The sequence below is a fragment of the Diplotaxodon limnothrissa genome, linkage group LG10 (assembly GCF_057381915.1).
Source record: "Diplotaxodon limnothrissa isolate DT_005_m linkage group LG10, D_limnothrissa_male_GT1.1, whole genome shotgun sequence".
NCBI lineage: Eukaryota > Metazoa > Chordata > Actinopteri > Cichliformes > Cichlidae > Diplotaxodon > Diplotaxodon limnothrissa.
In genome coordinates this window covers 27,923,452-28,976,469 of record NC_140605.1, presented here as the reverse complement: position 1 = coordinate 28,976,469, position 1,053,018 = coordinate 27,923,452, and the positions used below count along the sequence as shown (strand labels likewise).

Below are 1,053,018 nucleotides of genomic sequence, written 5' to 3'. Positions count from 1 at the left end.
AACCACTTTTAGATGATCAAATTCTTGAATATATTGTTTTCTGCATGACTTTTTCTCTCACATTGTTGTGGGGAAATTTGGGTGGCTTCAGTTCACTGAGGTTTGTAAGTATTTGTTTATGCAATACTTGGTCAATGCATCACCTTGACTCTTTTCTTTTTCCTGTTTAGGATCATTGTCCTGTTGCATGAACCAGTTTTAAGCAATCTTTAGCTGTCAGACAGACGGCCTCACATCTGACTCTAGAATACTTTGGTGTACAGAGGTCGATTCAATGACTACAAGGTGCCCAGATCCTGCGGCTCCCTCCACCACCGTGTTTATGCTGTGGTGATCATAATCCCTGTGGATATGCTGTGTTTGATTGTGATTATGGCCAAACCTCTCCACTTTGGTCTGCACAGGTGACATTGTTCCAGGAGAGGTGTGATTATCTTGCTGCCATCTTATTTTAAGAGAGAAAAGGCTTTCCCCTGGCAACTCTTTTAAACAAGCCATGCTTGCTCAGTCTTGTTCTAATCGTACTGTCATGAATTATAATATTTAACATGGTAACTGAGGCCACTAGGGTCTGAGGTGTAGCTCTTTGGTTTTTAGCAGTTTCTTAGAGAATTACACGGTCTGACTTTAGGATGAATTTGCTGGGACATCCACTCCTGGGAGGATTGTGACCGTCAAACTCCCCAAACCTTTTATGTGGGTAGTCTCATTAGCTAACGATCATTAAATCATGTGCATGTGTTTAGCAGCACCTTGATCTCTTAACTCCATTTGGAACAGTAAGACCATGCTTTTACAATCCTGCACAGGTACCTGTGAAATTCTTTTCACATGATTAACTATATTTTCCACATGATCCACACACCAGCTAGTATTGATCAGGCTATAATAGGTGCATTCATTGGCATGAATGTCAATAGAATAGAATTCAGATTAATCTAATTAAACCCTAAAATTAAAACGTGATGGCGTTATGAGGGACAGAGGAACTCACAAACAAGATGCCAAAGCAACAGTGCTTGAGATGATAGATTAATAATAAAAGATAATCACTATCTGACAGTTATATACAAGTAAGTTATAAGTTATATACAAGTAATCAGTAAATAGCAGACTTGCTATGAAGTATCAGATAAACAGAAAAATGTCAGAGTTTCTAAAACCCACAAGTTGCATCTTTAAAAAGCTCCACCATGACAACACGCCTGTGATTCCTTATTGTAAATGTGACCATTTTGAGATGTTTCATTTCCTCTGAAAATGTGTAACGATGAATAAAAAGTGAAGAAATCTAAAGTGTAAAGTCTAAAGTGTGCGTGTGGCTGCCGGATGAGTGTTTGATTGTTTCAGAAACAGGCATGACCTTTGTCAGAGACACTAAAGATCTTTGAAGGGAGTGTAATGTGTAAACCACATCTGTCCTGAAAGGAGCCATAAATGCTATCGGAATTCCACGAAGGGGTAATAGGGCTACGTACAATATATTATTGATCATTTTGAGAATACAGTTGAAATTTCGAGATACAATTAGAAATATTAGTTGGCAATATTTGTAGATTACTTAGTTAAATCGTACTTCAGTATCAGCTTAGGTAACAGGAAATGGATTTCTCTTGGCCTGGCTTGTGCAAAATAAAGTGGCTGGCGATTGGTTACACCCTCGTGCAGCAATGAGGATGTACGCCATATCACAATGCACGATAAGACGGCGGATCAACTCATTTCACTAACTCATCTACACGAGGCTATTTTGTAGCAGGTGTAGGAGCTGCGGCAGTTGTTCGACTTGACATGACAAGTCGTCATGTCATGGCAATACTATTACAGTACTGTAATAGTATTTTGAGTATAATCTTGAAATTTCAACTTTAATCTCAAAATGAATATTCTTTTTCTTAATGTAGCCCTAAGACTCCATTGTAGCCTTTTCTCTAGAAAACAAGAGAAGAGAAAATCTGGGAGGCAAAGAAAATCTAAAAACTGTTGAAACTTTACCGTGCTGTGTCCTATTTGCTGTCCCGTAAGCGGATAGTAAATAGTTTTATAGGGGTAGCGGTAAATGTGTCTTGATCTTATTTCTTAGACCACCGTTATCACTGAGTGACATCAAAATACTCAGAATTCACTCACAGAATCGGTGGAGTGTACCAGTGCCACATCAGGACAGATGCTGATGTCATTTGAGAGGGGATGGGTGAAACAGTGTAGATTAGGCCATGTGCAGACTTGTTTTGGAGATTTGGGTGGATTCTGTACAAAATAAATTCCACTCAACAAAGATAAAATCTAATGTCTCCAAAAGTTGATTCTGTTCATCTGGACGTAGCGTTTTGTGGGAGAAACGTTTCGTCACTCATCCAGGTGACTTCTTCAGTCTCAGCTGACTGCAGGTTTCCCCAATCTTATAAACAGTACATTTGCATAATGACTGAAACCAGCCCACTGAAGGAACAATGGGCTGGGAGGTCAGTTCCTTAATCTTAATTATGCAAATTCTCATGACCATTGATCAACAACCACTGACCAAAACCCACTGATCAAAGACCACTGATCAATGGCCATGAGTACCATTCACAGAGAGTTGGGGAATGGCTGCAATCACAGGATTGTAAGATGTCGAAAGATGTACAAGTCTAAGGCTACGTTCACACTGCAGGTCTTGATGCTCAATTCCGATTTTTTGATCAAATCCAATTTTTTTGTCTGCGTGTTCACACTACAAATAAAATGCGACAGCAAACGCGCTCTAGTGTGAACGCTCAAAGCAGCCCGCATGCGCAAAAGAAGACATCACACACAACGCGCTCTGTTTAGACCCAGACCAAACAGTACTGTTTGATAGATGGCCCTTAATATAAAGAGTTCGGACTTTATCTTTCCCAATTTTTGCTTTAAGTTATTTTGTTATTTACATAATAATGTAAATAACCTAACCTCTCCACCATTTGACCTTAGAACTGAAGAAGCTTCTCGGATGAGAGGTGAAACGTCTTCAAGCAACTTAAAGAAGTCCAGACGCTTTTCTTTGCAAGCTCCTTTGACTACGATGACCTGGATGACTGAAAACCTTCACAGACATAGATAACCTAATAATGATCCTTATTGCTGTTTTAGAGGAGCGGTGCTTCAAAGGATAGTTGCAGATTTCTGTCAGAATCTGCAGATTATACAGTACAAATAAAATGTTCACGTTTATCCAACATTGTCTTCCCAACAGTTTCACTGATATCTACACGGGATGGCCAGAGAAGCGTTCGCGATGTCTTCTCTGGCGCTTCTCTGGCGCTGATAATTGGCGTCTGTCTTGTGTCGGTGACGTAAAAGACGGATTTAATGCGACATGACCGTTCAAACAGCAGTCGCTTTCTAAAACATCGGATATGTATCGGATTCAGTACCACATACGAAAGTGACCCAGATCGGATTTGAAAATATCGGATTTGTGCCGTTCACACTGTCATACCATGATCAGATATGGGTCGCATAGGGTCAAAAAAAAAATCGGATTTGATGCGCTTTCGCCTGCAGTGTGAACGTAGCCTAAGACCAGGCAACAAAGGAAATTTGACTTGCTTGTTGTACTTCGGAAACCACCGCAAAATACGGAGCGTGTCCTCAGTGACCAGAAGAGACAAGGATGCGACACAGAGGATGTGGACAAGTGGGTGAAGAATTTGTCTGAAAAAAATGATACGACCAAGACAAAAACGGGTATTTTGTAAATAAAATAATAAACGTGAATTCACTGTGTAACTTTTTTAGCAGCGTCCTCCTGAAATGCACTAACAACACTGAGAGTAACATCCTCCTCTATGCCCCTTAATGCTCTCTGGTCGCTATGGTAACATGTAAATATTTCTTTCAAAATGAGACACACAACTACAAAACAGAAAAAGACCCAGGGAAACAGAGTTAATGATAAAAATCCTGAAAACCATAAATTTCACACCCGAGCCTCAACTCTTGCGGGGTTGGGGGCAGCTTACTTAGATAACTTAAAAATGTTATTGTCTGGCTTTTTTCAGTGTTTTATTTGTTCCTGAGTAAATCGGTTTGGCTGAGATTAAAGTTATAGTTTTCACACAGCTGAATAAACATCAAACAGAAAACTGATTAAACAGAAATGTGAGCTATTGTCCTGTTATATTTGAGGGAGCAAAGAGCAGACTGTTGAGTTTGTCTCCACCGAGACAATCTGCAAATTTCATTAAAAGTGTAATAAACTATCATAATGTCTTTATTTTTAGTTAGCACATACCTTAACACTTCAAGCTGTAAGGTAATGATAGTTATATAAGAGCAGATGCATGCTGGTGCAATAAGCTGTACGTTTTACGTCCACTGGATGCATGATCTTAGTCGACTAATCGCAAAAATAATTGGTGACTAGTCGACTATCAAAAAAATTTGTGGCAGCCCTACTGTTGAGATGCCATTCTTAATGAAGTTAAACAGGGAAATGCTGATGTATGCCAAATTACACAAGCTGGACTGAAAACCAGTGATAACATAAGTGATTTCCTCCTTACAACAGTGAGTGTCTACAGTCATCTGTAAAACACAGTGGAGGCTCTGTCACGGTTTGGGGCTGCGTTTCAGTCACTGGTGTTGGAGATCTTGTAAAAATTGATGGAATTATGAACACAGAAAAGTACCATCAGATTTTGATTCCCCATGCTGTAGCATCTGGAAAAATTCTTATTGGTAACTGCTTCATTTATCAACCTGAAAATGACTCTAAACACACTGCCAATGCAGTGAAAGCAAACACGGAGAGAAAAACACATATGAAAGGCTGTCAGTGATTGGTTGGCCTGAAGAAATCCAAAGTGTAAAGTCTAAAGTGTGCATTGGCTTTGAATGTCCTTGAAGAAACGTAATCTGATCACTGAGCTCATTTTATATGACCCCAACCTGTTAGCCTTTAAGATAATAAGTGTGATAAAAATAACTTTCATTTTATCTTTTGCCCCATAAAAATATACCCTTTGCCTCCTTCGTAATTACTACAGATATTACTGTAGAGGGTTTCGCCTCTCTGACATAATTGTGATGTGATGATCTGAAGAGTTATAGGAATTTACTTGGTAGCTATACAAAAAAATGTAGTTAAAACTACAATATGTCTCTATGAAAAGTAGAGAGCAACTTTCTCTTCACCTAACAGTACAAAGTCCTGCACAGCCATCCTTCATCCTTCGCTGATGTATAACTTGGATGTGGTCCAAGAACAAATTATCTTCTGTATGTTTGCATTGTTCCCTGGAAAAGATCCAACAATCATAATCCAGGCTGGAATTGCATTTCCTGAAAAACGTAACTAAGAACGCAAACTGCATAATAATGAAACTGACTAGAAGATGGGGTTAATATTCACACATCCCACATCATAGTTTTCATGTTTAATGAAAACTAATTTTCTCTCAGGGGTTCCACAAGGATTCTTTCTCAGACATTTGCTTTTTTAAATAATTGCTTTTGCTTGGCGAGTTTATAGACAGTACAATTTAACACCTTTATTCTAGTGACTTATTTCATCATGTCGCATTATTTTTCAACTACAAAGTTATATTTTTATTACACATTCTCCTCAGGTCAGAGGTCATCGAGTTAGAACTGAAGTGGCACTTTTGTTTACACAGCTTTTATGTTATTCGATCTTTTCGAGCAGCTGCTGTCATCAGCGTACAGACTCGGTAGTCCCGATAGTTTTAAATCATTATATAGAGACCTTTACCTCACTGGGGGTGGCTGTGCATCAGGAGGCAGAGCAGGTAGTCTTCTAATTGGAAGGTTGGTGGTTTGATCCCTGGTTGCTTCAGTCTGCATGCCAAATATCCTTGGGCAAGATATCTGCAGGAATGTTAGAAAGCACTTGAGCATAGAAAAAATGGTTCAGGTAAATGAGGCGTTTAGGTTGAGTAAAAAAGTGCTATATAAGAACTGATTCTCAAAATGCTTTAAAGCGTCAAATATTAGATTTGAAGTGAGGCAGCCAAAGTTGCTACAGCCTCCATTTGAATCCTCAATATGCATATTATCTTGCTAAACATTCCTAATCACTTCGATGCCAATTAGTTTCATCCTGTTTTTGTTTAACAAAATAATTCTTAGTTGGTGGCTTCTTTCAAATACAGGTCAGTTTAACCTCTCTGCACTTTTTTCTTCTTTCATTTGCTAAACAAGCCCATTTGTTACATTTGTTTGTGAAGTTCTGCACTGATATTTGGATGAATCGTGTTTACACTCAAACAAAAAATGTAAGAAATTACTTTTCTGGTCATTTCATTTATTTGTTTGTTTAGTTTCTTGGCTCTTGGGTGATATGGATCACAGAGCCTGTTAGAGTTTCTTGTCCACCTACTTGTTCACCCCTTTGGGCTTTTGAGCGTCCAAACTTTCAGTCAACAATGAGCTGAAATGAATATCCACTGCTCACTTTAAAGACTTGAAAATACAAAGAAGCCTCATGTGTGAATATCATTCTGGAAACACACACCAATTTCTTTTTTTTTCTTCTTTTCTCTCTTTTTCCTCGACTGTTTTGTTAAAGAACAAAAACAAGAGGCCTCGGCAAAAGTCAAACCCAGGTTATCCCTCCAGCAAATCACTTCTGTGGCTCACAGTGAGATGCAGAAACCATTTATAAATTCTACTTGCGGTGCATTAAAGCACTTAATGGTTTGTCTTGCTAGCACGCTTGCGCTGCTTAAACCCAATCCAATAATAGCAGATGACATACAACTGAGAAGAGAGCACAGATCTGCTGAGGAAGCTCTTGGCTCATGTAGCCGAGCAGCATTTAAAACTAGATTTCCTTTTTTCCTCTTTCCTTTTCCCCCATTTAAAAAACATATATCTTGCTCTGACACACTGGGCCCAGGTGTTGCCAGTATCATCGGTACCTGCAGATGAGAAGGAAAGCAGGGCATAGTGGGCCATCACATCTCCCCATCTGCATTGTGCCTTCAGAGATGCCTCTGCATACAACACCAACAAGAAGAACTGATTCTCACTGTATATTTCCTCCTTTTTAGACCGTTTACTACAAAGCCTAAACTTTTCAGTAGCCATGCTACATTGAAAGTCACTTAAATTGCATTTCTAGCTCATTCTGATCCCCGATTTGCTTGCATAACTTTTCAAAACTTTCCAAGAAAACTGGAAATTCAAGAATATCAAAAATTTCAAGAGTACACTTGACATATTGTTCTCTAGAATGTAGTAAACTTTTAAGGTTCACACATGATCATCAACAGTGGGCCTTTTTCACCGGCTCAGAAAAAGTGAAACTCTCCCATCGCTGCATTTGTTTTGCATTTGTTGTACAGTTGCTAGTCACTGTGGGGGGAAAAAACACTGGCAGCTTTGACTCTTTCACGCCAAATTGTGTTAAGGACATGCTGCTGTGCTATAGTGACGGTGTGTTTTCAGAAACAGTTGGCTGGACAGCTCGCCAAGCTGAGCAAACAGGAGGCAGTGACCACGATTTACCCAGCTCTGTAGCCTCTGTATTTAGTCTTTCCAGCCACCACTGCTAGCAAGTGCCTCAAAGATAAGGTGAAGAAGCAAGTAAAAATAACGTAAAGACCTCGTATGTGACGTGCTGAACATTTTCAGGTAAGTGTAACTCTGTAGAAACGGTTGCTATGGCTCCCTCTTTTTTTGCAAGTTTTCCTCAAAAATACATAGTAAAGCAGATACAACACGAGGCGAAATCGAGGGAAAAGTTAATGATTATCGAGTACTAATAGGAAAATTGTATGGAAACTATCAATACCAGATTAATTTGTAACATGATTATGTAATTCCGTTCTTGCCTGTGAGAGAAAAAAAGGAGTTCGGCCACAACAGGTGCCTTTCAGATGACCTTCCCTTCTCTTAAAGATAGCCTGTTTTTGATGTTGCCACTTGCTTTATTACATTATAGATTATCTGACATCCTCACAACTACTTTCTTCTATAAAGGGCTTGGCTGCATTCATACCACATATTATTCACTTTTCTGACGGTTTAAGACACTCAGGTGAAGTTAAAAACACAGACAGGACTAAAACGTCATAAGCTGGCCTATACTGCTTTGCCTGCCCACACTCCTAGCACCTTAGCTTTACTATCACACAGGAAGCGCACACCAATTACATCTCCTTGGAAAGTATTGATAATCCTGTACATGTTGCAACACTATCCTCCATTGACCTCTGGTAACATGCTATTATATGTGGGAGGGCTGGAAATGACTGGGTGGGTGATAACAGGGTCATAAAAGTAGCTGTCTGAATATATCCGATGGGAGGCAGAAGGGAAGCAAGGCATCAGTGACACCCTCTCAGGTGAGTAAGTCGGTTTTTCTCTTGAGGTTTTCTTAAATCTTTTGGATTCATTCATGGACTGCTGTGGCATCGGGGTAAATACTCTTATTACCGTTGATGTGACCACAAATACTCGCTTGAGAGTTTTTGTGTTTTTTATAACTGTATTTACAAATCAGTGATTTCTTGGTGATATCGAGCCATGACATGGAAATTCATTTAGGCTCAATTGGCATTTATTTAAAAATATATTTTTTATTATTTTTGCCTTGTATAATACATTATACCCACATATTATTGATGACTGAGTTTGATTGAAGTTACTCTTATCTGTCTCACATGATAAATTCAGGATTCATGATTTTCTGTCTGCAAGTGAGAGATTTTAGAGAAATTAACTCACCGTCATGTTTGTGCTTTTATGTTTTTCATGCAGCTTTTGACCTGAGGAGTCTCTTTGACTACGTCAATTTATTTCAAAGCACAATGAAGCTGAGTCTTGTTCTATCGGCTTTTTGCCTTCTTACCACAGGTAAAAAAAAATTACAATACATAAACCTTTAAAAAAGATCCTTTTAGAAAAGGGAAGACAAAACCTTTTTTTAAAGAGAGTGTGAAGAGAATAACTAAAGATTATTAATTAACTGTTATTCACACACAAAGCATCACAACAAGATTATCTTAAAAACATCTCTGGCCACTTTGCCCTCAAATGGAAGCTGACTGAAATATTCGGCATATATACATCAAATAACTTTGTTTAATTCATAGTTTATGATTTTTTTTTTAAGTTGAAAAAGTTTTTATGGTTAATTTCGGCCACATCTATATCTAGACTGACCTTTCATTTTTTGTGTGAAGGATGATCTGTTTCATGGTGTTAGCATAGAATCTAATCATAGTTGTAGCGTACCATCGTAGCGAATTTTAATGGTGGTGGACCAAAGTTAAAGCATTTCCCGGTAATCAAAGGGAAGGTTGATGGGAGGCCATGTAGACAGAGTAGGAAATGTTGAAATTCTTGAAAGGGTTAGGCCTTCGGGGGGGGGGGGGGGGGGGGGGGGGGGGGGGGGGTTGTTTCAATAGCGTCATTAGAGCAAAGGTTGAGTTTATTATCTATGACATTCTCCCATTAAGAATGCAAAGCTGTGAATAAGTACTGAACTCCATTATCTTGATATTGGACAATAAATGTCAACGGCTGAAATTTGAGATCTTTAATCTGGAAACATTTTTAATAAATTTTAGAAAATGTTTTGTTTAAAAGAAAACATGTGTTAAGGCAGAAGTTGTGACTAGTTTCTGTGAGCATCACAGGAACAGAGGTTTGTTAACCTTTTGGGAAACCTTTGTATGATCTTGCCTTTTAACCCTTTTTGATCTTCCTGTCAGTATTTCTGTGTGGAGGAGAGAACATTACATCAACTAGCATCGCACCAAAAACCACTGCCTCAACTAACGCATCCAGCACGACCACAGACAGCGCATCCAGCACGACCACAGACAGACCATTAAACACGACCACAGACAGCCCATCCAGTACGACCACAGACGCCGCATCCAACACCACCACCATTATCCCCACCATTACTGAATCAGTTCCTACAACTGAGATTGTTCAGGAATCCAATTCAGGGCTTTCACCGGGCGCTATAGCGGGCATCACCATCGGCTCCATTGCCGGTGTGGGAGCAGTCGGTCAGTACTACACACGAGCATGAATTTACCATCATTTCTGCTTCCTCTATCACATATCATCTGTTATTCATTAACCAGGATGGCACTGGGGATGAGCCATAGCAACCGAGAATATTATTTACAGATACAGGAGCCTATTGGCACGAAAATATGCAAATATAGAAGGAATGCTGTGACAAAACAAATTTCCCACGTGTGGGACTAATAAAGGTTATCTTATCTTATCTTATCTTAAATAAGTTGTGAAAATTATGAAAATGTATTAGTGATAGTTGTAAAGGATTACAATATTCTTAGGAAAGAAATTGGTTCTCTAAGATAAATGACATGATAGAAAATAATAATTGAGACTTTTGTTACAGTGTTTCACAATTTTGAGTATTTAATCAGTAATTTCTCGACTAGTCTTGGACTCATATTTGTTTTGCGAGACATTAATAAATGAATAATAGTTAATCCATTTTTATTGCAGGTGGTGGTATCTTTGGTTTATTGAAGTACACAGGGAAGATCTAAGACCAGCTGTTGCACAATAAGGATCGAAGTGGATGTAGATCGTCAGATGAAACATGTCCTATCCTGAGATCAGACTTAATCCTGACCATGCTGAGTGGATAGAGTAAGGCCTAAATGTCTGAATGGCTCAAGAAGGAATAAACTGATATATGTATAGTATATGTATATTCAAGATTATGATCTCATGGGCCAAGAGGAAGACATAATAATGTCTGTTTCACCACTTTGCTATTTTGATTGCTTGACTGATGGCCAGAAAATAATCCTTAGCTGATCAAAACATTTACATAATAGTATGAAATGTATTCATATTTTATTTGATATGTTTATCTTATTGACAGATACTACTCATCTAGTCGGTTAAATGTATTTAATTTTATGAGTTAATCTTCCTAATGTCCTTCACATTTGATGTTTTGTTTCAATATAAAGGGTAGACTGTTTAACTATAAAAAAGGTTTTTTGTATAGAAACAAGAATACATAAGCTTTTGTGTTCATTTATAAAGGTAAAAAATCTTTGTAAGTGAATACCGATATTTCCTTTAAGCTAAATAATTAAATTTTATTGATAACATTTTCTTAAGATTAATTTGGCATTTTGCTCAAATACTGTAATTTCCTAGTGAAAAGCTTTGCAATCACTATGTTGTAAATTAATAAATAAATATAAAAATATAATATGCTTTCTATAGCTGTCAAATAAAAGTGTTGCTTGAGCCATCTAGGCTATTGATTTATACACATACTTCCTTTAGTAGCTGAGTTATTTGCTTAATTTATGAGTTTATGACTTTTCCACCCATAGGCTTGGTGCTTCACTTTATGGTACAATGATGGTTAGGATTGAGAACAACAGTCTATCAGTGAAAACAGATTGAGAAAATAATGTTTTGTTTGGGACTAGCTAAGTTTTTTGCAAGCTTTCAAACACCTAGCGTTTCCTCAATAATCTGGGTCTTGCATTGTTTGGTTTTATGCAGTTTTGTCTCTGAGACACTTGCCCAGCTCATGCTAGCTTGATGAAAAAGAATTTAATCTTTGACATATAACAAATACAGTCAAACACAAAAAACAATGAAACTGACATGAAATATATAATGTTCTAGTGTTAGCTAACACTATAGTGTTAGCTAGCGACCAGCAAATGTAGAACTTTTTTGTGAAAATCTACAAGAAGAAAAGAAAACTAAAAGTAATCAAACTGTACTTGAAGTAAATCCAAAATGCCAACTATGACAATTATGTGCCCAAAACTTTGGTGTGAAACGGTTGATGCCATACTCATGGTTATGGTAGGGTGACCAACTGTCCTCTTTTCCCTGGACATGTCCACTTTTCACGTTCTGTCCGGGCCATCTGGGAGGAGTTTTGAGATCGATGAAAATGTCCGGGTTTTTCTATAGGCCTACCCATATGTGTGACGTCATCCCAAGCTGCTGTTTCGTGAGTGGTTGTTCTGCGCTCACAGACGGGACAGACGGCGCGCTGATGATGTTTAAAAGATGCCAAAGCGCAAGTGAAGCATTTCAGATCAACTGCAAAAGAAATTTCCTCGTAAAGTCCCAGTACTGGTAAAAAAAAAAAAAAATTATACAGATGAGGCCTTATTTCTGTACCATTATTTAATTTGAGGGGTTTTTAAGTTAATTTTTAGCACTTGTTTACTTGAAAAAGCCCATATGACATTTTTTATTTCAACATTCATTAACCGCACAGAGAAGGCATCGTTTAAATATGTTAACATTTTCTTTAAGCAAACAGTATCATTAAAGTTCTTCATGACTGGGCCAAGTGTCCTCTTTTTGGAAATCAAAATATGGTCACCCTAGGTCACCCTAAGGAAGATAGTCAGTGGGTACTGTTAATACCAGTACTTTCTCAGATAAACATTAGCAAAAAGGCTGGAAACGGGTGAAATACAGCCTAGAAAATTATGCAATTAAATTGGTGCTGTCAGCGTTAATCTCGTTAAAAAGAAGTTAACGGCATAACCACATTAATGCGGCAAATCTCAGTTAGCGAGTTAATGCGGATCGCCCCGTGCGTGGGGCTGCACGGCGTTAGCGCGGTTAGCTTGTTAACGCGTTAGTGCCGTGCAGTCCCACGTTAACTGTTAACGTCATTTTAAAAAAATTAACGCTAACAGCACTAAAATAAGGAAAAAGTTCTGTTTATTTAATCTACACAAACACTAATTTAAAAAAAGACTTTTTGAATAAAACAGGTTTTTAACATGTTTGAATTTTCCCCACAGTCAACTGAGGACATAAAAACTAACTCAGCAGATTTTATTTTATTTACTTAACATTTATTTAACCAGGATACTGTCCTGGATAAGATAGATAGCAGTACAAACTATGATGGTCGCACACACTAGGAATACAAACGCACGCACATATAGACACACCAATCCTCATGTGAAATAGCCCAGTAAAATACAGGAACGACATCACTGTCTGTCTGAGGCTAACAAACAGGGAAGGCAAAAGTTAAGTTACTACCACCAGGTCATTTAAAATCACCTTAAATTAATTTGGTTTAATTTAGTGGTGTACAAGACATAAATAAGTTGGTGAGTTATGTCAGGCTTAAAGTCACCATGATAACTTCTGCTGAAAGCAAAACTGGAGCAGGTTATGTTCAGAGCTTTAGTTTAAAATCATCTGGAGGAGCCACTTTTCACCAGTTCATCATTTTACAGCAGGTTTTAAGTGTGACCCACATCCTCTGCAGGGTGACTCATGTGTGCAAGTTATTAACCCTACCTTACTAACTTCACAAATGATGTCAAGCTGTAAAGTTACAACAGCACAAACTGGAGGTGGATGTGGCCAAAGGTGCGGTCATTATAACATCAAATTAAAGCTGAATAGGTTGCTGGACTGTAACTTTTAATGTTTCAGTGTATCCAGTGTAAAGTTTTAGAGCTCTAATGTGAACCATACATCACTTCAAAAATAAGCAGCAGCACTGAGTGCTCATTCGGCAATAAAGGTAATTTCAATTAGAATGTTTATTTTACTGCTCTATGTGCCAGGTTAACGATTTTGTGGAGCATTACCCCTGCAGTTTTTGTGTGTTCTAGTTTACAATCATATTTTTATATTCCTTATAGATATTTTATCACTACCATTATCGGATAATGTCTCTGAATTGGACTGGGTGTCACTCATAGGGATCATTTTGCGAGGAAGAAGAGTCACATAAAAAACCACACGAGTGTGTACACTGCCTGAAACAGATTAAAAGAGAACGTTAATAATGACTACCATTGCTATGCCCATTATCTCAAGCTGGGGTTTTTAGGCCAGCTAACAAAAGAAAGCCAAGCAATATTTAACTGTTTCTAGTGTTCCTCTCGGCTCCCTAAGATTTAAGCAAATCTGCTTTTTCCAAATTCAGCACGAACTTTCAGGACAGTGAGGTACTATTCAAGCAAGAATAGTTGCCTTTAGCTAGTCTCAAAAGACAGAGAGGACGAGAGTACAAAGTAAAAACACAGTTATTTTATTCACCAACTGCTAAATGTTTAATGCAGCAAAGGGAGAGTCATCATTTACAGCTGCTCAGTATTTTTATTGAGATCTTGACTCAGCCTCAGAGTCATGGACTGTAGTGATACAGTTTCAGCTTTAAAAAGTCAACATGATAATCCTCTCTGCTACATTTACTCATTTTACCTCTGCGCACCAAGTGCAGATCGTCCATATCACAGCTCAACAACTTTTATGCTCGTTTTGAGCGAGGGAACCCCACAACCACAACCAAAGCAGACATGACGCCAGACCACCAACCTATGACTCTCTCCCCCACCGATGTAGGAGCGGTGCTGAGCAGGATCAATGTCCACAAGGCTGCAGGCCCTGATGGCATCCCCGGGCGTGTTCTCAGAGCGTGTTCTGGGGAGCTTGCAGGAGTGCTCACAGACATATTCAATCTGTCCTTGGCCCACGCTGTGGTACCGGCCTGCTTCAAATCCACCTCCATCGTCCCGATACCCAAAAACTCCAACCCATCTTGCCTCAATGATTACCGCCCAGTAGCACTCACCCCCATCATCACTAAGTGCTTAGAGCGACTGGTCCTAGCACACTTCAAATCCTGTCTCCCCCCCACCCTGGACCCCCACCAATTCGCATACCGCCGGAACAGGAGCACAGAGGATGCAGTCTCCATCGCAATGCACTCTGTCCTCTCACACCTGGACAACAACAACACCTACGCCAGAATGCTGTTTATAGACTTCAGTTCAGCATTCAATACAATCCACCCCTCACAACTCATCAGGAAACTGACAGACCTGGGCATCAGTTCCCTCATCTGCAAATGGTTACTGGACTTCCTGACCAACCGCCCCCAACATGTCCGGCTGGATAACCGCTGCTCATCTACCATCACAATGAACACCGGTGTACCACAAGGCTGTGTGATGAGCCCTTTCCTCTACTCCCTCTTCACCCACGACTGCAGACCTGCTGATGGTTCCAACACCATCATTAAGTTTGCAGATGACACCACGGTGATTGGCCTCATCAGTGACAACGATGAGGCCGCCTACAGGGAGGAGGTGGATCGTCTGGCTGAGTGGTGCGACAGAAACAACCTGCTGCTTAACACCGAGAAGACCAAGGAGCTCATCGTGGACTACAGGAGGAATGCTGACCCACATCCACCCATCCACATTAAGGGGACGGCTGTGGAGCGTGTGAGCAGCTTCAAGTTCCTGGGAGTCCACATCTCCGAGGATCTCACCTGGACGACCAACTGCTCCAAGCTGGTCAAGAAGGCTCACCAGCGCCTCTTCTTCTTGAGGACTCTGAGGAAGAACCACCTGTCCTCAGACATCCTGGTGAACTTCTATCGCTGCACCATCGAGAGCATCCTGACCAACTGTATAACAGTCTGGTACGGGAACTGCTCTGCCTCGGACCGGAAGGCGTTGCAGAGGGTCGTGAAAACTGCCCAGCGCATCGCCGGAGCACCACTTCCTGCCATAAAAGACATCTACAGGAAGCGGTGTCTGAAAAGGGCTGGGAAAATCATCAAAGACCCCAGTCACCCATCACATGGACTCTTCACCCTCCTGCCCTCTGGGAGGCGCCACAGGAGCCTCCGGACTAAGACCACCAGGTACCGGAACAGCTTCTTCCCCACAGCTGTCAGACTCCTGAACTCTGCCTCCTGACATCTGACCCACGTTAAACTCATGGACTGAACATACACACACCCACAATGGACAACTGTACCCTCAAACACACAATAATAACATGGACTGAACCACCACTCACAACCACTAGCACTTTATATAGCCTCTGTAGAAACTATCTACACCCTCACTTATCTTAACTGCACTACTGTATAGCTCTGTGTAAATAATCATTCTGTACATTCGATAATCTTTAATCCTACAACTGTTTACAACTTGCATAGTTCCCATTTCTGTATAACTGTATATCTCAGATTTCTGTAAAGTTATTTATTTCATATTCTGTATAGTTTTTCATATTTATATCCTGTTCATATCCTGTACATAGCTTGTACTCACTACAGCCTGTACATACTTATAGTTATAGAATATTCACAACATACTTCATACCGTGTACATTATAACATACCATAATAGACCCATTTCTGTAATATACTCACATATCTATATTATTGCTAATATATATTGTAATATATCTATATCACTAAAGCACTTCTGGATGGATGCAAACTGCATTTCGTTGCCCTGTACCTGTGCATGTGCAATGACAATAAAGTTGAATTCTATTCTATTCTATTCTATTCTATTCTATAATCAGCTACGGATATGTTCTGGTAAAACCAAACTGGAGATCGTTTCACGTTTCAGCATAAAGTTAGTAGAACTTTAACTAGCACTGGGGTCAGATAGTGCTCCCACTACCACTTTGAACACTTAATGTGAAGTTAATATTCAACATTCAAAGGGTTATTTATTGTTAAAGAATTACTTACAATAAGGTCATTATAAACATTACTTATAAGCTGACCCCAAAGTAGACACTGATGAAAGCTGCTTAATCTAAAGCAATGGTCTTGATATAAGTTGAGGTGACCGGTGGGCCAAACTCCCACAGTGTGAGGTCTGCATTGTAAAGTGGACTTTAGCCCAGGTGACAGCTTCATCATTTTATGGTATGGTCATTTGCTATGGAAGTGTCAACACTGGGAGTGCTTGGTAACAACATCTAAAACAACATTTCTCCCCATGCAGGCAAATAGCTGTTAATACCCTGAGCTGTGTGATCAGCCCATATGGTGAGCATGGGCGCCAAAGGAACTGCGTGTGCATGGGGGAGGGGAGTGTCCTGCCTGTGTGTGTATGAAAGTGGAAAGGACATTTTTTACTGACTATGGGCTTATGTAATGTTGTGTTATATTATGGGCTCGTTTTTCTGACAAGCAGCCTCTCAAATTTTATAAATAACCAAACAACCAAAGAAAATCATCGTTCCCACAGATGTCACTGGCATATCATCAAGTAGATCTGTAAGGGTTGATTTATAATTATTTATTTTTCTCGTTTTGATCCTCCATCTAAACCAGGGTTGCAAACATATGGACTGGGGCAGCCAAAACTGGCCTGTGAAAGGGTCCAGTTTGGTCCACTGGTTGGCTTTGGAAAATGTGAAAACTGCAAATGAGGAGGGAATAAATTATGGACTTTAAACAGTGTTTTCTGCAGTTCTACAAGGACATGATCCATAGTAGTAATAGATATACAGTAAATGACAGAAATAGAGATGTTTTTCTTGTTATTATTCCATTAAAATAGTAACAGAAAAGATCCTGTTTTTTCAACTTGCTAATATCAGGCTAGCACTACTCTACAGTACCAGCAGAGGGAGATCTTTTATTTCAAGCCGACATTAAAATGATAAAAGGATCAAAGGACAGCCTTTAAAGAGACATTAATAACACATTTACATGTAAATACATATTAGCCAACTAACTTAACCGTTTCTGGCATTGAAGGACCCTGGAATGTACTTCATATCCTTGGTCACTGTTGACTTCTTGGCTTTAAATACTGTATATTATCTCCCCCTACTGATACTACAGCATCTGCATGTGTGTCCATTTCACACTTTGGAGAGATCAGTGTGTCTATTAGACATTTTGCCGTGATATCAATGTGAATAACTGGGGAGATTGTACCAGATACAGTAGAAATAAACACACAAATAAACACCGGTCCCCAAACTCACACCTCTAGACCTCTTCGTGGGGATGTGACAGAATGTCCAACTGACAATGACCCCCGACATTTTTCTTAATTTCTATTGTCTAATTTTGGTGAACTTGTGTGAATTGTATACTCAGATTCCTTGTGGCGCCTGGTGTGGTCTTCTGCTGCTTCTTCTCTGGTAATAACAAGACATTTACGAGAACAGAGAACTGCTGCTGACTGGATATTTTGTATATATTTTTTAAAAATCATCTTTCTTCACCATTGCTCAATTTGAACTCCGGGCCATCGTGACCATGTCTTTATTCCTAAATGCATGGCTTGCACAGCTGATTAGATATTTGCGATAATGAGCAACTAAACAGTTTTACATGGTCATGAGTGTACTTCTGTGTTGCTTTCACAGTGGGTTAAAAATAGAACATTTTCTGAAAATTAACAAACATTTTTGTTTTTAATTATTTGATAAAATCACAGTAAAGAGATGCCGGTACTTTTTTCATGAGTAATTTTACACTTTAAGGAGCCGTTCTGACAATTTTCTTTGATTTACTGCAGAAACTTTTCATTATAATGTAGAAAAACTGAGGGGTCTTCTTGAAAATTCATAAGAAATATCAGGGATCCGATGTCCATTTGAGGTATTTAATTGGGCAGTAGTTGCATATGGGTCTGCCATGCTTAAGCTCAAAGGGGACTGAATATTGCTCACAATGTAAGAAGAGTTTGGCGCACCTTATCTAAAGCCTCAACATGCATTTTAGATACAACCCAAACTAGTCTTCTCATAGATTCTTCTTCATTAATTAGCATTTACACATCAGATAAATCTATTTTTATTAACAGGTTATGTATCACCGTTCTTCAATATTGTTAGTTTAGACTTTACCCAGATGTTTTAGACCCATATCAAACACCTCTTTTATTTTTAAAGTCTGTAAAAAGGCTTCAGTTTAATCACATAGACAGGAATCATCATCAAGGGTTTGATCAAAAACAATCAGCATGAAACATTTACTCTCATTTCACCATGAAGCTCATTTTTTCTCATGCACTAAATCAGGAGTATCCCTGTCCTTAACAGTGAAGCACTTTCACCCTTTCATAAAAGCCCAAACTAGCTCAAAGCACTACCTGAAACAATCAGCAGGACAAAGTTGAAAAGGCTTAATGATCATAATGATCAGTGAATGAATAAATCTGCATCGCATCTATTTTCATTAAATGGACCACATCCAATTTATAACAAGCTGATAAATACCAGTCCCCATGTACCCACAGCTCTTGTCTTCAAGGCTAACGACGAGACACTGATCCCTCTGACCATGTGTGCTAAAACTCAGTTTGTGTTGCAGTGGTGATAACACTTAGGCCTGCTCTGATAACTTTATCTTTGCTCCTCACAAACTGGCCCAGTCACAAACAGATCATCTGTCCCAGCCCCTGAAACCTAATCTCACACACACACACACACACACACACACACACACACACACACACACACACACACACACACACACACACAGAGCTTTTCCTTCAGGCGTTAACCTGCTCAGTGGCTCAAGGATAAGAGTTTAAGTCAAAGTGGGGGAGAAAAGAAGAGAGGATGGTGGAGGTGAATACAGCAAAGGTTCCCATCCCGGTTAGACTGATGTGTTAGTTTGATTATATATTAAAAATAACAATTAAATATTCAATAATATTAATATTAATAATATTAAATACTTTCCTTTTTTCATGAAAAGTATTGTTCCCATTAAACAGAATAGATTAATTGCTTCACAGCAGAGACAGTATCCGCTAAAGGTTTGAGAGTTGCTTCAGAGGTTCCTGGATAAACTTCTTTCTAGTCATCAATGAATGTTGCACGACTGCGCAGAGCTCCCTCTAGTGGGGGAAGACCTACATGATGAATGTGGCTTTAATGTGGGTGAAAATGGTCATTCTCCCTGCAGTTTTAAGCCTCTAATTGATATTTAGCACAGAGGAATTTTTTTGGGTAAATTACTAATATTAATTAATATCTTATAAAGTTGATGGTAAATAGAAGGATGTTGTGTTTTTACACTACTAGCACACTCAGAAAAGTAGGTCATCTTGCTTTATGAAGCTGCAATTCCTTACATAATCTAATCTAATCTAATCTGGGATTCTCCGCCGTTTGACCTTAGAACTGAAGAAGCTTCTCGGATTAGAGGTGAAATGTCTTCAAACAACTTAAAGAAGTCCAGACGCTTTTCTTTCCAAGCTCCTTAGACTACGCTGACCTGGATGACTGAGAACCTTCACAGACAAACTAATCTGTCCTACAAGCAATACAATTTAGAGCTGCACCATTAAGCATCATTTATATATCTAAAAAATGAAATGAGCCAGAATGGTACGAAACTGTGTCACGATTAACTCTGAAAAACATCAATATCTCCAATCTTCGTCAGTTTCAGGGTTTTTTTGAGGTGTGCCACAGTAGTACGAGAAAGGTTAAAAACATGAAGAAAACTTAAGGCAAATGAATATGATTCTTTACTATTTTAGGGAAATACAAGAAACAATACTTTGCAGACTCTGTTTTACTGTGTTTGTTTAAATGAAATGCAGTTTGATTCTTTTTTTATTGTTTAACAAAATGCATTGAAGTAATTTTTCTGCCATGTTTGGCATCTGAAGCGGGCAAAAAAGGGGACATTAAAGGGAAAATCTTACTTATTTTCCTCTGGCCTGTCCTCTGTTTGATTGTTTTAGTAAGATTTACCTGAGTTTTGGAACTCAGCTGCAGAAATAAACCCCTTCTTTTGATTACAGTGGAAGTAAATGCCTCTTACCTTGTGGTGCTCAAAGGTAATAACATTTATTTCCAGAAATCATGACCCAGCTGCTGAAAGAGAAAATTCAAAGGTTCTCCACTCTTACATCAAAACACTTTCATCAAGGTTTGAGGATCTCTTTAAGTGACTGGGTCATGATTTGATAAAATGTATGTTTTGGCGAGCTTTGAGCATCACAGTGTAAGTGCCATCTGTCATTATAATCAGGGGAATGCAGCATTTCTACAGCTGTTATCTATAAAAATAGGCACAGTTTAGATCAGCCCAATGGATGGCTTTGCAATATATTAGTAAGATCTAGTGCCTTCCAGGTCATTTCTCTCGAGGACATGATGACATCATCAGGACACACTTGTTTGTTTTTTCTAATTGTGCTGTTATGAACTTTAACATTCAACATGAGCAGTGCACAGCTACCACGCACCTGGTTACCAGGAAAACTGGCAAAACCTCTGCTTTTATAGAAGTGCTCACCTGCTGATCAGTTAATAAAGAGCATTTGATCATCAGCACCTGAGTGCTACTGTCAGCTGATCTTTTGTCAACTGACCAGGCAGCCCTGCATGTTTTGTTTTGGCAGATTTTTAAGCCAGATGCCCTTCCTGATGTAACCCTGAGAGAATTTAGGTCTCTGGCTGGACGTGAACCAGCAGCTTTTTGCTTGCCGAGCAAATATGTAAACCTCTTTGGAAGGAATGAAGGTGTAGTTGATGATTAGTGGATCACAAGTGACTGGTGAGACCAAAATGATACTCTGGAAGGGAAAGTGTTGATTAACAGGAGTTGGGACACCCCCTGTCTGGATGGATGGATTTATTGCATTAATTTGACTTCAGGGTCGCTGTAAGGCCTAAAGAGCCACTTGTCTCGTACGATGTACACAAAGGCACTGCCTACGGTGGCCCCGAGAGGCCAAACGGACTGCAACTTCAGAAACTTAAGACAACACCAGCAATAAGAAAAACGCTGCAAAAGCACACAAAACACAATCAAAATAGAAAAACGACAAAAAGAAAAGAGAAATAGGAAAAAAGATTTCCAAAAGCACAAGGGAAGTGTTTCTGGGGAGACAATAACCCGACGGACCAGTTGCAGGAACCCAAAACATGCTAGGTGTGTTTTATCATGATTCATATAATACTGATGACGGACTTTTAGCCTAATAGTTAGGCTAACACACTTACCTTTCATCTTTTCTTTCCTCACAAAACCGATAGATCCTCCACTTCTTTGAAGTGTCTCCCAGCGCAATTCTTAGCATATTTTGGTTTCTGCAACTGGTCCGTCGGGTTATTGTCTCCCCAGAAACACTTCCCTTGTGCTTGTGGAAAACAGTTTTTTTTCCCATTTCCGTTGTGTTTTGTGTGCTTTTGCAGTGTTTTTCCTTATTGCTGGTGTTTTCTTATGTTGCAGTCCGCTTGGCCTCTCAGGGCCACCGTACACCGTTCTGCAGAAAGTCTTAATCAGCACACACTGCTGGTGACTTTCTATGGGCTCTTCTGTGTATTCAGCTCATTCTAATTTATTCGACTGGATCAGCAAGTGTCTGCTGCACGTGACACGGGATTTCTGCTGTGAAGTGTGAAAATAAAGGGTTAATTAATAAAAATCACACATGCAGGGCAAGTTAGTGATGGATTTTAATAATTTACAGGCGCTGGACTGTCTTAGGCTTTAGGTCAGTCACATTTCCTGGAAGAAGCTGCTTTGGTATGTGCTTGGTGTGACTTTTCCACAGTACAGTTACATTCGCTGCGCTGTTGATAAATACTGTACAAAAATATAATAGGACGTTCCCTCTGCACTGGCAGAGAGGGAAACCATAAAGCTTTGTTAAATTATATATACACATAATGCACGCTCAAGCTCTGACATCATATTAAATAGAATAAATTATATCTTGCATTTGGTGTGTGAGGCGTGCTTCTCAAGTCTCTGTAATAACAATAAATGCTTAACACTAATAATCTATATTCAAAAGAGAAAAAAAATGCACTCAAGTGACAAAAGAGAAGCTTCAAAATGTCCTTTTTGAGTGAAATAAGGAAAAAAACAAACAAACCATGCTTGCATATTGCAAGCAGTGTATTGCAAGTTTCACACTTTTTACATTTCCTCCCACTGTTGTTTCACTTCAACCCAGCCAGTGAGCGAAGCTTTCAATCCTTCAGTGTAAATATGCCTTCACATCCACCGTTTGGCGTCTCGGCGCTCCTTTTTCACAGCTTGCATTGGTCGGACTCTCTCCACTAGGTGGAGCCATCTCCCAGCAGGCAGCGTCTGACTCCTTTGTTTTTCCTTCCCTGTTATCAGTCCGAGTTTAGCACGGCTTATCGCTCCTCGATGGCACCTAAAGCCGACACGTCTGGTATTTGCTGTGTGAAGGGGTGGCCAGCTCGTAGAAGAGGACGTAGGCATTGCTGCTGCGAACCTGGCTGGAGGACATCGGGCTCACCCTGCACAGAGAGAGCACACGGGAAACACTGAAGCGAGGGCAGCTTAGCACAAAGTTAAATATTTGCACATTATGAACCAGGCTCCAAACATGCACACTTTGCTGTAAAGCTGTAATGAGGTCAGCTTGATGCAATTAAGATTAGGTCACTTTCATGTGACAGCAGGTATATACAGCTTAATTAGACTTTAACCCTTTCTGCCAGTCTGATAAGATGATACGCTAAGTAACACGATGATGCGAGAGCTGATACCTGGAGTCATTGTAGCTGTACCACTCTCCCAGAGCTGGGTTTTTGCAGTAGGCTGTGTAGTGGCCTCCCAAAGCGTTTCCACTGTGGTTGGACACTGCATAGAGGTTATACACAGGGCGCTCTGCAGAGAAGAGACAACACAGCTGTCAGTCAACACAGCGGCAAAGCTAAAATAGATTGATTGTCCTTCTCTCCTCTGGAAAATACATACCGCTGGATTCTGAGGCAAACTCCCGCAGGTCCAGATCTTTAAGAGGGAAGTTGACGTAAGTGGAGAGCTTGCTGGCTCGGACGTTGGAGTCTGAGAATCGTTTAAGGTCTGAGGGAACACTGGGTCAAGGATCAAAACTGGTTCAAAGATAGCTTGCATCGATCATGCGAGCTACAACCGACTGGCAACAGGCAGCAACTTCCAGGGAACACCTGCCCAATGGTCAGGAAATGGACATTTTTTTCCTAGTGACTGGAGATTACCAGGGTGTGAGCAGCCAGTCTCCATGCTCAATATATTTATCGCACATGGCATCATTGAAATCTCTCTGCTTTCTGGAAATATTAAAATGCAAAGATGTGAGGAAAGGATACGAAGTACGAGGACCTGAGGGAACTTCTGGATGCTGAACCTCTTGGTGCATTTTCGTCTGGCTTTGCATTTGGTGCACGTCTAAGAAAGAGATGAACACGGTGTAGGCAGTGTAATCAATACATTGCATCATCTTTACAGAGGAAAGTGAGACTTGGGTTATTTATGCATTGCCTCTTACCGGTCTCTCCTCTCCATCCAACACATCTTCCTTTGTAAAGAGTCTCAAGCAGTCTTTGAGAGTCACTTCGCCTGAACTCTTCTGTGGAGGCAGACAAGTGTTAGAAATCAAGCCCTGCGTGAAGACTTGCCTAACGCTTATGATTAAGATCGGTAACCTCTACAAAAATTACATTTACAACGTGGATATAATTTTTAAATCCGTGGCTTATGCAATGCGATAATCCAAGACCACAGCAGGCATTTTACCTGTGCAATAGGTATCGAGAGGTCCCAAAATGGATCAAACACAGTGGAGCGGAAACCACAAGCTGTGCAAGTCAGAGAGCTTTTCAGCTGCCCCACAAACAGATCTATGGGCAGGATGGAGGGCCATGTTAAACATTTATATTCCTTTAAGGCTTATTTAAGATTATTATGCAGCTATGGGTTAAAAAATAAAGAAATCACTCACCCACTACTTTGCTGTCCTCTCTCGCCAAGTACATGTTCCACATCCTTCTGCCTTTTTCGTCATCCCTGTAAAATAAAAAAAACAAAACAAAACAGCAAAGTCAAACCGATGTTATGTTCACCTGCAAACCAGTGATAAAAACTTCAATTAAAGCCTCTTTAAGATCCTTTGCAACTCAGATATTGATAAGTAAACTTATTGTTAATATTAATTCACCAATTTTGGGGTTCGTTTCTCCTCCAATGGCCACAAAATGTCAATTACACGATAATTATAGATGAAAGCTCGCTATGTTGACCACTGCAGCCCAATCAGGGATACAGCAGTCACCCAGACAGGCTGAGTGTGAGGCCACACTTACGCGAGGTGGTCAAAGTCCAGGACGGACACTTTAGGGCGGACCGTCACCCGGTTGACTTCATTATGGAGACCGTCCAACAAGAAGCGGAGAAATTCCTGAGCATCCTGTTGGCTGTAGAGGGAGACGTTTTTACTTGATTTTACTGATGTGCACGGCTTCAGGTTGACTTTAAAAGAAGGCGGAAAACTCACTTGCAGCCAACGAATTTTGGAGCACACCTCTGGACCTGGTTCCTGAATTCAGAGGGACTGATGGGCTCATTGTTTGCAGAGGTCCACAGGCTCTGAGTCAGCTTTGCAAACTCTGAGGTAGACAAATTGCAGAAATCAGACCACCATCTCAACTTGGTAGGGAATTAACTCGATTTAAGATCTGCAAAAATAACTCATCGTACCTTCGATGAGAGCAGTGTTTGACCTGCAGTTGTTGTTGAGGTCTGTGATGTGGCCGTTTCTCAGACAGTAATCTCTCAGCTCTAAAGTGTTACTCAGACACTGGAGGATGGAGTTCATGAAGCACTGCAAATCACATCAAACAGAGAGGCCCGGTAATTATTAAAGTGAAGACTAAACAGAGTTATTTGCACTTAAAGGACAAAACGTGACACTTACAGTGTTACCCAGGTTCTTCAAACCCACCAGGCCCTGAAGACTCTTGTTCTGCTCACAGAAAAAAAGAAAAGAGAGATGTCAACATTAAAGATTTACATGACAGTAAATGTGTTTTTCAAATGACAGAGCAACTGATCGGAGGCACTGCTACATTTATTCACAAGCACTTGGTAGTGAGAAGGACAGTAAACCAGTGAAAGTCTGACCATGCACAACAAAAATGGAATCGAATGGAATATGCAAAATTATAGTGTTTTTTCCAACATGTGTAACAACAGGTCAAAATTCTATAAATTGCATCTATAACGTGTTAAACAGCAACTGTTCTTTCAAGGCACTGGCGACAGTAGAAAGGAAAATCTCCCTTTTAACAGGAAGAACCAGGATTAGGGAGAGTCAGCTTGACTTTGAGTTTGAATCCTAAACATATTGTATTGTTTTTTAATATTTTATTTATCCTCATAAAAAGGCTAATCGGTTAAGTTTTGAAATAGATCATGGTTTGGATTAAAACACAGTTGTTGCCACTTTTAAATCTCTATTTTCTCGGCTCTGTGGTTAAGTGTCACCATTTTTACGAGAAAACAAGTGCAGCCTACTCAAAATGCACTTTATTGTAATGAATGCAAACCTGCTAAAAAAACAAACAAACAAAACAAAGGCCGAAGAAGCCAACAGATCTGCATGCACCATCAGTGTGATCAAACCACTGTGTGAACAGCAGCTTTGTCAGATTCCTTAAGAGTGAACGAGTCTTAAAAGACAGGATGGCATTCGTGCAATGTGTGCGTTATGACGGTCACATTGCTGGCACGGGTCTGCCGTGGCTATCGGCTAGAGTTCCACGTGCTTAGATTAGATACCACGGTTCGCTGGGACGCCTCCCTGCACCCGTGACTGTGGTGAGCCCACCAGCTCACGCCAACGGTGACATAACGTGAGCATGTGACGCTGACCGGAGACAAAAAGTCCCCCCGGTCTGCAGGAGCGCAGCGTGGCTTTCAGTTGTTTGTGTAAAGTTTCACATCACTGCCTGAAGTCACGGATCAGCTGGTTTAGTTTTGGACATAACTCGTGCCGCCGTAGGTTGGAGTAAATCATCTGTGGCCCGGGAGTGATGCAGGTGTCAAAAAAAAAAAAAGTCTGCTGTGCATGAGCTGACAGGATCCTTTTACAGAGCGAGACAGCTGATGTGTGATTATGACATTTTTATGCTTTATGGCTTTTTTTTTTTTTTTTTTTTTATCCCCCCCAAAGTATGAGGGTGGAAAAGACATTCAGCTCAAAAACCTGAACATCTGCAACATAATTAAACAAAGATCATGAGTCAGAGCTGATGTTGCTGCTCGGTTCACAGTCAGCGTGTGCGTAAAACTTTGTGCCGCCTATGTTTCCGTCAGCGCCCCGATGACGGTACTTCTGCACGCTGCTCCTGTCAGCAAAGGCGTCGATGCGTGACAGTGCCGAGCTGCTCTTCGACATCATGATACACTCTTATTATAATGTTCCCTTATGCAGGACGGGCTACAGGTCACAAACCTGTTAACAGCTATCATGCATGTCAGAAGAAACAATGATGACATTTATTAAAGAGCATGGAATCCATTTATTTCACATTTTTAGTATTAACAATGTCCTGGAAGAGCCAAAGACTGACACTTAAATCTAGTTTGTAGCTTGTATCAGACCCAAAATGAACTTAAAGCCTGATGGTTTCTTTCTTTTTAAATGAAATGACATGCTGGGGTTAGCTTGTGGGACTCTAGTCTGTTTTTAAGAGCCGTCTCCACAAAGAACAACCAAGCTAGTTGCAACTATAGTACACTAATTACATTTATGCATTTCATTTCTGCAGCCCATTAAGTATTAATCCTCTAATAGTGCATTTTTAATCCATATTAAAGCAGCACAGGTTGCAGGCATCCTGGGTTCTGGATTACATCTGGATGTAAGTGGTTACATAATCGGAGCGCTCCCTTTAAATCTCCTGATGGGCAGTTCAATTCAATATTGTTTATATAGCATCAAATCACAACAACTGCCCCTCGAGGTGCTTTATATTGTATATCGTAAGGTAAAAAGCCTAAAATACCACAGAGAAAACCCCAACACTCACATGACCCCCTATGAGAAAGCACTTGGCAACAGCAGGAAGGAAAAACTCGCTTTTAACAGGAAGAAACTGGCTGAACCGAGCAGAAAGAGAGGGATTTTGGCCATTTGAGAAACCTTGGAACCTTGGAAACAAACATTTGCAAGAAAAATTCCACGTTGTCTTTATAGCGTCCGGTGGAATTCTTCCGTGACAACCGGATTATATCTGCGTTGCAGTGCTTAACCTTGGAAACCTGAGCCGAGCAGGATGAGTGTATCAGATTACTAGTTAGTAATGCTGAACATTAACAAATCTAATATATTTGAACAAAGTAATGTGATTGTTCCCGCCTTTCCTCCCTCTTATGTGCCGCTGTGATTATAAGTACTTCTAGCTGAGAGCTTTGGTGCCTCGTGATCACTGTTTCCATCCCTCAAAATAGAAGTATGACTAAACAAGCGATTAATTCCCCTTTGCCTAAAATCTTTGTGTTTCTCTTCCTCTGTGCACTATTCGAAGGTGACCATATGGTGTGGGCCCCCCATCTGCTCCGGTGAGCACCAGCCGGCGGGGCTCGGCACACTCAGCGGGCGCCTTTTGATTTAAACGACCCGTCCAAAAATCGGTGGAAGCGATGCGTTCAGGTGAACCGGAGCTCGCCACGCTGGTCTTTGTGACTTCAAAGAAAAACAGAGAGACAGAGAGAGAAAGCGCAAGAATGTGCCCTAAAGCAGCTCTGCATGCCTGCACAAGGCCATATAACATGTGATGAAGCAGGCAGCCCTCCTGCATACGCATGGTGCCAGCTTACACCACTCCCTTGGAAACAGTAGAAACATAAATCTTTGCTTCATGAAAAGCAAAGCTGGGAAAAGTCCAGAATACTCAAGTAGAAGTACTATTACTTTCCCTAGACTGTGCTTAGGATACGAAATAATGAGCAGGAACAGAGGAATTTATAAGTTATCCGATTATTATTTTTTAATGAACAGCCAGTTTCAGATGTTTGAAGGCAGCTGTGAAAAGCTGCACCCTGATGCTGCGGATAAGCTCCTGCTAACAGCTCCCTCTGGCTGTACTTTGACTTTGAGTTGAAGGCTAAAGTCAGCTAAAGCATGCTGATATGTTTAAAGTAAAACAAAAAAAAGAAAGAAAGAAAACCCAAGAAATTCTGACTTTGAGAGGCATTCACTGCTGCTGGCATTTCTGCTACAGTCAGCGGATAAACTAATCGGCTGTAGATTTCTTTCCACCTTTTCAGATATTCAGAAAATGTCCTGCAAAATATACAGATCTTCTGCTTTTTTTAAGTGACCATAAACTAAATATGTCTGATGCAATCATCACAAACAAACAAAACAACCAAGAAAGTCTTGACCAGGTTTTCTTGGGCATCTGTTCGGCAGGGGTGGGGATTTCACTGAAAGCCAAAATATTAAAATACGCCTTCAAAAGCGACTTAATTAGAGACTTATTGACAGTGTAAACCAATAATATCCCCCATCAGCGACGACTGGATGTGTGTACGTTGTGACCTCAGGTAAACACCGCAGACCCACATGGACCCACATGTGCAGCTCTACGTGTGAACAAAATGTCCTGCGTAAATGATAAGTGGACATTCCTTATCAACAGCTTTTCTTCCTATTACACAACCAGCTTGAATAGTAAATAATGATGATGCAGGGGTTAGAGCAGCCCTTAACCCCCCCTACACCTGCCCGCTTGTGTGTGCGTGTGCGCTTTCAGCCCAGTACTTCTCCATTTCGACACCAATGACTGGCTAAAGGTCAAACTGAGACCTCCACCTCAAATCCTCTGGCTCTTCACAGGGTTTACAAGTTTAATGACTAAAGGCTCAAGAGCTGTTAAAACTGACTCCTTTAAGTCAGTGTACCTTATGCCTCACTCACAAATTCATCTAGTTTGTGTGATCCTTACGTATCTGCTGTCTATTTTGCTCTTGTAATCCCATTTCTCCTCATTTATCATCATATTTTTACTCTTTATGCATCATTGCTAATAATTTCATCCCAATACCTGTGCAGTAATATACTGAAACGTTAGCCTCGTCAGGGCCTAGGCCCCCTCACGACCATATATCGTGGTGACACCCCTGGAAAATCAGTTTAGGACTATATACAAAGGCATAAAAACTTTAGTTCTTTATATATTTTCAGAAAGTCTGATAAATTCAGAGAGGCACCAAAATAAAATCATGCAGAAGGAGGATGCTTTGACACAGATGAGACAGATCCAGGGGGTGCTGGACTCACCTTGGCCTGGTTGATGATCAGACCCATGAATGTGGACACCAGCACGGACCGGGACAGCGGGTGGCTCCTGCGCCTCATCTCCGGTCTGTCACAGGGGAGAGCGGCCGGGTCCTCCGGCACCGTCACGGTGTAAGAGTGTCGCAGAGACGGCATGTTCGTTGTCCGATAGAAAGATTGTAGCGTCATCCAAATAGCAGCTCCAAATCGCGCACACGCAGGTCGTTCACTGAAGACGAAGTCAAGTGTAGGTAAATGGATGCTGAGTTGACGCGCGTGGGATCCCGCTGTGCGTGCGCAAAGTCAGTATGTCTCTTCTGTATCTCACCTGCACGCAGATCTCCTGTGTTGTGACTATCAGAGCGCGTGAGCTGGAGTTTTTACTGCGTGCGTCCCCTCCCACTCCGAAATGACTGGTGCTGCCTTTACGTGCTGTGGGAAATCTGATTACCTCTACTTTGCGCATCGACAGGTGTGAAATAAGCAGCTGTGACCTTCGATTAAATCACTTATTCAAAAACCTGTTTCAGGAAATCAGTATGTAAAGCATTGCAAAGTCCGTTAAAAAATTTACAACTTTTGTATATTTAATGACGCCATCCACAATTTTACCTCCTTACAAAAGCAAAGTTTTCTAAATTACATTCCCTTGAAGTACACAGGAATGGGTTGAAATTTGTGCTCCTCATAACTACAGGAGATCATCAATCCATCCATCAGCTGGAGCCTGTCTCAGCTACCGTAGGGCAAAGGGGGAGTACATCCTGGACAGGTCGCCAGCCTGTCGCAGGGCGACACAGAGAGACAGACGACCAGTCACACTCACATTCATACATGTGGGCAATTCACGATCAATAATTAACGTAACTCACTTAATGTCTTTGTTCTACAGGAGATGTCTGTATTACATTTTCATGACTTAAAATGAAAATTAAGCTCTGTTAAAAACTGCAAGCAAGTTCATTTTTGTTTGTTTCTTTCTTTCTTTAAACACGTGTCACAATCTCTATTTTTTTAATGCAATTATTAGAACCCACTTTGAGCGTCATTATCATGGGTTTTGTCAGAGTTTCAATAGCAAAACTGCACCAGTTTTAGAGCACTAAATACTAATGCTGTATGTCATTATAGTAACTTACTATAATAGCTTACTGTTAGTAAGCTGTTTTACATTATTCTTAAAGTGATGCTTAATTTAAGTTTTACTTTCAATGACAATTCTTAATAAATTCTTACAGGGACTAGAAAAAGAGTGCATATTTCTTGCATATTGGCATCTTGCTTGCGGTTACTTGAGTTTCAGGCTCCAGTCCTGTGGAAACAGCTCCCAGTTTGTGTTTGGGAGACAAACACCGTATTTACTCTCTACTTAGTTTGTCCTATCATGGGCGTAACTTTGTGCTGAACATTGAGGGGTCGAGAGCTCTGTCTAAATAAATAAATAAATCTGGGTAAATTCCCAGATGATTAAAAATGCAACTATTTTGCTGATAATCACTGAAATGAGTGAAGAAAATCAACAGCCTATTTATGCAAGATAATTCATAATTTTATTTGGAGGGTCATAACCCCCCTAACTTGTTTTTCTTTGTGTTGTCTTGTTTTTATGTGTTTATGGGTTTTATTTACTATACCTATCATCCATACGTAAGGAGCTCAGTCTGGGGGGAGTTCTTTTTTCTCCTCGTCTTTCCTCATGTTGTGCTTTTTCCATTGTTATACCTCTCTGCCCCGTCTTCCCCATGTGATGTTTGTGTAATGTATGTATGGTTGGAAGGGTAAGATGGCACTGGGGTAAGGTCGACAGCCTTCACCCAATTTCTTTCGGGGCCAACGTTCAGGATCAATAAAGTTTTATTTAATTGAATTGAATTGAATTAAAGGTCCAAAACATACAATATTAATTATAATAGTTCAAATGTTCAGTTGACTCTAATGTAAGTAAACAACCTGAACACTTTTTCTCTAATAAGTTACTTTGTTACAATAAGTATTGCATTGTATGTAAGTAAATACAATAAAAGTCATATTGTAACCTTCTGTTGTTTTAAGAGGTGAATATCTTTTATACGAAGTACACAATGTATAAGAAGGAGCTTTACATTTTATGGCCACGTGGACAAAGGTAATGTTTGAGCTTGATCACAATTTCTTTCAGCCTATCAGCTCTGATAATTCAGACACAGCTCAAAGAGCAGCTGATCTCTTGTATTGTGTGTTTTAATGAAGGATATTCATCAACAACAGCATAAACGAGGAGGCAGAGATGAAAGTATTTCTGCTTACAGCTTTCTAACAAGATGTTTTCAACATCACACAGCAAGGAATAGTTTGCTGCACTGCTATAGGAAAGAAACAGTCATGTTTTATCTCAATGATTTTGGTTTATAGAAACTATATAAAACAGCTTTGAGTTTGATAAGAGGCTTGTAAACTTTAACAGGTCCATGTTAGCTTCTATGATTTCATCTACTGGCTGCAACGGCAGGACCATTAAAATCCTGGAGCAAAGTCCGGTGGCCTCATAGTCACGTAGCGCAACGCTTAGCTGGTGAATCAGATTTTATACCTATATGTAGCACTGCATGAGGAAAAGGTGAAACCACGCTTTTAGTTCCACAAATGATGTCATTTTGAAAATGACATAATCGAAAATGTGGACAGAAGAGATAGAAGAGAGGTTGAGGGAAGTCAATCATTAGTGTCCTCTGGATTTTATGAGTATTAGCTCCACATTTAATGAGAATCTGACCACTTACAGATTTGTAGCACATAACATTCAAACATGCAGCCCGATCCCCGTCAAACTACCACACTGTGGAAAAAATGAATGTGCACTAAGTAGGTCAGTGAGGCAACGCCTGAAACAATAGCAAAGCAAGCACAGCTAAAAGACAGAGTTCGAGAATTATTTTTAATCAACCCTATAATTAAACTCTCCATACGCACAGGAAGAATGAAGCTTCTTGACATTCCAGCCATGGATAATTGTTACTGCATGTTAAACATGACACACATTTCACTGGGTAAAGCTGCAGGTTTATCAGGGAGAACTGGCTTAGTAGCTTTCGATGAGAGGGTGAATTTAGGATGATAATCTGTGAGAGTTTCAGTAATTGTTCACTGTCTCGTGTGCTGCTGCACTGATGCAGCTGGTATAAAAGAAAAAATAAGAAAAAGGGTTTTTTTTGTAGTTTTTCTGCTGATTAAGCTTGACCTTTTTCCTCTTGTCTAACCTTTTGAACTCTCTGTAGCAGCACACTCAGAGAGAAACTGTTCGCTCACCCAACCCACCGAGTCACAGTGAGTCACCTGGAACAGCATGTGTTGCGTTTCCCATCGTCACAATCTGTATTTTGAAAATGACCACAGACTTCAGGTGAGGATGATGAAAGTGTTGCAGATGTTTGGTCCAAAACCAACCTGTGAACCCGATACGAAGGAATGGGTTTACTTGAGTCCTTACGATAAGTGTTCAGATATTTAAATCAGGACTACATCCTGAGGGTAACATGTAAATAAACATACCTAAAAAATAAAACCGAAGCTGTGAGGTAAACCGGGCTCCAGAACTGAAAATGAAACCAACATTAAAATACCCAGTGACTCCCAACAACCAGTCACCAACTGGTTGGGAATACACAATCATCTACAGCGACCAGTGGTTGCCAAGTTGGTCACCAACTGGTCTAGTGACCAAAAGGAAAACAAATGTGTGAAATCATTTTGATGAGCTTTTAAATGTTTATTTTTTGAAGTTTTCCCTGTGTCACACTTCGTAGACGGCCCCTTAGGGACTCGTCTCACAGCTGATTACATAGAGACCAGTGCTGTTTGTCCACCTCAGATAAATTTGATGGAAATCTTTATAGGTTGTTGCCTGCAGTTCAATTCATATATTCATATATTTATTTAATATTTAATAATTATTTGAACCTAAACAATCAGACGACCCTGTATAAACAAGCATTTGATGACAGCAGGAAGGAAAAACTTCCTTTTTCACAGGAAGAAACCTCCGGCAGAACCAGGCTCTGGGAGGGACAGCCATCTTCTACCACCAGTGATGGGAGAGTGACAGGATAAAAAAAACATGGTGTGGAAGAGAGCCAGTTGGAACGATGCATCAGACATTTTGATTATTTTTAATAATTCTGGAAGCTTGAATCAGTAAAAAATGTTGAAAATGTTCGCAGCTGTGCCGATTTCAGAACTCCAAAATCACAAAAATGGCTCGACTTGCCGTTATTTGTTTACTATCTGTTATTAAATGTTCACTTCTTACTTTGAAGCACCGAGACCCTAAATAGTCAAACAGCCGCTAAGATAGCAGCTAATTCATTCAGCATCTAGCTGGTGTCTGCAGTGAGATTAGCTGCACACACTCTTTGAATCAGGTTGTGTGTTGCCAGGTTGCTTCAACAGATGGGTGGAAATTGTATTTAGCAAGCGGACTGTTGATTAATAGCAAACCAGATGGTCCCTCTCCTCTTTAGTCCGGAGGGAGTGGTGTTCAAGTTCTCCACAAAGAAAACTTGGACTCGTCTGAGCACAGAACAGTTTTCCACTTCGGCTCAGTCTCTTTTAAGAAGACAGCAGCATTTCTGGATCATCTTCACATGCGACGTTTTCTTTGCACGATAGAGCTTTAACCTCTGTGAATGACACAGTGTTCACAGACGATGATTTCTGGAAGTCTTTCTGAACCCATGAAGTGGTTTTTAATGCAGAACACAAATTTTCTCCAGATTTCTCCAGATGTTCTGAATCTCTTGATAATTTTATAGACTGTAGATGATGAAATACTCGAAGTCTTCACATTTTCACATTGAGGACCATCACTCTGAAATTGTTTCGCAATTTGTAGAGTTTTCATTTATTTATTTTGCTGATTGGTGATCCTCTGCCCGTCTTCACTTCTGAGAAACTCTGCCTCTTTAAGATCCTCTTTTTATATCCAGTCATGTTACTGATCTGCAGCCAGTTAACCTGACCAGTTCCTCCAGCTGTTTCTTGCTTTCTCTTTCAGCATTTTGTTGACGTCATCCTGAGTTTTGTGAGACGTTGCTGCCATAAAATTCAAAATAAGCGAATACTTTCATGACATAGTGAAACGTCTCAGTTTAAACATTTGATATAATTTTTTTTTGTATTGTAAAAACAAATATGGGGTTGTAAAGATATATTGTATCCTATAGGTTGCATTGGTAGGTTGAAAGCCTTAATTTCTAATGAGCTACCGTCGTGTGTCTGATTATATGGGCTGGATGTTGTTGTTTAGCAGGATTTATATGCGTTCAAATAATTTGATTTACTTCAAGCCTGTAATAGATGATTAATTATTAACCTGGCTAGTTAATGAAGGAAATGTACATTCTTACTGTGCACAATCTCATCAGCGTTGAAGTGTTCAAGTATCTCAGTTTGAACCATGGTGAATTAATAACAGGGGGAAATTGCACTTGATAAAATTGAGATAAGAACCGAGACTGGGATAAGACCTCTAAATAATAATCATGCCTGAAAGCTGTGTTATGCAACCAGCCAGAGCACATGCATGCCATAAAAATTAATTAACTAAAAAAAACAAATGCGCGTTTAAGGTCGGCACTGTGAGGGAAACTCACCCTGCCAGCTCTGCCCCAAATAATTATACAAGAAACAATTGCAACAAAATCACACCCTGTTTTAAAGATGGCATTAATCCTCTCGTGCAAACACTTCCACTTTGCTGCTCCACGCCCAGGCGAGGCCTTTGTGCCTGTGGAAATACTCGTGCCTGAACAAACCCAGGGAATCCTTTCTTATAAGCTATGCAATTACATAAAGTTTACACTGAGTCACTCACTTAACTGCTTTCACAAAGAGCAGCAAATAAAGAACAATGAAATACCAGCAGCGTTATGAAATGAGGAACAGATGCACGCTGAAATGCTTTGGTCTGTTGTGGTTGGTGACTGTGGAGGACAGTAGAAATGCAATACTTTTACACCCGCCGATCACTTTCTGAGGTGCAGCTGTTCTTCAGCCTCTCAAACGTCTTATGGTCACATGGCAACAACTCATGCAGGCATGATCAAGACAAAGTTCAAACTGTGAATCGGGACAAAGGTGATTAGAGTGTCTTTGAACGTGCCGTGGTTGCTGATTGTCTAAATATTTCAGAAACAGCAGATTTACAGTGATTTTTCCACCCAATCGTCTTTAGTGTTTCCAGAGCGTTGACAAAAAAAGAGAAAATATCAGGTGAGCAGCCGTTCTCTGGAGCAAGCAATGTAAAATAACCAGACAGGAAGGCAATGGTAATTTAAATAACCACTCATTACATTCAAGATGCAGAAGAGCATCTCTGGATCCAGAAAACATCAAACCTTGAAGCAGATGGGCTGCAGCAGCAGAAGACCACACTAGCCAACACTTCTGACAGCTAAGAAGCTATACTGGTCACAGATTAATTCAAAATGTGTTACTCAGTTAGATTTAGGTACACAAATGAGTCTGTTAGGTTTACACATTAAAACTACCAGGTTCTTGTGCTCATGGCTGGCACTTCTTTCACAGGTCTGTCCCACATTCGTACTGCAGACAGGAAATGCACTGATGAAGAGCTGCTGCAAGAATTACTGAAGAAAAGAAAGGAGGAACCTGACCGCTTAACTCTTTCCACCGTAAAGACAACATTTCACAACCCTCCCAGTACCCTTCATGGCGAGTTTTGACACCTCGGTATACATCAGTAAAGATGTGGGTTGAAGACCAGCAGAATAGTTTTCAGGTTTTTCCAAGGGTAGCTGCATAGGCAGAGACCACGCTCAATAACTTCTAATGCACACCCAGTCTATAAACAGGCCTGCGATATGGCAGAAAGTGCACTGTTCAGAAAAGAGAAGCAAGGATTAGTTACTGCTCGTTGGCTTTCAATCGGTAAAGAGTTAAATGGACCATTAATTGCATAATAAGTGTTTGCATTTTATTTAGATGGAATGCAAGTCCAGCTGACGGAGCTCTGCACACTGTCGCACTGAAAAGAAAAGGCCGGTTTTGTAACCCACAGCGAGGTAAGGCTCACTGTACAGATAAGAATCTGCTTATCTGCTGAAGTAGCAAATACACTGAACATTCCTGAAGGACAATTCACGGCTCTCTGAACACTACTACCCTCTCCAGTTTTACCCATCCACCCAGTTTTTAAACTCCTAAATGGTTAAGTAGGGTTGCAGGGAGCTGGAGGCCCCTGGACAAATCAGAGGGCAGAATATGTGCGTGCCTCTGGTAATTACAAGAAGGCTTTAAGTGCAGAATATATTTAGTGACAATAGGTAACAATTTTATCTGGAAGTGTGATTCACGAGCACATGTTCACACCCAGAAATACACACTCCTACAAACTTACATAACCATGGACACAGAATAGACTTTGTATGGGAGGGAAACTAGGCCTCGTGCTTCAACTTTGTTTTCACTAGCAACATATAAACAGAGCACCTTTGTATGACATTTACATAATCAGTGCCCCGACTGACCTGCGTGTGGCAGAGCAGGTCAGCTTAACCTTTTATCTCAGGCATTTCCCAGCTTCCCTTCTGCTTCAACTAAAAGCAAAATTGAAATCAGCAAGTTTACCAAATTATTCTTGCGGAAAAATATTTGCTTTGAATATTTGCCAGGTCAAAACACCTCTGTGGGCACTTAAAGGTTGTCGCTAGTAAAGAAAAAGAGGATCGTCTAGAGTCCTAAATCAGCTGTTAACTGCAGTTTCCGTCTCTTTTCAGTGTGAAATTGTGTCTCCTTGTGCAAAGCGTTTCCTTAATGTGTACTCTTACATCAAAGCACTTGTGTGTTAACAAGTGCGGGGTGAGTGTGAAGCATTTGGCAGCTCCTCATGTGTTGCTGGCAGTGCTTCACTTTCCTCTCAGCTCAGTTGGTACTTGGACTTTATGAGGAACTGCAACTGCTTCAGTCTTCAGTTAAACCATTTTGTGTTGAAATTCATAACTGAAATGCCAAAAACTGTGTCCTCTGGCTGTACTCTTTAAGCTGCCTTCCTACCAGAGGGGCACAGCGTGCTGCAGGAGCCACTGGACTCACGAGGTGACAGCAGAACTTTGCAGCTGCATGCTAGCTTGTTAGAACACCAAAATCAGAATCAGAATACTTTATTAATCCCTAAGGAAATTATCTGGGTTATCGTTGCTCCAAAACAACCTTAAAGTGGACCTGGTACTCTAATTTTCAGCTGCATGTTTTTTTCTTTGGTTCTGCCAGAGTAGCTTTGTCTGATTTGCAGTTCAAAATAATCCCTGTTTATATTACTAAGCTCACAAACAGAAGGTTTGAAGGGGAAGCACAGAGGCAACAATGGAGGGAAGGCAGGTGGTTTAGCCTGTGTCTAATGCTTAAGAGTATTACTTTGTGAATTGGCTATAAATTTCTAAGCCTGTGCTTTGCTTGTGTGCTTAAATAAGTTTCGCCTCACAGGTCACCTGTTCTCAGCATTCAGGTGAAATTTCATTTAAAGGGGTCGATATGAACCAGACCCTACCTGAAACAGGCCCAGTAGCTCATCGCTCTCTTTTTTTATACTCTTAAGGCAAATTAAACGGATCAGTTGATGGTTTGTTACTGTCTTTTCTGCCCAACTCGTTTGACCGCTGCAGCCTCACCTTCCTCCATCCGCCTACATCCTCATTAACAGTCAGCTGCAGTGAGATGTCACTGACAGTCGGCGGATGACGACAGCGAACAGAAATCCTTCAAAGGAGCGACTCCCTGCACTGTGGAAAGAATTTAAACAGAACCTGACACTGGCACAGTCATGAGTGAGGACTGGATGACACATCACTTAATTGTAGCTGGAGCTTGTTGCTAGGAGACAGCAGCTTGGAGTGGATGTTTACTCAGCGTCAGGAATAACTTTACAGTGAAACACAACCAAAAATGTAGCCTTTCAATTTTTTTTTCAGGTGACAAGTGATGTTTTAATGCTGTGTTTATGAGTAAGTGTCGCCTCTGACCAGCAAATGAAGAGCTCTGCTTCGTAACCCCGAGCTCTCTCGCAGGGCTGCATGTTCTGCATGAAATAATGCGTGACTCACACTGACTTTGAGAACGTCTTCATTTATTTATAGCAGGGTGGTGCTGCTCTCAAAGAATAAAACACCTCTTTAGTCACTTAGTTTTAAACAACACACACAAAAAAGATACCGATTATTTAAAAAGGTCAGCGATGACACAAACCACCAAACTGACCAGGACTGTACATTTGTACACAAAAGGCAACAACTACTCTGTTTGCTTTTTATTTTGTGTAACTGCACCAAAGTGTCAGCGTTTGGAAGAACTTTGAAGGATCTGTAAGATGTGTGGTTGTCGTTTATTGACATTTAAACCTTTAAAAGCAGCTGACTGTGAGCTGCAGATAAACTATCCGACACCTGCTCCACTCCTCAAACTGAATTCATGCAATGAGTGTTAGAAAGTACACTGAAAAGCACGAGAAGACCGAAACTAATTAGTTCAGAAATGACACGAAAATTGGGTTTTTAATGGCACAGCTAAACTCATCCCCTGTCCCCCTCATCCTGGGTACTAACATAAAAAGGTAAAAAATTACACCAGTAAAGCAACATCATCAAAACCACTCACGCAGGTGAAGTGAAAAATATTGATCAACTAGTTAAAATGCAATTTTTTGATGGGAAACTTTGGGTTTCTTTAAGAAAAAATTAACTGTCAATTGCAGTTTGGTTAAATTTAGGCAACAAAGCAACTTTTTAAGGTTTAGGACAGACTGCGGTTCTAATCCATGGTAGCCCCACTCGAAAGCATACAGACGCCAAAGGAGTCAAAGTCCCATTGCCAGGCACTAGAGGGCGCCCCCTGAGGTGCAGCGAGTCAGATCTGTGCACAACATCAGGCGGGTGGTTTTAATGTTGTGGCTGATTAACATTTTAAACAGATACTTCACACATAAATACTTCACTTCACAATGCATCACCCTTTCACACAGTTTTCTTCTTAGATAATCCCTAACCTCCTTTTCAGCCATAACCTGCTGTAGGTTTTATTGGTTTAGAGCAATAAACCGCACAGTTAGGAAGCAATTATATAAGATAAAGTTTGTTCGCTCGTTTCTGGGTAAAGGTTTGCACTCTGACACAGATCTGCAGATGCTCAGTTGCCAGTTTCTTAATGAAATCTGTACAGTTTTGCCATTTTTTTAAGAAACAGCATGTTTAAATGTTACATACAGTAACCTCAGCTCTTCTTCCTCTCTTAAGCTTCTCATCAAAAAGTCACACCTGAGCCGTAAAGTCCATAAAACAGCATCATACTTTTGGGGAGACTCTCAAAATACTAAATGAAAGTACACAATCACATGAGTAGCAGAGTAGCGCCAACCTCAGGCTGAGTATAAAAGTGAAGCCCAGGGAGTTTAAGCTTAAGCGTCAGGAAGGGGCTACTGTTTCTGGATGGTTTTCAGACCAGGGTATGCTTTAGGTCAGGCCCAACATGGGATCAGCGAGCCCACGAACATAAAGCACTTTGGTTTTTCGGTCAGCTCCACCCTTCAGTCCTCACACCCAGTCTCACCACACCAAGGCGGCAAATCCTCAGTTCAAGGTTTCAAAGACTGGACTTTGCCATGCCCATCTTTTATTTATAGTTTATGGTACTTATAAACAAGCTTCTTTCCCATTTCGATCCAAATGTCATGAATATGTGACCTTGTGACCCCTGAATGACGTCAAGTCAGCACAATAACTATTAACTGCTTGGTTTTAAAATGTAATTTAATTAAAAAAAATTTCAAATTAAAAGTTTCTATTTTACTTTTTTGTTTCATCTGATTATCAGTTTAAAATATAAAAGGTAACTTTAATAAACCTCTCCACTGAGAAACAGGAAATTTACAGTTATTTAAATGTAATTTATTCATAAATTAATAATAAAATAGTTTGATGTTTACATTTTGATGGCTCTGTAAATCAATTAAATCACAATCATGAGGGTTTCTAGTTGTTGCACCCCACCTACTCATTAAGATCTGATCACAGTTTGGACAGAATGGGATTTATGAATAGCTCACACTAGAGTAAAAACAGTCAAAACTGATGGTTGCCTGATTACTGCTGTGTTTTGTTGCTTTTTTTACGTTTTACTTGCAACTACTTAGTGCAAACATATAGTTAATTTTCTATTGCAAGGTAGTTGCAAACATTGCCTGGTGGGAGGCAACCTGTCTCCAAGCAACCGATCGCTCTCAGACAGATTGGTAAAAGTTTGCAAACACAGACAAATTGCTAGCACGCTGTAATCAACTAGTTGTATTCTGGTTATAAGCAGCAGCTACGTCACCATTTATGGAGGAGTGTAGTTAGTGGGAATTTCTGATTAATATAAGTTTGATTTGAATGCGATTTGCAGCAGATTGATTCATAATCACTATATTATCACAAACAGACTGAATGCAGTTGCCAGTTTGAGTGCATTCAATTGAACGATAGCAGACTGACGTCGTCTTATTGTTACACTAAGGTCATTTTAAAGATGGCATCTGACTAAGTGGTCATAGACCCGATCCTGTCTTTGAAGCAACAATTTCAATGGCAAAAAAAAAATCGCAAGTTCATTGCACACAGTCGTGATCTCCAGCCACTGCTTTCCTTAGTGTGACTGTAGAATAATATCAGGTATAAATACAAACAGGTGGGATCACATTTCACATTCCCTGATGATTTACAATTATGCCTCTTTAACTAATCAGTTATATTACTGTTTCTTTTTAATTTAGCCATTGTCTTTCCATAAACATCACTGTGTGATTTTAGCTGTTGTACCTTCAAGTTTGTATGTCTAGGATTGGAAAATTACTTTCTTTGGCACCATCTGGTGGTAGCATGCATAATATGTTAATTTCCTATAAAGAAATTTGTAAAAATATGTTATAATCACATGAAAACATCTACACATAGTGGCTTTAGGTGAGTGATAAACAGTGGGAGTCCTGATAAATGTAAATGAGGGAGCAGATGGGGATGAAGAAAAACACAACAAAGCAGTGAAACTGACTGACTGTCCATGTATCTAGAAAACTGACTTACCTTTTATCAATGAAATGTGGAGACAAAAATTAGTCGGTGTACAGTATATTCTGTCTTGACTTTCTGGCTGAAACACAGCTGCTCTACTGGCTAATCAATGATGATACTTTGTGCATATTCAAGTCTTTTTGTGTGTTTGATCTTTGTCATTTATTGCCTTCTCTTAGCTCACAGAGCGTTAGGAGAGGAGAAGAGTGTGAAGGTGAGCCAGGAGCATGGAGATCGCAGCGCTGACGCTCAGCAGAGGAATCGCAGGTGTGATGTTACTGCTTGAGCTCACGGCTGGAAAAAAAGAAGGGAGTATGACAACATTTGTGAAATGTGCATGTGGTGGAAATACTGTCTTAATGCTACTGGTTTTTACAAATTACCAGTTTAGTTTGTGTGCAGCATGCAAAAGCTACAAGAGTTATAAATATATGGAATTCATATGAACCAATCAATTAACTAATAATTAAGTTGAACGCCCTAAATTTTATGATTTAATGCACAGAAACTTGCCCACTTTTTTAGTTGCACCGTTCAACTGCTCATTAATGCAAATGTCTAATTATTTAATCATACGGCAGGAACTCATTATATTTAGTCATGCAGACATGACTCAAACAACCTGCTGAAGTTTAAACTGAGCATCAGAATGGGGAAGAAAGGTGACTGAAGTGACTGAATGGGGTGTGGTTGTCGGTGCCAGACTGCTGATAAGCTGGGATTTTCCCACACAAGCAGTTCTAGAGTTTACAGAGAAACAGTCTGAAAAAGATACAATTTCCAGTGAGTGGCATTTCTCTAGCTGGAAAAACCTTGATGATGCCAGAATTCAGAGAAGAAGGGACATATTCTTGGCACCGTTTGCTGCTGACCATGCCGTTCCTTTTTGACCACGGGCACTGTGGTTATAAAGGGACACGGCACGTGAGTTCTCTGTATTCAAAGGGCCTCCACATTCGCCGGATCTCAGTCCAGTAGAGCACATTGTGGTGGAGATTGACATCATGGATAAAAGCAGTTCTGAAGGCATAAGGGGTCCAATCTGGTACTTACAAGGTTTACTTAATAAAGTGTGTAGTGGCTGTATCTACAACACTTAAACTTTATTAGCTTTGCTTCAATCACTCCAATTGTGTGAAACATGATGGAAACTGTAAACTATTGAGAAACATGCAAAACCTGCTTGGTGACCCTCGTGTGTAGTTTCTGTTTTTCTGGGGCTGATATTGCCGCGGTTTAGGTCATGCTATGATTCAATAAGGTGGGAAAAAAACCTTAAAATTAGGTATTTTTGTCCTTACCCCGGCAGCTCTTCCCATCTCTTTGCAGCATCCCAGTCACACAGCTGCAGATGGGCCCAGCGGCCTTACTGGTGCAGATTTGCTCACAGCCTCCATTGTTCTCCTCACACCAGTCAGACTCTGAAAACACATCAGAAGCTAACCTACGGCTTTTTGTTTTTCCATAGATTACTTAAACAATAAACTCTAAAGCGTGTATTTTACCCAATAAGCTATTTTCTATCTAAAACTATGCTCACCTCTTCTTCTTATGGGTCCAACAGACAGTATGTGCTCTTTATGGTCACTGTCCTCTGAGTACATTCTTCTCTTATGTGGACAGTTCTGCACACACAGTTCATTGATACATCAACACCCAAACACACAGCAGGACGCTTTCTGATTTTTATTGCTCTTCTTGATTTACTCACCACTTTGCAGGCTTTCGTCTCTGAGTCGCACAGAGAAACGTCACAGTGCAGGTGGACTTCATCGTAATCCCCGATGAACTTGAAGACGGTGACGTGAAAGCGGCAGGTGAGTGATACGCCATTCTCTGCCATGCCAATGGTATTGTCCTTAATGTTTGGGCACCTAGAATAAGCAAGATATTAAATGTGCTGTAGTCAAGAAGGTGGTTGTGGGACTTGGGAGGCAGAACGGTCAACAAAAGGTGAGCTTTTAATATGGATAATGTCAACATCCAAACTAAACAAAGTCTTAAAAGGGAGTCCAAACACTGATCACAAATGCAAAGCACAAAAGGCATGACAAAGACCCGAGCATGCGTGTATAACTAAGAAGTACCCGCATGACCAGATAGATGACACAATTAAGACAAAGTAGAGGGCAGGACTATTTATACACATACATGACTAAGGAGATAACTCTTGAGTGTGTATAAATAGTCATGGAAGTAGTGTTCCTTGGAAACAGGTGAAAAGTCATACAGGAAAGATGCAAAACTAAAGCAGGAAAGGAACAACAACCGTAACTGACGCAGGGAGGGTTTAGAGGACATGCTAAACCTGGATGAACTAATTCAAGGGGAACACAGAAAGACAAAGTTATTAATACAAAAAAGAGGGGAAGGAAGTAAAAGTAATGCAGGGCATAAACAGATACTCAGGCTTCAAAATGAAGCAGGACGTGAACAAAAGACAAATACTAATCACCGAGTTTAGAAGACGCGGACAGAAGGACTATGGACTAGAATTACTATATAGTAAAAGTAGGGATCAAAGACTTTACAATCGTATAATAATAATTATAATAATATCACTAGAAACAACACTTACTACTACAATAATAAAACAGTAATAGATTAAACAGGAACCCAAAAGTTACAACAATAAAGAAGGAATCGAAAAATAATGCAAAACCGTTGGGCCGTGACATCCATAGTGCTTTATTCTAAACACCTCAAGCACATTATCTACCTCACGTAAATTTAGAAAAAACAATTTAACTAACATGCCGTGGCGTGGCCTGTTGAGGAAGTACCCAGAGACACTGCCGGCACAGTGAGGGCGTGCAAAGGGCATGCACAGTGACTGTATTTATTACTTCATGTTCTTTTTCTCAAAATGTGTGGATCAGACTATAAAGGTCATCTTAAAGCAGCAGACTGTAGTGAACCCATAGGCTTCATAAAGAGCTACATACTTTACACCGATCACACCTCAACTTCATCTTGGATTACATTAAGAGAAAAAGAAGGTCAAAAAAAATGGTTGAGTTTAAAACATAAAATAAAATCTTTTTTTTCCCACCTCTCTTTTGAGCATTTTTGGTCCAGGACTAAATAAACCTCACCCTCTCTCAATGATGATGTAGCGGAGTCGATCACTGCTGTAGCGCGACGGCGTGGCCCAGCACATATTCACTATAAGGATGAGCTGGTTTTCATCCGCTCCTTCCACAAAAACGCCTACGTACAGGATGTCTCGAGTGCTGAGCACCACCTCCCCCTCTCTGTATGGATGGCGGTACGAGGAGTTTTTATACAGAGCCATCTTGGTAACGAAGTTTCCTTCCTGGGTCGGTAGGGTGAGGTTAATGACGCTGGAGAAAAAAGGAAAAAGAAATGACTATCCAAGCGTTGAGCCGTTGTGTCACACTTGTCGGTGCATATTTGTGTTCTGCTGCCTGACCTGAGCATGGGTTTGAGGACAGTCTCCAGTGAGATCTTCAGGTCCAGCTCATAGGCGCAGGAAAACTCCACGTTGATGGTCTTGTCTCTGGTGATGATGTTCCCAGTGTTGTTCACACTTTCTATCCACACAGTGTTTTTATACATGATGTGTGTGCCGTTGGACTGTAAGAGAAATAAAGCGTAGGTGACTCATAATTTCAAATTTCTACATTAAAGGAACAAATTATCCTAGCTGCTGCTTTTGATTTCACCCATACAAAAAAATGTAAAACATCGTACAGACAGAAGACATCATAAAAACTAATCATTTAGTAATAATAATAATAATAATTAAATTATTAAATAATAATTTATTCACCAAAAACATTAGCCAGAATTAGCCAGAATTATGAGGATTTAAGAGCCAGGAGCTGCTAACGCACGTCTATAAAAGCAGAAAATTTGACATCAGCAATAAATATAAAGAAGCAACATCAATCTGAGGAAGTTATAAGACTCTGTTGATCACTTTAAAGTGAAAAATATTATTCACATGAGGAACACATTCATGAGTTGCCAATCTTCCCACAAGTGGATATCAAATTTGGAGTGCATAAGATCTTTTACACTGATGAGCAGGGGTAGACAATCGAAGGGGCGGGTCTACCAAACAATTTTCAGCCAGTAGGAAGGGGGTAGGTTGTCTGTGCCAGTGCCACCTAGCCAGCCAGCTAGCAGTGACAAAATTATTCATTGGCACGTGTTGTGGCAGTTTCAGTTAAAATGCTGTAAATGTTGCTTCCAAGATAGTGTAGACCAGGGGTCTCAAACTCCAGTCCTCGAGGGCCAGTGTCCCGAAACTTTTCCATGTGACCCTGGTGCAACACACCTGAATAAAATTAGTAGGTCATTAGCAAGAATATAGAACTTAACTGCATGCTGAAATGTCAACCCCTAACCCTAATCAACTAAATTTAAGTACCGTATTTTTCTGACCATAAGACGCACCGGATTATAAGGTGCATTAAGTGAAACAAAACAGTCAGATAATCAAACTTTACTCAACTCATTCTTCTTCTTGCCTCCACTTCCGTACCATTGATTCACTATAGCTGAATTCTCTTGCAGCTGCTCTATTCCCGCATTGTTGCAGTACATTAATGACTAACCTCGTATTGTGGATGGATTATCTCAGTTGTTCTCCTGACTGAAGTTTGGTCTGTTTACAGCATCCTGCCATGTGATTGCATTTGTTGCTAACCATCAGGAACTCTCCTGTTAACTTTTATTGAGTGGAAAAAGTTAGCATTCATCCTCTAGCTTCACTGTGTTTATATTATGCTAACATAGCTGTGTCGCTAGCCACCATGTAGCAACCCTACAAACGTCACTGCTGTTTAGTTTTCTGTCTTCATTTATGTTGGAAGTGATAGCGGAGCTGTAAGTTTGAATTTTTTTTCAGAAATCTCTCAGTCAGAACATGCTATATTATGTTTAGGTGGAAACTAGCGAGCTAACTTCCTGGTAACTTCCTGCTAACTTCTAACTCTGTTAAATTTAATAAATTCTGTTTTCATGGATGCCTGGATGTTAAGCTTAATTGTTAAACCTGGTAAAGCAGCAATGCTGATCATTTTATTACAGATGAAAGAATTTAGACAGTTTTTAACTCTCAGTGATGTCGCAGTGTTCGTTTAAAAAAGTGTGCGTGTTAGTCCCCATAGGGAAATAGTTCCTCTGCATTTAACCCATTCACCCAGTGAAGCAGTGGGCAGCCACCAGTGCAGCGCCCGGGGAGCAGTGTGTAGGGACGGTACCTTGCTCAGGGGTACCTCAGGGTAGCCATTCAGTGGAGTCGAACCCCCGACCTTCCGATCATGGGGCCACCACTCTACCTACTGAGCTATCCCTGCCCTTTGACTTTGGGACCTGAATTCGACGGAGTTTAGGACCCAGATTACTCGTGAGGCTCCTGACTACGGTAGCCGCAATGCTCCGACAATCCATCAAGCGGTGCGGCTTCGTAGCTTACCAAAGTCAAAGTCTACTAAAACATTTTTTAACAGATTTTTGAGCGCCATATAGCACATAAAATCGGTTCGAGATCAGTAAGCACAACCAGAATTCATACATAAGGCGCACTGTCGATTTTTGAGAAAATTAAAGGATTTTAAGTGCGCCTTATAGTCCGGAAAATACAGTAAATGTAAGTGTTTGGAAAAATTTACTTCTTAAAGTACTTTTATTGCACCATGTTCATTCACTCATGAGCTGCTGTAACATGAATCAAATGGCTGAATTGCCATTTGATTCATGAGGGCCGGTGTTTCAGGACACCGGCCCTCGAGGACTGGAGTTTGAGACCCCTGGTAGATCGTGTTGACGACTACATTGTAGTGTCTAAAAGGATCCAAACTGAGATGCGGGGAGCTTTATCACATTTCGAAAGTGATGACGAACACGCTGGAACACAGACGATTGCAAACTGACCTGTACAATGGAACCGCAGTGTCCCTTAGTGTTGTTAATGTGGAAGGAGATGAAGTCCTCTCCCTCAATGCCAGCGCAGTGCTCGTCGTTGATCCGGACATCTTCCCGTTCAAAGCCCAGCTGGAAGAGCTTACACTTGGAGATGGAAACCTCCATCTGAGCATGCTTACAGGTCACCTCCGCTTGGATGATGTCATCCTCGCCTAACAAACATCGACATGAAATACATGTTTTTGCATGTTGCAAAAACATGTATTTCACGTTAGCCATGTATTTCACCATAGCCATGATTAAATAAAAAAGTATTTTTTAATAGCTTTTAAAATGTATGGCTAATCAAGTAACACGGAGAGTGTCAGATATTTAAAACTGAGTGATTGCAGCTGGATGAAGCACTCACCTTCAGAGTTGGTGGGTAACTCCGGACAGCCACACAGATCGCCTCCATTCTCCAGCTCACAGGTGAAGTTTTTGCAGATCTCTCCTGCACAGGGGTCATAGATCCATTCTGCTAAAGACAGGTCCACACACAATGTTAACTGTCACACAGATGAAGGCACAAAGTTTTTAAGAACATGCACGTATCTAATACTGACAAAGCAGTCAAACAAATTTACATTTCACGTCTCATCGTAGTAACACAGTGGTCTTGATGGAAAGCAATCTGGAAATCTTAGCAAACTAAGCTCATAATGTGTGAATCAATAATATATGAGACCCAATACTTTCACTTTTAGTACGTCTGGTAAATTCAGCATTAGCGCTGGTTTATATTTGTGTAAAGTGCAAAGTTGTGTTTATTTCCACAGTGGGCATTGAGTCTGAGAGAAGTTCACGGTGCCCTTACAGCAGTTCTCTTGGGTGATCCACTTGGTTGTGAGGGTGCCCATGGACCGGCAGGCTTCTGCATAGGCGGCTAGTGATCCACAGACCTGAGCCTTGCGATGATTGTAGCAGCCATCCAGGTAGCAGGACTGGTAGAAAGGACGGGGATCCAGCAGGCCGTGGCATGGCTGGAAGAAGCCTTTGAGCTGGGTGAGCTTCTGACAGGCATCTTCACTCTGTAGAGCCAGGATGGCCGAGTTGTCACAGGACTGAGCCAAAGCCACGTACTGGGTCTCATCACAACTAGAGGAGAAAGACCAAAATCCAACTGTCAAAGGTATTAGGACGCGAGCAAAGAAGGAGCAAAGGCCCTGTTAGAATTGCTCTGTTTGCTATTATCTGTATTGCACAAGTGATATGTTTTAGCAACAGCCAGTTAATATCCAGGGTTTAAGACATGCACATGCTTGCAGACGCATGGCTTATGGATTAGGTAACCTTAACTTTTCCTTTTATATTTTGGGGATAACAGCCAAAGGTTTTTACAAGAACTGGTTATATGGACCGTAAATTCCTCCCCATCTGTGAGCCTCATCTACCTGTTCTGCATGCCGTTGGTCTTCCAGCTCTGTGCCAGCTCCAGGGCGCTGACAGCCGGCTTGCCCCTTGAGGTGATGTAGTCATCATTGGGGTCCCCATTGAAATTCCCACAAAGGCCGCACACCTTGTTCTGGAGCCGCTGGCCCATTGTGATGCTCAGGGTGTTAAAGTGGTTGTAGCGAACCTGGATGTCCTGGGGTGTGTCGATGACAATGAAGCCCTCAGATGTGGACAGGCGTGTCATCAGCCCTGTTACAAATGGTACGGATACTGGTGTGCCATTAACCTGTGAGGACAGGAGAGGCAGACACATGTAGATTTTTGACTCGGGACACAAGAAATTTTTATTTAAGTAACCAGCATTAAGGCTACGGAGGGCCTCGAGTGCTAAAATGCGTTAAATAAATACATCATTAAATAATTAATTAAATGTGTTAATGAATTTAAATTGGAATTAGCTAATTAACGAAATACATACATTTAATTTATTTCATTTAAACTTTTTAAAAAATGATTTAATTCCTATTGTATATATTTAATGACACATTTAATTGTTTCACTATTTAATACATTTGTTGTCAATTTTAGTGAATAATTTCATGGTTCCAGTGCAGTATGGAAGGCATCCATACAGATGATTAGAGCAGCTCTCTATATGTTATAATGGGAAGAACAGGAGGAACTCAGTAAAACAGGTGCAGATAGCAGCAAATACACTGGTCCATTCTGGTGTTAGTTGCCACTGTATCAGCGGTGTGGCCACACTGGGTGTCAATGAGTGGTGTTTTACTTGGTGAACAGTGGCATCCCGGGCAGCGTCTTTCACATTTGCTAGGTTCTACTAGCTTAATGTGGCCTCAGAGCCCACATTAGCTTCAGCTGTTCTGCTGCTGGCTGACCAGGAAGTTGTTCCTTGTGACAGTACTGGTACAAGTCATCTGCATTGTTTACTCCCACTGGCAGACAGGGGGGAATGAATCAGAACAGAAGTTACAAAGGTAACTATGATTCTCTGAATTCCAGGATGACTGTCAGACCTGCTGGCGGCTAAAAACGTCTCAGTGTGAGAAGATTCCCAGAGACCAGATGTAAGCTACCACGTAGTATTTATAGTACACATGCTTCAGTAGTGTACACATCATGCACGCGATTTTATTTCCGGACCTGCGCAGATCATGAGGAGACCCATCTACGTAGTTTCCTGCCATTGGCAGTTATCTGTGAATTCACAGAACTATAGTTATATTTGTAACTTCCATTAGCAAAGTTGCCACTAGAGTGTGTCAGGCCACCCTCATGGAACAAGTGCCAGAAACATGCTGGAGGTCATTTTGTTAGATACTTCCACTGTCACGCTCCTCATTGCACAACGGAGCAAATGCCAGCCCTGCTTCTGGGTGGATGTACACTTGTGGCCTTGTCTAGCTTGTGTAACAACCCATCTCCTGGTATCTCCTCCACACCCTCGAGATCATGTTTGGAGACACAACAACAACTTTCTTGCAGCGGCGCACAACCTAAATGCGAAACACGTGTCATCTCATGCTACCAGCAGGGAAAAAGGACACCAGCTAAAAGCAAAACTAGAGAAAAGATCAGGAAGGATAAGCAGAAAGCTGTGGTCTGTGACCAACGCCTGTGAAACCATTTCCTTTCTCGGGGTTGTCTTCTTGTTGCCTCTCTGGTACATATTTTTATCAATTTATTTTGAAAGGACAGAAATAAAGGGACAACTCTTCCATTTGATACAAAGTGGGTTGGAAGATTAAAGCAAAGCAGTCACCCATGTTTGTGGTCACTTAGACTACAAAAAGTTCAAACTCCTTGTTATTTCTGAACTAGCTCATCTAAAATGTGATAGTAAAGACTGAAATATTTCTGTTTATACAGTTAAAAATTCAACATATTGAAGGATTGTTGAACTACAGAGCACCTCAAACTAAACCATTTTAAATCCAGGAGGCACTCCTACTTAGATGTCCTTTTTCTGCTTACATTTGGGGATTTAGGAGGGGTAATGCTGGGTAAAATGTATTGTCAGCACTAACTGATATCCATTATGTCCTAAAGACAGCATCTCTAAGAAGCCAAATGCAAGTAATGCATTTTTTGATCATTTCTAAATCATGTATATAATATTAGCTTTACAACTAACAGCTCATGTTAAGCATGTTTTGTTTTGTTTTTTTAGTATGGGGCTTGCAAACCTTAAGATAGAATATCTGAGTAAGAAGTTAAAAGTTACAGCCCAGGTAGTTTAAGAAAACTTTCCTGTAGTTTAGGGCTGCATGTGTGAAAATGAGTATATAATAGCATGAGTAGTGGTAACACCATGTGGCAGCATTTTAAAAACTCTGCAAGACAATCAAAGATGTACATTCCCCATGTTTTTGTAGTTATATTAACATAAATACATTGCCATGTTACTGACATTGAAGCTTAAACATGATCACCTATGAGTGGGAAACAAAATTGGGCTGTCATTGGTATAAGCTGATTTCATTCTTATACAAAGATTGGCTGTTAGGATAAAACAAAAAAGAACAGAGACAGTCCGAAGCAAAGATTGTGACAATCTGAGCCTCTTCAGGGCATTAGAACTAACGCCAACATGCTTCTTAAGGCAGTCAATAAAATTAATGAATGTTAATGATGGCGCACTCAGATCAGGCAGGATTAAGACTCAGTGGGAGCTGCAGTTTAAAGCAATCAGTCATTAGCTACCTCTGTGACTGCACTTACAGCTGACTGACATGGCCTAAGTCCAGAGCTGGAGGAGATATAATAGGCTATTAGTGCCAAGGTAATTGGTAAATTGGGCTGCAGGAACTTTTTCAAGTATTTGGGAAAGAAAGAGAGAGACTTGAATCCGATCTGTTTGTTGAGGTTGATTAAAGCGTCTTTGACCGCAGCCATATGGCCAGCACACAGTAACTCGATCACATAAACAAAAAGGAGAAATCTCCTGATGGAGGCAATTTTTCTATTAAAGCAGGATTAAAAGAGGAAGAAACTGTGGTGAAAATGAAAAGCAAAAAAAAAAACCTCGGTATATAGAGTGTCCATTTCATAGTGTGATGGTTTTAGTCACTTTATGGTCTCTAATGGTAAATGGACTGGTTCTTATATAGCGCTTTTCTACTCTGAGCACTTAAAGTGCTTTATACAACTAATTCATTCACCCAATCACACAAGAACTGCCTATGTAACATTCATACACAACATGGGGTTAGTATCTTGCCCAAGGATATTTGGCATGCTAGAGGAAAGCCAGGAATCGAACCACCAACCTTGACCTGCTCTACCGCCTGAGCTACAGCCACCCCATAATGTGGCCAAGTTGTTGGCTGCATATTTCTGTGTAAAGTTAATAACCTGTTACGACTATCTTTGACTGTGTTTCAACATGTACAATTATCCCATAATCATATTTTTCTTTTTTTGGTCACAGTGTCGTCTTGGTAACGAAGGTAATCTAGGCGTGCTGATTTGGTCGGCACCAAAGGTGCACAGAAAGGGTGGGAGAGTTTGCTCTCTAAATGTGACCACAGTAAAGACAAAAACAAAACATAAATAACATTTAACTGGTTGAAACACCAGTTTGAATAAAGTGGCCTCCCATGATTTTATATATTTAATGTTATATAATGATTCAGAAACACAGGTAATGGCCGATAAAATGCTTTAAAGATTAAAATCAATGTCTCAGATCACGACACTGATGAAAAAAAGAAAAGATACAGAAATTAATGTCAAATATGGAAAAAAGTAAAACAAACTTGTGCAATAGCAACAGTTAGTGCAAAGTGGCTCCATCGTGTAGTGATTTACTCGTTCAGTTAACAAGTGAACGATCCCCAGTTCGATCCTGGAGAGATAAACAAATCCCCTTTGGATCTGTGACGACTGCTTATGAATAAGTAGCTGAAAGTAGCTTTCTTACGGCAAAGTTGCAAAAATTGGTTATTTTTTCCTCAGAACCTGGCTGCCTAGCAACAACCAACAACCCAGGACACTAAGCTACAGAGGAAGTTTACTAAAAACTAAAGTAAATGATTTTCTCCTTCTTTTTGGCTACTTCCTTTAAGGAGTCGGCACAGCTGATCATCTCAACCTATCCCTTGCATCCACCACTGTCACACCAACATGCATGTCCTCCTTCACTGCATCCACAAATCTTCTCTTCCCTCTTTTTCTCCTACCTGGCATATTTCACATCCTTTGCAGAATATATCCATTATACTCATTTCCAATACAACTTATCTTCAGTATTGTTTCACTCAAACAACTTGCGACATTTAAGAAGAGAAACCATAAGAAACATGATTCAAGTAATCCTGGGATAAACGTGCACGTGTCAAAGTCACAGAGTTAGACAGCTACACAGTGTGTGGCCTCTCTTTATGCTTATCTTCTGCTTTACTTCACCTAGCCTCTTACCTTGACAGTGCTGCCAGAGATGAGTATATTCTCCTCATTTATATACAGGTAGACATGCGAGATGGTGGTGAGGTTGGGCGTGCTCCATTTATCAAAGTTGGCAATGAGCTGGAAAGAGAGGTCGGGCAGCTTGTGACAGTTTGTGGACAGGACGAAGGAGCACGAGGCCGGCAGTCGCAGCGATGCCCCGTCGAATGTCCTGAACACTCCGCCGCCTGATGCCACGCACTGCTGGGAGCGGCGGGCAAAGCAGCCCCGAACCCCGTACCGGAGGGTGCACTCCTCCTCTGCCTTGCATCGCCTTGGATTGCACTGGATCAGGTTTCGTCCAATGCACTGGCAGCGTTTGGTGCAGTCGGCGTTCCAAAAAAGCTGCTTGGGCTAAAATAAAGAAAAACTCTTACGATTTTATATTTGCAAATAGTGTTTTAACCAAGGTTACATGCAACTTCCAACTTATTTTGGACTTTAAGAGCTTAATGGTTGCACTTACTGATAGATCCAGAAAGGTCTAGTTAAAATTTTCTATATACTTTCTATATTTCTACTGCACAAAATAACCCAGACATTTAAACATTTATAATATATTCATGCACATAGAGCTTGGTGGGAGACTGACCTCATAGTATGTGCCATCGGTATAGCAGCCACAGTTCTGAGAAAGGATGCAGCTCTTGCCGTTGAGCACGTAGCCCTGGTCGCACTGGCAGCCCTCCACGCAGTCCTGGCTGCAGTCCCTCTGGCCGCGGGCTGGTGCACACTGGGGCGGGCAAACTGACATGCAACTGGAGTAATGGCTGTTAGGTGGACAGCTCTGGACTGGGAGCAGGCAGGTTGGCAAAGATATTAGCTAACAGTGACACTAACTCCACTCTAAAAATGTTTGTGGTGTTAATAAATCTTTAGTGTTTAGGGGTAAGAAACAGCTGGCCATGTCAAGAGCTCATGCAGATGTGCAGCAGCTGTTTGGCCCTTTGGGTGAAATATATTTTATCTTTATTATTATACTATTTATTATTTCGGAGTGTAAGAAAGTTGAGGTGGACTTCAAACCTGGTTATCCCTGCTTAGAGAAAACATCCAAAATAAGAACCTATTCCATATAAATACAGTTTTAAATGCACTAATTATCATGATGTAGCTCATTTCCTTATAGAATAAATATACAAACACAACTTAAAAATTACAATTTGTGGTTTTAATGATTTTATCTTAAACCTGCATAAGGTGGGTGGGATAAAACCAGATTTATTTTGCATTTCTGATAATTCTTATCTCTCTGATATTTTTCAGATGAGCTACTTTCTTTGATTAAAACAGCCATTAATGATGACACGCTGTTGCTTCTTCACAACACACAATCTATTTTTCCTAGAGGCAGATGCTTCAGCTACCAGGCTTCTGGAACCAGCTCCAAGTCTGGATTCATGGAGCAGAAACTCTCTTTAAACTTAACTTAATAGTTAGGATTGGATCAGGTGAGTGTAAACCATTCCTTACTTCCTCTGCAATTAATCTCTGCAGGCAAGAAAAAAAGGTTTTGGTGCCACAAGTTTTCTGGTGTCCTTTTGCAAGCTTCCCTTGCATGCAGATAAACAATCTATGTGGGGAGCAAAACAGGGATGGTACACGCTGAAATGCATCAGATAACTATTATCTGCTGACGAAGTTTTACCTTTTTTATTTGGATTTTATCTGGTGGTTATACCAGCCAAGTCAGGATAATAGCCTGTGGGTTCTCAGACTCAGGCTGGCTGGAGGAACTCCCATGATGCACTTCACCTCTACTTCCCAGCTTACAGCCATCACACATTCATATGCTATTATTACTTTTTTTTCTCTCTTCATTCTCTCCTCATTAGAACCTGCCTCTCTCTGAGTTTGGTTCTGCTGGAGATTTCTTCCTGTTAGACGTCATTTTTTTTATCCCCACTGTCTCCAAGTGCTGCTCATAGGGCACTGGTTTCTAGCTACGTCCGTGTAAATATTATTCATTTAAACTGGCCTTAATTTTAATTATAAATTCTCTCCAGTAATGGTGCACACAAACCTGAAACTTAAAACGGTGCCTGTGACTTTAAGAAGGAGAATACATCTTGTGATAACACAATGGGAAAAACTCTACAAAAACATCTCCTCACCACACGGTGTGTCGCTCCTCCAGTCGGTGACATGCACCCCTTGGGTCTGACAGGTGCTGGCATAGATCTGCAGCCAGTTACAGATTGTATCCTGAGCTCCCTGATCCAAGCAGGTGTCCTGGAGGCAGCTTTGATAAAAGAACGCTGGCGCCACCTTGCTGTGACACCGTGCAAACACGCCTGACCGATCAACAAGTAACCCACACAGCCTCACTGCCTCGGGCTCCACAAACACATAGAGCCCGTCACCGATGTGGAAACGTATGCCAGTGCTGACTCCATTTGCTTCATCGTCGCTCCCAGCGTTCATGTTGGCATCAGCCACCATGAGAGGGGTGTCGTTTTGGGAGCTTTTCTCTCCGAGGCCACAGCGCGGGCAGGAGTCACCGCAGCCCACCTGGCAGAAGGTGTCCCTCTCCGCCCAGGCCATGCCCCAGTCGGTAGTGGAAAGGGTGGGTGGGGACAGAGGCACGCCCTGGCAAAGGCCACAGGTGGAGTTGTAGAGGTCGCGGGGTAAAGTCAAGAGCAGGAGAGTGTTCCAGTCAAAGGCCACCTTCAGGCCAAAGTCTGTCTCCAAAATGAGGTGCATGCCAAAGGTGAAGATATTGACCTTTCCTGGGCCCAGCTTCAGGGGAAGGTACAGTCGCTCCTTATTCACCTGAGTGAAGAGAGAAATCATGTAAAACTGGTTAAAGATTTAATATAAAATCCCAACTAACATAAAATCATTCCTACAGGAGCAACTTCTAGAAACAGAAGTTCAAGTCTCTAATCTAACTGACTTGTATATTTTCCAAGTATGTGGGGAAGCCCAGGTGGTGAACAGCTACTATTAAGACTGACTGAAAGAGTTTCTGTGAATTCCTCTCAGTATAATTGTCAGAGCGAGAGCGAAACGGAGAAAATTAAAGAAAGAAGGGTGTGTGAGCGAGTGTGTGGGTGGATGTGTCATTTATGTTGCTCCTCAGATCTTTTAGTCGCTTTGTGAACCTGGTCCAAATGTCGCTCAGGGTCGAGGTTTCGTCTGAGCCAAATCCAGGCCGATAAAAGATGCCCATTGAAATTAGATCCACCTTAAGCCAATCAAAGAGGAATTCACCCTCTGCCTGGTTATTCTATCGGCTTGATTAGAAATAACATGTCCTCACAAATGCAATAACCTCGACCTTCACAGGGCATGCAAAGAAAATAAAATCTGTTGAAGATTACCTCATTGCACAGACATTCTCATATATCAACCTAATGCTTACCGTGACAGTGTTTCTGTAGCTTCGAGATGCTTCAATTTCATACTCATAAACTTCCAGCACAAAACCCCTCACCCAAATTGCTTGGCTCGTGTCTCTGTCCTCGTTACGAACCGCCAGTTTAAATGGAGGAAAAGTTCTGGTGATGGGTACGTGCGCCATGTTCCCCCTCCCACATCTGGTGGTGACCATCCTGAGAGTGCAAGAGCTCTGCAGCTCGAACGGCACTCCGCCAAATGGCAAAAAATGTCCATAGCCAGCTGCCACACACAGGGCCTCAGAGCGCGGCTGGCAGAAATACAGGCCGTCATTCTCCTGGCAGTACTCCTCAGGGTGACACGGCGCGAGCTGACAGTATACGGTGTTGTCAGAGCCATTGCAGTAGCAGCGCTCCTGGCACTCCCAGTCTGTCCAGAAAGTCTGGTTGGTGGCCAGCTGACGCCTGTGGTAGATGCAGCCACAATCTCTGCGCGCCACGCACAGGCCATCCCGCAGCGCGAAGCCGTCTTCGCACTGACACCCCTCCTGACAAGGCAGGGGGCACGGCTCTTCGGGGTCGTCCAAGTTGGCACAGGTCAAAGGGCAGGCGCTGGTGCACTCATCAAAGTGACTGTTCTCTGGACAGGGAAGAGCTGAAGAAGAGTGAAGGTCAGGGAGAGCAAGACTTAAGCCAATGTTCAGTCAAATATCTTACATGTGTTTTTATGTTATCCTCTGTATGTGTAGTACAAAATACACTGTGTATCACAGTCACAATACAAAATCACTGTAACTGGTTCCAGTTTTACTTTCCTTCTGACAAGATAAAACAACAGCTCCAAACAAGTGAGATGATAGAAAGAATCTAGAGACCATTGCTACAGATGAAATTAAATAGTTAAATATTAGGTTAAGTTATTGTTGGGATTTTTTTTAAAGAAAACGGAATCAGGTGACCCTCAACCCTTCCTTAGTTATACTGCAGTAGACCGCGGCTCATGGACGCTTCCCATGATGCACTGAGTGTTTTTCATCTTCACACACTTCATTTCGCTCTCTTTGTGTTTATACACCACTCTGCATTTAATCATTAGTTATTAATAATCTCTGGCTCTCTTCCAGAGCGTATATTTTATCCTGCCTCCCATCCCTCACCCCAACCAGTTATGGCAGATTGCCGCCCCTCTCCGAGTCTGGTTCTGCTGGAGGTTTCTTCCTGTTATAAGGAAGTTTTTCCTCTTGGGACAATCCACTTTTATAATTCTCATGCAAAATATATGAAAATACCCAGTCGCATTGTTATTATTGCTACTGGAACAAAGTTTTCAACAGTGCTGGTGGTAAAACTCAATAATAACTTACAATAAACAGGAGGGTTAAATGTGTTTTCAAGACACATTATACATTGTTGGGCTCTGAGTTATCAGAGCCCATCAGCAAGACTATGTTTTTACTGTGTTTATTTTTGGTTTTTAGCCTTTTTCTCTTTTTTTCTACTTTTTAAAAGTCATGATCAGCCTTTGTTGTTTTAAAAAAATATGAATTTAACTTTTTAAATTCGTTTTTTAAACAAACAAAGGGGTGGAACAGTGGTGCAGTAGTTAGCACTGTCGTTTCACAGCAAAAAAGGGTCCTGGTTTCTAATCCAGCTTGGAGCTTTTCCGTGTGGAATTTACCCTGGAGAGTACCTGTATGGTTTCTCTCCAGGGACTCAGGCTGTCTCTCACAAACACATGCACATTGGGTTAATTGGTGATTGTAAATTGGCCCTAGGTTTCAAAGTAAGTGTGCATAGCTGTCTCTCTCTCTCAGTCCTGCGAAGGACTGGTGACCTGTCCAGGGTGTACCCTGCTCCATGTCCTATGGCAGCTGAGATATTCTTCAGATCCCCCCTCCTTATCCAATATGGATAAACAGAACAATAGCTTAGCCACTAGCTAGTAATGTATATTTCTTGCAGAGTTTTGGCAAAGTCCTAGAAGACTTTAGAATTCATTTATATGTGTTTGGGGGTAAATAGTCTGGACACACTGCAGGTTATTTATACCAAATTTTTACTATAGACACTGCTGCTCACAGTCTTTGATCACAGGCTCAGAATTTCTTGTTTTTTCCTAATGAAAGATTAAAGACCTTGCAATCTGTGACACCAAGACTTTGGAACAGTCTCCCAGCCCAACTGCAATGAGCTGACTCTGTGGACTTCTTTAAAAAGCGATCTTAACTTGATTTTGTATTGCTATTGCTTTTCGATTATATTTTACGATGCTTCATCCCAGTGTTTATTTATTTTGATTACATCTTTTGAATGCTTGTCTGTGAAAAGGCTTTATAAATAAACTTTACTTACTTAATTATTAGATTTAGTCCGTCTATGCATCTCTGTTTTGGATCTACTGAGAAGAGTTTGATAATCGACAACTTGCTGATCTTTCTAATGACCAGCAAGAGGTGACTGCTCTGATTTCAACAAGAAATCCAGCTGTGTGAAAATCTATAGAAAAATTTCGTTCAGTGCCCTTCATTTGTGCTTTAAGTAATCACTTTTATATATGTTTATGGCCTCAGCTGCTGCTATGAAGTCATCTGGACTAAGTTTATGGTCCCTGTTAGCCTAAAAATGGAAGATGATGCAGTGTATAGTTTAGGGGATGCCTTGATTTTACAGTCATTTCCCGCTGTTTGTAACATGGCCTTTCAAAACAACAAGCTCGCCAGGGAAAATGCTCAGTTTGAGACCTGACAACAGGCCCTCACTAGCCAATGGTTGACGTAATGGTCCATCTTTTATATAGATGTAATAGCCAAAACGGTTACTCACGACAGTTGGTGGTGCTCCTCCATGAAGCAAGTCCTACTTGAGCATCCTGACAGGCGGTGGCGTAAGCCTGCAGCGAAGAACACAGGGCTGAGCGGTTCCCTTCCCTCACGCACATGTTATACAAACAGTTCCTGAAGAATGGCGAGGGGTTAACCACTGCGTGACACGCAAGAAAGGAACTATTCCCGGGGTCGTTGATATTGCCGCACATCCAAGGGCTCTGATAAAGACGTAAGTCTGTGCACATGCGATACAGGTCGTCGCAGTCGCCATTGCAGGTAATATCATCAGCAATGGAGCGCCAGCCGTCTGTGAACTGTTCGATTGACTCTGCCTGGCGTCCATTGGGTAGGCGAAGGTCATCGGTTGCATTGCTATTGAAAACACCACAAAGACCACATGTAACATTGTAGAAGAGGGTTGAAAGGGAGATATTGAGGAATCCTTGATGTGTGTAGTGGACACGAAGCAGACCGCGGGACTCCACCACTGTTGCATTGCCCGGCGCTCTGTATATCATCATTGTCTCCATTGGATGGACGTATGGGAGCAACACTAGTTCACCATTCACCTGCAAAATAAAAAAGTGAAATATATTCAGCTGGTTCCAAGCCTCATTTTCATTGGACTCAAGAAGGCCTTCATTAAAAAACCGTTCATGTTCCAAAGTGCATTTATGTGAACTAGTTAGTTTAATTAATGCCAAAACCAGATGGCAGTTTTCAGACTTATAATGTCTGAGACATGCTTTTATGGTCACACTCTCATATTGCCTCAAACAAATCTCAAGCCTATTACAGGTGATTAAAAGCAAACAAAAATGATGATATGCTGAGATCATTTTTAAGTCTTAACATCAGCCTTGTTCAGCACAAACATTTTTTTTCTTTTAATGAGGCTCTCTAATGACTGGAGAGAGATTGTGGACTGCAAACATAGTTGTGTTCTTTGCTTCTGGCTGTTTGACTTTATTAAATTTCTCCAGTTTCATAGCGTCCAACGATTACACCTCCAAAGAAAGAGAGCTGCTCTCTTGTTTATTAATGTGGCTATAATATATAACTATTGTGTCAACAGATGCTAAAGTTAGATACATTTTTCCATGTTTAGAAAACCTTTAATAGGCTAATAAGCTAACATTTTTGAGCAACACAGACAGCAGAGATGTGTATTATGAAGCAAGATTTTGTGACTAAAGCTGAAGACATAACCCGCTTGGGGGCAGATTATGTTTGAGATTAGAGAAAAGAAAATCAGAAGATATGAATTCACTGTCTGGTGACCAATCAGCTCCCTGGATCAGAATTTCCAGAAAACCTCTGTGCACAGATAGTAAGAGGGTCTTTTTTCTGTTTCTGTTATTTAAAGAATTCTTCAACAATTTTATGTAAGCATTAATATAATATGCTAAAACAAAGTTTTCTCAGTCGTTCAGAAGATATTGGAGGCCTTTTATCTATTTCTTTTACCTAACAACTTCCAGTTCATTTTAGCTAGCTAGCTAGCTAGCATTCCTTTAGTTAAAATATTGGTACGCTGTTTTTTTAATTTGCAGATAGCCATTTTAGCAATTAATTTGTTCATTCATAGTGTTAGCTAACAGTTTACATTGCTAATGCAATCATTTCCCAAGCACTTCAGAGAACTTATTCATTTTCCAAACAGCTTTAACTGTTAGCCACATACAACCTCTTTTAACAACCCATTTGTTAACACTACGACTTATTCTTCTTCCTCTTTTGGCTGCTCCTTTTAGGGGTCTTTGTAGTGGATTATCTGCTGCCATCTCACCTCATCTCTAGCTATTAATCTGTCAAAACAACCTCATGCATATATATCCTCCTTCATTATATCCACAAATCTTTTTCCTTTGTCTTTGGCCAACAGTAGCACAGTTTCCACCGCCACTCTGCTGGCAACTGGAGCACTGGACCTGGCCAATCTGGTAAGAAAATGGCATTCTTTGTGATCCCCATTTTTGATTTGGTACAGATTTTATTCCAGGACCCTCTTTCTGTTGCTACTCTTCCTATTTTTCCAGATATGGGACTCATAGTAGATGTAGGCTTGACTGGCTTGTAGTCCCACTGTGGTTGTGTTCATTTGTTTACCGGATGACCATTGCTGGCTGATAAAAATAATTAATGCATTTATTTTTGCTGTTTATTTCTATTGCTACTGCTTATGCTTGGGTTTGAATTAGTTTTTTCAGCTTAGACCTCTACCTAAATCACAATTCCAGCGTTTTCAGTTTCAATAAAAGCGAATCTGTTCATATACTTGCGGCAGTGCAGAAGTCTCCACTCGCTATTTTCCCAGATCCCCAAAAAAAACCCCACAAGATTTTTACTTTTTATGAAGAAATACTAACCTTGACTGTATCAAAATCCAACCCTCCCATCTGTGCCTCCACGTTAGCTAGCGTAACTACCACAGGTCTTTTCCAAGCAGGCCCTTTGTTGACCAACCGCCGGCCTAGCTTCACCTCCACCATCGAGCCGTTGGCTGGCACTGGAGCGCACAGCTTCAGTAAGTAATAAGAGCTGTCATCTGGGAACGACAGGAAGGTGCCATCGAAGGAGGATGTCACTGAGTTTTGGGTGACTGAGCAAACCCCTTCTCTTCGAGGGTAGCAACCCAGCAGGCCAACCTCTGCCTTACACACCTCACCCTCCTTACAGGAATCATTGAAACAAGAAACTTCCCCAGCAGGCCCACAGGTACACCGGAGGGTACATTCTCCTTCTTCACCGCTGGGACCTACCCAGAAAGTCGTATTAAGGGGGTAATAAAGGCCATTATGCTCACAGCCACAGTCTTCACGCTGTACACAGCGGCTGCCACTGAGAACATAGCCTGGGTCACACTGGCAGCCCTCAGTGCAAGGATGAGCACAGTACAAGGGAGCGGTGAGGTCTGAGCAGGAAGCTGGACAGGCGCTTGTGCACACTTGATACTGGCTGAAGTCTGGACAAGACCAAGCTAAGAAACAATAACGGAGAAGAAATTAATTCTGATTTCATATGGTAGATAAGTGCTTTCATGTCAAATTTAGCATTAAGCAAACTGAATCTCACCACAGAAGGTGCGAGATCTCCAAGGTCGTATTGTGACACCAAGGGCCTGACAAGCCAGTGCATAGGCCTGGATGGCCTGGCATAGACTAGTGATGTTATCCTTGTTGCTGCACATATCATAAACGCAGCTGTACACAAAGGCTGTAGGATCCACAACAGCTCTGCAGTCCCTGAATGGTCCATCAGTTTTGTTAATTAACCCACAGTAGTCAGACCGAAAGTAGAAAGCTTCTGCAAGAGGGTCACACATGCTGCAGTTCTGTGCACATCCATCTGTACACCTCCAGTCTGTGTCCTCTGCCCTCCAGCTGCCTCCCAGCTCCACTACACTTTCTGCCACAGTGCCATCAGGTAGTACGGGATCATCGGCAGGGTCATCATTATAGTTGCCGCAAAGGCCACAAGTGTTGTTGAAGTAGGAGCTGGGTAGGGAGATGGATGCGTAATGTTGGCCATCGTAAGTTACCAAGAGTCCAAAATCAGTTTCTAAAGCAATGGCAACCCCAGATTGGTACACCCTGACAGCACCAAGCTGGAGTTGGACTGGTAAAGTCTTCACCAAGCCATCCACCTAAAGAGAGAAAAAAGGATGTTTTGGTAAGGGAACAGGTAGAAATCATTAACCAATATCTAGACAGTGTATCCAGGAGGAACGCAGCTATGTGCTTATCTTCTGTATCCATAGATTCTCACCTGGACTGTTCCAAAACTTCCTTTTGGCAGCGTAACTCGGTGACCATACACCTCCACTGTGACGTCTCTAAGCCAGGAAACAGAGGCAGCTCCACGGTTCTCGTTTTTGGCCTCCACACTGAAGAAGGGCAGCCCTGCTACCTCCCAGCAGGGCCGAGCCAGCAGGTAGGAGCAGGTCCCCTGGAAGTGATAGAGGAAGCCATCGAAGGTGTGATAGTGGGGGTCTCCGAATACCACGCAAGTGCTGGTGCGAGTGGGCTGGCAGTAAAAGGCTCCTTCCAGCTGCTCACAGGTTTCAAGCTGCCCACACGGAGCCTCTTGACACTGCACCTCATTATCGATGTCGAGGCAGCGACACCGCTGTGAGCATCTGTCAGACAGCCAAAAGATCTCTCCCCGTCTGTAGTAACGGCCTGGAAAGGATGTAGAACAAAGTAGCATTTCATGGACTAATTTTAGTGAAGAATTCTTTGCAAAGAGTCAACCTGCATGCACATTATCAGTGTTTGATGTTTGACTTGCCATTGTAGCTGCAGCCATTGGCAGGATTAATCAGCTCAGTGTCTACACGGAAGAACCAGCGCCCAGGAATATTTACATTAGTTGTTTGTTCAATGTTCACTACATCATTTGACCGCGATCCCGGCAGGTTGAAGAAATGGCCAATATCTCCACCATTAAAACCTGACTAAAAAGGGGAGAGTTGTGAGGCATATCAGATTGAATGTCCAGAGGATAATTTCTGTATACGAAAAGCCTTATTGTCCTTATGAAATTAGGAGGCACAGTGAGAATACCTGAGCTGTTGTACCGCCCAATCCTGTTAATGGATCTCCACCACTGGCTGTTCCTGTGCTCCATGTGATTTCGGCGTAGTTGAACATACTGAAGAATGCCACGCCATCTGAGATGAGTACAGTTTGGAACGTGTTCACCTTTAAATCAAACAAATGGATTAAAAAGATTTTAAGAAAGAAGAAAAGTGAATATACACTAAACAAATGTATAATGGATGAAAATCTTTTTTTTTTCATGTAATTAACACCACAAAATAGACAGGAAACTTAAATACAAAAAACCTGTTCCTGATTTAGCGTCATTTTAAAATTATGTTGCTCTGTACAGTGATGAGAATTGCCCACCTTGTTACAAACTGAAACAGTTGAAAACTTCCTGGATATTTTCTTATGTGTTTCTCTAAAAAGTGATCTCTCATATGGCACTTATCTAACCTTACTAACCATTAACATAGCTTGACACAACAAGCTACTTTCAACCATTCATACACACAGCAGTCTTTTTGTTTCACATACACACAGGCACACACCGGGTCTGAAATAAATACCCACTAACTGCCAAAAACGAGTAGATTTTCAACTTGGTGGGTTAATCGTGGATAGCTTTCTGCCACACAAATAGAACAATGTAGTGAGTTGCTTTGTAGTTAAACTGATAAACTATTAATAAATATACCTGAAAAGGTTTTGTTTAACTTTTGCTCCTGCCTCATAATTCAATTTGTATTAATGTGTTATCTATACAAAAACCTATTCATGTGATAGAAAAAGGCAGTTTTAGCTGGTTAAAAACATTATTGAGTGGTGCAGGTTTTACTGCATGAGCCCCTTTTGCACATATACTATATGGACTAAAGTAGTGGACCACCAACACACAAACAGGAGCTGCTCATCCACTGAATGAAGTTCCCAGTAACAGTTTTTGTGCTGATGTTAATGGCGATTTGAAGCTCTGCATTCACTGAGTCATCAGAGCGTTGGCGATTGTTACACAGTTTGTGACACTGCTCTGTAACTTTACGTGGTCTGCCACTTCATGGCCGTTGCTATGGATCCTACAGACATGTTTGGTGAGCTGGGGATGAATTGTAAGCTTTCGAATTAGTAATTCACTCTGCAGCTAAACCACCCAAAACACATTAATTACATTTAAATTGCAAAATAACTGTTTACTTGTCCAGAAACAGATGTTGGCTAGATTTGAGAAGTCTAAAGTAAAATATAGCAAGCTAAGCTGGGTAAACTACATGCATCTAACAAAAAAATACAATATAGCTACAAATAACACTTAACCTAACGTCCATCCATCCATTTGCTTCCGCTTATCCTTTTCAGGGTCGCGGGGGGCGCTGGAGCCTATCCCAGCTGTCGTAGGGCGAGAGGCAGGGTACACCCTGGACAGGTCCTTAACCTAACGTATTTACATTATTTTATCTTCCTCATTTTCTTTGGGATGGTAAAGAAAATTGCATAGGGACCATAAAATATCCTCAAACACACGTGTATAGCATTATGTCTGAATGGCATGTTAGTTCTTATAATGAGTGTGTTTGAATCATATATGGCAACCAGGTGGCAATTATTGAGGCTCACACATTTATATACAGTACCAAAGTCTGTGTACACATGAGAAATACAGCAGATGAAGATGAAGCAGATGCACGTGGGGCATATTTTCCCCTTTTGATCAGCCAGTTCCTATCCACATACTGGTGGAAGTGAATGACCAGAATTCAAACTATGCCAGAGTTAAAACTTTACCGGAGTTGTCTGGCTTCCTCCATAGAAAGTGACTTGGTGCCATGTTGAAATAAAGACCCATGTGGCAGTGAAGGTGGGCATGTTTTTGAAATACTTCCGGACATCTTGTGTTGCCCTTTCGAGAATTTCTGGCTCGGTGGTCTCCCGGTAGTACACGTCTCCGCGGATGCCATTGTGCACATCTGCCCAGAGTGGAGCAATAAATGACCTGCTGTCACTCAGGGGAAAAGCCTCTGGTGTGAATTGGCTAACCTGCACGTTGAAGGAGATTACACCATTGTTGTTGACCTGTGAGAGGAAAGAAGAGGATTTTTATTTCAGTTTCATGGTCCAGCATTAGTTAGCTTTAAAGATATTGATTGAAGGACTGTGGAATTCAGGGCTTACATAGATAGAGCGGTAAGGGATATTGAAGAAAATAAAGGGGATGAGTAAAGTAATTTCAGGAGAACTTCCATCGTCCATCTTTGGAGTCTCTAGATCCCTATGGCCAGGTCCATACGGATACAGCGTATCCTGAGTGTTACCTTGAAAAATAATGTACAAGAGCTCATCAAATTGTAAGAGTTGAGGAAGAGAATGGTATGCTAGCTCAATATTTGCATGTCTTATACCTCTTGTGTGTGCAAAGATGCTGAAGATATGGAGCAGAATGACTGGACAGCCTGGCCTGACCATTCTGTCAAAAAAGCAGAGACACAATTTAAAGTGGTGTTACTTAATCTGTGCTGCATTTTCCTTAAAGCTAATGGAAACCCAGGAAGTCATGAGTCATAGGACAACTTCCCATAAGCAAGGCTGTGAGACAAAAGAAGTGAAGAGGTAGAACCAACGAACCAACGTCACGTTACTTCTTTAAAATCAGGCTCCCAGGGCTCCCATGAGGAGCCCTGAAAAGGCCCTATTATGCATACCAGAACAATGTGTCAGGATCACATTTGCCTTAAAGTCCCATGTGAGCCTCAACAGTGGACCACAGGCCTCTCTGTGCCTGAGTTCCCGGCAGCTGACAGGACCGGCCGGCTCTGCTCCAGAGTCTCTCTGTCTGAAGCCGCGAGGCTGCTTAGGACCTCATTACCACTTCTGTTTGGGACCTATCCATGTCTTGTTGGCTGAAGGGAGAGGAGCATAAACGCTGGGGCACTAATGGCTTTAAGTGAGCAGGTTTGAATTGCTAAGGTCCTTGGAGTAGCCCTTAGGGGCCTGGTTTGGCAAGTTTCCCGTTGGCAAAATCAGATGTACAGCCAAGTTGGCAGTCTACAGTCATCGTATAGCATTTAATCTTAATTGTTAAATAAACTAGAATGAAACTCCAAAAAGAAGGTACTGACTCTATAGTCAGCAATCAATTAGATAGTGGTACAGCTAAAATTGGTTCCCTCTAGATATCACAGGCTTCAATAGACTTTGGTTTTTCCAGCCAGCGTTCGGTACAACTGCACAGCTTTCATGCTTCATTAAAAACTTTTTACCAATTAGCTGCCTGCAAGCTACAAGAGATAGTTACTTTCTAATGACCACCTAACAAAGAACAATCTAATCCCTGTAAGCCGTTTGGTAATTTACTGATAACAATGATGTGTCTGTTTTGTTTTAAACATAGGATTTAAATGACTTCATGGATAAACGAGGTTAATACCACTCCAAGTAACTTGGTTTGGGCACTAGTAAATAGTTTAAAAGTTTGCATATTTCATTGGGTAGTTCAGTTTGTAAAACAGTGTTCGCTGTAGCTGCAGGCTAGCAGTTTTGACATATATAGGCGCATTTATTGAAGCATTTATACAAATATTTATAAACTATATAATTTAAAATGAAAAGATATGGTTTTATTTCATTATACGTGAATGAATGAAAGCTATGAAAAGCTAGTCGACCAACATGGCACGAAAGTAAATGTGGAGCATCTCTGCGCTATCGACCAAAAATTAAGAAAACTGTTATTTTTCATTTTTAATGCAATAAATAGACCTTAGTATGATCTGGGAATCTTTATGTGAATCCCCCCCACAGCACCTTCTGCACTTAACCGATACACAACAAATGCAAGGCCAATTCGAGACGTCTCCCAAATCTCTCTAATGTGTGAATTCTGCTCAGGCGGACATTAAATCGCATTCAGGTGTGCCAAGGTTAGTGGGCACTGCTGAGAGAGGTCTGCTGTAATGTCATCAGCCTCTCATCATACATTGTTAACAGAAAGATTAACCACAATTGCTCTTTTCACTCTTGTGACTCACCATGTTATCTGACTGGCATTAAGTCCTTTTAGTGGCTTTTAAGGTGGCAATTAAGATACAGCCCGAACACAACACTAAAGGGTGTTTATCTCTTTATCTCTGGGGTCACACTCAAAAAGAGACCAATCATGTTGTATTAAAGAAACATTAGAAGTTAATTCACTCAATGAGGATTAATATAAAGATTTTTAGATAGATATGATTGTCAAGATCAAACAGTGATCAAAATGTAACTCACAGTTTTTTGGGGGCTTTTTTGTACTCAGTTCCAAAAGTGGAAAATAAAGTAATGTCAAAATCAAGATTTACATTTGAGAGTTTAAGGTTGTTTTAGGGGGGAAAACAAAGGGGGAAAACAGGCATTTTTACTCATGAAGTTTGCAACCCTTTAACGTGAATCCAATACTGGAATCATCACCAGAAGAAAACACATGATCCCAACAATTTTAGATAGAAAGTGTTATTTTTTTACACTCACCCCCCCATAACTCCTGTGACATACAGGTATAGTCTGTATTTGCAGCATGAAAACATGCTGATTTAAAACAGTACAGGTTTGTTGTTATAACCACAGTCAGGTTATAAATTCAGAAAATACTGAAATAGAGTGAAGGACAAAAATGATGGACTCACCTGCCTTCAGGAGATGAACATCTAGCACCTTACTAGTCTAGTGGCAATCTCCACAGAGCAGTATCCCATCCAGGGAGTGATGGAGGGAGTACAGAGAGGCAGTCGAAGTGATGAAGAGCAGCTGGATGTCCTGATGGAAGAGCGCTTCTTGTCCGCGTCCAGCTCCGCAGGAATTACCGGCAGAACCAACAGCGAGCTAGAGTTTTTTTGTTCTCGCCTAAACTGGGAATCAGTGAGAATCAGTGGAAGGAGCTTTGCCTAAAGAAGCAGGTGCAAACTTTACCTGGGATAGTGTTCACGTTAATCTGAGATCAGTGTTTGGGGACGGGGGGTGGGTGCGGAGGAGAGGGGACTTGAGAGGAGGGACAGCGGAGGAATCCGGGAGAGAGAGGGAGAAACTGGAAACAGAGTAAGAAGAGCAAGAAGGTGAGAGGGGAAGTCAGAGGTGGAAAAACAAAAGAGAATTACTGTCTGGAGACATGTTTTAAATACCACAGAAGAGGAATGTTGTGTACAAAGAGAGGCTCTCATGGGATGAATGCAAGCCTCTTTGGGCAGGATCGGTCATCAACAGCAGCAAAGTGCCAATTGATGATAAAATGTGTCTGTGGTGGACGATTTGGTGGGAAACACTGTGGCTTTTATGGGGGTTTTTTGGAAGGGGGTTGAATGATAATGTGTCCTTCACCACCTGAAGCAGCAGTTTAAAATGTTTCTCTTGTTTTGACTGTTTTTTGTGCTGAAAGTGTAAAAGAAGGTCGTCTTTGGATCAGGACTCGGTCGTGGTTAGAGCCTTACCAGAGTTCACTCAGTACAGTTAAATCTCAGAGCACCGGAGCACACAGACTCACCAAAGGAGTACAGTCTCACTCTGGGGGCGTTTATGGACCAAAACCAGAAGCACACACACAGTCTGAGACCTAGCTCTTTAGCTCGGCGGTAGCTAGAATTACAGAATTAACATCAGTCACTTTGGGTACTCTGTGTAGTCCCCTTTTTTAATTAGGTACAGCCTCATTTACAGGGTTATACAAGACACTTCATTTCCATAGATGCTGGAGAGATACTGAGGGGAAATCTCAGGTGGATCCACGCTGATAGGGTCTGGGAAGGAGAGGGCAGTCAGTTGGGTCTTTGTTGCCGGAGGACAGTGGAAGTAACTGGAGAGGCAGGGAGCAAGATGTGTGAAAGGCTCCAGGACTGAGGGCAGGCCCCGGGCTCCCATTAAGCAGCACTGAGACTCTCTGCGGAGGCTTCTTTTATACCTCCCACGTCTTGTTGTGTAAATGGTCACATACTCTTAAGCGAGCTGTGAAAGAGAATGTCATACAAAGAGGGACAAAAAAAGTCGGCAGTTACAGGTGACCTAGTGGGCTGAGGGAGCTTCCTGACCAAGGGTTTGTGTTTTGGGAAATGTCGTAGATGGAGAAGTTGGAAAGACCTAGATGGCCCGATTTCTTGTGATCGCACAACAGATAACGCTTCTTTTTCCTTTGTATACGAGGGTGGTCGTGTCACACGGCCTCTATGTAATTATGGTTGTTAAAGGGGCCAACTGTGTCATAGAGCACATTAGGATGTTATATTTGGGCCAACTGCGAGCATACAGGTCTGTACGGAAGCCCATTTCTGCCACTAAAAAAACCAAAAAAAACCAAGTATCCATAACTCGAAATTTCAAGTTATTTTCTTAAAATTTCGACTTATTAACTCAAAATTTCGACTTGTTAACTCGAAATTTCGACTTGTTAACTCGAAATTTCAACTTATTAACTCGAAATTTCAAGAAATGTAACTTGAAATTTGGAGAAACATAACTTGAAATTTTGAGTTACTTTTCTCCAAATTTCAAGTTAATAACTCGAAATTTTGAGTTAGGTCTGCCAATCAGTAATCTATGTGAATGAGGTCACTTTCTTGTTACCTGGAAGCATATGGCGCAGAGTAACGCACACTCAAAACCGGATCGCAACAAATTGGTGCTTTCGCAAGTACGTTTGCTGATAGTAATGCCATGTGATTCAGCTAATAACACAAGGATTTCATCATTTTTGAAACCACGCTGAAAATACTCAGCGATCTGTGCATTCATGACTGGATGTAATACCGGTAGCTTAGCTGTAGCATTTGTACCTGAGGGCTTCAGCTTCCGGGTAACAAGGAAATTATGTCATTAACGCAGATTACTGATTGGCAGCACTAACTCGAAAATTTGAGTTATTAACTCAAAATTTGGAGAAAATAAGCACAAATTACAGAGGTGAAGACTGGAAAAAAAACAACCAAAAGATGAACAACACCTTAACCCAAGCCATAAAATTTAACTGAATGGCTCGACTCAAATCAAATCAACTAAAAAAAAAAAAAAACACAACGAAACTGCAGGTTGATCCCAACTCAGCTAATACATAATAAATCAAAGCTGCAGAAGCAGTTAAACATTGAGGTTAGTGCTGATGGAGTGCAGAGAGTTAATGATTTGATAGATACAATAGATAAAGACAACAGCACTAAGCAAGAGGGGAGAGAGAAGGAGAGCATGCATCTTAACTTAATCTAAAGACATAGAAAATGATTAAAATGAGAATGTACTGACACACTGAGGCATGCTTAATACAAAAAACCTGTATTCACAGTTTTACACTGTGAAGCATGTGAGTAACTTGGATGCTATAGTAAGACCACCAACTTCTTCGCAAAATCTCTGTGAGTGGTGGTGAAATCAGAGATGAACACAAAGTAAAAGTGCAGTTAATTTTTGAGAAACCCCCACCCAGACCCCCACCACGGTGAGAGATGGTGAGAGGTTAAATGCCACTGGCTGAAACTACTTAAAAGAAAGATGGGTGGATCTGAAGAACTATTTTTACTCATGTCAGCATATATTTTGGAGTTTTCCATCAACAGCACACTCAACAATCATGCCTCTTTGAGAATGACTGGTCACTGTTCAAACTCAAGGGCTGTTAATCTATTCCTTTAAGTGTTTGTTGGCGGACAAGCACTTGGCAGCTCCTATCAAATCTCTTGGAGAGTTCCCCAGTACCAGGTTAGAAATTCAACTAAGGATCCCCAACATGCATAAAATAATTTTTTTTCTTGCTTAAAGTTGGTTATGAGACATAAGGTAGGTCAAAGGTTTCTATCATCAGGAGGGCATTGTGTGGGAACAGGTCAAAGTATCTAGCATCACAAGTTTTTGGAGAATCCATCAAGCCTGACCTTCACATAAAAAGGTCCTGGACTGGATACCCACTGAGCTCTGTTTAGCAGTCACCTAATCCTTGGTGCGGACCACTTTAATTCAACCCCTTATGCCCAGCAGTTGGCTCTGCCCTGCCCTCCTCTCCCTTCTTTCCATTCACAATGGTGGACCTCCTTCCAGTAACCCAAACCTTCTTACCCCAATGACTCCTTCATCCTACCAAACAATAGGCCCTGTTTAGCCTTCCTGCCCTTAGCCCCACTTCATAATGCAATGGGGCAGATCAAGGGTAGATCAGAGTACCAACTGCACAGCCAGGTCCTGTTTACACAACAAAGTGCTTTGTGGGATGGATGCACTGCAACAATCTTCCAACTTCAAGTACGTTCATATTCTCAGGATGGTGCATCTGCAAAGTTAAATTGCAGATGACATTTGTTCATGCAACACTGATTGAAAACTTGCTAACTATTGCTTTGTATTGGTTTACAGTATCCCTGTTCAATTCTATCCAGGAATTCAATATCCAATGGGTTGATTGGTTGATTCCCATTACAATAAAATTTGTTTGACGAGATTAAACAATTCACTTAGCCTAAGGTAATAGAAGTTTTAAAATTACCAAGATAAAAAAATAGAGATAACAAAAATTTTAAAAGGCCATAAATATTTAAATATTTTTACATTTATAAGTGCATGTGGGGGTGGAGGGTGTATGTTATGCTATATTATGAGAAGAATAGCGTTGAAAGCAGCGGTTCACGTGACAAGGTTTTAATAACAATGTTGATGTTGTAACAATTGTGCATCAGGATCGCTACTGAGTGTCTCTAAACGTATAGAGTCAATTTTTGATGTAAGCCGTTTTAAGTTCCTCAAGCAGGACAGAACAGAACAAAACACCCCATGGATCCTAAACGCTCACATACATGCTGACGATGGAGCAGTGAGGCTACACTAGGAGCCTCAACTGGACATCCTGCATACGATGTCCAGTTGCTTGCTTGCTTGTTCTGCAGGGTATACTTTACCATGTGATTGAAAGTATGCTAACTTATGATGTTAGCATGCAGTATCCCATGGTTTCTCAGACAAATCCTTCCATCTCTCGTGTATGAAAATGGTTTGAAATAGCAGAAATACACTAACCAAACAACCATCTTTCATAGCGTATGGCTAGAAGCCAGTCAATTGTTAGGTAACTACCTAAAAGCCAAGGGTTTCCATTCATTCAGTAGGATGAATACTTGTAAAAATTAAGCTAAATAAACTAAATATAATTGCAGTCTATCCTGTTAATATCAAGACTTTTCTCTTATAAGCAATTACCCCGTGGCTTGACGAAGGCAGCTCAAAGCATGATGTTGTCGTGGAGATACTAACCTTAGGGTGACACTGGAAACGTTATTGGGACAACCGAAGTTGCTGGGATTCATCCCTAATTATGTTCATGTGAGGTATTGCCGTGTAATTATTTTCAAGACATTTGAAGTTGTGACCCTATGAAGATCTTAAGACACCAAGAAATGTGGTAATAAACATGGCTGCCAAAGGTCAGTACAGATAATGAGTTGAGAAATGCAGACAAAAAAAGTATAAGAAAAAAATAATCTCGAAGGGAATAAAAAGAAAATACAGCTTTCTAACTACAGGACCAAAATGCCTCCTTGGATCCCAGCCATTGACAAGTTGTTCTTCATGCTGACAATGTGCTGAGGAGTGGGTAGTGATGGTTGGCAGAGATATCCTACACAGGATTAGTGCCATGGTGTTGGAAAAAGACGAGGAGGAAATTAAGAGGGAATGCCCCAGAAACACAACACCGCCTGACACGTATGGAATGGACTTTTTGCAGCTCGACTGAAACACTCCAGCGATAAAGAGAAGGTCTGCAGGATTCCTCCGATCTTCTCCAGGGCCAAGCATTAAGAAACAGAGCTGTGCACGCTGATCTCGTGTCCCTTTAGCTCGTAACACGAGCAGTGTGCCCACTCCATCCCTTGTCTTTCAATCAGGACGGTGAAATGTCAACATGTAAAGAGGCCGGTTCATATTATTAAACTAATCTGAATATCTGACAGTTTTTATACTAACCAGTAGCTTTTTGCAACAGTTGGAATGACAAGTCCATTTTTACCTTTTGAGATAATGAATAGCAATATAGGCTCATCAATTAGTCTAACCAGCGACAGTTAAATGGCAGTGGGTATTAAAAGACAGACTTGAGCATTAGCTCACACAGCTAGCACACATCACAAGAAGACCCAAACAATTTGTCTGCTGTCCAGATGTAACAGATCACAACGTTTTGGTACACTGAAAGTGAAAAGAATAAAGTGGCTGTGCAGGTTTGCAAACATATGACAAAAAAAAACACCACGACAAGTTCATGAGAAAAAAATAGCAGTATTCAAAATCAAAACGGGCAAATTTATGACAAAAAATATAAAAAGGGGCAAATTAAAGAAGAAAAAACTAAACTCACTAGACAGGAAAACATGATAAAATTAATAATAATAATAATAATAATAATAATAATAATAATAATTTAAAAAAAGGCCAGTTGCTCCCAAAAGTCAAATTCCTAATGAAAAACTGATAACTTCATAAAGACATGTTCTACATTTAAAAAAAATAAAGTATATTTAAATACAAAAAAAAGCCAAATAAAATGGGGACATTCTGGGAAAAACAGACTTAATTGTCAAATAAATGACGAAACAAAAAAAGAAAATCTGTCACATCGACCCACAGCAAGAAGGTTTGAATCCACCAATCAACTGTGGTCTCCCTGTATGGGTCTTAAAGTGACAGATGAACTCATTCATAACCTCATTGTGGTATTTTTACATGCTAGAAATGTTTCCTACAGTTGATTTGTGTATGTTTGCTATAGTGTCCATATGAACTGGATAATGAACAGTTGTGTGGGGTCATTTAATGTCCCGAATTAGATAAAAACAAAAAACTAAACACAAAAAATCCCCCCACACACTATAGGTATTGACTATTATTGCAGAATTATTATGAAAAAAATAACACTGCAATTAGCTGGAACAATCAGTATTTATTTTTTTTTATTTAAGAGAAGTTAAAGCACCATTATACAGTACAGGTATAGAAAGATTGCAGTAATGCAAACAAGAATTAAAAGTGCACGGAAGAAAAGCAATACAGAGAGCAAACGAAATATAAATTAAACACCACACACTCTAACCAGCACAAGGCAAAGTGAACTTTAGATCATCAATTTTTTTTAACTTTTTAAAATCTGTAAATAAACTCTGTTTTGGTATTACTGAAGGATAGATAAAAAGGTGACAGGCGCAGTTAATATTCTAGAAATGTCAAAATTACAAATGCCCATAAAACAACATCGTTTCCCTGAAATGACACGTCTTGCAAATGATGAAATGCTGAAAGAAACAAAGACATATGAGACTGTGCAAACCAACCTCACAATGACCCAAACAAAACAAAACAAACCCCTCACACTTATCCCAGCACTTCTCAACAGCCCACTCATCATAATACAGATTAATAAAAGTCAATAAAACAAAGAGATCTCCAGTCATCTACTACACAAAGAAAATCTGTCAGTCCAGATGGCACTGTGAGCTTGCCGCAGGACAAGTGCACCCCAGCACATGTTCACATGCTTGCATAAGCACAACAAAACACTTTATTTGCGGACGCTCAAGAGAAGCATTTTGACCTGGGAGCTCTAATTAGAGTCTAAATTAGAGAAAGAACCACAGCAACAATGACTTAACTCCAAATAACTTCACTTGCTACCAACGAACACGTGAAAAAAATGCACCAGTATTGTTATGACACATAGTTTAAGTGACTACATCTGTAATGCTCCAGCTGGTAAAACACAGCAGACACCAACAGCCAAAGTCTCATCAGCTAAAGTAAAATAAATGTTCAGGCGATAAGATGGGTTGAAAAATTCCTGCTGAAAGCTCACAACACCAGGACCTGCGAAACAGCGCAAACTAAAAGTTTGGGTGTCTGTGAGATGGAAATGTAAAGGAGAGAGACTTGGGTGGACCGGTGAGGGCCAAGAAGCTGTTTGGTGAACCTGTTCCAACTTAAATCCAGCGGAAGTGTCCGTGACACAGCAGCTGGTGTGTGGTTACCATACAGAGTGAGCCTCAGCGCTTCTCAGCTGCTCTTGCGCTCCATTCATGCGCAGGACAGCCAGAAGACCTGCGGTAACTTGAGCATCAACACTCCTTCTTTTCTCTGTCCCAGACCCGAGCTCACCTCAGACATGTCTCGTCTTTCTGCCAGGGCGTCTCGACTGAGAGGTATCCGAGTGTGTGTGCGGGTGTGCGCGTGCACGTTACCCCCAACACATGGCATTTATGCATCAGCTTGCAGGTTATTCCGGGATATTTCACTACAATCGCGTGGAGAAAGTCTAAGTAGGGAATTACATGTGCTGCTTATCTACAAACTCTTCCTGCAGGAAATCAAAACAAAACAAAATCTTCTCCACTTAAATAATGGTTAGAAAAGTAGAGCAGTGCTTTGAGGCTGTCATCATCATGAAAATGTAAATAAAACGTAATTTTTTTAATGCAGTGCAAATATGGATGGTGCCCAATTTACAAAACCTTGGCACTACAAAAAAATCAAGACCACGTTTAAAGCCTGATTAGTTGCAATCATTGCAGTATGATTATTATTATTATTTATTTATTTTTGTCGTCATGGTTGCTTCTGGAGAACGTAATAGGTTGGAACAATTTTAGCCCAGGCTGTACAAAATCTCCTGCAGCCAGTTTATAGCGAACAGGCATCAATTCATCTTTTACAAAAGAAACATGGAGAAAAATGACAATGCTGATCAAAGTGTAATCATTACGGAGGAACAATGTGCAATGAAAGTGGCAGAATGTATTCTCAGAAAGGGCATTTCTGATATCCAATGAATTTGAATCTGAAATCGTGTATAATTTATATTTGTCTCCTAATTTTAATGTATTCGCTCTTTAAAAATACTAATTCGTTCTCAGTTTGGTGCAGAAATATCAACAGTAGGGATTAGAAGGTCTGTTTTAACCCTTCAAATGCTTTAATTATAAGGTGATTTTAGTTTTAAAATTGGTGTGCAATTTATGCATTTAATTCATAATAAGGGAAACAATTTAAAAAAAAATTAAAGACAGTTGTATGAAGGAAAGTATGATCTTAATGTTCTGCAGCCCCTAAAAATCTAAAAACACATCAGATATAAATTTGGCTGAACTCCCCTTCGAGGTTGTGTTCTTGTGCCTATCCCGATCACGTTAGCGCGGTGGCTTTCTTTGGATGCGCCCGCTCTTACCACCTGCACTTGCCTTTCTTTGGACTTGCTTAAACAAACAGTTTTTCAACAAACAGTCCAGTTTTCAAGCCTAAAAGTTCAACATCAGGTAAAAATAGCAGAGAGGAGGATGCCCACACGTTCTTGGCATCCTCCAAGGTCAGCCAGTCCACTATTAAAGACCATGAGATCTACTATAATGTCTTGATGGACAATATTCAAGGGGAAGGACCTGGATTGTAAACACATATGACATATGCATGGCACATGGCTCTCAAGTCTACCAGCTCTGCCTTCCTGCAATTTCCATTGTTTTCTCAGAAATTAAATTCAAGCTGAATGACTGCTGTTTTGACTGCAAAAGATATCCAGCAAACAGAAGAACCAGTGGAAGTGGTCATAACAAGACTGATATTTATCCAGAGGTGCACATGTGGAAGACCCTGAAGGGGAGAACGGCCAAATTTCGAGTCAGGTATGGTTTTTCGGCCATTAAGGGAGCAGTCCTAGAACTTTTTGATCTTTTTTTTTATGCTTCATCAATAAGATGTAAACTGCACTTGTAACTCAAGGCACATGAAGCATAGAAATGTGCGACTTGAATTCAAGGCTTTGTAAATATCGAACAACTATGTGCAAATGTACTATTGCATAAATGTGATCAAGATTTTAGACAGCAAACCTCTTTACCATCCAAAACACCCACCCTTTTTTTGATATCTAAAAAAAGGGTTCAAGTCAAAAGCGTAATATCCAGTAATTTATCATTTCTACAATTCCTCCAATCCAAGTCATCCAGAAGTGGAGAACCTCCCGACTCAAAGACCCGAGGAGCTGCAGCGGCTTTTGTCCCTGGGCACTACCAGGATCTCATCCCCGTCTCGAATGCCGTAGGAATGCAGGGCCCGGGTGCCGCACTTCAGCTCCTCTGGTCCAAACATTGAACACATCTCTCGGTCGATGTAGAAGAGCCTCATCCCATTGGGTAGCTGCAGCAGACCCTTAAGGTGTTTTTTTAGGTCACCCACTGTTTGCTCCAGACGGAGGCTGACTGTCTCCACCCTGTCACCCCAGCGAACAACCACCATGGTGAGGCTGGGTCTCAGGTCTACCTCAGCCAGTGGAGCCAGGTGGCCATATTTGGACACGAGGATACGGTACCTGCAACAAAGCAGAGCTCGTGTTATTTTTTTATTTGTTATCAGCTCAACTGAATGACATCAGCATACAGCAAAGACACACAAACTCCTACAAGACATACACTTGAAATCCACCACACAAAGTATGGTGTTTCTCAGACATGGCAGTGACTACATAGTCTCTGAAAAGTGAGGCCCTTGCAAAGTATCTCAGGGTGTTTTAACACCTCTAGTTTCTTTAGTCTTAATCAGCTGATGAATTTGTAAACTTGTGGCTTTTACTCATGGCTTTGTTTCTTTTTACAGAGAGAAAACTCCAAGTCAACCAAAAATGCATCACCACAAACCGTGGCAGAGCAGGCATTCTGCTTATTGGCCAATGAAGGGAAATGCTGTCTTCTGGACCTTTGGTTTATTCCACAGCTAGCTGCTACAGTTTGAGCTCTCTGCATGTGTATGGTCTTCTGCCGCATCCTAGGATGCAAAGCACATCTGACTACGAGGAGGCATTTATCTCAAACTAGCAGCGCACACCTGGTAGTTGGGGTTGGATGGAGGTCAGATTATGTTCTGACTATAAATTAAATAAAAAAAGACCAGAATTTGATTTACACGGCCTAAACAGTGCAGGTGTGAAAAACCCCTTAAATCTTTATTTTTTTATAATTGCAAGGAGGTAGTGATATCTATGACTGCAAACAGACTGGTACTATAAGAGTCTATGGGAAAACAGCCCTCAGGCTTGGCCTCTAGAAACACTTTCCTGCTGAATTCATCCACTCAGTTCAGGTCATTCTGAATAAAACATTAAGACCCTTTTATAAATGCACCCATTCTAAGTTTCAGAAAGGAGGATTTTCCAGGGTATGCTAACCGCTAACTAGCTCATTATATGCATATAATTTTTGAATATTTGCCAAAACTAACTGAAAAATGAGTTTGTCAGACATGCCTGCATGTTATTCTACAAATATATGGAAAAATATTTGCCCAAATAATCATGATAACACATAATGGCATTTTTAAGGTAGACCACAGTGTCTCTTTGCCTCCCCCCCCATTGTTGCTATGGTAAATAACATACACCCTGTACTAATGATAGGATGTAGGCTTCATTTCGACATTCAAAGAGCAGCTTGGTCTACGGCTCCACCCTGCCCTCTGATGTCACAATCACACTGTGTTTTAGCACTGATTTACTCTAAATGGAATCAAAATCTAGAAATTTAACAACAAGCTGTACAAAATAACACTTAAAACTAAAGACAGAGATGATAAAGTCATTGTGAAAATGCTTCATGAGGTCACGAATCAAGTTAAAAGCAGGGCAATCTTCTTATAGACTTGTATAGGACAAGACTTCTCTTTGTGCCCTCTGCTGGCTGTTATGAAGAATGCAGGTAAAAGGCTGTTCAACACTGGCTTCACTTTTCAGACTCACAGGTTATACATCCTCTTTTTTTCCTTCTTAGATGAAGTACAGGTGTGAAATAGAAACAGCAAGTATATTTAAGATATTTCAGATTTTTTTAAAAAGACTTTAAACTCAGGGTTATGGAAACAAGCTATGAGTGTTTAAGAGGCAGAGAAACACCGAGTTGTCTGCCACTTGCTTGCCGTGAGAAAGCTCTCAGCCATCTCAGGGGAATGCGTGTTCGAGATAAGGCCCCAGGAACGATTAAATAAAATCCAGGAGAAAAGGCCTGTGCTTTCAAAGCTACTGTAACAGCTGGGCCAATCAAAGCAATTTCACTTCCCTCCCCAAAACTCCTCCACAAAGCCGCTGCCCTGGCCCTGGGATTTTCTGGCCAAACTTGCAGTCCACCCTGGGAATTCTCCACTAAGGCCACAGTGCACAAAGTGCCATTCTAAGAGAAGCCATTTACCAAAGAGGCTTCATTTAAGGTGGTAAGCATGGTATAATGGGGCAAACAATGCTGCAGGTGATAAGAAGCCGACATTCCAACTGTCATTTTGGCATTCTTTGATTCCTGCGGAGGAAATTACAAGACTGTGAAGCCAAGAGACACCATGTAGCTGAGCTCTCCTGTTTTGGCATTTCATCGACTCATTCTCACATTTCTCCAGTTATTTACTTGAACGTATGAGCACCTCAAAAAGTTAAAATGTAAATTTTCCCACGTCTTTCCCTGAGACTGTGGCTCTGTTTAGACCCACTAACTGCTAACTTCACCGGATACGCAGACTCTCTGGTTTCTTTTTTAACCCTTGCCTCTACTCTTTCTCGCCACTAATCCTTCCTGCCCAGTGCTGTTTTCTTCCCTTTCCCATTTTTTCCAAGGAATTGTTGGGGTGTATCCATCTCAGTTAGTCTAGTTTATGGTTTGAGAACACGTTTATAGTTACTCAAAGCCAGGCTGTGTCAGATGTGTTCACTTGAGAGGCTGTGACCCACCTGCAGAGCTCTGATCTCTTGGGGTAGCGAGGCCGCAGCCTCATCCGAAAGGAAAGGGGATAGCTGTGCGCTCACTGCCTACTGAGTGTGTCTGACACCCCGATAACGCCCGCATGCACATGCACAGTCACGGTTATACCCGACCCTGGACCTACACCGAACCCCTCCCAAACCAACACCGCAAACGCAACGCTTGATGGACAAAAATAAAATCAGAGCGATGAAGCTGAACACAAAGAAAATGAAGTTTTTAGATGGCGATGAATGTGTTTGACATAGAAATAAAATAACTATTAACTGCTCCTGATGGACAAACAAGTTCTGCCACAGGTAATAAAATAATTTATAGCCAGGAGTGCTGTGACAGCTCATGTGACATCAGAAAACAAATCAAATTTCTCAAATTAAGGCTTCAGGTTGACAGAGTAGGTGTATACATAAAAAAAACAACCTGCTACCTGGTGTATCAGTTTTCCCAATCAGAGAATTCCCAGCACAAAGGACTCATTGAGCAGGGAGAGAGTGGTGGCATTGTCTCCCAAAGGTTAGTTTCCCCCAGTCAGGGACTACACCTTCCTCCAGAAATCCCTCCCCAACATTCTGCTGAGGTTAAGTGGAATGCAGTTGGTGAATTATTTCACCCCTGCGAGCCCCCCCGAGGAAGGCTTTCAACCTCCCCCCGCAAAAAAAAAACATATAGTGTGCTGGACCCAAACTGAGGACAGGGATGGAGATTGGTTGCTAATGTTGTGAATCAGCAGGTGTTCCCATATGAATATAATGCAAACGTAAATGCCGCTTAGCTTTCCAATTGAAAGCCAGTGCTGGCGCCTTGTGCTCCATATTTAAGGTATTTAGTGAAGACTTTCAATATGAATTTTACTCTAAATGTCTCATCGGAATGTTGTAATGAAGCAATGAAAACAATCTGATGTAAATTTTAGAGCTGAAAAAAACAACAACAATTTATTGATCAACATAATGCTACACAATATATTTTTTAATTTATCATGTTAGCTATTTTCTCAAGCCAAAAGATGTCAGTGCTGTAGTAGCTCATCAGGCTCACGATCCATCACCGCTCAAGGGTTACTGCCCGCAAATCGATAAATGTGACTTTGATAAAAACTTCAGTAAAATCTGACCAACACTGATTCTTCTTCGCAATGGTTTAAACTCAGCTACATTCAATTCAGTTCAGTTTTATTTATATAGCACCAAATCACAACAACAGTCGAACACTCAAGAAGCTTTATATCGTAAGGTAAAGTTCCTACAACAATACAGAGAAAACCCCAACAATCATATCACCCACTATGAGCAAGCACTTGTGGGACAGTGGGGAGGAAAAACTCCCTTTTAAGAGGAAAAAAAACCTCTGGCAGAACCAGGCTCAACCATCCAAAGCAAGACAGTGCACAAGAAAACAAAGTGCAGTCAGGGGTGGAGTGGACAGGGTTTTAAGATGGTACCGAGAGCTGCTATAATGTATGGCTTGGAGACAGTAGCACTGAAAAAAAGACAGCAGGCCGAGCTGAAGATGCTCAGGTTTTCACTGGCAGTGACCAAAATGGAAATGATTAAAAACGAGGATGTCAGAGGGACAGCTCAAGTTCAGCAGTTTGGAGATAAAGTTAGAGAGGCGAGGCTCAGATAGTTTGGGAGAGAAGAGAGAGTGGATACATTGGACAAATGATGCTAAATATTGAGCTGCCAGGGAGGAGGAAGAGAGGAAGACCTCACAGAAAGTTCATCGATATAGTGAAGAAGCACATGCAGAGGAGGACGCTAGGGATAGGGTTAGAGGGTGATGACCCCTAAAGAAAACATCTGAAAGAAGAAGATTGTTTAACTGAATATCTCTGAGTTTTAGACTTTTTTTGTACAAAACCTGTTGCTGAAATATGGCCACGAAATGAGAACCGGTGTTCTGGGAATCTATCCTACCTCACAAACCATCCCACCTGTTGTTTCTGCGCATACGCGTAACACAAACCCCAAATTTACATCATTTTTTTAACCCATTGTGAATATTTCTTATGGTTATGGTTTGTATTAGTCACAAGTCGCCGTCAAATTATAATATGGGTAGGACGATTTGCCAAAGTAGAACAGTTTCTCAAAACACTGGCTGCAAATGATCCTTTCCATCTGGAGAGTGTGTGCCTTTGAAATTTAGTTACATGTTAATTTTCTACCTTGTTTTAGGATGCAGATCACTAAGTTAACAAACTTAAATGATCCAAAGAAACCCCTCAAAAAGTAAAAAAGAAGAAATAAAGCTAATGGCTAATTTTATTTAACGATAAATTCACAATTCACACAGTTGCCTAACGCCAACTTCTACCCACGCATCTTAGCTGGCCATCAGCACCACTGCATATGCAAAGTGTCTTTTTGAGACTACATATTATTCCTCGTCCACTTCTACTAGTTACTACAGCGTCAGCGGTCAGCCGCAGCTTTGAATTATTATTATTATCCATGAGTAAACTTATTCACTATGATTATGTGTGCAGTGAAAAATGTATGTGTGGATGATGCTCCACCTCTCGGGACGCTCCTGCTCTGGACAGTCCTGGTAGTATCTGATGAAGAACCTCTCAGCATCCTCTCTCTCACCATTAGACACGGCACCCCCGTTCAGCACCATTACGGAGGGCAGCCTGAGGGCAGGTGCAGCAGTCGGGTGTTAAAAGTGCTCAATGAGTATTTCGATGATGAAGTTACTGAACAAACGAGCACACAGCTTCAGACTTACTGTGCTAAAAGGAGGCTACGTCTCTCCTCGGTGCTGTAAGACTGCAGTAAAGGGATTCCCTTTGCTTTGACCTCCACCAGTTTGGGAAAGAAATTCAGCCTTTCAATGTCGATCCATTTACTAAGACCTGAATAACAACAACAACAACAACAACAATAATAATAATAATAAACATAATGAGTTATAGGGCTATTTGTTCACACCTTGCACTGAATACAGACAGATTAAAAGACTTTTAGGACTCCGACCTGAATTGTTGAGGTTGATGCTACGCAGGTTGGGGAAGAGGTGCTCCAGTGTCTCCTTGGTGTCTCCCACAGAGTCCACGCTGTTATTGGCCAGCACCAGTGTGCTCAGACTGGGGTACAGCAGCCCAAACTTCCTCACTTCTGCCCAATCCTGCAGCTGGTTATCTGTAATCTGCAGCAGGCGTAGCGACGGGCATGTCGTCTGGGACTCTGACACGCTGTTGTAGCCGTTCAGACACAGGAAGAGCTCCTCCAGCCTGGAAGATGAGGTGCAAGGAAACTGGCATTTTTGAGGACATCAAAGATTCTTTGTATAATCTGTGTAATATGCATTAAGGTGCTTTTGATTCTTCAAAAGAATAAGGCAGCTGTTATCGTGTTTCCAATTGTCACCATATGTTCTGAGTTCTCTACCCTGTTTACAACAAATAAAACTGGACTGAATTATATTAAACACTACTGACACCCTCTCGACGAGAAACCTGGGCGCGGGGGAGCCTGATCGTCGGAACATTTGCTGCAGATACACGACAGCCTTTCAGTGGAACGAGCCTGGCAACACTCACATTGGAGGACGTTGAAGACATCTACCTATACAGAGCCATGATAGCGAGGCTCCTGCTGATTGGAACTGGCACAGCCCTGGCTTGTTGACGAAAATTGAAAAGATTTCTTCTTTTGTGGCTAAACCAACCAACCATTACTCCTCATGCGTCAACCCAACCTCCCTAAACATGGCAAGGTGGGGCATAACTTCCTGGAATTCCTGTTGAGTCTACATCTGTGTGCTCAAGATAAAGGAGGAACGCATCACTAATCTGCTCGCTAATGTTCTGAGCAACTCTGAGTGGTCAGAGTGGCACAAAAAACTAAGTGATTCATTATGACTCAGTAGCTTGTAGAGCCACATTAGCAACAATTATGTGAGGCAATTGTTTTTAAGAGTCATCTCTCACATCACTGGAGGACTACTGGCACACTCTTCTTTACAACATTGAGGTCTGTGGGCATTCTTTAATACACATCTCCCAACAGCTTGGTTGAGTTCTGGACTTTGACTGGGTCATTGAAACATGTTCATTGTTTTCTTTTTCAGTCATTCTGTTGTAGTTTTGTCAACTTCAGCAAACCTAAACATTCCTGCCATGTTTGTTTTAGAGTGAAGAAGCCCGGAAACCCTTACTAACAAGTTCAGTTTAAAAAAAAAAAATTGTGTTGTCACGAACTTTCCAATTTTACACACTAATTGAGGGCTGTAGAGTCTGAGATGTAGCTGTTGGGCTTTTATCAGTTTCTCTGAGTATTGCTCAGTCTGGAGTGAATTTGCTCAGACATCCCCTTAGCAGTAGGCTACCAAAACGTCTGCTTTTTCAGAGGTGCTCACATTTGTTGAGTTAAATGTGTCCCATTAGCAACTGGCTGCTACTTATTCTCACACCTCCCATGGAAGCAGTAGGGGTGTACTTAGTTTTTCACAGGACTGCAGAGAGAACTCTGAAAACATTGTAAATCTCTATATATGCAGACGCTTAGACAAAAATATACAAATTCTCTCATTGCCACACATAAAAGAACATAAAACCTTTTTCCATGCTTTGTCACTTACTCTGGTGTGTGCTGCGTGAGTGTGTGAACAGTGTCCCAGCTGACTTGTGTATTAATGAGGACCAGTCGTCGGACCCTGGAAAAAACCTCTGCCATGTTCGGCTCCAGCTGCACGCCGCTTAGCGGGTTCATGCTCAGATTGAGGAAGTCCAGGTGTGGGATGCTGGAAACGATGGTGCCGATCTGGCAAAACCAGGAGCATCAGGACACAGAACAAAGAAAAAGAAGAAACAAGTTACAGAACTTTTCAAAACACTTTTACTTTGAAAACCATTATTTTCAGAGCTTGTTGATTAGCTAGATAACTCTAGTACACATAAATAAGCTGTATAATGAGATACAGCGGTTTAAATTCTAGGTAAGTTCCGAGTCATCCATCTTTAAATACAACCCATAGATAGTCTTGAACAGGCATATTTTTAAAGTGTTTCTGTACCGTGTTCACATTTTCCTTCATTCTGTTTAAAAAGCTGATAATTAATCCACATCAGTAGCGTCTGGTTTAGTTTCACATTGACTTGTTTTCACTCTTTGGCTTCTAGATGGCAAATAAAATACTTAATGCTAAACCCATGTGAATGACAGAAGAAGAGATTATTATATTAAATAAATATGTGGTGTATGTATTTATTGGTTCATACAAAAAAATGTATCCAACCCTGCTTATTAATAAATGAGTACTCCAGTTAACCTGAGAGGTACCAGGTGTTCCAGCTGGCACAGCAGAAGGGAACTGTGCCTACAGCACTCATCACGGTATCACTCGGCTGAATAACAAACAGCACTGTGAGAGGGGGATAACAAGGGCTGTGCAACTTTTTTAAGAGGCCTTTGTGTTGTAGACACGGCTAAATAACAATGCAGCACAACCCAACCTTAAGAACTTAATTATTAACAGTACATATGCAAACAAACAAAAAGAAAAGAATGATGATGAATGGAGGCTAGATGGAATCAGTGAATAACCATCTAAAAATCTACATGCTTTCCAGTTAACTTACAAACATAAAGTCCGGGGGCACAATCGGCCCGGCAAAGACTCCAAACTGGCCAACTGGATGGCTTTGGAAAATGAGAAGGAGGGCATACATTTTTGGACTTTCAACTGTATTAAGTTTTACAGCTTTTCCTCCTGATAAACACCTCCCCCACAGCCATTCATACTATGCCAAAGTAATAAAGTAATAAAGTGTGGTTAAACTTCTTATTACTGACAGAAAGGGAAGTTTTACTGGTTCAGCCCGCTCAAGACCAAAGTGGGTTGTTTGTGGCCCACAATGTAAAAGGAGTTTGACATCCCAGGCTTGCATCCTTACTAACAATAAAGAGAGATTAACTTCTATTTTTTTTATCTGTATGTGTTGTATTCATTTTTTATTACACTAAAATAACCATCAAAACAAAGACCTTAATCTTATAAACCTATGACTAGCATTTACTAGTGTCCATTTAAGCCCTTTTTAACTGCTGACATGGTAGCATACAGACAGCACTCCAACTAAATTGTCTTGAACAAAAGCCAGATGGCTCTGCTTTTATGAAAAACCTTATTAAGTTCAATTAAAACTCCAAGACCCCCACCTCTCCCCAGTCATTCAGCTGATTGCGGGACAGGTCGAGCTCTACCACGTGGGCGCAGGAAGCAGCGATGTCTTGCCTGTCGCCGGCTTTACTGATTCCACTGTCATTCAGAACCAGTGCGCTGGGCAAGAAGAGGCGATCTGCAAACAGGAAACTCGAGTCAGTTCAGAGCCTCATTCACAGCTCAACACTCCAAATAAAAAGGCAGATATGCCGGGCTGAACTTATCACAAGTGATACACTGCTCACGTGGCATCATCACAACCCTGAAATAGCTCGCTCTGTCATCTCTCACCTTTGACAGGGGATCCTGGAGGCCTGGGCAGAACAACCACTCCTACGCCTTGGCCATAGGGGAAATTCTCAGGGTTATACTTCTCACTGAGGACTTGAACAAAGGTGCGCACCTCATCTTCATCAGAGGACTCCATGGCTCAAGTCCTGAACAGGTATCCATGTAAGAGACCAAAGGGGAAAAAAAAGACGCTTTTAAGATATGCTATGGAAACATGACAATTACATCAGGACAGCTGTTACATATGTCTTTTAAAGGATAAAGCTGGAGATATTTTACACTGTTTATCACAATGTGTATGAAAATCAAGTTTCCTCCCAAAACATATGTGACCCTACTGAAGTTTTAGGTCTTTAAGTGTCAAAATTGTATTGCTTAATTTGCATGTAACCTGCATGTCTAACGTGGTGTTTAGAGAATTCTCAGTGTTGGATTTTTGGGGCTGATGTCTGTTAAGGAATTTAGAATGGGACGTACGTTTAGCAGGCGTGGTGATCTAATTCTAAAGTTCTAATCTCACACAGTGCTTTATGGGCACAGTCACCTCCCAGAGTCTACTTTTCCAGATTTTCTTCTTTTTTCCCCTCAATTTGTTTCCATTTTTCTTTTTATCACTTTTTTGCAGATTTTGTAGCTGTTAATAAAAATCCTGTATAAATGAAGAAAAACATTAGGATAAGCTTTTCATTTGTTAGCATCTGCTTCTGTTTTCACCTATGCTGACATTCTCCACAAACAAACATACTTTTGGTGCAATGTACTCAAAGCACAGTACAGCTCATCTCTCACAGTGACTGTCCAAAAAATCTTCGGCACTATGAAAATGCTCCTTATACACAGCTCAGAGTGACCATGTGGATTAAATAATTTACCTACAGGAAAGGTCTAAGCTGACATCTGAAACTGCATTTGTGAAAGAAGCTGGAGAAGCATAAAGCGCTCTCTACTCTGGACATTTGTCATTCAAAGCCCACATATGCAAAACAAATTGAGTGAGCATTTTCAGAAACATGACAACAGTGGAACCAGGTGAACTAGTTCCACCAGCAAAACTATTAGAACTATAGTGGCAGCTTCCCTGAAGCATTTTAGAGTTTCAAGTATTTTGTACACAAAAAAAAAAATCACCTTTCTATCACCTATAACAGGGGTGGGGGAACTACAGGCCTCAAGGGCTGGTGTCCTGCAGGTTTTAGATAACACCCTGGGTCAGCACACCCGAATCCAATGATTAGTTCATTGCCAGGCCTCTGGAGAACTTCAAGACATATTGAGGAGGTAATTTAGCGATTTAAATCAGCTGTGGGAGTTCCCCACCCCTTACCTATAGGTATTAGTGGCCTGTAGCTAACAGGAAGGCCATGTGCAGTGGTGGGCAATTAATTTTCTCCACAAGTTCACATGAGAATCTGAAAATGTTGTGCAAGGTTTCACCAATAAGTTCAGAAAGAGATGAAATTAAATACTGAGTTTACCTAATTGGTGCCGCCTTCCACAGCACTCCCAGTTTCTCATGTGGACCCTTGGGGAAAATTGCCTATGCTTGGTGGACGTGCTTTAAGCCTGCTGTCTTTTAAATGGTCACCAGGGGGCGATAGCAGTGGTTCCACAGTCATTGTTCCACCTCAGTAAGCACTTTACTGACAAGTTCACAGATCAATCACTAATTGCGGCTCATATTGAATAAAAAAAATCAGTTCTACTTTGTAATTGCATGTGATTCGAAAGCTCAAATTAGATTTCTTGAATCTTGAGCCTGTAGACAAGTGGCTGACACCACGCCGAAATGTAGTTACAACAGAGTTTCATAAGGGTATATAATTATGACGTACCTATGGTGTAGATTTAGCACATATGGATTACTCGGGGTATGAACATTGATTAATCACTTGTGATTGCTCCAAATCCTGTTATGGCCAACCAGTGCCTGTGCATGGCATTTTCCCCATAGTGTTGGGTTGTCCTTCATTCAAAGTGCTAAACAAAGGGACACAAATGTGCTACCACTGACTTCCACTTTAACCACCTCAAACTTTAGTCCTGCTCCTCCTGCTGGCTGACACTTCTTGTCTATGTTTTACCTTTTTCTGTGCAGGTGTTAAAAGATAAAAAATAAAAAAAGGTCTAAAAATAACCCACGAACATCACAGAATAACCTACAAGTCACAGACAGCTGAAACGTGAGAGGCACAGCAGCACTGAGGAGAGCAGGTGCACAGTTGTCAGCGAAGCCACCTGTTCCTACTGAAACACATTTTCTGCTATGATTACAATTTCTGTTGCCATTTTTGCTGTAAAATGATTAATCTGATGAGTAATTGTATAACTCAATCCAGAGAAAATGTAGCTTTTTCAATGTGTGGATTGGTTTAGAATCCATAGACAAAAAACCCCTCCAGGCAGGCTCAATAACTGGTAATCATACATCACAATAACATACATTCTCGACCCTGCCTGTCCACCTTGCACTCAACAGCCTCACTTTAACCCCGATCAGCCCTATCAGTTTCAGACAAACGGAGTCTGATCATCTTAAACTGAGCCCACCTGAAGTGTGTTTGTCAAAAGACTGAGTGTTTCATCCGGACTCTGTCTGATGTTTCTGTCATAGATCGTTTCTCATTACACAGATCCCACCTGATTCTTACCTCTGATGTAGCAGAGACCAAAGGAAAGATTGTTTTCAACACCACATCAGATCACATGCCTCGGTCCCTGCTGTGAGAAAATGACGAGAAACATAAGCAGGCAAAACTTATTTTTAAGCTTGCAGCCGTAAAATAGCCAGAATATGTGAAAAAAAAAATGCAAAGAAAGACAGAGTTGACACCACATCAAAGGTGGTGAAACTTGCATTTATGTGACAAACAAAGGAAAGGTAAGCTGACAGTTGGGTGCTTGAGACGAAAACAACTGTTTATGTGGTATAACTGGGGAGCAGCCAAGCCCTGAAGCCATGCACTGAAATGAAAAAGTTCTAATGGACATATGTCATGACTAACCTGAGGTCATTGTTTTATACAGTTTAAACACACACTTTTAAACCCCTGTTATAATTTGTTACTTTTTTCTGGAATCTTTTTGTTTCAAATGTTTCTTCAGCACCATTTGCTCAGTTCGGCGTACACAATGGGCAGGAAGTTAGATTTTGTAATGTATAAAAAGTTAAACATTATCAGCTGCTCGCTACTGCTCACAGCGGTGAAGTTCAACCTGCAATGCTACCAAACTGTCAATAAAGATGACGTTTTTCAGAAAATAACAAACAACGAAATGGATTAATGCTACCCGAAATGAACGTCAACCCACAAAGAGTCATAAAAAGGTCAAAAGTCTTACTGTAAACCTTGCACACAGTTGCTGATACGCGAAGCTATTTTAAACAGATATATTTTTAACAGGGTCCGGGGAAACGGTGTTACAGTCAGATAACGAGCGTCGCTTCGTGGGGTGGGGGGCTGACTGCTCAGACGGAGGCCTAGCTGTATGATGTCGCTAGCTTAAGGATAATAAACTGGAAGCTGAGATTGTAACAGTGCAACCTGGTGTGTTTGAACATTTTAGCACAGCACGAGCCAACGACACTACTGCCTACCTCCAAAAAGCGTGCAACACGTTGGCTGTAAATTCAAATCGGTAAAAACATTTCTTTGAGTGTTGGATCAAACTCTCTACCTGGGCCTCCAAACTTAGCGACACGGGTCACTGCGCGTGCTCCATTTGGCACCTGATACGGTACATTTTTGAGAGTGCAGAACTCACCTTTGGCAGAACCCCCCTCTGCGGTTGGGTTGTTTTTGTTGTTCTTCGGTTAGTTGACAGCTTAAACCACGCCCACTCTACCGGAAGTTACGTAGTTTAAATATCTGTTTTTTTCCCTCTCGTCTTCATACGAGAATTGCTTCATACTGGGTTATTTTCTTTAAAACGGAACGGAGCTAAGAATACATGCTAAGGATTAACTTATTATTATTTTATTTTATTTATTTTTTAGCGAGTCTTTTTTTACGATTTTTTTTGTAGCTGGTTACTTTAACGGACAATTGTTTTTGTTTACTGATTACGGGCAGTTTTTTAAAAGCTGAGTTCAATTACTCCCACGCCTGGTTATAGCCCGACCTTGTTGAATCAAGGAAGCCAGCCAGTTTGACGAAGTTGCAGCCTCTCTGAAAGGGTAACAGATCCATTTCTAAGGCTTTGGGACTCCAGTGAAGCACTGTGAGAACCCCAAAAGTTGATTCTGTTTATCTGGACGTCCATATGAACAGAAACAACTTTTGGGGATTTACTTATCTGGATGACTGAGCATGCATCAAGACACTGTGAGAGCCATTATTCACAAATGGAGAAAAGTTGAAACACTGACGAACCTGGCCTAATCAAAGTCTAGTCTGCACTTAAATCCTTTTAAGATGTATTGAGATGATATTTAACAGGCCGTTCAAGCTTGAAAAATCTCCAGTGTAGCTGAATTAAAACACTTCTGCAAAGAAGAGTGGGCGAAAATTCCTCTACGGCGATGATAAAGACTCATTGCCATTTATCACATATGCTTATTTGCAGTTCTTGCTGCCAAGGGTGGCACATTTAGCAGGGTTTTTCCACACAGGGCTAGGTTTGGATAATTTTTCTTTCCTTGAATGAATGAAATGTTGAAATGTTTTTTTATGATCTAAAACATTTAAACGTGACAGAAATGCAAAACCCCACCCCCCAATAATTAATTAGGTATTGGGCAAATACTCAGATCACTGTATGTATAAAATATATTTTATAAAACATTTATATACAGTCTGCGGTGTATACCAATGCTTTAACACTCACGTAGTTAAAAAAAAAAACCCACGTTTTTAATGATGTGCATAAAGTGATGGGAACTGACACACGTTTATCACATAAAATAAATTATTTACTGTACATTAACGACATGTGTATGTTAGATTTAAGTTCACTTATAAAGCCAGAATAGTTTTGATTTATGATTACTGTACAACATTGCTTACATTTTTGCCTGCACAGCAATAACTCCTAATAAAGTTAATGCCATTAAATGGCATTTAATCAAACTAGTTTTCAGTTCTCTAACTTTATATAACTGGCAAAAGAATAAAAGGCATGTGTCTTTTAGTGAGTTCATTTTTTTCTTCATTTAGAGTATCACCTGCAACATGAATATGTCAGCGTCACTGGAGTTAACAGGCCTACATAATGTTGCCACCAGATGGCAGCCATGAAGTTTTGTGGGCTCCTGTGGAAGAGAGAAGTTTATGAGTTGTGTGAAGCCAGCAGGGTATCAGTTCACCCTCAGCTCCTTTTCTAATATAGATCCGAAATATATGTGACAATGAGGCTCATGCATGAAAACGTTAACATTAAAAAGCAGTGGTTGAAGATGTGTTTAGGTCGTCAAGACCAATGTAAGAATTTGAAAATGCTCCATGCAGGTGAAAGCCCTGCATTTAGAACATCAGGCCATTACAAGGTAAATCTACTTTTCTGTCAACATCTAAAGTACTCATTCTGCAGGAAAACTGAAAAAAATGTATCACTATGCAGTGTAACGCTATTAGATTTACACAGTGCAGCACAATGCTCCACTGGGGGAGTGGGTCCCTTATGGGCCTGACTTTCCTCTCTGTGCCTCTGTCGGTTAATTTTCTTCAGTTTTCCTCACACAGTTCAAAAACATGCATTTTAAGCTGAGTGCATTTGAGTGTGCCTACAAGATTGAATTTTATCATCATGCCACATGACAGCTTTAAAAAAATTAACAATACAGCAGATGATGGGATATCCTTACTTAAGAAAAAAAAGGCAAATGGATGAATAAGTCATCACAGTGATCGCTATCAGTCATTGATTATCGACAGAAGGCTCTTACTGAGCTCTCATATTTTTCTTTTGCTATTTTACTACTAAAAGCAGCAAACTGTGTATAGACATATTAGCCTTTTTTCTTTCATAACTGTACCAACCCATTTCAATAATAAGTTTGTTTTTGGCCTGAAAGTAGAGCTTTTAATTGATCAAAAACAAAAAGGTATCATTTTTAATAAAGTTATGCGCAATTTCACTGTAAGTTTGCCAATAATGTTTAGTCTTGAGCTCTGTGTTATACCAGCTCTGTGAGACCAAAGCAGGCTATCAGCCATCTGGAGGAGTCTTTGGCCCCCAGAAGATCCTCAGCAATAAGAAAATTGAAGATTTTAATCTGATTCATCAGCGCATATGCAGCAGTTTAGGGCTGAAAGGTAGAAATGTACCTGGTTTTATGTGCTGTATGTATTTTAGTTTGGTAAATATTAAATAAATAAATAAAACACTTGGAACAAAGATTTAGTTTTAATTGATATTTAACTGTGTCTCAGTGGAGACTGTGGCTCCCTCACATTGATCTGGACTAAAATAACACTTCAATTCATATCTGTATTTCTATGAAGCTTTATTTAGTCATTTATGGATTTACCCAGGAGGATGTTGACTTTTCCAACTCTATAAATGTTCTCTCACTGTCAGTCTTCTCCCTTTTTCCATATAATTTTTAATAACTTTAACTATAAAATCAAACACCTGCTAACATAGCCCCTTCACCTTTAGATCACTTCCGAGACCACCGTGCTTCTCAATGGATAAAAAAAAATCTGTGGTGTTATCTCTTTCTGCCAGGAGCTGTTGTGCACGAATCTGTCCAAAGTCCACCCATGGCTCAAATAATGCGACTGTGCCACACCGCCAATGAGTTACAGAGATATCCAAAAGTTTTGTTGACCCACCGAGTAGTGAGTGAGCCGTCTGTCCGCCACTGCAGCTGTGGGAGTTGCACAACAGCAGACAAAAAGCAGCCAACAAACATAGCGTCCCTCTCTCTCCGTCTCTCTTTAGTTTTCCACATTTGTGCTACATTCAGATCATAACCCTGGGGTTTACATCATATCTCCCAACAGTAAATATTTCATACAGCCATGATTATAATTCGGCTCTATCCGTACACAAGCATCTGCAGCTCCTCCAACCTAACCACAAACACTGTGGAACAGTCAGGAGAGTTTTGGGGGAGAAACAAACTGTGATTTGGACCAATTTGTGAGTAAGTCACGCTGTTGCACTCTTTATTCAGTGATCCTGGAGGAGCAATATGTAGTTCGATGTGTTTATTGTTACTTTACTGATCTATATGTCATGATTTACTTTTAAATAGCTTTCGTGTTTTATAGCTTTGCAGAGGAGGAACATGAAGACAAACAGTTAGACGCAGCACATTTGCTAAGAGAAATCATCAGAAGTTTACTCTCATCATGGGCACGGATGTCATGGTAGTTTGGGGCTTTTAAGGATTTCTCTGAGCATACATCTTTAATGACTAAAAAAAAAGAACTGGGTTCAAGAGTTTGAATTTATTTTGGCTTTTCTCTCATGCACACGGGATCAAAAATAGAGCAGAAAAGGCCATTTTGCCATGTTTTCATCAATAAATGTTCACATTTATCAGGCTCTAAACTCTTGGTGCATGCAAGTGCTCATGAAGTGGAAGAAAGGAAAGAAAAAGCCCATTTGGAGGAACCATTCTTTTTTTAACCACTGTGAAATGTCATAAACTTTACCATTAAATACAAAAATCAACATGACATTTGTAAATTAGCATTCTTCGCATTTATTTTCTTACTTTAGTCTTTATTGCTTTGTAAAATTATTTTTGAATGTGCACACCAAAAGCCATTTATTCCTGTCAGTGATGCCAAACTGGCTTCTCTCCATAATATAGTGGTTTCAGTACTTTTTCATTCATTCACGAGTTGACGTCAGTATTTTTTGTGGTTCATCCGCCAATATTTACTCACCTCTCACTCTCTCTGGTGTGACAGAAGAACAGCAAGAAGGGAATGTTTACAAGATGGAAGTGAGACCTGCTCTGATGTATAGTTTGGAGACCGTGGCACTGACAAAAAGGTGGCAGAGCTGAAGATGTAATGGTTTTCACTGGTAGCGACCATTAGGGAAGGTTCAGATGAACTGAAGATGTGGAGAAGAGTAATAGTGGGTAAACTGGGCAAAGAAAGATGTCTGACTGAGTTACTGTATATGTTTTAGACTGAGTATTAAATGCCAACATTTTGGGTATACATTAAAATATTTCTATGGCAAACATGATGGAAGCTGGCTACTGAAAAATGTCAGATTATAACTGATTTCAGGGGTTCAACTCTTAAATAAAACAGCAGGAGTTATATGAAGGGACCGAGAGAAACATCACTTAGAGGGGAAAAAAGCTTTAGATAAGAAGAAATATATTAAAATGAAAAATTTGACAATCAGAGAGCGGATTCTGTTCATCAAACACAACAGCAGCACATATACGTCTTCTGACTGCAGTGAGCCGAGCTTTCAAATAAAGACGCCTGCTGGGAATTATGAGAGGCGGCAGTCAAGATTCTCCACGATCCCCACTGTGATTGAAATGTTTACAAGACAAGTCATGCCCTGGATGTCAAATAGCAACTCCTAAAGAAACAGAACCACTTCTGCAACTTCTCTACCATTTTACCTGTGGGTACGTCCTTTTGTGTCCCTTAAAAACAGAGAGGCATGCTCCAGTAAACCATTAACACTCAGTGTATCATCATTATTATTATTAATAAAATCGTATATATTAATATTTAGTTCATGCCGAGTTTCAAAACTGTTCATCAACAATAATCACCAAGTGGTTCATGGAAAAACTGCAACAATGGGAGGAAAGCCGCCATTTCAGAGCTTGTATGGGGTGTGACAACATAACATATTGACACACAGTTAAAACAAACAAACAAACAAACAAACAAAAACTAGTTCCGAATTTAGGAACTGGTGTAAACACACCATCAGGAGACTGAGCTGATGTAAACAAGACCAGAACTTTCTGTAGGCTAGAAAAGGAAATGATGTCATCATGCATCACCTGCAGACATTCTGAGAAGACTGACAGAACTGACCTGGGTAATATTAGGCTAATCCTCTGGATGTTATTTTAGGACAGGGATTAAATTGTAAAAGCATGTCATGCATGTGCAGATGAATCTGTGGATTGAGGCCTACAGGAGTTTAGTTCATGTAATAAGAGTGTTCAACAACTTAAACATTGTGTGGCCCACAGTGCAAGTGTCTGATAGAGAAATCAGTTCAGAAAGAGTGATGGGGGGGGGGTTGAGAGAGGGCGTGGTCTCCTAATCCAGAATGATCCTCTGAATCAGTGTCAGTCCTGGTGAGAGCCAGATTAATCTACCAATACCTCAATATCCGCAGGACAGAGGCCATATAAACCCAGGCAAAGGCCTCCAACAGCAGAGTCTCTTAGACATAAGCAAGCCTTTTGCTCCTGGATTATTATCAAAGCAAACTAATAACAAGAACAACATCCGAGGATTATGGCGCTCCTGAAATCAAGCTGGTTGTGGAGACAGAGTAAGTTTTTTTTTCTTCACAAATTCAGGGAATTCTATAATAAAATTAGTGCTAGTAACTTAAAGGTTCGATTATTCGGTTCAGTTAATGTATAAAAACATGTAGGCTTCATTTTTTGGGTGCTTTAAGAGACAAGACCTACAGGACAAGACTTATAATTAAAATAATATTCACCCATTTCACCTGCATTTGTTAAGTGTAGTGATAAGGGCCGTTGCATTTTCTTTTACTTTTCTGTTTTTAAGGAGTTTGACTAAGTATGAGCATCAACATCTAGACTAGACATGTGACATGTAGCATGTTACATGCACATTTTACCTCACCTTTTTGGGTAAATGTTAAACTGCGTTGAATAAAGTGATAACACTTAGCACAGTGAAATGTATTTGAAACCTTTTGCATTTTTGCAGATTACAATTTTATCGTGGGACAGGCAGTGTGCTGCATATCTCTGTGAAGGCTATCCTTTGAATTTTAAAGCAGCTCACTAAATACAGCTGCCTGCTTCAACCTGCTAACTGCTCGGTTAGATGCTTTGTGTCTACAGATGACCAATACTGCATTGGTTCATAACAACATCCCAGAGTTTTAAAGCTTTAAATTCTACTATCATTTATTAGCTTTATTCTAATCATAGCTAATACATGTGGGCTGTTTTTCATGTATGTTGTGTTGTGTATTTGTGTTAGTGACCAGATTGCAAACTCGACACTGAGGATTTTCTAGAAAACTTCACGCATTATGAAACTCTACCCTTTGTAACTTGTAATCTCATTATTTGTTCTTGGCCATGCCTTTAAGTGGCTTATCAAGGACACTCAATGGAGATACACCTGCTTGGTGGGAGGGGTAGGGGTGGGACTACATTCAAAAGCAACTACTAAATCACCTGAGATGTGAGGCCTGCAACAGAAGGATGTTAAACTGAAGTTTAAAGTTATCCCAGCACCTTACCATGCACTAATTTTACAATGTGGCATGTGTCTCCTCTCCAGCTTCTGTCCTAAAACGCTGGAAGCTCAACTGGTGTGACCTTTGGATCGATGGGAGTCTTTGCTTTTACAAGTCAGACAACAGGCGAGAGCTGGAGCATCGCGTCAGTCTCAAACTAGCATGCATAGATGTGCAGTCCGGTCAGGAATGTGGAGGTACGGCACGGATCTGTGATACAATTATACCCAGAAGCGAACATGTTCCATCACTATTTAAGTGTGAACGCTGACACACAGAAGTGCTTTAAATGTGCAGTATTTTAAAGACCATATTGGTCAGACTGTATAGAAGTTTAGAAGAAAATATCTCATGATAATAGATTACCATGTCCATGGCAAAAACGTGTATTCTTACAGTAGGCCTGGTCGCAGTTTGCTATAAAATAGGAAAGAAGCTTTAGCTCATTCATTCTCACCTTTCGTTTACCTTTAACAAATATGGGTAATTTACTCCTTTAATTTTACTCCAGGTGTGACTCCACCAGAGAGCAATCCCAGGGAGAATCTCGTCGTGGTTCACCTCATGGACGGCTCAACACTCAACCTGTGCGCAAACAGTGAAGACGAATCAATGTAGGTACTCACGCTTCGCCTCATTATTCTCTGATTTACTTCACAACCGTCCCTCAGTTTCTCAGTCCTGCTTGTTTATTTTTCAGAGCGTGGAAACTGACTCTGCTGCAGACCAGAAGAAACCCGGTGAGTGCTTCATGCTTTCTGTAAAAAGCTTAAACACGATCAGCAAGCTCTCAGATAGTGTTTCCACCACAGAGCTAAAAGTAGTGCTTTGCTTTTTTCACTGTAGGTGTTCACATATGACCCATATGATGACTCCTACCAGGCTTTCCCCCTCAATAGCCGCCACACTGTCTACATAACACCTGGAGCAGGACCAGGTAAGATATCATAGCTTAACACAGAAAACTAGACTTATTATCGACTTAATATAATACATAGTACATATATTATAATATGTAGCCATTTTTTTAAAGTATGGAAAATTATAATAGTTCCCTTTAATATTGTAATTTTAGGACAATAAAATTAACCAAGTGGAGCATTTTAAAGAAGCATTTAGCTCTACACTAAATAAATCTAATGCTGCGGTCTATATACTGGATCAAAAACAACAGCATTCATTTGCATTCATTATCCTAGACCATATCCTATCGAGCAAAAACAGGCTGGCTTATGAGGGCTCTTTTCTGAATCCTGTAAACAACAGGGAATTGAAATATGGCAGCTGTCTTCTTCTTCCAAAGAAGCAGACAATTCAACAGTAATCTAAATAATCCATAACTGCTTTGGTTGCTGCAGTATGTTTTATAAAACATGGCACACCACAAGAACTGAGCACTTATGATGTAGCTGGTATGTAGCCTGTGAGGAAACAGTCAGAAAACCCAGAACCATTCACTGCAATTACCTCTGTATAACCTCATCATGTGTGATAATGCATATTTTTTGTAAGGTTTCCCACATGCGACATGTGTTACTCTGAGTACTCTTTCTTGCTGCACTGTTTGCCTCCACACATCTGCTCAGTTTGTGAGCTAATTGAATTCTGGAGCTAGATTTAGGGCACTTGATGCTCCTGCTGGGCGGTGCTTTGAATCAGCAATAAATTAAGTAGAACAAAGCAACCTTTTTTTAAACGTGACAGTGAGCAGTGCTTAGACTAATAACAGTAATTGGTATGCTAATAACAATTTTTCTTTATGATGTTGTAAGTGTTTTATATTTGTGTCCACATTTAGCTGGACACAAGTCCACACACCTGCTCTGTAAATGAGCCAAGAGGCAGATTAGTGGGGCTTTAAATACTTCACTTAATTGGGTTTTAATGATTTTCTTTTAAAAGTAAAAGCCTATAGGATTTTACTTTGAAAGTATTATGCCATGTGTTTTATACATTCACTTCACTTATGTTTGCATTGCTAGCATTGGGTTAAAAGGCCCTTTTGGCTTTGGCAATGCTTTAGTTCTTCATAGGCATGGATTCAACTAAGTACTAGAAACATTCCTCAGACATTTTGGTCCACAATGACAAGATAGCATCACATGCTTCAGATTCATCAGCTTCACATTCACGATGTAAAAATCTCTTGCTCCGCCACATCCTAAAGCTGATCCGCTGGATTGAGATCTGGTGACTGTGGAGAAAGTTTCAGCATGATGAAGTTATGGTCATGTTCAAGAAAACAGTTTGTGACATGGTGTGTTATCCCATGGTTGTAGAGTTTTGTTGAGCCTGTGTGAATTGTATTGTCATTTTCTTGGGCCTAGCTGGGCCAGTGTGGTCTTCTGCTGCTGCAGCCCATCTACACTCAAAGATGCTCTTCTGCAAACTTGGAATGTAATCAGTGGATATTTGAGTTACTGTTGCCTTCCTAACAGAAGTCTGATCATTCTCTTATAACCTCAGGGAATGTTTAGGTGTTTTCATCCAGAAATGATGCTTATGCTGTTTTGACTTCATGTTTTTTGTTTATGCATCGATCTTGCGTTTAAATTTCCAGTGGAAGTGGTAGATACGCGCATGCACTGTGGTTAGTTTTTGCACAGAAGCCCATCGATACTGCAATACCGGCACACTGTATGCCAGTTAGTTTAAGTTCATTTTAATAAGCACAACTGGGATTTGACACGAGCTGATACTTAAATTCGGGACCAGGAAAAAGGCCTTTGTCAATAAATGAGTTCAGTTCATCATCGGTGCACAATCCACAGCACCACAATGATCTTCAAGTTGCGGACTGTTCTGACATTGTCCCTTTTTACAATCCTGATCTGCCCTTATTTTTCTAGACATTCAAAGCGACTGTCATGTTAACACAAATGGTATAAGTGTCTTCTTTCTGTCTATATTTTAGGAACCCACCAGGTGGTTGTTCAAAGGGACCCGTTTGATGGCGTAGTGGAGCATCTAGCACTGGGAATGTTAGCAGGAATGGCAGCCGGGGCAGCCATGCAATCCTTCCTTTGGATGCCCTTGTTTTTTTGCTGAGATGACTGACATTACTGACTGGAGAGCAAAGCCTGCCTGTCACCAAGACAAGGGAGTTGGACATCTAACGAGCATGTGTAGAACAGGCTTTCCCATCATACTTGCTCTGATAAAAAAGCTGCTTTTGTTCTTTATTATGAGCATATAAAACCTGCGTTGTCATCTTAAACGTGTAAAACACTGTCAGATGCTGCTCCCCTGTGTCGTCTGTGTTTTAAAAATACTGGCTGCCACAATATTAGAAGAACAAACATTACGGTTTTAAAGCGTACATACGAGAATGTGGTTTTTGGGAGCTTTGTGCACTTTGTTCTCACTTGTCTTTTGTAAGTTTTGCTTTTACTTGCTGGTTAAGTTTAAGCACCAAAAATTACTTGTTTAGATTTATGCACAAAACTCTTGGTATAACACTACACATTGTACTGCAACAGCACCAAGGTTGTAGAGTTTTACATCACCACTTATGAACGTTTGCAAAGCAGGAAGTTGGTTTTATATAAGAGTTATTTTACCAGTGGAATTCTAGACAAAGTGTAGTTTGTAAGAAATATTAAAATATTAGCACCTCACTAGAAAACAAGTAGATATATTAAAAATAAATTATAATACACTGAAATTCACTTTTGTTTTCACTGCACAACAGTCCTAGCTATACAACCACTAACTAGCATTTTTCATAGCTCTCGTCAGTATCGCTGCCTCGACTACCTGAAGATGGACGGATGACCCAAAAGCTCAGCAGGTCAAACTTCAAGGGACTGAAGACTGCGTCTTAGGCAGTCAGCTTGCCTTTAGGTCAAAGTGTTTGATGAAACCATGGGTTTAAACTACAACTGCAAGTCCAACAACTATGGAAGTTTGAGGAGTCCACCAATAAGGAAAACATTTGACACCCATGAGTCAGTTGAGTTATTTAGTTGAAATTTTGAGACATTAATCCCAAGCAAAAAACGAAGTTGTTTTTGGAAGTGGAAACAAGCTTCCATAAAATACAAGCTCTTAAAATAAAATATAAAGAGACACTATTTTCCCAAAATATATTTCAAATTTATTATTGTATTAATATTTCAAAAAAAAAAAAAAAAATATCCACAAAGCATTTCTACTCTGTATCCATCAACACACTGACAATGATGCTAATGTAATCTCAGCAAAGACTGACATGAGCTGTGTGATCTTTCGGTGCATACATTTATTGCAGTTCTATGTCGCATGCTACAACTATAGTATTAAAATGCAAAACATGTATTAAATGATCGCGTTCAACTATTCTCTTGTCTTTATAACCAGAATCAGTGCACATGAAAAAAAATCCTGCAGAGCTCGAAAAGAAAGAACCAAGAATATGGAGTTGTATGCATCACACCACATCAGTGCTTTGAGGGGGATGGATGTATAAATGCAGGTCTGTTTAAGGTATGATCCATGTGAGGGCTTAAGAATAAATGAACCACATGTGGCACCCATATTTATCCCACAAACTTTATTCCCTACCGAGAGGAAACTGCCCAGTATATATCTATAAAACACATTTTCTAAGATTTTTTAAATGTTTCAGAATTTCTTTGACACTTCTGTTGGCAACGTAATTTCTAACGGTTACTTATAATTGCCATCTTCTCAATATTTTAATTAAATTGCAACAGAAGACACGACTTTTGAAAAATTAAAGTTAATGAGGCCTCTGCTGCTCTTCTCTTACGTTTCTTATGACTCTTAAAAAAAAAAAAAATAATAATAAAAGCTGGAAGTGCAAAGTAGGCATGGCTGATTAGCCAGTGTTTCAACTTTTGGGTTACTCTGATTTATAACCTGTCAAATAAAAACCTCTGGCTTTAGTAGAGCCCTGTGAAATCAGCCTCAGGTCTGGTTTGTGACTGAAGAAGCTCCAGTAGCTCCAGCAGCTCCAGCTTTCTGGTGATCCTCAAGTCTCTTTGCTGCACGGTTCGCAAAAATCTGTTACACTACAAAACAACACCCCATCTCCGGATGTTAGTCGATAGTTTGTGATTGGTATGTGTGTGCAGTCCAACCAGGGGCAGCCGTTTCACATTCACTCATTGCTCCACAAGAACTCAATTCTTACAAAGGCTTATTTGGCACATACATGAACTCCAATTACTCTCCAATACGCTGGGCTTTAGCAAATTGTCTTTACAAAAAAATAGAGATCACTTTCTGAAATTATTCATAACCCGCGTACTGTTACTCCTCCTTACAGGTAACTCCCCTCTGAGCCCGTCCATTCACTTGCCCGTTAGGCTTCGCTTCGTCATTTCCCAACTTTCCCTCTGCTTGAAGTTTCCTGATCAGATCATGGGGACCTTTCCCCATCAGAGCTGACGGGTGCCTATAGGAGCCTCCCAGGCGGTCCCACAGAGTGAAATATTGACCGTAGTTGTAGTCGAAGAAGAGGTGGTGGTCAGTGTGGTGAGCTGAGCCGTTGATGACGCTCGTCAGAGCTCCGGGTACACGATAGTCGCCGTCGTGGATGGAGATGGTCCAGATGTTAACGAAAACGTAAAGAGCCAAGTAGAGCACCTTGTGGAGGGGGAAGAGGAACGGGTAGATGTGGTAGGGCATTCCTTGCAGGAAGCCGTCCACTGGATGAAAAGCATGACTGGCAAAGGGAGTGGGGATCTTCCAGATGTGGTGTGGTTTGTGAAACAGCTGTTGGGGACAAGAGAGCAGTGAGGTCAATAAAGTTTAACGCACGATAAAGACATTTCCACTATTCAGCAATTGTATATTGCCAGTACGAAAAAACACAAGTGTCCTCACCTTGTAAATAAGCTTATGGTGTAAGAAGCGGTGAATCCAGTAGATGCACATGTCAGTAAAGAACAGGAATGAAATCATACTCAGGAAAAGGCCGGGCCAACCTGAAAGCACAGAGGTCATGTCACCGACAAAAACTTTAGGAGAATTTGAAACATTTTCTGCTGCTTCTTCAGCTTACCGAGGGGCGAATCGGCAACATGATCGTAGAGTTTGCTGTAGCCTCTGACTTCAGTGAAAAACAAAGCCACAGTGGGAATGCTGATCACGGGCAGAGAGGTCATCGCATATTTGATTTCTCGCCATACTTGATTCTACAAATAACAATAAGTAACATTTTTTTAATATGTAATAAAATAAATAAGAATGAAAAAAAAAATGAAACCAATGTGGGGAATTCCTGTTATTAACTTTGATGGACAAAATTATCAAAGCGCATTTCAAACAAAGTAGTTTGGGGGCTAAAAAAACAAAAATTAATCTCACCCAGCCTTAAAAGACACACAAAGGCTTTCATGAAGAGACCCTCACCCCAGTTAAATGGCCCAATTAAATCACTACATGTAGACACTACATGTCCGTTAGGCAGGAAAAGCATTAACAACACTACAGGAGGTGAAACCAGTAACATAAACAACTATAAAATACAGTTAGTTTCGCAATAAAAACACTATTAATTCTTGGTTTTGAAGCCATAGTGTGCACACGACAGTAATTTGCAAGTGTTCCTATAAATCTGTACACCCTTTTGCAGATACAAAGGTCAATTGATTGCAGGCTTTAGCTCTGCCAACACTCAGTCATAAAAACAAGATATGGGCTTTATACCTCCAAGAAGTGTGGGTGTTTCATCAGATTGTGGTCGAAGATGAAGTAGTAGCTGATGGCTCCCAGGCCCAGGTACAGGACTGCAGCTCCGAGGTTCGTCACCACCAGCAGGCTGATAATCTGCCGCAGGGCTCCGTCTTCAGGCCACGACGCTGGGTACACGTACGGCGTGAAGAAGTAGTAGTCAGCGACATTCAGCACAAGATCCATGGCTGAATCTGTAAAAATACAACAAAAGAAAGTCAATATTTATATCAGAGCATTTCCTTTTGAGAGTGTTGAGAGGTTTAGTCTCCCTTATTCACCTTTAATTTTCTCGCCATCCATTATCTTTTGCTTATCTGGTGTCAGGTCATATTGAGTATGCTAACTGAGGCATTTCACAAATCCTTCTTCCCAGTTGCCCATAAAATATCCAATGGAGGGTGCACAGAAAGTTCCTAGCCGAGTGCCCGAACCTCCACCTCCACTGCTCATTTTCATAGCTTCTAAATTTTACAGCCGTTGCCATCTTAGAGTGATGCAGAGATGGAAAAGTCACAGACTGTATGCCACTCCTGGTTCAGTAACATATGGTGATTCATACAGTGGCGTGCTGTTGCTGCCAGGTAGTGAGTTGGTGGTTTTCCCATCAACACCTCCTTCTTAATGCTGATAGGCCACCCTTGGCTGCCAACTGAACATATTCAAATTTAACACCAAACCTGCTACTCCTCTAGGTTCAGTCTTAACTGGCAATGTAGGCAAACAAATGGGCTTAAAGTCACAGACTGCTGAGTTACTGTTGTCTTCCTCGTAGTTGGGTTACATGTTTTTTTTGGAAATGTTAGAGCAACCACAGCACTAGTTAGTCTGGCAGCTCGGGAATTTCATAACTAGTTTTCCAATAAATATCAGACAGATGTAGCCAAGATGCAGTCATCTTGGAAGGCCTCCTGGCACTTCCTTTGTGTCATTATCCAACTTAAACTTTATTTTAGTGGATTTTTTAAAAAGTGCATGTATAAAGTCACATTTGTTGAAAAACGCTTAAACTCTTAAATTCATAAATAAGGCTTTAATTTTTCCCCCCATCTGAAAGTGGTACTTTTACCACCTTCTTTGCAGTTTGCATTTCTCCCACAGACTTAACGGCAGGTGCCCATCAGGCGTGTAAATCAGACTCATAGTTGGAATTCCACCAAAAGAAACACCTGACGGTGGCATTTACCGACACCAAGCGTGCCATCGGCCGCCTTTCTTTGATCACTTTCCTGAACCGGTTAGATCAGATAACATAGCCTAACTGTCACATACACATAACGGTAAGTGAAAGAGCCCGGAGTTTGTAAAAATCACAAAAACCGAATAAGCATTTGCATTGTCCGTCTTTAACATTACCGTTTCCGTTTCAACCGAAACGCGTAAAGTATTTCGTCACAGCTCCACATCGCTCACTTTCCTCTAAGAAAATTAAAAATGGGTATTTGAAACATGAAAAATGAAGGCTGGATGGATGTACACTGAAAAGTTTTGCAAAGCACATACATGAACGCAAAAACATGACAATAACTACTCGTTATGCGTAGAAACCCCATTTTTTGCAGAATTTGGCTTCACTAAAGGGACTCCAAAAAGGCTTAATCGGGTTTAGATACAACTAACCTGGAGTGTCACACTATTAATATAAAGTTACAGCCATGTAAATAGCACTGTACCTTTTCTTGGTTGCAGGTATCCCGGAACAACGATGGAGGGAGGCTCACTCAACTAAAGTCGGGCAGACGACCAATTAACAGCTAGTTTCCCAAAACGTCACACGAAGATTCACCAATGAGCGACGAGTTTTTCATCACGGCAGGGTTGTTGTGTTTTCCTATTGGCTAGTCGAAGGATCTGATCATGGCGTTACTGAATCTGTGCTAAATGTCCTGCAACAGCTGGATCATCAGGACAGAAGATGAAACACCTTAAAGGAAGTTTTACCTGAACGACAAAACGCCCCGAATGCGCTCCATTATAACTTCAGAACTACAGAACAATAGTAGCAAAATTAATTTACAAACTTTAGGTACTGAAAGTCATTCAGTGTTTTTCACTTCCCTTGTATTAAATGGAAGGATTACATAAATATGGGAGCCATTGCTGCAATTCGGCATCCTCCAGCATCTGCACTGCACTTTAAAAAATGACTTTTAGTAGTCTTTCCATGACTACACTAGTTTGCTTTAAGACAAAACCCAGATACAGCACTGAGAAACTGTTAAACTGTGACATGCACAACATAATTGGAGACGACACGTTAACTAAAGCATCCTCTGTGTGAGGATCTAAACGTATTCTACGCTAGATTCGACACAGCGAACACCATGAGACCGGACAGTGTGCGCACCGCGGATGACGTCAGTGCGCACACTGTGTCTGAGGAGGATGTGCGGAGGTGCTTCAGGAAGGTGAACGCACGCAAAGCTACTGGTCCGGACGGGATTCCCGGCCGCGTCCTCAAGTCATGCGCGGCTCAGCTGGCTGGAGTGTTCACGCACATCTTCAACCTTTCCCTCTCTCTGTCTGTAGTCCCAGCCTGCTTCAAAATGGCCACCATCGTCCCTGTACCCAAATCCTCCACCATCTCCTCATTGAACGACTGGCGACCTGTAGCCCTGACCCCCATCGTAAGCAAATGCTTCGAGAAGCTGGTCAGGGACTTCATCTGCTCTGCACTACCCGACTCACTGGACCCTCTACAGTTCGCATACCGCCACAACAGGTCCACTGATGATGCCATAGCCCTGACACTACACACTGCCCTGTCACACCTGGAGAAGAGAGACACGTATGTGAGGATGCTGTTTGTAGATTACAGCTCAGCATTCAATACCATCGTTCCCTCGAAGCTGGACAGGAAACTGCAGGATCTAGGACTGAGCAGCTCCCTCTGCAGCTGGATCCTTAGCTTCCTGTCTGACAGACGCCAGGTGGTCAGACTGGGCAGCATCACCTCATCCCCCGTCACACTGAACACTGGTGCTCCACAGGGGTGTGTACTGAGCCCTCTCCTGTACTCACTCTACACCTACGACTGCACGGCCACTAACAACTACAACATCATTGTGAAGTTTGCGGACGACACTACAGTGGTGGGTCTTATCACCAACGGTGATGAGACAGCTTACAGGGAGGAGGTCAGCGCCCTGACCCACTGGTGTCAAGACAACCATCTCACCCTCAACGTCGCAAAGACAAAGGAGTTGATAGTGGACTTCCGGAGGTGCAGAGAAGTACACACCCCCATCACCATCAACGGCGCTGCTGTGGAGAGAGTGAGCAGCTTCCGGTTCCTTGGAGTACATCTGGCTGAGGATCTTACGTGGTCAGTACACACAAACAAAACAGTGAAGAAGGCGCAGCAGCGCCTCTTCTTTCTCAGGAGACTGAAAAGATTCGGCATGAGCCCCCGCATCCTCAGGACCTTCTATCACTGTGCCATTGAGAGTATCCTCACTGGATGCATCACCACCTGGTATGGCAACAGCACCGCCTACAACTGCAAAGCTCTCCAGAGAGTAGTGCGGTGCTCTGAACGGATAATTGGAGGTGAGCTTCCCTCCCTCCAAGACAGGAAGCGGTTCCTGAGGAAAGCGGGGAGGATCATCAAGGACTCCAGTCACCCCAGCATAAACTGTTCAGACTGCTTCCATCAGGAAGGAGGTTCTGCAGCATCCGGTCCCGTACCAGCAGACTGAGAGACAGCTTTTTCCATCAGGCCATCAGACTGCTGAACACGTCATAGACACCTCAGCTTCACTACTGGAACTTTAACATTATGCACTCCATACTGTACAGTAATGCCACTGTTTTGCACATGTCTCAACTCTGTATATTTAATTTTTTTTATATATATTTTATTTATTGTTTACTCCATTTAATTTGTAAAATATGTGTACACACACACACACACACACACACACACACACACACACACACACACACACACACACACACACACACACGTAGAAAAATATTTAGTATACACATCCAGAAATGCATATACTATTATATATTGTACATATATTTATTAGTTTCAGATGTAGCCATTCTTGTATTTTGCTTGTTTACATTGTTGTATTTTGCACAACTCTGTTGCTTGTGAAGCTCGCACACAAGAATTTCACTCACATGTGCTGTACCAATGTACCTGCACATGTGATGTGACAATAAAAGTGATTTGATTTGATTAAAATTAAACCCAGACAGATAAGTATTTTAATGCAATTGAAAAGCAAAATTATATTCCAATATGAAATAATTACATTTGGCTTGCTGGGACAGTAGAAATACCTTAGGCTGCACTGTCTTTAAAATAACTTTCCCAGCTTTATACCTCTCTTGTCTGACTGTGACAGTAGATAAAATATAGCAACTTTTATTTGTCCCAAAGGTGGGGAATTCCTACAGCACATATTCATAAACATTAAGGAATAACATAAATATGTGATAAAGTCAAAATGAGTTAACAATAGCTTACTGGATGTAAGCCACGCTTTCTCCTTCCAGATGAGTATTGTGCCTTCAAATTTAACTTGAAATGGAAAAAAAGTATACAAAATGATGCAGTTTGATGTTAATGTCAGTGGTGACAAATTCCTTTTTATTGTGACAGAAACAAACAAACAAAACCCTGACGCCTGTCTAACCACAAGATGTCAGCAGTGCTCTAATGTACAAGTGAGAGCAGCCTCAGCCATTACTGATATATTACTCATGACTGCAGGCACTATGGGAATATACAGAGATTTTATGGTAGCACCACTGGACGTTAGTGTATTTTAGTGTAACACATGGATTTATTACTGGACACACTATTACCTTCAATGTGAAAGTACAGGATTATTATAGGAAAAAGCAGTAAAATGGTTATAGCATAACCCTTCATAAAAGCTTTTATATTATATTATATTATATTATATTATATTATATTATATTATATCCAGTGGGTCACTTTTTTTAATCAAGATATCTAATTTTAAATAAGCCACAAATGGAGAATCGGAGTTACGTGTCTCTTCTTTAGTTGTGATTTTGTTCAAATTCAGCTGTTTTGCTTTCATGACATACACCTTAACAGAGCACACTGCCATTTTCCATTTAGTTTTCATTATGTTTATCATACATCTTTATGGTTATATTACTGCATGTTATATAACATGATATTCAAATTTATATACAATATTAAGAATTTATTTGTGTAATATAAACACAAATAACACAATGTTTTACTGCTTGCAGTGATGAGTCACTGAGCTTCAGTCCAGTTCTTGTGTAATTTGGCATACCTCACCCTTTTCCCTGTTTCCATTTCTTATGAATGGTTTCTCAACATCCACCATTTCAATGAGGAGTAGAGTGGTGGATGCGAACAGTAGATGGATCAATGGAAGGACCAGATACACCTCTGAGATCTCGTGTTGAGTCTTTGCTGGATTTTCTCCTGTTTCTTAAGGACGTGACTTTCAGATACTGTTCAAGTTTTGTAGATGAAGTTTTAATTTTTTGGTCTGTTGCTCCTTCTTTCGTACTCAACTTTGTTTCGTCCAGTTTTCTGAAATACTTTACGACACCCTACCAAGCATGCCGAGATATTCCAGGTTTTCGATTAATAGCTCTTTGGGAATCACCTTGTGGGTGCAAAACACAATTTTTATGCCTGTCAAAGTGTGATTATTGGCATTGTTGCACTTTCAACAAAAGAAATGGGAACACGTGTTTTTGTAACAGGCTGCTAGTAACAAAATGCCTGAAGAGACTAAAATCAAAGCTGGTTCTTTGCTAAGTTTTCTGTTATCTGTGGACACGATGCCGATTCATCCCTTGAGTTACGTCCTTTTTTTATGCTTGAATGATTCATAGGTCAGTCTTATTGTGTGTCACGACAAATAGCTTAAATGCAACACAGTTGTGGAGTAGCGATATATATAAAAATTCATCAAAGACGATAAAGCAGAATTAAAAATGTCTCAGTAAATGTAGGAGAGACAGCAACAAAGTAGTTCAGTATATCACAGTGGACAGTGCAACAAAGTGACAGTTTACACAGAAGCCACGGCCACAGCAGTTTTCATCCTCAGCTGGAGGGATGTATCAGACATTGCAGGTGTCTGAGCATCATCTAGGTCTTTAACACTGCTCTCCTCTGCCAGGGTCAGCTCATTGTGTCCACACCTCTCAGAATTGTTCCCTTTGTGTTACTGATTTTAAAGCACTGATATGCCAGTTGGTTCTTGGTCAGTGTTGACGTTGGACTTTGTTGTGTGTAACCTCTTTCATTGGGTCTGCTGTCATAGTAGGCCATAGCCTGTTTTCTCAGCAGACTCCCCAACGTCTGACTCCAACATCCCTCTTTTATTATTATTATTATTATTATTTTTATATGTTTTGACAGATACAACCAGTGCCTGCTTGAACCGAATACATCAATAATAATATGTTGCGTGTATGAATTAAGAGACTGAGTCGATTTGAGGGGAACTCACTCTACTTTAGAGGGAAGTTGCTGTTTTAAATACACCAAGAGTTGTCTAGCAGGCTGTGAAGTCATCTCCCTCTGTGTGCAGAAAAACACGCACCAATCAGGATATCTGCAGAGAGGCAACCATCACGCTGAGCTCCAGATAACCTGCTGTTCATCATCTCCTCAGTAGGCAAAAACAGTGGATGTGTCACTTTGAGAAATGTAATCAAAAACTGGAGAAACTTGCTGCAACACAGTCACAGATTAATGTTTCAAGTCATAATATATTTGATTGTCTTGCCACTTCACTGGTTACAATTCATGTCTGCAGTGAGCAATTGTCATTATCGTTATCAGTAATCACAAACTTTTTTCTTTTTTTACTCAGAAAGATTAATTTAACACTTTTCAGCAGCTCCCAGCGTCACACTGGCGAAGCTGCATATATAAACCCGAGTGCACCTGAGCCCGAATAAACTGGATATATTTCATACTGACACATGAGAGCCACTTAGCAACATGTCAGCCTGCGAGTTTCAGGTTAAAGCGCACACCAGATCATTCACAGAAGAACACGCCACCGAACACTTGTGAATGACGTGTCTTTATTGACCAAATGAATCCACATCTTGGTCATATTCGTCGAGAGGTTTGTTGGATCAGACCGTCCTGCGCGTAAACCATCCAAACGGTCACGAGGACCACTTCACCTCCTCTTTTGGATTTGGTTACTGCAGGCCACAGCTGCTGCTGTTTAGGCAGTTTTGGGACTGTGGCTGCATCTGCTCATAAATAACACAGTCTCATAAAATTTAATGAAATGAGAATTAACTATGACACACGGATTAGGCTGTATGAATACTGCAAACATCATTTTCCTCTACTTTTTGAATGGATGACAAAAGCATTTTTCATCATTACCATTCATAATGATGCACATTGCAACTTTGGCTTAAAATATTTTTTTAAATGACTGTAGGACAGAAATAATTCAGCTCAATTTTATTTATACAGCGCCAAATCACAACTGTCTAAGATAAAGACCCCACAATATAAAACCACAACAATCAAATGACCAAGGACTTGGCGACAGTGGGAAGGAGAAACTCCATTTTAACAGGAAGAAACCTCCGACAGAACCAGGCTCAGGGAGGGGAGGGGCCATCTTTGTGAGCAGTTGGGAGTGATGTGAAGAAGCCAGGACAAAAGACACACTGTGAAAGAGAGCCATAGATGAATAATAACTAATGATTAAATGCAGAGTGGTGTGTAGACACTAGTGAGTGAAGAACAAACACTCAGTGCATCATGGGAAGCTCCTGCAGCGTAACTAAGGGAGGGTTCGGGGTCACCTGATCCAGCTCTAACTACATGCTTTATCAAAAAGGAAAGTTTTGAGCCTGGTTTTAAAAGTAGAGAGGGTGTCTGGCTCCCAAATAAAAATCTGGAGCTGGTTCAACAGAAATACAACAACAAGCCTGGAGGAAAGAGTCTTGATATATTGTAACTACTCACATCCCGTTAAAGTGTTCCTGGCATTTCAATTCAGAAAGTGTCCACAAACTGAATCTTCAGCTGAACCAGCTATTCTGAGCCATTATTGTTATTGACCAACTCGGACTCGTTTTGCATTGGAACCTTTTTGAAGAGCGTCCCAAACTGCCCTTGTCAGCTCAGCTGTAATGTACAGCGTAATACATTCCTGTTCAAAAAGCTATCTGAAAGACTGCAAAAGCCATAGAAATAATCATGTTGTGATAAATCAGTTACAGATGGGTGGCTGCTGAGCTATTAACCTAATAAACAATGCTTGGGCAGGCCTGCACTAAAGAGTGTGAAACTCTCGCAGCGGCTAACTGTATTTACTACCAAACAAAGTGCTGTAACATAAAAATTATGCTTGTTGTCATCGCCTCTACGCTAGAGCGTCCTCTGTTCACCTGTTGAATCCCAATTAAGTACTCAGTGGTGCTTTAGCCCCGGTTTGGTCTGCCAGCTTTAGAGGGAAGTGTCAAACTCTTTGGCTTGCGGGACATTTGACTGCTCGTTCTCTGGCCAGGAAACACATTTCCGTGGATTGGTACAATTTTACTGCACATATTTACAACATAGGATTTTGCAGAGACCAAGGACTTTGTATGCTGTGTGAGATGGCCCATAATTAAAAGCACTTTGCAAATGAGCTGGTGATAAATGTTCCAGTTAAACTGTGTTAAATGATGTCCAAGTCTTCTTCTGTAGACTTGTTCCTGTAGGGGGGGGTCACCACATGAGATCATCTGTTTCCATCTCTTCCTTTCCTCTCCATCTTCTTCTGTCACATAAGATTCTTTCACCACATCCATAACCTTCTTCTTTGCTTCCCTTTTATTTCTTTTCTTTCCTCTTGCGAGGGAGCTTTAAGCCTCACCATCCTTTTCCCAGTACACCTGGCGTTTTTTTCTCTGCACATGCCCAGTTCAGTTACTTTGCCCCTTGCTGCGTGTATGTCTTACTAATACATTTAAACTGATACTGAAGTAGGCGAAATCCTAATAAGAACAACACATATACTTGATTATAAATCCCTAAAACAGTCTTGTTAAAAAGGTTTGATAAATGATACACTTCTCCCGTTTTAACTTAGCAGTACACAAGCTATGTTCTACAATAAATAAGGCTTTCTGTGAACTTGTAACATCCTATTTATTAAGTTACAAAAAAATGTCTACTGATTTAACAAAGTATCAACTTAGTAACCTAATAACATCAAAATGAATTATACTACTCAGAGATCAGATGTCTAGGGAGGTTTGCTGTCCCTTTTAAGGTAATGTTTCACCTGAAGCTAGGTTTGGGGCATATTGTCCATCTCTGAGCTTTCTCTCTGATGTACTCATTCCTAATCCTGTCAGTCTTTGTCACTCTCAGTGCAAATTTATTATCTTTAACACAGCAGCCACTGGTTCCACCTCCTCCCTTTTCATCAGCACTGTTACCCATGTACTTTGCCTGCTCTCACTACCATTTTCTAAACCTTTTTTTCACTCTGTTCTTTACATACACTGTATAAAAGATGGCCATAGTCTCTGGGTCTGAAAACTGAAGCCAAAGCGGGGTGGCGTGCAGGAGGTGACTCCTGTGGTTGCCAAAAGACGTCTGGTTTTATAATTTGTTTTGCTCTCTGACCTCAGTAATTATGCTCCAGATGACTTTACTGGTTTAGTCATGAGTTTCATGTCAAATAACATGAAGTTACTTTAGTAAATTTTGGTCATCTTTCCAAACAAAAAGGAGGATTATCCAGGGTTCGCTCACTCTAACACCCATCATCATTAAGATTTTAAACAGACTTCATCACAGGACCTAACTTATATATGTGTAACAATACGATGGTTTCACTGATCCTATGCTGTCTGCGCTTTTTTACTTCTCACCTGCACCCTCGTTCTTTGGACGGTTAAGCTGAAGGACTTAAACTTAACCAACTTCATACCCCAGCTTCCTGCATCCCCATCATTTCACTTTCCTCTCTCTCATTCACACAGATGTTTTCTGTCTTGCTCCTGCTGACTTTTCATTCCTCTTTTCTCCACCTCTCCAGGAGCTCCACTTTCACTACAGATCCCAATATCACCTGCAAACATATAGCTCATGCAGGCTCTTGCCTGATCGTATCTGTCAGCCTGCTGATCAGCATTGCCGACAGAAAGGTTCTTAGAGTCAACCCTTGGTGTGATCCCACCTCCACCTTGAACCCATCTGTCACTCCTACTGCACACATCACTACTGTGTCACAGTGCTCACGCATACGTTTAAACAAAAACTCTTATTTACATGACAAACACACGGCTTCATATTCTGAAACCTTAAAAATTTAAAGGGATAAAGGTAAGGTTGTCAATCCAAGTTTCTGTGTCATGTTTAGAATGATTTCAGGGCACAAATGGACCAGCGGTACAGCATGACACAGACACTGGTAGTTAATGGGGAATGTGACACGCCTAAACTGAATCAGGGTAACGAGACAAAAGATAAATCACAGAATGCAAGATTACCATAAAAACACCAAACCTGATCTGTAGAAGTCATAAAAGAAAGCTCAGGAACAATACCAAGTCCACAACTCAAAAACACTCGGTGAAAAAACCCAGGACTTCTTACTTTGCTGTGATTTGTTACTAATAGAGGAGATTAAGCAATTGAGGAGCCAGTCTTTCTCATTTAGAAAGATCTGAAATGTATTCTTTAAAAAAAGAAAAAAGACTAATCCTTGTAACTAACATGCATCAAAAACTACTGGTCCTTTTTGCTTCCAAAACATAGGGGTTGTGTTTGGGGCTCAGAGAGTTAACAGCACCTTTTGTGTTGGTTTAAAGAGCAAGAGACACCTTAGTTAACATGCACAGGGCACACAGATGTACTAGCCGATGTTATGTATGCTAGAGATATGCTGATCAATGCCTTGTTAAAGCACTCTAATCTCATGAGATCTTTAATCTTTAAAGATGGTTCAGGTAATGGGAGTGATCAAGTGAAGATGCCTGCTGTATACGCGGAAAAAAATCTATCTTTCCTCTCATTCATCCAATTAAAACAAAGATTTTTTCCAGCCAAAACATTAAAAGTCTAAGGTCAGAGATATTCTTTCAAGCCCTGTTCTGCACTAAAGAAGGCTAAACTTCAGTGTGAAGTTATTGAGCATCCTAACTCGAAACATTATAAACTGGGATGGGATGTGCATGGTGCAAAGCTCTGCAGCAGGTGATTAACAGTGCACAGAATATCACCGACACCAAGGAGAGGCGTCTGCAGAGAGCCCAAAGGACACTAAAAGACAATACCCATCCGGGCCACAGCATGTTCACCCTCCTGCCATCTGGCAAGCGGATGCAGTAGGTTGTGCTGCTGCATCACCAGATTTCAGAGAGGTTTCTTTCCTCGGGCTATGAGATTATTGACATCATTCTACACACTTTAGCCTTTTAAAATGTTTTATTTTTTTATTTAGTAGCATGAGGGGTTTTCATCTACAATCTCTTTGCGCAACCACGTGTTTTTTCTTTTTAAGAAGGTAATGAACTCTATTCTTACTATTAAAGGTACTAAAACAGCACCACTGTAAAGAAAAACACAAGATATCCTACTAAATTGAAACCCACTTTTAAATAGCAATAAATCAGTGTATTCAAGCTTTTTTTCCCCCCGCTAATATCACTTCATGAACCCTGGTCCATAGATGACGAAGGCTGCTTTCAGGTGAAACTTGTGAGGTTGTGTTTTCAACATGAGAGGTCAAGAGCATGATACGCTTTCTATTCAGTTGGCTTAAGTTGTGAGATCACTGTTGCTAGGTGACTGGCAATCAAAAGTGAACTTTGCCTTGTTCCCTTTTCAGAAACGGTAAACTGATTGAGGTTTCTTACATTTCAGAGCCTTAAAATAAAAATAAGAACAAAGGAAAGAACATGTCATATTCATAAGCATCTGTAATTACTGTATAAATGAAAGTGAAAAATTTACTTGTTAAATCTGCACATTTTCATATATTCAACACCATGAATACAATGAGCCTGTGCGAAAGCGCTATAAGCCTTTCTAAGCATTTTTCAGCATGCTGTAGATTATTATCATTAGTGAACTCTTCAGTGATTGAGTTTTTCCAGTGATGAGAACGGTTGCCTGAAAATATTCACAGACCACTGAATTAAACGCCTTAAAACATATTTAAATGCAAATTACCTTTCAAGACACAGCATGCTCCACCCATTCCACTTTGATGATTTAAGTTCACTCATCACACAGGTAGCGCTTTCATCTCTTTGAAGCTATCTATTTGTAGATCCTGCACATCCTGAGAGGTACAGTCTGATGTAATTCTTCCTCACGGAGGGGTAAAGGAAGGTGCTTTTTGAAGGGGGTTCTCTCAAGCTTTTAAGTTGCTTTGCTCGCTCTCCTCTGTACTCTTCTAACAGTGAAGGCCAGTTCACAACCAAACACGTTGGTATTTGTTTTCACTCCAATTCGGACGAGCAAATTAAATGAAAAGTGTTACCATTCCTTTAGATGGGAAAGGAAGCCTTGGACTTTTCATTTATTTGAAATAGGTGCTGCCAACAAATACTAACTGAAATGGAAATTAAAAGCACCTGAGAGAACATTTATATTCCAGTTATTTTTGCTCACATATCTCTACCATAGACTGTATGTCCTCAAAAGCTAAACAGGAAATAGGTAAACAAAAAAAATCCTGCACATTTATGTAGTTAAACAAATGTTTGTGATGTAATGAATCTTCCTAGTCATTTAAAGCAAATGTTTGATTTAGTGCATTATATTTAAAATTGACTTTGCTAGCTGAACACTATTTACTGCTCTCCAATCAGCTCTTTGAGAATTCTTCAGTTTCCTTTAACTTGAAATTGGCAAACTTTATAGCAGAAGTAAACATGTTTACAGCCTAATAGTAAAAGTTTTGGTCTCTATGGCTTAGCTGCTGCTAGCTGCTTGTCAGGTGGGACCTTAGCAAGGACTCTCTACTGTATCTGTCATGTTTGTTCCTTTAGTCCTTTTTAAAAGAAACAGTTTTAGACAAGTTTGATGTGTGGGAAAGTTCACTAACTGAGAAATCTATTGTTTACTAAGCTAGCAAACTTAGCAGGCCTAGCGATCAAAAAAAAAAAAAAGAATTCCTGCTGATTTCTGGCGCTTGCATTGCTAGCATGAAACTGATCATAAAGGTACATGGCGCTGTACCTAAGACCTCTTGAGATTGCTTTGGTTGTCACAAGTTGTTGCCATTTGCACGGCAGCTGCTGACCTGGCTGCAAACTATTCGCCAGATGAAAAGTGCAACGCAAATCGGAACCAGATGCATTCAAAGTAAAGTTTACTTTGAAGGTTCAAAAGGCACAACTTTAAGTTGGTACAACTCACAAAGTTGTGCCTTTTGAAATGTGTTGTATTGCCAACATATTTCAAAAGGCAAAACTTTTACTTTGAAGGCGTATGTTTTCCGTCTTTGGTTTGCAAGTTTTTCCTCTGAAGGGTGTCTGGGCTCAGCCTCAGAGATAAGGTGAGGAGCTCGGTCATTTGAGAGGGTCTCAGAATAGAGCTGCTACTCCTCAAGGTGGTTCGGACATTTGACCAGGACACCTGCGAAGTGTTTTGGACGTCCCGCTGGGATGAGGCCCCAAGGCAGTGCAATGACACACTGGAAATTATGTATCTCACCTGGCTTGGAAATGCCTCCGTGTCCCCAGAAGAGCTGGGTGAGTCGGCTGGGGAAAAGTACATCTGGGCATCTTTGCTCAGACTGCTGGCCCTGCCACCTGGACTCTGATAAGGAACGGTTGGTATTTTTAGCAGAATATAAAATCACGCCATTTACTTTCATTTACTTGATCAAATCACGACAAGAACAATGATTAAAACCAAGTGAGATGATTCCTTTGATTGTTTTGTTGAAGTAAATACTGCTTGTTGTGGCATGCATTATCTCATTTTCACAAAAGACATTTCAATCAAGAGGTACAAGAGTCAGAAAGAAGGAAAGAAAGAAGGCAAACAAAGACAATCCACAGTGGTGCAGCATCAGAAACCAATTCTTTCTGTGATGCGGTCTGGTCAGTTTACAACAAAGGGTTGGGATGAAACAGACTAATTTTGCTGTCATGGCGGCCCTTTCCCAGCTTTACAGCGTGAAAGTTAGAGCCGTATTTTGGTTAGATCTGTAATCACTATCCAATCTGCCTGGAGGAGAAAAAGAAATTTAATTTGACAAGGAGGTAATGAACCCATGCAGCCATTATCTTAGATAACCCATTTGAGAGACTGGTTGAGCACTGATGAAAATTCTATTAAACATAGCTGGCTGATTTCTCTATTTTGTTCAGTGGCAGAAAAGCCTTTTTTACCCTTGCCAATTTACTTTGAACTCTCAGAGTTGCCAAGGATCATTATATCAAGGAGCTTCAAACACTCACCCTTTCCTTAATGATTCAAAGGCAACAACCCCAGACTTTGGGCTAATAACCTCTGTGATGCATACACAAGATACCTAGGCAAGTGCGGCAAATACTTTACTTTCAGTTCCTGTCTAGAGTTGCATTCCGAGGAGGATTCTTGTGTTAAATACAGCTTTCTGAGAAGTTTTTTGTTTTAAAAGCTGATCCAACTTTGCTTTACTTTTCAACAAACCTTAAATGTAAATTTCCTCCTTGTGGATAGTCTATTTACCAACAAGCCTGTTTAATACACACTATATATGACACACACACACACAGGCTCAATTACCATAAATATCATAATATAATACATTTAATTATTCAAGCTTTTTGTTATTTGTTTGTAGTGTTTAACTTCATCCTCTAAAAAAATTGTTTCCCAACTTTTTGATAGAGATATTTTAATTGAAGCACAGTTTTGGGACACAACCCTCATCAAAAGTTAAAGACAGCATCAATTATTTCTACAGATTACATACTGGTTATATCTCTCCAAATCACACCCTTCTCATAGTAATTATCAGAGAGGAAGTAAAGGAAAAATCTGGGCAATAGAAAGAAAGCTGAGCGTCTCTGCTTATCTTATATAAGTAAATATGCCATTTGCAAATACCTTTTGATAGATCCTGATATAACTCAATACTTTAACAGTGGCTTAATCTAAGAGAGTGCAAATAGACTTAAAATTACATGGTAATGCTGTAGTCAATATCTCCTTAATTACTCGTGATAAGAGAAAGTGATACAAATTTTCTCTAAATGAACTCTTTTTCAACTGTAACAACTTGGTGGCATCTCATTTGTATTTCCTGTCATTTTCTCAACCTTACCGGAGTCTTGAGTGGGAGGATGCCAAAAAAAGAGGGCGATTTCAAGAAACACATTTAATGAACGTGAAATTGTTATCTGAATCACTGTCACAGGCACGGCTGGATCATCTGCCAGTGGGCTCCGTGTGTGTGGTTTGTGCCTGTTTGTGCAAAAGAAGCAATATTTAAACAGTAAGAATAAACAGTTGTCACTCTTCGTACCATTTTGTTGTTTCCATTTTTCCCCCTGCTTTCCGTTACATTACAAAGTGCACTTGAGTTTTAATGAGTTTGTGAAAGTTTTTATTGTTTAAGTTTGATCATTTAATGTGCTTGAAAGAAAAATAGAACTCTTATTAACTTGGTATTTTCTAAAAATATGTCTGCCAAATACTCATGTTAAATGAAGCGGTATATTGGGTTTAACACTAATTAACAAACGTTATCATGAAAATGTACCATGGTTGATGAATATTATTTTTATGAACTTTAGCAACCTGACAAAGTTAGTGTACCTGTAGACTCCCAATCTTGCAGGAATTTGTTTGTTTCAGTTCTGATGGCTTGAAAAAAAAGAAGGAGAACACTTCAGTACCCCTGTGTGGTATACAAGCATCACAAGCGCAGGGATCACTGGAACAGTTTACGGCCAAAGCTCCATTTAGCTGACCTTGTGGAGTCTTTAAAAAAAAAAAAAACAGGAACTTTTCGGCTTCATCAGGCTTTGTATTGACACTCATTTGTTATATTTGATATTATTTATTTTTATTATTTTTTTATATTTATTTCCTATCAGTAAATTTATTGTACAGCCTTTTGTGACTTTTGTACGGTGGCCCTGAGAGGCCAAACGGACTGCAACTTCAGAAAACACCTGCAAAAAGAAAAACGCTGCAAAAAGAAAACACCTGCAAAAAGAAAAACACCGCAAACAGAAAAACACCTGCAAAAAAGAAAAATGCTGCAAAAAGAAAAACGCTGCAAAATAAAAACACCTAAAAAAAGAAAAATGCTGCAAAAAGAAAAACGCTGCAAAAAGAAAAACGCTGCAAAAGCACACAAAACACAACGGAAATAGGAAAAAACACAATGAAAATGTTTCTGGGGAGACAATAACCCGACGGACCAGTTGCACAAACCAAAACATGCTAACAAGTGCGCTGAGACTGGGAGACACTTCAAAGAAGTGGAGGAGAGGTAAATGTGGTGTAATAATATGATTCTAATAATACTACAGATATCTAGAATATACATACATGTTTTGGTTCAGGCACAAAGCATCTATCTAATCAGTGCAATGAAAGAATTAGTTAGCAATGAAACTAAGAACTAAGCTAGCTATCAAAGACGATAGTTGCTAACAGATAGCTTACGTTAGCTTTACAGCTAGCTTTGCATGGGTAGTAAAATATTTTTGTTTTTTGAAATCATTCACACAAATACTATTGCTTATGTTAGTTTATTTAGCTGTTAAATTGTTTTGTTGTTCTTTGTTGTTGTTTTTCTTAATTTTTTGTGCATTGCAGTACAGTGCATTGATAATGGCTACTGTTTTACCAAAGTTTGTGACAGTTAGCTAAGATTAAACTCAGAAGTAAAACTCTTAGCCATTTATGTTAACCGTAATTAAAAAAAAAAAAAATCAGTTAAAAAAAAATAGGTCAAATTTGATAACACAAACTGCCTCATTATTTTTCTAAATGCCTTCACAGAGTACAGTGTGTTTTAATACTTACCTAGCAATTCATTTGCATTACTGGAGACTTTGGGGGTCCAGAAAACTCCTTAGACATAACTATGCTCCCTCACCTGAATTCTACTGATATATTTGGCTGCGAGAACTGCTATTGCTAGCATGATTGAGGAGGAGGCTGACTTTGGGGCAAATGGGGCTGTGCAGGTCAAATACTGTGCAAATGTGTTTGTAATCATGCTCACCAATTCATGATGTGATTTAAAGTAGCTTGTTTTTCCTTTAATTTGTTGTGTAGCCTACATGTATAGGACTGCCTCGTAGAGTTCATTTAAATTTAAGCTTTGTTTTGTGGAGTATGTGAAGCACAGCTGCACATATCAGTCTATTTAACTACTTAATCATTATGAAGATTTTTTGTATTAAACCCACATGGAAACAAATAAGAGGCTGTTTTATGGTGTTACTTATTGAAGTTTCTGGATCAACAACAAACTTTTAACCAGAAACTGAATTCATGACACCGAACCACAGCAAAAATATATTATGTTTGTGAAGACGTTTCTTGGTCTCCTCACTTGGCTGCTCAACCTGTTCAAACCCGAGATTAGACCTTGGCTAGAGGCCTCACAGCATGAATGTTCAAATTATGAAATGGTAAAATCTGAAGCCATGTGTGCTCCATTTAATATTTATCAGGTCCTGGATGCATGTCAGTATTTATTTGTTCCTTGCCTCCTTGTATATTCATGACATGAATAATGCCGTGTATGTTAATCAGATGCCAGACCAAGAGCAGTGTCTCAAAGCATCCTTCTGGAAAATCAATCATCTGCACGGCTCCTTAGCATCAACCAACTCTGCTGCTCCCCAGACAGCACAGCTGAGAAGTGTACTGTCTCCTTTTTTCATATTGCTGGACTAACCACAGGCACTGATTAGCAGCATCCCTCCCCCCTGATAGATGCTTTGTGCCTAATTTTAATGAACTGCTTTGCATTAGCGAGCGCTTCTCTCCTCCCTGTGCACTTGCCTTGACTTGCTCTCTCGCAGTCCAGCAAACCAGGGCAGAGCTACAGTGAAAAAAAAAAAAAAAATAAATACAAAATACAAAAAATAGTCAACACATCTATCGGTAAGCAGTGGGCCAGGCACACTCTGAGCCAAGACAGAAATATTGACAAAATGTCTGCTAGCCATCTTATTATCTTGCCCAGGGTTGCAGTTGGCAAAATAGCACATGCTGGAGGCAGCGGCGGCAATGATGGTGGAGGGGTGTGTGTCTTTCCATGTGTGTGTTCTGCCGGTAGAAAGAAGCCAATGTTTGTAGAGCTTGCAACCCCGACACCCTGTTGTTGTACTGCTGGGCTTTGAGTGCTGCACCATCATCTGTGGGCTTTGAGTGCTGCACCATCATCTGTGGAATTAGTGTTTCTGGCTGTGATAGTGAGCTAGAAGCAGATACCAAATGAGAACACATCTGATAATGAATCATTCACTCACTACATGTCTGCTCTTGGTATGAATTGATGGTATATTGCTGTGGCAACATGAGCCAAACACCAGTTGCTCGGATGAGACTATGTCCAAAAATTTAATGAAATGAGCACAATGCTGTCATTAAAGGCTGTAATACAGGAGATGGGTCAGAAACGGAATTTGTTTCATACTGAGGATAATGCTGTGCAGTGAAGAGTAAAGGCCATTTCATCTCGTTCCAAAGAATATTTGGGTTGATAATAGCTGTTGTCCTAGAAATGGCATGTATTACTAAGCTGTTTTCCCAAATGTGTGTCATGGTGACAGATGTAAAATGCATTTATAAAATCTCTAACAACCTGGCTTTATGATCTGACATCCATCTGTGGTTATTATTAGACCATAAAAAGCATGCGGGTTAAAAATAGGATATCTGCCTCCTGCACCCTAAAGACAGACCCTAAGTCATAAAGACCTTTGGTCACTGTCTTACTTCCTTTGTCCTTTAATTTATCTTAATTAGTTTAATCTGTGTTTTCTTGGTCTTATGTTTGCATTTCCTGATTAACTCCTGTGTGTATTTAAAGCCTCAGTTTGCATCTGTTGTTGTCGAGTCATAATGTCTTCCTGTTTTCCCTTCCTTTTGGCTTCACGGACTTGTTGTTATTTGCTGCCTTTTGGATTTCTTTCTCCACCTTAATAAAAGGTTTGTTGTTTTTGTTTATCAAGTATGACTCAGTCTGCATTTGAGTCCCTTTCCATGACATCATCCCTTTATTAAATTAACTGTTGGTTCTAAGATTGTATCCAGCCACCCACCACTAGCCAGGGAGATATAAACAAGCAAGATGTAAAATCAGACTGAAAACAGTGCAGTTCTCTACTTTGTGACTAAGTGGTGAAAGTGCTCTACTTTTCAATACCACGCTGTTGCATGTCATTAACTTTGTCTCTTTTCTTTTCCTGCTCCATGTCTGCATATATCGCTGCTCTGTCGTTGACCTGCAGTTACTGCATCCAACAGCCTTCTAATTGTGCATCTAGAGTGTGTAAAACAGTTGACCAAACCTGCAACAGGCTGCATTTATAAGATATTAACCTTTAATTTGTCACTAACCATCAAACCACACACCAAACGTGCTATCCAAGTTGTTGTTTTTGCAAGCTCCTCTGAAACTTTTGAGTAGGAAATTAAATAGCTTGCTATCATAAGCTTTAGCTAATGTTTGCTATAGTGTAACTACCTCTTAAGTGAGTTAGATTTCTGTTAACTAAAGTAAAGTGTTGTTAGATTAAAATCTTATTTACGCCTCGTTTTCAGCTCCATGAAATACAACCAGTCAAATACATTAATGCAAAATAATCTGCTGGAGAATCTCACACCGACTCCACATGAGTTACGGCGTAAGAGGACATTCATTATTGACACAATGCCACACTAGTCAGCATTATGTTAATCCAGTTGGGAGGAAAAAATGACCTATGCTGTCATTTCTAAATTACGTTTTAGAATTTGTGAGCACGTAAAAAGAACACATTACTCACTCCAAACATTGTAGCCAGCGACATCTGAATACGGCGACTGCTTTGAGTAACACATACAGTTTGCTGTTCCTGAGTTGGAAGCTTCGATTATTTTTCTCAGTGAAAGTGGAAGCATGGTCTTTGACAAAAGCGGCATGTACAGTACGGAAATTGTTTGAAGGACCGGCTTTGTGCGATTTCTCACAATGACCCTGGGTTAGGAGGAAGTGCAGCAGTGATGCCCTTCACACTGAAAGAACTTCCTCAGGCCACAACTTAAAGGGCACTCTTTTTTTTTTCTAAAATGAAATGTTCCTTTCCTCCTCCTTGACATCTCGCTCGTTACTTTCATCAAAACGAAATAGAGGTAAGAAGAGGTCAAATCAACATCCAAACAATGGAAGGATGAGGTGGCGAAGGTTCCAGAAATGGCAAAGGGTGGACAAAGTAGCAAACCTTTAAGAAAAATGTTTGAAAAGGCTCTTTGTTCAGGAGTTTCAATGTGTGTTTTGCTGATAAATCCTTCAACAGCATACCCCACAAATGAACTGGCTTAGTAATTGAAAAGGTGGCAGCTAAGTCCAAGGGCTGTTTACATGCTCAATGGAGAAAAATGTGTGCTGACAAATGAGATGCAAATTATATGCACACTGTAAGTTGTGAGAATCTTAAATAAATTAAAGCATGATAAATGACAGCAAATCTGATAATAGGTGCATAGTTTTATCTAAAAGACTTAAATGGATTTAAAGGATTTATGATGCAGGTATACAGACTGTACAAACTGTAACTACCCCATATATTGTGAATTTAGAAGTGACAAATACCACCGCACTCAAAGTATTAAAGTAGGTTTTATTTGGTAAAGAACTAAGGGTTTAGTAATTGTTCAGTGACAAACACGGGCAGGGAAAATAATCTTTAATGATTTATTGACATACAGTAATAGCCAGTATGAATACAAAGCATCTGCGTACTTTCAGCCATACAACAATCTTGGCTCTGAAAATAGTGGCGCCAGTTTTTCCCCACTCTGTCTGTTGGTTGGTCCAAGCTGAAATATGTCAACAACTATTGGATAGATTGCCAGTTTTGCATTGCCCACGGGGTGAATCCACTAATGCCACCAGCAGTTTGACATGTTTGGCTTTTAGAGAAAACAATTTCCATAAATTTTACGTCCAAACATTCAAAACTGATTTTTCCAATTTAGCTCACTCTCTTGTTTTCAAAAATAAACCTAACAAGGACTCATAGGTTCAAATTTTACTTCATCTCATACATTTAGAGAGACACACAAGCTGGAGCCATCCGTGTGGTGCAGCAGATAACTCATAACATTACTGGGAAATTGCTCACAGGTGGATACAAGTACCAAAATTTGTATGTAAACTGTGTTATGACTGCTTTTGTGATAAAGACCATTAGAAAACCCAAGATGGCACGACGTTTGTGATGGCTATTGACAAAATAGATTTTTCTCCCATAAACTAGATTAAATTTTTTTAATGCTATTATGGAATGTGAAATAACTAGTTTAATTTATTTAGAAATACAGGGAGTGCAGAATTATTAGGCAAATGAGTATTTTGTCCACATCATCCTCTTCATGCATGTTGTCTTACTCCAAGCTGTATAGGCTCGAAAGCCTACTACCAATTAAGCATATTAGGTGATGTGCATCTCTGTAATGAGAAGGGGTGTGGTCTAATGACATCAACACCCTATATCAGGTGTGCATAATTATTAGGCAACGTCCTTTCCTTTGGCAAAATGGGTCAAAAGAAGGACTTGACAGGCTCAGAAAAGTCAAAAATAGTGAGATATCTTGCAGAGGGATGCAGCAGTCTCAAAATTGCAAAGCTTCTGCAGCGTGATCATCGAACAATCAAGCGTTTCATTCAAAATAGTCAACAGGGTCGCAAGAAGCGTGTGGAAAAACCAAGGCACAAAATAACTGCCCATGAACTGAGAAAAGTCAAGCGTGCAGCTGCCAAGATGCCACTTGCCACCAGTTTGGCCATATTTCAGAGCTGCAACATCACTGGAGTGCCCAAAAGCACAAGGTGTGCAATACTCAGAGACATGGCCAAGGTAAGAAAGGCTGAAAGACGACCACCACTGAACAAGACACACAAGCTGAAACGTCAAGACTGGGCCAAGAAATATCTCAAGACTGGTTTTTCTAAGGTTTTATGGACTGATGAAATGAGAGTGAGTCTTGATGGGCCAGATGGATGGGCCCGTGGCTGGATTGGTAAAGGGCAGAGAGCTCCAGTCCGACTCAGACGCCAGCAAGGTGGAGGTGGAGTACTGGTTTGGGCTGGTATCATCAAAGATGAGCTTGTGGGGCCTTTTCGGGTTGAGGATGGAGTCAAGCTCAACTCCCAGTCCTACTGCCAGTTTCTGGAAGACACCTTCTTCAAGCAGTGGTACAGGAAGAAGTCTGCATCCTTCAAGAAAAACATGATTTTCATGCAGGACAATGCTCCATCACACACGTCCAAGTACTCCACAGCGTGGGTGGCAAGAAAGGGTATAAAAGAAGAAAAACTAATGACATGGCCACCTTGTTCACCTGATCTGAACCCCATTGAGAACCTGTGGTCCATCATCAAATGTGAGATTTACAAGGAGGGAAAAAAGTACACCTCTCTGAACAGTGTCTGGGAGGCTGTGGTTGCTGCTGCACGCAATGTTGATGGTGAACAGATCAAAACACTGACAGAATCCATGGATGGCAGGCTTTTGAGTGTCCTTGCAAAGAAAGGTGGCTATATTGGTCGCTGATTTGTTTCTGTTTTGTTTTTGAATGTCAGAAATGTATATTTGTGAATGTGGAGATGTTATATTGGTTTCACTGGTAAAAATAAATAATTGAAATGGGTATATATTTGTTTTTTGTTAAGTTGCCTAATAATTATGCACAGTAATAGTCACCTGCACACACAGATATCCCCCTAAAATAGCTAAAACTAAAAACTACTTCCAAAAACATTCAGCTTTGATATTAATGAGTTTTTTGGGTTCATTGAGAACATGGTTGTTGTTCAATAATAAAATTATTCCTCAAAAATACAACTTGCCTAATAATTCTGCACTCCCTGTAATTTGGTGATGTAATCAGGACTCGGCTGGTAATCTGGCATGCCTGATGTTTACCCTTTAATTTGTCATTGACCATCAAACCACACACCAAACGTGCCGTCCAAGTTGTTGTTTTTGCAAGCTCCTCTGAAGCTTTTGAGTAGGAAATTAAATAGCTTGCTATCATAAGCTTTAGTGTAACTACCTCTTAAGTGAGTCAGATTTCTCTTAAGTAAAGTAAAGTGCTGTTAGATTAAAATCTTATGTACGCCTCATTTTCAGCTCCATGAAATACAACCAGTAATCTGGCATGCCTGATGTTTACCTAGTGAGCCGACACGCTTTTGGGCTCACTGGTCAATTGAAGGGCCGCTGTGCACTGGCTGTACAAGCACTGACAGCAGCCCATTCGTCCATTTTCATTCTTGACACTGTATTGTCATGTGCTGTGTGCAGGCAGGAACGGTGGATCCAATGTGCGGACACTCAAAAACGTGATCTCAAACAGCTTTATTGCTGAGACCCAGTCTAACTAAACTGGGAGGCAGGATGGCACACAGTGCAAAGTTGAGGACAAATATGATGGTAGGTCACAACACAGTCAAAGGAAAACGAAGGGCTTAAATACACAGAGGGAGCAATCAGGGAATAGGAGACAGGAGGGAAACACAGCTGGGATAAATCTGGGCTAACGAAACAAAGGAAGCAAAATCAGATACATTAACATGAGACATGGACTTTCAAAGTAAAACAGGAAATGTAACACAGAGATACAGACTTGACAAGGGGATACAGCAGACAGGGGAGACAGAGCAACCATGGAACACGGAGACATAAACCATAAGACAGAGAACTCTAACAAAGAAACCAAAACACTAGAAATGATAAATAATGACAAAATAAAAGCTCAATAATAATGTAAAAGTCAAAACTCTGGGTCAACGACCCAGGTGCCCTAACATGTATTGTCCAATCAAATCTCTTAATGCAGCCAGGCCCTCCCCTGACTCTGCTCTTCAAGGTGCATGAGAGGTATAATTAGGAAGGGAGTGATTCGAGATTTCTGGTAAAATGAATGGTTACTTATTAAACCATTAGTCACTCCTAATAGCTAGTGTGGCTTTTAATTGTCACATGCTGCAGTGTAGTACATCTAAGATGTCCTAATCCAACAACAACTGTACAAACTTGTTTCAATATCAATAATCAAACAATATGAAATATATACAAAATATGTGTAATATACATATATATGTATGCTAGGGCCAATTTTCTGTCCCCGATGTTCTGTCCCCTGTTTGCTACTTATGCTCTCTACTGATTTGAATAAAGAAACGTCCTTAAAAGATACTAAACCCCAGATACTGATGTTTCCATCTCAGTTTGCAATTGTGCCCAATGTTAAACATGTGGGTGTGGAGTGTGTGAAGTGTGAAAAGTGCCAGAAGAGAAAAAAAAGTCTTGCATATGTTGCAGTCCATTTTCCCATGGAATCAACAAGGAGAGTGAGGGAGACTAACCTTACAAACTTGATAGTGTATTTGGATTAGTGTCATGATCCAGCTAGTACGGCAACACTTGGGTCGGTCACCTGCATCAAGAAGGTTCTATTTATAGCCATGAAAAGTCAAGCTGTTCCACAGTGACTGTCAGCACTCCTACGGTCATTTTTAGTATCTGGTTTTGCATGTGAGCATTAAAAATGTGTCTGTGGGTGCAGCTTGCAGCTTTGAGAAAGTGCTCTATACATTACAGTCCTTTTCTGGCTTCCAGTCCATTTAGAGTATCCAGTTTAAATTTTACTACTTGTTTTTAAGAGTCTCAGTGGTTTGGCACCATCTTACTTAACTGAACCTTAACTTCCCACAGTACCAGAGCACTGATGTCTACAGACCCTATGATCTTGAATATTCCTAGATGCAGGCTCGAAAGCAGAGGTCACGGGACCTTTTCCGTGGCGGCTCCTAATATTTGGAACAACCTAATTTCTTGTATAATAGCTGCCTGGTGTCATTCATTTTTTTAAAAAACTGTTAAAGACCTACTTATTATCGCTTGTTTTTAGTTATAGTTTACCAGGGTCCCGTGACCTTTATTATGCAAACAGGCCTTTTTTACTTGCACAACCTGGACAACACTTCAACTGGTCCATGTTTAATGTGCTATAGAAATAAACTTCGACTTGACTTGACACTCACTAATCTAGAGGATGGAACATTAAGTAACCGGTCGCCCAGAAAGACTGTTGTAAGTTTGAACCTCCTCAGAGACCTGCTTGTCAGATTAACCAGTGATCCGTAAATTGGTTGATGGGACAGTAAAAGGTTCTCTCTTTCTCTCCCTCTCCATGGTAACTTGTTAAAAAATAACTAGTTTGGAGGATAAGATGTGCCATGATGAGCAATAAAGAGGGATAAAAGAGACAAATACATAAAATTCATTGACTCTCGCAAAAATAAATTGGGGCTAGATTAATGTTAAATTCCCAAACCAAGGTGTATGCATCATAGTGCTATCAAAAGGGTAAAAGGGTAACCTTTAGTCTGCACAGCACTGTGCAGCTCTAACCGTATTGCACCTGTGGAGCAACATGTAAAGCATGTGTGCCTGCTATGTTTTGCTTGAAACCACAAAGCTCTAAAGATGTTTTTTTTTAAGCTATAAATGTGACTTTCTGATGGTCAAAGGATACAAATCAAGAGTGAAACCTTTTAAATTTCATCCACAGGTTCAAATTATGTAGTAAGACAGCTGTTTCCTCAGATAGACATTTTAAAATGTTAAAAATTCAAGTGGCTTTTGGGATTTTACAAATTAATAGCTCGAAAGTGACAGACATGCAAATTTTGGTGCTTGTGTCCACTTTTGAAAGAAAGTACCAACCTGGCTAGTTTATGTTCGTGATTATTAAAAGCATGAATATTTTTAAACCCATCATTCTGAACTTGTCAGGAGTTATGGTAACGAGGTCTTTGGCTATTAAATAAGCTGATGACAGTAGGCTTTTACTAAAGGCTTGAAGGGGCATAACAAAGAAAAAAAAACAAACCCTACTTTTAGAGAGGATCGGCTTGCTGTTAGAGGAACTGCCGTCCACAGATTGCTTCCATCTATACCAGAAGTTTTGCATCTGGGCAACTTTAAGTCACAGTCAGCATTAGCTGATTCAGCCAGACCTGAGGTACATATGTAAACAGTGACAAATTAGAGGAAAAACCTAAAACCTTGACCCCCTCAGGGGCTCCAATGGCTTGTGTTGTGCTGCAGTCAGAAATTTGCTGGCATGGTTAAGAGTCCACTGCAAATCAGCACAAAGTTTTTCTGAGGTGCACATTTTCGACCTCTCAGCACAATAACCCCCTCCAGTAGATGTGGTTTGGTGACTCTGAAGGCAATGGCAGGTGAAAGAAATAAACATAAAAAAAAAAAACCAACCCCCAAAGCAAAAAACCTGAAACTACAGTTGATTTTAGAACAGCAGAAGAAAGCTGCATTAATTAGGGAGATGTGACCTGAGTGCTTCTCAGAACTTCCCTCCATTTCCTCTGGAAGCCAGTCACTTGAGATGCCTTTTGGGAAGCTGCCAAACACTGCAGGGATAATTGAAAAATTTAGGGCCTGTTTGAGTCCCTGAACAATGTAGAATTACTGTCCACACACTGCAAGGTCCTGCTGAGAGTTGAGCAGTCACTACATCCAACCAAACAAGAGAAGATGACAGCTTATTGATTCCTAATGCTGGAAAAAGGGGGTTTGCTGCAAGAGCTCCAGTAATGTGATATAGAAGGAAGGAAAGGATATAAATGCTACTGCTTCAAAAACATTAAATTATAAGAAAAGTCTGCAACCACACACAAAAAAATGACTACAGATAGTGATCGTATAGACAGAAGCTGTAACTTGGAATAAGTAAGGAATTGTTCTGGAATTTGTTATGCAAAGAGTCACTTCGCAGTAATATATATACATATAACATGAAATTGCAACAGTCAAGATAAATGCTTTCAGCCCTTGTGCTTAAGCCCCTGATTCTTTGATAACAGCTGGGTTTAATCTTGTTTACTGTTGAAGAAATCTATAACAGAGATGGAGATTGAGAATAGGTTTTTGAGCCACTATCCCCACGAATATCAGATTAAAGTGAAAGAAGTAACAACAACAACAACAAACAGAGAGCAAACATTCTGATTTTGTTGTTGTTTCTTGTTATCAGGCCCATTCATTGAGTCAGACTTGGCAATCTAAAGCTACACTTCTGGAATTAACAATGATGCTAGCAGCGAGGCTCGAGAGATGCCGCCTGTCAGTCAGTCAGATACTTTGGTGAAGTCTGAATGAGCTTCACAGGTTTTGGATGGACAGCAATAAAATTTTGTGCAGATGTTCCTCTTTTCTCTTTATAGCCACCTGTACGTTAACAGTTTGATTTTATAGGGCAGAGGCTAACAAACTCGAGCTAGCTGCTACAGCACACTAAGCATGGTTCGTTGTGTTGTGTGCTTGTTTCGTTGGTGTGAATGTTTCCTTTTTCATTCAGTTAGGTTCACAGGTATTTGGACAAGGACTTTTTCCTGGTAATTTGACCACAATGCATTTTTATTCAAATGACAGACTTTAAGCTTTAATAAGGGTTTTACAAATATTTTCCATGAACTGTTTGAGAATTACAGTCATTTTTAAACATAGACCCTATCAGAGGCTGATCTGTAATAGTACAAACTAACATTTTCAATACAAGGATCGATTTTTAATTTGGGGATGAAAAATTGAAAGAGTTCCAACAAATGAATTCGACACTTTAAATCAGGTCCAGATTGTTAGAGGCTTCACCTGAGCATTATGTATAAAAATGGCTATAATTCCTAAACAGTTAATTCAATACTTTTATTTAATCCCCTTCATTGAAGCCGAAATTCATCATTCACAACTTTATAAGCATTATTATTACAAAAGTAAAATAAGAATAATAATAAAGTGCTACTGTCCAAATACTTATGGAACTAACTGTATATGCACTTTTAATTATACAGATTTAAGATTTATAGCAACTAGCAGAGCCCTTGGCTGCTGGTGGCAGACCTCTGGCAGTCCTTGGGCTGCACTTTGACAAGCATTGTTGCTGGGAAGCGTGACTATTAGAGAGATTACCATAAAGTTCCCTTTTCCTTAGAAAGATAAAAAGCTACATTCAGCTGCTTCGTTATTCACAAGGATTGGCCGCAGTGGTATGTCGGATGTCCTTCCTGATGCAACACCCGAGAGATCTGTGTCTCCACTCGGGATCAAACCAGGGATCTTTCACTTGTTAGGCGAAAAACTTCCTTTAATGTTTCCAACTAAGAGTGATTTTCATTTTGTAATTTTTTAGAGATGATTAAGCAGAGTTTACTTTAGAACATGGTGACCTTGTGACTGATACTGTAAGTAGGCACCGAAAGGATGTGGACAGTGTCCAAGTTCTCATATAACTTCTTCCTCCAAAAAATGCAAATAGTGATGGCCTAATGCCAATCTCAAGACAAATCAATGAGTGACATCATGGCTACAACCTCTTCATCTGCAGAGACTGTGTTACATTTACGTACTTTAAGGGTTTTAGAAGAATTTACTAAAACATCAAAGTTTGGGTTATTTCTCAGGTCTGCATTAAAAACCGATGTTTCATCTGACTGTAAAAGAATTTGTTCATTTTTGGTCTAAAAAAATGTGTCCATGGTGTACAACTTTACATCGGACGTTGTGCAACAGGACGCTACATGTATCTCAGTTCTTCACTGTATGGCGTCATGAATCCAAGCACGCTGCACGTCCAGTACAGATAGCAGCATCGACAGCCAGTCAAAGCTGCAGCTCTCGAACAATTGCTGTCTGAAACAGAAACACTGAAGCAATGAGTACGGTTGTATCCCAAAGGCTGGAAAAAATGAGCATGCACCTGGAAAGTTGCCAAATGAAATCCCTAGACTGCCAGAGACAGTCTGGGAGGAGAACATGAATGACTGGTGCTTTCTGTGTTTGTATAGCAGACAATACAAATAAAGCTTAGGATGAATTGGACCTACTGTGAAATTTGATTGGGATGAATGGACCTTGATGTTCTTTCTCTCTGTCCCCAATCTCTTTTAATTTACTGGTGTTGTGGAGGATATGGTTCTCATCATTAATCAGCAAGACAAATGAATCCCCAGCTCGGCGTGAGAGAGAGAGCGAGAGAGCTGGAAACACACAGAGAGGAAGAGAGGTGGAAGAAGAAAGGAAGGGGTGGGGTATATAAATCAAGTATGCTTTGATTAATTCACCTTGGTCTAGAGGACGCGGCTAATAAGATCCATTGGATCGATATACAGAATCCTCATGTTTTCAGCTGTATGTCAATAAAAAGAAAATCTGCTAGATCACTCAAAATGGTTAATTACACCCAAGCTAATGAAAATCTTTACATTTACTGACACCAATTAGTAATGTTCAACTCAAATTACAATCATTTTCAGAGTGGGTAATTAACAGATTGATGTTTTTCTTTCTGCGAGGTGCTGGTAAAAGCTATAAATCAAGTAATAAACAAAAAGACAAATTTAGTGCTGAAAATGGCACTTTCTCAAATGTCAATCACTACACCGAATTTTGGTGGGATACGTGGCTGTGCATTTCTAAATATCAAACTGAAGCTAGAGCTATGCTTTAACTGTACCTCGCACGGATCTTTTTTTTCCCCCACTTTGTCCATACTTCTTTAGATATAACATTTAATCCATGTGAAGGCACAGCTGTGCACTTCCCTACTTGTCCACTAAAAGGCACTCTAGCGCCTGTTTCAGAGCAAATCTGTGAGTCAAAGAAGGAGAAGCATTTCATATGGAAGTCTAACAGGCAGAAGAAGGGTTGCAACATTTGAACAAACCAGATGAAAACAACAAGGTCCCAAAATGTACGCTGTGTTTAAAAGTTAGTCCACTTTTTAAAAATATCTACTTTTATTCAAACTGATCAATCCACTGAGTTTAACACTAACAATGTGTTTTCACTGGAGACACAGAGGTTTTCTTAAAAAATAATTCCCCTAATCTAGCAGACATGAAATCCCAGAGGTGTGATCTAGATGGGGCATTACAAAAATACAAATGAAAAAAAACCCCCTGAAAAATAGGGTCATTAATGACAAGCGTCAGGTAAAATCTCTCACAGGAAAACTGTAGGGAAAAAGCCTCAGCAACTGCTCTTAATTAAAATAAGATTATGGTATGCATTTAATTGCTACAGCTGTTATTAATTGCATTTTTTGTTTATTTTAGTTGCTTGGTCATTTTTGTAATTTGTCTAGTTGGTTTCACATCAAAAAAACAAAAGGTTCAGTCAGCAATTAGGAACTATTCCTTTTTGGAGGGATATCAATGAGAGTTTAAGTGCAGAATGACACATTTGGCTAACCATGCTAATGTGTGGAATTGCATCTGCTTAAATAAGATTCCTCTTCAATTAGTGTAGACAGAGTAGCTCAGATTTCCTTCATTAAGAGAACCCTCAGGACAGACTGCTGACAGCTGACTTGTTGTTGGATTAAGTTTGACCTGAGGGTTAAATACTACATCTCACTCCAACATCATAGAAGCATGTCTCGGGATTTCTTTTCCTTCTCTATAACAGCAAAAGTGCTCTTTTAACATGACTTATATCATTAAAAGTCTGTATGCAACAAATACAGATACACTTCCTGTGAGGATCGCAACCTTTGGGACCATTTTGTTTGCAACCCCACTGCAAGGAGCAGAGATATATTAAACCCACGGGCGAATGAAATCCATGGATTAAACATGGATGTTCAAGACCGTGTCAGCTGTCTTGAATTCCATAAAGGCAGTTCAAACACACAGATGGCACTGACTGAACTGTACAGCCTTATTTCATACCTGTGACCAAGACCATTCGGCTTAATTTAGACTTTCAGTGGGTGAGAACATGTTCAGTCTAACACAAGACACCGTGTAATTGCTTTCAACTCTAAGATGTTCATATGTTTTGTCTCTTTAACTGCACCCACACTTCCCTTATGTAAGGGGAGGGGGGGGAGGGGGGGGGAGAGAGACACTGGGTGCACTGCAATATAATTCAATACAACACCAACACTTATTCCAGGCTCCATAATAAACCTACTCAGACAGAGTGTCAACAAATTTAGAATATTTAGTCTAACAAAGGTAATATTTGCCACAGGGCTGTGCTACTCTATGACTTGGTTCTTACTGATGTAACTATTGTTTAGTGAGTGTAAGAGTATAGGCTGTGCAAAGCATATCTTGCAAGCACCACACTTTTAAGAAACACACACATTATATATATATATATATATATATATATATATATATATATATATATATATATATATATATATATATATATATATATATACACACACACACACACACACACACACAGGATCTTAAGTACTGAAGCTTTTCTTTTGAAAAACTGTAAATGCAATTTAACAAATTGCTCTAAAAACGGAGCAAATTTGTACAATCATTGTTCAATATAGTTGTACATTATCTTGTAAATGCTGATGCCTTGGAGAAAAAAATTACCAGCCGCAAGCCGTTGCACTTACATCTACCATTTTCATGGTAGAAAGACCAATAAAAAAGTAAATGTCTATGCTCAATCATTAATGGTTCACTATCTTTAACATTGTTGTTTTGATTTAAAGTATGATGCTTAAATGAAGACCGAAACAACAAACATCATGGTAAGTAAAACTTGAGCACACGTTTCTGAAATGGTAGGTACATTTTAAGAGGTTGAAAAAAAAGGGGGAAACTGGACTTCTTTACGTTTGTGAAGACATTTCACCTCAAGAGACTTATTTAGTTCCCAAAACAAAAAGTGGATAGTCCCAGGTATCTAACCCCTAGTGGGGGTTGCTCCCTTTGGAGGTGGTTGTTAAATCACTATTGATCATGGGGGTCACCACATAAGTGAGCATGGTTTATTACCATCACTGAGGGTTAGGCCAAAAACCATTGACACCTTGCCCTACCCTATCATGTGACCTATTTAGGTCACCTGAAGCAAGGTGTGAGGGTTGAAGCACCTGGGAAGAGATCTCAAGACTGCCCTGTAGGTGGCTGATAGCTGGTCTTGGAAGCTGCCAACACTGTTCAATGAAGGCCATTCACAGTGGACTTAGATAGCCTCCTCTACTCCTGAAACCACCTGTTTTCTTGGTCTATAATGTGAACACTGGCATTCATGAAAGAGAAAAGGTTTACTCAGAAACTGCATGGGTTTGTAAAATAGTAGGATAGATTAGATTGTTTGTAAGATAAAAGGACCCGATATATTCATCCCTTGGTTTGGGGTTTTCTTCTTGTTCTTTATTTCCTGTAAAGTGATTTATGTTCAAGTTCTGTGATATGTTTTGTTACCTTTGAAATTTAGTACCGTAATTTTTTAAAAATGTATTTTTTTCCCCAGCCTGTTTGAATTCCTTCATTTTTAGGTTATCTGTGATTTGGGTTTCTGTATTTCTTGGTTAGTCCATATTTAGATTTCTTGCTATTTCTGTTGTCGTTGTGTTGACAAGTCTTGTTCGTCTCATGTTTTGTATTCTTCATGATTGGTTTTCTAGTCCTATTATTTGAGTCTTCTGTTTTTAGTTGTGTGACCCTCGGGTTGTATTTAGTTAGATCCCATATGCATGTCCATTTTCTGCTTCTATTTCTGTCTTATCTCTGTTTGTCTTTTATCCCTTAGTGTTTCGATGTCTAGTCTTTCTGTCTTCCCCAGTGTCAACTTAACCCTTGCTTCCCCAGTCAGTGGTGTTTTCCTGTTTTATTTCGGTAACTGTTGTTCTCTCAGTCTCTTTTGACTTTACTTCCCCCATCTCATTATGTCTGTCTCCAGCCATGTATCCCACCTCTTATCGATCCCCTTGTTATCATACGTGTGCATATATTGCTGCAGTCTGCACTTGTTATTTGTTGTATCGTCCTCATATTGTGTGTAGCCTAGGCCTATTTCTCCCTATTGCAAGTCTCAAGTGAGTTTATATTTAATTTTTTCCCTCCCAATGTTTGGATTCTCTTGTTCAGTTCCCTCCTTATTCCATGAAGTCTTAATAACAGCAATCCAGAAGTGGACGTGGACCACAGAAAAACATGGCTAGCACATAAAGAACATATACTGGATAACAGGGAGACTAGAAGAAAAAAATTAAGAAGAATAAAGTAGCAGGCATGACTATCTTTACATACTTAGATCCCAAGTGTTTATAAAACAAGTCGATGAAGATGTGGATATTCACTCAAGTAGAAGTACAGATACTTGTGTGTTTGGTGCAAGGCCAGCTGTCCAGTGTCATTTTCTGTCACCACGCCTTTGCTTTGCACTTGTTTCCAACATTTCCCCCCCCCCCCCCCCCCTTTTTTCCTTTTTATCTCTGTATGATTAACATAAGTTAATGCAACAAATTCCTGTGGTGAATCCACCAATAAAGTTATCTTTAATGTATTGCTTTTTCCTCCATTTACAAATCTGTTTGATGCTGGAAGAAATAATCAATAACTCCCCCTCGGTTGTGTTAAAAACTACAGTAATGAACCTGTTTAAAAATGTAAGTAGACAGTACATGCATTTATCCTAAAGGAGAAAAAAAGTAAAAAACCTGAAAAACCTAGTATAAAGTATTTCACCTCTAACTAGAACTGAACAAAACAAGATTCCTTTGAGAAAAATGACCAAATTAAGCAGAACAAAAAAAATGATGTGAATACTGACATGAATATGAAACAAAGAGCTGAGACGGGGAAGGAATACACATAAAAACATGGTACGACAACTAACAGACAAGTCAGTTATAAATACTTTGGAAACCACAAAGCTAATTACAAGAAACCATAAAGCAAGTCTTGGAAAGGGACTCAAACCCTGCCAACATTCAGAGTAATTATTATAAACTATTAAGTGGTTAAACAGTTCCTAAATGAAAGTGGAGCCAGTGTCGTGTACGTCACTTCACCGTTTGTTCAAGGTGTTTCGTCCCCAGGTATTTTTGAAAATGCAGATTTTTCTATGCGTTTGCACCTTTTGTTCACATGTACACGGCGTTTTCGGTCACTGAAAACGCAGATTTTTAAAAACGCCTGCCAGGGTGGAGCTTTTTGAAAATTCAGTTTTTGCGTTTACGTGCGGACGAGGAAAACGGAGAAAACGCAACGCCAAAGATGTGCGCCTTTTTTGACGTCACACTGTGCGCCACGTTATTGTTTCGGTGAAATGAATTTCTACAATGGCAAACTAAGACAAAATACTGTTACTGGTAATTTTACTCTCTGCAGTGTTTAAATACTTACACACAGTTACTGTCCCTCCACACACAGGACTCAGTTCTGCTTCTATGCGCCATCTTTGTTTACTCTTTCCCACCCGAGCTTCTAGACTTCTGATTGGCCAACATTTCTACACGGTTAGGAATATATCGCCACCTGTTGCTTTGGCATGTTTCTGGCAGCGTTTCTTTCGTTTTTGGCGTTTACGTGTGGACAGGATTTTTTTTTTTTTTTTTTAACACAAAAACGGAAAATCTCCTTTTTCAAAAATACCCGTGTACGTGTGGACGTAGCCTAAAACATCGCTTCCATGTCTTTGTTAGACTTTCAAGCAAGAGAAAGCTTGTGTTCAAGAATTGATTAAAATAAAAGAAAATAATCAAAGTATATCAATTTAGTTTCAGGAGAAAATTGCTTATATGGAAGAAATGACATTCCGGAGCTTTTTAATACTTAATTGTAAGAATTTGATATATTACATCCAACATTTAACAATTTAAATGGACTTTAGATGTACAAAACTGTAAATAGCATAATTTTTTTTTTTTACTAATATTATCTGTATGTAGAAAAGACATGTGCAGCCATGTAATAAGCACATTCGCTGTTAATGTTTAAAAAAAAGACAAAAACATTTTCACAAATGCATTCCATCTTTGAAATAATCTGATCTATATTACTCACTTGGTAAAACACGATGTGATGCAACATCTAATCCACAATTGTGGTTTACACGCACTTTTATGTGCAGAACCATCGTAGTAAATTGGGGCCTTCGTTAATTTCTCTGAACTGTTCTTTTTCCAGGTTGGAATGCGTGTATCTTTAATGACTTTAACAAACAAGAACTGGGTTGCACAAATCTATTTATTTTGGAGCCCAACAATACCATGACATTTTTGCCCATTATGAGCGACTGTAAACTTCTGTGTGTTAAAACAACATCTGTACATCTGTGAATTTGTACAGCGACCAGGTTTGACCAGGGAGAAGATGGCAGGGTTTTACATGTGTTTGGTTAGAATATAAAATCAGAAATCAAAAATTCAGTAATTTCTTAAAAAATCAAACTCAGATACACAAAAGTCCCGGCACCATAACACCTCAACACAAAGTGAACACCTGTTGGCTCCTTTAGACTCTCTGCTCATGATTTTTGCTCTGTAAATTTTTATTGTATGTTCTCACATTCACAGTTACCAGCATTTTCCCTTTAGGAATTTTAGAGCTTTTGCTTAAACTTGGTGGTTTAATCGTGTAATCTCAAGCACTTACTACCCACAGAGCAACAAAGTGCTTGAGACAAAAGTTGGAATTCAAAAATGCCAGAGCTAAAGAAAGAACCCTTATCTGAGCCTATCCAGCTGCTCATGTGGTTTGCATCCTTTCTAACAATCGCAATCAGACGACAGATATCCATTACTGCTAAAATTAGGAGATGCCGACTTCCATATCACTTGAGCCACCAGTGCACAGGTGCCTACCCAATCAGCACAAAGGAGGACAAACACTCTACTCCACCTGATGTAGAAGCCTCGTGGAGATAATTGATCGGCAGCGAACCAGGAGTTTCCCATATGGAAAAGATATATATAAATCTTATAAAGTTTGTATCTGTCTTGTGTGAAACTTGTATGAAAAGCATATAAGTGTGAAAACACATATAAGATCCCTTTAAAAATTATATAATGAAACTTGTATGTTTTGGATACTTACTAAAACAATGTATGAAAGTAATGCGAAAGTGGCCACTTTCATGAGTAAATCATGTAAGCCTTATATGATTTACTCATGAAAGTGGCCACTTTCATGAGTAATCACATATAAGTTTTTTACTATTTATTTTCCGTATGGGTTGTCTGACATTTGAGGGGAAAATGTGAAACCAAACCATTTAAAACTGGTTGAAAAATGTGTAAAAATTTTAACTGTAAAAAGACATTTTGCCTCCATGAACATATTAGGAGACAGCTCCGTAACCATTTCAGAGATGCATTAAAGCATAGTAGCTCTATGATTGTGTAGTGGTTAACCCTATTTGCCTTACGTTTAAACAATTCAAGACACATACACCCTCAGAGGGTCAGAAGCTCTCGACAGCGAGGCAGTGGTGCTAACAGCATGCAGTGTGATTAAAGCCTCAAGTTTGTTTTATTCTGTGTTAAACTGAAAAAATAAACACAAATGTCTCACACATCATCTGTTTGTAACTGCAAATTAAAGTGCACAGCAAATGATGAGTAATTTGTTAGTCTTAAACTGTTAGAAGGCTGCACTAAACCCAGCCGCAACGATGGATATGAGGGGACTATGTTGTCCAAAACTTAAATATGTATCGTTTTGCATCTTTAATCAGCACGAGGATGTACAATGCATAATATTATATCTTTTTAATCGTTACATTCCTGATTTCATACATTTCATACATACATTCATGATTTTCCTGGAAAAAACCCATTTTTTTTCTGAAAAAAAAGGGAAAATTTGCGCATGGTAGTAACATTAATCTTTCCCCTTTTGGTGCTGCTTTTAGGGGTTGCCACAGCGGATCATTTCAACCCTCTGCCTCGTATGTTTTTGTCAGTGTCACCATCACCGAAGCATCATCACATTCCACTGTTGCCATACCCTTATGTCACAAATCACCCCAGAGATCATCTCCACCCACTCCACCACTTGCTTTTTCTTCCTCTCTCCAGTGCATACCTCCACCTTTCCAGGCTGTGTTCCCTAATCTGGCAACAAGGGAACCAATCAAATGAGAAGGGCCACATCAGATCCTGGATGAAATAAAAGAAAAAAAGAAAAGGACAAAAAAAACTTTAACATTAGACAAAATTGAGGCATCTTCACAAAATATTAGACAGATGGGAGAAACCCCTTAAAAAATAAATGATAATTTAAAAAAAAAAAACAGTTGTGTCATTCAGCAAAACTTTAGTTGTCAAAAGTTTGGGTTCTGTAGATATTTTACAAAGCATTTTATCACTAAAAGTCTTGGAAATGTTCGAGGCACGGTGGAGGACTACAAGTCAATGAGACCTTGTTTGAAGGATGTTTATAAAAAATGCATGCCATGTCTTTTCCTAAAAACATTTCTTTGATCATAATGAAAAACATCAAGCTGAAGTGAAAAAGAAGTTCACAAGGAGACTCAAGAAAATCCGATTGCTCTTACACTAGGCTGTGTCATTATGTAATGAAGGTTGTTAAACATCGCTTCAGCAGCGAATGTGTAAATGTATTATCTCGCTTCCCTTCACAGACGTCGGTCCAGTGTATCTTCCTCAAGGGGATCAGAAATTAAGCACCAAAGCAGAGTTTTACGAGGTCTTATCATGACTGCCACTGAGATACTTCTGTAATAATTCACATAGTCAGAAACCTTTCATTGCAAGAACACCATTTGACCGCAACCCTGCTCACAATCAGCTGAATCCTGCAGGGAATTTCTGCACTCTGGCAAGCTTTTGGGAAAAATACAGCAATAACAAAACTTTTAAAAGCAAAGTATTATGATGGTGTAGAGGTCATAAGGATTCAGTAGCAGATACAAAGGTTTGCACAACTCTGCGCTGCTAACATCATCAGGCAGTACATCAGTATGACCAAAGCTAAATGTTAAGATAATTTTTGTTTGTTCTGAAGATAACTCCACAGGGTGCCTTTAAGGTTATAGCAGCACCAGTGGTATTGCATAACTAAAGCAGTCGACAGGACCCATCCTAGAGTATATATATATTTACTACTATTAGATCAATCAATCAGTCTTTATTCATAAAGCACTTTTCATACAAAAAAATGTAGCACAAAGTGCTTTACATAGTTAAAAGCAGCCCACCCCACCCTCCAACTCACTCCCCACACTCTCATTAACATAAATGATGTGAATACACACATATCCCCCCCACCCCCCACCCCCCACACACACACACACACGCGCACACTTAAAGAGTAAAAATTGGGCTGGGTTCGCATGAGCCAAGTGAGGAAACACTATAACAGGGAGCCGTCTGCACCGGGAGCCGGTCACAGACTGCAGCCTCCAGGCTGGGCACACAGCAGGAGGGAGGCAAAGGAGCCCCCCAGCCAGGCTGAGAGGACCCCAGAGCCCCAGCAGCCACGGTCGATCACAGCCCCGGTGCAGAGAGCCCCCTCCGAGGAAACACTGAAGATATGACACAATAGGATATATACAAGGTAAAATGATAAAATAAATAAGAACGGGATACAATATAAATATAAATATAAATAGAGTAAGAAGGTTAAAAAATGAATAAGAATAAAATCAATAAATATTAGGTAAAGCCTAAATTAATAATAGAATAACAGGATAGAATAAATAAGCATAAAATAAATAAACGCTAAGTAAAAGCTAAATTAAAAAGGTGGGTCTTGAGCCTGTTCTTAAAAACATGTACGTTCTCTGCGGCCCTGAGCTCCTCTGGCAGGCTGTTCCACAGACGAGGACCATACCACTGAAAAGCTGCCTCTCCGTGAGTATGTGTCCTGACTTTAGGGACAATCAAAAGGCCAGTACGTGAGGACCTCAGGGTCCGCGAGGGTTCATATGGTAAAAGCAGATCTGAGAGATAAGAAGGCCCAAGACCATTAAGACATTTAAAAACCAATAAAAGAACTTTAAAATCGATCCTGAAACACACGGGGAGCCAATGCAGCGATTCTAAAACCGGTGTAATGTGGGCCCGCCCTCTGGTCTTCGTCAGCACACGAGCTGCCGAGTTTTGCAAAAGTTGTAAAGTTGAAATATTCTTCTTAGGAAGACCAGAGAGCAGGGCAGTAATCAATGCGACTGGTAATAAAAGCATGCATCAGCATCTCCGTGTTGGCCCGAGAGAGAATAGGGCGGACTCTGGCTATATTTTTTAGATGATAAAATCCAATTTTGGTTACATGTTTAATATGTGGGATAAAACCAAGCTCAGAGTCAAAAATAACACCCAGGTTTTTCACTTGTAGCGAAGGACATAGTGAAAATGCCTCTAATTTAGACAAGAGTTTCTCTCTCTGAGCCTCGGGACCGACGATTAAAACTTCAGTTTTGTCCTGGTTAAGCTGTAAAAAGTTTTCTGCCATCCAACATCTTATATCTAAAATACAGTTAAAAAGGGCATCCATTGGTCTGGTGTCATCAGGAGACACGGAGATGTACAGCTGCGTGTCATCAGCGTAACTGTGAAAGTTCACTCCATGCCTCCTGATGACACCGCCGAGAGGGAGCATATACAAATTAAAAAGTACAGGGCCTTTGAGGCACACCACATGTCATTTTATGGATCTTAGAGGAGCATGTATCCATACTCACCATAAAAGTTCTGTCAGAGAGATAGGAAGTGAACCAGTTATGTATACTGCACCAGAGAGGCCCACCATGTGTTTCAGTCTGTTTAAAAGAATAGTGTGGTCTACTGTATCAAAGATATTGCTTTCACAGCTTCATGAACATTTAAATACCATTATCTGGGGGTGTTAGCGGTGAGGTCATGGTTGCGGTGGAATAGCTGGTTGCTTAGGAAGGTTTCTAACCGGTAAGGTTGACCAGAAAGTGTCTAAATGGCAGTCATAAAAAGAGCTGGTCGAATTCTCTAACTGTTAAGAAAGGTGCTTCAGTGCTTCCTCTATTACCTTCTATAGCAGAGGATACACTGCACCATCTTTGAGTAAATGGCTGCTGTGCTCCTTCTCTTGTGCTATAACTTGCTAATGTGCAGCTATGTTATGAAATTTCGGCGATTTGTTAAACACACAGCTGAACTATGAACGTTACGCTTCACTGAAGACAGCTTTTCATGAGGCTGCTGCGTCGTGCGAAGCACTTTTTAACACAGGCTTTGAAAAGTGCCCCACGATGATAATAAGCTATATTTGAAAGATCAAAGTGAAGGGCAAGTTGCATTGGTCATGTCGTTGTTTTGAGCATTTCTTTCGGGATTTTATGATAATCGTAATTCATTTAAGTTACAGATGCTAAAAGTAGCAGAAGAGGAGTTAAAAGCAAGTGGACAGTATTTTAGTCATTAACATTTCTTTTCATTGTCACACTGAAACTTGAGAGAGACGATGACAAGGTTGCGAGTTTGAGTCCCTGCTCTGGTGTTGCTTTCTCTGAAATTATCATTGAGGCGTACAGGATTCCCAACAAAAATAATCATAATAAACAACTTGAATTATTTTCTGTGGTAGGACGTGCCTGGAATACCTCACTTAGGAGGCATCCAGGAGGTGTCCTAATCAGATGCTTGAACTACCTCAACTGGCTCCTTTCAATGTGGCGGAGCAGCGGCTCTACTCCTCACCCGTCTCTGCTGGGAGAGCCCAGCCACTCTTTTCTGACACTTGGATCCGTGATCACATTCTTTCAGTCACTACTCAGAGTTTGTGAGCATAGGTGAGGGTAGGAATGTGGATTGATTGGTAAAGTGACAGTTTTACTTTTACACTTCATCAAGAAAATGGGCCTCACTTGGCGCACGCTGCCCCAATCCGTCTATCAATCTCGCATCTTATTCTCTCCTCACTCATGAACAAGACCCTGAGATACTTATACTCATCCACTTGGGGCAGTATTTCCTCCCTGACTCGTTCCCTCCACGAATCGCCATCTTAGCCTGGTGGAGGGATTTGTGTGTCCCAGTGATCCCAGGATGTTTTCTGGGGCGACTTTCCCCTGGTAGGGTCTTCCATAGCAGATTGGTCCTGGTTGAGTCCCAGGGTAGAGTCTCAAGGGCAAGCATCTAGTGGCCAAGCTCTGGCACATGTTGCTCGCGTGGACTGAAAAAGCAACATGGGCATCCTCAGGTGGGAGTCAGAGGCAGAGGTCCTGCCGCTCTGATCCTCGGCTTCCAAAACTGGCTTATAGTATGAAATGTGCTAAATAAAATAGTCATTTTCATTGAATAAGCTAATATTAATCAAACTTATTTGTTCCAGTCAGTACGTAGCAGTTGCATGATGGTTTCTCACAGGCAGGTCACTGAAGGAATGAACACCAACCAGCCTTTTCTGTGTTTTAGCTTCCTTCTGGAGGGTGTCACTGCTCATCTTCTGTATGACTGCCAGTTCAGCAGTTTTGTGGTTGCATGTACTGAAGATACTTATACTGCTGCAACAGTAATTTACTAAAACTCAAAATTAATTATTCTATTAATTTAAGGTTCTTGACTTGTGGTTTTCATGAGCTAAATATCACAATCATCAAAATCAACAAACTTAAAACAATAAAAAGGTTTGAAATATTTCATTCTTTCATAATATTCTGAGATGCTCTAGTATGTTGCCTCACAGGTATGGCAGAAAAATGGGGATAAAAGAACTAATAAAAAATAAAACTGATAAAAAAAAATGTTAGTGATTCACAGCGTTATGAACAAAACACTGTCTGGTACTTGAAAACAACCTGCCTCCCCTTCCTCCTTCACATCATCACTGCGCTAACATTGCCAGCCAGGGTCGGTGCTAGGTCATAAAGACTGGACGAGTAACCAGCTTAGCTCTTCTCACTTGGCTGTTTCATAAAAGATAGGAACCACGACAGAGAGATGTAGACAGATATCCAATAACAGCCCAGCTGTCACTGAGCAACATAAAACCAAAGCAAGGCTTTCTGCATTCATAATCTAATTTATTTAATCTAATTTATATACACATCGACAAGAAATGGGACTCAAACACCAGCCCCACATGGATTTTTTTGTTGCAGTATAATACAAAATATAAATTTTAAAGATGCCCACCTGAAAATCAAACTGACCCACTGAGCACAAATTGCAGCTGAAAACAAAACAATCATAACAAATGCTGAATGTCACAGAGCAATTTTCTGGGGGAGTCAAATAAATAGAGGTGCCGTTTTACCCGGTAAGTGGCTATTGCTCACAAATCCAACAATGACAACAACTCAAAGAGAAGGGACTTGTGGCTGAATGGAAGTTATATTTAAACTATAAAACAAGCATGCGTGTGACAGAAGGGTAATGCATTAAACAATGTCTGAAATCAAAAGTGACTGAAAGTTGTTTTGTTTTCCAGATATGGTGACAAAGGTGGGAACATTTTCAGGTGAATGGATTTAAAATACAAAGAGAGAACCAGCAAGAGCAAAGAGGAAAGCAGGCATCATTGTTCTCTTTCACTCGTTGGCCGACACGATCGATACCGACTTCATGTCTATGAATTTAACTACACACCAACAGGTGGTGCCTTCACTGCTGCACCTGTGATGAATGAGGCCCAAAGACTATATAAAAAAAGATGGATGTAGCCGAGGAGCCGTCACCCACTGCGTATTTATAGTCTGCGCTTTGAAGCTGCAGCCATGTTGGTTTGTGGAGCCAAAAATGTCCATATTTGGAAATTCTTTTTGAGATTCTTTTTTATTTTTTTACATTTAAAACTTTATTTAACCAGGAGAAAATAATTTTTTGTGGTTAAAAATCTTGCTTTAATCTATATATAGGTGTAAATCACTTTCAAATACCTTTTAATTAGTACTAACACACCAATTAAAATAACAAAAAATTCCAGAAACAAAACAAAAACATGGGCTGCACCACACAGCAGCAAGGCACCAATGACACAAACATCGTTGAGAGGTCCAGTACAGTAACTCTAGTAGTGGCTTTGAGGCTGATCAGGCAGTGATAGGCTACAGCTTTTGGAACCAGCCATCAGTTTTATCTATATAGCACCAAATCACAACACTTGCCTCAAATCACTTTGTTTTGTTAAGGTAAATACTCCACAATATTAGAGAAATAAAAACCCAACAATCTATCTATTAATAAGGACTCAAAGATAGAGCAAGAACTCCCTTCGAACTGGAACAAAACTGAATCAGGCTTAGAGGGGGGTAGCCGTCTGCCGTGACTGGTTGGGGGGTGTGGGGACTAGGTCAAGGTAACTTTATTTATACCCATAGGGGCAAGGTAAATTTGCTTTACAGAAAAAATGATAGCATTTGGCATCCCTTCAAAAACACACATACCTAATAATAAGACAGGACAAAAACAATTAAAAAAAAAAAAAAAAAAAAAGAAGGGTAAAGAAGAAAAACTACATTATGGTGTAACAAAGGAAGGATTCAGGGTCACCTGATGCAGTCCTTGTCACAGTCTGCAGAAGCAGACTGTATGTATTACGAATAAAGGACCCAAAAGCAGATCAAAACCAGAATGTGAAACGGGACTTAGAATTAACACAAGGCGAGCCGTTTAATAAGGCTGATAAAAAAAAAAAAAGTTGCCAACAAAAAGCAAGACAAACATGAACCTAAACTGGGAGAACTAGAAAACAATACAAAGAGCCTTGACATAAACCTGGACATGGAACTTGGAAACATGGCAAGAAGTTACAGACGACCTAACAATGAGTGAAAGAAAACACACAGACTAAATACACACAGGAGGTGATCAGGGGAAGTGGAAACACATGGGGAAACAGCTGAGGCTAATCTGACATAAGGAGACAAAGGAAGCAAACCCGACTACACCGACATAGGACACATACTTTCAAAATAAAACAGGAAACAGCATGGAACTGGAAAATGGTACTATGAGGTTCTATGAGGTCTTTAAGATAAGGAGCCTAATTATTTAAGACCTTTTTCAGCTCAGGTGGTTCCTGTTTGATTAAGAACAACTTGCAACAAATTTACACTCTGTTGATGCCTACTGGTAGCTTCAGGGCTGTGGCTGGGTTTAACTTATCATACATTTGTGCTGTTTTTTGATTGTCATTGCCATTGTGTGAAAGGTTAGTTAACCTAAGCCTGTTATTAAAAATAGCAATAGTAATAAATAGCTGAATCTTCATCATGAATCCTTTTTTTTAACAAAGCTGCTAGCAGCCATGTTTGGTCTGTTTATAGGAACGTATTTACAGAGGGAAGTGAAAGTGCTGATGATACAAGGAGCTGAACCTGACCTCTGCCCTCTGTCACTATACAGACACGACAAAAGCCTGAACTGAATGAAGCATGTGCTCATTTTAGAGCAGTGATTTGTTTTTGTTTTAATCTAGTTGTTTACTAAAACAAACAAATGAAAAAACTACACAGGTCAAGACCTCGATGACTGACTCAGTTACATAAAAGCTGCAATTTCACTGGCATTAAAGACAGCCAGTCTTTAGGCAGTTATGGTTAAAAATAATGTGCAAACAATTTGAGCAACGCTTCTTTATATTTTTCAAGGAAATGGGAACTAGGTAAAGTGATTTACTGAAGCATGTGCAAACATACATGGAAGTACAGTATATAAGGCAAAAGCAGAGTCTGTACTAATGAGCTTGAGATTCTGTATTCGGTCTGAACTCTCATTGGCAGCTTTCCTGTAATTTTTTAAAGCAGTCTTCAAGAGTAGCTCTGGAGGCTAACAATGACTCTTCTTCAGATGTTGGTTTCTTTTGTTTTGGCTTTTGTCACAATGATCCTATGATGCTTCATTAAGGTTGAGGTCCAGGCTCTTAGGCGGGCAATCCATGACTCATGTTCAATCGTGCGTTTTTCTATCCAGGTATCCTTTTACTGCACTGGAAGTGAATTTCCTATTTCTTCAGAACGCGACTTTAAGATGCTTTTATTGTGCTGTAGATAATTGTTCAGACCTTCCTTGTTTTGTCTTTCACTTGTCTGCTTTCCATTTTGAATCATCTTGTTGGAGCTAAAATATATAATTATATGTTTTAGTGACAGGCTGCTACTAACAAAGTATCAAAAGATACAATTTAAAATTGGTTCTTTGCTGAATTTACTGTTACATGTGCAGATACAACACGAGGTGATTCCCTGAGTTAGGTGTTTTATGCTTGAATAACTTGTGTCAGCTTTAAGAGGCTTAAGAAAAAAAAAACCCTTCATGAAAATGAGGGTTGGACAATAAATGACTGAAAAATTGGCCAATGTCTAAAGAAAATCTACTTTAGACATCTACAGTACCATGTATGTTCTTCCATGTGGACCAATTTGCTTTTTACAAGCATTTCTACATGTACAAGAGAATCTAAAAGGCACTTATAATTGATGTTTTACAATTTGTAATGACTCATGAGGTAGCGACAGACCAAAGTCTGGCTTGCTGCTGGCAAGACTTCAGAAATATCAAGATTTTCATCATGGTGTGTTTTTCTATGCTATGTGGGATTTTAAAGACACAAAATGCATCACATTAAAATGATGATTAATAACCAAATACTCCAAGCAAAAAAACTGTATGGGTGTAAAATTCCAACAAGGGGAGAAAACACACAAAACCTTAATTAACATTAATATAGGAGGGCAGGAAAGAAGATTTGCATAGAGGCTGGCGAACAAGATAAGAGAGAAGATGGGAGTTTATATACACACAGATGCAACTGGATAATAAAACACAGGTGAAAATGAAGCGTCATCCTAAAGGTGGAGGGGATAAAAAAGATGGACATGACCAAATGATGACCTGACTATAATAGGAAGAGAATACGACTGAGACATGGAAAGTACATACAGAAGAAAAGATGGAAACAGACCAGGAAACAATAGGTAAAAATAGGTAAGGAAGTACTAAAAGAGTGGAAAAGAACTAAAGAACTAGACACTGAGGACTACAACATTATGAGGACATTAGTATGACTTTGTGCTTTTTTTTTTAAGAACTTTTGCAGCCTATATTTTCTCCTGGGAAATCAAAAACTGCTTAAAGCCGCTGCTCCTGTGGTGTCAGGGCTGTGACTCACAGGAGCACAGAGAGAGATGGAAAGGACTGTTTTTCCCAACTCATCACACATGTGTTACCCTTTCACCCCCTACATGATATAGGTGGCAACACGAGCCCTCCAGAGTCTTTTGCCCTGTGCCCTTGCCTCCAGCTGGCCCAAAGTAAGGCCCATTTTCTTGGTATTTGCCTCGAGGCATCTTGGCCAGGTGTTTTTTGACCTCTTTCCTTGGTGATTCCATGTCAAGGCCTGTCTTGTGATGCTGGTTACAGCGTGTGCCCAATCGATCCTTGCATTCTTCTTCCGGTTTCTGGCATTTGTTGAGAATTTTCTTCAAAGGCAGATGTTACTCTTGTCTGGGAATGACATCTGGAGGATTCTTCTCAGACAGCTATTAATAATCGTCTGCACTCTGTTGAGCACAGTCTTTGTCATCCTTAATATCTCAGCTCCATATAAAAGCACTCACTTGATGTTGGAGTTCAGACGATGGATTTCTCTTTTTTTCTCATTGTGACAAAAATAAGAAATTCCAGATGTTCTTGAGTTCTTGCCAATCCTTGCTGTGACATCTGCATCTGTGCCCCCAAGATTGATGATGATACGTCTGAGATAGATGAATGACTGCACATCTTCCAGGGCATTTCCTCTGGTTCTACTTTTGGTTGGGATGCGCTTGTAATGGGATGCTCTACACTCATCAAGCATCACCTACAGGTTCATTCCAAACCACCATCTTCTGACACTTAACCAGTGTTGGGGAGTAACAGAATACATGTACCGTCGTTACGTATTTAAAACACAAAATATGAGTAACTGTATTCTGTTACAGTTACCATTTAAAAAGGTAGTATTCAGAATACAGTTACTTTGTTGAAATGAATGGATTCCACGGCGGTCTTTTCCTGTTTCATTTGTTAAGTTGTCCCCTCTCTATTTTTGGCAATTCCACGCTGGTGGAAACCCAAACAAAACACGCACTAAGAGGCTCTCATGTCTGTGTGTCAATCTCACGGCCCATGTCACCCCGACTTGCGGCCCGCATAATGACGTGAAGAAATATTTTTAAAATTATTATTCAAAAAATTATTCAATATGAAGGCAATAGGCAGAGTGTTACAGGCATCGCCTTAAAGAATGTAGCCTCATGGGCAGTGTAGTCCGTGCTGCAGGGAGAATTCACTGCCATACCCCTCATGTGTCTGTGAGCGCGAGGAGGGAGAAAAAGGAGAGTCGAACAGTACGAGTTGTCACCGAGCAGAAACGGGAGCTGGAAGCATGTAAATATAATAATAACCACTGCAGCCAAAAAGAGTGCCTGACGAGCCCAGCTGTAAGTAAGCTATTAAGACTCGGCTGTACACTGTGTTCGTGTTTTCCTCGGAAACAACAAGTTCCGTTGGAGCAGCCTTTCAACGCCTCTCTCTGTCTCTCGCTAGCAAAGTTGACCCACACAACAAAGTAAAGCTAGTTTTCTGCTACGAGCCCAACATGGAACCTGACCTATTAGCCAGCGGTCCCTTTACTATGGTTCGGAGCTGCGAACCTGTTTTATATACATAGTTTTCTATACGAGATCGCTGCAAAAAGTGCAGCCTTACCTAATGTCCACCCTGCTGTTACTCATTTTATATTAAGATTTAAAAATCTAGTTGCTATTGGTATGGCGAGTTGCCTTCAGTAATAGTAATAAATCACACGGCAATAGTACATTCATGAAGTTGTAAAAAGCATGATAATATATTAAGTAACCCAAAGTATTCAGAATAGGTTACTCTCAATGAGTAATTGTAACATTACAAAATACATCTTGGGGCATGTATTCTGTAATCTGTAGTGGAATACATCTTAAAAGTAACCTTCCCAAAACTGTACTTAACCAAGGATCAGAAGTTACATGAAAACAACCAGACAGGGCAAATGGTCCAAAAACCCAGGTCTCTTGAGATGAAACTTAACCACCCTGCAGTCTGCAGATGTGGCTGGTTTCTGTGAGTGTCTAATAATGCCACAGCTGGTGTGTCAAAGCCTCAACACCAAACACCACCTCATGATGCCAGCAGCATCTGACAGAAGAACCTGACACCCTCAAATAAGGTGTTGGTGTGTGTCTTTAAAAAAAAAAAATTACCATATTAACTGTTTCTTCTGGTCATCTTCAGTACACAGAATAATAACACTGAATTATTCAGTTGCTTTCAGCTGTGGAGCTCCTCACTGATTACTGAAAGAGCTCAGAAGTAGTGAAACAAATGAGAAATCCTTTGGTTCTGGAGTAATGGATTACCTACATTCACACATATATATGTATTTTATTAAAATACATCTGCTGCAATGAACTGAACCACAGCTCTGGTTGATGTTAGCACTACTGCAGTTGCTACTTTGCCAGACTATCTTAACATTATCTTGAGTGGAATGATCATGATTTATGATTTACTCAGATGCTCTGGTTGTTTTGCCTGGAGCTAAATTTGCTCAAAGTATGGTTTTTTTTTTCTAATTTGTTTCCAAGATGCAATATCCTAAAATAGTCTAAATCTCCCATGATGCACGATGGGGTTTCTTTGTGAAGAAGTGAGTGAGTAGGATGATGCAATAAAGACAGAGTGGCACTAGTTATAGAGAGAAACTGGTCAACAGAATGAAGGAAGTGAAGGTTGCTGGGAAAGAAGAAGGCTGAGGAAAGGGAAAGGTGAATGACTGCCCAAGAGTGTTTGTTAAATGAATCTACACCGGCTGTTAAATAAAGCACTGCTTTCTGATTGAAGAGAGCAGAAAAAACAAAGATAGTTTATGTTTTCCGTTTTTCTTATCTTTGTCTTTTGCCTTGGGCTTAATAAAGAACTAATTAGCCATGAATTTACTAAAGTAATGTTCTCTTTTCAAGGAAAGCTCACAGTAAAGAAATCACACAATAACTGTGCATTATCTTTTCAGATTATGCAGACCAAAGAAAAAACTGTTTTTATATTATTATTAAATATGTATAAATTCATGAATATATAATTGGTCATCCTAATAATAACTTCAAATGCACATGTTTAGAGACTTAACATGTGCATGGGATGCACTTATTATAAAGGGGAAAAGGTCAGAGGGTGCACTGCAATACTGTAATGATATCATTACAGAAATCCTGTTTCCTGGTATCATATACAGAGAGTAAACCCAAATGCAGGACTCAGGGAAACGGGAATAAACTAACAAAACAAAACCACAGCTTTAACGCAATAAGCTGTTAGCCTACAAGAATACACAAGTCCAACACAATGCAGGACAGAAGCAGAGGATGTGAATACCAGAAAACACAGGGCAAGGAGATACAATCATGTGGGATGACACAATAAAGAACAAGAGAAGATTTTGACAATATAAACACACATATACCCCCAAATAGGGGACATGTAACAGGTGGGGACGCACCTGAGGTCAATTAACCTAATGTGTCAAAAAGGATGAGAATAAAACTCAACACAAGATACAGAGAAAAGAATTATGATGATCCATATTACAAAAGGTGTCACGGCGAGTGAGATGAGCCGTGTGGAAGAGATAGAGGAGGATCCAAACGCAGGCACTTGTAAAGGTGTGAGGGTGGTTTATTAAACACAAAATAAAAATGGGCAAATGGCAAAAGGAACAGAAGGCTATCTAAACTGAGAACAACTACACTAGTGAACACAAACCAGGACATGAACATGAAGGAGGATGAGCAGCGGAGAATGACGACGGACAGCAGGGAAACTACACGAGTGAGACATGGTGGATACACAGGCGGAGCAGCAACTACAAAGACAGAAGACGCGACTTAAATACACACAGAGAAACACAGAGAGATTACACACAGGTGGGGACACAGCTGGGAGTCAACAAGACGAGACAGAGGTAAAACTGAACACACTCACGTGAGACGCAGACCTTCACAATAAAACAGGAAACAAGAGATCACTACACGAGGATGCAGACAGGACACAGAACTAAACTCACATAAAACATGAGAACACAAAACCTGCGAACAAAAACCCTAAACCAGAATCACAGTAATAAAATATATCACAAATAATCAAAACACCAGACAACCCCAAAGCACTCCAACATGCAAAATAAACCAAAACATAAGGTCGAAACTGACCCAGAACCGTGACAAAAGGAGCAAAACTTAAACATAAACAATCCTCAAAACACTTATTGTATTTTTCAGACCATAAGGCGCACTGTGGATGAACGGGTCTGTTTTCATACATAAGGCACACCCGATTATAAGGCGCATTAAGCGAAACAAAACAATCAGATAAGTCAAACTTTACTCAACTCATTCCTCTTGCTTCCTCCACTTCCGTACCATTGATTCATTTTATTACAGATGAAAGAATTTAGACAGTTTTTAACTCTCAGTGATGCCGCAGTGTTCGTTTGACTTTGGGACCTGAAGCGGATGGAGTTTAGGACCCAGATTACTCCGGAGGCTCCTGACTACGGTAGCCATAATGCTCCAACACCATCAAGCGGTGGGGCTTCGTAGCTTACCAAAGTCATACTAAAACATTTTTTGACAGATTTTTGAGCGCCGTGTACCACATAAAATCGTTTTGAGGTCTGTAAGCACAACCAGAATTCATACATAAGGTGCACCGGATTATAAGGCACACTGCCGATTTTTGAGAAAATTAAAGGATTTTAAGTGCGCCTTATAGTGCAAAAAATACAGTAATGCAACAAAGATATATAAGCGTCTGTAAATACATAACTTACTTTGAGTCAGGTGGGCTACAACAGCAGAAGACCACTCCAAAGCCCTCCCTTCCATTAGTAACTGTTTGGATTGACTCACCACAGTTTTCAGGGTTTTTCATTAGGTCATAGTACCTGCTAACAGATACTAAAATAGTAACTGCTCTGCTGGGGTTACAAAGCGATCCAGGCAGGTACTAAACAACAGAAAAGGCTACAAAAACCACACGTAATATTGCGTGGAATATTTTCTCGCCACACTTTGGGCCCCTTGGCACCCACTGAGCATCATTTAAGCACCACAGCTTACCTGAAAATGTCTTATGACCACATCTTCTGATAGTTGCATCTTGCACGACAGCACACCATGTCACAAAGCTTAATTCATCTGAAACTGGTTTCTTGAACATAACACTGAGTTCACTGCAGTAAAATTACCTCCACAGTCACCAGATCTCAAGTTAGTAGAGCGCCTTTGGGATGTTGTGGAATGGTCACATCATTTATGTGCAGCTGACAAAGCTGCAGAAACTGTGTGATGCTATCATATCAGTACTGACCAAAATCTCTGAGTAATGTTTCCAGCACTTTGTTGAATCTGTGCTATGAAGAATTAATGTTGTTCTGAAGGCAAAAGGGGGTCAAACCCGATACAACTAAGGTTTAACTAGTAAAGTGGTATTTTTCTAACAAGATACAGAACCCAAGTACAGGATTCAGAGACTGGCAGAAACTCAAAAAAGCAAGCAAACAAAAAAAGACCTTTTATTAGGTAGTACACCAAAGTCCCAAAACAAAGCAAAAGCCACTGAGGCAATGAGGCAATAACGCAAAGAAACTGGAGCACACAGGCCAGGAAAACAAATACTCACAGAGAACACATGAGAGACAGAGACAGGGTTTTAAATACACTGAAGATTAATCAGAGCAATGAGACACAGCTGGGAAAACAAGGTGCAGGTGAAATTAATCAATGACAATGAGAAGAAGGAAGCAAAAATAAGGCCAATATTAAATAGGAAGAAACAGAAGATGGAAATAGCTAATATAAAAATGTGGACTTAAGAAGACAATATAAGGAAACCTACACCTACAAAATACTATATAAAGAAAAACAGACCTATGGCTAGTGATAAAACAAATTGTGAGCAGAATTGTGTCTTAACTGCAATTACAAACAATCTCAAAATGAAAAATATAACCTATGGACTCACAGACCATGACAATGACGAGTATAGATATCAGCATTTACACCTAACCATAAGTCCTAATCTTACATGTTCTGACATGTCATGATTCCTCAGAAGAAAAAATAAATGACAAACACAAATAGTATATTAATGTAATTTCAACAGACAGGCTTAAATACAGAGCAGAAACATAAAAACTAATTATTCACTCAATTATTGCATGCAAAAAGGATGTCTAAAAAAATTCTCTGCATAATGGGGGCCTGGTCTGATTGCAGAGCAAAGACAAGTAGCGTAATTGTTGACCTTACAGACAGCCTAATTTCCCAAGTAGCCTTAAGGGTTGCCATTACCACCAGAGTTTATAGCTCTGCTCTTTCCTGCCTCTCACGATCTCGCAGTTACTAAATCATTCATAATCACTTCTTGTTCACCTGTTGATACAAGGCTATAAAGGTTTACTTTGCAGAGCCTCCTCATGGCCTTCTAATCTTAATGGCCTCTGGGTAGGTGCTAAACAACCAATCCCCTGAATAATATGCAAATGGTAACAAGGACATTTTTTTTAAAGGAGTTCATTAAATAAGAATCAAAACGTTATCTTGTGATGACTCAAATAATAATGTCATTGCTGCGCGCAAGTAATGGATAAAAAGTGTATTCCTTATTGCAGGATATCTATATTAACCTTTTGAGCATGCAAGGTTAACACAAAGAGATAACACCGCACCACTGACCTTTTCATTACTGTGTACAAAACATCATCAGCGAGGACATGAAGGGTTTGACTTTGCTTTATTAGGACGGAGCTATTTATGTAGAGAGTCCGTTAAGGTGTAATGAATAGGATTTCTTTCTTTCAATAGTTATTTGAGGATATTGAGTAATGATTCCATAAGAGACCAACTGGCACACACATTAAACATGAGCTCAGAAGTACATTTTCTATGACTGATAGCCTGCCTCGGGTCTTAACTTTCTAATCAATAGCAGTATCACCTTTACTTATTTAAGATGTTGGCTCATTATATACAGCACTTGAGGTATAATGAGAGCCTGGGGCGAAATTGTAATTAAAGATAATATCGTCTTCTACTCAAGTCATCTACTGAATACTGAATATTACAGGTCTGTTAACGTGTAAAGTAGAGCCTAAATCATGAACATTAAATATGAATGGAGGACTACATTTGTCTGTGACAGACAGTTCACCTCACACCAACTCTGTCTGTGTTGAGATCAATGATACTACTTTCATATATTTGAGATGTTGATTTAAAAGAGTCAGAGTCTAAACCTTGCCAAATGTGTCAAAGCTTTCATGGCACTCTCAACATGTTACACTTTGTGTTAATTGATAGTACTGATTTTATACTCCATATTCACACTGGTTTATGCATGTGATAAAGATTTCATGTCATCTCCTCTTGCCAAGGTTTTCACTTTCAAAGAATAAGTGGATGTGCAGAGCCATCCCATTACACCTACCTTTGTCTCAATCAAAATACACTTGTGATATTCATCAACACTGCTCAGCGAAGCTGAACCTGTGTGGATAATTACGCTTTTATGAGACATTTCAAAATGAAAGTAAGTGTAAAACCCCCTCCACTGTTTCCTGTAATGGAGTTATGTTCATCCACCAACAAAATTACGACACTCTAAACATCAAACTTGTATTCCACTGCGACTCGCTTGTGACACCGTTTCTCACAGGCAAATGTGTAATTGTCACTTAATAACCTCTGTGTTTCTCTTCATAGATGTCAGGTTTTTTTTCTTTGACAGGCAGCAGAATGTTGTCTAGTAAAAGTCTGGATTTAGTATTCACCAGCAAAATTGTGGGATTTTTCTAAACCACATCAAGTCATTTTTAGTCTCAACCCAAAAACGTGATGTACTTTGAATTAATGGCATATAAACTAAAAATACATGATGTTTGAAACACTTGTATGACATGTATGACCCAAGCTTAGGTGCAACCCCTCAAGTCCAAATATAGAGTTTCTGCTTTTCACAAGTGGTAAACATTTATTTTGTGTACACTGACATAAATCAGAGCATATGAGACCGGGCAGATTAAAAATCATAACCAGAAACACAATAATAATTGTGGGAAATTTGTGCTCAGGAAGACACAACCTGTGCTCCCCAAGTCCTCAGTCACGCAGGCTAAGGACTTAGGAAGACCTCAGCTTGTGTGTATTGCTGTGACTAGCTGAAGTGGTATAGTCCTTTGTCACAGGTGCCCATACTTTGCATGGAAGATGCCAAGTTATCTGCAAATGCTAATGGAGTAGTAAAACCATGAAGGTATGATGCAAAACAAAAGTTGCATCTTTTGACACAATTTTGTTATAGCGGTAAGGCACAACTTTTATTTTCAAGGCAAACATACTCCAATTCTGGTTGCATTGCTGTTTTTCAAGATTCACTACAACTCAGAGAGCAACTAAAGCAATCAATGCAGGGGTGTTTGTCTTTTAAAAGTGCAAAATGTCAATTTTGTTTGCATTGTCATGAATCAGTACGTGATATATGAAAAATCACATTCAGGAACACAAAAATAATGTGGTTCATCTGCAGGAACAGTCTAAGGAGCTTGGAAAGGACTTCTTTAGGTTTCCTTAAAGAGGTTTCACCTCTCATCCGAGAAGCTTCTTTAGTTCTAAGAGCGATTGGTGGAGAGTCCCAGATTTTAAGCCCTATGGGAGTGTCCCCAAGAGGGTCATGGATCCTCTACCTACGTCGGCAACGTTGGCAAGACCAAGGAGCTGGTGGTGGACTTCAGAAGGAGTAAGCACAGAGACTACAAGCCCATTGTCATCAATGGAGCTCCAGTGGAGAGGGTGCAGTCCTTCAAGTATCTCCTCAGACCTGACATGGTCTGCCCACATTCAGGTCCAGTCCAAAAAGGTCAGTCGGCACCTGTACTATCTCAGACAACTGAGGAATTTCAGGGTCCTTTCAGTGATCCTCAGGACTTTCCGTACAGCAGAACGCTACAGCAGGGCTGCTCTCCCCTCCCTGCAGGACATTTACACCAGGAGATGCTGGTCCAGAGCAGCTCAGATATTGAAGGGCCTGTCCTATCCCATCAAAAACCTGTTACAACTTATGCAATCAGGCAGAAGGTTCAGCACCATCTGGGCAAAAACAGAGAGGCTCAATAGGAGCTTCTATCCTCAGGCAATTTGGTTTTAAATCAGGACATGCCTGCTGAATCTTGACCCACACGAGCCAAGCTTCTGGTGAACCCGAATTGCTCTTAGAACTGAAGAAGCTTCTCGGATGAGAGGTGAAACGTCTTCAAGGAAACTTAAAGAAGTCCAGGTGCTTTTCTTTTCAAGCTCCTTAGACTTCGACGACCTGGATGACTGAGACCCTTCACTTAAACAGTTGTAAAAATCTGTGTTTGTGTCTATTGGGGAAGACAAAGAAGATGCTAGGGTGGACAGTTGTTGTTGTTTAATTCCAAAGTAAATATTACTGTATGTATTGCTCTGCGCCCATATTATACGTATAGCATTTTACATTTAATAATTCACCTAAAGCCTATTAAAAAAAAACAATGCCAACACTGATTATTTTGGACATTTATATCTTTTCTCTTTTATTAAGACAAGAACTCTTCATTGTTTTGTAAAAATGTCTATTTATGAACCAATACAAAATGTGTATGGGAATGTGGAACTCCTCTTCTCCATTAATACACATTAACATTTCCCAAGTACAGCAGAGAGACAAAAATAATCAATCTGAAAAGAATGGTGAAAGAAAACTTTTTGGGAATCAAAAGGTGGTGGTGCGTTGAAATTGACAGAAGTACAGCCACAACAAGTTTCTGATCCTGCTTCATTCCAATAAACATTGTACTCTTTAGTACCTATGTTAACACAAAGCAATACTTAACACATCTTTTACAGTGCACCAAATATTAAGAAAAATACATAAAACATGTACAACATAGAAGCAAATTTATCTCACCCTTTTTGCTTTGGGACCTAAACTTCTGTTTTGTACTTAATTGTATTTAATGATGTATTGTACTTGCTTTCATGTCATTGATAGGTGGGGCCTAAATTTTGCATTCTACCTGAGATGCAGTCACATCAGTCAGCAAGGCATGAACCTGAGACAGGACACTAGCAAAAGAATTTAATGGGAAGAAAACGACTTCAGTTGCACTGTAAGATAAGACCATAGTCAACGTTTTTTAAAACTTCACTGGGAATAATGGAAAATAAAATGATATGTACAATAACCTTATCGTTCTGTTATGCACCTAAGATTCGGAATAATTAAGCGTACTTAAATATATTTTTTTCACTTTCTTATATTGGAAATTTGGGAGAACAAAAAAATATTTTTATAACGTAAAACACTCCTGGCATTCCAATCTGCAAAAAGTTTAATATTCACAAATAAAATATTAACGTATCAGCCTTAGGGAGAAGACAATATTCAGTTCTATTCCTTTATTGGCAAGTACATATTTTGAAGTCTGATTTAAATCAAAGCTGCCACATGTCACTGAAGCGAAATAGTGCTCACTGGAAAATACAAATCACACAATATCAGTCTTACAGATGAAAGTGACATCTGCTCTGTGATTCATAAAGCAACAATAACAAGTCAATCAATAGTTAAATCAGACACCAGACCGTGAAACATTTACCTAATCAGTTCCCCACCCCACCCCCACCCGTCCATTTAACAAACACAAAACAGTGTCGTCAGCATACAGTGTTAACTTTGTGATAAAATTACTTTGTGAGTCCAGAACTAATGAAAATGAACTGAAGTTTTAACAAGAAACAGATGGAGAGAGTTGGACACAACATCTTTGATTTTTGTCCACATCGTCTCTCCTGTAAATCCTATCTACAACTACCACATCCAAAACTAAAAATAACGTATCCACAGCTCCCCCCGTTCCACTTGCTGTGCTCTAAAATCACCCCGCCCCAAAACTTAAACGTTTTTAAATGCACAGATGGTCAAGAAAGTGTAATTTGCGCTGTGGATTTCACAAGAGCTATGTCTAAGAGCCACCCCAAATCTCAACATGGAAAGGCTGAATGTTGTCTTCATGCATGACCATGAAATATTAAAGCTATCACATTGGTAATGTGTCGCAATACGAGCTGCGCGTTAACAAAATCCAATCAAATGCTTTAACATAGCAACACAGTGTTAAATCATAGTGAGTGTACACATGGCAAGCAACACCATTAAGTGCCAAAGAATCCATAAATGCGCCAAACAGTGATGAAATGGAAAAGTGGTTTTCAGTGTCTTGATTTATTTATTCCAACATCTTATTGGTTTCTCTCAAAGAATCCATTTTATGAAGCTTAAAAAACATTTTTTCCTATTCAAATTAGAAAGTAATTTTAACAGTTAGCAACTTGCAAAGGGGGGCAAAGTCTGACCAAAGTGTTTCAAAGTCATTTTGAAACACATTTCCATCTCATTACAAAACAAGGGAAAGGTAAAGCAGGTTTAAGATTTGAGATTTTTAAACAGATTGCATTCATTTTATTTAGAAGCGTAATTCAGAAATCAAGCATCATCTTACGCTTACGATGCACTGCCATTACTTTTCAAATTTCTTGAAAATGGATTTAATGCAAAGCTTAACTGTTCCAATTCCACAGGTGTCCCATTTAATAAACAACAACAAATAATGTATATCAATAAACAAGCAAACATTAGTAATTCAGATTTTGAGCTGAAATTAACAGTATGTGGATGGTAAATAAACACTAGAAATCAAACTGCCACCTTTTCCTTGACTAATATGATTTAGTTTGTCCTCTTGACACTAGTTTTTCAACATTAGACCAACTTCACTTTAAAAAAATAAAACTGCTGCTGCTGATGTTGGGCACATGCTAACTTTGACAAATCTTTGAAGTGTGATGTAATATCACAACAGAAAAAAGCCACGAAATAAATATGCTTTCAGTGTTTCAAACTCTTGAAATTGTACACGGCATCTGAAACCTCCAGCTTTATCCACCCACAGCTGTCACATGGAGAAAGGATTCATTAAGCGTGTTGCTTGCTGTGCGAACACATAATAATGAGAAACAATGTCACTGGTAAACCCACATTGCCATGTTGAAAAGCCAGAGCAATAATGCAAACCATGGATTAACACCAAGGACCACAACGTGTGTAATATGTCATCGTATGAACAATTAATTACTTCTGGTGTCCTCAGTGCTCCCAAACTGACATAGCGAAACAGATTCTCATTGGCTTTTGGCAGGTTGTACATAAACCATGATAGAGAAGCAAAAACAACGGGTTCTAGCATGAGCATACATGCAAAATTAATATTTTGGTGTTCAAAAATGAATGAATTTGAGCAAAATTACGTACATTACATGGACAAAAGTACTTGGTCACCTATCCATTACACCTAAAGGAGCTTCTTAATGCCATGAAGCTCCTGGCACACAGATTTGTGCTGATGTTAATGCCAGAGGAGGGCTGGAGCTCTATAACTGTATGGCTAAGGTCCTGTGGTTTCACTTAGATTAGATGTGGAATACCTAGAAGGGAAGAAATTTCACAAACTGACTTGTTGCACTGGTGGCACATTGTTACAGTACCACGTTAGAATTCAGTGAGCTCCTTAGAAGAACCCATCCCGTCACAAATGTTCGTAAAAGTAGACCGCACGGCTCGGTGCTTGATTTTCTACAGCTGTGGCGACCCAAAACACCTGCACTCAAAGATACTTTTGTCCATATAGTGTATGGTGGTGAATGGCTGTGAATGGTTTGTCTCTCAGAACACTCTACTTCGAAGACATGTACTTTCCATAACACTTCCATATTTTACAGTTTGACAAAACTGACAATGAACGTGATACAGTAAAATCCACAAAGGTACTCCATTGTAATTCTAGTAAGTTGTAAAAAATATTTCTTAGTAAGGATTAGTGTACAATACAGTTGTGATGCCATTGGCTTGATTTACATTGGACTGTGTGTCAATGAGATAACGTGAACCTGCTAATGGGAGGACCTTGACTGCTATGTATCGTGTAGCTATGTACCGATTAGATGTAACTTAACTTTGAATGGGCTTCAGTTTGGAGTTATATTAAGGCTGGTTCTCTACTTGGAAAACTTGTTGTATGGCGTACACTACACCAGCAATGTCAGCTGCTGATTGGCAAATATTAACACCAAATATTTTTTTCCAACAGTCTTTTATTACAGAGGCATCTTGACTGAGGATGTGTCAAAACAATTTTAGGACAATTTACATTTTCTTACTTTCTCATTTATAATAAAAAATATTCTAGGGTGAGAGCAGATGGAAATCAATTGAAAACCAACATTACAACTCAATAAAAGCCGGTGGGAAGACAGGCCTTCCATTCAGCAAATGGAAGAAAAATAACACAGAGCAGAGGAAGAAATCAAAAATAATGAAATGGCAATGCAGTGAGGAAAAAATAATGCACTGCTTCTTTTCACTAAGGAATGTAATGCCTTAAAAGACAGTAATACAGAAGTATATCTGCTCTGCAAAAACAAAACCGAGGTTTTTAAATATGAATTTTCAAACTGAACCGGCCTGTTGAAATGGGAACATCCTTTTACATTAGCCTCTGTGCCTCTGTTTTAGTCGCGTTTCTTTCTGTGGTGTCGTGTGTGTGGTCCAGTACTACAAACCTGTTTCTCTTTTATGTCCTTTGTACAATGATATGTAACGCGTTCCATGCATTTTTAGAGCTGTCAAAACTTCAGGGAGAAAGAGAAGAAAGTAATGGCTTGAGACAAATCACAGTATACTGGAAAGAGTTTTTGTTATGCAGGAGAGGATCCGTTTGTGCAGACACATTAAGAGACATTAATAAAGTGGCTGTGTAATTTTACCCTCATACAAAAGCCAACAGCACACTGATAATTACGAGGTGGGAAGATGAAACGGGAAAAGGGGAGCAACGAGGTTATGCAAACGACGATCAACACAAATGCAAAATATGGGTAGAACCAAAAGATTTCGAACAAGGCACAGAATTTTCTGCAAATGGTTGAACTAAATAAAATTTGTACCAGCAGTTAGGGAGGTGTTGAATGGTGAAGCTCTCTACAGTGATTTCTGGCACACCCTCCCACCCATCCCTGTATACTGAAAACCCCAGACCCTAACATTTTTTATCCTTTTTTGATTTTTTCTTTTTTTAAACACACACAACATTCCATCTACATCTGCAGACTAGACTAGACAACGGCTTAAAACCAGGCCTTTCTTTAAAATCCCGTGTCTCTTCTACCCCTCCACCGAACCGATTCCAACCCCTCTGTCAACCCCCACCTTTTCCCCCTCTCCCCGTCCCAAAAAACCCTTCAGTGTCCCAAGCAGGACATTGGAGGTGAGGGGTCCTGTTCTGATTAGATGTAGTACTCCTTCTTTTCATCAGAATTGGTGTGGCCACCCTCGGCATTGATGATGGCTGTATCTGCATCCGCTGCGTCGTCTGCTCCTTTGGCTTCATGTGTGAAGTAGGTACCTGAGGAGGACAGGATGGAGGACAGTGTCACGAACTGGATAATAGCCTGCTGCTCAGATGATACAAAAGATTAAAATGTGGCTCTCCATCTCACAGCACCCAATTATGCAAATCCTTCACTGTGTGGCCATTTACATATACCGAACACCAGCAAGCGGCGATATTCAGATTACACAGCGTTTCCCCTCACTTTCCTTTATGATTGGCACATGAAAATCAGGGTTTCAAAATGATCTTGAGTGTCAGGAAGAGTGTTGCTCACACCTTCAAATTAACCTTGTCAAGTTCACACAAAAAGGGACTAGCCAGCCACTTCAAACCTAATTTACAAGAGTTATTCACAGCCTATCAAAGTAGAGGCGATGATGACAATATTTTAGGAAGAATGAGGGACAGTAGTGCCACATTAAAAGCACAAATGCTGCCTGAAAAGAGAGAAACAAGGTGCTGGAGTGCTGCAAAAAAGGCTGGCTAGAATATTATGCAGACCTGAAAAAGAACGTTTACCCTGTCTGTTCTAAGGTTTTACGTATCAGAACACAGTAAACAAAATATCATCTAGTCCTTAGCATGTGTTAAATTAATTCAAATGTAACCTTGACCTCAGATGAACAACATCATCATTTATTTAACAAAGATTGAGGCAACATCCAGAAGTAGTGTGTGAAAAACTAAGTATACCTCATGATTCAGTAGTTTCAAAAACAACCTGTTAGCAACAATACCGTGATGTAACTGATTTCTGTATGACTTTGTCACCTCTCACATTGCCAGGAAGGAATTTTGGATCCACTCTTCTTTACGTTGCTTTAGACCAGGGATCAGCAACCCTGGGCACACGTGCCAGGGGTTAACTGATGGCACAACTGTAGCTTGTAATCGGAAGGTTGCCGGTTCGAGCCCCGGCTTGGACAGTCTCGGTCGTTGTGTCCTTGGGCAAGACACTTCACCCGTTGCCTACTGGTGGTGGTCAGAGGGCCCGGTGGCGCCAGTGTCCGGCAGCCTCGCCTCTGTCAGTGCGCCCCAGGGCAGCTGTGGCTACAATGTAGCTTGCCATCACCAGTGTGTGAATGTGTGTGTGAATGGGTGGATGACTGGATATGTAAAGCGCTTTGGGGCCCTTAGGGACTAGTAAAGCGCTATATAAATACAGGCCATTTACCATAGCTGGACTGGCCATCGAGCATACCGGCCGATGTTGATTTTTCATTTTTATGGGCCGATGTTTTGTTTAGTTTTTTTGTAAACATTGAAAGGTGGTGGATTGGCCAGATGCTGGCCGGTGTGTAAAAATAACTTAGTTGTTTGGTGGTGGCTGTGGCGGAGCTTCCACAGAGGCAGGTGGATGAGAGAAAGGGGAGGCAGGAGGAGGAGAGACCCGAGGCGACCTGCAGTCTATCTGGGTCAGATATAAGCCAAGTTTAGGTGGAGTTTATTTTCGTTGTGCTGACTTTTTACAGTCAGTTACAATAACTCGTACTGCGTACTAGCTAGCATGACGGAGTTTCTAGCTGTGTCCAAATTCAGGCTGTGCCTGCATTTGTAGGCCGATTACGTTACAGCGACACGACGAAGACTGTCCAAATTTGAAGACTCCGACAAGTGCGCCCTTCATTTCCCCAGATTTGAAGGATGGGTCGGGTGTATACTTTGTGGCCCAACCTATTCCAGAATTCATAGCGCGGCCCTGCTCAGTTTCCAACAATGGCGGCAGCTAGTTTTAATATTACTCTTATTATTCTTTCTGGGTCACAAAATAAACGTTTAACATATTTTCAGGTGAGAATGTAACTGTGTAAACTTCAAATATCTGCTTGGTTTATCGAGACATCACATATTTTCCAAAGCGCTCTGACGTTTTCGGAGACGTCTGTTACCCACCAGCTCGATAGCTAGCCGGGTTCAAGGCTCACTAGAGCCGGTGAGAACACCGGACTCCCGGCAAATCATTTTCAAACCCACTGCCATCTTTCGCTATCAGGTTAAACATGATATAGAAGTCACTTAGATAACTTAAAAATGTTATTGTTTGGCTTTTTTCAGTATTTTATTTGTTCCTGAGTAAATCGGTTTGGCTGAGATTAAAGTTATAGTTTTCACACAGCTGAATAAATGTCAAGCAGACAACTGACTATCAGATGCTCGAGAATATACTCCGGTGTCCTTTTATATTTTAGATAGCAAGGAGCAGACGGCTGAATTTATTAAACTTCACTGAAACAATCTGCAAATTTCATTAAAATGTAATAAACTATCATCTTGTCTTTATTTTTAGTTAGCACATACTAACTAAAACAGCACACACTGGCTGTAGCTCTGGCAGCCACTAACCAGAAGGTCGGTGGTTCGATCCCAGGCTGCTCCAGTCTGCATGCCAAATATCCTTGGGCAAGATACTAACCCCATGTTGCTCTCCGATGCATCCATCGGACTGTGAATGTGTATGAATGTTAGATACTCAGCACTTAAGAGCTTAGAAGTGCTTGTGTGACTGGGTGAATGAATTAGTTGTATAAAGCGCCTTGAGTGCTCAGACAGAGTAGAAAAGCGCTATATAAGAACCAGTCCATTTACCATTTACCTTAAAGCTGTAAGCTAATGATAGTTATATAAGAGCAGATGCATGCTGGTGCAATAAGCTGTACGTTTTACGTCCAGTGGATGCATGATCCGATTAGTCGACTAATCGCAAAAATAATCGGTGACTAGTCGACTATCAAAATAATTGTTTGTGGCAGCCCTAGTATATATATAGTTATGAAGTTATGATGTGGAATATATATATTTGTATTCCACATCATAACTTCATAAAATTATTAATGTGTCTCAATTTGGCAGAAGTTTGAACAGTAATATCAGACTTTTGTGGTCCTCCAACCTTATCTTCAGTTAATACAAATCTGCTGCTTCACTTACTCTCAGGGCTGTGGGTCCCTTCAGGTAAGTGTGATGTTGAGTAATTATTGGAAAGTTTTTAAAGAGGTAGTTAAAAGTTGCCTGAGACAATATTTCTGTTCTAATTCAAATATTTTCTGAGTGGCTGCTGCAGCCTCACATCTGCATAGGTGTAGCCACCAAATGACACCAACCCCCCCCCAAAAACAACAAACAAAAACCTCCCTCCTCGTGATTATTATTATTGTTCCGTCATGAATATTTATACTTGGCCTCCAGGCACTCTACCTTGTAAACAGTTTACCTCTCATAATATACACAATTAGTCAAAGTGGCCTGAATTTTTATTTGTACTTGCATCTTATTGCTGTTTTATATTGAAAACATGTTGCGAGTCGCCTAAGAGGAAAGCAGCATTGTGACAATAATTCCAAAGTGAACACTAAAGGATACGTCCAGTTTATTACAGCTTATATTTCATAGTTTTGGCAGTCAGTTTCAATATCTCTGCATGAGCCAAAGTAACTGCTGAGATCTGGAACCAGCAGAGACAGATGTGTTAGGACTCATGAACAGCTGGATGATTTGGCAGGGTGTAAAATGCCAAAAGTTTAGCAAGACTGTCCAAATCATTTTATGAGAAGTGGGCACAAAATAGGCCCGAAGTGAACCCATTTTCCCCTATTTTTCCTTACAAAGGTCCCAATTCCACAGTGGGTCAAAGTTGAGGAAGTTGGTCTGTGAGGTGTAATGGATGTTTGGACAGTAATTTCAAAGTTGCTTTCTCCTCTAAATAAGTTTGACCAACCTGGGGGGGTTGTTTCTGACTTCTCTGATTGTCTGACTGCACCTGTTTCTTTCTCCCTCTAACGCTTTTTTCTTCTTCTTTTTTTAAGCAATGTTTCTGCACCTCTAGATCTCAGTATTGGATTATGGATTTCAATTCTTTTATTACTGACGAAAGTGGCTGAAAACATTATATACAGAATAGCAACCAAGTTGTAATAAACTAGAGTTATCCTTTAAAATCTGCACTGCTGCACTCGGTAACACAACAGTGGGACTGCTTCACATGGCTGTGTGCCTGGTCTTCGGTGTCAATAAGTCACGTCAGTCGGAGTCAGCTAGACAGAGGCTGTTTTTGTGTGTTGATCTGGGAAACAGTCGTACGAATCACTGGAGCTACTGCAAACCTCACTGCCTCAAAGTTTCACTGCACCGCTAAGATCTACCAGCAAGCAGCTTGCATGTTGCTTCTAGACACAAATGTGAGGAGCCACTCAGAGTTCAGCACCACTGAAATAAGAGCACATTTCCTCTATACTTTTAATTTGCCTCATTTACTGTACTTCCTCTCTAAAGTGGTTAATGTACCCAATTCATTTCCCCCCGCATAAGAAACATCAAAGTGTGAAATGTGTTATAGATTCTAATTATTTCTCTGTTGTGAGGACGGCATACAAGATTTGTTATACTATGCGGCAGGACTGCATGAAAAATGTAATTTTACTCATCATCAGTAACCCATAGCCTTAATAGCTGTCTTTCCATCATTTTGATAGCAACCATCCATTGATGTAATAAGTCGTTTTTGCAGAAACAAAGTAAAGAGGCTACACTTGACAAACTGCCTGCTGGGACAGATAATGCTTAAAAGGAAAGCTGCTGTGAAATAACAGGTACTTCTTAAAAATGATACACAAAATTTAAATGTATCATATGGAGCTTTTGGGTATGCCTTGCTAATAGTGGATTAGACCCCCCCTTTTGCCGTCAGAACTGCCTTCTTCGTGGCATTGATTCAACAAGGTGCCGGAAACATTCCTCAGAGATTTTGCTCCATGTTGACATGATAGCATCATACAGCTGCTTCAGATTTGACAGCTGAGCATCTATTATGTGACTCTCCTGTTCCAACATATCCCAAAGGTAAATGGTAAAAAGTAACAAGACTTGTTCGTACACAGCAGCTTCGCTCTCTACTTGAGGACTCAAAGTGTTTTATACAGTTCTTATTCACCAATTGATACAGGTTCAAACAAGCACTGGTTTCTATCTGACATTCACACAAATTTACACCCAGATAAACGCATCGGGAGCAACTCAGGGTTGCCCAAGGACACTTTGGCATCTGGTCATTAGATGACCCACTCTACCTCCAGAGGCACAACCAGCCTTCAAATGTGCTCTATTAAACTAAGGCCGTTTGAGTACAGGGAATGCATTGTCACATTCAAGAAAAGCAGTTTGAGATGATTTGAACTTTGTGGCATGGCCGGAAGTAGCCATCAGAACACGGGCACACCATAGTCATAAAGGGATGGCGGGTCACGCTGGTAGTGTGTGTCAAGCCTGAACTGTTGATACAAGGCAGGATAGATCCATAATTTCATGTCATTTACTGCATATGTTATCTCTTATCCAAATGTTGCAACAGAAATAGAGACTCATCGGACTATATAGCATTTTTCGAATCTTCAATTGTCCATGTTTTTTGAGCCCAGGTTAATTGTAGCCTCAGTTTGCTGTTCTTAGCTGACAGAAGTTGTGCCCGGTGTGGTCCCGGTGTGCAACTTTAGCCCATCTGTATTCAGAGATGCTCTTCTGCATTAGTTGAGGTTAGTTTACTGACTGTTGCCTTCCTATCAGCCTCGCATCAACATGAGATTCCCCCCCAGAGCACTGATGCTCACTGGTTCTTTTCTCACCTTTGGACTATTCTCTGTAAACCTAGATATGGTTGTGTGGCATCTCAATAAAGAAGTTTCTAAAATACTAGAAGACCAGACCAGTCTGTTTGGCACATTGCTCTGCTGTCCAGTTTGTGCTTCAACGGGTCATCTTGACCATGCCTAAATGCATAAATGTATTGAGCCATTTGATTGGCTGATTTGATATTTGTGCTAATGAGCAGTTGACCCAACTGTATCAACATTCAAACATTTAGCAACTTTGTTTTTAGACATTTCCTATATCTACTACCTTTGTGTCTTGCAAAGTAGCGTCCCAAGACAATGAGTAGACAGAGCATAGCGAACACGACCACAGCCACCACTCCTCCGATAACTGCATGGTCCACTGTTCTGGGTGCTCCTTCTCCGGCTCGTGAATCTGAATGGGAAGAAAAAACAAAATCAGAAACAGTGCTACTAAAACTTCTCCTGACATTGAGAGAATAGCGATCAGCCACCAAATCCCTACCACACAGTCTGAGAGTTAAAGTGATAGAAATGAAGATTATATTTAATACAAGGCATTTAGATAGAGGAACTTTGGAGCAGCAATGCCTAAGATGCACTGCTTTAACAAAACCGAAGATTTGGACTTAACCCATACACTCCAGTAAATCCAGAGCTGCCTGGTTGACTGTCATGACTGTCGCTCTTGTGTTTCAAAAGAAATGAATTTAATACTGCTTTACTCTTCCTGAACGAGCTCAGTGGAAGAAATAAACACATGCAGACACAGATGTCAGCAGTCTTGTGCAGAAATTTAACGTATGTGTTTTTTGATGGAAAAACATGTTGACACAGGTCCTTTCGTAATCATATGGAGGTCCAGAGGGTGTACTAAGAAGCAAGTTTGACATAGCAAGTGTTTCTTTGTGTTAGCTCAGTCAGACATAATGGGTATCACAAGGGTGGTTATCAACTTCCTTTGTTAAAGCAGGCTTTCTGCTTCAGGCTCTGCACGCGCTCACATAAAAGGGGGGCGTTTGACGCGTTCGACATTTCTTCTAAATGGACCGATCAAGACCGACCAGCTTCAGTAAGAAGGAACAGTACAGACAGAGTTATGAAGAATATTAAAAAGTTGTTACTGAAAAGCAACAATGGTGCTGCAAATAAGGAGAGATCGTTCATTTTGTAAAATCACAGGTTAACATATATATATATTAATACTTAGTGTACACTTACTGACATTTATTCAACTTTACAACTGTACTCAAAAAGGGTGTAATCCCTTCAATGCAGGGAAAATCAAGGAAGCCAATTCAGTTTTTGACCAAATCAACTTACTACACTGATTCGTTCAGCGATCACACACACATATGGCTCAGTAAGCTATATGTTTAGATATTGACAGGATAAGAAATGGTAAAATGTGATTCTTACAGGTGAGCTGTTCAGGGCCAGGATGCATGTTTAGCTTGTGACACATACAACATACCACGCTTCGATCCTATGTTAACAACACCAAAGTCACAATTATACCACAATTTTTCCTCACTGTACTCAAACTATGTGTCCAAACCTCATCAGCAGTTTCAGTTTTTAACTAGTGATCTTAATGCCTCTTTTATGTCGTTTGTTTTTCATTAGCATGCTGAGCTCTTTATCTTAAGTAGAATTTCGCTGCATGTATAGTAAGACCTCTGAAGTCATGGTCACGATATGTGATAACCCTATATTTTAAATAACAAATAGAATAAAAAAGTTCTAAAAACTATTTATTAACTCATTTTTAGCTAATTACAGAGACTTGCAAGAACAATTGATTGCCAGGGTTGGACTTGGTTATAACCAAAGGGTTAATATAGTGACACACATCACGCGTTACGCTGTGCAATTTGTGTTGTTTTGATTGCTCCATAGTTGCTCTCCCACAAGACAAAGAAGGACTTTTTTCTTTTCCTGAGTTCAGTCTGGCTCCTTTGTCTCTTGCTGACATTTTAATAACCACTGTACGAAATTGCCACAACAATAACTGTTTGGATTGCAATCAAGAATTGATTAAGAATAACCATAGTCATACCAAACGAGAAATTATTCAGTATTGTACCTTTCATTAAGAATCTGCTCGCCACGGCTTGTGTATCGTTGTGAGGTTTCATGATTAGAAAAATAAGTCTTTAAAATGTTTTTTTGTATGCAACCGTGCCTAAACAAAACAAACTTTCACAAATTATTAACACAGTGGGGATAGTTAATCAAGTTTCAGAGCAGGAGTTGGGTTAAAAAACAACACAAAAAACATCTGTGACTGGGCAACAGTCCCCTAAAGTCCTTGGTTGCAATGCTGTGTGAAAGCTATTGATCATGTGTAGGGATCCATGACAACCCTAAGTTAATATCCATTTGCCGACGTGATTGGTCCTTCATGGGACAAAGCATGAGGACATTTCTTTCCCCACATTATGCCCCAGGAAGGTGAACGGCTGCTGGAGAGAAGATTCACATGGCTGAACGCTGCACTGAGATGTGACCTGGGCTTCATTGTGTATTCATGAAGCACATTTGTATTCAACATAATATACATGTACAGGTACATTTACGTGCTTTTAGCTTATTTTGATACCATTACACCAACCTTCATTTCCACACTAATGCTTTCTTTTCTTTCTTTCTTTCTTTCTTTTTTTACTGAAAATATTTGCAGAAGCCTGGAAACTGAACAACGTCCAGTTCTTAGCATTCAGTTCACACATGGAGCAGACCTTCAGCCCCACCATCCATTAGCTGAAGTAACTCACTAAAAACCCCTCCACATGCTTCTCCAGCCTAGTTCTACACGGGGGATTTGCTGAGTGAGCTCCAGAAAACAGAAAGAGCCAGGCTGCAATTGATTAACGAATAACAGAAACAGAGAGAGAAACATCATGGATACCATCCCTACACACCTGCATTACCCAACCTGAAGGAATGGAGTCGGGAGTGGGGAGGGCAGCGCAGCGCTACCTGTCAAACTCAACAAAACATTACCTGATAGATCTAATAGGTTATTTTGACTTCAGATTTTCTTTTTTAGTGCTGGGCAGATTCAATTAAACTGAGCAGGAATCCTTCTGACATCCAATTCGCTCTTGTCAGGCTGCAAGAGCTTTGCTTTAACACACTTTCCTATTACGATGTTAATGTGGACTTTGGCTTTCGGGGAGGGGAGATTACGTGTGTGCGGCGTGGTCAGGGTGGTGGAGGTGGATCGGACGGTTGCAGAGGATCAGTCCTGATTGTCTATATCAAACTTTCCTCCTTTAAATTAATTTAAGATGAAAGGAAGGCAGAGAACATCAAAGTCTCCACAAGTCTTTGCATAATATTATGTTGCTATTTAGAATAATAAGCCCTGCCTTATGGATTTACATGCATAAGATGAAGTCTTTTTCCTTGTAGGAGGGATATGTGTAAACTGTGGTCTTGCACTAGAAGGAAGATTTGGGCTTATAAAACATCACTGCCTTTAATTTATTAGAGCGGGCATTCTGTTAATATGTGTGTCTTGCAGTATCTCATTTAAACCCAGGCCATACCGAATAAATCAGTCTGTGCCGACAAGAGCAACTTGTCTGCGATTTTTTTGCAGTAGGAGACTTTACAAAACTAGTTGCCAAACAGTTGTATTCTGGTAGTATTGCTATATCAAAGCAAGGTCTCCAAGCATCTATGCCATTTTGCAGTTAAGTTTCAACCCTGCAGTAATTGTGCCACTTTGTTGAGAAATTTATGTTAATGTAACGTTTAATTCTGTGTCATGTGAATGACTGTGTCTTTCACTAGCCTGGCCCACGTCCTGATTTTATGTTTGACAGCTTTTTAGTAGGTAAAGGTGAATGGCTTGGACATGAATTGAGCTGCAGTTTGGGGAAGGCCTCGAAGGGGATTGGCAGTGGCTACCGGGCCGCGAAGAAGATAATTGAAGAAGATAAAGAATTGAAAAGGCAAGGGAGGGTGGGGCACATAAACGGGAATGACCACTTGTAGGACTGAGGGAACCTATATAGATGAGAACCAAAAGGAGCGTGTTTGGAGGCGTGGTCCCGCTCCTGAAATTCCGATACTTAATCTCCAAATAGAAGTTAATCACGGCATCATCACAAAGAGATCGTGTGCCATCTTTATCCCATTCAGCTGCAAACTGATAGCAGACTAACTCCACCCAATTGCTGTTTTATCGCCATCTTGATACATTAAAGTTGCCAAAAAGGCAAAAAACTGTGAGTTCTCAAAGATCTGGTGTCTGTCTTTAAAGCAACCATTTCAAGAGCAATGACAGTGCAAGCTCATTGCACACATCTGCAGTAATTTCGGTTGTGCTATGACACAGCACAATGGGTTTTGGTTCGTTTTACCTTCTAGTTTTTCCCTATTTGGCTATCTTCAGCCCTGTCCTCATTATTTTCTTTTCTGTTTAACTGCTTCCCCAACCCCAATTACCCCTGTGATTGGCTATACAGTCTTGTCTTCCCCTGTGTTGGATAGCATGTTTTGTCACGTGGATTCTTCTTGTTCCCTTTGCTTCTTTGTGCATGCCTGGACTTCTGGATTTATACCTTTCCTTTTACTCAACCCTGAGGAATGTTTTCATCAGCTATTAAACTTGCTTTTTGTTGAATTATTCAGTCTCCAGTGTCCTGCATTTGAGTCCACTCATCCGTGAATCATAACAGTCGCAGCAGCATTAAGTTCTTGGTAGAATGACAAAGCCAACAATTTCTGTCTTAATCAAACCAAAAAAGCAGAAAAATGTTCTGCTTTTAATGAGGCCTGTTTGCAAGCCAAAACTGTGTTAAAGTGCTGTCAATTTCTGCAAGCACTCAGTCCCAGTCATACCATACAAAGCAATTTGCATGTCATACCAGTGAGTATCACTTATGAGCAATTACTGTCACCCAGTAAAATACAGTACATTTGCGTTATTATCTCACATTGGAAGTCAAACTTTAAATTGCACGGATCATTGTTTTAGCAATCAAAGGAGTGCAAATTCAAAACAATTTCAAGTTTTGCCTTTCCATAAAAGTCACTTCTGTCATGAATAAATAGCATCTGAGAGCCACATCAAAATGGGAATTGTGACAGTCTATTCCCTGTAGCTGCAGCACTTTGTATTAATTACAAAACAAGATAGAAACAAAAGCATAGTTACAGTAAGCACTTCCACAAACAATAATATCCCAAAGCAACCCCAGCCATTTATAAAATCATATTAAAGAGCCAGCTCTCAAGTCAACCAAAGTTCATCAAAAATCCAGTCATAGTAATGCCTCGAGGGCCAGTGCTCAAGATAAGGTTTAAATCCTGTATTTCCCTGCAACTTATACTTCTACTACATATGTGCCGCTTAAACAATGCTACAGCTTCAGCAGCATCCATCCATCCACCCATCCATCCATCCATCCATCCATCCATCCATCCATCCATCATCTTCTGCTTATCCAGTTCAGTTTCTCTTTCTGCCTTAGCCTTGTAACGAACTGGCCACTTGTCAGTAAAGAAATATGCAGAACAAAGAAATATAAAGTACACCTACTCATATCTTAACAAACAGCCATAAAACAGAGACATATGGCTGTCACCAACACAGCTGGCTCTTTGTCTGTGCAGATGAAACAATTGCAGTGTTTGCCTTTATAAAATTCTTGTTTACTTATCGATTAAACAATCTTTGAGTGTCATGTCTCTCTCTTCTAATGCCTCTGATCCATTAGATATATATTGCTGGGGTTACAACTGAAAACAGTGTTCAAATTTCCCACACAGGATAGCCATTAACACAGAGATGGTTGTTCCTTTCTATGGTTTTGATACCAGGAAAAAAGCTCTTATTAGATAATTCTACAATAAAAATACATTGAGAGAAAAGGTTAGGGAGTCAGAAGCGAACTCAGCTGCTGTCCTTCAGTTTAGCTCCTATACTGCAGCAGCACCACTAATAAAACCTGCAGAATCTTTTAAATCACTGGTGAAGCTGTTTAGTGTGTTGATGAGGCCAAATGGGTTATTAAAGGGTTTAATGTAGCTTTACTTGGTTGCTGCAGCACATTCTGAAAAAGAAACATTCATCTCAGAACGGAACAGCCAGCAGAGCCACCAAACATCATGGGGAAAAAGCTGGAGTACTACTTTATGTTTAGAGGTTATGTACTGTGCTGTCACTTCAGAATATAATTATGAATGGTTCATCGAGGATGGTTTATCAAACAAGGTGTCCGAAGGGCTAAGCCGAGAATGCAACTGTCAATCAAGCGTGGTCATTTTAGAAACATCCACCTTATTTGGAGATGTGAACTATCTCATTTCATAGGGCGTGTTGACAGAGGCTTGATTTGAGACAGAGGAGATCTCCTAATTGGATCTTCTAATCTGCTAATTAAGCATTAGTGATTTCACTGGTGTGCCCATACTGCTTGTAGATAGAGGGGCAATCAGAATAACAGCAGTACTATGTGGGTGGGGTGTCATAAGAGCACATTGGCTTGTCAAGATCCACTTCCATTGCCAACAACACTCTCGGTTAAAGAGTGAATGTAATTAAAGTCCCAATGAACCCATTCATTGAACCTATTTAAAAATGTCAGTTAAATCCTTTGCCTCTCGGGTAGCGAACCACACTGCTTACATACAGAGTGACTTGGCCTAAGATTTATTGAGTCTTTTTCGAAATGTCAAAAAAAGGGGTGTCATTTTAAAAAGACAGCAGCACCATTAGAAATACAGAGTAGAAAAAGAAAGTAGCTACGGGGTCGTGTAAAGTTGAAATTGAAATGATTATTAAGACTGTCATGAAGTTTTTCTGACGTTTGATTTTAGCAACGATTCGGAGACTTCTTTGGCTTTAATGACCTCGGCTGACTCTGCAGCATGTTTGTGATTCAAAAGTCCTCATTACTTTTGATGTATGCTATAGTAAATGAAAAAAAAACCTAAAAGACTGCTGGAGGAGCTAAACCGCATATATTGTGATGTTCAAAGAGTACTTCAACAAAGTTAGAAGGCTTGTCGGCAAGTTTGAAAGACAGAAATAAAAATACAATGGTCAAAATCGACACAGCAGAGCCTGAGATATCCTGACTTTTATTCCTTTGTATGGGCAGGAATCCAAAAATAATGGATCGAACACACCTACAATATAACCTTTATATTTTCATTTATTCCACTACCAACTGAAAAGCCTGATGGCACTCCCAGGGACATTACCTATTCCACACCGACATAATGGACAGAAGAAATGTTCTGATGCCTACTGGTGTAGGCAGCACATTTCAGACAAAGATCTTTTCTGCTATTCAAATTTCTTGAATAGCACCATCACTCTCACTATTTTACTGGCAAAGGGATCTGAGGGAACACTGTAGTGATGAACACTTGAGAATAGAAGCAAAGTCTATAAAAGTTGGGCCAGTACCACAAAAAAGATAACTCCACCATGGTGAAGACATCTCGAGGGCATTGCACACTGGCTGGGTATAACCTCATTCAAAAGAAAAGTGCCTATTTCTTTCTAGTAGCCCTTTTCTAGCCCAAATAGAACTGTTTTCCTTATTTCTACCAAAATAAAAGACAGGTGCCAAAAAGATGGCACACAGAGTTCTGGCTGACTGGAGATGGCTCGGACCTGGCTTATCGAAGAAAAAGAAGCGGCTACAGCTGTTCAAAATCCCATAAGGCTGGCCGCCATGATAGACAATTGGCAGGGCTGCGAGTACTCAGGCTGTGTTTTGAATGCACTATGGATAAGATCTTGGAGAAGAAGAATGGGAATTGAGAGAATTGGTGACCAGTGATGGACATTAGACCAACTGTAAAAATCTGATGCAGTTGTTCGCACTAAACCCAAACATTCGCCATCTTCACTTATGTGGCTATCCCACTGGCGCCAGCTGAAGGCCTGCCAAGGTCGAAGCTGACTGGAAGAACAAAAATTCTCCATGATAACAGGATTGTTGACAGAATTCTTTGTCCCTCCTTCAAGGCCACCTGGGTCCACTGGAGACTGTTGACCTTCGCTTAATTGGGCGTGGTGACACTTAACTGGGATACACACACACACACACACACACACGCACGAAACATGTACACTGATACTGATACACCCTCACTATGACCCTCCCTCCCCTGAATCCAACGCCTCCTCCCATGCCTACCTCCCATCCGATGTGGACAGCGGATCAGCTGGAGGCGCAATCGAAGATTGCAGCGGTCCCAGATCCAGCTGTACACACTGGCATATTCTCCCATGTTGCTTGTCTGTGTTTTATTGTGTGAGGGTGTGTTGATATCTGTGCATTCCTGAATTATCCTTTTGTGTTACACATTTTGATGGTTTTTTCCCTTGCTACCTAGCCTGACCTGTCTCCCCAATGTGATGTTTTTGTTTTGTATGTACGGTCGGCAAGGTCTGCCATCTCGGTTGTGGGCAACTGCAACTGACAAATAAAGGCATACATTCAGATTCCAGCAAGAACCTCCAAGAACTGACACAAAAAATTCCAAAATTTTTCCATAAATAGTGAAGTAGCTGCTGACACACATGTTCAGCATCCTATATAGGGACATAACCTGAACACAGCCAGTTGGGCCAAGTCCTCTTTTGCACAGAAGAGTTGTGCTCATTGCTGCAAACTGTCTCAGATCGATTGCAATGTGTTGGAAACATGCCTTTATTTATAAATGGTGATTATCTGCAAACATTCAGTAATCTCGCTGAGAGTGATTGCAGTCTTTCTGAGTTGCACTGAGACTGTTTGGAGACAAGTTGCCTCCCACCAGGTGACTGGTGGTAGTTTGTCATTGTAACTACTTGCAATTGGTCGGTGCAAGCAAAAGAAATTCAGTGCAAACACCGACTTTTCCTACTTGCAAGCAGGTTGCCCTGCACTATCTTGAAACTGGCACTGTGAGATGTGTCACTGTCTGTTCCATTCTATCAGGATACAAGCTGCGACACTTCTCAAGAGCCATCATTTTATCACAGATTTGCACATTCCTGCTCAGGTATCTTTGACAAAGTGTGCACTATAGCCATCGGATGACAGAACACTGCACTGAGATAGTATTTGCTTCACTAGTCACAGTGCAGACGTTGAACAAGTACCTATGCAAAGAATTCAGAAAAAAATACACATACTACAACATGGCAAATGTTGTCCAACCAGCATGTAACCAGGTATTCTACTTTTGTGCCTTTTTGTCTCTGATCTCACATGCTGATATAACTTCAGGCAACAGGCAACTTTCCTGCCTTCGCTTCTAAACAGTGGCAGAATGGTACACTCACATAGTAGTGGTTGTGACACCTGTCATCAAAGGGGCTGTGTTGTGGACAAAAAGCTGAAATTGGAATTTGCCAGTAATCGAAACTAAACTACCCAACCATGACAGGGTTTCTGGTACTGCTGCCATCAGGACCTAAAAACACAAACAACTTCCAGACGAATCACACAAGTGCACAGGCAGGTTACAAAGCTTTCAAATTTGTCCTTTGGAAGTCAAAAACATATTATTTCTACACTCAGCTGCACCTGATGCTGCTCAACTGTCGTGTAACTGCGTCGTGCAGTTTCCAGAAATCAAGTCCGAACATCGTTTTACAGTTTTTAAATAAAAGACAAAGACAAAGCAAACGATAGTGCAATTTATTTTCTTTAATTTCTTTTGACTGAAAGGTGTAATTAGTAGTTATACTGGGGCGTTATCTGCTGAAAATAACACACTCCCACTGTTCAATTTAAAGTCCCTTTCTTGGCACACACTTCTAGGCGCAATTCTAAAATAGAAAGCTCAAACCTATCTGAAAAAGAAACTTGCTTAATGTTTAAACAGAGACTAAATATCATCTAATTTACACCTAGGGTAGAGATGTGCGTGGGAGAGTAAAATGAAACAAAAGAAGCTAATATTCCTTTTTCGTGGTGTTTCTTGTGTAATGTAAACCTTTGTCTGTGTAATGAATTCCATTTTCTGTGTCAAACAATATCGTCTCGAGAAGGACAGGAAATGTTCCAAATACTTGCAAAAATAAGCCAACAGTGCATTATCTCCTTAGAAACCTTGCACCTTTTTTTTTTATCTGATGGAGCTATTCATCATTTATCTAATCATGGCCAGTCTTCATCCAAAATGTAATATAATTATGGTCTATAACTGTTCTCAGGATATTAAGCTGTATCTAGGCCACGGCTAGCTCAATAAACACCTTCTAATAATGGCTTTTAGTGGTCTCAGGAGTGACTTATTCTAACACAGTGAGGACTCTCTATGGCTCCCAAGGCCACACGAGTTTGCAGCTTGTTGCAGAGATGCACATCAGTCCTTTTAATGGGGACACTGTTTGGGGGGGGGGGGGGGGGGGGGCCTGGTAGAGCTTCTTTCCAACCAGCAGACTGCTCGTTCTTCTTTCACACGAGATTATCAAACTCCCCCCTGCCCCGCCAAACCTCCGCCAACACTCTCCTCCCACCCCGCTGTCACTGAGCGGCCTCCAGCCTCGGCCATTCCAACGACTGTTGAAAAGCTCATGAAGAGTTATGCTTGTGGTTGAAAGGTGGCCAGAAGCCTGGTCTGTGCACATAAACTCGTGTTTGATGTATTTTTTAGAACTTCACATCTACTGAATTAAAAAACATCTCTGACTTTGTCAGAGATAAGGTCAAAATAACTCAATGATATGTTTATGATAAAGAAAATGCCAAAAAAACAAGCAACAAAAGGGAAAAAAAACAGCGTAAATGATCCAAAGAGAAAACTCTTGTCAAGGTCAAATTCACAGAAATAGCAGGTCTTGAAATAAATGGACCGCTGAAGTCAAGTCCTGTGTCTCCTCTGCTCTTGGCATATTGATAATAACAACAGAAGAGACTCTGTGTATCCTGGTGTTGTGAGACAGAATAGTATCAGTGAAATGACATCGGGGGCTTTGTGTGGATCTGTGTACACAGCAGACAGAGCCCTGGGTGAAGGAACTGTGCCAAGAAAATGAAGGGCTAATCCTAGAAAAGAAGCCAAGACAATGGCTACATTTACATACATGCAGTAAACAGACTCTAGTACATTCTCTGGTCAAGGTTGTACTGAGAAATGAGGGGTTTACATAAATCCCTCATAGCTTACCTCATTGACTCTACATTTCAAAAAAAATGAAAATAAAATAAGGACAGTTCTTTAAAAAATTGAAAGAAAAAAGTTTGAGGTTCTTTTCAAAAGCCAAAACTCATCAGTGCATTTGCTGGTAATGTTTGGTTGGCTAAAAGTTATTCAAACATGCATAAAATGCATGTTGTGCACAGCGCTGCAGAATCAAGAGACAAAATCACAAGACTTTGGGTAAAGATGGATGCCAAGCATTGTATTTCTTTGTTATCACGGTCCCTAATGCGTGCTTCGTGATGCTGTTATGGATGTCTTTGAGGAGCAATGTTGTGGCACAATCTCTGTGAGGTGTAGCAACGCCGACAAAAACCTGCCATGATAATAAAATCCTTTAGCAAGGCTGAGTGTATGGTGTCGGCCTCTAATCCAAGCCTCACCTCAAAGGAAATTCAGACCGGCTTACATGCATGGATGGTGTTAGGAAAAAGAGAATGAAAATGTGCTGCATTTCACACACAGTGCAGCTCACACTGTAGCCAGAAATTGTATCAGTGCTGCTCAAAGTGAGTAAAGCCAGTGGCAAGGGATAATCTCAGATACTGGGGTTGTCCAATTTGCATAAAATACTAAGATTGCAACCTGTTCTCACTCTGAACCCGTCACATATACAGTGGGGCAAAACAGTATTTAGTCAGCCACCGATTGTGTCATGATCCTGGGTCCTTTTGACCCAGCGTTTTGTGTTTTCTCTTCGCGATTTTGGTTCTGTTCTTCCTCTGGTTAGTGTTTACTCTGTTCTGCCCGTGTGTTCCTGTATCTAGTCCGCGTTTCTTAGTTTGTGTCCTTTCATGTGTAAGTTCCTGTTTTATTGTGAAGGTCTGTGTCTTATGTGAGTGTTTTCAGTTTGCCTCCCTAGTCTCGTCATGTTAATTACTCCCAGCTGTGTTCCCACCTGTATGTAATCTCCCTGTGTTCTCTGAGTGTATTTAAGTTGTGTCTTCTGTCATAGTAGTTGCTGGTTCGTCTGTGTTGTTTCCCCTCGGTCTCCCTGTATGTATTTCCCCGGACCTCCCTGCACCGTCATTCTTGGTTTGTGTTGTTAGTTTACCCAGTTTAGGTTTCAGTTTCATGTTCCTAGCGCCTTTGTTGTTTGCATTTTTGTTGTTAATAAACACTCACCTGCACCAGAGCTGCCGCCTTTTGGTCCTATATATATTCCACACGGCTTGCCCCCGCAAACCGTGACAGAACGAACCAGCCACCATGGACCCAGCGGCAGTCAATCCGTCCGAGGAGCTCCAGGATGACATCGGCTACAATGTGGAGATCCTCCTCGGGCTGTGGCTGGAGAATCCTCCGCACGAGCTTCGCCGCGCCGTGGAAGGTCGGCTACAACGGCTCTTTTCCGGGTTGCCATGGCTACTAAATTCACTACCTCCGACCATACAGGCTTTTCTCCGGCACACACCCCACCTTCTCTCAGCCACTCCTGCCTCGCTGCCCGACTCGCCGGATGCGATCTTGCCCGGCCCGTCGGAGCCGTCTGCGGGGAGGAGACGCCGATCGCGCCGCAAGCGCGCCACCCCACAGCTGGACGTTCGGACTTCTAATTCGCCGGCTGTGGTGAGTGAGGACTGTTTTCCATTTGCGGACTGTATGACTGTTCATTCAGGGGCGGTGTTCTGTGCGGCAGATGACTTTGTGAACAGCATATCACCTCCCCCGCAGCCACTCTCAGCCCAGTTAGCTCCCGCGCAGCCACTCTCAGCCCAGTTAGCTCCCCCGTCTCCAGTGCCACCCTCAGTTCAGTCTCCTGTGCCACCCTCAGTTCAGTCTCCTGTGCCACCCTCAGTTCAGTCTCCTGTGCCACCCTCAGTTCAGTCTCCTGTGCCGCCTGTAGCGCAGGCCCCAGTGTCTCCAGTGCCGCCTGTAGCGCAGGCCCCAGTGGCTCCAGTGCCGCCTGTAGCGCAGGCCCCAGTGGCTCCAGTGCCGCCTGTAGCGCAGGCCCCAGTATCATCGGCTTCACTCATTCACTCCGTGCAGGGAGAAAGTTTAATTTCACCTCAAGGTGCTTTTCCTGGTTCAGCTGCCATTGGCACTGTTTGCCGCTCCAGGGCTTCCCCAGAGGCTAGGTCCCAGTCCTCAGCTGATTCTGGACCCCTGGAGTTTAAGCAGCCACCTGGGAAGTGCCCCGTGTCAGTGCTGTCTGAGCAGGGCCAGTGCTCAGCACAGCACCCATTTCCTTCATGTCTGCCAGTGGACTCCATGCCTGCGGGCTTTGTGATGGCTTCTGCTGGAGGGTCCAAGGGGCCCGTCCAGCCTTCGTCTCGTGTCTCCGCTGGAGGATCCGAGGGACCGCTCCAGCCTTCGTCTCGTGTCTCCGCTGGAGGGTCCGACGGACCGCTCCGGTCTTTGTTTCCTGTTTCCGCTGGAGGGTCCAAGGGACCGCTCCGGCCTTTGTCTCCTGTTTCTGCTGGGGGGCCCGAGGAGCCCGTCCAGCAGCCTTCCTCGTCAGCTGGTGGTTCCGAAGAACCACACCAGCCTCACGCCTCGTCGGCTGGAGGGTCCGAGGGGCCCGTTCAACCTCCTGTCTCCGCTGGAGGGCCCGAGGAGCCTGTCCAGCCGCCACCTGCGGCCGCTTCGGCGTCGCCTGGTCCGGCCTCATCAGAGTCTTCATCCTCGTCTGGTCCGGCCTCATCAGAGTCTTCATCCTCGCCTGGTCCTGCGGCCTCTGCTTCTGCTACGCCTGGTCCTGCGGCCTCTGCTTCTGCTACGCCTGGTCCTGCGGCCTCTGCTTCTGCTACGCCTGGTCCTGCGGCCTCTGCTTCTGTTACGCCTGGTCCTGCGGCCTCTGCTTCTGCTACGCCTGGTCCTGCGGCCTCTGCTTCTGCTACGCCTGGTCCTGCGGCCTCTGCTTCTGCTACGCCTGGTCCTGCGGCCTCTGCTTCTGCTACGCCTGGTCCAGCTGCATCTGCCTGTGCTTCCGTTACGCCTGGTCCAGCTGCATCTGCCTGTGCTTCCGTTACGCCTGGTCCAGCTGCCTCTGCTTCTGCCTGTGCTTCTGTTACGCCTGGTCCTGCCTCTGCTTCAGCGTCGCCTGGTCCTGTGCCCTCCAAGCCTCGGCCGGTGCGCCTGACACTTGGGCGCCGCCGCTGCCTTCCGCGCGGCCAGCCCCCTGATCGCCGTCGCCTGAGTGGCCGCCGCTGCCTCCCGCACGGCCGGCCCCCTGATCGCCGTCGCCTGAGTGGCCGCCGCTGCCTCCCGCACGGCCGGCCCCCTGATCGCCGTCGCCTGAGTGGCCGCCGTTGCCTTCCGCACGGCCGGCCCCCTGATCGCCGTCGCCTGAGTGGCCGCCGTTGCCTTCCGCACGGCCGGCCTCCGGACCGCCGTCGCCTGAGTGGCCGCCGTTGCCTTCCGCACGGCCGGCCTCCGGACCGCCGTCGCCTGAGTGGCCGCCGTTGCCTTCCGCACGGCCGGCCTCCGGACCGCCGTCGCCTGAGTGGCCGCCGTTGCCGTCCGCACGGCCGGCCTCCCGAACTGTATCCACGTCGCCGCCGTTGCCGTCCGCACGGTCGGCCCCCCGAACTGTTTTGGACTCCTGTGCTGTTGGCCCCCTGGCCGGCCCCCTGAACTGTTTTGGACTCCTGTGCTGTCGGCCCCCTGAACTCTTCTGTTTTGGACTCTGTTTTTTTTTTTTTCCTGTGTTTTGGTGTGCTTCGTTTCTTTTGGTTTTGGGCTCGTTTTTTGTTTTTGTCTTTTGGCCTTCTGGTGCTCCGGTTTTGTTGCTTCGAGCCCTCCTTCCTGGGTCCCCCGCCGCCCGCCCTGGTCGGGTTGTTTTCTGTTTTTTCTGGCTGTTTTGTTTCTTGTTGGGCTGTCTGGAGCCAGCCTTTGAGGGGGGGGTACTGTCATGATCCTGGGTCCTTTTGACCCAGCGTTTTGTGTTTTCTCTTCGCGATTTTGGTTCTGTTCTTCCTCTGGTTAGTGTTTACTCTGTTCTGCCCGTGTGTTCCTGTATCTAGTCCGCGTTTCTTAGTTTGTGTCCTTTCATGTGTAAGTTCCTGTTTTATTGTGAAGGTCTGTGTCTTATGTGAGTGTTTTCAGTTTGCCTCCCTAGTCTCGTCATGTTAATTACTCCCAGCTGTGTTCCCACCTGTATGTAATCTCCCTGTGTTCTCTGAGTGTATTTAAGTTGTGTCTTCTGTCATAGTAGTTGCTGGTTCGTCTGTGTTGTTTCCCCTCGGTCTCCCTGTATGTATTTCCCCGGACCTCCCTGCACCGTCATTCTTGGTTTGTGTTGTTAGTTTACCCAGTTTAGGTTTCAGTTTCATGTTCCTAGCGCCTTTGTTGTTTGCATTTTTGTTGTTAATAAACACTCACCTGCACCAGAGCTGCCGCCTTTTGGTCCTATATATATTCCACACGGCTTGCCCCCGCAAACCGTGACAGATTGTGCAAGTTCTCCCACCTAAAATGATGACCGAGGTCAGTAATTTGCACCAGAGGTACACTTCAACTGTGAGAGACAGAATGTGAAAAAAAAAATCCATGAATCCACATGGTAGGATTTGTAAAGAATTTATTCGTAAATCAGGGTGGAAAATAAGTATTTGGTCAATAACAAAAATACAACTCAATACTTTGTAACATAACCTTTGTTGGCAATAACAGAGGTCAAACGTTTACTATAGGTCTTTACCAGGTTTGCACACACAGTAGCTGGTATTTTGGCCCATTCCTCCATGCAGATCTTCTCAAGAGCAGTGATGTTTTGGGGCTGTCGCCGAGCAACACGGACTTTCAACTCCCGCCACAGATTTTCTATGGGGTTGAGGTCTGGAGACTGGCTAGGCCACTCCAGGACTTTCAAATGCTTCTTACGGAGCCACTCCTTTGTTGCCCGGGCGGTGTGTTTTGGATCATTGTCATGTTGGAAGACCCAGCCTCGTTTCATCTTCTCACTGATGGAAGGAGGTTTTGGCTCAAAATCTCACGATACATGGCCCCATTCATTCTGTCCTTAACACGGATCAGTCGTCCTGTCCCCTTGGCAGAAAAACAGCCCCATAGCATGATGTTTCCACCCCCATGCTTCACAGTAGGTATGGTGTTCTTGGGATGCAACTCAGTATTCTTCTTCCTCCAAACACGACGAGTTGAGTTTATACCAAAAAGTTCTACTTTGGTTTCATCTGACCACATGACATTCTCCCAATCCTCTGCTGTATCATCCATGTGCTCTCTGGCAAACTTCAGACGGGCCTGGACATGCACTGGCTTCAGCAGCGGAACACGTCTGGCACTGCGGGATTTGATTCCCTGCCGTTGTAGTGTGTTACTGATGGTGACCTTTGTTACTTTGGTCCCAGCTCTCTGCAGGTCATTCACCAGGTCCCCCCGTGTGGTTCTGGGATCTTTGCTCACCGTTCTCATGATCATTTTGACCCCACGGGATGAGATCTTGCGTGGAGCCCCAGATCGTAGGAGATTATCAGTGGTCTTGTATGTCTTCCATTTTCTAATGATTGCTCCCACAGTAGATTTTTTCACACCAAGCTGCTTGCCTATTGTAGATTCACTCTTCCCAGTCTGGTGCAGGTCTACAATACTTTTCCTGGTGTCCTTCGAAAGCTCTTTGGTCTTGGCCATGGCGGAGTTTGGAGTCTGACTGTTTGAGGCTGTGGACAGGTGTCTTTTATACAGATGATGAGTTCAAACAGGTGCCATTCATACAGGTAACGAGTGGGGGACAGAAAAGCTTCTTACAGAAGACGTTACAGGTCTGTGAGAGCCAGAGATTTTCCTTGTTTGAGGTGACCAAATACTTATTTTCCACCCTAATTTACGAAGAAATTCTTTACAAATCCTACCATGTGGATTCGTGGATTTTTTTTTCACATTCTGTCTCTCACAGTTGAAGTGTACCTCTGGTGCAAATTACTGACCTCTGTCATCATTTTAAGTGGGGGAACTTGCACAATCGGTGGCTGACTAAATACTTTTTTGCCCCACTGTAGATGCTTGCCCAGTATGTGATTCATAGGCATAGACATTTTGATGCAGCGGGTTCCTCTTTAGTGTCATTTTCTATGTGCAGGGCAGTCTGACAAACCAACACCAGTCTGTCAGAGTCTTTCAAATACTGCCCATTTGTCAAAAGTGTTAATGTTTTAGCAATACTCCCATAGTGTCCTTTTTCAATGGATCTTTGGAGCATTCATCACAACATTGAGACGGGGCTCACACCTACATATGGATGCTCCTTAAAGACCTTGATTTCATATTCAAACAGGGTAGGAGTATTTTTTTAACATGCAGGGTTAATATTGTAAAGCGATAACTTTGACTTCGTATAAGGGAAAAATATTAAATGTTTTTGAAACATGGTACAAAACACAAACCTTCCAAATTGTATTCTTTCTACTTTTAAATGTGGAAGAAATTGCTCTTAAAGGCCTCAGTTACACAGGTCTCGAGACCTGTTGGCAACCATCTGGCAGTCTCTGCTCTCTAAAATGTGTTTCCTGACCAGTTGCAAGTGTTTGCTGTGGATTACAAGGTGAAATTGAATGCAAAGAGGTACAACCCAGTTGCAACTGCTTTAGCTCCTAGCAGATTGTTGCAGTCGCCTGTAGTTTGCCGGCAAACACTACTCGCCAAGCTGCAGTGAAAAGAAACAGAACGTTCACCTGTGCTATGCCACAGCTTTTACTTTGAAAGCAAATACACTCTGTTTCTGGCTGAAATCCCACTATTAAATTAAATTAAATTAAATTTCAATTTAATTGTATTCATATAGCGCCAAATTACAACAGCCTACATATTTGCTTATTAAGCACATATCCTGGTCAAAGACTTCAAGATTCCTCACAGTGTTACTAGAGGCCACGGTAAGTATCTGGTTAGACCCCACGTTTGCTAAGATTTTTAGGGGCAAGTACAATAATCCCAGTTTTATCTGCATTTACAGATACAACTACACTACAGCTTCGAGAGTAAACGAAGTGTATTTGCAGACAAGCTGGCTCTTCCATGCAAACTACAGGCAACTGCAGCAATCTGCTAGAGATTGAAGCCATCACAAGGAGGGTTTTGGTGCTACGCCCTTTTTACCTCTGGCAACCACACAACAACTGGTTGGGGAAAGCACATTTTTCCTCAATCATCAGGAGATATCAGGGTTTGGTTGCTATGTTACTGAGGCCTAAAAGAGGATCCTTTGTTATCCCATTGCTGTTGCATCAAGACCAGCATCAAAATGACATCTTGTGTATAGAACGGCATAATACATGTGGTAACCAAGGATGTGGCGATAATGCGCGAGTATATTTTAATCCATCCATTATGTTTTACTACACATAAGAATTTTTGTTCCCTAAACTAAGGAAAACAGCTAAAGAAACTTAAAAGTAAAAAAATAAAAAAGTTAAATTAAAATGTAGAAATATCACGCTCAGATAAGACTCAAACATCCCTTTTCTGGTTAGTCATGTGATGGTGCCATGTGACACCACACTTCCTAATGCAAACTCGGTTGTTGTGCTTCTTCAGTTGTCATAATAGTGTTCTGAAGCACTGCTGGTACTATGGAAAATGATGCTAAAGGGGACAGCTGGGATAGGCGCCAGCCACACTGTGACCCCGCATTGGATAAGTAAATGGACGGATGGATGGGTGGATGGACCCTGAGCAAGAGTCAGCATGTGATAGGAGTAAGAATGTGTCGTAAACAAACGTCTATTGGTGGGTTTTAAGATCTTGCGACGACAGATCTCGGGTTGGCACAGTGTGGAATTAAACTGGGAAAACATTTACTTTAACTTTGTGTGCCAACACTTGCGCTGAAAGCCAAGTGAGAGAAAGAGAAGCAAGCGAGCGAAGAAAAAATGCCACAACAGAGTGGCCAGAGCCTCGGAGAGACCTCATGGGCGAGAGCTGCACATTCCATTTAGAAAAGGAAGGAGGAAAGAAGGCGCTGTTCACCAGCTATTAATAATCAATTTCAATTTCCTCTCAGATCTCATTTTTATTTTTTGAATATTAAATAATAGATATTCATTTTAGATGTGTTCCACACCACTGAATAAAGGTGTTTCCCTACAAAATCCAGTCAGACTGTAACTTTTCGCTCCCCGGCCTGCCGGCCTGCGTTCTCCTTGCCAATACTGGATGAGTCAAACTCAAAAAGAGTACAACTGTCTCAGATGAAAGTTTTAAGACTCAGCTGCTGTCATGGCAACACTAGTCCTACATGCAAATTGTAATAAGAGCATTCAAAAACAAGGAACATGCAGGTCAAATGCCTTGGGATCCTATTTTGTACCACATTTCATGCGCACCACCTGTTTTCTCAGTCTGCTAGGAGCTGAGAGTATCAATCCATTCCTGGAAATTAACACTTAAGAAATGAATTCAATATAATTCATTATTCTACGAATAAAGCGGAATACTAGATAAACGACTGACATGCTATCATGGAAAAATACATGAACCTAAAGACAAGTTATTTTGTGCTAATTATGGAGGGTCGTGTCTGCTCTGTGTGTTTAATGAGCAGTAGTCACTGCAGCATCTCGTGGCTCTGCAGTTTAGTGACATGCACTATGTGTCCTGAATTGTTGTCCTGATAATGGCATCTGACTATGGGCCTTAGCATTTATAGCTTATCTGCATTGTGATAAGATCCTAATTTGCATATTATTTAGGCAAAGGTTGCAGAACTGTCAACCAGCACAGTCACTGCCGAGTAAAAAGAACCAATGAGGGGCACTTTCAGTGGGCTTGTATAATGTGCTTTTTCACTGTGATGACACATGAAGGCAGCAAAAGGCTTATCTGTGGGCTACCCTTAGCCTAAATAAATATATTAATGTTACTGATACAGTAATAAAGGTAAAGTCAATAACTACTAGTAGGGTACTGAAACTATTTTAGGGTCTGGCATCAAATTATACAACGATATTAAAGTCTATGCAGAATTAATCCTTGTGTTTTAGATGACTGTCAGGTTTTTAATAATAAATGTAAACCTCCTGTTCCACCAGATCCCAAAGGTGCTCTATTAGACTGAGATCAGGTGACTTTGGAGGAAATTTCAGTACAATAAACTCATTGTCACGTTCAAGAAACCAGTTTGATGATGTTCATGATGGCATGATGTGTTTTCCAGCTGGAAGCAGCCATCAGAAGACGGGTACACTGTGGCGATAAAGGGATGGACAGGGTCAGCAGCAATACTCGTGTAGACTGTGGCATTAAAACAATTCTCAATTTGCACTAAGGTGCTTAAAGTGTGCCAAGAAAATATCCCCCACACTATTACACCACCAGTAGCAGCCTGACCTATTGATTCAAGGCAGGATGGATCCAAGCTTTCATGTTGTTTACGCCAAAATCTGGCCCTACCATCTGAACGCTGCAGCAGAAATCAAGACTCATCAGACAGGGTACATTTTTCCGGTCTTCTCTTGTCCAATTTTGGTGAGCCTGCGCGAACTGTATCTGAGTTTCCTGTTCTTAGCTGATAGGAGTGGCATGTGGAGTGGTTTCCTGCTGCTGTAGCCCATCTGCTTCAAGGTTTGACATGTGCATTTATAGTTCCCCTTCTTTATACACATACTGCATGTAAATGTCTGTTCTTACTTAATGACACTGGAAAATGCTATTGCAGTTATTGCTTGGAAACAGGAACCATCAAGGGAGGATGTCTTAACCAATATGAATATAGAATAGCATAATGCTATCTTGAGTAAAATGTATATGAGTATAATAAAAATAATTATTCACACTCAGACCAACTGTGAATAATTATTTAAGCCACTTAGCTCCGTTCACTCCAATTCATTGAGAGCTATCGAGTGTCCTCTAGGTGAACTGCAACTAATTTCGGTGCACTGGGACTAATAATAAGTGAACATGATCTCCATACATCAGATCTGGTGCTGAGCAGCTTTCTATTTCTTCACATAGTTGTTGCATTCTCTCAAAAAACATTTTCTTCTCAAGTTTACTATCAAGCCAGCCCTTCACCCAAAGAGTAAACAGCAGCTGCAGTGGAAAACAGAGGCAGGGAAACACAGCTCCCACTGTGTTTATGCATTTAGCTGTGACACAGGTGCTAAAAGGAAGCCTGAGTGTCTACTCAGTACATGAGGAGAACATGCAAATCCCAAACTGCATAGTCTAATAACATCCAAGCAGGTCATTATACAATACAACATACACGGCCTAAAGGGAAACAATAATATTTTTCATAGCCAAATTTTCAAATTATGAGGTCAAGTTATCCCTGCAAGGCTTCAAAGTACCCTAAATGCTCATTTTGCATCAAAAAGATCAACTTTTGGATCTTTATGATGCGATAGAGAGGTATCCTTGATATCGTCATTGTCAGGCTCAGAGTTCTGGCTGTATGCACAGCAGATCCACCTGCCTGCTGTTCAAACCTTCTGTTTTAAAGGGGTGGCCATGCAAAGGAAATCTGCCTAAAGGAAGTGTGGCCTAAAAGGGAGATGAGGTAAAACGCTTGTTTTATATTGTGGATGAAATAAGGTGCTGAACAAGGATTCTTTTATTAATGGTAATAATGCAAAACTACACTATTAGAATTCAGGGGTAAAATAACGTAGCTGGAAATAGGTGTAATAGCTCCACTTTGAGATTATGGTTTATTATAATCAAGCCCCCAATGAGAAAAGAACTACTTACCCCTTACATAAACAGGTGATTCAAACTTGTACATTGATTATGTACCGGTAAATGCAGTTAACAGAAATAGGAGGAATAATAATCTCGGACATATTACACGATAGCTTGGATAATATCATTGTTTTCATCTATAATAACGCTGACGTTTAATGTTATTTTTTATATATTATTACTATAGCGAACATGCAAAACTTTTCCTACAAAAGGTTTAAAAGGGGCTTGATGTGGTAGCAGTTACTGTGAGGCTGATCCTGTGTTGCAGGTGTTCTCACTTCAGCAGGTAGCAGACCTGGGCGACAGATGGGGAAGATTGACAGTTTGGATTAGTGTGAAATAATCTCACTGATGTGTGCACATCTGGTGGCCCTAATGGTGTAAGCAGCAAAAACACATACATTAACAACACGATAAAAAAATACATAGCATGGATATTTTCAAGTGATAAAAAAATAATTTTAATAAAAAATATTTGAAACAGCAGTGCACATGGGCCTAATGCAGTATTTTCACATTCTTCAGTTTGGAAAAGAAAACACGAATGCGATGTTTTGATGCAGGAACGAGAAGAGGCTCGAGTGGCACCTGCTTTATATTTATGACTGACGGGTCCTAAAACTATTGCTATATATCTCAAAAATTGCCTCTAAAGTTGTTGCACTTATTGACATTGCTTAAAGATTTCACTCCACGCAGAGTGAAAGCATCACATCTGTGTCACAGGTGAGAGGAATAACCGCTGATTACACTTTAAGCATTTCAGCACTTTGCTGTTTATTTCATCATAAAAAGCCAGAACGACAGACAGAACCTTAGAGGTTAACTTTCCCTTCATGAAAGGAGTGTGACTTATAAAAGTAGATATGCATATTTTAAAGTCACATAGAGGGAGGGGGCTGTTTGTCACCTGTCACACTCAGTTGTGTGCCTAAAACTAATTAATGCAGCATATGTGCCTCATTTGAAGAGAGCCCCAAAGGCAGGTTCAAGCCACTGAGTGCCAGCCTCTAATACAAATGCATCTATCTGTAACATACACACAAGCACTCGCAGTGAAGGTCTGTGAGCGACTTCGCTTGATCAAATAACACCACATTTCAACAACGTTACCTTATTATCTGTATTGTTAACGTTTCTTCCTCAGTGGATCAGCTACATAGTGTCCATTGCTTAAAATCACTACAGCGTCCTTCAGTCTTAACACTTAAGCAATTCTTACTTTTACTTACTTAGAGTTAAAAAACAAAATAAACAACAAGAAAAAGATGTTCACCTGGATTTTGATAACCCACCAGAGATAAAATCCTCCACAGGTGAAGGGAAGTACATTAATCATCATATTAAGGTGTGATGTTCTGTCGGGAAACCCTGAGTCTTGGAAGTTATTTTGCCGTGTACCACACACCAAAACATTGTTGCAGACTGATCACGCCTCACCAGTCTGCAACGTCCCTTGAAGATCACGGTAAGGAGCCAAAGACACGTGCTCCTCGTTCTACTTGAAGCCCAAAAGAAATGATCTGCTGCCAACTCCTGGTTTAAGGACACCCGCAGGGATCTCACAACCATGCCACTGTTTTGCCAGGTGATCTCAACCACTCTCCAAACAACCGCTGCAACCGCTCTCAGACAGAATGATGAAGGTTTGCAAATATCTGCCGTCTGATTTAAAAATGCAGAGAGATTGCCAACACGTTGCAATCAGTCTGACTCACATTGCACCAATGAGAGCAACTCGCCTGCAATGTGCCTCTTTGCAATAGAGGACTTGATTCAACTGGTTTGTACCTATTCTTGATTTACTTGTGTAAGTCTGCACAGTCATGTGTGAACCACTGTTAAATGTATTACTTCACTGTGCGTGAAATAAAAGACTGTATACTACTTGTGCTGCTGCACTGGTTCTTTGCCATTCTGGTTCTTCTCAGACATTAATGTCAAAAGTAAGATGACATCCATTTATTAGTTTTCATACTACAAGTGCTCTTTAAAATACTGTAATTTTGTTACCATTTCTGATAGAGACAAAACTCACAGTTCCATAAAGAGGAGACGATGAGCTTTAGTCAGTGTATCACAATAGCAGAAGGTCCTCACAAGGTCTGAGCTCAGACAGAAAGATTTTGCCACATGTGCTTCAGATTACCTTGCCTAACCATTCTGGGCTAGAGAGACAACTCAGATGGTTCCTGGAGGACGGGAATTATTATTTAATTTTACAGTGAAAATTACAAAAGTAAGTCCATTGAGCCTGTCTAAGTCTTGGTCAATAAATATTTGAACTGTTTTTCCTATTTAAACTCCTATGGAGTGAGAGTTAGGAGACAGCTTGTAAAGCCAGTTTGGAAATATGAATGTCTTTGGCATGTGGGAGGGAGTACCTGAGGAGAACCCACACTGGTACAGGTGCAAACTCAATCTAGAGAGATCCCAGCAGCACCGCTACGGTTACACTATACTTCTCAGGACAATCACATCTTGTTGACAGCACTTTGCCAGTTTCTTCTACATATACAGTCGTGATTTAAATACAGATAGACAATAATGTTGCAGTTCCACCAAAGGTCTTTCTCTTCCTATAACAGCTTGCATTTTGTGCAACACAACAGTCACGCTGAAATAGCTAAAACTATATCCTGTTTTAATGGCATTAAGTTGAGATGTGAAGCTTTAAGAGAGATCTTGTTAACATGACTTCTAAGCAGATATATGGAAGTTTTTCTCTGCCTGACATCAAAGATTGCATGTTTTCCAGAAGTCCATCTGTTCAGATCTGACTTTTAAAATAATTCTAATTACAAACCACATTATCAGTATCAGATCTTTTAAAAAAACATTTATTTTTTTTTAGCAAAAACAATCATCAAACCAACGCTGTGCCAGTTAAAAACCTGCCACGGTGTCCCTTTCACCTACCAATATGTTAAGTAGTCAGTGATGTTGGCAGTGCCATCTGTGGCTTTGATAGTCAGTCAACCCAAGATCATCTGTGCGCGGCTGTCTGAGCTTTGCACCGACCTGTTCCTCATGTCAAAAGATTTGGAATTCTGCCAGAGTTTAATACACATGTCTGTCCAAATGATTTCCACGTTCACGACAAACGAACATACGTGGAGCCCGCGGATCAAACGCGCAGCAGACAGAAGCCGCTCTTTAAGGAAAAGAATTCCCACAGCTAGCTGCCGGATACTGTAGCGATCAAATTCTGAAGTCACAATCACTACATTTGTTGGACATCAGTACCAGAGTAATCTGGCACACCGTGTCCTTGTCATTTAATGAATGTCTTGTCTCTTTAATGACATTCAAATGTGACAGCTTAGTCCTTGGATTAAAGAGAAAAGTTCTCTGGTTCACCTGCTGCAATCCCACTGTGAGCAGAGTGGCCATTATACTGCTGTATTCCTCTCCACTATTAGGTCTCTGAGCGCAGCTCAATTATCCCACTACTCTCACATGCTTGCTGACAGCCGTGTTGGCAGGTGTGTCCTTTCCAGACGTGCTCACCTCTCCGGATTGGAAATTAGTGAGTGCACCTAGCCATCAGCAAAAGCAACTGACATCCTCCACCAGCATGCCCTTTCATTAAGAGTGAGGAGATGGAAGTGAGATGAGAAGAAGAAATGCTGCTGGAACATCTAACAGCAAAAAGCTGCCTCTGAACTGTTGGCAGCTTTTGTGCATTTCTAAGAAACAAACTGCACGCGCAGAGTTGATTTACATCATGCAGGTTACATGATGAAAAGAAATCCTCCAGAAAGAAACGGACCGGTTTTTAAATGTGGCGTCCATGGGTGCAATTCTGGAAAATATATTGAAATAAATCAATTACTTTGCTCACTTTGAGGGAAAAAGTGGCCATGAAGGAGATGAATAAACCTCTTTTCATTATACACCCTCAGAAATGTGAATGAACCGCGAATATAATCATGTATGATTGTGTTTGGACTCTAAAATATCCATCAAGTTTGCTTCAAACCTGACTGAACTCCTCTGTTGTTTATGGAGCCGTTTCTTTTGCTCGAACAGAATTTTGGTTGGAGCTTTGAAATTGTTTGTGCTGTCCTGCAAAATGAGTTGGTATCACTTTAGTCAAGTCTTTATATAACTCTTTTTATAGTTTTTGTTTCACATGAGCGGCTCCAACTCTGCGGGTCTCACGAGTGAAATTACTTCTTACCACAACAACTTCGCAGAGCCAGAAGTGCAGCCGAGTTTATCCACATGCATAATAAAGTCAGTCATTATGTCTGAGTTTTTCCAGTTCCTGGCTCTCTCATTTCTCAGCTAAAGCTTAATTTATAAGAACAAAACGTTTCAACACCCACTTCTCCAGTCCACTGGTAGCTCATCTCAAAGCCTCTTCTGTTCTCTGCTGCATGTTTAATTTGTTCCCTCCTGCACTCCACGCCTCCTCCCCTGTACCTAGCCCATTTTACAGGGAAATGGACAATCTTGGGAAGAGCCTTCCAGTTCAGCAGTGTCTCGGCTTCCTTTCTCTTTCAGTCACGAAAAGCGGGACATCGCCATGGCAACTGCATTTGAGAGGTTGTAAGGAGTGAGGCGGTCAGTGCGGACAGAGTCAGAGGCTGTTAAAAAGCAGGGTCTGACTTGGTGTTACAAACTACGCCTGGAAATATGAGCATGAATTATCACTTTTTTTTTTATCGTGTTACTAGGAGTCACCAAAATTCTTGATTTTGGAGGGAGCGCTTGAAGGGAGCAACAAGTGCGTTTCACTTGGCTTTCTGAAGTGATTTAGCGATGCAAAGAAAGTGATTTAGCAGTGTTGACAATATTTGACAAACCTGTAAATTTGAGCATGCTGTGTGAGTCATGCAGGCCAGGTTCAGCTTATTTGTCCAGATGAAGTTATTCTTAACAAAAGCTCAAGTTGCAGCTGTTAGGCTAAAGGCTACGCCGACCAGATGCCAAGAAACTAAATATAGGACTCTTAGGACTCTCAGTAGTAGCACGTAAGTCAAACTTACACCCGAAACACGCATAAGCATGTTTGATGTTTAGCACGTGAAGGCAAAGAAAAAAAAACTTGAATTCCCTCGCTAACAGATTGGCAGATGTCTGTTTGATCACATGCTTCTTTATGTCACGTTCGTCCACGTGCGAAACTAAAAAAACATAACTGGTGGGGGAAAAAAGAATCACCATCCATCGGCCTTCAAGAGTACAGTCGCTGCATTTCTTTTTCTTTGTGTTAGCTTCCATCACACTCTGCTTAAATCTGCATAGCCTGTGGCTCCGTGGTGACTCGTAATTTTCCCCGCTGGATGTAGCGGAAGCTGCAAAAGACTGTGACAGGTTAATCTGCACTTGACCCAAGATGATGGCCTTCTCTGCTTCTCTGGATACAAGCCAGACTTTCTAAAACGGTCTGTCCTGCACTATAACAATTTGAGAACCAATAAAAAGGTGCAACGCTGTCTCAACACGAGGGACAAGACATATTCGTCCTGTGAAGTCCTACATAAAGAGGGGCTAGTCCTGCTCAGACAGAGCATAGCCTACCTGGCCCTACAACCTGCCTATAAATGTACAAAACTATCCTTGCCTTTTCCACGTTTCGGTTTTTGTATGCACACCTGCAACACGGGGTGTGTTTATGGCAATAAAGCAATGTGTCACTCATTTTTATTACTGGGGTCATAGAGGGGAGGTTGAGTGATTTTTGATGACAAATGAAGCAGAGAAATAAACAATGGCCAATAGGTACAGGTTGTGCAGTAGCTGCAGGCTCTGTGGACGCTCTAATTTCCTCCCTTTCTCGCAGTAACCTGGTGTCTCGTTTGCCAGCTGGATGCATTCACATAGCACTTCTCCACAAGTGTCTTACAATTCATCTCTCATTCACTCGCACGCAAACACACACACATGCAAACTATCAACAATGTGGAGCGTAAAAGACTAGTTCAACCTTTCATATATCCGTTTAGTGAAAAATATGAATGATATTCAGCATTGTAAATGCAGCTGAATGGGGCTTAATTATATCAAGCTTATCCAATTTTTCTTTCCTTTTTTTTTCAAAAGATGAAGCTGAGTTTACAGCTGCATCAGGCCTTGGTGAAATTTATCTTTTGATAAGTAAAGAGAAGAAAATTATGCAACAGCTAGACTACATTTGGCTGTTATTTCATTTCAATTTTATTATTTATAGCCTACTGTAACGCTGTCTCCTGGAGATTCATCGTCGCTGTTATTATCTGCATTTGCTGACTCATCAGTTTCTATAGTCACTGAAATTCACGTCATTTTAAAGCGAATCACTGTTTTCCGACGTGCATTGAAAATACATTGGACACCCACATGGGTGGTTAGCTAGCTAGCATTAATTAGCAAATTAAATCGGTCAGAGTTTTGAACTGTTGAAGAGTTGTAAGGTAGAAAAAACACAAGCAAGGGTTTAATTTGGGATTTTGCAGAGGCACAAAAAATGTGATCCTCAGGAGCATTCATCTGAACAAGACTAATATGGATACAACAAATACCTCCAGCTAAATGCTGAACTGGGATAGTCTCATTGCAAAACACACAATGTCCTCGGTTTCACCTGGTTTTACCTTTAAAAATGAAAAAAATTATAATTTGACATATAACTTTTGTGTCTCTATATTTAGTATATACCAGCTCTTGAGGGGATCCTCAGACTCTTTCGCTCTGTTCACCAGCTGCTACAGTGTATTTTTAGAGCTTTTTTCCTTAAAAAAAAAACAAAAGAAACACTCTGCCTGCTGCTGCAGTGGGCAAGAGTGCTGAGAGTGAACCAAAAACAGTTACAGTTGCAGGTGTGACAGCTAAACAATGAACTGAAAGCTCTGCAAAGATGAGGGGAGCATTTTCAGGTGCTGTAAGCACCGCACAGCAGAATCGATGGTAAGCTTAAAGTTCTTTGGGAGATACAGAAGTAATGCTCAGCAGCAGCAACAGAAAACTTTTGTCATGCAATATGAATGCTACTAGTACATACCGGGCTTCCGATTTTAAATGGAGAGCCCCTGAGATATCTTCAAGGCATAAAAATACAGAGTCGGTTCAATTAAATTTTAAACAGTTTATTTATACAGTGCCAATTCAGATGCCTTCAAATGCCTAAAGTCACTTTAGGAAAGATAACCCTTGAGAACTTTGACAATCAGATAATCTCCTTCAAGCAGCACTTGGTGACTGGGGGAAAGAAGAACCCTGTTTTAACAGGAAGAGGAGGGAGTGAAGAACAAATGCTCATATCTAGCTCTAAATGTAAGCTTTATCAAAAAGGAAATTTTTAAACCTAATCTTAGAACTACAGAGGGTATCTTTCTCCTAAACTGGGAGCCGGTTCCACAGTGAAGAAGCCTTCTGTTCTGTCTTTGGAAACTCTGAGAACCTGCAGTCTGCGAGTGAATTTCTCTGGTCCAATAATAGCTGGGTTTTTTGCTCATTCCAGACCTTTATGTGAGAAGAATGATTTTAAATTCAATTCTACATTTGACAAAAAGCCAATATGGGTGAAATATGATCGTTCTGTCTAGTGCCCGTTAGCACTCTTGTGGCATGCTGGATCAGCCGAAGGCGTAAAGCGTGCCTCGCCACATGGCTGCCATCTTGAAATGGCCCCTGCCATGTTTTTGGGCAATTATTTTGAAGCATTACCTAAATAAAGTTTAATTTTAATGGTCGCCTGGACATAAAAACTAGAGAATCAGCAGTGAAATCTGATTTAAAAACAAGTGATTAAACTTTAGGGGCGGCACAGTGGTGGTCTCACAGCTTGGGCTAGGTTAGTTAGCATGTTCTCCTTGTGCCTGTGTGGGTTCTCTCTGAGTGGGTTTATCCCACTGTCCACATACATACAGTACATGTTAGGGATCACTGGTGTTTCTAAAGTGGCCTTAGGTGTAAATGTGAGCATAAACTGTTGTTTATCCCTCTCACCCTCCCCATGACCCTGAGTTTGAGAGCTGTTTCTAGGACTTCACTTGTCTGGACAGAGACCTCAGCCCACTCAGTCCTCTCGCCTTTGCATGCAACAGCAGTGGTGGCATCTCCTTGGTACATTTATATATATACATATATTTCACTTGCTGACAAATATACTTAAAAACTTAACTTACATTAAAAAAAAGATTTTCAAGGTTAGGCAGGAATCCATGCAGATCATTTACAGGGTGGTTTCTTTTATTTCAGGCTTGTGAGAAGGAATAAATATTGGAGGAAACTTTTGACCTCTGCTTAAACTTAAAATTCATACACATTGATAATTTTAGACTCCTCTGTTCATTTATTTTAAATCAGAAAAATGACTAAATTGAAGCTGCTGAAGTGATTTTTAATGCTTAATGTAAAACTACCAGTAAACAAATCTTATATTAATGATGCACTACTGCAGTTAATTGCAAACATCTAAAAACTGACTGCGGTCTCGGATGAACATCTGGGGCAACCATTCAAAAACTCATAAATGTTAAAAACACATCTTTGAAAAAGGAGGACAAAGCATCTGTGGTCTCTTCAACACAAGTGTTCAGCATCATATAGAGGAAGCAGACCTCACTGCTGCTGAGAGAGGACACCAACGAGTCGGGAGGCTCTTCATCTTCCCCCAATCCCACCTGGAAAAATCTGACTACATCATGGTCACATTAGACAACATTTTACAAAAATATGTGAGATATCGCGATTAATGCAGAATGTTAAGCAATTATAGACCTTGATGTCAATGACTATGCATTCAGATGTGGCGAAATCCGACAGTCGGCCTACTTTTCACTAATTAAATCCATAACTGAAACATAAAAGAGCACCAGCTCTGATATAGATTAGCCTCTGCTTCCTTTGGGGTGTGCAATACATCAAAATAACAAACGATAGTAATTAAATTCGTCAAGTTCTCCCAGAAACGTTTAGAATTACAGCTAAAGGTGAAATTCCTTTTTTTTCCCCTGTATGTTGTAGGTTGTTACTTGGCACAAACCAATACAGGAAATCTGGTCATAACTCCCTTTGGGATATAAAGTTTGGATTAGTTCAACACAGAGTTCTGACCTTTCGACCCCTGACCCAACACTCATGAAAATTAAATCAATATTTTCCTGAAAACCTCCTGTCTGACAGCTGCTGGATTATCGACCACTACAGGCAAGAACGGATCTTTGAATGCCTCATCTAATATGGCTGCCTTTATGTAGGAAATCCCCTTCTTAATTTGAATACAGTTACTATAATATTCATACTGATACCGCTGCACTGATTCAACTTAACACTTCTTACAGTGAAAAACTCTTGAACCACAATTCATTCCATCATATAAGGAAACAGACTTTCTTGTCATTGTTTAGAAATGGTCTTGCGTGTTTAATCTCCAAGCTTCTGGAGGTCTTTCATTGAACATTGGCTGCTTCTTCACTTTTCAGTCCAGTCCTTGTAACAAGGCATTTTAACAGGAATGTTGTTCTTGTTTTTTAAGGCATTTAACATAATCATTCATGCAGAAGAATAGCACCACACTCAAGGAATTAACTTGTTTAGTCTTTAAACACAACAGATAACTCAGCAAAGAGCCAGTTTAACTTGTCTCTTTAAGCAATTTCAAACTTTGAGCCTATCCATCCATCCATCCATCCATCCATTCACTTCCGCTTATCCTTTTCAGGGTCGCGGGGGGCGCTGGAGCCTATCCCAGCTGTCATAGGGCGAAAGGCAGGGTACACCCTGGACAGGTCGCCAGTCTGTTGCAGGGCCAACACACAGGGACAGACAACCATTCACACTCACATTCACTCGCACATTCACACCTAGTGGCAATTTGGATTATCCAATTAACCTATCCCCACAAGCTGCATGTCTTTGGACGGTGGGAGGAAGCCGGAGTACCCGGAGAGAACCCACGCAAACACGGGGAGAACATGCAAACTCCACACAGAAAGACCCCGGCCTGATGGTGGAATTGAACTCAGGACCTTCTTGCTGTGAGGCAACAGTGCTAACCACCGTGCCACCGTGCTGCACTTTGAGCCTAAAATAACAAAAACACATTTTTTCTAGCGCTGTCAGCGCTAATCTTGTTAAAATGACATTAACGCCATAACCGCATTAAATCTCCGTTAGCGAGTTATCGCGGATCGCCCCGTGCGTGGGACTGCACAGTGTCAGCGCGGTTAGCTCGTTAAAGCGTTAGGGCCGTGCATCCCCACACACGGGGCGATCTGCGCTAACTCGCTAACAAAATTTGCTGCCTTAATGCGGTTAACGTCATTTTAGCAAGATTAACGCTGACAGCATTAATTTGTTTGCATTCTTTTGTAGAATCTATGCAAAAGGCCAAAGACAACAGAGTTTGGCAGGCATAAATCAGCACCAACAAGTTGATTCCCAAATAAATATTAGCTGAAATATTGTCATAATCCCAGCATGGCGTGCAGTGTGTTGTTAAACAAAATCTGAGGAAACTTGGCAAGCTATCTACTGCAGACAAACAGCATCTGAAAGTTATTCCCGTTAAAAATAGGGAATACATCAAAGAAAGACCTGACACAGGATGTAAGAGATGCATCTGGCTCTTCAGCTGATCCATCTCCGTTTCACTGAAGCCATCAGAAAATGTCTCAGTGGAAGGGAGCCTGTCAAGAAGCCATTCTTAGGAAAAAAAAAAACAGGCAGAAAAGGCTGAGGGATGCCAGTTTACAGAAGACATGGAGTGAAAATCAGTGGCATTGGAGTGATGAACCCAAATTGGAAATTTCTGGTTCAAACTGTGGCTGTGAGTGCCTACAGCCATCTGGGAAACACGCTGGAGGCTCTGTCATAGTCTGGTGGAGGAGATCTTGTCAAAACGGATGGAATTGTGAATGCATAAAAGTACCGTCAGATTTTGATACACTGTGCAACACCATCTGGAAAGTGTCTCAGCGGGAGCCACGTCTTTTTTCTGCCGGACAATGATCCCAAACAAAGAAGACTGGAAAACTATTCCTGGTGGTCATACCAAATATTGACTTTCATGCTTGTGTAAAGAAATAAGCAGTGAGTCAAGACTTTTGCACAGTACTGTATGTGTTTCATACAAATATGCTGTTGAAAACAGAAAAGAAATGTTGGTTTGACAACATTTTAACAGCTGTTTGTCTTATTGACTCATTTTCAGTTTGACTGAAACCATCATAAAATTATTCAACAAAATTAATTACCATAAACAGGTCAGCAGAGGCCTGCTGCTCTTTTTTTTGTTCTTCAGCCCTCTAAGATGGTCATTAGAAGTCTGTGAAGTGCGATTCAAATTTCTGCAAAACGAACACATGCTTAACAGAAAGCTCGTGATAACGCCTTCATGAATTTGGTCCCACAAATTATGAAACTGGAGGCACGAAATTATGAAAAAAGGCTGCAAATTAGGTGAAATTGGAAAATGATGTGTATCATCTTCATTCAAGTAAATGAAAACAACTAAATTAGGTCTATTTTTGCCCCAACACACAGCATCATCTAATGTTGCAGATTTAATCATCCCTGGCCTCAGTGTGGGTGATATTCCTCTGTGGCACCTTCAGGGAAACACTGTAATTGGTTAGTTGGTGAAACCATTTTGCAAGTGCAGCTGAAGTAAGAAGAATTAGAAGGGTTTTTATATATATTTGACAGCATAACTGCAATTAAAGTAAAATGCAGCCTGACTGGTACCTGCTTCAGTATGGCCAACATAAACCTGACACACAGCACAAAGCTGACATTTCCAGGCTGGGCAGCCTGGCACAATAATGTCTGTTGTGTAACAGTAAAAGCAGGCATGCTGCAAAGACAAATATACAAGTTAAAAAAAAAAGAGAGAGCAAGAGAGACATAAGGAGGAAAGTAGAGATACCAACCATGAGCTGCAGGTTCAGTGCTGGGCGCAGTGTCTGAGCACACAAGGAGAGGACATGGCAGTTGTGGAGGGAGGTGTGGAACAGGAGGAACAGCATGCAAATAAAGAAGAATTGGGGTGGGGGAGGCAGGGAGGGAGCAGGGCAGGGGGAGAAAACAAATAACACCCATAAGCAAGCATTCAGAAGACCAGAACATGACAAAAGACATAAGACTTAAGGGAAATCAAAGGGAACCAAAGGCAGTGCAGAGATAAACACGGGCTTGCATTCACACACAAAAATACACTTTGCACTGCACACACTGGACGTTCGACTCAGAGGGGAGTGTGGCTACTGCTCGAGGAGATATGGAAGAGACTATTATCGTGTGCTGTTGGCAGCTTTGGTGTGCAGAAATGAAAGACTATCGAGGGGAAATAATTGTGCAGCCGTCTTGATGTATCAGTTTGTGACTTGGAAAACATTTCACCAGCACTTTATGAAGGCAATGTTTCATATGGCAAATAGTTAAGTAAAGCAGAAACAAAGTAACAGAATTCATTGCTGAAATAACTCTGCATTGAATGAGATACAGCAGCCAAATTATCACCAGCCAACTCTTATCACTTTAGGCTTTTTCAACACCAGGTTTTAAATTTAAATGCACTTTCCTGTAGTTGGTATTCGTGAGAGTGGCGACCTTACATTTTAGCTCCACTACTAGTAAATCCAGCTAAAATGATCTTGACCGGGACTGTGTAAAACTTGGACTGATGAGTGTCAGCTTGCAGTTTTTTTCTTCTTTTTGTGGAAAACGCTATATAAATTATCAGCTGCTGCACATCCTTGAGTCTGCCGTCAGAGGATTTCAGATGCTGTTAGATAAACTGACAAGCGCTGTCTCAATAGATGTTACACCTGCCCTGCTGTGCAGCGTTTGCTATCAAGCATGACTACTTCACCATTTTGTTCAGCAGCACTGTAGCTCGAGAGGAAAAAACGTTATCAAATTTGAACATTATCTGCATTATCCAACTTCGAAAAATGTGGTGGCATCATGGTAACTAATAGAATTTCACAGGAAAATTATATTTACAGTGTATATTATGCGTAGCTCTTGGTTAAGTAAATACAGACATTTCACATGGCTTATTAAGTCTAGTTGATAGCTGGAGATTTATAATATTTCAATGACTTAAGCCATTTGAGATCCATCAACTCAGTGCATTTAGCAACGCTGGCTGCTTTGATTAGGTTGCTTTTACATTAGACCAATGTGTAAAACAGAGACAAATCACAGCCAAAGCTGGTGTAGCTTCAGTGCACACAGCAGACTGCTACACCCCACTGTATAATTGGTGAGACGAAAACAAACAGTTCACTCTCATTTAAACTACCAGTTACATGTCTTTAACTATGTCAACTGCAGTGTGTTTTAAAAGGTTCAGTGTGTTACATTTGAGAAGATTTGTAGTCTTACTCATATATTATTTTTGGGTTTTGATTTCAGAACGTACCCCTAACATCTTCTCTATGTCTAACATACTACATGTGGACCATTTGTAGAGAGCATCCTGAGACACTGGCCGTTTATAATAATCAATGAAATTATGTGCATTCTGTGTCTCACTTCGACTATAGAGGTCCATCGCAGGTGTAGCCAATCAAAAGATAAGTTCTACTCCGTATCCGCTCTGCGAATGATCCGCATATGAAGTGCTCGTGTGGTGGAAGTAACCCTACAATAAAGTTTAGGCCCTCCTTGACTATGAAAAGCCGATTATTCTGAAGCAGGACAGTTTTGTTCCCGTGTGTCACTTCCAATTCTTTGGTCTTTTCTCTCTGCAGGGACATGTGACAGGGCCTGTAAGGCGTTGATACAGATAGATGTTATTGCAAGTTAGAGATTTGTGCTCGGTGCTAATGTGCAGGGAACAATAGACCAATGCCACACCTCACCTCTGCTGCCAGAAGCTATGATACAGGGAGCAATTTCACAAGGTGAGTCCGTCTTAGAGTTACTGAAGTCTCAAAGGATCCGTTCTCCTTGAGTAGTTGAGACATGTCAGTGCTAAATAACGCCCTGGGCCAGGGATTAGACTGACAATGCATATTTGGTGAAGTTACAGCCCTTAGTATGAGCCACAGAAGTGACCAAAATAGTGCTTTTTTGCAATTGGATGCTGTATATAGAGAAATTCTTTGAGCCAGATTAGTAAGGTAGACTGTTAAATGTGGACGTGCATTACCCAGCTATCTCATTTTGTGCCGCAAACAAACAAACGAAAGCGTAAAATCCCCACACAATAAACTTGCTTGATCCTGATTACAGAATCCTGTCATACCAAAAGGATGCTGTATTAGTTCTGAAGTGACAATTAGGTTTACACTGTTATATGTTGACAGAATGACACTGCTTTCCACAGGAATTAGGAGGTATAAAACAATACCCTGGCGTAAATATGACAAGCAGGATCCTATTTCACTAATTGTGAGTGTTTGGGCAGTGGTATTTACAGTTGCACAATAGTTATTTTGATGTTGTCTGAGTTCCAAAAGGATTGTTGACAAGTATTAGCAGACCTTAGAAAAGTCTTTCACGAAGCAAGTCGTGCTACTTGGCAGTTTTTTCAGGCTAACAAGGCCAAGCTCCTATCTGGATAATGGAAAGAGACAAGTACACGATCAGCAGTCACATTTGATCAAATTTGTTTTAAAAGTGGTGGCTGTGCTCAAAAATGAATTTGAAAATCTTTTTTGAATTGCAGTCACCACATTGCGTCTGTATTTACGGCTCAGTCAGGAGTGTCTGCATTATCAGCAACAGCGTCTGTTCGTCTCGCCAGAGCAGTGAACAAATATCATGCTTATCACATTATGTATAGTGTTGTAGGGGCAAAAAACCCTGTAAACTTACACATTACATGCTCTGATATTTATGGTGTTTGAGTCACATTCACATGGAGATAGGTAAAAGTTTAAATAGCTTAGTGTGTGTAAGTATTATTGCAGGGTGTTTTTTGTTTTTTTTTTTATAAAAATGCAGTGCAAATCTCTCTGGAAATGCTGGCATCTAAAAATAGGCATGAAGAAGGTCTGAAAAATGCTCATTTTAGGTAAAATGTCATACAGGTAGACAGCTGCAAAAATCTCTGGTAGTGGAAAATGTTGGCAATCTTAAGACATGGTTATTTTCAGGGACCAGTGAGTTTATTTTATTTAGCAAAAACAGGCGACTGAGAAGCAGAGGACATAAGCTGATTCAAACTTTTTCCAGAATCAGTCTGTTGTTGGTAAAGACTCAGGTTTAAATGCCTGATGCCTCGTACTCTGATCATCTCCGGTGGCTTCTGGAACACCTTTTTAGACTCTGGTAAGTGTCGCAGAAGCATTTTTGCTGACTGTTGGTGAAGAAATTCAAAATCCAAATCCAGGCTCTGACACGGAGAAGAAAGACAGCATAAATGAACCTACATATTTACTATGATAGTGAGTGAAGATGCATGTCTCCTAACAGCTGACTGTTGCATTCTTCCATCCAGCAACACATTTGACTCAAGTGTCTCCTAGTTTGTCTCTTTTAAAGCCAACAGGGAGGACAGATTTGTCCTTAGGATCTTTTAAATGGCATATCTCAGCCTTACAGCGTCTCTCTCACAGCAGTCTATTTGGTAAATGTTCTACATGGCTGCAGCCCCCAGAAGCAGGGAGTAATTTTCTATTTAAGGTTTCTGTATTTATGGTGGTGACTACACCTGTTATGAACAGTTTCTTAACAATAAAACCAAATCAAATGTCACACTACGCTGACTTTTCATTTCTTTAAAAAAATGTTTATGAGGACCAGAAGGTGGAGGCAGGTCTGCTGTACTATTATCTGCCTTATATTTTCCTAAAACAGAAGGAAACAAGGAGTTGTAGAATATGATCCCATTTTTTTAATTGACTGGTGACACTTCATGAGTCTATGAGAGAGCACGGGGGGAAAAGTAATTGTATAGTAGGAGGAAATAGGGAAATGACTGGCTCGACTATTTTGATTTTATACATTCCAGTATAATAGCAACAGCAGCAGATCAGAGCACATCTTATGAAGGGTTAGATCAAAAGATGATAATAGCCTCTTTTCAAAACATCTCTGCCACTGGAGAAGAGATTTATGCACTGGTGTTCACTGGCATCCAAATGTAAAATGAAGCCTGTGTCGCTGCAAGCCTCAGTCAACAGAAAGGCAGCCTGACCTGCTAACCCTCATTACACTGTGGGTGGTAACCATGTGGGACCATTCAGTATGTCTGCTGCAGAGTGATTGCCTGTACATTTTTGAACAGCCTCTCTTTCCAGCAGCCCTCTTTCACCATCTCTAGCTTCAGGTCAACTGAGACATCGGCATTGTCCTCGCTGACATTCAGAGACATGGTGAGGACATGGCTTCATGACTAGTTGTCATGATTCCCACAAGCCCTTTGGTAACTTACTGTGACACGAAATCCAGCTCAACATGCAGAGATAACTGCGTGCCAATCATAATTATATTGGTAGAAATGCATTAGGGGGAACCCTGCAGTACAGAAAAATGCCAACATGCTGCTGGGTGTCCCCGCTGGCTGTTAGATTACTTTTTTGTTGGATCCACTGACCTGGCTTCTCTACTCTGGCTTTAGTTTGTGATTTCCTATATTTCCCAGACTTTTCCGTCCCCCGTGGAGCGCTGCTGATAGAGAAACTTGTATCTCTTTCTTTTCAACAAAAGATTTTGCTCTGTAATAACAGTTGAATGCTGGAGAACAACGGAAAATCCAGGAGGAAATTCTTTTCAAAGTCAGTTTGAGGTGCAATCGTATTATAGTGATCTTTATTATTTATTTTTTTAAGTTTCTGGTCACTTGTTTTTTCTTCTTCTTGGAACAGACACAAATTTAACCCAGTAGTGAAAGTGCATTACAATAAATGTTTTTAGGGATAAACCTTTCTCACTCACTATGTGCTAACAGACCTCTCTGCATTGAATCACACTTGTTATTGATCTCTGTCTCTCTTCCACAGCATGTCTTTATTCTGTCTTCCTTCTCTCACCCCAACCGGTCGCAGCAGATGGCCCCGCCCCTCCCTGAGCCTGGTTCTGCCGGAGGTTTCCTTCCTGTTAAAAGGGAGTTTTTCCTTCCCACTGTCACCAAAGTGCTTGCTCATAGGGGGTCATATGATTGTTAGTTTTTTTTCTCTCTATGTATTATTGTAGTATTATTGAATTCTAGCATGATATGGGCTACGCAGACAGTAAGTAGTTTGCAGGTCTGAAAAGTGAGGCTAATGTTCGAATGCCTTAAACCTGCTTTTTGTTTGAAATGGCAACTGGGGGCTTTGTTTGTAATTTGAACCACAACTTCCTGTCCTTTAGTCTCTGGTAAATGCCAGTCTGATCTGTCCTCAGTAAAGGCTTCTCATGAGTTTATGGGATCAATATTTAGGTAAAAACCAGTTCATTTACCATTTAAGTTTAGTCTCGCTGCAGTGGCTTATCCTCCATTCTCCATTACCCTCTTCCGTCACACTAACCCTCCTTCACTTCATCCATGAATCTTCTCTAAGTAAGTTTAACAAAAAAAAAAAAAAAAAAAAAGGATAGGTTTTAAACATCTCTTCAGTCTTTATTGGTTTTATAATGGTTAATGAAGGTTTTTTTTATGGCGAGGTAATTCGGAGACATGATGCAACAAAAATGCAACCAGACAGAAAAATCCCTGGGAGATATTAAAGTCTGCCTTGTGCTCCCAATGGCTAATTCACACCAGCTGCGGCAGCTTATTGAGCTTCAGGCACATAGACAGACATGACCATTTGTTTTGGCATTGTTAACAGTTAATTGGTTCATACATTCACAATAAAGTATTGGTTGTAATGAAAAAAAAAAAAAAAAAAAAGTAAGTTTACTTTGTAAATTATGGTCATTCCAAGTTTTACAAAGCATGATGATTCAGGATACACTCTATGGCTAAAAACGAGTGATTGACAGGCCATTCAGTTAGATCTGCCCCTCTCTTGACATCTCGTTTCACATACCTATGTCCATGTACTGTACGTTATAGCACGGCTATAGATTCTGGATTAAAAAACCCAGGTGCTTCGGTCCAATACTGTTAGACAAAAACCACTAATTCAGTAATAGAAATACAGGATTTATTGACATAATTCGTGCATTTATTTTAGGAGCTGCAATATGAAAGGTTGCAAAACTGTGTTTGCTGGTGATACTTTTCAGATATTGTGGCAACCTGATTACCTCCTGGCCCTGCTTTACAACCTTCATCTCCTTGTGGTCACTATAAAATGCAGTAATACCTCTAAAAGACAATATACTCTCGCATTAAGAAGCCATGTTGGGCTCCTGACTGCTGTTTTCAATGATACTGAGCACTATAATTCCACTGAGGCGCTCTAATATCACATGACGTCAATTATTGTGTTGCTATTGACCTTAATCAAATTAGTTATAGCTGGCTGGCTCCAATTTGAAAATGGATAGGAACTCAAACTGAACAAAGTGGTAACAATACCACACATTAGTATGTGACAGTGCATTACTATGTAAGGATGTGTTAGTGGTTAGGATAGATGGTGGCACATCTAAATTCATAAAATTTCTAAGTCACTTCACCAGATGGTGTTTATGTATTTTAAGGCCCTGACAAATGTAATGAATGTTTGTTTCCTTTCCCTCCCCGTGCCGGTGTTGTTGTATGTTCTGTTTATAGTGTGGGTTAAATGAATTGGTTGTCAGCGCCGTTTACGGTCTTTCATCAATTAAAAATAATGCTACCCTGCCGCCTGATTGTTTTATTTGCAGTAGGTACACATCTATTATGCATATTTCTCATTCCTGGCTTAGGAACAATTATTCATTTGTCGCTGTATCGAATTAGGCAAAGATTAGCTGTAGTTTGTTGATGGGAGACATCATAATGTTGAATAAAGCAGCGCATTTGTGGTTTTAAGGTCAGTTTTCATCTCTCTTGGCCGTGACTATTATTATGAACCTAATGCACCCGAGGAAAGTGTGAAAGTTACTTTTCAAGTAAAAACTTTCTTCTGCCCTGACACTGACAATAAGAATACAACTAGCTAAGCATTAGAGAAAATAAGTTAGGTTACTGAAAAAGAAGAAGCAGTTCTTGAAAAGGGTTTAATAAGTATAAAAAATGACATGTGACTACTATATCCTAATTGCAGGAGTTGGTCAGCAAGATATCTCCATTTAGAAATTTATTTAGTGGTGAAAACAGTAATTTAGTCATTTTCCCATGTCACTTTCTAAACCCTGCCAAGCACTTAAAAGCCATGTGGTGGGACTCTAACAGATTTTTTAAAGTTCTCTTTTCTGTCCTTCTAATGGGAAATTGCTAAAAAAAAAAAATCCAATCCCACTCTGATAGATTCATTTGGCAGTGGGTCTCTGATCTGTGCGGCACACTGTGGGTAAATGAAATCAACTGGCAGAGCGTATTATGGCCATATGAGTCTGCTGCCTTCAATCTATATACACAGTAATAATGGAATGCCCCTGATAGTTGAAAGCAAAGAGAGGACATCTGGCAGAAACTATAAGTGGGTTGTTTCAACCTGAAAATATTGGCCCTGCCGACGTGAGGTTGGCTTTATCAGGTGAAGCCCACGCATCTCAACGTAAGTTCTGCTCACCGGGGACTGAAATAACTTGCCAATATACTGTACAGAGATTTTTTTGTTGTTGTTTTTTTACTGCAGAGACAGTCAATGATCATAATTCTTTTTCAGTGAGAGTCTGTTTAGGGTGTGATTTTCTCCAGACATTCTTTCTTCTTATTAAGAGGTGGCATTAAAGTGGAAGGCAAAATGAGAACTAGAATCATGTACACACCCATAAATACCCAACATGATGCGATCACAGCTGAGCCTGCTTTTGTTAAGAGTCTAAGGTAACAGTGAAAGCTCCCTTTATTCTCTCTCGTAGATGCACCTGCACCATAAATGTTATATTTATTTATAAATTGTATAAAAACTGTATATAGTTTTCATAATAAGCATGCATAACCTTTCTTAATTTTATAGTTCAATACATTCACTTTCTCTTAGGCTGCCTTCCATGATCCACTGAGTGTTTCTTCTTCACTCACCTCTTTTCACTCTGTATTAGCCCTTTTCCAGCCTGTTCCTACTCCCCTCAGCTCGACTCAGTTTTAGAGTTTTCAGAAGGTGGTTGTAACCTGTCCCGTGTACTTTTTTACTACCTACTCGGCCAGGGTCCCAAGCCATCTGAGTCAGTCTGAAAGTGTAACATCACCAGACTGTATGCCACCAATTGGCCAGCCAGTGGCATCACTTGATGGCTCATGAGAGTGACTCCTTGAAAATCAAAATCTCAATTTATGAAGCCCAACATTGTGGTCCATGGACTGAGCAGCGGGTATACAATCGCCTCGACATCCTCCCTTGTTGTGATGCACTTGTGTTGCATACAAATGACGTCACGAGACTTTCTGTTGCGTTGCTGTAATGACTCCAAACCGCGTATGTGATACTCAGTTGTAATGGAAAATGACCGAAACTGAAACAACCGAAAGTAGACTTGAGTTTAGCCGAGCAGGTATTTTGTGTTTATACATCACTTTGCATTTAATCATTGGTTATTACTCATCTTTGGCTCTCTTCCACAGTGTGCCTTTTCTCCCCCCAATCATCCCCGACTGATTAAGATGACTTCCCCTCCCTGAACCTGGTTCTGCTGAATGTTGCTACCTGTCAAAGGCAGTCGCCAAAGTGCCTGCTCACATCGGGGGTCATCTGACTAGTGAAAATAAATTGGAATTGAATTATAAAAATCTTACCCAGCATATTGACTATTTTGAAAATTGCTGTATTTTCTCCAAGATGAAAAATGAAATGCATTTTGCTGTTTAATAAATTTATAGTTTTCAAAGAGTTATACATTAGTTTAATACAACTTTGATCTTGACTGTGTAGTTTTGCCAATCAATATCATATCTCTCAATAATTTCTTATTCAAGAGGATAAGACACAAAAAAAATCAGGCAATCAAACTGGTTGTCAACATGCAAACAGTCAACCAAAAAAAACAAACCCAAACCCTTAAATGATCCCAGTGCAACAAAAGCAGATATTTGATGTTTCCTTATTACCCTTCCTTGTATCAAGTAAGTTCACCTGGAGATCAATAAGTGACCTGATTTAAAGCAAAACGATTGCGATAAGCATTATGTAGTCCATGCAATCACCACACAGGTTGCTGTCAGACGAATCACCAAAATGTCCCCACTGTGACGTTTGTATGTTCTTCCCATTTCTGCCAGGCTTCTCCGATTTCTTCCCGCACATGCACCCAATGTCAGTGATGGGAATAACGGTGTTACAAGAAACGGCGTTACTAATGGCGTTACTTTTTTCAGTAATGAGTAATCTAACTAATTACTATTCCTATCGTTACAACGCCGTTACTGTTACTAACAAGAAAATGCCGTGCGGTCACGTTACTATTTTTCAACAAACAGACGGTTGAAGCTGTCTTCAGCTTACCGCATCAGTTGCACGGAAGTAGCTGTAAGTAATCTGGGTGCTACAGCTTTAAGCAGCTGCGTGAGCTCCCGCGGACGGCAATCACTTTCTGGTAGATGATCACTTTTTGGCACAACACCTGGGGCAAAACAATCGCATGAGTGCTGCTGTTTGACTGAGGAAGAATAAAGTAGTCGTGGTAAGCCAATCACATGACCACTTTAAGATGACAAAGCAACAAGTTGATATATACCAGTTTTTAATTGTGTTGATAGGCCACGTAAAACCAGAGTCATGATAAACAATATATACGCCTGTTTTTCCTCAATAGTTTCGTCATGTTTACTGTCTAAGGACAGCGCTAGCAAGCACTCTCTGCTTATGAGCAAAAAAAACCAAAAAACAAAACAAAACAAAACCCCGCCCTTTCGTGTTGGTGGAAAAATGCACCATGTCAACCAATCAAAAAATGATATGGCAACATGACATTTGGTTGTTTAGGAAGAGGGGGAAGTTTTAGGACTGACAGCGAGAGACAGAGAGAGAGACAGCAGAAAAAGAGAGAGAGTGAGTTTTGAGATGTGAGAGATTTGTGATGTTTAGTGTGTTTGGAGTGTGTAGTTAATGTGTTGTGTTGTGTAGTTAGTGTTGTGGATAGTTTTGTGTTGTGTGTCCGAACAATGAGGCGACTGCTGTCTCCAGGTAGAAACAGGAGTGATACACCTGCTGCTGTCAGACCTGCAGGTATCAGACTGTGATGTTCTCCTTTATAGTGGACAGAAATATTTGGAGTGGCACAAATAATTTGTGTGACATCTTATTGAATGCAGAACAGCTGATTGTTCTGTAAATAGTTTGAAATGGTTATTTAAAAAAGGGGTAAAAGGTAAATGGCTGCAAATAACTTTATTGTTTGCAAAACTTGTGCATATAATTTTAAAATTGTCAATTAATATTTGCATTTAAAGTTATGAAATGTGATTCATTGAACATATTTGTGGTTGTTACAGTAAAAAATAACTTTTTTCTAATTGGATTTTATGTTTTTTGTCTGATTTTAGATCAATTGTGTTAATACAGTATGTCAAAATAAAAACATAACTGTAAATTCAGACACGTGAGGTTGTGCTGAAAACAATGATACCAAATAAGGCAAAGTAAATAGTTTTTAAAGGTGAAATGTAGAGGAAACATCAAAAGTGGTTAAAATGGCCAATTATACCCTGGACCCCAGAGGGTTAAACGTTTTTTTTTAAAGTAACGCAATAGTTACTTTTCAAGTAATTAATTACTTTTAGAATCTTGTAACTCAGTTACTAACTCAGTTACTTTTTTGAAGAAGTACTTTATTACTTTTTCAAAGTAACTTGACCAACACTGCCCAAGGTTAACTGGTGACTTTAAATAGGCCATAGGTGTGAATCTGAGGGTGAATGGTCTGGTTTACCCCTGCAAAAGCACAGAAACCTATCCAGAGTGTACCGTGACTCTTGCCCACAGCTGGGAGACAGCTGGGACTGGCTTCAGCCCTACTGTGATTCCTCCTTGCCATTGGGAGACTTCTAATCAGTCACAAATTCGCGAGATGTCCCTTAACATACAGCCACAGTCTTTACAAATTACCGTCAGTGGCATGAGCTCTAAAGTCAGCATCACAGAGTTAATGATGTTCTTCAAGATGCTCGTTTTGAAGAAACAAGAAAGCATGGCTACATCCAGCTGTCGTTTTAGCATGACTGATCCGAACTGAGCAAAGATGCAATTAAGGGCCTGGGTTACTACTTTTTTTTAATTCACTGACTAATTTGCTCATTTTGTGCAAGCAGAGGTTGCAAAATATTTTTTTACGGTTCTTATTATTTACCTTTAAAGTAAATCTATTATTCACAGCAGGGGCATAATTATTTTGCAAAGCAGCACAGATCTCACTTTGAATCAGTCAGGACTGCTATAATCAGAACAGGCCAGAGCAGACTCCATACTCCTTGATCTGAGGCAAAGGAGCTATCAATCAGCCTGCATAGATAGGTATTCTCTTTAATCCAATCAGATGGCATAATCAAGCACAATGCCTGTGATTTCTGCCAGCCTTGTGAGATTTGATCCAATTGAGCGGTCTGTCAGAGAGGCTTTGATTGCATTTGGAGCTCAGGCTGATTTCTGAGACGAGGCATAAAGTGATGTTTTCTATCTGCACCCTTTGGAGATTTATAGTCACAATAGCCTCGAGTTCTGCTGTTGAAAGAGTAAGATAAAATTTGCTTATTTCAAAAGGGTCTAATTTTCAACTGCTCATGTTCAAGTTATTGTTCACCTCTAGTGTTCGCCTTTTTCCACAACCCACCTAGAGTATGATCTATAATTGACTTCCTGAATGAGAGATGAGTTTCAAATAAAAGGCGACTCGTGTGTCTGTAGTGAGTAAATGCTACAGAACCATCAAATTCACAGAATTGTCATAGTAATCCCACTATTTATGTACCATTATTCACAGCTTCATATAGATGTTTGCTTGCACCAACTCTTGACATCTTACCAATTAAGCTGATGCCATAGTGAAGTGTCACGTTACTGTGATGGTGCAAAGTACAGTGGTGCAGCAGTCTAATTTGAAAAATTAACTCTTTTCCAACATGTTTTTGCGCACCTGGCTTTTCTTTTGAATCCCTGCTGAGAACGATTTGGGAACAACAAGCAGTGACGACCACCTGGTTACTTCCACTGACAACAAAACAACATGAGGTACTAAACCTTGGCCTACTATTTGTCCTTTGAACATCAAAACTCATCTTCACCCACTCACTTGCACACATACTTACAAAGTAAAAATATAGCTGAAGTTGTCTATATTCTGTTACTTTTTTATTTAATGTTTCTATGTTAATCAGCCCTTCAAAGAGCTTTTGTGCATTTATTTGTGTATATGAGTTGTAATTTGCCATGTTAATGCCTCAGATTGCAACCCTACCATTTCTAGGCTGCAATTGCTAAGAATAAATTATTTAATGCCAGAGAAAGATTTAAAATGGCACAATCAGATGCACTTTTTTTAAATGGCACCAGAAAATTACAAGGCAACAGAAGCCACATTGTGATGTTCTATTTTTTTTAAGTATTTGCTTTTTTGCAGATGGGAATAAAATTGTGGGAAATATTCTTTCTTTTGTATAAATCGGATTGCAACATATCAACTTGATGCTTTTGTATTACAACGAAGTGTAGTCTGCCGTGGTCTCATCCTGACTAAAGCTCTCAGAAAGACAGCATATTAATACTGTATTTTCAAAATGTGGCTCTAAAACAACATCTGCTTATTTCTTTCACGAGCCCCCTGCAACTCACTTTCTTCATCGGTGAATAGAAGCTCTGGGTGAGCTAGCGTAGCATCTGTTTTGGCCATGGTGCAGATATTTTTTGGAGCTCACTACTATTACTAGTGCATGCCCATGCTACAGTATTGTTTGGCGTCTCTGTGTTTCTGGTATAACTACACATAGACAAAAGTAAAAACGCACTTGGTTGCCAGCTAACATGACGGCATCTTAAGATATTACGCATAATTCAACTTTTGCCAGTATAAATTTGTGTTGTTGTAAAATTGAAATAATAAAATGCTTTTATAAGGTGATATCGGAGCATAACTGCTAAAATGGGTCGCTTTAGTCTATTGATAGGTGGTTGCTAGGCAACATGATGACAATAATATTTGGTATAAAAAGGAACCTTCAGGGGCCTAAGATGTATCTATGTGCCAAGTGTGGTTGCTCAACTCCTGATCATCTCGGGAAAAATGGGTCATGTTAGCACATTGCTACACGGTTGTGTCGTGGTCCCTGGGATTTGGAGCCTTGTTTTCAATTTTTCGATTAGTTCTTCATTGTTAGTGGTTTTGTGATTTATGTTCAACTTTTGTTCCCTCTGAAATTTAGCACTATGATTTATTTAGTGTATATGGTGTTATTTATTATTTCCTTTCCAGTGGTCTGTTTGCATTTTACTTATTATTTGATGTTCATTATTTTAGGTTTTCCTTGGGCTGGGCTTCTGTATAGGTGTAGGGTGTGTGTAGGGTTATAATTTTTTGTGGTTTAATTACTAGCTCTGTTCTTTGAGTCTTCTGTTCTTAGTTTGGTTACATTCAGGTTATCCTTTAGTAAGTTCCTGTATTATGGATTAGCATTAAATGCTCATTTTGCTTCCCATGCTTTGCATTTGGGTCGACAACAAACAGCTTTCACAGCCGAGTTATGATGGGTTGCCATTCAACATGAAGATGTCATAATATCTCATGTAAATAAGAACATTCCCAAGATGTCCCTGTATGCCAAGTTTGGCTTATTTAACTCCTGATTGGTTTGGCAAAATTGGTTAATTTTAGCTCACTGCTAGTTGGTTGCTAGGCACATGATCTCATCATAAAGTCTAACATAGATAAGAACCTTTGGGGGCTTAGGATGTGCCTGTGTGCCATGTTTGGCTTATTTAACTCCTGATTGGTTTGGCAAAATTGGTTAATTTTAGCTCACTGCTAGTTGGTTGCTAGGCAACATGATCTCATCATAAAGTCTGACATAGATAGGAACCTATGTGCCTAGTTTGATTGCTCAACTCCTTATCATATAAGACGAGCTGACAGCCAAGAAAACACGCAAGATTAACATCCTAATACTGCATTTTCTTTGAGGATTATGCATACCTGTTGCAGCCCCAGACTCATTAGTTTTAGCTGTTAAATGATGGCTTCAGTGTATAACTTGGTAAAAGACAAAAACATCATGACTAAATAAAGCTGCCACTGTGGAATAAAAATGGGAATACACAGGGAAGGATCCAGCACACTGGGAGCAAGGCAGCATGCATGCACATGAGCGCACACACAGACACTCACACAATCATAAGCACACAGAGATAAACAGGTTGCGTGAAGGTGATACTGTACCTTGATTTATTTCGGGGTAGGAGATGGTGGTGGTGATGATGGTGGTGGTGGTGGTGGCTGTGGTGGATTTAGGGGTAGTGGTGGGAGCATCTGGATGAGGGGACAAATACATGACAAACAAAAGCGGGGAAACAAATAAGTATAAAAGCCATGAAGATAAAATAAAGTCACTGTGAACACTACTGATAGTATCTCGGGCCAGCAGCTCTTTGTGTGCCACCGTGTGTGGGTGATTTAAAGGTCTGCGGCAGACTTTCTGATAAATTAGCTGGATCGCAGTGCATTAAATATGTTGACACAATGATGATACTTCAACAGATCATCTCGTCCCACCCGAATGAGATGATCAAAGATCTTGTTGGGAACTCTTCTCTTTTATGTCTATTCACAGGCATTACACCATGACATGAAAGATAGCAAGCACATGTTTGTTAGAAGTGATTAAATGTCTAATGAGTAACAAGTGCTGGGGTTGTACTTATGCTGTCATTGTTATGCAGTGAGGAGTTTTGACAAATAAATATGCCTGTGCATTCTTAATTTCTCAGAGGAGAAGAGCACAAAGTTGCTGATGATACTAGCCCAAAACAAAAAAAAGCAAAAGATTGATGCAGAAATTCAAACGATAAATGACACGGCACAAAAACAGAAGGAGGGGATTAACAACACACACATATAAAACAAATGAAAGGCATCAAGCAGGGCCGTTGAGAACACAGATTTTGACCACAGACCATTTTTCCTCCCACAGCTTTTTCCCTTTTACTTCATTAGCTGGGTTAGACTCCCCACACTGACAATGACCAGGGGGAGATATCAAAGTGACATTTTCCCTGTTGGAGTGGCAGGGCTGCACTGATATGAAGCCACTGGGATTGCTGCTTGGTTAGAGACCTCCCATGCCGCTCTGATTGCCTAGCAATGGGCTGAAAAACCTGTTGGGGTTATTAAAAGGTGCTTAAAAAACAAGTAATTTGTGGCTGTTGATAAGAAGGGAGGCTGGTCTACACTTTAATGAAGTATTGGGTTATAAGAATGATTGGAAAGAAATGTTTATGGACAGAGGAGGAAGGAGAGGAAAGTTAAGCAGACAAAGGTGAAGGAGACAGAAGAAGGGTCGGCTTAACAGTTGCACAGACTGTATAGTGCTTTTTTTTACCTTTAATTGATAGCACATGTATGCTGCTATAATTATATTTACTGAAATGAATTTTCATAAACTATTTTTAAAAAGTAAGCTTGTGTTTATCTTTGGCAAACTTCTGCGCTTGATATGTTCCTACATAGAGATCCTACTGCAACTGAAACCTGTGCAAAACAAGTACACTTTCTTACTCTTTATTAGTTTACTTTTAATTTGCTCTAAATAATAGCACACCGTTGCAACTGGTAACTGGGACAGAGTTGTGTACTAGATACATGACAGGAAACTGAATACTGAAAAATAGACTGACCAGTTTTTTTAAAATTCTTGTCAAAGCTACTGACGATAATACACCAACATACAGAACTGTGCAAAAGTCTCGAGCCAACATTTGTTTTTTTATATTTTGAAGAATGGAAGAAAGCTTGAAGGCACAAGCAGAGTTTGTGCAAGTCGAACCACTTTGAGAGTTAATATTTGCTATGACTGCCTTTATTCTTCAACACAGCCTCAAGTCTCTTAGGGAAACTTTGTCATTTCTTTCAATAGTCTTTAGGAATAGTTCTCTGGGCTTCTAGAGGGACATTCAAAGCTCTTCATTGGATGTTGGCTCCCTTTTGCTCTGTTCTCTGTGCAGATGATCCTAAACTGTTTCAGTCATTTTTGGGGACCACATAGTGTCCCATCGACTGCTTACTGTCCCATTGTTTTGTTTTTTAACCAGGAATTCATTAACTGCATTGGCTAGTGTTTTGGATCATTGCCATGCCAATCAGATGCTTTGAAGATGATGCTACATGGATACATTGATTTAACAAAAAAAAAATCAATTTAGAACATAAGACCTGTTGCCACTGACTTTCAGTCCAGTTTTTGTGAAATTTGGCATACCTCAGCCTTTTCTCTCCAGTTCCCTTCCTTAATAATGGCTTCTTAACAGCCAACCTTCCATTGAGACCACTTCTAATGAGGCTTCGGTGAACAGCTGACAGATCAACTGAAGGACAAGCTCCATCTCTCAGGTCTTCACAGATTTTTCTTTCTTTTTCTTAAGTGTTTTAGGTCTGATATGTCTTCGCTATGACAATATGAGAAATCTTCTGCCACTAAGTCTTTGCAAATCATCTTGCTGGGGCACAAATATTATTTTATGCCCTTCAAACTGTGGTATCATTGCCATTTTTCATAGATTAAACGAAGCCAATGGAACCAGCTCATGTTTTTACAGGCTGCAAGTAACAAAGTGTCTAAATTGGTTCTTTGCTAAATTATCTGTTATATGTAGACTAAAAACTCGCTCATTCCTTGAGTTTGGTGCCTGTTTTAATACTTGCATGAGTCAGAGGGCAGCGCAAAGCAAAAGACCTCCAGAAATCTGTGCTTAAGATCCCTTTAAAAATGACAAAAACGTGTGGCCCCATTAATGCAAAATATAAACAAATGAGGTGCAGCTCAAGACTTTTGCACTCTAATGTATATGTTGTGTACAGATAACACAAAGAAGCAGAAGAGGTCCTTTTCCATACACAGAATGTAATAATTAGTCCATTTATTGAGTTTTCTGTATTTTTATGGAAATAGTTTCAAAAAAATGTTTACTTGTATTAGTATTTTAAAAAGCCACATACAGTAGGAAAAAAAAGGTACACTGTATTAAGTTGCATTAGGGTAACTTTCCAGCTGAGTAAATCACATTTGCAGAACTGAATGTTCAAAGTCTAATGTTTGATCTCATATATTTTTTACTATGAAATGAGCCTGAATTAAAAAGCTTAGATTCCAAAGATACATTAAAATGATAATAAACATTACCCTGCTGTTTCTGATGCCTTCCGTAAGGGTACAGAGGTTGTTTATTATATAAAAGGAATCCTCCCTGAGGGCAGAAGCTGTTCGTAGCAAGTTCATAAAAATCACAGTTGTTGGTTTCAAAAGTATCTGTTTTATGCACTCAATTAAAAGTGAATCAAGCATTTCAAATACAAAGCAGCCCCTCAGAACTCTTCCTGAAGCAAAATTGACAATTCAAATTGAGGCCTCCAGGTAATCGGGATTAGTATTGGAACTCTATTGATGTGCGTTAGAGTTTTAATCTATCCACAGTTCTGTTATTTAAAGACAACCTTGATAATACAAAAGACTGTACAGACCAATGAGCAGACAAAGGGAGAGAGAGAAATTATCCATTGGGAAGTTGGCTGGCATGCAAAGCTTGAACTGATGAGTTTCACACATGCTTGAGAGCCAACAAACTCCAGCTCGGAGGTGGTGCTGTCTAATTGGTTTTATCCCATCATGAACTGTGAGGGTCCAGCAGATGTTTGGGATCATCAGTGTCAACAACTCACTCAAGATTCAAAGGAACACTGGCGAGACTGTCTGAACGTACACTACATCTCTCGTTATTGGTGGCTAGCTGGTGCAATGTATCAAAGAATGCTGGAGCTCATTGACTTTCAAATGTGACAGGCTGAATGTGTTTTTCCTCCCGCTGAGTCACCGGGCCTTGTTTACTGATGAGGCTTATGAATCAGTTTCTGGTTTGAACGAAAGGAGCAGGACTGCAGGAAGCCCTGAGACACAGCCTGACAGGAATCATTCCTGCTAAAGCCAGTGAGTTAAAGAACTCTGTGTGAGCACCAGATGAGACAGGAGCCCTATATTTGCACAATAACATCACCAACCAATAAGAAATTGGGGGAAAGAAATAGCTGCAGCAACGACTGATTGATAGTAGACAGCAAAGCTATTTAAATTTGCAATGGTTTTAATAAAACAACAGTACTGTTTTTTACATAATGACAATGGTTTGATTTATGTACCACCATTCATATAGACTTATTGTATTTAACACTGGAGTATTTGTAATTCCTAACCTTTTTTTTTGCAGATGAGCTTAACTATCCTTTTACTGACATCACACGCTATGTTCCAGATTACTTAATTAATAATTAAAATGTATTAAACTAATCTTTGCCAAGTAAATGAACTGTTTCCTATATAGCATTTTTCTACTCTACCTCAACTCTAAGCACTTTATACAACATGCCTTACTCACCCATTTATACAAGTGCTTTTTACTTTAATATACTTAAGCACTTTGTAGCTAACATTCACACTCATCAGAGAGAAACTAGGTGTTTGGATCTTGCACAATGATATATGCCAAGCAAACTAGAGCAGCCAGGGATCGAACCACCAACCTTCCAATTAGTAGAGCCCTGTCCTACCTCCTGAGCTACAGCCAGAAGGTACAGGTAAGCACCCTGGCTGTGGTAAATCACTGGCTAGTTTATAGCATACCGCACTGCTGTCTATTTATTTCCATTTATCTGGGTCTGGGTCCCAGGGACAGCAGTCTAAATCCCCCTTTTCCTTTCCTCCTGTAGCTCATCTGTGGGAACACCAATTTGTTCCCAAGATAGACATCAAATTGTAATCTCTCCAGCTCGTCCTGGGTCCTGCTTTTAGGCGTCGTCCTGGTAGGAAATGCCTGAAGCATCTCACCCTACGAGGCACATGAGTCAAATGGCCGAACTACCTGAGCTGGTTCCTTTAGATGTGGAGGAGTAGAAGTTCTACTCCGTCTCCTCAGAGGAACCTCATTTTCACCACTTGCATCGGTGATCTCATTCTTTCGGTTACTACTCAGAGCTTTTGGCCATAGGTGAGAGCGGGAATGTAGATCAACAGGTAAAACGTTAATATTTTCCAAACTAAATTCAGAAATTTCTAGCCTAATTCTAGCAGCTAAACAAGATTGTAGATGGGGCCTCGTATGATGCTGTCTCTAATTACTTGCGTTCTGTTTTTCCAAAACACTGCATAAATGCATCACTGATTTGTTGTTTTCTTAGGTAATCCAGTTAGAGTCCTTTCCTTTTTTTCGTCTGTTCTTTGAAGCCCTCTTCAGGAACTGTTCTTGATTCAACTGTTAACCCTTTAAGACCTACCATAGAACCAAGTCCGCCAGAGCTTATATTATACTTTTACATGGTGTGGTGCCATTTTTGGGAGCATTTCAAGTTGCTATACATCAATACAACAATTATAGCCCAGATTTTAATAATATGTATTCATTAAGTGCATAGTAATTACATCAATTGCAAAAAAGTGCAATAAACTACAAAAAATTGAAAATCATTTTTGCTTTTTTAACATATATTTCTAGTTAGAGAAATTTAAGAGGCTTATCCCTCAAAACTGTAAATACAAAAAAGTTGCACAAAATAGTTTCCTACCACAGGAAATTTATTTTGAGTGTCTTCAAAGTTTTATTTTTGAAATACACCAATTTTTATATACTGCAGGAAAAACGAAAATAAATATTATACTGCAAATTTGCAAAAAAGCAGCATGTGCATCAAAATAAACTATTTCCAGCAGTGCAATATGAGTCCTAAGCATCCCAGAAACGACACAGAAAGTCATAAAGTCAAACATAACTTTTAAAAGCACCAGTATAGGCCCTGAGGCCCTGATGGTAAAAAAAACTACATTTCCGCGAAAATGACGTCACTTCCGGCTTCGGGCAGGTAATGGCGGACATGCAAAAGTTCGCGCTGACGTCTATTCCAACGTAGGAAGTGTTATGAACAGCTGATCGGATCGGCAAAGCGTGTTTCTGGAATATTATGTTTTTGTTGCTGCAAGTGCTTTTTATGCAGTTTTTGCAAAGCTATATGTGGAAGGAAACTGTGACTTAGGACAAGCTGATGGCATAAGATGTAAGTACAACTCCTCCGGTTTCATATGCAAAAAAAATTATTGCGCTAGCTTACGTGGTTGCAGAGCGGGATTTAAAAATAGTTATGCAAAACAGAGCGTGCCCGCTCCGACCGGCTCTAAAGGGTTAAATTGTCTTTTTTTCAGATTCCAAAGTTGTAAATGTGTATAAAAATTCTTTGAACTGTAAAGTTTGATTTCTATTTCCACTGAGAAATTACAAAATATATAAAAAGTAACTAAAATAGCAACAACACAATTCTTGAAGGATGTTGTTGAGTCCAGTATACAACCTATTCAGAATTGAGGTTCTTTCATTCAGAGACAAAAAGTGAAAAAGCTGCTCTCTAATTTGAGAATATGAACAAACACGCACAAATATACTTTGATATTCATTAATGTAATGGGCACCTGACAGGACCTGACAGCCATTTCCATGTGAAATTGTGTATAATTGTAACTTAAGAGTGAAAGCCACTGTGACACAATCCATCTTGCCTGTGGTGATACATTTTAAAGAAACATCTAAAATATTGCCTCTCATATATCTTGTTACGTCTTAATAACAGACAGAAGGGATTTAAAACATAAAGTCCATACAAATTTGTTTTGGAAGTGATGAATTACTTTTCCTCCTCAGAACATTTTACATCTGCAATTTCACTTCCACTCAAGTGCAATTTAAGCAACTAAGAGCACAGGCAGCTTGAACGGGGTGTTTTGGGACACTCTTCAAGGCGTGTTGGATCCGACTCTAAGAGATAACAGTGATTTGTGGGGAAAAACTGCCATGCAATTTGAAGGAGAAGAAGTGTAAAGCAAGTAGAAGGATGACTGAGAGCAACAGGGTCACTAAACATGCTGCTAGTGTGCAATAAAATCCAGTGCTGGTGTAGGAGCAGAGAAGAAGAGAACTCAGTTATTGGGTAAGCGGCAGCCTGTAAACAACTTAAAACCCCTCGGCGTTGGGTCTCACTCGACTGTGAAAGGAAAACCCTGATGGTTGTGTTTTCTTACCCTGTGAAGTATGAGAGGCAGTGAGAGTTGGAGCAATACAGACTGCTTTCTTCACTGTTAACATTGTTAGTGTCAGCCAGTCTCATGGTGCTCTCCATCACTTAGGGTCACAATATTTAGGACTCAAATGCATTAGAGGAGATGCCGGCTATATGGCTGTATTTGTTTTGGCTGCCGAGCACAGGGAGTAATGATGGTGGAGGTCCAATGAAGACTTTACATAGCTGCAAGTTACAGAGCTATATTGTGTGTGCTTTAAGGCCCGAGGTTGACAGAGTGGCAGAGAATTTTCATTTTATGGAAGTCATTTAAAATTGATGGTTTTTCACGATATCTCCTTTTGCATTGCTGAAGCAATAACACTGGTAATTGGTTACATTTGTTTCTATTTTTTGGCTTAGTATTACTGCCTTCATCTTTATTACCCTGCATATATATGCGGGATCTCGTGATATACTGGACTTGAATGAAATAGCCTGGAGGCAACATATGGTAGCTAGCAATTAGCATGTATTTACTTATTTTATGGAACTCTTTAATCTGCCCAGTTAACACAAGTGTGCTTTCACACATGTTAACCAGGTCATTTGGTCTATGCCAAGGAATAACAAGACATATTGTCGCTTCTTCATTCAGGAGCTATACTGAGATCCCAAGGAGGAGGCTGGGGACTAAACAGCAGCCCATACTGCTCTTTTCTGCCTCACAGACACATATTGTGTAACATTATAAAGGTATAACTAACTGTATGCATTATTGACCAAGTGCTGTGCCTAAAATCAAGAACTGACTCATTTGTGTGGCATTGCCACATGAAACCGTTTTTTTTGGGGGGGGGGTTTTTTTGGTGAAGCTGTTGATAAGAGGTCTTTTAAACAGCTAGTGCCAATATCTTTTTGTTATTCCAGGCAAAGCTGAATGACAGTTGGAAAAACATGCTGAAGTGTTGCTACTCTGCTCTGCTTTACTTTTAAAATCCCAGCAGAAATAAGGTTAAATTAAATTCGGTATTTTTGCTTCTGTTAATTTGTCAGGGAAAATCGAATCTTTAGTCAGTAAGGTTGGATGAAATTCACACTCACTGGCCAGTTTTTTAGTTACACCTGTTTAACTGCTCATTAACAGAAATATTTAATTAACAAATATCTAAGTGCTGAAGCTCAAACTGAGCATCAGAATGTGGATAAAAAAGTGATCTAAGTGATTTTGAAACTTGCATGTTTGTTGGTGGCATAGATGAAAAAAAACATGCCTGGTCTAATTCTGTGACATTTGGATGGCAGAGTCAGAATTCGGTCTGAACAAACATGAAAACATGCATTCATCCCCTTGTAGGTACTGCTGGTGGTGTAACGGTGTGTGGGATATTTTCTTGGCACACTGTGGACCTCTTAGCACCAGCTGAACATCATTTAAATTCCACAGTCTACCTGAGTATTGTTGCTCACCATGTCCATCCTTTTATGACCACTGTGCACCCATTTTCCGATTGCTGCTTCCAGCAGGATAAAGGACTTTATCACAAACCTCAAATCTCAGATTGGTTTCTTGAACCTGACAAGTGAATGTACTCACATTTCAATCCAATAGAGCAGCTTTGGGATGTGACGGAATGGGAGATTTGCATGATGGATTTGCAGCCAACAAATCTGCAGCAACAGTGTGATACCATGATATTGATATCGAGAAAAATCTCTGAGGAATGTTTCCGGCACCTTGTTGGATCTTTGCCATGAAGAAATAAGATAGTCCTGAAGGCAAAAAGGGCTGGAATGCTGTACTAGCAAGTTGTACCTAATAAAGTGCCCAGTGAGTGCAAGTTGGAAGTGTATTGTAACAATAAGAACATTCTGACATTAGGCTGACAGAACTTCACAAATCACTCAGGTACACAGAATATTAAATCATTTATACAACGTGAGAATATATATTTACATATTTTACCAAAATTTCCTGGGATGTTGTTTGAAAAGCACAGAAGAGCAAGAGACAAACTTGACCAGAAACATTTTTGGTGAGAAGCCTTTTTTCGGCTTTTAATTTTCACTATACGCTTATAATATCCTGTTATACTGTAAATTACAGCCATAACAATTAACAGTCTGTTAATGATTTTTAAAGTAATCTAGATTTTGAATTGCTATAAAAATAATTTCTAACTATAAAATTTAATCATTGGTCTATTTTTCTGTACCATCTCAAATGAATCTTGCAATGCGTCTGGCAGCAAGCAGTGGAATGCTGTGTGGAATTCTATTTTTCACGTAGTCACGATCCATGTATTTAGTTTAACTGACAGCTCTCGCAGTGTGACTGGCAGCTATCGCACCAACCCAAAACAAACCAAAATGAAATGGGCATATGCATCAGAGCTCATTTTTATCTAAATGGAACACAAACACGAGAACAAAGCTGAGGTCAGTGTGACTCACTCAAGCAGTTTATTGCCTATAGGGGTCATGTTTTTGTGCAGAGCCATGCCCCTCTTAAAGCTACTGCTGACGTAAAAGGTTGACTGCAGAGATGCTTTCATGGTGCTGATAGTGCTGGAGCAGCAGGTGGCATGCTTGTGTGTGTGTGTGTGTGTGTGTGTGTGTGTGTGTGTGTGTGTGTGTGTGTGTGTGTGTGTGTGTGTGTGTGTGCATATGTGTGTTGGAAGGAGCTCTGAAACATAATGTGAGAATCAGCTTCTGACAGCTCTACCACAACATCCTGTCTTCCCATTAGCACGGCGAATGTTTGGCACAATTGGCTGCTGAATTACTGTAGACATTAGGAGTGTGGGACCCACGGACACATCAAAGTCATCAAAAGACTAGCTCTAAAAGGATGGAGGTCTTCTGTGGTTTTAATGGCGGATTTCTTTTTTTGTGTGCAAGGCTTTTAGTTGCCCACATGTTGCACCATGATTATCTTTGTGTTTCTCTCACCAGGGGGAGTGTGGGTGGATAAGAGAGGCCGACTTGCAGCCCTCACCATGGGATTTTGTTGGTTAGGACTAGTGAGAGAGAGGCACAAAATGCCAGCAATAAATACCACAAAATTTATACTGAATGCAAAGTTGTGATTTATGAATTTTGCTACTTAGGGACAACATGGGTTTAAGGTACACTTTTACTGCTACTGATGCTTTTATCTGTGTTGTAACTGAGTACAAACACATCTGCATGCACAGACAGGCACTTTTAGGGTTAGTGCGCATGTTACAAAGTAGCAATGTTACATTGTTACAAAATAACACTATTACTGTGGTCACATTGCATTGTACAATGACTGTACTAAACATGTAGCTGGAATTTGACCTATATTTACAATGTTTCTTTCAAAGTACTGTACAGTACTAAATTCAGTAATCACATTACAGCTTCAGCTACATTGTTACATTTGTTACAAAGGTTTTACAGCTCTGTGCAAAATATAATTATTAAAAAAGACCATTATGATAAACACATCAGCATGACTTTATTTAAAAAATGGTTTTGTTTGAATACGTGTAGTTGAAAAAAAAAATTCAGCATCATATTTTCCTACAGGATAGAGTATTTAGTCCTTTAGCTGTTTAGTATAATGCCTGTGGAGAGAGATTGTCAGTGTGGACTGCCTCTCTGGCAGGAGGCTTCAGATGTGATTTAAACCTCCTCTCCAACATGAACAAATTACTCAGGTTCAATTGCAGTTGTTACCAGTTACTGTGCCCTAGTGGCTCAGTAAATGTGGAAAAGTTTTTTCAGTCAAAAATTTTGTTCATGTTTATAAATGTTACAAATTTGGAGAAAGCTCCACATCTATAGTTAGGTAGCAGTGATTTCATACTATCCTTGGATAAAAAGGAGAAAAAAATAGTTCAGGAAAAGACACAGCTAACATAATAACTAATAAATATAATACAGCAGGTGGCAGTGAGCCATTTCCTGGTCTGCAATGGTACCTCTCTTGTTTTAGTGTACTCATCATTAGCACAGCAGCTCGCTCTGCTGTAAATAACATCTTTTCAGCTGGTGTCCATCAGGCACTGAACTTGTATTTCACACCCCACATAAAAAATAAACCCCAAGCGTTGCCACTCTGCTAATTCCATCTCACAATAGCAGCCAAATTATTTCTCTGCATGCTCAGGGTCTACCAAAAGGGATAGTGAAGTAATTTTGGTCAGGGAAAATGAGCGCATTAGAGTATAATGCCTTGCTCGGGTATTAAATGCTATTGGTATCAACAATACAAAAACATGTTGAGAATATGTTTATGAGAATGACAGAAATGCATACAGAAAAAGAAGGGACCAACATGGAAGCGACATAAATGAGTAAAACTGGTCCAAGTAGGCTGAAGCTGGTGTGGTATAACTCCAGGTGTGTGGACAGGAGCTCCGGTGCTTAACGGAATGCACACCCCTCATCCAGTGATCCCAGCTGGGGGATGAAAAGATAGCATGTAGCCGTGTACACTTTGCATCATATCCATACATCCATCCATTTTCTTCCGCTTACCCAGGTCCGAGCCAGGGGGACAGCAGCCTAAGCAGAGAAGCCCAGACCTCCCTCTGCCTGGCCACCTCCTCAACCTTGTCCGGGGGAACACCAGGCCAGCTGAGAGATTTAATTTGTCCTGGGTGTGCCCCGGGGCCTCCTCTCGGTGAGACATGCCCAGAACACCTCACACAGGAGGTCACTCAGGGATGGCCGAACTCTTCACTCCATCTCTAAGGGTGAAGCCAGCCACCCTTCGGAGAAACCTGATTTCCGCCGCTTGTATTCACAATTTTGTTCTTTCGCACACTACCCAAAGCTTGTGACCACAGGTAAGGGTAGGGATGTAGATCAACCAGTAAATCGAGAACTGTGCTTTTACATTCAGCTCTCTCTTGACCACAATGGATTGGTACAGTATTCACCTCACTGTGGCAACAGCAATCCATTTGTCAATCTCTGGAGTGGGCACTCCATCCTTTTCTGGCTGAGGACCATGGCCTCAGACTTGGAGGTGCTGAGCCAAGCCTTTCACCCATTGGCTATGCCTAGAAATTCTGTCCATAAAAATAATGAATTGGTGACAGGGAGCAGCCCTGTTGGAGTCCAACACCCACTGGGAATTAGTCCGACTTATTGCTGGCTATGCGGACCAAGCTCTTGCAGCGGTTATATAATCAGCAATGGGTAGCAATGGGTGTCTGGCCCATTGCTACAAGGCTGATGAGTCTGATCCCCCTATAGTTGGAGCACACCCTCTGGTCCCACTTCTTAAAGATGGGAACCACCCCGGTTTGCTAATCCAGAGGTACCTCCCCTGATCTCCGTGCAACATTGTAGAGGCATGTCAACCGAGACAACCCCACAACCCCAGAGCCTTGAAGAACTCAGGGTGAAACTCATCATTTTTGTAATATATATTTATGGAAATGTAACTTGTATGTAATATATAATATATATGTCTTGTAATATATCTATACTAAAGCACTTCTGGATGGATGCAAACTCCATTTCGTTGCCTTGTACTTGTGACATGTGCAATGACAATAAAGTTGAATTCTATTCTAATTCTATTCTATTCTATCAGCCCCAGGGGATCTGCCACCAAGGAGTTGTTAAACTGCCTCAGTGACCTCCTTCAATCTCCCTTGGAATGCTGTCAAAGTTCTGCCGGATGTGGGAGTTGAAGATCTTGTGGACAGGGACCTCTGGCAAGTGGTGATCAGTTGACAGCTCAGCACTGCTCTTCACCCAAGTGTTTAGAACATATGGTTGCAGATCTGATGAAACGATTACAAAATCGATCATCGACATGCGGCCTAGAGTGCCTCTGTTTGAACGTGGTGTTTGTTATGGACAAACTGTGGTTTGCACAGAAATCGAGTAACAGAACACTGCTTGAGTTCAGATCTGGCAGGCCGTTCCTCCCAATCATGCCCACATGAGCATTGGAGCCTATCAAGAGGACAACAGAGTCCACAGGTGGAGCATCCTCAAGCAACTCCAACATACAGGCAGCAAGCTGAGGGCATACTTTGCATCATCTATAAAAGTAATTTTTGCTTACATGTATTATTGTGGTATATGTTGTAAAGATCATAAAGCCATTTAAGGCAAATTTTAGGGCACATACATAAAAATCACTTAAGCTATATTAGGACGTAATAATACTCTGTGGTCTCAGGGCCAGTATATTAAAAACAAAATGCAATAACTCAATGGAGCAGATGTAGTGATGTTTACTTCTTGAGCAAACCACACACTGAAGGGAATTGCAGCTATTATTGTTTTCTCCAATTGCCGACCACCTTCTAGTGTGCTTCTAGGGCCTACAAGAACTTTAGTTTATTACGCTCAGAGCTAAATTCAGAAGTCTGGAACTAATCCACACTACCTAGTGAACTTAATATTTTTAAAGCCATCAAAAAATGTGATATTTTTCATTTTTCTAACTTTAACTATTAAGTTATATTTGTTATATCCACTAGTCAAACTAACAATACATTTCCTTCTTATATCTAGAATTCCATTTTTGCAGCAAAGTATTTAAAATTTCAAGACATGTCACAAGAATTTGTTTGTAAAATCTAAAATGTGTGTATGCAAAAATGTGTCTAATTAAAATAGCCAGTCAAAATACAAAGACACAATTGTGAGACAGGATCTTCGTGTTTTCTTTGAACAAAATAGAAGCAACATCTTAAGTAGTTGCTTGAGCATAGGTGTGTTACTGAGGCACAAGTGAGACGAACAACAATCCTGTTTAAATAACAATAATCATGCATTTAAAAGTTTATTAGAGACCAAATGTTTTTGTAATGTATTTCCTACATGAAGGTGCATGGCAGTTAGGTTAACAAAGTGAATAGAGTACAGTGACAAGCTGTTCATATAAATATAATAAGTCTATGCTGTAATAAAACAGAGACCGTATTTAAAAGTCAGCCTGCATACTCTGGATTATGCCAGTAGAGTATTCAGTGTGCTCCAAGACCTAGTAATGAGCACCAGAGTTAACTGCTTACCAGTCTTAAAAATCATTCATCACTCTACAAATAAATTATTCTGCTGTTTATGTTCACTCTCCTAAAACTTCTTCAAAAAGGCCAAAGTTTTGAAGATCTTTAAATGTTAATATAGCTCAGACAGAGTACAAGGAAGCAACAATTCATACTTTACTAGAACTGGTCCTCTGAAGAAAGAAAGCCTCAGAAAGTAAAGGAAAAGACCTGGAAGTTTGTTCAGTAAGAGATAATAAAATATTAGTGGATCAGTGATAGATGAACGTACCATAGACATAGAGGGTGTAGTCATCGTAAGCCTCTCCAATTGAGTTGGATGCCACACAACGGTAGGTTCCATTGTAGGACTTGTTTAGATTTTCAATGTAAAGATCGGCGCCGGTGATAACTGCATGGGAAGGTACGTCGTCATCCACCTTCAACCAGTTCACCCGCTGTGGCCTGAAATTAAAACACCAGAGTAAGTACAGGAGTAAGATCACATTGCTCTTCATCAGCTAGTTTCGGCCAGTCTTTGAGATCTTTTATTGATCCCCTATATCAGCAATACCTTTTATATTTTATATATTATATATATATATTTCATATTGCATACCTTGTTTTAAATGAACGGCATTCATATTATCAGTGAATGAATTGTAAAATCAAGTTTCATGCTGTTTAAAAGTGGGAACCAATTAGAGTCCACAACATACATTGAACTAATTCTTACTTAAAAAACCTTTTCATTAAGTACTTCTCATCAATTTTTTTTCTTGATACTTCAAAGCTGAATCTTGGCAGTTCTATTTCATGATCCTTTATTTAGTATGACTAACTACTAAGGTTGAAAGTGAAAATGTATCTTATGTTTATGGGGACACACACACACACACACACACACACACACACACACACACACACACACACACACACACACACATATATATATATATATATATATATATATATATATATATATATATATATATATATATATATATTATTTTTTTTTTTTTTAATTTAAAAACCATAAAATGCAATCACACTGTCATTCAAATTATGAGAAAATTAAAATTCTTGTCACATTATTTTATATTCCTTTTATTTTTCTTTAAAAAACAACAATATTGTAACATTATAGCCATACATACTTAGAATATGTACAGAAAATGTTAATATTTATATATTTTTTGTTTTTTTTAAAGTAATACTTAAAAAAAAAAAAATAGAATGGCAATTCACAACAACAGTGTTTTACACTGTAAGGTAAAGCCGATAGATTATAGGGTCTATGTAATATTGAAGACAGAACCTCAGTGATCAGACAGTCCAGCAAGCACCGGCAACGGTACCAAGGTTATATTACCATTTTAATGTACTCGCTATAGGTTTCATATTTGGGCAATATGCATGTAATAAATCTCCTGTCAATCTACCAAATAATTATCTTGTATGGCCAACTAATGATTAAGGATTGGCCCCAGAGTAAAGGTCATGCAATACACACACACAGACACACACAAATCCCATGGCATCCCAAAGGCAACCAAGAACTTCCATCTTTTGAGTTTTCTTTTTCTTTTTTATATTATCCTCCTAGGACCTGCCGTCCACATATGTGGACATCACATTTTGGGTTATTTAGACCAAAATACTCAATTTTGCTCTGCAAGGGCCTGATATCCACTTACGAGGACATTATACTGCTACTGTTCTATCAAAATTCTAACAAATATCCTCATTTGTGGCTCTCACTTTTCTTAGCAACAAAAATCAGGTAAAAAAAACAAACATTTGATAATTCTTTGTTTTTACATTCATCGGGCCCCAATATGCCCAAATATCAAAGAGAAATTAAAAATGCATGCTCTGGAAGAGTTCGGGTCTTAGGAGGTTATAGGTCTGCATTTGTTTTGCACTTTTGGTTATATAAAAATGAACAAGTTAAACAACCCTCTGGACTGACATCAGTATCCGATCTTGGACAACTGTTGCTTAATTGTTTGCATGTTTTGTTCAAGCTCAAATACCTTTTTCACAGTGCAGTCAGTATCACAGTAGCCCACCATTCTTTGTTTCTTTGTTTTCAGAGGTCAGTTTGTTTTGTTTTAGAAATGACTGTATGTTTGTGGTACACTGCGCTTACGTAGTAATACTCTGACTACTAAGATTTCATGAAAAAAAAGACCAAAGTCTATTATATGTGTCACAATGTCACGTTTGTCTTTTTATCTAAATCTCAGTTTCTCTTTTTATTTCATTCCAGGGAGGTTTAGCAAATTGATTCAATCAGTAAAAACACTTCAGTATATGATTGTTCTACAGTAGACATACATTTACAGGTCCTTTTAACAACTTTACCCACATGTGGTAACAGATTACCATTTCTCTGAAGATAACTAACACAGCTTCATCTTTTTTGTCTTTAGTTTAAAGCAACAATAAATAATGGTAAATAAGATGTATTGAAATGACATCTGTACCTTTGCATACCTCTAAAAGTAACAATAACCGTGCACCAGCCTTGTCTTGACTTTTCACGCTTGTATACTTAGAGAAGCTCTGTAGGTGGCTGCCTACCAAGCGTCTTTCTTTGTTCTCTTTTCTACCTTGACTGAGGTTTATAGCAGGGTGACAGATTCCATTTTTATGACAATGAGCTCAAAGTGCCCAGAGTCACAGAGGGTGAAGAGAAAAGAAAAAGACAAAACACCTCTATTTTGCTGCTGCAACTTTCAATGGCCATTGCCAGCTACTGTTATTTCCCCTGAGCATGTGCTGATGGTCTCTCTTGTTGCATTTTGTTGTGGTGTTTTAACTTGTTTCCCTCCATTTGAAAACATTTGGTGTGAAGGGAGCAAGCAAATGGGAGGGGGGTGGGGGTGCACAAAAATCCAGGAAAAAGAAAAATATGAAATAGCTCCTGAAGCTCATTTCCAAAACAAACAAACAAACAAACAAACCACAAGTGTTTTTAATGGCTGTGGTGGATGGCTTGAAAGAGAGAGGACCGTGTCTGCTGCAAGTGTTCTGTAGGTGAAGTGAAATGTAAATTAAAAAAAAAACATTTAGAAATATGAGTTGTTTTCTCAGATGGAGTTGGAAACATAACCTAGAAGAAAATGTTTCTATAGGTGCATCGGATGTTGTGAGGAGGGAAAAATGAAGCTAGGAAAGGAGGTATAGATAGATGGAAGAGGTAAGATGGGGTTGCAAGGAGAGAGGAAGGGCAGGCGTCTAGAATACAAATGGCTGCCTGCAGTCGGGGCCCCCTGTGCTATCTGCTGGTAATGACTGCACAACTCTCAGCAGCTCTAATGAAAATGACTTCCAATTCCCGGCTCACTGTATTGATTGTGTTTTCATCTTTATAAAATGAATACGGGTAGTGAGCTTGTCTCTATGCCAAGTATGAAAACTGCAGGGGGTGGGGGATTGGGCTGGAAGGGAGGAGCATTCAGGAGTGCACACTGTTTTGATCTATGCGCGCGTGTGTGTGTGTGTGTGTGTGTGTGTGTATGCCTGTTCTGTACTTCTACCTTTCAGAGTTTCATACTGAGTTTTTGAGCCTCAGATGGGAAAGTGAAAAGTGAAGACAGTTAAAGATTGGTTCTAACTTTGATTCATGGTCAAGACTGGATTACGACTAAGGTTTAAATCTGAGGGCCAATTTAAAGCTGGCATTGGCTGAACCTGCAAACAGAGTTCAGCTGTTGATGTCATAGTCATAACGTCATCCAAGATGAAATGCATTAGAGCTGCCTGTGTAGGCAAATGCGAAGGTGCTTACGAGGGTTTCGCACACAAAGATTTTGACAAATAAAGTGCAGTCAAGAGTCACCACTCGTTCCCTTGTATTTCGCTTCTAACAAAGCAGACATTCTTGTCATTTTTTAAAGTGGTCTTAAGCAATTGCTCTCCAGGCTTTCTGAAGGCCTTTCAAATTTTTCACCTCTTTTCAGCCCAGAACTTGTACCTTGAACCATTTTTAGATTAGATTAGATTAGATTTTGATCTATTACATAGTAACATCTGGAGAGTGTCTGATTGGCAGTAGCTTCATTTTTTTTTACCATGACTATGATGCCAAATGTACTGCCAACGTACTGACTTTTTAACCTTGTTCCAAACTGTTTTCACCTTATAGATTATATTTCCATTAATGTATATAGTCGAATATTGAAAAAGAAAATCATGGAAAATCCTAATTTAACAGATATAGATCAGCTGTAGATCAGCGATCCCTAACCTTTTTTGCGCCATGGATCAGTTTAATGTCAGACAATATTTTCACGGACCGGCCTTTAAGGTGTTGTGGATAAAATGATACAACCAAGAGAAAAACTGTGGTATTTTGTAAATATAATAATAAATGCAAATTCACTGTGCAATTGTGTAACTTTATTAGCAGCGTCCTCCTGAAACACGCTAACAACATTGAGAGTAACATCCTCCTCTCTGCCCCTTAATACTCTCTGGTCGCAGGTGGTAATGCATAAATAGTTCTTTCAAAATAAGACACAACTACAACACAGGGAAAGACCCAGGGAAACACAGTTAACGATAAAAACCCTGAAAACCATAAATTTCACAACCGAGCCTCAACTCTCGCGGCCCGGTAACAAACGACTCACAGACTAGTACCGGTCCGTGGCCCAGGGGTTGGGGCCTGTGGCTTTAGATGAAAAAAAGACTTAACTGTGGGCGATCATGGCTCAAGAGTTCGCCTTGTAATCGGAAGGTTGCCGGTCCGAGCCCCGGCTTGGACAGTCTCGGTCGTTGTGTCCTTGGGCAAGACACTTCACCCGTTGCCTACTGGTGGTGGTCAGAGGGCCCGGTGGCGCCAGTGTCCGGCAGCCTTGCCTCTGTCAGTGCGCCCCAGGGTGGCTGTGGTTATATGTAGCTTGCCATCACCAGTGTGTGAACGTGTGTGTGAATGGGTGAATGACTGGATGTGTAAAGCACTTTGGGGTCCTTAGGGACTAGTAAAGCCACAGGTACTAGTCCACAGGTACAACATGCCCAGGACCCACTACAGTTTGCATACAAGGCGGGTGTCGGAGTGGAGGATGCCATCCTGTACCTCCTACACAGAGCCCACTCACACCTGGATGGGGGAAAAGGCACGGTCAGGATCCTGTTTCTTGACTTTTCCAGTGCCTTTAATACCATCCGGCCCTGTATGCTTCAAGAAAAACTGAACAGGATGGAGGTGGAACCCTGCCTGGTGGCTTGGATCTCCGACTACCTCACCGACAGACCACAGTACGTCAGGCTGAAGGACATCACGTCTGACACAGTGGTCAGCAGCACAGGAGCACCACAGGGAACTGTGCTGTCCCCTCTTCTCTTCACCCTGTACACCTCTGACTTCTGCTACAACTCTGAATTATGCCACATTCAGAAGTTTGCAGACGACACAGCCATCATGGGGTGTATCTGGGATGATCAGGAAGAGGAGTACAGAAGTCTGGTGAGGAACTTTGTCGCATGGAGTCACACAAACCACCTGCAACTCAACACCTCAAAGACTAAGGAACTGGTTGTGGACTTCGGGAGGTCTAGAGCAGGTCCACTGCCGGTTCAGATAGAGGGGGAGGAGGTGGAGGTGGTCAACAAGTACAAGTACCTCGGGCTGTGGGTGGACAATAAACTGGACTGGTCATGCAACACAGAGCACCTGTATAAAAAAGCCCAAAGCCGACTGTACTTCCTCAGGAGGCTGAGGTCTTTTAACATCTGCAGGAAGCTCCTGAGGATGTTTTACCAGTCGGTGGTTGCTGGAGTACTTTTCTATGCTGTGGTGTGCTGGGGGAGCAGCACAGCAAAGAAGGACTCATCCAGGCTGGAGAAACTGATCAGGAGGGCTAGCTCTGTGGTCGGCATGAAGCTGGACACTCTGGTGACAGTGGCAGAGAAAAGGACATTAAAGAAACTGATGGACATTATGGACAATGCCAGGCATCCTCTGCACACGGCCATTAACAACCAGAAGAGTCTGTTCAGTGACAGGTTGCTTCTCCCCAAGACAAGAACTAACAGACTTAAAAACTCCTTTGTCCCACACGCCATCAGACTGTTTAACTCCTCTCTGGAGGGGAGAGGGAGGGGAAACAGGAGGACAAAGGAGGGGGGAACAACTAAGCTGTAGTGCCTCTTCACCTCACTGTGCAATACCTTTTGTGCAATACTTTTGTAAATAGTCAACAGTGCAATAGACCTCAATACTTGAAATGTGCAATTCACTTGTATTTTTATTTTTATTCCTATTTATTCTATTTATCCCCTTCGTATATTTTATTTATATTGTCTCTGTATTTATATATATATGTGTGTGTGTATAACTCTGTAACTTCTGTCGGTGCTGTGCTTTTTTGGAAATCGAATTTCCCAGAGGAACCCACCCGAGGGATTAATAAAGTTCTATCTAATTCTAATTCTAATTCTAAGCACTATACAACTACAGGCCATTTAATAACACACTAAGAAATTATGATTGCTTATGTTTGGTTGCATTTTAACCTGCTTAGAAAGTCTACACCTCACTCAGACCTCTAAGGAAGGAAACTAATTTCAATCACATTTCAGTAATAACTATCAATCACTCTTTCATGCTTCTAATTCCCTTAGCAAAACACTTCCCCGAAAAACTAAATTTCACACACTTTCCAACTTTCAACTCTCCAGCAGAGAGGACAGCTGAAGTCCGTGACAAGAGCGACCGCATTACAAGGTAAAAAACTTCTTCTGAAACTTTTTAACCCTCTACTGCAGCGCAATTCACTTTTTGTATGCATTTATGTGCTCAGTGCGCTCCCAGGTACACAGGGCCCATTTGTCACTAACACAATTATTAGGTTCCATTTGTCACTAACACGATAATCTGTTTGTATGTGTGTCTTCATAAATACACTGTCTGACATTAGTTGGGCATGACAAACATAAACGAGCTTAGTTGGCATTTAAATCCAGTATAAAATGTTGTGAACACCTCTTTTAGCTATATTTTTATGCTAAAAAACAAAAATACAAACTGCTTTTCAAGTCTGCAGATTCCAGAAACCATTAAGTTTTCATGGCGTGGGCCTTTTTCTAAGGCTGCCATTTACCTTTGAATTTGAACAAAAGAAGCACCTGCAAGTTGGTCACATTGAGTTTGTAATGTAATTTTCATAACAGCATCTTCATCTCATGACTGTGTTCTGTTCAAATTTGAACTAGCTTGTCAACATACTAATTTGATAGATTTCAACAGCACCAAGTACAATTTATTGATATTTGAACAGTTCAGCAGGTCTCCTGCCGGAGGCTCTCAGGGCTACGCTCAACCCTGCTCTCCCTAATGGTTTCATTTGCACTCCATTACATCTCATATCACAAAGACCTGCCATCTAAACAAACCAACAGCTGGGTTTACCGATGATGCAGGTGAAATAATATCCTAATGAGCAACAAGCTGGAGCTTTCAGATGATAAGGCTAGGCATTTCAAAGGGCTTATTTGCACCGAGTCACTGTAAGTTTTCAAAATGGTGAGAAAAATTAGTTGAGGACAGTTTTCTGTTCACAGCTCTGTGTACCACAAATAATCATTTAACTTTAATCACAAAATTGACTTCATGAGTGCATATCCAGTGTCTCGAATCCATCAATATAGTCTCTCTCAGCCTCATACACTTTCCCTAGATACCTTCAGAATATTATCACTCATCATTTAGGGGAAAAAACACCCAGCCTATTCAACCCTCTGCCTACTGAAATTCTAACTGCAAGACATTAGGACCCACTCCCCTCACTATTATTAATGCCCTTCTGCTCGGTCCTCCACTTTTAAAGCAGCAGTAATTAAATACCTGCTCAAAATATCACACAGTAATTCTGATGTATTTCATAATTACAGGTCAGTTTTCAAATTTCCCCTTTGGAAATCTGAAAAACGAACATAGAAGCCATTCAATTACGTGATTATGTAGCCAGTAATGGGTATTTAGACTAGCCAGGACCCAGGTCCTTATCACATTCCACTCACAGTTTTTCTCCCTGAAACTGTACTTTCACAGCCATTCTATCCATCAGCTGAACTCCATCGGCTAATTAGAAGAAATCTCTGCTGTCTGCGAGAAGATTAGTTCTAGAGCCAGTGTTGAGTAAAACAACACACTGTGCTTGTCAGGCTTATGTACCACTCTTAGCTTCCTCTTCCACCGAGTTGTGACATTTGGCATTTCCAATTTTCTAATTTGTCATCAAAAACTAAGTTTTAGCCCATGAGGCAATGTTCACGAGTCACTTTTTTTAATGCCAGGACATGGCACGGATCATCTCGTTACAATTGGGTGAATGTTGAGTAGTGGCATTCACGTGGGTGGTATTTTGAGCAAACAGACTACGCACGCTCCACATGATAATAGTACTGCCTGTAGCACTGGCATATATCAGCTGAACAATGTGGCCCACCAATTAGTAAACAGTCCACAGATAAGCTCAAGAAGCATGACCAAGAGTCCAAAGTACTGACGTGTCCTTCAAACTCGCTAGATCCCCATGTGATTAAACATATACAGGATGTACAAAGGCAAGCAAGCTCCACCCCAGAACCCACAGGGCCCAAGGGAACTGCTACCAAAGTCATTCCACCAGACATGACAGGACACCTTTAAATGTCACATGTCAATGCCAGAACACCTATACAAGAGGCCTAAAACAATAATAATCAGGTGGTTTTAATATTACAGCATAATAAAGGGACTAACAAGATACCCCTAAAGAAAAACTCTGGAGATCTGAGAGATGCTTGGTTGTTCTAAATGGGGAAGACTTGGAAAGTCGAGTATGCAGGATTTAGACAACAATCGCATTGGACAGGCAAAAAAAAAAAAAAAAAAAAAAAAAAAAATTATAGTACTTTCTGCTGCACTTTTTTCTTTCTCTCACAGGAAAGATTTTCAAATAAGAGTTGACGGCACATATAGTCACAGGCTTATTGTCCAGGAGAGAGTACCTGTAGCCCATTTGTACATTTTGTGCTTCTTTTTCTCCCTTTCTTTCACTTTTTTTTTCCATTTCCAGCCTGGCTCATTTAAAACAAAAGGTAGTGCATGTTGGCCTAAATCACAATTTTACATCACCAACTCTGCATTCTGAAGAATAAAACATACCCAGTCTGATCAAATGTAATGCCAAAAAGGTTTTCCACTACTACCATATTTTCCATCCAAGACTGTCAGCGGATGCAGATTTGTCAGATGTTGTACGTACCTCATTGTTAGGTACAACTTCTTTTATCTTTAGTGCCTTTACACACTGGCAGTATTTTACAGACTGACAAACTCTGAGGTATGATGTTGGAGAGGTTTAGTTGCTGGTTAGGTTTGGGCACAAAAAAGTAATGGTTAGGTTTTGGGAAAGATCAATGTTTGGCTTAAAATACACCACAACACTGACCAAGGATACTGAAAGAGTATGACGTGGGTGGCTCCATCTCACCAATACCTTCCAAAGGACACCTTGCCAAAGACATGCCAGCAGGTTGAGAACAGGCATATCTGTAAGTGGCTGTGACGAAGCGAGAGAATTCAAGATCCTTGGATTAAGAACAGACTACAGTTAAAGGTGGAACCAACAGGAAGAAATAAGAGAGAAAAGTTATGTAGTTCAATCTCTGTATTTCGGGAGCGGGTGTTAGGATGCCTGGGTCGTGGACCCAGGGTTTTAAATTTATTATACTATTTATCATTTCTAATCTTGGGTTTCTTTGTTAGAGTTCTCTTTTATGGTTTATGTCTCTGTGCATCCTTAGTTGCTATCCCCGTGTCGAGTCAGTATCTGTGTCTGTCCTGGTCCCACGTCTCTGTTCCCTCTGTTGCAGTGCCTGCGTGTGAGTCTGTGGCTGTATCCCAATTTAGGGTCTGCAGCCTCAACGATCCTCAAGGGCCGCGTACTCAAAGACCGCTAAGGCCGGAAGTGCGAGGCTTGTGAAATGGGACGGTCTAGCCTCCGTTGCGCTGCCCAGGTTGCCTAGCAACCATGATACTAACAGCTGGAAACGTTTCATACAGCTTTGTTTGACAGAAATGAAAGAGAAAATCTTTTGTTCACTTGTTTGTTTGTTTCTACATGAGCTTTGATCATTCTCTGTAAGATTAAGGTCAGCTATTGAACAGCGAAAGAAAGAAGAAAGAAAAAGAAAAAAAAAAGAAGAAAGAAAAAAAACAAAAAAAACAAAAAAAAAAAACAATCGCATTACCTTACAACACTCATTATTATGTTTGCATTGGTGTATAGTTCACTGAAAATAATAATCACAGTTTTTTCATTAACTTATAATGAGCCCTTTTATATCTACAATGGGAAAAGGTTGTCGCTTATGGATTCAGCCACAGCTATAACCCAAAATGGACAAAACCAACAGTATCTCCACAGAAGGTGTTTTCAGATAAATTCTTTTTTTTTTGTTAAGCCACTTAACATAACAGAAAATTGACCAAAGATCCAATTTTAAATTGCATCTTTAAGAACAACAAGGTTCTATTAGCCAAAATCAGATGCTAATAGCAAGCTATTAGCCAAAATCAGATGCTAATAACAAGCTATTAGCCAAAAACAGTGCATCCTTAAGAAAGTCGATGGAACTAGACAAGTGGAGGACAAAAGAAGCGACAGACCAAAAAAACTACAGCAGAAAAAAACATTTGAAAGTCATGTCCCTAAAAATATGGAAATGTATTGCAAAGACCTGACATAGGACCTCAGAAATGCATCTAGCCCTTAAGTTGATACATCTGCTGTTCACTGAAGCCTCATCAGAAATGTCCCGGTGGAAGGGTAGCTGTCAAGAAGCCATTCTTACGGAATGAAAACAGGGAGAAAACGGAGACGCATGCTAATTACAAAGGATCTGGACTAAAAATCAATGCCAGCAGGTCTTATGGAGTGATTCCAGTAGGTAGAATAGTGAGTGGCAAGTAATTTGTAAATCACGGTGGAGGCTCTGATATGGTTTGGAGCTTCCCCAGTGGTGTTGGCGATCATGCAACGGCTTTGTTTTTCATGATAATGTTCTCAAACACACTGTAGTAAAAGCATAGTTGGATAGAAAAACACACCATGGAGCACTATCAGTCATGGATTGGCCTGCCCAGAGCCCAGGCGTCAACATTATTGAAGCAGTGTGGAATAAATGGCCTTCAAGAAGCCTGGAGAACTATTCCAGAAGACTAGTTAAAGAAATGACAAAAGAGACTTCAGGCTATGCTAAAGAATAAAGGAAGTCATACCAAATATTGACTCTGAAGCTCGTTAGAACCATACAGACTCTGCTTTTACAGTACCTTATATACAGTCGTTCCATATATGTTGCACGTTTCAATAAGTTGCTGCACCTATTTCCCATTTTCTGAGCAAAATATAAAGAAGGATTGGCTCAAGACTTTTGCACAGTACTGTACACTAGACATATATAACGTGTCTCACTCATACACACAGACACATACTTTGGAGGTGTGTGCAGTATATGTTATGTTACCCATCAAAAGAGAATAAAAACTCTATGCTTACAATAAGCCAATGATTCATCACTGGCATTATAAGTTATGCCAGTTTAGCTAATGAGAGAACTAAATTTATAGTATCCTCGCCATTTTACCTCAACTAAACCCACTGCTGCTTCTGAGTTCTCAAATCCAGTAGAATATTTTCTGTCTGCTTTTCTCCATTCACTTTTATTTTGCGGTCTTATACTAACTACAAAGGGGGAAAGTCTTTGGACTTATGTCCTTTTATAACTTCAAAGGTGCAGTGTAACCATGAATGGTCTGGAAGCCTCAGATGAAATTAATGCATGATACTGTGAATAGCAATATGCACTCCATATTTGCATGTTTTCTCATAGTTCAACGAAGGCTCCAATAAATCACAAACTAATAGTGCTTTTGTGTTTTTCCTTTTTCTATGCTTGGGTTGAATGTACTGTCTGGCTGCATTAGATTAACATTAGTTTTTGTGTGCCAATGTGCCACATTTACAAATTGTAACATAGACAGCAGGAGGTGTTTTTGGTGGATGGTGGGCGTACAAAGCGACTCTTACACAAAGGACCGGGTTTCACATCCAGACTTCCATCTGTGGTTAGGTTTAGGCAACAAAAGCACTTTGAATTGGGTTTTGATTAGAGATGGACCGATCCGATATTACGTATCGGTATCGGTCCGATACTGACCTAAATTACTGGATCAGATATCGGAGAAAAATAAAAAATGTAATCCGATCCATTAAATATCACGAAAGCACCTCACAAAACTTGCAACACGCCGTAACTCACCTCAGAACGTTAGCAGTCGGAGCAGTATGCATCACGTGATAGAGCAGCTGTGGCATGCCGGACCTGTCGGTGGTCTGGATAGCATGTGGAGCTTCGCTAGCAACCTGGCATTTCATCTCCGACAAAGTTATCCCCGAGAGAAGTAAAGCAAGTGTGTAAGTCCATCTCTGAATGTTTGTAAAGCATTCCCACGTTAAGCTTAACAAGCGACTGCCTCTCGCTCTCCGGCTGCTACTTCAATCGTGAAACTGCTTAAATGATCAGCTGATCGGCTTTTCTGTCGCGAGTCCGTCTTTGTTTTTGGCCCACTTTGCACCAGAAAGAGCAAACCAGCGGCTGAACAACAGCAGAACGTTTAAGCTTGATAAGCTGTTGTTAGAATTTATTTAATATTTCTTTCTACACCAGGATCTTTTTCTACGTAGCTGACGCTGGTAACTGTGCAGGGGCGGATCTAGCAAAGTTTAGCCAGGGGGGCCGATAGGGCATGAACAGGGAAAAGGGGGCACAAAGACATACTTTTCTTTCTTATTCTCATTTAAAATGTCGAGCTTTTAATAAATAATTATCTGACACCCAAAGTTTTAATTTGATGTAAAATGAATAGAAGTCAATTACTGTATATAGTGACTATTAAGTCTAATATATACCCTAGTAAGCTATAGTACTTTTTACTTTGGGAAGGTACCATCTGTGCAGTCTGCAATTTTGTTGAAGAAAGATGTTGAATCTATTTAATATTTCTTGAAAAATAATTGATTTCTGTGCATTTTTTTTCACACTGCATCAAATTAAGGTTGATTACGTCGATTAAGCATCATGAGGTGGCGCGTGAGGGGTGGTTCCTTATTTTTTATTTATTTCTTTTTGTTGTTGCTGGGAGTTGGAACCCTATTAGTTAGGTTGCTTAATATTTACGCTAAGTACTCTTTAAAATACCAGAATAGGGAGGATGGTGTAGGTCTAAGTTTATTAGATTGATCAGTATTGCTGAACTATGAAATATTTTTTTTGTATACAGGTATAACAGAATAGCTTTAGTGTAGTTGTTGTTTTAAACTTGAGTATGAACTTGCAGACTTGCAAAATGCAGCAAGATATTTTAAAAAACAGTTTTGTTGATTAAAAAACACTATATCGGATTCATATCGGTATCGGCAGATATCCAAATTTATGATATCGGTATCGGTATCGGACATAAAAAAGTGGTATCGTGCCATCTCTAATTTTGATTGAATGTACATAAACACACTGTGTGTCAAGTCACTGTTGCTTTTTTTTACTGTATTAAAAGTACACCGTGGTCTTTCCTAAGTGTTGTGAGTACCTAAATGAACGTATTAAAAAAACGTAAATAGTGCTTTAGTCAGTACAAACTCGACAGACAGAATATTCTTGCAGAACAAAAAATACAGCAGTGAGCAAATTTCTAATACCAAAAACCAAAAACATGCTGTATGTACAGTGATGTGCAAAAGTCTTGAGCCACCCCACATTTTCTAGGAAAATGGGAAATTGGGATCTTTGTCATGCTGTGCCACCCTTCCACCATTTCTGATGACTCTCCATTGTTGGATCAGCCGGGGTCAGATGCAACTCTGAGGTCCTGTGTCAAGTCTGAGCTGGATTTTTCCTTTTTCTTCAGGACATGACTTTTGGATACTGTTCATCTGCTGTAGATATATTTTTTTAGGCGTGCTTATTCTTCTTTTGTCCTCAATTATCATATATGCAAAGTTTTCAGTTAACAGCTCTATGGGAATCACGATGGTCAAACTCTGTAGTCTTTGTTCAGTGTTGAGCAGCTTTGGAAAAAAAAAAGATTCCTCTGAAAATGGTCAGGTACAAAGACTGGATTGAAAATGAGTGAACAGCAGCCAACATCCAAAGAAAAATTTGGAAGACTGTCAGAAAGCTTGGAGAACGATTGCTCAAGACTACTTTAAATATAATAAGAAAGTCTGCCTCTGAGGAAATAAAACGTGATGAAATCAGGAGTGGCTAAAGACTTTTGCATAGTACTGTATTCCTAATACTACCAGCAAAAGCCCCGTACAGCCTTCTGTTGGAACCCATTTATTGACTATATAAAAACATTTTTTGTTTGTTTTGTTCTGTTTCTCTTTATGTGAGCCTCGGGTAGGGAGGGAGGGGGGGGGTCTTTTTGTTAGTTTTGTTTTTTGTTAGTTTTGGGGGTTTTTTTGTGTATAATTGCAACGTTTTCATTATGTATTGTGACCATGATTTGTGAAAAAAAAAAAGTGATTGAATAATCATAGATTTTGAAATTATGTCTTTTCCATGTACAGATGCTTTTTAATGCCAGTGCAAGCTAACTGCTGCTATGTTCATTACTTCTCAACAGCAAAACTAAAACAGTAACAGACAGCCACACACCACAATGCACTGATGGTATGTCAGTGAATACACTGATGTGCAACTGTTAGCAGGCAGGCATACCTGTTTCACCATGGCTGTCATTAATTAGTTAAATGTGTATGTTTGCGTGTGTTTGCTTGTGTCTTACTCGGGTTTGCCTCTGAATTTACACGACAGTTCCAGGTTCTCTCCTTCTCTGGTCAGACCCTGAGGAAATTCTACCACGATCTTAACTTCTGGTTTGTCTGAAAAAATGAGAAAAACACAAAGTATTAAATATCCAGATAACATTAGTGACAAACTACAAGTTCTTATCATGAATTCTGGTCTGCTGTAAAAATACATGCAGAACAATGAAGTTGCACGAGGCATTGGTTGGTGTCAATCAGCTTTGCCGACTTCTCGCATTTATATGAACTGAGGGAGGATTTCGAGCACTAATAAGGTGTCCAAGGAGCAGGGAGATCACATCTAAGATCTTGACTATTCAAGGCTTAAAATGAGTAATCTGAAAATCAGAACCCACGAACAACACTGTGAATCCTTTTTGCGGATCTTCAAATGAAAGAAGCAACCAAATATTGATTAAATTTATTAGTTGGTGCATAACTTTAGTCATCAACTTAAGTACATCTAAGAAATTGGCCTCTTTTTTAATGTGGGCTCTTTTACCTTATATTACATAAAGCACCTTCTGGTGACAATTGGAGATACTAAGCCAGCACTTGAAATCTGAGATTTTAAAGGGGACATACAGTTATATACAAACCAAAAGACTTCTGGAACAATCTCCTTTGACAGATGAGACTTAAGTTGAGATGGCTGGTCATATTGCATAGCTCTACCTTTAGGGAAAACCAATCGCAGCATATCGGCACAAACACCTCATACTAACTGTCAGTGGATGGGTGATAAATCGGACTTGTTTTGCTGCCACAGGCCTGGACACCTTGCAGTCAGTGAGTCAAACATGAACTTCTCTGTTCTTAAATTTGATTCCTCTAGAGTCAAATCTGAGGCCATCTGTCTGACAGCTAAAGCTTGATTAAAACTGGGTCATGAAACAGGATAATGATCCTAAGCACAGCAGCAACAGAATGCAGCAAAGATCAAGTAAAAGTCAACATAACTTAAATGGTGCGGTGGGACCTTAAAAGAGTTGTGCCTCAACGGATGCCACAAACCTCATTGAAATGAAGCAATGTTGAAAGGAAAAGTGGTCCAAAATGACTCCACAATGACGTGAGACTGATAAAGTCACACAGCAAACAATTATATAAAGTTATCGCTGTTAAAGGTGGTTCTACAGGCTGATAAATCCTGGGATATACTTTGTTTTTAAAGGTCCTGCAAACACTTTCTTTTCCACATGACATTTGATTTTTCCAGGGTTATATTGTACATGGTAAAAAAATCAGGGATTCCCTGTACAGACTCTTGGGGAACCCCACAAAACACAGGAAGCATAAAAGGGAATCTTTCCATTGAATGCGTTCTCCTTATACAGATGTTGTTAAAAACCGTAGAGAGAGACAGAAAGTTGTTAATAATGGTTAAAATGTTCAGGGCAAGCATTTGAAATAGCTTCTACTTTTAAAAAGACAGAAAGAGAATGGTGCCTGAAGAGCAAACCCTTAAAAGGTGCGAGGATTAACAGGAAATACAGCAACAAGAACAACATCCATGACCTGCCTCAGCAGTGTTCAAGCATCAGAGGAGGCCAGGTCATGTTTAAGTTGCTAAAAGGCACTGTTATTGTTATTAGGACTGAGCTGCTATGTTGCTTAGTCCGGGGGGGATTTGACTTGACATTAAGTAAACAGTAAATTACTTTCAAGGTGTTTTCCTTTAAATTTCCTGCTATTACAGCCTGTGCATACAGATTACAGAGCATCAAACCAGCTATACGTGAGCATATTTTTGTTTAGTGTACATTTTAGTTTCTAGGCTATAAAGTTATTTTTATTCCTGCTCTATTTCTTTTTGCCACTGTTCCCTGCCCCAGCCAACTGATAAATGTTGTCTTATCTTATCTTTTGTGGATATGTAAATTAAAGAAGACAGCAAAACATAAAGCACTAGGAGATGATAGGTGGGCACTGGGCAGGATCACAAGTAGCTTGGTATGTTCAAAGATGCTTCCGGTTAAAGTTGCAAAAGCACTTTAGTAGCTATTACAGCTGGAGAAAAAAAGCATGTAAGAATGCTGTTTTGACAAATCAGTGGGGTGCTTTGACAGTCACCGCTGTGCTATTCTCTGCACCCGTGGAGTTTTGGTTGTTCCCATCGCACTGGCTGTTGCTGGTGCTATCAAAGCCTTTTTTTCACCTTGGCGTAAGAGACGACTGAATGTAATGTTTTATTCAATCTATCAAACGGATAAGGGATTGAATTCGTTCTTGCCATGCACTGAATGGGAAATGGGAAACGGAAGCTCTCGTCTGACTTACAACCTTTCGCTAAGGTTTAAAAATGCCAGGTATGTTTTGGTTGATGGTTCCAGTCAATGAGGTGTCCTGCTGACAGAAAACCGAAGAACATTTGCTTTTTATCTTGCCGTCTGCTCAGCAACAGCACATCTCAAAAGGGAAACATCATCCCCATCTTTTTTGTAAATGCAATCGATGTCACAAATACCATTTACTTGAATGTAATAAAAAGAGCATAAGAGTATTTTTACCCCATGAAAAAAAAAGTTTTGTTCTAGTTTTGTTAAAAATTTAACATTAAATGGCAGAGAGAAATGCCATTCAGTGGAACCATTTTATTTCAAAGTAGAGTAATTATAGTTTACCAGTTATGATGCAAATTATTCTTGTTCTCTTCCTCTTTTTATGGCCTAAATCCACTTTTTGGTGCGTGTGTTTTTTAATCAGCCTGTAGTTGGAATGATCGAGGCTGAGTTATGATTTCAAAGCTGGCGGTAAAGTTCCACGCTGCTGTCCGACCTTCTCGGCAATAAACAACACGTGTCTGGCCACCCATCTGTCTAAATCACACCCTGTCAGTGGCTGGCTTTCAGTTTGATGGACAGCAGATGGGCAAAAAGCCAAGTCTTCTGCTCAGTAGGCATGCTTGGATTTAGACAGCAACCCTTTGGTTTTATTTCCACTCCAGGCACTACATGGCATCCTGCAACTTTTTCTTTGCTCACGACGTCATCTGACCTTGTCATCTCGGAGCCATAAACATGAAGGACGCCAGGCATCTGTAGGTTGTTTTGATAGCCTCAAGTAGTTATGGCAAAGCTTTCTTGTCTCTGTTTGATGGGAAAACACTGTGCTGCCAGATTCGGATGCTGCCACTTCAGTGGAAATGAAATAGTGTCTACCATATGCAAGAGAGCCGTTATCATTATGCTAACTGAATTATTTGCTTTATTGTGTGCCTCACCTCATAAGCACTCAAGACGGCACTATCCATCTCTCGGCAGCCAGCTGACCTTATGGGAAAAACAACCCAGCATCCGAGCAAACAGCTTGCTTTCTTATACACATAATCATTAGTGTCTTATTTAATTATGCTGTCCCCTGACAATGGGGTTTTTTCCTTCGCCTTTTCTTACTACACAATGCTCTCCATTCCACTCACAAATTGCCTACACAGTGGGTGAATGAAATGTAAATCAACCAGTGTACTGCATCTAATCAGTAAGCTAACTTGCATGTCACTGTAGAAACTGCAGAAGTAGGCTTTATTTTAGTTTTGTCATTCATAATTTTCTCACCAGACATATGCACTTTTTAGATATGTTAATGGGAAGGGCTCTGTGGTGACAATTAGAAGGAAAAAGCAGACAGTTCATTGGGGTTGTAAAGATACATAGATTGTACATATAGTTCTCGACACAAAAACCAAAGTTTTCCAAACAGTTTTCTGTTAGCTATTGGGTCAGTCACACTAGAGTAAAATAGTCCAAAAGCAATCTCCTTGCTGATTAGGAATACACGGTGGTTGTGGTGACTGTGTTTAATTTTTTCGTAAGCGTGGCAATGAACGGTTGCACATTCCACCTCAGGCTGAGCACTTCTGATTGCAAGACAACTGCACACAACACCTCTTGGGAGGCATCCCGTCTCTAAACAATTGCAGTCAGTCTTGGATTGGCTGGAGTCACTCTCTGATAGACAGGCTGGTTAACGTTTGTGACTAATTTTCATCTAGTGTAATAAACACAGGCAGATTGCCAACATGCTGCAATCAATTTGAGTCAGGGTGCACCAATGAGCACGACTGTGCTTCGTTTTTGTAGTCGGGGGTTGAACTTAACTACTTGTTAAATTCTGGCTATACATGCTATATAAAAGCAAGGGTGCCTGTAAATTTGTAGGTAAATTTCCATCCTGCAACAATGTTACCATTTTGGATGAGATTAAAAGTAGAATGTAAGTAGTTTGCACAGATTTTTGTTCATTTATCACCAATAATCAATGATAATATAATGATACAAGTGCCAGCTTCACCCGAGTCAATCTCAAACTGACAGCAGACTGACTCTGTTGCTTTGAATCCAATAACTAACTGGGAACGATCAGTTTATTAAAGTCTCATTGAAATGATTAATAATGATTAATAATCTTGGTTGACCCGTTGTCTCATCCATAAAACCTGTAACAGACAAAACATAAAATGGACTCGCTTGCAGAAGTTGCATTACTACATGCAGATATTGGACTACCAGCAGGGGGAGATGATATCTTTAAAGCCATTCCAGGGTGCTTAACTGCCAGAAATGATGAATCTAGGCAGCTAATATGTATCTACGTGAAAATGTGTTAATAATGTCTGTTTAAACGCTTTCCCGTGGTAATTTTCATGTTGGCTTGAAATAAAAATTCTCCCTCTGCTTTTACTGCAACTTACTGTAAATTCTGCATGCGTGTCTTTTTACTGATTTTAAGAGGCAAATAGTGAAATCGACATGGTGGAACGGCGTGTCGATTGCACGTTTTGTTGTCAGCTGCTCCTTCACTGTTTTCTCTAGTGTGACTGTAACATTAGTGACCACTAGGGGCAGTATGATCAATGAAAACCACGACTACTAAGAGCCTTTTAATGCTATAGAAACAGAAAGCTTTCAAAGTAAAAGTTGTGAAAGGTGTTGGTTGAAAAACAATAATACTTCCACTAATTTTATACAATGCTGGTCCTTTTGCTAAAACAAATAAATTTAAAAAACAACAAAACAGAATCGTGACTCCAAACTGTGCATTTTGCACTTTATCACATCCCCGAGTGCTCAATTAGTAAACATCTACTTAATTCATACCAGTTGACTGTTAGTCTTTAGACAGTCCACAGAGAAACAAAATTCCTCTGGACATAGGAAGGATACACTAATAGCAGTTGCTATGTAATATTAAACTGTGTAACAGAGTTCAAAGAGAAGGTAGAGAGGAGGACTGTTTATGTCTGTTTGTTACCCACTACAGTATGCAAAGAGCATGGCAGCCTCAGCCCCTGCACGGAGCAGAGTGAGGCACTGAGCCGGGTGGTCAGTGTGAGCTCCCTGTTATCAGAAGCCAGCAAAATGCCATTCTGCCTCTGTAGATGAGCTGATCTCCTCCTCTCATGCTCATAGAGAAAGGTCAGATAGTGACAGAAGAGATTTTATTTTTTTAAATAAAATGCTAGGACATGCCAGAGGCCAAAGACATAAGGTTACAGAAACAATAAATACAGAACTTTAACCATTCTCTATTAACAAAAAGATCTAAACATTCAGTCTAGGATTTTAATTACTTGTTACATGCTGTTTTATAGCAGTGTTGTGTTATTGCTATTATTAGTTATTGAGAAGAGTCGTCTGTGCATATATATATATATAAATAATACTGCAATTAAAAGTGGCTATTGCTGCAAAAGTGTCCTCCTGGCCTCCATTATGGGCCACGTGTTGTTTTTTTAAGGAACATTTAGTTGAATAAACAAGGTCAGATGATTAGATAGATAAACATTGTGTTAACCATTCCTACATGAAAACAGGGGCATTATTTGAGAGTTTAATGAATTCTGAGAATGTTTGTACCTCACATACAAATAGAAGCAGCAAATTTAGAGTCTCATTCACTTGAGGAAAATAAGTAACATTCTATGTTTTTGAGAGATGTTGTAGAAATCTATAAGCCACTGGTTAGTTTAGTTAATCTAAGCATAGAGGTGCAGAGTGTCATGGTATGAGCACAAGGCATCAAGTCCTTCTCTGTTCAGCAATAAATACTAAGATCACTTAATGAGTGCATATTGTCAATAAATATGAAAACAAATGGAAATTAAGGATTGGATCTTAGCTTGTCCATGAATTTTCAAGGTCCTGCATGGAGAAGCATGGCTGTACATTGACATTCATCTATTCCCACCAGGACCCTGAGGGCATGTGATCAGGGCTGTGCATCATACAACACTGGGAAATAAACATGACAGAGCTTCTGCAACAGCACCCCACCACCGAGACTAAAACTAACTCAGAAATAAATGTTCTAATTGTTATAATAAACATTAACTTCATATTAGCAAAATGTAAAGTTATGTGTCCACAGGGAGCTTTCAGCTGCTTCCTAACAGCTCTTAAGGTTCAGCATTGACTTTTTATTTAAAAATACCCTCAGCATTAAAGTATTAAAAAACATTTTCAATTGAAAATAGTTACATTTTTGGAGTACCATGGAGTTTTTTCCAGTGCCATTTCTCTCACAACATCAAAACGAACCCCAGACTTAAAATATTAACGCCGTCAAAGGTGGACAAGAAAGTGATCCTAGCTGTCACAGATTACCCTGTAATTTAAAATCTAATAGTGAGCTAACACGGTTTTAGCTAACCTTTCTAAATGAAAGCACAGACGTTCACCACAAGGAAGTACTAAAAGATGCCTTTTGGAACAACAATAAGGATTTAAGAGAGAGTGGCCTGGTGTCATACTTGTCAAATCAAAGATAAACTGCAAATTGCAGATTGGTTGTTAGTATTTAATTACAGGTGTAAACTGATACAAAAGCTTTACGTGCAGCACAAAGCACATATCAAGAACAGAACTGGATCCTGACAGATCATTTTATAAATGAATGCAGACTTCCTGACAGGCATTTAATTTCTGATGCTAAATTTAAGAGCGTTGCCTGGCTAAGGGTGAATTATGGCGATTTATTTATATTTAGATCTATATTTTATTTTCTATTCTTTTGCACTGTTGCCGTGCATTTGTAGCAAATATTTGTAGTAAATAGTTGCCGTGCATTTTGTTTGCACTTCCTAATGAAATGATTGACATTAGGTTAGGGGAAAAAACACAACTCTAAAATATTTATTTCTGATGCACATGTGAAATATTTTTCCACAAAACACTACCACCTGCACACGGTGCACTCTGCTGTTTGCACCAAAATACTCCACAGGCAACCGAAGCATGTCTGAAGTCAGGAAAACACCAGTTGAAAAGATCTGCTTGTGCTGGCCATTGTGCCACCAAGATAATAGCTTTTTAAGTATGCATCTGTTTTGCATTCAACTAGATCTGCAGATTTTTTTCCATGCTTCTCACAAAGAGGTGAGAAGAGCAAAGTGAAATTCAAATTTAACACCGACATGTTTTTCCGGAGGAAACTAAACACGTCGTCTTTCAGCTCTCCCTTCAGGGGTCGATCGTCACCCTCCATCTCACCCTCTCTGTTGCAACCCCAGCTTTGCATGAACCCTGTACACCTTCTCCTTTGTTACATCTGTAAACCACCTCTACATTCATTTTTTCCTACTCACACAAGATGAATCTTTTTTTTTTCCAATGGCAAAGCCTTTCACCAAACTTTCAGAGGGTGGTGGGGGGATAGGTTGTGGAAAGTTTATGTCATTTAATTAGTGAAGATAGAACTGTCTACTGTGTTACAGTCCAATTTCCCCTTTTATTCATTATAACATGCATAATTTTCTTTCAATGTCACTGCCACACCTCATGCATTAAACTTTTAGTTGCGGGTAAGAAAAAAGCAAATCTATTCCATTTAATTAGTAGGAATGGAACACTCTTCTCTAATCCGGTCCATTTTTCTGAATTAAGATGATGAGTTAGGCAGATGATACTCAGAAAAAAGGAAAAAAGGGAAAGTATAGCGCTGTTTAAATATCCATCAAATGCTGATTTCTAATTTATTACCAAGCTGAAGCACTTACACTGCACCTCCAGGTATTTCTGTGCCTGGAAGTCCTTGACTGCAGGGTGGTCGACGATGCAGATCACAGGTACGCCGTCATCCTCTTTGCTAACGGTGAACGTCAGTCGGCTGGTTACTGTGTACATCTTGTCGTAGGTCAGTTCAACTTTGGGCTTGCCTATGGTAAGAAAGAACAAAGACAAAACAAATAAAGGAGGTCAAATCAATTCACTCAGAGGGTTCTGGCAGGAACCATCTATCCAGTGGCACTGGGGTGTGGAACAGAAACTGCTGGGGCAGTAGTTGTACTGTGGGAGAAGCACCTCTAGGAAGCTCGCCTGGAAATCCAACCACAGCAGCCATACCAGGACTTTAGTTGGTTTGAGCAAACAGCGCCAAACACTGACTCGCTCTTTTGGTGTAAAAAGTTGGAGTTTGGTTTAAAGTAAAAACTGCACAGCTTGCTGTCCTAATCATTTATGGACTCCTTGTATTCTGTAGGCTGGTTGATTTCCTGCTTGAGGGATCAATTGATTTTCAATGTATGCTTTGCCCACAAAGATCATATAAGGAAAACAGAGCTCCCAAGGCTTAGGCTACCATTGCAGAGAAAATGTCAATAATTTCTATATGCTTTTATTTGGGTAAATATTATCAAAACTTATTTTGGATTTCTTCCTTACTTCTGTCAGAGGTTTATTTTATGCATCCTTGATTCCTCTGGGAGTACGCTATAAAAAAGAAAGAAAGAGTATTTTGCTGAACAGTTTTACTTTACAAAATATCAATGATGGCAGCTTTGCACTCAAGGCTACCAGAGAAAAAAAACAACCAAGGTTTGAAATATTAAGGACTGACAAAGACAGCCATTGTTCGCCTGCAAGGGGAATGTCTTTCTTCCCCTGACCTTGCAAAATATTTACAGTGGGAGTGAGAAGCGTGTCCTTGAAAATGGTCCGATAAGGCGAATCAGCTAAAAATTGCCTGCTGTCAGGGGCTACTGTGCGACTGTGAATCACTCATTAGGCTTTATCAAGCCAGATTTATTGTGTGGCCACCTTTTGTACGGCACTGCCAGATCTGAAGCTCGCAAAGCGTCCCTCGTCTTATTACTGGCTGCTCTTTAATAGCACACAGACAAAATGTTCTCAAATGCAACGACGAGGACAGCTTCATTGGGCAAAATGAGGGACATAGATGCAGAGAATGCTGTACAGTAGAGTGACAAAGAAAGATTGATCCTTTTTATCCCTTTGTCCTACTTCCTCGCAGTCATTTGCACAAGCGTGTTTGTGTCCCATCAATAAAACAAACATCAGAGAAAGAGCCTGCAAAAAAGAAACGCCAGAAAAGGAGAAACTCTGTGCAAATATGAACGGCTGCATCCATCAATTCACATTTTAGCTGTAAAATATGTACTCGGTGCACATTCCACTCACTCTTCTGTAGCTCAGCCACTGGGGTGTTCCTGTCACTGTGGTGACAACTGTCTTTTTGGAAGCTCGGAAAGCAAACCTGTGTGATGTGGATGATGTAAAGGAACAGGTTGTCATGAATAAATACCACTAGAGGCTTTAGATGTATGCAAGCACCTGAAATGGGAACCTGAAGGGGTCTGCTCAAATCAAAATGTCTTTTGAGATGCATGAAAGACTAGTGAAAAGATGTCTTCATTCAAGTCCTGGGTGTCTGAACCTTGTGCTTTACATTTGACAATTTATATCACAATAAAAATAATAACCCACAAAAGCTGTTCACAAAGGCAGGTACAAAGGTGTGGAAGTAGAAGATATATTTAGAATAAATGGTTTCTGAGATGATTAATGATCCGCCATCTTATTTCCTCCCCATCCTCCTTTTTACACCATCTGTCATTTCCAACACTCCAGAAAAGTCATTTCCTGACATTCTGCTCCTGGATTGGCACATCCAAGCCACTCTACCTTTTCCTGTGTGTATCATTCACTGTGTGCTATAGGAATGATATGCAGCTAACTTCCTCATCTTTGCCTGTAGCTCTGTCTGTATTTTAAGGCAGACTTCAAGACCAAGTTGTAGGCCTGGTAACCACAAACCATCGCAATGACATTGGCATATGTGAAAACCAAGTATGTGCTTGAAAGTTAGCATCATAGTATCGGCTTGCAGGGTTAGCTAGTCCAACAGTGCTAACAACTATAGCTCCTCAGTCTACTTAGGCCTACACTTGCTAATTAAGAGTATACAACTGAGCTCACTCTGATAAGTATTACCACATGAAATATGCTAAGAGAACCCAAAAGGTGTAGCTTTTAGCCAAGCAGAGAGCAGTATTCAGACAATGCGAGAAAGATATGTGGCCACTGAATCCCAGCAAGCCAGCTAAAAGCAGCATACTTTTTATTTTCCATGGTCAAATGCAATAATTCCAGCAGGTCCACATCTTCTCATGTTCAGTTTCTGTCCATCAAACTACACAAGCAACTGTCTAATGTAATTGTCTACTAGCATGCTATAAATTCCAGCCACTTAGCAGAGTTTATCCAAGAGGTGCGCATGACCAATAACTTTCTGAATAATTAGCTCTTTCTTCTTCTTTTGGCTACTCCCTTAGGTGTTACCATAGCAGATCATCTGCCTCCATTTCTCCTTATCGCTAGCTTCCTCTCCTGTCACACCATCCCCTCCTTCGCTCAATCCATGAATCTTATCTGTGGTCTTCCACTGTTCCTCCTGCCTGGCAGTGCCATCCATTGTCCAGTATATCCACTATCTCTCTTTACATGTCCAAACCATCCCAGTATTGCCTCTCCAACTTTATCTCCAAACTACTCAACCTGCGTTTTCCCTCTGACTACCCATTTCTAATCTTGTCCCTCTTTGTCACTACAGATTAAAATTTTAACATCTTCAGCTCTGCCTCTTGTCTTTTTTTAGTTACACTGTCTCTAAGCTAGACATCATAGCATACCTCCGCCTTTCTCAGCTCTCTTCCACCTGCTCTGACTACGATGTTGTGGGCACATGTCATAGACCATGAAGACTCCTGCTTGTCCCTGTTAAGGACTACTCCTTCTACTACTCCTCCTCCTGCTACTATTAATAATAAATATAAATGCACTTTTTAAAGTACTTCACAACTGGGACGAAGACTTATACAACATTCATACACAGAAATGTCATATATTTGGCCTCACATATGTATTTTTTGTGTGTTCTGTAGCCGAAGGTTCTATAACCTCAAAAGCCTGTTCTGGATTTAAAATGAGACCATGCAATCGTCAAAAGTGACCCCAATCAGACCAACTGCTTGAATAAAGACTTCCCAGATCACTAAATAAGCAGGAGCATGGGCATTGTCAGTGTGTGCTACTTTCAGCTGCTCCCTTATTCACAGGGGGTAGTTCTGCATGTTTGATTTGACAGATTTTTAGCCGGATGTCCTTCCTGATACAATCCCAAAGGAATTGATGTCTTCTTCCAGGACTGAGCCAGGGGTCTTTCACTTGTAAGGAAAATGTGTACCAAGGAGCCTCTATTTAGGTCTTTGTTAGTAATTAATAAAGTTTTTAAATTAATTCTGAATTTCGCTGGGAGCCACGGGAAGGGAAGAAAAGGGTTGAGGAGTGAACACTGGCTATTATTTAGTATATGGGCTGCTTTTTGAACCAAGTGAAGACAGGAGTGTAAGAGAAGACAAGGGAAGATTAAAGTGTGAACTAAAATGCTTTTATGATTGTGTAAACTGCTTGTTTTTATGTTGCTTTTATTATTCTACTGTGTACAGTGTCCTTGAGTATTCTGAAAGGCGCTTTCAAATAAATTATTATTATTAAAATGTCCAAGTTGCTGCCTGATAGTGTAGATTAGATTTTTTGCAATGTTCCTTGCATGAAGCAAACAAGACTGGATGAGCTTAGAAATGTAGGGTTTGAAGTTTAACTGCTGCAAAATCTAGCAGAGCCTGGTTATATCAGAGCAGATGCAGCATGCTCCCTCTGTTTTGAAGTCGTGCCCCTAAAGACCAGCACTGTCAAGGTCATGCTTTGTTAGCTTAGCGGCACAAATCTGTATATTTTACGTTTGTCCATGCTGCCTTGATGAATAAAAATTTATATGGAAGTAATTTGCCTCTGGTGATCTATTTTTAAATGCTGAGGTGACTGGGCCAGCAAGAGCAGTTTCACAACTCAGTGCCCTTTGCTATGGCTGTTATATAGAAGAAACCACAATGCCGCTAGATACCACTGAAAGTCGTGCTCACTATCGATCTAAATGTCATTTAAAGACAGCAGTTAATAAATATAAAGGATTTTTTATTAATCTTCTCTCTCAGCTATAAAAGCCCTTAACACGTAAAGAGTTCTCTGTATAGGAATATCACCTGTGTTAAACACTGAAAACATACAGAGACATAAATGTTGGAGCTGTGGCAGCAGAGATGAATGCCAGTGAAAGGCAGTGGAAGGTCAAATAAAAGCTGAAGAGGTATTTTAACTTTTTGCGGATTCAACCGTAAAACTCAAGTAGTCCTCTTTCCCTGCACGGACATACTTCATTTCTTGAACGTTTACTGTCTGACAGTATCCTTGTGGAAAAGAAATGAAGCAATGCAATGTTATATAGAATATATGTCTCTCCAATTCCATCACTTACTTTTCCCAAAATATCCTTTTATCCATTTGTCCAGTCTTCCTACTGGGGCAGAGCAGGGTAATTGAAATCACCCTGTGGTAGTCTCTTAACACTTGAGGCTAATGGCTGCTCTGATCCCTGTCAGTCAATGAAGTGCCCTGCTGACTGTTTTTCTATCTGCTTTCTTCTCCTTAGTTTTAAATGAACAGGGAGGAATGACCTGCACGGCTAGGATTCCCTTTTTCTTACGATTTCCATTGTTGTGCAAGCTTAAAAAACTGGAGATATTAGTGTCAGGGCATATGTTAATAAAACACTAAACAAGCAGGATAAGAGCAGGAATAAAGAAAAGGATAATGATGAGATAATAGGTCTGTGCATATTTGGAAAGATGGTAGGATTTAAATTGGCAAGCATGACAATTGCAACCTTTAAATGATATTTAAGAGAGTGTGATTGTCCTTTAAGGTAATTATGTTAAATTCCGGAGACATTTAATTAGAAATAAGTCTTCTAGGCAAGGACAGCCAAAGGCAGTTTAAGTAATTCTACTCTAGTGCCATATCTCCAGCACCCTGGGCCATTCTTTTTCTTCTCATCTTTCATTTTCTTGCACTGCTTTGTCTTAAATAGTTCCAGCATCAGCAGAACAACCCCATGTTTCATTTACAGAATGATTCTTTGTGGCATCAACAAAACAAACAAACAAAAAGAAAGATCTTGATTTAATTTTGGGCATTTAAAGATTTCTTTGAACTTCCAGGGTGGAATAATTGCAGAGCATACAACAAGTTTGAAAAGTATAGATGAAGGTTCAAATATATACATACACTCAATTGAATCTTTTAAGAAGTGATGCTGAAGGTTCTACAGTGTCTTTTAACTAGACAAGGCCAAGACTGAGTAACTTCTCATTTATGACCATGATTGACTACAACAGGTAGTTTCTGTTTGTCAGCATAAAAATAATTTGTCTGACAGCACTGATGGGATGACCAACACTCAGAACAATGAGAACTAAAAAGGAGAATTGTAGAGGAAGAGACCAAGAAATCTCTCTTGGAGTCATTTCTAAGCAAGTGCAGTTTCCGGGAACATCAGTTCATTTCATGTAGCTACAAGTTATTCGGATGTGTAACCATTTTGCTAAGGTGTGGAAGGAGACCAAAACTGTCACACTTTAGAGGAAATTGTTCAAGAACAACCCAAAAACCCACCAAGACTTAAGCCTACGATAAACATAAACTACCATAAACTTGTGGAACACCGGCATCACTGTCCACAGTGAAGCAGGTTTCACATTGTCATGGACTGAAAAGCTGCCAACCGAGAAAGAAACCCGGGTTCCAGAATCAGCAACTTCAGACCTTACTGAAATTGGCAGCTGCTAACATAGACGAACTAAATGCCTTCTGGAGAAATATTTTATGGTCATCGGGACAAAGATTGAGCTATTTGGCCACAATGATAAGGAGAACACATGAACCTTTCTAACCTAAGAACATTGTACCAGCTGTTAAGCACGGTGGTGGTGGTGGTGGTATCATCATGCTCTGGGACTGTTTTTCTGTCAGTGGTATTAGCACAATGCACAAAGTGGACAGAATAATTAAGGAGGACTATCTCCAAATTCTTCAGATTAAACGGTAGACAGTTGAAACTTGGACACAACTGGGCGTTCCAACAAGACAATGACCTCAGACATGCATCAAAACGTTTTGAATGGATAAAGCAGGCAGACATTAAACTGTTGGAATAGCCTTCCCAAAGCCCCGACATCAACCCAAAAGAAAATTTTTGGACTACATTTATATGACAGATTGGTATCGATTCTGTCAAGAAGAGTGGTAAATCACTTGGCCAGAAGCATCTGGTTGAGGTGCAACTTGCTAAGGGGAATTTAACCAGATATTAATGGGGATGTATCTATATATTTGAGTCTATATATTCCCCTCTCGCCCCTGCGTGCAGTCTGCCCTTCAAGCTCAGGTCCTCTACCAGAGGCCTGGGAGCTTGAGGGTCCTGCGTAGTATATTAGCTGTTCCCAGGACTGCGCTCTTCTGGACAGAGATCTCCGATGTTGTTCCCGGGATCTGCTGGAGCCACTCGCCTAGTTTGGGAGTTACCACATCTAGCGCTCCGATTACCACTGGGACCACTGTTATCTTCACCCTCCACATTTTCTCAAGCTCTTCTCTGAGTCCTTGATATTTCTCGAGCTTCTCGTGTTCCTTCTTCCTGATGTTGCTGTCATTTGGAACAGCTACATCTATCACTACGGCCGTCTTCTTCTGTTTGTCTACCACCACTATGTCCGGTTGGTTAGCCACCACCAGTTTGTCCGTCTGTATCTGGAAGTCCCACAGGATCTTAGCTCGGTCTCCCATTTTGACCTCAGGACTTCCAGGGCATATTCGGCACAGATGTTTCTGTATACTACGCTGGCCACTTGGTTATGGCATCAGGGGCATCTTCACACGGCCTGCACCTGAGGCTGGCTATCTATCTATCTATCTATCTATCTATCTATCTATCTATCTATCTATCTATCTATACTTGTAATCTTGTATGCATTACAAAAAGTCCAAAATAAAGTCAACTTGTATACCCAATTCTTGCTTTTAAAGTCATTAAAGATTTATGTTGCACAATCATCCCATCCTGTAAAAAAAAAGGGTTAAAAAAAGTCCAAAATTACCACGGCACCCATGCTCATAACGAGTGTATATAAACTTTGACCACACCTGTACGTACAATAATAAAGGATGGTTTATCTGGGAGAACTTGCAACCGTTGAGGCTGCTTCAGCTAGTAGCACCTTTTCACCTATGGCAAAAATTGATAAAAGCAAACAGCATGCTCCAAACGTAGTGTTGTGACAAGTGAGCTATTAAGTACACCTGTATTTTGTGCTACTGCGAAAAATTGTATCTAGCAGTTGTAGAGCTTCACAGAGTGCTGACCCTATTCTGTAAATGTCAATCCATTCCCAACAAGTGTGAGAAAACAACATGTCTGCGGGGTTGAAGGGCGTTTAGCATTACACAAATAATTTTTCTGTCATTCCACAAAACAAACAAATGGGCATTGTTTGAGAGATCAGTTAAAGAGGCTGGGAATACTCGGTGGAAGCAAACAATGACACAGCACAGTGTGTTAAATAAAAAGAAAATGCTGAATGGGAATGGATTTTGTATGCAGAGCCTGGCAAGCTCCTATTTAAATGAGTTACTGGAAACCCTGAATCAGTATTTCACTGTGACTAACAGCCACAGTGGTCACTAGTTTCACTTTCTCCATTTACAAAAGTAAGTATGCTGGAAAAAACCATTAGTCTTTGTACTTTAATGCACTTTAATGCACTTAAGTAACAGTGCTTTCTGGATAAATGCATTTCTTAAATATCATTAAGTAATATGTGTAAGTTTAGGAAAACTGTAATCTATTCATGGTGGTGCTAACTGTATTTCTCAACAATAATATCACATGAAATACATTTTAATGTATGTGCATCTGTTCAGAAAAAACAGTTTAAATTACAATTTAGGTTCATTTTTATGGCAACTTTTGTGATATCAATGACTAAAAGACCATCGGCTCTGGCTATTCAATGCCTAAAGAATTTGCCGTTCTTGCCATACTGAACATAATGAGTCTTTTTGTGATGTTAGAAGCCAGCTGCAAGCCAATCCCTGATCTTGTTACAATGGAACATTCTTCGATTTGAGCTGGCCACTGAAGGTTTTATGCGCCTCGGTGCGGAGGTGAACCTGCTCCGGGCTTTTAGAACAGCTTCTGATTCGGACCTTTGTTTCAAAGTCTTTACAAAGCTTGCTGTCTGGGCTCTGAGGTGGAGCTGCTTGGCAGGAGGCCTGTTCAACCCCTGAGCTCTGCACCGAGTTCTAAAGCGCAGCTACCTTTGATGAAGGCATGCAGGTTGTCAGGATGCCAACAGGCCTCAGCCATTACTGCAAATGCAAATTGCTCTAATGGAATCTATTCAAAGTCGCAGCAGAGCTCCATTTAAAAAGTAACACCATTAATATGCGCTCAAAGGAAAAAGTGTGCCTATAAATGGAATTATATAAAAATAAAATAATTTTTAGAATCTATTTGTCAAGTCATTTCTTAAATGCCAAACAGTGCAGTCCTCCTGGCTTCAGTAGCAGTATTAATATATTCACCCATCACTCACTGATCTTGCTTCTGCTTTTAAAGCTTGTTTTTTGCCATGAAGAACTCAAGTCAAAGAAAAATGTGATCAGAGTACTGCAAGTCAAGAACATGTTTGCTGTGGTCTGATTTTAGCTTTGACCTTGTGCAAACGTTTCAGCCAAACCTTAGCTTAATATGATTCCAAATAAAATGTGTGAATTCTTTAAAACATAAAGAGGGCAAAAATACTGATATGTAACAATGTATCCAAATTATTCGTTTGTGTATTCACAGAATCTTGCAGTATGCTGCTCACTAAATACAAAACGATGGGGTTTCCAAATATGTGGCCACTTATTTTCTCTAAAGGATAATGACAAAAAGGCCGGCTCTGTAGAGGACAAAAAGGAAATTTTAAGCTATTTAACTTCATTTGGATTTTAACAGGTGAATAGAATTGTGGGTTTAGTTTGAATTCTAAAAATTGGTTGGTACATAGGCAGGATTATGAATATGATCTTTGAAATTTTGATGTTTGAAAGAAAATGTGTTTTTATTTATTCATTTATTTTTACACACATGAGTTAATGGATAGTTGTACATATATTTATTTGTGTTACAGTTTTTCTCAGTCGCTTTGGTGCTTTTCTCAGATCAAAATGAAAATTCTCAAAAGCATTAGTGCAATCTCCACAACCTTTAGTCATTTGTGCACATCATAGTAGCAATTTCTCCTTCCTCTGAACAAATTGCAAATGCTCTTGGACATGTATCAGTTGCTTTCATACAATTCTCTGCCCTCGACAACATTATCATTTGCTTATGTCATGTCAGTCAAAATGAACTATACTTTTGGATGCTAAATAGTCGTTCCCAATAAAACCAATAGTCTTTATTTCATTGCTTGAGTCATTACATACAAAATTGTTGAACTAGTTTTCAAATGCCGTCAAGCAAATGTTATACCTTTTTGTCATTATTTTTTCCTGTCCCCGAAATTGAACAATTTCTCTCATGCCATAGTCCCTGAGAATGACAGGGGTGGAGGTCAACTCAACAAGTATGTTGTTGTTTGGGATAATGTCCCTTTTCACTACTCACATCTGGTCAGACAGTGGTTTGCAGCACATGACAGAATGCCTGTTGAATATCTCCCTCCCTACTCCCCATTCCTTAATCCGATAGAGGAGTTTTTGTCTGCCTGGAGGTGGAAGGTTTATTCACATGCACAAATGGCCCTGCTGGCAGCCATGGATGCAGCATGTGACGACATCACAGCAGAGTCATGCAGAGGGTGGATTCGCCACTCCAGGAGATACTTTCCTCGCTGCATTGCAAGGGATGATATCCGTTGTGATGTAGATGAGAATATGTGACCAGACAGACAGGGACGTCTGAATGTGCCAGAATGATTTACGTATGTTCAGTTACAATATGTACTGTTATATTGTTCACATTGTGCACCGCTCTACCAAAAGGGTGTTTCTCATGTTTATTCTAAATATGTGACTGTAGAGTATTTTTCTTTTGCACAATGTTGTAGAATTACAAACATCCTACACAGTAAAAATGTGAAACATACGTATTCAGTGTCTTGTACTCATTTACTTCCATAACTACAGGAATGTTTAACTTTACTGTAGATTTTACTGTACATGGCTGTGCAAAAAGTGTATAGTGCTGTCTTGAGCATTTTCAGGACGTGTCACCGAGTTCTGACCTTTTTTTGCACTGGAAGACACTGAGAGAATACTGTACACTGTCATAATGAAAACATTACAAAGCCATTTGATTATCTTGTTCATCAAGATGGTGTCAAGACTTCTCATTTTGATGACACTGACAGTTTCCTTGACATGAATACTGGATTATCAATTTTGAGCAAGTGACCTGCTTTTGCAGGTTATCCACTAGGTTTAGCAGTTTGCACTAATTGTTTTGAGAAATACACAAACTACTGTGGAAATGTTAATAGTGATGTGAGAAAAGCCCCAAAGCGACTGAGAAAAACTGTAAGAGAGGAAAGGTCTTGACTGTTGGATGGGATTTTCTCAAAGTCAGTGTACAGTGCCTAGAGTACCTGGAAGCTCTTTATCTCCTTTCATCCATCTGATGATGGCAGCAGGCTTACTGCTCATGGCAGTGCAGGTCATCTCTGTCTCGTTGCCCTCGCTCAGGACCTCATCCCGGGCCTCAATGATGGGGTTACCTGGAGGAACTATGACAGGACACACAAACAGAACTGTGTAAACACTGAGGCAATGCAGTACACCCTAAAAACCACAAGCTAAGAAGAAAACAGGACTGATATTAGAAGGCTTTTCTTTTAAAATTAGAATTAGAAAAGTGCAAAAATCTAATTCAGGAATTATCATTTGCAATACTGTGAACATGTTGGATGTCGTTTAAATAACTCATATTTTGCAGTTATTTATTCAATATATACTCACCAGCCACTTTATTAGATACAACTGTTCAACTAATAGCCAGCCAATCACACGACAGCATTTAGGCATGTAGACATGATTGGAATAACCTGCTGAGGTCCAAAGCAAACATCAGCATGGCATGGTTGCTGGTGTTTTAAAATCTACCAGATTTACTGGAATTTCTCTGCACAACGACCTCCAAGGGAACCAGACCGGTTCGTAAAAGATCAAATATCCAGCGAGTGGCAGTTCTCTGGGCCATTTTGTTGTCATAGGTCAGAGGACAACGGCCAGATTGCTTCAAGCTGACAGGAAAGCAAACGTAACTCAAACAACCACTTACTCGTAGCAACCACCTGTAGCAGATGGGCTACAGCAGCAGACACACTGGATGGCACACTAGGGGTCCTTTAGGGCCAGCTGACCATCATTTAAACACCACAGCCTACCTAAGTACTGTTGCTGTTCCATGTCCACGCCTTTATGACCATAGTGTGCCCATTTTCTGATGGCTGCTGATGGCTGCTTCTACCAGAATAACACGCCGTGTCACTAAATTCAAATCAACTCATGTTTCCTCCACAGTCAGTAGATCTCAGTCCAACAGAGCACGGCTGAGGTGAGGTGGAGCAGGAGATTTACATCATGGAAACGACAGCAACTGTGCGATGCTATCATGACAATATGGAACAAAGTTGCTGAGGAGTGTTTCCACCACTGAATAATTAAGACGGCTCTGAAGGCAAAATGGGTCCAACACAGTACTAGCAAGGTGTATCTAATGAAGTGGCCACTAAGTGTTTTTACAGTTACAGATGACAAATATTTTAAAAATCTGACAATCACAAACTTGAAACACTGAAAACATAAAACAATAAACACAAAGTTTAAAAAATGCATGTTGATGTCATATTATTATGTTCATATTTATCAGCTATTATCACAACAGCATTTATAGAGCAATATTGTTCAGTTATAGTTAAAAGTCCCAAGATTTGTTTCCAAAATATCCTAGTAAAGGTATGCCTACTTATAAAGTTGGGCTAGTCTCTAAATTTAAGGAAAACTGTGAAAATATTATTGAAAAAGTTATATTTTGTTTATTATTTGAACACCTTTCTCACTAAGCTCACCATAAAAAGCCTAAAACAATCTCACATCTCACACATCTATACAAATACATTAATGTGTTAAGACCTTGTGTAGACTAATTGCTGTTTAACTCACTTAATTCTAACAATAACACTGAGCGTTTGTCTGCACATGTATGTATATGTTTGTGCGCTTTGTTACTTAGCACTGTGATTTCAGCGTAGGCCTCCTGCGGGGGGTCTGTGTACAGCTGGCAAACATATCGACCCTCGTCTGACAGCGACACATTAGACAGTGACACCCGCAGCTCGTTGTCTGAGAAGTTCACGAGCTGAAAGCGAGAGTCTTTCAGTGCTGAAAGAGAAAAAACACACACACACACACCACTTTATATTATTATTATAGTATATTCAAAAATGTAGACGTCTGCTTTATATGACTTTATGAAGTTAGTATTGTTCATGCAATTTAAAAGGGAAGTTGCATTCATGCTGCTGTTTGTCATTATTCAGGATTTAGTATTATAAAGGTATGTGATCCCATACTCCTTTAAGTGTGATTTGACCAGTAGTCTTCAAATGAGGCTTATAGCTAATAATGAGACATATTATTAGCTCGTGATTATTGTTACATGTTAAAAAAAGGATTTGCAGCATCCAATAGAGCAGGGTGTGAGACAAACATCCTGTTATTTCATTAAAGAAACAACAACATTAGATCATAATGTAAAATGTGCATTTTATTTCTTTTTGGCCTCAAAAGAATCTGTGTATAAAGCACAAAATACATCAAACTGTCCACTGCCTTAGGTCAACTCCACTAGAGCTGTAACTTCTTCCTGTGAAGAGCCACGACAGCAGACCATCTGCCTCCACCTCACTTTATCTCTAGCATCCTCTTGTGTTACATCGACCTTCTGCATCTCCTTCTTCACTACATCCACTCTGTGCTCTTCTTGTTTTCCTCCTTCCTGGCAGCTCCACCTCCAACATCCTTTCTCCAGTGTATCCACTATCTTTCCTCTGCACATGTTCAAATCATCTCCGTTTCCCCTCTCTAACTTTATTCCCAAACTGCTCAACCTGAGCTGTGCTTCTGATGGACTCCTTTCTAATCTCCAATGACAATCTTTAGACTTTCAGCTCTCCATCTTCACCTCCTGTGCCATCACCAAACCATACATCACAGTAAGACTCACTAACATCTTGTAAACCTTCCCTTTCACTCTTGCTACTTTTCATCTGCACCCACTCCACTCTGCCTGCACTCTTTCTCACCTCTCTTGAGCATCGTCCATCGCTTTAGATGGTTGACCCCAGGTATTTAAACTCATCCAGCTTCACTGATATACTAAATTCTAATGCTCTCCATTCGGGTCACTCCCAACAAAAATCTGGGCCTATAAAATTCTGCCACCTCCAGCTTTGTTAGCACCACCATCTCCAACTTATACCTCCAGTTTTTAAATACAGACTCAAACATGACAATTTAAGTGTGCTCCTTATGACAAATAGCAAGTGAGAAAGACTACTTACTATTTTAACTTTCTATAGCTTTTTGTCCATCATAAGCATGAGAAAAAATCATTATTAAAGAAGCCATTCATTTTTAATTTTACTTTACAAAAACAATACTGTAATAAAAACGACAGGACTTTGGCATTTTCTGTTTCTTTTTCCTTTGTTAAGGCAGTAGGCATAAATCTGGTAAAAAAAATATTTTAGAAATTTGAATTTATTTATATGGACAAATACGAGCCAGCCATTGTTGTTTTCACAACCTCAAACTGTACTCAAAGAGCTTTCACATGGGTAAAAAAACCCCTCAATATAATTAGTCAACAATCAATCACGGAGCTAAGTGTGCAACTCTGTAAAGCACTTTGTTACTCGCTTCTATTCAATCCAAAATGCAGTTTTGTTCACACATACTGTGGCTGTTAACAGCGTTGTTTGCATTAACACAAGCCTCATCCTTGGCCGTCCTTCAGTGAGCCTACACAGCAATTGAGAGCAGTTCCATAAATCCTGTCTCTTCTTCATCTGTAGTCACTTTCATCTTGCCTAACCTTGTTTGCCCACCTACCTAAGCACACTCTATCAGCTCTAATGTAGAATGACAACATGTGGTTAAGATGAAAGCCTACCCATACCCATCCCCTCTTCGATGTGCTGATAAACTCTGCTCTGACTGACAGCAACTCCAGGTTCTCTGCACTCTGCACTCTCTTAGATCTGTGTACTCATCCTCTGGCACTCTTTTTTTCTAACAGCTTAAAGTATTAAACACGGAGACTTCTGACACAAAACACCTCAAAACAGACATGAATAGACAGAAGAACCTCTGGGGTCCATTATAATTTTACACGGCTTCCGCGGCCATACGTTATCAGGATTTAAAGCTGAGAGGCATTGTAGACATGCAAAAAGCAAGAGGCTAAAACTGATTTTGTGCATCATTATTTGCATCAGATAGATTTAAAATAATATCACCAGGCTGACTAGAAAAAAAATCTGCATCCAAATATGCATCTGTGCTCTTCTTTGGCCGAAAAAGAAAGCCTAAAAACGCTGGCCATGATGTTGGATGATCTGAACAAGAGATCACTAAGATGCTGCTGTTATCCCGGTACTTCTCTTAGTCTTTGATTATTCTGCCAGAAAATCCTGCTCACAACACTACAACAAATTGCTAAGAAGCAGTGCAAACAATCCAGAAAAGATTTAATGATGCTGTGTTAAAGTGTGGCATACAAGAAAGTTATTTTCCATAAAAGCTCTTATTTCATCTGAATACATATTCCTCACCTTTTCCAAAGAGAAAGAAAAAAAAAAAAAACAGGCAACTTATATGCTTGGTTCCATTAGCGCAGCTATTAGTTTCTTTTGTCTAACTACAATGAAACCCTTATTCTAGGAGATGAATAATGTGCCCCTAATTAGTGTTGCTCATTCAAACGCCTTGTTAGCCCTCATTAAAATGAGAGGTCAGCATCTAATCCTAATGATTTAATTGAATTAAATGTTCCCAGATTCAAACACACCCATGCTACAATACAGAGATGCAAAGAAGAAAAAAAACACCTGGAAAGGCTCTAATAAGCAAAACTGTTACTGACGAGACATGTTCTTCCTTTTTAAAGAAGCGACTTTTGTATTAACAGCCAATGTTTTGTGTTTCAAAGAGAAGGATAGTCAGTGTAATCCAGCATGCAAATATTTATGGCACTGTAATGTATCTCACTGAGGAAACACAACAATTTATTTGTTAAAGGAGCTTAGAATAATCCAAAAAACCTGTAAAAAGGTTTCTGGAGGTCACTAAAAAACAAAATAGAATTTGAAGAAGTGTTAAATCTTAAGAGGATATAAAACACAACATCATCAGTATAAACCTGGATTTTGCTGTATGGAGGAGCAGTAGTTCAATGTCCAAATGACAACAGAGTGGCTCTCATTTTTCTTAGAAACTAAAATTAGGTAAAAAAGAAAAAATCTGCTAATTCGTTGTTTTTACATTTATCAGGCCCCAATCAGCCCAAATATCAAAGAGAAATTAAAAATGCATGCCGTGGAAGAGTTCGGGTCTTAGGACGTTAATGTTAAACTCGTTGGGGGGCTGCTCAGATGGATCAGTCTTACCCACACGTGATGTTATTTTCTGTGATTACACGTGTAGGACATGGGAGAAAAAAATGCAAACAAATCAATTTTGTCAATCTTTATACTGGCTGCAAACTGTAGCTCAAATCGTAGAAAGAGGGTCAGAAAGCACAACACCAATCCATCTGACCAAATAAGAGGTGCTAGTAATTAGCCATGAAACAAAAACACGTCATCAGAAAATGTTATATATCCTGCAACGACACAATAAAACCCAGCCATAAACATATATGCCTGGGTTCAGAAATGCACCATCAAACAACCCAAGCTTAGCTAAAACCCTAAACATCTTATGCTGTGGATACTTTGAAACATCCATAAATTAATGAAAAATCTGGTGCGTCAACAATTTAAAAAACCCGTGCCAATCAGATATAATCCATTCCATAAAAGCATTTCTCAAAGATCTCTTAATCCTCTTATGTGTCACTTCTAACTAAGGCGTTGCCGTGTAAGCATGAACTGAATAAATACTTTCTAAAAAATAATGAAAAGAAAAATGGAGGCACTTTGGCAAGGACAGCTCCCCATGCTCAAGGTTTGGGACAACAATACTGCAGGCTCAAAGAGATGCAAGGGCATATGACGGAGAACAGCCTGGTTAACACAGCAGGACTGAACACAGTGGTACATTTCAGGAAAAAAAACATAAGACAAGGCAAGCCAAGAAACGCTGCAGACGGTCCTTTTATTGTAACATCACAGCAAACTGGAATACATATTTCACTTTTCTTTGTGTACCAGGCAGAAAAGAGAGTGACCTTTTATCTTCATGCTCTTTTTGTCCCGTTCTCCTTCTCTTGTTCTATCATATCTGATAGCATAGCAGGGACATCACAGATGCCCGACAAAGGTAATTGATAGTCAGGTCTTTGGATAAGAGATGTCTGTCCAGACCCTGAAAGGCTGTAAATTATCTGATGTATCTGTTTTTGCAGTTTATGGTGATTGAGCTAATTTAAAAGCAGTGATAAGATTGTACAGTAGAGCTGTCCTGAAGTTTAGCCAAGGAGACTTTAAGAGGAAGCTGACTTTCCACCTCCCACTGAGTGCAGTGCCACTGGGCATGCTAATTAGAGCTAACTAACAGCATGGTGGCTTTAATGAATCCCATTCATTAGTATGTTGTCACCACTTTAAGTTTATTTTATAGCAATATGAAAAACTAGGCTATTGTCTTCTGACTTGGCCTGTGGGGACGGCAGCCAATATGTTGGGGCTTCTGGTATAAACTGACATCCTGTTCAATTAGCCGGCAAGATTTAGAAATCTAAACGAGTGAAATATTTGTACCAATTTCAGTCAATCATCACTGATGACCCTAAACTTAGGCTATAAGAACACAAATAAAGTACATCATCATTCTAATGGACACATATCAAAAAATGATTTTTTTAGCAGGATGTGAACTCAGAAAACACAGCTTTGTTGCTGGAAAAAAGCAAAACGGTACAAAACTAAACTGGGAAATTCTAATGACCATTCACACGGGGAAACACAGGGAGAGTCGCACAGCTATGAGGGAGGACACGACACATAACTGAGGGAGATGCGGACATAAATACACAGAAGGATCATGAGGGAAGCGAGAACACACGGGGAGCACAGCTGACACGAATAACCATGATGAGACAGTGGAAGAGCAAACACAAGATGAAACACACTGACGGGAGACTATCAGAGTAAAACAGGAAGTACACAGAGACGCAGACTGGAGGGAGAGAGAGGACACGACGAGCTGGGGAACGTAGATAAACAAGACGGAATAAAACACAAGGGGGGGGAACGATGCACATGAGCTCACAGCACCGACACACAGAGGGCAAAGACACAAGGGGGAAACTGCTAAATAACCAAGGAACTAAACAGGATAACTAGAATATAGAATAAACTTAAGACTAACAAAGTGAACTTATACATAAATCATAATACAAATACAAAATGACACAAACACAGGAAAATGCAAAACACTGTCGAATGACCCGGGACAAAAATGGCTCACATGCACCGATGTCTTCAAGGTCAACTTAATGGGTGAAAATGGACAAAAAGCCTTATTGCTTAGAAACTATGACTCCTACAAGCATGATGTGTACTGTCAACACATAGAAAATACCATATATGTGTATTTAAAATATCATGCCACAATTGACCTTTGACCTCTTCTTTGCGGTCAAATCAGATCAAACTTGAATAAAACACATTTTATCTTTAAAACTATGCTTAAAACTCGACTGACTTTCTTTATAAAGGCAATAATTAGTAAATGATCCTGGTATATGGGGATTCTAAATATCACATTTAGTGAAACCCAAATATCATGTCACATTTGACCTCTGACCTCCATTTCACATCTAGCTTTCTTTCGAAAAAAAAATTGGTATATCTTTAAAGTATATGTTTTTGGTGTTTTTTAAACCTAATAAGGAGTTAAATCTTTCCTGCACGCAACCAGTCTCCTCAATTCCAAATGACGGATATCACTTGGTGTACAAACTAACAACAAGAAGTAACCAGAAACCTCATAGCACCACTTCTCATTAGAGATCATGTTTACATTACTGTTAGTGGGATCCCCTCTCCACTCCGCATAAAGGGAAACTAGTAAAAAGAAAGAGCAGTGTAAATGGTGAGTGCTAAAGCAATAAACAATGCTGCATCCGTGCAATGTAAAGGCAAAATTGATAGATTTATAGGTAGGTGAACTGAGCAGTCTTTGAGGGAGCCAAATTGATAGGTCGCCCCCGAAATCACTCTTCTCCAAACTGCTATTTAAAAACGCTTTTGTAACTCCCCACCACATAGCGAAGCAAAACACCACTCTTCAGCTGTACTTTGGATTTTGTCGTCATCTTTTACGGTGCAGACACAGGCTTTGCTTCGTGGACGCCGTGCAGAGGAGGAATAATTAGAATAACTTTCAACCTACATGTGGAACACGAGTACTGGAAGATAGAGTTGAAAAAGTCTGAGCTTGTTTCATAATGTCCGTATAAGACCCCATACTGCTGAAACTCATATTACCATTCAGCACTTATACTTTCTAAGTGCTAAATGTACTGTGCCATACATGCACAGTACATTTAGCACTTATTTTAACCTGAACAAGACAAAGTGCCTTTCAAATGCCTCTCATACGCTGATGGTGATGGAGAACTTGATGTTATTCAAGGACATATGGGAAGGGATTTCGAATGTTTTTACAATGCGTCATCGTCTTAACTGTTGTTGCCACAAAAGTTGACTTTTCAAGAAAACATATGCATGTGATGAAGCTAACCACTGACGCTTTTCTGGGGTTTTGTTTTCAGGCTGAAACACCAGGCAGGGATTTTCAGTAGATTTTGTTCTGGATACTGATCACAAACCTGCCCTTTTTCTATGCAGGGATGAATATACATTTAAAGGCAAGCTTCTTGTACAATCAGAAGAATCGGTAAGCTGAGGAATGGTCTGACCTAAGACCCCTGCTGTGATATTCTTTGGATCTGTCTTGTTTTCTGGTTTTGAATTTGCTGGTGAGTAATTTGAGCTGGGATTCTGCAGAGGTTTTATGATTACTGCAAGATTTTATAGTTCTTATTTCTGTGTTTGTTGTATTTTTGGGGTCCTGCTTTGATTTCTGTGTTCTAATAGACCGCAAGCTTCATTTGCTGTGACATACTTGAGCCTTTGATTTCTGTTTTACCTTACAGTTATTCTAATGACGAGTTCCACTTTGCATCCTGTGTTTTGGTCCATGGTTTGGTATCTGTTAGTAGTAGCTCAAGTTCCCTCCATGTCTATCTATGATTGTGTTTGTCCTTCAGTGTTTCCTTGACTCATATTCAGTGTATTTCCTGTTGGATTGTTTACATACATCATGCCTGTATCCAACTTTTCATTTTTGCTTTATTTTGAAGGTTTGCTGTGAGTCTCCCCGGATTGTCTTCACCTGTGTGTGATTACTCTCTCCTGTGTCTCATTACCCTCCCGTTGGGCATTACATCTAATCAGCCCTCTTCTCCTTACTCTTTGTCACAGTGTCTGTGCACAGTGTTTGTTCCCTGTTTCCAGCCCTGCGTTATTCCTCGCTCCTTTTTGAATTATTGTTTATTCACCTTCTGGACTTTGTTATTTTGGACTTTCTGCTATAGCCTAGATTAAAGGCTCAACCTTTGTGGATGAGAGTTGGCCTCCTGAGTCCTGCATCTTGCACTCCTCATATTGTGACACCTACAGTGTAAAGTGATGAATGGACTCTGGTGACCTCAGAGTCTGTTTTGCTGCTATATCTCTATTGTCTACTTGCATGTACAGAAACATAAACAGCCATAGGCAAAGAATTGCTAATATGTGCATTTACATTGTTAACAACTGAACCATGACACTAGCTTTTGAGATGGTTATCTTCAGTTATTAAAACGTAAAAAATTCATGTTTTATATTTATTACAAACAACCAGCAAATTATATTCAAATAGGGGAAAAGTGAAAAAAGTCTGTAAAAGGTCATCCCTCACGCAGCCGTGATCTCTGCTTTCTGCTACGCTTCAATGCAAAGATAAAATTAGAGTGGATGAGACTTAAAGAAACTTTAATACAAAGCAGTAGAAGACTGGGCTGTACATATCTTCTGCCGCCTCTTTCTCCCCTCTTCACCTCTGCTGACTGCGTGATTTTAATTCATCTTGCTTTTTCTTTCCCCTCTCTTGATTAATCTTCATTCTTTTGCTGCATTTCATTTGAATAGTTTTTCTTCTCCAGCCTTTGCCGAGGATGACTCCCATCCAGAGAGAGCGGGAGATGATGAGTGTGCCTCGCCTAAGTGGCTGCAATCAATTGTGATTAGTGGCTGCTGCTATTTTTTGAGAGGAGCACATCAAAGTTTTATTATTGGGTGTCAGAGTGGGCGAGACGGGGTGGGGCGGGGGTAATTACACTCTTATACCCAGCCTCCTCACCACTCTAGGAGGTGAAGTCCATGCTTTCTAGCTTTTGTCACCACCTAAATCCAGTCTATTACTTCAGTCATTGTTAACAGTCATAGTCTCGCTGTGACGCCGCTGACCTTATTCTTATTTTCAGTTTACTAATATATTTATGCTTTTAAATTCATTGGTATCGTCTTTTCTTTACCTCAAAATCATGTAAAGCAGCGGTCCCCAACCCCCGGGCCACGGACAGGTACCGGTCCGTGAGTCATTTGGTACCAGGCCGCGAGAGTGAGACTCGGGTGTGAAATGTATGGTTTTCATGGTTTTTATCGGTTTTTAGCGTTATTTTGTTATCGTTTTATCGTTAACTCGGTTTTCCTGGGTCTTTTCACGTGTGTTATGAATAAATCGTATTTTTTTCGTTACCGGTACTAGTTTTATGTTGTTATATTTATCCACGACACCTTAAAGGCCGGTCCGTGAAAATATTGTCGGGCACAAACCGGTCCGTGGCGCTGATGTAAAGAACTTTAGTAACGTCTGCTTTTAGAGGACGCTGCTTTTCAGTGGCACTAAAATATTTCTTCCCATCAAGCTAAAAATTCCAGCTCTGTTCCCGTTTATAACACTCTTCTTTATATCTGTTTACACAAACCACAGTTTTATTTATGCTAAAAAGTTAAATACTTAGTTATTTAGTTATTTGCTAGCATACCTAAAGATTGAAACATTATGTTTATTATTAACAAAAAAGAAACACAGTTTGGTCCATTAATATTTGGATAGAGACACCTTTTTTTTAATCATTTTGGTTCTGTACATTAGCACAATTTTTTTTAAATGAAATAAGTTGAATGGCAGACTTTCAGCTTTAATTAAGTGGGTTAAATTGTGAGCATTTTTTAAACACAATCCCTTCATTTGAGGCGCTCAAAAGTAATTGGATAAATGAAATAACTGAAAATAAAATGTTAATTTCTAATACTTAGCTGAAAACCCTTTACTGCCAATGACAGCCTGAAGTCTTGAACGCATGGACATTACCAGATGCTGGGTTTCCTCCTTTGTAATGCTCTGACAGGCCTTTACTGCAGTGGCTTTTAGTTACTGTTTGTTTGTGGGCCTTTCCGTCCAGAGTTTAATCTTCAACAAGTGAAATGCATGCTCAGTTGGGTTAAGATCAGGTGACCAACAGGTGACCATTCAAGATTATTCCACTTCTTTGCTTTGATAAGATCCTGGGTTGCTTTGGCTGTATGTTTTTGGGTCATTGTCTATCTGCATGTAGCAGGATTTGAACAGACAGTATGTCTCTGAACACCTCCGACTTCAGTCGGCTGCTTCTGTCCTGAGTCCCATCATCAATAAACACTAGTGTCCCAGCCATGCACGCCCAAGCCATTGCATGTGTTTTACACATGATGCGGTATGTTTTGGATCATGAGCTGTTCCACAGCTTCTCCGTACTTTTTTTCTTGCCATCATTCTGGTAGATGTTGGTTTCTTCTGTCCAAAGAATGTTTTTCCAGAACAGTGCTAAAAACATCCATCTAAAAAAGCCAGCAGCAAGTCCAATCTAACGTTTCTATTCTTGAGCCTTATGAGTGGCTCGCATTGTGCAGTGAACCCTCTCTATTTACTTTCATGCAGTCTTCTCTTTATGGTAGACTGGGGTATTGATACGTCTACCCTCCTGGACAGTGTTGTTCACTTGGTTGGCTGCTTTTAAGGGATTTCACTTCATCATGGAAATAAATCTGCGATCATCCACCATTGTTGTCTTCCGAGGACGTCCAGTTCTTTTTGTTTTAATGAGTTCATCAGCACTTTCTTTCTTTCTTTCTTTCTTTCTTTCTTTCTCAGGATTTACTAAACTGTAGATTTTGCCTATCCTACATTTGTATCAGTATCTTGGATAGATTTTTCTCTTTTCACAGCTTAAGGGTGGCTTGTTTCACATGTGGTCAAAGAGCTCCTTTGGCTGCACTTGTCTGTTCACAGCAAAATGTTCCAAATGCAAAGACAACCCTTCAGATGTACCTGTACCTGGTCTTGTAAATGACTAGCTTAATTATACATTTCATTTATTTTTTTTATTTCTTTAACCACTTAATGGGAAAACTGGCTGAAATTACCGCACCAGCCTCACTTAAAATGTGGAGTATCAATATTGTAAACAGATTTTTTTGGGAATGCCCCAAATTATTCAGTCTCTCGTGTCTAAAAAGAAACCCACCTTGCAACATGTTCATTCTAAGAGAAAGACAGCAATGCACGTATAATGATCTCCTCATATTTGAAGACAGATGCACTTTGTGAAGAGCTGTTTAAAAAACTTCAGTGTTGAAAGACTTGTGAGGCAGCTCGTCTCGGCTGGACTCCATCCATCTGTGTCTCCTTGAAATTAACACTCTAAATGTATTTCTGTCAAAGATTAATATAATGAGTTACTTTTTCTTAACCCTGGCAACACTAACCTGTATTTTGGAGAAAAGAAGCAAAACTGACTTTTTGTGTGAAAAAAATCGTTTTTGTTTAGGATTTTATCCCTGATTGCCAAGACTCGAACTAGAACTTGCCTAGAACTAGAGTCAGGGTTAGGGCTGGGCTGTCACGTCTTAAGCAAATGTTGACCATTCTGAAGCAGAGCGAGGTCTTACTGTCAACTGAAGGACATCTTTTACAAACAGCAGTATCTGATTCTCTAGGAATTAGACTGGGTTGAAATAACAAGGTTATTAGTTTGGACTGAGATGAACAGTGGTATCTGTATACATAGTTATTTGTCAGTTGTACTGCATGTGCTCAGAAGAGGCTCTATACTGTAGCGTACACGTCTGCCTAATGAGCAAAAGCTCCCTGGTTTTATCCCGGGAAAAGACACAAATCCCTTTGGGGTTGTGTCAGGAAGGGCCTCAGGCATAAGAAGAAAATCAAACAAGCCGAGCTGCCTGTTGCGATGACCCCTTGTGAATAAAGGAGCAGCCGAATGTAGCTTTCTACTGTATATTTTTAGCACACCAAACAAAACTGCGTATCACATGGGTCAGTATCACTTATGTGCTAAATGGTTACAAATCTACCCGTTAAAGAAGAATGAAAAAAAAACCCAGAATGTGTAATTTAAATATAACGAAAAGTTTATATTTAAGATCCATCTGCAAATAAAGTTACAGTACATTTCATTGAACTGATTTCCTCCAATTCTGTATGTCCACCTTTCTGCATAAGGACTGAATTGATCCTCCTGGTCATAACTGACACGAGTTCTGCTGAAAAATCTGTGAAGTGTTGCCATTTCTCGCAGACTTCACCTCTCAGCTGCATTTTACTGGAGGGGTTTTGTTACTCTTGCTTCCACCTAAAAAGAACTCAAAGGTGTTGTTTTGGACTCTAAAATAAAAAGAAACAAACAGTAATGGTAATCTGTATTTATGTTATGTAAGAGTAACAGTAAGGTAACACATAATAGGCTTGATTCCTCTTTCTCTAGTTCATTCTTGGAATACATACAAATAGTTTGAGTTAAAGTATATCATTTACTGTGTTAAGTAGAGCTGGTGCTGGAAATTATACACTGAGATTAGTCAACACTCAATGCATTAATGAAGCACGGTACTTGACTTTTCATTAAGTATTAATTTTGTTACCTGGCTAACATATTGCAAGTGTATTTTTTAAAAAATATTTATGTATATACGTATATCTTTTTTATGTATATATCCAACACTCCAGCTTTACAATACAATTTAGCTGCATAGGGGTATTCTGGGTTTATTTTTGTACTTTCACCTGGCTTGTTAAGCTGCTGTCACAAAAGCCTTCTACCTTGAACCTTGCAAGCCTCCAGTGGAAAAATCATCCACTGCTCAAGAAGCTGCAACTGTACCGATCCTCCACGGGAGAACAAGGCTGTGTGTGTGTGTGAACGCCCTTCTTAGCCCTTTTATACAAGTAGCTGGGTAGGTGTATATTTGAAGTAGAACATACTGTCTTTGCCTTAGTGAGTGGTAATGGAAGCATGTATGAGTAGATTCATGAACATAAGCATTTGGGAAAAGAATAGGGAAGAACAGGCAGCCCAACATGTATTACTAGATTTTGTTCCTCAAGCCAAACAGATATGCACTTGTGACAGTAGGTTTTATGGTAGGGGTAAGATGTCTGTTTAATTAGTCTAAGAAATAGTGAATCTGGTTAACATGGAAGGAAAATTTTGACATGCATTACAGGGTTACCCTCCAGACATTCACCAATGGTCCTAGCAGACCTCCTAATTATCAATATATCAGTGGCAATTCTGGAATAATTCTTAATTTTAAAAGCCAATTAAAGGAGTGTGCATTTTCTTTCTGGCAATGGTGAAGTTCTCATAAGATAATGCAAAAATGGTGCAATATCCAAGTCTTGCTGGCACAGTGATCACCTATTTAAAATCTTATCAGCCACCTGAATGGCAGTTTCCAGTTGTTATCAGGCCCAGATATCACCCATAAGTGGCCTCCTCTGGATCCTAGTAGATAGTTATTACCTCATTCAGCATCAGTCATTCTGCCCCGCTGAACCAAAGAAAAGGACAACGTGCTTCAAGGTTAAAACGGCAACACAATTCTGCACTGGGAGAAGAGAGAGGCGGCAGAGAAGTGGCAATAGCCTAATGCTCTAACGTGACTTTTTTGGCTTTTCTTTTTAATCTTTTTAACAGTTTAGATAGGTTGAGGCACAAAGGAGAAAAAACATACATTATTTAAGCAGATCTTATAAAGTCACAGTCGCTATCTTACGCCAACATTTGCCACCAGATTTAGCTTTCCTACATAATCATGGCATTGCATGTTTATCACTCATTACAGTGAATGGATAACAGCCTGGCTAAAACGTAGAGCACGCTGTCTTCTTTTATGTGTGGAACTGATAATTGATAACAGCCTTTCGATGAGCTGAAAAGTCCCAATTCAGGTGTGATATTAGCTGTTGCCAATGTATATTTTCCTATAAAACATAAGTCAGTTTGAGCAGAAACCTGCCAGCTGTGTTTTTACTACTGCTGACTTCGAATGGAGCACAGCAGCACTCACATAATAAAAATGTCATTGTTTCATTGAAATATCACCATCTGTGCAAACGCTAGATGCTAACAACAGTCTGTACTAAAGGGTCGTATGTTTTACTCTGCACAGAACTAAACTACTGAAGATTAGACTGAGTTAAATACCAAGCATTCTTATGCTACTCTTGAAACATCTTTAGACTGGTTTTTATTATTTAAAGTAGCACTGGGAATAGACTTCAGGTAATCACCGTCAGAGGTTAAGAGGACCCCTGATGACAATGGTTGCTTTTGTCAAGGAGAGGGGGCTTCATGAAAATCTAAGTTCATGTGATATATTCTGAAGCTTGACAAAAACAAGAAACCAAAAGACACTGGCCTGTTGGTGTCTCCCAGTATTATAGAAGCGTAACACTGAATTGCTGAATTAGCCCATAAAATGTACAAAACAGTGTTTTTCTGCAGAGCTGCAGAGGCAGGGATGTAAAATGAAAAGCAGCGCAGTACTTGCATCTCATGGCACTCGATTCCACTTGAATGAAATTGATTAAACTGAGTAAAAATGTTTACAGAAAGCATAAGAGCTGCTTTTGGTGAACATAAAGTGTAACTGAAGGATGACCAATAGTCAGGCTCCTCGCTAAAAGTAACTGGAGCCGGTTTCAAAGCACTCTTCTTTTTCTGTCTCTTTACTCCTTCTTGCTTTCCATCTCACACTCACAAAGATAATCCACCATTGCGAATTCAGACTGCGATGGCAGATGTGATATTTTGAAGGGGGCAATGTTGTTTGGAAGCAGCCTAGTGGAGGTTATGTCATAATGAAGCAGTGCAGCTGCAGCGAAGATGCCTGGGAGGGATCACAGAAGATCAAGGAGCCTGCGTCAAAGACGACCACCTTGCCCTTGACAGCCAGCTTGTGGGAGTCAGCTCACCGTGGCTCGGCACAACAGCAGATAAATACCAAGTTCGCTTTAGCATACGCATGAGGGCTTTCTGCGAGCGTGCCCTTGTATAGTATATAGAAGGTGCATTTTGAAAGGCGATGAATGAGGAGGGAGTAGTAAATGTGAAGGAGGGCCTGGCACTCCACCTCACCGGGTGCTTGGATGTCTCTGGTGAGTCATAAAGTATAAACCATTAAGTAATGAGTGTATATAAACAGTGTGTTTGTGTTTATGCATAGAGTCTTAACTGAAGACAAACACCAAAAAATGAACAGAACTGGATTTACACACTTCAAATGCAGGTTTGCACTAGATTTGCAAAGCTGATGTATGAACCTTCCTTTTTTTCAACTTTGAAATAAAATAGTGAAGGCTGTGGGAAACTTTATGTATAACTACAAAAAGTAACTAAAGCCAAATGTATATATATTGCAGGACTGATATATCAGCCAGTCTTACCCATTCACACATATGTAGGTTTCAGAAGGCTAATAGAAACAGTAAAAAAGAAAAAAAAAAAAAGAACCGGAAGAAACACCCTTCAACTGTGTTATGAATGTTGATGTTGAACAGTTTGCCCACCAGAGGGCACTGTGCAAATGTCTTGTTGGTAGCAGAACATCATGCTGATCCGAGCATGTTCTGTGTGTCTGACAGAGAAAAAAAATAATGGCAACCACCAGTGCTACCCCTCAGCTTTCTAGTAGATAAACCTATGGTATCGATTTCAAAATCATACATCGTTCATTCAAAATCAACATGTTCTCAAGTTATCACATTCACAAGATTTTCAGAAAAGTTACTCTGACCTCAAGGCCAGGGTCACTTATATTCGAACTCGTCTGAGATTTTTTGTAGATATACCTACGGTATTAATTTGAATCAGAATCAGAATCAGAATCAGAATGGGGTTTATTGCCAAATGTTGAGCAGGTTTACAACATTAGGAAATTGCTGCGGTGCTTCAGTGCAAACATAGTGTCATAAATAGCACTTAAATAGACATGGAAAAAAATAAAAGTAGGGATAAGAATTAAAAGTGCTAGGTGGAAAGATATGTGCATGAGATATACCTGACCTCTGAGCTTGTAGTCGAGGTCGCTGATATTTGAACTTGTAAGCACTTCTGTAGAAACACCATTAAAAAATGGGTCAATGAAGCAAGTTGTATAAAGCACCCTGACTGCTCACAGTGAAATAAGGAAAGAGGAACTTTAACAAAAAATGGACCAAAGTAAAGGGCTAAAACCTAACAGACTATAATTTAATTGTTACTTAAACTATAATTAAGGGTTATTTTACTGTTAACAAACAATTTGCTAGTTGATGTACATCCCTACCCTCACTATGGTTACAAGCTCTGGGTAGTGGCCAAAAGAGTGAGATCATGGACACATGTGGTGCAATTTAACTTCTTCTGAATGGTGGCTGAGCTAAGGGCTTATTTGTGACTCACTACACCTCCTGGGTATCTATTTATGATGCCTCCTAAACACCTCCTAGCTGAGGTGTTTCAGAAATGTCCAACTGTAACGTCAGACCCAGGATGTGTTAGACTGAAGCTAGCTTGGAAATCAGGTTTCCCTGATTAGACTGTCTGTATGTTCAAACACGCGTAGTTATCTTTAATGGTGACTTTAATTCAAACTGTGGTGAACTTTGTAACTCAGTTTTTAAGTGCTGTACAAATAAAGTTATTATTATAATTAATATCAAAAAGGCAGTGCACACAATGTGTGAGCTGTGCACTGTAATTTTTTCTAGGGTTAAAAACAGCCAACGAAGGTAATAAAGGGACTTTTTTACTGATACTTCTGTCTTTTATTAGCCTGAATTCTCATGACTTACATGTTAGCAAAAACAGCTCACTGCCATCAAACAAGGAGCAACCGTTTGTCTTTTCCATTGGATGAATTTAATAGTGATATTAATACTTCCTTTCATTGTTTCTTGGACTTATTTAGCTGCTATCTTCCTTTTGCTGCTAAATATTATATTTACCCATTCATTGGGCCACACACAGACATAGAGACTTGTTGGTGCCCCCCTGGCAACCATGGGTCACTAGGAGAAAGATGTGTGTTCCTTGACTGGTTGTCAAGTGGTTTGCTGCCTGTTGGTGGCTGAAATTGATTGCATCAAGGTATGCAGAGCTGCACCAAATATCTCCAAGTGGTTGTTTGGTTGGTAGAAAGTTTAGGAAGTAGCTAACAGTTTGCACGCCAACTTGACTCCAAACATTTGCAAACTACTCGCCAAGTGGTTGTGAAACTGTGAAAAATGTGACACAAAGCGGAAATGCACACCAGCCACCTATAAAAGTTCAAGTTTGTGAGTGTTTGCAGATAAATCAAGTCTTCTCTGCTAAATACAGGTGACTGCGACAATCTGACGAAGAAAATAACAAGGTTTTGGTGTAGTACTGTAGTAGTACTGTACCTGTTTGTGACTAATGCCACCTAATGAAAGATGACAACCTCCAGCAACATCTTAGCAACGTATTTTTCCCTAGCAACAAGAGGCTGTCAGGGGTCAGGGACTGGTCTCTATGTCTGAGTGACTAAAGCCTCTCACTGTGCTACATCATTCTTACATCAGTGCATCATCTTTACTGTTTTATGATAATTATAGGTACTGCATTGGTCTCCTGTTAGCATGGCAACATCACTGTGTTGCATCCCACAGCGACCGCGGTGATAAATATATAAATCTTAGCATTAATGCATTATATTGTTGTTTGTGAAGCAGCAGTTATTTATACACAAACCTTTTGGAAATTAACAACCGCAAAGTCAGCTGTTTTTCTTTTTTGTCTTTAATTACAGTATTAGATTATCATGTGGTGGAACAACGATACGAACTGTGAGAAAGACACAGAGCGTTACTTTCTCTGCTCAAACACTCACTCAGCTTTTGCTTCAAATGTTAGAGAATGCATCTTTGTTCAGTGCCAGTGTGTAGGAGGAAGGTTAGATACACACACACACACACACACACACACACACACACACACACACACACACACACACACACACACACAACCGGTCTTGTTTGGGTCAGGCTGAGAGCGCAAGTGAGTGGAATAGTTGCCAAAATAACTCCATGTCACTGGTGAAGCCACTGACTGTGTTTTTCGGGTAATTTAGAGCGAAGCAATGTTCATGATTGTCCTCTGACACATTTACCTTGTTGCTCTGATTATTCAGGTATGACGACAAGCACTGTTGTGATTGCAGTGTACGCTCTTTGTTTCTGAAAGTGATTCGAGTGCGACACAGCCATGCATCTCTGTCAGCACTGATGGCTGTCCATGGAAAGCAGAGGACTACAGCTCTACAGCTCATGTCCTGTCATCCGTGCGGCCTTAACCCTCAGAAATAAAACGAAATCAGTTTCTGTCCTCACAAGTTGAATTTATATAAATATACCCTCCCTAGGGCTAATTTTTGGGCTTCAAAGCAAATGTGTGCCTTATAGAGTGACTAAAAACGTATAGTATATGTCATGGTCCTGGGCCGTGTTGGCCCAGTATTCTTCTCTTGTATTTTTTGTATTCAGTTCCCTGTTTAGGTTCTGTTTCCTGAGTTGCCCTGTTATGTTGTTCCCTGTGTGCTTTCCCTGTGTGACTCTCACCCCCTGTGTGCCACTCTATGTATTCATGAGCCCTTGTCCCCTTTCGTGTTTTATTCCATGTTTTCCCCAGCCTGTTATGTCTGTGTTCTCCCCGTGCTCTCTCCTCCTGTCTGAACCTCTGTACTTCCTGTTTTACTTTGACAGTCTCTCGTCAGTATGCGTCATGTTGTGTTCACTCCTGCCCTGTCTCGTTATGATTATCTGTGTCAGCTGTGTTCCCCGTGTGCTCCCACTTCCCTCGTTAACCCTCTGTGTATTTATGTCTGCGTCTCCCTCAGTTCTGTGTCGTAGTCTCCCTCATAGCTGCGTGGATTTCCCTGTGTCTCTCTGCAAGTGTTAGTTATTGTTCCCGGTTTAAGTTTTGTATTTCTTGTGATCTGCCTTCCAGCATTAAAGCTGTGATTTTGAGTTTATCCCCTGAGTCCGTGAGTTTGCATTTTGGGTCCTCATCCTGCCTGCCACACAGCCGAATCATGACAGAAGACTATGACCACGACATGGACCCAGCAACTCACAACCCCTCCGCTGAGCTCCGGGAGGATTTAATCTACACGGTGGAATATCACTGTCAGGAGTGGGAAGTGCTGCCAGGAGACGAACACCGGGAGGTCGTAGCCGTCCGTCTACAGCGGATGGTGTCCGGACTCCCGTGGCTGTTCGGCACGCTGCACCCCCACATCCGGGACTTCCTCGTTTCCACCGTAGGCATCCGCCCGGAGCTGCCTCTCCAGTGTGAAGAGTCGGAGGACGTTCAGCCCGGTCCGCTGGAGGATTCGTGGTCCGGCTCGTCTCCTCCCCCTTCCCGGAGAAAACGGCGTTCACGTCGCCGGCGTTCCCGAGCAGCGGAGCAGTTTTCATCCCTGGGTGAGAGTGACTGTGCGTCACACTCTCAGCCCAAGTTTTCTGGACCCGGACTTCATGACTTTTCCACCACTGTGAGTAACTCTGTTTTGCCCGCCATTGTGTTTCCTGAATCGGATAACTCCACCACTGTGTGTTTGGACTCTAGAGACACTATACAGCGAGGCACCTCTGTGTCGGATCATTCACCAGTTGCTAGCAACCTTTGTGTTTTTGAGCCCTCTGATTTTTGTAAAGCTCGCAGTATGTCCTTTGATTTAACCGATATGAATGTGTTACATGTAGAGACAGCTGAACCTAAGACAGCTATCCTACACCAGACTCACCCACACACTGCTACCAGCGTTGCAGCCCCACAGAACTGTTTTAACCAGCCTGTACACTCTGGGGTTTTCCAGTCTGAACTCAGCCACACACCACCACCATCATCAGCCAAACCATCTGAGACTGAGTGTTCTGTAACTGATGCTCCTTCTAGTAACTGTTTCATGTGCCAACCCGTTCTGTCTTTTGACATGTCCAGTGGTGCCCAGTCAGGTCCACAACCAGTGTTTAATCATTCAGTTTCTCGAGTGAGCGGTAACAAGATGGTCGCTTCCTTTGCTAAGCTAACTGAAAGACTAGGGTTAAGCGTTAAAGAGTTGCTTGATCAGGTCAAGTTTTGTGACCCACGGCAACGCATGCTTGATCCTGTTCGCTACTCCTCTGAACCTGTTGCTGTGAAAACTGTTGTGGGTGTTACTTCGTCCCTGGACTGTGTGGCTCCCCATCCAGTTCGATCTGAGTCAGCCTGCCGAGTTGGTTCACCTATGGACTATATGAAAATTGACTTTGTTTCTCAACCTGTGTTTGTTCTTCCAGCCTCGATTCTGAAAAGAACTGTCTCTGGCGTTCTTCCTTCTCTGACCTGTGTTAGACAGCACACCGTTCCTCAAGAGACAGTTGTTGATGTTGTCTGTTTTGAAACTGCTTCGGTGACGGTCCCTGAGCTAACCTCCTCCAGGACTGCTAGCGCTAACCTGGAGAGTGTTATAGCAGTGGATTTCCTAGGACCTGCTTGCTTTAAACCTAGATCTCCTAAAACTGAGTTTGGCGTCAATAACTTGGTTTTCCCAGTGTCTGTTGCTGCTCCTGAACTCTGCTCTCAAACTCCAGTTCCTGTAACCAGGGCAGCGCAGGCCCAGCTTTCCCTTGCTCCCGTATCAGTTCCTCGGGAGAGGGTGGCTGAGGTCCAGCCGGTCCCTGCTTCTATCCCCAGCCTGGCAGAGGCTCCGTTCATCCCGGCACCCGTACCTGCTCCTCGGGTGGGGTTGATGGACACCCAGCCGTCGCCTGTGCCTGTTCCGGTTCCCCGGGTGAGGTCAGCCGTGACCCTGCCGACTCCTGCACCCGTCTCAGTTCCTCGGGTGGGAGCGACAGAGGTCCAGCTAGCTCCTGCACCTACACCAGCCCCCAGGGTAAAGGCAGCCAGAGACCAGCTCGTCCCTGCACCCGTATCTGTTCCTCGGGTGGGGATGACTGGTGTTCGGCCAGGCCTAGCACCTGTTCCTGTTCCCAGAAGGAGAGCAGCTAAGAGTCAGACACCTGCTCAACCACAAGCGCAACTACCACTACAACTGGCATTTCTGTCCATAACGCAGTCAGTAGCTCAGTTATTAGCACAGTTTCTTATTTTGTCACCAGTTCAGTCTCTAGCACAGTTATCAGCTCCATTATCAGCTCAGTCATTAACTCTGTTACTAGCTCAGTTAGTAGTTCAGCAACTCGTTCAGTCACCGCCATCCTCTGCTGGAGGCTCTTGTGGGCTCACTCAGCCAGTTGAGGACAGCGTCGTGCTAACAAAGCTTGGACGGACTGTTTGTCCTGCACAGCCCCAGCGGTTGCATCCCAAGCCGACTGCGTGCCCTGTGCAGCTACAGTTAGCGTCCCCTCAGGCAGAAATCTCTGCACCTGCTGGCTCTGCTTCTGTTCCCGCTGGGGGTTCAGGAGAACCTCTCCAGCACCTCATCTCCGCTGGGGGTTCAGGAGGACCCCTCCAGCAGCTCCTCATCTCCGCTGGTGGTTCAAGGGAACCTCTCCAGCACCTCCTCGTCTCCGCTGGCGGCTCTGCTCAGCCCGGCCAGCACCTCCTCGTCTCCGCTGGGGGTTCAGGGGAACCTCTCCAGCCGCTCCTCGTCTCCGCTGGGGGTTCAGGGGAACCTCTCCAGCCGCTCCTCGTCTCCGCTGGCGGCTCAGGTCAGCCCGGCCAGCACCTCCTCGTCTCCGCTGGGGGGTCCGAGGGGCCCATTCAGCCACCAGCTGCTCCACCGGCAGCCTCGTCCACGTTTGCAGTGGCCGTGTCTTCATCCACGCTAGCTGCGGCCTCCGTGTCTCCGTCCACGTCGCCGCCTGGTCCAGCCTCCGCCTCTGCCACGCCTGGTCCAGCCTCCGCCTCTGCCACGCCTGGTCCAGCTCCAGCCTGTGCTTCGCCTGGTCCGGCCTCAGTCTCAGCTCCTGCTTCACCGTCGCCTGGTCCAGCTTCGACTCCGGCTTCAGCCTCATCTTCGTCTGGCCCAGCCTCAGAGTCTTCGTCCTCGTCTGGCCCAGCCTCAGAGTCTTCGTCCTCGTCTGGCCCAGCCTCAGAGTCTTCGTCCTCGTCTGGTCCCGCCTCGTCTGGTCCAGCCTCAGCCTGTGCCTCGTCTGGTCCTGCCTCGTCTGGTCCTGCCTCAGCCTGTGCCTCGTCTGGTCCTGCCTCGTCTGGTCCTGTGCCCACCGGGCCATGGCCAGCACGCCTAACACTGGAGAGCCGCTGCCGCCTTCCGCGCGGCCGGCCCCCTGAACTGCTCCGTCTCCTTCGCCGCCGCCGCCTTCCGCGCGGCCGGCCCCCTGAACTGCTCCGTCTCCTTCGCCGCCGCCGCCTTCCGCGCGGCCGGCCCCCTGAACTGCTCCGTCATCTCCTTCGCCGCCGCCGCTGCCTTCCGCGCGGCCGGCCTCCTGAACTGCTCCGTCATCTCCTTCGCCGCCGCCACTGCCTTGCGCACGGCCGGCCCCCTGAACTGTTTCCACGTCATCGCCGTTGCCTTGTGCACGGCCGGCCCCCTGAACTGAGCTGTGCTTTCCTTTTTGTTTTCTGTTCCGAGCCCTCCGTCCTAGGCCCCCGCCGCCCGCCCTGGGTCGTTTTCTTGGTTTTTGTTTTCCTGTGTTTGGGCTGTCTGGTGCCAGCCCTTAAGGGGGGGGTGATGTCATGGTCCTGGGCCGTGTTGGCCCAGTATTCTTCTCTTGTATTTTTTGTATTCAGTTCCCTGTTTAGGTTCTGTTTCCTGAGTTGCCCTGTTATGTTGTTCCCTGTGTGCTTTCCCTGTGTGACTCTCACCCCCTGTGTGCCCCTCTATGTATTCATGAGCCCTTGTCCCCTTTCGTGTTTTATTCCATGTTTTCCCCAGCCTGTTATGTCTGTGTTCTCCCCGTGCTCTCTCCTCCTGTCTGAACCTCTGTACTTTCTGTTTTACTTTGACAGTCTCTCGTCAGTATGCGTCATGTTGTGTTCACTCCTGCCCTGTCTCGTTATGATTATCTGTGTCAGCTGTGTTCCCCGTGTGCTCCCACTTCCCTCGTTAACCCTCTGTGTATTTATGTCTGCGTCTCCCTCAGTTCTGTGTCGTAGTCTCCCTCATAGCTGCGTGGATTTCCCTGTGTCTCTCTGCAAGTGTTAGTTATTGTTCCCGGTTTAAGTTTTGTATTTCTTGTGATCTGCCTTCCAGCATTAAAGCTGTGATTTTGAGTTTATCCCCTGAGTCCGTGAGTTTGCATTTTGGGTCCTCATCCTGCCTGCCACACAGCCGAATCATGACAGTATATTGCATTACTTAGACAGGCTGCGTTCAACCAACTACATAATTTGGTTAACAGGACAACAGAAATTTGGTTGATATTTCTGTATCTGTCTAAGCATCGTGGTGGTGCAGAAGTTAGCACAGTGGCACCAAACTATAAATATACTATGAGACTACGCTACTAGGGGTGTGCGATATGACCAAAATCTCATAAGTCATTTATCGTCATGACATGGATAAATATCACAAGGAAAATTTACATTTTCTGTAAATTCTGTGAATCTCGGGCAACTCGACTTGCATGAAGTGTTTCCACCTGGGCGTTGAGTACATGGAGTCGAGTGCTTTGACCGATGCCTGAAAACATACATTTTTAGACATAAGTTGTAACGGTGTTCTGACAAACCATCCTACTTTGGCAAAACGTCTTACCGTAAATAGTTTATGTACATTTCTGCTGTCACAGAGTAATTCCAGCACAAATTTAAGTAGGTATGACGGTTTGCCATTTAACTTTGCCCATCAGAGTACTTCATTTTACCCGTTAAAGTACGCATGTAGGTAACATTCACAAAGGTAGCATGGTTTGGCACTTAATTTTACCCATCAGAGTATGTTTCGTAGGTGGTAGAAGAGGTTTGCCGTGTTCGAGTCTGAGGTGGGGACCAGTTTCATGCATAATTTGCATAGTACAATTTTCTGGTCCGTGTCCGACTTTTCATAACCAAACCATGTGCATGCTACAGAAATTTGGTTGACATTTGCTACAGCCCCTTGTTTAGAAATAAGGTCCTCGATTGGTTTTAACCAATGAGTCATTGGATTTGACTGGTCTATCTGTTCGTCATCATTTCGGTTTATTTTGAAAAATCTCAACAGGATCTTCAGCTTTATTGTGAAAGGTTTATGTGGAAAATAAGCAGACAGCGCCGGAGGCACACGCTGGGTTTGCCGTCTTTGTTGCTAACGACAACGCGTAAAAACAGTCGCTTATCTGTCCGTAGTGTGGTTACATTTAATATAAGAGAAAGAGATAACTTCAACAAATTAATATAGCCCCTACAGCAACCATCAAAACGATGAAAAAATATTGCCATAAACAGTTTATTTTGCGACACCGCAAAACAATTAATAGCGTAATATGAAATGATAGATGATTTCATATGGTCATCCGATTTATATCATTATATTGAACACTCCTATACGCTACATGTATGAATAAACATTTTTTTGAAATTGCTAATTTCCAAAATTGCCACCAGAAGTTCAAGTCTAGTGTAAAAGTACAAAAACATTCGGTTAAGGTTGGGAAGAGACTTTAAAAAATACATTGGAGTTAGGGATGCACGATTTTGCATAAAATGAGAATCACGATTTTTTGCCTTAGAATTGAGATCACGATTCTCTCACGATTTTCTTTTCCAATATAAATATTTATTGCACTTATTAACTGCACATCAACTTCGTAACAGTTGAAACTGAACATAAAAACAATAAATAAACATAAAAACAACAAATGTCTCACGTTTTGTTGTTGCCGCAAAATGTTGTACTGCTTGAAATTCCGTCTCCACCGTTGCTCGACGCTGCGTGTATAGAGCAGGTAGTGCAACAATAGAAAAATAGTTGCGGGACGGCACTGTGTAGCGTTTGTCTAGGGTGTTGATCATTTTCCTAAATCCCTCATTTTGCACAGTGTTGATGGGAGCCATATCTTTGGTCAGGTGATAAGTGATGGCCTCCGTGATTTCTTTGTGCCTGCGGAAGTTCGACGGGTATAGGGAAGCGCTGTATAAGGTTCCCGTTATTGATGTTTGGGTGGTTGACCGGGACGGATTTTCCCCTGTCACTTTCTCGTCATCCCTGACGTGCTCTCCGTTGTTTTTTCCCTGCTAATTTTAGCATCACGTGGTATAAGGCTCCGCCCTTGTCATTTGTTGAGCAGGAAGAGTGAGCGCTTGTTTTCATGCAGATTACGTCCCAGATCAAAATGCGGTACAGTCGTCGTCGTCGTCTTTTTTTTTTTTTTTTTTTTTTAAATCGTTGTCATTTGGAAATGAGATCGCACATAAGTATGAATCGAGATCGCGATTTTCTAACGATTAATCGTGCAGCCCTAATTGGAGTTAAATTGAAATAGGTTGGAGTCCAGATCAGAATCTTTTCCTAAACTTAACTGCTTGGCCCAGGGCTGGAGGGAAGCTAATTTTCAGTTCAGGAGTTTTAGGCTTAAAGCAGTGAAGGCAATTAGAGGTTACAGTTCAGTTCTTACTATCCTGTAGTTTTTCCTTATTGATGTGTTTCTTCTCAGTTTTCTCAGCAAAGTCCTGGTTTGGTACGCTCCAGTGTAACCGCTCACTATCTGTGCCCCTCTCTCTTTGTCCCTCAGCATGTGTTTGATGGTAAAAGGGGGGAAAAAAGCAGTAATTAATAAGCAGTCAGTCAGGGCAGCTTTATTGATTAAACAACTTTATCCATTATTTATGTAATAATTAGATTTTAAAGATTTTTATATGGAGCTCACTGGGTTTAAATGGGCTATACATACAGTATAAAGCTGATATGACTAGACTTATTTTTACTAGCACAATTTATCTGTTTTAGTTTGATTTTTTTTTATGTAAACACCAAACTATCTATCATCCCTGTGTGTGTGTTTAGTAAACGACATCATTTCATATATACCGCTTGCGCTGGTATTCTACCTGTCCTCCACGGCTAATTGCTTTGCCATCATCGCTCTCAGCAGGGGACTGCATTTGTTCAGAGGCTACAAAACTATTTAATGAGCGAGACATTTTACTTCACGCACAGATTGTTCTTTAGGATTTCTCTGGAGATCACTTTTTTCCTTTGAAATTACATTTAAGGCAAATTCTATGCAATATTTAGCTGCATAATTAATAGGCCATTTGACTCAACCGGGCATTTTTCTTGGTGACAGTTTGACAACACCATATTTAATAATAATTACCAGACGTCATTGTCCCTCACCAGTAGCTGCGTGCTCATTTGTTCTCCTGAACAAGTGTCTGTGATGGAACGACTAAGCTGCATGGGCTGGGGGGCAAATTCCCTCAGGTGGCAGCAGTCATTTGATCTATTACCATCCAGAGTCTGTGGTGTCACATCTGTACAAAGTGGAGCATGTAGCCTGCTTTTAGAGCAGACTAACCAACATGATGAATGCTAAATCTAATTTTGCGACTTTATTAAGTGACCTCAGTGTAACCATACAAAACATCCTATTGTTGCCAACATAAAAATTCTACCAGATATGGTCCACGTCGTCCTTTTTTCTTTTTAAATGTAAACTGCTAATAAAATTACATGCAGATTAACAAGCATTTCCAAGATACAGCTTGAAAAGTATGAAAACTGCTAAGAGCAATGTGTATTTTAAGAGCAGGTCACCATTTCGCATGGCGGCTTAAAAAAACACAAAGAAACTGGCACAACAGAGGAGATAACAGAATATGTCCAGCTAAACACGGCTAATTAGAGCTGTGACACGATAATTGGGGAGGATAAGAATAAACACACAGGTCATTAAATGTTTAGGGGTATGAGCTGCTTTTATTGAAGCAGACATGCTGAGAGCTAAACACGGTGGATTATACTAACTTTGTTCTCTATTAATCTGGCTGCAGACATGTGGGTCAAACTTAAAGTAGCTGCCCGGAAATGCAAATAATGTAAGAAGAATATTAATTAATGTCACGCGACGTCATCGCTGGATGCTTTTTATGCTATTTAGTACATCACATGCAATATAAATGAAATAAAAGAGCATGTTATTGACATTGCTCTCCGTGTCAGAAGAGCCAATGAAAAATAATTAATATGAAATAAGCTCAAATTTCACCAGCACAAAGTGCCTAATTTTTAAGGAATACTGGGCTTAATAAATATTCCGCTGTGGCAGATTCCTACATAAAAATCTAAAATACAAACTGCTTTAAAAGTGGACTTTTTCTGCTTTTCCATGAAGTGCTGTTTGCAATGCAAATCTTTGTACAGGGAAGGACGTTAATTCTCGACCCAATTCATTCTCTGAAAGAGACCCAAATGCATCACAAACTGTGGGCTCTAACTTGTGAACAATGCAGTGAAGGGTCAGAGGGTCAGATTAGGTTTAATCTTTTCACACCGGAATGCGTCTGCTCCTCTCCGTCAGCCTATCACAGCAGCTGCGTTAGTATGCAAAGCCAACAAACCATGTGTGTAATTTCTGCAGAATGTTGCAGAGAGCAGTCAGGTGCTTAGCTGCAGTTCAACAAGATGAAAGACACATCTGCAAATCTCACTTTTGCAGAGAATTCTGATGCCACTGCTGAGATTGGTTGACACACAGCATTTCTTTTCTATATTGAAACGCTGGAACAGAATCGTTCCTGATTATCCTGCCCATGCAGGATGTCATCTGTCTGATAATCCCCCCCCACATCCGACCTGCCAAATTTACCCCGGTTATAATCATAAGTTACAATAATGAACAAACAATCTATTTTTATTATAGCACTCAATTGATTGTATATTACAACTGGATACGCAATTCAATTCAATTTTATTTGGCACCTTGAATTCAAACACCCATAGAGCATACTGCAAATGTGCGCAGCCAGTTGTCAGCAGTAGATTGTGGTCTTGATCCTGTGCTGTTACGTTACATAGCAATCCAGTTAAATTCATCTAAGCAAATTTGCATCTCCTCTAGTTAACAGCAAAGCATCCTGGTATATTTCAGGATGATGTAAAGTAAAGAACGCAAACAAGCTTTCATCAGCTAAAGCTGCTGGTTGTTTGACGTCTCTTCGATAAGCGATTGGGGTTTGTGATTTTAGACAACCATTTCTAATGGTTGAGAAACACCCAGTCCTTAAGAAACTCCATCTAAAAATATTGCTTACTCGGGTGAAGGGTGAAGTTGGGTAAAGCAGCAGCGACCAGACACCAATGACCCGAAACATGTTAGTAAATCTAATATAGAAAGAAAAAATTGTGTGTGCGTGTGTGTGTTTGGGGGGGGTAGTCCATGAGTCAACACAGTCAGAGACCAGAAGTCCAGAGAGCCAGTCACACGAAACATACATCCTACAGCAGAAGAGGAATTGTTCCTGAACTTTGTAAAGGCCTGATCTGCTGCCATGGGAAACACTTTTTTGAGGTGTTTCCTTCTCGAAGGAGGTTTGACCAGTTATTAAATCTGAAGGTTCACTGACTTCTTCCCACAGCAGCGGGAATGTTTAAAGGAGGGGAGCTGAACTCAATTTCACTGAGGTCCACACTGGGGAAGGGGGATCACTTTGAGGGTCAAACATATGTGAATTACTGTTATTTTGTTTAATTTTCTGAAAAATTAAAAAAATATCTTAATATTGTTGTATTGTATGTTCCACATAAAGGCTTCCAAAATAAATAAAAATCAAGAAGCTGTCTAACCGTGGTATATCCCATGCATTATACACCCTAGTCTTCTGGCATGAAATCTGATGCACATAGAAAATGTAAAATACTGCTGTTTTTATGAATGTTCTCTTTAAATGGACAACCTGACTTAGTCATTTACTTTGCTATGACTACACTTGTCCTAATACCTCCATCACTCCAGATCCTCCAGAATTTGTTTGTAGCTCCAAGCCTTTTATCGTTACACCACAGACTGTCCCGTGCCTGTAGCCTCGTATTTCTGCTGTTGCTTCATTCCAATACGACAACGCACAATATACAAGATTGTCTCCTAGCATCTCTATTTCCTCAGTAAAAACACACAACTAAGTCTAACACTACTGCTGAAATCATCTGCCATCAACCATAAGCTCGCTTTAATTACTTTTGAGAAGGAGCGCTTCCTGGATTTCGACCCACTTCTCTTTGAGGTACTGTTTGGAAGTGACACGTATAGGCTCAAAAACTCCCAAAAGGCACCCCCTTTTCAAAGTAAAACTAAAATTCCTTTATTTTGATGGAAAGGTTGTGCAAAGAAATTATTCCATGTCGTGCCGGATTTAGTTGTATTCACAAAGGCTAATCGGCTAGCTCAAACAAAATGGAAAGAAAGGTAAGTTATTAAATATCTAAAATCTCCAATGCACTACCCTATAAAAACTAAAAGCCTGATTCTACCCAATGCTTGAATACTTAGCAACCAAAAGCAACAATAACGTCCAATCAGCCTGCTAAATTCATGTTGGTATCTCATTATCAACTCTCTTTGGCACATCGCATTGTAATGTAAAAACGCTGACATTTAAAACTGAAATAGGCATCAGCTGCTTCACTAATTGATTTTCTTTTACAAAAAAAGTCAATTTACTTTCTTACATCAACACACTCAAACACACAAAAATATAGCCTAATTAATAAAGAATGGCAGTGAAGTCATTCAAGGTTGTACAACACTCACGCCTCATGTCTCTGAAGTAGATTGTCTGTCTGTTGGGGTTGAGCAGCTGGATAACGGAGTCATCATTGTTCTTCACCCGGCAGCTGATGATCGCCATCTCTCCCTCCACCACGGTCACGTTGTCTGTCACCAGGTTCTGACTCACCACTGGACAAAACAAAGACACAGAAATTACGTTAGCATATATATATATATATATATATATATATATATATATATATATATCTTCAAATATCGAACAGATGATATGTAATTCTACTTTTTTTGACCAACTGTTTTAGTGCAATGCAATATTTAATGAGTCAACATTCAGCAGGTGGTGGACCAAGCCAGCTTAATGTGTGTCCAATAAACAGGAACTGAGAAAGCTGGGAAACCGCTCAGCAAGCCCACGGGCTGTGAAAAATTGGTCACAGGCGTCATTGGTCATCAGTAGCCAGTTAGACTTCTGCGCTTCCTTGTTTCACAAGCAATATCTCTGCCTGAAGAATGAAAAATGGATTCTTTGTAGCTACTTGGTTTGAAAAACTACAGTAATAATGTCCCAGACTTTGCTGTGGGGTAGCATCTATTGTTGTGGCTGATGGTGGACCTTGAGTGGCTTTGGTTTATTTCTAAATGATTACCACAAAACCAACACTTGGCAGCTTGTCAGTGGTGGGTGCTAGTTATGTTCATCCCCGCAATATTTTTTATTGGTGAGATACAAACACACACACACATGACTGGATGCTCCAGGCTAAATGGAAGCATGGACAAACGATAACAGGAAGTCAAAGCACAGAAGAAGTCAACAAATTAGGAAAACGGATAACTAACTTTTTCAATATGATAGTCATGTTTCTGTAAGAGAATAAAGCACCGTCAGGTAGAGGTGTGGAAGGGTCTGCAGGAGCACACATTAATGTACTTTTACTTGTTAAGCACCTTGGCATACCCTTGGTTCTTAAGTGTGCTTTATAAATAAAGTTTATTATTATTATTATTATTACTTCTATCAAACCTGTTTCCTAGAAATTACATTGTACTGCAACAGTAGCTGCATTTTTAAGGAAGCATAATTGTAATCAAATTAGTTTTTCATTAGCATAATGAGGAAATGTTTTTAATTAAGACATCTGGCAAATGGAAAAAAAATGTTGATAGTGAATATTCTCTGACAACATTTTTCCTTTTCCCCCCAAAATGTCATTTCTTGCATTACAATATCCAGTTACAGCAAATATGCAATTGTTAAACTTAAAGACCTTAAAAGACAGCAGTGCATCTGAAAACATAGATTCACAGATTTAATTGCAGCTGCTGACTCCTACCTACGTTAAGGGATTTTGTTTCTAACTCCACATACAGGCTTTGCTGTCACCACCTCCAAGCAAGTATGATGAGGTTTATAAATATCAGTCGTTAATTTAAAAAAATGCCTCTGATTAAAACTGGGAAATGGTTTACAGGTATATTTAGCTTTCGTCTTATTAACTGTATTATTCTGTTGTTACACATGGCTATCAACCTGTTTACCCATTCAAACACCATGACTAAAGTCAAATTGTCTTGTTGAACAGTGAACAGCATGATGTGTTTTAAAGGTAAGTGCAACCACACCTTACTTAGCACCAGTGTTGGGACTAACGCGTTATTAAGTAACGCGTTACAGTAACTACGTTATTATTGTGGTAACGAGCACGGTAACTAGTTATTATGCCAAAATCAGGAACGCGTTAGTCGTTACTGGGATTTAGATAGGGTCGTTACTCGTTACTTCGTGTGGTGGCTATCGCGGAGCTTCCACAGATTCAGTAACATTAGCAAGTGGTGGAGGCCAGCAGGTGGATGAAGGAAAAGGGACGCAGAAGGAAAAGAGACCCGAGGCGGCCACCGGTCCAAGTGTGAACTGAACTTCAGGTAAGAAGTTATGACCTGCAGTCTCTCTGGGTCAGATATGAACCAGGTTTAGGTGGAGTTTATTTTCGTTATTCTGACTTTTTCCATACTGCGTGCTAGCTAGCATGACGGAGTTTCTATACAGCTGGGTGGTGCTATGAAGTTAATGATGTTGCACTTTATTTTGTTCATAAGTTATTAGAGTTGCCAACCGTCCCGTCTGGTATTCAGAGAAAATATTACGCGTTTCTTATTGAGGTGAAAAGGAACAGTTAGTCCCGTAATTCAGCTACAATGAAAAAGGCACAAAGCTGGAGTTATTCTGTGTCTTTGCTGCACAGCTGCCTCTTCTTCTTTCATTCTCCCCCCTCCCTCTCCCGTTTCTACTTCAATCATGAAAACTGATCAATGATCAGCTGATCGGCTCTCTTGTTTGTTTATCGCTCACTTTGCGCCAGAAAGAGGAAACCAGCGGATGTCGCGCTAAACAACAGCAGCACGTTTAAGCTTGATCAGCTATTGTTAGAATTTATTTAATATTAAATTCTAGTATCAGCTGATGTTTGCTGGAGCCACAGCTGCAAAAAAGCTGCTGGTCAGGATGTCGGTTTGGATATGTGGTGAGAGGGAAACATGAAGATGAAACCAGGAGATGTCCTTACTGGATCATCAGAGCTGAACAGGTGATGGAGAAACAGGTTTACCTTTTAGGTGACATGAATGAGTTGAAGGGAAGTTATGAACTGTTTCTGAGAGACAAATAACCCCAGGATCCTTTTTTAGGTAGCTGACAGCTGGTAACTGTGCAGGGGCGGGTCTAGCAAAGTGTTGCCAGGGCATTAACAGGGAAAAGGGGGCACAAAGAAATATTTTTCTTTCTTATTCTCATTTAAAATGTCTCGCTTTTAAAAAATAATTATCTGAATCTTACAACAAACGATTGATAGATTGATGCATATATACCATCAAGACAGTGAACATCACTGTCACAACAGTGTTTATTTTCATTCAAAGGCTTTATGATTTTTCCTATGATGGTGGGCCAGTCTCTAGTCAAAATGTCCGGGCCAATTTTCTGTCCCAGTCCAGCCCTGTATGCAGCTCATCTGCAGTCTGGTGTTACCTACATCTTCCTATTCAGAAGGCAGAATTTCCAAGTTCTGAGTACAATCGAAAGCACCACGACTGCAGTTTTTGTGTTGGATGTAAAAGGCGCACATGACTCTGTGACGTAGGCTAGAATCATGGCAGCAGTCAATGACGGTCCAGGCGTGGGATTTCTCTCGTGGAAATGTGCACATTATCTTTTCCTTTCTATTGGTAGGTGGCACAGTGCACTTGTGGCAAGTAAGCAAGCTAGAAGACTGGAAAAGTTATGGAAGAAACACATTAACAAGAGAATTCTGAGTAAAACCAAAGTTACTTTCCCTAGTAACTAGTTACTTTGAAAGTAACGAGTAACTTGAAGTAACTGAGTTACTTTTGAGAGAAGTAACTAGTAATGTAACTAAGTTACTATTTTAAAGTAACTTACCCAACACTGCTTAGCACAAAGAGCAAACCTTCTGCTCAAAACTTGGTTGACTTTTCCAGCTGGTTACCTTTGAAAGTTTGTCTGTCATTGAGACTGAGCGAAAAAGCCTTCAGGACACTAGAAGGCATTACATCTACACACCTTCCTTTATAACAGCACCACAAACACTGGATCTATATACAGTAGGAAGCATATCATGAGCAGCAGCGAGTGCTGATGACTCCATCTCTGTGTTTATACAAGGGCATTAAGGCAGAGTGTTGACTGTAGGTCACCTGCATTTTGGAAGTGCTCGAAGCCAAATGTAGTACTTGTGCAAAAGTAGAAAATGGAGTAGAAAAATGAAGTGAAGCCTGTGAGGTAGTTCAGTTAGTTCAACTCGAACTGCACTGTTTAATACACACCCACTCCTTTCACATCATATACCCAACACACCCTCTTATATGGTGGTTTATACTGGAACTGCAAAACTGACATACACTGAATTTTTGTCTCCCGTTTTTGACCCCTCTATGCCAACAGAATCCACCTGTAACCGGGTGGTTATTTACTCATTACTCTCAAATTTCTATATGTCATATATGTGTGGGGAGTGACAAGCTTGAAGCCTGCACCTCAAACGTTACCTGTACTCTGCTGGAACAGAGGAGTGAGGCCTTTTTTTAAATAAATATATATATATCAGACACACAGGAGATGTAAGACTGAAACAACACAGCCCAAACTTTTTCTGTGCTGACACGGTTAAGGACAGAACAATAAATACTTCATGCATCTTTCTGCAGAGTAGCTGTGGGTAGCCTCTTTGTAAAGTTACTACTGTACACTGGTGAACTCAGATGAACTCGGTGCAGACACGCCATGATTGAAGGCCTATTCACACCCTGCAGAGGGTGTGCATGCGTGGAACATTTGCTGCTATACGGCACTGCATACATCTCCTCAGACATTACTCTGTTATGTATACTGTTCCACAGAATATTCGTGTTGGCATGGTGCAGATCACCTGAGTGTCAGCAAGGATACAAGATCCATGGTTTTCTTCCACTGGGACACACTAGACCAGATAAAACAATAAACTGTCAAGCCTGACGCCCAACATATGTCAGACCGGACTATTTTCAGCCTGATATTGTGCAATCTGAGACCATCATCACCAGTCTCTGCTGGCCAATGCTGCTTTTGATTAGTTTTAATTTAATATAATGAAGGATCACACTGCAGCAGCATCGCACCTAATAAATATGACAGCTATTATAAACAGTTTAATAAGAGGCTACAACTTCCTAATGGGGTTGGGAGTTTCTAGTAAATTATTTTTATAACTATTGAATTTATGCTTAATTCAAAATGAGAGCTGCTGATAATGTGCGAAGTTGCTGCTGTATATGAATACATCACATCGGTATGCGGGGCTAAACAAATGTAAAATGCACCAATAAATGAACGCTGCTATTGTTGCTCCTCCATTCCTCGCCATACAAAGGAGGCTGCTGTTTTGCCATTACTCTGATTGCAGTTCGAGAAACTATGGATAAAGTGTTTGAACCCCCCCCCACACACACACACCATCACCACCACCAGCCCATACTTCCCTCCTACATGATGATGAAAATAGAATCACAAATATATCTTCTCAGTTAGGCTAAAAGGGCCGACTCAGGGGTGGAGTGGGGGGGTGAACAGTGAAGGAAACTGAAAGAACACAGGAAACATCAACTGCTAATTTGCATGCCTCAGTTGTCAAGCACCTCTAAATATCCCTGCCATTTAGAAGACAAGGAGGATGAGGTGGGAAGAGAGAAATTGCATCCTCTGATGCTGACAGATAAGGATAGACAGCTTAACAAACGAGATTCAAATCAGCATCCCTCGGTGGCCTGAACGCAGCCCTAAATAAATGAACCGCACTGTCTTTAATATTCAAGACCGAACCTCATTTTTCAAAGATGTTGCAGAGGTGGGTGGTAGGGTGGGCATCTGGTTATGATAATACTACTACTACTTGTGTACTACAAAATGCATTTCAAGACATCCGCTGAAGGTTACAAGGCAGCAGCAGGGTGCTGCAAGGTGCCTGCTAACTTGCGTTGTAAGTCACTGGAAGTAGCAGGAAGGACTTCAAACGGTGGCTGTCTTGTCAGCTGCTTAATTGTTCCTGTTGTGCAAAATAAACAAGTCTGACATGCTGGAAAACAGTGCAGGGAGGTGGAGGAGCTTTACACTAATTAATGGCCAACAACAACCATGTGCCACAGCCACCTACGACACCACCAGAGGAGCTTTAGAAAAGTAGTCCTGACATTGGAGTGGACAACGGCTGTAAAAATCTAGAAGGTGACGTTTTGTTTTTCTTTTTTGCTCAAATGTTTAGAGAGGGAAGTGTGTCAGAAGGTCACCGTGAAGAACCAAGTTATTCTCAGGTACTTAAAGTTTTCTGGTTCCCTGCTCTTCTGAGTCCAAACTTGAAGTGATTTGTCCTGTGGAAAGTATTTACTTCTTTGTGAAACGGAAAAAAAAATGTCTGTCTGTTTTGATCATTTTATCATAACCGTGTCACCCGTTTGAGCCTAAAACAGCTGTTTGGATGTCACCGTGACATATGCATCAGAGTATCTTCAAGTGATCGTGGAATAAATATGCAGATTGGCCGTGTGCTTCCTCAGTACCTGTGAAGGATTTATATAATGTGCCCGTAAGCCCTTTTTGATGTGTGATAACTCATCAAGAAGTGTGACAAGTGTTGCAGCATTACGATTACCAAGTGAGGGGTAGGAGTAAAGGACTAATGATACCCTGCCTTCAAACAAAAGTCTCACACTGAAGCTTTTAGCGAGGTGCATTTAGCTACCACTGACAGTCCTGCAGCACAGTATGACAACAGTAGGAGATAAACTCTCATAACTGAAACAGACATTATGATAATGGCACATCAGAGATGGTGGGAGTGATATGTAATTGCTAGCCTGAGCTGCACTTAATGCATTTCCTCCAAATGTTTAAATCCATCACTTAATTTGCCTTTTCCATTAAAAAAGGAGCTCGTGCGTTTAGACACAAATAAAAAAAGCACTATTGCCATCCATTTGACCGCCGGACAGATGAAGAGACCAACAGTGTAACGACAGAACCCGAGCAAACAGCAGACAGAAGTCAAACACAGGTAAGCAGTGTTGGGGATTTAATAGCAGTAAGCAGTTGAGAGGCACCATGGGAAAGTTGGAAGGCTCATTTCTTGGTCAGTCTCACAGCTTTGTTAGTATTCAGCAAAGCTTGCGAGTGCACATCTTTCCTATTTCCAATGCAATATATGACATATACTCGGAATAGTAGAATAATCTGCATGAATCTAGACCAGGGAACTGCCACTGTATAGGCATAAATCACTGCTTTATTGACCTGATATTCTCAGGCTTCACAGTCTGCAGCAGCTGCTGGAAAGTATAATATGATTATAGGAAAGCATATAATAATGACTGGAGAGCTCACTGACAATGATGAAATACTGTATGGTAGATTTTTGTTGACTGCTATCCTTTACATCCAAAAGATAATGGCTTTTAATAATTAAAAAATAAAAAATCAACTTAAAGGCTTTTTTGGAATGACAAATATAAATGAGCTTTATTCTGCTTCATTTGAACAATGTACCTTTCTCTTGGGGACTGGTGGAAATTACTTAAATATCCCTTTGGTGCTTTCCTAAATGATTAAATATTTCAAGAGTCTGCTTAAGAGAAATATTTTAAATGAAAACTTTAAATATCTGAGAAAAGCAACTTTAATTTCAGCTTCAGCATTACTTAGGAGGGCAATTTCACTGCTGGCTCATCACATACTGGCGATAAATGCACTCTGTACCCACTTTGTGTGATTTTAAATGTAAAGAGCATTCCTAAAGACTTCAAGAGACACCACTCAGTGTCTGAGATAGAGTCTGCCAGTGTCTGAAGTCAGAGGCAAATGTTGTTTCGCTGGTGTCATCACTGTTGCTGCAGTAAAATGGCGAGAAGCTGTGGTTATGTGTTTAATGTTGTGAAAAGAGGCATTTTGAATCCAAAACATTATCTTTTTTTCTGCCACTGTAAAGAGTAAAAGTCAAAAAGCAAGACTGTGATTAATGCTCACAATGTCTGCAACAAATGCTGGTGTCACGACAGGAAAAACCCAGATCAGAAACTACAGCACGACCAAAAATGACTGTGACAATATGCAATGAATTTGACTCGTTGGCAGTGACCAATCATTGTGGTGAAAGGCAGTAAGACAGTCAATCTGCTATCAGCCAGTTTGTGCTTGAAGGGGTTCAAGTTGGTAATTACAGAAATTATACAGTGAAAGTATTATTATTATTTCATAACCAGAAAACAAACAGTTGCAACACGTTTTTTTGAGTCTCATACCGAAAGAGATGCATCATGAGCAAGTTGTGCTCATTAGCACAGACTGATTGATTGCAGTGTGATGGTGGCGTGTCTGAGAGTGATTGCAGTCGGTCTGAACCGTAACTGTGCAGAGAAAGGTAGCCTGTGCAAACACCAAACAATCAAAAGTGGTTGCTGTTACAGCCTCTGGCCTTGGAGGAAGTGGGCCGGCCTTCCTGTAAGGAAATTCAAGGGTGCCGGTCCTCATAGAGCATTGGCTGCTGGGGGATCCTCGGCATTCAACGGACCAATGACGCGGCTGTCCGCGACTACAAAAGGCTGGCGATTCTTCACTTGAGGGGGACTCTTTGTTGTGAACAGACTGTGTAGGCTGTACCTCCTGCCTCTGCACCTCTGTCTATGTGTCGCTGCCCTTATGATTAGTGTTCTTTGTATTTGAATGTGTTATTTGAACGTGTGAGAGTACGTTGGCTTTATTTACTTGCCTAGTGAGTCGCTTCACAAACGGTTTTCAGTTTCGGCAATAAACTTTGTTTTTTAATCTGATCGTCCTGGCTTTGGGCTCGTTTATGTTACCTCCCCTGTCGCATAGCAGAGCCGGGTTGTAACTAGAGGATTCACTGGGAAACCATTGATTTTTCCTGGTCGCAAGAAGGTTTGCGTCCTATTTTTTGCCAAATGTGACTGAGAAACAATACAGATTTTTGCATGTTTTGTAGATTTTTGCAACCAATAAGTTATCCCAGAGCACAACCTGCACTGGTGAAAGGGTCTTCAGTGTGTCAAAATATGATCAATCCTGGTCTTGACCAAGAATTACTAAATGTGACAAGTTGGGAGGGCAAATGTGTGGTACTGGGACACTGGATATTGTATTAGACCACTGTGTGCTGAACAGGGCATTAACACAAATATTTGTACTGACCCACTACCCGCCCCCTGGCTCTATCAGCTAACTAATGTTGCAAATATGGGAGATACATAATTATTTGGAGTACATTTGGAGCACAGTGTTGTTTCTAGTAATGATTGTGGTAGAAGTGATGTCTGTGCAGTGGAAGGAATATATAGGGTAATGCATGTGGATGTGTATTGATAAATGTCTGTGCTATTTTATTTTTCAGCCTCATTAGAGAAGTCAAACCTGTAGCCTTTGGATACTACTGCATGTGTAGTCTGAGCAATAACTATACCTTCAGCCAAAGCTTGAAATACAACAAGTATGCAAAGCTGCTACATGAAATCTGAACAATAAATCAGTGTCACATCATCTGTCCTCTGTACCATCTAAGAGTGTTTCCTCAACGTGTCAATGTATTGTAAATGGATTGAGCAGATGTGGAAGAGGAGGAATGGGGGGGGGGGGAAGAACACCATGAGATAACCCCAAAATTACTGGGAGGACATGCAGAAAATCAACGTACAGCTTGGATACAGAGACTTCATCCTTTAATCAGCACTCCAGGAAAAAACTTCAAATTCAGTATGGGCCACACTTATGTTTTTTCATTGCGTGTCCTTTTTTTAAAGGAGGGCAAATAAGAAAAGATGGAGAAAAAATATTTTGACTGCAGGGCAAATCACCTGATCATGACTACCTAATGAACTAAAAAACTCCTTGATGTATTCTGATGTATTCCCAGGTTACTTGTTACCTGAATAATCTTCAAACATTACAGATTCCACCACAGTAGTTGTGTTTTAACTGCATATTAATAGCTCCACAGGGTTAACTAGTATAAGCAGGTACATCTTAGCAACAACAGCAGAGCATACAGACATTAAATCACACCAGTGACTATCCAGAAGGTCTAGAGGGGTCTATAAATAATTTTTATGCTATGACAAATGCAAACAAATATTTAAAATAGTTGGAATGTGTCTTTTAAGCTCTAGCATGAACTAAGTAACATGTACATCTAACATTTGCTGCTTTGTCAATAGCCAGCAACACATTTGGCCCATGGCACTGAGAGGGGACAAGATTTAAGCCCGTGGCCATCCAAGTCAAAAAGTCAGAGCAGCCAATCCTAGATTAAAGTTGTCAGACAATGACACTCCACACTTCACTGTGCAAAGCTAGCCTCAGGCCCAAATTCACTAATAGAGGGAAAGAATGTCATGTTCCATTTGCCGAGGCTAACAGCTGCATATTTCCATTTGATTCGGAAAGAATTGTATGCATATTAAGTTAGGTCACAGCGATGGCCACCATGACAGTGATGACGATTATCAACGGAAAATTAAACCCACTGTAATGCAGATATCAAAATGCATTGGAAAATGATCTTGGATATGTTCTTTGATTCACTCTCTGAGAATCGGTTTGTAGATTTTGTTCTGTACATAATGACACTTGTATACGGGATTGAAAGATAAAAAGGTTGCTGAAAAGATCAAATATTAATCCAAGAATCAGTCTGTCGATGTATCTTTTTTTCACATATCAGCTCTCCCTGTGGTGATATTAGTAGTAATAGTACTGCTGTTGCATTTTTTATCAGCTCCGGTATTAAACATGCATTTATTAATGCCTTGTTTTAGTCAGGAACATGATGCAACGTACAGTAATCTTATACAACACGGTACATTTTATATATAGTTATATATATTTAACATTTGTGTGCCGTGATGCTCTCAGCACAGCTTGCGATCACCGCAACCAATCGAGAGATATTGATTTCCCTTTGACATTCAAAAGGGCTGCGTGTATCTGAGTACATGCTTAGTGAACAGCATACAATCATTTTCTTCTATTTTCTTGGTGAGGTTCCTGCTGATAAAATGACAAATCTTTGTGCACTGGCCCATACAATATGCGTGTGGGTGAGTGTGCTTTTGTGCGAGGCGCAGAGAGAGTGACCGTGTTCGTGTTTTGCACTTGCTCGATGCGAGCGGTCCTGTCTGATTACATGTTTCCACAGATGCGCATGAGCACGATTGATTATGAGTGTCTGTGTTGAATGCACAGAGATGATTTCTGAACATGTGTATATAAGTACAGCGATATCAGCTCTGAGGTCATTCTTTACAACCATAATCAGTACAGATCAAAGACGCTAATGATGCTCAAGGAAGTACTGCAGAGCAGTCTCGTTTTTTTTTCTCCTGTCACAAGTAAAAATGCAAAAAAGAAAATGCTCAGCAGGACAAGAAATAGAGGCACATCCATGTTCAAGCAAATATAACAGCTCATTGTTCACCTTGGTGCATGCAGATATGCAGACATTTTTATTTTTTCTGCTTGAAGTCCTACTTTTTGCCTCATTTTGCTGAAACACATATTATATATTATCACTGATGACAGAAATACATTAATCAATGTTGGAAAAAGAAGCACAGAAATTGGATTAAGACAAGAAGACTTCCAGACATTCTCTCTCCTCTACTTTCAGACCAGCAGCCAGACCAAACACCGCTGCAGATGGTGTGATCGTACCAGACAAAAAAGAGCCAACCCAAGTTAGCTTAGACTAAAGGTTTTTTCCTCTACTTGGCCATCTTCTGGGTATTGACCTGTTGTATTAAAAACTACTGGATAGCCAGTTAAAATGGATGAATGGATTATAGGAAATTAAAATTAAGAAATAGGAAATCAGAGACTGTCCATGCATTTTTAGACAGATTAAGAATCTGCACAGTCATAACACAAGACACTAGTGGGAGGTTTCTGTGTTTTGCGTTAGTGATGCTTGGTCCATAATTTTTGTTCGTTACTGCAGTTTAAATCCCTCCAGCTGCAAATGCTAGAACATGAAAAGTGCATGACCCAAGACCAAAAGGCTCTGGAGTGGGTTATTAAGACCAGCTAGAATACCATTGTGAAAATGATGAGGTGGTGAGTCCAAAGAACAGCAGTCCCACCACTGCCTGTTATTAAGTTACTGGACGAAATTAGGCAAATTCAGTCATTTATTTATGTTTTTGCATCTTTTACAAGTTGCCCTAAGGGACTACTTATGCAGTGTGTTTACACATTCGTCATGTCGCTCGGTTACTTAAATGATCTACAAACTCAAGTTTTAAAAAAGCACCAGGACAGCCCAACTTACATAAAGGAGAAAACAAAGAAACAAAGTAAAAGGTTCTTGCCACAGTATGTAATTAGTAACATTTAATGTAGATAACATCAATTTTAGCCATTTGCACAAACTCTCTAAAGACTATAACGCATTATAAATCCACTTTAATATAGGAGTGGCTATAAATGATGACCAGCAATCGCTCCAGAGTGCTTTTAGTGATGGAAATTTAACAGTATGCGCTCTACATGCCCAAAATACATGATTAACAAGTCACCTTTGTATTTGTAGTAACGTGAAGAAACCAACAAGCAACCAAGCTCTGCAACTTTAAATCAGATTATATGTCCATACTGATGTGATTTTGCTCACATAAACCAGTTTATTTGGAAGAAATAAAATAGACTGTAAGCCAAAAAGTAGCCAACAATTCCCCATAGCTCAGGAAAATTAAAGCGTTCATGTGCGTGTAACTGCAGCATGGTAAATGGACTGGTAGCATTTTTCTACTCCGAGCACTCAAAGTGCTTCTATGCTTTAAAGCACTTTGTAACTATCACACATACTCCAAATGCTATTACACTGAGAGTGTTTTGGGGTTAGGTATCTTTGCCCAAGGACACTTTGACATCCAGACTAGAGGAGCTGGGGATCGAATCATCAGCATTCCAATTAGTGGTCGACCCGCTCTATCTCCTCAGCGACAGCAGTGGATACTTATGGGTAATAATTTTTCTGTTGATCTGTTTTCTTTTATAACCTACTTTGTCCACACTGGAGGTTTGTTCTTTTGACCTCCTGCTTTTCAGACATCTTTGTAAAGACAATGTTCCCAGTGTTCCCAGACCGTGTAATTACTTTGTGGCACGATAGTTACAAGAGCCAAAAAAAAAAGCTACGACTTTGCTTTTCATATTTGAGCTTGTCATTCCAACCAGCACTTACCGTGTGAATGCTGTGTTAGTACAGCCGCCTGGCGGCTAGAGGCAGCCGAGAAAAGGTCAAGATCCTTGTACAGCCTGACCACTTCAAACAGTGGAATCCCTCTTGGCAAGGATTTGAAGGAGGCAGTTCACTTAATCTGTCTGTAAACCACGGGAATTTCAAATATATGACATACAGAATTTATGGGAGACGATCCCATTGGTCAGTTTAGAGATGAGACTTAACTATCAGCACGCAGCAGACACAGAGATTGTATGTAATGGTCACTGCCCCAGAATAAGCTATAACAAGGTAATCTGTCATTTTTAAAAGAAAGACATGTTGGATAAAAATAAAATAGATTGATTTTAAGAGTATAGAAAACACACTTCTGCCTATAAATGCAGGTGGGCATGATGTTTACAACTGAAGAAATCAGCACAGAATATATATGTTTGTGTGTGTGCTTTCCATTTAAAAGAATTCTTTTTATTATATATCATATTTGTGAGGTGTTCACAAATTTGTATTGTTCTATTAGCGAGGCTTTTTTGCTATCTTATTATTTGTTTATGGGTTATACTGAGCAGTGAACGGTTTTATAGAGCCCTAGTGGGTGGCACATTACGATGCATCACCAACATGAATGTCATTAACTGAAAATAAACAGCTGCAGTTTCTCAAATTCACAATCCTGAGTGGAGTAAATTAATCCTAACAGCAACGGGACCATTACAGAGGTGAATGAATATTTTCATACTGCCACGGTCCTGAATTTGTGCAAGATTTAAGGTGGGCGTAGTGTATTGTGCAAGTTATTGCAAGTGTCATTCGTTTCCAAAATGTGTATTTCAGGTTTTATCGGAAGATCAGATCATCAGAACAGATCTTTCATTTGAAATGACTGTTTAAAAACAGCGTGCTAAGTCACTGGCAAACACAATTAAGCTGCTTCTGGCTTTTTGAATCATGTATCTTTGACGTTACTACAAGCACTTTTTCAAGAAGAAGAAATACATCACGTGCCACCTGACTTATATGTAGGCTTAGGCTTTCGAGTTTCAGGATCTCGGTTCATATTTTCCTCCTGTTCATGAATCACATCATTTTGCCAGCATCCAAATTTCTTTCATTAAAGGCTCATTTTTGCAGTTCAGCAGGTTATAATAATTTAGGCTTCACTTCCACAGGCCAAGAGACTGACTGGCAACCACTGGTCACAAGAGAAAATTGAGTATTCCCTTTCCAGTTGGTTAGTGGTTGCTAAAAGCTGCAGGCTGTTGCTAGGTGAAAATGATTGCAAAGATAAAACTGCACCGAAAATCTCCTTGCGATTGTGTTGGTTGCATAGTTTGTATGAAACGGCGAAGAGTGAAACAAAGCAATGTCAGGCAAACGATCTCTATTTCCGTCACATTTTTACCCAGTGGTGGTCAGTTAGAAAGGGTTTGCAGTCAAGTCAACATCTTTAATGCCAGCTACGGGCAACAGTGGCAAACTAGTAGTCTAGTCAAGCAACCACTTGGAGATTTTTGGTGTTGTACCTTCTATGCATCTGATTTTACCTGGAGAAAGAAAGCAACTGGCAGCAAACAATTGCCAACCGGTCAGGGAATGCACATTTTCTCTAGTGACTAGGTCTGTGTGCCAGAGACCTTAGTTCTGGGTTCCCATCCCTGCTGATAATGTAGCTTTCTAACAAGGATGTAGCTTTATGCAATGCAAAGTCAATGGAAAAGCACAAATTACCTTCCCCTGAAGTGTGGGCAAGGTGTTAACGCCTGCTCCAAATGTGCACATTCACTGTTGCAGCTTCCCTTACCACTTTCAAAAAAAAGAGAGTGACCGAGAGGATCAGCTAATGCGGCACAGCTGACACACTTGACCACATTCTGTCACGTCCAAGCAATAATTTCACAAATAAAATAGGCGATGATGTCACGGTTTATTAAATCAGCATTTTAGCAGTTTACAGTAGCAGGCTGAAAGTGTCTAGGATAACAACTAGTCGTAATCATCAACGTTCATGTCACACTCTCTTAGCCATTCTATTGTTTGACAACAGAAACAGAAACTCTTGCAATGAGAACAGCCCTACTGGGAATTCAGCTGTAATAAAATACAGTATGTGAGCACAGCACAGAAAATTCAGTTTACTTTAATGCAATTCAAGACAGTTCGATTCAGTTTCATTTATATAGCTCAAATTCACAACAGCAGCCACCTCGGGGCATTTTACATTCTAAGTAAATTACAATATTATGAAGAGAAAACTATCATTTTCTTTGAGGTAAAAGGCTGACAAGAACGCCACCTGGGTTTAGGCTGCACTGTAGCACAAAAGGCGACATGAAAACACAGTAATCCACACCAGTCTTTGATTACTGGTTCCAGATTTGTCTTAAAGTTTTCCCACTTTCTGACTGATTATGATTACAATGTCTTAGGTCTTGCCTGCAACCATACAAGCAAAAAACACACTGGCATGTCTGTCGTGGTCTGTGTCTTGACTCATTGTTTCTGTGTTTAAAGTGTTGAGTTTTGTAAAGTATACACAGTTTTGAGTTCTCGGTGTTTGTTGGGTTTCCTGTTTTACTTTGATAGTCTCTTATTTCTTGTGTATTATGTTCACTTTGCTTCCCTTACCTCATTATGTCTAATTTGCTCCTGCTGTGTTTCCCAGCTGTCTCCACTCCCCTAATCTTCCTCTTGTGTATATATTGTCTCAGTCTCCCCTTGTCCCTGGTCGGAGTCTCTGCTGGTCTTCCCTTCATGGTTTCATGGGTTTTTAGTATTTCACAGTTTAGGTTCTCTGTTCATCTGCATTCAGGTCGTCTCACTGCATCACACAATCTGCAGCCAGTGGCGGCTATTTATTTCTAACACTAAGGATTTGAATGCTGTTGTGTATAAATAACCCATCAAGTCTTCAGTTTTTGAAACGGAGTGCTTTCTTCTTGTTGGCAACATCAGATAACTGGGCATGCTTTGCTTGTAGTCAAGACATTTTAATAGCAAAAGCTGCTCCAAAGAAATAACAATGGCGGACTGCAGCTAAACATTTGGAGTTTAAGAATTCGAATTTGTGCTACTGAAGCAGTGGCTTTGCTTAGTCTCTGCTGACATTAGAGCAGGGTGCAAATCTGAACATCTGTTTAGGTACTAAAAAACATGGAGAAGGTTTGTTTTCATGTGGGTCTGTTTCTGACCATTTAAATATGTTCAACAATAAAAGTTATCCAAACCTACCTGGTCCAAAGAGAAAATTGCCCACCAAACCTGATGGTATGGGGGGCAATTGGCAGCGAGAACTGGCAACTAGGACTTTGGCCTAGTTGCCAGTCGTAGTTGAAGAGTGGGACTTTGACCCACTCTTCTTTGCAGAATCGTTTTAATTTAGCCAAGCTGGGGAGATTTCAAGCCTTTATGGCCTGCTTAATGACATTAAATGGCAACCAGATTTAAATCAAGTTGGGTGGGTTTCTCCATGGACCTCTCCCTTGAATGCCGTTTTTACCCAGTGTCTTTCTTACTGTTGAACCATGAGCTCTGACTTTAACTGAGGCCTGCGGTTTTTCAGATGTTGTTTAATTTTAGTAGGTCAGCCACTCCTGGGAAGGCTCACCACTGCTCTGAGTTTTCTCTGTTTGTGGATAATGGCTCTCACTGTGGTTCAATGGAGTCCCAAAGCCTGAGAAATGGCTTTGTAACCCTTTCAAGACTGAATGATGTCAATAAACTTTGTTTCTCAGCTGATTCTCCAGGTTGTTGGATGCTATAGTGCTTTTTGAGAACTTTCAGTTTACTTAACTTTGTCATGCCATCATGCCCTCTCTGAGGGAATGAATGATAAACTTTTTTAAATGGGGAAAAAGTATTTTTTCACAGCACTGTAAGCGTCTTACTACAGTAGACACAAAAAAGTGAACAAATCCTCCTATATGTCAAAGACATCCAGAAAATATTTGTTTCTATATGAGTTTCACTTGAACTTTTTACTTTAAAATCTACCAGTGTTTGTTGTTGCAAAGCTATAATCGAGATTCTTTTTCATTGCCAATATATTCCTTTCCAGCCTGACATTGCATTATTTAACCATGTAATCCATAATAGACCAAAGCAAAAACTGGTGATAGCAGAAAGGCCCTTTGAGATTCATTCAAATTTAAGATAATGCATCTGAGTGAATTGCTAATAAATCGCCTTGCTTTAAAGTGCCAAACACGCGCACACACACTCACACACACACACTGAAAAGCCTCAAAAGCTAGAGGTGTCACAGTTAAGGCAGAGGTATATAAAATTGTAAAACTATATTCACTGTGCTACAAATAATCAAATATTTAAGTAGCATTAAATTTTGACGAGATGATGGCTTAAGATGAAAAGTCAGGGGATCAACAACAGCATGTTTACAAATCCTCTGCAAAAGGAAGAGGACCATTTTGGAACCTACCCCGAAATTAGTGTAGCTGCTGATAACTAATAAGGCATCTTTGTATATAATTTTACTTAAAATGTAAGACATTATGACACAGCTATGTACTTATACCCCCACCTACACACACACACACAATTTTTGTGGAACACTGGATTTGTGACACATTACGTAAGAGCCGGGTGTGAAGAGCTTTGTAGGGTGTTACATGCTTGCAGTGAGCATGTAAGTGGCTTTTGTGCAGCCACTGCTGTATGCTGTATGCCACACATAATGCCTTTATCTCTCTGCTAAGCCTAATGAGTGCAACTCAAGTTATAACAATGCAACGGAAATAAAAAGAAAGTATTCTAAAGCTCTAAGAGTACCGCTGCATTGTGATTTGTTTATGTTTTGTACACGGGACATTCTACACTCGTATTTATTCTCGTTATTTACTTTCTGTTATCTCGTGTCCAACCGCTACTTGTAAGTTTATATTTTTTCCCTTGCTTTTGTTCACCAGACTTTGCAGCTATTTGGAAGCAGATATATGGGAGTTATAATACAAGTACTGCTTCATCTCACAAGAATGGGGAAGCTGCAGCCCGATGAAGCCTAAATGTATGTCAGTTCGATACGCTGTAACAGTAATGAAAATTACAGTCGTTGGGGAAATTCGGAAATTATAGAGTAATTATTGATGAATATGCAACAGCTGTTACACAACGGCTCTTTAATTGTTGTTGTCAATATGTAACTAAATGAATTTTCTGAAGACTTCAACAAAGACTCTCGGTTACATCAAAATCCTCCTCCTTTGCATCATCCAAAGGCCACAATTTTCTCCACAACTGACCTTTATCTCAAAAAAAGGACGTATCTTATTACTATGACCGCATTTATCACAAATCTAAGAGCTCTACTGTCATAATTTACATATGTGAAAATTCTTGAAAGATGTGCACATAAGCAAACCAATACATATTGTCACTATTTGACAGCTTGCTGTGAGACCGCTACATTTTAAGCACAATTTCTCAATTTGAATTTAAAAGAAGATAATGCATTATTACAGTGGGACTAAATAAAAGGCTAAGTAAGTTCCCCCCCTTGGGATACATGAATAACAATAATTTAAAATAATATTCAAGATAATATCAGTCAAAATAATCTTTTTGTCTGAGATCAAAAGACACAGCTGAAAAACGTCATCCTCTGGAGACCATGAATATTCATATGAAATTTCATGGCAGACTCTGTGACAGTATCTATGCCTTGATGTGAAAGAGTTGATAACGTGATCATCAAATTAAGTGATCATCTCAGCTTGAGAAGGAAGCTTTCTCCTCATGCTAACTTCAGTTGAATTGCAGTTACCGGTCATTTTATTAGGTACATGTGTTCATCTGCTTGTTTGCAAATCTCTAATCCAGCGGTCTCCAACCTTTTTTGCGCCACGGACCGGTTTATGCCCGACAATATTTTCACGGACCGGCCTTTAAGGTGTCGCGGATAAATACAACAACATAAAACTAGTACCGGTACCGAAAAAAAGAAGATTTATTCACAACACACGTGACAGGACTCAGGAAAACCGAGTTAACGATAAAAATAACAACAAAATAACGCTGAAAACCGATTAAAAACCCTGAAAACCATACATTTCACACCTGAGCCTCAACTCTCGCGGCCCGGTACCAAACGACTCACGGACCGGTACCGGTCCGATGCCCGGGGGTTGGGGGCGGTACCGCTGCTCTAATCAACCAATCTCATTCCAGCAGCTCAATGCATTTAGGCTGGTATACATGGTCAAGATGACTTCCTGAAGTTCGAGCTGAGCATCAGCTTGGAGAAGAAAAGGTGATTTAAGGGAATTTGAATGTGACATGGTTGTTGGTGCCAGGGGGGCTGGTATGAGTATTTCAGAATTTGCTGATCCACACAACCGTCTCTTACACAGAATTTTCCAAAAAAAGATAAAATGCCCAGTGAGCAGCAGTTCTGTGAGTAACTGTCACTATTTGTTGATGCCAGAGGTTAGAGGAGAATGGCCAGACTGCTTTGAGCTCATAGGATGGCAACAATAACTTAAATAACCTGTCATTACAAGCAAGGTATGCAGAACAGCATCTCTAAACACATCTTGTCTCATAGACAAGACAGATGAAAGAAGATATTGCTCTGGATTTCTGCTGCTTAATAAGGATGGTAGGGTCATAATTTGGCCTAAATAACATGAACACATCCATCCTGCCTTGCACCAGTGGTTCAGAGTGGCAGTGATGGTGTAATAGAGTTCGGGATATCTTTTTTTTTTTTTTTGGCATACTTTGGCCCCTTAGTACCAGCTGTGCATTGTTTAAACACCAAAGTCTACCTGATTATTGTTGCTGACTGTGTCCATCTTTCTATGACCACAGTGTACACATTTTTCTGATAGTTGCTTCCAACAGGAGATTCTCATTACAGACATGCAGCTGATAAATCTGCAGTAACTGTGAGATGCTGTCATGTCAACGTCATGTACCAGAATCTCTGAGGAATGTTTCTAGCGCCTCGTTGAATCTATGCCATAAAGACTTAATGCAGTTCTGCTGATAAAATGTGATCCAACCCAGTACTAGAAAGTACCTAATAAGTCTGAAAGTATATTGGTGATGAACTGACCTTCTTTAATGGTGTTTTCTTCAAACTTTTTTTAACGTGATGTGCAATCTTTTTTCACATTTTTCATGTGTTTGGTGTAATATTTTCAGTGAAATCTAAGCTGATGCTGCTTTAGCTGCTTTTTCACATTAATTTTCATGCTCTTTTGCTCACTAAAGGCCACTTAACATCAAGAGTACATCGAGCGCATGTTTGAAATACAGAGGCCAAAGCTACAACTCAAAAAGCTTTTCACTGAAGTCTCCTGATACAGCGAGAAAATGTTTTGATCATTTTTGTCTGGACACTTGGCAAAAAATAGATTTACTTTAAGAAAATATTATTTTGTATAAAGAAGTGACAAATACCTGCCAATACACTGATATCATTATCATCTCTCACAACTTTACACCATGAAATCTGTCTAAAACTCAAGTTAATTACTTTTAAAACCAAGAACTAATCTAACTGCAACCAAGGTTCATTCATTAGGTAGCAAATAATGGACCATTAATGACTCGATCACACCATAGAAAAAATAGGACGGTAATCTCCTTACAACCAGGAAAGAAGTTGGTGGTGTCCAGTGAGTAAGCACCTGCTGGGACCTGTCCCCAAACCTGCAACCTGTCTCCAAACAATCGCGGCTCGACTTTTATCACTCTCAGAAAGATTATTGAAGAGTTGCAAACAACTGTTATGTAGCTCATAAACACAGGCAGATTATAAAGACGTCGCTGATGAGTACAACTCGTCTGCAGTTTGACTGTTAGAAACTCTGGGATTTGACTCAACTGGTTCTCAACTGGTTGTTTTTCTGGTTGCAACCCTGTCAAAAGAAAGTCACACTAAATCACTATATTATCACAAACAGATTACATGTAATTGCCAACTTGACCATTAAATTGCAAACTGACAATAGACTGATAACATTCAGGCTCCACCTTTTTGCCATTTTACGCACCAAAGCTTTGAAGACGGCAACCGACCGTGAGGGGTCGAAGACCTGCTCCCTGTCTTTAAAGCAATCACTTCAAAGGCAATGAGTACACTTATTTTTTGCATACAGTTGCAATAATCTTGATCACGTTGCTGTCTTCAACTAGTGTTTTCCCTAGTGTCACCGTGGCGTAATGCAAGACTCAGTTCTATAAAGAGCAAAAGTAGAAATAAATGCAGCTGTAGGTATTCCTGAAAGTTAAAGTGCAGAATATGGATAGTTTTAGTCCATAACATTATATTGCTTTTACCTGAAGGGACCCATTGTGGCCCTTATGGCCTCATTAAGGTACGTTTCACTATGAGGATGCGCACCATTCTCTACCCATCTCTGACAGCGCCGAAACCATAAAGCAGGTGCGTCACTTTAGGATACAAATTAAAAAGCCTAAACAGGCTTCCCTCCCTTCTATTTCCACCATCTCTTCCTTTTCCCTCTCGCCTCTCATGCCTCTCTTTGCACAGAGGACACAAAGGGGAGGGATTGTACGGGAATCAAATAAAGAAATCAAGAAGTAAACAGAGGAATGGCGAGGGAGGCAGGAAGGGTAGCAGGGAGGGATGGATGGAATGCGGCTGCTTGTTGGTGTTGCTAATGATGAGGAAAATGGAGGGTCATGTGGGAGCCATGGCTGGATGGAGAGAGAGGGAGGTGGTGTAGAATGGGAAGTCAAGACCATCTGAGGGGTGGGTGGATGCTTTTGTGTATAATCCCAGAATGTTTTCTGTCTATGTCTCAAGTCGTGTGCGCTGACACGTGTTCATATTACTCGGTGGCAGTACATGCCTTTACTTATGTGAGTCAAACCAGGTTATCCATGAGCGAGAGGCCGTGTGCCTGTCGAAGTGTGTGTGCAAGCGATGTCTACGTGCACGTGGGAGTGGAGGGAGCGTCAGCCAAGTGATTAATGCGTCAGAGAGGCAGCTGTGGTCTGGGCTCACTCATTTGGAAATATCTTTCAAGGAAGAAAGACAGAACAGAAGAGCAGTGGGGAAGAGGAAGGAGGAGACGCTTCTATATCCCCTGAAAGATAAACAAAAGTAAGCTGAGAGCCTTTACCAGGGTCAGCGAAGGAGAGACAGCATTACAGAATAGGGGAAGGAAGTAGAGGGCACTGCAGCATCCTTCTGTCTATCATATCATGATTCATTGGTGTCTGCTTTAAGCATCAGTGCTTCTTCAGCTAATGTTTTGTGAATGAAATAATGACTGGGACTAGGGGTGGAACAAAATATTGTATCACAATATCACTGTGCTTCCACTTGTGACAGATACTGATAGAGCGGTGCTAAATATCAATATTTTATTCTCTTTTTTTACTCAAAATGGATTACCCTGCCAATTTCACAAACCACAGTCAGTACTTCACTACTCGTGAAGGAGCTTACTAAATAAAATAGGGTAAACTGAAGTTTACAGTGAAGAACAAGAAAGTCACAATAAAAAATGGCACACTGAGGAGGTAGAAGGGAAGCAGAAATGATTAGTTAAGCTATACATTATTAAAAACTGAAGAAAAATCTTTTCAATTTCATACATCGTCAAATCGCAACAACAGTTGCCTCAAAGTGTTTTATATTCTAAGGTAAACATCCCACAATAATACAAAGAAAACCCCAACAATCAGACAATCCCCCTATGATCAAGTACTCTTCCAGGAACTCTCTAGAGTCATGAAAAAAGAAAAACACCCATGATTCCGTAGTTTGTAAAACCCTGTTTAGTAGCAAGAACTTGAAGTAATCGTTTTCTATAGGAAAATAAGTCTCTCACATCGTTATTGGGAATTTTTACCCCACTTTTCTTTTTGCGGGCATTTATACATTACATTATATTCATTTATACACAGCTGTCTTCAGGTTAGATAAGATTGAGGTTTGGACTTTGACTGGGCCAATACGGCACCTCTTTTTCAGCCATTCTGTTGTTCATTTCCTTCTGTTCTAGCAATCATTGTCCTGTTCCATGACCCAGTTTCAGCCAAGCTTTGTCAGACAGATGGCATCACATTTGATTCTAGAGTCTTTTGGTATCCGGTTTTTAGGTGATGACAAATGAACCCTGCTTCAGGGTCCAAACTACTCTGCGTTTATTAAGGCTGTTGTGTTTCTAACATGTTTTAATGCTTTGTATCTTGTTTTATTTAATCTAAACGAGCCCCTAAAAAGGCAGCGATCATACTTTTGGCCTCTCTCTGTTTTTATTACCACTTTTCATTTTAAAGCTCAGGTTTTAAAACCTTACAATGTAACTACAGCTCAGCCCATGCAGCAGTATATTAATGACTAACCTCGTATTATGGATGGATTATCTCAGTTCTTTTCCCGACTGAAGTTTGGTCCCATTTGTCCCAAACAACCCGGAACCCTCAAGTTAAATTTTATCACTGGAAACAAGTTAGCGTTCATCCTCCAGCTTCACTGGACTAATGTGTTTATATTATGCTAACATAGCTGTGCCGCTAGCGATCACATCATTATATACCAGCTACTCCAACTTCAGTGATCCTACAAATGTCACTGCTGTTTAGTTTTCTGTCTTCATTTATGCCGGAAGTGACAGCAGAGCCGTACGTTTTAATTTCTTCTGAAATCTCTCAGTCAGAACATGGTATGTCATGTTTAGGTGGAAACTAGCGAGCTAACTTCCTGCTAACTTCTAACTCTGTTAAATTTAATAAATTCAGTTTTTATGGATGCCTGGATGTTAAACTTAATTGTTACACTTCCCTAGATGGCTCAGTAACTCGAGCTCTGGAAGGGCTGAAAACTTTGTCTAAAACTATGCATGAACACTCAGGAATCGACAACCCGCTGGAGAGCTGGATGACATCCGTGTTCGGACAATGGAAAGGGTTTGTGATGCCTGTAATGCTTTCTATTGCATCATTTCTAGGGATATTGGTGACTTGTGGTTGTTGTCTCATTCCTTGCGCCAGAGGATTGTTGGAAAAGGTAATCACGAGGGCAGTGGACCCCGGAGAGCTGACCATGATGTCATTGATGGAGCTAGAAGTAGGCCTAACTGAGTGGGCCGAGGAGTGACACAACAAACGGTGTGGTGACGTCTCTGAAAGAGATTATTATAAATCATTTTATTGCTACAATATATCCTGCATCATTAATAATATAATCTATAGCATTGATACTGCATTAAGATGTTCATTAAAACCTGCCGGCCTCACAGTAACCTTTTATTACAGGTGCAGTCATAATAATTGTACACACACATTGCATTTTGTGCTTATTAAAGAGTTGAAGTTCAGTCAATTAAGGGAAGGTCATAAGCCTCGTTCGGAGCGATGTCCGGACGATCTATTGTGTAAGTGACTTGGAGCTACAGAAGGTTAAAACTGCATACACGCTTACAAAACACATATAATACATACAATCTAGAAACAGGTCTGAGCAAAGGCCTGAATGTATTCAGCAACCTGTTGCATTAGAGTTTGCTTAGTAACAGGTGACAGAAGATGTGTCAGAGAGGAGGACAAGCCCTCAGGGACCATTTAGGCTTGCAACTTATTGCCTTTTACAGAAGGTGTGATAGAAAAAGGAACTTCTTTGTCTAATTTTAGGGGTTTAAGATTGACCATTTACTGTAAACTATGCACATAATGTTCTTAAGATGCAAATAATGTTCTTATAACACGTGAAGGGGCGTTAACCCTGACATTATAAAAAAGCCATTGTCTGTGTATTTTGGGCAAAGAAGTCCGCTGATGTGATGCTGTGTGCTTCTTCCCACGCATGTGTTCTTAATAAACTCTTCATCTGATTGCACTCTACTGGGCCTCCATTGGTTTGTTTTTGTGCCACATTTTCGAATCCGGGACAGCAGTCTTATTTAATCTTTTCTAACTGTACTCTCATGAACTTTAACATTTAACATGCTAACTGAGGCCTGTAAAGTCTTGGGTTTTATACAGATTCTCTGAGCATTGGGGTGATTTTAATGAAACATCCACTCCTGGGAAGATTGTAGCATTGTGTTAATAACACACCTGAATGGTCCAGACCAGCAATTTATTAAAACTTCTGCTTTTATAGAGGTGCAACCTTTTCTGCTAATGATAAGTTAATTGAGTGAATTTATTAATTTGGTTACCCACTTAATTGCAATGGAAATGGAGGACTGAATAAAGCCATGTGAAAAGTTATTGTTTTCATGAATGTAACTATAATTTCAGCCACTCTGAAATATATTCAAAAATAACATTAACCATAACCCAACTGTTTACCTGATATGACATTAAAAAAAAAAAGATAATGCAAGCATCCAATATAATTCTCCAAGACCATGTAAAGCATTTTCTTTTTGGAAAACTGCACAGAATGTTTATTTGAGCATATTTATACTGCAGTAAGGTCACCTCCAAACTAAGACAGAATGCAGACAGAAAACAGCTTGTACTGTAGACCTACTGTGTATACTGACTGAACCATTTTAAATGTGCAGCCAGTCATGTGGATATTATGTTGAGTCAGGCAGCTGTAGAAAAGCGTGAGAAAGCAGAACAGGGATATCTCACCATCAGCTCCTGACACACACTGGGTGAAGCAGGTTTACTCTTCAGACCCCGTGACAAGTGACAAACAACTGATGACAAAGGTGTTTGTCTAAGAAAAATCTCTAAAATGTTCAGCAGTGCAATTTTCTGTCAAGTAAACAACACATCAAGAAGTGCCCTGCCACAAAAATGAGACTAACAGGCAATATAATTAATACAAAGCATAACGGCAATGGAACTGAATATAATTCTTTTAGTAAGATGAATGAAATTAAAAATGACAGGTTAAGGAAACAACAGTAATAATCTCATTAAAACATAACAAAAAACTGCACAGGAATGGCCTGGGGTACACATCAAACTGCCCAAGGCATCGCCCCAGCCTGCAACCTTAGGAGATTACCAAGTTGCATAGGCATTTGCAGGATGCGGTGAATCCACAGAGGCCCACACCAACAACCTGCAAGTGCTGAAAGATTCACCGGTGACCCAGCAGCATATACTACAGGATACACATAGGAGATCCAGAGGCTTTGATTCCCAACTGCTCAAACTGGCTTTGAAAATATGGAATAGCACCTTAGTCATGAAACACTGCACAAGCTCTTTACCTTCTCATAGATTCCTGAAGGGGTACATGGGTTTCCTCACAAGTCTAAATGTTCATGGGCTTGGAGATGGAGAGATATGGGCACATCATCTATTGGTATGAGCTTTTCGATCCCTTTAAAAAATTCACGAGCTCTTGGTTGAGACAGCCGTCAAAAAGTCAGTCATTCCTGGTGGGCACTGGACACTGCGAGGACTGCCCCAGTTATTGGAGAATTGGACAGATGGGAGGATGATGACATGGGTAGGACTGACACCTTTGTCAAGCTGTTTTAAAGCAATGACAGGTGGTGTATTTCCACAGCCATATATACTGCGAGACATGTGCTACTCCACAACAAATTGAAGAAAGGCTGAATTGTTTTAACTTCATTTCACTCCACCCAGTATGGTGGGATTGCTGTATACCAGTGTCGACTTAAAATTGTGTTACACTCTGATAACACTGGTCTCTAGTGATTGCTTTGAGAAAATAAAATCCCCTCCCCTATGGAAATCAATTACAATTGAGGTAATGACAGACTAAAGATTAATCATTTCAGAACATTTTATTAGAGACACAACTGTTGTCTGACTATGTCCTATATCCACACGATATTGCCATCAACATCAAAGCAGTTCCTCATCAGCAGGCGGACAAACTGTTACCTGTTGGCAGAAGCATTATGGACAAAAATGGAGAATGAACGTGGTTTTGAACAAAGATTCAGAGTAGCAGACAGTACGCCAGTCTTTCTTTCCATAAGAGAAAGAAACCATAGTGAACTGGCTAGATGACGCGCTAAGGCAACATACATTATCTGCAGATTTCACGCACCTTCAGTCTGTTATTGACAAAACACTGCTTGCTATGCATACATCACAGCTGTGATTGCAGTTGCTGATGGCATGACTTAGTGCAAGTATCTCAGCCATACTGAAAAGCAGCCGGAGGGACATTTGTTGCTGGGGAACTCCCACAATCCTCTGTGGCTGCTCCACTTATAAATACAGTAAGCACAATGAGCAACAACCAAATAAAAAACAATATTCTTGATTAAATAATCACTTTTATAGCAGTGTTAATGAGGGGTGAACATTTTCAGAGGGTCTACTGCTGGTCTACAAATTAAAGAAATTGATTAGATGCGGTGTGTGAACAAACTTGCTGTTATTTTGCACTTGTAGTTGTAAGTGAAAGTGACAGGTGTTTAGAGCTCAATCTGTTGTAAATACCAGACAATACACAAAGCTTTAGAGCAGGGGTTGTTCAACTTTTTAATGTCTGCTGTTACCACCGGTACTCTCAGAATCTATCATCAGGATCGTCTTGAGACCCTAAAAAAGAAAACAATTTGACTTTTTTAAGTTTGCGAAGACATTTCACCTCTCATTCAAAAAGTCTCCTTCAGTTCTAAAAAAAATAGAGGCGAGTCTGAGGTATGTAACGCCTGGTGGTTGTTGCCCTTGTGGAAGTAGTCCTAAGGATAGTTGATCCACTATGGTAATGACCTACGCTTTTCTTCACACCTTAACACATGTGACGACTAACAGGATCAATAGTGGGTCAACGATCATTAGAGCCACTTCCAAAGAGCACAGCCCTCACTAGGGGTTAAATGCCTGGGACTCTCCGACCTTTTCAGAACTCAAGAAGCCTCTGGGAGAGAAGCCTTTACGAGCCTAAAGAAGTCCAGTTGTCTTTTTGAAGCTCCCAAGACTCTACTCAGCAACAGCATTGTCTAAAGTACTAGGCTGAATTCATAAAGCCATTATTTCGGCATTGCACCCAAACAATGGGTTAAAAAGGCAAAAGCCTTGTGTTAATCTCATGGTAGCTCTCTTTGTGGTCAGCATCGAGGGATTCTTTCCAAGTTACATGCATTGTGATTGTAATAGTAATTGCATTGTAATTTATTCACTGTTTATGCAAAAAACAAAACAAAAGCAATAAATGTAGTTCTGAGAACCAAAGTTTACAAAAGGCTAAATGCAGTGTAAATGCAGGCATTGTGAATATACCCCGATCCGCAGCACTGGCCGTAACGCTACAATGTTGCCACAGTAACTATTTTACAACCATTAAATAAATTACGCAAACACCTTTTGTTATATTTCTTCCCTTGTGTCTTACTTTAGCAGCTATGAAATAGGTTAATATTATATGGTTTGTTGTCATTTGGAATATTTTTAAATGTTAATCATTTGCTCACTAGAGATCTCATATCTTGCTGGAGTTGGAGAATCAGAAAAAAAAAAAGTCTTGTATTTTTGTAACATTGATTACACTGTTGTACTCAGCTATATTTATATGGTGAGAAAGTCGTTTTTTTCCGTAATAACACCGTTCACACCCTAAAATTATGATTCAGTTTCTGTTGATTTCAGATATTGCGTTAACATTCACTTTAGCATTCTAGCATATTCTTGAAATAAGCTGAATTTGAAACAAGTTGCAGGCTGGAGAAACTGATCAGGAGGGCTAGCTCTGTGGTCGGCATGAAGCTGGACACTCTGGTGACAGTGGCAGAGAAAAGGACATTAAAGAAACTGATGGACATTATGGACAATGCTGGGCATCCTCTGCACACGGCCATAAACAACCAGAAGAGTCTGTTCAGTGACAGGTTGCTTCTCCCCAAGACAAGAACTAACAGACTTAAAAACTCCTTTGTCCCACACGCCATCAGACTGTTTAACTCCTCTCTGGAGGGGAGAGGGAGGGGAAACAGGAGGACAAAGGAGGGGGGAACAACTAAGCTGTAGTGCCTCTTCACCTCACTGTACAATACCTTGTGCAATACTTTTTGTAAATAGTCAACAGTGCAATAGACTCAATACTTGAAATGTGCAATTCACTTGTATTTTTATTTTTTATTCCTATTTATTCTATTTATCCCCTTTGTATATTTTATTTATATTTGTCTCTGTATTTATATATGTGTGTGTGTGTGTGTGTGTGTGTGTGTGTGTGTGTGTGTGTGTGTGTGTGTGTGTGTGTGTGTATATATATATATATATATAACAGTTCTGTAACTGTAACTTTGGTCGTTGCTGTGCTTTTTTTGGAAGTCGAATTTCCCAGAGGAACCCACCCGAGGGATTAATAAAGTTCTATCTTATCTCTTATCTTAATATTTGTACACCAACATTTCTTTCTTCATCATCTATTTATTTACCCAAGTTCTTAGACTCACTGGCTGCAGTTGAATACAAACATTTCTTTTATCCCGATTGTTTCTGATTGATTCTGACTGCTTGAAAAGAACATGATGTTTGGCTTAATACAGTCTGGTGTTTACATCTGCCAACACATTTGGTCTGTCATGCATTCATCTTCCTCAATGGTTATCTTCTCTTTGACGTGTATTTGATCAGTTCCCTGAAGATAGATACATATCAGCACAGTAGTTGCTGTTATTCATATTCCTTAATTCTTGTTTTTACAATATATGTACGGTTTTAAAACATTCACATGGTTGTTTACCAGTTCATAAACATTTCCTACAAAACTGATGCTATAAGATGGCCAGTATTTCTGCTTTGCTGTGTTTGTTGTGCAACTATCAAATATTGCATACAGTCATTTATTATTTTATGTTGATTTCATTAAGATAATTGGTTTTAATCAAAAGTAAAATGTCAATAAAAGCTACAACTGAGACAGTACACATTATTACATCCACTAATCAAAGAATGAATATTTAAAACAAATATCAAGCCGTAGCTGAATTATTTAAAAACATTTGATTATAATTCCTGAAATGTGATTTGATGTATGCACGCTTAATCGTCTCCTCTCAGTGGACAAAAAGCAGGCTATGCTTTTCTTGCTTCAAGGAAAAAGCCCAACATTTTCTCCTACTTACTTCCTGTTTTTGCAACAACAAAAAGCTCGAAATTAACTCCATTTAACTTCAAGATGATGACAACATCAGCACCAGTTTTATACTGAAAATAATATAAAGCATAGCAACATAAAGCCCATACACATCTATTTCAGTTTAAATCTTTTTTGAATTACCTTGAACTACCTTAGTGATGAGGTTATGACAGTTATATTGCTCACATGATTTTTTTTTTTTTTTTTTACACACAATTTGTCTAACTTAAAGTTCAATCACCGGTTTCTTTTATCAGGTAGTGATAGTGAGCAACAAGGCAAATGTCTATTTATCTGAAAATGTCAAAGATAATTACTTTAAACAGCCACTGCCATGATATTGTATCTGCATTATGACAGATTAATTAGGAGATGAAACAGTTGAAACAGCTGTGCCATTTTCCTTAACGATCAAGACGTGTTTGTGGTCAAAGTTCAACCATTTAGATTTTATTACGCTCTCAGTACATCAGATCACATCACAATAAAGCCCTGCAAGGGTTGTCTGAATCAAGCGGGAGGAGAGAAAGCAAGCAGACATCTAAAACACTGGAAGCATGCATTGTTATCATTCTGACGTTTGAGACGTGTGTCATATATGAATAATTTTTCAGTTGCGGCCACGCTGGAGCGTTGGCTTGCGTTATGCTTGCAAAACTCTACTCTCTCACCACTTTTAAATCACCTCTCAAAACCCATCTATTCAGAATTGTATACACCTGATTCTGTTTTAGTCCATTTTGACCTTGTTCAGCTTTTATACTTTCATGCTTGTTTTTTTGTCTAAATTATATTTTGCTATGTTTTATTATACTGTATTGTTGCTATTGTTCTTGTGCTTGTGCTTGGCGCCTATAAATAAAATGTATTATTATTATTTATTATTAAAACCTCATAAAGTGCAAAATCTCTGATGTTAATTTTGGGAGCTATTGCTTTATCTGTAGGTTTTCCTCAAAGGTAATAAAGGTCACAATCCTGCAGATGATCAAATCGACTGGCCCAATAACTTTGGATATTTAAGATTAAAGGCAGACAAGGTCAGAACAACAACACAGACATACTGTTGGCTTTTTTGCTTGCTCTACTGTAGCTTCATCTTTAAATAATAACAACATTCATCAGCAAGTTGAAACCTATACTTTTAACTTCAACTTTTTTGGTTTATTCCAAGTACCGTAGAAGAAGCTGCCTCCATAAAAGCTGTTTTACTGAGCTCTGTGCCTACTCTTAGTACAGGCAAGAGCAGGGGGTCTAACCTATGCTCAGTGTGAGCTGTAATTTTTTTATGGGATGCAGTTCCCTTACCCTTTACATCTTATTACATTCTCTTCTCCCTGGCATAATGCAGAGGCAGTGTTAGGATCTATAATTGAAAGGTCTGAATGATATATTTTTGCAAGGATGCACCAACAGTGATAATCTGGGATGATACCGGCTCCAGAGCTTGTTACTGGTCCCGCCAACCTGCAGAGTGCTTCCTATTGTATCGTTTGTTGTCTCTCTGTGCTCTTCTTTTCCCTCTCTTTGCTTCACCCTCACCCCAACTGGCTGTGGCAGATGGTCACCCTCCCCGAGCCTGGTTCTGCTGTTCGGTTTGTTCCTGTTAAAAGACTTTTTTTCCCCTCCCCTGTCACCAAATGCTGCGCAGAGGGAATCATTTGGTTTCTGGTTTGCCCCGAGAGGACTGTTGTCGGCTGAATAGACGAATTGTATTAATAAATTGACCAATTACTTGTGCGACAATGTATCAGTGGTATTTCTTGTTTTTATTGTGGTTCTTTATAACCCAGTTTGTGCCAAGGGAACAAACAAATCTTTGTTGTAAAAAGTAACAAGGCTGTTTCAAAGTTCTTCTGTCCTTCGTCACACAATCTTTGAACATTTAACGACCGCAAAACTGAAAGTGACACAAAAGAGAAATACTGGCCACTGGCATCAGTGAGTCGGTGTCATTTTATTTACCAAAAGGCAAGAGATGGCAGTCAGCATGATGTCTACTGAATGCTCCTATACACTGGTGAATTCTTATATTTTTACTTTTCTAAATTAGGAATACCTAAACGGTAAAAATATGACATTCTGTAGCGCTAAAATTTCTAATCCAAAATTTAAATGAACACTTGAGCATTTGAATAAAATTCAGACCTCATGTGCTTATTAAGTGAATAAATCAGAGCCAACAGGAATCAACCTGAGTAAAAGGAAAAAAAAGGTTTACTTAATGAATGAGCCGCATGCTTTGCTCATGGTATGGCTCTAAGCAGCATGTATTGACAAATGTAGATTGCAATGCATCCGACTGGGGGACTATTGACATTTCAACAGCAAAGACACATCCTCGTGGCAGGGAAATTTCTTGGTGCAGTGAGAGATGACCTTGCTGAATACATATTCTGTGGAAACGCTGATAGAGCTTCAGTAGCCTGGGAAATTGAACTTGTCTTATAAAAGGAAAGTATACAGGATGACAAGCAAACACTGTATGCGTGTGATTGATTCAGTCATTAATCTGAGCTGTACTCGACGTGTTTGTGTGTATATGGGGCTGCAAAGGTGCAAATGCATGCTTGTATGTGTTCAAAGAGCCCGTCTGTGCACACATGGATAAGACTCCTTCTGTTTAACTGCTGTCCCTCAGCCCACCTCTGTCCTCGCACGTCTTCCATTCTATTGATTGGCGCACAGAACAAATACGCGAGTCCCCATTGTCTGTAGTGGTGGGTAAACTAAGAAAACACCATGACCTCTGACAACAAGAAATGTTTTTCTTGTTCTCAAGTCTGTGAAAACGTTATTCTTTTTAGTACTGGTTTACTCCAGTAAACAAAAATAAAAATGTGTCAGTGATTTAGCTGATGCTACTATTATTTCTCCTCCTTCTTTGGTTGAGAATATTTTGAAAAGCTGAGAAGTACTTTAACAGTTGAATCAACTCTTGAATGGAAAAACATGCTCATGTTAGGTCTAAGTCACCCAGGACAAGAGATTGGTTAAACCACAGGTGTTCCCTGACCCATTGGCAAATGGTTGCTGGGGGTTGCTAGGTTAAATGGTATATGGTAATGTACCAAAAACTTCCTTATGATTGCTTTGGTCACTAGAGGTGGCCGCTTATAGTTTGCATGAAAGACGCCGACTTGTATGCAAACACTCACCCGTACTATCCGAGCTATAGTCAAACACAAACCTAAAACAGAACGTAAAAGGCAAGCACTTTGCTCGAGGTTCACTATAGCTCAGAGAATAAAAGGCGAGTGTTAGCAGACAAGTCAGTGCCGTTCATGCAAACAATGGCCAATCTTTGGGAGGGTACTAATTTCTCCTAGCAACTACCAGCAACCACATCTAACCGTCAGGGGAAAACACATTTTTTTCTCACTGACCAGTCTCTAGGCCTGTGTGACCATCTGAGAGACATGTGGTCACAATGGTAGGCTCGCCCTATAGCAAACCCTACTTTATGATCCTTTAATGGGATATAATTTACAGCATGAACATTACCTAGAATTCAACAAGAAATTAAACTAATAACTGAGATCATTAAAAAAAACTTCAAATGATTTTTTTTACTTCAGTGTAACCAGATTACATTTTCCCAACCAGAGGATTTTCCCCTACTGGCCATTTGTTAGTTTAAGGCTTGTTGTCATTGTTTTCACTTTTTAAACCTTGAAATTATGTCATTTTTTTATAGACTTAAGATTGTAGCCATGTTGAATGCAGATGGGACGTTCTCTACTGACTGATTCATATTTTAGTTTGTATAAAATCAACAAAGTTAAAGCACTTCGACATGATGAGAACTTTGAGCTGAACGGTATCCGCATGCTTCGCTTAGGAAAGGCAGTAGAGCACATCTCCATGAGCTATTATTAATAGTGCGCCAACTGTCTCAACTTGTGTCATCTCTTTTTTCCTTCTTTCTTTTTTGAATTTGATATTTATTCTTGGGCTGTGAACTAAGCTATATTATTTTACTTCACAGACATCTTGAATTTAATCACATGCCTTAAACACCGGCTTAATCATACAAGCCTAAAATAAATCCAGTCCTCTATTTTTGGTCACTCATTTTCCATCTTGTTGCTCCTTTTACATTTTATTTCAGTATAATTTGTTGTAGAAAACAGAAGCACAATGAGAGCACTTATTCCAAAAGCTAAAATAAAGCAGTCCTAGAGTTAATTTTGTATTAATTTAAGCCAAAAAAAAGCCATCTGGCACATTTATTGAGTTCTTTAATAGACTCATAATTAACCAAAAGTGAATAATTTTACAAATGGAATGTTAAAGTGACTTTGCAGGCCAACAACTCTTAATTTATAACTGCAAACATTAATGTTTGTACTGCTGGACTTAAAGTGGCATTGCTAATGAATGTAAATTATCGAATTTCCCAGAGGAACCCACCCGAGGGATTAATAAAGTTCTATCTAAATTTAGAAATTTCTAAAACTGTATTTCAAACGTGGTGTTAAAACCTTAAAATCTTTAAAGGATAAGGCTGGCAGCACTGTGACATGCCTTTTTCTACCCCTCTGAAGTACTGCAATCATTGGCAAATAGTTCAAAAGGGTAAGCGAGCCAGATTTGGCAGCTTACACACTCATTTGGCACTCCCACTATTTCAGTCCACGCAATGGAATGCAACAGAAACATAGATCTAAGATGAACCTGAACACCGAGAAGACAGCTTATTAGAGTGTCCCAATTTGAATGTGTCAAATATTTCTTAAATTGTGACGGTTTTAGAAAACACTAAAAAAGATGAAACAACACGGTCAAAGTCTTTCTGTGCTGGGGATAAAAAGTACCCACTGATTTGGTTTTCACAATAAAGTCCAAGGTAACGGGTAACTGTCATTTGCAATGCATGTTGCAATGAGTTTTTGTCGCTGCTTTGTATGTGATACGCTGAGAGACCACCACTGCTTGGTGGCAACCGGACAGGTTTGTGACCGAGAACAGGCCTGTGAAGGACTGGGCTCCGTCCAATCAGCCCCTAGGGAGGATCTCCTGCTCTTCAATTCTAATTCATGTACATATAAATAACTGTCACTGGCATTGCTAATTGGATTAAAAGGCTTGGTAGAGGAGAGATGGTGAGAGGAGGAGTGAAGACGTTAAGAGAGGCAGCATGGCATGATATGCAGCATAATTTTTTGTTGGAAAGGTGGCGATTTTTGCACTAAACCCCAATTATTGCTGAGTAAAAGCCACTATGTTTTAAAAGGAATAGCTGAAGCAAAGCAAGGAAGGAACAGAGGACAGTTCATCCTCATGTCATAATGTAGTATATTCTTTTAGCCTTACAGTATTAGTTGGAGCAGCTTTCATGCCCTGATAAGTCAGGACACCAAAATGATTATATAGCACAGTGTGTCGATATGATGGTGTAATACATAATACATAAACACTTTTTAAGAAAGCAAGTCGGGGACATTAAAATGTCAAAGAAAGCTAGATGTTGTCTGAAAAGCATCACCGTCCAGTTGCAGTCTAAGCCGCCTAAATCACTCAGAGACCTTAAACAACAATAAGTACCGCCGGATGGAGCTCTGCAGGTTTGCCTTAATACCCAACATTACTCACTTTTCTCATTCAGCGGAGCAGCTGTTAAATTATTTGCTTGTACATCAGATAGTTGTTGCTGGAGTTTTTGTTCACAGCAGACAGAATATTTTTGCTAAAACTCAAATGCTGCAATTTGAAATCTGTATATTAACTGGTGGCACAATTCGACTTGGATGGAACAACGAGAAATCGGTGCATTTAATTTTTGCGCCCGATGACTGATTGCGAGAGCTTGCAGCAACCAGCTGGTTTCCTAGAGGTTGGGAAGGCAACAATCCCAACCTCTGGATATCCATTTTAGATCACGAGGTGATTGGACAGGTCACCTGGTTAGAGACAAACTGTCTCCAAGTAATCGAGGCCTGACACGGACTGACTGCAATTACTCTGAGACAGATTGGTGAAGGGTTGCAAATAATTACTGTTTGACTTATAAATACAGACAGACTGTAGGCATATCGCAATCTGTGTGAGTCAGTCTGAGCCAATGGGTGAACCTAATTACATTCTAAGGTTTTTGGCTTCAAAATGAGAAGAAAGAAAGAAACAGGTTTGTATTTAATGAAATTAAAGAAATGTATAGAGGAAGAACGTGGTAGTAAACATAATAGGATGGAAATTCCTGTTTTTCACAGCTCAAGGCATTTGAAATCACAATCATAATAATAACTACAAGAGATCCAGTAAAGCTAATGCTTATTGCCTTTTTTGCAAGTTTCAAGAGTGTGAGCCGGATCATTAGAATTTAATGGGTTCTTCTTTTGCCCATATTCCACCTCATAAAATCCAGGCTGAGTTTTTGTACAGTCTTGCTGATGACGGAAATACAGACAAACAAACAGCACAAAAAATCTCCCATAATCATCATCATTATCATCTCGAAGACTTACCCCAGACCTTACCACGATATATGGGGTTAAGATGTCGTTACCAGAGGCTACAGAGGAAAAACAGATCACACAGGTTGCTCTAAAACAGCGTAACATGCACCTCTGAGCACGTTTTCCAAAAACAACTCCTTTCTGGATTTTTCAGTTTGGAAGAAACTATCAAATCTCTACTGACAAAGACACACACACAGACAAACACACGCTGTGGTTGTGGTTTGCTGTCAGCAGCCACACCTTTCACCTTCTGTACTCGTCTCTTTCTCTCCCAAAATAATTGTAACACTCCAGCTCGCATGTAAAATTAATAAGAATATGATTACACACATTTGATTTGAAAGGCAACATCATTATCTCCTGAATGAAAGCTTAATAGGTAATTACGACAATGCAACAATGAAATGTAATACCAAAGTAGTGAAAGCTATATCCTCTTATCATTTTTAAATCACTGCCACTAGCAGTCTGCGACATAAATGCACTGTCTGTGTGTACAAATGTAGAACAGCAAAACTGCAAAGTCCAATTTTTTCCCTCCCAAAAGCTTTAATTTTAAATGCTTTTTCTTTCATTTTGAAAAAAAATATTGTTGAAATAAGACCCTTCGGATCATTGAACTCTCTCTCTGTGCAGTGTGTACTAAGTTGCTCAAGCTAGCGCTACTTAGAATGCCGGTAAGCGACAGAAGACATCAGCATCAATGACAGCAGCATGAGTTCGCAAGGGTGAGGTAGACAAAAATCAAAATGTGAGCTTGAGAGATGCTGAGAGAAAGACTGCAGATTTGACACACAGTGCAAAAATACGAGATGAAAGAGGAAGCATGTATTTGAAATGAAACAAAAGCTCGAATATGGTGGGAGGTTGTGGTCAGGAGAAGGAAAGGAGATGTGGGGGAGGCTTACCTGGGTCCTGTGCAGCTCCTGTGTTTGTGGAGGAGGGTACAGTAGGTGGGAAGAGGAGAAGCAGTGGGGAGAAACAGAAAGGGAGATTAGCGTTTAAAACCTCATTCAAAGTTGATTTGCCAGTGCATAAAGGTGCATGCAAGTACAGTACAGGACAAATAAGGTAAGAATCCAAAGGGAAACAACAATCATGCTTTTTCAGCGTTTTAACAAGAAAATTAAAAATTAAAAACATTATACAGTCACTGAACAAAGCTCTTAGCTATGCCATACAAATAGCACAGCTTTTACCTTTTACTGGTTAAAGGACTGAAATATGGATTGAATCAGATTAGAATAATACCGTATTTAGAAAGGAATTACATCATAGGCAACGGTGTGAGTTTGCCAAGCAACCGGCAGAACATCCAGGAAGCTCCAGCTCCCAGCCAAGAAACAGTCGAGCACATAATCCCATGCACAAACACATTTTTCTGTCTTTTCTACAAATTAACCAAACTATATCATTTTATAACATGCTAGGTTCTTATTTTTGTTCTATGGAGAGAAAAAGACATTCTCATAAAAGCTAGATCTACTACAGTGCATGTTTGAGACCCCTGTTTCTTTATATTTCAGGTCCAAGGAATCAGACTTTCTTGTATTTTTAATAGTCATTCAAACATTAAAAATGCACCCAACCAGTGCACTCCCCAAACATTTCTGCAAACAATGTGAAATAACACCAATGTTCTCAATTGAATGTATGGAAAATGGCAAAGGTAGCACAGTTTGACAGGCAAAAAATTGTATTTTTGCAACAACAAGGTGATTCCTAAAGAGTTATTAGCTGAAAACCTGGCATAGGTGTGCACGGGAAAAAAGTTAGATTAGTAGATGTAAAAGAAGAATTAGCAAGGCTTAAAAACACACATCTTACAAACAGTACCTGAAAGTCATGTCTTTAAGAAATTTTAAAAAAAAATCCAACGAAGACCTGACACAGAACCTGAGAGATACATCTGGACCTTCAGTTAATCCAACTACTGCTCACTGAAACCTCAGTGCAAGGATGGTTTTCAAGAAGCGATTCTTAAGCAAAGGAAACAGGGAGAAAAGGTAGAGGTATGCCAAATTACACAAGAACTGGACTAAAATCAGTCGTATGGAGTAATGAATCTGAATTTGTTGGTTCAAATCATTGCCAATACAGAAATGAAGGACGAGGTCAGGAGAGAGGTACATCAGTGAGTGCCCACAGCCATCTGCAAAGTATGGCTGAGGTTTGGGGTTGCATTTCAGCCAGTGGTGCTGGGGAGTTTGTAAAAATGTATGCAACTATGCAACAAATATTGACTTTCGAGCTTGTTACAATTGCCTTGTATACTGTGTTTCACTGTATGTTTGCACCTTTCAATACATTTTTGCATGCATTTTTTCCCTTTTCAAAAAAGCAAAGAAGGGTGGCTTAAGACTTTTGCTGTATTGCGGTACGTTTATCTATGCATATATGCATGTATTTTGATGTATGTACTTTTTAACCACCAAAGACTGTGCCAAAAACATAATTTTATAATAAAAGCTATTGCTCTCATTCAGCTAAGAAACTAAATATGTCACTTATGGTGGGCCCGTTCAAAGATTAGAGAAAAACACCCACTTTTAAAATAAATAAATGTAAACCAGCATGATCAGCTATATCAGCCTCAGCGGGGACATCAGTAGAAAAAGAGCAGAGTTGGCCATCAGTATACAGTCTGGCATCCGTTTAGGCCCCCATCGTTGAGGAACATTTTTCAGCCAAGTAAGCATCAGGATTCCAGCTATGAGGCAGCTTTTGATTAGAAAACCTATTTCCTCTTCAACTTTTGCCAAATTTCAATCATGGTGATATTCTAATTACCATTATCCAGATCAAGAAAGCGAGGCAGAGATTGAGTGGGTGTGTGCAAGTGAGAGAGAAGGAGTGTTTAGAAGGAGAGCCTGTCTTCGCATGTAAGCGGGGAAAATAAGAGGAAAATGCTCAAAAACAAAATCAGCTCTCTTATATCCCGTTACACAGCTTTGCCGGTGGTAAAGATGTATGTTGGTGAGTCTTTTTGTGGACTGTAATTATCTGGACAGGTTTATTTATGAGCTTAACGTGATGATGAAAAAAATCAAAGGGAGTAAGATGTGTCATGCAATGGCGTAATAAATTTCATAAACTAGTAAAATTGGTAGTAAAAACTCCTCATTGGTAGCTTTTATCAAAGTGTTTAACCAACGCTATACATCAGCGGTCCCCAACCTTTTTCGCGCCACGGACCGGTTTATGCCCGACATTATTTTCACGGACAGCCTTTAAGGTGTCGCGGATAAATACAACAAAATAAAACTAGTAGATTTATTCATAAAACACGTGAAAAGACCCAGGAAAACCAAGTTAACGATAAAAACGATAACAAAATAATGCTGAAAACCAATAAAAACCCTGAAAACTATACATTTCACACCTGAGCCTCAACGCTCGCGGCCCGGTACCAAACGACTCACGGGACCGGTACCGGTCCGAGGCCCGGGGGTTGAGGACCGCTGCTATACATGGTCCAGCAAAAGAGCTGACTGTTAAGTTAAAGTCTCAGGTGTATCCTGTTTAAACATTCAGCACACTAGGATGGGAGTAACAGAGTTCTTCAGAGAGCCACATATCCAAGCCAGACCACCCTTGAGTTCAGGTTCATGCAGTGCGACGGGGTGGGGGTTAGTTCTGGGGAGATTACCCAGCAATAGGGGAGACAAGGAGCAGCTCTCCCCATGTTAAGCAAATGGAGAGCGGGTAAAGAATAACTGCATGGCGCTTTGCCCCTTGTGGGCCTTGCGGGAGCCTTCGCCGTCCCACCTCAACCCACAACCTCCGGAGGTGAGGTTAAATGACAAGCGCTGCACAGATGCATTAAACATGAGTCATTTGGACAGAGAGCTGGATGCTGGACCACTCCAGAGATGATAGGGACATTAACCAGGGTTTCACCAAGGCCTGAGCTGCATTTAATGAAGGCCTCCACTATCTCCCAATGTCTCTCTCTACATTTGACTCAGAGCCAGGGAGTTAAGTAGTTCAAAATAAACACTGCCACTACTCTTTCTGGCTCCAGTTGTCTGATTTTCTGCCTCTTCCCCTTTCTCTGTACTCACTGTGCAGCCTGACAACTTATTATGGTCTGCTTGCAGAGAGTGGTGGTCAAGAGCAACTTGTGAATTCTTAGCAGCTGTCACACAGAAGTGATTTTGTTTTTATAGTTCTGCTCATCAAAATAAAATTCAAAAACGATTGAACATTTTTCAATTTTTAACATATTTTTCTTTGTACTATTTTCAGTCAAATGTAGGGTTTTCATTGTGATTACTTTCTACATTTTACAGGCCTACAGACCCCCAATGTTTTTAGGAAAACACAGCTACCATCACTAGTTGGTTAAGCTAATTATTTACATTCTCATAATCAGTGTTGGTCAAGTTACTTGAAAAAAGTAATCAGTAACAAATTATTGATTACTACCAGAAAAAAGTAATCCTGTTACTTTTACTGATTACTTATTTTCAAAAGTAATTAGTTACTTTTTAAAACATGATTTATCCCCTAAATAGGTAATAAGGCAATAGCTCTTTCAGCCCAATTCATAATCTATCTTTTCTGCATAATCTATCATATAAAATGTAATCAAATGAAAAGTCTCTTTTTAAAACTCGTTTTATTAGTTTTAATCTTTTAACTTCAAGCAAACATTAAATTATATGCAACATTCTCTGACTGGAAGAAATTTGTTTAACATTTAAACCTATTTTCTGCACATTCCAGCACATGAAATAAAATAGTTTTTTGTGTTTACACTCACTCTTTCAAATAGATGCACGTAAAACACAGCAGAAAATAAATGAAATCAAAGACTAGCGGTTTTCAAAGACAAATAATACAACCAGTTAACATTGTTTGTAGCATGCTAAGATACCACTAGCTGCAGTTGCAGCACCAATCTTAGTTGCAGGTAGTTGTAAAATGCATTTTCCTAATGAATTGACATTTAGACTACTAGACTAACCTGATATTTTCTCTCATCAAACTGACAAGTAAATTAGTCACCAAGAGTGTTATGACTCTAAAATATGGAGCAGCAACAAGTGTTGAAAAGAGGCAGTATCTTTGCTAAAGCCAGTTACTAATGTTACCAATGAGAAGTCCTAATAAGTGATAGGCCAGAGGTGGGAAATGACTAGCCAACTATCCATTGGATGAGCACAATCATCAAGTATTTTTCTTTTGTTTTTCCAATACAGCACAACATAACAATAACAACTGTTCCCTTAAGCTGCTTTATATATTGAGAGGAAGACCCTACAAAAATAGAGAGAAACCCAAACAAACATCGACCCCCTTTGAGGAAGCACTTGGCAAGAGTGGGAAGGAAAAACTCCCATCTGAAGAAGGCTACAGCAGAAGCAGGCTCAGGGAGTGGGAGCAATGTGCCATGACCAGTTAAGGCTGAGAAGAGTTTCAAGTTTAAAACTTGAAAACTAAATTCTATGTAAAAATGTAAAATAGACACGGTGCATACAATGACTGTGTGGAAACACAAAGGACAGCTGATGGCAGAACTGTGCCACATTTGTTTTTATTCTGCCGGTCGAATACTTTTTTTAGCTAATGTAATTAGCTTAGTATTGAAGTCACCTGCAACAAGTCACTAGCCTTCATGTTAGTGAAAAAATCATGTTCAACCAAGTCCACAGGTCATCCAGTGGTCAGTATCTTCATTTCCCACCACCAGCCTATCAGTTACCATCACATCTTACTGGTCAAATAGTAGCTGGCTTTAGCAAGGATATATATCCGACTCTGACTTCTCAGTGGGTGTGCCACGTTAAAAGGTCTAGCTCTAGAGTGTCCTTTTTTACTTCTTCCTACTTACATGTTACTACTCACTCAAAAGGCTCCAGAAAAGACCTCTCCAACAGTAGTTTGGCAAAGTTGTGAGCTACAGGGGTGATCTTTAAATTCAGCCATTTTCTTGACCAATGTTGGGGATTTGCTGTTCTTTTGTTTCAGTTTTTGATGTGTCTACTGGCTTAACTGACTATTTACGGTAATCAAAATTTTGTCAAGAATGTGTCTTTCTGACTCTTAGTTTTACCAGGACCCTTTAAGTGCTACACCCCTCATGCTGTAGACCAATTTATGGGACGTAACAAGGAGCGTTCTAATAGGATGGTCAGGGGGGAAAAAATCTGACAATGTCAGGAAAAAGGGTGAAGTATCACCAGGACTTTTAGGAATTAAATCTGTGATATCTTTAATAATCTCACAAAAATGTCACAATATATTCCACACTAAAAATTTTGGTTCTGATCATCTGATCAACTGCCCAAAAAACTGATATCGCAATTTCATAATCAAAAGAAAAAAAATACAATTGTTGCCATTAAAATACAATTTTAATGCAGAATACATATTGTGGGTGCCTCTAAAAATACCATATAACATATATACACTGTACGCTGCAGTTGTAAAGCAGGTAAATATAAAATCCTAGGTGTTATAAGAGTAGTCTAATAAAAAACCCTAAAAACCAAAACTGTAACAGGCAGGCTTTCATCTGCATTCACCAAGTGAGGGAGGCCTGGACACTACTGTTCACTGGAAACAAAATAACAACAGTTTCCTTCGACGCAGCACAACCGCAAGCTTCCAACCCCGTCATCTTCAAACGTGGCTCTTGGTTAATGGCCTGGAACACACATTCAATGTCTATCAAAGAGGGACGTTGCTGGGATGGATGCACATGCTGACAGCCTCCCTCGCTCGCTCCTCAATCACACAAACATACTAATGCTCTATCCCCTTCACACTCCTACCACCACCTAAACACACACACACACACACACACACATACAGGCAGAAACCCTCCCTCCAGTCAGTATAGCAAGCAATAATGTGTTGATTAAATCTGCGATCAGCTGCCTAAGGGGCATGAAATTGGACATGATGAGTGTGCCACATTAAAAACTAATTATCAATACCACCAATCCTATTGTCTTTCTTTTAAACCAGTCACAGCACTAAATCAAGTGTGGAGAATGGAACACTATGTGCTCTATCACAATGAGTTTAGGGGTTGCAACCACACCTGGACTCGAGTGCCTTCAAAGCTTTTTGATCAAATATTAAAGTGTAATTTACTGCCTATAGCACTTCCTTATTGTATTTCAAACTCAGTGAGACTTGGCAAAGTATGCTACCAGAAGGAATTCTGCTGATGAAGTAAAATTGAAGAACATTACCTAATTTTGTCCTTCAGAAGTGTTGTAGGGCTGTAATTCATGGTTTTACATTTGTTTTAAATCTCCATGACCACTTTCCTTCCATTTGAGGTCTTCATGACCTGCTCCCCACTCAATACTGATAGTCATGGTTTCTTTAACTGTTTCTATGATAGCGCTGTAATCATTCTACATAATTTTAAATTGTTTTGGTCTGGGGGTGTGATTCTCACTCAGGGTGAGAGAGGTTCTAGGGCTCAGTGAGTGCCCAAATATGTTACGGTCCCCAAAGCCTTTTTTAAAAGAAAACCATGACGTATGAAATACAACTAAACTTTTGCATCAAAGGGAGATAGGAGCTCGAAGAAAAGACAAGACCTTGATCCGAATCCATGCGATTGGCTGTCAAATTTATGGTTCAAAAACAACATTTCCTCCACAGCCAATCCACAAGAAGCAAAAGAATACTAATAAACAATCAAAGGAAATTAAGAATATTCTCGTTCGCCAAGGAGTGTTTAACAAACCCAAACCACAATCCCAAATGTGTCAAAATGTGACCAGAGTTTAAAGTGAGCACTGTGATTTCTTTCAGTTTTGGAAGCTTGAAAGATATTATACTATCTCATAGATAGAAGGACCATATCGCACTTCTATGACTTAATCTGAAGACCAGTTACAAACAGAAACTAAAGACTTAATTTAGAGTACTTGTTCACGTAGTGGCATACACATCAGTTCAGATATATAGTATAGGTTTGTACCTTTTGTACAGTCTCAGCGGCAACTCCATCAGAGATTGTACAATTGCGGCAAGCCCGGAAGCTAGGCTTTTGTCTGTGTTCAATTTAGACTCCAAGGACAGATTAATTAACTGAATACCACATTCAAAGATAGTGTCCTTTTCACCAAAAGTTTCTCACAGGGTAAATTCATTTGTTTTACAACGTGTGATGTTGACTCTCAATTCATCCGGTTCAAATAATCACTTGAAACACAAAAATCCAGCACTGCAGATCCGCTCACACAATCGTAAGCTAGCAACAAGACAAGACATATGATGCCAACACTTGACTCTGAGCAGAATGGTGCCAAGATAAACAGATACAATGATGGAAGTGGACTGACAGCGACAGATAACTGTCAAATGCACTACACCTACAGGACACCGTGCATTGCCGAGGTCTCTGAAAAGCCATTTATCAACCTGAACATCTTGGTTTGCAATTTCATACCCTGTTCACCCCATTTGGAACACAACCTCTAAAATAACCCACAGGCTGTCTGTCTCACATACAAGTAAGGAAAGTAAGAGTCGATGGCAGTCAAAGATTATAAACTCAAGCTAACATGATTTAATTGACATTGACTCATACAGCAGTCATCGTTTTAGGGCCCTTCTTTTTGAAATGCTTTCAAGATGGCACCTGCAATCTTTGCAAAGAGACTTGTGATGCAACTGCAAAGTGTCTATATTTCACTGCTGACATTGTGCTGTGGGACAAAATCTGCACTTGTCTCTTCTCACCAAAAGGATTTCTACTCAGTTATGCATTGAACTGGAAAGCAGCTGTCATTTGCTGTAACCTAAGAGGTATAAACATAGCTTTTTTTTTCTCCCCTTCCCTTCTCTCCTTCCACCCTTTTTTTTTCTCTCCTTGGATGTTGCTCATCCATCCACTCACCCTTTACCTCCGGCTGTCTCTGGGACCTGGTGATTAGAGCACTGGGTGCTAGTCTGCTGATAAGGCTGAGAAACCTCCCTCCCTCCACTACCAATGGCTGTGTCCTCAGGGTGCAGGGGGAAAAAAAGGAAGCCTAGGGTAATGTCCCCAACTCCCCCCAATCCTTATGCTTTCTCGCCATTCACCAAGTCATGGGTGGTGGATGAATGCGCAGCCTTGTGCATCGTATGACTTTGAATAGATAGGCCTGCATTTTCATGAACGATAAGAGCAGCCAGAAAAATGAGGAAAAGTAATACAGCTTAGTGTTTAAGAGTGTAACATTATGCATCAAGGGCCCTTTTTATGAGAGAAATTTTACATTGTGAAGTGTGTTTACAGTACCATCTGGTAAATTGTGTACACTTAGCACTGGGAATGTAGGACAAAAGCAGCGCTCAAATGTGGATAAGCTTCATTTCATGAGAGCTGCTATTGTCTCAATATCCACCCAGCAGCAATAAAATGGATAATATAGCGCAGGTGATTCACACTGAGAGTATGATGTAATTGCAAGTTTCTGAAAACTATAGCTTTCTAATGTTACATTAACCCTTGCCTTTTCATGCCAGGTACCTACACCTGAATTTCAGAAACCGTTCTTTTGTTAACAAAGAATTTGATACAGTTGCCAATGCGTTTGGGACTGAATGCCAAAAGGCTGAAGTTATTCTATGAAGGGTTGGATCTGCTCAGAGAACTTGTTTTAGATCACATCATCAACTTCTGTGTCAAGCAGTCCCAACTCTGTGCCGAGGATTATCACTGGTGATTAGAGCTGTCTCTCAAAGTATGACTTGGAGTTCAAAAAGAAGGTTTTAGTAAAAGAGCTGCAGCTTAGAAACCTGAAAGCAGTGCATCAGGTCAGAGTACAGTGGTCCCTCGCTATAATGCCGTTCACCTTTTGCGGTCTCGCTGTTTCGCAGATTTGTTTTGTGCAATTTTGCATGTTTTTTTTTTCTTTTTTTACAGCGCATTGTGTTCTGCTTTCTGATTGGCTGTAGACCATTGTCAATCAATCTCATGCCATGTCTCCTGTACAGTACAGAATGCGCTCAGCTTGTCAAATTTATCAAAATTTTCTATCGCTAGCAGTGTGACTCTGAAGTGCTGCACTGTATGTTTTCTCCAACAAACACAAAAATGTAGATGAAACATTTTGCACCATCAAAGGCAACCGCGGGTGCCTATGGTTTCATTCTATAATACTGGACTTATTTTTCTATGAAGGTTTGAACTTTGAGAGTGTTGAAACAAATGGTAAATGGCCTGTATTTGTATAGCGCTTTACTTAGTCCCTATGGACTCCAAAGCGCTATACACTACATTCAGTCATACACCCATTCACACACTGGTGATGGCAAGCTACACTGTAGCCACAGCTGCCCTGGGGCGCACTGACAGAGGACACTGGTGCCACCGGGCCCTCTGATCACCACAAGTAGGCAACCAGTAGGCGACCAAGACTGTCGGTGCAGGTGCTCGAAGCGGCAACCTTCCAATTACAAGACGAACTGCCAATTCTTGAGCCACGATCGTGATCAAAAGAGAAAAGTGTGAAAATGTTCATGCCTGTCGGAGAAAAGTGTATAAAGTGTGCAGTGAGGGGTTTTACAGCCTTAAAACATTTATAATAACTGCAAAAAATAAAGTTAGCTACTTCGCTTATTTCACCTATTGCAGGTTATTTTTAGAATAGAATAGAATAGAATAGAATAGAATTCAACTTTATTGTCATTGCACATGCACAGGTACAGGGCAACGAAATGCAGTTTGCATCCATCCAGAAGTGCTTTAGTGATATAGATATATTACAATATATATTAGCAATAATATAGATATGTGAGTATATTACAGAAATGGGTCTATTATGGTATGTTATAATGTACACGGTATGAAGTATGTTGTGAATATTCTATAACTATAAGTATGTACAGGCTGTAGTGAGTACAAGCTATGTACAGGATATGAATATAAATATGAAAAACTATACAGAATATGAAATAAATAACTTTACAGAATCTGGGATATACAGCTATACAGAAATGGGAACTATGCAAGTTGTAAACAGTTGTAGGATTAAAAATTATCGAATGTACAGAATGATTATTTACACAGAGCTATACAGTAGTGCAGTTAAGATAAGTGAGGGTGTAGATAGTTTCTACAGAGGCTATATAAAGTGCTAGTGGTTGTGAGTGGTGGTTCAGTCCATGTTATTATTGTGTTTGAGGGTACAGTTGTCCATTGTGGGTGTGTGTATGTTCAGTCCATGAGTTTAACGTGGGTCAGATGTCAGGAGGCAGAGTTCAGGAGTCTGACAGCTGTGGGGAAGAAGCTGTTCCGGTACCTGGTGGTCTTAGTCCGGAGGCGTAGAACGTAACTACCGCAATAAACCAGGGACCACTGTAATCCTACAATGGGGTGCAGTGGAGGGTCCAAAGGCATCTGAGGGAGAACTGTCAATGAAAAATAATCTAAACTCTGGTGCGTGCTCTTGACTTAGTTCCCAACAGCTTCATCATCATCTTCTCTCAAATGCAAATTGAATGGTAACTATTTTAACATACTGGGAGAGAATAAGTGTCACAGATGCACAAATGCAAGTAGTCAGAATGGCAGATGGCTCCCCCTTCCCTAAGCCTGATTCTGCCAGAAGCTTCTTCCTGCTAAAAGGGAGTTTTTTCTTCCCACAGTTACCAAATGCTTGCTCAAAGGGGGATGTCTTCCAGGGTTTTCTCTCTATTATTGTAGAGTCTCTACCTTACTGGGGTTGCAGTGGGGCTGGATAGGTCACTAGTCTATCATAGATCAACGCTGACCCTGACATTTGATACGCCCTTCTGTGTAGTGCCTTCCAAAGAACTACAAACAGAAAATGTATTTTGACAATTTACCAAAAAATGTGAAGCAATCTTACAAAGCAAAACCAACAGCCAACAAAAATTTGTAAAGGTAGTCGAACTCTAATTGGATTCCAAAGTCCAACATCTATAAGGACCGGTTAAAAATGCTTAAACAAATTTAAGCAGAAGAATGATTCAAAACTGAAGAAGTAATTTTCCAGTTACCACCAAAATATTACCATAACCAAGTAATATCTCCTGATGGATTGATGCGGAGAGAAAAATCTAATCCTCAAGGTGTTCTAAAGAAAAAGACTTGCCCTTGCTTATCTCTGGGGTTAGTGGAGGTCCACGGCCATTAATTTTAAATGAGTGGAATGGATTTGTGGTAATCGAAACCCAGTGGCTCCAGACAGCGCTGGGACTTTGTGGTGTGAAGACCACCAAACGGCAGAGTGATAACTTAACCGCTGAGCTGTATGAAGTGGAGGAAGTCAAGAAACTGATTTGGGTTTTCTGCTCCCCATGCACTATGAAAGTCTTAGGAGATACTGTAATGCATTAGAAATCTATTTGGAGGCATTCGAGCGTAACAGCGCCGAAGATGTCAGGTAAACTCTGGCTTTTGGTCAAAATGTTCTCCTTCTAATTTAAGGCTCTTTTTCTTAGACGGTTAAAAAAAAATGTGACCTTTAAAAGTATATTAATCAATCAAGTTAGAATCAAAGTTGTCAGATGTTTTGGGATGGAAGACGCTGACTTCTCATACCTGAGGGTTGGAATAAAACCTATCCCTGATGTTAAACCTGCTCAAACTTGTGTGTTTAGACAGGGTGTGACAAAGTAGCCCCAAACATAACATTGGGGTTTTTTTGTTACCAGAATACTGTGGAGCTCATAAATGCTACTGTCAGCTTCCACCGTGTGAAAAAATGTCTTTGTTCGCTCTATTATTTTGTAGACTTACAATGTAAGAAAACACGCAGCTTGTTCCCAGCCTGCAAACTGTGAATGTAACAAAACACACTGAAAATAAGTGTTGCATATTTTGCATATGCCACCATAAGGCCGCCTGTTATTACAGACATTTCTGATGCATTGTTTTGATATCCATCCAAAAGAAAGAAAAAAACAATGTTTTTTATGGCTCGCGTCAGTGAAAAGAGGAAATCCAGATTACAGTTTGGAGATGGATGCTGGATGCCACTACAGCTTTTGATATTAAATGGTAAAGAGCGTAGGCATTGAGCAGTTTGATACTTAATGATGTGCTGCTCGTTTATTTGTTCTATAAGAGCACATAAATGCAAACTTTCCACTAGTTTTACCACTATGTGCATAACTGGAGGCAAATAAAAGAAAGAGCTGTTTAATATATTGTTTCTACACATTTCATTTAAGTTTATGCTACATTTTAAATCAAGACATTCTCCAGAAGGATATCTGGATCTGGATTAAGGCTGAACCCCGATGAAGTCGATACGTATCGGTCTGTTTTTCTTGCGGAAATCCTTTCAAGAATAAATTTGTTGTATGATTTTATCCTAAACAGAGTGCCTCAGCAGACCTCTTTTTTAAAATATTGAACTTGTGTTCACCCTACTTATCAACACCAGCTGGATAAGCCTTTAGAGCCTTGTAGCACTTCCTTTTTTTCCTTTTCTGGATCGGGATTACTTTGTGGTATTTTCTTCGAGAACACCAAAGCACCGTCTCCTAATTCTTATTACAATTTGATTTATATATGTGACATCATACATTAAAGACTGCAAAAGTCCATTCATTATTCATTATCTTTCACTGCATCCTATTTCAGATCCAGGATGAGGCAGCTTGTCCTGGCCTGAAGCCTGCCCCACCAGTCACTGCATGAAAGGTGGAATCCCATGTGTCTAGTCTGATTTGTGGTTTCTATTCATTTTTATGTCGCTGAATGACAAGTCCTTTTGTAATGGGCATATAATATATGTGTTTTTGTAAGCGGGAGGTAGTAACGCAGTATTTTTCCAGATTAACAGGCACCACTTTGAGGTATGCAGCTCAAAGGCTATTACAGCAGTGCTCGTTCCCTCCTACCTTGCCTTTTACTTAATTGAATCGGCCAGTCCCCATATCAGATATTCCTTAACGGAATACTGAAACCTATCCACCCTTTTCCTAATACCATTAGGGGAAGTGGGAGAGCAAGATGGATGCTTTAATCCTGCTGGTTCAGAGCACACAAAAGGAGAGCATGCCCTGCAGTCAGACATTAGCCACAACATTCACTGCTGAGCCACAATATTCTTCCGAGCAGAAGACTTGCCCTGTCACCGTCTGACCGAAAACTACAATAAGAACAGCTCATTTCCTGCAGACGACGTACCATGTAAATAACAGAAACTGTAGCTCATTCCGCTGCTTGTTAAATGGGAAAAGAAATAAATTACTGCAACACTTTACACTTTGCAGCACCTTATTTCCATGATGTCTGCTACAGTAGTTTACGAGCCCATGGGGGTCCAGAAGCAGTACATTTACACCATCTGTTCATGAACCTGGCACATACACAGGAATGCATGTCCAATTTGACACAATGTTGATGCAGATGAATGAGGCCCAGGCAGGCCCCTTGCTGCTGAGGTATTCTTATTTCCAAACCTATTTTCTGCTGTGTCAAACTGCAGCTAAGCTAAGGTGAGGTCCATTATTTCTGGCCAGCTCAGGCACAAAGTAATCCTCTTATTTGGGAGGTCAGCGCCAATCATTATACAGAGGGGTGCCATTACAGTGTACACTCCAGTGAGCTGATTTTCCCCTTACATAAATATATGACTCAAGGGACTGCTCTTATTCCCCTCTCTAATTTATCCCTGCTGCTTCTACTTTTCTATCATCCTCCCTTTTTCTCTCTCTCAACTTTCCTCTCTTATCTATGACCTTCTGAAGCTTCCTCTTTTTTTTGGTTTTTACCTTTTCATTTTCCCACACTTTCAGCTAACATCCATCTTTTCCCACCCTCATTTTTTTTCAGGATGCCCAGAGTGGCGTATAATTGAATCTGCAGAGAATGCATGAGCAGGAACAATTAGCTCAGTCACTCAGAATGTGGATATAGCTGTACAGTAGGATAAACAGAATAATAAAAAAGGATAGAAAGCCGGAAGATAAGCCTGAACTCTATGGGAACAAAGGGAAACACATAGCTTGCAAAGTACACGCAATTTTGCTCCCACCATCGGCTGACAAAGATGGGATAATTTCATTTTGCATCGCTTGCGTGGTTTTTACAGGCATACTGTCCTGCTTACCAAGCACATGACCGCTATGTCGTGAAACTCTTCAAATTACTGATCTCATGTTTGTTCGTTGGTCTGAAGCGGAAGTAAAATTGTAGGAGAGAAAGCGCCATTTAAGAGGTGTTCAGGGGGAAACACCTTGTTGGTGGCTCTGACACTATAATGCTCAATTTTAACATTTTAATGGATGCAATTCATAATGTGGTTGATTTTCAAAGCGCTGACCCTCTATTTGGCTAGTTTTTACTATATTCAGCAAGACTGACCTGACTATCTTCACTTTGTCGACTTCTGTTCTGCCACTATGCAAACCTCAAGTCTGCCTGACTGCAGAAAGTTACTTTGTTCCTGAATCTGGAAGGACGAATAGATGTGTATGAAGAGGTTTAAAGAAAACGTTCATTAGCTTCAGAAAGGCGATGGTCATACCTACGATGACAGCTGATCATATACAATCTCTTTCCTTGGTATCAAATATTCAAAAAACACTAGCTGATTTATTTTTATAGCCTATGTGGTTTAACAGCATGATAACATTTTTTATTTGCAGAAACACCGTCTACATTGCTCAAATCACCATCGCAGATGGGATGGCAGTCTGGGTCAAAACCACAAACTAACAACAACCCCTCGGTCCTCCTCAGACGGTAAAATAAGTGCAACAAACCATATCGCCGCTGAATTTATATTATGTAAAATGGTCCAAACAAAAATAGACAATTTTCGTCTGGGGAAAGAAAAGTAGGAGGTGGAAAATTTTTCCTCGGTCTAAAAATACATATTTCTACTTTGTGTGGGGCTGACACCAGCAAAGATGGGCCATAAATAGTTCATAAACACCAATTACCTCAAGAAGTGGGCATAAAGAAAAGAGCAGCCATTTCAGCCAATTATGAGGTTTCTCTCTCAAAGGGTGAAGAAAGATGACTCTTCTCTTTCAAGCCTCCCACTAAAAGGAGAAACCTCTGTCATGTTTTGGAGCCTCAATAATGTTTCCCTCCACCTTCATGTCAAGGATGAAAGGCCCCAAATGTCCTTTGAGTGAAAGCCCCAGAGGACTTAACATGCATCAATAACATTTCCATCCTTGAAGATGTTTGAGGGGGACTACACATAATCTTCTCACAGACTTTGAGGCTCTGCTCACTTCCTGAGACTTTTATTTACCCCAATCTCAAAGGTCCTTCCTCGCTATGCCAGAGATGGAGATAGAGAGAAAGAGAAAGAAGACCAAAAGGAAACAGAGGGAGGGAAAGGCAGAGACAGACAGCACATTGTGCTGAGTGTCGCCTGCTTAAAATAGGACAGCTGCCTCTTGAAGGAGCCATCATTCTTCATAGGGGTAGCCTGTCTTCATTTCCACCCTCGGCAAAGCGCACGGGGCTTAACACACTTACGTCTGAGGATTTGCTGCACTTGAAGGTGGCAGCAATTCCCCAGACCGCAGGAGGAGGCAGCACTGCAAAGCCACACGCACAAAGAAAAAAAGCCAACCGCTTTAGAAGTTGAGCTGAAGCAATATCCTGACCTTCCTGTCCGCAATCATTACCACAAATGATATTTTGATGTGTTTGTGAAGTCAACTACAGATTTTCAATTCATAATTAAAGTGTATTTTAAGAATGATTTTGTTATTTGGCTTTTATTGGACAGTTTTCAAGTAAAGAGGGGAAAAAAAGCTAAACAAGTATGAGTCTGCAGTGGATTCCCTATAGAGAACAACAATGGTATGCATTCGAGAGGGACAAAACCAGCACAGGGAAAGCTCTGGGAAATGAGGGCTGTTTTTACAGTCTAAATAAATTATGAAGCAATTTGGAGTCTATTTTTGTTCTACTTGTACTGTAGGAAATGAAAACCATCGAAGCGAAAAGTTCCTCACTTGAATGCTGAAATCAATGAAGTAATGCCAAGTTCCCTGAGAAGTTTTAAACATAAATTCTGCACCCTAATTTGTCCAGTGATGTATCAGTGCAGCGCTTGCTTGCATTTCCCTCATTTCCATTGTTCTGCAATATGGCAAAGAGCACAACAAATCAAAGCCAAATTCAGTAAGTAAGTGATGACATTTTTTTAATCACATACAGATTAAGTAGCAATAAATTATTCATCCGGTGGGTCGACCCCTGTCCAAACTGTCCCCGAGACATCGCATTTGGAGATGAGGTAGTTGGCTCCGATCCAAAACAGAATTTTTAATTGTCAGCTTTTGCTGTAAGTAGCCATGTTCGAATGAAGGTTACAGGCATGACATTCAGCTACAAAGCAGCGATTATGAAGAAAAGGTTAGCTGATATTGCAGCGGCCGGTCGCTCAAAATGACACAGTGAGTCACCGGCAGCTTGGCGGTTAACAGCGGCAGTGGGGACAGCAGGAGAAATATTATTTGTGTGAGTTAATTAAAGAGCACGCCCTCTACAATGTCAGGAGCACTAAAGGCAGGCACGAATCCCTGCCTGCCCTTTTACTTGCTTCAACTGAGAGTGTCAGAAGGTGATTCAGAGAAGACATTCAAGTAAGTAAAGCACTTTCCTTTAAAATTTGGGGACAGTGGTCACTTCTGATATCCTTTCACAGTGGACTGATACAATGACCTAAAAAGAACAGTGAAATAGTAGGTTCTTCACAATCCAGCGTTCCCTTTGAAGAGGGATGATATCTACATCCGCACTCCGAGTAAGGCTAATGAGCTCGTTGACATTTTGCCCTGTGGCACCTCTTGGCACTAAGTGCAAAAAGTATATAGCTTTGAACCACTACTTAAATAAGCCAAAACATTTTCCGCTTTCACTCTCAGCCGGGGTTCACGTCCCTTGGCGTAGAACGAGAACACGTACGAAAAGGGCATTTTTTTACATTTTACTTTGGCAACACGACTGACAAGTCGATCATTTTCCAAACTGGCGATAAAATGAAAATCGGGCCAGATAATAATAGGAATGTCAGAAAAAATAAATAAATAGACGTGGTCCTAACCAGCCCGTGAACACCATATTGCGAGGCAAATTACTGTTGAGATGACTGCACTGCCAGATGTGCCTCTCACACTGCAGGATCACAGAAAAAAAGGAAGCATATGCTCCGCTCTGAAGATAACTTAACTGGTGCAAACCTCCAGTAAGCCGATTGAGACAATTCCCCAAGCATATATGGCCTACTTCATGCAATATGGTGAGGGTGTGCTTGGACAACAATGATGAGCCAACATGACTCATATGACGGTCTGTGATAAATTAAACAAGAATGCATGGTGCAATATATTGTAGCAGATCAAGGGAGCAGGCAGGGAGTATGACACATACCCTGTGATGCTTCAAAGATCCAATTTGTCTTGGGCTGTTAGGAGTTGCAATAGTATTAGATGTTTAACCAGGTGGCATAAGCACGGGCAATTTGGCAGTTTTTGCAGCTTTGTTTAAAGCTGTTCAGGTGATAAATTCCAGCTCTACAGTTTCAGCAACAGCTAAAAAGGAAGAGCCAACAGTCACTTGAACAGAGTGTGTTGTCTGTAAAGGATGAGCACCAGTAAACGGCCACCTCATACATTTAATGTTGAGACTGAACACAAAGAAAGTATGGATTAACAGCGTATTCATCTCTGATTGTTTGTGCCTTATTCTGCACATATGTGAGATCAATCCACTTCAGCTTTGCAGCACCGATATCAGATGGAAAAGGGAAATTTTGCGAGCCCGGGTTGGCTTTCCTCATGTAGAAATAATCATCCAGCAGTCCAACACGGATATGCATTTATCACGGTAATACTTGATCTCAAGGGAACAGCAGCAGGTCTGAGAGTTCGTTCGTACTGCTTCCTGTGATAAGCAAGACGCACACACAGGCAAAACAGAAGATGGCAAAGAGATGACAGTCAGATCTTTGTGCTCCGGAAATGCTCCACCAAGCCCGACCATTGTAGGGCTCCCAGAAAACTGCGAGGTCTCTCCAATATTCTTCACAAATGTTATGTTGCCTCCTTGCAGAAGTGGTTCATCCACAGCAAATATAAAGTCATGCATTAATATGAAATATTATTAATATTCAGACTTATATTGTTATATTGTGACTGCAGATATGAGTCTGTTACCCAAGATACTTGCTGCACTTTGGAACTGACATTCCTACGCACTGTATATGACTTGACTTCACTGTTTTCAACTCTCAATACTCCAACTAATAAGGCACCCAAAATATGAAATAACAGCCCAGTGATTCATTTGTGAGATAATCACCACAGCAGAAAACAAAAAGCTCACAGAAGCAACAAATGAACACATGTATTTCTTTAACAGATCCTACAGTTGACTCGGTGTTTATGACAGACATCTGTGTTTTCTCACAAAGCTCTCACACATTGTTTCTCACTTTCTTTTGTTATCCAAAATGGAGATATGCACAAACACAAACGGTGGAAGTCCAAAATCCCCCTTTTTTCAGAAATCCTGTCCACACTGACGTCAGCTCTGTTGATGAGGCTTTGAGCTAGTAGCTAAACCTTTTAGTGCATCTATTGTATGCAGAGGTAGTTTTTGTAGATAATACTTCTGTGTAGAACTCCTGTGTGTGTGTGTGTGTGTGTGTGTGTGTGTGTGTGTGTGTGTGTGTGTCTAAAAGGTAAACTTATCTTCATTCAATCTTAGATGAGATGAGAAACAGGCAGATCTGACTGAGACACCGAGGAATGCTGCACGCTCATATGCGACAAAGCAGGCCTAAAGCATACCCTACATTTATCATCCTTCTGGAGACTAAAGGATATATCAAACATGTTTACATCATTGTGTTGTATTATACAAAACTTGAATGCATAAGACGTTAAACTCTACGGGAAAGTGTTTACTGAAGTAAGCAACAAGCTCATATTCTCACAGTTTTCTGTTAACAGGTGAAAAGTCACCCTATTAAACCTACAGGTTTACTCAGTTATACCCACATTTATATACTACCTGTTGCTGAAGGTAAAAGATAAAACGGTAAAGAAATTTGAGCTTCAGGCCGTTCTAACTTGTTTGTTCTGTTGTTGTGCTCAAGTGAGGAGGACAGCTCAAGTGGTTTTACAAGTAAGTAAAGTACCCAAACATTTAACCCATAGTGTACTGCAGACAGCTGAAAACCAGAATGAAGATGACTCTTTCTAGAGACAGATATTTATTAATAACTTTCATTATCGTGGCACTGTAGATAGTCCTATATTGATCTGTTAGTGTAAGTTGAACAGGGGACTTTATGGTTCAATAAGTTATTTGACTTCGTGACCTAATGTTTGCTGATTTATCGATCAGGCCTCAGTATTATTTCAATTCTTGCAACTATCTAGTTTCTGTTTGTAGCATGTTTTCTTTTAGTGTTTGGTGGGGGACAAATCTGTAAATCTGTTGGATTTTTTACACAGATTGAGTTATTTTATAGCTCTGGAGCACAAAGATATCATAACTATCCTTAACCTCACGAACAAAGCTGTGATTGGCTGATTGTTGTACACGACGATGGCGGCTGCAGAACAATCACCGAAAACACTGGTTACGTGGGCAACGTTTCAGCGGCTAATGATAAATACAAGTGCGGTGTGATCAGTGCACTGCCAAATGGATATTGCTGGGGTCTAATCAGGTTTGAGTGGCTGAAGTCAATGGGTCATTTTTAATTTGCAATTTCATACTATTGAAAAAGTCCCATCAAGTAACTTGCGGCCAGCTCGCCGCCGACAGGCTGTGGATGGTGGAACTTGGCTGAGTTGAGTGAAGGTTTTGGATTTATATGAAACTAATGGGCTTCTGCTAGCGTGCCTGTTAGGTTGAAGTACTTTTGTTGGGCTGGTATTTAGCTTTTTGAAAAGTCAATTAAATTGTTTTTGTGAATCTGGCTCAGCTCATCTGGCTGTCTGTTAAATTTTTTTCTTTTGGTCATGCTCATCTCGTAGACAAAGAGATGTTGACTGCAGGCACTCGGTGTGTGGAAGCAGCCAGAATGAGCAACACTGACTGTCACAGATGCTGCCAATCGCAGCTGTCCACACAGAGACTACTGTACACCTGCCATTCTGGCATATTCTGGCATCCTACTCTAATTCAATTTACCACTCAAACCCATATCAGAGGCTGTCACATATCTTCTCAGCTGAGAGGCAGTTTCATCAAGAAGGGTACTGTAGAGGCTGTCGGAGGAATATGCGCACGTGTTGCTAGTAGTTGAAAAAATCCTGGATTTGGGGGGAATCTACCGTCGGCTTTCACTGCAAAACAGGAGAACGAGGGTAATATTGAACAGCTTTAAAGTGCTACTTACAAAAGCATTAAGATTGCAGGAATTGATAAAAACAATATGACTCCTTCTTCTTTTGTTTAGGGAAGAATAAAGAACCGAGGAACTGACCGCTATAATTAAAGAGGCTTTCTAAGGGCATCACAATTAGCTTGCAGATGGTTCAGTAAAGTTTGTTTTATTACAATTGACCAGTGAAATCTATAGAGTAAGTGGGTTATTAGAAAAATCTCAAACATTTTGTACAAGACTGCTCAGGGAAATGTGCAAAGTTGAAAAAGACTATTGAAATTTAAAGCACAGCATTGTGTGGAGCAGTGTATTCAATATGGTCTTCTGTGATAATGGGGTTTAGGCAGTGACTTGGCAGGGCGAGAGGTGACTTTGGGGGGGAGATGGGAGCAGTTGGCCGGCACTACCCGGGACGAAACACTGTCACTCGAGAGCTTAGATGACAGTAGAAAACATTCTAGAAGCTGCATTCATTTAAACATAAACTACTGTAAATGTGCAGATCATGGGGGAATATTGAGGCGAAGTATCTGTGTGTGTTTGTGCTGAAGTTTAGATCATACTTGAGGAATCTGTATTCTCTCCGCAGAGGAAAGTTAAGTCTTTCTCATGGGATTGCTGTCACAAGTCAAGCAACAAGTGCTGGAATCTTGCCTTGGGAATGTCCTGAAGGCTTGCAGCTTACTCAGCTGACATTCTTGAAATCACACAATAGAAAGGAGGCAGGCAAGCCCGGAAAGATAGTACCCGCACATCAAGATCAACCTCAGAGAAGATGCATATGTGAACTGTCAATATGCTTCAGTATGATGAGAACCCACTGGAGCCTTTCACAACAGCTGCTCATATGTTCAAACTTAGTCGAGTCCTAATACAAGTAATATACTGCTACACTTATAATTAGTGATTAAATATGAGCTTCACCACACGATGTTGTGCACATCAAGATTTGAGTTGTTAGTAAATATTTACACCCCCGTAACTGCCAGGTGTTACTGCTGTGCAGCAAACACTTCCAAAAGACAAATCTAACGTTACCCGACTAATTAAAAAACTCATATAGAGCGATGTGGGAAGGTCTGTTGCTGCTGATGCTGTCCAGTCAATCCAAAGACGGCTTGATTATGCATTGAGAGACATGTCACTGAAGGACAACCAGAAACTTACAGTAGATTTGAGTGTAGCGGCTGCTGTGCCCAACATCTGCAGCCAACTAATCAGAATATAAAATGAAGTGAAGCAAATATGATGCTGCAAAATACTTTTTTTTCCATTTCATAATCAATAAATCAATATTTTGTCTTATATCTATAATTTATCAGCCATATTCTTCACAATCTGAATGCCTCATATAAGTGATGTACTATTAATGTACCATATGCTATGCTTTTAACATGGTAGCATTTCATTTTGCTACCTTAAACATATAGACACTTTACTCATAGTCTAATAATATTCCTTAAAAGACACGTCAGTCAACAATTATGATGTAAACCTGAATGTGATTAAAACAAGTTCTCTCATTCACACAATTTGGAAGCACATGACATGTTTAGTACTGTAAGTTATCTGTGATTGGTTAATTATATTATCATGCGTGTCACAGCATCGCGAGGACTAAATCAGAACGGCAAAGCCGGATAAACACATCAAAGCAATTTAAATGCATTGATGTTGGAGGCACAAAATGCTTATTAAACCCTATTTTAATTCAGCATACTGAACCCGCCGCCTGACTAACTACAGTGTTAAGATGCACAGTGTGACTAATCCATATTAATCCAACATGACAGCTGGAAGCTCTCCAAAATCAATACCTCTGATTGATTGCTGTCCAACTTGTAGTGCTGGAGCTCATACTCCCAGAAAATGACCACCCAAAAAAGAAAGGCAAAATTGTTCAGCCATGTATCATAAAAGACAGATTTTCTGTTAATCACTGTAAATGTAGACAAACGCTCTAATGCAATGTCGATTGGATAAACATTAAGCTTCTGTGATCCCAGTTCCCTGCTCAACAATTATCGTTTAATTTCATTTTCTGACTCCTCCATCCAGATCACATGATCCCGTTCCCTGGGTACAACACACACAGAGACTTCCTCAAACACAGATGACATTTCACTGGCGTCCTGCTGGTCTAAATCTGACACCTGTCACGTTTGTTTCCTGGGTGTAGCTGGTACAGGAATACAATGAAAGCATTAAAACTGAAAATATCTTTCACATTTTCACCAATTCTTGGCAGCCCAAGTCGTGGCGCTATAAAGTTTGTCCTAACTCGCACAAACACAGTCGCCATTCAGCAGCTATCAAAGCTATCGATCGGCAATGATTTGGGGCTAAAATTTTGGCTGCATTTGCTGCATCCCCCACTTAAATTTGTTTGGCAGCTTCAGAAAATGCAGCGAGTTTGGTGTGCAAACATATTGTTGAAATCACTAGCTTTCAACTGGCAAAGCACGAAATAACCGCGAAGGCCATTTGGGGAGCCTTCTGTTTGCAGACACAGGAGGGAAGCAACAGTCTGAACGCACCAGCAAATAATGCTTGTTGTGCGTTTCAGCAGAGGTCAGGACCCCATTCCATTTACATGGTTTGCAATTGTATCAGCTGAATGCTCATAGGTTTCTAGGCATATATTATACTGATCACTTACTTAACCACTTAAGAGCTAATGACTAAATAAATAGGGTGGTGTTTCTATATTACACCATAAGTCAATAAAATTGAGTAAATAACCGTCATTAGACAATAAAAAACTCTATTTCAATGTTAAACATTGTTTATGTGCAAACACTTCATTTAAAGTGATAATTACAAAGCGGTCAATAGTTCTCAGTGTTGATTAACACACCTATTAGTTATGAGGGTCAAAAAGTATCCATCTATCTTTTAATGTACTCGAGGCTAGTCGTCATTGTGTGAAAATCATTGCTGGTGTCAATGCAACAATTAGTTCTGGAGCATTTTTATACACCCCAGAGACGTTAAAGCTGGGGGCCACCTAAAGTAAAAAGTTTGCAAATCATTTAAAACATGGAGGATTTATTTAAAAAGTATATTCTTATTTTGAATGAGAAAATTTGCCCCAATTACTTAAATTTTATAATTAAAAACTACTGGAGCGTCGCATCTAATGAGGTTACTCAGCAACAAGTCAGTCAACAAATGACTGGGTATAAAAAGAGTCTTTGAAGATGAACTGGAGGAAGACTGCATGGGCAAATGAACAATTAAAGACTAATCCCATACCAAACCAGCTTCCTAATTTATTCCAACAGCATGGCTCTGTGCTAAAGTACAATTAATAAACTGAATTGCCTGCAGTCCAGACCTTTCGTCAGTTGGAGTTATTGTGAAACACCATACATCCGCAGGTACTTGGATGCGAGTTAAAGCCAAGCTTTAAGTTTCAGTGACCATCAGAGTTATTGACCAGGGCCACGAAGAATGGCAGCCTAATATCCAGCAACCATGTATATGTGTGCTTCCTATTTTTTTTGTCATTGCTCCCATCTGTTTCCAACCAACCAGTGTCAACAACTCGAACAAATGTAAACTTGACATCTAAACAGCCACTTAGTCCTCAACTCTACCAGGCTGAAGGGGCTTATTTGTGAGAGCAGCAACATCCATTGCTTCCCCCTTGGAGAGCTACCTGCCAGCAATCACACTTTCTCCCTGTGCCACAGATGTCTCCAGATGCAGCGCTGTCCTTGAAATGCAGTAACAACACCCTGTCTCACGAGCCAACATGTGCCAGCAGCAGAGAAACTGAGATGGAAGAAATGAGGCTCGTGGTGACATTTTTCCCGAAACCTGCAATCTACCTCAACTATGATGGCCGTGTGTGTGCTTGGGACTAGACTCAGGGGAAATAATTTTTGTTTTAATGGCAGTAGAAAACTATTTCACATGACCCATTTGACAATTGAGTAAATTGGCTGGTTTAGGGCCCAGAGTTAACAGACAGATAATCCAATCCAGCCAATTATGATCATACTGGGACTATGCTTGTCATAATTCAAAAACCACAAAGTGCTGCTGGAGCTCACGTGTGCAAGGACATCTTGGAGAGCACATATACTGTGATGCGCATATATTTTTATAACATGAGAAAATAATATCTTTGTCTCTACATATGACTTCCATACTCACGGTTACGGTTTTCAAGATTAGATTAGTGTAGTTCTCACTGAGTGCAAACACAAAACGCCCACAAAAGAATGGGTGCTGAAGTTCTTATACTCATTAGCTTTAATACTGCAACTGGACTCAGCATGTCCGAAACAGTGATAGAAATTTAGGAACAAGTAAACAGGCTTTTTCCGCTGTGAGTGCCCTGCTTTTATTTTAATAAGGTTCTTCACTACATGGAGTTGGACACAAGCTGACACATCTAATTTAACTTGAGCTTGGCTTTTGAAAGTATGCAAAAATCACACAGAGTCCTGCAGTCGATTTCATTTGCACCACAAGCCAACCGCACCGCTGCTCGAGAGTGTGCTTGGCAGCCGATCGAGACACCTCTAGGTGTTATTCTAGGGTCTGAGTTGGATTGATAGATTTCACAGCACAGAAAACAAATAAAAAGATGCAAATAAGAACCTGTGAGAGAAACCTTAATTGCAAATTTAGGCTAAGGGAAGCGTGTGTGGCGATGGAATGGGAATGAGAAATGGGAATATGTGTTAATCAATGAGTAGTTCAGCTTAAGCCAGTTGTGAAGCTTACCTTCTGGGAGCAGCAAGCAGCTGCGATTTCCAGCATACTTTAAAGAATAATGAGTCTTGTGAATGGATATAACAATCACCTTAAACTAAACTCATGAAGTAAATGAGATAAAGTATGCAAGTACAAAAGTTACAAGACTGTAGCTACCTTAAAATGTGCAAGGACATCATCATCATCTGCGACTCAGTTCAAGTGAAATTAAAGTTTTATCTGCCTTCTTTCTTCACACCTCTATGTGTTGAAGATCCTCTCAAGTCCAGCTCAGTAACAGTGAGTGAAGTAATTAAGTATATCTTTTAAGATTTAAGCCTCAGTCTTTGAATCAACCTGGAGTACCCTTTGCATATATTTTAAAGAGAGAGAATGAAAGCGGGTATCTTAAAAGCAAACACGTCCTTTTAGCCTTAAAAACAAACCACCTTAAGTGTGATGCCATAGATTTGACCCATACACTAGTGAATAATCACTGCAGGGCCTTTTAGAAGGCCTGAACAAATTTTGGTCCGCTCTTTCTGCCCCATAATAATCCTGTTTGTCCTAGAGACAACTGTAAACTGTCTGCATGAAGGGCATTAAAATGAAGCCTATTTAGAGGTAAAAGATGTAGCTACAGGCATATTCAGACCACGTGTAACAGGTAACCACTGTAGTTTTATGCCACTCAGCACAACTCGTTATTGCAAATGTAAGTAAGCTAAGCTCAGTTCTTCTATTAAGAAAACCTTGAATGCGCTGATTCACTGTAACAGAATCTCAGTATAAAGTCAGTTTTAAGGAGTACTAGTTACAGAGCAATTCAATCTGATCTTTCTTTTACATTTATTAAGCTTGAAAAGGGGACTGATTGATATCATCCATGTACACGTGTCTACTCTAGACTCTAACAGTTCATATACACTCACAAGACACTTTATTAGGTACACCTGTTCAACTTTTTTTTTAATACAAAGTCAGTTAATCACTTGGCAGCAAGTCATTTAGGTATGTAGACATGGTCAAGATGACCTGCTGAATTTCAAACAGAGCATCAGGATGGGGAAGAAAAATGATTTAAGAGACTTTGAACGTGCCGTGGTTGTTGGTGCCGGATGGGTTGGTCTGAGTATTTCAGAAACTGCTGATCTACTGGGATTTTCCCCATTTGACCATCTCTAGGTTTTACAGAGAATGATCTGAAAAAGTAAAATGTTCAATGAGCGGCTGTTCTTTGGATGAAAAGATCAGAGGAGAATGGCCAGACTGCTTTGAGCTGATCGGGAGGCAAAAGTAACTTAATTAAGCACTTCGAATACAAAAAGGAAAGCAGCAGAAGACTGTACCAGATGCTACTCCAATCAGCAAAGAAGAGGTAGTGTTCATGAGGACTCACAAAACTGCACAACAGAATGTCTGAAAAAACATTGCTCGGTATGATGAGTCTCAGTTTTTGCTGGAACGATCAGATGGTAGGGTAAGAATTTGGAACAAGCTATACAAAGCACTATACAAATACAGGCAATTTACCATTTACAAACGTATGGATCCATCCTGACTTATGTCAAGGGTGGTGTAATGGTGTGGGGGGTATTTTGTTGGCGAACTTTGGGCCACTCTGTACCAACTGATTAGTGTTTAAATGCCACAATCAGTCTATTCAATTCAATTCAATTTTATATGTATAGTGCCAAATCACAACAGCCTCAAGGCGCATTATGTTGTAAGGTAGAACCTAAAATAATAAACCCAACAATCATATGACCCCCTATGAGCAAGCACTTTGGTGACAGTGGGAAGGAAAAACTCCCTTTTAACAGGAAGAAACCTCCAACAGAACCAGGCTCAGGGAGGGGCGGGGCCATCTGCCGCGACTGGTGTCTACCTATATAGGAATAATGACAAAGCTCAAGTCATCTCAAACTGGGTTCTTGAACGTCGCAATGGACTCACTCTATTCAAATGTCCTCCACAGTCACAAGACATCAGCCCAATCTTTAGTGAAATAGGAGACTTAAATTTTGTATGTACAGCTGACAAATCTGCACTGACTGCATGATCCTATCATGTCAATATGGCCCAAAATTTCTGATCTCTTTCCAGCACCTCGTTGAATCTTTGCCACAAAGAATTTAGACAGTTGTAAATGCAAAACAGAGCCAAATTGATACTAGCAAGGTTAGGGATGGGTATTGAAAACCGGTTCTTGTTGAGAACCGGTTCCCATTGTTTCAATTCCTTGGAATTGTTTGCCATTTTTGCAAACGATTCCCTTATCGATTCCAGTCGCCCCGAATGACGTCACCTCATTGCGGAGCATCATTTACCTGGCAGGAAACACGGCGCCTAAGCAGCTCAAACGCTCAAAAGTTTGGTTATACTTTACGAGAACGGATGACAACAGGGCAACTTGCAATACTTGCAAAGTAGATATTTCATTTAAGGGAGGAAACACTACGAATATGCAAAAGCATTTGCTCACAAAAGAAGCGATAAACTTAAATGAATGTCGTGTTTTTAATTCCGCTCCAGACTCGTGAAACTCAACCCAGCAGCAGCGGTAACGTTTGCACGTCCTCTCCCGTTAATTCGGCAGGTAAATAATCAACTAACAGTGCGTATTACGTTAGCGCGATCTGCCTTATTACAAAACCTGCCATTACTGTGCATTTAGGTGACCATGATGAGAGAGACAGACAGAGTCTGGCTGGCACTCGCTGGCAGTTGTCGCTGCAGTCTACCGGTAGCGTCTCCTTTCAGGCCAGGATGGATGAATGTCACAGAGCAGTGACTAAGTTTGTGGTAAAAGGCTGCCACAGCAGATGCCCCCGATTTTCGGTAAGTGAATGTGTTTAATTGTAGGCAGGGACATTACAGGATATTCTTGTGTATTTGCTACAGAATAATTTATGTTAAACTTTGTTATTGCTACAGAAGAATATTTATTTTATTGTTTTACATTTAAAATTTTTTCCCGGGGACCCCGTGACACCCCATTGAAGAGCCGTAGGCTGTGGATCTCTTAAAGATCTCTTAAGATCTGACTGTTGGGTTTGTAAGGCCATGTCACTCCTAAATTTCTATCTTGTTCAAAGAGAAGATGTAAAACAAAGTTCTAAGCTAATCGACCTCAGTGTTCTCCTTTTTTTTTTAAAAGAATCGATAAAGAATCGAATCGTTAAACAGAATCGAAAATGGAATCGGAAATCTTATCAATACCCACCCCTAAGCAAGGTGCACCTAAGCAAATTACTATGGCCAAATCTCCAACGAAGGATTACCGATCATCTTCCAAAGATACAAGCCATTATCTATTATATTTTCATACACCAACTGTCAGCATCTTTTGTATACGCCTGCCAAAATCCCTAATTATTGCTGTTTGTCACAAATTCTGGCTCAATCTCAAAGTTGGTTACATTTAAAAGGACTGGAACTTCAGAAACCCCAAAAAAGACTCAAGATGTAACAGAAATAGAGAAGAAGGAGTAAATATGAGAAACGGTTTGTATGAAAGGAAGGAAGAAGAGAGTGAAGCCACCCCTTGGCCAGAGTCAATACAGATCTTAGTAAACATAAATAGTCTTGGATCTGTTACATCCACACGCAGGCAGTTCACAAGAAAACTATTGATCAAATCCCACCAAAGGCAGAAATACAGAATAGATAACAGCAGAATTACAGAGAGAGCCTAACTCAAACTTTCAAATATTCAAGCGTTCAGTAAAAAAAAAAAAAAGAATAAATATATAATTATGATTTTAATGGGACCACTAAGAATATTCAATGAAAGGCTGATTTATAAGTAATCAATTACAAGGCTGAAGTCAAAATTATCACTGAAAACGGGGTAAAAATGTGTGTGATGTGTATATGTGTGTAAAAGCAAACACTGAGAAGCTGAAGTTGTTGTAGATAATAAAAACATCTAATTATGTTTGAAAAACATTATTTCAAAATGAAAGATGTGCAAACGTTACCAGGCTAAACCTTTTTAAGAAGGTTTAGCAGACAGCGAAACAAATAACGGATTGACTTTGTATCTGCAAATGTACATTATTACCCTACTGAACTAACAGCCCTTGATCAGAATAACACACACACACACACACACACACACACACACACACACACACACACACACACACACACACACACACACACACACACACACGCTGCAGACTTATATTGCAAGGTTAGAGGGACTATCAAGGAGTACAAAAGGTTTGCATGAATAAGCTTGCTGGCTGGCAGATGATGACACATGCATATCATTGCCATGAAGATACACATAAATGCTTGCCTGTACCTGATGCCCCAGTGACACTTGTGATATTTTAATAGGTCATACTGGTGTGTTTCCAAAACTTTTCTTTTACCTGATTTAATTAAATCCTCTTTCCTCTAACTGTGAAATCTTCCCTGTGCCTAAAAACCTGATCGATCCACCCCGTGCTTGCAATCGGAGAAGTGTACTTTTTTATGAATTTTTGCACCCTTTTTATCCCGAAATATCAGCACCCGTGAGCTTTCATTCACTAAGGCCAAAAGGTTGTTTTTTTAACTTCATCCAAAATGCGTCGGGCTTGTTTGGGTGTTGATTTGGAAACTTGAGAATTTTGTGGTGAGAGTGCGAGAGAGGTCATAAAGGGCATATTTGAGGTCTTATTGCAGAGTGCAACAGTTCTCCAACACTTCAAAGAATACATCTTACTGAAGGTCTTTTTAATGAAACACGCTTTTAAAAATTTGCTTTTCGAGCACTCTCACGAGCATTTCTCCAAGAAAGTGTTTTGTTGCTTCCATATCTCAACTTGACCTCCCCCAGTCCCATGAACCATGAACTTTTTAATTATATTACAAAATAAAAAAAACAAGCTGATTTTGTTTTTCAGCATTTGAGCCATCATTTTGACAAAATCATATTTCAGAGTTCTACACCCACGGCTGATAATTGTTGGGAGTGTTATAAAGATTTTACAAAGAATTTATTAAGACTCTTTAAAACAATGAGATAAATGGGATAAGTTCGAGACCTTGGTAAATGCTCGAATGTCTTTTCCTCTTAAAAATAATTGTAAAAAACAAAAATCTTTTCATAAAATTTTCAATGGGGTGGGAAGACTTACCACTGTATACCAATTAACTGTTTTTGCCTGACACATTTTTGCCACAAAGTTATTTTTTGTAGCGTGACCCAAAAATGTGCCCTTTTTTACCATTAAAATTTCATGATGCAGCTGGCGTAACTTCTGTGGTCCTCTGTATCCTTAAATCCGCTGCGTACAGGTCACTGCTAGTGGAACTCCTAATGATTCTCTAGCTAATCCTCTGTAGAGTCTCCTACTTCCTTCAAAGGAGCCCCCGTCAAAAGAGACAGCCCCTAAAACGTGACACAGCCACGGTGTGATGAAATCTAATGGTAAAGTACACTCAGTTTGAAACAGGTTTAGATTTTCTCCACAAGGCTTTTCAAACCTGGTGAAGAAGGCTCATAACATGCAATCAAAAGCAATCAAATGCAGAAACCCAGCGTAGCAGCCTCACACAGGTCTGCCATAGTGGGGTCTAATTAAAACTACGACCCCTAAGGTACTCTTTCCCACTTGTGCCGTGGATGACTGCTCGGGGGGTTGGTGGTTTGGTGGGTTGGGAGTGGGGGGTAAACCCTGGGAGTACAAAGACAAACAGACTTATTAAGCCAAACAAGCCTATGGTGCCGCTTGATAAATGACAAGATGGGTAAAGAAGGCATTTTATGCTGGAATATAAAGGGGGAAAAGTTCTCCACCAGCCAAGCCACTCTGGGTTTAGAAAACCGGCTTATTAATGTTCAAATGGCAAGGCCTGTATCTCCATTCAGATACGCTCCCTAATAAGCGAAATCTTCACTCTCGGGGCAACACTCTGGAGAGGAGAATACTCTAAGCCTTGGCTGGCACCAAACCAGCGTTGTAATTTGAGACTTAATCACAGAAAAGGATGTAGAAGAGTGCAAACAAAATGTGCGATTTATTCTGCTGCCATTTCTTCAGTCTCTGCAAAAATGAAATTATTCCACAACGTGAAGAAACTGGCATGCTGCCAGACATTTGTCTGCAGAATAGGAGTTCGGCGAGCACAAAGCTTACTTCCCTGTATGTTTCCTGTTAGCTTTAATACGTTCTCTCCTGTGGCCCTGATTTGGCCAGCTTGACGTGAACATTAGTCTTTCAAAGTTCAATCAGTCATTTCAACTACTTCCTGGTGACAGGCCGAAGAGAACAACACAGCCACAAATCAAAGGTGAGTGGAGAGCCCCTCTTGCATGAGCCGGCTGAGGAGATGTATTGCCAGAGGCTTTGAAATGCAAAGGAGGAGAGGGATGTGTTTACATGATGACATTGTGTTTATCCATCAAAAGCAGACTGTAGAGAGAGGCGGTGTCGTTGCACTATTTGGAGATGGCGGATGACTGAGCACTCTGCATAGCCTGGGTGGCACACTAATCTAACAGCGAGGGCAACGCTCGTATTTGGTGCCACATCTTTTTCAACTCTGCTTTTTCGTGTTCTTCCACAAACAAAGCAAAATTCAGATGTACGGCTGCTGCGTGACGAGCACGTGGCTGTCGAATAATCTCTCGTGCACCATTTCCACATTTTACCGAGCGAATGGAAAGAACGCTAAAAAAATACACATTTTTCTTTTTCATTTGAAGTATTTAGTTCATGGAAACAAAATCTAGGCGATGTCAGTTATGAGTATAAATCCATACTTTACAGGCTATACAATGATTGTTGCTTCCACACATTAATTACAGCTTTTGCTCAACTCTTCTCTATAAAATGGATACAAGTGCAATTACTGACGAGATCACAAAGTTCTTTGTTGTCGTACAATCTGCCAGCACTCTTGTATGCTATTATTATGTGCTTATGTGCAGAAGAAAATAACTTGTGAATTGGGACTTTCAGGTCTCTGCAATTTATGCGTCACCCTACTGAATTAACTCTCAGTTCATGCTCAAGCCACCTTAAAGCCGAGTGTGTCGCCACACATAATTAAGATAGGGTGAGAGAAAGTGAAACAGAGAATCTTTCTCCTGTCATTTCTATAGCCTATAAAGCCTCCCACGTGACTCTGAAGATTATGAAAAGGCCGCCGAAATATCAGGGGGTTTACTCTCTAATAACAAACATCACAGCGCCAAGATAGATATCATACCAGGTGGCAAAAACTATGCAAATATCAGCCACATGCTCTAAAGCTGAACTGCGGGTGGGTCCTAGCTCATATTAGTCATGACTCGCTGGCACACTGCACAGACTGAATACTAAAGCACGCCTCGGACAGATGAAGAGACATATGAAAAAACACTGAACTATGACGGTGATCTTATCAGTGACACCCAGTATAAAGTGGCACATGAAACAGTCATGCAGTCTTCACAGTTTTCAGTCTTATTCAGATATTTCCTGGTCGCTGGCAGCAGAACTTTAGATTTTAGGAATACCTCATAAGTCTCCTGTTTGTTACCTTATTTGCTTTTGGGGTTTGACAACAAGCAAATGGGAAACATAAATCAACTTCCAGGATACAGCGTGATTATGAATGAGAAAACACACTAAAGTGAGCATACAGAGTTTTGTCACTGTCAGTAGCACTTTCCCCGAGACAGCCGAGTGCCCCATATTCATCTGTTCAAGCAACTTAACTAGAAGACGGGACAGATGGGGAACGTTTTGAAGCTTTTACTGACGAGCTATGCTACGAGAAGTGTTCTTGCGCTTCCTTCTTACTACCTGCTGTGTAATAGCTTTAGAAACAAGGCCGTTCTGTGGAGATGCTGCTGACCTAAAAGCTTATCAAGGTGAACATTTGCTTGCTGGTACAGAGCCCCTTAGCTCAGCAGAGTGAATCCATAAAAGAGATGTAGGAACCTCAGCAAGAGTTTATGGTCTGCTCTGTGTCTATGGTGAGTCGGCCTTTTTTTAGCTTCTCTTTGTTAGTTTAGCTTAAAAATAAGTAAACGAGTGGCAAAAAGTTACGAAAGAGGATGAAGCCCAACCTTTCAGGTAAAGTTGGGCTTCATGTGTATGAACAAATGCTTTGCATGTTCTTACTCATACTAAAAGAGCGTCACTATATTACATCAAAGCACATTTTAACAACAGGCACCGATTGCTGTTGTTTTAAACGTATAATACTTTCCCATAATTGCAAGTTAAAGAGTTAACGAAGCAAAGTGAGGTGGTTCAGACACAACAGAGGGGCAGCGGATGTACTGGCTAAAGGATGCTGAATATGGAGTTGCCAGGTAAGAGGAAATGAGAAAGACCACCAAGAGGGTTTGCATATGTAGCAAAAGACGACATGCGGATTGCTGGTGTGAAAGAACAGGATGTTAGGTACAGGTGAGATGGAAGCAGACAATCCACTGGGGTGACCCCTAAAGCAAGCAGCCAGGAGAAGAAGATGTGTCAAATGTAAGGTTTCAGCTTTTCAGCAGTTTAAGGACTCTTTTGTTGAATGCACAAAATATTTTCAGCAGCTGGTCTGGACTGCAAGTAGATTGGATTAGCACACTTTTAGCATGGAGCCATATTAATGTGATATGTGCAGAATGTGGCAAGGGCATTGTCTTAAAAGAAGCAAGGTCTTACTTGAGTTAGGGGCATCTGGATGGCAGCGCACGTCTTAAAGGGTCTATATTTTGTTCAGCAATAACGGTACTTCTGAGTGCACTAATGACTCCATCCCATATATTCTTTGACAGAGACGCAAACCTCAACCCAGCTTGATTTTCTGAGAGACTAAGGCTCTCCGATTCTCTTCATATAACCAGTTTTATTTTTTTATAATAAACCCAACTGTGAGTTGTTTCTACCAGAGCATTAATGCAAGTACAGTACAACATACTGTCAAAATTTAAGCTGTTTATATTAATGTATAATTTTAGAATTTTAATATTTAGTTTGTATGTTAGTGTCTTTTCTCAGTCTTTATCCACAAATTCTTCTTTTGGCCTTTTATGAAGTCATGGATAATTAAAACTAATTAGTGACACTCGCTGGTGTTTTTTTTTTTAAACTGTGATGACAAAAAAAGAATAAAAAAAAAAATCAGAAAAAGCTATTAGACTCTGGTGAAATGATCTCTGCTAAAGAATTCAAGAACCCTGTCACATTAAGTGTTTTCTCAAACAGTCACAGAGCCTAAAGTTACCTCAACTTTGAACTTGTATTTGAAGCACACTTTTATTTTGAAAATCTCTCCGTCTGATTACTGTGAACTATTGTTTTGGACTTTAGTTTCATAAAAGAAATTTGCTTAAATAACTTATTTTAAAATCTTAGAAAATAAATAAGGCAAATACAACAATTACTATCTATTACTATTTTACATTATCAATTATCAAATAACAGACAATAATATTTTTAACACCTCTGATGTAGATAAGAAACTTCAGAGACCTAAGATGTACCTGTGGGCGGAGCTTGGTTGCTCAACTCCTGATCGTGTAGGGGAGTTGATGGCTAAAAGGACAAACACACTGACAGATTTAAAACAGTCGCAGGAATATTAAGACTGCTCTGCATGTGGAATGACGGCTCTTATTTCACATAAAGGAATCCAGAAGTTCTAAGCACAATCTTGGCGCATGGACCATGAAGGTTGATATGTGCAAACAACTAGGATTGCATTTCAAGATTTCTGAGTACTGCAATCAGTATTTTTCACTACGCTACCTCACACTGCCATCTGAGCCACTCGCCAAGCAAATGCACTGGCAGCTGGAAGAAAATCATCCACCACTGGATGTTTTTTGTTGGTCTATCATAAATTATGTGACCACAGAATGCAAAAATGTCACATGATAAGTGGGTAGCCTTAAGTAAAAACATCACATTAAATTCCCCCGCTTCTTCATAGATGGTGCATGCAATGCACTAACACACACACACACTTTCACACAACAAGCTTTTACACGAAGATAAATTGATAATATGTAATGACATGCTTGTTAAGGTAGTCCTTCCTTCAGAAGGAATTTCCTTCTAGAGGATTAAGTGCAGCATGTAAATATGCTGACATGCTTCCGGCTGTACTGTGAGGAAAAGTAGGCTAAATCTTCTAGTCTCTCACTGACAATTTACTATAACATCTATGTGTGAGAGGGAGTATGCGTGACATTAGGGCTGCCATGCCTTGTTAATTTGACATATTAAGACAAGTTAATTAAGGTCCATCTTTACTTAGTGATATTTGCAGCACTGCAAAAATATCAAACGACTTTTTATTTGTCAGCTGAATGTCAGAGAATAATAAAAAAACTACACGGGGTTCATATATGTCTTTAAACACGTACCTTCAACAGTGGAATTGTGTTTTCCTGATTTTAACCGCAAGCATCCCAACACAACACAACAGGTGTCAAGTAAATGTTTTTAATCGGCTCCGATGAGATCTGATGTGCTTTGTTTTGGCAGAGTCTTGACTTTGCCTAAAGCTAAAGGCCTTCTCATAAACATTATCGAAAAGTGGACTAGATGAGGTCCGTCCATTTAAAAGGTACATTTGAAAAGGAGATATAGTCTTGACTTGCTAGCTCAATTTAAAACAGCAGGGTATAGAAAAAGGATAGGTCCAAATATGCACCATTTTTAAAGCGCTCTAGGACAAATTGTAGTTTTTGGGTTAAGTACAAATAGCAAGACCTGTCTTAGGTCTGTTGCAAGAAAAAGTGAGAAGCCTTTGCTTGTTGGCATAAATGCTGTATATTCACAGAGTTTGCGTCAGGTTGTTTGGGTTCAAACAAAGAATTGGTGCTGCAATGAAGTGACAATTTGAAGAGATAATATGCTATAATTTTTTCTGGAAATTGCATTTCTAAATGCTCGAGTCAAATTACACATTAAAGGACAAAGCAAAGGACAGAAGAAACGGTGCCTGGTAATTATTTAGCTTGCAACTGCATCTCAGTTGTCATTAGGATAAACTAATGTGTACTTTGTTGTGTTTAAGATGTTCTGCAGACAGTTTTGCTAGTCACTTTAAATCTAGATTTTTAATGCTAACAGGCACACAAGCAGACCACTGCTGCATCATGAGGTCATCATTGCAGCTCTGTAGGAGAATTCTTTCAATGAGGCCTTTTTACTAAGATGACCCTGATCTCACCACTTAGTGGATGAGGGAGTCAGCACACAGTGTGACCTCCTGGATGCCTTATGATTATCTATGACTGTGAATATCAACGAAGTGAAACACAGCATGCCACTCTTTTAAGCTATGAACCCCCACTCAGGTTTTGCTGTGGTACTTTTCCTCATTTTAAAACATGTACATACATGCTCTGAGACTCTTGAACCATGCTCATAATATGTGACAAACTGTGTTTTTGAAGGTGAACCTCTGAGTCGGAGCAATCCCTCATGTCACTGATTGGAGTTCAGATGTGAAAAGTCTTTACAAAAATCCCTACATGTTATTTTTTCTGCCTAAAGATTATCATTCAGGCATCTTTAAATTACGACTTCAGAAGGCGATTCATGCACATTTAAGTTAACCTTTGTTAAATACTTTAAATTGCAATAAAGTGCAAAGTTATGAGAACTTAACCATAAAGATCAAAACACTTACTCTTGTCATATTTGGCATTTCTCCTTCACGATGATCTTCTTGTGCATCTCCCTAGCACTTTCAGCACAGCTGCTATTTATAGATAACTCTGATGAATTTCCACCTACCTAAGACTCAAAATCATGTTGAAAGGCAAATCTGGAAAGAAGGTTGGATTAAGAGCAAAGATTTGTGCAGACGCGAAAAAAAAAAAATCCTGTTTTTTAATTGGCTAAGTGCAGGCACACAGTGTCACAATGGCACTCACCACGGATCGCTTCCAATGAATGCTGTCTCTCAGGTGTGTTGACAGTCTGATCTCGAGAGCAAATCCATTGTGTGCAGCTCTTGTGAAGGAATGAATTAATGAGTTCCTCATCTGATACTCTGTACTTGTGCTGTGCATTCTTAAGCTGAATATTGACACTCCAAATAAAATTGGTGTCAATTTGAAAGTTGAAATGCTGCTCATTGCAGTCTTTTTTAAACACTATAATCAAATCAATGGGTGTGCAATAGACCTGATCATAATGCAACTTTCAGGCAGTGAAAATAGTATCAAGGGGCAGTTCCTGGAACCTTCTGATCAACTCTCTTATTGTCAGGTAAAATCTTCCATTTAACAGAAACTTTATTCCAGGACATTATAAAGTGGACTTCCCTTTTATTGGCTGGATTTGCAAAGGATTTCATGGATATACATACTCTGCAGAGGTTGAACTGCTTTTATGTTTCTTACACTACCCTTAGGCTGAAATCATACATTTACACAAAATGCACTGCACTGCACAATTTGTACGCAGACTGCCATAATGGCAAGACAAAGGTAATCAGCACTTAAGCAGGTTTCAGAGTTGTATAAATACATCGACTTAAAAAATGAAAAATTGAAAGTGCAGAAGTGATCCAAAAACTGGTAAAATAAACCATCCAAAGGTTACCACATTATGGAGATGTTGAAAGAAAAGAACTTTGATGGATGTGGCATTTTTCAACTGCACACACCTATGGTGAGCATGCCATCTGGGTAATCAGCAGTCAGCATGACCTCCCAACACCCACACATCTGACCATCATCACACAGCACAGATCTGCCAGCCCACCCGCCCACACAAGCACATTCTTGTACTGCGATCATGAAGAGGACCTTTCAGTGTCTGTGTTCAGACAGCCCTTAACCCCAATATAATGTTGAATCACAATTCAAATCACCACATCTTGTCGCTCAGGTACGTGTTTACCAGGTGCAGTATTGTATTTCCCTTGTGAGACTGTGCACGTGTACTTGGGATCACAATACAGGGTAAATTTGAAGATGGGAATGACCCACTTCATAAGTGCTGAGTATTGATGTAATTATCTAATAATGTACAGTAGTAATTACACACTACTCATGAGGGAAACGGCAACATGCTTCAAAGCATCACAGCTTGTGTTATCCTACAACATGAAGCCAATCGCACAATAAACATGTTTTGAGGCGAGAATTCTCCTTAACCACAGATCCAAACTTCACATGCTCATTCCCAATAAAAATAGAACCATATACACATGTCATTTGCAATTATTCCCATCCCAGACAACTGTAGCAATCCTCTTGTGTCCTGCAGGACTCGACAAAAGCTGAGCCTGTCTTGGTGATAAGAGAAGATGGGAGTAAAAGCCACTTTTTGAATAACTTAAATGATTCACTGCAGTGGAGAGAGATTAAAAATGGCAGCTGGAGGTGCGGATGAATACTTGGCCCTTTTGGTGCCTGGTGTGACTAAGCAGAAGTAGTCCTGACATGATAATGACATGGCATGTCCAAGAGCTTGGGCTGGCTAAATTCTAAATACGGAATGCTACCATCTGTAACAATGGGGTGAATGAAAGAATGGCAGTTTTGGTTTAAGGATAGAAAGGCAGTGTTCTTCACTTGAGGGTACAAAATTGTCTTGAAGTAGAAAGGTTTGGAGAATAGCCATGTTTGATTGCACTGGGTAAACAACTGGGTTTTTAAAGCTGAAGTATTTCGTCAGTCAAGCGCACAAGTGAGATTGATCCCTCACCCAGAGCTGCTACCAGCAAAAATTAACTGTTTAAGTCACAAGGATGAGTAAGTTTTAAACTTTTGGTGTCGCAAAGTGTGCTGACAGAAGGCTTATTTAACTAGCATCAGGGGTCACACGCAAGCATACATAGGCTAATGTTTGGATCTTAAAGGCTCCTCTGAAATTAAATTAAAGCCAACCTTACCATTGCCTTTCTGGCAAATCCTACTATATAATCATGAAATGAGCAACCAAACTTGGCACAGAGGGGGATCTTAGTTGTCTGAAGGTTCTTATCTGTATCAGATATGATGACACTGTCATGTTGCCAAACAACTTCTTAACAGCGGGTTAAAATGACCTGCTTTAAGCATTTCTTTGCACACCTTATAAAACGTATGTACAAGCTCTTAAAAACACCAGCAATCCTTAATAGATAAAGTAGACTAGATTACAAATCAATGAGTAAATAAACCTTTTTTTAGATTTAGTGAATATTGTTGTCACTGAAATATTATGACAGAGTCATAAAAAGGAGATTCTGTTGTTTGGCTTCTTGCCCCTTGATAATTTAATTTTAGATACACACTGGATTACGCTGAATTAAGCTGTAGTTAACCCAATCGTACAGCATTTTATTCATAAATACATCAACATTATTAATCCTCTGTTATCTCCTTCTTCTTTACATTTTTTATAAATGCAAAAATGCTGAAATATTTCATATGAATGCTTAAAAATGAAAACACATCTGGCTTAAAGGTCCATCCACATGAAATTCCAAGAAATCTCTCCTATGTTGTTTTTGTAACAACCTTGTGGGGCGAGCAGGTTTGTTCGTCATGTGTATTTCATTACAATATTTCCTTAAAAGTCACATAAGATTTTGGGTTTGGGGAGTATTGGTGTGAGATGGAGTGCGACAGCACTGATGAGTGAAGGAGAAATCAGGCCTTCAGTCTTATCTACCTTCGACAACCAGCCAACAGCAGATACCACATTGCAGGATTTTACAGGGAGTAAGACCTCAAAGGAGTTGGGCTGAATACCATTGATGTGCGAATAAAAGAGCAACTCATTTTGGCAACCATAATGACCCCGGGGTTCCCTTCAGTAGCACAGCAAAAAACTGATGTCTTTCATCATTAAAGTGTAGTGGAGATTTGGATTCAACTAAAATGTGGCCAAGTGCCAGGCAAGAAATCTGCATGTTATCTTGAAAACTCCCTGAGACAAAACATAGCAAGCACAGAAAAATAATGCTTGCTTTTTCTTTGAAACAGGTCAATTCTTTCCTTGAACACTGAAACCAGAAAATTATCTCTCGCTGGCACAGTGATATGTGCAATGGTCGAAGGGTCATCACTGTTTTCTTTGTAAGCTTTGAAAGATATGCGAGACAACGAATCATCAGATGATTCTGAGATAAGAGATAACTCCCTTGTGCAGCAAAAAGACAATAGATAGCATTGTTTTTCCACCTTTGGTCATAATCCAGCAGTGTTGGCTCGTCTCTTGAGATGCCCTCTATGCTTTCTAGATATAGCACTGCTGAAAAGAAGAGAAGTGCACAGCAGTTATATAAACTTTAAAGGGAAAAATGTTTAAAAATGTAAATGTTTTGTATCTCTATATTCTTACTGATGTTGTAATAAAATTACATCATGATTTTTCATCCCAAGGCACTCAGTTAATTTGGTCTCATTAGTGAGAATATGATAAAGATGCCACAATAATAACTTCTGGCAATTCAACATGGAATACTTACAAAAGACTCACTCACTGACGATACCGAGTGTTGGATCAGAATGTTTTATATCTGAATGTTTACCCAGTAGTAAATATACCGCATATCTCTGTGGTATATAAAGACGCAGATGAGCCACAACATTAAAACCGCAGGCCGCGTGAATAAAAGTTATTTACTTATTCGAATGCAATGTTCTGCTGGGAAAGTGTGGTTATTGCATTCATGTGGATGTTACTTTGACACGTAGCTCTCCAGAGGTTGCTCGTCCATGGACCGACTGGTCAGGGCTGTTTCAAAGACACCAGGGCAATATTAAGCAAGTGGTTTAAACGTGGCTGGGTGGTACGTGTTTGTTATGTGTGTTTCCTGAAAATAAATGCAGAGTGTTTTAGCCAGCTGGGCAGAGATTATTAAGAATTAATGTTGATGAGTGCCCGTGTCCCAAAACTACTTTGGAAGTTACTTTGGTGGATTGGGCCTGCTGATGCAGCAAATCAACCCTGACAAATGAATCTCTTATGTCTCCTCTTTCATCAGTGTGGCCATTTTAATTTGGTATAAGACCGGATGATATTAGATTAATTCTGATGTCCAAAACAGCTTGCATTTTTAATGTAATCACATAAACTGTGATTCACTCTTTACACTGCAGCGTGTGGTAATAGACAACAACAAAATGTTACAAGAGAAAAGTGATTGTGTTGTAGAGACTGTTTCAGATAAAACTTTTGAGGTCATTAAGACACAGCAGGCTCACATTTTGCACTTCACTTGTGCAATTACTCATCCATAAACAGTCAGGAACCATATATTGTATTTTCCGTACTATAAGCGCACTTAAAATCCTTTAATTTTCTCAAAAATCGACAGTGCACCTTTATAATCTGGTGCGCCTTATGTATGAATTCTGGTTGTGCTCACTGACTTCGAACCGATTTTATGTGGTAGACGGTGCTCACAAATCTGTCAAAAACTATTTTAGTACAACTTTGTTAAGCTACGTAGCCGTAGTGCGGAGCGGATGATGTGATATCCTCGTGTCGGTGTTGTTCCCACATCATCATAATAAATGTTGTTCCAGGTCCAACATTGCAAGTGACCATTCACATTGTTGTGACGTCATACTTTTGCAAGCCAAGCGATTCATTCATTTATGAAATTCCAATGTTGCAAGGACAATATGTATAATGCTTACCGTTTATTAAAGAACAGTATCCTGAAATGCAAAGAATTCAAATTGCTGACTCGGCGGACAGAGGCGGTTTCTCACAACTTAAGTAGATTTTTTTTTAAGGTGCAAAAGTAAGACGTCACAGCAATGTGATTGGTCACTTGCAATGTGGAACCTGGAACAACATTTATTATGAGGATGTGGAAACAACACCGACACGAGGATATCAGATCGTGCAGACAGGAGCCTCACGGTCCTCTTCAGGTCCCAATGTCAAACGAACACTGCGGCATCACTGAGAGTTAAAAACTGTCTAAATTCTTTCATCTTTAATAAAATGATCAGTGTTGCTGCTTTACCAGGTGTAACAATTAAGTTTAACATCCAGGCATCCATGAAAACAGAATGTATTAAATTTAACGGAGTTAGAAGTTAGCAGGAAGTTAGCTCGCTAGTTTCCACCTAAACATGATATAGCATGTTCTGACCAGTGTTGGGACTAACGCGTTATTAAGTAACGCGTTACAGTAACTACGTTATTATTGTGGTAACGAGCACGGTAACTAGTTATTATGCCAAAATCAGGAACGCGTTAGTCGTTACTGGGATTTAGATAGGCTCGTTACTTGTTACTTCGTGTGGTGGCTATCGCAGAGCTTCCACAGATTCAGTAACATTAGCAAGTGGTGGAGGCCAGCAGGTGGATGAAGGAAAGGGGACGCAGAAGGAAAAGAGACCCGAGGCAGCCGCCGGTCCAAGTGTGAACTGAACTTCAGGTAAGAAGTTATGACCTGCAGTCTCTCTGGGTCAGATATGAACCAAGTTTAGGTGGAGTTTATTTTCGTTATTCTGACTTTTTCCGTACTGCGTGCTAGCTAGCATGACGGAGTTTCTATACAGCTGGGTGGGTGCTATGATGTTAATGATGTTTAACTTTATTTTGTTCATAAGTTATTAGAGTTGCCAACCGTCCCGTCTGGTATTCAGAGAAAATATTACGCGTTTCTTATTGAGGTGAAAAGGAACAGTTTGTCCCGTAATTCAGCTACAATGAAAAAGGCACAAAGCTGGAGTTACTCTGTGTCTTTGCTGCACAGCTGCCTCTTCTTCTTTCATTCTCCCCCCTCCCTCTCCCGTTTCTACTTCAATCATGAAAACTGATCAATGATCAGCTGATTGGCTTTTCTCTCTTGTTTGTTTATCGCTCACTTTACGCCGAAAGAGGAAACCAGCGGATGTCGCGCTAAACAACAGCATAAACTACCATAAGCTTGATCAGCTGTTGTTAGAATTTATTTAATATTAATTTCTAGTATCAGCTGACGTTTGTTGGAGCCACAGCTGCAAAAAAGCTGCTGGTCATGATATGGTTTGGTTATCTGGTGAGAGGGAAACATGAAGATGAAACCAGGAGATGTCCTTACTGGATCATCAGAGCTGAACAGGTGATGGAGAAACAGGTTTACCTTTTAGGTGACATGAATGAGTTGAAGGGAAGTTATGAACTGTTTCTGAGAGACAAATAACCCCAGGATCCTTTTCTAAGTAGCTGACAGCTGGTAACTGTGCAGGTGCGGATCTAGCAAAGTGTGGCCAGGGGGGCATGTAGGGCATTAACAGGGAAAGGGGGGCACAAAGAAATACTTTTCTTTCTTATTCTCATTTAAAATGTCTAGCTTTTAAAAAATAATTATCTGAATCTTACAACAAACGATTGATAGATTGATGCATATATACCATCAAAACAGTGAACATCACTGTCACAACAGCGTTTGTTTTCATTCAAAGGCTTTATGATTTTTCCTATAATGGTGGGCCAGTCTCTAGTCAAAATGTCCGGGCCAATTTTCTGTCCCAGTCCAGCCCTGTAAGCAGCTCATCTGCAGTCTGGTGTTACCTACATCTTCCTATTCAGAAGGCAGAATTTCTGAGTTCTGAGTACAATTGAAAGCACCACGACTGCAGTTTTTGTGTTGGATGTAAAAGGCGCACATGACTCTGTGACGTAGGCTAGAATCATGGCAGCAGTCAATGACGGTCCAGGCGTGGGATTTCTCTCGTGGAAATGTGCACATTATCTTTTCCTTTCTATTGGTAGGTGGCACAGTGCACTTGTGGCAAGTAAGCAAGCTAGAAGACTGGAAAAGTTATGGAAGCAACACATTAACAAGAGAATTCTGAGTAAAACCAAAGTTACTTTCCCTAGTAACTAGTTACTTTGAAAGTAACGAGTAACTTGAAGTAACTGAGTTACTTTTGAGAGAAGTAACTAGTAATGTAACTAAGTTACTATTTTAAAGTAACTTACCCAACACTGGTTCTGACTGAGAGATTTCTGAAAAAATTTAAGTTTACAGCTCTGCTATCACTTCCAGCATAAATGAAAACAGAAAACTAAACAGCTGTGATGTTTGTAGGGTTACTGAAGTTGGACTAGCTGGTATATAACGATGTGCTACATGATCGCTAGCGACACAGCAATGTTAGCATAACATTAGCACAGTGAAGCTAGAGGATGAACGCTAACTTTTTCCACTCAATAAAAGTTAACGAGGGTTCCCGATGGTTAGGGATAAATGCAATCGCATGGCAAGATACTGTAAATGGACCAAACTTCAGTCAGGAAAACAACTGAGATAATCTATCCACAATACGAGGTTAGTCATTAATATACTGGAACAACATGGGAATAGAGCAGCTGCGAGACAATTCAGCATTAATGAATCAATGGTACGTGAGTGGAGGAAGCAAGAAGAATGAGGTGAGCAAAGTTTGACTTATCTGACTGTTCCGTTTCTCTTAATGCGCCTTATAATCCGGTGCGCTTTCTGGTCTGAAAAATACGGTATATTAAAATCATGAGAAAGGAAAAAAGACTGCCACTGTGTGTCTGTGTATGATGTGTGTCTGTGTGTGTGTCTGTCATGATATCCAGGTCATCCAGGCCGATGTATCCAAGATGGCGCCGCGTATGGATGCCCTGGTGCTTCAGTGCGTTACTTTTGTCTTGTTTTTGTGCATTTCTTCTGTGTCTGGGCACTCCTCTGGATATTCTTACACCAGAGAAGAGCTCCTTAACTGCAGGACTACAACGCCTGTGGATTTATTTCCAATATTTGTCGCATCTGCGGCAGATTTACTGCTGACTCTGATCAGGAAAGTGAGACGTCGAAAGAGAGGTAAGCGAGCCGGCGTACTCGTGCGTTTGAGGAAACGCGGACTGAGAACGGCCCTTCCTGGGATCTTCCTTTCTAATGTACGCTCACTCTGGAATAAGATAGACGAACTGGCCCTGATGAGAAGCATGAACAGAGACTTTGCCTCCTCCTGTGTCTTATGTTTTACGGAGTCGTGGCTCAGCGAGGACATCCCGGACTGCGCGCTCAAGCTGGAGGGCTTTCATCTGCTGCGCGCGGACCGGCAGGCCGCTCTCTCCGGTAAAACCAAAGGTGGAGGTGTCTGCTTCTACATCAATAGTGGCTGGTGCACAGATGTAACAGTGATTGCTCAGCACTGCTCTCCCTCTCTGGAATATCTTTTTATTCACTGCAAACCGTTTTATTCTCCGCGGGAGTTTGCTTCATTCATCCTGGCCGCTGTTTATATCCCGCCAGACGCGGATGCGCGAGCAGCTCAGTGCGCACTCGCAGAGCAGATTCTCCACATGGAGCGGACATTCCCGGACTCTCTCATCATTGCTCTTGGGGACTTTAACAAAGCCAATCTGAGCCATGAGCTTCCGAAATACAAGCAGTATATTAAATGCCCGACCAGAGAGGAGAGGACATTAGACCACTGTTACAGCACGATCAGCGGGGCCTATCGTGCGGTGCCCCGCGCTTCACTCGGACTTTCTGACCACGTCATGATCCACCTAATCCCCGCGTACAGACAGAGGCTGAAGCTCTCCAAACCTGTCGTGAGGACCAAAAAACTGTGGAGCAACGAGGCTGTGGAGGAGCTTCGCACGTGTTTGGAGACCACAGACTGGGACACATTGAAGGCTGCTTCTAACAGCTTGGACGAGTTTACGGACACTGTCACCTCCTATATCCACTTCTGTGAGGACAGCATTGTGCCATCACGCACCAGGGTGAGTTATAACAATGACAAACCCTGGTTTACCCCTAAACTCAAAAAGCTGTGGCTGGAAAAGAGTAAGGCGTTCAGAAGCGGAGACAGGGACTGCTACAGAGAGGCCAAGTACAGGTTCACTAAGGAAGTGGACATTGCCAAACATCAGCACTCTGAGAAGATGCAGCAGCAGATCTCAGAGAATGACTCGGCCTCTGTGTGGAAAGGTTTTAGGAATATTACAAACTACAAGCCTAAAACCCCCCACTCCACTGACGACTTGCTCTTGGCCAACACCCTCAACGACTTCTACTGTCGTTTTGACGAGCCATCAGGCAGCCTTCACACCTCCAACGGCCCCAACAATAGAGACACTTTGGACACTCATTCCCCCACCTCTCCCCCCTCCATAGAGCCATCACCACCTTCAAACTGTTCACCTACAACACCCCCCTCCTCACCCCACACAAAAGAGGATTTCACACCACCTCCTCCGACCACAACTCTTCATACTCATGAAGCAGATGTGAGGAAGCAGTTTAAGAATCTGAATGCTCGGAAAGCTCCCGGCCCAGGCGGTGTGTCTCCTGCCACCCTCAGACACTGTGCAAACGAGCTGGCCCCAGTGTTTTCTGGCATCTTCAACTCCTCACTGCAGGCATGTCATGTGCCTGCCTGCTTCAAGTCCTCTACCATAATCCCTGTCCCCAAGAAACCTAGGATCACTGGACTAAATGACTACAGACCCGTGGCTCTGACATCTGTGGTCATGAAGTCATTTGAGCGCCTAGTTCTCTCCCATCTCAAGACCCTCACGGCCCCCCTCCTGGACCCCCTGCAGTTTGCATATAGAGCCAACAGGTCTGTAGACGACGCCATCAACATGGCCCTACACTTCATCCTGCAGCATCTGGACTCCCCAGGAACCTACGCCAGGATCCTGTTTGTGGACTTCAGCTCTGCCTTCAACACCATCCTTCCAGACCATCTCCGAGGCAAGCTTTCCCAGATGAATGTGCCTGATCCCATCTGCCGGTGGATCACTGACTTCCTGACGGACAGGAAGCAGCACGTGAGGCTGGGGAAGAATGTCTCGGACTCCCGGACCATCAGCACCGGCTCCCCTCAGGGCTGTGTTCTTTCTCCTCTGCTCTTCTCCCTGTACACCAACTGCTGCACCTCCACCCACCAGTCTGTCAAGCTAATCAAGTTCGCAGATGACACCACCGTCATTGGGCTCATCTCTGACGGGGATGAGTCTGCCTACAGGAGGGAGGTTGAACGTCTGGTGTCCTGGTGCAGCCACAACAACCTGGTGCTGAATGCCCAGAAGACAGTGGAGATTATTGTGGACTTCAGGAAGCACACAGCCCCACTCCCCCCCATCATCCTGACTGACACCCCCATCACCTCTGTGGACTCATTCCGCTTCCTGGGTACCACCATCACCCAGGACCTGAAGTGGGAGCCCACCATCACCTCCGTCATCAAGAAAGCCCAGCAGAGGATGTACTTCCTGAGGCAGCTGAAGAAATTCAACCTGCCAACACGGACGATGATGCAATTCTACACTGCAATCATCGAGTCCATCCTCACCTCCTCCATCACCGTGTGGTACGCTGGAGCCACTATCAGGGACAAACAGAGACTGCAGCGTGTTGTGCGCTCTGCTGAGAAGGTGATTGGCTGCAGACTCCCATCTCTGCAGGACCTGTACACCTCCAGGACACTGCGGCGTGCAGCCCGGATCTCAGCTGACCCTTCTCACCCTGGACACAGTCTGTTTGACCTGCTCCCCTCAGGCAGGAGGCTCCGGTCCATTCGCACCAGAACCTCTCGCCACAAGAACAGTTTCTTCCCCTCTGCTGTTGGACACATGAACAATAACCACATGACTGTCCCCGCCACTCACACATGACCCTACGCTGTGTCACTGCATCATTTCATGTCTGGCACTGATCACCACCTGCACTCATGTATATATCCTTCTACGTAGCACTCTTAATTCTTATTCTCATGTATATATCTCATGTATATCTCATGCACATATCTTTCTTTCTACATAGCACTTTAATTCTTATTGTTTGCACTGAAGCACCGCAGCAAATTCCTAATGTTGTAAACCTCAACATCTGGCAATAAACCCATTCTGATTCTGATTCTGATTCTGATAGTTTAAGAAAGCGATTCAACTTCTTACCTTGTCCTTGAGTGATCGGTTTCTGCGATGTCCAGCCTATGAAAGCATATTGGGCCACACATGCAACATGTGCATGAAGCTTTATGATTGCCTTTCCGTAGATGCACTGAGAAGCAATATAGAGCCATATGTTTGTTTTGCTGCAATTCCTACAAGTTGTGATTTGTCTGTTTACATATGGTGGAGATGAAAGATAAAATGGCTTTAGAGAGTTGTACAACTGTGGCTCATCTGTATAATGAATTGCTGTACAATGTTTTTTTTCCATCTCTTCAGCCTTTAGAGTGAGGAATTTGTCATTTAAACTGTATTTCCTGTTTTCCGGTAGATATTTCATCTTCTCAGCAGTATGTGAAGCAGCGTACCTATAGTACACAGAGGCGACACAGTTTTCTCAGTCATGTCTACTTCCATTGGCACTCAAATTTTTCTGATTTAATTATTTAGATACTTTTATAGTATACTATACTAATATAGTGCTTTTCAAGGCACCCAAAGCGCTTTACAATGCCACTATTCATTCACACACTGGTAGAGGCAAGCTACGGTTGTAGCCACAGCTGCCCTGGGGCAGACTGACAGAAGCGAGGCTGCCATATCGCGCCATCGGCCCCTCTGGCCAACACCAGTAGGCAGTAGGGTAAAGTGTCTTGCCCAAGGACACAACGACCAGGACAGAGAGCCCGGGGATCGAACCGGAGATCTTCCCGTTACAGATGCGCTTCCCAGCCCCCTGAGCCACGATCGCCCCAGAAATACAGAGAGTTGGGAGTCCAACAACAGTATCAGACTGGTGAGTCCTTTACTCACCTTTAACGGTTTGAACAAAATTATTAGGTTATTCAGCTAAAGGTACAGAAGAGTAAACATTGGCATTCGCCACGCAGTAAGTGTTAAATACTGATAAAGTGGGAGATTTGGCACTTAAAGGCTAAAGGGGGAGATCAAAACATAAAAATCTAGAGGAGGGTGACAAATAAAGTGAAACGATATAAATAAAACAGTGTTGCGATCGATCCAAATTCTCAAAGAAACCTGTAAGATGAAGGATGTTTTTGAGAGTATTGATTTACCTGGAGCTGCTGCACTTCTTATCGCACCCAACAACCCTCTATTACATCCTAATCCACACATTTAATGGCAAATAACTGAACCATTTTGGAGTGGATTCTGCTTCAAGGTGCTCCATCACTTCCAATACTGAGGCTTTCCATACAAAATGTGAAAAAAAAGAGAAACATTTCTAAAATAAATGCGGTTGCATCCCGGAGCAAGATTGGAGTCTTCCAGTGGTCATTGAGCCCTGAACTGCTGCATCATGAACAATGGCTAAAGCTAAGTAAAACTATGGTTGGAACTGAATAGCCCTCACCACTCTTCCATAACCTCCAGTGCTTTCAAGTCAAATGGGAATTCACAAGGACTGAGTAAAAATCTTCAGCACAGTGTTGCAATGATCCTAGTTAAACTGAGAGTAAGGCAGTGTCCAAATGTGTGTACCTAAAGCTAATCGGCACTTATATTACACATCGTAACCCTGTCAGCCCTACAAAGATTTTAAATATGGGTCCCATACACTTATTATGACCCCAGTCCCAGTGACAACAACTAGGGGATCTCGCCCAGCCTTGCTAAAAAAGGACAAACAGCTTTAATATTTAAGCTACAATCCGACTACTGCTAAGTATCAGAGTAAATTATATTTAATCAAAACTGTAATGTTACCTGAACAGTGGGAGGGAGCTCTAAAATTATCTACTTTCATAGAGGCCCTGCTTTCTTCAGCTAGAGGAACACGAAAAGAGCTCCTTTGCTATAAATGGAGGGAATGTACTCTTATTGTAGCTACCATTCAGTCACTTAGACGTTACCTTAATCCAGACCTTCCCAAAGTGTGGAGCCCGCCCCCCCTTTGTTTTCTTGTAAAACAAAGGTAGCAAAAAAAGTTTGGGAACCACTGCCTTAATCAATTAACCATCTTAACCTTTAAAGCAGAGATTGTGTCCTTGCTTGGACAAACAACCACTACAATCACTTATTTACAAGCACATTGTTAATACATTATTTTAGCAATGCTGACTTTTCTCAAGTTTGAGCCTCTCAGAATTCCCACTAAACTTGATGGTTTGCAACCATCTAGATTGGTTTGCCTTTCAAACAGTGCCCACATTTTTCCAGACCTAATTATTCAACAAATTTGAAAGTCTCAGAGTTAGCATTTGCATCACAGTAGCTTCCGTGATAAAGTGTTGGAAGGCATTGATTTTGTGCCACAGTCGGTCATTCCGGTATCTTTTCAGCCTCCGTTTTCCTCTCACCGCTGGCTCTCCTGTGCCTTTTTCTGCTTTGGATAGCACTAAACAAAGAGCCACATCAGCTAAACATCAACACTGGGTGGTCGCCCTGTCTAAGCAGCACACAGAACCCTTAGCACGCCATAATACAAAAATAATTTAAGGCTGTATGTTAGAGATATAGCTTTCCCTTGACACAAAGCAGTCCCCGATGGGCTGAATGTGAGTACTGGAGTATTTGGGCATGTATTTGTAGGGTAGGTGGACATACATACACACTGATCACAATGTTTTTTTACTTCATTTCACTTCACAGTTGCCAACATAGCATCTTTACAGCTACATTTTCCCATTCAATTACTAGCCACCTGACACTGTATTTTAAAAAAAATGGACAGAATGGACAAAAGCTCCCCGGTCTGAATGCAAGGCAGTATAAAAGTGACTTTCATTTGCATTATTTCTAATATCCAGCAGGGGGCAACTGCTTTGATTGAAAAATGTTGCTTTGATGCTCAATAAACCTCAATAAACACTTTTGTACTGTTTGTTTCTAGCCTTAGTTAAAAATGCATGATGTTCCAACAAGTCAACACCCTACGAGTATGCAGTGCGTCATATCCACCTCTTACTTCTTGCATCTAGTTTTTAAAACTAAGGCCAAGACACTCAAGTTGAGCCTTCAAAATGGGACACCACAAGTCTATGCAAACCAAAAGTCTATCGGATGCACTGCTGAATGAGCTCCCCTATAAAAGACACACACATATCTTCATCTCCTCTGTTCATTAAGTTACAGAAAGCGAGGAAGAGCAGCCGCCATGAGTGAGATGTTCGTACATTTTGTCACTTCCAACTTACTCCCAAATGATCATTTCTCCCGTTAAAATGAATGGGTAGGTATAGAACTGACAGCAATTGTGATTTTTTTTTTTCACTGAACGCTGTGATGGGCACGTTATAAACATCACCTTTACAGACTACATGACAAGCAGTGAATATGCTGAGAACGGAGCAGTCTGGCTGCTGAAGGGAAAGAGAAAGGGAATGGATGTAAATGGGCAAAGTTAAAAGGAAAGAAGAGGGTGGCGGGAGGTATGAGGCAGGGGAGGATGGAAAGATGGCTGAATGAATAGATAGACGGATGGAGGTTAGATGGCTGGTGGGAGGTATGCTATATATTGGCATTGATCCACAGGAGGCCCCATCAAAGATAGAGTGACATTTATGGTGCCGCTGACTGCAGTGGCCGGCCCTCAGCAGCCGCTGCAGAAAGCTGTGACATTGTCAGCTGTGCTGGGAAAACTGTAGCTGCTTTTGACTGCCGCTGTGACACAGGCATTTTCTCTATGGATTCACAGGTCGGGGGCTGAAGGGTCTTGTTAGCTGCAGAGGGTCATATATTTGTTCTTTATTCAACAAGGATTCGAAGTGAAATGAACCTTTTATTGCTCCCAAGAGAACTTGCCATTCACATGTAATGAGCACACATACACACACCAAACGAAACGCACGGCAAAGATAAGAAGAAGCCTTCAAGTTGAAAGTTAGACCTTCTAATACATTATTAAGGTTACTTATGCTCATTTATGGGAATAAATGGCAAAAGGGAACTTTAGACTGTTAAGTTAGAGCTTGAACTTGTGTTTTTTCATCTCTTTTTAATCAGGAAGATTGCAAAAATGCATATGTATGCATGGATGCTGTAGAAGGAATGCTGCCCCTATGCTCCCAGCCTCCAAAAATCAGCTCATGTGCTGATAACTATAAAGGAAAACATACTGTCAGCATGTGCTTGCTTCATACAGCAGCTTCAGAATAAGATGAGTAAATGAAAAGGAAATTAATAAAGAGAACATAAATGTAAATAAATTTCTGTGTACACTGGCTTGCAGGCAAAGGGTAAAATCTGTAATACAGTAATCTAAATTCATGTGGTTTCCCTGCTAGCATTTGAATAGCAGTGTAAACAATGGAAATACTTTTCTTCCTGCAGTGGTAAAGGGCTATACTGATACTGAGAAATAATTGTACAGTGGCTTTAAGTGACATGGAAGTAAATCTTACAAGAAGACCTTATATAACAGCATCAATGCTTAAGGACTGTGCAACCCATTGGTAGGTATATACTAGCATTTCATATCCTCTTAGAGTGTAAATTGAGTCTGGCTAGTAAGATCAGTAAAAAAGAGTAGATCAAAATCATCAAACTCATTTTAATAAAAGCAGCAGAGTAAATACAAAATAGTATTTTAAATGATTTAATTTATTAAGGGATATCCAAACCCTGTAAGAAAAGGTAATTGCTAAAACTGCAATCAGGCATACGCAATGACTGGAAATGAGTCGTTCACATCGTTGTGGAGGAATTTTGGCCAACTCGTCTTTGCAGAATTATTTTAATTCAGACACATTGGATGTTTGAAGCATCAGGTATGACCGAACTTGTGTTTTTTTTGTTTGTTTTTCTTTGTTAGCCATTCAGTAGTGGACTTGCTGGTATGTTTAGGATCATTGTCCTGCTGCAAAACCCAAATGCACTTGACTTTCAGGGCATAAACTGATGGTTGGGTATAAGATAAGATAAGATAAGATAAGATAGAACTTTATTAATCCCTCGGGTGGGTTCCTCTGGGAAATTCGATTTCCAAAAAAAGCACAGCAACGACCGAAGTTACAGTTACAGAATTGTTATATATATATATATATATATATATATATATATATATATATATATATATATATATACACACACACACACACACACACACACACACACACACACACACACACACATATATATAAATACAGAAACAAATATAAATAAAATATACAAAGGGGATAAATAGAATAAATAGGAATAAAAAATAAAAATACAAGTGAATTGCACATTTCAAGTATTGAGTCTGTTGACTATTTACAAAAAGTATTGCACAAGGTATTGTACAGTGAGGTGAAGAGGCACTACAGCTTAGTTGTTCCCCCCTCCTTTGTCCTCCTGTTTCCCCTCCCTCTCCCCTCCAGAGAGGAGTTAAACAGTTTGATGGCGTGTGGGACAAAGGAGTTTTTAAGTCTGTTAGTTCTTGTCTTGGGGAGAAGCAACCTGTCACTGAACAGACTCTTCTGGTTGTTTATGGCCGTGTGCAGAGGATGCCCAGCATTGTTCATAATGTCCATCAGTTTCTTTAGTGTCCTTTTCTCTGCCACTGTCACCAGAGTGTCCAGCTTCATGCCGACCACAGAGCTAGCCCTCCTGATCAGTTTCTCCAGCCTGGATGGGTATACAGTATTCAGGAGTTTCTATTAGAGAGCAGGTGCTAAAGCAGCAAAGCAAAGCAGACCATTACATTACCACCATGTTTGACTGTTGATATGATATTTGTTTTATGCAATGCTGTGACAGTTTTATGCAGGATGTAACCTTCCAAAAATGTAAACTTTCGTCAGAGTTTTAGGGATCATCAAGATGTTTTTGGCAAATCTGAGACGAGCCTTTGTGTTCTTTGGTCAGCAGTGTTTTTCTTGTTGGGACTTTTTGATGGTTAGTAGAGTCTCTTTCTTATCGCTGAGTCATGAACTTTGACCTTAAACGAGGCAAATGAGTCCTGCAGTTCTTTAGGTGTTTCTCTGGGTTCTTTTGCGACCTCTTGGATGCGTCCACTGATGTGTTCTTTGATTAATTTTCATAGGCCGGACACTCGTGGGACTTTCACCACTGTTCCAAGTTTTCTCAATTTGTGGATAATGCTTCTCACTGTGGTTCTCTGGAGTCTCAAAGCCTTGAAAATGGGTTTGTAACCCTTTCCAGACTGATAGATGTCAGTAACTTTATATCTGATGCATTACTTTTTGAGATCTTTTAGCCTCTTCCACTTTGCCAGTTAGGTTTTAAACCATGATTTCTTTTTCACAAAGGGTCAGGTAGATGTTGATAGCTTTTTTCTCTTCAAAAGTGAAATATTTGAAATACTGGAGTTATCTTTGTCTAATATTAAATTTCAATTGATAATCTGACACATATGCAGATTTTATAAAAACTATGAAAGGGGGCATATACTTTCTTCACAGCACTGTACCGTCAGGAATAATACGTACTTTATATGCCAAACAACTACTTTGAAACTGCCCTTTGTGAGCAGTTCCTTCCCTAAGATTTTGTAACACTGTTATAAAAATCTTTCAGGAACTATAGATACTTGTATTGTGGAAACACTTGATAAGCATACATTTCACAGCAGGTATGATTACCCAGTTCTAAAGTTTTCCTGGGACTTGGAGGTTTCTTCATATCATATTCAAGATGAGAAACGCACAATTAAATTGTTACTACAGGCAAAACAAAACAAAGTCAGGTCATCCTGTTTGCAAAGGGTTTTCAATGGGCCTTCCCAAAAAATAGCGAGACCTCACCAAACTGAAGGGTCAACTCAAAAATAAAAACACACAATAGACAGAATAAAGCATAAAAGAGCCATTAATACCACTCATTATCCAAATTCAGTACCCAGATACATGTGGCATGTTAACAATGGGCAGAAAGGGGTTTAAGATGAAAAAATACAGATACGACTCTCACTCGGTCTCACTTCAAAATATTATGTACAAGTATAAAATGAGTTAGAGCTGGAGAGCCGGATGAGTCAAGTAGCTCTCACTCAAAAGCATCAGTTCTACAACATGTAACGAGTGGGGTAGCACCTGCTAGCGACAAACACTTTTTTATGCCAGCGTTCTGCATCTGAGAGTATGTGAGGGTCCGCACGGGTTCAAAGGACCTAAAACTTGTAAAAAGAGGCTAAATGTGAGGCTCCAAGTGAACGTCATGCCATCCAACGTGAGCCAATTTGTTGTGCTTGTGTGGACTTGTCAGCATATGCACCACGCTAAAATGCACCTGCTATGCATGCTACCTCCAAGAAGACCAGAAAAAAAGAACACCTACTCATCAGTGGTGCCTGCAAATTAATCTCACTTATAAATTGTATGCAACGGTATACGATGAGTGCATGAACACACGAAGCTCTGTCCGAGTCATACGGCTTCGTCTCTTATCTTGCAGGCATTCACAGCAACACATATTACCCTCAACTGCATGTGTCTGATTTGTGTTCTATCACTGGCAATCAGGAAATGATTGCAGGGAGAGAATGGTGGGTAAGAAGCATGGCTGTTCAGCATTCCCAAACAGCCTTTGCTGTCAAGGGCACTTACATACTGCATAGGTAGATATGTTTATGTGTGCACAAGCACACACATTCACAAACACAAATAAGCTGACAAAAATAATATGTTTGTCAAACAGACTCGGTGCGGTATTTTAGTCGAGTTTTAAATCTGCTGTGAGGGATTCATTGGGTTTGTTCCCGAAATCCTTGTGTTTGTTTTTGTCTCTCTTCCCCCTAAATTCCAACATCTCTAAATCACAAAGATTTAAAAGTCCTACTAAATTCTCCCTGCTAAAGCAGGTCATCTAATTACAAGTGCAGCTTTCCTCAAAATTCGCAATACGCTGAATTTTAGCAGTGACAAAAGACTTTCTTCACGGCGTCTCATTTGTCACCGATTATCAAAGAAAGGCAGACCATCAATATTTAATTTGATGCCACTGCTGCCTCCAAAGCAGACAACAAACAAACAATATTTCTGCATTATTTTCAGCAAATTTGTGATGGAGAGGTTTGAGCTTATTCATAAAAAATACTCTCTGCCACCTTCAGCAGATCTTATCCAGGGAAGGGGAAATGATAGAGTAGAATGTCTTACTTAATGTGCAGTGGGACTCAAAATGGGATCCGTCTATTTGCACTCTTCAAAAAAACCCCACATTACAGATCCTTTGGAAACAACAGACCCTTTAATATTTTTTCTTGATAATACATCTTTTTGTTCTTTTCTTTCCTATCGAATGAAGATGTTCTAACCTTGAATACTGGGTTGTCATTACTCACAGTTACAATTACTGAGTACTCATGGGTCAGACAAGTACACTACTCTTCAGACTTGTTTATTTAATGTCAACTATACAGTTTTTTGCTAGAAAATCGTTCCATAAACAGACAAACCAGTAAAACTGGCTTTTGTGATAGCTTCCACTACAGTAGGTCCAAATTCTCCCATCAAGACACACACAGACACACAGGCTTGTTGAGTAAAATCAATGCCAACCACACCATCGCAGCTGGTAACTACATCATAATGTGTGGGCCTTGTGTGTTTTCTACATTTGCCCCCTAGGTCTGTTCCCCAGGAAACCCTACTAGCAGCAGCATAAGCAAAAAACAAAACACAAAAAACACAACCAAGCAACAAAATGCTGCAATGCATATCCTCCAGGTCATTATCTTCGGGGATGACACTACTTTAATGGATCTGCTAACAGAGCTTGAATTTCTTATTTTCTCTGCTTCCTCGACAATTCCCAACTTGAAACGGATGAAAAGAAAGAAAAAAGAAAGAAAATCGAGGGAAAAAGCTGCCAAGATGTTTATGCCCGATACTAAAATCTGTTAAATTATTAAGAAAATTCTGTGGGAATAGATCTTAGCAGCAGCTCTAATTTTAGGCACATTTGGTGATTACAGAGAGACACAATATGAGCATTATATGTATAAGAACAGCAGAGAATACCCAATTATATCCTCTTACTCTTACTTTATTGGCAAAATGAACTAATTTGGGAACTTAACTATCATAATAAAACACATTGTGTGCGACTGCGTTCACACAGGTCAGAGGGTTTGTTGTTGCCACAACAAAAACGGCGAGTAAATAAATTATATGTACATGCTGCTATACACCAAATGAAGTGTATAGCAAAATGGCACTTCTTTGTCTCTCATCCAAAGAAAACCAAGCAAGCAAAACATCTGTGAGAAATCTGTGAAATTGACTTGAACTCATGTGTAACAAAGGGTTTTATATTTATATGTAAATGAAGTGTTATTGCAATTACTATAGCATTTTAATAATATTTTTGAGATGCGTGCCAGATTTGGAAAGAAAACGTTTTACATTTATTTTCCTCTGTGAGCTTTGCATTTTTCAGGAGAGATCGGACCCAGAGGAAAGCAAACATGCATTTAAAGTTTAGAGCAGGCTCACAAAACACTGCAGATTGAAGACTTGAACAATTTGTGCTCTTCTGTTATTAATTCAAACGTGTCTTGTGTCACAAAAAGAGATTCCCGTATAGTTTTCTGTAGTTTTCCCCAGTTTAATCTTGTAAAACAGGTCCCGTTAAAGGAAAACACAAGCCTCCCCCCTGAACCCTTTCTTTGCACATGATCCTCGATGGCCAGGGAGAGCCTAAACATCACAGGACATTAATGGTCAGTCAGGCTTAGCCTCGGAGAAGATAAACGCCTGCCAGATTGGAATCCCTCACCCTGATGCACAAATGTGCGCGCACACCAGGCTGAACCCTCCCATTCTCTGACCACACACCGGAAATGAGTGATGAGTCTCCAGTTAAGATCTGTGGGAGGCCTGGGATTGAAAAGGACTGCATTTTGTCACGCTAACACCAGAGGGAACATTTGAAACAGGATGACACCTCATGAATATCAAATGGCACCCCGCGTTTTAGCGTGACACACTTCACACTTCCTGGAATTAATTATCGGCGGATAATGTGGCAGCGATGTGGTCGACCACCGCTCCGAGTTTTCAAGGTGTTCTGAAAAACTTTTTGATGCTGCCAAAGTTGGACAAAGAGACGAGGATTGTTTTAAATTTCGCAGTTAAAATAGATCTGCAGAACATCTGATCAAATGAGGCAAAAATAGCAAATGTGTGATCACAATTAGAAAGTCTGGACTTCTTTGAAACGCAGCTACTTATACGATTTTTCAATTCATATGTAGAAACTTTTAAACATCCTGCCTAATCTTTATATTCTGCACTGGCACACAGATGAGTATATGAAGTCCAACAATGGATGGTGCTAGTCTTCCATCATATTGGCTGAAAAGCTTCCCTGGACTCCATTTCTCAGTTCTGCTATCCACGTATGTGTATTAGCCGAGTTCATTAAAATAAAAGGCGTTAGAAGAGTGCAGAGGAGAGTCACACCCTGGCCACTTCATCACTGCGTGGTGAGAGGGCGAGGGATAGCATGTGTAAGTAAGTGTGTCTGTGTGTGTGTGTGTATGCATGCGTCCCAGCCTGCTTCAAAGGCAGCCTCTTGGACAAGATCAGTGCTGTGACCCTGTTCCAAGCTGGATGTAGGCTGGCAGGTTTCTGGAGTGGAGACGAGCCTTTAATCTGGGACAGATGAGAGGAGACAGTATAAACACACACAGAAAGAGACATAGGGAAAGGGACAGATAGATACATAGTTGGAGAGAATGATGGGAAGCTTTCAGAGAACCTGCAGGGTGAAGCAGGCGTCCAGCCAGTGGAGGCATCAAAAGACACTTTTGAAAGTAAACCCATAACCACCCCCAAAACAACTATTATAGTTCAGTGTGAAATGTGACAAAGGGTTTACACACACACACACACACACACACACACACACACACACAAGCAAGAGTGCTTTTGTGGCTGGGGCTGCCGTGGTTGCTGGCATGCAGTAAGAAGTCTGCAGTGAAGGACCAGACATAACTGGTCAAGATAGAGATGGAAGCAGAGGGCAGGTGGTTTCATATGTTGAGAGCATAAATAAGAGGGAAAAAATGCAGAGATGAGAATGAAAGCATGTCAGGAATAAGAGAAGAAGAAGAAAAGAAGATTTTGAACCCCAATGAGGAGGAGAGAAGGCAAGTCTGTGCAAAGCAGCACTTTTTGCATGTGTGCATGTGCGTGTATTCGTGTGTGTGTTATGACAGAACGAAAATAGAGATAAATGTAGAAGCAACAAGCCTCCTGTACCGCAGCGACTGTGCGTCACACGACGTGTGCGAGCGTGTGTGTGTTAGGAATGTATTATACATGCATGCTGTGTACATGTATAATGAGCAATAACCACCCATATATCAGGCGCTATCTGTATTTACAAAGGAAACTAAGAATCAATCACGCAGACACACATTTAAAAACAACCATCGTTTGAGGTGACAAGTGAGAGAATGTGCAAACACGATGGTATAAATAGTGACGTAATGCTTTTTGTGGCCCTGCTTAGGATTCTGTTGCGCTCACGTCTTTGCTTCTATTTGCCCGTGATGTTTACGTTTCTGCTTTGCTTTGCCAAGTGGACAGGTGTGTGCTGCCAAAAAGTTTCACTGAATATATATTTGCAAATGGTTTGCACACCAATGCTAATGAGTAACAAGCACACAGCTGGGCATACCAAATGATTTCCAGTGGTCAGTAGGAGAGCGAGAGACTAAATATAGTCTCCAATTTTTGAAAATAACCGCATTAAGTACGGCGCTCAAGTCGTGAAGTTAACTCAGCTGAGTGTAAAGGTAAGCGACAGCTGTCTGAGTGCTATAGATATGAAAAAAAAAACAACCTCTCAACACCTCTGCAGCTAAGAAAAACACATGAGCTTTATTGTCTGCTGAATCCTTTCAGAAGCAGAAGTTTTGGCTGATAATAAACTTTTTTGAACTTGAAATTTTTTCCACATTTGTTCTTCTTTCACTTTTATTTTTGGATGTTATTCACATCTCAATGTATAAAAAAGACAAACTTCCCACAACACCAGCAACAAAGACCAGTAATCTTTAAAATACAAAGGAAAAAAGAAACCGCGATCCATCAGTCAGTGCTGTATACACTCTCATGAACTTACAAGCCATGAATCATATATAATTACGCACATACATACACAATTCCTCTAATGAATATTTACTCTACGTGACATCTTTCTTTAAACTCCAGTTGACTTTCACATTTGCAGATAATATCTTTGCCTCACTGTTGTGGTGTGGGAGTGTGTGTGGATTTCTATTGGCTTAATTGGCATACTTATTTTTAACACAGTTGATTAAAACAGAATAATACAATTCTGGAGATACTGTATTGTATCACATATCTTATAATGAAACACATTATTAGAACAAAATGGGAGAAGGAAGGAGGGATAAAAATATTAGAGGAAGAATGGACGGCAATATGGAGATATCAGTGGATGTGTACCAGCTCACAAAAGTGGAGGGAATTTGGCTGGAAGTGCCTAATTAGATACTTTATAACACCTTCTCAGAAGTCTCATTATGATGATAACCCCCCTGCTTGTTGGAGGAACTGTGGAAATCAAAGTGCAAATCATTACCATATTTTCTGGGACTGCTCAATCTTGAGGGATTATTGGAGAGAAATACATAATGCCTTACAGGATATCTTTAAACGTGAAATACCTCTCGAGAGTAAGACTATGTTCTTTGGATATATACCTCAGGAATGGCCTAAATATGATAAACATTTAATAAATATTTTATTGGTGGCCTGTAAAAAGAATATCACCAGAAAATGGTTATCCCCAGAGAGCCCAAACATAAGTACATGGATGGAAATCACAATGGAAATTTATAACATGGAAAAGATAACAGCTTCTGTTAACCACAAGCTGGAGAAATTTACATCATATTGGGAAAACTGGGTTAAATATATCACGCCTCATAGGCCAGATTTTACTATTACAAACCAATAATTATGATGTATGTATATATATTTATAGGATCACCCCATACCAACACATCCGTGTTTTTTTTTGTTTTTTTTTTTTGTTTTTGTTTTTTGTTTTTTTGTTTTTTGTTTTTTGTTTCTTTTTTTTTTTTTTTCTTTTTTTTTCTCTTTTCTTAGGTTTGTTAGTTTTGTTTTTTGTTTTTTGATTTTCGGATTATGTGATGGTTTCAATTACTTCTATCGTTGTAAGTATTCTTCCCTTATGACTTGGATGTAAATTAAAATACTATTTCAGTATTTAAGGCAGATAACCTAAGTATGAAGAATGCTTACATGATGTACATACTGTGAATGCCTGCTTTTGAAACCTTAATAAAAATATGAATTAAAAAAAAGAAAAAAAAAAAAAAAGAAACACAAATAAGTCGTGGTTTGAAGACTTCACGGAGTCACACAAAATGTGTATCTATATACCAATTTTAGGATATGAACTGGATATCTAATTCTTTATATTGGAATCTGCATTTTATCTTGAATAATAAGAGCTGTTTGTAACGGATGAAAGATATCTTCCATCCATCCTTTCTTATGCTTATCCAATTCAGAACTGCGGTTGGGTTGTAACCTCTCCCAACCGCAGTGGTCCCCAAAAACATATTCTAGATTGCAATCAAGTATCAACAGGACGATTTCTGTTGATACTTTTCCTGCTGATTCAAGTTTTCCTCTAAATTGTTCTGCTGTATGAATGAATGCAAATAAAAGCACAACTTCCTCATATAAAAATGGCATTACACAGACCTAATTGGCTTTTCAAACATCTAAGTGATGAATTTGTTTCTATTAATTAAACTAACAGCTTTTCTGTCCTTTTATGTGGCCGAGCTTAATAAAAAGTGGAAACTGAAGAGCTATCCACAGATTGCTCAATAAAAAATACTGACTAATAGCTCATTCAGGAAAAAAACTTCAATTTTCTCTATTACTACAAAATTTCTTACTATTAAATTGCCAGAATGGAACAATTCGATGTTTTAAATCTTTATGAGAAGCAAGTTTTGAATACTGCAGTCGCGCATTTCAAACATGGCTAAGCTGCTTGATTAGCAACATGAAGTAATCCAAAACTAGACATAGCAAATCTCCTTTCAGACGTCTCCCTTTAATTTCACAATTTGTCCTGTAATGATGGAATACAAATTTAACTTTTTCTGAAGATTTGATGCTCTTGTGAATCAGTGTGATAGAATTTCTACAAATCAGAAGCAAACAAAATCCCCTTTCTTCTTCAACTTTAATTTCAACTTATTCCACTTTTCAGCAGTTTTCAGTGAATATTGTTCAGCTGCTCATTTCCATCCCCTGCGTTTTCAAATATTTTGCTCTCCAGCCTTCACAGGAGTTACTGATTCAAGTGTCAGCTTCTAACTCTTAAAATTGTCCATTATCTTAACTACCTCACAATTTCAATCTTAGACTTATCTTGACTGTTTCTCATCAGTCGCAAGTTGATTAAATTCTAGATCTTAATTATAACTCAGTTTAGGAAAAGCTTCTTTGGAGCAGTCATAACCAATGCTTTAAATCCCGTATTATGCTGATAAAAACCTTCCATAAAGACAGAATACTGGGCAGTACGGTTGTAAAATTTTGGTCTTAGATTTATGCTGTGATTTAGAGGCAGTGGTTAAATTTAAAGTGTGTTACATAGAAACTGTGCTCATTATCAAGGAAGAAAATAAATGAGTATAATAAAGATATAAAGTGTTGTGCACCCTCTGTATACTGTAAGTGTATAATGATTAATAGGAGGTTTCATTCAACCAAAGGCTATTTTGACTCCTTCATAATAGAGTCATTTTTCAGAAGCACCCAGGAACAAGGAAACGTCTATTTAGGAAGGACCAGATGCAATAACAGTAAACTAATGTGATGGTTTCCTCAGTCACTCTTTTCTTTCATACTCAACTCCACAGTAACTGTCAGTTTCTACTCAGTGGATTCTTCTTTTTCCCCCCTTCTTCGTTTTTGTGAAGATGTTTTTGTTCACATTTAAAGTAATAAGTAGAGATTTTACCAAGTCATTTTGAATTATATTATTTAAAAAAATTAAATTTGTTTTCTCCCCCCATGAACAGATGACATTATGAAGATAATTTAAAGGGAAGTGTTTAAAACAAGGGTCACCAATCAGGCATGCAAGATACTCACACACACACACAACACACACAACAGACTTGGAGATCTTTAAGTGCTTTTCAAACTTTTATTTAAAGCATAATCTACTGAGAATATTGTTCTGGAGATTAATTGGGGCTGTGTTGTTTCATATTTAAAAGCTTTCCGCAGCTACATCAGATGCTCAGGCCTTTGAATCATGAAACAACCGCAGGAATTCCAGTGCATTTTGCAACAAAAGTCATAGCTGACTGCTATTGTTTGCTAAATCGTCGCGCACATAAAACATTTTTCTTTTTCTTTTCCAGCTTGGCAGTTTTAAATATTCAGTAAAAAGAAGGAGCAACCACAGAGGAGTTGCAGTAGAGAAGCTCTTACTGTAGTTTGCACGAATCAGCTTACATAAGACATCACCACGGGTGAATATCATTTTTTATTTTGCTATTTCCTCAGACTAATAAACACTCAAGACAACCACGCATGACAAAATCACATCCTAATGTTAACCCGTTGTCTGCCTGTTTTGTTTTCAAGTTAGGTTATTTGTTTATGTTAGCAACCAAAGTGAACTAAACTAGTGTGGACTCATTCTGCACTGTAAGGGAAAATGCAAGCAGCACTGCTTTGGAGACTCCGGCATTACTAACATATATATAAGTAGTGAATTGGTCAGCCAAGTGATATAGAGCCACTGATTAGGTTAAAGACTTAATGAACTTCAGGACATCATAAGTCAATAAGTGTGTTTAAACTTCAGCTAAAATCATAAAATGCTCAACAAAATGTATCATTTGATACTTAAAGCCAGGAATGTGTTTTGCCCCTTATCTAACCAGGCCGGTGATCAAAGGGCATCTCCGTTTTGAGATTAGCACCACAAGCATAACGTCTGACTGCACGCAAACATTTACTACGAAGATACTATAACCCCAACACAAAAAACTGCCCTGTCCTTATTATCGTCAGATTTAGCATTTAGCGACAGCACAGTTACACATCCAATCATCTTTTATTGCTACGGACCCTCTTGCGAGTCTGAAAGCAAATTTGGTTGAGGAAAACTAGGGCAACTCAAAACTCCTGTTGAATCTGTGTCATATATATTCATTCAATTCCCAGATGCCAAACTTGCATCAGATTGGATGTCTACTTATGTTTCCTTCTAACTCAATAACAATGATGTTATCTAATGTTTGTTTTTTTTTTAAAGAAAAACAAGGTTAATCCAAAAAAATAGCAGCTTAGAAGCTGACAAATACAAATAAGTAAACTACAACAGGCAATAAGAAGAAGTCAAAATTGACTTCAAGATAGACAAACCAATGGTTTTTTATGTCAACTGGAATGAAATTGTGCATGTAATGTGGTAGTGGTGTGGCAGTAAACATACTGCTAACATAACAACTGCCATATCTGTGTTTTTGCTTGTTCCAGTGGCCCACTTATTCAGAACCATGTCTGGACCAAGATCATAGGAACAGCACAAGGCTGTGGGGCAATTTTGGCACAGTGGACAGAGTTCAGGGTTTCTCTTGCACGTTTCTCTCTCCTCACGTCTTCCTACATTGTTTCCCCCAGAAAACAAGAGTGGGATTTACATTGACCACAAATTTTATTATGAATAATCATCATCGGAAACCGAATCAGAAACCCAAGAAGGATTTCAATACTTCTCTGCTGTCACACAATTTTTCAGATCATCTATGAAACACAAAATACACACGCACATGTGCACATACACAATCCACAGACCAGATACGGTTTCAGTCAATCTGTCACTGCAACCTGGCAACACACAACATATGTCTCAAGGGCCGAGTGTGCAGCTGCTCTTTGAGCAAGCAGGCAGGCCGGTTTAATGGCGAATGAATTATCTGGCTAACTTTGCTCTAGACAAAATGTCAAAAACAAAAATGTACCTGAGAGATTAAAGAGAAATGCACAAAACCAGGTGAGTCATACTCATTCCAATTCACAAACCGCATACAGCTTTATTTGATCTTAAGTGGGCTGTAGCAGTAAAATAAAAGCATGAGTAGATAATACAATAAATAAAAAATCAAACACAATCCAAATCTTTCTTCTAGCGGTAAGTTTTAGTACACTTTGGAAGATGATTTCCTTTAACAATCCACTCCACTGATGAATAATCTGAGATGTCTTAAGAAAAATAAGTGCAGTTTCCACATTTTTTCCCTCAATTTTTCCCAAATAACACAGAAATGCTCCAGTAGTCAACCAAAGAAACCCATCAGCATAGCTCCTTGGACTTTACCACACTCTAAGAAACAACTATGTAAAATTACTGCTGCATTATAGCATCTGATTACCTTGACTTAACTGAAAACAGGACACATGCTGTTAATTCACAGAAAAATTCCTTTTTTTTGATTGACTGTGGACCTGATTACATAAAGTAGTAATCTACTAGAAGACTAACTGCATAAAAGGCGTAATTACCTTTCTATTTAATGGTTTCCTAATGCTTACTTAGGTGTAGTATAGCAACCCATGTGTAGAGACTGTTAGTAAAAAGCTGTAAAAATGACTAAGATTCAGATCTCTGGTTCATATGAAATGAACATTTATGATTCTCATAATATGATCCACTCGCAATTTTCACATTTTGCAAAGCGGTCCAGTGGGTTGGATTGGACCCTTTATTGAGCCTCTTTTTGGACCCAGTCCATATGTTTGACACTGAGCTAAACACTAAACCTGCTATTCAACAGAATAGTGAACATAACGTAAATTCAGCAACACTGATTTTTAAAAAAGGACACGCTAACTAACCAAATGCAAGGAAACAGTAAAATTGTGGTAGTGAAATAATAAATGTTGTTTTAAAGGTGTAAAGTGCGGAGCTTCAGATACATTTATGTTGTTGGTCATAATACTACTACTACTGATTAGTAATGATAATAATACCCTTTTGTAACACATCCTAAGACCTACAAACACAAAACAGCTGGCTTTGCATTATTCGAATCTGGAAGTATTAAATCAAACAAACAGGAAAAAAAGAGCTAAAGCACTGAAGCATTAAATTATGTGCCAGTTGTGCAGAGAACCACGGAAAGCCAACAGACTCAACCAAAAGGACTCCAGTGCATATGCTATGAAAAATAAGACAAAAACAGTACCTGAGACATTTAAGGAATATGTAAAAGCATGCTGGGATAAGCAACGGAAAGCTCCTGGACAAATAGAAGCTAATAAGACTAGCTAAGCAGTTAAGCAGAGTTACAACAACCTAATTTTGATTTGCAAGAAGGAAACACAAGTCAAAAAGTCCCCCTTTACTGAGGACTTAGAGAGTCTTGCATTATGAGATGACGACTGAAAAACACAACGAAGAACATGGAGGAAAGTGTTAAAAAATGGCAACAATTTCAGCACACGAGCGAGTAATGGCTGAGTCATTGGTGCTGATCAAACCCAAATCCCATTAATGCCTCCTGGCATTTTCTGCTGAAAATAAGAATGTTCTTTAATATTCCCCTTCTGCTGGGTAGAAAACAAATTGAGATTCCTGGAAATGGAAAGAGAAAGGAGGAGGAAGAAGGAAGAGAGAGGAAAGAGAGTGAGAGAGGGGAGCAGCCTGCCACTCATCATCCAAGGGCCAGCGAGCATGGTTGAAGTCTGCAAGGCATAGGTCACCAGATCCATGTTTAATGTGTGTGTGTCTGTGTGTGCATGTGTGAGGCGTGTGTGCTTGAAAAATGTGCACATGTAAGATGTGTGTGTGTGCGCTACTCCCACCATTGTGGCTCATCTCTGAGCATCACTGCAGGGGCTGAGGATGTGTCACATCAACCACAGGCCAGTGAGCAAGTCTAGGGAACTGGGATCACTTACTGTGTGTCTACGTTTGCAGGCGTGTGTGTCTCTACATGTGTGTGTGTCTATATATCTGTACATAGGTAGGAAGTCGTTGAAAAAAATGGACAATGGAAGATCCAAGACTTGAACTGTAATTATTAACGACATGATATGTGTGTTGTGCTGGTAGCTCTGTGTGCAGCTGCTGCGTATGTAATATGAAACATAACATGTGGTGGAGTGTGTTAACTGTGACAGACACTGGCTGTCATCAACTCCCCCACAACGACAGCATCGCCATCTCGGGCCAATAAACATCCTCATTAATCTCGAATTTACACGATGCATGAAAAGTACTGGGTGTTATGTCGCTGGCACATGCAGAAGATGGGCACATGATCACGAGTTTAGTGCCACAGTAAAACGGGCTGATTGTCTTCTTTTTTTTAAACTATGCAATCCTATGACTCCTCCATGCACATTCTAGGTTGTGCTGCATGCACATACCCAGAAAACCCCCCTAATCCCTTAAACGTGACCCCATGAAGCCTAACATGTAATGCTTCAGTGTTCTGCCTTGTGCTAATTTCAGCTTTTCAGATGAAGTCATTTTAAAAACGTGCTGTGTCTGAATTCTTTAACTCTTCATGCACTGATACAGGCTCTAAACCAGTTCGTTATGTTACATAAACGACATGAATATTCACATCAGGTCGTGCCGTGCACTATTTTTCGATGGTCGAACAAGTCATCGCAGATTATCCCGGTTACGTGATGCCTATTATTCACGGTCCTCGAAAGAAAACATTTTTACAGTTTTTCCATCATCTCTGAAGAAAACAAATAGAAAAATAATCTCCCAGCGATGAGGTAAAGTAGAGAAAAGAGCAGCCTCCATTTTTATGGACAATTTTAGTGGAAATTTTCTACTTTGATCAACTGTGATCAGTTAAAAAGCTGAGAATTACTTTAAAGGGTGTCCTGAAAACCTGCTCTCTCCATGCTCCTTGAGTGTTTAAGTACTAAAAGTATTGCTTACTATGTTTAAATCATGACTAAGCAGCCTTAAAGCTCTTAATTGCTCTGAGCAGAATCTATTTTCAATTATTTATTCAGTTCTGCGGCTGATCTAATCTAATCCTTGCTAATCTTGGCTAAAGCCATGTCAGCAGCATGTCGAATGTGGCGATATCTGTGTGTGCGTGTGAGAGTGCACTGTGTGTGTGTGTGATATGTAGCAGTTAATGTAGAGTACATCAGTAGGCTACTGCTGCCTTCTAGAGAGCAACATGTATATGGGTGTTTGTGCATGTGTACGTGGTTTATGACTGCAGCCAGTGCCCACACACATTGATGGATGAATGTGAGCCTGCCTTTTGTGTCACACCTCCAAAGCAGGTCTATAAATAATAAATGACTGTCCATGCAGCGGAGACATGGCAGCGTGAGCGAGATAGAAAAATAGAGTGGCCTTGTTAATACACCTCCACCCAGCCTGCCAGTCAGCCAGCTAACCAGCCTGCTCAGGGGACAGATAATGGCTGGCTGTGCCAACGGCTAATGCTGCAGTATTATGATGAAGCCCAATCATATACTGAAACACCTGAAAGAGCAACAGCTTTATAAGTATCTGTTACGCGTAGATAGGTTGGAATAATAAAAAGGTGGGCAGGATTGTGTCATTCAGAACCACCACTGACTTTTACTCCATCTTTTTAATTTACAGGGTCATGCGCGGCACATCGGGAACCGAAAGCTATCTTATATAATGAGAGCAATTTGTACTTAATGTTTATTGGATCCATAAGTAGTATCCTGTGCTAATTTTCTATTCGATAGTCTGGATGAAAACAGCGCTGGCAAAGGACAAGGAAAATAAATGGAGGGGCAAAGGCAAACACTGTTCCATTTTTCTATTCGGTAATGCCGCTGCTGAAATCATTCATGTCACCGATGCTTCGTAATTAACAAACATCAAGAACGTGTTTCAAAGCAAACGCGCCAGAAATGAAGAAACAAAAACAGCAAGAAAAGACGAGCGACCTTTGCTCCTTAATGCAAAATTTGTATCATTTGAAATTAGTAGCAGAATTTGCAATTCTGCAGTTGCTTGTGGAGGGAAATAAACTTAATTAATGCTGCATAAGTCGTGCACTGGCTTGATTGTAGAAAACATTAGCTGAGGGCAAAAAATTAAAGTATAGCCACAATAAAAATGCTCAAAATGAGAAAAACACTCTTATTGATAAATCAAACTCTGCTTTTGTAGGGCAACCTTATTACATGTTAAATTTTTCTTCTTAGAGAATAGAAAATTGAAAAAGTTGAAAAATATGCTTTGTCAAACTCCATATGATAACATTTCTGTGTAAAATGAAGGTTCTTTATTAGTCCTACCTTCTGTTGTATACTAAACACGACAGCATTGCTAAGTAAAAATGTAATTTACAGAATATTACATTTTTTCATAACTTACAATAAAAAGTAAACATTTCTCCACAAATGGTAATGGCAACCCACGGATATAGTTCACGTTAGTAAGAGGGCGGTAAAAATGATTCAGACCGTTACACTAGCTGGGCCCACGTCCTCGTTTTAGGTTCAACAGCGTTTAAGTAGATAAAGGTGAATGGCTTGGACATGAATTGAGCTGCAGTTTGGGGAAGGCCTCGAAGGGGACTGGCGGCGGCTCCCGGGCCTAGCAGATGCCCATGTGGAGGGAGGGTGGGGCACTTAAACGAGAATGAACAGCTTGTAGAACTGGGGGAACCTATATCCACACTATTTCGCGCCATTACTCCTGATTCATAGCAGAAGATGTTTTTTTACTTCCGCTTGAGCTGTTGTTGACAGTTGCGGGGTTACACCTTCACTGTTGATTAAGATTTCTCTCATTGCAGTTTCTTTTACCTGGTGTAAATAGCAACACATCGTGGTGGATACACAGTAGAGATGTTTTAAAAAGCAGCGAGGACAGTTCAGTTGCAGTGCCTCACCCGTCACTTCTCACGGAGTGGGTAGATGACATGAAACTATGGCCTGATGTCAGCTACATCGACTTTATTAATTACCTTGTATTTTCTGATACTTTAGCTCCAAAAAGTTACCCTGAAATTTTTTTCTGCAGTTTTTTTATAGCTTGCATTGATCATCATCTGCTGAATGCTAGGTTCACATCTATACATAGAATTTAAAAAAAGCTTGTTATGCTTTGCTGTGGTTAAAACAAGCTGTCACACTGAGGAAATAAAGACATCTTTTAATACAGCTTCTGTACTTAATAAATGCTGCTGTACTTGCTTTTGCTTCTTCTTTTTGTAGAATTAATACCCTGCTGCCAGTCACGGTTAAAGGGCTTGTCAGGGTTGTAAATAATCACTCTGTCCCTGGCTCCATCCTGAAAAGGGGCCTATGAATACATTGTTGAATGTCACCCTCTCTGTACGGCACTGGTAAGAACCGCGACGTTGATCGCGAAAGATTAAAGTGATTTTTCTAAAAAGGCCACGATCTATCAGGGTTTTTGTTTTTTTAACAGATTTCAAAACAATTGCAACAATTTATTGGAAGCACCTGTGAATGCTGACACACAAAGCTTTGAACACAGCTGGTGAGGTTAGCACTGTGTTAAACTATTTCTAACTTAAAAGCAGCTTAATTGTCAAACCAGGTTTTGTTGAATAAGGCCTGAACAATCACGCCTGTCATACTTCAATCATCCCGACGTTTCAGCACAAACAGACAGTTTTCACAAAGCTCTCTTCCAACACCCCAGATTTCCCATGGCTGCCATGTGACGCCAAAGCTGAGCTGACACTGATTCACTTGAATATCTCCTCCATGCAAAATATTACATTCCCAAAGTGTGGAGCAAGCTGTCAGAACTATCTCTACCAGCGGGGGAAAAAAAGAAAAAAAAATCTGCAAGAGTTCAAAGATTGTAATAAGTAGGCTTTCAAATGCAGAAACAAGTCTGAAAAGCAGTGGCAGGAAAAAAAAAAGAAACGAAAGTGAAACCCAGTGACGCGCATCATTTGGCAAGATGACAGCTCCTTAGTAAAGGGAATTGGCACCGCTGTTTTTAGTGGGTTCCCCGCCGAATATTATTGCCTCTGCTTCATCTCAGTCGTTGTTGTTCTCAGTCACTTTGAGCCAAGTAATTGTCAAAGCTGAGCACCTTTCAGCCTGCAGAGAAGGTCATACCACTCTGTCAGTAAACAGCAAAGTACTTTGAATAACTAATGCCCCCTTTTCTCAATATAAAGGCAACGCAACAAAAAGTAGGTGGCGGCAATAACTAAAATCGAGACCATTTCAAATGTAGGAAGAAATGAATCATTTCAATGCAACTGTGGGGAACAGAAACAATCTAGATGAGATTTCGAGAGGTCTTAAGATGCTAATTTAGAAGGATTTGGATATGTGGGAACTAGTGATGTGCGATACCACTGATTTCCTTTCCGATCCGATACCAAGTAATATTCAGGGTGGTATCGACGATACTGATCCGATACCGATACTTTGTACAAAACGGATTTTATTTATTGTATCTCAAATTATAGCGTCATAATGATTACAGGACATCAGAATACCTTCTTCTTATCACTTAATAATGCAGAGTTCATCATATAGAAATAAAAAAACTAAAGTTGTGTGCTATTTGAACACCTTGCCTGCCTGGAGGACTAAAGGACTCCGTGAGAGACTCTCACCCTAGCAGCACCTGTCCCTCTCCTCCTCTTCAGTTCGCCTCAACATACGCTCGTCATATTTTGTGATATGATTTACTCTGAGGTGTTTGACAAGGTTAGTGATGTTGCCACAACCATACATGCCAACCCTCCCGATTTTTCCGGGAGAATCCCACCTTTCTCCAGATTTTCCACCCGGACAACAAAGTTGAAAAACCATATCGCAGAATTCATAGCGCGGCCCAGCCAATTCCAGTTTCCAACAATGACGGCAGCGACTTAGTTTTAATATTACTCTTATTTCTCTTTCTGGGTCGCAAAAAAACTTTTAACATATTTTCAGGTGAGAATGTAGCTGTGTAAACTTCAAATATCTGAGCCGACCGACACATCGTCTTCAAACCCCCGCGGTCTTTCACCACTCGGGTTAAACATGATGTACAAGTCACTTTGATAACTTAAAAATGTTCTTGTTTGGCTTTTTCAGTGTTTTATTTGTTCGTGAGTAAATCGGTTTGGCTGAGATTAAAGTTATTAGATTAGATTAAATTAAATTAAACTTTATTATTCCCTCGGGAGGGTTCCTCCGGGGTTTTCACACAGCTGAATAAACGTCAAACAGAAAACTGATTAAACAGAAGAGTTTACGTCAGTGTCCGGTTATATTTTAGACAGCAAGGAGCAGACGGCAGAGTTTCACTCCACCGAGGGAGCTCGTGACGTACTACCCGGCTTTCTTTAGACCGCGAAGGCCGGTCCTCAGGTGGAAGCAGCCTCTGAATTTGGACACCCCCGCTGTTTCCGGGCCGGCCAATAATAACGGTGACATTTAACGTATTTTATCCGATAAATAAACCCTGTAAAATATATTTATCCGCCCAAACAGCCCTTTTGAATGTCTCCCTAATTCTGAGGTCTCAAGGTTGGCAAGTATGGCCACAACACCTCACTTTTTTTGCCACATTTATTGCAAACCACGGCTCAGCTGTTTGTGGAGGTAAAATACATCCGCACAATTACGCTCAGCCATTGTTGTGAGTGCGCACGCCAAGGGGCTGCGAGACATTTATACAGCCGTATTTCGCACATGACTATGAAAGGCGGAAGAGGAAGTAGTTCCTTTGAATGTAGGCAATCCGAATGTTATAGTTTCTTTCCACTGTGTTCCTGTTAATGATAAACTACAAATTTACTCTAAATTACTAAAATATCGATATTTTAATGTGAGAATCGATTCTAGAACATAAATGATTGGTATCGGAGGAATCGATATTTCAGGATCGATCCGCACATCACTAGTGGGAACGCCACTCGATCAAAACAGAGCACTCTAACCAGCCAAAGTACAGAAGAAGGGGAAAAAAATGCAAAACAAAGAAGATGCTGGATTTCTTACAGACTAGTGGGCAGAAAACTCCAAAGTGACTGACTCACAAAGTATAAGCCAAACTGTGAAGAGCATTATGTTTTGAGTCCCTGTGATCTCATCTTAAACTAATGCCCGACAGAGCAAAGCTCAAAAGGGGTCGGTGCACCGCCTGTGCATCACTGAGTTCTACATAAAAAGAAGAGCTTCCGTGGAGAAGCTATGAAAGCAATTCATCTTCATAAAAAAAGTAATTGATAGTGATGTATGGTGTGTCTGAGCGAGGGCCAGAAATCTGCTTCATATTTCATACTTTGTTGTTTGTTTACAGCTCCAGAGATGTTCAGAGATATTCGGAACATATAAATACAAAGTGAAGCTATTTCAGGTAAGTAGGCCAGCACAAAGAGACTTGTGATGTTTTGAAATCTTTGATTAGAATGCTTTAATTATTGACTGGCATGTCCTATATGGACTCTGAGGCAGCACTGCTGTGAATGAAACGCGTAAGTGAAACAAAAGCACGCGCGACCGACGGAGGGGAGCGGTCACTACCGGCCCCAGTGGTTCTACTACTCATGTAGTCCTGCTCCTATTTTGTGGCTCATTTGCTGGCATATTGCAGCTCTGCAAAATCACCAACTAATCCAGCTCGGGAAGCAGGCCCACCGGCCAGTTCCCCTTCAAAACAAGAGCAGCAATGCCGGCCTGTGAATAGATGCGGCTTTTGTCAACCTATAAATCACAGTGACATACATAATATATAAAGGCAAAAAAGACAATCTCACTGAACCCACCTGAAATATGAGCATAGCTCTAAACATGACATACACACAAGCATGCACACACAGACACACACACACACACAAGCAGTACTGCTGACACAGGCAGAAATAAGAGGGACTCGTATTTTCTTGTGCACATTGAAGGCATTGTGGGATATGCTAGCAATTAATGGCCAGGGGTATTACACATGACATGATCTGGCCAGAGTTTGGCCAAGCAAAAGAAATAGATGAAGTGCTTGACCTTACGCTGTCATTTTGAGAAGCTAAGCAGAACGAGCAGCGCGCGAGTCTTTAAAGGGGAGAAGGGTCGGCGTCAAGTCACATTTTGTGCTTATCCGTGGCTCAACGGGAAGATCCGGCAGCCCACGTACTACAGCTTAAGTCAAAGAACAAGACAGAGGGAGACAGATGTGTTCCCATGAGATGCAAGGGTGCTTTATACCGAGATGAGAAATTCAATCAGTGTTTTCTAGCGATTCAAATACAACAAGCTTTTTTCTTCTTGCTTATCAGCAGGCGTGTTCTGGGCTGCTGTACTCCAAAGTCAATTATTTAAATCAGCTGGTCTTTAGTAAAAAAAAAAGAACTGAAGACCCCAGCCTCTTTTGATTTATCCTTGTATCAGAGCCCTCCATGGGTCATTTATCAGATAAATGGCTTTTTGAATCCATACTCTAAAGTTCATTACAGCGATTAAAGATTTATTCAGTCATAGTTATAGATAATTCATCTGAGGCCTATTAAAATGCCTTTTTGTCGCTGCACCATGAGGTCGTTTTTAAAGGGAATGGCAGATGCAACCAAGTATTAGATCCGGCCTGCCCGGGCATTTTTCAATCTCCTCCAGTGGACAAAGGTTTCAAACCACAGCGGGGGCTCCCAATTTGACACATGGCTCTCACTGAAGATGAAAGGGTCGGCATTTCTTGAACTTTTCAGCACCAAACTTTTCTCGAGTGTGGAGTCCTTATGAAGAGGAGCTCTTCATCGGCTATGCTTTTTATTGTCAGAACAAATGAAGGCGCGGGACACAGATACAAAAGCACATCAACATAATCACATATGATTTTGCATGTAGCCCGTAAAGCATGAAAAGGAAAAGCTCACATAGGGATTTTAAATGAAAGTGAAACTTTGAGAGCTGCAGGTTACACACCGATAACGTGACAGCGTTCACCCAGCTGAACTGCAGTGAACACACTAGGTGAGCGAAATGACTATTAGCAACAGCGAGATTAAGAAAACAGTGATTAAGTTGTTCACATCATTTACTAACATGACATCTAAATGCATTGCCTTATAGACAGCTCAATCACATGTAAACAGTGCTTTAATTGGTCTGTGCCAGTGCTCTCAGCAATTAATTGTTAACAAGATTCCTTTTTGTGTGTTTGGGGCAGGTGGCAGCATGGTCGAAAAATAAATTATTCTGATGTATTTCCAGCACATCGGAATGGAAGTAATCGTTTCGGGAGGATCTGTCCAGGCTTTTTTTTATTAGAAGACCAACAGACCAAAGCTGGATGTAAACAAAGATTTTGGAGTCCAGTCCAAAGGCAATCATTTGAGAGATTTGTGAAAACGTACACGCAAAAATGTAAATATCAGAGGTCCCCCCATGATCCACTGTAATATCTCTATGAGTGTTCTAGGATGGCAGGAATCTGGAATCATTACGAAGGTTTATTTTTCTGTCTTTCCAGATCTGGTTAAAATATGTTTAATGCAAAAAACAAACAAACAAACAAACAGAAGAAGAAGTCTTTTTTTCAGAACTTGCAAACTGAATTTTCTCAGTTAGCATGTGTTTAGTGTCTGCTGTGTTTAAGTCACTTAATGCTGACCTATGAATCTTTCAAGGTACTTAACACTTTGCTACTAGCTGCCCGTTATATAAACAAATCGTTCGTTCTAATTTCTTTAGTTGATTATATGAAAAATATCAAAGATATCAGAGTTTGGCATAAAAAGTATTTTTGCACAAATAGGTTGATTCCAAAGAGGAAAACTTGGAATATCTCGGCATGGCGTGCAGTGTGTCCTTAAAAAAATTGAGGAGAAGTAAAGGGCAAAAGAAGTGGTAGGCTTAAAAAGAACTATCTACAGCAGATCAACTATATTTGAAAGTCATGTCCTTAAGAAATAGAAAAGATCAGGCAAAGACCGGATACAAGACCCAAGAGATGTATCTGACCCTTCCGTTGATCCGTCCTTTGTTCACTGAAGCCTCATCAGAGATGGTCTCAGTGGAAAGGTTGGTGTCAAGAAGCCATTCTTTAGGATGGGAAACACAGAATAGGCTGAAGTATTGACTTTTAAGTTCATTAGAACTGTACACACTCTGTTTTCATCTTATTTACGATATTTCCGTGTATGTTTGTGCATGTTTCAATGTATTTCTGCACCTTTTTCCCACTTTCATAGTAAAATATAAAGAAATGAGAGGAGACTGCAGGCTTTTCCGCAGTACTTCAAATAGTAAACATGTCTTGGGAGATCCCTCACCAACTTTTTTGATAATTCAATCCCTGCCTTGAAAGGTAGAAAACTATAGTTTGTTTGTATGTCTGTTTGTTTGTCAGTATGTTTTCCTGGCCCAAATTCTACAAGTAAAATCTTACAGTGAGTATTATTACAGTGCAATGACTTCTTCACCTAGAGGCTTTGTTTTTGTTTTGCCCAAACCTTGTCATGATTTCAGTTCCACTGTGGAAAAATTTGCTTCGCTGTGCTGGTTTTATTTTGGCTCCTCTGATCACATCCGTCTCTTTAGACCAATAAAAGCATCTGTTTGGGGCTGTTTCCTGTTCCTGAACCGATTACATTCTCCCTTTTAACCAAGCCCAGTCTGCTTGGAGGAGAAGTGAGGTCTGCATTTCCAGCAGTCTCTGTGTGGTTATTTGTTTCAAATGGCATTGGTCTCTCATGCCCAAATGAAACAAATTAAAGGAATAAACCCTCCAGAGTTCAAATAAACCTCTCTAAACATGCTTGCTATGAAATCGCCCACAGACAAGCATTTGCCTTCTCTCACTGTGCTTTCCAAAGTCCTCTGACATGGCCAGGACTATTTCGGCCACCAGGGAGAATTAATAAGCCTTGATTTCCATTCTTTCCAGGCTTCATGCAGTGCTTAGTCTGCTGCATAGGAGGGCCAGGATTCATGCAGTGAAAATAGGAAGAGGAAAGAAAAGGGGGTGATGGTGGAGGCGACAAAGAGAATACAGGAAGGAAAAGACCTCCAATAAACTTTATAATCCAGTTCATAATTCAGTGAGTTCTTAATATAACCTGAAAAAAATTCTCTCCAAAGTAGCTCTGAGTGCCACATAACCACATAACAACTGTGATTTCCTTGTATGCCACAGCGAATGGGTGTGATTTAGCCCCTCGGTGCCTCAGAAAAAAGTATCTCTGATATCTGACCTTTGGTGATGGTAATTTCAGCTGGAACTGAGGTCTGAGGCAATATCTCCACTGACCACGCTCTTAGTATGCAGGTTTTCTCCACAGACCTTTACTAACCTTTAGTTTTTCAGCAGGGTCGAGACAGGTGTACGGAGTGGATAAAAACGAACCTGAGTATATGTGTGTGTGCATGTAAGAGTGCTTTGGCTAGGAAGCAAAGACAGGGGATGAAGCAGTATTAAGAGATAAATACTGTACAGGATGAGTAAGGAAAAGAGATATTCACTGGTCAGTAGCTACTGAAAATTATGCAAGAGAACTAAGAAAGAGTACCAAAAGAATTAAAACCATAAAAATAATTATGCTTAAATACAAACTAAGCACATGAAAAAGAACCACAGATCACACAGTTTCTAGTCAGTCCATAGTCAAAAAGCACTGCATACATTCGGTTTTTTTTATATATATTTTTTTATATGAGAACGTCTCAAACTGTGTAAATACATTTACTGCACCAACGTCCTGTGAGACGAAATGGTTGCAAATATGAACGCTTCTAGTGTGTATGCATGTGCTCCTCTGTGTGTGCTCATTCACGGGAGGGTAGAGGAGGAGCGTCCATCTGAGTGTGCACGCAAATGTCCATATGTGCCTTGTTTGTGTGCCATTCTCCATTAAAGCTGCAATTGCTCAGCGGGCATGATTTTCCACTCTGCTGAAAGCAACACTCACCAGCGCCTCACCAACACGAGTCATCAGCTCCCATTACGCCTCGAAAAGACTTCAATCTCTCGGCTGATGACACTTTGAAACTGCTTCCCCTTACAAAATATTTCCCATAGGGTCGTCAGATATACTAACACACATAACACGCTGGTCTCTTATACTGAAGGCGCCATTGAGTCGCCGCATTTCTCACTGTGGCTAACCCTCATGAAATCCCACACCTTGGCCTGTCCAGCTCTGTCCATTTTTGTATTCCTTCCATTCCTCTCGCTTTCTCCCTTGAGCCGCTCGTGCCTGCACCACACCGAGAGAGAGAACACTGCTGGTAATTAGTGGTCTTGATAATGGGGTAAGGCCAAGGAAGGTTGCCAATAATCTGGCCTAATTACTCAGATGTATGCCAAAGCGTTTGTCTAGGACAGGGTGGCAGATAATGGCTTTGGCAGGTGCTGCCAAGGATTTGCCCCTGGTGACGTTAGCTTTTAATGACCACTGAATTGTGCGCACGTGTGTGTATGCAAATGCAAGTCAATATTGCTGGTGAGACTGGTCTTAACCACTAGGGCAGAGTAGGGGGGAAAAAAACAGATTATGCCAAGACATCACATTATATTGTTCCATAATTGCTTCTGCAAATCCTGCTATCAATATTTCACAGTGGCTTCTTTCGGAAGCTTCCCTGTCTAGATTACATTTTCCGACAGCAAATGTCTGAGATTTAAAAGCAATTACACGACAATTTTAGTCTCGACTAGCAGCTCCTAGAGGCTGCAATATTCATTAAACCCCACAATATTAAGGTGTATAGTTTTATAAATGTTAATTTGCCAGGGGTCTCATGGCAAATCCTCCAGCCATCAAAATTAACAGGTTTTATGGTTAGCTTGAACACTTTCAGCATCCCTCGTCAAATATAAGTCCCTTTTCAATAGTTTTTATGCTACAAATTAACTGTGGTTCACTTTATCTATATTACTTATCTTTAAATACAGGGCCATTAGAATTAATTTAATAATAATTTTAATCCTGTTCTGCCATTTTCTTTATTAACTAGCAAGGTCAATACGTTTACCTGTTGCATGAATACAGGTAGAGGAAGTATGGATCTCAGTAATTTTCTAGTGTTGCTGTTTGATTTCAGTAACTAAAGACATAAATGCAGATCCCACTTCTAAATATTGAACAAAACTTTATGTTGTTATTTTGTGCACAAACGTGCACCATCAAACACAGAACTATTTCAGGCCGGCCACAAAGTCAAACTCAGCCGCAGTTCTGGCAGATCAACTGACTGCAAAGACATTTGAAATCAGAATTTGAAATACAGCTACACGTTCATCTGGCTATATCATAAGGGCATGCTTTTTAAGCTTCTTCTGTCACGGTCCCTGTGCCTCCCCCGCCAGCCCAGTGTGGCCACAAGTGTTTGTTATGTTACTCTCTCTCCACTCCCTCGCCTTTCTCCCTTTCTCTCTCTCTCTCCTACCTATCTGCCTGGGCGGAGCTCTGATTGGGCTCCCGCCCTTGGCCCACACACCTGCAGCTGATCTCCGGTGATTTGCAGCTCTTCTTAAGGCAGGGGCTCTGAGCTACTTGTCGCTGGAATATTGAGTAACTCCCGTCAGTATTGCCTGGCTTCATCGGGAATCTGTTGTTCCCGTACTTACCTCCGACTTACCCTCGTCTATGTTTATAGGTTTATCTGGACCTGCCCGTGTTTGACTCCTGGACCCCGTGAGTGTGCTACTTGTGTGAGGATTGTTTGGACAAGGAGCGGAGCAAGTGTGAAGAAGTGTGTTTCCCCAGCCTATTGATCCCCGGGACCCTGGTGTCCCCCCCTCACGTGTACATAGCGCACCTGAGTGATTAATAAAGTATTGTTGAACCGTGCTCCCTCAGTCTGCGCCTGAGTCCGTTCCACCACCGTGACATCTTCAGCCTGCCCACATTTCCTCCCCATCTGTAAACCACTTTGCAACCCACCTGCACTGTAATTCCTCCCTTCATTGTGTATCTATTTGCATGAATTTCATACTTGCTGTTGTTAATGGTATTCCGTAAAGTGGCCTTGCTACTGCTTTTACAGAAAAGAGTCATGTCACCAAATATAAATTATTGCATGTGGAAATTTCAAACTTCTTTTGCCTGCAGTGATGCTAACCTAATTAATGCTTTGTACCATACTTACAAACATAATTGAAGTAGAGCCAAAAAAGTCTTTTTAGCTGTTTTAAACTGTACAGTAGTCTGATCCAACAAGGAGTAACCACTACATTATGTGATATCTTTGTTTTACTACTTTTTGATGCACTTACATTAAAATTAGATCACATGAAATAAAAAAGCAAAGTCCCATTGCTGTTGCTTTTATTATTAGATTAATATTTTCAATCAATTCATCAGTTTTCTCAACTGTTTTCCAATTCAGGGTTGCGCTAGGGATGGGGACTAGCTTTGCTGCCAATGGTAGAAAGGCAAAGTTAGCATTTCTATAGAGACAGACAACCATTTATACTCACATTCACACCTTTTTCCGAATTTGAATGATCTATTTGGACAGCAAGAGGAAGTCGGAGTAACCAGAGAGAACTCAGGCAAGCACAGCGAGAGCATTCAACTCAAATCAATTCAATTTTATTTAAGGAAAGTTTTACGTTTAATCATAAAACTTAAAGAGGATGTCCGTCTCCTGAACCCAAACTGGGAGCTGGTTCCAGAAGAGGAGCCTGAAAGCTGAAGACTTGCCTCCCTTTCTACTTTTAAATATCCTAGGAACCAAAAGTAAGCCTGCAGTCTGAGAGTGAAGTGCTTTATTGGGGTGATATGGTACTATGACAAGATAAGATGGGGCTAAACTATTTCAGACCATGTATGTAAGGAGAATGGTTTTAAATTTGATGCTGAATTCAACAAGGAGCCAGTGAAAAGAAGTCAAAATGTGGGAATGTCTTTTCTCTTTCCAGCATCTGTCAGCACTTTGCAAATACAACACTGCTAACTCCACAGTCCCATTCATTTTTTCCTGTAATTGAAATTCAATATGTCGCTTTAACCCTTACTTCAAAGGGTAAGCACGGCTTTGTCACAGCAGTGTCGAGACGCTTACAATGAACCTGCCACTTCTTATGAAAATAGTTTGAAGAAGGTCAAAGATTGCCTTGCAAACACACTCCAGAAAGATGCAAAACCAACAAAACATAAACACTTAAACATCATCAGGAATAATGTGAGGACTTGCTAAGAAAAGACGACACAGCAAGTGATTACTTTCTATTTCAAGTCAACAGTAATCAGTAATCAGCCCACATGCAGTAAGCACTAGAATCTTGAGAGCTGAATAACAAGTACTCCCAAAAAAGACAAAGGTTTCCTAAATGCAGTAGCCTTTTTATTCCCAGGGAGCCAATGGAGTCCAGAAAGATCAAGTCAAGCCAAGACAGTAAACACCCAAAAAAAGAAGGCCCTTGGTCACAGAAGCCATTTACTTTTATGTGCATATGGCTCAAGCCACTAGCACTAGGATCTAGGTCTGCTGGAGGAAGCCCGTCTTCTTGGACGCCCTACATTTTCTCTTTGATCAAAATCACAGTGAAACAGTCGAAGGGTTTCTTTTTTCCCAAACCTGATGGCAGAATCATACAACGACGTGCAAGGAAAAGGCAACGCAGAAGGACACAGCAGGAGTTCACATAATGAAATAATCCACACGTTGTTGACTGACACTCACCTAAAGGAGAGGAGAAAAAGAGAACAGGGAGAGAAAATATTAAATAATGGATTCCAGCTGCAATATTGACAAGACAAGAATCACAAAGCAAAAATCATGGGAAGGTAATTACTGTGAATGTTTGAGAGGGGCTGTGCAGAACAGCTCGTACTCGGCTGGTTCATGTGACTAAGGCAGACTTCCTTTGTTCGCACTCCTGACCAGCTTGACTCGTATTCAAGAGAGAGAAGGGAATTTGCTGACAGGTATGGGTGTAATTAAAGCCATGATTTCACATTAATATTCAAGGTTACCTCTTACCTCTGAAGTTGGCCATCAGGAAAAAAACCTCACTAGAGCTTTTAATGCCAGAGCCTTCCTGTTCTTACCTTTTTTATAAACTGACTGATCATTTGTCTTTATGTTGTTTAGTTTAGTTACTTTGTTTAGTTTAGTGAGTTATAATTAATCAGACAAGGCAACGTTGACTAAGGAAATAAGGTTGTACTGTAATGAACCTATGTGTTTTCCTTATTCAGTGATCAAAATCCACTAATAAATTTACTTCATTTCTACCCACCAGGTTTCCAGTAAAATCCCACATTTTCAATGAAAAAATTCTTCCGATGTCACTGAATCTGCTTATTAGAATATTTACCAAACCGCTATAAGTCTAATTATTTTCATTTGTTGCAGTCAGTAATTATGATTTATGCAGTCAAAACACTTGTGACTGCTTGATCCTCTAAAATCCGCTTAAGATTCAAATACCGCAGTTATAATACTGGCCTGTTACATTCCCAAAGGTTACTGCATAACAGTTTTCAAAGAACAGATGGTTTTGGAGAGAATAGATATAAGCAGGCAGAGTAAAGACGATCGCTCTAACTACTCAAAGGACCACTGTGTTAATTAAAGAGCGATAGACTTAAAACACAGCTTTCCCCACTGCTAACAAAGCCCAGTTACAATTTAGGCCCTGTTGTGTATTTGTTATTCATACAAAACACAGCGAGCCAAAAGCACAATTAAGGCAATGCTCGAGTGTGTTAAGACTAAACTTTAAAAGGAACCCTGAAAATATGTTAGTTTATAAAGATCTGGAAGCCAGAACGTCGGTGACGTAGTAGCTTCTCGGGCTCATGATCCATCACAGTCCGCAGGTTGCTGCAATGCGTGAAGCACAAAACTCAAGAAGTCAAGAAAGCTTCTAAACAGACACATCGAGCACAAATTCATCGAATTTTACTAAAATCTGACTAATATTGAAATCTGACCTTGAGTACATTTTGGTTAAAGACTCAAAAGGTGATCATTGTGTGCAATTTTCATTCAAATCTGTCCGAAACTCTAGTCGGTGCATTGATCAGATCATTAAATGTATTCTAACTAGCAGCATTTATGTTGCTCTTTTATCTTTGGATATTCACTTGCTACACAAAGGCATTTCAATTCTTTTTGGAGAAGGTTTGAGGCACAGGAAAGAACTGCCATGAACTCAGTTGCAGCTCTGTTGGACGTTGTCTTCATACTCGACCATAACTATATCAGTTCTTTGGTTCCCTACAGACAGTGCACTACAATCAAAAGCAGTGCACTGTGCTTTTCTTACTTTATATACTCTGGAACATTAGAAATAATAATAGCTCTGGAGTGTAACCAGATTATCGTATCGATCCAGAGTGCTTTGAGTAATGGCAGCACTCATAGGTCAAAATATGATCTGAACAGTAGGGGTTTAAAAAAACAATACAAATATTTCATAAGATTTTAACAGCGTGCCTTGAAAGGCAAGGGCAAAATACAACTGAGCTCACAACTTGAAAGAGTCAGAGTTCAGTAGTACAAACAAGTATTCTTCACTCTGTTCAGCTTATACTGATACCAGCTCTCATATGTATATAAAGCACACAGAAGAATGCCAAGCAGACAAACACAGTAACTTTGGAACTTTGAAATTCATGTGTAGTGTTGACATGAGTCATTCATGTCAACACTACACATGAATACATATCAAAGCCAGAGCACTTCCACGATCACAGCCCGATAATAGCTTCACTCTCGTCCATTCATGGCATCGTCTTCAGCCTGAATAAAAACTGGCTTGTGCTGCCCTCGTCACCAACCTTCCAAAAGCCCAAAATCCCTCTCCTCAAACAACAGTCTGTAGGTCTAGATGAAGCCAACGCTCATTGATTTCAATATTATTGGATAGCTAGAACCCAAACTGTTGTTGGTAAATCAGTTAAATTAAGCAGTTTTATCATCAAGGAACTGTTCCTTGTTCTTTCTCAGATGATGTTTACTTTACAAATTATATACATAATTTTTTTGTTTGTTTGTTTGTTTGGTTTTTTTTGGGGTTGCACCAACAAGGAGATTCCCAAAGAGCTATTAGCCGAGGGCATGGATGTACAGTTTTTAAAAGTTTTGAGGAAATTAGACAAGTGGAGGAAAAAGAAGAAGAAAAAAATTAACAGTATGTGAAACTCATTTCCCTAAAAAGCAGGTAACAGAAATTCAGCAAAGCTATGACAAAGGACCTGTGATGGTGGCTATCAAGAAGCCATTTTTAAGAAAGGGGAACATGGAAAAAAGGCTGAGGCACGCTTAATTATACAAGAACTGGACTGAAAATCATTGGCGATAGATCTGATGGTGTACTGAATCCAAACTTGATTTGGATTGGATACCAAAAGCTGCCAGTGGAGTAAAAGCATGAACGTGAACAGAACCACACTCCCCGTAAGCTAGAGTCATCGGACGTGTTCTTTAATGGTTCTAGCAACATTTTACTGTTTACTGTTCTACAGTTTCTATCTACTGAATGTGCTATTAAAATGTTTACTGCTCTCCGTTTTCACACATAGAAACTCAATGCAACTGTTTCATTCAATAAAAATGAACCACATTAGGCAAAACTAAATAAATGTAACTACACAGCTGTCAAACTGTCTTAAAACAGAAAGCTTTCAAACCATGATGTGAGGATGTAACTGATACTCAACAGTCTTGTTAGAGAAATGCTGAGAGATAACTCTGCACCACATCTTTTTTATGATCTCTGCTCTCATGTACGTTACTACTCAACTTAAAGTCGAGGGAAAAAAAATAAAGTACAAGTTGCTTTTCTTTAAAAGTACATTTTTTCATGATAGGACAAGCACTCTCGTCTCGATAACTTTACAGTTTTTGAGAAATAACCAGACATTTAATTCTAAATTCTCGATTAAAGAAGCCACATAAGGTGAACTTACTACTTGGTGCGCAGATAGTAATGCAGGATGGGAAACAAAGTGAAGTTTTCTGTGAAAGTTTTATTTCAATTGGGTTAATGGGTTAGAGTGAGTCAAAAGATTCTATAACCCTCCAGCAAAATATCAAATTATTTTTTAAAGGAAGGCTATTTGGTGCTGAAACAATTACTGTAAAAAAGATTTTTGATCATTCAGTGCCTCAGTGTCTACAAAAGATGATTTTTCCTGCTTTCATTTTAGACTCGGTCTCACAGGCAGAAACAGCCACAAGTCACCGGAAAGAATGTATATTTTTCAACTGGTTGCTGGCTTTAACAGGAGGAAATTGGACTCAAAGATATTCCAATCCATCCATCCATTATCACCATTTAATTCGGGATCTCGGTTGGACTGAAGCCTATCCCAAATGTGATGGCGTAGAGGCACGGTGCATCCTAAACAGATCTCCAGTCCATCATAGGCCTAACACCTAGAGAAAGATAACCATTCCCACTGCGCTCAATTTTTAATCCTCTCCATGTCTTTGTACAATAGGAAACCATACAGTTGCTTGTCGCAGTAGTAAAGCATTTTTTCTTAGTGACCATTACAATGGATGTACTATGTGCAACTTGTGATGTCCAAGGACCCTTTGCTATGTTTACTAGAGAAGCTGGACGTCAAACCAGCAACCTTCAGATTAGCCACAGGCAGTCCTAACTCCTGATCATGGCTGATAGATGCAGTTTAGTCACCTAACAGGCGAGCAGGTGCACAAGTGCAACATACAGAGGGACAGTTTGTTCACTCAGCCACTTACCAAAAAAGAAACCAAGCATCCCATTAGTGACACAGATACTTGCAATCATTAACAGAAATGAGAAAAGAGAAGGACATGTGAGGCGTGAAAAAAGAACACACAGAAATGAGAGATTCTTAAATAAGGAAGCGTTTTTTTTCTGTCCAGCAGTAAGATTAAGCAGACAGGTTCTTTCTGTGCTTTCACATTTGTCAATTTTCCCATATAATGTGTCACACAGGGACTATTTTTGACGGCACCGCACACAGCGAGCACTGAAGAGTTTAAAATACCAAAAAAAAAGGTAGAACAAAGATCTCAAAGTCAAAGAAAGGTGGAGGGGAACTTTGTTAAGATGTTTTCTGCTTGACTGGGTCACATGTCAAGTTTGTAAAAAAAGTGTGCAAATCACATCCTATCAGGAGTGTGACACCGCTAGAATAACAGCTTTGAAATTCATTGTAGGTGACAGGCAAACAAATGCTCAAGTGTGGTTACAGCTGGGAACAGGTGTGTGTCAAGCTTCAAGCTGGCTCCATTTATTTTCTCATCTGACACGGTACGCTAATAGTGAACCTTGTGGTATATTAAGCCACAAAAACGCCTCATTCCATGCAACACCACACTGTATCTAACACAATTAAACATCATCTCAAATTTTATTAAATTTAATTTACCTACAACAGAGCGTGAAGCAGCAGGAAACAAGAGATACACGACACGCAAAACGGTTTCTATCAAAATAAAGCAAACATTGTGAGGGTTTTGAACCAAATAAAAATAGCATACAAAACACAGTCAAAAGCAATAGAAAAAGGGAGTACGGTGTAGCAGCAATCCTATCTGACCTGTTACTGTACAGTTTAATATCTCCCAGCTGCTTTAATCGAATGAGGAGGCAGATCTCAGCAGCCTGACTGCTTCCACTCTTTGACAGCTCAAGGCTGTCTTGGAAACCTCTCGTGATTCATGTCCTTTGCCAGGCTGCTGAATTGCCGTTGCCACTTGCCAGGTTGCTGTTGTGTCTTTATTCAAAGGGGTGGGGGATGGGGAGGAGACAGACAGAAAAAGAAAGAGCCGTATTTTGTGAGACTTTTGTGACAGGATAACGGAAGGATGCAAAATCTGATGAACGCCTTCCAGCTGACAGCACGCATGTGTCTGCATGCGCTGACTTCCTGAATGTCGGCTTTCATAGAAAGGCACAAGCCAAAAACAGGATTACTCCATGTCTTGGCAAGATTGAGCACAGACTTTGGAGGAGGAAAAAAAAAAAACAGGGGGTTAAATTTACTGCTGCAGGATAGTTCTTCTCAATATTGCATTTCTAGCATTTTTGATGTTTGTTAGAAACTTGAAGCCAGGCTTTGAACAGAATAAGAGACGCGTCTATAAAGGGAAAAAAAAAGCATTCATTTTAAAGCAGCTATTTGGGAACTTGTATTTTTAGTGAGTCAGTTCATGGTTATTTTTGTGATTTAACTTTTTAATATAGCACAGGCAGATATAAAGCATCGCGGGCTCTTTTTAACTGATTATTGAGGGTACATGTGTGCCGCTACAAAGTATTAAATAGAATTAATTTTCAATAAAAGAAAGATTATTTTAGCATTCAGTTGTTGCAACTTCACCACTGTCCATCGATATGACTGTCACATCCTTTAACCAACTCTCATCTAAGTTTCCTTAGTAAGAAAATTCCTACTGTCCCTACTTCAGTTTTGTACAACCACTCACACACACAGTAGAAAGCATATCGAGAACAGTCAGAGGTCATTGTCACCATGGGTGCACAAACATTTATCAATGGGTGGAGGAGGGTTGGAGCGATGCCTTAATGACTCTTAGCACAAAGTAACAATTTTTGTACGCTTGCAGTAAGATTAAACCATCTTCAGCTACTCTCCTGTTTCAAGAGTGTAATGGGTAACGCACAAGTTGCAGCATTGGTGCCTGCGTGGCCTGCCAAACCTTAGACCAAATTCAGATATAAACAATACGATTTTTGCAACAAATACCTGACCTCACCAAAACATCAATGTCAGTCCACCTTTCGATTACTTTTTAAGCGTCTTAACGTTGCACCCTCTGAATGAACAAATGTGATGTGCGTTTATCGTCTGTATTTTTGAGCTTACGATGATCCCTGAAAGCTTCTCTTCAGTGCATGCTGATGTGTTTACCCTTCACACAGTATGCTATAAATTGTTGCCACTAGTAAGTTGTTTACACTGATTAAGGAACCACTCGTAAATTTATATTTTCTCTTGGATAAGATGCTAAATCGGTATGCAGAGCAAGGAACGCAATCAGATTTAACATTGTGCCTTCTACTTTCTATTTCCAGTGCTCAGGAATAAATACAAGATTCACGAGATCTTAAGTGGAACGTGCCATGGCGTCCTCATCCTTCTTTGCACGTTCACACTCTTGTATGCATACTAATGAAGATATTAATTGGCTGCCTTGAGATCAACCTTAAATATGTATGTACTTGCCATTAGCATCACAAGGTAGACATTGGCAGCATGCCTGTGATCCATGCAAATTATGACATGTACTATTGAGGATGAAAGGTGTCAATGTTTTATTCTTCAATGTTAATAATATGTAGTTAGTCATGAGATCCTATCTAATTTACCTGTTCTACCTCTGCTATCAGTATGCTTGCACAATGGGTGAAATGATAATGAGTGTTAGACCACACCATCTTCAACAATATTATCCAGTGTGAGTTTATATAACAGGTAACATTGTATATGTAAAATTACCAATACACCGGAAATAGAATTTCTGACAGTGTCACATTACTTTGTCTACTTTGGCCATTCAATACTGACGGATAATGCCATGACCATTTTCAAAGTCAACCTTTCCTGGGATCTCAGCTACAAACCCTTTAATTCTAGAATTTCATGGTCAGGTGAGATCTGTTCCCTGTTGTTCCATGAAGAATTATGCAGATAAAGGAGTTCATCCCCAAGTGTTGCAATTCCATTTAGTAGCCGATTACTATCAATGTGAGGTCTGAGAGATGTTGGTTTATTCTAACGAAGGAGGCCATCATTAGCCGCAAGTTTGTACCTTATCTTATTTTAAAATCCAATCATAAAGAGGAAAAATTTGAAAAATTGTGTGATTGTACTGCAGCTCCGTAAGTATTTGGACAACCTTAATGTGACTGTTGTAGGTTCTGTAGATTCCAAAGGTTTCCAGTGATGTCAGAGGTGGAAAATTGTCAGAGTTAGACTATTTCGAAATAGTCTGTTTATACGGTTTAGCAGTTGATATTGACAGATTTTTATAACACCAGTCAATATACTTCTGAAAATCTCTTTAAACCTTGCAGTGTAAGGTCTTTATATATTTTTATATATTTATAGGATCATCCTATATTGGGTAAATTGTTGGAAAACATTAGAAAGAACTGTAAAGGTCATTTTGAAAGGCAGAAAAATGAAATGTCGGAGACAACAGACCAAAGTACACTCCAAAGGCAAAAGTCTCATAATGTGACCTAGATTTGATTTGATTTCCCATCACAGTCACAGGCTCGTGGCTTTTTCAAAATAGGCTTGATGTTTAACAAAAGGAGACCGAGTTGCAGTAATAAAATGGCAGATTTATAAAGTACATAAAGCTAAGCACTTGTTCACTTTCTTTTGACATTTGTGTTATCTGAAGTTATGTGTTCCACCTCAGCTTAAAAGGAAATGCCTTCCAAAATTTCAGAAAAATATATTTTTGCCTTCTCTGTATTTATCTGTCAGCAACTGTATTGTTGACGCCATCTGCATCACAATGTTTCATGTTATCGTATCAGGTTATTTTCATTCTGAATGGTCTTGCTGGTTTCTTCTCTGCTGACAATGGCTGTTTCCATTTTGTCATCAGTACAGCTGTTTGTAGTTAATGTTTGCCAGCAGCTGTAGAATAAACACACACATACGCGCACACACAGAGGCCAACATAATCTACAGCAGTTGAACCCAAAACCTGATTAAAAAGCAGCCTTTCAACAAAAACATCCACACTGTGATGGAACCTGCCTTCATCCAATTTCCTTCTTTTTGTTTAGTTGCTGATTTTTTTTCTTTTTTTTCCCCAGGCTCTGATATCTCCCACCTGGATTCATGAATTGCTAATATGTGTCAACATGAGCCAGCAAACAGAAAACCCAACGATGTCAGCAGTCCAACAAAATTACAATGAAGTAAAATAAATAATTAAAGAAAGAAACGGTCGGTTATTAGATTAAAACAGCTGTATTCAGGAAAGAAATGCAGCTGAAATTAAAGCAATCATTATAATGTGGTTTTTTTTAACAAGTTAAACACTTACAGACTCAAGATGAAGCTTAATATCTGTTTTTACACATAAACAACACAAATCCAGCTTCAACAAAGCTTCAAGGAAGAAATGCCACAGCTATATAACAGTTTTAATAAGCAAATGTTAGCGTGATATTATGCTAAATAAAGATGGTTTCCATGGCAAGTTGGTGGCACATTTACACAATGTACACCTCCTGAAATTGGGGGGAAAAAATCTGCCAGTTTCCAGCCCACAAAGTAAAGGTTTGCTAAGTTTGACTCAATCAAATACAACAACACCTGCGCCTGCGTGCACAAATAAAAATGCGCATGATGCATCTGTCACTTTGACTTTGCACGAGAGCTCGTGGGCAATGCCCTACTTCCCCGCAGGTGATTGGTGCACATGCACCCAACAGTTACATGCTTTCCACGTGAACATTTGTTCCCTTCATCCCGCCTCAGGCAGTAGGTCTCCTTGGCTGACCTTAAGTTGGACTGCCTCAGCTAGTTTGCATCACAAGCAGACGGGTTTGTGGCTCCAGTAGAGCCAAAGTCCATTTGAGGGTGTAGCAATTTTTATATACTGCAATAAAAGGTCTCCATATGTGAGGTTATTACAGGTCAATCACCAGGACAGGTTTGTTCACAGTTTTCCAACAGGCAAAAGATTTAGAAGTTTGAGTTTGAGTGAAAGCTTGAGGTGAGAATTTTCTGAAGTTGTGGGTGTGAAAGTTGAAAGTGACGGACGTCTCTGAAATCGTGGTTAAACATATACTGTGGTTATATTTAGAGGTTCTGAGAAAACAACAGGGGTTTGGTTTTTTGCGCGAGCCACAGTTCCACATAGTCAAGCACCACTTCCACCTCTTTTTCCAAGACTGAAAATGCCAACACTTTCTTTACCTCATGTTAAATTTCTATTCTGTAAATATGTATTCTGTAATTTAATCGACTGCTTTCCTCTACGAACAAATGTGTCCAGTTGCTAAATATTATATAACGTATACCCAGGACCTCATAATAATTTAACTACATAATTTAGTGTGTAAATATGTAGCTGTGCGGATCTGGATGCGCTGCTGTCTTGATAATCACATTGAACATGGTGAGCATTTTTATTAGGTGAGTTCTGAATGCCCACCGTTGTAAATCAGCCACAAAGAGGAAAGGATATCCAGACATAGATCACATTAGATGCACAAACAGATCGCACACCAGGTAAAAATTGGATTAACATGTCCCTGAGCTACTGGATACATCCAAGTATCAGTATTTTCAATCTGGTTCTGGGGTTGAAAGCAAAGAAGAATAAACAAAATGTTCTTTTAGGAAGGCAATTTCAGCTTTTTCTTTCTAGTAAAAATGCTATTGGAGACATGGAGTTATCTACACAGTGTTATTTTCTCTGGGCCCCTGCATCCTTTTGGAGCGTGGATTCTGTCACCCCTGCCTTTGTGAGACTTATAATGTCACAGTACAGACAAGAAGCCTCTCTGGACCCCCTCCTGCCTCCACAGCCACCCTCCTTCCCTCCCACCCACACATGAACCACCACGGCATCAAACTCGCATTCCATTTGCTGGAAGATATGGCTGTGTTTTGCAGACAATGTCAGCCCCCCCGAGCCTCTGACCTGGCTGACAGCTTTTGTGTTCAGGATCAAGTATGAGGCTGACGAGTGTGTCTGCGGGGCTAACTATGATATAGCACTGCGCTGTCAAAACATATTGAGGACCAAATTCCTGCATGCTGGCCCACAAGGGTAATTGGCTGCTGCCTAGTAGGTGTGCTGTTTAAATAAAATGGGCCTCATTTGTCAAACTGCTTTCTACCATTACACAGAGCGCTGTTAATATGCCACAAAGTCATTTATGCAGTAATTTTAACAGTACCTGGGAATTTAAATGATAAATCGCTCTTTTAGCATCTAATTATATCTTTAAACATATGTTTACCTACATTTACATTCTGAAAAATGAAAAAGATACAGACTCTTATTGAAACTCAGTTTTTTACATCCTAAAAGCTATAAATGAAAGCAGAAAGTCGTAACTAGAAAACACTAAAAAGAACATGAAAAACAAACAAGATTGGCATTAAAAAAATATAAATAAAATATGTCAATAAAAATTGAAATTTCAAGTACTGTATGAATATTTCATGCAAGCGGATTTTTTAATCATTTCAATCTTGGCACAACGTCTCCTGTTGGCAGCTGTCGATTTGTTCCAGTTGTGATACTGTGCTGATACGCTGCAAAGGCTAAAGCTCCACCAGTGTTTTCCAGTCAGACGTCTAGCACATTCGTACATCCTATGACCGCTTCCAGTGCATCCTGGAAAGAAGTATATGCATTCAGCCTTGTCTCACTTCACAGGCCTATTTTCAATGCACATTGAGCCGAATGTGTGAATGCCAATGGCCTGCGGGCTGACACCAACTTTCCAGACGTCACAAGCCCAAGCTGGTGACCTATCCCAGCTTGCAGGTCTTCCATCCAATCTACCTGTCACTCCTGCCAATGACAAGACACGGAGAAATGGATACCGAAACGCCGCTGCATATTGACAGTGGCAGCTGCAATTCACAGGAAAGAAGCAACTTATCTCCAGTGAGCAGCTTCCATTTCCTTTACGTGAGAGAAAAAGAGACAGCCTGAGACCGAGTTGGGGACAACGTGTCCCGACAGAAGTCTATATTCTCTTCTTGCCTACCCACCCTGAGCAAGAGCAAAACATTTGGCAACTCTAAATGTCTACGGCAGTGCGGGGGGCAAAAGGTGTCAAAGCAAAAGGCCAAAGCAGGAAAGGATTAGATCAAACTTTGATTTCAGGAAGGTTTACAGTGTCAGTGTCACCAGTGTCAGTGGAAAAAAATCGTGAACCCTCTAGAATTTAAGTGCCGAGAATAACCACCAAAAGATTGCAAAAAGTTCAGTTTATTACACATTTCTTCAAATCTCAGAGATCCCCAATAATGAACAATAGTTCTCCAGCCTTTTTGAAGGTGAAGACTTTCTTTGGACACCCTTTGGATGTTTTTCCACTTATCTTCAGTCCATCATTGTAACTGATCGTTTTCAGTATTTTCAACACTGACCTATGAACAATGAATCATTCAAGCAGAAAAAAGCATCCAACTAAAGGGATGAACCAGTGTTGCGCCTACATATAACACCTTATCAAAAACCCAACTCTAAATTGTATCTTTAGAAGCTTTGTTATTGCCAGCCTATTTCAAAAGTTGTTTACATTTCTTTAGTTGAACCAATGAAAAATGATAACACAGTTTGAGATGCCAAGTTTTTAGCTAATACGTCTTTGGCATCCCTGTCAAAGTGTGATATCTCAGCATGGCGCGCGGTGTGTTCCTAAAACATTTGAGAAAAATGGACAAATGGAGGACAAAGGAAGAAAAGGCAAATCTAAAAACTATCTGCAGCAGGTTAGCAGCATCTCAAAATCCTGTCCTTAAGAAATAGGAAAGAAGAATCCATTAAAGACGAGTCACAGGAACTGAGAGATTCATCTGGCCTTTCAGCTGGTTCATCTACTGTTCACCGGAGCATCATCACAAATGGTCTCAGTGGAAAGGTGGCTGTCAAGAAGCCATTCTTAAGGAAGGGAAATGGGGGGAAAGGGCTGAGGTGCATCAAATAGCACAAGAACTGGAATCAAAGTCGGCGGCAACAGGTCTTGCGGAGTGATGAATCCAAATTTGAAAGTTTTGGTTCAAATATGTACAGAAGACATCGGGAGAGAGGCACAACACTGAGCATCTACAACCATCTGTAAAATACAGTAAAGGCTCTGTCATGGTCTGGGGCTGCATTTCAGTAAGTGGTGCAAACTGGTGGGATTATGAACTCAGAAAAGTAGCATCAGAGTTTGATTCACCGTCCCATACCACCTGGAAAGCGTCTATTACAATGATCCTAAACATACTGCCAGTGCATTAAAAGCACACATGGATGTAAAAGCGCACAATAGAACACTACTAGCCATGGATTGGCCTCCTCAGAGACAAGACAACAACAGTACCGAAGCGTCGTGCAATGTTTTTGACAGAGGACTGAACAAAAGGCAGGCAGCACTCAAAGAGGAGCTTTGAATCTCCTTCAAGAAGCTTTGAAAACGATTCTTAAAGACTACTTCTAGAAATTACAAGAAAGCTTGCCTAAGAGAGTCCAGGCTACGTGGAAGAATAAAGGTTGTCATGTTAGAATTGTACAAAGTCTGTTTATATGTATGTTTGCATGCTTCAATAAATCACCGCTCCTATTTGACTTCCAGTCACTCACTGCAAATCTAAATCAGATTAGGTTTTCTAACCTAATGATGTTTCAGTGTTACTACATGTTAGGAATCACTTTGGTAGGTAACCTGAATGAAAATGAAATCACATGCATTATATCCAATAAGTATGTACATATGTGTGTCTGCTGTTGCTGATTTCTTTCTGGGCAGTTCTGAATGTCAAACTTGATACATTTCTGCATTATTGTTCCTTGTCTGCGTCTACCAGAGGACACAGCGATAATGTAGAGACACTGCGAACAACCAAAAAGTATCCTTCTATTCATCAGCTGATAATAACTTTGAAGCACAGTGACAGGATGGACAAAGGAACCAGGAACCCTAAAAGAAAAAAAAATGTGAAAAACCATAATGCATGTGTTTGTCCCTCGCTTATTCCTCGCAGTGGGTGGCTAATCCCAACTGTTCAATACTGCCATGTTGAAATGGCATCCTTGATTGATGTGCCAGCTCCTCATATTTTTCACTCCCACTGACAAATAATACACAATTCCGCTGCATTAGTGAGCTTCTTGTCATCCCCAACATATAATACACCCTGGACCATGGTATTAGTTTCTGATTTATTTATAAATTTTTCTTAAGCTGCTGGCAGAGATAAAAAGAAAAAAAAACATGGCACCCAGTAAATATTGTTGAATTAAAGCCTGCATGGAAGACAAGACTCCTCTTACATCTTCCTTTGCATAATGCAGCAAGGTGGGGTTCTTTGTTTTGTTTTTTTCTTCCCAAGATAATCATATTATCTGCCGTGGGTTGCATGCACTTGCCAAGTTGTGCTCTCAGCTAAATCCACAATTGATCTTTCCCCTTTTCTGCCCTCCCTTTATTCCTCCATCAGTCTCCCTCTCCCTCTCCCTCCATTAGCCCCCCTTCACATCTCAGGCAATCACTCAGGCCTGCAGAGATGGGAGGAAAAAGGAGGGTAGGGAGGTGGATATTTAATCAACTGAGTTAGCTCTGCTGGTGCCGAACAACAACTCCTATCAGAAGTGGGATTTAGCAAGTGATCAGCATGGAGCTACTCTCAGTTTGGGCTATTGATCACACATACCCAACTGCAGTGCTCTACTCTTTTAATGAGGCCAATCCGCAGATTTAGAAACTTTTAGGTGAGGGTGGATATGTGAGCATGAGCTAATTAATGGGGAGAATAGAAAATGTCCTCCTTTTTAGTTTCAATGTTCTAAACTTTACCCTAGTTTTCTGTCATGTCACAGAAGCTACCTCTGGCTTCAGGGACAAATAGCTTGAGCCAAATGAGTTCTGCATTGGACCAATTTAGAAGCAACTTATCAGTAAGTCATGAGGTTAATTGTGTGGCTCGGAAGAGCAAAAGAGTAGATTTGGCAGAAGTTTTGCCAAAAGAAAGCCGCGTTGCCTTCGATTTGCATCATATAGAACAGTAAACCCAACCAACAGAGGTGTCTGACAGACTGGTACAGAATCTGGATGTTTTACACCATTTCTTAAGTCAGGGTAATGCTAATTGAGCACTACACTACAAAAAGATGTCAGGACACTGTTGTGACAGGACCGTGAAGACAAAAAGGCAACAGCAATTGGCTCCCATGTTAATTGTCTCTTCAAAGCAGGATAGCAAATATTTTAGCAGTGTCAAACTGCGCTTGTCACAGTTTTTTTTAACCCAATCAGGCCTCAGATGTCTTCCTATCTGCCAAGATCAAATGACACAACATCACTTTGAGACAAGAACAGAGCCACAACCCCTGCCTGTATATCAAACATGGAAGTGGGATAAAAGCATGCAGGGCTTTCATCTTAAAAGAAACTTGTTGAAGGGGAGCACCACTGTTAGCAGAAAGTCTACAGCTGTCAGACAGCTACTCCCATCTTTCCCGCCCATGCGTTCTAAAATGACAAAAGCTGCAGACCTTAAGCCAAGGCAAATTGTTCTGTTGCAGTGAAACACAGTGACAAGGCACAACTAATGTCTTTATCTGTCAGAATGGAGAGCTTCACAGTTTGGCAGGCTGGTCAGTCATGTGAACTTCTCTTTTGTCACAGTAACAACTCTGTCAGGTCCATGAGTGCAGGTTTGCTTATTGCGAATAAAGTCATATTTCAACTCAAATACTGTGTGGCCTGTAATCTGAACATTGGACACTTGGGTCCAACTGGCTCCTACTCCTTCTTTCTTTTTTTTAAACATACATATATGAACCGAAATGAGAGCATACATGATCTCCCAGCAGCTGTCATACTGGTAATCTTGTAACTTACACAGGTAGCTTTTATATACCTTTGAATGTGTCCAGCTTCTATGTGTCTAGCCAAAGCAAGATGCTGCTCTGGCTTTGGTAGTTGTGTTGCTTTCAGCCTGTATTTGTTACTTAACCTCTTTGTATTTCGAATATTACAGCCTGACTGTCCTTCACTGCCAATAGACCGTCCATATTCATGACTGGACATATGCTCCTGACACTGCTGCTTTTTTTGGTGAAAACACTTGTCGCTAATTTTGGAGACCCCAGATTCATATTCACCTCCATGTGACTCCTCATCCTGACTGGTGAAGACAAGTGAAGCCAGATAAGGGAAATATATCCTGGGTCTCCTACTGAGCAACCATCACACTTTTCAAATTAGCTGGGCAAGCGAAAGGTCGCGGGTTTGTTTCCAGCTGGAGACACAAATCTCTTCGGGGTTGCGCCAGGAAGGGCATACAGCGCAAAAACTCTGCCAAATCAAACATGGGGCGAAACCCGCTGTGGCGACCCCCTGTGACAAGGGAGCAGTCGAAAGTAGCGGTTATGCACATGTTACATGCACGGTGACAGTACGGACAAGAGTAAGACGAGTGCTGGGAAAAAACTGCATTTATTTTTGTCCCTCGCTTATTCCCCACAGTTTGTGGCTAATCCCAGCTGTTCAATACAGCCATGTTGAAATGGCATCTTTGATTGATGTGCCAGCACCTCATATTTTTCTCTCCTACAGACAAATAATACACAATTCCACTGCATTAGTGAGCTTCTTGACACCCCCAATATATAATACACCCTGGTCCATGGTATCAGTTTCTGATTTCTCTAAATCTTCAGCACATGGGACTGTTACATTTGATGAATTGAACGTTGTTGGTTTTTTGGCCACAATACTGGATGTAAAAGCAATAGCAACGTCTTGGAGTTGAAAAAACTACTTATACTATTTACTGCTGTTCACTATTGCTTGCAGTTGCATCGATGTATGATTTCATATTCACTTTCAATAGAATGTGAACTGCTTTTGATACATTATAAAGCAATGTTAGTAAAAGAAATACCACATCTGATTCAAAATGATTTATTAATTTAAAGCGATGCACACAGCAAGATAAGGTCTCCTACTGAGTAACCATAAGACTTTTCGATTGACTGCTCCTGAAGCATTTTGCCCTTCAAATCGCACCATTTCAGTCAAGCACACGTGTTACATGTGTTAAAGGAGATCAAATGCTGCACTGTATTTTTCCAAATTTTACACCGGACCACTGGCTCATGTTTGACAATGGTCTCTTTTGCTGTTCCGAGCTGATGCTAACATTTTATACAAAGCATATTTTGTGTGTTTAGTCATTCATGAGAGGAAAGGAGAGTAGTGTGGAGAGAAGACAACCCATATGCAAGACCACAGGTAATGTCCCTCATTTTCCAAGCAGAGTAAGACCTTTGGGGATTACCCTGTCCACATCATTTCCCCCAACACTCTAACTTCATGCCTTCCTGATCACATAAAGGATTATACAGCTTTGCAAGAACACATTTAAGCATCAGCTCCTCCCAAAATACAAAACTCAAAGCCAAATGAAATATAAGCAAAGAAGTTCTATGGAAAAAAGTAATTGTTTGTCAAGTTTAAGTTGAGATTGGATCACTTTAAATGCACGCTTTTTAAGTACTGCTCATCCGCAAGAAGGTTTTTCCTTAGAACATAGATCAAGCAGACAAGTCATACAAAGTCAGGGGACAGAACTGCACAATCCGTACAGTTGTACACGAGTGATAACCCCCACTTTATCAAGCAAAGTGGGGCTATTCAAGCTGTCATGCACTGCTCATTATCTTACTGCCAGTCGCACCTCTCACATTAAATTTTTTCCATCCACCAATTTGTATGCACATTTTAAATCTGGAGAAAATAAATGGAATCAAAATGAAAGCTTTTACACTTGCTTGAGGTGAAAGAGGTGGCATAATAATGAAACAACTACATTTGCAAGAGTGTCGGGAAGAGACTTTTCACAAAAAAAGCACACTTTTCTTCTTCTTGTTCTTGCTGCGATATGATTAAGGGTGATGGAAGTGGAAGCAAATACAAGCAGGTCCTCACCTACTCTTGTTTCTTCTTGTTATCATTTGCAGACATCTTTCTTTTTCATCTTTTTTGACTGTTTTGCCTTTGGGCTGCCTATGGCATCACTGCCAGTTCCATTTCTGGCCTAAGACAAGGGTCTGTGGTTCATAGTCTCACATGGAATTGCCAGCTACTTTCTTTTTGCCAGCTGAGAACTTAAGTGGAAGTGCGTAACACATGGGAGGTTTGTTTTTTCCCTGCGAAGATCCCACATTGGACTACAGCTACCAGGCAATAAATCTTGGGTGTTGCTCACAGAAAATTGGGCCTCTACTCGCCCATGTGTTATGCAGTTGCATATTTCTGCCACCCACTGTGCCACCCTCATATTGTGGGAGATACCATCGTCACTGTGGAATATGTGTAAAATGAAAAGGTAACTGAAGGTCACACGAGTGAAAACTGAGAAGTAATGTAATATGGTTTTGTGCCACAACGTTAAAAAAGGGTAACACTTTTGTCCAAATCACACACAAACAAAAATGAAAAACAGATTTTGGAGTCTAAAAGTACTTCAACATCTTGTGTCTTAATAGAATCAGTTTCATATATTGAGGAGATTTAATTGGGATAAAATATGCAATCAGTGTCCAACTCTATCTCTCCCAAGCAGTGCATGTAAGGGCCAAAGGTGCAGCATCCTGGGCTTAGCAGAAAGGATAAGTGTATCGGGTTCATCCAAACAAGCTCAAGTGTTTTTCCCCAAGTGCTACAGTGTTTATAGAGTTTTCTCCCGTGCTTGCACCCAGAGGTCACAGAGGTTTCTCTATGCAAGACTACTTTGGATCAGAAGGTGCATCTTCTTTTTGATGGACAGAATTGTAAAAAAAAAAAAAAAAAAAAAAAGGCCAGCATAATAAACTATTTCGTTGATTTAATGGCATTTAATTTTATCCCTAGAATGTACGAAACAAAGTGTGAAGTTCTGCGGTCATGGAGCTAAAAGATGAAGTGATGATGTAGTCACTGCTCATGTCAACACAGCAGTGAAGCCGATTTCTTCCTGTGTTTAAACAGGCAGATGAAATGGATGCTTGCTCGCTTAATGGCTCGACTAAAAATAGGACAACAACTTCCTTGTAATTAAAAACAGTTGATGCAACCTGATGGTTGCATTAAATGTTTTGCATTTTGGTAACACATTACAAGTAGTTCTTGCAACCAACTGGTGGCCCAAAATTTGAAGCTGCTTTATCCTCAACCAATTTCGATGTCAAGGTGATTGCACAGGTCACCTCGGACTGACTGCAATCACTCTCAGACAAACTGGTGAGTTTTTGCAAATCACTGCCGTCTAATTTAAAAATAAGAAATTGGACTCAGTTGCCAGCTGGTTATGTTGTGGTTCTATTCTTATATAAAAGCATTGTTACAGAGCATATGTGTCAGTTTGCAGTTAAACTGGCATTCTGTAGCAACCAGCTCATTATTTGTGGAGGCATTTCTGAATTTCAGTTTCAAATCTACGGGGTTCTCTAAAAGTGGCAATGCTTGTCTATTTATCACAAACAGTGTGCTGGTAATTGCCATCTTGATCCCATTCAATCCCAAACTGGTAAACTAATATTAGACTGACTCCGTTCTGTTGCTGTTTTATCGCTTTGAAGACATCGAGTGTCCAGACCAGGTCCCCATCGTTGAAACAACCATTTAACAGCCAATGAGATTGAAAGAACGTCACCGTGGTTGCAACAATTTGGACTGTTCAGTGGTCTCCAACCACTATTTTCCCTGTGTGACTGTAGCATAACGGAGATCGCTGAAGCGATGATTGATGATTGGCTTTGCATCTTTTCTGCCAATTTTTTGTGTGCCACCCTGGACAGTGGAGTTACCTTTACCCACAAAGCCCCATTATGATCTCCTCAAAGAACTGATCAGAAGTCAGCAATAGTACTAAAATATGGGACTCACTGAACCCACAAACAGTTGCTTCACAGAGAGGAGATCCAGCCGCGTAATGTTAATTTCATGTCCGGAAAGAGGCGGAACAAACACACTGAGCTGTGTTCTTGACAGTGTCAAACCTTTAGTACTAATTTGTCAGAGCAACAGATATTTCTATCGCTGCTTCCAGATATTAGTCACTGACGGAAAATCTATGGTTATTTTCGATTCTGGCATGTGCAAACCACAATTATTGTCTTTTTTAATTCATAGTACAACAGTTAAGAATTGTTGGTAGTATTTTAATAGTTCCAAACGATGCAAACCAGCATCTCGCTTTAGTTACATGGTTATATCTGTCCTGCATCATCGGTATCTGTTCTTTAAATCCTCATTTCTAAAGCAAAATCTCACAGTCAGCAGCAGCGTCACAGATTACAGATGCAAGATATGAACTCAGTAAAGACGCACAGAAACATCTTGACTCACCTTGAATACCTGCTCCTGACTCAACAACACTACAGTGTCTGAGCAAAACCATGAAGGTTCAGTAATTTCAAGATACTCTTGTAATGACACATGCTGTCTCTACAATGTAAAGTGCAACGAACAACACACACACACACACATCCACCAACAATTACTCTGATGATGAATCGTGGCAAGACTCCCTTCACTAATTTTAGGAAATCACTTGGGAAAAGAGAAAAGTTAGTGGGGGAAAAAAAGTAATTTTTGGCATTCTACATCTGTCAGTCTGTGTTTTAGCCTGATTAGTGTGCGCTAATTGACTCTGCTAATCACACCCCCAGGTGAGAGAGAGTGAGGGAGAGAGGCACAGAGAGGGATGAGAGAATGTGATCGAGGTGGAGGGTGATGGAGAACATTGCGAGCTGGTAAGCTGCAAAATGGTGGAACAGCTGTTGCGGTCTTTTATGTGGAAGCCCAGGAGAGCTGTTCCATTGGGTGTTAGTGAGTTGCGGTGCCACAGTCTACTGCAGACAAACACTGAAGGCTCAACTCATGAGTGCTGCTTTCGCAGCTAACCTATCACATCCAGTGCATTATTGCAGGTACTATTTCATGAGCGAGACACCACGAGAAAACACTCCTCAGAGCACAAAGATACTGACAGTTATCGCTATTTAGAACATCTGTCTAAATAATACAACAAAATGACAGCGTCCTCCACCCATTACTGTCAGGAAAAAGAGAATGTGAAGTCCGTAAGTGCCTCTAACCTACTTTAGACCATGCAGGAGCATGGTTTTTCAGAGTTGGCCGGGGTGAAAAACTAAAATTTGTGTCATTTTGATAATTTTGTATGGTTATTCTCATTGTTGTGCATTATAAATCACAATCAAGTGCACATTTCTTAAAATAGGAAAATTACTTCTTGCACAGAGAAAAATAAATCACAGAAAAACTGTGTTTCCCTTAAGGAAAAACTCTGTAATATTAACATGTTAATGTGGCAAAATAAAGTCAATAAACTGTTTTTGTACAAGAAGCACAATTTTGAAAAATACTAGCCAGTGAAAAGGATTTCAATCATTTGTGTTAAGATAGCTCTGCTCTTCAAATGAACACAAAAGCATAAAGGCCACGTTTCAATCACCTCTACTACATTGTTTTTCACTGCTTGAGCTTTGTCGGTGCTCTTTAAAGTGCGTCATCATCTTGAGCGCTTTTTGTTTTCAGTGTTTTAATGGAAGTGAAACTTTCTCCTGACAAACCAGCTGCTAATTTTCACATAATCTTAGTGAAGGGACGATCTCTATACACATTTGTATATGCAGAAACTGGAGGCGTCTTCTGATTTCTTCCAACTCCTCCTATTACCTGCATGTTTAAGCAGGCTTCTATTCTATGCAGACAAGCAGCAACAGAGTGATAGCATTTAGCAAAGCGCATCAGATAAATGTCAGTATAGTTTCATAACGACTGAGCTTTTTTATTGGCAAATGATAAATGGCAAATGACACCCAACTGGTAGGGGAGTGATTAATTAGCAGTGTGTGTGTGTGTGTGTGTGTGTGTGTGTGTGTGTGTGTGTGTGTGTGTGTGTGTGTGTGTGTGTGTGTGTTACAATTATTTTTAATTCGAGCCTTGCTATTGTTAATGACATTTTACTTTAGGGATGCATTGATCCGATATTTCGATCAGTGACAATTAGGCGATCCATGGAACGATCCATTCAGTCGGTTTCTGTGTTGTTCTGTCTTTACTATTAATTTAGTATCAGCAGTTTGGATTACTACTGTGACTATATATATATATATATATATATGAAGACAGTTTGAAGCCTGATGTCTCTTTGAACTGAAATAAAACCATTGCTATTAAGTTAGATGAATAACAGCAACATTTTTTTTATCGATCCTAAGCCTGTTGTTATTTATTACTTCAGCAATGAATAAAAAGAGAAAGGTATATTCATATTCTTGGATTTAAATGGAGGATGATCCCCAGTTTCTTCCTGACATTGAGGTGCACAGGTTCTTAGTTTAACTCAGTACCAGCAGACATACACGGGCACAGTGTTGGTATGAGACAACAAGAAGAAAAAGCTGCTTTACATATAAAGAATTAATGAGAGTAATGTTGTATAAGGTAAAGCACCAATTAAAATCATTCAATACTTTATGGAAAATTCAACTCTATTCAATTCAGGTTTATTTATATGGCACCAATTTAGAACAGCTGTTGCGTCATTCACTTTATTTTATAAAGTAAAGAATGGGGAAAAACCCCCAGAAAATCAAACAACCCCTATTGAGCAAGCACAGCAAAGGAAAAACATGGAGGGGCAGCCTATGAGTGGTTGGTGGGTGAGGGGAAAAGAAAAAGAAAGCATAGGGAAACGAGAAAAACACAGAAAAGAGGGACAGAAGATGAAAATGTAATAACATGCTGCAAGTATAAAAACGTGGGGAGTGAGAAACGGCGAGTAGAGAAAAAGTACGCAATGTATCACAGGAAGTTGTGCAACAGTCCGAGCCTATAGCAGTATAACTAAGGGAGACATCAAGGTCAAAAAAGGCTTTATCAAAAAGATAATTCTGGAGTCTAATTCTTAAAGCAGAGTGAATTTCTCCCAAACCCAAACTGGGAGATGGTTCCCCAAGAAAGTGGCCAGAAAGCTGAAGGCTCCACCTTCCATCCTACTTTTAGAAACTCTAGGAACCACAAGTAAGCCTGCAGTTTGAGAGCGAATAACTGAGTATCATAACACATTTGTCTGTTTGTTATGACAGGGATGAATACCAAAAAAGAGGCAAAAACTTAAGTTTAACCTATAATTTTGATATAGCTCCAGCTCACTCATTAAACCTTGAACCTACAGGCTCTGCTAGAACCTTTAAACCCATCAAAAGGTTATGAACTGCCGTAGCCGTGCTGTAATACTTAGAAAAAGGGGCAGCTGCTGAATTACTGTGGCGTATGCTGGAAATTATGTAAAAATATGCAAACAGCTGATTTAGCTGTCCATATGTCTAAACAGAATTTATGACAAAGAGTTGAAATCAGGTCCGTGCACACTGATCAAGATGTATGAAGCCAAACTGTGCAAACAGACGGCTTCATAAATCCAACGAAAAGAATCACAGTGGAGTAATCTGCCTTTGTAACTACGGTTAACTTTAAGCAATAAAGCTAGAAAGGGATTTATGCATCTATCCCCTGGAACTTTTGTCTGGTTTTCCTACAGAACGTTTGATATTGTTTGATATTTGAGAAGAAATGACTCAATGCCGAGCAACCAGAGGACTGGCAGCAGTTTGCCGCTTCCTGTGCTCAGCATGTGTGCACCTACGCCAAATAACTAATGACCATGTAGAGTCCCTGAGATGTAAGGGATGCTCAGAGTCAGATGAAAGATCAGGGTAGAACATCTGTGTCATCGGTTTGCTGCCCACGCTCATTTCTTTATTTTGCTTTGCTCTTATGAAATCATTTGTTAAATATGCTTTTGCTGCCTGGCATCCAAGAATTATTCCCCTTTTTCAACAGCGAGAGGGAATTATTTTTTTTCCTCCCCCCCCCCATACAGACAGTTTGATTTGGTCTTTTCTGCCTGAGTAACCGCTTTGTCTCCAGGTGCGTTTTTTTAAACGCCCACTGAGATGCATTTATGCACACACGTAAACACACTTAAAGGCAAACCAGCCTAATGAAATGTACTTCAGGATTTCCAAAAAATCACACTCCACAGGGAAACTACTCACTCCTCCACAGGATGTTTCTGCCATGACCGCTGCCAACATCTAGACGTGATTGCTTATTGGATATCATGCTCCTTTTTATCTGAGAAAACTGGATTGACACTCATGCAGGCATCAGTGATTCACTTCTCCAGACGACGCTAGTCTCGATGCCCCAAAGAAGCTCAAATCAACAGAACTTTCCGTAGTAGTATAAGGTTTTTTGGGGAGTTAGAGAGAAAAAAAGTAATACTTTCCAGACCACCTTTGAAAAATGAGAAATAAAAACAACTGTATTACTTCTGACTGAATGAAGATCAAAGTCAGAGAGTGTAGCAGGTTTAATACAGCTTTATATATCAGTCATTCCTGCCCAAACCCTTAATTCTTGTCTATGTTAGCATGTAAGATTAAGCTAATCTAATTACTTCTTTTCAAACCTCAACTTTTCAGCCGCCCTACTTGTACTCACGCTACACCGCGCACTTCTTGTTTCAAATAGGTTCGAGTTTAACCTGACATGGGCCAGTGGGCAAGCTCCCTTCTTCCCACAGCCTGAGCAGTAATAAAGGTAGCGCTGGCCACAGCGACGGAGGGATGAAGCCGCTGAGTTGTTAGAAAGAGGAAAGAGGAGGAGCACGGATGCCAGGAGGTTGGTCAGGGACCAGCTGGGAATTGGAAGTGAGGCGAGTTTGGCGAGGTGCGAATGGAACCTCGGCAGCGACTGAGGTTTCCATTGCACTTGACTACTCTTAGCTGAGCCAACCAAGCATGGAGGAATGAGCAGTAGGGGGGTGAGGGTGGGCAGCTGTACTCTGTCTGGCTCTGCTGGTTCTTCTTCTTAGCAGTTATAAATCCTCTCACTACGGCAGCCGTGCTCATCATTTTCTTTCTTCGAGCAATTTCAGGAGGATTTCTCGTGTGTTTGTGGTTTTATTAAACATGGGAGTAATGTTTAATGCCCAAAACAAAGCTTGACATTGGTGAAAATATATTTTTTATGCCATTTTCAGTCATTAAAATATGAAAAAAAAAAGTATTCGATTTTTTTTAGGGATTGAGAATCATATATTGTAAGTAAGCACAAAGTCTTTATGCATTGGACAAATATAGTGACATAGATTTCAGGAAACAATGAATCCACCTTTAACCACGGCACCTCATTTATAAGAACTCAGTTGTGGTTAACACATTTGTTTGCCAATTGAAAGATGGCTGCATTGAATCCAGCCAGAGACTAAAATTCCTTTTAGAGTTGAATCAGGAAGAGTATCTCATTTAAAACTGCCAAATCAAACATGTGGAGCAACCCCTTGTACCAAGGCAACAACTGAAAGTAGTTTATTCTTCATCTTCTTCTATTTCTTTTATGACTGTGTTACAGTAAAAGTTTGACATTTAAAAACCCACAGTTATATCAGCCATTGGTCAGTGAAGTCTCAGAAACAAGTTGAGTATCATCTTTGTGATCTGAGATCAAATCCTACATGGAAGGGCTAGATATGACTGAGAAATAAGCGTTTTCTGGGCTTTAGCTGTTCTCAGACAGCTCTATACACGAGGAACTGAAGCTGTCCTCTTGATTTAAGGCATTAGACTCTGCTTTAAAAAACATACAAAAATAAAAACGTTGCTAAATATAAAAAGATTCCAGTAAAAGGGATTTGCAACTGCAATTAAAGCAATGAAAATGCTTATCTAGCCTTCAAATAACTGCTGTGTTTTCCTGTCACCTGAAGAACTGAAAACCAGTGAATTACTTTAGCTGATGATGACTCCACAGGAAAAGGAAACCAAAAGTACTAGCAAATGGTTTGCTGACCATGTTATTACTGTGCTTGACTGACCAGCCAACCTGCCTGACCTGAACCACACAGAAAAATCTGCAGGGTATTGTAAGAAGGAAGATGAGAAACACCTGACCCCAAAATACACAAATACACATGAGCTGAAGGTTGCTATGAAAGCAGCCTGGGCTTTAATAACACCTCAGCAGCGCCACAAGATGACCACCCCCATGTCATGGTACACTTGTGGAGCCCCAACAGAGTAGTGAGTGAATACATTTCTATAGGTACTGGCTTTCTGATGTTCATTAATTGGTTGAAGCTCCAGCAACACTTCTGGTATAAAGAACAGCTTTATTGCTTGGCCTGTGGTTTTTATTATGGTCATCAAGAACTATATTGCAAACAAACTGCAGGCAAACACTTTAACCAGCATGTTTGAGTAGAAAACCACTTCTAGGGGAAAGGTTTTGAACACCCAATCATCTTCATCTAGTATATTTGCTCACCAGTGGAGCAGTTGGGTAGTGATCAATGTCAAACCTGGGTATGTTTGGTACTTAAACAGGAAGAGCTTACATTTGGGATGGTGTTTTTCCTCATCTAATCATAAAGGACAGTTGAAAAAAACTAAGTACAAATACATAAAAACTGATACAAAAAAAAGGATATATTTAGAAAAAATACTATTTGATTCACAGATTAATAAAAAAAAAATGCATTTTTTATTGGCATTAACTCTCAGTTGATTTTTGTGCGGACTCGCTGCACACACACAAGCCAGTTTTTGCAACCAGTGGAGTCGCCCCCTGCTGGCTGTTATTTAAAAAAAAAAAAAAAAAAGACCACTAGCATATTAGCTTCACTTTAGAGACTGCGAAGTTAAGCATTTCAAAGATGGTTTATGGGTTTGACATGTGGCTATACTTACATTATCCATTTCTCAAACTGACTTTGTGAACACCCAAGATGTTAAGAAGCTTTAAAACCAAACAAAAAGCACATATGGTGTGGAGGTTGGAGGAATCAATAAGCCTAAATAGTGCAATACAAAGTCTCAGTTTGCTGTTTGAAGGCTTTTAAGTTCAGATGATTGATGTTTATTACCATGCAGCAACCTGGAAATCATAGTTGACTTGCAAAGATTTTATCTACAAAGCTTTAATCTTTGACTCATTCACTTTTTATTTAACTGAACGTGTTTCATGCCCATTTAAGCCCTGGGAGTTCTCTAAATGCAAATAAAGTACTTTATAGTATTCCTCAGAGCACATGGGAAATTAAGAAGAAGGCACCACTGCCAGGAACCGAACCCCTATCACATTTATTTATTTTTATGTTGCGAAATGCTGCATATTGCAGATTTAAAGAACAACAAACTCCACTAGATTACTTTTGGCGCATGGCTGAAAGTAGAGAGAAGACGCAGCAACCTCCCAGTCTTAAGTCTCAGTCTGGTGCAGTCAGTCATCTCCGGGAGATGATAAAATATACACCAGCAGAGGTTCTGTGTGTGGCTCTGTGTGGGAGGCAGCTGGGAAGAAGTCATCATTAAGGCAGAGAAATCAACAATAAAGTCGAGCACAAAAATATTTGCTCCCACCCTTGATCTGTTTTTCAAAGTGTAGAACGCATATTGCTTGGTGGCCCAGAGGCCTTAAGGCACAGCTGAATAAAAGTACTGTATATTGTCCCAGTCACAAAAAGCACAATTTGAGGTAAACAAAGTACAAACTTGGTTCTAAGCTGATGACCCAGTGTTATTTTTCCCTAAAGCATTATTCTACTGTTTCATTGGAAAAACAATCATTAGCAAAAATTATTAAAGTGTTATTGGAACAAAGATGCACTCGAAAAGAAGAATACTGCAGGAGAAGAAGAACTTCAGCTGCACTGTGAAAGAAAGTAGCACAAACATTTCCGTGCGTTTTCAAAGATTTATACCTTTTTAGACTGGCAACACTGGCAGATACGTACCTATAAATATTTTCTTTACTGAGCTCTCACATCAGTCTTTTATGCACTCACACGATTTTCTGTCAACAATAATTTACATAGGTTTTATTAGTTTATCTTTATAATTTATCATTCATTGACTTTGAGGCCAACTAGCTCTTTACCTGCCTTCAATACCTCAGCATCACATCTAGTTCTGATAGACCTGGTGTTGTGCTCATTGATGACGGTTTCCCTTAGCAGGATGCCAAAAACAGCCCCAGTCAATCCTAGCTCTCTAAGGAGAATTATGAATGCCATTTTTGTGATCTTGCTGTGCCAGAAACAGAAAAAGGCAGAAAAAATGACAACAAATGTGAATGAGATCAACCCAGCTGTGCAAAGCTGTTGAAAAAGCACAAAGAATAACTCCATCTTCCATTGGTGCAGCATGTTTTTGATCAATGTTAAGAACATCACATTCTAGCAAAGCTGTTCCCAGAAACCACAAAAGTATTTTGAAGTTATATTAATGGGGGTTTTTTCTGAATGACTACATGGCTTCATGTTTTCGTTCCCATTTTCAGCATCACAGCTGAGAGTTGGCGAAACCATACTAAAGCTATTAAATAACAAGTTAGTGGTCAGTTAGGTAGAATGGATCATTTCAGTATCAATTCATCAATTTAATTTCCAATGTGATAAAGCCCCTGTGAGTGCTTTAATGAAACTAAAATGACTTTCTGGCTGTTAATTGCTTTTCATGTAAAATTAAGCCTCTAGATTGGCCCAGGCCTGTGAGTTGCAGTGAATTGCCCAGGATCCTACCCTCTTTTCTACATTCAGCATGCTGCGGAAGGATTTTTCAATGCACAACTCTGATGTTCTTTGCAGGGATGCCATGCTTACTAATTAATGTCTGTGTTTGACTACCATGTATTTGTTACAGTTGGGGAAGTGACAACGACTATTTGTTGAGCCAAGCGGGGGAGCAGAGGCTAAAAACAAGGTATGGATGGAAGAAAGAGAGAGCAGATGGGACGGTGTCAGGGAGTGCAGAATGAAGCATACCTTCATCCATCACGGCATGTGTGCACGACACACACACACAGGAAACACACACAGTAATCTCACTATTGAGGCAACAAAGCACAAGAAATGGTTGAGGTTTCTAGTCAGTGTCAAAGTAAATTTAGTAGAAAATGCAACATCTCTGCACAACAGCTACTTCGAGTCTGAAAAACTACATGTCCACAGTGAGTGGAATGCAGGACCATGTGCAGGAAGTACTTTATATAGCAACTTAATGGATATATGAGCATGCTTTAAAAACTTTTTATGGAGACTATTTTTTTCACTATTTTATCATAACAAACAGTTCAGAAAATACTTTCTAGCAAGAAAAAGTTGAAGGGAATACAATGTCTGTTTTTCCTAACAACATTCTGTGATGGATGTGAAACGATGACCACATTCTTTTCTTTTACTAACTTTAAACAAGTAGTTTTAATTGCCTAAGCTTAACCACTCCAGGTCACTTTCAGGTTATTTCATGGGTTGCTGCCATTTAATTAGTTGTACACTGAAACATCCTCCGCAAACAGTGTCAGTTCCCGTTCAAATTGGACTGTGCACAGAAGCATGGTGTAAAATCCAAGCGGGCAGCCTTAGGGAGGTTTACATGGTAGCAGTCGTCCCCTCCACCCCTCCATTTGTTTTTGTAAACCAGGAATTCTAGTATATCCCCCAAATACAATTTAGTCAGGACCATAAGACTCAAAATAAGAGTTAATTCTGTCTGCAGGTGGAGGTGGGTTGCAAAGCAGCTTGCAGATTACTATATGCAATATAAAATGTACCATTCAGGCTTTTAACACTGTGGCCTATCTGAACAAACACTATATAGCTTACAAGATCAAATGCTTAATAGAATACTTCATTATAAAAACAGTGACTCAGTGTATCAGGGATTGCCTTTAACGTTTTAAAAATATATGTAATAAACAAATATGATTGCAGTGGCACAAAAATCACAGAAGTGTCCACATCTTCTTTCTTTTCTTTGGTAGAAAAATGTTAGGCACTTGCAATTTGTTCTTTTCTTTTTTCTTTCCCCCCTTTTTTCAATGTGAAAACAATGGCTTTGGACTCTGGCTGGGGAGCATGGACAAAAACATCAAGGAGCAAGATCTCCACCTGTGACCCTGTAGGCTCCAGCTCTGTGTTGGGTTTGGAGTGTGATGTAGGCCTGGCTGCTCCTCTGAATTCTCTGCCGGGGACGGTGGGGATTAGCTGGAAAACTGTCTGAGAATGACTAAATAAACAATGAAAGCAACAGCAAGAGGGGAAGCAAAAGACAGCATGGGCATGACATTGGTTTTTTGAACTCTATACTGGATTGCCAAGGTTATAAAAGGTGACAGTAGAAAGATTTGAGAGGAACTTTCAAAGCAAGATCTATCAGCTGATATTGTCTGGATGTTTTCTAGAATGTAAAAGATTTGAAACCAACACTGGAAACAGTTTTATATAAGCAATACTTATGAGTGTGTTTTCTTCTTTGCGACAAGAGAAAAATTTGAATTTCCATACAACCCATTCACCAAATATCTACAAAGAAAGCCAGGAGCCTTATAGAAAATTGGGTGCATAATGCAGCAATTCACTTCTCATTTCTGCTCCCCATATATCGGACGGGGCAAACAGAATGGTAATGGAGTTGATGTCTCCATGCTCCGACTCACGCTCATTTGTTATTTATTCATGAGAAAGCAAGCAGGGTGCCTAGCCTAATACAGTTCATATTATTCACTCACTCATGCTATCCAGATTCAAGTATAATATGATTTCAGTTGAAAACTTCTATCCTCCTATTCTTGAAACACAACTTCATTCAAACTTGTAAGTCAAAGAAAAGGAGGAGATTCTTCTGAATGTGTAACAAAAGCATGACAAGGTCGAGCATGGAAATCATGCGACCCTACTTGGAGAAGAAAGACATAGCTGAGGATTATTTCCCCAGTGGTTGTATGGATATACGGCAATAAGGCTAAATGACTTCATCTGTCAAACTTTGTCCCTTTTGTTTTTCTCTTTTGATCATACTCATACATCAATTTTGCCCAAGAATGTGTTGCATTTGGAGGATTTCTGCCCAATGGAACAAAATCTAAAGCAAACAAAAAACTACAAATTAAAGGTTTTTGCACCAAGGATACCAAGCAGTTAATAAAAGCCTCTACACAGCGAGGACAGTTGGCCTTTAACAAAATATGACTACATAAACACAGTAGTTTTAGCATATTACTAAGAAGGGTGAAGGCAGTAACGAAGCAGAACTATGTTATAACCACAGCCATGATTCAGACATGGGTACAGTGACAATGTTACAGTGACAATGTTACATTAAAGTGTGACAGTGTAAGAAAAATGTGTTACATTTTGTTCCCGTTTCCACTTCAGTTTCCACTTAACTATAAATCTGAAAAGTACGATTTTTATTTTTTTCCACTTTAAACTGTTGTTCCATTGTCATAACAATACAATAATGTAAAATGACTGCCAGATGTTGACAGCTGAGGTGATTCTGAAAAAAGGGGTAAAATAATTCACTTATACTTCACACTTCGTATAATTTCTGGCCCTTTTACAGCCAAAATGACCAATGAGTCCAGGCGGCCTAAATGATGCTTGGTCGATAAGGGGTTAAATTTGAAGTCTACTGACCTTTGGTGCTGTGGAGCCAGCAGTGAGTATATTGAGATGAGAGGGCGGAGTGCCAGGTTTGCATAAAAGCATTTAAAGACGATATAAGTAATACATGCTTGGCAACATAAAAAGTAAAAAACAAGATTCTGACTGAAGCACAAACATCGATTTCAAGAGTCAACAACACCTCAAATGTTGTAGGTAATAGGACAGGTCAGAACTTTTTAAAAATAAATGGCTAAAAGAAAAAAAAACACCATCAGAAAGTGTCGCAGACCACCATCAAACAATTTCGAGAAATTAAAAAGTTAAAACTAGCATGTCACAAGTTGCCACAACTAAGCATAGTCAACTGAGAGTGGAGGTGGGGGTTCTGGGGGTAATCTACAAATCGAATTTTCCCCACTGAATATCGAAATGTATTTTTGCTCCATCCCTAGCTGAGAGATCTAGTTCAGTGACTAAAAATAGTGGACCTAAAACCTCAGTCAAAAAAGGTCAGGTCATAATAGTATAAACTTTCATTTTAAGTGAATTATTAAAAAAAAAATCACCCCCATACATTTGTCATGGGAATGGAAATGAGCAGAGCACAGTACATACACCAGTACTGCTGATTTAAAAACCCAATATATCAGAATATTATTTTAGACAAACTATTCAAAGGTGTTTGTTCCAACTCTTTTTTTATGCTGTTAATTTCTATTTATCAGCCTTTATAAATTGAGATAATCAGTAGCTGGTGGCGTTTCTACCTTTGGCTTTGTTGTTCAGCCTCAGAGCTCACTGCTGGCAAGGATTTGTACTGTAGCTTTAGAAAAATTGTCCTGAACTGTGGAAATACAGCTGTGTAAATACTGAATCAACAAGTTGTCACGTTAAAAACATTTTGGATTATAGATAAAAATATCTTTTCTATTGTTCCCATTCTTCTGAAATTCCGTTTGATTGTATGAATGCTTGTGTCTCATCAGACTTCTTATTCTTTTTTCTTTAGTGATCCCGCTGCTTTATTTTGCAGTCTCATCGATTTTTGTTATTATTTCTGACAAACATGATGGGAAAAACTACCAAATCAAATTTAATAAGAACAAACAGATCTTCAACAGTCAGAGTTCATTTCTTGAAAGAAGAGTCTACAAAATAACTCAACAACACTATTTATTACTATTCTCCCATTTTGGAACACAGAGGGTGGACCACTTAGCTACTGGTGTGCCCTGTCCCTCTAAAATCATCTGTGTTTACTTAACCTTTAGGAAGTCCTCATTAGTCAGCTTACTCCAGAGGGCCTATTACGTTGTCAAGCGTGAGATAAATTAACAGTGGGATCATTGATTTGACTTATGCCTGGAGCCGGGATCACGTTGGCTGGTCAGTATGCACTGGGTAATTAGTTTATCAACAAGAAGGGACTTTTCTTAAGTGATTAATCAGGGGATCTCTACGACTCTCAAAGTACTAGCATGAGCAGCCAGTGGAGTGAAGAGGCACCTGATGTGGGGAGATGGTAGTCACCTTTAAAAACAGCATCCTGGTTGTTCAAATATGTAGGAAATCAGACTTCTGGGAAAAGGGACCGTCCATTCTTAGACAAAAGAATGAGCGCCACAATCTCTAATAGGTTAGATTCAATAGGCAGGGAAAGGTCTTCTGTTACCATATTTTAATGCCCATAACCCTGTTTTCAGTCAAAAAAAACATAAAACATAAAATAACTGTCTGTTAAGAACAGGAACTAAAGGCAGGCTTGTCCAAACATTGAAGCCCAAAGCACTTCTATTCAGAGTGCTTTGGGCATGAAAAATCAAGAGAGTAATATGTTTTATAATTGATTAGCTATCATTAAGCATCAAAACAAAAAGACAAGCCTCGGCACTGCTAATGGTAAAATGCCTCAGGGTGAAAAGTGCCTCCTCTTGTACATTTACTCTGTGGGAGAAAAAAAGGAACTTTGTAGAGTCCAGCAAATTTGTATTTATAGTAGTAAGAAGGGGCTTCAGCGATGCATGGGTTAGGAGACTGCGACTTAAGCAGCACAGGGAAAGAAAATGAGTTTCGGACCAAATGTGGCTGGAGGATAACCGTGCACTCTTTAGGCATTTGATTAAAGTACTGCCGTTTGTCATGCAGTTGCAAACCCAGCTGTTGCGGCGCATGCTGAGTCACAGCATATGGAGCGGGCGTGGGGACAAGAAGGGAGGCCGAGCGCCAATAAGTTAGAATGGAGGGGAGAGATGCACACTGCTGGGATCTAACACTTTCATCCAATAATGGAATGTCATTACCAAAGTGAGAGCTGTCCAGGCAGACCTAATGAAGCCCCACATGGTGAAGGCTGGCCCCTTCACACTGGGACGAGGGAGGGAGGAAGGAGTAAGGGGAGCTAGTTGGACTGACAAAGAGTGAGCGCAGGAGAGACATCAAATCTATAAGTAGGAGGAGATGTGTCAGCGCTAAATAAATATGGGGAAAGGATGGCAACAGATACAGGGCAAAAGGGGGACAAGAAGCAAAGAGATGAGGGTGAAAAGAAAGAATATGAAAATCAATTGAAAGATAAATGATGCTGCAACTCTCAGAGGAAAACAGTACTCAGAAAGAGACTCCAGAAAGCATATGGACAAACGCTAACATCCAGGCTTTTAGGGCTAATTGATAGATGGCTACTACAGGTTGCCACCCACTCTCTGTGGAGATCTTCAATTTTTTTCCCTCTCTCTGAGCATGTCTGACAGGGCAATCTCTGTATGCTAATTGGCTAGCCGAGCCATTGGGCCACACAGTCCCACTGTCCGTCCTCGGAGTGCTGTCATCCTGTTGCAGCTGACAACAACTACTTTTCCTCTTTGGTGGGAAGGTGCATGGCAGCTGCCAAAGAAAACTGAAGACAAAGCCTCCCCAGTAGACACCGAGGCCCTATGTTTCAGTAAAGGACGCTAAAAATAACCAGCAATTCCACTATGCAAACCTGACACTGCGGTCACTGTTGACAGTACATCCAGCTGGGATGATAAGGAGGACGAGTGCAGGGCTATGACCATAACATTAAGAATTTATACCATCATCTGTGATTGAAAAAGTGGCCATATAAGCCAAGTGAAATACAGTAGCTATGCAAGGTCATGACACCGCTTATACCATTTACTATAATTTATAGCTGTGAGATGAATTATGTTTCTATAGAGGTGCTCATCAGGTTATGGGTTAGATTTGGTGTAGAAACTTTATGAAAGTGATACAAACTGTGCAAACAAAAGTGAAAACACGCAAATTTCCCAACTGCAAGACAAACCAGGTCCTTACGACTGAAAAAGATGACTTTTATGTCCAGTACTGCTGCAACCAGTGTGTCACCTTTTTAGATCTTTGTGATGCTGGCAAATCTGGCAGAACAGGGATATTTGATGGCCTATTATGAAAAGACATTTAGGATATACATGACCATATAGTAGTTATTTTGTTTCCTGGGTGAAAGTTTTGTGTTTAATTGTTTATTTAGGTAGTCCCTTTAGTGCCTTATGGCCATCCTCTCTGACAGAAAGACCTGCTTTAGAAGATGTTTAGTGACAACAGACCAGCGAGAATCTGGTCAAGCACTCACACGTTGTTTTGGAAGTCCTTGTTATTTGACCCATTCTGTCAAATTCTGTCAAACCTGGATTATCAAATACATAGTTATCAAACGAACTAAATGGTAACATTTAAATATGAAAAATAAGTCTAAAACCCTGACATCAGTCATTTTTAAATTATGTTTACTGGTTTTTCCCAAACACAAGGCCATTTACAGAAATAATAGGTACAAAAAGAAGGAAGTTAGGCAAGAAACACTAAAAAACACACAAAAAATTAAAAGGACAAAATATGAAAACTAATCCCCTAAAACCAATCCCACTCCCACTCACTACCAGATAAGGGCTAAAATGGAATTAATGTCTAAGCCAAAAGAAAAACTAAAAACAACCATAAAATATACAAATATGAGTGAATAAATGTTAAAAAAAGAAAATACACCAACACAGAGAAGAGGGCCACCAGTGAAGTGTATAAAAACCCAAGAGAGTTTAACAATGCCTCTATAAAAATACACATTTGAGCAGCACAAACAAGTGTGGTTGTCAACTCTCTACAAGGTGATGTGTTATCTATATAATGTCTAAAAGCATTAGACCAGCATTCGTCAAAGACTTACAGTTGCTTTTTCTGAAGTCATATAAGAGATTTCTTTAACTTAACAGCTGTGATATGATCCACAAGAACTTTCATGTCATGATATGAGTGATATAGCAACACCGTGGATTTATGTTCTCCAGTACAAACAACACGTGACAAGCCCAGGAATGTCTGAGACTGAGAGCGTGTTTCAGCCTCCACTGAGGATGTAGCGAAACGAGAGCTACTTTAACAACTGCCAACAGAGCAATTTGAAGAAAACGATTACTGATACGGTGGAAACAGCAAAACTGTTTCTTCGCTTGAGGCAAAAACAACCAGGTTACAAAACAGGCGATACTAGCACCTGGTCATGTGCAGCACAAACGTACATAAATGGCTCAACCTGGATAATTTGAATCGCTTGCTAGCTGCACTCCATATGACAGGAAACAACTGATGAGTGTACATGGTGGTACAAAAGCTCGACCCAAGAATTTGCCAGGTGGAAAATATTTAATGTTTATGATGTCAAAAACTACTAATACAAAATCTCTGCACATCTGAAGGTGCAACAGGTGCGTGGGAGAAGAAATTCTACAAAAACAATTAAATGTGACTCCTGCTTACAATGTCACATTAAAATCAGGCACCTGATGAAGGTCGACGGGACAGAAAAGCTGTGAAATAAATTTATAAGCGTTAAGTGAGACAGTGTGCGAAAATTGCATTTAATTGGTTTTTTTTGTGGAATTATGTGACAATATTGTGCAGCCTGCTCAAGAGTTACACGTGTAAGTTTTTAAGCAGTTATGTTACACTTGAAATTTCAAGGCAAACCTACTTTTGTTCTCACATTTGTCTTATACCTTGTCACTCTGCATCATGCTGTGTCATTAGTATTGCACTATAACGCTGCTGCTCGCACATTACAGCAGTAGAGTCACTGTGTAAATTAGGTAGTCAGTCATCCTGCAATCTGTAATGACCAATAAACCGCTGTTTTTCTATATTGTCTGAAATATCAGTATAGCAAATTTCCTTAAAACATGATGATATTGATGATAATATACAGCATAGACCTACCTGGCAGTGTTCTTTCTTAGATGTCACGTAATGTCACGCATATGCCCTTTACTTATTTTTACTTCTTACTTTCTTTTTTAAAGGAAAATTTAACAACTACATGAAGACAATTTCTTAAGTTACGTGAAATCCACCGTAAAGTGTTAATTTAACCATACCTAAAACTGTCACTGATTTGGAAGCAGTTATTAAAGAAGAAAAACAAATCTATCATTTCTGTCATATCGTTCAGCAATTGTAAAACAACAAAAACAATTGTCTTTAAAAGTGTAAAAGTAGACTGACGAGTCTGAAATGCTTTGGCAGTGATTTGAAAGAAAGATCTTATTATCATTTGTAATCTCACCTTACTATGTTTGACTGTCATAATCCAAAAACAAACAGAAATACAACACAAACAACAACAAAATCCTTATATCTGGGCCAACTTTGTCTTGCATAATCCCCAGTGGGAAAACCTTTCCAGCTCAAAGCTCATTTTGCTTCTCTCATATCAATTTATAGTACTGCCTTCCACTCCGATAAAGAAAAAGAACACCAGAGCCTCCCACCCGAACTCGTACCCTACCTCCTAAAAAAAAGAAGTGAACACATACTGACATAGACAGGTGGCCAGTTTTGTGACGTTTCATCATCTGTGATACAATATCATTTTTAGTTGTTGAGTTGTCTTAGAGAATGAATGATATCCCCCATAATACATATTGCAATTAGTGTGATCATTATTAAGATTATCAGTCTTACTGATGTATCATAGCAGTTAAACATTAATAAGCATTGATAAAATTGGTTATCTGTCTATGCGTGAGCTCTGCGACCTGTCCGGAGTGGATCCCGCCTATTTCCCTATGACAGAACTGGGACAGACTCCAGCCTTGGATAAGTGAAAGAAAATAGATGGGTGGATGGACGGACGCCAAATGGTCGTCCTTGGAAACTAATTTCAAAAGGACACTTAAAAACTGTTTTGCAGGTGACTTGATGAATCATACACTTCTAAAAGTATCATGAGAAAATCAATTAGATCAGTGAATCATAGGAGAGCAGCATCGAACAGTAAACAAAACAACTACAGTAACAGTAAACAGTAACTACAATAAAACTTGTGCAACCTAAAAGGATCTACTCTAACCTATTTACAGGGAGCAACTGTTGTTTTCTCTATAGCTCACCTCAAGCTCTCAGTATTTCCTCACACTTTTCTTAATGACTAACCAAGCTAAATTGGTAGAAACAGCTACTCTGTAAGCTCACGAGCCAAAATTATACCTCTACACAGATAAGAGAAAAAAGGTACAGGACACGCAGCATTTAATACAGCCGATCATCCTCTGTTGGCCATCGGGCATCATTAATGGATTTGCATGGTATAATTTTGAATTTCCCTACCCAAATTAAATAATGATCCCATTTCAAACCAGTGCACTCACCACAACACCCCAGTCTCATTTGAAAAGCTTAACATAGACCCTTGGCATTCATCCATTTTAACGTGACAGCTTGACAGTTTGAGGATGCACACCCAAGATACCAACGAGAAAAAAAAAAGTATAGCCTAAAGGTTAGTGCTGCACCTAGTCAATCAATGCAAAGTTTTTCATGCCACAAGGGACTGTTATGCTAATAACCCACAAGAAAAGAAAAACATCTTTAATCATCTCTCGTTTATTTGATGAATTGTGAGTCGGCGCCACCATTAAATTTGATAAAATGCTACATTAACTTATGTCCACATCTGTGTTTTAATCATGCTATTGAGATGGATGAGGTGTCTGTGTGACGACGGCAGCGTCCCACATAGCTTTAGATACACGGCTCTGAATAAGAGGTTATTTTCACCTGGTGTCAGCACTTTTACAAAGCCTGATTGCTTGAGAATAATGGCCACTTTGGCAACTGTCAATTTTCCTCTAAGGAAAATTGTTGATGCCGTGTGATTCGCTGAAGCTGTCATTTCCTGGCCGCCTATTTCAATCAGGGCCACCCTGCTTACTTCATTACAAAGATAGGCAGATAACTCAGCAGCTTGACTCACATAATCTACCTTCCTGAGTTTTATCATTTATTCACAAGTCCAGATTTGTGCTCTAATTGGAAGCAAGAAGTTGGTAAACAAGCACTTCAGTCCCATTTGCAGATGTTTGCCAGTTATCTGCTTATATCCTTAAAATAATTTTCTTGTGAATCCCCGAACTTGATATTGCGAATTAATTTATTTGAATGAATTTTACTTATTCCTAAGATCATCTCACTACCTCAGCAGATTGTTTTACTTTACTTTGAGACTAGGGAGCTTTTTATATTCAAAAATGAAAGCAAGAAACTTCCCTCGAAAGAGCAGCGACAAAGCTCCAAGAATGAGTATTACATTTCTTCGGAACTTAAGGACTTCAAATTAAAAAGTCTTCACATTCTTTTGGCACATAAGTATCATGCCGAAGACATATGCATTAATTCAAGGGTCAGTTCTGCTGTTAATACTTTGGGACTGGCCCAAGTACCAATAAGCCTTAGCTGAAGAATGCTGTGCATTAGAGGCTTAGCGCTTTCTTTCTCAAACTCTCATCAGGGCCATTTTCAGGCTAGCTTCATACTGAGTGCCAAATGGCAGAAAGCAAAAGGATGGTGAAGAGACTGGAACATGCAGCCAGCCAGAGCCACATATTTTTATTCTGGGGAGTTGCTGGACCAAACCTGAGCTGAATAATCATTAAATATTAGACTACAATTCACCAAGCTGACATAAAGATGACTCCAAAGGGACATCCTCTTGGACTTTTGCTGTATCTGAACATACTACAGGGCAACTGTTTGCTTTAGATATACAAACTTTATCAGTAGAAAGGTACCAGCTGAAGCCTGGTATCCATGAAGCTGCAAAATCAATAACGCACCAACAGAGATGCATCACTGGCCCCACACCATTCAACATTTAAGAGAAGTCTCCAAGAGATAGTAAGAGACAATAGTAGTGATCCACGGTTGATCGTTGATTAGAACTCCTCATATGATAGGAGATTAAATCATTCACTAGAGCCTGTGTAGAGGTGTCTAATTGACTTTTATGGGGCATGTCTCTCCAGACAGATCCACATTGAAATTACAGATCGGAAAATGAGGCCTTGGACAAAATGCCCACTTGGACTGAAAGGCGATGCAAATGAGGCCGATCAGTTTTGCAATCCTCAGCTCTGAATTGTGCTTTTGCTGCTGAAACAACTGTTTATAATGTCTATTTGTACTTATTCTTTATTTACCTTTCTTTTAACTGGTCTTTCTTTCAGTACAATCATTCTAATCATAGCTAGCCAGAAAGCTTTGTGCGTTTTAGGGTAACGGGGTCATTTTTTTTGGTTTGTTTTTTTAAAGCAATAGCTTCACGTTTGGCCCCAAAGATGTGCTTCTTTTAAGGTAGGTTTTCTGTAGTCCCATATTTCATAACTATAGTGGCTACATGACAGCTAGAGATGAACACAGATGAGACTCAAGAGAGACCAACTTTCATTCTGATGGTATGAAGATAAAGCCTCTCTCTAGAAGTGGATTTATGCAACAGATGCTGGATTAAGAAGCTGGTGACAATATACAGTCCAACACAGTGTCAGTCCTGTGAGTCAGTGCTCAACCAAAAGGAACGTTTCTGTCACGCCACTAAATCTCACATCTGCTCCCAATAATCACGTTTATCCTCACTAATCAGTATTGCCACTACTACGAACTCACAGGGCCGAAACACGCAAATGCCCTCCAATACTGAGATCACCTTGAATATCTCAAAACAAAAACGCTACATAAATTCATGTAATTTTTTTGTGTCTACCATATTCTGTAACTGACAAATTCCCCGCAGAAGTATTATAAACTTGTCACACCAAGAAAAAGGGACTTTTCTAACACTCCTGCAGGTCTGTGACACGCTCTAAATGGCCTTCACTCCAAGTCAACCGCATTAAGATTCTTAGAGGCGACATGACTGTGTGATTCTTTGTATTTGTCAGAATTTCTACCCATCCTTTCAAAACATTCTCTGCACAGCTCAAGTTGGTAACACTGGATAGCTGATAAAATAGTAATATAAATGAAAAAGTTATTGGAAAGTAACAATTGTAACCTAAGGCCATCAGCTTCCCCATTGATAACAAGATTTTTCTTTTTTCCCTGGTACCAGATAACTCAAATGAATACACAAAAAAATTCAGTTTCATTTAAGGATGACGACTAAAAAGAGGCAGAAATATGTAAGTGGACTGTATGGACATTACTCATAAAGGTGGGAGGTTATTTTTTTAAGAATCTTGTGTATATTAAAGTAGTGCAAAGAGGTAAGCTCTATAGCATACTTTGAATGTCAGACTCTTACCTGAGAATATTAAGAAATATACTGAAACTTGAACGTCTAAAAACCTGATTTCATTCCTTTAAAACCTTCCTTTGGCAGCTTGAATTAAAAGTTCAACTCTTGCTGAAACCAATTACCTCTTTGGGACACCTACGAGACAATTATGATTGGGGCGTTTTAGTTAGGATAATTAGTTGATCAGAGGCCTAATCGGTTATGCTGGGGTAACACTTTTCATAAATAAAGATGAGTAAACATGCACATATGCTAATACATATGTTAACTAAGAGGAGCAATTGCTAATTTCCCCTGTCAGCCTGTTTGGCTCTGTCAGTTCACAGCTGTAAATATGAACTGAATGTTACAACCTTGTAAATAAAGGCTGAATCAAAAAGATAAGTGAAAGTAGACAAAGAGAAAAGGTTAGGACCTTTTTTTTTTTGGAGATGTGAATGGATTGCATACTTTTGATGATCGGTAGAGTGTAATGTATACAGATACACAGAGAGATAAGCAGCTGAGGAAGACCACAGAAAATAAGGACAGTAGGTAAACAGCAGTATAGGGATATTGTACAATGGATTGAAAAATACTGGCCGAAACTCCGGTTCGAGGCAGTAAACGCATACACGTGGGACAATATCCAAAGGACATTGTTGCAGACGTCTGGTGGTTTGTTCAGATGCAACTCTGCAAACCGAAATTATGCTGCCACGCTCTTTTTAGTGAGAAGAGGCTTTCTCCCAGCAGCCATTCAAAAACACAAACTATACTTGTGTTTTCATGAACTTTAACATTTAACATGCAAACTTAGGCCTACAAATGCAGATCTTTGGTTTTTTACAGTTTGTCTGAGCTTGGGGAGAATTTTTTGGGACTTTCACTCTTGGCAAAATTGGCAACTGTCTTGAATATTTTCCACTTGTAAATAATTTTTTCTCACTGTCTGATGATTGACTTTAAATTGTTTGGAAATAGCTTTGTAACCCTTATTGCAGTTTGCTGTCCTGCAAAATGCTCAAACATCTGCTTTTTAAGTGACGCCGATGTTTACTGATGACTAATTAATCAACGGCATTTGATTAGTAGCACCTGCTTGCTATTTACCCTCTTAATTCATATGAAAGCAGTAGTTTGTTTGTTTTCTTACACACTGCTTCTACATTTTGGCTCAGTTGTTAAGTAAATAACGAATAATGAATAACGGACGATTTTTGTTAAATGTTTTGATTTTTGTGTGCTTTCTCTTTACTGTGACTGAAGCTTTAAAAGCATCTAAAAAACACAACGTCTGTTTTCTTCTGCTTAGGCTTTCTTTTTCTGTTGAGCATTTCAAACTGAGGGAATAGCTCTGAGAAGATACGCATAAATTGTACTGCTGAGTGGCTTCTTGTTTCCGCTATTAACCGTGCAGCAGAAAAGAACTGGCAGCAGTTATGCAGGATCCTTGTCCCTTCACCGCAGTGCCTGCCAGGTTGTTCTTTAAGCTAAGTCGCAAGATTACTGATATTACAGGCATGAGAAAACAATTTCGTTTGGAACAAAAGACAAGACCATTGATGCACAACAGCGAGAGAAGATAACAGACGGCTGAAAGTAAAATTTCATTTTCAGATTAGAGACAAGCTGTGCAAAGGCCTCTATAAAAAGCTGTCTCGCCAGATGCCTTTTTGGGCAAATCCTTGATTTGATTAGCTTTTAAATGCTGTTTAAAAAGCCTCTACTGCACAGAACACAATTAGGTTTTTCAAATGGTGAACTAGTGATCCCCTCTACAGCTTGATATCCGCAGGCTTATCTCCTAGTTTATTACATTATAGTGAGAAAATATTACTGTAATTATACTGTAAATAGAAGCCATAATTGGAAAGGGGGCCACCCAGTGATGTGCGATCTGAATTAGACCTGCAAAACTGTAGGTGGCTGGTGAAGGTGAGCATCTTTTCTGCATCAGCAGAAGAAAATGAAGGCGCCACTACAGCGGCAGTGCAAGAGAGCCATTAAAGAGAATGCGCAACTAGATCCTCAAATGAATGAATGCACTGAGTAGTTCTCAAGACAGACAACATTAAAGAGTAAAGTGTGGCTTCCAACTAAAGCTAACATCATTAAGTTCACAACAAGAAGATCTGAAGCTACGGGGCACACTCATGAGAGAAGAGGGTTTTCAAACGCATTAAAAACTGCCAGAGTTGATATTTCTGAATATCCCTCAAAAACATATTCAAATGTCCTGTGAGTTACATAGACTGGAACACACTTTTCAACCCATAAGTGAGACAGCCTGAAGTTATGTTAGTCTCTGTTCACTAATGGTCCCAGAGAGCTCCTACGCCCAGACAATGAAATAGATTATTTGTAATATTCTTCCAAAATGAATGCAGAAGGGGAGAGAGACCCTATTTCCCCTATATTGGCATCTCTTCTTGGGTTCCCTGTTAAATCTAGAATTGAATTTAAAATCCTTCTCATAAACAAAGTCTTGAATAATCAGACCCTGTCTGAGTTTTTTGGATCCAAAATGTCATACCTACAATTTGAAAGACTCACTGCCAATTATTGCAAGTACTCGATTACAGTTCTTGCTGCCAAGGGTGGCACAGCCAGTTATTGGGTCTATGGAGCAATTACTTTTTATACTATTGAGGACTTTTGGCCCATTCTTTGGTCATTCTTCTGTTTTATGTGGATTTTAGGAGAGTTTTCGAGCATGAAAGGTCTGTTTAATTTAATATCAAAGCTTCTCAACTGGATTTAAGTCTGGACTAGGCCACTACAAAACCTTCATTTTGGGTTTTTTTTTTGGTTTTTCAGAGAACAGAGTTTATGGTTCCATCAGTTTAAGCAAGTAGTTCAGGTCCTAGAACAGCAAAGCAGCCCCAGTCCATCATACTACCTCCACCGTGTCAGATGTAACAGGACACAAAACGTCTGTTGCATCAGCATATAGAATAATCCCGGTGTGCGTGGGCAACAAGGAGGCAATTACATTTTAGCCTTTTCCCATAATAAACAAAATAAAATAACTTCTTGTTATCTATTATTAAAATATGTTTGATATTTTGTTTGATATTCTGAAACGTGTGAGAAATATACAAAAAAAGGAAATCAGTAAGCAGACAAATGCTTTTTTCACAGGACTGCAGATAACCAAAAGTCCTTAATGCCAACAACAAGCCAGCATTTTAACAAGAACTATAAAAAGTACTTTTGCAAACTGCTATTAAAGGTGCATTTAATTTCCCCAGGAGGTGAGCCCTTTTTATTAAAAAAAACTGTTTTCAACTAGTTGTTCAGAAAAACACCATCTTTTTAGCTTGCATGACTCATCCTTAGTAAAATACTCACTTGCTCCTATATTTGAAGGTGTTTAGTGTATTTATTCCCATGACTGTAAAATAGCTTTTTTTTTTTAAAAAATGACTGTGTTTTGCTTTGTTGCAGAGTTTAAACAAGGTTTCTGCTGGACTATGACAAAACTCACACCGAGAGATTCTGCTCCTTTGATGTTTCAGCATATAGAGACCCCAAACTGATGGTGTGTTTACTTTGCAACTACACAAGACATCATTTCTGCAGACTTCTGACACTCTGTTCACAACTATTACAAAGACTGTCTTTTTTTCCCTCAGAGAATGAGAAACCTGGAAGTGGGTTCTTTTTGATGGTTTGTCTGCAGACAGATAAACTAAATTGGGCAGAATCAGAGAAGTTTCACTATCCTTCACTACATCTGCAAATTAATGCTGCTCTTGTCATCTGTTTCTACCATGGTACCTTGAAAACAGATTAATTTTCACCACAGATTGTTACAGTAGACCTAAATCAGAAAAAAAGCTTGAATATTTCCCTTTACCTGTTCATCGACATGTTGAAATCCTGACAGTTTCTGTTATTTTTCACATGGCAAACCACCTCTTGCTAACAGAAGGAAGACAATCTAATATATTCCCCAACAGGGATAACAAAGTTAGCTGTAAGTGCTTGTCTTCAGTCATGTCAGCTTCCTCCCCACTGCCCCTTCCCTAACAGCCATAACCAATGTTTAACTGTACTTAACAAAAAACACATGCAAATACATTCACCAGCGGGCAAACATCCCCTGTTAGCACTTGCGCTCACTGTTTTGTTTGTTTCAGCTGAAAAGGTTAAAGCTTGACATAATGTGTGGGGGTAAAACATGCTCCAGTTAAGGCTACCTTAATCTGCCTTTTCTTCTGAGAGGCTTAATGAATGTAGGAAGACCAGGGGGTGCCAGAGCTAGCCAGCCTGCTGGCTCCATCACATGTAATGATTCTTAACCCTTGTCAGAATTAAGGGTGCAAGACACTGTCAGTCCCCCGGTAAGAGGTGAAGGCCTGGGTAATGAGAAAGTCGGATGGTGGAAAAACAGCTCCTTATTCAAGCTGGCTCCTTCAGACCTACCTAGCGAGTAAAGCAGAAAATGAATCGGATTCCCAGACACTGTATTGCTTCATAAAATGTATTGGCATGAAAAGCCCACACAGAACTCAAGAGGAGTGCAGTGCTTCTCCGAGTCTGAAGACAGGCACTTTCATTGTGGTTGTTAATGCTGTTAAGAAGCCTTAATTAGGTCTCCTATTTGTCCTGTCTCAGAGGAAGTTTTTTAGACTTTGGGAAAATCAGGGGAGGGGAGGGCTGTGAGGGATAATCGGGCTGTGGTAACACTAACAGCAGATTTTTTAAGCCATGTGAAAGTACACCCACTGTCTCAGCATTTGAACAGATTAAATTAACAGTTAAATAGAAAACTGTACACGTGATCAAGTAATTATGTTTTTTAAAAGTCCATAACAAAAAGCATTGCATGACAGTATTTTACTATGATAGTTAAATGATATAAATATGATATACTAGACTAGTATACTAGCAAACTTACAGGCAGCCGCCAGCGGTACCCCTCAGCCTCCAAGTATCCATTTCAAAATCCTTCCTTCTTCTGTTATCACATTCACAAGATTTTCAGAAAACTTGACTTGGACCTCTGACCTTGAGGTCAAGGTCACTAAGAGACTATTTTTCAGTAGATACAGTTATAGCACCAATTTGAAAGTTCTGCTCTGTTCATGCGTTATTGTGTTCACAAGGTGGTTACAAGGCGTCCACATTAATTAAATCATTATATTAAATTCTGGTCATATCTTTACTGCATGTCTTTTCCATTCTAAGGGAGATACACTAGTGACAACCCTTCCCACAAAATAACGAAAAGAGAGACTAAAGCAGCAGTTAAATGTTAATATTACCTGTAATATATGTACTCACCCTTTGCATAAATAGTTGCTATGTGGTCTGTTGTTTATTTTTACACATAAGCATTTATATCAAATTGGAAAAACAATTGACTACTGATAATCCAAAACATGAAGTAAAATGAGAATTGATTTTAGTGAACAAGGTTTTTTTCAATATCACAAATATTGATTTGTCAGTAAATAAAAATGGAAAAACATTGATATGTATAGGTCCCTTGTTCTGATCTCCACAGTGCCCATAAGATGACACATTTATAATATGATCACAATAAAACAGCAGCTGATGCTTCCACATAACACTATAATTAAACCCTTATCTCAGGATAACAGGCTTTAGAAGTTACAAGTGAGGACCTTGATGAGATAATTAGGGGATTACAAGATAACAACTTGATATCTCCAAATAACACGATTAAGCATTGATACAAGATGGCATTGCTTTAATAACCTTCAACCATAATCTATATGTGCTTTTGATGTGAAACTATGGAGCTGGATCTATGTGACCTTATTTGAAAATGAGCTGTTTTGACAGTGGTGTAAGGCGGGAAAAAGCACAGTTGTTGGAGCCCTATTGCTTTAAAGACAAATGGGTAAATTACAAAACGGGGAAATGCTGGGTATCAGCGAGGAAAACCGTTTATTACCCTTGGACCATTGCTGGACACAAGCATTAAAGGGACTCCGTTGGTAGTCTCCAGCAATTTCACTATACCTCTGTCAATGGTGGGATTGTGAAGCAAGGCTCTGTGTCCCTGTGGACAGCTGGAAGCAGACTTTCAACTTAAGTTTCCTTGGTAACAAAGCTGTTGAGCCTTGAGCTCTTACAGTACATTCCCATTTGCACTTTGTAAAGGTGAGGGTACAGGATTTGGCTTGACAGTGGGGAGTCATGTGGGGCCCCGGCAAGAAGAAGCAATTTTGACAGATCAGCGGTCGAGCCGTGAATGGAAGGTTTGTGTCCCTGAGATGCACTGCTCCCAAACTCTAACCATACAGCACTGTGCAACATTTTTAAGCACCTTATCCATCAAGTGGTACAATCAGGAAGGCACCATGGGTTCAACAATCTTTCTGGGGCATGACAACAACCACAAAATTACAGCGTACTAGGAAACTCTAATATCCAAACTACCTCAAACAAATGGATGAAAATGTATGAACTAAGGTAGTGTTGTGCAATGTGTAAAATGACCCAGTCAGACACAGTTAGTCAAACAATGGCCAATATAACCACAGAGGTGTGCATCTGAAATTACTTTTATTTTTAACTGGAGAAAACTGGCAATTTGAGGGACCTACTGGAACTAATCTGATAAAGGAAGGCTTGCAACTATGCAATAACAGGTGAGGAAACCGGGCTATGTAATTATCAGCATGCACAATCTGTAATGGGGGTGGTGCTAGTAAAGAGCCAACTTATTATCTCAAAAAGTCATAAAAGAAGGGGAGAGAGAAAACTGGCCTTACGACACAAGACCATGACAACTCCACAAGATTCGAATCTCTGTCTGAGTTTTGTTTGTCTGTTATTTGAAGATTTCAAGGACAAAACAACAAATTGGACTCTGTTTTTATCCAGTTCTCTAGTGCTCCTATTTTGCAGCGAAATAAAAGGTCTATGTTCTTTCCACATGTGACCAAATTTATCTATGATATAGAACAGCAATGGAGGAGACTCAAGATTTCTAATATGTGAGGCTCCTTTGATAAAAGAAGACACCTGCCAGCTAATTTGCCACCATCACTTTATGGTAATGTAACAATTCGAGAAGCTCACTACCAGCAGAACCAGTCCAGCCATCCCGCCCATGTCATATGACCTCCATAGTGCAACCTATAATGGTCCCACAGAGCCCTTCGCAGATGTGCTTTTATACAGCCATCTATAGCTTTTTAATGAGCAGCTTGAGATGTAGCAGGAGAGGTGAGGTTAGGTCTCCAATTCAACATCTTCAGCATATTGGCTGGATTTAGAATTTCCCAAACTGATCAGAGTGCACTTTACTTAGATCCTTAATGCTCCCCAGACCACCACCACATCATCTGATCAAACTGAATTATGCAGGGAAGATAAAAAGATACAATAAACATGTTAATGCAACCTGAAATTGCAGGTAAATATGACAGCGAAACAGAAAAACGGCAGCCTAAAGCTTCAGGGCTGCTTTTTGTGTTTCTGTTTGATCTCCAGTCACTTTGTCCACAATCCAAAAAAGACTGTTATTAGCATATCACTCACCACAGTGCACTTGGCTGTGTCCACACTAAAGCCTCAGCTTTAAGAGGAATTGTGCAAGGTCTTTACTGCCCCTTAGCGAACATGACCATAATGTATCTGCGTGTGGTTGATAAGTTGTTGATAGAGATCTGCACTGGGAATTTGTTAGGGAAGATATGGTCTGTTGTTGATGTACATTATGTGTGAGCTTATAGTTTATTAAAACACCCACACTGACGTTTTTTTGTTTCGTTTTATCCTATAAATTTCCTGATTAAAAAATCTAAACGCAGCCTTTTAAAATATGGAAAACAAGTGGCCCTTTAAGAGATCGTGCACCTTCTTTGATCCGTCAATGATCCAAAGCCAACATAAACAAGAACTAACATGCCCTTGCTCCAGAGGTTCACGGTCCCATGAGAGAACTAATGTTGTCTTTACTAATCAAAGTGTTCAAGAATAAGCCAGGAGAGAAACACAGTGAAAACGGAGCCAGCAGAGTTGTTCCCCTGGGCTGCACTATGCAAGCCAAGCGTAGAGGAAATCACAACATTCAGACAAATACCTGGAATTAAATAGTGAGTTTGAATGAGGGGGTTTTAGAGTAAAGATGTTGTGTTTCTGTTTTAATTCATTAAGAGTTTGAAGCTTTTTTTGGTCTGGCAACCTAACCTGAAGGAATAACCTATTAATAGAGAAAGCTGATGCAATGACAGGATATGAAGCCTGACAACACCGAACTTGGCAATGGTGTTAGGGTAACTGATTTCCTTGCCAGGAATTTGAAGTTGAAACGCGCACACACACACACACACACACACACACACACACACACACAGATGAATTTTTAATAATTTTCAGTGGTTGTGCTCATAGATTAAACAAAAAATAAGCAAAGAACATCTACATTTCTTAAGCCATGTCTTGTTTCCTTATATTTTATTAGAAACATGGGGAATGGGTGCAGTGGGTTTTATCGAAACGAGGCAGAAACACAAGTCTGTTCAATTCTAACGAGCATGAATGTCCATCTTTAAGATCTTCAGGAGTAGATCTTCAGCTCTTCTTTGGATGTTGGCTGCTTTTTTGTTCCCTTCTCTGTCCCTATCAGTTATCGACTGGCTCTGGGGACTCCAGGCCATGACTGATAATGTTCCATTGTGTGTTTTAGTCTATAGCTGAATTGCATTGCCTGTGTTTGGGATCATTGCCCTGCTGAAAAATTAAATTGTTGCTAATCAGAAACACTCAGATGGTACCGCATGGTGGAACAAAATCTGAAAATATTTTTCTGCATCCATAATTTCATCAATTTTGGAGAGATCCCCAAGAGCTCCAAATCATGGGTGGGGTGGGGAACTCCAGGCCTCAAAGGGCCGGTGTTCTGCAGGTTTTACAGGGAGTGCAGAATTATTAGGCAAGTTGTATTTTTGAGGAATAATTTTATTATTGAACAACAACCATGTTCTCAATGAACCCAAAAAACTCATTAATATCAAAGCTGAATGTTTTTGGAAGTAGTTTTTAGTTTGTTTTTAGTTTTAGCTATTTTAGGGGGATATCTGTGTGTGCAGGTGACTATTACTGTGCATAATTATTAGGCAACTTAACAAAAAACAAATATATACCCATTTCAATTATTTATTTTTACCAGTGAAGCCAATATAACATCTCCACATTCACAAATATAAATTTCTGACATTCAAAAACAAAACAAAAACAAATCAGCGACCAATATAGCCACCTTTCTTTGCAAGGACACTCAAAAGCCTGCCATCTATGGATTCTGTCAGTGTTTTGATCTGTTCACCATCAACATTGCGTGCAGCAGCAACCACAGCCTCCCAGACACTGTTCAGAGAGGTGTACTGTTTTCCCTCCTTGTAAATCTCACATTTGATGATGGACCACAGGTTCTCAATGGGGTTCAGATCAGGTGAACAAGGAGGCCATGTCATTAGTTTTTCTTCTTTTATACCCTTTCTTGCCAGCCACGCTGTGGAGTACTTGGACGTGTGTGATGGAGCATTGTCCTGCATGAAAATCATGTTTTTCTTGAAGGATGCAGACTTCTTCCTGTACCACTGCTTGAAGAAGGTGTCTTCCAGAAACTGGCAGTAGGACTGGGAGTTGAGCTTGACTCCATCCTCAACCCGAAAAGGCCCCACAAGCTCATTTTTGATGATACCAGCCCAAACCAGTACTCCACCTCCACCTTGCTGGCGTCTGAGTCGGACTGGAGCTCTCTGCCCTTTACCAATCCAGCCACGGGCCCATCCATCTGGCCCATCAAGACTCACTCTCATTTCATCAGTCCATAAAACCTTAGAAAAACCAGTCTTGAGATATTTCTTGGCCCAGTCTTGACGTTTCAGCTTGTGTGTCTTGTTCAGTGGTGGTCGTCTTTCAGCCTTTCTTACCTTGGCCATGTCTCTGAGTATTGCACACCTTGTGCTTTTGGGCACTCCAGTGATGTTGCAGCTCTGAAATATGGCCAAACTGGTGGCAAGTGGCATCTTGGCAGCTGCACGCTTGACTTTTCTCAGTTCATGGGCAGTTATTTTGTGCCTTGGTTTTTCCACACGCTTCTTGCGACCCTGTTGACTATTTTGGATGAAACGCTTGATTGTTCAATGATCACGCTTCAGAAGCTTTGCAATTTTGAGACTGCTGCATCCCTCTGCAAGATATCGGCCTGTCAAGTCCTTCTTTTGACCCATTTTGCCAAAGGAAAGGACGTTGCCTAATAATTATGCACACCTGATATAGGGTGTTGATGTCATTAGACCACACCCCTTCTCATTACAGAGATGCACATCACCTAATATGCTTAATTGGTAGTAGGCTTTCGAGCCTATACAGCTTGGAGTAAGACAACATGCATGAAGAGGATGATGTGGACAAAATACTCATTTGCCTAATAATTCTGCACTCCCTGTAGATGTCTCCTTGATCCAACACAGCTGATTTAAATGACTAAATGACCTCCTCAACATGTCTTGAAGTTCTCCAGAGGCCTGGTAATTTGATTCAGGTGTGCTGACCCAGCGTAATATGAAGACACTCAGCGGTGTGCCTGTCTCGTGACCACGATACATACTGATGAAAATTGGAATTAAAACATTCTAATTTTGAATAATCATTACATAAGACCTGTTGCCATTGATTTTCAGCAACAACACTTTATATGGCGTCCTATCAAATGAAGGTGACAAATGCCTGCCCCCAAAAAAGAAAGAAAAGAAAAATCACAAGAAAGTCAATTTTTTGGTCGCAAAATAAATAAGAGGCAGCTCAAGACTTCTGCACATTACTGTACAAAACAATCTAACTGTCACGTCCGGTGTGGCAGACGTGTGGAGTTGTAGAAAGGACCCAAAAGGCGGCAGCTCTGGTGAGTATTTATTTACAGGAGTGGGTACAAACAGCAATGGTGGGTGAACATGAAACCGGAAACCTAAACTGGGTAAAACTAACAAAACAAACCAGAAACGAAGGGAGGTCCTTCAAAATAAAACAGGAAACACATACACCCAATGACACAACGCAAGAACTTCACACAGACTGGGGAACACATAGGAACATGAAAACAAAACCCAGAATAATAATAACTACTAAAACATAAACACGGAGTCACAAACTCCGGATCATGACACTAACACATATTAGCTGACTCTGTTCTGAAGATGGGCTCATTCATTAATAATTTAAAAATGAACTTGGCATTTTCACCTTTACGTTCAGAATCCTTTATTATTCATCATATTATAAGCATTCTCCAACAATGAACCTTCCACAGTACAGAATTATTAAATTAAAATTAAACCAAAATAATTAAATAAAGTTGCTATAATTAATGTATGCGCTGTTTATGCCACGGAAGAAGAAAAGGGGCAAAACCAAGGAAACAAATTGAATTATATCTGAGAGTAGCTAATTATTCCTGATCCAGAATGCTTCTTAATAACTTGTTTGCTTCACGCAAGTAGGTGCCTAATGCCAAGGTGGAATTTTATTAAAATTAAACTTTTAAATAATTGACTGTGTATTGTACACATGCACATATGAACCCGGTGTTACTCGCAGATGAAACGACAGGAGCAGTGACTTCTTCGGCGCCACTTCCTGTGACTGAAATGATGCGTGCGGGAGGAGGCATAACATCACGTTTCAAACTTAGAGGCCTCTGGAATGGAAATACAAAAATCATTAAATTCTAATTTTACATTTTATTATTGATTCTTGTATCGTTCATTACTTTTTTCTAATTCAACATCTTTCTAATAGATCAAAGCTTTTACTGTATAATTTTTACTCCTCTTGTTCCTTGACTATTATTTTTGTTCAAACATAATTCAAGGGCAATAGGCTAATTATGTGTGGGAGGTGTATTCAGACTTTGTAAAGCAGTTTCATTAAAAATGTGTTTTTCATTTGGAGCCCAGAATCACCTTTTTGTAAACATAAAGGATTTGGCCAAGGGTGTAAGTTTGTTAGTTAATTTGTTTGCCAGAAACTTTATTATTGACTGTGTGGAAAGCATGCAATGAGAAGAAGTTGAGATTTTTTCTAAAGGTCACAGTACAATATATAATTAAGTTTACCAATGATGCTTTGCTTTCTCCTTTATCAGCATTATTGACAGAAAAATGTTGGAGAAAAGCGAGGCTGTAGGCACTGAAAATTACTCTACTCGCAGTTATTAACTGAATAGCTGTTAAGTGACACGAATTTGGTGCATGAGGGAGCAACATGTTCAAGCTAAACAGATCAAAGACAACAAATGTATGTATGACGCTGACGAAAAATCTTCTCAATGCAATGGTATATTATATAAAGATTTAGGTTTTTACTACGTTTTTCAAGCTAGTAAAATGACCAGAGTATAACTGTAACTGGATATTTGATAATAATAGAGAGTAAAAGTGTGTACAATATGGTTACCTCACTTACACTGGGTATTAACATGTAGTTTGTATCAGTACAACTCAATAGGGATTGGATCTCAGTCACACAAGCCTGGAGACCAGTTTCTGACCCCCCGAGATACTTTAGTCATGACGGGAAAATGAGGAGGCCTGAGTGGTTGGTGAGGGGTTGCTGGAGGTTTACAGAGATGGTGTGACTCTTACTTTGAAGCAAACAGTTCATCACCCCAAACTTTGAGAGTAGTGCATGACAACTTGGCATCTTACGTGCAAACTACTAGCAGTTTGCTAGTGACCAAAGGAATTGCATGGAGGTTTTCGGTGCAGCACCCTGCATGTCTTTGTTATTGTCAGAAATCAACAGCAAGCACCTTTCTGGTGTTTGCCAAGTGCTCAGCGACTGGTTTCTAGGCCTGGTTGACCTGAGCCTGAGGGGAAAAAAAGAATGTTATTTCAAAATATAAATGCCTTCATATGATTCAAATGGGACTGGATTACACAAACATTTGGAGGCTGCTGGGCTTATATTGGCATCAGGTCTTAGCAAGGTATAAATACAATCTGTGCCATATTCTGATCTTAAAGCCGAAAGCTCCCCTAACTCTGCCTGCTACTGCTAACTCAAGAAGATCCAACACAGCATTGCACTCCGTCAGTAAGTCAGTGTGACTTGTGGTAGAGGAGCTTAATAACCTTTTTCCTCCCTCAATAAATTGGTTTAAGATGGCACTTACTGGCAGACCACAAACACAGTTGAAGTGTGTAGGGAGAGGCTGCAGGGGTTGGTTTGAGAACGGTGTGTTTAAGGGGGGGTGTTGATCTCTGAGAGAGGAAGAAAAACATTCACCTCCATGAAGCCCCTGATGTCCCAAATTATTATTAGAAACCACCATTTCCAAATTCCTTTGGAAAGATAAACCCCCGCGCATCAGCTTAAAAACGCTACAAAGAACCAAGGATAGAGGAGGATTAGATCTGCCTAATTTTCACCAATACTTCTTAGCCAACAGGCTTCAGTTCATCTCAGAATGGTCAAAACATACCTTCCTAGATGAACCTTGGCTAGATGTTGAACAGGCACTATGCAAGGATCTAGAGATTTCAGACCTACCATTTATTAGCTCAAACATCAAAAAACATGAATGCTTTAAAAGTATCAACATCAGCTTCTCTCTGACAGCATGGTGGGAGTATCTAAAAATAACGGAGTCTTCACTAATCCCATGCAAACGTACTCCTATCTGGAATAACCCTGACATATTACAAAACAATAATATTATTAACTTCCCAGAATGGAGTTGTAAAGGAATTAAATACTTAGAACATATATTGGAAGGAACAGAATTGATCCCATTCGACAGACTAGTTGCACAATATGGGATCAACAAGAAAATTTTTTTAGAATATCAACAAATTAAATCCATAATAAAAAAGAAATTTAACCTCAGTCAAGTTGAATTACAAATACCACCAAGTGCGGCACATTTCCTTACTCTTAAATCCCCCAAATTATTATCTAAAATATATAGAACATTCTCTAAATTAGATGAATCAATATCCCTTCCTATTGCAAAGTGGGAAGCAGATTTATCAGTCAGTTTAGACCAAAACTTCTGGTCTCAGGTATGCTTAAAAACTTTTAAATTGATTAAGAATCCCAGTCTGCAATTAATACAATACAAAATACTACATAGAGTGCACTATACAGGTCATCGGATGTTCAAGATGGGCTTTACATCTTCCAACAACTGCTCACACTGTCAAAACAATACACCAGACAATTACATTCACGCTCTTTGGTTCTGTCCACCAGTGCAGAAGTTTTGGCGCGAGATATGTGAAGACTTATCGAAGTGTCTGAAATGTAACATTCCAACTTCCCCCTTAGTGTGTTTGTTGGGCAGCTTAGATAATGTCACCTCAGAAAACAATTTAGCCCATATGATCTTCACTGCCCTATGCATAGCCAAGAAAACAGTCCTCATGAACTGGAAAAATAAAAATAATCTTAATTCTAACCAATATAGAAATTATCTATTAGATTACATTAGTCTTGATACAGCCTCTGCCACCACATCAGATCAATTGCTCTGGGCTCCTTTGATCGGCTCCATCACCTAGTGGGGGTGGGGGGTCATAGTTTGGTCCCGCCTTCAATGTTGTGATTGGTGTGGGGGCAGGGACAGGCTTAGGGCGTCGGGGGGTTCCCCGGAGGCATCTTCCTTGGGGGGCTCAACCCGGGGTAGCGGTCATGTCCGGTTGGGGGCCTTTTTCTGACCATTTCCTCGTGGCTGCGTGCAGCGGGGCTAGGGGAGGGTCTGTGGTGATGGACGTGGGTTACTGACCTGGTAGCCTGTCTGCCCCTGGGTGGGTCCGGGATGGGCGTGAGGGTCTGGGGGCGCTCCATCTCTGGGCCGGGGCCCTGGCTGGGCCTCGGGGCCTTGGGTCCTGGTTTGTGTGTTGCCGGGGTTGTGGGCGGGTGGGTGCATGGGAGCCCATCCCTGGCGCAGGGTGCCGCCGGTGTGTCGAGTCGCCTGTGGGGCTCTTCAACCGGTGGGGGAGATTGTTACACCTTGCAGGAGCTTTCTTCCCCTCAGGAACTCTCTGCAGGAGGGAGAGATACAGGAGAGGTGGAGGAAGATCTCAGCCTGGGCGTCTATTGTCTCATGTAGTCTGGAAGACGAGTGGATGGTGGGGTGGGTGCAGTTTTCTCTGTGGTGGGGTTGGGTGGACTGTCCCGGGCTCTGTGGGGCCGGGGGGCGCTGCTGCGCTGGGCCCCGGTCTGGATGGGCCTGGGCCCCCCTTTCCCTGGCGGGTCGCGGAGTGTGGGAGTGCCTACTGGGGTCAGCGGGGGAGCTGGCCCCAGGGAGAGGTCACCTGCCCCTCCCTTCCTTCCCTCCCCATCTCCAGCTGCCTCCCTCCTCCTGCTCCACCACAACCACCCACACATGCAGGGCCTTGGAGTAGGGGTATGTCACCAGGATGCAGAGGAGGCTACCCCCCCCCCCCCCCCCCCCTCTGTCCCCTTCTGGCTGCCTCTGCCTCAATTTTATCCCACAACTTAGACATTCACATTACTCACACCCTCATTACACATACATATAGGATCTTGGGGGTGGGCACGATACACGGAGTCCAAGTTACCATCAGGGTGTACGCCTCACCCCTGGCGTCGTTGCCCACCTCTCAATTTTAAATACATGTAGACATTGAGGGCTAGCAGGAGGGACTATGCGCTTACCTGCTGCTCTCTGGCAGGTAGCTCTATGCCCTCCTGGGTTTTAATTGCACCTTAGAACACACATGCATCAACACTACAATGAGCGGGTGGAGGGAGGTTTGGAGTCTTCTCTCACCCCCATTCTCTGCGGCCTACTGGAGCGGGGGGGCTAGGAGGAGTGGGCCGTCCGACTGCGGTCTGGGGCCTCCCTGCTGCTGCGGAGTCGGGGCGGTCTGCCTCTCCCCACCGCAGGGAAAAGGGTAACACCACCTGGGTCTGGGTGCAGTCCCCCCCTCCAGGGGCAAGGGTACCTAGACCCGGTTAGTAGAGTACGCTTGGGGAGTGTGATCGTGTATACAGCGTCCCTTTATGTCTGTCTCCACGTCGGTTGAGTGTGAAGTACATATGAGAGCATGAGGGTGGGAATGGATGTTTGTGTCTGTGTGTGCCTGTATGTCTGTGTCTATATGTCAGGTTGGGTATCAGACGCCACCTCTCTGGGGACATCTCGGGCCCTCCAAGGTTTGGAGGCCTATCTCCACCCACCACCACTTCCCCTGCCGGTGGCGGACTCCCTCAGGTATCGGTGCGTTGGTGGTTCTTTGTATCTGGGGGTGGGCGTCCGGGTACACACCGGCTCACTCCTTGGCGGCCGCTTATTGGGGCTCGCTCGGGCCACTTCGGAGGTGGGGTGCCCCCGGCCTCTCGGCCTGGGGCTCGGTCACTCAGGCACAGCTGGCTGCCGGCGGAGCTCACGGGCGCGTCACTGCAACTCCCCCTGGCTTCTGCTCCGCGGCTGCTGAATGAGCTCTCATCTGGGACTCTCCTTAGCTCTTACTGGAACAGTGGCGCGCTGCCCCTCTGTTGGTCTTCCTTGGTCTCTTGTGTTCTGGGGGCCTCTGGATGTCTGGAGTTTTGATCTCCTCCATACCTGCTTGATACCATAGAGGACAGGGCTGTGGCTCCCCACACTCTCTAGCAGATCATTACATGGAGAAACCTTTTGAATGCAAGCATGCTGATCCACACAGGTATGCACACAGGTGTACACATGGGTATTCACAGATGCGGACTACAGCTTTCTTGGCTGCTGCCTCAAAGCACACTGTGCGCTGTCTATCTTGCGTGCTGCACAATATCGTTTATTATTTAGTAACTATTGATATCTATGACTAGCTAGTTTATTGTGATGGTGCTTTTTTTTTTTTTATTATTATGTTGCTCTTTGTTGTTTGCTGTCTCCCCTGTTTTTTTTTCTCTCCATACAGGTGACCCAGGAGTTTTTTTTTTTTTTTTTTTTCTCTCTTCCCCCCCTTCTCACCGTCTCTTCTCCCCTTTGGTTTTCTTTCTTCCTCTCCCCCTCTTTCTTTCATTCTTTCCCCCTGTCCTATTAAAAAAGAAAAAAAAAGAAAAGGATGACAAAGGATGAACTGAAGCTCCGCCATCACGTGATGTCACATGCTGCTGTTTCTGATGTCACTTCCAAAAAAAAAAAAAAAGAAACCACCACAAGAATCAATATCTATCACCCAAGATATGCTGTCAGTGGAAGAATTAACAGACAGTTGATGTGTGTTGCTGTTCAAGCAGCAGGAATATTAACAGTGCAAACAGTTAATATGAACTAATTAATTTGTTTAAACTCAGTGGCTTTTCTTCTCCATTATGATTGGAAACTTACTGTAATAAACATAAAAATAAATCAATAACAGTTGTTATTTATCTAATTGGGGAAGGAAAAAGACCTCAGAGTCTTCATATCCCATGGTTATGAAATTGTATTCATAAAAATGCACAAAATGATTCATTTCGTGGTGTTACTGATTATACAGATAATCTATCATGAACACATGCCGCTATTACAAAATATTTATGGCTAGAAGTTGAAAAACTGAAACTCGTTGCACAGTAATATCAGTTCCGATATAGCACCGTGCTATGTTTGAATTCATACACTAGATTTAATAATATATGCAATGTATTAAAAAAATATTTGCAAAGATGTCATGAAGCTCTGGACTCCCTGTGACTCCCCCCGAGGACGGCTTCATTCATTCAGATCATTTTGCTAATAAACCTTTTTTGAATAGCTTTCTAATGTCATGTTTAAAAAAGCTGAACCCCAGCCGTAGATGCTGACTGATTCCGCCATCTTATTGGGAGATTTAAATAAATAACTTTAGTCAGTGGTGTCATGTCAGCCTATAAAATTACACACAGCTCCCCTCACAAATCAGCCTGCGGATGAAACGCACACATCCTTCCTGGAGTGTGCTGACTACATGTGTTAAATCATCTGCAGAGAAAATATTCAACATTTGGCTGAAGACGTAGCTCATGTTTCAAACATCAGTCACTAGTATATCAGATTACACTAATGTGGATTATATTGCAGGCAATCATCTTTGAGCTTAAGAAATATTGTTTTAAAACTGCATTTTGATCATGTTTGATTAGTTTTATAAAAAATAATGTAGTCTTCTGTAATAGTTTTCTCAATATGTTTTGGAATACATCAGTAAAATTTCCCCGTGTCACCTAATTAGTACATTTCTGATTCAGGGCAAATAAGTACAAGAATAAAAGCCAACTTGCACTTGAAGATAGAAAGAAAGAAAAAAGGAAAGCCCAGCATGTTTCGCGCAAAAACCAACAGGAAGCTGTTTTCTTAAATGAAGTGCATATGTACACAGAAAATCGCATAAATATTATATTCCATTCTGTGTGTTAATGACAAATTCAGCACCTGCATATCATGATCTGTTATTATGTGACACAAAGCAGCGCTGTACTTCTCAGTTAATTCAGTGGCAGAGGTCCAATAAACAGCAAAAGCTAATATATAAGACTGCACTGGTGAAACAAGGGACACATACGGTAAATAGTCGTCTGGTGAATAATAGATTATGTTTTTATTGCAAGTTGCAGGCTGTAAATAACAGCCATCATAGCTTGAAATTAAATCTAGTTTGCTGTTGTTACACTCCAAGCTCCAAGAGCTACAAGATGCAAGAGCTCAAATTCAGCACCATGGACAGCAACGCCCCTGCTTCCAAACAAAACAGTAAACGGGGCTGCCTTTGAGTTCAATTCTGTTAATGCAGTTTTAACTGTCTAATGCTTGTATGCATGCAGCAAATGTTTTGCATGGAACTGTACATAGATATAATACTTGAATTAGAAAGAGTAACATAGCCGTACTGCAACTCACTTCCTGTCTTATACAGCAGAACAGGTTTTAATAACAGCAGAATTCTGTTATTTTACACAACATATTTGTCTTTTTGAAAGGATTCTTTTGACATTTATTTTGACAAGTGTTCCAGTATGAAAATAATACTATGTGCCCAATGCCTAATAACTGCACTGAAATGTGGGCTTTGCAAATTTTCAATAGAAAACATGATTTCCAACTTACTTCTGTGGATAGTCAAGCTACAGAGAGAAGTGAAGAAGTGATGTGAGGCACTTTATGGTGGGGGAGAGTGGTAATAGGGAGAGGGAAAAATGCATCTGAGCTTAGTTAGACAACTTAATTAAAACAATGTTGATTACTTTGTCAAATGATGGCAATTTAAAGGCTGAAGGAGAGCTCGGAATGAGGGGAGATATAAGAGGCTTAGAACTCTGCTGATTTTCATTATTGTGTTAGTTCTCCATGAGAAAACAGCTAGCCACTAAAACTCTTTCCCTCAGCTAATTGGAGTTATTTTGAAAATGCTGGTGCAGATTAAAAATTGGTATCTTGAGGCTTTTCTCTCTGGCCTTGGTCCCTGAAAAGGAACCGAAATGGCTGGAATCCATAGAAAATGATGACCAAGAACTGACCCTGAATGAGAGAAAGGGCTTTTATAATGTCTTTATTATAGTCTGCATTTCTGCATTGCATTTTTATATCATTCGCCTTGTGATTAAATTATCAGGCATGGCACTGACTGTGCAGTTCAAACTTTCAATTTTACAGTTTGCTACTTTTCTCAGTTCAGTACCACCTCAATGGGGATCATCAGCCAGAAATCAAGAGCCCTTAGGATTTGGAACATTTCATACTTACACATAAATTATACTGGTATTTTGGGAAAGAAAAAAAATCTAGATCAGTCTGTAATAATCATATCATCAGCACTATAAAGGAGCATCTGAATGGATCGGTTAACCTTGGAGATCCATATAGAACAGCTTCCCAGGGCGGAAGGATGAGCCTAATGCGAGAGTTCTACCTCCATTTTCAATACCCCCCCAAGCCCCCCACCTCCAAGCATTTTCAGAGCATGTCAAAGACCCTGTGAGGTTAATTATTTGGTGCATGATCTGTTTATTTATTTATCTCAGACCACATTCCCACTGCTCTTATCTATTCCTTCACAGCATGTCAGGAAGTGGGCTGAATCCTAATAAACGAGATTCCCTTACAGCTCTGAGCTTCGCTATTAAAAGTAGTGCGGCAGGTTTTGGGGAGTGAGATATCAGCCGAACACACAGACATCAGCCACCCATCTACTGTCATCACTGGGTGAGACTGCAGAGACTGATCTAAGATTGCTTTGTAGCCAGCACAACTTATTGGTAAATACCTAAAATGATGGTTGTGAATGTACACTGAAGTCTTTACAGGCTAAAGCAGGTCGCACATCCTATGCTTTTCTTTCACCACTAAAGACACTCGCTCGCTTTCATTTAAAAACAATCAAAGCTCAAATCGTGTTAACCTTCACTTTGACTTCATACCAAGGTTTCCCCTCATTGCATTCCTCTCAAGCTGTACATCGAGGCTATGCATGCATCCCTCCATCATCTCCATGCAGCACTGGGTGACGCACTACTTGGAGGCTAAAATGCTAGTGGGCAAAAATAAGAGAATTTATTGCAGTAACAGCAAATTGTCTGATGCAGGGAAAAAATAAACAAAAGTACAGTACAGGAAGGATGTAGCATTCATATTCAATAATTATCCACAATCCACATTCAAGGCCAATTTTCATTATCCCACTATTAGACAATCAAGAAAGTACAGGTATTGTTTTTAACAATCAGGAGCTGCTGCACTTGATCGGAAGTAAATCTGAGTACTCTTGGAGCCGACACGCCACATCCTCACAACAACAACAGCCTCTGCTGTGGCAGAACAACAAGATGCAGATGGAAAAGTGTAAAAAACACTGACCGATACCAGTACAATCTTCCTCAAAACATTTCCAATCTCATGTAGTCCTCAATTCCACACTTCTGTTAACCTCCAAATGCCCTCCACCACACCCTAAGCCGATGTTCATCCATGTGAGGAACTACTCACTGCTTTCTGAGCTGATGCATTATAAATCAATTAGGTTCTGCTATGGAACCAATCTCTCTAATATTTTCCCTTCAACATCCACCGAAATCATAATGAGGGCTGAGCTCATTCATCTGGATGGTGTGGAGTGGTGCCGCCACTAACAATATCACATCTCATGCTCATATATAAAAATGTGTTAATATATACACCTGCAAAAAAATATCGGTCTCAATTTTTTATGATCTCTCGTCAGATTTCAATATTAAGAGATATGTGACTATGCATCTGCTTACAAGGAAATTAAAGGTAAAAGCCAAAGGCTAGGCGACATGAACATCTGCGCCCTCGTTTACAAAAATGTGAGTAGGAATTCTTACCTCATGCACAACATAAGTGTACATGCACCATCAGAGTTATGAAACATCTAATATTTGCTGTTATCACCATGCACACGTTAGTGAATGACAATCACTCTAAACTAATACTGCAATCAGCAAGCCATCTTATCGTGTTTACCTAAAACCATGGAAACGACATTTGAGTTGTTTTAAGAGAAAGAAAAAAGCATGAGGACTTTGATGAAGATGACACTTGGAGACTGGTCTGCTATAACTACGGTCTGTCGTCCGAAGTTATGCAAAATCCTGCATGTAAAGCCAACACGGTCTCACGGCCACAACCGGTGATCTAGTGTTTCAGGACACCGGACTTTCCAAACATTATTCCCGCGTCCCTGAACAGGATTTTTCATCTGCCCACTCTCATATGTACTAATTCATGGTGGCGAAATGAATCCATTATCAGGGTCGAGGAGAAGTCATGCACATCTAATTTTTTTGCACATCATTTGTATTATTCTGAGGACATGCTGCAGGGTTTACAGAAAAGATCAGGGTTTAGGTTAAAATACTACATACTGCTTCTTTTAAGGAGCTGTTTTCTTGGTTGCCACGGTGATGCATTGATGACTTGTCTCAGTGTATCTGTACTGCAGATATGAAATACCCTTCACATTTAAATGCCTCAGTTACGGTGTCCATGAACACAAACACATTGGCTTCTCTTTTGAGGCTTTTTTAAAAAACATTTTCAGTGAAACTGGATTTGTGCAGGTACACGGTATCAATTAGCACAAAAATCAAAGAATGAACTTTGAAAACTATAACTCAGGTCCTACGAATGGTTTAAATAATGGCTAAGGAACCTATTATTTCGTGTGGTGCATTGATTTGAGTACCACACAAACTGACAGCACGCCTTGGACAGGAGACCAGGATGTCTACCTAATTTATTTAGCTGAACAAAAACACTTCCATTACTGCTTTCAAACAATTTTTTGAAGCAAATACGCTGAAAAGTCCACACAGAATTCAATAGTTAAAGCACTGCCGAGTTGAACTTGACACCTTTAATGGGACACACAAACCACAGCAATATGTATTGTATTTGATCCGCAAAGTGCTTCAGTGTTAAGAGAGTTATAGTTAACACCATCATTTATAAAGACGAGCATTGGGGAGCCATTAGGCTTGTCTTGTATTTGACTTTGTGAGTAGCGGGACATTTAACAGCGCACGGGAGCCTGAGCAGGTGCCAGAGTTATTATTCCACTGCCCTTTTAACCACAAGCCACATTTCTCATGTTAACACACTCACACACTCTCACAGAAAGGCGACAGACCAACCCACCCGCATTCGGTCGATGTGATGAGATATTCTGCATGACAGCTGTGGGTACAGAGAGGGAAAGGATATGTCTAGGGATTGGCTAAATCCAGTCTGCTATAGGGCACAGAACACATAATAAATCCTATTGGCTTTAAAAAGCATCTTGCTCTCCTTCATCTCCAACAACCTTCGCTAAGCGAGTAACTGCAAAAGTATTCAAAACCTCTAGCCCGCAGCTACTTCAACTCCAATTTTGACTCGGAGCCTGTACCAGAAACTAAAGGCACTTTGGTCAAAATATTGTCTCCAGAGGTTAAGTTAAAACATTGCTTGTTGTAGCAGGGTAACGCTTTATGCTAACTCACAAGGTCTTTAAAGAGAAAATGCTCCCTCTGGTATATTTACACAGTTGGAAGCAAATGTGTGATATTCAGCGCACTGTTATTCCGCCAACCTGCTGCACCTAATCCATAGACTTCACTTGCTCTCTGTTTCCAGGAAATATATTGTTTCCCCAAAGCAATCAAGTTTCCCGCAGCCGTAGATGATCAAGTATTGTGCAAATTTTTAATCATGTGAAAACGGCATTAACAACAGTGACTTTATCTATTTTTTTAAGAAACTTAGTCACACATCTCATCCATCCATTTGCTTATTCAGGGTTGTGGAGCCTATCCAGGCTGTCACAGGGTGGGCTACATGCTGTACAGGTTGGCAGCCTGTGGCAAGGCTACATTTTTGGATTCGAAATCATAATATTGAAAACATTAACTGTTTCCCTGGGTAGATATTTTAATTCAGATGGTGATGGTTTAGTTTCTTTCAAATGAGGTTGTGTGAGGTTTTGATTCTCATTCAGTGCAGTATCTGCTGTAGACGGCGGCAGGTATGCCCTAAAGCAGACAGGAGAACTTCTGCCAGTTAAAAATGACAGTTTCTGTCAAAAGATTCTGGCAGCTTTCAAAAGAGCAATTCCTCTGTTAGAGTGGTGTTTCTACAAATCAATGAACTTAATTCGCTAGGGTAGGAATATACATCAACTGTTAAATTTCGCTGCATGATTCAAGACAGGGTCAAGAGACCAACAAACCTGACACCCACCACCCCTCAGCTGCACCTTTACGTCTTCATGACGTTTGTCCATGAAGATCATGAAGATAATGACAACTGGTGACCCTGGTGGATTCCAACATCCACCGACAACAAAGGGTGTACGGGGACTGAAGAGTCTGCAACAATGGGCCTGATACCCCAAATTCCAAAAGCACCTCCCACAAGACTTCCTTAGAGAAGTGGTTGAATGCCTTCTCCAGGTGTAGACTGGTTGGGCGAAGTCCAGCACATCCTAACAGAGTTTCATCAAGTGTCACTCCATGTTTGTTTTTGCAAATATTCTGTATGTCGGTCTTTTTCTAAGAGAGGACAGTCTTGCAGTGCAAATGCCCAGCAGACAACTTTTAGAACTACAGAGCGTTCTGTTCTTCCAGACGAATTTTTTCCAGCTATTTCTCTATATAATGTTTGGGTTTCATGTCTCTATCCCTTTCTCGTTTCCTTCAGCCACATTGTGAGAATATTAACACGCACTATATTCTTTTACTAGTGTGAAATATATTTGCAGACAAGGAGAATCTGTCTGCTTTGCCTCGATTTGCTGCCAATGAATAACTGTAAATTATAAAGAAATACAAAAGAAGTCAATATAACAACAATATAACAATACAAAATAAATGCACACATGAAGTTGAGAGATACGAGCGCACACATACTGACAGACAAGCAGAGAAGAAAGGTGAGTGAGACACTAATATTGCCTCACTGGCTAAATTTTGTGCAGGCTCTAAGCACTTCAATGCATCCGCAGTGTAAAAGTATAGGCTAATTAGTTTGTGGTAGCAAAAATGGGCTAAATTATATCATCTTTGCTGCTCTTCCTTTTTTGATCACGATCATCAGAAAACTGCTTTCACCACTTGCCACGTGTGCATCTAAGTGCAGCACTGAAAGTGCTTTGAAGAAAGAGTCTGAAAATATGTGGCACTCTCCACACGTGTCCAATTCATCATGCCGACACTACAACATGATGTAGTCTATACTAAAATTTTTGTAGAGAGATTGGAGGAACTTGTGGGATGAAGCGGGATGCTGCAGATTTGTTTGTCCCTCTTTCAAGGGCATTCAGAACAAGTATAAACACTTTAGATGAAAGACCTCCAAATTAGATCCTGTGCTGAAAGCCTGGTCACTTTGCACTTCCCCGGGAAAAAATTAGAAACCCTGTGACTTCCTTCATAATGGCAGACCAAATCAATTTACAACTCACAAAGGGCCGATGAGTAAGGGGACAAGAAACAAGGGAAATAAGACTCATTGACTCCTGCTTAACAACGCAATGTTTTTTGGAAGGAGGGGTAAAATGCAAACCAATAAACCAATGACTATATTTGAAGCTGGTGAAATATTGCATGTTACAATACACACTGCCATCAAGGGGTTTTTTTTCTAACCCTTTCAGGCCTTTAGTTGTTGAATATCAGTGCAACGTCTCAAGAAAAGAAAATTCTGTCCTTTTTGATCCACTTAGACGACACAACCAAAAATCTATTATTAATCTTCTGCATCTCCTTTTTGCAAACCACGCAGTGTTTGTGTTTCGCTGTTTTCTTTAAGAAAATTCCTTCTGCACGAGAAACGTCTTTCTGTCATGTGTTCTTGGTGAGATATCAGCTGAGTAAGAAAAATACAATACCCCCATCAAAGCCCAAAATGGCCTAGAAATGTGATTTTTTTTTTTTTAAATTTATGTCCCGTACAACAATACACAGAGCTGTGCATTTTTTTAGTGTGTCTGAACCATGCAGCGTGCTGTCTCTATAAGTCTTTGCCGATATAAAGACAGGATTCCATTAGGGAATCGATTGAATTTCTCTTGGGACAAAGTGATCCTGAAATTCTATTTAAATCTGTGACAGCTTCATAACAAAATCAGATGTACACAGGCTCCCCGGAGAGACGCACTGTAGCTCTTCATCTGTCTTTACGAGCTCCCTCATCGGTTAAATATTACCTGTGAGCAGTGGGGGGGCCTTTTATCTAAACGGCAGTCACTTTTCTTGATAGGGTTGTTTGATTGATGAAAATAATTTAACCAGAGAGATAAGAGCCAATACATAAAACTAGCAGGGGGCCGTAGCAGGGACCGAGGCGCAGGCACAATTGTTTTTTAATCTGGTGGTGATGAGCGAGGTCACCAGCAATGATTAAAGTTTACGGGGGCCATCATAGACGTGCAGGTGCTTGGGTTTTTCTGTTTGCACCTTGATGAGATGAAGGGCTGGGAGCATGCAGAATGGAGTGCCATGCTGCACCTTAATCCATGATTTACTGCCTTTGGCATTCATTGATTGAAAAGAGCAGCACATGGTGGCTGATCTGCCTAACAAGGATTGGGTAAAGGGGAGATTAAAGAGTGTGTGTATGTGTGTCAAGTCTGTGAAGTGAGCCGCCACCTGCACACCCAAGTCATCTAAGTCACTGAAGTTGTGAAGCAGACAGCATGCTGATAGGAAGAATGAGGGGGGGAAAGCCCGAGCTGAGAAAAGAGACTGAGTAAACATGCCAATGGTTTGTGCTATGCAGAATGTTCCCCACTGAGCTCCTGTTTACACATATAATGACTGCGATACGGACATGCACATTTCCAAAGAGGCTCGCCCACGTACAAAGAAAGCACACACAAAGACACACACACATCCAATTAAGCAGGCAAGCTTGAGATAGGCATGCTCTAAAAGCTCACAATCAGAGAAGACTGACTTAATTAAGACTCCTACATACGTACTGTATCTCTGATGGCATTTCATCTCATGGAAGATCCCTCCGGCTGCACTGAGCATCTGAGCTCACCAGGGACTTTGAAACAACTTGCAACACCAACACATCAACTCCGCGTTCCTCGACGGAGTCGTGATGAGATATAGTGACAGAGCTCGTTTGCCCGACTTTCCAAACAAAATGTTAAAAAAATGTTTTTTGAAATTCTCTGCACTGTACAAGAAAAAACGGAATAAATACGATGCCCCATGTGGGTAATTCTGAACTGCCTCTTCAGCCATTCACATGAATTCACCACCGCAGGCTTCACTGCCACAAAACGGGGTAACGTGAGAGCCGCGGAGATGTGCTCCGACCCAGATGCTAACTGGAATCCTCAAACTGATTCTCCACCCTGGGATCTGTTTAGAAGACAGAAAATCTTTGGCCTGAGCCAAGTCTTGCTTTAGTCTCTCGTTTGCTCTGCATTTCCTAATGTCATGCAAGCAGACATCTTCAGAAACTATATGCAACTCAAGAATATGCTTTGAGTTGCATATGTTGGCAGCATGATATCCAGCAGAAAACGTCCTTTTGCAGCTGCACTCTGTTTAAATTAAGAGCAGGAAATAAGGCCTGAATAGAATTATGCAACTTCAAATGTAACTGACATCTGCAAAAGAAAATAAGCTCAACTATTGATAGCAGAAATGCACAAGTCAAAGCGACACTCGGGAACTTTATTATTATAGAAACCGTAATCACAACGCTGCTAATATGAATACCTCTGAAAATACACGTCTTTGGTCTACAGCAAAGTTATCTCAAGAGGGTGAGCACTGTGTCACTTCTGTGAGCTTTAATATCCTCAGATAAACTACAAAGGACTAAAGTAATTGACTTCATTAAAGAAACAAAACTAAACATTAAAATAATGAAAAACTTGAAAAATCCTAAGAGGCACTGAAAATTAAGCATGATTCCTGATATTTGCCAGTGTACAAAATGCACCGGCATCATATAGGAAAAATGGCGAGGACAAAGTATCTTTAAACACAAGCTGAGTTATTCATTATAATTACTTTCTGAACTACCGGAGAAGCTCTGCATCACTCACAGTTCAAAAACTTGGTTCATCCACCGCCTGAAACGAGCTGATCTGAACAGCAAGTGGGTGGGGATTGGCTGCTCACAGATAGAGCTGTGTGACCATATTAAGGATATCAGCTCTCGCTGACATTATACACAGCCTGAGTTTAGAATAAACAGTCTCAAACTGAGCTTTCGGTGCAGTCTGGGCTTTCGGTTCAGTATGTGCTACAGATTTACCTGTGTGCCAAGTTTGGTTGCACAACTCCTGTAGGAATTTTACAGACAGACAGACAGAGATTAAGTGTATCACCTACCAGTCTTTTCAAGTCAAAGGTAGGCTTTAATCCTACCCTACTGAAGAAGCCTGTTCTGAGTCTGCCCTTTAAGTTAATGGCAGCTAGGGCAAGAATGCATGACTGTAATGTGCATGTATGTTACTGAGGTGCAGAAATCCTGATTACAGGACCATCAGAGCCATAGAGTATTTCACTTAATTTATCTAATCAATATATTGCACCATAAAAGTGCCTGTGCTGTCTGTTGGTCAGTCTGCTACTTTGGTCTGTGAGAAATCTTGACAAGCACTGAATACATTGCCATAATCTTGCACATTCATGTTTGCCACAGGATGAAATGTAATGACTTTGATAATCCCTGACTTTTCATCTCCAAGCCTTCAGCGAACACGGGCTCGCGGAGCAACTAGCATGACTTGTAGCCTTATTTCACATTTGTGTCCTTTGATATGTTAAACTCATCCGATGCCGATTCAATTCCTAACTTGTGATTTCGAAGTAAAATGTTTGGCATTTACCTTTAGTTATCTGATAATTGCATGAACAGTGCACAATGTCTTTGCACCAACCAATGAACATAACATATATGATGTATTCTAATGTAAGGTAGTGCCTTTACTGACAATTTAACCCATTCAATCACATGTATTTTGTTTTGTTTTTTAAAACCACTCTATATGGTTGAAGAATAAGTTCTTCACAATTAGGTCCACATGGTGTGATCTTTGAGAGAGCCTGCGAGTGCTTTACTGGTTTTATTGAAGAAATGTATAGAAAGGTCATAAACTGACAGTAAACTTCTGAATCTCTCAGATATGGTGAAGTGGAGGATAAGTGGATATTTCTGTATTTTTCCATCGCCTATGTGTCTAAAACCAGCATGCAATTGCACAGGAATTCCCACAGAAATGCTACAAATACTGGCTTGCAGTAAACAGTGCTGTCAGTCCATAATCTGTATTCTGGATCTAAGGCAGGCTATTTTACCTAGCCTCAAAGAAAAGACAGCTGTTTAAACAAAATAATTTAAGGCGCACATTAAATCCTCAAGAATTCAATTTGCCATAGTTTTAATAATCTATTTTCTTGGGCTTCTAATCCAACTGTCCATTTATCAGATGCTAGTTTTTCATTCAGTTAGACAGTGATAAAGGCAGGCTGAGAGCAGATCATTTACCACTCTTAACCACAGCTCAAGTACCATCTGTTTCTAGAATTGAAATAGATTGGGTTTCATTTACATCTTACAATATATCCACACGAGTCCAGGCCTCTCTGGAAGGTTTTTGGTTTAACATGTTTAAAGTGAAATGTCTAACACCTAAGAGGAAACATAAGCGGTCATTTACACAGGCAAACTGCCTTTAGAGCCCAGGGGCCCGTTCTTCGTACCTCGCTAAGTAAGTTAGCCGGATTTGACTGTTGACGATTTCGCGTGATCCTGGATCGTTCGGTTCTTCGAAGCCCATCCGGGACTTGCTGTCATAGCAACAGATCCGTAAACCTGCTCGGGAGCAGGTTTACTTTATGTAAACAGGATTAGATCGCGGCCACTCAGGTATTTCCGCTTCATGTATACGAAAGCAACAGCGATATTTTACCACTGTTGTACCATAAATAAATAACATCAATGTAACTAAAGATAATGCAGCACTTGATCCTTTTATTGATGTCACACAGATACATACAGGTCATTTCCTAAAAAAGGGAAATGTACTATTAACATTCTATTACATGTATGTGATTATTACAGATGTAATTCAGATTTCAGAGTAGTAATTGCAATTTACTTCGTGTAATCAAGATGAGAGACCACGGCTATAAAAGCGAAGGTGGATTTGGGAAGCCTGTTGCAGCCATGTCCTGTCCGTATACGCGAGCCACCCATTGCGGAAGGTGCAAGATTGATAAGGAGAGTCCTCAGAATTCAGCGTATATTGCGGGACAGACAGGATCCTTTAGCTCAGCGCGACAGTGTGCTCATAGAGAGATATCGATTTTCCCGTGAGGGTATTATTCACTTAACCAACTTGTTGACGAGGGGGTGCAGGACCACCACCTGTCTTTTTTTGCGCTGCCCTTTTCTTGGTTGCTGTTATAAACAAACAAACAGATTATTTCAGGGTCTCTGTCCAAGAGACGAAAAGCAATATAAGTGATAAATATTACCATTCTGTAGAATATTCTTATATTTCACTTTTACTTGTTCCCATGTTCAAGTGGGTCCTGTTGTGGCTCTAATGTGAAAGGGGATATAATATAACATAATGTAATATAATATAATGTAATATAATATTGGATAATATAGTGTGATATGATAAATCTACCCTACCACCTACTGGTGTTGGCCAGAGGGGCCGATGGCGCAATATGGCAGCCTGGCTTCTGTCCCAGGGCAGCTGTGACAGCTACCAGTGTGTGAATGTGAGAGTGACTGAATAGTGGCATTGTAAAACGCTTTGGGTGCCTTGAAGAGCGCTATATAGATCCACTCCATTATTATTGTTATTATTAAATTACTTACGAGTTTAATTTGTCAGCAACTTTCTGCCAGCCCTCTCTCCTTGCTTTTGCAGCCTTTGCAGTGTTCCCTTGCGTTTTAATTAGACTCTGAAACTCCTAAAATCCCTCACTCAAGAGTTCTTGCTCTGCTGCCGAAGAATACCGAGCGCGCTCCTTCGACATTTTCGCCGACCAATCAAAGGGTTGCCGATCAATGTTTCTACTATCGATGCGTAGCCCCTGTTGGGCCACCCAGTGATCTCACATTACTTCATCCAGCTATACTAATCGTCAACAACAGGTGTGTTCGGGGAACCGGAATAGCGAGCTCAGAGTTAGCGCGATGATTTGATCTTGGATGTGTCATTTGATCTTGGATGTAGTAAGCGACGTACGAAGAACGGGCCCATGATCATCAAAACCTTAAGTTTGGCAGTTAATTAGCTAGCATGGGCAGCTACCAATGGGGCACATCACGGTCTCTCAAACTTTAAATCATGAACACCAAATAAGTGATGAAACAGAAAATTATTTGTCTATTAAATAGAGGTGCCGTAATGTCCTAGGGGCGGTGAATGTATGTTCAATATTTAGCAAACCATTTCTAGAAATTCCTGAAATTATGATTATACCTGGAACTCCTAAAGTCCTAGTTAGGGTGCAATTGCCCAGGGGGATGGGAGGGAATCCACTACTCACATATCCCTGCAGCTACTAAATTATTTTTCATCACCAGTGGAGATAAAAATCTGATTTTTAAAGCTGCAGCTTAAAACAGTTTATCAGCAGTGTGTGTGTGTGTGTGTGTGTGTGTGTGCGTGCGTGCGTGCGTGCGTGCGTGTGTGTGTGTTTTAAGCCACTAAAGACTGCTGTATTTTGCTTTTATTTTGTAACAATTAGTACTAAATACAAGAAAAATGACCCAGACTTAGAGTTTCAGGAGACTCACAAAGAATTCAAGAAACATTCCTACTGTGTGTTAAATATTTGCTTATTTGCTGATATAAGAATTTTAGAATTCCCTGCAAAGGTAAATTGTAAAGTTTGTTCTTCCAACTTGTAAAACTGTAGCTATGCATCAGACCTGCTGATACTTTGTTTCGCCTGGAAAGTAATGGTGCAGCTGCGAGGCTGATAGTGAAAAGAGCTACCCTAAACATCATTCACAAGTTACAATGTAACATCCAAGTTATTTTCACATATCTCAGAACAGAGTCGCCTCCTTCCTTGTTCTGCTGAACTTATTTCAAAGAAAACCACAAAAACTCATCTAAGCCTGCTGTCATGAAATATTTATTTATTACTTTTTAAAGTGACGGCATTTTGTAGTTTTAAAATTTCACATTATTTTATATTAAATACTGAAGGTTAATTGCACAGCTGGTCAAATAGAGTCAAGTGGAAGTGAGACTGAATGCTGCCACATTAAATGCTTGTATTGTTACATTTGATTGGATCAGCGTGTCTGAAGAGGAATACTTGAGAATGAGAGTGAGAACATTGTGCATATTCATTTCAAAATAAAAATAATTTTGTAAACAATGTGGTCACATGTGAAAATTAGTTGGAAGTTATATAAATATTCTATCACCTCCTCTGTTATTGCACCCTGAACCTATTTATTTACCATTACAAGTACCATTTTTTTATGATCTGTATAAGTGTGTTTTGATTTACTATCAGATAAACAGATTTATTGAATGACAGACCAGTGGTCTTATTGGGGGTTCCAGGTTAACTGCTTTAATTAACTGCGAAATAAAATGATAATGCAGTATATCTAAACTACAGAAGAGCAATTACTTAAAGAGAGAAAAAGAGCAGGATGGTGCTGATGTTCTAAAAATGAAGACTGATCCTGCCTCACGACATGGGGATGCTGGGTATCCTCTTCATTGTCTAGGTTAGTCCAAGTGACTGAAACAGAAGTACTTTAACATCTTTAATAGTCTTAACATTACTGTAGCCAGGTGTTCTTTGCTGTTGTTGTGTAAACTAACCAAACAATGACTGACAGAATAAAGTCAAAAACTTAGTATGACTAAAAAAATCTTTCACGCAGAGAAAAGTGCTGTCGTCTAGGATCTGGGATTTTTTTGACACTGTCAATCTTCCAGTCTCTTTACATGGACCTCCATCGAATTCTATACCTACTAATTCAGGAAGATACTAAAAAGCAATACGCTGCATGTCAAATAATGCACCCAGTGTGTCGAAATATGTTAGCAAAAGGTCCTAATCAAAGCAGGGAGTCATAAAGTGTTGTTCGCACCTATTTAAGAAAAATATATACAGAGAACTCAAGCTGGGCCGCAGAGCTACCACATTACATTGTTAAAATGTCAGGGGAGAGGAGACTTGACGCTTTAGCACAGGATGAGGGATGAAACAAAAGCATTAAGTGAATCTAGTTTAAAGCCTGGCAGATCTGTCTCTGTCATTTTTCTTGGTATTTTCTAAACTGGCTCCAAGCTAATGCGTTTGCAGTCAAAACAACTGAAATGAAGAGTTTTGTTTACTCCCCTATCCTGTTGTTTCATATCCATATTCATCTACATCAACTTTGTTTTAATCATCTTTCAAAATACCAGACTCCTTTGAATAATACAATTAGTCAGATATCTCGGTACATAAATGCAAAAGAGAATAACCGCTAAATGAAAAATTCAGTTGTCACTGGTAGAGTCTGATATTAGAAGTGTCAAGCCACGGTGGCTTCACACATCCAACCTCATATCTTAAATGCACATACCACTTTGAAAATGACACATTGCTAGTGGTTGTTATAAAAGATGTGCTTTGTTTCTATCAAATGCAAAGTGGGAGGCTTGAAATGGAAAGATGTTCTTTTTTGCAGCAGAATGATGCAGTGCACTTAGGATAATTATGTTCCACTGAATTTCTACCCCATAGATGCATCAAATGTGACTGTGGACACAGTACCTCTATGCAGACATACGCTAGCATGCATGTGCAAGATTCAGGTCCCTTTTTAATATATTTATGAGATGAAGCTTTTGATATTCTTTATTCTTCTTCTTGTCAACAAACCTGATGAAAAGAGTTCCACTGCTGTCCAAAAAAGGACTGAGTACATTTACCATTAATGCAGTTTAGTAGTCATTATGGTACAGTCTATTCTGATTACATGAAACTGAAAATAGATTTACTCCTACATAAATAACATCTGTTAAAAAAGTACAGTGCCAAGCTGTTTTTAAAAAACGTTAGCATTTATAAAAATAATATTAGCATACGTGCAATTTCCAGATCCCTATTTTTAATCCTACTAGAGTAGCTTTGAATCATTCAATATAAGTACAGTGTCATTTTTACAGCCCTATAATTAATTTTCTATCTAAAGCAAGTCATTTTAGCTCCTTTCCCCTCTTGGCCAACCTTCGTTTAAGCCAATTTTGGATTTACTGACAATACGAAAAATATACACAGCACAGAGTAACACAGGGCTCATTTGTGTATTTGACCACATTATAAAATACATAGTGAGACAAACTGTCCAATTACATTTTAAATCAGAATAGTGGAAAAAAAGGCACTCTCAAAGTGGCGCATTTATTTACATCTTGGTAACATGTCAGCCCCGAAGATTAGAAATTCTGGCAGAGCACAATGTCAAAACATGTCAAATTCTAGACTCTGTTAATTGAGTTAAACATAATGAACATGTCAGTGCTGTTTGCCATAATTTGCCTCTTTTAGTGTTCATGCCAGTTTAGAACAGAAGAGAAGATAACAAGAACCATCAGTCTAGGCTGCCGTTTATTCTTCATTTATATCATGCTCGGCTTTCAAAACATGCATTAACTGCTGGATGTGGAAACGTGGAAGCTACTTCTTCAGTTAAAGGGAATACCACAAAGATTTGCATTTTGTAAATGTAGTGTGGGGATATTTGGTGCACTGAGATTGATTTTAATGGTCCAAATATTATACGTACAGGAAAGCAACAAGGAAGTATAAACTGCTCCAAACAAGCCTAAAATTCTCCTTTTTGAGGCTTTATGTGAGTCTATGTTGATGTTTTTTACCTAATACCAGCCTTCACTTGGTTGGTATTTTGGTGACATGCTGAGTCTGACTGCACCAGGCTGAAAACAGAGTTACAATCAAGATGCAACATCGATGTTAACACCAAGGCTTCCAACCTGCACCAGGTCAGTGGCATCTTACATGGGGACAAAACCAAACAAATGGAACCAAACAGCCTTTATCAGGAGCAACACCAAGAGCATGCACGCCTTTTATTTTTCTCCTTTGGACATTCACACAGAGCAAAGTTAATTCATTCCCTGAGGTAAAAATGTAGCATCTAGCATCCTGCTGAGTTGTGTTACATAACTCAAACCAGTTTTGTCTGCTACTTTACTTTTATTCAGAGGAAGATAAGTGAAAATCAAAGGCCGTCTGGAATTGGAGGAAACTCTGACCCTAACCCAGACCTTACCATTCAAATACTCAGGACAAGCTTGAGTTGTGCAATCTGTGAAAGTTTTCTCTTCAAGTCACTCTGTGTGAGTACAATATGAGTCCACACAGATCTCTGGAAATACACTAGTGAAGTAGAGCACAGAGGTCCAGCAAGACTCACCGAACTCTACAAGCATTAAACCATGTCACAGTGGCCTGCACACTCTGCAAAGCAGGCTGTGTTTTGCCCCAGTCATCCAAAGCAACACTGGTCTTGGTGTGTGCACACCTTAAAATTTAGACCTTTATTCTACCCAGTAAGCCATCAGTAGACAAAGAGGCGATGGTAAAAAGGTTTAGTATGTGACGGGAGGGCATTCGCTTCATTGTTTTCATACTGCTGACTTTGCCAGTACTAGACCTAGGTGCATCTCTGTTATGAACAGACTGACTCAATGCATCAGCTTAAACACTCTTGCCTCACATTTCAGCTGCATGAAACCTTCACCGGGGCTGACAGCAACAGGATGCACGCTCGGCCAATCCCGCCTCCATCACCACTACCAACCGAGAGCAAAGAAAGTGCTTACCTAGAGGGAAAGAAAAAGAGAGAGAACTGGGGGTTATTCAAACAGCAGTATAATGCTACACTCAGCAGCCTTTTGCTTTACATTGCTTTTTTCCCCCATTATGTACATACTATATAATAAATATTGCACATTTTTTCCAATATAAGGTCAGTCTCTGCACTCCATCTACCCACATGCACATCAAAGCCTATTAGTGCAAAGAGAAGCATGATACTAGCATACTGATATTATAATGAGCTTTATTAAGAGCCAAGTAATTTGAGAGCTCAAGTTAAAAATAAGAAATACTGTAGATGTCAAGAATATGGTAATGCATCCACTGACTACTGGTAGTATTTAATCTATTTTTGTTTCACTGTGTGAAATCACAAATGTCCTTTCTACCAGTATCAAATTAACATAGTGGAGCATTTAAACTAACTACACAACATACAACTGGAAAAGAAACATTATCGTCTTTTCCAAAACAGTCACAGGGCCAAAATATATCCAAGATCTTTTAGCAGCAGGAACTCGAGGCTCGCTACTAATTGTCTCTTTATTCTCTGCAACATCTCGACAAAAAAATAAAAATAAAGAATAGAATAACAGAAGTTGAAAATTATACAAAAATTTATGATCTGTGATGCAGAACTATATCAAGTTGTCTGTGTCAGTTTATTTTAAACCCAATAAAAGCAAATTTATAAATACTTCCAAGGCTTGCTGCATTCTAGACACATAATTCTTGTTTAATCTTTGAAATAAGAAATTATACAAAGCTGCAAAAAAAGATGACATGAAACGACGAAGCAGATCAGGTCTTAGGAAGGTAATGCATCCATTCACTGTGAGAATGGATGCATTACCTATGTATGGACATTGCTTGTGGTGTACCCCAAGGGTCAGTTTTGGGCCCAAAGTTCTTCAACTTATACTTTAATGACATTTGTAAAGTATCCAAAGTATTAAAAATGGTACTCTTTGCTGGTGATACAAACATTTTCTGCTCTGGTGATGATCTGCAGCATTTACTGGATGAAATCACTAATGAAATAAGTAAAGTGAAGTCCTGGCTTGATATAAACAACTTATAATTAAATCTGAATAAACTAAAATTATGTTATTTGGAAATAGTAGTTTAAACCAAATGCTAAGAAAATAAATTTCTGGGGGTAATAATAGATGAAAAACTTAACTGGAGAGCTCACGTAAGATATATTCATTCCAAAGTATCAAGAAGCATTGCAATCCTAAACAAGGCAAAGCAGGTATTAGACGGGACATCACTTCATATTCTCTACTGTTCACTGGTTTCACTATACAATCACTTTTTACTCATCAAATCATCCACAATGATGGGTATAGCGATCATACAAACTCACTATTCGTGTCTGAAATATTGAAATTTGCTGATCTAGTGAAATTCCAAACAGCACAAATTCTATTCAAAGCAAAAAATAAGGAAATGCCAGGTAATATTCAGAGTATGTTTTTTTTTTTTAAAGAAGTTATAATTTTTTAATTAGAGGTTTTTGTAACTTCAAAACAGGGAAGGTGCATACTACAAGAAAAGGCTTTTGTGTTTCTGTGAAGCTGTGGAACAGTTTGAATATGGAATTGAAGCAATGTCCAAACATAATGCAGCTGAAAAAGAGTTATAAAGATATGATCTTCCTGAACTGTAAAAAAAAAAAGGAAAATGTTGAAATTAAGTCAGTGTATCTACTTAGAAAATTTCATGATGTGATGTATATATTATATCAGAAATCTGTTTGCTATTTTTATTACAGATCATATCAGTAAGTAAGCTGACTAAATATTGACTGATAACTTATGGCAAAGGATTGGGATTAAATAAGTGTGTAATTCTTCCCACTCCTTTTTGATATGTAACAGAATCAGAACAGAAGCAATATTGAAATGTATTAACTTTATTTTGTATGGTATTTTTTTCTGTTCTTTTCTTTGCTTAAGGTACCTGTATATTGTTTACATGATCAAAATAAATAAACTAACAAAATAACAAACAAACAAACAAACTAAGAATAAATTATTTAAAAACAATGATCCAATATTTTTCATGGATTCGTTCACGAACTCCAGTTTCGGTTTATACAGAGACGTCTGAAGATTCGCTCCTTCGCTATGAACCTCGACTTTTTTTTCCCATAGTTGGTTATTGATTTCCTTTAGGTCACAGAGTTTGATGTACACTATGTTCACAACAAGTTCCCAACAAATATTAACTCCATCTGACATTAACACAGTTCTTGGAAAAACTCCATAGCTCACTCTCCATACTATCAGTGGACCTGAACCTGTGAACCTAGTATTTGTAAAAAGCTGTGATTTCCCTGAGGCTTAGGTGTTCAAAGCCAAAACATTACTTCAGCGCTTAAGTAAAGAGCAATGGCCTCCAAATAAATGTCCTACGTGCTGCACTTTAGCTTGAAAGCTGTTAAAAACTTCATGGAAAGAGAAATATTGACAGCGTGAGCCACTCCACAACCATATCTTATTGGTGAGCTTTTCACGTGTGGGCAGAGCTTATGTTTCGATGTAACAATATACACTTTCACTTCCTATTGACATGTGATTCTAGACTCCAGTGGTAACCAAATGGTTGCTCCCGCCTACAGTCTTGACCTCTTAAGAGAAGTCTTAAGGAGTTAAATCAATTTTGATTGTCTAGGACAGGGGTCGGCAACCCGCGGCTCTTTAGTCTTTATTTTGCGGCTCTGGGTGGTTTGGGAAAATAAATTAGAAGTATTTAGCTGAAGTGTATTTTATTTGTGTTTAGTTCTTTTTTTAACTTGTAGTTCTAAATTGGAAGATTATTGTGATTTTGAAATATAAAAAAAGAAATTATATCTTATTATTTTTTCATCGCTCAAAATAAGCGTCACACTCGCGGAAGCCGGTGTACCCGCCGAAACGCCGTGCATTTATCGAGACTTTCGACCCCGGGTAGGGTCGGCTGCCATGAACTATGTTAAAAACAAACACCGCTCACGCCTCACAGATGACAGCTTAGTCCTCCGTAAAGATGAAAGCCCCGATTTGCAGACGCTGTGCGCAGAGGTTTGGGTCCATAAGTCTTATTGTAAACATAGCTGCTAACATTTTTACAGGAAAAATTTTTGTTTGAACCAGAACTTCTTTTGCACTGAAATGACACTCACAATTTTGTAATTAATTAGTTAAACTACTGCCGAGGCAGCTGTTGATTTATCTCTATTGTACTGATAGAGACAGAGTCATTTATCATGGTGCTGTACTGCCTGTTCGGTGTTTTCTTATATTGAAATTTCCTAATGTCACAAAACAATTTACTGCTGTTCATTCCACCAAAACGTTAAAACTAAACCTGATGTTTGAAATTCAAAATGTTCAGTTTGCAATGCTATGCTAGCATTTTTTAAATTCTTTCCTGAAATGTTGTAAAACACATCACCTATTGCAACACGCAAATAATGTCCCTAAAACTGTTTTAGTGCTTGAATATCCAACAACTATTTGGAAAAGTGAGTTTTAATCGTCCATCGAGGGTATTTAAAAGTAACTATTAATAACTAAAAAACAATCAGAAGAGACTGGATTTAAATAAAAGGCCAGAGAATAAACTATAAAGAACCCAGAAGGGAAACCAGCAACTTGGTTCTGCATATGTAAAATTTAACTGAACTGGATGTGCAGCCTTTCCTAGACCTTGTTCCTAAATCAAAATTGATCCAAATTATTCAACACTTGGATTAAAGCTCTTAGATTATGAGAGAAAGCATATTTGAGCATGACTAAAGGCCAGTCTAAGGCCTACTGGGAGGAATACATACAGATTTGGAAGCATGCCGTGTCTCTTCAGCAGTCCCAAATGTATTTTTCTCCCTCGGAGGAAAAGGTTCAGTATGTTGCCTCAAGCTAGCTTATAAAATCAGTCATGGGTCATGGCTCCCGGGATGTTTTATTTGTGTCTATATTGCATTAATAAGCTTATCCTGAGAATCAATGGAAAACATGGAAGGTTAATCTGAATGAATAAGCCAAATTACAAGGCAGCTTTGGCTTTGTAAACAACCTGCACAAAGGTACTAATAATGGTTTTCACAATGTTGCCCTTAGTCAGACCAAAGAAGGGTGATAAGATATATGATTGCCAGTTAATAAGGCTATACCAGAGGGAGGGTAGCAGCCAGAAGGCAAAACAGATCCAGATAAAATTGAGAGTGTTCAGATTAGAGCTGGGCGATATATCGAGTTTTTAAAAAATATCGATATATTTTTATACGAGATATAAGATCTGACAATATCCTTTATATCGATATAGTCTATGTTACGTTATAATTATACTTGTGGAGCCGCAAGTTTGCCTCTCTTTCGTCCACTTCCGTCTCTACGCAACGTTACTCGGCCTCGCCTCTCTTTCACTGAACACAACTCCCCCTCCTCCCCCATCGCTTCACCTGCAGGAAGCGACAAGATGGACACGGCAAATCTCCGTTAACGAGCATCGCCCCGTGCGTGGGGCTGGACGGCGTCAATGTGTTAGCTAGCTAACCACGCTAACGAGCTAACCACGCTAACGCCATGCAGCCCAGAGGTGCTGCACGGACTAAAATCCTTTCATTTTCTCAAAAGTTGACAGCGCGCCTTATGTATGAATTCTGGTTGTGCTTGATGGCCGCGAACCGATTTTATGTGGAACACGGCGCTCAGCAATCTGTCAAAAAATGTTTTAGTACGACTTTGGTAAGCTACGGAGCTGCACCGCGTGATGGATTGTCGGAGCATTACGGCTGAGCCTCGCGGAGTGATACGTACTGTGCTTCAACGTAATATTACCCTACTGTGTATAAGGACCATAAATGGCACCTGTTAAGAGACGCGGTTGCGAAGCGGATTTCAAACTCCAGGCTGTCAGTCACGCAGTACAAGTAGGGAACAGAGCAGCTGTGAAATCTGTCTTTGTTACTATGCTCAGCGTCTTTTAGTTTACATTTTGACTGCACAATTGTGAGCTTTTTGTTATGCACAAAAACAACATTGTTTTCTTTTATTTATGGAGCATTATTATTTAATAAATGCTCATAATTTATTTTTGAGTAAATTTTATGTACATCTGCTCTATGTTAATAAAAGTGCCTGTGTGACATCTGGGACACAGCTTTGACTAAGAACTCTCTTCTTGTTCTTACTTTATGGCTTTAAAAAAATATATCGAGATATATCTTATATCGCCATCCAGCTAAAAAATATCGAGATATGAATTTTGGGTCATATCGCCCAGCCCTAGTTCAGATGCTGATTTAACAAAAAGAAAAAAAATAAGTAAATCCAAATTACCCTAAACCAACCATTAATAAGTCTTTCACTGAGGAAACACAGAGAGAAAACTGATCAGCCAAATAAAATCAAGTAAATTACACTGATTTTTTTTTTTATTACACTGCAATTTTGTACAAAGAAACCTTCGTTCCTGTCACTTATGTGGATAATATTTTGACCAACAGCGTCCAAACTCTTTAGATCATAATTGGAAAGTGCACCTACAGGGTCTGCCAGGACAAGCCTCACTCACTCAAAACCCACAGCACCCAAAAGATCCGGTGTTCAGGATACCCCCAGAGGACCCCTGCCCATGTCCCAGTGGGCCATGGCAGTACTGGAAGGGGGCTATAAATATTAATTAGGTGGTTTAGGTATGAGTGACTTGAATTCTGCGTTTAAAGCTAAACCTCATCAGAGGAGTTTATTTCTTTTGGTCAAATGTGCTCATTAAGATTTTTTGAATAACTGTCCATGTACACAAAGGGAAAGGCCTGAACACAGTTAGGCTGCAACTCATTAATTGAATTCACTTTCAAAAGATTCTTTTCAATCTACAAAATCTTCTTCAGGCCCGAAAAATGAAAGAATGGCATAAAAAGAGAATTAAATTGTTGAATTGAAGCTTCACAGTATGCAGACCTTTCCTCTTTTGAGACCTTTCTCGTGACCTGCAGTGACATTTTTGTCTTGCACTTGAATATTTTTTACCTTCGTCACGACCAACCTTGGTCTCTTTACAGACTACTGACATGCCAGATTTCCACAGGATTAATAATGCAGCTAACCTCTGCCGGTAAAGCATATGACAGGTAGAGCCATCTGCCTATCAAATCAGGCTTCGGGGAAACTAAGGAAGCCAGAGTGAGACTGTCTCTGAAAGTGTCTTCAGAGGTGAAATGAACATGTTAGGCTGAAAGCTTGTCTTTCAGGGAAACATACTTGGAATGATGTCGATGGCAGAACCCCAGTACGGATTAGACCTGACAGGAGGCTAGCCAATTAAACATCACTTCCATCTGCCCTTTTCACTGCCCACGCATTATAGTCTGCTCCTGTAAAGTGGGACTGCTTCAGTCACAAATGATTTTCAAGAGACGAAACCTGTTAAGAAAAATGACTCTGAACTGTAAGCAAGCCATTAAATAAGGCACGAACCCCTCCTAAAGCCAGCAAATGGCTGTCCAAATGTTAATTTGCTGAACAGCCTGCAGATGATGCAGAACATGGCTTTCACCTTCCCCTGCCATACATAATTCATGCTATTGACTGGTGAGGCAATGCCACTTTCATGCACCAGGCTCACAAAGTGGTGCCACTTTCACACACCGACACAAGCCAATGAATCCACACCAACTGTGCAGTAACACTTAGCACACAATTGATGTTGGCGTGTAATGTCCAGACAAGATACAGGCATGCTCACATTTCTGTCTTTGTATTGCTTAACAAAGACAAGCATGAACATGCTGCCACAAAACAACAGGAACCACAAAAGGAAGGGTTACAATGCAGACTGAAAGAGCCAATAATAAAGAAAATTAATCTCTCGCGAACTTAATTTCTGAATTTATAATCACCAACCATGACCGGTCATGCATTACGTTGTATACAGGAGCATATAACTGAGAGCTGCCATAGCCTACGAAGAATTATTCATGGTCTAAAGCATCAGTCCCACAGGGAACATTAAATATAAATTTCTGTGTGCTGCTCAGTCTGACCCACTTTGGAGGATCCAGCAACTGCTGCCACAGAAGCAGCTTTTGGCTCCTCCTCAAAACCAAAAGGACTGCTGCCACTACAAAGCCCCCTTTGATTAACCTCACTGCCAAAAGGCAACTACCATATGACTCCTGCGTTTCACTGGTAACAGGAAGACTGACAACAAAACAGCGAGAAAATAAGTAGCCAGCAAAGAGTACAAAGCGTGGACAAGGGTGCGTCTCAAAGTCGCACTGGCTGCACTTGCACTTCAACATGGAATTTTCTGCAGTGAGCACAGTCCCGAGTTCAAATCTCACCAGATGGCTGCGATCACAGGAGTGAAATTTATCTCTGAATCGTGAGGAGAAGTGATAGGTCTCAGAAACAATGCATACTGTAAAGATCTGCTATTCTGTCTCTGAAAGCCAAGGCACAAATGAATATTTAATCTCGTGGCATGAAAATATGACACATTTGAGATATGTGGGAGAGTAGCAGGGTCTTGTGCAAAAGCGTGACAAGTCGGCTTATCCATCTATAAGCTTTAGTAACAAAGCTGTTTAATGAAACTGGTTCAAGTAGAGCGCCAACAGAGATGGAAATGAGTAGACAACATTACAAATGAGAAACTGTTGTTTAATTAAATGAATTTCCACTTTTAACTTTTGTCCAGATGTATATTTGCCAGGGTTGCCTTTTTAGCTTTTATGGGTGGAATATCTAGGTGTAGCCAAGTGGTGGAAGGTCTCGACTTTGGCGGCCTTGGGATCTCATCAAGTGGTTACCTCCAGTTTGCACTGGAGCGGTTTGTGGCAGAACGTGAAGCGGCAGGAATGAGAATTAGTAGCTCCATGGCTGAAATCTTGTTTTTTCCTACACTCAGCTATGATCACAAGTTCTGGGTAGTGACCCAAAGAATGAGGTCATGGATATAAGCACCAGAAATTTGTTACCTTTGAAGACTGACTAGGCTCTTCCTTACAGACAGGGTGACGAGCTTGGTCATTCAACAGAGACTAGATCCACTGCTCCTCCACATCAAAAGGAGCCAGCTGACTAGGATGACTCCTGGACGCCTCCTAGGTGAGGTATTCCAGGCATGTTGTACTGGTTAGGAGGCCCCAGGGCAGATCCAGGTACTCGCTGGAGAGATTGTATCTCTTGGCTAGCTTGGGGAAAACTCAGTGTCCCCTTGGCTGAGCTGGAGGAGCTGTCTGGGGTGAGGGAAGTCTGGGCTTTTATGCTAAGACTGCTGTCCCTGGGACCCAAACCCAGATAAGCAGCAGAAAATGGATGTATGTTTATTTGTGTTCATGGAGCTAGGTGAAATCTAAATATACAAGATATCACTGAAGATCACTGAAAAGTATAAGCTGTCCCTGTGCTTTATTTGAGAGGTGAACCTCACACACCTATGGCTTCTGACTGTTTCTGTTAAAGGTCAATATCTTCTGAAGGTGCCAGGTCTTATCTGGCGTCCACATTATGACCGCTAATCAGCCACGAACATATTGTTTTATCAATTAATTACCATTTTTATGCATAAGCCATGACATTCTTTTACTCATACCATGAACTATGTAAGTAGTTAAAGGTCTTTTTCCACAGTGTCCCGCGCATCTGACATAATTTGTGCAGAAGGTTAATTACGTCCTTCAACTCGTTTGTGGACAGGACCCGCACAAGATAATGGCACAAGGGCAGCCACTGAGAGAACATGACCAGGTGACAACACCATAAGCTATGCTCCTGAGGGACAACTTGTTAATTGAAAGGCTCATTAAAGCACAATTTAAATCATTCTTTCAGCATGTCAAAAACGTCCTTTTTGAGGTAAATTTAATTTCTTTCCGAAGCTGTCGTGACATTTGGAGTTTGTTCTTATCTGCGCCTGCAGTGCAGCCCCTCAGGAGAACTAAAATCACTCACCTGACACCTTGCCTGCTACTCCGCATGTCAGTATCGCTCTCTCTCCCCCTTTCCCTTCACTCTCTGCTCTTCACTTCTCACTCCGAGAGCAAATTTTAAGACAAGCGGTTTGATGTTCAAAGCAAAAGGGCTTGAAAGCTTTCCACCAACCACCCAGACTTCCCCTTCAAAGTAAAACATAAATTGGCTCAAGAAAAATTATTCACACTGGACACAAACATGAGAACACTTTCTCCCTGTGGATGTGGCAAGCTCATTGCAAAAGAAGTACAGGGATGCCTAGAAATGGAGAGAGTCTTATTGGGATGAAGACAACCTCACTGAAAAGGAAAGACTAATATCTGCACATAACCTGCTTTTTGCCCTGTGTGCCCCTAACAGTTTATTAATTTTTTTGCACCTGTAAAACTGATAGTTGGGTATATGCCCTGCAAATGGATTTCACTTTGATCGTGTTTTTTCAAATGCTACTGCAATATCCGATTCACATGATGAATTTTAAAAACTGATTACTATCTATTAGCTCTGCTGAAAATCTAAGTAGCAAACAGCTGATGGTGATTTTATAGAGATATTATCAATATAATAATGACAATAAAAACATAGGTGTAGTGTGCATATAGTGCTGAAAAGCTGCTAAAAAATAAAATCCAGTAATCAATATGTGCTTACATTGTAACGGATGCCTACATGTCTTATCTGCCGTGAAACACTTAAGCCAGCCTATTGTTATGCTATTGGTTGCTCAACTAATACCAAGCTTTGTTTTTAAAAATGCATTTCATGAAAGTGCCTTCCACTTGAAATCTTTATTTATATCACTTTCATGAAATCCTTGATGCAGAAAACAGAATTCCTCCTTTTTTTCCACACCATTTATGTTTTATTAAAATTGTGTATTTGAAAAGAAGCCATTGTGTGCTTTTATTTCCCATTCATCATTAAATTGTTGATCAAATTCCAGAGGTTACACCGGTATGAGCTTTCACTGTTGTTTTTTGGAATCCAGAGTTCTCCAGAGATCGCATATGATGAGATCTTGACTTTGTTGTGTATTCGCAAATCCTCGCTAGTGAGCAACATGCTACACAACTTACTTCAGGAAAGGAAGGCAGTGTTTTGTTTCAAACACAATTCCAAGAAGCGTCTCAAGTAGATTTAGCTCGTGAATAGAACAACAGACACGGCAAACAAAGTGTCTGGTGTTCATCTTCCAGTCACCCCCGTGAACAGTGTGAACATCACTGTCAGAATTTGTGAGGAAGAACAAATCTCCAAATAACGATAAGAAGAAGAAAAATGTGTTATGGAGCTCAAAGCACCCTCTGCTCCCTCTCTTCACTCATTCACTTGCTTCTCCAATTACGATGCCGTTGTGAGGAATTTAATTTACTAATTTACAATGTAAATAAAATAAAGCCTTCTTATTTTATACTGACTATTTCACAGCCACATTACATTATATTTTAAACTCATTATATTGTGCACATGAAGGGAAAAAGCAGTAAGAAGTATTCATTTTGAGTTTGGCCAATATGTTAATAAACTACTATAAGCAGTTTAATACAAAATGTTGTACTTCTATAAAATACTTTTTAATTTTTTGATTAATTATTGAGCACTAAAGATGTAAATAGACATTTAAAATATAATATTATTCAGCACTAACTGTAAAAAATTAAAAACTGACATTAATTTAATCCAGAAGAAACAATTTGTAAATGGGAGTAAAGTGCTTTTAGCTAATATATACTAGGGTTGGGCTATATGTAAAAAATTTTCCAACGGGCAATCAATTGCGCATGCGCAGACTTTTTGATGGGCGGGGCAATGCAATCATGCACGGACTAATTTGCACGCTTACAACACAGAGTCCAAACATGGATGAACTAATTCCCCCCCGCCAAAAGAAACGCTGTCAGTGTTAAGGCGGCTTAAACGCGGTCATCACGATTAAAATTTTTAACGCTCTCAACCCATCTGGAGCGCAGAATGAACAACATTTGGGCAAACTGCCATTTCAGGGATTTTGACTCAGTCTGCGCTCCAGATGGGTTCATTGTTAGTTGTGTTAGTCGTGATGACGGCGCATTAACGCTGACAGCACTAAAAAAATATAAAGTCTTCAATTTGGGATTTCTTTGGCTTTAAACCAGATGAAGGAGATAAACTTAAGGAAGTAACCAAAGCTGTGTGCCGCTTGTGCAGACGTATTATGCGAGCAAAGTACTCAAACACGACTAACTTGCATGAGCATGCTCGTGTCCACCATCCGGCTGAGTATGCTAGGCTATCACCAGCTTCTGCAGCTCCAACAAACAAGTATTTGGGCGCACTCTGAGGAGGCTGCATTTGCTCGCAGATGAAAGAGGCTGCTGTTAAAAGAGCGCTATTATTTTCTTTTTCTGTTGACTGCTTATGTTAGCTCCATCATTATTAGCAAACTTGGGCAAATAAATAAATAAATCGCCCTTGTAAAAACTATAGTCGATATATTCACCCAATCGCCCAAACCCTAACATATACAGTTAATATAATATCGCATTGTCTCTTATTCCATGCAATAAATATAATTCTATGAGAGTTCTACCAATAAATTAACAACCAGTAAATTAACTTTGCTGCTTCCCTGTTGGGAACACGTCTGGAATGCCACAAACACAACAAGCGGCTGATCCAAGCAGTGTCAGGCAGAGTGTAAATGAGTAATCCGCAACTTGCTGTGACGACAAAACAAGTTTATTTTTAAAATGCGTTATGTTTCGTATGCCAGAAAGAAAAGAAACACTCATGTTTTGGGATTTATAAACCACCAAATACCGGCGTGGTCTTAAAAATCCTCCATCAGTCGTGATCTCCAAGCAGCACACCAGAGACTGACCTCCCTGAAATATAATTTTTCCATTAGATGTATGTCATTTTACACAACGGAATTGTTTTCTTCCCGGTATGATAATATATCCATCTCTGTGCTCAAACACTACATCTAAAATTTCACACTATCACCACCATCGCAGAGGACCAAACAAACTCTCATCTCATTCTCACCACTTTTCTGTTCTAGCAGAACTTTCAAGTTGTTTTAATCAATATGGATAAATATAACTTCAGTGGATCAGCGTGATGCTATTTTTTCATGGTGGTAGCCAATTAATCCCTTTTAAATGTTATGATTAAATGATATGTAATGGCACGGACAACAGAGACGCTCTAAGAAGATAGCTAACCGCGGGGTGACAGAGCCTTTGGTAAATAAATAAATAGCCTGACATTTACATTAGAATTAGCTTGACGGGCATCATGCACACACACGCGCGTGCTTCATCTAAGTGCAATTATTTCAGAAAAACCCACTTCTGAGCCATTATGAACATATGGTATAATATAGAGAGGATGGACTAAAAGCCAAATTCCTTATTTTGATATAAATATTTTTCCTGTGAGGACACTTTAAAAATAGAAGTTATCTTCTTTGACAGAGTAAAATCAGTAAATGCTTATGTCCACTGCACAGTGTTAATTGTTTATTTCTGATATTTAAAGCTACATAAGAAAACAACAGACCAGCTTATCTGTGTGCTGAAAAGGTCAATATGGGCAGCATGTCATTACTCATATCAAAAACTTTGTTCTTTAGACCAACTGTTTTCACCAACCCTCAATAACAGCTTCGGTAAATAAAGTTTGTATTTCTGCAGTTCCACAGAAAGCACCTCCATTTCTCCACCACAGGAGATTCGCCCTGTTTTGTCCCCAACTCCCTGGAGTCTATCTGTGCATCCTCACTTCCCTCACGCTTGTACATGTGATGCAGCCTAGACGGCTGGAGGTCAAGAATGGCAGAAAGTGTGGGTGTGCGAATCTCACCTTGGTCAGCTCAGAAACTGGAACATGAGCACACCGTGGCATTTGACATAATAGATAGGGTAGGAGATAAAAGGAAGGCAGAACCTCCCTTGAGAAATGGTAGAATTTCCTCCAGTGCAGCGCTGTACTTAATGGCAATGGTTTAGGGATAAATGCTGGCAGCAGCTGGAAACACATGGAGAAAAATGCAGCTAATCCAGATGACAGCAACGACACCACTGTCACATCAGGGAATTTGTCACCATCAATTTGATTTAACTCAGTGTGGCCAAAACCATTCAAGGCTGAAACGCCCTTTTTTAAAATTCACTTTGGGGCACTTTGCTCTCAAAGAAGGTCACGAAATGTAAAGTATAGTGTGTGTTGAGAGAATGTCGCCTTTGCTGTCAGGAATTTGGGTAATTCAACACTTCTAGATTTTCATCAAGAGAATAATTTCTACTTCAAAATCCAATTTTCCTGTTTAGCTTGAGGTTGTGTAAAGCTATCACACTTAGAAAAGCACATTTCAAAGTAATCTGCCTCCTTTCTTAGAACTGACAAACTGTACATCCTAACCTAGTGGAAACTGGTGCTATAAAGATGCTAAACTTAATCTCCATTAGATCACTGCATGAAAGAGAATATCTAACACTAGTAAGAAAAAGGGAAGCTCAATCATATTCTGTTAAATATATATAAATGTTATACACAGTTTGGTTCATTAATTCTGCCAATCATAGGTTTAACTTCAGTCAAATAGATAACGAATGTACAACCGCTCATCTGCTGTATTTCTCATGCACATTACAAACTAACGTTTACGTGAGACCATTGCCACGGTTTCACTCCTGCTTTGTTTTCGATGCTCTGTTTAGCTGCACTGAAATTAATCAAAGGAAGGATGATAAAAAAGTTTTCATCTTCCTTTCTGTGCTCAACCACTTCTGGTCAGACGCTGGATAACTGAAAAATCACTGGAGGACAATTTGGATGAGATTTCATTACTGCAGTGATGAAATCCAATTGCAATAAAAACAAGACACAAACTCTTGCTTTGAAACACTCACCTCTCATCATTGCTTTTACTGTCAATCTCAGTAGGTGATTTTATATTTCCTGTGTCCCTTAATGGCTTAAATTACCTTTTAATTCTAGTTTGCAGCCAGTAAAAAGAGACAAGTGAGGCTTTCAGCTGCACAAGGCTTAAAAGGTGAGTCTGGGTTCTTTGAAGTAAGTTTGCATGACGTGATTGATGTATTACCTGCAATAGATCAGGGTCAGCATGTCCTTATTGCTATGCGCATGCAAGTTACACAACACAATATATAGTGTGTATATACCAGAAGAACCAAGATCAAAATGTATTCAGCCATGCAAAAAAGAAAGATGTCACAAGACTATGAGTCCTGTGAAAAACCAAGTACAATTAGAATTAAGAGGGTATGTAGGAGCTAGGTGCTGCTAATCAAATACATTTGATTAATTACGCATAAGCAAGTGTGACCACCTCTATAAAAGCAGAAATTTTTACGGTTCTGGAACATTCAGGTGTGTTTTACTATGATGTTACAATAACCGAAGGGTTGGACGTCCCAGAAAATTGACTCTCTGAACATAGAACTCAGCAATTTTCAGAGAAACTGCAAAAACCCCACATGATCCACAGCCTTCAGTCAGCATGTTAAATATTAAAGTTCATGACAATACAATCAGTTAAAGACGGGATTGATATGAAAAGCCCCTTCTCTCTAAAGTGAAAATGTCAGCATGGATTAGCTTTTTCTCAGTTTTATATGAAAAAGCCAGCTTTTCTGGAATAATGGGCTTTGGACAGATGAGCCTGATTTTGAGGTGTTTGGCCATAAGGCACAGTGCCACGGTTGTTGAAAACCAAACACAGCATATCACCACAAACACCTAATATGAAATCGCAACCACAGTGGCCCATACACAGGACCAGTGCACCTTCCGGTCATAGAGATGACAATGAACTCCTCTATATGTATTTTTTATAGACAGCTATGAGGCCATCTGTCTGACAGCGAAAGCTTGGCCTTATTTGGATCATGCATCAATGAGCCAAAGCACAGCAGCAAACAACAGAATGGGTGAAAAAGAAAAGAGTCGGGGTGTCGAAATAACCCAGTCAAAGTCCAGACTTCAACCTGCTGTGGCAGAACATTAAGACAGCGGTGCATAAATGATTGTCCACAAACCTCAGTGAACTGAAACTGTCATAAAGACAGGGGGGCCCAAATTCCTTCACAACGTTGTTAGAGATTGATACAGTCATACAGAAAATGATTACTTCAACTTTGGCTTTGCTAAAAGGTGGTTCTAGACGCTGTCGAATCACGGAGCGCATTTGGCTTTTCGCAGGACACCACAGATTCCTGTGAAAACTCACCTTTTTTTAAGAATGCATTTAGCCACTTAATAAAACATCCAAGTAATTATCAGCTTGCATTCAGCTAGTTTTCCAACAGGAAACCAAAGCCATCCTAATGCTCTCTTCAAAACCACCACACTGCTTTGACAGTAATTTTACCACATAGAACATGAGATTTGCTTGTCTACCAGTAGTTCAGATGTGAACTAATCACACAACTGCACAAAAACAATCCGAACCGACGGATCAGCAGCAACATCTTACATGTTTTGTTTTAAGTAAGTTAATAATTATGCCGCAGGTAACACAATGCCTCTGTAAAGGAACTTTAAATAGCTTTGCTTCAAAACACTTATTTAGCATTTTTTATGAGTTTACCATCTGATGGGAACCATTTTTTTTCCCGAGTTTCTGAACCTAAACTGTCTACAGCCTTAGAGGAATAGAACTCCACGCTCCCAATGGAGAAAGTCTGACCTGTCACTAAGACACAATAGCGTCTCACAGGTAAACCTATTTCCTTGAAGCATGACCATCACAGAGCTGCAACACACAAACACATACCGACATACAGTGTGGCATTTTTATTTGTAGTCTAAAAGTTGCAGTGCAGAGGACCAGAAAAAAAAAAAGATCAAAAGATGACAACAATGATGTCCCAAATATTTTTACCCAAAAAATGCCACTAAGTCGACTTGCAGACTGCAAACAAAGACTAGGTGAGAAGGAGAAAGTGGGCAAACACAGACACTCAAGGGATACAAACCAAAGATAAGAGGAGCGCAGCTAGTGTTTGAGAGTATAAAAAGAATCAACAGATAAACAGATAAAAGCGTAGACAGCCGTGTTGTCGACAGTTAAAAGAGAATGATGGAAGTGAAGATGTAGGGTGGAGCCGGTAAACTGACAGCTGACAGCATAAACATAAGCTACATGTAGCACTAACTCTCACGGATGTATCCTCAAGGAGAAACACGAGCTAGTTTGGGTTTAGATATTTTTGGCCTGCCAGCTGCAGGCCGTATAGGATGGCAGTCTGTCTGTTAGCAGGAGAGCTGGAGAAGTTCATGTCAGATATCAATTCAATCAAACTCTGAGGAAACTTGAAATAACTTTACGCCCTAAGTCAACATATCCAAGTCAAGTCTACATGAATTCTGAACTTAATAAAGTCTTCATGTGACTGTCTGAAGTCCTACCTGAACACCAAGCTTCAAAATGACAGCACTTTATGAATTTCTACTCAAAACCACATCAACTGTGGGGTTTTTTTGTATCTGACACTAAAGCCTATAAAAACCTAAAACTTGAGTTAAGTCTTTAATAAGTCGAATCTTTAGGGAATAAAGTCTGTTCAGGTTGCTTTTACTCACACACCATCTGGCCTAAACACACGTCAACCAATTTCTTTTTTTTTAATCTACTGATAGTTTTAGTTACACTTTTACAAGCTGTTCCATAATGCACTTCTACATCCAAACATGAGAGAAACAAGCCTGCCACAAACAGATGAAATGGTCAACTGTGAATGAGCTGCCATTTCTGCACACCTCAAAAACCTAGCGAAAATAGTTTCCTTATACAGGAAGATAAAGTAATTAATTTATATACATAAATAAATAATCAAACAACTTCATTTCACAGCAGCAAGGTTTTCAAAAGATTCTCTTTTGGCGTACCTTTTCCCATGTCGACTACTCTACAGTGGTTTGCCTTTTTGTACTTCTATCTGTTGTTTAACCTCTTGATCTTCAATTGGACGATTCGGTGTTGATGCGCACATATCTGGGAGCAGCCTTCCTTATAACGTTGTTTTTGTTCTTCAAAATAAATGGTGCATTTTGACACGGAGTGTATTTTTCTACTTTTTCAGAGCAACTGGGCACCAAAACGTATATGAAGCTGTTTGATTGTTATATATAACGAGGTCTAACAATTACTGCGCAAGTTACTGCCCTTTACAGATTAGGGATTAAATTCAGGATTGCAAGTATACATGTTTTCATACACAGTCACCTGCTAGAGTTAAGACGATTTTATAAGGTTACTGTTAATAGGAGATCACAACCATTAACATTAGCAGAATTCATAGTGAACACAGAGATGCTTTAAATATCTCATTGTAATCAAGAGCAGATGGGATCTGGGAAACTGGCAACTGACATGAATCTTTACGGAAAATAACGACGTTACGTTAAAACCCATGTTGTTATTTGCTGTAACACATATTCGGCAAAGCATGCAAAGTGAGATATCACATCAAGATTTTCACAGAAGTCTGACTGCAGAATATTCTGAAGCAGTCCAAAAAAAAAGAGTTCAGCTTTCTAAGTCAGGCAGCCAAGGCGTACTTTTACAAGCTGCCACTGTATGCTAATGTTCAGAGAAAAATCTAAAATTAAAGCAGAAATGCAGAGTAGTCACAAGAGATGTTATATTGTGCATAAGAATTGTAAATCTGTCTATTAGTCCCAAATTGTTAAGTTGTAACAAATATTGCCGTGACAAACTCCCATATCAGTGGTGCACACTGCGTTTGAACTGAGTTCAGGTGTGGTCATGGGTTGTAGAAATAAAAAAGTCATGACTAAAAGTATGCATTGTATAGTAAAATGTATTTATTTATTTAAACTGCTCATTTCATTAAGATTAACATTGCATCTCTTATAATTCAACCAACAGTTTACCTGCTTTTTATTTCAGTAGTTAACATTTTAAATGTAGTCAGATTTCAAGTTACCATAGTTTAAATGCAAAATGACAACTACAACAATTTGTTAGGTAAAGTTTGCTAAAGCAAATATCCAAACAGCTAATGATATGGCACCAACTCAGTGCATTCATCCATGTAGACAGTCCTAAGTCCAGATGACCTGATAATGTTCGAACCGACCATCAGAATGGGAAGACTTTAAGTGACCATATGTGGCATAGTTAGTGGTGCCAGATAGGTTTGTCTGAATGTTTCAGAAACTCAGAAACTGCTGATCTACTGGGAGTTACCCACACAGCCATCTCCAGGGTTTACACAGAATGTGTGAAGAAAATAAAATATCCAGTGAGGGGTAGTTCTCTCAGTCTGTCTTGTTGATGCCAGAAGTCAGTGGAGAATGGCAAGAGTGCTTTGAACTAATAAGAAAGCAACTCAAAAACCATTTCTTATAACCAAGGTATGCAGAAAAGCATCCCTGAATGCACTGCTGAATGAAGGATGCATCCCTGAGTGAAGATTGCACTGGGTGACATTCCCATTAGCTAAGAATGGGAAACTGAGGCTAAAGTTCCCACAAAGACAACATAAGATTACAAAAATCATTGCCTAGTCGCCGTTTCTGCTATGACATTCATATGGTAGGGTTAGAATTAGGTGTAAGCAACACGAAAGCATTGATTCAGCTTGAATATTCTTGCTGACCATGCCCATGTCTTTACTGTATGACTACGACATACCAATCTTCTGATGCCTGCAGGATAGCACACCACGCCGCTAAGTAGGGCTGAACGATATATCGCATTTGCGATAATATCGCGACATGATCAAGTGCAATTTTCTAACCGCAAAGGCTGCGATTATACTCTGGACATGTCCAAATTCATGGGCTGCATCCTCCTGAGGCCGCATTTGTAGACCGATTACGTCACAGCGACGTGCCGAAGGCTGTCCAAATTACTACCATATCCCAGAATTCATAGCGCGGCCCAGCCAAACTCCAGTTTCCAGCAATGGCGGCCGCTACTAAGTTTTAAAATTACTCATACTAATCTTTCTGGGTCACAAAATAAACTTTTAACATATTTTCAGGCGAGAAAGTAGTTGTGTAAACATCAAATATCTGCTCGGTTTATCAAGATATCCCATATTTGCAAAAGTGCTTCGACGTTTTCAGAGGCGTCTGCTACCCACCAGCTCGACAGCTAGCCGGGAGCTCGAGGGTTACTGATGCGGCCGAGAACGGCACAACTCCCGGCACATCATTTTCAGATCACCGCGGAGTTTCGCTGCTCGGGTTAAACGTAATATATAAGTCACTTAGACAACCTAAAAATGTTATTGTTGGGCTTTTTTCAGTGTTTTGTTTGTTCGTGAGTAAATCGGTTTGGCTGAGATTAAAGTTATTAGATTAGATAAAATAAAACTTTATTAATCCCCCGGGTGGGTTCCTCCTTGGTTTTCACACAGCTGACTAAACGTCAAACAGAAAACTTATTAAACAGAAGTATGAGACAGTCGAGAATTTACACCAGTGTCTGGTTATATTTTAGATAGCAAGAAGCAGACGGCCGAGTTTATTAAACTCCACCGAGACAGCGGTGACGCTAATCAGAAGGCTAGACCGTCCAATTTCACGCCTTTAAATTTTAAAGGCGTGTTTGTGTGTGTGTGTGTTTATACAATTGCTATTATGTTTGCACTTTATGTGTAATGTTACTGACTGCAAAGATCAGTAAGATGTGTGTATTTTTTATTTATTAGTTTTATTTATTTAATATTATTTTTTAATTGAATGACTGTCTAGTAGTTCACAGATGTCGAAAAACTGAGTGTGGTAAAGCCACTGATTTTTTTTATGTATATTTCTGCAATCTGCACATTGTACTGACTTTCATTTTAATGTTTACACCAGGGTTCCTTGTCAGCACTTTATGCTCAGATGTTTGTAAGCTAAAAATAAACTATTGTGTATGTTCAAATATACTGTTGTGATTGAAGAAGTTAAATAAAAATGTCAGTCATCAATTCATGCATAACCTCATGTCATCATAACAGAGGTCTGTCTTCCAGGAAAGAACAGTTTAAAATTAATGTAATATAGTATTGGCCATACTATATGATGTATTGCTTGTCTTTGTTTAATAATACAGAAGACAAAGACCTTAAAAAATAATCGCATATCGCATCGCAATCGCAATATTGGGGCAAAAAATCGCAATTAGATTATTTTCCATAATCGTTCAGCCCTACCGCTAAGCTCAAATCTCTCAAATCCCATAACTGGTTTCTTGAACATCACAATGACCAAACTCATTTACTATATATCCACAGTCCCCAAATCTGAATCCGATAAAGCACCTTTGAAATGGGGTGGAATGGGAGATTCACATCATGGATTGGCAGCTGACAAATCTGCAGTAACAGTCCGAAGTTACCACATGAATGTTTTCAGTACCTTTTTTAATGTGTGTTATTGAAAAGAATTCGGAAGGCAAACAAGGGTCCAACAGAGTCCTACATAGGCGTACTTAATAAGGTATCCTGTGAGTGTATGTGTGTGCCAATTTCAACTGTGATTTCAACGTTACCCTCTGAATTAACAAATTACAGTTCAACTGTTTAGTTCAATCTATGCATTTTTGCTTGTTTTTAAGCTTCATTTTGATGACAATTTAACTGCTAGCACTGATACATTTATCTACTTAATTCTGTTAAGTATCTACAATTTGTAAAAATGCTTACAATCCTAACCAAGTAGCACATATCTCTTGTAATCAAGGTACTACTACCAAGTTTGAAGGTATTAATGAAACCTATTTAAAACGGCTGCTACAAACTTGTTAGGTGTCTTAATTAAAAGCCTGATTCGCTTAGCAATTACAATTTAAAGACCAATTTAAAGACATACTTAAGAAGCTAAGCAGTTAGCAGCTAATTTGATAGTATCTTTTTCCTTTCCTTCTTTTTCTATTTGGCACAGGGAAAAGCAAAGCTGCCAAATCTGAGCTCTTAGTTCAGAGTATCAACCAATGAAATATGCAGCTATTTCAGGCTTTATACAGGGGATGTGGGGAGAGCAGCAAATAGGCCAAGAGTCATTTGAAAAAGTGGACACAGAGATTACACAAGTCCCAGCTGTCAGAACGCCAGTGAATCAGCACTCTCCAAAATAAAAGCTGCAGAATGTGACAACAGGGCTACACTTGATGGACACATGTTGACAGGCAGCGTCAGTGATGAGCAGAAGGATACCCACAGTCCTCTACTCTTTGGCCAAAAACTATCCAAATTGGCTGACCTGTCAGTCTGGTATGCCCATCCACAAGACTGGAATCACGAGCCAAGCAACATTACCCTTTTAAAACCAGCCACTGAGCTGCTCTAGTTCATTTTCAGTAGGTAGCCAAAGTCAACTTGTAGCTGGAATAATCTCCTGTGAAGCACACAAGCAAATGCAAGGGCAGCTGTAACAACTGCAAGGCAGGAATAGAATTCATTTTCATTAATTAAAAGCATTATGTGTGAATTGATTTTGAAATTGATTAATTGCTAAATTGCTCAGTGTGTAGTTCATGCTACTGCATGCGATGCAAATTTTAAATACTTCCAGTCTTATCTCTCCACAGACAAACCTGCCAGTTACACATTTCAGCTCCTGCAGAAAAAATCCACTATTCTTTATTTTAAGACCAAAAATAAGAAATCCTTCTGGAGGGTTTTTCTTGGAAAATTGTTTGAAAAAGCAGGATATGTTTTTTTTTTGTCAACAACTATCTGTCACTTCTCTCCGCACCGGCGGATGAACGTGTGCAATTAGAATCAACTTTGCTATCTGATGTAGCATTAACGAAATATTACTCATGCTACTCATAATATTCGCCCAGAATTATCACAGCATTATAAGCTTCCATTATTAAGCTTAAGCTTAAGTAAAACCTTATCACTAGGTACATATTTGTGACACCTAAATGTATCAGATCATCAAATAAATGTTAATATTAAAAAAGATAACCCAATTAAATATAAAATGGAGTTTTTAAAACATGATTTAATTAAGGAAAAAAAAGTTCAAACCTTTCTGGTCATGTGTGAAAAAATAATTGCCGTCTAAACCTAATAACTGCTTGCGCCACCCATAGCAGTAAGAACTGCAATCAAGTATTTATAGAAACTGCGAATTAGTCTTTTCAGTACTGAACTTGCCAGTGTGTCATGCTGCGTAACCCAAATACACTTGAGCTTGACTGCCACACATTTTCTGGTACAGACAAAATTCATGGTTCCATCAATTACAGCAACTAATCCAGGTCCTAAAGAAGCAAAGTAGTCCCAGACTATCACACTGCCACCATCATGTTGGACTGCTGGTATGATGTCTTCTCCCATGGATGCCATTTTTGCCCAGTCTCTTTCTTATTGTTGAATCATGAACACTGACGTTAACTGAGGCCAGTGAGGGCTGCAGTTCATTAGATGCCTTCTGGGTTCTTTTGTGACATCCTGGATAAGTCATCGATGCGCTTTTGGAGCAATTTTGGTAGGTTGGCCAATCCTGAGAAGTTGGTTGACTGGTTCCCCACTGTTCCAAGTTTTCTCCATTTGTGGATAATGGTTCTCACTGTGGTTCACAACCCTTTCCCAATTGGAGATAAATAATTGTAATTTCAGGAGCAGGACCACGCCTCCAAACACGCCCCTTTTTGGGTATTTTCTATATATGACCCCCCCCCCCAGTTCTACCAGCTGAGCTGTTCGTTCTCTTTTTCGTGCCCCACCCTCCCTCCCCTTTTTCAATTATTTCACTTCTTCACTTCTCATTAGTACATGGAGATCTGCCAAGCCCGGGAGCCGCTGCCAGTCCCCATCGAGGCCTTCCCCAAACCGCAGCTCATTTCTTGATTAAGCCTTTAGCCTTTATTTACTAAAAACGCTACCAAACCTAAAATGAGGACGTGGGCCCAGCTAGTAAACTGATAGATGTCAGTAACTTTGTATCAGATGTGTTGCTTTTTGAGATCTTTCAGCTTGCCTCACTTTGTCAGACAGGTTTTAGTTAAGAGATTTCCTGCTTCAACAGGTCTGGCCGCGATCAGGCCAGGGTGTAGCTAATGATATTGAACAGCTTTTGTTTTCTTTGATAAAAGAAATCATCATTTAAAAACTGCATGTTATATTTACTCAGGTTATCTTTGTCTGACATTAAAATGTGTTTGATGATATGAAATATGTTAATGTGACAAATATGCACAAACCAAGAAATCAGGAAGAGTGCAAATACTTTACTACACCAGCTCAAGCATATTTCTTGTGTTTTGATGCGGTTGACCCATGTTTGCATGGGAAGAAATGTGGTTTCTTTACATAATATTTTTTATTATCAGACATTTATTTATTGTGTGGGGGGTAGGGAGATATCCCATTTTCCCAACTAACTCTCCTGTAGTTTTAAGTCCAAACTATGCGGTGTTTTAAACTAACTTCAAGAAAACGCTTTTTAAGTTGTTTTGTTTTGGGGGGGGGGGGGGGGGGGTTTAAGAAGCAACTGACACCTGATAGTGGAATTGCTTCTCTCCACGTTACTTCTGCTAGAACATTTAGAGGGGTAAAAATGGAGGTGATTTTTTTCCATTAACCAAATAGACTTTTCTGGCTAAAGTAATGTTTGCACAATATGTGGTGTGCTTGGTATGGAGGGATTCATGCCAGTTTTGGTGCTTTAGTCAGTTCCAGAGACACAGCAAGGGTCCTGAAGAAGCTTCATTTATTCTCAGCAGGGCAACAGAAGGGAAGTGAGTTCTGCCAGATACAAATGGTGTACCCATGTGAGGAGATAGCAAGCGCTTCAACCAAAGGTCAGATTCTCCAATTCCATTTGTTCTTCTTTTTTGTTGTAGTCTTCCTCGCAGTGGCTTTAGCAGAAATCAGAAATATAGAATCATTCCATTGCCATTATCTGTATTATGCACAACACAGATGGATGTTTTGTTCCTTCCGGATGCCCAATTTGTGGAAATGAAGGCAGGGAGTAAAATCCAGTCCTTTCATCTCTCGCTTATTATCTTTTTCATTATGATCAGTGTGCTAATGAATCCAACCACAGAGCATGGTAATGGTACCTCATTTTAGCGAATGAAATATCCACCATGAAAAACCTTTAAAGGAAAAATTTGGCCTCGGGGGAATTTGGGACAGTTTCCGTTTCCTCAAACCAAGGACTGCAAGAATTTGTTCTATATATCCGCAGCCTCGGAATTCACTGATGGGCTTTCATGTCTCTGTGTGCAGTTAAAAGGCATGGTAACATAAGTAGGACAGTTAGCTTAACCTTACTTAGTTACATTGTGGCAGCTGAAGTGAGAAAGGGGTTTGAAACAGAAGCAAAATGGTCCTACATCCATATACTTGTAACAAACTCCCACTATTCTGGTAATATTTTGCCAAAGGTTGGTAGGAATCAATCAGCAATAACAGAGGAATAAACTGTGAGCTTGTCCCAAAATCTTCTATGTCATCCATCTGTGTCCAAATAAATACATAGTTTAAGTATTATTATGTCTCTGGTTTGGGGTCTAGAACAGAGCGTCTCTAACTGAGAATTCTTAACTGCTGAGCGTCAGCCAGTTGAAATGCTTTAGCTGTCCAGAACCGTTGGCAGAATATATATAAAGGAGCAGATTGGTTGCAGGTAGGCTAGCCAGCCCATCTGAACTAGCTGGACACGTCCCTGAAAAAACTCATGCTGCTAATCCGGAAACCCTTTGATCAAATTAAAAGATGGGAATGGATGAGGTAAAATGTGGATCTGTTCCAACCTTCGATGAATTCAGCAAATATAGTTGCCCTTTTGTATAATTAAATCCTGGATTTGTGAAAAGATTTATTTCCATTTCAGTAAACCATAGCTGTGAAGCCTGGATCCTGTAAGTAAACAAACCATATTAAAGCTTCTGTTCTCAGGATGTGAGTCGAGTGCTTGTGAAATGAGTATGAGAGGAGGGGCCTTGATGAATTCAATGAGACACTACAAGTGGTATACATGATTCACATTGGAAGGAGTAGACTGGTTGGTGTAATTCTAATGAAACCAAATAAGGGAGGTCCAAACTGTAGAGCTAAAACAGTAACATTATTATAATAAAACATAAATCAGAATAAAAATCTATATAACATTAAATTGTGACTGGGTTTGTCATAGCTCACTTTAAAAAATTAAATGTCAAAAAAAGGCAAAAGAGGCACCTTAGCCATTACTAGTAATTTGAGGCAAACAAGTCCTCTTGTGGTTAGGATTTGAAGCCAAGCCTGTGCTTTTCTGCTCCTGGTTGCCCAAACACAGACTGTGAAATTAGCTGAAACAAATTAATGCTATGAAGGGAAACAAGGGTTGCTGAGCAGAATGTGGTATTAGTCAAAAGATGTTTGGCCAAGCTCTTTCTTGGCAAATTCCCTCCAAGTCAGAGCTTGTGCAATCATGGTATTAGTTCCTAAAAACTCTCAATGGGACCAAAAGAAGTTTTGATTAAATACTCTCCCTAATGCCACATTTACTAAGCGTGTACAAATATGAGAAGACAAGCTGCTCCTGATTGAATGTCCGACCCCCCACCCGCCTTCCCCCTCTCCCCCTGCCGCCCCATAAAATTGTAAAGGCTACGGATCACATTCAGCAAACCTTCTGGCTATAATATACCGACATTTCTTGCTTGGTTTTTGAACTATATTTAGAGCTAACATTAGTATTTTATCCTTCCTTGAAGAGCGGGAGACCATTTGCAATTTAGCAGTACTGACAATGACTTGCAGCCGTATATATTCTTGCCCTAATGCCTGACCTTTCAGAAGCCTCTAGAAGTTAGCTAACCCACAGTTATTCAACACAGGCATTAAAAAGTAATGCCCTTGCACTTTGAAGCAACCCTACTGGGGAAACTGCAGGCAATGTCTACTCTCTTGGGTTGCATTTTATTAACCGTCAGTGACTTTCTGAGCACCTCATCTCACTCATCTCTTAAATGGGATGTGAAATATCTGGACAAGGGAAAGCACTCTATGTGCAGACTTCATGCAGTTCAAGAAAAGAAAAATTAAATATTGTTTTTATTTATTAATACAGTTATTTTCAAACAGCTATTGCATTGCCCGTCACTGGTGCAAGTAAACAAAGGTGGATACCATGGTGGAAATCCATAGTTGACAGTACCTGCATGACAATCATCTATAATACATACCTGAGGCCAACATATCAAAAAGCCACCACTTCTGTCAGATTGTGGAGGACACAACTGACAACAAGGCCTTCAAGCCCCACAGGGCTCAACTGAGAACTGAAGGCTGATCCAGGCAGACAAGTCAAGTTCCCTGAGGAGATTATAGTAACATGGAGACACAACATTGTCGTACTCTTTTGATCCTCCAAGCAGGTCATACTACTGTTCCGAGGGGGTGCTGGATCCGGGGAAAAGCCAACAAAAGATGCCAAAGAAGTCTCTAGGTGGCTGAGTGGATAGCTGTCGGGGAAAGCGCATTCTTGGCCCAGGTTATGGCTTAATCAACCCCAGCTGGGTCATGTGAGTGAGGGGAAAGATCCAAAACTCCCTGGGATGCCAGGAACATCACTGACAAGGTGTCCAGATTTGCGTTGCAAAAAGTGTCAAGACAAATGCTGTGTACCACCTCATGTGACAGAATTAGCATTTTAGAGATATCCAATATGAATGTTACATGTTAAAAGATTTAAAATTTGTCATCAAAATTCGAGGGGAAAAAACAAAACTGTGCAAATCAAAAAGCACTTGATATAAAGTAGAAGTGCAAGCCCCCTTTTTTTTTAACCAAGTAAAAAATAATAATATTTATCTAAAATAATATTTTAGACCAGGTGTGGTTATGCCACTGAGAATTTTATTACAGCTTTTATTATATTGACTGTTCCTACATACAAAACTTTGGAAAAAAAGACATTTTCTTTCAATATACTCCTTATACTTGGAACTAATTACAACAAGACTTGAAGCTGTGCAGCTTAATTCAACTGAAGGGTTTTAAATATCGCTGTCAGCGTTAGTCTCGATAAAATGACGTTAACGCGTTGACGCGGTGCAACCTCACGCACGGGGTGATCTGCGATAACTCGCTAACGGAGATTTGCCGCATTAATGCAGTCATGGCATTAATGTCATCTTAACAAGATTAACGCTGACAGCACTAGTTTTAAAGAAATTCTAAGGACAATGGAGAACGCATCACTGGCTGGCTATTCCTGTTCTTAATGTTTTATTGCTCCTGTCTTTTATTTTATTTTTGATGTATTTTTCTATATCAGTTGTAATAATGACTATCCGGTCGTTAAGTCTGCCGTCACTAGCCGTGTCTGGGCCTAAACTCCGCTGCAGGTCCATATATCAAACGATCACTATGGCATTTCTGAGAGTTGAAAAACTGTCTAAAGTCTTTCACCTTTAATAAAATGATCAGCGTTCTGCTCTACCAGGTGTAACAATTGAGTTTAACATTCAGGCATCCATGAAAACGGAATTTATGACATTTAACAGAGTTAGAAGTTAGCAGGAAGTTAGCTCGCTAGCTTCTATCTAAATACAATATAGCATGTCCTGACTGCAGGGTTTTGGAAACAAATTAAAACGTACAGCTCTGTTATCACTTCCAGCATAAATGAAGACAGAAAACTAAACAGCAGTGACGTTTGTAGGGCTACTGAAGTTTGGCTAGCTGGTATATAATGATGTGCTACGTGACCGCTAGCGACACAGCTATGTTAGCATAATATAAACAAGCTAACTATTTTTCCACTCGATAAAAGTTAACGTGAGTGTTCTCGGTGGTCAGGAACAAATGAGATAATCCATCCACAATACGAGGTTAGTCATTCATATACTGCTGCATGGGCTGGGCTGTAGTTACATCCTAAGGTTTTAAAAACTGAGCTTAAATAAATAATTAGCGGTAATAAAAGCCGAGGGAGGTCAACAGTGATCAATGACTGTTTTAGGAGCTTTTTGAGATTAAATAGAAGAAAATACAAAACATTAAACATGTTAACAACACAAAAGCCATATTAAACGCAGACTACTTTAGGCCCGGAAGTAGGATTCGTCATCACTTAACGACCGGATAGTATGTTGTAGTTTTGTATGATTATTTAAAACAGGTCACTCTTGAAGATCAGACTTTGTGTCTCAATGAGATTTATGAGCATAAAGAATGGTGAAGTAAAAAAAAAAAATACACTTCTGCAAGTGAGTATAATCCCAGCCTTATGCTTACAGGTACTTCAACCTATAAGAAAAAGTATGAATGGTGTTATTCCCACTGTTTGTGTAAAGTTATTTTCACTGTTGCTCCCAAATTTGGATTTACTAACTCTGACTAAAGTTATTTCATACAGTTGCTATATAGACCCTGGTTTTACTGATGCTGTCCAACGAAAATGAAGAACTCTTAACAGATGTTACCAACTCATAGGTAGGAAAACTAAGGTCACTTATTAAAGTTAAAGATAGTTTAACTTTTAGATTACTCTAAAGCAGTGAAAGACAAGAAAAACTCTTCCATGTCAACAGTTCTGAAATGCTCTCCAATAATTGGGGTCAGATTTATTTCTCTGCGTGGCGGTCGCCATTGATTTTGATGTTCATTTAAGTTTGTGTGAGTGAAAGTACATTAAGAGCGTTTAAGTCGTCGAGTGCAAAAAGTTCTCTTTTTGTGTAGGTGGTGTTAGAAAGTTATGATACTGGAATGTGAGCTGTAAATAGAGCGTAAGCCATCTGTTAAACTTGCCGGACTAATTTATCGAGCTTTTGCTGAAAGACAGACAGGAAAATATTTGTGGGGTATCTGCCTTTGTACATCACTGTCACAGGATTGCAGTGAGCAGCGTTACAGCAGGAATTAATAAATGAACACTTTGGAATCTAAAGTAAACAGGCACGCTAATCCATCAGACATCTTCTGAGACCCCCTACTATCTCTCGCAGTATGACTTCCATCCTTTGCTGTAATTAGCTCATTTTGGAATGACATGACAGCAAACAAGCTATGAAGTGAAGACTGATAACAGAAGACTGAGCAGTTAAAAAAAATTATATATATATATATATATATATATATATATATATATATATATATTTTTATAAAATAAACTTGCACCTTTTCATAGGGACCTCCAACATATCGGTATTTATGTTAAGCCAAGGCTCACTTTACAAGACTTAAACACGTGTTGGCACGTCTGCACATCACAGCTACATGCATGCACGGCTGCAAGCGTCAACTCCGAATGGAGGAAAATAAATTATGCAGCATTACAAGACATTTAACAACATGTTTTGTGCTGAAGTACAAACTCTGATTGGCAGGGCGCAAAAATCAGGCCTTATTACATGAGTTTAAAAAGCATGTTACATGCTAAACATCCAGAATTTCTAATGAATTTCCTTAAAATAGCTAATAACCAAGCCATACGTCACGGGAGGTTGATAAGAGTTTGAGGATTAGGTGAAATTAAAAAAGCCACAAGTTCATACTCAGTCCTTTGACATACGAAGCCTAGTGTGTGAAGACACAGGCGGCAGAGGCCTGCTGATCAAACACTCTCCCTAACAAATTACCTATGCTACTGACTCAACATGTTTAATCAGTGATACCACAGGTTCTCAAACTTTTTATTAAAGGTCTTCATGTGAATTTTGCATAAGGTCAGAGGTCTCAAACGATGCCAGTAAGTTGTGCATAATGTAACACTAATTTAATACATTCAACGACCCATCGCAGCGAAAGAAATGGCATAAATTGCCTGTAACCCCTGCCTCGAACTTAGGCACAAAAATATGTTTTCAAGGCAGCGCTGCAGAAAGAGTACGAGCAGACTGCACGAGAATTAATGCGTGCCTGTGCTCCTCTTTTTTTTTCTTTTTGTTAATTTTCCTTGTTGTTGCAAACTTTGATATTTTAATATCAAAGGAAGGGCACGGCCACAGATAGCGCAATGCAATCTTGAAGTATGACTCATGTCACAAACTGCGCACGAGCGCACAGTAATAGGCACGAGGGTAAGTTCAATTAGATAAGCAGCACTCAAAAATAATGGCATGTGATATGGTTTGAACTGTTGCGGCGTGATTAGACCAACAAAATGGGGTTAAAATAGCTGTTTGTGCTGCACCCAAAATAAACTAAAAGCAATGGACCTGAGGGACCAATGTGATAACTAACATAACAGGACATCGGAGAGTTTTCATTAAAAACTGCAAGGTTATATTGCAACACTGAACAAATACTTCATTCATTTATTCTACAAAGATGCCGAAACCCTGAGAGAACCACTGTCAATTATAAATTTTAATTTAAAATGTATTAAATTTTAACAGTCTCGTCAATTCTCGGAAAAGCTTATAGGTAAATGAAGTAATCAACATAAACAGAAAGTTAATTAACTGTGTCATTATCACAAATTGTAGCGTTTCTGCTCGCCCTCCTCTTCGTGCCGCACGGTCGGTTACTGCTCGTTGTACTTCGGAAACATGCCGGTGGCACATAATAGTCTGCCCAGTGCTCAAACCTTTGGTCAATTTGAGCTTCAAATATGTAATTAGTTTGCACTTGTTTGTGTTTGCTGATACAACAAGTCAATTCCAGCCCCAACTCAGCATTTAAAGGTCAGCTGTGCCAACAACCGTTGCCTTTTGCAAATGCTTTCCGCTTTCTCATCTGATAATCCTTCACAAAGAGCCAAATCTGGCTCGACCACTCACCCCTGCTGTGAGACGAGTCTAAGGGAGCGATTAAGATAAAAAAAAAAAAAAACCAAAGAAAAACCCAGCACAAGTGATGCAACAGTCACACTCGAGTCATTACTGCCCCGTCTTTTTTCCAGCACGTACTCCTCATCCTACCAATGTGCACGTCTTGAGTGCCTTACACATCAATCATCTTTACACTTCAAGAGGAAGACTTATTACACGAGGAAGATGATTGGAGACGAGATTTATCACTGGCTAAAATAATAGGCAGAGGCACTCCGGCTCGCTTCCACGCGTGATGTCTTATGAGTGTTCAGTCCTGAGCCGACTCACGTCTCACCACTGTAGTATTTTAGGTAGATCGCTCGGAGCGATATGCATGATAGATTTACATGAAAAGCAGACCAAAATGATTCAAGTATTGAACCAGCATCCCTTGCCCTGTCTCACTGCCTAAGACAGCTGACTGTATTACACATATGCTCATGAAACATCTCAAAGACCGAAGATGTCTCGACAGGTAACACAGGGGGAACAATATGGATACTCCTCCTGTCTTGAGGAGACAGGGGAACGCATACAGTAGTCTCAAATGAGCTCTCTGACAGCCAACTTTCATAGTAAAAGAGAAGAGCGGTGGGGTGAAACATGGCTCGAGGCAGCACTTAAAAAAATCTGGCAATATTTCTTTTTGAAACATGGAAAGCTCAATATGTCCAACAAAGCTCTCCCTTCAAATCCTCTCTCAGTGTGAGAGATAAGCATGCGGCAGCTTTTAGAGATGACAGTGAAATGTATTATGCTCTAACAAGGGAAAGAAGAAGCTGGCTGAGGTTGATGTGCCGTTTTGTCCGTTCAGAAACAGATTTCCCTTCCTGTTCTACAAACTGTAGTCACATCAAATTTTCAACCCAGTTTTGGACCAAGAGAAAGTCGCAGCAGGAGGAAGACATGTATGGTATTGAGTCTGAAACAAACAATAAAGAAGTGCCTTTGTGCATCTGCAAAAGAGTGCCACACTATTACTTTCTTTTTTAAATTTCACTAGTCAGGAAGATCCTGCTCTGCTGTGTAAGTGGAAGATTTTTAAAAATGCAACGAAACTAACTTTGGATTGTTAAACACCATCAAAGTATTACTCAAAGTCTTCACATAGTGGGTTCTTAAAGCGAAGCCACAAGCACACTGCTATAGTGATGTCACATACTAAAGAGATCTCATCCACACTAATATTCACGGAAAACTCTCACGATTCCCTCCACTTTACAGCTGAACTAATGTTAATCCAACTGAACAATGAATGATAATATAACATACTGGTATCACTGGTAAGGCAAGGCAAGGCAAGTTTATTTGTATAGCACAATTCAACAACAAGGTGATTCAAAGTGCTTTACAGAGACATTAGAAACAAAAACGAATAAAAAGCATGATTTAAAATTGATTCAAACAAACAAACAAACAAACAAACTAATTAACAAACAAACAAACAAAACAGTATATAAAATCAAAACAGATAAAATCAGAACAATAGATAAAATCAGTAGTTAAAATGTAAGTTTTGAAATTTAAGCTTAAAGGTGTGGATTTGGTGCTTTATTCAAATGCAGCTGAGAATAGGTGAGTCTTCAACCTGGATTTAAATAAACTGAGTGTTTCAGCTGATCTGAGGCTTTCTGGGAGTTTGTTCCAGATATATGGAGCATAAAAGCTGAATGCAGCTTCTCCGTGTCTGGTTCTGACTCTGGGAACTGATAAAAGACCGGATCCAGATGACCTGAGGGATCTGGAAGGTTCATACTGGGTCAGGAGGTCACTGATGTATTTTGGTCCTAAACCATTCAGAGCTTTATAGACCAGCATCAGAACTTTAAAGTCTATCCTCTGACGGACAGGCAGCCAGTGTAAAGACCTCAGAGCTGGACTGATGTGGTCCACTTTTTTGGTCTTAGTGAGGACTCGAGCAGCAGAGTTCGGAATGAGCTGTAGTTGTCTGACTGATTTTTTAGGTAGACCTGTAAAGATGCTGTTACAGTAATCAAGCCTACTAAAGATGAATGCATGGACTAGTTTTTCCAGGTCCTGTTGAGACATCAGATCTTTTATCCTCGAAATATTTTTGAGGTGATAGTAAGCTGATTTTGTTATTGTCTTAATGTGTTTTTCTAAGTTTAGGTCTGCATCCATCACTACACCCAAATTTCTCGCCTGGTCTGTGGTTTTTAGGTGTATAGATTGAAGTTCTCTGGTGACCTGTAATCGTTTTTCTTTGGCGCCAAAGACTATTACCTCAGTTTTGTTTTTGTTTAGCTGGAGAAAATTTTGGCACAACCAGTCATTAATTTCCTCAATGCATTTACCAAGAGCCTGTACAGGGCCTTGGTCTCCTGGTGACATTGTGATATATATTTGTGTGTCATCTGCATAGCTGTGGTAGTTTATTTTGTTGTTCTTTATAATCTGTGCCAGTGGGAGCATGTAAATGTTAAACAGAAGGGGTCCCAAGATGGAACCTTGGGGAACTCCACATGTGATACTTGTCTGCTCAGATGTGAAGTTACCTATTGATACAAAGTATTTCCTGTTTTCTAAGTATGTTTTGAACCAGTTTAGTACAGTTTCTGAAAGACCTGCCCAGTTCTCCAGTCGTTTGAGTAATATGTTGTGGTCAACTGTATCAAATGCTGCACTGAGATCCAGTAAAACTAAGACTGACATTTTTCCACTGTCTGTATTCAGACATATGTCATTAAACACTTGTTCATTTGTGTCTTGTCAAGATTGTCCTTTTTCAGTATAGGTTTTATTACAGCAGTTTTTAGTGGTTCCGGAAACACACCTGACATTAAAGAAAAGTTGACGATCTGTAACAGGTCTGACTCCAAAGTCTTTGAGACCTTTTTGAAAAAACTTGTTGGCAGGACATCTAAACAGGAAGAGGAGGAGTTCAGTTGACCTAAGATGTCCTCCAGGTCTTTGCTGTTAATAGGGTGAAACTGTTTTATGGTGTTTAAACAGTTTTTCGGTGGACACAATACATAGTCTGGATCTGCTGTTGATATACCAATTGCTTGTCTAATCTTTTGGATTTTTTCTGTGAAGAATTTGACAAAGTCATTGCAGGCCATGGTTGAATGAAGTTCAGCTGCCACTGACACAGGAGGGTTTGTTAGCCTGTCAACTGTAGAAAATAAGACCCGAGCATTATGGCTGTTTTTAGTGATGATGTCAGAGAAGTAGGACCTCCTTGCACTCCTCAGTTGTAAATTATAATTGTGAAGTTTCTCTTTATAGATGTCATAATGAACCTGGAGGTTTGTTTTTCTCCATCTGCGCTCAGCTTTCCTACACTCTCTTTTTTCATTTTTCACTAGTGTGGAGTTTCTCCATGGAGACTTTTTCCTTCCAGAGATAACCTTCACCTTAATGGGAGCAATAGTGTCCATTACATTTAACATGTTAGCATTGAAGCTATTGACGAGCTCATTGACTGAACCTCTGGACAGGTCAGGTGTTAATGGGAAGACCTGGTAAAAGATCTCACTACTGTCTTCAGTTATACATCGTTTTGTGATCACTGCTGTTGATATATTTGTGTGGGCTGAGATTTTACTTTCAAATAAAACACAGTAATGATCAGACAGGCCCACATCAGACACAGTAATGTTTGAAATGCTCAGGCCCTTGGAGATCAGTAGGTCAAGAGTGTGTCCTCTATTATGTGTGGCCTCTGTTACATGCTGAGTCAGCCCAAAGTTGCCCAGAGTGTTACTCAGGTCTTTAGTCCCTTTGTCCTGAGGGTTGTCCACATGGATGTTAAAATCCCCAACAATAATTACACAGTCAAAATCAACACAGATCACAGACAGCAGTTCACTGAGGTCATTAAAAAAGTCTGTGCAGTATTTGGGAGGCCTGTAAACATTAAGAAACACAACTTTGGATGGGGCCTTCAGCTGTAAAGCCACATATTCAAAAGACTGAAAACTTCCAGGAGATAGCTGCTTACATTGAAATGATTCATTAAATAAGACAGCAACCCCTCCTCCTCTCCTGCTCACCCTGGCCTCACTGATAAAACTGTAGTTAGGAGGGGTCGTCTCGATGAGAACAGCTCCACTGTTACTTTGGTCCAACCAAGTTTCAGTTAAAAACATAAAATCAAGGCTGTGCTCAGTGATTAAATCATTAATTAAAAATGTTTTCCCAGCTAAAGATCTAACGTTTAATAAAGCCAACTTAAGTGTTTTAGAGGCATTACTTGTTCCCTCGTGTTTGGGAGCAGTCTGTGGCACACAAGGTATGTTTACTATATTTAAAGATGTTTTAGAGTGCATTTCTCTGTGTTTTGACCAGGCCACATGTCTCCTTCTGTCACCTGAAAGTACAGAGATTTTAAAACCTTCTAGTAAACAGGGTCCCAGCTTCTCCTGGGAAAAGTCACCACTGCCATAATCCTCGCAGCCCGGACCCTCCACACATCACACATCAGACTTCGGAGACAGAGCATGAAGGTGGTAAGGAGGAACTAAGGGGGGCGAGGCTGAGCAATGTGACTTCGATTGCTCTGTTGAGGGTGGGGCTCGATGGTGATCCTTTGGCTGCTCTGGTGGGGGGTTTATGGGGGACAAAAAGGGATTGGGCCGGGGGGTAGATCTGAGCCCAGCATTGACCCGCTCCATCATCTCCTCAGTGAATTTCAGGCGTGGGGAGGAGGGAGAAAGGTAGGGGGAGGAGGGTGATGGCCTGTCAGGGGTTTGGGGGACTGGGGAAGATCGTGGTCCCTGGTCCTGGTCGTTGGTGTTGTTGAGAGAGTTGGAGGCAAATAGGGACCCCTCTTCTTGCCTCAGATGTCTCTCCTTTCTGAGGCTCTTCCCGGGTGGGGGCAAATGGAGCTCCTCCTCAAGGTTTCTGCTGGGCTTTGTCTGTTCTTGGAGTACTGTTTGTTCCTCTTTATGAGATAACTCCTCGTTTATCTCAGCCTTGGCACCAAGCACAGATGGATGACGTATGGAATAAAACAAGTTGGAGGTGAACAGTTTCACCCCTGACTTGTTAAAATTAAATTCATTTGCTTTGAACTGCGTTCCCAAAAAATATTAAAGTTGTTGATAAAATGCACTGAGTGGTCAGCACATGCTGATATAAGCCATTTATTCAGTGCAAACAACCTGCTGAATCCCTCGTCTCCTCCTCTGACCGGCGGTACAGGTCCACTGATGAATACAGCTGCCTTCAGAGAGTTTGCAGTATTTAATAATCCAGTAAAGTCCCGTTTCAGAACCTCCGACTGTTGTTTGGACACATCGTTTGACCCTGTATGCAGAACAATGTTTGTCACAGTTGGATATTCCTCTGCAATTTGAAGAATTCTCTCCTTCAGGTTGTTGACCATATCGTTAGGAAAGCAGAGGACTTTAGTGTTCTTACCGCACATCCTTTGTACATCCTTTACGGCAGAGTCACCCACAATCAGAGTTTCAGGCCTAGCCTTTAGCTTTCCCTGTGGCCTTTTACTTTTCAAAAGATTTTCGGACCTTACTTCGCTACTTTTAGATGGATGGTTGTCCGATATAGATCCAGGGTCCTTTGATAGTGGAGCAAATCTGTTGTGCAGTTTCACATTCAGTTGTTTTGAAGGTTTGTTGTTAACCTTCCTATTCACGGTTGTCCAGTCCTGTTTCCTCTTGTATACAGGGGTAGAAGAGCTTCTCTGTCTCGTAGGAAGTGAAGGCCAGTCGGTTTCAGAGATTTCAGCTCGCTGTGCCCTGCCTGTGATACGTCCTCCCCCTTCCAGGAGACATGATTTATGTCTTGGTTTTGCACCAAGACAGTCCAAGGGGGGATTATCGCTTGAGTATTTATAATAGTGCACAAAGTCTACTTTCTTGGTCATGTTATCTGTGCTCCTTAGCTGTGTACTAGCTTGCTCATCGCCATTGTTTTGAATCAAAGGCAAGGTTGTTTCATTTCCACACAGTCCATTTACCTCCACGTTTACTTCTAAGCGATGAATTTTTGTCTCCAGTACTGCAATCTTCTGCAGGAGGCTGTGGTAGTCATCTGTGGAGAGGGAAGGCATCTTGTTGCTAGTTAGCCTAGCGGTTAGCACCTTTCCAGGGTATTGAGGCTGCTCAGTGCCCAGACGCTGTAATCAGGCTTCAGCTGTGTCTAGGCCACAGACACACGGAGCGCTGAGGATAAGGTAACTATAAAAATGTTGCTGTTTCTGTTAAGAACACTTTAGTCCTAATGATCTATAAGTGTCCAGAAGCTATCGCAGGTAAGCTCATACGGAAAAAAGGGAAAAAATCAGCATAAAAATCAATAAAAGAAGCAAAGCATTTAAAGAGCAAAGAGATGAAGCGTCCACACTCACAAAGGGGGAGGAGCAAAAAAAATAAAAAATAGAGCAAGATTACTGAGCAGTGTAAATGGATGTTGTGTGAGCTTCATTAGCTTGTCTTTAGTTACGTAGCCTCTTTGTCTTCAGCCAGTCTGTCAGAAAATCTTAGCAACATTAGCATTATATATAAACACTGTAATCATTACCATGCTGTCAATATGTTAGCGTTTTTCAACACTACCACCATCAGACCAACACATAATACTTGCTGAAATATTCAGGAGGGGAGATGCTTCCAGCTTAACACTAAACTAGAAAAAAAAAAACAAAGAAAAAAAGAACTGCTTCCCAAAAAAATCAAACACAAACAAACAACCAGTTCATAGGAGATGTTTTCATCAACTTACCAGTTACGAGGTCACTCATCTTTTAAATAACACTCATTGATAAATTGGTCTTCGTGGCTGATATTTATATAAAAAAACTAAAAAAACAAGTGGTAGCCTGCATACTGACCAGCCACTTTATTAGGTGCACATGTTCAATCACATCATGCTTTTAGTCATGCAGACATGGTCAAGACCAGCGGTCCCCAACCCCCGGGCCTCGGACCGGTACCGGGCCGCGAGAGTTGAGGCTCAGGTGTGAAATGTATGGTTTTCAGGGTTTTTATCGGTTTTCAGCGTTATTTTGTTATCATTTTGATCGTTAACTCGGTTTTCCTGGGTCTTTTCACGTGTGTTATGAATAAATCTTCTTTTTTTCGGTACCAGTACTAGTTTTATTTAGTTGTATTTATCCGCGACACCTTAAAGGCCGGTCCGTGAAAATATTGGCGGGCATAAACCGGTCCGTGGCGCAAAAAAGGTTGGGGACCGCTGGTCAAGACGACCTACTGAAGTTCAAACAGAGCATCAGACTTGGGAAGAAAGATTACTAGAAAGTGACAGTGAATGTGGCATGATGGTTGGTGCCAGATGGGCTGGTCTTGAATATTTCAGAAGCTGTTAATCTACTGGGATCTACTCTAGGATTTACAGATAAAACTCTTTAAAAAAGGAGAAGATGTCTAGTGAATGGCAGTTATCAGGGAGAAAATGCCATGTTGATGCCAGAGGTCAGAGAAGAATTGCCAGACTGCTTTGAACTTACTGGAAGACAGCATTAGGTAAAATAATCACTCATAATAACCAAGGTATGCAGGAGATGTGTAGGTATGGCAAGTCTCAGGGAGGTATGGGGTCTTCACACACCCTCGTTCTCTGCTAGCCATTGGGGCGGGGGGGCTGGGAGGAGATGTTAGCTGTCCGATTGGCCTCCCTGCTGCTGCGGAGCCTGGGACGGTCTGCTTGCCTCCACCTCGGGGGGAAGGGTAATATCTCTTGGGTCTGGGTTCTGTTTCCCCCTCTGGGGGTGAGGGTACCTGGACCCGGGGTATAGAGTATGTTTAGGGAGTGTGATTGTGTGTACATGTCCATTTATGTCAATCCTTACGTTGGGTGAGTGCTGAGTGTTTGTATATGTGTGCATGAGGGTGGGAATGCATGTTTATGTCTGTGTGTGCCTGTTTGTCTGTGTCTATATGTCAGGTCGGGTCTTAGACTCCACCTCTCTGGGAACTCCCAGGCCTATCTCCCCTCACCACACTCCATGCCGGTAACTGATGCCCTTAAGGGTCGGTGCATTGGTGGTTCTTGGTGTCCGGGGCTGGGCACTCAGGTATGTACCGGCTCACTCCCGGTGGCTACCTGGCGGGGCCTGGCGCCTGTTGCTCGGTCAGGCCTCCTCCGGGGTGCAGGGGGCCCTCGGGCCTCTGGGCCTGCGGCTCGGTTCACTCTGGCACAGCTGGCTGCTGGCAGAGCCGGCGGGCACGCCGGTGCAGCCCCCTCTAGCTTCTGCTCGGTGGCTACTGGGTGACGCCTCGTCTGGGGATCCTCAGCCCTCCCCATGAGGGTGGCACGGATGCCCCTCCGGTGGTCCTCTTTGGGCTCTCGTGCTCTGGGAGCCTCTGGATGTCTGGGGCCTGGATCTCCTCCATGCCTGCTTCATGCCCTGGGGGACGGGGCTATGGCTCGCTACATCCTCTTGCAGACCATTACATGTGGAAACCTTTTGAATACAAGCACGCTGATCCACACAGGTATGCACACGGGTGTTCACTGCTCGTAGACTTAAATTACACCTTTCTTGGCTGCTACTTCTAAGCACATTGTGCGCTGTCTGTCCTGCGTGCTGCACAACAACATTGAATATTCAGTATTTACTGCTGTTTACACTTAGCTAGATTAATGCGATGGTGTTGTGTTTAGTATGTTATTTTTTTTCTCCCCCCCTTTCTCACTGTCCCTCTCCCCTTCTGTTTTTCTTTTCTTTCCTCTTTCTCTCTCCCTTTCCTATCCCTCACTCATGTCTGTCCCGTCTGTAACATCTGAAAATAAAATATAATAAACAATAAAAACAAAGGTCGATCAAATGGACCAATACGGCAATGCCACGATGATCCATTTGGCAAAGTAAATCCATTGGGTATCCTTGTTGGTCTTCAGACAACAATTCTGACGGCTAAAGAACCAAATGGGACAGGCAAAAAAAAAAAAAAAAAGTCTCAAGTTTCTATGGTGACACTCAGGAGGTAGGTTGGGAATTTATGATGAACAGCAAGAAACTGTGGAGCCATCCTGCCTTGTATAAGCAGGTTGCTGGTGTGTGGGAGATTTTTTTAAGCACACTTTGGGCCCCTACTCTAATGGGGCCACAGTCAACAGATCTCAATCCTGTCAGCCGGTGATCGGCTGTGATCAGCTGATCACGGGGCCGGGGTTAAAAGAGAGACGCCACCCACCTGTTCGCCGCTCAGACATCAGTATCTTCTTGTCAGGAGCTCCGAAACTCTGCCGACGTCAGTCTCCGCCTGATTCAGCAACTGTGAGTGACAATCCCTTTCAATCCTTTTTCTCTTCCCGGCTCCGCTCGCTCTCTGTCTGTAACGACAGTTCCGAAGCCACGCTTCGTGCACTGGTCATTACTAGAATAACTGCGTGTCTGCTCCAAACCCACCGCTAGCCTTCGCCGCGCTTGGGTCTAGCCAGCACGCCACACGGGCACGCCGAATTACTGTGTGTGATCCGCCCGGCCGTGACAAATCCAACAGAGGCTCCTTTGCGATGTGATGGAATGGAGATCGTCAAAATTGTTTCCAGCATCCCGTTGAATCTGCTAAGAAGAAGTGCCTAATGAGTGTAGAGTGAATTTCTGTGTCAAAATATCAAAGCTTTTTTCCAAATCCATACTTTGAAACCTTGATAACACCTTTCTCTGATGAGTTAAGTGTGCTCCCTCGCACATAAGGAATACATAATGGTTTCAGGAAAGCGTGTAACCTCAAACAGCTGAGAGAAAGTGCTCTCTTATCTTGCCTCCACTCTTTCCTGTGTCCCCAGCCCTCCCAGGAGCAGGAGGGGTGGGGTTTGTGCTCTTTGTACGCATAATTCTTTGAACAAAAAAAAAAAGTGTTTCATTTGCAAATACAGACTTTTTTTAATAGCTCGCTCTGAAGGAACTTGTTCACACCATAGGTGCGGTTTCACTTTGTCACCCTACAGCACCACTACCAAACTTCTCTGCCTTCCACATACACTCCCAAGACTTTTCTCACAAATAAGTGAGGTGGCTTGCCATCTGTTCCATTTCTTGATTAGAAAAAACTCAATTTTCAAGTAGAGAACTGAGTCACACAGAAAAATAAAATTTTTCGTGTACTTTCAAACCTAATGACAAATTTCTGCCACCTGCACCCGCTCTGTCAGTCAAAGCAACGTCAGCAGAAATCTGTCTCGGTGCATTCGTCACATATTCATCACCTTCCACTTAAACACCTCTACAGATATACTATTATTTGTATTCTCATGTGTAAGACAAGGGTGCAGTAACCTTTCCTTTGAGTGTTATCGAATGTGCAACTTCAATATTTGCACACGCTGTTGTTCTCAAATAATGGAGTAAAACGTCACACAAGTGAACATTAAAATCTAATGCTCTCGCTTCGACTTCTCGGGATCCCCACTGCGAAGTGCGGTCGCCGCCAATTCCCTTGGGGTGTATCTCATTTGCTAACTGTGGCTTCCTGTCCTCTCATTTCCCTCATCTCATCAGAGAGAACTGCAGGCAAATTGTTTACAAATCACACAACTCACTTCCACATAAATGCAATATTTTCCCGTGGAAATTTACAAAATGAACGCCGCGCATCCAGGCAATAACTCCAGTAAATTCTGCTTGACATCATACAAACAGAAATTCTGCACTTATCATGATCTCTGTCAGTTATTTTTTTTCTAATATCTGGGTCCTGACACGCGTGTGATGCTCGCTGAAAATGTATTTCAGTATTGTCTAATCTTTTTTCTTCTTCTTCTTCCCCACAGTGTGACAGAAAACAGTTATGAACTTGACAGACAGCCTGCAATATTTTACCGGTTATTTAATACCACACCAAAAGGAAAACAGAGAGAGGTGCGAGTTAGGAATTGATGTGTGGCAATTGTGTTTCAAAATTCAATCACTTTTCTCCAAAAATGGAAGCGGTCTCCTGTGGGCAGTGAGAGGAAAATGGGCTGGAGGCCTATTTACTGAGCCATAATCCTATCAATAATGAAGTAGCGTTGACATCTTAGTGAACACGCCCGACTCTCTCTGCTTTTGGATGAGAGCTTTTTTGTGTTTAGGGTTCAGAAGTTGGACCTTCTCTCCAACTCTTTCTCTCTCTTTATTTTTTAAATATTTCCCCCTCAAAGATCCTCAGTGTCTGTTTGTCAGATTTCTGGAAGGGAATCATCCACCATGCCTCATTAGGGCAGAAAAACTGCCAGATTTTCATTACAGTTAAAAAAAAAAACAAAAAAAAAAACTTCCACACCTGACTTGATTGATTAAGGCGCTTTCAATCTAAGAAACGGCTTTAATCAGAGAAATCAGCTGCTGCAGTGTTTCCTTAGAAGGAAAATTGCACACTTTCGATGAGAGCTTTAAGCAAAATGAATCTGGGCTTTCTCTTTGTAGAGCAATTCAAACAACAAAGAAGGACGGAGGAAATTGCGGGGAAATGTTCAGGAAAGAACAGAAGTGTATCTGCCGGGATTAACATTAATATGCCATAGCACTTTATTCCCCCTTTAAATTTAAATCAGATTTGTGCAAGTTTTATATGTATGATCACCTTTTCTTTCTAAACTGCCACTGTGAAGAAGCACTCATCAAAAGGCTTAGTCAAAGGAACACACACACTCCCAGTGACTTAGTTCACCCTCCACACTGCCTCTTTGAAATGTGCCACTGTGCAGCCGAACAAAGGTAATAATGTCTCTCTTCTGCTGGTATCTGGGTCGAATGAGATCAATCAGTCTTTGGGCAAAGAATCAGCATGTGCCATCGCTCTTTTGTCACCAGTGTCGAGACGTAGGTGGAAGCAGGGATGAGCCTGATGAAAATCAAAAGATTTTCAGTTCAGCCAAAGAGACAAGGTTCAGACACTATCAGCCCTGGCCATCAGCGACCCTCAGTTCCTGAACAATGAATCATTATGGGGCTCAGAGAGGCCTTAATAGACTGACTGACAGATGAACTTGGAAAGATGTCTGTGTTTTTGTGCGCAGAATAAAGGCGAACTGCGGCATTATTTGACAAATGGGTAGCAAGCAGTGAATCGTAGATTTGATTTTCCCTGTGTGGCAGAATAAAGGTGACACAGGTTGAGTTTAAAAATAAAACGCAGGCTTTTATTTTACGTAAGGATCTAAACGGAGTCTGCAACTTCAAGGTGAATGTGAAACAAATGGATAATTGTACTTTTTTGCAGTTACTTAGGTTTAGATCCGGTTCATTTGTTTTTGTTTTTAAAACTATATTCAGGACAATTCAATAGATAAAGGTGTTTAAAGAAAGAAATATATCTGTGAAGGTTCTGAGTCATCCAGGGCATCGTTGTCTAAAGAGCTTTGAAAGAAAAGCGTCTGGACTTCTTTAAGTTTCTTGAAATTTAAGATTTAAGATTTTAAGCCCTATGGGAGTGTCCCCAAAGAGGGTCATGGAACCTTTAGGTAGAAGCACAATAGGGGGTCCATAACTCTCTTGGCGGACACTCCCATAGGGCTTAAAATCTGGGACTCTTCGCCACTTGCTCTTAGAACTGAAGAAGCTTCTCAGATGAGAGGTGAGACGTCTTCAAGAAACTTAAAGAAGTCCAGATTTTTCCCAAGCTCCTTAGAGAAAGAAATAAAACCAAAATTATAAAAAAATAAATGAAACACTGCTACAGCAGTGCCTGCTGTAATAAGGCTGCTTATCTCTATTTACACAGATCACCATGCTTGTTGTTGCAAAATGATGTGCAAATTCTTACAAAGTCAGAATTTAACTTTCAGGTTCTTGAAAAGTTCAAAATGCTGCTGGGTCTTTGCTCTGGCCGGGCTCGTTGGATTTGGACCAGCTCTGCAGTGATGAGGGCTCAGGCACTGCAGTGACTCTGATTATGAGTACTGGGATTGCATTTGGACTCAATGTAAGTTTAAGCTAAATACTCAAGCACACGAATGAGCTAGAATCTATTGGATCTATCAATCGGCAGTTATTGAAACAAGGACCTTTGAAGTTGTCACAGTGGACTCTAAAAACTTTCATGATGAATTTCCATTGCAAAGTTTGCAGCAATTTCTTTGCGGGAGTATTGGTATTGGAGACTACGAGGAAAGACAGACATCTTGGATCTTAACAGTCAGTGTCAATGCAGACAAAGAAGTGACAGGAAAAGTCAACTAACTTTTTGCCTTTAAGTTATAGGAAGTCACCTGCTGTCTTTGCAACTCTGAAGCACACTTCAGGGTCCATGCAATCACAACATGCTTCGCAGGGATAAGTAAATGGGTCTGTGATCGATTATGGATTTTCTTATTCTGTTTTCACAGACTTGACCTCACCTCAAAGCTCTAACTGCAAGTCTGGATTCGCGCAGTGTGGCTAATTTGCAACATGCTCATTTGAATGTTTTTCAGCTGCCTGTAGATTTGCAACGACATAAGGACACGCAGATCAGCCCAGAATGACTGCAAACTTTAAAAAAGAGATCTATTGATTAGACTCACTGGATTTGCTTCCAATTCACTGCAATGTTGGTGGATGTGACTTTATTTTCAGTTCCATTAGTTCTTGCAGTAGATACTTTGTGTCAACACTCAGTTCATTGTGCCATTCTGATGCGCTCACTGTTTACAGCTGCTGGGAGTGAGGCAGAGTTTACCACCTCCAGATGAAACGGACTTAGAGACACATCGAAATCAATTCCTGGTTCAGCTGGAGGCAGTCTAGTGACTGTTCCAGACTAAAGCTAATGGCTAGGCAAGATGTTTACAGTTGTGCTTGCTATTTCTGCAGTATTTCAGAAAAGACTTGACTGTCGTATTTTTGATATATGCTTATTGATTATAAACAACATAATATAAGTGGGGTTAAACCAAGCCTGCATTTTAATGGTAGCTTAGTCATTCACACCAGACCATTGCCATCGCAACTGGGTGTGACAATGTTTGCAAATGCAGGCTCAAAAGAGGCTAACTGAGGTTTGTGGGAATTCACTGGGCTGGAAATCCTTTGTTTGCTTGTTGATTTGTTGTCATTTGTTTGGTTTTCACGCAGTGAAGTTAACACAGCTGCCTCAAGGAAAGCCCTAAAAATGTAAATTTATCAAGATGATCATCCTGTGAGTGTGGAAAAAAACACAGGGAAAACTTCCAGGCTGTGAGGAGGAAATCTGGGCTGCTGTTACAACAGAATAGGTTTTTTCTTAATGTAAAAACTCCAAATTAATTGTATTAATGCTGAACGGTGTTTGCTTCTGTTTTGCATCTTTCTGGCACACTGAGCAGTAATTCTCCCTCAGATACACAACTGCCTCTCTCTCTCCCCGCCCCAGCTAATCATAAGGGGCAGTTCATCCAAACATGCATTATTAGTTCAGTAGTATCTCTTCATGCGCAGTGTTTTGGTTTTATTTGTCAAGGTTTATAGACATCTGTCCCTGGGATTTCAGCTTCCATCCTCAACCAGCGGGGATTCATGAAATCTTCATTGTGCTGCTCACACCACCGAAAAAGCATTTAAATTTTTTAAGAGCAACACAACACAATACCCCACAAGCCAGCGTTTCTCTGTCTTTATTATGAAACTTTGACAGTGTGCTTACTTTCTGAGGTAAAAACGACTTTATTATCTGTAAATACAAAGAAGCGTATCAATTAAACTCAACTTTATTGACACGGACGGGAAGAATTCGAGACAGATGTCTTGAAATCTTGAAGTAAAACCAAAGCTGGAGTAGGAGGAGAACTCCCACACAGCACTCTGAGGGTTCTTGATGAAACACATGATGTGGAAGCTAAAAATCAGGTGAGTGAAAGCAGTGAAATCAAAAGTTGCCTCAAAATTATGTGTGTTTATCGGCTAGAAAGTCTCTCTAAATACCTTTCAGAAGAAATCGTACCACTTGGAAATTGATCCCCGAAAAAGTGCAATAAACTCTGTGTTCCTGATGGGCATGAAATAATTTAAGCCTGGCTTTTACCTGATATTTAGATCTATAATGTGACTATCAAAACTGGATTGGGCAGCTTCCATCGAAAGCAGTAACCATTTGAATATGGGTTTATTAATCAACAGTGATGCTGGCTGAGAAATAAACAGTGAGCTGAACATCTGAAGAGGAAAAATAAATATTTTGTAGGTCAAGACTTCTTTGAAAAGATCAACTGCATGGCATATATTAAGCAAGTTAGATAAAATTTAAAAAATGACACCATAATCACCCTTAAAAGTCAGAATCAGACAAAGTGCTTCAAGCTTTGTGAGGTTTTAACAGAAGAATATAATAATAACAATAATAATAATACCTTTACTTGTGTAGCCCACAGGGTTACAGAGTGCTTTACAGTTTGAATAGAAGTCACATTAAAGATACGTATACATGTTCCAACATATATAAACATAATCAAGCACAGGGCCACGCATTCATTCCCATATACACACACCATACATGCCAAAAATTAAAGGACAACCAACCAATAAAAATGTGTTTCAGGAAACAGAATTAGCCGACCTGATAGGCTGAGGAAGGCTGTTTCAAAGTTTGGGTGCTAAAAGTTCAAAAACACTGGTCGCCTCTGGTTCTAGAGTAAGAGCCTGGAACAATTAGGAGACCTTGATCTGAGAAGTCAGCTGTGGGGATACGGTCCAGCAGCCCCGTTATATGAACAGGTGCCTTTCCATGTAGACTACATAGACAGGCTACGGAGGACTCAAAGATTCACATGAAAACAGAGTTCTACTAATTAAGAATGGAGATAATTAAAGTGTGTACTAAAGGTTCCAGATGTTTGGATGACAGTAAAGGTTTGATTTTTGCACATTTCTGAGATGAAGGAAACAAGACTGAGTGAGCTTAGAGATGTGAGGTTCAAGCTTCAGTTACCAAGGTGATAAATCAGGGGTGGGCAACTCCAGGCCTCGAGGGCCGGTGTCCTGCAGGTTTTAGATGTGTTCTTGATCCAACACAGCTGATTCAAATGGCTAAATTACCTCCTCAACATGTCCTGAAGTTCTCCAGAGGCCTGATCATGAATTGATCATGTGATTCAGGTGTGTTGACCCAGGGTGTTATCTAAAACCTGCAGGACACCAGCCCTCGAGGCCTGGAGTTGCCCACCCCTGTTATAGATGATACCAGAGTTCTTAGCAGATGATGTGATATTAACGACCTACTGACAGACCTCCTTAGAGAAAGTTTTGGGGCCAAACACTAGAAAGTCAGCTTTACTAGAACTGAGATGGAGGAAAATTTGAATGCATCCAATTAGTAATGGCAGAGAAGCAAAATGAGTTGGACTACGCAACGCTTTGTCACACAGTGATAGCCAAATGCTTAGAAGCAGCAACTTACAACTCAGCACAAACGCAGAGGACAGAACTCCGAACAAGGAGATTTTATCAACACGCTCCGCTATGTCCCACCAGGAACGTTGTGTAATTTTGATGATACTGATCTGTGCAGATCAAGGAGCTTGGAGAACTTTTCAAAAACAGACAGGAAATACCATTACAAACTTCTGCATACTTGCATCATCAGTTTAGGAACAACAGATCTATGAACCACACAATAGCAAATCTTTTTTTTTTTTTTGTGATGGTGGATTTTCACTCACCTCTGAAAATCCTTTGTTTGCTTGTCTATTTGTTGATGCACCACAGCTCCAAATGCTCGACTTTCAGTAGAAAGCAATAAAAAAAATTTAAATTTATCACGACGATTATTCTGTGCAGGAGTGTGGAAAAAATTGGGGAAAATTTCAGGCTGCGAGCAGGAAATTTGGGACTACCACTTTCACAACAGAATAGGTTTTTTTTCTTAATGTAAAAACTCCAAATTAATTTTCTTAATGCTGAACGGTGTTTGCTTCTGTTTTGCATCTTTCTGGCACACTGAGCAGTAATTCTCCCTCAGATACACAACTGCCTCTCTCTCTCCCCGCCCCAGCTAATCATAAGGGGCAGTTCATCCAAACATGCATTATTAGTTCAGTAGTATCTCTTCATGTGCAGTGTTTTGGTTTTATTTGTCAAGGTTTATAGACATCTGTCCCTGGGATTTCAGCTTCCATCCTAAACCAGCAGGGATTCATGAAATCTTCATTGTGCTGCTCACACCACAAGTCATTTAAACATTTTAAGAGCAACATACAATGCAGTTCAACAGAAAACCCCCACAAAACAATGTTAGTCTGTCTTTGTTTTTAGTTTTTCATTCATTTTTTCAGGTAAAAATAACTTTATTACCAGTAGATTAAAAAAATATATCAATTTGTTCTATTTTATTGGTGTGGAAGGGAAACTTTCTGACAGGTATCTTGAAATCTTCCCCCCACTGTGTTAAAATCTTGAGATATGAAGAGCACTCTGTTACCTACATTGTCAATATCTTAAAATCACCTCCACCGACAACAGAGATTTAATCATTTTTACCTGTTTTTCAGCAGCTGCTTGGAAGCCTGCGGTTCATATAAATGAGCTCCCACTATAACAACACTCAACTTTGGCAGTGGGAAAAGGTCTCTAAGTGGGAGCTTAGTCACCATCACAGTCTTACCTCACCTCAGCCATTTAGCACATAGCATACACCCACTATTGCTAGTGGCTTGACAGGCCATCAATACAAACAGACATGTACTAATGTCAGCGGGGAAGGCTACAGGGCTTCCAGCAAACAATATGTGCTTTTAACAAAGTCAAGAAGTGCTGCATATGTTTTTGTTTTGTATTGTTTAATCCTTTTTTTTCATCCTGGAACAATCGATAGATGCAGCGTGTATCCTAAAAGTACTGGTGGAAATGTTAAAATTATGTGGGAGATGCTTTTCTAATCAACGGTGTCAGCAAATGTAGTTGCACGGTGAAACTAATGCAAGCATATATCAGAAAAAGCAAGAAACTTCCATTGAAAAGTCAACTACAAAAGCCCTCAGGAATTATTGAGCAGAGGACAGATTGCCTGTCACCATGTAACAGCTATGGCTTCTCCCAAACCCACCTTATAAAGACTGAACAAACACTGTGCTGCTTACCCAGGCCAAACCATTGTGTACTTGCATTTGTTGCAGAGACTCCACTAAGAAATCCGCTTTTTCCTTCAGCAGTCTCATTTGGTGCACATCAGATATCCTCTCCTCTTTCACTTGGGTAAACAATGGCAGGGAGATGGAGACGGTGACTCAGTCCCAGGTGGATGGTGCAAGTCAGTGCCATATGAAAGTTTAATCAAAGGAGCAGTAGGCAGTAGTAAGTCTCTCAGGAGAGAGGCACAGAGCCACCAACCAGGAAGCCTTGGCAAGAGCTCTCATATCAAATTTAAAAGTCATTAGGATTGCTAATAACAAGCACTGGCCAAAGCCATGAGCCTTGCTTGTGAGAACACAGCAAATGAAATGCTCCTCCTCATCTAAGGTCCCACAGGAGAGGCCAGAGAGAGGCCAGACCTCACAGAGATTTCCATAAGCATTTTTAATAAAATCTGGCATAATGAAAGATAAACAGCTGGGAGGCAGGATGGTACGATATTTATTAACCGTGGACTTCTTGCCTCCTTCCCCAGGTATCTCTTCTCTCTCGCTGGACCCTTGTTTCAATACAGACTGCAAAGTGTTTAATCTAAAGCAATAAGTTCAGTCATAAAAATTAAAACCGGTGAACAACGGTGTGCTTTTTGAAACAGGATATTTGTTATGAAACTATATTAGTGATTTAGTGAATCTTTGTGACACAGTAGCCTCTGAGAAGCAAAGACAGGTTGTTAGGGAGGATGCAAGAATGACTGAGCTGAGCTGCAAGAAGGCCACGACTGACCTTGCGCTGTTTGCCCAGTTTATCGACCTCCCTCATCGCAGATTGTATGATTGCTGCAACCAAGAGGGTACGAAACGCGCGGTGCAGTTTGCTACATTTACCATCCGTGTGCCCCAAAAGAGGGTATGGCAAGACAAATGGCCAATTTGGTAGCAGTGAAATATCCACCCTGTCACCTGGTGTAGGAGGAGAACTCCCACGTAGCAATTCTATGAGGGTTCTTGATGTGGGAACACATGATGAGGAAGGTAACAATCAGGTGAGTGGAAGCAGTGAAATCAAAAGTTGTCTCACAATTATATGTTTTTATCAGCTGGAAAGTTTCTCTAAATGTCTTTCAGCAGTAAGTGTGCCACATGGTAATTGAAAGTGAAATAAAACCTACATGTGTGACAGGCATGAAATACTACAGAGTAAATGGCCCTGGATTTCAACTTATGTTTCGATATCTAATGTGGGCAACTGTGACTGAAACAAGTAACAATTTGAATTTAAGTACATCAATCAACAGAGATGCTGCTTAAGAAATAAGCAGCTTATTTCCTACTGCATCAGATATACGAAGCATGTAAGATACAATAAAAATAAATTAGACCTAAAGATCTAAAAAGTCAGGATCAAACGAGTCACTTCAAGTTTTGTGAGGTTTTAGCTGAAAAATAAAATCAAAACATGAAAACATGAATGACTCTGATCAAGGAGATTTTATCAACACACTTGCAATGTCCCAACAGGAACATTGTATAATTTTGATTATATTAATCTGTGCAGATGAAGGAACTCTGAGAACAGACCGGAAATTATATTACAAACTTCTACATACTTGCATAATCGATTTGGGAAACATTGCTGTGCGATGCTGGAATTTTGTTTTGTTTTGTAATCTAAGACACGTTCTGTTGCTGTACATCAACTTCTTCAAGTACGTGCATCTTCAGATGACCTTGTGCATACTTTAACTCTAGCCATGATGAGTTGTTATTTACCGTTTCCTTCCAGTGAGCACATAGCAGTCAGGTCATTCCCCTTTAAACTCCTGCAAAATACGTTTCACTGAATATCGTCCCTTTTCCTGACTATTTTCTGTAAACCATACAAATGGTTGTGTGGGGGAAATCCCAGCAGATCATGAGTTCGTGAAATACTCAGACCAGCCCAAGTGGCGCCAACAACATGCCTTAAATCAACTTAAATTCTTCCCCATCCGAATGTTCAGTTTGAACTTCAGCAGATTGTCTAGACTGGGTCTACAGGTCTAAATGCACTGGGCTGCTACCATGTTATTGCCTGATAACCAGCTGCAAGTTTTGCTACAGTATTTTAACGTTCCTCCCTCCATGCACATAATCTTCCCTCACAGTGCATTGTTTCTATAACTATTTCAGTTAACTAAGTATTTTGGCATAATGGGTAAATTGCCTTGTTTACAATATATTAAACCTAGTCTCTATCCGGTCGTTAAGTCTGACGTCACTAGCCGTGTCTGGGCCTAAACTCCGCTGCAGGTCCATATATCAAACGATCACTATGGCATCACTGAGAGTTGAAAAACTGTCTAAAGTCTTTCATCTTTAATAAAATGATCAGCGTTCTGCTCTACCAGGTGTAACAATTGAGTTTAACATCCAGGCATCCATGAAAACGGAATTTATGACATTTAACGGAGTTAGAAGTTAGCAGGGAGTTAGCTCGCTAGCTTCTATCTAAATACAATATAGCATGTCCTGACTGCGGGGTTTTGGAAACAAATTAAAACGTACAGCTCTGTTATCACTTCCAACATAAATGAAGACAGAAAACTAAACAGCAGTGACGTTTGTAGGGTTACTGAAGTTGGGCTAGCTGGTATATAATGATGTGCTACGTGACCGCTAGCGACACAGCTATGTTAGCATAATATAAACAAGCTAACTTTTTTCCCACTCGATAAAAGTTAACGTGAGTGTTCTCGGTGGTCAGGAACAAATGTAATCGCATGGCAGGATGCTGTAAAAGGACCAAACTTCAGCCAGGAGAACAACTGAGATAATCCATCCACAATACGAGGTTAGTCATTCATATACTGCTGCATGGGCTGGGCTGTAGTTACATCCTAAGGTTTTAAAAACTGAGCTTAAATAAATGATTAGCGGTAATAAAAGCCAAGGGAGGTCAACAGTGATCACTGACTGTTTTAGGAGCTTTTTGAGATTAAATAGAAGAAAATACAAAAGATTAAACGTGTTAACAACACAAAAGTAGGATTCGTCACGTCATCACTTAACGACCGGATAGCCCCATCTCACTTGTTCCTCAATTAAACCTTTTATCTTATGCATTTACCACAACAATATAATAATAATTACTCATTACATGCAAAAATGATGGCATTGCAAAATCACACACATAAGAGAAAAGTTGTCACAGCCACGTAAAAGGAAGTGAAATCACACTAACTAAACGCCCAGTGCTGAACTTCTCCTTATAAGCAGCAGCACTGTATCAAGTGGGCTTCTGTCAACAGAGCACAAGAAAAATGGGCAATTGCAGAATCACCGTGACGATGGCAGTTGTGTGGGTGAGGGGCTTGATGGAAGCAGGTTGAGCGTGAAGTGATGGATGATGCAATTGTGAATTCACCTCATTAGTTAAATAGTCCCCTGCTTCCTGTGTGATATTTAACAGTGAATTCAAATGTTAGCAGGAGTATACACACCATGAATGAAGACATAAAAAAAACACACACACACAAAAAACCCACCATTAGTCTTCACTTTAAAGCCATCACCTGATTTACGCGAGCAGTCTAAGAACAAAATAAAAACACAGTGTTTACAATTCCCTGTGGAGACTTAACATACATACTTAATGATAAGGCCCATTTAACAGGTGCACCGAGGGAGGTTTCCATAAAATTACCCATAATGCTTGCTTGATTAGCCTATACGTTGTGTCCTACAGGGCTCCTTGAATTTTTTCCCCCACTCACATAAATGAGAGCTTTGGCTGTTTTGAAATCCATCACATTTGTTTAAGGATAGCTGACAGGAAAGAAGAGAAACACCGTAATTTAACTTGGGAACTTCCATTTGAATTTGAATCGCTATATACTGTGAACCAGTGCAGTTTTTTAAGCCCCAAAGCTTGAACCATACCATGTACTCCCAATTACAGTTCACCTGTAGTTAACCTGACAGGACCTAAGGGACTTAACTGTTACTATGTAACACCAAACTGTAACCGACACATTATTATTCTGAGTTTTCACCTCCTACACTTGTGAAGTTGCACACAGTCATTCCAATTAGCCTATCTCAAACATATATAGGAAAAAAAGAAAAGATCAGATATGATTTTTTTCTGATGGCAAATTTTATAATACGTTATTTTGATGAGAACCCTAAAAATGTTCAGCCTCATTAATTTAGGTTTAAAAGAAAATTACACAAAAAGTCTAAACTGTATGCAACATACTGATAAATGAACCCGATCAGGCAGTTCAATCACTGTTTCACTTGGAAACAAGTGAACAAGTTAAGAGAAACAGCAGATTTTGATTTACTTTTTCTCTTTTCACTGATACATGTACTTTTAGTCATAACTTGGTCATCTGAATTCTTTTAGTTTGATTAAAGTAAATCTCCAAAGATTGGCTTAGACTGAATCTGAAGTTGATTTGTTGACTAAAATATAAAGCGTAAAAGTTTTGTCTTGTTTAGTCTTGTTTTTACTGGTGAGAGCTGCTCAAAACTGTTTACAAGGTGTCTTATTTCCCTTGACATCAAATGTGAAATATGTCCATATTCTTCTCTTCTTCCCAAGTGTCTACAATTTGTTACTTTTTAATGAGAAAGTGAGAAGTTGTACTGTTTCGTGGGGGTAAATCAAACGTGTGCATCTAACCTTACTGCACAAGGAGATTAATTCTGATTCTACACAATGTAATTAGTTCTCATTGGATCTTGTCTTTCATTTGTATTCATTGAAGAACACGTCTATAAGTTTTTGTCCTCATGCATTCGTTTTTATTTAGTTACTGTATTGTTTTTATCAGAATAAAAGGACAGTGACAGCAGTTACCCTAACCCAATCAGACACTGATTCAATCTGCCATCATTACTGCTACAATCATACTGGGAAAACAGTGGTTGGAGACTGAAACACAACTAAAATCTCTGTGTCGAATAAACTTGTAATCATGGGAACTATGAAGTAACTGCTTTGAAGACAGGCAGCAGATCTGCAACCACTCGCAGCCATCTTCCAAGTAACTTTGGTGCATCAAGACAGCAATGAAAGGGTAACGAGACAGAGTCAGTCTGTTATCAGTTGGTGATTGAATGGAATCAAGTTTGCAATTACATGCCAGCTGTTTGTGATAATATGTTGCCTTCTGTTGCAAATCTATTGTATCTACATACACAGAAAGTCGGAGTCTAACCTCATAGATCTGAAGCAGAAATTCAGAAATACGTCCACAAGCAGTGACGCAGTTGCTGTAGGACAGTGATTTAACTGCAAAATGACTTACGTGTTCAGAGTGAAACTGAAAGTGTATCTTGTAAGGCAGGCTTACATTATGATTGACAAGTTAGTCAAGTTATGAGCTCAGTTTATCAGTCAAAGCTAAACGTCATCATCGGTCTGATGAAGAACAGCTGTGCTTGAAAAATCATATTTTTCGTAGTGCAATAAAACTGGAGCCCTGCAGTGTGAGAACGGTTGATAGTTTAAAAGAATATTTAACAGCTGCTGCTGGTCAGGGTTTGCACAGCACCTGCCCCCATCCTGATGTGGATGATATGTATATTTTATAGGTTTTTATTTCATTTTGGCTAATTTGAATGTACTGAAATGCAAAATTAGCAATAATTTAGTTAGCAATAGCCTTAAATCTTTAACTCATTTGTGCTAAACAAAAAAGCCACTGTTTTCGGCACACACAAACACATTCCTCCTCTCCCAAAAAACCAGAACAATTTCAGTTTATTGCCTTCTGCTCATCCTTCATATCCAGGCATCCGATCCACTTAGCCACAAAGTTAATTCTAATTCCTCAGTCCCATAGCGAGGGTAAGAGTCCCACCTTGCACGGAAGAGCTCAGAGATAATATCACAGGTGGCTCAAGCAGCAGGGGAGCCCCAAATCTCTATTATCAGCCTGAGGGGAAAGGCAGTGAAAGGAGGAGGCAGAGGAGACTGCAATATGGTGAGTTTAGTTTCACCTGGCCTCACAGTTTGACCTCTGGACCATGTGTCAACTCCTCCAGAAGAGCTTAAAAATAATTAAGGAGCAAAAGTCTTCTGAATGGGAAGTAGTTTCAGATAATGACATGCATGCTAAGTGCTCAAAAGTGTATTACACACATTTAATCCAAAAAGGGATGCAAAAACATGTTAAACATCATGCAGAATGGAAGAGCTGATACGAGCTGATTATTGACATTGGTGATGTAACTGATGTGTACAAATGTGAACTTTTGATGGCATTTAAAACAAGAACACAATTGTATGTATGTGAGACACAAAAAGCTTGAATGTGCTACAGCAATTCCTCCAGAAGATATTCTCTCATTTGCGGTTCTGACGATGGTGCTGCAGAGTGCCGTCTAACTGCTCTCAATCTCCTGTAGATGTTTAAATGGTTGAAACCTGGCAACTATAAAAGGTCAAAGCAGTTTAATCTCACCCCTCTTGCTTTATGGATGACATTGTCATCCTAAAAGAAACCACTCCCATTAGTGTATCAACGTTATTGGATAAAGGACTCAGAATCAGAACTCTGTATTGATTCATAATGGCCCTTACAGAATAAGTGGACACAAACCGTGTCAGCGAAATGCTTCACAAAGCACAACAACATTCATTTAGTTTTTTTTTTACATTTTTCACCTTTCTACATATTAATAAAAAATATAAATCTTCCTTAAACATAAATAAGAGGTTTTCTAAAATGTACCTGACCAAAAATAAAATAAAATCTACAACTTTACAACATCGCCTTTGAAACCAAACATACAGTAATCTTTGTGTAAATATGATTTTTGGCTGTATGTCCTACAGAGTACAAGCAACCATACTTTATAATACATATAAGCATCATTAAAAAAAGCTGTACTCATATCCTAAGACTAACAATAATGCAAGAGAAACTTTATCTTATCCAATTCATGCTTGTGGGAGGGGCTGGAGCCTATCCCATCTGATTTGAGGTAAGGGGCAGTACACTCTGGTCAGATAATATAATTAGATATTTTATAATTTGAACATTTACATAGACATTTTATGTGCACAAAGATCCAAAAACTATTATGGTTTTCACACATTACAAAAGCAAAACTTGAATAATTGTTCTTTTTACTTTTAAACCAAACCAGAGGACAAATCTGAACTAATGATAGAGTTGTGACATGGTGAATGGATGAGTGCTTATATAAAGCTTTCCTACTCTATTTGAGCACTCAAAGCTTTTTTTTACTACAAGCCTTATTTACCCATTGACACACACACGCATTCATAAAAGTGTTTTTTTTTTTTCCTATGCTTTTCAAGGACATTAAACCTAACATTCATAATGGCATCTGGTGGCATACATTAAACATCTTGCCACAGCTGACAGACTCCTAACCACTTTACTTGCAATGTTAAACATATTTAAATTTGCTCCTGTTTACAAGATGTTCTCCTAAATCAGAGGTCTTGAACCTGAGGCTCTGTGCAGCTCGTTTGCCTATCTCCAGTATCTCCCTGTGGTTTTGACATTAAAGTATAAAAGATAAGCAATGTTTTGTTTTGAAAAAGTGGCCTTTTTCTGTTTTTAATTTTACTATTTATTAATTTTTATTCAGATCAGAGAAGCTTTATTAATCCCAGAGAGAAATGGAGTTGTCATAGCAACATACATACAACAGATAACAGAGCAGATGTGTAAAGGACGTGTAGAAAGAGAGAAATAAATGCAATTTATAAAAGGACAAATGTTTGTGGGATATTAATAGGTAAAAGATGCTGGTATGCGTGCAAATATACGTTGCGCAGTGAGGTGTGTGTAGGTCTGACTCCAGCAGATGAATCTAGTTGCTAAATCTGTGTGCGACCTTAAAAAAGTGCCATCTTGTGATATCACTGTATTGTCATGGCATGCATTTATGTTCTCTGGCATGCACGACAACACTGGCCCAAGCATGCCTGCCAGTGACAGCAGAGAGTCAGCCACCATGTCCACCTACGACTACGATCCATGGTCATGGTGGTTAGGTTACAAGAGGTTAGACCTCCAACAAAGCTTTGCAGGAAAACTGTTCCTGCTGCATCATTGAGTATAACCAGGCTATGAAGGCACCCACAGAAGGAATACTGGGGGGGCACAAAAGCTAATAAATGGAGCACTTGCTAGTCGTACGCAATATGAGAGGAAGTGCAGAGCAGGGGTGGAAATTAAATAGCCTGGCATCAATGAGAGCAGCTCACTGGAAAAGAAAGATGAATATTGGCATATTTAATTGAAATACTTTGAGTTGGGTATGAGTGATATAGCCTCAAAATTGTATCAAAGTGTCCTCTATATAAATGTACTTTGTATATAAAGAAAATACAAAATAATAACTGTTTAAGAACAGTTGAAAGCGTTTTTTTAATTGACCATTAAACCCTTTTTGTTTTTTTTAGTTTTTGTGGGGCTTTTTGACATGAGCTGGACCCCCAGAGATCCTACAGGGAGGGGGAGTATAAAAATCAATGAAAGCAAACCCAGGAAGCAGGTGAGAGGGACAAAAAGGAAAGAAAGAACAGAGTGGATGAAAAGAAGCCAAAGAAAGAGAGAGAGAGAGAGAGAGAGAGAGAGAGGGGAGGGGAAATGTCTCTTTTTTCCCGTTGACCCCCTTCCCCTTCTCCACCGCCCTCCACGCCCCCTTCCCCTCTGGGCAGCCAGGTGGCCAAGGCTGGGCACAGACGGCCCTCCTTCCCTTCTCCATGCTGGCCCTGCTGGCCCTTCCAAACACGAAGCAGCAGTAGTGGGAGGACATCAGCCAGACGTGGTACAAAGAAAGGATCGACAAGCGAGCGTTTGAAGGCAAGCACACTCGCACCTTCCACACAATGCACAAGGAGAACAGAGCACAGCCTGGCGAGCTCAAGGAGGTTTTATACAAAAAAAAAGCAAAACAGGTTTTAACTAAATGACAAGCGAGCAACTGTGAGGCATTTCACATGACTAATGAACCGTCTGATTAATTGGGAAGCAATTCTGACCTAAAATTTGAATTAATATTAAATTATTATTGGATTGTTATATGAAACATTATTAATTCATGTCAGATCCTCTTTGGTTAAGAGGTCCTTCATATCTAAATCTCACATAGTGGTCGATAGAAGATGTATTGCCCACTAGAGTCCAACCCAATACTGCTCGAGCAAAAAGTGACAGTTTTGCTGTCTAAGGTCTTTTGGCCGGCGCGTTGAGGAAGAGGATGTTGCTTATCTACGTTTTAGAGGCAAGAGGGAGATTAAAAAATAAAGCTGTTTACAGTCTAGCTTTACATCAAAAAATGAAGATAAGTGGTCCAATAATGTGAAAAACATCCCATGACACTGTGGTTTGTTTTTCATTTTGTCCTCAGTGTTTTATTCACCAGCTACATACAACTGAAGGTCAGGTCACATGTTAGACAAAGTCAGTCTAACATCTGACATAAAATCACAGAAGGTATGTGTTACCGATTTTGGATTATTTTCATTTTAAATTGGACAAAACTGGTTAGCCAAAGGACCTACGTGAAGCAGTCAGATGAAGGACATCTTACAGCCTCTCGATGAGCAAGCAGGTGAGTATAGCCATCAATGTTGGAAGTGGCCAACATTAGCGCAGAAATTTGCCCACCGAAGAATTTGAGTTTTCCATTAGAGCAGGGCGATATGGCCAAAAATATTTATCACGATATATATTTGAAAATTTGCGATAACGATATAACCGATGATATAATTGATGCGAGACAAAATACAACTCCACAACATTACTAGCGCAAAAAGACAACCTTCCATTTATTTTCACTTAAACAAGAAGCTGGTTTTTATGTACATTAAAGCTTTATAAAAATGTAACAGTGCAAATGCAAATTCCTTGCTGAAAGTTTAACCAAAAGGCATTTCCAGTAGAAATGGGCTGACATATCCTGAGCATAACCATGTATAATATCCACTGAAGTTAAAAAGAGGTGCTTTGCAACATTAAACTGCAGTGTGCAGTACGCATTTTTCGGACCATAAGGTGCACGGGATTATAAGGCACATTAAGCGAAACAAAGCAGTCAGATAAATCAAACTTTATTAAACTCATTCTTCTTGCTTCCTCCACTTCTGTACCATTGATTCATTAATGTTGAATTCTCTGGTAGCTGCTCTATTCCCATGTTGTTGCAGTATATTAATGACTAACCTCGTATTGTGGATGGATTATCTCAGTTGTTCTCCTGACTGAAGTTTGGTCCGTTTACAGCATCCTGCCATGCGATTGCATTTGTCTCTAACCATGAAGAACCTTCACGTTAACTTTTATAAGTGGAAAAGTGTTAGTGTTCGTCCTCCAGCTTCACTGTTTATGTTATGCTAACATAGCTGTGTCGCTAGCGATCACGTAGCACATCATTATATACCAGCTAGCCAAACTTCAGTAACCCTACAAACGTCACTGCTGTTTAGTTTCCTGTCTTCATTTATGTTGGAAGTGATAGCAGAGCTGTACGTTTGATTTTTTTCAGAAATCTCTCAGTCAGAACATGCAATATCATGCTTAGGTAACTAGCGAAACTAGCGAGCTAACTTCCGCTAGCTTCCTGCTAACTTCTAACTCCGTTAAATGTAATAACTTTTGTTTTCATGGATGCCTGGAAGTTAAACTTTATAGTTACACCTGGTAAAGCAGCAATGCTGATCGTTTTATTAAAGATGAAAGAATTTAGACAGTTTTTAACTCTAAGTGATGCTGCAGTGTTGTTTGACCTGAAGAATACGGAGTTTAGGACCCAGATTACTCCCAGATTTAAGAGCATCTTAGAACGGCCGCTTGCATGTTCTGCAAAAAAATGTGCTTTGTTGTGTATCTGACGGACAAACACCAAACCAGTTCCACATCACGGAAGTTGCACCATTTTTACAAACCAATTCTGGTTCATCTGTTTCACTCAACAATCGGCCATGTGCGTATGAAAACAAAGGCACTGCGCATGCACGTTTTACTCCCATTCTATCGCGATATTTCATTTTCCTATCGTTGCCTAACATTATACCGGTATTACCGTGAACGGTATAATATGGCCCAGCCCTATTTTCCATACCAGTGCTTAATATCACCACAGCTCTACATTTGGTAATCATACATAATAGAAACTCTGTCGCTGTCTATGTGCAAGTCAATATCTCTAGCTCCAACCAAACCCACTTACATAACTTCCTATAAATATGAGATTCCTGTGCACTATGAAAAATCTAATCTTACTGGTTTTGACAAATGCACTTAACACCTTTCCTTTCCTTATTTGATCTGACAATCTAGTTATATAACTCTTGGTTATCCTCATTTCCAAGAACTGCATTTCCATATTTATCGAGAAATTCTGGGTCACCGCTCTCTCGTAAGAATAGTGTAATCAATCCACCACCCATACCCTGCACCAACGACCCCAGGAGTACTGGAGGAGAGGTCTTGGTCAACACAGCTTACTTGGGTTGAAATCATATTTTTCAGCCTTAACAGGGTCCAGTGTACCCAAGGCTACCATCTGTACTTCCATGGCAGATGTCTCATGTACTCCATCATCTAGGAGTCCTTGGGCCTTTAGGGCCCATGCTGTATCTGTGTCAGAGTGAACACAGTAGCCCATTGAGCCAGTGTACTATGGACAAATGGAAGGACAAAACTAAGAGGTCATCTGGATGGATGCGAACAAAGCTTCATTCACGAACACTGTTGATATGCAAAGAAATATAACGATGAATAGAGTGAAAATGAATGTCGGGTTGTTGTTTTGCTGCCATGTTCTGCATAATGTAATGCAGTTACAATGGATTGTGTTTGAAATGTGGACATGAATGGGCTGTGATGTGGACAGTCATTATTGACAAGACAGGAAGGCTAGAAGGGAGCTGCCAATGATGTGGTTCGGCCTGCCTCATCCACAAAGTCCCCAGTAGCAGCGTTTAACCTTTGCGGCCCTTGGCTAATTTGCTGCGACTCGCCCTGCACACAATCTCCCCAATAAAAGCTGCAGTCTGAAGCTGAGAAGAATAGGTTTGCAGGGGAGACACTGTAAGGCAACTCCAGCGATCTGAGAAACCACTGTTCAAAAGCAAAAAAACAATTGCAGCCTCATTGCATCAGTTGGATGTTGAGTCCAAGGGAGCATTGCTGAAAAATTCGTCATCCCCAAACCAACAAGGTCCTCAAAAGTTAAAACCCAAACAATGCTCTATGAAGTGATTGATCTTTGAAGCACAAACACCATTTTTTGAAAAAAAAAAAGAAAAGAAAAAGGAGCCATACTCATTGTAATTCAAGAGACAGTGAACTACTGGGTTTCCTCTTCTCTCCATTTAGTGCACTGACTTAGCTAAAACACATTTCACTGGATTAATCTGTTCTGCCTGGAAGGTGAAGATAAAATGTACTTCAGGCCAATATCAGCAGGAAGGACAAGGAGGGAGGGATAATCACATGGAGCAAAACTGTATCAGAGACATTGTAATGATAATTATTTATCGTCCCCTGTCAAGGTCAGGATTCTTTCCTCGAGTTGGGAAAACTTTTGGACCTCATACAGAACCGTCATATTTTCTGCCTGCACACTTTCCCTACTGCTTAATGAGTATCTGAATTGGAAAAGCGCACTGGACAAAGAGACAAAAAAACAACCCAGAACACACAAGGTCAACAGCAAGCTTTGTCAACGACCCTGATGAATAAAGGTCTAGATAAAGAACAATGATTAATTGGTTCTGTGCATCGATGAAAGGCAAGGACAAACCAGCAACCTACTAATCAGTGCACAAAGAAAACAAGCTCCCAACCCCTTAAGGATCGCTGTTGGTCTTTTCCTACATCTGTCCAGGCACGGACCCACATTTCTCTGTAGTCCTCGCATCATCCGGGACTTTCCCTCCCATTTTATACCCGTCTGAACTTCTCTTCCATGCCTGGAAGGAGTTAGGAGACATTAAAATGATACAAGCTTACAGAGACCTTTTCCAGTCTTGTTTAGGGGTGAGAACAAGCTGGCTTCATTTCCTTTGACAGTCAGCGGGAAACAGAGCGGAGGGAGAAGGAGGAGGAGGAATATTTTTAACCAGTACCGCTACCGATGAATCACCTCAGCACCCACTATCTCCAGGGGGCATTCTCTGACGGGTGGGGTGAGAGGTGCTTGTTTCGGGATGGAGGAAGAGGAAAGCCAAATCGCACTTACCTAGAGAGAAAGAGAGAGAAATAAAATCCATAAATCACATGACATATTAGACAATATATGTACTGTGAAATCAAATGCAGGACTCGAAAACAAACAGAAGAAAAAGACGCACAGAGATAAAAAAAAAAAAAAAAAAGGGACCTTACAGAACTTTAATACACAGCTAGACAGCTACACACACCTCCCTGCGGCACCTGCTCTGTCCTTTCCAACAACCATGTTGTGTTGTAAAATAAAACTTAATACAAAGGTTAAAGTTTACTGTTGCTGTAGCATGAATAGATGCATTTAGTCAAACAGGCCTACAGTAGTTTATATATGGCTCACTGCTCAACAAGGACAAGCTGAAGTCTAAATAATCTGGGAATCCATCAGTTAGTCTGCTGCCTTGGCCTCTGGGGGCAACAGCCAATATTCCAGGGCTTCCGGTGTAGATGAACATGTAATCGCTCTTACACTCCCCACCCAAACTGTTTGCATGCATGTAATCAAAACAGACTCAAAAATGATTTGGGAATAGAATCAGGACTACAAGTGGACTACAAACATCGCATCGCAATCGCAATATTGGGGCAAAAAATCGCAATTAGATTATTTTCCATAATCGTTCAGCCCTAATCGGTTGTGTGGTCATCTATCATGCCGCCAGCCACGTGACTTGTGAATTTGAGAGCGCAGAGAGACTTAACCGGGCAGAAGGTCCGGATTTGCCAGAACAAGTTGGCAGGACATGCACCAGTACACATCACTGGCTTTTTCCACCATACACACACGATACCCTCATCTTCACATTTCACAAGTGATTTTGCAGAGCAAAGTTGATCAGAACAGGTTCTTCTTCTTGGAGTACTGAAATATTTAACTGCTTGTACCGAACATGTACAGTGAAGCCATGAAATTAAAGGTGAAATGTAAAAAGAATTCTGCTCCTGTTTTATTTAATATTACTAGGCCCACAACCAAGATGCACAGTGAGCTACAGAGAAGCAACTGTGTCCATATAACCGATGGAGAAGACTCTTCTGTGTCTCTGTTTTAGACATAAATCAACAAGTAAGCGCTTTGTTTTCATAAGATCTGCATTATAGCGGTTGCCACACATCTCCCTGTCAGTCCTGTGTTTTTTATCTTCCCCTTAGGTATTTCAGGCATCTTCCTCCCTTGAGAAGATTTCCAGACTTTCCAGCAGATAAAGATTTAATCTCTCTCCCAGTATCAACATGGTGACATAAATTAGCAATGCACGATGTAAAATGCATTCTTCTTTTTGCACTCCAATGATAAAATCTCATTCCAGTTTATCTGTATCTTAGATTTTGAATTTGACTTCTCACCGAATTTAATTTTGAGTTGTGTTCAGTGTCTGCTTCTTCAATCCTTCAAAATAGGGCTGGGCCATATCATACCGTTCACTGTAATACCGGTATAATGTTGGGCAACGATAAGAAAATGAAATATCGCGATAGAATATGGGTAAAACGTGCATGCGCAGTGCCTTTGTTTTCATACGCAGCTCGACTTGCGTGAAGTGTTTCCAGCTGGGCGTCCTGTAGCTGGAGTCGAGTGTTTTAACCGATACATGAAACGATACATTTTTAGACATAAGTTGTAACGGCCGCTGTTTTCTTTGTGAGCATTTATTACACAGTGTGCTGCGGGGAAAAGCCTGTTCTAACGTTTGAGTCTAAGGTTTATTTTTTAGCACCTGACGGCTCTTTTTTGCTTCTCATCCGTAAATACTCTTCAAAATAAATGGAATCAAGTGAAACAGTATGCAAAGTCTCAACAGGATCTTGAGCATTATTGTGAAAGGTTTATGTGGAAAATAAACAAGCGGACACGCGATGGTTTTACCGTCGTTGTTGCTAACGACAATGCATAAACACAGTCACTTGTCCGTCTGTAGTGTGGTTATATTAAATATAAGAGAAAGAGAGAACTTTAACAAATGAATATAGCCACTACAGTGACCATCAAAACGATGAAAAAATATTGCCGCAAACGGTTTATTTTGCGACACCACGAAACAAAACGATAGCGTAAAATGAAACGATAGACGTTTTTATACCGTCATCCCGAACAGCCCTACATAATATTACTGTATTGTGTGTGTATAACCTCTTTTTAAGTTTTGTGGATATTATACACGGTTATGCTGAGGATATGTCGGCCAATTTCCACTGGAAATGCCTTTTGCTTAAACTGTCAGCAAGGATTTGCATTTGCATGGTTAAATTTTTATATAGCTTTAATGCACATAAAAACTAGCTGCTTGTTTAAGTGAAAATACATTGATGGGGGGGGGTTTGCACTAATAAAGTTGTGGAGTTGTAAAGTATTTTGTCTAGTGTCAATTATATCGTCAGTTATATCGTTATCGCAAATTTTCAAAAGTATATCGTCATAAATACTTTTGGTCATATCGCCCTGCTCTACTTCAAAATAGCTTTAAACTGTAACATATGTGTGTTTAGCAAGGCTCCAAAGAAACAGGAGATTATTTTAAATTTTGAAAGGGGTGACCAGTGACTATTTAGTAAATTCCTACCAGTACCTTACTTTTGTTGATACTGTATTGGCAATAACTGCAGCATTGCCCACTATTATCCTTCAATTTCAAGATGGAATGACATCTCTCACTTTGTCTTCAGCCTCATGTAATCTCAATAAAGAGTGTGCTGCTTGAAAAGCTGTCAAAATAGAGGCGCTCATATATATGCAAATATGTAATAAATACAATCTGCTGTGCTGAGTGCATGGCTTAAATAACGAGATAGGGCAAAGGATGGATGGAAACCCCAAACAGCGCTGCCTGCGGTTATGCGGCAGTTGGCAGGGTGATCTCCATCTCTTTCCTACCCGTGCCTGTGTTGCCCCAGTCAGTTGCATGGCCAATCAATGAACAGCACTTATTTTCTCAACAGATGGAAGAATATCATTGCCAAAATTTTCCAGTGCTGCCCCTATGACCTCATGAAGCTCCCTGAGCGGGAGCCCGTCTGCTGTGTCCCGCTGTGACCCTCTCCCGGGGTCATATAGGGTTGATTTGCATGGACTCAGGAGGAGCAACTGCCACAGGCTTGTATTTACTGAAATCAATTGTGTGCTGTGCTTGAGTACAGTAAATCTGTGAATCTTCGAGTTGTTGAGGTGCATTCCCATTTCAGATTTGTCAACAAATGCGCAGCATGAGGTTGGAAGAGGAAGTGGATGATTACACTCTTATTAAGTTCTAATAAGGACTTTGACATTATTAAAAAGTTGTAGTGCCCTTTGAATCATTTGAAAACTGTTGGAGCAGTATAAAAGTGAGCAGTAATTATGATTTAAAACTTGCTCAACATACAAAGATTACCCATCATGCTTTACCTTCGTATTTCAGAGGTTTGTTTATGTGACTGTAGAACACCAAATTTAAACGTCACCTGTTTGGCTCATTTCTGACAGATTTCTAGATCTTATATTCCATTTTTCTCCTATGTGAAAGAACCTGTTGCAAGCTCTGAACAAATGATTTCTTGGTGACTGCTTGTTACATTACAACAGGGTTAGTTTAGTTAGCTTTACACACCAATACCCCCTAGTTAAGTTAAGGAAAAGGTCATGGTTTGGAATTTTGCTTCTAAACCACCACAGAGGCTATTAAATTTAACAATCAAGATGTAATTTAAGTGCAGGTTTAATTCAAGGGCATAGCATTAACTGTTTCACAGTTAATTGGCTGAATTACATCCATTTTTATACACTGTCCCATATTTTCAGTGGGTCAAAAGTAATTGGGCAAATTAACAAAATGTTACATTTAAAGACTGACTGAAGTGTAGAGCCCATTGACATCAAAAAGTGTTGCACTTCTTCCCTTGAGATGCTCTGTTAGTCATTTATTTCAGTTGCTACTTGTTTCTGTCTTTCTGCATTTTTGTATATAGTTTTGTATCTAATAATAATAATAATGATAATAGTAAAAATGACTGATCTAGCAGTTGAAAATTATCCCATTTCTCCACATCTCCTCAGACCTGACATGGGCTGCCCACATTCAGGTCCAGACCAAAAAGGCTAGGCAGCGCCTGTATCACCTACGACAACTGAGGAAGTTCAGGGTCTCTCCAAAGATCCTCAGGATTTTCTATACAGGCGCTGTGGAGAGCATCCTCACACAGAACATGACATCGTGGTTTGGGAACAGCTGTGTGAAGGACCAAAAAGCTCTCCAGAGAGTGATCCGTACAGCAGAACGCTGCTGCAGGATTGCTCTCCCCCCGCTTCAGGACACCTACACCAGGAGATGCCGGACTAGAGCAGCGCAGATACTGAAGGACCCGTCCCATCCTGGCAACAAACTGTTCCAACTTCTGCAATCTGGTAGAAGGTTCCGCATCTTCCGGGCAAGGACAGAGAGACTCAAGAGGAGCTTCTATCCCCAAGCCATCCGTGCCCTAAACACACACACCCGCCCTCTCACATCATCTATAATTGACTGAGACAGGACTCTCTTCCAGACACTCTAAACCAAGGCACAATGTACATTTCAATTCCTTTAATTTTAAATATGTTTATATTGTCTATCCTGTAAAATAGTCAGATGTCTATTCATATTAATGTACAGAATTCACCTGCTTGCTGCTACTACTGCACATTCACCCAGTGTATATACTATATGTCTGTATATATATATATATATATATATATATATATATATAGATATATATATATATATATATATATATATATATATAATGTTCTTCCTCTACACCCCCCCCCCCCCCCCAATTTTTGCACATGTCGAGGAGCGTGTCAGGCTACATTTCACTGTGTGTTATACTTGTATAACTATGCATGTGACAAATAAAGAACCTTGAACTTGAACTACATTGGGAAGCTCCTGGGTTGCATGTGCAGAATGTCCTGTACAATTTACAATATGCCCCAGACACTGTGGACATGGTTCCACTGTTGCATTAATACTGCTTCCACTTTTTCTTTGCCATGTTTTCTCTTCTGATCATTCTGGTGTCAGTTAATCTTGGTTTATGAACTGTGCAGGCTCCTTTAGATGTTTTCTGTCTAGTTGTTGTTGAGTGTAACCAGTGGTTTGCACCTTGAAGTAAACGCTCTGTATTTACAGTAAAGTGTCTTTCAATTGTATACTTTGGTAATAATGTATATATAGGTTGAGATTGTTCTTGACTTGGTTCGATGTTGTGGAGCGGTTTTTCTTAACCACGGACAGAATTCTTTGGTACTCCAGATCTCCAGGCCAGAATGTAGCAAATTATCAATGTGGCCTTGCCTAAAGTCATAGGAATCTATCTCTTTGGTTTATTTTGGTCTTTGAGTCCATGGCCTCCTTAACTTTGATGACTCTTTAGACCTCATGTTGAGAGTTCCACTGAATAAAATACCACATGCCATATCAACACTTGCAATCAACTCCAGATCTTTTATCTGCTTAATCTGTAAGGTAAAAAACACTTTAAATAAACTTTGAATCATTTTGCAATGCTGTGGGTGTCTTTGGCACATGCTCCCATAGCTACATGGTGATGGGATGGTTTTACTCTCCCCAAGTTGTGAAAGGATGAGTGGCATTTAAAAGTTAGGCCAGTTAATCTATCAGCTCAGCAAAATTGTTTTTTTGCTCTGTAAGCAACTTTTACCTGAAATTATACACTGCAAACTCTATTGAACTCCCTTTCTATTCCTTCCATGCATTAGTGGATTTAGTTTGCCCACAAGTAAACCAAAAGAAATTGATATTTCATATGCAATCCACACAAATGTAATGGGGTTACACAGCTCTTGCATTATTAAGACCAATTCCAGATAGAAAATACTAAGTACTCAAATTATTTACTTATCCAGGCAGCCACTTAAATTATTGACACTCAACTTGATTTAAAATGCATTTAGTGCTTAGACACAGTCAGAAGTCCCCACTGTATGCATACTTACAAAAAAAGAAAATTACAGAAAAATTGTATTGTTTAGAGAACAAAAGCGTGTAGCCTGGGAAGTACCCTAAACAAGCACATTACAAGCCAAATTTTGTATTCCTGCCCTGCAGGAGTCCCTGTTACATAATACTGCTTGAGCTAGGGCTGCTCAATTAATCGAATTTTAATCACGATTACGATCTGGGCTTTCAACGATCATTAAAAATGACTGAGCCGATTAATAGCCCCTCCCTCATTTATCCGCGACACCTTAAAGGCCGGTCCGTGAAAATATTGTCGGGCGCAAAAAAGGTTGGAGACCGCTGATTAAGAGGACCCGAGGGAAGCCCGGAAAGCTAAACAGAAGTTATTTGGAGAGGAGAGTGACTGCTGCTGGTTGAAAAGAGAGGTAAAAAAACTTCAGTGGTGTTGCACACTATTTTATATTATTTTTTAAAGTCATTGTTAACCCTTTAAAGCCGGTCAGAGCAGCACGCTCCGTGTTGTGTAACTATTTTTAAATCCCTGTAGAACCGGAACTGTGTAAGCTAGCGCAATAATTTGTTTTGCATATGAAACCGGAGGAGTTGTACTTACATCTGATGCCATCAGCTTGTCCTCGGTCACAGTTTCCTTCCACATAAAGCTTTGCAAAAACTGCATAAAAAGCTCTTGCAGGAACAAAAACACAATATTCCAGAAACACGCTTTGCCGTTCCTATCAGCTGTTCGTAACACTTCCCACAGTGAAACAGACGTCAGCGGGAACTGTCGCATGTCCGCCATTTCCTGGCCGAAACCGGAAGTGACGTCATTTTCGCGGAAATTGTAGTTTTTTACTTATAGGCCTTAAAAGCCTATACTGGTCATGTTTGACCTTTCTGAATAGTTGCTGGGATGCTTAGAACTCAAATTGCACTGCTGGAAATAGTTTATTTTGATGCACATGCTGTTTTCTTTGCAAATTTGCATCATAGGATTGTTTTTTCGTTTTTCCTGCAGTATATAAAAATTGGTGTATCTCCAAAATAAAACTATGAAGACACTCAAAATAAATTTCCTGTTGTTGTAAACTATTTTTTGCAACTTTTTTGTATTTAAAGTTTTGAGGGATAAACCTCTTAAATTTCTCCAAGTAGAAATATATGTAAAAAAAACAAAAACGATTTTCAATTTTTTTGTAGTTTATTGCACTTTTTTGCAATTAATGTAGTTACTATGGACTTAATGCATACATATTATTAAAATATGGGCTATAACAGTTGCATAGCAAATTGAAATGCTCCCACAAACGGCACTACAACATGTAAAAAAAATAATATAAGCTCTGGCGGACTTGGTTCTATAGTAGGTCTTAAAGGGTTAAATAAATATCGTCAAATAATCGCGATCTCAATTTCAGTGAAAATAATCGTGATTATCATTTTTGCCATAATCGAGCAGCCCTAGCTTGAGCATGAAGGTTCTGTACCGTTTGGTGCTCGCTGGGATTCACAGCCCTTTCAAATATATCGACTTATCATGCTTCATGGAAAAAGTTCAAATGTTATGACTCTGCTGCTGACCTCTTGCATATTTTTAAAGGTCTAATAACCGACTGCATGATGAGCGCATACTACATTTTGAAAAGGTTCTTTAATCATTGCTTGATTTCTGGTAGAAAGTATCAGAGGGTGATTTAAGAAAAAACAACAACTCTAAATGTGCATGTCTCATTTTTACTGTCAATGTGTTTATGGATATGAAATATGAATCTCTTTGCAATTAACTGTTCTCAAACGCTCACTCACAGTCAAGGAGCTAATCAAATTAAAGATAACCAGAGGTTCTGTATCAAACAGACTCCTTTTGCACATTTTGCTGAGCCTGCACATTCGAGTCTCTGTTCCTTTACAATCACACACTCATTAACTTTTAATCCCAGTGTAGCTGCCTTTGTAAGATGCAATGTTCTAAGCATTCTTTAGCCTACCAAGTCTTTTGAGTTTTACAGATGAAGGAGAACCAACCCCCCATGCAGGCAGTGAAAAGTACAAAAGTGTTGTTTGCGTCTCGTGTGTCACAGGCCAGGGTCTATAGGTTTTATTGGTCAAATCTGCTCCGCCGTTCCCTCAGTGGTATGAAACAGCTGTTACAGTGTGATGGGCCCAAAAAATAAAAAATAAAAAAATATGCAGGGCAGCTTACAGTCCTTGTAACACTGCCTCTCATAAACCCCATGGCCTAGAATAAAACTGCTGATTAATAGCTTGTGCACATTAAAAGCACAATCGGGTTTGAGAGTGCCAACTGTGCTTTTGGCCCCAGTGTACACTGAAATGCAAGGCGCCTCTGTGCAGGATTGAACAGGGCGCAAGCAGGAATGTGGGGTAATAAAGACAGCCAGCGCGCACATTAATGAAACAGCGAGAACTGGACGGTATGTTATCTATAATATGAATTTCCAGATCATACAAATGCAAATATATAAGTTGAATGAGAGTGAAAGCTCTGAAAGCTGAGGAGCCGTTAAAGCAAGCCTAGTGGGGTTTTACAAGGGAAATTATTTAGGCATGAACAGTAATACAGTCCATTACATTTTATGAACTCAATTACCTCAAAAAGGCTGACTTCTTGTAATGACACCAGTCTAACCTCTGTAGATAAACTCAAGATTGAATTACCTTTACAGCAGAATTTGTGGATTTGTTGCAAGTGAGCTTGGTTTCCCAGAGGAAACAGGAAATGTCATTAGAGAAATAAGTATGTGTGGTGGGGTTTAAAATGAGGATGTATCTAGGGCTCACGAGATATAGCTTTCCAGCTGCTTTAACTTGCAAGTAGTGTTATTTGTTGTTGTTGTGCTTCTTTATGGCATTGGATAAAACAAGAAAGCTGCTGCCTGATTTGTGCCCTTGGCTGTTTAGACGTACTTGTGCGGTTGTTGAATTTGTGCACAGGGACTTGTACCGTCCTAGTAGCAGTGAATATCTGCAAGTGAAATAATATAATTTGCTCATGAGCATGTTTTATCACACTCATGGCAATAATCTAAACCTCTGTTTCAGAAGTCCCATCGTCCCCGTTTCTTGTCTGTTTCATTTCGGTGAGAAACAGATGCATAGTGAGATAAAAGTCGTGCCTTTCACTGAGGCCCGGATTGCTTAAAACTTCTCCAATAGTGGAAATCAACTCTACTCTCTAGTGTCTACAAATCGACATATTCGAGCTTGGGCCATTCAGTATCAAAACCCATCTGGATTTTTTATTGGCAGCTAGAGTTTGGGAGCCCTTTAAGCAATGAATATGGCAGCCTGAGGCAAGGATCGAGGGCTGAGAAACTCCCAACGCACAAACAGAGGCTGCAGTCACCTCCAGGAGAATTCTCCCGAGACCAGAGGAGGGAGGTCCTGAAAAGGTCCTGAGATTTAACAGAAAGTGCCAGCGATGATAAAGTATGCTGCCAAAAAAGAAGAAGAATTTACAACTTGCAGGGCCCACGCTGTATCCACGGGGAGTAAATGAAAACAAGGTTAATGCATTCGGCTCTTATTACCCACGCTGGTAGACAAGCCATCAGCTGTGTCAAGAAGCAGAAAGGCAAGAAATCAAAACAGCGAGCGATACGCCGGCTGGTACACAATAAAAATTGTGCAACCAAGGAAACCTACTACGCCTGCTCTTTGGTAATGACTTATAAAGCATGGTGGAAAGACTTTGTTTCTACAGTGACTGAACCCAGACTGAAAGGTCTGCACCAATAGGCTCTTCTAGTAGGTTTATTGACTTCTCTGTTTTCCATGACCCTCAATAGCTGGTGGAGACACAGTTGTCCCAACAAAACAAAGAACAAAATGTTTTCAGAGTCCCTGTTGGCTAGTCAACCATGGGTGATTGTTTCCAGATTACAAGAGTGCCAAGAAGCCCCCTGTGACCTACAGTGTAATGGCATGGGTCTTTAATCTCCTGTTTTGTTCCCTAGATAGTGTTGTCTTAATAAGTGGCGTGTCTGTGTTTGGATGTAATACCCTCTCTAATAAGACTTAAGCTCCCTTCTCTTTGGATGCCAGCTTGGAGCTCTAGAGTGTCGCAGTGTGAGGTCAGACAGCTTGATTCCCAGATCTCACACACCCAGATGGGCGACTACGACCAATTGCTCCCGTGTCAGTCACGCTGACCCGTCAGCTCCGGGCTTAAACAGTGGGGCGGTGGCAATCCTGCTGGCCAGCAGGGGTCCACTGACTCAGCATGGCAAATAATCTCTCAACAAGGGTTGCTGCTCCTGTCTAATGCGCCTATCAGTCATATGGGCACATTAACAGTTAGAAAAAGTAAAGAGGGAGATTTTAAAAGCATGGTTGGACTTTGCCTTTAGAAGTGTCTATCGATCATTATGCATTCATGTTTTAATGATGATGAATCACTGGCAAAAGCACAGCTATTGATATAGGGCTGCTCAATTAATCGAATTTTAATCACGATTACGATCTGGGCTTTCAACGATCATTAAAAATGACTGAGCCGATTATTAGCCCCTCCCTCATTTATCCGCGACACCTTAAAGGCCGGTCCGTGAAAATATTGTCGGGCATAAACCGGTCCGTGGCGCAAAAAAGGTTGGAGACCGCTGATTAAGAGGACCCGAGGGAAGCTCGGAAAGCTAAGCAGAAGTTATTTGGAGAGAAGAGTGACTGCCGTTGGTTGAAAAGAGAGTTTAAAAAAAAAAAACTTCAGTGGTGTTGCACACCATTTTATATTATTTTTTAAAGTCATTGTTAACCCTTTAAAGCCGGTCAGAGCAGCACGCTCCGTTTTGCGTAACTATTTTTAAATCCCTGTAGAACCTGAACCGTGTAAGCTAGTGCAATAATTTGTTTTGCATATGAAACCGGAGGAGTTGTACTTACATCTGATGCCATCAGCTTGTCCTCGGTCACGGTTTCGTTCCACATATAGCTTTGCAAAAATTGCATAAAAAGCGCTTGCAGGAACAAAAACATAATATTCCAGAAACACGCTTTGCCGTTCCTATCAGCTGTTCGTAACACTTCCCACAGTGAAATGATGCACCTGCTGTTTTCTTTGCAAATTTGCATCATAGGATTGTTTTTTGTTTTTCCTGCAGTATATAAAAATTGCTGTATCTCCAAAATAAAACTATGAAGACACTCAAAATAAATTTCCTGTGGTGGGAAACTATTTTTTGCAACTTTATTGTATTTAAAGTTTTGAGGGATAAACCTCTTAAATTTCTCCAAGTAGAAATATATGTAAACAAAACAAAAGCGATTTTCAATTTTTTTTGTAGTTTATTGCACTTTTTTGCAATTTATGTAGTTACTATGGACTTAATGCATACATATTATTAAAATATGGGCTATAACAGTTGTATTGATGTATAGCAACTTGAAATGCTCCCACAAATGGCACTACAGCATGTAAAAAAAATAATATAAGCTCTGGTGGACTTGGTTCTATGGTAGGTCTTAAAGGGTTAAATAAATATCGTCAAATAATCGTGATCTCAATTTCAGTGAAAATAATCGTGATTATCATTTTTGCCATAATCGAGCAGCCCTATATTGATATTAAAACAGCTATTTTTACATTGCTGGGTATAAATAATCTATGGAAGGTACCTGTGCCTCTGTCTTTGGTTTAATACAGGTACTAGATCAGTATTAGCATAAAAATACTTACATATCATATTTATACAATGCTAGAAAGTAAACAGTGAAGAGGAAAACAAGATGAGCTGACCTCAAATGAACAGAATTCACAGTTTACAAGGACATATTTACTGCTCCTCTTATTTGGAAAATCCTTTACACCTGCTGCCACTTTTGTGACATCATCATATAAGAATGTAACCGTCAAAATAAAAAGATTGGTAAACTCAAGCAGGAACGAATGCAAAGGTAGAATGACCTCTTTACTTTTGCCAGCAATTACTGACTGGCCCATTTAACACAATCTGCACGAATCAGTGAAAGCGAATTCATCCCCCAAACCGACTCTTCCTATAAAACCCAATACCCCTGCACAGCACCCCCCTCCGCCCCCTTACCCCAGCTGCACCTGGGAACAAAGCCCATTATTGCTCCTCCGAACGTAGATGCTGTGACAGGTAAATGTTGTCTCTGAAGAAAATGTCCCATGATGACAACATTCACTGCAGGGTGACTATTATCCCTGATTCATCATTCTCATACACTGCGGAGGTTTGCATATTTCTTGCCTGCAGCTTATCAGCAGCAGCCATTCTCTCTCTCTTGTGCTCCTCTTTCTATCTTTCCCCCCCTCTCCTGCCTTTTTCCTCCCTCTGTCCTGCTTCAGCAAATCCCACCAGCCAAATGCTTTACCCTAGAAATCTAATGGAAGTGATTTGACTTCCGATTAATAGGGCTGACAGAGGCAAAACACCAGGGCAGTATACTACTGTGCCTATTATGCTAAACAGCGGCTGCATGGAAAGAAAAGCCCACGGGGCTTAAGGCTGTTTGGCAACAGCAGCTGGCGAGGTAAACACAAAACACATTTCTGAGGAGTGTCACAAAAATGTGATATCAATATTTTATACTTTGTGATGCCAGTGCAGCACTTCCAATTAAATCACGCATCTTGATGTAATAAACGCAAGGATATTGGTTTCAGCCTTGACACTTATTATTGCCACTGTTTTGTCACTGCAGCAGCTTCCAGTTTGATGAACGCCACTGAAAGTGATAATTGCGCTTCTGGTTGGCGTCTTCCTGCAGGACAAGGGTCTAATTCAATGGTGTGGGCTCAAATCGAAGATGTTATATGAGGCCTAAGACCCAAGCTAATTAAATTGACATTATAACACCTCACCGAAAACTTGTAGCATTCGTGCTCCTCCATGCCTTCCGTTCCTCTCCCCAACGTGGCCACAAATATTATTCTATCTGGAGTTCATAACTCTCCACTCGATTTATAGACAAACTGTCTACATCTGCCCCCACATAAAGGCTGATCCCTACATTGTTCTGTTCACACTATATAAATATTATTTTGTGTTTTCCTAGAATCAGGACATGGCTGCCTAGGGGACATTCTATAAATACACCCTGACAGGCTACATGGCTTTTAGGGTCCTCTGTGTATTCACTTGGCTTGCTTGGAGTAAAAGCCTCTGTGTTTCTGCAGCTCTAAGGGATGATCTATGTGCACCAGGCTCACTGTGATTCGATCTAGCTCAGAAGAGGGCTTTTTTCATTTAAAAGCGCCAGCATGTCCGAGGTTTGTTAGAAGCAGAAGAAGGAAAATGGGGTGAAGTCCTCGGTGAGGAAGTTTGCCAGGAGACAATCAAACAGTACCACACAGGGATCTGCTGTCTTGCAATTTAAGAAAAAATAATGCTAATTCGAGCAATAATAGCAACCCAGTCCTCACTGCAGAGGAAACACTGGTAGTTACACTGCTTTACAACATCGAAAACATACAAACCCAGCAGCCGAGAACTGATATTAGATCCATGATGCCTATACCAACCTTTTGAGTGTCACAGACAACTGTCATGACAGCACAACGAAAGGTCGCAACAAGCAAGCTGATTTTGAAATACAGCAATTTTTGACTACAGTGGTAGTCATGCTGTGAGGTGTAGGCCCCTTGTTATGGAAAAAAAATTAAATACTTCCCAACTCCTTACCTTTATCCACAATAATAAAATTAGAAATCCTAGTGGGACCATTAAAAAGACAAATCACATGGTATTCCATCTTTTTCGGGGATGGGGTTTGACACCTTGCAATCCACACGGTGGAGAAAATTCCCAGTGCATGTGGCTTATGCCAAACAACAATGCCGAAGATCAAAATGACACTTGTGAAACTCTGATGAGCAAGTCAACACAGCGTCACATGATCACTCATACACTCACTTCGCATCATTTTTATTCATTGAATGAGCACGCGTGCCAAATCCCTCTTAAAGTTCAAGTAACCAAAACAATTCAAATGCCATGCTTTTTTGGAGTCTTAGTCAAGCAAGGACCTTTCCATTACCACTATGAATGGGAGCAATGTCACTTTTGCCTCCCAGCACCAGCCAAACTAGGGGAAAATAATTCTGGTATGTATAAGCAGAAACAAAACAGTTACTGGCACACAATCACAGCTCACTGCATACCCCCTCAAATTATTTAATTACCGGGCCCCGGGTGAGTATATATTTAAGCCATCATTATCTACCGAGTACAATTGTTGTTAGGAGAAACTGCTGCGGCTCATAAAAATGGTATTTAAAAGAATAGTCGTAATTCTACCTTCTTTTTGCTCAGTCTTATTCTGGGACCTTTGTTTACTGGATCAAGAACATCAAGCACTGTGAAAAATCTCAACAGGGTGACCTACACAAAGCTTGCCATGTATTATCTTCATCCCCAAGTTGTGTGTCTCAATAAAAGTATCTTAAAAATTAAATTCACATATTTCATTGGTTTTTACATTTTCATTTTAAGTATCAGTGGTACACGACCTTCAGCTTTTGAGAAACCTACAACATATTTTTAAAGCATATAGTATATTCATCGTAGTCTTAGCAGGATGCATGTTTGATAGCGCTCCAACTCGAGAGCCAGAACGTAGTAGTAGGAGATAGATTTGATTGATCTCACATGGGAAATTGTTGAAATGCCACTGGCTGTGACAAAACAGCAATAATTCGTGCCCTAGGAAGGACACCAGGATGGGTTTGGAGTTGCCAATTAACTACAATCTCAACTTTTAAGCACAGAAACTTCTTCCAAAACCAAACAAGCACAAGGAGAAAATACAAATAGCACCACTGTGAAACAAAAATGGAAATTCAATCATTTCAGATGCACATTATTCAGAAACAAACTGGTCAAATTTTCAGAAATTCATATTCTAGATGAGAACTTCACACTAGAGAAATCTGCATTAACATTGCATTTGTGTTCCTCTCAGCTCGTCAAACTTGCTAAACAGTGTAAACACCGAAGCACATCTGGCCATGATGGAGATTTCCTCAGGAGATCACAGACCTGATTCAGAATCACCTACACTGATAAAGCTCATTCTAATGAAGGAGTATTTCATCCAGTGCAGCTGTCTCATTATTATTTTTTAAATGTATACATAATGACAATGCTTAACCTGTTACCGAATTTACTGAATCTCAAACTAGCGTCCATAATTTTCTAGAACTGAAAATGCTGCAAACAAACGATGACAGATAATGAATAATTCTTACAGTTTTGGAAGCAGATCAAGGTGGCAGTGGATTGCAGCCAGGAGGAACCTCTGAGGCTAGGCTTTTTACGTAATCTCCAAGTGCCCCATTGAGAAAAGCACAAAGCTATTACATTAAGATGCGGCTAAACACCACATTCTAGGAGTAAGCAGTATTAAAAGCACATCGAGTCCCAAAAGACACAAAAGGGCGTCCAAACAAACCAAAATGCAAGTAATGCTGAAAATTAAGATGCTGACTCAATTCAAACACATGTCATTACTTTCCATTTGTTTGTCTTACCTCATATAACGCATTAATTATCAATGGTCTAAGTCATAGCAGTTACATAAAACTGTCTAAATAGCACAGGCAACATAATCGAAATGGCTATATTAACAACACTTATTGGCTATAGTCTTATATACAACTCTGGCAATGTGCTCACAATTTCTGATTTCAAAGACTCTGTGACATCAGCATGTCCGTTAATAGAACTAATAGTTTTATTTTATTATCTTTTGTTTATGTGACGCTTTTATGCAAGTAAAGACATTTTCACAAGTTCCCCCCCCCAAAAAAAACGGGGAAAATTATTTTGCAAGTCATGCAAGTGCTCCAAAAATGGAGTGTCACGTGCACTGATGGCATTAAAGGTGGATGAGCACATTAAATAATATTTCATTCAACATGGACCAAAATGAGTGAGTGAGCCCATTAACCCAACAGGGCATTTTTTGTAGTCTTCTATAGCAGCAGTCCCCAACCTTTTTTGCACCACGGACTGGTTTATGAAAATATTATTATGGACCGACGGGTTTGCAGATGAATACAACAAAATAAAACCAGTAACGGTACCAAAAATAATGAAGATTTATTCATAACACACGGAAAAAGACCCAGGAAAACCAAGTTAACGATAAAAACGATTAAAAAAAAAAAGATAAAAACTTGAAAACCATCAATTTCACACACCCGAGCCTTAACTCTCGCGGATTGGATTGTTGGACAGATGGCCTCAGGTTTGGCTCGAGAACACTTTTGGTATACAGACAAGTTCATGGTCAACTCAATGACTGCAAGGCACCCAGGTCCTGTGGCTGCAAACAAGCCAAATCATCCCTCCACCACTCTGTTTGACAGTTGGGATGAGGTGTTTGAGCTGAGATGCTGTGTTTGGTTCTTGCCAAATGTGGCACTCTGCATTATGGCCAAACATCTCCTCTTTGGTCTTTCTCTCCAAAGTGCTGTTCCAGATGCCTTGTGGTTAGTCAAATGTGCAAACCTAAGCCATGCTGCCATGTTCATTTAAAGAGAAGAGGCCATCTCCTGGCAACCCTTCCAAACAAACCATATTTGTTCACTCACATTTTAATGTATGCTAAGGACATGACATTTGTCATATGTCAACCCTTAGAAACGAAAGGGGGCATGCTTTGTTTGTTTTTTTTACACGGTGTACATAAATAAAATGCATTTTTGGATCTGTTTTCTTTTTTTGGGCGGCATACTGAGTAAATACAGTACTGCGCTGGGTAAATACAGTGTATTGCAGTCCCCAATTATTGATTTTTTTTTTCCAGGCCAGGAGGACAATGGCAGCACCAATACAAAATTGGTATTGAGTGAGCGATGTGACGTCTATAGCTTTTGTTTGGTGCTAAAGTGCCATTAAAGGTTAATGGCTTGGGCTTGAGATTGCCTTTTCTGCAGTGTGTCTGTTTTTTACCAATAAATAGAATGTGTGCTTTGAAGTACTGCAGACTTTTACACATTAATACACAGCACAGCATTTAATTTTCAAAAGTGTGGGTTCCGCTGATCTTCATGGTGAGGTATTGGTGTTTGTAAATGAGTCTTTGTGTTATTGTGTGTTATTATTGGTTTGTTCACCGAAACATGGTCCGATTTAGGGCTGTTCGATATAACGACATATATATAAAATATAAAAACGTCTATCGTTTCATTTTACGCTATCGTTTGTTTCGTGGTGTCGCAAAATAAACTGTTTACGGCAATATTTTTTCATCGTTTTGATGGTCACTGCAGTGGCTATATTAATTTCTTAAAGTTCTCTCTTTCTCTTATATTTAATATAACCACACTACAGACGGACAAGCGCCTGTTTTTATGCGTTGTCGTTAGCGACAGCGACGGTAACGCCTTCGCGTGTCCGCTTGTTTATGTTCCACATAAACCTTTCACAATAAAGCTCAAGATCCTGTTGAGACTTTTCAAAATAAACTAAATCACGTGAAAGAGCAGATTATTTACGGATGAGAAGTAAAAAAGAGCCGCCAGGTGCTAGAAAATTTACCTTAGACTCAAACTTAGAACAGGCTTTTCCCCGCAGCACGCCGTGTAATAAATACAAAGAAAGCGGCGGCCGTTACAACTTATGTCTAAAAATATATAGTTTCATGCATCGGTTAAAACACTCTACTCCGGGTAAAGGACGCGCAGCTGGAAACACTTCACGCAAGTCGAGCTGCCCGAGATTCACAGAATTTACAGAAAATGTTAAATTTTTGTGATCTATATCGTTATCGGGACGATAGAATTCTTATATCGGGATATGAGATTTTGGTCATATCGCACAGCCCTACTGTATACTGTAAAAGAACTTGGATAAAGCTGCTCCAGATATGATCACACTTTAGCACACATTTTAAAGTTTGAGCTGTAAAAATCTTTTGTACGTGTCTCAGTAAGCTGACGGGGAATTTGGATGCTGTCCTATTATCTGAAAGCCAACACGGTTGGTGCCAGCTCCTGCAGACTAAACCAGTAGCAAGGATGGTTTTATGCTAAGCACATAGACTTAGACTTTCCTGCACACATTCGAATCATTTATTCAGATGCACGATGTCTTAATAAGGGCTCCATGTTCATTCCTGGTGACACACAGTTTGATAGTCTATTTGTGGATTTTTGGTCCTCCTGCATATTTTCCAGGCACCTTGGAACAGTCCTGCTGTGAACTGGGGCCATTTTTCCTGAAGCTTTTTAATTAATCACATGACAGTGTTCCATAACCTGGGGATTTCAGCAAGCATGAGTTCCCAATGAACTACTTTAACCTCAAGCAGTCACACTCTTTTACTCTGAGGCTGAAAATATTTCACTGAACTACACACAGTTTAAAAGCAATTTGCATTTGGAGTTTTAATCTTGCTGAAAAGCATTTCATCAAAAGTTGGGTTTAATTCATTTTGTTTCTCAGCTGTTGTGCCAGTTACAGTTGTGTTCTAGGTTATCCACCAATTTGGGGTGCAAATCTGACCACATTATACCAACTTATTTTTCGTACAAATTACAGGCAAAATTAAGCCAAGATAACCCACATGTTAACTGTTCAAAGTATGTTTGGTATATAGTACAACAATTTTAACCTTTATGTGACATTATCTTGGCCTGCTATGTTGAAATATTGATAACAAATATTGATAACAAATATACAATAAAAAGCACTAGTGTGTGGGCTATAAAGCCTGACCAATATAGGATTTTCATTCAGCAAATCTTTACCAAGATTTGCTGAATATAGGGACGTGTTGGGTGCCCGGAAGCGTAATATATCAACGATTCGTCACCTAGGTTCTAGGTTCTTTATTATTTGTCACATGCATAGTTATACAAGTATAACACACAGTGAAATGTAGCCTGACACGCTCCTCGACATGTGCAAAAATTGGGGGGGGGGGGTGTAGAGGAAGAACATTGTATATATATATTGGGGGTGCAACGATACACAAAATTCACGGTTCGGTTCGGTTCGATACTTTGGTGTCACGGTTCGATATTTTTTCGATACAAAAAAATGTTCATGCATTTTTAATTTGTCATTTATTAAAATTATAAATATATATTTTAACTCAAAAGTACAGTTTTTAAATTTAACCCTAACCCTTATGCGTGTTTTTTATTTTGACAGCGAATGCGCACCTGCGGACCACTTATGTGCAGCCCTGGTTATTTAGCTCATCATATCGCAGCCACAGAAATTCTTTTGTCCATGAAACCATAAAGCTGCACTTTCTTTTTGCCTTATAGTCTGATTTGTCATAACTTCTCCGTTTTGTGGTAAGCTTTTCTTTGGCTGTCACTTCTTCACCCTGACCTGTCTTATTTGGCTCAGCAGAACTGAAATGCTTTTACACACGCACTCACATAAGCTCAGCGATTCTCTGCGCGATCAACCTCTCACATGTTTAAGCTTGCTGCGGGAGATTTCACTTGTCATGTTTGCATAGTAAGCTAACGATTAATAAGACGATGTCAGAGGAATTGGTGCACAAATTATCATCACTCACAGATCAGTGCTGTCGCTCTCTATACACAGTTCGCACGATTGCAAAGTGAAAGCAAAAAAACAAGCGCAAATTCAAACGCTACTTCAATATGTCACATATTGACAGTGGCTCACCGATGCCAATGACATAATTATCCAGCTACATTTCTGAAAGAATGCAAAAGCATTGACATATATTTTTCCTAACATAGCCCGACGGGCAGGGAAGAGATAGATTTTGGTACCCCGACTGAAAAAATCGCTAGCTCCGGGACGTCGGGCTAGCGATATTGCAAGCCCTGTATCTGATTGAGGAATCACTCATCTTTGGAAAAGAGAGTTTATTACAGAGAAATGGCTCTTTCCAAAATAAAAGCTATACTATCCGCTTCTTCTGGGCTATATTCTCAGCAGCATAAGGAGAATCATGTGCTAACAGCTGTCTAAATGACTCGGCTAAAGTTAGTAGCATGCTTGTTGTTTTTGTCTTTGCACTAGGATGATGTCGGCGTAAATGTGCAGTCATATTCGTTGTGTTCCCACTAGTGCTTTCAGGTTAATCTCGTTGAAATGACCTTAACGCCACAACACGGCAAATCTCTGTTAACGAGCTACCGCCGATCGCTCCGTGCATGGGGCTAGACGGCCAACACGTTAACGAGCTAACTGCGCTAACACACTAGTTCACACCAATGTAATTGAGCATTGCATGGCACATCCAACATACTGTTTTACTTTAGTCCATGACTCGCTTACCTTCAGGGTCATACGTCACATGAAAACCAAAATAATTCCAAACGCCAGATCTGAATGAGGTTCAATTTGCCTGTTGCAAGGAGAGCTTAACTTCTGTCTCGCTAGCTTGCCCTGCGCTCTTCCTTCTGACTATGCTGTCTGTGTTGAGCGCTCAGTGGATCTGCGCTCGACAGTGCAGCCTAGGCGGAGTAGTCGAACACAGATGCACTGAGCGCTCAACACAGACAGCATCGTCAGAAGGAAAATTGATAAAATAAATTACAAATGTTGTATTGTTCGATACATATGCGTACCGAACCGAAAGCACTGTATCGAACGGTTCAATATCGATACGAATATCGTTGCACCCCTAATATATATATATATATATATATATATATATATATATATATATATATATATATATATATATATATATATATATATATATATATATATATATATATACCTAGCTTAAAATGTTACGCTTTGAGAGTGAGAACGTGTTGTTATTCTGGTTGTTGTTGGAAAGTTGCAAAGTGCCCTCTCATGGATTAACGATTCAACACTCATAACAAGGTGTTTCTCTGTCACTTCTTTATTTTTTTACATTTTCAATTTTGGACAATAAATTTAAGTTATTTGCCACAACTGATATTTCGAATTGTTAATACCTGTTGATAATATATACCAATATATCGGTCAGGTTCTTGGGGGATATAACATATATGTAGTATTTGTAATCTAGCATATTTATTGTAACAGCTCAAGGAAATCTATCCATCCATCCATTCGCTTTCGCTTATCCTTTTTCAGGGTGGCTGGAGCCTATCACAGCTGTCACAGGGCGAGAGGCGGGCTACACCCTGAACAGGTCGCAAGTCTGTCGCAGGGCTAACACACAGAGACAGACAACCATTCACACCTATGGGCAATTTAGATTGATCAGTTAACCTTTGCCCACTAACTGCATGTCGTTGGACTGTGGGAGGAAGCCGGAGTACCTGGAGAGAACCCACGCAAACATGGGAGAACATGCAAACTCCACACAGAAAAACCCTGATGGTGGAACTGAACTCAGGACCTTCTTGCTGTGCGACAACAGTGCTAACCACCGTGCTGCCTATTCAATGATAATTACACTTCACACAAAATAACAAAGATAGTAACAAAAAAAAAAACTAACAAAAAGAAAAACAACAGCTTGGAATCCCACTGACAAGATTTTCTAATTATACAGAGCAAAGGATGGCAATGCCAGTGTGTCAAGATTTGACCTTTTCCCCAAAAGTGGACTATCACAGACTTCTTTCCCCTGACCCCCCGAGAGAGGAGAACATCTGCTGAGAAAAGCTGATTTGCATCCGCAGTGTAAAGTTAGCTGCCTCAGGTCAAAATCTGGAGATGTGACTGTCTCACACTCACTGACGCTGTAGTGTCAGTTTCTTCCAAGTGGATGTTAAGGATAAATTGAAGACTGTGTATGTTTTCATTTAAAAAAAATAACAGGGGAAAAACTTATTTCCAATAGCTCCAAAATTTGTCTGGCTTAGTAATGTATTAGACTCTGGGTTTTTTCACATCATCAAATGCCCTCGGGGGACCAATTAAATATAATATAAATGATATTGCTTTTCCCCATTGCACACACAATACCGCATCACAGCCCATGCGCTTTTATGGATTAATCTAAGAATGAAAGAAATAAAAGGTTTAATCTGCCTGCCATTATTAAAACCAGAAGCCCTCATTCCCCTCTGGTTCTTTAAAACACCAGGTCATCTTTAGAAAATACATCAACAGCATCAAACTGAGTGTTTGCAAAAGAAGCGAGAGTCATGCTTAATAGCATCCCAGTGTGTCCGTGTTCATTACTGCGCAAAGGCAACGGTAAGTTCAAAGAGATCAGAGAGGTCAGTTTTCCTCCTACACCCTTTATTTCCCTGGGAAAAAAACATAATTAATCCATTTACAATTGTTAAATTCAATTTAGTTCTTGGTTCAAATGTTGAAAATTAAATGGGGGGGGAAAAAAGCATCTTTGAAGAGACAAAAATAACAGCAGCAGGATTGCAGATAAGGGTCCCATTACGCACAATTTGTTATTCAATAAATCATTAATGGGCTCTATGAATAGCAGTTGTTGATGGACAAGAGTTAGAGCAGAAAGCAGTGTTGCTGATGCATCACAATCTGTGCAAGTATTGGCCCAAGCAGCCATGCATACTTCACAATACGATGCATAATGTATGGCTGCTGGGTGCTGACATGCTGCTAGATCTTGTCTTTATGGCGGCTTTTCAGCTCAGAACTGGGCTCCTCCTTAATGAAGAGCTTTTGCATATGTTTTTCAGCATACATGCCAGCAACAATAAGACATATAAAACAAACAGGGGATCGTTGTTTTTCAGTGTTTTTCAGCTGAGGGTTAATGTTAAGTAAAGTGAAACATAAGCAAAGACGCATGCTATACTAGCATAATCAAGGGTTCGTGTGTGAACTTGGGCATCGATTCAGTCAATGTCAGGAGAATCAAGATAGGACATCAGAATCAAGATAGGACATCAGATATTGTCTGCAGCGTCCCTTTTTGAGAGCAGGAAATAGTCTGCATCGGCTCATGTTCTCGCTCCTGGAATTGTTCTGTTTGGTTTAGGGAATGATGCTGCCTGGGCAGAGCGTGCAGAGGGCAGGGTATATTCACTGGCTCGCTTTGAATTCACAGCACAATTATCTGCTCTATTCTCACACGGGCTCAATTGGACTTTGTAATTGGGAGCTGGCAGGTTAAAGACCACTTGATGTCCGATCACAGTGAGTTGACATTTATGCTCTCACATGCAGCACCTAGAAAAGTTCAGGGCTGTGGTTCAAAAAGCTCATGTTAGTTGTGACAGACAATGAGTTGACAGGTTTCACAGGATGAATTTAGCTTTCTAAAACCACTTCTTAAACCTATGTTTCCACTAGTTGTTCCAATACACCTTCAGATACCTATAAAAAGATTTTGCAAACTGTGGAAGGAAAGGGTCAGTCAGGTGTTACCTTTAAAGCCGCCTTAGTAATAAAACATTCTGCGCATGTAAACAAGGAAAAGGTTATATGCGCAGATGGTTAGCATGAAAGTTTTCTCCTGTCTTCATCAGACAGCCAGTGTTGTGTATTATTAATGCAGTGTTAGTTCTATGCCGTGAACTCTGATAACTTATGCAAGCACTCTGCTTTTTTGCCATAATAAGCAGCAAACACAATGATTAAAATAAGAATAAATCTGCTACTACGCTATCTCTGCTCGCCATCACTCTCCCTTTTGGGCCAGATGATGCATTATTATGGGAGTCTAGTTGTCACCCTGGCAACTAGCATGGTGCAGGGAACAACCTTAGACAGAAAGCCCAGCGGAGACTTCCCTCTTCCCTTCCAATTATTAAATAAGTGTATACTTCTTCCCACTCCTTTCAACATGTAAATTAATCAGAATGTTTTTTTGTATGTAATTTGTATAGTATATTTTTTTTCTCTCATTTCTTTTCTAAATGTACTTGTATATTGTTCACATGTTGAAATAAATTACCAATCAATCAATCAATTATCATTCATCTGTGTGCAGTGACCCTCACAAGACTTGCAACGGTGTCGTGTGGAAATTCCCTGCCCTGTTAAAAAAGGAAAAAAAAAAAAGGGGGGGGGGGGGGGCTCTATCTAACAATGCCACACAGATAAATAAATGGCCTACATAAATAAATAAATCCAACAGGCTAGGCAAAAAGAGAGATTGAGGCCAAGGGAACAAATTGCAAGGTGGGCCAAAGTTGAAAGATAGCTGCATCAACAAATTGAAAACAGTTGGGAGAGAAGGCCAGAGGAACATATCTGATCACCTGTGAAATTGGGCCACAGCGTAAAAGACGTGTGAGAGGTCTCCCTACATTTCTCTCAGTACATAAGGCTTACTAGTTGGTAAATCCACCGGTGTACTCAAAACATACATATTAACAGCTCTTTATGTTTAAATCATGATCTCACTAGAATAGAAGACAATAGAATAGAATACTGTCACAACAAAGTTATGGGTGCAAAATTGCAAAAAGGAAAGATAACAGTAATTGAAGTAACCCCTCATTACAATCAAGGCACACAGAAGAGCACAACATGCCAAACTCTGAAGCAGCAGAAGAGCTAAGAACAGGTAACTAAGGCTACAATTTCATTGGCTACATGAAAAGATGGACCGAGCCAGCCTTGTATCAATGGTTCAGGCTAAATTCTTGAGAGATTTTTATGTCCCACTCATGACTATAATGCAGCCATCTTTTGAAGGCTGCTTCTGACAGGAACATGCCATGTAACAAAGCATGACAAACTCATCTCAAAGTGGTTTCTTGAACGTGACAATGTACTCAAATGACCTCCACGGTCAGATCTCAATCCAATAGAGCAGCGGTCCCCAAGCCCCGGACCGGTGAGCCGTTTGGTGCCGCGAGAGTTGAGGCTCGGGTGTGAAATTTATGGTTTTCAGGATTTTTATCGTTAATTCGGTTTCCCTGGGTCTTTTCCCGTGTTGTCGTTTGTCTTATTTTGAAAGAAATATTTATGCGTTACCCTAGCGACCAGAGAGCATTAAGGGGCAGAGAGGAGGATGCTACTCTCAATGTTGTTGGCGCATTTCAGGAGGACGCTGCTAATAAAGTTACACAGTGAATTTGCGTTGATTATTATATTTACATAATGCCACACTTTGTCTTGTTCGTATCATTTTATTTTGTTGTATTTATCCGCGACACCTTAAAGGCCGGTCCGTGAAAATACTGTCTGACAGTAAACCGGTCCGTGGCGCAAAAAAGGCTGCAGACTGCTGCAATAGAGTACCTTTGTTTCCAGTAGCCTCTTGAATCTACACTACAAGGAATTAAGGTTGTTCAGAGGGAATTCGAACATGTCATTTCTACCTAATTAAGTTTCAAGTGAGTGTATACAATGAGGAGACTGACTAATTAAATAGTGACTAACAGAAAACTAAAAATATTCAAAATGACTACCGTACCAGAATTATAGCAAAAGCATGAAATATTCTGTTTTGAATCCCGTTTTCTAGGCCATATGGGTGGAAACTGAGTGGGAAAAAGTCTTCTGACTGGCAGAAAAGAGCAAATTTTCTGGACTTCCAGTGTAGCCAGGGAATATTCAAGCCAAGATTTACTTTTCCTCTGCCAGTTATGGTTTATAAATCCATATACGTTAAAAAAAAGAGACAATAAAAACGCAAATAAAAGAGATAATAAAAAGACAAAAATATAATAAAAATCTAAATCAGACAAACAAAAAACACTGAATATTTATTTGCAAACAATAAAGCCTATTCAAATGTGATTGTCACTGGAACCCAAGACTACAAACCGAAAATGTTATTCCTCGTCCACAAATTCCGATCATCGTATGCACGTGTTTCTAGTCAGATTAAGGGGAAGGAAACTTTTTTAAATTTGCACAGCAGTTTCACCAGGTCCGTTTCTTTCTTGTTTCTCTTTTGTAAAACAGCGTGGAGTGGTGACTCAATGACAGAACTTCAAATAAAATATAATTCTTTCGGCTTTTAAATCCTTTATGTCTTGGCTATACCTCTTCCAGTGGCTCACACTTTTAACATTGTTTTTGTAGAGAAATATCAGGACGTTTTTTTTTTTTAAATCAACTTACTGGTCTTGAGAAGAATTGCGCCTAGAGGAGCTCTCAAGTGATTTCAGTATAAAGTCATGGTGCTTGCCACTTGGGACAAATGGAAACAGCTAGCTGATGGTGTGTGACTGGGAAGATATTTGTGCACCTGGACCCTGCTGCCTCAGCAACAGTGCTATAGGACAGGCATGTTAAACACCACATAGAGCCCAGAGCTCTCGCACAGGTCTTTCCATCTGTCTCATCTCCAGTTAATAAAAACCTGGACTGATAAGCTGAAAATATGCATTACAGTACTTTGGGAATGAGCCATTTCACTTTAAGACAATACCAGGCCAAAAAGAGCCGTTCAATATCCGCCTCCATTAATCTAATCTGAAAATGAGAAATGATTTGATGGTGGCAGTAATGCTGGTTTGCATTAGAACTCTACCTTTACACCTTAGACATGCATGCAAACAGACACATTAAGCATCACAGAAGGATGCTTAGGGAGTAAGGAAGTGAGCACTTTGGCGGGATGCAAAAAGGTGCCTTTCGTTTTAGGCCGGCATCAGATTTAGCCTTCAGATATACTCAGTTTCTCCAGCCTTTGTATGAAAATGCCTCTGCAACAGCACTCCTTCATTCCTCCCTCACTCTCTCCATCCTTCTCCCCTTTCTCCCTGCAGCCTTCCAGACAGATAAATGGGAGGGGGTCAGACTGAATGAGGTTTTCTCGAATGATCCTACTTCCACACCAGCAAACCAATTACCATGACTAAGATAAACTCCTGCACCCTTTCCAACCTCCACTCCCCCCTCCCCCCCACACCTCTTTCCAAGCAAAAAGAGACAGCCATTGTTGTGGCTCTGCATTTCTGCCACTGCCCCTGGGGGTAGGGAAAAAAAAGAAGCAAAAAGTCAGCCTGTAGTCACTTTACTGCCTCTCCAACATGACATGAAGGCGCACGTAAGTGCAAACCACAAAAACACAGAGCTGCATTTTCTCAAAAAGAAGAAAAAAATATGACATTTTCCATCCAGCCACTTCATTAGCATTTTTCCTTCTGTATCTTAAAACTGAGAAATGTCACGACCATGCCTGTGGGCTATAAGTCGCGGCGCTGTGTGATGAGTCGGTCTTGTTTTGGTGCCAAACTCAGGGGCCAGAGACCAAAGCAGCCTTGATTTTAATTTCTTGCCATACTTTTGCTAACTTTACAATTAATGCCTCTATAAAGGTGCCCTTTCAGTCCCTCTAAAATGATGATAATGAACTATGACTTTATATAACACAGATTTAGTTATTTTCGTGTGGAATTTGAAGAACAGAAAGTTTCTTCAGCAAATAGAAAAACACTTTGCAACGCTAAATCAGGGAGCACTTTGAGTTATTTGCACTGGTGAGTTCATTTAGCTAAATCTATGGTGTTGATTGTGCTGACTCTGTTTTTCTGGCAAGTGCTTTGAAAGAAGCTGTAGTGATACAGGTACACTGCCACATTATCAGTGAGAAGATGAAATACCATCCAGGAAATCCAGTTTGAGTAAAATATATACGAGTGTCACACAGAATCTTACAGCTCTGGAAAGTTGTGGGGCCGTTACAGTCCAGTGGGCATGTCCCTGTGGGATTATGGATGTGCTCAGCATTTTGCACCAAAATCTCTCTCACTGAATATGAGATTTTTCCAGTGGTGATATTTCGACCTGATAATGGCTGGAAAAGGTCAGGGGTCATCATCCTCCAGGATCTATAAATATTCAAAGCAAATTTCACTGAAATCTACCCTCCAGAATCAAAATGATGCATGGATGAACAAACCTCAGAAAAATTGACATCATTACCCTCAGTCCCTGGCTGGTAGCTTTGTGAAAACACGGAGGAAAAAAGACTATGTGTGATGTAACCTACAGATATGTGGGTTAAGATTAAGAACACTAATAGCAGCACGGCATCGGTGAAATGAGTGCCAGGTCTGCTGTGGTATCTTATTTACCTGTCTCTGGAACAAAAAGACCTATTTGTAGCCTTCTAGCTGAGGGAATCTCCACTTAAAAACAATTGGATATCACTGACAACCACTGCTTATTCTAGTGCAGCTAGCGAGAGGTGCTCCTGCCTCTTGGCAGGGTTACAGCTGCTTACAATACAGATACACCCCTCTGTTCTCAAGGTTAAACTGACCTGAAGACTCTATGTGGGCTGGTGGGCACTTGGCCACACAGTGTTAGCAAAACATGAGGTCTAATAAATCAACTCATCTATCTTTGTAGAATCCTGCCACATATGGTTTGCCCTGGACAACGCTACTAAATAATGATTAAAGCAGCCTGAAAAAAGTGATGGGTTGAGTGATGATGATTAAACTTAATGGTATGATTAAGCCGTACTTTGAGAGGGGTTTTTTTTCTTATTAATAGACAGCAATAAAAAGTATTTTTAAATGTAAAAAAACAAAAATGGCAATATTAAGCATTTGTCTGTAAAAGAAAGATTTGTTCTTATTCCCACACGAATCTTATCATTAGCCCTCAGCGTTATGTTGTGCACAATGCAAATAAGGTGCAAACAAAGGTTTATCTCAGGCAAACATGATGAGCCAAGGAGGTACAATCAAACATTTCCTGGAGTTCTCCTGTTGTGCATTAACAGGTGCAAGCCGTGAGCCTGGATTACGTGGAACATCACACAATCAATACTGGATCCTGTCTGATTTCAGACCAGCTGCAGGTGCACATTTGGATTGGGAAGTAGAAGCAGCTTCATACTTCAGGAACGTCCAGGCTCACACTCTCAGTAAGTTCTACTGCATAGAGTGCACTATACAGGTCATCGGATGTTCAAGATGGGCTTTACGTCTACCAACAACTGCTCACACTGCCAAACCAATTCACCGGACAATTATATCCACGCTCTTTGGTTCTGTCCACCAGTTCAGAAGTTTTGGCGCGAGATATGTGAAGACTTATCGAAGTGTCTGAAATGTAACATTCCAACTTCCCCCTTAGTGTGTTTGTTGGGCAGCTTAGATAATGTCACTTCAGAAAAGAATATCGCCCATATGGTTTTCACTGCCCTATGCATAGCCAAGAAAACAGTCCTCATGAACTGGAAAAATAAAAACAATCTTAATTCTAACCAATATAGAAATTATCTATTAGATTACATTAGTCTTGATACAGCCTCTGCCACCACATCAGATCAATTGCTCTGGGCTCCTTTGATCAGCTCCATCACCTAGTGGGGGTGGGGGGTCACACTTTGGTCCCGCCTTCACTGTTGTGATTGGTGTGGGGGTAGGGACAGGCTTAGGGCGTCGGGGGGTTCCCCGGAGGCATCTTCCTTGGGGGGCTCAACCCGGGGTAGCGGTCATGTCCGGTTAGGGGCTCTGTTGGCTCTCAGGTGACTGTTTCCTCGCGGCTGCGTGCAGCGGGGCTAGGGGAGGGTCTGTGCTGACGGACGTGGGTTACTGACCTGGTAGCCTGGCTGCCCCTGGGTGGGTCCGGGATGGGCGTGAGGTTCTGGGGGCGCTCCGTCTCTGGGCTGGGACCCGGACCGGGCCTCGGGGGCTTGGGTCCTGGTTGGTGTGTTGCCGGGGTTGTGGGCGGGTGGGTGCATGGGGGCCCAGCCCTGGAGCAGGGTGCCGCCGGTGCGTCGAGCCACCTGGGGGGCTCTTCAACTGGTGGGGGAGATTGTCACATCTTGCAGGAGCTTTCCTCTCCTCAGGAGCTCCCTCTGCAGGAGGGGGAGATACAGGAGAGGTGGAGGAAGATCTCAGCCTGGGTGTTTATTGTCTTATGTAGTCTGGAAGATGAGTGGATGGTGGGGTGGGTGCAGTTTTCTCTGTGGTGGGGTTGGGTGGACTGTCCCGGGCTCTGTGGGGCCGGGCGGCGCTGCTGCACTGGGCCCGGTCTGGATGGGCCTGGGCCCCCTTTCCCTGGCGGGTCGCGGAGTATGGGGGTGCCTACTGGGGTCAGCGGGGGAGCTGGCCCCAGGGAGGGGTCACTTGCCCCTCCCTTCCTTCCCTCCCCATCTCCAGCTGCCTCCCTCTTCCCGCTCCACCACAACCACCCACACATGCAGGGCCTTGGAGTAGGGGTATGTCACCAGGGTGCAGAGGAGGCTACCCCCCCTCTGTCCCCTTCTGGCTGCCTCTGCCTCAATTTTATCCCACAACTTAGACATTCACATTACTCACACTCTCATTACACATACATATAGGATCTTGGGGGTGGGCACGATACACGGAGTCCAAAGTACCATCAGGGTGTACACCCCACCCCTGGCATCGTTGCCCACCTCTCAATTTTAAATACACGTAGACATTGAGGGCTAGCAGGAGGGACCATGCGCTTACCTGCTGCTCTCTGGCAGGTAGCTCCAAGCCCTCCTGGGTTTTAAATGCACCTTAGAACACACATGCATCAACACTACAATGAGCGGGTGGAGGGAGGTTTGGAGTCTTCTCTCACCCCCATTCTCTGCGACCTGCTGGAGCAGGGGGGCTAGGAGGAGGAGTTGGCCGTCCGACTGCGGTCTGGAGTGTGGAGCCTTCCTGCTGCTGCGGAGTCGGGGCGGTCTGCCTCCCCCCACCGCAGGGAAAAGGGAAACACCACCTGGGTCTGGGTGCAGTTCCCCCCTCCAGGGGCGGGGGCACCTAGACCCGGTTTGTAGAGTACGCTTGGGGAGTGTGATCGTGTGTACAGCGTCTCTTTATGTCTGTCTCCACGTTGGTTGAGTGTGGAGTAAGTGCATATGAGAGCATGAGGGTGGGAATGGATGTTTGTATCTGTGTGTGCCTGTATGTCTGTGTCTATATGTCAGGTTGGGTGTCAGGCGCCACCTCTCTGGGGACATCTCAGGCCCTCCAAGGTTTGGAGGCCTATCTCCCCCTACCACCACTTCCCCTGCCAGTGGCGGACCCCCTCAGACATCGGTGCGTTGGTGGTTCTTTGTGTCCGGGGGTGGGCGTCCAGGTACACACCGGCTCACTCCTTGGCGGCCGCTTATCGGGGCCTGGAGCCTGGGGCCTGGTGCCCCCGGCCTCTCGGCCTGGGGCTCGGTCACTCAGGCGCAGCTGGCTGCCGGCGGAGCTCACGGGCGCGTCACTGCAACTCCCCCTGGCTTCTGCTCCGCGGCTGCTGAGTGAGCCCTCATCTGGGACTCTCCTCAGCTCTTTCCGGGACAGTGGCGCAGCTGCCCCTCTGTTGGTCTTCCTTGGTCTCTTGTGTTCTGGGGGCCTCTGGATGTCTGGAGTTTTGATCTCCTCCACACCTGCTTCACGCCCTGGAGGACGGGGCTGTGGCCCCCCCACACCCTCTAGCAGATTATTACATGAAGGAACCTTTTAAAAAACAAAAAACAAGCGCGTCCATGCTCACAGGTGTACACACGGGTGATCACACCCACAAACTACACCCTTTTTGGCTCCTACCTCAAAGCACACTGTGTTCTGTTGATCTTATGTGCTGCACAATAATGTTTAACATTTAGTATTTACTGTCATATTCCCATATATCATTGTGATGCTGTTTATTCTATTACTCTTGTTCTCTTCTGCTTGCTTTCTTTTTTCTTTCTCAGCAGGTGATCCAGGTGATTGATATATGCATTTTTTTTTCTCTGCTCGTTCTGTTGGTTTTTGTCTTTTGCCCTTCTCCCCCGTCCCTCTTCTCAGCTGTTTCTCTTTCCCTCTTTCTCCCAGTCAAGTCTGTCCCGTATTCAGTAAGTGAAAATAAAATAAACAATAAAAGGTGAATCAAATGGACCATTACGGCAAGGCTGGGATGGTCAGTTTGGTAAAGTAAATCCGTTGGGCATCTTTCTTTTCTTTCTTTGCCTTTAGACAACAATTCTGATGGCAAAAGAGCCAAACGGGACAGGCCAAAAGAAAAAAAAAAAAAAATGACAACACTCAAACAGATGACCTTTTTTATATATATATATATATATATATATATATATATATATATATATATATATATATATATATATATATATATATATATATTCTAAGAAGAATGAGAATTTGGTTCCCCAAAAATATTTGACAGCAGCCCACTGAGAAAACTGCTGGCAAAGCAAATTTGAAGATGAGAACTGATGTTGCAGGGTGAAAGGTCACTAACTAGAAGATGGCGGTGTTGCAACTTTGACAAGTGAAGTAATTGATCATGAGGGACTCCACTCCACTCTCCTCGTTGCTCCCTCTAGTCCCACACTGCAAGCTGAAGAAGGTGCTGAGCAATCCTGAAAAGAAGGCGTCAGCAAGATTCTTTGCAACCAGCCAGCGTTTCTTGTATTTACTACTCCTGTTCCCTTTTTCCTCTTTTCTCCCTAGAAAAAAAGGCCCTGCTGTGAAATGGTGTAATCCAGATGCAGTGACAATGCTTTTGTCTGTGAACCACCAGGGATGTGATTTAAGAAAAAGTTTATGTTTTTCATGAACTCAAACTAGTTCTCATATGCATTTGGAGAAAGAGGAAAACTCCACAGCTGGTTTAGATGTGTAAATCATCTACTTGAGGTCTTACTTTACATTATCTAGGAGGCAGTAAAGCTTTAAAGCCTGCCTTTTTGGCACCTGGGACGTTCATTAACTATTGTCAACATGATTTAGCGCTCCACCGCCCTGCTTGCCTTCCATTTGGTTAAGATCATAGTTTAGTAAGCATGACAAACTCCTACTGAAAAGCTTGGACATTTTAATTTGACAACAGCTCATAAAAGCTAACAGCCTCTCTGGGTAGCATGGGATTAATAAAGCTTCCTGAGAGTTCAATCAAGATTATTCGTCGACTCAGTTCAACTTTTGATGCAATATGTCAGCCAAAGCTGCGGTAATGGGCATGCGAAGCCATTGGCTTAAATTCAAGGTCAACTCAGTGAACGGTGATTTGTCTATCACTTACTGAAGAGATGGCTTGACAGTTGCACTGATTTGATACAATGGCTCAACGCAGAGGCTCTGGTAACCTTGAAGAAAATGGAAACATTTTCTCCACTTTTCACATAAAAGGATTCTTCGAAGAAACGAAAAAGTTTTTTGTATTAGTTTAAAAAGCTGTGCCATTTCTCTCCTGAAAACCCCCCCCAAAAAAAACTATGGATGTGCAGTACGCGTTTGCTAATAAAATTGTAACGCTTCGTTATTTTATCAAAGACACAACCATTGTTATTTTCCAGCATCCAACACATCATGAGGCCTGACAAACCTAATGGGAGGTAGGGTTGAATCAAACGAAGCATGAAAACAGTCCCCCCTTAAAAACCAGCTCATGTTTAGGGAGTAAGTGTGCTTAACTGACTGTTAGTATAAGTTCACTATGATTACATTCAAATGAAAGCAGTCATTTCACGATGGCTTTGTGCACATGCAGAGACATTTCTCCCAGAGTGTCTTTTTCAGCCACATGTAACTGTCAGCGCATCTATCCTACTTCAAGTTCCTACTGATAATTGCTCTGTCTGTCAATTAATAACTGAGGAGCAGTTGCAGTGACCCCGCTGCCTCACATACCAGCACAAATCTACAGTGATTCCAGCCAAGGTGAAAGTCATTGCAGCACGGTGACTCAGTCTCAGCTGGCATCACCGGGCAACTAGGGCACAAATACTCCTCTCTTTACGATGCCCCGCGGCTCCGTTTTTATCATCACAACTGCAATCTTTGTCGCATTCCCTCAGAAGCAGGCTCGCACAAGTACGCTTACTACTCCGAGAGCATGCTGTAAAATGTTAGGTAATCCATAATGTCCTCTGGTCCTCGTCCCAAATGCTAGTGTCAACTCTCATCGCTCCCTGAGCTGTAGTATGGCACGCTTTCCTTGCGTGACAGACAGGGAGGTAAATCTACTGTAAATCATACATCGCGGGAGCTGTAAGGATAAATAAAGGTACATGTCACCCAAGAATTTGGTGAAAGGGTTGGATAACATCAATGCAATGAATCTGCTTGCGTCATCTTCATACCTAATGATCTGGTCATGGTGACTGATGAACATATGCTCTACTTGCAAATTAGAGTTTTGTAGCTGGGGTTTAGAATAAGGGTGCTATTTTCCGAGTTAGCTGGCTTGCTACATAACTGCACCCTTTAAAAAAGATTGACGGTGACAAGCATGGATACGATTGACACATGTTGTTATTATCCTACTTACACGAGCAACACATCTGTGTTCTTGGTGGGTATGACATATGCTAACTGCTCTCAGTTTACTGCTGAAAAAAATAAAACGGGCAAGACGACAAGATGTGATGAGGTTAGACTGAGCTTATTAGACTCCGTCACAAAAACAGAGTAGGACTTGGAAACTTTATCTACTTCCCAAAACATGGTCTGAATTCTATTTATGGTGAAATAAAACTTACCAAATGTGCAAATCTAACCATATGCTTTGGTGCTCTACAGTAGCACAGCACATGGGCTCTACTGGACTAAGCAGTGTTATGCCTGTGTTGCAGAAACCCTCAATTTCATTGGATAATGTACCCCATCAATCCCTGTCAGAGGCAAATGCACTGTAATATATTTTGTATTGGATGTGGTCACTCTATTAGCCCCTTCAGCTTTACATAACCCAGCCATGCTTTGATCTGCAATGGTGCGTTAGGGCAGACATGCATGAGTTACTGCTCCAGCATGAGCCTTCCACAAAATGGCAGCAAAGGAATAGTGGATGGCCGAGCCTGGTCTTACTGCACACATCCTCCTTTATTGCCCTGAAGTGCCACTTCTTTTTTCCTACAAATTAATACTCATGCTGGAAGAAGCGTGCTTTGCATAATCTGTACCCACCAGTTTCCACTTATTTTGCAGCTACTTTTTCCAAAGCTTTTATTGCTGTGGCACGTCTGCACTGACCATTCCAGGAAACAGCTCGTCGTCAGTGTAACCACATATGTGTTACACCTTTGCATTGATGTAAGTTTAATTTGTGGATGTCTGTAGCACTGTGCAATGTTTTCTCAAATTACAAATTACAGGTAAACACAATCGATCTAGAAATACTGAAGCGAGGACAATTTCTTTGTGTGTGGAAAGGAAACACCAGCAGTGTTTTTTAAAGGGCAAAAGGAATCAAGGCAAATGTACTAGCACAAACACCCAATTTCATAATTCATAATTCAATTTATTTATATATTGTCAAATCACAACCACTTTATATTGTAAGGTCTCTGTAAGACTCTACATTAATATAGAGTAAATCCCAATAATCAGACAACGCCCCTATGAGCAAGCACTTGGCAACAGTGGGAAAGAAAAACTCCCTTTTAACAGGAAGAACCTTTCAGTAGACCCAGGCTCAGGGAGGGGCAGTCATCTGCCACAACTGGGATGTGGTTTTTAGTTGATATAGATGAGCTGAACATGCATTTTTAGCAGCTCACCCTGTATAAGTAATCACTTTGATAAGGTTTGCATCTTCAAAAAGTCATACTTGTTATTAATCACTGACTGTCTTCCACAGCATGTCTTTTATCATGTCTTCCTTCTCTCACCCCAACTGGTCACAGCAGATGGCCCCGCCCCAGCCTGAGCTTGGTTGTGCCGGAGGTTTCTTCCTGTTAAAAGGGAGTCTAAGGAGCTCGGAAAGAAAAGAGTCTGGACTTCTTTGAGTTGCTTGAAGACGTTTCACCTCTCATCTGAGAAGCTTCTTCAGTTCTAAGGTCAAATGGTGGAGAGTCCCAGATTTAAACCCAGTAGACGTTTACCCCCAAAGAGGGACAAAGGACCCCCTGATGATCCTCTACCTAATCACATGAGCCAAAATGTGAAAGCGGGTGTGGGTCACAATCAGCCAGAGTTTCGGGTGAGCTCATTGTGAAACCTGGCCCCACCCTATCATGTGATTTCCTGAGGTCAGATGGCCCAGGATGTGAGTGGGCGTTAAGGCGTCTGGGAAGGGATCTCAAAACTGGATTATAGATGGCAGACAGTTGGTGTCGTAAACCACCGCCTCTGTTCAAAGATGGTCGCTCACCATTTGACCCTTAGAACTGAAGAAGCTTCTCAGATGAGAGGTGAAACGTCTTCAAGCAACTCAAAGAAGTCCAGACGCTTTTCTTTCCAAGCTCCTTAGACTACGATGACCTGGATGACTGAGAACCTTCACAGACATACTAGTTAAAAGGGAGTTTTTCCTTCTCACTGTCACCAAAGTGCTTGTTCATAGGGGGTCATATGATTGTTGGGTATTTGTCCGTATTCATTGTACACTCTACCTTACAAAATAAAGCGCCTTGAGGCGACTGTTGTTGTAATTTGGCGCTGTATATATAAAATTGAATTGAATAAAACCAATTTGTGTGTTCAAAGTGAACATCATACCAAAATGAAAGGTTACCGCTCAGCACCAAAGTTCTTTTAAATCAATCTAGTATATTATTTCGTGGCTAGTTGTGTTGTTTACCCATATTGTTCATATTGTTTCCTGCCCTCCTTTTTACTCTCTTTTTTTAAAATCTATTCTGTCTTATGCTGTTGCTTTGAACGATTGTGAAGCACTTTGGTCAACTTTGTTGTATTATTATGTGCTACAGAAATAAATTTTGATTTGATTTGATTCAATTCTTTGGGCCTATTTTAAATCATTTTCATTGTGTAGCCCACAATTTCCACATTCATTAAACTCATTTGTTAGCTGCAGCAACAGCAAGTGGTTTAAATGAGAAATATTTAATAAAAAGAGTGTAAAAGCCAACACCTGGGCTAGTAAGGGCAACGGGTAGTTAGTAACTCAAAAGTCTTTCCCAGAAGCTGGTTCATACCAAAACACTTAAAAATGAGACTCACTCATTTCAAATGAATCTCAGTGTTACTCTTTTTCAAACACTGGATAGACAATCCAATATTTTCAACCAATTAAATAATCGTTTTTTTGGTATTTGTAACTTAAAAATGTCTCGTGCAATTTAGTGATGACGTTGAAGTCTCAAAACCTCTAAAAAACTCACGTACTTGGCTTTAAAGGGTTAATAGTAATTTATCTTAATGAATGTAGTTTCAGCTTTAGGACTGAAGCGCGTTCTTTTCTTTTGCTCTTCAGAACAAATGTATTTTTTTCTGCCTCGTGCAACTGAATAGATGCATCAGAATAGCGCTCCTCATGTTATCATCTTCATGACTCTTGTTCCTATTCTTCCTGTGCTTCTGGATATCTTCTGTCACTGCTGGCTCTGATGATTTTGCATTGTAACTGCAATGCCCCTTTATCTCCACCCTTTGTGTGATTTTACTGGCTCCATTACCTTTTTTCAACAAGCCCATTGTTTGCCAATGTTCTAATGTCTGAATTCGAGTTGTTCGTCTATTGTTGCTATGCAGTGTCACTAAATGAGTATGCCTCGCTGACAATACACAACGTTCTGCATATTTGGTCTTCTCAGTTTAAGGATAACAGCTCTTGCCATTCACATGCAGACTGGTGACACAAGGATACTCTTCATTGTCCTCGCCTGTCACAGAACACTAGTTCCCTTTCCATTAAAAATTCTACCTTGTCTAAAAAATGCAGAACCTTGTCCAATTCTCCATTAAGACAAAGACAAACAGTCCTCCTCTTTCATGGTTTTGAAGATCTCCACACTTAACAAAATGTTAGCAATCTATTAAAGAAAACTCATCATTGTCTGCCAAGTTACTCGTAAATCTTTTCTCTCTGTTCCTTCAGTTCAGTTTGACACTTTCTGGGCAACGCTCACATCTGCCTTTGTGATTTGGTTGAGTCTCAGCCAAACAGAGGAACTGAATATGCATTAATAAAAGTGCCCCGTAATGTTCATCGTAATAGACTTGTTTTTAGGAGTAATCTGGAGTAAGAATGGTTCATTACTGGAGAAAAAGTACAAATAAAAAAAACACCAGCTGCATTACTGGTGCAAAAATTCATCACAAGAAGAACGTATTCCAGCACCACACGCCATTTTCTTACATTTAAGACTCAAATATTACATTTATATAAACAATTTGAAGAGCTTTAAAACAAAACAGACCCACAGGAAAAGCTTCTCTAGTCTGATTAATAGAAAAATAAAGCATAACCTAGAGCATGATGTGTTCATTTTCAACTTGCATGGAAAGTTGACATGGTAGACAGCAGCAAAAATCCAGTCTGACAGGGTGTGCATGTGTTTTTCAAAAATCTTTCATTTATTTCTTTGTATTTTTTTATTTTAACGTTCCTTTTTCATTTTAGGGATTTTTATTCTTTATTTTCACATGTTTTTTTTAAATTACTTTAGTTTTTTTATTATATCTAGTTATTTATTTGTTTATTTATCTGCTTTTACCTACTTGATTTATCTACTTTTTCTTGTTTTTACTATGCACAAGCTTCTATTACCAGGGAATAATGCACAGTCCATAAAAATGATTGTATTGATTAAACAAATGTGTTTTTTTGCCTGCACGTGATCTCTATGTCAACATGCGATTTAATCGGGCCATGCTCTGTGCATTACTGTCTGATGAAGATGAGGTGAGCTCAAAATGTTAAAGTATCATGATGCAACAAATAGGTAAAACTGGAATTCTTCCAGCTGTTACACTTTCAAACTGGAGAAATTTATATTCTAAAATTATCAAAGGATCTACCTAAACCCAGGAATTTATCTTTCCCTAACCACGGCAAGCAAAAGGTTCCAATGCATGGGAGCAAATAGCATATGTGGAATTAACTCCAAATGTCATCAGCCTCAGTCTTTAAAAATGTCTTTGAAACTAATATGAGGCAAACCAACTTTAAAACACAGCAGAGGCCTCAACCAGATTGGACTAACACCGTTGTTTTCCCCATTTAAAAACTATTAACTAAAATTATCTGCACCATTCTTCGATTCAAGCTATTCTTCTCACCCCACTGCTAGCAAATGCAATGCATTTAATTTCACTTAATTTTATGGTACACAGTAAGCTGGCATTTATGGCACGGAATTATAAAAAATTCATGGTGGGGAAGCGCTTATAGCAGTTTTATTACTACGGTAGCAGTTAAAAAGAGCAGACTTGCATTCCAGGGATTGCCCTATGAGATTATTATCTTCATTATATGCCGTATTTAAACCAACATAGAGAGGAGCCGCTCATCTAAGTGCATTTGTATGTGTAAAAGATTATGCATTTTTAAAGAAGGCGAGGGTATCGAGTTCACAGTCAATTTCACTAAAATGATAGCCTCAGCAAAGAAAACCATTTGGTAGTTTAAAATTATATTATAACCAAATCCCAGATTGGGTATTCAATGAAAAGGTACTTATTTGACTTTTTATTTCTCTACAGTTTCTTTTTAATTGGTTTAAAATATAACAGCTTGGACGTTCATGTCATAGAAAAGTCGGCATCAAACACAGGAGGTTGTATTTTTGAATTTTACTCACACACATAATTAGAAATAATTTAACTTTAATATAATTTAACCGTCTTTCAGGCTTCTAAGCCTGCATGAGTTCAATACATGGAGCAGACCTGTTGCCTTAATTAAGTACAAGTAAGTAGTATATTAAAAAACTGAAAAAAAGTTCACTTCTATCACTTTCACACAACAGCACAATTTCTTTGTTAACTACGATTATTTCAAAATGTCTCTAAATGCATTTCTAAACGTATAAATGAGACGTGTTTAGTGGTCCCATGTGAATTCCCAGTGCTCTGCTTTCATTGAGTCAGTATGAACCTTTGATCATCAGGAATATATTTGGGTATATGTTTACTAGTGGATACCTAAGTAATAGATTGGCAATAAAGAACCTGCAGTCCCAGCAGTTAATCATTGCATGGGGACTGGTCTATTGCTGCAGGTCATGCCAGAGCTTCTTTTTGCTCGGTCCCATTGTAATCGCCTAGATGCCAGGTCAAAATAAGTCACAGACTAATGATGAAGCTCGCAGTTGGTGGGCCTCAGTGGCTTGGCAGTCCTTGACCAGCTTCCTTCTTATGTTGATTTATCCGATAAATTGCTGCTCTCTGCCATTTCACATGCCGACATGAGGGCAATTAGAAATGTGCAGCGGGGAACCTTTGACTCTCATTAACTTAAGCTAGGAAATTTAGGACAGGAAGAGAAAAGCGGTAGCTACCTCTGCTTTTCCTGACAAACTCTAGTGTCCCACTCCATTATAGCACAGACATGTCCCTTTCTATATAGGTTGCCAATCAATAACCTATTGGTTTGGCCCAAGTGATGTTATTGCTTTACTTGCACTCCCTGGACTTGGATGAAGATGATAAATTCAGAGGGACTGGAGGGTGTCAGAGCAATTAAGTCAGTTAAAGTAAGCTCAAGTGACGATTCCCATGCTAAACAGGCAAAGCGAACGACCTCAAATAACCCTCACACTAGCGGCTTTGTCCGGTAGGCTCAGCGAGGGCTCTCAGGAAGTCGTCTCCGTGCATAACTTTTCCCCCTGCAGTGTTACGGTAATGACTTGGTACAAGACCCAGCAGCACGTCAAGCATGGCGAAAAGTGAAGCACTGATTCCAGCCGCTCGCCTGTTCTCCAGACACTGGTAATATTTATCCCAACAAAGAGTGAGTGATTGAGGCACGCAGCGCACTAATCCCCCAATGCAATGAAATGTCTTTCCCCATGGCAGAATATGCTCATGCAGTCTGCTAAGTTTCCACTAATCCACAGATATCACTCGGAATAAAATGTGCCTTTGAAAAAAACAAGAAAAAAAAGTAACTTTTGTAGCCATCTTCCCCCTTTTTTCAGGTCATACACATGTTCCAAAAAACTCCTATTAAAAAGCAGATTTGTCAAAATAACAGGTAACAACAGCTAAATGATTTAAAGTGGAAAAAAAGAAACTGCTTTGCTGAATGACGTAAGAGCGACTGAACGAGAGAGAGACGATGATTCTGATGTCAGGCAGCTGTACTCTACATGCTTGTCAGTATTCATTGAGGTTCATTTACTGCGTTCTTTGTCCAGCAGAAGGATGGGTTTCATTATTTATTCAGGCAAAGTGAGAGCATCGGTAAATCCAGAGCTTTTTAAAATAGAATCAAACCAGCAGAAAATTCTGACGTTTGAAGCCATTTTAATGGTAATTTTATGCTGCGCTGCTTGGAAATAATTGCTGTCAAAAATGCCACAACAATTTAAGAAGAAGCTCTTTTTTTTTTTTTTTTTTTTAGGGGGGGGGGGCCTCTGGACACACCGCATTCTACGATCACACACAGACACGCATGTCAGCAGCCACGTATGCAAGCATGCAGACGAAAATTAATCTCAAATTTAGGATTGTTTTATAGTACCAGACTACCAAACCTGTGAGACACTAACGGGCCACCAAAAGTGTAAGTCTGAGCATAACGTCGATGCAGTATTGACTGCACCCATTAAAAACTAACACACTGACGAGCTGGCAATTTCTCAAGCTTACTTCTTGTCCTTGCTCAAGCAAAGAGGATGAGGACAGGAAGCTGCTGATGGTTCGTACTCTGGGGACGACAAATATGATCAGCAAATTTTAAAGCGATCTGGTGATTCGATTTAAGTCTTGTGCTTAGGTGCATAAAACTCGCTAATCATATCAACTAATATAAAAGATTTAAGGCGCGTTAACCAAAAATAAAAGTGTAAATGGAAATAAAATTATTTAATACATGGCAGTAGAGACCAAATTTAATTTTCATTATCAGGAGTCAAGAATGAGACAATTGACTTGTTTTCATCCATTTTCTTCAGGTTGTTCTCTAAATATGAACATTATCATTGACATGGGTCCTCTGTCTTTGAAATCAAGTGTGAATCAAAGCCTGTCCCTCCTGCTTGTTCGGGGGTTCAGCTGTAACTCAGCAGGAGAGCTGCAAGCACTCCGGCCAAGACTGTCCTCCCCGCCGTCACACTATGAGACTTTTCTAGCAGCGTCTGTCCATCTTTGGTTTTCCATGGATTAACACTTGATGGGGAGTTTTTATTTGCACTTAGAGTAGGCTAATAAGTTTGTGTGTTCACTCGAAAAAGTTTAAATGAAAAGAAATGCGAGTAAATTTACTAAAAAAATTTATACTGATAGTTTTGGTTTGTAATTAATATCCTTTTTTGGGGGCGGGGAGTGCAGATTACATGATACACCCTCCCCGCCTGGTCAAAACTCCCATTTTAAGACTCCCTGTCCTGATTGTAACGGCCAAGTCGAGACATAATCTGATGACATAATCGGACGTTGTTGTCACTGATTTGACAAAGCTCCTCTGCAGGCACAGCAGACATTACACAACTGCTCAGCAGGCCTACACCTGATTTCTCAACCAGCATTTCATGTGAAAAAAAATTGGAGGAATGTCCCTTTGAGAGCGTTTGAGATGAAGGTTATTATGAAAGCTGTCTCTCTGGTTGCATAACCTCATGTTTCTTGTTTATGATATTGTAGCAATGTGATAGCATACCATAACTTGCACTCATTTGTGGATTATGTTTATAGAGCTTTAAACAGAATCACCCTGCCTTTTCCCTCGTAATTATTTTCAAGAAGTATTCCCAATATGCCGCTGATGGCTTTCCATGAAATATTCATTCCATGAGGAAGAATGCAGGCTGTTTTACCCCAGGAGTTAAATTTTATATCTTCACTAGGCAGATGCTTTCCACCATCGCTTTGCGTGTGCAAAAAAAACCTAAAGAAACAAATAAAGTGGTAGAACACTTAAATGAAATGTTTAAGGTCTAAGTGTGCAATAAGGTAGAAGATGAAAAGTGATGGGATACGGTGCTTGAACTTGATATAACGGTATTCTGAAATTGGCTAACAAAATCTATTTTTTTAATGTACTTTAATCCTAAATATTAAGCTATAAATCAACCTTGAACAATAAAAAAAAAAAAAAAATCAGTAAAGCACGATAGCAATGTTGAAATAATGACTCAATTAGTTATCACTGGAAGGAACTCATTCATATTGTACTTTTCATCTTATGGTTTTACGTCAATAGATTTTGAGTGGGAAAAAAAATCTCAAGTAATATTACTCAGAGAGCCATCCCTCACACACTGCGCCTGCCTTTACTTAATGACAGCTCCTCTTTGTAGCAAACCACAAATAATAAGCGCCTGTTGTTATCTGGTCTCATATCTACTAAAAAAGATGGTGGCTTGTCCTCAAAAACCACCACATACGCTGTCAGTAAGAAAATGGCTTTATTCCTACCAGGATACTACACAGCTAGAGCTCTCTGCAGCGTGGTTGTGTTATGCCAAAACACCATCATTTTTCACTGAGATATTTTGTGAATTTCTATTAATATTTGCAGATTATTTACTTGTTCTGCCATGTTTGTTGTTTTTTGCTTTATTTCTGGGGCACTCTGACCTGACTGCTGGAGGTTTCTGGTTATAAAGGCTGGAAATCAAATCCCTTTTTTTTTTTTACTGGTCAGAAAACAGCTGCTGGATGCAGTTGTTTTCATATTCAGGGTGTAACGATGTGGTGAAAAGACATGCTTTTTTTATGCGACCTTTTAACATTCATTAGACTTAATTATTGGTTGATTACATTAGAATTTTTAATTTTCAGCTTAAAGCTTAAACAGTGTTTTTTTATATCACCAAACAGGACAAATCCTTATTGATATTATGAGGGTTTTGCAAAAATGCGTTTTTATTTTCCTACAGGAAAGAAACTTAACACTTAATATAAAACTGAGTCGCACACACACACTCAGTGTGTCTCCACAGACAGCCTACAGGTGGTAGATGATAAGGCAAAACTACTTCATGGAACGTCAACATCTGCCAGTATGCCTCTGCCTTTGCAGCATCCATTAACGTCATCGCTCAGCATTCCTCCATCTAACTGACACTTAAACAGGGACATTGGCGAATGCAACACGCCATCAGCGAGAGTTCTGCTCAGGTGAAACGTCAATCATTTCATCATAATTATCCCCTCGCACATCGACAGTGCTGAGAGTCAGCCTCAGTTAATCGCAGACAAAGTCTTACACCACCTCGAGTTAACACAACACGCAGATTTGCTGGCTGTGGCATGCCCTGACTTTTATGCAGCGTGTCACTGGGTGAGACAAACTTAACTCCAGGACAAGTACAGGACTACTTCTTCTATAGCTCCCTATTAGACAAAAATCACCCTATCCTGCTTTACTGTACCACAAATGGCATGCCGCAGTCACTAGGCAAGCCGACAGTTTGGGTTCTATTTGTTTGGGTTCTATTGTTGGAACTATTAAAACAAACATCAGTGTTTTCAGGGAGCACTTCCTGTTTCTACCAAAGAAATCTGTTGGCACCAAGTGTTTATGGCAAGTCTATGCATCCAGATCGTGAGACTAGCACCTTAATATAGTGCAGAACTCCAGCACAGTGACACGGCAGAAATGTAAAGACTGGCATCAACAAACGTCTCACTTTTGTTCATGAAGAGTTAAATGTGCTTGGTAATCTGCGAGCGAGAAAGCTCTGAAACTCTGATCCATTCAGATGTACTTATTGTTTCTGGAAGGACTTGCCGGTTACGACCTGCATCTCTCTTTGAATAAACATTTGATATATTAACATTGGGCATGACTAAATACTGAATGAGCCGCCACTCAACTTTCTTAATGAATATTTATGAAACCTGGTTACACGATGGAGAGTTAATGCCGGTCGAATGTTAAAGCAACTGCAAACCCACTTAATAACTGTTTAGGCCACCGGCAGCTTCTGGACTAATTATCAGAACTTATTATCATGACTGCCCCTCATGCACATATGACTTAGCATATGGCCGGATTTAAAGCGCCGTTAATGAAGAGAAGTAATTCTTAGGTTAGTGTTAGTATATTGCTCAACTGGCTCATATCTCTTAAAGCTGTTCAAGCTAGAAAATAAAGTTCAAGTCATTACTGAAAGTTGGGATCTGAGTAGCATTGGGAAAGGTAGTGCTTCTACAGGAATCTGCATGCCAATGAGAATATAGATCATGGCCACACAAATTTGTTCCTTCAGTGATGGTCTCAGTTGTGAAGTTCTTTCAACTTCGATGTGCTCAGCATGAATGTTGTAAAGATGACGTGCTGGATTTTACTGCTTAGGCAGCTTTAACAGGCTGATGCTTTGAGCATATAATTGCTTTGTCTAACTTGCACTCAGTCTCACTGCAATAAAAAGAAATGCCAGATTTGCAACCTAACACCATGTTACAAATAAAAGTGAAAAAAAAAAAAAACCAAACATGTATTTGCATGATGTTTTTATGAAACATTACCAAACATTTCCTTTATTTATTATTTATTAGGAAAGCATCCAAGCAACTTGTTGATCTAAATGTTCTTTGATTTTGAGTTTGTCGATTTTCACATTAATTTTTGCTACAACACAAGGATGCAAAAAACAAAACATCAAAGTGATGCTATAGACAACTTAAGCAATGTTTTGTCAATCAGCCAGATAATAAAGTGCTACAACACACATTTTTTGTTATTGTAAGTAACGTCTTGTCTTGCTTTACCAATTTTTTCGTAGTGGCAGATTAAATGTTTTTCCTGTGTAATATTCTGTGCTCAGTTTATTTAATTTGCAAAGCTAGCCTTATGCCATGCTACTAAGCTGTAGCACTAACTAATTACAAAGCTAGTCATGGATTAATGTGATTAAACTGACACCACTATCACAAAATGTGCCACCAAAAACCCCCTAAAATAACCCGGCTGATTCTAAAAAGAATGAACAAGGCTTGAGATATCATCTTTTGACCTTATAGTTTACTGTGTTAATCCACCCTGCTGAAAGTTTATTTATTTATAAAGTAATGATGATCTCCATGATAGAAGCAGTGCTGGGGTTATGCAATCATGTTACTGTTCCCTGAGAGCTCATGAGATCACCATTAATGGACAACAATATTATTGTATATTATTTATTAGTATATTATTACTCCAAAGCAAAGCCTTAAAGCAAAAGATATCTTATCTTATTTTACACCCGAGCAAATAAAACATCTGAAATATGCATTTTTGTATCAAAAAGATGTGTTGTTTTTTCATTATGGGAATGTGATTAAAATCTTATTAATGAGTTTTGTTGCCATTATGAATAACGAGCAGACAAGTGCAGACATTCATAAAATATACCGTTTTGCAAATGCATTTTCTTTTTGCAATTCCACAATGTAATGTATTCCTTCATATCCTTTTAGTCTTGATTTTTCATGTTTTTTATTTGCAAAGAAACACATAATTACAAGTAAGGGTAATTTTCCTAGTCACGGTCTGGATCCCACTAATATCCCTCAAACTCATAAATGTCTGACTTATAACTGAACCAAATGTACCATAAAATACTCATTTCAAAGTAAACTCCAAACTGAGCTTTCACCACAAAATTAGTTATTTTCGACAGTCTAAAAAAGAAAAAAAAACTATGACAAAATGTCACACAATATGGCCTATACTGATTTTTTTATGGGCTGAGCAATGGGTAATATGAAGTAGGACAATCATGCTGAAGCTGAACATCAGTTATGTCGCTGACCTTTTGCTATAATAGCAGTAAAGGAGTGCGAGTGATTTCATTAGGCCTGTGATATCAAACAGTTTGGATATTTTAGTGTGATTTATGAATGATTGCCGTGTTTCTGCAAATGGAAAGGTCAGCTCTGAGGCCGGGTCTCTCTTTTTTCCTTCTTTTTTTGGAAATAAAGTGCTTGGCCAGGCAAACGAAACAAGACTGCAATCAGAATGTTAATAGCGGAGTGAAGCACTGCGGCAGGCACTGAGACAGTCTGAGTGTCTGAATGTAGCGCTGGGGTTGGTCTGGGCATGAACTGGAGCCACTGAAAAGTAAGATGATGAGAGCCAACATGACCAGCCATGCCATAACCTTGGCTTCATACTGCAGTGGACCAATCCATAAAACCATTCCTATCCAAGAGTCACCGAAGAAAACATAGGGGGCAAGAAGACAGCTGGCAATTTCGATGCAATTTGAGTGAGGTAGTGTACGCTCAATATCTTCTTTTTTTCTTCCTGGTGGAGAGCCAAAGCACCATCTTCTCTGTGAACTCTAATACTGTTTGCCAGGGCAATCAATAAACTGAAAATATTCAACTGCCGACATTATGAGTCACTTTGCAAGCCAAGATGTTCACATCAGTTTTCCAAACATGTCTATTTTTGTTTTTTTCCACAAAATATGAAAATGTGTGTTAGAATATAGTTAAACAAGGTATAAGATTAGAAAACCCAATTATATAAATGTAACTTAATGTTGCTTTACACAACTCATTTCCTCCTTAAAGTCTTTCAGGTGCAACTCTGTTCTTCATCATAGTACAGTGTGTTTGTGTGAAAGGTATATTAAATCTGTATTGGTTCTTAGTAGCCTCTTTAAATATTAAAATATAAAGCACTTATATAATGGTCTTGGGTGAATAAATACACTGATAACTATCAAAAAGACAAAGAAAAACTACAGGAACAACCCTCCAGTTTCTTGTAACTATATTTTCCAGCTGGACTTTTCTCAAAAGGGAAGGAAACTATCTAAAAAAAGAATGGTTTTCACATGTGGTTTTGGCGCAGACCTCAACATTTAACACACTCATTAGAAAAATATTAAAGATATATCTGTGTACTTCCATTCAACCTGAAAGTACCCAGGTGTGATTTTCATCTATGTCGCTCAACCCCCGTGTAGGTATAAATTGCCCGTTGCAGCAACAACAAATTATGACTGCACAGCAAAGCTGAACCACATTATAGCATCTGCTCAGTGTAGCGTAGGAGAAGTCATTTGAAAGATGCTAACACCAGTACTTAGTGATGTGAGAGAACCATCACCCCCAATCTCCAGCTGCATGACCCCTGGAATATAGATGTCACCAAGCATGAATCACCAAATCTAATGTCACCATAGTTTCCCTGCAGGCAGATTTACTGCTACGCTCCTGAGGTGATGACTCCAGGGGCGCTTGTGTAAATTATGCGTACGGACAAAAACCATGTGTATGCAGCGGTCACAGTCACAAACTGGCAGAGACAGTGACCCTGTATCCTCTCTTAGTTATACTGCAATAGGCGTAGGCTGGTTGGGGATTCCCATGATGCATTGGGTATTTCTTTTACTCACTATGTGTTAATAGACCTCTCTGCATTGAATCATACTTGTTATTATTCTCTGGCTCTGCTCCACAGCATGTCTTTATCCTGTCTTCTTTCTCTCGCGGCAGATGGCCCCGCCCCTCACCGAGTCTGGTTCTGCTGGAGGTTTCTTCCTGTTAAAAGGGAGTTTTTCCTTCCCACTGTTGCCAAAGTGCTTCCTCACATGAATGTTGGTTTATTCTCTGTATGTATTATTGTAGGGTCTACCTTACAATATAAAGTGCATGTTGTTGTGATTTTTCACTGTATAAATAAAACTGAATTGTCAGAATGTATGCCAGACATACCTAAGACCATTGCACCTTTAGAGAGCAATCATGTTAGCTACTGTGGGTTGGAGACTTTTGAAAAACAGCCAATTTAAAGGCGCTTATTTTCTTATGAACATATTTTTTGTTTGTTTGTTCACATACATGCATTGTGCCTCAGGAATTATTGAACATGAACATGTTTTTTAAAATAATTTTGGGGGAGGTGTTATAAATACCTAGTGACCGAAAGAACGAGATGGCGGATACAAGCGGCAGAAATGAGCTTCCTCCGAAGGGTGGCTGGCCTCTCCCTTAGAGATAGGGTGAGAAGTTTGGCCATCCAGGAGGGGCTCAGAGTAGAGCCGCTGCTGCTTCACATCGAAAGGAGCCAGCTGAGGTGGTTTGGGCACCTGACAAGGATGCCCCCTGGGCGCCTCCTGGGTGAGGTGTTCCAGGCATGTCCCACCGGGAGGAGGCCCCGGGGCAGACCCAGGACACGCTGGAGAGATTATATCTCTCGGCTGGCCTGGGAACGCCTTGGTGTTCCCCCGGATAAGCTGGAGGAGGTGGCTAGGGTGAGGGAGGTCTGGGCCTCTTTGCTTAGGCTGCTGCCCCCGCGACCCGGCCCCGGATGAAGCGGATGAAGATGGATGGATGGATGGGTGCTATAAATACCTTCAACCCTGCAGAATGGTTGCATGCAATCATGACCTCTCAGTTGTGAACCAACCATTTTTTTTTTTTACCTGTTTTTACTCTGTCATTTGCTCTAATCAGAGCTCCAATTCCCTTTTCCATCCAACAGTTTTTCCCATTTGTGTTTCTAAAATGTAACCATTTCGTGATAATGCTGGTCCATATTGCCTTAAAAACCTTGCACAAGCACATTTGTGCCACGTTCGTGCATATAGGCACACTTTAAGCCATACCGCTACACACAATTTTGGCCTCTGCCCATGGGCTCAAACCATCCCAGACAAGCTGAGTAGATTTTTAAAGCAAGTTAATATACAATCCAAATACAACAAATGCACCTATGTGAGAATGAGCTAACATTGAACTAATCCTCTAGTTTTCCACTCCAGCCTTCAAAAACTTCATTCTGAAGTGACTTATTTATTTTAGCTGAAGTGGACACCTCACAAAACATATTTGTTCAGACTACCGACTCCTGTTGTTCAAAAATAGCAGTAAGAGATTTTCTTTGAAATGCCACCAAACTGCTCATATAGTGACACTAATGGATTTCTAAAAGGTTTTTGTCGTCGTGATTCCAGCTACAGGGTTACATCTGGTGAGTCCACAAGTCAAATCGTTGGAACTAACTACAATCTTTCGGCCTGTCCTTCCTCATAAGGCTGATGTCTTCTCAGAAAAATTAACTGTACAGTAGCAGTTACTCTTCCTGTTTGCTGATTCATAGACCAATTTGCTCACTCATCAGTAGCCTAATGTTTTTGTTCGATAATGCAGGAAGGTACAGTAGCTGCTGGTCAAACATTTAATGAAATGTTCATTAACTGTTTCTCAGAGCCTAGCAGCTGAATTGATGGCATGGTATAATAAAGTAGAAATACATTTAAATTTAGATTTGGGTCATGTTCTGATTGAGATCAGTCACATAAAACAGCCTTTGTAACATCCTAACGGCTCATTCATCTATCATGCTGGCCATCAACAGTGCCTGAGCGTGACAGCCCAAACTGAGCTTGACGCCTGTTGAATGAGTACAGTGGAGCAATTTTTCCTGATAATCGGGCCACTATAAAGCAATGGTTTGGAAAATTCGCTGACCCTTGAGCTTCCAGCCTCTGGCAATAGTGCCCAGGAGCCAGACATCCTTAGTGCTCAGGCTTTAACAAAGAGCTGGGATGACGGCTGGAACTGGAGCATGGTAAAGAACAATGCACGAGACCTGACCTCCCAGACCTTTCCATCTCTTCCCACTTCTTTGCCCTCCCCGCCCCCCCATGTGTCCATCTTGCCTTGTTTTCCCCTGCTATGAGCTGTGATTCATTCGATATCATGAATGACTTGCATTACTTCCATTCAGTTCATGCAACATGCGGCCTTGAGTTGCCTTGTCACTAGCGACAGCATATATTCTAATCTTCTCTATTTAACTCCATTATGCAGTCCTCTTGCTGGCTACTTGGTCCAGTGATATATATTCCTGCTCTACATCTGCTTGGCTAACTAACCTGCCGAGTGATTGTTTCTTGATTCTCAGTGCTCTTCTTTTCTCTCTTTGCTCATCATAACTGGTATGGGCAGATGGCCTATAAAAAGGGAGTTTTTCCTCCCCACTGTTACCAAATGGACAAAAGGAATTATTCTTATATATAATTGTTTTTAAAAAATATTGATTTAAGTTTTTGACTTTACCATGTAAAGTGGTAGGTGATTTACTATACGATGTGATTTGAGGCTCTATGAATAAAATTTAATTAAATGAAACTAAATTCACTGAGCTGTAGCTGAATTCCAATGAATTCATGCCCTGGCTGGCATAACATTTATGCAATGAGTTACCACTGACTGACCTCCATTCCTTTTTACTAACATTAGCCAAGTATTTTCTACCACACCAACTGTCTGCCATCTACAATCCAGTTTTGAGATCCCTTCCCAGGCGCCTTAACGCCCACTTACATCTTGAGTCAGTTGATCTCAATAGGTCACACGATAGGGTAAGGCAAGGTCTCGCAAAGGGGACAATTAAAGGGAAAATTCCCACTAGGGCTTAAATAGCTAGGACTCGCCACTATTTGGTCTTAGAACTGAAGACGTTTCTCGGATGAGCAGTGAAACGTCTTCAAAAATCTTAAAGAAGTCCAGTCGCTTTTCTTTCCAAGCTCTTTAGATTACCATGACCTGGACATCATGCTAGACAATATAATGAGTGTCCCTCATCATAAAGTATAGCAAGGAATATTTTACTGTATGTGCTGAAGCTTCAATCCTTCTCAGTCCTTGACTTAGTGCTTTTAAAAGTGCATCTCTGGCAGAAAGCTTGCTATTCTTTGCTCTGTGAGAGTATGCTAATGCCTAATGACATTCTCCTAATTATAGTTTATTGTTTCTAAATCATACTCTCAAACTGTAATTTGCTTCTGCAATTCTGGCTGCATAAGACTGGTCCAAAAATAAACAAATAACCGATTAAATACGGTTTACTTGACTTTACGTTGACAGGGATATTACGACGTGATTTATGACTTTCAATCACACAAATGCATAATCCAGTTTCCTGCAAAAACATCTTAATTGTGTTCACAGGTTCAATGAACCTTTGCAAAGATTGTGAGATTACACAGTTACACATGATGGGATTACAAAAAGGAAATTATCATAGTTTAGACATAATAGCAAAGTCACTGGAGGGTTTACTTCAAAAGCTGCCATGAGCCCTTGTCTCTGGCTTAATTGATTTCAGTAATGCTTCATAATGAATGTACATCAAGGGTTCTGATTTACCTCCTGTAAAGCATTGGTGAACCTGATCCACACTGTTGAAAATACAATTAGTCTTGTCAGTCTATTTAATTCCGTCATTCAAAAATAATACCTGTGGTGCTGCATTGTTTAGATCATTAACATAAATATACAGTGGGGCTTCACTTGAACTGAGTTTTAATCTCAATCATAATTTTGGCTTCCGACAATTAAACAAGCGGCATAAAGCGATATTTAAATGCAAGGGAAAAGCAAATCAAGCAAACCCTAAATCAGCACCTGACCACATGTCTGCATGAGCCAATCACAGCTGTTGCACCACAGAACTTGAGGTTTTCTGGAATAGTCTGGAGAAGTAATACTACATTAAGGATACACAACAAAATTCAAATGTCTGGCAAAGCAGATGAAGAGCTTGTCCCTCTATTCTTTGCAAATAGTTTGGATTTAGTGCAAGTGATGTTAACCAAGAAAAAAAAAAGCATATGCAACTAACTTATTCAAAAGCTTCAAAGACACTGCAAACTCCAGTATAATTAATGCATGAACGACAAGAAAAAACTGTCCCGTGGTTCCCAACGTAAATCATCCAATATCAGTTCATAAAAACAAGCCTGCAGAATACGTCAGAGTATTCATTCAACTCACAAAGATGCTCTAAAATCATCGCCGCAATCACATTCAATTTAGCCGAAGGTGTGTCCATTAAACACACCAAGCATCAAAACGTTTCAGAAAAACGGCCACAGAGAAAGTGAAAGCTGTGCCCGCTTTAGCTTTAGGTGAAAAGGGTGGACCAGATTTATTTTGAGGCAAAGATGTGAAAGCATTTCTCATGAAAATCATTAAAGTCAAAATTCCAACTAATGAATAAAGTAATTGTGATTATCATTTTGGCCATAATCGCACAGCCCCAATATGCAGTGCGTATTACTGAGGAACACTGTGGGATAGCTGAGTTGATGGGCAGTATTTAAAAAAATAAATACTTCCAAAAATATATCCACAAGCTCCTTGAACACTCTACTTGAGTTAAACACACTTCTCAAAAATATTCACACTTGATCAACACAGTGTAACGCAAAGTTAGACTTCTGGGATAACAATCTGTCCAGTTAGGAAACCAAAAAACCACATCATCTATTTTGGTGAAAATCAAAGTGACAGCAGGTGTACCGGAGAGGCAGCAACAAGACAACCCCCGGAAAGGGAACGGTTTTGCAGATGGTGGCCACAGACCATTGCTCTCTCCTTCTCCCTCTTGAATTATTTTTTATCTAGTTTTGCTTTTTGCTGGTGTCACTGCTGGTACCATGGGATGACAGTACCTGCATCTTTCTTAGAGGCAAATGGAATCAATGAAAAATTCCAATCTGGTTTTAAACCTCACCACAGTACCGAGACAGCTTTACTGAGAGTTTTTAACGATCTCCTCGTAACTGTTGATACAGGGCGCCCTGTGGTTTTAGTTCTTTTAGACTTGTCCTCTGCTTTTGATACGGTCGACCATGATATTCTCCTTTCAAGACTTGAACATGTAGTTGGCCTTAAAGGCAAAGTACTCTCATGGTTTAAATCATACCTATCCGAGCGGTTTTTCTCTGTCTCTATGGGAAATCACTCCTCTTCCCCCGCACCCCTTCGTTGCGGTGTTCCCCAGGGGTCTGTGTTAAGTCCCACGTTGTTCTCTCTCTGTTACCCCTGGGAAAAATCTTTAGAAATCACAATATCTCTTTTCACTGCTATGCGGATGATATCCAAATCTATTTCCCTTTGGATTTGGATCTTCAAACCCCGCTATTGCCGTTGCTTAATTGTCTGTGTGACGTCAGAGACTGGCTACTGCATAATTCGCTCACCCTCAATGAAAACAAAACAGAAATTATCGTCTTTGGTAGCCACATGCCGTTGAAACAGCTTTCGGAGACTTTAGGTTCCTATGCCAGCCACTTATCGCCCACTGTCAGAAATCTCGGAGTAATGCTGGACAGCTCCCTCAAATTAGATAAGCAAGTGGCTGCAGTGGTAAAAACCAGCTTCTACCAACTACGCCAAATTTCGAAGGCAATGCCTTACCTACGACATAAAGACCTTGAAAGGCTCATTCATGCTTTTATAACCTCTAGACTGGACTACTGTAATTCTCTTTACTTAGGCCTCCAACTCTCTCTTATTCAACGCCTACAATTAGTCCAGAATGCCGCAGCACGCCTTTTAAGCGGCGCTAGAAGACAGGATCATATTACTCCCATTCTACACTCAAAAAAATCAACTAGGGCATGTGTTTGATTAACAAAGTAGTAATATGTTTACATCACATGAAGAAATCATTTTTATGCTCATTAAATGATTCATTCTTTTTTGTTGAATATAAATCAAAGAAAACTTTGATGAGTTAAATTCGTTCATGGCAATCCAATGAGAATGAGGTCCATCAAACCAACGGCTCTGATAGCGTCATGTATTGCGCATGCTCCACGCCCACCGGATGCGGAAAGGTCCGTTGAGAAGTTAACGAGCGCACGTGGAGTTACTTCTTTGGCATACCTGATAGTGAGGTAAGTAATATTTCTTGATATATTTATTTAGGTTAGTGGAGTGAGAGATAAATACTATTAGTTAAAAAATTTTACCTGTGTAGTGTGGAGATTTAGAGGAGTTTTATATATAGCAGGGAGGTTGTAGACCCAAGCATTTTTCAAATGTAAGTCGGTGAATTTAATGTTTTTTTAAAAACTTAACCGGAGTCGCTAATTGTTGCAACAGAGCAAAAACTGATGAGGTTATTTTGGTAAGTTCGTTTTTTTTTTTGTTTCTGTCGACTTTGAATGAGGTTTGTTTCATGGTTATCTGCGTTGGTAGGACTGTTTTTCTTCTCTGGAGTTAGCTAACTTTGAAGAGCGGGAAAGCCGCGTAGAGCCGTTACGTCTTCGCATATAGCTCCGTGAATGACAGGTTACTTTCTGCTTAACCGGAGTTGGTGATTGTTGGTAGTAGTGGTAAGACTGACCGACATGGTTTTGGTGATTTTATGAGTGTTTTATGATGCTCTATCTAAAATTCCTGTTTTTGTCAGTGGAGTTTAGTCGCGGGCAACCGCATTAACTGGATTGATGAAAGGTTTAATTCAACTAAACCAGCGTTTAGGGGAGTTAATAACAAGGAGTAAGATAAAATCTGTCACAATAATTGCATGTGCATTTTCTTTTTTTGTAATATATTCACTTAGTTTTCGAATTCAGAATGATTTAGGTGGATAATTGTTCGGGTTATAGTTTCTCTGGTGCTCTGCATTAGGCTGACTAACGGCGCGTTCACACCGAACGCGATAGATGCCCCTAGCTGATCGCGTGCACATTTGCACCTCGAAGCGCGTCCAGCATGAACTGGTCGAGCTTTATATGCAATTTTCACGCGTAAGAAGAAGAGATCTGGGAGGAAGTAGTGCCAGACGGTATGTTATTAAAATGGCAGCTGTCAATCTAGCGTTTGAAGAAAGAGTCTCCCTTCTCTATTTGCTGTGGAGAGCAGAGCAGTGCCTAAAGGACGTCCTCACTGTACCTGGGTCCATCAGGTCTTCCACAAGCATGAGCAGTTTGGTGAGTTTCACCACTTGCTCCAGAAGCTCCGTCTGGATGACGGCCGCTTTCAGCTGTACCACCTTCTGTCCCTTGCCGAGTTTGAGGAGCTGCTGTCCCGCAGATTTTACCAGCTGGAGCGGTAGACGTGATAAGCGCGAATGCACAAAATGCACCACACAAACTGCAGCGCGTATTTTACTTCGCGCTTCAAAGGCGTCAGTCGTGTGAAGTAGGCAGAAAAGCGTTTTCTCAATGCAAATCTGCTTCCGAAGTTTAGCTGGACCTCCAGTCGCGCTTCATCGTGCTCCTCCATTGACTTTACATGTAAACCTGAAGCTCTGGTCGCGTCTATCGCGTTCGGTGTGTACGCACCGTAACAGTCTTCACATTTCACAGTATGTAGATATTAACACAAATTTGTCAGAGTAATAACTTTGTTTTAATTAATTTCTCTCCCCAGAAATACATCACAAAATAAAGCCACATTCCCATGCTCTGAGATTCTTATGCACCTCCTCAACAATACATGGTAAGTTCATGTTTGCCTTATTATTATTATTATTATTATGTTATTTATTTTTTTTGGATGATGCAGAAGTTTAATCTCCTTGACGTTTTCTAATGCATATTTCATTTTTTATCAGTGACGTGTATGTGGCAGTGCAAGCATTGTGTTACCAGAGAGAGCAGCAGGTACAAATTACTTCAACATTATAAACTACATCATCATTACGGAATAGGTCAACATTATCTGTGCATATATGTTAATTGTCCGTGCACATTTAAGACTTGGAGTGGACTGAACACTCATGTCTATAAAGCTCATTCATCTCAGTTTACACAGACAGCTTCAAGTTCAGTAACTTTTAAATGTGAGTTATGTGACTGCAGTGACGTCTTCTCTGAGAGAGATTTTTTTGTCCATATTGGAACACATCTGCGAAGTAACGAGACAGTTAGTTGTGTGTTTCTTGGTTGCCCTTTCAAGACAAATATTTACAATACATTTTATACACACAAGAGGAAGCATCATCCACACACACTTAAAGATTTTAAAGACAGGGTAGTTACACGTGTGGACCCAGTTCAAGTGATAGAGTCCTCTGATAACGTAAGGGCTAGCTGTTCTGAAGATGTATCCTATGGTGAATTTGAAAGTGAGTCAGTGACAGAATGTGATAATAGTGCTGTTGAAAATCAGCCCGAACTAATTGAACGGAAATTAGCAGTAATATTGTTGAAATTGGAACACATATTTCATGTTCCAGCAAAAGGATTAGATGAGTTCTTAGAGGAGTTAGTTTTTCTGTTGAGTTCAGCTAGTGTACCTCTGACAAAGCGTACAATTAGAGAAATTTTTAAGAGCCTTAACCTCCATATTAGTCAGGCTGTTATTGAAGAGCTTGCAAATTCTGTATGTGTTTCTAACCCTGTGGCTAAAATATTGGGAAAGTGTGGCCCTCTTGCCACTCCTTATAAAAGAAAACTATACTACATACAAAATTTTAGGGTTGTAGAGCCTGTTGAGTATTTTTTATCGATAGACCAAAGGAAGTCATTTCAGTACAAACGCTATATAAGAACCAGTCTATTTACCATGTGGCCTTTTGGACTCTTCCAAACTAAGTATTCCTTTTTCAAACTGCTGCCTAAAAGCTAAATATTGTCATTATGGATTCCCTTTTTTCTTAGGATGACACAATACATACAAGACGAGCATGCATCCTGAAGTCCTTGTGTGTCTACCTGAATGAAGACCATGAGAAACTTGTGAAGGAATATACGGTCAGTTACATTCACAAGTTGTTCTGTGTTATGTAATTTGCTCCAGGAGTTATGGGTAATTTCAATATATGAAATGGTAAAATGTGACACCACGTGTGAATAAAAGATATTGCAATTGGTCCTTGTTTTGTTTCATGTCAAATTTCTGAGGTGTGAAACCAGAGACATAGAATTTAGTAAATATATCAGCATATTCACGCTGATTGCTGAATTCCTTTATTTTTTTCATATCTAGACTCAAACAAATGTATTATTGTATTTTACGTCACAGAACACTGAGGCCAACACTGAAGCCATGGAACAAACTGTGATGGGAGTGTATGTCATACATCAGGAGGGTGCGGAGCCTGGAGATGACCCAGGGAACATCGGTGTCCTGATTGAAGGCGTGGAGGTTCTCACTGGTTTGAGGAGCATTGCAATTGCTTGTGCTCTGTTATTTGGACTGATATACTGTCTGAACCTAAGCTACCCACCGGAGCTCAAATGCACTTTTGAAGTCTTGCAAAAGATTATCATGAAGCTGGATGGACAGAGGTTGTCATCCAAGGCACAGTTTCTAAAAAACAAGCTAATGGGGTGAATGAGCTTGAAACAGACTCAGGCAAGCCAGATATTTTTTTTTTCAAGGTTTCTGCAATGCAAATATGTGTTTACTGTTTTAAAGTTTAAAATTGTAAGTTATAAAATGTTCATATAAACTATGTGGTTTGCTCTGCGGCTATTATACAAAGATTGTTTGTTCATAACTTAAAGTCTTATACAGTTTAAGTGTAAACACTGATTTTTGCCAGATGGCAATTGTTACAAAGGCAAATGCACACTGGTTTTCACAAATTGTTTGAGTGGAGCAGTTATACTCAAAATTGAATGTTTTCTCCACACGTTAAATAGCATAAAGTCACTATTAATGGATACAGCCTGATTAAATGGAGGACTAATGTATGCAAGCAACATAGTAATGTTGAATGTTATGTCTGAGCTTTAAATTGTGTTAAAATTCATATTGTTGTTTGCAATGCATATTTTACTACATTTTACGAAAGTTGCTTTGGGGATAATATTTTTTGTCTGCAAACTATTCAACAGACTTATTTCATTTTTATTATTAGGGTTAGGGTTATTTTATTGTATTTTTTCTTTCAGTCAGCATGTCTTGATCTGGAAGTTCTGTGGTCTTAGTATGAGATGGTTAAAGGGGAGAAAGCTAGGCTGAACTGGGATCCTGCCAACTGTTTTAAGAATGTTCAAGCAAAATAAAAGAGATGGTTTTGCAAGTTATCATTTATGTATGTTTCATTAATTTAATTAAAAGTAATGTTTACATAAGCAATACAAACACTAACTGAAACATGATTGGTGTAAGTACTACAGACATAAATTACATTTGTTCATTCAACAAGATTAACATTGGTGTAACAAACAAATATTTTACTAGTTCATGTAACAAGACTGACTTTTGATGTGCCAAAGTGTTTAAACAATATAACATGAATTTAAATTAATTAGACTAACTTGGTACAAACATGTTAACTGAATAAAAATCAAATTAACTGAATGTTAATGTTTAAATTATGTTACACTTACAAACATATTTAGTGTTGAAACAACACAATCAAGATGGATTGATATAACATGATTTGTTTAGATGGAATATAGGTGGCAAGATGAAATTAAGTTCATCCAATGAATTATTTTTTTGAGTGTAGCTGACCTCCACTGGCTTCCTGTCAAATACCGTATTGTTTTTAAAATTCTTTTATATACTTTTAAAATCTTAAATAACTTGGCACCCAGTTATTTGATTGACCTTCTTAATCTATATATCCCTACAAGGGCACTCAGATCCTCTAATCAGGGGCTTCTAATGCAACCAATGTCTCGATTAAAGACGAAGGGGGATCGGGCCTTTGCTTTCGCTGCACCAAAACTCTGGAACAGCCTACCGGTTGATGTCCGTGTGTCGGAAACTATCCAATCTTTTAAATCTCGGTTAAAAACCCATCTATTTAAGCTCGCTTTTCAAACTACTTAGCTTAATTTTCCCTGATTCATGCCTGTTCTTATATTATTATTTTATAATTTTATTCTTTGTTAACTGTTTTCTCCTGTTGTAAATTGCAAGTATGGTTCGTTTGTGAAGCACTTTGTTGTACTTGTGACTTTTAAATGTGCTATAGAAATAAAATTGAAATTGAAATTGCAGTTCATTCGGGCCGCACAGGTAGTCCAGCTCCTCCAGTATGGCACATCCATCCAGCTGGTCACAAAATGGTTTGCTGCTTCCCCACCATAGTATCAAGAGCGTAGAGGCGATACCAGGAGAGGAGCCCAGAAGCAGGACCAGCATGTGCTCCTCTGATGAGAGCAGGTTCACACTGAGCACATTTGGCAGATTGAAAGAGTCTAGAGATGACGTTGCACGCGTTACGATGCCTGCACAATCATCTGCGAAGACAACGGGGTACCAATTGTGGACTTGCCAGTTCTAGTGTTCTCTGCCGATGCCAATCAAGCTACATGTTGCTCAGCTGTGACCCCAGACCCTATTAAAGGTGCCACCCTCATGGAATCTGCGTCTGAGAGTTTGGTCAGAAACGTGCGCATGAACAGCTCGCTGTAGGGAATTTGTAGGGTTTGGACAGTGCTCCTTTTCACACAAACAAGCAGGTACCAGTCCTGCTGAGGTCCTGTAACTCCCCACTTTGTGCTATCTCCTCCACATGCTTGAGACTGTGCTGGGAGACACAGCAAACGTTTTTGCAATGGAGTGTATAAATGCACCATCATGGAGAGCCTGGAAAAACCTGTACAACTTGACTGAAATGCAGGTACGGTCTTATGCTACTTGTAGTAACAAGGATAGAGAAAAATCATTCAGGAGGAATGAGGAGGGAGCGATGCTCTGTGGCCACCACCTGCAAAACCATTTCCTTTTTTGGGGTTGTCTTCTTGTCGCCTCTACAGTGCACCTGTTGTCACTTTGATTTTCACCACAGCAGGTGAAATGGATTCAGTCATTTATGCTTCCTACCTGGACAGATTGATATCCCTGAAGTTTAACTGACTTTGAGTTGTACTGAGATAACCGAATGTTGCCTTATTTTATTTGTGCAGCGTAATATATAAAGCTATTGTTTTTCCTTTCTTGTTTTTTTGTGCACCATCAAATAGGTTTAGGCTGACTATTACGAAGCACTCCTTTAATATTTTTGTTCCGCTTCTCTCGCCAAGGGCTAAGGCAAGGACACAGTAACAGGAATTCAAAGTGAAGAGAGAAAGGACACAAAGTTAAGTGTGTGTGTCCACAGTTTTTTAGGTGATAACAATTTTATCCTATGGGGCGCCCTTGTAGTGCTACACTGAAGGGCTAGTGCTTAAGCATTTTAGCTTCATTCTGGTCCTTTCCGCTGAGTAAAGGCTTGAAGCTGATCTCACAGTGTGATGTCTGGCTTACTCATAGTTAGGTGATGCGTGGAAACATTTATGTATTCTTTCACAGCATTTACTGTTATAATGGCTCCATGATGTTCAGAGGCACTCAAGTGATCACTTACCCCATAATGCCTTGAAATATTGTATTAGAGGTCATAATAAAGTTACATTATCTCACCAACTACACACCAAGCCCACTGGTTTAGGATTGGTACATAACTGCACAACTCCCGAATTTCCTGAAACTTACTGGAGACAATAGCTATTAGGAAGAAAATCAATGGGAAAGTGGTCTACTGCAATGTTAACCGTAGACATTTTCACTCATGTCTGATCCTTTAAAACATCCAAAAATTCAAAATACCGCCAGCTTACTGCCTGAGCATGGTTCAGAAAAGCCACTTTAACTCCAAAGATGCTGCCTGGAAGAGGGCCCAGCTCTCAAAAGCCACAGATTGGTTTATCACTGACACAACTCAGCAGCAACTGAAATCAGGCTGAACCAAAAGTAGCAGCTGGATAATTTAAGGAACAGCTTTTCTCAAGTGATATGACCCCTAAAAAGTCTGGGCAGACTGAAAGACAAGTAGAAGGAACTCGTTCCAGTGAGCATGTCACAATGAAGTGTTAAAAGGAAGTATGAATAGGGGGGATATTAATCTAGTTGTTTTATGGAAATTCGGGGCAAATGGTAAGTAGTAAAATGACAAGTAAATGACATCTTTAAATTTCATTAGATAAGTGATTTTTTTTTGGAGGGGGGGGGGGGTTGTTAGAGCTTTTAGAAACATTTTAAATATTTTACTACTGAAAGCTAATAGTTGGCCTGTCAAACCCTAGCATGCAACTGTACTATTTTAAAGGGAACATGAAACGCTACAGGTATGAAGGATAACATACACCACTAGCTCTGCTCTCAAAAACTGACATAGATGTAGTGCTGTCTGTGCAGCTGGATTTAAGAAAAAAGCCTACAGGCTCTCCTCCACACTGTTCTTATTTATAAAGTGCTTTACGAACCCGGCTAATGCGACTAAGAGCTAGCAGCTAGCCAACCAGCAAACAGACACTTAGTGCTAAAAGAGAACAGACAGTGAAAGTGGACAGTCATCAGTTTAAACATAAAACTCATTGTTACAGTCAGGGGCAGAGCAAATGTGATCCCCAGATTTTTAGTTAGTGTCCTTATTTTCCTCTGAGTTATCGATTGCGTCGCTAGTTAGCTCACATAAGCTAACGCAAGTCTATTAGCGCAACCGACCAACCAACCACATGACGTCACGTTCTGTACTCACAGAAGATGGCGCTAAACATGTTTTTAAAACTTTAATCTCTTATTTCTTAAATCCAGCTTCACAGACAGTGTTATATCTATGTCAGTAAGCAGCCCTACTATTTGCAGAAAAGCATCATCTAACATCAGATTTGTATTATGGACGCCACTCTAACAGTATCTTCTAATACCACTGAATGAGTGGATAGAAACATGCACAAATATAAGATACATATATATTTTTTGCTTTATTTATTTTTGGATGCAAAAACTAGCATTTGCAGGGAAAGATTATAGTCTGGGTGGCTCAGGGTAAATTATTCCATCAATCCATCTGTTCATTTTCTTCCACTTATCCAATTCAGGGTCACAGGGAATCTGGTGCTTATCCCAGCTGTTATAGGGTGAAAGGCAGGGAGTAATAAATTACTCATTATATTAAATTTACATAAAACCCCTTGTCCAGTACAGTCATGAGATGTTACAGTGTTTAAAAAAAAATCCTACGAACAACATGCTCAAACAGAATTAAAATTAAAATGCAGGTTTTTATTTTTGTTTATTATTAGCTTGACAGTCATTCAAAGAAGTCACAACCCTCTTATTCCTTTCCTTTTAAGCTAATGTCATTTACAGCTTGCAGTCTATTCAGCAGCTTTCCCATACCATGCACAAGAGGAGTAAAAATCCATTAGTAGGTCAACAGTTACAGATTTAAAAAAGTAGATTTTCTTTCATTGAAGTTAATAACATGGTATTTCACAAAAACCTTATTTTAAGGCACTTTGTTTGCTGCTTCCAAATGATCTGCTGATGAAACAGAGAACAGTTTTAATGGCTCTCAGAGAACCAGTGCTCCATTTACAACCAATGTCACATGAACTTGGCCAATATTTTACTCCTGATGGGGGCACAAACCTCCATTTAAGGTCTGAAGAAATCAACTTCCCATAATGCCTTCGCTGGAGCTATGCTGTTAACCCCCATCAGTTGGACCATTTCTAACCAGGCTGTAATTGTTTGTAGACATGCAAACAAGCTGAATCTTGCTCTCCATAAAAACACTTTATGGAACACCAAATTACATCCCAAACAGATACCTTTTCATGTTGCCTAATTTATAGGCGGTGCTTTGGGAACTGAAGTGTTTTTGGAATTGTGTTCCTCAGGGACGCAGCAAAAAAAATGATAATTTTTTCCACAGTGATGTATCAGCTTAAGAGTTTTTTCACAGCGCACTCGTTTTTCATGACTGGAGACTATTGGATATTATTAGCAAAAAGCAAAAAAACTAAAGCATGGCATATTTTCCACATTGTTTGTAGCCCACCAGGAACAGGCTAGTTAATTACAAAGAACATGACACTTTAACGTTTCTCTTTTTTTGGTAGTATTCCATATACACACTGCTGTGTAATATACACAATATTTATTTGCAACCAATGGCATTTACATGAAAATATGGCTCGTATAGATGCAAAAGAACCATGTATTTCATGTACAAGCATACAGAGGACTCCCCGAGTTAGAAGTTCTTGCCTTGTTGTCAGAGTAAGAACTATATTCTTCATTTTTTCTCCATTTACTGTGTTGTCTTGCCATTACATTTTTGCCAGCCATAATAATCTCTATACTGCATTCCACCTTGTTGCCTGCTTTCTTAATACAACACAAACGACTTCCTAAAATGACCACTACGCAAGAGTCAGCTGATATCCGAAAGTGAATCATAACTTTGGTAAATCTGGGTATCACTATTGATGCTTTACCATAATAAAGTTTATCAGGTAATAAACATACAAAACCAAATATATACTACACTATAAATACCATTTATTTACTAAAGCTTTCAGCTACATATGAAGTACATACATATGAAGTCCTCAAAAGCCAATACTCCCTTGGGCTTTTTTCCTCATTCCACTTCACTGGGCTGAGACTGGAATGAGTTGCATAAGACTCCAACTGGACAAATTAATCTGTTCCTGTTTTTTGAGGCTGCCATCAGAGACATTAATCCAGATGCATGCTGTTGCTCTCCAGTTTAATAACTACCCTGACAGTCAAAGTGCTGCTGCACTGCTTGTTTTATTTCTTTTAAACTAGGTTTCGCCTGTGTTTGCTCGTGCTGTTTGTCAGTCATCCGCATGCTTCCCGTTCGCCGACTGTAACCTGCCTTGTCATCTGCTTTAGTTTTTCTCACTTCTCCCCTGCTGCCTATTTTTGCTATTTTTTTCTGGTTTTCAAATATGATTATTTTCCACTGTCCTTTTTTTTCCCTCAATATGACTAGTAATTGCTATAAAATGCATTTACCTTCATATCTGAACAAACACAATTTCTGTGATTACAGATTTGTGGAACAAGCTGATACATAAAAAAACAAATATGTTAAAGTGGTGGGTGTTCCTATGCATGAACAGATGATAGTCCAAGGTTCTCCTTCTCCAGGCTACTGAAAAGTCCAACACGTGTCTTCGGCAGGATAGCACACAATCCTAGCTGTCTTTCAACGACCAAGGCCAAAAGCAAACCTTCTTCTTTGACCCTTTGTACAAGACTACTTTTCAAAGTAAGGCCTGTGGGATGTTGATTCATCTCAGCAAACAAAGCTGATGGACAGTAGCAATGAAATACTTATTTTAAGGTTGAAATATCTCACTGTGAGGCGAGTCGCTGAAGACCAACACACATGCATGCACACACTTTGAAGAATCATTCTAGAAAATTAAACAGTGGATTGTGGTTCCACTTCACTTTATATCTGATCATGACGATGGTTGCTAGCCTCAAATCCAACAGGGAACCTTTTTGACAAGCAAACTAAAGCTGACTGCATCTCTGAAGGTGTTCATGCAGGTGCTTCCAAAGCCTTCTTATTTGTTTGTGTTAATTTAACTCATTTCTGCAGCATCTCTGTCTTGTGATGGTTCATTACCCTTAGCATGTGTTGCTGTTTTTGACCTTCAGAAAAATAAACGCAAGGGAGAGCAAATAAAAAAAACAAAAAACTTTTGAAGAAACACTTTACCTGTAGTTATGAGATTTTTTTCATAGAATTAAGAACAGTACAAAAATCCTCATCACTATTGTGAAATAAATTTAAAAAATAACAATACTTCCATTAAACACAATTTCTCGCCACAAAAAACATAATTCAGGAAATTTTAGACAACTTAAAATAAAGATACAACCTTGAATTGTGAAAAAAAATAAAATTAAATGAATAATCTAATACAATAAGGTCTGGTACTTGAATATTTTTACTATTAGATTTTTTTTTAAATGGTGAAAAATGAACCTCCATTATTATAAATCAGTCGATTATGTGAATCAGCAGAGTACAGTGTGCTAAGCCCAGCCTGCGTCACAGCTTACAGTTCTCGCAGTGTAAGAAGAGGATGCAAACTGGGGATGAAGGTGTGGGGGTGGCTGCTCAGAGAGGCTGCATGTTTGATTTAGTGCAGGCTCCCATCAGCCCCTGAGAGTGCTGGATCAACCCACCACACATTTACAGTCACAGAGTGAACACTACACACACGAGCCGGCTGATACACACAAATTGGCACCGTATCACAGCATCTCCAAGCAGTATGCTGGGGTTTTGTTTTTTTTAATGGACATATTTAGACATATAGCATGCACACAGACACGCAACTAAAAGATGGCATCTCTGCATACACTCTCACCCACAGCTTCTCTCTCTCTCTGAGCAGACTAAATGCAGAGGAACTGTTATGCAACTCCAGCTGTTTTCACCACTCAGTTAATACTCTCTCAGAGGAAGTCTGCACAGCGTTCAGCTCAACGCCTTCTACCCTGGCAGGGAGCGACAGTTCTGGGCCTGCAGCTACTGTCACCACATTTTACAAATGCCTTCGTTCAATTTACTGCCATGTCGACTTCATGAATATTCCTGTGGTGGTGGAAAGGCATTTGCCCCATTTATGACATGGCCTTTTTGGGTTAACGTCACATTCGTGGAACAAATCCCTCATCAGAGTTGAGTTATAGGAAAAAAGGATTGACAACTGAATAGATGTTGCAGCACAATGTTAATTTTATGTGTAGCTGACCACTTAGCATGCTTATAATAGATGCAAGTTTGTACCCCTCCTTTTTGTTGTGTTTCCTCTGCTTTATAAATAGGATTGTGCCTTTTATCTTTCAGTGTCAGCTGCAATATATATGGCAGGTATATGCTTGTGGTTTAGGTACACAACCACATGGTATATAAAAACATATAGAGATACACTATAGATTCACCTTTTACAAAGATAAAACCATTTAGTTAGCCAGCTAACTATTCAGAGTGAAAAATACAGGAGCAAAGACCCGACCACAGGACACAGAAGCAAACTTAAAGTAGAAAGCAAGCCGTTTTATTCAACGTGATGCAGAGTCCAAAGTGAGACCAGTCATCCAAAAACAACAAGCATACACAGAGGGGGGACCACGCAGCCCATCTGAACAGACAGTGTCACAAAGGCTGAGGGGAAGACAGCATATTTATACACAAAGGGTAATCAGGGAAGTGCAAACATCTGGGAGAATGAGAAACAGGTGTAGGCAATTAATACAATCACAGGGGAAGTAAAAACAACTAACTATCAAAGTAAAACAGGAAATAACCCAAAAGATAACAACCAAGAGATACTACTACAGAGATATAAAGGACCAGAATGGAGGCCACAATAACAAAGTCAAGACAGAAACCTAAGAATTACAAAACTGAAAACTTATCATTGGAGTAAACATGACTTAGAACTCAATACTAGAATACTACAATACATCTAAACTTTATAGAACCAAAGCATTAACTCAAACTTAAATATACTAACTAAGAATTCAGGACATAAAACAAGGCCTAAAACTGGGGACTGTGGCAGCTGTGATTGTGTAGGACACAGACTAGATAAAAAACCTATAAAATAAGATTTCAAAGGATTCTAATCACCAAACAATAATTTGTAAAATGAAAAACAATCCCATTTGGACTGCAGTGAGTTATACTCCTGTTTTTGTTTTTAAATGGGATTATCCCAGTTGGGAGTTGCCTGTCTTGTTGTGGGAGTTGAATATATACTCTTGAGACTTTTTGTTTGTGGCTTGCAAAGCAACAGCTTAAAATCACCTCTGCTACTCATACAACGTGATCTAATGAGGATACATCCACATCACGATTGTAAATGTGTGTGAGCAAAGAGCATTGCTCAGATGTCTTTACTGCTACTATGTAACTTTGCTTATGGACAATTAAGTTACAATTTTACTAATAATCTGAGAGTGTAAAACACGATGTGCATCTGTTCAACCCACATTACACTTAGGGCGACATTATATGATGCCATAATAAATATCAACAGTCATAAGTTTAACTACATGCATAAAGTTTTTTTTAATGATATTTAGTTATATTACCACCCACTGGAATGTAAATTTGTAGCTGTGCTCACACCACAAGCAGACGTTAAATTACTGCACAGAACTGATTTTGATATTAGAACTAGCTCTTGAGCTTTATCCTTAACGCACAAGACCTGGCCCAGAACCCAGCACCACATTTTCACACAGTGATTGGATGCTTATAATTGCCCTTATATAACAAAATAAAGTGGATGATTAGCTGGCATTGATTTCAGTCCTCTCATGGCACCCAGTGACATTTCCTTCCTCCTTTTATTTCATGTTCTGTTATTATTTTATTCCTGTCAAAGCCCAGACACTTCGAGAGCAAACAGCACCACACTAATACTACCCTTCATGTTTGTTTTTTTTTCGTTTTGTTGTGAGGTTTTTTTTTTCTTTCTCTTTTTTTGTGTGTGTTGCACTAGCATTAAGGTGCTGACTGCAAAAATTATGGATTTCTTTGCAAATGGAAATGAGAAAAATATGCTTGGTAGAAAAGACAAGGAAAAAGGGGCAGCAGTTGACTTGAGAGAGAGACTGAGGCCCCTGAAAACTGAGGTCTTGGTTTTTTACAGATTAGAAGATCAGTACAACCAGCACTTCCCCTCAGGGCCCAGCAAAAGGAAAACTGTGGAGGAAAAGCTTTTATTCTGACGCAGCTCTGCCAGCATTTCCATCCCAGAGCTACGGATGCTCAATCTCCTCTCTGAACCAGCTCCCAGATATCAGGCTTTTCTGCTGTAATGCAAACTAAATCTCTAATTACAATTTTTGGGCTTGAGTAGCAGAAGTCATAATTATGGTACCTCTTATTATGCAAATTAATTGACTGATTCCAAAGAATTAATTACCTCTTGTCCCAAGTTTGATTAGCAAATGAGAGTTTTCAGCTTCTATTTTGATTTGGTGTTTGGATTTCTTTTTTCTGTTTGGAAGAATGGGATAATAAGGAAACAAAAGGTGATGCAGATGCAACATACTGGGTAAACGGGAAATTGAATAGAATATTTACTGAGAAACAGCAGATGAGCACATGGCGAGCCAGTGGGAAAAAGTAGCCAGCTATTAGATTCCTAACCCCCCACCAACACAACCAACAATAACAACCTCCCATTTTGGCTGTAAAAGCTCTAATTTGGTGGCCTCTACTCTAATACCTTCCATAATATATCACTGATCTTAACTATTGAATATTTCACTGAGTTTGCCCACTTGACTGTTAACATATAATGAACTATTGTGAAGGAAAATTATGGCTTGTGTACATGTTAGCCTACAAAGTCTATTTTTATTTTAAACCACTCCTATTCCTCATTTAACAGTTTAATCTATTGACACATTTACTGTAAAGTTTAACAGTTCATGCCATAATAATGGCAAGTGTATAATTTAATATAAATATCAATGCACTCTTATTTAAGAAGAATAAATAATTTTTTTAAGAGGAGGGATCATTATAATTCAGGAAAATTGAATTTATGGCAGTATAATAAAAATCTATACCATATATTATTATATATATATATAATGATGTTTAGTGATTTCTGACCTTCTGATATATCAGATATTTTTTTCTTTCAGAGATGGGACATAAACAGATATCCCAACATTGTTTTTAGATATATTTATGATATTTATTAATTCATTCATCACACATTACACAGACTCTACAATAAATTCATATAAGATACATGCCTTTTTTTCGGGCTCAGGCTGAAGCTAACTTATTTTGTGTAATTCGGTATGGATCAGCAGGTTATTGTGTTTGTGGAGTTTCAAAAATGTGTGTCTCTTATTTAATTTTTTTTGTTTTTTCGTTGGCTAATACTGGCCGATAGTATCAACCCACTGATAAACTGGTGGAGCTCCAAACCTTATTGTAAACACTTTATTCAGAGATTGTTTTACTTAGAAATGTACTCTTCTAATTTATGCCATTAACCTGGACAATAAACAGAATTTTACAATAATGTGTTTATTTCAATATCATTGTTTCCTGCAATGTAAATAAAAGTCAGACCTTATACCCTGGACAGGACAAAAAAAGACATTTATTTTTTTTATATAATTAGATTCCAGTCAATATTGATAATGTAATAACAATTAAACTTTTGACACTAATACAGAATTATAGTCTTCCCAGTTTACAGATGAAAGAGAAGAGAGCATTGACCTCAACCCCACTGGGATGAACTTGAATAGGAAGTGCAAGCCAGGCTTCACTGCACAACATGAGAGGCAGACCTCACTAAAGCTCTTGTGAGCCAATCTCAACAGTCAAAATCTCAGAGTAAAGGTGGTTATAGTGGCAGATTAATGCCTGTAGTCTTGGTATTGAGCTGTCGAACAATTAGCTATGGCTGTACTTGTTCAGGCTGCCTAATTTATGACCAAGTGGAGCGTACTGCAGTCTTTTTAGAGCTGCGGGCACTCTTGAGCATGCATTTAGTCAATGACATACAGTACCTATTAACCATAGTATACTTATCTGACTTCTGCTCCAGCTCTATATCACTGTTATGATGGGTCAACAGTCTATATTCAAATGGAGCCGTATCACCTCACCCCACCGGACATTTTTAAAGGTAGCCCACCTCCAAGAAAGCATGAAAAAAGTGGTCCTAATCCCTGCCTTAGCTCCGACTCAGTGCCTTCAGTTCATCTCCAGCAGGATTCAAAACAAAGGACTAGCAAATGAAATGCATGAGCAGAGCAGCAGCGCACAATGTGGTTCACCTGAATAGACTGAAATGAACTAGTCTTGACAAAGCCAAGAGGATGAGAAAGGGTCCCGTCAAAGCCCTGAGGTCTGATTTGCCTTGCTGAATGAGAAACCCCTCAAAGCTGGACCCCTGACTCGTACTCTTGATTCGCCTAAAAAAAATTAGACACATGCTTTCTATTCTTCTCCAGTCATTATCGGTAGATCACGACTGCAGTGAGAATTAACAGTTTAATTGGTTCTGTTAAACAGACAGAGACAGGCAATATAAGAACTATTGAGCTGAATTCAATGAACTGTCGTCTTCAGTGTTTGAACCAGTGGGCAAGGTCAATGTTCCAAGTCTCACCAATAATGCAGGTTGCAAAGAGAATAGACAAGTGTCAGACTAAAACAATCCAATCCCCATCACACTTCAGCCTTTGGGTTTGTTTTGCAATAAGTTTGCAGTTGTCATTGGCAGTGCTAATTACGAGGGTAGCAGCTATCCTACGGGATAAATTTCCACATAACAGCACCCTAATTTTGTCTGTCGGGCATTTAAATTCTTACTTCCTATGGAAGATAACAGGAGCATACGAATAGCAATTAAATGCTGCTCAACCTTGGTGAGATTACACTCCTGAGAAAGACAGCCAATAAGAGTAGGTTTATTGCCTCTGAGAAGTGAGAGGAAAGACACAAAACAAGAACTACTGCACAGTTTGTTTAGCTTTTTGCTTTTGTTTGATTTTTACCATATTAACAAAATTAACATCACTTTTGGATTGCTTCTAAAAGATGTGAAGTTGTATACATTATAGTATAGGGTGGCCAGATAATATTTGAAAATGTGTAAACCACTTTTATACTGGTAAAAGTGGTTTAAAGACATTTATAATGTAATCTTGATTGTGATTCCGTTAAAAGGATTTTATCCTATTTTTCTTCCGTCCCCCCCTAAAAGAGGAGAATTCATTACACCCAGAAACACAACAGCAACAAATAAAGTAGTTAAGATGAAAAACACTTGAGCATCAGGAAATTGCTTGTTGTTATTATATTATCTGCTTGTGGATGCACTGCATATGCAGACTAGTAACAACAACGCCAAACAACACTGAAATACTGAACTAAGACACCTAAAGTTTGACCATCACAGTCACAGTGAGAGCATGAAAAGATGAAACTACAGCAACTGTAAATAACAAAAGCACACAGTAGTCTAAAGAACCTCACGCTGAACTGAAATGAAAGACGTTTGCTGTTGTTTTGGTTTTCTGTAAACTTGGGAAATGAATGTTTAAGTCAAGCCTAATGTTATCTTTTATATAAAGGTCAGGGCTCTCAAAATTTCAAAATCCCTGGTAGCCCTTCGGGCAGGGACTCTTCAGTTTTTGGTAGCCCAAAATAAATTTAAGTAGCCCGAATAAAAAAAGAGAGCAATTTTTTGATTGATGTTTTGTTTCCTTTACAATATTATACATTAAAGTATAATATTGTAAAGGAAACAAAACATTAATCAAAAAATTGTTGAAAAACAAATTACAACATTGTATAAAAATTACAATCATCAACTCAAATACTTGGTTCTAATTGAACAGAAATTTCTATGAACTTGTAAGAACTGTGTAGGACATGGATCAGTCTGTGTCAGATCCTGAATTTGAAATTTCCACTGAAGTCACGGGTAAGAGGCAAGTGGAACCAAGATCGAGTCCATTTGCTTTTTGAAGTTTGCAAAGACTGCTAAATTGTGCCAGTGGTAGTTCACTCTTTGCAACATAGTACGCTGTTTTAAACAGATTTTCAGGTTTGTTTTTAGTATGTTATTTGCAATTGGTGTTTGTTCTGGGAAAGATATTGCAGACTGAGCAATGCATTTCTTGCATTTCTCATGGGTTCTAATGGGGCCTTTCTTAAAATGACTGGTCCCAGTAACAAAGGCGCTTGTCGACTCAGAAATCGAGAGAAAACCAACAACACACCCGGCAGAACATTATGTTATTTACACAGGTGCACATAAGTGGTCCGCATTCGCTGTCAAAATAAAAGACGCACACCAGATAAGAAGTTGCAACGCGCGTTTGCGTCCATATAAAAGGCGATCAACCTCTCACATGTTTAAGCTGCGGGAGATTTCACTTGTCATGTTTGCATAGTAAGCTAACGATTGATAAGACGATGTCAGAGGAATTGGTGCGCAAATTATCATCACTCACCAATCAATGCTGTCGCTCTCTATACACAGTTCGCGCGATTGCAAAGTGAAAGCAAAAAACAAGCGCAAATTCAAACGCGATTTCAATATGTCACATATTGACAGTGGCTCATCGATGCCAATGACATAATTACCCAGCTACATTTCCGAAAGAATGCAAAAGCATTGACATATATTTTTTCTTCCTATGATAGCCCGACGGGCAGGGCAGAGATAGATTTTGGTAGCCCGACTGGAAAAATCGCTAGCCCCAGGACGTCGGGCTAGCGATTTTGCGAGCCCTGAAGGTACAAATCGACTGTTATCAGATCAGTGCTCTGTATCAGCAGATATCAAAAGCTAAGATGTCGTAATGGAATGCACGTAATACACATTCTTTCAGACAACCAGTCATGCTCACATCCAGTCAACCTACCATGTACCTCCAACACAGAACATGCAAATGCTGCAGAGAACAGCCCCAGCTGAACGAAACATCCAAACGCAGAAGAAACAAATGCTTAGAACAAAAATCAGAAATCTTCTTTGGCCTTACAATAAAGCAAGAAAGTTGGGGCCCAAGTGACTATATATTGGTTGGAAGATGGATAATAATAATTTAACAATACGCAATCAACCAAGGAATATATCAGCACATTTTGGTCACGCTCAACTACACGTACACGTTTCATCCCTGAGTACTTACTTTGCTTGCACAGTTGTCACATGTGAGTATCCAGCATCTCTAACTGTTTAAGACTAAGTAGTGCAGACGCTGTTTCTCTTGGACAATAATATTCATTTCACATCGAGGCTCACTTTAATCTTAAGTAGTTAAGTAGCTCTGCTTTGTGTTAGTGTAAAGACATTTACCTACACATTAATGCCTAAAATATCTTAAGAATTGCAATTTCAATAGCTCATCTTAGTATTTCTACATAATAAATGTGTAAAATTACAGAAAAAGTTCTGACTCCAAAGACTCCCAAATTTTTTCAAACATAAGGTTTTTAGGTAATTTTCGTTTTTCTTTTTTGCAAGTGAAATTTATGTAGTAGACTTTTCTGTCACATCATTGTTACTTAACTACTTTGGTGTGTTTTGGATGCCTGTGGGGAGCTCTATATCAGCAGGAAAAACTTTCAAACTTGTTATTTTGAAAAGAAATTTAAATAAAAATGTATTCACTCCTTCACATTTTCCAAACCCATCCCGCAGGCCGGACTGAAATCTATGCAGGACCGACTCTGTCCCCCAGGCCTTATGTTGGACACCCGTGATCTTAGAATTATTGGTTTTTGTTTCCTTCATTTCACACACTTCATTTCCTGCAGAGATAAATAGTTTTACTCCTCAAAAGCAAACCTACACAAATACAGTATTTGAGTATTTAGAAGATGCTGCTTGACATTTGCTTTCAGGGTATTGTTTTCCTTTACAGTAGTGAGAATATAATGAAAATGATGGCATTTAATCAGAGTGCAGTAAAAGTGGCAATGCGATTGTGTAAGTTTGAATGGAGTCATGATTGAATAATACTGAACTCAAGGTTTTCCAACAAAAAAAGGTTGAAATGAAGAATATGCTGCGTTCTTCCTTCATTTTCTGAAAATTAAAAATGTGTTAACAGTCCATAAGCAATGTCAGTAAATAGGATTCAGCAATAGTCACACATCAAAAATAAAATGATCAGTCAATTAAACTGAACAACAAACTTCTACATCAGAGAAATTATTTGAATTGTGTAGAATTAAATATTATTACAGAATATATTGCAATTAAATAAGAAAAGTACAAAGTCCAGGATATTTGCATGTAAAAATGGCCTAATTTTAGAACCTTTTAAGTTAAAAATTTAAAATGTGAATTTTTGTACTTGAAAAACAATATATTTAAGAATTGTATTATTACATTCAATAAGTATCTGCTAATAGAAAGAGTTTATATATACATATAAGGCAGTAAAAGGTACCTTTTAAAGTTACAGTTATCATGGGCAAGAATGGCATGGTAATTTTAATCATTTCAATCTTAAATTTACTATGTCATTCATGCCCATAATGAGTACATGTAGCCCTTTTGTTTGCACTAACAGTAATCTAGAAACAAGATTGTTGCTGACTCTTTCATTCTCAAAACTATAACTATGACCACAAACAATACAGACAATCAACATGTCTTCAAAAAAACATTTCACTTCCATGATAAACTAAGTTTACAGTTTCCCTCCACAAGGGCCTCTCTTAGTTAAAGAGCTCAGAGAATAAAGTGTTCTGCTACTAGAAAAAGATATAAAATAATTTAAAGAACATATGTTGAACCTTTACCTGAAGGTGTGACAGATCAGCTACCCCTTTTTCCAGAACATTTACAAATTTCAGATAACAAGATGTAATTTCTCTCTTTTTACTCTATAATTTCCCTCACAAACTGCTTTGGCCTTTCACTACTTGTACCAAGGCTTATACCAAGGCTATTTGCGAGTATCTAGCTCTGACGTCTAGCTCGCTTTAGATTTATCCACTTTCTCTTCGTTAGCTTCTTCAAACAGGACACGTTTAGCTGGGGGAGGAAGACTTAAGTATCTCATTATGTTGTTGTTTTTTAAAAAGATGTTTTTGTGCTGGTTACACTGTGTTTTAGTACAGCGAATTTTGTATCTTCATTTCTGAAAGGAAAAACTTCTTTAGCCACATGCTAATGACAGATTAGCATGTGGCTGTTAGCTTCCAAGCAGCTATTTGCCTGTGCCGTTTAGGATACATTGCACATACATGAAACAGGACAGCTTGTAATCACACATATGTGAAAACAGACGTTTAAACAAGCAAAGAACAGTGGAAAATATTAAGATATAAACTTAATTCTGATCACTGCTAACTTTGTGATACCTGGAGCCACTCTGATTATTTTTTCAATTGCAGTTGAAGCATACAGCCTTGGAAGACGAGCACGTATCATCTTTGACACTGCCCAAAGGAAATAACAAGAGTTCAACTGTACAGCTGGATGAAACCTACAGAAGAACATTCTGCTCCCATTTCGATATCCCGAAGCCTCAAGTCTTTCTCTACATTTCTACAGCACAAATTCCATTATTACAAGAATTCAGTCATGTCACACTCTGTTCTTTTTTCTTTGCCATTTTTTGTGTTCTTTGCCATAAAACATGTCAGGAAGGCACGTTTCAAAACAAAGACATTCAAAGAACACAGTCTCTACGTATTAGCTTTAACCCTGGAGGTGTTTTTGGACACGACTAACCGAATACACGTTCTGAACACTACATGCCAACGTGAATTTATCATTCCACATACAAAAAATCAACCAAAACGATGTTCTTGTTTGTAATAGTGATGAGAATCTAGATGCCCACGGATTTTTCACATTTACAAAAGCCAGTGGGAGTTTCAAGCTCTCAACACACTGCTGAATATTGTTCTGTTTTTCCAAGTCAGTAATTTTGCTCAACACCTAATGACTGTTTTTATGAGCACATAAATGCCACTTTGGTCCCTGTGATTCAGAAATCAAGCTGAGAGGTACTGTTATCACCAGACCTCTACTTTTAGTGGTCTGATGCATCTTCAGCTCCTGTTAGGTCTGGATCAATGCATCGTCAATCCTTTCCCTGAGAGGATGTATCGATTTGGTTCCCCAGACTGACCAACCTCTAATCTCTTGAAACGCTGCGGTGCTCCGCCTGCTCTTTGGGGACACCGTATCCAGCCTGAGCCGAGGCCCAGTGCGCAGCACAAAAATACATCTGTGTCTGAGAAATCTATTCAGCGTTGCACCGACAGCCTGCGATATAAAGTGCGTTCGATATCAAATGCATGCCCTCCTGCAGGACTGGTTGAGGGGGCTGGTTAGGGTTCCCATGAAATGGTTTTGTACACAGAGGATGGTTTAAAAATGAACCATGCAAATGTCATTGGAGGGATGTGGTATTTTTTCAATGCTAACTAGGGCCAAAGGGCAAAGAAGTTGGCTTTTCTTAAGTACTTGGGAATAAAGTTGTTCTCTCGCAGGGAATGACTTTCTTTTCCAATACTTTTTATTTTACCAGATATGTGATCTGATAACACAGCTCAAGAGCTCAAATTCAGTGAGCTACCCATGGTGCATTTTACCAAATTAGGATTTCTGTCACCCTTTTACTACCATTTCTACCACATATAGGTTACACATCTTCCCCCATTTTCTAATCTCACAGAGACCTTACTTCCATAAATGACGAGATTGAATTAATGCCTTCTAATAGGCTCATAAGTGGCATTCTGGAAAGCTGACACTAGATGAAAGAGAGCAAGCGGCGTCATGCTAATGAATGTGTACACAGTGCTCCGTTTTGGTGTGGAGGGAGAAAAAAAAGCAGGTGTTAAGCATCACGGCACGGGCTGCATTTGTGTCAGCTCACCTCCGACAGGTGAGGTGACACACATACAGCTACAGTTAAATCATTTGCTGTACAGCAGCCGTCCTGAGCTCTATCACGGCTGTCAAAGCATTTTTATTTTAATGTTAGTAAAGGCCTGATCCGTTTACAACAGCCAAAAATATACAAATGTTCATTTTCAACACATTTTCTGATCAAAGTAAATGTTTGTCTCAGAGCTTCAGGTTTCAGAAAAGTTCACTTTTTTTCTTCCCTTCCCTTTCTTGCACCTCTCCGTCTGGACAATTCCAAGAACCAGTTTACCGAAATTACTAAATCTCTCAAAAACCTCTGGCAGCAGGCGACCAAATGGTAATCTCACCCAAGCGTTCAAACAGCCAGAGCGGTCCCTGAGTGCGCGAGAGTGTGAACAAAGCCACAGTGTCTTGGAAATGATTAATATTTGATGAAGGCTAAGTGCAGGGAGGGAACCATAAGGTTTGGTTTGCTGTTTGGGTAAATGTGAGCAATCGTATGTGACTGTGAGAAAAGGTCATCTTTGTTTTTCATCAGTGCAGGTGACCTCAGAGGCTTTCCCCTCTTTTGTTTATGGAGCGTTTGCAGCATCTCTTCCCAATGTTTTATTTAAAACCCGCAGGGTGTAAAGTGATTAATTTGTTTCTAGCATGGTACTTCAAGTAGGGCAATAATAATCAATTTTAAGTGCTAAATTATAGCAGTAAAACTATAACGACAATTAAGTTACCCAAATGCAGGAAGCTAAAGCAAACTCAAGCTAAATACATAATGTAAAGCTACACAGGAAGATGAAAATATCTCTCCACGCACAGCAATTAAATCTACTTTGATCTGGGAGTTGTTTGATATAGTAACCTCCTAAACTCCAGTGAAGAAAAATCTCAATGTGAAGAGCCTCATACCACAATAGAAAGTGCTTCAGCCTTGTCCAACACCTTTGGGATGAGCTGGAACATTGACAGCAAACCTGGCCTTATCGTCTTACATCAGTGGCTGACTTCTCTAATGCTTTTGTGGCAGAATGGGAGCAAATCCCTGCAGCCAGGGTCAAAATATTGAAGAAAGCCCTCCCAGAGGAGTGGAGGCTGTTAAAGCAGCACATGAATGCCTGTAGTGCTGAAATGTCATTTTTAACAATCACAAAGAGATGGAATATTTAAGAGGTCTACGTACTATGGCATAGCCTAATATAGTGTAGATGGAATTGGCTACAACAGCTTTGGACTTCATGATCTATTGAAATGATCTAAATCCAAGAACGCGTATTTCTGGAATTTGTTAAATATTAAGATATGAATGTATATTTAATGAACACTTTTGTATTTAACTGCACAATGGACAATCTAACATATCTTAATATAGCATCGGTTGGCAATAGTATTGAGCCGTTTAGTAAAAGACGGATTTTAACCTGGCATGGAGAGAATCAACCTACGTCAAAGTGCAATGTTTGCCTGTGTTTGTGCAGTGAATCTCTGTAGAAAGTCAATGCATGATGCATAAAACCCAAGTCAAATGGGCTAAGGACTTTTTTTGTAGCTATCTCTGGAGATACACGAAGGTCCAATCACACCTAACCTATGTCTGATTTTTTCTTATGTCTAGTGACCTGTAGGGCAGCCCATTCTCTGTATTAAAGGAGAGAAACGGCATCTAAACACAACCGGCAGTTTCTTAATATACTGGCTGATGTAGAGACTTTAGCTTCAAGCATAAATTTTGGAAACGGCATGAGTTTTATTGCTATGAATACTGAAGAGGTTAATACCGCTCTGTAAGCTATCTTACTTGAAATGAATATTGTATGGTATTCTACTTTGAAGTCAGCTACACTCCATTCTTGTACTGAAATTGCTTCCTAATTTTAAATACTAAAACATATGATAATATAATAAACAAGATGCTGAAAGATGCAGAATTTGTTGATTATCAGTGAAATAGGCAGTGTGAATAACTTTCTTCAATCATTGGGTTCAGTCTTATAAAACATACTTGTCTAAAGGCAGGACGTTCATGTGCTTTACAGCAGCGGTCCCCAACCCCTGGGCCACAGACCGGTACCGGTCCGTGAGTCGGGCCACGATAGTTGAGGCTCGGGTGTGAAATGTATGATTTTCAGGGGTTTTATCGTTATGTTTTTTATCGTTTTTATCATTAACTTGGTTTCCCTGGATCTTTTCCCGTGTGTTATGAATAAATCTTCTTTTTTTGGTACCGGTACTGGTTTTATTTTGTTGTATTTATTTGTTGTATTTATGAAATATTGTCGGACATAAACCGGTCCGTGGCGCAAAAAGGGTTGGGGACCGCTGCTTTACAGTAAAGGCACCCTACCTGGTGTCACACACAGAACATCTACAGCATCATCTAAAGAAAGCACCCATTTTAATCAGATATAATATTACGCTACAGAGCTTCAGAAAACTGAGCAGTGTTGTTGCATGCCACACTAGAATCAAGTATTTAATGACTAAGGTGAGTTAAACAGTCATTAAGAAACTGCGGGAAGTGCTAAAGTATTATGGATTTCAAGCAGGAAATGTCACTTCTCTAAAGGTTATTAAAATTTCTAAAACAAATAAAACGTTACAAAAATGTACTGTAATCACAGTCACTCGCAGGCAGGTAGTGAAAATGCCGTGACAAAGTGCACTATTTACTTCATACGAGAACATTATGATGCTACACTGATGGGAGTGCAAGAAAGGAAAATTACCAGGCTGCCTCTCCACAGGCCTGAGTGATTATTCCCAAACACTAGTCTGGGTGCACCATAATCCCCCTTGTTTCTCAGGGGGCTCTGATTGTACTGCCATACATGCAGGAAATTTAATAAAACAAAATGTCCAAGGAAGCAATGTGGGGCCGTCTGTGTCAGAGGGGAACCGGGCTTAAATTATCAGCGGTTCGTCGTCTTTTGAAGCGAGAACACAGATGGACTTTATAAAACTATAATGTATGAATGGAGAATGTAAACATTTCAAGTTAGGGAATCCACTAGCTGCCAGGATTTTAGAAATACTTGGAAAGTCGTTCAGCTGATACCAGCTTGACTAAGAATCCCAAATTCACAGAAAATAAATAAGTGAAGTAAGCTTATATGAAATAAAACAATCAATCAGAAGACGGACTTGGTGTCCTTGATGGCAGCTACAGCACTGCTGGTTACTCATGACTCAAAGGAGTTTGGAAGTAGGTTTGCTCAATAAAATGTATTTTTATTGACAACATACAGCAGGGTAAAAGAAAAAAAATAGATAAACAAACCTTAGCCTTTTAAAAGCTAATGCTCTAAATCTACCATCGCAAAACCGAAAAAAAAAAACAGCGAGGTCAAGCAGCACCCACACATACTCCAGCGCTAACATGGCGCATGATACAGCAAACGTTAAGTACTTTCGAGTGGACTTCAAAACATTTCTGCAAAGGTTCAATCACAAACCTTAAGATCAACATTTGCTCAATAAATAAAAAGCCATAAAAAAAACAACAACTTTGAAATAGCCCTATTTTCCAGCTTCCATTGAACAAAGTCCAATTGTTCCTACTGCTCATTAATTTCAGCTGGAAACGTATTGTCAGTCTCTAAGCTATGGTAAATTACTGTCTGGAACGAACCCAAAATCATATAGGAAGTGGCTGAGTCAGCAAAACACTCGTTCTTACCCAGCAGCTACAATCTGTGCGGGATAGCATCCATTTGACTAATGTGATCAGTGAGGGATATTCAAAAAGTATATATAGAGAGCAATTTTTTAAAATTCTATAGTTGTGCAACAATCTGTTTCTAGATTTAGAAAGTCTTGTCAGGATAACAGGCCTTAATTAAAAGACAGAAGTGCCAGGGGCACACTGAATTGTTCTGCATTTTAAATGAACACCACCATGTGTCTGAAACGCCCACTCTATGGGAGTAGACGAAATAAATTAATCAGCATTCATCTATGTGTGATGCAGCGCACGCTCTATATATTTGCCAGAAAAGCGGGCCAACAATACGACGCTGGGGACGACCTGTAAACTCTTCTTTTACACTGTATGTACAATATCATTTTATTAAATGCCTTCCTTTCATTTTAAACCTTTATCAAATACACATTTTTTTACTTCAGCAAAAAGAGCAGATGCTTTTAGATATTGAAATGGGAAGACGTCTCAAATGCAAGGAATGACAAGGAAGATAAAAACAAAACCTGGCTTTTCAGAAGTAGCCTTTGGAACTCCGATGCTTGCAATACCACATGGTATATACAAATCTATCGATACGAAAAATAAATGAATAGCCGGGGATGCGCAAACGTACACAAAAACAAATTCATGCAACGGATACATTAAGCCCACCACAGCTTTGTGGGTGCCTGTCCGCTGCTGATTAACTGGTCATTTTGATATTTAATTAAAGTAGCGAATGTCAAAAAATCTGCCGTGTCCGTTACTGCTTACTGATGAGTCACTGTCCCTTAAAATCATAGCCATTAAAAAGAAATCTTTGAGATATTGTTTTAAAAAAAGCAAAAAAAAAGAAGAGAACTGTGAAGGACATTACAACATCTGCAAAGAGCACTCCCATATGGAAAAGAAATAGTAAAAACTTGTAAAAGACTTGCATAAGATGTGGCCTACTTCATATAGTAAATCATAAAAGGCTTACATGATTTACTCATGAAAGTGGCCACTTTCTCATTACTTTCATTTATTGTTTTAGGAAGTATCCAAAACATACAAGTTTCATTTATATAATTTTCAAGGGATCTTATATCTGTTTTCATAAAAGTTTCACACAAGACAGATACAAACTTTATAAGATTTATATATATCTTTTCCATATGGGCTCCTACCAAACCCTGTATTTACATCTGACAGTTTTACAAACTCTTCTCTATAGTACGAATGCCCAAATGATATGTGGCATATTAAGAGAATGCTCAGGGCCTGAAATTAAGATTATTTCCACTTTATATGAATCAACAAAATGTGTCTTCCACAATATTTTTAGGATGTTGTTTTACAGAGGAGAGTAGGAGATCAAATCTCAAAAAATTTGCATTGTTGGGCCTGCTGTCACAGTCGGCTACCTTTGCCACTTTTCCACTGAAATGTCCCACAGTTGTCATTTATCCAAACATTAATATGACAAAATAGAAGGCTGACTGACACGGCCGTTACGCTCAGCCTTTGCTATTTTTGCTCTGAAATGACCCTCCCTTGTCATCTTTCAGCACATTAGCCTGACAAAATAGAAAGGAGATTGAAGTGGCACCATCTGTGGATGACAGAGGACGCAATGAATTGATTTTTACTGTCTGATGTGCCTTCTTTTTCTTTTTTTTCCTTTATCTTCTTTTGAATATTACTAACCAATGACAGCACAGCTTAACAAAAACAAGCTGCAGCCTTTGTATCACATTTCATTTTTGAAAAACTAGTCACCAGCTGACAACAAATTGTTTCCGTCATGACAAACAAATGCATTTGGGGACAGCAACTGAATTAATCCTGACTGGATTGTAGTTATCGTATAAAGATGTTCATATCAATCACGTAATATTCTGATTTGAACACACTGGGCAGATTTCAAAATTGAATTTCGGTGACCCGGGACTGCTCTGATTATTTGTGTTTGACTTTCACAGCCAGCGACCACGTCGCCAAGGCTGCATCGATGCTAAAGTGCGAGAAAGTAGAGATGTGGTGTTTTTTAAGAAGGGCGTGGACGACAGCAATAGACTTGATAAGTGCAATGTCGAAATAACAAAAGGGAAAAAGGAAAGAAGACAGAGATTTAAGGCATATTCTTCAAAAAAAGAAATGGCTAATCTGTGAGGTTTTGTGATTTCCTGTGCGTTGGCTGTATTAACCGTATTATTTAATAATCAACAAACACGGTTATGTTCTTAGCTGAAAACGGATGTCTGATTTTTTTGGAGTAAAATGACTTCATCTATGAGGTTTAATGCTGTTCTTTGGCTTTCAGAAAGCATTTGGCTGAACCTTTAACAGTACAATTACAAGCCAATCTTTCTGGTGTGGGAGGTAAAATAATGTATGCAGAACAAAGTACCGTCCTCCGCTAGTCGTGTACAACAGGTCAGAGATTATATGAAGAATGTATAGTGACAGGGATTCTCAAAGCAGCTATATAGGAGGTGGTAAGCAAGCACATTGTCTCAGATTTCAAATTGACAGTCTACAGGCCTGGAGCATGAACTATCAAAGTCACTTTATGTAAAGTGACACGATTCACTTACAGGTGGTCAATCATGTTTACAGAATTAAACACACAGAGGTAAACTGTCCATTATGGGATTCTACAATGCACTCTGACCGTTATGTATTTATAGCAGGTGTTTTATATTATATTCAATTTATTTCTACAGTTCATCTTGATGATTCACAAAGGCTACAAATGTGATTGAGGCATGTTTATATGCTTTTATAATTGCACGGGTAAAAATAAAAATGAATTGACAGGATTAAGATTATGAGGCAAAGTAAGGAACAAAATATATGAACTGTCGGTCATTTGGGTCATAAAAACTAAAAGTAAGCAAAAAAAGGCAAATGAATATCAATTAATTTACTTCCCAGTCAAAAATATTTTTATGGTATGTTACTATTATGATATGTCTGTATGTTGCATTTGTTTCATGTGTCACACTCCAACATTTGTTAATTTTCAAATCAAATCAAATCACTTTTATTGTCACATCACATGTGCAGATACACTGGTACAGCACATGTGAGTGAAATTCTTGCGTGCGAGCTTCACAAGCAACAGAGTTGTGCAAAAATACAATAACGTAAAACAAGCAAAATATAAGAATGGCTAAATCTGAGACTAATAAATATATGTACAATATATAATAGTATATGCATTTCTGGATGTGTATACTAAATATGTTTCTGTGAGCCATGACGAATTTGAAAACACACCCCAAGCCTGGCGATTAACCTGCTAATTAAAATAATGCAGTTTAATGTCCAAACATGAATTTGTAATAGTTTTGCACAATGGCACCAATTTGACAAAAACGGAAACAAATAGAATCACAAAAGAAAGAATGGCCACGGGGTGTAGTTGCTTGCAATAACCCATAAAGAGATCAATTTAAGATTCCAGTTTTTTTCCTAAGGGCACTAAGGGAGGTATTCATTTTTCACTGTGCAATTACAACGGTAAACTTTTTGCGAGTCAACACTGAAGAATTGCTCTCTAGTAAATAACAAATACTACACCCAATTAAGACGTTCAAAATGACGGTGGCCTCTGAAATTCCTGATGCAACGCAACTTTTCACTTTCCAGGTGTTGCACGTGTTGCATCATCATTGTTGGTAACTCAAAGAAGGAGCGCTAAGATAAGACAGGATTGTGTTCAGCAATCAGCGATGTAGAGGGAATTAAATTATCCTGGCATGTCAGGTTAACTCTGCAGAGCCAGACAACCAATCAATACGCAGACAGATTGCTAGACCCACAGCTTCTCATCCTCAAAAAAATATTCTTATGCGGATTAACTGCTCCTTCACCCATTTTCATTTTCAGTTGAGAAGGTACTAATCTGACAGCCAAGTGAAGCCCAACAAATACTACACACTTCAAAGCAGCAAGAAACCGCTCTGGAAAAGGCCGGGTTCAAACATTTCCTTTCATTTCTATTTTCAGTCGGAGACACATACCCTGTGCATGGTATTTTTAACAACTTTTAGTAAACCCTCACATATATCTAGTTTTTTATTGATGTACGAACTGAACATTTCAGCTCAAAATTGTTTTACGAGTTGATATCATCAGTCTGACATTTTTTGACTTCATCATTATTTAGCTGTAAACATTTTTACATTTTAAAGCCAAAACAAAGTCTATTGGTGTTGTGCTGAAAGTTAATAAATATTTAGAGAAAAATATTATGTCACTTATTAAATTCTGGGCTGAAAAACCCCCATCAGGCATCACCACAACATAGCCACAGCCTGAAAGACCTTTGAACGGATGGATGGAGGACAACAATTTCAGCACTACCATGTGTTTGTCCCGAGGCCAAACCTCAAAGAGCCATGACCTAACAACAGGTCTAGGTTCCAGGTACTGACGTCCATTAAAGCTGTTTGGGTGCATGGTGTGAAAGCACTTTGGACAAATTGGTATCTGTACACCACAGCAGGACGCGATGTCTCTCTGAGTGCTTGCTGGATGTATGTCTACAGGAGAACTTGCTTTTTGATCGTTACACAATAAAATGAAAGCCACAAATATGAAATATGCTCATCTATTAAACAACATAGTAACTATATTAAACTATTAAATCTGCCAAATGTTTTTTTTTATGGATATTTAGCTTCAAAAAAAAAAAAAGAAAAGAAAGAAAAGTACACCACCGCAAATGTACCATCCAGCTGTAAGGCTCGGTAAGAGTTTTGTTGCCTATTGTTTATAAAAAGATTCTTTTAAAATATTCATACTCTTTGAATCCTGCTGTGTGTCTTCTTCAAGCAACAGCACAAGAAGTTATACACAGGGAACTGAATTGTAAGTCTTTCAGATCAGAGCCTGTAACAGAGCAGGGGATTGTTTGTCCTACTTGCTGCGATAGTGCAGGCCTGACTAATTGTGTTCCAGGAAATCAAATCAACCGGTCTCCTATTTCCATTTTATTATTTAGCCTAAAACACAAACATCCCTTGCATTTTAGCAAGTGATTATATATGGGTCTCATCTATTTGATGTACAGAAAAATATATATATTTTTGCATCTTGGTTTTCGTATCTTAGTTATAAAGCAGTCTTACTCAAGCCTTACAACTAAGAGTGATTAGATCAGCGCTTGCTTTCAGGATATACTAAAACCTAAGTCTTAGTATATTTAGTGTAAATTAAGATGTAAAAAAAAAAAAAAAAAGGATACATGCCGGGTTTGTTTCGTGTGTTTTTAAGTCACACCAAACCTAATGATATCATACATAAACAAGTAGAATCACGTTTTACTAAACGTCAGCTAGCAGGGGTGTTAGGGTCTCAGTCATCTAGGTCATGGTAGTTATAAGAGCTAGGATCCTTTCACATTGTTATTGACTTTGAAAACTAGAAAAGTGGAAGCTCCCCTTGAGTTTCTTTTTTTTTTCCCCAAAGGTAATCGTGCCAAAGTTAATGTTATCTGTCGCCCCTATTTTTTGATCTTTGTTCATTAACTGGTTCTTTTGAAAAATATGTTTTCCGGACATGATCAGTTGTAGACAACATGGTAAAGGTAAATCTAAATCCCAATATTTATAAGGGTACTTATTTTCAACCAATTGTTCCCGAAAAGTACCAGCTTTTCCAACTTCTGCAATCTGGTAGAAGGTTCCGCATCTTCCGGGCAAGGACAGAGAGACTCAAGAGGAGCTTCTATCCCCAAGCCATCCGTGCCCTAAACACACACACCCGCCCTCTCACATCATCTATAATTGACTGAGTCAGGACTCTTCCAGACACTCTAAACCAAGGCACAATGTACATTTCAATTCCTTTAATTTTAAATATGTTTATATTGTCTATCCTGTAAAATAGTCAGATGTCTATTCATATTAATGTACAGAATTCACCTGCTTGCTGCTACTACTGCACATTCACCCAGTGTATATACTATATGTCTGTATATATATATATATAATGTTCTTCCTCTACACCCCCCCCCCCCCCCAATTTTTGCACATGTCGAGGAGCGTGTCAGGCTACATTTCACTGTGTGTTATACTTGTATAACTATGCATGTGACAAATAAAGAACCTTGAACTTGGACTTGAACTTGAGCTTTTACGCAAAACTGCAGAAAGCCTTTGCTTGCAGTGGGAATGAACACAAGCATCCATAGAATTCCACCAAAGGTGCTTTGTGAGTCAGGAAACCCCCGAGTTCACATTGAAAATCCTCTTTATAGTCTTCATCAAAGAGGTGTTTGCTGCCAATTCTCGTGGTTCTAAATAATGACAGATTCACTGGGCGAAAGAACTTATTTCCCATGCCAACTTTCCATTTTTTCTCAATGAAAAAGGATACTGTTCTTCTCTCTAAATAATGACTAGTGGAAAACAAAGTAATGGAAGGAGGTGCTATTCTTTTTCATACCAAAGAGAATTGGACTGTGACACTAAGTGGAATTAAGTGGTGCTTTGCAGTGTTACAATCCATGATTTAGGCTCAAAGAAGTGCCCTCTTGTCTTGTAGCAGGTATGAATTTCCTCTGCATCATCCAACTAGGACACCGGGAAAATGAGATTGTGCTACTGTACAATAGTTGTCTGGCAATAGTGCAGAAAATATCAGTCAAGACAGAGTGACAATAGATGAGACAAAGGACGGGAACCAAGCACAGTGGGGAGACACGATCCAGTTCCACTGGAAACGGTGTAACAGCCTGAAGGGTCTCATCAGGAGCAAATTCACTGAAATGTAATACAAGCTGGAGTGTTATGTAAAATGAAAGATGGAAGAACCCAGATCACTCAAGCCTTGTGTGCTCTTGCAGCTGATACATACCTGTATTGTATTCAGAAGGGCATTCATTTCCCCTCCGACGATTACAACCGAACACCAGCTGTATTGTTTACTTGGCTGAAAGCACAAATGATCTGCATTGATTCCTTTTTCATTCATTGCTGAACTCGGCTATTGTAAGTATGATTGCAGGAAAAATGGGTCCAATTACAGCAAAGCAATGCCTCCCTGCGACTCCACAGCACAGCAAGATGATGAAGTCCTCAAAGTCAGAGGAAGGGGGCAATCAAAGACCCCTTATTGTCTCTTGTTAATTCAAAAACTGGAATGGAAAACATTTCTTGCTGTGATTGACAATGGTTCACTTGGGATTTCAAATTAGATTAGTCAGCCATACAGCTTTACTATTAGGGCTGTTACACTGTCCTTGATACGACCCTCCACATTACACTGAAATGACTCATCAGTTTATTAATGAGTCGACTCCCACAAAAACCTTCATTTACATACTTGCCAATTGTTTTTATTCATTTCTCCATGAAATTGTTCAAGTACTTAATGATTCGACTTTACCACGTTTGGCTGTTGCTTTTATTTGTTTCATATAATTGCAAAGTTAAAGTCAATTTTAGACAGAACAGACTACAGCCAATTTATACTACAAAAATACAAACATACTGGTGTTAAAGGTATAATAAAAATAAGAAATGCTATATTTATCCCACATTTATGAAAATCTTAATATATATTACTATGTACTATTATAAATATCCATCTATGCAACAGCGATATATCAATCATACTAATTTTGTTTTCATTAGAACTCTATTCATTTCATTTATGATTTCAAATATTAATGTTTTCAATGTATCATATTTACGTGATTTTGTAGATACAGTGGGGCAAAAAAGTATTTAGTCAGCCACCGATTGTGCAAGTTCCCCCACTTAAAACGATGACAGAGGTCAGTAATTTGCACCAGAGGTACACTTCAACTGTGAGAGACACAATGTGAAAAAAAAAATCCATGAATTCACATGGTAGGATTTGTAAAGAATTTATTCGTAAATCAGGGTGGAAAATAAGTATTTGGTCAATAACAAAAATACAACTCAATACTTTGTAACATAACCTTTGTTGGCAATAACAGGTTTGCACACACAGTAGCTGGTATTTTGGCCCATTCCTCCATGCAGATCTTCTCGAGAGCAGTGATGTTTTGGGGCTGTCGCCGAGCAACACGGTCTTTCAACTCCCGCCACAGATTTTCTATGGGGTTGAGGTCTGGAGACTGGCTAGGCCACTCCAGGACTTTCAAATGCTTCTTACGGAGCCACTCCTTTGTTGCCCGGGCGGTGTGTTTTGGATCATTGTCATGTTGGAAGACCCAGCCTCGTTTCATCTTCAAAGTTCTCACTGATGGAAGGAGGTTTTGGCTCAAAATCTCACGATACATGGCCCCATTCATTCTGTCCTTAACACGGATCAGTCGTCCTGTCCCCTTGGCAGAAAAACAGCCCCATAGCATGATGTTTCCACCCCCATGCTTCACAGTAGGTATGGTGTTCTTGGGATGCAACTCAGTATTCGTCTTCCTCCAAACACGACGAGTTGAGTTTATACCAAAAAGTTCTACTTTGGTTTCATCTGACCACATGACATTCTCCCAATCCTCTGCTGTATCATCCATGTGCTCTCTGGCAAACTTCAGACGGGCCTGGACATGCACTGGCTTCAGCAGCGGAACACGTCTGGCACTGCGGGATTTGATTCCCTGCCGTTGTAGTGTGTTACTGATGGTGACCTTTGTTACTTTGGTCCCAGCTCTCTGCAGGTCATTCACCAGGTCCCCCCGTGTGGTTCTGGGATCTTTGCTCACCGTTCTCATGATCATTTTGACCCCACGGGATGAGATCTTGCGTGGAGCCCCAGATCGAGGGAGATTATCAGTGGTCTTGTATGTCTTCCATTTTCTGATGATTGCTCCCACAGTTGATTTTTTTCACACCAAGCTGCTTGCCTATTGTAGATTCACTCTTCCCAGCCTGGTGCAGGTCTACAATACTTTTCCTGGTGTCCTTCGAAAGCTCTTTGGTCTTGGCCATGGCGGAGTTTGGAGTCTAACTGTTTGAGGCTGTGGACAGGTGTCTTTTATACAGATGATGAGCTCAAACAGGTGCCATTCATACAGGTAACGAGTGGGGGACAGAAAAGCTTCTTACAGAAGACGTTACAGGTCTGTGAGAGCCAGAGATTTTCCTTGTTTGAGGTGACCAAATACTTATTTTCCACCCTAATTTACGAATAAATTCTTTACAAATCCTACCATGTGAATTCATGGATTTTTTTTTCACATTCTGTCTCTCACAGTTGAAGTGTACCTCTGGTGCAAATTACTGACCTCTGTCATCATTTTAAGTGGGGGAACTTGCACAATCGGTGGCTGACTAAATACTTTTTTGCCCCACTGTAGATTTTTAAGCCAATTTGCCATTATGTTAAAAAGGTTTTGTGATGTTGCATAAACAAAAGAGTCTGAAATTCAGAATTTTGTCCTCCTTATATTTTGCAATCGATCAAGACTGCTTGAGATTGTTATCTGACTTTGCAAAGACTCCTCTCTGGTTCTCTTGAAGGAGATTTTTTTTAAATTAAAGACTAATGAGTTTATTAGAGTAAATTTTATTAGGACTGAAAAAATATACTTCCAACATGTTTTTTGTGGTGCCAATTTTTAAGCAAAACAAAAATCACGAATTTTGATTGAAACTGAAATTGAAGAAAAAAAAAAGATTTTTCATACTTTTAGTACTACTGTACTGACACCATATACTGATACTGGTATTGATCGACACCAGCACTCCTTTGACTCAAATGCAATTTCATGCATCTATTCCAGTGGTTCCCCTAAAATATAACCTATTTTAGATAATTAATGCTCATTTGATCTTTTTTAATAGATTTTTTTTACAAATGAAGTAATATTAAGCAACCTAACTAATAGGGTTGCAAACTCCCAGCAAAAAAAAAAAAAAAAATTGGGAACTACCCCCCACCTCATGATGCTTAATCGATGCAATCAAATTTAATTTGATGCAGGGGGGAAAATGCACAGAAATAAATTATTTTTCAAGAATAATAAAATAGATTCAACATCTTTCTTCAACAGAATTGGAGACTGCACAGATGGTATCTTCCCAAAGGAAAAAGTACTAGCTTACTAGGGTATATTAGACTTAACAGTTACTATATACAGTAATGGACTTCTATATATTTTACATCAGATTAAAACTTTAGGTGTAAGAGTCAGATAATTATTTATTAAAAGCTAGATATTTTGAATGAGAATAAGAAAGAAAAGTATGTCTTTGTGCCCCCTTTTCCCTGTTAGTGCCCTATTGGCCCCCCTGGCTAAACTTGGCTAGATCCGCCCCTGCACAGTTACCAGTCGTCAGCTACTTAGAAAAAGATCCTGGTCTAGAAAGTAATAATAAATAAATTCTAACAACAGCTGATCAAGCTTAATAGTGCTGCTGTTGTTCAGCCACTGGTTTCCTCTTTCTGGTGCAAAGTGGGCCAAAAACAAAGAAGAGAGACGGATTCGCAACAGAAAAGCCGATCAGCTGATCATTAAGCAGTTTCACGATTGAAGTAGCAGCAGGAGAGAGAGAGAGAGAGAGAGAGAGAGGCAGTCGGTTGTTAAGCTTAACATGGGAATGCTTTACAGACATTCAGAGACGAACTTACACATTTGCTTTACTTCTCTCTGGGATCACTTCCTCGGAGATGAAATGCTGGTTTGGTAGCGAGGCTACACACAGCCACTCTATCACGTGATGCATACTGCAGCGACGTGCTACGGTTATGAGCCGAGTTACGCCGTGTAGCAAGTTTTGTGAGGTGCTTTTTTGATATTTAATGGATCGGATTACATTTTTTATTTCTCGCCGATATCCGATCCAGTAATTTGGGTCAGTATCAGACCGATACCGATATGTAATATCGGATCGGTCCATCTCTAGTAGCTATATAAACATTAAATAAAATACCATGCTCCATTTCTAATAATCTTTGCTTGAAAGGATTAAACAATTATATCCTCATTAGTTTCATTCATGTTTGTTGGCACATGGCTGTTTTTGATATTCATTCCAAAAATACATATTAGATACTAGTGTCCGTGTTATCAGTTATATTATCTCAATATATTATCTCAATCCTACCACTAATGGCCTCCAATATTTGGCTCCTCACTAATCAGGTCTAATTAGCTGACTGGGCCATTTTCCAGTCAACACAATGCTTCAGATCTAGAGTGAAAAAGATCAGACGTGAAAAAGAAGAAGTGGAACTTGAGCATTGCCTGGACAGCTCCACAAGGAAGCCACAAATGTAGTTCAATTTCATACACACAGGATGGATTTAGCCTGCATTTCCTGCAGTGCTGTCAAATTCCCTGGGGAGACTTCCAAAGATCATGGTATTCACAAATCCTTTAGTGCCTGTTGGTGCAACACAAGAATCCAGCTCAAGCCATTCAAAGACCCACTTCCTAAACTAAGGTCTCTTTTTAACAGGAGCTCCACAATCCAGGCAGTTCTTGGAGAGCACAATGGACTGCTGTCTACGCTTCCGAAAATGTTTCTGGCAAGACAGTGGAATCCAAGGGACATGGACCAACGCCCTTCGGGAGGTGAATCCAAATAATGATGTCTGTGTAGAAGATATATATTTGTATGATTACTGCACTATAATGAAAGCAATATGTGAGTATGTGTGTGCTTGTGGGGATTTCTTCCCAAATTCATGATTAACATGTTGCTTGGATATCTACCGATATCACTGCCTCTGTCGTCAGCAACAGACGTAGACAAAGCTGCAGTTCAGATGTTTCATCTTTGCCACACAGTATGCATCAAGGTGAGTGGATAGTCATATATTAAGCAAGTTATGCTATGAGGCCCAACAACTAAAGACTTTTCAGCAATGCAAATATGTGGACATATATAGTTTTTTCCCTCTTTTTAATTAGAAAAAGGCATGCACTTCCACAGCTGGTCAACAGGATACCTAGCACCTTTACACAGTAGTCCTGCAAATGGTTTAATAGGACAAAATTGCTGAAAATACAGCAGCCAAGTTGTGTGTGTGTGCTTTTCACTGCTTTTTCACCAGAGTTTGAGAATCACTAGTTTTACACAACTGCTTGAACAACTCCATAAGAATTTGCTGTCTTGCCCATTCACATTTGTTATTCATACGTGTGACTAAGCCCAGGTACCGTAACACAGACAAGAGACAGAAGCAGCAGCACGTGATGACTGCACCCCCCCCCCCAACCCCTTCAAAAAAAGACCATGCTGTCACTGATGATAGCTGCACTGACTAAATTTAGTCAATGGGAGGAGTGACGAGAGGAAGAGGAAATTGTCAGAAAGAGGAAGTGCTCATCCTATATGCATTTGGCAGGGATGACATTAAAACTGAAAATCATCCCCACTTGTATGTAATTATCTGGGATTTTATCAGAACACAATCACAGAAGTGGTCTTCTGTTGAGTGGATCTCGGTCATCAACATACATCGGTTTCTGTAGCTGCAGAGTCTAATAATAAAACACAGGCCAGCCTGTAAAGATTTCAGAGGTAAATGCTCATCTAGCGTGCCACTCTACCCAGCATTGTGCAGTGCATATTTATTATGCAATTACTCTAAAAAGCACAATCTAGATAAACCTTAATTAGGGGAACAATGCTAGGAAAAATGGTACCTATCAGACTGCCTCAGATTTGAGCTTCCACAAAGTTAAGAGACTAAAAAAAGACATTACATAATAAATTATTAGAAGCTGAGTTTTTTTTCCTCGTCTCTACTGTGGGTCAACCTTATGTCTTTCACGTTCCAAATCCACCGCTTGCAACACTGCTTGTCAGCTCCAAGACCACACTGTGAGAAGACAGCATACAACAATCTTAACAGCCACAGTAACACATCAAGGTTTATTTATGTGTGCAAAGTTAAGCTGGTCAGGACACAAAGTGGAAAAAGTACTACGTACGTGACATTTTTTCCCTTTTAAACCTTACATAATGGAACCACAGTCTTGCAGTTTTCCTCTTTGAGCTCCGCACAGAGGAACTACTTAAATTAGTCTGCGTTTGTTTTTAGCACACACTTGCTAGAGGCCTGTGCCAGACGAGAATCCTGCAAGTGAAAAATAGCAGCATTCATCACTGAGGCCTGTTGTGCATTAACAGCAATTAATATGAGCACATAAATATTCAAAGATCACTTTAATTTTACTCATTTCACTTGTTTCACACCCAGGTTGTCAAAATGTGTACGGAATAGTCTAATTTGATGCATAGGCCGGTAGGCTGCTTTCTGAATAGCATATTGCAGCATACGCCCACCCCCACCAATCCCCTCAAGAGATTTGAAATCGCAGGGTGCTTACTTGACATCCCATCATTTGGCGGATCACTAACAAGTAGGCCATAAACCTTTTTTCTCCCTTTGATTACACTAAGTGCGCAGAGGCCAGATGCGACCCAGCCCAGTCATCTGTTGGCTTGCCAGCAGAGTCACTGTAGACTGGCAGAGGCAGGAGGAGGAGGGGGGGGGGGGTCACTTGGGGTCCCCTCCCTTCAGGAATAAAGCCATTGTTCTTCATTAGAGCTGGAGAGGCTGCTGGAGGGTACAGACGGTGAACAAGTCCATTTACACACCTGTTTTCCAGCAGTATGGCTTCTACCAGCTTGACTCTGAGCCAAACCACACTGTATGATTCATTTGTGCGTGATGCAGCTTTTCTTTGTAACTGAAACAGACCGTAGCCAGTTGGAGGTAATAACACACATGACAAATTTCGTACAAAAAGTTGGGTTTTTTTAAGAAATAATTAAATTGTTCGGTGAAGTAATTCTGTCTAGGCTGTAAAAGCAGGTAGGGCTTGGGCTAAGTGCATCATGTTGAGCATCTATAATGAAACTCTGCAGTCATCCCAGCACCAGTACAGCTCCTCGTTTTGTTTTTAAACGGTGAAGGTGATCATGAGTTTTTTTGTTTGTATAGCTAATGCTAGTCATCGATTCAACATATCCACCAATAAAATACGATTTTATTCTTTTGCACGTCTTAACTTTTGGACCAAAATACCCAAAACACTTATTAGTGCATCGAGCCTACTCAAGGTTAACAGAGACACGCTTGACTGCTAATCACAACGCTTAGGTTAGCGCAGCAACTGCTAGAAAGATGTAAACTTCAGTGTTAATCATGCAACAGCTTCTCACTTTGTGCCTTCAGGTCAATCTAAAGTGGAGACAACAATGCAAATGCTTTTCTAACGCGACCAATAAATCTTTTGTAAGGAGCACAACAGGTTCAGTGGCAGGGTGCACGGAGATAACATCTTAAATGAGCTGTCAAATGAAAGACATCCCAGGTTTAGGTTGTATTCAAATCCACACTACAGCCTAAAACTACTGAAATGAGATTCTTTTTCAGCTACACTATTGAGTATTAGAGAATCCCACTAAACTACACCCTTGCTATTTCATTTATTATCCCTGATATTCGTTTACAGTTTGGAATAACCTGTCAAGTATCACATTAGGGCAGTAAATCATTTGGATTTTTGATACAGTATGCTAAAAAAGACCTTTTAAGTTAAGCATAAAATATTTATTCTACCTTGTGTTTCGCTATGACAAAGCAGCAAGCCACAACCTAATCTCCTCCTGTCAGTTTTCCATCAGCAGTTAGTGAGACTGAACCTTTAAAAACAGACACGACTAATGCTCTTATCCTAACATAATCATTACCCAAGCCTGAACATGTGGTGACATTCAAGAGAAGTCATGTTAACAACCATTTTTCCTGCATTCAAACACATACCAGTCCCCGCTCTCACCTGCGCTACGACACAGTTGCATAACTTTGCAAAAATGAAAACAGCGACACGTCTCACTATAAGTGAAGGATTGCCTAACCACGTTTTCAAGTCTCAGCAGGCTTACGGTCAGGGTGTGCTGCGTCTGCGCTCTTTAATAAACACCTGTAAAGCACCGTGCCCGGGTGTTCTAAACCTGTAATCTGCACTACAACTGGCCTTACTAAACACTTCTGTGCAGAATCACAAAGGAACTGTATAAATGCAGAGAAATGGAAAAATGCATAAATTACAGCAGGATACAACATGTGCATCTGCTTGGAACTGTTAATTACTACAGGACTGCATGATCATCGCTGATGTTTCACTCAGTATACGCATCATAGTAAAATAACACCTTTCTCACTTTCCTGAAAGCAGTGGAAAGCGATAAAATACTCAGCGCCTATTATCTGCTAAAAAAGTACCATTAAATAAATTTTAAAAAATCCACTTATATGAACAGCAAAGAATTTGGATAAATACTATGAGCACAACTTAAAAATGATGCCTACTAAATATCTGTTTACTGTTTGATTCCCCTGAAATAACTTATTCCGACTAAAGTTATAACTTTTATTTATTTCACAGGACGAAAAGCTATCTCTGGAAGTACATTGGTTTGCCAAGAAAACAAGAAATGATGTGAGAGTGGAGCCTGTGTAACACCATAAAACTTGAAATGAATTGATGCAGCCTTCTATTAGCCTTTAATTATACTGTCTACATTGTAGAAATCACCACTCTTTAATGCTTAACCACAATGAGAGCTTACAGTATTCTGCTCGGGGTAAATAATTGATATGCTTTGTGCAAGTGCGCCCTGAGCTTTGTTTGAAATCACTGGAGCCATTTTCATGAAGGTAACAGCTGCCCACTGTCCAGCAAAGGACAGCAACAGCCTTGTTTGCTTTGTTGTTTGCTTTTTACTGACTTGAGAAAGCAAAAAAACATTGATTCATTTAAAAAATGGGTTAAAAAACAAAGAGTAGATTAAGCCTTGTGGATAATCCACAATGTGACAAACGAGGACATCTGCACTCCCGTCATTTTCACCCCCACCCCGAGGCTCGGCACTCAGCATAAAAGGGGGTTATGATCTGCAGACGAACAGCTTCGCACTAACTTTAAGTTAGTAATGATTCATTACATAATTGGCTTGATGTAAATACATTACTACCGCCGGTGGTGGAAGCGGCAAAGCAAGTGCTTTCACCACAGCTTCAGCGTATCACTGTCCAAGGATAAATAACCCCCGAAACGGAGCGTGTATTTCCCAGTAGCTCACGACAACCCCCCCCCCCCCCACCTCCTCCAGTTTTCAACGCGGACTTCGTGCTGGCAACAAACAGCCCCAGCACTTTATCTCTTCTTACTAAATAAACGTCCGTGCTTTCCTTTACGCGCTCAACATCACCAAGCGTTCAAGAAAGAAAGAAGGAAAGAAATCGTGTCGCAGTTTTCGCCCAGCTTTATCTGTATCCTATCCGCTTCTTTAAAGCTTCTGACTCAGATTACTACACCCGGACGAAAAGCTTTGATGTTTTCATGCATGGCTCCACAGCAAATCCAGTCCCGGTGTTATGAAAACACAGCCCAGAGCGCGACTGCGAACTCGGTGAAATTAATCTTTCCTTGTTTGCCATTAACAGTTTACGCGCATTAGGCGGTGATTTGAGATATCGCCTGGACTCCTCCGACACCGCTTTTCAGTTCGGCGTTCAGCTAAAATACACGAGCGGCACTTGTTTCTTTGAAAAGACAACTTTTATAACGGGTTAGGCGCTCTCCACACCACATCCAGCGGGATGGCCGAGAGTGAACAGATTCGGAAAAATAGAGATTAAACGCGGGTGGAGAGAGGAAAAAACTGCTGATTCGTGTGAGGCCGTTGTGCTGAATTTTCCATAAAGTCCCGCTGTTATTAATATGCGGAGAGTCACGTTTTAATACATGATAATTCTTGTTTCTTCCCATTAAATGAACAGTTTTGAGCAGTTTGCGCTTTCTTTTCCTCCGATTGCACGTTGTCGGGGCTGCAGCTATTCCACTTGAACGCACCGCTGTTTTCTGTGGTTTACAGCGTTCCGAACACGCTACACAAGTAAACCAAAGCTAGCGCACTGCATAAGCAACCCTCAGTTTAAGCATGCCACATATACATCCTTATATCCCTCAAGCGACCAAAACACCACGCCATTTGTTTTCTCACATCAGCATTTATTTTATTTTTTTTAAACCCAAGAGTTGCCAGCTGTGTAGCCATTCAGCCTATACCCTAATGGTGAGCTGACCAAAGTGATGCATTCCAGGGGCAACGCATCTGTAACGCCGGTTCCGATGTATCCACGCGCGCATCGGCTTCTTTCCTCACAGTAATTCAACTTTACGGGGAGGTTTTGTTACTTCTTGCTCAACAGCATCACAGTACAACTGCACAGTAACGTCCGAATGCTCTCAAAAGCACAAATTGCCCAGAACGCTGTTCAAATTGCACTCGTTCGCATCTACATCCACGGAAATCTAAGAACAAAGTGCCACTTCCATTTAGACACCCGCGGGAAAAGTCCTACCTTTGTGAAGAGCCGCCGAAGACATGAATAAAAAGAGAATAGTCGCGAGAGAGCCGCTGCGAGCGTTCGCCATGTTGGACACCTGCTTCAGTATGGCAGAGATAGAGGCAGCTTCACCTATAGCTGCTACAACGGGACTCACTTAATGAGATGCGAGAAAGGGAGGGTACTATTTACCATATTCATTTATTACCAGTGTTGATAAATACTGTTATTTGTAATGGACGTGCCTCACAGCCTATTGAATAGCTCTCAGAATATGCTATTGGAGGGCGGGAAAGTGTTTTTAACGCTGTGTTCTGCTGCAGGGTTGGTTAGGTGTCTGTGTGTGGTGTTAGTAGCTTGGCGTTAGTCTCTTTTGTAGAGTTTTTCTTTTGTATTTTGAAAATTTGAAAACTATACTAATCATTTCACCCACTTGTATGTAATGCTTCAGAAGAGCAGGGATGGTCATACTATTTTTGAGGCCCTAAGGCCCCCAGCCCCCTTCCCTGTATATAAAATTAAAATGTATTAATTTCTGGAACACTGTCTTGAAGGCTCAAGTTTGGCATTTTGGCTGGCACAAGCTTAGTTAGTGCTGCAGTTAGAAGTTACAATTTTGCACTCCCAGATCACTTTAATTACTTTTTCGATAAATGAGGTTTGTAGATAACTAAGTTAATATATGAAAGGAAATACTAAACAAGCTTACCACAAGTGATTTCCTTTTGGCAGCTGCACTTCTACGTCAGTAAGTTGTGTTAATTTCTGAAAATAATCAGTCTACACAAAACTGAGATCATTAAAAATAAATTAAACAAATAATTAAAAGTTGAGCAAAAGCATATGGGACTATCATAAACAATATAATAGATGTATCTCCCAGATTAGAAAAGTGAGGCTAACGTGCCCTCATTTTAAAAGCCACCAGGGGGCAGTACGCGTTGTTGCAAAAAGACACTTGAAAATAACTTTTTGAGTTGAACTGTATAAGTGCTCTGCCAGTCATTTTGGGTTGAATTGAATAAATATTTAAGTACATTTTGTAAATGTTGGTCATATTTTGTTTCTTAAAGAAGGATTATTTAGGGTATGTTTACTGGTTAACATTTTGGGATTGAAAAGTCATTAGCCAATGAGCCTGTGGTTTGACATTATACTAAATCAATGATAAAATACTGAGCTACAGCTTGCAAGCATGCCAGATGAAATCAAAAACTGAAGTCCAGGAGATTCTTCTTCGCACCAGAGTGCAAACATGTTTGTTTATGTCTGTTTTGAAGTACGTGGTGTTTTAACACTTGTGTATAGTACAGTATCCTATTTAATTCTGACAAAGCCAATGAAATCTATTGATCACATTTCATCTCATCACTTTTGAACAAAGCCTTGAACTCTTTCACTTCTTTCACCCATTCTGAAGTCTCACATTCCAGAGCAGAATGAAATCATCTGCAGAAAGTAATGATGCAATCCTGGAGCCACCATAGTAGACACTCCTTGAGATTCTGTCATGAAAATCAGAAAAAGAAAGAAAGAAAAAAAGCTGGTGACATTTTCCTACCAGAGCCGAACCTCAAACCTTTTACTATCCCACAGAATAAGCAAGGGAAAAGTGATTTGACATTTCACAAAATGCAGTAAAGTTCTGCTGTTTTGCTGTGATTTAAATTGTTTAAAATTTTAAATTTAGTTTGATATAATGTTCTGGTTAGCAATTTTGCCTCATAGCAACAAAGATTTGGGTTTCAGCTTGCGGACCAATTAGGGCCTTTCTCTGTGTATCTTGAACACATTCAAAAACCTGTATAAATTTTCTGATTTTAACTTGTCTAGTGGAATATATATCAATACACTTTATTTATAACCTTTGTTTGTAACTTTGTTAAGAAAAAAAAACTTAACACGGTTACAATATGCTTAACTTTAATATAAAATAATCCAAAGCAATGAAAACATCCAAGAGATCTAGAGTTTGAAGCTTTCCTTGGGTTGAACTAAACCCAGTCACCAACTTACATGTAGGCTAACAAGTAGTTAATAAGTTTTTGATGTAAGTGAAAAGCCTAATTGCTTTGTTGGTACAGTGGGTGCTACAGTAATAGTTTTTAATTAAAAAAAGATCACTGGAAAAAATATTTTTCACCACAACATTAAAACAGAGATCACCATAAAAAAGACAAAGATTTCTATCAAGTTGTTTAACAGTTATGGTCAATAACTAAGTCAGTGACTAAGACATCTAAGTTATTTAGTTTAGGAAGGCTGGCTACAGTCAACATCTGTGGAACAGGTAAACAGATAGGGTTAGTTTAGAGTGGGCCGAATAACCTGTTTGAGAGGAAACATGTATTGTATACTGTAATTACAAGTGGGTTAATGATAAAGCCTTGAGGAACACCAAAACTGAATTAGACAGAAACAGACATTTTCTATAGTAACTGGAAATGTTGTGTTTGTGAGATATGGATGTAATACATGTAGGACAGTTCCCTTAACAACAACACAGGTTCATAAGTGGTTGAGGGAAATGGAACGACTGATCCTATTAGAAGCAATTCTCAGATCTAAAAGCACTAGGGGTGTGTAGCTACGTCTGTCAGTGGTTAAAAGTAGGTCATACAGAGAGATGTCTCTGTGTTGTGGTGAGATTCTAAGCCTAACTGTAAACTCTTAAAAATACCATTACTGTTCTTAAAAAACACGAACTGACTTGACTTTCTCCAGCAGGTACTTAGATAATTGGTCTGTGGTTGTTGAGTAATAAAGAACCAGTAAATCAGCAAAATAAAGAGATATTAAGAATTATAGAATAAACTAATTATCCGAGGTGGCATTTAAGCCTCGGGTAAATTATTTCTTTTTAGAAACTATTTTAAATAGTTCTGAATAGTTAATCATTTATAACTGGGAAAGCAAAGCAGTAATATTAGCTAACTTGATTTGTGAATTAGGTGCAATTTGAGACCAAAGGGTAAAAAATTGCTCTTTCCTATCACACTGTGAGACGAGATCATTAAAAAAATACGTCTACCATTGAGAGGACTGACTGAGCCTGGCCCTTTGAATGATATTTGATATTGTGTCAAACAAATATGCAAATCTTTATCTTTTACCACTTTCATGGACAATTGTGTCTGAAGTCAGTTTCCATTTCGGCTCCAATAATATGACCATTTACAAGTTCTGCATTTCAGTGGAGCAATACAAAGAATTGAGACACAGTATATGTCTAAAGAGGGCAAAATTCAACATTTAATGGTGGTGTTGACCAATTAGAAAGGAGTCTCGATGCAGAGACATAATTAAAAATGAAGCGCACTTTGACAGGATGATGTCCTAAATGGTGCTTTAAAAATGGCAGCTCTGTGATCTAACACAAAGAAATCTATCAAAGTTGGCCAATCATAACCCAGAAGAAAAAATCAGTGTACCTGTTTTACCTGTGTGTAGAACTCAGTGTGGGGGGAGCAGCACAATGGACTATAAAATAAAATTTAAAAAGAAGGAAACGGGACCCTAAGACATCTCCTATAAATGTCTAACAGGCAGGTGGAAATGTGTTTCTGCAAAGTTGGCTGAGTCTACCGAGGTCAGCCATGTCTCAGTTACTATAAATAAGAATGTGCAAATATTTTAAGAAAATCAGATCATTAATTAATAATGATGTGACCTTGAATTCAGAAGGTCATTTTTCTTTTAGTTTCTTAGATCTATCAGCGGATATAAAAATGCCACAATGTAGGTTACAAGTATTAGCTTACCCCCAAGGCCACATGGGATAGTATGACTTTTTGTTGCAGATGAGTAAGAAAGTACAGGCAGGATATGACTGGAAAAGTAAGCAAAATTATGTCTTTGTCCTATTATAAGCGGAAGTATTCGAATAGGGAACCCTGATCCACAGTAGTAGCAGGAAGTAGTAAAGCATGAGAAACCTCACAGCAGCCATATGTGCAGATGAGACTACAGGGGATTGTGGAGGAGTGCCTATTTAGGATTGTAATACCTTGCTCTTTTCATCACAAACAATGGCACATAGGACACAAGAAGTTAAACTTGTTTCTTTTCTTAACATTTCTGAAACTGGCTCCCAAACCACAGCGGGACCACAGATTAAATTAAGACTATTTACTTACTGCCGTTCGCTATGAGTGCTACTTAACTTTAATACTCATTATGAAATCTCAAAATTGAACAGCACTTCATGTTTAAAAAAAATAATAAATAAATCCTCCACTGCAGGAGATTGCAACACCTCAACCTCAAAACAGTCTATCTTGATGGCATGTTTCCGAAATTACATATGGCAGCTTCAGTCGATGACTGCAGTACAAGGTTTCAGTCACACAGACCAAGAGACTGGTTGGTGACCCCTTGATAACAATCGCTAACTTGTTCACAAGTATTCACCATTTATTCATCCAGCTGGAGTGAAACTTTGAAAAATTTGAATTGAAGAATATATCTTAAGTGACGGTTGCGCCTCACCAACACATTGCCAAGAATAAAAGGTACAAATTTCACTTTGTATCACGGTTAAAATACCGGTTGTCTTGTTGTTTGGGAGGTGTTTGCAGACAAGTTGGCATCTTCATGCAAACTAATGGCAACTGTAGCTATTGTTAGGTATCAAAGCAATTGCAAGGAATGCATTTCCATTCTATTTCAAAGTGACTAGAAACAGTCTTCAGCAGCCACTCACCAACTAGTTGGAGAATGTACATTTTTCCATTGTGATGATTCCCAAATGGTCACCCACAGTTCTCCAGGCTTATGTGGCAGGGCCTAATCTTTGAATGTTTTGTCATGCTATCTTGATATACATGTGTGTAGGTAGGCAACATGACGTACTGTATTCAGTATCTTAAAATATTTAACCTAACGACTTTTGAATATGTACAAATTGTGCCTGCATTATGCTTATGTAACCTATTTCATGTGGCTGCTTTTATTATTGCTGACTTTTCAGATGCCCTTTTTTGCCCTGTTAAAAGAAGAACTACAATGCCAGTTGTTCAGTGAGTTAAATATTTATACAGTATAGTAAAAACATATCATTTTGACTATATAATAAATGTCTTATCTGTTAGAACTCTTCTAAACTATGATATTACAAGCTAAATTTACAGTTTGAAGTAAAAAATAAAGTGTCTCATTAAAGGTTTTGTCATGGTTTTAGGCCACCATGTGCTGCTGGAACTGTTTCAGTGTGCCATGGCATTGATTTCATAAGTGTCTGGAACTGGAGGATATTGAAAGGATAGATCATTTTCCTCAAAAAGATATTTATATATTTGGCATTTCAGTGATTGGAGTGGAGAGGACTGTTAAACACAATCAGAAATCTTCCATAGGTGCTCAGCTGGGTTGAGATTTATTACAGAGTTTACGGTAAGGTTTTTCAGTGACTCCTGTGGATGCTGTGGTTGCAATAGACCACTCCCATTAGGCTAGAAATTATTCATCACAGGATAAAAGTAATCACTCAGAACTATTTTGGATCAATAGCCAACAAGATTCTCTCATTGTTGGGGCCAGACATCTGTTTTTGGTTTGTTTTCTTTTAAACTGCCACTAGTCTGTAAGTACTAGCCTCTAAAAACATACTCTGATTCCTGTGACACTTAGATCAAATATGGCCCGGTTTAAGATATTTGCAGAATGGGGCATTTTTTGGACTGTGCTACTGACAAGTCTGATGTGGGCTGGTGACTGTTGTTCTTCTACAAACAAGGCCAGACCAAGTATGCTTTAGGCTCAGTCCAAGTGTTGATTGAAATCCCTTGAAGCTGGATTTGCACTATCTTATCCACCAGCATTAATTCCTCCTCCCACAATTGATTCAGCCTCTCCGAGACCACTTCCTCATATTTACTTCTGTCAGCCCTTCAGTATAACTGAACACTGCCTGTGTCTTTGTTATTATAAAGAATGCTGCATACACCGAAAAACAATGCTAAAAGCAGAAAGAAATTTTATTCTAAGGAGGAAATCATATCCAAACCAGCAAGCATAAAAGAGCCACTGAATCCTCTGTGAGTGGTTTATGTTTCCCTCCTGTATATTGCAGAGATCACTGTTGGATGGACTGACTGACATGATGACTTGTTAAACCGATTGACCAACATTGCCACCTATTGGTTCCGGTGCTCACAGAGAAAGCCAAGTCAAAGAAGAACCTGTAAGGCTGGAATCACTGTAGATCCTAAAATGGGTAAATGGACTGTGATGTTGAAATTAAGGAATGTGTTTCAGGTTTTTAAAAAAAGGAGAAAATAAAGTGGGGTGGATAGTTGGCAAGTATAAACATCTCCAAAGTAACCACTCCTAGGTAGAAAGTCTACATCAGAGTGGTGTCTGAGAGAGAGGAAAGATAAACAATCACACACACACACACACACTGCTGAAAGAGTCACAGTGAGCCAAATGCGCACTCTTACAGATAGTGTGCCGGTGCAGCAGCCAGGAATCTTTGAGGTAACACTGGCTTGAGATGTTTGGGCTGGGGTAGGACTAAAACCTGGTGCTGGTGAGCTACATAGTACTAATTTTAGTCACTTGACAATGAGAATTGATAGGCTATGAGTTTAATTTGAAGCCTTCCACAGCCACTGCCTCCTTTATCACATAGGGCGATTCCAGATAAGGAAAACACTCTACTGGCCAGGGAATCAAAAATTCTCCAGGCAGCAAAGTATAACCGCTGTCTCCGAGGACATGAAGGACTACATGATGAATGATGTGAGCGGATAAATAATAAAGGCTGATTTAACGGCAGAGGTGGATTCTGCGGCTTTGAACATTCTCATTTGTGAGAATATTGATACCATCAGTTTAAACGATTTATGCGATATGTGTTAATATCATGAAGCCTTGACGAGTGCTAATAAATGTATGTGCATATCTGTATGCTCAGGTCCAAACTGATACTGATTGTGCGCACTAATTCAGATATTTGATTTTTAACAGCAACAGCCCCCCCTCACACACACATACGCACCCCCATTCAACTCTGTCCAAACACAATAAAAAGGCTGAACGTGATGGGTCCGGAGGAGGAAACGCAAAAGGATGAACAGAGGTGTGATTGAGAATCAATGATAGCCATAAGCCAGGAATTTTTGCAGGGAGGAATCTGAGATATGAGACTGAGGTTGGGGGCGAGATCTCAATGAGGCTTTATAGCTTCATCACCCCTCCTGTGGCTCCTGTAATGATGGAGAAAGGGACAAAGCAGAAAAGAGGTTTGAAGGGTGATGGCAGTAAAAAGGGACAGCCAGTGGACTGAAATGAGGGTCAAAGAAGTCTGTAATGTATATAAATAGGCACAAGAAACTGCAAGAAACAGTAATACGCACAATATTCAGCAATCAGCTATATCACATTATAGAAAACCTATGCAATTTACTAATTAATAGAAAACTGCATAATTGCAAAATGCACACAATCCATTATTAGGCACTGCTTGAAACAGTAAAATAAATGATTTTGGATTTATTCAGTATTGCACTGGATTTATAATCTATAAAGTCTTTTAAACAAACCAATGGAAGATGAAGAGCGATGCTTACTAATGCTGTCTTTCTGGGTTTGCCATACAAAAGTTGCAGGGCATTAGCGAAGGGTCCTGGGACCACAAAGGGCAGTGTGTTGCATTCTAATGCAAGCTTTGCACAGCTGGTAATCACAAAAGACTATTGAAGAAAGATATTTATGCCAAAAGAACGATTTACATTGAAGCAACTAGGTACACACAAAGGTGCCCACAGAACAGCCTTCAGCTGTTAATACTGTAGATTGAAGCAGTTAGTACATGGGGCTGTATTGGCATTTTAATCAACAAAAGCTACTCCACTGAGCCTTCTCTAACTGTTTCATCGTGCTGGAGCGCAGCGTCTCAGTTTGAAAAAAAAAAAATCTATTTAACTCTACAGGCAACTTTCATAATCTTCTATCCAAGAGTCGGTTACTAAAACACGGATTTTATCTTTCACATTAGAGATGTTTGTTAATGTCAGCTACTGCTGTTTCATATCTTGTCATATATGCTGCTCTCTGTGTGGTAAATATCCAGTTTTAAGATGTTGAGAGAGTTTCTGTAGTTGTTGCTTTGACAAAGTTTCTCTTGTAAAAAAACAATAAAAATTAAAAATTGAATAAAAAACAAACAAAAACAAGACGTTTATATCAATGGCTAAAACAAGATTCAAAAACAAAAAAATACTGCAACTACTGTTGCGTCTCAGGGATTGTGCACAGTGGGATTTCATCACACACTTCTTTCACGCTTTTTTTTTTTAAAGCTGACTTTGCAGTTGTGCTTTTCTCTAGGTGCAAGCTGAGCTGGAGAATTCAATTGTCTGTTGTATCTGACAAGGTCTAACTCAAACTGTACTGTTATGTCAATACACAGCGCACATAGTGTAGCACCACCAATTGTAACAGTGGCTTTGACACTTGTAGATACACTGTTGAATGAATGGCCACAGGTTTCTCAAACATGGGACCAAACCACCATCAAAATGAAAGAAATTAATACAGTTCTTCTGTGACAATTAGAGCTTTCATGTTGTCAAAAAAATAGATAAGTGAGCCAGCTATAGGAGAGAAGAGTGCACTTTCAGAGAGGATGAGTTAAAGCCCTGGAACACATTTATAACCTTATAAAGCTGGGACTTTCACTCGTGAAAAAAAGGAGTATTTTTCTAATACAATTACAGCTTACATTTATTGGAAAACACCATCTCAATTGTTACTTACAGAGAAACTCCCGAATATTTTATTTTCAGGAACTGGACTAACAACAGTTAGTTATTCTGTTATTCTGGCAGGCCGCCTTCTTTCTTTGGGTTTGTTGAGGCAGCTGTGGGACTTTCTTGTGCATATCCTCAGTCAAGTGTTCTGATCAAGACAAACCATCTGGTGTTGGACCCAACCTTCTGCAGTTTGACCTGGCATGGTTGTGTCCACCTGCCTTCTGTGCTTCTCAACAGCCACGAGGCTTATCTGTCCTACTGCTTTTATGGCTTGTTATCAGTCGAAAGCTGAAATTATGAGCAGTTGTTGCTGATAACGTCTTAGAGCCCCGTAGTGAAAGGGTTTCAGCATCTAGTTAAACACAAAGAAAGAAAGATGTGATATATATAAGTTTTGCTGAATCGGTGCGACTTTGTGGACGTCACAGGTGGACTGTGAAAGAAAGGGCACCAACAAATTAAAGTACCTTTAACGAGAAATAAACCTTTCTTTCGAGACAAAAGTGAAATAAACTTTGTCTCGCTTTTCCCAAACCTTCTGCTGTTGTCTTCTCCGATAGCTGTGGATTATGCAGTTCATTGACATTCTTACCAGTTGATTGTGATTTCCTATTCAGCCCTTTGATCCAGGCTAGATTTAAAAATTCTGTTTGTGAACCGTCCATACCTTTGGTCTGTCGAGCGCTTGGCAGGATTGGAGGCTGACAAGCCAAGCAATCGTCACCTCCCCTTGAAAAGAGCCAGGGGTAGTGTGAGATTCACGGTGTTCAAAGCACCTCTCTCCTCCTTCATCATTATGTGGGATGATGCCAGTGTACCCACTGATATACATGAAAACATGTATTCTGTAGCTATAAAGTCTTCACATTCATCGTTCATCATATATTTAACACGGTTCATGTTATTCGTTTCTTTATTCACTGGCTCTATCAATTATCTCATGGTATGATTACATAGTGAGGGTAAGCTGAACTCACTCTATAGGAATTTATTTAAAAAGCAAATATACACGAGCAGTTTTCTGCAAATGATAAATATTAATGTTAGTTGAGCAAATGTGAGCTGAATCCCTCAGACTCAACTAGTTTGCGTCCCAATTTCATCCCTTGGCTTTGTTTCATCTGTGGTGATGTGTGGTTTTTCATCAAGATTTCACAATATTTCAAATTATTGCATGCATGTACTCTTGCGAACAAGGTGAAAAGGGTACTATTCCCCTTAAATTGTCAGAGAGTTTTAGTAGTAAGTTCTTTAAAAAATAGCTTTTAAGTAATTTGTGGATACTTTTAAAAGAGACTCCGTTTGTAAAACACAACACGGTGGCTTAACTCAAAGCTTTTGATACAAAAATGGACTGGGGACATGATAAGAAATATAAAAAGATTTATATCTTAATACTTAAAGTGTGAGGGAAACACTGTTTTAGTCCAAAAATAATTTCTTTTTCCACAGAAATAATAAAATTGTTTTCTACAAGACACTAAATTCAATCTTAAACTAATGAAAATAATGATACCTCCAATTTCCCATCCAATTTAAGGATGAACACTTCTTGTTTGCAATAAGGCTTTCGGTTGCTGGTGTCAGTCCAGTTAAAAACTCATCGATAATTCTGTGTTTTGGTCAGTTATGGTACAGTGCAAAACCCCTGAGCCACCACACATTGATTTATATTAAGAAAAAGGGAAATGAGGGAAAGATTGTATTGAAAGATGTAAACACACATGGAAATACAATATACAAGACAAAAACAAAGACTGTGCAATTCCAGTAAACTTGATAGTCTGACCACTTTTAGTCTTCCACACACCGTGGAATCTCTTTTTGTAATTTCTTTAAGTGGCCTTCAGGCTACAATGAAGCCCCTGTTATTCAATCTAAGACCTAAGCTTAGATCTTAGATTACATGGGTTCAGTTGTGCGCCAGTACGGTCATCACACCTTTAAACAGAAGTGCAACTCGACATGAAAATGCCAATGTAAAAAGTGATTTTTCGTATTTCTTAATCGATCCTTAAAAAGTTTAGCCGATTATCAAAATCAACAGGCTGCAGGATAAATGACTATAACACTGGAGACAGTTTGTGGCTTTTAAAACAGACATTGCAGAACTGCTCTTGGACAGCGTGTGTGTAAACTGTGTCATGCTTCCTATCAGAACGTGGCTGGTTTTGCCAGGAAGTAACAGAGTTTGAGGGGCCTCTGACAAAGAGTGAGATGCAGGCGCAGTGTTGCTGTGTTTCTTAGATGATTATGCTTTCAGAGACCAAGCCTTTTACTTCATGTTAAAGACCATCATCATTTTAAAACATGCATAACATGTGTGAGTCTTACAGCTACCCAACTCATACAGAGATCCCCACAGCACCCCCTACCTGAAACACATCAGTGTAAACTGCTGAAGCGGAAAATACTATAGCAACTGAAAGTGTAACATTTTGAAATCAGTGTGTTAAAGATGCAATGGGCCCAGCAAGTGAGTACTCTTGTCAAACATCCAATCTCCTTTTAATTGCCTGTCATGGTGTCTGGATGTTATTATATTGGATTAACTACTATGGTGCTGGAGTTACTGAGCAGGATATGTCATTTGAACAATATCTAGGACTGTTTTTTCTTCAGCCAGAGTGATGCTGAAAAATGTATTACTTCTAGGCTGGACTACTGTAATTCCTGTTCTAAAAGCTCCATAAAAAGCCTTCAATTGATCCAAAGTGCAGAAAATGACTAGAAAGGAAGACCACAGTTTTTCCATATTAGCTTCTCTTCCTCCAGCCCCTGTTAAATGCTGAATTATATTTAAAATCATTCATACATGTACAAAGTCTGGAGTGATCATAGATTAAAGAACTAGTTTCATATCATTCCAAGGGTGCAGGCTTACCTGCTGTTTTAAAGGTGTCTGAAAGTAGAATGGGAGGCAGAGCCTTCAGCTGGTTCATCTGCTGTGAAAAAACAAACAAAACAAAAAACAGTGTGACTTAAGGATACTACAAGCCTTATCTTAATATCCTAATATATTATAGTGAGTTCTTTCTTTCCACCATCCGGTCTTTAAGTCTGACATCATCAGCCGTGTCTGGCTTCAGTCTGGCTCCCCTTCAGATCCCAAAGTCAAATGATCACTGCGGGATCACTGAGAGTAAAAACTGTCTAAATTCTTTCATCTGTAATAAAATGATCAGTGTTGCTGCTTTACAAGGTGTAACAATTAAGTTTAACATCCAGGCATCCATGAAAACAGAATTTATAAAATTTAACGGAGTTCGAAGCTAGCAGGAAGTTAGCAGGAAGTTAGCTCGCTAGTTATCAATATAATATACCATGTTCTGACTGAGAGATTTCTGAAACAAATTAAAACATACAGCTCTGCTATCACTTCCAACATAAATGAAGACAGGAAAGTAAACAGCAGTGATGTTTGTAGGGTTACTAAAGGTGAACTAGCTGGTATATAGTGATGTGCTACGTGATTGCTAGCGGCACAGCTATGTTAGCATGACATAAACAGTGAAGCTGGAGGGTGAACGCTAACTTTTTTCCACTTGATAAAAGTTAATGTGAGGGTTCCCGTTGGTTAGGGATAAAAGCAATCGCATGGCAGGATGCTGTAAACGGACCAAACTTCAGTCAGGAGAACAACTGAGATAATCCATCCACAATACGAGGTTAGTCATTAATATAATACATGGGCTGGGCTGTAGTTACAACATAAGGTTTTAAAAACTGAGCTTTAAAATAAATAGCAGCAATAAAAACTGAGAGAGGAGGACTGTGATCACTGACTGTTAGAGGCTTGTTGAGATTAAACAGAGATTAAACAGAAGTACAAAGCATAGGTCATTGTTAGTGTTGTAAAGTACCATGTCCGTCGCCATTTTTACTTGTTATTGTATTGTTTTATTGTATTGTTATGTAAGACATTTCTAACTAATAACTAATGATATATATGAAAATACATATTTTGTTTGATAGCTTTTTTTGAGCTGATCAAATAAAAAAATCAAAAATCAAAAATGTGTCACTTCAGTCAAATAATGACACAATTAGCTCTTTCTGACATGCTAATACAGTGCAGTGCAGTGTGTGCTGGGATAAGCTCTAGTAAAGCCAGTGAATGAATGAATGGATGGATGGATAAGGTTTTTCTCTAAGTTAGGTTGATTTAGCACTTTCCTTACTAGTCTTAAACTGGTGGAGAGTTTTTTAAAATGGACTCTTTGTACCCATTGACCCACAGTGTCCCCCCTCGTCTCTTAAAAATCGACCAGAGATGACCTTTTGTTTTGCTTTATTTTCTGTAGTTGTTGAAATTGAGAAATGGATCCGTGTAGTCAGGTTTCAAAGAAAGAAAAAGAGATATGAACCTCTAACCATATTTTCACAGGTAAAGGCTGAAATGGGTTAGCGGAGTGTTTAGTTTCCTCACATAATTAGCATTAACACTAATTAACATTATTTCACACTACAGTTTACAACAGGTATGACAAGTTGTGTATCTTTAGTTTGAGACTGTGACTCCAATGTCACTAGTAACTATTTTTAGGAGGAATAAGCAGCAGAAGAATGGTCAGCCATTTTCAATTTGAAGCTTTTTCCATTGTTCGTTTTCCCCCCAGACAGAAGGGACAGAATGAATCATGCGGCCTTCAATCATTTCTATCAAAACCTCAATAAAAAGATCCTGACCTGGCCTTGCTATACATGGCAACATACAATAATAATGTCCAATTTTTCTCAACAATAGCGGGACTTTGTCCTGGAGACTATACTGATCAACAGACTCAGCTGAATAGCAGTGAAGTCAGAAGGTTAAACTTTATGATATATGTAACAATACCTCCCAGTTACTATGCAATAATGTTTTTCTATAATAATACGTGTCTTTATGATGAATAACAGCTAAAGGCGTGCTGTTAAAATGTTTGTCAGCTACAAACATCTGACAAATCTCACAGGGGGCAAATTACAGATGAATAAGTGCCGGGAAGTTATTATTTTTTCTCTTTTAAGCTTTAGTAGTTTGGAGCTACCCTCAAACTCTGTAACTGGAGATGATACACCTGCTGCCAGCTGATTTGAAGGACTTAAAAGAAAAATCCACCCTCAGATAATGTTAGAGCAAATTTTTAAATCTAAAAGTTATAACTCTTTGATACCGAGGGCGCTGACACTTGAGGATGGCCATCTGCCTTTGATGTTTACCATAACCGAATCCTAGCTGCACTGGAAATATCTTAATGCAGAGTCACATCTATATCTGGGCATATCTTTCCTATTCATCTTATAGACAGAGATAGGGGTTTGGCAAATATATTTAAAAAAAGCAAAAATCAAACAAATAGAAAAAAGTGGATATTAAATTAATAGCATTTAAATAATTTATGCAATAAATCTGAATGTAGAGAAAACTGTCTGTGGGTAAGTGCTATCTGGCAGGAATACCGGGGTTGACTGGCAGGTGATGTAATTCTAATATTGATGCAGAACTGGGATTTCTGCCACAACACAATTGCTATTTATCCATAACAGAACCATATCAGTGTTTCTGCATGTTTAGCAAATTAGTAAACTATAAATCTAGTGTACAAATGTTTGTTTATGGCTAACCATTCTCACGCCATATTTCCCTGCAGCAAACTGTGGAAAACCCATGCAAGGACTTCAAACCTGCTTAATCCCGGGGATTAGTAACACTGAGCACATTGTGCATTTTTTGTAGTTTTTTGTTTTGGTAAATGGGCTAAGTTATGCAAAACACAAGCTTATTCTTTAATTCTGGAACTAAATAAAGTTCACAAAAGGTTGAAGAACTAGAAGTTTACTACAGTGACTTCAGATCTAACTGTTGTTTGAACTTTAACTTTCTTTATCTTTGTACTTCATAAGGTATTATGCTGCAAGCTGTATATAATGAGATAATGTTTGGATAAGATGGATCAACATTATTGACATAATCTGTTAAGGAATAGCATGTACAGTAAAAAACAAAAAAGTTGTCATTATTTTCTATTGGCATATTTCTGTAGTTGATGTAAAGATCCTGCATAAGCTTCCCAACATGGATGATTTCTCCGTCTTTAACATATATACTCAGTGAAATGGAGCATACATTAAATCTTTTTGTTTAATGCCCTATGTGCTAAAAACACGATGCCACGCTGTGTTCTGTATGGATCACAATCCTCTAAGTCTCATGTGATGTGCAAAATAAATGAGGAGGAATGCAATCAGCTCAAAAGTGCTTCCAGATTAATGCAAGTCCCAACAGGCAGGATAAGCAGTGTACAATTTGACCCCTGAACCCTTAATAATGTTCTGAAATCCCTGCTGTAATCGACTACAAGGTCCTGACAGGTTGTTGGATAAAGCACTGCTTTCCAGGAAAGTCACCACAAGGGCTCTTCACCTAATGAAATCTTGCAGCTTTCCTATTGATTTGCCGCTGGTACTTTGGAGTTGTGTGCAAACACAACAATGCATATTGTTTTCCAATGGCGTGCTTTTTTTTCTTTTCCAACACACATTCTATGATGTGGAGTTGTTAACTTGCACAGATTAAAATTGACACAACTTATAATAGAAGTAAAGTTTTCTGAAATTCGATTTGATGATAAAGCTGAGCTGTTATCTGCTGACTGGGAACATTTCAGTGAGCAGCTACCTATATGGACTGCTAATGCGGTGAACACAATGAAATCCCTGTAATTTGTTATATTTCTAATAATACAAGATTGCGGATAAACAGTATATTTTAACACAGTTTTGCCCTTTTTTGTTTTTGCGACAGTGCACATAAAGTGAAATACATATCTTTGTGAGTATATGAATGCTCTTTTAGCAAGAGTTACCATACATTTTTTATAATGAAGCAAAGCCCTTGATCTCAAAGCAAAGCCCCTTTTTTAAGTGTGACTTTTTAAAATTCCCCAGACAACTTTATTCCTATTTGCTTCCTTCCTGAGGAATTTATTTTTGCTTGTAGTTTGCTTTTGCCCTTTAGTTCTCCAAGCACTCAGAGAGAAAAAAAAGAAAGAAAACTGTTTACTTAAATTAAACTGACAGTGAGGCTCTTTCTCTAATGAAAATATACTTTTGTTTTGACATCATGGTTGTGACTAGATAAATTTAGTAAAGACAACAGTTTCAGTCACACACTTAAAACAATGCTTTTATGGAAAAAAATGTCAGTCAGTGTCAATTTCCTGGATCTGGGTGAAAATCCAGAATGGGTGAGAGAAAAAGAAAGATATTTTTTAGGCAAACTGTAAACTAAATGCACATTTTTATATCCAAATTTGAGAAAGCACAGTGGAGGAGGCCCCGGGGCAGACCCAGGACACGCTGGAGAGATTATATCTCTCGGCTGGCCTGGGAATGCCTTGGTATTCCCCCGGATAAGCTGGAGGAGGTGGCTGGGGAGAGGGAGGTCTGGGCCTCTTTGCTTAGGCTGCTGCCCCCGCGACCCGGCCCCGGACAAAGCGGATGAGGATGGATGGATGGATGGACTTCTCTGAGAACTCAACATGTAATAAATAGTGCTGTCAGCGTTAATCTCATTAAACACCATAACACCATGCACGGCATCAACACGTTAGCGCAGTTAGCTCGTAAACGCATTAGCGCGGTCCAGCCCCACGCACGGGGCGATCTACGCTAACTCGCTAACGGAGATTTGCCGCGTTAATGCAGTTATGGTGTTAACGTCATTTTAAAGAGATTAACACTGACAGCACTAGTAATAAAGTATAATATACAGTTTAAAAATTTGCTTTTTTAATAAAACAGTAAATTTTAAAAAATATTCATGGATAATAACAATAAATAAAATGTTGTCCATGTTGTCGTTATAAATTTTTAATCTAAAACTGTCATCTAGCATACTGGTGAAAGGTCAGTGTCATGTGCTGTGTACAGGCAGGAACGGTGGACCCAAAGTGTAAACAGGCGAAGGCAAACCGTGAACTCAAAAGTAAGGCCGTGCATGGAATGAGGGTAGATCACAACACAGACCACAGAAAACACAGGGCTTAAATACACAGAGGGAGCAATCAGGGAATGGGAAACAGGAGGGAACCAAAGCTGGGACAAATCAGGGCTAATGAGACAAAGGAAGAAAAACCAGATACATTAACATGAGACATGGACTTTCAAAGTAAAACAGGAAACATAACACAGAGATGCGACTTGACAAAGGGATACAGGTGACAGGGGAGACATAGCAACTATGGAACACAGGGAGATAAACCATAAGACAGAGAACTCTAACAGAGAAACCAAAAGACTAGAAATGATAAATAATATAAAAATCAAAGTTCAATAATAATGTAAAACTGAAAACTGTGGGTAGACGACCCAGGCACCCTAGCAGTCAGGAGAGTAAAACTGGAGAAACACTGTGGAGGTCCTGTCATGCTCGGGGGCCATGATTATAATGTAGTATCATCTGGAAAGCATCTGACTGGCAATGACTTCCTTTTTCAGCATGAAAGCAAAGCCTGGATAGGTAACACACAGTGTAACATTATTGGTCATGTATTGGCTTCCCCTGAACTAACAGCATATAATATTTATGATACTGATATTTAAGTATCATAGTAGGTAGGTCTTAAATAAGGAATATGTATGATCAAGTGTTATCACCTTTGTATGTTCTTTTTCCTGTCCCAGTAGGGCATTGAAGCTAGTAAGTCAGTCCTAATACTTGAAACCTTTGTATAAGGTGCACTGAAAGGAAACACACATCAAATGGAGAATAAACTCGCAGTTATTCGAGTTTACAGTACTGAATCCCGTTATTCATAGCAGGCTCAATTTATCACAGAAACTTTGGTTCCATCCTCTTCAATGATAGCGCACACATCCTCTCTTTCAGCATCTCTAATCGCTGTCGAAAAAAAAAATGAGGAAGAGATATGGAAGCCTGTCAGCAGGCAGCTGTGCTTCTGAAAAGGTAGCTGTTGCCTTTGGAGCAGGTTCCAGTCAATGTTACCCGTTTTCCACATTCATTTCTGGAGCTAACTTTGTGATCAAAATGATAGTAAATGAGGTATGCCAGGGGAGACGGCGGTTATAGAGAGGTGAATGTATCACTTGCAGCACTTCAGAGTAGGCATAGAGAATGATAGAGATTGAGATATAAAGCTGGGAGGCCACTATTTTCATTAGCATGCTGTCAGTGTTGCCTCAGTTCCCTCTTCTCACAAAGGTACATAGTTGGCCAAGCAAAAAAGCACAAAGAGTTTCCAAAATCATTGCAAAGCAAAATCAATATATTTGTTGAGCACTTTGGAGAGGGATGGTCAAAAATGCAGGAAGCCAATATAAGTCCACGTTTAATTATGGGTTCAAAAGACTAACATGTTCCTCTAGTGTTAGAGAGCCATTCAATATATTAATCTGACTACGTTTACTGCCCTTCCTGCCAACCTGGGTACTTCCAGATTAAGAAAATGGGCATTATTGGTAAAAGGTACAAAAAACAACTTGAGTGTGTTAATTCTTTAAGCCAGAGAAGCAGGTATAAGGACCAGGCGCCATCTTTCTAGTACTAACAGAAGGTAAGGAGTTAGTAATATTTTTTTTTTTAGAATTATCTATCTATAGATCCTTATAAAGTACCTTATAATACAAAAAATATTTTTTATTATACAAATGGGACATCTTTTTTAATGAAAATGGCCATGGTTCTGTATTTGGAGTGGTATATTTGGCCTATCTAGGCTCTCCTTAATTTTGAATGTTCATTGGCTCAGAGGTGAGTCTCCTGTAGAAATATAATCTCAGACCCAAAGGATTTCAAATGCAAGAAAATCCTTCTGCATTTTATGGGATGGTGTATCTCTTTGATATTTCAGCTTATAAAGCATATTGAGCTAAAAGATGACTTGTGAAGTCCAGTCGTGTTTTAGACAACCTGAGCATACATGATTCCCAGATACAGAGGAGGAGGAGAAGGGGAGTGGGGATATAGGAACACATAAGTAAAATAGAAAAATTCCAGAATACATGCTGATCTCTCAAAACTGTAAGAGATGGTACCAGTGTTTCAGGGATAACTGTCTGCTAAGCTCAGCAGAGCATCGCTAAAGAAAATAGAAAAGCATATATGTGTGGTGATTGGACGAGTATTAACAGAGGCATATGTGGACTGGCTTGGAAAGACAAAATGCATGAAAACAAAACCTGGATAGGTAACACACAGTGGAACACTATCGGTCATGTATTGGCTTCCCCTGAACTAACAGCATATAATATTTATGATACTGATAAAAAGCCACCTTTATTTGATAGCAGTCAAAACTGTTCTTGTCAAAAACGTATTTTAAAGTTAAAAAACAGAACTCGTATTTTATCTACATTTTAAACAATTATGAATTGCACTCTATAATCTGCAACCTGACTATACTTACTTGAGGAACAAAGAGCACCTAGGGTAGAGTATATAATGTACAAGTGAGTGAAAGATTACTTACAAGAATCAAAATGTCAAAAGTACTTTTTGCTTTTACAGACACACAACCATCTGTCACTAATAATTAAGCACAAATTGACTTGCCTACGAGTATTTTGATGTTTTGTGAGATTAACTTCTGGCCCTTCTATGGTTTTTTCTGTATTCTGGTCAGAGATTCTGTGTTGGGCTGGGTAGAAAGTACTGAACCTCACTCCCTTCCTCCATCCTACATAGCTAATGTCTGATGTCGTTGAATGCAGTGTGGGCTTTGGCTTGTGCTGGGTTCCCCTGCCTGAGCATTGGGAGGTGCGATTGGAGTGCCTTGTCCAGCTGTGGCGCTTCTTGCAACTCCAAAGCTAGCTTAAGCAGGGCCAAGACGATGTAGTGCAGTTCTGACTTTAATTTTGAGGATTTTTCCCAAACCCTTGTGGCAGGAAGACAGAAGCTCACTTCCGAAGGATTCTTTCACAGAAGTCAAATGTTCCTACCTGGGCCATCCAGTTAGATGTCAAGGTCAGAGTGCGTGTTGAGCCTAGTTAGAATATGTAGTATACACCTTCAGACTGGGTCTCCACTAAGTTTTTGTATTGACGTATTCCAAAAATCAAACTTTGAAAAAGTTTCTGTAAAGAGGAGGTGGCCAAAATACCTCGTGAGACTTGTGCAGACCTGGTGACAAACTACAAGAAGCTTACTTGCCAACAAGGGTTTTTCCACTATAAGTTATGTTTTGTTTGGGGTTTAAATACTTGTTTCATCGGATGACACAAAAATGTATTTATACTTTTTATGTAATGCATTTTTTTCTGGATTCTTGTTGATATTGTGTCTCTCTGCCTTAAAATGAAATTCCCAAACATTAGAAAGTGTTCATTTTTTTGTAAGGGAGCACAAATTCAGTGGGGAATAAAATCTGGTTTTCCTCTGTGTATCTCTGAGAAGTGAGTAACTTTGATAAAAAGGTATTCTGGGTAGTCATTTTTATATATACATGAAAAAAAAATCAACCTTTTAAGATAAAGAGATAATTTTTGAGACTCTCTCCTGGATTTAGACTTACATGATCATACTATAGGTGCTGTGTGGAGAGAGAGAGAAAAAGAACAGTAATACTACTTAATTTGCTTCTGCTGCTTATTTGGGGCTGATGATTATTGCACACAGAGACAGCTTTACACACAGGTATCATTGCCAAATTTTTAAAGGACTAAGGCCAAAAGCCTAATTGTGTGGAATAACAACAATTGATGAGAGGGCTCAGTGTACCTGAAGGCTTCCATGATAGCAGCTGGAACTCATGAGCAGACTGACATAACAGAACCCTTCCAACTGAGTTGAAAAGTGGTTATACACCACTATAAACAAACAGCTTCACTTGTAATGATTTGATTACTATTATTAGATTTAATTGTTTATAGGTTTTATTAAGAAGAAGGTGAATGTAAATGTAATGGATTCAACAAGGGAGCCAAAACTGGGTTCAGGGAGAATAAAAGGCTGTTAAATGCTATTAAACCCTGACTCCATCACAGTAGTGCTGAGGTACAGCATCTTTCCAATGTAATATTCTGATTCAAGACAAGAAATACATTTTTCTAGACATTTATTTCTATAAATGCCTGGTAAATTAAATCGCATTGAATTTGGCAAAGGGAATACAATAACTTGTTCAGGAAACAAAAAAGAATATATGACTTGGACCTGATTAGATGGATTTTCAAAATGTGCTTGTAACCATATCAACATTGATTTCACTCATAAGTTCATAATAGCACAGCCAATTAATGAAATGAATGGAATAAAAAATTGATACAATTTATACATATTTATTGTTGTCTGAGTGGTTATTGTATGCTGTACGCGCTGAGTGATGGGATTTGTTATCGTAGCAACTGTAGGTATTAATGTTTGCAACCCTTCTGCCTTTTGAATCCCTACCTCGCCTGTGTTTCCATGTCTGGCTCAGTCTTGTCTTCGTCTTTGTTTACCCTTCTGTCTCCCTGGTCGTGTCCCTGTTTTGTTCTGTCAAGTTAGTATGTTTTAGTCTCAGTGTTTGTTACTACCTGTTTTATTTTGATAGTCCCTCATCTCATGTGTCGTGTGTAGTTTTGCGTCCCCTTGTCTCATTAGTTAGATTTTGCTCACCTGTGTCTTGTTTTCCCCAGCTGTTTCCTCTCCATAATTACTGTGTCTGTATTTAAGTCCTGTCAGGGGTTAAGACATTTGTTCACAAGTAAGAGAAATAAGACACTGCAGACCGACTCAGAGAGTTTTAAGACATGCGCATGGGTGTGTGCCTCTCAGCAAAATCACACACACTCAAACGCAGGCTGGTTGCTTTATTTATAAGGCAAAATGGGTTACATAGTACTTCCTCTTTTAACAGAAAGGGGAGAGGTCAGGCATTATCTCAGCTTATCTAACCTCTGCACACAAACTAAAAATAAAAATACAGAAGTATATCACACTTATCTGACATCACACACACTGGGTTAAAGAATACATCTTATATCATGACTTGTCAAACATCTCAGACACTGAAGTAAGGAATGCATTATGTTCTCTTTAACATTAAGCTTGGTTATGTGAAAATATATGAACACTCGATTATAAGGCACACTTGATTATACTTGATTTCATAAAAATCCTCTCACAAGTCCTCAGTTTATCTCTGCTTGTAGTTTTGTCCTTCATGGTTGTGTTTTCCCTTACAGGGTGCGCTAGAGTACTATGCTTTGTGAGCTCTACTATTTTGTACCTTTTTTTTGGGTCCAACTTTGCCCGTCTCTTAGCCAGCCTTGACACCTTTGTGGTGTAGGATCCTTTGTTCTCATAAGGAAAAAGCAGCTTCACTCCTGAAATGACAGATAACGTGTCAATTGTGATGGTACCAAAACTGCAACATCACTGAACCTGTACCTAAATTTCATGAGGGGTTTTATGTTTGAGAGCAGCAGTTTCCTCATCTTGATTCTAAAAGACTGCTGTTTGTTTTACAATGGATGTTGCTGTTGGACTTTTAGAATAAATAAATTATATTTAATCTGATCCTGTCAGTTTGGAGCTGTGCACAGGAAGCTGCTCAGAAGTGCTACTAAAGAGCAGGTACCTTTATGAGGCTCAAAATTCAGGGATGAAGCAGTCACAGCATGCGTAAAAAATGCGGGCTGCCTTAAAATGGTAGGCAATTTTCACAATAATGCCTTGATACTGTGTCAGCTTAATGTATTTTTTCATGAGTTGCATATCCATACAGTTACCATTAACCACTTGAGGTGAGGAAAAAATAGTAGCACCTAGATTTTACGTGACAACCATGATATGCTTTTACCTGATGTTGCAGGGAGAGGTTCATGAGGCTCAGCTGGTGCTATATTAGGAGTTATTTTGGCACTGCGGAGTCTAAATGCCTTTTTTTTTTTGGCAAAGTGCTTGTTTTTATTCTGGTGTTGACTTACACATTTTGAATTTCACTTTTATCACCCTGGAATTTTGAAACCCTGAATTTTGTCTCCGTTTGTCCACCTCCCATCCAGAGATGTAATATCTTAGCATTCCTGGTCCAACAGTCAATGTTGTCTTGAGCTATAAAATCTGTTTTACATAATGCAGCATGGCAACATTTTTTAGTGTAAGTGAAAGAGTCATTTCTAGTGCTGTAGTAATGGATAATTGCTATTGATTTGTAAATTATGAACATTAATCTTGAGCTTATTATGTGGTATTATACTACAGTGTGTTTCTAACTGGCAGCGCATTCTTTCTCTTTACAAGTTCTTTAAAGATATAATGCATTTTGGAATCAGCTTAAAAGAAAGGCAGATGCAAAAGTGAGGTAAGTGGTCAAATGTGACATGATATTTGAATTCAAAACATATTTTGATCATATATGTACACCACTGTAATTGTCTAAATGTTGCCAATACAAATAAAAGCAGCAGATTTTTAACCACAGTTAAAGACATTATTTATAAATGTTTGACCTTATTTGACTTTGATGAAGAGGATGGAGGTTTAAAGTAAAGTAATATTTAAGTTCCCCATATAGCCACTTCTATATGTCTTCAATACATTCAATGACTGTAAGAAATATAGTTTTACATAGCCCTATATATCATCATGTTAACTGTCAGATCAAGTTATTGATCTTGAAGGGGAGGTCAGAGGTCAAATGTGGCATGTTATTTTTTAAATTGTATATCTTTGTACATTATTTTCTATATGTTGTCAATACACACAACACTTATAAAAATAATAGTTTCTAAGTTATAAGGTCTTTTTTTCCAGTTTTGACCATGAAGACCTTGTTGGATGGAAGCCAAATTTTAATGGATTGTTAACATGACCCCACTCTACACCCCTACAAAGTTTTATTGGAGTATATTCAAAACTTTTTGAGGAATCATTTTTACAGACACTGAGACACACACTAATGCAACCAAAAACGTAACCTCCTTCGCAGATGTAATAAATAAAAGATATACCACATGACAAAATAGCAGCCATACATTAGAATAACTAAAGATAAAATAAATAAAGTTAAAAACATCAGGTCAAAGATAAGGAATAGATTTAAAGAAGAGACAGACAGAATCACCTGTTTAATGTGCAAAGGCAGATCAATAGGAATAACAGTGAAAGTGCTGTCCACTCTGAGTTTACGCTTAGTTTTAGGGACACTGAGAAGCAGCTGGTCAGCTGACCAGAGAGTGGGTGTATGAAGATGTAGCAGCTCAGAGAGGTAGGGCAGGGGAAGACTACTGAGGGCTTTAAAAACAATTTTTTTTTAAATGAATCCTAAAATGTTCGGGCAGCCACAGGAGTGAGGCTAAAATTGGGGAAATGTTGTCCAGAAACTTGTTCAACAGTCTAGTGTAAGGGAAATAAATCTGACTACAATGAGCACAACAACTGAATGAGATGCTGTGCTTCTTAAGTATGGAACCAAGTGATATATAATGGAGACAGAAGAGAAGGAGGACTGAAACTGAGCCCTGTGGGACCCCACACAAGATAAGAGCGGAGGAGGACAGATAGTGACTGAGGCTAACACAGAAAGTTTGATCTGCCAAATAGAATCTGAACCACTCCAGGGCTGTGTCCTTGATCCCCACCCACTGCTCCAAACGAGAGAGTGACATGATCAGCTGTGTCACCTACAGCTGTTAAATCAAAAAGTACAAGAACAAACAAAGTCACTGGAGTCAGCAGCTAAAAATATATTGTTAGAAAACTATAAAAAACAAAAGTTCAAACTGTTCTAATAATGCAGAGATAAGTGTGTGCTTATTTTTATTTGTTTTCTTAATAGTGCCACAAAGGTTTGTTAATGTGGTTTAACGCACTATAGTGATTATTAGCTAATTTTAATCCTCTGATCCACTGGTCTGCTATGTTGTGAGTTGCCAGCCAATGAGCTGATATGTTGTTTTTTAGGTTTGTTAAAAATTTCTCTTCCTATTCTGGTTGATTGAGCGTCAGTGTGTGTTTACAGTACGACTCCATATCCAGGTGGCAGCATGTCAAAAGGATGTTGCCTGTCAATGACCAGCTGCAGCCTGTATTCAGTTTGAATATTGCTATGAACTGATATGGATCAGTTTATGCTTTTTATTCCCTGTGATATTTAACTTTTGGGTGATTGCACAAAGATTAAGACAGGATGAAGGCAGCAAGGAAAAGTGGAACAAAAAGAAACAGAGTGAACATCTAGTCAAATTCACCAAAAATGATAAAGCTGTGCTTCTGTTTTACCGTCATTCATAGATGATGAGTTCGCATAACTAAGCAGTGTGTTGTACTGTTGTCAATTGTAGATCCTCCACGTGTTATAAAAATTATAATAAGGTTATATTTTTGTAATTTTCTAATTTCTAGCTGAGAAAGGAGGAGGAGGAAAGAGAAGAAGCAATAGACAGTTTGAGGGCTTTCCAGTAGCACACTTAAAAAATGCCAGTGGACGTTCTAAACAGAGCGTATTGATATGAATGGAAGCATTTTACAGGATTCATGCCACTCTAAACATGGCTCGAACAGAATGGCTGCCAGTACATTGATGTCAGCGACTACAAATCTGTTCTCCGCTCGTGAAATTGGGGTACGTAATGCTCTGTGCTAAGACTGCATAATACAGGGAGGGTTTGTAGTGCATGAGTTTAAAAACGTAATATAAAACAACTGCATGTTGTTAATGTTTCTCATTTTATCTTCTTTGCCACAGTTCTTTAAATTCTTTAATGGCTTCACCTTAAAACGGGTGGATTAGATTGAAATCTCCGATTTTTCACTCTGAATTGTTCTTAGACATCGGCCATCCATCTTATTGTGTTGCTTCTAAAGGTAACATTGTAATGTTTTCTAATTGAAATGAGGTTTGGAAATGTGAAAAGGGCTGATTACATTTGCAAACAGCATATTCCATTAATATTAATTACAAGGTGTTACATGCATGACATGACTGGGAGCTGAGCCCCCCTAAGGGTTTGATCCTAGAATCGCCCCTGGTCTGCAGCATAATGCCGTTGTTTCTGTCCAGGATGCAGTTTGCACTTTACTATTGTACTCTTGTCCTTTATTGCAATAAAAATAAAAGCAATGTCTATATCCTAGCTGTAGACTGCACCACTATTTTCTTCCTGCGGCACACAAACTGAAATCAGCTGATTATAGCACAAGTGGAAACAATAAGCAGGATCGATAGGTAGGCTACTGACCTACTGGGAACCGGTTCTTTCCAAGATACAGTTCTCAGTTCCCATCCCAATTAATTACCAAGTAATTTTAACACTAAAACTGCAAAATTAAGAAAGTTGGGCATGCTGAGAAAATTGCAAGGAAGTTTCAAGGGAGATGATTTTGTGCTGTTCCCTCTTTTTACCTTTCTGTCTGTGGATCTGATTTGTGGCCCGATTAACCTGCTTTTTATGTAGTATTGATTGTTGTTTCTGTGTTCTTATTTTCTCTATTTACATAAGTGAATAGAAAGTACATAAAGCCTACGGTCTATATTTTAGTAACACATGTTACTTTTGAATGTTAGGTAAATTAAACCAAATCAAATGCAATTTGATTTTGATAGCGCACTGTACAGAAATGATCCCGAACCAATTAGGTGCTAGAAGGTGGGTAAATATTGTTTTTAAACGCTGTTTATTATAATGTACAAACAGATTTTATACAAAATGGCAAGTTTGCTAGTTGCTAACAGTCCTTGTCTGTAGTGGTAATGCATTCTTGTTTGTTTTTTATTATAATTAATTTTGATTTTAGCATTAATCAGATGGAATATGGGTTTTTTTGCATGTGAATCTAACACATGGAGAGGCCTCTGTGTGATGTGTATTTCCACCATAATCCAGATGGCTTTATATTACATACGCTCATTTTTCGTGTTTGCAAAACTCGTTAGACAATTGTTTATGTGAATTCATTTCTCCCCTCTCCACCTTCCCCTTCTTGTTGGTTTCTGCAGTCTCTGGAGCTGCTGCAAGCTGCCTCCCCGGGGGTTTAGCCAGATTGAGTCGAGCGAACGGTTATCTAGGATGTGCACAGCTTTGTCATAATTGCCCCCCTCATGAGCTCACCACTGCTTTTATTTCACATGCTAAAACCTATTAACTGCTGCATATGTTACCATGCACAGCCTTTATTGTGCAACTTTGAACACTGATGCCAATTAGCCGGGCTCGCTCTGGCCTCTCCTGGTGACGCTGTTAGGAGCACGGTGCTCGGAATTACGGCTCGTTAGCTCATTTGTTTACCCTAGAATAATTTCTAGATTTACTCTTGGGAAAAGGGTTGCTTTCTCATTTAGTTTGACCTTTTTCCAATTAGTTTTAAGGAGTGGAGTCCAACCCCTATAACTAAACTGAACTTATAAATTCTACAATATTTATTTATTTGAAGTTGGAGGTATTTGGGTTGGATTTGAAAGATGTATAATTAAAAATAGTTTTCTGTGTTCTTATGAACACACCAACCATTAAGGGAAGAACACACATACTCTGAGGTGTTATGGGGATATTCCGGACAAAGCCAAACGCTGTTATTCATCCAAAGTTGACATTTGAAGGTGGCAGAGGAGGCAGTGGGGTAAGTAATAAATTTGACACCACAGGGGTTATGTTTGTGTCCTCTATGGAACTTTATTTTGTTTTTCTTGCAACTGCTTTCTACTTCTGCTGACACTAACTGGTTACTACTGGTTAGTACTTGGTTAGATTTAGGAAAATACCACGATTTTGGTCAAAGTATGCCTCCTGCTGAAAAATTGAACTCACCTAATGCATTTAAATGTGATAACAAGGGGTTTCTTTACAAGCCAGCATTGGAAAAACCAATGAGCAAACATACTGGTGTTGAATAACTGTTAGCCAACTGTCTTTTCTCAGTATCTAGGTTTGATTGAAAAGTAGCTCAAAAAAGAAAGTTGTGCCAATTCCTGGATGTTCTTCGTAAGGAAAAGGTTTGTGAACAGCAGTTCTTTTATAATATCCAATCAGTTATAAGAAAATTAAAAAAAAATTATTTTGGGAAGAGTAAGAAAGCCTAAGATGCCACAAGTGAGATTTTTCTTACTAACTTGGGGCTCTGCGTCCCACTGAGCTCACTGATCAAAAGAGCGTGAAGGCTGCACCTGCTCTAGACACGTTCACCCTGCAGCCACAATGAGACAGAATTCTTGTTGCGTTTATTTTTGTTGTTTTTAAAAAAAGTTAAAAAAAGAAAAGAAGATTTGTCCTTTAATACTAGTCTCACGTGGAGTCGACCCTATGTCACCGTGTGAGAACGGTCATTGCAGAATCAAATAAGCTGTCATTCAAATGCACTGAAAAAAAAAAAAAAAGACAATCATTATTTACTTCTAAAAACTGACTGGACCAGTTTAGACTGGGGAGATAACGATGTTTTCACCATGTTTGCTTAGAGCTGTCTTGGCACCAGTGCCAAGGGAGCATTGTGCATATCTGTGATATGCCAGTAGCTTTGACAAAACACAAGTATTCAGTCTCCTGGGAATCCAAACAGCCTGGCCACACACTTGTAAAGTTGAGTCTTTTGTTTTGTTTTTCTTATTTTTGTTATTGTTGTTTTTTTGTTTATCCCCAAGTATCAGCATTTTCATATAACTTGAGATCCTCAGGAGGCAAGGATTACACTTCTTATACCCTCTTTGGTGCTTATATATTGATTCAGGAAATTTGTAAAAAGATTAAATATCATGAAACGAATGCTTTCTTCTAAGTGAAATAAAAGAGAGAAGAGAAATATCATGAATTCTAGATTTGTCACAGCATCAGTGGCATTTCATTGCCATCCTGAGAGTAGTCAATTTGCAAATACTTCTAGTATTTTGTCTATCCTCAGGCTGTATTTCATGTGTAATTTAATTTGAGATTGTGTAATCAGTTTAAAATCCCAATAATAAAACAGAGTTGAAAATGAGCCGCAGCAATAAATTCAATGTGTAACAGATCTTTTGTTTTAAAAGGTGGAAAGTAATCCTCCTAATTGCATTGTCACTATCAAAAAAAAAAAACAATGAAATATTTTTACTTGATAATAAATATCTGTCTGAGTGTGTCACCCTCAGATACACTATGGAAATGTAGCCCTATAACATTGAGATTGTTAGATTACTACGGGGGTCTAACCCCATGAAGAGTGAAAGAGAACACGGATTTGACAAATGACACCAGAAGTTGTCTCCTTATGTGGAACGGAGCATGTTAACCTCTTCTGCCTCAACTGAATCCCATTGCCTGTTCAAGGTCCTCCGGGAGTGTGTGTCCTCCTTTGGCATGCAGTGCAGTCCTTCGCTGACATAGTGATACTTTCTTTTCATTGATCATATGCTAGAAGCAGGGCATTGCTCCGGTTTCATCATGCTTGCTAGACCCTGCTTGCTCTACTGGCTAACATATCTGAGGTCATTATACTGTACAGTCGGGACTGGGACTTTTTAAGGCCGCAACTTCACCTCAAGAGGACACACTTTCCATTTTCAAACAGCAAAACTTCTAGACTGACCTGGCCTTGGTACAATATTACTTGTGAGCTGCCTGTTTAACAGCCATAGTGACATGACTTCATTTTCTACATAAACAACCAAAAAACAAGATTTCAGTCGTGTAATAAGCACAGAGAGCAGTAAATAAATAATAAAAATCGCAGACTGTGTTGCATAGTGAAGTAAAGCCTGGTTATAAGTATTATTAATCCTCTTCACTGTCATTAGTCACGAGGATTACGAAGCTTTGATTCCAGCGATGGTGAGGAGGGTTGGATGCTAGCTGCTACCACAACTGTTTTATCTGATTAAGAGTATTACGTTAGTCTCACATTGTGTGCATTTCGGAATGTTTTTTTAATGTATAAGGATTCCCCAACACATCTTTGCCATGTTACGCAAAGAGAATGTTGGACTGCTTACAGTCAATGTCAAAGCAAAAGCTGGAAACACGCTGTTATTCATGGCTTTGTTTGTTGTTACCTGATCTGTCATAGCTCTGGCTGTGCCTCTCCCTCGTTCCCTATGTTTGTCCTGTTTCTCTGAATCTTTGTGTTTCTTGTTAGTCCTCTGTTTGCCTAGACTAGAATCCAGAAGAATCTCAGAGCTTATGTGTCATTTGCCCTCACTGAATGTGTGTAGCACCCTCCTGTTCAAACAAATTTCCACTCTGTCTTCCCCCTGCCAGGCCAATCATGATTATCTAATATGCAGAGGCTGTAATCTCAGATATCGTGAGTCTTCTCCCACTCTGTTTGTTTCTAGCCTGGGCGTGGCACTGCTTTTACTCCTGTTACCTATTCATGAGTATGTCTGTAATTCCCCCATCACCTGGAGCGCTGTACTTGCTCTGCACTCCCTTCACCGGCAGATTGTTTAGTCTGCCAACCTAAATTCAAGTTCAGTCGGTACTTGTGTCGTTTGCATCCCTGTCTAATCCTACGCTTGCCTGTTGCTTGCCCAGCACCTTACCGCTCCACTCTCCAGCTCTTTCAGCTTGCCACGCTTCATCCTAGTCAGTCATTTAGCTCTGGTCATTCAGCCAGTCACTTTCCTGCCACAGTCCAAAGTGAACCCCAGCAGGTGTGCTGGTGATGGCCCAGCCCGGGGGTGTGGCTACCCGAGCATCACACATAGACACAGGACCACGGACCCTGACAAAACGGATGTTGTAATTATGGAAGGTGCAGAAGGCAATGAGGCTGTGTTTATTTTTTTTTTTATCAAACTATTACCAGATCAAATTGTAGGCTAAGTGTCCAAAGCTTGCCAAGACAATATCCTCCACATCAATAAACTGCCACCAACAGCAGCCTCAACCGTTGACACGAGGCTGTGTCGATCTACGGTTTCATGTTTTTTACACCTACAGTTTAAACGTTGCAGCAGAAACTGACACTTGATGTCCAATTTTGGCGAGCCTGTGTGACTTTTAGTTTCCTGTTTTTAGATGACAGGGGTGGTACTCGGCGTGTTCTTCTGCATAGCGTGTTGTATGTTCACAGATGCTCATCTGCATAGTTTTATCGTAACCAATGGTTATTTGAGTTAGTATTGATTTTCTGTCAGCTAAAAGCAGTCTGGGCATTCTTCTCTATTGTCTGGCATCAACAAAGGATTTTTCCCTAAACAACTGCTGCTCACTGGATATTTTCTCTTTTTTTTTGGATCATTATTTGTAAACCCTGGAGATGGTTCTGTGTGAAAACCCGAGCAGATCACTAAGATCACAAAGACCAGGACTTCTGGCAGCAACAACCATGCCAAGTTCAAATATGCATGCTTAAATGCAGTGAGTTGCTGCATTTAAGCATGCAGTGAGGTGATTGGCTGATTTAATGCATAAACAGTTGAACCTGAGTACCCAATTAAGTGTGACTGTGAGCTTATAACAGACAATTCATGTGCTAGTAAAGTAACCTAAATTGTACAAATTTCTAAATTCAGCTACATGTAGGTAGGCTCTTATTTCAATGAACTAAAATGCAGAAAAAAAGAAAAGAGTCTGGAAAGTCATTTTGGGAATGAGTCTTTAAGAGTGGCAGTTATGAGTTCCAGGAGACAGTCTCTTTCAACAAAACTAAAGTTTTCATCTTCTGTCAGTCTTACTTTTTCCAGGCCGGAAGGGACCCAGAACAAAGCATATTATTGTGCTTTAACTCTTCATTCAACATGACACAGACACACTGGGGAAAAGGGGGTCTGTGAATACAAGTTCCTCTGCACTTCCAGAACCTGTTGCCACAGCTAGTTTTCTGGGTTTGCACCTTATTTAATCATCTCTCTTGAGCCTTTCCTTTCAGGATAAGATTGTCACAGTGTTTACTATCTTCCTAAGTAACCTTACCTTGGACAAATGAGTTATTACCATGCTTCTCCAAAGCTTTGAATTTAGAGAATATCTACCAAAAAGTCTAAGAAATGTTTCAGGATGAATAATAGTCTTCCAGTTTAGTGTAGGGACAGACATATATGCATTTCCCATGGGAAAATGTGTTGACCTCAAATACCGTGCACAACTTTTCCAACTCCATAAGGGCAGGACTGTACTGTCAGTTTGTAAGTAAGAAAAGCAAGAATTCAACTGAGAATGCTCTCAAGATTTTGCACTGTTACAATTACTAAAACATATGAAAAATGTAGGCCAGGCTTAGGTGTCAGCACTTTCTCTAGTGTGATTTTTTTTTTTTTTTTTTTTTTTGGGGAACGAGAAGGCAAATCTAACTTTTTTACCTCTCCTCTTGCTTACACCAAAAAGACGCTGTAATTGCAGCTGAATTAGCACTATCCCCTTAATAGTAAAGCAGTCAAAAGGCAGCAAGTCCAATAATTTTTCTAAAAATTAGCCCATTCTCTAAGATAGATTTCAGCTGTGTGGTATAAAAACCAGGCTAGGTGAATAGAGCAATGGTTGGAAGCATTCGGTGTGCACCACAGTGGAAAATTTACTGCAATTTAGATTCTTCAGTCCTTTCACTATTAGAACAATTGCATTCAGGTTGAACATCTACAAAGAGTTCATTTAAATTTGACTTTGTACCACTGAGTTATAGAAAATTCAAAGAGCATTAAAATCACTCTCAATCTCTATACTTATTAAAAATCATGGGATGTCCCGAGGTCCCATTTAAATAGGGTATTAAATTAGAATAATAGAGGTTTGATATTAGATTTACTGAGCTAGTGGAGTGCCTGAAGTTCAGACAATCTCTCAATTTACTCTCACTTTACATATCTGATCATTTTATAGTTGGGAAATTTGACTGTTCGTGTTCTAATTTATATAAAAATGATTTTTTAAAATGACTAATTACTACATTCAATGCAATTGTGGTCTGAAAGACTTTCAACAAGAAAATTGGTTATTAGTGGTACAGGCAGTAACAAGTAAAGTAATTTGAGTGCTTGTAATGGAGGTATTTTTTGCACCAGGGTCCCTCATTTTCACTCCTCTTCACACATTCATTGTACAGTTTCTGAATAACAATTGTGGTGTATAAATATTAATGATAAGTAACAGTGGTTGGCAGGGGTAGAGCACAAGGTTTTTCAACCCTCAGAGAGCAATGTGAAGCTTTAAAGCTAGAGTGTGTGGCTAAAGTGTGGAGTACTCTAAGGTGAAATGGAAATTGGCAGTGCAGTGACAAGGTGAGAGCATATTATTGAATATTTCTTAGAAGTCATCTCACTTTATGGAAGTATCTCAGTGTAAATCACCTCTGGATCAAATAGATATTTAGTACTTTGGTTTTATGGCATGGTGGATGGGGACAGTAATGTTACATCACAGGAAAAAGGTCCTGGGTTTAAACTCCACTCAGACTAAATTGACTTTTTTCGGTGGATTTTGCAAGTTTTTTGCTTCTTCCTGGTCGTGCCTTACTACCCCAAAGCACACTGATATATAATGTGTAACATCAAACATATTCCTCTCTATAGCAATATCAATAGGCTGAATCCTTGTCATCCAAGTTTGTCCAACATAATGAGGCAGGGAGGAAGCAAAACCGAACACACTGAACAAAGGCCAAGGAACTGTCAAAATAAAACAGGACTTGGGGGAAAAACACATGGGAACATAGCTGACTGGGGAGACACAAAGGAAATGCAGAAAATGGACACAGGAGATAAACAAACATGAAGACAAGCGTGACTAGACATGAAATGTGGAGCACAGTGACAGAAAACTAAAGAATAGAAACTATAAATATAACATAAGCTGAAAACAACTAAGAGAACTAGAACCACAAATTACACTAAATCAAAGAATACTAATTAAATCTGAAAACACAAACACCGTGTCACAGACCCAGTACCATGACAGTTCAGGTCTATGCAGAAGAGCAGTCTCCTTGGTAGATTGCACACTTGATGGTGACTTGTTCTATTGGCTTGATGTTGGCCTCTAGTTTTTTTTGTTACATCCTCATTAAGTTCCTGATGAAGGCTCTTAGGGTGCTGTTGATCTTGTATAGTTAGGCATTCCAGGATCCATGTCTGGGGCACTGAGTCATAGGCTTTCTTGTCAATCCAGGCGGTTCACAGGTTCGTGACCCTGGTCTTGCAACTGTTCTGTCTACCAGTAGCTGGTGTTTTGCCCCTCTTGTCCTGATTCCTTTCTGTGCCGTACTCATGTATTGAGCCATTGCCTGTTCATCTTAGCGGCTATGATGCCTAACAGGAGCTTCTATGTGGTACTGAGGCAGGTGACTGGCCAGCAGGTGGATGGGACTGGTCTCTTATGGGAATCCTTGGGGATCAGGACTGTCAGGTCTTCAGCTAACTATTATTATGTGTCTTTCACTGATTAGGTTCATTTGTGCTTCCAGACACTCATGGAGTGTAGTCAGCTTCTCCAGCTAGTAGGCATGAATCATGTTGAGGTCTGGTGGTGTTCAATTTTTCATACTGGAAACCCTTTTTTGGATGTCTGCCACTGTGATGGTTACTGGTCCCTGTTCAGGGAGGTTGCTGTTGTCTGTTATTAGCTTCACTAGCCACAGAGCATTCCTTTTGTGTTGTGTCCTTCCCCCAGAGTCTTTTCCAGTGTTGCTCTGTCTCCAGCCTTGGTGGGGCTGCTGTTCTCATGTTGTTCCCCTTCCACTGAGAGTAGATCTTGGATGGTTCAGTAGAGTACAGCTGGTTTATTCTCCTACCTTCTATCTCTCTGGTGTACCTCTTCAAGTGACTGGCCATGGGCAGGTTTGGGCAGTTTGCTGTACTTCTTTGACACCCCTTTCTTCATCGCACTACCATCGGAGCCTCTAGTCTTGTTCTAGAGGAGGGCACAGCTTCTTGTGGCTACAGAGGGTCCAGGTTTCCAGTATCAGCATGGTCCTGTCTTTCAGCCTTAGGACACCTGCGTTACAGTTTGACAGGTGCCACGTGGCAGGTGCTGGGCACTTGACACCAGAAGCAAGAGCCCACTCAGGGCTCGCCTTGTTAGGTGATGGCTGTGTGCAAACAGGAATAGGTGCAGACTCCGGAGACAAACTTAAACCAAAACAGCTTTAATGCTGAATGCAAACATAACATAACTGGGAAAAACTGAAAATAAACTAACACCGGTGGACTGGCAAAACACACAGCAAAATAAACGGTAGATCGCGACACGGACACAGAGAAACACAGGGCTTAAATACACAGAAGGAGCAATCAGGGAATGAATAACAGGAGGGAAACACAGCTGGGGCAAATCAGAACTGACGAGACAAAAGGAAGCGTAAACTGAACACACTGAGATAAGATAGAGACCTTCAAAGTAAAACAGGAAACACAAAACACAGACTGAACAAAGACACAGACTCACATGCAGGCACCACAGAGGGAACAGAGACGTGGGACCAGGGCAGACACAAACACTGACTGAACACGGGGATATAGGAACTAAGGATACACAGAGACGTGAACTAGACAAGGGGATACAGGTGATAGGGGAGACAGAGCAACTAAAGAAGACAGAGACATAAACCATAAGACAGAACTCAAAGAAACCAAAGACTAGAAAGTATAAATAATATAAGAAACTCAAATACCCTGGGTCAACGACCCAGGCATCCTAACACGCCTCACCTGTTAAGTGAAAAATGGATAACAGTGGTATTGTCTGGGGACCCAGAGCAGAGATCCTTTGTTTACAGTAAGGATCAGCTGTTAGCGCTGAGTCCTGCAGCGGTACTGCCGGCGGACAGACCCGATATTCCCAGCGAGCTGAGGAGGAAAAGACGGGGGTGTCGTGCTGGGAAGGAGCGCCGTCGCCCGAGAAGGAGACGTTATCGACCATCTCTTCCTTCTGTAATTATTGGAAACGTAAGATCTTTGCCCAATAAGATGGATGAGCTCATGTCGCTAACCTGGTCACAGAGGGAGTACCGGCAATGTAGCATCATGATGCTAACGGAGTCGTGGCTAACATCGCTAACTCCGGACACAAGCGTGACACTACCGGGATTCCAGCTGCTGCGAGCGGACAGGACCAGAGACAGCGGTAAGAGGAAAGGAGGGGGACTGGCAGTTTTTGTGAACGACAGATGGTGTAACCCTGGGCACATCACTGTAAAAGAGCAACTCTGCAGCAGAGACATTGAGCTGTTAGCCGTTAGCATGCGTCCGTACTACCTGCCCCGGGAGTTCTCGCATGTTATCGCGATAACAGCGTATGTCCCCCCCCTCGGCCAACGCGGATGCAGCCTGTGACTCTCTCCACTCTGTGGTCAGCAGACTGCAAACACAATCACCGAGAGCCCTTCTCATAATATCAGGGGACTTCAATCATGCCTCACTGGACTCCACACTGCCCACCTTCACCCAGTATGTGACCTGCCCAACCAGAGTCAATAAAACACTGGACTTACTGTATGCCAATGCAGAAGAGGCATACAGTTCATCACCTCTCCCTCCACTGGGCAGATCTGATCACAACCTGGTGCACCTTGTCCCTGTGTATGAGCCCTTAGTGCGCAGGGAGCCACCAGCCACCCGCACAGTACAGAGATGGTCAGAGGAGAGCGAGGAGGCTCTTAAGGATTGTTTTGAGTCGACTGTGTGGGAGGTGATTTGTGATGACCATGGTGAGGACATCGACAGCCTTACTACATGCATTACTGACTATATAAACTTCTGTGTGGATAACACTGTACCTACCAGGACTGTACGGTGTTTCTCCAACAACAAACCTAACAAAATTAAAACCGTTCTCAAGCAGAAGAGGAGGGCCTTCAAATCCTGAGACAAAGAGGAGTTGAAAAGGGTGCAGAGAGAGCTGAGGGGACTGATAAGGAATGGGAAGGAGAGCTACAGGCAGAAGATGGAGAACCAGCTTCAACAAAACAACGTTGGTGAAGTCTGGAGAGGCCTCAGAACCATCTCGGGCCACAAACAGCAGAACTCTCTGCCTGGGAGGGATGTGAGATGGGCAAATGAACTGAATCTGTCACGGTCCGCTGTGACAGACCGTGCGGTGGTGTGTATGGTGGACCCAGGTGCGAACACAGGTGAGCAGGCGGGAGTGAACTTTAAACAAAAGCGAGCCTTTATTGTGGCTGATGACAAGGTATACAAATACAGCAGGGATAGCGTGGCTAAACGGAAACCTAAACTGGGAATAACTAAGGTAAAGCTATGACTAAGAATACAATAGACCGGGCATGGAAACATAGAGGGTGGAAACACAGACGACGCGACACAGACTACATGAAACACAGAGACTAAATACACAAGAGGGATGATCAGGGGAAGTGGCCACACATGGGAACACAGCTGACACAGATAAACATAACAAGACATGGCAGGAGTAAACAACACTGACGGGAGACTGTCAAAGTAAAACAGGAAGTACACAGAGGTGCAAACAGGAGGAGAGAGAGAGCACGGGCATAGTGGGCTGGGGAAACATGGAATGAAACACGAGGGGAGATGAGGGCTCACAGATACATAGAGGGGCACACAGGGGATAAGAGTCACAAGGGGAAGTCAAATAAGGAACAACATAACAGGACAACTCAGGAAACATGACCTAAATAAGGAACGAAATACAAAAACACAAGGAACTGAGAATACTGGGCCCGCATGGCCCAGGACCATGACAGAATCATTTCTTCAACAGATTTGACTCAGCCATGAGGCAGTCTGCAACATCGGCTGCAGACTCACCCACCCCCACTGCTGCTGTTCCACCTCAGACACTTCACACCTCCTCTATTCACCCTGCTCACTCCTCCCCACCCCCAACAACAGCATCCAATACACACTCAACACAAGGCTCCAGCCTGTCTCTCTCAACCACCCAGGTTAGGAGGGAACTGAGGAGGATTAATGGCAAGAAGGCAGCGGGTCCAGATGGCATCAGCTCGAGGGTCGTCAGGTCCTGCGCGGACCAACTGTGTGGGGTGATGGAGCACCTCTTCAACCTGAGCCTGAGGTTGGGAAGAGTCCCACAGCTCTGGAAAACCTCCTGTGTTGTACCAGTGCCAAAGACTTCACGCCCCAAGGACCTCAACAGCTACAGGCCGGTGGCTCTGACATCCCACCTGATGAAGACCCTGGAGCGGTTGGTCCTGGCTCAGCTTCGGCGCCTAATAAGCTCATCACTGGACCCACTTCAGTTTGCCTACCAGCCCGGCATTGGAGCGGATGATGCCGTCATTCACCTCCTACATCGTTCCCTCGCTCACCTGGAGACCGCTGGAAGCACTGTGAGAATCATGTTCTTTGATTTCTCCAGTGCCTTCAACACCATTCTTCCCTCGGTTCTAAAGGACAAGCTGGTGAACTCTGGAGTGGACCATCACCTCACTACCTGGATCCTGGACTACCTCACCGACCGACCACAGTATGTGAGGACTCAGGGCTGTGTGTCGGACAGGGTCGTCTGCAGTACGGGGGCCCCACAGGGAACGGTTCTGGCTCCATTCCTCTTCACCATCTACACTGCAGACTTCTCCCACAATTCCACCCAGTGCTTCCTGCAGAAGTTCTCTGATGACTCTGCAATAGTCGGCCTCATCACTGATGGGGACGACAAGGAGTACAGAGGACTGACTCAAGACTTTGTGGACTGGTGCCAGCTGAACTACCTCCAGATCAACGCCAGTAAAACCAAGGAGCTGGTGGTAGACTTCCGCAGGCACAAGCATTCTCCACTGCAACCACTGAACATCCAGGGTATGGACATTGAGGCTGTGGACAGCTACAGGTACCTTGGTGTTCATCTGAACAACAGACTGGACTGGACTCATAACTCAGACGCCCTCTACAGGAAAGGGCAGAGCAGGCTGTACCTGCTGCGGAGACTCAGGTCGTTTGGGGTGGAGGGCCCACTCCTGAAGACCTTCTATGACTCTGTGGTGGCTTCTGCTATCTTTTATGGTGTGGTCTGCTGGGGCGGCAGCATCTCTGCTGGGGACAGGAAGAGACTGAACAGGGTGATCCGAAGGGCCAGCTCTGTTCTAGGATGCCCTCTGGACCCAGTGGAGGTGGTGAGTGACAGGAGAACGGCGGCTAAGCTGTCATCCCTGATGGACAACATCTCCCACCCCATGCAGCAGACTGTGACAGCACTGAGCAGCTCCTTCAGTGGGAGACTGCGGCACCCACGGTGTGGGACGGAGAGATTTCGCAGGTCTTTCCTCCCCACTGCTGTCAGACTCCATAATAAAGACTTTAACTGATCAAGCACACACATCCATACATATGCAATAATACTAAGTGCAATAATCCTTTCTGTCATCGTTGTATTTTTACTCAGTTGTATATAGTATTTGTATTTGTATTCTATTTTTATCTTATTGTATATTTATTTTTATTTTATTCTACTGTATATAGTATTTTATTTTATTCTATTCTGTACAGTTGTGTACTGTATTTATTCTTATTGTATTCTAATTTTTGCCTCATAACTTTTGCACTGTCCACTTCCTGCTGTGACAAAACAAATTTCCCACGTGTGGGACTAATAAAGGTTATCTTATCTTATCTTATCTTATCTTATTTCACCAGTGGCTGGAGCCACCCCCTTCCCCACTTATTCTACACCTCTCATGTCTTTTCACAGTGCCAAACTAGAATCAAACCCAATAGGGTCTTCTTTCCCCACTGATTCTGCAAAGCCCATTCCCTTGGCTGTGGTTTCTCAAGACAGCAGCTAGGGACAGTGGAAATCTCATTCATCCATTCATGCATGTCACTAAGTTGATGACTAGACATTTGGCTACCTTAACAGAGTCATAGTTACTCCTGCTGTTTATCCAAGCTTCATTTCTTCACTTCGATATTCAGAACACTGGGCAGAAATCACATTGCATCAACACCTGCTGTGGGTCTTTGTGAATGCGTGTGTGTGCGTGCATGCTGCTTTGTGCTGCCGGCTTTATTAAGTTAGACTGTGGCTGTGGCTGTCCCATGCTTGTTAATAATTTAGTGGTTAACAAGCAGAGCATCACATTCCCTCGCAGTTATTAATAAAAAGTACAAGTCCATGTGGAAACAAATTCCTTGTGACTGCATCTGCAAAGCAGACAGATAAAATGGCTTTATATACAGTAACAGTACAGTTGGGACAAGATTTTACTATTGTTATAGAAGACAGCCCCTCACGTCAGCTGCATACCATTCATATGAAATGTCATGTCATGGCCCAAGTATTTTCCCTATTCCAGGCACTTGGACTCCGAATGCCCCGTTCATATTGCATCACGCATTTTATTTTAGATGTTTGGGAAGCTGACATATTTGCACTTGAGGTTGGCATTGTCAGTGATATGGAGGGCCTCGCAGACTGAATGGAATTTCAAAAGTAAGCAAAGAAGATAGCAATCACTCTCCTCACCAGTGAAAACAATCACAACCCAGTAAAACACCACAAATTTCCAAATTTTCTTTCAGAGTATAAAAAAATGGGTTCAAAGGAGGTCTGTGCTGTCAATCATGAAACATCTTCTGAGATGTCATTACTTGAGATCTGTTCAGAACCTGTTTAAAAGACTCGGCCAAAACCGTGTGTGTGTGTGTGTGTGTGTGTGTGTGTGTGTGTGTGTGTGTGTTTTTCAGGTTTTTCAGATTGATATGTCCTTTTCTCAACGCTGCAGCTCTGCTGACTAACGAGGGAGAGGCAAACATATGGGTAGTATGAGGTGCCGTGCTTGCTCCATAACACATGAGGCAGGATTTGCATGTGAAAGTGCAGGGCAGATTTGCACTGTGCCTTCCTTGGATTTGTGCTCACAGTCTGCGTGTAATTAGTGCCTGAGTTAAAGCAGAAGGTCTTTACAGAGTCAGCACATGGGACTGTGGTCCCATTTTGCAAGAGAATAGTTAGTAGTTGCAGTTCAGTAATGGGATTACTGAGAGGTGTCTAAGCTTTACCAAGAAAATGAGACTTTAAGGATGGTAAAGACTTCCTCACTGATCAAGAAGACTGTAAAAGAGTTACTGAGGCTGCAGTTGTACTGCACGCTGAGACGACAGTAAAAAAAGAACTATAAACTAAATCTAATTTAAACATCAAAACAAAGGTTTGTGTAAATTAATGTAAAAGTAGCCAAGGGAATTTAATGCATTTTAAAGACTCCAAGGGATAAATATATATTGTCAAATGAATTAAGATAAGCAATTTGTAGCTGTGAGCTTAAGTCAAATGTTGCAAGGAAATGGAAGATTACCCAGTGCACTCATAATGAAAAGACAAGGAGAATGGGCCCCTTGTCTGCAACTACAACAATAATGTTTATTTTATTAGCTTTTTCATGTCACTAAAACTAATTTCTCAAAAATCAAATTTGTTGAAAGCACCATTTTCACAGAGGCATCATATTGTTAAATGAATTTTGATAGTGTAATTATTGTAAACAATGAACCAATCACTACAAGGACCGAGAGCCTCAAAGGGATGGCACAATTATTTTCAGAACAAAGAGTTTCATCTTCGCCATTATTCCATATCACAAATCTGTGCAGACAACACTGCCTCACCGCTAACGTCAGAAAGACATGTCAAACTTTGAGAGACAAGTTCATACAAGTTTTGCTCAGCACAGATATCTTGTTTGACTTAAAGCATTTAACTTCATCAAGAAACTGTCCATAAACGTAAACACATAACTCAATGTGCACACGAGTTGCAAACTTCACAAGTACCTGGTAAAAGTCTGTTATGTAGCCTGCAGGCACTGGCTGCTCATCAAAGATACAAGGCCTAAAGCGTAGTTGTTATTGAAAGATGACATTTCAGAAAAATATACATCAAAGACTGGTTAGAAAGTGAGAGCTATGAAATGAAAGGATAGAATTCCTGCTTTAATGAAAGTTTCTTCCCCATTTTTTTTTTTTTACATGCAATTTCTATCTGAGTTCTTAGAATGCACAAAAACAAAAAATACAAAGCATATGGGGCATGAATATTAGAACAGAGGTATACATCAATATTTTAAAATAATAATTAATCGCAATTCTATGTGTAACAGGACAGATCCCAGTAGACTTATTCGCCATTTTCCTCAGACTGCAACATTGTTTCATGCGGCAGAAAATAATCCTTTGCAAAGAGCCTCCATATACTGAAGGGAACCAATTATGTCGTCCTTACACTTTTTCCTACAGTCTAAGCAAACAAAAGAAGTAAAAAGGCTCATTTTACTTTTGTTTAACTTATTGATCACTGAAAGGCTGAATACAAAGTTGTTAAGCACTAACGTTATCCTTTCAAACCTTCTGGATGTTTCTTAAGATTTAGAAAAGAGAAGGTGGAAACAAATTGTGGAAACAAATTTGTTATTCACATTGAAATGCCCTGAAAAGATTTGAACAGACATGAGTTTGGCAGCTGGGGACACACTATCAATGCTTTACATAGTATACCTTCCATTGTGAAGGTGCCATGTTCAATCAGTACTATGACTTGTAATGTACTGTATTTGTATGATAGATATAACGTGAAATGAAATGACAAAGACAGAGAAATGACAATGAAATGAGTGACCAAACAGTAATGATGGATGAAACCCATAACCATAAACCTGGCCAGACAGAAAGAGCAAAGTACTCTTCAAAAACAACAAGAGGAAGTTTAAGGACAGATGGCACGACCCTCACAGAGCCCTGAAAAATAAAAGAAGTACAAGCAATTATCACAATTATTGCAATCTAAATCAACACAACTGCAAACATGTTCAAGGAAACCCAATACACATTGTACTCAAGAACTACAGAGGTCCAAACCTCCTCTGACAGTGAGATTAGAATAAAAACTGCTCCGGGAGTTTCATGGTATGTGTTTCCAGCTCCTTTAGGTGTGATGTGTAGGAGGCTGAGTACTTTCATTAAAATATAGCATATACTCTATGCTATTGAGACTATTCAAAAATGAATGAATTGTTTCTCTATGCCTGCAAAACAATGTTGTTTTAAAAAATGAAACTATGCCTTAATTAAGTTTGTTAATTAACAAACTAGATAGCTAATCTTCCTGCACAAAGTTCGCAGAGTGGGAGGAATGGGGAGTTAAACTGAGTAAAGCATAGGATGAGAAGCACACTAATTGTGAAGTGTCCCTAGCAGGTTTATCCACCCATGCAAGTGGATGTGATTCCTCACAATTACAGTTTTAGAAATCTATAACATGCCAGCTGTTTTCAGTTTCTAAAGTGCCTGGCAATATAATAATAATAATAATAATAATAATAATAATAATAAGCCTTTTAATAGTTTTCTACACCCCAATAATGAATCTGCAATAACCCACAACAGCATTTTCATGTAATCTTTCTGTGATTCATTGCTGACTGTGGATCAGGCATCCACATAATAAAGGGAGGAACCCTACATTTACCAGCAGTTCTTCATCTTATTGAAGCTATCCCATGTCCGCTGTGGGTTAGAGCTGCCTTATTGTTACTCCTAGATCTCTGCTCTACATGACCTCATGATTTATTACAAAGGCCATGGAAAAAAATATGAACAGTGTCTGAAAATAGCATGGACATGGTCTGTATTTTCACTGGTGCTTTGAAACAATTTCCTTATATATATGTGTGGGGCTACAGAAATAGAAGCATTTGTAAATGTAAATGCTTATTTTATCAAACTAATGCATATCAATCCTGTGTTGCATCCTGCTGTGCTCATAACAAAGTGCACTGACATTTTTGATTCATTTTATGGGCGCTCAGTTCAACAGCTGAAATTAAAAATATCTTTGCAGCAGATATCCATGTGTCTCTTTACAAACCACTCCCAGCAGCAGTAAAAATCTAATGAAAAATACTTCTGTGAAGGCTACATTTTATGGTGCACCTATAACATTCAGTTTTTATTTAGATGAGTCTGGCATTGGAGTAAAACACCAGAAAATAGTTTTCTGTCGTGCTCCGCCAATACTAACACTAAGCAGGCAGTTACTAGACATGTACTTTAACAAGTAACATTAATACATATTGTCATAAGCTAATGAGGTTTTTCAGACGTGATAACCAACCACATGACATTAACTTGTCAGCCATTTAGGACATCTGACAATAATAGTGATAACACAAGATTAAGTGAATAAGGCCACAGTGACGTGGACGTAGAGACCCATCTGCCATCATATGGCAACCACCGGTTGACCATTTGAAAAATAGCTGCTAGATTGCTATCAGGGCCCCCCCGCCCTCAAAAAAAAAAGAAAAAAGATAATTGCCTGTTGCTAAGGAAAACTGTATATTCCCCCGCCAGTTGATGAAAACCTCCTTGTGATTGCTTTGGATACTAGCATATTGCTACAGTTTGTATAGAATGATAGACTTTTCTACAAACACTGTCCAGCTAATTTCTGACCTGTGGTGAAACTGTGAAAAGTCTGCTGCAAACAGGAAACGGAAACTGTTTTCTTTCAAAGTAAAAGTTACGCGTTCTGAAACATGTTAGCTGCAGCGCTGAGGCACAATTTTTACTTTGAAAGGGAACCATTTCTATTTCCTCTTTATGGCACACTGAATAGAATAGAATAGAATAGAATAGCTCTTTACCGTCATGTACAATGAAATTGTGGGTGCTCTACACCAACTGCAAAGGAAATAAGTAATAAATAAGTAAGATAGTAATACAACAGGAATAAATATCAAACGAGAGGAATATATACATAACAAGAGGAGGGCACACATTAAAAGGACAGGTTGAAAAGTGCTTGAATGTAGTGCAAAGGACTAACTCTGAGCATAGAGTTTGTGTGTAAATAACCTGAAGGACAAGTGTTACTCAAACCATGGCTCAGATTTGTGGACGGGTGGGCAGGGGTGCTGTATTTGAAAGAGAAAAAACAAAAATCAGAGGTAAGAATGGGACAATTTAATTGGGACTTGTAGTTAGGGTGACCTAACTAATCTGAGAAAACTGAGACTGTAATGTAGCTCAGTCAGTCAGTCAGATAATCATTCTTTTTTCATTCAGTACTCCAATCCTCCAAATATACCAGCAATGGATGAATCAATGTAAAAGTCCAAATTAAAAAGTTTACTGAACAAACCTAAGGGAATACACTGGCAGCTGTAAAAGCAGCCGTAACGGGAAACAAGAACAGTAAAAAAGTTAAAACATCAATTGAACACACACAGAAAATGAAATGGCAAGTGGATATATTGTTGATGAATAGTTAAACCTTATATAGTTAAATCAAAACTTTACTGCCCTTGCTGAATATAAAATATCGCTCTTCTCTGACCCCTATTTTCATTAAAAAAATATCGCACAGGTGTGCATTGCCAAATATAAATCAAATTATATAAATCATAAACTCAAGTTGTTTGTACAGGGCCTGACATTGTGATTGCAATATTTGACATAACATGGACATAATAATCAGTATAAAGTTTTAGATCAGATCTAAAACTTTTAACGTGGTTCTAATATTGCTCAACTTAACATTTTGACAAGTACAGGAAACAACACAACAGCTGACCAACATCTGCTTTGTCAGAAACACTTGCTAGCATACATGGATAGGTTTCAAGAACAGAAACATAAACGGATGCAAACATGAATCACTAAGTCTACATAAAGTAGTTCATTAATCCTTTTATGAAAATATACAAACTCCAAAAGCATGAGTGCAAATGGCAAACCCTGTGAAGTTGAAAAATATGACTCCTCAGGAACACATGCAACAATCCAAAGACAAATTTCAGTCCACTTGTACTTATAACAGTGAAATGAACAGCTCACTTTGGAAGCAGCTCTGAGGAGATGCGACAGAAGCAAAGGAAAGAACAGAGCATGAGAAAAGTAAGTCACAAAAGCAAAGACACGGATGATGCAGCTCAACAAGAACTCAAAGAGGAAAAAATGAGAAAGGAAAAAGACAATATAGCAATGCTGTAGTTCAGGGGTAGGCAACTCCAGGCGTCCTGCAGGTTTTAGATGTGTCCTTGAACCAACACAGCTGATTTAAATAGCTAAATGACCTCCTCAACATGTCCTGAAGTTCTCCAGAGGCCTGGTAATGCACTAATCATGTGATTCAGGTGTGTTGACCCAGGGTGAGATCTAAAACCTGCAGGATGCTGGCCCTCAAGGCCTGGAGTTGCCCACCCCTGCTGTAGTTGAAAGAGAAGAAACAAAAAATCATAGGTAAGAATGGGACCTGTACTGTAGTTAGGGTGACCAGATTCAATGCAGAACATGTTTCTAATGCTGACATTTACACTTGAACTTTAACATGTCCACCTTAAGAGATACACAAACAGAAACTATGGAGGTCACAAGTTCACAATGTTTGTTTTCTTTTAGAATTTCTTCAGTTTTCCTTCAGCATACATAAAAGTTTAATTTTGTTTTAATGGTCTTATGTAATATTCTTATGTAACAGTCTCTGTACACTCCTGTATTTTCCCTTTTATTGCAAATTCAGGTTAAACTGTTAACTTCAACTAATGTTTTGATAATCATCCCTGGGTTTCAGCAGAGCTGTAGATCCAACATCCTTCTTTTAAGCCACAGTTATTTTGTGAGATGTTTTATAGTTAAATTATTTATGTATTATTTGCTAACTAGACCCAATAAAAATATAGAAAACTACTTCAATATGCAGGAAAAATAAGAAATATGCTTTGCAATCACACAAAAAGTCTGACACCTGGTCACTCTGTCTGTTGTTAACCCCCTGTCCCTGACACACACCCTCTCCAAACTGTGTATACTCACCAGAGACTTGTGTATCTAGAACGTCCTTTATGGCAGCAAGGTCCTGCAAACATTCCTCAGAGAATTTGGTCCATATTGACAAGATACCATCATGCAGTTGCTGCAGATGTCAGTTTTGACCCCATGATGCAAATATTCCATTCCTGGAGACGACTGAGACGGATAAAGTGAACTCATTATCACATTTAAGAAACCAGTTTGAGATGATGTGGTGCATTATCCTGCTGGAAGCAGCTATCGGGAGATGGGTACGCAGCGGTCACAAAGAGATGACTTCGACCACACCATCTGAATGTTGCAGCAGAAATCGAGAGTCATCAGAAATGGCATGGTAACATAGTTTTCCAGTCCATACTGTGGCACCTGGTGTGATCTGCTGCTGTACTCCATCTGCATCAAGAATCAACATGGTGTGCCTCCGGACATGCTCTTCTGTATATACCTTGGTGGTAATGAGTAGCTATTTGATTTAATGTTGCCTTCATACCAGCTCAAATCCATTCTGGCCATCTGGCCATTCTCATCTGGCCTCTGGCATTACCAAGGCATTTTTTCTCAGAGAACTGCCATTCACTGGGTATTTTCTCTTTTTTGGATCATTTTCTGTAAACCTTGGAGATAACTGTGTGGGGAAAATCCCATCAGATCATCAGTTTCTGAAATATTCAGTCCAGCCTGTCTGGCACCAACATGCTACATTCAAAGTTACTTCAGTTCTCTCCCATTCTGATGCTCGGTTTGAACTTCAGCAGGTCAACTTAACCAAGTCTACATATCAAAATGTAGTTGTTGTCATGTGATTGGCTGATCAGAAATGGGCAGTGTAACAGGTGTACTTAACAAAGTGGACAATGAGCAAAAATGTATAATGTTAATTTCCAGCCTTGACATAAACTGATAATTATCACATCCAGTAGAAACTGTTTATTTATTTATTCTTCAATCTACAAGCTACAAACGCTGTTCACAAGTTAGGTACTGTGTGTTCTTAACTGACCACAGTATGAAGGCTAGAGAGGCAGAAATGTTGCCAAGTTTGATTCTAGAACGCCTCCTCAACTCGGATTTTCCACTCGGGAAGTCGGAGCAGCCCCGGCAACCCTGTGTTAACAATCTAAGATGTGAATGTGAATGTAAACAGTAGTAAAACTGTAAAACTTTTAATCTTTTCTGTCACTGTTGTCTATTTCTGACTCACTAAATAAGCCAGAGCTCTGACCAGGCTCTATCCATGAGTGTGCTGCAGCAGTGTTCTTAGCTAAAAAATCATCATCATCATCGTTTATAGCACTTTAAAAACACACAAGGCTGACCAAAGTGCTGAACAACAGAAACATAATAGATACCATAAGAATAATAAATACGATAAAATAATAAACATAGCGAAAACAATAAAATACAAGTCAGTCAACCACTGAGTCAAAAGCCAGTGAATAAAAATGCGTTTTCAATCTGGATTTAAAAACCAGCACTGATGTCGATTGGCTAATGTGAAGAGGAAGATTATTCCAAAGCTTAGGAGCGACAATAGAGAACGCTCGGTCTCCTCTCAGTTTCAGCCATGATTTGGAGACTGAGAGCAACAGCTGCTCAGCTGACCGGAGCGAACGAGTGGGGACATAGGGCTTCAGCAAATCAGACAGATAAGCAGGTGCCAGACCATTTAAAGATTTAAAAACCAATAAAAGAACTTTAAAATGAATCCTAAATTCAATTGGAAGCCAGTGCAGGGAGGCCAGGACCGGAGTAATGTGCTCAAATTTCCTTTTACCAGATAAAAACCGTGCCGCAGCATTCTGTACTAGTTGCAGGCGTGTCCGAGTGCCCGGTCCAACCCCTATTAAAAGGGAGTTACAATAATCCAAGCGTGAGGTTATAAAAGCATGGATAACAGTCTCCAAGTCACGCCTTGAAAGAAAAGGTTTAACCTTCGACAGACGCCTGAGTTGATAGAATGACGATTTCACCACCCCATTCACGTGACCATCAAAGGTAAGTGCAGAGTCGATTTTTAACCCAAGATTGGTAATCGAGCTCTTCAGGTGAGGGGTCAGAGCAGCAAGGTCAACATCAGGGATGTCAGAGGAACGATTCCGGCCGAACAGAATTGCTTCCATTTTACGTTCATTAAAATCTAAAAAGTTTTGAGCCATCCATGACTTAACATCACTAAGGCAATCAAGCAGGAGTCTAATTGGGGAGCTATCAGAATGACTGAAAGGAAAATAAAGCTGGCAGTCATCAGCATATAGATGAAATGAAACTTTATGTTTACGAAAGATCGCACCCAGTGGCAGGAGATACAATGAAATCAGTAATGGCCCAAAAATAGATCCCTGTGGTACACCCCATGACAGAGGGGCCACAGAGGACGATGACGAGCCCAACTTAACAGAAAAGCTCCTGTTTGAGAGATATGATTTTATCCACAGGAGTGCCAAGCCAGAAATGCCCACACAGTGCTGTAATCGAGAGATCAGCAGGTCGTGATCCACTGTGTCAAATGCAGCAGTCATATCTAGTAGTATAAGCACTACGTGTTTACCACAGTCTGTCGCTACCAGAATATCGTTCATAACCTTTATGAGAGCTGTCTCTGTGCTATGAAACGGCCTAAAGCCGGACTGAAAAACTTCAAACATTTGAGAGTTGTTTAGATAATCCATCAGCTGAGTGTGAACAACCTTTTCCAAGATCTTACTCAGAAAAGGAAGTTTAGAGATGGGTCTAAAATTTGACATTACTGAAATATCTGAGCCTGGCTTCTTAAGTAAGGGATGAAAAGGTTCAAGTACAAAAGGTTTTCCAGCAAAACATTGGATCGTTCATGCTTAAACTCACTTGGTACTTGACCTGACAAGAGGCTGGTATTGATTATGTTCAGAATATGTGGTCCAACAGTAGGAAACACCTCTTTCAAAAAACGGAGATGAACGACATCATTCGGAGAACCACACGGTTTAGCAGTTAACACAAGCTTCTCTAGTTCAGGTAGAACAATTGGTTGGAAAGCAATAAGCAAATTTAAACAGGGAACATGCACAGCCGGGCCAACAGAAGATAAAGTGGAGGGTCTCAAACTGGCAACCTTATCCACAAAGAAATAAAGAAACCTATTACACATGACCTCAGAAGATTGCAAAAGAACATGATCCTCTGCATTCAGTACAGAATTAATGGTATTATACAGAACACGAGGGTTATGTGAATTAACAGCAATAAGTTGTGAAAAATAGGAGTTTTTGGCGGTCTTTACTGCCCTCTGGTAAGCTTTCCAAAACAAATATTAAGCTGTACATGAATGTTTCTACTTAGCTTAAGTATCAAAACAAATGCTGTATTTCCTCACTTTTTCTAGACAAGCATCAGTCCCAAGTCCCAGCCAGTGCATTCAATCTGATATTGTTTATGTAACGCAATCTGTACTTACGCCAAACCTTTAATGCGTGGAAATCAGGACTGTTGACCTTGGGCAGTGCACTAGGTGTCGGTGTCATCAATTTCACCCCGATGTTTAACCCAGAATCACAGTTTCTCTAAAAATAGGTTACAAGAAATCAAATGTATCCCAAATACCTGTATCCTGTCAGAAGCTAGTTTCGTAAAGGAGATTGGTAGTAGCTGCTCCACCACAGGAACAATAAGGCTTCCAGCACACAATGGACACCACACTTACTTAACATAAACACATTTATTAGACACAATTTTAAATAATAAACCCCTTTTTTTTGTAGTGTCTTTCCACTCAGTGTCATAAGAAAAATAAAATAAATAAATAAAAACAAATATGTATCCTTTAAGGTCCTTTGGCCAAAAGAAAATCACCTGAGCTCAGGGAAAAATAAAGCGCATCGTTGGGGCCCTTTGAATTGTTCCTACCGCTCTGTTGGAACGGTGTAGCATCCAATAATAGCATCCAGCAACGACCATCTATTTGCCAGGACGGTTCGGCAGAGTCATCAGATGAGGACTTCCACAAGGCAGTTCATCCAGTAGGATCCAGGGCACCAAAAGGGCAAACAAACCAGCCAGAGGAGTTCGTGTAATGGCGAATGCTGTCGGACTCAGCTCCGCTTCACGTTTGTAACTGCTACAAGACTTTTTCCCGAATTTCCAGCTCGTAGAGGGCACGAGAGCAGCATGCGCCTCATCGGACGAACGGAAGGAAAAACTCTGTAGCTGGACTAGAGAGTGGCTATGCGCACGGCACAGTGGTGCGTTCAGTGACCACAAATAATCAGAAATCCCATACTCAAACAATGATCTGGGTTACACTCTCCCCCTCTAAAGTGCATGAGTCTCTGCATGCACACTTGACTTAACAGGTGTGTGAAGGAAAGTGCTCTGAGAGAATACAATTGCGAAACTCTGACAAAAAGGAACTGAGAGCCAAAATTAAAGGCTCACCTAACTCATCATAAGTTAGTTTACGAGGTTGGCGTCTCTCTCTCCCAGAACGCCGCAACTCTACTGTCTCTGGCTCTGAACTCTGCTCAGCAGTGTCGCTGCTTTCTTGATTCATTTCAACAGGTTCTGTTTGTTCAGGAATGTCAATAACAACCCAACCTGGACCTTCATCAGATGGAATGGGAGATGTGGTCACCTCATTGCTTTCTGAGTGTAACAAAGGCTCAGGTTCAGAAACATGACTGGGTGTTTCTCGTGCGTGTGACTCGTCTTGTGGCTCTGCACGGGGCAACCTAGAATGCACATCCCCAGTGGACAGCTGAGGTGTGATAACCTGCCTTTCAGTCTGGATAAAAGGACCTCTGGTTATTATTTCTGGAACCACAAAAGCTGGATACACTTCGTCCTCATCACTGTATACCTCATCTTCCTGACCATCAGGGTCATCAGAAGATTGTACTTCTCTTTCGGCTTTGTTTCTCAGTTTCTTCCCTTTAGAGGACCCATGAGATCTGCTCCCTGCTATTTCTTCCACAGGTAAGAACCCACACGGTAGAAGGAGATCCCTGTGTAAGGTGCGTTTTGGTCCGTCTCCCAACTCGGGTTCCACAACATAGACAGGGCCATCATTGATTCGTTTAACCACAACATGTACTTTCTGTTCCCACCTGTCTGAGATTTTGTGTTTACCTCTGATACTCATGTTCCTAACCAAAACCCTGTCACCTGCACAGAGCTCGGCCACTCTAATCCTCTTGTCAAACCTAACTTTATTCCTTTCTCCGATCTTCTGGGAGTTTTTTGCAGCTAGGGTGTAGCTCTCCTCCAGACGTTGGCGAAGGTTGTTCACATACTCTGAATGAGACTTATGGTTGGCATTTTCAGGTTGGATACCTAAGACTAAATCAATGGGTAGTCGGGGTTGTCTGCCAAACATCAGTTCATAAGGAGAGAAACCAGTTGTGTCGTTCCTCGTGCAGTTATACGCATGAACTAAGGGTTTAACAAAGTCCCTCCAGTGAGATTTGTCTTCCTCTTCCAACGTACCCAACATATCAAGAAGCGTCCGGTTAAACCTTTCCACCGGGTTTCCGCGAGGATGATAAGGTGTAGTGCGGATTTTGTCTGCTCCTATCAACGCACATAGCTCTTTGATTGTGTGAGATTCAAAGTCTCTACCCTGATCACTGAGTAGACGACTGGGAAACCCATAATGAACTATGAAGTTCTCCCACAGAGCTTTTGCAATGGTCCTGGACTTTTGATCTTTAGTTGGCACTGCCACAGCAAACTTTGTAAAATGGTCAGTGATAACTAATATGTTCCGGGTGTCTCTGTTGTCTGGCTCAACTGACAAATAGTCCATACAGACGAGTTCAAGCGGGTAAGTTGCTATAATATTTTCAAGAGGCGCTGCCTTCTGAGGCACTGCTTTCCTCCTGACACAGCGTGGACACTGTCTGCACTTCTCTTCTACAGACTTTGTCATCATTGGCCAATAGAATCTGGAACGGGCAAGATGCAGTGCTCGTTCAAAACCAAGATGACCAACTTCATCATGCACTCCACGCAACGCTTTCCCTCTGAACTGTTCAGGTAGGACTAACTGCCATACAGTGTTGTCTCTATTTGTCCATTTCCTGTACAATACTCCATCTCTCATTTCGAGTCTTCTCCACTCCTTGAGAAGGAGCCTAACATCAGGAACTTCAAGGTTTGTTTCTCTGAAGCTGGGCTTTTGAGCTCTTTCAACGAAGGTAATGACACGTGAGACAACCGGGTCATCCCTCTGAGCTTTATACCAGTCAGAGCTTGTCATAGATGGTAATGTGTCTTCTCCAAATACATCCGCAACTGTTGAGGGATCAACAGCAAGAGACTCTACAGCCAAAGGTTGTTCTAGATTTGAACAGTGCTCGATCTTTGACACCACAAGATGGCGTTGACATAAGGCAGATACCACCTCGTGACTCATCTCGTTGCTCACCTCTAGAAGACGGTTTTTCATGTCATCAACTCTCTCCCTTTCTTTGATGAAATCCTCATCTTCAAAAGGAGGAGCTTGTGGTCGTCGGGACAGCCCGTCTGCATCGCGATTGGCATGACCGGCCCTGTACTTAACGGTGAACTGATAAGTAGACAGCGCAGCTAACCAGCGATGACCAGCAGCATCTAACTTTGCAGATGTCAGTACATACGTGAGAGGATTGTTATCCGTCACAATGGTGAAGTTAGCGCCATAAAGGTAGCTGTTAAACTTCTCACAAACTGCCCACTTCAAAGCTAGAAATTCAAGCTTGTGAGTGGGATAGTTTCTCTCACTTTTGGAAAGTCCTCTGCTTGCATAAGCCACAGCTCTCAGCTTCCCGTCCTGCTCTTGGTAGAGCGCTGCACCCAAGCCTTCACGACTGGCATCAGTGTGCAGGACATATGGTAGCTGTGGGTTGGCAAAAGCAAGGACAGGTGCCGATGTCAGTCTCTCAATCAAAGTCTTAAACGCATTTTCACATTCAGGTGTCCACTCCTCTCCAAAAGGTAAGTTAATGTTTGATGGTTGTTTGAAATGTTCTCCAAGATACACTTTACCCCTCTTTTTGGGTGAGTAGTAACCAGCCGTGAGACTATTTAAAGGCTTTGCGATCTTTGAGTATCCATCAATGAATCTCCGGTAATAACCGGCAAAGCCTAGGAAACATTTTAACTCTCTCTTGTTTGTAGGACGAGGCCATGTTTTCAAAGCTGAGATCTTATCAGGATCTGTGTGAACTCCTTGGGCATCAACCACATGGCCAAGGTACTTCACCGAGGGCCTAAAGAAATGACATTTTTCTGGGGACAGCTTCAACCCAAAGTCCCTCAACCGGTTCAGCACCCTCATGAGTCTCACCTCATGTTCCTCCAGGGTGTCTGAAAACACAATCAGATCATCCAAAAACACAAGTACCTCACTCAAGTTCAAATCCCCAACACACTTCTCCATCAGTCGTTGAAACGTACTTGGGGCATTTGTAACGCCCTGAGGCAGGCGATTAAACTCGTAAAACCCAAGAGGACAGACAAAAGCAGTTTTAGCTTTATCTTCCTCGGCCATCTCAACCTGATAATAGCCTGATTTGAGGTCCATGACCGAGAACCACTTGGCACCACTAAGGGCCGTGAAGGTCTCCTCAATGTTTGGGAGGGCATAAGCATCCCTAATGGTCCGTGCGTTCAACTTGCGGTAATCAACGCACAACCTGATTGAACCATCCTTTTTACGCACAACTACTATTGGAGATGCGTAGGGGCTCTCTGACTCCCTAATAACCCCTGCATTAAGCAGTTCTTTGAGGTGTTGCTTGACAGCTTCTCTGTCACTTGGGTGGATGGGCCTCGACCGTTCCTTAAACGGCGTGTCATCGTTCAGCCGAATGTGGTGTTTTACCACAGTGGTGTGACCATAAGACAGATCATCAACCGCAAACACTTCTGAAATAGACTTGAGCTTGGTGGTGATGCGCTCTTTCCATTCTTCAGAGATGGGTGACTCATCAAGATTAAACTTAAGCTTCTCTCCATCAAACTTGTCATGAGAAGAAGCATTTGAAACAGGCACCAGGGGTGAAATGTGCTGGGCTACACATACCTGGGCAACTGTACTTCCTGGTTGCAATACAATACTATGCCCACTCAAGTTCTGCAAGACGACTGGAACCTTACTCTTAGCTTTGTAAGGGATGTCTATCAAAGCAGTTTCAAGAAATAAACCACCAGGTAACTTGTCGTGTTCATTTGGTTCAAGGACGAAACTTACGTTAGGAGTGTTCTTTCTCAGCCTAACATCGCCCATTAAACAGCACTTGTGGTTGGCAGGGATGGTGACTGGTACTTTCCCGTGCAACCTCACTGGGTGTATGTGGCAATCATCCATTTGTTTAGCCAAGTGCTGGAGAACCAGTGCTACATCTCTGGAACACAGTCTGTGAAGGAAATCTGGACCGTCACGTTCAGATAACTTATCATGGAGTCTTAACAGTGCATTGGTACCAATCAAAACTGGTATTCTGCTGTTAAAATGGCACTCAGGCACAACAAGAGCCAAAACAACCAACTCTTCCTCTTTGCCTGTAATGTTGTGAGGAAAAGTGATGTGGGTCTCAACATAACCAAGGTAGGGAACGTGCTGTCCACCTGCACCCTCAATCTCAAGCAATGCTTGAATGGGCTGAATGGGGAGATGTGCCAGCTTATCCTTGTGAAATGATTCGGAGATTGTAGTGACTTGTGAACCACTATCCATGATAGAGTTGCATTGCACACCCTCAACCAAAACAGAAGCTGAACAACGAGGACCTATCAGACCGGGTGGCAAGCGGGATTGGGAACTGAAATCTTGAACCGTTGTCTGGGTCTTTATTTTGCTCTGAACACCAATTCTTTGGTCACTTGAGGCGGGACTAATGCTGGTCTCAGCTCCTGGACGTCCCACAGCAGGAGCCGCTACAAGTTTAAAGCAAAAGGCTCAGTAACCTGTTGGGCTTGGAACCTTCCTTGCTTTTCCTTTAACTCAGCATTCTTCTGGCGGACTAGTGCCTGGTTGGGTTCATTTGGGCATCGAGCGGCAATGTGGTTATCTTCACCACATCTAAAGCAGAACCATGCTTTTGGCATAGAGGGAACCTTAACTGGTCTCCTGGCACTGCTATTTCTTGCCGCAAGGAAGTCTTTGCCACTATTATTCTCTTTAGGACATTTTTGGTTCTGAGTGAGCTCTCTGAGTTGTTTAGACAACTCATCTATTTTGCTTTCAAGTTTAACAGTTTCTTCTTGCCTCTGTTTTAACGCTGCACTAAGCTCACTGTCAAAAGGAGAATTCTTGGACCTTTGACTCAGTTTCTCTACCTGCTTTGAAAGCTCATCCATTCTCCTCTCAAGCTTAGATGCTTCGCTCTGCTTTGCAGTCTGTGTCGGAACGGGCTCATCATCATAGGAGGGTACATCAAAAATGGAGTGGGCATGTACAGCTGCTTTTGTAGCACCCAGATGTTTTTTCATCCTGTCTAGCTTTGCAGATCTACGACCTTCCTCGGTCCTCAACATAAGGAGTAGATCTGGGAATGTTGGTGGACTGTTCTTTTTGTTTTCTAGTTGGAGAGCTATAATGAGACTCTGGTCCCAGCAGCCTCTAATAAACTGTCTGAGTAGGTGTTCGCTCAAAGTTTCGACAGAGACTCCCCCTCTAGAAATAGCTCGAGTAAGGAGGCTATGGAGTCTGTTCAAATATGCTGAGGGCTTTTCTCCGCTATTCTGGTTGGAGCTGAGAAAGGTTGCAAATAACTCTTCTCCGTCCTCTACAACACTGAAAGCGGAATCGAGCTGCCTAACATAAGCCCTGGGTGGTGAACTCACACCAAGCAACTTAACAACATCGGCTGCTGGACTTAGCAAACTTTCAAGTATTTTCCTAACCTTTTGCACATCACTAAGAGAGCAATCACTGACAAGAAGGTCCACTTGTGTGCGCCATGTTTCATAGTCTACCTCACCATTGGGCCTAGGAGCACGGCCAGAAAAGGTGCGCAGTCTGGTTTGTGTAGACCACGGGGCTGTTGAGTCATTTCTGATAACGTGCTCAACGACAACTTTTTGAATCTGAGGTGGGTTAAGGAGACTGCGGTCGATATTAACAGGGTTCACCACAGCACTATCAGGTGCATTGTGGGTCTGTGTGTAGTGATTAGGTTCATCATGATCACTAGCTACAATGTCATGGAGGGATGTGTCACCATCCTGAGCTGTGTGTGGCTGTGTGTCAGGAATCTCAGAGTTATGTCGAACTTCTTTGACCTCACTCTGAATAACACTCAAGAAACCTGCTTTACCACTATCTCCAACAGCCTTCAGTTCTTCTAAATATCTACGAGCTAACTCCTTGCCTACCTCTTCCTGAGCAACATCTCGAATGGTTTTGACAGACCAACCGATAGCAGGATCCTTGGGGCTCGGCAAGTCGCCTAAGATCTGGGGGTTGATCTTGGAAATGGCTTGATCGGACAAATATTGTATCAGGACTCTACCCTCTGGCTGGTTTGATTCATCTGGAATTCGAACTATCCGAGAAACTTTACCATTTACTGAAAAAACACTAGCAATGTCATCATCTGTGTAAATCCCTTCAACGCCAGTCACAAAAAGTGAGCACTGGCCATCTACATCAAAACGTCTGCAAAGATCCATGTCCAACACAATAGGGTCAAGGAAAAGAGGTAGATGTTGTGAGCTGGAAAGTCAAGGTGCTACTTTTCACCAAGCTCCTGGCTGGCTCGCCACTTGTAACGCAATCTGTACTTACGCCAAACCTTTAATGCGTGGAAATCAGGACTGTTGACCTTGGGCAGTGCACTAGGTGTCGGTGTCATCAATTTCACCCCGATGTTTAACCCAGAATCACAGTTTCTCTAAAAATAGGTTACAAGAAATCAAATGTATCCCAAATACCTGTATCCTGTCAGAAGCTAGTTTCGTAAAGGAGATTGGTAGTAGCTGCTCCACCACAGGAACAATAAGGCTTCCAGCACACAATGGACACCACACTTACTTAACATAAACACATTTATTAGACACAATTTTAAATAATAAACCCCTTTTTTTTGTAGTGTCTTTCCACTCAGTGTCATAAGAAAAATAAAATAAATAAATAAAAACAAATATGTATCCTTTAAGGTCCTTTGGCCAAAAGAAAATCACCTGAGCTCAGGGAAAAATAAAGCGCATCGTTGGGGCCCTTTGAATTGTTCCTACCGCTCTGTTGGAACGGTGTAGCATCCAATAATAGCATCCAGCAACGACCATCTATTTGCCAGGACGGTTCGGCAGAGTCATCAGATGAGGACTTCCACAAGGCAGTTCATCCAGTAGGATCCAGGGCACCAAAAGGGCAAACAAACCAGCCAGAGGAGTTCGTGTAATGGCGAATGCTGTCGGACTCAGCTCCGCTTCACGTTTGTAACTGCTACAAGACTTTTTCCCGAATTTCCAGCTCGTAGAGGGCACGAGAGCAGCATGCGCCTCATCGGACGAACGGAAGGAAAAACTCTGTAGCTGGACTAGAGAGTGGCTATGCGCACGGCACAGTGGTGCGTTCAGTGACCACAAATAATCAGAAATCCCATACTCAAACAATGATCTGGGTTACATTTAGATCACCTTTGTGGCACCGAAACAGCTCTGACCTGTTGTGTGGTGTTCGGCACGGTGGCACAGGCGATGGCTTCTAAAGTACCTGTGAGTTTCAAGAATGGCGCCTCCATTGATCTGGCTTGCATCCAGGAGATGCCAAATTGAACTGGGAGGTCTAGAGTCTGGATCAGGGCCTCAGACGTTTCCATCGCCACTGACGAGTGAAGCTCTCACGGGCGGTCTGGTTAGTCTGTAATAATATTGAGGAAAGTGATACATGTCTAAGTAAAATGCAGAAACCTGAGAGAAACCAAGGTTTTCCAGCAAAACATTGGATCGTTCACTTTGTCAGTGGTTTTAATGCTGTGGCGAATCTGTGTATTCATACATTTTTTCATGTTTCACCACGTTGTGCTTTGGTTCCAAAGTCATATCATTACCAGCTGCTAAAAATAAATATAGGAAATTATAGAAATTGCATACACCTTGTGATTTCTGTGCAGATAAGCACTGAGACAGTTTAAGGACATGTTTTGCTTTACAGTGCAAGCCATCTGCCACAGTGATTTCTCAAAGCATCATTTAAGTCTCTCCTCAGTCTTTTCAAATTCTCTGTGCTGTATTGTGTCGTAGCAGAGAAACGACAGCACAGCTCCATTTGCTACTTCAGAGAGAACTACATCAGTCTTCTGTTGATGCCTCCGCAAGGATTAGAACTGAGGGAACAATTTCCCCTAAAGGACCCATGCTGTTTTCCCACAAGGAAGATAATAGATGCAGGCAAAACGTTAGGAATTCTTCATTCCTCCTGCAGACAGCTGTGCTGGTTCCAAACAGCTAGGCAGCCAGTTAGATTGCTTGTAGCCTGGGACAGGTGGTGTGTCTTTTGGCGTTTGACTGCCACATCACTGAAGTGAGGCAGTAAGTGTGCTTTTTTTCCCCCCAAAGAAGGGCAAAGTTCTCAGTCATACTGCTCTGACTTGTGCCTCCCAAAGGACTTCATCCCAAAAACGCTCCATATACTGAAGAGAACCAATTCAGCGTTTTCTTTGGAATTCAGTAATTCCAAAGAAAACAAATATGAAAATAAAGCGTGGATTCAGGAGCCTCTGTTTGCCTTATTGATCGTTATTGTTGTAATTTTTTTTAGTTTTTCAAAGCTTTCCTTTCAAAGATGTAGAAATCGCTTGGGGAACAGAAATGATCAAATTCATTATTTAACATATGTGATTGTATATGTCTTTGGACTGTGGGAGTAAGCCCGACAACCCATGCAAACATGGGGAGAACATGCAAACTCCACACTGAACAGCCAGATGGCGGATTCAAACCCAGGAGCTTCTTGCTGTGAGGCAACACTGCAAACCACCACTCCACTGTGCTGCCGTGCTGCAGTCTTTTAAACAGCAAAAATTTTAAAAAAGTAATTTTGAAGCAAATTTAGCATACTGAATTGGTATTTAAAATTTTCATGACATGTAATGAGCAAACTAACAATTATAATACATGATAAGCATTGAACAAGAGTGATAAAAACTCTTCAATGACAAAAATAAAATGAATAATTCTAAGGACTGGTGCCATGTCCCTCCAGGGCCCTGATCTGGGTCCGTCTTAGCTCAGGTTAAAACAACAGAGACAAAGTAAATCCCCACAACAACTGTGGGCGTTTTTTCTGGATGCCTCGGACACAACCTCTCAGGTGAGAAGGATTAAAGATGTGGAGCGAGAGGAAACCAGTGTCCATGTGCAAGAAGCACCAAATTGCCAAGAGCAAAACTCGGGCCCTGCAAATGAACTCACAGAGTTCAGCTGATGTCAGATTAGCTAAATTTGGTTAATTGTTGCTCTGGCCCCAATTTAACAGCAGCCCAATGTGGTGAGAGATTTAATGACATAAGAAGGAGAGCCAGAAATAGGCTGGCAGTAAATTGTAGGGCAGTTGGGTGTGGGGTGCCTCACAAAAGCATCAGCACTAATGTCCCTACCCTGAGGATTTAGAGGTTGTTTAAGTAATGCAATTCATCATGTAAGAAATTCCACAATAGCTACAGTAATCATGTTATATACATACTGGGTAAATATCTGATGTTAAGATTAAGACCACTTGGCAGGTAACAGGATATGCGGTGCTAAAACAACCTAAGAGAGTGAACAAAAACATTTTAGACATCTATCAAAAAACTCAAAAAACCCAAACAAACATAAAAATGACCAAATTTCCCTTTTATATCCAAATCAGAGCAGACACACTGGGCTTTTCTGAGAAGTCAGACAATTAATTAAGCAAAAATTATTTTAAAAATTATTTTCTGTACCTTCTACAAAATGCCTTATGTAGATGAGTTAGAGAAACACCATGAGCAGCTGTCTAACTGTGCAACATACATCCTCTTTTTTGCACAAATCTGTTTCCAAGTTTGTGTTTCTTCTGACCCGATGCAGTTTTTTTGCACCATCTTTTCAAGATTCTTATACTCATAACCAAACTGTTTAGGTCAGGGGTGGGCAACTCCGGGCTTCGAGGGCCGGTGTCTTGCAGGTTTTAGATGTCACCCTGGGTCAACACACCTGAATCATATGATTAGTTCATTACCAGGCCTCTGGAGAACTTCAAGACATGTTGAGGAGGCAATTTAGCCATTTAAATCAGCTGTGTTGGATCAAGGACACATCTAAAACCTGCAGGACACCGGCTCTCGAGGCCTGGAGTTGCCCACCCCTGGTTTAGGTGCTAAAACAGAAATAATTTCCTTGTACATAAAACCAATTCTGAAGTACAGTTTTAATAATACTCACGCTTACAAGACATGTTTTAGAGGGATTTAATCTCCAGATGTCGACTTTATTCTCAAAATATAATTTTGATTTTAATATCAAAATTTCAATTTTATTCTCAAAATGACTGATAATATTTTCCTTTTTTTGAGGAAAAAAAAAGCAGTGTTTCTCTATCCTTAACAAAGAGCCCACCAAATTAATGATAACTAAGTGAACATTTTTCTAAAATATAAGCACATATTAATTACACCTGCTGTATTTCAGTGTGCTTTCTCAGCTAATCACTGTCCAGCACCAATAAACAGTGTTATTATTAGACATTACTATTAATGGCAAAGATGTCAACATTTGTTTGTTTTAGACCACTCCGTTTGTTGCCCCACTGAGATACTTTAAGTGCAGTCTTCTTCTTCCAAAGCTTCAGCTGCATTTCAAAGAGAACTGGAACTCAGAGCTGGTTCACTTACCACCAGCAATCTGTGGACATAAAACATCTTAAGTGCAAGTACAAAGCAACTACTCTAACTATATGTTAGTATTTGAAGATTTCTCAGAGTTAGAAAACCCAAATGACTCATGCTAACAAAAAAACAAAACAACAACAAAAAACAAACAGGGATGTAGTTTTAATTTTCTAATATAGTCAGAGCCATGCACATAGCCTGCGAGTTTCTGTCTCTAGTGAGAAAAGAATGGTTGTTCTATTGAACATAGGACAATCATTATCCTATATTAAGAACCCTCACACAAGCTAATTACATAAGAAATGAGAGATGATCTCAAGAGAGAGACTTTAACTGCAAAATGTTAGTCTCGTGGCTTTTTGGTCTCCCTCTGTTCCTCTGTTTTCCTTTTGTCTCTTCTTATGTTTCCCTGCCTGTCTTGTTGTTTCTCTGTGTGAGTCATAGACATGGCATTCCCTTCACCTCCCCAGCATCCATCATCATCTCATCACGAGCACTATAGCTATCACTAGCTACTACATCATTCTGGCTTTCTTGCTGTTGGTAGCTATGTTCGGCCTATTTTCCCTAGTTCACTTACATTAGCACCTCATTTTGTTTTATTTTACTAATTTTTTATTAACAATTTTTGTTCTTCAGTGTTCAGATTACTTTACATGCCACTTTGCTGCCCAGCCACGTTTCACCTTCTCTCCATTTGCCTGGCTGCCCACTCCCAAGTTTCCACTCCTCTGCTTAACCACAGCTTCATTCAAATGCTTGCCGACTCTCACTGTCTGCCACAGCCATCAGCCACCGGTATGTAGCTACAAGCTCTGCCAGGCATGCTGCTCCATTCCCTGATTGCTCCTTCTCTATAGATCTAGGCTGGTTTCAGCTACGGGCAGGAGTTAAGAAAAATCATTTAGTTTTTGCTCACCCAATGAAAAAGTTAGCCCAGAAAATAGCAGTACTGTTGTCATCCTCTGATGGGGTTGGCATCCTACAGCCTGCCCCTAATGTTGCCCACAGCACACGCTTCTTTCTTAACATGATCAGAGGTACAAATACACAGAGGTGCAAAGCTGACCGCTGTGGCTCTCAGAGCGTGCGGAGATGAAGGGGCGTTCACAACCATGCACTCTGAGCAAGGCAACAAGTAAACCACATACGCACACAGGTAGCTCCAGCGTGTTTGGAAAAACAAAGAAAAAGAAAAACAGAGTCCCACCTTCTTTAAAATGTGTAGATGACTCATAATGTTGTTTGTGTTATTTTTATCCCTAACATAAAGTCAGGCTTTCTGTGTAGTTCCAGGTTACCTGTTGCAGCAGCTTTTATGCTGGTAAAATGCGTCGTGATGCTCCCTCTCTCCCACACATTTAACGTAACGTCATAAACTGATGTGTTTTGCCACGGTTATGGTTGGGGAAAACAGCCATTACTTTGAATTGCTTCTGAATTTTCTTTTCCTTTTTGCATCTTTTCTAAGTGGCTGCGGGGAAACTGAGAGAGAGCCTGCCACTAGGTGTGCGGGGGCATACACGGTGCTTGTGATATTCTTGCCTTGAATGAGGAGACTAACCATGAAAATAAACTCCTTATCTAATGGGCACTTTTATTTTACCTGTGAGGACATACGTATGTATAGATTTTTAAACTAAAGAGAGAGAGAGAGAGGTTTTTTTGGTGGCAACTACTCTTTACCTGTCTTCATCCTGCACAAGCTTAACATCCTAAAACTGGCCCTGCTATGGATCCATCTCATATTCACCTGCATCCACTCTGTGTACTCATGTGTTCTGCTTTTAGAAAGGCAAATGCAGTGATATTTACAGATATTTACGGTACGTTCAAAGACTCACAGTGTTTGGTAGGTGATGTCCTTCAGGCTTTTATATCTCAATTTTATTCAAGATTTCAGATGCCATTCCTTGTCTACATTGGGAGATCTATTGATGTTAACACATTTTGATTGAATAGTGTAACATCACAGGAGTCCATATGTGAACTGTTGCTGTGAGATACGAATGCTGCACAAGCACCGCAGGGTGGAAGTCAATATTTCTGCAAGGCTATGCTTTTGATTTTGTTTTACACCATGCGGGGAGAGCTACGATATTCCAAGTTTTGAATGTTTGGACAGAGTTTCATCAGATGGACTTATATATGCTTTTGGTATTATTTTCAAATGCTTAATTGATTCTGTGGAAAAATCCGTCAGATGATAAAAAGTCATATCAGAATTTCATTTGTTTCAGGAAGTAGGCTACAGATGCTGATCTTGAACATGGTTCGGCTAAAGAGAAAGTAGAGACATACTGCCATAATGAAGTGGAGTAGAGTGAAAGAGGTTGGAATGACAAGTCTGTCAGATGCCAAAGAAGCCACAGCTATACAGTGGCATGCTCTAACATACAGTAATGCCCTCAAAGAAAAGAAGCGAGGCCTTGTGCCATCGCTGCTTACTCATTAGGAGCCTATAGGGAGTCTCCATTGTTGCTTAGGGGTAATGTGATCTGGTAAACAAAGGTATAGGCTATAAAGCATCTATGTCCTCTCCCCAGGGAAGATGGGTAAGAGAGAAAGAGGGATAAAACAGCCCTGCAGAGAACTGAAGAATGTGTTTTAATACTTGAAAGTCAAACTGAACATCAGCGATAGACAATCAGATCTGACCATCAGCAATCCATCTTGCAGATTTCGCCTGCAGTGGAAAGGTTGCTATATAGCAGTGCATAGTATAGGTGCTGTCTATGGTTTATATTTATCACTCAGTGCTTGCTTATGTAGTATTTGCAAGCACATGGCATGCATTTTTATGACTGTTCTGATTAATGTTATGCTATTCTGGCATTTTACAGAAACATCAACACACCGTCTGCTGAGTTAAAGGCATGATATGGGAGAAAATGTGCTGTATGGAAATGTGTGTGCAAGTGCAAGCGTGCCGTCATGACTGCACAGTAGACATTAATTACAAGAGACTTCAAAAGATTTTAAAAAAGACTGTGGCAGTGTCCTCTAGTGGCCAAAGCTATTATGACCAGAGAAATGGAGCAATAACAGAGTTCACCTAGCTGTAAGAGGAGGGGTTCTAAAAGTTTTGATGACTGAGTGCTGCTTTCAAAAGTCAGAGTGTGATTGATGGCACAACACAAACGTTTAGTTAGTGTGTGTAATGTCTCGATTCAGCAGATGGTATAGTACATCTTTAGTATATATGAGATGATTTTTGTTCTGATTTAAGGAATCGTTAAACTTGATTAGACATTTCACTTTTTCATACCCTTGAAATTTATCAGTCCTAGAGGTGAGGTGGAGGCAGATGATCTGTTGTGGCGATCCCTACAGGGAACAGGAGAGGAAGAAGTTTAGTCTGCCTGGAGTTAAAAGAGTAGTATGAAATGAACTGTGTACACAGGTACAATAGATCAGTCTATCAATGTCACCTGCACATGGCACACAGATTACAGCCAGCAGGCTATGGCTGCACTTTGAGAACCCCGTCTGACGACCCACAGAGTTTGTGCAAGGTCTGGGTTGATGGGTAGGTCAACAATTCGGTGGATTTTAACTAGAGATGGACCGATCCGATATTATGTATCGGTATCGGTCCGATACTGACCTAAATTACTGGATCGGATATCGGAGAAAAATAAAAAATGTAATCAGATCCATTAAATATCACGAAAGCACCTCACAAAACTTGCAACACGCCGTAACTCACCTCAGAACGACGTTAGCAGTCGGAGCAGTATGCATCACGTGATAGAGCAGCTGTGGCATGCAGGACCTGTCGGTGGTCTGGATAGCATGTGGAGCTTCGCTAGCAACCTGGCATTTCATCTCCGACAAAGTTATCCCCGAGAGAAGTAAAGCAAGTGTGTAAGTCCATCTCTGAATGTTTGTAAAGCATTCCTGCGTTAATCTTAACAAGCGACTGCCTCTCGCTCTCCGGCTGCTACTTCAATCGTGAAACTGCTTAAATCAGCTGATCGGCTTTTCTGTCGCGAGTCTGTCTCTCGTTTGTTTTTGGTCCACTTTGCGCCAGAAAGAGCAAACCAGCAGCTGAACAACAGTAGCACGTTTAAGCTTGATAAGCTGTTGTTAGAATTTATTTAATATTAATTTCTACACCAGGATCTTTTTCTAGGTAGCTGACGGCTGGTAACTGTGCAGGGGCGGATCTAGCAAAGTTTAGCCAGGGGGGCCGATAGGGCATGAACAGGGAAAAGGGGGCACAAAGACATACTTTTCTTTCTTATTCTCATTTAAAATGTCTAGCTTTTAATAAATAATTATCTGACACCCAAAGTTTTAATTTGATGTAAAATGAATAGAAGTCAATTACTGTATATAGTGACTATTAAGTCTAATATATATACCCTAGTAAGCTATAGTACTTTTTACTTTGGGAAGGTACCATCTGTGCAGTCTGCAATTTTGTTGAAGAAAGATGTTGAATCTATTTAATATTTCTTGAAAAATAATTGATTTCTGTGCATTTTTTTTCACACTGCATCAAATTAAGGTTGATTACGTCGATTAAGCATCATGAGGTGGAGCGTGAGGGGTGGTTCCCTATTTTTTATTTATTTAATTTTGTTGTTGCTGGGAGTTGGAACCCTATTAGTTAGGTTGCTTAATATTTACGCTAAGTACTCTTTAAAATACCAGAATAGGGAGGATGGTGTAGGTCTAAGTTTATTAGATTGATCAGTATTGCTGAACTATGAAATATTTTTTTTGTATACAGGTATAACAGAATAGCTTTAGTGTAGTTGTTGTTTTAAACTTGAGTATGAACTTGCAGACTTGCAAAATGCAGCAAGATATTTTAAAAAACAGTTTTGTTGATTAAAAAACACTATATCGGATTCATATCGGTATCGGCAGATATCCAAATTTATGATATCGGTATCGGTATCGGACATAAAAAAGTGGTATCGTGCCATCTCTAATTTTAACACAGGAATCTGTTGGCTGTTTTAACTGTTGCTGTCTTCTGTTTCAAATAGTTTCAAAGGTCAGAATTTCTTTTGATCGCCACTGCTCTGTAACCTTTACCAAGTGATTCATTCTTCTAACAATTATGGAAAAGATTCATGGTGTTCCAGCAGGCTCGATAAAGTTGTTTTTGTTTCCAAACCAAACCGTGTAACTAAGCGACATTAAATTTCTAGACTTGCTTAAAATGAACAAATGTATAGTCAAAAGAGTTGTTTCAATTAAATGTATGTGAGACTAAACTGAAGAAAGCCATGCCAAGTTGACACCATGTCAGAGTTATTGTATTTTCACATAAAAAGCCTCTTAAAACAGCACAATTTCTAGTGCTTGAAAACTTTGAAAATACACAAATATGCATGCCTATGGATGACACGAGCTAAAGACTGCTCTTTGTGTAATTAACTCAGATTTAATGAGACTAGCAGCGCACAATGTTTTAATCCCCACATGACCTATAGCTATACAACTGCAGAGAAACACAAAGGAGTGTTTGTGATCACACAGACACTCGTGATAAGGCATTCATTTAGGAATCTTGTGACATAAACACGGCTGTAGTTGAATTTAGTTTTCTCATAGAAATATGAACATTTGAGTTGATGTCTGTAAAAAAAATGTTTCACAAAAAGTATCATCAGGCTTTTTTTCATCACTCTAAAACCCATTATCTCTTTTTTTAGGTTTTATAGCATAAATATGGGTAATAATAATAATAATAATAATAATAATGGATACTTTATTGATCCCCATGGGGAAATTACTTGTTTTTCTCTGCATTTGACCCATTCACTCAGTGAAGCAGTGGGCAGCCCACTAAGCAGGCGCCCGGGGAGCAGTGTGTAGGGACGGTACCTTGCTCAGGGGTACCTCAGGGTAGCCGTTAAGTGGATTCGAACCGCCGACCTTCCGATCATGGGGCGACCACTTTACCTACTGAGCTATCCCTAAATGTGAACACGTGGACAATGCTTGTTTGCATTTGCAACCATTGTCCATTAACCTGGGATGTCACCACTTTCTCAATGATAGGATTGATATGCTAATTATGCGCAGGGCTCTAATTAATAAGAAAGTCTAAAAATCAAAGGAAGAACTAACAGAAGATAATTCAGAGTCATGTGCCACTGCTAAAACACCCATCATTCCATTAACAAAAGTGTTTATGAGGGGGATGATAATTACTTGACCAATTAAGTTAATTAGCAAAATAGGTGTGGTGCAAGAGTGTCAGTGTGCTGTGTGCAGCTGCTCATGATACTGGTACAACGTGCAAAAGAATGGCTCCGCACAACCAGGAAATTCTTGTTACTGTTCAAGTCAAGGCTTTAATGTTTAATTAATGCCCTTATGCTCCAGCCTGCTTAATGCCTTCACCACTAAACTGGCAAATGCTAATTCATGAAAATATTACCCTGAGGCGAAAATATGCACAAACATACGAAAAGGAAAAAGTGCTGCAGAGAAATGATTCACAAAGCAAACTGGGTGTGGAATCCCAGTCTGATTTAATTTTCTTTGACTGAGAAACGATTGTCATTCATGGCAAAGGCTTTTCATTTCCATTTATACAAACCTCTGTTTGATTTATGGCCGTTGGTTTATCTTCTGCCTGCAAATAGCAAAGCACTCCATGGTTGCAAGCCTGTTATTCAGTGTGTTGGGATGCTAGAGCTGAGCCAGTCTACGGTCACGTGGAAAGAAAGAAAGAGTTGCATAAAATTAGGTTGAATTATTGATATAACTTCCAGGTCAAAACTAAATTAATATATTGTATGCCATATACAATGAAGTCCATAGATTTTTTTCAGTCAAAGTTTTTTAGTTTTGCTGCCATACACCACCTCAGTGGAATTTAAATAAAAATAATTAAGATCTGATCGAAGTCCAAACTTTAGTTTTAGTTCAAATTTAACAAAAAATGTAAGTTAGAGACTGATGTAAACATTTATTGCCCCATTTTTAATAAATTACTTTTGTTTGACAAACAAATCATCAAAAACAAAACTGACTTATATTTAAATATAAGAGTTGTTTTTTAATATTTGGATGCAAAACCTTCAGTCAATGACATCAGCAACTGCTGCCAGGCCTCTACTGCAGCCACCTTGAGTTGCTGCTTGTTTGTGGGTCTCTCTGCCTCTAGTTTTGTCTTCAGTGACTGAAAAGCTGCTCTGTTGGACTGAGATCAGGTGACTGACTTGGCCATTGAAGAATATCCCATTTCTTTGGCTTGGACTGTTTTTCACTGTGCTTTGGGTCATTATCCATTTGTACTGTGAAGTGCTATCCAACAAGTTTTGCAGCATTTGGCTGAATCTAAGCAGAGATATAGCCCTGTACACTTTAGATTTACTCCTGCTACTTCTATCAGCAGTCACATCATCAATAAACACTAGTGACCCAGTTCCACTGGCAGTTATACATGCCCATGCCATAATATTTCTTCCTCTGTGTTTGACAGATGATGTGGTGGGCTTCAGATCGTGAGCTGTTCCTTTCATTCTCCATGCTTTTCTCTTTCCATCACCTTAGTACAAGTTAATCTTGGTTTTAAAGATTTTTTTTCCCCCAGAACTGTGGGGACTCTTTATACATGTTTACTTACAAATTCTAATCTGACCTTCGTGTTCTTGAGGTGGTTTGTGCCTCATTTTTTATATATAAATTCAGCCATCATCCACTTTATCTGTCTTCTGTAAAGTACTTCTTTCAGGCCTAAGTGTTGCTCAACTGATCACTCCATTCATTTCTTTTTAGATTCAGATTGTTTATTAAACTCTTCTTATTTTTTTCTTATCCCTCTTTCAATTCCTTCAATTAAAGGTGAAAATCTGCTTGTCAGTTTACTTATACTGTATGGGAATAAGATTACTTAATTATTTGCTAGTTGAAGGGATACATTTAATTTAAAACAACTATGAAATGCAAAAACAAATCTAATGAATTACCTTTCATTAAAACTAGCACAGTTTTGCTGGCTATTCTCAGCAAAGGCTGAAACATATTGAAACACAAAAAGGCAATAGAGGCCCAGCACAGTCATTCTACTTAAGGTAATAAATGTATCGGGTTTTCTGCCCTCCAGCCACTTTTCCTAATCTGGACTTGGAGGGTCATATCCATTTGTCAGCCTAAAACAGGCAAATGGAGTTTCATTTGTGGTGCTCAGAGTAACTCTAGCTGTTTGTCTCTAAAGAAACAATATCTGAGTATTGGTGCGTTTACTCAAAACAATGGTTAATGATAAGTTTTTATCTTTTCAAGAGCTTAATAAAATTTAGCGTGAATAAAAACTAACTGGATTGACTCTTCATCATCTGAAATACAAGTACAACCATGTAATAAACTACAAATTTGGGTGATCGTACATTTATATACAACATAACACAACTTCATACAATATAAACATTTTAAAATTGCATACTCTGCATATATTACACTGTGACAGTGTTGCAACTATTTGCACTTTAAATTCTGACTACACCTACACATAAGCTGCACTTGTTTTCGGGCGATCGTGGTTTAAGAGTTGGGAGTTCGTATTGTAATCAGAAGGTTGCCGGTTCGAGCCCCGGCTCCGACAGTCTCGGTTGTTGTGTCCTTGGGCAAGACACTTCACCCGTTGCCTACTAGTGGTGGTCAGAGGGTGTCCGGCAGCCTCGCCTCTGTCTGTGCGCCCCAGGGCAGCTGTGGCTACAATGTAGCTGCCATCACCAGTGTGTGAATAACTGAATGTAGTGTAAAGCGCTTTGGGGTCCTTAGGGACTAAGTAAAGCGCTATACAAATACAGGCCAAACTTACAGACTGATACCTGTTAACTTAAAGATCATAATCATCAACTTTTAAAATGCTTAAAGAATCATGTGAAAGCAAAGCAGCTTAACATGCATGGATCTACGCAACAGACGGAGATTCTTTAATCGGTTGGTGAATATTTGCTAGCAGTCGCTGAGTGAAATTGGTTACAAACAAATATCTGATGTTTCACTAAAGCCATCTTGCAATTGCATTGGTCACTTTGGTCACCAACTTGCCTTCAACGTGTGTCAGCAGGAACATAAGCAGCACTTGCCTACACATTTTCTTTACATCTGTGTTGTTGACGTCTGAGATGGATGGGGTTAACCTGAATGGATGAGTAAAGCTGTGTTAGGGTACCTGGGTCGTTGACCCAGTGTTTTCAGTTTTGTACCTTTATTTGTGTTCTCATCTTGGTTTATTGCTGTGACGGTTTTGGTTTCTCTTTTGCATTTCTATTTTTCCCTGTTTCTTCTTGGTTTGTGATTTTGTATTTCTTAAGTTTGGGTTTCCATACTCTGTTCTGTGTCCAGTCAGTGTCTGGGTCTGCCCTGGTCCTACGTCTCTGTTCCCTCTGTTGCTTGTGAGTCTGTGTCTGGAAGTTCAGTCTGTGTTTCCTGTTTTACTTTGAAGGTCCGTGTCTCATGTTAATGTGTCTGGTTTTGCTTCCTTTGTCTCATCAGCCCTGATTTGCCTCAGCTGTGTTTCCCTCCTTTCTCCCATTATGCTTAGTTTATGTTTTCCAGTTTAGTTAGTTTTTGAGTTTACGTTGCCTCCGAGAGTCTGCACTTTTAGGTCCATCATTCCTCCACTTCTTCCTGCACACAACCTTTACATGACAAGCTGAGGTGAATGAAAAAGCAAAAAGCACTCATCACTCATACTTACCTACCATCAATCCATGGATAAGGTAATACAAAACATTTTTTAAAGTGTGCATAGAAAAATGACTTGAATGAAGGACTAACAAGCTGAGTGTCTGTGGAGAAAGATGGTCTGTGTGTAATACAACTACGCTTGAGATTCAGAAGAAAGCTCTGTAAGCATTATTTCAAAATAATTGAAATAATGCTTACTATTACCCAATTTTCTAATTAATTGAGAATTCCAAGCACTGTTTTATTTTATCCACTCGTGATGCAAACTCAGGACTTATGTGCGATGTTATATTTTATTCTATAAAAATCTGCACACTCAATGTATTCAAAGAATTTACTAACTTCAGACAACTTGTAAAGTTGTGTTTATAAGCTTTTAGCAGCGGTGTTCCCAGGACAAAATTACTACCTCTTATATTGCTTATTTTCACTTATTTCCCAATGATAGTCCTCTCTAAACAGTCTTAGTCCAACATATTTTAGCTGCACTCATCAACACAGCAGTTCCCAAACTTGCAGAAGGAGTGAATACTCTCTAGTTCGATGTTCAGTTCAAGCGGATCAAGAATGAAGATGAGATAGAGACTTAGGAAAATCAATTGCACTGTGAAAAAGAAAGCAATCTGTCAGACCACATAACTACAGCACAGTGATTTTAACACATCCAGTCAGGCAGAGCATGTCTGAAGAGCAGCTTCGCTTGCTTTGCCATAGAACTGCACTGGTCTATCAGGTAATCTCTCCATCACAGAGCTTCTCCAAACAAGAGTTTCTGTCTGGCCCTCTTGCTTGAGCATGTGTCTGCTTTTTATTTCAAGTCCAAATCCTTTGGAATCAATGCAACACACACTCAGTGAGACAGACGTCATTAAACTAGTTGTTAGTCAAATGAAATCTGATTTATAACTGCACGGATAGCTGCAGTACCTTACAGTGATTAAAAATGACAAATCAGAATTTTAATATTGGCTTCTGCCATGAAGACTGACTTTAGTTTTCTGTTATTTTTGAATACGCTGCCAGCAATATGACATGTTTTTAACTGTGCTCCTCTATTGAACAACAAATTGGTAATATTACAGCGACACTGGACATCATAGTTTGACAAAACCCAGTATCTGTCATGCCATGTTGGCACATAAGTGAACATGGCATGACTAACTTGGGCATCTGTGAAGGCATGATTACTGTTGAATGAGTTTTGGTGGAAAGGCTTTGCTTATTTCAGTAAGACAATGTTTTGTTTTTTGTTTTTTATAGGTTGGTTTATTTGGTTTGTTTTATGTAAATCTTTTTAGGTTATAAGCCATGCATACATAAATAAATACAGAGACACAGGAAGCCCATAGAAGCATGATGATATCAACCGTTAATGGGTCACCTTTTGTGAATAAGTTCTTGATGATAAATGTCACCAGAATTCAAACTGTGTGCAGTGTTTGCCTTCGAAACAAACCTTGCAACTCTTGAAACATGTTGGTTGAAGCAGTAAGCATCAACCTTTACTTTTTCCATGTTTCACTACCACTTGGCAAGCAGTTGACGAGTGTTTGCAGACAAGTAGGCATCTTCCAATTACATTACAGCCTGTGTGACTGGGGCCAAGGATGGAAGGTAAACTTCACCATTATCTCTGAGGTAGAAGCTGGAAGATTAAATGAAGCTGGAATGTAAGCTTCATTTAATCTTAGGTGCATGTGCATAACTGCTGTGATGCAATTTTGCAAAAGAATGAGCTTTTCTAGGGAGCAAAGGGGTCTGTTTTTCTTATTCTCTCAGCAAATAGAGTCAGGACATAGACAGAGAGCAGTGAAAGCACCAAAAGCCCGTGGTTCAGTGTTTTGCATTATTAGTTCATTTAAAATTGATTAATTTTAACTTGATGACAAATAAAATCCTGCCATGTTTTGATAGAAAATAACACTAAATGTAATGCCATTAATTTAATTGATATGTAAAATAATTGTGGGTTGTTTTTTTTTATTATTATATTGAGCATCAACAATGTAGTACAAAGACATACATAGAGCAAGGCCACAATGCTCCTTTTTATATATTTACCCCACCCCAAGAACATATTGGACACCGATCCAGAGAGGGGAAAATTAAAAATGGTTTTAATTTTCTCTAAATGTTTTAGCAATGTATCCCAAACAGCAAAGAATCTCTCCTTCGACCCCTTGACAGCGTACTTTATCTTTTCCAACTCTATAAATTGTGTCAGGTCACTAAACCATAAAGCCGCTTTGGATGGCTTTTTTGACTTCCAATGCAACAATATCCTTCTGCGTGCAAGCAGTGTAGTGAAAGCGATTATGTTTTTATGACTCTTCCTTAATGTTCTATGTCCTCTTTCTGTGACACCATAGCTGCATTGGGTTGAAGCTCAACATTCAATACTTCGGACAATGTTTTGAAAATTGTTGACCAGTAGGCTTTTAAAGTTGGACATGACCAAAACATGTGTGTTAAATCTGCAGAGGGATTTCTACATGTCTCACAGCTTGCATCTATGTTTGGAAATATTTTGGCCAGTCTTGCCTTGGAGTAATGAATGCGGTGTAGAATCTTGAACTGTATGATTTTTAATTTGACACAAAGTGCTGTTGTTTACTCTTAAAAGAAAAAAAAATTGTTTTAATACATTTATTTTTAAGGGAATCTAAAGCTACTTTCTTTCTGCCCTCTAGCGTTTCCCCCCCATAGCTTGGCCATTTGTGTGTTGACTGTGAAATAAAAAGTAGCCCATGTTTCCTACTGCTGTCAAAAAACAAAAGGCAGTACAAAATATACCAAATGCAAATGCTTCATCCTGCCAAATAGTGACATTTCAGCAGCCATTGTGTGAATAATGTGGTGATGTCACTGACTGTACCCGCTATAGACACTTAATGCACAGATGCTTCCAAAGCAGAGCAGCAACGGGTTCAGTGTTTCACTGCAGTCAAATTGAGAGCATGACATTACTGCCACCAGTTGGACACTGCAGAAAATGGTCAGTCAATAATTAAACCGAACTCAGTCAGATGTAACTTTGCGCCGTCACTTCATAAAAAGAAACTGTCAGACATTAAGGAAAGGTCTTGATATGTAGGGCAGGACAGTCATTTTGATCCTAAATGCAATACACAGCTTCCTACTTTTTCATCCTTTAAAATTAAAACCCAAAGTGATTTATGGCTTAGTATAAAAACTCTCATACGGGTCCACCTTTATCCACTTACCTGATCTTTGTGCCTAATTTTATTCCATATCCAGCATTAGCAGCCTTTGCATGACTAACTCCCCTAATTACTGCTACTGTCATTTTTCTCAGGTTCACCACTTCTTAGCTGAGTAACAGTGCAGCCCACTGATCCCACGTTACCACTTCTGTCCATGTTGCTTATACATCAGTGTGCATGTATATGCAAACAAAAGTGACAAATATCAAATGAGTTGTATATCAATGATGGTAGTCCACTGAAGCTTCTTTTACAGGTCACCTGTAAGGTAGATGGCTTCCAGTTCCTTGTATTTATTTTTATTTTTAAAACACAGACTAGAAATCTCTTCGATCTTGAGTGGCACACCAGTATTTGACTCTGTCCTGTTTTTTGCACTCTGCTTCTGCTGCCTTATTCCTGATCAAACCCGATATCCAAGGAGATTGAAAGAAAAGGCAGTCTTTACCTTTGCTATCTGTCAGCTTAATCCCCAAGGAACATAGCTTCATTTTCTCTCAACACTGTTTTGTTAGCCACCCTTAACTTCTTCCCCCAAGCGCTCTCGGTGTTTCATCATTCCTAATCATTAAAAGTTTCTCAAATCCTTTCCCTTCTTTCAAATCCTTTCCCCTTTTGGAGAACTATCCTTCCATCTTTCTTATCCAACAATGAGATTATTTGCCATATTTTCTTTTCAAATAAAGGAGCACCTCGATCCTAGTCAATCGCTACCTACAAAGCTTGAAGGGGATCACACAGACTGTAGTGTTTTCGCATCTTCCTCTTTATTCAGAGACCATAAGTCAAAAAGCCTCTATAAAACTCCAAACAGCACTTTGGATATGATAAGTGGTGAAAACATTTCTCAAACTGTTGATGGCAACAATAAAGCTCCAAGAATCAAATGACAAATCAGGTCCAGCTAAGGCAACTATCTGGGGAAAAAAAGTAAACTTATTTCTTTTAAAGTTTGTCAACTTTTTGGCAATTGAATAAAATGCATGTATAAATTGTACCCACAAACAATGTCAGTTATTTCAGGGCACTTTACACAGTAAGGTACACACAGTTTTAGGAATAATCTTAGCTGAAATAAACTATGGTTTAATGTATTCTGAATATCACATTTTTTTTGACACAATCAAGCTGATCATCTCCTTCTGTGAGCTCTGTGGCTCCACTGTGAAACGACATACTTGCCTCTTTCCTGAAACAACTTCATTAGTTACACCTTCTTAGCACTGGGCCAGACCCTCTCTTATCTCAATTTTCCTTGGCATAGACTCAGCAAGGTGCTAGAAACATCCTAAAGAGATTTTAGTCCATCTTGACACGATGTCATCGCAAAGATGCTGCAGATTCATCGACTCTGTAGCAGCAATTGTAGATGATGGACATGATCAACAGCAATACTCGGGTAGTCCTGCACTCTTACATTACAGATGATACACGGTAGGATGGATTCATACTTTTCACATTGTTTACACTAAATTCTGATCCTGCTATCTGAATGTCAGGGCAAAAATCTAGATTCAGCACAGGCAGAGTTTTACTAATCTTCTATTCTTTTTTTTGTTTTTTTTTGTTTTGGTAAGCCTCAGTTTTCTGTTCTTAGCCGACGGGAGTGGCACCCATTGTGTTCTTCAGCTGTAGGTCATCTGCTTCATCATTTGACATGTTGTGCCTACAGAGATGCTCTTTTTCTTACCGTGGTTGAGTTGCTGTTGCCATGCTATCGGCTCGAAGCAGTCTGGGGATTCATATCTGACCTCTGGCAAAGCATCTTTACCCCCAGAGAACTGCCGCACACTGGATATATTCTCTTTTTAACACCAATCTCTGTAAACCCTAGAGATGGTTGTGTGGGAAAATTCCAGTACATCGGCACTTTCTTCGACCAGTTCATCTGCTACTAACAACCATGCTGCATTTAAAGTCCCTCAAATCACCTTTCTTTCCAATTCTGGTGCTTGGTTGCCAGCATGTGATTGGCTGATTACATATTTGCATAAAAGAGCAGTTGAACAGATGTCTGTGTAATCAGTGCTTCCCTCGCAGATGTTGTTAAGGTAGCCGGTTTGTGTGTCTGGGAGTTCTGAATTTAAAATTGTGTTAATTTTATTCTGTAACAGACTTTACGGTTCCACATTGCAGTGTCATGATCAGTTCTGTGGTTAGCTGTGTGCAGACCTAAATGCTGAACACAAGAGACGGCAGTTCAGGCACCAGAACATGAGGTGAGCGTGTCTGTAGGCAACACTTTATTCACACAATTCTTTTTCAATTTAAATGAAATGAACCATGATTTCTTTTTTTCCCCTGTTTTTTTTTTTTTAAATTGCACTGGTCTTACTGAGTATTCGAGCTGTTCTGATGAGATGACTTTCCTCACAGACGTCCTCCTGGGGATTCTGTACATTTAAGTATATTTATAGAGCCACTTTCAAGTCCATTAGTCTGCCGAATACATCTGAAATATAAACGCAGTAGGTTGTGTAGCGGTTCTTGAATTTCTTCTGCAGACAAATAAAAGTCATCCATGAAGGAGAAACACTTCACCACAGATATTTTACTTTGAAAAAGACACAGAAAACATTCGAGTTGTGTACTACTTGCAATTCAAAAGCTGAACTACATTTTTTGGAGCTGTGTGACCCTTTAAATAGCACCCATAAATTTTGATACTGGCATATGTTCAAACCTTTCTAGGTGCGACGTTTCATCATAATGAGTCACCGAAAAGTCCATTTAAAGTGCCAATCAAATTACATCACACATACCTTTGTGAAGCTGCATGAGATGATGCAAATAAACAACGTCCACGTTCTATTTCTGTCAGTCATCTGTCTCCCTTTGCTTCACACTGATCAGAAGCTTTCACGATAAGCTCTTGATTTTTTTTCCCTCCCTTTTCCGCTTTCAGACAAGCAGCAACAGCAGCATCAGTTGAGTCTCGCAGCATCTGCTCAGCTTCCCACCGCCAAATTTCTCACTTGAATATGAGAAAACATAACGTGGGGTTTCAGCCATGGTCCAGCCTGTGATCTGTGACAGGGCTCATAAGTCGCTTAAGCATCTCTCCTCTCTAAAGCAAGTTCAGCATAGAGCAGAGGGTGTCGTAGCTCAGGGATGGGACTTTGAAGAAAGAATGAAACACGCTCGTTTAAGACTCGAAACCCTCTTGGGGATCTTCCACCATTTACTCTTAGTGCAGAGAGTGAAACCTAAATGCTGTCATTTGCATATATTTCTTATGGAGAGCAGAGAGAAAAGTGAGAAACACTTCGGGGAGTATTTTAAATTAGGAATGTGTTTATTTCCAGGACTGGGCTGTTTAGCATTAAACGAAATCCAATCTCTGTTTAGACAGCAGCAAATTAGGCACAATTAATTTTTTTTTGTAGTCCTGGGTATTGGGATTAGTCCAAGCTGTTTATATCCATCCCTGTTCACTGATGCTCTGAAGTATTCCAGAAAAAAAAAAGGACGTTGCGATGTTCATGTGCGCTATAACAGATTTAGCGTATGGTGGCGGGGGATTAAAGATGTTCAGCATGGCTAGGCCCAAGAAATGATGAGAAGTTCTTTGTCAAAATGTCTCGCGCACATCCAGAGTTCATTATCTCATTGAGGCACTTTCTTCAGGAAGCACTGCGGTGTTTTCAAACCAGCACGCTGCTGTTTCCTTCATTATTTCCCTCCTACCTGTAAGAAAGACGCTCCAGCTTGCTCCTGCTCTCCGGCAGTTGTTAACTTTTATTCTCACACATACAGAATCAGCATCAATTATTTAAAGTGAAGTAGAAAGGTGGTTGGCGCAGGAGCACTTTTGCTGGCTGGGCACTTCTTTTAGCATGATCAAAAAGTTTCTTTCTTACTTAGTGTTGTACAAGGAATAGATGTTTGGTACAGTAATTGCCAGTATTATGCATGCAAGGGTATAAGTGCAGTTATACCATGGCAAGTGTCATTTTTATATAAATAATATACTTTTGTATAATATACTTTTGAGTTGTCAGATTTTGTCATCTCCACAGAAATTCATCCTTTCTGCCATGAACTCATAGTGCATCTTTAATTTAATAAAACTATTTCTAGTGAAAAATAGTTTTTTGTTCCCCACTTAAAGCAGAATAACTCCCTGCATAATTAGCAGTACAGCATTGCTTTTGAAAAACACTTACTATCAGGGTTTGCTATGTATTTTTGCATAGAGAAACCGTGTTGTTTTTTTTTTTTTTTTTTTTTTTTCTCCCAGACATACACCTGTCTTTGGAAATTGTTTATACCCTCTCAATCCACAGAAGCGGGATCACTCACTCTGCATAATACACACATCTCACAAGGAGCTCTTAAACCTACGTTCACCTCCGAAGCACTGAAGATGGTAAGCGCCGCATGGCTTTAAGTATAGCTCGGATTGGATACGTTCTTCATGACATTTCTATTCTTATCTATTAATCACCCCAACAGATTATAGATGCTGTTGCTTGAAAAGTTCTTTGCATATTTTGGAACAGGTTGGATTTTTCGGCACATGCAAACACACTTCATCAGCAGCTTGGGGAGCTGATCATAATTCTAAACTTGACCTAGTTATAGAGGAAATGTTTATTATCTAGAGATCTGTTCTTTATAACATAAACACGTTGCACAACCTGTTTTGTTATTTATTATATCGCAAGAGAATGAAAAATGAAGCTAAACACACTCTTTCACTTATGCAGTGATAATATACATACTATTCTATGAAAACGTGTTTGGTTCCTTCCTTATTTCTTAGTTTTTGCATGTTTGTCACACTTAAATGTTTTAGATCATCACATTTTAAGTGCGCTTGAGCTTCGGAGCTTGAACTGATGGCTGGACGTTCTCCTTTGGGATTATCAAGTAAAGAGCAGAATTCGTGGTTCCCTCAGTTATGGTATGTTGTCCAGGTTCTGAGGCAACAAAGCAACAAAGACCACTTTTGGTATGATGCTCTGTTTATGACATGCTGTGTTAGTTTTTTCCAGATGTCGGAAGCAAACCTTCAAAAAAGTCCAGCTTTTGTCTCATCTGTCCACAGAATATTTTCCCAAAAGTCTTGGGGGTAATTAAGATGTCTTTAGCACATGTGAGACGAATCTGTGTTCTTTTTGGTCAGCAGTGGTTTTCCCTTTAGAACTCTTCCATCCATGTCGTTTTTCCCGCTATCTAAAGAACTTGGGCAAGTGAGGCCTGCAGTTCTTTAGATGTTGTTCTGGGTTCTTTTGTTAGCTCCTGAATAAGTCATCGATGCGCTCTTGAAGTAATTTTGGTAGGTCAGCCAATCCTGGGAATGATCACTGCTATTCCAGGTTTTCTCCATTTGTGGATAAAGTATCTGTGTTTCACTGAAGGCCCAAAGCCTAACACTTTCCAGACTGATAGAAGTCAGTGACTTTGTTTCTCAGCATTGTCTTTAGATCGTAGTATGATGTGTTGCTTTTTGAGATCTTTTAGGCTCCTTCACTTTGTCAGACACGTTCTGTTTAAGTTAAGTCAGGCCTGGGTGTGGCTGCTGTAATTTTATTCCAAAAAATTGTTTAATCACAGTTAATTATTTAACAATAGGAGGACTTAACTTTTTCACATAGGGCCAGGTAGGCTTGGATAGCTTTTTTTCCCTTAAAAGATGAACTCAAGCCTAAAGTAAAACTGCTTCTTCTTTCATATGACACTATGACTTTGAATCCTTGTTACATAATCCAAACAATTCAACCGTCCATACAAATTTAGTAAGACATCTCTCTACTCTCTAAATCGTTACATTTCCAGTGTCCACCCCCATTTCGTCCATTTTCATTGAGTCTCTTTATGAGTTTTTCAGCTTTTTTTCTCATTACCTGCTGTGTGTCAGGCGGGATGCTTATGTTAGGACAATGTGCATAATCTTCTTCCCATCTATGACCTTGTAGTATTATGTGACTAGCAATCATCATTTGATGCATTTGCTGCGAGAGTTAGTAAATTTAGATTCTGTTACGCTCACCAATCCCGAGGCCAGGAATGAATCAATAGTTATTGATTTGCAAGCTGCTGGTCTTTCTGTTTGCAACACCAAGCCGTGTATTCACAAATAGAGTTTACAAATGTTAATAGGGCTTTTGATTTTCTCAATACTGAACTAGGTCAGGGGACAGCATCATGTCTTTGTTTCCACCGGCATGCAGCGTTGGGATCATGTAAAGTCATGACCAGGCTACAGATACGGCTAAGGATAATGACATAATAATTGTTTTTAAAGATTTTAATTATTAGATTAATGAGCCCAATAGAAGAGCTGTTCAAATAATATCTGTAATAATGGAGGATTGAATACAAACATGTAAGTTGTAATAGTTAGCAGAGGAGGAGGCAGTTTGTCTTTTAGACTGTTTTTTATTTATATGACGATAGACGTCATGTCATACATGTATACTGCTCATAAAAACAACCGAAGTTATATGCAATTTTGTTTTTATGGCACATTAGGTGGATGATCTTCTTGCTTGATGTCAGTAATACTCTATCAAGTATAGTGACTGCACATATATCCATATGCATGCTCTTTTGAAGGTTGATGTTGTAAATGGGACAACAGTGGTTCATCCAGGACTGTTTTTTGTTGTTTGTTTTTTGTCTTTTGTTTTAATTTTTTGCCATCACAGACGTGCAAATTAAATGAGATTCATGTTTTTAAGTAATAGTAACCATTATTTTTTAAGCATATAATCTCAACAACACTCTCTCCCTGTGAACTAAATAAATAGATTAAAAAAATCTTCTTTATTCATTAATTACGCATGTTGTTTTTTTTAAAAAAAAATTTATATTTATATATTTTATGCCATCCACTATAAATGTGTGCTAATCTGTGGGAGGATGATAATGTGATTTTACTGATGTACTGATGGACAAAGCTGCAAGTTTTTCTTTTTTTCTCCCCCCCTTTCTCCATGATTAGCACATGGGCAGTCAATCAGATATCATTTTCATAATATTGGATACCGGACAGTCCTTGCTGTGAGAAAGCAGAGGGTCTCTGACGACAGACTCCACTCTGTTTTTCTCTCTGCAAAATGCAAGCTGAGCCAGAAATAATAAAGTTGGAATTGTTACTTCATTCTCCGTCTTTAGAAACATCAGTCTCTAGCTGGAATAAACCAACCAAACACAAAGGCATCTATTTCTCCCATGTTCATGAAAATCCCTACTGATAACCACACCATGGTCTGCATGTGTGGAAGCTGGATATACTTTCATTTATACGTTGGTGTAATGCATACACAATCGACTTGCCAGTGCCATGCTGTGCTTGAAGCTGTGCAAACATATTTAACTGTCAGACCCTTGTTAGACATTCCAGTGTCCTATATTTAGTATTTAGTTCAATTATTTTTCATGTCAAACTGCCAACAATCCAGACTATGCCCTTATTGCTGTGTGTATAATCAGATCTCAGTTTGTATGCCATATGCGTACCCTCATTTTGTGTTTGCATTCCTTACTGGTTGTAAGTTCCTGCCATGTTATTACAGAAAAGACAGGGCATTGCAAATAAGAGGAAATAGCAGGGGGTTTTTTCTTTTTGGGGGGGGGGTTGTTTCTGAAAAAGATTTTTTTTTCAGGCTGCTTAACAGCCTGGCTGCCTGCCTTCCTCCCTCCCATGATAAATCCCTCCCTCTCTTCCATGATACCTTCTTTACTCTCTCGTTCATGTAGAGGCTTCCACACTGATAGAAATGTTTTCTATAGTTGATGCACTGGGGATTTCCAAAATTAGTTCATAAGAAACAATTTTTCTTCTGTTTCTCCTGTTTGATGGAAATGAATGTGGTTTCACATTTGGATCTCAGAGCATTTTGCTTTGGGAACGCAAATTAGAAATGCAGCAAATATTTAAAAAGCAAACTGGTAGCTTTGAGTGTCAATTATGTGATTATTACGTTACAATAACTGACTAAACTTATAGATAAATGAAATAAAAGACTCAACAAGACAGGGAACTGAAAAATTGTTCTTTGCTTTCATAAAAATGAGTCAATAATTTTGAGTAAAATGCAATAATTATTTTTTTTCTTTTAATCATTAAGGAAAACATCTTTGCTATAAAGCGAATTTTAATTGTGTAACAAAATTACATGGAAAATTTACATGTAATTCAATTACTCAAAGTTAGATATTTGGGCATAATTACGTTTTTCTTGGTCCAAAAAGAACTCCTGCAGAAGTCTTCGAGAAAACAACTTTGATGTTCAAAGGTCAAATCACAAACTTAAATATAGCCAGTATATCTTCATTAATGGGCTGTGTGCCATAGGCCGTTAAGGTGCCAATAATTTAACAACTACTTTAAAAGCCATCACATCATAGGCCAGTCTCCAACCTTCCTTTCATCACACAAATTCAGAGTGGTTGTAAAACTGATTAATCTGCAGAGGAACGTTTATTTGAAGAGCTTCCATTAGGTTTCACAATTCATTACAGTACGGACTTCAAATAATGTTTTGGTTTTCTTCTGACAGTGCACTAATTTCTGTGCTTGTCCTGCAAGATGGGGTCTTGTAGGACAAGCACAGAAATGGCACTATTATTAAAAGACAGAGGATACATTTTCATTGCTATGCAGATGATACCCAGCTTTATCTATCCATGAAGCCAAACAATATACAAATTAGTTAAACTTCAGGAATGTCTCACAGACGTAAAGAATCGGATGATCTTAAATTCCCTGGTTCAAAATTTAAATAAAACCAAAGTTATTGTACTCTGCCTTAACAATCTTACTAGAAACATGGTGTCCAACCTGTTATCCATCCAACACAATGAGGAATCTTGGAGTCATTTTTGACCAGCATATGTCGTTCAATGTGCATTTTAAAGAAATATGTCAGACTGCTTTTTTTTGTGTGTGCAATATCTCTAAAAGTAGAAACATCCTATCTCCTGAGTGATGCTGAAAAATTAGTTCATGCTTTTGTTACTTCTAGGCTGGACTATTGTCCTGGACTATTGTCCAGCCTAGAATTTATTATCAAGTTGTACTCAAAGCTCCTTGAAAACCCTACAGTTGATCCAAAATGCTGCAGGGAGGTTACTGGCAGGGACTAGAAAGAGAGAGGATGGCAAAGAACAGCATCCATAGCAACTCATCTAAAGTGGTGAAATAGTAAACGGATATACCTGTATGCTGTACAGAATATGTATAAAAGCATGAACTGGAATCCCTGAATGGGCCTCCCTGTAGGCCCTTTCAGCCTTCAGGCTTTTGGAGCTCAATTTGTGGAGTCTGTCTGCAGAATAATCTTTGTAGAACCAGGACGTGTAGGGCAGCTCAAGACAAGCCAGTCAAACACACATTTTCATTCTGTGTCTATATACATACAAGCTGACAAATAAATGTGGAATAATCTTTAAATACAGATTTAGAACAGACTTTCTACAATAATGTATTTCTGAGAGGAAAAGAACGTGTTTCTCAGTATTTCTCAAAAGAGGAGACGGGTCATTGACCCACAATACTTGCTTTTAGAAAGCTAAAAGCAAGCTAGAAATGAATGTGGCCTCACAAAAGCAAAAATCACTGATTGTTTATGGAAGTCATATCTTTTTTTAATCTGGTACTGATGGCTCTTTCTTTTGTGTGGTCAAGCATCCCTAACACACGGCTCAGTGCTGTAATTACTTTGAACAATACCAAATTAAGGGGTCATAAAGGCTCAATATGATATAATTATAAATCCCGTCTTACCAGACAACAAAGTATACAAGGCCTATAAAGAGGACTTTAAAAGTATAAAAGAACATCTTAACATCACAAGTGACTACTCTCTTCTTCATTTTCAGGTACTTTTGGGTCTAGATCATCGCTGTTTTATATTTAATGAAGCATCAATTCTTAGACTTGCATTGTCAGTTGTTGTTGTTTGTTTTCAGTTTGCTGTTTGTTTGATTGCTTTAATCAGCTTTATACAAGACTAACTGTCATTTGCATGGCAGATAGCCTTGTATAAAGCTAAAAGAGTGTGCAGACTAAATATACACAAGCACAAAATAGTTAATAAGGCACACCTGGGGAAAGAAATGCAGCAGGGGGAACTGATGAATGAGTCACAGGTGTGTGAGGTTTACTTTGACTTGAACATTTGCAACTGAACAGTTGCAAAATGCATCCTTTATTTTTGACAAAAGTGAGGTTTAAAGTAAGTCAAGCCAACAGCGCCACTCAACAAAAAAATGAAATAAAATTTTATCCTCAATAAACATGAAGCAATAATTTTGAAAAAATGCAACTCAAATGTATGAAATATAAAACTTTAGTAAATAAACAAAAAAATAAACAGTCAATTTTGACCAAATTCCATTAAAATTAACAAATTAAGCTTGTGGATAAGTTCAATAGGGAAGATCTGTAATCACTCATCTGCCTGCTTTCCTGGGTGTTCGACTGTTTTTCTCTTGCTGTCATTCTCAATACTGACATCATTACTCTCGTCCAATCATCTTCTTGCCCGCCCTTTTTGATCCAATCAACCTCCGCTTTGCATGGTTTAAATCTGTGCCCTGTGCCAGTCTTTGAGACTCTCTTTCAACTGAGTGATGCAACTGACCTCTCCACCTCAGACTCCTCGACAGAGCTCTATTCAAGTCTAAGTCTTCATCTTCACCACCACCAGTGTCTAGGCCCTGGGGGGTCTTTTCCTAAATCCTACCAGTGCTGGGATTCTGTTCTGCCATGTTCAATCATGTCCAATTTTTCCAAGCGGTCTCTCCTTACAGAATTAACATTGTGTCTCTATAACAAGATTACATGGAAAATTTACATGTATTCAAATCATTTTTTAGTGTAGGCTATGAAATATAATAATTTGCAGAGAAATGAATCAAAACAGAATCCTGTTTGTCAAGGAAGCCCATATCCATCTTTTTCTCATATACCACATCTTTGGAGGCCTCTGAAATCTGGGTTTGACCAATAACCAGTTGCTGTGCCACATGGGTTTCCTGGCATACAAACTCATCTACAGTATATTGTGTAAGCAATATTACCTGCAGTCAGCTCTGACAGAAGAGCCACCCATCATTTCTTTATATTTTGTTTCCACTCAGCCAGACTTTCTTGTAATTTTTAAAGAGTGGTCTTGAGCAATAGTTCTCCTGACTTTCTGATGGTCTTTCAATGTTTTTTTGGTTTTTTTTTTCTTTTGGAACTTTCTCAATCATTTTCAGTTCACTCCTTACACGTGGCCTTTTTTTGTGACAAATCTTTGTTCGTTGCGCCGCAAATCACCTTCAATCACAAAAAGGCACCTAAATCAAGGGATTTTAAATTGTATCTACAAGCACTTTGTTACTGGGGCCTCTCACAGAATCACAAAATTAATAGCTGTTTGCACTCCTATAGCTATTAGCTGAAAATGTGGCGTATCTCAGTGTGTTCTTAAAAAATGTCAACAGAATTGGAAGGTTAGCTGTCATGAAGCAATTCTTAAGGAAAGGAACCAGGATAAAAGGCTGAGGTACTCCAACATACACGAGAACTGGGCTGAATCAGTGAAAACATTTCTTAAGCGATGAATCCAAATATAAATTTTGATTTAAATCATTGTTAATATATGCTAAGGAGACGCAATATACAACAGGGTGTGTTTACAGCCATCTGTAAAACACGGTGGTCATGGTTTACGACTGGATCTGGACTTCAACCAGTGGTGTTAGAGATCTTGTGAAAATTGATGCAATGATGAACTCAGAAAGTAAAATCAGATTTTGAACCACCCTGCAATAACATCTGTAAAGTGCGTGATTGACAACGAGAACCAACATTTAAAAAAAAAAAAAAAAAAAAAAGCCAAAATGTCCTTCAGGAAGCCTGGAGAAGTAATTCTGAAGACTGCTTCAAGAAAGCTAATCCAAGAGAATTCAATTTGTGTTGAAGAATTAAGGTGGTATTACCAAATATTCATTTTCTGGTTCATCTGGATTGTAGATGCTGTGTTTTTGCCTTATATACTCTGTTTTCATGTATGTTTGTACATGTTTTTAATTAATAACTAGCTGTTTCTCATTTTCCAAGCAAAATATGAAGTGATGGGTGGCTCCACACTTTTGTACAGCTCTATTTGTTTTTTCTTTTTCACTGGTCTCTCTGCCCTTAGATATCCCATCATACCGATTAATAATGCAGGCATGTCTTGACCTCTCTCCACCTCCAGACCAGTGCTTGACCTTGCCGCTGGTTATATTGCTTCATCTAATCCAAAACACAAAAGTTTTATATATAGAAGGACACAAGGACTGAGAAAGTATCAATACTTCTTGAGATGTCATTTAGGTTATTTGGATGCAGTCCAGCAAGAAGGAAGCAAACCACAACTTGTTCCATGTAAGAATACCTCTTACTGAAAAGAAAGACAATAGTTCTGACAAACACAGTCTGAAGGGCAAAGGAAAAAGTCTGTAGGCAGAAACCCAGAGTGGCATGGCTTTAGGCTATACTGGTAGACTGGGAACCAGCAATGATTTGAAATAGCATCAAAAAAGAGGAATGTTTAAAAAAATAACAAGCGAAAAAAACTAAAATTCCAACCAGCAAGTGCAGCCTATTATCATTTAATTTAAGCTACTGATGCAGTGCCATGCCAAAATTTCCAGGGTCCACATATGCAAAGTACTGGTCCTGTCAAAGGTAGTCCTGCTCAAGTACAATCCACTTAGCAGCACATGAGAGCTCTGTGTATCCAATTGGCTCCCTGTGCAATGGTTAACGAGTCAAAAAGATTTATTAGTGAGTAGGCACAAGAAAAAGCTGTTATTGCATTCTGGGGAATAACAAATGCGAGCAGACATAGGCCGGTAATTTATAGTCCCGCCAGAGTTGGTCTTCACGGTTGAAGTCATAAAATTATATTATGATCTGACAATCAAAGGCATCATGAGCATGATTTAAAATTACTTCCTCTAGGCCATATTTTTCCTGGTGGATTTGAGCAGTTTCAGTTTTATCACAGCCCGTGTGTCACGTGTGCTTGGTTTAGCTGTTGACTCGGTTGTTTAAATGATCCCAGAAGAGTTGACTGTCAATGATGTGTCCCGGGATGTTAGTCTACTTTACATGTTTCAAATGTGCAGTGCAGAGAAATGTGAGCCTCGGTAGAAGTAGAGAGAGAAACAAGCAGCAAACACTTGTTTTGACACTGATCTATATGCATGCCCCAAAGCAATATTAGATACCTTATAGAATATTACTCTTTAAATCACCACTAGGATACACTGAAATAAAACTGTTCCAGTTTCCTCAGATAAAATAAAAGCAAAGTCTTCACTTGCATTTTGTGGTAATCCTATTATCTATGAGGCCTCTTTTACAAGGTTAACAGCTCAGAAACCTCAAGCAGATTTAGCAGATCCTTATTATTTCTGTTGCTTTTCCATCTTTTAGTAAAATTTAAACCGAAAACTTAAATTTTGTGCTTAGTTGAGATTAAATGAGTGCTGAGGGAGGTTGAAGGCAAACGGCTGCAGATTTCTTTATACTGAGTACAGTTTGAAGATTCTACGTTAAAGAATCTGCTGTTCATGTGCTTGTTGTCCTGGTTGTTACACAACTGAACTTAAAGCATCCTTCAGTGTGCTGTCAGGTTATTCTGCTCCAACTTTTTCCGTTTTGCCACTGATGAAACTTTAGCTTATGAAAAGTTGAGAACTTTCATTCTTATGAAAAGTTGAGAACTTTCATAAGCAGAAAAAAGAGAGATTCCTCCTACACGCTTTGCTTGAGAGCAACTTATCTGAACATATCTGTGAATATTCCGAATCCCCAGATGTTGGGTTGGTTTCCTAATGGTTTTAGCAAACCATTGACCCTTTGTCCAGTGCTGCTACCAGGTCCCAACCAACATATTAGTGAAATGATTTTGAAAAATAGCAACTGTATTTTTAAATTGTGCCGAATCCTTGCCGGTCCCTTGTTGATAACGTCTACTACTCCTGACCTCATCATTCCGCTTGGCATCACTCTAAGGACAAGAATTCTTGCTCTGCTACACAAAAAGACCAAATTGCATGCAAGATTTCACATTTCATTAAATTATTTATCACTTCTACGGTGGACACTGGTCCTAACATGATTGCAGATTTTCTTTGTCTTGTTTTCATCTTAATGCCGGGTAAATGCTCCGTATTATACCTTATTATAAGAGAGTCTGAATCTGTAGAAAATCCCAAGTGGGGTGCAGCCATCATTATTTATTTTCCTGCAATTTCATATGCCGCTTTCTTGGGTTGAATCCATGATTTTTTCTATGGATTCCATGAATGGTTGTTGTTTTTACAGCACCACAAATCAACAACTTAAAAAAAAAATAGCTACATTATGCAGACTTGTCTCCTTAGAGACCACGGGGAGCATGATGGTAAAGCAAAGGTGCGTGGGGAATAACAACCGCATAGGATGACACAGATGACATTAGGTTAAAAGCAGGCGAGGGAATAGCAATTTCCAGTCAACTATTTAATTTTACATTTTAGCACTGACCCTTTCGGGGCAGTCACATAACCAGACCACCAGGAATTTGGCCCCGAGTCTGAAAGAGTAAACACCAGGCTGAATTTTGCACTTTACTTCTACATTAGTTTACGTTTTTTTTCCCCCCTTGTGTTTGTTGGTTTTCTTTTTGTTTACTCCAATAGGAAGATCAATCAGAATGTCTGCTCATACACAGTGGAGTGAAATGAGAAATAGTGGTGTGGGTTTCACATGCAGTGAATTTTATGAGCTGCACTGATGCAATAAATCAGATATGAGGTTGAACCACGAGGATACTTCAATAAAAGTTTGATAAATACAAGCAAAACAAAAAAAAAACAAAAAAAGGACAAAGAATTCAACAAATACAAAATTCTCAAACTTACTCTCTTACTTACTGAGACTCGGGGATGTATGAAATCAAAAAAAGAGAATCACTTAAAATCATACTGTTGTAAAATGTAAAGATTCTTTAAGATGAATATATAACTTTTTACATTTAAGTTTGAAAATCATTAAAAATCACAAGTCATCCCAGATGTAAATTTGGGAGAGCATCTCGTGGAGCCTCATGTTTGGTGAAGGCTGGGTCTCTGACCCAGGGACCAAACAACAGTCTTCAGTGGACGAGCTCACAGCGTTAAAGCCAAGAGTGCAAACAGAAATGCTTTTGATTTTTACAACATTCACAGTGTTGTGGACCATGGGATTATCCCCTAGGGTTAGACTGTTTATCTGACCTTTTATTGCAACATCCTAAGGTGTCTGAGGGAAAAGACTTGCACTGTAGTGCATGCCTTCATTTTGTGCTGGCACATAACATATGCTGGCGGTTTTCTCTTGGCCGAGCCAACACAAACTCACCACACATCCTGCTGACCAGAACAGGCTGCTTTTGTTCTTCTGCTCTCTTTTCCATAGTTGAGCACAGATGTGTAAGTGCAAGTGGTCACAAAAGGGACTTACATGGGGGCAGTGGTGAAGACCTGTAAGAGGATATGGACCAAAGTGAAATCAAAACCAAACACTGGCATCCGCAATCACGCCCGCCCTTTTGCCTTTTTTTCCCAGCAATAAAGCTGTGGGTTTGTTTTTTTGTTTTTCTTGTTTGTTTGTTTTTTCAGTTCACGTCCCGCTCCCGTGAGTTTTGGATTTGGGTCCTCACCTGCCTGCACACAGCCAGTTTATGACAGTTCCCTTGTCAGGTGTAAATACTAAACATTCCCTGGGAAAACAAAATATATTGGTCTCGTGAACTAGGCCAGTATCTTTATTCAAGTGAATGGATGCTGTTTGAGACAAGTGTTTAGTTCCAGTAATAAATCAAAGGCTATGGAACACAACAAGGGTCTAGCATTCTCAGAATTCAACTGTGTATCTCATGGTTATGCTCATTAATCAGTCACTCAAGAGTGGAACTGATATTCAGACAATTACTGTGTCCAATTTCACTGAAAGCAGCATAAGCAGAACTTGCTGTTAATAAATTAAACCTTCTTGGTTGTTCAGTGATCCTGTTTTTTGGCTGCCTGTGTTGGGTTCTCTTTGGATGCAGTGCCTTAAGCTCTCAGGGTAAATGAGAGTCCTCTCAAATACCAGGTTCATGTGGTTTAAAGGTGATTTAGAATTCATGACATGCTTCATTGTAAGTGCTGTAAGGACGTGTTTTCATGACCATTGTTTGCACAGTGTAGTGATTTATGACTGCATTGGAAGACAAGCCTTCACGCAACTGACATTACATGTAGGCTTACAATTAAGGCATGTTGACATTTTGAACACAATCGATAGTTTTAAAAACGGTGACGCATGTTCAGGTAGAAAAAACATTTTTTTCTGTTTTTCTCCCATTAAACTACATTTTATACTCATGTAATGCTTCTAATGGTGAGTGAAGACTAACAGGAATAAGGTATATAATGGAAAGAAAACTGAAAGACAGTTTAACTTCACTTAGTAACTTAGGGAATAGATCTTGGTGGAAAGTGGGCATTTTCAGACACTCACTGGATACCAAAAGAACATCCACTAGGCTACCTGCTTCACATCTAGGATTGTGCAGTCAGTCATTTTAATTAGTCATCCTTGACATGGCAGCGATGTATCATGTGTGAACAGAGTCTGCTTGGAAGAGCCAGTTGTTAGTGATAACAGCAGCCATGCCAGGGCTTGTAGTAGACTGTGAGCTTTTGAGGCAGATAGAAAGTGAGTCACGGCTGGTAAAGTGAACATAATTAACCTCAAGGGAGCAGGACGGGAGGCAATAGCCTCAGCCCCTGATCTCAGACTAGGCAGCCTGTAGGGTGAAGGAATCAGTAAAGACTTTCTGTTTGTGTATGTACAGTGTATATATGCGGTCACATCTAAATAAAACACCCTGAAAGAGCTTCTAGTTTGGTCTGTGTTAAGATAGAAAAACACAAATACAGTTAAAGCCAATAAATGAAAGGTAATGTATGGATTCAGGTGAACAAAATACATTTTTATGGGAAAAATAATGATCTCTGGACATTTAAAGAGGGATTTTTATTCCTTACAAACAAAGTACCTTCAGCTTTGGGCTCAGCCATTGCTCAGGTTGTCCTCTAATTGCTGGCTTGGAGGTATGACCCCTGTTCCAAGTGTCACTGGCCCAGACACGAAACCCCAAGTTGCTCTGAATAGAAGGCAGCACCTTACATGACTGTGCTGATATTAGTGATAGTTTGCTAGTGCAAACTAGTGAGTCAGTCTCACTGTAATGTGTTCTATAGAGCATAATTAAGGTTAAAATGAACTTTTATATTCAAAAGTAACTGGATTTAATCTTGGTGATTTTGTCAGCTCAACATCCTACTAGAATAAATGCCAAGACATACTGGAGCTTTTCTGGCAGCATGTGGTGGCCCAACACTTTAATTTGAGCCAGATTTGCTAACAATACAAAAACCACTTTGCCATTAAAAAGTTACTGTTGGTATTTACTGAAGCTGTGCAGTATCCCACATTTTTGTGACTGAAAGGGCATTTTTGCAGTTGACATTATTGCATATGTATTTGTACAAGTTTCGCTTTGAAAGCACGAAATCTGGGGAGGAGAATATTTAAATATAAATGTGATTTACTGAGGTTTGCTTCATGCAATATTACTGCCGATTGCTTTGAATTTAACGCAGAACAAAAGCATATCTTATTTAGGCTCGATGTGGTTGTGACAGTTGCCCCTAGGAGTGTTCCTTTATTTGGAGAAGGTGGATGGCTAAAAGGTGTGAGTGTCATACCAAAGCTTTTGTCCTGTCATGTAATTCTTGTGAGTCCTCACACTGCACGCTTAGGGCCAAGCCCCACACATTTCTGAATCTGAATAATATGGCTGTTTTGTAACGGGAGCCAAATTTAACTGAGCTAAACTTAACATGGAAGCTGGGAGTGAGAGAGTAGGAGAAACTCTGAATTACAGAACAGGATGCATCTTGTATTGGGCAAGGAATGGGTTTTCCAGTGTTTCAGTGAGATTTCCACATAGAGACTGTGCCTGTGTCTTTTCTCAAGAGTGCATACACGGAGCAATTTTTTTTTTAACTTCTCTGTAGGATCGGATCTGCTACATACCAAACTGAAATGTCTCTCAAATTAGACCATCATGGTTTTGGTTTCTTCTGCACACCCTACACAGTCTAACACAGACCTGACATGTCTCCATCCCTCCAATCTTTTCCACTAATCCTTGTTAGGGTCACAGGGGGACTGGAGCCCATCCCAGCTACCACAGGGCAAGAGACAGGGTACACCCTGGACAGGTCGCCAGTCTAACGCATGGTTGTCTGTCTCTGTGTTAGAGACAGACAACCATTCTTACTCACATTCAAACCAAATGGCAACTTAGAATTACCAGTTAACCCAACCCCAGTAACTGCATGTCTTTTAAACTGTAGGAGGAAGCCAGAAGCCAAAGTACCCACATAAGAGAACATGACGTGATGGTGGAATTGAACTCAGGACCTTCTTGCTGTGAGGTAAAAATGCGAATCACCACACCACTGTGCTGCCCCTGTTTTAAACTAATTAAATTAAAATAATTTCTATCCTGTATTATTTAGTTTAGGCGATCACTCACTCCTACATCAGTTCTGTTTGTTTTTAAACTGCTAATTTTCACTGCTGTCGGTCATTATTCTTTGCATATAAATTAGTACATTGTTAGTAGATCACCCACAGAAGTGTCAAGTCACATCACCCATATGTGTAGTTTAATAGTTAAGCAGTTTAGGTTTGTTTTTGCTATACCACTGTTTGCTGGATGGGTGGCTAAACTGCGATTATCAGGGGAAGTGTAAACACATGAGGGAGAACAGCTGACACACATGAACCTAATGACAGGACAGGGGAAGTGAAACTAAATACAATGAACAAAGAATACCAGACTCTTTCAAAATAAAACAGGAAACATGGACATGAACACGCATGGACCGGGGAGACTTAGTACAGGGGGAGATGACAAAAAGAACCAAGAAACAAAGGACTAAACCGCAACCTAGAAATTAACTAGATGAACTAAACCAGTACCGTGACAAAATCCCAAAATTCTGTGTCTTGCAAATAAATGGGCAAATAAGGCCATTTTACCATTAAACACCCTGAGTGGTCAGTTCATTTTCTCTGGTATTACTTTTGTTTTCATATATGGGTTGTCTTTTTTCCCCTCAAATTTCTTGTTTGCCTGGGTGACACATCCCCTCGGAAGATCCTCAAAAACAAATGTGGCAGGCACAAAACATCCTTACAGTCGAAATACAATATTTTCAAAGTCTTGCTGACTGTCAGGAATAAGAAAGGACAATCCTCTTCGCACATGTAGAAAAATATTACATTTTCCAGCTGTCTGTCACTGTGTGTTCTTGAGCGAGACGGTGAACCCCAAGTTGCTCCTGAAGGTAGGCCCGCATCTTGAATAACAACTAACTGCAATCACTGTTTCATGAGCATAAATGCATAGGAATAAAAGGCAAAACTACAATATGCTTTGTAAAGCACTGAGATAAATAACTGTGCAGTCACATGAAGTTCATGTGAAGAAAAAGATGAAATAGAGGGGAACTATAAATGGTACCGGTCAGCCTGACTTATCCACTTTTGAAATACTTGCTCTCTTCTCTCCTTTCTAAAATTCTTTACATTTTACAAGTTGAGGAAACTTTGCTTCCTCAAAATCTGTATGTTAGACACTGTAAACACAATACGTTTTTTTTTTTCATTGTTGACCTATGAAATAACCCAAATGTAACAACATTTACAAAAGAATAAAAAGAAAGTCCTTCTCCTTTCTTTTCCACAAAAATGCTCTAAACTTCTGGGGGTTTTTTTTGTTTTTGTTTTTGTACAAAATAGATTACCTTAAAGGGAACAAAAACATCTTAAAAGTTACAGAAAAATACCAAATGAGTCAACCTGTTCCACTCACAGTCCCTCAGGAAGCCAAGGAGAAGAGAAGAGGCTTCTGGAAGAGCTCAGAGTGAGGAAACTCGGCTGCGTCACATGTGGAAGGCTTTCATTGAGTGGCGTAATGCAAAAACGCTGCTCCTCTAGGATTTCATAAGTAACTCATATCGCTTAAGGCTGATCATATGGAAGCAATGGTTCGTCATTTGACAACTAAGCCTCTATCGCTCCTTATGTCTCTTTCTCGCATCTCGCATCCTAAGTCGAAACACAGCACATCGGCATGTTACTGTAGGATAATGGTGTGAGGAGGGCTCAGAGTGGATGGGCTGAAGATGGCGCCTTGTGTGAAGTGTTTGAATTCAGTTTCCTAATGTGTGAAATCTTTTGGATTTTCAATTTAATATCTTTTTTCTACTAGATTTTAAAATGATTTTTGCAGCTTTTATTTGATACTTCTAGTCGTTAGCAGTATTTTACAATGCAAACAGTGTTTTGAAAGTGGGGTATTTAATGCTTTTGGTTTTTTCATTTTCTTCTATCAAGTCTGTTTTTCAGGTTTCTGTCCAGGAAACCAACACTGTTAGTCAACAATGTTGACTCAATGCTTACGTGCAACAAGGACCTTTTTATATGGTTTTAATTGATGCAAAAAACAAACCCAAAACTGTTAGGGTAGGATACAAACAACGTGTTGATCCTTTTCAAGACTTGACCTTTCATGCCATAACCAGTGGAGCAGGCGGGGCTTACAGTGTGGGAATTGAGAAAACAGATTAAGTGCGTATTTGTAGTACATGTGAAAGGAAACTATTTACAAAATCATGAGGCAGGGACAGTCTGTCAGTGATGCACATGGAACAGAAACAATCTCCTCCACGACTCCCTCTCTCTCACATATATCAGTCACCGAGGGAAATGCGGGGGCTTCTGCACAGAAGAAAGGAACAGGTAAGTTGTTGGTAAGGAGAACGGGAACAAGATTTGCAGACTGGAGATGGTCTCATTAACACAGTTCAACGCTTTACCAAGACTGAAAGCTCTCTCCAAGCATAAATAGTGGCAGGTTGATCTGCAAATGACGAGTGGATGAGCTTGATGGCTTGAGGTGTGCAGGAATGGAGGATGGGGAAACCCAAAGGGATCAGGCACGGTTAACAGCACACAAACAAGCACACTCTCGTACTGATAGAGCGAGAAAGAAGGAAAAGCAGAGGCACACAGGAGAACTGGAGGAGCATGACCTTTCAAATATGAAGGACCATTTGTTTACACATTTATACAGAGCACTTGAGTCAAGTCTTGGCTAAGCTGCAGCTTTACTAAAACATTGTACATGATGAGTAAGAAAATCTGAAAATCATTCTACAAATTATTCCATAAAACAATCTCTCTGTTCTGCAGGAGCGCGTTCAGCTTGCGATGATGCAAAAGTTGAAAAGAACGCATTTTATCAGCATGTGTGCTGTGCAGTCTTTCTAAATATTGTAGCAGGATTGCACATCTACACACATCACATCTGCATTCCTAAAAAATGTTGTCCCTGGACAACAGTGTCCCAGCCTAGCTGAAGGTGGTAGAAAGAAAATCGCTAAATTTTCACTCCCAGCATATTTATATGGTTTCTGTTCTCATACAAACATCCATCAGTCGCATCACGTGTTCCTGCCCAGAAGGCAAGTCTTGTGTATTTCTGTTGGGATTTTAAACAGCTGGACTTTCTATCCTTTCTTCACTATCAGTGAAGAAACACTTTGAGAATCATGAATAGGATGAAGTGAAACAGGAGCACTTCTGTTCAGTTACACTTACATGGTGTGATATGTACTATAGTGAGTACTTCTGCCAGATCTGTGTGGGCCACCCTGGTAGCGCGTTTCAAAAGTGTCTCACCTACTGAAAGAAATTCCACAGTTCCACACTGCAGAGGTAATCTATCACTGGGGGGTCTTCACGCCATATTTTGCTCCATTTTCGAGAACCCCGCACACCAAACCATACTGAGGAACTGTAAAAGTGGAGAAGAACACCTAAAAGTCCGTGCCTAAACTTTAATTCAAGTCAGTTTTACAGTGAGGGAAATAAAATAATTATTTCATCCCCTGCTGAATTTTGAAGTTTGCTCACTTATGAAGATATGAGCAGTCTCTAATTTTTATGCAAGTTTCATTTGAATGGAGAGAGAGACAGAATATCAATATCATATCAAAAATATAGAAAAAAAAACACACATTACATAAGTTATAAATTGATTTGCATGCCATTAAGTGGAATAAGTATTTGATCGCCTACAATATAACCAGAATTCATGCTCCCCAAAGATCGGCTGTGTGCCCATGTGGCAAATTATTATTCAGAAATTTAAGAAATATAAAATTACCATCAGACGCTCTCTGTCTGGAGCTCCATGCAACCTCTGAATTGCAACCGAGAAACCTAAAGGATTTAGAGCGCTTCTGTACAAAGGGGTACAAAATCCCCCCTGAGATGTGTGCAAACCTGGTGACCAACGACAAGAAACATCTTACTGCTCTGCTTACCAACAAAGGTTTCTCCACCAAATATGAAGTTTTAATTGAGGATCATATTCTGTTATATAAAACCAAAACAACTATAAAAAAATAGACACTGTTCATTCCTTTGTGAGTGAACTAATTGACAAATGGAGCAGGGCATCAAATAAGTATTTCCCCCACTGTATTTCCATAGCACATTTGAAACAACAGGAGTTAATCCAAAGTGATTTCCAGACAGACACATTCATATACCAGGCCTCCAAACATCCTGTTTATTAAAAGAAGTAAATAAAAAAGTTTTACAAAGTTGCATGAATTACTGTACTTATTAACCAGAAAGAACTTTTCTCATTTTTTATTCCTTTTAATTCCACTGTTGTTTGTTTGACATGTAAATGGCTCCTTCTTGTCTTTCTTTTCTGTCTTGTCACTTTTACTTCCATTATTGGGTGCTGTGCATTGCCTTGCAAAGCACTTTTGTGACCCTCTTTTTGAAAGCAATATATTAATATGTTTTGCTTGCTTGAATTTGTGCACTTGATGTAAAGCATGTGTGACATGCGGCTCTAAAAACTGCAGTCTGCTTCTGTAGACGGGTGATCTTTGCTCCAGGTAGAATGGCACCGCTGTGAGTCAATATCCTGAGGAAGTAAGTTCCTGTCATCTAGTTCTGGATCTCTCATTTGGGTGATTGCACTCTCTAATTAGTGGCTATATTTTTGTATTCCACTTATGATGTATGCAGTGTGTAATGTGTGAACTCAGACAAATTTATTAGGTATTTTTAGTTTATATAACCATCACTTTTTGCTCCTCACATTCTGCATAATCATTATACAGACACTTATGTAGTTTGAGGCAAGTCTGCGACAGTTATTATTAACTGTACACATAACAGGCTCATTAAATGGACAATTGGTCCTCTGGTTTGTGAACACATAACACTTGTGTATTATTTTTATGTTTTAAGACCACGTCTTACACAGATTACTTCTTTTTCTTTTTTTCTTTTTTTTTTATAAACAGAAGCACAGAGGCACAAGATAAAGCTTATACTTTAGCCCCCCCTAGTGTGACATCAATGCAAATGCATTAAAAAAGACTTTACGCTAAGGTTTAATTGGAAAATGAATAACTACTGTAGAAAACGAGGCTGTCAAAACTGAGCAAATTTTACACAAAGCTAGTTTTCTATGTTTCTACAAATTTATAGTGTCAATAATCCACTTCCATTTTTGACTTTACTTGTGTGTGTGTGTGGGGGGGGGTTAATGCATCCAAACAATGTGTTAAAATGGCTAATAAGAAGTGGTATAAATGTACCCCGCCTCTCACCCCATGACAGCTGGGATAGGCTCCAGCTCACCCTGGCAAGCCTGAATTTGACAGGGTGGATGGCTTGGTGTATTAAATAAATTAAGTCTGCCATGGAAGAACTGGACTAACGCAGCCACTGGGGGGGTCACAAGTCAGTATACTTCTTGTGTCAGTCCTAAGCATGGATAAATGGGGAAGGTTGCATCAGGAAGGGTACCCAGCATTAAAATCCTTTGCTAAATTAAATAAGTGGATCAGACAGGTGAACTGCTGTTGTGACCCCCAAAGGGAAGAGCTGAAAGAAGAAGAAATGGAAGGCCTTTGCTGATCTGGAGAGAAACCTGACATCATCCCTATCCAATTGCTTTATATTGCAGTAACTGCATTTTTTTTAAAATGATCTTGTGACTGAAAAGAATTGCTCTATGCCTAGGTCTCTGCTGTGATACGGGATGCTTTTGAAATGACACATTTAACTGGATAACCAGAAGAAAATGGCTGGATGGAGATTTAATCAGAACTAGTCCCATTTTTGTGATGACTTAGCAATAAAGGAAACCAGGAATAACTTAAATAGCAGGATAGGAGTTCTATCTGTTCTTATGCTATGCTGTAACAGACAAATTTTACACACTTATCATGGATATGTGTGAACAAATCTCTTCTTCTCTAAATAGGATCTGGTCGCCTCTTAAATTGTGTTACTATGCACACGCCAAAGGGTCAGCCTTACAATCTGATCAAACGTACCCTCCATCCACAGAGGCAGACTGCCCGAAGCTTATCCTGCAGCACCACCTAGAGGAGTTTTTCCAAAATAGCAGCCACTAGTTTAGAATTAGATGCAATGTTATGGTAAAATTAATAGCAACAATAAATACACATTTGAATGGGAGTGGTTTATATCAATTTTACTTAATTAATTTTACTTATTAATCAAGTTGTCCCTCTCAATGAAATCAAACAAGAAGACTATTTAAACAATACATATAGGAACCACGTGTGACGTGGAGCTTATTTTGTTTCGTTTTTTTGTTGTTTTTTTGTTGTTTTGTTTTGTTTTGGGGTTTGCTCATTTTTTGCACATTAATGTTTTAGGAAATTTGTATTTTCCAAATCCTGATTTATTCTCAAATTCAGCATGATACTGTGGATTTTTAATGAGAGAGAATGAGAGAAATAAAGATTAAAAGAAGTTTAAGAGATAATGCACACATTATATACAGAAATAAAATATATAAATGTATCTACAGGTAACTGGTAACTGTATTTTGTTTTAATAGAATTGAAATTTAATAGAATCCTTTATTTAAGATGTTTAACTCTTTAAAAACCTTTAAACTAAGCTCTACGTTCATGCATGTTCCTGAAGAGGTTGTGTTTTGGTTCATCAGTTCATGCTAGCCTGTGACTGTAATAGACCAACTTGCAGTAATTCAGCCCCATGCCTGAATTCTTCAGTTTTCTTTTACTGGGAATTTAGATTTTTGTCATTCTTCCAGTTTTAGTGATTCTCAGTTAGAGAGCATGAACCAAATCATTTTGTTTAAAGCAAATAAATCAACATGTTCCTCCTGATAAGAGACAAGAGGTTGTTCTGTGGTTACTGGACTTACTGCACCCAAATGAGGCTTTCTCCTGGTAATGCATTAAGGACACTGTCTTTCACCTGATCCAAGCCTCTCTTAAGCATCTAAGGCTCATTTTATGTGGCATCAGGTCAGCCCCTTTTCTTTTAATAAGGGCTGAGGTTTGGGAGAGTGCTACCCAATGACATAATGAACTTTAGTCGTGATAATAAGGGGCTGAAGGAAGAGATTAGGTTTTAATGAATCACTTACCAAATGATAATGGCTTCCTGAGGACTGTCATTAAATGCTTTAATGATGACTTTGACCGCTTCCATCCACAGGGCGCTACAGAAAACTCCCTGGCGGAATGCTGCCATTAAGACCTGATTTGAGAAATATCCTTTATATTTTCTATGTAACAAACAGTGAAGCATCAAAGTCCTGTAATGCAAAAATCAGAGTGTTGACGGGCTGCAGAAATCTACAAACCAAACTGCAAAAATCAACATAAATAAGATTACGATAAAACTATTTTCTGCCATACCTATACTGTACAATGGTGAATACTCACAATTTTAAATAATGAGATCAGTGTATGTCAAAAGCTCTAATCTGTTTGATCCTGCTGGATGTGCATAATGTCAAAGAGAGGGTATAAATGAAGTACCTGCGTATCTTTGCTGAAAGCACATCAGCCCCACCCTCACCCTGTTCGAGAGTAAAGGTGGTAAAGGCTAAGAAGCTAAAATGGCTTGTTTCATGCACTGGATGAACCGCAGGGCTGCTTCAAGGCTCAGTGAGCTGAGTTTGTATTCTCTCCCTGTGCCTACAAGGGTTCTTTCTCTACTACTGCGTCTGCCTAGACTCCTGACATGCAAATAATTAGTGATTGGCTGTAAGTGTGAATGTGTATTACCTCAGTGATAGTCTGATGGCCTGCCTTACACACTCCCACAACCCTGAATTGGATGAGTGGTTGGAAAGTGGCTGGATGGCTACTTTAGTGAAGCCCAGGGATATAAATATGGAGCTGGAAAGGAATCTAATAGATCTCCCTAAAATTATAATGACCCAGTACCCACCTAATCCATTTAAAGACACAAAGACCAACTGGGAAGCTGTCCAGTAAATCCATGTCAGTCATTTTTACCTACTGTATTGCAAAGTAAGTGCCTCAAGTCAAACTGTCAAGTCTGGCTGTGAGGAAGAAGCCAAAGGTGACAATTCAAGATGTCAGAGAGCAAGAAACTTGGGAATCAAATCTGTGACTTTCTGGCTGTATGGTGACAAGTTAGCCACTTAAAAAATGGTGACATGCAGACAGAAGCAAATACTTTAACCTTGTCTAAGGGTTGCCATTGACTCCTGGTGAGAAAGTAAACACAGCCATGAAAACCCATCAATATCCCATAGAGACTGACACCAGGAAACTGAATAGCAATATCTTTTCTTGTAAATAACCTGGACGCCCTTGTCAGCCTGACTCAGATCAGTATCTTGAGAGACGTCTCACAATAGTGTCTACATCTTGGCCCGGTGACTACATAATAGAGGGCACATCAGACCAGAGAAATGCCAGACATTCAGTGAAGTGGAACTAAAAGAGGAGGTGGTAGAGATGGACTGGAGGAGAGGGGTTATTTTGAAGTGTGGGCCGACTGAATTACTGACTGACATTCAGTCTCCATGACAGCCTGTTGACAGCCTGCAGCTGTAGACCGAGATATCCCTGTTGTTCCTGAGGAAGGCACAGGGGCATGGCTGGAATCAACAGCACTCTGAAATTAATAATTTCTTTGACTTCCCTGATGCGTAGCTTGTTTGATGCTTCTTCAGGTTCTGCTTCTCAGGCTTTCAAATGTTGTCATTTTCTTTCTTTGTCTTTGAGCAGTTTTTTTTTTTTTACACGACTTTGTCTCATGACTTTTTTAACCTTTAAACCTATTTAAATTACTGTGTGTGCACAGTTACACACATTAATAACAATGCTAAGTGAAAAGGAAAAAACAATTAAACAAAATAACGATCTGTCTTCAAAACCCTGAATTTTTCGAGTGATGTAATGTCTGATGTATTTAAAGCCCTGTATTTCATGCATTTTTTTTTTTTTTTTTTAAAACAAAGACAAAGTAGAATTCAGCGACTTTTCCACCACAAAGTAAACACAAAGTCTTATCTTAGCAGGAGGACAAACACTGAAAATGAGGAAGCTCTCATGTTAGCTGTGTGTCACAAAATTTCCAGTTCCCTTTTTAAATGGATTGCAATCCATTGTCCATATGGACAACAAAATTCACAACAAGTGTCACTGCTATACCCTGATGTATTTATCAGGTCTAGTCTAGGAAAGTAAGACAGAAATTAAAATTTTACTGCTATACTTCCTGGTAGAGTAGGGCGATATATTGTTATATCATTTTGAAGTTATAAGAACATTTCTGATGATAAAGGAAATAAAACTGAGAACCACATCTGTTGATACTTGAGCTTGCAGCCAGCAGCATTTATAACTGAAGGGTTTTTTTCCACAATGAGCTACTGCCATTAATGACACTCTTCCTCATTTTAAGTCTTAATCTATTGAAACAGGGTACCAGCAGCAGCAGCATTATAGTGTAATAGCAATGACACAGCATAATATCCAGTGACAGAGTAAATCAAATGCAAGCACAAAAGTAGCCTAAATAGTAGTAATAGTAGTGAAAGTAGTTGCTGCTGCTAGTGCCTTGTTTCGGTAGATTCAGACTGTAGAGAGCATCTTGGGTCTGTTTTTCCACCGTGTAACCACATCAGTCATTTCCAACCATCAGCCATGCTCCGGCAGCAATGCTCAGTGGAGTCATTTGTTTACATATGGGTCACACATCACCAACTGATAGCATCTCCTCCTTTGTATCTGGCTTGTTTTTGCTCAAGTGGGGAAGCAAGAATGATTTTTCCACCTTTAGCAGTTTTCTTGCCTAATTTGGAAAGTACTATGCTTTTTTTGGATTTTGTAAATCCAGTGAGTGACACTCTGCTCTTGCACTTAAACAATGAGACAGACCTCTCTCGATGTTTTCTGCTCTAGGGAATCTAAATGCATGACCTTGGTATAGCAATGATATGGCATTATGACATTTTTTATATAATGTAAAAATATATCTGTTTTATGCTGATAATATGCTACAGTAACACTTTCTGGTGTTACCATAAGACCATGAGTCAGTAGTGTCAGGGCAAGTAAGGTAGGCAGTGCTTGCCCTGTTAAATCCTAAAATGCTAATTAATTCAAGGTGAGAGTAATCTCTCTCCTTATATCACAAACAAAATTCTGTCCCATATACTGTTGACTCTTAACCACTGGAATCTTTAGTTCCAGTCATTTTCAATTGTGAGTACATGTCCCACTAACTAGTGCTTGAGCTTTTCACGCTGACAGACAACTTCTTTTGATTGCTGGTTACATCATGGATAAGCCTATAAAACGGAGAGGGGACATTAACTCCTGTAATGTGGAGTTTAACAAAGTTGAACAGGTTGAACATGTGCAGGCTGCACCGGATCTGAGAAATCGCTTGATTGAACTGTTTTTTTTTTTAACTCAATTTTTATTATAATTTACAACATTGCAACTTGTACTTGTCAATGTTCACAAGTAGGACAGTTACAGAAACCGCAATGCAGAAATGTAGATCAAAATAAGAACTACAATTAGGAAGCACAAAACAAAACTGGAAAGCAAAACAAAACCCAAGCAAGCAAACAAACAGACAACAACAAAAAGAAAAAGAAAACAAAAACAAAAACTTTATGTAATATTAAATAACGTGACAAATCTAGCCATAAATGAACAAAACGAAACAGACCTATGCTAAATTATTGAAACAGTAAAGCATGTATGGGTCGCCAACGCTCAGTAAACAACTCTCTCTGAATCCGCAGAGTGTATGTTATTTCCTCCATCTGGTAAATTTCTCTCACTTTATCAAGCCACATATTATATGAAGGTGGGTCAAGATTCAGCCATTTAATAGTAATACACTTTAGTGCTGCTGTAAGCAAGATTCTTAAGAGATACTTTTTATTGTTTCCCGCAAAACCATTTGGTAATACTCCTAAAATGGCTAGCTGTTGGTCTTTTGTTAATGGTTGTTGGAAAACTGTGTTGAGAACTTTAAATATGTCATTCCAAAATGAGCAGAGTTTTGGGCATGACCAGAATATATGTGAGTGGGTTCCTAAATAAGTACCACAATTTCGCCAACAGGTGTCAGGATTTGTAGGCTTCATTTTGGCAATTATCTCTGGGGTTCTAAAATATCTCATGACCACCTTCTATTTAAATTCTCTTCCCAGGTGTCCTCTGAAATTTGAGTGCCAGTCTCAGCTTCCCACCTTGCCTTAATATCCAAAGTTGCATTTGTATTGAAACTCATAAATGTGTTATAAAAATTACTGATTAATTTTGGGGAGGAATTACTTTGAAATATTTTTAGAAATATTTCCTCATTGGGTGAGGGCTCCAAAACTTGCCTCCATTCTTTATGTTTTGTCAAAAAGCTTCTTAGCTGCAGAAACCTAAAAAAGTCAGAAGAAGGAAGCCGAAACTGACCTCTCAACTGTTCAAATGAGCTCAGGTGCCCATTCCTCACAACATGACATAGTTTATAAAGCCCGCTATTTGACCATGCTCTGAAGCCAGGGTCTTCCACAATAGGAGAAAAACCCTGCAGGGAGGAGAGGCTTGATAAAATTGAAATTTCTTTTGGAAGACCAAATGATTGTTTGATTCTACGCCAAATCTTTAGTGTGACCCTCGTCCATTCCCCCATATGCAAATTTTTAATTGAAATGTTAGAAAAAAGCAGGAATTCCAATGATCTTTCGCACATTGTCTTCTCGATGTTCAGCCACTGAGTTTCAGATAAATCCCGCACCCATACAGTCAGGGGTCTCATCTGAGCTGCCCAGAAATAATATTTCAGATTTGGAACAGCCAATCCCCCCTGCAGTTTTGACAGTTTTAATGTTTGGAACTTGATCCTTGGGCGTTTGCCTTGCCATATAAATTTGGAAAAAAGTTTATCTAAATTATCAAATGTAGAGTTGGGAATGTTAATAGGCAGCATTTGGAAAAGGTATAGAAGTCTTGGCAATACATTCATACGTATACTCTCGATCCGACCTAAGACAGACAGAGGCAGCACTGTCCATCTCTTCATATCTTTTTTTATTTTTGCAACTATAACTTCATAATTTACTTTAAACAAGTCTGATAATGAGTGAGGAATCTGAATTCCTAAATACTTGATACCTTCGTTTGGCCATTTAAAGCCACATCGCTCCTTAAATGTTTGTGAAATGTTTCCTCCTATATCCATTGCCAATGTTTTGTCAATATTAACTTTGTAACCAGAGAGGTGACCGTATGTACTAATAATTTCTTTTAAATGAGGTACACTGACTGCAGGATTTGAAATGTATAAAAGTACATCGTCTGCATAGATGGACAATTTATGCTGTTCTCCATTAATTGAAAGGCCCTGAATTTCATGTTCATCTCTAATCAACTGCGCCAGAGGCTCAATACTTATATCGAACGAACAGCAGGGGCGACAGTGGGCATCCTTGTCTACACCCACGTTCCAGTGGAAATCTGGCTGATATTGTTCCATTTACCCGTACAGCCGCCATTGGGTTGGAATAAAGAATCTGTATCCACTTAATTAAGTTTGACCCAAATTTGAATCTTTCAAGTGTATGGCCCAAGTACTGCCAGGAAACCCTGTCGAATGCTTTTTGCGTTTCAAGAGACAGAATCATTGTTTCTTCTTGTTTGGTCTTGTACAAGGACATTAAGTTCAACAATCTACGAACATTGTCCCCATAGTGCCTTCCTGCAATGAACCCCGTTTGATCTGGATTTATAACCTGTGTAATAATTTTACTAACTCTTTTGGCTAAAATCGTGGTGAGAATGCACAAATCAGTATTAAGTAATGAGATTGGCCTGTATGATTGACAATTTGTGGGGTCCTTGCCCTCTTTATGGATTACGACAATTGTAGCATCATTCCAGGAAGGCGCCGATTGAACTGTTTTTTGAAATAACTTGGCTTTTTCTAGTTAAATGCATACAAGATGTGGTACTCATGGGACAGCCACGGTACGTTTTATAGGATATGATGCATTAGATGGAGATTAAACAGAAAATAACATATTAAAAACAAGCTCAAACTGAAATACTTCTAATGTCTCTGCTTGCCTCTCTGTGAAAATCTCCCAATGCCACTCCTTTGTGTGTAACATAATATTGATTCATTTGTATTCTCAGAGTACTCTACTCATTGTATAAACCACAGAGTCATCAAGCAGGTCATGATTACATTTCCAGAAAAAGAAACAGACAAAAATGCATACAGGGAGTGCAGAATTATTAGGCAAATGAGTATTTTGTCCACATCATCCTCTTCATGCATGTTGTCTTACTCCAAGCTGTATAGGCTCGAAAGCCTACTACCAATTAAGCATATTAGGTGATGTGCATCTCTGTAATGAGAAGGGGTGTGGTCTAATGACATCAACACCCTATATCAGGTGTGCATAATTATTAGGCAATGTCCTTTCCTTTGGCAAAATGGGTCAAAAGAAGGACTTGACAGGCTCAGAAAAGTCAAAAATAGTGAGATATCTTGCAGAGGGATGCAGCAGTCTCAAAATTGCAAAGCTTCTGAAGCGTGATCATCGAACAATCAAGCGTTTCATTTAAAATAGTCAACAGGGTCGCAAGAAGCGTGTGGAAAAACCAAGGCGCAAAATAACTGCCCATGAACTGAGAAAAGTCAAGCGTGCAGCTGCCAAGATGCCACTTGCCACCAGTTTGGCCATATTTCAGAGCTGCAACATCACTGGAGTGCCCAAAAGCACAAGGTGTGCAATACTCAGAGACATGGCCAAGGTAAGAAAGGCTGAAAGACGACCACCACTGAACAAGACACACAAGCTGAAACGTCAAGACTGGGCCAAGAAATATCTCAAGACTGGTTTTTCTAAGGTTTTATGGACTGATGAAATGAGAGTGAGTCTTGATGGGCCAGATGGATGGGCCCGTGGCTGGATTGGTAAAGGGCAGAGAGCTCCAGTCCGACTCAGACGCCAGCAAGGTGGAGGTGGAGTACTGGTTTGGGCTGGTATCATCAAAGATGAGCTTGTGGGGCCTTTTCGGGTTGAGGATGGAGTCAAGCTCAACTCCCAGTCCTACTGCCAGTTTCTGGAAGACACCTTCTTCAAGCAGTGGTACAGGAAGAAGTTTGCATCCTTCAAGAAAAACATGATTTTCATGCAGGACATTGCTCCATCACACGCGTCCAAGTACTCCACAGCATGGCTGGCAAGAAAGGGTATAAAAGAAGAAAAACTAATGACATGGCCCCCTTGTTCACCTGATCTGAACCCCATTGAGAACCTGTGGTCCATCATCAAATGTGAGATTTACAAGGAGGGAAAACAGTACACCTCTCTGAACAGTGTCTGGGAGGCTGTGGTTGCTGCTGCACGCAATGTTGATGGTGAACAGATCAAAACACTGACAGAATCCATGGATGGCAGGCTTTTGAGTGCCCTTGCAAAGAAAGGTGGCTATATTGGTCGCTGATTTGTTTTTGTTTTGTTTTTGAATGTCAGAAATGTATATTTGTGAATGTGGAGATGTTATATTGGTTTCACTGGTAAAAATAAATAATTGAAATGGGTATATATTTGTTTTTTGTTAAGTTGCCTAATAATTATGCACAGTAATAGTCACCTGCACACACAGATATCCCCCTAAAATAGCTAAAACTAAAAAGTAAACTAAAAACTACTTCCAAAAACATTCAGCTTTGATATTAATGAGTTTTTTGGGTTCATTGAGAACATGGTTGTTGTTCAATAATAACATTATTCCTCAAAAATACAACTTGCCTAATAATTCTGCACTCCCTGTAAATAAATTAAATAATTCATTCAAAAGGATGTTTGAAGTTTGATATTTGATGAATTCGATGAAGTCTTCAAATGCTATAGAGGTGAAATTGTAGTGCCATGTTCAAAGGCAGTAGTAAGTTTGCATTCCTGAAAATATAAAATATAAAGAAAAAAGGGGACCTAACATTAATTGAGAATATGTGGGAATAACTGTCAGTGAACCCTATTAAAATTTGCTTTTTTCTCCAAATCAATTTTATATTTGTAAATCTTTAACAGGATTAAGATTGATGCAAAAATAAAAAGGGTTTGAAAACCATTCTTTGTTGACAATACATCCATCATTCATTCAGGCAGTGATCTGGAGTTACATTTTACTTGTCACTTACAGAGCTCTGAACAGCACGTACCTTCAGCATGTTTTTGACATGCTAAAGGCTTCACTGCTTTTATACTACAGAACCAGAAACCACTTGGGAAAACAGGAGAAAAACAAGCATATAAAAAAAAGAAAGAGAAAAAAACGAGACCACATAATAATCACTCAGCATAACCTTCTTTTTAATATAATGTGCATAACACTAATTAGATAATAAGAGCCGACCAGGAAAACAGCCTTGGCAGGTGTACAGATCAGGGAAACACACTTAGTGTAACCAGTGGACAGGTTAAGCATGGCAGGTCAGAAACACAAACACACTCAGGAGTGGAACTGCAAAGACAGAACCTGGGTGTACTGTATAATAATAGGCATGGACAGCACTGTGCACACAGCAGAAGCATATGCAGTTCTGTACATGCTACAGTGAGTGTTTGTATATATGGATGAGCTTCTTACATCTGCACTAGGAATAACAATGATGACATCTTGACAGCAGGAAGAGCTGGTGCTTTGTATTTTGCATTCAAGTGAAACTTCACAACTCGGTGAAAGTCATCCGGGTGTCGTAATGTTCCAGGTGCAAAAAGCAAAAAGTCTCAGTGCTCAACCTTTTTTTAAGACACAGGTGAAAACGAACTCAACTGATTGTCACCTGCCTTGAAACATAGATATTTAGCAGTAATAGTATTATTAGTAATATAATTAACAGGATGTCGTCAGGACTACAAAAATAAATAACATAATTGAAGCCCTTACATAAAAACTTTACTATAAAAACATATCAACCTAAATCTATTAAATCTATTAAAAACAATAAAGGCAAGTACAGCAAAAGCCATATGTTAAAAAGATAACACCAACATCGATCAAAAGGGATTAGTGAGCCACAACTTTCTATAGTAAATAAAACCATTTCTCCAACTTCAGTAAAAGAATATGCCAGGAATCTTTCAAATGTTTCTCACAGTGAGCTCACTGTATTTTCCGCTTTACTTGAATCATGAAAGTTTGCAGGAAAGTGTCAATTAATATACTATCTAAATTATGCCCTTTCGCCCCACTGCAATGAAGCAGTTCTTGCGTGTCGCATTTTGATTTGTTCCTGTCTCTCTCCCCGGCTTGCCTGTTACTTTTCTTGACAGGTCTCTTAATCCATCTTATTTTACGCATGTATTAATCACCTCAAACAGAATCCAGTCACTGGAAGAAAAGCTTTCCTCTCACCTCCTGTGGATTAGCCTCTTTTCCCTGTGTCAATCAGTGATACACTTGTCTCTAGCTGTTAGTGTTATGGTTCTAACACCAGAGTAGTTTTTGATTTCATTATACTCTACATGTACTGCAGTCAGGGAAGTAACAGTAAATATATATATATATATATATATATATATATATATATATATATATATATATAAAATCACTTGACCTTATACCTTATATGACTCAGGGGTAATACATTTTCTTGCCAGATCAGTTGCAGAACTTTTTCTCTTCTCCTTAGGTCAGTACAGTCTTTTAGAGTGTATGAGACATCTGTTTAAAGGTCATCTCAAGCAATCCACACATCAAAAGAATCATTTTTTATTTGCAGGATTGGAATAGGTCATAGGTCATGTGCCTGGAACATTTGATGCTTGTTACACCCCCTGTTTCCAATGTTGTCTTCCTTTTCGCTGTGAACTGTTTCATAAAATAAAACTGCCCTCCTTCTCTTGAAATACTGAAGAAGGGGGGGTGGAAGAGAAAAAACACCCGCAGACAGAAGCGTTTTAAAATCCACCAGGGGGCTTTGTACAATGCATAACCTTTTCCAGCCTAAGAAGACAATGTTCATGCACTTTTGTACTCTCCTCAACCCGTATACAAAGTGAGTCTAGTTTTGATAGGAGGAAAAGAATCTGCAGAGTAGTTTCATTGTTAAGAAGGATGGAGACTGAACAACAAAACAGCAGAATGTCTTTGTTCTAAGTTAAAGCAAAGGAAATTGGGTCATTGGGGATGTATCACAGTACGCCTGAACTGATTAAATTTTAACAATGGCTTAATATTTGTGTGCAGAGCTGACATCGTTACCTAAGGGTGGCACTGCAGAGAGCGCATGGTATCTATTTATTCTGGCCCATATTCATTCCCACAGGGTCAAAAACTGCTTTTTTGTCAAAGCCATTGGAATTTCAGAGATACGCACAAGGTCGTCACATACAGACACTTGTAAAGAATCCCTCGGCTTCACATTTAAACATACTTGGTTAATAATTATCCTTTCTACATATAGGCTTAATGATATGTACGGGCATATTCTTCCCTAATCACCCATCTTTTCAATGAAAAGTGAGTCCAAATGAATATGTGAAAAGAAATTAAAGTTCCAAACAGGACGTGAATTGTTTCAGCGATGGCAAGCTTGAGTCTGCGTGTGGTGTGTCGGGAGCACATTTGCCAAAGGGCACCTTGTGCATATCTGTGAAACCAGTGTCAGAATGGCAGTGCTCAACCCAGTGGGATTAGAACGCATTGTTTATCCTCTGTGAAGTATGAATGTGCTCAGTAAATATAAATGGCTTCATAAAGCTTGTCACACAAGAATCATAGTCTGCCTTTTTGAATCTAAAATACAAAAGGCTGTCTCGGAGCAGCCAGTGCGTGCAAGAATGGGAAGAAACTTTAAAGCCACCAATGTATCTTTAAATTCATGCAAAGATGAGTTAGGTGCAAAAAAAGGATAGGAAGAGATATGCTGTAAGAATACAGTATGGCTTGGATCAGCGTTGTCTGTGTAGAAGTAGCTACCGAGCCCTGTCAAAGTTCCTGTCTCACCTCTTTGTTGTTTTCACCCCCCCCCCCTCCTTTGCCTCCTGTCACTCTCTATTCACCCACCAGGGGTGCTTTTCATTTTGCCAGCATGTCTCCCCTTACTTCCCTCACTTGCATCTCTTCCTTAGCTCCTCCCAGTGAGGATGTGAGTGAGAGGTGTGAGGGAGACATGCAAGGACTCTGAAGCTGGAGCCACAAAAATGAAAACTCCTTGCTCTCAAAGCCAGCTCATGACTTAGTGATGCCGTTCTGCACAGCTGGATCAGCCATCAAATAGCTGTCCACAGAAGTTTGTGTCTTACAGGCTTCCAAAATATATGAAAGCCTTATTTAGTTTGGCATAACAATGAATGCATTCATTGATGTTGTTAATTTTAACCATCATTTAATATTGATTTTTACTCTTCTGACTTATTCATGTGTCAAATGTTCTGATTTATTTACCTACTGCAGAGTGAAACACGGCATAGCTCCATAAGAATGCCTGCATGTTGATGTGAAATAATAAAAGAAAAAAACAAACAGCAGCTTTGTGTGATGCTACAACACTGAAATGATCATTTATGAGTTAAGCCTGGGTCATTTGCATGCAGTATATGGTCATGTGTGGAGTTGCATTATTTATACACTGGGACACTTTATAAAAAATGCCATCCACCACATTCCTGGGTTTCCTTGCTCTGTGCTACTTCAGAAGCCTTCTTTCTCTTCTGCACCTCGCCTCCTTGAGGTGCAATTATGAAATTGAGACGTCTTCGTAATGTCAAAGGGAAAACTGTTGCCCCACTTCTGGGGAGGCGAAACGACACGGTTAAGTATAAGCAAGCCTAATGAAAAGCACCCCAGAAGTCATTAGACTTTCCTCGTTTTTTCCATTCGCCTGACCTCCACAACCACCTAACCGGTTTCTCATTCCACAGTCACATGCCTGCCAGTTTCCCATTTTCTTTCTACCTACATGCCTTTAACCCTCTATTTTCGCTTTAATCTTTTGATCTACGTTTGGATCCTTCTTTCCATCCATACCATGCAAAATCTAAAATAATTACAATTATGTGGGTTTGAAGTCTTTTTGCCAAGCTAAGATAACTTGCTACAGGTGGAGTTGTCAACATACACACAAGGATAGCATCAGTCTTCACATGCAACTCTGAGCAAGCATTTACTTAAATATAAAATGTATTTCAGCTAAGGTGATTTCATTTTTTATTAGGAAAAATGTAAAATAGAAACAATTAGACGAGTGAATTTACTCTGAATGCAACAAAAATATAGACAGATGGTACGTTTCAAGCCTCCTTTCTAAAAAACTGCTCTAACATTTTCCGTGACAGTTTGTAAACGTACAATTTACAGAAAAGAAAAAAATCATTCTGCATCAATTTCAGATGTTTAAAAAGCGAGGGGGTTATGTCTGTAGAGTCTGAAAAGAATAGGACAATTGCTCCTTTTGTAGCATAGAATCTGTTAGCAGTTAAATGTGTTACAGGTGGCAAAATGTTGGCTTTTGTCACACAGCTCCGGGGGCTGACAACAGAGTGTTTCTGAAGAGCTCTACTTTTTATTATAAAATCTGACATGACACAGTCTGGATCAAAGAACACAACGGAGGACACATTTTTTTAAAAATAGATTTAACCAGTTAAGTATCACGCCTCGCAAAGAAACTCATCTACATCTTTTCATCTGCGCTCATCTACACCTCTAGCATGTGTGAAAGCATGGATGTGTGTTTGTATGTGTGTTCTGCTAATATGCTATGGGAAATAAACTCGCAAACATTTGCATGCCAGTCCACTATAATATGTGTTATTACAATTAATTTCAGGCCATAATCCTACAGATGGAGGTTTTGCACCATTGGCTCCGCAGCAAAGCACATCCACCAAATGTCTGACTGAACGCTTCTAAGAAGTGACAATAAATCACACAGGTAACCTGATTCTGCTGCCGCATTTAAGCCTTCGCTTCCTGAGTAGCAAAGACAAGAAATCATCAGAGCCTCACCTGTCATTGCAGACAGCACACAATGATTTATGCAATAGTCTAATATTGATTTTTATTATAGTTTTTTTTCTTCAGATAATCATATTTCTCTTAAAAAATATTTTTGAAAACAACAAACACTTAATTTTTTATGTTTATTTATTTTTTACTTTTCACTTTTGCATAGCTTGGATGGGCAGTGAAGCTATTTTTCATTATGGATTAGAAATTTTTGCAAATTAGGATTTAATTTAGAACCGATTGTTCAAACAAAAAGGAAGGTCAGGAGTCTTTCTTGAATTGATAGCAAAATCCTCCAATCCTCCTCATGTGTAGCGATGAGGTCTGTAGAGATCATCAAGCGGCAAATCTCAGGATACGGTATATTTAAATTAGATACTGGGAAGCCATATTATGACAAAATTGTGGGCATTTATGTAGCCGTCAGGGATTGTGTTTCAGTGAGAGATCTGTTCTCAACTGCCTTTCCAACAATTCACCAACAATTCCATTGTGACCAAGGTATTTTGTAAAAACACACAATCCCATGTGGTTTTTACTTATTATCCTTTTTAATATGCAGGACAGACGCCCAAAACACACTTGCAAAGTGCTACATCAGCTGACCTGGCCTCCACAATTGCCTACGCCAAACCATTCCCATACTGCCATTTGGTCAAAGGCACAGGTGTGCAAAAGCTCTCCTTTTAGGCAATGAAAAAACAGGTCTCACTCCCAGATATATGATTGCAGTAGAACCCGTGTCACATTTAAATTTAAAGGAATCATTTTTCACTGTGTAGCATTTAATGCTGCAAGGGGGGCCTGTTTTTTTCCAAATATAACCAAGTAGTTTCCAGTTCCTAAATCTAACAAGTGAGGAAGTAGAAGAAGTTGAAATACAAAGTTGTAAAGGAAGCAAGATGAACAAGAAAGAAAAAAACAAACTGTAAATCACAAAGTTTCCTAATGGGACACAAATATCCGTCTTCTGATTCACACAAGGGGGATTTACTCCATCTATCTACTTTAGCCTCCTAATGAGGACATTGTAGGTCTTTAAATTGGTAATTTTGTCTCCTGGAGTCCAATACTCCTGTAGCCAGTGTATCAAGGCACCACCGGCATAGGACACATTGTGAGTATGCCTGATAGACAAGATGGCATCAAACAGAACAGCAGTATTTGTTGCCCTGAGATGAAAACACATTGCCTAAACAGAGCTGAGATAGCGTGGGATAAAATGTTTTTTTTCTAAATGTCCTTTCAGCTCAAGGAAACTCAAAACTGTAAATGTTTGACAAAATAAGTGGCACAGTATTAGAATTTGAAGTAAGCGTACAATGTGCATAAGGTTGGATTGTACAAAAACGATCTTGTTTACAGCCTTGTTGAGTATATTGTCCTTTTACAGCATAGAAGGACGTGTATTTTAACATTTGATCTGTGCTGTTGTTATCTTTGAGAACTGATCTTATGCAAACAAGGATATAAAGAACCTGCAACTTTTTTTTGCTTTAATGCTGAGATAAATTGCACACTTTTCACTTCAAGAAGACTTTGGTTTCACACTGCAGAGGGTGTCCTATTTTCAGAGGAAGTGCGCTAATTAGGCTATAGTGTGTGTGAATTTAAGCATATCTTTGTGGCCGCATGATGAGACTGATTTCCTCCAGGCTTCTGCTCAGCCTTATGCCTGAGAATGCATAAAACAGCCCTTATCAGTTAAAACGACCTTACACACATGCTGTTTATAAAACTGCTCCTATTTTTTTTTTTCCAGATGAAACCACACACATACACAAACATAGATACACACAGATGCATCTTACAAAGTTCTGATAAGGCAAGGCAAGGCAAGGCAAGTTTATTTGTATAGCACAATTCAACAACAAGGTGATTCAAAGTGCTTTACAGAGACATTAGAAACAAGAACAAATAAAAAGCATGATTTAAAATTGATTAAAACAAGCAAATAAACTAACTAACTAATTAACAAACAAACAAACAAACAAACAACAGTATATAAAATCAAAACAGATAAAATCAGAACAGTAGATAAAATCAGTAGTTAAATGTAAGTTTTGAAATTTAAGCTTAAAGTGTGGATTTGGTGCTTTATTCAAATGCAGCTGAGAACAGGTGAGTCTTCAACCTGGATTTAAATAAACTGAGTGTTTCAGCTGATCTGAGGCTTTCTGGGAGTTTGTTCCAGATATAAGGAGCATAAAAGCTGAATGCAGCTTCTCCGTGTCTGGTTCTGATTCTGGGAACTGATAAAAGACCGGATCCAGATGACCTGAGGGATCTGGATGGTTCATACTGGGTCAGGAGGTCATTGATGTATTTTGGTCCTAAACCATTCAGAGCTTTATAGGCCAGCATCAGAACTTTAAAGTCTATCCTCTGACGGACAGGCAGCCAGTGTAAGGACCTCAGAGCTGGACTGATGTGGTCCACTTTTTTGGTCTTAGTGAGGACTCGAGCAGCAGAGTTCTGAATGAGCTGTAGTTGTCTGACTGATTTTTTAGGTAGACCTGTAAAGATGCTGTTACAGTAATCAAGCCTACTAAAGATGAATGCATGGACTAGTTTTTCCAGGTCCTGTTGAGACATCAGATCTTTTATCCTTGATATATTCTTGAGGTGATAGTAAGCTGACTTTGTTATTGTCTTAATGTGTTTTTCTAAGTTTAGGTCTGCATCCATCACTACACCCAAATTTCTCGCCTGGTTTGTGGTTTTTAGATGTATAGATTGAAGTTCTCTGGTGACCTGTAATCGTTTTTCTTTGGCGCCAAAGACTATTACCTCAGTTTTGTTTTTGTTTAGCTGGAGAAAATTGTGGCACAACCAGTCATTGATTTCCTCAATGCATTTACCAAGAGCCTGTACAGGGCCTCGGTCTCCTGGTGACATTGTGATATATATTTGTGTGTCATCTGCATAGCTGTGATAGTTTATTTTGTTGTTGTTTATAATCTGTGCCAGTGGGAGCATGTAGATGTTAAACAGAAGGGGTCCCAAGATGGAACCTTGGGGAACTCCACATGTGATACTTGTCTGCTCAGATGTGAAGTTACCTATTGATACAAAGTATGTTTTGAACCAGTTTAGTACAGTTCCTGAAAGACCTGTCCAGTTCTCCAGTCGTTTGAGTAATATGTTGTGGTCAACTGTATCAAATGCTGCACTGAGATCCAGTAAAACTAAGACTGACATTTTTCCACTGTCTGTATTCAGACATATGTCATTGAACACTTTGGTCAGAGCGGTTTCAGTGCTGTGATTCTGTCTAAAACCTGACTGGAAGGCATCGTAGCAATTATTCTGTTTTAAGAAGTAACTGAGCTGTTGAGAAACTGCTTTTTCAATGATCTTACTTAAAAACGGGAGATTTGAGATCACACTAGCTCTGGCAAGCTCACACTGCAGACATTTTAGCTACTACCTGCTTCTATACATTGTGAAGTAAGCTAATAAAAATGCGAACAGATCTAAAATAGAGAGAATATTGGCCTTGTATTCAGTCTGTGGCTAGCAACATGGCTGCGACGAAGCATTTTACCCTGCATTTAAATGTTAACTATATAAAATGCCACTAGAACGGTTAGAATCAAAACAAGAAAACAGTTTTCTTCACATGAAATTAGCCACTTCAATGCTCCTTTAAAGTTCGCTTCCTGTGTTCATTACTACTACTACTACCACCCGGGTAGAGATAATAAGGCAGCAGCTGAAAGAAGCTTGACTGTGAGTTTTCATGGTTGTGCCCTCATCCTACACAGAGCCTAAGCAGAGCTTTGCATACCATCATCTACATCAAACATAAGGCCCGGCGGCCAGAATTATCCCTGCAAAGACTCAAAGCTGGCCTACTGGACAGCTTTTTTTCTTATGTTTTGTCTGCTGATAAAGACCTTCACACTACACCATACTGCTGCTGTGTTACTCTTGTTTAGAGGTAGCTGTGGTTCAGGAGATTCAGCAGGTTGTTCACCATTTAGAAGATCCCCGGCTCCTCCTATATGCTGAAGAATCCTTGGACAAGATACTGAACCATCAGTTTCCCCTGATGGAGAGTGATGGACGTATAAATGTGTGTGACAGTACACTGAGTGCTCAGTTAGAGTTGAAATGCCTTATATAAATACCATTCTTTTTCCATTGTGACGGTGCTAATGTTGATCATTACTCATCTGCCTGGATATTTGAGTTATGGACATAGCTATTTTAATTGACAGATGTGCCAAAGTAGGCAGCCAGTGGGTATCTACTGAGCCTCATCTCCACTATTTGGAGTATCTGAGCTTGAGCGTTCCATTGCTTTTCTACCATTGGTGCCTTCAGAACTATTTAATAGACTCATTTGTCAAACATCAGTGCTTTCTGTGTTGTACACAGCATCCAAGAAGAACTGGTAAATATCTATGTCTGCGTGATGCACATGTACAGTTACGGATGAAGCTTGGTAACCAAGCTTGCGAACAGTAGCTAATTACTCAGCAGTTCACCCTTTCATGCTAACATGGAACGTAAGGCTATAGCCAAAACACTGAAGTTCAAAGACATGGCACCGCATGTATTTGTCCTTGTCACTACCCGATCCGTACCGGAAACCCGATCGGTAACCCGCATGCGCGAAAGGTCTCTACTTCCGGTCGTAGCGTTTTACGATAGTTATGGGTCAGAGTATCTGTTAAGATGTTAAGAATAACAAGTATATCTTAAAATGTTTGCAATAATGAAGCATTTCAGTACAATGTAGACAAAAACGAAAAATAAAAAGAAAGTTACGGATCAGGACTCTCCGATCCTTACTGCGCATGTGTAAAGTCTGACCGTACAAATCGGGTCTACCCGATCCGTACCGCGCATGTGCAGATGTTTTTTTCTTCTTCTTCTGTTCGTTTAATGGCAGTTTATTCCCCAGTGTACGAGGATACCGCCACCTGCTGACCGAGCGAATAAACCCTATTGTAAACTGAATTAGCGTCATTACAAACGTGTGTTAAATTTGATTTAGCGATAGTCGAGTGTGTTTATGCTTGTCTGTGAGGAGAGGATTGTTGGAATAGTGATGATGATGTGCGCTATCACTGTCAATTGTCAGTAAACACTTCATCTGGCTGATGAATCTACACGTGAGATATTACAAAGTCTGCATTATTAACTCTGTAATTAGGCGCCATTCTTCTTATTTTACGGCGCTGTTGCTCAATCGGGGGACGCTCTCTGTTGAGGAGAAAAGCATGAATTTCTTTGTATACGGATTATCCATTGTTTAAATGTCCCGGGCAGTCGAAAAGGAGGCAGAGCTGTTGAGAAATGCTAGGAGCTAACTGGGCGCTAACCGTATCAGTCAAATATATTGAATGTTGCAATGTTGGCAAAGAGAGGAAGTGACGTAAGATTTGCGCATGCGGGGTACCGATCGGGTTTCCGGTACGGATCGGGTAGTGACAGTCCTGTCAACCAGTCGCGGCAGATGGCCCCGCCCCTCCCTGAGCCTGGTTCTGCTGGAGGTTTCTTCCTGTTAAAAGGGAGTTTTTCCTTCCCGCTGTCGCCAAAGTTCATCTTTTATTTAGTCTACACTTTTGCTGCAGAGAAGATGAAAGTTACAAAGAAGTTCTGTGAATGAAGGAAAACTTTAATCTATTAAAGATAATCTTGAATTATCTTTTTGCTTTCCTTTTTTATGTTGAACTGACATCCCTGTTTAAGCTAGCTTTTCAATCTGCATTTTACCTACCATCACCATCGGGCTAAGTGATTTTTGTTTGTTTGCTCATTGCATACCCAGAATCGTTCACTCTATGTAACCAAAGAATTGCAGACAAATACTGTACCATGAATTCTCTTTTAGTCTTGTTAGCCAGCTAGCTACACTGTAATCCCTAACAGTTGTTCTAGCTCATAACTAATAAGCTCATAACACTCAAATGTCGTTTTGTAGTTGAGCAAACTATAAAGTATTGAGCTCTGTTGGCTTTTATGCAACTTTAATTGAATAGGGCTCAATATTTTTTAGCTAATTTGTTCGGAACGCTCAAAAAGTTTAAGAAGCATATATTAGTGACGTTCTGGTGGGTGGAGTCTTGTCGCTCCCTCAGGAAAGCTGAGTCAGCCATCTTGAATTTACCTTGATGCAGGGAAGATTTGGCCAGCCCGTGTGGATTAAGAGTCCCCAACTTCAACCTACCACGACCACCATCTTATTTTTTTTCATCAACTACCCTAAATTTGGTAAGTCTAACGTGTTTTTGTTTTGTTTAAATTTAATTTCGATAAACATTCTTTTTTATTTTTTTACTGGAAATACATTCGTACTTTGCGCACAGTGAATGTTTGTTATAAATGAATTCGAATCCAAGTAATTGTAATTTTAGAAGTTTTCGAATGTGACAAATACATAATGTTATTTCAAATTAGAACGGTGTAACGTTTTGGCGGTTTTCCGTGGGGGACAACATTTCCCATAATGCATTGTATTCTTGCCCGGGAAGTTGACGGTGGCAGTTCTAGCTCCATGCCTTTGAACTTTCTACTAAAATTTTCTACTGTCCGTTTCTACCGGTTGTCGTATTCGCCGGTAATGCACGTGCGTATTGTGAGTATACTTATTTCAATAAGTGTCCGTGTTACACAGTCAGTAGTTTACGCTGTTGAGCTATGTGTGTGTGCTAGCATGAAGCGAACAATAATAAACAACATGAGTGTGTTATCATGATGGTAATTAGACACATGTTTGTATTTTTTCGTAGTCTCAAATGTGTGGTTGTGAGATAATCTCGAAGTTCTTTTAACAGTTTAGAGGGGTATTCCACTAAGCGAGCTCTACAAGTCAAGCCTTGCGGAAAAATGCATCGCCTGATTCAGCCTAACATTACACACTGGTCAAACTCGGTGCTACGAACGAAGTTCACCTAAATTGTTCGCGCTAATTCGACAAGGCTCAACCAGCCAGACTGAGGCGCCTCCTTGACACCTTTAAGCCAGACCCTATCGATCTTTGCTAGATAAATTGAAATGAAATGAAAATAAAGCGCCGCGTTCTGCTCCCAGGCTAAGAAAGAATCATTGATGCAGACTGTGCGGATCACAAATACTCCCTAACCTGTAAGGCAGGGGTGTCCAAACTTTTTTCACTGAGGGCCACATACATAAAAATATAGGAGGGGCTGGGCCACTTACTAGAAATTAGGTAAAAAACCTTAACTTTAGTGTATTAAAGTGTATTAAAGATCACAAAATCACTTAAAAGTGGTCGAATATGTTATATTGTTGAATATAATTAAAGACAAAACCGCCTTCATCACAGCTTTCCATAAATTGATCTTTATTGATTCATTCAGAAAAAGTTTTGGTAGCTCATTTTCAGAACAGCAGCTTCAGATTTCTTCTTAGACAGAAGATTTACAGCACAGAGAAAAAACAATAAAGGGGAAAATAGGACGGGTAAATTTCAAGTTTGTTATTTAAGTTATTAAGCTTAGCAACACACCTATTAACATTAGTTTGAAACGGTTAACATTAACAGACTGAACTGGACTTAATAACAGGAGTGCATATAATCTTAGTAAATTATTGTGGTGAGTATCAGCTGCGCTGGGTATGTAAATCGGGCCATCCAGCTGCGGTGCTGATTCGACGTCACTCGTGCCAAAAATCCGGACAAATGTCACTTGATCAAGGAGCAGATCTGCATCAGATGAGATCAGCTGACTACGTGTGTGTGTGCTGTGCAAAAAATGTTTTTGAACATTAACAAGTCGTCTTTGTGCACATATTGTTTACAGATATCAGACTGCAAAGAGCGCTACAGAGAGTCAGCATTTCACCAGTTGTCAGTGGGTGAGTTTTATAATTTGTGTCCTAATTTAAATAAAAAATAAATACAAAGAAACTAGAGAATTTTGCCCTGAATTATTCAAAATTTTTAGATTTTTTTTTTTGCAACAGAACAGACAAAATTAAATTACTGTGTGAACTTGTTGGCATAATTATGTTCCACCTAATTTAAAAATTGACATGCATTTTAAGTACAATGCGTGTAAACAGTGCATTTTGAAAAGCCAAAAGTGCAAACAGGGCTGAAATGGTTTTGACTGCAAATGTTTTAATTGCAGGGGTGAAGTTGGCCCAATGGAGTGGAAATGCAAGTTGTGTTCTGCAACTTCAAATACTCGGGGACAATTATTTTGGCACTACACTGTATTGCATACCCAATATTCACGAGTGTCCCCCCTGCCATGTCTCTATGACAGTTGCATTTGTACTTTTCCATCATTCGAGGCAATGAAAGCTCATCTGTCAAGATCACATAATGATTCACATAGAGTTGATGCAACTGAAGGAGCACGTGGTTGTTTTATATGTCCTTTGTGTAACTTCACACAGCCCTTTTCTGAGGGAATTCTGTTTGGTCACTTGAGAAATCATTTATGAAGTCATGAGATGGTACCATGCCCATTCAAAAACTGTAATTACAGAACAAATAGTTACTCAGCATTTAATGCACACAAAAGTAGAAAGCATAGTGGTGATTCAGGCTTTGGTGAATGTGTTGTATTGGCATACAACGATAGCGCCCCAGAGCTAGTTGCAGCAGAAAGTCTTCGGGAACCTGCTGAAACTCACAGTCCAGGGTCTGCAGACACATTTGATCTCGATGAGATAAACAGTCAGTGTGACCCAGACATGTTAAAGGCCCAGCTGAACCATAACTTGGCATCGTTATTTCTAAAGATGCAATCTATTCTTCATGTGTCAGAAATGGCATCTCAGGAAATAGTGGAACATTTGACTCAGATATTTTTCTTGTCCCAACCGATACTCAAACATGACATCAGAGAGGTCTTAGAGAGTCATGATATCACTGTCAGTGAAGCAATTCTAAATGAGGTTGTCAGTACTGTTATGGACTGCAATGTTATTGTCAGTGCCACAGCTAAGGGGAAGCCGTTATCCTCAACCAAGAGAAGGAAAACCTTCATCGAAAATAATTACCCTGTGGTAAAGCCTGTACAGTATCTGCTACAGCCAGGACACACAGCAGTACATGTTCCCATTCTCAAAATGATACAAAAAATCTTCAGTCATACAGATATTCTTGATAAAATTAAAGAAACAAAGGTGGCACAAAACGGTGTCTATGTAAGCCACCAAGATGGTTTGTACTTCAAAGAGAACACATTCTTGTCTTCAGATGAGTTCAAAATAACACTAATTTTGTACATTGATGATTTGGAGATAGCCAATCCACTTGGCACATCGCGCAAAATACACAAAATCTGTTCAGTATACTGGATGCTTGCTGATCTTCCCAGTAAATACCGGTCAGCCTTGCATGTGATTCAGCTTGCTGCTTTATGTAAAGTGGCTGACATCCAGACATTTGGGTATGAAAAAGCACTTGGTCCTTTGTTGAGAGACCTCCGTACCCTTGAACAAGATGGGATATTTATTGAGTCTATTGGTAAGGTAGTCCAAGGAACAGTCATGTGTGTGGTGTGTGACAATCTTGCAGCCCATGAGTTGGCAGGCTTTTCAAAGTCTTTTAGAGCAGAACACTTTTGCAGGTTCTGCACAGCAACACAAGTTAAACTTCAGACTCATGAAGTTGCAAGCGGCGAGTTCAGTCTTAGGACAAAAGACAGCCATAATAGTGATGTGCATGCCGTAATGCATGGGGTCAGTCGGAGTCAAAATGGTGTTCAGGCAGATTGTGTCCTGAGACAGCAACTAGAGCATTTTCATACTGTCACTGGCTTTCCACCTGATGCCCTCCATGATCTTTTGGAGGGCATTGTGCCTACAGAGCTCGCCCTGTGTATTGGAGAGATGATCCGTCGCAAATACTTCACCCTTGAATGTTTGAATGACAGAATTCTGTCATTTCCCTACCAAGGAACAGACAAGCTTGAGAAACCTCATAAAATACCACAGAGCTTTGCTTTAAAGAAAAGCATTGGTGGTAATGGCCATGAAAATGCCACATTGCTTAGACTGCTCCCTTTGATTATTGGAAATGCTGTTCCTGAAGAGGATGGGATATGGACTGTGCTAATGGACTTAAGAGGTAGTAGAGTTATCACTGTCTTCAGAATTCACAGAGGAGTCCATCCAGTATTTACAGTCGAAGATCCAAGATCATAGACAGATGCTGAAAGAAGCCTTTCCAGATTTCAAACTCCGTCCTAAGCATCACTACATTGAACACTATCCTGACCTTATACGTCTTTTTGGGCCCCTTGTACACTTGTGGACAATGAGGTTTGAGGGAAAACACAGTTTTTTCAAGAGAGTTGTACACGATACACAAAACTTTAAAAATGTGTTAAAAACACTCGCCGACAGGCATCAGTACATGGTAGCATTTCATCTCAGTGCCTCAGGATTCTTCAGACCTCACCAGCAAGCATCAAATGTCTCCTCTGTACTGGTATCAATGCTTCCAGATGTTGCAAAGACATATGTTAAACAAATAACAGCAAGCAATGTTATTTACAGCACATCAAAGATCTGCATTGATGGAACTGATTATAATGTAGGAATGTTTTTGTCTGTTGGACAAGAGGGAGGACTGCCTAAGTTCTGTAGAATTGAACAGGTTCTCCTGGTTAATAGTAGTGTTGTCTTTCTTTGCCAAAGGCACATATCGCACTACATTGAACACCTGAGATCTTACGAACTTTTCCCAAATAATCTGGCTGTTCACACCCCATCAGAGCTAAATGACAAAACACCTCTCTGTGCTTACAACGTAGATGGAAGATTGCTCTTGACACCAAAATGTTTCATATTATTACATTGAAGATTTATTGAAGCAGGTTAACAGCTGACTTCAACATTCTCTTGGAGCTGTGCTGGGCAGTGGGTCCATGAATAAACTGCCTCACTCCAGCAGGTGTCCTTCCATACTTCCCATCGTTCAAGTGAGGCTATGGACTTGTGTACATTGTTTGTATCACGTTTACTCTCCATAAAAATTAATGTTTGTTCTTTTTTTTCCCTTTTTCTTTTTTTTTTCTTCCCCTAGGAACCAAAAGATGGCTGCTGCCCAGAAGCATGTGCTGCGTGTGTATGTTGAACGAGACACCGCCCTGAAACTTACTCTACTTGAGCGACCAAAGTCAGTGGAGGAGCTGAAAGAAATAATTCAAGAGAGGTTCAAGCCAAGACTGGATGGGGACTTTAGCCTTCACTATGAGGATCCGGACTTTGATGGTGATCTTTGTCTCCTTGTGGACATCCAGGAGTTACCAGAGAAGGGCACATTAAGAGTTGTCAGACCTGAAAGCGACACCTTCTCTACTGCATCTTCTGACACAGACATACTCCCACATGTACCTGCGATACAGCGCCAGAAGAGTTGGCCTGATGAATTTGTTGTTCCTAGTTTTGGTTATGAAATGGATCATATACTAGAAGAAGGAAATCGAGTTTATGAAGAATCAGGAAAATTGCTGAAGTTAAAGAGATCACAGAAGAGTGAAATCCTTAGAAAAATGGCAGAAACAATCTACAGTTTTAAAGCATACGCACATGACAAGGAATTGGCAATGGCTGCTCAAGCTTTGATTAGAGCTCATCCATGTCTCAGAATGACAGCTGGTGAAGACGGGGCGTTGGGATGGAAACGCCACATGGGGTACAAGCTTGCATCTTACCGTAACAATCTGGCCAAAGCTGGGGTTGCAGAAGTAGCCATCAACACAGGGAGGCGGAGCCGAAACAACCCCAACAATGATCACCCCCATCAAAACATAAAGAAAGCTCGAAAAGCTGAGGTCAACTACATCACTAACCTACCGAAGGATCAAACCCCAGCCTCTCTGGAAAAAATGAGAGAACAGATCATGCATGAAGTCGAAAAGACTGAGAGAAACTACTTGGTCATAGGCAAGCTCATGGACACAACCTATGCCCTACGTCGCCAAGAAATTGTTGGAGCTGTTGGAGCTCCACGAGTGAGAGACGTCGTGGACAGATGGCCAGCCCTACTTATAGAGTCACAGGTAAAAATAAAATAAAATTAAAAATGTGTGTGTGTGTGTGTGTATATATGTCTGTCTGTCTCTTTACTGTTCTCCCAGTTTTTAAAAGTCTAGATTTTCAAACAATTTACCAAAAAGCAAATGGCAGATGTAAAATGACAACACATCACTGTGATGTTTTTTTTTCTTTTTTTTCCCCATTCATAGTAAACAAAGTCTCTAGAAGTTTATTTATTTAAATTTCCTTTAGATAACATTACAAAGAATGACGAATAACTTTCTATTTTGGCCTTGGTTCTGATTAGAATTTCTCTGGTTTTGCTAACCTGAGAACTTTTTAAAATACATTCACAATTCTGTTCCTAATTCATCTTTGTTCATTTCTGTGTATTTCTGTTCATGTACAGGTGGTGGCAGAGTTCCACCGAATCAACAATGTTAACCTGCGCACTCAATTCTACAAGGAGCTGGACAGACACACCCCTAGACTCATCACTTTGTTCCGAGACAAGGCCATCAAGACTGGCAAGATTGCAGAGGAGCTAGCAAAGCTCATGAGAATTTATGACATTCGGGTAAATTTTTCATTTCACATGATTCAGGATTACATTAACCGATGGTTTGTACACAGCTGTAAGAAGCCATAGTGTCAATTGCTTCAACTGTGCTCCGAGATTAAGTGATTATGCCATGGATACAAGGTTGTCATTTTAGGAGAAGGACATCTTGACAAAATCTATCCTATCAAAATATCCAAAAAAATCCAAAATACAGAATTTACCATCTATGGCTAGGGTAGGGTAGGGTAGGGTTACCCTTCTAGATTGACAAGTTTAGCCCGTTACACAAAAAGTTTGGACACCCCTGATCTATAACAATGACAATCAGAACATGGCTATCCAACACTTTGTTTTTACTCTGCATTTGTGTAAATACTATTCTAATAGATATTGTATGTTCATCTAGGAACAGCATGATGTAAATACAAGACGGGCCCTCGTCCTTCGTGCACTTCCTGTGTACCTGCGTGAAGATGCCTCCATGTTATTCAGGACTTGTGATGTAAGTGTACTGGCCTCAGCATCAACCCCTTTGCCTAGCTGTTCAGTCAAACATATGACATCGCTCAGAACTCAAGGAGAACCAGGGTATATATCAGGAAGGAGGTTCAACACAGTCCTCATCTGACTTGTTTTCTCCCATATATCAACTATTGTTGAATAAGATTGCAAGAAGATTGTTACGCATAAACCAGAAAACATGAAAATAGTTGAAAGATTATTATACAAAAAAAATCTGCAGATAAAAACTATCTCCCTTTTAAAATTCAAGTGTTCTATTTTTTTGGAGGTGCCATGTTGTGGTCAGAGAAATGTTTGGTAAATAACAAAAACAAAAATCTTGGCATATATTTATTATTGAAAACATTTATTTAAACATATGTTTTGAAGTCAAACCGAAATTAAGATTATTGTAATGCATCATGATGTATCGCCATATCAAATTAAATCGTTGACATTATAATCCTAAAAGAAACGTGTGACTTATGAAGATTCACACCTCTAATCAATAGCATGATTTGTGTCCTTGTGGGGCTGAACTCATTCTTGTATTATTTTTGTTTTGCAGTCAGCAGATGGTCCAGACCTCACTGACACTCCTGTGGCTCTGCTGACAGTTGTCACGGATGACACTACTGATTCGGCCCTCTTCAGTCCCGAAAGCATCTGCATTGTCATTGAGGATGAAATACTTGTGAATGGTCCCACAAATCTGGCTGAGTCATTTCTCCTGCTCTTTGGGTACATCTATGCACTAGACCTACAATACCCAAAGAAACTTGAGCTTACATTCACATTTATCCAGAAGGTTGTGATGTGCCTTGAGGACAACAAACCACTGAAAGGGCGTCTACTGACGCTGAAGAATGATTTGTTCAATGAGTGAATCACTCAGAATGGACTACTTGTTGAGCTGAGTATTGAGGAAGCTTTTTTTTGTTTGTTTTTTTTCCTAATCATTGGGCTTTTCTACTTCTAATTTAAAGTGAATGACTGCTCATTTTGTGGACTATTCATGTTTAACGTTGTGTTGCCTAATACCTCAATGCACTACCTGATGTTTGTTCCCAGTTGTGTAAACCAGTACATGGATGCCTCATTTCTCCTGCTTTTTGGGTAGTTCTGTGCACTAGACCTACAATACGCAGACTCTCGAGCTTTTATTCACATGTATCCAGAAGGTTGTGACCCTTGGAGTCTTTTTCTCTTGTTTTATTTATGAAGCACTTTTTTATGAGTGAGCTCTGTTGTTTGTGCCTTTTTAAAAGCACATTGTGTTTAATAAAAAGTTGTTAAATTGTTAGTGTTGTTACTTTCATGTTTTCTAACACTTTTAGCTGATTATAATTTACTGGGCAAATAGTTCAGAATTATTTGTAAGTGTATTTCCCACAGTATTTTAAAAATCTTGAAGATTAAGTGTTATTTCCCATATTATAAGTTAGAAAATATGAAAAAGTTTGAGTTCATTTCCCACATCATATGAGTTGCAATATGTAAAATATTTTGAGTGTATTTCCCACCTTAATTAAGTTGAAACATATTGAACATTTTGAGTTTATTACTCCCTAATTATAAGTTGAGGAATATCAACATTTATGAGTTAACATTGAGGTAATTTAAGGCAACTGCAACTACAATTTTTATTTTAGTTAAACTTAAAACTTTTAAAAACATCACTAGAAAATTGTTGTGTAATCTGTTACACAATTTTTGAGTTCTGTGAACTTATTAGGTTTTACAGTGTACCAAAAACAGTGTTTGCAGAATAAGGTAGTAATAAGGTAGTAAACACTCAGATGGAAAAAGGAAAGCAACACACCAGATATATTTTATGAAGCTCTCCTGGTTTATTCACACATAATGGAGAAGAAGGTGTCAATAATTAACTATATCCGTGTCCCAGCACATGAGGGTGTTAGCGAAATGAAACCGCAGGTGCTATGTCTAAGCAGGCACTAAATTGGGACAGAGCTGAAGTGGAGGTTGGATAATGATGATGAGTTGAGGAAATGTGGATTATGCCGCAAGATGGATTTGAGAAATTCCCATGGTAGGTTTCCAGATGACTGAAATCCATTAGTTGAAGTGGATTCAGAGTAGCCACAACAGCAGAGGAGTAATGTACAACCTACCCTGGCAGTTAAATATGGAGCTCATGGTCCCCAAAACATAAAAGCAAAGTTATTCGTCATACCTTGCAATTCTCCCAACAAAAGCTTTTTCACAATATTCTCTGAACCAAATTGCAGACGACAGACAGTGGACAGAAAACAACAAAGCAGCGACCCAGGTTGGGAAATGCAATTATCTTTTTGCTGTAGAAAAAAAAAAGCTAAATAGAGAATGTTAATCTGCATGGAGGTGGAGCTAGCTATCGGTACTCTATAGTCCAATCTCCTGAAGATTTCAAAGGACAGGTTTAAATTAATTCTATCTCTCACAGAAAGTAGGTTGAATGGGTTGTGTCTGTGTAATCATTCCACCTCATCAGACTGGCTGTGAAGCGGCACCTTTGTAGAGTTACTGCACTGTATCAGGTTCAGCAGAAGCTTGATCAGTTTGAATTAGTCATATTGAGTGGCTCCCTCACATATCAGGCTGTTAAAAGCTCACAGCAGCAGTACTGTAGTCGCACCTTTGCTACTCCTGCTTGACAAATGTAACCATATTAGCAAAGACATGAAAAGTTTTACATACCAGGTTTTATTTTCTTCTAGTTTTATTATTACTATGGTCTTTAAAGCACACACTGACGCAAGACAGAGTAAAACATTAAACACATTTTTGAAAATGTAGCGTTGACAGGTTCATCAAGTTCTGACAAAGTACACATCACGTTAGAATTGATTTTTGATATTGTGTCATCAAATTGTGTCCCAGACTACAGTGCTTTTTTGTTTTTTACAGATAAGGCTTGTGCTTTATCTTAATATCCCTGCTGGTCATAGGATGGGGATGCATGGACTGCACGGATGAGGCAAGTAGATGTAGGGATTCAGAAGAACAGGATCCAAAAAAAAGGTAGTTAATGTGGTGATGCTTTCACAGTGTGCAGTTTCATCAGCATTGTTTCCAGCAGCAGAAGCAGGAAGTTGCTTTGAGCAAAGGAGCTCTGATCACAGCTGTAGCTTATCTGCCCGGCACCAAATGGCAGGCAGACAAATTAACATAGTTGAGCATTTGGAGTCGTACTCCCGAGTTTGTGATCTGACAATAGAGCGACAATTGAATTTGGCATACAGCAGGTGGGCACCAACACAGTTTCAGATCAGTGCTAACTTTTCTTCTATCTGCTGGATGTGGCAGTTGTGTGTTAACAAGTTTGACATAGGGCGACTTTTTGCCAGTGTTGTGTTATCAGCTTTTTTTTTCTCTGGAAATGCACAGTAGCATATGGAGCTGCGGTCAGATGTTTACATGCACTCATCATGGGTATGAATGACATGGCAATTTGGGGATTTTAATGGTTTATTTGAACTGTTTTTGTTTTGTTTTTTCATTGTGGGATGAGTCTACAATATACATCTTTAATGTCTGAAAAACAGTCTTGAATTTAGTTTGAATTTTTCTGATACACACAGCAAAATAATAATAATAATAATGGATTGCATTTATATAGCGCTTTTCGAGAACCTCAAAGCGCTTTACAATTCCACTATTCATTCACTCTCACATTCACACACTGGTGGAGGCAAGCTACAGTTGTAGCCACAGCTGCCCTGGGACAGACTGACAGAAGCGAGGCTGCCATATCGCGCCATCGGCCCCTCTGGCCAACACCAGTAGGCAAGTAGGGTAAAGTGTCTTGCCCAAGGACACAACGACCAGGACAGAGAGCCCAGGGATCGAACCGGCGACCTTCCGGTTACAGATGCGATTCCCAACCCCCTGAGCCACGGTCGCAAAAGCATGCATACCTTCACTTAAAATCTTTTAATAAGTGGCACTAAAAAATGCGCAATTGGTAGTTTCCCTTTGCCAGCATCAAAGGGGTTTGATGGGGCAATGAGTCATTTAGAACAATGGGGAACTGAGTAAATATCTAAAAATAAGAATTGTAGATTTACACAAACTGGGAAGATCTCTTGGAGCCATTTCTAAACAACTGCAGATTCCAAGAGCATCAGTTCAAAAAACTGTATGCAAATACAAGTAATTCAAATGAGTCGGAAGGTCTGGAAGAAGATCCAAACTATCACCCTGAGATGAGAGGAAAATGGTTAGTGTGTGTAACAACCGAAGAACCATCAAGGATGCTTGGAAATTGGAAATTGAAGTATCAGTGTCTGTGTCCACCAGAGATGGGCGCGTTACTGTAATACTTTTTTCGAGTAACGAGTAAAGTAAGGGATTACTATTGCAAAAACGGTAATTAGATTACTGTTACTTTCCCGTAAGCACGCTGCGTTACTGCGTTACTAAAACTGTGATTTTCTTGCGAGAGTGTGTCATGACAGTGACGTAAGCGAGTGCGACGTTCGTGACAACAGCTGTGTGCAGATCAACAATGGATCATATATCGAGTGTGGGAGAGAGTATGAGCGTGCAGCGTGGAAGTACTGACCTTACTTTGAGTTTGATTCCATAAAAAGTGACAAAAACATTAGCGTCCGCTATTCACTGCGTGGGAAGAAATCTTCTTTTTACAGCGAAAAAAAACCCTTAACTTCCGAGCAAGCACCGAGTAGCTACGACGTGATGTGAAATTCACAGAGAAACTCGCGGATTCTTCAACTGACCGCTGCGGCACACCTGCACCAGGGTAAACCTCCGCCTACGCCACTCCTGCTATACAGGTGAAAATAGAGCAACAGGACCGCTAGTCTTTGATTTTATTTCTTTTCTGCTGTGTTTCACTTGCATTTATTTGAAAGAGTGAGTGTAAACACAAAAAACTATTTTATTTTATGTGCTGGAATGTGCAGAAAATAGGTTTAAATGTTAAACAAATTTCTTCCAGTCAGAGAATGTTGCATATAATTTGTTTTTTGCTTGATGCATAAAGTTAAAAGATTAAAACTAATAAAACAAGTTTTAAAAAGAGAGTTTTTCATTTGATTACATTTTGTATGATGGATTATGTAGAAAAAGTAGAATTGGGCTGAAAGATCTCACTTTATCACCTATTCAGGTTGTAAATCGTGTTTTTAAAAAGTAACTAAGTAACTAAGTAATAATTACTTTTGAAAATAAGTAATCAGTAAAGTAACGGGATTACTTTTTGGGGGAAGTAATCAGTAATTAGTTACTGATTACTTTTTTCAAGTAACTTGACCAACACTGGTGTCCACAGTGAAGCAAGTTTTTTTACATTGCCATGGACTGAGAAGTTCCCAATCAAGAAAAAAACCCTGATCCAGAATTGACACCTTCCAGCTCGAATGAAATTTGCAGCTGCTCGCATGGAGAAACCGAATGCCTTCTGGAGAAAGGTTTTCATGGTCAGTCTTTGTGGTCTTTGAACACAAAAATTGAGCTATTTGGCCACAATGATAAGAGGTAACAGGCGGAGGACTAAGGTGCATGTTTCAAGCCTGAGAACAACTGTCAAGCATAGTCATGGTAGCTTTACACTGGCACTGGTGCATTACACCAAGGGGATGGAATAATGAAAAAGGACTACATTCAAATTATTCTTCATCTCACAGGTTGAAATTTGAACACAGCTGGATGTTTCGACAGGACACTTATCCCAAACAGACTTTGCAACTGGTTTTGGAATGGATAAACTGGGCTAACATTAGGCTTCTGGGATGGCCTTCACAAAGCCCCCAACCTCAATCCTACTGAAAATTTGAGGAAAGCACTTGCGAGCAAGGAAGCCAGCCAATTTAAATGAACTCTACACATTCTGCCGAGAAGAGTCTTAACAACTTCTACTGCCGTTTTGACGAGCCATCAGGCAGCCTTCACACCTTCAACGACCCCAACAATAGAGGCACTTTGGACACTCATTCCCCCACCTCTCCCCCCTCCATAGAGCCATCACCACCTTCAAACTGTTCACCTGCAACACCCGCCCCCTCACCCCACACAAAAGAGGATTTCACACCACCTCCTCCGACCACAACTCTTCATATTCATGAAGCAGATGTGAGGAAGCAGTTTAGGAGTCTGAATGCTCGGAAAGCTCCCGGCCCAGACGGTGTGTCTCCTGCCACCCTCAGACACTGTGCAAACGAGCTGGCCCCAGTGTTTTCTGGCATCTTCAACTCCTCACTGCAGGCATGTCACGTGCCTGCCTGCTTCAAGTCCTCTACCATAATCCCTGTCCCCAAGAAACCTAGGATCACTGGACTAAATGACTACAGACCCGTGGCTCTGACATCTGTGGTCATGAAGTCATTTGAGCGCCTAGTTCTCTCCCATCTCAAGACCCTCACGGCCCCCCTCCTGGACCCCCTGCAGTTTGCATACAGAGCCAACAGGTCTGTAGACGACGCCATCAACATGGCCCTACACTTCATCCTGCAGCATCTGGACTCCCCAGGAACCTACGCCAGGATCCTGTTTGTGGACTTCAGCTCTGCCTTCAACACCATCCTTCCAGACCATCTCCGAGGCAAGCTTTCCCAGATGAATGTGCCTGATCCCATCTGCCGGTGGATCACTGACTTCCTGACAGACAGGAAGCAGCATGTGAGGCTGGGAAAGAATGTCTCGGACTCCCGGACCATCAGCACCGGCTCCCCTCAGGGCTGTGTTCTTTCTCCTCTGCTCTTCTCCCTGTACACCAACTGCTGCACCTCCACCCACCAGTCTGTCAAGCTAATCAAGTTCGCAGACGACACCACCGTCATTGGGCTCATCTCGGACGGGGACGAGTCTGCCTACAGGAGGGAGGTTGAACGTCTGGTGTCTTGGTGCAGCCACAACAACCTGGTGCTGAATGCCCAGAAGACAGTGGAGATTATTGTGGACTTCAGGAAGCACACAGCCCCACTCCCCCCCATCATCCTGACTGACACCCCCATCACCTCTGTGGACTCATTCCGCTTCCTGGGTACCACCATCACCCAGGACCTGAAGTGGGAGCCCACCATCACCTCCGTCATCAAGAAAGCCCAGCAGAGGATGTACTTCCTGAGGCAGCTGAAGAAATTCAACCTGCCAACACGGACGATGATGCAATTCTACACTGCAATCATCGAGTCCATCCTCACCTCCTCCATCACCGTGTGGTACGCTGGAGCCACTATCAGGGACAAACAGAGACTGCAGCGTGTTGTGCGCTCTGCTGAGAAGGTGATTGGCTGCAGACTCCCATCTCTGCAGGACCTGTACACCTCCAGGACACTGCGGCGTGCAGCCCGGATCTCAGCTGACCCTTCTCACCCTGGACACAGTCTGTTTGACCTGCTCCCCTCAGGCAGGAGGCTCCGGTCCATTCGCACCAGAACCTCTCGCCATAAGAACAGTTTCTTCCCCTCTGCTGTTGGACACATGAACAATAACCACATGATTGTCCCCGCCACTAACACATGACCCTACGCTGTGTCACTGCATCATTTCATGTTTGGCACTGATCACCACCTGCACTCATGTATATATCTTTCTACGTAGCACTCTTAATTCTTATTCTCATGTATATATCTCATGTATATCTCATGCACATATCTTTCTTTCTACATAGCACTTTAATTCTTATTGTCTGCACTGAAGCACCGCAGCAATTTCCTAATGTTGTAAACCTCAACATCTGGCAATAAACCCATTCTGATTCTGATTCTGATTCTGATATCCAGTTAGAATTGTGAAAAAAGCTTGTTGATGGCCCTCAAAACCATCTGTTTGAGGTGCAACTTGTTAACTTTTAGTGGGAGGCTATGTAGACATTTGAGCCTGTATGAATACGTTTGACCCTGTGTGGATTAGAGGAAAGCCAAAATAAATTCTAACTTGTGCAACTCAATTTTATTTATATAGCTCCAGATCACAACAACAGTCACCTCATACAGTCACCTTATATTGTAAGAACAATATAAAGCACTTACGAGAAGAAAGAACTTATAATAGTAGAGACAAAACCCAAACAATCAAACAACTTCTTTTGAGCAAGCAGTCGGCAACAACAGGAAGGAAAAACTCCCATTTAACAGGAAGAAACCTCCAGCAGAGCCAGGCAAAGGGAGGGGCAGCCATCTGCCGCTACTGGTTGCGGGTGATGGGAGGAAGACAGGACAAAAGACGCTGTGGAAGAGAGACAGAGATTAATAGTAACTAATGATTAAATGCAGAGTGGTGTATACACCCACAGTGAGTGAAAAAGTACAGTCATTTCACCCTGGTGAAAGAACAGTTCAAAGAAATGAAAGGCCCAAATTACCATGACAGTCATGCACATGATGAGTGGATGTAAACTTCTGACCACAAACAAAAAGAAAACACCCTGGGTGTCTGCTTATTACTGTCCAACAGTAGCTATTGAGATGCTTCACAACACCACTCACCACATATACGAACCATATTAATATATTAATATAAACAATATCACCTCAGAATTTTTTTTTTTTTAAATAAAATGGAATAAAATATTGTCATTGTGAACTATCCATCACTATTTGGAAATTCAGTCATTCGTTTAGTATTAAGCTATTCTAGCAGTCTGGATAACACTTTTAATTAGAACCAATATGTCACTCTATGTGTTTTAAACCATAGTTAGCCGGTTTGCACGCTCAGTAATCCGAATTACAGCCTCTGGTGACCATCTGCCGTCTGCACAGACAGCTCCGCGCACTACTTTGTTACTGAATTCACCTCAGCCCGCCCCCTCCGTGTGTGTCTCTCTGTGTGTGGGGGGTTATAGCCTACCGGGCGGAGTAATTCGTGCTGGTATCTATTGAGTGCATGCGTGCGCGAGTGCGTGCTACGGTTTCAGCCTGTCACTCTCGTTGTGCCGCGGCGCGAACACGGGTAGCAAGAAGGACCAAAAATCCGCCTGGTATCAGTTGTTGTCCCTGGAAAGACTGTTTCCCCCCCATCACTAGAGACACCTCTCTTGTTTTAAAGTGCGTCTGCTCTTCAAGGAGAATAGCTGTGTGACACATTACAATGCTTCAAATAAGGGACCTCATCTGGGGATTGTTATTCATCGGCTGTGCAGGTAAAATGAGTTATTTCTTGTTCTAGTCTAATATTAGGTTGTGTGGGGATTAATATCCAGCTGTAGGCAAAGCAAATCTGTGTGAAAGCGCAGGCCGAGACGTGCTGATTCTAGAGCAGCATCCTCTGGTCCCACCGGCGGCATCCTTGTCACTGACTCCGGACAGTGGCGCTGGATTTGGAGCTCGAGCGCTGCAAAATTCACAGTTATCCCAAAAGTTCTCTAAAAAGTGAGGCATCTCCCCCTCTCTGAGGGAAAGCGACATGAATTACTTAGCAGGGCGCATTTTATTCAGTTTTGGGGTTATACAGTTTGATAGAGGCGCGTATCTCGGTGCATTTTGAATATCCCTGCACAACACAGAGAAGTGCAGACGACCAGTCTCTTTCATTCGGGGTGACTGTTCTCCCTAAGTTAAGTTATGCAACATATTTTTAATAATAATAATAAAAATCCCCACTCGTACTGCGTGCTGTGGAAGTTAAGCTCCTGAGTTCGTCCCTGTGGGTAAATAGAGGAGGATGCTTCCAGAGACCGGTGGTGTAGTGGGGCGCTTTTTGTGGTCCCCTTTATGTCAGCAGCCAGCTTATTGCTTATAGCCTCTTAAGTCGCTGCAAACGTCAACGGCAAACGAATATACTGTCATTCAAAAGTCCACCTCGGCTTTCTCAGTTCTGCTGGGTCAGACGTGACGCACCGAGGATGGGGTGTCCGGAGAGCCGATCGCTATTAGCGGGAACGCTTTGTTTTAGCCCACTGGAAACAGATTTACTGCCCTTTTTTTCTCTTTATTACCTTAATATTCAATTTGTTTTCCGTACGCATGCGCTTAAAACTATCGAATAGATCGATAAGATGCACGCACAAATTTCCACTTGTGCCACGATCGGATTTGGCACATAACCAGTAGCTGTGCTGATGTGTCCGTGCGGGAGTTTAGTTTTTGCATCCCTGCTCTGATCATATAGGTCGACACTGAGGTATTGCCTCTGTTTTTGTTGTTTTTCTGGCCAAAAAGGACTCTGTAGTTTCTAACTTAGTAGCGAGGTGCTTGTTTTTTTCTAACCTCCATGCGCAAAATGATGTCGACTTCGGCACAGACCCAGACTGATTTGATCGTACTTTTTAATTTCGTTGGTTGAGGGGAAATTCGTCATCCAGTGAGGTAGACTGAATAGTCTTTCAATGTATACAATAGCATCCAATCCCAGAGCTCTCATGGTTATATAGGGCGGGAGGGGGACCCATTTTTCCCCCCAAAGCCCCCACCTCTCCCACCACCCACATCCTTCTCTCCTCCCTGCATTCACCTCCCCATTACATAAACTGCAACTGAGTGCTCAAAGAGGAGTTTGAGGACCCCCAGGGGTCCTTGGAGAGCGGAAGAATAGTTTGATGTTATAATTTGATTCAATTTAGTGTACATTATGGTGTAAAATGATTATTCTAACCCGAGGCCTCAGTTGCACTGTTGTTTCTCAGTGCTCTACAGGTCTATGCTTTTCTTGTCTATGGCAAAAAACAAAATAAAAAAAAGAAGCATTTTCTTCTCCACTACTGAGATTAACTGCAGCCAATACAGCCACTGAGTCTGGATGAAATGACTGAAGGTACAGTTAAAATAACCAGAAGGCAAATCTTTTCATGTGCTAAAAAAGTAGCCTATCATCTGGCTATGCCTGTTTCGATTTATTGACATTTGACTCCTTTCCTTTCTTCCTTTCCTTTCCTTGCCTTGTGTTTGTGCCACACGGCCATGACACATTATTTGGGGTAGACTGTTAAGTCACTTTTCCCCGAGCACGCATCATTAGTTTAAAGTTCATTCTCTGTGAGACTGTATTGAATTATCCATGCAGTAGTCTCGGTCTGGCTAAATAATACATTTATTTCACAGTTGTGCTGAAGCCAACAGCCCTGTCTTTGCAGAATTTAGGGAAATCGAGCATGAAGAATGTGGGTCTACGCACAGGAAAATAATGTATATAGCCTAAAATAATGTGGACTGGGGAAATTGAGTGGATAAGACGACAGAATTTGAAGAAGGTGGATCATTACTGTGTATGTTGGATGGTATTTTTCTTGTTTTGGTACATAAAACCTAAGCTGGCCTCCATGTGGTGCTGGGCGTGCCCCCAAAGGGGCTCCGCTTTTGTTTTTCTTGTTTGTATGATCTGGTGGTTTTTGAGTGTGATAGTGATGTTGATACTTGAAGTTATATAAAATATTGATTTATTGATTACTGTCCAAACTTTTAAAACACAGGATTTGACATTTTGCACTTCACAAACAGCAACCAAAAAAATGCACTTTACATTTTTATCGCTGGGAAAAAAAATGCTGTGATTTCTGTTGGGAAAAAAAAACTACTTAAAATACTTTCAACAAGCTGAGTGAGGATCTAATGGGCTGTGTTGGGATAATGCGTGTGCCGGCTGATGTTTGTGGTTTCTATGAACCTTAAACTGCATCACTTGGCGCTGGCTTTTGAAAGTTTTCCAGAATATTTTTGGAGGTATTTCCAAATCAGCACCCAAACACTTGGGCACCCTGTCACTGATGTGGGTTTAGAGAGTGGTGCTGGGATGTTTTCATTTCTTCTATATGATTCATGACCCTGCCGAAATATTCTGACACCCCCACAATTTACCGCGCCTCCGCAGGGGAGGGAAAGAGAAAGGAACCAAGAGGGAGATAATTAGACAACTGTGCCTTAGCTGTACCCTCTTGCAACAAGGAGAAATTCAAATAAATTGATCGCATTATTTGATGGACTCGGGGTATATTGAAGGGGTAATGACAGTATCACACACTTTGAGGGCTGAGCAATTTAATTACATTTATTGATTTCCAGTTTCTGTTCCAGTTCGATGATAATTACATTTTTGAGGCTCGCGCCAAACATTAGAATGCAGAGCTACACCACCTTCCAAGATGTAACTGCATTATAATGCAGTTTTAGGAGTCGACACAGGTAGTGATCTTTCTCGACTTAAATTCAAGTCGAGTGTGCAGTGCCCGTTCTGACTGTGTTACTGAATTAAGCCACCGCATCCATGGTGGTGATCAGTTTGAAACTGGAAAAAGTAGAAGGTGATGCAGGGTAATCTGAGGGGAAAAGAAGCCCCGTTTATTAAAGTGAAAATGACACCGCCTCAGATTTATGACTTCAAGAATGTGAAGTTACAGATCTGAGGCATTTCTATTCTTTTTTTTAACCCTTTCATGCTCTGTGCTGTTGGCTGTAGAGAAACCAACGCAGGGTTGCCTTCCAGTAAAAGTTTAAACTGGCTTTTATTGCACTGCAGCTCAGCATCGTCCAGCAGCGCCCTGCACTGACCAAATATGTGACCAAATATGTAAAATATGTACTACTGGGCATTCCTGATTGATTAGTCTGACTTGAGGATAAAATATATTTATGATCAAATTACATAATTAGGCAGCACGGTGGCACGGTGGTTAGCACTGTTGCCGTACAGCAAGAAGGTCCTGAGTTCAATTCCAACATCAGGCCGGGGTCTTTCTGTGTGGAGTTTGCATGTCCTCCCCGTGTTTGCGTGGGTTCCCTCCGGGTACTCCGGCTTCCTCCCACCGTCCAAAGACATGCAGCTTGTGGGGATAGGTTAATTGGAAAATCCAAATTGCCGTTAGGTGTAAATGTGCGAGTGAATGTGAGCGCGAATGGTTGTCTGTCCCTGTGTGTTGGCCCTGCGACAGACTGGCGACCGGTCCAGGGTGTACCCCGCCTCTCGCCCTATGACAGCTGGGATAGGCTCCAGCGCCCCCCGCGACCCTGAAAAAAAAAAGGAGAAGCGAATGGATGTTATTGAGTTGAATCGCCTTTTCACATGATATTGCAAACCGCTGTGCAGTGTTTTAGCATCTGACAGAATGGCAGAGTGTTCTCTCTCTTGCTGAAAGTGGATTGCCTCTGTTGGATTTCTTTATTCTTTTTGTTCCTGAAACAACAAGTTTGCAGGCTGAAGGCAGGCTAGATGCTGATGTGCACTTGCCATTCAGTTCATACAGTTATATGAAACTGCAAGCAGTGCAAATCCATGTACTGTTCTGGCTGTAAAGCAGCATGTGTGTACTTTAATCAGTCAGCTGAACTACAGAAGGGAAGAAAAACTTTAGCTTAACATTTTGAGGGAGAAAATACACAAATCCTAAATGGCTAACATATGGGACTTTAACTGCTGTGGTGGGTTCAAAGCCACTATGAAAATAATACAGGCTATTTTTGACTTAGGGGAACTGGAAAAAGCAGCCAAACACAGGAAAATTATAAGGCATTTTTAGTCCGCTCTTTAAATAAAACTAGATTCTGGCTCTTTCAAGCTTTGCTCCGTAGTTGCACTCTGGTCCATGCACCATTTGGCTTGGAGACACTTTGTACTAATGTACTATTACGGCTTGTTATGATCAAATTCTCGTCAGTACATGGACTGTTCAGATTATAGCAGTACTCCTACTTGGATTCAGCTTCTGTTTAGCTAAATACTGCATGCCTGTGTCGCCGTACAGTTTATGTAAGAGAGCAACAGATCAAGTGACTTGTCATCATAATTGCAAGTTGATTCTCAAGATGTGAGTTCTTTGCTGCTGCCTACATTTACATAAAGTTCAGTCATTACTGCGTCTACATTTTCGCCCTATAGCTTTCTTTTTTTCCCTTCTTGCTGTGCTCCCCCCCCCCCTTGATTTGTTTATTGATCTCCATCTTTTGCAGCTTTTATTATATGTCATATCATCCTTTCTCCCCTGAGAGTTCAACTCAAAACAGCCCACACAGCAGCACAGACACAGAGCCCTGTGTGTCTGAGTTACATTATCTGCTAATTAGTGCAGACTATTAAAATACTAAAAATTTAACTCACTAAAACTGAAGCAGAAACTCCTTGAATCGTTTGTACCACACAGCACAGTCTGTTAGATAATTCCTTTTAAAATGCTCCAACAGGCAACAACAGCACAGACATGGTGGAGAGGTGCATTAATTGACTTTGAGTAGTCCAGCAGTCTGTGTTGGAACCCCTGTCAGTCACAGCATCCATCTGCACACCAGCTCCAATATGCAGATGGATGGGTTTTAGAAAATGCACCCCTGTACACTTGCCACGAAGGGGGGAACTATGGAGGCCCTAACTGCTTTGTGTACAAGGCTGTAAACATGCTTTTTAATCCTGTGAAATTGGCTGTTTTAAACACAGGACTCTATGTGGATTCGCTCGCTTTTTGAGTGGGCATTAGAGGAAATGCAGTTTTTGGCACTTATGCCTTGGCTTCGTTCTCCAGACCTGGAGGCTGCTGTTTGCCCCAGACAGTACTGGTGATAAACTTTACTTCATCATGATCACGATTCAAACATGTCACATGAAACACAGTGACACTCAACTATCAAAGACCTGTGTACAGCCACTTGGATATAATTTTTCTAGATGGGTGTGTTCAGGAGGTAGAGTAGATCACGTACTAATCAGAAGGTCGGTGGCCTTATCTGTGCCTCCTCCATTCTGCATGTTGAAGTATCCTTGGGCAAGATACTGGACCCCGAGTTGCCCTCGATGCATCCATTGGAGTCTGAGTGTTTGGACATTACGAAAAAAAACCCACTTAGGTTAATGTGTGTATGAATGGGTGAATGAGGCTTGTGGTAAGAAAACGCTTTGGGGTCTCAAATTGAGTAGAAAAGCACTGAACAAGTACCAGTCCATTTAGATGTGACAACAACAATGCTCGTTAAGTGCCGTTGCAGCCAGAACCCACTATAAGTCCCTAATCTCACTAATAGAAAAGGATGTTAACACTTATTTACATCCACTGTTGGTATGCTTTTACACAAACACAGAACATTTGTTAGGCTAGTACAATCAAGTTAAAATGAGAGCTGCCTGTCTGTAGCCTAGGTGCTAGCTTGAGTTGCCAAGTATATTTGAATTTGGCAGATTCTTTTAGACTTATCTACAGTCTGAGACAGCAGCCACCCCCTCAGTGTTATCTGCACTTGCTGGTTCCACATCAGCAGCAAGGGAAAAAGCCGGACTGAGGAGATGAGTGATGGTGACTAATGTCAGTTCTTCATTCTTTCCAGACTCCACTCAGTCTTTTGTCAGTAATATTATTTAGTTTACTGACACTCAACATTTCTTTTCAGTGTGATGTTATTAAGTGTATGTAGTGCATTTCCCGCTGTAAAAACTGCTCTCTGTACCACAGATATACAATACGTACCTGCACATATGGGTTTGCTTATCTGTGCAAAATCTGTTATTGCTCCACCAAACTGTTAATATTTAATGGAACTGTGCTGTTCAGCTTCACTGTGTGGCCGTTAAATCGAGCTGAAATCCCCAAATTTGAACAACACTTTACAAACACTTTTAAGCTTAATTACAAAAAAACAATAATTTCTGGGGGTTTTTAACACAGGAACACAAAGACAGTTTTAATTTGATTCCAGTCACTAAGCCATTAGAAGTTCTTCGTCCGTGGATGATAAAGAGGCACGTAAAGTCTAAAAACTTTGAAATGCAGATGATACAAGTTTTACATAATCCATAAATTCATGTCATATCACAGAGCTTCTGAAAGTGCTGATAATTCCATCCAGATGAGCTCAAAATGACTTGACTGGCTATAATATTTCTTCTGACTGTTAGATGAGGATAGGCTGTCTTTGCATATTAATCAGGACATGAATAGAACCCATGAGTGATTTTTATTGTGTGAGCTCTGAAGGCGTCCTATAGAGAATTGAATGTGGGGGAAAAAACCCAGAAAAAAAGAGACGGACTTGTTATGCAACCCAATCAGCAGCCCCTTCCTTTGCCATTGAGCGCAACATTGAACATGATTTTCAGATCTTAATGCTGTCTTCAGAGTGTGTAACTAAATGGACAACTGATGTCAATGAAGTAATGTCTCCCAAAATTCTCAAGCAGATATAATATTCACAGAGGAAGGTAGCCTTTAGTCATGTATATTCACATTATGTCATTATGTTCTAATGGAATGCCACGAGTAATACTAACTAATGTAACATGAATTTTTAAGTTACCATTAGATGAGTTAATGCACAATGACTCATCTAATGGTAACTTAAAGTTTGATGAGTCAGTACAAACAAATTTAATATTACATTACTTACCACAACTTGTAGCATGGTGTATGGAAGGAGTGGGAAATGGATTCAGGGTGGGGGTGCGATAAGCTGCAGGATGATGGAAGAGGTCAGCCATGAGTCTCCATACACTGTGATACTTGCAGACAGGGAGCAGGTGGAGGATGATCTGTAGAGCTGGAGCTGTGGAGCTATGCTCTGGAGAGAAGAGGAGTGAAAAGGCACTAGAAGCAAGACAGAATATGTATGTCTAATGGGAAGTAGACAGGTGTAACAGTGAAGATGGAAGGAGCAGTGGTAGTGAAGACGGGGTCAGCCAGGGTGCAGTGGGTGGAGACGAGTGTCAGGGGGTCATTTGTGACAAAAGATAGCAGCAAGAGTGAAAGAGAAGGTTTACAAGATGGCAGTGAAACCTGCTATGATGTATGAGTGGAGAGGGTGACACTGACAAAAAAGGAAGTGGAGCTGGAGGTGGCAGAGCTGACCGGGATGGACAGGATTAGAAATGAGTACATCAGAGGCACGGGCAATATGGAGCTGAGGAAAAGAGGAAGTGCATAGAGAAGATTCATGGATGTAGCGGAGGAGGACATGCAGAGGGTCGATGTGACAGAGGAGGATGCTAGAGATAGGGTGAGACGGAGGTAGACGATCTGTTGTGGCGACGCCTAAAGGCAGCAGAAAAATCAATACAATATGTAGTTAATTCAGACGCAAGGCAACCCAGCACAGTCATCCATGGTTAAAACAACATGTCTTTATAACAAAACCATAAGCATTATGATTATATACCATGCAAATATGCATGTGTATCTATATATGTATATATATATATATATATATGTATATATATATATATATATATATATATATATATATATATATATATATATATATATATATATATATATATATATTTACGTGTGCGTGTGTGTGTGTGTGTGTGTGTGTATATATGTATTTTTTTTCCAAAATGAAGTTATTCATGAAAGCCACATTTATGTGGCGGGACTTTTCTTGTCAAAATGAAAATATGCCTTCACTGAGCTTGTTGACACACTTTCTGCTTAGCCATCCATTTCAGCTCAGTAAAATCTTGTTTCTGATCCTTTTTGTTGTGGTCTTTTCTTCTGTTCTGGTTAAAGAAACGGGGTCTGAAACAAAATACTTCTCCAGTTTCCTTAGGCTAAACTCTGGCATTTTGGCAGAGTGAAGCAGCATCAGCTTCTAATGAATTCAGATAAACAATGCTTGATGTTCCCTAAGATCCCATCCAAGAAGGTGAAATATCTGTGGGAGTGGCTGTGATTTCAAACAAGCTGCTGTTGCTCTAAGGCTAACCGGGATGCTGCTCGTGTGAGTTTTGCAAGGTGATAGAGAATATTCAGGTGTTTGTTGTGGCACTCCTCAGCATACTTGCTTAGCCCCAACCTCACCAGATTTTCTACATAAGAACTAATGATCTGTGCTCCTTTGGCAGTGGACTCCCTATATTTTTTTTCCCTTTTACTGAGCTCTTTAAGTGAGGCTGCCAAGTCTGGTGAGGTTGCCCAAGGTGACGATGGACTACATTGCTGCGCAACAGAATCCCAGCATGATGTCCCTGTCCTCCTTGAAATGCCTGGAGAGCTACAAGCACCGATTTTTATTTGGAATAGATACTGTGTTTATTGATGTTCCAGTTTTCTTTATTGTCAGCATGGGACTCTGTGTTATTTATAGCCTGTCACCGTTATAACTTACTTCCCTCAGGACTTGCACTGATTAACAGATGGTATTTTGTTTCTGAAAGTCACTTCATACTTATGTTGTGTTAATTTTCAGGTGGAGAAGAAAAAACCCAGTATTTTTTACTTTGCATAACTTCCCCCCCCCCCCACCTGTTTCAACCAAAGGCATAAAATGTAAAATATGCTTGGAGTGACAGCGCCTCCATATAAAATGCCTTGGCTTAGCTGCGGTAACCTTCATCAGGGATGACACAAACGCTTGTCAGCCCTGAGTAATTTTCTTAATGTTGGATTACCGACAATCTTTGAGCTAAAAGTGCAGAGAGCAGGTTTTGCTTTATTTTCTCTTTGTTCAACTGAGCCTTCAAGTGCAGAAAAACGGCGGCAATATCATCCGAGTGTACTTGGCAGACTTTTAATGCTTATGCTTCATCACTTAAACAAACACCTACTGTATGCGATGGCTGGCTTCGGGTGTGATCTCCTGCAAAGCTATATGCTTAGCAATGTAAAAATAGTAAGTTACAAGTCTTGCAGTTTTATAGGAAAAGCTTTTGAAATGCAATAACCTATAGAAATACTGACGGGTATACACGAATAAGCTGCATATCATTGCTTGCATTAAAACACCTGCTGTTTTTTATTCAACCCTATGCACAGTGTTGTCTTCTAGCTTCCTCCCCAGCATTATCTCTCCAGGAAAGCCGGTTTGGTACTTTCTGGAAAAGCGAAAAGTACGGGGCTCTAGTGATTGCCTGACTTTTAGCTATACTGCTGCCCCCAGGTCCCCATGTTTCTCTTGTCAGCCATGTTAGTTAGCTTTAAAAAGAAAGGTATTTCTTTTTAAAGCTTTGACCAACTCTGATGCTATTATGAGTTCTTCTAAAAGTTCTGATCCCTGATATATTACTTTACTGATGCCTGATCAAATACTGCAGTTGTTTCATCTTGTGTTATAAATCAAGCACCCTGCTTTTCCCTTTACAGTGATCGCTTTTACCCCTCCCTAAAAGCTCAGTCTCACATCCTGTCTAGTTCTCCTGGAGTCGAGATGATGGACAAAGAGCCTTCGGTCAACATTTATCTGTAAGAAGTCAAAGTTTTAAAAGGTTTCAATAGGTGAGCGTGTGAAAGAGTCATTAATAGTTGAAGCTGCCTTTGTCGACGGTGCACAAACAGGAATTGGCTGTTAGCTCTCCATCGTTCTCTCTGTCCCGAGGCGCTGCTGCCCGAGCATCTCATTGCCCCCATCTGTAGGCATCTGCCAGGGGGACTCTGGGCCAGAAGTGGTAATCACTCTTGCGATGTGTTTATTATATAATAGTATTAAAATGTAAATAATGACATAATATGAGATAGGGCTGTGCAATATGACCAAAATCTCATATCCTGATATAAGACATTTATCGTCCAGACAAAGAAATATATCACAAACATTTTACATTTTCTGTAAATTCTGTGAATCTCGGGCAACTCGATTTGCGTGTTTTGTTTTGTTTTTGCTGGTCGTGTACCTGGAGTCAAGTGTTTTGACAGATGGATGAAACTATACATTTTTAGACATTTTCTTTGTGAGTATTTATTACACGGCGTGTTGCGGGGAAAAACTCGTTCTAACGTTTGATTCTGAGGTTTCTTTTTTAGCACCTAATGGCTCTTTTTTGCTTCTCATCTGTAAACACTCTGCATACTCTTTCACTTGATTCTGTTTATTTTGAAAAATCTCAACAGGATCTTCAGCTTTATTGCGAAAGGTTTACGTGGTAAATAAACAAGCGGACGGCGGAGCCGCGCGATGGTTTTTACCGGCGTTGTTGCTAACGTCAACGCATAAAAACAGTCGCTTGTCCGTCCGTAGTGTGGTTATATTAAATATAAGAGAAAGAGAGAACTTTAAGAAATTCTACAGTGACCATCAAAACGTTGAAAAAATATTGCCGTAAACAGTTTATTTTGTGACACCATGAAACAAACGATAGCTTAACATGCAACGATAGACGTTTTCATATCGTCATCCGATATATATCGAACAGCCCAAGTATGAGAAATATACTGTGCATTTGACTGAACCGGCATATGGTTGTGTTAGGCTGCTAATTCATTTGTCACTTTTGGGATTCAAAATACTTATTAGTGGAAAAATACGTTCTCTGATTGAGTTTTTAGTAGTGCTAGTGTGCACTAAAAACTCACCTAATTTTTGTCGTCATCTTAGCAAATTTGTCATTAGATTGAAAAACCTTTCTGTAGGTCACAAAACTGTAATCAGGGAAGCCCTGTGTATCAGTGACGCTGACTTTCACACCTGTATTTTTCAGTGGCTAGTTTCTAGGACTGCAGCTAAGGCACTCACTGAAGTAAGAGTGTAAAACAGTTTAAAGTGCTTTGTTCCAGGATTTCCACAGCCTAGCTGATACCACACCTGCTGCATTCATTTGTAGATGGGGGAGGATTTTCTGATTTTCAGAAATCCTGCTTTTCAAACCACCTGAAGAGTCAACTCATTTTCCTGTACACCTGGTGTCTGTAGGGATAATCGCTGCTCATTTAAGATGCATGCAGCGATGTTTTTCCACACAGTTCATTTCGAGTGGGTCTCCCATTTTGAAACATTCCTCCTTTTCTTATTACGTGTCTTTTTTCTTTGAGAATCGTTATTACTCCCCTATGAGTCCTGTTTGGAGATATTTCTTTTCCTCCTACTACGAAGGTGCAGCGTTAGCCATCTTAACCCCAGGTTTCAGATTGCAGCTTGCATAATAGGTTTCTTAGGAGTGACCAGTAGGGCTGAACGATTATGGAAAATAATCTAATTGCGATTTTTTGCCCCAATATTGCGATTGCGATGCGATATGCGATTATTTTTTAAGGTATTTGTCTTCTGTATTATTAAACAAAGACAAGCAATACATCATATAGTATGGCCAATACTATATTACATTAATTTTAAACTGTTCTTTCCTGGAAGACAGACCTCTGTTATGATGACATGAGGTGATGCATGAATTGATGACTGACATTTTTATTTAACTTCTTCAATCACAACAGTATATTTGAACATACACAATAGTTTATTTTTAGCTTACAAACATCTGAGCATAAAGTGCTGACAAGGAACCCTGGTGTAAACATTAAAATGAAAGTCAGTACAATGTGCAGATTGCAGAAATATACATAAAAAAAATCAGTGGCTTTACCACACTCAGTTTTTCGACATCTGTGAACTACTAGACAGTCATTCAATTAAAAAATAATATTAAATAAATAAAACTAATAAATAAAAAATACACACATCTTACTGATCTCTGCAGTCAGTAACATTACACATAAAGTGCAAACATAATAGCAATTGTATAAACACACACACAAACACGCCTTTAAAGTTTAAAGGCGTGAAATTGGACGGTCTAGCCTTCTGAATCAGAAGGCTAGTTCTGATTAGCTAATCAGAACTAGCCTTCTGATTAGCTAATCAGAAGGCTAGTTCTGATTAGCTAATCAGAACTAGCCTTCTGATTAGCTAATCAGAAGGCTAGTTCTGATTAGCGTCACCGCTGTCTCGGTGGAGTTTAATAAACTCGGCCGTCTGCTTCTTGCTATCTAAAATATAACCAGACACTGGTGTAAATTCTCGACTGTCTCATACTTCTGTTTAATAAGTTTTCTGTTTGACGTTTAGTCAGCTGTGTGAAAACCAAGGAGGAACCCACCCGGGGGATTAATAAAGTTTTATTTTATCTAATCTAATAACTTTAATCTCAGCCAAACCGATTTACTCACGAACAAACAAAACACTGAAAAAAGCCCAACAATAACATTTTTAGGTTGTCTAAGTGACTTATATATTACGTTTAACCCGAGCAGCGAAACTCCGCGGTGATCTGAAAATGATGTGCCGGGAGTTGTGCCGTTCTCGGCCGCATCAGTAACCCTCGAGCTCCCGGCTAGCTGTCGAGCTGGTGGGTAGCAGACGCCTCTGAAAACGTCGAAGCACTTTTGCAAATATGGGATATCTTGATAAACCGAGCAGATATTTGATGTTTACACAACTACTTTCTCGCCTGAAAATATGTTAAAAGTTTATTTTGTGACCCAGAAAGATTAGTATGAGTAATTTTAAAACTTAGTAGCGGCCGCCATTGCTGGAAACTGGAGTTTGGCTGGGCCGCGCTATGAATTCTGGGATATGGTAGTAATTTGGACAGCCTTCGGCGCGTCGCTGTGACGTAATCGGTCTACAAATGCGGCCTCAGGAGGATGCAGCCCATGAATTGTATAATATAATCGCAGTATAATCGCAGCCTTTGCGGTTAGAAAATTGCACTTGATCATGTCGCGATATTATCGCAAATGCGATATATCGTTCAGCCCTAGTGACCAGTCATTCACATAACAATGGCAGCTGGCAGTTATTTACCTGAGTGTGGATGCCGGCACTTAACACTTCTGCTTATGCACAAAATAATGAACAGTAACAGCGACAGCAAACAAGAAACCAAGTGACTAAATTAAGAACAATATGAAGAGTAAACATAGGGGTATATTTTTGATACCACTAAGGCTCCACTTGGCTTATTATTATTATTATAATTATTATAAAAAGCACTTTGATGTGTTGATTTGAAATCTTACACACAACTCGCTGACCTGTAATTTAGCTTCAGGGGATGTGCTCTGTTTCCTGTGATCACCACTGATATTAAGAGATGCGTCTAGGCCCTCGGGCTGTGTGGGTGTTTTGTGCTGGCGCATGCAGACTGTAAGTTTGATGTCGCACCTTATAAACGCCGTATCACTTTCTGCGGTGTCTTGGCACAGCAAAAGTTGCTCTACGTGATTTCACCGTTCCAGCTCTGAGACCAACCTGAGGATTATTCTCTTCTTTAGCGATAAACGGCATATATCTGATGCACCTTATGTGCACACAGGCACTCCGGGTTTCTTATGTTTTTCCCACAGTCAGAAATCTACCTTCTCACATGGCTTACCTTGGCTGAGCTGTCATAGAGAGTTAAGGCCATAGTGTATTTGGGCATTTGTTCTACTGTCTCTAAATCCCAGGGAGTGACTCACCATCATGATGTATTGCCTAGCAATGACAGCTGGCTCATCCCAGGGACTCTGTGATTGGCTGGCTTCCTCAGGTGCCAAGTTGCCTGAGCGTGTGTGTGTAAAGAAAGGAAAGGGAAAAAAAACACCCAAGCATGTCTTCTGGGAAAAAGGAACAAGGCGAGATGTGCACCATGCGCAGTTTTTTTGTAGACTTGTTTACTTCCTAAATTGGCACAATTGTCAGCGAGCACATTCTTGAGGCATCCGCTGTGGCTCTGTAGTGTTTTTCAGACCATGCCAGCAAAAAACGAGAATGACTTCTTTCACCGAGTGCTGTTCACACACTCAGGTGGCACAATCACAGACTGTTGGAAGTTCTCAGATATTAAAATAGGATAAAACCTATTGGTGGCTTTTAACTTAATGTGCTCTCTTTAAGTTTTGTGAAAGCTCAGTTCACAGAACTTGTTCCGGACTTGGGGAGTTCTTCAGCCTTGCTGCTATGCATTCAAATGTGTGGAGAAACAACGCTTCATGGGAAAATAGTGAATTCACATAGACGGAAAAGCATATTAAATACATAATAAAATATAATAAGAGTTTGTTAAATATAAAATATTGGGTTTATGGTCTCTTGATGGGGGAAAAACCCCCCCAAAACAAAACAGCTTGTCAGAGGTGATAGATGTTGGTTTCCTGTTGCATTTAAACGGTATTCAGAGCTGTTTTGGAGAGGTTTCTGTGAAATACTCTGTGTGGTATGGAAACAGCATGAAACACAGACACATCTTGAAGCTGTTGATTTGACAGTGGATGCAGCTCAGACTCTGTGGACCGTTTGATCAAACCGGTGTGTCAGAAATCATCAAATTAACTCGTTACATCCTGCCACCAATCTAATATGGGAGTCACACACAACCAGAGCCCCGTCGCTTGTACCCATACGGCTTTCACATGCGGGCGCTGATGAGGTTAGACTGATCAAAATAAATGGTGTTTTTGTGTAGCAGGTGGTTGCAGGGTAACACCAGCTCAGTGCTGAGAGGGAGTGGCTGTTGTTATAACTGGGTGGCCTTCCATTAACACTTTTAATGCCCGTGATGCTGTGTAATAAACCTCAAACCAAAATATCTATCAAAAACTCTCAAAATGTGATGCATATTGAAATTGGCTGCAAATGCTCGGTGAAACGTGTATGTACTTATGCTTTAATGAGATGTCTCCATGTCTAAATGAGGAAATATTTAGATTTTAGAATGCATGTTATTGCCATCTTTTTCTTAATTGTATCTTAAAAATATAAATTTTTACTTTCCTGATGAAATTGAGGCCAAGCGAGCATGAGATTAGTCCGAGTTCTACTTGAAAACAAAAAGCTAATTTGCAGTAATCAATACCTGTGTATTCAACTGAGCTTCTGTGGAGTTATATGGAACAAAGCACTGATGTAGTAAAATATGGATGAAGATTGAAGAGCAAATCAAATTTATTAAAAGGCCAACTATTAATGTGCTCATTTTGTCCTATCTCACATATATCAAATAAAGTGTAAGGAGCTAAAAACGGATGGGATTATTTAACCAAACATAAACACTTCTAATAAGATTAAAGAAAATCTGTTTAGCATTTATGTTCAAGCTGCTGCAATTAATAAAATCAGGAGAGGTCTGTGATTTATTATGCTTTTACACTAACAGCTCTGTTGAAGAGCTGCTTGTGAAGAAAAGACTCTGTAGTGGCTCACTGTGAGGTGGGGTTGCAGACAAAGGTGCAGGGTGACGGGCAGGAGGAGGAGGGGTGGAGGTTGAAAAATAGGCGGAACACAATGCAAAGTGTTGTCAAGGAGGAGCCACTGTGCCGGCAGGGTACTCCAACCTCTGGATTCATTGTTTCCCGTTCTGTTGCAGACCCTTGTTTTGTGCACTGAAGCTTGCAGAGACCAGTGCATGAGACACGGGCACGTTGCGTTTAGGCCTTCCTTCTGGCTCGAATTTAAAGAAGAGCGTGATGCTCAATGTTCTCTACTTTATTCGATTTTCCTTCTTACTTGTTAGTTGACTGGCGTTCTTCAGCGTGCAGAACGACGGTCTTTTCTTCACCGTTCTTGTTACTAAATGAGTGCATTCACACGATCTGAGATGCCATGAAAAGAAACATCTTTGCCGTGAATGATGATGATGATGATATGATGCAGGTTCATCCTTTTTTTTTCAATTCCAGGAAATAATATCTAAAAATAAGACAAACCCTGCTGATAAACTAAGCTGTAAAAGGAGCTAAATTTTTGCTTATGTATCGTGGCCTGATTATGTCTGTGAAATGAATAGCCGCTCTCCTGACTGACAGCTGTCTCATTTTATCTAGAAAAGCTCTTTTTCATAATTTGCTGCTCTGCTGCTTTAATAAGCCATCGTTACCACAAAGTTCTGTAGCTGTGTAATTATATTGCACTATTGACGGTCGCAAATTATGCCTGCACATAGAAATGGATGCTAAAAGACTCTTTTTTTGCTTTAGTTGGAGAACAGAACTTGATACATGAATGTTGACAGGTGATAAAGAAATGCTCTCGGTTTTCTTGGCACTCTTGTGTTGCACTTCCGCTTCTATAGTATTTGGCAGCTTGCAGTATTTGTGCTGCACGATTTACTGTAAATGCTCAAAATTTAAATGTAAATCCCTGCCATATGAATACATGAAGAAGAAATATCTGCAGCCTTCGGTGGTTGCCTTTTGGTATTGATGCATTTTGGGCAATAATGCACTTTCTCTAAAACCTTGAACCAGTCAGTGAACTCCAAATTAAGCCCTCTCTGAAATTCTTTTGAATTTTTAATATAATGCCAGAAGCATATGCTTTTACTAAGTGCTGAGGATGGTATTAACACTTTTGACTTTCATCTCACGGTTGAAATGGGAAGGACAGGCTACAGAAGGTATAAAAAGTGTTTTTGTGCTTTCAAAGCTTCATACACTTTGATGAAGTCTCAAGGTCAAAATATTCTGACCAAATACATTTAGGTCAAAATCTCACCTGAAATGTTTGATGCTTTAATGCATACATACATACAGATGCCGACACTTTCATCTTGATATTTTACATTTTACTTAATTTTGATCTTACCTTTATGAGAGACTAGGGGGGGGTAAATGTCAGTTGAAGACTTGCGCTCTTTCTGAACACCAGAAGGATGAAATATGTTTGCGTTGCAGGAACAAAGGGAGTGTGTCATGCTGCAAGTGATTGATACTGGCTCACAGTGCAGGAAGCCAGATGGGCCAAACTCAGAAGCATCAGGAGTTGAGGGCTTGGCCTTTTTAGCTCATCCAACAGAGGCATTAGAGACTGTGCTGCCCAAAGACTGCAGCTCAGAGACTTGCAGTGTGCTTGGCATGCCTCAGTGTTATGGTCGAGAAAACCAGTTTGAGATGATTTGAGCTTTGAGACATGGTGTGTTATCCTGGGGAGATGTGGTCATAAAGGGACGGACACGGTTAGCAACAATACCCAGATAGACTATGGTGTTTATACAACAGTTGGTTGGTAGTAATGGCCACAAGGTAGGCCAACAAAACATCTTCCACACCATTACAACCATTACACCAGCCTGAACCATTGATACAAGGCAGGATGGACCCATGCTTCCATGTTGTTTATGCCAAAATATAAACTGTAGTCTCTGTTTCCTGTTCTTAGCTAACAGGAGTGGCACACAGTATGGTCTTCTGCTACCGTAGCTCATCTGCGTCAAAGTTTACGTATAGTGCATTCATAGATGCTCCTCTGCATCCCTTTATTTTAATAGGTGGGTATTTGAGTTTTTCTTTCCTTCCTATCAGCTCAGAACAGTCTGGAAATGTTCCTTCTCATTTCTGGAATCTGCAATTTTTGCTAAGAGAACTGCTGATCATTCAAAAATGTGTTTTGTTTTTTGGGACTATTCTCTGTGAACCCCAGAGATGGTTGTGGGAAATTTGTATTTTGCTGATATAAAAGGTCAGCAGTTTCTGAAATACTCAGACCAGCCCATCTGGCACCAACAACCATGCCACACTCAAACTCACTTCAGTCACGTCTTTCCCATTGTGATGCTCGATTTGAGCTTTAGCAGGTCGTCTTGCCCAATTTCATTGACTTGCTTCTAGGTTAGTGGCTGATAAGATATTAAGCATTACCAAGCAGTGAACAGATGTTTGATTATACAGGTGTATCAAAATTGAATGTTTATTATTATTATGATCAAACTTTTAGAGCAAAAGCAAAATGAATACTGCATAAGTAAGAGTTAGGGTCTTGTCAGGTAGCTACCATGTGTGTTTTTAATACAATGTCATATCCTCTGCAGGAGAAAACTCAGTTTTATCTCAGTATTTTTGGGTGTATTTACTTACATTCTTTATTCTTTATGTATGTTAAGTATGCTTTATTATTTCCCTCAATTTTCCAACAAACAGCAACGCAAAAGAAGTCAACACTTCAAATGTTTCCATTGTGATACATCTGAATAATCACTGTTTTTCCTACTTTCGAGTCAGCTGCAGTTGTGAGAAAATGTTCTTGCCTTATGTTCTTGTTTCAATAATACTGATATGAAGGGGAGCTGTTACCAGATGTTGCCTTGCTGGAGTTGTAATAGATTTGGAGCACATGCAGGTTGGCCAAGCTGGTAGACATCAATCAATACTCACTGCATTTTTAATGTCATCATTTTTTTTAGAATTGTAAATTTATTATGTCTTTTCAACATTTGATGACATGACATTTGATGACATTGTGCCATTTAGATTTAGACTGATCTATTTTCACCTACATTTGGAACAAAATTCCCACTTTTATAAATGGGAATAACTATATATATGTGTGTGTATATCATATTAATCCTCTCCATAAGGTGACGTTATAACTGTAGTTTTCTTTTTTTTCTTTTACTGTGAGTTGTCTCAAGATTTTTACACTACATTTCTTGGCACTAAAGGTAATTTAAGATCTAACAGACAAACATCCAGTTAGGGCTGGGACATATCATACCGTTCACGGTAATACCGGTATAATGTTGGGCAACAATAAGAAAATGAAATATCGCGATAGAATATGGGTAAAGCGCACATGCGCAGTGCCTTTGTTTTCATACGCACATGGCGGAAAAAGCATGGCGGAGAATGAGAAGGGCGAAAGCGGATCGTTGAATGAAACGGATGAACCAGAATTGGTTTGTAAAAATGCTGCAACTTCAGTGGTGTGGAACTGGTTTAGCTTTCGTCCGTCAGATACACAACAAAGCACTATTTTTGGTAGAGCGTGCTAGCGGGCCGTCGTTATTACTGTGTTGTTTGGAAAATACAGCACACTTAAAATCAATCCTTTGATTTTTCTGAAAATCGACAGTGCCTCTTATAATCCCGTGTGCCTTATGTATGAATTCTGGTTGTGTTTCCTGACCTCAAAACGATTTTATGTGGTACACGGCGCTCGAAAATCTGTCAAATGCTTTAGTACGACTTTGCTAAGCTACGAAGCCGCACCGCTTGATAGATTGTTGGAGCATTACGGCTACCGTAGAGAGGAGCCTCGCGGAGTGATACGTACTGTGCTTCAACATAATATTACCGTATTGTGTGTGTATAACCTCTTTTTAAGCTTTGTGGATATTTTACATGGTTATGTCGGCCAATTTCCACTGGAAATGCCTTTTGGTTAAACTGTCAGCAAAGAATTTGCGCTGTTACGTTTTTATATAATTTAATGCACATAAAAAACAGCTGCTTGTTTAAGTGAAAATACATTGATGGGGTTTTTTGCACTAATAAAGTTGTGGAGTTGTAAAGTATTTTGTCTAGTGTCAATTATATCGTCAGTTATATCGTTATCGCAAATTTTCAAATGTATATCGCGATAAATATTTTTGGTCATATCGCCCTGCTCTACATCCAGTATTTCACAAAGAGAAAACTCTTGACTTCAATCATCCTACAAACTTTTCCTCTGTTGATAACCTGAAGATTAATACAACTCGGCCCACTGTGGTTATAATGAAGCGCTTTAGGCCTCCAGGACTGTATCTTTTCTCCAATAAAACACAATTGTAGCATGTGTCTTGCCTCTGTATTTTCTCTCATTTGTGGAATATTTTACTAACTGATTTTGTGTTTGAGGACTTGCAGTGATTTCTCTCAATCCCTGCTATCATTATACAGTATTGCTGCGATTAGTGAGCCATAGATAGATCACTTATCAGCGTCTGACCCGCTGTCGGTGTAAAAGATCAAATCAGAATGTGACGTCATACATCTGTTTTCCACTGTTTGTTTCACTAAATGCTTTTTTTCTTTCTCTCGATCTCCAGAGCAGCATCTGTTATGGACTGCTAATGCAGTGAAAGCTCACTGTTTTTGACTTCTGCTCTATTCAGCTTCACTGCACACCATAGCCAGCAGAGGAGATGGCTTAGTTAGCCACCCTGTGTCATAGAAACCTCCTGGGACTCTCCATTCACTCTATGCAGCCATTAAGGAAGGGAGCATAGAAGTCTCAGCTCTTCATTATGAGTCACTTTGCCAGATTTTGCGACACTGCCCTCCATGTCAGGAGGCATAGCGGCCGATAATTTTCATGTGAAGTAGACTACAAAAAAACCAGGGGACAACGAAAATGAGATTGAAGAGACAATCAAGCCTAGTGAGAATGGCCTGGTTGTTTGTCCTGAGATGCATGAGACTGGGTTTGGATACAGTGTTAGATGACATGGCCAGCTTCCCAAGGACAGATCCCTTTTACAGAAACATTTGCTCATTAGAGAGCACATCTCTCATTGTTTATGGACTTTAATGAGCCTTGCTGCAACCAAGGGTAGAAAAACAAAGACAAGAACATCCAGACCTTGGATTCAAAAATGTAACGCGTCCACGAGAGGGGCAGAAAGAACCTGACAACCCGCCTCCTCGCTAATCTGTCTTATCTGAATAGTGCACACTCCTTATGCATTTGAGGTTGAGGTTTGCGCCCCCCCTCCCCCTCTGAATTTTTCCCCTCCCATGTTTTTACCCTCCCGTCTCTGTCTTTCTCATTACTGCTATTGCAGAGACCAATCTCAGGGCACCATTTTGCAGAGGACATTGTGGAGCTTAATTAGTTCATTCAGGGATATGGCTCTTCTTACTAGCCTAGTGGCTTTAATGCCTCTGGAGGGCCTTAAATGCCATCTCTCCCTTACAGAACAGCCTCGAACTGTACAGAATATAAAATACCTGTCAGGTTAATAAGGAGGTACCCCAGCAAAACTCCTCAGTTTATTCATATGTGTGTTTGTGGCTTCTTTGGAGGATCCGGAGTGGCAGTCTCTTAGCACTGCCGTAGCCGAATGAAGAAAGGGCATGCATTTTTTTTTTTAAATCGCTGCTGTCTTCCAGTCTTGGCTTGCTCTGTTCAAAACAAGGCCAAATTGCATAAAGGCAGAACTAACGGAGCATAGATTGGTGAAAAAGGGGATTCAGTGCTTAGGAAGGTTGTTTGGTCTAATGAATGTCTTTTAAATAAATCACTGAAGTACTAAATCTTTTTTTTCTGACGCAGTTCCCCATTTCCTAACTTTTTAACATAATAAAAATCTTATATAGTTCACATTGTTTTATAATATAAAATGTTCATATTTTTTCCTGATACTGAATAAATACATACATAAAAAAGTGTAAAATTGATGTTAACAGTCATCTAAGAGCCTTCAAAAGGACTTTTCGCCTAAATTGAGGGCTGAAACTAATTTGCTAAACAAATAACCTGCTAATGCACTTCCTTTGTGCTTTTGGACATAACAGACTGACATAAAAGGTTTCTTGGTAAGACGCTCCAACTAAATGAGCTACATCCAATAATGTGATTTTTAAATTACAGAACTCATAACTCAGTATGCATTGATTGAACAGAGGTTTAGGTCAGTCCCCGGTGATGGGAAAATGATACTGAAAACTCAATAACAGAGAAGGCCTGCTTTAGAAAAGGTGCAATTATGTAATACTTTTCATCCTATCTTCACAGTTTCAATGACATCTGAACTCGCATTAGATGGAGGGGCCCCAGAAAATTGATGCATGTGAGCAGTATAGGGTGCTCGGTCGGAAAAGAAAATCAAGTTTGGAGGCTTAGGCTGTTTGCAGTGCTTCCTGTAACACTATCTTGTTTGTGGAATGGGGGTATTCCTTAAGTGACATTCAGTTTCTGGGCAACAGGGCAGCAGCTGTGCATATCTTTGTACCCGGGGTGATGGGAGGGGTGGGGGGATGTGGTGTGATAAAAGCCCATTGATGCAGCTGTGTTTGAACAGGGACATTGCAGTTTGATCAGTGGCTGGAGGGACTCTCTGACCAGCAGAATTGAGGGAATGGATTTTATAAGATTCCTGCAGAGTGCAGTTTTTGTTTTTTGTTTTCTTTTTGAATGATGTGATGCAGGTTAAATTATCATCAGCATGAGCAGACCATGAAGTCTGAATGAGTGTCAGTATTATGTTGAGTTCAGGCTGGGGTATTATAAAAGAAAGCAATGGAGAATAGCGTGATGAGGTTTATCGTGCACACGTTGCTTGAGTTGTCTGCCATGTTGGAGGCAATACAAACTCCGGTCGCTGCTGGCAGTGGTTCCTGGAGTCTGCTGGCTGTTGCCAGGTGAACTCGGCTGCGAAGAAGGTGCGGCACGAAACACCTATTGTACATGTAGTTTTTCATATTCAATTCAATTCCATTTTATTTATATATCACCAAATCAAATATACAATTTTTTCTAGCAAGAGGGGGTCACTGATTGGTTTGTAGGCCCAGGTGATTGGGGCTTTAAACAATCATTGCAAAAAAGTGTGTCTTTGGAGCAATCATCAACCTCCAGCAACCACTTAACAATACTTACAACTACTGGTTGCCAGATGATTGCAGACCAGTCTCTAGACCTTTATGACTCGTACCTAATTCACTCAATCCTACGTTGTCACCATGATTGTCACGCGTCGGTGTTAATGTTAGGGGTAGGCCGATGGATGGCTAAATCAATGAATCAATTAAATAAAAGTAAATTTGAGCAATCAATACTTCATTTCATGTATACTTGGTCACAAAATTGTTTTCACAGTAAAAGACTTGCTGACACTTTGTGGCAGCAATGGCTGACTTTAATGCTAATCTGTTCTTGAAAATAATTACCACCTAGCTTGCTCCCAGCCATGTTTGCCTACAATGTGAATGCAGCATTAGAGGTGATAAGGAGTGCGATGTTATGAGGAAATGTATAACAGAGGACATCTTGGCAGTCATTAGTTACTTGTTGACACGCTTATTGCTGAAGCAGAGACAGGAGTGGAGGTGCAGTATAACAGAGCCACTCTCCACTAGTGTGGCCTCATTAATCACTGTCCTGTCGCTCACTATGGGTGGAGGAGGTCCTTTGTCTATGTTTGGAACATTGTGTGTTGGATTTGATGCAGCGCTTGGATCCCGTTGCCTGCGTCCCCGTTGGTGCCCAGGAAAGAGGGCTGAATACGACAGTGTGCTGACATTTGTGCTTTTTCTGTTTTTACCATATGAAGTCTCATCAAAGTCTAAATTAAGACTTCATTAACCTACATGGAATTTATGCCGCATCAGCTATGAGTTTCCTAAAGGCCATTTTCTGAGGACCGCTCTGCTTCTGTCTTTCAACGTTTCACTATTGTCTGATCAGAGCTTTGTTTTCTGTTGTTCCGTCTTCCGGATTTCTGACAACTTTCTCAGCCATTTTTTTCCCCAAGCACAGAATTTCATAATGAGGGAGTAAAAAGAAAAACGGATTCCCATGAGAACATCGTAACATTTGATGAGGCTAAAGTGTCTTTTTTGAGAGAGAATAATTTAAGAAGAGATAAAGAAACTGAAGCCGGCGTGTCATTTTTATTACCAAATGAAACGTGTTCTGTTCAGACTTCATAAAAGAAAAAAAATTCATAGAGAAATTCTCAAAGCTTGGCGTCTTAGCTTTGATTCTTTGTTTTTTCACAGGGTATTTGGGATAGATACGAAGTCGTGGCAAGGCTTTGGTGTCTTAAAGGGCACATGTCACTGCTGATTTATAGGCAGCTTAACCTGCTTATCAAAGCGGTCGGTCATGATGAGCCTGCATTATGGAAAGTAAAGTCTGTCAAGCAAGTTGACAAAGCTGTATCCTTAAATATGTTGGAAACATTGTAATTAACATACTGCTGTGTTATTATAAGAACAATAACTTCTTAAATATTATTATTCATGCTGAATTTTCAGCCCATGCATTTGTAATGTACATTGTGTTTGCGCTTAAAGGTAAAATATAGTATTGATCGACAATCCTTTTACACCCTGGCAGGTATGTGCTGATCAATTTATGGCCGGGATTAGAGAAAAGCTTCGACCACATTATTGCTTGCACTGCAATAGCACTCATGAAATTTTGACTATAAATTATTCTGCTACACACAGACTGTCCTTTTCTTTTCAATTTTCAGTTGCATTTTCAAAAGTGCAGCTGTCTATAAGGAGCAAGTTGCTACTGGACCACTGTTCTTTTGATTTGAGACCGTGTCCTGGATTTCACTGCAGTGTTGAGACAAGCCAGCAGTTTGTTGGCAGTCCTGTCCACAGAGATATACATCGCATTAACTACAAAAAAGGATCCAGCACTTGTGCTATTTTTGACACTGGTCTTGTGTTTGCTTAGAGCACTGCCGCTTTTTTGTGTCAGAGCGATTGCTTAGAGGTTTGAATCTAAGACTGGAAACTCCTGATAGGCAAAGAGCATTAGTAAAGCTGTTCTCACTTCCGTTGCAACCAAGTCAAGAGCAATGGAAAAGCTAAAATGTAGAGTTTTGCAGGTTTTTGTTCCCAAAAGAGAGTTACCATAAAAATTGTGTCAGACTCTGTGAACCTGCTCACTGGCAGGTTTTCTTTATCAAACTCCGAGTTTCTCGCTGACTCCACCTCTCCTGCTGCAACGTAATAAACTCCATTTCATTTCAACATTCATAAAGTTGCTATCAAAGCTCGTGGTGGAGTGCGTTAATTTGAAAAAGTTCGCATTTTTATGAACAGATTTGTTATTTTTTGTACTTGACCACTTAACATGAACACGGAGAAAGCAATTACATCACAGATTCATTATCAGAATATCTTTCTAACTGTGTGACACTGCAGACATTCAGGCAGCTGTCAGACTGTCAGCCAGTCTCTTTGCACTGGGAACATTTATTGTATCATTTGTCGTGTTGTAATCAGTCACACTGATAGAAAAATGTCTGTCACTGTTGAGATCTTAGAGATGATATGAATATATGAGTGAAGATCAGGCTGAAATTGCTTTACAATTCTAAAACTGAACGAAGTTTCGTTTTAAATGCAGACTTCAGACAGTCTGATTGTAATCTAATTACTTTCTGAAAGTAACACCTATCTGAAATTCAAAGTCTGTATTTCAATGTAGTTTTTAGAGTCCACTTCCACTGGATTCAGACTGATTCAGACCCGCATCCAGTTTGGATCTGGGAGTTTCCCAGATCATCCCAGATCCATTTGGGAACCACTAATAGGGCTTATTTTGTCCCAACATGATCTGCATTCCTTATTCAAACTGGTTGATGCTTCCAACTTTATGCCGAAATATCTAAAATCTTACAGAGAAACAGGTAGACAGCTAGATAAAAGCTACTGATATTTTACTGATAGAATTTTATACTCTTTAAAGTCTTGGAGAGTTTAAAGTGTAACAGTTACTATTACTGAACTCTTTCTCTTAATAAGAGCTACTTGATAAAACGCCTGTGCTATGATGGTAAGAGAGCCATCATCTCTCAGTGAAGGCTGATATTAGATAAGCTCATAATTGGGTAGAGTGGGGAACATTAAAGGATAGGTTTTCTGTAAATCTCGTGAAGCATTTCTCACAGAGTAATGGAAAAAAGAATGAATTCTTTTGTAAAACTGAGATTGTTACATCCCATCAGTATATTAAATGTTTACTGAAGAATTGTTAAATAAATAAAATTGTCATAGACTGTATTAAGGGGCTGACCCACCCTGAAGTCTGTCGCTATCTGTGTAACTATCATCACAAGCCCACAGAGAAGCTGTGTCAGATATGGTTTTCTCTATTTTGATATTTTTATCTTCAGGTTTTCAGTTTGTTCCTGTCAGGTTACAACTGAATAAGTAGATTTAAAAATCTAATTTAAAATGACCTTTTGAGCTTCATCTAATGGAAATTCAAGATGGGTAATTGAAGACTAGGACAGTGGAAAAAAATGATATATTAAATATTTTGTGTCAAACTTAAATGCTGTCTATGATGATAACAGAGATGACAAAGCCAATAAAAACGATACCTTTCTACCTAAGCATCGTAGTCCACATTGGCTGCTCATTATTTACCTGTTGCCACAGTGAATCTTGTTATTGGAGCTCCGTTGACGATTGCTGTCTTTCTTTACTCACTCATATGCTTAACTCGTGTTGATCGAACCTACTCTGAGCAGCATTTCAGAAACTGGAAACTCAAAGTTGCCAATCTCAGCATTAATCAACTCTGAGTTTTCTTTTAAAGTCAGAGTTTGTCGAGCGTGCTTCTTATAATAGGGCCCTGGAGAGGATGTGTGCATTTTAATGATGGAGAGAGGCCACATATGGGCATGAAAACCCATGCCAAAAGCTCCTGGCAAACACTTTTTGTTTTGACGTTAATGCCAGAGGAAGTTTGCCACTATTTGGCTAAGTTTGTGTGGTCCCTAAACGGTGGTTCATTTGGAATAATGGCATGCATAGTGGATCTTGGAATATCTAGAAGGAAGAGCTATCAAAAATGTGACAACCTATTACAGTACCACGTTTGAATTCAGGAAGTTTTTTAGAACGACCCATTCTTTCACAGTTGTTTGTGAAAGAATATCCAGTTTAAAGACTGAATGGTTAGGTACTGAATTTGAGGCATCTGTGACAAAGGGACTGTAAACACCGGAATTCAAACAATAATAATTGTAGCCCAGTACATTTGACCATATAGTCTACAGGATTTTTCATTTGGACGAATTGCTAATTCCTTAGCATCAAGATATTTCACCAGGCGGTTGTTCTTTTTATCTTTCTATACTCTTGTTTGGGCAAGGTTTTCTGTGTTTTTTTCTGTCGCTGCCTGAAAAGGGGACTGGGTTTATCACCATTAGCAGCCAACCTCTTTAGTCATTTGATCCATAGTAAATATTGATTAGTGAAGAGTTAAAAAGGCCATACTAAAGAGTGTAACCCTAACCCATGACTTGTTGACCCTCCGAACCCCCCATTGACCCAGGAAGGATGCATTTCTTGAACAGTGAAATGTATCAAGTGACTTGAATATTGCATCAGTATAATAAACATGTATACGCTGTTGTAAAATTAGCAGATGATAGCATGTTTAAGATAAAAAAAAAGTTTGAGAGTTAATTTGATTACTGTGAGTGAAACACACAGCAGATAAATAGACAAGTTTTCCCCGATTAGACTTCAGGGAGTTAACAGTACTGATCATACTATCACCGGTGATCACAGTACCCATAAACAAAAACCCAATTAGTGAAATGGAAAAACAGTAATGGAGAGGGCGGAGGTGACTCCTATTGGACCTGCGAGGCTCCTGAGACATCACAGATGTGGCAGTGTCTGGACTGTGCCTGAAATATAATATAATTGCAATGAATTAATAATCATGTTGAAAATGTCATAAATAATGAGTACCAAAGACGTTTTTATGTTGAAAGTGGAGCCAAGCTGAGCATGGGTGTGGCCCCCTTATGACTGCTGGTAGCAGTAGGCAAGGCGCCAAGCCAATATGAGATGTGATCCCAGAGGTCCCCTGGCAGACATAAAAAAATAACGGGAATCCCTGGAGTGGGGCTCTGGAGGTAGCAGTGGTGAGGAGGAGGGGTGCTGTTTGTGTGTGTGTGTGTGTGTGTGTGTGTGTGTGTTGGAAGGCGTGGTTCTGAGGGGTTTTGGGGCAGCCATGTTTTCCGCTTGACTTCACCTGAAACAATACGTCAGCCTGCTAGATTTGTGCCGAAGGTGAATAAGAGTGACAGCGACCTGTGGGGACTGAAAACACTGCCAACAAAATAGCGCACACCAAAGCCCACAATGCCTACATTCCCCATATTACATAGTACTCTCTTTATCTCAGTGTTTATATATATGGGATCTATAAGTTGACTAAAATATCAGAATTAACCACAAAATTGCTGATGTAAACATATTAGCCGACGGCCAGTGTTGACGTTTTTTTTCCACATATACAAAAGCCAATTGAAAGAATTAGTAGACACACGAAGAAGAAAAGTGAAAGACACACAGCTACTCTTTGGGCGCTTCTCTTTCTCTCATCAGCAGCATTGTGTAAACTCACAATAGTCTAACATGGATCTAATGTAATACATAATGCAGGCTTTTTACAGTCTGATATGTTATTAATTTAAAGTCTCTTTTTCTATATTTGCATACTTTTTCTACTTTATTTGTGTCCGCTAATGTTTTTGCTTCTTTCCTGTCATATCCAACCGTCTTTTCTAACCAGCTCTCTGTCAGTAGCTCTTTTTCCCCTCTGTATGGTACCCTCTGGCCGTGGTCTGTCATGGTTCTGCCACGCTTCATTTCTTCATTAGAGGTTCTGAGCATTTCGCAAAATAGATTTCCACTATCAGGGATCCCATGCTGGTCTGGAAGGATGGAAAGTCTAGACAGTTTGGAAAAATTCTCACAATTCACCTTCACACTGTGGACTGTTGCCACTGTGAGGTTAAGAGTATTGGTTGCAAAGGTAGAACAATGGGTGAAAATGTAGCTGTGTGCCCAATGAAGTGATGAGGCATCCATCTCTGTCAGATATCAGTCAGCCACTTCTGACATTGAGGAGTTTTTTTCCCATTTCAGGAGAAATTAAGTCATTTAGAATGATGTTAGCATTGCTAATTTTAACTTAGAGGACTGAGACATTAAATAAAACACGATTACCTTTTGTTTAGAGTTGTGCCTTATCATACTGTAATGATAATACCAGTATAAAATGTTAGATGATATAAATATGCCACAGTGACATGGCAATGTCATTTCCATAGCAAAGCCATGTGTTTACATTCCCTAAGTGTGCACAACAGAGGGACAAACCCAGGCATGTCTGAAAGCAAGGGCCATATGTCAGCTTCTGATGACACACAGGCTGACACAATGGATGGGACTTTAACAACTTCCTACAAGCACAACACACTTTTTCTCACCTTTTGAGGCAAATACACACCATCGAGTACAACCAGAGGACAAAGGAAGAGACACTAACAGCTGGTGATGTGCAACCCAAATGTTTCACATCAAGCAAATTGCACTTTGTAGTTGCACTTCATGTGACAGGAAGAGCAAGCAGTTAATGGGAATTGCTGATATGGTGACAATGTGAAAAGAGCAGGGCCGTAAGCACCTGGCTAAAAAGCTTCACCAATGGAAAACAAAATATTTATACTTTCTTTATTACTGTTACGTTGTCAGGCAGTTATTTTATAGTTTTACTTCATATTTCCAGAGAAATCAATAGATGGACTTCTGTTGTGCGTGCATTTAATTTATGCTGTGTCAATGGATAAAATGCTTTGTCACTACTATTGTACTGTAGTGGTGCTACTGGAGCCTTGTTTCAATAGATTAGATTCACACTTTAAAGTTAGTGTGTCATTAATGACAGTAGCTCATTGGGAAAGAAGGATACAGCTTCATTTATTTAGACTGCCACAATCATAAAAAAATCCATATTGTTTCTCTTTTTTATTGAAAATTTTCTTACAATTTTAAGGTTATACTGCCCACGCTTAATTTTACTATTTCAAAAAAGATTTGATATTTTTTATTTGTACTTCACAATTCACACTGGTGTGTGAGGTAAATATGTCATTACATTTCGTGAAACAAACAAAAAAGATCCTATTGAAAAGAGGAGGCCAATTCTAACTCAGATATATATATATATATATATATATATATATATATATATATATATATATATATATATATATATATATATATATATATATATATATATATATATATATTAGGGGTGCAACGATACACAAAATTCACGGTTCGGTTCGGTTCGATACTTTGGTGTCACGGTCCGATATTTTTTCGATACAAAAAAAAATGTTCATGCCTTTTTAATTTGTCATTTATTAAAATTATAAATATATATTTTAACTCAAAAGTACAGTTTTTAAATTTAATGTTGCTGAAACAAAAGTAATTAAAAAAATAAATATATCTCAGGGCTCTCAAAATTTCAAAATCCCTGGTAGCCCTTCGGGCAGGGACTCTTCAGTTTTTGGTAGCCCAAAATAAATGTAAGTAGCCCGAATAAAAAAGAGAGCAATTTTTTGATTGATGTTTTGTTTCCTGTTTTGTTTCCTTTACAATATTATACATTAAAGTATAATATTGTAAAGGAAACAAAACATTAATCAAAAAATTGTTGAAACACAAATTACAACATTGTATAAAAATTACAATCATCAACTCAAATACTTGGTTCTAATTGAACAGAAATTTCTATGAAATTGTAAGAACTGTGTAGGACATGAATCAGTCTGTGTCAGATCCTGAATTTGAAATTTCCACTGAAGTCACGGGTAAGAGACAAGTGGAACCAAGATCTAGGCCATTTGCTTTTTGAAGTTTGCAAAGACTGCTAAATTTTGCCAGTGGTAGTTCACTCTTTGCAACATAGTACGCTGTTCTAAACAGATTTTTCAGGTTTATTTTAGTATGTTATTTGCAATTGGTGTTTGTTCTGGGAAAGATATTGCAGACTGAGCAATAATGCATTTCTTGCATTTCTCATGGGTTCTAATGGGGGCCTTTCTTAAAATGACTGGTCCCAGTTAGAAAGGCGCTTGTCGACTCAGAAATCGAGAGAAAACCAACAACACACCCGGCAGAACATTATGTTATTTACACGGGTGCACATAAGTGGTCCGCATGTGCGCATTCGCTGTCAAAATAAAAGACGCGCACCAGATAAGAAGTTGCAACGCGCGTTTGCGTCCATATAAAAAGCACTGTTTTTGTCCGCTAGAGTGGGATTTTCACGGCACATTCTGCACCACATCTCTGTGCGTTCATCATTTGTTTGAAGCCAGCTCACCTCCTGCAACCACTTTTCCGAGAATACGTGCTTCTTTTGTGGTTCGGACTCTTTCTGACATTTGTTTGGAGGTGGAGGAACACCAAAGTAATTGCTTAAAGGAGCTTGCTTCTTCGACATCTTTAAGAGTTCTAAACAAATGTCTGTCCTCCTCCAGAAAATCTTATGTATGCAAACACGCGTTGCAACTTCATATCTTGTGCGCGTTTTTTTTTATTTTGACAGCGAATGCGCACCTGCGGACCACTTATGTGCAGCCCCAGTTATATAGCTCGTCATATTGCAGCCACAGAAATTCTTTTGTCCATGAAACCATAAAGCTGCACTTTCTTTTTGCCTTATAGTCTGATTTGTCATAAATTTTCCGTTTTGTGGTAAGCTTTTCTTTGGCTGTCACTTCTTCACCCTGACCTGTCTTATTTGGCTCAGCAGAACTAAAATATATATCCTGCTGCTTTTACACACACACACCCACACATAACGGTCAGTGATTCTCTGCGCGATCAACCTCTCACATGTTTAAGCTTCCTGCTGGAGAGTTCACTTGTCATGTTTGCATAGTAAGCTAACGATTGACAAGACGATGTCAGAGGAATTGGTGCGCAAATTATCATCACTCACCAATCAGTGCTGTCGCTCTCTATACACAGTTCGCACGATTGCAAAGTGAAAGCAAAAAACAAGCGCAAATTCAAACGCGATTTCAATATGTCACATATTGACAGTGGCTCACCGATGCCAATGACATAATTACCCAGCTACATTTCCGAAAGAATGCAAAAGCATTGACATATATTTTTCCTTCCTACAATAGCCCGACGGGCAGGGCAGAGATAGATTTTGGTAGCCCGACTGGAAAAATTGCTAGCCCCGGGACGTCGTGCTAGCGATTTTGCAAGCCCTGTATCTGATTGAGGAATCACTCATCTTTGGAAAAGAGAGTTTATTACAGAGAAATGTCTCTTTCCAAAATAAAAGCAATACTATACGCTTCTTCTGGGCTATATTCTCAGCAGCATATTGTAGCGGGTCAGGGCTGTTCGGGGTTCTGTTTGTACAGTTATGTTTTGTTTATGTTGCCATAGTGACAGGTGACGCCCTCTCGCTGCGACGGTGTGTCCTTCCGGGGTCAGAGGGTGCCCAGTGTTCTTCTGCAGATGTCAATAAACGGCTGTGCTCCCTGGCTAGCTCACGGGAAGCAAGACCAAACGACACCCCCGTCTCCTCCTTGTCTGAGCTCGCCACATTTGTGTCAGAAGTGGGATGATGGTGGCACCCCATGTTCTGACCCGAGTGACTTTTCCCCCGCCGGTCGTGACCGGCCAGTGCGCCAAAAGAAGGCACCTGGACATTTGCAGGACTTTGTGTGGGGTAATGGGGTCGTCGGGGACGACTGACCCTTTAGGTGGGGGCTATGTAGCGGGTCAGGGCTGTTCGGGGTTCTGTTTGTACAGTTATGTTTTGTTTATGTTGCCATAGTGACGGGTGACGCCCTCTCGCTGCGACGGTGTGTCCTTCCGGGGTCAGAGGGCGCCCTGTGTGTTGTTGTTGTTGTTGCTGTGCGGTTGCCGTGCTGAGCAGCTAGCTAGCGGCAGTGTTCTTCTGCAGATGTCAATAAACGGCTGTGCTCCCTGGCTAGCTCACGGGAAGCAAGACCAAACGACACCTCCGTCTCCTCCTTGTCTGAGCTCGCCACAATATTAAACATATCAGGTCCCCATAAGGAGAATCATGTGCTAACGGCTGTCTAAATGACTCGGGTAAAGTTTGTAGCATGCATGCTTGTTGTTTTTGTCTGCTTCCACTTGTCTTTGCACTAGGATGATGTCGGCGTAAATGTGCAGTCATATTCGTTGTGTTCCCACTAGTGCTGTCAGCGTTAATCTCGTTGAAATGACGTTAACGCCACAACACGTCAAATCTCCGTTAACGAGCTACCCCTGATCGCCCCGTGCGTGGGGCTAGACGGCCAACACGTTAACGAGCTAACTGCGCTAACACACTAGTTCCCACTCATGTCATTGAGCATTGCGTGGCACATCCAACACACTGTTTTACTTTAGTCCATGACGCGCTTACCTTCAGGGTCATACGTCACATGAAAACCAAAATAATTCCAAACGGCAGATCTGAATGAGGGTGGGGGAGGTTCAATTTGCCATGTTGCAAGGAGAGCTTAACTTCTGTCTTGCTAGCTTGCCCTGCGCTCTTCCTTCTGACAATGCTGTCTGTGTTGAACGCTCAGTGGATCTGCGCTCGACAGTGCAGCCTAGGTGGAGTAGTCGAACGCAGATTCACTGAGCGCTCAACACAGACAGCATCGTCAGAAGGAAAGTTGATAAAATAAATTACAAATTTTGTATTGTTCGATACATATGCGTACCGAACCGAAAGCACTGTATCGAACGGTTCAATATCGATACGAGTATCGTTGCACCCCTAATATATATATATATCTGTATTTTTAAATCACAAGTTCATATTTAACCTCTTACTTACCTGCAAAAGGCAACCAAATATGACCTTTGTTGTACTGTTTGTGTTTCTTTAGAGATGAACTACATAAAGAAGAGAAGGAGAGAAATACATTTACAGTTGTAGGAGGAAAAGATCAATTTGACCTTAATGTTATACCACCTGAGGGTTTACAGGAGGGTTTTACAGGATTAGATAAGGTATTGCTGTTTTTGGATATATACACTCAGATTTATACAACCACACAGTGAAAAAGTTCCTCTCACCTCCTCTCTGCATATTACAACTCTCATGTTGCTTGCAGCTCTGACAGTGAAATTGGTACTTTTGCTCCACTGGAGTCGCATTGCTTTGCGTCTCTTGGTACCTCTGTATCCCTGTGACTATTTCTATCTCTTTTTTTTTTTTATGACCAGATGTCTGTGGCGTGCTGGGTTTTTGGAGTCCCCTGGCAGATGTGCTTGTGCAGTAGTTCTCTACGGTTAAAAAGAATGCATCATTTAACCTCTTATGGCCCTCGGATTAACAGTGCACAGTAGCACTTATTTACTTTTCCACTGGGTTGAACAAACCCACTGAAACGTCCGTGTTTCCTTCTTCCTGTGTGATGTTAACTATTTCAATCCCTCAGACAGCACCTCATGCGCGCTCACGGGGATTGCTCTTTCGGCTTTCTTTTTTGTTCACAAGCAGACCATAGGAATATACTGCCTGAGCTTGTGACACAGTCCAATGAACCTAAAAGGGATAACAGTTGCACCTCTTTTCTATTAAAAACTCATTAAAAGAAAAGCCCCCAGTCTGCAAGAAGAAACAGAAGAAACCAGATGTGCCCACCACTTTCAAAGACTGAATTGACAGACTGGAATTGCTGGCGACCGCAAACCAACAAAGTCTATCTTTCTGAAAACAGATTTTAGAGCTGAGTTGTGCTAACTGCTACTTTTTCACGATTGCAGATGTTTAAAAATGTTTATGTTTCAGTCTACAACTTCTGTGTCTTCTTGCTCACTAATTGAAATAGGACTCGAAGGAAATGCAGAAGCTTCTTTCAAGAAGAACAGCCAAAATTACCCTTGTACCTTGTCAGCGGCCTTAAAAATGTGTTTACCTCCAAAAGCACACAGAGCTGATATTGAAAAATGCCTGCTCCATTTACATAAATGTCAGGAGTTGTAACGGGAGATGAGAGTTTCATTTGGTGTTTCTTAACTGAGAAATACGGGAATGGGAAGTATACTGTGGGAGTGTGGAGTCGGGGTGGACATGAAAAGGATGGAGAATATGTCGGGTATGGTAGTAGGAGCTCAGTATCACTCAGGAATGTATTGTTGGTAGTGAGGCTAACAAAGCTAGCCCCTTTGCAATTACAAATGCTGTCCCTAGCTGATGCTTTGATATAAACTGTCCTGATTTTTTGTTTTCAAGGTTGTATTTGAGCCCTAAACCAGACTGCCCTGACATATTGGGTCTATTACTGTCATAACAAGTGTAGTAAGCCAATGATGGACCCATTAACCAAGATTTGCCTTAAAGTAAATGCTTGTTATGGCAGTCGTAGATAATATAACTATAGGAACAACTTTCGTGGTACGTACAAAAGATAATGCCCTGATGGCTTTTGATCTAAAGACAAATATAAGATTGCAGCAAGAGACACATTATAAAGGGCTCGTGAGTAAGCATTTGTTTTGCCTCTCACTGCCCTTACTTCTGGCCTCCATTTAGTAGACAAGTACATCACACTGTAAAATAGTTGTGGTGTTGAGAACAAATGTTTTAGGTTTCATCTGCTCTGAAATAAAAGCTCTACTGAGCAGTCTGTTTCAAGTTCAGGAAAATGGACTTGCCTCTCTGCAGGTGCCGTCTGTTGTCTGACTAGATGGGGGTGGAATTCCAACCCTGATGATATGTCCTTTATTCTGGAGATGCTTCTCCGGAGCACTGCTCACTTGCTTTGTATATGTTTATTTGCCCTTTGTTAAGCATTACTGTAATTTTGTTTGCTGTATTCAGCATGTATTTTATTGGTACTGTATTTTCAGTACCAATAAGCAAGGCTCTGGGTATTGGCTGATAATTGGTACCATTAAAAAAACAAGACTGTAACATCTTGTTACTCCACATTTCCTAAGTTAACTTTCTTTTACAGTTTATGAGCAAAAAACAAGGATTTGACTCTATTCAATTAAAGCATAAAGCATCACGTTAAAAAAAAGAAGGTCTCTGTACTGCCACCAAATGCTTTTGACATGCAGATGGTTTGAAAAATGTATAATTTTAGTTCTTTGTAAAGTACAGTTTACTTTTTGAAAAATAAAAGGTTATAAGTAACACAGTATTACCACAAGCTTTTCCTAATGGACTTGAGCAAACTAAAACAGATAATTACTGCTTGTTGGTGTTTTGACTCTGTAGCTTATTAACACTCAAACTTTGAAAGGTTACCACTTAAAGGTAAGAAACACTAAGCTGTAATCAGTCACCTTAGCTAATATGTCTTATTCACCTACTGTCTTCTTCTTCTTTTTTTCTTCTTTAGCACACATCAATAAAAGCATAAATATGTTTAAAAAAACAAGCAGTTTTTATGGCTTAATACTGTTTTACCTGTGAATCTGATATCCATCTGCTTATTTTCAGGTACTATATTGGGCTGTAATTCATTGCTGTATTTGCCGCATTTGATGCTTTGAAGCATTTCAGTGTAACAAATATGCAAATAAAAAATCAGGAAGGGGGCAAATACAGTTTCATTTATTTTGTAAATGAAGGACGTGTCCTGCTGTTGTTGCCTGCTGCTTTCTGAGACATATACTGCATTGTTTGCAGTAATGTTGCTGGATAGCCTTACTTACCCCCTTCCCTTGCTATAGGCTGTGGGAGCTACACTTTCTGGCAAAATTCTCCCTAACTGTGACATTGCACTTTTTCACAGAGATTGCGAGCCTTTATTTTGTACACAGCAAATCAGTTCTAAGACATGAGATGGTGTCATTGCATCAAATTATTGTCAAACCTCAGTAAGCCATAAACACGAATGCTGATGTAAAGTTGAGGCAATACCATAGGGAATTTACTTGAAAATAAATTTCTCAGTTTTTCTATAACTTCAAAATGCCGAGCAAAGCAGCAAACTGTTCTCTACATATCTGATCCAAAGCGAGCAGAACAAACATGGCAGATGTCTCCATGGGTTTGGTGAAGAACGAGAATGTGCACACGTGCCTGACATCACATGTGACGTTACATACAAACTGTATAGTTACATTATTTGAGTTCAGTCTCAAAAATGAATCAAAAGTGGGTTGCTATGTAAAGTCAAAGTGCCAAATTAGTGATAACAATGTGAGAAAAATAGGAGAATTAATAATCATGAGAATGAAGATTATTACAAATTTTGATTGACTTTTTTCATGGTCTTAAAATGCATTAGGTTACTGATTGTTTACTCTTAAATCACAAGTAAGTCACAAGTGTGAAAGAAAGAATACATGCGTGTTGGTATCGGCACATGCACGCAGGTTAAAATGTGGAACTGAATTGAATTATTGTGTACGATACCTGAGCTATGAAACTTCTCTTATTTCAATGTCACTTTTATACAACAGGAAACGTTAAACATTATCCTCTTTCATGAGAAATGAACTATTTCACATTTCTTTTCATACATTTAGTCGTCTTAAAACGACTTTAAGAGACTAGCGACAAGCTTTCATCATTTCTGTTGGAAAGCAAGTGATTCAAAATCAGACTCGTATGGCTTTTTTTTCTATAGCTGTACAGACATTCTTAGCTGAGTATATACTTGTGTAATGACTGTACTTAAGCCATATTACACAGATTTAGCAATGAAAATCTCTGAATGATTTTCCTATTTTACTTAGCAGTAAATAAACACTATTGATTTTCCACATGTTCATTTACTCTACAACTACTGTAATATATAAGTGACATATTTCGCGTATTTGTGATATAACAGATAACACATTGTAACATTTACTGTAAAATTGAAATCTTAAAACAGTGCAAATAGATGGAAGAATGAGGGTCATTGTTCTTGCACTTGCTAGCTGACAGGGCTGGAGAAGCTCGTACAGCAGCAAATTCTTCAGTGATGAATAGATGTTTTTCTCATCTGCTCATCAGCACGTTCAACACATCTATTTTCAGACTTGTTCATTTTTCAGGGAACATGGTAACTGCTTGAGTGATTTCATGTGAAAAGGCGCTGGCAGTTCTGTTTTAATTATGACTTGGATTCACTTGTCAGGCGCATTTTGAGAAATGGAGGATTGTGAGTGCCGTTAATGTTCTTCTGTTGTTAGATAGGCTTTTCCATTTCATATTAGGTCATAGGATATAAGTGAGATATATATATATATATATATATATATATATATATATATATATATATATATATATATATATATATATATATATATATATATATATATATAGAGCTCCCACAGTTGATTTTTTCACACCAAGCTGCTTGCCTATTGTAGATTCACTCTTCCCAGTCTGGTGCAGGTCTACAATACTTTTCCTGGTGTCCTTCGAAAGCTCTTTGGTCTTGGCCATGGCGGAGTTTGGAGTCTGACTGTTTGAGGCTGTGGACAGGTGTCCTTTATACAGATGATGAGTTCAAACAGGTGCCATTCATACAGGTAACGAGTGGGGGACAGAAAAGCTTCTTACAGAAGACGTTACAGGTCTGTGAGAGCCAGAGATTTTCCTTGTTTGAGGTGACCAAATACTTATTTTCCACCCTAATTTACGAATAAATTCTTTACAAATCCTACCATGTGGATTCATGGATTTTTTTTTCACATTCTGTCTCTCACAGTTGAAGTGTACCTCTGGTGCAAATTACTGACCTCTGTCATCATTTTAAGTGGGGGAACTTGCACAATCGGTGGCTGACTAAATACTTTTTTGCCCCACTGTGTGTGTGTGTGTGTGTGTGTGTGTGTGTGTGTGTGTGTGTATATATATATATATATATATATATATATATATATCAAAGAATATACAAACCACAGATAACTGCAGAAAATAAAAAGGTATATATGACATAGGTACATATAAAAGGACATCATTACAGCACTTATCCAGACTACAATAAGATCTCCTCTCAAATCCTCTGACTTAAAAACTCTGAAAATTTGCCACTAGCCTTGTCCTTTCTGTGACTTAATCCATTATTAGATTGTGTAGGTAGAAGCAGCAAATGTGTATAACTTTAGTAAGATATTTATAAAAGACTCTTCTGGTGTTTTATTCCATCTATTGAACACTAAACTGAAATTGTCTATCTAGGTTACCAAATTCGACTCGCATTTTAAAGATTGCTGATACCAGTCTTGACATTTAAATTGTCAGCGATCCAGGGGAGTTGCTCCTGGGCTGTTGGACTGAATCGGAGTGGGATGAAGCCTGGAATTGGCATTGATTGGTGTGTTTGTCCTGCCAAAATGAACGATGATGCTGAAAGAGCATGAATTGCCATGACATTTTCACCTCATTTTCCAGTTGTATTCATGTCACATGAACCTTTTTGGCACAATGTTCCCAATCCAGCATTACATTCGAGTGTTGTTGCTTTAAATACCTGACCTAACATTTAGCTATTTATTGTGAGGCTAAGACATGTCTCATTTTACTCTGAAAGAAGGTTACACACCACATGAGAGTAACATTATTGTACCTTTGTTGTACTTTCAAAATAAAAAAGGAGTTGAAGCTTGATAATTTTATTCATGCACGTTAACTTAAAGTATCCTCTAAAGCTCAGTCAGTAATATCTATTATCAAAATTATGCCTTGAGGGACTTAGTAGTGTTAGCGATCGCCATGTTTATCAAGAATTAAAAATTGGTAAACAATTTTGCGAACATTATGATATTGTAAAGAATCGTGCACCAGGGCAGTTGTTGTAGGTTCACTATCCAGTTCACCACAGCTATGTTTCCTTTCAGTTACTATTACGCGACACCCTCAGCTTATCTACACGCGTTGACTGACCGAATTAAGGTGATTGCCTGTAACGGCGTTCACTTTTGTCACTGCAGCTACTGCTCTCACACTCCACAGAGCAAATATTGTTGAGCGAAGCACTGGAGACAGGCAGATTATGAGGACTTAATTCGTAATTTAATTATGGATATATTTGTTGTGTTTACTTTTGCCGCTCCCATCCTCTCCCATTTTCCCCTCTCTACTTTCATTCATAACTCCAAGTTAATACTAACTGTGCTGTTAAACTGAGCTACTGTGCCATTAACGTTGATTCACAGGTCTGTCTATAAGTGTTATTATTATCTTCATTGATGATAATCATGCAGTTTTATATCGTAGCATCCTGATGACGGTTTAGAGGCCTGGAATCAAATTTGTCAGACACTCAGGCTGTAGTATTAAAATATCCTTTCTCAATTCTTTGAACTATTTAACCTCTGGGTGCAAAGATAATTGTAACACAGCTATCTTTAGTTCGTTTATATTAAAAGTTGCACCATTAAGAAGCAAAGACACAACGTGGTAAAGTAATAAGATACAGATGTGATTCATTTCAGAACATTTGGCAGTAGTAGAAAAAAATCTCATGAGTAAAACAGTTGAGAATTTGTCTTGGCTGAATCATGCCTTTATGAAATCTGGGGGTTATCTAAGGTAAGGAAGAATCACAGCAAAACAGAAACCTATCTCTGGAATATTCCATGACTCACCTTCTCTGGGCAGGGATCCTCTTCTCCCTAGAGAATGTGGTGGTGAAAGCTGGCAGTATCCAACTTTTCAAGGCCATTATCAAGACCACTACCACATCACTACCTTCATCCACACTTCATTCCCTTAAGTGTGATTGATGGGAAAGTCCTGCCTGGCCTAGCATCGTGTTATGGCATACAGCCAGGGGCAAGGACTCCAGAGAGAGAGACAGATGAGAGGAAGGGGGCAGAGGATTTGAACTTTATAGTTGCCACCGCAAATCAGTGTGAGCAGAGTTTACACCTGACACAATACATGAGTGCAAAGTTGTCACCCTTGACAACATGACGCTGTGCCAGCCAAGGCTATAATAGCTCAGGGATACAGGGAAAGGAGTGGCACACCTCTGGCAAGTAAATGGATATATTAAAAGAAATATAGTTGTCAAATAGAGTAAAAACATGGTACAAATTTTATATTTCAAATGGTGGAAATTACATTGTGGAGTTGCACAGGTTACCTTAATAATTTTATTTTAAATTATTGTGGGTATTTGCTCCAAGACAGGACAATATCCACTGTTTGATGTACTGGTTTAAGATAACTGTGTTTGATTTTATACTTGCATGAATATATTCATGTTTTTCCTGTATATTTAACAACTGTTACTACCACTTCCAGCCCCAGCCTGGTTCACCCAGGGAGCCGTCACTTATTTTCAATTCAGTTCAATTCAGTTTTATTTATATAGTGCCAAATCACAACAGCTGCCTCAATGCACTTTATATAGTAAGATAAAGACCATAAAACAATATGGGAAAAACCCAACAATCAGACAATCCTTTACGAGCAAGCTTTTGGCAACAGTGGAAAGGAAGAAGTCCTCTGTAACAGGAAGACACTTCTAGCAGAGTCAGAGTTGATGGACGCGAGATGGGACAAAAGACACACAATTTTGTCCATTTAGACTGATGGATGTTGTCACTTTGACATCGTACATTGCTTTGGGTCATGCTCATTTTAGCATTTTGGCTATTGCCTTGTACCTAATTGAGGGCAGAAGTTTCTGCTAGCAAGGTGTGTAAGCAATGTGCATCTATAGTCTATGTGGCTGCAACACACAGACCTTCAAGTTAGCGCTAAATAATATACAAAAGAACTTACTGGACCACAGACTAAAGCACTGAACTCCTATACAGTTAAACAAGGTGCAGTTCTTTTTGAGAAAAGTGCATTGCAAATGCTAAAAGGGATAATCATAAACTGTCATAAAATCAATCATAAAATCATAAACATATTTATAAGCCTCCAACATAAAAAGATTTATGTTGGAGGCTTATAAATTTGAGGACCCCATTATTATTATTACCGAGTTCTTAAGATATGTATTTTTACTCAGTTGTATATAGTATTTGTATTTGTATTCTATTTTTATCTTATTGTATATTTATTTTATTTTATTCTACTGTATATAGTATTTTATTTTATTCTATTCTGTACAGCTGTGTACTGTATTTATTCTTATTGTATTCTAATTTTTGCCTCATAACTTTTGCACTGTCCACTTCCTGCTGTGACAAAACAAATTTCCCACGTGTGGGACTAATAAAGGTTATCTTATCTTATCTTATCTTATCTTATCTTATGAATAATCTGCTGTAAAATTAGGAATTTTAACAGGACTGACTTATATTTCGGACCTTAATTGGCCGTTCCAATAACAAATTGTTTTGGGAACTGAGCTTCTGCTTTATTTTTTAAGCCCCAGAGGCTGCTTGTTATCATCTTCTTATTTTGTTATTAGCATTCATGCAAGTGTTTGGACAAGATGACCTTTGTAATTTTTTTGTACGTAGTGTCAGATGGCAAAGGAAAAAACTTTAGCAACTGCATAATTAAAAAAACGTTTTCCTTTCAAACCATCAATAATAACAATAATTCAATAATGATACTTTGCAATTGGAATGTAAAACGGTTGCAGAACTATTGTAATCTCAGTCCCATGTGCCTGTATGTGTAGTTTGTATACATCCTATTATTTATTTCCCTTCCTAGACGGTTTATTCCGCTGTGACTGGCACCATCATGGCATTTACATTTTGAGTGGAAACAGTGCTCAGCCTGTGTGTTTCCTGACCTCTGTGGACAACGTCACCTGAGAACTGGCATAAATACCTTTCCAATTTAAAAGCAGCAATTGAATGTTGATATTTTAATATTACGCTGAACCCAATGCAGCCCCAAGTGATTTCCCTGAACTCAATAATGAACATAATTGTTGCTGAGAAGCATTTGTAAAATATGTAATTGCATGTTTGTAATGGTTGTAGCACAGTGTAACTTGTTGGCCTTGGTTAAAGTTTGGGGTGTTCAATTTCAATAAGCTCAGCACAAGAGTTTGACACCAGCAGCAAGTAATTGAAAACACTTTCTGAGGTCATGCTCCATATAGATCTAAGGAGTAATTCTAGCCAGCCAAGATGACAGAAACAGAAGTCAATGGGTGTTGTTGCCCCCCTAGTGGGGAGTTCATTGCTGAAGATCAGAAAGGAGGCGAATGACAAAGCAGGGCACCCAAGGAGACATCCAACTCTTAACTCATCACCTGCTGCTCTGACTTGGAAAAGAACTGGGGTAATTTATGAGCGGGAGCTGAACAGTGTCCACAACAGCAAATGTGGAAAATATTTGGTTGTTCTTCTTGAAACCTCTTTTCACTTTTCCTTTAATCAGCTAAATCCTTACAGGGTCCAAGATATACAAAGTTCTCAAAAAAAGTTTTCAGCAATTCTAATTGTGTTTACAGCTAAAACAAAAGATAAAACAGGCTTACTAAAACTTAATTATCATTCTAATCCAGAAGAATACCAAATAACTAGAAATAATGGCACCAATAACAGACCAAGATGAATAACTTAAAAAAGTAACACAGTTGAGCCAGTGACTTATAGAGAGAGGCTTTCCTGGGCAGATCTACATGCAGGAAGTCCCTGTGTAAACTGTGATGGTCATTAGAAGGGTCAGTTTAGATCGTGGCCCAGCAGTTTGCTTTTGTTTTGTATTTTATAATGCATTTGGATAGCTTGTGTCTTCCTTACTGCTTGTGGTCCTTTACCAACCCTCGGCATTATCTTCTGTGATTAACTGGTAAGAAAAATGTTGCTGTCACTGATAAAAAATAATGACCAAAACTACATCGATATGACCCGACATGTAATTAGAATTCATCTCCCATTAAAAAAAGACTAAATTTGAATTTGTCTCCTTTGTTTTTTTTTATCTGTTTGTTGAAGAGCCTGTTCTGTTTTGTTTTCTTAATTTTATGCCTGTCATAGTCATTTTTATGGCCTGTTAGTTTGATTATATGCTGTGTTTCTTCTTGCGAAGTGACAGAGTACACAGAAAAGCAGAGTGCAAACATAATTCATAATGACTTTATTAAAGGCAGATAAAATATGAATACTTACCAGAGATTCCAGATTCCCATGGGGTTTGCCCAAAAATATTGCAGTGAAGGTTCATCTAATATCTAATAGCTTTGCAGTAACTTTTCCCTTCCTTTTCATCTCCATCCAAAGAACACAGTTTATTTTGTCTCTGTGTCGATTCTCATATATAAAATATTTAAGAAATTAAAAAACGAATTCGCTTGGGTTGCTTGCAGTTAATTCTGCTGGTGATAGTGGAGTGGAGATCAATGAAAAACGAATAAACACAGAGAGGACCGCCATCTGCCTTACAAAGTCAACTTCACTCTATTTTTGCTTGGTCAAGCTCTGACCACATGATCTCTAGAGAGAGGGATTACAGGAGGACTAAGCTCCAGATTTTTTTTTCCATCTTCCATGGCTCTAATTAATCAGGGCAAGGTTCTACCAAGGGGCTTAGCTGGCCTCTTGTCAATTTGCAGCTATCATCTTGCTTACACAGGCCTCAACAGCACCCACTGAGTTACCATCAACAGCAGATAGCAACCTTTAATGGGAAAAGCTTCTATAAGCTGATGAGATGCTGAGCAAATAAAACACAACTGATAAAGAATTGTGGTTGCAAAGGGAATATAGCCATTTTTGCCTTCAAGTGGATTCAGTGATTGCTATAATTACACAGTTGGCTCTTATATATCATAATTGTGAGTTTTCTTGGGACTTGAGTCAAGCAAATTCACACATTATATCTTGTAATTTTACACAATCTCTGCTATAGCTACTTAAAACCGCTAAATGGATCTCGAGCAAGATCTCAATATTTTAGGTATATTTATAAAACCAAAATGAACTAGAAGAGGTGTAAATTGACCAAATCCAAAATAGCAATATCGCACCTGACCATGCATTATTTAATGTATTTGTTTTTTAAAAAAAATCATGGGCATTACAGTTTTTGTTCCTGCCATCATCAGTGTAAGTAAAAACAGTCTCTCAAAGTTATTAAATATTTATAGCCACTTATTCTCACTTACAGTGGTTCACTTTTCTCTGTGGACATTTGCCAGGCCTTATGAAAAGCCTCATTACTTTTGCCACTTAGGCTCCATTTAGCTCATTAATAGTCCATTAATTGTTTCTTTTTAGTAGGGCTTCAAGCTAGAGCCAAAGAACTGTCAGCCATGCCCTATTTCTATTATCAGTTAGAGAACAGTGCTGTTGAGCTGAGTCAAGTCAAAATGCACACTTGTTAATGCTAAGTGTAGTAAGCCTAAAGTCCACCCCAAGTCAATGGATATTGGCACCGCCGATGGACCGCAGAGAGGAGCAGTCGGTTGAACAAGTTATCAAAGCTCAAAGATTAACATTTTTATGGAAATGTATTGTTATGAATTAGTGCTAATGATACGCCGTGCTTCAACTTCCAAAAAGCTGACACGTTTTCATGCTTGATACTTCAAGATCTGTGCTTCGATTTGAATATTTTTTTTCTCTGTAGTGGCAATTTTGCTTTTATTAGACAGCCCCAGAAGAGGTTTGGTCAGCATAGACTTCAATTGGGGACTACTAATGACAATTGGAAATGGAAATGTATCCAGCCACTAGCTAATTTGGTTAATGGGTCTTTGTCCAAGGAATCCTGAAATGCAATGAAACAAAAGTGAGTGTTAGCCTCATTTTCATACAGTGCCTAATAGTGACATCAAGGTGAGCTCATTTCATGTTTAAATATATTGATAGCATCAACAAGATGTGAAATAGTCTAACACAATCTAGTCATAGATAGATTTATTTACATCATTTTTTTTAAATTGTTGAGCATTAATTGGCCTCTTGTGGAGTACAAAGCCCCTCCCATACATCTGTGAATACATTTCAGCGGCACGTGGCTTGAAATGAGCTGTGGGCTGTGACAGCTCATTGCAAATGTTAAATCAAACGGTACATGTTTTCTTTGGCGTCATCCACCTCAAGGCTGTAGCTCTATCGACAGTCTAGTAGTATGTTTCAAATTTAGTGGTTCATGTCCAGCCAGCCCTTTTGTTTACAGTATTTTAGATTGCGGGAACTGAAGCAAGCGACATCTGTAAGCTATTGAGACAAAAGAACGGGAGCTGAAAGCAAGTGCTGCTGACATTAGCCCATTTTATTTAGTTATGTTTTGTGACAAGGAGTGTGCTAAGAGCTAGCAATAATTATTGGGTTTTTACTCTTCCCAAATACAAAATAACATGCTGCACTAGTACTGAATAGTGTTGATTTGTCATCCTTATGTCTTTAAGAGCCATCACAATGTTCATACAATGGGAAAGTACAGCTTACACTCTTGATAGTAGCAGCATTTAATTATACATGTTCTAATTAAAAGCACTGGACGCAGATGTATGTTGAGAGGGCTTGTGACATAGACATATTTGTCGAATCACTGCTTCTCGTACTCTGCCACTTCGTTTTTTAATAATCTTTTCTATAGTGTGACAATAAAAACTGTTTAACGCCCATAGCGATTTTCAAAAAGTGTTTTTTTTATGTTGATTAAAATTATTCTACAATGACAAGAACTTTTTAGGCTTAAAAGAAAGGAAGCTAAAAAGAGAATTATGAAAAATCAAGATCTTTACATCTTTAATACAAGTTTCAGGTATCCAGACAAAACCCCGTCACACCCAGGTGCATTGTTTGGTATCCCTCTTGGATCACACCCAACATGCATTGTTGAGATTTGGAAGAATTTTAGAGAGGTGCATTAGCTGTCAAAGCTTTGCAGACTTGTGGGAGCCTCTATCTGTTTACCAGCCAGCTGGAAATGAAGAAAGCAAGGTTGTGATTAAGTCTGTCTATGAGGTAGAAGGCATGAGATAGTTTAGACATGATAAGCCAAGGGACCCAAGCGTTGTGGTGTACCAGATGGATACAGATATTGCGAGAGGCAGCATAGAAAGATGAAAGGATTATACCAGCCAATCTTTCTGTCAATAAGTGATTGGGAGGCTACAAAAATGTACCTGCAGCACTGCTTCCAAGAGGCAGAAGCATACACAACAATTTAATTTCCAGTTTGAGGGGATCTGTTGAACGAGTTCCTGTTTCAGTTTTTATCACATTGTCTAAAAGTATCGTTCACTGGCACTGTTTACCTTTCTGTGACCTCAAACGATAAGCAGAGCATTTACAAGATGAATACAGTGCAAAGTAAGCAGTTTTTCACACCTGCCATGACCTGGGAAAGAAGATTTAAATTCCCAAACATTAAAAGGGTAAAATCACAAAAGCACAACACGTATCTTTCAACTCTTTTCGCTTTTTGCTCCCCCCTAGGTGTGATCCTGTATAATTATATAGATTACTTGGGGATCGGTTACTTGAGTTCCTGCTATCAGCAAATGGAAAGCAAGATTTTCCACATGCAAGAGATTAAATGACCAAATTCACACTAACCTTGCAAAGGCTTATTTATAATACCTTCTTTATAGCACACCTTCCAGAAACAGTTACAAAGTTTCCATGGAACTATTTTATTTGAGAAATATAGTGGATGGCACAGAGGAGTCTTAGGAATCACATTCTGAGTTCCCACTGGGATTTATCTGCAACAGGAAAATTCAGTGTCCTGTCTCACCGTGTTTTTACACCAATCCAGAAATTATTTTTATTGTTTATATTTGTAGCCCCTTAAGGATAGCAGGTGGCTTGTCACTGTGAAACCAGCTGTAACACAGCCAGTGACTTTGTACCTTTAGAGCAACATGTCATTACATTTGACAGGTGTATTGGAAATTATATTAAACCAGGGATTTGGAGCCATCACTCACTAGTCTCTGACAGATTACTGATGAGAATCACAACTATTTCCTGTCCTACCCTAGGGGTAACGCAGAGTGATTGTGAAAGTGGCATTGACAAAGAGCATTTGGTTCTGCTCTTGAAAACAAGTAGTAAGAGGGCATGTAAGACATCTCCTTTGTTATTTGGGCCTGTGTTGCCTTTAGCTGTGAAGTGAAAGTCTAGTTTGTGACCACATTTATTAAACAGGAAACACACTGTTGTCTCATTGCGGACTTATAAATATCAATAGCATCGGAAAAAAGCGTGCTAGTTTATTTTCCAGTGCTATTCATTTCCTGAACATCCTGTAACTTTGCTAACAAAAATAAATGAGAGAGCAGGAAAGCACTCCATTTTTTTTTTAAAATGCATGAGCTTACGCTGAAAAGCATCCGCTACCTCAGTGTTTGTGAACACAGCTGGAGTGTTATTTATTTAGAATTTGACTTTTCATAAAAACCTGTTATGTAAGACAAAAACTCTTGTTTGTTATTTAAGTCAGAAAACAATAACCTTGAGGATAACTTGTATTATAGAGTAAAATATTCGTACAGCAGCGTGAGTTGCCCGTGCTTAAAATATTTCATTATGACTTTTTATAGCAGTTTTCTATTGAAGTCTGTAAGAAAAATGACAAACACATTTAATTAATTCAGTGAATAATTGATCTTTCTTTTTTTTTTCTTCTTTTTTTACAGGTCTGATTCTTTATTGTGTATTCCATTATTGTTCATTTCTTACAGTAAGCTGATCTAGTAATATCAAGACTGTAAGGCCTCCCGCAGAAGTGATGCTCCTGCAGTGCTTGGTGCACAGTCATGAGATTTGATTGCAGGAAGGAGGTGGAGATTGTCAGTCTTACAACAGAAATATTTAGTTTCTAGAGGAGCAGTTATGCAATAATATAAATGTAAATGTGATGTGTAATTATAAAGAAATATAAATCATTTTAAACGTCCTTTAGAATCTGCTCAAAATCTATTCAGACTTCCCACTTTTATAATTACATTTCAGAAGTGTTATTATTACTGCTGTGTTGGAAAAATAATAAACTTCTAACCCTGATTTAGTACAGGGGGGTACGGGGGTGACTAAAAGTATTTCATCTGGGGGACACAGCAATATATTTCTAACTACATCGACTATAGTCTCACTGCTGTTTCTCAACAGCTTGATGAATGAGTACATTTCTGAGAACCGTCCTATCTGGATCTGGATCTAGACCTTTAGTGGTGCATGTTCTAATGTTATAGATAAGTCACGCCCCTGCAATCTTCAGAGCATTTATCGGAAGACTTAGGGGTCGTTGCCCTTATAAAAGACACTAATTATGTTACAATTGAATTCACTGCCATACAGGGCAAACGACAGAAGTAGAGATAATAGAGGCTCCGATTACACATCTGGCCGTCTGGGATGTAATGAGATTGCCTAAGTATGAGTTTATTGATTTAAAAAAAAAAAATCCAAAATCCCCTGGGGGGGTTGAAGTTGGGAGTTTTGAAAATGATTTCATAATATCAACACATGCACATTGGAGTGATATCTTCTGTTTTCCAAAGAGCTGCAGGTACCGGGGCTGTTAGATCAAAGTCTAAGTGGCATCCGAGACACGCAAATTAGGTAGTTTAAAAGTACTGTACCTTTGTTTGATGAGCTATAAAATGTGTGATAATGATTCATTCTGGCTGTGAACACTGTTGACTCTCTGTAGTGTTAAAAAAAGGTTTATAACTAAATCAGCTACCACCAACCCACATCAAAAACTGAAACCTCAAGAGATTGAATCCACACGTTCCTGAATACTTAACTCCCACCTTGTTGTAGTATACTTTGTGTGAACTTGAAAATTCTGGGGGTTTTTGTTGTACAGATGTTGAATTATATTCATTCATCTGTTTTCTTAACCACTTTTCCAATGGAGCCTTTCCCCGCTTACAACACTTCATTATTTCTGATATCCTCTGAAGTCTCGCCTAGAAAATGGAAAAAAAACACAAATCACTCAGGAGACGTTGTGTAAATTACATTTGTCCTGTCAAATTAGAGTGGAAACCATGATTGTTAGTTTCACAAGGCAGATGAAAAGCACTTACCAGTTTGTGTCCACGTTAATAGCTTCCAAGGGAGAAACAGCGAAAGATGGGTCACTGTGATACAAATAGTTATTCAACGCATTTACACTCCCACTCTCACTGACGCTTGGTCAAGACTCTGCTCATCACATTTCAATGCACCGAAATGCACCGTATTCGATGCATTTCAAACAGGAAAAAATTTACACAAAGACATGGTTAGCATAGATAGCTATCCTAGCGAGGCCAGGTCCTGTTAGCAAAACACATGCTTAGTTAATATCTGTTGAAAGCCGTAGCTAGCTAGTGTTGTCCAACTACTTTAGAAAAATGTTTATCGATCTAAAAATCCACACATGTGAGCAGCAGGGTAGTTTTCTTATAGACTTCTATGCAATCTGATCTGTTTTTACAACTAGTAGCTGTTTTCAAGATGCAATTTTCACATCGTTTTTTATATGAGGCTATCTACTTGTTTCAGGTGTCATAAACTTATCAATTTGGACAATTAAAATTATAACCAGGCTGCGCTTGAGTCGATTGCTTCAGTACTTGTGCTTTGTTTATTAAAATGCTCTAATTCCCCCAAAACATCAGACTTGGTTTTGTTTGAACAACACTCAGCATGGGTGTTTGACAGACTGCACTGTCCCCTCCTGAGCTATCGCGGCAAGCTCATTAGAGAAAAAGTCGATTGGCTGTGCGCACAACTGTTTTGATAATTAGAAGTATAATTCAAGCATTGGAAATTGTCCTCTCTGTCTAAAAACTCATCATTAGCTTTGATTGAATGTGAAGCATTAATGAAAGAGAAATGCTGCGCAAATCAACTTAATGTATTCCTTTATAGTTTCAAACCGCGCACTGCAACTGCACAACTGCAAGTTTTTTAGTCTTCCGACTTCCACACAGTGCGACTGACTGAACTGGCATTAATGGCAGCATAGTGTTAGGAAATGTAATGTGTCGCCAGTTACTTCGGAATTACTGGCAAATGGATAAAAGACTAATAATTTTGTATCTACACAATGCTTGCAATAAATTCCAAATACCTGAAGAGCATTTTGCATACTGTAAGCGGGAGTGTGAAGGTACCGAAACACTAAAAAGTTAATGGATTGCAACAGTGTGTGAAGCACTGGCAAATTTCTACAACGGAAAGAACTTAATAAACAGCATGAAAAATATGTCAGCTTACCACTGAGACATATCAATATTTAATGACAGGCAATATGCTGCCTGCTTAGCACATCTTTCATAAGATCTTTCTTAACTCGCCCTCCCAGCACACAGCTCTCAGATGTTGGACTTGTGAGCTCATTTTCAGGCTGTATTCTTACGGTGCTATCAAGACACAAAGCTCTCACTGCTGCTTACTTGCTTCCACGTTAGCATAGCCTGTTATTAGGACAGAAATTTATGTGACTTTTCGTATTGACTTCCAAGCCTCTACTAGCTGTACATAAAAGTGTTTGTTGTTTGAACCTCTCCTACGCCTCAGTATAGTGTGTGCGGGCTAAATTATGACTTGCTATCTTTGCACATATGCATTCACGAGTCATACACGTAGGAGTGAGAACAGTCTTTAGGCACAGTGTGAGAGGCAAACAGAAAGCTTTTTAGTGTTGCTTTGTTTACTGTTAGATTGACTGCCTGGTACTCTAAAACTGAAAAGGCTTTGGGGGGCCACGGCTGGAGCACCGTCAGTTTAACCGTCTTCCTCTTTGATCCCGTGTGTGCATTCATGATTTTGGTGTATGCTTGCATATTTGTTAAGAGTTAGACAGACAGTTAAGGCACATCTAAAGGTAAGTCAGGTTATGCGGCGATGGTATATAGTAAGACCTTGTCTGGAAATAGTTGGGTACAAAGTCAGCGGCTTTGTTGGAGGAGTCTGAAAAAAAGTTTGTGGTCCTAATACGGCTCAGCCAGTGCTTAAGCCTGTTATCTGTGCCTGTGTGCTCTGCCACTGGCACACTCTCTGCTCCGTTGTGCTTGTTTTCTGCTGTCAGCTTGGACAACGCCACAGATTTAGTTGGAGCTGTATGGAGCAGACATGGTGTTGACTCCTTTAAATTACAAGGAGGAAAAGCCAAAGGCTTTTTCCATTGTCAAAGCAGCAGCAGTTTAAATGAAGAATCGGTTCCATCTCTTTTGATTTATTTTCTTGAGATTTCCAACTCAGACAGGCAGATCTCACTCACGGCCAGCTGCTGTAAAAACAGAGTCGATGCTTATAGCCTCACAGCCTTCATTTTGTGAAATCACCTGCTGATACAGAGGTCATGTAGCGCCAAAACACCCGACAAGAGAGCCCAACCCGCCTCGTTCATTTATTCGTATCTTGTGATAAGTTTTAACTCATGCGTGCAGAGGACTGTTGAGCTTGCCCGTGGCAAGGTGTACATCATTTAAACATATTTTCAGCAAAAGAAATGCATGTGACATGTGTTTTATTTCCTTTGGGAAATTGCAGTAACATCAGTGTCTCCCTTTAACCCTCCTCTGTTATTAGTTCATTGTCTGATTTGTTAGTTTTATGGATTTTTTTTACCAGCATGCTCATCTATCTGCTGTAATTACCTCTGTGGAGTCAGAGGTATCAGGATTCCAAAAGTGGCCATATGCTAGGGAATTATGTTCCATCTCATATGATACAGATGGCATTTGATCATGAGGATAACAGTGTCAGATGACGTTGTTTACTATCTTTTATCCTGCACCATAAAGAGATACACGTGTAGCACACTTTCAATGGTTGTTGTTGTTGGCAGAAGGAGTACCGTTCACTTTAAAATATAATACTTAGTTAAATGTCATGATTTTACTGATTTTGCCTCACCTGTTGATTTTTGGCTGCTGCGATGTGCAAGGTTTAAACTGACCGCAGTTATTTAAGCTACTCTACGTTGCTACCCGTGCTTTTCTCAAAGAGGCTGGGCACACTCCAGAAATATTTACTGATTTATTTATTTGCACGGGCTGGAAATCATTTCAGTTCTCAATTTCAGAAGAGGCAACACATTACTTTGCCAGCGTAGAAAGCAGAAACTGATATACAGTTTTTCTGTATATCAGTTCAGGTGGCTCAAACAGCACAGAACACTCTCCTCCCTGATGTTCTGTACGTTTATCTTGCAGAGTAAGACTCACCAACAGCAGATGAGAAACGGTGGGAAGAGTCCATGTTGGCAGCACTAAGATCATTTGACACCAGCTGACTTCAACTGAACTTGTGATAACAAGTCTGAGTAATCTTCTCACGTGTCTAGTTTCTTTTTTCTGCGGAATCATGGATATTACTCTTAGTTCTTTCTTCACGGAGCACAAGATTAGGAATATTGTCAGGTCAGGCAATCTAGTAGCATTGAAGTTTCTAATGTGTTATTAGTGTCAGTAATAAGACATTTGCCCGTGGATCTTTAAGCTGACAGTTTAATCACTTTCAGGAGTCCACACAATACTTTGCCAGCAGTGAAAGCAGAAACTGATAGAGCCAACAGTTGTTCAGATCACTCGAACAGCACAGATCCCTCTCCTCTCTGATGTTGCGTATTTCATCAATATTAGATTATCAAAGATATATTAGTTTGCTTTTAAACTGCAGGCAAATCATCTACTGAACTATTTGTTATTTGTAAGTTCTGAGCCTGCAGGGTTATGTCTGTGTGCACTGGTGCCCACCTACAATCCAAAGGCACATGTGAAAGGTTGTCTGTCTGTTGTGTTAGCTCTGTGATGTCCTGGAGTCGTCTCAGTCCATCATATTCAGTTTAGATTGGTCACCACCTCTCACCTAGCTGGAATAGTCTCGAGGTCCCTGGTGTTTAACAAAGGAGATGTGCTTATTTAACAAAGAAAAACAAGAAAACAATAAGTCAGGTCTAGTAATATTTTAGATTTGTCTTGTATACCATTTAATAGAAAAACAGCAAACTGATGATTCTTATTCTTGACCAAAAAAGCATTGTTATATTGCACCTTTCACCGGTACAAAAACATGAAACAGCCCGACCTTTTGACATCCATAACAATGCTTCTGACACATGTGTATAAAGAATTTTAACATTAGCACATTTCACTCATGAAAGGTGCGTGCAAAGGATTTCCATTTGAGAAAGTGAGCTGCCTACCTACTTTTATTATGCTGAATCATTTATTACATTTAATCTGAATGAATAACAAAGACCTTGTGTCATTTGGGTAAACTTCAGCTGACTGATGTCACAAGTCTCTGTTAGCATGCTCTTTAATGGCAAAAATTAGTGGTACCCTCCCCTTGCACTATTCCTTGACTTCTCACAGGAATATCATTTAAGAGGTTTAAGAGCACTTGCAGATCAAACAGCTGATAAATGCCCTCTCTAAATTCCACTTTCAGGATGCTGCTAAGTGTTGCTTCCGATGTGCAATCTGCAGGCAGACTCTTCTTAAGGCATTTTACTTTGAATATCAGTGACCTTTCCAGCCCTTTTCTTACACTCCTATTACCTCAAAGTTACTTTTTCACTCTCTTCTTTGCCCTTTGCCAACCCCCTTTTCTTTAGCACTCAAGAGGGCCGAGATGATTGCTACTTTAGAAAGTGGTCCTTTTACCAAAGAAAAAGAACAGGAGGGCTTTTCTTCAGGTAGATTAATAAGCTGACCTTGGTGCTAGCTTCCCACAGCCTTTTCACTTTTGCAAAATTGACATGATTTGCTGACATAAATGAAGAAGTGATTTTGACTTGAGGAAATGGTGTGAGAGGTGAAACCCAGTATGATAATTTCCTCAAAAAAAAAAGACCTAGTAAAATCCTGACCCCGCACCAAGACAGAAGAGAAAAAGCAAACATGGGTGTTTAAAGCCGTGTATAAGGCCCTTATTATAGTGTGATCTCAGTGGTAAAAGGTTGTGATGTAACCTGAGACAGTATTAATCCTTTAAGCTGACTTAAATTAAACAAGCAAACAATGTTGAGCAGCAGGGATTTAATAGTTGAAAAATCACTACAGATCTGACATCACAGCATTCAGTGTTATTTTTAATAAAGTACACCTTGATCATTTTGATAATGCCATGTGCTACCGTGCCCTTGTCGTGTGCCATTATCATTAGTGCGGGAACACAGTCAAGCTTGCAGAGGGTAACAATGGGAAAGAGTCAGGACTGCAATTCCCCCTGAAACTATGACTTTGTTTAAAGGGCAGCTGAAAATAACTAAATACTTTTTTCACTCTTTGGGAAATGATTTAGTTATTTGTAAAGCTGCACTGCTCAAAGGCGTCTTGGCTTCACTCACCTTGCATTCGAATGCTTTTCATGTTTGACTGGTGTGTTTGCACCGTTTGAAAATTGCGTACAAGGTAACTAATTCTTCTCTTCTCTCCCTTTCTCCCACTGCTGCTCCTTTGGATCACTTGCTGATACCTTGTCATGTTATCTTCAATAGGTAAGACATTTAAATGTTTTCACTTTGGCCTTTGGGGGGGAAGTTTGTTTAAAAACAGGGTAAAAATAATAAAAAAGACATTATTTATACGACTATATGGCTGTGGTAGTGCTTTTTCTGGTGTGTGTAAAGATGTGATTGCGGGCGTTATTTTGTACCACCAACAAGCAGCGTCTAGCTACCATACCCATAATCACATCAATGCACAGGAGTCAGTAGTGTTAAAATGAAAGTGTCAGCATGTTGTGAAGATGACAGCTAGTACAGGATATAGGGCATGACTATAATGACTTTCTCGCGATAATGTTGCAGATGATAAAGGACGAACACATACAGCCCCTCACACAGTTGCAGTCTCACCTTTCAAAGACCCCATAAATTTTACAGGCTTCCGCAGTTTTGTTTTCATCTTAAATTTCCAAATCTGGTTGTGATTAAGCTGCTCAGTGAGAGCCCCTGGATGCTGTCCAAGGCCCTCGCCGCACGGGTCCCTCCTTAAATGCTCCCGTCTGCTGCTGGCCGTCAGCCTCTGTGCATTTATTCAAAAGAGAGGGGCCGTGTCAGCCCGCTAAAACCACTGTTTTAGTGTCTTAGGGTCCTCTCCACGGGGAATATCAAGTGTCAGCCTCCTGCTCCGTGAGGTGATCGGTGATGGGGTTTTGCTCATGGTGATATAAGGTTTCAGCTCAGAATTTATCATGGTTTACTCACTGATGGGATCGCGTGTAGTTCTTACAGAACCACATGAAAGTTATTTTAAACTTAGCTTCCCATCAGGAACACTCCCTAGAGTTTTAAAATATGAAAAATTGCCTTTTTTATATGGATAATGTTTTAGTCCATTAAGGCTGGTTTACCAAAATGACAAAATTACATATTTTCTAAATTTTTCATTGCTGGTGGCTTCCTGTGCAGGTTGTTTTTCACCTTTTCAGGTTTTGGAATATCTGTCTCCACCCAAATATAATTTTATTTAGATGTATGTGTCATTAAAAGCAGAACATATTATTACAAAAGGCCTTTTCCCTGTAATATAGGTGAATCAGTTGTTATACAATACAGATCAAGAATGTATTATTGCTGACCATTTTTCAGAGTTTGCTTTAATGTTTTTTCTCTTTTTCTTATTTTAATGTGGTTTCACTGGGGCTATCTAAACTAACATCAACCGTTTACAGCAGATTTTGGGCTCCAGAGCTTCAGTGGTATTGTGAACATTTGAAGCCAGCGGCGATGTGAGATTTTTCAACTGTGGCAGATAAAGTTAAAGTTAAAGATAATGCCTAGGCTTTGATATGGGCTATATTTACATGTAAAATGATCATAGAGAGAAAACTGGAAACAGTAGAATATCTTTTGCTCTTGTGTCTAGCACAGCGCACAGCTTGCTCACTGTCGCGAGTTGAAATCCTTTGTTGCTCCCTCAGTCGCTGAACAGAGCAGACTGACAGAGCAGCTGGAGAGCAAAAGCTCTGTTTGCAAAGCAGCGCTGGCGAGAGATGTTTTAGCTATGAAAAGCCCCTAAAACTTGATTAATGCTAACTTAGTTAATGAGGTGAACTGAGATGTGTTATAACTGCTGTCAATGAGAGTTATGTTATGAGCTGATAGGATGAACACTATATGGACAAGAGTGCTGGGCCACCTATTTATTACTGCTACAGAAGCTTTGCAGCCAAGGAAACACACGGCGTGAAGCTCCCACCGCACCGTTTTTGTGCTGATGTTAATGGTAGGGCAAGTTTGGACTGCTGAAGTTATTGAGTCAGCAGAGCATTGGTGACTCAGTAACTCACTATGTGCCTCAGCACTCTGTGATTTTATAACTTTGTGGCTTAGTTGCTGTGGTTCCTAAACACTTTTACTCAGAGCTGAAAAAACCACTTTGTGGATATTTAGGAGGTAAGAAATTTCACAAACTCACTTGTTGCCATGGTGGCATCCTATCACATTACCATCCTCTAATGCACTGAGCTCCTTAGAACAGCACATTCTTCAAAGAATATATGTAAAGGTAGACTGCATGGCTAGGTACTTAATTATATACACCTGTGGCAATGGGATGTAAAACACCTGAATTCAAAGACTAAGTGCTGTGGCCTAGTGCTTTCGCCCATATAGTGCATATCTGCCCATTAAATAAACAGATAAATAAAAATTTGGATACAAAAAATTCAAAACTGAAGCTACAGAGTTATATTCAAGTGGAATCCTAGTTTTCCCTAAGTCAGGAAAAAGTGATCATTTGGTAATCAATTAATGTCCATCCATCCATCCATTCGCTTCCGCTTATCCTTTTCAGGGTCGCGGGGGGCGCTGGAGCCTATCCCAGCTGTCACAGGGCGAGAGGCGGGGTACACCCTGGACAGGTTGCCAGTCTGTCGCAGGGATCAATTAATGTATCTAATCAAAATTTTTCCAGCTTGCTCATAAGAATTTCTTTAAGTCAGACATGAATTACTTTCTTACATACTGTATTTGTTTTAAAGGGCATAGGTAACTGTCGACCACGTGACGAGCGATTAGACTTTTCCTTAAATGAAAGATAATTTGAGCCTCGGCTATAACATCCATTACCTGCGTAACAAATTTTTTCTAGAAGATTTAATTAGAGCTCATCATTTTTCTTTACACAGTAATTTTATGTCATGGGTTAATGACCTCTCTGCTGAGTGATGCACACGGAGAAGCGAACAAATGCAGTTCTAATTGAATACTGAGCAAATGCCAGTGCCATCTCTGCTGTCATCGGGGGCCAGGATTGACAGGTTCTTTTCAGGGCTGTATCATCGGCACATCACGCTGACATGCGGTTGAGTATTTGGGCTACGTTGGCAGACAGGATAATTGCACAGACTGTACAGGCAAAGAATGTGTGTAAAAACTAAGAAAGGAATGAAAAACACTTTGCTGCACCAAAACTGCTTGGCATTTTTCCATTCATGTTTTGGGAAGGTTGACAAATGTATTGTTTAAATGTGGTGATGGCTGACATCGGTTAGTGGAGCGCCCCTTATCAATGTATTAATAAGAGAAGTAAAAAAACCCAAACAAACTACCACTATTCCTACCTGTGTAGCTAATATGAATGTTACATTGATCAAATTATAATACTGAGCAATCCAAAAACACGCACACAAACAAACAAGCAATCTTTTCCAGAATCAATGCCACCATTACTCACCTTACCTTCTTTTTTCTTCCAATGAAATAGTCCCCATGAACACTGTTGACAGTGTGATATGTGGCTAATCTAGAGGAACACAAACACTGTGTCCAGGAAGATATGCTTTGGTAGAATTTTTCAAAATGTTATTTTTCTGAACTTCTGTACACATTCCTTTGTATCGCGCAAGAAGCAAAAAGAATTCAGAGATATGGATGAATAGTTTGTGCTGGTTTACTGTAGTATACAGTTAGGCCCATAATTTGTTGAACAAAAATCCAGTTCTTGCCATTTTGCCTTTATACACTCCCACAGTGGATTTTTCAAGTCAAGCAATCAATGTGTGATTGAAAAGCAGACTTTCAGCTTCGATTCAAGAGAGTTTACTGACATGCAGTTGAGTATTTGGGGTGCTGGCAGACAGGATAATTCAATTGGATTAATCCAAAATTAATTGGATTAAACTAACAAACAAAGTCTAGAACTCATGGACATCACAAATGCTGTGTCCTCCCTTGAGGCTTTCACTGCAGCCATCTTCAGTTGTTGCTTGTTTGTGGTTTGCTCTGTTTTCAGTTTTGTTCTCAGTAAGTGAAAAGCATGCTCCATTGAGCTGCCCATTGAAGAATATCCCATTCCGTTGCTTTGAGAAACTCTTGGGTTGCTTTTGCAGTGTGCTTTGGGTCATTATCTATTTGCAATGACCCAAAGTACACTGCTTTGGGTCATTGCAAATAGCAATGTCTGATCAGATTTGCAGCATTTGCCTGAATCTGAGCAGAGAGAATAGCCCTGTACAGTTTACAATTCATTCTGGGACTTCTATCAGCAGTCACATCACCACTGAACATCAGCAACCATGCCCATGCTGATGTCACATGCTCTTTACCCTCTTTGACAGATGATGCGGTATGCTTCTAATCATAAACTTTTCCTTTCTAGTAATATTAACTAGTACAAGTTAATATTATGTTTATTCATCTAAAGAATTCTTTATCAGAACTGTGCAGGACATGTAAGATGTGTTTTTTTTTGCAAAGTCTAATCTGTCTTTTGCTTCAGTGTTATCAGCAGTTTGCACTTTGTTATAAACTATCAGTATTTCCATTCGTGAAGTCATCCCTTGACACTACACCTACCTCCTTGAGACTGTTTATAACTAGATGTTGTGAAGGGGTTATTCATAACCATGGAAACGATTCTGTCATCATGCACGTTTGTGCTTCTGTGGTGTTTCAGGACTTTTTGTGCGGAACCATGGCCTCCCTGGCTTGTGTTGATATCTCTTTAAAGTTATAGTGGAAGGCTATTAAACAGCTTGGATCAGCTTCCAATACAATGTCTGCCTCATTCGTCATGAAGTAACAAGGTAACAGGCCTCATCTGGCAATGAAACTGCTTGTCAGTCATCTGACTGACAATTAATTTTCAGCCACTGAAGATGGCTAAACAGTAGCTGCAGCATTTTTGTAAAATCCAGTTAAATAAAGGTGAATGTCTGCACTTCAGTCACATATTGACTGCTTTTGAATATAAAACCGAGCAGTTTGTACATTGCTACACTGATTATTCACTTTATATTTTGATTAGATGAAACCTGAATGACTTAAATTCACAATCTTGTTCACGGAATTCTCCTTCAGATTTTCATTCAATTATATTAGACCTTTCTTCTGCTGGTTCCTCTGTTTTGTTGAGTGTTCAACTGAAGAGATGGTATTATCCTCTACAGCCTGTGTTCAAGTTACATACTTTTTTATATTGGTGAATAGTTCACAGTGGGTGATAAGGAAGCGTGGTTGTTGGGGCTGTGCTTCTGGGGAGAAAATAGAAGGAAGAAATAGTGCTTTTAAAAGGCAGACAACCTGAGGTGCTCAGGTAGGGGGTCTCCAGTCCCACCTCCTGCCTGTGTGGAAGTGTTCAGAGGCCTGTCTAATCAGCTGCGGCACAGCACTGAGCAAACCCTGGCGGAAAGTGAGCGATGACAATGTTTACTCCTCATCCCACATCCCCACAGTGAGCAGTTATGGGCCCGGCCTGCTATTTTTGCACGCCCTCGCCCTATTGGACAGCTGTGAAGGATTGTGTCCGTTGCTTGTGGCACATGGCATTCCCTTCCATCTGTCGCCCACGTACTGAGGTAGTTGCAAAGCAGGTCAAGTCTAACAACCCCCCTGAAACACACACTTACCGCACTGCCCACCAAGTAGCCAGACTTACCTCTTATCTGCCATGGCTAGATAATGACTCCCCTACCCGAAAGAGATCAGGATCATTTCCAAGGCACTCCCATACATCTGGCACACCCATCCCCAGCTGTCGGTCAAAACAACATTCCAAAATGTTGTCAACATTCTGAAAAGCCTTAGATTATTCATGGCTGAGCTCCATTTTTCAAAGGTGACCACACTGCATGTACTCCCCCGTATGGTCTGTCCTTCTCAAATCTATCCCAGTATAGCTACAATTACAACGTTAAGAGGATGGGTCATCGGGGCTGTAGTTTGCAGAAATGAAATGTAGGTGGGCCATGTTGTTGTACCCAGACACCAGAAAATGTTAACCGCATCAGTGGGAAGAACAGCAAACACATTTTTGCAAATAAATATGGAGCATGCCATCATAAGATTTGTAATAGCAAAAATCTCAGCCAACATAGTTTTAACTCACAGATGGTGAACATGTAATGTCAAATTGCATACTGTAAACAACATTCTGCTTTTTTGTGTGTGAGCTTATGTGTTAATTGTTTTACTATGATTATAATCCCCTGGCACTTCTAATGTGCTGAAACTTAAATTCTGTCTGACCGCCACTGAGGCTGCGTTGTCACAAAGTTGCCCATCTGGGCTTTTATACTGTGACACACAGAAATCTGTTAAATTTATTGAGAAGAAAGTCCCTTTCTTCTCAATAAATTACAGCTCAGCTGATGTAAGTGTGGGCCATTATTAGATAATTCCAGTCATCTTTAAGACTAAAGTCCGTGTTCATCATCAAGTGTTGAAATTTCCCAAACTGTCGCCAACGTGCTTGCTCATAGGGGGTCATATGATTGTTGGGTTTTTCTCTGTATGTATTATTGTAGGGTCAATGTTACAATATAAAGCATCTTGAGGCGACTGTTGTTGTTATTTGGCGCTATATAAATACAATTGAATTGAATTGAATTATTGTGAAACATTTGCACATGTACTATGTGCACCACAAGTATATGCTTTACACAGCTAAACCAGTAGCCGTGCCTCATAAGTTAGAGAAGGTCATCCCTTAATCCAACGGTGGTAAGAGCTACGGCTCCTCCAATCTGTATACTGAGGTGTCCTTTAGCAAGATATTGTACACCAGTCTGTGCCCAAGACATCCATCAGTGTGTTTACAGACTCCTGACCAAGGATTGATTTTTACCTGGCATAAAATAAACAGTCATAGTGTCTTCAGATTGTAAATAAACTGTCACATTTTAGATACAATATGCAATTCAAAATCTTTTCTCTATAAGTGAGTTAATGGTATTGGGGTTTTCAAATAGGGCCCGGTGCGACTATGGTGAATGGTAAATGGCCTGTATTTATATAGCGCCTTACTAGTCCCTAAGGACCCCAAAGCGCTTTACATATCCAGTCATCCACCCATTGCACAGCAAGGCATTTGCCCCCATATGACCAGACACCGGCCAGAGTGAATTGAGCAGGGAAGGCTGTCATTATGAAGCAGTTTTGCAGATCTGAGGATGGCTGAAGGCTTTAATTGCATAGAGGATAATACCAGGCTAATGAGAAAAAAAGATGCCAGGGGGACCTAACAGAAGCTTGTATACAGCTGCTTAATCAGAATTGATTCAAACTAATGTTAGAAGATACCAGAGAAGAATAGATGGGATACAAATCGTTCAGTGTTTCTGTAGAAGTTGCTAAATAAAATGCTAAATGTGAAAAAGAGAAAAAACCTACAGGTGGTACTCTTTTTGTCTCTCTCTCTTTTTTACACAGTCCGTTGAATCTGAGGGCAAAACATCTTACAGATATTGTGTGTTACACAGTGATAATTTGGCACTACACAAAAGATTAGCATAATGTGCAGTATTAACCTGAACCTGCTGATAAAGAAGAAAAACAAGAGGAAGGCTAAAGAAAATATGCTTCGTTCTTGTTGTTTGATTTTTCTCATTATCTGTGACAAAACAAAGAAACTTGGTGGTGGTGAGAAATTACTCGCTTACTGTCATACCACTGTGCTCATTTCGCCCCGTGTGCCCCGGGAGCTTCTTCTGTTTCAACATTTTTATTGAAATTTAGATGTGACAAATGAAATGAGAAAGCACACAGAAAGCCTTATTCAAGCAGTCTACAAGTCATGTCCTCTTGGGTTGATGCTATTCAATTTGAATGGTACTTAGAACTGTCAGAAATCTCCCATCGGATTGAAATGTTTGGTATCTTACAATTTCCCGTCTTAATCTTCGATTATTTTGACAAATGAATAAGGATTTACTTTAAGTGAAGAGGAGCACCTTGTATTAAGCTTCAATCCTGCTGGACAAACATGAAGCACCTAATGCTTCTTTGTCAGACAGCGTCCTTGTGAATATAATCAGCATTCATCAGGCCAGCAGAGATTAATAACTATATTTCCATCTCTTCTTTTTTGTTTCTTCCCAGTAACTGCGAACTGTGAAGAAAACTATTTAAACAAGCTGTTGTTACATTATTTCCTTTTCTGTTTGTTTGTGGTGTTTTTAGACAATCTAGTCATCTCAGTAAGCTAATCTAAATTTGTCAGTCAGAGAGAGATGAGTGAGGGAATTCTCCTTATCTCCTTGTTTAATAGATTTAATAGACAGAACGGCCAGTTTGTGCTCCATCGTGCAACTCTTGACCTTGCAATTATTGGATTTCTGTGGGTTTTGTGGAAAGACGGTGCTGAATATCTTGACGACAGCAGGGGAAATGAGCCAATCAGCTTGCTCTGTTTACTTATGAGTGTGTACTGTGAGGTTGGCAGAAGCCACGCTGATAGCCTGCACCATATGGTGCATCCAGGCAAACGGTTGGAAATCAATGTGTTTGTGAATCTGCTCAGCTACCATCTTGTGTCTGCACCTCGAAGAGTTATGGTGTGGGAGAGTTAGTGGTTGGGGGTTGGGGGTGAGCTTGAAACTTGAAGCGCCCAGTCCCACCCACAATCGTTATTGGGAGCCTTGTGTCTGCATCTAATCAGATCTCTGCTGAGAGCCCAACAAAAACTTGATTAAAGGCCAGACTCTTGGCGTTTTACTAGCTTTCTGTGCCACTTAACCAACCTTTCACCACCTGTGCCTGTAAAACTATCTGCTGCTATAATGTTTATTTATGTGTTTATTGGCTGGGAGCTATTAAGGAAGCACTACGTCTTCCTCTCTCTCACTCAGCCTTTGCACCACCAGACAATTTCTATCCCATAAATGGCCATGACCTGTGAAACCGAAGAGAGCTTGGAGGAGGCAGCTGCATAGTCGTTTTCTTCCAAAAATCCCATGCCGATCAGGTTTTCGTTTATTTTCACAAGTAGTGTATTGTTTTTATTGCACTGAACTGCACCAGAGTGTCTATTGCTCGGCCAATGCAACTGTTTAGCAGAACAGAAGCATCCTGCACACTACAGCTAGTGTCATCTCCAAACTGAAAATCCTGCGTACGGCTCCCTAAGTGTGTCACAATGTGACAACACTGCTGAACTATTCCTGAACTGAAACTAGTGGCTTGAAAGTTTCAGTCACAAAGATCTCTGCATGCGCTCTGTGAAAGTTTTCGAACATTCCCCTGGGTCTTTTAAATAATTGAAGAGAGCCAACTTTACTTTACCACTTACAAATTGTGTTCTATTTTGCAAGTGACTGTCAGCAGGGTTTGGGCATTTCGGCATCAGTACTCAACAGTCTAGAAAGCACAGCGGAGTTTTTGAATGAGGTGAATTTCAGAGAAATATATGTAGTCCTATTAATTAGCTGTCAAGAGAAGGCCAGTGGCGAGACATTTCGGCTTATTGCAGATAATGCCATGGATTCAGGTAAAAATAATTATGATGATAATGTTCAGTCTGAGTCGGTGCTGCCATAAGAACAGATGGCAGGTAATCAGCCGCTCATACAGTGTAGTCAAATAGAAACAGGAAGAAAGAGACAATTGCCCTCATGCTGAAATTTAATTTATCTGCTGCTATATCTGTAGGAGCAGGAAATGTCTTTTGAGGGACAGAAATTGGCGGCTCTTTTCAAAATGAGCTTTAAGAGTGGCTGTATTTCGCTTTCAGAAACAGTATGCACAGAAAACTGTCTGCTGGGCGTCCTAATGTTTGTGCTGTATTTGAATTTTCAGAGTGAGGGGACAACAAACTATCAATATTTGCTTCCCTGGTGCTTTTTCTATATTGCTGTAGTGACTTACAGACTTCATTTACAGAAGGCTGTGCTTTGCACAAGGAGATCTGAGAAAATGATGACCTTGAAAACTGCATCATTCTTGCCCAGCTTATGGAGGTAGTGATGGCCACAATCATTCCATTTAAGCTTGCAGATCAGCAAAAAAGCAGAGCATCCCATAACCCGCCAACCTGTAGTTTAAGCCAATATTTATCATATTAATTTTTGATTAGACTATTGCAGTTTTGATTAACAGGTCTTAATCTGCTATGCATGCATGTTTTATCACCACTAGACTTTGCTTCAGGAGTACATGTTAATAGAACTTCTCAAAATACACCGTAAGCAGCACATGAAGCCTTTTTCTCTTTACAAAAATGAGATATGAAGATTAGTATTTAACTAATATTGTATTTCAACAAACCTACTATTAGCTAAGATCATAAAAGGTAGCACCTGTTTACCAGAAACAACTGGAAAAATATCAAATGCAAAATGCATTTTTCTTATAGACAAAAATTCTTCTAAAAGGGGCATTCTTTAGGGTACTATTTCCCACTGGTAGGACACTTTGTATCTTTGTGGGAAGCCCAGATAAAATCTCTACATTTTAATTGTAGTACTGGATTGTATGAATGCTTGTTTTCACTGGAAAAAGTTCTTTCCTTAAGTCAAAATTCGGGGTTGCTATCTAGAATTTCCGACAATAACCTGAAACGTTGACTTGTCTATCTCAAAATTTTGAGTTACGCTGCAACAACTCAAAATTTCGAGATCCCTAATTAATTTCTATTCAGTTTCGTTAATCTAGCACCAATTCACAGAAACCTTCAGCAGAACCGAGCTCAGGAAGTGGCAGCCTTTCACTGCAGCTGGTTGAGGAAGAGGGGGAAAAAAAGTAAATAAACACCGAACTCTAAATTTGACATAATAGACAAAGACTCTGAGATAATGACTTAAAATTTTGACTTACCTCTGCCTGGGGACTTACTCATTTTTCCTTGGTGGAAACAACCTTCTATAGGAGAAAAATACAATTAAAAAAAATGATTACATTTTTTTTTAAAACCAATTATTTATTTATTTATTTTTTATTGATGAATGAGAGTTGTGTGCATTTTTTCTGAAATCTCATTATTCTGGGTTAAAATGACTGAAGGACTTGCTGATGCAGACCATTGTTAAACATCTCCAAAATGTTCATTCATTCAGCTCCACTTGCTCTGTATGGACGTTCTTACTTTTGTTATCTTCCACAAGGTTTTTCTTTTTGTATAATTTTTTTTGGTACCCTTCATTGTATTGTAGGGGAACCTTCCAGAATTTTAAAATGAAAATACCTCTCTCTCTCTCTCTCTCTCTCTCTCTCTCTCTCTCTCTCTCTCTCTCTCTCTCTCTCTCACTCACACACACACACACACACACACACACACACACACACACACACACACACACACACACACACAAGTGAGACATTTCTAAAAACCTTCTGCCGGATATACTGCAAACAATAGAGAATTCTGTTTATGTCTCAGGTGCATACTTTCAAAAATCTTTACAGATATTGATCTTGATAGATAAGAAATAAATGCTGGATGTCAGCAGTGACAGTAGTTCCCCAGGGCGGCTTATGCCTGGCACTGAGTACACCTGAATTCCTGCAAAGGTCTGTTTGTTTTTAAGTGCAAAAGTTATCTGTCCTGAACTATACTTGAAGTTGGACAGCGCAAAATATACTTTCTGCATAAATCTGTCCAGCTCATTTCCATAGAAAACTTTTATGGCACATAAACTGATGTTTAGAGTGTGACTCAGGATGCATGCACGAATTTAAGATGCACTGTGAAATGAGATATGATGAAATATAGATAAATGCATAGCTATTTTTGCAGGTAGCATTGTTGACTAAGTTTGTGATTTTGGAAAACATGTGAATGATGGGGACTGAGAGTCGTGTGCAGGGCAGTGTCTGGCTACAGCAGAAAGGAATGATTTGTTGTGCCTCCTCTGTGGTAGAAGCAGCCTATGAAGGAAATACTCAGTGATGTCACTGTGCCATGCCATGCTGTGGGAAGTTTCGTCCATCAACCATCATTTGCCTCTCGCTCATCACCTCCATTGCATTGAAAGGGCATCTCAGTACAGAGTTGCCCTTCTTTACCTTTATCTCTGTTCTGCAGAACCTGAGTCTCCTGAGCAGATACAGTCTGCCCTGTCCTTTCTTATAAAGTGCGCTTGAATTGTCTGACCATATGAGTTTATTCATTTCAGTTTTCAGATGAATGCTTCAAATGTTCGCATAGTAAGTGAATGTTTGCACTTGGGGAAGTCCACCACCGGTTCTTTGCTTTATCCAAAACTGATCTGGAGGCGGCTACGCGGACACCAGTCCACAAACGCCGGGATCAGCTGTCTGTGCTATCCTCATCCTCATCTGTGACGAAGCCAACAATGGTAGAGTCATCAGAGAACGTCTCTAGATAGTGGACATGTGGATACGCAGTTAAGCCAAAGATTTTGTGCTATATTAAATATGTTCACCTTAATGTGAGTCTCGTATAGTAAAAAACCACTGAACGAAATTCAATGAACTATCGGTTGCGAATGCATTAGCACGAATTGAGAAGTATTTACAGTTTAGCCAAGTGATTCTTCAGAGTCCTAAACTTAGAAGGCAAAAAGCTCATAAGTTTGAGAAAAGTAATGTCAGAAACCATAGTGTGAAGGGTTGTTTCATAAATCAATAAGCTGGACTTACAGCTTTACCAAAAATAAGATCATCTTTCACTGTGTAGTATTACAAACGACCCTTAACTGCAGCACCTCAGTCTTCAATCTCTGTCTGCACCAGGGAACTGCAGGACTTTTTGATTATTTTCTCTTGATTTGCAAATATTCTTTTTTTTTTTAGGTCCGTATGATCTCTCCACACCGGTCATCTATAGTACATGTCAGCGAGACTGCACGACTGCTTTTCACACTTTAAAGGGAAACAAGATCATTCCTCTTCTACACTAATGAAGACAAGCAGATGATTCAAGTGTTTCCTTTCCACCACTTGGCTCCGACAACAAAGCGAAGCAACCCTAGCTGGCTCCTAGCGTGCCATTTCCCAATGACTGGGGGCTGATAGAGCACACGATAAGCAGTGAAAATGACTCTGAGCCCAGAGGACAGCTAAAACAAAATGAGCTGACAATACTCATTTTCGCCATCCCAAATTTAGATTGTTATGATTTCCCTCAGCTGTGGGAAAGTAATTAAATCTGATAGATGAAACTGTATTAGCTTAAAATAGGCCTGCATATGGGCTATTCTTTTAATGCTTATACAGACTTGTATACATATACATACACACACATGCACACGCAGACACACAGGTGGATGTTTTGTTGTCTTTAGCATTTCTGTGCTAATGAGATAAACTGGCTGGATGCATTATCCACTTCACTGTCTGGACTGTTGAGTCACTTTGTGAAGGTATTGAGTAAAAGTAAAAATCACTTTTATTTTTATTTTTAATAGTTGTTGTGGCCATTGATCTTTCATATCCTCTTTACTGTTGTTTACTTTTCTCTCTGGCTTGTGAAGATCAAAATGAAAAGCACTCAAAGTCCATAACTAATAGGATCAAAATGGTGGTGCAGACTACATGTGGATAAGAGCCTCGGGTAATTGAGTTTGAACACTAAAGCAGAATGTACTCACAGGGCTTGATATGAGGTTTGTAATCCAGTAATTTCACTATTTATTTCACAGCTATTGATCAACATCCCTGATCACACTGTGCATTAAGACCAATATAAATCTTAAATATTGACCTTTTGAATATGCAGTAGGCCTCCACTCAACATATTCTGCCTTTGTACTCAGCAACACTTTGCAAAAAATAGATCTGCACCTTTCCCCCCCCATCTCATTATTTTTTTTCTGTCAGTAGAGAACATGCTGTTCTATAGTTACTGCTGGGGGGTTGCTGTTTTTGGATTACATACTTAGTAGCCAGGCCAGTGTTTTGCTATTCTCTTTTAAGTATGATGTTGTTGTTCACACAGTCTAGCTTTACTCCCTCATCCTCATCCAATCCTTCAGCCCCCCTGTACAGAAGGAAGCCTAGAAACATGTGTTGCGGAGTAAGGTTACATTTTTTGGTCTTATGCTTGCATATAGGTTCAGAGAAATCTCTTTAGAGCTTACTGAACTTGCTATAGCTCAAAGCCTCTCAGACTGAATGAGAGTCACATATGCAAATATCCTCAACAAGGACCATAATATATCAAACTTTTAGGGTGTCTGGGCGAAGTACATTTACGTTCTTCTCCTTTTCCCTCCAACTTTTGCCTGCCTTTGTCTAGACAGCTGTGCACTGCTGGCGTCTTTGTGCTCTTATCCTATGCAAGCGGCGAAGGAGAGAGATCCCATATGCTACCAGCTGCTAGACACATTTGCTCTTACTGCTAGTAACTGAATCCAGAGTAGGGAAAACCTGAGCTGCTGCCATAACAGAATTAAAGGCCCATCCGAGCAATTGCCTTATAGGTTATATGATGTTCTAAAACGCTTCCTGCCATTTGGCGGTATAGGCAATATATATAAGACAAACATTAAATGGAACAAAATTGCGAGAATCAGTGCAAATTTGTTTTACAGTGATTCATATTTTGTCTTGAACGTTGCTTTGACCCTTTACCAAGAGGGGAATTTAGCCTTAAGGCTTAGTTATATATTGTTTGCCCAAGGAGCAAGGCTCCATATATGGCTGCATTTGCCTGTTTGTAACAAAAAGGGCCAGCTGCATCAGCCACACTCCCTTTTAAGAGGGTGCTTTATGGTTGACATCCCTCTAATTTATATCCCCACGTGGGCCCCCGAGGGAGAATATGAACCTGAGGCACATTGTGTGAATAAGGCCCTCCCTACATCCCCTAGGGCCAAAACAAGTTATATCCATGTAGTTTCATATTTTTTTCCTTACAAATCCATCACATTTCTTATGAAGGAAAATCTTATTTTCTTATGAGCAAGGCCATACTCCAGGATTTAGTCTAAAAATAACACTGGATTTATATTTATTCCAATGTGATTTTAGGATTAAAACTCAAAAACAAAATGTTTTTCATTTGCTTTAAAGCTGGATTTATAAGAAGCAGGAACAGTCCCTTTCCAAATGTTTTACATAGCATAGGGACAAAAAGATTCCTGTTAATATTTCCTAATCTGTTTGGTGTGTGTGTGTAGGAGGAAGATTATGATAATGATGTTGAATTAACAACAACTATTTTGTTTGGTCTCATCATTTAGCAGCCATCTTGGGAATGCTACTAAGTAGTTATGTGGGTCCCTATCTAAATGATCTGGTGGTTACCCGTATCTGTAATTTCAGTGGTCATAGTGATATAAAAATGGCATGTATAGAATCACAAGAAAAACTGGTTTGGTAACTTTGGCCCAAATAAGATTTAAAAAGCTTTTTCTCCCTTCAAATTATACCTCTGCTAGAACACACAACATTGCGTCATTTATTTTGGGATCGGTCAAAGGTGACCACATGATGTCATCCCAGGTTTTTCCCAACAAAGCACTGAACAAATGCCAGTTTGAGTTATGGCCACAGTAAGTCAAACAAAAAAAGTTACACACACTTAACTCAGCTTTACTACGATAATGAGTAGGTATGCTTGCTAACACACCGTTGATCTGCTGGAAACTCGATACTATGTAGACAGTAAAAATATCATGTTGCCAGATCACGGGTGGTGCAACCACCTTTTGGGCTACCACAGAATTCTCCCAATTTGAGAGTTACTCATGCACATGAGCTATAATGTCTCTGCCTACCTTTACAACCCTATGTTTTTCTTGCAAAGACACTCAATATTAATTTGACATGGCTGTATCAAAAAAGCATCCCGTCTGATCATGCAGCTACTCGATGCCCCAAAATGCAAAAATAGGTTTCACCTATGTACCATATGATTTTAGGTTATTTTTATATTTTTGGTAGCCACTGAGAGACCAAGTTTATATTTATCTTGTAGATCTCATGGGATTTCCACTTGGATCTGTTTGTTCCACAATAAAATCAAAGGGTTGCACAGGGGATAAAAAGGTTTCAAACCCTGCACATGGTGCGTTTCCCCTGCTGTCTCCTGCATTTTTAATGAATAAACTAAAACCAATAATGTTTTACAATGATAGACATCACGACCCCGACAGAGAGAAGCTTTTATTAATAACTCATCCATGATGCGCTCATTAAGAAAATGAAAATGAAAATCCCACTCCATTTGTTTTTAATATCACGAGCCACAAGCTGACATTAAAAACAAAGTTATTGCCAGCCAGCTGTATAGTTTTTTTTTTTTTGTGCGCATATGGTGTTGGTGCAAAGATGGAGATTAGTTGTTCCTGAAATATCAAACAGCAGACCAACATCTGTTAAGAATTGCACTATTTTCTCTTTACCGAACAACTAGACGCATTACATTTCAAGCATCCAGCTCTTTGCATCCAGTGTGACATTGCGCTACAGGAAGTTTTGCACTCTGGGCATTCATATTTTGCATAAGCATCAAGAGATATGACTATTCCTCAGCAACTGGGCTGAGAGTGTGTGTGTGTCCTCTGTGTGCTGAGTTGTCACACTTTGATCAGAGTGCATAAAAGCTTAACAAATACTGTCACACCAACCTTAACAGAGCAAATGAACAGATATCTATTTATATATCATCCAAAGGCTTTTGTTGTTGTCAGGAGCATGATTATGCACATTGTAATGATTTACATGTATATTGAAAGAGGCGCACCAGCTTGAATATAAAATTCACCGAGAAGCACAAAGCTGTTTAATAAAAATGCCTTCGCTTCTGTATTGTGGCTTCAACAGCTCTCTGATATAGAAACCAGCTGTGACCACTCTTGGTACCAGCTTGACTTGATGAAAAGATTATGCACCCTTGGCTTTGATGTACACACTCCCATACTGTAGTCACCGTCTGCTCTCACTGAAACCACTGTTCTCGAGCCACGGTTCAGATAAAATACAGATACTCCTATTTTCCAGCTACGGGGTATTGTTTGCTAAGATATTTTACATTTTCTTCACCCTCCTCTAAAGCTTTACAGCTGTGTATACTTAAGAGGGTCTGAAAAATGTAATTCTTGCACCAGATCCCAAAAGTCGTGGTTTTGATGCTGTGCATGACAGACTCCTTGGAGATTAAATGGCTGGGAGAATTTATGGTGTGAATAGTTTAACATATGAGCCTGTTGAAATAAAATGAATGTCTGCTTGACTTGACCTGTAGACTTGGCTGAGGCTGGCTTGGTAAGGAGAGGTGAGTTTGGCGGATGAGTTATTACACAAAGACATCGGCCCTTTCAAGTGCCTTTGGTCACTGTTTGCAGATAGTTGTCTGTATGTTGGGGCCATTTACTGTCACCAGGGGGCAGTGTCACAAACAACTGGTCCACTGGCTACTCTTGCTTGTTGTTGCTTCTTCTGCCAGCTATGGAAAAGAGTGAGGTTAACTCATACAAAGATGTCACAATGAAAAGCAGCTACCGTCCATGCTTTTCATGCTGTTTTTGGGATCTTAGATGTTGTCTGTGTGTCAAACTCCGCTTTCCTATCCCAGCTCACTTTAAAACTAGTTAGCATTCAGCCTATGGACAGCATTATTCAAGTTGAGCCACAGTAAGTGCTGTTGATTTTTGGAGTATTTCACTCAAGCACATCTACGTTGGTTCCACATCCATAATCCTGCACTCTGGGCTGACAAATGCCTACGCGAACAGACACAAATGCACTACCATAAATCCTATTTGCTATCCAAATGTCAACTGAATGTTATTTGGCCACTCAAGCACAGACAGCATTTTATCCTAAATATTGAAATAGGTAGAAAATTCCACATTCGTGCGTCTGCAGGAGCTTTCTTTGTAGTCGATGCAAAAATCCAAAGTTAAGATTCAGATTTATTACAACATGAGTCTGGCTTTTATATTTTTGGCCCATTGTTGTGATGGTTCATCTCAGGGCAGCCTAAGCATTCTTCCATATGCAGCCTTGCCATTTTGACCTCCTTTGATGTTTGGAAGCAGATGCTTCATTATTATAGTAGGATCACATTGGATTTGTGAGACAATATTAGATTTCTTTACTTGTCCATTTGAATGGCCAACAAGAGAAAGTATATAGTGTAGGCTTTATGAAATTTGGGAGGTGAATGAATTGCAAAGGTATTACTCACAAAAAAAGATTGAAATGCTTATTCCTTTGGAAGCACCTTGATCGAGTCAAACTGGATTGCCCTGTGTAAAATATGGGACATAAATGGGATTTAAGTATATTGGTGATTACATTTAAAGATTTCCTCACTGGATAAAATGAAAGCCCTTTCACAGTGACTCATTTCTAATGAACTGGATCCTTGGTTTCTGTCTGGAAATCTTTTAGGAAAGCTGTAATATTTTTAGCACTCATACACAGGGGAGTGTTCCCCTTGAATTATTCATGTCGAAAATCGGTGCCTTATTCTGTGTGTTATCTTAAAGTGTTTAGTTAAGAAATAGATTTTAGGACCAAGTCGCAGCAATGTAACCATAATCTCCATGTCGACTTCTGAAGAGTGAGTATTGTGTTAGAAAAGACTCCCTGAGGCATACTTTCAAAGTCTTCCCCTTCTTGAAGGCATTATGAAACAATAACAAATCAAGACACCCGAGAAGAGAACAAAGTTCCCATGGCCGATAGCACTCGCCACACTTAACCTCATTGTCCTGACAAATTTTCCTGACAGAGCATTGTCAAACAGCATGCGAAAGCTTCTCATGGCATGAAACCCCCTTCATTCACTCTTGTTCAGCTGGCATTGAATTAAGAGGCAGCCATGTAAAAGACTCCCTATGAGCCTGGAGGATGAGAGGTTGTCTGGAGGTCAGTATGGAAACCTGCAGTGCAGAAGGGCGCCAACAATCTCTGGGAAAGCGGTACAAAAGAAGCCTTGGTCATTTCAGGGGCAAGACAATGGCCCCACTTATCATCTGTCCTTTGACCTATGGCACGTTTAGCACCTCCCATTAGAAGCTACAGATTAATCACATAGATAGTGTCTCCTTTTTCCCAGTGACCCAAGAGTCAGATTCACAAGCCTGTTTAAGTTGGTGTACAGTTTAGTGTGTCGTAAGCTTAAACTCTGGTATTTGGCTTCACAGGTGCCCAGTGTTAGACTCAAAGTCTCAGACAGAGAACAGAGCAGGAGTGAAACTGCAGAAAGCTTCACTCCACTTCAAAGCTTAGTGAAATATGATCTGTCCATATAATAAGAAGTGATAGATTATTTAATAAATTATAGTCTAATTATAAACTGTAATTTCTATCTATTTTCTATTTTCATGCCATGAGGAAAATTACTCTGTTGGGTAATAGATTGTTAAACTTAAAAGATACTGAAATCCTTTATAGTATTAGGTGCAATCAAAATCAACTGTGACTCTATGTAAGGAGAAAATTATACCCAGTTAAAATTGAGCCTTAAACCCCTCTAAGGTAGTCAGGCGAATTTTGCAGTGATACATGTTTCACAGTGCTCTCGCCCATAGTGTGAAACCCCTTCATGCTTGGAATGCTCCTTGGAAGTCCCGATATGAAATAGCCTAAAGTACCATCTGCAATGTGCATGGCATCTCCTCCACTTTATCAAAACAGCGAATCTCCAACTCAAATTAAGTGGCAATTATGTTGGCGTGGCGAAAAAACTTTGATACGATGGCTTGTGCCACAGTTTAGTTTGTTTTTCCTTTGACTCCTCAGCACCTTTCAGTGAAACTCACTCCACTGGGGTGGAGCAACTGTAGTCTGGGGTTGGTCGTACGATAATTTAGCCCTTTTGTAGGTCTCCAAAGTGTCACGATTTACACACCAAATGCCACACAAGATAAATTTGTTCCCATGACAAATATGTTTGCCATGAGAATCTGGTGTTTGTTCTCTCTTTAATGTTTCACTTGGGAAGCAGTGACATTTGGGCCACCGCTGCAGCTGGAATGCTGGAAATGAATACAGAAAGACACTGAAAGATGTTCTTCAGCTCTGACTATGCAAAGCTCTAGTAAGCCTGTCAGCAAGGTGGGAAATGCTCATTTTTCCTGAGACTTTTTAAGGCTTGAGTTGATTGATTTGTATTGGTCAGTACTTCTCTCTGTGAGGACTTGTCCACTTGAACGGCTGTGCAGGGTGGATGAAGAGGCAAAACACAGCCGAAAAACAAGTTTCCTTATGCGATTTCTTATGCCTCACACTGTGAAGTCCAGAGTGCAACCAGGATGTGAACATGCTTCACTTCAGAGACCTTTAAGGAGGGATGAACTCGAAGCTATTGGGCACCGGTCCCAAATCAGCAGGGCATGTCGGAAATCCAGAGAAACAGCCAACAGTGAATATCCCAAACATCCAGCTGTTACACTAGCGTGTTTGTGCCAGCACTTAGACCACATAAAATAATTTTGCTGCAAAGAATATCTTTCCCTTTTTTGTCAGTGATCCTCAAATTCGTTTCTTCAGGGGTGAACTGTGCTTGCCAGTGGTGAGTTTCATTCTCTGCAGCTTAGTACACATACATCATTGCTTTCATCCCTTACTGCATTGTGAACCTAAGTGGCTGCTCATTGGTTGTGAAATTTATCTTGCTTTAGCAGGTGGTGAAGGGAATCCACACAAGAATGGCAGAGCCTATACCAGCTTTTTTTTCCCACAGCAATGTTTAAAATGGCAATCACATCTTGTTGTTTTTGTTTCTGCTTTTGTGTTACTCCCAAGAGGTTAAAAAAGAAAGCTTACAGTGAGAGCTGCCTCTTTCTGCTGCATTTACCCTTAGTCTATTGTACATTTGACACGCATGATTAAGAGCTTAACTATTCTTCAGTTATCCCCAGCTACTAGATAAATGTAGCCCCCTGATGGATGACCTGTTCCCAAATACTTTTGCCAAACTCTGGATTAAGTGATCCCCTGGCCTAGTGAAACTGTTGTTACCTGTCATCAGGAATCATAATTGGAAATGTCACAGCTAATTGGGTGTATAGTGACCTTTCCATCATGTATGCGTGCTGAAGAAAAGGTCTGCTGTGACATACACAAATAGAGTGACATAAGAACTACAGTAAGGCCCCGTGTTCTTCTATTGTTTCGCAACAGCAGCATGTACTGAAATACATATACAAGTTCTTTGGACCTCTAATACTTGGTAAATTAGAAGTGAACTCTGTTGTCTAAAAGTTGCAGTTCAGCCAAAAGGCAGCCGCTTGTTTATTTGATCATCTTTGCATAAAAGGGTGAGAGTAACAATTTTCCAACATGCAGTGGCAACGGTTGGCTGTTCGTGGCAAACCAAAGAAGAAATGTCAGGGGAAGAGCAGTCAAAGGACAGGAAGGTACCGGCTTACTATTCAAAGCAGTGTTGTTATTTTACCAAAAAGACAATGAAGCTTTGCCCAGAATACAAAGGAATAAAATAAGGGCAATTTTAACAAATAACTAAACTCTGAAAACAAAACAGTAGTCAAAAATACTGCTTAAGAAAACCAAGCTCTAAGTTAACAACCTGGCCTAACTAAATGGGAAAGAAATACAAAAGGGAAAATGACAAAGGTACACCATTGCTCCCCATAATGTCACAGCTAATAGTCTGGACCTTTTGTCAGAGCATTGCATTTCAACAGGCTTCAGGCTTTAGCCATCTCTTTCGTCCAACAAGAAAGCACTTGAGCAGTAGGTAGGTATCTCAGAGGGAAAGAATATAACATTAGCCAAGACCCATATTTGATTACAATGTAGGGATTTTTAGTTGTCTGGCTGTTGTATTGCCATCACAAAAACACATTGCCAATGCTGCCTGACACAATGCTTAAATAAATTCTGTACACTAAGGTTACACAAATTCTGTTGAAATGTATTTAAATCCAGAGTTTACCTGACAGAAATACTGCGTGAATACTAACCCAGCTAAAAGGTCAAGTGTTTCAGCTAGTTTAGTAAAAAAACAACAAAAAAAGACAAAAACAAAAAACCTGACAGCGTGGTGGTGTGTACGACAAGTTCCACCTTATTACACAAAACAGATCTGTTTAGCAACCTATAAGTTTCGATTTGTCACTCCCTGTGGGAAGAGGCTTACCAGCAGTGCCTATATAAATAACAGATGTTCATTTGTGTAAATAGGTAGGTCCACAGCATTTCAATTAGGAGTACTGCTGCAGATTTGTGCACTGCAGTGTTTTTGTGGGCTGATGAAACAGCATTAGCACTTAGGACGAGCCATGCATCCGTCACAATACCTGTTTTTGGCTAACCACAAAACTCCCGTTAACACGTTTAACAAGACTCTGCCTCCGAATTAGCCTGGCTTTCATGAGGATTTAGCAGTACTGGAAAGGACACCGGCAAGCGATAAATTTGCATTTCACACCAGTCACAATATTTCAATGTCACAAGCAACAGCAGTTTATCACCAGCCATCAAAATGTTGACTTGTCTCTGAGACGCAGTTGATCCATCTCCTTTGATAAGGTGGTTCTGGATGGGCAAGTCATGATGTTGGGATTCATCCTGCCCACACTTTGGAATTGATGCTGTTTGTCCACAGTTCACTTCTCCCTGGTAAATGGGTGATTAAGTTGGCACGGGAGACCACATGACTGATGAGGTTGCATGACTGAATTGCCAACTACAGTGGGAACTGGCTGTTTTTATATTTCAGAGCTATTTCTGCATAGGTACTGCTGCCTTGGCTCACTAATGGAAAATGGTGAAAAATAAAAAATAATTAGTAAGGTTGAAAAAAAAAAGCATCTCGTCACACATGATATAAACCCTTCAAGGAATTAAATCTTAGGTTTACAAACCACATTCTGCATTTCTGAGCAAGTAAACAAAATGATGTAGTGTAATTAAATGCAGGTATAAATTCACTGCTGATACCTTTTGTTGATGCTGTTACATGTATGGAATCAACATGTGCATTTGTCTGTGTTAACTTGTTCACTTACAACATGCTGTGTTGGATTTGATCTTCTCATAATGCTAAATGATCAGAAAAAGCAGGAGCCAGTGTAAGTCAAAAGTTGCATTGTTTTATATGATTGAAAAACCTATAATCTATTGGAATAATCTCACAAAATTACAGCATATAAGTCTCCATGTACACAGTTTTTGCATAGTTCTCCGAATCACGCGGATAATTTATGTTTCCCCACAAAAGTAGCTTAAAAAAACACATTAAATTACAAAAAAGAAAAATGCTTTAGTGCTATGCTTTATGTAAATGGTGCTGTATTTCTTGTGGAGTTACAGTGAGGAATTGCATATCTATGTAAGCCTTAATTGTATTTTCTAGCTTCCTTAACCCTCTGATGCATGAATTATGAAAGCCTTGGTCAAGATTTTTTTCTTAAGTGCTTTTATTCTTCTCAGGACATGAAAAAAAATGTTTAACTCTTTTTTTTCCAAAATATGTTTTTTTATAAAGTTATAAACTTGTCCACTCCAGTGGACTACATGCGCCTGAACACTTAGCATGAAATACTGTGAATTTACTGTAAAAATTAATTACCTTGTGTTCTATTGTAAATATACAAACACTTGTTTGCTTGTATCCTTTGAAAAACATCTCAGCAATTTTTTTGGAACTTTCAACTCATAAGGCCCCAATGTTTAGACGTAAATAACAAAACCAATCAACAGTCCTAGCTGTGAATCCTACACCTGAATATGGCAAACTATCTCCAACAAGAGAAACATTTTTGAGTCTACACAGTTCTATAACGATGCAGGACAGTATTACCAAGCCCTTAGTAGCATGCTGGAAGAAAACACAAACTGACATCTTAGTCTCTGCATCTCCAAACAGTTCTATGTTCATCACACCTAGGCTGTGCGAAAGTTTGCAACGCATCCAGGGCACAATGGCACACAGCATTGCATGCAGATGTATTTGGTCTTCCGTGTGCACGCAACATCATGGCACCTGTTTGCATTTTTCACCTCGGTCAGTTGGGGCCAGTGATATCCTGTGGCAAACCTGACCTCACAGGCTACTTTGGTGACTGCTCTCCACTTCACGGGTTGTGGGGTCCCACTGGGTCTTCCTCTTTTGCATTGCTGGAGGGTGAATCTCTTCTCTTGTTACTGACAGTTCTTTTCCATACAAGTTGGTGTTGTATGTTATATTATCAATTAGATCTGCTGGAAACAGATGTCTGAAGAAATCTATGGGATCCTTCCCCTCCACATTCAATTTCCACTCTCCTAGAAAAGGAGGCAAGTCTCCAACCAAGTCATTGTCTTGGACTTTCCAAATATTTTTGCGGGCTTGAGTATGGTCAGGTGCCATGTACCCATCTCCCACAGCTCCCTGATCATACTGACCTTCCTCTTCATCCTGCCCCTCATCGTTCTCACTTTCTGCATCCTGACTGTTTGTGTCTTCATCATCCGTAGCTCCTATGTCTCTGTTCTGCTCTGGCAGCCACTCATCATCACTGGACTTATCACTGAACTCCTCATCACTGCACTCATCAATGAAATCATCATCACTGGAGCTGGATGGAATTTCCTGGACTATTCTGTACGCTGCCTTATTCTTTGCTGCATTTGAAGTCTACAAAATATGATAAAATAATTATTATAGTAACTCAAACTACAGCTGATCTGCACAGAAATATATATTTTAAATGAGTAGCTTATAAATGTAACAATTATATGCTTAATAATAACCAAAACAGTCCCAAAAAACAGTGAGACAATTTATGACTTATGTTAAAAAAATATAGTGGGTAATGCATGATGTCCACTACAGTGGACACATGGTTAATTGTAGTTTTCTACATATTAGACATAACAATTTCTTATTCCAAACAGATAATATCCTTCCCTAGATGTTACTGCATATCATCATATTTTTTTTACCTGTTGGGCTCTTTTAGCATAGAAGGATTGACAGGATATGCCAGCAGTGGTCGGCAGGGGTGACAGTTTGTCTGCCATCTTTGATTCAGAGGAAATTTACTTGCAGTTGCACTAACTGAACACTGAATTGACCTCAATGGAGCATGGCAGCAGAGAGCACTCTAGAGGCTAATATGCAGTTCCACCATAGAAACCAATGCATTAAAGAGATATGTACGTTTTAGTAGCTGTCCACTCCAGTGACCACTATGCATCAGAGGGTTAAATCTTCATGCAATGTTGTATCTTCTACATAAACTGCACGCTCAGCATGCCCTCAAGTCTGTTCCAAACTCAGCCAGTGTGCTGCAGGTTTGATCTTAATTATTTAAGTCTGAACACCCAGAATAGCTTTGATCTTAAAAGGCAGCAATTGAACCCTTGAACCTCGCTACCTTTGACCACATTCCTAATGTAATTCCAAATATCCACAGGGGAGTGTTTCCCTCCAAAACCAAAGCAATGGAGGAGAGCCAGCCAGCGAGACTTATAAACAATATGTGTGTGTTTTTCTGCCAAGTGCCACTGAAGGCTTCATACACACCACAATCCCCATAACCCTTCTGACATTCGCTGGGAGATGTTGGGCAAAGTCAGAAGCTGACTTCAAAGTAAGCATCAGCATAATATTTGCAACACCGGGTATATTCAGAGGATATTAAACGGTTTCAGTCCGTGCATTCCACAGAGCAGAAACAACAGATGAAGCAGATAACCTCATCCAACCTGAACAAAGACAACGTTCCTTTGCACGTGAGCTGTGTGAAACGCCGAGCTCCAGCCCTTTCTTTGCTATTATACTGTCAGTTGTTTTCATTCCTGTGCCTCCCTTTGAAGAAATAAGCCTGCTTTGAGTGTTTTATTGTGTCCATGATTGGCCTCTTGTACACATGCTTTTGTCCAGCGGCTAAAACAGCAACCCGCTGTCTTCCTATGTTAGTTTTGATATTGGCTGCGTAACTTTCCCTTCTTTCTAAAGCTAATTGGTTTACTGTGAATTTTGTATAATCTCTGAATTTTCATGATTTGTTCTTAATGAAACCCGAGCATTAGCTGTGCCTCTGTGTCAGATTGCTTGCATACTTGGTCACTGGACTGTTGAAAAGACTTTACAACTTAGCACGTCATCATTTCTTTCAATATTTTCAATATTTTGAGAATGCCGCCCAGTAATTTTAATTCACTTTTGCTCAGCAGCCTTCATACACCTTTATCTCTTTATTGTAGGTGAGTTTTACTTGTGAATTTCTGCTTTTTCTTACTCAACACTTTGTGTCCTTGTTTTTTAAAGCACTATACTTCTTCAGCTGTTATCCCTGCTGCATATGCTTTCTATTTTCTTTGCAGCTTATAGCGTCTTAGAGTTGTCCTGTACAATCAGTGCAGTTTCTCCTAAGTCTGATAAAATTAGTTCTTCATTGTAGAGTAAATGGAAGTTTATTTGTATTTTGAGAATGCAAACAAGATAAAAATGGCATAACTTTGTAAAATTCGAAACCTCTCATTACACAAAGAAGAAGGGTTCCCCTTTATTGCTGTGATCATATATCAATGTAAGTGCCATAAATTAGCTAGTCTTAAGTCTTATCTCTAAGTTGATGATATTCAAGCATGCTTTACCTTTTGTCATTTGCACCAAGTATATCACCCATTCAGTGGGTGATTCAGTTTTCAGGTGCTACCATTGTGCATTAGAATGTCTAAAGGACTGATTTGCATACTGTGTCCGTCCTTTTCAGTAACCAGAGCTCTCTGATTTATGATGATCCAATAAAAACCACCACTGTCATGGATAAAAGCGGGATTGACAGATGCAAATTGATTTTAGGATTTATGATGAACTTGGCTTTAGAGCGTTTTGTTGCCAGCAAATTGAAGCTGTTTGAATGCACCAGGTTCAATTTTGCAAAAGGTAATCTCCTTACATTTCTGCAATTATTTTCTACATCATCAATTTTTAGATATGTTTCTCAGGGGAAGAAATTGGCTAATTTCACAAGTGTAAAAAATCCAAATGCAATTATTATTCAATCATTATTTTGTCACAGTGTCACGGCTTTCTGTATTTGTGAGATGTTACAAAAGCAAGAGTGACTACTTATCTTGGATATGGACTGGGATATCATGTACTACTACATGTACTACCAGTTGAGTGTTCTCCTTTGAGTTTCACATTTTATTACAAGCCAACTCTTGAAAACTGCCTGTTAGACTCAAAGGGAAGAAATCAAATAAAAATCGGGGAAAAACTCTCAAGGTGCAACTTGAAAAATTCCCTGTAGAAATGCAAAGCATATTATAAATGATTGAAGTCAATGGCTTAAACCATGGAAAATCTTTTCACTTCGTATAGTACTTCAAGTTTTAAAATCTGCTTGGTAAAGTGAAGAAATTCCTTCTGCATGCCGTTTGTCTCTGTGTGAGTTTGTGGTGTTGTTTGATGATAGGATGGGCTTATGTCTTGTGTAATTGTGATGAATGATTCATGCCAGAGTGGCATCCAAAGGCTAAAGAAAATCAGTATCCAGAACATGCAGTGAAGCAGCACTGCACTATGAGACCAAGAGCTCTGCATCTAGGTTCTGTTGTAGCCATAGACCTCATTTGTGTTTTGTATTTTCTTTTCCTTTTCTTGTAGACTTTGGCAGGACTGGATTAGAGATGGGATTTTAAATTAAGTATATGCAAAAACAATGGCTTCTGGGGCTTTCACTGAGCATGTCATCACCAACAAACTAGGCAATCAAAAGCATTGAAGCCCCCACACTCCATAAGTCTCAGACATCCAAGTCTTTTCTCTTTAGCCTAGCGAGATACCCTATAGACACAAAGACGTTTGCCAGAATTGTTGTTCTTTCCCACAAACCATGTGGGATCAGACTGTTATTGGGTCGATGCTAGTTTGGAAGGATTCATACCAGAAGGTTCTGCATGTCTTGGTAAAATGCAAACACAACATGCCCTAATTAGCTCCTGCAAGGAAAATTTACATCATACTCTTGACACTTCTTTTAAAAGTTCTGTTCTCAACTTTGGGTTTTCTTTCTTGCTAAAATCCCCCCAATCCATTCCACATTCACCATTAAAATTAGGCATATTTTTATGTTCCTGTGTATTACTCTCTGGCTCTGTTTGGAGTTATCAATCTGTCAAGGTTCCCATGTGCAGACACAACAAAGGTGACTTTAACCTGACAGATTGTGTAAAACCTGGTGTGGGTGTCTCATCTCAGGCTATTGTAATTTTACTAACAGATGCTTTTTCTCTCTTTCTCTTCTTCTTATATGTGATGAACTCAATTACCCTGTTTCATCTGTCATATCAAGGTAAGAGACATTTGCCATTATACCCTTCATGGAAGAATTCAAAAGTAATTACCAAGAGTGTTTATGATGAGCATCTCTGACATCAAGACATTCAAGAAAAAAAGAGAGAATACTAAATATACTGCTGAATTCATTCACTGGGCTGAAGTGTCCTTGAAACCCTGAAAGGTTTAAATACCATAGAGTCACTGCTGATTTAAGTGAATATCAGGAATTCAACTGAGAAAAAAATGTTATTGTCTCTGCACCAAATCTGTCTCTAAACCTCTTCACACAACTTCAGACAGGTGTGTTTCACTGTGGACTTATTGCTGGGCTCATCCTTACAAGACACTGTACCTGGAGTGTCTTCATGCTGCTGGCTCTGTGGGAATTTATGATGTTCAAAAGAGTTCTAGTTTAGCTTTCCCCGTGTCATTTTAAGCTGAAAAGAGAAATCTATCAGCTATGTCTCATCCTCAGTGAAATTCCACTGTTGGGTAGAGAAAGTAGACAGCAGGTGTTTTCTGTACCCCTCCCCCCGAATAATTTGCATTGATTGCATGGTGCTCATCTTTTCACATGTAGTGATAAGCTTCGCTTGCTTGCTTCCTTGGTTCACAGGAGAAGTCTCGTGATGTATTTGTATGATGTACTGAGATTGAAACGAAAGCTAAATGAGTTTTAGAATTCATGAACACTGGTAATACTTTACAGATTAGTTATAAGTGGCTAGTTTTATGGTAACATCATTTTAAAAGCTGTAATTACCTGAAAGGTTACAAAGCAAATACTTTTAAAGCTTAAAGTTGTTTCTTTTCCCTTTTTAAATTTTTTTTATTCTACTCAAAAAACCAAAAGTAACATTAACAACAAAACAAACCAGCAGATGTGAAACTTTGCTATCTCGTCGGAGTAGATTTCTAGGCTAGGACAAAAACTTAAAAGAAATAATTATTACTGAATCATTTTTTTGATAGCAATACATAGATATGTATGAAACATGAGACATGTATGAATGTAAATGGACACAAATATAAATAAGGGGAAGGTGTGTTTTAATATAGTCAACAAAGGCTTTCTAGATTATTTTCAAGTGAATCGGAAAAGCTACATAGAGCGACTCCGTGTTTAGGTTTTGTTTATTCTGTTTTCTGGGATTTTGTGGGGTTTTCATGGTTTTGTCTTTTGTATTCCTTGTTCCTTAGTTATTATTTAGCACCTCTGTAATTTTCCAGCCTTTAGGTTTTGTCTCTGTGCCTCCCTTGTGTTCCTTGTGTTGTGTCTCTTGTTTCTTGTTGGATGTTGGTGGTATTTCCTGTTTTACTTTGACAGTCCCATGCCCTGCGTCAGTGTGTTCTGTTTTACTTCCTCCCTGTCTGATTATGTTCAGCTGTGTTCCTGTTTATCATTTCCTCATTTCCCTCTGTGTGTATTCATAGTGTGTTTTTCTCTTTTTCTTGTTGGTTCGTCTGCGTTACCTCTGCATGTCGTCCCTGGTGTTTCATCTGTGTTCCCTCCTTCAGGCTCCTCGTTCCTGGTTGTAAGGTTTTTGTAACGTTTTCCATTTTTCTCGTGTTCTTTAGTTTAGCTGCCCCCAGTGTGTTTTCAGTTCATCCCTTTATTTGTTACTTTGAAGTGTTTTTGCCTTTTGTTAATACCCACCTCATCCCCTTGTGTTTGCGTTCGGGTCCTTATTGTCTCTACTCCATGCTGTCTGCTTCGTCAGATGTCACAGTAAGTCTAAGTTTCTCCAGGTAACAACTTTAACAACTGTAGCTACTTTAAGCCTAATTCTAGAGAGATCCCTATTGTTTTCTCCCACAACACCAATTTATGGTTATAAGTGGATCTGACTGAACCTTCATTTAAAAATCATTGTTTAAACTCATTTAAGAACAGCAGATAGAGTGTGCCAATGTTGGATTTGCATATTGGATCTATTTCTTTAGACAAGTTTGAAAATGTTGCAACACTTATACTGAATGAAGCTCGGTGTAGCTCAAACTGAGGCAGTATGTACTCCTTCCAGTTGTTCCTTCCAATGAATTCATTGAAATAATCATTTCCAAATCACATTACCATGTAGATTTTGGAGACACCATTGATGGTTTTGAAGGTTAAGTAAATAACTGTAGATCAACCCCAAAAAGTTGATTCTGATCATCAGGACATGGGAACGCTATGTCCTGATGATCAGAACATAGGCTGTGAAGTTCTAGAAATAATTCCTTGAAGTCATTTCAAAGACTGTTGACTGAAACTGAATCAATTCATCTGCTAATGACTTACAGGACTTTTCATGGTATATTTTGACAAAAATGTAAAAAAGAAAATAAATCTTATCATATTCCGCTAATAGTAATCTAATCTAATAAAAATGCTACATTGTAGTAGAATGAGCATCTTTGGCATTAATAAATATCTGAACATCCAGAATGGTGTTACAGTGCCGTTATAATGTGGTGAAACCCCTTGGTCTGACATTTTTAGAACTGCCCAGGGACGTGTGCATTTCTCAGAAAGCGATATGCTAAATGTTCTAAAAACCCAACAACATAATAAAAATATGGCATGCCTTATGAACTAGGAGCTGCACTTTTACCAATAGCCTGCAAGTAAAGCATAGCTGAACTGAAAAGAGCCTGGGGTCTTAGGAGTTGTCATTGCCAATTGGAGCATCTGAAGTTGGGTCTTAAAATTGTTGACCTGTGTTAAATGATGTTGAAGAAACTGGAATCAGTATTTATTTGATTGTTTTTAAGATAAGTCTAAAAAATAGCTGAGCGTAGACATGGGAAAAGAGTGCTGAACTGAAAGGGGCGCACGTGTCTGTGCACATATGGCCTCGCATGACCCAGTTGTTTGTCCTCCTTTCCAGTTCTCAGAAGGTTAGATTGAAATTCAGGTTAGGTTTTCTTTTGGCTAAAGGCAAGTGAGAATTCATTGTCTACAGTCTAACAACTCATGGTTCACGCAGGGCAAGCCTGCTGTTGGTTTAATAATATTGCAACAGATTGGGCAGCCAAGCTGGAATGTATTGCATTACAATATCAACCTCCATTTTCCCCACATTCTCAGAAATATGAATCCCACATGTTTCTTTCACGTCTGTTATTTTGCAATCTTCACTGTTTCAGAATTATCATAACCATAATCACATAATGTTCTGCCTTAATGAATCTCCCCAGTAGGCAAACAACAGGCTTTTTATAAAATTGTAATATTTGAGCGCACAACCGTTGCTGTTTGCTTTATGTAACAGAGAGACTTGCTGGTGAATTACAGGGCTTTAGTTCTTCTGGGAGATGGTAAGGACAGAGGGAGCAGGTTAGAGGACATGTTAAATGCAAATGTACTCTTCTCCTGTCTCCTACACTCTTGCAGAGACAATAGGCTGGATTCTGTTTGACATGGATGAGCAGTATGCTCTGTTTCTGTCTCAGCCCCTGTCTTCTGTACTCTGAATATTTTTCACAGCTGTCCAAGAGGCCTGAGAGGAACTCATAGCAAATTTTAGTAGTCTGCAAGTGTGTAGTGTATGGCAAATGTTTCTAAAGCCCCGTAAGGCTAAAGGACAAGATAGAAATGCAGTCCTAATGCTAACTAATACTCATTTGGTAATAGGAGGAGCTTGAAGAGGTTTGAATCGATGCCAGATTCACGTCACAGTGGAAAGAGTGGAACAGGCTGGCATTTCATGGCTATTATTTGGAAGTATTCCAAGTGTTTTATTGTTGGGATTCATCCAGGTGCCAGACTTCTTCTGTTTACAACTGACATGGCCCAGGATTTACATAGCTTGTATTAATAGACATTTCAGATGCTGACATTTCTTTGCTACACCCTGTGTAATGTCAGTAGATAGTAGTGCAGTTGTAAAATATGTTAAATGACAAAACCCCTTTTTATCTTTTAAGAAAAATCCACCCTTCATAGCTTGAACCCATCTTCAAAGATGGGTTTATGCTAGTTTCACTTGTGATGTACATTATTTACTGTGATTTTCATAAATGTTCCATTGTGGCTCTGATGTTTCTTTTTCTGCTTCATCTCAGGTTCACTCAGGTTCTTTACTCTAAGACTTATTTGTAATTTTAGTAGATTTTTTTCTTTCCATGTCTTATAGCCAGTAATAAAAAGTGTAATGTAAAATACAAGACCCAAAAGCACTTAAGGTCTTCTGTACGAGACTGAGATTAACTGAAGTTGAAAACAAATGTCCCTCTTGACCAGTCATAAATGGACATGGAAGTCATACATGAAGAAAAGTATCAGGACCTATAGGGCATTAAGAATAACTCTATATTGGACGTGGCCACCTGTGGAATATTTATCCTTGTTGAAGGAAACCTATTTTTACAGATGTTAGAAAGGTAGACTTCAGGTAGGGCAGAGGTTATATCACCAGTGTTGCTTCATTTGATAAATTGATAAAATTTATCCAGATATTTTGGATGTTGGTTAGGTTAAATAAAAAGAAAGAAAGAGAGGAAACATTGCACCCCAGCGTTTAAAACACTTTAATATAATTTCAGTTTCCTCAAACTTTTACCCTTTAAATCAATATATTTAGAAAACTAACATCTAAAAAGCTCAGCTGTAGTGTCCCTTTCAATGTTGGCAAGAAAACCCCATGATCTCTGAATTATGAAGTCCTTCCCAGTTTCTAAAACACATACAGAAACACATGTAGTCCATGCCAATGGGGACTCCAACCAGTTAGAGGCTGAGGTGAATACATTAGAAGAAGGAATGGAGAATTAGAGCAGCACAAACGATGTTTGTAATGCAATAAGAATGAATAAAGGGGTTTTTAATGAGGAGGCCTCTCCTCCTCTGACGCTTCCCCTGCCAGTCCAATTGTTTCATTATTCTGAGTGGGAAGTAAGAGCAGCTGGGCCTCCAAGCTGGGTTTACTGGAGACGCAGGTTAACAGGGTCAAAGCACAATCAAATCATGTGCTCAAAAGGACATTTTTATAGTTTACATCGTGTAATGGTCATTCTTCACTGCACACCCCTCGCTGTAGCCACTATTTACCATATAAGTTTATGTATGCATTTTACCTCGGACAGGAAGATATGCTCTATTTTTCCAGGGGATGCTTTAAATTTGCTGATTTTAAAATGAAGCAAAAATTATTTACACATCAAAGTACATTAGAAAGCATAATTAGTTTTCAAGAAGAATTTGAACTTGGAGGACTGGAGACTCTCTGCCACTTCTCTTGTATGGACTGTATTCACTAATATGTTTTGCTGGGTATGAATGTAGTCTGGTTTGTCATTTAAGATAGCAAAATACTGAAAATGCTACAGTACTTGTTTCATTTTCTAGTAACAGGGGGTGTATGCACTAAGCCGGGCGATCGTGGCTCAAGAGTTGGGAGTTCGCCTTGTAATCGGAAGGTTGCCGGTTCGAGCCACGGCTCGGACAGTCTCGGTCGTTGTGTCCTTGGGCAAGACACTTCACCTACCGCCTACTGGTGGTGGTCAGAAGGGCCAATGGCGCGATATGCCAGCCTCGCTTCTGTCAGTCTGCCCCAGGGCAGCTGTGGCTACAACTGTAGCTTGCCTCCACCAGTGTGTGAATGTGTGGATGACTGGGTGTGTAAAGCGCCTTGGGGTCCCTAGGAGGGACTAGTAAAAGCGCTATACAAATACAGGCCATTTACCACTTAAGCCTGCAATTCTAGGAAATAAGGCAGTAAGAGTCAAGTATTGGTACTTTTTTTTTTTTTAACCAGATGACCAAGGGATGATAACTGATTGGAAAAGGCAATAAGCCAATGACAATATGAAGCTTATCAGACCAACGGTGGAAATACTTAGTGTAGTGTAGTGCAGCGGTCCCCAACCTTTTTTGCGCCACGGACCGGTTTATGGCCGACAATATTTTCACGGACCGGCCTTTAAGGTCTCGTGGATAAATACAACAAAACAAAACTAGTACCAGTACCGAAAAAAAGAAGATTTATTCATAACACATGTGAAAAGACCCAGGAAAACTGAGTTAACGATAAAAATGATAACAAAATAACGCTAAAAACCGATAAAAACACTGAAAACCTTACATTTCACACCTGAGCCTCAACTCTCGCGGCCCGGTACCAAACGACTCACAGACCGGTACCGGTCCGAGGCCCGGGGGTTGGGGACCGCTGGTGTAGTGAACCACCTAAAAGACCAGCAGGTTAAACTCTGCAGAGTGAAGTTCAGTTCATATTAAGTGATATCCTCATACAGCTGGCTTGTGGTTGTAAACTCAACTATGTTCCACAGGCTAAAATGTCCACAAATGGTAATGTGATATAAATGTTTAAACTAACATAATGGAAGTAACATCATACTTTGTAGCAACAAGGTAAAATGTTCGGGTACTTGGCAACCACCCTAAAATTTTAGTCAACACTTTTTTTGTGTGTGAATCGTCAGCAATATGTGACGTCAACATTTTAAATAAACAGCCTGCCACCACCACGTCAGTGATTTCAAATTATGTTTTGGTATATTTAAGGTCAAGTACTTGATTTATTATTATTTATTCCACAGCATGTCTTTTATCCTGTCTTCCTTCTCTCACCCCAACCGGTCGCAGCAGATGGCCGCCCCTCCCTGAGCCTGGTTCTGCCGGAGGTTTCTTCCTGTTAAAAGGGAGTTTTTCCTTCCCACTGTTGCCAAAGTGCTTGCTCATAGGGGGTCATATGATTGTTGGGTTTTTCTCTGTATCTATGAAGCGCCTTGAGGCGACTTATGTTGTGATTTGGCGCTATATAAATAAAATTGAATTGAATTGAATTTATTTTGGTATTGAGATTTATGCACTTCTACAGGTGTTGGAACCAACTAATACATTTTTAATATCGTGACATCCCTACCCATTATATAGCTATGTCGGCATACTGAAAGTTTAAATCTTAAATTCAATACCCACAGCTGATAAATTCATACATCTATTTGTAAAAAGCGTCTAGTATATTAAATCTTCTTGTTTGGTCCCAGTGCTTTAATGAGTATAGACTACAGCACTTACTAATGATGTTATATTTATTTTCCTTTCTTGTGTCATGTAAAAACAGTTGAGAGCTTTTTCTGTTTTGAATGTAATGGATTGGTATCTTTATGACACGTTTCTTGTCTTATTAAGCACTGAAAGTGCTTTCCATTTTATTAATTTTAATTTTATGATTGTGCGTTTACACAGATTTCTTTGAAACATCAAGGCAATTATGGGCATTGCCACTATTTTAAACTCCTGCTGAGTCCATAATAAAATGTTTTCTAGGCAATTACTTGCTAATGACTAAACCTTTAGAGAAAGATGACCAAGTTATTTTGTTTTTCAAAGCTGCTGTGAGATAGTTGTTTGTCACATTTATTCAAGTCCATAGAGCACGGCATCTTTTTGTAGACTTTCACCTGTACTGCAGAGAGGAATTGGTGCATTTACCTCACATGCAACAGGTTTTTTGAGTCCATCTTTAGTGCTCACAGAGGAATGAAGCGTTTCATTTTGGTGGTGTGGCTGCGGGGCATGGCTAGTGTTCAACTGGATTGGATTGAGGATCAGCCATCTTTGCCTTGTTCCACACCAGAGGGGAAGCTGTATGAATCATTCTGTCACAGATTATCCTCAAGTGTAAACGTGGTGAATGTGCACAATACACACAGCATTAATTGGCCTCTCAGCTGCGTATTTTGACTCATGAACTTCTATTGCGTGACATTCTGTGAGGTCAAATGGTAATGCAGTACTAGAGCAATAAAGTTTTTTCTGAGAGAGCTGTGCTGAAAACTCTTACCGAGTGAGGTTAAAATGCACCAGACCAAATCCTGGGCAATTTGCTGTGTCATTTCACTTCAGCTTAACTTTTACTTGGTCAGTTTGATTACATCTGGTGTTGAAATTACCTTTTTGGGGGGTATAAGCTAAGTATTGTCAAGCAGATTATGGCCATGACATAACTAAAACCACTGCCTCGCATATATGGAGTATGCAGCGTGTAAAAAGTTAAATGAATATGAAGATAAACTCCAGTGGTCTTTCCTTTGTTTCGTTTTTTAAACAAGAAAGTATTAGACTTTTGTATATAAAGCAGCTTTGTGTCCTTGAAAAATTGCTGGCACCGTAAAGGAAATCTATTCATGCTATGAGCGGATTTATTACGTCTGTGGTAAATGAAGTTTGGCCGAGAACCAAAATAAATAGAGCTCTATGTGGAGTAGGGGTATGTAACAGGAAAAGTAATATTATTTATCATTGCTTCCCATGTGAAGTATCGTAGCTAATCGCTCCCAGTGGATAAGCATTTTCTTCTCATAAACATAACATAAACAGCAAAAATTGATTACCACTTTGTTTATGTGCTTATCTCATATTTAGGCTTTGTTTTTGGAGCCTTTGTGTACACAGACAGTGCACTGGAAAGCACTCTGTGGATTCAATTTTTTTTTTTTCTCCAAGGTTGAATTTTGCATGCAGATAAAATCCTTCTTGAGCTCCACAAAGGTCACTGAGTGCCTTGCTGGTTTTTTGACAGCAGCATGCACAAATAACCCCTACCTGTCCAAAGCAGCACTCCTGACATTTTCCTCAAGCAATAGTGATGGATTGTCTAGGAAAGTAATATACATGAGCATATCATTCCCTGGGTGAATGTTTGACAATGAAAGGGTGTGTCGAAGGAACGATACGGCAGCGCAGCCGGTGATACTGGAAGATGCAGTTTAAGACGCAGTTATCCATACTTGTACTTGTATTGGGTTATTATAATTGCTTTTTCTCTGAGATTTGGTTGTTTTGCAAAAAATTACCAAACACACAAAACTTTGACCCAAAAAAAGCCACCTAGAAACTTTAAAGCTAATACCTGCCTGGTATTAGTGAAACCGTTTACCTTGAAGTGTTACATCATTATCCCACGCAGAGTCATGAACTCAATCACAGCACAACCATTCAAACAGGAAACCGCTAACCTTACCTAGAGTTTCTTCTTAAACTTTTTAAGAAACGTGTTGGATGATAAGTGGTTTCTCTTCAGAAAAGAGTGGTTTTAAAAGTTTGGAATTTAGTAGCTGTCCTTGTTCAGCTGAAGATAATGAGCTTTCAGCAGAGTTAGACAAATAATGGTGGTTAGCTTTGTGCTGGCAGTAACCAGAGGTGGGACCAAGTCATTGTTTTGCAAGTCTCAAGTAAGTCTCAAGTCTTTATCCTCAAGTCTCAAGTCAAGTCTCAAGTAATGTCAGGCAAGTCAGAGTCGAGTCTCAAGTCACTGGTGTAAAAGTCCGAGTCAAGTCACAAGTCTGAAACTTTGAATTTCAAGTCCTTTCGAGTCTTTAAAAAAAAAACGAAAAAATAATGTTGCAGTTATGCTAAATGTAAATATTAGACCATGTAATTTTAAAATCTGTGTTTTTCTCAACACACGACAAAATAGTGAACTTAGAAAATATACACAAATTGTGAAATTGCACCTCTTTAAAATGCAGCTCAATTAAACCTAGCTCCAAGAATAATTTTCACCGACAGTTCTGAGATAAGCTGCATGTTATTCTTGGATGCGGTTGTAGGACCGGCTTTAAAATCGCATGACAAAAATATCATACACATTAAAAAGAACTGCATCACCAACGTAGCCTGGACAACATTTGCTAGTTAGATGAAGTCAGCTATCTCATTGTAGCATATTTATATGCATATTTATAATCATACGGTTCTTGGAGTGAGTGCATACACTCGTGAAGTTTAGTAACTTCAGGTCACTGCAACAAGTCCAGGTACAGTTTACCGACGGATGGGTACAGGACCTTGAAATGCACCGTGTAGAACGAAAGACCATCGTACGTATCATAAGTTTACCAGTCTCACAAATTGTCGTCATAAATACACATTCGTTAACCGTTTATTAATAGGACCTTTGAGCTCAAGGGTAATTAATTAGTAGTGGAAATAATTTCTGGTAGCATCACAGAAATGTAGCAGTGACAACAATATTGTATGCTGTAATCGTACTGGGCAATTAGTGATACAAAAAACCTGTTTTATCCTGTGAATAAAAGTATATGTTTTTGTTAATGTACCATAATAACAGAAGCGAAACACAATATTGTGTCAGGACAATTCACTATTTATGCACAATAAACACAGGAGCATAGCGCGACAATTTCTGTTCAGCGCCAGACTTGCTTGTAACCTATATCACCAATTATGTTATGAAAATGACGTATTAACTACTAAAAAATACTGACCTTCGTGTAAATGCTTGGAGCAGACTAACCTGTGAGCTGGAGTGTTCTGGGACGTTATATTTGATCTTTGAATGGCTGCAATCCAGGCCATCCGTCGTGTCTTTGTTACTTCGGAAACATGGCTTGAACAATTTCTCTTCAACGACGTAATCCGATAACAACCGATCTCTTTACCCGTCGGCTTCCCGTGGCTGTCATGCGACCGGCTATTGCAGTTAATAATACAACGGCTTCTTGACATTTTTGTGTTTCTTTTTATCGCTGTGTGACTGATTTCAATTGAAAGCCTGCGTGCGCTACTACCGCTTGCCACGAGTTCCCAGAATCCTTTGCGGTTCTACCCGTGAATGACGTCACATTTTCAATCTCTATATAATATGCATGTTAAATTTTATATTTTGGGTAAAATATCAAGTCTTTTCAAGTAAACCGGTTCAAGTCCAATTCAAGTCCCAAGTCATTGGTGTAAAAGTCCAAGTCAAGTCACAAGTCTTAGAACATTTTTTCAAGTCAAGTCTAAAGTCATAAAATTAATGACTCGAGTCTGACTCGAGTCCAAGTCATGTGACTCGAGTCCACACCTCTGGCAGTAACTTTCCACACTTTTTGCTGGTGTTGTGGGAGCACAGCACCAGCAAAAATGTACCTTCTCATTTACTCGGGTAAAGAAAAAAAAGAAGAGAAATCCAAATTTTTTTCAAAGGAGGAAAACCTGTGAAAGGATGGCACTGCTTTAATGAGAACCTGTGGACTGTAGCTGTAACAGATTCTGTGCATTCAAATCCTAATGGTGTTTTGGGATTTTCCAGAACAATCGATTATTATTCGTCCTCAATTGTCCACATAAATTTTCCACGCTGTTGTTTTTCTTTCTCTTCCTCTATTGTAGGAGTGCTTTAGTTTCTTTTTTCACACTGGTCTAACAACCTATTGATGGAATAGTGACATTTTGCTGGAGTTATCCGTCTGCTGAAATTCATGTACTTCTTGGCAGACTTCTGGAAAGGTAGGTGTTGGGTTAAACCAGAGGAACCAGAGGTTAGCGCACACCACCGAGCAAATGTCTTCATGAAACACTTGACATTAACTTGATAGTTGATGATGCATATTTTACTCTTTTCCTCCTGATTTGCATGTTTGTGCACGAATCCAGGAGTGTTTAATACATACAAATGCAGAGCCGCAGAGATTTCGGCTGGTCAAGTTTTCTTTAAACCTAGTGGCCGTTAGCTATTCTTTAATTTGCAGTCTTCTTTCTTTTCCTTTGACAGACTTCCTTTGTAAATGAATTGTTTATGTAAATGCCGCATGCAGTGGGTTTATTGCACAGCCTCAGCAATGTGCCCCTGTTACCTATGACAAGCAAGAAGCAAAAACTGCCAATTTAAATACTCTGAAATCCTTCTTCTTCAGGGAGCCCATATCTGAGAGCCTGAGCCGCTTTCTCTTTCTTTTATCGTCATTGCCTTTTCTGTTACATTATATCGCCTCGCCTTGCATTCCCTCATTCCCCCTTGTGTTGCTTAGTTTTCGCTTCGTGGCTTTGTTCTTACCTTCTTCCTCAATACTTTAACTCTGACTATGTTCTTTTTCTTTCTTCTGCTGTTTTTTTTCCCTCTCTCCCTCTTCGTTTCCCTGGCCCTCATTTCCTCTCTCTGGGGGAGTTTTGGATCAGAGAGTCGTTTTGGTGCCAGGCTGCGACAATACTTCATGTTAATAAAAAGGATGGTTGGAAGCACAGTGAGAGCTGCACGGAAACATTTTTCCAGCTAGTTTGCCATGCCTCGTTTTGTTGTGGTAGGAAAGAGTCCATATCTTTTACAGCACCGTTCCATCATCATCATCAAAGGCAACAATTTGTGGTTCCTCTCATACTAATATTTTATCTGCTGTGTATTTATTTATGAACTGGAGAATGACCTGGTAGTTACACGATTATAATGAAAATCTTGTAGATTTGAAATTGGAAACAGAGGTAAGCAAATCCACTAAATTGGCCTTCAGCAGCATTTGCAGAGGTAATGGGCAACAACCTGCAAAATTGCCCCCCATTATTGAGTTAGTTTAAAGTGGATGCAATCTTCCAGTCTGGTAAACCACGGTTCTGCCTTTAAAATGTAAGTGACTTCTTATTTACCCAAGCGCTGAATGCTATCACGAAGACCAGCTCGCACATGCAAACATAACCCACACACTTGTTATAAGACGAGTCTTTCACACTGAGCAACCATGCAGCTTGGCTGTCTGTACCATCTGAATATGATCATGAAATATATCACCAAAATATGTGATCTGTATTTAATTAGATGTGTGGAGAAACACCGTGTTAGTACATATTGTGGTTTTGGTTAAAATTGAGTATCTTCTTGATTTTTACACCACCAAAAACACAAAGCACAATTTCAAATTCTAATCATTTATAATTATATTAATGAAGTGAACTACCAACACAGACATACTGGTGGGAATCAGCTACGCTGATCCATTATCATTTCAAAATGTCAGAAACAGAAGAAGTGTAATACTGACTAATTTGACTTTAAATTAGTCTAATGTAGTTCAGTTTACACAGATGCTACTCTATCTGCTCTCCTGTAGTTTTTCCCACTTGGTGGGTGTGTGTTTTTCAAGACAAACGTGGCTGTTTGTGGAGAGGACACTTAAAGGTTAGACATTTTACAGATATATAAAAGTTTTATATTCTTTCAACTAATAATTTTCTTGCTATGTTCACTTATTACAGTAGGCTAAAATGTTTGGAAACCTGAAGCCTTTCCTTCTTTTGCAGATGCAAGCTTGAGGTGGGTCACCCTCTGTCATCCCTTAGTTATGCTGCAATAGGCTTGGGGTGCTTTGAAATGCACTGAGCCTTTCTTTTTCACTCACCTCATTTCATTGTCTGTTTATACACCACTGCTGTATTTAATCATTAGCAGTTATTAAACTCTGGCTTACTCCTGTGTGTCTTTTGTCTTGTCCCTCTGCTCTCTTCTCTTTCCACTCACCCCCAACGGGTCACAGCAGATCACTTGAGCCTGGTTCTGCCAGAGGTTTCTTCCTACCTTTGCTAAGTGCTTACTCACTGAGGGGGAGTCATCTGATTGTTGGGGGTTCTCTTTAATATTGCCTATTACAGTACAGTATAAAGTCCTGTTAGGTGGCTGCTGTTGTAAATTGGTTGTGTATTTATAAGACTGACTTGAGTATAAAAAGGCTCGTGCACATTAATGCTTTCCTCCACCTTGCAGCGCCAGTGGTATCAGTTATTGGCAGGGTGATGATAGGAGGATCTGACTGCCCAGTGCCACTTTAAATCTGGAAGTAACTTTAACGGTCCTAATTTTAAGTGCTATTCGTTGCCAAGCAATTTCAGCGTCTGTAGACTGTTTGCGTTACACTGTGTATTTGAGTCAAAATTACAGCATGTGAAACCGAGTCTCGGATACACTGCTTGACTGATTGACGCTATGCTGACATGCTGGTTAGCAAAATTGCTCACCTCTCATTCCGACAAACCCTAAATTTATCCTCTATCGCTTCACATTGGCAAGAGCTGTTTTTGAACATTTTAAGACTTCGACAAAGAGATGTTTTCTGTGAGAGGACTCATATTCTCTCAGATAAACGTTTGTGAATTTTCTAGCAAAAGCACAAATCCTAATTTTTAAATCAGAGGCTTGAGCGTTTTGATCAAAGAGGTAGTGAAACAAATTGCATTTAGACTGCTAAAGCTTTTATTTTGCTGTGATGGGTATGATACTCTGAAGTGAAGATTCACACTTGACATAATTGAAATTATTATGTCCTCTATAAAAAAGTGCGTAGGACACCATCTAAGCCATTTGAAGTGTGGTAAGTGGGTAAAATTGTTCCATCTGTGCCACTGTCAAAATAGAGCATGAGATATAGTTTAAACTGTGTGTGTTATTTTAAGCAGACCCAAACAATATAGTCTGTCAACACTGACTTTTGGTTTGGCTTTGCTGTGTTTGCTGTAAATTTGTTTGCAGCACAAACAGTGGTGAAGTACAGTGACAACTCTTTTCATAGCAGCAGTATGAACACATCAGTGGTTGTGGACAGCGAGGGTAAGGCTGGGGAGCAGATGGCATATTGATCTAGACAGTAACTTCCCAGAGACCTTCAGCCTATGACAGTTGCCACTTTTTGCCAAAATTATCATTTTTTTCTGACAAAGACAACGGCCAACAAACACAGCCCAAAGCATGAACCGTTGCTCAATAAATTTAAAATGCATTGATTATGTTAAAATATTGTTTTCATCAAACGCACAGCATTGCATAGAGCCGCTGAAGTTTCTTTGGCAAGCAAAAAAGACGTGAAGCTGTATGATTTTTTTTTTCTTCTTCTTTTTTTTGTTGAAGATTGTTAGAACTGATATAAGTCACATTATGCAGTCCAGAAGCTGAGAATGAAAATCAATTTTTTCCACTGTTAACTGTCTTTCTGTGCAAGATAAAACATCCCACGGTCTTTTCTTAAAATATTGAGAAAAAGCCTGCAGGTCTTGGTCATTGTCTGAAGTCAGCAGCAGCACCAGGCCATATTGTTATTCACATAGTGTGTTCAGCTGCTGAAGACGTTGTCATAGCAACCAGTGGATCTGTTTTGCTGACGTTTATTGAAACCAATCTGCGTGTGTGTGTGTGCGTGCAAGGTGAGTCTGATGTCTAATTGATAGAGCTGCTGACCTAAGGGGCTTCTCATCCACACCACCGATGACAGAGTGAATCACAGCGGCGAAACTTCTCCTTTGTTTTCAGGCTTCCCATATCGTTTAAAATCCCAGCGACTCGATTGGGATCATTAATTCTTGAAAAGGAAGATGTCATGGAAGCAGAACAGAGGCCTATTGTCTTCTGCCTGGAGCAGAAATGTGTCTGTGATCTAAAAACTGAATTGCTAAAAAGTACATCAGGGGACAGTTTGATGTCTTGCATAAATTAGCATTTCAAAATGTTTGTTTGGTTCATAATCTTTAAGTGAGCCACTAATCTAGAAAGCATTGCCAAATAGATCTCTTCTGTATACATTTTATATTGTTGTGTCTGCAGCAATTAGCAGTTAACTGCAGAAATGCATTTTTAATGTAAAAGCCTGTTTGCTTTGGCTCATTGTTGAGAGTAACACTTGAGCACCGATAGCGAGACAGCAGCATTCAACCAACACATCGAGGCACACGTCATATTTATCAAATGTCTAAGAGGGAAACTTTTTAGCAGCTTCTTTGACACAAGGTCAAAAAAAAGGAAAAACAGCCAAATGCAATATTAAACCTCCAGTCTCTGTGTTCTTGAAAAGTTTTAGTAGTAAAGAAGTGAAATGTGTGTCTGGAAAATAAGCATTTTGGCTTAAGTCTGTGCTCTTCTCCGTGTTTTTTAGATTTTAAATTTAAAGGGATAGTTCCCCACTCAATAAAATATACTAGTGTTGTCAGCGTTAATCTCGTTAATACGACGTTAACGCCATAACAGCATTAACGTGGCAAATCCCCGTTAGCAAGTTATCGCGGATCGGCCCGTGCGAGGGCTGCATGGTGTCACTGCATTAGTGCGTTAGTGCATAAGCGCCGTGCAGCCCTCGCACAGGCCGCCGTGTTAACGAGATTAACGCTGACAGCACTAAAATATACATATAAAAAAACAAAGTCTGGATAATCAGGACTCAACCAAAGATCGATTAACCAGAGTTGCTCCATCAAATGGAAGCATCAAGGTTTGAATCTCCTGACCGACTGAAGCCTTTCTGTGTGGAGTCTGCATGTTCTGCCTACACCAGTCTGGGTTCTCCCTGTGTAATCTGGCTTCTTCCCACTCTCCTTAGGTTAGATTCTAAATTAAATTGTGACTGGTCTTACTCTCTGTATCAGCCCTGTGACAAACTGGCAAACTGCCCATGGTATACCCCACTTTTCAGCCTGTAGCTGCTGGGATAGGAGGGTGGAGTGCAAACTCATCAGCAAACACTAGAAAGCTTGGCTAGCAGGCTTTAAACTGTACTTCTGTGACACACAAACACACGTCTGCTAATTATTGCTATGTAATAGGCTAATAAAATACTAGAATTTCACCCACCAAAAGGTAACCACCAGCTTTGCATATGTGCCTCTTGAATATAATAGAACCAGATATCGTTTGCCTTGCACTGCCCAAAGCAAACAGGAGAAAAAACTTCAGTGACCCTGTCCAACAGCGCCTGCTCTCTAAGCTGTAATGTTAGCTAGCTGCATGCTTCCTTTACCTGGCAATTCTAGTGCAGTGATTTAGGAAAATGTCCTGGAGCAATAATCTTAACTCTGTGTGAAAGTGCGATAGACCCCTTTTGTTATGATGCATTTTATTGAAGGGGGTGCGACTGGGTGGCCTGTTTGTGCAATCGCCCTTTCACATTCTGATGGTTCTTATATATTTTATTGATGTTGTTTAGTTTGTAACGCAGGTAATTTTAGTGCTAAATCTTCAGTATTTCATATTAGAGGTAATATGATTCTGCTTTTATCTGTTTACATGATTAAATTAATTGCTGCACAATATGAAACCGTAAAAGCTCTGAGATTGTTTGTGCTGAAAGAAGAGTGCGGCACACCCAAGGCATCATTTCAGTGTTGCATTGAGACGGTTTTCAGATAATGTTAGCGTTATGACCACTTTTAATTTTGCATTGAGTGGGAAATGCGAGCACATCTCTAATGAGAAATGCCATTATACCTTCACAATCTAATCGGTGGCGTTCCATTAACTCTGCGTCATTCAGCATTTGGTGAATATTTTCTTTTCCTATTTGTCCTTTCACCATTTTCTCCTCTGCTTAAGAAGCTCTTAAGCCTCTTAAATGTTCTTATCACTGCTCCTGACAGTGTTTCACCTTAGGGGTTCCCGTAAGGCCTAAGATGCTCTTTGAGTAACTTTTATATTAGCCACAATTTAGTCTTAACTTTCTGGGGAAACTCTGATAAAGCATCATATTTCTATTAGTTCCCCAACTTTTTGTAATATATAGCATAGTGAACACATCCCAAAATCACAGTATTATGGGGCGGCGAGCATGCCTTTTGGATGATGGTTAAGGAAATGCATACAGCACTTTAGTTGATTCATTCCTACCTCAGGGTTAACAACAGGTGTGAAATTCTGCTGCACTCCAGATGTAATTCTTCACCTGGCTTCCCTCGTGACACAGTGTGGGTTTGAGACTGATGGCTGTGTGACACAGCCCACTTGTGCCAGATTGTTTTCTGAAACTATAATAGCAACAGCAGTTTACATTTACTGCTCCTCCAGCCTTGAAAGCATGGAGTCAAAGGAGGGAGGGGTTGGGACATTTAAGACACAGTGAATATCTCTATAGGGCTCAGCTGATCATAAGGCATTTGATATTGTTGGAATTTCACAATTATGGGTATTAATAATGTAGAGAAATGATGGTGGGCAGCCACGCCGTTCATAAAAGAGAGCATACGTAGTTTGCTGCAATGCTTAATAGATTTCATCTCATCTGCATGATGTAAAAATGTGCCCAGTTACGAGGATATTATTCAAGAGACACACACACGCACAAACAGGCAAACACTGCATATTTTGTGCTTTTCAACACTAAAATATTATCATATATGTAATTCATCCAGCTTATTAGAAATGTAAGTCTTGTGTGTTTGCCCGAGTGCTCACAGAGCAACAAAATAATGCATCAACGTCAAGGCGGCTTACTGCCGCGCTGGAGAAAGGTGTATGCTAAAGCCATATTATATTTGTTCCATCCTCCTCAAACACAATACAAAATCAGCTCAGCTTATGAAGAAATGCTGCAGAATAAAAACAAGGTGTTAGACATTACTTTTATTTATCGAAACATTTGCTTCAACACAGTTTCATAGCCTTTGTGTTGTCAGCAACACTTTAGATGACTACTAAACTGTCAGATTTATTCGTGTTTTCGTATGCTGTTGTTAGTGCGAGTCCTGACAGCCAGTTTCAAAACATGTTCCTGTGTTCAGTACTATGGTTTTGATTATAGTCTCGACTTTTCCTTTAACTTAGACCAAACACTTAAAATGTTCATACACTGTGCAAGTTTTCTGGATATATTTAAGATCAAATTCCATGAACAATGCCTCTAATGCATTCTTAGCCCTTCAACGGCCTTACAAAAAGAAACAAAGTGAATTTGATCAATGGGTCTTTCTTCAACACTTTTCTTTTAAACCCTTTAATTCCTACTTGTGATTTTTATTGTCTTTTTTTAACCATTGACATGAGAGCTATGAAATCCACATAACTCTGTCTGAATTTAATCACAGACCTCATATTTTTTTCCTGAGAGAATATGGCGAATCGAATTTGATTGAATGCTGTCGCCCCATTTGAGGTTAGAATAATATTGTGATTTGTTAATCCAGTTGAGCAAGCGAAGCTCACCCGTGTTGAGACTCCATCAACACAAGCATCACGAAGCATAGAGCAATGACGGGGGCAATGCTTTGGCAGGGACTCCTGTCCTTTGCAATTGATTGTAACGGCCGTGATTTATTTTGCTGTTTTCCAAACTGACACTGCTAGCTTTGTTTCCAGTGGGTTTCGAGTTAGTGAAAGATTGTGGTCACGGTTAAAAGAAATCCATGTTGACTGCTGTTAAGAGACTGGATGGAGACAATGGTCTGTTGTGTGAAAGTTGACCCAGTCAAATGCTGTAAAAATATCCTACCACATAAATCCCAAACTCCCTTCGAGACGGACACTGGTGATCATTGCTGTGACCACGTTAGGTTATTGTCAGGTAAACGTAAACATGGATTGTTATAAATTGAGCAAGTAAATCTTGTTGTCATTGTTCTTGTGAAGGCAGTCTCTAACCTTTCTGGAAGGGGATTGTAGAGCAACTTTGTATTTGCTTCATTTCACACTCTTACAAGATGACAAAATGCACCAGGTAATGACATTTTTAGAGGTGAGGTGGTAAATCAAGCCCGCAACCTGCTCGCACAAATGTAGTGCAGATACAATATGGTTGTTGATACACTCGTGACCCTCTATGTATTAAATCATTCACCAGAAAGGTTTTCCGCTTCATCTAGATATTGCTAAGTGGTTTGTGACTGAAATACAACTTTGACTTAATCTGCAAGAAGGTGCTCTGCAGAGCAGAAGGACATCTGGTCTGGTTGGGTTTAATTTTGTTTTCTGATTAATTATGCCAGCAAATTAAACCCTACACTATGTTGTTTTCATAACTGCACAAGAGGGATTGGGAGAATTGTAAAGGCTTTTGCAGTGGGACTAGTGGCTAAAAAGGAAATGACATAAAGCAGAACCCTGATGATCTAATAATTGAGATGTCCCATATGGGGTCATTTTGGGGGTGTTATAAGGTTTAATGGACTAGCATAAATGCCGACGTCTGGATTGCAGGATATGGCCCATAAGCCATCGGCAAGCCCTCCAATGCCTAGATCAATGAGGAACAAGGCAACACGAGCCCATTAGTGGATCAGTGCAATTTCAAGCTACTGTGAAACACTTTCCAGTGTCTCTCTCCCTCCCTCCTTCATGCGCGCACACACTCACACTCACATCTCGCAAATGGCTAGCTTTATTTATCTGCACTGTCAGATCAATCAATAGCTGCTGATTTGATAGCAAAACTACACTGATAATCATCCATCCACGCTAGCACAGAGACACGCCCACACATACATTCGATTCCTTCACTTTTGTCATCAGCCAGGAGAACAGCATGTGTGAAGCCATTCAAATGATCAGTGGTTTATGGGTTTTTTTCTGAATTCTGCAGTGAACTATTCTGCACCTTTTCAAAAGCTTGTCTGATCACAGCTTGAAGGGAAACCTTGACATTATGAATTTTGGTGCATTCTGTGAGGATCAGTAGCAAAAGCTAATAAATCATTTTAGGGAAACAGCAGGATAATTTTTTCTTTCTTTTTTTTCCTTTCTGTTTTTTCTTCTTTGTGCAATGGCTGTGGGGAAAAAAACTGAACAGGAATTATAAATACTACTCTATTACATGAAGAGCTCTTGTGCTTGATTGTCTGCTTTGTCATCTGCGTGCTACGAGATCTTCATTACAACCCACTGAAAGGCCTTAACCTGCATAACCTTCGCAAGTCTGCTCATTCACAGATGAATCTGATGCACGGACATTTGCAACATCAGTACAAAATATATGTAATTTGCACGATCACCTTCAAAAGAGTTTTAACTGCGTTCCCATCTCTTTTTAAAAGACAGCCAAATGAGCCATTGTTGGTCATATAATAACGCCTGAAAGTCTTCTGTCCACTTGTTGAATTTAGTGCTATCAACAAAATGTATTTGTCTCTAGTTGTGCTTTAGATATAATAAACTGTTTATTTCTTGTTACTCTGTTAGAGTAAACCTGGAGTGCATGATTATATCCTTGGATTATTTTATAAGACAGATGTAAAGTTGTGTTAAATTGGGGTTAGTGCTTGTGTGTGTGCAATCTTAAGTGAATGGTATTGAATTTATGCCCCTGTTTCCCTGTGCGTTCTTTTATTTGCTGGACGAATACATTGAAATGAGCTGTTTATCCCATGAGCTCTGTATTGGCTTGTTGAGTAGCCCAGAAGCTGGATGTTTAAACAATGTGTAGCTACAGAAATGATTTGTACGCCTCGTCCAACACGTAAACTAATTTAGCCTGATGTTGTTAAGTGGAGATGGAAAAATAAGGCAGGACATTTCAAGATAAAAAGCCAGTAACACAGAACTTGCAAATGTGCTTTCTGCTCACACATCTGCTGAATGTTGCATTCACCAACTGTCTTGTTAATAATAGACTGTGTGCTTAATTTTATTTTATTTTTTTGCAGATCTGCCATTTATTTGTGTATTTTATTTATTTGCATGTATACTAAATAGCTGCAGCTGTGCTTCATGGTTCTGGCTGCTTTGGGGCTGTGAAGGAACTTGCTGATGTTTTTGTAATCTGACCTTTGTATGTATTTATTTATTACCTCTGCCACTGATCTTTTACTCTGAACTTACAGAGCTGTTGACTTTAGGTCTTTTTTGGATACCAACACTAGTGCCATCAAAATATAAAATAATATGAAATTAAGAATAAAAAATAATGTTTGACATTTCCATATCCACATGGATTGTAATTATGAGTCTTCTTTGCTCGTTTTTAATTTCATTGAAATGAAAGTGGTGTGAACAGTGTTCTTAAAGTCAAGTGATCAGTTGACTGGTTCTACATCCATTCATATTTAAATATGTGCACAGACACCATTTGTAATCTACACAGTTCTATGGATCTGGCCCCACAGTGGGTCACGGTCATTCATGAGTTGCAGACAAAAAGGTTCTATTGGACAGAGTCTGGCAATAAAAAGTGGATAACTAGGTGCTGTATGGTGGATATTAAAACAGAGGATGAGCTCACGATGAGTTTGATTGTTCGTGATTGCATCATTGTGTGTGCGAGACCAATGGTTCACCTTGGCGATGCATCATGTTCAGCATGCTCCCTCAGTCTAGCATAAAATTGGAAAAGAGTTTGAGCAGGAAAATCCACCCACAACAGTGCTTGTTGGTCGGTCAGCAGCCTGCAAAACTCGAATGATTTTCAGTTAGCTTAAGAAATGTAAAGCCATCTCTGGTCACTGACAACTGCAAACACTGAGGTCAGGTTTTAAACCCAACCACATTGTTTTGGCGCCCTAAGTGAAAGCTGACTGAGAAGTTAACCGTGTGTGGTCTAAGCTGCAGGCCGTTCTCATTGCCGATGCGTAACATACCGAGGATTTGTCACATCCTGAGGGGTCCTGGGTTGTGGATGAAATCCAATAGAATGACACTCCCGGTGGTAACAGACGTTCCAGCCATGTATTCCAGCCCTAACCTTAATCCAAACCCTAAACGTATCCCTAACCGTAACGACAACCTTAGTTAGTGTTTTCCAAAGCAATTAAAGTAAAACAAATGCATATGTGTGGATAGAGGCCAAACGGATCTCATGTGTCCTCCTTTTTCCGAACACCTAACATAGGAACCTGTTGGGTGGCCGAAGGCGTAACATACAGACCATTTGTCACATAGTGTAATATGTTACGGCTTGGGAGTGAGAACGTGTTGCAAGTTATCCTCATCGATGATGACTCCGTCCCATGTCCCGTCCTTTTTTTTTCAGTTTTGAAATTTGTTCTCTCAAGTCTTGGCAATTTGGGGACAAAAAATAATTCAACACACATCAAAAAACTTTTTATATGCTTTCCCAAAGGACACTCTTTTGCTTTTCTCCACAAAACAGGATTAGGGTTGGGGCTACGGTTGTGGGTTGTCAGTGATGAAGACTGTAGGTGTAAACAGTGGTCTCAGACCGGACCTGAACTCTTCTTGTTGTCGGTTGTGTAATTATAGACGTCTGTTAACTTCCTGCCTCCTAATATGGACTTTTGTAGGTCATCCTCTCAATGAAAAATGTAGTAACTCTTAGATTACAATATGATTAGAAAGGATTGCTGACCAAGCTTCAATGTGTGACAAGTTTGGAGCGATATTTGTTGACAGAAAATTGTGTAAACCTGTATAATATGATGTTTGTGTATTTTCTGCTTTGGAATTTATTTGCAATTTATTGCTTTTCAGGTGACAGTTTGGCTGCTTTAAGTGAAGAATTGATTTTTCAACTGCTTACATTATTAGCACAATGCTCTCAGCTCCCAACAGTGTCTGCACACTTCAGATTATGTCAAGTGTGTCTAGCCTTTTATCCTTAGTTGTAACTGAAGCTTATTTTAGTGTTTACGGTCACATTTGCTTTTTATCATTTATCACCCTCTTAAACCCACATCTACTCCTTCCAGTACTTACACTTCAGTTGACATGTCAAAGCCATTAAATGCGTTAAATTCACCTTGCTCTGCCGCTTCTCTCAAAAACCATTTAGACTCTGTAGCATTTCACCAAGTGTGGTTCAATTTCTTACTCTTAAAACCCCCAAATTACTATCCAAAATATACAGAATGCTTTCTAAAACAGATGAATCAATATCACTTCCTATTGCAAAATGGGAAGCGGATTTATCAGTTAACTTAGACCTAAACTTTTGGTCTCAGATTTGCTTAAAAACCTTTCATCTAATTAGAAATCCCAGTCTTCAATTAATTCAATACAAAATATTACATAGAGTGCACTATACAGGTCATCGGATGTTCAAGATGGGCTTTACGTCTACCAACAACTGCTCACACTGCCAAACCAATTCACCGGACAATTATATCCACGCTCTTTGGTTCTGTCCACCAGTTCAGAAGTTTTGGCGCGAGATATGTGAAGACTTATCGAAGTGTCTGAAATGTAACATTCCAACTTCCCCCTTAGTGTGTTTGTTGGGCAGCTTAGATAATGTCACTTCAGAAAAGAATATCGCCCATATGGTTTTCACTGCCCTATGCATAGCCAAGAAAACAGTCCTCATGAACTGGAAAAATAAAAATAATCGTAATTCTAACCAATATAGAAATTATCTATTAGATTACATTAGTCTTGATACAGCCTCTGCCACCACATCAGATCAATTGCTCTGGGCTCCTTTGATCAGCTCCATCACCTAGTGGGGGTGGGGGGTCACACTTTGGTCCCGCCTTCACTGTTGTGATTGGTGTGGGGGTAGGGACAGGCTTAGGGCGTCGGGGGGTTCCCCGGAGGCATCTTCCTTGGGGGGCTCAACCCGGGGTAGCGGTCATGTCCGGTTAGGGGCTCTGTTGGCTCTCAGGTGACTGTTTCCTCGCGGCTGCGTGCAGCGGGGCTAGGGGAGGGTCTGTGCTGACGGACGTGGGTTACTGACCTGGTAGCCTGGCTGCCCCTGGGTGGGTCCGGGATGGGCGTGAGGTTCTGGGGGCGCTCCGTCTCTGGGCTGGGGCCCGGGCCGGGCCTCGGGGGCTTGGGTCCTGGTTGGTGTGTTGCCGGGGTTGTGGGCGGGTGGGTGCATGGGGGCCCACCCCTGGAGCAGGGTGCCGCCGGTGCATCGAGCCACCTGGGGGGCTCTTCAACTGGTGGGGGAGATTGTCACATCTTGCAGGAGCTTTCCTCTCCTCGGGAGCTCTCTCTGCAGGAGGGGGAGATACAGGAGAGGTGGAGGAAGATCTCAGCCTGGGTGTTTATTGTCTTATGTAGTCTGGAAGATGAGTGGATGGTGGGGTGGGTGCAGTTTTCTCTGTGGTGGGGTTGGGTGGACTGTCCCGGGCTCTGTGGGGCCGGGCGGCGCTGCTGCACTGGGCCCCGGTCTGGATGGGCCTGGGCCCCGTTCCCCTGGCGGGTCGCGGAGTATGGGGGTGCCTACTGGGGTCAGCGGGGGAGCTGGCCCCAGGGAGGGGTCACCTGCCCCTCCCTTCCTTCCCTCCCCATCTCCAGCTGCCTCCCTCTTCCCGCTCCACCACAACCACCCACACATGCAGGACCTTGGAGTAGGGGTATGTCACCAGGGTGCAGAGGAGGCTACCCCCCCCCCCCCCGTCCCCTTTTGGCTGCCTCTGCCTCAATTTTATCCCACAACTTAGACATTCACATTACTCACACTCTCATTACACATACATATAGGATCTTGGGGGTGGGCACAATACACGGAATCCAAAGTACCATCAGGGTGTACACCTCACCCCTGGCGTCGTTGCCCACCTCTCAAGGTTAAATACACGTAGACATTGAGGGCTAGCAGGAGGGACTATGCGCTTACCTGCTGCTCTCTGGCAGGTAGCTCCAAGCCCTCCTGGGTTTTAAATGCACCTTAGAACACACATGCATCAACATTACAATGAGCGGGTGGAGGGAGGTTTGGAGTCTTCTCTCACCCCCATTCTCTGCGACCTGCTGGAGCGGGGGGGCTAGGAGGAGGAGTTGGCCGTCCGACTGCGGTCTGGAGTGTGGGGCCTCCCTGCTGCTGCGGAGTCGGGGCGGTCTGCCTCCCCCCACCGCAGGGAAAAGGGTAACACCACCTGGGTCTGGGTGCAGTTCCCCCTCCAGGGGTAAGGGTACCTAGACCCGGTTTGTAGAGTACGCTTGGGGAGTGTGATCGTGTGTACAGCGTCTCTTTATGTCTGTCTCCACGTTGGTTGAGTGTGGAGTAAGTGCATATGAGAGCATGAGGGTGGGAATGGATGTTTGTATCTGTGTGTGCCTGTATTTCTGTGTCTATATGTCAGGTTGGGTGTCAGGCGCCACCTCTCTGGGGACACCTCAGGCCCTCCAAGGTTTGGAGGCCTATCTCCCCCTACCACCACTTCCCCTGCCAGTGGCGGACTCCCTCAGGTGTCGGTGCGTTGGTGGTTCTTTGTGTCCGGGGGTGGGCGTCCAGGTACACACCGGCTCACTCTTTGGCGGCCGCTTATCGGGGCCTGGAGCCTGGGGCTCGCTCGGGCCACTTCGGAGGCGGGGTGCCCCCGGCCTCTCGGCCTGGGGCTCGGTCACTCAGGCACGGCTGGCTGCCGGCGGAGCTCACGGGCGCATCACTGCAACTCCCCCTGGCTTCTGCTCCGCGGCTGCTGAGTGAGCCCTCATCTGGGACTCTCCTCAGCTCTTTCTGGGACAGTGGCGCGGCTGCCCCTCTGTTGGTCTTCCTTGGTCTCTTGTGTTCTGGGGGCCTCTGGATGTCTGGAGTTTTGATCTCCTCCATACCTGCTTCATGCCCTGGAGGACGGGGCTGTGGCCCCCCAACACCTTCTAGCAGATCATTACATGAAGGAACCTTTTTTTAAAAAAAAAAACAAGCGCGTCCATGCTCACAGGTGTACACACGGGTGCTCACACCCACAAACTACACCCTTTTTGGCTCCTACCTCAAAGCACACTGTGTTCTGTTGATCTTATGTGCTGCACAATAATGTTTAATATTTAGTATTTACTGTCATATTCCCATATATCATTGTGATGCTGTTTATTCTATTACTCTTGTTCTCTTCTGCTTGTTTTCTTTTTTCTTTCTCAGCAGGTGATCCAGGTGATTGATATATGCTTTTTTTATTTCTTTTTTTTCTCTGCCCGTTCTGTTGGTTTTTGTCTTTTGCCCTTCTCCCCCGTCCCTCTTCTCAGCTGTTTCTCTTTCCCTCTTTCTTTCTCCCCTTCTTTCCCCCAGTCAAGTCTGTCCCGTATTCAGTAAGTGAAAATAAAATAAACAATAAAAGATGAATCAAATGGACCATTACGGCAAGGCTGGGATGGTCAATTTGGTAAAGTAAATCCGTTGGGCATCTTTCTTTGCCTTTAGACAACAATTCTGATGGCAAAAGAGCCAAACGGGACAGGCAAAAATAAAAAAATTAAAAAAAAAGACTCTGTAGCATTTTATTTATTAATTTATTTATTGCATATGTCACATGAATTTACTGTTTTTTTTTCCAGAAACTTTTACTTTTTTTAGTCTTAGTTTTGTCATTTTTGCACAAATTCAGATTTTAAAAACATTTTTGTGTGCAAGTCATCCCCAACCAATAGGATGTCTTATCCCAGAGTGGCAGTTTGGTCACACAGACTTCAAGTTAGCACTGCATTTTCTGAAGGCTCAGCTGCTCCATCGATCAGCACTCCCCTTCTTCTTTGCTGTGCTGCTCTTTGAAAAGGTTACATTTCTATGACAAAGTGACTTTGAGAAAAATGAGAATGCTAAGACATGGATAAAAACATGCTGTGGTCACATTTGTGCCAAAGTCTGTAGGCGGTGGTTTGATGGTAACTTATCCAAGAAGAACACTCAAGGTTAAACAGATTCTCTTCCACTGAGTAAAATCTCTGCATGCTTAATGTTTTCCACTCTTAAAAAGACATCAGTGAATTTTTAAAGTCATATCTACAGTGATCTCAAGGATTTTACCAAGATGTAAATGTCAAAATCACATCATCAAAAGATGCCTTTGATCCAGTTATTTATGGCGTGCACACATCCGTCAACACTGATATGAAGAGTGCACCACACATCAGATAGATCCTTGCGCACAGTAAGTAATGCCAGCAGCAGAGAAATTTATCTAGTTAGATTAGATTAGATTCTGAAACACCTTTAACCAAGACAGTGCTGCTACTTCCTGCCTTACATACCGAGGCTTAGTTGTAACATGTAGGCTTACCATTTTAACACACTGGCCCCGTTTTAGCATCATTTTTTCCCCCAACAGGATTTAAATGGAAGTCACTTAACTATCTGAAATAGATTCTGCGAGACCGCAGACAAACGCGCTCTGCTGGTGTCAGCTCTGTTACGGGATGTGTAATGGTGGTGACCGAGGTCACGGTGGAGAATCTTGTTGCAGATCAGGCAAGCGCCCCTTGAAACGTGTGTTTAACTTTGTGAAAGGGTGTATTTAAATCTAAAGTATAATCTTTTCCTATACCTAACCAGCAGTTCCTGACTGGACTACCGTCTTCTGGTTAGATGTCATGCGATGGCCATGTGCACGTCTGTCAGCTGTTATTCTTCCTCATTTGGCAACATGCTTTTCTCCACATCAGAACGAGACCTACATGCTGAATCTAGTTTGTTAGGGAAAAAGGGAAGAGTCCTGTGCATGAATTTGTATGTGATGAGCTGGGAGTGGAAGGTGTTGACCAATGCCCCGAATTTAGACAATAAGGAAAGTAGTGACATAATAACCTTAACTCAGTATCCACTTACCAGCTTTTCCCTAATCTTGCAATCACATTAAGTCTATGCAAGCACATGAGGTTTGCCATGTTTTTCATGGAGTCGCCTTGGTGGCTGTTTGGTTCGGTAACTGAATAAGTGTATTCTGCTGTGTTTCATCTCTTAATGACATCTGCCACGTGGACTTCCTGTACACATGTGCTAATGCAGTGCATCACATCAATATCTCCATCTGTCAACGCAAACAAAAGCAGGGCTGCAAATGCAGGCAATATTGACTCGGTTCTACCTCTCATTCTCCTGTGTGTTTTTCCCCTCTCTGAATATGGAACAACCAGGATCAATATTTTTCCATTAGCAGCAGCATGGGGATTGTATGGTTGCATGGCCACAGATGGCCGAGCTGCCAAACAATGGGCAGTGGCTGCAGTCACTTAATTAATTTTAAGATATTAGGTTTAATTCTTTCCCGTAGGACCAAAAGTTGAGGAATGGGATGACCTCATTTTGAGTAAATAAAGAATACAGAATGGAAATGCTACCTGCGTGGAAAGCCTTTTTAACATTTTATCAATAAGGGGATTGTATTGGAGTGTAGTCATTCAGTGCACTTTTATATTTGTAATTGGGTGAGACAGGACAGGAAGCCATTAATATTGGAATTCATTAAAAGCTGGAAGAAACATGGAAGCCCCCCCCCAAAAAAAACAAACAAACAACAGGAATATAATACACTCCAGATAATCTCCCACGTTAACACCTTGCTTCTCAGTGGAGCAACCCTGAATAAAAGGAAAACGTGTATACAGGATACTGCAACCATACTACAAGTCGACCATAATTTCTGTTGTGCATTTTAGCTGCCAGCTATAGTTCTTAGCTGTCAACTTTATTCCCCACCATGATCTACTATTCTAGTTTGTGTATCAGCATAATTACAAGAGTTACAAAATATTTTTTGATGGTGTACGTTTGAGTGCACTTCAGAAGTGTTTGCATGCTGTTAGTCAGAGCACTACCAGAAATTGGAGAGGCATACTTGTTTGAGTTTTCACTCAATGTAAGGCTTTATTTTTGTTTTGTTTTTTTCCCTCAAATGAGTGTTGTTGTTGATAATGTGACCTTTATGGGCTGCACAAGTGAGTCATCATTCAGATCGGTGTGCAGGTTTATTGCCTTTGTTTTTAAAGGGGTATTGGATTTTGGAATGGAATGATGCGTGGCAGCAAAATAGTCTATTGTGTTTTCCTCAAGAAAGCAAATATGTAAGAGCAGGCCTGTGTGTTGGTTTCAGTCCAAAGAGGCATCCGTAGCAACATCCTGATCATATTTTAATCCACTAAGCAATAATAGAATGACTTTCATTGTCACATCAACCTCTTTATTTATAATCTGGAGCATCTGGTACAGTAAGTAATGTCTTAAAATAATTCTGGCAGATGCAGCGTTGCTTAGAAATGATAAGATGCTAGTTTATATTGTGTGTATTCTCTCAAGGTGTAATAAATCCATTTCTGTAACAGTACTAGCATTTCAAAAATCACTACTGATAGTATATTATAGAATTAGTTAAAGATGATTAATACATTGTGACACAAAATATTCACTACATTTTTATTTTTTTACTTTGGTCTGAATTAACCACCTGGACTTTAAATTTAAAATGTAATGTGGATAACAGAGATTCATCCTTCACTATCCTCTAACAACTTTATGTATTTACGAGGCATTTGTTTTTGGCACACAAGGAAATGCCAAAAAGCCTTAACCAGCATGTTCAATGAGGAGTTTGGAAACCGGAGCGTGACGAGTTTCTTGAAGAGTGAAGATAATCTGATTAGTAATGTGATACACTGCTGAAGGGGAGGGAGGGACCAGTGTGGCCTTTTGAGGATAGAAAATTGAGGACAAGTCATTTAAGTGGCGTATTATGGGAATGATGGACAATGGGCTCTGAAGAGGGTTTTGTCATTTCTATTTCTGTGATTCTCCACTGGAAAGGCAGGCACTTCAGCTGTTTATCTTTATATGAATATTTATGAGGTACATCATCAGACTGGTAAACTTACAAAAGCATAGTTTACATCACATTTCAAATTTTTTTCCCCTGCCATGTAAAACCCTATCAAGACTTGCACTTGCATCAATAAGTGAATATGTGGGTATGTGATCAATGCCCAGTAAGAGTTCTGGTTTGATTTGATTTTTCCCAAGAGAGAGTGACAGTTGGTGTTTGATCATTTTAAGCAACAGGGAATCTTTGTCAGGTGTTTGTTGAGCTGAGCATATTGAATATTTTATTTTTTGGCTCATAATTTTTAATCAGCTTTGCTCAGTGACAGAGGAAGCTGACAGGACAACAGCAGTTTAATCCTACCCAGTGGGGGCTAATAAGTTGTAGCTCTGACCTCCAGTGTATGAACCATCCCTGTGATGGATCTTATCAGCTCTGCACACAAGCCAGCTTTTTCGGCTGTATTTTTTTTAATGAAGGTGGTCTGGTTTCAGGTATAAAGTGGGGCAGTCCAAATTATGTTACCACATAGTGGCATCAAAGCATTCTTGTGCTGTTAAGGAGTATTCGGAATATGTACATATTTTTTGTAAAAGAAATAAATATTCAGTGCTTGGCTCTTATCAGTTGCAGATTACTGGAGGATTCTTTGTGGCAATAATTAAATAATTTTGACCTGCAAAGAACATTTTGTCATGCTTTTTTCAGAAGTCTAATCTAGAGCCAACTGGCAATATTTCATTCATTTTACTTCCCTTACCTCAAGTGAAATTGCAAAAATACATGTACGTGTGGATTCAAATCTTTTTGAAGAAGTAATTGTTGTTGAACGCTCACACCTGACATTATTATTTTGTGTGATGAGTCATGGCCCTGTACCATAATTGACCCTCACAGCCTCTCTGTGCAGATCAACATGTTTAGGAGGTTTAAACCAGGTAATAAAGGTCAGCAGCGCTTTGTAGAATTGCAGGATTTGCCTGCAGTCTGTTATCACCTTAAACTTTGCCTCGAGCAAAAGAGACCTGAATACAGGTTCAGGCTCCTGTGCTGCAGGCTTTGTAGAAGCACGTCTTTTCCAAGTGCCTAGCTAAAGCTAAAAAGTTTTTCTTTGTTGTTTTAGTGTTAATATTAAGCACAGGGACTTACTTTAGAAATATTGTCCTAGTCTGTAAAAAAAACAACAACCAACAGTTCTTTTCCAGAGGCCAGTTCTTATTTGAGCGTAGTCTTCTTGGAAAAAGCATCATCTGTTAAATTATGAAGAGTCTCAGAATCAGTATGATTCTAATAGCTAAAGTCCTTCCTAATGGTTAAAGCGTACTGGATGTGTTTTTGTTTTTGTTTTTTTGCAAATGTTTCACAGATCATTCAAGAAGATTGACAATATTCCACTACAATAAAAAGGTTTTACTGCACAGAAACAACTGCATTTATAGAGTAGTTGAAGTTTTAAACCCGTTGTGGTATTTTCAGTTGAGCTCGTGCTCTAGGCTGGTTGGTTTAAACTGCCTTTTATGTTTGAAGGCCACTAAATCACACAGAGTCTTTCTGATGCATCTCACAGTGTTAGCATTAGACTGCAGTAATGACTGTATGCGTGCCAGACTTTATACATTCAACAGCATCTCCAGATTCTATTCTTTGACATGACTTTGTGAGTTCTGTCATTTCATGTAGACTAACAGCTTAGTGAATACTCTGAAAGCATAAACGTATTTCAGTGAATAAATGTTCAAGTCAGAAGTTGGTGTGGCTGGAAGAAAAGGTACTGTGCAGTGTGTGCCTACTGTAAAGGACAAATCACCTGTGATTTATGCTGATTGTTCCAACCTCAGCAGCCTTGTCTAAAAAATTTAAATTGCCTACCTCCATTTGCTGAGAACAGTGACAAGGTACAGTAAACCCAAACCCCAGGGCACACTTGGCTTGTATAAAACATTTGCCTTTGGATATTGTCTCCTTTTGAATCGGAAATCCCCAAAATATTCAAATGAAAGTATAATTGGGCAAAGTGAATATTTTTCAGATTTATGCAAGACAAGGGGAGCAGTGACGTCCCACAGCTTCTTACAGCAAAGGTCTAGAATGCATGTTTCCAGCCATGTGTGTAGCAGGTTACCACAATGAGATGTTGCTAAAAGTGTACCATTTTCATATTCATCCATATTCATATATCTTTGGAGGTATATAGTGTGTAGTAAAGGAAAGCAAAACTTTTGAACTTGTATTCCAAATATGATATTTAAATCAAATATGAGATGCATTGTCGGGGTCATTTATGAAATATTGTGTTTTCTTTTACAGTAATAGAAACATTTTATTGTTTTTGTCTGTATATGCACTTTGTGGTTTCTGTTAGAAACTGACTGACATTGGTTGTGACAGTATTATTGTCTGAAAATGGCAGAAATGCTTCTGTGGTGCAGGCCCTGCCACATGGGAAAAATTCTTTAGGACCCGGAGCTGTTTGAGTAATGTGATACGTCCAAACTATTATATATAAAATGTGAAGACCAGTGTTGTTTTCCTATTTCAAAACCATAGCCTCCACTGGACAGTGTTAAAACATGATAGATAACTATTTTGACACAGAATAAATAAACCCTCAACAATGTTTTCACATTTGAAAGTTTACCCAGAATGCACTTTTCTCTTCTGAAAACAGATAAAACATCCAAAGTACTACTGCTTGCTTCTGTTATAAATGTTTGTTGGTGAAGTTTTGCTATTAACAATATCTGTCACATGATAATGATCCTCAAAGTTGATTATAGAAATAAAATGTGCTGAATAAAAATGAGGTTTTGGCTTTAGATCGTTACTTCGTGGGGTAGATAACAGAGCTCAGTGTGTTGTTGAGAGCATATTTCTCCTATATTGGCTTCCCTTCATTGGCTCCCCGTTAAATCCAGAATTGAATTCTGAATCCTGCTCCTCACATACAAGGTCTTAAATAATCAGGCCCCATCTTATCTTAATGATCTTGTAGTACCGTATCACCCCATTAGAGCACTTCGCTCTCACACCTGCAGGCTTACTTATTATTTAAAAGTAGAATGTGAGGCAGAGCCTTCAGCTTTCAGGCCCCTCTTCTATGGAAGCAGCTTCCAGTTTGGATTCGGGAGACAGACAGTATCCCTACTTTTATGATTAGGCTTAAAACTTTCCTTTTTGCTAAAGCATATAGTTAGGGCTGGACCATGTGACCCTGAATCCTTTCTTAGTTATGCTGCAATAGGCGTAGGCTGCCGGGGATTCCTATGATGCATTGAGTATTTCTTCTTCAGTCACCTTTCTCACTCACTTTGTGTTAACAGACCTCTCTGCATTGAATCATACTTGTTATTAATCTCTTCCACAGCATGTCTTTTATCCTGTCTTCCTTCTCTCACCCCAACCGGTCGCAGCAGATGGCCCCGCCCCTCCCTGAGCCTGGTTCTGCTGGAGGTTTCTTCCTGTTAAAAGGGAGATTTTCCTTCCCACTGTCACCAAATATGATTGTTGGGTTTTTCTCTGTATGTATTATTGTAGGTTCTACCTTGCAATATAAAGCACCTTGAGGCGATTGTTGTTGTGATTAGGTGCTGTATGAATTGAATGGAACTGTTCATTTCTGACAGTTAATGTCCTTTAATCCCTGTTGGACAACGTCTCCCACCCCATGCAGCAGACTGTGACAGCACTGAGCAGCTCCTTCAGTGGGAGACTGCGGCACCCACGGTGTGGGACGGAGAGATTTCGCAGGTCTTTCCTCCCCACTGCTGTCAGACTCCACAACAAAGACTTTAACTGAACAAACACACACATCCACACATGTGCAATAACACTAAGTGCAATAATCTTTTCTGGCATCGTTGTATTTTTACTCAGTTGTATATAGCATTCGTATTCTATTTTTATCTTATTGTATATTTTTATTCTATTTTATTCTACTGTATATAGTATATTATTTTATTCTATTCTGTACAGCTGTGTACTGTATTTATTCTTATTGTATTCTAATTTTTGCGTCATAACTTTTGCACTGTCCACTTCCTGCTGTGACAAAACAAATTTCCCACGTGTGGGACTAATAAAGGTTATCTTATCTTATCTTATCTTATCTTAACCTTATAAAGGCTCAAACATTCTAGAAAGATAGAATTGGTAACATGCAGGAAATAAATCAGAAGATTTTGTTACTTGTCACTAATTGACCTGATGAAAATATTTCTTTACAATGTATAGGTCTAGAGATCTGACATGTTATCAAAGCCACTTAGGTTCACCCAACATGCTGTTTTTATTCTTGTTGAGATCTATGAACTATTTTCAGCTGTAGTTTGTGAAATTATTGGGATCGATCAGCTGCTTAACAGATAATTTCCTGATTTAGTGCCATAACTCAGTGAAAATTATAATTTACAAATGTGCATCGAGTGACAATGCTCTGTTGTCTACAACAATTATAAGATTTTCAAGGCTTTTCTTAATTAAGGCTTTTGGTACAGAAGGAGTGAGAATCTTTTAATAGGGACAACACTTGATTTTCCAGTCCCCGGATACTGGTACATGTTGGCAGTGAAGAAGTCTGAGCATCTTTTCAGATGCAGTGTGTTGATGCAAATACATGCTGGCATTTGCTGACAATGGAAAAATCAGGCTCTAATGTTGGCTTGATGAGCCGCCCTGGGAAAAAAAAAAATGGGGGAGAGCTCGCAAAGTGGATTCACCAATGCAAGCTGTGGCTGCACACTCTCTGTTCAGCACCCCGGGAAAGCATGATTATCTTCCTCTTACTCAACCCCCTCCCGCACCCCCCAGGTCTCAATTAAAGTTTGTCACTGAAATGAGCGCAAATGGGCATCTGCCAGTTTTAGAAAGCTGCATTTCAGCGATCTGGTGTGAAAATAAATGTCATGTTCTCTGTTCTCTTCCTGATGAGGGTTTGTTGAAATTACATCTAAACATTAAAAGCCTTTGGAGATATAGCCGATAGTGTCAATAGTGCCATGTTTAATTGGTGGTCCTCTCGTCAGTTGTGCGAAATCCTTGGTGTAAAATCTGAAAATTATATTTCTGTGCAAAACTCTTAAGCCAACCTATATTTTGCTTGGAAAATGGGAAACAGGTGCTGTGATATATTCATTTATTCAAACATCTGCAATAGTAAATGGAACCAGAATATAAGGCAAAAAACAGTTCTAACAGGCTTTAAAGTCAATATTTGGTATGATCAAATTTATTCTTCAACATAGCCTGAACACTCTTAGGTAAGCTATCTTGCCATTTCTTTAGGTAGTCTTCAGGAAGTATTTGTCAGGCTTCTTGAAGGACAATGGAAGCTCTTCTTCGGATTCTGGCTGCCTTTTGTTCCATTCTCTGTCAAGATGGTCCAACATTGGGGAGGCCAATCTACCCAGATATGCTTTTACTGTTTTACACTGTAGGCTATATGCTTCTCCTCTCCTGACCTCCTCTGTACATGTTGAAGAGTTTATAGCAAAAATGGAAGGGACAGATGCATCTCTCAGGTCCTGTGCAAGGTCATTGCTAGACACGACTTCCAGATACCATTCATCTTCTGTAGATAGTTGTTTTAGACCTTGCTACTTCTTTTTCTTTTTGTCCTACACTTGTCCACTTTTCTCAAATTCTTTGAGGTCACACTTCACACTATACTTAGATATGCCAAATTGTAGACACAGAGCAGGCTGTAAAAGAAGCACTTGGCAGCAGCTGTATTCACCAACACGCGAGCAAGCTAAAAGACCAGATGACGGCAGACAGAACTGAGGCATTTTAAACACTGAAAATGTTTAAAATGTGAGTGGCAGCATTACCAAACAAGACACCCCAATGGGGAGGGCCCAAAGCTCAAAAGATGAGTCACAGTTAAAAAGAAGGCTTCGAGGAATTCTGTAATGTGGAGATATTTTTACTATTTAAAGTCTGACAAAGAAATAGAGCAGAATGCATACTGCATAAACCATGTTTCCAAAAAGGCAGGTAATACTATGACAAGACATGATTTTAGTGAGCACAAATGAAAATGTTGGATTTACGCAGATAATTAGGGTCACTGACCCTCTTTACCAGCTCCCTGCCCAAACATTTCTCTCTGATGCCCCTTTTTCAGCTATACACTGAGTGTAGACAGACAGTTGAACAGCTGTGTCAAACTTTGCTACCACATCATATTCTTGGACAAATTTAAAGAAGTGATTGGTGGCATAAGACTTTTGCACAGTACCTATATCTTTGATGTTGCTAATACTTGCATCAAAGAAGTCATTGAGAGCACCATATAATCAGCGTATAAATGCAGACATGGTCTAATATATTAATTTTTAAACTAAATTAGAGTGTTCCCTAGGCTCGGCTTTGGCAGCCACTACAGGAGATGAAAATACCAGGTTAATACGACCATCTGTTAAAATAGATTTCTGGGAGACTCTTTTTTTTTCACGACAGACGTCTGTTCCTTTAATGCCCTCATATTATAAAAACAGATCCCCTTAATTAGAAACAGTTCATGGAAACTGGATTGCAGCCTTCTTAAATTTAACCTCCAATGATCAGATCCTAATCTCTGAGACAGAGATCGGCTGTTATTGGTCAGGAAATGTATGTAGGTGTGTGCATCTCCATGTATTGTGTGTGTGCATACTTCCCAGCAACATTTATTTTAAAAAGTGGGTTGGATGGTCTTTGATTCCTGCTGCTAAGAACACATTTAGTCCATGTGTGGTGTGTTTATTTGCCATCTCTGGTGCCCCTCAAGATCCCAAAGTCTCACTTTGCCTTGTCCAATGTTTATCTTAGTTTAGGGGTTCAGCTCAGCCTTTATTCTATACACTATACATACTATTGAGAAAGACTCCTCTGTTATAGTTAGAAACAGACACATCTGGCTGAAAACTTCAAATACTAGAGCCCTTCAAAATTTTGGGGGTCAAATTTGAGGGAAAAGTGAAAGATTCAGTTACACGTTCATCCTTTGAAAAACAAGTATGTGTTTGCTTGAACTGGTTACAGTATTTGGTGAAATAGTCCAAAATGCAGCTACAGAATGATTAAAAGACCACCTCTGAGTAGAGGACAGGTTCTAAGTCTCTCTCCATACGACCACTAGTTTGACCACGATTAAGTCACATTATGAGTCAGTCAACCCACATAATCTAAATACTTGGAAATATGTTTGTTGGAAATGAACAAAAACTTTGGACCCCAGAGAAAGTTCTGAAACTACCAAAACTGGATCAGGAAAAAATACAGTTTGTTCAGTTGGGACATCTGCAGAATTACACAGAGGTATTTAGGGGTGATGGGGTATGACTTTAGAAGGTCTCACATTACTGATTTTCCCTCCATTGCTGCTCTTCTAAGCAGTTTTCAGGATGGAAACCAACAGCTGCTTTCGCCAGCTTTGCACGCTTGTGGCCCCACACAGCAGTGAGACAGAACAGAAGAATTTCTGACTCAAACGGCCAAAAATCCTGCAAGTTGTCAGTTACTGTAACTGCATGCTCACACAGGCAGTTAGTCATGCAGATATCAAAGGATGCCAAAAGAGGGGGGCAGACTATGGACTAGTCCAACTTTCTCTGGGCAAAGTGCTTAGTCACTGTTGATTAGGAAGAACTCACTATGAAGATTCAATTCATCATGTGCGGGGAAGCAACCATGCTGACACAAGGACTTGTCACACAGTTGTCTGGTGCGTATCCACCGTGTGACAGTATTGTTTAACAACTCTTCATACTGAAAGTTAAATGGCTGAGTAGTTTTCATACAATTAATTTCTTTAATAAGTTTTGGAAAAGGGTCAGGCTTGAGGTTAAAAGAGGTCATTTGCTGACTGCTAGTATGATTTGACCATGAGAGGCATCTTTCAAGTAGAATGTAAACTTGACTTTGTTTGGTTTTTAGTTTTTCCCTTATTGGAGTTTCTTATACCTACATAAAAAATGTAACTCACTGCCTCAGTCAGTCATTTCTTCAACATTAAGGCTATCAGAGTCCAGTCTAAGATGTTAAGCTCTTTTAGACATTATAATCTACTTCATATATTTAAATATAATTATTCTCATTTTGTACTTCAGTTGTAACTAAACTCCCAACACTTCCTTCTCCTAGTTCATGAATTTTCAGTGTTAATTTTTACAAGAACTTTATCTCCACTTTCCTGTTTCAAAGAAAAAAAAATCTTGTGTGCCTCAAAATAACTCAGCGCTCCAGTCATAATATTGTCAGACTAAGTTTGGACAGAGTTCTCCCGGAAATTAGGAACACACTCAGAGAAAGACGGCTGTATTTTCTTGTCCATATGCTCTCACCCAAGGCATTTTAAGAACACGCATGAGAAGACTTTGAAGAGCTCTGCAGCACCAAAGCTAGGATAGTATTGTGATTCCTAACAGCTTTCTTAGCTTTGCTTTTACATACAGACAGATGTTGAATTTAGAAGCTGTTCTGAACCAGTGCTTTGAATGAAGGGTGAAAACTTGAATTTACCCTCCCAAGTCGAAGGAACCAGTAATCCTTAAAGCAGCAGAAGAGGTAGAAGAGAAATTACATCTGGAATACTTCAGCTTACATAGAATTTTCCCTTTTGCCTGCCTTCTGCTGTGTTGACTTTTCCAGTCATGGAGGAAAAAAGAGTGCAATCTGGAAGTCTGAGGGTTCTACGTGGTTACCGCAAGTGGTCAAAGGTTTCAGCCAGAGACAGCGCTCTCATCGCCATGCTATGTACATTTGCATAGCCAAAACCCATATGAAGAACCATCAGTCAGCATTAACGATACCTTCCCAATAGCTAAGGCATTCCTGGACTCTTAAAGTGGTAGTAGATATGACGTGTCTTCAAAACAAAAGCTCACTTGAATTTCACAAGAATAATAATAATAAGGTCCAGAATGTCACCTTTGCAGTGGAGTGATCAGCTGGATCGCGTCCACTTGGACCAAAAGTTGGGTTTTGCTTCTGGTTCTCTTAGTGTAACCATCCAGACACACAAGACTCTCGAAGACAGCTGGACTGATCTGGCTGATTGATTGTGACATCAGTTTGCTCACGAAGGCCAGTGTTGAAGGCAGATTCTTAGTGTGTTATGTTGAAGTCTCATGCGCTGGAGTGGGACAACAGCAATTACCAAAAAAAGGTAGAACTTGAGTTTGCTTTATGTCAAATATTAAAAAGCTTTGCCAAGTAACACAGAAAAGAAAAGCAAGTCAAAGTGGACAATAACATAATTGTAAAATGGGAAGAAGCCAACGTGCCACTGACTCAGAAACCAATGGCTTCATTTTTTTCCTTTCTGACTCTAATAAAGACGTATTTACAAAATTAACTTTAACTACCAATTAAGTTAGTTTAATCAATTGCTAGCCACAGCGCAAAAAAGCTGTGATCCATTTGCTCTTATACTTCCATACAAGCAGACTTCCTTTTTAGCAACCACCACAGGACGTAACCACTGTTGGCTCTTACATAGAACTCAGGTTCAGTCCCTCTTCACACTCAGAAGCTATGTTTATCTTTTAAATCGTCTATGAATAACGCAAGGTCAACTGGACAAAACAGTCAGGTGTTTTGTCACAAGGGATGTTGGGTAGTATTTCAGTGGGTGTTGAACCAGCTACCAGCCTAAAGCTGAGACCTTGCTCCCTTGCTTTGTCTCAGAGGGTATTAAAGTTTCCATCTAAGGCTTTAAATCACACTCCTGGTATCAGCCATGATACCAGCATGTTTGTCCTGCCTGGCGCTGTGTATAAATAAAGAGACTATCATACTCAAGGAAGTTAGCCACTATAGAATAAGTGTATGCAAAATTTGCACTGATATCATAGACCATTTAATTTTGTCCATTAAACATCAACACTATAAATTCAGCCACCTGAAGAAAAACAGTGATTCTCCCTGAGGCAGATCAAAATTCTTCTGAGATATGGACCTTGAATCTTGGTCACCACCTGTCTGCTAAACTGCATGGGTCTTACAATCCTTGCAGAGTATCTTTAGAGCAGAATTCCCAGTAGCCTATCTGAATCTGAATTATGTGCTTCTAGTCATACACAATGAATATGCAACAACCTAATGGCTTGCAAATGAGAGGAAAGTCTGGAAGACTGCCATAACAGAAATAGCTACTAAAACTTTTGCCATCTCCTGTTTTCTTATCATCGGCTCAAGCAGGCTCTGAATTTAGCATCCTATTCAGAGCATATTTATTTTACCTTGACAAGACGGCTGGGCTGGCACCAGCTTCATTGTGAGATGCTCCGTAATTAGGTTGTATTTACATGTATTTACAAAGCAGAGCTATAACTGAAATGAGACCAGCGTACAATCGCACAGCCACATTCCATGCTGATAATTAGAAAACTTCTCAGAGGATAGGTTTGCTGCTTTTCTGCCTATTCAAATGATCATTTTTAAGGCTGCGCCCAGAAGAACACTATTGTTTCTGTTGCTAAAAGTGATAAAGTGCTCACTTTCCTTCAGAGAAGGCCGGTCGTTGCATTGAAAACTGGGTGATGCGCAGTGATAAATGATGTGTATCACCATTTCAATAAGGACTGAGGTGGAAAATAGTCAACCTATCATTTAAATCAGCTTAAGCGGTCGTGTGATCTTTCGTCATGTTCCATATTTTCTTTCCCAGGAATGACCAGCTTACATTTGCAATGCAATTTGAGATGTGTGTAGTACATCATTTGTCTGGTCATTGTGTTGCTGGCTGATATTGCTGTGTTTAAATTCCAACATATTGCCTTGACAACATCATACCAGAGATATATTACACAGTCATTGACTGAGTGTGTTACCCCTGGCCTCACCATGTCCTTGATGGCACTACCCTTCCTTAAACTGTAATTTATTTGTTGTTCACTTGTCACTTTTGTTTGTCATCAACAATGCATTTTACCTCGAGCAATAGCTCATCCATTTAGCATTACTTAAGTAAGAAAGATGTTAGCTGGGGAGAGTAATCCCTTCATGCACAGGATGAAATGGTTTTCAGAAAAATAGGGGCTATTGTGCTGATAAATATGGATGATATAAAATAGGTTAAACCGTGCTTTCAACAGAAGGGAGTGAGGGAGGCTGTTCACGAGGAACAACAAAGACACTACAGAGGTTTTCGAATGCCCCGTTTCTGCTTACAGGTTTCCCAACTTATATTTTCATGTCAGTTACATTTGAATTTTTAAGAGCAATTTAATCAATAACTCCACATCCAGATTTTAAGCATTTTCTAGGTAGCTATAGCTTTCATAAAACACCCTGTTTATGTTTTGACGGCAGAATAGAAAAGAATTTGTCTGTTGTCTTAGCCACACTTTAAATTTGTATCATAAGTGAACATTTCTTTTGCAGTGGAGAAAACCCCCCTAACTAGCCCTTCTTTTCTTAAACAAACACATTAACAATGTACACTCTTAGAAACATGAATGTGCTACTAGATTGTAAGAAGACTATGACACAATTTATGTGCAAAGTTTACCTTTTTAAGGCAAAAAGAGACTCTTGGAGTGCCCAGAATAAACATTAGTGTAGTGATTCATTCACTTACATCATCCTGCTTTATTAGGTCATTTATATGTTAATGGACATGAATTTCTAGTGCCTGGATTCAGGAACTGAAGGTTACATATAACCACTGTGTAGGTAAATAACATATGTCATTTAGAGTCTGTAGGTATACTGAACCTTGAAGAGCCATCCGCAATTAATCATGAATCTGACGTTAAAGCAGTAGAAGACCAGATTGATTTAAGTCACTCTGTCATTCCAAAAATGAGAACCTGCGAGCTGAAATAAAAATAAAAGAAAAAATGTTTCAATTAGTGAAACAAAATTAAATAGAAAATAAAAGTGCTTAGTGCTTTGTGCTTTTCACAGGTGGGCTATTAGATCATGATTTCAAATAAAATAGCTTGCACAGGAATCGACTGGTCACTTTTAATTCCAATTTGTACTTGACATTTAGGTTTCTTCCACCTAATTCTGATCTATTATACTACAGGCAATCTAATAGAGGATACAGTATGTTATAGGTTTTCCTCCGGGTTTGTGTTTCTAGTCTGTGGTAATCAAATTAGATGTACTAATGCAGTGTGTGTGGTAGCAGCCATATTTCATCCCACTGTATACTTGAGTTTTTCTTGTCAACCCAACAATATACACTCGACTTGACTACTTGGGTTGCTCATTTACGCTGTCCTCGGGTCAGCTGCTTGAAGGGCGTTTTTCCCGTCTCTTCCTTACTCTTTAAATTTTCAGTATGATTACAGATACCAATGTATCAGAAAATAGCTAGTATAATGACATCATGCACAACTCAGTCATAAGAGCCTGCAATGCTGTCTGACCAAAATCGCTCATTCACACTACTCACCTCTGAGTTGACTTATGCCATGTTTGAAGTTGGTCGCATGAATGTGTTCTCGAGGTGGGAGCAAAAGCAGAAAGACTGAGAGACTTTCTTGACTATTATTCTGTGTGTTAATTCTCACAACGTGCTAATCCTTTGTCGCTTCCCTTGTGTCTTCAATATGTGCTACATAGTCTTTCATTTTGATGGATTTTTGTTTTAGGATTCGCCTTGCAAATCCAATCCATTCATGAGTATAACTGAGTGAGATGGCCCAAGAGGACCCTGAGAGGAAGTGATAAACTTGGCTGTTGTTTGACAGCATCCAAGGGTGAATAACATGTCCTCATCACATCAGGCAGCTACTTCTGCTGCTTCCCAGTTTGTCATGAAAGCACTTGTCTGATTTTTACGGAAGAGAGGCCCAGCAGGGCGAGAGCAGAGACGTACTGTAAATTCACCCAGGCAATGCTTGTGTTCGCCTTAGGAATGTAGAGTTGACACCCAGATCACACCCACCCTCCACAGCCAGCCTGATGCCTTGGGAAAGCCCATTTGTCAGTTGTAATCTTTAATAACCATAGCTATTACTGTATACTGCAGAACAAATGGTTATGTTATTATTCATGCAGATCCTAATCAGACTTATACTAAGAACGCGTTGACATCTACATGGCCTGTGGGAAGACTGACTGTCCTTTAATGTAATCATCTGTAATTGACACTAACAGTAAAGGTTCTTTTACAATGAAGAAGAGCAAAGGCAGAGACAAATGTTCTTGAAGTGAAATAATTTCTGCTGTTTTAACTTTCTGTTTTAAACACAGAGTTGAAATGTCAGAATACTTCTGTCGAAAACAGAAAGTTGAAGGGGAATACTTCAATACTTAAGCAGCACTAGTCGCATCTAGGATGTGATCAGCATCGAAATAGTCGTATGTATTTGTAACCAGAAATACATCAAATAGAGATGCGGTGCATTAGACTAAGTGCACATTTATGTGCTCTCTTATTGCAGGCTGCGGGTTGGACACGTTGGTCAGTATTGTATGTTGTTTATCTGTAACTGACATTTTATTGTGCAGACTATGACTCTGTGATATCAAAAATTCGAGCAAGTTTGACAGTTTTAGCCTTCATTTTTCTCTCCTACATAAATTAGTTTTGTCTGAGAGTTTCTAAACACGTGTGCGACTGTTTTGACTGCTCACTTTTATTGCCCTGTCAGGCTTCCCCACCTGACAAGTAATTATCTTCTCAGCATCGGCAAATAGAAATATACCCACAGAAATACTGTTTTCTTTATGCATCAGGTTAAAAACACAGGAAATCTAATCTCAGAGCTTGATAATAAGCGATTTACGTTACTATTACCATAATAGTAGAATAATTTGTTTCCTCTTAAACAGTTTATAACACTGAGAAATTCAAAGAAAATTAAAAACGGTTTTCTCTGCGCAGGTGAAAAGTGATCTCTGTTTAGCCATTGGGCTTCAAGATTCCTGAATAATGCCCCATTATATAAAGCCCAGTGTCCCTTGGAAGTAAGAGGGAGGGAAGGAGAAACCTGACGTGAAGTGAAAGACTCTTATCAGTGCTTTTATTAGTGCAGTGGGTACTGCTCAGCTGCTCTGACCAGCCTGCTGCTGCTGCAGTGGGGACTCAGACAGAGAGAGACTTCTGGTATGAACATGATTCTTTCCTCCGCACCGCTGTAATAAATGGGGATTCAGCAGTCATCGAAGCTACTCTTGAACATACACTTGCTCTCTCCAATGTCATAAAGCCGTTTCTCGGAAATGTCTAGCAGGGTGAGAACATATGCTTGTGTCGTCACCCTGTCGCAATGCAGCCATTTGCTGGTCCTGTCAACCATCATAAATAGTCTGTAAGGACATCAATACAGCCTACAGCGTGGCTCTATATCACATCCTCAGCAGCTCGCAAATCACTCGCTAATTATCCCACCGGGCTATTTTAAATACCTTTTTCCATAGCAGTTTTCCATGTGCGTGTATCTATGTATACATGCTTGACAAAAGCACACACAGACACAATATGATATTTTTAATAACCGGTAAGTGATCAGCTGAACCGGGCAGACTTCAGTGAATTTCCAGGGATTATAGTGGCAGTCACTGGGCCCTGGTGCGTTAAAACAGGTGTTATATCTGTACTGGAAAAACCAAGAGTCTTCTTGTTACCAGACACAGCATTTCACATTATGGTTTTTCTTTTTTTCTTTTTTTTCAACAAAGTTTCATATTTTACTTGCAAAAAATGCTAACTAAGAACACTTACTGCCTTCCTCAGGAGGACCATGAGAATAAGGGAGTAGCAGTAATGCACTATTAGGCGGGGTGCCCTACATCATATTTCACACTCGGAGAAATATTCTCTTTATTAGAATGCCAATACATCCCACTTTAACAGGACTCAGAGGACGTTTGTTGTACATCAAAATGAGATGGAAGACTGGTTCATTGCCCGAAATGTGGGTACTGCTACATTTAAAGATACAGTACTTACCAGAGATTTCACTTTATTTTTTTGAGTTATTAAACAAAGTAAGCAAAAATATCCTTAAAAGTTTTACTAGGTTTAATTAGGGGAGAATTTCAAAGAATAAGTGCTGAGGAAATCTAATAATAGCTGTGGTAATTTGCTTTTACTTTATTTAATCTACTGTGTACCTATTAATCAGCTTAAAAGGGTCATTTAGAAAGTTGCATTTTAGTGAATTTTTACAATTGAATTACTTGTGATAATTTTACTGGCTTTAGTAATCCAGATCCGTGGATGCTCGGAATTAGTGCACATCCCTCTGCACACAATTATACTAGAGTTTTTTCCTGACTTGCATGACACATGCTGGTGAAAGCACAGGGGTTGCTTTCTGCTGACCCAAATTCCAATAGGTCACTTTGGATGAGGTTCAACTCAGCTGACTATGATATTAGGCAGGAAACAGGGTTTAGATTCGAACTTATAAGTGACATTGTAATCATAAACCATTCCCATCGTAAATCATGTTTTATTTTGAAGCTCAGAGTCTAAAGAGCAAATGCTGTGAGTTAAGTCCTCTATGCTCCCTGAGACAGAATTTGCAAAATCCAAGCTTTATGCAGAGGAAAGTAAAGCTGAACGAACCATAGGTTTTATTTCCTAATTTTCTACCACTGTCACAATTACTGTAGCATTACAGCAAATTTAATGATAATTTGTTAGTCATACAAGCAAAAACCCAGGCCTGGGGCACTCTTCCAAACACTTCATTCCAAATTAAACAAAATTTCATTGCGAATAGCAGTTTTGATGAGAGTTACGTTGCAGATGGGTGACGTACATTAACTCTGACACGTGCAAATAAGGGAATATATCATTGCATTAGCCGGGGGATGATTAAATGAACATAATATATACGAATGGGATTAATAGTACATCTGGCTTAGAAACACATAGATGTTAACAATTTTCATATGTCATGCGTGACTTTCATTCAGATTATCCCCCCCCATTAAGGAAAAGATGGACTACATACATATATATGTATACATACGATCATTAAAGTAATATAGTGTACAAGGCTCACAAGTGCTCACTGGTTTTCAATTTATTTATCAGTTGCACACACAGAGACAGTCTTCTCTCAGTCCAGACCTCAGTCTCTCTTCTCCCCCTTTCTTCACTATAAAAAGAAGCAGAGACCGTCATCAGTCCAGTCGCCACCTGCCTCCCGGCTCCGCCCCTTTGAGCTCACTGCACCGCCCCTGCATCTGAGCCAGGGACCACGCCTCCACCACATATAGTAGTTATAGTCTACTGTAAATAATATAAAAGAAAATACTTTAATACACTGGTGAAGTGGTTGAACCTGAACTCTTGGTGCTTGGTTGGGCTTCTCAAATTATGACCTCAAACATACGAGAGCTACCCAACAGGTGAGCGAATCGATTCGGCAGATAATCGGACACGTTGGACAGGACATGGCTCTTGCCATTCATCATTTAACCAAAGACAGACTGTGCCGATTTGACATCTTGTCATTTATCATGAACATACGCAGCCTGACTAATGCGAGCCCGCATAATGACTTTATCAATAACTCATCATCTGTGACCAGTACATCAGAAGCTCTGTTTACTTCATTTTTTGAACAGGTGTCTTTTATTTTCTGCCCACCGATTACAGCTTGTCAAACAAATGACCTCAATTAGTGGATCAGAGCCGAGAGTGCCATGGAAGTTACTGTTAGAGTTTAATATCTCCTGACAGTATTGGCATTAAAATACGGAGTCTGTCGCTGCCGTGTGCTTTCTATAAGAGGTGCACACATTCGACTGATGGAAATCTAATTACACTTGCAATTCACAAAAGAGTGGAGAAAGTGCTGGGTTTGCGGTACAAAACATGGTCTACTGAAATACACCAGCAGAACATCTCATAGTCATACAAATGAGATTTTCAATCTGAGAGATGGGATCATGAAGCCTGAAGCAGTTTGTCATCTCCTGATTTGCACTCTCTACCTTTTTTTTCTCAGATAGAGCTATCTGTAAAATTGCAAAGGAAGTGGTCATGCAGCAGAAACAGAGGGTGATGACGGCTGCTTCCTCTAAGCGATGATATTTCACCAGATTAAAAAGCAGTGTTCTGATAATGGAACAGCAGCTTTATTTACCACCGGCAGTAGTCGAAGTATTGTGCGTATCCTGAAGGCTTGTTGATGCCAAGCATCAAAGAACAAAGATGCTGCTCTTTAAAACATTATTTTAGTTTTTTCTGTCTTCCATCCCTTACGCGTCTCTGTCTCGCTCTGCATCCGTCCTGCCGGGGTGACTAGTTGCTCATGCTGAGTGCTTCATTTTCTTTTATTGTTTTCAGCCCAAACAGAACAAAGCTCCAGATGCCAAAGACATTTAACATGCCTTCCAGTGCACTAAAGTGTGCTTCACCAGAGGAATTACCCTAACATCTCGAAGCTTTGATGATCGAGCTATATGTGTATGAGAAGTCAACAGAGAGCAGCAAAACAGACGTTTATTTTTGAGCAAAGACGGAACAAATATTAAAAATGACTAAAGAAGGAAAATATGGATGAGGATGTGAAAGTTCTTTGTAGCCTTGTTTCAGACAATGTAGTCAATCTGTCTGTCCGTCCATTCATCTTCTCGACAGCTTATCCAACACAGCGGCTGGACCCTATCCCAGCTCTTATAGGTTGACAAAGTAGTTCAGGATAACTTGTTTCTAGAAACTAGAGGTTCTATAGAATGAAAAACACTACGTATCAGAAAAACGATGTGTGGAAGTGGCTAAGAATAACTGACAAATATCATAATAATATAGTAGACATTGTCTAGTTTTAGGGAAGTGATGATAATGTCTATCATTACTTTCCTAAAACATGGGAATTAAAGCTTTTAGCAGATGCTACTCAAACAGAAGTAAGTGATGCATTCGATGGGGACTAGCCGTGGACTGCAGCAGAATATGGATTGTATGTGGAAACGACTGAAAAATGCTGTGCACATGTTCATCGTGACAAAGTAGTAAGGTTCAGAAATGCAAGAGAAAAATGAGTGCCCTAACTCACTGGCTTTGGTCATGTCAGAAGCTGCAAGGACAAACATGTTAGTCGAGTGGTCGGTTAGTCAAAAAGAACCAAGTGTTAAAGGGAGGCAATACCTTGCATCAGTGGTGTCCAGTGACTTTTTTTAAAAAAGCAAGCGAATTACCTTTTTTTTTTTTTTTTAGTTGGTAGTGGTTGTATATAAAAACGAAGTCAAAGTTTTTTTGGTTTGTGATTTGTTTGTTTAAATTTTTTTTAATTGTAGATTGCAAAATGGCTCTATCCTTTACTTATAAAACTGAAAAATGGTAAATGTGTTAGGATTTGTTTTTAAAAAAGGTAATATTCTGCAACCGAGGTATCGTGTACAGAGGAATAAACTGTTCTGACATTTTTATTTGCTCGTATTCTTTTTTTCTTAATTAATTCTTATCAAATATAGTAAACAATGTAGCATTCATGAATGGAGTAGTGAGCTTTATTTAAAAGTTGGTGCTGTGACTTAATCATTAAAAAAATGAATGCAATGTAAAAGTATGTTAACTTTACCGATAGTGAGTTTTAGAGATAATATGTATAAGGTATCAGTATATCAGTGATATAATATGTGGAATCTATGTATCCATATATATTGAGACTACTGCTAGCATTTTGTTTTCCTGACAGTTGCAAATTACAGAGCAATGAAGTCAGTCTCATAGCACTGAAGCTTTTTCACACCTCAGTCACATGCAAGCCTTTTTTCTACATTGTTGTCACTCTTCGCTTTTTACTGACACTGAAAATTTGCCTTTAGGGCTTTTTTTATATTTGTAGTTTTGAGCTGCACTTTAGGGTCATGTTTAGGCAGCAAAACGACTAAACTAATTTAATCATTTTAATACATTAGTATCTCTGATACAATCACGCTGCAGGAAAAGTGAAAATAAACAAACCATTAGTACGGAAAAAAAGTGTTTCATGAAACAGTGATGGCTCAGGGCATTAATATACTGCGTTCTGTCTTTTATCTCTGTGCTGCCTCTCTAGCTGACACCCCCCAAAAATTATTTCACTAAAGTAATTGGTGTTATTTTTGCAGCTTTTATAATGGCGTAAAATGGCCAGTGTGCTTTGCAACAGGATGGCTCGTTAGAACGGAGAACCGAAAAGAGAGAGAGCTGGAGCTTTTCTGATAATGGACAACAACTCAGTCAGGGCAGGACTCGCACTGTGCAGTCTTTTTACCAACCGCAGCTCCTTGGAGGTGGAGCACTACTGGCTGTGAAGCATCTGTCTCTTCTTAGGTTTGGGATTTTCTTCCTTCCTATCTCTTTCTTTCCTTCCATTGATCCCATTTCTTGTCACGTATCCAACCCTGCTTATCCCTCACTTGCACAAACACCCCTCCGCTTCATATCCTTCCTTCCCTCCATCCCTCAGCAAATTCCACCTGCCTCCTGCCTATTGAGACAGAAGTCATCCTAAGCCTTTTCTGCTAATGGTGAGGGGAGAGACAAGACGTGAATTGAGCTACAACAACATGTGGCAGGATTAGGAAACTGCAAAGCACAGAATGTCAGAACAAAGCTGATCATTAGTGCATTGATATGTTACTGCTCAAGAAGTACTTTGTGTGTCTGTTTTTAACCCATTACACACACACTGCGCTGTGATTGATGCTGATTGATTTTTTTTTCTTCTTCTTTTGGCCTCCAAATAGCACTGGTGTGCTATAAACTTTATCGAGTAGAACACTGATACGTTCTCTGAATCTGCAGCTGATCTCAGGAACATTGAGTTGTACTTTTTACGATGTGAGTGTGATGAAAAGTGGCTGCAGACGGGGGCAAAGACACACCGAGACGCATGAAATTTGTGGTTTTGCTGCCCAAAGCACTTCTGTTTTTGTAACAAATTACTGAAACTCCATGATGTTAGTTACAGTATCCACACAGGCCTACTGTTTGGCTTCCCCACATAAGATACTGTCAAAGGCTTGTTGCCGTTGCATTCAGCTCAAATTCCCTTGAATATATGTATCATTCAGCTCGATGCTGCAATAACAGGAAACAAAAATCAGAAAAATCATGGAGTTCATGGGAAGTAAATATCAGTCCATCCTGGAATTTTCTGAAATTGAAAAAAAAATGTAACAAGTAGAAGCAATAGAGAAAAAGTTGGCAATATTTTTAAGTGTACGTAATATTGGTAATCCTACTAAATAGCAGTGATTATAATCGTAGACGTGTTTACGTTTTCCAACATTTCCTATGGGTTTAAGACTCTCAGTATGTGCATGATGCATGCATATGCATTCAGCTCTTTACTGCATCTGCTTTAACACTGTTAATGCATCTTTTGTTCCTGAAGAATGTCGATTTCATGCAGCCCCCCCAACCCCTCCCCCGTTTTTTATTATAATCATCGATGATTACCCTGACAGAGCAAAATGTTCCAGAGGGTCTGCCAGCTGAATGAATTTGTTCACACTGTGGAATCCCTCTGCTGTCTGAGAGCCACACTCTGCTAGTAGGCCTCGAGTATGATGGAAGCTGCTGGTTTAGACTTCTCACTGTGGTCTCAGTGGGCACTAATATTGTGGCAGGTGTATCAGAGGTGTGCTCAGAGGTGTAACTCTGCTTGTTGACATTTTGTTACAGTGGAATGGGAATAGGGTCTGCTCTTCAGACTTTGTTTAAAGAATGGTTTGTAGCAGGATGGCTCAGAAACAAAGGGGAAGCGTCCAGCTCTACAGGTACAGTGCATGCAGCTACACCTGTTCCTGTGTTAGCCTTCTTGTACCATCTTATATCATCACTCAGCACACAGAGCAGGCTATAAGCCCACAAGGCCACCAGTGGAACCCTTATTTGAAAATAAAACAGTATCTGAAGGAATTTAGAAAAAACAGCATTGCGCAGCCTTGAGGATTCTACCCATTTACCATTGTCATCCTATAACATTTTCAATTTCACAATGGACGAAATACATGCAAACGTTTGATGGCCACATTAATAGGTTCACCTGATCAACTACTCGTTAGCACAAGTATCTAATCAGCCAAGTACATGGCAGCAACTTGGGCCCTATAGACATGACCAAGACGACCTGCTGAAGTTCAAACTGAGCATCAGAATGGGAAAGGAAGGTGATTTGAGTGATTTTGAACATGGTGTGGTTGTTGTTGCCACCCGGGCTAGACTGACTATTTCACAACGGTTAATTTACTGTGATTTTCCTCCGTAACTGTCTTTAGGATTAAAGGAGAATGGTCCAAAACAGAAAAAAATGCACTGGGCTTTGTTGAGGTCAGAGGTTAGAGGTTAGAGGAGAATGGCCAGAGTGCATAAGGGTGATATCAAGGCTACAATAACTCAAATAGCCACTTCATACAAACAGGTATGCAGAAGAGCATCTCTAATCTTTCTGCCGTGTATCAATAGTTCAGATTGGTGGTGGTTGTGGTGGTATAATGGTCTGGAGGATATTGTCTTGGCACACTTTGCAACCTTCAGAAACAACTGAGCGTCATTTAAATGGTGATCATGTCCATCCATGTATGACCACAGCGTAACCTTTTCCCGATGGCTGCTTCCAGCAGGATAATGGCCATATCACAAAGCTCAAATCATCTCTAACTGGGAGATTGGAATCCTTTTTTGCAACCGATAAATCTGCAACAACTGTGTGATGCTATCAGGTCAACATGAACCAAATTCTTGTTGAATATATGCCAATAAGAATGAAGGCAATTGTGTGTACTGTTGTCAGCGGTGTACCTAATAAAGTCTAGTATAGTGGCTGGTGAGTAGATACTCTCATATCAGACATATCAGTCACCCAAAGATCTTTTAATTCATATATTCTTTGTCCTTCTCATAACTGAGTACTTGTATTACCCACAGTGCAAGTAAACCTCCAGCTGGGCATCGTGGGATTCAGCTTAGTTGTGCTTGCAGGAGACTGTAGAGACTGGATAACCTTGTATCTTTTATATTTATTCTTTATTATTCCAATCAACAGTGACTCAGTGTTAAGAATGAAGAATGTATAACAACTGGACATGTGACTGGGCTTGAAACCTAAGAGTGCTGTATTTAAGTGACCTCAATGGTCAAGTTTCAAACAATTGGATCTGTAAAGCATGAATGGAATATGGACTCAATTCCTGCACAACTGGCACACAGTGTGTAGTCCAGCTGTGTACATTTGTAATTTACCTGCCTCTCTTTTTTCCCCTGTTATGTTTATGACCTGAATTTAGAAAAATAAACTGTCTGTCATGGGAAACAATTAGGGCTGTGCCGAATAAAGCTCTGGAGTTTCAGTAGAAACAGACTGGACTCTGCGTTTGGTACTCTCCCACAATTTGTAATGAGTCAGTCACAAAAGTGGGAAAATGAAGCAAAGAAATGTGGTGCTAAGTGCAGACTGACTGAATCACCTGTGCTGGACGCTGTGTTGTCAAGGCTGGCTCTGGGATCTGTCTGGAGAAATCTGCCAGTGTTGCAGTTGTGTTTGACATGACAGCCTTCCTCCCAGGGGTTAAGCATCATTCATATTCATGAGAACGGTGTTTGAGAGCTGCTGGGAGCTGAACGCTCTGTAAAACAACTGTGAGGCTTTTTAGCCCCAGTCCCTTCCTCCTCAGCATTTCGGTAGAATGTCATGTCTATTTTTCCCCACTGATATCCAGCCAATACAAACGCATGTATTCCTTGTTGAGTTTTGTCAAAATAATCACCAGCTAAACAACTGAATTTAGAAAGGCCAAATCAATACTTCAGATCTGCCTGAATCTCACTTTTCTGATGTTTCTGTTTCATGCTTCATGCTATGTTAACTACTTCCCTTTTTCATCAATTTACTGTCGATCTGTTGTGTCTGTGCTACATTTCCCAGCGACCATTTGTCAGTAGGGATGGGTATCGTTTAGGTTTTATCCGATACCAGTACCAAACTGGTACTTTTGAAACGGTGCCGGTGCTTAAACGGTGCTCGAACCGGTGCTTAAAGAATGGAGAACACAAAATTGGTCCAAAAACCTCTCATGTTCAGCTGTTTTTTTGTAAAACGATAACAATGTTAGCCTTTTCTGCAGCTATAGGGCATATATGGCATCACTCTTGGCTGGAAGCAGTGCTTAATCAATGGAAAAAACACAAACTTTGTCCATAAACCTCTCATGTTCAACTGTTTTCCACTTTTTCTTTGGTCATTTTAGCCTTTTTGGCCAGGGTGAAGGGAGTATCTGCCATCAAACAAGAAGACAGCTGCATGTAACTACAACGGTGTTTGCTAGTTCACCTTACATGCATTAATGTAATAACGCGGTTAGTGTACTCAACGTAAATTACACACAAACAACATTAAGCTGCTCACGCAGAGAAGAACAGCTGTTGCTGCCATCATCATCCATCATCATTTCTGCTACACTGGCAGGGCTAGGGGCCAGGACTCTCCTCTTCGGGTTTTGGGGGATGTTGCTAACTCCGGGTCCGATAACAGGCAACCCACCCGCAGTAGATGTGCACGGTGTGAGGTCTCGCAGCAAGCTATCAAATACGATGCATTTCTCGGCTTTTAACAAAATGCTATACGTCGCCAGGTGTTTCATCAGATTCGAGGAGTTACCTCCTTTGCACAGTATCACAGTATTACATTAAAGCACTTGTTGCAGGCGGCTGAGTTTGCATCTTTTGCTGTGAAGTACAGCCAGAGTTTTGACCACTTCGCCTTGGGCATTTTTAATCTGTAGCTCTGCTCTAAAAGAACGTACATACCTGGGCCTGCCTACTATCCTTGGAAAGGTAAAATGATTGGCTAGAATCTAAAGTGTATGACATCTCAGGAAAAAACAGCACCGAAATAACGCACCGAAATAAAGCACCGAAATGTGCGCTGCTTTTCGGTCTGGTTACTACCGTTTATGTCAGAACCAGTGCCATAATGGCACCAGATACCGGTACCCATCCCTATTTGTCAGTCAGACACTGTGGTCAGCTTTGTTAAGCCTTTGTTTAGTCTTTGAACACATTTTGAGCCATTGCTGAGTGCTTGTTGGGTTGGCTAATGTACGTGTTCGTTAGATATTACTTACTCATGAAATAAGCACTTCATACCATGTCAGGCTGGCATTGCACACGTATAAAGAGAGTTCAATGTGTTAAATTTTTTACGTACAGCTTGAAAATCATCATGGTTTTAATATCTCTTGCAGCTCCTGCGCACACTTTCTGTAAATCCTTGCAGTATATATTTTGTAGTCAATGAGCACACATCAGCTAAGGCTAAGCAGCAGCTTGTGTGGGACACCATCCAGGCCTCTGTGGGGGGCGTGGCACTTGAAAAATTCGGTATAATGAAGTATTCACAGCAGAGGTGTGTAAACAAATCCTGTGTATTCCTATCAAGGTTATTTGGCCTAATATGCCGAAAGGAGAATTAGATTCTGACGCAAAGATCATTAACAGTAATTTTCTGAGGTTGGCTCAGTTTTGGCAATGTTCCACTTTGCTCTAATTATGTCCCCATGTACTATATGTGCATATGAAGTCAGACATAAAGAGCACTGGAGGTCAGTTGGTTGATTCGTCTAACAAACACATCCTGTTCCAAGTCAGCCTTAATCAAGTTTGTGCACTTATAGAGTGAAATGCTAAGGATGGTATAGTTAACCAAATACTGTGTGAAAAAACATTTTAACACTCTAAATATAAACAGTTTACACTTGTTTTTATAGCAATAAATCTTTCCTCTGACATATGCTTGCCATACAATAATTAAAATGGATCTTTTATTAATTCATTCATGTTACAAGAAATTAAATGAGAAAAATAGAAATCAAATGACAAAAAAGAAAGGTGTAGGTTGTTACAGCTATCTCTTTAACCTCTGATTAAAGTATGGAATCGTGACAAAAGATGGAAAAGAAGAGACTGTTCGTGTTAAATCCAACAATAAATGAACTCCTTGTATCTAAGAGCATTTTCACATTTAAACATTTGAATAATTATGTTTGTTCTATACAGTTTTTTTTCAAAGTTCAACCCCCACAATAGACACAATGACACTTTACATTGTTCTTAACCTGCGATTTCTGAAAAATATATATAATTTCCTTGTATTTCATATTAAGTATTCCTTTTTTTAAACAGATGGTGGATACCAAGTAGCAATTGGCCATTATATTCTTTGTACATAATTTGACTTATGTTAAATTTCATAGAAAACTTCAGATATTTTGTGTGAAAAGCTTTTGTCCTAAGGAAGATGTGTGGAAAAATATTATCCATAAACATTAGCCTGAGAAAAAGTATGCTTAAACCTTTAAATGCATCACATGAGTTCTTCTGTAACAACCAGAAATCTTTCAGTAGTGGTACATCCATTAGCAGCCTGCTCCCTAGTTTCTTATTCCCTTTGAGTGCTGGTATATTTTTGAGCAACTAACAGTCTGGATATGCACTTTCTGCCTTTACTATTACAGAATGAGAAAGTCTGTGGTTAGTAGTGAGTCACATTGGGTGAGCATATTGAGCGGGGGACAAGGGAACGATGAAGTGAAATATTTCCTTAATCCTAAGATTAACGATTGACTCATCCAACGATTCAAAATGGCAACAGAAATTCAAAGAGAATTGAATGCAGTGCTCCAATTATTAAAAAATGAAATTGTGGAGTGTGAAATGCTGAAGGCACAGTTGCTGTATTAACAGGCCAATCAGGCAGACTGTGGTAGAATTGTAAAATTCAATAATTCAGGGAGAAATTACTCTTCAGAAGGGAGATGTGAATAATTCAGGGTATTATGACTTAAAGAACTATCAGCTGGATTCAGAATGGAGTGGATTTATGATTAATTCACAGCTGGATTAATGGTGTTTCAGTTGGAGCGTCAGTTTACATCAGCAGGACGGGCTGTCCACTTTACCCACTTTAAAAGAATGGTGAAAAGAAAAGGATTATTGTCAGCTGTGTCCCTTTGATGAATTTTCAGCTGGCGATGTGTGCCAGTACAAGAAGAAAACAATCCGGTGAGCTCCAAGTCTACGAGTTTTTTACATTTGCGGGTGACGGCACAACGCGGCGAGGGCAGTCTGCTGTTAAGTAGTCGGGATAATTGGAGGAGACGTGTCCTGTGCACTGTTCGTAATCACTTGATAGTCATCGCAGCTGGCTCGGCGTGAAAGTCATGAGGGTACATATGAAGAAGCACTAAAGCGGTTATGTGAAGAAAATGTGTATAGGATCAGGAGCTTAATCTACAGGATAAAGAGACCAAATTGTGGCCAGACGTCAAATAGTCCAATCAGCCCTCAGTTATCACATACTGTCTGCTCCTTTCTGACTGATTCAAGTGCACTTGAGCAAGGCTTTGAACACTCAGCTGTACTAGTGAAGTGGCTAAGCTTGTACTGTAGCTGGAGGGTAATTAAAGGCAAGGTATTTACATTTTTATTAATACAAAGATATACAATTATAATCATTCAAATAATTCGGTGACATCCTCGTGGTGTCAAGTAAGAGTTTTATGTGTTTGATGCGTAGAATAATGACAGAATGCAGAAAGAGTTATAGTTCATTGAGAATTTGCTCATTTTAAGCCAACAGTCAGGTCATAATATCAAATACTATTATAATAGTCCTATAATTAGCATTTTCACAATTGAAGAAAGCAATGTGCTTTATTTGCTTAGAAACATCAGTATAACCCTCAAAAGACTGTAAAGATACCGAGTCCAGGATGAAGTTACTGTGACAGTGAAACTTTTGTGAGATGAAAACCAAATTGGAACTTCAGCTGATACAGCTCAAGGATGCCTTGCTGTGTTTACCTCTTTCTTTTTTCATATAATAGCCGGACCTTGTTTTTCAATGATTTTTTTCTACATCATCTAGCCGAGTAAATGCAGTTTTACTTTATGAATCAAAAGTAAAACTCTAACTGCATAGTTAAGAATCAGCTTTCCATTTATAAATACATGCTTATCACCTGCATTGGTGTCAGTTGTCACGGTGTGCAGTTTTGATGCTTGCTTGGTTTATTCTTTTTTTCTTTGAGTCTTGGTTTGTGTTTTGTTATTCATTTAAACAAAGATTTGATTTTTTGTGTTTTTTGTGTATTTTTGTGTTCCTCTTTGATTCCTTTTATTATTCTGGTCATCTTGAGTTTTTATTTCCTACTTTTACATGAAGGTTGAGTTCAGTTCAGTTCATTTTTATTTCAAACATGTGCCTTCACAATCATTACAAAATATCATTCCTCTTTTTGTTTGAAATGGAGTAGGCAGAAGTATATACTCCCCTCAAGTTTTACCTCTCATTCATTTAATTTTCTTTTAGTCTTAAATTAAACAAACAACAAATGAAGCAAAAGTAAAGTACTATTAGAAGTAGTAGTCTGTTTGTCCTCCCTTTGGCCTGTGGTTATGCCTCAGTTCCTCTGTGTTCACCTATCTTTAGCGTCTTGTTCAGTGTCAGTAGTCATGTCTGTTAGTCTTTTTTGGTGTTAACTTTCCGTTTCTGCACCTTTCTAGACTTTTGTTTTGTATAGTTTGCATCAGCCAATATAAGCTCATTTGTAATGTTTTCACATGTCTACATTTGGGTCTCCACTCTGCCTCACCAGGACGCTGTTTGCAGTATCAGTGTTTCTCATATTTCAAAGACCTATAGAGTGACGTTCTGGATACTCCTGTCATATTCTCCGTTAGGATTTTTATTATGAGCCATCATTTTGTAACCATCCAAATCAGCCTTACTAAGAGCTGCAACATTACGAAACAATGTTATCAGAAAGAAATCACACAGAAGTCCTGTGTGATTTCCACCCTGTTTAAACAGGAAAAAAAATACTGTGCCCACAGTGTTAAAGTGAATCAGAAACTGAATCCTATCTCTGATTGGTGATTGGAATCAGGAAATGCTGCACAATATAAATAACTGGGCTATATGTCACTACGCCCAAATGACAAAATATATATATAACATTTTTTTTTGTTTTACAACATTACAATAATGAAAAAGTATTAAATTTGAGAAGGGTGCAAATTATTTGCTCTGGAATCTAGGCTTTGCAGCACATTGTGGGATGAGCAGATCCTTCACAATTAAATGTAATTATGTGCACTGACAGTTCACTTAGTAACTTGTTGGCTTGGTTCAAAGTCTTTATGTTAGGATTTTCAGAAGCATCGATCGAGAAAATGAATGGGAAATTTCTCTTATGGAACTTGAACCCTGTAAAAATGTTAAATTCTTGAGTTCTTTTAGGGTTTATAGATGGACTATAACCAAATAATAACCATTAATGTGTTTCAGCACACATTCAGAGCGGATTTCTTTGGTCTGCTTTGTATTTTAATCTGTCCTTAATGTGTTGATTTTATTGTTATTTGTCTATTATTTGGCTAGCTGTGAGCTCATTACCAGAGCTCACAGCTAGTGTAACATGGTAGAAACTGGACTTAATTGCATTCTGTTGAACTGTGGGAAGCTTGGGGAAACTGCTGGGCATCGTGTGAAACCATGTAGGTTTTCTTTTGAGATTTCGGCTGTTTTTGTGTCTAAAAATCAGTTGTTTAAGAAAAACAGCAAAAAACAAAAAGTGTTTGGACTGAATAAGATATTTTGACTTTGCCTGTTTTTTTTCTCCTTATGCAACATGTTTGGCTCAGCTCCATTTATTGATATTTCAGGATGTGAGTGAGCATAAGGGGTGCAAAAATGTGCAGAAATTCATTTGTCAAATTTTGTCTACTCTCTTTAAAAATCAATTGCCCTCCTCACTCTCCTGGCAGACGGCGAGTTTGTCACGTCCAGCGCTCAACCAGTGATAAAGCACTTTCCCACTTTTTGAAATGGATTACCTGCTTGTTTCCAAGGTCACTGCACTAGCCGCCATCTGTGACTGTCTGTGTATTAGCACAGAGAGCAAGGTTGTGATCTGTGTGCATATACATTTGTTTCCGTGTATGTGCTTGAAATATAGAGATGATCCTAAACAAAATACAGTGATTCACACTGAATGTTTTATGACTCAGAGCTCTATGACTCATATGGGTTTGTGATGGTATGAATGGAAATGAACATGGTAGTGAGTAAAAAAAATCTTTACAATAGCAATTAATGCAAGATCTCATTAGACACAGCCTTTATTTTTTCTGTCTACTCTGCATGTCAATTTTTAGTTGGTATCCTCATTTAAATGTCACATGAAAGTATGATGACAGATTCCCTGGAACTACTGGATGCTGTGTTTCTCATGTCATGCTTAAAACTATAATCGTTTTGCACTTTTTTAAGTTTCAAGTTTTTTTTTACACTGAATGCCTTCTATAATGAGGCTTCCTTCCCTCTCTTTCACATGTAGGTCAGCTTGAGCTAACTGACCACTGACTGGTTCCTCTTGTTCCATTTTCTCACTGTGCGGTTGAAAATTGACAGATTCAGTCTGACACTTTGGTTTGAAGCAGATTCCCAAAGGGCAGAGCTCTGCTCTCTTATTTGTGAAACCTCCTCTAAATATGCAGCAGCAAAAGGACAGAGATGTTTGAGCTTAAAGTTTTTTAATATTGTGGCATTTTAAAATGACCCTTTTTGTATTAATGTAGCAACTGTGATATGATATAAGCTGACTTTTTGTCTTTCTTTTTGGGTACCAAAACAGATCAATACCCACTAACGACCTGTCATCCATGGATGTTCAGGGCTAAATCTGATCAGGCGCTTTTGGGATAATTTTGAAAGTAATTAAAATTCTTTTATGTTCAGTCACATTGGTTTGGTCCAAATAAACCCCCCTTTTTTTTGGACAGCATATAGCCATTGATGAACTGCGAACACGTGATCGCCTCCCATCCAGCAAAGAACCATAACAATTACAGTGCTGATATTTGTGTGAAAAGTTCAAAAGTAATCTTTTCTGCATATCCAGAGAAAGACCCACATCCTTAAGTTTGGTTTAAAACCTGGCTTTTTGGGATTTGAAAAGAAGTCTGGAAAAAGACTTCTCTTTCTGTGTAAATTGAGTTCAGTTATGGTGAACATTCTTATCTCTTTGTTGAAAAGCCATCACATTTCACTTTTCATTCAAACATCAGGATTATTGAGATGTCTTGCAAGGTTTTTCTCTTCAGTGTCTTTTGAGCACGCTGTGGATGGTTGGTATTTATTTAAATCACAGTAATGCAGGACTAATGCAGGACCTCCTGTGAGATTCCTGACACCCCTCCCCCACCCATCACCTTCACTCAATACCAGGTTGAGATGCAAATGAGGAGACTTCACTCAGGCAAGTCTGCTGGACCAGACGGAGTGAGTCCCCTTGTCCTCAAGACCTGTGCCCCCCAGCTGTGTGGAGTCTTTCATAAACTGTTTATGCTGAGTCTGAGTCTGCAGAGGGTCCCGGTGATGTGGAAGACATCATGCCTCGTCCCTGTACCAAAGACGCCTCGTCCCAGTGGCCCCCAGGATTACAGGCCCGTGGCACTGACCTCCCACATCATGAAGACCCTGGAAAGGCTCATCCTGGACCAGCTGCGACCCATAGTAAGACCACATCTGGATCCCCTTCAGTTCGCTTATCAGCCTCGTCTCGGAACAGAGGACGCCATCATCTACCTGCTCAATCGTGTCTACACCCATCTGGACCAGCCGGCGAGCACTGTGAGGGTCATGTTTTTTGACTTTTCCAGTGCTTTCAACACCATCAGGCCGACCCTCCTGGGTGATAAGTTAGCAGCGATGCAGGTGGATGCTTCTCTGGTGTCCTGGATTGTTGATTACCTGACAGGAAGACCACAATATGTACGTCTCCCACAGTGTGTGTCTGACAAGGTGATTAGCAACACAGGGGCACCACAGGGGACTGTCCTCTCCCCCTTCCTCTTCACCCTCTACACCACAGACTTCAGCCACTGCACAGAGACCTGCCATCTTCAGAAGTTTTCTGATGACTCTGCGGTGGTTGGATGCATCAGCAGGGATGATGAGACAGAGTACCGGGCTGTGGTCGACTCCTTTGTCACGTGGTGTGAGCAGAATCATCTGCAGCTCAACGTGGCAAAGACCAAGGAACTGATCGTGGACTTCAGGAAGACCAGGAAACACTTGACCCCTGTTTCAATTCAGGGGGTCAGTGTTGACATTGTGGAGGACTATAAATACCTTGGAGTACACATTGACAATAAACTGGACTGGGCTAAAAACACCACAGCACTTTACAGGAAGGGCCAGAGTCGTCTCTATTTTTTGAGGCGATTGAGGTCCTTCAACATCTGCCAGAAAATGCTGAGGATTTTCTATGAGTCTGTTGTGGCCAGTGCGATCCTCTATGCTGTTGCATGCTGGGGGAGCAGGCTGAGGGTCGCAGATGCCAACAGACTTAATAAACTGATCCGTAAGGCCAGCAATGTTGTGGGGATGGAGCTGGACTCCCTCAAGGTGGTGTCGGAGAGGCGGATGCTGTCCAAGATAAAGACAATGTTGGATAACACCTCCCACCCACTCCATGACATGTTGGTCAGTCACAGGAGCTCGTTCAGTGAGAGACTGAGATTACCGAAAAGCACCACTGAACGACACAGGAAATCATTCCTGCCTGTGGCCATCTCCCTGTACAACGCATCCACTTAACACACTGTTTGCTGCTACAACTACACATGTTTCTTTTCCAAATATTTATTTATAAGTGACTTATGTATGTATGTATGTATATATTGTACTATTCTTAGTTAGCGTATTGTCTGTCTTGTCTTAATGTTGGTTTAAAATGGAGCACTGTAACAAAAAATAATTTCCCCCAAGGATCAATAAAGTATTCTGATTCTGATTCTGATTCTGATAAATTTGATCAATGTGTGTCCATGGCGATAAGGATTTCTAGCACACCTGACCTTCAGAGTGCAGAAAAAGGGGAAATAGTCTAACAAGCGCAGCAACTTTTATTTTGTAGTATAAGTAGCAACTCTATTTTAACTATTATGGATTGAGTTTTGTGGTAAAATAGAAAAAAAAGTGGTAATATTGCATAAATACTTAAGATTTTTAAAGATTTTCTGGAAGTGGTCCTAAAGCCAAAATCACTGATGTATTCATTTTGACAGTTTTCCCATATGTGAGCATGTTTCCTCTGTTTTAGGCAGAACCAAAACATAACACAACATCATAAGTAAGAGCAACAATAACAGTGACCAGTATACAAACCACACACAGCGTTGAAACATTGTCAGCTTTCACCGATAAAACTGCGAAATGAAGATTCGTGTTCTTTGTCTTTTCCTAATGCAGATTTGTTTAGATTATTTGAAAACAGCCGTATGATGCCAGCACAGGCACCGAATGCAGCAGCAGACAGAGAGAAAGAGATGAATCAGCCTTGCTTGCTTTTAGTGGTTGTGTGTAGAGCAAAAGAGAATAGAAATAACAGGAAAATGAAGGTTCAGTTGACTCAATGATGCTGCTTGATAGTGCTGGCTATTATTTCCCTTGATTTTAGCCGTCACCCCCTCGCTGTTTAGAATCATTGATAAAGTCTGTTATTTTGCACCTTGTAGACCTGCATTTTGAGTTCTAGGTTAGCTAACTGTGGATAGGCACTCATGTAGAAATGTAACTACAGCAGTACCCACAGACTTAAATGGCAGTATTCCATTACTTTGAAACAGGAGGCTGGTAATGTTGCTATTAGGAGTTCAAAGACTATTGGATGATAAAAGCTGAGAAATCTGACTCTGAGCCTTTACTGGCATACAACTAATATTCTGAGTATATATGTATATATATTTTTATAAATGTGCACATTTGGCACAGCTGCTGTATCCATATGATAAAACATTGACATACACAGCATCAAAGCCAGAAAGTTTTCAGGCCAGCACAATGGATCACCAATGAGATTGGGTTACGTTTTAATAGTCTGAAGTGTTGAATAGGACTTGAGATCCTATGACATGGGCTAATTTGAACTCCTTTCTTCATCATAGCTCCACTTAGCAGGTGCACACCATCTGAAGGTGAAATTAAACCTCTGCTTGCAGCTCCTATAGCATCAACCCTGAATTCAGAATGTAATCTTTCAGGATGTTGCCTAAGTAGTATTTAAATTTCAGTATTCATAATAACCCAGAGGATGCAAAGGAGCTGCTGACAATGCCTAATTTATCAGCGCTAATTTGCTGTATTAGTGAGAACGATTGCCCGTGGTGGTTGATTCATTTCCTTATTCTTTCCATACCTACTGCTCTTTTCCTCATTTTCTTTTTGGCTTCCTCTCTTCATATCCACTTATCTTTCCCACTGCTTATTCTGCTCCTCACATATTGTTTCGACATGCCTGGCTGACGCAGACATCTCATTTAGTACGAGTAGCTATTAAAGCATCTCTATATGCATTCTCTTTCTGCAAAGAGAGCCTTGTCAATAATGGCTTATAGCATTTGGGGGATTGCACAAAAATCCAAGTTGATATGAAGAAAAAGTTGATGAATTTGACATTATCAGAATTTTTTTGTGAAACTCCAGAAACAGATGTTTGATGGTTTTTGTCTTTCTAACCTTAACCTTAACCCACATTATAATATGGAGATTAATTTCAAGTAAGCAGTGCTATGCAGTGAGTGTGATGAAAATACAAAGACCTGATAAGAGTAGGTTGACTAAACATAAATTGATTTTCAAATGTTGACTTAGTTTTCATTTGGCTTAATTTAATCTCCAAATAAGGTGAAGTCATATCTGCATGTTTCTTGCTATATCACACTTTCCACATGTCAGAGTTTCCAAGCTTATGAAAATTATCCTCTTAAAAAATGAAAAATGAAAAAAAATAAAAGTATGTAACAACTATGGAAGACTCCCTGTTCAACAATGAAGCTCAGGTTTCATACTAATTATGTCCAACTAATCCTAGATAGATAAAAGATATGAAAAGTGTATCATAAACACGAGCTCGGGTCTCAGGAGGTTATATGAACAAATGCCAAACTGTGAGATAAAGACCCAGGAACTGCAATGAACTTGATTCATCCTTTAGGAAACGTTTTTCATAAACCTCTTTTCCCCCTGGAGGCATGTTGTCAGTGAAGGTTGTCTGTCAGCAAGTTTATGCAAAAATAAATAAATAAAAGAACAACCTACCTCATGAAACAGTGCTGAGGTGGCTCAAGGAAGCATCTGTGAGATTTTGGCACTAACTTGGATAAATTTCCAAGACAGACTGACTGAGAATTCACTGCCCGTCTTATTTATTATGACTATTTTAAGGAGGAAAAAGTGTTACTCATTCCCTTTTTCCACCCACTTCCTCCCGGGGCAATCAGGGATTCAAACCATCTGCTTTCCTCTCTGACCTCCCAGCATTCGTCTAAAACAGATGAGCTTCTTTTGTCCAAACTTTCCTCTGGTTTTCTGCTTTCTGCACTGTGAGACACACTGTGTTGTTTCCAAACACAGCTCATCTCACCTTCATTACGCGTTGCTCATCTGGAAAAGGCCGCAAAGGTCTGCACAGTGTCTTAGGCCACTGCACATACTCATAATCAGGTGCTACTCTGCAAACAAATAGCTCTGCTTTTAAAGAAACAAATTAGGATCCTACATCATACATTCGTACGAAAAAAAAAAAAAGAGTTGGTTGTTCCTCTGAGCGATGCATGCTTGAGTAACCTTTTCTCTTCATTTATTATTTTCTTTGCGATATGATAATCTTAGAAATGCTGTTTATCAGCAGCAAGAATGTCCTCCCACTGCTTTGTGTTTTAATTTTTAATTTTTGTTTGTGGCAGCGGCAATTGGCTAGGGTAATGCTATTCAGAAGCAAACTGGCTCAGAATACACAGAGAAATTAAAATTGTAGCTTCTTTTTTAGTCAAATTAAAACTCACTGAACTGAAAAATACTTGGAAGGACCACTTTCAGAGATGTGAACGGTATGTGACAGTGTGTGAAGGCAAAACGAGATAAGGTGCTGACCTCAACCAGCGATGTACAACCATTTTTTCCCCTGTATCTATATCTGTATTTTTTCTGTACTTTTTATTCATGTGTGTAATTCCCTACATGTCCCTACAGAACCTTTCCTTAGCAGTACTTTTTCCTTCTCATTCACACTTTTCCATCTAAGCAGTTAGCCTGTAATTATAGAAACCAGTTTGCCCACATTCAGGAAGATACAGCTGAATCAATGGCTGCTTATTTGTGTGTGTATTGAAAGTTTTTAACAACCTTAAAGTAACAGAATTCATGCATCAGCACTGGATGTGTGTTCTGCTGTATTTGGATAAAAATGTCCATCACATTAAATCATTTGTTGTTTCTTTAATGCTGTTTCATTTTATAGAACTTTATTGGTTTGTTCTGATTTGTGCTTAAAGTTATAGCCTTAAATCTCTGAAAACAACTGAGAGACAATAAGCGAGTTTAACTTAACAGTGAAACATCTTTTTGATAAATTAACAGTTTTCCTTTTGTTTTGGTCTTTCTCCCTATGTCTGCTTCTCCCTGTATCCTGCAACTCCACTCCATATCTACATAAAGGTAAGAATCGTACCTTCTGTGGGCATTTTGATGGTGTTATTCTAGCTGGATATGTGAGTAATATCCACTGTTTTTCTAAAAGAAAACTTCTCACTTAAAGCGTTTTACTGCATTTGAGATAGGTTTATGAATTTCTAAAACTACAGTTACATCAAATGTAATGCAACGCGATTAATTTTCCCTCCGTAAAGTTATTACTCCCAGGCAGTAATCCTGGGCAACGTGCCTTTTACATGAAACCACAAGATGTAGGTTGAAAAATAACACTTGTTTTCTTTTTTCATGCATCCCCCTTATTAAGACGCAAAATATCCTTAAATTAATTCTGGGAAGGTTTGAAGTTAATCTCCCTAACCCACAAGCTTCTCCTCAGCCATTAGGAATCAGACTTCAGCCCTGCTGCCTTTCAAAACAATCAAAGCTGCTCTTCTGCTTGTGTTGCTGTTGCATTGGCATTTTTAAGCTCCAAAACTGCAGAGATTAATTTATAAGAACCAATTATCCTTCTGATGCGGCTGTTTGGGTGAAATTAAATGCATGTGTGAACGGTGTTCCTCATCAGAGGCTTATGATATTAGCTCTTTTTGAAGATAACAACTTACTTAATATGGACACCATTCAATTAAAAAAAAAAAAATCAGAGTACGTTACACTGAGTCATATCAGACTGAGTGTGATTGTGGTGCCCAGGGACTCATTCTCTGCTCTGTCACAGCTCCTTTCTTTATTCATTCTACATAGAGCCCTACATCTGTCACACATCATGAAGTCCACCCGAAAAATGCCCCCTCCTTTACTTTTTTAAGCTATGAATGGAACTAGATGGTGCAAGGGTAAGCTTGACAAGAGAACAAAAACTGAAATAGTAAAGCAGAACTAACATATGTGAATTACAGGTCAGCCTAATAAGCTTTTAAAATAACACACACTGCATCGTTTGTGTAGACCAACCACATCTCCTGCATAACTGTGTAATTAATGGTGGACGATGACAGGAAGACATAAACAAAATAAGTGAAGAACCTATATCTATGCCAAGTACAACAGTCCTCTCTCGACTCTAACCAAACACTTGGAAACAACACGATGTAACCACACAGCGTTCAGGCCTGTTTTTCACTCCCCATTCAACCCTATTTCCGCTGCTGTTGGATCAGAGGTTATTGTAAAAACAAAGCAGACTCAATTAGACAGTTTCAAGAATAGGAACCAGGAGCAAAAACCAAAAGACAAAAAACAGGACGGTAATGTGACTTTTCTCTTTTCCTCCTCTATTATATGCTCAGAGCACCGGTATTGCAATCCTGCATATAATCTCCTCTTTGTTTTTGCTGCCATTGTTTCCCTTTTGTCCATCACTCTTTTCTGCTCTAGCCGTTTATATCAAGTTCAGTGAAATGTACACAAAAACACCTCAGGCTGATTAAAGCATATGTGGCGCTAGACGTCACAATCTTCCTTCGCACAATAAAAACTAAGTGCATGTCAGATTTTAGGCTACACTGGCGTGATATCAGTGAAGGCAGCTGCCTCCAGTCAGAAGCTCCTTCTTCACATCAGTGCTGAACTCCAGATTAGACACCAGCTCGGGACAAACCCCAGAGAATCTACTTCCTGGAAAGAATTGTTGAGAAGTTAATCTTCGTAACCTGCAAGCTCCATAACCACCATGAGACATAAGACATGAAGGCAATCATTTCTCGGAAACTGATGTTAAGGTTCACAATTGAGGAGGGAGAGTACAAACCACTCTTGGTCCAGAATTATTTTACTGCTATTGTTAAATAATTTCCCTGCTCCACACTGATCAAAAGCTGCCTGACTGCTACATTGTGTTGCTCTGAAATGTCCAGAGAATCAGTCCAGTTATTGCTCGCAGATGTTTTTCTATTACACACTTAAAGGGAAAAAAATCCTACCTTCTGACCACACAGGCAATAGTGTACAAGCCTTGGATGCAGTTTATGTTTGCATTAGAAAAGTGACGGACTCTGCAGTCCTGCAATTGCAAGAGATTGTTATATGATTTTATGCTTTTGGTCAGCGAGCTCTTGTAAAAGGAAAAGAAAAGTGGATCCAGTGTCTGTCTTCATTTTTTCCTCCCCGATGGACAGTCCCTTTTATATATATCCAGGGGCTTTTGTAAAAAATTAAATAGTCCGCCAAGATATTACTGAAGCTTTTTGTAGCTTACTGACCAGCTGACAGAGTGACTCATGTTGAAGGTCTTGGCTAAAAATACATTGATGATATGGCTCAGATGTTTTGTTTTGTTTCTTGCATTTTTCCATATAAATCGCTCTTGTTAGCGCCTAAAACACTGCATCATTCTGACAGCCGAGTTTGATAACAATCTCAATTTAAAACTGACAGGCCAGAATGGTCACTGTCAATTCAATCAGCACGATGCAACACGGAGACGTGTTTGCTTTCTTTCTGTGACTCCTGGAGTCATTTCTTCTTGACCGATTATCAGCCGAGGCTCAGCGGGGCTGTTGATTGGTTTAATGGTAGCAAGCAGTGAGCGCAGACAATGGTGGGAATTAAGAAACGCCAGCAATGGTAAACACTGCATCATCTACAGGCCTGAAACAGATAAGTGGCTTTCATCAGCAGCTGACACCTGATGAGTCTTCTCAGAGCAATTCAAACTACAGAGGCCAATTAAGAACATCCTGTGTCTGCATTTCTTTACTGGGATCTTTATTGTTGTGCATCATCTGTACTTTTCTTTGTACTTATTTTGTCTCCCATGAGTACCTTTCGCTTCTCAATCCAAGGTCTCTCGTACTCGGATTTAGATTTTAGGCTGAATATTAAAAATGCTTTAATTTTGTGGCCAACAAAGATTGCAAAGCTGTTTTAAACTCATTGCAAAAGTTCAAATGACCCCAGGGTTCACCTGAAACACCTTGCCAATTGGTTTAAGTCCTTGATCACTAATTGTAGCTTTTGTTTTAAAAAAATTTTTAAATGATGGACCCTGTTTAAATCAGAAAGGTGTCATGATCCTGGGTCTGCTGACCCAGCGTTTTGTGTTTAGTTTATGTAGCCTTCAGGTTTCCTAAGTTCATCGTTATTATGCCTAGTTGTTTCCAGTTAATTTTTACCCCTCGTGTTCCCACTATGTTAAGTCTATCATGCCTAGGTGTTTCTAGTTATTTTCCCCTCGTGTTTCCACTATGTTAAGTCTCCCCTGCTTTTCATGTATTTCATGTCTGTGGCTTATGTTGTCAAGTTCAGGTTGTCATGTTTATATCTCACTGTGTTTCCTGTTTTATTGTGAAGAGGTCTGGCGTGTCTGTGTTCATCATGTTCAGTTACTCTCCCCCTGTGACGTAATTATGTTCATGTGTCAGCTGGGTCCCCATGTGTTGCCACTTCCCTCATTATCCTCCTGTGTCCATTTAGTCTGTGTGCTCTCAGTCATTCTTTGTCAGGTCGTCCGTTGTTCCTATGTCTCCGCTCCAGGTATCCCTGTCAGTTCGTTATGTTTAGAGTTTTGTATGTTTCGTTTTAGTTCACCCAGTTTAGGTCATTGTTTAGTTTTCATCGATTCCCTATTATTTTGTACCCTCGTTTCTTGCCTTAATAAACGGCTTGTTTTGTTATTCATATCTCATTTCGGTCTGCGCTTGAGTCCTTCCCTGCAACATACGGTCTGCCCTAGCCAGACCGTGACAAAAGGACGATAAAGCAAATGGTGCAACCCTTTGAAAGTGCACTGTTGCTTGGTTTCTTTGTGAAATATATATGTCATTTGTCACTTCCATTTTGAAAACATCAACACAGTAAAAGCCATAAGTTTTTTAACCTTGAGGTTTCAAGACCAATGAGTGATTTCACAGTGGCTCTGTCAGTTCAGCTTATGCATGCTACGGTGCATGCTACAACTTAATACAAAAATACTGCAAATGTTCTCAACCGTAGCCACCGTGCTGTGTTTTATTCACCTTGTGTTTTGAGGGCTTTTTCAGAATTTTTCTATTTGCTGTTTTTTTCTGAAGTTGCAGTGCATTTGATCTCCATATATAGTATACAGATTAAGAAAGACATTACAAGTTTTTGCCTTTTAATTCTGGTTGGTTTCATGTTCACACGGATTATTAACATAAACTAAGCAGATAACAGACAAAGGTGGTGCGCTGAGGCTAGAAAACCGAGCCAAACAACGTCAGTGCAAAAAAGAGATAAGCAGAGATACAGTACAGCTGCAGAAGTGCATTAACAGCAGCAAACCTCTCTTTGGCAAACCCATTGACCTGCTCCAAAGGCAGATGGAGGCAAAATGACTGCACTAAATTACAGTGCAAGGCTTTTAATTTGCAAGTGTTTCCCCAACTATTCTGTCAAAAGATTACATGGCTATGCTCTGTTAGCATTGAGCCAAGGATTTTGGTGTCATCTGAGCCCGTTTCAAGATGAAAAGAACGACTGATTAAATAATCTTTGGATATTAAACTTTTTGTGATGATTCTGACCTGAGAGCACAGCTTTTGTACTTGAATTTTTTGATTAAAAATGTTTAAATCGCTCGGGTACTTTAAATGTTGTGTTTTTAAAGCTAAATATGTGGCGGCAACTTTTTTTTGAAATACATCATAAAGTTTTTAGTTACACTGTTAGTGTGTGGAAAGGGAAAAATAACCTCTGAATTCTCTCTTTTTTATATTAAAACGTCAGATTCTTCAGTTTAAATGGAATTGTCAATCAGAAGGAAAATAATTTAAATAATTCAAGAATATAAAGTTGGCTTTATAAAACATGCTTACAATTCATGTCTTTGGCAAATACTCCAGGTCCTTCTCGCTTAGGGTTGGTGAGAAAAAGCTTTCAGAATCCATTGGTGGTAATAATGCTGGTGCTGAGGTTTGGAAGCTATGCAAAAATTAAAAAGTTACACAAAGTGAGCGAGCGGGCAGCACAGTGGATAGAGCCTATCTGAGCTGTCACAGCTGGCCAATTTAGAATCATGCATGCTTTTCTGGTTGTTGCATTTTTAACAGTGAATTGAGGGAGTGTGGCACTTTTATGTTTCATGTGGTACAACACATGCGCGATGCAGTTAATCAAAATGAAAGAAATGCAAATCAGATATGGTGCGCTACACACAAATGCAGTATTTATATAAATGAACAGATTGGTTTTTGTACAACAACAAAAACTACTTCTGTTCCTACCCTTATCGTGTGTTTACTATCAACAAAATGATACCGCACGTACCATGTAGGTGTTCAAGTTTAGGGCCAGACAATTATTTTGAGAGGAAACGGGGAGTCTGGCTCCCTGTCTCTTCAAAGGTGGCAAAGTCCACCTACCTGAACCTCTAAAGCTCAAAAATCAATACCTTGTATCTTGCTTGTTTTGTGCAGTTTGGTACAAAGGTTGAGAAAAAAATAAATCATTGTTTATGTGAGGTCATTTGTTTTTTGGTTTTCACTGGAAATAATCATTTTTAATGCATTTGATCTACAAAAACAATACGTGCAATATATTTTTATTAGAGGTAGACATCATCATTGTCTTACTAAAGTTTGTATTATGGTTGGTTGCGTTTTTCAAAGTTTTATAAAGTAAACTCGATGGGGAATTACTCCATGAGGAAAAACATTCTATGATAAATAGGGCAGAGCACAGGGCAGTAGTTATTTTGCTATTCGTTGTGATTAAACTGAACACTAAAATGTAATGTCTGTGCTTCAGTAGATAATATTTTACGTTTGCAACAAGGTCCTCCCACACTAACTTATAGCAGTGCACTTTTTCCAGCCCACATAAATGCTTTTGCGTAAAACGGACACCATTACATAAGAATAAAATACATTCGACTTAAACATTATACTCGCCAGAGGCAAAATGCAACCAAAATCACCTGTGTGTAGCAAATACTAGTAAAATAATGAATATTTATTTTCCATTTATTTCTAGACCAGGTGTTCAGACAACCTAAGAAAATCAGAGTCAAGTGTCTTTTTGAGCAATGTGCTTCAGTTTACTGTCTCCACCTGCCACCATGTTAAGCTGTTTTCCCCCCTGAAGCCCTGCTCATTGCATCCTATTCATAGGATTACCAGAGATGCAGGTGTTTCCATAGCAACTGCAGTGCAGGCAGTGGCAACTGGGCTATGATGGGGCATGGTGGCTGTAATGTGTGTGCATGAGTACATGCGTGAGTGTTTTTGTTTTTTTTATCACAGAAGTACACAGAAAAAAGAGAAAAACGCACCATAAACTTTTTGTTCACTTTTACAAGGAAGAACGCTGTAATTGCCCTTAATATTAAGATTGTGCATGCAATGCGTACGCATAAGCTCCCGCCCAATTACGACTTGCCCATATCGAAATGGTGGGCTAAGCTTTGGCATTGTTGCATTGTTAACTTTTTGTTTAAAGCTTTTCTTTTGTTGCTACAACCCATTGTTGCTATATGCCATATGACCATAGAGGACATTATTACTTGCGAGGATTATCCCGAAGAACATGTGGCGTTAATCACCTTAGCAAACAGGCAGCATGTCTGGGAAGAGGTGTACTCGGAGACAGACTCATTCCCCAAAATGCTGTGAAAGCACACAAAGAATTAGCAGAGGGTGACATCATCATTATGGATAGCATCTTTATATGATGCAGCTGGTAAATACCAGCTTGGCTATAATTGAGCTGCGGCCATTATTCTCTTTCTTAGTTGATTTTCCTTGTTTACGTGTTTTTCTTCTCCTCTTTTAGCATCCTATCAAGCAACGCCTTTTACGGTTTACATGTATAAAGCTGGGGAAGTGTAGCAAATATAGATGCTTTCATTCAGGACAAAGGTGAAAGCGGTGTGAATCATATGCTACAGCCTTTTACAGTCACCAGATCTTGACCTAAGTGCACACCTATTTTGTACATAATAACATCTGAAACGGCACTCAAAGCACCATTTCAAAGAGAATTTCTTTTGGAAGAACAGTGTTTATCCCCTCACTAAACCATCAAAGGTGTGTGGAGTGCGTATCAAGGAGCAAGCTATTCTGGATGCTCATGGTGTCTCACCATAGCATCTGTTCGTTTTGGTTGTATCTTCTGTTGCCCCTCATCTTTGTAGCTATACAAATATTAACAAGCAGCCTTGTTAGTTGCTTCTATGTGCTCTCTGTGAAAGCAGAAAAGCCACCTATAGATGTAGCGTTCTAGTTGTAAATCCACTGCCAAAACCGTGTGAGGTCATTCATGAATGCAGAAAACACGTGACCTCAACACAGGCGATGGCAGCAGCAGCACCACAGTTGTTCTCATTTATAAATGACCTTTTATGCCGTGTTTATGTGAGGACTAGAAATGCGCCAGATAAGACGAGCTGTTATAGGCTTTTACTTCATTGCAAAATATAAAATGTGATTAAACGAATGTTAAAGACGGGGTATCCAGGTACACAAAAATGTGTTTTCCCATCGTCTAATATTACTGAAACCAGCTAAAACAGCCAAACCTGCTGCACTGTGTGATCCTTCTTCTTCTTTTTTGGGGGGGTCTTGTCATTTAATGTCATCCTGTATCATAATGACTAAGATCCTCCTGTGCACCATCTGTTTAAAATAACTCACAAAGGCTCCCAGAATAGACACAGCTGTCAGGAACGGACATGAGAGCACAAAAGAGGCAGTTGGTATGACACATCTCAGAGCAGTCCAAAACAAAATGTAACACTCATAACAAATGACTTCTTTTTTTTTTTGTGTGTGCATATTTTGTATTTATTTCCTGAGGCTACACTATCAAAAAAAAAAAAGAAGTAGGGCATTTATGTGAATTGTATTTGGAAGCAGTAAGCAGATATGATTGAGCCACATTGTCTCCCCTAGTGAGATGAATACAGTGGATTCTTCTTGACATGAGATGCTATCTGCTCCCCACCAGTGGATTTACAGCTGGGACGCTCTCAGAGAGGCAGAGAGATTAGAAAGCCCACCAGCTGATAAGAAGAAGCGATAAGTAAAGTAAAGCTGTAGTTTTCAATTGATGCTGAATGCATGGCTGGATAGAAACTGACAGCGCTTCATATCACTTTGCACATGCAAGCGTTGGGATTAGTCTGGAAGTTACATTCAAAACACACAATTATTGTGTGACAGAGGCACAGCATCGCATTCACACGCAAAAATACTCTCCTGCTAGGAAATTGCTCTTAGCAGTGCTTCCCTAGCACCACCTACACGGGCTAAAAAAGTGCTGGCTCACCAGGGGAAGGATGGTGACAACAGTTAATCTGTTCCATTACATTAGCAAGTGTTATTTGTTGTGTGTATGCCCTGTTCTCAAACTTAATTGGCATATAAACAAGAAAAAATGAATCAGAGATATATTTTTTTTCTGGAATGTAGGATACCTTTAATGATTATATACTGGCCAGACATGCTGTACATACGCATTGCTTCTGCCTGAGCCTGCTCAGTTCCTGCTTAGTGTATAGATTGTGGAGTTATATGCAGTGTCTACACTGTCTGTGTATTATGGGTGTGGAATTGACTAAATAAGAGTAACAATCAATATCAATTTTTAAATTAGAACAGCCAACCAAAGAAAAAGCACTTTTGCTCATCATTCTGACACACCATTGAATGCCTGTTTCTGCACAGTGAAAGAGCTACATTTTTCTGTACAATTTCCTCTGCTTGACTTGTTATCTTGGTAACTTTCATCTTGTTATACCTCTCGTCTCTGATCACTTGCATCAGCAGTGCAGCAAAGGGCCGTGAATATATCAAAGAAATTACAAGGTACAATTCAAGGCCGTGGAAATGTAACATAACATATGAGGGCATACTAAATGCAATTAAACCTACTTTCGGCTGCTGCCTTATTCACAAAGGATCGCCACTGCAGGTAGCTCCGCATGTTTGATTTGGCGGTGTTCTTTTTTTGACGTTTCTGACACAACCCCAAAAGGGATTTTTGTGCTAAATGCGATTGCTGGAGAAAACTGATTTCACATCGTTCCTTCAACAATTCATTTTTCTCTTCAAATTCAGTTTTCTGTAACACAGTGATACGCTGTTTTCTATATTGATACCCCTGGGCCTTTTTTCTTTCTTTTTTTTTAATTACCTCAGCATAAATGGCAATCAAAAAAAATCACTCAAGCCTTAATAGCTCCACAAAGCACTGAGAGAAGAATATGAAGGCAGTATTAAAAAAATAAATAAATAAATAAAAGAATATTAGGAGGAGATAAAGTGTGATGAATAGAGCAATCATTTTATAGTACGTGGACTCCTCCTTCCACTTTCTCTCTGGTACTAATATACACTTATCATTCGTATTATTGTGGGTTGTTTGTGTCTGCTAAGTTTGAATTAAGGAAAAAGTTCCGACCAAAACTGTTTAAATATGCAAATTCCTAAAGAGTGTGGTTCCTGTTGACATTCTGGGTACGTTTGAGCAATAAATCAATGTGAAGAGGCCAGTCCAAACAAGGCAGCAGGGTTAACTGGCTGGCTCGCTACATAAGAGGCGAAGCCTGAAGGCCAGAGCCTCTTAGCAAGGAGACTTATTTGGCATCTATTCATTAGGTGTCCACTGAGCACCTTTTTATTGATTTGAGTGGCTGTAAAACGGACTAAAAGGAAAATCCAAAAGTTCCTCAAATCCACAGTTTATGATATTCAGTGCATTCCTGGTGCATTTTTGTTGTTGTTGTAATGCATTTGAAGCTGAAGATTTCTCCCTCAGTGGTCCTCATCTACATTAACCTCCGTTACTGCTTCTGTAGCTTGTCTAATGCATGTAGGTGAAGGGGGCAATGCTAAAGTGAATAATGATGAGCACAATTATCGCAACACACGCAGCATTAGGAATTTAGTGACTATGTGCATTTCTGAAGCCCCCGAAAAGCTCCTCTGATCTGAACTTGTCAAATCCCTGAACTCTTTATGGTGTCTCAGCACTGTGGGATATCTTGCTGATGAAAAAGTAGGCTTACCAGCTAGATTTCTTTTTCTGTCAAAGGGTTGGTTTGATTTGGGATTATGTTTTTGTAAATCTTCAAAATGTCATTTATTTTCTATGAATGCCTAGAGTGCAGAAAAAGACTTCAATGGTACCCATGTCTTAAATGTACGATGTGGGAAATCTCACTGCTACTGTAGATGTCAGTAGATTGCAGATTGCAGTCAAATGAATTCAGTTTTCTTGACACTTCTAATTCAAGTACATAATTCTAGCTAAGGCATGCTGGTCACATTCTTTCTTTCCCTCATGTTTTCATGTCTTAGGTGAAGGGGACCCCTTCAAACATGATAAAACATAGGCATGGTTCTTCATACCTTGAGTCTGAAGGTGCAGAAACAAATGAAAATTTAGCTCTACAGCATTTGAAAGCCTGCACGTTTTCTTCTCCTCTGTTCTTGACGTAAATGGACTGGACTTGGAATTCTGCACTTTTCTACTCTACTTCAGCAATCAAAGCGCTTTATACAGCATGCTTCATTCACCCATTCATACAAGCACTTTTTTCTATGCTTTTTCTACATAAGTGCTTTCTATCTAACATTCAGACTCTCATGGATGTATCAGAGAGCAACTTGGGGTTCAGTACCTGGCCCAAAGATGCATTGGCATGCTGACTTTAGCAGCAAGGGACATGTTCAATGAACCACCAACCTTCCAATTAGTAGATGAACTGCTCTACAGTCACCCCTACCTGTCTATGTGCTTGGTTTCTCGAGGTCATATTGGGTCTGTCCAGTCAGTAGCATCATGTGTATAGCAGCAGCATTGTGATAGCATTGACTGTAGCAAGTGCTCTTTATGTCAAACTAGATACTTTTGATCACTATAAATCAAAGATTCAAGATTCATCCTCAAATCCATGAGTCTAACTGAACTGAGATTTCACTTATGTGAGCAGCAGCACTCAACCTAAAGTCTTCAGTAAATATTCTACGCTCACTTTAGAAGATAATAAAAAAGGCCTGTTGCTCAATAGCATTTGCTCGAAAATGTAAACATGGACTGTAGATCTACACCGAAGTAAAGGTGACTATAATTTCACTTCATTCAAAATTTGCAACCTGTTTAACTGCAGCTGTGATGGGTGTGCCGACACAATGTGCTAGATTCCTTCCAGAAAGAGTGTGCTTGACATCTGGTTGGCTGCGTTGTAAAAACTGAAATTGGGGTGCACCACTTCTATCTGCCTCTTTCATCAAACATTTTAATTTTGCTTCTTAGTAGCGATTTATGGAACTCAGTAATGCAAGGTGTAGTTTTAAAAGGTTTCTCCACATAATCATGCTGGTCATTCTGTGTAGCTTAGCTGGTGGTTTTTCCAGGGGATTTGGTGTTATAGGTAGATGTAAATCTAAATGAGAAGTGCTAATGGCTTAGGACTGTTACATCCTAAGACTTTAGTAAGTTATGGAAATACCTCTTTGCACACTTGATCTGGCAAAATACACCAAAGGGGGTTTGGAAGCCCTTTTGCCTTTTTTGTAGCATAGAGTCAACAAGGTGCTGGAAACATATACCTCACACTAAGTATATTTCCATGTACATTTGTGCTCTCCTGGTGCCCATATGATTTGTCCAGATAATGAATTTGTGAACCAAACGGGTATAACGTAATGCTATAACATGAGCCCTCAAAAGACTTGGTAATTGTAAGTCGTAGGTGGATTGTTGGAGTATATAAGAGACATGATTGTTGATTACTGTCCATTTAGACTGCTTCACAAAGATGTCAAAGTGTGTTCTCTCAATAGCGCGAGTCGTCTTTTGCAGAGGTTTACTCATTTTTCTCAGAAACAATTTTGAATTCCTTTCTGAGAAAAGTATTAATAATTCCTCGTACTGAAGAAAGACCTTCCACCAAGATATTGTTACTTTTATATCAAATTATTCATTTATTGTATTTTCCACATTTGATCTACATTTTAATCTATTTAGTTTTTCATGTTGCCTGGAGAAAATGTCTGTGGTGCTCTGTTTAGATGTTCACAGCAGGAAAGTGGAAGCTTTTTTCCCCCCCAAACATAGCAGGCGTGTTCAGGATTTCTCCAAGGAAACAGTTTCTCTTCTCTAAACGTAAGGAAAGGTTTCAGTGTAGGTATGCCAAAACCACAAGGTCGCGATACTTTAGAACATATAACTAGGTAACATATAGTACATAAAAGCAAAGTGAAAAACAGCCATTATATAAGACATTATACAGGATGCATATTTGTGGCAGTAATCAATAATTTTAATAATCCTTTTTGAGCTTCATATTTTTCACCTCATTACAGTACTACCACCTACACAAAATGAAGGGAAAAAAAGAACTTTACTTCTTTTGCATTCTCATTCTTAATTTATGGTACTGTAATTGTGCCAATTTATTTTCTAACTGAGAACCTACAGAGATGGGTTTTCAGGCAATGCAAACATGCTCCCGTACAACTGCACATTCCTTGAGGATGATGGTGCTGTGCATCGGTCGAATGGTGATTGGTTTACAAGTGGGCAAGAACAGGGAAGAGAGCGACAGGAATGGGAGGAACAGAAAACTGCAGTGGAGACTTTTCACTGTTTTTAGCACTTGGTTTCACTTGAGCTGTTTGTGTGTTATAACTTCTTCTCCACGGCTGGCTGATGGACCATCAACAGCACAAGCAAGAGTAGCCCACAGGCTGATTCTGCCACATTTTTTTGATACAGCTCCCATTTGACAACAGAAATAGTTTACAGCTGCCAACAGACTGCCAACACGCTACCACTGTTGAACCATAATTTCCCCATTACACTGTATTCATGGCACAAAGAATGTGGCGTGATTTGGGAACAGATTAGGTTGCCTCACCGCTTGCATGCTTTACTCATCCCATTTTCTACCAGTCATTTAAGAAGACGACCTCTGTTCTTTTGAGAAATTTAAGGGCTCTAACGGTGAATCAGTGGAATCTTAGTGGAAATGGGATTGGAGTGCTGCAATACTTCTCTGACCACATACTCAGAATGGAATTAATTTCCTGGTTGTAGAAGCTGACTTGCTGAAAAAAGCCAATATGTTGTACAGTTGACTCAGTCTAGAATAGGTTACTTTTATAGAATAATAGCTTATAACTATATTTGTGTTTCTCCCTTCCCACTTTGGAAAGTCCATTTCAGTCTCATAGAAATGCACAAGATGTTGTGACTGCTTTATTGTATATTAGCACCTACTCTTCAATTTGAGCTTATGAGAATTTATGACCCCTTAAAAAGGATTAGCTATATTATTATAAGAGCCACAAGCTAGAAAGACCATGGTTTATGCATTCTGTGTCCATCTTCATGATGCTTCTCTTCCAGCTATTGCATGCCAGAATAGCTTAAAGCAGATGAACAGTAGCTATGCTTTTTTTTCACTTTGGATCAAAGAGGAAACTTTGGCCCGGGCATCAAGGTTTTTTGGGGACAAGACCAAAGAAAACCACGCAACAAAGAAGTCAGCCTCCTAAATAACAAACCAAAGTGCTTAAGTCTATCAAAGTCTGTTTTGGTGGTTTTCATTCCCCCCCCCCAATTTCTTCGCTTTGAAATATAAACCTTTTCAAAAGTGAGTGTATGTGGCAGGCCATGTTCATATCTGGAGGGACTAAACATTTTTGGAGCACAAAAAGAAAAATCATCTCTCTTTTTTTTTGTTTTGCTTTACATGCACACATACATCATTAGGTGGTGGTGGTTGCCATGGAAACCACTATAAGTCAGATTAATTCCTGACAGCGGTCGCAGTCAAAATAAATGGCTTTGGGAATTGGGGCGCGCTCCACATAAAGCAGAGAGCTGGGGTAAAATTAGCTTCCCTCAGAGAAGAAGAAGCTGCTGCTAAAATTTAAAACTTAACCTAAGTAAAGCAGTAGTTTCTTTGCTGGAAGTATTGCTTAGCAACTTTTGTTAACCCAGTGAGGGATACAGCGAGCTTGTCCTCCCCAGAGAGCTCTTCAGATTTTACTTTGCTCGAGGAAAAAAGTCATTATCTAAGTGCCCTCACTAACTGTCTCCACCAGAAAAACAAAAGCGTTAGATTAATCTTGATTTCACTAAACAGACTCCTAACAGGGCCAATTTGAAAGTGTTCTGATCTTGTCACATGGTCTTCACTAGCAATACATTTGCTTAATTTTCTTCTTATTAACATAAAAGCCAAAGTTTCACTGACACTACCCATTTTTAAGATACTTTAAATTACTGTAGTTTTTCTAATCAAGTGTGTGCAGTTCTGTTATAATGACTCAAATGTAGCGTCAGAATAAAACTGCATATTATCTAATAAGTGAGACTGCACTGGATATGTAAAGTAAGTACCACACTTAATTTTTCATTGTACTCAGATTGCCTTGATGGTCACCAGATCCCTATCCAACAGAGCACCTTAAGAATCAGAACACTTATGTATCAAATTATGGTAAATGGCCTGTATTTTTAAATCACAAATGTGACTTTGACAAGTCTGCACCAACTTTGTAATGCTACTATGCCAACGTGGAGGAGGAGGCACCTCCTCCATGTTGAATCTATGCCAAGAAGAGTTAAGGCAGTTCTGATGGCAAAATGCAGTATTACCAAGACACACCTAATGGTGTCTGGTGAGTGCATTTTGTTATTTACAGACATTTATGAGAATGTTGTGGGTGCTGTGTTGCTTTGTTCAAACGTACAGTTACAGGCAGTGCGGTGGCTTCACCCAGTTGGACACAGTCAACAATTTGGGATACAAAGACTGTGCTTCCTACCGGTTTTTCCCAAGTCATTCTTTTGCAGATCACAATTTCTTTTTCCCCAATAAAACAGTGGTTGTTAACCCATTTAAAATAATTAGTCTTACTTTCACTGTAGAAGTGTTGTTGTCATATGTCTTACAAGACTTTGCTTCAAGCGTGCTTGAGGAAACACTTATAGACGATCTCCAATAAACCGGTGTGTCTGAAAGCTCCTGTACGTCTATGCCCCATGGCGTTCTAGTTTTGTTTGATGGAAAATTGTTGTTCCTGAGTAGTAACCTTCAGTCAGAACAAAGACAGAAGGAGCAGAAGGACACAAGATGTGGATGAAATGCTCTTTACCTAAATTGAGCTCCAGGTTACGCCTATGTTGACCCCTCTCTCAAGTCTTGGCTGCTTTTATTGTGTACATCTGGACTCTTGGGATTCTCTCTTTGTTTCTGTGGCCAGAAGAAAACAATAGATACTCTGTGTAAAGAACCACTAGTAAAAGCCTCTATTTACCATGACAAAGCTGAGGGCCATGAAATGGTCACCGCTGTCGCAGAGAAAGCGGCACAACGCTGACATATAAATCTGTCAGCTACACACGCGTAGTCACATAAACTGTTTGCAGTGTCTACAAACGTGCACGTATACACAAAAATAAGCCCGACAGAATTTTAAAAACATACACACACCCCGTTCCGAAACACACCACCCACAGCTGACCACAGATATGCAGCACACAGGATGGGAAACTGGAAGCATTTGGGGAGTTCCAATGTTTCCTTTGTTTCTGCCTGTTTTTCTTCACCAGACATTTTTAGCAAGTCTTTTTGCAAGCAGTGCAGAACTAAAGTCAACAAAGTATTCGCTTATCTCTTGCTGCTCGAGACCTTTTTTATCACTTTGGGAGCTCATTTCTGATGCAGGCTAATGATACCATCGTCAGTGCATTTACTCCCATTGTCATTTTCTGCTCTCACATTATACACATCAGCATCCTTTTTGCCATTGGTTGAAAATTGTGCCAATGGATTTTAATCAAGGGCTTTCTCTAAAATTATCCTCTTAAATTATTCGTCTCACTCGCCTTGGTAAAGCAGTCCTGTGGTTTGTGGCTGTATAAAAATAAACTAATACCAAACTCTAACCAGTCCAAATGCATTGGGACAGTTAATGTAGCACATATTGCAAGCTAATGGAAATGTTTTGCAAAAGCCAGTGTGGAAGAAGTCAGGACAATAAATTCCTATTTTCTATAACTGCCTATCAAATACCCAAGTTTGAAGGAAAACCAACATGATTTTGATTCTTTTTAATAAACTTAACCTGTAATTTATTCCTAACCATAAAGATGTTCTGTAAGTGTCTAAACATAACTAGTGTAGCTTAATCCCAACCATAAAAAGTTTCATTATTTTCTAATTACTGTGATATTAGAGGATGATAAATGAAATACTCTTTGAACTACACACTTCAAATTTCTGTCAGTGTTCAACACTGAGCACTAAGGTCTGAATTATCCATCACTGTATGCCGACAGCAAATAAAAAATCTCTCTAGCTGTTTGCTGTATAATCATGAAAACAATCCCACATGAGTCGTGGACTTCTCCTAATAAATCTTTTTTCTGAAGGTCAAGGCTTCCACATCACTGCTGTAGACATGTACTGGTGTTAATGAGAAAGGCTTACAAGGGGAATGTTTCAGTTTCCAAGATATTGCAATCGACTCATCCATTTCAGCTAAAAGGGACCTAGGGCTAAGAAATTACTGGAGTGCAAAGAGGCAACTGCAAGGCATTGTGACCAAAAATGAATCTGTGTTCACCAAGTGGTCAATTGTTTGTTTAGACACATTTACATCGTTACATAGGACAGGGTAAGATCAGTTGTTTCTCACATATAGTGCAGCACATGATGATTTTCAAGCAAGCTGAAATGAAAGCCAAACTGTTTACCCCTTTAGAAATGATCAACGGTGAAAATAACATTAACAAATCAGGAAGAAGGAATAGTTCTAGGCAATGGAAGTGCTCTGGCTGACAGATGGAAGGGTATTAAATAGTTATGGGAGCTTATGACCTTGTACATTTTATTTTCTTGCACTGAGATCTATATTACTTGAATGAATGTGTAGATTTAGTCTTTTGGTCACATTTCCATGCTCTACACTTAAGCATTGCATTTGTATTTGTTTTAGGGGGTTTCTTTGTGATAGAGTTGTAGAAATTATAATGATTAAGAATTGATAACGTCATTCCAAGAAGTTTAGCCAGGAAAGTCTGCCGACTGTTACATTTATCGCAGTTTCCCCATGAGGATTAGCAGCCAGATAGTGTATTGCTTGCTGCTGTGTTGATAGCACTGGTCAGGGGAGAAAGCCAGGGTTGGCACTCTAGGCAGCAAACAACAGATTGAGGTGATGCGGCAGGCAGCAGAACAGTTGGCTTTGGAGCTTAAAGGAAGGCGCTCCTGCTTAAAATATTGCTTCAAGGATTCACTGGCTGTATTTTAAGATGATTAGAATGCATAAATATTTTGATCCAGACACTTCAAACTTGGTCTCCCTAGGTGTCTGTTGTACCAACTCTGTGAGGTTGTATAACAGATGAAGGTCACGTATTTCTGGATTATTGCTCCTGCCCAACAATATTATTGTATATATATTGTTGGGCAGGAGTGACGGGCTGAGGTCCAAGACATTTAGTTAGCCTAATCTGTCACAGTTGAGTGTGGATGCAGAACAGAACACAGGCAGGCAGAATGAAAACTTAAAGTTTACCTTTTAATGGGTATGAGAAGAGCAGTCCATGGAAAACAAAGTTCAGAGAGGGAACTAAATCCAGGAGTCTAGGGAAAACCACAAAAAAAAAAAACAGGAAAACCAATCGACCAGGAAACAACATAGGAAGGGATAACAAATGCACTGACAAAGGACAAAAGGACTGACGGGGCTTATCTATACACTGAGGGATAATGGGAATTGGAAGCAGCTGTGGGAAATACACAGGAATAGATGACTGGGGAAAACAAGATGAGGGGAAGTAAAACTGAACACAAGGCATAAAGGACAAATAATTTTAATAATTTGTAATTTGTTAATAATTAAAAATAATAATATTAAACAGAATTATTGCTGTCAGCTATAGCACTCGTGTAGGCTTAGCCGTTAAAACCAGGCCACCCTGTGGGATTATCATTAACCTTTTACAGTGTGTTAACTTTGAGTACAAATCAGTGACCCCACATAGGGCTGCTCGATTATGGCAAAAATGATAATCACGATTATTTTTACTGAAATTGAGATCTCGATTATTTGACGATATTTATTTAACCCTTTAAGACCTACTATAGAACCAAGTCCGCCAGAGATTATATTTTTTTTTTTACATGTTGTAGTGCCATTTGTGGGAGCATTTCAAGTTGCTATACAACTGTTATAGCCCATATTTTAATAATATGTATGCATTAAGTCCATAGTAACTACATTAATTGCAAAAAAGTACAATAAACTACAAAAAAATTGAAAATCGTTTTTGTTTTGTTTTTTTTACATATATTTCTACTTGGAGAAATTTAAGAGGTTTATCCCTCAAAACTTTAAATACAAAAAAGTTGCACAAAATAGTTTACAACAACAGGAAACTTATTTTGAGTGTCTTCATAGTTTTATTTTGGAGATACACCAATTTTTATACACTGCAGGAAAAACAAAAAAAACAATCCTATGACGCAAATTTGCAAAGAAAACAGCATGTGCATCAAAATAAACTATTTCCAGCAGTGAAGTTTGAGTTCTAAGCATCCCAGCAACTATTCAGAAAAGTCAAACATGACCAGTATAGGCTTTTAAGGCCTACAAGTAAAAAACTACATTTCCGCGAAAATGACGTCACTTCCGGTTTCGGCCAGGAAATGACGGACATGTGATAGTTCGCGCTGACGGCTGTTTCACTGTGGGAAGTGTTACGAACAGCTGATCAGATCGGCAAAGCGTGTTTCTGGAATATTATGTTTTTGTTCCTGCAAGCGCTTTTTATGCAATTTTTGCAAAGCTTTATGTGGAAGGAAACCGTGACCGAGAGCTGATGGCATCAGATGTAAGTACAACTCCTCCTGATTCATATGCAAAACAAATTATTGCACTAGCTTACACGGTTCAGGTTCTACAGGGATTTAAAAATAGTTACACAACACGGAGCGTGCTGCTCTGACCGGCTTTAAAGGGTTAACAATGACTTTAAAAAATAATATAAAATAGTGTGCAACACCACTGAAGTTTTTTTTACCTCTCTTTTCAACCAACGGCAGTCACTCTTCTCTCCAAATAACTTCTGCTTAGCTTTCCGAGCTTCCCTCGGGTCCTCTTAATCAGCGGTCTCCAACCTTTTTTGCGCCACGGACCGGTTTATGCCCGACAATATTTTCACGGACCGGCCTTTAAGGTGTCGCGGATAAATGAGGGAGGGGCTAATAATCGGCTCAGTCACCCCACATATCCATAAATTTCTCTTCTGGTTTCACTCTAGAGGTCAGTCATTCAGTCACAATGCAAACTCTCAATGCAAACAAAGTCCTACTAATGGGTTCAATAGTTAATAATGAATGTGCTTCTCTTTTTTTTAATTAGCAGTTTTCTTATTTAGTCTTGTTTTTTGAAGTCCAAATGCCAAAATCTCGTGAAAAAAAGACACAGCATTCATAAAGTGAGAAGGGGTGACCTCATACTAACACTATACTCAGTGATTTTTGTATGAGCATCATTCATTGTCTTTACTGATAAAATACATTGTTTTATGCAATATTTTAGAGAAAACATTATTTAGACGATAAACCAGCACGCAGTCAATAATGTGTGGTGGTGGTGTCAGTGGAGGCGTCTGTGTTGGTGTTTTTAACTGCACTTAGCATCAACCGTACAATGTCTCATCAATCTCTCATGCTGACAAATTTCTATCAGTGTCAATATACCATTATACGTCAACACAACAAAAAGCAAAAGGTACCAGATGGGTGGCACTTCCCAGCATTCGCACTATACAAGCAACATAGAAGGGTTTTGTTTTTCAGTTCTCAAGGAGAATTGGCAGATATATCTGTCCAATTCACCACCCCAACTCCACACCTTTGGAGTCTATTTCATGAAATATAACAGTCATTCCTAGGATACAAGCAGCACAGGAGAGCCTGATCAGTAATAGAGTTCCCCTTCAGTTCTCAGAAAGATTCAGCAGAGAACGTTAAGCACGCTTTTAGTCCTAAAGAAATACAACTATGCTTTAATCAAACTGGAATTGCTGAAGATCTTCAGAGACATTGAAAACACTTTGGGGGAGGGGGGGGGATAAAGAAAATAAAAGAATACAGAATACTGTGTCTTCTACACTTCGCATAATATGGCTAGAAAAGTCCAGATGATGAGCCATCCCTAAATGTAAGTCAGAACCACCTTGTCTGCTTTTTCACAGGGGAACTAGTGTCAGCCTAGTTTTAGGTGCTTGTCCTCATTTTCAAGGGCAAGGTATTTTTTTTCATGCCATCAGCAGTGGGCTGCACCTAGTCTTTTGCTCTTTCTTCCTGTCTGTTCCTATCCTACACTTTGCTCTGTTCTTCTGTCTCGGCACTGGGTCTGTCTTTCCTCCCTGCCGCCTTATGTACATACATTATTAAACAATCTAAGGAGTGAAAATGCTATAATAGAGTGTCTCAGCATCCAGCTGGACCACAGAGACATGTTATTTTTACCAATCTCCTTCGCCCCATTCAGATGGTTAAATAATGTATGTGTTAGCAGCACATCCACTCTGCTGGATGTAGGGGGATGCAGATGGGAATCATCAGTATGCCAAGTGTGTCATTAGGATGACACCATCCAGTGGCAGATTGCGGATTTCAGACAAATTTCACCATGGAATGCTTGCAGAGAAAATGAGATAGGGTGGGATAGGGAGTTGGTGCAAGTATCTGATTTCATTCCCTTTCTTCTAACCCCCCTCCCTAACTGTATATTTATTTTGTCTCCAGAGCTTGTAGTCATCGCCCTGTGCTTTTTAAAAAAATTTTATTGAATACTGTCAGGGTTGAGGTTGCTTCTCACCCAGGAATTGTTCCCTTTAAACAATAAGATTCTTCAACATCAATATAGAGCAATGTCATGCTTCTCTGCTTCACCCCATTTTACAGCAATAACGTTCGCTATCACTGTCACCACCCACTGTTATCCAGACTCAAAATGATTTTATCTCTGCACCTTCCATAAAATTGGCTGAATTTTCTCCCTGTCCCTTGCTCCAAAACACCTGCATTATGCTACATGAGAAATGTTTGCAATATAAAGCATGTCACGCTTATTACTCTGCAATGTAAAGAATAAATGAATAGTAATGCTAAACTTGGCTATTCTCAATGATAAACATGTTTTACTTCTGTTTTAAGCATTGTGTTTACTATAACATACAGTCCAAAGGTATAATTTTCTAATATACTATGAGTCCCCAGTAAACTGTAATATGAGTTTTCCAACATATTTGATGTAAGAAAGACAAACTGCTTGTGTTGTTGTGGTCGTTTGATGTCCTTCCTATGAGTCTCCCTTAAAGGACAACGCTTCCTGATCTTGTGCTCTCTGGGTTTGTTTGTATTGTCTCATTAAAATGTTTGCTGAAATAGTCAAAACTGTTTCCCACCTTACTTCAGCATTTATTTGCCAGTGACATCAGTCTGTCAGTGTGTGCATGCAGTGTGCATACTAATTGAAAATTCACATTTTAATCACTATAATTATTTGTCTTTGTCGCCAATTATTATTTCCTGAAACAGGTGTGAAGCATTTGCTGACATAGTTGTGGAATGGTACCATTAATACTAAACAGTGTGATTAACACAGTAGAAAAAATCTAACCTTTTAAAAAAAAATCAATTTAGCGATTTCAAGTACTTTGCTCTATGCATGGCTCCTCATTTCAGAGAGAGAGAGCTTGTTTGTTTGTTTTTATGAAATGCCCCTTGACCCAGCAGATATCTTGAAACCCTATATGCTATAATAATAACACATATAGAACCATTACGCCAGTGCAAACTGAGTCCATCCATCCATCCTCTTGTCTAATTCAGGGTCACAGAGGGGCTGGAGCCTATCCCAGCTAGCATAGGGCACGAGGCAGGGGTACACCTGGACAAGTCGCCAACCTGTTGCAAGGCCAGCACACAGACAGAAAACCATTCACACTCACACCTAACAGCACTGTGTTTGTAATGTGGGAGGAAGCCAGAGTGCCCGGAAAGCCACGGGGAGAACATGCACACTCCACAAAGAAAAACTCCAGGCAGATGGTGGATTCAAACCCAGGACCACCTAAGGCGACAGTGCTAACCACCCCACCACCGTGCTCCAAAGTGGGATTTGGCATGACAAAAGTACTATCAATATTTAAAATGAGGTGGAAGCTCAGCTCTTTGGAATCGACCCTGTTGCATATGTATTCCAGGGTGTTCTTTCATCAACTTACAAAATATAGGGAGAAACTGTGCCTGTCTTTACAAAATGACCCGTAAAACTAACCATAGCTATGAGAGCTATTTGTGGATTGCACTGTTTTGTCCTGTTTAGGAAATCTAGACCTCTATTTTTATTTGGGCTTCAGTCAAGCTAAAAAATTTGAAGCTTATACAACTTTCTATTTTTTCCTTACTTTACGACATAATGCTACAGTACCACAGTATAAAGCATTTCAGAAAATTAAATGAAAATGAATACAATTGAAAAAATCTTAGTGCCAATTAAACCAAATCCACAAGCAGATGACTGGCGTATAATTTTATAGGGATTGTATGTATCATAGATTTGTAATTTCATATTAGATGGGGGGTTTTTTGGTTTTTTTTTTTGAGGGGGTAAAAAAAAAAATTAAATACAAAAATATTGTTTTATAACCCTGTCAGACCAATGGCGCTGTAAGATTTTAAAAAAATCCACAACAGTGCAATAACACAATATAATTTGGCATATGCTAACAAAGACATTGATTTTCAAAAATATGCACCCCAGGCTTGTGGGATTTACAAAATTTGACTGAAGAGAAAAGCATTAAAAGTAAAGAAATGTCCTGTAAATGTTTATGTTAATTGATTTTTGTTGCCTTAAATTTTTTTTTTTTTTTTGGGGATTTGTTAATTGATTAATTCAAATTGCCCATTGGTGTGAATGTGAGCACGAATGGTTGTCTGTCTCTCTGTGTTAACCCTGCGACAGACTGGCGACCTGTCCAGGGTGTACCCCGCCTCTCACCCTATGACAGCTGGGATAGGCTCCAGTGCCCCCGCGACCCTGAAAAGGATAAGCGGAAGCGAATGGATGGATAATTTTTATTTCATTTAATTAAATGAATCACACTCAGTCTAATAATCTTCCTACAGTATTATATACCTATTATATATCACGCCCTTTTAAATACATAATTAAATGCATTGTCCCTAGAAGTAATTTTGTTTAATAAATCTACAATAAGACTTGAGAGATGTCTTGACTTTCCAATCATAAACCTTTTTTAGGGGTAGTTGTGGCTCAGGAGAGCAGGTTGTCTACTAATCGGAAGTTTGGTTTTTCGATCCCTGCCTGCTCCAGTCTGCGTGCCAAAGTATCCTCGGGCGAGCTACTAAACTCTCTCGATGCGAGTTGCTCTCGATGTGTTCAACGGACTGTGAATGTTAGATAGGAAGCACTTAGAAAAAGGAAAAACATTCTCGGGTGAATGAGACATGTTTCGAGTGCTCGAGTAGAAAAGCACTATATAACAGCAAGTCCATTTACTAGTTTTGTTTAGGTCACTTTGCTGTTATTGGACAATGAAAAACGGGAAATGTGGGGCAAAAACAAAAACAGGGGTATTACTTGCAGTAAAGGTTCAGCTTGCCTGGAATTGAATGGGTCAGTCACTGGTCATGGCATTTGCACCCATGAGGTATGCTTTGGAGAAAACCACTCTCTGTTTTGGGTAGCTTCCAAAGCTCTTGTTTAAACAGCGTGCAGAGCATCACAATGAACACAATAATTTGTACTAACATGGGGATTGTCCTAACCCAGCTATTCATAGTGTCATAGCCCTCCAAATATTAATTAAAGGTATTTAAAACACAGACGAGCCCACTCATGACACTGCAGTATATACAGAGTAGGCTGTCAGTTTTTATTAATACCACTGATCAATCTATTCTTATTATTATACGTGTCGCTCTCTGACAAATACTCTTAGATACAATATAATTTGATTTGTATTTTTATTTTGAAAAGCTGTGTTCCCCTTTGAAGCGAAATGCACATCTTGAACAGTTGTTTGTGTACTAAAACTTCAGTCTGTCCAACACTGAGGTTCTTTGAAAGGCTATTTGGGGCATTTTGCACATAGTGTCCTTATCACAATTTACCCGGATCCAACTGTTATGACACTTTGGGCAAAAACTGAAAATGATAATGAAAATAATACTCTATTTAAATAGAATAAGTAGTAGACTTTATTAGTGTGTTTTGAAGCACTATAAATCTTAAACCCAACAGAATATAAACAACGATGAGCAAAAAAGGAGCAGTAATAAAGAAGAACTCTTCATGTGTTCCCTTATGTTTCAGAATCCAAACGAGCCTCAGGAAACTCAGCAATTCTAGCAGAGCGAGAGGAATAAGCTCTTTAATCGATGGTTCTCTGGCCTTTGTTGACAACGACAAGTGTCACATCAGGTGTCCTTTTGAGGAAGATTTATTCCTTATTCCAAAAGAATTGGACAGAAAAATCCAATTAAAATGGAATCTGTCAGGACCACAATCTCTTTAGATTGAATATAGGGATGCAGACTCCCTCCATATCTCAGACATGCCAGATAACTTGCAGATCACACAATTTCCTCACAAGACACGCAGGCGAACCATCCATTCTGTGTGTCCTCCCTTCCATTCCATTTATAAGTCGCGTCTAATGGCCGGCGGCCATCCACAGAAGTTCAAACACCAGAGTCTCTAAAAAACTTGTAGGAGTTATGCATTTCTAATGTTCATAATCATGTAAACCAGACAAATTTATTGGGTGACAGAGAGGGTGGGATGAGAAGTCAGAAATATGCACCTAATGCACTTTAAACACTGCCATAAATTAGTTAGCATACATTTCATGGTTGATACATATTTAACTTCCCCTCCTATGTTGTCAGTGGGAGCAGAGTTTATTTTAAGGCAGATTCTTTCTGGGAGAGTCTCTCAGAATGATGATGGGGTAAAAATGATGTGACCACACTGATTACACAAAAGTTAAGTACAGCTGCATGCCTAATGAAGTTGACATGGTGTTAATGCTCTTGATACAGTTCCATTCACTTCAGCTGTCAATGTCATAACAAGCTTAAGTTCATTGTGCTACTGTATTCAACAGTCTAATTCAAACCCAAACTGCAAAGCAGTGTTTACATGTGTTGTGAAGGGTCAGTGTGGACGCTATACTGAGCCATTATGATCGTGTAATGAAGGCATGCTTTTGATTTAATACAAAATTTTCTTCTTTTTGTATACTGAATGTAATATTTTGTGCTTACCAGACTCTAAATTAACAATTAAATGTGCAACTGTGAGGTTTTTAAAGTTGTTTCTAACATTTCTTGACATTGCGAGTTACATTAGCCTTTTCTTCCACAATCATTAATTTCCTTCTGAGGATTTACAAATTGGACTGATAGATAATTAGATGTTTGCCTGAAAGCAGTGACAAAATTTCGCTTGAGGACAGTTTTAAGAATGTTTCTTCATTTGGCTTTTAGTGAGTTCTGTGGTGATTGTGTTACAGAAGCAATAAAAAAACAGTTTATTTTTCTGTGCTGAATGGATTGTTTTAAGAATGTGTTGCTACATGTGGTCGTATATAAAGGATAACATGATAATACCTCAGTGGAGTCTGTGTACCTTTGAGCTTAAATTTGTTTCTTTCTTAAAAAAAAAAAAAAAAAGGTTTAATCTGCGGTGTGTTAGTCTTCCCACCTAAACTTGCTGAAATGAAATGTCTGTTTGCCTGTTTGAATACAAAAAGCTGAAATAAGACAGATTGTCTACGCTGATTGCAGATTTTCATTGTGGCTGTAAATCAATGCTTTACAAAAACAAAACAACTTCACCCTCAAACCTGTAACAAATCCACTATGTGAAGTCACACTTTTCCCCACAAAGATGTAATATTTCTCATTTCTAAGCCCCCACTCTCTTGTGTTGCGCATCTAAAAAAAGTGACAATAAAATCACAGCATCCAGTTGCAATGCTTAAAGAACAAGCAAAAGCAATTTCTGAATTAAGAGTTTTTACATTTTTTCCCCCCAATGCTGAAAGTAAAACATAAGTGCACGTTTAGGTTCATCTAAGCATATATCCCTCGATTATTTGCATTTTAATATAGTGCCATATTTTTTAAAATCTCCCATTAGGATATGACAATGATCAAATACCAAAGAGTAGCACTTTTTAATGAAGAAATTAGATAGATAGATTAGATAGATATAAATTAGCAATAGAGGGAAAGTTTGCTCATTAATTACTTCAATAATGTAGATGACCTTAAAACATCCAGATTCATGAAGCAAGGTTGTAGGACAACATCCCCCTTCTCAAAAACAAACCTCAAAAGCTGAATATTTCAGGATTAATTTTGTGCTGATTGTAGTCAGAGTGGTGCATAGGTGTGCATAGTGGTGCACATTTGTAAAATATAGGAAGATATGTGATCGATTTGATTTAATAACGTGAAATGTTTGAATATTCAACTGACTGATTATTAGTTACAATGAACAGTTATGAAAGCTTAACTGCTAATCTTTCACTAGTAGAATTCCTGCAGACTGCTGAAGTATTTCTAATATTTCCTAGATTTCTGTGTATACTTCCAGGTTAGTTCAGATAGGTGTGGTCTTCTTTTAAGTTCCAAAGTTCACGTAGGCATCGGGGTGGCGAAGTGATTAGGGAGACCTCCCTTCAATGCAAAGTCAATATGAGCATGACCGGGTCCATGAGTGCAGCTGTGTAGAAGACAAAGCTTTGACCTCGTTGTTGAGGTGGGATGGTAGAAGGAGTTTCACACAGTGACGCATGTAGACGAGTGTGCTTATTACCACTGCTTGCTTGATTTTCTGTGCCGTTTGAAGTGAACATAAATTCACTCCTCAATAAAAAGCCCTGTTCTCTAAACTTTGCTTTATAAAGCCTTTGAAAGATCAAAATGCTAAACTAGCTCAGGCAGCAATTATTAATTGAACATTTTTAGCAGCCTGGAAATAATGAATGTACAGCTACAGAAGATAACCTCAGAGAATACTGCCACTTGATTAAATGCTGTTTCCAAGAACTGAGGGCTATGCTAAAGTTAAACAGAAATGGAATAGAGAAAACACAAGAGGACAAATTATTGTGCTAGTGTATATTTATATTTAATCATATATATAGTCATAAAGTCTTGGATAGTTCTTGATATTTTATTACATGAGAAGTAGTGGCAAAAGGAAAAACTTAAATTCAAAAATTATATTCAGAACCATGTGCCCGATTTAAACAAATGATTCTTTATTTTTTACAAATAATTTGACAACACAGCCAATAAAATTCTTCACATTAGGAAATGACGGTATATCTTCCAAAAACAGAACAAAGGGAGTATGTGGATTGTACCTTTTCTCCAGTTTTATTTATTGAACACACCATATTATTTTATAATTTTTATTTATATCACCAAATCAAAACAAAGGTCATATTAAGGAGCTTCATATTGTAAGGTAAAGACTGTAAAATAATGCAGAAAACCCCAACAATCTGGCAACCACATGCTTGCTCCCCCTATGAGTAAGAGTGACAAAGGGAGGAAAACCTTCCTTTTTTATGTGATTTTATGTGATACACTGCGCTCAAAAATCTGTTAAAAATTTTTCTAGTATGACTTTGGTAAGCTACGAAGCCGCACCGCTTGATGGATTGTCGGAGCAGTGCGGCTACCGTAGTCAGGAGCCTCGCGGAGTAATCAGCTTAGCTCACTAGTTTACACCTAAACATGATGTAGCATGTTCTGACTGAGGGATTTCTGAAAAAATTAAAACGTGAAGCTCTGCTATCACTCCCAACATAAATGAAGACAGAAAACTAAACAGCAGTGACGTTTGTAGGGTTACTGAAGTTGGACTAGCTGGTATATAATGATGTGCTACAGTATATCACTCACTGAGTGAGATGACAAATGTGCTTCAGGAACACAGCCCAGACATAGAGCTGGATTAAGGTCCCTCCATTGCAGCTAAAGGATATTGAAGTTGCAGCTGTGCATGAGTGACAGACAGTGTCTCAGTTGCGAGAACAAGTTCTATTTTTTGTGACCAGTATCGTCCATCTCCCAAGTGATACTTTGCAAAGGTGGCAAGAAAGTCATGTACTCTTACGATGTGTATGAATGTTTGAGATAAATATCCTTTTGTTAGAAGCTTTCATCATGGCAAGTTGTGCATGGTCAAATGGAAAGGTCCTAGTGGAAAGAATTAACAGGCCACTCTCAATTATGTATCTCAAGCAGCCAGTGTGGAATCCCCATCCATTATAAATCCAGAACCACATCCCAGAGGTTACAGCCTCTGTTTCTTAATATCTACTCTGACTCCTTATGTCATCAATGGATACATGAATGAGGGGTTCTTTGGTTTGCTTTTATGTCTGTGTCGGGATGATATTGAGAGTGCTTACAGAGAGCAGGGATTGTATCTGGTCCTTTGAGGCATGGTGTGAGGAATAAGCACAGAACTGGCCAGGGGCTGTAAAACAATTGCAAAAGATTCAATTGGATTTAAGGTTAGCCTCTGTTCATGGATCCTGCCATATCCAATCCCCTCTACAGGCTCAGTTTCATTCAGTGGACTATATAAGGCTGAGGCCTCTGTGTCTTGGTCACACGCCACGCGCTATTTTGCATGTATACATGGAAGTCATCCACAGTTTGCTATGAAAGTGCTATGTTTAGCAGATTTAAACACCCATATATCACTGTCAAGATAACTGCAGTACCTCTGTAAAATCACCCGTAACAAATGAGAGCATGTCTGAAAGAATTTCTCACACCGGCGGGGGCATTGTTAATGCTAGCGTTTCTCTAAATGAAGATCACGTACTGCACGAACCACCTTGTTTCATATTTCAAAGAAAACGTCCCACTGCGTTGCTGTGAAGCTCAAGAACGCGAATAACAGTGAAAATATCACAATATTTCTGAATTCTATCCTGAGTAGGAAACAGAATTTATGAACAGCTCTTTTTGGTTTTTGTTTTTGGTTCAATGATATCATCCCCATTGTGTAAAGCAGGCTGTATTTCTTCTGTCTTTCTTGTTCTCCTACTTATTTTCTTAACCAATAAAGTGAGTGATATACATATGTGGCTCACATCAGTTTTGGTCAGCAAAGAAGCTACTTGTAAGAGGTGCTAGGAAGCTATCGATGTGTTGGTCATGATAATCTCTGAAGCATAGCAGTTCACCTTGTAAGAAGATGGTGTCACAGTTGGTTCTGATTTATACAATTTATACATCCCTCATTCCTGTAAGGTGCCTGAGACCTTTTGTAGCTGCTTTTGAACCAATTAAATCACACACTACCATTTATGTTGACCTAAAGATCACCTAGCGCTGCATAGCCTACAATCAGCCAGGAAAGAGTCATAAAGGAAGTAAGTGAGCAAAAATGCCAGTCCTTTATAAAGGAAGGCCATCCACTGCACGAGTGGGTTAGACTGATAAGAATAAAGTCTTAAACAGGGGTCAGCTCAGCTCCCAGCTCTCTGAAAAGATCGGCGTTGTTCATTCTCTGCCATTCTTTGCACCTTTCATTTGTGGCATATACTGTCCTCCTCTGGCAGACTGACAGAATTTATTTTGTCATTGTGAAAACTGTGTTTACTACTTGGAGTGTATGAGCTTCTGAAACATGCCGATTTTGTTTCTCAGAAACTGAAATGTTGGATTCTCCAAACTGTTGTTGTAATAGACCCATTTGAACGAGTTTTCGGATTTCTGCTCAAAACTGGCCCCGATTTACACATTTGTTGTGCAGACATTAAAGTGTGATTTATATCTGGAGAATATTTTAGTCTAAGTATGGATGGCGATAACCACTCAATCCTGGAGCCAAGGGGCTTTGAGGTGCCTCGAGGCGAAGTTCTGGCTGACTCAATTTCTGCAAGTTAATCTAAACCAGTCGCTGCCAAAAAAGCCTCTCGGATCATTAAACCACTGTCAACAATTCAGATGAGGAGGCTACTGGTCCATGAAGGATAACACAACTCCTGTTAGAGCTTAGAGCCAGAATAGCATTTAAAATTGAATACGTTTCATTTTGGAACACTGAAGTTATATAAAATTTATTGCTACAAGTCCACCTACGAATGTCACATTAGTGTTAAAAAAATGATCACTACATGTCATTGAAAAGATGAGCACACATTCCAATCTCTGAGATTCCCCTGAGCATCTACACACTTTGCAGCCTTTTTCACTTGTTGTATTGGCTGTGCAGAGCAAAAAGAAGAGTGAATGTTGGACTACCATTCGTCAGATATACAGAAACCTTCCTGCAACTCTCAGAACTTTGTAAATAGGCAATTGCTTTTCTGCTTTGGAAAGCAATTTCTTTCTTTAGCCAAGAAGCGAGTTACTGTAGATAAAGGATTTTACATCAAAACACAGAGTAGAGAAAACAATTGTTACTGTAGAGCCAGGATTTTGAGTGAAGTGTGAGCAATACTGGATTACAACCTGTGCACAGCAGCTAACTTTCATGCTGCCCCAGACACTGGGACCCGAAGAGGCTTGGAGCTCACAGTATTCCAATCAGTTTGTGCACATTTGATTAATTGCAAATTTGTTTGTAAATATGGCATGGAAAGTAAAAGGACGATATGATTGGAGGTGATGATAGGGAGCTTTAGGTGACACATTTTATTGCATTATCTCGGGCTGAAGGACAGTTAATAATAGTGTGAATAATTGCAGTGTGCATAATTTGACATAAACTGCATCCAGCCAGTGTAGACTTGCTACTTGGGCTTTGTAATAGCAAAACAAAACCTGGTGTACTGTGAGGAGCACAACCTTAGAACAAACAAGCAGTAAAAGAAGCTTATAGAATCAAGTTCTTTTGCTAGTAATGTTCCCTTTCGCACAGGTTTGATGTGAGATGCATTCAAACTCACTTTATGGCTTCAAACTGGAGCTTTACTGTAAACAAAATGGGGTCATGATTCAGTGAAAGATAAACTGAATGTGAACAGAGAGGGCAAAAAATATCTCAGTGGGATGCGCTGATTGTGTTTCCTTTTGAATGTGGACATGAGCGTGAAAAAATCTCTGTAAAAGAAGCACTTTGGCATTGTAAAGATTGTTTACACAAACTGCTGCTGTACTTGGTGTGTTGGTCTTTTCGCCATTAGTATGCGAGGGAGTATTCTGTAGCTCTGCAGTGATTATCAACTTGGTGAGATGCAGGGCCACTTCAGGGTCAAACAACGAAAGAAGACAGGGGTAGTGGTTTAACCCGTTTGGCCTCATTAGTTAATTAGGGTGCAGACCGGCAATTTCACTCATACTGGCCTTTGGACATACAGGCGCTTATGTAGATATTAGACGGACTCTTATTATCTGTCTAAGTTAAATGCATTTTTACATGTACAGTTAACCAGTGTTGGGAAGGTTACTTTTAAAATGTATTCCACGACAGATTACAGAATACATGCCCCAAAATGTATTTTTTTAATGTTCTCCATTACGTTACTCAATAAGTGTAACTCATTCTGAATACTTTGGATTACTTAATATATTATCATGCTTTTTACAACTTCATGAATGTAACATTGCTGTGTGATTTATTACTATTACTGAAGGCTATACCATACCAATAGCAACTAGATTTTTAAATCTTAATATAAAATGAGTAACAGTAGGGTGGACATTAGGTAAGGCTGCACTTTTTGCAGCGATCTCGTATAGTAAACTATTCCGCGCGTATATAAAACAGGGTCGTGGCTCCGAACTGTAGTAAAGGGACCTCTGGCTAATACATTGGGATTGTGTCGGGCTCGTAGCCGAAAACTAGCTTTACTTTGTTGTCTGGGTCAACTTTGCTAGCGAGAGAAAGAGAGAGGCGTTGAAAGGCTGCTCCAACGGAACTTGTTGTTTCGCAGGAAAACACGAACACAGTGTACAGCCGAGTCTTAATAGCTTACTTACAGCTGGGCTCGTCAGGCACTCTTTTTGGCTGCAGTGGTTATTATTATATTTACATGCTTCCATTTCCCGTTTCTACTCTTTATCTCCCTCATCACACTCTCAGACACATAACGGGTATGGCAGTCCATGCTCCCTGCAGCACGGACTACACTGCCCATGAGGCTAAAATTCGATGCCTGTAACAATTTGATGCCTGTAACACTCTGCCTATTGCCTTCATATTAAATAATTTTTGTGAATAATTTTTTAAAATATTTCTTCACGTCATTATGCGGGCCACAAGTCCAGGTCACATTTTGATTGAGACACAGGCATTAGAGCCTCTTAATGCGTGTTTTGTTTGGGTTTCCACCGGCGTGGAATTACATAAAATAGAGAGGGCATAGCCTTATGAAACAGGAAAATATGTCGTGTAATCCATTCATTTCAACAAAGTAACTGTAACGGAATACAGTTACTCATATTTTGTATTTTAAATACGTAATTTAAAGTTGAATCTTTTCCACATTTCGTCTTGGGTACCTGCCAATGATGCTAAATAAAAATGCAACAAATACTCAAATTTTGTCCTTTAGAAGGAATTTGTGAGTCCATTTTATGTTTGCTGTACTTTCCTGTAGACCAGTAGCTCTTCTTCTTCTGTTTCTTAAACTTTTACTCAACGCTGGCTCCAAAAGGAAGTTAATTTCTACATCTGTTAAGTATCTACATGTGCGCCATGCACCCATAAAGACTATGGATCCACCATGCTAACTGAGCTTGCTGGTGATAAAATGGTCACAGCCGTAGAGGTACAAACCAAGGGGTGTTGTCACAGTTACTAGTTGTAATTACAGGTGATGCCAAATTGAAATAGTAAGGGCTTTTTTAATTACTGGAGGGAACTTATGGCTTCCAGGAGTCAGGAAAAAACAGGTCACCAAAATTGCATTTGTTCTTGGGTTCTTGTGCGCTGATTGAATTTTATGTATCTGTTTTTTTTTCCAGAGGTTTAGTTTAAAAAAGTTACAGCGACTCAGTAGAACAGAAGTTATTGTAGGGATGGTGTGTTCAATAAAGGATATACAGTTTGAGAATACCTGGTAGAATTCTTGCTAGAAACATGGAGAGAAGTTTCTTCAACTTTGCAAGGGTCTCAATAGAGAGCACAGGTGTGATCCTGTGAGCTCTATAGAAACGTTATTCTCTTATCAAGCGATATAAGTAAACTTTGCTTGACTGACAACGCTTTAAGTTGGGAGAAGAAGGCTTTGTAGACAGACCAGAGATATGCGGGTGAGGTTTTATCTGACATTCGTACTTCCTCAGTGATTAACACTTTTTTCAAACCTTGGCAGGATCTCTGCTCAGGAATTCTGAGCCTGAACTCTTCTTTAAATCAAAGCAACATATCCACTACTTTAAAGGCATAAAAGCCTGTAGAAGTACCTCATACAGAGAACTAAAACCTGAAGGGACGAAAAGGCGTGCACGTCACTCCATGGCTCTTTTTTTTCCATTTTAATAAAGCTTGGATTTTTTTATTTTAACTTTGAAAGAAGACATTGCAAGATGCCAAAAGAAAGCACAGTAAGACTTCAGAATGGCCTAGAAAGACCAGCGCTAGTGCAGACAGAGTATTTTCCTTTTTCAAAAATGCTCTTTTGTTACTTGAACCCATTTTTTTATGCTAATGTGATTATTGTTTTGTTGAGAAAATCTGTTATAATTTCTGCCCTCCCTTCACCTAAAACATATTACATTTTCTTCTTCCGAATTAAAGCTTGGCCTCACTTGTATTGCTTTTAATTATATTGCACCAGGGGATTTGACCTTGTGACAGAAAGACCCTGCTGAAAGTTAATTGGTAGGAGCTGTGGCATATTCAGGTCAGGCCAGATTCAAATTACTTGGAAATACTTTTCATGATCTGCTTTAGCTGAGAAGTGCAATTGGTTGAGTGTGTGAAATGTAGGACAATAATCTGAAGCTTTGGAGAGCTAACCTTTGAATTCTGCCAGTCTCCACGTAATAATCGGGATGACCACTAGTAATGGTATATTGTGCGTGTTATAACAATTATAAACAAGCTACTAATAGTGTAATGGAATTATTACCATGTGAGACATCCAACTTTTTCCTATTCCTGATCCGATACAGAAATATTAGCTTAAAGTATGTACTGATGCTAATTATTGATCTGATATTATTATAAGCTGTTTTCCTAAAATACCAGAAATCATTCCGGTTCAACTCAAACATACCCAATTTAATAAAAAAAAAATGTTGCAAAAAATCACAACTATAGCGTTTAAATTGACTGAATTTGTACTTATTAGTTAGAAAATAAATGTAAGCAGGACTAAATGGATAAAACTAAAAATGTATTTGTGTTATCCACCTGTCATCCAGCTCACTGTGAGTCATAGACTGCTGTGTACTGCTGTCATTTACGGTCACGCTACTTTCTCCTTTCCTCCTCAGTCTGCCACACACACGCACACACAGACACACACGTGTATCTAAGTGACTTCAAACTGGTGTCACTTTGCCATTAGCTTCCTCCGTGCTACGTTAGCTCTCCCAGTAGCAACCCACAGCTGATGATGCACGGTTGTTTCCTATCCAGCCTTTCGATTGGACCGATACCTGATTGCACAAGTCCAATATTTGGGTGCCTAACCATTACAGAGCTTTATTAATGCTGATCCAAGTTTGTTCTGTATGCACATATAGGTTTGTGTAAATATTCATGGCTCTTTAGGGGGGCATTGTCAACTTTGGTCAACCTGTATAAGTTCCTCTTCACCCGGTGAGGCGGATGTGCTGTGAATTTTCATGTTGCCCTTCAACATCCTGAGAGATTGACTCCAGATGAAAGAAACCTGCTGCTTTTTCTATAGCAAAATGTCAACGCTCAATAAATACATATTTAACCACAGCTATCAGAAGATGATCAGTTTCCTTTGTCGATCCTTGAAATCTTACTTTCCTACTTGTATGCCAGCATAAAGCTGAAATTCCAACTTTGTTCACACAATATTTATAAAAATGGTGGGGCACAATGCCAAGCAACTGCTGAGCACAGTCTTGCTCCTCAGTGAATGACCCCTTTCAGTGTTTTAAATGACCATATCTCCTTTCCTTAGGAACCACCCAAGAGCTCTTTAGACAAACTTTTTACACGTTTTTACTCCCACTGCGGGTGAGGCCAGCTACTCGGTGGTGTAATGCATACCGCAGCCTATAGCGTGGATACAGAACTGTAAATGTTTGCCTTGTGTTTTGTAATCTTTAGCCATTTCCCCTTTTATTACCACAGTCGGCTTTACATGTAATCTCTTCACAGCCAGACCTCTTGCCGTAGCCGTTTTCCCTTCGACTGCCCTCTCCAGCCTTTCAGCCTCTTGCACAGCATTCTCCTCACGATTTGTAATTAGGTCCTGTCAAAACGAGAAGGCTTAAATTAGTCAGATCAAAGAAGGACATACTGGCCTCTGTTTAATATCCAAATATTTATGAGGGAAGAAGAGCCTTTATTGGAAATGTATCACGGTGTTGTGTATTTTAAGGAGGACAGATTAGACTACGCATTTTTCATCAGAACTTGAGGGCAAATATAAAGTTTGAAGTTGGAAGTAGCCTTTGCTCACACAATAGTTTGCCTCAAACTTTAGTGCAAAAACAATCTGAAACGTGTGAATTCTGCAGCACACGTTTGTGCTCTTCCACAATGACTTTTCTCCACTTAAAATGCACTTGGAAGGCAACTCAAGTGCTGAAGGGTTGGAGGGGATGCTGGTAACAACCATAATCCCGACAAAGCTGATGCGGTGAATGACTGAAAGATGTGAGGAGAAGGAGCTTAGAAGGTAACACGTCTATGTCAATTTGATTAAGGCCTGACACCCACACGCAGCACATGGAAACAGCTGCTTAGTATTTTGTGCAGTGCCTCAAAGTGCAGCAGGTTAATGATAAGTGGTTGAGACACTTTGGAATGTGCGTCTGTAAGGCTAATTTATCTGCTACTGAAAAACAAATTAGAAGCGTAATGTTCAAAGTTAGCTGAGGTAGGAAAATGGCTTTAACAACTGTTATGTATATTCATTGTTTACTTGCAAAACTCGTTTCCTTTTGAAGTTCCAGTAAGTGTTTAGAATTACTTCTGGGTTATACTTTTACTAATAGGAAGTTTAAGCTATAGCCTCAAACGTCAACAAATCAAAACACCAAAAGAGGGACTATATTTTATCAGAATATAAGAGACAACATGTACAACATCTGGCTTTAAGTTCTACATATATATTGATTAAATTTCATTTTACTAAAATGTAAAAGTACTGTAAACGCCAAGCTGACTGGAGTCTTGCAATAGAAATGCAGCTCGCTTAGGCTTTCTTTCAATCAGTATACACTGCAGGAAAGATCAGAGAGGTTGTGTTTTTCAGGGCAAGGAAAGGACAAAAACAAAACGACATTGATGGAAACTAATAACAGGCCACAACCCCCTTTGTGTAGACATCTTGTAAAGGTTATCAGGGTGAAAAACTGCTAGAAGTAGTGTGAGTTGTTTTTGTGGATTGACTGGCAAGTCAGAGAAAGTCAGAGAAGTAGAGTGAACAAGTTTTAGAGTGTTTGAGGAACTGAAACTGAGAAGTAATTGTGGGAATGATGACTTAGATGGACTTATGGAAAGAATGTAGGTTTTGACAATTGCTGCTAGAACTCTTCTCGAATTTTGTAGAGAAGTTTCCTAAAGTTTGCAAAGGGGTTCAAAAGGGAGCTTAAGTGTGGGTTTGTGAGGTGTATAGAAATTCTATTCTCTCGTCAGGCAATACAAGCAGACTTGACTGATAAAGCTCTGAGATGGCAGAAGATTTTAGGCTAGATTTTATCTGACATTTATGCTTCATCATTTAATATTTTAGAAATTCACTGTTGCTGCTAAATATTGTGTGATGGATGAGAAGTATTAGAAATAATAGTTAATGGAGACGTTTTTTAAGGCTACAGCACTGTACTGGTTGGTGGTTTTTAGGTTTGTAGAATTTTGAGCTAAGATCATTGACCGATTTATGATGATGGCATGATGCTGTTATCAGCTGATATTAGCTATTTGCTGATCAATCACTATAGGCATTTAAAAATTGTATAAGGGGCAAGAGAAACACCCTTCAACCAAGCTGACGTTCCATACTTTATCCACCAGAGGGCACTATGCAACTTCCCTGTTGGTAACAACAACCAGCTAATCCAATCAGATTTAGGCTAAGCGTAAACAAGTAACTTAAAAAGATAAATTTGTTTGTTTTAGAAATATTAAAAATTAAATTATAATCATATTAATCTCTGACTGACAAAATAGTGGCTTAAATAATTAAACTCGCTATATAAATAATATAGCTATACTATAATATAGCAAATATAATCTTCCTCCAGTGTATCAAGAAGGATGCTGCAAAATGTTTTTTGCAAATTGCAGTTTGAAAAGCAACCAGAAATCCTTATGCCTTAGTTTAATAGGGCATATCCAATAACAGTTTCAAAATAGAGTTTGACACTTTCCTGTCTTCTTTCTCTTTCAAATGGAAAGAAAAAAGTGTCCCAAAATATTCATATAAAATGATGGAGCTCTAATTTGTGATCAGAATTGCCTCGTAATATCTCAAGAATTCAGCTATTTCCTCCTCCAAACAGCCAGATGGGAATTAAGGATTAACCTGTCTAACCAATTTAGTATTAAATTAAGGAATACAAAATCTCAGAGAAATGTGTTTCCAGTTGGAAAGCTTTGAGAGGGTAACATTATGTGGTTGGCGTGTGCTTGGAACCTTCATGGCTGACATTTTGACATTCTTCCAGCCGCAGGAAGAAAAGAGAAATGTAAATCTTGGACACAAATGACGACATTTTCATCTGTTCTTGTACGTCCCCAGACGACGGCTTTTCAAGCATATGTGCTATTGATGTGTAGCCCTACACAGCACTGTCTGCTCCATAGTGTGTGCTTACTCCGACATGACTTGCATGTTAAGCACCCAACAGCTGACTGTTGTAGCCTCCTTGTAATGGAGCCAGTCACCACAGGCTGCCAGGCTGCAATTAGGCATGCAAACCTCCTGATCCAAGACGGGACAGAAGCTGCTTCAAACTTCAGGTTTTTTCCCAGCCAACCTGACAACTTCTTATTTGTTCTCTTTTCAAATTTGCACATCCTAAAATGAAGTAATGACAGCAATGTGGCCGTGTATAGATACTTGTGCTCTTACATAATTTGGCATTAAGGAACTCTGTGGTTTAGATGCTTAAAGAATGTTTACCAGCAACAGGCTGTAAACTCCATAATCCTCTTGCTAGAGAACAGTCAGCACTGCCATTTTAGTTTTGGTCATTGTTACTAAAGCCTCACAGGCATATTTGCTTCAAAGTATGGACAGCTTAGCAGTAGATTAATACACTATTACTAATCTCGCCTCTGAGCTTACCATAAGTAGCTCAGCTTTTTGGGCTCTTCCATCTAACTTCTTTTCTTACTTTGTCAAATTAATAGCATAAGTGGTCAGCACGGTTGGCAAGCTGTTCATACGTGAATGGGCATTTGTCTATGTGTGGAAGTGTATGTCGCTAAAGAAAAGGTGTATAAATACTGTAACCCTCATGTATGGTCCATGACAAGGGAGTAACCTGCAACATGAGCACTGAGGTTTGAGTGTGGAAGCTGCCATGTGTGGTTAAACAGTTGGATACAGTAGAATAGAAAGGCTATGCTAAAGAGAGATGGGGTAATTTTTATTTATGCAAACTCAGAGGTCGAAGCTGAGCTGCTATGCTGTGGGTGATGTAAAGTGAGATATTCACCACCTGTGCACAAACTGTTCTAACGCATTACAAATATTTAAAACAGCAATTTGGCCATCGGTGCTTAAAGAAATGTTGTATTTTTGTTGTTATTTTCCTGTTTGTGCAAGAGAAACAAAGAAATCGAACATATGAAAAAGTTACTCAAGTCTTTTGACTCGCTGTAAACTAAAATACAGCCGTTGCAATCGATACATAGAATCTGATGACTGACTGAAGTTAAGCCCCTAACTTCTCTGGTCTGCTCATTAGCTACAACATGCTTCTCTAAAAAGGGACACAATGCTTAATTTAGCTCCGAGATAAAAGTTGTTGCTAGAATGGAAGACATGTGTGCATGCTGCAGTGCATCTGATTGCAACTGTGAAAATTATACAGCATCTTTCTGCCATCTGTGTTTCTCTGAAGTTTAAATTTACATTCATTTATAGAATTTTTTTCTGGCCCAGCTTACCTTCAGTATACTTTTATCTCTGTGAAAACATGCGGTTGCAGTGACAGTAAATTCTGTTTATTAAAAAGCAAGGTGATGTGGTTATTGTGCATGTGCGTTAGGAGTCGAAGGAAGACTAAAGGGAGACTCTTCAGAGTAGACAGAGAGGTTTATGAGTCTTTAGAGGACTGGAAGTGAGGGACAGGCTTAGAGGATGGGTATTAGATTGGTGTCATGAGAGAGCATGTTAGGGCAAAGATAGCTTCATCCTTTACCTGAGCTCTCTCCTCACAAAACCAAGCACTTCTTTCTTTCCTTGCTTTTAATCTACAACACATCACTTTTGCTTTTATGCTCCATGCTGTATATTTAGCTGTGAGATGCGTGAGGCAGATTTCTTTGTTTTTTTTACCTGCTATCTTATGCCACTAAATCATGCCTAAATATATAATTGTTCCCTTTTTCCATTGTGCTCATAATTGTAATGGAAGCTAATGTTGGATTATTTTAACATTAAAGTTTTTTATGAAGAATATCTTTTATGTTTTTACAGTCTTAGGGCATCTGGATCATATCATTAGATGCAAATTGCAAATGCAGTTAAAATTCCCAGGAGCATTTCATTTGAGCCCAAATTGCAGCAATCAGATACTTTTGAGTGTTCTGGGTGTGCTTTGCATTTGTCTCACCCCAGCATTGATTTAGCATTAAGTTACTTGTGTAATCTTTTGATCCTTGCAAAACGGTTTAATCTAGGAACCGCATCCAACCAAAATCCCTATCTGAAAACTCATTACACCTTTCAAAAACAAGATCTTTAAAAAAGCAGCTCTTCAAAATCACACCTTTTTATTTTTGTTTGTTTAAATAACATATTTCAATTCTTTCACAGTTAGTTTTGTATACTATAGATCACACCTGGAGTCATCCCCCTCACTTGAATTTCTTTGCCAGTAGATTCGTGACTGAAGCAGGGCTGCGCTGCTTTTTTATTACTCTGAGCAGAAGCTTAACATTACCCATCTGGCACCGGGGTAATCAAGTTTTGATTTCGATTCTGATTTGATTGATTCTCAGAGCTGGCTCTCATGGAATATTCAGCTTCTGCCTTATATTTTGATGCTGTTGAGATGAATATGAATAATCTTAGGTACGAACTGCTACAAAGAGAAATAATTCACTTTGTAGTTAGTTTGTCAGCAGCTTTATGTTTGTGTCTTTGACAACAATAGTGGGCCTGGGGAGATTCTTTACAATACTGCAAATGACAAGTGAGACAAATGATCAGCAAATCTTTGTTCTGTTGTGTGCAGCGCAAAGTGTTTGGTGTGTACTTACTGGTACCCACTTTTGAAAGTGCAATTTCCTCTCAGTCGATCTCATGTCACAACTCACATTTGTGCAGTGATTAAACCTGATGGCTTACCTTTACTAAATCTTTATTTTTAACTTCCATGGTTGGCTCTCATCAAAGAAACAGTCGCACTCGACACTTTCAGCCACCACTCCATCCTGGAGATACTGCACAAGTGCCCATGTAGACACACAGACTGAGAAAGTGGATCTGGGAATAGCTATCTTTCCCACACTGCCTGAACTCCTTTTTGTTGTCTTTAGTGTTGCAGATATGATCAGTTGGTTTTGGGCCAGTGTTTTTAGTCTTAGGAGGCATGGGTATAGCATGGTATCTGGGATCGTACTAGATGAGAGAAGGAAATGGATATGTTGTTGTCTTTGTATCTACCTCCAGCCTCTAAAAGCAAACATAGTGGTTTTTCATGCCTCTGCAGCCTGTGTGCTGGCTTGGAACAAAGGCTGGTTCATTCATGTGGCAGATGCAGTGTTTTACTGCAAATCAATATTTGTGTGACTTCTTGACCAAGGCATAAAGGGAATATTATTCACACTTTGAACACATGTATGAAATCAATACTTGTGACTGTCCTTGACCATGATGATTGCAGCATTTGTTTCCGGTTCAATTTAAGAACCAGTGTTTACATTTTTTTTGACGAGTAGCATAGTTATGCCAGTACCTCTCTACCGATCTATCTCATCTACACCATTGCCTAAATGCATCAAGTTGCTGCCATGTGATTGGCTGATTTGCGAACAGGTGTACCTAATAATTTAGCTGTTCTTATTTGTGGCTTTGCACTGTTCATGTGGACCATGCATTTCACAGTGTCTTACAATGTGTGTAAATATGATGAAAGGGACATTTTGGACCCTTAACAGCATTCCTGAAATGTTTTAGTCAAGCATAAAAAAAGAAGAAGAAAATACGGTTGGCCAAAACACTGAGAACCATATTGGTTTCAAAATGCTTCTAAACACAAAAGCACATTGTGTGTCTGGATGCGGTGTTCACTCTCCTCACTCCAGAATTATGGCTGGGGTAAAGCTTCACACCATAATGATGATGCCTTTACACATAAAATGTGTATAGGAGAGAAAGAGCAGCAAAGGTCTTTGATGTGACATTATCTTCTTAGTCATGCAGGTTTTTCTGCAATGGCGAAACTGTAGCATTACGAAACAATGCCACATTGTGCTGTGATGATAGTTGGCTACCTGTCTATGAATGGCAAGTCCTCGCAAACCATTCCCATGAATCTCCTGGTGAGAATTGAGCTGAGACTGACTCACTCATTTGTGTGAAGTGGCCACATGCTGGAGGCTCCGCGGGACTTCTCTGTCAAGCTCCGATCACGATTCTGTGGTATTTCTACTTCACAGGCTTTGCTTTAGTCCTGTGCCACATATCATTGAAGATAGGAGTCATATATTAAACCATGTCACTCTAAAAAGTCATGAGATCCCTTGTAGTACAGTGGAGCACTGGCGAGTTAGGATTAGCTGATCAAGCCTTTGAAAATCAATTCAAATTTGTTAGGGTGCATGCAAGCGTTTCTCTCTGCTCTTTTTAAATCTCATCTCTGTCACTGTAGCTTTAGCTGATGCTGAGAGAAGATGTGCATTAGAGCCTTTATGGTATTATGTATTCTTAAGCGTCTGTAAACAGAAGTCGGGATGCAAGAATGCTTCGGAGTGGCTTAGTTAGGTCGTTTTTATAAGGTGAGCAAACAAATGTTAAGTCCGCGTCTCGCCTAATTTAGTTAGGATTTGTCCTTCTTTAAGAGTTCAGTTTATCTTTCACTCTGCTACTTTTTCTTTTATGCTGCCTTCAGGTGCCAGCTTTGTGCTTTGAGTGTCAAGTGTCAGAGAGGAAATCAGATACACAATTCACTAACAACAAAAATGGAAGTGTTGGTAGCAAAAGGTACAGTTTTGCTTCCTAGGGGTAAATCGCAAATTATAAATAAGGGAAAGCAAATTCCAGAACCAACGTGTCCTTGCTCAGCAGTGCAGGTTTCAGTTCACAACATGGTGCAAAATAAATACATACGCCACAAAAGACGCATATTATTTCTTCTGTGAGTTCCTTTGCTTTGTGGGTGCAACTTTAAACTCAAACACATTTGCACATTGAGATGTTGCACTCTAGTGAGCATAGAAATTACATACAAGTGTTTGCCTGAACATGGTTGTTCCTTTGAGCAGGCATGGCCATTTCACTTTGAGTCTTGCCTTATTGTGTCTCAGCCCCGTGTCACCGTTCCTTTCGATTGAACCAGAGACTAATTTATATTTTGTCCTGTCTTTTTTTCTTCGCCCAGCTGCCATTCAGGTGGAAATTACTCCACCACAAGGGGAGATCAGCGTAGGAGATTCCAAATTTTTCATCTGCGAAGGTAAGAGTGATCTTCCTACATCCCTCATTTAACACGGCTTGATGCAAATGTCACCTCATCTAGCAATATTGGCAGTATTTATTGAGGTAATTTGATGAAATTAATACAAGTTAGGTTAAATAATGAGATTGGTGTACTGGTGGAGGAAAAAAGAGAAAAAGATCACAAGGATAAATTGACGGGCTTATTCTGTGGAGGTGGTGGGATGATGAGATCTGAGTCATGTAAGAAATAAGACATAGAAGAGGTGGGAGAGAGGTGCTGTATGAGAAGATAATGAGACAGAGGTCTTACATTCTCTCTGTGCATTTGTCAGCCTGTCTGTGATACAGATGCTGCTTACAAAAGACAGATCTGCAGTCTGCCATTACACAACATCTTCTTACATTTAAATAACGTCCTAATTTTCTGAATAGAGATTATTCATTCATTTGGTCTTATTAACCCAGGTTACTTCTACACTACAAAACAAAGCTGATGGGGACTGAATTAACAGCATACCCATAGCCCTTACGAGGGGTCGTCCAGTATGAAAATTCAAAGCATCTCTCTCGTTATCCCGTTGATGTGAGTTACAATCATGCTGGACAATGAATGAATTGCATTTTCTTGAATTTGAAATAGAAACTTCAAAACACTGCACAGCTACCTTCATAGGACTTATGAGTAAATAGTTTATTGAACCACCTGTAGCCGGACTAACTTGAAATAATCATTTCCTACATGACTTTGTCTCTCGACAGTTGTTCTGAGGTGTTTGTGCTGATAAGCTGTATTTGCTTTTTGCAAACTGCGGTGCATTATGTCAAAGCATCTCCACTTCTCAGTTCTCCAAAGAACACTTCCAAACATCCCATACTTGTACTGTCATGAACTTTAATATTTCTTATGTTGGCTGAGACCTGCTGAATCCGAGATGCAGTTTCTCTGAGCATTGCACGGTTTGATCTTGGGGTGAATTTGCTGAGATGTCTGCTCCTGGGAATATCATGGCAATGTGTTAATTTACAGCTGAATGCTCCAGAGCAGCAAAGTGACAAAACTTTTCCTTTTACAGAGGTGCTCACACTTGCACATATCCAAGTCAACAAGTCTATTTGATTTTCAGCACCAGGCAGCTACATACCCAATTGTTATGGAAGGAGTAGTGGTGGACTGTTTTTCACAGGAATTACAAAGTCCAGTCAAAATTTTCTTTTGCATACTACATGCAATCAATGTTTTTTTTTCTTTTTGAAAAAATAACCACTTCTCTCCCACTAATGACCTGTTGTTTCACTGCTTTTAGCAGAATGTTTCTGTAAAAATGAAGCCCTAAAAGCAAAGATGGGTGTCTGTGTGTGGAATATGAAGCCTTGACATTAAGTACTAAGTGATTTCATTCTTTGTTCTATGAAGAAATTTTTGCATTCGTTTGAACTCGAATTCCTCCGTTTGAAAAGGGTGTCAAAATACATTTAGAGCTGTTTGTGCTCCTTGAGAGAAGAGATAGTATTAATAATTTTCAGGGAAACAAAAAACTGCCTCTGCTTGTACTACTGTTTATAAAAAGATGAATAATGTTGAAACGTTGTTTGATTTTTCTTTTAGTCAAAGTTTCCTCCTACTGAATAATCCTACTGAGGAAACAGAAATAATTCATATCTCCCTTTTTATGTTTTGCTGTGTCTGTTTAGTCTTTGGCTTTACATAACATACACTGGATGAAAACAGATTGTGATTTCACAGTAATGCTTCCAAACCATCTTCAAACCAAGAATTCTTAATTTCGTTTTGATATATTCTGTTCAAATTACGATTCATTTTTAACAATTTTTATTCACATTCTCTAATGAGAACAAAGTCTAGCTCAAACCTTAATCAGCTCCACATATGCATTCATCAGGGAAATAAGGAACTACAACTACTTTATTCCAACATGAACAGATGTGAAGAATATGAATGCCAGCAATGACAGTTCTTCCCCAGGTCATCACACAGTGCAGTGATCGTTGCAGTAAATTAAGTTTGAATTTTAAATTAAGATGCACACACTAGCTTTGTAATGTGATGTAACAGGCCCATGGCATCCTCTACAAGTTCATGCTCAGAGTCATATCTTTTCTTGCAAAGCGGGAGGCATATCTAAGCTATAGCAAAACATCAAAAGCACCAAACAAGATAACAGATTTCAGTTGCAATCCTATAGGTTCTGACTATTATTTACAGGCCACTTGTGAAATTCTTAGAAAAGCAAAACTTTTTTTTTTTGTCTCATTATTTACTTTGTTATTTTCAGTGGTAGGAGATGCTAAAGACATAGACTGGTACGCCCCCAGCGGTGAGAAGATCCTTCCCAACAGGGCAGACATTTTTGTGAGCCGCAGTGATGAAGCCACGTCGACTCTCACCATATACCACGCCACCGTGGACAGTGCTGGCATCTACAAGTGTGTGGCAAAGGATGGAGACAAGGAAGCCCAGGCCACTGTCCAAGTAAAGATCTTCCGTAAGTATGACCTGGTTTTGCAGTCTTTACAGACTTTACCAGTGAAGAGTGTTATTTTTTCACATGTTGGTAGTCAACATTACTGCATAAACTGTAGTAACTCAGCCACTATCAACGCTCTCTTTGAGTAATGCATTTCAAATAGAGAGAGCCAGTGTTTATGTTATTAAAGGTAACCTGATTTCCAGCTCCATACTGTTATTCTCAGTCTAGCTTGGCAAGCTGGACTTTGGTGAGTTTATCCATTGTATGAAACCAGCCGTTTAAGCACCGTCCCTTTAAGACAGCTTTCTTCCGACTGGCTGCCCCTCTCATAAACAGAAGATTTAAACAGCAGGTGTGAGGGGTTGCTGTTCTCCCAGCCAGGGCTGTGTGAAATGACCATAATAAGAACTGAACTATAACATACTGGAAACTGAGCATTTAGCTCACTCTGAAGTTTTTGGCTCATGGGGATTATTTCAAATATACTGACCTAATTATTGGAAACTTTGGTATGTGTAATATAAACACCAAAGTGAACCACTGAAATTGAAAATGTGTAAGTTTTCACCTTTACAAATGTCACTCTCTGTGTTAATACATATAAAAATGTGTAATATGTCCATTCCCCCACAGAAAAGATCACGTTCAAGAGTACTTCCAACCCGCAGGAGTTCATCGAGGGTGAGGATGCTGACATAGTCTGTGATGTTGTCAGTTCACCACCACCCACTATTATTTGGAAGCACAAGGGCTCCAAGATCCAACCTGCCAAAGATGGTGAGTCTGTTCAAAAAAAAAGAAAAAGAAAAAGAGGGGAAAAAACACCCCACTGCTTAGCTGCTTTCTCACATCCAACCTGCCTTTCCATTCCATCTTCTTAACTCTGTGAGCAGCCACCTTACCTCCCTGCCAATGCTGTTTGCCAGTTCATGCTTTCCGATCAATTTGCCACACTATTCCTCATCTCCCTCTCCTGCTGTCCATCATCTATGAACAAAAACAACCGTTTTCCATTGGAAAGTAGTTTTAGACCTCATAGATGATGCGTGAACATGAAAATTGTATTTTTAGGCCTAGCAAGAGGTGGTTATTGTCACTAGAAAATGTGTCTGAGGGCACACCTGAGTTTAATTTTGCCAAATAAAGGAAAACTATAGTTGGAAAAAAAAATCTGAAAAACTCAGCATGGTTTTTTTTTAAGGAAGGAAAGTGTAATCTAAGAAAGCTTCTGCTGTCACTAACAACAATAACAGCAAAAAAACCCCTGTAATAAAACCTACCCAGATTTGCTAGTTTAGAATCAGATTTTTTTTGTTGCTTTGCAAATCGTAATCATAGCATCTGTTTCGGCAATGATGAAGTAAAGTTCAGCCACAAAAGCAAAAGTTGCTTAAGTCTGACCATCGTTGGTGCTCTGTGCATAAACAGTTTGCAAACCACCTCCATCTCATGTTCTGACTTCAGGTCATACCTGACACATTTGATGCCTTCTCTTTCAGCAGAGCTTCCCAAAGTGTGGGGCCCGCCCCATAGGGGGGGCACAGAGCCATTGCAGGGGGGGCGTGGTATGAAAAGGGAAAAAAAAAAAAACGCGTGGACACTGCTAGCATGGGGCGCCCACACAAACGCAAAGCAGGAGGTGAAGCATAGCTGAATAGGTTTCCAAACCAACCTCATTCTAAGCCAAAGACTAGAAAATATGGTGAAGCTTATCTTCCCTTTGGTTTCACCTGCACAAGTGCCAAGGTAGGTCTCCCCTGCAGAATTGGTTTTCCCTTCGTCGGGAGCAGCGCTGGGCTGTTTAAATCACGGACAAACAGTATCCCACAGTTGTTTATGTTTTTAAACCCATTTTGCACAGAGAGGCATTTTTTTGAAAAATGTATTGTTAGCAATGTTGAATATTATTACAGAGGAAAAAAACAACTACATATAAAATAATTGCACCGTGACGCATCTGCCTTTGTAAATGGAGGGACAGTAACTGCGTGTGTATATGTAAGCGTGTAAAACCGGAAGATAGTCAGATTAACAGTAACAATATTTTGTCTCTATCTGCCATTCTGCAATTCATCTCATGTAAACAATAACGTGCGCACAGCATGATGTGAAAAAAGGCGCATACCTTTGACGTTGCGTGACGAACTCTGTATTCCTCGTCCACAGGTAAACGCAAAAAGGAGTTTTTAAAAAAACATCTCCGTTTTCAGTGATTCGAAACGCCGTTTACGTGTGGACGAAAGGTCCAAACGCATAGAAACAGCTGCGTTTTTAAAAACACCCATGTAGGTGTGGACGTATCGTAAAAGAGTTGTTTATTACTACCTGTAATTTATTGCAGTTTACTTGTATTTGCTTAATTGTTTACTAAATGTTTGAGGTATGAAATACATTTTTCTTGTAAAACAAAGGGGGGCCTAGCAAAAAAAGTTTGAGAACCACTGTCTTTCAGGGTGGTGAGATCTTACTATTGCTCCTCATGTCTCACTCTGATTTTGTATGGATTGCAGACTTAAGGACCCACACCTAGGACCCGCGAGAAAGAGATCTCAAACAAAAAGCGAGCTTTAATCACTTATGATTTCATATAAACAACAACAGATAATGAAAGACGATTTAAAAGAAAAATGATGGAATCCAAAAAAGCCAGAGAATGAATCCAAAGAAGAAAACAGACAGCACGAGAGGAGAAAAAGAAGCATAAAAAACACAGGCAATGCAACAAAGAGAAGGAAAGGGCTCTTTATACACTGCACAGCGATTGCGGATCACACACACGGCAAAGGAAGGAAATGTAGATGAAAGTAATGCAGAAAAATCAAACAAACAGAGGCTCAAAACCGAATTGAAACACCAGAGAAAATTAACTGTTAAAGTAAAGCAGGAAACAACCCTAATCACACAGAAGAGACAACTAATAGTAAACACATTACAGAGGAACAGTGGGGAGGCAAGAACAATAATAATAATCATAAACCCACAACAATAGAAAAACTGGAAGCAGGAAATCCTGAAACGCATAAAAAAAGACCCTCCCCCCCCCCAGCTATCAGGATCCTCTTATCTTTATAAATACACACATACATTTTAACAACATTTTTAACCTCTAACTCTTTCTTAGTAAAGGAATTTTGTGTTTCGGGAGTTAGAGGTGTTTGATGTACACAATTGGGTCTCGTTCTCACTGCGCACGGGCGATCAGAGATGTAGCTTTGATGTAATTGAACATCTATTTTATCCATATGTCACATTAGTATATCAAAAAACACTATAAAAACTTTTCAAACTCTTCTTGTATTATAATCCCTTTATCTGTTGTTTGTCCTGGGTTTTGAACCATTTCTGCTTTGCCAGTAAGCACACAGAACAAAGGTGTTTAGCTCGGCTGTGGAGGAAACTGTGAGCGTGCACATACCGAACATATAAAACTGTAAGTGTTGCTGAACACTTTGCCAAAAAAATCTAATCTAATGTAGCTGCTGTGAATCCAAGCTGTCTTCTGTGTAAAATGAAATTATGAGCTTTTCAGCATTTGGTCTCTTCTGCCCAAAAATATGAGGAGGGCCTAAATTCATGTACAATATTTGGTAATCATTTAATCTGGCAATAGCTTCCTTCTTGGGAGGAGCATTGACCAAATTGGTCCAAAACAGCCATGGCTTAGCAAGTTCAGTGAAAAACTAGGATCTAGTGTGGGAGCTGGACATAAAACAGGAGTCTGGGTTTTGTTTCACACTTGAACCGGGGACTATTTTAACCTTGAAGTAACCCCTCCCTCGGTGACCGCTGGAGAGCCTGGAGTCACCACACTGTTGTGCTAAGCCTGCCTTTGTTCTTGGATTCTTGTCAAGGAATGTGTTTTTCACTGGAAAAGCCACTAATTGTAACCGACACTGAAAACTAAAAACTGCTTATGCAATTTTCTTCAGTGCAGTCGCTGACCTAACCCTGTGCTGCAAGCTGCAGAGTTAAAAATCCCAACAGCAACTCTTCCTTGTAAAATGTGTCACGGTGACCTGAATAAGAGCTGTTTAACAAAAGCGTTGTTTCTTCTTAACTTTTAGACTCCTGGATTAAACTTTAAAAGCTTTTCAACATTTCAGTCATTTATTTTTTGTACACTATGTAAATGTTTCACTCCCATGGATGGTGCGATGTGGTAGGAGTCACTGAGGTGGAATTGTTTGTTCAGTAAACTGTGTAACTCTTAAACTTGATAGGAAGAACACGTCACTTGATTGAGGCAACAGTCATTACTAAAATTAATGAGTCCCCTGTGTAAATTGTGGATTTTAATAAGTGCTGGATAGTTTTTCTCAATAATGTGTGAAAAATAACACCAGGTTTCTGTTAAGACAGCTCGCTGTGTTACTGTGCATTGTTTAATTAGAGCTGCAACTGTTTGTCAAGGATCTGGGTTTGATTAAAACATTGATAAAATATGTTTACTGTAGCCAGAGAGTCATGAAGCTCTCTCATCTAATAATTTGATTACCAGGAAGGATTTTCTCAATCTTGCCCCAACTGATCATCTCTTAATTCATAGAAGACTTATTAAATCACGTTTCTTTTGTTCCACTGTTTTGTTGAGAATGTAATCTTCACAATCTCGAACCTTTGTTCTTTTTTCCTTTTTTTGTAGTTCGATTTAAGATCATGGATAATGGCCACCTGCAGATCCGCAGCATTAAAAAGACAGATGAGGGCAACTACACTTGTGAGGCTCGTGTCATGGCCAGGGGAGAAATTGACTTCAAGACTATGAAGGTCATTGTTAACGGTAAGCAGTGTATACACCACCTTCTATGCTCTGCCTGCCCTGCTGTTTATCGATGTGTGGCTTAACAGAGCAGGGTTCAGTAATGAGCCAGATGGCTCTAAAACCCTTAAATCTTTTTTGTTGCTCCAATGATAGTTAGATAGTTAGTCAGATCATCTAGCCATCTTTTTCAAGTTTCTGGTTTAGAGAAACACATTCAAACAACTACAGACCAGAATGACGAGAAATTGGTTTTAAATTTGTGGATTTCTCAGAAAATGTTGCAGATGCTCTGACCTTTAGTAGCAACATTATCCCCAAATTGCTTTTAAATATCAAAGTCCTTTAACTATCAGGATGAAGAATTTTGAAAAATCTATTTAAAAAAATGATTTTGGGCAATTTTCTTGAGGAAATATCACTTCTTAAAAGCTACTCTGTAGATTTTCAGGGATAATTGCATTTTTATTTTCGAACCCTTTGACTAAATTAAGAAATAGACGTGTAACTATGGGAAATATCGTTATATGTGTGTGAAATATGTTCATTTCAGCTATGTTGAAACATCCAGTCTGTTTTATCACGACTCAATGGAGGAAACTTGAAGTGCATTTTGGATAAACTTTACTACAATTACATTATCCCCATGTGGGTTCGGTAGTTGTTTAAAACAAGTCAAACCAAAAAGGTTTTTTTTTTTTTGTGAACGTTTTTTCAGTGTTTGGTTAATTTTATATGGAATGTGCAAAAAGAAGTAATAAAATCATTTATAGGTTTTGAATCTACATATCTAGATTAAACCTCTTTAAATATAATTTATAAATACACATTAGTTACTTGAAATTCAAATTAATCTTGTATCTTTTTCAGTGCTTCCCAGCATCCGTGTCAGGCACCCAGAAGTCAACGCTACAGCAGACGTTGGTAAATCAGCTTTACTGGCTTGTGATGCAGATGGCTTCCCGGAACCCACCGTGACTTGGGCACAGTACGTCATTCAATCTTGTTATCTGGCTGTTGTGACGAGCAGAGTTCAGATTTACCCCGGATCACGTCAGGAGAAATTTTGAGCTTCCACAAAAAATGAAGCATTTTATTTATTCTTTTTTTCATCTTCAGATCCTCTTGTTCTTGACCTCGAAACAAGCAATATTAGTTAGAGCAATGAAATGAATAATTATGAATTACAAACTGTTATTCTTGGTGCACAGTAATCCTTCTCAGGTCCAAAACTTCAACGACAAACCAAAAAGAAACACTGACGTCAATACAAATGACCCCCCCCCCCCCCCCACCCCCCTAAGTGGCAATCTGCCAAGCAGGTAAAAGCAGCCTGATAAGATTAAGCTGAGATGAATGATATTTGCAGCAGAGCAATGGAAGACAAACTATGCACTATACAGTGTACTAGTACTTAAAGCACATAGAGGGCTTTTATTAATTCCAGCTTTTCAATAGAAACTCATTATAAGTCACACTCATTAGTATTCATTAGCGAGCGGGAGATTTATATACTGTTACCTTTTGCTTTTTCACTTCAGCAGTCCATTTTATGACACAATGATATGGAGAGATATTCTGATGGCTTTTTACCTCAATGATCAAAATCCTTGTAATAACATCCACAGTAAAAGGGTAAATGAGTCATGTGTTTTTGCCTCTTACTAGATAAAGGGTTGATAGGATGGAGCTACATCTGCATAAAATTAGTCTTCCTGAAACTTCATTCCATGGCAATTAGGAATTTGTTATGCTACGCTAATGGCTGCAATTTATATTTACAGGTCAGTTCAATTAGTTACAAACATTCCTAATCAAAAAGGACCTCGGGGTTTTTTATCTTTTGTGCAGCAAGGAGCATCAATTTAACGGGGACATTTTTATAAGTTCGAGGCTACTCTTTAGCAGGATGTGCGCTACCCGAGGCAGCTGTCGGGGTATCTCTGTTGTTTTTTCTCCAGCTCTCCAGCTGCTGGACACAGTAATAATAAGGAAATAATACATCTCTGCATACAGTAGCGTGACCAGACCAGATTTGTGACTTTGCTGTTCATAGCTTACCAGTCAGTCCCCTTTATTCTTCTGTCCCTGACTCCTTTCATGCAGGCTTGCTTTTGATAAAGTTAATTTTTACATGACACTTGTTAATATATATTTATAGGGATTATGAATAGGTCAACAAGCAGAATAAACCAAAGTGAGAACAAGGTGCATATGCATCTTAGCAACCGCTAATTGGTAGTAGTTCAAAAATTGGTACCTGAAATGTGTTTAATTAAGTAAGTTCTGTTGATTAAAGAGGAGGTTTACTGAGTTAGTAATGATTTTAAACATTAACTTACCAATACACCAAGCATGTGCGTGCTGGAATAGGATATTTTTGTTTGACGACCACCGACTTGTGCAAATGTATGCTTTCGGGAGACGAAATCAAGGACGTCAGCCCGAACGTGTTTTTTTTCTTCATGCAGCTGTTTGCTCAGTGCACGTTAATATTCTTGGTGCATCATTCATGTCTGAATGCAGCAGTGAGGAGAAACCTTTAGACAAAGCATGATTGCTGCTGCATGAGTAAATAAGACGACTGAACTCAAATCCCGCTCACAGCTGTCTTTCATGCAGCAGATCTAATGTGTGATCCTGAGGAAGAAGCAGGCCCTGGCTAGAAGAGGGTTAAGATGGACAGGAAGGTTGTTGGGAGGATAGATGTATGAGGTGGTGAAAAAAACATAGGGGTAAAGCTCTATTTGTTCTAGTCGCTGACAGGCCTGTCATTCACTGTCTGGCTGCTGGAGCAATGCTGCTACTCCAGGTCTACGAACACTTAATTCACTACAAAAGAAAAAAGAAAAAGAGAGAGATTCTAACCTCAAGTGAAAGTTTGGCTCCTGAGAGTAGGAGTGTTTTCTGAAATCTAAAAGAAGCATCGTCATCATACAATCGGTGTATGACCTTCTTAAAAACAAGGCTGAAGGAGACCAAAGGCAAACAGAATCTGAGGCAATGTTGGAGGTGTTCTTAGAAGCACTGAGCACAGGACAGCGTTTTTTGGTCTGCGAGGCTTTGTTGTCTGCGAGCTGCTTGCTTCAGTAGATAAAACCCCAACAGTTCTTTGTCAGTGAGTTTAGAAAATTATTCGTAGGCTCCTCAAGTTGTGCAAGTAAATACATGTGACGCGGACACTTCTCTTTTCCTCTTTTTTCCCCCTTGCTACAGTAACGGCGTTGTCCTTGAAGACGGCGATAAGTACAGCCTCAATGAGGATGGTTCAGAATTGTTAATAAAACATGTCACCAAAGTGGATGAAGGAGATTACACGTGCATCGCCAAGAACAAGGCGGGAGAGAAAGCGGAGGAAGTCAGCCTAAGCGTGTTTGGTAAGAAAATGACTCCATTTGCTGATGGTTTGCTTAGCATAAAGAACACGGCAGCTGGTTTTTTTGTATCATCTCTGACATTTCTTTGTTGTACTTTGTGCACTTTGCTGCACACTCGTATCCTTACGCAGCTGTGAAACATAAAGTGCAGTATCTCTTTATGAGGAAATTATGTAGTCCTGTGGCTCTGTTATAACTCAGTGGGGTATGAAACCACTCTGTATTCCTTGCCACAGTAATACTGAAACGTCTCTATCAGCCATGGATCAAATGGCCATGTCAAATGTGTCATTCACAGTGACGTGATCATTTGATCGCATATATTCATCTGTCAGCAGCTGATGAGTTTATGTGGTGATTTGAACCTAAGAATTTTTCCACCTCTACTATCAAACCCAGTTAATAGAAAAAAGGCAGGTGGATTAGTGGTAATAGCTGTTGATAAATGTCAAGCATCTATTAGCTGTTTAAAAAAGAATAAAGAAACAGTTTAAATATTTGAAATTGCCCCGCTGACTCTCGTTGGAGAAGGAACCCACATTTATGTGTCTAGAAAACCAATTCTAATAACAGTTTCTGTCCTGCTTCTAGTCCAACCCAACATTACCTACTTGAGTAACCAAACTGCTTCGGAGTTTGATGATCAAGTCACCCTGACATGTCAGGCTTCCGGTGACCCAACACCTACAATTTCCTGGAGTTTTGGAAACAAGGTCTTCACTGAAGGAGAACAGGTAGAGTTGCTGTGTGGTCATGCACCAGAAACCATTTTTTTCCAGTTAATAGAAGTGTTTTAAAAAGCCAGTGTTTTTAGGAAAAGGGGTGCTAATGACAGAGAGGTACCAAAAAATAAAACTACAGTTGTTTGAGAAATTTGCCTAAAACGTTTCTGCTCTTAAGGAACAACATGGCAAACAACAAATTAAAAAAAAATGTCATTTAGAAAAGATAAAGTGGATGAAAGCTAGAACAGAGCCTCCACATAATTTGTACCACTTACATATTATGACCTGCACTGTAATATACAATACAGCACATGCTCTCCAGATTTGTTGGCAGCTGTTATTAAATACAATTTTCAGAAAAAGGCTTCAATTTCAATTTTCAAAAACTCACATGGACATTTTTAAGGAATTTTGTCAGCCATTCACTGACTTTCATTTTTTTAAATTCAGCCTTGAAATCCCACCAATTATTTTCACTTCCGTCACTTTTCATCTCATGGCATTAATAACTAATCAGTTGGCTATTCAACTCCACCCACGTGCTGGGAATGCAGCTAAAAGTGCTTCGTACATTTCTCATTGTTACATGAGTTTGAACTTTGCACAATGAGGTTTTGATGTTGCTTCACGATCTCTCTGAACTTTTGACAGCCTTGTCTTATACAGCCCGAGTTGCTTTAATGCTTTTGTACATTTACATTGTGACTGATAGAGGAGAGAGAGTGCAGACTTCTTATGTCTCCCCACATGTTTTTAACAGCGCATCTGACACGCTACATCTTTTATTCATTGGCTTTTAATGGAAATTTCTTTCCTTTTTTTGTGAATTTACTATAAAAAGTGCTCTTTTAAAATTCACAGGAAATCAAACAAGAGTTTAAAAAACAAAGTGAAAATGATTTAATTGGCATTAGCTTAATTATTGCTATGAATCAGATTGTTGTGATTCCAGTTATGCCACTCTGGCAAACTACTGTGATAATCCACTTTGGGAACGAGTGGGCACTTTTTTCCCAGGATGAACACGATATGAGTAAAGCAGCCACATAAGGGTTATGCATCTTTGTCATGCTTTGGCGTATATCCTAGTTTTTCCTCTTCATGTCCTTCAGGAGCACTGGAGATAACGCTGGATTAAAGCTTTGCTTATAGGATATGGTAAACGGCTTCTTAGGATGTGTAAGCTATGAACACCATTCCTTTCCTTATTTTCTCCATTGCAGTGGTCACAGCATTCTGGCAGTTGCCAGCCTAGTGAGAGAGTCTCATCCGAAGTCTATTGTTATGCTCTTATCAGCTCATTAAAATTGTATAATTTTGAAAAATCCATCTGAACGGTCTATTCTGACAATGCACATGGTGCTAGCAGCAAACAGATTAGTCACTTCAGAGGGGTAATTTTCTGTGAATGCAGTAAACAGTATTAAGATAATTACCTCGCTGCCTCCACCAGGTTTTTGGATTCGGGAAAAACATTTCATGCACTGGTTTGTGATTCAGCTTGCGTTACATACTGCCACATGTTTATATTACTTCTAAAAGCACTAAAGTTGGACACTGCATATTTCCCTGATACACAGAACAGCTGGGTTGCAGACTGGTTGCTGGCCTCGGGACATTTGCTGTGGAATAACAGGAAAAAAGCACAATTTGGCATAAAACTTGTTCCTGCCAACAATATGCTGGCATTTAATTAGGCATAAGATAAGCTGTACCCTGTCACTACAAGCAGCATTTAGCATGAAAACCCTGAGTCCATTTTTTGTTTGACTGTTGAGAGGTATTGTAACTCCTGTGAAATATGTTCCCACACAAAAATAGTTCAACAGTGTTTGTTGTCCTGCCATAGCAGACACAGTTGTTCTTCAAATGTTTCAAATGACACAGGTGTGTAAGAACAATAGAAGAACTACTCTTGGAGCTACACACTGTAAATGCAATGAAAGCACCTGTCCTGTTATTTCCCACAGGGCATAAGAGAGTCAGCTGCACAGTATTTTGGGCCATGCTGGCCTACTTCATTTAACATGCTCTGTCAGCTGGTGCATTGTGATGAATTATGTCTGAAAGTTACCATGTAGCTCATTTTCACATTAAATATATCTCTGTGAAATGAACTATTGATTTTTGGTGGAATAATATAAAACTAAAAAGACCATGGTAATGACTGTCTGACAAACTCTCTTCTAGTCATATTGTAAACATTCTCTATACTAATAATTGTAAATATCGTTGATACAGTTGTTTAAGCATTCAGACGGCTAATTGGAGAAAATATAACATTATTGTGAGACTGTGCACCAAATGTGGCAGTTATATTTACAGCAGCAGGATGATTTAAATCAATTCAGTTTTATTTATAATGCACCGAATCCCGACAGTCACTTCAAGGTGCTTTTTATCATTATTTATCTATTACCCCACAGTAATAGAGTGAAAGCTCCAGCATTCAGATGACCCCATATGAGCGAGCACTTAGTGGCAGTGGGAAGGAAAAACTCATTTTTAGCAGGAAGAAAACTCCAGAACCAGGCTCAGGGAGGGGGCAGCCATCTGCTACGACTGGGGAGAGACATGGGACAAAAGACACACTGTGCAAGAGAGCCAGAGATTAATAATAACTAATGATTAGATGCAAACAAGAAACACTTGAGTCCTAATAGTTAAGCTTTATCAAAAACGGAACGTTTTAAGCTTTACTTTTTAAATTTAATTTAGAAGTTTACACAGTGTGTGTCCAAAATTTAAGCTGGGAGCTGGTTCGACAGACGAGGGGCCTGCAGCTGAAGCTCCCACTCTACTTTTATATCCTATGAAGTAAGCCTTCAATCCAAGAGCAAAGTGTTATAATGGGGGGGGGGATATGGAACTATGAGGTCTTTAAGAATGGAAAAAACTGTAGGATATTGTTGTTTCTGAACAACATTGTACTAAAGAAGAATGTGTTATTTATTCAGTTCTTGTAATGCAGACATCTCGTTAAGTTGTTCTTAAACTGAGACGGATTTTATTTTAGACTTAATGGCAAACTTGTGCAAATTATCCGTTCACCACTCCGGTTGTGCTGGAAAATGATCAGTCTGTACATTTGAGTCAGTTAAAATATTCTCATATTTTCCTATTAACTGTGCAATTCATCACTGCCAATCAGCTGCGGCAGCCGTGACTGTATTGCGACTTTCTGAATGTAATCTTCCACCTGCAAGACAGGACTTGCATGTCGTATTCACAGTTGCCACTGAATGTCTTCTATTCACAGGCTGTTATCATCCCTCTCCTCCCTATCTATCACTGTCAGATACATTTTGATTTAATGTTGCTGTAGTCAGAAAATCCCGCTGATCATTTGGTAATAGCTGTCACTAATTTTCATTGGATCTTCATTCATCATTACTTTCCTGTTTGCCACGCTCTGTCTTCCATTCACATTCTAGTTCTACATTCATACCAGCCAGGGTACGAGAGCACAGACATATTCATAATGATGTGCAATGACAGAACAGGAATTTTTCTGTCTTCGGCTTCTTCTTTTGAATATTACTGGCTTGAGAAAAACACAGCTAATGGCGTCATTGTGTAATGTATGATTAAGACATCATCTCAGTTCAGCTGAAGGTCTTTGTGGTTTGAACGTTTATACCACATGATAGGAATCTGTACGTAGTTTATATTAATAGAGGATAAGTGGTGGAAGTCAATGTTCTGTACTTACATGAATGAGTTAATCAAGATACATACTGTAAGCCATGATGAGAAAATGTGCTGATTAGGAAACAAAGTCCCTAGGTGCCGGTAGTGGTTCTTGTATAATTAGTTGCAGTGCCTTGTTTTCCTTAGTGTGCCTCCAAATTCTCTCTTATTAGAGTACATTAATTAATAACTGGCCCCATGCAGCTCTAGGAAAATGTGCTCGAGTTTGGCATTTTGACCATTTCTGTTACTTCCTTGATTGCCAAGTTGGAAAGCCTGGCCCTCATCATAACAGTCATTTTCACATCAAGAAAACCTTGAACTAGACAATGCCAAATGTTCAGCTAGCCTTTAATACATCAACAGAGGGATATAATCTATTTATGACATCATTGGTCTTAATTGTTTAATTATAATAAATAAAGCTTTGAATGAAATTATTCAGCTGAATCCAATCTGTAGTTTTCATAAACAACATCAGAACAGTGCCAAGTCCCGCTTCTAGAAATCTTGTAAAAAATCACGGCTGTTTGCCTGAAAGGCAAATCGGTAACTACCCTTGATATTTGCATTTGGTATTCTATCTTTTTTTAAATTCTAGTTACATTACTGCAAGATGGCATCACCGATTTAATACAAATGCAGAAATCTTAGATGGTTTATAAAAGAGCGCCTAAGGTCTTTACCACTCTGATGTCAGCCACTGGTTTATTAAGTCCCATTTTGAGTATTTGGCTGTTCCCATTTGGCATTTTTGGAATCACATATGATTAAGCAAGAAGTAATCTGAGAAAATGAGGATACACGTTCATGCGTTTTTAACTTTTCTCCCACAAGTAGCTACACCTTTAATCCCTCATTCCTCTGTTACCTATTTTACTCAAAATGTGAATATTTTATGAGCATTTCTTATTAAGGACAGTGCTTACTGAAGTCATTATGTGCAATCTGCTTACCTCTTCATGCCTAGAGGCTACTTCCATCTTTAACATGTTGTGCGTTGCAAAAACAAAGTAAACTATGATTGATAGCATTTAAAAGACAGATAAAAACCAGAAACTACCAAGAACGGAGAAAACGCGCTTGTAGATATTCTGGAAATTAATTGGCAACAATGTATTTGCTTGAGTTTGCTTTAACAATCTAAAACAAAACCATGGAACGGTATTTAAAAGATTCAGTCATTGCACATTGAAGCCAGTCTGCATTCGTTCTATGTGGGTCATTTCCAAAAGCTCACTTTGTTCCACTGTGTCGCTGTTTGTCTTTGCCTCTTTGCTTCTGTCCTCTCTAGGCCTCTTGGACTCGACCAGACACATACGAGGTATGGCTACCAAATATCGTAGCCTGATTCTAGATGTACTAGCCCAGACTTGCATCATAGACTACCACTTTTACCCCCACCACCTTTTTTTGTTTTTGTTTGCAGAGCAGAAGTGTTATCACTCAGCCCACATTTAATATGCACCATATTTAGTTTTGCGCTTAATGTGTAGACTAATAGCCACGTAGTACAGTTCATTTAATACATTTAGTTCCAGTATGCATTTAGACTTGCTCCATTAGTTTATCACTGTTTATTTTTGTCAACAAATTTCCATGTGAGACGCAGGCATCTTGGTGTAGACCAAGTAGCTCCATTCTTTGTTTCCTGCTGCACAGTGTGGTGAATGCTCAGACTTTGCATGAAAAAAAGATGAATCCTGTATTGTTGATTGATCAGCAGCTGGACACCCAAAAAAAACACACTGTCTGCTCTGCTGTGAGCAAACTAACTCTAACTCACCAAACTCTAGCAAATAACAGAATGGATTTTAATGGTGTAGCCTTCTGTCATGGGCCAGGGGCCTGCATGTTTTTGTTTCAACTGTGCACTGAAGTAGCTGCCTCATTCAGTCACCTTGGGGCCTCATTTATACTGTGGTCTCACTAGGTCAGCTCACCCAAATGGGAAAAAAAGTCTTCCTTGCCCCTGATCATATGTAGCCAAGTAGAGAGTTTTGATTTTGTTTCTCCAGGATTTGAGAGGTTTTTTTTCAACCTCTAATACAAAGAAGGTTGACAGAATTCTGTTTGCATTGTCCACTTTTAAGGCTCATGTTTAGGTAGAACTCTTAGAATGGCATTAACAAGCATTTTTACAGGGTAAGCTTAAGGATGCCAAGTGTGTTTGCATTTTTAAAAAATCCCAAAGCACTTGAGCTTCCTGTTCTGTTGTTTGGCACAAAAGAAAAACATGCAAACTCTTGGCCTGCTGCAAAAACAATTACTACCTTTGGATAGAACTGACACAGTACAATCAGCTCACTTCACTCACCACTGTGACAAGGAACCAAGCTAAGAATTAACTGTCATATTCAGCATCCATAACACACAGATTCAGAGTTTTGACAAGTTTGTCCTAACTGGCTTCAATAACGTGCTTCAATCAGTCATAGCACTCATTTCCTGCTGATGTAATGCTGCAAAGTTTTTTCCCACACGCCTGTTTAACATAGCCTTATCCCAGCATGTGACAATAATCACGTCACCTTGTTGGGCTGTTGACTGGGTTTTAAGTTGCGTTTTATGGATCTACTGCTGTGACCTATGCTTTTATGTTTTAGCGGGAGCACTTTCACATTTTTTCTTACCTCTCTGAGCCCAGTCTAATCCAAGGGTCACTACAGATTTTTCAGTACTTGACATCCTTGACTGTGCACTTCATTACAGAAGTTCAATTAAAGACTACTTCTTTGGTGTTTTTATTGTTGCTATTACTTTGTTCTAGTGATTTACTGATGCTTTTGCTTGCTTGCTTATGTAGGAATACATGTGAGCAAAGAGGTAAGGCTAAAGACTGCATCTCAGTTGAAAGAAGCTTTTTTTTGGCTTTGTATGATGTCAATGAGAGCAGCTATTCCTTACGACAGACCTATGCAAAGACCTATATGAAGAAAGCTATCCTAAAGGGAGGAGTAAGGGATCTACATTTGCCTGTTTTAGACTGAGGGGCTGCACCTAGGCCCAGGTACTTTGAACTGTGAATCATGCAGACTACTTCAATAAATTCCAAGAATAAAGCCATAGAGTTAGATGTGAACAAACGAGCCCATTAAATATTTTTCTTGTAGGCCCACACAGAAAGTCAGCTGTCAGCGAATGTACTTATTGCGGCACAGAATGGATCGAACAGATCTTCAGTAATAGCGTCGGCCTTGCTTTCATTGGACGTTAGGTGAACCGAGCTGACAGGTGTTAATCAGCAACCCTAAAAAGCAGTCATTAAACAATTAGTCATAGAAGACAATCGAACATGAAAGGTGAAATTATGCTAAGGACAACAGCAAAGCCTTTTCACTTTATCTTTATTTCATTAAGAAGTGCACTTTGGAAGACAGTTTGACACTTAAACCAGATAAAAGTCTGATTATTATAACCTGCCTACTGACTGATTTTCAACTCATAAGAAGATCATATGACCATGTTGTTGACTGCTTGTTTTTCTTTTAGCAACTCGATGCATGTTAAGTAAAGACAATTATAGATAAAGGAAATGGTTTAATAGAACTCTATTTACCACTTGCCTTTAGTTACCCGTCTCCTTAAATTAACCGTTGTCTTAAAATCGTAACCTTTTTCCCGCCTCAACACTTTGGAGTGCTTGAGAATGCCAAGTAGAGAAATTGCACTTACTTTTCTTGGTATACTTCTCCTTGATGAAAGATTTGACAGTGGAGAAATTAAAAGAATTAAGGACAGAAATAGATGGGGAATGATAAGCAAGCAACACAAGTCCCAGGCTGGATTAAAAGTATGAATAGCCTACCCCTTTGTATATTCATGTTCTGTTCCTTAAACCCCTGGGCCATCAGGGTGCTCCATAAATCAACATTCTAGAAATTAAAGTTGACAAGGACCACTCCCAGTAGTTTCAAAGTTAAATTTTTGGAGGAGGCACAGGTTTGTCCTGTCCGTCAGGTGTTCTCCACAAATATATATCTTCATGTGCCACGTTGTGTTAAAGGATCCTGATACCAAATTGGGAGACAGTTACTCATGAGCTGAATTCTTGATGTAGCAGAGTTCATTTTTTTAAACTGTTGGCTCAGCTCGCCGACATCTGCTTTGTTAAAAAGTTCTATTTTTAGCTGCCTAAACTGCCTCATTTTTTTCAAAGGAGGAGGTGGTTATAAAATTTCAGCATGTTATTAATACAGCGCTAACATCGTTTTATTGAGCTAGTATTTTGGGAAGATAAAGCATAAATGGCTCTTGCACCGTGATTGCTGAGAATAGCAGATCTACATCTAATGAATACACAGACAGAGCCTGTGCATGTTATGCCTGACAGTCTCCCTCTTCATGTAACACTTGCCGGACAGAATGTACGACAAGCAAAACACGTGTACAAAGATTTGCTCTGCAGATCAAATCAGCAGTGACTGCAAAATACAAGACACTGAAAAAATCCTGTCCATACATCGCCTTACAAGTCTACCACCATAATTCATTTTTGTAATTAAAATGATTTGGTTAATGAATGAATCCTGTTCAAAGGTCTCCCCTCTCCCTGCTACCTGTGCTGTATCATTAAAGCATTATTCTCTATTAACCTTTTTTCCTGTTTATATTCCACCAGTGTACCCAGTACAGCTCTTTCCTGTGTTACTGCAGTAAGACAAGATTAATGCTGCCCTTTCAAAATGTTCCAGGACACTCCCTCAGATCTTCCGTAAACAGCAGAAATATTTCTGCCACATCTGCGTCACCCTGCTCTGCAAAGAAAAGCTGTTTTTGACGTAATACTTACACAACAAATATGACTCGGTTATATACTACATCTATATTCTAGTTTACCGGCCAGAGCTTTGCACGCCGAAGCTCTAGCTAGAATGCCTAAAATAAAAAGCAAATACTATGGCACCTAGAACGAAGATGTATATCTCCTTTTTGTGTCGCCTGTGTCCCCCAAAGGGAAGATAAACTGTTACAGGTTTTTTTAACAGCCATGGGTTTTATAGGCTTGCAGTTTTATTAATCATTTCATAGGGCTTCTCTTTATTACCGATGTTGTTTTTTTCACCTACTGACTTTCACCATGCGATTTCAAAACAAATATACTTTTTGTCTTCGCAAAAACGGTGCAGAACTTGAAGCCCCCCCTCTGCTTTGGGCTTGTATTTGCATCAGGTTACATGCACAACAGAGAGAAGCTAGGATCCACTGCATTTGTTAAAAAAAACAAATGAGGTCGTTGGGCCACTTTTGATGTCAGCTGCACAGCTGTTAAGAGATCACTCTAAGTAAGGCATAACACATGCTTGGAATAGCAGTATTAGCTCAGTAGGCAGGCTAATAAATGTGATCTCTTAATACAAATACAAACCAGATTTAACAAGCTGTTTGTTAAAAGTGCAGTTATACTGTTCCAAGTGCAATTAGACTGCCTGTAACCCTGCAACCAGACTGCTAAATGGTAAGGACAGCAATCGAGTTTGCAGGTTATTAGCCAGGGCTCTGACGCTGGTTTAATAGTTATCCCAGCAATAGTTTTTCAGAGGCCAGGATGTCCAGTCTGTTGCTGTTTATATATATATATATATATGAGAAAAGAATAAATTTTAGCAGCATATTTGTAAGATTTTTATAACTAACGTTATTTTTTTTAGGATTTAAAGGAAGGATTTGTTTGCTCCTGTGGCACTCACTTCACACAAACAAAAAAAAACATAGAATAAATTTAGCCTTATCAGCTAATAGCATCCAAGGAATACTAAATTCTCTCTCAGAAGAGTTCATTGCAGTTGTAGCTTTTATGTTGTCTCCATCCCGCTGTTCTTGTGGTATTTCTGCACTGCAGTTCACATGGCTCACCTGTCAGTCAGTCGTCACATTTTTTTTCTTTTTTTTAACTCTTGCTTTCTCAGTTTATAGTTCCCACTTTATCTTCTACTCATTTGTCCCATTTGCGCTAGCAAAACAACAAATACAGACTGACCCTTTAGCCCTGTTTTATATAAAACTACCTGTTTATAAGTGAGAATAATTTCTTTCTCTTCTTCTTTATAGAGCCTTGATAGAAATGTGGTGGTGCGCAGTCATGCACGGGTGTCCTCTCTCACCTTGAAAAATGTCCAGTTTACATATGCTGGACAGTACCTCTGCACCGCCAGCAACTCCATCGGCCAGGACGCCCGGCACATGTACCTGGAAGTCCGCTGTAAGTCACAAAACTCTGCCTGGCCGCACGCTCCAGTGGTTTATCTTTGCTGTCAACACAGATAACCATAAGTTTGCACTGTTATATGTACAAATATGAAACTGATAAGAGCTGCTGTTGCTGCTGACATCTGCTTAATAAAATGTCATCGTTTTAACGTTTCATTTTAGTCTGTTGGAAACGGGGTAGGAGTAGTGTCTAAAAGAATTCTTTTATGGAAACTCTGTTGCTACATTTATCTTTTATAAGTTGTTGCATCAGCCAAAAAACAGTCTTCAAAGAGCATGTTAAAAGTATTAGTTACTATTGTTAAATTACGAAAATCTGTTAACCGTGATACAATATACTGATTTATCAGGCAGTGAAGGTCAGTTTGTTCCTGCAGTAATTCATTTCTTTCCATATATGGAGCCCAGATGTTTTTTTCGACTTCTATCTGTGCTCAGGCACTGGATCTTTTTTTCTCTCTGTCTCCAAAAATGGTTTCTGACAGCACCTAGAGAACTTTCTCGGGTTTTGTTCTTTAGCTGATGGTTTTAGCTGTAGGCAAGGAAATCTATAGCACTAGCAATTTAACAGTAAGAGCAAGAGAGCATGTCTCTCCAGTCAAGAATAACTTGATACTCATGACATCGATTTAAACCACTGCTGCCTTGTGGCTGCCTTGCATGTGGAAATCTTTTTCTCATCTCACACAGATATTTCTCCTCATATGCATGTTTAATGCTTATTCAAAAAGGTGTCTCTAGATGGAAGGTCTCAGTGTGACACCAAAACCTTGAGCTGGTTTCACAAAGAGAGGATAGAAAAGCATTTAGACATTAAAGAGGCAATGTGTGCTGTCAGGTGTAGCAAACATTAGATAAACTGTGCTTGGTTTGTCTAACATTACTTCATTATTATTTAATTTATACCAAGCTGTTGACAGTATCAATTTTCAATTCAATTCAGTTTTATTTATACAGCGGCAAATCACAACACCAGTCGCCTCAAGGCACTTTATTTTGTAAGGTAGACCCTACAATAATACATACAGAGAAAAACCCAACAATCATATGACCCCCTATGAGCAAGCACTTTGGCGACAGTGGGAAGGAAAAACTCCCTTTTGCAGGAAGGAACCTCCAACAGAACCAGGCTCAGGGAGGGGCGGGGCCATCTGCTGCGACCAGTTGGGGTGAGAGAAGGAAGACAGGATAAAAGACATGCTGTGGAAGAGAGACAGAGATTAATAACAAGTATGATTCAATGCGGAGAGGTCTGTTAGCACATAGTGAGTGAGAAAGGTGACCAATGTTATCGCAGATAGTAACAAGATCAGTTAAAGTCCTTAAGGGTGAGGGTATCATCTTCAAGCCCATTCTCAAATTAGCTGATGCATTAAAAATGACTTAACAGCACAAAAGAAACAAAAGCAAACTTCCATACGTCTAAATTTAAAATAACATTCTTATAACATTGTGTCGTAAGTGTTTTTAAATGTACTACAGCAGTTACAGGTAATTAAGAACAACTCTTCAGGAAATCAGGTATCAACCCTGCTTTTGGATCCTAGTTCTTACTGATGTCTTTTTAATTTCTATCTTCTTTTATTTGATATGAAGAAGCCTCTAAAAACAATCTATGGTCATTGTCAGCCTCTCTGGCTTTCCATTAGCACTACTCATGTGCAGTGTCCCTTTAAGCTCAGTTTTTAAAACCTTACAATGTAGCTACAGCCCATTGGCTCACAGTTTGCCACACACGAAGAATCAATCAGAGGCGAACTAAGATTTCAGTTCAGAATCATCCAGAGCGCACAGCAGCATATCAATGACTAACCTCGTGTTGTGGATGGATCATCTCAGATGTTCTCTTGACTGAAGTTTGGTCATTTTTCAGCATCTTCCTTCTGTCATATGGTTGCATTTGTCTCAGCCCATCAGGGACAGTCACATTACCTTTGATGGAGAGTTAACATTCATCATCCATCTTGGCATGGTACCAGTCAAAAGGTACACTCAGGGGTACACAGCAGATTTTAAACTTCCCTTTATTTTTGAGCAACAGTATTTGAATATACTCCATAGTGTAGCTGACGTTGTTTCACGTAGGACTAAAAATAAGTTCTGGATCTTAATCGTGGGCATTTTTCACATCTGTCTTTGCAGGACTGGACATGTTCTTTGAAGCTTGCAAGAAATGCTGTAAAGCCTAAATTGTACTTTCTGCAGCTGGTCAACCGTGAGAGTCTGTGACACTCCAAGTAAGGGTCAACAGTGCGAGACTGTTGGCCCCTTTGATCTTTAGGGCGGTGTACCAGGAGAATTACAATTTCAACAAGTTTGATTTTTTTATATAGACACTACAAAGCTCCAGTGTGCTACAGCAGCGGTCCGGTTTATGCCCGACAATATTTTTCACGGACCAGCCTTTAATGTGTCGCGGATAAATACAACAAAATAAAACTAGTACCGGTACCGAAAAAAAGAAGATTTATTCATAACACACTTGAAAAGACCCAGGAAAACAGAGTTAACGATCAAAACGATAACAAAATAACGCTGAAAACCGATAAAAACCCTGAAAACCATACATTTCACATCTGAGCCTCAACTCTCGCGGCCCGGTACCAAACGACTCACGGACCGGTACCGTTCCGAGGCCCGGGGGTTGGGGACCGCTGTGCTACAGCACCAAGAAAAAACAAAATGACCCTAATAGTACAGTGTATGTACCCTGGTGATGGTTTAATGCTCCATCAGCACCAAACTATAAACTAGTGCTTTGATGTGTATAAAATTATACTTGATCTCATTTTGACGCCTATCAAATGTTACTTAATTAACAAAAAAAAAGATAGAGAGAGAGAGAGAGAATGAGAGAGGGAAATAAGGCCAATGGATGCTTAATTGGATTAATATGCCCCTGTGCTCAGTGCGCTTGTAATTTGCTTAGAGATATAATCACAATTCAGCATTGATAGAGATGTTTAAGGGCTTGCTAGAGTAATCATCAAATTATCAGGTAGCTGATTTACTGTTGCCAAGCAATTATCGATAAGAAAAGGTGCTTTGTCGTGGGCACAGCTCTCACTCACTGTCCCCTCTATCACCGCTCACCCACTCACACAATGGAGACGTTATCGAAGCATGGAAGTTCCTATCTGCCTCACAGCATGATCCCATTAGCTAGGCTGAGCATGTCTAGGTTTGTTCCTGAAGGACTGATAGGAAAGTGTTAATGTCCTTTCTGTTTGACTTCCATTTTGTCAGAGGTTGAAGTTTGTTTAACATGAATGTCTAATGAAAACACTGTTTGAGCTCCAAGCAGGTCACCTGTTACATACTCTTTCTGATTCTCCTAGTCCTGCTGGATGGAGAATTAGAAATTGTAACTTTAGATTTTGCTTTTTATTACAGACTTATGCATGGCTTTTTTCCCCTGCGGTTGTTAAGAGCTGAATATCAGCAAGCATGATGATATTTTAGTATTGAGGCTGCACAGAGCCATTGTTGGCTGCCTGTAGTTCTATTGAAGAATAACCCCTGCAATAGCCAATTATTCATTCAAGTTAGGATGTCCTGATAGCCAAAGACAAGCTAATTCACCTACTTGGTGTATGGGCATAAGACAGCATTTCTTTCTGCGATACTGATATTGATTACATATTGTATGAAACTGACAGATCAATGAGAGAAAGAAAAACTAATTCATACTACAGATTAATTCCCCAAAGAAGCTGAACAGGAAACACTTTGAATGTAAAATAGTTCAGGGGTTTTTGGTTGGGAGTTTTATGGAGTATTATTTCAGTGTTCCACTAAAAAAGACTAAATTCCTTCTAATAGTAATGCAGTCTTTAATAGTAATGCAATTATGTGTAGTAAGTATCGCTGTTGCTGCCACTTTTGTATGAATGTACTAGTCATGCAAATGTGACGCTGTCATCTTTTTTGTATAACTATTGCATTTGTATGCACTTTGTTATATGATATCATTATGGGCACTGTGCAGTCTATTTAATATACATGAGCTCTATGCAGCCTACTTGATATGTATGAACCCTATGTGGCAGATGCATTCCTCCTATGTTCACCTATACCAGGCTAGCAGCCTGCAGAAATCAAACAGGCAAGTCGCAGGCCCTATAGAGTCAATGAGACCAAAAGCAGCACTGACAGAAAGAGTGAGAATCTAATCAGAGCTGCAGGAGATGGAACATCTATTGACTCAGCCTTGTCCATCAATCCCAGCCGCAGCATGCTGCAGACTTTTAAAGGATAGGGTCAGAAGTAAAGCCCTGGCAGTGTCAGGGGCCACTGCATTTTACGGCACTCGTGAAGCAAAGCATACTTCACTGAATTTAAAATCAATGCTCAGTGATTTGAGCAGGAGATTTTAAAAGGAAACAATGAAGGGAAGAATTAATTAACTTTACCGTCCGTTACCTTTACTCTTGTCTGTTTTCCTGTCAAAAATTGGGGTGCAGTGTAACAGGTTTGGCTATATGGTATCAACTCATTTCATGTAGGAAGTGAAAATAGCTTGGTCAAACTGTTGCTTGGTTTCAGTCGTTTATTTGATTTTTGCTGCATAATCCATAAGTATGCTACAGGCACATATAAGATTAAAGAAATCAAAGAAAAATAATCTGGTCATCAAACCCCGAGCAGTGCTATTTCTTTAAACTAAGTGGTTGTGCTAATTTATAATTATTAGTTATAATGTTTTTTTTTTATTTGTAACACATTCATAAACTCTCTGAAGCATTTTCATGTCTTATAAAACCAGCACAAGTTGGCTGTAAAACATAAATCCATACCATAAAAGGCATTAAATTTATAGATCACAAGTAAAGCATTAGAATTCATTTAGTATCTGTTTACCATTCTGTAAAACTGTAGCTTTTGTCACCATTGCCACGACTGCTTTCTTTTCCGTAGTGAGTGTGTTTTACATGTCTTTTTTCTGCTGCCATGAATTCTAAATCGAGTATTTTTACTGGTAGCCTTGATTAAAGCTGCTAGAAATGTGGAGAAGAGCTTCAAGGATGAAAGGAAATACTGCCATTCGTAACAAGATATAATGGCCATATCCAACTGACTGATACCGTTCTGTCCTTTAGACTTTTCAACAGAGCTTGGAGTTTTTATTATACCGCACATACTTAAAAATCAGTGCTGCTTTTTACAAGCAGATTCCTGTTGGATTCAATTTAGACTGTTGTAAAAGTGAACGTTTTACTCACATACAGCTGATTATATGCAGTATTTACATCTTGGCTGTTTCATCTTGCAGATATTTTGGGTCATTATTGTGCTGTTTGATGAATCCTACATCACCCAGAATGTCTTCTTTTGTTTCATCTGTTTTTCTCCCCATTGAGTATCCAGTACTACTTTCTGCACTACCTAATAATGCATCACATGTGTAGTAAAGGAGTTTGTTCCACGGGTTTGTCAGTCATCTGCATAAATTTGGCCAACCATAAGAGTTGTTTTCTTTAACTTGTCTGAGTAATTTCAGTAAACCTTTGACAATCTGCTTATCTGTTTCAAGTATCCTCACTCCCCTGTCTATTCCTTCAGATACTCCAAAGATCCTGGGTTCGGTGACAGTATATACATGGGAGGGAAACCCGGCCAACATCAGTTGTGAGGTGGAGGCTCATCCCGGAGCCTCGGTGGTTTGGTTCAGAGACGGCTTCCAGCTGCCCACTGCCAACAGCACTAATATGAAGATCTATAACACACCATCTGTCAGCTACCTTGAGGTGTGCTGCATCTGTCTTCTTAATGCTGATTTCTACTGACATAAAGAGGCACAAAATACACAAACATGCTCTGTATATTTGACATAGTTTGGCAGATTACTTAGAACGCAGCTCCGTTTTTTTTATTGTTTTTGAGAAGTATCCAAAAACGCACACACAAAAAAACAGAGTCGTAGCTCACAAAAGGCTTTCTGTTTGTTACACAAGAATGAATTGTGGCTAATATAAGCCACTGTTTTAGTGAGATTAAAGAGTAACGTGAAAGATTGCATTAAAAGCTAACAAGTAGTTCCAGACCAACTTTAAATGGACTATAATTATAGGCCTAGTGTTGAGCACACTCAACTGCTAGACACTGTGTTAATGAACCAATGGGTAATGATTAAAATCAAGAAATCTGTGCATCTGCATAACAACCAGGCTCCAGATCTAACACAAATGCTAAATAGCAGAAAAGCATTAAGTGAGACTACACCCTAATGATCTACACTGTGTTTAAGTTCGTCATGCATATAGTCAGAGTCTTTTTTTCTTTCTTTTTTTTTGTGTTCACATCCAAAAACTTGAGACATAACCTGATATTTCTCGGTGTTTTTGTCTCTTTTTGTTTCTTTTTGTCTTTCAGATTACCCCTGATTCTCAAAACGACTTTGGCAGTTACAACTGCACAGCGACCAATGTGATGGGTTCTGAATCCAAGGAATTCCTTCTTATCCAAGCAGGTTTGTTAACCAGAAATTACTCCCATTTAGGTGAAATTTTTAGTGTCTTGGGGAAACAAAAGAAACACTCTAAATAATGAAATGACGAGACTTCACGTTTCCAGGCTGGCCAGTGTCTTTTATGCAGAAGTGAAATAAGAACTTCACAAACCACTGCCATGGACTGAATTTTAGAGTCATATTCCCAATATGGATCTAACCACCTAAAAACAAATGGTTTGACAACTCACCAGTAAAACCAAGAGAAAGGTCGATCAGTTTAGCAGTAAAAATGTAAAAGTAATTTCTGAATGCAATCAGAAGCTACTTTAGGAAGCAAAGGTATAAAAAAATCTCCATCAGAAGTTCTAGCAGAGCAGGAACAAATGGAACCACTGCTGTATGCAAGACAAGTGGTAATGAATGAGAAGTATGAATGAAAGATTTAGAATTTATGATGAACTAATTTATCTGCTTTGTCTGTATTTAGAGCAACAGTGCGCAGATCTGAAGCATCTACTTGTGAAAGTGTAGTCAGGATGGTGTGAATTGACTTCAGATGATTAAAAGACTTCTAGCAAAGATATGCGTGTATTGCCTGGATACAAATGAAAAGTGGCATTGTGTTTGTGTATGAGGAAGCACAAAGGCATCCTGCAGTATAAATAGGGAAGAAAAACAAACCAGGACTTGGAGACACTCAGAGCACAGGCTAGACAGGCAATGGAAGAAAATTGAAATCACAGCGGAACTGCCCTTTAAGTCTTATTTTCTCGCGTTAGCTTCATTTGGTATGCAAATTGCTTTGGACCCATTAGAAGTAGAAGGTCGCTCAGGACCTTGTCTAAATGCAGGGTGGTCAAATTAATTATGGTAACACCCTGTGCTGACATTGTGTAATATCCTGTAGGCTTTTTGAGGTATTTTTTGTAATTTGCTGCATAACTCGTCTGTATGCCTAAAGTGACTGCTTCCAAACAGAGTTATCCTAAAAAGAACCCTGTAAATAAGTCTCCACACCTTTTCTCTGCAATTATGTCCGTGAGAACATTTTTGCATGTAATGTGAGGCAAAGAGCTCGACCAAACGAAGCTATTTGAGACACGGTACTCAGTCCAGAAAAGGCATCATTAAAGAAATCATTGGGTAAGCAGATCCAGGACGCGTGCAGACATATGCAGATGAGCTTATAATTAGTTTAATCCCTCTTGACAGTGACATAGTCATCCCAGTTTGCTTTTTTTTTTAATTATCAGCAGATTGATATCAAAGAAGATTAACGTGCTTCAGCCTCGCTAGTGAACCTGTTTCATTGCAATGTTCATTACACCAAACAAATGAATTAATAATAACGTGGAATAATTGTTTAAACACATATCTTAATCATGATTTTAGTATGTGGCGGCAAATGTCAGCAAAGTCAAAAGACTTCATCCCCCTGGATCCATGTGGGTTTATTTCCAGTAAGGCGATACTCTGTGCATTGACCTGATCATTTTTCTGTATCTAGATGTTTTACCTTGACATGAACATGCAACAAAAAGGCTAGAATAAAAGAAACTGTCACTTTTTAACCAGTGATTTACATGGGACACAAATAATAGACCAGTGTACCACAGAACTAATATACTGATTAGCATCGTAAAGGCTGAAAGATTAAAAACAGAATGACATCGTCCACAGAGGAAAGTTTCATTTTGTTATTAAATCAATCCCAGGGATGAGCTGAAGTTGTACTGTCCCTGCAAACTTTGAGTACCGGGCACACAGTTAGCACGGCTGCAACTTGGTGTCATAATTGTTAATTAATGAATGTGAAGCATTTTCTCTTAAGTTTGATAAAAAAGCCTCGCAAATGAAAACAGTTAATGCTGATGATGTCAGTGAGGACCTTTGTCATAGTACTCACAGAGGTGGGTGTGATTGTTATCTCAAGTGAGGACTGAAATTGCACTGTGGTAAATACCATCCTATGTTTAGCCACAACGTGAGCACTTTTCCAGCATGGTAACATTTTTGTAGTAAGCTGAAATGAGTTTCATGAAAAGAGGGAGAGAGAGAGGATAGAGATGCAAATACAGCCAGAAATATAAAACCGCTATGATAAGAGCTGCTGCTGCTGCTGCTAGATTTCAAATTAGTCGATTGAAGAAGAGTTTATGAAGCTCTGAAACCTATTTTAAATTAATCAAACCGATTCCTAACATTAAATATTAGTCCTTTTTTTGTTGTTTTTCTTTTTCCCCACACTGCAGCAGAGCAAAGAACATAGTGTGCACAATGGAAGCTAAAAGCAGTTTATGAAAAGCTGTAATTTTTTTTTGCTTTTTAAAAAGCTTTTGAAAACTGAAAAAAGTATTAACACATTATTTTCCCTGCTTGCCGTTGCAGAGGTGCCGTCATCGCCTGTAATTCAACAAGTGGAGCCTTTCTCAAGCACAGCAGTGGTAAAGTTTGAGGAGCCTGATTCAATGGGTGGAGTGCCAATTATCAAGTATAGAGTGGAATGGCGTTTGCCTGGCCAGGACTGGACTGGCAAGGAGGAAGATGTTGAGGATGGTGAGTCGGTCATAACGCAAACTAAATTTGCTGGATTATCCCTCCTTGTGTATAACAAGCACATGTAGAAGTGGTAGCCTTTACAAAAAATGCCATTATGGAAGTTTAGGGCTCGTATAGCCTCATTTAGCCATTAGCAGGAGATTGAAAATGACTGCTGGGACAAAGATTTCTCTGTATGATTTAGGTTTGCTATGATTCCTGAGTAGTCATCTCTTCCATACATTTCCCCTTAGAGCCCTGAAAAACATACTTTCAGTGAAGCGCAGTGGATGGAAGGGTTGTTATTTACCACTTTCCGTGTCGGCATCAGCTGCATCATCCACACCTTAGTACCACTTAGGCCACTTTAATTCTTAGCATCCAACTGATGCATCATACTTTAAGAGCCATCCTGAAGGGGAGGACTCTAGAGTCCATCTTTGTCAGCAAATCTATGGAATTATTCATTTCTGCCGTTAGGTAAAAAAGGCTCAAGGCTTGAGATTTTCTTGTTAATCATAATATTTAAACATTAAATTCCAGGGTAATCCACTGTAAAGTTTGCGGTGCAAAGAGAAACGCAGCACAGCGTTTCAGCTCCGCGACTGTTATGTGTTTATGTCTAGTTCCTACATGCCGAAAACAGTTCTGCGACAACATTTAATCCAAACATGACAGTAGCTGATGTCAAGAAGAGATGTGGAACACAGTATAGCCTAAATGACAGTCAGCTCCGACACTGACAGGCCCTAGATAATATCCCCGTCCCGCTGAGGGTTTGTGGCTCCTGCAAATCTGGATGGTTTTCGTCCTGTCTGCCACATGGGATGTATCAGTCAGTGGCTGACAGGCTGTGCTGTCAGCTCAAGGCCCATGAGCCGCCTGACATGTGAGCGTGTACACAAAACGAAATGCATGGACCCACACGCAAACAGTCAGTGTTGTCAGAAATATTTCATACAGCTAGTTAAACCACTCTGTGTCTAATAAATCTGAGCGATTTTGAAACACACATGCTGTGAAAGGACCTTGCAAAACACATCGTATTTCCTAAGATACTTGTAATATCATTTTTTAAAGGTCTAGCTACTGAAGCTACAATATGCCATGAAGGGAGGCAGTATATTGTTACTGATACTGAATTATCAAGTGGCTGAACTGTGTCAATAAAAAGGCTTTTGTGTCTGTCACAGTACTGTGACTCAGAGCTGCCATCACATGTTTAAAAGCAGTACTGCCAGATATAGATACCACACCCATATCACTGTGGGTCCATGCTATATAGGTACTGATGCTGCTGTGTGCACACACATAAAACAGCCTTACTTCTGCACTGTGTAAATATTTCTGCATGTACTAACAGATCATATGTAGCTTCATGCATTGTGTATCCATATAGTCTGTAGTAATTTCTGTGTAAATATAAAATACTCACATTTGCTTTCCCATAATGCATAAAGTATACAGTGCAGAGTAGATCTTAATGGTAATCTACCTCAGTGCTTGACTGGTATTTCTCACTGATGTGTTTTTGATGGCAGTGGTTTTGGGGCCATGGAGCATTCAGTTCTATACATGAAAATACTCTTTTTCTTTTAGTGTTTTTGTCTTTAGTTTGGGATTTATTGAAGATATACGAGCTCGCACTATTGATAGGCTGATGTTACTGTGAATTCAAATAAGCATTAATTAAAAACACATCATTTTAGGACCTATTTCTAAAATCAGTGAGCATATCAAGTAATATTTCACATTATTTACCTACCTTTTGACTGAAAATTATTAATACTAATCGGTACCTGGATATTATACATTTTTATAATTAAATCTAATCACAAATCCTTAATACTAATAATCATTTTCTCAGATACCCAGTATCTGGATGTCCTTTTATATGTTTTTAACCAAATATTGAATTTTAGTCCTTACTGTTTATGGAAATAACAGTAAATTTTTCACATTGTACACGTAATTACAATATTAGTGCTGCAGTAATGTTGAAAGACACTGACTAAGATGCACCGAATTTAATAACGTTTTATTTGTGGAGAAAACCTTTTACATAAGCAGAGGCAACCAACATGCCCCCCCCACAGGTATATTACTTTGAGCTGGCTGTAAAAATTTAATCTGACCATTAATGGACTCAGCAAAGACATCAGTTTTATGCTGCTGCTAAAAGCCCAGTTCTCAATTCATCTGCTCTAATGCTTGAAAGCTGTATTCATGCAGTTTCCCCGAGCAGCCTTATGCTCAGCTCTTTCTGCAAGTCCGTCTCACTGATACATAAATTTGAGACATAAATGGTCACAGTAATGGAGAGATGTTTCTCAGTTGGTTTTCACAGCCTAAATTTGTTCTCATCCATGAAATTACTATTCTTTGTATAGCACACTGAGAGATCAGCCAACTCAGTTTTATAACAAATGTCAAGACCGTGAATGTGTATCGTGACTGAAATCTCAACTGTTCCTTGGAAGGAACAACGTGACTGTCAAAAGCAAATTTTAAACTTAAAAAAATCTTAAAACTGAGTTTTAGAAAGTAATAATTTTATAAGATGTATTACACTTCAATGTAGATTATTGAATATAGATTGTTGTTGTTGTTGGGAGATTATTGGTTATATCAATGGAATTTACCCTGAAAAATGGCATTTAAAGATCACTGCAATGGCCTTTAAAAAAACATAATACACCTGAGAGCTCTTGTATAACAATAGATCTTTGATTCCCCCCCAACAATAGAACCTGAAATATAAAATCACAGAGCCCCTCTGCAATTACAATTTATGCCCTTCTTGGGATTTGTTTTTCACATATACAATTAAAATTAATAACCCCTCTATTGGTCATTGTGGTTGCTGTTTGTATGCAACTGAGTCATTGTTATAAACTCATTAAAATTGTAGTTCACCTGTGGGGTCCTGGCATCAAGTGTCAACAAAAAGCTTTCAGCATGGAATTACTGCCTCGGTTTTTTGTAGTTCCAAGGTTTCATGTAGGAAATATTCTTCTCCTAATATGGATCAGGCCACAGCAGGCATCCCGCTGAATCATTCTGAGCAACTTATAGGAGAAATACCCCATTTTTATTATATTGTGGTGAGCTTAAGCGAAAGGAGGAGACAGAGATCTCTACTTTGGGAAGCAGAGCAAAGTGTGAGTGTAAAAAACAAAATGAAAACAATCTTGAACGGGTGGACTAGTGCATTACTCTACTGCGGCCTATGAGAAGGTAAGTAGCACGCAGGCAGCCACACTGACCAACCTCACATAAATTGGTAAAAGCCAACATGATTGGGTCACATATGAAATGTTCCCAGAGTCTCAGTTCTGAATTCCTCGGGTCACTGTACACCTTTATGGAATAACACCACCTTGCCTCCAACAGACATGACTGGGATCACCATCACTAATTTGAAACCAGAAACTACATACGAGGTCAGGATGTCCGCCATCAATGGGAAAGGTGAAGGCGAGAGCAGCCAGGCCAGCACTTTCAAGACTGAGCCAGTCCGTAAGTACTCCCCTCGCTTCTTGCTCCTGCTCTAAGTGCTCCTCTGACCCAAATGCTTTGAACCTAATGCCGTAGCTCACTCCGCTGCCTCCCCGTGTCTAGCTGTGCCCAGATGCTTTCACCCTTACGTTCCTCTATTCTCATGCCAAGCCCCCAGCGCAATCCTTTTCCATCCAGGCCAGAAGAAACGATAACTCACGACGACGCCGTCACTCCATGATCCAACTTTGTTAATAGGGTTAACGATGCAATGTGTAACCTACCTCTCCTTCATCACCTAGCACTTTTATGTACCTCTTTTTTTGGTGAATGTTTGCAGCGTGTAAGTCTGAATGAACCCTCGTCTTCATAGCCCACAGCTCAGGTGATTTACTGAAAGCTTTCTGCAAAGTACGTGCACATTCTTAAAGCTGATTTATACTTCAGTGTGAAAGAGTGTTGTCTCTGTATTTATAGTTCAGTGACAGCATGCATTTTTAATGTAGCAGCCACACATCGAGTCCTGCTGAGAATTGTTTATATTTTCTGATAGTGATGGCAGAGCATGATGAATTACTGGATATTTTAGAAGGTCAAGAACATTTTCTATTTAACGGCGTTAAAGCGGGTTTGGTGGATATTCTGGACATATTTGTCATTGCCCTTGGTGCTTCCTATATATCACAGCTTAGTTAGTTAGACATATGGGGCAAACTTTACATCAAAGAGCAGGTATGTGACACTTGTCATCACCAGGATGTGTCGGCCTGACATGAAATGTGACTTTGAGTGTATTTTTGTCACACGCTTCTCACTGAAGTATAAATTGGGCCAGATAGTAGTGTAAATACGCGTACATTCTGCATTTTGATTCTCTTTCAAATCCAAATCATATAGCAAAAATGATCCAGTAACTGCTGTTTAACATGATAACAAGTGATTGCACATTGTAACATAGTAAAAAATAATAAGGATGTAAATTCACGGGAGAGGAAACAGAGCTTTTTATCAGTCAGCATTTCAAACCAAGGTCAGGAATAAATCTTTGTCTTATTTTGTGCCTGCCTTCATGTCACACTTCCATTTGTGTGCTTCCCCCCCCCCCCCCCCCCCCCCTTTAGAAATAGCTCCTCAGCATCCTCTTATTTTGCTTGCAGTAAAAAAAAAAAAAAAACAAATCTCTTCCCTGTGTTCATTATGCTTATTTTGGAAACCCTTTTAACTTGAAGTTCAGCTCAGACGTTACAAAAATTGACTAAAATTTGATGGAGGAATCATATTAGATGCTGTAATCAGTTTGTTATATTGCATCAGAGTGGGGGGAGGGGGGGATTATCAGCCGCAAATCCAGATTCCTTACCTTGATCGACACCTTGAAGTCATTAAAAGTATTTTCTACTGTAGTTGCTGATACAGTACCAGTATTATCAACTGTAAAACAGAGAGAAGCAGAACTTTGTGTGAACAGAATACTCAGTAAGGCACAATAGACAGTGGGTTAACGATTTGACAGGGCAGCTGGCCTCTTTCATTGATCATATTTCTCATTTCATTGTTTTTTTCTTCTCTTTGTTTTATTGTTTTCTCATCTGGTTTTTCATCTGTTCTCTCTTCCATTGGACTTCTCAGGGTATTCTGTCACAAGTAAGTTTCTGTCCTCCATGTCTTGGCTGCTTTAAATTCGTCTGCATTTTGTCTCCATCCTCCCGTTGTATTTTACCCTCACCGTTCTCTGTGTTAAAAAAAATGAGTGGTTACTAAATGATGCTACAGCCAACTGGATGTAAGAACTGATCACACAGTGTTCCACAGAATCATCATCCAGTGCCCCAGAACTATGAATTTTCTTTTTCCCCCCAACCAATCAGCATTAGTTTCTTCTTTTTTTTTTTTTCCTAATATAGCAAATGGAATACTTTTATGCAGTGTCAGGATCATTTTAGAGATATATGTGTGATGGTCTTAAAGAGCAGGTTGTTTTCTGCAACAGTCCTGCTTGTAATTCCTGTTTTTTTTTAGTGTTTTTTGTCTCATGACGCCTTAAAGGTGTGGTTTTTTTTTTTCTTTAAAAAAAAAATTATGTACTTCTGCATTGCAGTAGTTCAGTCAGGGAATGTTATATAAGGAATATACTCTCTTCAGACTATGACGTTGCCTAAATTAAAGACTATATATAGTTGCATTATCCGACGATGTATGGAATCATTTCTGGTAATTATTTTAAAAACCAGGTGTCTTTGCATATATTTTACGTATATTCCAGTCTTCAACTGCCCCAGATCTTTTGGGTTCCCATTCTTTTGATATTAGATGTTTTCAGACACAGAGATTAATATCTGGAAAGTAAGAAAATAAAAAAACTACTAGTTTGCAGTAGATTACTGGAGGAGGGAGGTGTAGCTTTCTTTGAGAAAAGACTGTGCTTACTGTTACACAGGAAGAGGTTTTAATATCTCGTATAATACAGAGACCCAGAAGCTCAATGCATTGTATCTTCCTTAATAGAAAAATACACACATACACACACAGAAAAACATTTCACCAGTTCACTTTATCTACAACCTTTAGAAGAATGTTGAAAAGTGAAAAAATACAACCAAATACTGAAACACTGCAGTGCAAGTAAACTTCAGCAGAAAAGTTTCCAGCCAGAACTAAAAAGTAGTGAAAACAGCTCGACATGCTTGCCAATTACATTTCAACACAATAGTGTTGAAATGTAAATCGGATTTGAACCTAGGACCTTTTTGTCCTGAGGCAATAGTGCTAACCACCAGTGCCTCATATTAAGAAGGTCCAGGGTTTGAATCCACCAGTCTGCTGGGACTTTTTTGTGTGGAGTTTGCTTGTTCACCGTTTGGGTTCTTGAGTATTTTGGCTTCCTCCCACGGTCTAAGGACATTCTAAGTTGGCCGTAGTTGTGAATGTGATTGTGTGAATGGTTGTCGGTCTCTCTGTGTTCGCCCTGCGATAAATAGGCGACCTGTCCAGGGTGTACCCTGCCTCTCGCCCCAACGTACCCAGCTAATCGTGATTCTAAATTAGATAATCAGAAGAAAGATGGATAGATTTTCTGATTACATTTTCTTCAACACAGTGCACTGACTTCATAGTACCACTGTCAAAAGCTTCAGTTCCAGAAGCATGACTGGGAAATGTGCAGCTGTTTACATTGTGTGTATGTTTTCTGCCGTATAATACTTTTAGGGACAAATAAGTTGCGTCTTTTTAAAAGAGAGTTAAAGAGAAGAATTTAATTAACTTGGTGTAAAGAGTGTAATAGTGCTGTAGCGCCTAAGTGTTTGGGTGAGTGTGTGTGTCTGATTGTTGTGCTTATAATTTTGTTAAGCGAGTAATTGTATGTTGTTGCTGTAAACAAAACAAAAGGCAGTTGCCATAGGTATAGTAAGAAATCAATATGACATGTTACAGTCACTACTGTACAAACAAGAATGCAGCTTTTTCCTCAAAAGTCTTACAAGCGCTGCAAAATTTTGGTAAATCTGGCCATAATTTTACTTTCATAAGAACTTAATTTAATGCTACAGGCCTGAGCTTTCAAAAGATAAAGGAGCATAATTTCTGTCAACTTATAAGTTGTTCATTTCAGCCTTTTATGCATTCTAAATATCGAGGCGCTATAAGCAGCCACGGTCTTAAACCCAGGTGGGCTGTCAAGACCTGAGCCCAGTATTTCAGGCAAGAAAATTCTAAATCTGTTTGCAAATATCTAAAATGCATGTATGCATGCAATGTGGGAGGAACCTAGGAAACCACAGTTGTGAACCATTTGGCTTCAGTTGGATCAGTGGGAGGACATGAACAAACCTATTCCTGTAAACTGCCTAAATGTTATGATTCTTAGTGTATTTGCAGCCCACTAGTTTACAATATCTAACACTTGAAGAACTATGAGCTTTGTAAACTCTTAGATGAATAGCTGTCAGTGGTTGTCAGCAAGAAGAAATGATGTCTTAGCAAGCGCTCACATTTCCATTGCTGTTAAAGAGCAAAGATCTGAGCTTAGTGAGCATGTAAATGCTACTGGTTGGGCCAGAATTACACAGTAAGTTTTGTGTTCTTATAAGTGGCACAATGCACCCTGAGAGAACCAGTATATAATCAGTATGAAAATATCAAATGGAAATATAAAATTGCATTTATTCATATCATTTCATGTCCATATTAACACATTAGATTTGATTTAGATTTGTCAGTGATCCAGGCAAATTCTTTATGACCAAGAGACAAAAAGAAACAGTCCCATCCTTGAGGGGTTTTTTTTCTGTTGAGGACTCCAGCGCCTCTCATTTTGTTTTCACCATCTTTCAGTTTCATCAGAGATACCACCCCCTATTGCTGCCACCAGTATGGCCCGTAGTGAGTATGCCAGTCCAGCAGTGTGCGCTGTGTCTCTTTACCTCTCTTACCTGCTTGGCATTGCATCTAGTTTTCATTTATATTTGTTGTGGGTCATAGGAGGGCTCAGAATCCCTCTACAGAGTGAAAATTGACAAAGAAATCGAATAGCTTTGCTAATTGTCTCAAATACTTAAAAATTTAGATTTTTACTAACACTTAAAGGTTAACCATCTGACATAGTGTTGTGTTTGCAGAATTAACACAACTTGCCTGTTCATTAATATTCAAAATTAGATTCTTGAGACCGTTGTTGTGCAGTTGGAATATATGAGTTTGTTTTACCAGGCCTGCTTTATCTACTGAGCCACTTACTTTGACAGGTGTAGAGGATACTTACTGTAGTTTAATTGCTATTTGTAGAGGTATCATGCTAACACCTTAGTATAAAGTTAGGTGGTTTATAGAAAACTCATACCACTACATCATACAAATTGTTTATGCTATTATTTGCTATAAACATTAAGGTAGTAGGGTCCATGCTAACACCTCATATTCTGTTTGTGTCATAACAGAATGCTGCAATTTCTATACTTTTACTGAGTAAAAACATTCGTAATTTAAGCAAATTCTAGTGTACTTACATATTTAGTTGATCTTAAAGTAGATTCAGTGAACATTTATTTTGCACCATTTTTTCTCCTAAAAACAAAGCTAAACATCAAATCAGCGTATGTTCAATGTGCCATTTGTTCACGCTAACGGGCATGGCTGCTAATGACAAATGAAAGCTAATTTTCAGATGTATCTGTTTATTTGTAAAAAAAAAAAAAAAGCGTGCAAAAAAAGGGAAGGCAACCGCCCAAAAAATGATCAAACAATTTACTATTAAGATCTCACATACTGAGGAGCTATTAAAGTATTGAAAGCTATTTCTGGTTCTTACCCTGTTATCTGTTTAGGTGAGACACAGCATATAGTTAAGCTGATCTTACAGTTGTTAAAGTACAGTTTGGTTGGTCCCGCAGTGTTGTTACATTCACAGCTGAACGAACCATGAGGAGCCATTCTTTAAAATGACAGAAGGATATCTGTCTTTTCGGTGAATCTTTCAGTTGTTTCATCCACTCAATTTAATCACAACTTGTTTTCTCCCAGATCGCTCATGAGTTGAATCCTCCCCTTAGTGTGCATTCACTCCATTTCTCTCTGAAAAGCCAGACAGCAGCGTGTTAACAGCATCTCAAAATCATCCTTCATGTATTGACTGGCTACGCCAGAGCATGGATAGCCACTGCCAATTGTTCTTTATCTGACTGGGACTGAAAGCTGTGACTAAGTAGGAAGCAGAGACCAGGATTTTCTAATGAATGTTTTAAGGGAATGGACCAAAAATAACTTGCTCCTCCACAAATACTTTTTGTGAATACTTAGCCCGTTTTCTGAAAAACAAGAAAAAGGGAGATCGCTGACACTGATCAACAAAGCCCAAGCAGACCCGGGTTGAGGTTTTTAACGTCATTGTGTGCAGTAAAATTTTAACCAGTAGCACTGCTAAGTGACTAACCTGTCTGACTGCTTATTGCTGTCATTTGTGGTTTTCACAGACCTTAAAACGTCATTTTGGTTAACAGTGTGCAGTGTGTAAAGAAGCATAACATGTGTGTTTGGTCACTGGAGTATTTGCTGTAAGTGTAGTTGCTCCTTTTAAGTTCCTGATGTATGATGTGTCTGCTGTGTGAGATCTGTATGTCTCAATATTGTTCTTAACAAGTCTTTCCTTTTTGACACACCATTTTAATAACATTTGTCTAATGCAGTTGTGACTATTCATTAGCTTGAAATAGGATGCAGCTGATGGCAGTGTATCTGCTCAGTGCTTTTACAAATGCATTCCTCAGAACAAATGCCACATGTGCTTTTTTAGATTGTCGTAGAACTTATTTCTTCAGATTTTTCATGTGTTCCTATTGTTGTCTGCTGTGTTGTGTATCATACTTAGTTGGCATAGTTTTATTCCCAAAGCTGCAGAGTTTCCTCTGTTTTCATTTAAGCTCTATTGTTACCAAAAAAAACACAACAACAACTAAAATTTATTTGTATTGATTTTAAAATTGATTTTCTGTTCGACATGTCATTTATTTTCAAAGACAATCAGCCCTACTAGAATGGGTACAAGTTAAAATTCAGATCTGGCCAAATTGTTACCAAAATAAATAACAGAGGGAAAAAAATGCCAGAGGAAAAGCTGTCAACTGGATGCATGAGGCAATTCTGGGTGTATAGTTTTGGCTGAGTCTTCAATATCTTAATTAGTTTATTTGTTTGGTTATTTACTGATATTCTCAGTGTTGTTAACAGCCATAACTAAATATCCAGTACCTCATATATTCAATAACATATTTTTTATATGTTCAAAAACTTCTGTTTATCAATTTACGATTTGTTTTTGTTATTCTGTTTTGTCATTATGTCTTTAACATTCTTGTTTTTGTTTTTTTATTATTATTTTGACATGTTTTCATCATTTCAAAATGTTTTGTATGTTTCCCATATGCCCCCCACCTGTCCCTGCTACCCCCCACACTTTCCCTCTTTTTCTTCTTCTATGTTATCCTTTCAACCATTCATGTCCGTGGCATCATGTGACTTTGTCATGTGGCTCTTGCATGGTGCTGATGATGTCGTCTTCGCTGACCAACAGAAGGTAAATTTCCTTTGTTTAGTTCGAGACCATTACATCAGCAATAATCATGCGCAAGGCCTTTGTTAAATTAGGCTCATAGAAGAGGCATTAAAACATTTTCAGTTTTATTCATTTAGCCATTTGTTTCATCTACGAGCCATTATGTAATTAAGTAACAAACATTCACTAACCATGACTTTCATAATCAAAGCGATTACTAATAATAATAACCACAATGATTATTTTCCCTTGCATTTATAGAGTAACACCGAATTTACTCTTGGTGCCTTGAGTATTTGTGTGTGGGTGTGTGTGTACAGAACTTTGTAGAATGTGTGTGTGTGTGTGTGTGTGTGTGTGTGTGTGTGTACATATATGAGAGTGTGTGTATATATATATATATATATATATAAAACAAAAAAACAAAAAAAAAACACCCAGCACGCCTCTGCGGGCGGTTTATCCTTCAAGCTCGGGTCCTCTACCAGAGGCCTGGGAGCTTGAGGGTCCTGCGCAGTATCTTAGCTGTTCCCAGGACTGCGCTCTTCTGGACAGAGATCTCCGATGTTATTCCCGGGATCTGCTGGAGCCACTCGCCTAGCTTGGGAGTCACCGCACCTAGTGCTCCGATTACCACGGGGACCACCGTTACCTTCACCCTCCACATCCTCTCGAGCTCTTCTCTGAGCCCTTGGTATTTCTCCAGCTTCTCGTGTTCCTTCTTCCTGATATTGCTGTCATTCGGAACCGCTACATCGATCACTACGGCCGTCTTCTTCTGTTTGTCTACCACCACTATGTCCGGTTGGTTAGCCACCACCATTTTGTCCGTCTGTATCTGGAAGTCCCACAGGATCTTAGCTCGGTCATTCTCCACCACCCTTGGGGGCATCTCCCACTTTGACCTCGGGACTTCCAGGTTATACTCGGCACAGATGTTCCTGTACACTATGCCGGCCACTTGGTTATGGCGTTCCATGTATGCCTTGCCTGCTAGCATCTTGCACCCTGCTGTTATGTGCTGGATTGTCTCTGGGGCATCTTTACACAGCCTGCACCTGGGGTCTTGCCTGGTGTGATAGACCCCAGCCTCTATGGATCTTGTACTCAGAGCTTGTTCTTGTGCTGCCATGATTAGTGCCTCTGTGCTGTCTTTCAGTCCAGCTTTGTCCAGCCACTGGTAGGATTTCTGGATATCAGCCACCTCCTCTATCTGCCGGTGGTACATACCGTGCAGGGCCCTGTCCTTCCATGATGGTTCCTCGTCTCCCTCCTCTTTCTTGGGTTTCTGCTGCCTGAGGTATTCACTGAGCACTCGGTCAGTTGGGGCCATCTTCCCAATGTATTCTTGGATGTTCCTTGTCTCATCCTGGACTGTGGTGCTGACACTCACCAGTCCCCGGCCCCCTTCCTTCCGCTTAGCGTACAGCCTCAGGGTGCTGGACTTGGGGTGAAACCCTCCATATATATATATATATATATATATATATATATATATATATATGATGCCTGTCAGGCATCATATCGGCTAAGATGAACAGGCACATGGGTCAATACATGAGCGGGACACAGAAAGGAATTGGCAAGAATACCAGAGGCGCAAAACACCAGCTACTGGTAGACAGAACAATCAGCCGAGACTGCAAGACCAGACTGACAAACCTGTGCACTGCCTGGATTGATTACAAGAAGGCCTATGACTCAATGCCCCACAGCTGGATACTGGAATGCCTAGAATTGTACAAGATCAATGGGACCCTAAGAGCCTTCATCAGGAACTCAATGGGGATGTGGCGTACAACACTAGAGGCCAACTCCAAGCCCATAGCACAAGTCACCATCAAGTGCGGGATCTACCAAGGAGATGCTCTGTCCCCACTGCTGTTCTGCATAGGCCTGAACCCCCTCAGTGAGATCATTAACAAGACTGGCTATGGATACCAACTACGGAACGGAGCAGTTGTCAGCCACCTCCTGTACATGGATGACATCAAGCTGTATGCCAAGAGTGAACGAGACATCGATTCACTGATCCACACTACCAGGCTATACAGCAATGACATTGGAATGTCGTTCGGACTGGAGAAGTGTAGTCGGATGGTATCAAAGAGAGGGAAGGTAGTCAGAACTGAGGGGATTGAACTACCAGAAGGCAACATTGCAGACATAGAGGACAGTTACAAGTACCTGGGGATCCCGCAGGCAAATGGGAACCATGAAGAGGCCGCTAGAAAGGCTGCAACCACCAAGTACCTGCAGAGGGTCAGGCAAGTCCTGAGGAGTCAGCTGAATGGTAAGAACAAGATCCGGGCCATCAACACGTACGCCCTGCCCGTGATCAGGTACCCTGCTGGGGTAATAGGCTGGCCAAAGGAGGAGATAGAAGCCACTGACATAAAGACAAGAAAGCTCCTTACCATGCATGGAGGGTTTCACCCCAAGTCCAGCACCCTGAGGCTGTACGCTAAGCGGAAGGGGGCCGGGGACTGGTGAGTGTCAGCACCACAGTCCAGGATGAGACAAGGAACATCCAAGAATACATTGGGAAGATGGCCCCAACTGACCGAGTGCTCAGTGAATACCTCAGGCAGCAGAAACCCAAGAAAGAGGAGGGAGACGAGGAACCATCATGGAAGGACAGGCCCCTGCACGGTATGTACCACCGGCAGATAGAGGAGGTGGCTGATATCCAGAAATCCTACCAGTGGCTGGACAAAGCTGGACTGAAAGACAGCACAGAGGCACTAATCATGGCAGCACAAGAACAAGCTCTGAGTACAAGATCCATAGAGGCTGGGGTCTATCACACCAGGCAAGACCCCAGGTGCAGGCTGTGTAAAGATGCCCCAGAGACAATCCAGCACATAACAGCAGGGTGCAAGATGCTAGCAGGCAAGGCATACATGGAACGCCATAACCAAGTGGCCGGCATAGTGTACAGGAACATCTGTGCCGAGTATAACCTGGAAGTCCCGAGGTCAAAATGGGAGATGCCCCCAAGGGTGGTGGAGAATGACCGAGCTAAGATCCTGTGGGACTTCCAGATACAGACGGACAAAATGGTGGTGGCTAACCAACCGGACATAGTGGTGGTAGACAAACAGAAGAAGACGGCCGTAGTGATCGATGTAGCGGTTCCGAATGACAGCAATATCAGGAAGAAGGAACACGAGAAGCTGGAGAAATACCAAGGGCTCAGAGAAGAGCTCGAGAGGATGTGGAGGGTGAAGGTAACGGTGGTCCCCGTGGTAATCGGAGCACTAGGTGCGGTGACTCCCAAGCTAGGCGAGTGGCTCCAGCAGATCCCGGGAACAACATCGGAGATCTCTGTCCAGAAGAGCGCAGTCCTGGGAACAGCTAAGATACTGCGCAGGACCCTCAAGCTCCCAGGCCTCTGGTAGAGGACCCGAGCTTGAAGGATAAACCGCCCGCAGGGGCGTGCTGGGTGTTTTTTATATATATGTATAGCTGAAGCTGAGCTTCAACTAAGCTAAAATTAACACCACAAACAACACTAATCTTCATAGAGCCAGCAATGCAAGAGTGATGTAAGTTTGAAGAATTAACATGTAGAATTTAGTTTTTTTCTCTGTAGTGCCAAATCACAGCACAACAGTCATCTTAAAGCACAATAAAACAGAGAAAATAGACAAAAGATTTTATACACACGCTAAATTGATGCATAAGATCAGGTTCAGATCTGTTAAACGCACTTAAACAGCCTATATCCTTAACTTGGATCAATAAGTAGACCACTGCGTAATAAATAATGACACGATTGTGATATTTTCTCTTTCTGTAAGTGTAAATAACTACATTCTGAATGTGAAACATTCACATTTACAAAACAGTCACAGCTTGAAATGTCTTTTGAAAAAAGTCAGTGCGTTTTCAACAATGCATGTTAAAATTTGTAGATAACGGTGGGCCATTACAGGCGCAAAATCATTCCACACCCAGTATTCTGGAAATAAAACTATAATAGCGTTTTACTTATTCCATTCAAACAGCAAGCTGCAGAAGTGCTCACATTTTTAAACTTTGCAGACAGTTTCGCTCCTGTGTAGTAATCCTGGTACAACTGCATCAGTAATACCAGTGCATTTTAGCAACAAATTCAAGATATTAGTGCAATTTTTAAACTTTGCAAAGCCATTGTGCAAATTTTCCAGCTATGTCTGACACCTAGGCACTATTGGATGTGCTGCAGAGCAAAGTGCTACTGGATGCATATGCTTAATTTCATCTTTCTTTTTAAACATAATTTTTGAGTTCTCACCCTGGTTAACATAGAAGTTATGACTATACTTATGACTAATTAGAAAAATCTTTAACAAAGTCACACATAATTGTGTCATATTATGTTTCATGTAAAATGTGTTGTTGTTAACATGATTTGCCTTTAATATGGCCAAATGCCTTCACAGATAGCATTGCAAAGCATTTTTTAAACCCCACTTTTCCGGTTTTGTAACAAACCATTTCATTATGAATTCTTTTTAAACATCATACGAGCAGCCCCACAAAGTGCCACTAACCACAATTTGCATTGCATGCATTGTTAAATATAGTCACCCACAAGGCTAATGTTTCATATTCTTCCCCTGGAGAGCTACATAGCTCACACTGTTTTACCGGTTGGACTCACAACAATCCTTTGCATTACTGCAGCATGCAAGTTTACTTCCTTTTTCTTGTTGCATCCTCTTTCTTGTTGTTCAGCTGTTCTTAAAGAAAATGTCTGTCCTACCTGCATGTCTCTGTATCTTTGATGTAATGTCTTTCTAGTAGTTTGCATATGCAGAAGTGCTAACATTGGGTACATCTTTTTAGTATTGGGAAGTCATTGAGACGATTGGGCAATGTTAAAAACATTTATCTTTTTTTTTTTTTCATTTGACCTGAACAAAGACTCCAACTTTGAGACATTTACTATTTTCAAAATTCACCTTTCTTTTGTATAATTCATACTGTTAATAATCGCTCACATACAGCACTTATGAGATGATTTTCCTTTATGATCTATGAACTCGTAAAACTTAAATGAATTTCTTTATTCTACAGAATGTTTTTAATAACTTTGTTGTATACTGTCTTTGTGATTAGCTTGGGCTGCATGTGGAACCACACCATCCACATGCATGTTAGGCCATGGGTGGTGTTTCACACGATACCCTTCTGAATTTACAGCAGTGGGCCAAATTTCAAGCTTTGCATGTGTAGTTTTTTTCATTCTAATCTTCCACTTTCTCTGTTTTAGCCTTCAGAAATATTCACCTAACCCAGAATGATGCAATGCTGAATGTATCAATGTCTGCCTGTCACAGAGTTACTACTGCTGTAACTAATACCGTCTGATTCACTTTCAGCCTGTGTCATGCTCACTTCTGCCTGGTGGGATGCAGTTTTTAGAAAGTGTGCTTATTTGATTACTTCAAGAAAAAGTGCCTTCATGCATATTCATTTAATTAACTACAACCACTAACACTGATGTTTGAAATGTTAAATACTGAATACGTGACTTTTTTTTTCTTGTGACTATCACAAAATGTATATATATATATAAAATGTGTGTATGTGTATATATATATATATATATATATATATATATATATATATATATATATATATAGAGAGAGAGAGATTTTTTGGTTTAACTCCTTATTGAATTTCTATCAGTAGCATGCATGTAGAAATTGCAGCACCACTGAGCCTTTCTGTTACCTGCTGGTGTGGCTGTTACTTTTAAGATTGTTAGCACAGGGCAAAGATTATAGCATCACAAGGTAGGGGATTTAATAACATATTAACAAGGCTAACTGTGTGTAACCAATATGCACATAATTGATGAGTTTGGGTTGTTAGTCTCCACCCTTGCCTTAACAGTGCCACGAAGAGCTACAGCACACACACACACACACGCAAAAAACACATTGACCTCCTTTCGCACAAGACTATGTAAATGTTATTAAAAGTAATAGAGGAACATGTCCAATCAAGGCCTACAGGCTCATTATCCAGCGACCCAGCAGTCATTACTCAGGAGGACAGAGCAGATAATGAGGGCCTCAAGGAGAACAACACCTCCGCCTGTGGTTCTGAGGCAGCCACGTTGACCTCTGTTGCTTCTAGTCGTCCTGGAAGTAATATTCCACCTAAAGTCTGTCTTTAATTATCAGATACTCTTCTCATGGAGGTTATATTTCTTTCAGTGGGTCCTCCAAACTTAACACATAGATGTACTATTTTGCAAATCTTTTGATGGGTGTTCCAAAATTGTTGCAATTTTGTGTGCCCCCTGATCTGGCACTGCTGTGGTTAAAGTTTAAGTTTAGGCACAAAAACGAATGGCTTGGGTTAAACAAATAGTTCAAGGGTAATGAAAGATTTTGGTTGTTGAGAAATTAACATTAACTAAAACTTACTAACCAAGTTATTATTTGAGGTGAAGGCTTGAAAATTATTAATGTTATTGATCTGCTCCTGGTAGACACTGGTGAAAAAAATGTGTCTATTGTAGCGCAGTTTTCTTTTCTTTTAAGATAAAAAATTTCAGACATGTTAATTAATGTAGGCAGTTGGTTTTTAAAGGTAAACATGTGTTGATGCAGTAACCACCGTTTGTCATCTAATCATCATTCCTTGGTTTCCTGTTTAGGGGAACCCAGTGCTCCCAAACTGCAGGCCAAGGTGCACAGCCCGGGCAATTCTCTTAAGATCAACTGGATCACGCAAGATAACGGTGGTTCCAAGATTAAACATTACCTGATCAGATACAAGGCTGTGAGTATTTCTGGCAATGGGGGTAACTTTTTGCATTTGATATAAAAACAAAAACAACATAAAAAAAAATAATAGCAGTTACAATAAAGTAGTCAAATCTGGCTACGGCTTTGAGCAGGGGTAAATCTACTGGAATCTGTCAAAATATGTGCCTGCTAATGACTCCAAAGCATTTTAAGCCACCTCATCATCCAAGTCATTTCCCCCTTTCAATTTGTATCTTCTACCTCTTTGGAACAGTTGTCACTAGGAAGAAAGGGTGACTGTAATTAGACCAACCAACCCTTACAGCAGACTAGTTTTCCTGCAGTGGTGGTAATATAAAGTTATGTTCTCATGCAGCACTTGTCCACTGAATTATAACTATGTATTCAAAAAGAGTCATTACTAACCTGATGGAAAAGATAAATGCTTAAACACCACTTTCATTTATTCTTATAAGATCTACTTGTGTACAATTTGTGCATAATAATTGGTGAGTACTTTATACATTTCATTATTTTCTTGTTTTTCCTTCATTATTAACTGTTTCGGACCAGGTTAATCTCTTTGGAACGGAAAAACATGTTGAGAAAGAACATGTACTGCTTTTATGTCAGCTCAAGAACAGTTTGAGAAATCGAGACATTTGTAGATGATCTAAAATGAGCTTTTCCTTTGAGAGTGTTGAATTGTTCCTTTCTAAATCCATTTCTCAGAAGCGTGTATCTGACTGGAAACCAGAGCTCCGCCTTCCCAGTGACAGTACCTATATCGTCCTGAACAGCCTGGAATGGAACACGGAGTATGAGGTTCATGTGGTGGCAGAGAATGAGCAGGGCAAATCTAAGCCTGGCATCCTCACCTTCAAGACAGATACAGAGCCCACAACTGTCCCAGGTACTGTTCCCATCATACCTACCCTAAGCATCCACACACACCAGCCACAGTGCACATAGGCTTCTACCGTGACCAGAAAATCTATTATTTGGATCTTTGACTTTTGCTAGGTGCTTATTCAAAGCTTGCTGGCTGCAGGGTCGGTCATGAATAATCTATCTCTGTCTGTCGCATGGCAGAGGTGTATTGTTTTTACTGTTTTCATATCTGGTAACCAAAAGGAAATGCACGATGCAAACCCCATTGATGCGTAAAGCAAAGACTCTATTATAAGCCGAGGGGCACGTAGTGGTGTGGCCTATACAGAGTGTTTGAAATGAGCACAAACTCTAAATTTCATTCCCATTGGAAATGTGTTATTTTCTATTGTGAAAATATTTGCATATGTTTCAGTAAATCACACATTTTAAAGAAAAAGTGAACCTGGTGCTAAACGTTTGCACAGTAGTGTAACTGTAAGGTTTATAATCCAGGCATTATATATAATATCACACAAAGACTTGATCTAATGGTGTATTTTGAAGAGCTACTTTTTGGGAGTTGGGGATTTTTTAAAATGAGATTTACATTTAAGGAACTAAACTAACTTGCCCACAAAGTTTACTATAGTAGATAACCTTAAAATGCCCAGTGCAACTAATCTAACATTGTTCTACAATAGTTAATAAGCACAGGCTTTGTCCTTGTAGGCCAAAATGGGTTTTTAAATGATAAACCAAACACTGAACATGGCATGTGTGCACCAAAAGTTTGATGTCAGTAGAAATACACAAGTGACTGCAAGCTGGGTCATTTGAAATCTATTTTCATTTTACCCCCAGCCTACGCTCTTTGTTTCTAGTTCTCAGTCAGTGCCACACTTTTGTTTTCTTTAATAATGTCATCTCCACTAAATCCTCTTTTCCTGAAGGAATGAATTTCTATGCACAGAGCACCTTTTTAAAACACTGCACTCGCTTCAAAAAATGTTGAAGCCCAGGCAGCACAAGATCAAAAGTAGCTAATGAGTCCATATGACATGCAGAGGCATCCTCACTGCATTTCTCCTTGGATATCCGGCTCCTCCAAGTCTCATTACTTCTTATGAGGTGACTTCAACTCCTCAATCTTAATGTCCAATGATGTGAGAACAGACTACAGTCAGACCCAGAGAAAACAGAGTTTTGTCCATTTATTCCCAAATACATCGTCTACACAGGTGGTCACGGTCGGCCTTTGCTCTGTTGCTGTGTTGTGTGTAGAGTGCACTTTTTAACTTGGGCTGCCTCCCCACTTGAATTAGCTAACAGTTTAAAATTCTTTGACATCTTACACTCTGTCTGTGTTTCTTTTTTTTGTTTCATCCTGTTTTTCTTCCATTGTCACCCTCCCTTTCACTATTCGCCTGCCCTTTTCTTCTTTATGAAAGGAAGTGTTGATTGCCTCAGTCATATTTTCTTTTAACTGTCAAGTGCACACTGTGAAAAATATTTTACCTGAAAAATCGAAATCACTTATAAAATGGCCCAATCTTTAAACTAATGTGCCCGAAAACAGCCCACAAGTCATAAACACAAATTAAAATCTGTGCCTTGCTATAGATTCAAAAGTACTGACAGAACATTTTTATAAAATAATACACAAAATTAAGCCATCAAGTAGTAGGACAATGCTGTAATCATTTCCTACCAGTCAAAGCAGACAACTACACTCATCGGCTAGTTTTTTAAGTTCACTTTGAAAGTGCTGAGCTGAACCCTGTTTTGTCTCTAAGAGCATCTTAATTCTTTGTGGCACACAAAGTTATGTAAACTTTCCTCAGAGATTTTGTACGTATTGACATGATAGATATAGACATGATTTTAGTTTTGTGGCATTGGCATCCTGCTGGAAGCAACCATGATAAGATGGGTGCACTGTGCTCATAAAGGGATAGACACAGTGAGCAACAATATTCAGGTACGCTGTAGTGTTTCAATGATTCTCAGTTGGTACTAAAGGCTTTTCTCAGAATACATCCCCCCACCATCAGCAGCTTTTGATACAAGGAAGGACGAATCCATGTTTTTATGTTGTTCAGACAAAATTGTTACCCTACCATCCAAATCTCACAATCAAAACTCACAGACCAGGCAACGTTTTTCCAATTTTAAAAAACGACCTTGCAAATTATAACCTCAACCTCCTGTTTAACTGACAGGAGTTGGCACCCAGTGCAGTCTTCTACTATTGTAGGGGAATCTGTTGTTTTTCTGAATAACTTGCTTGTAACGAGAGGTTATACTGTTGCTACTGTATCAGCTCGAAGGAGCGTAGCCATTCTCCTCTGACCTCTGGCATCAAGAAGGCATTTTCACCCAGAGAACTGCCGCTCACTGGATTTTCTCTTTTTTAAACTGTTTTCTGTAAACTCTGGAGATGGTTGTGTGGGAAAAATCCCAGCAGATCAGCAGTTTTTTGGAACAGTCTGACCAGCCTGTCTGGCACCAACAACCTTCTCACATTCAAAGTCACTTAAATCACCTTTGCTTCAACATTCTGACACTTGGGTTGAACTTTAGCAGATCGTCTTAACTTTGTCTGTTTGATATTTGCACCAACAAGCATTTGAACAGGTATACCTAACAAAGTGGCCGGTGAGTGTTTGTTCTTTAGAGAGCTATCATCACACACATAGCTACTCATTCAAAATTCTGTGGGTCATAGTCACTGTAGTTGAGCTTTATTATTAATCGGGATAGATTACTGACGTTTTACATCCAAAATACAAATGTTGAAGAAACTATTATATGCATGCAATCTAAATTTCATCACAGTTTCAGCTTTTGAAGTTGAGTAAGTCACTATTTATGAAAAAAATGAAGTTTAATGAAGCTTGCAGATTCAGTTTTTTCCTAAATCATTAATGACCATACTCCATAATTTCCTATCCTGCCACATTTTATACACCATTCATTGTTTTTTGATTTGTTTGCAGTCTCTCTCTGTTTGTATTACGATATCTGAGCCTCTATTGCCTCTATCTTTGTTTCACATTTTCTCTGATTTTCATTCTTTCTGTCAGCATCTGTCTTCCCTTCTGCTACCAGGTTTAGTAGGTCTCACAGTTCAGGCTCCAAGACTGACCTGAATTGAAATGTGTGGCCTAGTTAGGTGGGGATGCAGCCCATACAGTCTTTGCATGGTGCCTTTTCCAGCTGGATTAATGTTTTTCTGCTCTTTACTGGAGTTGTTAAAAGGCAACTGCTGCCAGTGCATGGCACATGAAAAAACCTGTTTGGTAGTTTGGTTGGTTTTTGGGAGTTTTCGTATGCTGTAATTGTTTTTTTTTTCTTTTTCATGTCCTTGCTGGGCAACAGCCATATAGCAGTGGGAGGTTTGGATCACATATAAATCTACCAGACTACAAGTTAACCTTAGTATCATCCGAGTCAGCCCCCCTTCAAGTCTTCTAATTACTTTTTCAAGTTTTTATTTTTATTTGTTTTGTTTTGAGATATTTTGGTATTACTTCCAAGCTGCTGTTGTTTTTCTTCACTTCAGGGAGCATGGGCTATTGCCGAGGTTTATTTTTAGCTACAACATCTGCATTTAATTCCACTATTCCCTTGCAGTCTCACAGCTGTTCTTTGTACTGCTTGATCAACAGCTGCTCCTTTTTTATATGCAGGACTCTGCATGTTCAATTTTATCTGAATCTCACATTGGGAGTCCAGTGCGGACGCAAGGTCGAGCTTCAGCCTGTTTAAATTTCTGTTTTATGTTCAAAAAAACAACCATACGCACAAGAATTCATTCAGCCCAGTAATGTGAATGCACTTCAGCATAAAAGATCTCTGAAAACATATTGGAGTTTGTTGTCCTTTGAATTTATTTGAATCGGACGTGTGAAAGGGTTTGTGTATAGCTAATTTTCTTTAGGTTTAATGCACACAGGTACAGCTGAGCGGCAATTGTTTGCCACAGTCTCACGGAAAGTCAAATGCTGCCCAAATGTGAAGAGATAATATAAAAAACAAAGTGGCACATCTTGATCCATCCAAATCTCCCCAGCTAAGGTTGACTTAGGACTAAAACTATAAAGCTAATAACATTTTGTAACATGAGGTCATCCATTCATCCATGTCACAGACTTTACCTTCATAACCAGCGTCTGCTTTGGATGTTTGGTTTTGCATGGGCCATTCCCCCAACCATGACCAGTGGTGTAATGCTAGATGAACAAGTGGTACTATTGTGAATATTTGCCTATGCTTTCTTTCCGTATGTGTCCATACAAACACAAAAAAGATGTCCATACATATTTGAACTTTGAACCACGAGGTCTGTCAACAAGATAATTTCCTTTTTATTTACCGACAAAAAAGCTGCCATATTGTTTTTAACATTTCTTTTAAGTAATTATCGGGTCCCTTTAGAACCCAAATTCAGAAGCCATTTACAATTGCAACATCCAATAGGATTTGAAGGTAATGTCTTACGTAATGTAGACAAAAAACATTTTAATTAATCCATCTACAATCTGCACTGCCTTTACTGATAAGTCAAGAGCAACAATAGTAGCTAAGGCTACGTGAGCAAAGCAGCCCAGCTTCTTTCCTCTGCAGGCTCAGAGAGCTGCTGATTGGAAACCCATGCGCCAGTTTTCTGGCCTTTAGCTCAAACTTTCCAAAGACACACATAATAAAATATAGAGACGCGTTGCTGTGTTTTTTTATTACTCCATTATTACCGAATCTGTGAATTAATGAGACTTTGGCATTCAGTTTATGCATCACTGGCAAGCAAGCTTGTGCTTGCATTTACTTTATATTACACCACTGGCCATTAGGAGTGAGAGATACTAGCCTGACTCATGTGGATGTGTTCTTGCATTCAGGCTGTCATCTATCTTACCCTAAACTTGGCCGCTGCTCTGCACCATGGCTGATTTAAAACTCCCCTTCTTTATACTGAACCTTAAGGTGAAAACAGAGACTGTGCTGCAGTGTGTTTGAAATGTCTTCCTTATCGATGTCATCCCCCATTACCTTCCTTTGTGTGACCCTCCACCCATGCCTGCCATGAACCATGTGTCATTTGCTGTGATACTAACATGCTATAACTTCTTTTTATTTTTACCCTTTAACTTAGACTTCCTTTTTTATTCTTCAAGTCAGTCTTGAAAAGAAAAAACAACCTTCCAGACTTGTATTTCTGTATTTCTGACCTATTTTTCTATCTCTCTCCCTCTTTTCCCTCTTTCTCTCCTGCTTCTTTTTTTTCTCCGTGTCCTTCCTGTCTCCATGTGTGATCTTCTTGGGCACCTATGGACCATGACATTGCCATACACACAAATTTCTTTCTCTGTTTGTGTTTTTACTGTGTGTGTGTGGTTTTTTTTTCTTGTCACACTTTATTGCTGTGATTATCACTCAAAATACTCTGTTGTGGATATTTATTTATTGTTGGTCTATAACTTCAGCTACCCTCGGTTGCCAATGTGTGACGTGCAGTCTGGCAGCTCTTCTTCTGTCCGTGCTGACTGTGCTCTGGCTCCCATAAACTGATTGCATTCAAGGAGAAAGAGGATAGTCTGAGCCGTTCAAATCTTTGGCTCCAGACCTTTGCTTTCTATGCCTTTTGACCCTTGTGCAGCCACACACAAGAAAAAAAAAGTTGAAGAGTCAAGACATTGGTTTCATGACGTTATTACAGGGTGCTCAGTACTTGCATCAATTTCAGTTTTCTGGTTTTTAGATTCTGTTAATATTTTTTTTGTCTGTTTTCACTGTAATGTCATCTTGTGTACGAATAGATTCCGAAGGAGAGAGATTTTTAGGGTTTTGTCAATGTTGCAAGTTGGACGTCGGGTGCTCTTTCAGGATACAATGTAGACAAAGTATTGTAGCTTTGTTTTTGATTTGATTAGTAACACATTCATAATGCCTTAATGTGATCTGAAGAGGGGGTGATAAATAGAATAATTACACTGTTTAATTTTGTGTCTGCAGTGGTTTAATCAGACACGGAAATTGTAAAGAGACTTTTATTTTGGACTTTACTGCCTATTAAACAAACACATCCATTCCACTGTTATGTCACAAATGACATAAAAGCATGAACACTGCATGAAAGCTGACACAAGGCATGATCCAGTATTCATGAATGTGCTATGCAGCTGCTTCAAAGCTCCCCAGTCAAGCATTATGAATGTGTTAACCAGGAGATGAGTACAAATGCTGTGCCTAAATTCTGGCTGTTTTTTTTTTCTTCTTCTTCTTTTATACAAGCTTGAAATGTCCTGCTGTACAAATTGAGGGGAAGATAACATTTGCAGAGAATTTTAATATCGGTTATGGTCAGAGAACTCATTTTTCCCAGACTCATTCTTAATTTTCAACATTATATTATGCTCATTTTCAAATACATTGTTATGTAACCGCCTTGTCAGGAGAGAACAGAAGGATGTGCAGAAAAACTAATGTTTTGTGAAGAAGTGTACATACTCTTTTCAAACTGATATTCGAGAAATCAGCTGTTATTTGGAGGATTCATGCTCTCTTTTTACCTGAAAGCAGTGAAATGTCTAAAAAAAGAAAAAAAAAACCCATAAAGAAACAGCTGTTAAACACTAAAAAATTTTGTTTAATTAAAAAATGTGGAATTATTTTCTTCTCTATTCCTGAGACATTTTTGTAAGTGCTTATCAGTGTATTTCCATGTAACCATTGTAGGGTTGAAATAAATTGTTTCTTTTTCTTTCATGAAAGTAATGACTTTGAGGCTTTGGCGACTAAACATACTAAGATATCTTTGTCTGACTCTTCTGGGAAGCTGATTGTTAAGCTGATTTTTGCCCTTTTTTTCTCTGGAGCTTTAACAAAATGTCTGTATTCTGCATTCAGTGTTGCTTTACATCAAACATGACTGTTGAACCCAGATGTTTTGAGGTCAGGGGCTTGGCTGTAGCCTAAGTGAAGAAGATAAAGTATGCATTTTGCATAAAAAAGGAACAAATGGTAAACTGTATATTGTATAGAGGCCTTGCAGCAGTGTAAAACAGCACAAAAATATGGATATTAATATGCAAACATTAGCTAAACATTAGAATGAAACCAATATGCAACCCTGATGGCGCCGAGTAGATTCTTTTGGCTGTTGTTAGCTGCTACGATCTAAGCAACAAAATAATGTATCCAGTGTTTACACAACAAAAAACACCGAAATTTGATTTCCTTATTAAATGGCCGACAACATTGTTTGTAAGTCTTTCCGGACCACCTTTAATTTTTGTTGACCTGGTAGCCAGGCAACCTAGTTTAAGCTATCAAAGATATGAAAATCCGCAGTTACAGAAGGATTCTTACTTGTGTTTTGTGATCTGACAACACTGTGGTTATGTTTTGCAAGGGTGGAGGTTATGTATTCTGTAGCAGTATTTTTTTTTTTAAATACTTCACTTGAAATATGGTACTTCATAATAGCATGTCTAATGGCTAGCTAGCTTATTGCTAGCTTCTGTTTCCACGCTCCTGTATGTTTAGTTTTTTTTTGTTGTTGTTATAGTTTTTCATGGAGGCCTGGTCTGATTGTAACACCATGGAGAACGGCCACACTAGCAACTCTACTGGAGTTTAAATGTTTTAACTCTCAGTAATGCCTCAGTGCTTATTAGCTCTTATTAACTAACGGAGCATTTGGCTAAGAAATTGCTAATTACTTGAGACTTAACAAGGGAATAACCTTAGGCCAATTTAAATGTCCGTCTTTAACAGTGGCAATGACAAGCTAAAGGTTTTTAAAAAAGGCTGTCAGAGTTTGGGTTACTTAAAGTCCTCTATATAGTTTCCATTTGTTCCAACATTTGTTCATCACTCTGCTGTACAACTCATTAAAGTTTGCAGAGTCATGAGAGATGACAGATTGCAATGCATAACTTAAGAGATTAAAATCACCTGCAGCCATGATCAACAGCATTTTAGTGTGAGAGAATTAATAAAGCATTGATACATTTTCAGTAATCACACATATGTGAATGGTCATTGTTTTTATTCTGTCTTGATGAGCATTTTCCATCATAGAGGCCAGACATACAGAAAGTCAGTTTGCTGTAATGAATACAGCTAGCGTGTGTTTTAAAACCACTTTTCTCTGATTTATCACAAATTCCAGCTAAGCGGTACTAAGACTTGTGCTGCTGCTGGTAATTTGAGCCATATGGTCCTGATGGATTGGAGTTGATTATGTCTGTATTAAAAGTCAGATTCACACGGATATACACGCACTGTGTAAGTGCACGTTTCAGTAATACTAGAAATACGAAAAAATTTATCTTCCCATCAAGCGTGCTCTTGTGGCTAGTGAGTGCTTTAACATCCAGCACAACACGTACCTAACTAAAACTCATAAGAAATCATAGAAAAAGTGCAGAAAAGAGCACTTGAGTTCCAAGTAATCAAATGTCACAGGCTTTTCCACTGAACGTATGATCTTTGATGGCCTTTTGATGGGACGCTAAGGTGAATCTATCCCCATAAGCTCTCTGCCTGAGCCTTAGAATAGGCAGTATCATCAAACCTGAATAACATCAATATCTGTAACACCCCATTTCTCTGAACAGGAATGAAGGAGAATTAGTTGTGAGGAAGAGCAGAAGAATTATTAGCAAAGAAAAAATAAAAGTTAACAAGGTTAGTTTCAAATGTTATTGACTTTTTTTTCTCTGAGCAGTTTTCACTTTGGTAACGTGGCACCCCCGCTTTTTTATGAGTTGGGGTCTAAAATAAGATTTGTATTCCCTCCATTTATTATCCCTGGCACTGCGGTTTAATCTCAACTAAGTTCTGTCACAAGGAAAATAAGAGCTTACGACACCCTTGAGGTGTTCTTTGTCACTTTGTCCCCCCAGTTGTTCATCAGTGCCTACCGAGTAATGATAGTGCTGATCAGTGCTGAGTGATTTTCATTTTTGCTAATCAGGATCTCCATCTAAATGTCTGCATCAAACTTACTTGTGTTGCATATAAACAGAATATTTCTCTTCCCTGAAGCAAATGGTTCAGGTCGCCCACTGCATACAGATTAAAGGGAAAGCTGCCATCTCTCTTTCTATTGGATTTTTCCTTTTTTGTATAGCCTGAAACGTTTCTTCAGCTGGTTAGCTTGGTGTGATTAATGGCAGAAACTTCAAATCAAATGTTGGAGCTTAAAACAATCCACAGAAGCGTCATCGAAATCATCGCTGTGTCAAAATAGCTATTGTGTTAAAATAGATGCATTTTTTTAAATGAATGATTCCCCTCTTTCCTCTATAAGCTTTACTCTATGGAAATGAGTCCAGAGTTCCTAACTTTCAAGCCAGCATGCACATCAGTTTGTAGCACTTGTTTTCATAGCATCTTAATTTAAAAAGGGCTGAAATCCCATCTAGCCACACACCGCTCTCTGCATGAAGAGTTTCCAAGGATCTTAAATCAGTCAGAGAGGGAGTCGGTCGCCGGTTGAGCGTCACCCTGCCTCCTTGTGCCCCAAAAGAAAACTGATTCTGGAGCCGATTTTATTTTTAATGGTGGTGCAGTGCCACACTGTGGCAGAGCTTTGATGGAGGACGCAGACATGGGAATTACTGAAGAAACTTTTTTAAAGCCAAATAAGGTCAATGCAGTATCCAGAAATGTGTCATAGGTGGAAAAATAGACCCAACGAAGGAAAGGAAAAGAAGAAAATAAGAGTCATGGGGAGTCTGTGATGGTGTTGTATGAACAATTGTAATGACAGTTGTTACATACAGTTGTAGTGCTGGTTGAAAAACGGTGACAGCTTACACATTTTTACACCTCAGTCAGACAGTCTGTATTCCCCGTCTACAGTATAAACAAATTTGTCCTCAACTGGGCTTCTTCCTTTACAGATGAGGGGGACTCTGTGTTTGCTTTTCTACAGTCTGTTGCATGCATATGGTTATTTTAATCACTGCAATGTTCAGCATTCCACTGAATCTCAAACACAAACTGTTCTGAGACTATTATGTGGGCCCTCTGGTGAAATAAATGTTGTTAAAATGTCTTAAACTGTATTTCTACTCTAAAATTAATATTTTTTTATTTAGATTTGGCTGTTTTACTTATGGCTGAACCAATCCATCAAATGTAAAGCAAGTGCTGGAAGATTTTTTTTATTGCATTTCTGCGTGTTTTACAGCACAAGTTTTTAAAGACACTGCAACCCATGGGCAGAGTTGCACGGTTGGACTCAAATCTAACTCCTGATATAAAGGTGTTTCATCAGAGTACAACTGCACATATCTGGCAGTCTTATTGATTTCTCAGAAATGTGTGTAGTGAAATATTTTATCACATGCGGTCTGTTTATCAGCAGTCGTCTGGAAACCTGTCTCAGTACTGTACCCGACAAGCCCGTAAAGAGAAATGTTTGTGTAGTCCACCCTGACAGGTAGATTTGTGCTTTCTCCCTCAGTGAGAGCACTCGGTAAGAAACCCCCCCTCAGCACTGAATACATGGCACATGATTTATTGTGCCTGTTAAAATGCAAATGAAGCAATGGGCAGAGAAAAAAACAAGTGTTTTCTGCACCACTGTAGTCACCTATAAGTACGCAGAACTCTGGCATGTTCTTGCTATTTTCATCACAACCATCAAAGAAATTGAAGGTTTACATACCGGGCCAGCCAGAAAGAGGAAGATAGTGGATTTGAATTAAACGTCTCAGTTGGCCCAGGGCAGTGCTTTCACTTGTGAATGCATCAGAGTGCAGTAAGCACAAACATAACATCTTTAAGAGGCATAAAATGTTTTTTTCCTGCAAAGTCTGCAGCATAGCTGTCCATGGGGTGTGCTCCCGTCAGCATTTAAAGAGTGTTATGTGTGTCAACAATTGTTTCTACTTCAAAGGCCAAGAGAATTGGAGCTTTCATTTGGTCTAATTTATGTGTTTCAGTCTCCTTTTAATGGCACATTTACACGGTGCTTTTATAAAATACTTACATTTGACATATTAGTGGCATAAACTGGCCCAATGAGGTTTCATCTTCGTTATGAGCGTTCATCACTCTGTAGGCAATTTAAATCACTGGCAGAAAGTGTGATGTCATACTATGACATCTCATAAAGTAAAGCTGTATGTTAACAGTCAAAGATTAGTATGGCAGTTATTCGTTGCAGGGTTGCATACGAGTAAATTGGTTACCCCAAATGACTTATATGTGGTTTAAGATCCAGTGAATTTTTGTAAAGAGCGTGTTAACAGTTCTGCTCGCTCTTTACCTGTCACACACATTTAAGTATGATACTTCAGTGTGGCAGTTACTGCTTTGCTCCATTTGAAAAAGACATTGGCTTTTTATTATATATATACAAAATGACAGTTTTAGACGCCAGTGCACATGGATTTAATGGAAGTGACACTAAATCGTCACGTTCGTTGTGGTTACTTCAGATCAAAGTCTGTTTTGCTGGAGTAACTAGTGTATACTGATGTGGCAGTACATTATCTATATTTGGCCTTTTATCTAAAGAGTAGGGAATGTGTGAAACCACAAAATGGGCAGAAAACTGAAAGCGCAGCTCACAGTGCTTCCTTACAGTGGTAACGCTGCTGTCATTTATTTATACTTTAAGCTTTTAGAATACGCTGCAGGCTGTGCAGAGGCCATTATAAATAGGGGTTCGTTCCGTAGTTCCAGTGAATCACGACTGCAGAACATATTTGTCACTGGCTGATCCTTTCCCTTTTTCCCATATCCAAGGCTGAGGGTATAAACAGTTAACATAAAGATGGTCCTCAAATTGCACAGCGCTCACATTCTCCTCAGACACTTTGATGAGCCCTTGATCCTTATCAGACCCTGGCGAGCCATTACAGCAGTCTTTACTGCCTGAAGCAGAGCCAAATTGATACATGTAAGAGAGGCTTTAATTTAACTGAAGGTCTTCCAATTTGATTGCCTACTGGCACGGTAGACACCATAATAACAAACATAACAGGGTTGGAACTATAATTCTGACTTTACACGCTGAACACAAACAAACATCTTTTCAGCTTTGATTTTAAATCATCTTCATATTAAATGCAAGCCTTGATTGGGAAACATTGTGTTAATACATGGAGCCAATACAGGATGTTCTGATGTTATCAGATTTTTTTCCAGGTTCTCCAGTCCAGAGGTTGTTCATTTGAAATTTGCCTCAGGTATGGTTGTGAGGCTTTCACTAAACTTCGGTGTGAATGGGTGAATGTTACTTGTAGTGGTCAGTAAGGCTACAGTCACCCTGGGGAAAACCGTGGCTGGAGACTGTGTGCAAGGAATTTGTGATTTTGTTGCCTTTGAAATCGTTGCTTCAAGGACGGAGGACGGGGTCTGCGACCGCTCACAGTCAGCTGTCATCTTCACAGTAGCTTTAGTGCATCGTGACAACTTTAAAATGGCAATAAGATGGAGTGAGTCTGTTATCAGGTTTGTCAGTGGGGTCAAGTTGGCAATTACATGCAAGCTGTCATAACACAGTAATTATATTTTTAACAAGTCAGCAAAAATGATCTGCGTGAACAGAAATTTAATTTAACATAATTTCAAACGAACTACTTAGATTCAAAGTCAAGCTAAGACGATAGAGATTTGAAACACAAGTTCAGAAACGTCTGAACAAATAGTGATGTAGCTGTGTAGGTGCTCGCAGCCTTGCTTTAGGAATAGAACCAGAATACAACCAGCTGAGTCGAGTCTCCTACTGCTAACAGACACATGGGAGACGAGGTTCATTCACTGGAGCAAACTGACTCAGATTAAGTACAACATGTTTGTAATCTGTCTGCATTTATAAATTAGACTGCGGTTATTTGCAAATTTTTCCTTGTCTGTCTGAGAGTGACTGCAGCCACTCCAGGCCAGACCAAGATTGTTTGGAGACACGTTGCCAGGTGACCTGTCTCAGAATCACCAGGCAACTACAAGTGTTTTGCAACACCAAGCTCCCTTACAGCTCACTCCAATGTGTGACTGACCCATAAGACTAGAAGTGGGCTGCAAAAATGATAAATACCACACCTTTCTGATGATAAAGTAGAAATAGGTCTGAGTTCGGATACACCTGAATGTTGTGTTTCCGTTGAACAACATTAAGTTCATTGGATGAACAAGCAGAGATTGCTTTTTGTTTCTCACAGTCTCAGTAAGAAGCCAAATGCGAGTTGAGGGAGGCCTGTCTTTATGTCTTTAAGTGTCCACTGACTATTACAAGAAATCTTGTTATACCTGGTTACCACGAATCCTGCTTACTGTGATTACCTCAGTCAAGGAAATATGTGTTTTTTTTTTTAATTATTATTTTGTCTTTTCTGTTTTTTTCTGTTAGTTTAACTTATCCACATTTTTTCAGTGGAGTAGTGAATCCCTTTTATTCTTTATTCTTTTATTTATCCAAAGCATTACAGTTTATTCTTTTCTTAACAATTATACAGTTTCTCCATTATTCTGTTGCTGTTATCAATCAGATCTATTGTTTCTTCCAGAAGAACGTTGAAATCCAGTAAGTCATAGTGTGCAGTGAAGTTGCACTGGCATGAATTCTGTGGCTCTAAGTTGAATCTCTGAAACAATTGCAATTTACATAAAATGTCAATCAATTTGTTAATTATTAATTAAGCATTAATAAAAGGTGTGATGCGCTAATTCACAGACTGAGGTCACTACGACAATGCATGCTCCGTGCTTTTTGCAGCAGGTTGCACACAATGATAAAAAAGGTAGTAAATGTAGCTGTCTAAGCTGGCCTTGACCTCCAAAATCCATCTTTATACTATTCTCTCTATAATCTGCATGTGCGTTTGTTTATTCAAATAATCTGTAGGAGAAAATGACTTGTATTTGTACTCTGCCTTCAGAGCTGAATTAGAAATGTGTTGGCTGCTCACACATGCTGCTCAGGTAACCCTTCATAACCTTCACATTTCCAAAGAAAGTTTGATTGAAACTGGTAAAATGATTGGGCGGGTGTTTAAAAAAAATGTGAATTGCTAAAACTATGAGTACACATAGAATATTCTGCTACAACATTGTTTTCCTGTGTTGTAATATATCCTAGTAGACTGTCATTGCAATTTATTTGCTCCTCATGCAGTTTTCGAGGCATTTTTTCTTATTGTAAAATATGTATGCAATGTAGTGTATTGCATTTATATTTATATTTAATGGTGCCATATTGACACCTCAGGCACAAATATTAATAGTCAGTCCACAAATGTCTATAAATGTGTTACAAGCCTATTATGAAACGCCTAGTGACAAGAACAAGAATATGCCTAGAAGCCCTCGAAAGGCTACCGATAGTTTTGTTTGTTTGCATTTGTTTTGATTTGTTTTTGTCTTTGCAATTTCTGTGATTCTGTATGAAATTGAACATAGTGTTTCGGCCACCGGGGATGTCAAGAACAGATATAAAGTTGTTAGAAATTATGTTGGTCCCTCTTGCACCATTTCAGCTTTCCTCTGAAAAGAGCGACACACATCTGAGGTTTTGACTGAAACCTGAAGCACTGTATTAAAAGCCTGATTGCATTCCTCATCATCTCTCTCTCCCTCTCTCTTTCTAACTTCCTTCCCATCCCCTCTTCTCTATATTTGAACCCTCTTCTCCTCTTCTGCCTGTTTTGCTTGTATATCCCCTCTACCTGTCTTTGTCCCTTCAGACGCCATGGGTGGTGGCTCAGGCATGGGCACCGGGGCCATCGTAGGCATCCTTATTGTTGTCTTTTTCCTGCTGCTGGTGGGCGTGGATGTCACCTGCTATTTCCTCAACAAGTGCGGGCTCCTCATGTGCATTGCTGTTAACTTCTGTGGGAAAGCTGGCCCAGGCGCAAAGAGCAAGGACATCGAGGAGGGCAAGGCGGCATTCACGTAAGCAAGCGTCATCTTTTGACTGGAACACAGATTATTTGTGGTGTGCCTACAGAGAATTAGCACATTTTCAAAAATACCCATCATCAGAGAACCTAAGTTAGAGTGTAGCTGTTGGACTTGCAGCAAATATCAACATATTTCTCAGGAGCTGACTGAGAAGAAGGCAGAGCTAAAAAACAGAATAAATACTTAAAGGGCTTAAAGTTATCTTTTGAACCATAAATACAAATCAATGCTTATTATTTATATAACTTTAGAATAAAGCCAGTAAAGATGTGCTTATTCAGCTCACTTTACTTTGGTCGGCATTGCTGGCATTTTCTCTTCACAAGGTAACCACTGGCTTCAGTGCCAAGTCCACCTGGTTACAGCAAAGATAAGAAAAGTCTCTGTTCCAATCACACGTGGATGCCTGTTAAAAAAAAAAAACCTCGACTATTGTTTTTTCAGGGTGAAGGATTCATTTTATTAAGGAGCAGAATAACTCTATGTTTTAGTAGTTTTGGGTCCTAAACCTTACCCAGCAAGTATTAAACTGAAATGGAATCAGCGGGTGAAAGCACAATAAAATGTCAGTTACAAAAGAAACCAGTAATGGAGTGATAACAAGGCAAAACAAAGCAGGACATGTCTCAGAGCTGAGAAACTTGTAGATTTTATCACTCTTTAACAGCTGGATTGTTAACCAGTGCACTGAACACCCATCCTAAAGCACCACTAATGTGTATTTCTGTGAGGCCAGCAGTATCTGACAGAACAACAGTATCTGATGTACTACGATGAAAAGACATTGGTTTAATCTAACTAAGCAGACTGAAACTACTTGTTTAAGTCAGCCAAATTTCTTTTTTTAACTTATACAAATCTGAAATAATAGTTTTATTTTGCGACCAGGTTATTAAAAGGGCTGTTAGTACAGGGAGTGCAGAATTATTAGGCAAGTTGTATTTTTGAGGAATAATTTTATTATTGAACAACAACCATGTTCTCAATGAACCCAAAAAACTCATTAATATCAAAGCTGAATGTTTCTGGAAGTGAAACCAATATAACATCTCCACATTCACAAATATACATTTCTGACATTCAAAAACAAAACAAAAACAAATCAGCGACCAATATAGCCACCTTTCTTTGCAAGGACACTCAAAAGCCTGCCATCCATGGATTCTGTCAGTGTTTTGATCTGTTCACCATCAACATTGCGTGCAGCAGCAACCACAGCCTCCCAGACACTGTTCAGAGAGGTGTACTGTTTTCCCTCCTTGTAAATCTCACATTTGATGATGGACCACAGGTTCTCAATGGGGTTCAGATCAGGTGAACAAGGTGGCCATGTCATTAGTTTTTCTTCTTTTATACCCTTTCTTGCCACCCACGCTGTGGATACTTGGACGCGTGTGATGGAGCATTGTCCTGCATGAAAATCATGTTTTTCTTGAAGGATGCAGACTTCTTCCTGTACCACTGCTTGAAGAAGGTGTCTTCCAGAAACTGGCAGTAGGACTGGGAGTTGAGCTTGACTCCATCCTCAACCCGAAAAGGCCCCACAAGCTCATCTTTGATGATACCAGCCCAAACCAGTACTCCACCTCCACCTTGCTGGCGTCTGAGTCGGACTGGAGCTCTCTGCCCTTTACCAATCCAGCCACGGGCCCATCCATCTGGCCCATCAAGACTCACTCTCATTTCATCAGTCCATAAAACCTTAGAAAAACCAGTCTTGAGATATTTCTTGGCCCAGTCTTGACATTTCAGCTTGTGTGTCTTGTTCAGTGGTGGTCGTCTTTCAGCCTTTCTTACCTTGGCCATGTCTCTGAGTATTGCACACCTTGTGCTTTTGGGCGCTCCAGTGATGTTGCAGCTCTGAAATATGGCTGGTGGCAAGTGGCATCTTGGCAGCTGCACGCTTGACGTTCATGGGCAGTTATTTTGTGCCTTGGTTTTTCCACACGCTTCTTGCGACCCTGTTGACTATTTTGAATGAAACGCTTGATTGTTCGATGATCACGCTTCAGAAGCTTTGCAATTTTGAGACTGCTGCATCCCTCTGCAAGATATCTCACTATTTTTGACTTTTCTGAGCCTGTCAAGTCCTTCTTTTGACCCATTTTGCCAAAGGAAAGGACATTGCCTAATAATTATGCACACCTGATATAGGGTGTTGATGTCATTAGACCACACCCCTTCTCATTACAGAGATGCACATCACCTAATATGCTTAATTGGTAGTAGGCTTTCGAGCCTATACAGCTTGGAGTAAGACAACATGCATGAAGAGGATGATGTGGACAAAATACTCATTTGCCTAATAATTCTGCACTCCCTGTATGAGGGCTTATTAGACTCCATTGATTCCTGGGTAGATGTATGTAAGTACACACTAAAAACATGTTTTTAAGTCTTTGCCCACGAGTTTGAGACAAAAGAGCAAATTCCCAAGGTGCTGAGCTAAAGTGAAAGCAGGCAAATCTTTATATTTTATCCTTAGGGAAATTCCCTCAATTATTCAGCACCAACTGTAAATATTTAATGGCGCTGAAATGCAGTTACTGCATGTTCGCCTGTGTTTGAGCAAACATTTTGTTCTATGCGTCGAACTGTCCGTCATCTCGCCAGCTCCGAATGCAACAAATAAATATTTCAGCTCTGACAGCTCGCACAAAACAAATTTAGTGAAAGTGCATCGTGAGAGTTATAGCGTTATTTAGCACCCTGCGTTTAAACAGGTCAGTCCCAGCAATGCACACAGCTCAGCACAATCAGAGAGCAGTGTGATGATAACACAAGGCCTCAGGGAAAACCACCAATCAGAGCTTACAGGTCAGTGCAGGTGGAAGATGATCAAAGAGGATGATAGGGTGAGTGCGTTTGACGGGTTTTTGTATGTTTTAGTTGACTAAAATTAACCTGTTCATTTGACATTGTTACTGCCAGATTTTTCTCTTTGTAGGATTGAAAAATAACACACCTAGTTAAGTGCACTTAATTCATTACCCTGGTAACAATATTTCCTTTGGATAACAGCAAAGATGAGTGTAAGGAGCCTATTGTTGAAGTGAGAACAGAGGAAGAAAACACTCCAAACCAAGAAGGAGGAGGTGCCACTGAGCCCAACGAGACCACGCCATTGACAGAACCTGAGTGAGTGTCAAGAGTACAGAGAGATTAAGCAAATCATTGGTTTGCTCTGAGCAGAAACATTTTACAAATATAATGTTGGTCCGGCCCAGCTTTCATTCAAATATTGACCCAGTTCTCTTGTAAGGACTGTTATACATACCACAGAGCAGTGCTGGTAATTTACACTGTAAGCATTTTTATGCAAGGCTAAAATGTCCCGCTGTCTATACAGTATGTATGACCATGTATGACGCATCACACTTAACTGCCTACGGTGAACACTCAATAGAAATGATTCTGCAAGTGCTGGTCTATATGCACGGCCACAGAACCATGATGCAGGCTGTAGGGCGCTGCATTTTTGGGTCATCTCTTAACTAAGACTTTCCAGATTTTGCCATTTTATATTGAAAGTAATACATTTGCTTGACTTCCTTTTTTTGGCACAATTTCAAACCATTCAAATGTTATTTTTGCAACAAGAAGCAACAAGCGCAACAACCAACTTAACAATTATCACAGTACATTGTCGTTGAAACTTCAGTCGTCTCATTTCAAAGCCGAGCACTGTCGAATCTCCTTCTGAGTGAGTTTGCCAAGGTGCATAAATCATTCAGACACATTCAAAGCATGAACAAACACCGCCTTCTGCTGGGAAAACTGCTTGTGAAAGACATCCGAGCATCTTAATCCTGAAACTCCCTCCATTCCCTTTATAGTTTATTGTTGGATTGTTTTATGTTTTCCCCTTACAAATATTTTGTTGCTAACATTTTGATTGTGTAGTCTCTTTTTTATTTTACTGCAGCACAATAGAAACCTAATCTGCTTTGTTTATCCCCCGACGTGCACTCTCCTTTTACCTCTTTTATTTTCCTTGTTGTCCTTGATTCCCTCACTTTTCTGCCCTCTGCTTCCTCCCCTGTGCCAACTCCCTATCTTTCCCTCTCCTACCTTGTTTTTCCCACTTCTCCCCACAAAACAGGCCTGCTGCTGCAGACACCACGCCGATGGTGGTAAATCTGCTGTCCTCCACAGCTGCTAACTCAGTTACTGAGAGCTTTAGCACGGCACAAAGCAGTCCTGCTAGTGAGAGAACCACACTAACAACCAACACCTCCAGCCCAACCCAAGTGGCCCATGCCAAGTCTCACCCTAAAAACAGCCCTACAGCCAATTCGCATAAATCTAACCCCCAACCTGATGTTGGACCTCTGGTTGACCTGAGCGACACCCCTAAAGTTGCCGCATCTTCCGACCCAACACCCCTTGTATCAGAGCTAGTCAGCCCACCCTCTGCTAATGCTGATGGGCCACAGAGTCCGCGGGACTCAGTCAAAGCCCCTGACAGCACCCAGAATAAGGACTCACAAGTAGACGGCCCGACCAACGATGTTCCTAATGCCCCGTGCACAGACTCGACCACACCAGCCCAAAATGAGTATGAGCACCTCCATATCTGTATTTTTCCAAGTATCTCTTTGAGCCTGATAGCATCCCTTTAGCTCATAAGTCTTCCATTTCAAAGGAAAAATTCCACTTATGTATTATCAGACTTCCCCAAGCAGTTTTGCACTCATCAGGCATGTGGCAGAAAATAGCAGGCAGCTTTAGATCAAGATTTGATTCCTTAAAACTTGTTAATTAGTTTAAATTTATTTCCTGGTCTCGATATTTTCCTAAAGTCTTTCCATTGCTATTTATTTAATGACAATTCACAGTCATAAATATAAACTGTTAGAGGCCAAAGCACGGAGCCAAATAGCAGTCATAGTGGAAATGACTGTACTTGTGTTTATCTTAAAAACATTATTCTCAAAGCCTCAAACCATCATGTTTCTGAGATTAAAAACTTCTTTTTTTTTCTTTATTATATTGTGAAAGATCCCACATTTATTTATTTTTTTAAAAAAAAGGTAAATCTAAATGACTCAGTGCTTTTAAGTAGTTCTCCCCTACTGGAGGTTTTGATGGGTCTTTTTATTCCCTAAAAATATTCTGGGCTGTTGTCTGGTATCAGCTGAGGTTAAAAACATTTCCAGCAGCAACAGTTGCAGCACACCTAGATTTCAAGACAAAAACTGTTAAAATAATTATCCAATTTAAAGAAAGAAAACTGCTTTGGCTGTAAACATTTTCAAACATTGCATGAGTAGTAAACCTAAGTCTTTTTTAAAACATGTACCCATTGTTTTTAACACTATATTGCACATTATTCAAGAATATTATGAATTTTAGGAGTATGCAAGAGTGGAATTTTCCTTTAATGGTAGCAAGGATAATGATCTACTGGGATGCTACCAGTGTAGCATGCTACCAGCATGCCTGTCATCAATCAAGATCCACCACCTTCCTCCACCTGTTTGTTTATTCACGTAGTAGAGACAGATTTTCTCCTACCATACATCTAAGCCATCTCATATTCCTCATCATCATGGGCAGATTGTAGGAGAATGATGCATTTTGTTCACCTTCTGGGGCATCTAGCAACACCCACTGTCCTAATATACAAAAAATATATTCAGTCATTTTAATCAGTTCATTAAACCGGGCTTTTATTTTTATTGGTGCCGACTGCAGGTATTTGAAACATTCATAGCTGGACGATGGTAAATGGGTTAGATGGTTAAATTTACTTGAACATTGTAGGCACACGTCTTTCCTGCTTTAAGCTGCATGCACATGAGTTTCCCACTCCTTAGTGTTCTGGTTTTTGGCTTCTTCGTAAAAGCTGAGAAGCAGTGCACTCAACATGGGTGAAATGGAATCAAACAAGATCAAGGCTGGAACTTACATCTAATTCTTTTTGATGTACAGAAGATTACAACTTAAATTAAATTAGCTGATGATGTAAACATATTGCAAAATCTGTAAAATCACAGTATTTAAAATTGCTTTAAAAAGTTTATATTTTTAAATTAAAAGGTTTTCTTTGCTCTAAAGCCATTTGTGAAACAGCAAAATGCAAGTTTGAGTGAAAAAGACTTACAAGTACCAACTTACGAGTGCTAGACTCAGTTTAAAACAGGATTTAATTGTTTCCTTAGTTTTGTGCAAATATCGGGACTCTAAATCTAGCCCTGAGTGCTTGTTTTATCATAAGCAACAGAAAAATATGATCAAAAGCTTTAAATTCATCCCTACGGTGTTAAAATCATATATCACATGTCAGTCTTTGTAAGTAGTTTTTAATTGACCTCTTAAAACAAGCAGCAGTAGGTGAATGCCAGAGACTACAACCTAAGCTAGGTGCAATTAATAGACTGTAAGTGATACACTTAATGGTGCTTAGTTTGCCATAGCTGGGGTTCAAGTCCTGCTGCGCCATAAGAAATCTTCGTGTAGTGAACTCGGCAGAAGAATTTTCAGTTGAAATCGCTGAAGTAAATTAAAAAATTCACCAAGCAGCAGCTTTACTGTGCTCTGTCCTCTTCATTGTGATAAGATAATAGATGGTGAAGGCCAAAAGAAAACTGTCAGTCCCTCAAATTTCTCCCAGACACTTCTGTTTTCTGTCTCAATTCTTGTAGAAGCTGTCGTTTCAGTGGCGGTATGACAGGTTATTATTTGGAGTTTTGGCCCTACGAGTTTGCAGATTCTCCTGATTTTTCTGACAGTCTGAGTATGGCGAGGAAGCTGCAGAAGATAAATTACAGAGGCTTGCTGACAGCCACTCCTCTTTCTCTGCCTTCTTCATCTCATACTTTACTCACTTGGATGGCCAGAGGAAGATGTCAGTGATGAAGTATGGGGAGTTGAGAGGCAGTTGGAAGCAGGGCTCTTGTCAGCTCAACATCACCTTGATAAAACCAAACTTGTCATCAGGGGGATTTTTCTTCATAACTCTGACAGGACTGAAGCACAGCTCTCCCACTGATCTATGTGGTGATCCTTCTTCAGCATCCCAACACTAAAATGTCTTGTCAGACTTCTTGTGGGTTTATTGGATATCTGAGCGGTAGAGCCCTCCTCTGGACTTATTTTAACAGAAGAGACGAAATAAGAGCAGACTATAGAATATGTACCTTTAAGAATTCATTATTAATAGATGTTTTACACTCATTATTATTCCTAGATTTTAAATGTATCTTTAACATTGATCTAATGATGTGTCTAATGTGACCTTGACTCAACAGCCAATACAATTGTGCACTTGTGAATAGTTTCTGATGATGTAAGAATGATTTTAAAAAGTGACTAATACCCTGCATAGCTCTTTAGAAGCTTGCACGTGCTTGAAATACAGTTAGACTCACAATGATCAGTAATTTGGTTCTCAGTGAAGTTGAGAGTAACTTGAAACTGGAGTAACTGCATAAATGACTCACAGATGTGAATTCTACTGCGTAAAGGTCAAAAGTTGAAGCAAGTTGATTATAGAAGAGAGGGTTTAAGTGGTTAGCATTGTCGCCTGTTACCAGGAAGGTCCTGGGTTCAATTACCGCAGCTGGCATGTCAAGCCTGTTGTCCCCGTCCCCACGTGGGTTCTCTCTGGATACTCCGGCTTCCTCCCAGAGTCTAAAGACACACTTGTTAGGTTAATTGGTCATTCTAATAGGATAGGCAGAATTTTAAATGAGCAACAGTACAGTGCTAATGTCAAACAATGGACTGCAGCTCTGTGTGGAATATTAGTATAGTGAAAATGTGGAAATAGATGGCAGAAAATACATCGTTGTTTAAACCTTTTATATAGTTAATTGCACAACGCAAACCTGTATAGTGCAGTGAAAAAGTATTTCCCCCTTCCTGATTTCTTCTTTTTTTGCATATTTGTCACATATTTAAAATCAAATACATTTCGATATTTGACAAAGATAAGCCAGAGTTTGCATGTTCTCCCCGTGTTTGCGTGGGTTCTCCAGCTTCCTCCCGCAGTCCAAAGACATGCAGTCAGTGGGGTTAGGTTACTTGGAAATAGGGATGGGTATCGTTTAGGTTTTATCCGATACCGGTGCCAAATCGGTACTTTTGAAACGGTGCCGGTGCTCAAACGGTGCTCGAACCGGTGCTTAAAGAATGGAGAACACAAAATTGGTCCAAAAACCTCTCATGTTCAGCTGTTTTTTGTAAAAATATAACAATGTTAGCCTTTTCTGCAGCTATGGGGCATATATGGTATCACTCTTGGCTGGAAGCAGTGCTTAAACAATGGAAAAAACACAAACTTTGTCCTAAACCTCTCATGTTTAACTGTTTTCCACTTTTTCTTTGGTCATTTTAGCCTTTTTAGCCAGGGTGAAGGGAGTATCTGCCATCAAACAAGAAGACAGCGGCATGTAGCTATGATGATGTTTGCTAGTTCACCTTACATGCATTAATGTAATAACGTGGTTAGCCTACTCAACGTAAATTACACGAACAACATTAAGCTACTCACGCAGAGAAGAACGGCTGCTGCTGCCACCATCATCCGTCATCATTTCTGCTACACTGGCAGGGCTAGGGGCCAGGACTCTCCTCTTCGTGTTTTTGGGGGATGTTGCATAACAGGCAACCCACCCGCAGTAGATGTGCTCGGTGTGAGGTCTCGCAGCAAGCTATCAAATACGGCGCATTTCTGGGCTTTTAAAAAAAACGCTATGCGTCGCCAGGTGTTTCATCGGATTTGAGGTGTTACCTCCTTTGACAGTATCACAGTATCAGCTTAAAGCACTTGTTGCTGCTGAGTTTGCATATTTTGCTGTGAAGTACAGCCAGACTTTTGACCGCTTCGCCTTGGACATTTTTAATCTGTAGCTCTGCTCTAACAGAACGTACGTACCTGGCCCCGCCTACTATCCTCGGAAACGTAAAATGATTGGCTAGAAGTGTATCACAGCTCAGGAAAAAAAAGCACCGAAATAAAGCACCGAAATGTGCGCTGCTTTTCGGTCTGGTTACTACCGTTTATGTCATGTTTATGGACACCGGTACCCATCCCTACTTGGAAACACTAAATTGCCCATAGGTGTGTGTGGGGGGGGGGGGGGGGGGGGGGTGAATGTGAGTGCGACTGGTTGTCTCTGTCTATGTATTAGCCCTGCGACAGACTGGCGACCCATTCAGGGTGTACCCTACCTCTCGCACTATGACAGCTGGGATAGGCTCCAGCGCCCTCCGCGCGTACCCTGAAAAGGATAAGCGCTAGTGAATGGATGGACAAAGATAACCCAAGTAAACACAAAGTGCAGTTTTTTTATAGGCTTGCTGGTGTGTCTAGGATCATTGTCCTGCTGAATAACCCGAACTCATTTGATGGCCAGACATTCTCCTTCAGGATTTAATGGTAGGGAGCAGAATTCATGGTTGCATCAATTACAGCAAGTGGTCCAGGTCCTGAAGCAACAAAGCAGCTCCAGATCGTCACACTACCACCACCATGTTTGATTGTTGCTCTGATGTTCTTTTGATTCCTTAGGGATCATCAAGATGTTTGGCGGGTTTTTCCTTCTTTTGTTCTTTTTGGTCAGCAGTGGTTTTCACCTTGGAACTTTCCCATGGATGCCATTTTTGCCCAGTGTTACGACCCGTCTAGGGCCAGGCAATAACATGAGTGAGGCACTCGCTTCCCCCCCCAAGACCCAAGCAGCCACAAGAAACAAATCCGTTAGTTACAATGTGGTTTATTTACAATGTGAAATAAAGGAACCAAAACGGGAGTGTCAACACTTCAGGGTGAGCCAAGGCCAAAACAATAAACAAAACAAATCTACACAAATCCCGCACCCCTGACCTTACCAAAACAAAGTCAAAAATAAAGACAGAGTCTGACCTCCTTAACTAACTCAAAACAGGAGAAAACGGGTGATCAAAAGAAACAGCAGCTCACCCCTACCCACTCCACTTCCACAACTTCTAAGCGCACTGCAGCCAGCGGCTGCCACAGGAATACTGCTGGGTCATGAGGAGAAACGCGAGGACCTCTTCCGCTGTAGTACTCCAGCCTCCTTTTAATGGGCGGGTCCTCCAGCTGGAACCAGTCACGTCGAGGCAGTGTATTCACGCACCGATCGGAGCAGGGCCCTGGCACAGCTAAATTAACATAAAAAGACACAACACCTGCACAAACAAACACATGGACATGCAAGTTCGTAACACCAGTTTATTTTTTTATTTGTTTAATCGTGAAGACTGAACTTAACTCTTCAAGATGTTATTCTGGGTTCTTTTGTGACCCTATTTTGGTTGTCCAGCCAGTCCTGGGATTCTGTTATGTTGTCTCCATTGTGGACAATGGCTCTCACTGTGGTTCTCTGGAGTCCCAAAACCTTAGAAATTGCTTTTTAACCCTTTCCAAACCGATAGATGTCAATGACTTTGTTTCTCAGCTGTTTTTCTTTAGATTGTGGCATGAGGTGTTGCCTTTTGAGATTATTATTTTTTAGCTGACCTTATTTTTTAAGCCACAGTCACACAGACACGCTGGATCCAACAGGTCTGGCAGTAATCTTTCCTGGGTGTAGCTAGTGAAATTGAACTCAGCTTTCCAAAAAATGTATTTAATCAAAGTTAATTCAGGATTTAACAAAGGGCCAAAATTACATTTTTCACATAAAACAAGGTAATACATGAAAGCATCATTAAAATACTATATCCTGGACTTACTCGGGTTGTCTTTGTCTAATATTATGTTTTGGTTTTAGGTTTTTGATGAGCATGTAAGTGCGAGAACTGTGCAAGAAAATGAAAACTCGGGAAGGGGAAAATACTTTATAAATTGATTTCACAATGCAGTTCTGGCTTCTACAACATAATAAATCTCTTTGGGGAAAAATAAGTCTTGATTCCACAAACACAAACAAGAAAAGATGCTTTTTGTTCTCCAGGAGTTGTCGGTATATTTTCATTGGTAACAAAAATGGAACAACTGAATGAATCATAAAAAGATGCCCAGGGATAAAGAGAGACAGAAAACAGGACCGAACTTCAATCGGACACTGACTCAGTGAAGAGAGCTCCAGAGAGGGTTTAAAGCAACGTCCAGCTGACTTTTTTCTAACAGACCGAAAAAATTTTATAAACTGTTGCAATTCAGTTAAAAAATTGAATTGCAAAAATAGCTAAAAGAAAGATTCCCTGTGCAGTTTAAGACTGTTGAACCTGAGCCAAAAGAACTCAAAGCATCCAACAGCCTCATCTGCACCATTCACAGTTTCCCATCCCCATAACTCTTGAAAACTAACAGTAACATGAATTTAAACTGAACATTTCCCTGAAGCTTTTGGTCATCCCCCCAGGACACAAATAAAATGTAAATTCCTGTAATGTGCATTTATATTATTACATTAAAAAAGTTCTCCTTCTTGGAACACTGGGGGGAGAAAAGTGTCAAGTCTGCAAACATTTTTTTTCTTCATAATCTCACATCCTGCTGACAGCATTTATTAGCCCAAGAGGATACAGGCTATGTTTACCTTTTTGTACATTCTGAGTGACTGCTCAGCAAAAACTTAATTGTGTAATGTAATAAGCAGTTCAGCCACTGGGGGATGCTAGTGGAGCTTTACAGTTTATATGAATAATTACACCATATTTAAAGGAGTTGACACCAAAAATTTATAAGATGACATCTAAGAAGGCGGTCAGGTTTAGATATATTTACAGATCTTATATATTGCACTGTCCCTGCCTTATTTTTCTAAGGCACAGTAGGAGCACGGTACAGAAGACATAAAAGCAATGCCCTTAAAAAAGAAAAATCCGAGCCAGAACACCAGAAAGTTTTCAACTTAAATGATGTATGGCCCAAAAGTCTCTTTCCATTGTATCTCAGCTCAGTCCAGATGGCATGTAATCCTCTTGTGAATTGTAGTTTGTGTTGGAGGTTATGCCTCAGTCTTTCATTCCCTCATCCATTGTGGCTACTGTACCAGCCCTGTCTCATTCCACATCAGCATTCATTGTTCCTTGAAAGTAGCTGTGACATCCATGTACTTTTATATGATGTCTGGCTAGGATAGTGAGCTTGATCCCATTATGTGTGAAATGCATTCAGTTCCAGGAGGGAAAACAAATTCCCTCAAAGCATCTTGCATGTTTTCCCCCAATTTCCCCCTCCCTTCTTTCTTTGAAAAATGATACAAAAGGCAGCTCAGAACAGACCGTTTAGCTGTGAAAGAGAGACTTAGTGATTTGCTGCTAACAGAATCTCCTCTCTTTTTGTCTTTCTGTGTCTCTCTCATTCTTACATTTGTGCCTGTAGTGGTAAGACTGTGAAGGATGATAGCACTAAAGGCGAGGCGGAGGTGAAGAATGCCACAGCCGAAGTGAAGACAGTTCCCAACGAGGCTCCTCAGATGAATGGCAACGAAAGTAAAGCGTAATCTTCTTAGCCGTGAGCAGCAAGAAGAAGAGGGCACGTAGGGTTGGGAGGGTTCGGGTTGTTGGGTTTTAAGGTTAAAAGGGGTTGGTCACAGTCACTGAAACCTCAAAGCAATTTCACACACCACCCCGTTGCATTAGAAAAACCAACAAGAAGCAACTGAAAAAAAAATTAGAAAAAAGAAAACCATTGGTCTCTTTCTCTTTCTGCAGTGTCTTCTGACCAGGAATATGTAAAGACCTCATGCACTTGCCTTAGTTCCTTTACATAAGTTTACCTGTTTATTTGTCACAGAAAAAAATTGATCTCTTGTAATTCACCTTCTTTCTTTGACTTAATATTAAATTGATCAGCGGAGAAGAATCGACATTTTCCTGTAGATAAACATGGTTGGACTGTAGCTTTACTTCACTGATTACTGCCTTCATGATGTACACACATGTAAGTCATGTACATTACCGATGCTACTATTCTTTATGCAGTATGGTCATCATCATGGTAATGCATTATGAAAAAATGGGTCTTTTTTTTCTTCTGTCGATATTTTTTGTGTTTGAATAATATGCAGATAAACTGCCTATTTAGCTTTTTTTATGTGTTATTTCCAGTGCTAGAGATTAGAACATTAGCATGCCTGATTTTGCAAGTTTACTGTATTTCTGTATGTGTTGCT

The 1,053,018-nt window shown here is 39.9% G+C and overlaps 9 protein-coding genes across 9 annotated transcripts; 3 read left to right on the top strand and 6 right to left on the bottom strand.

Moving 5' to 3' along the window:
* The first annotated feature begins 8,303 nt into the window (after positions 1 to 8,303).
* Positions 8,304 to 10,526, top strand: LOC146624683 (uncharacterized). Its single transcript, XM_085364067.1, has 4 exons — positions 8,304 to 8,333; positions 8,749 to 8,844; positions 9,705 to 10,010; positions 10,483 to 10,526. The coding sequence occupies exons 2-4, from the start codon at positions 8,799 to 8,801 to the stop codon at positions 10,524 to 10,526; spliced, it is 396 nt and encodes a 131-aa protein (XP_085220193.1). The 5' UTR covers positions 8,304 to 8,333; positions 8,749 to 8,798.
* A 12,136-nt stretch (positions 10,527 to 22,662) lies between these two features.
* Positions 22,663 to 30,168, bottom strand: usp2b (ubiquitin specific peptidase 2b). The gene is made up of 12 exons (XM_085364066.1): positions 29,835 to 30,168; positions 25,464 to 25,511; positions 25,247 to 25,370; positions 25,044 to 25,155; positions 24,853 to 24,963; positions 24,492 to 24,556; positions 24,287 to 24,390; positions 24,039 to 24,119; positions 23,860 to 23,938; positions 23,486 to 23,593; positions 23,275 to 23,395; positions 22,663 to 23,022 (listed from the first exon to the last, which is right to left on the bottom strand). The coding sequence occupies exons 1-12, from the start codon at positions 30,018 to 30,020 to the stop codon at positions 22,917 to 22,919; spliced, it is 1,245 nt and encodes a 414-aa protein (XP_085220192.1). The 5' UTR covers positions 30,021 to 30,168; the 3' UTR covers positions 22,663 to 22,916.
* Positions 30,169 to 42,113: 11,945 nt separating this feature from the next.
* Positions 42,114 to 66,886, bottom strand: tecta (tectorin alpha). Its single transcript, XM_085364065.1, has 23 exons — positions 66,823 to 66,886; positions 66,596 to 66,735; positions 66,209 to 66,496; positions 64,448 to 64,585; positions 64,173 to 64,338; positions 63,651 to 64,063; positions 62,958 to 63,528; positions 62,252 to 62,862; positions 59,881 to 60,451; positions 57,084 to 57,712; positions 55,834 to 56,491; positions 54,312 to 54,511; positions 53,693 to 54,073; positions 49,252 to 49,538; positions 48,675 to 48,955; positions 48,228 to 48,338; positions 47,828 to 48,030; positions 45,357 to 45,520; positions 45,019 to 45,267; positions 43,635 to 43,797; positions 43,464 to 43,548; positions 43,225 to 43,344; positions 42,114 to 42,217 (listed from the first exon to the last, which is right to left on the bottom strand). Exons 1-23 carry the CDS (start codon positions 66,884 to 66,886, stop codon positions 42,114 to 42,116), a joined length of 6,597 nt encoding a protein of 2,198 aa, XP_085220191.1.
* An 8,479-nt stretch (positions 66,887 to 75,365) lies between these two features.
* LOC146624680 (tubulin-specific chaperone cofactor E-like protein) lies at positions 75,366 to 91,471 on the bottom strand. The gene is made up of 9 exons (XM_085364064.1): positions 91,411 to 91,471; positions 90,297 to 90,366; positions 87,649 to 87,794; positions 87,354 to 87,493; positions 85,774 to 85,955; positions 84,168 to 84,424; positions 83,920 to 84,046; positions 83,708 to 83,824; positions 75,366 to 78,764 (listed from the first exon to the last, which is right to left on the bottom strand). Exons 3-9 carry the CDS (start codon positions 87,782 to 87,784, stop codon positions 78,422 to 78,424), a joined length of 1,302 nt encoding a protein of 433 aa, XP_085220190.1. The 5' UTR covers positions 87,785 to 87,794; positions 90,297 to 90,366; positions 91,411 to 91,471; the 3' UTR covers positions 75,366 to 78,421.
* A 5,575-nt stretch (positions 91,472 to 97,046) lies between these two features.
* On the top strand, positions 97,047 to 101,085 carry plekhb1 (pleckstrin homology domain containing B1). The gene is made up of 6 exons (XM_085364063.1): positions 97,047 to 97,086; positions 98,082 to 98,234; positions 98,549 to 98,651; positions 98,738 to 98,777; positions 98,884 to 98,974; positions 100,952 to 101,085. The coding sequence occupies exons 1-6, from the start codon at positions 97,050 to 97,052 to the stop codon at positions 101,083 to 101,085; spliced, it is 558 nt and encodes a 185-aa protein (XP_085220189.1). The 5' UTR covers positions 97,047 to 97,049.
* Positions 101,086 to 102,272: 1,187 nt separating this feature from the next.
* On the bottom strand, positions 102,273 to 106,430 carry LOC146624678 (lathosterol oxidase-like). Its single transcript, XM_085364062.1, has 5 exons — positions 106,389 to 106,430; positions 104,692 to 104,909; positions 104,045 to 104,177; positions 103,867 to 103,967; positions 102,273 to 103,755 (listed from the first exon to the last, which is right to left on the bottom strand). Exons 2-5 carry the CDS (start codon positions 104,899 to 104,901, stop codon positions 103,291 to 103,293), a joined length of 909 nt encoding a protein of 302 aa, XP_085220188.1. The 5' UTR covers positions 104,902 to 104,909; positions 106,389 to 106,430; the 3' UTR covers positions 102,273 to 103,290.
* A 58,699-nt stretch (positions 106,431 to 165,129) lies between these two features.
* On the bottom strand, positions 165,130 to 650,706 carry cadm1a (cell adhesion molecule 1a). The gene is made up of 12 exons (XM_085364061.1): positions 650,628 to 650,706; positions 334,416 to 334,433; positions 297,251 to 297,397; positions 268,166 to 268,318; positions 266,524 to 266,661; positions 255,694 to 255,852; positions 247,676 to 247,772; positions 233,117 to 233,289; positions 218,975 to 219,064; positions 204,511 to 204,543; positions 171,126 to 171,254; positions 165,130 to 165,248 (listed from the first exon to the last, which is right to left on the bottom strand). The coding sequence occupies exons 1-12, from the start codon at positions 650,698 to 650,700 to the stop codon at positions 165,130 to 165,132; spliced, it is 1,329 nt and encodes a 442-aa protein (XP_085220187.1). The 5' UTR covers positions 650,701 to 650,706.
* Positions 650,707 to 785,142: 134,436 nt separating this feature from the next.
* On the top strand, positions 785,143 to 1,052,356 carry ncam1a (neural cell adhesion molecule 1a). The gene is made up of 20 exons (XM_085364059.1): positions 785,143 to 785,337; positions 976,540 to 976,614; positions 978,893 to 979,102; positions 979,721 to 979,864; positions 983,730 to 983,867; positions 984,717 to 984,834; positions 987,063 to 987,223; positions 987,815 to 987,957; positions 997,690 to 997,840; positions 1,003,411 to 1,003,595; positions 1,004,221 to 1,004,317; positions 1,006,688 to 1,006,855; positions 1,010,231 to 1,010,356; positions 1,014,668 to 1,014,727; positions 1,017,399 to 1,017,401; positions 1,024,039 to 1,024,163; positions 1,024,862 to 1,025,042; positions 1,039,708 to 1,039,915; positions 1,042,946 to 1,043,062; positions 1,052,226 to 1,052,356. The coding sequence occupies exons 1-20, from the start codon at positions 785,286 to 785,288 to the stop codon at positions 1,052,344 to 1,052,346; spliced, it is 2,583 nt and encodes an 860-aa protein (XP_085220185.1). The 5' UTR covers positions 785,143 to 785,285; the 3' UTR covers positions 1,052,347 to 1,052,356.
* On the bottom strand, positions 864,027 to 864,985 carry LOC146624676 (uncharacterized). The gene is made up of 2 exons (XM_085364829.1): positions 864,908 to 864,985; positions 864,027 to 864,599 (listed from the first exon to the last, which is right to left on the bottom strand). The coding sequence occupies exons 1-2, from the start codon at positions 864,983 to 864,985 to the stop codon at positions 864,027 to 864,029; spliced, it is 651 nt and encodes a 216-aa protein (XP_085220955.1).
* Positions 1,052,357 to 1,053,018: the final 662 nt, after the last annotated feature.

Bases quoted from the DNA above. Each gene is read 5' to 3' on its own strand.
- LOC146624683 (XM_085364067.1), top strand. From the start codon at position 8,799: ATGAAGCTGAGTCTTGTTCTATCGGCTTTTTGCCTTCTTACCACAG. The intron at 8,845-9,704 runs GTAAAAAAAAAT...TCTTCCTGTCAG, and splicing joins TTTTTGCCTTCTTACCACAG to TATTTCTGTGTGGAGGAGAG. The intron at 10,011-10,482 runs GTCAGTACTACA...TTTTTATTGCAG, and splicing joins TGCCGGTGTGGGAGCAGTCG to GTGGTGGTATCTTTGGTTTA.
- usp2b (XM_085364066.1), bottom strand. From the start codon at position 30,020: ATGACGCTACAATCTTTCTATCGGACAACGAACATGCCGTCTCTGCGA. The intron at 24,120-24,286 runs GTAAAATGCCTG...CTGCCTCCACAG, and splicing joins TCTCGATACCTATTGCACAG to AAGAGTTCAGGCGAAGTGAC. The intron at 23,939-24,038 runs GTAAGAGGCAAT...TCTCTTTCTTAG, and splicing joins TGGATGGAGAGGAGAGACCG to ACGTGCACCAAATGCAAAGC.
- tecta (XM_085364065.1), bottom strand. From the start codon at position 66,886: ATGGTCAGGCCAGGCTGTCCAGTCATTCTGCTCCATATCTTCAGCATC. The intron at 57,713-59,880 runs GTGAGTAACCGT...ACTCTTCTTCAG, and splicing joins GAGGAGCACCACCAACTGTC to CTCTTCCCTGTCCAGAGAAC. The intron at 43,798-45,018 runs GTGAGGTTTATT...TGCTTATTCTAG, and splicing joins TACATCATCATTGAGAGAGG to GTGCCCAAACATTAAGGACA.
- LOC146624680 (XM_085364064.1), bottom strand. From the start codon at position 87,784: ATGGAGTCCTCTGATGAAGATGAGGTGCGCACCTTTGTTCAAGTCCTC. The intron at 87,494-87,648 runs GTGAGAGATGAC...TCCTGTTTGCAG, and splicing joins TCCAGGATCCCCTGTCAAAG to ATCGCCTCTTCTTGCCCAGC. The intron at 78,765-83,707 runs GTGGAGCATCAT...GCTTTGTTGCAG, and splicing joins GAGCAGGAGCGTCCCGAGAG to GTACCGTATCCTCGTGTCCA.
- plekhb1 (XM_085364063.1), top strand. From the start codon at position 97,050: ATGGCGCTCCTGAAATCAAGCTGGTTGTGGAGACAGA. The intron at 97,087-98,081 runs GTAAGTTTTTTT...TCTCCTCTCCAG, and splicing joins AAGCTGGTTGTGGAGACAGA to CTTCTGTCCTAAAACGCTGG. The intron at 98,235-98,548 runs GTACGGCACGGA...ATTTTACTCCAG, and splicing joins GTCCGGTCAGGAATGTGGAG to GTGTGACTCCACCAGAGAGC.
- LOC146624678 (XM_085364062.1), bottom strand. From the start codon at position 104,901: ATGGATCTTGTGCTGAATGTCGCTGACTACTACTTCTTCACGCCGTAC. The intron at 104,178-104,691 runs GTATAAAGCCCA...TGTTATTTGTAG, and splicing joins AACACCCACACTTCTTGGAG to AATCAAGTATGGCGAGAAAT. The intron at 103,968-104,044 runs GTAAGCTGAAGA...CTGTGCTTTCAG, and splicing joins TGTTGCCGATTCGCCCCTCG to GTTGGCCCGGCCTTTTCCTG.
- cadm1a (XM_085364061.1), bottom strand. From the start codon at position 650,700: ATGGCGAACGCTCGCAGCGGCTCTCTCGCGACTATTCTCTTTTTATTC. The intron at 268,319-297,250 runs GTGAGTGTTGTA...TTTCTCTTTCAG, and splicing joins CTACTTCAGAGACATGAGGC to CACTGAAAGACTCTCGCTTT. The intron at 266,662-268,165 runs GTAACAAAGCGC...GTCCTGTCATAG, and splicing joins CGCTGAAATCACAGTGCTAA to TTCCTCCAGGTAACCCCATC.
- ncam1a (XM_085364059.1), top strand. From the start codon at position 785,286: ATGCTTCAAATAAGGGACCTCATCTGGGGATTGTTATTCATCGGCTGT. The intron at 1,024,164-1,024,861 runs GTGAGTATTTCT...TCCATTTCTCAG, and splicing joins ACCTGATCAGATACAAGGCT to AAGCGTGTATCTGACTGGAA. The intron at 1,039,916-1,042,945 runs GTAAGCAAGCGT...TTTGGATAACAG, and splicing joins GAGGGCAAGGCGGCATTCAC to CAAAGATGAGTGTAAGGAGC.
- LOC146624676 (XM_085364829.1), bottom strand. From the start codon at position 864,985: ATGGCAGACAAACTGTCACCCCTGCCGACCACTGCTGGCATATCCTGT. The intron at 864,600-864,907 runs GTAAAAAAAATA...CATATTTTGTAG, and splicing joins ATGCTAAAAGAGCCCAACAG to ACTTCAAATGCAGCAAAGAA.